Here is a 1129857-nt window from a genome sequence, read left to right on the forward strand (position 1 = left end):
GCTGTGGAGTTTATTAGTTTCCTGCAGAGTAATAACAGTGCACTTGTAGATGCGAGATGTTTACTGCGGGGCTAATTAGTCTACTCTGCAGTAAACATCTTGTGTAGACATGCTCGGAGATAAGGAATGTTGAATTAGAGCAGAGTTGACTGGGCATAGAAGGAATTGCAGGTCTGACTGACTTGGAGTCTGGCAGACTTTCTAGGCCCATATTCCCTTAACTAAGTTGGTTGTCCATTCTTCAGCTACATTGCTTCAACAGGTAGGAATACATTATTTATTTACATTTTCAATACATGTCCCATCATTTAACTGGAGTTCTGGACCTTCCCCTTGATTTAGTCTTTATTAATTAATAGATTTAGTTTTCTTTTTTCCACAGTCGGGGGAAAGCACTTCTCTGCAGAATAATTTCTTTTCCAGGTTAACTTGCTGTTTCATATTTTGCAAGGTCTGTTGCTGGATCCTGATGTTGCACACACAAATGCACATTGTGCAACTTTATGCAAGGCAGTCCAGTTGATTTCTGTGACCTTGCATTGCTATTTTATAAATTCTCACAAGAGGGCGCTTGACAATATGCTGTTGCAGTCAGGGATTGAACATGATGAAGGGTGGTACAATTACTTGCATTATGTCACCATACTGATTCCCAGTTTTTATTAATTTAAATCAAGGTCTGTTCAGTTTTCTTCTTCACAGTGTACAGCACATTACCTTGACATCTTGAACATTTTAACTTATATTTATGTAACCTTTTCTATGATGAATTTAGAGATCTAAAATACATGTATATAACAAAAATATCAACATTAATGGGAACAGACAGCCTTGATACACTGAAGGAAAGTAAATGTTACAAAATTCAGTTTTCCACATAGGGTTGGCAAGCCGGTCAATTAACTGGTCAACTGACTACATAATTTTTGATGGGTCAAAGATTATAGCAATTTTACAAAAACAAAACCAAAAAAACCCCAACCCCTACTTTTTTGTAGTTTTCTTCACAGAAATATGATTTTTATTGTTTTTGACACATTTCTTAATGGAAAATTTGTGGTTTTCTTCGTATTATTTGGACCTATTGGCAATTTTTTACAATTTTTGACTGATATTTGATTGGTCGATTGACCAGTCTTTATTTGACTGGTCCAAATACCCAAACCTATTTCTATCATACAGCTGCAGCAGGACAGTGGCAGCTATTATAAGTGTTTGGCCTGATTTTCAGAAGTATTGACTGGAGAAAAGGGTCAGCTTTCAGGAGGAACCCAATTTGGTGTGAAAACATGACTCAGGAGTAAGAGGTAAAGGCAGGCTTCTACCCAGTTCTGAAGCTTAACTGTGTAACATAAGACAACAGAGCTGAAATAGTATATGGCAATAGATAAGGACTCAAATGTGTCATTTTGCAATTTCCCAAGCCCCACTACTCATATTGGCTTTCCTTGTCAACTTTCCTTTCTCACTTCCCAACTTCCAAAACCAATTCTTAATTGTATGCATAGGATAAATGCACTCAGTGAAGAAGCCAGGCTATACCTTGAATGGGCCTGCTTGTGTGTATGGCCCCTGCTTCATGTACTGGGGAAGCTGGAAGGTGCTGAGGAAGACAAGAGGACAATTGTGTGGTTAGAAAAGCTGAGTGCCATCCTGGAGATTTAGATACTATCCATGCCCCTTAACTAAAGTTGCTACGTATAACTAGGAAGTCATTTGGGCCAATGATTTTCACAGGCAGTTATTCTTAGAGAGTTCTTCATTTTCTAAGTGCCTGACCTGAGACACTTGGGGACTGATTCACTGAAGGTCTGAACACTCACAGCTGCAAGTGAAGTCAATAGGAGCAGTGCTTTGAACATAACAAGTGATGTACAAGTGCCAAGTACTCTCAAGTGAGGCACACAAAATTAGACCATTCTTCAGCACCCTTTACGTCAGTTCTTTCACTGCATTAATGTTTGTAAAGCCCTCAGATTTTAAGTGCTCAGAGAAAAATTAAGTCTTTTATTTTGGATGAGGGCTGTGCACTGACTGAATGAGAAGACAGGGTCCTTGTGGGAGGGGGAAAAGGTGTGGGGAGGGGGAGGACAGGATCTAAATATCTACACTATCGATACTGTCTTCTAATATTGAGGCAGCCCAAGTACAGTCAATGGGATGTACGCAGCAAAGCATGACAGTTATTCCACACCCTCAGGGTGCAAGCAAGCAACCCCTCTATTTCTGCTCCAACACTGTCTCCTACCTTCTCTGCCATCCAGCTGCTACAGGCAAAAATCCTCCTACTTCAGGTAGGAAGTAACATCAAGGGTCCCTGAACTACCTCATTGCTTCCTTTCAAAGATTTGTTCCCTTAAACACTGTCAGCTGTGGCCTTCAAGGCTTCTAATTCATACATTCCCTTTGAGGTAGGGTAGGTCTTTTTCCTTCTTTACAAAGGACAAGAATATGCATCAATTACAGGAGCTGATCCAAGGCCACTGAAACTAACAGGAGTATGCAAAGCTCTAGATCATGTCTATGAGAGACTTTTCAGGCCCAGCTTTCAAATCACAAGTGGGGAAACTGAGGCATGTAACAGTGGCATGACTTGGTCCAAGGGCACCTAACAGCCTAATCACCAGGGATCCTGGTTTTCTCAGATTAAAAAAAAAATCCCCAATTTTTATATTTAAAAAGTAAACAAAAATCCATATTTTCAACAATTAAAATGAATCACCACTATATATAAACCTATATATATATAGTGGTGTTTCATTTTAATAATGGAAAAATGTGGATTTCATGTTACTTTTTTCTATCCAGAAATTTGGGATTTTTATTCATCAGAGAAAACCAGGATCCCTGCTAATCACAGAACAAGGAATATGAACCCAAGTTCCCAACTTCCAATCCAGAGTCCTAACCAGTGGAATACACTATCTTCTCCTCTTTCTGTGGATGGATACATAAATCCCATTACAGAATGTGATAGTATTTCTCCAGAATCTTGGGTTGAAAATAGAATCAATCATTGACTGGAAGGTGTGGTGGTTCTTTTTTACCTGTGTGTTGACAATATAAAAAGGTGTTGTAGGCTATGGGTAACAAATAATCAGGCAACCACTTTTTCATTGTAAAGATAATAAATATTAAGTTTATAAGGGAATAAATAATGTCTTTACAAACATCCTCATCATAATCCTACTCTTACAAAATTATATTAATACAATATTTTTTGCCAAAACTGTATAAATGCTTGAAAACAAGCCATATAATCAATGTCACGGTGTTTGCTTTACAGTTTTGCAAACCTATCAGATACATTAAACTACATGATCACTTTGAAATTCAACAGATATACATTGTGACATACTGTAGGAGGAGATTTATTAGAATTTCAAATACTTAAATTAACATGAATCCACTTCAGGTGACGCTCTTAACATTCTAGCATGAAAAGGCAGAGCGACTTTAAATATCAAAGTATAAACATTATACAAAAATGTTTCTTGATGCTACTGGGCACCCTCCCCAAATTGCATAAAAATATTTCAAGTTACCCAGACATGTATTAACAGCTTTAAATACTGGAAAGATGTACTGCATGCTGTCATTACTCTCCATCTTCCTCCCTTCAACACTTACAGAGTAGCAGTTACTTAAAACCAGTAGGGAGACCAGCAAAAAGGCTTCGTTCTCTAGAGTTGACACCAGCATACCACTATAGATTCCAATGAAGTGACTTATAATTTACAACTTTTGTAAGTATGAGGAAAATCAAGCCCAGCATTCAGCAATGGTAGACTTTAGACCCCTCATCACTTATGCCTTAAACCTGAAAACACTTAATCGCCTTAAAATAAGGAAGCACTTTTTCCTCCTGCACGTTTTTTTGCTACATCTCTTCCAGGCAGCATGGTATTGTAACTGTACAACTGCACTACTACACATCCACAAGGAGAACCTGATCTAACAACCACTGATGCTACTGAATTGTTTTTTTCCACTGGCTTCAAGTCCATGAAGAATTTAATACTGGAACTAAATATTGTTCTTTTTTAACAATCCTCTTTTCCATTTCTTCTTCCTTACTACATTCGCTGAGGTTCATTTATGTGTCACCTTCAAGAATAAAAGGCAAATATAGCAAATTTATTTTAAATTTCAATGTAATTGTTTCCTTTACACACACATGACAATTTTGCCACAATAAGAATAATGGTTTCGAGTTATATACACTGGGTGTGTCTACACAAGACTCTAAAAGTACAATAGACTAATTCAGCTGCTCATTAGCACGTCACAGCAAAATCCATGCTAATGCGCTAATGTGCAGTAGAATTAATCTACTACGCATTAGCATCACTTAGAAGATGTGTGCCAGTGATACTGCACAGTAGCACTGATTACTGCACATTAAGTTAGTACAGGTACTAACTTAATGCACTGTAATTATGGCACATTAATTCACGTGTAGATGTGCCCACTGAGTTGGACTGAGACACTTTTTAATTCCAATAGGCAATTACTAGAGGCCTACAACTAGCAAGAAGCAAACAGCCAGTAATCATTTATTAGCTGAGTAATTTTTTAAAAGACTGATGACTTATAGCAGCATGCTTAGTTCCACGGATCACTTATACTACTGTAAATCCCTAAACAGTCCCCTGCTAAAGCCATAATGATGCTATTCTAATTTCATACTACGAGTGACTTTATTGGGGTCTTATGAAAAATAAAGTAAGGCTGTAAATTAGATATAGGATTTCATTAAGGATACATTAAAATCACCAGTAATACTCTCTCCAACCAAATATTAGACATACCCAGGGTTGTAATATTCGAGCAACAGACAGCAACTTGCTTATAAAAAAGATTGAAGTATGGAAATAATGACAAAACATTGAAGTATCATGGTATCACTGGGCACTTGTACACATGCCAGGGGTTTAGTCCTCAAGGTTTTATTATATTCTATGCCCCCTAAATTGAAATGGTGGGGCATAGTATAAAACCCTGAGGACTAAAGTGTTTTAATTTTCCTGTCACATTACAGCGAGGGGCCTGATCTTTTTTTTCTTTTGGAGCCAGAGCCTGCCCGTGGCCAAAGGGTGAGCTGCTGGTCGGCTGATAAGCCCCTGAGCTGCAGGGGCCCCCAGTTCTTCCCTCTGTGGCGGCGGTGCCCTCTGAGGCCACCTGGGCAGGCTGCTAGCAGGCCAGGTGCTGCCCCAGCTTGGAGGCAGCACCCAGCTCAATCCAACTCTTCCCCAACCCCGAGCTGAGGCAGCACCCGGCCCACTAGCAGCCTGCTCAGATGGCCCCAGGGGGTGATGCCACTGTGGAGGGAAGGACCAGGGCAGCTCAGGGGATGCTCAGCCCACTGGCAGCTCACTGCCCCCTCCCCCTCAGCTATGAGAGAGGTGGGCAGGCTCCTTCAAAAAAGCAACAAAAAAAAAAAAAGGATTGGGCCCTGGCTGCTTCTGCCTTCAGCAGGCTCATGTGCCCAGCAGGATGCCTGGGGCTGCCCAAGAACAGATTTGCTTGCCCCTGGGGCAGTGCAGGGAGGTGGCAGAAGGGTGTCTGGGTTTGCTGGCATCAAAAGACAAAAGAAGGCAGAGGGGATGATGCACAGGGTGCAGGGCCGCCCAGGCGGGCTGCTAACTTGCTGAGTGCTGCCCCAGCTCAGAGGCACCCGATCCAGCACTTCTCTGAGTCCGCTTGGGCTTCCAGTGCCCCGTGCACCATCCCCGCACATCCAGCTTGCCCCTGGGGCAGCATGAAAAGGTGACAGGAGGACGGCCGGGTGTGCTGGTGGCTGGAGAAGGCAGCAGGGATGGTGCATGGGGCACTGGGAGCCTGGGCAGGCTCAGGGACGTGTTGGATCAGATGCCTCTGAGCTGGGGCAGCACCCAGCAAGCTAGCAGCCTGCTCAGGCTTCCAGTACCCCGTGCACTGTCTCTGCCACTTTCTCCAGCTGCCAGCAAACCCAGCTGCCCTTCTGCCACCTTCGTGCGCTGCCCCAGGGGCAAGCCAGTCTGTTCCTGGGTGGCCCCTGTCGGCCACAGGAGCCTGCTGAAGGCAGGAGCAGTGAAGGGCCCAATCTCTTTTTTTTTTCCAGTGAAGCCTGCCTTCCTCTCCCGTGGCTGGGGAGCACACTGACAGCTGCATTGTTAAAATGTGCAATATTGTAAACTAAACTATCTTGGGAAATAGTTTAGTTTGCAACGATGCAAACTCATTAAACACTTAAAACCCCCAAAATTATTGCACGTGTACAGTGTGATGCCTTTAAGCAACACAAAGTGATATTTACATCACGTGTACATGATAATGGTGTCATGTGTACAAGCACCCACAAAGGCCAAGAGTCTAGAGCTTGATCTTTCCAGATCTGAACACTCTAGCTCCTATACAACACAACCCTTAAGCACAGGTTTATCACTCATGGTGTAAGGTGTCCCATTTGAGTGAATGGGAGTACTCACTTGCATCCTTAAAGTGCCAGCTACCTGCTGACTGGTTATAAGGTGAAATTCTCCTTATGGGCATAACTGTCCATAATGAGGTTTCACATACTTTCTCTGGTATTATTACCACTATAGCAAATAAATCACAAGTGTCTGGCCTAAAATTTCAATCTGATGTGCAAAAAAACCCCCAAAACTAAAAACACAACCCCTATGCTAATATTAATGAAACGCTAAATTATGCAGGCATCAAGTGAGGATACTTCACTTGTTCTTAGCCCACAAGAGGCCAAGATATAAATCCAGTAAGTATTCTTTACTTACTCAGCCTCTCTTCCTGCCATAATCCAAAGTCCTCAACACTGATTGGCATAGTTTAAGGAGCAGTTTAAAAATTGCACAAACAATTATGCAGGTTTATAAATCTATATTTAAAATCTCTTTTACAATTGTTAAAATGCGTAACAGCTTTTCATACAATATAATGGTTTCAAAGTCAGACCTATTATGTGGAAAAAAACACTTGTGAGTGTTTAGTTGAGGAAAGAAAAATTCTAATTCTCTCAAATCCAGCTACTAGTTATAAATACATATTTACAACATTTATAATCACTGTGGTATATCTGGCAGTTGGTTTATGTTCATTGAAATATTCAAAAGGTTTGTAGCACCAGAGAGCACTTTTCAAATTCTATAGGTATGTCTCATCTTAGTCCAGACAATATAGGTCATTTCCTTAATTTCAGATGTCTTAACCTATGTCTGGTCAGAACCCTTAAATCAACATCAGAACATCCGTTCAGAGAGAAGAGAAGTTACCTAAGAATCAGGATATACCCCAAGTTCTCTGATCTGAATTACTGGCTTCTCTTTTCTCATTTTTCTCCCCCTCACTTCAGTTTCCTCTACTGATTCTCTAGATTCCTTTTCTTATTGCATCATCATCTTCTGTACACAGAACCAAAGCCTTATGAGACTATGGTTTGGAGTCCATTACAGAGTCTACTATGGACAATTCAATGCCATCATTATGTACTATAGCTGGAGACTCTAGTGATGAGCATGCTAAGAATACATAATACGAACAACCGATTCCACTGATGAGGAAAGAAGGAAGAAAACAAAAAATATTTCCAGCACCTGTACAGGCATATGGCTTTTTCAAGAAAACAAACAGTTTAGGAGCAGAAACATATCTCTCTCTCGCAGATGGGAGAGACTTCCTAAAAGGATGGAATCAGAGAACACAGAAGAAACATCCAACTTTTTGTTCCCCTGTAATGAAATTCACTCCAAACTGTTGGTCAAGTAACATTCCTTTGCTTCAAGTCATCTCAGGCTAATAAACCTGCAAGGAGTTCCCAATTCTGAAACATCTTACTGCTACAATGCCACGTTATGTTAATTAAATCTGCCACTTCTATTCTTCTGGTTATATATGTTTCTGGAAAATTGCTTTCCATGTCATCTGTTATGGTACATATTTTGCAATACAATGGACCCCAAAAGACCCCGAATAAGGGAACATACTTCTTTCCTGGCACCTGAAGCCCATTTTTAGCAGATGAAAGACCATATTAGTTCTCTCCTAAACCATGGAAATTAAGTTATTTCTTTTAAGGCCTCCACTGGGAATTTTTCCTCTTATACAAAGAAATGGCTACATTTGAGTAGTACATTAAGAACACTTTCATTTTCCATTCTGTCAATTTCAGCACAGTCCTAATTTTTTGGAAGGCCTTCCAGGAAATGTTGAAATATCTACAAAGGATTGCCATACAATCAAATTACTCCCTTTGAATACTTTTTCTTTTCTGTGGTTCACAATATCTGCAGATTAAATGTGACATAGCAAAAGACAACCATACACATGTTCTCAAATGTTCCAGAAATTGAGCGATCTTTTTTAATAATGCCAGTGGCAAAAATGTGGACTGTTTAACAGAGGGAAGATGTTTTTACAGTGGTAAGCTGCCATTTTGTATTCTACTGATTATATACAACTGTTCTACCAATTTTGTTTAGCTACAGATTTTACGATTGTAAATATCAATTTCTTCCTTTTCTGATGTAAAAATGCAGAAATTGAATGACTCGCCAGCAGCTACACAGTACAGCACTGGCAAAGCTACTAATACAATGCAAGTCTTTTGACTCCCACCTCTGTTTTCCACGTTTTGATCTAAACTAAAAGTCTGCAGACATCTTTTTTAGTCCTGCAAACCCTTAATACCAAATACTACTGGATAAATGTAGTACTCCAAGACTACTAAAAGCTGTCTGGAGACTTTTATTTTAGATTATGTTTGGTCGAAATGTACACTGCCTAGAAAAATACTGCATTCTAGAGATTAAGGCAAAGTCACACTGATTGATGAGCATAAGCATAAACATCACAAGCATGGGCATCAACATAAACTCTGATGGGCATAAGCTTGGACTTCAAAATTTAATATGAACATCTAGTTTTAATTTTAGGATTTGATTAACAAAGCATAAATACTTAAAAATCCAAAGTACACTATAAAACATCTTAATATAGCTAGGTTCTTTTTGCATATTTAAAAACAATTCCTTTCCAAAGCCATATACAGGAAAGTTCCAGCTTTAGCGTACTAGGAATAATACATACTAATACAAGAAAAGATGAATGCTGTGCCTCTGAGTAGCTCAGCTAAGAAATACTGATTTTAATGGAGCCCAAATTTCAGCCCTGAAGTATTTTGGGAGGGAAGGAAAAATGCTTCTTCAGCCCAGCTAAAACTGATGCTAAATAGTTCAGCAGGGTTTATGGTACTGCAGATATACTAGTGTAATTTCTGCAGAATGAAATTGTAAGGGCGATAGCCCTTTCCCCTCTACAGCACATGTGACCAAGACTATTCAGCCCTACCATTTTTGTAAGAGCCCAAAAGGGCAGCTGTCAGCACTCTTTCCAGAGGGATGTGGTCAGACTGCTTAGAGGTATAAATCTATTCCAAGGCTCTTCTATCTTATTAGAATACAGGGTTTTCCTCTAAGTTTGGAGGATATGTCCAAGATAAACAGAGCTCTGGTAATCAGAGATGACACCTAGGTCAAGCTCCAGAATTAAATGGTCAAGGATGAAAAAAAGTTTGTCGTATCATAGATTCTTTGGGTCACATCCTGGGCTGGTGTAAATTAGCAAACCTATATTGACTTCAGTGGAGCCATATTGTTTCATACCAGCTGAGGATGTGCCCATTTAGCTTTATTTACTGTGATAACTCTGACCAGGGGACCTGGTAAAAGATCAAGAGAGACATGTACTATTCATCATATAAAGCGGGTATCTGTTCAGTTGATTTTTGCATGTATTTTTATTTATATTTTTAGTAAGTTGTACTGATGTATACATAAAAAAAAATCAAAAACAAAAAAACCCCAAAGCAATACCAAATCTGGGCAAACTATATAGTAAATGATTTAGCCCTTTTTCCTTGCCGTGAAATGTCTCAAGAAGACTGCAATTTCTTCAGGTCTAGTTGATATTCAAAATTAATTAGCAAATATCACTTCATGTATTTACTGTAGAGGGCCCTCACACATATTCTAAGGCTATGGACAAATGTACCTTTTAACCTCTTTAAAAGGGGACAGAGCTGCCACTCAGGAGTAGTACACATCAGATATTATGATCTTGATCCTCTAGTGACAAAAGCTGGCTAAATGCTAAATTAATGCCGAAAGAAACAGCGTTAAAGCAGCACTGAACCTAGACTCCTGGCGGCCCCAGGCAAACTTTTAGTATCAGGCCCCACTTCTCCAGAGATAATGATAATAATAATTTTTAAATTACCATTTTCGGGCCCCCTTTCTTTCCAGGCACTGGGCAGCTGCCCAGTTCACCCATGCCTGTGTCCGGCCCTGCATTAAAGTTGCACCATTTCTGCTATGTAATTGTGTAGCATTACTGCAGAATCATACAGTTATAATGACGTGCATTGCTACATAATCGTACAGTTATAATGATTACATCATAATAGCTTATATTGGCACCCTTTGTAATTATTACCAATGTTACATCTGCCTATGCCTTGAATTTCAGCTGCTTGATTAAATTTTTTGATGTCATATAATATTGCTTTTGTTCCCTGATGTGATGGTCATTTGGATATTTACAGTTCAGTTTCCAAGAACATTTATATGTGTGGCATTCAAATTTGCTTTCTGAAAACATTTTTGTCAGGAAAACTTATGTATTTGAATGTTCTGGGAAAATAAACACAAAAGGGACAAAAGACCATGTCCAGATGAGTGCGGCTGTGAGGTACAGGGCACCGCAGACACATCTGTGATGCCACATAACGCACATTCAGCTGTTCTCCATGATGCAAGGGAACACCATGCAGAGGGGCTGGGGGGGTTTGACCCCTGGATATCCAGAGATCAAAAAATCCGCACAAAGAAAGGTGGAGCAGAGTGGTGCAAGTGGGGACAGTGTGTGCCACTCAAAACTGGAATCTGGCCAGCCAGAGCCACACTTCAGCTGCCAGCCAGGCTCCAAGTGGTAGGATCACTACTGCTGCAGCCTTGTGAGGCCCCTAGGATCCCAGGTAAGGCGCCGGGTGGGGTAGGGCTGGCCCCAGCCTCCCCTACCCCACCCGGGGTAACCTGTCACATGCCAGAAGGCGCGTGGCACAGGCATTCCCCAGGGACAACTAGCGGCAGTGAAAACTGTGCTGCGGCTAGTTGTCCCCGGGGGAAACAAACGTCTACACTCATATGGACATGGCCAAAAAGACCAAATTAGGGTATTTTAATTTTGGACAAGCATTCATGGAAATCTTCGGTAGTTATTATGCCACAGCATTTGGCATCTTACGATGTCATGATATACGTGCTTACACAACAGCTTCTCTTATGACAACATTATGAACAGTTTCTATAACTCAAAACCGTGGAACTTGCTTACTCAGACCTAACTGAAATTAATAAAGCCATTTTTGAAGTGAAGTAGAATAAAAGTTCTGAATTTTTCTAAGACTCTATGACATGCAATTTTAGTTCAACTTGTGAGGCAGTAGCTCTGTGGGGAACAATTATTTCACTATACATCCAAATTCAATGCCCAAAGAATTGAAGTATTGACTTTACTAGACATCCAATCAAGCTCTCTCACAGGTTTCCAAATAGATTAGGCTTGAGAAAGCTATATAGTTTATTTAATAATGGTTGGTCTATCCCATATGACTGCATTACAATGACTTCAAAAACAGGTAAATCCTGCAAGTTCATGAAGACTGATGAAACAGCCAAATATGAAAATAAATGTCTGTTCACCATGTATCATTTTCTACTCTTTTTGTGCAGTTGGGGGTTTTTAAATCTATTTTTGTTTTCTACTTAGAGTTATTTAATGAGTTATTAAGAAGGTAAAAGTTACGTAAAAAAGTACCTAAACATTATTTTAACTATTCATGTGCACCGAAATCACATTATGCATGTGAACTTTCAATTCACAGTATTTGTAAGTATATGCCACTGGGCTTTGATTATCTGAAAACATTTTAAGGGATGTATTAAACAATAACGTTGTAAAACATGTTAAGAGGACTAAAAGTTTCATGTGTAATTTTTAAGGATTTTTATTGTCTTTTTCCCAGGTAATACCACATATAACATCACAGATGGGGGTACTTATTAAACATAAGTGGCCATATATGCAATCAGAGCTGCTGGGCACAGGGCACTTTTGAAAATCTGTCCACTGATTCTTTAGTTATGTTCCAAAAAAAAAAAAATCTCTTTACTGGCATTTGGCCATTGAGTTTAGAAATATTTTTTTACAGTGATTCAATAAAGTATCCTTAGCTTTCTCTGCCATCATTAAGCACTGTCACCAATCACTAAGCAGCTCTGAGGTACACACAAAATATTCGTAGATAAATCCTCCATCTCCAGAGGAATGTCTTTCCTGTACAACTATAAATCCAAGGTCTCTGTTGAAACTAATCCAGTCTGGCAATGCTATGGCCCTAGAAAAGTTTCCTTGGAAACTACAAGCTTATGCAATGGCAAACTCATTCAATAGATTTTCATGCCATTATATTATATTAAAAACACCTGGTTTATTTATACAATGACTCAAACGGCTTATAGATTAGAGTCCTAGAAATAATAATACATAAATTTTATAGCAAAAAATATACATATAATAATTCATCCTTCTATGGTATATATAAATTGTGTATATTTGTGTGTAAGTACACACATATATATAAATACATGTCTTGTATTTATATATATTGTGTACTTGTGTATAGATATGTACATCTATGTACACACAGTATATTCTTATTTATCTTTATACATGCTCATGTGTGTATATAGACACATATAAATACACAGACACACACACACACACACATTTTGTGAAGGTGTGTGTACTTTGCAGAATCTGCATACAAACATTGCAGTCCTTCATTGGCTGTGAGTTTCAAAGGTATCAAAGACACCATTATTACAGTCCTTGAAGATAAAACTAACGTCACCGTTGTGGACAGAGGACTGGCTTGATGCATCTTCCTTTGTGAAGCACTAGATTTGCTGGGCAGTGGCAACCTGCAACACACGGCTTGTTGCATGGACCAATCTCATTCCAGTTGTCACATGTTTTGACACATCCAGGGCCACAGGTGTCATAAACTGCGCCATGCTTGCACTGGGTTGCTGAAAGACAAATTAAAGAAACACACAATGTTACTAATACAAAGTCCATGTCTGGATTTAACCATGACATGTCTATTCACATATTTTCAACTGCAGATATTTAATGGCAAGCTATAGTATTAAAAACAATTACATAAATAGTGCTTTATGAAGAGATTCCACTATATTAAAAGCAACACTGCTTTATACTAGAGATATACACGAATAAAAATCCAATACTGAAACAATCCTGAATCCTGAATTTGAGCATTCCAGGTCAGAGCCTAATAGCACAACCATGTCTCTTTCTCTGTATTAAGTGCTGAAACAAAAATCTTGCATCCAAAGTACCTCCAAATACTGGGAAAGTGCTCAGTGCCATAGCAATGAAGTTTGGTGTCCAGGGCAAACCCCTCAGCAGCAGCCCATCCTCGCCCTACGCACAGATGCAGGGGACACACTCACCTCCATGCTTGCCCAGGAGTGCACACAGCTGCGGGAGATGCCGTCCCCTGTTACCCTTCCAGATGAGTCGCTCACGGCTGTGTCCCACACCCCACCCTGGCTGGGCAGTGCTTGTTGGTACCCCTTCACTTTGGCACCCGGGGTGGTCGCCCTGCTCACCCCCTCCCCTTTGCTATGGCAATGAAAGCACTAATCTAGAATCAGATTCAGATTTTGTACTGTAAACTCTGCTTTGATCATATATTTGATATGATACCTTTTCATCTAAGATTCCTGAAGCATTTTACAGAGGCATGTCAATATTATCATCTCTACTTTTCAGATGGAATAAAAAGGGGGAAAAAAGGGAAATGACTTGCTAAAGTTCATATAAAAATTCAATGACAAAAATAAAAACAGCACATCTTCTGACTCTCAGATACCTCAAAACTGCACTAGCAGTGCTGTATATTATACACAAACAAGGCAATAGTGTTGGTTTATCAGCAACATTGTATGCTGTAAAAAAACCTCCAAGGATTTTGAGGTTATATACTATTCTATCAAAGAATCACAGAGCGTGTGGATTTGTAATTATTCCAGCATGTGTTCTTTTTAGTTGATTTGTGTAGTTGACAGTTTATGGATCTTGAGCATAAATGGCCATTGACAGTTTATGTTAGAGCCTTATAACAGTGCCAGATCAATACTTAAACTCTTAATGTGTTATATACCACTATTTCAGCATGAAGAATAATGCATAGCTCAATAGTGAATTAAAGACTCAGATCTCACCAACACCTAGAATCAGCTCTTGCTATTTAGAGTTAAGTGGTTGAACTTAAAAGAGGTCTTCCATTTTGTAAGAGATTAAAGGTCCACCCAGACTTCCTGCAAAGAGCTTCTGTTACAAATAAAGCAGTGCCATTTGCTGTACATACGAGGCTGAGAATTATTACACAGCTACTCTTATTCAGAAATTCAGTAGGCAGAAATGCTCTTATTAAAATGCAGAAGTTCTTATAACTGTACCATTAAGGTTGAAGCTTAAACACAGAAATCAAAAACCTAAGGTGTTGATTGATCTTGAACTGGCATAAAAAGATCACCATAGCAATGTCAATTCAGTCAAGTTTCACATGCTATATATTTTACAGTTCCCACCTGCCATCTGACAAAGCAATGTAAAAATGAAAAGAAAGAAGTGAAATGACAAAGGCATTCTTAGTCACTGCAGGGATTTCAGAGGTGGTATGCTTACACTATCAAGGAACTGACCTTACATTACAACTAGAACAAATTAATGTAACCACAAGGACATTTTCCATTACCTGATTTTTGAGCATATGAAATTTTTAACATTGATGTACTGTGGATGCAGAAACCTATACACTTGAGAGACTTACACAGCTGAGAGGATTTAGATACCCAGTGAGTTTATCTTGGGTAATTTTTCTTTGTTGCCACTAAAGCAACTCTGCAGGGAGATGGTAAGGAGCAAAGGGAAACTTTCTGACACTAGGAAAATTCCTGTTGGACTCTTGTGCTAGTTTGCTGCTTTTGGTTTGTTTGAAATCTAGGTCTGACTGCAGACTGAGCTAGAATGCCCTTCAGAATAGTTTGCTAGTGTGTGAACTCAAACAGGGTTTCTGAAGTCACAGCAGTAGAGTGCCATATTTTTGCATATAGCATGCCCCTGTATACAGTACACATCCTATTTTTGGAAGGCCTCAAGAAGGGGGGAAAAAACAAAAGGAATTACCTTGGTGTACAGGTAAGTGATTATGGTCTGGGGTCTCTGAGACTGGGGGCGACATGGCGGGGCTATGCACTGGTCCTAAGCCTGCACACCTCTGGTCCAAAGGCACTGAGGCCACACAGTGGGGCCATGGATCAAGGGTCCTGGCATGCCAAGTCCAGGACTATGTACTGGCTCTGGGGCTGTGAGCTGAGTCAGACTTGGCATGTGTCTTCAGATTTAGTGTGGGGTCTCAGACTCACTGTGCAGTCCCAGCACCAGCATTGCGGATCACAACCTGCCATGTTGTGCAGGATTGGGCCCTGCCACATGACTTTGGTGCAGTATGCCAATGCTGGGTTCACATGGTGAGTCCAGGACCCCATGCTGGCTCTGAAGCCAAGTGCAGTTTCTGAACTTGGACAGCTTGGACTCATGTGTCCCAAACAGCAGTCCTGAACTAGTACCAGGCCCACCCCAACACATGACTCTAAAATCAGTACCCAGGGTAGGACCCAGCACTCTGGTATCTGGCATGCAATTTTGGGGCTGGGCTCCCCAGAGGAAATTTGGTGGTGGGGGGTAAGTGAGAAAGAAGGGAAGAAAGCAGTGGCAGCGTTAATTGCCATGGTTCCTGGAGCTGCAGCAATTAACATTACCACTACTCTAACTCTCCTCTCCCTACCAAATTTTTGGACCTTTGGGGAGCCCATTTCCTCACATACAATACATGCTTCATTTTTCCCCAGCTGGTTTTGTAGGAAAAGGTAAGGGTTATATGTGAGAAAATATGGTACAGTATTTCCATTAGACCACTTATTAATAAACAAAGTGAAGTGGAAAGGTTTGAGTCACTTAGGCTATGTGCAAGTCCTTCATAAACATATAGGCCTTCATAAGTATATAGGTTGCTATTGGCTGAAGCGATAAAAGCAGTTGAGGAATGAAGAAGATAGCTAGCTGACTTCACTAGCAAAGACAGGCAGACAGGTGGGTTTTCTGTGCTGTTACGGGTATTGTACAAGGAAGACCCCACAGTGTTTGAAAAATAATGCCTTGCCAGTGCTGCTGCCAACTCTTCAGGTAGCACCTGCCTGCACCTGTGGGGCATTTGCTCAAACAAGGAACTTGACCTCCACCCAGGTCCAGATTAGGCTTGATGAACTGCCTTGCTGCAAGGGAAGGTACTAAATAATCGGATTCCACCAGTTTCTGGATTCATGAAGGAAGCATGTAAGTGAGCAAGGGGCTGCTAAAATAGGTATTTCATAGATTTCAGACATTAGGGCTGGGAGGGACCTCGGAAGATCATCGAGTCCAGCCCCCTGCCCAAAGGGCAGGAAGTCAGCTGGGGTCATAGGATCCCAGAAAGATAAGCATCCAGTTTGCTCTTGAAGGTGTTCAATGAAGGCGCTTGAACCACCTCCGGTGGCAGGCTGTTCCAGACCTTGGGGGCTCGGACAGTAAAGAAATTCTTCCTTATGTCCAGCCTGAAACGGTCTTGAAGTAGTTTATGACCATTCGACCTAGTCATCATCCGTAGGGGCGCTCTGGTGAACAAACGTTCCCCCAGATACTGGTGGTCACCCCTGAGAAACTTATAGGTGGCCATCAGATCACCCCAGAGCCTGTGCTTTTCCAGGCTAAAGAGCCCCAGGGCTCTCAGCCTGTCATCGTAGGGTCTGCTTCCCTGACCTCTGATCATGCGCTTGGCTCTTCTCTGGACTCTCTCAAGCTTCTCCACATCCTTTTTGAATTGTGGAGCCCAAAACTGGACGCAGTACTCCAGCTGCGGCCTCACTAAGGCTGAGTACAAGGCGAGAATGACGTCTTGGGATTTGCTTGAGAAGCATCTATGGATGCAAGCCAGCGTTTTGGTTGCTTTACTAGCCGCAGCATCACATTGCAGGCTCATGTTCATCTTGTGGTCAATGATGACCCCCAAGTCTCTTTCTTGCATAGTGCTAGCCAACATAGCACTGCCGAGCCTATAAGGATGCTGTGGGTTTTTCTTCCCAAGGTGGAGAACCTTGCATTTATCGGCGTTGAACACCATCAGATTCTCGTCCGCCCACTTGCTAAGCCTGTCCAGGTCAGCCTGGATCACCTGCCTGTCTTCTGGTGTGGATGCTTTGCCCCAAAGTTTGGTGTCATCGGCGAACTTGGCCAGTCCGCTTCTGACTCCACAGTATATTGACTTCACAGTATATTGACTGTGAAGTGTAGAGGAACATAAGAACTTCATCAAATCAACGAAGCAGAAAGAAATGTCCAAAGTGGAGGAAGGTAGCTAATACAAGAGGCCTACAATGGCCAGGGGGAAGAACCAGTTACACCATATGGAAAAGACTGACTGCTGCCCACCTCACAATGTAGACAGTATTTCACCCTGTTCCTAGATCTCCTATCCAGCACGCTCAAGAACCACTTTGCAGACCTGGGCCAAGAGCAGAAGAACAGATTACAATGGCCAGAGAAGAGGACCCATGTTCCCCACCAGGTGTGAGAGGCCTGCCCACCATTCTAAAGGAAGGAGACAATGAATGATGGCAGCTGGAGACTTCCTTTTGTGGTGCGCAGACACATCTGTCTGTCAACGTGTGCACCACCTATTTGGAGCCAAAGTCTATGACATCCTGAAAAGGCTGCCAAGACTTATCTGGGTCTCTGGTCACTAACACATGGGTCAGAATCCTATTTCATTTTATACTCCCATATGGCAGTTACCCAGCCATGTAACTCCCAGTTTTGGTACTTAAGCAGTTTGCAATCCTATTCCATGTGCCGTAAGCTATGCTCTGGCTGGGCAGGTTCATGGCTCTGTACACATGTACCTAAGTATAAGTCCCAAAATTGTGGCCTGGCAAAGAAGAAGAGGGCCCTCTCATATTTCAACTTAATAGTCTAGTGGTTAGGTCACTCCCCTAGGAAGTAGAAGACTTAGATTCTAGCTGTCCTTTGGGTATGAACCTACATCTTTTACTTCCCAGTATAGTGGTCTAACTACTGCATCTTCTACTTAATATAAATTGGATAAATTGGAAGGAGAGACATATAGAGAACTCCGTTTACTGCACATTTACTTAGTACTTGTTAATACAAGTACTAAATAAATGCACAGTAGCATCTTGTGTAGACACACCCACTGAGTTGTGCACCTTTGTACTTTGCTCTCTTCCTCCTGGCTCTAGATAACTCCCTCTTTCAGCTGCCCAGGGGTCAGCTTAAAAAGGAACACTGAAAAAGTGACTAGGTAATGTCTAACCTGTGGCACGGTAGTTAAAGCACCGTGCTAGAAAGTCGGAGAGAATGGCAAAAGTGACCAGTGATTCTGGATGCTCAGTCTGAGTCACCTTAGAATGGCTTTGTTTTCTAGAAGTGCCTACCCTCTGATAAACAGGTTCCCATTAAGGTGCCTTAGGCCCTGGCATATGTTAAAACAATGGAACCATTGGGATTTCTGGAATTTTCTGCCCCATCCCAAACATTGTGCATCCTCCAGGATGCACATTATTTGAGATGAAGCATAAAATTCCTCAGAACCCAATCATGAAACAGGGTTGTCCCCAGACCATTCCCTAGGGATCAGGCAGGGGGAGCCCCAATATTGGGGCTCTCTGAGCTCAGATCTAACAAATAGCTAATTGTCAGTCTCAGCCCTGAACACCACTGGGCTGGTTTGAGACCCAGAGCTGAGAAGCAGCTTGATTGTCAGCCTCAGCCCCAAACAGTGACAGGCTAGTTCAAGACTTGGGGCTGCCTGGAGCTAGGATCCAATAATAGGCACTTTGAAGTGACTGGTCACGATGAACCTCCCAGTGCTTGCTGCAACCTGGCTGGTTTGATGCCTTGCCTAGCAGCAAACTTGCTGAGCCTGCATCCTGATTCTGATAAACACTGATTGTCAATAGCAGAACCAGAGCAGCCTGCTTGTCGGCAATGGTACCTGGGCAAGTTCATATTCCATTTTATGCAGAGCATCTTTGTGGCTGGTCTGCCATTTTATGGCACCATAAATTCAATAAACATTTGGCATGTTGCTAATAATAGTGTGGTTAACACATTAATTGCAACATAAATGTAATGTGTGCTTGAGGCCTTAAATTGGGCACCTCTAAAAATTGAGACCTTATATTGTTACTCTAAAATGTAGCTCTAAAGGTATGAATGTTTGATACAGAAAACTGTATAAGTTTAAGTTTTAAAATTCTAATACTAAGTACAAACAGTCAAAAATCCTGAGGCTAAATCGATTCAATCTTCACAGGTTAGTCTAAGCTGCATAGATTGAACCAATAAGCAAGTGAACAGACATTCACTTTTGGTTCCAAAAATGCAGCCACATGCCTGCAGTGACCCAAGCTAGAAACTAAGGAGTACTAGACCATGCCGCCCTGCTGCACTGGAGCAAACAGCTTGAGCTAAGGCTAGCCCACCTACCCTATGAGGGGAGGGTTTACTGGGGAGGTGCAAACCATCCTGGGATGCTGGGGGTGAGTTAACTTGAATCTGGAGGGGATCTGGGACAAAAGTTCAATAAACCGATTTAACCTAAATCAGTTAAGTCTAGTACTATATTCATCCAGGCTTATCTTAAACTGGTTTTGGCCATCTTGAAAGCAGCTTATGTAAACTTAACATCTACTGTGTTACAGATTTGAACCAGTTTTCAATTACTTATACCGGTTCATGTGTAATTTCTGTCCATAGCCTAAGTAATTTGTTTTACAAAGTTTTATTGCAGTAATGTCCACATCTTCAGGTCCAACTGAAGACTCCATTTGGTGCCGCACCCTATGTGTTAGGAAAAAAAAAGTGGCCCCAGGCTACCATTCCACTCCCCAACCAGGGGCCATTTTTTCCGTAGAGTAACTGAGAGCAGACTAAACTCTAGGCAATGCTGGCACTGCTAATTTGCTGGAACTGTTCTACCTGGCAGGAATTGATGGTTTTCTGCTTGTTAGAAAATGTCGCTTTCATCGAGTCAAAACATATATATTTCCTTCAAATAACAGAAGATAGTAGATATCACTGTCATATTTTCTGTTGCTGTCCATGGTGGAATAAAAGGTTATTACTCTGCAAGTGGAAAACTGAAAAGAAAATAGCTGATATTTGCTTCGACATTCTAAATATTGAAATTGTGTGTATCGGGGGAAAAGGTTATTTGATTTTTTTTCTTTACCAACCATTAAAAAAACCCACTCAAAGTATAAAATGGAGGTAGACTTCCTATGGATTGTAGCAGTGACTCATTACCACATACACAAAGAAAACATCTTTTGAATTCATTTTGGGGTCCAAATTCTGTTTAAGAAATTGCATGCTGGTGAGGGTAATTTAATTAATTTATGAATAAATTATTAATAAATATGGATAATATTTATTGATAAAACAGCTTTCACAACAGTCTAATAGAACTGTTTCCACTCTTCTAGAACACGTATATTATTTTTGAATCCTAATCATGAACCACAATTCCATTACAGTAGGCATATTTTGTTTTCAGCTGTTACATGGCAATTTTTACTAAAATATAACAAAATTTGATGTCTAATATAGAGTTTGAGGGATCTCAAATAGCTGTCTGTCTTAAATTGGCCTCAAGTAGCTCTTCTGCATTCTCAAATCTCCAGTCCTTTCTGAAGCAGGAGTTCTATAAGATTGCAGTGTGCTACTTTTTCTATCCCTGCTGCACAGGTTCTGGTATTTCTAGTGTTTCCAGGATTTATAATCTGGGCATCATTTCTCATCTCTCCCCCCTCCCCCCCCCCACCCCCAGCTTGGGGGAGAGCAAGCAAACCTCAGCAAACCTCTAAGTTCTCTTTACTACCTTCTGCTTAAAATATTGGACATAATTTCATGATAACCCTGTCAATGGAAAGGAGGGGATCAAAATAGCCCTTTAACAATATTGAGGGGGTGGGAAGGTTGGTGTTTTTAATAACTCTACTTTCACACAGATTTTCATTTAAAAGCTAGAAATGCCTTCCTCAGTATCTCACAGACAACAAATAAACAGTTTCAAGAAAAAAAATATAGCAGAAATGTCAACAAAAAACTCCATCATTTGAAAACAATCTGTATTTTGGACATAAATTCTCCAGAAGAAGAGAGAAAACCAGGACGACAAAATCAGACACCTGAAAAGTGAATGTCAATGTGAATGATGACACCTGGAATCACCGCTAATAATAACACTGAATGTTGACACAAGCAAGTGAGAAGGAGCCAATACCTGGACTAAATGGACTTCTAAATGCTACTACATGCAGCCCCTCTTAATAGCTGACTACACCATGCCTTGCCTTCCTTTTAGCAAAGTCACAGCTCCCGTTCCATATGTAATTACCTCCTTTCCCTAATTCTGAATCTGAAATGTATGTCTTCAAGCCTCCAAAGACTCCAAATTAATTTACTGTTTCCTGTTTCCCAAACCTTTAGCTTCCCAACCCTGAGCTGCTTCCTTTTCTTCCTCAGCTTTCTAAAAGTATCTTTTTCTTTATCACCCCTTGTTTCCACCACCTTCCCATTTTCTCATTTCTTCTCTCAAGTTTAGTCACTCCCTCAGCAAACCTCTAACTTCTCTTATTGAGTCCCTTTTATTTATTTCTTCCTTCATACCCCAACCATCCTGATTTTCTTTCTCTTACCCCATATGTCATCTAATTGCCATAAATACCCTCATAGCTTCTCATTCTCTTCTCAACTCCCCTGTTTCTCATATAATCCCTCACTTCTTTCTGAATACTCTTGGCTTCTATACTGGTTTCACCAGCCAGTTCCTACCATCAATCAGCACTTTTCTTCTGTAACAAATCTTCCACTCCCTAATACCTTCTATGAACCTTCCTCTTGATTGACAGTGTATATCATATGTGCACTATAAACTTAAAGAGGAGCAAGCATGTGCTACAATATTTGGAAAATGAGTAACAGGAGTAAATGAGTAACACTTTCTGGTTAGGATAAAAAAAAGTCTAGAGAAGAGGACGTATATGTAGCCTTCTGAGCATCCCATTCGGCTGGCAGTCCGGACAACACAAATATTCTAAAGATTATTAGAATGAGCTAAGCATACAACAGCCTGGGTATAGGAGCTGGCAAGCACACAAAATATATGTTTTATAACACACAAAAGAATAATTAAAACCTGACTTCACTAATAAGTGTGTTCCATTCCCATCAGAACACAACCCTTCCAAATATCCCACTGGCTATGAAATGTCAAACAGGAAATGAAAGTCACAGAATACAAAACTTTTATGACAGATATACTGTTTCATACTGAGAAACTTTTATCCTTAATTAGGACAAAATATTTGCAACAGTAGGGCTGAAAAAAAGGCATTCAGAGATTTAAATCTTGATCCTGGCTATTGTTACCATAAGAAGCATAATAATGGAGGCATTTTATTTTTATGAGTCTCTTGCTCAGACCATACCATTTGCTATATAAAATGGGCCACTCTAATACCAGTCAATTATTGATATCGTATAATGAACTAAAGATCACTTAGGAGTACATGCTCAAACACAGAATACCCATATGCTCAAAGATTTTTGCAAATGGGAAAGGATACAGAATCTCTAGAGATCAGCTAAGTTTTTAAAAAGCATTTAAAAGTGTCTTCTCTAAATGTTAATGGAAGATACATGTCTAATTCCCTCAAAATGTTCTTGCAGGGACTATTTTAACAAAACAGTAGAAAAATGGTGAAAAAAATATTTGTGTGGACAGCTCCTATTAAAGGAGCTCCTTTCATTGAAGCTTGCATGGAATCATAGCATGGAATCATGGGGCACTGGCAACCCCACTTCTCAGATTTGCTTGCTGGTGGCGATTCTGGAGGCCCAGGGGAGGGAGCTCCAGGAGGAGGTGAACAGGCTGTGTATTATCAGGGAGCACATGATGGAGATCAACGCGTACTGCCAGGCCCTGCACCCAGAAAAGGACACCATGGAAAACCAGGCAGAAGAACAGGCTTGAGCAGGATGACCCAACAAATGGCAAGTGGAAGTTGGTCACTTCAGGCCCGAAGCCAAGTGGCACATCAGTTGCTCCACCAATAGCCCTGCACAATAGCTATGCAGCCATCACAACATTGATGTATGGGGCATCTGTGTCCTCTGCACTGCAAGCAAGACAGGAACAGCCGCCCCCACCAAGGAAACAACAAAGGGTGATTGTCATGGGAGACTCCCTCCTGCGGGGCACAGAAGGAGCCATTTGCCATACAGACCTTCTTGCTCAAGAGGTCTGCTGCCTTTTAGGAGCCAGGATCCAAGATGTTACGGAAAGGATCCCTAAGCTGGTCCACCCTACGGACCACTACCCCATGCTCCTTGTCCATGTGGGCAGCAACGATATGGCAAGAAACAGCCCTGGGTGACTACAAGACAATGGAGGCAAAGCTCAAGGAACTAGGAGCACAAGTGGTCTTTCTCCTCAATCCTCCCAGTCAGGGCCTGAGCCCAACAAAAGGAGGAGTGCATTGTAGATGTCAACCAAAGACTTCGCAGATGGTATCACCACACAGGCTTCGGATTCCTTGACCTTGGCATGCAGTCCAATGGCAGTGGTCTACACACAAGAGATGGTATTCACCTCACAGATAGAGGGAGCAAGCTCTTTTCTACAAGAATCACTGGCTTGCTGAAGAGGGCTTTAAACTAGGCAGGTCTGGGGAGAGGGAGGAGGTTCCACTGTTTTACATGAATCCTCTTCCCATAATGACTCAGGAGAGGGCATTGAAGCACCAACATCCTAAGATACTCACATAGTGACAGAAAAACTGAGGTGACCAGAGGGGAACTCAGGTGCCTTTATGAAAATGACAGAAGCATGGGCAACAAGAGGAGAATGATAAGGCATTCTCCAGGGAATTGACTGAGGCAGCCAGAACTAAAGACCTGATTGTCATGGGTGACTTCAACTACACTGACATCTGCTGGGAGGACCATTTGGCCGGCTCCAGCCAGTCAGCCAATTTCTTGGCAGCTATCGATGACCTGTTCCCGTTACAGGTTGTCAAAGGACCAACTAGGAGTAAAGTCGCTCTGGACTTAGTGCTTACTAAAGAGGAGGACATGGTAGGGGAGCTGAAGATTGGATGTAGATCACGACCTGATTAGGTTCACCGTCCACTGGAAGGATAGGATCCCAATTAGTAGAACAGAAGTCCTAAATTTCAGAAGGGCAGACTTCGACAAACGCAGGAGGCCAGTTAGAAAGGCCCTCTGGAACCAGCAACTAGATGATTTGGGAGTTCAGGAGCAATGGTGCCTCTTCAAGAGGGCAATTCTCACTGCCCAAAAAGAGGTCATTCCCACACGATCAAAGAGTGGGAAAGTAGCCAAGAGACCGACTTGGCTCAACAGGGACATCAGAGAACTTTTGAAAAAGAAAAAAGACACATATAATCAATGGGAAAAAGGTTCAGCAACCAGAGAAGAGTTCACTTATATAACCAGGGTCTGCAGGTATGAGATATGGAAAGCCGAGGCAGGCATGGAGATCAAGCTGGCATCCAATATAAAGGACAACAAAAAGTCCTTCTACAGGTACATAGGGAGCAAGAAGGAAAAAAAAACCAAGCTCCACGATGGGACCTCTACTGAATATGAAGGGAGAGACCACAGTTGACCCCCATGAAAAGGCTGAGCTCCTAAATGAATACTTTACATCTGTATTCCAGAAGGCTAATAGGAGCTAAGCACCCATCCAGAGGCCCAGAGAACATGGGGAAGTCTATAGACAACATGAAATCAGTCCTGAACAGGTAAGGGTCCTCTTAGAACAATTGGATGTCTTCAAGTCCTCTGGGCCAGATGATCTACATCCAAGAGTCCTGAAAGAACTGGCTGAACTCATAACAGGGCCCTTGGCAAAAATATTTGAAAAGTTGTGGAACTCGGGAGTGGTCCCAGACAACTGGAAGAGGGCCAACATGGTGCCCATCTTTAAGAAAGGGAGGAGGGATTACCCTGCAAACTACAGACGGGTCAGTTTGGCTTTGGTCCTTGGAAAAACTTTTGAAAAAATTGTTAAAGAGGCCATCAACCGCATGCTTGCAACTGATAGGGTATTAAGAAAAAACCAGCACGGCTTTGTAGATCATACCTGACAAACCTGGTGTCCTTTTACGACCAGGTAATTAACCAGCTGGACAAGGTAGACAGCTTTTACTTAGATTTCAGTAAGGCCTTTGATTCTGTCTCCCATGAAATTTTCTCAATCAAACTGGAGGGTGCTGACCTGGACCAGCCTACAGTGAGGTTTGTGGATAACCAGCTTAGAGGCTGGCCCCGGACAGTTTTAATCAATGGGATGGCCTCATCCTGGAGGACTGTCTCCAATGGTGTCCCACAGGGTTCAGTTCTTTGACCCATGCCTTTTAACATATTTATTAACAACTTGGATAAGGGGATGGAATGATCTATGATTAAGTTTTCAGATGATACCAAGCTGTGGGGAAATGTGGTCATAACAAAAGACAGGGTAAAAAGCCAGGATGACCTTGACAGACTGGTTCTATGGACTGATCGGAATCAGATGAGGTTCAACAGGGAAACGTGTCAGGTACTTCACTTGGGCAGGAAGAACCTTCACCACAACTATAGGACAGGTGGTAGCCCACAGGCTGGCACAGCATCTGACCGGGACCTGGGGGTCACAATCGACCAGAAGATGAATATGAGCCAACAGTGCGAGGAAGTCACCAGCAGGGCAAATAGAACGCTGATTTGCATCAGCCGATGTGTTGCCAACAGATCCAAGGAGGTGCTTCTCCCTCCCTACTCAGCATTGGTGAGGCCTCAACTGGAGTACTGTGCCCAGTTTTGGGAGCTGCACTTTAAGAAGGATGTGGCTAAACTCAAGAGGGTGCAGAGAAGGGCCACCTGCATGATTAGGGACCTAGAGGATAGACCCTATGAGGAGAGACTCCAGGAGCTGGGCTTGTTCAGTCTGGGTAAGAGGAGGCTGTGAGTTGACTTGATAGCCACTTACAAATGTTAGGGGGGAACACCAGGATCTGGGGGAGCAACTTCAGGAAGGCACCCCTTGGGAGGACAAGGACCAATGGTCACAAACTAATAGAGGGAAGATTTAAGCTGGACATAAGGAAGAACTTCTCCATAAGGGTAACTAGAACTTGGAACACACTCCCAGGAGAGGTGGTCCGGTTGCCATCCTTGGAGGTGGTCAAGAGGAGGCTGGAATAGCACCTTGTTGAGCTAGTCTGAGCTCTTTAACTGCTGGGATATGACAGGGGACTGGACCCGATGATCTTATGGATCCCTTCTGGTCCATTGACTCTAAAAGTAGGGTTGGAAGAGACTGCAAGAGGTCATCTAGTCCACCCCCATGCTGAAGGCAGGATCATCCCTATCCAAACTAGCCTATACAAATCCTTGTGTAACATATTTGTGAAGGATTGAGAGAGAGCAAACAAAAGCCCCGAGGTACCTTACATGCTGGGCAGGGGAGGTCAGGAGAAGAAAAGCAGCCAGCAGCAACAGACAGGGAAAGTGAAAACAAACAACACTCAGAGCATGGAGGGCCGGTAGGGTTAAAGCTGGAGACCAGAAGGGAAGAGAAACATTCACCACACTTCTGGAGCAGCATCTCATTCAGGATTGGAGGGAGGCTGCTCAGAGGTATTTCTGGCCTCAAAGAAGGGATAGAGGGGCGTAAGTTCCCTGCAAACTGCAGAGACAGGAGAGGCTGAGCGTCCCTGCAGGCATGGGTTGCAAAACTTGCCAGAGGAACACTGTGGGTATGACCCTGAGAAGGAGGCAGACGGAGGCCTGCACACACATGGCTTTTGATAATCGCTGGAGCAGAGTGTCAGCTGAGGATCCAGAGAAGAGGACAGAGGAAATGCTGTTCAAGGTTAGAGTCTTGCTGCTTATGGTACGGATCCTATTGGGACTGTGAATATTCACGAATAAGCTAGGCAGGCCTATGCAGAACAGCGACTGGACTAATTGATTTGTTTTCTGTTGTGATTGGGATATAAGAGCCTGACCCCAGGTGAAGGGGACATGGACTGAGCCTGGCAAGGACACTGAGAGCAGTTGGGGGCGTTTGGGGGGGGGGGGGGCCCTTTTTTCAGATATCTGAGCACAGGCCACGGCCAGCCCATAATAGACTAACAGGGAGCACTACGACCTGGCTACAGAGAACTTCGAGTACCATCTGGAGAGGCTAGGTTGGGCTAAGCAGAGGTTTGGAGCCCCACAGAAGAAAGCAGGGATTGAGACCGGGTAGAATCACCTTGGCCAGTGCCTCCTAGGAATATAATTTCATGAAAGTCGTGGCAAGCGAGAAACACAAGATCAACTTAGTGGCAAACCAGGTGATCCGAAGCTGAGATCCACCCTGTCACCGCCTGTAGGAAAATGAACTCAGGGCAGTGGTAACAAGCCCTACAACAGCTACAGCTGTCACAATATTCTTAAAACTTCACAAACAACCCCACTACACAACTGCCAGGCATATTGCTCCAAAACAGCAAGAATGCCTTAACCTACTGTAGGCAAAGCAAGAGGACAAGGACACTGTTAATGTCCTGCCACTGCAAGGACAGGAAGTGGTTGTTGAAAGCTTGTATTAGTTTCCTATTTGTAGCAAATGAAGGACAACAGCTTAAGGCACTCCTGTTGCAAATGATAGGTTAGGTTACTACTTGCTATTGTGATGAGACTGGTCTCTAGCAGCCTGAACAACATTGTCTCCTCCTTTCTCCTTGTCCCTCACCTATCTGTGTCCATCTGTCAGCCCTTTATCTTATAGCTAAAATGGCAGTGAGGGTGCTAAGTTCATCGAATGAGATTTAGTTAAAGCACCCCCACTGCCATTTTGAAATGCAGAACGCTGAATACACAAGATGCTGTGGCACTTTAATTAGAGCAGCTCCTGTGAGCCTGTGTAATTAAAATATCCCCCCTGGCCCCACCTTGGAGCACATATATAGGCACTATGGCTGTGCGAAGCTTCAGTCCCTGATTCGATTCAGCAGAGATTTTGCCTGATTCAGTGGCCGAATCTCTCAATCCAAATTGAATCAGAGGATCCTTTAATCTCTCTGAATCAAATAGGAACTCTCTGAATCAATTCGGAGAGATTCAGAAAGATTCAGACATAGAGACAGATTTAAATGTTTTTTCTACATACCTCTAGGTAGCAGGGGCTTATGAGTGCTGTGATGCTGGGGCGCATAGAGTGTCCCACAGAAGTGCGGGGGCTCCCAGCATGCTTGGCAGCAGACCTGGAAGTGTACCAGAATCTCTTCCAGTCCACTTCTGGGTCAATTGGGGAGTGCGCAGGGGGGCACCCCCCCAGCTCGGCGACTCGTGCCTCCTGGGTCCGGGGGGGGGGGCCTATGCACTCCCTGGCAGACCCAGAAGTGGACCAAAAGTACTTCCAGTCCACTTCCGGGTTCACCGCCAAGCACATGGAGGGCCCCCCCACACGTGTGTGGAATGCTCCATCTGCCCCAGCATTGCAGTGATCACAAGCTGCGCTGGTACGTCAACATACGTAGCAAAAACTTTTAAAGCTGTGTCTATGTCCGAATAGCAAATCTTCAGATTCGGATTCAGCCGAATTGAATCAGGGACAGTGATCCAAATCAACGAATCGAATAACTATCCCTGATTCAGGCCGAATCCAAATCCAAATTGAATAGGGCCCACTTTGCACACCCCTAATAGGCACTCAAAGTTTTCAGGAGCAATTAATTAAATATATTCCATCCCATTAATCAGCCCTCTTGTGTCTGTTTGCTTTTATTAAAAGGAAGTTAAAGACAAAAGGAGAGACAATGAGTCAGTCATTCAATAACCAGAGGGAACCACAGAATAACAACTCTTCAACCAGCACAGAGTGCCCTTCCCTCATCTTTTCAAGCTATCATAAATTGTTTTACATATATCTGAATAAATTTCAGGATAATCTAATGCCTTTATGTAATGACCTAAAGCAACAGGTCCATCATCAACGGAACCAGTCATCTGTAATGTCCATGACCACACGACACTACTTTCTGTGGAAAAAATTACTTAGAACTATTTGCAATTCATGCAAAACTAAATACATAGGAACTTTGCCTCAGTGACCAAAATTAATGCAGATTAGCACAGTATATTCTTACCACAGGTGCTTTTGCTTGCAATCTAGCTATAATAATAATAATAGGTAGACAGAGAAATATCTGTACTTTCACAGGAGGACAAAAGAGTAGAAACATTATCTGTAATTGTCTGCAATCTCTGAACTAGAGCAGTAAGCATTTTCCTCGTGGCTAAAACAGAGGTGACTGGAAGAGAGTTTTGTAATAGTGTTTTTAGTGGAACATTTCTAGGATTCACTTGCTGAAAAACGTTTCCTGGTAAGTGCTTTCTTCCTTACTAAGAATACAGCCTCACTGTTCAGCAAAATCCATTCTATTAGCCATTTATTGATTTCTATTTTTTTTTCCCCAGCAAAATAACTGTGAGCTACAAGTTTCTTTCTTCCAAACTATGCACTAAATTGCAATGAAGCCATCAGAGGGTGCTTACCTGCACAGTTCTGCTCAGGTTTCCATTGGACTTTGATACCTTCCCTCTGACAGGTGCGGGCATAGGCAAGGAAAGACTCGCAGTAGCAGTTTTTGTGAACTGGACACTCACACATGTCTGTCACACAGGAACTGCAAAATACAGCCGACAAATGAACAATAAACGGTTTAATAAGTAGTTATCATTTTTTGAAACCATCTCTTTTTACGATCACATAATAAAGTTTAAAGATGCAAAAACCTAGGCTTACACTAAAACAGCAAACAAGTTAAAAACTTTTCAGCTCCCAAATCCATATGGTTGATCTCATCTCTGGTGTTCTGCTAAATTCTAAATTCTATATGCTGAAAACTCCTGACTATACCAATGGGAGATTTGGGAAAAAGTAGAGAGCACAAAATGAGAGTCAAGACTTGTTATGTCATGGGGATCAAGGGCTGCAAGCAGCAATTATGGGGCAAGGCAAAAACAATTTGTATCAAATACCATTTTTTTTTTTTGTCTCAGTAAAGGATACAGGCTCCATTTTCATTCCCCAGAAGAATATTTATTGCAACAATTTCTGGAGGAATTCTGAACTTTAAGAGAATTATAAAAGAGCAATCGTGACATGAAGTAACTGAGCAGTTAATATGCTCTGAAAATACCCAGGTCACTTGTAATACAACCATCCTATTCCATTGAATAAAACAGATTAACCACAAACACCACAGTAAGTAAAACTGCTAATGCATATGCCATCACTCACAATTAGCTCATCAAGAATATACGCCTATCTGGCACAGGCTGGAACTATAAAAACTGGCAAAAGGCAATGGGTTTGTAAACTGCAATTTTTGTCTTCTCTAAATTATTAAAATGTGCTGGAAACATTAAAAGGCTAACTTTCAGAAGTGCTGAAATATTCACATGAAGTCAATGGCAGTTGAGAGTTTGTGGGGATGACCGTGGCCATCTCTGAAAATCAGGTCATAAATATCTCCACTGTTTTATTAGGACCAAATCATACAAGTGTTGGTCTGCAGGCGTGGAGGTCCAAGTACCGGTCACTATTTCCCATTAACCTTAAGAAGAAAAATTAATACCTTATAAAGGATGCGAGAGTCACAAACCTTCCAGGAGTTCCCTCACAGGGGAGGAGAAAGATTTAAGTCATAACTGAGGCCTTTACATGCATTTCCCTTGTTCTGAAGGAAATCATATTCATATTTAGGCACCTGAGCTTGAACCTGATTCTTGGAGAGGACTTACAAATCAACAGTAGCTGCTTGCACCCAGGTACTTCTTAAAAATGCAGAGCAAATATATCATACCTTGTTTCATTAATCGATTGATATGGGCCACATCTGCAAAATTTAGTTCCAGATCCACTTAAGGAGTTGATCTCTACATATAGTGACCAAAAGGACCTAAACACCACCTACAATCGACAACTCAAGAGCACTGTTTAGCTTTAACACCTGGCAAAATGCTTAGAGGTCCTTGGAAAGCTTACCTAAAAATGTCAAGATTATTCCTTACAACTATGGACAAGGTGTGAGTACCACTAGAAGTACTTTTTTAACTTGTCAGCGGGTTTTAACTTGTCTGAGGCACCCAACATTTCAGTAACTTTCTATTATTTTTGCACTTGACATTTCTGTTGGATGGTTCCTATGACATTTTCATGACCTTTAAATAACCTCTTGCTATCACCAAAGCATGAAATTACCCAAAAACTCACTATAACAAAAATACAGCTAGAGCAATAATGTCAAAAATACTTGTGGAACTGTTAGATAAAAGTTCCTTCGTATAGTGTTTGTGTGTGTGGTGTGGGTACACACATATATACATATACACACGTACATTTATATATATGTACACACACACGTATGTATGTGTAAATATATGTGTGTGTGTATATATGAAGAGACAGTGAGAGAGAAATATATGGACATTGCATTGCATTTATCCATATATATAATATAATATCCATATATTCTCTCTCTTTCCCCCATATTTATATATATATATATATATATATATATATATATAAAAATAAAATGCATATGTCCATATATGTGCAAAACTAGCTAGCTAGCTAGCTAGGAGATAATATAAACACATATGTGGATAAATGCAATTGGTTTACATTAAATATAATAGGCATATAATGGGCAAGACTAATGATCTCATTTGAATGCTTTCTTTTATTGAATGTATTTATTATTTGGCTTCCTGTTTGGTTTCATTATAGGTTCATTCATGTCTTTCAGAATGGCATTTGTTGCTCTATCTGTTCCATAATGTCTGGTCTGAACGCAGCTGAAAAGCTTACAGGAGGGAACAGGTTCATCTCCAATTTGGTTCTCATATGATTTATGAAATGAGTTTCCCCTGATGCATATCATCCTGCCACACTATGCCTACAATTCTTCGCTTATATCTCATAGCAACATGATGCTTGCATCAAGAAGTACTATCAAAGCTAAATGGTTTTATATTCCCCGTATCATGTGTAAGGCATACATCCCAGTTTACAATGCTGCACATACCTACTGAGCTACTGTAGGAAATTCTTGTTGCAGAGAGAATCAGTTATATTCCCCGCAGATCCAGTATCATATTAAGAAAGAGTTTTATTCTCTCTTAGTCACCCTGTTAGCCTCTTGGACCAACCAGATCTATCATTAACTTTGGCTATTCTCTATTGCAATTTTATTATTATTGATACCCAGGGCACTGAAGCAAGGTAGGAAGGATCATAGTTTCCAGTGGCAGGCTGGTCATGTGTTTGCTCAGTTTCTGCCTCAGGACTAATAATATGCAAAAATTCAAGTGACTTTGTCTAGCTTTGAGAGCATAAAAATTAAGGAGCTTCCTACTCCAACAGTTTCTGGCTACTGAGAAAAGAATATCAGTTCTATAACTTTAAAATGAAATCTCCAGGCATAAATGGTCTAAACAAGCCAGGCCCAAAAATCAAATTTCAAACACCCACAGACACTGGAGAGGTTTGGTTCACAATCTACATTTCTAGTTCTGCCCAAATAAGACCCACTTTTAAAAGAATCAAACTTCTTAGAAGTAGCATTAAATGTTCCTGATGTAAAGCAGTCTACTGGTGTACATTTTCTGATTTATTTCACATGTATTGGCTTCATGTTTTTACGTCACTTTCCTTAGGTGTTTAATCCTGGGAATAGCTCTTGGATCTGATGCAATCATCAAAACACTGAAGGTGTAGGGCCTAGTGTGTTTGTTAATTTTTATTGCCAATGATTATTTTATTTTAAGTAAGTAAAGAAATTGAAAGTAAAGGAAACTGCAACAGCAAAGATCAATTAACAATCCAACATTAAAATGAAAACAATTTTTCCAATTTAATTTATTAGTAGAACTCATGAATTAATGCTAAAATACATTTTTTTTTTTTTTTAAATAACTTCAGAAGCCACAAGGGAAAAATTGTTTGGTCTGTTACATAGCAGATACTCAGTCACTGCTTCCCTCTAGTGATCCCAGGTGAGAACACCAGCCAGGCACATTGCTTGATTCAGAGCACAGTAATATGAGAGAACTTCCTAGAAGCAAAATGGTGATTATTCTCTAGAGGTAAGCTCCTGACAGAAATATAGCCATTGCAAAATGTTTAAAAGTTTTAGAAAAATCTATTTCCTTCTTATATTTCATTAACATTCTTACTTTCTACCTGGCTAAATTCCCATAGAGGAGATGGCAGAGGACATTTAAATACAGTAAAAGCCGTGTTATCTGGCATCCATGGGAAATGGGGAGTGCCGGTTAATCTAATATGCTGGTTACTTGAGAAGTGTCTTTGACTGTTCAGGCTGCTGCCCCTCCCGCTGTATCTGGTGTGCCAGGGCTTTCAGTCCCCAGCATCAGTGTGCCAGGGGACAGAGAAGGGGGCCCCACACAGCTGCTTTGCCTCAGGCGGTGGTCCAAAGTTGGCGAAGTGGGACTCAGCAAAACCAGAAGTGCCACGGTGGGACTTCTGGTTTCGCTTTTGCTGCATCAGTTGGCGTGCTGGTTAATAGAGCATGCCAGTTAATAAAGTGCCAGATAATACAGCTTTTACTGTAATTAACTAAACAGTGGATTTTGTGCACACAAAAGTCCTGAACCTACCCAGTCTTAAAAATCTTTGGGAAGTTGATATTTTTTAATTTTCCTTTTTAAATTTTACTGTGACCTGCTTTCTTTTTTCTTCACTCAAATGAATGACTGCTTGCAAAATTCTGATCTTTACCATCACTCCCTGCTTCTTTATTCCTCCTGTGAATCCAGAAAATAAATTATGACATGCTGAGAGGCCCTTCATGTGCACATATCTTAAGGCTTGAAGAGAGCAGTTTCACCCAAATTCTACATATCCTTGGAATTACACTGTGTCATGGGTGGGGGTCCTCCAGGAAGGCCGTGATTTCCTTAAGGCCCCTTCCCCCATGCCAAGCCAGTCCAAGGGCACCCTCTGATTCTCGCCCGCCACGTCTTTGATGTTTATATAAGTTTGGGAGGCTGCCTTACTCCCTTTTGGACACGGTTCGTTGGGACCTCTGTCCCCGTGGTTTCCCGGACTCTCCGTGGGTCTCACTGGATGATGGGTGCTCCCTGGACACCCTAGCCTTATGGGCTATATGTGGCTCCAACCACCCCTTATACCACGCCCCAAGCCTCGCAGTTGGACTAGACATTGTTCGGTCTCTCGGTCTACTCTTGTGCCCCTCTCTCCGGGGCCTTTTCTGTACTGCCGCCCTCTCTCCAGGGCCTTTTCTGTACTGCCGCCCTCTCTCCGGGGCCTTTTCTGTACTGCCGCCCCCTCCTGGGGCTCTCCATGGCCACTCTGGCCTTCTCAAGAATACCACCCCTCTCTTGGGGCTCTCTCTCTAATGCCGCCCCTTTCCTGGGGCTCTCTGTGCTGACACTGAGCCTTCTCTATAATGTCGCCCCTCTTCTGGGGCTCTCGGTGCCCACTCTGGGCCTTCTCGGTAAAGCCGCCCCTCTCCTGGGGCCTTCTGTGCCCACTCTGGGACTTCTCGGTCAAGCCGCCTGTCTCTTGGGCCCACCGCCCTGCTACCCCCTTTCCCCGGGTCTCACCGCACTACTACCCCCTCTCTCTAGGGTTTACCGCAATGCTACGCCCGTCTCTGAGGTTTACCGCAGGGCTATGCCCTTCCTCAGGGGCTCACCACGCCCACACTGGGGCTTCTCAATAGTGCCCCCTCTCTGGGGCTCACCATGCCCGCACTGGGGCTTCTCAGTAGTGCCCCCTCTCTGGGGCTGGGGTCTATGCACCCCGTACACCGTGCCCTTACTGGTGCTAGGGCCCCCACACCACTGTGGGTCCCTATGAGGCCTTCTCCAACCCCTAATAGCCTCGCCCAAGCCACCGGTGTAACAATAACAACAACAACGCAAAACACAAGCCCCTAGGCTATAACGTAACTTAAAGCTGCCTGGCTAAAACCATGTTGCTCAGACATCTTAGAGCCGCCATCCTTTACTCTGCTTCAGGAGTACCTGCGGTTCTCGCATCTTAGCTCCAGGAGCTCCTCTCTGTCCAGCTGCTGGCAAGGAACTGCTAGGCTGGCCTCAGCCCCTGGGCTTTATGAGGGCCAGGCCCTACCCCTTACGGTCAGCTGACCTCCTGGTTGCCCCGGGCAACCCACAGCTGTGCTCCTTATTCCCTGCCAGGGCTCTTTCCCTGGCAGTTTCCCTTCTCTAGGAGCAGGGTAGGTCAGTGCTCTGCGATACACCTCCCCCCTTAAGATCCCGACTCACCGAGGCGGATCTTCACTCTCTTCGGGTGTTGCTGGACTCAGTGGCTCTTCTCAGCCTTTCTTCAGGCACCCAGTGACTCAAATGCAGGAGGCAGAGGTTTCAGGCGCCTCCTCCTCGCCTTTTACCCAGGGCGCACCATGTGGGATTTCTCGGGAGTTACACTGCCACAGGTAGTCCCCCCACATTAGCCATCCCTGGTAGGGTACAATTCAGGCCTACCTTCTTTTCTTCCACAGCCCCCTCAATTTAACAAGACAGCCTCCTCTCTCTTCCTCAGAGAGCTACTCTCTGCTACTTGGGATGTCTCGTCCCTTTTCTTCCTCCTCATGTGTCCCAGATCTCCTCTTCTTTGTGTCCCTTGTAATAAATCCCTCCTTTCCTTGGTCTCTTGCCAGTCCCTGAGCTTTCCCCAAAGCTCCCACTGCATCCTCAGTGCACGCTGGGCATTTTGCTCCCTCCAAAATTCTATCTTTCCTTGGCCTGTAGATCTCCCACCGGGTCCTGTATATACCTTCACAAAGGCTACTCCCCCGACTCTGGCTTCCACCACTTTTCTCAGGGTCCACCATTTGACTTGCCCTGGGAGGTTACTAACAAACATAGGTCCTCCTTCCTCCTCTTTGTTCTTTCTCCGACCAGATTACCTTTGGTGTTGAGGGTCCTTCTGCCTCCTTAGCTTGGCCTGCCGTCTGTACTCTGTTCGGTCTCGGCTGTTGTGCAGGGCTAGATCTTTCGTTCTGAGGGTGGAGCTTGAGACGTCCTTCTCCTCCCCCCTTAAGTTCCCTGGGACTTTGGCCCCTTCTTTCCATCTCAGGCCCTTGCACCCTTCCTTTACTCAGGGCTTCTGCCACTCTCTCCCCTTTGGAAGCTGTGTCTGTTCTATTACATACCAGAGCCTGTGTCATCTTTGGGCTCTGGCCTTTTTGTCTTAGCAGTCCTCCCTTTTTAGTGTGACCAGCGTAGCTTAGGTCACCGTTCTTATTTCTCCCACTGACCTGCTCACTGCCTTGCACAGCTATTGTATCCCCCTTATCTACCTTCATCTGTTGTATCTATTTTGGAACTGTTAGTACCCCAGCATCATACCTGCTGGCGAGTTTTTCTAATTTTTCTCTCAAGCCCTTCAATTCCTCTGCATACTGGCTTGCCCAGTGACTCCACTTTTGCTCAAGATACTTGACAGCTGTGGGGATACTCCCTTCCCCCATTGTTGCCGCTTCTGTCTCAAGAGGTCCCTCTGTCATTGTACTCTTTTCTTGTTTCTCTACTCCCCTCTCCTTCCTGGAGCTTCCTAGACTAGTGTCCTTGTGGGTTTCTTGGTCTTCCTGGGCCTTTAGGTGTATGATCCATGCTGTCTTTACCCATCTCTCGGTCTCTATCAAAAATTCTTTCAAGGCTTCCCGCTCTCGCAACTGCTCCTGGTACTCCGTGTTAGCCCTGGATGCATGTTTGTCCAATTGCAGGCCTATTGTGGTCAGGCTCTCTCTCTCGATTTGGGCAGCCTGTACCGTCTGCTGCTCCATCTCTACTCGCAATGTCATCTCCCTGGCTGTGCTCTCTTCTAAAAGGGTCCTCAGGGACTGCATCTCTTTCCCCAGGTGGTCCTTTTCTTTTTCCACTTTTTGCCACTGAGCCCGCAACTCTACGCACTCCTTTGTTCTTTCTCTTAGCTCTGTTTCGAGGGACTGCTTCTGCTCTTCTAATGCCTCATGACTGGCCATATATTCTCTCACTTTCTCCCTTTCTTTTGTTATAGCTCTCCCCATCTTTTCTGCCTGGGCATAGCTCTCTATTAGCTTTTCTCGCAGTTCTTCAACCTGGTATTCCACCTGTAAGCATCGTTCTTGCCAGTCCTCCAGGTCCTCCTGCACAGCTTCCACAAACTCCTCAGCTTGAGCCTTTGGTCCTCCTTCCGTTTGGGTTGCTGTACTTGTTACCTCTGGACCCTCCAACTCTCCAGAGTCTTGGCCCTTTGTAGCCGTCTGACTACTTGCTGCCCGTAATGTTTTATTTTCTACCTCTAAGGCCCGAATCTGCTGCCTTAAGGTTAGCCTTTGCAGCTTTGACTGCTTTCTTTCTGCATTGGCCGCTGCCTCTCTAGCTGAGCTGGACTCTAGGTGGGTTTCAAGGGACCGTACCTGTTCCTCAAGGTGTCCTTTTTCCATCTCCACTCTTTTCAATTGGGACTGTATCTCCTCGTATCTTGCCCTCCATTCTGCCATTTCCCTCTGCATCTCTTGCAGTTTCTCTTCCCTCCATCTGCTCTTTTTAGCCTCCTCTGCCATGAGCCGTTCTAGCGCTCGAGTCTTTTCCGTCTCTGCTGCAATCAGGCGCTTTATCTCCTTAGACCCGCCTTCCTTCTTCCCGGGTTAGCCCGCAGCTCTAAAGCAGCCACTTTTGCCTCAGCTTGCTCCTTTTGCGATCTTACCACTTCCAACTCTATCTCTAGACGGGCAGCTCTTTCCTCTGCCTCATCCACCCGCAACTGCCAGGTGAAGGCTTCTTGCCACCTGCCTTCTTGAGTTGCTATTTCTGTCATAGTTCTATTTTTTTTTTCTTGTAGACCTGACCCAACGTCTTCTCTTCTATAATTCTGACTGGCAGTCTTGTCTCTGATCTGGTCTTATCCTCTCAAGCCCCAATCTCACTGCCTCGCCCTTCTTTATATTTGTCTAGCCCTAAGGGTCATTCCCCTTCTCAGGGGACACGGGTTCCTTCCCTGTGCATGGCCTTACTTTCCCGGCCAATGCACCAGTTGTCACAGGCGGGGGTCCTCCAGGAGGGCTGTGATCTCCTTAAGGCCCCTTCCCCCATGCCAAGCCAGTCCAAGGGCACCCTCCGATTCTCGCCCGCCACGTCTTTGATGTTTATATAAGTTTGGGAGGCTGCCTTACGCCCTCTTGGACATGGTTTGTTGGGACCTCCGTCCCCATGGTTTCCTGAACTCTCCGTGGGTCTCACTGGATTATGGGTGCTTCCCGGGCACCCTCGCCTTATGGGCTATGCATGGCTCCAACCACCCCTTATACCACGCCCCAAGCCTCGCAGTTGGACTAGATATTGTTCGGTCTCTCAGTCTACTCTCATGCCCCTCTCTCCGGGGCCTTCTCTGTACTGCCGCCCTCTCTCCGGGGCTCAAGGTTTACCGCAGGGCTATGCCCTTCCTCAGGAGCTCACCACACCCACACTGGGGCTTCTCGGTAGTATTCCCTCTCTGGGGCTTGCCACACCCTCACTGGGGCTTCTCAATAGTGCCCCCTCTCTGGGGCTGGGGTCTATGCACCCCGTATGCTGCGCCCTTACTGGCGCTAGGGCCCTCACACCACTGTGGGTCCCTATGAGGCCTCCTTCAACCCCTAATAGCCTCACCCAAGCCACCGGTGTAACAATAACAACAACAACGCAAAACACAAGCCCCTAGGCTACGACGTAACTTAAAGCCGCCTGGCTAAAACCATGTTGCTCAGACATCTTAGAGCCGCCATCCTTTACTCTGCTTGAAGAGTACCTGCGGTTCTCGCATCTTAGCTCCTCTCTGTCTGGCTGCTGGCAGGGAACTGCTAGGCTGGCCTCAGCCCCTGGGCTTTATGAGGGCCAGGCCCTACCCCTTACGGTCAGCTGACCTCCTGGTTGCCCCAGGCAACCCACAGCTGTGCTCCTTATTCCCTGCCAGGGCTCTTTCCCCGGCAGTTTCCCTTCTCTAGGAGCAGGGCACCTCAGTGCTCTGCGACACACTGACAGTACGAAGTATTATCATGATCATATACTAATAGTAGAGCAACTGCTGTTCAGTCATGTGTTTGAATTCTATTCCAACATTAAAAACTTTCTTAAGATGGACAAAAAATTAAGATGCCATTTCAATAATATAAAGGGTAAGATATTACCAGAATACTGTAATAATTATATAACCAAACCAGGATATTCAGAGTTAAGATTCCACATACATGATATCCAAAGTTCCTAAGATAAGGAAATATTATTAAGGCACCTAAACAGTCTTAACTATCCTCTATGCTGACACCAAATAATAATAATGGCATTTTTTAAAAGGCATGTTCATGTTTGTGCTCCCACGGTAGATAACATTCATTTTAAAGGCACATTTGTTTTTCTAAAAATGTTTTCCATTTCATGATGATAGCCCCACCTCTCCCCATACACCCATGCACACCCAGTTTCTCCACCTTTAGCAACTGTGAAAATTCTACAAGGGTCAAATATGGTAGTACAAGGAGTTAGGAAACATTTCCCTGATGACACCTAAGATGCCTAAAATGAAGAAATCTGTACTGATGAAAAAGGAAAGCATTTTCTTGTAATACATGCATACACACATATATACGTACATACATATAAAATAGTATATAATATACTAATATATAGTATATAACTAATAGTATATTATAGTAATAATAGTATTATTATATAATCATATATAATATATTAATATATAAAACATTAGGGTGCCCTACATGTGCAGGGAGGCTGCTCCAACACCCTGTAATTACACTGCATCGGAGCAGACTCAATTAATCAATAACCAAATTAATCAAGTCTGCTGGAGACTCGATTAATCTATAACCAAATTAATCTATAACCAATTTAATTGAGTCTGCTGGAACTCGATTAACTCAGTCTGCTGGAACAAGCTAATTAGTGTGCCTCAGCCAACCTCTGCATCTTGTATATCTATCAGCTTCCCACCACTTCAAAATGTCAGTGGAGGCCCTTTAACTGAAGTTCATTTGACAAGCTTTAGTTAAAGCGCCCCACTGCCATTTTGAAGCATGGGAACACTGATAAACGAGATGTGGTGGGTTCTTTAATTAGAGCAGCTCTTGGAGCCACTGTAATTAAATTACCCCCCTCCTCCCTCCAAGCCCCAGAATATATGTAAAAATACCCTGTGTGTCCATTGTCAAACCACAGAGCACCTCTACAATAGTGAAAGAAATATTGTTTCCAAAACTGAATTAATATAAAGTCTGTAAGCATCAGAACAATTCTGAAATCAAATAAGACAATATTTCTCATAAAGGTCTGTTCTTATAATGAGGAACAATAAATTAGTTTGTGCTTACATACACACATACACACACACACACACACACACACTGCAGACTGTGTGCAACAGATGATGTTAGACCTATATAATCTCTCTCCCTTCTACAGTAGCTGAGTTAAGACAATGGAGTTAATATTTAGATCTATCAGGTAGGCAAGTTGTGTTATAAAGGAAGAAATTAAGACTAAACAGGAAGCAGAGTGACTATTAAGACTTCATGCCTGCTTGCATTTTTATCGAGAAGTAGCTTTCTTCTCTTTTTTTGCCCTCTCTTGCTTGAAAATATGTCAGAGCAGAGTGGCCTAGGATAGCCACTGTTTTCAGTCCTTTTCTGGTGATGAGTCTCAAACTCCATTCTTTTTGATGCTGCCTCTGCAGCCTGCAGGATGTGTGTTAGAGCTGGTGCTAATTGGGCGTGCTGAATCACAAACTGTTGCAAGAGGAAATCCACAAAAGTGAAGGCATCCGGCAGCTGTGATACACACCCCTGAATTAGCCAGCCCACATTGCTCCCACATCTTCAAAGCAAACCAGATGAGTGCACTCCAACAACAGGCCTTTTTTACATTAAACCATGGAAAGTGGCCAAGTCCTGCAAGAAGGCAAAGAAACAAGTCCTCTGCTACACATACTATTAAAAAACAGGAATGAAAGGACAGAGCAGTAGCTCCTGCAGCCTTATATTATGCTGCACAGCATTGAAATTGCAGATGTTAGGTATCTTTCTCTGAACATCTGCAGTTCCTTTTACTTTTCAGTAAACAACAATTCAAAATCAATCATTTTATGAAAGAATGTCCTTTACTCCTTTCAGTTCATACCGGTAATATGATGCAGCACATTAAAATGCATTCAGATAGAAGCACACTGTTTAGGATACCGTACACAGGAAAATTATTATGATTACTATTAATACTAATAACAATAATTTTCCACCTGTAGATCTTAATGCACTTTAAAAAGGCTGTTAGGTCATTATTTCTATTTTACAGGTGGGAAACCTAGACATGGGGCAGTGAAATGACTTGCCTGAGATAGCCAGAAAGCTAGTAGCAAAGCTAGGAGCAGAACCAAGGACTCCTGAATCCCAGCCCCAAGTTTTATGCAGTAGGAAAAACTATCTTCCCCAAAACAACAAAGAAGGCAAGTCAGGTTAAAAGATAATAACAATATAAACTTGCAACTGATACTTAGAAGGTCTAAAATTGAAAACACTACAGCATATTTATAATGGACAAGTTCCCATAATTCAGTCCACCCATCAGATAGCTTGATAGAAAATATAATTAGCTGCACATTTACAAATTTGGATGTTTGTTTTTTGGAGTCACCAGTTCAAAGTGAAGGATCATTTGCCAGTCCCTGAATCCTTTGTGAAAGGTGTCTTGGGACATCTTCTTACTGGACTACACAACCTCAGATTTAGTGCTTGACTCACCTAATTTAACACCAGTACCCAAACCTCAAGTGGCAGCCAAGCAAGACACAGTCATAATCACATTTCAGTGCTCACAGTCTAGCAACAAGATTCAGGATTTTTTTCCTGATGGAAAGTAAGACCTAAATTTCCTTTTTGCACAGGGAAAGACCTCTAAAGAGTTTTCATTATTTATGGTTCTGAAGTATAGCGGTCATCCCAGAAAGGAAGACGATTAAGTGAAATGCCATTCCCTGAAATTTAATAAAAACAGCCATGGCTTTTTCCTTGCTTGTGTGCGCGTGTGCGCATGTGAGAGAGAGAGAAAGAGAGCAAGAGATTTTTCAAGTTTGAAGTTTGACCTTTAAAGTTGAAGAAGTTTCAGTGTTTGGGTCACTCTCATTCTTTCTGGAAGATACTAAATAATTCATGAGAAGGAGACTGAGCAAAACACAGAAACCCTTACATCACTAAGAATGCATTCCAAATGCCTGCCTCAGGAATGGGCTACCTAATAAAGACTGGTCATCTATAAGGATCATTTCACTCACTTTGGACTGGACAGGTTCACTGTGCCTCAAACCTATACCAATGGGGTACGACAACAAATGCTTCTGTGGGCAAGTTCAAACCGTGTCCCACACTGTTGACTCATGTCCATTTACTGTGCTACCTGGTGGCCTTCAACCTCTTCACTCTAATGACATCACCTTAAGATAGCTGAAACTGCATACACTAAATAACTAAATAAATATCACTCAGGACTAGATTGTTAGACCTCCAACCCATGTCTGCTTGTCCAACAGAGCATAAGAATGTAAACCTGCCTTATATCGGGTAAGCAGGGATTAGTCTGACATGGAGGAATCCCAAGGTGGCACAGAACCAGCAGGGCTAAATCATCACTTCCCCTTTTCTAGCCCCCCAGTAAAGGAGGTGTAACACCTGCGTAGTAGGGCTGTGCGAAGCTTCGGATGGTGATTCGATTTGGAGGAGATTCGGTCCAGTTCAGTGGCTGAATCTCTGAATCCAAATCAAATCAGAGGACCAATTTAAAATTCTGAATCACTTCAAAGCTCTCTGAATCTTCGGAAAAGATTCGGAGAGTTTTGATGATTCAGGCAGTCCCCGGTGGCTTTAGCAGGGAGCTGCAGCTGACTCAGAGCTGGTAAAAACTAGGGGAGGGAAGGGGGGAGAGGACCATGGGGGGACCCCTGCCAGCCCCCCCAACCCCCACCCGCTCCCCCAGCCCCCCCATGGCTGCCCGCCTGTCCCAACTCGGTACTTTAAAGAAAAGCCCTGATGCTCACTGGGTGCTGCTGGGTGGGGGGCGGTGGTCCCTGCTGCCCCCCCCCACTGCTCCACGCTTCATGGGGGGCTCTGCACAAGCCCCACAACAACCTGCTGCTCCTCCGGCCTCCCCACGGGTGCCCCGCCCTTTAAGAAAAAAAAATCAAGAAAATCCAAAGGACTCTCTGCTCCTGCAGCAACCTCAGGGATTTGGGGGCTCATGCAGAGCCCCCCACATGGCGCAGGGCAGTGGGGGGCAGCAGGGATTGCTCCCACTGGCAGGAGCAGTGAGTCCCGGGGTTTTGGGGGGGGTGTTATTTTCTTAAAGAGCTGGAGCTGGCCTGCACGGGGCACTCATGGTGGGGCTGCGGGAGTGAGGGGGCAGTTGGGTGGCACATGCAGAGCCCCCCACACAGTGCAGGGCAGCAAGGATCACCCCCCACTAGGCAGCACCTGGTGAACTGGGGCTTTTTTTTCTTTACAAGTACCAGGAACTGGGGCAGCCATTGTCAGGCTGGAAGAGGGGCAGGGGATGGGCCTGGCCTGGATGACACAGAGATTCGGCTGAATCAAATCACTGTCTCCCGAATCGGCCAAATCCGAATCTGAAGTGAATACTAGCTGCTTCGCACAGGCCTACTGGATAGGTGGTCATGTGGCCACATCACATTATGTTTTGGTGATTTCTAGATGACATGATGGCTACCAGCAATCCCTGTACACAGGGCTGCTCAGCCCCAGAGGGGAACTCTTGTTCAATGTCATTAAAAACCTACAGTGTGTACTGCTAAAAATATTAACCAAAGACTTTTTGGAAAGTGCTAGGAAAGCTACTCTATATGTATTTTTAACCTTTATACAAGAAACATTTTGAGCCAGATTTGCATTTTATTGCCGTAACTAAAATCACCCCATAATAATTTTAAAAAATGGAGAATAAAATGTCCTGGAACATTTTCTACAACCATACCAAACTAAGTTTTCAGGACTGTACAACCCAACACCACCTCATAATCTTCCTTGAATAGACAGCCATAATGATGAAGGTGATTAAAAAGAAAAAGAAAAAAAATGGTGTGTTCTATAGCTACTGTGACTTAAAAATCCAGGATCTTGAAAAGGAAAGCCTGTGTAAAATCTGTTCACTCAAACTGGGTGAAGAATATGAAGTCTTAAATTCATCCTCAGAACAAATTGTGTGCAACTCAGTCGGAAAGCTTCCTGGAGCCACAGTCAAATGCATTAAAGTAGATCTGCCATCTTTTGTGATGACAGCATGCACTTCCTTACATGTTGGGCAGCTCCAACTGTGCAGTAAGAGTTGAAATGTAGCCCCAACTTCACTCCAAGTTTTTTCAAAAGGCATTTAGTTTTGGGGGTTTTTTCCCCTACCTCAGCATCCATGTTAAGCGGATCACAATCTAACTCTTAAAGCAATGACTTCTGTGCATGTGAAAGGAGCATTGACTGCTGGGACTACATTGTCTTGAAGACCTGGGACAGCAAGTAGGGGTAGCAGAATTTCAGGAACCTTTTGGAGACACCAAGCTGGCTCTGACCTTCAAGTGATAGGGAACCGGCACAAAGGCACTTCTCATCATCAACAAGTGAATTGCTGTTGCCTTCTGGAAGCTTGCAAGACCTGACAGCCTCCAGTCCATTGCCAACCAATCTAGCACAGGCAAGTCCACAGTGAGAGAGGTAGTATGAGAGGTGTGCCATTCAAGAATGTTAGGTTAACTAGAGGCTCTATGACTGGCCAACCCCACTACTTGCAAAAAGCAGGTGCTGGCAGTGTTGCATTGCCCTCGCCAACCAGCAGGAGGCTGAGAATGGGCACTGCTGACCATGTAGAAGTTTCACAGATGAAGCACACCAGGCCTAGGCACATCCACAATCCTTCCTTTAGTTTGAATGGCTTGAATAGTTGAATGGCTAAACGCTTGCTTTTCAGGGTATCACAGGGGCATACACAGCACTACAAATGTAACACCAGTCCATGGCTTTAGGAGTTTCAAGCATATTTGAAAATGTTCCCAGGCTAACCTTAAATAATTGGTTAAATTCACTGACGATAGTTAATCCCTCAGGCTGAAAACAAACTTTGCCTTTGTGCCACCATAACATTTTTATGGCGGCACAAAGCCCAAGCAAACAGATGTCCATGCCCCTTGTCATGCCACAAATGTCCAAAATTGTGGCTCCAACAGTAGGTGGAATAAATTTGTGCTGCTTTTTTGCAGCGGATATCCGCTGTACCAGATATCTGCAGCCCAGAGCCATAAAGTACACAGGTGCTTCAGTTCCCAGTGTTTGCCCAATCCTTTCTGCCAAGAGAATTCCCCTTCCAGGGATTACCCAAGCACGGGTATGATGGTGCCAGGTATTATGGCATGCCCTAGTAATTTCCCCGAATTTTACCACATTTCCCCTATTTGCAGTTCTCCCACAGGATTGGGACCCAGAAGCAGCAGAAGCCTGACCCTGCAGGACAATGGGTGATGTCTATGTCACCTAGTGAAGTAGATCAGCTGTGCTAACATACCTCCTGGCACAGCTGATCCCAATCCAAGGATATCTGTTTATAGCCTTCGTTCAATTAATATTTAATTGTAAACTTGAAATATCTTTAATATGAGAAACTTATGTAGCCAAAACATAACACTATCGTGTTTACTATAAATAAATGTTATATGTAGTTTTATGCATTTAATTATGTACCATTTGCCTCCCTAATGCAAATGTTTCAAATAAATCATGGGCAAAATATTAATTATCCAGTAAATAAGCAATCAGCCATCCTTTCTAACATGCTAAAAATAAATAAGAATCTGTTAAGCTACATAACTGCTTAAACGTGTGTATGTATATGTTACAGTGTACCCTCCCAGGTAGCAAAAAATGCACCAAATCTGGTGGCAAGGCTCTCTTTAGTTATAAATCTACTTGTTTTAATTCTTATGGCAACCAGTAAGAATGCATCTTTCCTTAGAAAATAAATGAAGTACAAATGAAAAAAATGACTGAGGTTTTATACTTAGTAATTTAAATTGCTGATTTAAATCAAGATAAACAGGTTTGAAAACATATACTCCAAAAGGTGGGGAAAATGCTGTGGAACTATATTTGAAAATGCAGATAGTGATGGAAAAATACTTGAAGGAGACATTGTAAGTGTTTACCTGGCCATTCCGTGATTTAAAAAAATAGGAATTCAACTGTTAATGATCCTCCATCATTCATCAGACCAGGCATATCTTACAGCCTAGAGGTCCTTCTTCCTCATTGCTTCTTCACCCATGGATATGACTAGGACTGTAATAATTTTTTAATGGTCTGGCCAAATGTATTTGTGTCCTGCCACACAGAAAAAAATAAACATACACATGCACACAACACATAAAATAAAAGACTCAGATAAAACCCCAGATCCAAGTCCTTTTTGCAATGTTAGAACATTATTTATTCTTCTGTTTCATATTACTGTATTATATGTATAACTTGACAGTGAACTTGCTAGAAGTAATTTGCCTTGCAAATATAAAGCCACTGAACTGCACTGTAATGGAGTTTTTAGTATCCTCTGCAATGGCCACCATGGAAAATCAATAATATTAGGCAGCTTTTGCAGTACATAAATTACATCACTTTATGTCCTTCACTGTGTCCACACTTAATTTTTCAATACTCAATCCAGCCCGCAGTTTTACAGGAAGAGCTGGAAATTGTGTTTTTAATATTATGCTATCTAACCAGAGACAGAGAGAGAAATAGAGAAAATAGGCATTTGTATAGCTAGGAAAAGATATTAAAAATTTAAAATTTGTACACTCAAGATGCTACATTCTTTCAATGAATAAACTCTTAATTTTCCCAACTCTGCAAATAAATGTAACATATCAGAAATGACTGCAGTATTATCACTGTACCAGTTACTACTTTAAAAGCCCATAGTGTACTATATACTGTATGTGGCAAACTTCACTTGAAAAAGGATGACAAAAGCCAGACATTTTTCAGGATTCACATAATCATATTTTTAAAGCCTCAGAAACTGCTAAAATATCTTAAAGCCATGACCCTGAGTGAAATTTAAATGATATAGATAAATTAACTGATTGTGATAATTGTTGTTTTGATAGAGAACAATGCAAGGTTTAGATACTCTTTTTTAAAAAATCCAAATACATTATCTCCTTCTTCCCATTAAAAAAATTCAAAGCCCTGGTGCAATATCTGGAACTGCCCAACAAAAATACTTCACATCCAATGAAAAGCAAAATAAGAACGTGAAGCAGGAACTGTTTCCAAAGTGTAAACATAACTGAGGTTATCTTCAGCTTCTGATGATGGCTCACTGTGTATATTTCCTAGGAGGTCTTGTAATATAAAATAAACAGTCTTGTTCATTCAATTTCTCACATTCTGAAACTGCATGGCCCACTCTCTGGCTTAATCCATATAAAAATAATGATACTCAAGCTTATTCTTCCTCTAGATGGCTGCAGAGCATTTAAAAAGTAGCTAGCTCCAGAGACAAAATTTAAAGAGAAATTGAGAGAATTCTATTTAGAGAATAATTAGGTCCTCATCAGGTTGGTCCTGGTTCACAAAAACAAAAAACAAAACAAAACTAGTCTAAACTCTCATTGGTATCAATAAGTGCAGGGCTATCATGAATGTGTAAAGATGCATTCATTAGTATGCCTATTTGCTTGAAAACAGGGTCATAATATTCAATTTGCCTCAAGTCTAATCCTTAAAAGGCATATATGCTCTGCTCCTAGCTCAATGACTTTCTATGTCCATGGTGGCCAAACTGTGGCTCACAAGCCGCATGCAGCTTGCTAGCATGGGACTTGCAGCTCTCTGGAAATTGGCCAAAGTCTTGCCCACTTCTCCCCTTGGCAGCTCTGGGGGACAATGTTGTCTGGCACCTCCTGTGGCTCCAGCTTTCCCTGCAGGGAGCATGCTCCAAGACCACCCTCCTCCCTCCTTCTCTACCTCCAGGACTGCCGGCTCAGGCACTGGGCTGCCGAGGCAGGGGCTGCAGCCACTCCGCTTACCCTGGGGTGCACTGCCTGTGGGGAAAGTCAGAGTGGTGGGGGGTGAGGGGGTGGTCACCTCCACTCTGGGTCATTCAGCATCCCCCCCCCCCCCCCCCCCCACTCTCTGGCTCTTGAACTTCAGTGGAAGATCGGATGTGGCTCCCGGGGGGAGTAACTTTGGACACTCCTGTTCTATGTGTTCTTGGGCAAGCCATTTAAGGGTAAATCCAAAAAAGGACTTGGACACCTAAGCTGGGGCATGGCAGAAAATTGTTCTCAAGACCAAAACTCAAGTGATGTTGAAAGCCCTCACTCAGCAGCCATCTAACTCTCGAGGTGCTTAAATCCCATAGATACTTTCTGTGGTGACTCAGAGTTCCCCAGACACTTATAGTTCTGCCTCTGTATGTTTCCAGTCTTTTGATGAGGCTGAGCAGTTCAATGCCTAGCTCACAATAGGCCCCTGAGAGCAAACATTCAATTTTCAGACCATGTCTAATACACACGATAGGATCAGACTCCACGCATAATGAAGATGAGGATGGTTGTGCTACACTTCTATTACATACAAGAGGGCTTGGCACCAGCACCCAAAATAACCAGGTTCTGTGAGTTCTGAGGGGACAGACCCAGCACACTTTAGGCTATTGTGGTAAGCAGCTAGAAGGCTGATCAGTTTATAAAATAGCTACCCAGCTGGACAGTTAGAGCCAAGTATCCATGTTTCCTTTTGGATTTAGAAAAATTTCCCTGGCCTTTCAATGAAAGTTATAGCAATGCACCATGAAGACATTGAGGGGCTAGACCTGATGATCTCATGAGGTCCCTTCCAGCCCCTAATGTCTATGAAATAAAGACCTTGGAGCCCTTACCATTTGTAATGATTCTCTACTTTAGGGGAATGTCAGACTCAGCAATTAGTCTGCAGCCACTTTAAGCCTTGTTAGCTATTACCTGAAATTCAAAAATGTCAGCGTTAACTGTCCCCTGTGGCTTTGAGTCCCCCTTGGCAAAAAGGAAAGGCACAATTGGCAGGAGCAGCCAATATAAGAAGATCTCCTAAGGAAGTCCAGAGGACAAAGGAGATGTAGCCCCAGAGGGCATATGGAAAATAAATTTATAGCTGGAGCTTGGGTGGGATTCATGGTTCATGCTGTGTCCTTCCTATGGATGGTCAGGAACCACAAACCTTAATGAGGTCCCAAATCCCTCCCTATTGTGGTAAGCATGCGGTACTGACTCAGCAGTAGCTGTTCTGTTCCTAGCGATCTTCTCACAGGTGGGAAGTCTCGTGGCCCATCTGAATAAAAAACTATTTGCAGATGAACTCTCTCAAAACAAAGATCCTGTTTTCATGCCAGTAAGGAAAAAGGTAGGAACAGGAAAAGCATAAAATACAATAAACTGTAAATATATTCTCCTAAAGTTGAGAATCATTATATATGTACAATATATGTACAATACACACATACAATACAATACAGAAGACAATATATGATATATAAAAGGAAAAATGTTTTTTAACAGAATCTTTTCTAAGTTTTCCATTAAGTTGGTTGCTTGCAGTGGAAGTTGTGGAATGCAATTCCCTCATCCCCTCCAGATAGTCTGCATTTTATTATGTTAACAGGGAAGCCCAGTTTGTTCTTACCAGAGCTACTGCATGAAATATTTATATCTAAAGCCAAAATGGCAGGAGTAAAACTAACTCCCCATTTCTGCCATTGCCATTTCTGAGGGCAGTAATTCAATTAAATTTTACCATGTGCAAAAGAAAATATTTATAGCTGAGCAGCAAGTAAATCAAAAAGTGATCACATTGCAACAGCCATGATGCTGAAGAATAAAGCTGAAGTAAGTTACCCAGGTCATGGCAATATTTCAGGTAGGTTGTTTAAGCAGGGTGGACAAAGAAAAACATCCAAAGAAAGGAGGAAGTAAAAGTTATGGATCAGGAAGAGTTAGAGTAGGGAGAGCTTGACAAAGTGCCTTTTCTCCTCCACCGCACAGATTTCATAGTCATATTCTAGACAGCTAAGGTGGAAGGACACACCAACAATACTAACAGACCAGAAAAGTTTAGACAAGATAAGAATAATGCCACCCTTTCCTATTTTAAACGATAGCTTCTTTTACCAATAAGGTTTAGGTCAGTGGTTCTTAACCATTTAAACTCAATGCACTATTTTTTTCTGAATTTAGTGTCACCCCAGCTGAGAATCACTGGTCTGAAGAATTAAGGGTAGCTGGTGTAAACTGCTGAGCTCCACTGATATGAGCTATGCCAACCTATGCCCACCAATACCCTGCTCTTTTAAAAAAAAAATAGATGTTGTTTAAAAAGTGGCAATATTTTTTATTTTTGGGTAGATGGGAAGAGGAATGAGCAAGCAGGGTTGGTGAGGCAGAAGGAGGAGGGAAATGGGACCTATTCTATAACATAAGAATGGGTAAAGCAAATTAAGGAGGGAAGGAAAAAAACACAAGGGCCTCTCCAAGTAACCCATTCAAAACAAAAATAGTTTGCAATTGGTTTGCACAAAGTCAACTGCTAGCAGAAGATGCTGATATAGTCAAGTTTCAAGCACCTTTTCTGATTGTAAACTACTTATCTATCGTATTTATAAAGCATCCATAAGGTTAGTATCTAGATGACATGACAGTTCAGAAATGAATAGTACCATTCACCTAGAAAGGTAATATGAATTCATGCAGAGAACCTGCATTCATTCAGAGAAGAAAAAGGTGGCAACTGGGAATGGTTGGTAGAATTGGAAAATAAATATGATCATGCATGGAGACAACCTGGCAGGATTTGTGGGAAAGAAAAAAATCCAGAATGTTATATCCATCTTAGGCAACTTATGCATGATGAAGTACACTCCATAATCAAAATGGGCATATAGCAGAGAGCTTGCAGTCCTACATCAAGGGGCAGTAGAAGTCACTTTCTGGTTATGCTTGTCATGGATGGGATAAGTGAAAATATAAAAATCACCTAGGCATATAGGCACCCTGATGATGAAGTGAATGATTTTAATGTCCTGTGAATCAGTTTTGAACTTTGACAATGTTTTCTTGAGCCCACTGAACTTACAGGCAAAGTCTGTAAGACAGAGATAATGATAACTGAGAGATCACAGGAAGGAGACTTAGAAGAGTGGATCAATGGTTGCTGACAATGGCTCCCCGCAGTGATACCCAGCACTGAACCAAAGCTGTTGGATGCAATTTCAGAATCTGAAACCTGTTCTCCATGATAAAAAGATACCAATGAAACTGAAAAGTAAAGTGCATGAATCTGAAATTTGCCACATCTTAATGTATGGAAAAGAGACTTAATTGGACACAAGAAAAGAGGTCAGCATGCTCTTCACTATAGAAATGAAGATGCTGAGGTGGTTAAAAAATTAGATATTGTGATAGCAAATCAAATGAGGTGCCTAATGAAGCTGCTCTAGTTGAAGAACAGTTGAGGAAGGCTAAGCAACACTGCCATATGCATGTCCTATCAAGGGCTGAGGGCTACATGTAATTTCTTGCAATGACAGTGGATGAAAAGTAACCACAACAGGGACCAATAATGTAGTACATGGACAGAATCTCAGGGGACCCAAAGAAATCAAACTACACAATGGCATTGCAAACTCAAAATAGGGAATGGCAGAAGAAAGAATAACAAACATATCCTAAGAATGTTTTACTTTTGTATCCTTGGGTTTAACTGCCCAAGTGTGGTACTCAGTCTCCAAATGTACTGGGCTTATGCTCATATTCGGAGGGTAAATGCCCTTGACTCATGGTATAGTCAGGCTCTTGGCCACTTTCTGAAGGTGCATTTCAGCATCAGCTCTGTTTCAGCCAGGTAAAGATTGAGCCATATATCTTAATTTAAGGTGCTGATTTCCTACAGGAAATGACTAATCTTCTGAGGCCATATACCTAGATATAGTCAGCTCTGAGTCAGTTTAGTGCTACCCCATCCACTCCCCTCAGGTCTCCCATATGGGTCTTGTAAACTGGATCAGCTATGAAATCTATGAACTATCTTCACATTGAAATATTTTCCTATAAATTTCCATCTCTTTTCAGGGCATGATTTTACTAGCAATGGTTCAATAATACATGTGTGAGATGTTGGCAGTGGATTGTACATTTCAAGTTAGAAATAAACCTGAGTTTAGTTGGTCGTCTCATACTACATTTGATAATTTGCTATTTGCCATAATATGAGTACCACATCAGATTTATAAACTTGAATATTACGGATTCTTATCTAAGCAGCGTGGGGCAGCGGGGATCCCTCCTGTCTAGCAGCAGCCAATGAATGGGGCTTCTTTTTTTTTTTTTAAACAGCTGGGGCCAGGTGGGGGATGGGGGCTCATGACAGAGCCCCCCACGCAGTGCAGGGCAGCAGGGAATTTGCCCCCCACACGCACACCTAGCAGCAGCCAGTGAGTGTGGGGTTTTCTTTTCAAAGAGCCAGGAGCTAGGCCTGAGCGAGGCAGCCATTGATGGGGCTGGGAGAGTGGGTGGGTGATGGGGCCGATTCAGAGATTTGGCCAATGCGGCTGCAGCAAAATCTCTGAATCATATTTGGCCGAATCAATTTGGGACAGTGATTCAACTCACTGAATCAAATCACTGTCTCCGGAATCGGCTGAATTCGAATCCAAAGCAAATACTAGCCACTTCACACAGGCCTACTAAGCAGTCTGATAAAATCATATAATAGATGGCAAACCTGTCAAATTCAGCTCATTTCACATAGATTCTGCCAAGAGGTTGTTAAAATTCCGCAAGTGATTCATTTTAAAGGAAAGAACAGTATTGTTTATGTATAAAGACAAACACATTGTAGATTATTATATTATAATTTATAATCACATTATATAGACAAACACTGCCTGAACACATTATTACAACTAGTGGTATTTCATTGTTGGGCCACATCAGATCTAACATACTGGACAATGAAACTCTTGATCCCATCTGAGCTAAGAGTTCAAAGGGAAGAGGGTGCTACTGATATGGTACTAACTAAAGAAACCAGGTCCCAGGAGCCTCATACTATGGGAATAGAAGCTGCAGAAGGAAGTAGAGGCTATAGGAAAAGGCCCACAATAAATATCTGCAGATGCAATTTGCTGTCAGGGCTGAATGAATAAGGAGAGAAGCTTCATAGACCTAGCAGCCTAAGGAAGGAAAACAACATCATGGGTGGAAGAATAATCAAGATCGTAAGTCCAACAGCAATAAAACAGGCCTTTAGTGTAAAATATGGAGATGGAAGGAAGATGCACACACTCACCCATGGGAACATCTGCTGTAAGAAGTCACTTAAGTAACCATGCAACAGTAGGGGAGAAACATCTGAAGCGTGTAGACCACCAGCTGTGCAATAATAATACTTTGACTCTCTACAGTGCCTTTCATCTGAATACTGCAAAGCATTTTCCAAACAAATTAAGCCTCATAACATCACTGTGAGGTCGGTATTTAATGGAAGGATTATTTCATCCCCTCCTGAAATGCAGTTGTCTCAAGAGTGAAACATAACACCTGTTTATCAACATGCAGCCACACCATACAATGATTTTCAGTAAAGAAAGTAAAAAAATGTTTAGTTAAAATCTAAATAACAGCAGGCATTCCAAAAGGAAAGAATGTAATTTCTAGAACTAAATTTCAGGTAGGCTATCAGGGATACTAATCCCCTTTCACTCTTATGCATCAACAACTAATTTTATATTGTGTTTACCTAGATATAGGTAAACAGTTACCAAGTAAGGGTGTGAGAAGATGGCACTCATCAAGATATACCATTGTTTCTGGAAGGATTTTTAGAATCAATGAACGTTATTGCTGAGTATCACTAATAGTATCCTTTGACATTCTTTTAAAATCACCTTTTATAAGGCAGTTCCCATGGCTCTGAGCCACCCAGCAAGATATACTGGTGCATTGATTTAACACAGACTTGCAGAGAAGAGTGTCACCAATAAGCAACCAACCTACATTTTGTGATATGCTTAGAGTTCTCTTATGCATGTAATATCCTGGCTTAATCATCTTGTGGGACCTTACTGTATATCCCTGCAAGAAATGCAAATTGAAACCTCCTCACAGAGCCTGGAGGAAATAACAAGACAGTATGTGGGAATAATAAAGATAAGCACCCCATTGAGGGATATGATTTCCCCTGTCTGATTTTTAGGACAATCACATTTCAGGCCAAGGGAATGTTAACAGAGGGATCAGTCTGATAGGGATGTTACAAAAGTTGTGGGAGGTGGAGGTTGGATATACTTTATAATTGTTAGGAAATATAAAGGAAATAAACTGGGTCTATTGACATCAAACGCATATCTCACCGTCTCAATTGGGAAACAACGGATGATTATTTTAAACTGGCATAGTGCAAGGGTATTGCATGGTCTCAGGAGAATGAATGGTTAGCAACAACTCAGCTCCTCTCAGCTTGTGAAAGGAAATTACATAAGTTGGCTTCTGGGGAAATTAAAGCTGTTTTATAGTTAGTATTTTCCAAAACACTTTGTATTGGTTTTACTCTGTTGCCACTGAAGTCAGAGGTAAAACTTCTGTTGACTTCAGTGAAGGATAGCAAAACCGAGTGCTGAGTTCTTTGGAAAACCTCAACTACTATGGCTAGCACCAAGAAATGCTGCTATCCCCACAGTCATATATACATTGTTCCATCTCACTAGAAGAAGCAATCAGGAAGAACTTCCTCAAAAAGGGAGCTTCATTTGATGGCTCAGGAAGCCCTTGCTAGTCTTCCATTGCTATTAATGGCTGTTTTTATTTGTCATTTTTCTCCTGTATTCTATTTTCCACTGGTGTTATGTATGACTTTTAATGATGTGTTGAACTTATCAATAAAATGATCATTTAAAAAAATAAAATACATTTAACAGCTCCTTCGCTTTTGGCAACATTTGCCAAGAAGTTCATGACATCACAAATAAACCTGTGTGAACTTTGGCACTTTTTGTCTAGTTGGGAATTTGCATAACCCTTTTTTTTCAGTTTTGTTTTTCTGTGATTTGTGGTCTTTTGAACCGCGCTTTGAGTTTTAGATTCAAACAAGTCCCAGAACATGAAGGGTAAAAGCTGAAATCGTCACTGGGATTGAAACTACAAGGTTCAGAGTGAAAGCATGGTGTTGTATGGTTTCCACTAGACAAGGAGCTGAACTAAAAATTCAGATCCCAGATCTATATCTAGGGATAAACATTGTATCTGTTGCTCAGTAACAGACCAAATCAGCCCATCATCCCCACCACACACACACACACACACACACACACACACACACACACACACACACACACAACTGAACACTCAGTTTTGAGGAAGTTTGACTCTGGATCCATGTCTTAAGTCTAGGGCCAGTTCTAGCTTCTAGCCAGAGCCATAAAACATCAGCCCTGTTTTACTAAAAGCAGCTGAGGTTCACTGAAGGCTCCCAAAAATTCCTAATGTTTGATTTGTAATGAATCATTACATTTCTGTTCCCTAGGGGAGCATTTCAGGAATAGAAGGGTTTAACAGCATACACAGATCCTCATATGACACCAGTCCATGACATGATTCTCATGTCCCAGTGCTCCCGCACAAAGTCTTTCAGTGAGCTTTCACCTCTGCTCAAAATCACCTTGAGACTGTGTCCCTACCTTGTTCTCATACCCATACACGAATTTCCTTTAAAGAAAGAAGAGGAAGATGGAAGAAGAAAAAGACCTGCTGCTGCTGGAGAAGATGCCAAGATTACATCTTCATTTTGGATCCATGAACATATCCACCCTTCAGCTTAGCTCACTGTCTTCCTGCCTGTGCAGTAGAAAGACCCCTACTGACAAAAGGCAGCAGTCAATCAGCCTAGGAGAGACTGGAAAGAAGAGCTGATTGCTGCTCCACTCAAAGTTCAGGCTGTTCCTTTCCATTCTCTTCCATTCAGGTGGGATTTGAAAGCTGAGGTGAGAAAGGAACAGTGTGAGGATGTCCCCCCAAAACAGTGGTGACGCATAGGGGGTGCACAGGGGTGCATGTGCACCCACTGATAGTGCTGGCACACCCCCTGACAGCAGCATTCCCCACTTAGCTGACGAGCAGGGGGGCAGGCAAGAGCGCTGGTGCCCCCCCGAGAGTGCTGGCCAGGGAATGAGGGTGCCAGGAGAGGTGATCCCTGCAGCCAATTGTGCCAACCTGGAAGTGCCACACTGCTGGCATTTCCAAGTTGATGCAACACTTCCAGGTTGGTGCAATCGGACGTGGTCGGTACGATCAGCCGTGGGGTGATCCCCCGGTCAGTGCGATCAGCCACAGGGGGACCCCTCCCCTCCCCTGGTCACTGACTGGCCACCAGGGGAGCAAGTGCCCCCCCCACACACACACACTCAGGAAGCACCAGTTCCCCATGTCCCAAAAAGTGAAAGTTGGGAGAGGGGATGCCTTCCTCTAATATTACTTCTACAGTTGTCACTGGGCACTTCTACACATGCGCATTTACTGCACAGTAACCGAAATTACACATTCATGCCCATATTGTGCAGTAAATATGGTGACTTATGCCAACTTGAGCATAAATTTTTATCCCTGCATCATGCAGGTATCAAATTTACGCCAATTAGTTACTGCGCAGTAACGCCTGTGTAGACGTCTTACTATGCAGTAACACCATGTGTGTGTGGACTGACTTGGGACTAGCTTTAGTCCTAATTCAGTCTACACAGGGTTAATGCGCCTTAACACCTACACATGTAGGCACTGGTCTGTTCCTACTTACTGTGCAGTAACTAACTGTGCAGTAAATTTAAGCCAGCATAAATGCATGTGTAGACAGTGCCACTGAAAACATTTAGCAGGAGAGAAAGAGTAGCCAATTCCCCTATGTGGTATTTTTTAAATACAATTAACAGGTGAAAGAGAAACAAGTAACCTGAACTCAGCATTTAGTAGGAAAGAAAAGGTGAAATCAACATGCAAGCATTTCATTTTCCCATGTGCCTGTTTCCATATTTAATTTCATACACAAGTGTCCTGGAATCTGGGATCTTGCAAATCCAAGTTTATACAGATTTCTAGGAATTAATTATATATATTTTAAATGTTTACAACCCCAAACCAGTAAGAGAACTTGTGTGCAACAAGAAATAATAAAAAAGAAGACAAACTAGTTTGAAATGTCAGTTTTCTTGCAGGTCCTGCCAAGTCTGTAGATTTTTGTCTTTTAACTTACAAAAAACTTATTCAGTGTTTATGAATGATGAGAGAATGACAAGCACTAATGACTGAAATCCTCTCTTTAGACACAGAACAGTCGAAGCAAAGGCCATGATCACTCTGCATTGACAGTGCACCTCTATCCTGGCCTGAAGAGAAACCCACTACAGGTCTGAGAAGACTTTAGTTTTATTTGAGAAAGCTGGTAAAGGTGCTAATTAGTTGTATTAGTGATGGAATTTTAATTATATTTTAATGAATATCTGTCCATTGGTAAATGGACAGAGACCACCATCTTTACTTAAAGTAAGCCACTAAATCCATCCATTTAGTAGTAATAATTTTCAGTCCTGGGCTGGCTTCAAATCAGAGACAATAGTGAGATTATTTACATTTGCAATCATACTTTACATCTGCAGAGAAAAAAAAGGAATGCCTTCTAATTTTCATGCACTTTACAAGATTAAAATACCATTCATATTTTAACTAAGCTGTCCTTACTCTACACTTCTAAAGTACATAGAGGACACATTATCTGTTTTACAGATGCACAGTTGAAAACTAAGAAGTGTTACTTGTCCAAGTTCACGTGACAAGTCACTCTGTGAGCTGGGGAAGAATTGAAAACTTCTTGATTCCTATCTCTGTGCTCATCTGAGCAGATGATTTGGCTTCACAAAGCATTTAAGATAACATTAGCAGATAGGACTTTATCCTTTAACCTTTTAATCTTCCCCAGAATGGTCCTATACAGTAGGCCAACCTATTTTTGACTCATAGAGCACTCACAGGGACAAGCAAAATTTCTAACTCATGTGTTGTGGCAATGAAAACTTTGCAAAGTATGTTTCAGAGATATGTGTACTTTCTAAAACCTAGATTTCTGCTGAGGGCAAAGTGATGGACATTTCGTAAAGCAGTCACAAGTTACAGGACTCCAGAAATGCATTACAATGGTAACTGATATCTAATCTTTCCCCATTCCACCCCCTTTCAAAAGTAGTCAACTCATCACTTCCCACCCAGGGACAACAGATTATAACAGATTTGTTTTGAATCTGAAACTTTTGTATTTCTAAAACAGTTAGGAATATTTTCAAAAGTGAGAACGCCTAATATTATTATAGCCACACACCCTTGTTCCTCTCCCACCTCCCCATCTCTCTCTCTCTTAAATTCCTCATCTAATATTTACTAGAAAAATTCTACCTCAGTCAAATTTCTTAAGTATGTCATTTTAGGTGGATCAGTCAGACAACGGGGTGTACAAGTCAGAAGGTGAGTGTGTGGTCTAATTCTGAGCTCAAATTGCAAGGCTTGCCTTAATAATGCAAGAGACTAATGCATAATTGGAATTTAAAAGGCTGCCTTTTTCCAATAACCTCATAAAAATCTGTAATGCTGGCTAAGCGCCACTATTCATGATGACAATCCCAGCACCTATTTTCCTTTTCCTGTTTTCTATGCAGATCAAGAAACCACATCTAATCATAAGAATGTTTTTCTACTCAAGAATCAAACAGGGGAATGTAAAGTGAAAGACTGAAAAAGGAAGAAGTTGGCTAGCTGAAGTTCTTCTCCCATATAATAACAACATCTTATATTGACTTGTACAGCTTAATTCACAGGGGCCTTTATTCAAGTGGCGCCTTTAAAAACATTAAAACAAAACTTTAATTTGGACTGGCAATTTGTGAAGGTTCCACCAAGACAATTATAATGGAAGAATCATTATTGGAGGGACCCCAAAAGGCAGACAATGAGGATAGACAATCTGGGTACAAAATGTTAAGTATGCACACACAAATAACGTGTTTACAGGAGAAAGCATGAAATATGAAAATATGAAAGAGGACATAGGACAAAAACTCCCATGACATGCTGTGCACAGTATCCTAAAAAAAATGAAACCTCAAAATGCTAGGTAGTTCAAACAGATTTATTCTTTCTTGTACTAACCAATGCCCAGTATCCCACTCTACTAGATGTCTTCATATTCACGAATTGTTGGCCATAAATTTACTCCACCACTCCCATCTTAACAGGTTCCCAATAACATTATTGGCTACTATTTAATCACCCTTACTGATAGATGTCTTACCTGGCTATCATGCTATTTGCATTTTTATTATGGTTATTCCCAGTCTTTTACATACTAGTTTTCCAGCCCATAAGTTTCCAAATTCCTGTTCTATGCAGTTTTCAGCCTCCTTCTTAACTTACAACACTTATGTTACATTTCATAACTAAAGTTTATTGCATTTCAGAATTAACTGATTTAGTGTTCATGCCAAATAAAACCAAACAACTTGTCACTAGCCTTTGGCCTCATTATGTCAAAGAGTTTAACTGTGGGCTTCAAGAGGTCCTGTAGGACCCCTGCTTTGAAAAACTGGCTTGTTTTTTTTCGCACTATGAAGCCATAAGCTACACAAAAAGCATCCCTATTCAGGGCAGCACTTAAGCACATGCTTAGATTTAGGTATGCTGTTCAGTGTTATCTCAATAGGCATAGATTTAAAGCACTGGCATGAGTGATTTCTCATATAGGAGCTGGGCCAAAAATCTCACCCTGATCAGTAAAAATGAAAACGATGCCACTAAAGGTACCAAGCAGGGTCTCCCAGCAGTCTATCCTGGGTATAATATCTTTATTAGTGATTAGTATGATTGGATTCAGTATACACTTTGCAAATTTGTGGACAACACCAAGTTGGGTAGAGTTGCAGATACTCTGGAAGGTAGGGCCGGGATCCAGAATGACCTGGAGAGGCTGGAGAACTGGTCCACAATCAAATAGATGAGATTTCACAAGGACAAGTGCAAGGTCCTGCACTTGGGATGAAATAATAACATGCACATATACAGACTGGGGCTCAGTACAGACAGTCAAAAATCCCAAGGCTGAATTGATTCAGTCTTAGCAGGTTAGTCTAAGCTACACAGATTAAATTGAAAAAGAAGTGAACAGACACTTAACTTTGATTCAGGAAATATAGCCACATGGCTGCAGTGGCTCAGGCCAGAAGCCAGGGGGCGATAGAGCACAGCTGTCTGCCATGTAGCCAGCATGGGCTGTAGGCTGTGAGTTCGCTTCATCTTCCTGCCGCTGCCAAGGTCTCTGGGATCTGAAGTCCACAATCACAGCAACAGGACTCTCCAGGGTTGCTCATCACTTCCTCTTCCTACTTCCAGGTGCCTCTTGGATTTGTAGTCCACAGTCATGGCCAGCAATAAGTTTGAGTGGTGGAAGGGGTGTTTAACCCCCTTCCCTGGCCCCAGACCCCAACTGGGGTTTGGGGGAGCAGTCCCCCCCCACATACACACACACAGTCTAGGTTGCATCCCCAGCTAGGCTTGTACTGCCGCCCCCTTGTCAGCCAGCCCTCACTGCTCCAGCTAGGAAGCAGACAGCACTGCCCAACCCAGGGCTGGAAAGCATTCTGGGATGCTGGGGGACTCTGATTTAACTTAAACCAGGAAGGAGTCTGAGACAGAAGTTTCATAAACTGGTTTGACCCAAATCAGTTAAGTTCAACCAGGTTTATCTTAAATCAGTTTCAGCCATTTTGAAACTGGTTTATGTGCACCCAGCTTCTGCTCTGTTACAGGTTTAAATCAGTTTCTGATCACTTAAAACCAGTTTGTGTAATTTCTGTCCCTACCTGGTAGGTTGAAGTACTGCAGAAAGAGACTTAGGGGTTACCATAAGCTGAATATGAGCCAACAGTGTGCTCTTATTATGAAAAGAGTCAACAACAAATTGGGTTGTATTAACTTGCAAATCAAGGAAATTGATTCTTCTGCTCTATTTGGCACTGATGAGGCCTCACTTGGAGTACTGTGTCCAGTTTTGGGTCCCAGACTTCAAGAAAGATGTGCACAGATTGGAAAGCATCCAGCGGAGAAGGAAAAAAATTATTAAAGGCCTGGGAAGCATGACTTACAAGGAAGCCTGAAATGGAATTTTATAACAGTTTTCAGATACCTGAATGGTGATTACAGACAGGATGGAGATAGGTTTTTCTCTGTAGCTTTAGGGGACAGTACTAGGAGAAATGGCCTCAAATTGTAGCTTGGAAATTTAGCTTGGATCTTAGGAGGGACTTTCTGACTTTGAGGATGGTGAATACTGATGTAGCAGGCTTACCTTTTCAGAGTTTGGCTTGAGTCCCAGGATCAAGGGTCTGCTGTTTGATTGGTGGAGCCTGCCCACCAATCCAGAGGCAGCACAAGGGAAGCAATGCCCTGCCTCTTTCCAAAGAGAGGGGGCAAGGAGCAGCTGGACCTGAATTGGAACTGCACCGGCCAGAGAACTTCAGGGGTGGAGCCCCTGAAGAGTATAAAATGGGAGTGTGCTCAACAGGCTGGAGAGACAATGAGGGACAGCAAGGAGAGAGGAGCTCCAGAGATGGCTGTCCTTAGGACCCTGCTTGAGCTTCAGCGGTGCCCAAATCAGTGCATGGGGATCAGGCTCTGGGAGCTGCTCAAGGCAGCTTGAGCCTGTGCACCCAGCAAGTGGCTGGGTGGTTGGTGTGCAGATTGGCACACAGAGAGCTGGCCCTGGGAGCAGCTCACAGCTGTTCAGGCCCCTCACAGTGTGCAGATCAGCACATGGAGAGCTGACCCTGGGAGCAGCTTGTGGCTGCTTGGGCCTCCCCCAGTGCGCAGGTCGGCACACGGACAACCACCTTGGAAGCAGCTCACAGCTGCTCATGTTAGCCCTGGCCCTAGGCCGAGTGACCAGAGCCCTGTAGTGTGGCTCCACTTTTAACTAAAAGAGCCCCGATGCCCAGAGCAGAGCCTGGGAAAGGGGAGAACCCCTGGTGTGAGACCGGGGAGTCGGAGGCTGCAAGGGCTTAGCTCCTGTGAGAGAGAGTCCTGGGTGCCCAGTGTAGGGTGTCGGGCCATCGAAGAGAGCCGAAGGCGCCACTGGGGAGAGGCTCTGGTGGGATCAGCCACCAGGGGACGAGCCTTGAATTCTCCAGAGAGGAAGCATGAGTTACTGGGGAAGCAGGCCCTGCAGAGGAGGCTGACACTGGTAAGGAGGGTCTGCCGCCTTTACCCTCCATTGTGGGAGGGGCGTGTCCGCATCCCAGGGCCCTAAAGGGGAGAGGCTCCAGGGAAACCCCTTGGGGAGGTGCTGGGTGCTGAGTGCACTCCCTATTATGAGGTTGTCATGTTAAGGGCTATATGGCTAGGGGCATTCTGGGGGTTATATGGTTTATGTGTTTTAAGGTTTCAATGTGTATTGATATTGTTATTTGTGAAGGCTTAAAGAAATATTATGGTTAAGTTACTATCCCTATGCGTTAATTGTGTTGTATAGGTTGTAAGTTATCTGGTTCATATTTGATATTATATGTGAACTGTGGAATATTATATATAGTATTATATGTTAAGCCTTGTAAATATTCTATGTTTTATATTAAGCGTCTGTATTTATTCTTGTAATAAATTGTACATAGTTAAGTATTTGGTTTTGGCCTAGCTCTAGAGAGAGGAGGAAGCCACTCTAGTAGCTGACCTCTTTCTCAGCACCCTGCCTGACCACCACCACTGTCACTGGAGGACAGGGCATATATCCTGGGTGTACCCAGCATACACTAAAACAGTCTACCAGGAGATGGTGTGGCATCTCCATCCCTGGAAGTTTTCTAGAGCAGGTTAGACAGGCATGTGGCTGAGATGGTTTAAGTCAGGGATGATTCTGCCTCGAGCCAGTGGTTAGATTAGGGGACATCCAGACATACTTTCCCATGATCCTAAAGCATTACTCTGTATTGAGGCAGTGAGAAGCCATTCCAAACCAGAGGGAGATATAAGGATGAATGTATATCATGATGCTGCATTAGAAATACAAGGGGAAAGCAGCCTTTCTAGCCAACAATGGCAAGCCATTATGGGATTACTGCGTGGTGATGCTGAGGGTTGTTGCCTCCCTCCCGCATACCACATGAATGCAGGGACACTTACACTGAAGCAGATTGGTTCATAGGGAGTCTTGCCTAGTGGTTAGGCCTCCAGAGGAGGTCCAGAGACAGGGGCAGAGTCCAAAACACAGGCCCAATCTGGGGTCAGGAAATGAATACTAAGTTATGAGATCCAGAGCCAAGGTCTGAATCACAAGCTGAGTCAAAATTCAGGAGTCAGAGGCCAAATTACTAAATCCAAGGGAAAATCCAGAAGGCAAAATCCAGGAACAGATTAAGCAGGTCAGGAAGCCAGGAGAATCAGATCACAGAGGCTTCCCAGAGTAGACCTTTAGCAGGAGCTAAATAGGGAAACTGCTCTCCCAGCAGCCAATCAGGAGGCCCAGACAGGGGCCAGCTGGAGTAATTAGCTGGGTTAGGACTGTCAGTCAAAGCCCTAGGTGTGGTGCAGTAGGCAATTAGCCCAAGCTGGGCTCCCTGTTCGGCCCTTGAGTTATATAAACTGAAGTTTCTTTTATACAGTCATGATTAATATTTATCACTCCACTTACTTGCTTCATTTTCTCTGTTTGTAGTCATATTCTAGGGTTCAGCTCTAGGGAACTTCCCACTGCTTTGCATTCATACTGCACTGTAAATTCTTAGGACTCAAGGCAAACATCTTCATTTCCAGTACAACCCTCCCTCTCAAAAACTGTTTAGAAAATCTATTACATGCCTAATGGTCACAAAAAAAAATCAAAGATTCCTTTCTAAATCCATTTTATGATTTTTTTCCAAACACGAAGCATACCAGTCAGAAAACACATCTACAAGATATCAGAAAAGTGACAAACATGACATTTGCAATTTCCAAATCAAGCACCTGGCTATTCCTGCCTCCTCTCCTCTCCCCATTCATAACCCTCAGAAGTCTTTCAGGATAATGCTAACCTCAATGCTTACCAGGATGCAAAAAATCTAATTTTTGTGCTTTTAAACACCACTCCCATCCAATTTTCTTTCCTAAAAACACTCTTGGGGAAACTAACAAAAAATGCTTATGCTAGTAAAACAATTGTGTTTAGCATTGATCTGAACTCTGAAGCATAAGCCCTCCCCTAAGCATACATGTTCATGTCTGCTCTTTGCCCGCTAGAAGGACCATGAAGGTTAAGTGTTAAGCCAATGGATAAGCCACCAGGAAATTTCAAACTGCTCCTTAGCAGAACAGCCAACAGAAACCATGATGTAAAGTTGAGAATGAGGTCACCACTTCGAGATCTCATTCTAAGAGGGTTTTGTTATGGATTTTCTTTTGTGTACATGTATAAACGGAGGCTAGAGTATCAGAGAGCTACAGAGGGGAAGGGTAGATGTATATATTAAGATCCAAAATAAATGTTGAAGTGCTTTCACCTTGACAAGGGAGGCCTACATTTTCAGCCACTGGTACACAACATATGAGCCTGCAAAGCTCAGTATAAAGGAGCATTTGCAATAAAATAGGTATTTAAGTGGTGCTCTCTCTGCAGGCCCAACTGCCCAACCTGCATGCCCCTAGGAGTTGCAGGGGCTCAGCAAATTCTGAAAATAACACCCAACTTTCCTTGAAATGCTTATCTATGAATTTTGTTGCCTTACTCTTCCACAATCTTCTACAAGCTTGAAGATTTTGGCAGCTCCATCTTGGCAGAGCAAGGCCTAGGTTTCAGATCACTTGTGCCGCAGTCGCTAACCATGTATCCTCCCCATTGCTTGAAATATGTGACACTTACTGAAGAGCTTTCAGTAACAGGCTGTGACTTTTATTTGCCTGTTCAGGGAAATGACTTCCATTACTAGATTCAAAATTCAAGTGTTTAGATCTTACTGAAGATGCCAGCTGCATAGAGAGGTCTGTCTTTCTTCAACCTAATTGAGTACAGCACAGCAGAGTCACACCTTTGCTTGCAGTGTTCTCTATTTAGTATCATAATAAATGAAGAGCAGGTATTATTACAATTAAAATTGGTAACTTTCTTCTCCTTTTCTACATAACCCAGCACTGGATCTCCCCTGTATTTATTTATTTTTTTTAATCTGCATTTTTTGCCAAAAGCTTTGTGCTTTGCTTTGACTAAGATCTTCTAGGAGTTCAGCCCAAGCTAAGACAACAGACTTAAACTATTTTGTCTTATGCAATTTGGATATGGAATTAGGCTTTTCGGAAGAAAATAGAAATATGATACCAACTTGGCCCCAGGTGTTTTTCCCTCTTTCTCTTCATGCTGAGTTTATTCAATGGCAGTCTTCCATACTTGAAAGCTAATATCCTGTATGGAAACCCACCTCTTATACATCTGACATTTACATGATCAATCAGAGCATACCTCCTTGTAAAACAGCCCTATGTGGAATATCTGAGCTACAATACAGATTCAGATCAAAACCATCGCTCAAACTGGCTAAATTATTGAGAGTCATCACATCTGAAGCTCTAGTCTGAGATCAGCTCTAATAAATATGGGTATAGCCATAGTATTTAATAGTTCACAACCATCTGCTCTTGCTGGGTTTCCAATTTAGTTTGGAACAGTATCTGTTCTTGGTACTGTTAGCAGCTTCATTTTTATTTATGTTACCAGTTAAAATTTCCCTAAAACATGAGGCTAAAAAAATGACAAAAGAGAATCAAGGGTCAATAGAATGCAACAGACCAAAATATAAAGACTGGTAGAAGCAAGAGAAACATCCCCTTTCTTTTTTCTGCATTGTCTCCCCCAAGCCCTCTCTCTTCCGTGTACAACCACACTTCCAGTGGGGATGTCTAATCAGAGATGAATGGAAAGAACTTTGTCAGGAACTGACAAGGGAAAATAAAGGTTAGACTGAAGTTCCTTAGAAGTCAGGCTCTAAAGTTTCTAAATATATTAAAAATTAATCTCTAACATTATTGGCCACAACTTCACTGCTATACACAAGCCTCATTCCCAATGGCTGTACAGTATGACTCCATCTCAGCTTTCTCTCCAGCCCGCTATTGTAGCATAGCATGGACCAAACACAAGACCTTCAGAATCTGAACTGTACTGCCTAAGCTAAGAGATTCAAATCTGTTATTTGAGTGCCAGTTCCAGACTCAAACATATCTATGTTCTCCAACCACTAGGCAGAGACAGAGAGATGCATTCTGTGAGTGAGGGTTACAATACAAATGATCCCTCAGTAGTAGAGCAGCCAATAGGTTTTCTGCTCTTCTCAAACCATTTTTAAACTGCGGAAAGCGTTATTATCTTCAGTAGGGTCAGTCTTTAACATAAATCTTAATTTAAAAGACAGTAAATGGAGAATCAGATCCACAGATTAATCATCTGAACAAATGACAAAACCCTTTGACAAGACATGGATGAACACTCACAAAAGTACTTTCTGTGGAGCCAGCTGATCTACTCACATAAGAAAACAACTACTCATATGAGTAGAGATTCCAGGATCTGCTCCATTTTCTCTCAGGCGCAGTCAGGAGAGGAGACAAGGGATTCATTTCAGCTACTTCTAGTTCTGGGCAATTATCCTCCTGGATTCCAAGAGTTTTCTCAAGCAGTTCATGTCCTAGCCCCTTTGATGGCTGTCTAAATTCTGGCAGTAAGTGGAAGAACACATCCTTGGTACTGGAGGCTCTTAGGATGTGTCAAGTTCACAGCATCAAAAAGGTTATTCCTGAATGCTAGGAGTCCCAGTGGAAATTGGTATAGCAGGCCCATGGCAGTTTTACATCAGGACCAGCATCTCTCAGATGAGGCTGTTAGACAAACAGTTCATATTTTACACAGAGGGAACAAATCATACACACTGCAGCTCTCTAGCACTTTTTAATCGTAACACAGCTGCAAGCCTTTTTCAGTAGGGAAGCCTTCTGGGTGAGTCTGACCTTTGGATATATCCTAGCATGTAGTATTTATTTTTAGTCGGATGAATGATTCAATTTAGGAATGGCCCTGGGACCTCTTTTTCCCAGCAGCCTCACAGGCCTGTGAATACACTCCTCCACCCTTTATCGCACCTGTTATGACAGGGTAGAACTAAAAGGAAAAAAGAAAACTGCTGTAGAAAACTCTTCATCCTTTCATGTGGCTACATGAAATGGAGCACAAAAAACAGTGTTAGTGCTTACAAGATATCAAGGGGTTTTGGTTGTAGCCGTGTTGCTCTAAGGACATAGACTCCCTATGCAGAGACTCCCTAAGCCTGATGAAGGGTGACTGCACCCGAAAGCTTGCTAAGAACTTTTTTCCAACGACTCACTTGGTCTAATAAAAGATATCACGTCTACCCAAAGAACCTTGCCCGCAAGATATACTAAAACGTTTTAAAATTGCAGCAGGTGGTCTTGTATAGACCCTGGAAGGACAGTTATAGGTTTCTGGAGCCACTACAGGGATATTCCTGAAAAGAACGGCATTTTGAAGGCCCTTTTTCCTGGCCTTCTCCACTGCAGAATGGCCACCGGACATTAAAAAAAATCCCAGGTGGAGGGACCAAGAGAAAAAGAAAAATCCCAGACATTTTTTAGTATCATCCTTAATTTTGCTCCACAAACCAATATCATTACAATGTTTTCAGCTCGCTCCTGGCCTTAATTGCAGTAAACCTCCCCTCAATCATTCCACACTCAAAGAACAGTTCAGACCCTTTGTCAAACCACCAATGAGCCTAAATTATCTCTGACACATAGTTGGCTTTAAAATTTGGCAGGTCCCAAGCTGCCTGAGAAAGGAGGTATCATACACCTACTGAATGACTTACCTCTTCTCATTCAGCTACTGAATCAGGCAGATTTGGCTATCCCTTAAAATACACTTCTGAGCTCAAGCAATCCACTTGCTTGGAATTATCCTTTCTCTTACTGCTCAACAAAGGATGAATCAAAGAGCTGGTTCACATCAAACTGGAGAATTGGTTCACATATGAATGGAAAGCAGACTTGAGAATTTTATTAGTATCTAAGCCTAAAAATAAAGAATGCTGCCAGTATCACGCCAACATCTGTGACAGATTACTTTAATAGAGATTCTGAGAGATTATTGTGCTCAGATCTTAGCAATGTACATAATTCAGGCATCAGTCAAAAACAGATAAAAATATACCCACCACATATGTAGGAGGGATAGTCAAGTAATATACTAGTTTATGAGATCAGGATCTAAATTTCCTGCTCAGTCACCAGGTGCCTGATGTTCTCAAAATATTTTTCTAATACAGAAACAAAATCAATAGTGATCTAGTAATAGCTGTTCATTGTTCTATGGGAAATAAATTTAGCTGTAATGTCTTGCTTCCCAGCAAGGAGGCATCCAGGCCACAAAAGCCACCAAAACTGATGCTAATTGGCCCACTTAATGGTAATCTCTGAAGATGTCAAGGACTGCACTACTCTGACCTAAGCAAGAATCCTTTTTACAGGTGAAGACTGAAGCACAATGGCAGGGTAGTGTGAGGAAGCTTTCATTATAGGAATTCATACTATGCATTTTCAATGATATCCGGAGCACTTAACCTTGCAAGGGCTTCCAAGCTAGCAGCTTCCATTAGTTTTAAAATTAGCATATTAGCAATCATAACTTAAAGAATCTTAAAGATTCTAATTTGAAGGCAAAATAGTCTTTGCCCAATTAAGAAATGTGAAATATTCTTTAGAGCAAGATTTTATTTTGCAAAAGAAAAAAATATTTGCATACCAAGGGCAAAAGTTACCATTCACTTTTGTTCTCAGAACCAGGAGAAGAAAAAAACTTAAACTTTCCAACTTATTTCAGTGAAAAAATAAAAACTGATGGCCCCACAAGAGCACTGCCATTTCAAAGACTATTAATTACAGCACTAAGACTTTTCTGTTATATGCTAAGAGAATCAACATAACAAACTCTCTTATAGTTTTGAAATCTAGAGGAACTCTTAACCATACTGTAAAATGTTACAACAGCATGCAAACCTGTCTTTTTACTCAAAACTCAGAATTATTATGACTTTACAGAAAATAGTCAGCTTGGTTTGTTCTCAGTCAATATTGATTCTCAAGTCAATATATCTTGATATTAACCACAAATAAAAAACAGTAATGGCTTAATATCTTTGTTCTAGTTTAAATAACAAAATCTAAAAAAAAATTGCAAACTCCTAGTTTCCATTTCATGGAAAAGTTTTTAACCATTCTGCATAATGTATTGACCTTTGGGCCCATCTTGGTTAAGGAACAAAAACATATTCTACCAACAATTATTTTAGCATGTTTGAAGGATCTTTACTCTGGGATAAGACTTTGTAAGCAATATCTGTATCTACTCTGAGGACAGTGAAGACAATAAATATAATAAATAGCAGCTCTTTTATGTTAAAAAAGAATTATTAATTCAGTCTCTTAGCCAAACTCCCCTTTCCTATATAAAACTGTAATTGTAACAAAACATTACAAAAAAATTGACAAAAAAATCCCCATGGTGTTCAGTAACCAGAAAGGGGTCCTGTAAAAACACTTTATCATTTACAGAGGAAAACATGTAGACACTGTTAAGAGACAAGAGATACAGGGATGGATCAGGAAACTAAAGGATACTAAAGAATAAAGAAAGTTCAAGATTTATATTTTACCTAGTAGGAAAACAACATAGTATACATTCCCATTCCAGAAATCATATGGTAATCCACTATCCTGGCCAGAGATATAGTCTGCTGAGCCTGGAACATAGATTATGGTTTATACGAAGGACCGTAGTTGGAAGATGTATGCAGACAAGTAAAAGACGACAAACTAATGGACTGCATTTACCACTGCATAATTCCAGTTTACAACACTGAACTTCAATGAAGTCAATGGAGGCTCATTGGCAAAACAAATAGCTGAAACTTCTTGAACTCCTAGGAATCCAGAATACAAATGACAAAAACAATGCTTGCAAATTTTAAACCTATGACAAAAATACCACCAGTACGTCACTGGTGTCTAGAAGCTTGTGGAGCCTTTATGGCTTGGGACAGGCATTCAAAAAGCCTGAGCCTGAATAGGTTCAATCTTTGCAGGTTAGTCTAACGTGCAGAGATTGAATTGATTTGCAAGTGGATAGACATTCACTTTTGATTCAGAAAATACAGGCACATGCCTGCAATGGCTCAGGCTAGAAGTTGAGGGGCACTAGAGCAGCCCTCCCTTCCCTTCGACAGTGCTGAGCAGGGCGGGGCATGGCCAGGCCCTAGTAGGATGCTATGTTTAGGGAGGGGTTTAAACCCCCACCTGGGCCTGCACAGTCCCCAGCTGGGATGTGTCTGGGGTGGAAGGAGGAAGCAGCCTTGCCAGGTTTCTTTCCCCTCCCTTTCCCCCCACCCTGCATGTTCACTGCTCAAGGGGCAGGTGTGTTACTAACCCCCAGCTAGCACTCTGAGGCAAAGGGTGGCAGGGAGGGTGGACTGCTTGTGTGGAGTACATATATCTGTTGATGATACTGAACTTTTCAATCTCCCTCTCCCTTCTTCTTCATGCTGTCTGCAGCAAACTCAATGCACTCACATGCATTGCAAACCAGGTCATTTCTCACGCCTCTCTCTGTCCCCTCTTGAACACTGTCAGACTGAGGCCTTTGAAGCAAGCCAGCAGGGAGCTTATCAGAACACAAATCTTATCAGCCCATCAAAAAAACAAAAAAATTCAAGCTCTTCTTAACAGGTTTTACCAATGTATCTTTAAGGAAAAGCAGAGGGACATTACCAGCTGACAGGTGCTGCTGGGCCTGCAGTCTCCATCTCCTTCTCGCCAGACAGAGCTCTGGCTAGGGAGGAAAGGGATGCAGCCAGCCCTGCTCTCTGGAGCAGACAGCCCAGCCCAGCCCAGGGCTGATATGCATGCTGGGATGCTGGGGGCTCTGATTTATCTTAAACCAGCAAGGGGGCTGGGACAGACATTGCATAAATCAATTTGACCCAAATCCGTTAAGTCTGATACTACATTCAACCAGGTTTATCTTAAACCAGTTTGGGCCATTTTGAGACTGGTTTATATGCACTGAACTTATGTTCTGTTACAGGTTTAAACCAGTTTCTGATCACTTAAACTTTTGTGTAACTTCTGTCCCTAGCCTGTAAGTCCATTGCAAGAGGTAATGACTTAATTGCAGGCCAGTTATTATCTATTGTCTTCTTTGTGTATATCTCTCAAATTAAAAGTTTACATCACATCTTCTTACGTATCACCTGAAAATGCTCCTTTGCTTTCCAGACCAGAAGACTTTTTCTTTTAGAAGCAAGTCTCATGAGATATGTTTCTTACACCATATTGCGTAGGGGTCTGATTTTTAAAGTGCTAACCACCCATAACTCCAGCTAAAGTAATTTAAAGTTGTAGGTGCCTCTGCAAACCAGGGCCTACATGTGTTTTACTTCACCATGGTATCAACAAACTGGTGAAAAAACTCAGCAGAAGAAAAGAAAAATTCTTAAAATCAACAGGGACTGCATCAAGGGACAGCTTCATAAATCAAGCAGAGAATAGCAGTTAAAAAAAGATCACATAGGTAAATAAAATGTTCCCCAGACTGAGCTCACTAACCTTCTCTCTATTTACACTTTCCCCACTAGGCCTAAGTCCTTAGGTCCAGAGCTCAAACATTTTGCCAAGATAGTCCCTCTTCCTGTTCCTTAAGCAACTGGTCTTAATGGCTCAAGCCTGAAGCACCTGAGTAAGTTTATCTCCTAAGTTGCCATACAGGTTCCTGATTCTGAACACTATTACAATGACATTATTAGCAAGTTCTGCCCAAGAGAAAACGATGACACATTATGACGAGGTCTGTACTTTCTTACATTCCTCTGAAGTTTGGCCTGTTTTTATGAAGCTTCCTAATCCATGAAAAATGCACAGTAATTGGGACACAAACAAATCAGTTCCTTGCTATTGCCAAGACCAACATTCTGGGCCACAGGATTAAAAAGATTCAACTTCCTTAAAAAATTATAAAATCGATCATCCTGTGGATAGGATTGGTACTTTCCTATTCCTCCAAGGAAGGGCACTTTGGAGGAAGGAAGTAGAGAGAGGTGTTGCTGCTTGGGGCCCTATGATATTTTCAATAAAGGACTGTCATACATGACATATGTACGTCTGTGACTTTTCATGTGGCTATGAGCTTCCTCTCTTTCTCTTATTTTCCCAACTTTAAAATAGGAAAGTTACCTTAAAAGCTCAATCCTGCACTCATTCTCATTTGGTCTACTAAACTGCTAGAGAAAGTGATTTGGAGCCATTGACGCTCTTGTGTTTCTGTGTATTCCTTCAACTAATATTCCATTTACCTATTTTTTTCTGAGACATGAAAGCTAAAACAAATCCAGCACAAATCCAGTGGTAACAATTAATTAGGTAATATTTGCATAGTGCTTTCAAAATTTAAAGTGCTATATATAAGTATGTAGCAAATGAATTTTGTAAACTTCTCCATTGCCATGATACCCACCTTCTTCAACAGTCTTTGATTTGATCCACACATACAGCACATAATTTTAAGCACTTATTCTCTCTGTAAACTGCATACCTCACTTGAGAGTTGATGTACAAAAGTCAGCTGCCTGAATACCTTACCATTTGCAACAGATTTCTCTGGAAAAGCCATAAGAAAAATAATTTGATATTAATTTTCATGTGCTGGATTTCTTTCAGTTTTCATGTCTCAGAAATATTAGGTAGATGGAATATTAGTTGAAGGAATACACAGAAATGCAAGTGTCAATTGCTCTAACTCCATTTTTAGCATTTTCATCTTCTCTAGAAATTTTACCTTTATGCATAATTTCTGTCCCTAGCCCTAAACTGGTATAAGTGATCAGAAACTGGTTCAAATCTGTAATACAACAGAAGTTCAGTGCACATAAACCGCTTTCAAAATGGCTGAAACAGGTTTAAGATAAACCTGGATGGATGTAGTATCAGACTTAACTGATTTCAGTTAAATCAGTTTATTAAACTTCTATCCCAGATTCCCTCCACATTCAAGTTAACTCACAGTCCCCCAGCATCAATGATGCTTTGCACCTCCTTCCCACCCTTCTCCCCCTTGCAGGGTGGACAGGCTTGCCTTAGCCCAAGCTTTCTGCTCTGGCCAAGCAGGGAGGCAGGCTCTAGTGCCCCCCTGGCTTCAGCCGGAACCATCACAGGTATGTGGCTGCATTTCTGAAATCAAAAGTGAATGTCTGTTCACTTGCTTATCAGTTCACTCTACACAATTTAGACTAATCCACAAAGATTAAATAGATTCAGCTTTGGGCTCCTGACTATCTGTACTGAGCCTAGTAGACCAAATGGGAATGAGTGCAGGATTGAGCTTTTAAGGTTACTTTCCTATACTATGCCTAAGAACAAACTACATGTTCTATTGTCAAAGCTGAACTACCAGATTGATAAAACGTATCTTCTTACATAAGCCTAATAAACATACCACTTTTTGATCTTCTCAACTGCATACTTTCTCTCAATTTACTTGCTTTTACTCTCTTGCCTTATAGCCCTCCTAAACATTTGAGGCGTTATTCTGTAGCTGTTCTGTAAATTCAGCTTCCATTCACATCAACATTCTGCATGTGGGATGGTAGTAAAATCGGTTCCTGAAATTTCCTGTGGGATGCTGATTTCTAATGCTGTATATAACTAATAAAATAATAGTGGGAGGGCAATTTTTGCATTTATTATAAATGTGGAAAGAAACCAGGCTTATTATAGAAATCTAGTTCACATTTTATACTTGAAAAATAGCAAGGAGATAATGTGGAATAAAATCAAGCAAGCACTTAAGAAGGCAGAGCATATGAACACAGCCTCCTATTTCAGTACTCCTGGGAACAATCTTTTTACTGCAGATTGCTACTAAACTACATACATAATGCAAGGGTCACCATGTGTCTCTGACAACTGGAATATCCCAGTTTTTACAGCTGATCCTATGGGATTTACAAAAAAAGGCCCACATTTTCATCAGTTTTGTAAACCACTGAAGGCCACAAGAAGCCTTTGAGTGATGCCAACTCTAAAGTCTCCAAGGCAGCCCGCCCGCCCGCCCACCCACACACACACACACACACACACACACACACACACACACACACTCAAGTCTTCAGGACAACAGGGGAGGAGGCAGACCCAGACAAAGGCATGGACAAACCGGGCGGCCACCCAGGGCCCAGACAGAAAGGGGGCACAAAAATGAAAAAAAATTACAATTGCACAAAAAAGTTTTAATATTGACATATATATGCATGTATGGGACTGGCAATGTTATCAATTGAGAACAAGCTATTTAAAAACATTGATACCTACAGATGTGATAAAGACTTTTGCAACAAAAAAATCATTATCTCTGGCAAAGGGGGGCCCCATACTAAAAGTTTGCCTGCGGCTGCCAGGAGTCTAGGTATGGCACTGGAAGGAGAGTATGACAGGTTGCTTCTCTGAAAAATAAGAGAAAAGGAGACATTTTTTTCCTGGCTCTTCTGCAACTGTGAAAATACTCCTAAGCAAACCTTTTTCACCCCCTCACAAACTGTCCTCTTGGTTTGCCACAACAGACCACCTGCAATGACTATGAAAATCTGGTTGCCTTACCGGAAGCATACATGTACTAATAAGAATAACAGGAGTACTAGGTCAAACTTATTTTTCAAATAATGCCCATAAACACAACTTGTTTGTCTGCTCACATTTCCTTAGGTCATCTTTGCCATGTGTCTAATTTAAGGAGAATATGCTGCAGGTGGCTTTAAATAGGGGCTGAAATATAGTAGCTTTGTAGTTATGTGTATTAAGGGAAATGTAATTAAAATGTCATGCATCAAGATGTAAACTGAGCATCTCAAGGGCTCGAAAGGGATTTTCTTTCCTATGTATGACACAGCACAGTTGGTCAGCTACATCATGGCATTATGCACAGGTTTCATCTTCCTAGCAACAGACTCTGTTCTCTGCCAGAGGCAGAATTTGACCTTGATCAGCTGGTGTTTGGGATAGCAAATCATATGGTTATTATATAGAGATTTATAGATGGTTCCCATCCCTTCAGCATCTCTGGACCTTACTTACAAATCCATGTTACTTTAGACCTAAAACATAAAAATTAAACTAATATATATATGTATATACATACATATACACACACACACATATATATATATCCCCTACTACAGAAGTGTCCCAGAAGTATATCTAAATGAGACCAGAAGTGTGGGGATTATAGCAGCAACAGTTAAAATTCTACAGTGTTTAAAGGAGACTTGGGATGATTTTCCTGTCTCTGATGATGTGGACACTATTTTCCAAATCGTCCCTGTCAGAAATGACACTAATCCTTGCAGCTGTTTAGGAACAGCAAATTACTTTGGACTTGGGAAAAGATCAAATTGTACTATATAGCGCTGGGGGTGGGGGGGTGGGGTGGGGTGGGGAGAGGGGCGGTTAACATTTTCAAAAGGGAGGCCATCTCCAAGTCCTCCTACAAGGTGCTCCCAACACCTGTTGTCCTTTTGGTTATAGAAATCAGACTCTGTGGTATCCTAGTAAAACATCAAGAAGATTTTTTCACAGTCATTAAAATGTTCACATCGATATTTCTAGTAAGTCAACCTTATATGAAGTTTGTTTGGCTTTTCTTTTTCCCATTTTTTCAGCAATTATTGGGACCACTTATGCTTAACATGAACTACATGCTAAGGATACTGTTACATCAAGGCCTAATAAAGAAAATTTGAGTAAGGGAATTCCTTGCTAAAGCAGCAATGCTCAGATTCAATATAAATGTCCCTCACCTGAGCCTTGGAGTATTCCAGAGGAAGGATGGTCCAAAAGTGCAAGTCTTCCATTATAAAACCCTCATCCTCCTGAACCAAACATTTTGCCTCAAATCATGAGAACAAACAAGACACAGACTGTAGCATACTTTATGGGATACATGATAAACAGGGAGGCTATGTGTCAGTGTTTTTTCTAGATTTTGCTTCAGTAAATTGTAGAAAGCTAGACGTGGACTTGCAAAGGTACGAGTTAGTGTTAGTGAAGCCTAGACAGGCCAGGAATTATCCTAAGACAAAGTTCTGGCCCCGGCTAAAGTGAATTGCCAAATTTCCATTGACTTCAGTGCACCAGGATTTTACCTACACACTCCAAATTGATTATAGATGAAAAAAAGTATCTGAGCTGCTGTCCACCGCTATCAAAAAGCAATCCAAGAACATCAGTTAACACTATGATGACTCCAAAACTGCAGATCATATTGGCAAACAGATTGGTCCCAATTTATTCCATTAGATGTTCCCTCCTGCTTATCAGGATCAATTTCATCATATTCAATTGACCTCACATATCCAGCCTCACATCTGCCAGACACTGGAAGAGTAGAGAGACAGCATTTTGTTATGAAACACCTGACTCAAATTTCACAGTCAGGTAATAAACCAAAAGCAAGTGAAGTTTTATTGGATATGATTTTTTTTGTAATAAATACATATATAGGTATATGTGTACGGGTTACAAATAACCATTGAAAAGACAGAAAGCCTCAGAATACTGTTGCTACGTATTAGAAAACAACTCACTTAATGCAGGTGCAGCTATCATTCTCAAAATGTAATTAGGGTAAGCAAAGGCAAAAGCATTCCAGACGTGCCATCCTTTGAAACAAGGGGAACATATCAAGGTTTAAATCACAGAACAGTGTGTTGATTCATCTGGTTTTCCTATAAAATCTTTTCCTTAAAAAAATCATTAACTTTCCATATAGGGAAGCACAAAGTGGGTCATCGGGGAAGCATGCATTTCTCAGACTGGAAGAAATCTATGGACAGTCCCAGGTGAATGGTGTCTGTCCAACACCACAGTCTTGTCAGATTTTGAAGCTGTCCTTCTTAGCCCCCTCCCCGCTTCCCAACTCCCAATACCTCAGCAGGAAAGAAGACATCTGTGAATCTTCTGGCATCACTTCAATGCTTTACAGCTGTAATAACCACTGATACAAAGCAAAGAATGTTTTGTAGCCTGAGATTCCTGAGGTACTTTTCTAAACAGACACAAGTGTGGGGCTTAGTACAGTGAATAATACCCCATAGGGGAAGGGTATGGGGGAAAAGATGAAGGGGAAACTGTGATCTGTGGATAACTGAGCTCAACTCAGATTCAGATTTATCTTTCCCTGGCCGCTCAACCTATTTGTCCACGTCTAAACTTCTAATCCTTAAATCTAAACAGTATTTCTGGCAGGTTGTACTCCTTCTTGGCTATGTCAAATCAGATGAAAAATACTTCAAGGAGGAGGCTTAGAATAGAGATGATCTATGGGTTTTATATACATGTACTCTGGTGCTCTGCAGTACTCTTCACCAGCAGTACCTAGATGAGCACATTTGATACTTGCTCTTGAAATTCACTGAATGTATCTGATACCACAAAGTTTGTTTTTTTCTCTCGCTCATGGTTAGGATGGTCTAAGCACTGTGTGTCACAATGCCTTTTGCCCATAGGCAAATAACTCAACTGGTGTTGTGCAAGATGCTCTGTCATGTCAGTAGTTGGCATTTAGAAGGGGTTTTGAGAATGATCCCAATTCATATTCAATTACAAATGAGAGAAGATGGCCAGCCAGGCTGGATGATCCTCCAGAAGAAATTTATTCTGAAGCACCACGTCGAAGAGTTATAAACACCAGCTCTTCAAATGCCTACACATTCTGGTTTATACTCTGGCACTTTTCACCAAGATGGATCCACAAAGAATCACCCCAAATAAGTAGAGCAAATCAAAACAGATTTTTTTCTGTAAAGAAAGCCTTAATTATGAAGCACTTAATGCAAGCAGGTAATTTCAAGGGGAGGTAAAGGTCAGAAACCCTAAATAGAGTTGGCTGAAAAACAGTTTCCATTTTTCAAAAAATGTTGTTTTTCTCATATTTGGTTTCAGTTCCATTTGCACTGAAATGTCCTCTGTGCCAGAAGCTCCCCAGGCTCTGCAGCTGCTAGGCAAAAATGACATTTTTGTTATTCTTCTCAGTTTCATCAAGCTGCTGCAGGGTGGGTCCCAGAGTCTGGGACTGACGGACTGTTCTCACTCTGGAACGCCACACTTCCAGGTTCTCTGCCATGAGGTAGACTCACCTGGCTTCTTTCAAAGCCCTGCTTTGGATTTAGCAAAATTTTGTTGATTCTAAGGTGTTTTCTTCAGTACATTTTCCAACCAGCTTTAATCCTGAGACAAGGATAAGCATTGATTGTGCATAAAGAAGAAGAGTAGACTCGTGATCTTGGAAGCATTCCCTGCCACATGATAGTATCAGATAATCTCACACTTTGCTCATCTACCTTAGATAGCTACTGTTCAGAGACAGAATTTAAGAATATTATGGAAAATATTGGGCAGGCTGTTAAGTACAAATACTACTCATTCAGCAATCAGTTTCCAGCATGATACAGATATTCCAGCTCCACTTCTGAAAATATCTTTTCAATCTGCCTTTTTTAGTAACCATTCTTCCACCTAGATTTCCCTTTGTACAATCTCACTAGATTAGCATAGTGATCAGTGGCAACATGTAGGGGGTGCATGTGCACTCCCTGAGAGTGCCAGTGCACCCCCTGACATGACGCAATTCCTGCTCGGGCGACATGCGGGAGGGGGGCAGGCGGGAGCGCCGGTGCCCCTCCTGTAAGCACTGGCCGGGCAGTGGGAGCGCTGTGGCCACTTCCAGGAGCAATCTGCAGGGGGGCACTCCCCCCCAGTCGGGGAGATCGGCTGTGGGGGGACACCCTCCCAGTCGCTGACTGGTCACTGGGGGGCCAATGCCCCCCCTGATTAAGGCAGCACCATGATAGTGATAACCATATAGGTTTCACATTTAGCAGCTACTGAACTTCATAGTCAGCATTGGGTATAGAACTCAGGACCTTCATCACCAAAATTACAGTTCTCTACAATTCTGTATTGTCTTCTCAAGAAAATACTTCATTTAGTAATGCTAGTGAGAAGGCTTATGTGTTCTTTGGGAACTAGAAACTGGAAAACCCAGCTAACCTTATAAAATGAAAATTGTGCCTGTGCAATAGCAGAATTTTTATGTCATAATTCTAAACAACAGCATTTTCTCTATAGTTTTATGGGAATTATTAAAATAACAGAAAGTCTGTAATGTTAAATACATGGTATCATTTAACTGAAATACTAGCTAATTTGCAGAGTTAATACTGAATATTGTCAGCAAAGCCAGGATGAATATTTCATCCATTGGCTGGGGCTAAGATATTTGCAGCTCCTGAATATAATTGCTTAAGCAATTAAATCAGACAAGGTCAATTACTGGGTTATCAATCAATTTTTTTCTATTTTATCCTAAACTAGATACGATTAAAATAGCGATTCAAGGTAAAATAACTATAGGTCATGTGACAATTACACAAGAGAAAATAATAGGCAATTAATTTGAATGTTGTGGCCTAATTCAAAATATAAAGTTAGGGTTTTTTTAGCATAACTGGACAGCTAGTTGTACAGCTTGCACAACCTGAAGCTAGGGGTTTTACTGCACAGTAGGATTCATAACACCTTCCTGCATTTGTGTTACATGTTAGCATAGACACTGATTACTGCATACTGTTTAACTAGTTACTTGTGAATATAACCACTGTGTACGTCTACAGTAATTACAAACACCAGAAGACTGAATGCTTTTCTGCAAACACAATCTACATAAACATTTCTAAAAATCTGGGCCTATGTCACATAATTCTCTTTTGGCTCTGCACATAAGGTGTTACCCAGGATACTAGCAAATATACTCTTAAATATCCAGCAGTAATTTAAAATGTTTTTCGTAACTCAGACTTTACCATTACCTTCTGAAAAATTGATGTTGTTTGCTCACTTAAATAAATCTTTCTCCTACATGTTCAGAAGGCTTAAACTCAGGATTATTTTACAGTCTTACTCATGAGTACTGAAAAACTACCATGGCCTCAAAAGAATAAAACGTAAAGCAAGCAAACAAAAAAAATTCCCCTTCACAATTAAGAGCCCATAAATCATTTGTCTTTTTACAGAACAAAATTTTACAAGAATTTTAGAAAACAAGATAGACAAAAAATTAGATTGTAGTCTGAACCTTTCTAAAGTTCTAATATTTATTTCTGATATAGCACTTTTTATTTTTTAGAATCCATTTTCCAAAAAACCCCCCCAAACAACATTATTTATCTGTAAGCTGGATACATAACTGATTGGATCATCAAATTAAACATGTAGTCATCAATGGCTCAGTGTCTAGTTGGGAAGAGGTATTAAGTGGGGTTCTCCAAGGGTCTTTCCTGGGTCCAGTATAGTCTAGTATCTTTATTAATGTTTTGGACAATGGGATCAAGTGCACAATTAGCAAATTTGTGGACAACACCAAGCTGGGTGGAGTTATAGATACTCTGGAGGGCAGGGCAAGGATCCAGAATGACCAGGACAGACTGGAGAAATGATCTGCAATAAATCAGATGAGATTCCACAAAGACAAATGCAAAGTGCTACACTTGGGATGGAATAATTGCATGCATATCTACAGACTGGGGATGAGTGGCCAGGTTACAGTACTGCAGAGAAGGACCTGGGGGTTACAGTAGACCAGAAGCTAAATATAAGCCAATACTGTACTCTTGTTGCAAAAAATGCCAAACAGCATACTGAGTTGTATTAACAGGTGTGTCACTTACAAATCAAGCTATGTTTCTGTGGGTGCGTCTACATGTGTGCTGGACCACACAGTTGTTACTGCACAGTCATTTAGTACTTGCTTACTAGCGTGGACTGGCACAGTAACACCAGTTACTGCTAAGCAATGACTAAATAACTGTGTAGTAACTGGCGTTACTGTGCCAGTCCACGCAAGTCTGCATGGTTTTTTTCACATGCTACTGCACAGTAGCATCAGCATTACGGTTTGTGCCTGCTAGCACTACATCACAGTAGCAATAAGCTATGGCAATGTAGCTCATCACTACTGTGATGTAGCATCTTGTGTAGATGCATCCTGTGTCCAGTCTTGAGTCCCACACTTCAAGAAGGATGTGGACAGTTTGGAATGAATCCAACACAAAGCAACAAAAGTGATTAGAAGCCTAGGAGGCAAGACTTATGAGGAAAAGCTGGAACAACTAGGGTTATTTAGTGTATAGAGAAGAGAAGACTGAGAGGAAATTTGATAACAGTCTTCAAATACTTGAGGGGAAGTTACAGAGAAGAAAGAGATGGGCTTATTTTCATAAATGTAGGAGACAGAAATAGGAGCAACTGCTTCAGGCTTCAGCAGGGAAAATTCAGGTTAGATTTTAGGAGGAGCTTTCTGATTATGATGGTGGTCAAGCATTGGAAAAGACTACCTAGAAAAGTGTGGAAGCTCCATCCCTGGCGATTTTCAAGACCAGGTTAGATAGACACTTGGTTGGGATGGTTTTTAGTCAGAGATGATCATGCTTTGAGCAGTGGGCTGGACTAGATGACCTTGTAAGCTCCCTTTCAGCCCTACTTTCCTCTGATCCTGTTATCTCAGCCTCCTAATAAGGTAGGAACTGAGACAAAGGTGCTTGGTGATTTCCCATATATCACCAAATACATATCAAGATAAGCAGGAGAACTAAGGAGTTACTAGTTCTCCATCCCACACTCTTACAACTAGATCTTGGCTTTCAATAAAGTATTAACTGTGCCTATTTAATCCAATAACTAAGACAATCTTGCTCTACATTTTTGGACAGTTAACAAAAGGATAAATTACAGCTTTAAAAAGAGAGAATTGTAAACTGAACTTAAAACACCTTCATAGAAATCTCTCATCAGCAGCACAATGTCAGACAAGCATTTGTGACACTATGTTCACTGCCTTTTATAGTATATGGAGAAAAACGCCCTAATTTGTAATGTTCCTGCTGAGTTTATTTTTAAGAATTCTTATTAAGAGTAGGCCACTTGAAGATCAATGTACTGAAAATGAGATAGTGTTGATAATGCAGGAGAGAAAGACTAAGGCAGGTTAGCATTCATGATTTCACTAATGTAAATAGAAAAATGGTGGAACCATATAGAGGAAAGAAGGTAGTGGATGCAAGTTCATGCTTTCAAGCAATTCAATTAAAATGTAGATGGACAGATGGGAATGAATGTGAAAATACTTGATACTTTATTTTTTTTTTTTTTACTTCAGAGACTATAATATTCCAATATGTGGCTTAGTTTATCCTTTTAAACGATGCAATTGGAAAAAACCTGAATAAAACCTAAAGTAAAATTTTACAAGTAGATGTTAGGGATAGAATCATGTGGGTGCTGCTGTTAAACAGTTTCTCTGAATATTTGTGCAAATTGTAAATCAAAACTGTTTTTACAAACTTTATAACTTGGTTCTGAATGTGCTGTGCCAACAATATTTTGAATACATATTGTTCACAAAAATGGAAGTCTCATAAAATACTCATTTTTAATGTATATTTGGGTGAAGTTTTGTGTTGAAAAGGCTTATGTGGCCATCCAGAAATGCAAGACAGGTAATCATTACTTGGTTGCAAAAAATTTGCTAATATGGAAAATAATAGGTTTACCAAATATAATATTCTCTGCAAATTTTGAACTTGGTTCTGAAAATGAAGAGTCTCTACTCAATTTCTCTTCTTAAGATTCACTTAAATTTTGGGATTGATTCCCATAACTCTAGTTGAGCATCCTAAAGCCTGTGAACATGGTAATTTTGGGTGGCTCCTGGAGCTCTTAACTCCTGGATTGTCCGCACATTAGCACCTTGAAGTGGTTTTATGCGCTCAGGATACAGCTCAAAGTTATGCCACTCCAGGGCAGGATTATTTCTGATCCGTACTACCCAGTTTTTGTTCCATTGAGGTGTGGCAACTCCATACACTTGTACCACCCAAGCTGAAGTCCTCCAAATTGGCTTAAGTTATCAGAAACTGGTTTAAACCTGTAACAGAACATAAGTTCAGTGCACATAAACCAGTTTCAAATGGCTGAAACTGGCTTAAGATAAACCTGGCTGACTGTAGCATCAGATTTAATTGATTTGGGTCAAACTGGTTTATGGAACTTGCGTCCCAGACCCCTTTCTGGTTTAAATTAAATCACAGTCCCCCAGAATTCCAGCATGCTTTTCAGCCCTGGGCTGGGCTGTGCTGTCTGCTCCAGAGAGCAGGGCTGGCCCTGCCCCTCTCCTCCCTAGCTGGAGATCTGGCTAGCTGGGGAGGAGGAGGAGACTGCAGGCACAATAGCATCTGTATGGCTTCTCCCTGCCCCCCTCCCTTCCTCCTTGTTGCTCTCCCACAGCTTGGACCCCAACAGCACAGACCCCAAATGGCATCTTGTCATAGTCACGCCACCCCAAAGCTAGCTGATGCTGAGAGTGTCTATGTGTGTGCATCTCCAATTTCACTAGAACAAAGGCAGACAGAACAGTGTCCACTTGGGGCTTTTGGAGCTAATCATCAGGTCAACTGGTAATGTCCCTCTGTTCTTCCTTACAAATACCTTGGAAAAAGCTGTTTCAGAAGAAGTTGAACTAATGAGAGAGATGTGTTCTAATAAGCTCCCTTCTGGCTTCTGACTTGCTTCAAAGGCCACAATCTGACAGTGTTCAAGAGGTGACAGAGAGAGGTGTGAGAAATAGATTTTATAGATTTCATAGACATTAGGGCTGGAAGGGACCTCGGAAGATCGAGTCTAGCCCCCTGCCCAGGGGCAGGAAGTCAGCTGGGGTCATAGGATCCCAGCAAGAAAAGCATCCAGACTTCTCTTGAAGGCATTCAAAGTAGGTGTTTGAACCACCTCCAATAGCAGGCTATTCCAGACCTTGGGGGCTTGGACAGTAAAGAAGTTCTTCCTTATATCCAGCCTGAAACGGTCTTGCAGGAGTTTATAACCGTTCAACCTTGTTATCCCTGGGGACGCTCTGGTGAACAAACATTCCCCCAGATCCTGGTGAACACTCTTTATAAACTTATAGGTGGCCATCAGATCACCCCTGAGCCTGCGCTTTTCCAGGCTGAAGAGTCCCATAGCTCTCAGCCTGTCATCGTAAGGTCTGTTTTCCTGACCTCTGATCGTGCGCATGGCTCTTTGCTGAATTCTCTCAAGCTTCTCCACATCCTTTTTGAATTGTGGAGCCCAAAATTGGATGCAGTACTCCAGCTGCGGCCTCACCAAGGCCGAGTACAAATGACCTGGTTTGCAATGCATGGGACCTTTGAGTGCCACCAGTTTGCTGCAGACAGTATGAAGGAACAGGGAGAGGGAGATTGAAAAGTTCAGTATCATCAACAAATGCATGCACTCCACACAAGCAGTCCTCCCTCCCCCACACCCCTCTTTGCCTCAGAGTGCTAGGTGGGAGCTGGGGTCTGGCAACACTCCCACTCCTTGCAAGGGCTCCCACTCTAGGCATACCCCAGCTGGGGAATGTACAGACCAGGGCTGGGGTTTAAACCCCTCCCTAATCAGAGTGTCCTGCCGGGGCCTGGCCACACCCCACCCCCTACAGCTCAACACTGTTGAACAGAAGGGAAAGCTCACTGTAGCACCCCTCCCTCTCCCCAGATTCTATCTTGAGCCACTGCAGGCATGTGCCTTCATTTCCTGAACCAAAAGTGAATGTCGGTCCACTTGCAAACCTGTTCAATCTCTGCAGGTTAGATAAGCCTGCAACGATTAAATCAATTCAGGCTCTGGCTTTTTGAATGTCTGTCTCTAGCCCTGGTGGCAAGTCACAGCTCCAGCTCCTAGTCCTGCCTCTACTCACCAGCCATTTAGTAGCAAGTCACAGCTGTGAAAGTGGGAAATAGTCAGAGAAGGTTTCTAGACTAAGGGTGTGACTGCTCCAAACTCCAAGCTAGCACTAAAACTGATCAACACTTGTGTGACTCACAACATAATGTGTAACAAGGCCCTGACAGGGAAATTAATCCATTAGAATTTGATGTTTATTCCAAGTTTGAGTGTCTTCAAGTGTCTCTTTTCCTAAAACATGAGTCAAATACTTGCTTTATTACTTTGTGTTTCCAGACCTGATGCAATACAATATTGAAGAAAGACTCCCCCCCGACCCACGGTAATTTTGTATGTATGGATGGATGCAGAGGGCTTTTCTGCCTGCCCTTGCCAACCTATAAATTACTTACTTTGATGATGTAAGGGAGTACCTTGAACTAAATTAAATATAAGTCCCTTTTTAAAAAAAGGGGAGCAAAAATTGCAAAATGAAAGAGGAAAATATAGCATTTGATTTATTATAGCTTATCTCTCTCTGTGCCTTTTTCAATTTTTCCTTTTTCCACTTACCTGCACGTGGTAGAAATGAGGTTGGAATACTGTTGAGATGCATTCAGCAAGTCCACGTGTGCATTTGCATCTCTAATGCCCTCTGTTGAACACCACATCACTGGAAAATGAAATCTTAAAAGCTGTATGCAGAGTGTCCTTCACTCTTTGCAGGTTCCTACTGTAGGTAGATACTGTAATAGAACGAGCACTCTGACAGCTGTAGCTTAAAGATCAAGGTGTGCTACCTTTCTAGCATGTCTTGGTGCACAATCATATTCTGCTAGAGTGGGTAAAAGTCTTCCCTTCTCATGACAGAAGAAAAGGAAAGGCAATTCAAAAGGGAAATGCAGTCATTTTTAAAAAGTCATTACACGTGATCCCCATATTTCAGCAGATGTGCTCAAGTGCAAAGAGCAGCGAGCATAGATTTAGTTCCATTCACCATCACACAATTATGACCAAGTTTGCTTTTATCTTTTATGTCAGGCAATCAAAAGAAAATAGGATTATACTTACTGGGAGAGGGGCAAATAAAATCATGATAATTAAAGAGCAGAAAATCTAACTGTGGTTTAGTCTGGAGGCATATTAATGAAAAAAAGGCTTAAATAAATTACTCAAACAAGATCTCTGGGTTCTCTTCCTTCTCTTTGTGCCTTGGATGGAAGAGGAAGGCACCACTGATTGTGTTAACTGTATCCTTTTAAGCTCCAAAATGCAGAGTTCATAACCTAGGAAACTGCCATACAACTGCATAAACAAAATCAATTAAAAAAAAACTGGGGGAAAAAAGAGACACTGTGGATAAAATCTTGTGTCACAGTCAATGTGAGCTTCACAACTGAGTCTTGTATACAGTGACATGTTCTGTGGCCTTTTTTAGCTTCCTCCTTTGGAATTCAAAGATAATTTTTTCATCTGACAATTATGATGTTACTTTTTTTCCCTAATAATAGCTATTCTATTTCTCACAGCTTTCCCATTTCCAGTTAAACATCCTGACTCAGGCAAGTTCTTTAGCAGATGCCTAACTCTCAATATACATGTTAAGTTCTACTGAAGTCAATCAAACTCAACTCAAAGTGTGTTCTTAGTACTGGCTCTCTGTCTTTCCTAAACTGAAAATGAGTACAGGATTGCATCCTTATATTTCCACTCAGCAGCTCTCTATTATCTCCCTCCTGGTTCATTAGTGGACTGCACTTACCGGTAGAAGTTAGTACAATCCACTGTTGAGTGACAATTCTGAAACTCCCAGGCTTTGAGTTTCTGGCATTCCCGGTGGGCTCTGAGTTTTACCCTCACACTTCCTTGGCACAGTTCAGGTGCAGGTTTCCTCTGTGGGCGACTGCAAAACTCATTTGACTCGATGCGCCAGGACTCAGCAAAATCATCCACCTCAAACTTAAAATTGCCATCACCTCCAATCAGGTCATCTCTCTTGTGTCCATTGTAGTTGCCACATAAACCACAGAGTTTGCCCTTCAAATGAGGTGCTGCCATGACTTCAACAAAACTGTCCCCATCCCAGGAGATTTCTAAACCTGATACAGAAAGGAAGAAGACAAAAAAAAACTTTGTCATAATTAAGCACAGTTTATGTTTACAAAACAGTGTGCCTGAGGAACTAAATGAAACCTTTGCTTTCATCCCCTAGTATTGCTGGATTTAGGTCTTTTGCATAGAACTGTTCAGAAAGTGCAATATTTCTCAGATCTAGGGTGACCATATGTTCCAGTCTGGCCAGGATAAATTTCAAGACTGATTTTGTAGGCTGGGACAGATTTCATAGGCTGTCCCAGTGTCCTGGCTAGTTGGTGAAAATGGAGATAAAAGTCCCAGATAGTGCCACCCCACCCACATTGCCCAGCCTGGCTCCACCTAAGCAGTGGCTGGAGGCAGGGGTCAGGCTGGGCTGGGCACCGCTCCTGCTGGGAGTGAGGATCAGCCAGAGAGGATGAGGGATAGTGTCTTGGATTTCCTTAAAAATAATATGGTCACCCTATTCAAATCAGAGTAAATTACAATATATTGTAAGAATCTGGGGGCTACAGACAGGAGGGTTTCTTTTAATCCAAAGTTGGAGATAAGACAGAAGCATTCTGGGTGAAATCCTGGCCTTACTGCAGTCAATAGCAAAATCGCCTGGAACTTCAATGCAGTCAGAATTTTACAGAGTACAGGCAGCAACAGTATACAATTTTGCCTACACCACAGCACACCAACAATGAGTTATGGAGCTACCACTTGTTCTGAAAGCTCATTTATTCCTTGTTCTTTATGCTGATATGGACAGTCAATAAGTCTTTTAGTTGTGGATACCTAGAGATCAGGTTCTACTCCAGCTGTTGGACATCTAAATGGACTTTAGTGCTGGAGTGCAATTCTATTCCACCCTGTTCAAGTCCATAAATATCCATTACTGGTTCTACTTTTGTAACACACCACCACCTTGTTCTTCAGACTGAGTCACAGAAAAGTAGAAGAACTCACCCACCTTTTGTATTAACTGTTTTTCAAGGACATAAGCAAGGTGGAATAGGATTGTATTTATGTCCTTAGTCTGAGACTAGTAAACTTACTTTACATAAATCAATAAAGACAGATTCAAATGGGTAGTCATGTTCAGAGAAAATAGTCATGTTCAGAGCACACCACCTGGAAGAGGATTCAAAATGGTTAATTTAAAGGAGGTTCAGATCCCTGTAGTTCATTACAACTTTCACCCATTAAATTCCCATAAATTAGCAAAACATTTGAAAGCAAGAGGAGGCTGGGTTTGAGATGCAGAAGCTTGGATTGAGATATTGATGAAGTCCCTTCCAGCCCTACTTGCCTATGATCCTATGCATTGTTCCATTCTGTTTGACAACTCTCTCTTAAAACTAAGATTTTGTACCTTCAGAATGTAAAGTTTTAAATTGTTTTCTATGGGAAGTAAAAATATAGATGATAAAAGAACAACCTTTTGATATTGTTTTGGAATAAAAGAACATTGGCAATTACTGAGGTTCAAGTCCTATCAGAAATTGTTATTCTTTACCTTCATTCCTATTGTCAGTGCCATCTGAAAATAATACTTTAGCTTAGGAAGTGCTTTCCATTGGAATATCACAAAACATGTGACCAACAGTTATATATCCTCCCGACTTCCCTGTATCATTACCTGCATTCTACTAGAAACAAGACCCATAAAATTTGTGCCTTGGTCAGATTCACACAGGACGCCTGTGGCACAGCCAGGAACAGAACAGGATTTCTTTACACCCTCTCCTTTCAGGCTTCATGGGCATTTATACACATACCTTTTCATGCTGCGATGCACCGGAGATCCAAATTGCATTTCTGCTCCAAATGCAAGCTGACGTGCCCGGAGCTGCATCACTTGTATTTGTATAAACAGTGCATCAGCGCTGGGTAAATGGCAGTGGGTGTGCTTTTGAACTAAAACACCTTCAATATGTTTTTGTTCAAAAGCATACCATTTTCTCAGCGCTGACACACATTTTGCCATTTATACAAATGCATGCAACGCAGCGCTAGGCACTTTCAAAAGCTCCCGGCGCTGCATCACACACATCTAAAAATGTCCCATATGATCAATATCCCTTGCATATTCATATATGTAACTTAACATACCAATCACTCCATTCAAATCTGAAATGGTTCCTTTAGCAATAAGCCTCACTGACTCATATTACATTTTCAATTTCCATAGCTACTCAAACAGAATGTGCCTCAGAAGTAACTGTAATCAGAACAATGGCTGCAAAAGGGTTTTTTTGTCACTGGTACAGATTGTCTTTTCCACGCTATGTTTGAGACATAGTTTGAGACATGTTATCATGTGTTTTGGGAAAACAGTTGTCAAGTAGATAAGAATATAACAAGTGCCATACTGAATCAGACCGATAGTTCTAGCCCAGCATTCAATAGTGGCAGGAGTAGATACTTTAGAAGCAGAGTATTGAACAGGGCATAACTAGAGTGATCTATCCCTCATTCATTACTGTGTCATCCCACCAAGCATCCACTATCAGTGGTTTTGAGATGCCAGAGGACACATCTCTGACAGGTACCCATTCAGTGTGCTCCCTCACAGCTTCATGGTTTCTTATGAAGGCAGTGCAGGTGCACAGTGCAACGTCTAAACATATCCTTATTTAACCCATGTCTGAAAATAATTTGACATATTGTTATAACACTTGAATGGTCAAAGCCACTGCATCTTCTTCCAGGGGCATTACAGTTATTATTTAGTTTACTGAAGATGCAACAAGCCATCTTTGCTTCTGACAACACTGCACAAAACAAAACACAGCTTGATTTTCAGACACCGGGTTGATTTTGCCATGCCAGCATTTAGAAGAGCTGCCATTATTTTGTAAATTGAGTACACTTCATATGGAAAACTCAGATAAGTTCTCTCAAACCTTGGAGTGTCAAAATCCAAATTTTAAGTCCATCTCTGTTTATGATATGAATCTAATTTAGAAGTGAATGCTCAACTCATTCTCCAAATGAGCTCCATCATGCTGCTTAAATGAAGTCACAAAGGCAAGAAAGGAGGTTGGTCCAGATTAATAGCTCCATATTCATTTTCCAACAGTAGCTCGATTGCTGAAGAAGCATTAATTGACTTGACTGAAACAACTCATGCTGTCCAGTATTAGTAACAATCGTGCAATCTAAATGTAAAGCCATTCAGAGATAATGCAACCTACTGATGAATGTGTGTTATATGTCACCCTATGGGCCCTGACTACAGAAGATATAATTCCCAAGGCACCAGCTGACTTCAGCTGAAGCTATAGAAATTCACACTTCTAAATCAGGAGGTTTCTGCTTCAATTGTCAGCACTGGCCAAGATGGACACTGTCATACTAATAAAACAGGATATACTTTTCACTAATTGCGTATAGTATAATTACATTATATCCTGCTTTAATATTTCAGGTTCAAATGAACACTTGGTAACTGTCTCATACTGCTTATTTTTAAGGATTTATTCCCCTTTATTTTATTTATTTTAATGAGGAACATATAAACTTCTCCCCATAACAGATCTTTTTTGATTTCCAATAACAAGAAAAGGTTATTGGTGCTATGAATTTTGTAGCTAGCACCATGATACACCCACTATTCTTGCTGCTGCCTGTTCACACTGCATAGCATGTATCTTTCTGTTTGTGCATACGTGGAAAATTTAGTTTATTTAAATAGATTAACAAGAGCTGTAACAAAGGGGATTAGTCTATGGAACAATGTTTGAAAATTGTCCGTTTGGCAGACAGAAATTGTTTGGAAGTGTTGTTTGGTGCCTATTTCTTTTTTCTTTCCCAAACGGATGAGTTTCCCGTTCTCTTGGATAAGAATCAGGATTTAAGTGATTGGCAGGATTTGACGCCAAAGGACACAGCATCTGTCCCATCAGGGGACGTGCAGAATAGGAACATTTTTTGAGTTGCTTCATAGGGGTTTCCAATTTTCCCCTTGCACTGGGGGAATGCTTAACAAACGTGTTGCTTGCCTTCTTAACTTGGCACAGCATGTGCTATCCTGCATTAGAAATCCTTTCTGGATTTATGCACATCACACACTGCAATTCACATGCTGGGGGCTCTTTCCAATTGTTCTGTAGAATTTCTCACGGTAGAGGCATCCTCAAGATCTGGCAGACATGACTCTTCTCTATGGATTTAGGGGCAAATCCCAGTACACGAAGCCTGAGCAAATGAGGTTCATGCAGAGGCTCTGCACAGCCGTTGAGCAAACAGATTCATCCCGCAACCTTCCAGTGGAGGAAAAAACTCCAGCACAGCATCTGCTGAGCTCCCTTCTATTTCCAACATGGAAATTTAAAAAAAAAAACCTGCATCATTACAAGCCTAGTGAAAGGCAATTGTAAAACTATCTGCACTGTCATGGAAATGGGGCACCACAGTTGCTGCTTCTGGATACTCAGGATTAGAGCCAGTCAGGAATTTTTCAGCAAAACAGGGTCCCATTGTAAAAGGCCGGTTCCTCTAACCTGGAATATTTCGGAGGAACATACTGGTTTCAGCAAATTTCCAACTAAACACAGGCAAGGTTCCAACTAGGCTCCTGCCAATATGCCTGGTGGAGCACATAGGAACCTAGGCTCCATGGTCTGTACCTCTAAGGATAGCCTTTCCATGCAGGCTGCCTGGGTGCTAGGGATAGGAGAGATCCAGGCTCCCTGCCATGGAGTTGGGAACTTGGGTGCTGCTGGGTGAGCTCATGCTGAGCCAAAAACACTGAAATTTGTACTCACAGGGTGAGTTGAGTTTTACATTTTTTAAATGAAACAATGGATTATTTCTACATGATTTTTCTCAGATCCCAGCACCTGGAAGAAGCTTCAAAAATTCTCTGTTTTCTCTGAAGATGAAGGGACTTTTTTTTCCAAAAATTTAGAATTTCCTACAGAACAGAAATTCTGACTTCCAGCCAGTCCTACTGGGCACATTCCATCTCCCTGAACAGACTGACTGTCAGTAGCTTGTCCTCCCCCCACCAAAGTGGAACCATGCAGTTCATTTGCTTTTCAAGCTTTGTGTGCTAAGGCAAAGAGAAATTGGCTCTTAGTGAAGCTTTCAGTAAAAGGAATCTGATCCGTGACTGTTAAGGGGAAGAATTATTTAAACTATAATTGGTGGTGATTACACACTCCTTGGTATTTTGTCATGTGCCATGTTTGTGCTGCATCTGCCAACACGGGGTGGAAGGGTTACATGCAGTCGTTCTTTGGGCTTATCCCAGCAATTAACAGAGTAGCAGCAGCATTAGCTGCCAGTCAAATTTGATTGAGAATGTCGCTCTGGCCTGTGGTTGGCTAATGAATTCCACATCACTACAACTTGCAGGATTCAGCTGGCTGCAAAGAGAAACCCTCAAGATGCTTTTAATTAGAACATGTGAATAATGGTCATCTTGTGTACATTTTACAAACAGCCACAAAAATTTGCCTTGCCATTTTGAAGAGCAAGCTCAAAGCTGGGATCCACATTATGCAGGGTTACGTTTCCAGTGGATACATGAAGAGGTGTATAAATTCTCAACTCAGCGGTGGGTAGTAGGGTATCCCTAAAAAACGACTCCAGATAATGAATGTGACTTTACCTTATGTCTGTAATCTTACCACTTTTTAAAGAGAGATTGGTTTCACTCTTTTTACATGGCATTTAATTGAATTAACAGTAAATATTATTCTCACTGAAACAGTACTTCACTGTACAAGTGAAATCTCCCTGGACTGCAGAAGTACCTGACACATGCTAATACATAATTTCTTTACTTCCACTCAGTATTTATCTTCAACAGAACATTACAGTCTCAGAACAGTTTATCAAAACACATGTAAGCCCTATGGTCTAGTATTTTGACAATTAACATTTTTGCCAGGACCTTACAGACCTGAGAGTCTGCTCTCTCTCCCTTCCTTTTTCCTTCACGAAAGGTACCAGATGTTCTGAATTTTCCCATTTGCTCCCACTTCTGGTTCTATAACAGAAGACCAAATCACAATTCTGCATTGACAAGCTCTCATTTGGACAGAGAGAGAATCCTGCAAGCTAATATTACACAGCATCCTGGGACCAGTTTTCAAACTGAAGCATGTATTTTGGTGGGCATCCCAAGTGAATTGTTTCTGTGATTTTTGCACCTGCAGATCATTCAGGCTTTTCCTGGCCATTCACTGCAGGTGCAGAATTGTGATTTTATACACATCACACACAGAAAAAGGGTATGATTTATTGCTGTGACTGAAAAAATTAAGGTCATGTTTGAGAATCAATTTCCTGTTGTTCAGTGTTATCGGTTACCATTAAATGATGACCATTTAGAAATTACTAGAAGTTAAATTCGCATATGTACTCATGCACTGTAGCACTTGTTCGCCATTTGCAGAAATAAATACATTTTTAAAAGCTGCTCTACCCGAGTCTGTAAATTTGCATATCAATATCTCTGTACACATGAATCAGGAGTGTGAGGTTGATAGAGCACTTTGAGATCATCAGACATCAAGCTCTAAGGAAGTATAAATATAATTATTACCAATCTATTTTTATTTCTTCATGCTCTCAATTCCAGAATAGTGACATTTGGTGAGTTCACTAGAGGCACCACATCTTTGATGTTTATGCCAACATTTCAGACTTAGAACAAGCACATTCCTTTTAGCCCCACCTGCTTTGGTTGTTACTTTCAGCAAATAACCATCCAAGTTGATCTGAAACTGTGGTGTCTTGCAAGGGAGTGATATCCGGGTCCCATTCCACTTCACAGTAAGGTGTTGCTGGAGGCTGATTGTATTTCTGCCCAACACAAGGTCCACAGATTTTGTCCAAGAAAAAGATCGGGTCCGACGAGCATCGTTTTTCACCAGCACCTGGAAGGACGAGGCAGAGGAGGAGCAGTCTTTTGTCAAAACGTACTGACATGTTCCCTGAAAGTTAAATGTCCGTCCATCAAAAGTGTTGTAGTGGGGGTCTCCAAATACAGTGCAAACTCCAGGCTCTGCAGGTGAGTGAGAAACAAAAGCACCATCAAGACCAGTTGAAGTTTAAACAGTAGTAATTGGTAAACATTGTTTGGGGATGGAGAGCACCTGATAAAAAAAATTGTGAAAAAAAAAAAGTAGAATGGGAAAGCCTGCATTTTTTTTTATTTTTTCTTCTAATGTAAAGATCCTTGAATGGTTAGGAAGCTCAATACCAACATTATACTGGTAAATGAAGGTTAGAGCAAAAATCGAACAAAAAGAAAATAAAACTCCAGTGAGGCTACCTTAAAACTCCAATGAGGCTACCTTCATCACTCAAACTAAGAGTCTTAAAGGATCTAAACAAGATGTAGAGATTATGTTATTACAATTTAAATTAGATTATTAATTTTTTTTAAGTACTAGCCATTGTGAGTCTTTGTCTGCTACTCAGATTAGTGCAGGCAAGTCTTTGAGTCCATGCAGGGTCCAGTGAAAGTTAACAAAACTCTATAGGCACAAGAGTCTGAACACACTGAATTTATTGTAGGGTCATGGCCTGAGGCATTAACACTAACAGAGATACAAAAATGTTAAAAAATACACACACATGTGTGCACATGCACACAAGTGGGCTATTTAAAGTTAATGTTTTTGATGTCCCTAAATATGAGTTACATTTCAGTCCTACTGAAGTCAATGGGCATTGTGCCATTGAGTTCAGTAAGACCTGGATCTGACCACATAGGCTTATGTATTTATATTTATTACATATGTATACATTATATAGTTAGAGATGTTTGCCCAGATTCTCTGGCTTGTTTTGGCTAGTTTACTCTGCTCCATCAACAGCTACCATAAATCTTGCCTAACAGTAAGCCATGAAATTGAATGTGTTTACACGGTTGCTCTATGATATTATATACCTTTTATAACCCATTGCTTCTATTTGTGATTTATTCACCATTGTTTTATATAGGTTCATTGCAGTGATACTGGGTAAAAGGCTTCTCTGGATAGAAAATAAAGACATGTGATGAATTGATAAATACCTAATATTATGGTATACCTGCATATTAATTCTTACAAATTTGGAGCAAATTTCTGGCTGTGCATGATAGGGAAGTAAAAAAAATCAAAGGGGAGAAAGGCCAATTTTTTTCTAACCTGATAACGACGATGACTTCACTTGTGGAAACACGTGGGGAAACCAGTCACAGACTAGGACAAGTTGTTTTCTATGATTCTATGATACTCAGTACTGCATGAACTTACAACAAAAAGACCATCCCTCCTCTAAGAAGCCAACAGTCTCAGGGTATGGATACACAAGCAAGTGACTGCCAAATAAATGAGGGTGGGGATGAGAGTACCCAGGTGTGTGCACTTACTCAATTAAAGAAGACAGTTAATTAAGAGCCCCATAGAGGGTTCTAAGTAAAATTCCAATTCCTCTTTTGTAGGCTATGCCTAACAAGAGATATGGAGAAGACTTTGGTGTATTGAGATCCAGGGAAATGCTCAACATGTTTGATTTTCACTCAAGAATGTCAGGGTTGCTGATACAGCAGTGAGTTCTAACAGCACAAATACTATCTGACTACTGCTGCTCCTGTCAGGAATTACCTCAAAGGCACGCACATTGACAGACTGTCAGTCACCCAAGTACAAGTATACAATACTTTTGAAGGATCAATACAGCCTTCATTTAGGGAGGGAAATTGGTATAGAAGAAAATATGACCCATAGGAAAGAGACAGTTAACACAAGAACTACTCATTAAAATTTTTAAATGGTATTTATCTGTCAAAAAGCAGAAAAAACATCTATCCAAAAATGGTGCAACTAGTAAATCCATGTCTACTGGCTCAAAAAAAGGACAAATGCAAATCTAGAAAACTGAATGGCCTTCTGGATGAGACCATGTCTACATGGTATGATGGCCTATCAAGTACATATACCTGACCTAACTCTGAACACACTGGCTAGGGACAGAAGTTACATATACTTTGGTTTAAGTGATCAGAAACTGGTTTAAACCTGTAACAGAACAGAAACTCAGTGCACATAACCAGTGTCAAAATGGCTGAAACTGGCTTAAGATAAACCTGGTTGAATGTAGTGTCAGACTTAACTGATTTGGGTCAAACCAGTTTATGAAACTTCTGTCCCAGGCCCCTTCCTGGTTCAAGTTAAATCACAGTTCCCCAGCATCCCGGCATGCTTTGCAACCCTGGGCTGGCGTGGGCAGAGAGCAGGCCTAGCCCTGCAGACCTCTGCTCCTTAGCTGGAGCAGTGAGGGCTGGTTGACCGGGGTGAACGAGGTAAGCTCAGCTGGGCACGCAGCCCAGTCTGCAGGGTGGGGACTGCCCCCTCCAGGCAAAACCCAACTGAGGTCTGGGGCCAGGGAGTAAAGATAAACACCCCTTCCCAATTCAAACTTACTGCTGGCTGTGATTGTGGACTACAAATCCCAGAGGCACATGGAAGCAGGAAAAGGAAGTGATGAGCAACCCTGCAGAATCCTGCTACTCTGATTTTGGACTGCAAATCCCAGAGACCTGGGGGGCAGGAGGAAAATGAAGTGAACACACAGCCAGAGAGCTGTACTGTAGTGCCCCCTGGCTGGTGGCCTGAGCCATTGCAGGCATTTCGCTGCATTTCCTTAATCAAAGGTAAATGTCTATTCACTTCTGTTTCAATTTAATCTGTGCAGTTTAGACTAACCTGCAAAGACTGAATCGATTCTACCACAGGCTTTTTAACTGTCTGTACTTAGTCACTAGCTCAGGTAACCTAAGTAGTGTAGATGTTAGTGTTGTACTTGACTTGGGCTAATATACCCTGCTTCCATCTGAGCTTACGTACCCTGCAGCATCCAGGTAGTACACCCACAGAATCAGGTGCTGGGGCCTGATTCTACTCTTGGCTTTGCCATACATCCTCCCTTTCCATTAAGACCCTGAGTACATTTTTTTAGGTCAAATGTTACAATGTTTGGTTTCCCAATAGGAGACTCTGAACTTCTTTTCCACAGAAAAGTAAGACTTGCATCTTCAGCTGAAATCATTGTTGCAGCTGCTCAGCATGTCTGGAAACCATGCCCATGGAATTGCAATCAAATACTGAGGGATCAAAATTAGGGGTATATTTTTCTTCTGTACCAAAATTAGGGGTAACTATTGAAGCATACACTTTTGAAAATGCATGCACCTAGCACTCTGCCTCAGTTCTCCCATCTGGAAACTTGGGATGTTACCTCACAGGGTGTTAGCATGGATTAATTAATATCTCTAAATAAATCTGAATAAAAGTAAATGTTATGCATGTCAGGAATTATAGCATTAGGTTACTAGTAAATATTAAATTATTGTCTCAATTTCCCAATATACCAGTCTAATTTTTGCATAAAAGAATTCAATATGTATTTAATTATTTGTTCCATTCATATTACATTTTAGCAATGTTTTATTTTTTATTTTAAAGCATGCAGGTAACACATTAGAAAGTGAGGAAATCATCAGCAAAAATATCCAAACAAAGATGAAAAAAATCAGTGAAAAGAACTGCTTTTTGTCTGAGTTTCTGGGAGCCAAGAATATAGGGATATTGTATGTGTTATTACCTAATACATCTCAGAGTTGTCTTTCTTTCTTCATCTAAGCAAGTGGTTAAGTGTCAAAACATGTGGAACAAACATCATTTAGAGATGTGCCAGTTTAAAATGATAGCACCAATGAGATCCAAAAGAAATATTTATTTTTTATTTCTAATGTGTTATGTAGACTAATGCTGTTTAATGTTATGTTATGTGGTGTCACATTATATGTCAACTTGATGCAGTGCAGTTAAAATAAAAATAATGTGTTTTGGATTGAACAGTTCAATATCTGATCCAAATTCTTCTTTCACTTTCATAGCTGGAAGAGAAAAAGGCAGTTACCTAGAAAGAGTCTGAACTAACTGATACTTCAGCACCTTTGTGTAGCACATTTTCAAAAGAGTTATAAGAAAAATGTTTAAAATACACATGCAAGAGGAAAAAATTAACAGTACACATGCATGTGTGCAGTAGCTCTGACAACTGCCAGCAGTGAGTACTGTATTGTTGTCCTGAAAGGAAACCTTAAGTACAGGGTGTAGCAGGACTGCAAAGAGCAGATGACATAAAAAGAGTTTGTGATATTTTTAGGTTTCTTCTTTCTTTCCTAAAAGGGTTTCAAAGACATGTTGTTTTATGTTCCTTCTTTTTAAAGATGTCCCTCCTGCTTGGCTGTCCCTTAAATCCAATGCAAGCAATGAAAACATAGAAAACATAGTATATGAGGAACCCTCTACAGCTGGGATGTTAAACATATAGCGCAGGGGCCAGATACAGTCCATGGAGCCATGTGATATGGCCCACAAGTCAGTGAACTGACTCTATGTGCCAGCCTAGCCCCATGCATTGCATGAGGTGCATGGGCTGGGCCCTGTGCCATGCACACTGCAGGCAAGATAGGCAAGCAGTCTGAGATGCCACATGTAGCCCATGCCGTGGACCCCCTGTGCTTTGTGCATCACCAAGACCAGCCCGTGTATGGAGGGCAGTTGGGGTGTGCGAAGCAAGAAATATTTGATTCCGATTTGGTTTTGGCCCAATTTGGGGGACAGTGATTTAATTTGCTGATTTGGATCACTATCCCAATTCAATTTGGCCAAACCTGAATCTGAAGATTCAATTCTGATTTGGAAAATCAGCAATTCAGCCATAGACACAGCTTTATATGTTTTTTCTACATACCTCAAGGTACCAGGTGCGGCTCATGAATGCTGAGATGGTGGGGCAGATGGAGCATCCCACAGGAGTGGGGGGGGTCCCCCTCATGCTTGGCAGCCCCCCTGGCTCAGTGATCGGCCATGGGGGGATGCCAGGTGCCCCCCCCCTGCAGACCCAGGAGGCATCAGTCACCAAGCTGTACTTCTGTTCCACTTCCGGGTCTGCCGCCAAGCACATGGGGGACCTCCCCGCACTGCCATGGGATGCTCCATCCACCCCACCATCTCAGCATTCATGAGCCGTGCCCAGTACCTCGAGGTACGAAGAAAAAACATATAAAGCTATATCTATGGCCAAATCATCAAATCTCTCCGAATCTCTCTGAATTGATTTGGAGGCTGATTTAATTCGGATTTGGAGATTCAGCCACTGAATCTCCTCCAAATCAAATCAGCGACCGAAGCTTCGCACAGCCCTAGTGGGCAGTGCTTGCCCAATGCCAGCCCTTGGGACTACATGCCCACCAAGCCCTGGGGCCAGCACATGCTTCATGTGGTACTGCATACAGAACAGGTGGCTGGCAGGGGGTGTGCACTCCACATGGCACTCCACTTGACCCAGAGCCAGCATGCAGGGCCAATCAGTAGGGCACCACAGGGAGCATGTGCCCCTTCCAGCCATGTGCTGTGTGCAGCTTTTATAGCCAGTCCAACCCTTCCCACCATAAGCAGACCATACTGGCCTGGAGCTCACTGTGCACAGGGGATGCAGGTAGCACCTTGGACTGACTCCCTGCAGCATTGGGTCCAACCTGCACACCACAGGTAGTCTGTGCCCTGTGCCAGCCCCATGTATGCTATATATGGTGTAAGGGCTGGACTCAGCATCACAGCCACTCTACAGGGTGTTGGTCCCAGTCTAACCCACAAAAAAGCTTAGGGCCATTCATCTGGTCCAAGAGGCCAAACGAGTTTGACATCCCTGCTCTACAGACATACTGATCTCACACAGTTGATGTACCAGTGCCTAAATCTGTGAAATGTAGGAATGCTCTTCTAAGTTCACCCACATATTCACATGAATGTACAGACATCCACATTCACTAAAAAACTGACCAAGATTTTCAACAAGAGGAAAATTAAATTAGGTTCCTAAGTCTTTAAAGGAACATAAGGCAGATAGGTGATCAAATTCCATTGAACCTCCAGGTGTGTATCTAAGACTTAAGTTTCTTTGAAAAAAAAATGACCTTATTTTCAAGATTGCTGGCTTCTGTGACATCTGCTCAATATATTTTAATTCACTTTTTTGGGAGACTAAATACAGTCAAAAAGCTTGGCCTTTGTGAGTGACTCTCATAATCAGCTCAGCCTCCACTCACCTAAAGATTGAAAATGTACCCTTTAATAGCAACAATAATCAAATAGAACACTGGCCCAAATCTAACATCTGCAAGACAAGAGGTCATAGTGTAGGTTGTTACTATTTGTAGAGAAATTATTTATTTACTCACTGAAGAGAGTACTGTAAACCTCTTAGTTTGCTAGCCTTCTACTTTATGATTCATATATCATATACGAATTAAAAATTGATCATGTTGGGAAAGTAGCTACAGGCATTCTAAAGATGAAAAGCTCAAGATTTCCAAATCAATCTATCTACACAAAATGAGGGTGAGACCAACAGTAGAGAAGAATGGGAAATTTAGCACTCCATGATTTTTTGGACTCCAGAGCAGTCAACTAAAGTCCAAGATGTCCAGATGTCTAGTCACACTCTTCTGGGCTTGTAGCTAGTTAAGAGAGGCCAAGGAAAACATACACTAAATTATAATTAAAATTGGTTTGGACATTTTCTAAGTAAAACGAAGGAGGAAAAAATAGAAGTTTACTACTTAAGTGTGATTTGTTTGCACATCTATAACTCAAAAAGGACTCAGCTTTTTAAACTCAAACTGAAACTTTGGATGTAATGATCCCAAATTCTGAATTAAGCCTTAAATCAAACTGGGCAGATTCATTAAATTTAAAAAACTAGCTACAGAAAGTTTGTATTAGAATTTCATTACCCTTTCTTTAAATACACTACTTTCATCTTAATTGCTCCACAGTGCAGCTTGATATAATATACATTACAGGGTGTTGTGTCAAAAACTCTGCCACAGCAGAAGTGCTCATAGTACGGCAATGTCGAATTCCAACAAATCTATAAATTCTATAAATTCTGCTAAATATCCTGTCACAAGGACTAGGCACACACATTCAAAAAGCCCAGAATCAATCTAAGTTACATGATTTTCTGTAAGTGGTGTACTTTAGATCAGCAAACAGAACACACATTTGGCCTTTAAACCAGTAGCTAATTTCTGTACCAAATTTCTGTTCTCTTATGGGTATAGACTGGTTTTGTGTGCTGAACTTTTGTTCTGTTACAGGTATAGACTGATTTTTGATCACTTATACTGGTAAAAGTGTAATGTCTGTACCTGGCCAACGACACAAAAAAGGAAAGGACTCCTGCATACATTGATTACTGTAAAAAGAAGAAAAAGAAGCAATGTGCTGAAGTATATTAAGATCCTAGCTTTTACATCCAGAGATCTGGGCCCCAATATGACATGTCACGAGTGCCATGAATTTGGTGACTTCACCAAAACACAGGGTGATTGGGCATGATTATGCCCAGAAAAGACTTATGATGAAATAATGATAAATTGTCTTTAGAGACCTATAGGCTAAGGACAGACATTAAAAAAGCCTGAGCCTGAATTGATTCAACCTTTGCAGGTTAGTGTAACCTGCCTAGGCTGAACCGGTTTCCAATCATACAGACAGTCCCTCTGGACTGAGGAAACTCAGGCACTTGCCTGCAGTGGCTCAGGCTGGAAGCCAGGGAGTGCTAGAGCAGCCCTCCCTGCTCTTCCACAGAACTAAACTGAGGGGGTTATGGCCAGGCCCCAGCAACGCTCTGATTAGGAAAGGGTGTGAACCTGCACCCTCCCTGCAGTCCCAGGTTTTTCCCCGCTGGCTGCTCAAGGGGCGGGAGTGTTACCAGCCTACAACCCTGGGCTAGTATTCTGAGGGGAGGGGCGGGGGGGGGCATGCAGTGCATGCATCTGTTGATATGGAGCTTTTTACTCTCCCTCCCTGCTTCTGTATACTGTACTGTCTGCACCAAACTGACAGGCAAACAAGTCGCGGGGAGGGGGGAGCTGCTAACAGTGTTTATATCACCCTTATCTCTGTGTTTATTAAGATAAACCAGAGTCACAAAAGCATGTTGGGATGCTGGGGGACTCTGGTTTATCTTAAACCACCAAAGGGTCTGGGACAGACATTGCATAAACTGGTTTGAGCCAAATCAGTTAATTCTGATACTATATTCAACCAGTTTTATGTCAAACAGTTTTCAGACATTTTCAGACTGGTTTATGTGGACTGAACATCTGTTCTGTTACAGGTTTAAACCAATTTCTGATCACTTAAACTGGTTTATGTGTAATGTCTGTCCCTAGCCATATAGTACTTTGCATTAGAAGATCACAGAGGACTTTTAAAAATCTTTATTTCATAAAGGTGCACACATGAAATCATGGTACACAGTCTGAGGAAAGAGAGGCACAGAGAGATATGGCACTAATTTACAATGGTGAGAGTGATTATATCATGATTAAAGTGCATCTACAAAATCATCAGAAGAAGCTTTCACAGTGCCTCTCTACACCATAACTCTAGCAAGTGTCACCAGTCCTTCTGTGTCAAGAACAGAGATTTAGCCTTAATTCCAAATTTCCTTGCTTTTGGTCTGGAGCTGAGGTCAGACTGTCAATATTATTTGAATTTGGTTTGGTGACTTTTTTTAACTTAAAATGACTTTGGTGTAACATAGGATTACGAATTTATTGAATTGACGTCAGTGGTGATTTTTATAAATCAGGCTCAAAAGAGCACATTTCATTACATTTTTACAGCAGGATAAGCTTAACTGTAGAATTTTCCATGGGTATGACCACTGTGTTTAATTAGTGATAACTGTACACCAGCCATGCAGTTTAAGTAACAGCATGCCAAGACTAACCAGAGTTAATTTTGGGAGCATTAAACCAAAAGGACTCAACCAAACCTTTAGCAGACTAGATTCTTTTTCTCTCTGTAACCAACTTCTTTGAAAAATAATTCCTTAATTATCCTATTTTTTATTTTAAAATGTATCCTTTAACAATATGACTGTTTTGACAAACATTGTATAACTTGGCTATGCACATCTGTATGCAGCTTCCATGTGGACAGGATGTTCTTGTACTTCCTGTGTTGCTTTTCCTTTGGAAAACTATGTCTGCTAAGTTACCAAAAGTTCTGGTGTGTTAATCTGTGTACTGTGTATGCATATGTACTATCACATCAAAACTAGGTTGGATTTGGAAAGCCTCAGGTAATCAGGCAATTTGATAAAGAGGCCACCATTAAAATACAGCTTTGCCTGTACACAATTGTGTTATCAGGGAATATTAAGTCTCCTATAACAACATTAATTACTTACAGATGGCTGCTGTTAACATTTTAATGGCCACAACTGCACTATGATGGTGGGTACATAAGAAATTTTGAGGGGAGAAATGAAAAAAGGTATGTGGTAGGAATTGAGAGTGGCTATTTAACTGTAAAATTCAGAACTTATTTGTTAACTGTTACAAATAAAATATTTTTTTCTGTTAAGGCCAATTTATGCCTGATGTTCATTATTCAGCACTGGGGGCAGTGCTGCCAAAGTTTTCCAAAAGGAAGTCAAAGTAGAAAGTCCCTTCAGCTTGGGCCAGAAGAACATGCTAAGTGCACTGACCTCTGGTATATCAAAACATGCCCCTCTTTCTGCATTCAGCCAACCCCAATATCAAGAGAAAAGAGGAAAAAGCCCCTGCACAGAAGAAAAAAAAATCTATTCCAGAGACCACGAAAGTGCATGGAAAGATGCCTAGTAATGTTAATGGATGTGTAACAGGCTCACCTTTCAGAGCTTGGTTTGAGTCCCAAGTTTGAGATCCTGCTGTTTGATTGGTGGAGCCCATCCACCAGTCAGGAGGCAGCAGGAGAAATAAAGCCACACCTCTTTTCTGAGGGGCAGGGGAGAAGAGCTCCCCCAGATCTGATTGAAGACTGTAAACTGTCAGGTCTGGAAGACTTCAGGGGCAGAGCCCTGGAGCATATAAAAGGAGCTGCGTGCCCAGCATAAGGGACAGATGCAGCAAGGGATTCAAGAAGATTGAAGCCAAGAAAAGCTGGGGAGCTCTTCCTCAGTGGGCAATAGGCCCAAGGCTTCTGAAGCTGCCACTGGAGAAGCAGCCTTGAGAGCGGTGCGAAACTTCTCAGGCTGTTGATGGCTCACAGGGATGGTGCATGAAGGCCCAGCCCTGGAAGCAGTGTGAGATTGCTCAGACCCATCAGTGCACAGTTTTGTGCACAGAGCCCAGGCTTTGGGAGCTGCAAGCAGCAGCTTGAGCCTGCAACCCCAGCAGGGGCTTGGGGCCCACAGTGAGGCGGCTCAGGCCTCATCTCCCAGCAAGCAGCCAGGTCCCATGGTGCGCAGGGTTGTGCATGGGCCCAAGCCTTGGGAGCCAGGTTGCAGCAGAGGTTGTGCGGGTTAGCCACCTGGCATGAGGATGGCTGGCCGGAGCCTGAAGGGCCCAGTCTCTGCTAAGACAGCCCTCAGTGCTGAGCCAGGGCACGGGGAAATAGTGTTGCAGCATGAGGCTCAGCACCCAGGAGCCAGCAGCAATAGTGCAGCAGCTGAGAGGAACTGAGCCCTTGGTGCCCAAAGCGGGGCTTAGGGTGGAGAGGAGCTCAGCAGTGCAGCAGAGGCCTGGAGAGGCACTCCAGCAGAGGAAACCCCATTGAGCTGTGCCCTGACCACCACCACCTGAGGGAGCGTGAGTCATTGGGCCCTTGGGTCCCATAGGGGAAAGACATTTGGGGTGGGCAAACCCAGAGAAGGGGCTGGGTGAGCAGCGGGCCTAGTCAGGGCCCTAAGGGGAGGGGCCCCTGGTGCTTCCTGGACACCCCCCCCCTCCCAAGGGATCCCATTGGAAGGAGGACTCTCTCTTGCCATGGGTCAGGAACTATATTAAGGAAATAGATGTTATTAAGATTGTTCATGTTTGCACCTTATATTTTGTGATTGAAATGTTGTATTGTGATGTTATAAATAGTGTTATTTAGGGTTTGAGCTTGGTTATTGGTTAATGTTCACTGTAAATATATGCATATGATATTTAGTTTTATGTTTACATATATTATAACTCAATAAATTGTATGTAGTTAAGAACTTTGGGCTTGGGCTAACTCTATAAAGGAAAGAGGGAACTACTCGAAATTCTGGCATCCCTCTCACAGCACCCCCCTCCTGCCTACTCATCCCATCCTACTGAGAATAGGGCACACCCTTGGGTGTACCCTGGTTACATGTACCTGGATTACAGATGTTGGATCAGACCCCAAACACAGAGGGGTCATGATTTCTCTAGGAACTCTTCTATGTATTTGCACAAGTTTAGGCACAATCTTCCTTGAGATAAGCTGGTGTTTTAACTATGGCTGATACAACACTAGCAAAAACTATGCATGTTCTACATGTTCTGGCTGGTAATTGCACTTTGCCTTTAATTTCATACTTATCCTAATTATCCCTTGTACAAATCACTAGGAAATCTTACATAACTTAAGACATTTGAGTCTTAATTTGTTTTTGTTGTAAACATAAATATAAACATTTTAAAATTCAGAATAAAATGTATTGTAAATGAAAAAAAGTAGTCCTGAAAGAGTTGTATCACTTTCTGATCACTTCATTTTTTATCTACTCCTTGGAGAAAAGCCTACTTTGCATTTACAAACACTTTGCCTTCAACTCAGGGAAGCTCTCAAGTATACTGAATGGTGTGTTGCCTCATCCATCTCAGTCTTCAATTCACCTTCCTCTCATATAAAACTAACATTCTCCCACTATGAATTATGGCCTAAGAAATGTCACAGAAGAGAGTCAATCATCTCAATTCACCCTGAGATTTGAAATAGATGAATGATTACTAGTGGTGAAATTTAAGTTACTGAGCTCATCACACCAGTGATGTGTCACATTTGACACAACTCTGAAAATTTCTTTGCTTTTAAGTATGCAAAAATTACATTTAAAGCAAAATCACTTTTATTTTGAGATTCTTACACTTAGGATTGGGGCATCCTGGGTTCCAGTCCCTTCTACCATGCTTTTTTTTGGTTTTTAAGGACCCTGGCAGACTTTACATTTGTTGCCTATTATACGTGAGTATTGTGTGACAAATCATAACAGGCCAACTGGACATATGTTAAAACAATTGCAGAATATTTCCATGACTCAGAGAAGTTGCTGTTTCAATGAGCCACTTCTTTGTGGTTGAACTACCATTTTTATCTATAGATACACCATTTTAACATTTGAATTCAATGATGTTAATGTAGTTCAGCATTTTTCGAACAGGTCTAACCCACAAGGTACCTTTGGGGATATAGGTGTCTTTCCAGGACCAATCTGGATTGCAATAGTTTTAGTGGGAGTTAGGCAGCTGGGTGAGCAAACAGGATTATATCTGAATAGCTGTAGGTCCTTAAGAAACTTTGTAATCCTAAATGGATATACTACCACAATTTAGGCACTCAGGGTATGTGCTGATGTTAGCCACACCCAGTCTGCAATGACATGGCTTATATTAAGCTGTGTGATCACAGATTGGGGGTGGTGTATGCAGGGAGCTGCACTGGGAATCCACTGTAAGGAATTTCAGGCAGCAGGGGTTAATGGGTCCACAAGGAAGTTCAGTGTGTCTGTTGTGGAGGGGAAAGGGTTAGTGGGTCTCTGGGAGAGGTTTGGGGGCTAGCCCAGTTGGGGTGGGGGTGTTAGGAAAAGTGCAGCCCACAGGCTGGGTTGAGTAGCTGGGCTTTCCCAGCCTTTGGGCTGCACTCCAAACACATGTAAACACATTCAATAGATTGGGCTAACCCACTCCCAACCTAAATTTACTTCCTTAGGTGAACTCATTTAGATTGGCCCCACCCTTTTTTGCCCAATTTAACTTCCCCAAACCTCTATACAGATCAGCATTTAGATCAACCTAACACGAGTTAGGTCAATCTAAATATCACATTTACACATACCCTCATAGAGTGTAGTGGTTTGTGTGTCAGGGACAACTGGATCGCTCTAACTTCTTCCTACATCCTATTTAGGCAACTGCAAGACAAAACTGGATTAGACCTATTGACTCCAATCAGGTGAAGTCACCACGTTGACTTTAGAGGGATTTAAACTCAAATTTAAAAATCAAGCACACGTTTAAGTGCTTTGCTGAGTAGGGATGAGCTCAAGACAATGCTTAAATGTGTTGCTGAACTGGGACTAGGGGTGGGAAAGGATGATGATGGGATAAAACCACAGGATAGAGTCAAGAGGTTCATGTTCAGCTGTCCATCCCATCTCTGCCACCACCCTCCTCTCTGACCTTTCTAAACCCTTTTCTGATGCCCACAAATCATCAGTTAAGGTCCTGGATTATAAAGTTTGATTACACTTACCTTAGCTTGCATAGCTGCAAATGTGATTTATGAGCACAAAAACTATCCAGTCATAAAAGGTGCCTCAATCTGTCCACACTGTTTGTTTTGATTAAGTCTGGCTACAAATTTTACAGGCTAACCATATATTCTATAGAGAGTAATATTTCCTCTAATTTGACAAAAATAGTGGCATTTTGAGAATTAAAAATTCCTTTTAATAGGCATTTTATTTCTTAATTTGTGTACGTATGGGAGACATTAACTCTATCCCTTCCATAGCCCCATACCCCTCACCTTAATCCAAAAATAGAGATATCAGATGCAAACATTTCTTAATTATTTCTCTGAAATAATCACAACTAATTTAATAACACAAAGAACTTACTCACTTTCAGTGCAAATAGGACAACATCCTTTTCTGTTCAGGATTTTACCCTAATTGAGAGAGAGAAACTGATTTAATGAAAGAGTCTTCAGAGCAATAATTGTTTCATGTTGTAAGCCTGGATAAGCCTTTGAAAATAGTTCAAGTTGTGTTTGAACTCAGTGCCCTGGCTACAGCTTCAAATATCAGGTGTTAAAAACAGACAGAACTATTCAAAAAGTTTCCTGGCTATTCTATAAGAAATGAAATACTAAAAGGGTTCTCTGTTGTTACCTTCCTCTTAGAGTAAAAGAGAATGTGGATTCATTCATTTGTGGGTATCTAAAGCAAAGCAGTTGTTCTGTATTATCAAGATTTCTAAATGCCTGCAGAAATACAGGAAATTTCGTATGAACACTTATGCCCCTTGAGCATCTTGTGGGAAATCCTACTAAAGAGAATCACTCATTCTGCTACAACTACAAATGGAAGTGCTCACTAGTATAAATCAAGTTGTTCAAATACCTTCTTTGGATAATCATTTTGATACCATTTACAAAAAAATTAAGCTAAAAATAGTGGACCAAATTCTCTGCTGGAGTAAAGGGGTGAAACTTCATGTATCTGCTGTTTATTCAGGTAAAGTGTTTTGTCTCATAATAGTAATATTGAGCAAAGGTTCAGGTCTTCATTTAGCATTGTGCCCAGGCCTTTTTGTTTGTTCGTTTTATGTCCAAAATTAGTGCTTTGTGATTACATGTAAAAAGTGTGTATTCTTCTAGAACTTCTTTGAACTATAAAGTGGAACAATTAGCTTTGTTCCAATTCACTGAAACTCATCTTCAAACTCAGAATAAGCTTGGAAAATGTCGGTTTGGATGGTGCAGCTTTTTGAGTGATAACTGGGGTGAATTGTATTGAAACCTTGACCCTATAGTATAACTCACCCTGCTCACCCATACAGGCAAGCATGGTGTGTCCTTACTTCCCTGTGTTGGCTTTCAATGTTAACACATGGGTGGCAAAAGTAACCTTTCATGACCATTACACCTTTTTTCCCTGCAAGTAGATGTGGGCTTTCTCCCCACACAGTGCACCAGATAGTACAGAAGAGCTCATGCAGAGGAGAGAAGGAATCAGAAGTGAGGACATAGTTTGTGCAGATTACTGGTCTTCCATATGCAAATCCCAATGCTAGGATTTGTACCAGTAAATCCTATTAAGCACCTGCTACAATAAAACACTGTCAAACATCTTTAATTAATGAGCTGAATACCCACAGATTATTCTGGATATCCTCAATAAAAGAACTGAAATCATCAGCCAGGCTGGAAGTGGCAGGAATTCAAGTGAAATTGGAATCTGCAAGGCAGCCTTGCTAAGGCTGGTTACTTGAGCCACCATGTTGGCATGGGATCCTGTTTTTGTCTTGCAGAATAAGGAAGCCCATTATTGCTAACATGTGCTCCATGAGTTCGTTAGCATTGAGTGTTCCCTTAGGAATGGGATAAATGATGCGATACCATTTTTCCCCATGAATATTTATAAGCAGACCATATTTGAGTCTGTTTATTTTCTAGGATTTTTCTTCTTCTTTATGAGGTTTTCAGTTTTATGTCTGAGGTTTTTATTATTCTAAGCAAGACTAATGGGGGGGGGCTGTTTGGTTGTGCAATAGCAACAGCTGTTGTTTTTTTGTGCCTCATTTGGCACTGGAGTAAAAACAGCAACTTTTTGTTTGTAATAATAACAGATGTGTATTACACTAAATGCTGTCTGTGTTAGGGATGGCAGAACGTATTCTGAATAAATTTTAAACTCACTAGAAGTTCATAGGCTCAAAATTTACCCACAAAATCAAAATGAGCAGCTTCACATGCCATGAACTTAGCTCTATTAACTTTTGCATTGGAATGGCCCTCAAAGACAAGTTCATGCTTTCAAGTCTCTATGAGCTCTCATAATAGCAGTGAAAGAATATGTCCATAACCATATGGTACAAGCACAGGCTACCATTGCTATGATGTGAAACAGGGTACAAAACAACAGCAAGGTGTCCAAAAGGGGGATGTGAAGGGAAAAATTGGGCTTGGATGAGTAAAGAGGAGAACTGGTAAGTACTGTATTTACTTTCCCCCTAAAACCAGGCCTCCAAACTTAGGGGGTGTGTTTTAAGCTGTTTTAAGGGAAGCTGATTTTCCTTTGCTGAAATAGAAGCAGGGTAGAATAGATCAAGCAAACACTGTGACTTATGGTTGCCGCTTCTCCCAGGGGCTGCAAACACCAAGGAAAGAAAAGCTAGGTCTGGGGCCTAGCTTTGTTGCTGTCCTGCCACACTAGGTGGTTCTTGCTGCCTCACCCAGACTTGGATGCCACACTGCTTGGACACTCAGTGTTTCCAGAAAGACTTAATGTCACACAGTCAGCCATGATTCTGGAAAAATCGTGTTTTCTACATTCTGCCTTCTGTAAACAAGGGGTGTGTTTCATTTGGGGGGATGTGGTATGTGAGACTGTATGGCATATAGAGAATTAGAAGAGCAGGTGGTTAACGAATCTATAAAGGGACTGAATCCCTCCAGATGCTGTACTTACCTCACTTCAGGACAGCACTTAAGCATGGGTTTAAGTATTTAAATAGGTCTGCTAACTTCAGCAAGACTTAACACATACAGAACCAAAAGACTCAGTATTCTGCAGAATGAAGCATAAGACAAGACAACAAGAGGGGAAATGCACCATGAATCAGTGATCACAAAGTGGAAATAAAAACCTTGAAACATAAGGCTCACTGTAACCTGAAGGAAGACTGATTTTGCTATCAGTGTTACAGAAGGGAATTGAGACAGAGAGATATATATTGCATTCATGTGCAGATGCAAAGAAACTCAAGCAGTATGCTTCCTGAAATTATCAGGAATAATAAAGGTTAGATCCTAAATGCAAGGGAGAAGGAAAAGAAGTATATAACCTTGGGAAAAATGAAAGAAATGGCAGAAACAGGTCTCACAAAATATGGCAACCTGCCACAAGTTCAGGCAGTAAGACAAACAACTATATGGTATCAGAAAGTTCTGCAGCACTGCCAGCACAACGCCTGTTCTTCTTCATACAGAAAGATTTCACTGGCCTAGAGCTAGGTTGATGAATGATTCAATATTCTCTCACAAAAACCTTCATGAAGAGAATGTTAAGACTGAGTGATTAAGCACCTAAAAGTGAAGGGATGAAAATACAAGATTGCCTGTAAATCCTTAATTCTTTCACCCTTGCCTGCGTGCATTATAATACTCATTTTACTGAGATTATCCCTGGCAAGACTGTGAAACCCTTACAGGCATAAAGCAGTGCTTGACGCCACAAAGAATCCCAGTTACCTGAGCCAATGGCAACTAAAGCACAGTACTATTCGGAGTGAGAAAGGAAATCACACTCTTGCTTATATCGTCTGTAGGTTCATACTCTATAATCCTGTGCATTATTCCCTTCAGCCTAGCACATAATCTGCTCACAAACATTCAGCATCCACATCGGTAATAAAGCTATGCCTTGCATTATGTGAAGTGTTTTGGGCATATTGCTTTGTGACAGAATACCCTACCCTACTACGGCTAGATCAGTAGCAAAACAGCTACGGTGAGTAGGGTATATACAGACGTGGATTGCTTTCTCCTCTCTTCCTTCTAATTGTTCTTCTCTAAAAGGAATAGATAGTATGAATAAATTAGGCATTTTTACCTTGGGATAACGTGTTGCTGAACGACTGGTATACATGAGGGGAAAGGGAAAGGGGAGTTGGAGCAGAGAAAAGTTATTGCTGAGTGAAAGATTCCATTTTGAGTCAAGAAGGGAGGCTGATGGGTCAGAAACTATTAGAAACAAAGCTATGGGCTGGCAAAACTGGTCAGCATCTTAGCTGTGGAGAGATGACTCTTGCTTGGGAACTTATCTTGGGGGTTGGTTTCAAATAGCTCAGGAACTTGCTTTAGTCTAAGTCACTGGTTTTCAAACTTCTTGAGCTGAGCCCCACTTTGAGTTACAATTTGGTTTGTGCTCCCCCCCACCCCAACATGCATCCTAGAGGAGCAGTGCAACCAGGCACAGGTTGCTCCTCATCCTAGCGGCTGCCACAGCTCGCCTTGGCTTGGCTCAGCTCAGCTCGATGGGTTCCACCCACCGTGGTTCAAGCTCCTCCTGCCTTGGCCGCACTGCAGCTCTAGGCTGTGTGTCCAATGCACCAAGCTCCTGGAGGTGCAACAGCCTGCTGGCAGATCCTGCCCAGGGCTCCCTACCCCCGCAAACACTCACAAGGCTGCAGCAGCACTGGCTCCTGGCAAACTTTTTGCCTGCACCCCCCTGCACTGCACCTCTCCCAAAATTCCCTCATGCCCCCCCCAGGAGGGCACACCCCATGATTTGAAAACCGCTGGTCTAGGTGCACATCATAACCCAGAAACTCACACCATCTCGGATGCTTGCTGCTGCATAAGACCTTAGTTTAGCTTCTAGCCGTGGGACCTTACTCCATTCCCAAGAACCCCCCCAACTTAATCTAAACTGGAAGATCAGCCTCAGCTAGAACCTGAAGCTGCTACAATTCAGCTAAGAATTGAAGTTAAAAGCCTTTTTGCCCTAAAGGAGATGAATAAAAAGGATGTTTATTTTTTATGAGGCTGTTAATGGTATTTGTAAATTAAACTGACATCCTTCCTAAGGGATCCTAACAGTGGAAATCTCTTATTGACTTTATTTTTAAGGGATGTTTAACTCCTTTTGCTCCCTTGTATTTTACTTTCTTATAACTCTGAAACCAAGCTAGAACAATGTTGAAAGAGTTTATTAGTAAGCCATGTGAGTCAGAGTTAAGGCTATTACTGAAACTTGAATTTTCATGTGTCATTCTTTCCACTAAAACACTCATGTGCAATAGTACCATATTTATTCAAATCTAAAATAAGGTAGTTTTTTTCCCACCACTCATTCAACATGTGGGGCGGGGAACCTCGTCTTAGATTTGAGTAGTAGAGAAGGAGCTGCTCCCACTGATCCCACTGCCTGGCTAGGGCCAGGGTGGCTCAAGATATGTCATGTGGCAGGGAGACATAGGGGACACCATGCAGTGCATGGCCCTAGGGACATGCAGGACTGCATGGGAGTTGTGGGGGGAAGAGACACCATGGTGGTGGAGATCGTGTGGTGGTGGGGTAGGCACACAGGGGAGATTGCATGGTGTGGGGGTGGGGAGAGAGGCACAGAGGAGGCTGCACAGAAACAGGGGAGCTAGAGCTAGAGCTGCTGCTGCCACTGCTGCCCAGCCAGGGCTGGGGCTGAAGGTACCATGTGCTCTGGGCTCTGGGCAAGCAGCAGCAGAACGGAAGGCAATACAGGAGACAGGCAGTGCAGGGGCAGGTACTAGAGGGGACAGGAGGCAAAGGGGTAGGCACCAGGAGGCAGACCTCCTGCCTCCCCACTATTGCTTTCCCCAGAACAGTGGTGGTAGGGAAAATAATTTAAAGACAATCCTCCAATAGTGAGATTCTATACATAGAAAATTATAATTATTGGCGGGGGTCATCTTAAATTAGAAGTCACCTTGGGTTTTGGTAAATGCGGTACCTTCCTGGATAATAATACTTCTATGTGAATTACCTCAACTGACCATTTCCAGGAGCCTTAATGCTTAAGTTTATCAAGTCTAATGATGTCATAATGTATTTTGCATAAGGTGTCTTAAATTACATTTGCAGCTTGGACTCTATGAGGTCCTATAAGTTTAAATTGGATAAATGCAAGAAACTAGGGTTGGACATGCAATGCTTTCTATAGTGCCTAGGATTTTCAAAGTTCTCATAGACAAAAAGTAGGCAGATGGACCTACATAGATTTTCACGAACCTTAGTACTGGAAGGGACCTCTTAGGTCATCAAATCTACTCCCTAGCCTCTCATCTCTGTTTATTTCATGCAGAATGTTATGACTGGCACCCCATTACCATGGACCTCCTAATATTCCTACATGAAGAATTCCATTGGGCACATCTTCTAGGATGTGTGCAGCAGCAGAGTTCCACGCTTGTGAAACGTAACATGTCTGGAACAGAAGGACTCGCCTTCTGTGAAACATCAGAGGAGTGAAGGAGAGACAGGAGAAAAATGACCCCTTCCACACCGTTGCCCCAGCACAGAATTTAAGATGACTTCTACAGAGTTCCAAAGTGCCAATGGCACAGTGGCCTGCTTTTTGTAGAGTTTGTAACTCCAAAATCCAGGCTTCAGATTCTATTATCCTTCCAAAAGGTCACAAATATAACATTTTACACACTGGAGTTTGTCATTTAAAATTTTATGCATAGGTATCTGTGACTAATATTTTCTCCTTTTGGTTTCTACAACAGGGAAGGAAACACTGAGAAGGTGCAACAGTAATAACGTGGCTGTCTTTTTGGTAGTTTTGTTTTAAGATGTGTCTCAGTGTAAGTTGTTATTTAGAGCTCCCTCTCCTGAAAGATTGAGCTATTAAAAGTAAGCTAATTTGCAAATGACAGGAGTCCAAGAAAAATCAGTCCAAAATTTTATATAATGCTTATTTTTAAAGTTATTAAGAAACAGAAGACTACACTATTTTTCAGATTGACTTCAGACTTTCACAAAAAGCAACCCTGTCTGCATCACTGGAGAAAATAGTACAGTTTTGATTGAGTTGTTTGTTTTGTTTTGTTGTTTCGGTGTTTGTGATTCAATCTGATTTGCATTGAAAAAGTCAACACAACTTTTGCTGTACATCTCCATAATGCATACATGCTTGACCTTGAATTTCAGCAGCAATTGTCACACCAATAAGACTGATGAATAAATGAGAGGCTCTGCTATAGAAATTTAGAAACACACATACACTAGATATATGTATATAGATATAACATATATATACCTATATATATGTTATATCTATATACATATATCTAGCTACATCTATCTCGATAGATAGATAGATAGATAGATAGATAGATAGATAGATAGATAGATAGATAGATAGATAGATAGATAGATAGATAGATAGATAGATAGAGAAAGAACTGAAGATAGAGACAGGAAAGGACAGGTGATGTTGAATTTGGAGAATTCTAATCTACCATTGATACTAGCGTTATTAAGCATTTTCTTCCAAAGTCTACCTGCCCAATTGCTACACTGGTTCTCCAGAGAGATATTGATAAAGATAAAACAGAGGGTAAAAAACCATGCTCTGGTTAAAACTCACGTGAGGACAGCTGTTGACTGGAATGCACTGCTTCTTGCGACACTCTGTCTTGCCTTTCATACAAGCACAGATGGTACAGTTAATGGAGGACCACATCTCTCCATCCTGCCACAGGAAGAACATGATATAGCCATCAGCTGGGGTGGCAGAAAAGAAGCCATTCCAACAATGTTTCATTTCACTGCACAGGAAAGCACTGCTTTCCCTGTTAGAGTTATGTCATTGTTTAGTCTAAATTATTACAAGGTGTCTGTCCGCACCCAGTTGGATTAAAAGACGAAGATCAGATTCAGCAGGGATTTCTTCACTTTGACCTTTCACTTTAGGAATTCATTCTTTTAAACCTGAGCAAAACATTTTTGCATTTTCTGTCAATGTGCTAATTAGTTGCATTGTTTTCTTCTCCGGTACATGTGAGATGTGATCGCACTTATCATGAATTTTAATTTCAGCTGACATAATTAGAAAAATCTGATTCATTGGGATGATTGGCATGTTTAAATTGTTGCATGTGAAAGCATTTAATTAAGATGTCAGAATACAGTAAATTTATTCCCAGATGTGGCATCATTTTGGCTTAAGCTAGGAATGGATAAATAATGAATCCTAATTCAGATTACTTACAGTGCTTTAGCAGACACTTGATCTGCTAAACATCTGAAAATGTTTAAATGAGATATAGTGTTAAACTACCCAAATGCTTAGCAGGTAGGTTATTCTTCCAGAAGACAGTCTGTCTCTGAAAGTATTAAATGGACAGCAGAGTCCACTTCAGAGCCTTGTTTCTAACTTAGGAAAGTTGGTTGGTGAACTGCCCTGGCTCAGTTCTACATGGCTTTGCATTTGGCAAATGTGGTTCTTAAAAGCATTCCACCTCACCCACATACAGTCCTGTGCTAGGCCATTTAGAGGCTTGACATGCAAGCTTTCTGTTTACGGGACCACTGTGGAGGAAGGATGAGGCCAGAGCAGGCAGGAACATAGTAGAGGCAGTCCAAGAGGACCGAGTGCGATTATAGCTCCAGCTAAATTGGGAATGGTTCCTCAGCATGGTAATCAGAATGGAAGCAGATTCGAATCAAAAGAGCAAAACAGCTGGACTTATTCAGCCTGGCATGGTTTTTAAGGCTATACTGACTTTTCTATTGTTCCTGGTTATACAGCATTGGCTAGTTTTTCTGTTGCAACACAGTTCTATTTCTTGTAGCGTCTGCTGACTGGTCCCCACACATTAGAATCACAGAATAATAGAAAATTAGGGTTAGGAGGGACTTCAGGAGGTCATTTAGTCCAACATCCTGATCAAAGAAGGCCCATTCCCAACCATATCATCCAGCCAAAGCTTTGTCTATCCAGGTCTTAAATACTTCCAAGGATGGAGATTCCACCACCTCTCTGGGTAACCTGTGCCAGTGCTTTACTACACTCCTAGTGAGAGAATTTTTTTCCTAATATCTAACCTAAACTTCTCTTGCTGCAACTTGAGATCATTGCTTCTTGTTCTGTCATCTGCCACCACTGGGAACAGTCTAGCTCTACCCTTCAGGTAGTTGATGGCTGCTATTAAATCTGCCCTCAGTCTTCTCTTCTCCAGACTAAATAAGCCCAGCTCCCTCAGCCTTTTCTCAGAAGTCTTGTGCCCAGCCTTCTAACCATTTTCATTGCCCTCTGCTGGACTCTCTCCAATTTGTCTACATCCTTTCTGTAGGAGGGGGAAGGGGGCGCAAAACTGGACACAGTACTCCAGATGTAGCCTCACCAGTGCAGAATAGGGAGGAGATAATAATTTTCTATGATTTATGATTCTATGAGTATCTCTTCTGACACAGTGTAAAACTGCTTTAAAAAAAACAAACAGGAACCTGGTAGTAGAGTTTTGTAGGAAATCCCTAGTGATCAGAAAATCTTGGGTTGGAGCAGAAGAGATCACTGTTATATGGCTTCCCAGTCCTGGGTGTTACAAGTGACTGTCCATAACATAGCTGCAAGATGTAACACAGCTGGAAGAGTAGCTTCCAGCTGAAAGCAGCTCAGCGCAACTCCTACTGGCTCAGCCTGGGGGAGGCTCCCTTTTGGCTTAGCTGATAACTCTGCTGCCTACAGGCCACTGAAAATACCTTTTCCATGACTCTCAGAATTTGTTTGGGAAAGGGAAGCATATCTCTCTGATTAAAAATGTATTACTTGGCATGAAGCAGCAACCTGATTCTCTGTGTGGGGAGAGGGACACAGCATGCCAAGCATAGGAGGAACTCATCATAATTCTTTTTGTATCAGCGTAACCCATACACACTTAAAAAACCAAGAGCAGATGCTAAATTTTGCAAAGCTTTGCCTCCAAGCTGTTCTGTCAGCAATCAGCATCGTGTGGATTCTGTTAAAAAGCCAACCACAATACTAATTTATAGTAAGCCAGTGCTATTTCAGCTGATACAATGGTACCTTTCATTGAGCCACACTTGAAACATTACCTGGAATATCTTACTGCCGAACTTGCACACTTTCACTTCCTCAGGAGAGACATATGAGATGCACTCCTTGCAGCAGTGTTCCTTGTTCTTATTGCATTCTCCAGAAAGTGAGCACCTCCTTTTACACACCACTGTAGAATCCTAAATACAAGAACAGAAAGACAGTAAAGAAAATGCAGATTTATTTGTTTGCTCTTTTTCCCATTACCCCTAGTGACATTTCTGTGAACATAGTAATCTTTTCACCTAAGGTACCTCACGAGTACTTTTGGCAAATCAGGTCAGGGAAAAAAAAAATTATTGAATTAAGAGAATCCTTCACAATGTGTCAATTTAACTATGTAAGAGTTAGCTTGCATTTGTTTAGCCAGGCAAAATCCTACCTTGTTGTTTTGTTAGCCATTGTAGTTATGGGCAAACAAACAAATTACAGGGAATTAACAGGGGGCAGGTTTTTAATCACAGATCCGTTGATGTATGCCAACTGTCCATCTGCCCATTCTGACCCTGTGGTAAGTGAAATTTAATCCATAGGCTAGGGACAGAAATTACAAATAAACTGGTATCAGTGATCAGAAACCAGTTCAAATTTGTAACACAACAGAAGTTCAGTACATATAAACCACTTTCAAAATGGCTGAAAATGATTTAAGATAAATCTGGATAGTATGAGATTTAACTAATTTAGGTTAAATCAGTTTATTGAACTTCTGTCCTAGATCTCCTGTAGATTCAAGTTAACTCAGTCCCCCAGTTTCTCATGATGCTTTGCACCTCCCCTGCAAATCCCCCCTCATGGGGTGGGTGGGCTAGCTTTGGCCCAAGCTGTCTGGTCCAGCCAGATGGCAGGTGTGCTCAAGTGCCCCCCGGCTTCCGGCCTAGGCCAGTGCAAGCATGTGGCTGCATTTCCAGAATCAAAAGTGAATGTCTGTTCACTTGATTATCAGTTCAGTCTACACAACATAGACTAACCTGTGAAGATTTAATCTGCTCAGCCTTGGGCTCTTTGACTGTTTGTACTTAGTTCTGTTTTATTCAGGCATAAAGTTTCGCTGGCTTAACTTTCACTTATCGCAATGTAAGACTGTACTGACAGACAGTTACAGCAGAGCAACTGACAGATGGTAAGTCCCTGAACCTCTTAACTCACTACAATTAGATTTTTTGAACACACTCTTGTTGTCCCTTTGCCTGGGTATAAATGATCTAGGTAGTACAGAGTCAGACCCTAGATTTTTCCAGTATTGCAAATACTAATTTAAAGCTATAAAAGCAGTGTCACACATTGTTGTCTTACCTTGCAGGTACACGTTGTGCAGTTGTCATAAATGAATGAGGAGCCATTGTCATAAACATCACTGCGAAAGAGGCAGCTTCCAAACAAGAGGTCAAATACTTTCCTCTGGCCTGAATATAAATAACCATAAAGAAACAGAAAGAGAAAGAGACAGAGAGAGAGAGAGAATGTAGTTGAAAGGGTATTATGCATTGTCAAAAATAGCAGGATTTATTGTCACCAGACCAATTAATATGCAATGTGCCATTTCATGTGTGTTCCTATTTTGGTGTATAAAAATATGTTCTTTGACAGATCCCTATTCTTTTTGTGGAGTTTACTAAGATGAATATCTACTTTCCTTGTAAAGGAGGAAATTTTAATATGGCTTATGGCCTGCTAAATTAGAAAACTTTCCCCTTCACCACCATACAGAACATGGTATACCTAAATCAATTTTGAATTACCTAGTACATACCTCTAATAGGAAAACACTTAAAGTATTTAAACTACATTTGTGCTGGAAAATTGGCAAATAGCTCTATTAAGTTAAACTGGTTCAAGTGCAGTTTAAATTGGTTTAAGCTTATGCCAGCCAAATGAAATCAATCTAGTCTGTCTGATGCAAAAAAATTCTGTGCTGACCAGCCTCTGTGAAGATACGTCATATATTCCTTTACTGTAGAAGATATGTCATATATTCCCTTTGGCGTTGCCCTCAAACAGAGTTGCATAAGTTATAACCCTTTACCACATATGTCAAGTTACCCATATTAATCAGAAGGGAGCTATCTCAAAATAAACAAAGGAAAGGAAACCAAGAGAGAAACTATATACTTTATGATCCATAAAAAATGTTTGATTCTCATGTTAGTAAAGGATAGGTTAGGGCAAAAAATATTGTAGGCAGGATGCCCAAAGTTCTACAAGACCTTGCAAAATTCAGCAAGCAATGCTAAACCTCAGTTGTTAACTGCAACACATTATGTTATTCCATTAGGCAAAGAACAGAATACCAACAGAATGAACTGCACCCTTTTGAGGTTTATAAACTGAGCATCATGAATTCTGGTTGCATGTAGGTCTTTCAGGTAATACTATAAAAACCATACAGCGTCCTTGTCCTGCCTCCCTTCCCTGGCGCCACATTTGGTTGTATCTAGCTACCCCAGAAATGACTATATTTCATGGGCATTTTGTATATACCTGCAAGTATATGTTAATTTGATATATAATGCTCTTTGTAAAAGGAAATTAGTGTTACTGTTGTTTTCATTTATTGAAGAGTATTTTATTAAATAAAATCTATACTAAAAAAAAAAAATCAGGAAGAGATGGATATTTGATTAGGAATAGCAGCATGGAAAGATATGGGGAGTTGGGAGGATGAAAGAGGTATGTTCTGAGCCAAAATAGAAGCTCAGTGTATGAACTGTTCTCAATTCCATTCCTTTACCATACTATGCTCTGAGGGTGCTGTGGTTTCATGACCCAGGCAGGTATTTATTTATAAGTTTTCCCGACTCTGAAAAAGTTACAGGCAGTCAAAAAAAAGTTAAATGTTGTTAGAGAATGAAGTCTTCTATAGCTGGATGTCCCCAAACCCATGGCTCTCTCTGCTTCTGCACTAATCCAGCCCTAGAGAGAGAGACAAGATGCTAGTAAGGGATTATGTTGGACACAACAGAATTGGGCCTCTCACTCAGGAAATTCAGCATCAGCTCTGTTCTGCCTTCAGCACCTGTCAGACTCCCTTCATGGTGGGCTCTCATTATTCTATGTTTCTGACACAGTGAAGTTACATGTTACATTTAGGCTGTACTAAATGTGTGGAACGTTAAGTGGTGTTAAAGTTAGAACATGCTGTGGGCAGTCACATGTTAAGGGTTAATACTGCTTCTTTCCTGCACAACTTTGACTTGCCAATAGAGAGCTAGTAATCAGGGGCATAGCTAGGACACCTGAGCTCTATCCCTACTTGGACAGAGGTGGGGAGGCAATTGGATAGGGGGAGATGGAAGCAGTGTATCCTGGGATGTTGGAGGACTGCAAATAACTCTTCTTACTTCCATGGAGCAGACTGAAGTTACCCTAACACAAAATAAGTAACAGCCCTGACTTAACCCTCACCTGAAGTAGCATAACTTTGAGATGCTCAGAGGGCACTTAGCATGAGATAAAGAAGTTTAACATGCGGACGCTCATATTTAAGTGCCCTTACTGTGGTCCAAGCGTAATGTGTAACTTGACTCACACACATTCAGGATAGTTTAATTAAAGAATAGTAGAAGTGGTATGAGCAAAATAAGAAGAAGACAAAGTTGTTTTCTTCAGTGTTTGGAATGATTAGGAAAAGCTGGCCTTCCCAAAAGGTCTTACTCCCTCAGCCTCACATAGGTTTGTTAGGACACATTGGGCACATCTACACATTGCCATATGGCAATCTTGCTATGGTGCCATGGTTTAGTACTTCCCTTTGGAAGTACTAAAGCATGGTACAGTACAGGTGGTTATTGCGCTGTGCATGCAGCACACAGTTAGATTTCGCCACTACGCCGCTGTAGTGGCATGCTAAACCAGGGGAGCACGCCGCTACAGTGACTTGGCTGCTGATCATGTGTAAACCCACATGATTCCTACATTACCATAGCATGCCATACAGCAACATGCAGATATTCCCACTGAAAGCCTCTCTTCTAGAACCTGCTGCTCTTCCTTTCAAATTTGACCTGAGTTGTTACCCAGAGTACATGACCTGCAAAGCCCCAGGGCATACATCCTCTGGAAATGAACAAACTTCTGGTATCAGATGTTGCGCCATCATCAATCCTGAAAGTTTTATTGACACTGAAAGGAAGACAACTTTTATCACATCGTGAACCTGAAGATTATAGTGCAACTACTAGACCAAAAGTAGGGGTTAGCCAAACTCCACTTTTAACTATAGGGGGTGTCTGATATTAACAGCAGATACTCCATACAATAATATATGAAGGGTAATCATTACTAGTTCAGTTCCACTAATTTGTAATTTGACCCGTATTCCTCACATGTAGATAACTGACTAAATTTATTCTTCCTGGTACAAACTGGGTCCCTAAGAAATTCATCTGAAGGCAGGTAAACCTTACTATTTATATCAGATGATATTTTGGAGAAGGCACCATTTAGATACATGTTTGGAGGGTTTTTGAATTAGATGATATCTGAAACCTACTGATGAGTTATCCATCTTAGATTACAATGCCACTCTAGGCCATCAACAATCACACAAATTCATGCATCTTTCTCCTTTCTGATAACAACTGTTAAAAGTGATGTTTCAGCTGAGGGTTCTCCTTCTACCTGTATTTCTTCAAAGTCAAGAATGGGAAAACCTGCTTGAATAAAATATCCAAAGGTAAAAATCCTTCATGGATTCATGAATGTCAACAAGCAACCTTCTCCAAACTCAGCCTGCTTTGCAAAGCATCTGTAATAAGGGTGGAAAATATATTTTTGTCAGTCTATGACAACCAAGGTCTTTGAACTCCATCATTCTTCCTGAATTTTGTCCTTTGTACCATGCTTCCTTCAAAACACTACCATGTCTATAGTTGCCACCTCCTGATACAGCAGATTGTAGTTTTCATCCAACTTCCCTAGTATTTGATTTAATGAGTTACAATTAGCTAGGAATTTGTACAACAGGTGTTGTGCAAAAACAAATTGTGTTACATATAATATTCCTATGAAAATAAGCACTCACCTACACATTTGGGGCAACATTGTCCAGAAGGAATATGACTGAGGTGCTGGGGACATGACAGAATAGGACAGACTTCTTGTATGCACTGTGTCCTGCCTCCCTAAGGGAAGATAGGCTTAATTAAATTAGGGGGAAAAAAAACCATGCGCGCACGCACACACACACACCACAGAGGAATGCATATATTGGTGACGAGTCTTAAAGAAGACTTAGCTGAAGCAATATTTACACACATATACTTGTATCGATATCTGGCATACAGGGACTAATGCCAGGTACATTCAGCACTTTTTATATCCTTTGCATAATCTTGGAATATATTAAAATTTTTCATTCTAAAAAGAAATAAATGTTGTAACTGTTCAGTGAGACTTCCTCTTCTAACTGGTACCTGAATATGAACACAGAAAAACAGATTGAATGCATTATCTATGAAGTTTTTTTTGAACTTCAAGAAAAAGTGAACGATTCTTTTCCCATTATTTTCCACTTCTGATGCTCTTGTGACTCAGGTTTTGTTTGGAACAGAGAGTATTGTTCTAAAGAAAGATGGAAATGGGTTTTCTCCCCTTATTTTTATTATTTCAGAAGCCCAAAGTAGGCAGAAATCAGTAAGACAGCCAATCCTTGAGAAAACCTAAATCCAACCCTACAAATGAAGAACTCTTTTGAAAAACAAAAGAAATCTGCCTTGTTCAAAAGACAAAGAACCAATAGCGACTAGGAGAGAGAAAGAGAAGAAAGAACAGAAGCAAGCTGATAAGGGTGCATTCAGAAGGGTTCAGACAAGAGAAAATGAAGGAAAAGTCAAAATAAAAGACAAAAGGTTGGAGAAACCAATAGCAGATTAACAAAAGTTAAAAGTGAAGTAAATTTTGGATAAGGGGAGATTGAAAACAAAAGAAAAGGAGCTGAACCTGCAGACACCAGGCAACGAGACCAGGATGGGCAAAGAAAAGCAAAAGGTAAACTTATGAGGTAAGTACTGTTTTGTCTACCCCTGTCCTTTACAAAAACATTATTTCTTACTAGTATTATGGTAGTGCCATGGGATCAGGGCCCACTGTATTATGCCTGGCCATGGGATCAGGGCCCACTGTATTATGCCTGGCCAGGGATCAGGGCCCATTGTTCTTGGTATTGTGCACACATACTATAAAAAAAGACCATATATGGCACAAAAATATTTCAACCTAAGCGATATTCTGTTTTGATTACACAAGAAAGGCAGTTATTGGCAAATGAGGAGGAGGAGGCCTTTAATTTCTCCACTGTGTTGTGCAGACCCTTTTGCATTTATCTCTAAACCCCCATTCAAATGTCTCCATGCAATTGTGACAGGATTTCAGGTTAGCCATAAAATCAGGGCGACTTTCCCTTGTTACTACAAAAAAATTATGAGTAGTCTTCAACTATATGCATTTATGATGCTTCTCTGACCTCCAAAGAGAGAGAGAGAGAGACATGGAGAAAACTTTTCAGAGTTCAGTTTTAAAAAATTATGATACAATACTCCACTCACTCCCAATGGCACAATACCATGGTAAACCATGAGGAAGGTTTATATGTATGGGGACCAGCTGAATAAATGCTAATACTATTAGGAAGAAATTAAAATATGTTGTCTGTACCACATTCTTTAACAAAATTTCAGACACTGGACTCTCCAGAAAGACCAAGTTTTTTCACCTATCCCGAGGGGGGGCAATGAAGCATCCTGAACACACATGGCTATGGACTGCTCATAATTCTTTCATCACTGTATCCAAAAATACTGAGTTTATTGTGGGCTGAATCTGCAGATCTAAATTAAGAACCAGACAGGAAACCTTGACAAAATGAAATGAATTCCTTCACTGAGGATTCTTCTGATGCTCAGGGAATAGTTCTTTAAGAAGAGGCACAGGTGCAGAATGACAGGATAAATATACATCCAGGGCTCACCAAAATGCTGTTGTCACTCCATCAAGGGAAAGACTGAGAGAAGACAGAACTCATGCATAAATTATAATATAGTGGATGAGAAAATAAGGCATGGAGCCCTCAATGAGACACAGTGAAAGAGACAGAGAAAAACCACTGCTGGGTCAAGAAAGGATTTCACACGCTGGGTACTCAGAATGAGCCATTTCAGTTTGAAACAGCCACTGAGCAACCTCACTTAGAGACTTTGTTTCCTGAATTTCCTCTCCCAAATCATTTTGGAGTCTTACACATTTGATTGACTGAGGCAAAGTGTAACAGGGAGCCCCCTTTGTACAATCCCCTTCTGGGCATTGATACAACTGAAGCCCCTTCTTGCCTGCACCCCACCCCCTGTTTTGTGCATTTCTTTTTCCTTCTAAGTATTGGCAGAGACCTAGCACAAGCTGTGGCAAGGCTTGAAGCAAGCCAGAAAACTGAAGTGGCCTTCTGTAGGAGAAACCTACAACCTACACCTACATATCAATTGAGCTAAGTGTTACTAAAGAAAATAAAAAAAACTAAAATACCCACTTCAAAGCAAAGCCTGTAAGAGACAAGAAAAGCCAAGGTGCATTGAAAGCATGACTGTAAATATATCCTGGTGAACACATTCCCCCTTTGATTAAGACCTATTTCCCAAAGCAAACTTCCTATATCTGTCTAAAGTTTTATGATAAATCAGTCTATGTGATTGCATCTAACCTAACTTTCTTGCTGTCCCCAGTGGCCTTTGATCCTTACTACCTCACATTGCATTTTTATATATTTCTCACAGTGCATTTTTATATTTCATCTGTCTCATTTTTGCCCTGGCATTCTGTATTTTATGTTTTATACCTTTTAATTTTTAACAAATGTATTCTCTAGAGTAAGTCATACTTTTTATTAATAAAATTATTATTATAAGAATGCATTGGAATTGTATTGCTGTATTGGGCTGGTCCCCTGAGTGAATGCATGAGTTAGTAGGTAATTGAATGACAAAGCAAGAGCCTCTGGCTGTTAATTGACAATAGCCTAGCTAAAGGAACTTACCACTACAGAACTCTACAAGTCATTTTAAGCTAATCAAGCCACCTGGAACCTGCAAGGACACAGCCATTGTGTCAATCAAGTCAAGGTTGGGCTCCCAAAACTGCACCATTGGGCAGAACCCCAGGGATTGTGACTAACAGCTGCAATGCACTGCTCAAGACTCACATGGGACAGTGACCTCCAGACTGGGCAGCCAAGACAATGCTGGGGGATCACAGAAGTATGCCAGAAAGGGATAAAAGGCAGTGAAGCATGACCCTCACTGGTGCCCTCTCATCCAGCACCCGACCTACTGAGACAGAAGGACAAGCAGGCGACCCACTTCTGGAGAAGACATCACCTTGAGGAAGCTGATCATCAACAACAAACTCCAGCTCCCCGAAGAGGTATAAACCAACATTGGTGCTACACTATTATTGCAGACATTGTGTGTGTAAGTGTGTGTTAAGGTGGCCAGTACCCCTCATAACTCAAAGTTTGCATTTATGATTTTATTGGTAACTTCACATCCCTTACAATAAATTAGAATTTATTATGATCCTGTGAGTTGGTCCTTTGCAGCCAACAAAAGTGTTGGTTTAATCCTGCGAGCTGCTGGGAAGAGATGGCCTCTACCTCTCTCCCCTGGGGAGGATGCTCTTCTCAGCCACACTGGCTGACCTGCTCCACTGGGCTTTAAAATGGCTGACCTGCTCCACTGGGGAATGGGAGGACTACCGCCACTGCTGGCCCACTGAGCAACCCTTGCAAAGCCAGCAGGCCAAGGCACTTAAGGGAGCCCACCCCTGCCCCAGACCTGGTACAATCTGTGGGCAAGGCAAGAGCCCCCAAGGGGAAACTTGCCTGCCTGTACACAAATGCCAGGAGCTTGGGGAATAAGCAGGAGGAACTCATCCTCCTGCTTAACGCAAATAATTACAATGTCATAGGGATGACGGAGACCTGGTGGGACTCCACCCATGACTGGGCCACGGGTATAAATGGCTACACCTTGTACAGGAGAGATTGAGTACATAAAAGGGGCGGGGGTGTAGCCCTCTATGTTAAGAAAAACTACGCGTCCCTGCAAGCTGAAGTTGCTGACCAGGGTGGATGACTGGAGACCCTCTGGGTTAAAATCCGTGGGAAACACGGCACAGGGGACACAATGGTGGGAGTCTACTACAGACCTCCCACCCAAAGTCAAGAGCTTGACCAGGAGTTTGCCCAGGAACTGACTGAGGCCGCATGCTCCAGGACCATGGTTGTCATGGGTGACTTCAATTACCCAGACATCTCATGGGAGGATTACTCAGCAAAAACTGACTGGTCGCAAAGATTCCTATCGTGCGTGGATGACCTCTACCTGACTCAAGAAGTCTATGGGCCAATGAGAGGTAAAGCACTGCTCGACCTGGTACTGGCTACTGGGGATGACCTAATCAGCAGCCTAGTGATCAATGGGAAGCTGGGTGACAGCAACCATGATCTGACCACCTTCACCATCCGCCATAAAGCTGGCAAGTCAGTCAGCAACACTGAAGTCCTTGACTTAAGGAAAGCCGACTTTGACAAGCTCAGGAGACTTGTCAGTGAGGCCCTAAGGGACAACGACCCCAGGGGGAGGGGAGTTCAGGAAGAGTGGTTGCTCCTCAAGGGAGTGATCCTCAATGCACAAGCTAATTCTATTCCATCTTGGAGGAAAGGCAGCAAGAGGGCACAGCAGCCCCCCTGGCTCTCCAGGGATCTAGCAGAGCTCCTGAGGCTAAAAAGAAAGGCCTACAAAGGATGGAGGATGGGAGTCACCTCCAAGGAGGAATATTTTCTGCACTGGTCCAGTCCTGCAGGGAGCAAACCAGGAAAGCCAAGGCTGCAACTGAACTCCAAGTAGCTTTGAGCATCAAGGACAATAAAAAGTCCTTTTTCAGTTATGTGGGGAGCTGGAGGAAAAGCAAAGGCAACATTGGACCCCTGCTGAACCAGATGGGACAACTGAAGCCCAGGAAAAAGCCAACCTATTAAATGGGTAGTTTGCGTCGGTCTTTCATCAGTCCCATGGGATGCCCATGCCCACTACAGGACAGGGAGGTCTGGGTGGGGGAGATCCCCTGCCCTCCATCAAAGCTGAACTCGTGAAGGAACACCTTGAGAGCTTGTATATCTTCAAGTCAGCCAGCCCTGACAATCTACACCCCAGGGTACTCAAGGTGCTGGCAAGCATCATAGCCCAGCCACTGTCATGGATCTTTGAAAACTCCTGGTGCTTTGGTGTAGTGCCCGAAGACTGGAAGAAGGCCAAAGTGGTGCCTATCTTCAAGAAAGGGAGGAAAGTGGATCTGGCAAACCATAGGCCCATCAGCCTGACTTCTATCCCAGGGCAGATCTTAGAAAAGTTTATTAAAGAGGCCATCCTTAATGGACTGGCCGACGCCAACATCCTGAGGGGTAGCCAGCACAGGTCTGTTGCAGGCAGGTCTTGCTTAATCAATCTAATTTCCTTCTACGAACAGGTGACCTATCACCTGGACAAGGAAGAAGAGATTGATATCATATATCTTGACTTCAAAAAAGCCTTCGATCTGGTATCCCATGATCACCTCTTGGTGAAACTGGCCAATTGTGGCCTTGGGTCCACCATGATCTGCTGGCTGAGAAATTGGCTCTGTGGTCAAACCCAGAGGGTAGTAATTGATGGAAGTCAATCATCATGGTGCCCTGTGACCAGTGGGGTCCCCCAAGGCTCTGTCCTTGGACCCATATTGTTCGACATCTTCATTAATGATGTGGACATTGGAGTCAGAAGTGGACTGGCCAAGTTTGCTGATGACACCAAACTTTGGGGCAAAGCATCCACACCTGAAGACAGGAGGGCGATCCACGCTGACCTGGACAGGCTCAGCAAATGGGCAGATGAGAATCTGATGGTGTTTAAGACTGAAAAATGCAAGGTTCTTCACCTTGGGAGGAAAAACCTGCAGCATCCTTACAGGCTCAGTAGTGCTATACTGGCTAGCACTACAGAAGAAAGAGACTTGGGGGTCGTGATTGACCACAAGATGAACACGAGCCCGCAATGTGATGCTGTGGCTAGTAAAGCGACCAAAATGCTGGCTTGCACCCATAGATGCTTCTCAAGCAAATCCCGGGACGTCATTCTCCCGTTGTACTTGGCCTTGGTGAGGCTACAGCTGGAGTACTGCATCCAGTTTTTGGCTCCACAATTCAAAAAGAATGTGGAGAAGCTTGAGAAAGTCCAGAGAAGAACCACGCGCATGATCAGAGGTCAGAAAAACAGACCTTATGACGACAGGTTGAGATCCATGGGCTCTTTAGCCTGGAAAAGTGCAGGCTCAGGGGTGATCTGATGGCCACCTATATGTTTATCAGGGGTGACCACCAGTATCTGGAGGAAAGTTTGTTCACCAGAGCGCCCCAAGGGATGACGAGGTCGAACGGTTACAAACTACTGCAAGACTGATTCAGGCTGGACATAAGGAAGAATTTCTTTACTGTCCGAGCCCCCAAGGTCTGGAACAGCCTGCCATCGGAGGTGGTTCAAGCACCTACATTGAACACCTTCAAGAGTAAATTGGATGCTTATCTTTTTGGGATCCTATGACCACAGCTGACTTCCTGCCCTTTGGGCAGGGGGCTGGACCCGATGATCTTCCGAGGTCCCTTCCAGCCCTAATGTCTATGAAATTTATGAAATCTATGCATTGGGAAACCCCATTCCCAGCTGCTTTATTCTAATTATGCTTGTTAACCTGGCTCATTTCTATGCCTATTGTTAAGGTGAGGGGTCTGCATTTATAACACACTGTGTGGTTTCTAAGGTTGGGCCATCAAGACTGCCTAATGATTCAGGGCTGCATAACGCATGGAAGCTAAACTAGCTTTGTTCTTCAAATAAAAGGGTTGCATTGTCTCTACACCTGACATGTGACTTCAATGGTAAATCAACTCTGAGGATCCTAAGAGAAAGCAAAACCATTCCCTTTCCCTCCAAAATGTCTTAGTCCAGACTCAAGCTTGTTCAGAAACTGGCTTCTAGAATAGTAAGCCCATCTTCTCACATATAGTGCCCACTGCAAAGCCATGATTGGCAGACTCCTTCAGTTTAAAAGATGTTAAGTGGTACAGAAAAAGTATTTATGGCTAGGGACAGACATTCAAAAAGCCTGAGCCTGAATTGATTTAATCTTTGCAGGTTAGGTTAACCTGACTAGGCTACAGCAGTTTTGTAACTGGATAGACATGCCTGAAATGCAGGCACATGCCTGCAGAGCCTGAGGCTAGAAGGCGGGGGAGGGGGGGCACTAGAGCAGCCCTCCCTTCCTTCCACAGAGCTGATATGAGGGGGGTGTGCCCAGGCCTGGGCAAGATGCTCTGATTAGGAAGGATCCCCCTGCCCTCCTGAACAGCCCAGCAGGGAATGTTTATCGCCCCTAACTCAATGTTTATTACTCAATTAAGAAAACAACAGAGGGACATTTCCAGCTACTTGTTGATTCTGCCTGTTGATTCAGCATGGACAGTAGTCAGCATGTGGTCTGCTACCTAATACAGAGACACCTCCTCAGCAAAGCAGAGGGGAGGGGGAAATTACTGTTTAGCAGGAAGTGGTAAGGGGGAGGGGGGGATTAGCCCACAGACTTGTTGGAGTTCTGGCCAGGGAGCAGAGGGGAGGGGCCAGCCCTGCCGTAGAGCAGAAAGCCCCACCCAGCCCAGACAGCATGCTGGGATGCTGGGGGTTTCTGGTTTATCTTAAACCAGCAAGGGGTCTGGGACAGGCATTGCATAAACTAGTTTGAGCCAAATCGGTTAAGTCTATGTGTAGTCTGTCCCTAGCCTTAAATTTACAGTTAAGCCTTCATTTAAAGGGAAGAGGGAGCACATTATCCCCCCCTCTTTGCACCAACTATAAGTTGATTTTTCAAAAGTGACTTGTGATTTTGGGTGCATACCTTTGGAGATTGTACTGCATCCTTCTCCCCCTGAAAGTCAGAGGCCTTTAAATGTCACTCAGATTGGACACCCAAAATTAAAGCATCCCAGATCACTAACCCACATTTGTAAACTCTGAGGCTAGGGACAGAAGTTACACACAAACCGGTTTAAGTGATCCAAAACTGATTTAAACCTGTAACAGAACTGAAGTTCAGTGCACATAAACACATTTCAAAATCACTGAAACTGGTTTAATATAAACCTGGTTGAATGTAGTATCAGTTAACTGATTTGGGTTAAACCAGTTTATGAAACTTCTATCCCAGACCCCTTCCTGGTTCAAATTAAATCATAGTCCCCCAGCATCCCAGCATGCTTTGCAGCCCTGGGCTGGGCTGTATTGAGCTGTCTGCTCCAGAGAGCAGGGCTGGCCCCATCCCTCTAATCCCTAGCTGGAGCAGTAAGGGCTGGCTGACAAGGGGGGGGGGAGGAGAAACAAGTCCAGCTGGGGATGCAGCCCAGCCTGCGGGGGAGCTGCTCCACCCTCCACAAGCAAAACACAGCTGGGGTCTGGGGCCAGGGAGGGTGGTTAAACACCTCTTCGCTCATTCAAACTTACTGCTGACTGCAACTGTGGACTACAAATCCCAGAGGTATGTGGAAGCAGGAAGAGGAAGTGATGAGCAACCCTGCAGAGTCCTGCTGCTGTAATTCTGGACTGCAAATCCCAGAGACCTTGGGGGACAGCAGGAAGAGGAAGTGAACGCACAGCTAGAGACCCATGTTCTAGCACCCCCTAGCTTCTGACCTGAGCCACTTCAGGCATGTGGCTGCATTTCCTGAATCAAAAGTATATGTCTGTTCACTTCTGTTTCAATGTAATCTCTGCATCCTAAACTAACCTGAAAAGACTAAATTGATTCAGCCTTGGACTTTTTGACTGTCTGCACCTAGCCTGATTATCACTAACCCTAATTAATGCTTAGGATTCATAGATTCATAGATTCATAGATGTTAGGGTCGGAAGGGACCTCAATAGATCATCGAGTCCTACCCCCTGCATAAGCAGGAAAGAGTGCTGGGTCTAGATGATCCCAGCTAGATACTCATCTAACCTCCTCTTGAAGACCCCCAGGGTAGGGGAGAGCACCACCTCCCTTGGGAGCCCGTACCAGACCTTGGCCACTCGAACTGTGAAGAAGTTCTTCCTAATGTCCAATCTAAATCTGCTCTCTGCTAGCTTGTGGCCATTGTTTCTTGTGACCCCCAGGGGCACCTTGGTGAATAAATACTCACCAATTCCCTTCTGTGCCCCCGTGATGAACTTAAAGGCAGCCACAAGGTCACCTCTCAACCTTCTCTTGCGGAGGCTGAAAAGATCCAGTTTCTCTAGTCTCTCCTCGTAGGGCTTGGTCTGCAGGCCCTTGACCATACGAGTTGCCCTTCTCTGGACCCTCTCCAGGTTATCCGCATCCTTCTTGAAGTGCGGCGCCCAGAATTGCACGCAGTACTCCAACTGCAGTCTGACCAGCGCCCGATAGAGAGGAAGTATCACCTCCCTGGACCTATTCGTCATGCATCTGCTGATGCACGATAAAGTGCCATTGGCTTTTCTGATGGTTTCGTCACACTGCCGACTCATGTTCATCTTGGAGTCCACTAGGACTCCAAGATCCCTTTCCACCTCTGTGCCACCCAGCAGGTCATTCCCTAGGCTGTAGGTGTGCTGGACATTTTTCCTCCCTAGGTGCAGCACTTTGCATTTCTCCTTGTTGAACTGCATCCTGTTGTTTTCTGCCCACTTGTCCAACCTATCCAGGTTTGCCTGCAGCTGTTCCCTGCCCTCCGGCGTGTCCACTTCTCCCCATAGCTTTGTGTCATCTGCAAACTTGGACAGAGTACATTTGACTCCCTCGTCCAAGTCACTGATGAAGACATTAAAGAGTATCGGTCCAAGGACCGAGCCCTGCAGGACCCCACTGCCCACACCCTTCCAGGTCGAGACCGACCCATCCACCACGACTCTTTGGGTGCGACCCTCTAGCCAATTCACCACCCACCGGACTGTGTAGTCATCCACATCACAGCCTCTTAACTTGTTCACCAGTATGGGGTGGGATACCGTATCGAAGGCCTTCCTGAAGTCTAAGTATACGACATCCACCCCTCCTCCTGTGTCCAGGCGTTTCATAACCTGGTCATAGAAGGAGACTAGATTGGTCAGGCACGATCTGCCTGCCACAAACCCGTGCTGGTTTCCCCTCAGCATAATTTGCCCTGCCGGGCTCTCACAAATGTGAGCCTTGATAATTTTTTCAAAGACTTTACCAAGGATGGAGGTGAGACTGACTGGCCTATAGTTGCCGGGGTCCTCCTTCCTCCCCTTCTTGAAAATGGGGACCACGTTAGCCCTTTTCCAATCCTCTGGGACTTGGCCCGTGCGCCACGAGCATTCGAATATTCCTGCCAGTGGCTCTGTAATGATGTCGGCCAGTGCCTTCAGCACCCTCGGATGGAGCTCATCCGGGCCTGCTGACTTAAAGGCATCCAGTTCTTCCAAGTGACTCTGCACCACCTCAGGATCTACGTATGGAAGTCTGGCGCCTTGCTGCTGCCTCTCTACAACCCCAGTGAGAGACTTGTCATGCCCCTCACTTAGGAACACTGAGGCAAAGAACTCGTTGAGGAGTTCAGCCTTGTCCCCCCTGTCTGTCACCAATTGTTTCTGCCCACTTAGCAGAGGTCCTATTCCTCCCTGGGCCTTCCTTTTACTCCCAATATATCTAAAAAACAATTTCTTGTTGTCTTTTACTTGGGTTGCCATCCTCAGCTCCATGGTAGCTTTGGCCCGCCTAACTGCCTCCCTACAAGCACGAGCAGAGGAGGTATATTCATCTTTAGTGATCTCACCCTGTTTCCACTTTTTATGTGCTCCCCTTTTGGCCCTTAGGCTGCCCTGGATTTCTCTGGTCAGCCATGGAAGCCTCCTGGCCCCTTTCCCTTTTTTGCCTCGCTCGGGGATCGTCTTGCTTTGTGCCCGAAGGATCGTTTCCTTAAGGCACAGCCACCCTTCTTGGGCTCGTGCGTCCTTGACTAATCGCCTGAGTGCATTGAGGATATTACATAGAGGATATTTTATCATCATGTTGATCAGGATGGGCCCTGAAAATCCAGAAAACAGAAACTAGCTTTTAGTCAATAAGAAACATGAAATGCTAGTTTGGTTCTACCTATTAGTTTTAATGCCTCTGTGAATTACACCCTTTCCTATTCCCTTCACTGCCCTTTTCCTGTGCTCAGGGTTTTAGTATCAAATTGAATAGCATCTGTCTTTCATCCCATTGTTGTTTCTGATTCCAGCTGTAATGCTGTTTAAAGTGCTAATAGTGAAGCAACATTCCAGCTCTCTACTCTCCCAGACAGATATTCCAGACTTAAATATTATCATATGGTGCATGTTCAAAAAGAGTCTGAAACAGATCAACCTGTTTCATTTAAAATAACAGTAACTCCACCTGGCCTTCAGCTCTTTGAGAGAGCTAAAGAGCTTTGAGCTTTATGAAAACATCAAAACCTCCTCTATACTACCATCTGGACTTTTAGTCTCCTAAAAATATGTAACTTTAGTAATCTTGAAAACAAAATCCCCAAAAGTTCTTCAAGTAAAATTAGTGAAACTTCTACAAATAGTATAAAATGAAGCTATGTACAAATACATTCAATAACATGCTACAGAAGGTGGAAAAAGCAAATGGAAAATCGTTTCCTGTTCATGCTTCCTAATGCTAATTTTGGCCATCTGAGAACTAATGCAGCAATTTGCATATTGTTTTACTGTGACAGACTTTATGAACAGTGCTAACTGCATAAATTGTGGCAGCAACTGGCTAACTAATAGGCCTGTGAAAAGTGGCTAGTATTCACTTTGGATTCAGTCAATTTGGGGGGCAGTGATTCGATTCGGTGATTTGAATCACTGTCCCAAACTGATTCTGCTGCCAAATCAGCCGAATCTCCGAATCACGCAGGCCCCATCCCCCGCCTACTCTCCCAGCCCCGCCCAGCCCCAGCTCTTTAGGGAAAAAAAGCTGCCACTCATCAGCTGCTGCCAGGCAGGGAAGCAATCCCCGCTGCCCCGTGCTATGTGGGGGGGGCTCTGCCATGAGCCCCCAGAAGCCCTGACGGATGTTGCAGCAGCCAGTGAGTCCAGGGTTTTTTGTTGTTTTTTGTAAAAGGCTAGGAGCTGGGGCAGGCAACCATGGGGGTGCTGAGAGAGTGGACAGGGGTTGGGAGACTCATGGCAGAGCCCCCCATGCAGGGTGGGCAGTGGGGATTGCCCCCTCACCTGCCAGCAGCCAGTGAGTGGGTTTTTTTTTAAACAACTGGCACATGGGGTAGGCAGAGCAGCCATGGTGGGGCTGGGAGAGCAGGCAGGGTCAGGGGCTGCTCAGAGAGGCTGGGGGAGCAGGCAGGGGATGGGGCCTGGTGGGGATCCCCCCATGGTCCCCTCCCATCTCCTCCAGTCTCCCCTCCCCCACCCCCTACTTACCAGCATGGAGTTTGGGTTCAGCTTCCTGCTGCAGCGAGTGGGGACTGCCCGAATCACTGAAGTTCTCTGAGTCTTTTCCAAATTGATTCAGAGAGCTTCAAATCAATTCAGACCTTTTAATTGGTCCCCTGGTTCAATTTGGATTTGGAGATTCGACCACTAAATCGGGCCGAATCTCCTCCAAATCGAATCAGAATGTGAAGCTTCACGCAGCCCTATTAACTAACTCTTTAATTTGCAACAAACCTAACTTTTTTATTACAGACAATATCAAAACTGAAGAGTGGGCAGAATCTTTTTGAGTCATGTGGAAAATTATGTTGAGATAAAAAAAAAATATATATATATATATATTATAATTAAGACAAGAAGTAATAGCTAGAATCTAACCAGGGTCTGATTCTCCCTTCATGTATGCTGGTGTAATTCAAGGAGACCAATAAAGCAGTGAAATTGCTGCAAGATAAAATTGGTGAAAGTAAAGAGAAAAGCTGCCACTTCGTGCATATACATGGGACATACATGAAACAAGGTCAACTTTAATTTTGTGCCCTATTATATTGTATGCAAAGGCAAGAACTCAGAGACATGGAAATAGGTTCAAGTCTATAGAAACACTGTAAGCATTTGTACTATTTTACTATTTGTACTAATTTAAAAAACATTAATTAATGAATTAATGCTATATGAGTTGGTTATGGATTTTAACTCCCAAACCTAAAAAAGAATCTTGAACCATCATGACTATTCACTCAAACAGTCTTTATAAATATAGAAGACTATCAGAGTACCCTGAAGGTCAAAGCTGGCACTTTGCAAAGTTGCTAGAGGGGAATTACACACCAAGTATTGTGACACCTCACTTTTCATTTAAATCTGGGATCATTTAACTCTAGTGCTTCAGGAACTCTCTTCCCATCTCAGGCAGCCATATCCCAAATCTGAAAGGGTATTTGAAACCAAAAAAACCCCCACCTCCAATTGCAATCAAACACCAATGGGAAGCCAACGTAGACTAGTGAAATCCAAGTGCCTTCTGCTTCCTCTAGGAATACCACAAACAGATGAATTCTAAACTACCTCAGGGCTATTTGGTTGCAGTTTTGATCATGGGTGGGCCCAGGATTTGGAAATCCTGCCACTGGCGCTTCCCTACAGACCATAGGGGATAGGCATAGCTGGAGCCTCCTCCCTAAACTGACAGCAGCAATCAAAGTGGGGTGCAATGGCCCCATCACACCCCCTGGATCCTGATTAAAGCACACTTCTGTTGTCCAGCCTGACTATAAGCCGGCTGTAGCTGCAGTCCTTGAACCCAAGAAGACAAGGCACTGCTTTTAGAAGTGCCCCAAAAGAGCTCAGTCCTGCACCACTTTACAGATATTTGAGAGCAAGATGCAACAACCTAAGAGACTCTGGGCATGGGACGGATGGGGAAGGAATGTGCCTATATGAGGAACAATCCCTCCTCTGGGGAAGTGCATCCCACTGCAGGGATGCTCCTCAATGGCAAGACCTAGCCTCTTGCTCTTTGATCATCACCAGATCAAAATTATTGACCAAGAAGAAAAGGGCTCACTCTCTCTATCACAGATGGATTTTCAAACAGTATTGAAAAGGAAATCAGGAATAAATTAGATGAAGTGTGTCACTGGCAGCACAGCTGGCTGCAAATCAGCCTTTCATTGATAACACACATGTCTAAAGGCATCTTTGAATGTGATCAAGAGCTGTGCCTTTGCCATCATCCTTCTTCCACTTGTTTTATTTCTGTTTAATGAAACCGTAATACTCTTGAAACTGTTTCTTCCCTCATCTTGCTCTATGCTACCCTGTTACTGTAGAGTCAAGTACAATTCCCATGGACATCAATGAGAATCCTATCTAAGCAATGATGTCTAGGATCCAGCCCACAGTGAATTGTAACACGCTTATTCTTAACTTTCATTCTGGGAAATGTTTGAAAGGTTTTATTTGTTGCCAGTTAGATATTCCCTTGAGGAAAAATAAACAGCTTATTAAAAAGAAAACCAAACAACAACATCCCTGCCCCGCCCCTGAGGCAGAGCAAGATCAGATACAAGCTATATTCACAGCAGGGGTTGATATACACACCAAGACAGATGTTCACGCTCATCTCAGGCTTTGAATAAGGATTTTGCTCTGCCAAAAAGCCAAACCACCTTTAATTGGTGAAGGCTCAGCAGGGGCATTGCTAAATATGCCTGCCTTAAGAAAGCAAAGAAAAGAAGTCCAATGAGGCTGGACAGACACCCAATTAGGAGTAGTTTAAAGCACACAGCCACTTAAGTCCTTGCAGGTGATTGAACACATAATAAATATATCTTAATGCACTACCAATTGATGACATCAGTAGTACAAAGGCAGTGAGTGGAACCATGCTGATAAGGGCATTAGGAAGAAAGATAAATCTTCAACTGAGGTTCAGATAATGGTGACTATACTTATTGGGAAAAAATAAGAGATTTACCACAAGAGTATGTTTAACTCCTACTTCACTCTGCGTACTTCACTAGCTGATGCATATGAGAGTTCCTCACTGAGGGTGAGCGGTATTAGCCATATTTATGATATCTGATGTCATCAATTGTTGGGTTATCTGGAAGTGCTTCCACAAAAGTAGAAATGTGAGATACAAAGCATGACAAAGACATAAATTGCAGGACCAACACAATTATTAATGCAGGACACACAAAATGCTATCAGAACTACATATTTAGTATAAATAATTCTGTCTGTAATATGAGTTATCTGATTCTTAATTTCTAATGGGAATAGTTTTCAGCCACAAAAGTGAGAAGATGCTAAATGTAGGTAAGGTTGGAACTAAAATAAGTGACTTCCCTCTAAATTGAGTGGATTGTGTCTACAATGTACAGGAGTGTACATTCTTGCAGACCCTTGTGGACAAATATTTGATATTACATAGTTGCCTGCAATTGTAGGGAACCAGCCTCCGTGATTTGGGAGGACCTTTCCAGTTCTATGTCCTCCAGTTTCTGTAAGAACATATATATAACAGATGACATCCAGCCCCTGAAAATAATGTCACCATATAGCGTACAGCAGGGGTCAGCAGCCTATAGTCCACAGGCTGGATCCTTTGGATCTGACCTGCAGACATGGGACTTTGGCAGCCTTCTGTGGCAGGAGGCACATTCTGCTGGCACTCTCCCCATGAGACAAGTAACACCAGAATCCTAATGACTGCTCTTCCAGCTCTGACCCATAGTGGCTTATTTGGGCCTGCAGCTGGAAAAGGTTGTCCACTGCTGCCGCACTTGGTACTTTGTGTAGTTAGTCAGGTTGCAGGCACATTGAACTCCTTGGGGAAATATATTGATAAAGTTGTACATAATAAACAAAAAGAAAAATCTACCAGTCTACCCAGCAGACAGACACATGGGCAGCTCAGTACTTCCCACATCCCTGATGCCTGAGGCTTTATTTAAACTGATATCTGAAAATATGCTGCGAGTACATGTTAGCTAAACTCTAGCATAGGGGATCCTTAGCTCTAATTTAGCATGTATAAGGCCCTAACATTTTGCCTACGCTACACTTGTAAATTATATTAGCTGACATGTGGACTTCTTCAGGCAGGCTTTTGGTACCTGTGGAGCTTCTTAGCTAGTCCACATCAATAAAAAAGACTTTAAAACAAATAAAGCAAGAAAATAAAATCTTGCTGTCCTGTCCAAGATACTGGGAGAGGTCCCTTGGGACTCTGGCCTTTGCATACTAGTCTGGCCTCTCCATGCAACCAGCAGCTTAGCCTACTGCCTGCCTCTGGTTCACAACTGTTCCCTAAGAGTTCACTGCTCTTCTCTCTGGGGTTTTTAAATTCCTAGTGAGGCACTGCCTTAACAGCAGCCTCCCAACAGCTGCAACTACTCAGCAGGGCTGGCTGTCCCCTCTTAAGGGGACAGCCCAACCTGTTACAGTGACCCTAGATATATAATCTAAAACCACATGCACAGCTAAGAATTATAAAATGCTCTTCTTTTTTTAATCCTCTAGGCAGGCAGACATATTTGTCCAGAAGGTTCTGTAAACAGATAAAAAACATTCTTAACCATTAGCCAAAAGCCATACAAAAGGGAAGCAGCAAGCTGAGCATTTCAGCAAGAACATATTTCCAACACAGAAATCCTGTGCTGAAGTTTTAGGATATATGGGACTTGAGACCTGGCCCCAAAGTTGACCTTTCCCTTAGGACCTCTGAAAGTGATAAGTGAGATAGTTTCAGGAACATCTTTTAGTGTTCTCTGAAACAGCTAGTGTGCAGTAGGGATCAGTACCATATCTCAGAAACAGGAACGAGCTGGTGAAGCCAAAAAAGGCAGCTTACTTTACTTCAGTCACAGGTGTTTTAAATGGTTCTCACAGTCACATTACTTCATCCTTTTCTCCCAGCAATGGAGAAAAAGACATTTCATGACTTGGTCCAGGGGTTTATGTTAGGGGTTAGCATACAGTGGGTGCATCTACCCATGCTATTAATTCACATTAGGTATTTTACTGCACAGTATACCTTCCCCAGGAACACATCTTACACATGCCCGCTGTTGGAAGCAGATTTGCTCCCAACTGGAACAGCCTGGTACAGGGCTATTCTTCCCCTGCTCTGCCCCCCTGCAGCAGCCAGGGGGAGCTCCAGGATCCCCCAAGTACCAGCCCAGAGGCTGACAAGGAACATGTGACTGGTCCAATGTGTAGGAGGCCAAAACAGCCCTGCCAGCTACAGCAGGAGCTCTATGGAGACTTATTTTGCTTTGTTGCCAGGAAGGATCAAAGGAGTCCATTTTCCCTGGAGAAGCAGAAGCCTCACCTCCACCATCTAGTGGCTGATCATAGTTATAGCTGTGCTACCATTTATTGTATGTGAGGTGGATTGTGATCTGAGGGGAATCAATTGGGTTATGGCAAGGAAACTGTGTTAAGAGTTATAACGAGGTGAATGTAATTATTGAGGCTGTTTAACACAAGTGGGACCACCCAGTGTGTTGGAATTATCCACCTAATGTTGCAGTTGTAAATTTTATCCAAATTGTTGATTTTATTATTAACTATTATTTTTTCTTTTGTTTATTTCTTTTCTGTAATAGATTGGTTGTATATGATAAAGAAACAATGTGTTCATTGCATTCAGAGTGAATTCCTAGGTGATGAGGGATGCACCTCTCCATGGGACACCTCAGTCAGCAGATCTACCTGAGGGGCCTCCCAGGCCTACTGGCATGCTGAGGACCCAAATCCAGTGCATCATCCAGTCTAGCATGGTGGCATGTGTTACATTTATCACTTGATTTTTTTTACCATATACTGCTGAAAATTGAAAAATGTGTTTCAAAATCACAACCCAGCAACAATAAAGCAGTAGTGCAAGCTACTGAATGTATATATATTAGGCATGACAAACTTTGAACCCAAGAACCAAACTGTTATAACTCTTCCTTTCAAGCCTTAAATTCAAATCTAAATGTGGAACAGGATAATGTGCAAACCAAATGCAAGAAGCCATGGAGTTTTAAAACTGACATCACCACTGTCCTTATTACTCAATGCTCAGAAGACCACAGATCATATTTTCCACAGGTGTAAACTGGCTTGGCTGATTGAAGTCTACTGAACAGTATTAGTATAGGCAAGCTGAGGATCTGGCTCTGTGGTTCCATCTTAACATGCTCTATTCTGATGCAGATAGACAGGCACATGAACAACTATGTTATCAATTATCTGTATTAAAAGGAGCATTAAGCCAACTGGCTGTATTTTATGCAGCTTAATTGACACCCTGAGAATCCTAACAAGTTGTAAGTGTGACCTTTAGTAATACAAAGGGAGGACTACTTGACTAGAAGCAACTCAGAACTGGGCCTGTCTATATGAGACACCTTAATATTCAGTGGACTGTGCTACTGCACATTAGCATGTCACAGCAAAAAAACATGTTCTAATGTTCAGTATAATTAGTGTACTGCACATTAAGCATCACCAAAAAAAGTTTGCCTTTGCTACTGTGCATTAGTGCAGCTGCTGCACCTTTATCTAGTACCTCATATTAGAGGTACTAAATTTAACGAGTAGTAGCAGAGGCACATTAATGAACATGTAGGCAGGCCCACTGAAAACCTGCCTCTTTTGGTACATTCTACTTAATTGGCAAGCAGCTGTATCCAGCAGCTAAAGAATAATCTAAATCATGCACTAGCTAGTAATTTAAATCAAGTGGAAGCATCTAAATTAAAATCATCATTGGCGACGCGTAGGTTGTCCTGAGATGGGCGGTGCACCCCCAGAAAGAAGCACTGTCAACGCTGCCAGCAGCACCTATGGGTGGTTGCCGCTCACCACCCCCCCCCCCCTTGCAGCCAACACTGCTGGCTGTGTCTGTGGGCAGTCGCCGATTGCCGCTGGCCACTGGCGAAGCTGCTGGTGGTGTCAGCAGGTGGTTGCCGACTGCTAGTCAGCACTCACCCCTGCTGCCAACACTGCCATGGCTGCCTGTGGGAGCTCCCTGCTCACTGCTGCTATGCCCCCACCGCTGCCACCACCGCCTGTGGGCGGTCACCGTGCCCCCCAGCCTCCAGGGGCATGCATTGTTCATGACAATCACACTTTCCAATAGCCAACTGCAATGTCTATAAAGTGACTAGTGACAAGATCCAAATCAATCCAGCCACTTGTCCTCTATTCCAATTCCCAAGAGTTATACTCCCTGTTATTACGTGCATGGAAAAGCATTTTTTCAAATAGTACTTAAGTGCTCTGTTGTGCTTCCTAGAAAACTGCATTCTCAAAACTTTCAAACTATTTGCTTAGAGAAAAAAATGGAGCTAAGTCATGGTACAGATTTTCACACTTATCAACATTATGGCTTTTAGTAAACAGTTTGCCTGATTATTTCCTCCAGTTTTTTACTGATGTCCAAAACTTTATTCTTGTATATGTGAGAAAAGAGAAGTCCCAATGTATTTATTCCTCTGGGTGAAAGAAAGCATTCTGGAAATTGAAGTATTCAGAGCGTAGAACAGTTCCTTTAACTACACTGTGGCCGCATCTACACGAGACACTGTCTGTGCAGTAGCTCATTACTACTGCACAGTAGTACCAAGCTACTGTGCAGTCAGCATCACCAAAAAGCTGTGCAGTGATGCTACTGCACAGTAATGCCAGTTACTGCACAATCATTCAGTACTTGTGTATGCTGTGGACTTAAGTAGCTGCTGGCTCCTAATCAGTTAATATTCACCACAGGTGAGATCCCCTTTCCAACTGTGTTAATTAAGTAATTAACTTTGCCCTTCTTCCCAGGCACTTGTGTCCCATTTCTTATATTCTTTTTCTCTGGTGAGATAATATAAAAAGTACTTTCAGTTTTAAATCCCATGGTCAATCAACATACATCCTCAATTTTTGCTTTCACAATTTATATGCTTGTCCAAGATTTGTTATCTAGAAGCCTGAGTCTATCCATACTGCCTACCTGCTCAATGTTTCGCTGCTGTTTGCTTGTCCATACATATTATGACTGACCATTCCATCATATCTATCCTCTATGGCTGACTATTGCCACTATGTTTCATGTAGTGCATGCTGTATAATAATAGTGAAGGAACCCATGCTTGCAAGACTAAACTAAATCTTTATTAAGCTAACTATTTACAGAGATGCTGCAACTCTGGATAATGCACTGATTTTTAGTGACTCTTCCAAACTCTTCCTGTGTTCTTCCCTCAAAATCTATTCAGGTTCATAGAGTTTCTACCTTCCCTCTAACCAAAAGTTGTTCTATTTACATCAATAAAGATCTTTTCCTTTATCCAGATAAAGGAAACACACCTTCAATTTGTGAAAGATGTGGTCTTTTGCAATACCTTTGTCTATGTTTTTGTGTTGCAGTAATTCTGAAATGTCGCTTGTTATTAGACAAAAGAAGAAAGCTATGAAGTATTATTAGTATTATTTATTGGTGTTGTTGGCATAGATGTGCATGGCACATTGCTACAAAAAATGAAAGGCAATGAATGCCTTGAGATGTTTGCAATCTAAAGTCAGGCCAAAGGAGATATCAAGTACAACTGGACCTTTGAAAAGAAGGGTATATGAAAACCAATAATAAGTCTAAAGAAGAGTAGCAGTTGCTGTCCCAGCATATATAGATATGCATGATGTGTGACAGGTTATGATTAGTTGCATCATGGATTTTCAAGTGGACTATTTCTTGTATTCCAATGAATAAGCTATATCACATTAAAATAGTGTACAAAGAAGAAGTCTGGTGGAAGAAGTGTATTTTATTAAAAGATTTGAATGAGGGGAAGGCAGGGACTGAGTCAAAGCTTGCCAAAGTCAAATGGCAGACATGATCCTGGAGTTGTGCAGGACTAGGCTAGATAATGGGTAAAGATGATTGTATGAAGAGGAACAGTTAGAGTGGAGAGTAAAATGTCGAGGGAGTAGTACAGCTATATTAGGAGCCACGTTGCAAGAAGCAGCTCAGTTATGCAAACCACTGAAGGCAAGGGATCCACACTTGATGCAGATGGTGATAGGAGAGCAACAAAGATATTTAAGCAGTGTTTTGAGGTAGGTGAAGAAATGACTTGGGACATAAAAAAAAAAAGCTTAGAAAACTTCAAGGGATTTACAGGGAAGATCATGGCTATTTGTGATTAATTTACCTGTTACAATAGAGATCTCCAATGAATATACGAGCTCTACTATGAGCTACAGCAAGATCATTTACTTTTCTTCTGAAGAGATCTATTTCTATAAAATTGAAATAAAATGTGTCATATTAGAAGCTGTCTATGCCAAGAAAAAAACTCCTGTAAGCCACTAACATGCTTTCTCAGCTTACTCCCATGACAAGCCAGATAATAAATCAATCAGAATTAGTCCAACGGACACTCCCCTAGCTTCAGTTTTTAGCTGTACAACAGAGCAGTGGCTTTGAAAACTAGGACCTGGTTTTTCACAGCAGTGTCTTTTTCCCTGAATTAGTTGGAGAATGTTTTGCTTTCATTGGCATCAGGAACACATGAAGCATAGTCCAGTGGGTGTACAGTGGTATATACATTGCCGGTTATTTGCATAATGTTTCAAAGGACTAACTTTATACTTGCAATGTGATATCCACTTGCACAATGTATTTATATAAATAGTACTTGGTTTTCATAAAATGTTGTTTTTCTAAGGATTTTTTCAGTAGCTAATCCACCTCATTGCTGTATAAGTTTTGTGATATGGATTTACAAGACTCTTGATGATATCACAGACAGATTGGGATATTCCTATATAGCTAATACTTATGTAATTATATAAATTACAGTATAACATTGCACTATTATTTTGAGAATAGGACTTCTTTTAACATAGCCAATTAACAGAGAAATGGAGGTATTACATTCCTCCTATGCCCTCAGTAGGTTGATTTGTGCCTCCATACTATCAGTGGTGGCCCTATGAAAGTTAATCATTCTCACTCTCTCACCATCCAATCATCATTTTGTAAAAGTCCCTTGATCACTACAGGAAACTTCAGTCCTATACATTACTTCCCCAATTTTTTGTAACTAATCTCAAATTATTAACTGAGCGAAAATTTTGGTTTAGGATGGATTGAGACTCTAATGTTCAAACCTGAATGCTTCTTTGGGCACAGTCTCCCTTCCTATAACATACAACACTGTAATTATGAAAAAGTACTTAAGTAATTTTGCAAGACACTTGCCTACAATCTACTTCACATTTGCTCTCCACACTTTACTGATGTTACCTCAGAAAACATAGAATGTCATGTATGGTGCTGCTTCCTTAACACATCTATCAAACGTTTGTACTATCCAGGAACTCCTATTTGTTCCACGCATTTGGCAAAGAGAGTTAAACATGCACTGCAAAGTGTTGTGCCTGCTTCAGCAAAACAAAATGCTGCACATTAGTTCTTCCAAAGTGCTTCTTGAAAATAAAATATTTAGGGCATGTGTACAGAACCAGCTTGCTTATAGCCTATAGCAGGAGTGTCAAATATACGGCTTATGGGCCAGATCCAGCCTGCAAAGCCATTCCCATGGCCTACAAATGGACCTGGAATTTGGGGTATGGCCTGCTGCCAAAATCCAGGGCAGATAGGTACACATCACTGGCAGAGGGACAAGTGACAGCTATGTTAACCCCTGCATTACTGCCACTTACCCCAACACCACTGCTCATTCCACGGCTTCCACCCAGTCTAGCTCCTTACAGTCCAGATCCAGTAAGATTTCAGATACACCCTTCTGATTATTTCCTATTAACTAGCTGCCCCTCGCCCCACCCAACCTGTCTCCAGACATGCACACACACAATGCAGTAGTTCGTCTGAATCCCAATCTCAAATTCCTAACTCTCCACATTCCACAGGAATGTAGGCACCTAACTCAGGAGATGGGCTCCTAAAAGTTTGGTGGGGCAATACTGACTATTGCTGCTCCTAAGTCCCTTTGCAGATCTGGCTGCAAGGACTTATCCTCCTCAGCTACTGTTCTATTAATGCTGTAACTCTGCATGTCTAACCACATAGGTTCATAAACCACATAGGGTTATAACATAACATTAATAAAAAATGCAGTTTCCAGTACTGGGATTTTCAAAGCTATCTAAAGGATGAGGTATTTAAAGCCCATTAAAAATGTATAGGAGTTAGCTTCTTTCAGTTAGAGCATCTCAGAAGTGTGCTTGTATATATGTACCTAATATCTTAGGCCATCATGCATATAATTTGGCTGTTTAGAATATGTAACTGTCAGCAGTACCTACTGTCAGGATATCCTTCTTCCTGAGCAAGTGCTATAACTAATGAAGTATTGTTATAAAGGTGGCCAGTGGCACCACTTGTGTTTCAAACTTTGAAGAACTGGGGGGTTTCTATCATATGATGAATGGCAATACGAACTCTGGGGAAGCTACAATACATTCCCATGATTTGACCATGACCACATTACTAAAGAAGTATTTATAGTACTAATATAAATAAAAATGCAGGCAAAGGTTAGGGCCAGACAAAAACTTATACAACATCAAAAGGGGGGAACTTACTGCACATCAATCTAATTCACTGTATCTGTTTAGTACATACTGAGGAACTACCCCCAACAACTGATCTGTTAGTGTGTGTTTTATCCTACAGCTAGTGGAAGCAAAACTGGTAATTTAACCATTGTTTCATTCAGGAGTAAATTGTTTCTGCTTAGCTTCAACTAGAGCATATAGGTAAAAGAGTTATCACTAACAGATGGTAAGTTTCCCCTCCCAATACTTTTTAAATTGATATAGCCATTTCATTAGTCCACACTCAAATTTAGTTTTCAGTTTATGGGATTAGAACTTCTCCAGCCCTCTTCAGTGTTCTTTGTACCAGTATGATACTGAAAACTGATTTTAATATTATTTAAGTGGCTAGGTCATGGTTCACCTAGCATTGTGAATCCTCCAGTGGTGCATCATTGCTAGAGATAAGCCAATCCATAGTATTTTAAATAACAGGTTTGCTAGAACATATTAATTTAAAGGATAAATTTCATTGGTAGAACACCTGCTTCTAAAATATAACTCATTTATATAGCATGTGTGTGTGTGTGTGTGTGTGTGTAGCAACATACTTTACAAAGGTTTTTGTCATCCTTTGCCTTTCAATTTTTTGCACATTCTCCTGAGATAAAATTCCATCTCTCTTTTCCCTCCATCTTTTCAGAACGTGTGCTGTTTTCTTGCTGTGCTGGTGGTTTTCTTTATAATGTGAGAAGGCGTCATTTGAAATTATCTTAAAAGGGAGAGTACCTACACATTCTGCCTCTTACCTGGCACTGGTACATGGCAGTCATATCTCTATCTCCCAAAATTAAATAATTATTATTACTATTTAAAAAGCAGATCCCTTTCTATGAAACTATTGCCATGTTTATTTAGATAAGTGCTCCTCTGCTCTTCTAAGTGGAAGCTGATGACAGATGTGTTTTTAAGGCAAAAATATTAACTTGAGAGATGTCAGCATCTGCTTCTTTTCAGCCTAATCTTACTGATTCACACATCATTTTTCATCCATGAAGAGTTTCTTTTTTCTTACAGAGAATCTAAAAATACTGATGTAAATTACTGATGCAGAGACCTGACAGTTTTATGGGAATGTAACTGGGGCTACATGTGTTCATTTTGGGTAGATATACAAAGTGGCAGGTTTCAGCAGGTTCATTCTTTTGAGAGAGGAACATTTGCACTCCTCTCTGGTGTTTCCCACCTGACTTTCATACCTGTGAATCAGTGTTTGCTGAGTTAGATGATGCTGTATAGGACTTCACCGTGTGGCTCCTGAAATTTTTCACAATAACACAAACAAAATATTATACTTCAGCTTCAGTCTGATATTAAGAACAAATTCTAACCATTTAGTTTAGGTTGTCTCTCTTAACAATTTCATAATTTTATTATAAACCTAAAGATAGAGCAAATGTATGTCGTAGATTACAGAATACACACAGCTAGCTTGTTTCCTTGAGGCACTGGACCACATTGGTGGAGAATATTATGGTTTTTGGTTGGTCACAGAGCTAGGTCAGGTAAGGTAAGAAACAATGTTGGCAGGGATGAACTAACCGTGACCAAAGTTAGGTTAGTAATTAGAAGAAGGGTTCTCACCATCAGAGAGATTCTGAAACAGCCTTTAAAATAAGAAGTAGGGGCAAAAAAACCTAATTAGCTTCAAGATGGAGTTTGATCAATGTTATGCCTAAGCTTATATAACATGATTGCCTGAAATGTGAGGGAACTGGAACTGATAACTCAGGAAGTCCTTTCCTGTCCTGTGTTCCTGATGCTTAAAAGGGAGGGCTGTGTTGCACTATAGGACACACTCTCTGCTGTCCCTAGCTGGTGAGCTTTCCTGACTGTAGCAAAGGGCTAGGGTCATGACTTTACCTATTTTGGGGGTGAGAAATACTCTAAGAAGTGCTAGGAAAAAGCAGTGAAGCTAAATGGCATAACATATCTTTTCTTTCTTTCATCTATGTACAACAAAAGTTACAAACCTTTCAGAATGAATGATGTGATAAGTGGATTTCATAAAAGGTATGAAAAGCATTACAATTTAAATAAACATTTTTGTTTGAATTCTTTCTTTGGATGTTTTTCAATTACAGATGGTTTTGAAGGAAGAAAGGATGATAGAGGACCGAATCAGAAAGAAGATGGCAGATGACTCTGTAGGAAGGTATGTGTAATTCTCTGTTCAAGCAAAATTAGTGTTAAATAGCAATTGTAAGTGACTTTTTTATTTTAATGTCTGCACATGAACCATGTCAATCATAAGTCAATCGTGTTTGGCACCAGTGGGAAAATCATGCTTCCAGCTGGAAAACCAGTCTCCATCCTATTCCAGTGCTTGTTTAAAACTCCTGAAAACTCAATCTCTGATGTTGATCCAACATTTCATTTTTGAAAAATGCCCTGCATTTGAAAGCTTGCCTAAAACTATCCCAGTAGGTATTAAGCATGATCCTGAGAGGTCCTGGACACTTCTACATCCTAGTAAGGGGAACTTACAAAAGCATTACATGTTGAGAAGAAAAAAAATATTACAATGGGTTTTAATAGTTATGTTTTTCCCAGGGGCTTTATCAATGACATGATATACCAGTAGTCCAGACTGTGTCCTTCAAGTGCAAACTGCATTTCCTTGTACCAGGTAGGATTACTGCACTAATACTCAGATCATGGCCCCCAAGCCACAACTGACTTTCCATCATCTACAGCTCTTCACAGAAAATATTATCAAAGCTGGTTTCCTTTTCTTATATCCTGCATTGGATACACCTATCCTGCAATCATGAATAATGTAACACAAGCAGCTACACTAATGTAACGCATGCAGCTACATCGCGGAAGGTCTTTATTTTTTCTCTTCTGAACTGGATTGTGTTTCGTACAGTTTACATAGAGATGTGTATACTATTGTGGTTCCGGAATTAACACTGACTGCTGATGCAGTTCCTGAGCCCAATGGGACGTCCTGTTACTGGCCTACTGGGTGAGTCTACACATGCATTAATGAGCTTTTCCTAATGCACATTAAATTTAGTACCTCTCATGTGAGGTACTAAATATCAACGTGCATTAGGCTGCCTTTATGTGCAGTAGTGCAAACACACACTCTTTAGTGACACAATGCACAGTAGCCTATTTTACTGCATATTAGCATAATAGCATGTTTTTTTACACAACACTTTAATGTGCAGTGAAATAGGCTATTGCACATTAAAGCACGCATGTAGACACATCCACTGTAAGTCATTTTTACTCAATAATCAACTCGGGCATAGTTCTTGTAGAAGAAAGGGCCACCATGGTTTAGTTCTGCAGTGGTATAAATTGACCACTATTTCCTACTTCCAAAAGACCTGTACAGCTGGCATAGGCAGAGTTGTTGAGATGTTGCACTGACTATTTGCTTGCTGCAGAGTCTGCCTTAAACACAGATTAAAAGATAGAAATTAAAACAAGAGGAAGACTAAAAGCGTCATGCTGAAAGCCTCCCCAAAAATGCTATCCAGTCCTTGCAAAGCATAAAATATATGTACACATACCAGAAACAAAAAGGGAGGCAAATCTCTATTAGGAGATCCCATCAATCTCTCTTATGCTTTTTTGTAGCTCTGTTGTAAATGATCTGAAGCCACTGAAGTAAATGTAAAGTAAGAGGGATTATTCTGCAATTCCATCTTGCCCCCCCTCCAAATGTTAACCACTTGCTTAGGAAGAACTCCTCTTCAAAGCCAAAAAAAAGTCTTCTCTATTATCCCTTCCATCCGTGGTCTTCTCAAACATTCTTAATTCATTTTACTGCCAGTTTCAAAGCCAAGTTGGCTCAAATCCCTTTAGATCACATATCAACATTAGCAACAGAAAATATATTGCTGCTATTTTTTTTCTTTCCAAGAAAGGATGAGCAGTCACATTATCACTACCAAGAGTATGAGGCAACTACTGTATCTCAGTTAGACTCTGAATTCTTCATGTATACTTTTGTAAATTTCCCTAGGTTCATGCATCCTATGGTTTTTGTTCATTTTTGGCAAATCCTAAAGAGAACAGTCCACTTCATAATAAACTCATTAAGTCAAGACAGGTTTGATTTATGTTTGCAGTTTTCTTTCCTTCCTCTTTTTCTAAGATTTACCGCTCAGCTCACAAAATACCATTCAAAATTTTCAAAAGTACCTAAAGATAGATACAGTGTAAGCTTATTTAGGCAAGACCAGTGATAGGAAATTTCCTACTTCAGGGAGTTTTTTCATGAAAGGAGGAGCCTGATGTCTTTCAGTGTATTCTGGTATCATTCTAGTGCTAGATTCAATTCCAGCTAAGCAGATGCCGCTCCACTGAAGTGAATTTTTTATCTCAATGAAGGTAAAATCCCTTGTAGCAGGGCTGACTTTGATTAATAGTGCCTGACAGTCATATGGTAAAGAGTTGATTCATGTTGATATACGTAATTTTAATGAATTTTTCAATTAGTTATTCACCACTTGCTATTTTTGGAGAAAACCAATAAGAAAAGGGACTTGGGAGGCAAGCAAAGAATGGTCTGAAAAACTGTGAGAAAGCAGGAAAAATATTTTATGTCTACTATTACAAATTTGATATAAAGCTTTTTGTAGGTTGTAGCACATTATCCATCACATTTGCAAATTCAGAGAAGGAGAGAGAGCGAGAGAGAGAGCTTCTCCCACACTAGTGAATCTTTTTAATTACAAACAGTGCTTCACAATGGGATAGTAATACCATGTGATGAAGTAGCAAATCAATATGTCTAGCTATTTTTAAATCAAATGAACCAAATAAGCCATCTCTCACAATATCCATCAGTAATGAGAAAAACCTCTGAGCATCATTAAATTAACAGTTATCTTGTGAAAGCAAAGTTTTACCATGTGAACTTTTCAGAAAGACAGAAAATAGAATCAGTAGCTCTCTTTCCATGATTCCATCAGTTTTCCCTGAAATACCAAATTTTCTTGCATGCAACACAAACCAGAACAGAACTCATACCTCAGTCTTGAAAGGCATGATGAAGAAAAAAAGATTTTTCCTTGTAGTAAATAAGTGAATAGCAGCAGCTCGGGAGCCATGCCTACATATTGTGTACCCTGTGGATCCATGGAAATTTTACTTTTGGTTTCATTTGGTAAGCAGCAGAATTTTGCCTTATCATATTCTTGCATATAACACTCCAATTTCCAATAGCTGGCTTTTGGGAGAAACGTGCATATTGTATGCTAGAAAATAAGGTAGATGTCAGTAACTTCCACTTCTCCATATTTCCACTTCACCAGGAATTATAAAGTAAAGGTCTTCATATACTAAAAAAGTTATTTAAATGGCAATGAAGTAAATAGAGAGGCAAGAATGGGACCAAAAATAAACTTCTTATTCCTGTTGTCCTAAATAAAGATTTATGAAGTGAGGTACTGTAATATCTTTTGTTGGACCAACTTTATAGTTAGGGGAGATGTTAAATATTTCAGGCACAAAATGCTCTACTTCAGGTTTTCAATTTGTGCCTGAGAACTTGCCTAACATTTCCTACTACTATTAAGTTGATCCAACAAGAGTTATTACCTCACCCCACAATTCTTACTTCTTACATATTCCTGGACCACCCCAGCTACAACAGAGCTACAACAGTACCTGAAGCATGGACCATCTCTTGCATGCTCTTTGGTCTCCAGACACTTACTGAAGGAAAGGAAATAAGAAAAGGGATATGCAATAGCAACCTTCTGTGTGGACACTATAGCGGTGCAAACTAATGAGGATGCAATACCATTATGGTGGTTAGTAAATGGTTGTGTAAGCCATGCAAAGCCCCAGAAAAACATGTACTTTGCAAAAGAATGTCTTATGAACATTTTCATGGAATACTTTATTCACCAGAGAGTATTTGCTATGAAAAACAAGTAAGAAAAGCTTTAAAGTTCAAATTTGTTATATAAAATTATTTCTAACAAAGACTATTATGCAATATCAAACCACTCTCTTTACGTTTCTCTGGGCATTTGCCCTCTCCTTTTTTCTGGTTTTCATATGAGTATTTTTTAACTGTAAGCTAGTTATTATTTCACATAACAGACCACCTCTCGCTTGGATTTTCTATCAGTTGTCCACTATATACTATTAATTTGTTCATTCAGCACTGGCCAGAGTGCATTCCAGTAGCAGCATATTATCCAGCAATATCACTGCAGGATTCTCCCCAGCAGATTCCCACTGAGTTTTCCTCTGCTGTCTTGGCATAAGGATGATTGGGAAATGAGCCATAATCAGCTGCGTAAACCAGCCCACTACCCCTCATCCATCAGCCACTATGCCACACTCGCCCTTTGTTTTCCCCTCACTGAGGAGTTCCACATAAGCTGGATTCTGTGTAATCATTGCACAACATTACAGAGATGGCATAATGCACTAGGCTTATTGGAAAAAAAGTATTGAGCTTACATAGGATATTTCTTCCAGGAATTTCAAAGCATGTTGCAGTTATGAGTCACAACATCTGTGTGAGGCTTGATAGGCAGGCAGGTTTATACCCACTTTGCAGGTAGGTAAATTAAGGCATGGGCAGTTGAAGGTGACACATGAGTGAAACAAAAATAGAATTCAGGTCTTTGATTACCTTTAAACAAGTCAGCAGACTTCTCAAAGAAACAGGGACTCCACAGACAGCACAAAGGTAATGTAAAAGCTCTGTGCCAGACTTGTACCTAGCCCAGGGAGTATGGCATGGATGAAAGCATGACTGGAGAGCTCTTATGCTATAAAGGACTGTAAGAAGAAGAGACTAAATTCAAATAACCCTGAGGTCACATCTTCAAGTACAATTAATGTGACTGAATAAGCTGTGGAGCAATTTTTCTCTGCAATAAACTACTCCTAGGTGCAGTGTCTATACATGCACCTGGGACAGAAGCAAATTGAGCTGGGGAGGACCAGTTTAGACAAGGGCTTCTCCTGCCTTGCTCTGCCCTCCTGCAGCAGCCAGGCAGAGCTCCAGGCTCTGACTGCAGCTGCCTGGGTGCCAGCCCCCCGCTGGCAGAGGGCAATGGGGCAGTCCTGGGCCCCTGCTTGCAGAAGCAGTGTGGTCCAGGCTCCAGGGGCAGCCATAACTGTCACAGGGCATGGGGGATCAGGCCGATGCAATGGCTGGCTGCATTGGGCAGCAGAGGAGCTGGCTTTACCATGAGGCTCCTACAGCTGCCAAGCCATTTGGCTAGGCAGCAGGCAGGAATGTGGTCCATTGCTGGCTGGGCTGACCGGGCACAAGTTAAGCCTAGGACAGCATCTACATGTCCGTTACTGCACAATAAATAACTCTATAGTAGGATAGTATTTGTATTTACAAGTACTACCCTACTGCAGAGTTTTTTAGTTTCCTTCAGTCTAACAGCCCTGCACGTGCAGACGTGAGATGTTTACTGCAGAGCTTAGGTAACTACAGTAGAAGTCTCATGTAGACGTGCCCTGAAATTACTAATTTACACTGAACCAGGCAAACTTCAGCACATCTCCAAAATAAGGGGAGGACAAAGATGGTTTAAAGCTACCTTTATCCTATTCCTGCCATGAGCGCACAAAAAGGAATATCTATGAATTGAGCCAGGAGTCTTGATGTTCAGTCTCGTTCTAAATACTAGGCCAGCCTCTCTCCCTAAAAAACTATCCTGTGGGACATTTCTGCAGGCTATAAACATACCTGCTTAAATCTCTTAAGAACATGGTCAGTCTGACAGGAGGTATAAATACACTGTAGACTTCAGTGCAGTATAGAGGCACTTGCAAGATACCTTAACCCATATGGAGCTCTGTGCTACTATAATTAATCTTCTGCTAATACCTAAGGCTACTCATTTAAAATTATCATGAGTTTCTTTGCACTATTTTGTAGCAGTATAGACCAGTAGGGTCCCACCTTCTGGCCCCACAAGCCAGAGAAGTGGCAAGGGGGTCAGTCCATGGTTTGGATCATGCATGGTGTTTGTCCATGGGTGTGACACTGCATATCTGGATCCAGCTGTGCAAGGTTAGTCCATGGGTGTGCTCACTGGTCCATTTCAACACTGCAAACCCAGACCTGGCTGTGTGCCTGCCCAACCCCACTCAACGTACCTAGATCCAGTCACGTACTGGAGCAATCCAGCATGCAGGGCCGTATTATCCAACCTAGGGGACTTCCCAAAGTTCCAGAAATTTGGCAGCAAGGAACTTCTAATTAACAGTGCCACCACTCCCGCACAACCAAATTTATGGACCCATAGGGAACCCCGCAGGCCAAAAATTACAGCTCCATGGACCTGATCTGTCCTGCAGGCTGGGAATTAAGCCCCCCTTGACTGTGGTGCTAGTATAGATGAGCCACAGTATAAAGAAGAGTGGGCACAGTGCCTGGGAGAGTATTCTTCACAGCCTCAGACCATTACAAGTGCTACATCAACACAGGATACTAATGACGCAATCCCCCAGACTACTTTCTTTCCAAAAAACATGACACAAATTCCCTAAGTTTAAGCCTTTTCCATCTAGTAATTAAGTTGTCAAGCAGGTCAGCCCTATGCAGACAGTCATTGTTTATTAGCCATTCGGGACCCTTTCCAAAGCACTGATAAAGATACCAGGATAATTCCATCAACAGCCATGGTGTGTCCACCCATGTGTTATGCAGTAGGAAATGCTACTACTGCTAAGTGACATTTGTTGAGAGCAAAGTTGGAACCAAATTAGAGCACCAGATATAAACATCCATGTCAAAGGAAGTCCCACTGGGAGCTAGTTAAGTGATAACACTTATTATTTCAAAGCATATCTGCATCAATTTGTTGGGGAAATAAGCTGAACTCATGTCCTCCAAGTTTGTCCTGCAAGTATGAACCACTCTAGCCGGCACAATAGCACTGCAGGACATCTTGTCTTTCATAGTGTTTTATACCACTTTATTCCACTTTGGGTGTGTCTATATGAGATGCTTTACTACACAGTAGACTAATCTAATGTAGACTGTGCAGTAAAGCATCACCAAGTAACCATGCTCATAAGCTACTGCACAATAAATTAGTCCACTGTGAAGTTAGCTAGTACCTGCAACTACAGGTACTAAACAAACTGCACACTAAATACGGCACAGTAGGGCTTGTGTAGATGCTGAAAGGGACCAAATTTGCTCCTGCTCAGCCACACCAGCAGGGGCCACCCACAGCTGAGTGGGGATTCCCCACCCAGCCAGGGGCTCACTGCGAGCTGCCCCACCAGCAGACTGGGGCAGGGGACTGGGAAAGAGTCCCCTCCCCCACAGCTCTTTCCCAGCCATCTGCCCTGATTGGGTGATTGGGGCAAGGGGCTAGGAAAGACCTTTGTGGGAGGGGACTCTTTCCCAACCCCCTGCCCTGATTGCCTGAATAAGGCAGGGGGTTGGGAAAGAGCTCTGGGGGAGAGACAGGTCTCGGCCAGCCCCAGGCTGCATGGAGCACTCTCCTTACAGCCCAGAACTGGCTCAGACCTACCCCAGAAAGGGACAGTTCCTGGCCAGCCCAGAGCTGCATAGGGATGCCCTGCTGGGTACAGGGCTTGTCTCCATGTGTACGGGGTGAGAGTTGTGCAGCAGCAGCTGTCTCCCAGCCCCATCCACACCAGCACCCCTCCCAATGGGTATGGGACCAGGAGACAGCTGCCACTGAAGCTGGCTGAGCTCTCCTGGCCCCATGCCCCCTGCCAGTCCCCAGACTAGCACCTGGGGGGAGCATGGATTTTAGGACTGTGCAAAGCTTTGGTCCCTGATTTGGTTCAGTGGAGATTAGGTCTGATTCGGTGGTTGAATCTCCAAATCCAAATTGAATCAGAGGACCCTTTAATCTCTCCAAATGGAATTGGAACCCTTTTAATTGATTCGGAGAGATTCAGAAAGATTTGGTGATTTGGACATAGACACAGCTTTAAATGTTTTTTCTACATACCTGTAGGTACCAGGGTGCTCGTGAATGCTGCAATGCTGGGGCTTATGGAGTGTCCCACAGGGGCACAGGAAGCTCCCCAGCACACTCGGCAGAAGACCCGAAAGTGGACCAGAAGTACTTCTGGTCCACTTCTGGGTCTGCCAGGGAGCATGCTGCCCCTCCCCCCCCATGCTCCCCAGCTCAGCGACTGATACCTTCTGGGTCTGGGGGGACACCCGGGGTCCCCCTGTGCCTGATCACTGAGCCAGGGGGATGCATAGGGGGGCCCTCAGCACACTCCCCAGCAGACTACTTCCAGTCCATTTCCGGGTTTGCCACTGAGCATGGGGAGGGTCCTGCCACACTCCTGTAGGATGCTCCATCCGCCCCAGCATCACAGTGTTCACAGGCCACTGATACCTTGAAGTATGTAGAAAAAACTTTTAAAGCTGTGTCTATGGCTGAATCACTGATTCTCCGAATCAGCATTGAATCTTCAGATTCAGATTCGGCCGAATTGAATCAGGGACAGTGATCCGAATCAACTAATCGAATCACTGTCCCTGATTCGGGCTGAATCTGAATCAAATAGGGCCTGCTTCACATACCCCTAATGGATTTCCCCCTGGCTGCTTCATAGGGGCAGAGCAGGTTGGGAACAGCCTTGTAGTGGGCTGCTCCCAAGAGGGAGCACATGTAGACATGCTCTCCAGAATGGTTACTGCACAGTATTTTTACTGCACAATGAGCCTACTTCAGATTAAAAGCACATGTGGACATGCCCTGTCAGTTGTAATCAGAATCCTTGGGCAAATTAATTTAAAAAAAAATCCCAAAAGAACAAGTTGAACCCCATATTTTGAAGCTTAGACAAAATGTTGTGCTCGGGACTTACTCAATGGTTTAACAGGTTTTTTATACGTCCTTACCATTCTAACATAAACTGAGAAGCAGTGAGTTAAAACCAAATTAAACTTGTACGGACCAGATAGCCCCACAGACTAACTTCCTCAATAGGCCTAGATAAATGGCCAGTCACCACAGCTAACCAAGAGTCTGCCATTAGAAACACGATGACATAGGATCACTGAAGAATGAAGTTATATTTTCAGTACTGGTGTTTATCTGGGGAGGGGCTGATTTAGATGACATGAGGTGCATCTACACGAGATGTGTTAGTGAGCATTAACCTAATTTAATGTGCATTATGGGCACATGTCTATGCATGTAGGCCCTTAATGTGCATTAAAAATGGCAAAATTAGGCTAATTGTGCAAATGCAGGTATCAAATTTAGGTGTGATTAGATTAGTTAAAGTGCATTAACGTAAATGAAGACATGACCCAGCATAACTTTAGTGCCAAATCTGCTCAGCCACTAGGGCCACATGGCAGGGCTGCAGGGACTTGGCACTAACTTTAATGCCAAGTCTACTAACTTCAGTGCCAAGACCCTGGCCATGTAGAACCTGCCAAAAATCACTTAATACGAATTAACTTTATAAGCATTAAATTTAGTCACACTTAAATGCATATGTAGACATGCCCAGGGTTATTTGTAGCCTAAGGTTGTGTGTAGATTAAATGAGGGGCATGTGTGCACAACACTTTAAAGCGGGTTAAATGTTTTTGCACCTCTTTAATGGTGTTGATGTCTGCACGCATTGGCAGCATATTGTGCATTAATTCCAGCAGCTGTAGCACATTCAATGGCATAATGTACCTTAAATGACTTTGGGGCGCAGCAAACCAAAACACCCCTGAGGAGTTTTAGTTTGCTGCCCTACAGCTGCAGAGTGAAGCACCAGGCTCCATGCAGCTCAGGGGCTGTGCAGGTGGCCCATGCAGGCAGCCTGGCAACAGCCCAGGAAGGCAGGCTCCACCGCAAAAAAAAAAAAAAAGCAGCGAGCCTTTTTTTTTTTTCCCCCTGGAGCCTGCATGAACTGCGTGGGGACCCAGTCCTTGCCTCCATGGCTGTGGTGCCCCCCAGGACTGCCCAAGCCAGGTGCCTACAGGCGGGTGCCACCTGGGGGGGTCCACCACTGCTGTGGATGGAAGCACCAGCCCCCTCCCCCACAGCCCAGGGACTGCTCCGCCCACCAGCAGCTCGCCCAACCCTCCCCACTGCCGGAGAAGCAGGTAAGACATGGGTGCACATGACACGGGGTTTACCTTGCTGTAAATTGAAGTCATGTTTTTACAAACCCAATGCTTCATTTTAGGGCCCTCATTTCACCTACACACACCCTTACTGTATATTTAAAATAAGGTAAACAGAGTGCTGTCTTCAAAGACAAGGTTAAAATGGGAACATTGTAGGGAGGGATATCATTCCTCATGGCAAAGCGTCTCTGAGAAATATGAGTTTGACAGGCAGCAAAACCAAGCTCAAAAAAATACAGGTAATAAGTGAAAGCATTGGATGGGAGGGGAGAGGAAGGGGAATGACCCAGTATTTCAACAAAATTAGGGCATATTTTCCCAAGAGTCCTGTTTACAAAGGAGATCTCTCGCCCTGGAAATTTTAAAAACACCAGAAGGCATCCCCCTGAGTGCAAATGACATTGTATAAATTCAGTTTCCCAAGCGTTTCTTTGCCAATTTACATTTCTCCCATTCAAAGCATGACCAGATGAATGGGAATGTGTGTTTCCCCAGGGACAAGTAGCAGTGGCACAAGGTGTGCCGCTGCTACATGTCCCTAGGTAATGCCTGTGCCACACACGCTCTGGCATGTGGCAGGTTACCTCAGCAGCCTTACTTGGGATCCTGGGGGCCTCCGGTAGTCGTAGTCAGAGCACTCTTCTGCAAGATCATGGCTCCAACTGGCCAGGCTCTGGTTTGGGGCAGTGCACGCTGCCGCCACATGTGCCACCCTGCTTTTTTTGGTGTTGTTTTCTTTTCCTGGGATCTAAACCTGCCCCCCACCCCCCTTTCCCTGTGCTGCAAAGTAGCAGTATGGGAAACACCTGCATGTGTAGTGTGTGGCACCAAAGAGTGTACTTTCCACCAATAGAAGAAGATAAATACATTTCAGCTCTGTTTTATCCATGCTTAGTTGAGTGTACCTGTTTTATTTGCTACTCACTGATCCAAGCATGTGCGATGCTGTGAGCAGCAGAGAAAGATCATTCCACAATTAAATGCAGTGATACAAATGGTTGTTCCTGTAATCTTTCCTGTGTTCAGAGGGTCTGCTTTTTTTCTTTAAATAAGGTAAATAGTGCCATAACTTACAATGCTGTCTCAATTTGGACATTTCAAGGATATTTCACGAATGGATGCTGTTAAATATCAAAACAGGGAAGTGGGGGGCACAATAAAAGGAAAACCATGCTCCATGGGAAAATGTGAAGAGATTAAGTGTTCCAGCATGAAATGTACTTTTCTATCTCCCTGCTGGCTTTTTGCCTGAATTTACAAGATCTTCATGTGGGGAGAAGAATAAGGTGTGAAACAAGGGTCAGACCTTGTCTTATGTCTCTAACAGGACAAGCCACATCTTAAGACAGAGAACTGGAAATAGACCTTGCATGCAGATGCCTTACAAGGAGCGAGTAAGGGACAGTCCCTGAGGAAAGTGAGCTCATACTAAAACTCAGTTGGCTGGGTGCCTATTTTCTTTAGAGAAAGTGTTATGAGTCCAGGGATATAACTAAAACTGAAGTCATATGGACCTTTCCCTATTCATTCCAATTCTTCATTAGGACTATAATTAAAGTAACATGCAAACATTTATCTTGTTTTCAACAGCAGCAGATTACACACTCCACAGTTGAAAGTCAGAATACATTTTCAAATATTCAAGCACCTAATTCAGAATCTTCTGCTTCCATTGCAAGTAGAATGCTTGATCTTTCAAAAATGTCCTTCAATACAAGCTTGTTCTTTGTTATTTATTGTGCAATCATGCCGGGCACATACAGATTACATTTGTCCCATTTTAATTCTCAGGTATATAATGCAGTCTGAGATCTGTATAAGGTTATTTCTTTTAGTCTGTAACCTGCTAATGCTTTCTTAGAACTCTCTCACAAAATATGTTGAGACATTCCTCAAAAATGGCATTTTTAACTGTTAGTGCAACAAATACACAAATGATCACTATGTAAGGAACACTCCAGTGGGTTAAAACAAAAACACTCCAGTAGCTGAAAGAACCTAATGTTTACATGTAGGCTAATGTACTAGACTAATGTACTAATGTAGACTAATCTACTGCACAGTAAAGTGTCACTATGTGACCATGTGCAGAAGCTACTGCACATTAAAATAGGTTAATGCACAGTTTTCTACTCAAATTTCTAAACAGATTTACAGCATGTTAGTTAATGTGTAGTAGGCACGTCTATGTGTTCATTAATGAGCAGTAATAACTGCACATTTAGTTTAGTACTTTCTTAATGAAGTAGAAACTAAATGTGCAGTAACTATGAGGGTTTTTTGTGAGGTTTACCGTGCAGTAGCCTAATGCTTAATGCACAGTAGCCTAATAACACTGTGCAGTAGCGTATTAGCATGGTTTTTGCCCAGCACACTACTGCACAGTGTTATTAGGCTACTGTGCATTAAGCATCACTTGTAGATGTGCTCAGTAACACACGGTTACATAGCTGACCAAGACCAAAGTGCTCCCAGCCAGCCCTTCAGCAGCTGCCTGCTTCCCAGCCCCCACTGTGATGAGGCAATCAGAGCTGGGGCTGGCACATTGTCTCCTGCCCCAGGCAGCTGCCTGCTGCTGGGGCCAGCTCTAGTCTCAGAGAGGGGGCTGGGACAATGTCCCTTGCCCCCGCAGAAGGCATCTGCAGGCCCCAACTCCCAGACTGAAGCTAGGGCTGGGACACTCTTCCCCACCCTGGGCAGCTGCCTGCTGCCAGGGCCAGTTCCAAAATCTCAGAGCCAGGACTGACAGCTGCCTGCTGCAGGGGCAGTGGACATTGTCCCAGACCTGGCTTCAAGATTGGAGCAGGGGTTGGGCAGCAGGCTGCTGCCCAGGGCAGAGTGCAGCGTGAGAGGCAGCTGCCCCAGAGGCAGGACAGCTCCCCCTCACCCTCTGGAGCCCAGGCCTGACCTCAGTGCCCCCTGCCAGCCTATGACTGGCACCCAGGGGAGCCTAGAACTCCCTTGGATGCCTTGTGGGAGAAGAGCAGAGCAGGAGTAGCTCTGCCCCGCACTGCTTTCATTGGGAGCAAATTTGCTCCTGACGGGTGCACATGTAGACTTACTGTCAAGAAAAGTTACTGTGCAGTATTTTACTGTGCAGTACTTACTAGCTTTCTGCTCTAATTGCATGTGTAGATGTGCCCAGTGGGACTTTGTTTCCCAAAGATACGTCTGTGCCACCCAATTACAGCGTCAGACATCACTAGACTGAGCTACTACCTACTATACACATGCCCAATACAAATGAAACAAGCAGGATATGAGCATCCAATGAAGGTACCCATGGTTACTCCTTAACATGTAAAGAGAAAGTAAAGAGGTATGTGCAGTAGATAAAATGTGAGTTTTGAGAAGATAATTAGGAAAAAAAAGTGTCCATGAGATAGCAGTAATATTCTTTGCATTGACACTGGCTTGTGAAAAAGAATCGCAGCCTTCATGGTGATATTCCCTGCTGACACGTTTACATCTGCTTTTCAGCACAAGTTATAAACTGTGGCTGTATGGATAAGATATGTCTGTGTTGTGCAGTCACTTTCACATACAACTGGCACAGACAGTACTGAAAATCAAATCCTGGACATTCAGTAATAAAATGAACCACAGTTTCTGCCCCTAAGCTAAATAAGCATAAAATAATGGTTGATAAAAACTTGTGTGACTATTAGGAGACATAGGCCAGTGCACTGACTTTCAGTGCTGTATATAGATGTTAGATGTTTGCTTCTGTCAAAATGATACTCCCATCCCTGTCATGACTGACATCTTGAGTGTTCATTGTGTACCTGCTTCCAAGAAGCTAGACTTTAAAAACCATGATCAGCCATTTTCAGGGAGGATAAAAAAAAATGAAGCCACATTGGTAGCTGGTCCACAGTCTCATCTGAAACATAATGATTTGTTCATCAGGGTTCTGGTTTCTGAGGTATGACATAGTCACAAGAGTAGAGGATGAAGAGTAATTCACTCACTTTTAAAGATGATTATGTGTCTATAGAATCAGAGTGCTTCTTTTCAAGTTGTCTGTCTGTGGTTCACTTCAGGTACCCAGACAGATTAATTATCTCATGGGTTGGGATCTCCTGCCAGCATATATAAAAGAATATAAAGAATACAAGTGTGCTGCACGACCTTATTCCCAGATAAGTAAACAGGGAATAGAGGGAGGAGTGGTCACAATCTATAAGTATTGGGTTTTTCAGTTTTCAGCATATTCTGGGAAGGTGGGGAAGGTTGATAGTGGGACGTTTCCTCTAATTTTTTCCCTTGTTTCCTTGCTAACCTCTCAGTAGTCCTGCTGAGGAATTTTTTTCCACCTGATTTATAATGAGTGCTGTCCCCAAGTCATATGCACACAAAACCCAAGTGTGGTGGTACTTTCAACTTGACTTGGCTGGCCCATAGGTAAGCATTGCTACAGGCAGTTAGCACAACTCATCAGCTGCTAAAGTAATCATTCAGTGCTGCTCAAGTTTTTATTTTGCAGAGTGGTCACTCTCAGCTAAGCTAGGCTAACCCAGGAAGAGTTAATTTGAATGCAGCTTACTTTACAGGTTCTTTTCCTACAACTGTTCCTAAAGGAGCTGTGGTTTAAGGTCCAATGCTGTTCAATGCAACACCTGCTTGGGGTTTTGGTTATTATGCTTTGCTATGAAAATTCAATACCTCCTATGCATTTTGCACTAATGAAATGACTTTTCTTTATTTAAACCAGTGCTTATGATTGCCTAGGTTTCAAATGGCTACTTAATTTCTGACTTTCCGCTCCAGTGATCTTCATTTGAACTGGTTTTAGACTGTTTTGTGCAGATGAATTTGACAAATCTCCAAATGGATCCCTATTAGGTATTTGCCATCAGAGTTAACACGCATTTTGCCTTGGCTAGCAATTCTAGATTCAGAAGTTTCTGCATTCTGAGTCTCTAGGCAAAGGGATATTTTATGCTAGGATTCAGACATATTGTTGGAGCATGTTGGGGGAAGTTTTCATAGTGCATTTGTTCCAACCTTCGATTAATGGTAAATGACACAATGGCCAGATCCAGATATGCAGGCACATGCAGCTTATGGCAGCACAGGGGCAAAATTTGCTACTGGGAAATCCCAGTAGCAAAAAAAAAAAAAAAAAAAAAAAAAAAAAGCCATGAAAAAGGTAGTGTAGCACACACCACAGAAACATGCACCAGCAGACACGGATGCTTGGTCCTCCCTGGAGACACTAACTGCTGGCCAGAGAGTCTCCCCCCCCTCTAGTTTTGACCCAGCTCCTACAGCATGCTCGGAGCTGGGAAGAGTGGGGAAATGGCAGTTTCCACAAAGCAAGGCATTTTGCCCTGCACTAAAGCACATGTACAGGGGTATGCAGAGCAGTAAAAAGTGCCAGCACAAATCTGTGCCACTACTTTTTTTTGCCACTGCAAGTGCACACCCCTGCATGTGGATAAGGGACCAATAAGATTTCTAAAGTGTGATTTAAATGTAACAATAGTTAAAAATCTATAGTGATACAGAAAAATGGCTCAGTAACATTCCTACAGCTTTTAGACTCCTTTTGGTTTATTTTTATATGGCGCTGACTGAAATCAGAACAAAACCAATAAACTCCTATAGACATAATCTTTTTCATTAAAATAATAATACAAGCATTAAGTATGTGCAACAAACACTGAAACACTCCTTATTTTGGATTTTATTAAATGATTACAAATGAAACAGCATTACATTTCTGGTCATTTAATATAGGTACACAGGGATCCTTTAAAACATATATAGAAAAAAAAAGGCTGGCTATAAAAAAATAAAATAAAAAAATAAATCACATGCAAAGCCCTATCTTCCTCCTTTGGCACTCACTCTAAAATCAACACACAAATGGTACATAGTGAACCTAACAAGCTGCTACCTGGCTTTTTGACTCTTACTAATTTTGTTTTAAGAGCAGCACTAAACAAGCACAATGACATATATACCCAAAATCTTCTAAATTTTTTTATGAGTCCAAAATCTTATTTTTAATTTGCCTTCTCAACTTTGGGTCATGGAGCTAAATATCCCAGAAGAGGGTCACCATTGTTCACCATCTGGATATATACAGAGGAGAAGGTAATGGAGCCAGAAGTGGTTCTTAGCACATTCATAGAGAAACCAGTTCATTAAGCTGCTTCCATATAAAACACTGGGGGTTTCACCTTGTTCCTTCAGTCTGATTTGGTCTGCATTTTTTTCTCTTTTTTTTTTCTTCTTGTTTTTAATGTTTCTTAGCCACCTCCCCCATTCCAAGAAGTCATTCTCATTCCAGCATGGTGAAATAACAAACTTTCCCAGGAGAGCAAGGTAGTTTCATAAGCAGGCCACTAGGTGGTGCTGGAAAACAAGAAGGTTCTGCACATCACTCTGTAGAGAAAGTGTCTCCTAAGGTCTTCATTTGGTATATCGGAAGATAAAGTGTATATGAAATAATTTGTCTCAATGTTTTACAGATACTTTGAATGCTCCAATGACTCAAAACCCTTTTATATTTAAAATATAATGATAGCATACACTAACCCTAAGTAAATACCAAACTTGTTCCCTAATTAGACTACAAGAAATATGTAACCAAAAAATATAGAATGAGCACACTTAGTTTCTCAATTCATAATGTCTATTTTACTATTAAAATCTAGTTTCTATGAATAAAGGTAATGATGAAATGGTGGAAATGTAGTGTTCCAACCTCTTTATAATGGATTTGTTTCACACAGGTAAAAACAAAATAACTGCCATTTCAAATTCCAATGGCTCTCCAATCAAGAAGGACAAAGACAAATTGTTTTATGTGTAGACACACCAACAAGTTAAGTGCTACAATGCCTACATTTTAGGTGCCAGAACTTCAGAATAGAATCCATTACCCAAATATACCCAAATTAAGTGCTTCACAGAAAGTCAGTCCATAAAATCCACACACTGAGTGGAGAGCTACCTAGACCTGACCAGTAGGAAACACTAAATAAAGGAGAGTGCCTGACATCCCACCCTTCTCTAGATCTTAAATTAGGGTTGCAAGGGAGATGCCTCCATCCATTTGGGATCTAGACTTGGGTTCGTTCCTGGAAAGGAGCCACCTACAAGACTACTTTGAAAAACTTGCATTTGAAAAAGCAGAAGAGACTTTGATGGAAGCTGGAACTGAGCCACTATACAGCAAATAATTCATGTTTCATGGGCCAGTAGCAGAGCAGGCATTAAGCTGGGAGGAGGGTCTTCTTCAGTTTATCCAAAGACTGTTTATAGTAAAATATACTGCATTTACTCGAACGTAATGATTCCTCCCCCCCACAATAATTAGATTCTATATATGGAAAATGTATACATTTGTTATAATTTCCCGGTGTAGAATCTAATTGTTGGAGGTTTGCTTTGAATTTGTCCTCCTTTCACTGCTGCAGCAAACAATATAAATCTGGGGCGTTAGGTACCCCCTTGCCCTCTGTCCCCCCAGCTTCTTCTCTCTGCGGTCCCTTCCCCCTCTGCTTACTGTCACACACTGTTCTCCCTGAGTGCACATAACTGAGGGACAAATTTGAAAATACTGGGCATATCTACACAAAACGTTTACTGTGCAGTAGACTAATTAGCTGCACAGTAAACATTGTGCATCTACCTGTGCGCCTCTATTAGACTGGAGTAAACTAATTTAATACAAGTACTACTCTTCTGCACAGCTTTTACTCCACAGCAATGCATATGTAGATGCTGCCCCAGCTGGCTGGAGCACAAAGGTACTTCAGTGTAGGGACTGCCTGCCAGCTAGCCCCACACTGAAGCATCCTTATTCCCCAGCCAGCCCTTCCACAGCACACTGAACTGGGGGTGGGGAGCAGCCCCAGACTGTCAGGCTGACCCCCTAGACTCTCTGCCAGCTGGAGCTACTCCAACTCGGCTCAATATGCTGCGTTCCCAGGCACATGTGAAGATGCAGTGCCTGGGAGCAATAAACTCCAGCACAGTATACACCAGAGTTTATTCATGTGCATTAATTGCATGTGTTCACACACCCACTGACCTTAAAATAAACTTGTCTGTAATAATTTGTCTATAGGCAAATTACTTTAGGTGCCCACAGACTTAGTTCATCCAAAATTGATGCATTTTACCTTTTTTGAAACTGCTGCAAGTTTTGGCACAGGTACTCCATAAACACACTTTAAAGCAGCACTTTTTGAACCTACTTATATATAGCACAAACTATGCATGATATCAGTTCAAAGTCAAAAGGCTCCATACAGTTCACTGGGCTGAGCCCCAGCAGAGTTAACACTGTTTCAAGCCATGGTGACCCCATAGCTCAGAGTGCTCAGTATGTATGTGTACTGCAGATATTCCCCACAAAGAATCCATGTGTTAATTACCACCCCTAACTAATGACTAGAAATGGTTGCTCTTGTCACAAGTCCAGGGATCCTCCAAAAAATTATATGCAGGTGAGAGGCAGGGCAAACCAGCGTAGCTCTACCTCAGGGAGAACATGGCCACACTAATCATATGCAACAGGCTGAGAGAGGGGGCGACAGAGATTCTGTGTGAACTGTTTGTGGCCCCATTTGGTGATATCTGCCAGGGATTTCAGGCTGGTGAATAAACAGGAATAATTGTAAATGGGAAAGAAAGCTCAGCTGTTGGAGTGAAAAAGAAGTTAAAATGTATGCAATGTAGTGGCTCACCATGACTTGAAAAAGAGTCAGCAGTGAGGGGGACTGTGCTTAATGGGCACTACAATATATCTTATCCAGATGGGCTGCAGTAATCTATTCTTGTGGTGTCTTGTCTTTTTGCTAAGTTCAAGCATTTTTGGCATCAAAGGGGTCAGAGCTGGCTCTGTCTTACATAGGACCTAGGTACCTCATTGCCCAAAACAGGGCATATACAAAATTACAGGCACCAAGAGAACTTTAAACAATGTGCAAAAGCTTAGGCATCTCCAAGATATTGGGGCTGGATGAAGGTTTTTTTGTAATTCAATTTCCAAATTAAGAGCCTAAAGTCTGCCTAAGTCCTGTAAAGAGTAAGCTTCAGGAGTAAGTATCCCATCTAAACTGAAATTATTATGAAGTAAAAACTTGCTTTCTTAATTAATTTGCAAAATATATTTAAAAATAAAGAAAAATATGTTTTCTGATATTTCAAAAAACAAATCCTGAAGCAAAACCCAAAGAAGAAAATTGATTTCAAAATTTCAAATCTGATGGCACTTTTTGCAGTTTACACAATTGTTCTGTACAAGTCATCAGAGCAACACCAAAGAATAGAAAAGCAGAATCTTAATTCAGCTGTTATCTTTCACAACCTGAACAAATCTGATTTGGGAAAATAATAAATGAAAGGGGTTCCCAAAGACCTGCAGTTAGAAAGAGATATGTATTCATGCACACCTTAAGGCTAGATACAGACATTCAAAAATCTTGAGGCAGAATCGATCTAAGTTACGTCGTTTTCTGTAAGTGGCATAGTTTAGATCAGTAGCGAAAAGAACATACGTTCACTTTTAGGAGGAGAGGGGTGGCAAATCTTAGACTAGGTTACACCATTTTAACACCAGGCTATGTGTGCCAAACTTCTGTTCTGTTATGGAGATAGACTGGTTTTGTGTGCCGAACATCTGTTTTGTTACAGGTATAGACCAGTTTCTGATTACTTATACCAGTAAAAGTGTAATGTCTGCACGTGGCCTAAATGTATTAGAAATGTCGTAATTAGCCTCTTAGTTGACCTAGTTAAATGAAACGTGGTACAGAAAGAAGCAGTTACCACTGTGAAATATTAAACTGTTCCTGTCTTATAGTTTCCCCAAAACTTACTCATTCTTTGAACTGCAAAACTTACTCGTTCTTTGAGCTGACACTTCCTACTCAAACTAAAAAATATTATATAGGTGTTCAGTATCACCATGTTTATGATACTTGCCCCACCAGCATTCCATAATAGCCACACACTGTCCAAGGAATCAGCTTCCGGAGCTTCAAGTTATGCCCTTCTGACTATTGTTTAAAAGCAGCATGCCAGTCATATCTTCAGCATGTCACTAATCCCATTGCTGGCCACAAGGAATGTATTACCACCAAAGGGAAAGAAAACTTCTTACTGGCTTGGTTTTCACCAAGTGCCAAACGTTCTTATTTAGCTATTTTGCAAATATTTGATGTGTTACAAACAGGCCCATAGTCAAAAACAAAGTTGCTATAGCAGAGACAGATCAAGCTGGTGACACAATATTTTGTAGATATAGGACATCACTGTAAAGGCTGCTAAATAGATCAATGAAACCAATGGACTTAGGTCCCCTCTTCCTTCTGCTTTAATATGCTTTAATAGAAACCTAAGGAAGCTTGTTGGGGGTGGGGGCACAAAAGTATGCACAAGTATCCAAGGGAATCCAAGAAACTGCCCTCTGGAAGGAACATCAGCTGGCTGCTGAAAGGAGAAGTAATGCATCAGCAGTTGCTAAATTAGGAGTACTAGAATTACTTGCTACTTGGATTGATTGAAGAGAAGAGTTTTGCTTTGTTCAGCCCTTCAGCCTGGGAAAAAATGACAAATTATTGAGAGCTACAAATTCTTCATGTTATCTGGACTTGTTTGTTAGCAATTTTCAATAGCATGTCTTTATTTTTAAATTGCAATATAGCACCCTAAATTTGGTGGAAGGCATAGGCTGGTGAAAAGATTTACATGACCAGCAGTAATAGACTGTCAGACTTGAAACTAGATCATTTTTTCTGTGAAGAAAAAATGTATTGGCAAGGGCATGTTGGCCTCCATCTTTTTCACAGCATACTCGCAATTATATTCCAAAGGAAAAGAAAAAGAAACCACAAAAATCTACCCTTGCCTCTTCTGCAGTTGTTTACATCACCTCTGAAACCACTTGAAATTTGAACTCAGCTTTTTCTCTTGTTCGTTCTGGCCACCCAAATAAGACTTGTTCAATTTTTTTATTGAAAGTGTTTTAGCACAGAATACTGGCTATGTGTCTAAACAAGATGATCTTGAAAAGAAAGCATCTGTTGTCTTTGGAAAATACCAGTGCTTAATTGAAAAGTTTCTGGCAGAAAACTAAAAGCTTCTTGGATGTACAATTTAAAAAAAAAATCAAGAATTCCCAACGAAAATTCCTATAAAGAATTTTTTTTAATTGATTTGTTTATTTTGATTTGTTTTCACATGAACTTTTTTTAGCCAATTTGACACCACATTTCTGGATAAAATCAGGAATGATACTTTGAAAAAAGATTGAACTTTTTGACTTTGACATTTCATTGGTCAGCAATTTTTGATGAAAGCTTAGTGTTATGCACTTTATTACTCACTGGGCACACCTACATGTGTGCCCAACTGCACAGTTGTTACTGCACACAGTCATTTAGTACTTGCTTTAGCAATTTAATACAAAATGATTGTGCAGTAACCGCTGCTATGGCACAGCATGGGTCATTTCTGACCATAGTGCACAGTAGCTTGTTGCTACTGCACAGTAGTGACGGTGTCACGGTTTGTGCCCACCAATGCTACTTCACCATTAAAAAGAGCTACGTAGGATCTCATGTAGATGTGCCACAGTGATTAATTTGTACCTATATTTATACCTAATTATCAGTTGGTCTGTGACTTGAAAAAGAAAAAAAAAATAGTATGACCAAAATGGTTGGACTAGAACATTGGAGGAAAATAGCAGGAAGAGGTAAATAAGAAATGGGGAAGAATGCATCAAGGTCTACATTTACATGGGAAACTTAGGCTTACATTTGCAACACAAATTTTAGGCACCTTACTAGCTACTGGAATTCAGAACCCTGAATTAGGCTTCTAGGCTCCCCTAAGCAATGCATGGGGAGAGTTAAGTGAACGGGATCCACAAGTTAGCATGCTGAGCAAAGAATCACCTAAGCTAACCAGTAAGAAATGCTGAAGTGGAGGTTAGGGATAAAAGTTATCTTTTTCATTAAAATAGTTGTTTATTCTTAGTCTGGATTCCCAGCTATAAGCCCTCTCCTGAAATTAGTTGCCTAAAGCAAGTCTGTGTTTTCTATCAAAAAAACAGATAGTGATGGTGACCCATTGCCCCATAGCCAACAGTAAGGGTCATTGGTTCCCATCAGCTGAGATGTGGGAGACCTAGGCTCAGTGGCCTTTCCACCTGGCTCAGAGCAGCCACTACTAGGTATTCTGGGCTGGATGTATTTAATTTGCTCTTGTTGATACATTTCCCCCTTCTTGTGAATAATTAAACATTGACTGGAGCAAGGACCTCTCTCTTCTACATTCCAGATAAGTGCACTGCACATCAACCTATAAAATAGCTCTCTAGTTTTCTCTCTTTGACCCAATGAATAAATAAATTATTTTATATAAAACAGAATAGTTTTCCCAGGAGAGACCACAGACTGTACAGCAGTTAAGGCACTCTCCCAGCAGGCAGGAGCCCAAGAATCAAGCTCATGTTCCAAATCAAGTATAGAAAGGATCTGAACCTATATGTTCTCCCTCCCTAGCAGCTATATATTCCATTCACCAACTAGTGGGTAAAAGTGAGGTATCTCTTCCTCCTTCCATTGTGTCATGTGTGCAGTTTGGCAATCTCAGAGAATTACTGAATAGAGAACCCAGGAAAGACAGGTGGGCAAAAGTCCAATTTATGGATCCCACTGAGGCTTGGGATAGGTGTGAAGCAGGTAGGACTGTCAAAATGTATAGCATTCTGAGCAGGCACCGAGGCAAAACCCTGGACGCCATAGAGATTTTACTGGTTGAAAGTTAGATGCGGAAGGAATGCCTCTGGGAATGGGTGGGATTTTTAAGATTCCAAACTTTGTGCTTAGATACCAACATAGTTGGATGTTTAAATCCATCTTAAGAAAAGATAATGGGCTTCAGGAACAACTCAGGACAGGCTGGTTGCCAGCCAAACTTTACTCAGGTAAAAGAAGAAAAAAATCATACTGTCAGGTCCTAAAGACAACTTCTTCTTTTCTGTTTTCTGTATTTATTTCAGCAGTTATTGGATAATTCTGTGTCCTTTCCTCTCTCAGACTAATTGTTAGGATCGTTTACATGTAAAAGTCACAGAACATCAAAATATTTTAAACTGGTGCAGATCAATTAGATATAGTGTTTTCTTCTTCCACTGAGATAACAAATACTTATTTTCTCCTATCATTAAATGAGGCATGGAAAACACTGTGATGATATGTTCATTAGCATATAAAAAACATAGATCTCAAAGTGCTTTGTTATCAGAAATAAGTTTTATAATAGCACAATGATATAGATAGAAAATATACAGTCTTGGGATTAAAATCAAAGTTACAAATGATAAAAATAAAACTACAATATGGATTTAGGTAAATGAATCCAAAACTGTATGCAAATTACAGCATAAAACCAGCCAATAGGATTTTGGACTCGCCATAAAATGTTCTGCAAACAAAGGCCCTAATAACTGAAAAGCTTCTTTGACTGCTTTCTACCACAATTTGTGGGAATCTTTGAGAACTAAATCCCTTTTTCACACAAGCATCCCCATGTCATAACATACACAGTATAATTACAGCAATTTATAAGTGCTACAGCAGCCTAATATAAGCCCATTGTGCTTTCCAGCCACCTCTAAGGCAATGTGCAGCCTTTTCATCCCTTGCTAACCACAGGGGTTGATTTGTTGATTTTATTTATTATCAGATTCTTTGTTCTCCTCCCTCTTACTCATCTCTTATTTTCTAAGGGGTAAGTTACAGGAGAGGTGTTTGCAGGCTTCAGTGACACCAAAAGCCAATTAAAAGTAATCTCTTCATCAGAGGCAGCCTGTTACAAACTGCCTGCTGGTATTGTTAAACTCTGTGTACTTAACTCGTCTTTGTCAACAAGAACAATCAATCCTGGCTTGTTATTAGAATGCTTTATGAACCAGAGAACAGATCCTCTACTGGTGTCAACTGCTTTGTTGATGTCAGGAATGCTATGACAGAAGGCAGAGTAGATTTGTACCTTATAGATTAAATGAGAGATGTATAGTATGACCTTATAGTATTCCAGCCTGCAGAAGATCTGCCCTTATGATTTGCTGCCCTGTTGTTATCATATGTCTGTGCAAATTGTATATCCTCTTTTACACTCTTGAAGCATAAGAAATTCTTCTACTCTGTGTATTTATTTTGTCAACAAGATTTTTAAAAGCTTAAAAGAAATTAACAGAAGCACCAATCATTTTTTTCTCCATTTGCATTTACCATGTAACCACTTCATAAAAGTCACAATACAGTCTACTTTAAAAGAGTGAGATAGCAGATACCTGTACCCTACAGGCCCAAGAAGCACAATGGAAGAGCAGGCCAGGTGCCTTGCTACGGCTCCAGAGTTGTGAGTTTGAGGTCTACCCTATACTCTTGGAAAAAATTGTGGCCAGCTGATGCTGCTATAAATAGGTTCCTGGTTAATTGAGCTGCAGATCAAAGATAGCTGGATGTGATGCCAATCACACCACTCTCTTGCGTGTTCTTGACTATACAAATTGGTGTGCCTTAACCACACTAGTCCTATGTTCAGCTGAGGAAGACCATTGACTTGACAGGTCCAAGACCTTGGTCTAGTCTTAGGATTCATAAAATATTATTTAACTGACTCCTGAAGTACAATGGAACTGTTTGCTCCACCAGCAAAGACAAAGAACTTCTGTGAGAGCTAGTGCAAGATTACATCATGAGTTCCTGCAGCAGAGTTCTTAAACATAAGGTCCCTGGTAGTTCCTTTTGCTGCACTGGACCACCCCCACACTCAGTGATCAAGATGTGCGCCATGTACAGCAGTGGTTCCCATCATTTTTTTTACCGCAGTCCGGTAGGAGCAGGACGGGGCATGTGGAGTTGACTGCCTCACTCCCGGGGCTCCCCCGCTGCACAGCTTTAACCCCAGAAGCTCAGATGTGACCCCAGAAGTCACTCAGCCAGGCAGACAGACAGGGCTCTGAGTGGGGGGCTTGTGCCACAACCCCGCAGCCAACCCACCGTGGCCCAGTACTGGGCTATGGCCTGGTGGTTGGGAACCTCTGACCTACACCACTCACTCAGGCTGATCTCAGGTTGCACTGCCAGCAATGCTTGCTCAGGCCAGTGTCCCAGACCAGCCTGGGTAAGTACAGCCTGTACTGGATCAGGTATGTAAGTGTGGGGAAGGGAGCGAAGTCAGTGGGCCTGATGTGGCCTGTGGACCAGCTCCGCACCCTGTGGGCCAGATGAGTTTGATGTCCTTGTCTACAGAATATGCAAAGCTGACTATATTCAGCACCAAGTCCAGGGTTTCTGCAAACTAGCTTACAACAGCAAATATATGTACATATATATATTTCAAAAAACATATTTTTCCCCTCAGGGCCAAATGGGAGAAACAATGAACCACACATGACAGATCTAATCACATTACATAACACACTTCTAGAAGGTACTCAGATAATAGCGCTCAATGTGTTTTAAGAACCAGAACAGAATACTTTTTTTTCATATGTAAGAGGAGACACAGCAGCATCCTCCATGTGCTAGAGACTAAAGAGCAAGAATGTGGGAGAGGTAGCTGTAGCAGTCAAGTTAAAAAGAAAACAAAAATGCTTGCAGTATTGTAACAGAGGAATAAGCTGAAGTACTGGCCAACAAGAGTATAAGATAGGAAGTTTTGCAGATTTAGGAAATGTAGGACAAGTTTTAATTTCCATAGCTGAGGGCTCTTGATAGAGAGAAAGAAATTCCATATTTTGGCCTGATTATAACTTTCCCTTTTACACTGACAGAGAACTGTAATTGGGCTTTAATGCAAATAACAATCATGTCCATACAGCCAAAAAGATTTGTTTGGTTAGGAGCTGAACCAAACTTGTGTATATGAGGTCCATAAGGACAGTATGTTTTACAGTGTCAATGGCTGCACTGCAGTAACAGAAAACAGGAGGGGAAAAAAAGCCTTCATTGGAATCAAGTCAGATATTGAGTCCAAGGAAAAGAGTTGTTTATGTGTAGCTGGAGTGTAATCCAGTTTGTAAATGGTCTTGAGTAAAGCTGTATGAGAGATACTACATGAAATGTAAGTAAATCTATGTTCATGAACAACTTCCTGACACAACAAAGATGGTAGATGACTCAGTGACAGATGAAACAGAAATTGTATTTGGAAGAAATATTGACAAAGACCATACAAAGAAATGGAAATTGCTGAACACCTTTTAATTAATCACAATGGTGCATATTGACATACTTGACTTGTAGCATATTACTTACAATTACATATTCCCTTTTTTGGATACTAATAGTATTCAGTTTTAAAGAAAATTTCTGGCATTGTATCCATTTATGGATTTCTATTACTTTATATGCAAGAATAATATATGGTAAAGACATACATAATTATTACAGTGTTAAATTGTGTTTCAGATAAACTGTGACTCATTAGGCTTATAACTTTATTCTAAGGTCTTACTTTTCATTGTTTTTTTAATATTGCCCCAAAGTTATATTTTGGACTAAGTGCTCTTAGACCTATTCTCAGTCCAACACTGACTATTTGAAAGACATTTGAAGGAGGATTCAAAATGGTACATAGACACTACAGCAAGAAAAATGTTCTTATTTTCCAGGCACATTAAAGAAAGAAAGAAAAAAAACTGTTCAAAACCCTTTTTGTAATTTGATAGATCCAAAGTGTAAGCACATTTAAAAATTCAAGCTTGGTAAATGCAACATAAAGTCTTTTCTATATGTACTTTTCTAAGTCTGAAGAAAACCAACTAAATAACAAGCAGGGTATCAATAATAGGAAATACTTTATCATATAGTCTGAAATAACAAAGAAAAATTACACTAAGGCCCTGATTCATAACACCATCTCTACAGTTAGATCCCTTTGTTCATATACAGGATTGGAGCCTAATTGGTTTTGCACAAAAACAAACTTACAAGAGTGCATACAGAATATATAGATAGCTATGCAGGTCTGAAACAGTCCTTGAGGCTTTTAGACTATCTCTATCTATAACCTTTATGCCCCTAATATAGATGCTAATTTCCCCACTTTTTTTCCCTACTTAAACTTTGACTTTTGGAAAATGAGCATTATATATACTCTTACCAAAAAGCCAACTGGTTTACTTTCTTATTTCTCCACAAAGTACTCTGTCCCCATACACTGCTGCAGACTCAGTGCCCTAACTTAGGAAGACCTATGCAGCCTCCACCTGCAACATCTGAGTTTACTCAAGAATATAAAATGAGGTTTTCTCAGGGTGACTTCCATTTCTTTGTGCACAACTTTCATACAGTTTTTGAACCTTAAAACTCTTGAACATAAATGATAGACCTTCAAACTGCACAAATTTGCCTCTACATAGGCAAATCAGGAGCAAATTAATTTTGTGCACATTATTTCTATCAATGGTATGATTGAATAATAACATGGAAAATGTGCATATGGACACATGTGGTTGGGTTGAAGTTGCTTTTAAATTATCTCCCTTAAGGGTTCCAGTTCCATGTGTCCTCCTTTCAACAACTTAATATGTTCAAACTTTGTTTGCTTTTAATCATTTCAGAAGACTGGCTTAAGAGGCTGGTACAGCTTTTGTATAACATAGCTGCAGGGAAACAAGCAGCATGTGACTGTTCTTCAGAAGATTGACTTCAGTAAGTGCCTCCCTGTGAACTCCATAGAAAAGACAGAAGACACAACTGTTCCCAATCCCGCCCAGTTCATATGTAGTATAACACTCAGCCATCCCAACCATGCAGTAATCCAGTCTCTAACTGTTTTCTTAATGGGGTATTCTACTGCTTTGCTCCCCTTCTCTCAGCTGGAAGCTTCAAGTAAAACTTGTCTTCATCTGAAGCTACTCAATAGCTCTGCCCACTCTCTCAGCATGGTGGTACCTCATATCTCCACATACCTCACATGCCAGAGCTCACAAAGCCTATAGTCTGGGTAACACTGGTGAGTGCTTCTTCAATCAAAAGGAGCTAGTTATGAGTTTAGAATACTATGATTAAAGATAAACTTTTCCATGGTTACCACTATCACACCAGGTCACTTTCTTGTTCAGCCTTCCCCTTTCATTTTTTAAATATGCTATATCAAAACTGTAAACAAAACAAAAACATAAGATAATTAATATAGGCTATGAGAGAGGCAATGTGTAAGACAACTGTTCCTACTGTGCAAGCAGAAACTTATTCTCTCACTCTGGGTCTCATAAGAATAGTATCTTAAAAATAATACTTGATTAAAGCCACCAGTCCTTCACTTAAGTAGGTGCTTATGGAGGAGAAATATCTAAGGTTTCTCTAGAGCACTTGACCAGCCTGTCAAGAATTTAAGGAAAATAATAGTCTTACAAAATACAGGAGAACAGCTGGATCTCAGCTCAAGTGAGAGGACGCCCCCTTTTCCCACCCATCTTTTGTGCACAAATACATCTCTGAAGGAAATCAAGTCATTTAAAACCAGTTAATTCACTCTTAACAGGGAATATGCCCATGATACATTTTCATCTTCAACCAGTAATCTTAGTCACCTTAAGGAGCAGATTGTTCAGGGGAGCAGTAATGAAATACAAGGCCTTTCATCTCCATGCCACCTCTATAAAGAAACCTCACTAGCTGCACCAAAGTGTTTAGCTATTGCTTGTTTAGTGATTAGTGAAAAGAGTGAGGTGGTTTATCCCACTTTCCAGTACAGAACAGCTAACATAACAAATATAAGAAAACAATAAACATCTTAATTATCCTATTCTTATTCTAGTACCCAATAAGCACAGTTCTGAGCTGAGCACAGTTACACAGCTGTCCCACAGCTGAAGTATTCCATAGGCTATGCATAAATGAGGTGAAAATCTGACATTTCCTAATTTTTAAGTACTTGACAATTTTAAAAATTATTTTATTATAGTGTGTGTGTGTGTGTGTGTGTGTGTACACACACACCAGAACATATATTCACTATTAGTATAGCTTGTTTGCGTAAATTTACTGACTATGAGAGATTTAGGGATGGTCTAGATAAGACAGTAGTCTTTCTTGCTCTCCCAGCTTTAAATGTTAATGTTATTACCTCTCTTTTATCCTAAGTAACATGGGGTGTGGCTACACATGCTATTAATGCACAGTAAGGTTAATGCACATTAAATAAGGAACAGTAAATTGCCACCAGGGAAAGGGTCTGCATGTGCCCCAACTTGGGAGCAAATTTGCTCCCGGCCAGAGTTTTTGCCCCCTGCTCTGCCCTGCCCTGCCCTGCCCAATTGCAGCAGCCAGGGGGAGCTGCAGGCTCCCCTGGGTGTCAGCCCTAAACTGGCAAACAGCAGGGTGCTGGTCCCAATCCCTATGCGGGGAGAGACAGCTGTCGCAGCAGCCGGGACTGCTGCATCCCAGCCACAAGAGGACTGGACCCAAACCCCATGTGGCTGGGAGAAGTGTCCCTGCGGGGATTCTGCCTGGCAGCCATGTTGGGATAGGGAGGGGCTCCAATCCCCACATAGTAGGAAGAGGTGTCCCTGCTTGGCGGGGGACAGCCACATGGGGATTGGGATCCTCTCAATCCCCAAGTGGCCGGGAGAATTGTCCCTGCCTGGCAGGGATTCTGCCTGACAGCCACATGAGGATCAGCAGTGGGGACTGGCATGTGGGGATCAGGAGTGGAGATTCAGGACCCTCCCAATCCCCACAGGGCTGCCAGGGAATATTCCCACCAGGCAGGGATCCTCCTAATCCCCATGTGGCTGTCCTGCCAGGTGGGGATGCCTCTCCCTGCCATGTGGGGATCAGGTTCTGATTCCCACCTGACTGGGATGCAGCAGTCCCGCCTGCTGGGACAGCTCTCCTGGCCATGTGGGGATCAGGGAGACAGCTGCCCCTGCAGCCAGCACAACTCAGGCCATGTTTAGCCAGGCAGCAGTGGGCCCCCTGCTGCATGGGTTGACTGGGAGCAAATTGCTCCTGGCCAGCATCTACATATGCTTTACTGAACAGTAGCTAGTGCAGTTAATCTACTACCTGTATTTTCAGGTAGTAAGTAGTAAATAACTGGTCATTAGTCTATTTTACTGTGCAGTAGCCTAGCGCATGGTTAAATACTGACACTTTACTGTGCAGTAGATTAGTCTACTGCGTAATAAAGTGTCTTGTGTAGACATACCCATGACAACTCTGAAAATAAATAATCAGAAACACATTAGTTCTTAGAGAAAACTGGAAACTAATGATGAACAGTAATGGATCTGATGTTTATATCTAAAAGCTTTTTATTAGCACTCAAAAATATGCTTGCAAAAACTTTTTTCACTTTGACTTCTCTTCCCTTCTATTCTCCTACAAAAGGCATGTCAGACAGTTACAATCTCAATTCACAGTAGAAATCTAATTAGGTGAGGACATACCTTATTTCTTGTAAGGTCCTTGCATGTTACAGCCTACCACTCCAAGCCCTTTCTCCTACTATTGCATGAGTAGATAAGTATTTTTAAATAAGACATCCATTGAGGACTCAGATAAGATATAAATTGCAAAGACATTCTGTAAAGAAGAGGACACAGAGTAGGCAGTAAACTATCAGAGTCGTTAAAATGACTCCATTGTTTGCCTCCAATTTAAATTGCACAGGTGGTAATAAGGTCCCAGATTGTGAAAGCAAACAGGCCAGAGACAGTAAGGAGAGGGAAGGAAAGGGAGAAAAATGAGCAAAATTGACACAAGGAATTTTGTCTTGCTGCTGTCTATAAGATTGAAGATGGGACTGCACATTTTGGGAATAGCATCAATATCCAGTATTATCATAATGAATTATAATCACCTCTGCCTTGGAAGAGATCATTTAACCTAAGTTTAAGGCTTTAAGCCCATTTCTAACTATTAGAAACATGTTATCTATTGAAGGGTTGGCTAGAGAGCAGATCGCCCTGATTCTGGCTACCAAGGTTGTTATTGCAGGGTCCTCTGATACATGTGGTGCTGGCCACATACCAGTAACAGAGTAATACAGTAAGAGAGACAGGTTACTGGACTAGGTGGATATCAGGGCTGAACTAGAGTAATACAGAAACAGACAGGTTACTGGACTAGATGGGCATCAGGGCTGAACTAGTGTAGCAATGCTTATATTCTGAGGTTTGTTACTATTTTTCTTTCCCTGCATTCTCCATATCAAACACCCCCATCTTACTACGCTATCCTAGGATTTGTTTGTTTTATTTTATGGGGATAGAGGAAGCTTGAACAGGGAAATACTTCTGCCCTGATACCTCATTCATGTTGAGCAATAAGCAGTTCTTATTTAAGAATGTGGCTGCATATTTTCATTTTTAAAAGGAATAAAGCTTAAAATATGGGCATGGATAAATAAAGTAGCAACAGTGATTTAAAGAATTCTGAGTTCCTAATCGGTGACTTTTTATTCTCAAAAGGTTTTGCTTCTGTTCAGTAACTAGACAAGTAAATGTTAAAAACCGGTCTAGGTTCTTTTTTCCCCTTTACTTTTTAAAATTATAGGATGTTTATATTTGATGCATAAAATACTAGAGGTCTTTATTGAGACTTTTTAACCCCATACCCTGTTTTTTGCTCATAGGTGGTCTATCCATTGCAATGTTGCAGAGCACTGAACTTTCCATTTTATTGGTCTCAGACAGCAGCCACCAGTCAGTCATCTGCCCTGAACTGTATAAAGTAAGCTCTGACTTTAATGTAAGAAAAAGAGGGGCATAATCACAGTATTGGAAAGGTGCAATTACAATTTATATATATATACACAGTTAAAAGCAAAGCACAGAATTCCGAGTATGCCCTTTCATCAAGTATCAAACAAAACCCAGCTGGGATAGCCCATAGACTGCCATCCACCTTTCATTGAGCAACATGAGGCAAATAAAAGGTTTATGGTCCTTGCTGTATGTTGCTCAGATAAAACTCTATGCAACATCAACTGATACTGACCAACAGATGGCACCTGAATATTCCTTCCCCCCCTATCATGCTGCTGTGTAACCTCATCTGAGAAATAGTCAAGACAGGACTACTTGAACCATCAAATTCCTAGTCCCCAGAATATGTTGCTTTACCTTCTCAACTGGATTCAATCAGCAGAAGTGTACGAAACCTAGAATACCATAGTCCTATAAAAAATACTTGGGTAGTGAAATCTTCAAAAAAAAGTGAATGCCAACACTCAACACTCAGAGTACTGAGTCTCCTATATTTTTTCCAGTCATGAAAACAATATACCTTTTGAAGAACATACTGGTAGAAACAATGTCAAAGACAAATACTTACAATACAAGAGCACTTAATGCATTTGTTCCCTTCTGGCTGAAATTCTTCCCCTTCCTTGTAATGTCTACCTTCAAATATACAACCTGAAAAGGAGTGTTTGGGTAAATTTGACTTGGGTCAATACATTTTTTGTTGTAATATGATCCTACCATAGAACTATGTAGAAAATAAATAATTTCTTCTTTTCAGTAATATGCATCATCTCTATATTATAGAAAGTGGGGAAAACAGTTTTGTGACAGAAAGAAAGAACAAGAAGAGAATATTTTCACAGGGAATATTTTTCAGAAGTTTTTTTATATCACTATAGTCAAGATTGGGTCAGGAATTCCATTAAAACTCCTATTTAAAGAAAAAAAACCCCACTTGTTTTAACAGTCCTCATGTCCTTATCCACATAAGATGTAGTGAATTGTCAGAATAAACTAAATGCACTGTGCCAGTTGTACCTCAAAAAGAATAATGTTTTGTTATTTATGACAGTGGAAAAAATAGGTTAGGGGCACAGTGGCAGAGACATTAAGGTGTCTAGCTACAATTTGGAAAGCAGGTGTTCAAGCTCATGCCAAAACCCACACTCCCCACTTGGCTCAGCCAGAAGGCTGCCTGTCCATTTGGGTGGGGGAGTCAAAGGTAGCTAGATGTGAAGCTAGCCACACCACTCCCTTGGGTACTGTTGGCTATTAAAACTGGTATGCCTTACCCACACTAGCCCAATGAGCTGTTAAGGCTCAAGTAGAAGTTTGACCTTGAGGGAAACAGGTTTATTTGAGATATTCTCTCATAAAAATAAGCCTCCAAGCCACCCCCTTCCTGTTATCTCCCAATTGTAAGTTAGACCATATTCTCGTGGTTTTAATGAACCCCTGCACATTAAGTGTCATACCCCCAAAATCCTCTTCCTAGTTATCCTGTGACACATACCTTGCAGGGTCAATGCCTTCATCCATAAAGTATGAAACCTAAGTGGACTTGGCTCAGCTGTCCATAAATGTCCTGAGTATTGCACTGCTTGAAAGCTACATGTGTCACTTTCCAAGTTACTTAAATACTTTCCAGTGCAACCTCTCTCCCCTATTTTGTGGCTTTAAGAAAATCACCTCAATTCAGGTGCTCAAAAATCCCTTCACACCATTTTTCTGCCCCGTCAAAGCATTCTGTTCATCTGGCCTCCAGCTGAGTAGCTTTCCTCTTATTTCTCTGTTATAGTTAGTACCTACTGTGAAACAGTAACTAGAAATATTATGGACAGAATCATAGACAAGAGAGAATTAGGGTTGGAAGAAACCTCAGGAGGTCATCTAGCCTAGACCCTGCTCAAAGATGAACCAGCCCCAACTATATCATCCCAGTCAAGGCTTTGTCTAGCCAGATCTTAAAAACCTCCAAGGATGGAGAGTTAAAGCCAAAAGGCTGTTGAATTCAATCTAATATAAGTGCTTCGCAGCCCAGGGAATACTCAGCTCCACAGCAGAGAGAATGAAGCCTATTCATTAGGTTCCTCTCTCCTGATCTGGAGGCATGAGAGCTGACAGTGGGGCCTGTGCTTTCACACATAATGTTCAACCCCCATCCAGGCCTTGAAAGGCAGCTCCATGCATCAGCTTTGCTCACCTGACTGATTAGTAGGATGAGGCCAAACGCTTAGTGAGATGCCTCAAGGCAACTGAGCAGAACCTTACATAGGGCTGGTGGAAGAATATACATCTCCCTCAGCCCTGAATGCAAACTTCCAAGTCTGGATGTTTTTCTTTGTTGGTTTTTTTCCCATACTTCTGGGCTGTGACTGAAACTGGAAGCACCAAGATACCTGAACAGAACCTCTGAGGATCCCTGATAGGCTGCCGAGGAGGGTTTTCTGATTACTTGTAAATGGTGTTTTCAGAACAGGCTTCCTATGAGACAGCCCAGTGCCTATAATCTTACCAGGCCAACACTTAGCCAGCTGCTTCTCTCTCCCTAATGGGGTGCTCTCTCCTATGCATTCAAATCCATCGCATCCCAAAAGTTAACTGTGTCCACGTCCATACACTTTGCCATGCATGTTTAGTAAGTGGAGGGAAGCTGATGGAAGGGGAAGACAGAAAGCACAATAGGGCAACCTTATCTCTGTCAGCATGGTTTGAGCTGCTCCCCATGTCATTCCCCTGAAATAACACAGCAAGATTCACATTTGAGACATGGGGTGAAAATTAGCCAAAACAACAGTGCTGGGTAGGAGATGGGAATAGATGGGACAGCAAATTGGGCAGGGACTGGCACCGTGACTGAGCAGCAAAAATGCTTGTGGGAGAAGGAATATCAGAATTTTTATTAAATCTTACCTGGACATGTGGGACAACATATCCCCATCTGTTTAGAAGGGTTTTTGCAATAAACCACACACTGGATCTCGGATTCTGTTATCACTCCTTCCTGAAAAATACCGAACCAACCATATTATGATCATGATCATAATCATAAGAACCAAAAGCCACAGTAACCAGGAATTACAACTATGACATGCTATATACTGGGTGCTTCTACATGTGATGCTATGTTGCCATAGCAACACACTACAGCAACATGTGGGCAAAACCTGTGACGCCGCAGCTACATTGCTGTAGTGACATGCTCCCTCAGTATAGCACGTTACTACAGCAACATAGCAGCTAAAAATAACCGTGTGCTAGGCACACAGCACAGTGTGGGGCTGTTGCTGCACCATCATTTAGTACTTCCAAAAGGAAAACTAAATGATGTCCAGGAACAACTGTGCTGTAGGGGCATGTGTAGATGCACCCACAGTGTAGCAGAAGGTTTCAAAGCCCCTTTTCTTTCTGTATCTGCGACACAGTATCAAGATTCAGATTATCCCCCAGTCAAAAGAGCACTTGAGCCTTCCTGACTCCAGATTTACCCTATAATGCATCAGGTAAGAAACAAAGCACCTTCTTAGGAAAAGGAATCCTGCTTTATCAGGAATCCCCAGCCCATGGAAACTTGGAAGTAATCTGCTATAAAGCTTTGATAGCAGGAGACCAGACACAAAGCGTTCCCTTCCCTCTCCCCTTGAAGGAAAAAAGCTTAGAAAGGAGATAAAGGCCTCTCATTCTCTAGATGGAGTCTCTTATCTTTGATGTTTCTCCTGATACGTACTAGTAAATTATCCTTTCCTGTATTTCTTCTTCAAGAAGTCCTGATGAATCTGAGGGTAAGAATCTGTATGCAAAAGTGGTTGTTTTTTTTGCTGTATACACCTTTGATTTTGTAAATACAGGAAGCCTAGTTTTCCAGTCCTAGCACTCAGGGGAAATAGGCTACCTAGTTCTGCATTTGGAAACTTAGAATGACAGATAAGGAAATGTTCATTTCACCTCTGAGTGCAAATGCAAGCTTTGAGTATCATGTCAAAGAAATATCATGGACTTAGGAGACTATTGCTCAACATTAACTGTAGTACATAACATGCTGAAGGTACCCATATTTTAAAGTGGATAGGAATACACCTTTATAAAGTTGTTTTGTGAACACGGCTAATTTTAGTTGCCCACAATATTAATGTAGCAGGGCGAGTTTAGAAATAAGTGTCTGAATACCCGATGTTAAATGATGCATATGATGGGATGGTCCTTTTGAAGATTTATAGAGAGTGTTTTAAATGGTCATTTATTCCTGTTTCTAATAGTTGGAGTGACATCAGCATTAGATCAAAAGAAAGAACTGTTCTTAAAACAGTCAGCTTTTCAGGAGGCAATTATATTTTACCCAAACAAATTATGAGCAAATCAATTTGGAAGGATGAATAAAAAGACTGCACACACGAATGTCTGACTGCAGGCACAGTTCCATGGCTCATGTACACAGATGCAGTTTCTGGGCCTGAACTAGATACATGGAACTGCATAATTATTAGGGCTGCAAGCCTACCAATAATGCAATCTACTGCATTAACGAAACAGGAGCATGGGAGGACATGCTCCTGTGTTTTTGGTTGGGGGGGGCGGGGGGAGGGGTGCTTGCTTGTTTGGTTTCTGTTAGCCTCTTTTTAACCAAAACGCCAAATAAGAAATAGCCAGGCATCTGAAAGAGAAATATTAACATCAAAATTCATATTTTGCTAAAAATCTAGCTGATACTGAGAAAATGAAGATAACCCTGTAATCAGGCTAGCACACTACCCATTGCTCATCCAGGTGATGAAGTTCATGACTTTCAGTCCTTACCTGACATTGGTACGTGACACATGGCCTGGCTGGAACTTGCCATTTCATAGAGCTGTTGTAGGCATTTCCTTCAAAAGTGCACCCTAGAGAAAAAAAGATTCTTTTACTTTAATTACCATACAAAAGAATCCTGAGGTTAGTAATAGCACGGAAGTAGAAAAATCCTACGTTCTCATCTCAGGGGAGGTATAGCAGAGGTGAGTACCAGGGAACAGATATCAAGTTATGCAAAATGATACAGTAAAGTTAATGGAGCTTTGCCAATTCATACCAGCTAAAAACCTGAACAAATTCCTAGGCACAGTAGTCAAAATCAAGGCAAAAAGCCTTTGCATTTCTCTCTTTCTGATGCACAGACAGTACTGGTTTCATAAAATGATAACAACAGCCATTTAAACTAAAAATCTGTATTTGATTTCTCTTGTATCCATAGGCAATGCATAAGTGCTGACAATGGGGGGGAGGGGGCACAACTCCATGCCACTGCCACAGTGGGGGCGCACAACTCCATATCACGGCTGCCACTGCTGCTGCACATCGGGTCTGGCCAGGCTACAGCTACATGTCCTGCTGTTGGCATAGAAATTGTGCTGCCACCACCATCCCCACTGCTGTTGGGCCCTGCACCCCATTGTCAGCACAGAAATCTCGGGGGAGCATGTACTCCCCCCATACTGCCTCAAAACATCACCTATGCATGTATCAGTCTCTTTAATTAGGATGGATTACCCTTTGCATAGTTTTCCAGATTCAGAAAGTGCTTAGCTTTACTTATTTATTGAAGTTTATTCCTCAAAAAAAATTAAAAGACATGCTAAAATGGAGTGCATAGTTAATCTTTGGGAGAGGATGGGTGATGCAGAGTATTAAAACTAGCCCTGGTCAAAAGTGATTCACCACATATTTTTCCTCCAGAAAATAAACTCTTATTGGTGGGAAAACACCATTTTCAATTAAGTTCTTAGATATTTATATAGAATTATTTCCCCTTGATACCTCATTGTTTTCTGACATTTTTCATTGGGAAAAAAGAGAGAAAGGAGATCAGAATAATAGAACAGGTAATTACAGCAAGGAATAAAATATCCAAAACCCCAAAATACAAAATTGGAAACTGAGATTTCAAGCTGAAATACAATGGAAATATTTGTTTAGAAACACTATTTCAAAATTCAACATCTTTGTTTTGATATTTTCAAAACATTTTGTGAAAAAAAATCAAATATCTTGACCAAAACCTCTAAAAAGTCTTTCCTCATCTATTTTACCCAACACCCACTGAAGTCAAGGGTAAACTTCCGAGTTTCTTTGGTTGGTATTGGACAGCCTCAGCCTCAGTATATAGCCCTTATCCACCTTGAAAATAAATAGTAAAAGCTTCAATGTGTCAATCCCACTTTATTTAAAACTTCACCTGTTACAGATGAAATCTGTGACTCCAACAGCCCTGTTCACTGTTTTCCCCCTTTAAGTCTGGTCTATAGGGCTATATATACAATTCACCCAAACATGCTTGAGAAAATCTTTTTTGTCAGCACTGCCACGCATATTCAAGACACTTTTGAAGTAATGACAGAAAATTAGCAAAAGTCCTACATCACTAGAATTTAAAGTTCAAGATAAAAGAATCCAAAGGACACTGGAATACACAGGATCAAACTAATACAGAGTTCTAATATCACATAACAAATCTGTATGCAATACAAAATGTAATTAGAAGCTGATGTACATTAATCAGCTTAAGAATTTGCTAATTTCAATGATATCTTAGGTAACCAAATGCCTATACAACATTCCATTTGTTAGCTCCTAAAACAAGTCTTCTAATTAGAAGTTTCACTGCACAGACCATCAATTCTGCACTGGTCAAAGACGCAGTGAAGTAGAGTTTACAGATACTGCCAAAAAGATTAAAAGAGTACAAGTTAAATATTAATGTCACCTCTAAATGACATAACTATGCCTATAAAAGATAATGATCAGGTTTATGATGCCATATACAGAGGTAATGTGGACTACTGACAAAATAAAAGGTCATATTCTCACTTGAGGTAAGTCAGTATACCTCCATTAACTTCAAAGGAGCTATGACAATTTATATCAGCTGAAAATCTGGCCAAGAGAGTCACTGCAAATTCACTGGCCCAAAAGAGACATGATCCCACGGCAAAGCAGCTCATGCACCAGGCTCAAGAATCCAGCAGTGAAGAATGATAAATAGGGTAGACTTATTCTTCCTGGCTGTGTAAAGACTTACAGGTGCATGAAGCCCAAAATACCTTAGGGTCAAAAGCATTAAACAAATTAAAAATTAGGAAAAATCTAAACAGAATGTTTTCCTTCAAAAAGTGAAAACCATGACATTTGTTTCCAGAATCCAAGATATGCCACTGTAGTAAGTAGCATAATATGGGCTAAAGCAGAGGCGGGCAAAGTCTGGCCCACAGGCCGGATCTGGCCAGTGGTGGACTCCATTTCCCAGCAGCCCCTGCCCGCATGACTGGAGCCTGTCTCCAGCCTTGTGTTGTGATAGCACAAGGCTGGGGTTGCCATGGAAACCAGCCCCAGCTGCACTGGCAGGGTGCATGACAGGATGGGTGTTGGGACCCAGAGGCTTCTGGGCCCAGCTCAATTGTACTGGCACTTGGCAAGAGACTGACATATCTGGTTGCTGCACTCTTATTCTTAGCTGCAACGATACTGCCCCCGGAACCCATTATATCTGTTAGGGTTCAATAAACTTGCTTTTAGTTTAGGACAACCGTGTCTTAGTCTCCTTGCCTGGTATAAGACCCATTATAGCGTCAGAGGGATGCAACAAGTGGAGAAGGAACCTGCAACATAACTATAAGCTGGGGAACACCCTTCTCAACAACACAGTGGCTGAAAGAGATCTTGGAGTCATTATTGACTCCAGGATGGAAATGGGAGAAAGCGGTCAGTAAGGCTAACCACACCTTGTCATGCATCTACAGATCCATCACAAGCAGGTCCAAGGAAGTGATCCTTCCCCTCTATGCAGCGCTGGTCAGGCCACAGTTGGAGTACTGCGTCCAGTTCTGGGCGCCGCACTTCAAGAGGGATGTGGCTAACCTGGAGAGGGTCCAGGGGAGGGCCACTCACATGGTCAGGGGGCAGCAGGCCAGGCCCTACAAAGATAGACTAAGGGGCCTGAATCAATTCAGCCTCCACAAGAGAAGACTGAGAGGGGATCTGGTGGCTGTCTATAAACTCACCAGGGGGGACCAGCGGAAAATAGGTGAGGCTCTGTTCCCTGAGGCACCACCTGGGATAACAAAATAACACAAATTGATTGAGTAGGTTCAGGCTTGATATCAGGAGGTGTTACTTTATGGTTAGGGCTGCCAGGCTCTGGAATGGACTACCAAGGGAGGTGGTGCTCTCTTCTACCTTGGGGGTCTTCAAGAGGAGGTTGGATAGATATCAGGCTGGGATATTATGATACCAGCACTCGTTCCTGCCCAGGGCAGGGGATCGGACTTAATGATCTGTTCAGGTCCCTTCCAACCCTAGAAACTATGAAACACAAGGTAGAGGGCTGCTTTGGAGCCCTGGGATCTTGCGGCAGGGAAAGCTTGGTCCGGGGCCAGGGCAGAGCTGCGATCTGTAGCCTGCATACTCAGGACAGGGGTGCATAGGCAGCAGAACATGGCTCTGCCCCAGCTCAGGACCAGACTATCACAGCTGCAAGGAGTCAGGGCAGAGCTGTGATCTGTAGCCTGCATGCTCCAGGCAGGGGCACACAGGCAGATGATTGTGGCTGTGCCCCTGCCATAGACCAGGCTGTCACCACTGCAAGGAGCCAGGAAAAAGCCATGATCCGCTCCCTGCATGCCCCTGCCTGGAGCATGCAGGCTGCATATTGCGGCTCTGCCCTGGCCCTGGACCAAGCTGCCCCCACCACAAGATCCCAGCAGCTCCGGAGCAGTCCACTGCTTGCCCTGCCACGTGCCCTGCCAGCGCAGCTGGGGCCGGTCTCCATGGCAACCCCAGCCTTGTACTATCAAGGCACAGCTGTGGCTGGTGTCTCCATGGAGACCAGCCCAAGCCATGCGGGCAGAGGCTGCTGGGAGTCTGGCTACCAGCTGGATCTGCCATTTTGCCCACCCCTGGGCTAGAAATGATGATTGTAACATTATTTCTGAGGCAGCTGTGGGTATGGGTAAGGGAAATGGGAGGATAGAGGCCCTGATGTCACTCATAAAAACTGAATAAGTTTGGTAGGGTAACCAGCCTTTTCCTGCTTCTCAAACATCACATGCTTTTAATAGATTCCTTTTGAAGCGTATATCCATCCTGCCTTCTGCATTTTCCCTGAAACAGTGCCAAAGTAGAACAAGCTGGAAAATCTGGTAATTCATAATTGGTTGTTCTTTATGAAAATAAGGGCAAGTTTCTTAATTAATTCTTATTGCTCAGCTACCTCAAAGGTGAACCTACATGAAGGATGCATCTACACAAGATGTGTTAACGTGCCTTAGCTCAATTTACTATGCATTAAGGGTGCATGTCTACACATGCATGCCCTTACTGCACAGTAAAAATGGATAATTGCAACAAAATTTCATACCTCCAAATGCAGGTATAAAATTTAGTTGTGATTAGTTAATGCACAGTAATGCACGTGTAGATGTAACCCAGCACTAAATTTAGTGCCAGGTCTGCCCTGACAGTAGGGGCCTGGCCTGGGCCTACCCCCCGGGCTCCTGGCTTGAACCCTCTCCTGGGCCAGACCTGGGCTGCTTCCTGACAGCCCCTAGCTTCAGGCTATAAAAGTCTGCAACCATTTTGTGCCTTGGGGCACACAGCACAGAAGCCTGGTGGCTCCTGTGCAATATGCAGGAACACTGCAAGCCTCATGCACCCCCTTGGCCTGAGTACAGGCTGCCTCTGCCTGTCCCGTCCCCCCTCCAGAGCTGCTGCTCAGCCACAGGTGAGTCTTGCAAAAGGCTGCAGCTAGTTGCACCCTTGGCCCAGCCCTGCCCCTGCCTTGTCCCCAGTCCTGGCCTCTACTGCTGGGCCCTGCCCCCACTCCCTGCCTAACCCACCTGCACTCCCCTGGCCCCAGGATGCCCCCCCTACAGATCCCAGAGAGGCAGGACACAGTTCAGAATTTTATTCAGCAACCCAGGTTCCCACAGTTGAGGGGGCATGGGCCTCTCACACCCCGAGAAAGGTGTCAATGCTGAAGGTGATGTCCTTCTCAGCGGTGGGGGACAGAAACATGTAGCACCATCACAGGTAGCCCTCCAGGCAGCGGTGGAGGTTGTGAGGCAGCCCGGGGTTGCCCCCCACCCTGTCATAACTCAGGATCCCAAGCCAGGAGCACAGGAGGTGCCTGGGGCACTAGGAGGATCAGCAACAACAGGAAGTAGTGACTCAGGCACCCCTCAGCCTGCACAAACAGCTCATCACTCACCTCCTGGGGCACATGCAGCAGGGGCACACCCAGGGCACAGTGGCAATGTGGCAGGGGACTGGCCCCAGTGCACCTCCCCAGAGAGGCCCCCAGGGGGGAGGGCAGGGGCTCAGCCAGCCCCTTTCCCTGGTTGTCTGGGAGCTCCACACACCCCAAGCCTGGGTGCTGTGGGTTGGGCAGCAGCATAGCAGAATGGCTGGCCTGCATGGGGCCTGGGGGAGAGTGGGGTCTGGAGATATGGTAGCAGGTGCTGCCAGAAGCCTGGCCTGTCCCACCCTGAGAAAGGGACAGGGGAGGCAGGCTGCCTGAAGCCAGCACCCAGCAGGTTGAAAGCCCCAGTGCAGCAAGTGGGAATGTGGGGCTCAGCCAGTGGCCACCTGGGCCTGGACCTGCCTGGCCAACTTAGCATGGTCCCTGGGCACCCATGCATGCTCAACCCCCAATCTGAGGCTGGGCAGCGCATGGCCTCCGGTGCAGAGCATCTTACCTATGAACTGTTGTAAACTCTCACAAAAGGCTTCTGTCTTCTGTCTCAGATCCAGCAGGAATGCAGGCTCTAGGTTGCCTCCATCCAATGCTGGAGCCATATGGATGCATCAGCTGCACCAGCAGTGCACCCTGGATAGGACCATCCTGCTCTAGCAGCTGGTGGCATTGGCAGAGGAGCAGGAGGCATGGGAGCAGGCCTGGCAGGCAGAGGACACTGCCTGGAACACTACCCGGGAGGAGGCACAGGACAAAGCACAGTGGAAGCACTGTAGGTGGATGGAAGGCCTGGAGTGGGAATGCACTGAGCTGCTCCAGCAGCAGGTGGTCATCCAGGCAGTGGAAGCCAAAGATGCTGACCACTGAGCCTAAACACTATCCTGGCCCTGGTGGTCATGTCCATGCCCCCTGCTGCCTGGCCCCTACCCATGGTGCCGCAGGGCCCCTGGGTCCCATCCACCAACTTGCAACAGGCCAACCCCCTGGCCCAGCCCCAGCCCCAGCCCCAGCCCCAGCCCCAGACCTGCTACCACCCGCCTGGGCCCAGCCCCACTGCTCTGCCCTGCACCGTGCACCTAAGGACCTAAACTATCTCACAGGGACACTGAGACTGCATGAGGGCAGAGGGGGAGCTGCCCACCCTCAGGGAGCACCTTCCCAGGTGGCCACAGCATGAGGCCACCACCCGCTACGGTTACTGCAGCCCCCAAACCCAAAGGGGAATGGTCTGAGGCTGGGGTGCTGGGCACCTGACCCTAAGCTCTGTGCCCTAGGTCCCCCCCAACCCCACTGTCCCCAACTTTGGGACAAAAACAGAGACCTTGTAAATTGTTTTGATGTTGAAAGCGGGTTTTTTATTGCTGGTGGGTGGGAAGGGAGGGGGAGGGGGCTCCGTTTGTTGGAGAGGGAGGGGAAAGGGGTGTGTTTGTTGGGGAGGGGACTCTGTTGAGTGGGGAGGGGAGAGGGATGGGGGTGGGTGTTGTGAGGGAAATAAAGTTTTTTTGTTTCAAACATGTGCTTGTCCTGAAAGTTGTGCTGGGGATGGACAGGGGGTAAGAGGTGTGTGGACAGTGGGGCAGGTGGGCTGAAGCAGAGACTGCAGGAGGAGGAGGTTGTCCAGGGCCTCACTCAGTGCCCTGGCCCCCACTGGCAGGTATGTGGCTCTTCTGGGGCCTAAACAAAGTACCGCAGCTGATGGACTCCTAACTGTAGCAGGGCATAGTGCCCCAGGAGCTGGCAATGTGGCTGGAAGCTCCATCAGATGCTAGACATACAATTTAAAGCTAGATAGAAACCAGATATAAAGTTATTACACATTTTCCATCTTTAATTTTATAGCTAGATGGACCTTTAAATGGTGTGATAGTTAATACTTTGCATGTGTATTGGTCTAAATTAATTGCACAATTAACCAGGATACATAGTATATTTTATCTGCACTCATCGCCAATGTGTACTTGCAAAAAAAGCGTATTTTTTAGTTTGAGAAATGCACTCTTTTTTGTTTTTAACCTTTTCATAGAAAACCTGTTTTGTTTTCTAATAAACATATTTAATGATAGTTTCTTGATAAAAAAGCATCCTTTTCGAAAAGGCAAGGCAAGGCCTTACACTTAGAGCTCTAGTTAGGTGGATCTAAGTACAAACTGTACAAACATTCAGGAAGTTTAGATCAGCCTAAAAATGGCCAACCTGATCTAAATTAACCCTACCTTGGATGTAGTCTAACTTAGATTGGGTCCAGCAAGACCAATATAAATGAACTTCTGTACAGCTCCCAGCACAACCCCAGAGCTGGAAAAACCCAGCTGCTAGCCCCAGTCCTAGGGGTGTGCTTTTCTTACCTGGCACCCAGCTATTTTTATGCCCCCCTCTAGCCCCTCCCCCACCTCCAGATGGACCAGCCAGCCTCCCTGAGCCTGCCAAAGCCCCCCATCCCACAAGCCACTCTCAGTGCCAGGAGCTGATCAAATTAAGTCAGGGTGCAGGGAAGGGCAGGCAGGATGGGGAGAATTGTTCATTTGGGGGTGGGAGGTTTGGGAGACTAAACAGCCCCTGCTCTGGGCGGGGGGGGGGGGGTGATAAGCCACACCATTCCCTGAAGCTCCACCCTCTGCAGACTGTGAGTCCCCCTGATCCCACCAAACCTTTCTGGACCCCAACAACACCGATGGACCCTGTATTCCCCCCAGGTCCCCTAAGCCTCCTAGCAAACCACACTAGCTCCCTGATCCCTGCCAATCCCCGCCATGGACTCCACCAGCCCCCCCGATCCCACCAATCCTCCCACAGATGCTACTAGCTCTGCCACTGGGCACCTGGAGTACCAGTGGCTTCCAGCTGCCGATACACCACTAGTACAATCATCCAACTGCTCCAGAAGCTTTTTTTTTCTGCCTGCTCCCAGCCCCCCCCCAAGTTGATGACTGGTGTGCTTACCCCAATCACCTTGCCCTAGGTACACCCCCACATTGCAGCAGTGCAGGCAAGAATGTCATTGCTCCTTGACCAGCAGTGTGTTCTCTCCCATAACTGTATGCCTTCTATACTTCCCAAACCTGAACCCACAAAGCATTTTTTCAAACTGAAAAAAAAGCCTACATACTGGCTAGTCTCTCAGAACTACTTTCAATATTCCTGTCTCAGCAAACACAGGGAAGGCAAGATTTTCTGAACCCACTTAATCACACTATGAAAGTTTCTGAGACACTGAGATTCCAAAATCAGCTGAATAAAAGCTTTCTGCTTCAATAAGCTTATTTAACCAGGTAGAATTCTAGCAACTACATAACTGAACATGAACGACATTTAATTACCTCACATAAAATGATATCAATGAAAGCGTCACACTTCATTCTGCACAACTGACTACAATGGAATGCTTTTTTAAGATCCTAAAAATCTTTTTAATTTCTAGCAAATAACATCATTATGTTAATTGTTACATCCTCTATCCAGCACTGGGATGGGGGGAAAAACTCTTGGCCGTCCTTGATTTTATTCAAACAGAGCCTGAATACTTACTTGTGTACATAAACACTAAATTCCTCCTTACATGCAGTTTAAGTACTTCCTTAAAGCACAACGGAAAGAATGAGCTAGTTTCACAGGTGACTGGTAGGGGAGATATGGAGAGGCATGCGCCCCCCCTGAGATTGGCCCCTGACTGAGCACCACTCAGGATGGGGCAGTTTTTTTTGCCACACGGGCCAGTGGAATGTTGTGGGGGCAATAAGCCACAGCACAGAAGTACAGGAGTGGATATAGGGCTTTTGGCCCACCCCTGGGCCCTGGGCCTGCCCACAAATTGTGCCCCCTCACACTCAGGATGCACCAGTCACCCCTGGGTAGTTTTTATTTCAGAAAGAAGTAGTTAGCCATATGAGTCTGATGTCAGGCAGAAGGCAGAGTAGATGTGTACCTTACAGACTGACAAAATCAGACATGCATAAGCTTTCATAAGCAACAGGTCAGAAGTAAGCTACTGTTTATCAAAGCTTATGCATCTCTGATTTAGTTAAGTCTATGAAATGCAAATCTACCCTGCGTTTGGCTGGGTTTATTTTAACAGACCAATGATGATATACACCCATTGAGAACCTGACCCTAATTTCCAGTCTCTTCTATGACTTTCCTGTTTTATTAATGTAAAATATTAACTTTCAGTTAGTTGTGAGTTTGCTTCTATATCTATCTGGAACCAAACTGTTCAGATAAGTCCCAAATAAGTATGCAAGGTTTAGGTTGCTTATCTGCTGCAAACCAAACCACTAAATCTTTTGAAGCCAGTCTATTGTTGTATATAAAATGAAAATGCTTGTTACCTACTAGCAACCTGATAAAGACCCACTCATTCTCCATTCTCTAAATCTAGATGTAGGTCTTTATCTAAGCTGTAAATGCAAACAAAATAAATAAATCAGTTGCAATTTGCACCTTTAGCTATTTCAAGTCAATTCAGCAAATGCCATACATATTTAAGATTAAAATACCTAAGTTTAAAATAATATAATATAATGTATGATGTGTTTGTTTGTAATAGAGCACTCTTATTCTATTCAAAGACTAGATCTGGAAAAAAAACTTAATGTGTGAATTGTAATCCATTTAGTTATGCTGGTTCTATTTACCACACAGACAAGCCAATAGTCAATAAGCTACTTGGTATCTCACTCTGTGTATGGCTTTTTAATGAATGCTTTTCCCTCACTTTCCCCAGCAACACATGACAATATAATCAAAAAGGCAAAATTGGCTGGAAAAGACAGGCTCAAAGTACTAATACTTAGGCAGTATCTTCAGAAGTTCATTAAAAACAAGCCTTTATTATCCAACTTGACATTGCCTAACAACATTCCAGCAGGATTTTTTGCTTCTTTTAGGCTAATGGGAATTTTATAGACAAGTCATTTCCTACAGTCCCAAGAGAAAGCAAGAGAGTGACATACTACAGATTGGCTCTTTGTCCCCGTTTTCTACATCATCTTTCTTCTCCTATTTTTCTTTCTTTCCCTCCTCCTACGAGGTAAAAAGTAACCTTTCTATTGGCATGAAAAATAAACATCAGCAAAAAGAAAGCACAGTCACAAGACACGTTCTATTTAATTTTTGATAAATTATTCCTCAGGGAAAAGCTCAGGCAAACTAATGCAGAAATACCAGATCAGGCCAAAAAGCTCTTGCAAATTCAGCCATATTTCACTAACAATAAACTTGTTGGCCGAGTTTAAACAAACTTCAAATTCCATACATAGATATATTTAAATATATCTTCATATGTGAAAAATGTCACAGTCAGTAGCAAACTAAAATTCTAAGTAGAGACAAATCTGCAGACACTGAGAATCTAGTATTCCACTTCTGGTTTCTATTTATCAGTTCATCTGAATAAAACATTCTTAGAGGCTTATTGGCCTCTTTTGTTTACATCTTAGTTGAGTGAAATGCACACAGCGCTAATAAGCTATACAAAGTGCTCTGAATTGTTTCAGCCCTGCACTAATAGTGCAAATCCAGCTGCTTCTGCCATAGCCACCAGGGGTGCATCCAAACACGCGCACACATGGTTTCTCCAGGGACAAATAAAAGCAGCACATAGTTGTGCCACTGCTATTTGTCCTTAGGGAATGCCCATGCATGCGTGCTCTGGCACGTGGCAAGTTACCCCAGGTGAGGTAGAGGAACCTGGGGTTAGCACCTAGGCTGGCCCCACCATCCTTACCTGGGGTCTTGGAGGCTTCGCAGGGCTCTAGCGGCAGAAACCCAGTGCACAGAGCACAGTGTAGAAAAACTGTATCCATATAGGAAGTTATCATGGAACTAACATATACAGCTAGTATACTGTATATTCACATTCTAGATTCCTATCCATTAACTTCCCTGCATAAACACACCCTTGTAGCTATAATTAGAACCTGGCTTAAATCCCAAAATGTATGTTTTAATGTCACTTCAAAAACTCATAATGAATTATAGTAACTGAAAATTTCATATTCAGGAAGAGCAGAATTCTTGCCTGTCCTATTCCATAGCACAATATTTCATTTTTAAATGTATCTGTGAAGCATATTTAATAAACACTAAATTCATTAATAAAACAATTTTAAAATTAGCATCCAGTATTTAACAAAAACAAAAAAAGATCAAATTGCATATGGAAAAAGAAAAAGAGAGCATGGGACAACTTAGAACAAGATAAAACATGCCCAGAGCAACAAATGCCTTTATATCTTATATCTGGCCAGTGATTATATCTTTGCATATCCATAGAAGTTGCATATTACTAGGAACATGGAAGCATTAGTAGGATTATGGCTCACAGTGATAATAAGCATGATTTAACCACCTCTGATCCAGTAACAAAACTTATTCAGAAAATAAATAATTTGTCATTAGAGATGGAGAGTGCCCCAAATTAAAATTACATATCTCGGTCCATCTAAATACAAAAAAGCTGCCAAATCTATTTTTATAAACATCAGTTACAAAAAGGACATACTGAACAAAGGTTTATTATTTCAGAGTATAAAGTTTTTAGAATACCTTTGCCAGACCATATCTATAAGAAGTATGACATCCCATCCCTCCCCCAAGTTTAGCAATATACTTGTGTCTGTGTCAAATTACAAACCCATCTTCAGTTTCACTGAAATCAATGGGGTTCCCCATGTTTATTTGTATTTGCATTTTTTAACTGTAATGCTTAAGCTCCCCAGCCCTTGACCAGGCCTCCATTACACAGGCCAGTTACAGACATTACACTTTTACTAGTATAAATGATCAGAAACCAGTCTATATTTGTAACAAAACATAAATTTGGGGCACCAAATGTGTGTTCTGTTTGCTGCCGGTCTAAACTACACCACTTGCAGCAACAGCATAACTTAGATTGGTTCTGCCTTGGCTTTTTTAATGTCTGTACCTAGCCTAAGTGCTATACAAACACAGAACAAAAAAGATGGCTGCCCCGTAGAGTTTCCAACCAAAGTACTCAAATGCTTAAAGTACAGCACAAGTTTAATATATTAATTATGAATCTAGACCATTGAATTATTACTTGGATAAAACTTGGTTGAAGTTTTACAGATAACATATTGGTTTTTAATCTCAGGAGCTTTTACCTGCTACTCATTTTCTTTCCAATCACAAAGGCTGTTTTTCTATTCCATTTGTTTTAGAGGTGCATCGATACATTGGTCCAATATCAGATCAGCAGTGATATAAAGAAAATTGGCTGTATCAGAAATCAGCCTGATGTGGCCAATAATGTGGCCAATAAATGGCCCATGCATGCATGCCACAGTGCAGCACATAGGTGATGAGAAGCACAGCCCAGCAGCTTGGAGAGCTGTATGCAGCTGGTAAGTCTGTTGTGGTTGATGGGGAGAGGGGCGTAGTGGGGGCAGATCAAGGCCCCCAAGGTAAGGGAGGGAGTAGGGCTGAGGCAGGAGCTAGGGCAGGTGTTGCACAGCTAGGGCGGGGCACAGGATAGAGCCACAGCTTGTCTGGGGGATACAGGGGGAGGGTTGTTCCCACCACTGTGCACACGCCGGGAGGGCACGGGGGGAACAGGTGCCCCCAGATCTGCACCGGGAGGTGGGCAGCTGCGGCTGCAAGCTGGGGCCGGGGCTGGGCCAGGATGCACTAGGGATGGGCAGCAGTGGCAGCACTGGGAGGGGAGTTGGGGGGACTATGGCGAATTTTGGGGTGGCTGCAGCCCACCCATGGCTCCCCTCCCAGAGCCGCTGCCCATCCTGAATGCAACCCAGCTCAGCCCCCACCAGGAAGAGCCCGGCGCTGCCCTGGCCCCAGTCTGCAGCAGCAGCTGCCCTGCCCCACACAGAGATTCGAGGGGCATATGCCCCCCACCCGTGCCCTCCCAGGGTGCATGCAGCAGTGGGAGCCACTCCCCTGAGCCCCTCTGGACAAGCTGCAGCTCCATCCTGCACCCCGCCCTAGCTGGGCAGTGTCTGCCCTAGCCCCAAAAATCAGCTATTGATATCGGCCCCAAAAATCTCTATCAGTGCACCCCTAATTTGTTTGCTTGTTTTATTTTTAAGTAGAAAGGGAAAAAATGTTTTTTAAATAGCTATTATACAAATAGAAGGCAGGGACTAGATCACAGCATGCAACCATTAGCAGGAAAAAGGCTTACAGCACTTTTAGAGCTATGTCCTCATTGCCACCAAAGAAATAGCCAAGAAATGTTTAGGAGCTGCATCAGCGGCTATAGTGTCAGAGCCCTTCATTTTATAATGTTAACCTTCCTTCAGGTTGGCACATTCATTTTATTTATAAGCAAAATGCCAGTTCTGGGCCTGATACAAAGACAGAGAGGCAATCTCCAAACATGTCAAGCCAGACATTAAGAACTTAACTAAACTAAAGCTGAACATAATTTATTTCTTTTGTCAGTGAAACTCCTAACTATATGTTCCCACATTTTTCAGCAATATTTTAAATTTCAGTGTCATTTTCAGATGGGCCTGTCCCTATAATTTTTTATTTAAGTGATAGAGATTTAGACAATTCTGTGAATTCAAGTTTTCTGGACAAACTCAAAAATTGAAATCTGTGCCGTAAAAGCAAAGCATGTATAGATCCACTGTCAAATGCCTTTAACCATCCAGAAAAAATACACATCCATCACATGTCTTCTGTCTGAATTTAAAGTATAATGTGTTTTCCTGCCCTTATATTTCTTCCAGGAGGGTGGTAAAATGTTTGCATTGGGTTTTGGATTCAGAAATTTCCAGCAATTTATCCCTTTCTATTCCCTGCCCAAAGGACCCTCTAATACCACCACGGAACAGAAAAAAAGCAAAACCTGGCTGAATCAGAAATTCTTCACTTCATCAGCTGGGTACTTTTCAGCAATCTTTCAACATGCTTATAATGTGTTCTGGCATATTCTCTCACTAGGTCACTATAAAAAAGACACATTTTCTATTTAATTTAATTACATTTCTAATTCGGATAAGTGTTGTAATTCTGTAATGAGCATGCTACCACAATTTATGTATGAGCCAAAAAAACTAGTTATTTAAGAATTAGTTCATTCTATCTCTGAAGCACTGTCAGGATGGAAAGTGCTGGTGAACAAGTTAAGAGGCTGTGACTTGGATGACTACACAGTCTGGTGGGTGGTGAATTGGCTGGAGGGTTGCACCCAGAGAGTCGTGGTGGATGGGTCGGCTTTGACCTGGAAGGGCGTGGGCAGTGGGGTCCCGCAGGGCTCAGTCCTTGGACCGATACTCTTTAATGTCTTCATCAGCGACTTGGACGAGGGAGTGAAATGTACTCTGTCCAAGTTTGCAGATGAGACAAAGCTATGGGGAGAAATGGACACGCTGGAGAGCAGTGAACAGCTGCAAGCAGACCTGGACAGGTTAGACAAGTGGGCAGAAAACAACAGAATGCAGTTCAACAAGGAGAAATGCAAAGTGCTGCACCTAGGGAGTAAAAATGTCCAGCACACCTACAGCCTAGGGAATGACCTGCTGGGTGGCACGGAAGTGGAAAGGGATCTTGGAGTCCTAGTGGACTCTAAGATGAACATGAGTCGGCAGTGTGACGAAGCCATCAGAAAAGCCAATGGCACTTTATCGTGCATCAGCAGATGCATGACGAATAGGTCCAAGGAGGTGATACTTCCCCTCTATCGGGCGCTGGTCAGACCGCAGTTGGAGTACTGCATGCAATTCTGGGCACCACAATTCAAGAGGGATGCGGATAACCTGGAGAGGGTCCAGAGAAGGGCCACTCATATGATTAAGGGCCTGCAGACCAAGCCCTACGAGGAGAGACTAGAGAAACTGGATCTTTTCAGCCTCCGCAAGAGAAGGTTGAGAGGCGACCTTGTGGCTGCCTATAAGTTCATCACGGGGGCACAGAAGGGAATTGGTGAGGATTTATTCACCAAGGCGTCCCCGGGGGTTACAAGAAATAATGGCCACAAGCTAGCAGAGAGTAGATTTAGATTGGACATTAGGAAGAACTTCTTCACAGTTCGAGTGGCCAGGGTCTGGAACGGGCTCCCAGGGGAGGTGGTGCTCTCCCCTACCCTGGGGTCTTCAAGAGGAGGTTAGATAACCATCTAGCTGGGGTCATCTAGACCCAGCACTCTTTCCTGCCTATACAGGGGGTCGGACTCGATGATCTATTGAGGTCCCTTCCAACCCTAACATCTATGAATCTATGAATCTATGCTAGCTAAGAAATAATTGCATTGTTTGCAGTGCTGTACAGATCTCTTTTTTTGGAAAATGTATGTTAAACTATTATCAGATTCAGGTAGCATCCAGCAAATCAGTACATTACTTTTGTTTAAGTGCATATGGAAAAAGGATTATAGTGATTTTCTGTGTTGCTGTTCATGTCTTATCCCTATTCACCACGTGGGATGGAGGTGGTTTCCTTGCTGTTTTGAGCAGAAATTGAGCAGTAGCTGTAGCTTCTGTGCTATTTGCTTAACTGCCCTTTAGGTTATCTTCATTAAACAGATAAGGCTTACTTGTCTGAAAGCAATTTGAAAAAGCATCCGTATATGTATTCACTATGAAAAGGAGACAAAAAATTTCCATTCAGCCAGAAACTTCCAATATCAGAGGTGTGAAATATGAAATCTCTGTCAAACTGGGCAAAAAGCATAGGGGATCATTTGAGTGCTTGGACCTGTTATCAGCTTGCTTTTCACTGAGCAGCTTCTTATGGAGGCAGTGTGAGTTAAACAACAAAACATATGCAGAAATCAACTTCTGCAACAGAGAATGGAGCATTCATTCAAATGAAGCAAGGAATTATTTGGGAGACAGACTGGGAATGCAGCAAGCCTGGATAATAAGGTATCTATCTCCCTTTAGCAGTAAGCACTATTCATCCTCTGATGGAAAATTTATCAGTTCTGCCAAACATTTGGAATCTGTTTCACTAAGTCTACTAAGCTTTTATTTCCATCTGGTTCAGAGTTCTTAGGTTCACACTTGCAACCTTCCTTCTTGGAATAATATTATAATTTCAAAAGAATAGAGTAATACTGCAATAATGAAATAGACAAATGGAATAGAAAACTTCTGTGATAACTTGGAAACTAACACATTCAGATGTTCTACTATATCTCTTTATAACCTATATGGTCTCTTCAAATGAATAATTTTTAACTGATATCAGGCCTGGATTATATATTGTAATCCACCACTGCAAAGCTTTTGATTTCACTCTTTTGATTTCACCTGATTTCACACCCAGCAAAATACGTTTAAAAAGATGAGAAAATGAGAGAGAGAGAGAGAATAGATTAAGAGAACTGCACCTTTGCATCGCTCGCAGCAGGCTCCTCTCTGCTTAATGACCAGCGCACACTCCTTGGAAAGTGTTGGGCACTTCTCTCGTTTGCATGTCACTTCTTTATTCTAGACAAAAAAGGCAAAAGATATTAAAGGCAAAAGTAAACATTGATCTCTGTTTCTTGCCACTCAAAAGGCAAAATACAGAGTTATCAAGTCACAACTCCCTTGCTTGTGATTCAAAATAATTTTCTCTCCTTGTAGAAACAGACATTCTTCTTTATGGTAAACATAAAGCAGACGAGAGGAGGGGAGGGAATCATGACTTTCAAAGGACATCTAACCTAGATAAAGTGATGCCAAAGGAAATGTATTACTTTTTTGTGCAGTGCAAAAAAGATAATATTTGTATAAACTGTATTTCAGGCTATGAGAATCCCTGGTCCAAGCCTTCCTTGTGGAAATAAAAATATTTGTGCACGATTGTACTACAGTCCTAAAGAGAACAGTAAATTAAAATGCAACAGTCTAACGCTCCAACCCAAATAACAGCAAAGTTGGTCTTGAATGGATTTAGTTTAAAAAAAAATGAAATCTAAATGCCATGTGAGGAGATATTAATGAAAAGTTCATGGCATAAGGATAACTGTCTGATAATAGGCCCATTTCAACATGAAAGGCAGGAATGGATGGGCTTTCCTTATTATTCTGCTGTGGTTCTTTTGAATGTCTTTTACTGTAAGCCACCCGGAGCCTTCTTGGGAAGGATGGTATAAAAATCTAATGAATATATACATCAATAAAAACATTAAGAGCATTGCCATTTGCTGTCATTTTTTAAATGGCAGGAGTTTAAACATACAAAATACTGCACTCGCATCATAATAAATTTAACAACATGCTCAATTGCTTTGATGAACAGATATGGGATCAGATACATGATTAAGCGATTTCCTGTATCTCTGTTTCGACACAGGTGCATTTACTTGTGATTGCAGCTTTATCTGAAGATCTCCCAGGAAAGATGGTTTTTTGTCTGTTGAGAATGAATCATACTGAAGGTTGCCTAACTGGGAGAGTTTTAGCAACAATAAAAATCCATCAGATGGGGATGCATTTCAATAGGGCTATGAGGTTAATCACTATTCACGTGGTTGTCATATAAGTGTTATATTTTAAGCTCTAGTATTTTAATACAGAATTTGCAAAGCAGGAATTAGAAGCAATGAATAATTCTTACTGAATAAGAAACAGATCCAAAAAAGCACTCCAGTGCCAAAAGTGAAACTTTCACAGAATTGAGATATCCATGCAGTCCACAAAATCACTGCAAACAATTTAAGCTCCTAAAAGACCAGATGTGCCAATGCCCTGGCCAGTGAAACTGCTTAGGTCATGAACAGGTGTTTATTTCTAGTAGTAGCAATTTCTGAAAAATTTCCACGGCTAGAAATCTTTCCAGCAGCAGTACAGATGTTCAGCCTGCAGCCACCCCACCTTGCTGGGTCTCGGCATCTTCCCCAGACCAGGGAGATTCCTCCCTGAGCCTTCCCCAGAACAAGGACCTCTGATCTGGGGAACAGGTGAGGGGCACTGTCTTCTGGCCTGCTCCTGGTCTTTGGAGCAGGGACAGACATTCAAAAACCCTGAGTCTGAATTGATTCAATCTTTGCATGTTAGTCTAACCTGGCTAGGCTGAACCAGTTTGTAACCACGCAGATATCCCCTCTGGACAGCAGAAATGCAGGCACATGCCTGCAGTGGCTCAGGCTGGAAGCGGGGGGGCACTAGAGCAGCCCCCCATAGATTCATAGATTGTAGAGTCGGAAGGGACCACAATGGATCATCGTGTCCGACCCCCTGCCCCTGGCAAGAAAGAGGACCGAGATCAGATGACCCCAGCCAGGTGACTATCTAGCCTCCTCTTGAAGACCTCCAAGCTAGGTGATAGTACCACCTCTCTTGGAAGCCCATTCCAGATCCTGGCCACCTTTACAGTGAAAAATTTCTTCCTAATATCTAACCTAAATCCACTCTCAACTAGTTTACACCCGTTATTCCTACTCACTCCCTGGGGCGCCTTAGTAAACAGCGCTTCCCCTATTCCCTGTTGACAGCCCCTAATAAATTTATAGGCGGTCACAAGATCTCCCCTCAGCCATCTCTTGTGAAGGCTGAAGAGATTCAGTTCTCTCAACCTCCCCCTGTAGGGTCTATCACGAAGGCCACTAATCATGCGAGTGGCCCTCCTCTGGACCCTCTCCAGATTCCCCATGTCCCTCTTGAAGTGCGACGCCCAAAACTGGACACAGTACTCGAACTGCGGCCTGACCAGTGCCGCATAGAGGGGGAGCATCACCTCCTTTGTTCTATTAGTCATGCACCTGCTAATGCACGACAAGGTGCATTTGGCCTTGTTGATGGCCTCATTACGCTGCTGGCTCATGTTCATCGTGGAGTCAATTATGACTCCAAGATCCCTCTCTGCCTCCGAGCTGCTGAGAAGGACACTCCCCAACCTATACATGTGCTGAGGGTTCCTCCTTCCCAGGTGGAGTACCTTACATTTATCTTTATTAAATTGTATCCTATTTCTCTCTGCCCATTGATCCAACCTGTCCAGGCCCACCTGAATCTACTCCCTGCCCTCCAGTGTACTAACTTTGCCCCATAACTTGGTATCATCAGTGAACTTGGCGAGGGTGCTCTCCGTGCCCTCGTCCAAATTGCTAATGAAGGTATTGAATAATATCGGTCCGAGGACCAAACCCTGCGGGACCCCACTACCCACCTCTCTCCAGGCCAAGAAGGAAGCATCCACCAGCACTCTCTGGGTGCGGTCCCTAAACCAGTTGGCCACCCACCTGACCATGTAGGCATCCACTCCACAGTCTGCTAGATTCCCAATGAGGCTAGGGTGTGAAACTGTGTTGAAGGCCTTCCTAAAGTCCAGGAAGATGACACCAGCCTCAGCTCCCTCGTCCAGGCAGTGTGTGACCTGGTCATAGAAGGCTACAAGGTTTGTCAGGCAGGATCTACATGTGACAAACCCATGCTGGTTTCCCCTCAGCATCGTTTCCCCTGCTGGGCCAGCACAAATGTGTTCTTTGATTATTTTCTCTAGCATTTTCCCAGGAATAGAGGTAAGGCTGACTGGTCTAAAGTTACCCAGCTCATCCCTTCTCCCTTTCTTGAATATGGGCACCACATTGGCCCTTCTCCAGTCCTCAGGGACCTGGCTGGAGCACCACGAGTGCCAATTCTTTCAGCAGTCATGGATGGATCCCTTCCCTTCCATAATGCTGAGCTGAGGGGGGGGCATGGCCAGGCCCTGGGAAAATGTTCCTCCCCCTCCCCCCCCACCCCCACTGCTCCTGACCAGCAGGGAGTTGCACAGCATTTAGTTACACAGCAGGGAATTGCACAGGGAGTAGTAACACAGCATTTAGCACCCCATCAAGAAAACAAAAGCCTCTCTCATTAGTTCAAACTCTCCTTAAACAACTTTTTCCATGGAAGGAATGGAGGGACATTACCAGCTGACCTGTTGATTAGCTCCAAAAAGCCTGTCCTGTCTGCTTTACACAGACACCTCTCAGCATTAGCTAGTGTACCACATACTGGCTACAGTCTCTGCCATGGAAAAGGGGAGGGGGGATCCCTGCTTGAGCAAGAAGTGTTGAGGTGGCTGGGGCAAGCAGAAGCAGACAGACACTGCTGTGCCTGCAGTCTCTGCCAGAGCTCCAGCTAGGGAGCAGAGGGCCAGCCCTGCTCTGAAGCAAACCTCCACCCCACATCCCCCCAGGGCTGCAAAGAACCTGGGATGCTAGACTCTGGTTGAATTTAAACGAGGAAGGGGTCTGGGACAAACATTGCATAAACCAATTTGACCCAAATCAGTTAAGTCTGATACTACATTCAGCCAGGTTTATCTCAAACCAGTTTCAGCCATTTTAAAACTGGTTTATGTGCACTGGACATCTGTTCTGTTACAGATTTAAAACAGTTTCTGATCACTTGAACCAGTTTATGTGTAACGTCTGTCCCTAGCCCAGGAGTGGAGTGGAGGGAGCAGCAATGCAAAGCCCCCAGCCCATTCCCCAAACTAGGCAGTTTCTGATACTTCAGTCCCCTCCCATACCTGGAAGGAAGCAGCATACAGGTGTCCATTCTTGTGAGAGAAAATTTCTTGCAGGGGAAATATTCCAGGTATCATTCTCCCAGATGGGACATGTTTCCTCAAGGTGAAATTGAATGAACACTTGTACATTCCTAGTTTCTACTGGCAGAACAGCAATTGTCACAATAGAAACATAATGCCTGTACATGGACTTAGATACCTGAGGTATTTCGCCTGCTGTTGCCCAAAACACTCACCATCTCAACCAAGCAGTTTAGTGTCACTTTGACACTGACAGCTGTTTGGGCATCACAAACCAGGAATCCCATCAAACTCCAAGGGGCTCAATCTGGTGAACATGCCTAAAACCCACATACAGCACTGAGTTTAGCACACAGGGCAGCACAGACTGCCATTTCCCTCTAAAACACGGCCAGAAGAGGACACAATGGCGATGTTACAAGGCTTTTTTCAAATAGCCTAGTGATTAAGGTGCTTGCCCAGGAAATGAGAGACCTAGATTCAATACTATCTTCAGCCTGTGAAAGGTTCAAACCCATATCTGTCATCTTCCATAAGAATGCCCTAAACACTACATTACAGGTTAGGGTGCTTAGGGTAGGCAAGGGCACTCTTCACCCTCCTGCTGATGCTGTGCCACTGTGCATAAAGAAATATAGGACTCATGGGCTAGGGACAGACATTACACATAAACCAGTTTAAGTGATCAGAAACTGGTTGAAACCTGTAACAGAACAAATGTTCAGTGCACATAAACCAGTTTGAAAATGGCTGAAACCAGGTTGCAATAAACCTGGTTGAATGTGGTATCAGACTTAATTGATTTGGCTCAAACTGGTTTATGCAATATCTGTCCCAGACCCCTTGCTGGTTTAAGATAAACCAAACACCCTCAGCATCCCGGCATGCTCTCTGGGCTGGGCAGGGGTCTCTGCTGCACAGCAGGGCTGGACTCTCCCCTCTGCTCCCTGGGCAGCACTCCTCCAGCACAGACTTGCAGACACAGCAGGGTCTGCTGGATTCCCTGTGCCCACCTTCGCCTCCCCTTTCACCACTTCCTGCTTAAGCAGGGAGCCCTTCCTCCCCTCTCCCACAGCATGGATCATAGCCAGCATGTGGTACGCTAGCTAGTGCTGTATAAGGCTGTGGCAGAGATTGCAGATGCAGCAGGGTCTGCTGGCTTCTCCCTGCCCTACCCAGTGGAGTACTGATGGGGGGGGTGGTAGGGTGCCATGGCCCCCGGGTACTGGCCTGGGGACAGAAGGGGGCACCAGCCAGAGAGGCTGGGACACCTCCCACATTTTGTGTGTAACCCACCCACCCACCCAGCAAGTTGTGATCTTCTTTTGCCATTCTGGCTGGAAATTCTGACCACCACCCCTCTCCCTGCACCCAGTGTGCCGCACTGCTAATTCTCCCACAGAAATGCCATGGGGCAGGAGGCGGGGCCCTGCAGAGGCTGATTTGCCTAGGGATCCACAACTTACTTGGATCATCTGGGCGAGGGGGCACAAATGACGGCATTGGTCCCCAGGCATCAGAGACTCATGGTATGCCACTGGCCCAACCCCCGCATTGCTGCTCAAGCAGGAAATCCCTCCCCCTCCTTCCCTCCCGTCTCCTACAGCATGGACCATGAACATGGTCCAGCATGGACCCCAGCCCGACAGACCCTAGGCATGTGGTATGCTAGTTAATGCTGAGAGGTGTCTGTGGGTGTGTCTCTCCAACTTCATTGGGACAGATAGGCAGACAGAAAGGGGCTTTTGGAGCTAATCAACAGGTAACCCTGGTAAGCTGTTTAAGTTGAGTTGAAGTAATGGGAGAGAGGCTATTGTTTTGCTAATCAGGTGATAAAGACTCTTATCCGCTCCAGGCTACCTTGCTCGCTGGTCAGTTTGCTGCAGACAGTCTGACAAGCAGGGAGATTGAAAAGCTCCGTATCATCAACAGATGCATGCACTCCCCACCCCCCACCCCACCGCCTTTGCCTCAGAGTGCTAGCAAGGGTCTGGGGGTGGACAACTCTCCCACCCCTTGAGCAGCCAGCGGGTAAAAGCCTGGGATGGTGCAGGCAAACCTCCCTAATGACAAAGTCCTGCCGGGGCCTGGCCATGCTCCCCTCAGCTCAACTCTATGCAAGAGAAGGGAGGGCTTCCTCAATCCATAGAGAATGTCTGCCCATTTTCCAACTTGTTCAGCCTAGCCAGGTTAGACTAACCTGCCAAGGCTGAATCAATTTGGGCTCCGGCTTTTTGAATGTCTGCTTGTAGCCATGGGGGAAGAGACAGTAAGAAAGAGGGAACCTGACTCAGTAGCCAAATGATGTGGCTACTAGCCTTAGAGAATTGAACTCTGAGTTCAGATCCCTGCATGTGGCCTTATTTCAGATACACACACACACACACACACACACACACACACACACAGAGGCAGTCCTCAACTTAAGACTTTCAAGTTACAATGAAAGGCACTTACAATGTTTATAAATTGACACCCTGTTTTGACTTTCTGATGTCAGTTTCAACTTCATAACACTTGATCCAACATGATGCCATACCAGCGAACAAGTTCACTGTGTCACCCATCTCCCTGGAGAACATCTGTCCAAACTTCCTTGGACACTTTCTTTAAGAAAACAGACAAGACTCCAGGCAAGAAACCCTCGAAAAGGCCAGCAAAGTCACCTCAAAGAAGTCCTTCCAAACCAATATGATTGCCATTTACAATATAAATACATTAATGTACCGATACTACTCATCTATAATTGATTGAGCACAAAATTCTAGGTTATTTTCAGTGAAAATAGGGTATCGGGCCTTGGTTCAGGAACCAATCTCCCATTTATAACATTGTTCCCATGGGAAAATCGGTTCCAAGTTACGACGCTTCTGTTTTCAGGAACCAATTGTGTCATAAGTCTAAAGACTGCCTCTGTGTGTGTGTGTGTGTGTGTGTGTGTGTGTGTAATTTTAATGTAAAATGCACAAACAACCCTGGAAACAGAGACCAGAACCCCAAATGACTATAGGCTTTACAGCTTAAATTGCACCTGAGTAGCAACTTGAGCAGATCATAACGTATGTGCGTAATGTGGTCCATCTGAGAAATCTCATTAAAAAAGTGGGCAGCCACTTTCTGCATTGACTAAAATTTCCTGAGGGTCTTAAAATGTGTTCCTATGAACTGCACATTTCAGTACTCTTACTGCAAAGTGGCAGAGGGATGGATAGCTGTGGAGAAGTCTGTACTCCCAAGGAAACATAACCTTCCAGATGCAAATGTTGAAAAGCATTTCTAGCAAATATTGTTACCTACCTACCCATCCACCCTTAGGAGGAGGCTGTTGTACTTTACCTCTTGCTCCGAAAACACTCCAAAATTATTAAACTGCCCAACAGGATAAAATGATTCCATAATTATTCTGGCACCTTCTTAAAAGTGACCAAAGTGGAGGATGGCACAGAATATATTAACAAGAATATATTGAACTAATGAAGGAATGCATAGAACCCTTAACCAAATTAATAGCACCTTCTAACCCATCAGCTTTCACCTGTGATGTCAACCACTCTGATTAACCTCAGATCTTGCTCAGGTTAGAAAACACACACACTTCTTTTCAAAGTAAACTTTTGCTACTGGAAATTCCTGTCTTAAAATTCCTCAGAAGTGAGCTCTACCTATAATTACAAGTGCAGTTCATTAAGTGACACAGATAGCCATTTACCAGATGTTAGCATCCACCTCGGTAGATCTTGTGACTTAATTAGAGACCAAAAAATTAAAGGGGTAGAAAAAATGTAAATCATAAAACTAAGAGGCTCTGCACTTCATCCCTTTACATTTGCTTCCTGTGGCCATACTCAAACTGCTTGTGAAAAACTAATCTATCTTTATGACTCTTAGACTAAAGCCTTTTAAATTTTAAAAATCACACACCTTTATTCTTCTCACAGTTCCACCCGGTATGATGGAGAATATAAAGATTTTGACTCTTACCAGTCTAAATTAGAAACTACCTTTCTGAAGTCAATGTGAAACCAATCAACAGCAATCAGGCCCTAAAGTTGTCAGCAGACATGCGGTTTTAGTCACAAAATAACAATATAAAACTGACAGGCCAGATTCACTGCGAGTCTCTCACTGTTTTGCAGCCATGCAAGTGTGGCAAAGCTGCTATAAATCTGGTTTTACTTCCCAGTTAAATGAGCGTATGTTATTTTGGCCAAATTGGTACAAAGTAGCCAGAATGCATTAGTGAAACTGGTTCTTGATCAGTATATAGGATAACAGATGTAACACCACTGACCCAGAAACCCTTGGCAACAGTGTCTGCTGCCTGGGAACCATGAGACAAATCTGGGGTCCCTATTTTAAATGATTTAGGCAACATTTTGTTTTTCTTAATGGGAATTTGCCAAAAAAAAAAACCCCTCATCATTCTCATTCCCATATGAAAATGCAATGCCAGAGTTTGAAGTGAAGAAAATCTCTGCAATGCTGCAATGTATCCCTGGAGAATTTCGTTTTTAATTGCTCCATTAGTGGAAGTGAGGGGGAGAGGATTTGTTCTCAGATATGTTAGTCTAACCTGCCTAGATTGAATCAGTTTGCAACTGCATAGACATTTCCTGTGGACTGAGGAAGTGCAGGCACATGCCTGTGGTGGCTCAGGCTAGAACCTGGGGGGTGCTAGAGCAGCCCTCCCTTCCCTTCCACAGTTCTGAGTTGAGGGGGGGCATGGCCAGACCCCAGCAGGACCTTTGACTAGGGAGGGGTTTAAACCCACACCCTGCCTGAAGTCCCAGGCTGTTCCCCACTTGCTCCTTAAGGGGAGGGAGTGTTGCCAGACTGCAGCCCCTGGCTAGCACTCTGAGGCAAAGGGGGTGGGGTGCAGTGCATGCATCTATTGATGATACTGAGCTTTCCAATCTCCCCCTCCCTGCTTCTTCATATTGTCTTCAAACCTCACAGGTGAGGGAGACAGCAAGGGTCTGATAACACTGTGTTTATCAGCCTATCAACAGAACAAAAACCTTTCTCATTAGTTCAAGCACTTCTTAAACATCTTTTTCCAAGGAAGGAATGGAGGGACATTACCAGCTGACCTGTTGATTAGCTCCAAAAAGCCCTAAGCAGACACTGTCCTGTCTGCCTATCCCAGTGAATTGGAGACACACACACATTGACACCTCTCAGTGTTAGCTAGCATTCCACATGCCTAGGGTCCATGGGGCTGAGGTCCATGCTGTGGGAGAGGGGAGGGAGGGAAGGGGGGGAACCCTGCTTAAGCAGTGAGCAGAAAGCAGTGAGGGACAGATGGGGAAAAGGGAAGCCAGGTAGACCCTGCTATGCCTACAGTCTCTGCTGGAGCTCTGGCTAGGGAGCAGAGGGGTGGGGCCAGCCCTGTTCTCTGGAGCAGATAGCACAGCCTAGCCCAGTCCAGCATCTGGGATTCCGGGAGACTCTGGTCTAACTTAAACCAAGTGGGGGTCTGGGACAGACATTGCATAAACCAGTTTGATGCAAATCAGTTAAGTCTGACAGTACATTCAGCCGGGTTTATCTTAAACCAGTTTCAGCCATTTTGAAACTGGTTTACGTGCACTGAACTTATGTTCTGTTACAGGTTTAAACCAGTTTCTGATCACTTAAACTGGTTTATGTGTAATGTTTGTCCCTAGGCAAGGGGGGGGGGCAAAAGGGTAACCCCAACATAGAATTCTACATGGTCATTTTTCTAAATTTCCTTTTAGGAGTAGTATGAATAACATAGCACATGCTATTTCAGCTTTTATGTCAAGATTTTTCAGTTCACAGAGAAGAGCAAAGCAATATAGACATCAAAATACTATGAGACAAACCCATGTCAAATTTATCTTAGGCATTATTATTCTTAATAACGACAATAATATTGCATACTGTTGGCCACATGAAGCAAAATGAAAACCTATTCCTCACAGGTTAAAAACAGACAAAGTCAACAAAGGGAGGGAGATAGGATGGTCCATTTATTACATCCACCTTACAAACCAATAAACAGAGACACAAAATGATTCAGGGTCTGAGCCAAAAAAGGAAGTAGGTGGCAAAATGGGAACTTAGGCAGAATTTAGGAACCCAAGTCCACATGGAAATGCTGAAAGCTTCTATATAGCAACACCTAGCCTTGGAAGCAGCTAAAATCCCCACTTGCCCTGGTTTTTTATCTCAAAATTACCCAGGTGCATAACATTTTGTTTCTAGACATGAACAGAAGTGGTGTGGTTTTTAGAGCTGAGCACTAAGCCGAAACAGGATCCAGACATTTAGCATTTCCCTGCGATACCTTCTCAAGTATCTAAACCTTCATTTATGAAAAAGGCAAAATTTTAAAATCAAATTGTAACTCTTGGTATTGTATAACAAACATCCCTATGAAAGCTTTGAAAGTAATACAACACTGTATCTCTATTCTTAAGTTTGATAGAATACTTATTGTAACATGTTAGTATTGTATATTCTTTTTAAAACTATTTAATACAGTGCTGCATCATTACTCTTCATTCTGATACAGTAACTTGTAACTGTTTCACTTATCTAGGGAATTCAGCTCTCCCAACTGCTTCTGCAGGTACTTTCCAAAGGGATTCACAAATAGACACAAGTGCTTCCCTGCAGTCTTAAGACATCTGAGCTCTGAAGAAAAACAAGGTGTGAGACCTGCCCCTCTCCTCTGCATTGCTCTAAGCAGCTCCCACAAGATGGAGGTTGTGAATGTTATTGCTAAGTGCCTAATCTCTCATGGCACTGTGCAGGTAACTTTGGTGCTAGGGTTCTAGATTTCACTACTAGGACCAGAGGCCTCCAAGTAGGATAGAGTTAGGATTCAGAATGGCCTTGATAAACTGGAGAAATGGTCTGAAATCAATTTAATTAAATTTAAATCAGGACAAATGCAAAGTCCTGTGCTTAGAACAGGAAAATTGCATGAACAAATATAAATTGAGGAACAAGTGGCTAGGCTGGCATACTGCAGAAAAGGATATGGGGTTTACAGTGGGCCATAACCTAAATATGAGCCGACAGTGTGCTTTTGTTGCCAAACGGACAAACAACATACTGAGTTATATTAACAGGAATGTCACTTGCAAAACAAAAGAAGTGATTCTTCCCTTCTATTTAGCAGTGGTAAGACCTCTCCTGTAGTACTGTGTCCAGTTTTGGGCCCTTCACTTCAAAAGATGTGGACAAATTAAAAAGAGTCCAGCAGAGAGAGACAAAAAGGATTAGAGGCCTGAGAAACATGAGGAAAGGCTGAGAGGACCAGGGTTATTCAGTCTGGAGAAGAGACAACTGTGGGGAATTTGATAACAATCTTCAAGTACCTGAAGACTGGTTATATAGAGAATGGAAACAGACTGTTTTCTATAGCTAAGTACAGGCAGTCAAAAAGCCTGAAGCTGAATAGATTCAACCTTCACAGGTTAGTCTAAGCTGCCTAAATTGAACTGATAAGCAAATGAACAGTCATTCGCTTTTGATTCCAGAAATGCAGCCACATGCCTAGAGTGGCCCAGGCCAGAAGTTGAGGACCACTAGAACATGTCTTCCTGCTCTGCTAGAGCAGATAGTTTGGACCAAGGCTAGCTCGCCCACCCTCTGAGGAGGGTTTGTGGACAGAGGTGCTAAGCACACTGGGAGACTTTGAGTTAACTTGAATTTGGCAGAGATCTGGGACAGAAGTTCAATAAGCCAATTAAACTTAAATCAGTTCAGTCTGATACTACATCCATCCAGGTTTATCTTAAACTGGTTTTGGCCATTTTGAAAGCAGCTTATGTGTGCTGAACTTCTGTTGTGTTACAGATTTGAACCAGTTTCCTATCACTTATACCAGTTTATATGTAATTTCTGTCCCTAGCCTATGGCCACAAAATATATAACAAGGAGCAACAGTTTTGAATTGCAGCAAGGAATATTTATGTTGGATAAACCTCTCTCATTCGGGTGGTGTTTAAGCATTGGAACAGGCTACTCAAAGAGGTTGTGGAATCTCCATCTTCTGAAGTTTTTACAAGCAGGTTAGACAGGCAATTGACTGATGGTTTAGTCAGGGATGATCCTGCCTTAACAAAGGGGTTGCATTAGATGACCTCCTGGGTTCCTTCCTACCCAAATATTCTATGATTACTTAGAAGGCATTGCAATGCTTAGAGTTGCATCACCTAAGTCTCATTCTCAGTCAAACCTCAAGAGGTTTGCTCAAGGTTAGACAGGAGATGTATTGCAGATCTCCTGAAAACAATATGTTAACAACAAAGTCACCCTTGCTTTCTGTATTAACAGGCATAATTCCACTCAAGTTCATAGAGATGCATTTGATTCTTTGAAGACTGATTTTTCCTTTAAAGTACCTATGAATATACTGCTGGTTCCTTCTAGAAAGTACATCTTGGGAAATTTCAGGGCCAGAAAAACTCAATACAGTGGAAAAAGTTAGTATTTTGCAGTTCATATACAGTGCAGTAGATAAAGCTGGTAAATCATTGTTTAATCTGTTGTAGTCTAGTGTTACAATACAGATATTCTAGGTCTATGGTTTGCAGGAGTAAGAAGATAAAACATTACCAAACAAGGAGCAATTGTTGGGTTTTTTACATCTTCTTCCAAACCATTGCTTTTAACATGGACCACCATTCTGCTTTTTTAAAATTTCCTTTCTTCCTCTTCACTCAATTTTCAGAGATGGAGTGCTGCATAGGAGCAATTGAGTCAAATACACTTTAATAAATAGCACGCGCTTTGCTTCCAAATAAAGTCCCACTTAGTTATCATAACATTTCATTACTTGTCCCAACCACACATTTAAGGAGCTGTTAACCAGCAGCATGAAAGAGAGCTGTATTACCAAATCTCCATCTGTGTTGTCAATGTTTCAGAAGATGCTGAAAGTTTTCAGATTCTTTGATATCGCTGTTCTTAAGAGAGAACCTCTTATACAGCAATATTCAGAAGCCAGTACTTATAGGAAGGTGGGAGATTTTTTTTTCCTTTTTTCTTTTTGTTAAAAGGACATGCACTCTATCACCAAGAAGTACAAAAGAGACACATGGCTCTTAAATACATAAACCATTTGCTAAATCGGAAACCTGGGAGTCAGTCAAAATGCATTAATGGGATCCCAAGATTCACAATAAATAACTTATAATTATAGTGCTGCTCAATTGTTATTTTAAACAGATGGTTTATAGATTCACATCTGGGATTTTTTTTTATTTAGTACTCACACACAAAAAAGGATAGAATATAGTTAGACCCCAGCTAAGCTTTTTTATTAGTGCTGGAAAAAATACAGAACAACACTGTCCCATCTAATGTAACTATCTTGTGGCAATTCAGCAAAGACACTAAGTTTCAAGCTTGGGTTCCCAGACTCGTATAGAAATTAGAACATAGGGACATGTTAGAGTCACATTCATGTTTTATCCTATTTCAGTTGAAGAATTATATCTTTAAATATGTTGATCTGAATGTAGTGTTTGGAGCCCACTTTTTTCACCTCTCCCAGATTTGCCAATCAAGTTCTCATTTTTAAAGACAGTGCGGAGATGATGTCAATTAATATATTAAAAAGGTTGATGAAAGGCAATTTTGGCATTAGAATGTCACACAGCCCTTTCCAGAGCCTCTTCTTAGCACAGCTTGTTCAATATATTAATTTACAGTTTTACCTTCCGTTAGAAAACTCTGTGTATAATACCCCATTCAAGTGATAATATACATCTAGGGCAACAGTCTGAAGCTCATGTGGTACAATAAAATAAAATACCAACATGAAAAGAAACAAGAAAAAATTGAATGTTTGGATGAGACTTTGCACAGGACTCATGCCAAACCACACTTCAAAACAGCAGCCAAATTTCTACAGGATTCTCTGTTGGGTCTCTGTTGTTTCACACATCATCCACTAGGACGTTCTGTCCTTAACCTGGATTTGGCTAAGAAATTTAAAAGATCAGGAAACCTTACTTTTTGGGGTTTCAATCTGAGTGACCCAGATTACAAATTACTATATTCTGAGCCCCTTGTTTTACTTTTAGCTGCAGAGATAGACTTGGCTGTAAAGTTCATGCAGATGATGATCCTCAAAGGGAAGTTTCCACTGTGAAATTATACTTGGAAAATTTTTAATTTTTTTTTTGGAAGTTACACTATAGTATCCTAATATTCTGTGAAGCTTAACTATTCACAACATGCCTCTTCATTGAGCACAGTCAATATTACCTAAATTTTAATCAAAATAAAATGTATGTACATAGAAAGAAGGAAAGAAACATAAATGGCAAGAGAAAGTTGATGAGATGAGGTAGCACTGTGCACTGAAATCAAGGGCCCCATTTTGCACACACTTCCTGTCAGGCACCATTTAGGGTAGTCCCACTATTGCATTTGTTAGATATGCTCTTTACCTTCAGGCAGTAATTTCAATGAGATTATAACAGAGTATAAAGTTAAGGATATGTTTAAGGTTTTACAATAGTAGGCGTGCCCAAGTGCATACAGCCATCCTCCCCAACAATGCCACATGTACTACTGACAGCCTTCAGACAGGAAAAAAAAACATTTGTGAAAAACTTTGTATGGAATTTCCACAAAGGTCTGTGTGACCCAGTTGCTTCTGAAAATCCCACCTTGATCACCTTGCACTAGGAACTGGCACTTAGTATTCACTGTTTAGTCTTGTAACCACAATTAGCAACGCTCACACAAACAAGAAGTCCCCACTGAGTTCAGTTGGACTAGCTAGAGTTCAGTTGGACTAGTTTCTTGGCATGAGTTAGGATTGGAGAGAAGGTTCTGAAGGTGTTGGGGTAGGATAAAGTACTGACAGAAGAAATGTCAAGAGAAAATTCTCACTGCTGACCAAGTAAAGCATCTTTTACTGTTTCCCCTCAAATATCCCTCTAGTTCTATTTAGCAAATAAGAACTCAAAATAAAAATGTTTTGTTTTAACATATAAAAAGGCTGGTTTGGTGCACGTTGGAAAACACTCCCCTGTGAAACAATGACATTTTTTTTGCAAAAAATTGCAACATTCTACTGCAACATTAAGAAATATGCTTACCTTTATGCATACAGGTGTCCAATTAACTTATGGTATGTCCTTAACTTTGATGCCACTGCTCACATAAGTAACACATATGCCTAAATGTTTGCAGGAGACAGATGATAATATTTCTTCCTGAATCATATATGTTGATTCAATTCTTGCACAAAAAGTGGTCTCTCTCTCATCTGAGGCTAGACCCACATTGACTGCACACATGATACAATAGTTTATCCCTATCTGCTTTGTTTTCATTATTGAGATTCATACGCCCCCAGTGCCCAAATCAAATAGCCCCTCCTGACACTGAGCAGAGCTAGTGATACAATTCTCTGTAATGGCATCCTGCCAATAACAGCTCCCTTCAGAATTTCAGTTCTCCTCCCAAGGAAGCACAATTAAAAACAACAGGCCAAGTTTGCTGAAAGATGAAACCAAATTTCACTTGCAAATGTGTCCTCCCCACCACAACCAGAAACACATTAGTACCTACAAGCAGCTTAGTGCTCAACATGTGCAACTCCCCTAGACGAGTCATTTTTTTTTTCCCCGCAGTGTGCCTGATGATGTTACCCAGCTTGAGGAAACTGACCCCTGTGGTCAGTAGCAGTCCTGATTTTCCTTGACAGCTTCCCAGTGTCTTGCTACTGCAGGATAAGGAGAAGCTTTTCTGTTGTTGTTGCTGTTACTATAGCTGCTGGAGAGCAAGTTCCCATCTGCTAAGTACCAAGGAGCAGCTCCCAAGGAGTCTGCCATCAATGATACACAGAAAAGACAGAGGTAAAATGATTTGCCTTGAGTCACACAAAAAGTCAGTGACAGAAACAGAAATAGAACCCAGATCTCTGGGCTAGGGATAGACATTCAAAAAGCCTGAGCCTGAATTGATTCAATCTTTGCAGGTTAGTCTAATCTGACTAGGCTAAATCACTTTGTAGCTGTACAGACATCCCAAACATGCAGGCACATGCCTGCAGTGACTCAAGTTAAAAGCCAAGGGCCACTAGAGCAGCCCTCCTTTCCATTCCACAGAGCTGAGCTAAGCAGGGTGTGGCCAGGCCCCAGCAGGATTAGGGAGGGGTTCTCCCCCTCCTTGATAACAGAGCATTTATCAGCTCTGTTATCAGCATTTATCACCCTGTCACAGAGCACTGAGATGCCCTACTCCTAGAGAGGTGAAACTGCCGGGGAAAGAGCCCTAGCAGGAAATAAGAAGCCCAGCTGTGGGTTGCCAGGGCAACCAGGAGGTCAGCTGACTGGAAGGGGCAGGGCCTGGCCCTTATAAAGCCCAGGGGCTGCGGCCAAGCTAGCAGTTACCTGCCAGCAGCCAGACAGAGAGGAGCTAAGATACGAGAACTGCAGGTACTACTCAAGCCAAGTAAAGGATGGCAGCTCTGGGACGTTGGAGCAATGTTGTTATAGCCAGGTGGCTTATGGTTAAGTTGTAGCCAAGAGGCTTGTGTTTTGCTTTGTTGTTATTTATTACACCGGTGGTTTGGGTGAGGCTATTAGGGGTTGGAGGAGGCCTCATAGGGGACCCACAGCAGCGTGGGGACCCCAGCTCCAGTAAGGGTGCTGCATATGAGGTGCATAGACCCCAGCCCCAGAGAGGGGCAGTTGAGAAGCCCCAGAGAAAGGGGTGTTGTGGCAAACCGTGGTGAGCCCCTGAGAGGGGGCGGCACTATAGGAGAGCCCCCGAGAGAGGGCGGCTTTACCGAAAAGGCCCAGTGTAGGCACGGAGAGCCCCAGGAGAGGGGCGGCATTCCTGAGAAGGCCCCAGAGCAGGGGGCAGCACTTAAGAAGGACCGAGGAGAGGGCAGCGGTACAGAGAAGGCCCCAGAGGAGGGGGCAGCAGCTGAGAGGGCAGCGGTACAGAGAAGGCCCCAGAGGAGGGGGCAGTACTATCAAAAGGGGCAGCATTGTGGAGAAGGCCCTGGAGAGAAGGGTGGCAGTATTGTGAAGGCCCCTGAGAGAGGGTGGCGTTGCAGAGGATCCCGGAGAGAGGGCAGCTGTATAGAGAGGGCCCCTAGAGAGGGCGAGTGTATTTGACAGACCAACGTCTAGTCCAGCTGCGAGGCTTGGGGCATGGTATAAGGGGTGGTTGGAGCCACGCATAGCCCATAAGGCTAGGGTGACCCAAAGCACCCGTTTGCAGGACAAGACCCACGAGGGGTCCAGGAGTCTACAGGACCAGAGGTTACAATGGACCATGTCCAAAAAGATGTGAGGCAGCCTCCCTAATATGTATTAGAACATCAAAGACGTGGCGGGCGAGAATCAGAGGGTGCCCTTGAGCTGACTTGGCAAGGAGGAAGGGGCCTTAAAGGAGATCACGGCCCTCCTAGAGGACCCTGCCCGTGACACACCCCATCAGAAAACAAACAACCTCTCTCATTAGTTCACGCTCTTCTTAAACAATGAAGGAACAGAGGGACATTACCAAATGAACTACTGATTAGCTCCAAAAAGCCCTAAGCCAACACTCCTGTCTGCCACAGCATGGACCATAGCCAGCATGTGGTCTGTTAGCAAATGCTGAGGTGTCTGTGTAAGGCAGAGGGGACAGGGGATCCCTGCTTAGCAGGGAGTAGTGAGAAGAGGAATAAGCCAGGCAGATGCTGCTGTACCTGCAAGCCTCTGCCACAGCTGCAGCCAGGGAGCAGAGGGGAGGGGCCATCCCTGCTGTGGAGCAGAGAGCCCCACCCAGCCCAGATAGCATACTGGGATGCTGTAGGAGCCTGGTTTAACTTAAACCAGCAAGGGGTCTGGGACAGACATTGCATAAACTGGTTTGAGCCAAATCAGTTAAGTCTGATACTACATTCAACCAGGTTTATATAAAACTGGCTTCAGCCATTTTCAGACTGGCTTATGTGCACTGAGCATCTGTTCTGCTACAGGTTTAAACCAGTTTCTGAGCACTTAAACCAGTTTGTGTGTAATGTCTGTCCCTAGCCCTGATGGCCTGGCTAGCAACAAATGAGACTCTAATACTTCTCCCTTAAGCTTCTAGAAGTATTTGAGCATTTTTACACATGCTCCAGGGGGGTACAGGAAGGCGCTTTAATTAGTGAGCCATGCTAATTAAGAGCACCTGAGTGTCATGTGTATCAGAGTTCACCATGCTGAAAAATGTTGGCAGAGTGCTTTGAACTAAAGCTCATTGAGCAAGTGTTAGTTCAAAGTGTCCCACCTTCATTTTTCAGAACAGGGATGATGATACACGTGATGCTAGAGTGCATTTATTTCTGTGCTCTGCTCTGACACGCTGGATTTCCAGCATGTCGGAGCTGGCTCCCTGAAAGTCTATAGGAGCCCTTTGAGATCAGGATTTGGCCCAATACAGTCCAAGACAAGCTCTTTACCATTCATAAGAAAAATGATTCCTGTCAATAAAAGATATGATCTCAGGCTTCTAATACAAACGTAACAGCATATTTAGTAACACAAAAGATTACACATAAACCGAGGCAGCAGACAGGACTCTAGGGATGAAGTCACGGTCCTTGTGGGAAGCAGATCCTTAAATGTTTTTATTTGTTTGCATTTATAAAATTCTCAGCTACAAGTTTCCTTGAATATAATTTTTGTGTATGTATAAATGTTTCAAAGCTCTATTTAAGCCTGTGGCTTCTAAAGAACTTTATAAAATATGAAATAGCTGTTGACCAATGCTCAATCCTATGCAACTGAGCAGTCAGTGAGACAAATAGAACCTATGTCAAACAGAATATTTCTCATGTTAAATTTAAGTCGGCAAATACAGAATATTGTACTTTCCCATCATACTTTCTTCTGGACTATAGTGCTTGACTATCCAGATTTCTCTAAAACTACCACTGTTTCAGGTAGAAAGTGTATATCTATAGCACAAAACATGGCTGGCTGAACTAAAATTGCTTTGAAATTAATTTACAAAAAATTATGGCAACCCTTACTGTAGGCATGCTTAACCCTTCCTTAATATAATCTTTGATATTTGCATCAATAAATTACCAAACTAAACAAAATTTATTAAGCAAAGATTAAACTATGATTGCTTTGAAAAGATTGAATAAAGCAAGCAAGGTAATGTAAGTGTTCAAATTCACATCAAGCCAAAGTCTCATTTCCAGTCTCTCTCTCAATTTTTCTATTAATTCAGAAGCATCAGCAGAGACTTTTAACAACTCTCTTCTGTGTTCTCTTCCTCTGCTTCGTCTTGATCCCATTGCCAATGTTCTGTACATATCTTTGGGCTGTCAGTTGAAATACAATCCTGAAAATATGAAGACTTTGAGATGTATATCAACATCTGAGTCCTTAAATTAAAGGTTCCCATTTTATGATGAGGATAAACACTTCCAGGTATAGATATTACATTTCTATGGGTATAAGTGATTGGAAACTGGTCTATACCTGTAACAGAAGAGAAGTTTGGCATGCATAGACTGGTTTAAAAATGGTGGAACCCAGTCTAAGATTCTCCACCCCCCCACCTCCACGACCACCAAAAGGCTAATGTGTATTCCGTTCACTACCAGTCTAAACTATGCCACTTATACAAAACCATGTAACTTAAAATCGAACCTGCCTTGGGCTTTTTGAATGTACCTAGCCTCAATTCCAGTTTGATGTTCATATATCAAGTGGGTAGCCCTTCATTTGTCTTTTGCTCTTGTAATTTGTGTGGCTAAACTGGACATTTATTTAAAATAGTTATGTTAAAACTTTCATAAGTACTGTTTGATCTTATTTTAATGGACCAAATATATTGTCCAAACAATGACTTACCAGTTGTTGTATCCAAGGGCACTCTGTATTGCTTTTAAATCCTGAGGTCTGCTTAGTCAGTCTTTACACTGGAGATTTAGATAGCAGCAAGTATTCCCTTTTTGGGCTTTCAGAAGGACTGAGCCTGTAGTAAAGACCCTGAACAAAGCAGCCCTTGAAGCCATATAGTTTTTAAATGGTTTACAAAGCCCATTGGGCCTCCTAGCTTATTTTGCAACAAGTCATATCCCATGAAGAAATTCACTTCTGTACAACACAAAAACAGAGTTAGATTAAAGAAAAAGAAAGAAAAAAGCAAGACCCCCTGCTGATCTGTCTGGCCAGAATCATGTCTTTTACTGCCCATATCCTCCCAAGAAACGATGTTCTGATGATATATGACCCTAATATATCATGAAATGACAGTGTTCTCATGATAGTGTATCCTTAAAAACATGATGCATGCCAGAAGAAGCAACAGGGGATCTGTGATGGGGTTTCTCCTTTTTTTGGTCTACAACTTAAAATTTACACCAAAAAAAATCTCAAAAGTGCGTGTCTTTTTTGTTTCAGGAGAGCTCTGTCCTCTCCCCCCTCCCCACCAAAATCAAGAGGAGTTCTAAATGTTTCTCAACTGGTAGATTATGGTACTGATTTAAAACAGAATGGCATCAAAGAAGTTCTTCATTTAGTTTAAACAGGTTTTGAAATGGAACCAAAATGCTTGAGGAACAACAACCAAATAAAAATAGTAGCCCTAAAGAAAGTAGCAACAGTCTGTTTTCCATTAAAAAGTTATCTGAGCAAGAGGCCTCCATACACTGCTGTTTTAATGTATTTGCAACTGAGCTAATGATGACCCAACTTTTGTTTTCTTGTTTAATTTTGCCTGTGTTACACAGGAGTAAGTAATACCAAATGCAAAAAAAAAAAAAAAAAAGACAACTATTCACTGAGGCCTGTGGTAGCAGTACTCTGGCAATTTTCAGGGAGGAGTATGTTAAAGAAATGCAGGGTGCATTTTGACCTGGATTTTTGTAGGAAGCAAGACTTTCCAGTCTCTTCTCTCCATCTGTCATCCCACAGTACTTCTTTACTTCCAGTTTCATAAGAAGCCAGACATGTTTGGGATTTGTTCTGCAGTTATAGTTGAAATGATTAATGTCCCATATAATTGCAATTAATGGGTACTTTATTTCAGTGGATCTGATTCCAATTTAGTTGATGCCAATGGAAGAAGGGTCAGATGGCAAAAGTGGGCTGGGAGCAGAAAAGGGACTATGAAAGAATGACATTATTTGATACACCTTCTAAATGTTTCTGCTTTGTGCCTACTCATCTTCCTGAGATGTCCAAATCTACTCTAAGGATGTGTACAAACATTCACCACCCCAGTCTACAATCAGGCAGCTTTCTTTAAGCCATGTTATTGTAGATCAGCAGCAGATGTAAAGGTGTTCAGTAGTGCTGAGAGCCATGCAGGGGCAACCGACAAGTCTGTGGGGGGCTTGTTGGGGGTGGGTGTTGTCCATTTTAGAGTGGAGGATTAAGTGGTTAAAAATAGCCAGGTCAGAGTTGGGGAAAGAGGGGGCTAGGAAGAATGTAGCCCCAGAGCTGGGGTGAGTGGCTGGACTTTCCCAGTCCTGAGGCTGCACTCCAAATGTGTGCAGACATTTGTTGGATTGGGTTAAACCATTCCAGATCTAAGAGAGTTCACCTCAGTAGGTGAACTAACTTAAATCAGGTACACAATTTTTAACTCAATTTAAGCCCCCCAAATGTCCACACAGATGGGCATTTAGATCAACCTAAGTCTAGGTAGATCAATCTAAATGTAACATCTATACATACCCTAAGATGCAGGGCACAATCTATTCTGTTTTGCATATGATTGATCAAGGCCATGGTTCTCTGTTAACTTGCTGTACAGGAGACCAGTATCTTAAATGTACTGCAATTCTCCAGGCATGCTGCCTCCTAATACCGCAAGCAGCACAGAAAGTCCATACAGCACCATGGGAGTATATTAAGTATGGCAGTCAGCTAATCATAGAATCATAGAAAATTAGGAAGGGACCTCAGGAGGTCATCTAGTCCTCACTTCCTGCTAAAAGAAGGACCATTCCCAACTATATCATCTCACATAGGTCTGGCTGAACTTCTGGTTTAGCAAAAGGCCCAGGTGAAGCAGTGAGCACACTTGAAAACACTATTCAGAAGCACAGTAAGTTTACCATATAGATGTGTCCCCAGTTGTCAACTCAAGTTTAGATGGCAGAGAACACAGTTTATTTGACTTTCAAAACCTCAACTGACTTAGTGGCTACTTTGGGGCATGGAGGAGTGGGGAATCTTTTGACTTGTAAACCAGACAAATACAATATGGAAGTCAATGGGAGAAAATAAAATTCAAAACAGTCAAAGTAATTTTTACCAGTCATTTAACTGACTATAAGCACATTTTGTGGCCTGGCCACTTCTACTTTTGGATGAGAATCTGAAGGTCTCACTCATTTAGTCAGATGAGAAACATCATTGCAGTCAGCAAAACGACCCATGTGAGTTAAAGGTTTAAATCTGACTCTGTTCAACAGAAATGCTCAGAATGGCTTGTATGTGAGATAGACACAGGTAATTACATATTTATTTTTAAATGTTTCTCTGGCAAGAAAGCTACTGTCCCAAAGAAGAAATTAATATTGCACAACCATGTTCTCCCTGAAAAACCCAGTGGTTAAACATGTTTTTGCATAATCTCAACCCTGCAGGGCCAGTCTTACTTTGAAAAGCAAATTCCCCATCTTTTCTGCTTCACACATGTGCAAACAAACAGATTCTGGAATGTCCACAGCCTATGAATCTCAAAAATAATATGTTGAACAGAGGCAATACAAGTATATTTTTCATAGGCTGCGTTCCTTTTTCTCCCTCTTCACCCCCAGGCCCACTTGCACTGCTGGAAGTAACAAAAATACCTGATTTTGACAAGTAAATGGAGCTGACATCAGAATGAAACAATAAGGTGAATGAGCTGTGCACAGCCCATTTGTCATCTTGACGAAGTGACTTTTGGTCACCAGAGGGACATGTTAAAGATATCTGTATGGTTGGCCTTGACCACCAGCAATTCTTACAGTCTGCAAGAGCCTTCTGGGACTGCAAATACAACCTGTTTGAGAACTAGCTCCCACAGTTATGCCTCTTGATGGTTGTAAAGGCTACATGATATATCAGGTGCCATTAAGATATTTGCTAACAGGTTATATTTACATAGGCACTGACTGCAGATAACATTTTGTTAAACCAAATTAATAAGCCTCAAATGCCAGGGAAAGGGACTATGTAGGCCTGGAAATCAAAACAACTAGAAAGCCAGCCACAAACGATTTCACTATGTGGAATGACAGAGAGTAATCTGAACAAGCAGAATGAGAGAGGAATAGATAACAATCAGTCTGAAATGCAGATTTCATAAAGTAGTAAAAGGAAGACCTGAAGATTACTTTAAAAGAGAGGTTAAAGTGATGCATAAAAATGAAGAGGTAAGCTAAAGCTGAAAAAAAAAATTACAAAAAGGAAACCAAACCCTGCTTAACTGCTGCTTTAAGTACCTAAGTAAAAAAACTGCAATGCTCAATTCATTACCACCCCTCATCTGTTGCCAGGGGTGGATCCTTAGGGAGTGAACAGAACACACATTCTAGGGTGTGCAGTGGCATGGTCACGCCCCCATTTTGGGCCAAACCATAGAAGCAGCAGCCAGAGACTTTTTTTTTTTTAGTCTCCAAAGCAAGTAAGAATTCCTACTGTCCCTTACCCTTTGTGCTCAGTAGCACCTCACTTCCCCTCCCCACACATTGTTACTGTGGTCCCCACTGTCCCTTGCTAATCTGGGGGTGCGGGGAGCACTAGAGCTGCTCCTGCTTCACCCCAGAACCATGGAGTCCCAGTGGATGGGAAGCCAGGCTTAGCCCAGCTCCTTGCACAGCCTGGCTATAGAGCAGGGCAGAAGCAGCTCTTAAGTTCTCCTTGCCCCCAGGGCTAGGGAGAGATATTACACGTAAACACAAATGTGTGTTCTGTTCAGTCCCAATCTAAATTATGCCATTTACAGAAACCTGCATAATTAGATCGATTCCACATCAGGCTTTTTGAATGTCTGTACCTAGCCATGTTGAACATGCCCTCTTTTAAAATGAAAGAGGACCATACAGAAGAGTCCACATTGGCACCTTCACAACCTAGAATTCTTAGGATTTTTTCATACTTCTGCTACGTGTTCAGCCCCTCCCCCCACACCCAATATTACACTGGAGGTAAAGTTACATCTGGTGCATGCTGTGATCATCTCTATGATGCTTTATGGCTGTGAGACATGGATGCATAGTAAGAAGTTAGAGAACAGAATTGAAGCATTTGAAAGGAGGGGCTTCAGGAGACTACCATGTGTCTCATAGACTGAGCAGTGGACCAATGAGTCTGTCAATCAGCACCCCTACAGATGACACGGTCCAACGGCCATAAACTCCTGCAAAACCGTTTCATGCTGGACATAAGGAAAAACTTCTTCACTGTCCAAACCCCCCAGGGCCTGGAACAGAGTCCCTCCAGAGGTGGTGCAAGCACCTACTTTGAACACTTTAAGAAACATTTTGGATATTTATCTTGCTGGGATCCTTTGACCCTAGCTGACTTCCTGCCCCTTGGGCAGGGGGCTGGACCTAATGATCTTACAAGGTCCCTTCCAGCCCTACTGTCTATAAAATTTATTAAATCAGTTGAGATACTGGAATTTACAAACCATTGTTGGAGGTTGTGCGAAAAATGAAGCTGCAATGGTTTGGACATATCACAAGAACGACAGATATCCTTGCCAACACCATAATGCAGAGTGCAGTGGAGGGAAAGAGAAAAAGATATACCAGTATTAAGAACTGGACGGGGCTTCAACTGACAGTGCAGAAAGCTAGCCAAACACAGGGCAGAGTGGAGAAGGGTTGTTACAGCCTCTGAAGTGACCCAACAGTTGCAGCAGCCTCAGGACTGACCTGACCTGCTACAGATGATTTCAGGGTAAGAATGATTTCCTTTGAAGATTAGTGATCTTGCTATATATTGGTCAAAAACACAACTGCATACAAGGTGCCCTATTCCTGGCTTCTCTAAATTCATATGTTAAACAAACAGTAACTCTACATGAGTTCACTAGCTACTTGTTAAATGTAAGCATCATCATGTTTTGCCTGCTCCACAGACATATAAGGAGGCTAAATTGGTGAGGTAGTACTAGGCCCCAGGAACAGGCCATCAGGCTTCCTATTAAAAAAACTAAAACAAATAAACAAACAAACAAAAAAGCTTACGTTGCTATACTTTTAATATTTTAAAAAGAGAAAACATAATTGTTCAAGTATTATTTTAAAAACATCCAACCAAACTATAGTATCCAAATTAAAATGGCACATGCATATGTAAAAACCAAAGTATTTTTTTTTTTTTAGAACAAAAGCTTTTGCCAGATCAAATCATCAATTTCATCTAGTCCTGTATCCTGCCTCCAGCAGCAGCTGACAACAAGATATTTTGAAGAAGAAATGATAAATACAAAACTTTTCAGTAGCACATGGCCAAATGCAGGAGAAAATATTTTCGACCAAAGAGGTAATCATTGATGCATGCTAAAGTATGAGCCATAATGACCTTTCCCTGCAGATGCCCATTTCTGTAATGGCTTTTTAAAAAACACCTCCAAAATTTGACTTCATGATCCTCTCCTGTAACAATAAATTCCGAAAGGTAGAGCCTGCAGGTGCTTCATTAACTGGCATCATGAAATCATCATCATCATGCTGTCTTCAAACAATTATTTATCAATTAATTCTTCTCCCGCCCTCCCAACCTTCTCAATTACATGTAATCACTAGCCATGACTCAGACAGATGAGAGGAGGAGGAAACAAGATCAAGGCAATTGAGATGTTTAATTCTTCTTTCTGTAGTTCTTCAAATCACTACTAAGTATTCTTAAAATAAAAATAGTAAAAACACAAATGTTTGGCTGTTTTTGACCAAAGAACAGCACCAGAAGCACGTACAATGTTTCAAGCCTTTGAGCCTGCTCCAATTCCAATTAAAGACAATTAATATAATGGAATATAATAGCGAGGGTAGTAAACTAAAAACACCACTTTTAGCCTCTGGATCTATTTAGTAATATCTTTTACTACATCAACTATATAGTCAGAAAACATGTTAGATAAACTCCAGGCACAAAGTGCCCTTCTTCAGGTAGTTGAATTTCTCTCCCAACTATTCACTTGGTTTAATTCAAAATATTACCAAATACACCTTATTTCTTGCATACTCCCTGGACCATCACAGCTACAACACTCTTACCCTACTGTGGCCTCTGGATTGTCAGGAATCCAAACTATCTAGCCAATTCTCCCACATTCAAATATTAAGAGCTTGATCCTGCAAAGACCTATATCTGTGCTTCACCTCAAGAATGCAAGAAGTTCCACTGAAATCAGTTAAATGAGTCATAACACAAAAAACTAAGCGACTGTATAAAACTCTGCAGGTTTGAACCTGACAGCCAAACCCAAAAAAGAAATTAGGAACCTAACAGTTAGGTGCTACAATATTTAACTTTTTAAGCACCTGTGGCCAGAGCAGCATTTAAAAAAACAGAGTTAGGCACATCACAATGGGATCCAAAACAGTCTCTAAGCTGAGCAAAGAACTTCCTGGAATTAGCCAACAGTAAACATGGAGGACAGAAGCAAATCCGAAATCAGCAGCCCTCAGGGAATTTGCTCAGGACTTCAGGATGGGACCTCTTTGAACTCTGAAATACACTAACACAATCCTTCTACTCAGGATAAGTATGCTAAAGGCTGGGTCCCTGGATTTTGTAAGAAGCCTAGTACTGTCAGTGCATGTTTGGTATTCTCTATAAATGACTGTAGAGGCCATAGCAAAGTGGCAAAGACAAACATGTGGAAAGAAACTGATTTGGCTACGCACAAAACTCTTCAGTTAGTTGAAACTGAAAAAGGAATTTTACAAAAAATTGAAATATTACTAGGTATGAGAAGAAGATAGCACAGACATACACAAAGACAATCAGAAGGACCAAAGCACAATGGAAATACAGCTAGCAAAAGACATGAAAGACAACAAAAAAGCTCTCTACAACTATGTTAGAAGTAAAGGGAAGACCAATGAAAGTGTAAGACCCTTTGTGAGTCCGGAGAGCAATCTAATAATGTTGCAGAGAATGTTGCAGATGTCATGTCTGCTTTCCTTCAGTCTTCATGAATAGGGTCAACTATTAAGAGATGATCACAATCGGCAGCAATGACAGGGCAGGAAGTAATCAGCCTGGAGTATGTGAGGAACAAATTACGGGTTACTTAGAAAACTTGGATATTGTCATGTTAACAGAGGTATACAAGATTCATCCTAGAGTACTCAAGGAATTGGCTGTCATTGCCATTATCGATTGGCTAAGGCATAGCCATTATCTCAAAGCTATTATCTTTGAGAAGTCATGGAATTTGGGTGAGCTGCTGGATAACTTTAAAAAGGTAAATATAGTGCACATCTATAAAAAAGGGAAGGAAGAGGATCTGTAGAATTACAGACCAGTCAGTCTGACCTCAGTACCTAAAAATATTATGAGACACATCATCAGGGCATCAACTTCTAAGTATCTGGAGGACAGCAAGGTGATCAGGAACTGGCATAGATTTGTCAAGAGCAATTCAGGCTTGGTCAATCCAACTTCCTTCTACAACAAGATGATGGACTCTATGGATGTGGGGAGAGCAGCAGATAGAGCATATCTTGATTTTTAGCAAGGTTTTTCACACAGTTTTCCATGACACCATCATTTAGTAAGCTAGGGAAACATGGTCTAGATGAAAGTATGGAAAAGTGAATACATAACTGGTCCGGAGGTGTCAAGTGGGTTTTCCTGGGGCATAAGCCCAGCAACATTCAATATCTTCAGTAATAACTTCATTAACATTCATATCTTTTGAGGATAGGGCTGAGCTAGCAGATTTGCAGAAAACACCAAGCTGAGTAAAATTGCAGACACTCTGGAAGGTAGGATTAGGATTCTAAATTTAATTACACGGAAGGCAGAAAGATAGAGGTAATCACTAGCCATGGACATCCAACTTGAAACCATCCTCTAACAGAGTATGACCATTGCTCCTTGTCCTCCCGTAGGGCACCCCAGAGGAGGACAAGGAGCAACGGCCATAAACAGTTATAGCATGGTTTCAGGTTGCATATAAGGAAGAACTTTTTTACGGAAAGGGTGACCAGAATCTGGAATAGACTTCCCAAGTGCAGTCCCCAACCTAAAAAGTCTTCAAGAGGAAACTAGACAGACACCTTGCTGGAATTCATAGATTTCATAGATTTCATAGACATTAGGGCTGGAAGGGACCTCGGAAGATCATCGAGTCCAGCCCCCTGCCCAAATGGCAGGAAGTCAGCTGGGGTCATAGGATCCCAGAAAGATAAGCATCCAGTTTGCTCTTGAAGGTGTTCAATGTAGGCGCTTGAACCACCTCCGGTGGCAGGCTGTTCCAGACCTTGCGGGCTCGGACAGTAAAGAAATTCTTCCTTATGTCCAGCCTGAAACGGTCTTGTAGTAGTTTTTGACCGTTCAACCTAGTCATCATCCCTTGGGGCGCTCTGGTGAACAAACGTTCCCCCAGATACTGGTGGTCACCCCTGAGAAACGTATAGGTGGCCATCAGATCACCCCTGAGCCTGCGCTTTTCCAGGCTAAAGAGCCCCAGGGCTCTCAGCCTGTCATCGTAGGGTCTGCTTCCCTGACCTCTGATCATGCGCGTGGCTCTTCTCTGGACTCTCTCAAGCTTCTCCACATCCTTTTTGAATTGTGGAGCCCAAAACTGGACGCAGTACTCCAGCTGTGGCCTCACTAAGGCCGAGTACAAGGGGAGAATGACGTCCCAGGATTTGCTTAAGAAGCATCTATGGATGCAAGCCAGTGTTTTGGTCGCTTTACTAGCTACAGCATCGCACTGCAGGCTCATGTTCATCTTGTGGTCAATGATGACCCCCAAGTCTCTTTCTTGCATAGTGCTAGCCAACATAGCACTGCCGAGCCTATAAGGATGCTGCGGGTTTTTCTTCCCAAGGTGGAGAACCTTGCATTTATCGGCGTTGAACACCATCAGATTCTCATCCGCCCACTTGCTGAGCCTGTCCGGGTCAGCCTGGATCACCCTCCTGTCTTCTGGTGTGGATGCTTTGCCCCAAAGTTTGGTGTCATCGGCGAACTTGGCCAGTCCACTTCTGACTCCAGTGTCCACATCATTAATGAAGATGTTGAACAGTATGGGTCCAAGGACAGAGCCTTGGGGGACCCCACTGATTACGGGACACCACGATGAGTGACTTCCATCAATTACTACCCTCTGGGTCTGACCCCGGAGCCAATTTTCCAGCCAGTGGATCGTGGAGGACCCAAGGCGACAATTGGCCAGTTTCTCCAAGAGGCGATCGTGGGAAACCAGATCTAAGGCTTTTTTGAAGTCAAGATATATGACATCAATCTCTTCTCCCTTGTCCATGTGATAGGTTACCTGGTCGTAGAAGGAAATGAGATTGGTCAAGCAAGACCTAACCGCAACAAACCTGTGCTGGCTATCCCTTAAGATGTTGGCGTCGGCCAGTCCGTTAACGATGGCCTCTTTAATAAACTTTTCTAAGATCTTCCCCGGGATAGAAGTCAGGCTAATGGGCCTATAGTTAGCCGGATCCACTTTCCTCCCTTTCTTGAAGATAGGCACCACATTGGCCTTCTTTCAGTCTTCGGGCACTACACCAGAGCGCCAAGAGTTTTCAAAGATCCGTGCTAGAGGCTGGGCTATGATGCTTGCCAGCTCCTTGAGTACGCTGGGGTGAAGATTGTCAGGGCCGGCTGACTTGAAGGTATCTAGCTTCTCAAGATGTTCCTTCACGAAGTCAGCATCAATGGAGGGCAGGGGATCACCCTCACCCGGACTTCCCTGTCCCATAGTGGGCATGGGCATCCCATGGGACTGATGAAAGACCGATGCAAAGTACCTATTTAATAGGTTGGCTTTTTCCTGGGCGTCAGTTGTCAGTTGCCCCATCTGATTCAGCAGGGGTCCAAAGTTGCCCCTGCTTTTCCTCCGGCTCCCCACATATCTGAAAAGGACTTTTTATTGTCCTTGATGCTCAAAGCTAGTTGGAGTTCAATTGCAGCCTTGGCTTTTCTGGTCTGCTCCCTATAGGACCGGACCAGTGCAGAATAGTTCTCCTTGGAGGTGACTCCCATCCTCCATCCTTTGTAGGCCTTTCTTTTTAGCCTCAGGAGGTCTGCTAGGTCCCTGGAGAGCCAGGGGGGCTGCTGTGCCCTCTTGCTGCCTTTCCTCCGAGATGGAATAGACTTAGTTTATGCTTCGAGGATCGCTCCCTTAAGGAACAACCACTCTTCTTGAACTCCCCTCTCCCCGTGGTCATGGTCCCTTAGGGCCTCACTGACAAGCCTCCTGAGCTTGTCAAAGTCGGCTTTCCTGAAGTCAAGGACTTCCGTGTTGCTGACCGACTTGCCAGCTTTTCGGTGGATGGTGAAGGTGATCGGCTCGTGGTCGCTGTCACCCAGCTTCCCATCGATCACTAGGTCGCCGACTAGGTCATCCCCAGTAGCCAGTACCAGGTCGAGCAGTGCTTTACCTCTCATTGGCCCATAGACTTCTTGAGTCAGGTAGAGGTCATCCACGCATGAGTGGAAGCTTTGCGACCGCTCAGATTTTGCTGAGTGATCCTCCCACGAGATGTCCGGGTAATTGAAGTCACCCATGACAACCATGGTCCTGGAATCATTTGATCTCAGCAGTATTCTTGCCCAGAGCAGGAAGGTTGGACTTGACGATCTTTCAAAGTCCCTCCCAGCCCTTAATTTTTATGATTCTATGACATTGGTAAATGAATGGTAAAAGACGGACAATAGAATTTTAGCTGTAGCCAGATAGATAGCAGGAGGATGTCAGGAAGTCAAAACAGAAGTTGCCACAGGATGAGATGATCAAATACCAGTATGCTAGTATTAGTAATACCTAATAATAATTGCATTGATGTATTATATTATTCATGATAATATTTGTGGTGTATTATGTTATGACATATTAATAATAATCAATACTATTTAATAATAATATAGGAAATAACTTTTATTCAATATAATTTTATTTTTTACTGTGGCTCTATAAGTTTATGATCAGATCATTTTTAATGCAAATCTTTCTTTCCCCTTCTCCTCCCCACCAAAAATATTATTTTGGGGTTTCTTTTATTCTTTGTTTAAATTAACTTCTGTGTCTGTCCAAAAATTTCTATTAAAATATCATGGGAATCCTAAATCTGTTTTGTGGAAAAAAAGTTTATTTTCATATGGCAACACAAAGCAGAACTGCAGATATACTGATACTCTGAGCCATTAAGTTACAGGGTCATAATTTTTAAAAAGCCAATTAACAACCCAGTGGAAGAAACTTGAAAGCTTATAAAAATCTACGTACAGGTAACTGTGTGCCTTTAACACTGCAGTTTGATGTTAGACCAGGTCTTTAATAATATTGTTCTTATTGGCAATAAAAATGTGCCTTAACATAGATCTATTATGCACTTATTCTAGACACATTCCAAAGACCTTTGCCACTTATTACATTTTTCCATTTAATTTATGGCATTTTTGTTCCCTTCATGTTTTTCTATGTATTTTTATTAATTTTAACTATGCTCTTTTGTGTTCAAGTTTTCAGAGACTTTAATTATACTAAAGTGAAGCTCTTTCCTGTACTTGTTACATTGGATCTTCAACTTCAGTGGAGTAATCCTACTCTCAGCTGTTTTCCAGCAGAGCTTTGCAAGATCCAAATCAAACCCAGCACTGCCTGCATATGCATATTTGCTCAGCACAGCAAATTCACTGTTGAAGATATGCAAGTAGTGAATTATTCACTATCACAAAAGGTCTAAGGGTAACATCAAATAGTTTATTCAAGCCTCACCTATCTCCACTGCTGTATATTTATGGGACACTATAGCCACGTCACTTATGACTCACGGCATCCTGTGACAACATGTCACAAAACTGTATGTCATGATGAAACATAACTTGAAGTGCAAAAGCAAACACTTCTGTGTGGAGACCCAGGCTTCAGTATACAATAGTGAGCAGGCTGAAATAGATCTGGCTGATGAAACCAGCAGAAATAGAAAAATCCACATTGTTCACTTAGCACCCAAATTCTGTAGAAAGGCTTCCAAATTTGGTGTTTGGAATCAACTACCTAATTTTTAAAGATAATTAATGAATTAATTGAATACACTGTTGAGACATAAGGAATCGAAGTCAAGCCCAAACTCCATTACACAGAATATAGTTAATAATAATTAACAAGTTATAGTTATACAGTTTCTTTATTTGGAAGGATTCCAAAGCACTTTACATACTTAAACTGATTACAAATGAGATAATATGAAGTTTTCATGGCTTGATTATGGGACTGTGTTGCGTCAAAAAGCTTCTCAACTCTGATCATGGAAACCTTAAAGACAAAGAAGTGCAAAACTCCATATTCTATCATGTGCAGGTAGAGTGCTGTTTCCTGGCATATGAACCAAGAAAGCCATGATTTGGTTTTATGTGCACTTATTGTATGTCATAGAATAAATATAGAAGCCTGTTGGCCAGTTCATCCCTTCAGAGACTTGCCCAAATCAGGTTACTTCCAGAGTAGGTAAACAACTAACCTATGTTTTTAATGCCATTAACTCATCAGCCTTTCAAACAAGAACAGTAACTAAGTTCCTTTTTGCAGTTGTATGGGAGTAAAACTACCATTAAACTACTGTTCCTTACTCTTTTGTTTCTTTATTTTAAAATGTAAAGATGAAAACTATTTATATTGTACAGTAATAAAGGCAGAGAACCATTTAAAGTGAAAGAAGATGCAATTTTGGCAGGTTCTTTAGATGAAGTATGTAAACTACTGAAATTATTATTAAATAAGTATGAAATATATGTTTTATGATTTTTTTTCAATATACACTATTCTGCTAAAATTCATCTGGGCCATGTTATACCTTGACACAACAAAAATTGAATCCTGATGTATTAAACATTGCCATCTTCCATGAACATGTGTCAGACACTTGCTCGCAGGCAGGCTATCCATTCTCAAATCAGGATTTATACAGTAAAATCTAATGGGTACAGAATTGCAGAAGATGGGTAAGCTAGCTTTCCTGTTTTTTGGAATGGGGATGGTGGTGAAGAGTTTGTTTGTTTTTTTGTTATCATTAGTTTGATTTAAAATGTGGACACCAACAAGCTAGGTATCACCATTCAGTTGACTCAAACTAGACAGAACACTAGGCTTTACAACACTAAATTTAACATAATTTTTATGAGCAAAGGTCAGACTCTACATTGCACATTTGGATTCAAAAGTGGAAATTTAAACTACAGAATGACGTTTCATGCTGAATAAAACTCACGCCAAGGAAAGCTCTGATTTCTAGTTTCCTGAGCTCCTGTCTCCAAACTTTTCTCAGGTTTCCTACACTGGGTTACACTTTCTGGCTCACATAGGTTTCCTTCTGTTCTGGATTTAGGTGATAAAAGGTTGAGAGGTACAATTACTATTCTTCAGGTATAACTAGCACGTTTAAGGCACAGGGGAGCAAAATGGAATGGGGTTAGATGTGGTTTGTCACTGCTGGCTTTTATCAGCTGTTCTTTCACAAAATATACATATTTTACTTAAGGACTGTGAAAAAAATACTCTCTTCTCCCCACATAAAAAGGCACAGAATAAACAAACCTGTATTATTCTTGACAGAATGCAAATAATTTTTGCTGCCAATCTAATAAATGAAAGATAGGTTTTTGCAACCAGCAGGCCATCATTACCAGTCTAGAGTTGAGTCACCCACTTCGTTGTAATTAAGGACAACACACTCACTTCTCACCTATACCTTTGAACTGGCATGCTGATTTTTTTTGGCCCATTCATTTTAAGGCTACATCCATCACCAGCCAATGAATAGGTTATTCTTGGATCCTTGCTTACTTTTGGCAAAGTGTTCAGAGTTTATCCAGATGATGATAAATGAGGATGAAATTACATGGCTCTCTTCACCACCACCACCATCACCACCACCCATCATCATCATCACTGCCATGAGATCATTCCCTCTTTTAAAAACTCAGAATCAAAAGTTTAATTCAGGCTAAGGTGGTTTTTGTGGGATTTTTAAATTTTTGCACTGTAATTATACGCAGGCTCTCATTTCACCTATTTCCGATGGACTGTAGCATTTTATGTCTTTTCCAAACTTAAATTGAAGTACAAGTTTTTTAAAAAGCAAATCCTATGATATCAGATGTAAGCCTATTTTCAGGTTTCGAGACCTTCCTGCCTAAAGGCTGTACCAACAAAAACTCAGCTAAATTTGGCAATTCACTGTACACCAAAGTTTAACTTTAAATATTCCATGAACTTTTAATGTACAGAACAAGCAAATAAAGGAATTGTAATTTGAATACCCTCTAACATTCAGCAGGCACATTTAGTTCTACATTTTTCCATTAAAATCTCAAATCTTCAGTTTATAGCTCTGCTTTGAAAAACTCAAAACAGTATCATGCATGGAGGGAAGGGTTAGGGTTAGGGGGGTCTTCAGATTTATATACCTGGTTTTTGGAGCATATTTACTGTGCTTCCAATAGCCTCAATCCAATATCTGGGGAACTAAAGTAAAACTTCAAGTTTGTCAGACATGACATGATCAGGTTCTTTATGCTGTGGTAGGGATTTGTATTGTTTTCTTGTATAGTTTTAAGCTTCATTTCCATAGGCCTGTCAGGACTTTTAGAAAGGAGTTCTTGCAAATTACATAAGGTATTGTTATTAAGATCTACAATTGTCCTAAAGCACTTACTAGCAGGCAAAAACCAACTAGTCCATTGAGCCGAATCGATATTTTGTTGGCATACATGTCATATTTATAAATGTGATCAAACATATCTTTACTTATCATCACCACGCTAATTCATAGGCTAGGAACATAAATTACATATAAACTGGTATAAGTGATTGGAAACTGGTTCAAATCTGTTACACAACAGCAGCTCAGTGCACACAAACCTCTTTCAAAATGGCCAAAACAGGCTCAAGGCAAACCTGGATGAATGTAGTATCAGAGTTAACAGATTTAGGTTAAATCAATTTATAGAAATTCTGTCCTAGATCCTATCCAGATTCAAGTTAACGCACAGTCTCCCAGCATCCCAGGAAGCTTTGCACCTCCCCCATGAACCGCCCGTCATAGGGTGGGTGGGCTAGCCTTGACCCAAGCTGTCTGCTCCAGCCCAGCAAGGAAGCATGCTTTAGCACGACTCTGGCAAGGCCACTGTAGCATATGGGTGCACTTCTGGAATAAAAAATTAATGTCTCTTCACTTACTTATAGGTTCAGTCTAGGCAGTTTAGACTAACCTGCGAAGATCAAATTGATTTAGCATCAGGCTTTTTGACTGCCTGTATTTAGACCAAATGTTCCTAGCATTTGGAAAACCTTAGGGATTTTGGCAGCCAAGCATACATTAAGTTTCAAACCCTAGAAATCACGGAGTTGGTATAAAGCCACCTTTTCCTATCTAGACCTTCAAGTGAGCCCAGCTGAGCAGATCTAAAAGTGGCCAAGCATCTGGTTAGCTTGCCTTCCAGTATGGTGAGAAACTGAAAATTAATCTGTTATGACTGGCACTATCCTAACCACATCATGTCATACAGGCAAGGTACGTAGAGTGAAAGATGATTTGACAGTTGAATCATTCAACCTTAGGAGCATCTATTCACACTTCTGTTACAGACTTTCTGTGAGCAAGTCACAATCTCTCTCTTTTTGTTAGAGTTTTTGTCTGTAAAAATGAGAATATTAATGCACAACTCCTGCCAGACTGAATTAATTAAAGTATGACAAGATGATTGGATGGAAGATAGAGCAATGCAAAATATTGTTGTTGTAAAAAGTCATATTAAAACAATTAGTATATAGTTACTTATGACATCTTTAGCTTCTTTGTAAATTAGATGACTGATGCTGTAAACAATTAGCAAGAATCCCATCCAATATGCAAGAGCAAAAGAGTACTTTATAAGATTTCCATTAGAAAAAAAAGCCTATATTTTTTTCATACCCTCATAGCTAATATGATAACAGAGACGGTCCATTCTGTTTCCTAGCCATAAAAGAGTTTAAGGCAAAAGGAACCATTAGATCATCTTGTCTGATCACCTGTGTATCCCAGGCCATTAAATTTCACTCAGTTACTTCTACATTGATGTCATTGACGTCATTTGAAGACATCAAGGGATGAAGAACCCACTACTTCTCTTGGTAGTTTATCCCAATGGTTAATCATCTTCATTGTTAAGTATTTGTGCCTTATTTTTCACTTGAATTGTTCCAGCTTCAGGTTTCAACTAAGGTTTTTTGTGATGCTAGATTTAAAGAACCTTTTAATACCCAATTATATCCCCCCTGTGAAGATACATATATATTGTTATCAAGTCATTTTTCAGTCATCTTTTTGATAAATTAAATGGCTAGAACTCTCTAAATTGTTACTAATTGTCACTGTTTTTTCATCTATCCTTTCATCTATCCCTTTGCCTCTTGTCAATCAAGCTTCTCATCTGCTCAGAGAATGAAGTCAGGGTTTGTTTGGCATGGCCTGTTTTCCATAAAACCGTCATAACTGGTATTAATTACATTCCCATCCATTAATTCTTTATTTATTGAATCTTTTGTCAGTTTTTCCATGATTTTGCCTGTGAATGATGTCAGACTAACTGGCCTATCACTCAGGTGATCCCACTTGCCATTTTTAAATTTTGGCATGACATTAACGCTCTTCTAGTCTTCTAGAAATTGCACTGTGCTCCAAGATTTATTACAATTTAACATCAGTGATCCAGAAATCTCCACGGCCAACTCTTTCTGGACTGCTGGGTGCAAAGTATCTGGCCCACTGATTTAAATACATTTATCTCTAGAGAGGTTGCTTAACATCCTCCTTAGTTGCTAATGGACTAGAAAGTGCTTTTGTGATGTGAACACAACAACCCACTTTTTTTTCCAAATACAGAACAGAAATATTTATTGAATGCTTTTACCTTTTCTGCAACATCATTAACAATTATACCATCCCCATCTATTAACAGGTCCATACCATTACTGAGATTTCTTTTGCACTGTTTTAAAAACTCATTTTTATTGTATTTATCCCTGACAATTATGGATTTTCTCTGTTTAGTTCCCCTTATCAATTTTCTGCATGACATAATTTCTAACTTATATTGATTGATATCGCTTCCCCCACTCATTTGTTATAGATTGCTTTTTAAATTTCTATTTGCTGCCTTCACTTCACAAGTGAACCAGGTTAGGATATTAGCCAAAGCTTTCTTTTTTGACATTGGAATCATGGTTTTCTGACCACCCAATACATTCTTCATTAAGAAGTACTCATTTTAATTCACATTTTCCTACCTACATTTTTTTCTCTCAGTTAATTTTGTATCAGTTCTTCCTCAGCCTTGGGAATCTGCCACATTTGAAACATCCACTCTATGTATGTATAAATACATATATACATACATGCATACATTACTGGTTGGAAAGTCCTCTGCTTTCCCATACTCTATGTAATCAAGTCATTTTCATTAGTCCTAAGCGAACAGTAACTTGCAGTCCAGTGATTAATTCATCTTTATGGTTCATAACAAGATCCAAAACAGAGTTACCTTATGTTCGGTTTAATCTCTTTTGTATTAGAAAATCACTGACTTTAATTTTAGAAACATTGGGTGTGTCTACACAAGACATTTACTGTGCAGCTGACTAATTAACTGTGCAGTAAATGTCTCAACATCTACATGTGCGCCCCTTCTAGGGCGCACAAAACTAACAAATCAAGAGCAAGGTAGTCTTGTAAAATGCAAGTACTACCCTGCTGAGGAAGGTTTTTTTGTGTGCAGCAGTGCACATGTAGATGCTTCCCTAGCTGGCTGGGGCACAGCATTCTTCAGTGTGGGGCTAGCCAACAGGCAGCCTCTGCACTGATGCACCCCCATGCCCCAGGCAACCCTCCCTCTAACCCACCCACCCTCACTGATGCACATGGCGCCCTTGCCTGAGCAGCTCTGAGCTGGCTGGCTGACCCCCTGGGTCCCCATCCAACCCAGGTTCCTCTAACAAGATTCCATGTGCTGTGCATGAAAAAAGCTCCAAAGCAATAAGCTCTTGAGTTTATTCATGCACATTAATTGCACAAGTGCCCATTACTGACTTCCTAACGCTGCTTAAGCCTCTTAGCACACATCTCGCAAACAGAAGTCGTGTAAAAATGTTTCTTTCTTTGTGTTATACACAGGTGCTTAGAAAATATCTCATCCTGTACCCTAGTTTAATTCAGCAGTTCATTACAGACCTCACCAATACCTCATACCCCATTTGGGGTGTTACTGTTAGATCATTGATTATGTTTATTCAGAACCATTAGCATAACAAAGGAGAAGATGACAGATGCACCAGACCTGGGCACCAACTTTGGAAGGGGCACAAAAGAGACCAGCAGCTGATACCGCCTTGACGCATGGCTGCCACCCAGGGTACCTAAGTGCCCCATTACACCTCTGCTCTAAATGCTGAGATTCTGAGTCATCAATAACTCTAAAAAAAGTAATAGCATCTTTGATATAAAATGGCACTCTCTGCAACCTTTTACCAATGCTATCCTTTTTAAATAGATCATAATCAGTGATTTTAACATTCCAGTAATACAAAGCATCCAATCTACTTTCTGTAATATCAATTTTATCAAAATTCTCCTCATCACTGAGAATTATCTATTCTCCTTGCTTGACTCCTAACACTGATGTATAAGCAATTGGAAAATGTTTTCTCTTTGCATTTCTTGCCACTGTTTTGATGTGTTCATAATATGCTGGGTTTTGACTTTGTACCATATTCACTTTCTTAGCACCACACTGTACTAAGGGGACACCACCTTAGTGTTCCCCTTGCTGCTTCAACCTAGATATGAGATACAAGCTCTTATTTGTACTGTCTCCCTTGTACAGTAGCTCAATATTCCACACAAAAATTATTTGGTTGTACAACTGTTATGCAGCTAATGATTCACCTGCCATTTGTCATTTTTCACTTATGAAATTGAAAAAAATCTTTTGGATGATTCCTTGGAATTTTCCTGTTCTTTCAGGATTCCTGAGGTCCTTTAATTTGTGTCGTTAGTTCCATGTAATATCCCATCATTGGTTCCAATATGCCAGACAACTTCATAATCCCATTTAATCCTGTGGTTTTGCTCCAGTTTTGCAAAGCAGGGATGTCATTCTTGTGTCCTTTGTTGAATTCTCTGTCTACTCTTCTTATTATGGAATTGCCAATGAGAAATTCTTGCCTTCCTGGGATGGTTGAAGAATCTTTCTTTGTAGCTGCATACTACAAGGATGACTATCACACAAGTTAGATCCCCCATGGCTTTTTGTTCCAACAGTATCCTTGATAGCTGATGTATGGAATACCTGATTGCAAATCAGCACATCAAAGGCCTTGTATTTCCTTTCCTCTTTTTGGTCAAAACGCACTAGTCCAATTCTTTCTACTCTACTCAGTTCCTTTATGGCCAAAAATGTCAGAATCTGTTTATCGGGGAAGTCTTTATACTCATGGAAGATACATGATGTTAAAAATATCTCCTAACCACATATGGTCCCTTCTAATAGGTTTCTCCTTCTGCATCTGAATTCTCGGCTTTTCTTTAGCAGAAGGGAAAAATAGAAGCTTCAAGGCAGGTCATAGCAATTTTTCCCTCACCTTCAGTATTTAAAATACAGGGTAGAAAATCAAACTGCCTCCAAAACGCCTGTTTGATGCTTCTGTTTGCTCACAACAGCATATGTAAACTAAATCGACTGAGAGTTATTGCTTCTGGTCTTTCCATATTTTTTCAAGTTTTCATGTTCATGCCATGTTAATTTCACCTTCTCTAGAAGTGTATCGAGTGATTTAAGTATTCAAACTATAAAGAGGATCTTGTGTGTGTGTGTGTGTGTGTGTGTATTTTCCTTCATGCTTTAGTTTTAATCCAACACAGGGCTTCTGCTCTTTCCCATGTAAATTGCTTCCTCACTGCTTGCTTCCTTTTGCAGGAGTTATGCGGCAGATGTTTGGGAAAGATAAGATCCAGAACCCATTATAAAACACACTTTTCCCCCTTTTATTTATTTACTCTATACATCCCATTCTTTTCTTCCCAAATCATACACTATCTGTTCTTTATTATTAATATCTAAAGATTGACATTGGGTGTCATGCAAAATCCACTGAAATCAATGGAACAATACACATTGAACTGAGTGTGTTTTGGATCACAGGCACTGTGCTTCTTGCAACTGCATGGAGCAGCTTCCCAATAGGCAGTCTGAAACATTCTTTTCTATGTATAAAGCTACTATAGTGCTGAGAATTTTAGAAATATTATCACTAATAAGAGTGATAAGACTTGTTATTCAGCCAAGTAAGGGAAATCATTGCATAGCTAGTAATCAGAAGGTACACCTCTTTCCTCACCCTCTGAAACATGAAATAATGTTTCAGAGGATGAGGAATTATGTTTACAAGCATTTCTTCTTTGCATTGTACAGTAAGCTAAGATTTGGTTTCATTTTTAACAACATTATACATGCAAATTTATTTTTCAGCAACTTATGGACCCTCATTTGTCTTAGCTTGAGTGCATTTCCTTAGCTGAAAGCCAGTATAAGAATATGGCATATTTCCTCAGGGAAAAAATATGAACTTGCATCATTGTAAACTACTAGAGCAGCTGAATTCCCAGAACTAATAACAGTGTCATCTTCAGAGAAAAGCTTTCTGATAAAAGCATCATGTGTGCTTGCATTGTCCTTTTATTACAATATAGTTAGGGATGCCTGGAATATATACTGCATTATCCTTGTAAAACTAAAAGTTTTTTATTTTAAGTTATTTTAATATTATGGCTTTATTAACTTGTTGCATCCTTTACTTTGATCCTTTGTGCAGTTTTTCAGCAGTCACTATCTGACATTAGGTAGAGCTAGACTGAAAGCAGTAGCATCCACAAGCCCCCTGCACTTTACACTCCTTGCTGTGTTTGTAGGTAAGATCTCCACAGGACTCTTTCGTACTGAAGCACTTTCGACTTTGAGAAAGCAGTGTTTGCTATGAATTCACATAATGAGTGCAATGAACAGTGAGTCTCACAATGTCATATTAAAGTCACTCATAAGACTGTGTCAATGAGTTTAAAGTCCAAGATATGATTGCAAGATAATGGACAGCAATATTTCCTGGTTAGCTCAGCAGTGAGATAACCTTGTATTACATAAATGCAACAGATACCCAAGGCTTGATTATATAATGTGTTGCCTTTGTACAGTTACTTTTAGAATAGGGCGAAGTGCTCTTAAGATCTGAAATCCAAACTTACCAGGCAAATGCACATGATGCAAGGATTGTCTGTGATAAATGGTATCTGCAGCACTTCCCCTTCATTTTCACATCTTGCAACAGATCCTGAGATGGAAATCAAAATAAAAAATAATTTCAAATTTTAATTCATTGGCTGGCTGGCTGGCTTTAGAATCCAAATTCAAATTTAATCCATTCCACAGTCCCTAGCCCTCAGTTTTAAATTTCTCTCTTTATTTGTCTGTCTTAACCAAGAGCATGAATAATAAATGTAGAGAACGTATTCACTTCCAAAGGGGCATTTTGCTATAACTAGCTTTATTATTATTCTATACAAGACCTAGACTTTGCTGGATGCTCAGTTATAGCAAAGAGATGCTTTTCCTTTTCTTGGCATGTCCACGGCAATGAGGATTTCATGCAAGCAGTGATGCTTTCACATTGATTCCACCTACAGCCCGCCACAGTCTGTGGAAAGATGTCTAGTTGCTCCAATGGCTTTGAAGAGGTCCCATTACTACACTCCTAGGCATCCAACACATTATCTTTTTTTTTTTTTGGTGGAGTCACACTTAAGCTCAAGGCCCCTGTCCCTGGTTAGCCCTGGATTCTCTCCCCTTGGGATCACTTTGTGAAACCTAACGCTCCTAGAAATGGACTTAACATCTTTCTTTATGTAAAATCCACTATGATGGGGGGGGGGGGGGGCAGGGGAAAGGGGCAGGAGCTCAGGTCTTCACCTGCCTCCAAAACCCTAACTACATCTACAATGAAAGAGGAAGGGGAGGAAGAGGAAGAGGAAGGGGAAGGGGAAGAAGAGGAGAAGGAGTAGGAGGAAAAAGTAGCACTGATGAGGCCACCTCTGGAGTACTGTGTCCAGTTTGGGTGCCCCCTGCTACAGAAAGGATGTGGACAAACTGGAGAGAGTCCAGCGGAGGGCAATAAAAATGGTCCAGGGGCTAAGGGACATGACTTGTGAACCGAACCCGAGAGAAACTGGGCTTATTTAGCCTGGAGAAGAGAAGACTTGAGAGGGGGGATTTAATAGCAGCCTTCAAAGAGGATGCTCCGCGGTGGCAGAACAAGGAGCAAGGGGCTCAGGACGCAGCAAGAGAAGCTCGGGTCGGATGTGAGGAAAAACTTTCTCAGGAGGGGGCAGGAACGCGCCCGGAGAGGGGCTGGGATCTCCATCCTCCGGGCGGAGGAGCCGCCGCCGGGCGCGGGCCGGGCCCGGGCCCGGGGCTGGTTCAGGCTCCGCGAGGCTGCGGGGCAGGGAGAGCGGCGCTGTCAAGCCCGCCCGGGTCGCCTGCCCCACGAGGGGGCTCCCCGCACCCGCCCTTACCTGTGAGGAAGGAGGAGGCCAGCGAGAGCTGCACCCCGAGCTGGCTCAGCAGCAGCACCCACGCGGCCCCGGCGCCCCGCCACCCGCCCACCCCGGCCGGCCCCGGCATCGCGGCTGCAGGAGAGCCCGGGCGGCGGCGGCGCGGCGCGCAGGCAGGCAGGCAGGCAGCGAGCGGGGCTCCGTGTGCGGAGCCGGAGCCGGAGCCGGAGCCGGGCTGGGAGGGACGGGCGGGCGGAGGCGGAGGAGAAGGAGGAGGAGGGTCCCCCGCGGGGCTGCCAGGAGTTCCCGGCCGGGCCGGGCCGGGCAGGGAGGGCTCCCGCTGACAGCCGCCCCCTGCCCACCCGCACACACGTGTACACACACACACACGCACGTGTATACACACATACGCACGTGTATACACACACACACGCGCGCGCACGCCCGCTCCCGGCCCCGGGGGGACGCCGCCCCGTTGCCGCTGTCACACGCCCGGACGCGAAGGGCAAAGCCAGAGGGCCCGTCCCTGAGGGGCAGCCGCCGCCCGCCGGCCCTTTCCCCTTCCCTCCCCGGCCCGAGGCTGCGGGCGCGGTCAGGCAGGGCGAGCGGGGGGCCGGCGCCTCTCGCCGGCGGCGGCTCCTCGCGGGACGCAGCATGGGGGCACCGGCTCCCTCGCCGCCGCCTTTGCTGCCCCCTCTCTTATTCCAGTGGCAGCAAAACCTGCGGCCGATCCCGCAGCCCGCTTCCCTCCCAGGCAGGGGGCTTGAGCTGGCACCTTCCCTGGACCCTTTCTCTGAACACCCCCCCCCAAGTGCTTCACCTCAGGTTCCTCAAATCCCCATTATTTCAAACAAAAGCAGAGGGTGTTGTCGAGCGCTTCGAGTCCAGTTCCCTCCTGCTTCCTCTGTCGGGTGACACCAGGCCAAAGTGAATGGAAAACACTTGCCTCTTATGACCGAGTAGTGTCCTTTTGTCAATGACTCTATAAGGTGCAGGGCACTACAGTTTCACCTGTGATAACCCCATCCTTGGTTCCCACAGACCAGACAACTTCAGCATCCCGTTCAACCCTGTGCACTTGCTCCAGTTTTGCAATGCTCACATCCGCTGGTTCCTGTCTGGGCAATGTCTCGATTCTTAAAACTGACGATGCAGTTTGAGAGATCATAAAAGCGATCTCTTGTGATCAGAAGAGTAATCACTCTGTGGCAGCTTCTCCTCTGCTCCAATGGCTTTTTTAGTAGTGTAAGAGCAATGTGGAAGCCATGATGGCCCACAAATTATGCCAGAGGCAAGGATTTCTTAGGGTGGTAGCTTTTATTGCACCAACCATGTAGTTGGGATAAAGCTAGACAAGCTTTCGAATGCATTGTTCGTCAGGTCAGACCTGAGGGAAAACAGTAGTAAAAAACCTAGAAACACCTGGGGGGAAAAACATAATAAAACAAAAAAAGTATATCAACCTTAGGTTAAATGTGAGTATTGGACACCTTGTCTAGCTTTATCCCCACTAAATAGTTGGTCCAATAAAAGACGTCACCCTAAGAAATCCTTGCCTCTTAAATGTTTTTGACATTTTCTGTTTGCAGGTGTATATTTTGCTCTTCTGGATATTAGTATGGATAAAACACATACACACACAGAATATGTAGGTTAACATGTGTACGATGTAGTTTTCTGGCGAAAAGCATCTCGCAAAACTATGTTGAAACTCATGGTTCGTTCCTGGAAAGGAAACTCTTTAAAATAAATTCTTCCTGTGACACTTTGGAAAAGGTTCTTATAGACATTGTTTGATGGAAGAGTGTAGGTTGATACACAGTTTGCTTTCTCTTTCCCCCCCCCCCCCCCCAAGTGTTTCTGAGTTTTACTACAGTTATCCCAAAGATTTCAAAACCTGTGTGTATAGAAAGATTTTCTGTTGCTTAATAAAGCACAAACTTATTAGCGTTTCATGGTTGATTTTTTTAAAGATAAGAACAATTAATATAAAAACACACACTGCTGATATACAATATAAAACAGTCCCAAAATGCAGATAACACAGGATTAATTCCTCACCTCTAGAGTAATATCTTTTCCATCCCTTTCACTTTGGAAAGTAGCTAACACAGATAAGGGATGTGGACTATCCAATATGTTACTGGCAATCTTACAGTGATGAAAACAAGATTTTCATTGAATTGCAAAAGTAAAATCTATTTAAACCTATATTACCTGCCTTCAGTCTAAACAAAATTCAGGAATGCTAGTTGTAATTCCATTAAGGGAATACCCAATGACAGGCTTTTAAAGTTAGAGTCTTTAAGTCAGATTCTTCCCCAAAGACTTAATTGAGATGTATTGTTCATGATAAAATTTAAAGATTTGCTTTATATTGTGTGTGTCATACAGCAAATATTTTCTTTATATACTTATTGTGCATGCAATGTGTATACATTTGTTCTGGGAAAGGGATTCTTAATGGCTTAATTACAGGATCACCCTGTAGATGTAGATCTAGAAACCACTATAGAATATGTTTTGATTCGCGTGAATGTTCCCCCCCCACCATTGGAAAAAAACGTCCATTGCAGGTTTGGGCAAAACAGCTTCTGCTTCATATCTGTAATCAGCAGCATCACACTTTCCATGCAGGGAAATAATTTATATAAAAGGAACAGCTTGATACAAGCTTTAAAATGTAACAAATCAACCATCATGAGTCCTTGAGTGACACTGCTTATATTTTTTTCTGTTGAGTCTTGCCTTCTTCAAAGTTGGAAAGTTACTGAAAATTAATACCCTCTGTGTGAGAAATGAATGAAAAATGTATTGTATGGGAGCACCTCTGCTTTCAGGCTAAAAAGAAATATCAGTGGCATCCAAGGAACAGCAAAGAATTTAACTAAGATAAAGGAAAAGTGACTTTTATCTCATTCTAGCAAATGTTGCTATAGACAGGAGAGGTCAGGAGCTGCATTTACACATTTAACTCACATCATAACTCATTTTGTTAACTAGAGGAAACTATTTTGCTGCCTTAAAGTATACAATGCCATTATAACTAAAGGAGAGCAGTTATGAAGTGAAACATACCAACATGTTTTATAAATGTACTTACTCTCTTTCAGTTTGGCCTAATTGCTCCTCTTCCATCAAACTATGTCTATAAGAAGAATACTACGTGTGGAAGCTCTGTGAAGTTTATCCACTGAAGAGTCTCTTCTTAGACTAATGTGTTCGAGATTGCACAGAGTGGGCCGGACACTGGATTACCATCTTTTCAGAGCCTGAAAATCTAGGGGAAAATGAAGCTTCAGACAACATTTACGTTAATTCCTAAGCCCACTAGCCTCCTGATAACATGACATTCTGAGAAGTCCAGCTGCTGCTGATACACCTGTGTCCTATTTCCTCTCTGAATCATGATGAATGAAAATGAATGCTGCTATAATCAACATCATTTTTCCCAGGTTTCTTGGAGAGATTTCCAATGGTTCCAGATACAGGCAAACTAAGTAGATTGACTGCTATCTAGTTAAAGTTCTACCTGTAGCACAGCCTAGCATGGGAGGAAAAGATGGCATTTTAACTCCACTTCGCCACTTGCCTCCACCTGTCCAATACTACGGAGTCTTTCCACCTCTTTCCCCCTCATTTGGTCAAGCATCTGGCCCTTATTACCTTATTTTGGTTACAGCATGTAAAATTTCAAATGCTACTCTCACTGACACCAGTTTTAGAAAATCACGTGGGTTGCATGAGTGTGATATCGATTTTTAGTTCCGTGTTTTGAAATACATTCAGGCTGTGATACCTTTCTATAGAATCAATTTGACACTGAAAAACATTTTCTGCTATTAGATATCCACACAGAACTTTTAACTCATGGCAATACAAACACTTACCTACTTTGTGTGGCAGTAGCTAGGTCTCATCCCTGCAATTAAAACTCACATTAAACATAAAACAAGTAGCACTATTAATTTGTTTTAAAACATAATGCTTCACATCTACAGGATGTCCATTCAAACTGTTGACAGACAAGTCTGCCTATGTCAGACCAACAAGGCTATAATCAACACCCCCATTCAAACTGATTGCACTTCAGGTTTTGATGCAATATACACGCGCACCTCTCAGATGTTTCTTCTGTGAGTTTTCCTCTCTGTTCAGTAGTAAAGTATTAACTGTGCTGGCATCATGTTGTTCTTGGTGCATTTCTGCTTTGCTGGCAGACTCAAAAATTAAAAAAAAAAAAAAAAATACTGGAAATTTCACTCTTAGATTAAGCATCTGAAATCTTCAGAATTCACTTATTTTGGGGCTCATGGATTGCTATTTTCTTGTGTACTGGGTCAAATAGCATGTTCATCCTTATATTCCAACATGTAGATACCTTCTCCACTGTGAGTGTCCTTGGATTTTATTATTATGTATCATTAACTAATATCATGTACCATGAACTTATGTGTTATGTTATTTAACTTCTTCAGTTTAATTATAGTTATTATGATATTCAAAACAAAGAAAGAAATAACACTCTGGAAAAAATTATTTATGAAGTACAATGGGAACTGACAGAATAGACTTATGGAAAGTTCTCTTCTATCTTTAACTATGCATTTACAAGATATCAAATATGTAACGAATGTGATGTATAGCACAGTTACAAATAATACAGTTATAGGTATTTAAATTACTTCTATTTTACTAAAAAAAACCAACAACATTGGTGTGGAGATTATTTTTATCTTATATAAATATTTCAAGAGTGTGATGGTGTGTGTTAAAATGAGGTTTATTGATTTGACTAATTCCGATGTGATGTGCCATCTAAATACTTATTAAGGAAAATATTGGTAAGGTGTTAAACCACAGAAAGTTGTAGTATCCCATCTTTCTTGGCAATAATATTGTGGTACACATATCAAAATTGAGACATGATGCTTTATTGTTATGATACAAATATACTTTTTCCATGCAGGATACAGTCCGTTGTTAGTATTTTATTATGTACTCTATAACTCCATCAAAAGCAAAATGACTTTCTAGGTTTTCACTGCTGAATACCACTGATTTGAATTATGATCCTGGAAACACTTATTCACTCACTTACGTTAAAGTATGTGTGTCACGGCGGGGTCCTGCAGGAGGGCCGTGATCTCCTTGAGGTCCCTCACTCCGTGTCAAGGCCGGCCCAAGGCACCCTCTTATTCTCGCCCGCCACGTCTTGCTGGTAAATATAAGGTTGGGAGGCTGCCTATGACTCCCTGGGCACGGCTACTCGGGACCTCTGTCCCCGTGTGTTCCTGGACCCCCTGGGGTCTCCCAGTGTAATGGGTGCTCCCCAGGCACCCTAGCCTTATGGGCTACGCGTGGCTCCTGCCACCCCTAATACCACGCCCCAAGCCTCGCTGATGGGAAAGACGTTGTCCGGTCACAATACACCTATGCCCACTCTTGGGCCTTCTCTACAATAGGCTAGTCCCCTCTGGGACGTCCTCTCGATCCACTGGTCTTTTAGGCCCACCACACTACTACCCTCTCTGGTACGGGCTCACCGTGCTGCTATCCCCTTTTGCCGGGGACAACCGCAGCACCTTGCCCTTCTCCTGGGGCGCTGTGCTGCCAATCCCTTTGGTTTGGGTCCACCGCAGCACCCCTGCCCGTCCTGGGTTTTCCTGCAGTTCTAGCCTTCACCCGGGCTTGCTACGTCCGTCTTGGGCCCCTCAATAATACCGCCCCCTCTCCGGGGCTTGCTGTGCCCAGCCTGGGCTCTAAAAGTGCCCCTCCCTGGGGCTGGGGTCTATGCACCCCGCAAGTGACGCCCTTGCTGGCATCTGCTGTGCCCATCCTGGGCTTCCTAATACGGCGCTCCCCCTCCTTGGGGCTTGCCGTGCCCACCTTGGGCTTCTCAATAGTCCAATATGGCGCTCCCCCTCTTTGGGGCTCACCATGCCCACCTTGGGCTTCTTAATGCCGCCCCTCTCCGGGGCTGGGGTCTACGTACCCCACACACAACCTGGGGTCTCTGTTGACTGACCGCAACCCACTGGTTGCACTCCACGCCGCCAGTTACGCCTTCACTGGTGCGCAAGCTGTGCCTTCACTGGCGCTGGGGTCCCCATACCACTGGGACTCCCCCTATGAGATCAATGCACCCTCTTGGCGCTAAACTGCACCCTCACTGGCGCTAGGGCACACCACACTCTCTGGGGTCCCTATGAGGCCTCCTCCAACCCCTACAGCCTCACCCAAGCCTCCGGTTGTAATATCACAAACACAACTTCAAGCCTCCCGGCTATAACTCAAAACACAACCCAAAGCCGCCTGGCTATAACTTAACATCATGGCTTAACTCCGCTCGAGCGGTACTTGCTGTTAGTCCCGTGAGCTCCTGCCTCTCTGGCTGCTGGCAGAGAACTACCAGCCTGGCCTCAGCCCTGGGCTTTATAAGGGCCAGGCCCTGCCTCCTACAGGCAGCTGGCTCCCCTTAGTTGCTCTGGCAACCTGCAGCTGCGCTTGTTACCCTGGCAACCCTCAGCTGGGCTCATTCTGTCTGGCCAGGGCTCACTCTCTCTCTCCCTGGCAGTCTCTCCTCTCTAGGAGCAGGGGCACCGGGGTGCCTTGCGACAATGTGAATAGTCTAATAATTTCAAAGAATTACTCACATACTTAAAACTAAGTGTATAGGTAAGTACAAATAAACAACACTTCTTGTTACATAACCACATTTCCTCCATAAGAGTAAGGTCATAAATTCTGGGGAAGGCCTGAAAATATATGAGATGTTGCAGACATATCTCCAGCCACTTTGAAATAATCAGCAAAGATAACTCATATAAATGAGATCCTATAAATACTCCAAATGTTTCTTGAAAACTACATCAAGGCTTAAAATTATATATGAATTAATCCAACTAAATAAAAAAGAAAACAATACCAGGAAATAAAATGTTCCCAATAGTTTAGCTCTAAGAGGCTCTTTGATGAGGATTCCTGGATAAATATAAATAAATTGTACCAAATTAATTTGTATTCTGGCACTTCTGAACTACCCCTCTAATGCATATTGAAACTAAATTGTGCCCAGCATCTCATTTTCCTTCTTTTTTTTTAACAATGTTTAAAATACTTAATTTTATATTAAAAATCCTTCTCGCTACTTTTAAATCTACATACCTCAAGGTTTCAGGTTGCTTTAATTATATTTTTTATTAAAGTAAAAATAAATTGTCCCAGGGAAGAGGGCAGTGATTACTCTTAAAAGTAACTCTTGAAATCATTGCCAGTTTTAAGTGAACAAATACAAAAATAAATAAATAACTAAATATACCTAAATAGAACAAAGATTCTTGAGCTAGAAAATTTATTTTGAGTTAAGGTAGGAGGAAAAAATATCAGTCCAATATGGAGATAACAGATAGTTGTAGTTTTACATCTCAACTACTGGAACCTAGTGAAATGGGAACTCTAAGGGAAATGCTGACGCGTCGCAGTCTTGACTATGGAAGTGCTAGCGGATGCCATTAAGCAGGCCACGGACAAAACAAACAGAATAAGCTAGAGTGTGTTTGTATTTCTTTTTGTTACTTAGCTGCTGTAAATAGTTTGTCTTCCAGGGATAATAAAAGGTGTTTTGTGTAAGTTACATGTGTTTGTGTTAGTTTTACCCTTGAACATCTGGTAGGGCTGATAAAGCGTAAGAGTTAATAAAATCACACACTAAGTGACATATGTGAGATACTGCTTTGTTTTGAAATTGTGGAACAGACTAAAGCTTGCATTTTCCCTATATTAAATTAGGTGATGGATGGACTAGGTAAAGGCTAAACTAGAAACACTTTACATAATGAAGCATGAAGCTATTTTTAGAATATTATAGAAACCCTGTATAATGAAGAGAGCTTTCTTGCAGATTTGGAAATTGCTAATACATACAGAATAAGGCAAGAAGATTATTTTAATATGATCCAACTTAGCAGCAGCCTTGTCAATGTTCATAACTTTGTTCAAAAGAGGACAAGTATAGGTCAATGTATCCTGGAAGAGTGACTACGGAGGCTTTTACATCCTTCTATCAAGGCTTTCTGACCAATGGCTAAAGCTTTAAAATTTCTGAGAAGAGCTGATCATCAGGTCTGATTCTCTGCTCCTTCACACCACATTTCACATTTGCATCCAAATGAGCGCAAGGGGAATAAGGTCCATTAATTTTAAGTCATATATAATAAAAGTTATGGTTTGTCAATACTGGGAGGCAAAAAGAAAAGATGTTGTGTGTTGAAATTGCTGGCAGATGGCAGTGTTGGGAGCCCTCATCTTAGCTGTGTGCAGCTACATGACAGAGCAGATAGAGAGCTGCTTCCACAGTTAACCTGAAGCACAGATCTGTTTACAGCAATTTAATGCAAATGTGCTAAATACTTTGTTCTGACATAGCTAACAATGTTCTCCTGATTTGTTTTCAAGATTTACTGGCCTTTTTTAAACATATGTGACTCTGGGTGCTCAATACATTCATTGTTAGGGGCCTTGCAATTAATATAGTATATGTGGTCTTACCTAGAAATAAAATAAAAATTGTTTTACCAAGAATTCCTCTTTATCCTATTTCTTAGATTGAAAAGCTTACATGGCTTCAAAAGGATTTTGGCTAGAAAGTTGGTTGTAGAACAGGATATTGCAGTCGGTTCAGGTAAGAAATCCTCCCTATTACTTCTTGTTGGCCTGATTTAAATCAAGTACAGGATTAGGTTAAATATCTCGTATGTCCTTTTGAGTGGCCCTACTATGCATCTGTATGGAGATGAAATGGGTATCCTAATAGGTCTTTAACTGCTGTGGTTCATGCTACTCCTGGTAGAGCTACCATCTAAAAACGGGATTGTAAGTGCATAGTTAATTATAATAAAGGGTAGAAAATGGCAAATCCAACTCCTTTTTCTTCTCTTCACTGATGATCAGATCAACCCATTCTGTATAAAAACCTGTGGAAAGGGAAAAATACTTCAAATAGTCAATGCTTTTCACCAAGCTGCTTTTCTGCCATGGTATTCCTTGGTTAGGTGGGGCTGAAGGCAGCATCAAGCGTGATGGAAGAGGTCTTGCAGTGCCCTTATAGAATAACCTCTGATGGTAGCTTTCACCCAAACCCTACATTCCCCACCAAAAATAAGTATGTAAATATGCATTTTAAAGCCATGGAACCAAAAGTGTTGACATTAGTAAAATATTAGTCACATTTACTGTATGTATTAATAGGTGAAACCCAAGAGAGTCATCTGAGTTACTTGTGAGAGCAGAAAACAATGAATCGACAGGTTTAAAGTTCCATAGGATTTTAAATGTATGTTTACACGTGGTACAGACTGTTTACTTTAGATAGCTTTAAATTTAGACTTTGAAGTCTCAAAGAAAGGGCAAGAGAGCATTTGGAAGTGCTATCTGATTTTTTTTAAAGTTTATTTAATGATAAACTGTTCTTGGAAGTGAATTCATGTATTTTTGAATTAACTACATGTGAGAACAATAACCTCAACACTTTTGTTCCTGTAAGTTTCTTAAAATTCTAACAAGCATTAAGTGTTAATATGCTTGGATCAAATCAAGCACACCCTGCATGGAGCTATTCCAATCCATACAGTTATGGGCATTTTAATAATAAATAATGTGGCCATTAGCAAAATCATTTTGGTATGCCAGAGGTACTTTGAAAGTTGCCCACATACCTTACTGACCAAGTTATTTAGGCCCTGACCCTGCAAACACTTACAGATAATCCAGTGAGTTCAGGGAAACTATTCACATTGTGTGCAAAAAAGTACTTGCATGAGTGGTTGTTGCATCAGGTCTTAGTGTGAAAAAATAATAAAGTTCACACAGGCACAGAGAAGTTATGGCCAATATTCCACTAAGTTTTGGTACCTCAAATTCTGGATGCCTAACTCAAACTTTATAATGGACTGAGCCTCTCCAGGTCTTATTGTGTTCAGCTGAAGTTGTAGGTTGTTAACACATTGGAACATCTGCTCTTAGTAGAAAGCTAATAAACATTTTTGAACATTTAAGCCTCAAGGATTTTGTCAAGGTCAGACAGCAATTCAACAGTGACAAAGAGAGCTCCCAACTCCCAGTTAGTAGTGTAACTAAGTGAGGGCAACCAGGGCAGCAGCTCTGAGTGGTGAATTGTGGTGGCACTCAAGGGAAAATAACAGCTGCTGCCACAGCTTCAGAATTAGATGGCAGCACAAACAGCTAGAAGTTGGTGTCCCCCACCCCCTCCGTATGCATCACCATTGCCCCAGGTGTCCAGCTGCCCTGTTATGTCTCTATATCCAACCCATAGTTCAGCATCCTGTATCTAGTTGGGATATAATATTCATGAACATCAAATTATCCCTTTATAAACAAGTACACAAAACACAATATAGTGGCAGATAAAAAACAAATTATTGAAATCCAAAAGCACAACAGCACAGTGGGCAAACTCTAGAGATGGAGGACAGAAAAAATATTAGAACTGGAATTTTTACCCATGTGTCAGTTATGAGAGATCCTGCACTGAAGTCCTTTACAAGCATATTGGCTAGGGACAGAAACCAGTATAAGTGATTGGCAACCGGTTCAAATCTGCAAAACAACAAAAGTTCAGTGCACATAAACTTCTTTCAAGATGGCCAAAACTGGTTTAAGATAAACCTGGATGGATGGATGTAGTATCAGGCTTAGTATCAGGCATAACTGATTTAGGTTAAATTGATTTATGTAACTTCTGTCCCAGGTTCAAATTAACTCACAGCCTCTCAGCAACTTTCCCTCACAGGGTGGGCAGGCTAGCCTTGGCCCAAGCTGTCTGCTCCAGCTGAGTAGGAAGGCATACCCTAGTGCCCCCTGGCTTCTGGCCTGAGCCACTGCAGGCCTGTGGCTGCATTTCTGGAATCAGAAGTGAATGTCTGTTCACTTGCTTATTGGTTCAATCTATGCAGTTTAGACTAATCTGAGATGATTGAAATGATTCAGCCATGGGCTTTTTGATTGTCTGTACTTAGCCATCAAGGCATCTGGCATTACAAGTCACATGTAGCTCAATCCTTCTGCCTACAGATAACTTCCTACAAGATGCTGCTGAGTGCCTTTAACTTCGGGGGCACTCACTACTTTGCAAGAGACAATAATTAGACTGCAGGATCAAGACCTTGATCTTAGGTCACAGGCTGTAATCAGAGTTGCCCAACACATTGCATTTCATGCTTAATGTTTATATACTGTATTTAGGCTAACTGTTTATATTTATGCTTTAGAATTAAAATTTTAGCCTAAGGGATATATAAACAGACATATATTTGTATATGTGTATGTTTGTGTAACATATGTAAACATATTACATTTATATACAAACACACCCATACACACACACACATATATAACTTTGTATGTATATGTGTGTTTTTGTAAGCAAATACTCATCAAGTTATCAGTCATTGAGTTCAGAAGATAGAAGGATGGTTGTTTCCAGTTTCATTAGCATAATGGAATAAAATAATTGTCATTTTTGAGTATCATCCATATATATCCCACTATTTAACACAATATTATCACCCCAAATGCTGATTAATTCACTTCTGTTACAATCTGCAAAGTGACAACACATGCAATATATTACAAATGCATACAGTTATTATTTACCCCTACAACTACTCTATACCCCACTTCTGGATCAGTTCCAGTAGGATGAATACATGGTACTGTTTTGAAAATGCAGGAATTTAGCTGCTGTGAAGCCTTCAAAGGGCAACAATCAACCCGCTGCTTCATAATGATAGGATTTCAAAAAATGGCCATTTACTTTAAAATAGTCTCTGTGGTTTGTACAGCTATTTTTGTAGGATGCATGGAGAATAAAATACACATTTTTAGGAGTCTTTCTGCTCCTGGCCTAAGTGCCAGAAAGAATTAAGAGAAGACAGTCTTAATTTACATGATGATAAGTAGAAGAATAAGTAAGAAAATATGTCTTTGAAAACATTAGTTCATTCTCTGTAAGTAGACCAAAAATGCACAATACAAATTAAGTGTTTGTTCACACTTGAAAGATATACAATCGGATATGCATGTGCAATAAAAACTTTAGTATGGGAACAGAAAGAGGGCCCCTGACATGAGGCCAATATATATAGGCCCAATTTTTTTTTAAAAGTAGCCCTTAACTTTAGGTGGTCAGTTTTTGGGTGCCCAGCTTGAGTTGTCTCAAACCAGATTTTCAGAGCTACTGATTATGGCAGAGGGAAGCTCTGCCTTGGAACTTACCAAGAAGAAGCCTTATTTCATCTCCCTCTCCTGAAGGACCTCCTGAAGTCATAAAATAAAACCCTGGTATGGCTTCAGGAGAGGCAAGTGTCCACCTTTGAGACCCTGACTCTTCTCTGTCCTTCACTTCCCCAGCAATGTGTGGCATCCCCACCTCGGAGAGCTCTTTCTTTTTTGATCAGTGCCTGGGAATTGGGGTGTTTTCTTCTTCAAAGGCAGGCGGGGATCAGAGTGCTGATATCTCAAATAGCACAGGAGATTCCATTGCTTCAAGACAAACAGCCTTTATTGTCCATGGCAGTTCTGCCTGTCCTCACTTGGATCCCTCCCTGTCCTACCTGGGACTATTTCTTTCTCTCTCTGCTGTCTGCCCTGGGATTACCCTTTCTTCCCTCCACTCTCTCAGAGCCTCACTCTTTCTCTGGCAGACAGCCACATCTAGAATAAAACTGTTACAAAAACTGTAGTAGTCAACACAGGTCATGTCTACATGTGTAACTAATCAGGAACTTTCTGTGCAGAAAATTCAAGCACATTAAAATGCACCCCTGCATGCATCTGAATGTGCACCCATCAGGATCAAATCTGCTCCCAACAGGAGCAGTTCAATCTAGGGCTGCTCCTGCCCTGCTCTTTCCCCCCTGCAGCAGCCAGGGGGAGCTCCAGGTTTCCCCAGATGCCAGCCCTGGCCTGGCAGGGGGCACTGTGGATGGTCCTGATCTCTGCAGGGCAGGGGAGAACTGTCCAAGCTGCTATGCAGCTACCTGCCAGCCGCATGGAGCTCAGGATAGATCCCAATCTCCATGTGGCTGGCAGGTAGCTTCCCCATAGCCAGGACAGTTCTGCCTGCTCTGTGGAGATTGGGATAGGTCCTGATTACATGCAGCTGGGAGGCAGCTACCCAGCAGCCAGGACAGGTCCCGATCTCCACATGGCTAACAGGCAGCATCCCACCAAGCAAGGACTGCTCTCCCCACTCCCTGTGGCCCCCTGTGGCCCCCTGCTGCCTAGGCTGACTGAAGTAATTTGCTCCAAGTCAGCATCTACATGTGTACTTTGGCTCATTAGTTTAATGCACCATTTTCTAGTACCTGTATTTACAGGTACTAGGAAGCAGCACACTAGACCAGGGGTGGGCAAAATACAGCCTGCAGGCCAGATGCAGCCTGCCAGACCATTCTATCTGGCCTTCAGAACCCCCCCAAAAATGTAGAAACTTAATATTTATTTGCTCCTGGCTGCCTATCAAAGATGACAGGAGCCAAGGGCAGTAGGACCCACGGGAGCCACAGCAGGACCCTGAATAGCAAGGCCTGCCCAACCCCACCCCCCAATCCCCCAGCCTGAAGCCCCTGCCTAGCAGAGGCTTCTGGCCTGGGACCCTGGGGCTGTTCATGCATCCGTGCACTGGAGCAGGAAATTCAGGTAAGAGCGGGGGACTCAGAGAAGGACAGCGGGCAATCACCCCAGTCCTCAGGACTCAGCCAGGCCAGCTCCAGCTGAGACCCACAGTCCAGCCATGTGATCAGGAGCCACATGGTGCAGAACAGCTGGTGGGTGGGCAGGAAAGTGGGGAAAGCGGCAGTGGGGGTGGAGGGGAGTGGAAGCAAGCGGGCATACAGGAGCACAGGGCTCATGCCAGTTTCCTGGGGCCAGCATCAACAGGGCTCAGAGCAGGGCAGCAGGGGTCAATGTAGCCAGGCTGGGTTGCACCAGCAGGGAGAGAGGGGAGCTGGTGCAGCTCCCCGGAGGCCCTGCCGGCTGGGACTCCATGCTGCTGCTGCCCCACTGTGGGTTCTGCCAGCACTGATCCTGGGACACTGGTGTGGGCCCAGTGCTCCTGCCAGGCTTTCACTGGGCTCCCACATGCCCACTCACTCCCAGTGCCCCCCACCCCAGCCCCGCGGTACAGGCAGGGACCAGTGCACGCAGACCCAATCCTGCACTTGCCCATCTGAGCTGAGGTGCAATGGTGCGGAACAAACTGCTGCTCAGAGGTGGGGGAAAGTGACCCCTTCCCCTCCCCATGGCTGGTGCTTCCTGGTGCAGCTGCCCAGAGCCTATACAGGACTGTCCTGTGTCACTGCCGCCTCTGGGCTGGCCCACAGGGCAGCAGTGGCAGCAGAGAGCAGGCACAAGCAGCCCCATGGGGGCTCCAAGTGGCTGCACTAGGAAGTGCTGACAGGAGAAGGGGGAAGGGCTGCTTTTCCCCCGCACTGAGAAGCAGTTTGTCCTGCATTGCTGCTGCTGAGCCTGGCCCCACACCGGCTCTGGGCTCCTCACTGGGGCTGAGCAGCAGCAGCAGTGGCGGCAGCAGCAGCAGCAGCTGGGCATAAATTGATGCTCTGTGCGAAGTGCCCCCCCCTCCACCAGGCAGTTTTTGGTGCAGCCACCCAGAGCCTGCACTGCAATAGGCTGCAGTGCGGCTCCTTCACTGAAGCTTGTGAGCTGCCCTGTGGCTGCTCCATACAGTCACTGTTGCTGCGCTGGGCAGCCCAGAGGCAGCTGTGAAGGAACTACACCACAGCCTAGCACGGCATGGGCTCCAAGTGGCCGCACCAAATACTGCTTGGTGCCGGCAAGGGGGGCGCTATCCCCCATGCAGAGCAGCAGTTTCTGCCCATCTGCTGCTGCAGCTGCTGCTGTGGCTCATCCCTGATGGGTGAGCCCAGAACTGGTGTAGGGACCAGGCAGAGCAGCAGCAGAGTGGGACAAACTGCTGCTGAGCATGGGGGAAAAGTGGCCCCTCCCCCTCCTGCTGCCAGTGCTTCCTGGTACAGCAGCTCAGAGCCCACACAGAGCTGCCTGTGCCTGCTCTCCGCTTCCACTGCTGCCCCATGGGGCAACCTAGAGGCAGCGGTGACAAAGGACAGCCCTGTGTGGGCTCCGGGTGGCTGTACCAGGAAACGCGGAGCATGGGGATGGGGAGGGGTCACTTCCCCCACCCCCCTGCTGAGCAGAAGTTTGTTCCATGCTGCTGCTGCTAAGCCTGGATGCTCAGCCTCCATACCCATGCACCCACAGCTCCCCACAAACCCCACACCCCACCACCCATGCCCCCCAACACTCCTGAACACCCCATACAATATACAAGAGTAAGACTGCATTTGAGCTATTATGCAATCACTTCTGTGTATACAGCACAAACACATACAAATCAGGACAAAAATATTTTTAAAATTAAATTAAAATATATTATTATGGGTGTTTGATTTTTAATATATAATTTGTTTTTCCCCCCCCTAAGATAGCAAACTCTCTTCCTCAAAGGAGTACTTCCAGGCACAAAGGGAGGGACTTCTGGTGGCAAAGGTCAGAGGTTAGGGGCAGTACTTTCGGCCCCAAGATGGCGGCCAGGAGGTGGGGCACCTGTTAAGGGGCGGGGCTATCCACACAGCCCTCGACAGTTTGCCAAAACTTGGTAAGCAGCCCTCCACCTGAAATAATTGCCCGTCCCTGCATTAGAATAATTACTGCACAGTAATTGCTGTGCACATGTAGACAGTGATGCTTTACTGTGCATTAGATTAGCCTAATGCACAGTGAAGCATCTCATATAAATCACCCACTGGGATTAGCACTCACCCAATGCAATTAAACATAATATCATGGGGAGCTATTCAGGAAACAGTCTCTGCATCCTGCTGCCAGGCCCAGACTGCCACCTTCCCCTTGGGTGAAAAGGGCATGTATATGTCCTACTTACATAACTATTTACAGCAACTATTTACAACAGAAGTGTCAAACTCACCTAGTGTCCCAGGCCAGATCTGAATTGCGAGGCTACTCGTGGGCAGGATCCAGCCTGGGGTACAAGGAACCAGCAATAGCAGCAGTGACAACAGTAGCTCTAGCTCCAACCCAAAACATGCAACAGTGGCAGGGGCTGAAGCAGCAGCTCTAGCTTCAGCCCAGGCACAGAGCAACATCTCCAGCCATGCATGTGCCCTGTGCTAGAACTTGAGCTGTGCCAGAGCCTGAGTTGCCACTACCCCATGCTCAATGCTGCAGCAGCAGCTCCAGCTTTGACACCAGCATGGGGCACACAGCGAGGGCCAGTAGCTGGTGAGGTAAGACTATGGCAGTGGTGACAGGTAACATGGTCAGAAGGCAACTGGGGCTGTCAACACTTGCTCGCTCTCCTGCTGCTCCCATGTCCACTGGGATCCAATTGCCACAGATTCTGTAGCATGCCATGCCCCCAACTTCAGATGGCCTAGTGGTCTGGTAGCCCAGTGGACGGGATAGAGTGGCTCCATGGGCTGGATATGGACTGTGGGCCATATGTTTGACAATCCTGATTTACATCAACCAGTAGGGGAGTGCAAAACGGGCCCTGTTTGATTCGGATTCGGCCTGAATTGGGGACAGTGATTTGATTAAAGGGTTTTCTGATTCGGTTTGGATTTGGAGACTTGGCCACCGAATCAAGCCAAATCTCCACCAAATCGAATCAGGGACCGAAGCTTCGCACAGACCTATCAACCAGTGCTCAGACTGAGCCCCACAGAACTGCAGGCTAGAAGTCATCCTGCTTAGCCTTCCTCATCACACTGAAGAATTATAGATCCTATTTACCTTATTGGGAGTCACAGATGTTCAACACTAGATCCACAGCATCTCAAGTTAAGTATCCAGGAACAAAGGAAACCAAAATTAATCCGGCTACTCTTGCAGATATTTGCTCAAATTTCATAGATTTCATAGACATTAGGGCTGGAAGGAACCTCGGAAGATCATCGAGTCCAGCCCCCCGCCCAAAGGGCAGGACGTCAGCTGGGGTCATAGGATCCCAGCAAGATAAGCATCCAGTTTCATCTTGAAGGTGTTCAATGAAGGCGCTTGAACAACCTCCGGCGGCAGGCTGTTCCAGACCTTGGGGGCTCAGACAGTAAAGAAATTCTTCCTTATGTCCAGCCTGAAACGATCTTGTAGTAGTTTGTGACCATTCGTCCTCGTCATCCCTTGGGGCGCTCTGGTGAACAAACGTTCCCCTAGATACTGGTGATCACCCCTGATAAACTTGTAGGTGGCCATCAGATCACCCCTGAGCCTGCACTTTTCCAGGCTAAAGAGCCCCAGGGCTCTCAGCCTGTCATCGTAGGGTCTGCTTCCCTGACCCCTGATCATGCGCGTGGCTCTTCTCTGGACTCTCTTAAGCTTCTCCACATCCTTTTTGAATTGTGGAGCCCAAAACTGGACACAGTACTCCAGCTGCGGCCTCACTAAGGCCGAGTACAGGGGGAGAATGACGTCCCGGGATTTGCTTGAGAAGCATCTATGGATGCAAGCCAGCGTTTTGGTTGCTTTACTAGCCGCAGCATCGCATTGCAGGCTCATGTTCATCTTGTGGTCAATGATGACCCCCAAGTCTCTTTCTTCCATAGTGCTAACCAACATAGCACTGCCGAGCCTATAAGGATGCTGCGGGTTTTTTTTCCCAAGGTGGAGAACCTTGCATTTATCGGCGTTGAACACCATCAGATTCTCATCCGCCCACTTGCTGAGCCTGTCCAGGTCAGCCTGGATCACCCGCCTGTCTTCTGGTGTGGATGCTTTGCCCCAAAGTTTGGTGTCATCGGCGAACTTGGCCAGTCCGCTTCTGACTCCAGTGTCCACATCGTTAATGAAGATGTTGAACAGTATGGGTCCAAGGACAGAGCCCTGGGGGACCCCACTGGTCACAGGACACCACGATGAGTGACTTCCATCAATTACTACCCTCTGGGTCCGACCCCGGAGCCAATTTTCCAGCCAGTGGATCGTGGGGGACCCAAGGCGACAATTGGCCAGTTTCTCCAAGAGACGATCATGGGACACCAGATCGAAGGCTTTTTTGTAGTCAAGATATATGACATCAATCTCATCTCCCTTGTCCAGGTGATAGGTCACCTGGTCGTAGAAGGAAATGAGATTGGTCAAGCAAGACCTACCCGCAACAAACCCGTGCTGGCTATCCCTTAAGATGTTGGCGTCGGCCAGTCCATTAAGGATGGCCTCCTTAATAAACTTTTCTAAGATCTTCCCCGGGAGAGAAGTCAGGCTGATGGGCCTATAGTTAGCCGGATCCACTTTCCTCCCTTTCTTGAAGATAGGCACTACATTGGCCTTCTTCCAGTCTTCGGGCACTACACCAGAGCGCCAAGAGTTTTCAAAGATCCGCGCTAGAGGCTGGGCTATGATGCTTGCCAGCTTCTTGAGTACCCTGGGGTGAAGATTGTCAGGGCCGGCTGACTTGAAGGTATCCAGCTTCTCAAGATGTTCCTTCACAAAGTCAGCATTAATGGAGGGCAGGGGATCACCCTCACCCGAACTTCCTGGCCCTGTAGCAGGCACAGGCGTACCATGGGGCTGATGAAAGACCGACGCAAAGTACCTATTTAATAGGTTGGCTTTTTCCTGGGCGTCAGTTGTCAGTTGCCCCATCTGGTTCAGCAGGGGTCCAACGTTGCCCCTGCTTTTCCTCCGGCTCCCCACATATCTGAAAAAGGACTTTTTATTGTCCTTGATGCTCAAAGCTAGCTGGAGTTCAGTTGCAGCCTTGGCTTTCCTGGTCTGCTCCCTACAGGACCAGACCAGTGCAGAATAATCCTCCTTGGAGGTGACTCCCATCCTCCATCCTTTGTAGGCCTTTCTTTTTAGCCTCAGGAGGTCTGCTAGGTCCCTGGAGAGCCAGGGGGGCTGCTGTGCCCTCTTGCTGCCTTTCCTCCGAGATGGAATAGACTTAGTTTGTGCATTGAGGATCGCTCCCTTGAGGAGCAACCACTCTTCTTGAACTCCCCTCTCCCTGCGGTCACAGTCCCTTAGGGCCTCACTGACAAGCCTCCTGAGCTTGTCAAAGTCGGCTTTCCTGAAGTCAAGGACTTGCGTGTTGCTGACCGACTTGCCAGCTTTTCGGCGGATGGTGAAGGTGATCAGCTCGTGGTCGCTGTCACCCAGCTTCCCATCGATCACTAGGTCGCCGACTAGGTCCTCCCCAGTAGCCAGCACCAGGTCGAGCAGCGCTTTGCCTCTCGTTGGCCCATAGACTTCTTGAGTCAGGTAGAGGTCATCCACGCACGAGAGGAAGCTCTGCGACCGCTCAGATTTTGCTGAGCGATCCTCCCACGAGATGTCTGGGTAATTGAAGTCACCCATGACAACCATGGTCCTGGAGCAAGCTGCCTCAGCCAGTTCCTGGGCAAACTCCTGGTCTAGCTCAGGACTTTGGGTGGGAGGTCTGTAATAGACTCCCACCATTGTGTCCCCTGTGCCGTGTTCCCCACGGATTTTAACCCAGAGGGTCTCCAGCCGTCCACCCTGGTCGCCAATATCGGCTTGCAGGGACGCGTAGCTTTCCTTAACATAGAGAGCTACACCCCCGCCCCTTTTCTCTACACGATCCCTCCTGTACAGGGTATAGCCATCTATCCCCGTGGTCCAGTCATGGGTGGAGTCCCACCAGGTCTCCGTGATCCCTATGATATCATAATTGTTTGCATTGAGCAGGAGAATGAGTTCCTCCTGCTTATTCCCCAAGCTCCTGGCATTTGTGTACAGGCAGGCAAGTGTCCCCTGGGGGGCTCCTTCCTTGCCCACAGATTTTACCAGGGCTGGGGCTGGGGCGGGCTCCCTTGAGTGCCATGATCCGCTAGCTTTGCAAGGATTGTTCAGCGGGCCAGCAGTGGCGGTCGTCCCCCCGTCCCCCAGCGGGCTTAGTTTAAAGCCCGGTGGAGCAGGTCAGCCAGTCTGGCTGAGAAGAGCCTCCTCCCTAGGGGAGAGAGGTGGAGACCATCTCTTCCCAGCAGCTCGCTGCCTCTCTCGCCAAAGAGCGGGCTGTGGTCATGAAAGCCAAAGCCTTCCTGACGACACCAGCGCCGCAGTCTTTGGTTGACCACATAGATCCTCCTGTCCCTTCTCAGCCCATAGCCTGAGACTGGGAGGATCGACGAGAACACCACCTGTGCCCCCAGACCCTTAAGCCCCGCTCCCAAATCCCTGTAGCGCCTCATGACCTGGCTGGGAGTGCTCCGAGCCGTGTCATTGGTGCCCACATGAATAAGGAGCATGGGATAGCGGTCTGTGGGTTTGAGGAGCTTGGGGATCCTCTCCGCAATGTCCCGGATGCGGGCCCCTGGGAAGCAGCAGACTTGCCGGGCTAAGGGGTCAGGGTGGCAGATTGGCCCCTCCGTCCCCCTCAGGAGGGAGTCTCCCACAACAAACACCTTACGTTTTGTCTTGGGGAGAGCGGGGGCGGGAGTTGCAGTTGGGCCCATGTTGCCTGTGGGGGCCAGCAACTCAGCAGGCTCTGCTGGGGCAGCAAGAGGTGCATACCTGTTGCTCAGTTCTGGCGGGGGAGGGGCCTTGGTGCGGGTAGACAGAAACAAATACTGACACCAACATAGCCAGTGGCTATACTAAATTACTATGACAAAACAGAAAATGTATGATATGATAATATAGTAATTCCCAGGGTGTCCACTGAAGATGAAGAAATGTGTGAAAGACTTTGAGGAGCCAGAGTTAATCATGACTGTAAGCTATTATTACCATTCATTATGACTGGTATTTGTTAAGCACTGGCAGTACTTTGTGCTAGAGCTAAGTCACTCAGAGGTAGATTATAGCTTTGTATCACTAGCTGCCTTATGTGAGACAAGGAGAGTCACACAGCAGCAGCAGTCCTTGGAAAGCTTCTCCTGAATCAAAGTGGATTCTGACAGTCTGACTGCCAGCTCTTGCCTCTGGGGGAATTACATTTTGGAATGGGAGGTTCATCCTTTTGTAAAAGAATCTCATGGCCACCTGAAGATGGCCAGGCCAAGAGGAGTGTAGGCCTGAGGTCCAACAGACTTTACTTCTACTTAAATTCAGTCCAGGCAGAAGCACAAAGGGAAGTAGAGGCAGAAGTAAGGGAAGACTCTGGGGGCAGATATTCAGAATTTGTTCCAGCTTCTCTGACTACAATAAGGCTAAGACATTTTTTGCCAGCTGAGAGGCTGGTTCCAGCACCTCCACCCTGAATTAATGCCATGGCCAGCAACTAACAACAATCTGACCCTATATAATTAGAGATCTAATAGGTGGGTGGGTGTAAGAAATTAAGGAGGGGCAGGGTGTTGCTTTGTTGTACACCCTCCAGTTGTTTTTTACCTGCTACAATCCCCCTTTGGCTACTTTGGTGAGTAAGTTACACCCATTTTGTCACACCCACTGTATGCTGAATCAGCGCTAGTTATACAACTTTACTACTTACAGTCATTTTGATCAGTTTATATCTGTTGTGCAACCTGCTCCACCTTTTAAGATGAACTGTTGAATTTGACCTTATATGCGGTTCTAAACCGAGCAAAAGTGATGCAGAGTATAAAAGATCTGTCTTTCAAATGTGATAATTATGAGAATTCCTAAATTTGTACATGAATGCATGTAATAAACAGAAAGCAGCAAAGAGGACAGAGCCACAATAAGAAGTCAGTACTGCAGTGGCTGAACAAGGATCCTCTGCCTAAGAAAAGACTCTAAATGCTGACTTACAGAAGTTACAGGTAAATGCATACAGAAACAGATCATAAAGCATACATTTGCTATGGAATCTTTTTATCAACCGCATTATAGTAGCAAGATTAATACACGCACGCACACATATATGTATATGTGCATGTATGTGTCACTTCACCATACAGTATTTTTTGTTAGTCCCACCATGGCTAAGCCTGCAAAGTGAACTCTATTTACTCTGTGTGTGTGTGTATAAGTGTGTGCATGAGTGTGTGTGTATATTTTCCTGGGATATACACACACACACACTCCCTCCCTCTCTCTCTCTCTCTCTTTGTCTCTGTCTCTCATAAAATAGAATTCACTTTGCAGGCTTAGCCATGATGGCACTGACAAAAAATATTGTATGATGAAGTGATACATTCTGGGGGATCCAAATGAGAGATTTAGCCATTCATAGTTAGTATGTGGGGACTTCTGTGAACATGAATCATGTTTTTGAACAAGACCTGGTCAAATACCTCAAATACTTTTCTGAGACTTATTTAATCACCTAAAAAAATGAATGAATGTATGTTGCTTGGTTTTCAGACACAGTCATATTTGTTATATTAGTGACCAAGTTAACTACTAATAAGAAATTCTACAGAACTTAAAATAATCCTCCAATGAATCCTATAAAGATTTATGCACTGGCTTACCTCAATTCAATGGGTGTTTAAAATTAAGTGTATATGAAGTGTAAAATTAAGTATATATGCATTTTAAAAATCAAGTGTATATGCATTTGCAGGTTTAGAGTATTAAAAAGATTTATCAGAGTATGTTTACAAAAAGCATATCATGAAAGTCACTGGAACAAGCATTTACAGAAACTTGATTTTAAATTACTCTAGTTCAGTAGGAAAAAAGAAACAATTACATGTGATATAGGAAGTCAACTGAATATAAGCAGATTTGGATACCAGATTCTTTAAATGAATTGCTTGTGAAAATTGGTGGTATGAAAAATTATTTGCACAAATTATTGGTGGATAATTTCAGTAACCTGAAAAATTATGTGAGGTTAAAAATGACTTCTTATTTTGAATCTTTCCATTCCTGTGGGCCTTGAGTAAGATACTTAAGTCCTGGATATCGAAAATAGTTCAGCTGAAATCAGAATGTGCTCACACTGTTTGGCAATTGGGTCTTTTCCATAAATGTCTCAAACTGGGAACTGAAAATTAGTGTCCTGTTTTTAAAATATCTTCATGAAAAGAATGAGATGCTGAATTCACTAAATCTGTTACTCACTAGGAATTATTTGCTTGATTCTAATTTTAACTCTGGTAAGTCCATTAAAAGGTATCACATCACTGTCTATGTAGCCATCTTACCTAAAAACAATGCAGCTACCAATTTTCCACTACTGAGTGACATACTTGGGCAGTAGCCCTTTTAAAGATAAAAAAGAGCCTTAACTACTTTTGAGCCCTTTTGGTTTTCTATTTATTATTTTTCTGATGCTGAAAGTAACGTTATTCATCACAGTGAAGTATAGCTACATTGTATTTTTAACATTTAACCAAAACACTATCTTCATTTTACTGCAAGTTAGATTAATTTCTGTTTAGGTTTTAAAATACATCTGCAAACTGGCTGATTGGTGAAATCATCATTTCATGTTCAATGGGATGCATTTAAAAAAATAATTACATGATTGCAAAAGCAAATACCATCAACAGAAATGAGGTTGACTCTAATGAAATGCATAAAGAAACTGAAGGAGCTGCTGTCTCTATCAGACTAACAAGTGAACTCTGTGGCCGCATCCGGATGAGTGCAGCCGTGCGGTATGTGGTGCTGCAAACCTGTCTGCAGCACCACACACTGCATGTTCAGGCTTTCTGTGCACTGCTACCCTGGGAGATACTGGGGTCAAAAAAACCCACAAGGAAAAAAAGTGGGTCGGCGCATGTGGCGGCAGTGTGTACCACCCAAAACTCGAGCCTGGGAGAATGGAGCCGTGCTCCAGCTTCCAGCCAGGCTCCCAGCTGCAGCAGCATTGCAGCTACAGATTCCCTGGCCCCCAGGACTTTAGGTAAGGCTGCTGGGGCCTGCAGAGTTGCCAGCCCCAACCTCCCCTACCCCACTTGGGGTAACTTGCTGTGTGCCAGAGGTAGCATGGCATGGGCGTTCCCTGGGGACAAGAAGCAGCAGCATAAGGCTTGCCGCTGTTTCTTGTCCCCAGGGAAACAAATGTCTGTACTCATGGAGATGTGGCCCGTGAGGCTAATAGGATGGGTTGGTAAAAAGAAAAGCACAGATATTCTTTCATTAAAATAAAATGTGCTCACTGTAATGCATAATAACCTACATAATTTCAACACTGTTCCATTCACTTGCACCTTGTGTTTGTCATCTTCTCTTTTATTAATATATTTGTACAATCTACAATTCTGTTTCTCTTTCACACTTTAAGCCAAGCCCAATTCTTTCTTGTTATCTAAGGTTCTGCCTTTTTTTGATAAGAATGGTAGAAGACAAGCCAGAGAGACAGACAGAGCTTGAATAACAGTAAATCATTTCAACTCTTAAAGGGATATTTGATTTGTTTGCCTTCTTGTGTATATATTTGGTGATTTGGACATGCCCACATGTTCTCTTCATACTGCCTGTTGTTCCCCAATTGCAGGTCAGGCTGGTTGATCTCTTCAGATTACCCTCTCTCCCCCACACATACTCTAATTGGAGAGGAATTGCCTTGCACACGTGGGATGCTCAGTCCTCTCCCTTGGCATGGGAACAAGGGAGCCAATGAAGTTTTATGGAACAGCGAGCAAGGGGAAATCCAGACACAGTTCTTAAGGTGGGAAACAGAGAAGGACAGTAGGCAGTAGGCCTGTGCAAAACGGAAAATATTCGCTTCGGATTTGGCAATTCAGAGGGGCAGTGATATGATTCAATTTGAATCACTGTCCCAATTGTGCCCAATCTTATTCAGCCATAGCCTATACAGGCAGGCAGTGCCGGCAGGAGTACCTGGGGGAGAAGCTGGATGAGCCTTGGCTTCAGCCGGCAGCCCTGGGAGAAGCCATGGCTCATCCGGCTGCTCCCCTGGCTGCCCTCCCACCAGGGCAAGGCAGGTAGTGCTGGCAGCCCTGAGAGAAGCAGTGGGGGCTGGGGGAATGATTGGGGAGCTGGAGGATCTAACCAGGAGCTGGAGGGAAGCCCCTGTTCATTGCTGCAGCCCCCAATCATTCCCCCCAGCTCTGGTTCAATTCCCCAGTTCCCAGTCATTCCCCCCAGCTCCCCAATCATTCCCCCCAGCCCCTGTGGCTTCTCCTGGGGCTGCCAGCACTACCTGCCTCTCCCTGCCAGGGGGAAGCCAAGGCAGCAGCTGGATGAGCCATGGCTTGAGCTGGCAGGCCCAGCAGCAGCCTCAGGGGCTAGAGGAAACGATCGGGGAGCTGGGGGAATCAAACCGGGAACTGAGGAATTGAACCAGGAGCTGGGGGGAAGCCCCTGTTCATTCACCCCAGCTCCCGGTTCAGTCCACCAGTTCCCTGATCAGTCCCCCCCAGCTCCCAATCATTCACTCAGCTCCCCAGTCATTCCCTCTAGTCTCTGCAGCTTCTCCCAGGGCTGCCAGCACTGCCTGCCTCGCCCCATTGGGGGGGGGGGGGGCAGCCAGGGGAGCAGCTGGACAAGCCGTGGCTTCTCCTGGGGCTGCCAGCTCAAGCCACAGTTTGTCCGGCTGCTCCCGCAGTTGCTCCCACTGACACTGCCTAGTGCCTGCCTGTACAGTCTATGGCTGAATCTCTCTGAATTGATTCAGAGGTTTCTGATTCGATTTGGAGAGATTAATGGGTCTCCCAATTCTATTCAGATTCAAAGATTCACCTGTCAAATTGGGCCAAATCTCATCTGAATCGAATTGGCTACCAAAGCTTCACACAGCCCTAGTAGGCAGCTCCCTAGATCCCTGTCTTTTCATAACTGAATTCATCCTAAATAGCTAGCCAGGCAAAGCATGCCCTCTTCCCCCAAATCCCATCTTTCCCTGCACATCAGAACACTGATTCTGTCCACAAAGGACTCTTCATGCAATAGACACCATTGTGTGTGCGTGTGGGGATGGGGGGGGATGGAAGTGGGGGAGCAGGGTTCATTTAAAAGTTCCACAAAGCAATAACTTAGGCTCCATTAGAAGCAGATCATGCCCAGTTTCCATCCCTGTAAACAGAATATCTACCTAAATCCTAAACACAGCAGTCAAACACATGAGGGGAGAAAACTCATCCTGTTTTTGTGTACTTCTATTCACTCACACCACATGCAACTTTGTGTTCTCAACAAGGGCTCCTGGTTACAATTAATATCAGAGCAGAGGCAGAGACTTTATTCAGGCAGCTAGAAAAACAAACCCCTGCTGGGTGATACATGTAACAAACTGGCTGTTCTCTGATATTTATAGGTCCCAACTGTCTCTACCTCCCTGTACCATCACAGAAAGAAAATCTACAATAATCCCCTTTATGTCTCTTGCAATTGATTCTGTCCATGATAAAATATATTGTGGGCACTTTGAATAACTATTAATTATTGAATGCATGCCTCTTAATGAATTGGGTTAACATCAGCAATAGGTTCACTTCTCAATACATTTCCCACCTAACATATAAAATATGTTAAGGAGTAGCATTATAATAGTACATGAATGAAATAAAAGTCAACATAATATGCATCATCCATGTCACTTATTCACACATGTCCCTAAACACATTACAAACATTACTAAATCACTGTCTCTATTTTTATCAGATCTAATAAAATAAGCAGATTAGTTTAAGCCAGTTCTTCAATGAAAGACCTGCAAGGAAATGCAGGGTGTTGTAGTCAGTGACATTGAAAATATATTTGATAAATTGCACTCTTCCTTGGAATCTGGAGGGAGATACATAAGCACTGGGCACGTCTACACATGGCCATATGACGCCTTTGTTGTTGCACCATCATTTAGTACTTCCTTTTGGAAGCACTAAAAGATGACACAGTAACAGCCTGTACTGCACTGTGCTGGCCACACAGTTATTTTTGGCCACTATGTCGCCATAGCAATGTGCTATAATGAGGGAATGCATTGCTATGGTGATGTAGCAGTGGCATCACAGTTTCTGCTAACATTCCTACAGCACCATAGTGTCTTGTGTAGATGCACCCACTGTGCTGCAGAACTGTGTTCAAAGGCTTTGTGCTTTTGGAGGTTCAATCTTTCAGTGACATGTGAAACTAAAGAATGGGTGTGGGTTCTCAGGACAGAGAGGTAGTTAGCCATTTTAGGCTGAAGTCAGGCAGAAAGCAGGATAGATTTGCACCTTTAGGGCCTTGTTACACTTTACACTAAGTCACAAAAATGCTGACTGGTGGTAGTGCTAGCTTGAGTTTCGAATCTAATGTCCCAATTCATGGTTTATCAAGCAGTGGTGATCGCTACCTTACTGTATGGAGCAGGGATGTGGACAACCTACAGGAGATCCCTCAAGTACCATCAATGCTGCCTGTGGAAGATTCTTCAAATCCAGTAGGAAGACACACACACCAATGTTAGCATCCTCTCATGAGTGACTACCACAAGCATCAAGGCAATGATTATCCAACTTCAACTTCACTGGGCTGGCCATATTATCTGGATGCCTGACTCCAGACTCCTGAAACAAATGTTATTCTACTAGCTCAGTCAAGGCATATGCTCAAGAGGAAGGCAGAGAAAGCATTTCAAGGACATCATCAAGGCCATCTTGAAAAATTGCAACATCAACATCAACTTGTGGAAGACCATCACCCAGGACCACCCCAAATGGAGGAGTCTGCAAGGATCTCACTACTTTGAAACCTCATGACAAGAAGAGGATATGCAAAAGTGGGCATGGCATGTGCTGTCACCAACTGGGAGGACCACACTGAGCCACCAGCCTTACCAGCCCCAGCTGTGTAGTAAGCCCTCCACTGAGGGGAAGAATCTCCCTGCCCCAGCCCCTGACCCTACCCTCCCTCCCCACCCAGCCTGCCTGCACTCCCCTGGCCCTGGATTCTCCCCACAGCATGCAGGGAAGCAGGTGACCATGCAAAACTTTACTGAGCAGTGTGTCCCCACAGCTAGGCCACCATGGGCCTCTCACACACCAAGTAATGTGTTGATGCTGGCATTGATGTCCTCCTCAGCAGCAGGGGGCAGGGTCATGTAATGCAGCCATAGGTAGCACTCCAGGCAGCACTAGAAGTTATGAGGGAGCCTGGGCTTGGCCCCTGCACTGTCATAGCTCAGGGTCCTGTACCAGGTGCACACGTGCACCTGAGGAACCATAAGGATCAGCAGCAGCAGGGCATAGTGGGTAGGATATCCCTTGTCCTGTGCAAACAGCTAATTGCACGCCACCCAGGACATGCTTGGGGCACAGCAGCAGCACAGCAAGGGGCTGGCCCTGGGGCACTTCCCTGGAGAGGCTCCCAACAGGGAGGGCAGGGGCACAGACAGCTCCTCTTCCCAGTTGTCTGGGAACCCCACAACCCCCAAGTCTGGGTGATGTGGGCTGGGCAGCAGCACTGCAGAGTGGTGGGCCTGCAGAAGGAAAGAAGGGGAGCAGGGTCTGGATCCTTGGCAGCAGGTGCTGCCAGGAGCCTGGCCTATCCCACCCTGGGAACAGCCTGTCAGAGCCAGGGGAGCGCATGGGGACAGGGGGCTTGGCCAATGCCTGCCTGGGCCTGAGCCTGCCCGGCTGACTTACCATGGTCCCTGAGGACCCGTGCAAAGCCAACCCCTGATTTAAGGCTGGGCATTGCACAGCCCCTTGTACAGAGGATCTTATCTATGAAATGTTGCAAACTCTCACAAAAGACTTCTGTCTCGTGGCTCTGCAGGTCTAGCATCTGGACACTGGGGACAGGCCACAGTTGCCAGTGGGGATGCTGGCTCAGAGTCGCTGCTGCCCACTACCAGGGCCCTTCAGGTGCATTAGCTCTGCCAGAGGCACACAATGGACCAGATCTTCCTCCTCCAGTGGTTGGTGGCAGTCAGAGGAGAATGCATGGGCCTGGCGGGTGGAGGACAAGTGGCGGGTGGAGGACGTCACCTGGGAAGAGGTGAGGGACTGGCATGAGGAGGTGCAGGACTGGGCCGACCAGAAGTTCTGGACCAAGCTCCTGGCCCTCTAGCATGAGCAGATCCAGGTCCTACAGGAGAAAAACACCATCCAGGGTTAGGCAGTGCAGGCCATGGATGACAACCATTGGGTACTTGACACTGTCCTGGGCCTGGTGATTTCATTCATGCCCACCACTGCCCAGTTCCCATTCCTAGCCCAGGAGGCCACCTGGCAGCTGCCTACTGCCCTGCAGCAGGCCCCGGCCTGGGCCTGGGAGGAGGTCCTGAAGCATCTCCAGTTGGCAGAAGCCCCTGGCCTGGCCCGGCCCCAAGTCCACTGCCACCCAGTTCCCCTGCCTGGACCCACTCACTACACTTGGGCATGGAGCTGGAGCTGGCCCTGCTGGCCCATGGACAGCACCTGGCAGAGGGAGAGCCACCTGCATTGGAGGACCAGCGGCTGCCATTGCCCTGGGTGAGTCCCCTGACCACTGCACTTACCATGCGTACGCATCCGTAGGGGAATGGGCAGAGGCCTGGGTACTAGCCTCTGTGTACCTTCTATGACCAGGTCACACACTGCCTGGATGTGGGCACCGAGGCTGATGTCATCTTCCTGGACTTTAGGAAGGCCTTTGACACAGTTTTGCACCCTATCCTCATTGGGAAGCTAGCAGACTGTGGAGTGGACGCCTACACATCAGGTGGGTGGCCAACTGGCTTAGGGACCGCACCCAGAGAGTGATGGTGGATGCTTCCTTCTTGGCCTGGAGGGAGGTGGGCAGTGGGATCCCACAGGGTTCGGTCCTCAGACTGATATTATTTAATATCTTCATCAGTGATTTGGACGAGGGCGTGGAAAGCACCCTCTCCAAGTTCGCTGATGATACCAAGTTATGGGGCAAAGTTAGTACACCAGAGGGCAGGGAGCAGATTCAGGCAGACCTGGACAGGTTGGATCAATGGGCAGAGAGAAATAGGATGCAATTTAATAAAGATAAATGTAAGGTACTCCACCTGGGAAGGAGGAATCCCCAGCACACCTATAGGTTGGGGAGTGTCCTTCTCAACAGCTCAGAGGCAGAGAAGGATCTTGGAGTAATAATTGACTCCATGATGAACATGAGCTGGCAGTGTAACGAGGCCATCAACAAGGCCAATCACACCTTGTCGTGCATTAGCAGGTGCATAACTAATAGATCAAAGGAGGTGATGCTTCCCTTCTATGCAGCACTGGTCAGGCCGCAGTTGGAGTACTGTGTCCAGTTTTGGGCACCACACTTCAAGAGGGACGCAGAGAATCTGGATAGGGTCCAGAGGAGGGCCACTTGAATGATTAGTGGTCTTCGTGATAGACCGTACGGGGGGAGGTTAAGAGAGATGAATCTCTTTAGCCTTCACAAGAGATGGCTGAGGGGAGATCTTGTGGCCGCCTATAAATTTATTAGGAATGGTCAATGGGGAATAGGGGAAGTGCTGTTTACTAAAGCGCCCCAGGGAGTAAGTAGGAATAATGGGTGTAAACTAGTTGAGAGCGGATTTAGGTCAGATATTAGGAAGAAATTTTTCACAGTAAGGGTGGCCAGGATCTGGAATGGGCTTCCAAGAGAGGTGGTGCTATCATCTAGCTTGGAGGTCTTCAAGAAGAGGCTAGATAGTCACCTATCCCCAATAGGCACCCCACCCCACGACCTCCCGCTCTGGAACACCCCAAAAATGACTTTGTAAATAGTTTTCACAGGGAAAAAGGTGTTTTATTGGTGGGGTGGGTGGTGGAGGGATTCTGTTGGGGAAGGAATGGGGAGGAGGCTCTGTTTGCTATGGAGGGAGGGGGGAATGGGCTGTGTTTTGGGGAGGGGGTATGTGTCGTGAGGGAAAAATACTTCTTTGGCGATATGTCTGCAATGAGAGTGGTGCTAGGGGTGAACAGGGGTAGGGGTCAGTGGGCAGTGGGGCAAGCGGGCTAAAGCGGGCAGTGCAGGAGGATGTGGTCAGCTAGAGTCTCCTACACCTGGTGCCCTGGCAGCTGTTGGTGGGTGTGTGGCTCTCCGAGTGCTTTGTCTGAGGGGAGGGGGGGCACCTCTGCCACCACAGGTGGTGCTCCCGCTGCCAGGCGTCCTCTGCGCATCACGCCTCCTTCACTCACACCTCACAGAAAGCTACCCCTGGACTTCACAGATGTTATGCAACACGCAGGCTGAGACAATGACCCAAGAGAGGTTCTCCTTGGTGACCTTGAGATGGGTAGTGTGGGAGCACCAGTATCCCTTGGGGTGGCCAAAAGTGCACTTTACCAGAGCATGGATCTGACCCAGTCAGTGGTTAAAGAGGACCTGGTGGGGGTCCCAGTAACTGGTGTAGGGATGCATCAGCCAGGGCAGGAGCGGGTAGGCAGGATTCTTGATAAGCAGGGCTGGATCATGATGGCACCCAGCTACAGGTCCAGCACCCCTGGTGTGAAGTGTTCACTCTCCACCAGTCCCACCATGCCAGAACTGCAAAACATATGGGCATTGTGTGTGCTGCCCACCCAGCCAACACTCATGAGGCTGAATGTGCCATGGTGGTCCACAATGGCCTGCAGGACCATGGAATGAAATTCCCTGCAGCTGTAACAGGGCAGGTCTCTGTGGGATGGGCAGGGGATGTGGGTCTTGTCCAGGGCCCCAATACACTGGAGGAGTCCCAGTGAATGGAACCCTGCCACCACCATCAGGGAGTCATGCATGTGGAGCACGGTATGTCCCAGCATGTCCTGGAGGGCCCCACAAACCTCCAGGACAGCCTCCCCAGTAATGGCCTTACCCATGCTGAACAGGTGTCTGACATACCAGAGGCTGGTGGGCATAGCCAGCTTCAGCAGAACAAGGGCCAGGTGGGTGTCAGCATGGAGGGCCGGGTGCATGCTGGTGTCCTGCCACTACAGGTGGGTCTGGAACTGCTGGAGCAGGTCCCAGAAGATAGCATGGGTCACGTAGAAGCTGTTCAGCCACTTCTTGTCATCCCAGGTGTGCTTCATGACATGCAGTTACCAGTGCTGGCTGGTGCGGGGGTCCAGAGGTGGCGGGGCTGGAGGCCCAAGAGGGTGACAGCAGACCTGGTGGTGGCACTGTGGAGCCCTTCATCGGCATCCCTGGTGGTGGTAGGCATGCTGTGGCTTGGCAGGCAGTAGATGGTTATGGGAGAGCTGGGTGGGGCAAGACAGTCATAGGCCAGGTGGCAGTCAGTGCAATGGGCCAGCAAAGCTATCACGGCAGCCAGCAGGGTTGTGGGGCGCTGGTCATTGTTGCCAGGGCCAGGGGCTGGAGCAGCCATAGTGCGGGGAGGCAGAGTGGCCAAGGAGAAAGCTGTCATGTGCTGTCCCTGTGCTTGGCATGCTGCGCCTGGGCAAGGAAGAGGCTGGCCAGAGAGCATGGCTGGTTTTTAAAGAGGGCTGCCAGGCAGCTGCAGCCAGAGCCTAGAGCTGCTCCAAAAGCCTTTGTGTAGACACCTGCCCAAAAACACTTACTCAGGCTTAGCTTACACCAGAGTAAGTCTGAGCTGGAGTAGATGCATATGTAGATGTGTTGCGGAATGAACCAAGTATGCAGAGGTACTGAACCCACACAGAACATGTGCCTGAGTTGCAAAAGAAACCCAGATCAGGGAAGCCAATCCTCAACTGTGAGGGATTGCTGAGGATGATAAATAAACTCAAGTAGTCACATTTCTCAAGCCAGCAGGGGCCTGGAGGACTGAAAAATAAGAACTCCCCCCTCCCATTCTGGGCTGGACCCCTTCCCCCTACCCTCACAATGTTGGGGTTCTCTCCCACCCTCTACTCCCCACTTGGGGCTGCATGTGCTGCCTATCCCAAGGGAGCAGGCAGAGAAGGATTAACCTGCCTGCCCAGCTGCAACTGCAACCCCTAGGCTGCTGCTATTCTCTGGGCTGAGCCTGCTTAGATAGCAGCAGTGGTGGTGGTGGTTGGTTAACCCTTCCCTGCCTACTCCCCCAGGACAGGGAGCACAAACAGCCATAAATAAGCAGGGCAAGGCAAAGGGGCAGTGAGCAGGGATCTGGGGTGCTGGGGAGGGCAGAGAGGGGCAATGGGTCTGATCCAGGCCAGCAGGGGGGAGGGGATTTACATTAAAGTGTAGCCTAGAGTGGCTACATCTTCGTGTAACATGAGCTGGGTAATACAGATCAGAGGCAATCCTGCCCTGAGTGGTTTGGTTTTGAGCCACCTAACGAGTCCTTAAAACTAGTTTCATGTATTATGAGGACAATCCAGGGGTTAATGACTCTAGGAGCTGCACAAAATTACTGAGTAACAAGGTTTTTATAGATTATCTAAATCAGAGATGTATAGCATAAGCTTTCATAAGCAGAAGGCTAACATGCTCTGAAGGTACTTAAATACCCCCTGTTACTGCTTATACTACACATCTCTGATTTAGTTTGCCTAGAAAGGTGCAAATTTACACTGCCTTCTGCCTTCATTTAGGATATTTTTCAAAGAAGGGATATTAGTGTGCTGTACAGAACAAATCCCAAACTGGGTAATGGTATTCGGCTTACCAAAACTTCCTTCTGAAAATACATTCTTTTGACAGCTTCAGAAAGAGAGGGCATTTTTCTTAACTTGTTTTCTAAGTCTTGCTTTTGCTGTTTCATCCTGGAAATGACTGCATTTCAGAAGTAAGAAGAATAATTCCTATATATTAGAGATGACAAAGTACTTTGGTTTTTTTCAAGCTGAAAGGTCCCGCATAAAATATAACATCCTTTGTGAGACAGCCACTTTGGGGTGGAATGCAGTAATTGTACAATGTATACAATAGTATACTTAAGATGACTATTTTGGCAATCTATGGTAAATGCTGCCCTTTTTGACTAATTCTCACTAATTATGTCAACATTTAGTTAGGAGCAAATGTATTTATTTATAAGTGTGCTGCTACAGCATGTGCTTCTAATGAACTAATAGGTTAAGAAATGATTCTGATCCCACCAAAAATAGTGGTAGAATAGTCACATTCATTGAAGCTGGTCTAGGCCTTTCAGCAGCTTATAATACTGGTTTAGTATCAACATCCAATCTAAGGATCACTGACCAGCCACTAGCTTACATAATTGGAACAAAGGTTGTATTTTATGTTTCTTTGGTTGCATACAATATTAGTTGGTACCCAGCAGGGCAGCTTCTGTGGGGTGGTGTTTTGTGGATAATGGTCTGTACTGATCATTCCTGCTTATGAAACATTCTGAGCTCCTAGCCTGCTCACAAAGTTAAAGTGTTCTTAGCAAACACTATCATTTTCTTCTAGATTCTTAATTGTTTTTCCAAGAACAAAAGCTATGAATTTCCAAAGAAACATTTTAGGATGAAAATATAAACTACAATGGCACTAAACAACCATTTCAAAAATATAGTCTATTAGCACTGTACTAAGTCTAAGGTACTATAGTGAGAAGCATAATAACTTTAAAATGGGTAGTTTTTAACAGACCAGTTGTATCCCATGGAGAAAAATGCTGTTTTGACGGACTGAAAAGGAATGGGCCAACCCATCCCAGTGGCCATTTTGGAAACACTGGGGGGCCAGATTCTATTTGTCTTGTTAGGCATCTAAATAGACATTGGCATATTGAGTCCCTGAAAAATAGTTAATGCCAAAGGTGGAAACATCCTCCCTCTTGTCACAGCTTCCTTCTGACTCGCTCTTAAGCATATGTTGATGTATTACAAATGTAGATTCATTCATGGAGTTTTGGGACTTGAACAGGGTAAAGAAGGCTTTCAGTTGCCTATCTGTACCTAGATGCATAATAGGTTGAATAGAATCTGGCACTACCATTTTCCTAGAAGTCAGACAGCACCAGCTGCTTGAGGGGAAGAAATAAGAAGCCTTGCAATCAGTGGTGGACTGACAGGGGGTGGGGAAAGGCATGGCCCCTGGGCACCAGCTTGGGGTGGGGGGGGGCGCCAGCTGGGCCCTTCAGAGTTCTTATCGCGCAATGTGACTTTAAGTATTTTTAAGTATTGCTATGAGAAAGGCGAGAGGGAAGTGGGGCACAAATGTAAGCATTGGCCCCTGGGTGCCAGAGACTCGTGGTACGTCACTGCCTACAATACACAGTTATAAAATAAGCCACTGGCTGGAAAAGTTTCTTTCTAACACCTATTGATTTATGTCCTAGGTTAGGGATGGAAGTTGCATTTAAACTGGTTTCAGTCATCAGAAACTGATTTAAACCTGTAACAGAACTGAATTTCAGTGTACATAAACCAGGGTCAAAATGGCTGAAACTGGTTTAGGATAAAACTGGTTGAATGTAGTATCAGACTTAACTGATTTGGGTCAAACCAGTTAATGAAACTTCTGTCCCAGACTCCTTCTTGGTTCAAGTTAAATCAGAGTCCCCCAGCACCCCAGCATGATTTTCAGCCCTGGTCTGGGCTGGGATGTGCTGTCTACTTCAGCAAAGGAGTGGGGGTGGGGGTGGGGGCGAGGCAGGGACAGCCCCAACAAACCCAGGCATACCCCAGCTGAGGCCTGGGGCCAGGGAGGGGGATTAAACTTCCGTTCCCCAGAGTACAGAGCTGCCCTGCCCTGCTAAAAACTTACTGCTGGCTACAACTGTGGGCTATAAATCCCAGACGTACCTGGAAGCAGGAAGAGGAAGTGATGGGCAACACTGCAGAGTCCTGCTGCTGTGGTTGTGGACTGCGAATCCCAGACACCTTGGGGGCAGCAGGAAGAAGAAGCAAACACACAGCCCATGCTGGCTTCATGCCAGAGAGCTGTCCTCTGGCTCCACCCCCCCCAGTTTCTTGCCTGAGCCACTGCAGCATGTGGCTGCATTCCCTGAATCAAATGTGAGTGTGTGTCCTGCTGTTTCTCATTTTAATCTCTGCAGCTTAGACTAACCTGCAAAGGCTGAATCGATTCAGTCTTGGGCTTTTTGGCTGTTTGTACTTAGCCCTAAAGTCTCTAGATCTAGTACTCTTAGTTAATTTTTAATACTTGTTATTTTACCCAAATACTTTTGTTCAGTCTTTTTATTTGGAAAAAAAAGATTTTGAGCTCAACTTTTAACAGAGTGCACATGTAATAATGTGGTCACAAGCAGTGAAAGAACCTCACATTATATAAATGACCGAGTCTATAAGCAGAATGCTATGTTGTCTCTTCAGATTCCCACAGCATAGAAATATCTGTGAAACACTGAAGAAGTTATTAATAACAACTAAGAGTTGGGATATATCTTTGCTTCTTGCACTTCTTTTGTACTCCTGGCAACAGCAGATGTAAAGATATGGTAGCCAAGACATCTTACCAGGGGATAATGGGTTGAATCATTTAAGTATATTACGCTTCCATCCCCATACTAATTAAATCACTTATTAATGCCAATAAAACTGCTAGATCTCTGTGCTGTGATCCGTCAGTCACAGTTAAGGAATATGGACATCAGTAAAGGAGATAAACTAAGTTTGCCAAACAATTAATTTTTCTTAGCATTTGTTTGAATCCTATTTTTGATACTTCAGATTCCAACCTTCCTGTCATCTTAAATAGTAGGTTTGGGATAAAATTGGGCGTGGGAATTTCCAATACTGTTCAACATTACACAACACTGCAAGAAATTGAAATATAGAGGATGATCAAGCAGAGCAGGAATTTCTTACTTTAAAACCACCAATGGCTGTCAACATCTAGTTGTCTTTAATGCATGGTCTACTGAAGTCTCCAAATGATATGTTCTGGAAAACTGATGCACCTGAAGGCAAACCAGGATCAAAGTTGCTAAGGACAGGCCTAATCCTGCCAGATGCTGAATGCTTCCTGTGAGGCACTGAGCAGCATGAATCTTTCACTGTTTCCAGCTGGAATTAAGAGCACTCACTTGCCTCAAGAGTCACTGAAGTTGCAGAGGTTCTAACTCAACTACAAAGTGCACATGTAACTACTGGAGGGACCTTAGGTTACACAAGGTTGTCAGAGTAAAGGAAGTTTTGTGTTGAGATTCAAAACTACAAAAAAAGACTAATTTCAAAGCAGTAAACATAGAAATCCAGGCACGCCACTACAATATTGTCATATATATTTAAGTCTCATAGCTGCTTGGGTTTTGGAATAGAGAATTTGTAAACAGGATATATTGATGAGAAGAAAAGATATTTATTCAGCATAATGCATAGACTGTAATGCTTTTTTCTATTGTAAAGGGTTTCACATAGAAATTACAATCTCTGCGCAGCATACCTTAGTTCATGGCAGCAAATTACTTTTTAGATGCACTATGAGAACAAAGATAAGAACATTCAGGCATACATCTAATTCAGTCTGCAGAGTAAAAGCTGAAGAGGAGAAACGCATACAATACTAAAATGAAATCCAGTTCCTGGGAAATACAGATTTGTTGTGATTCCTTGCTTTAGCTGAACATTAATTGGACTGAAGAATCATTTTGGGGATGTACAAACCACAGGGTCTTGAAACCCAAAAAGTTTAGCTGAGCCCAGACTTTCAGAAACAGCTGCATGTTGGTCAATATAGAAATAAACCTTTTAGTGTATTGTTCTAAAATGCAAGGGTGAAAACTCCCAAAACAAACACACAAGAGAGTGAAGGAAAGAAGGGGGCGGGGGAATTGAATGAAAAAACTTGAAGAAAAAAACCTTGGACAAATATCATTTAGTAAACATTTTATAAGCATTCTGTAGTTCAAAGAAAATCAAATGTATATTTCATTTTATAGCACAACTTACTTTAGAAAATGCATTTCAAAGAGCAGTAGATATAAACAATAAAAAAGTTGGTACCACTGAGAGGATGGCTTTTATAATATCACAATGTGCTTCCTATTTCTACCTCTAACTATATCTATAATTGCTTTTGATAAAATGACCAGTTCAAGGTTTTTTTTTGCACTAAACCTTACATAAAAATATAGCATTTTCTTCAAGTAATCTGATGAAGAATAGACACACTGCATATTTAAAGCTTGCTTCACTCCAAGTAAGAATGTTTTTTTTTAAAATGAGTATTTCTTTAGAGCATAAATAACTAGAAAATTGTATTTACAACCCCAACCTTATTTTTAAATAATGTGGTCTCTTATTAATAGTACAGCTGACTGAGTGCTGGTGCAAATCCTGCACATAACAGAATCACCTAGCCAGAAGTACCTTCCTTGACTTCAAGCACTCTGGTGTTTGGAACTTTGGTCCCCTTTTCCTTTTATATTTTGGAGTTGGCTGACTCTCTATTTTTTCTAACTTGTAACTTGGCCTGATTACTTTTTCAGCCAGAAAGATGAGATTTTTCATTCATACTGCATTTGAGAACTTCTGAGAGCTTCTTCATGTTGGTTCCTTTTACACTATTAGGTAAGCAACTAAACTGCAATGACTGATTTCCTCTAAATTCATTGGATTACATGGCCATGGGAAAAACAAATTATTTTTATACCCAGGGTAAATACATCTGTTTTAAAACCTGATGATACTACTGAATGCCACAATATATCATGAGACAAAAAGAGACCATAAATTATCACTATGCACTATTTTCTCTTTCTTTGTTCTCTAGCTATTCCTTTTTTCCCCTTCAGAAGTATTATAGGTTAATTCCCCACAGAGACTTCATCTTGCAAAGCTTAGCATAGAATAGGCCAACAGAAGCAACACCAAAGCTAACACACTTCACTGTTATAAAAGTTATAGAAATAGACACATATAATTGACCTGAACCTCTATTCACTGCTTACTCAAAATTTCCACTAAAGTTGATGACAGTTTTGAGTGTTTGGATCATACCCAATAATGATAATTGCTACACTATAATATATCCCACTAAAGCCATATGTTTTCCTTTCCAGATGCTGTATATAACAGTATAGAATTCTTTGGCTCAGGAATCTACATTGTAATGGCACTTCTATAGTATGGGATTTTAATAGTAATTGCAGTTGACTTCTTTAGATTATCTAGTAGCCACTAATAGTACACAAGAGAAGATCTGAGACCTGTGGTTAAAGTTTAAGCCTAATAGCTACAGTAACTGATTAGCTCCCATGGATTTTCTTTAGTCACTGAGGTGTATATAGAGACTATGGGGAGATTCTTTTATTGTACAATTTTCACAGAGCTGGAGGGCAGGTGTCTCCTTATGATGATTTTGATACTGCCCTCCTGCAGAAAAACATGCGGGAGGGATGCGATAGCAAAAAAAACTCTGCACAAGCAATTGTTCCACTGCAAGCAGAGGGATGGTGATTGCCCCCTCAGGGAAAGAAGTAGGGAGCTTCATCCTTGTGCCTGGAAGGTCTTTGAGGTCTACTAGAGAACAAGACCAACCAGATGGGACCGCTGCATGTTAAACGAGTTCCAGGGCCACATGTGGCTTTCCTCTGCTTCCTTATCACTTGGCTTCATTTAATAGTTCATCTGTTAAAAAAGTTCTGCATAACTACCGTTACATCTACTTTATTGAGATAGAGCAGTACCACAAGGATACCTAGGAGCCTACTGGCAATGCACAACTGTTGCAGGATGGGAACAAATATTTTTGGCATTGGGGAGGTGGGAAGAAGTTAAAAGTAGATTTAGTGGTAATGAAGGCTCCTAGACAGGAAGTCTTGGAGAATCAAGTCCCATCACTATCCACAGGACAGGTACAGCACAGACTACTGTTGGTAAAAAGCAGTACAAATCTACAGCCATCACCCCATCCCAAAGTTCTCCAAACTGAGTTGGAGGGATCTTTTCTCGGAATAGTGAATCTCTATGTTATTAAGCTTTTTGGTGCTTGTGCTGATCCAGCCACCAAGGGTGCCAAGTGTGAAGGAAGATTTTGCAATGTATCTGTTACAAAATGAGACGTACCATTCATTTTACGCATGCTGCTGAACAAGTCAAAACTTCTTATTTTGTATTTCCACCAATAGGCCAAAACAAAAAGACATATTTCCTATGCTCAGAGCTAGGTCTCTGTTATCTTGAGGCCATTATATGCAGCTTTATATTGACATTACATTCATGTTACTCTCAAGAATTCATTTGTGTACCTGACACTTCAGAAAACCAGGCCAAGATTTTCAAAGGTGTTTTTAGGTGCTTCCACTTTGGATGTTCCAACTGAGACACCTTCTTGGACTTGATTTTCAGAGAGTGACTGCTCAGCATGTTCTAAAACTGAGATCCTCTTTAAGCTGTCTCAACTTGGGTTAAGCAATTAAGGCATTCATAATCACTCATCACGTTTGAAAATCTTGACCCTAATCAGAATTACAGATATAAGTATCACATTTAATGCAGGAAAAGATTGGCGTGTCATGGTGCTCACAGAACTTTAAATGTAAATTTTACTTCTCTTTGCAGTGACTTCATGGCAAAAGGGTTGGAGACACTATGGTCTTTATATCAAGTAACTATATTTTACTCTATCTCTTGAGAGTAGAAGTATATATCAGGGATGGGGAATAGAGGAAACTTGGTGGATTATCAGCCTTTCTTTTGGTGGTGAATTCAGCTGTGTAGAAATTGAGATTGGTTAGCAGAGGAGGAAAGAAGATAGTTATCTTTTGTCAAAACTGTGACATTATGAGAAAACGGTAATGTAATCTCGAAGGGAGGAAGAGTACAGAATATCTTAACAATCAGATAAAATATATCCAGAAACAAAGGTTGCTTTTAAGTGTGTGCAAACACTCTTTGATCAATCAACAGAGTCCTTATGGAGAGCTGATATTGCAGATTAACATAAATGTACCTTACAACAGTTTGGTAAGTGGTTAGACTTTGTTCACAGAAAGGATGCTAAATCTAGTGGTTGGCCGGAAGATCCAATCAATTTGATGTGAATGGAACTTTTTTGTGCAGTTTTTAGAGCCTTTTCTTCCTGGAGGCTCCATTTGGTACCGAGTAAAATACACAGATTCGTACTTCTGCATTGTGAATGCATTTGACATCAGATAGATATATTCTCCTGAGGAAAATCTTCAGAATTTCATGGCTTTTCTGCTTCATCCAGTACACTCTGGGATAAATCTAAAAGGAGAGAGAAAAAGAAAGAAAGATGACAATATTTAAAAAATTGGGATATGTTTTGCAACTTCATGTAACAATTGTTGATTCTACCACAGTTTAGAAAGGTTTTGGTTGTAGGTAGAGACACTCGAGCATTACATGCATACAAAGTCACTATGCCTAAAGAGTGATAAAATAACAAAGTCAATCACTCAAAAAGTTAGGAAATTGCTGAACAAGTCCATTCAAATTTATTCTGGCCCATTTTATGGTTTTTAGTTTACATGATCACGTACTATTTTTTTTCCAAGGGGGAAAAAATAACAGAATACATATGCAAGTGGGCATAATTTGTTCCCATTCAGATTTAGTTGCCTTTTAAACATAGCTTGCACTAGTATAATTAGCTGCAATGCAATAAAGAATCAAGCCTTTCATGTTTATTAATAAAGACTGTTGTTGAATATGCAAGGTGACACTTTTGGCCAGACAGAAATAGGAAACTAGTATCAGAGCATTTTTCTTTATTCAGCCATATTAAAAAGCTAACTGTGCAACAGTAAGTCAGTCTTGGAGCTGATAGAAATGCAGATATGAAGGAAGCAAGAAATCTGGAACAAAGTGGTAAACAGTTATTTGAATTAACTTTAATATTGAGAAAGGGAATAGTGAATGGTCAAAATATAGCCTCGTCTAAACACCAGTGTGAACAGTTGAATTAAACTTGGTTCAGTTAAACCAGCACAAGCCCCTTTGTTCATTGTTATTTCAGGTTAAGAGTGACTGATTGTGCTTTTATTCAAAACTATGTCAAGCTGACACGAGGTAAACCAAAATAAGCCTAAATTAAACTAAAATAATAACATAAAGATAAGTGGTAAGCTCTCATATGGAGTTTTTCAGCAGTAGATTTTCAGAGCACTTTACAAAGGAAGTCAGTATCATTATCTTCTTTTTACATGGGAGGAGACTGAGGCACACAATGAGGCACAGCGATTTCACTTAAGGTATCTAGCAGGTAAGCAGAGCAATGAAAAAGTCTTTGGGTTTTCTGAGTCCCTGTTCAATCACTCTGTCTACTAGGCCATGATGCCTCAATAAGCATGTCCTTACAGCCTTTTGTGCTAGTTTAACTAAAACTAAGATCTCTCACCTCCAGTTACAGGGGCATAACTCACCCTGCCCATATGTTTGTAGATTTTCCTAATGGTCAGTGGCTTTGGCTCTTGGGCATTTCAGCATGTGCCTGCATCTGACAGTAGGAAGATGAACAAACTACTTAGAGCCTTAAGACTGGAGTTGTAAAATGTCAGAAAAGCTAATAGCGAGCAGGAGCTCAATGATAAGAGCCTGGTGATACAAAAGACCAAAAGCAGTGGATTCTCAGCAAGATCTTCAATTCCCCAAGGGGCTCTGAGGCTCCCCCTTGTCAAAGTGCCTATTTTTTTTAAAAGGACAATTAAAATTACCATGTTGAGAACCAATTTAGGTTTACAAAGGTCAGCTCTGGCATAGCAGCTCCTTTGTTCAAAACTCTTAACCCACAGCACATGCTGGGGTGCCAGAGGGATCAGCATTTGGTTCCATCTCATTTAATATCTTAATTAATGATCTAGAAGGAGTGAGCAGTACATGCAGATTACAATGAACTGAGATGAACTGCAAGACCTAAAAGGAGCAAGAAATACTGCCAGCAGCCTAGAGAGATTAGTAAAATGGAGAAGAAACAGTTAAGATTCAACTTAAAATACCTCAGGGGAACACCAGTTTGAAACACATGAGATAGAGAGTCAGAAGCCACCATAAGGCTGAGAGAATCTCAGAGGGCACAAGTTTGCACTGTGATATTAGGCCAATGTAATTTAGATTGCCAGAGGTCATTCATAGGACAAGGACACTTTAAAAGTCCTTTTATTTTAAAAAGCATGAAAATCAGTGTCTTTTAACTTGTCTCCTAAACTTGGGACCTCTGAAAATCATTACTTACTTTGCAAAATTTAGGCCTGAAGATTTATCAAGACATGGGGCATATCTACATTGGCAAGCAGATGAACTCAAAAATGTAACTCATCTGTTTCTTTTGTACTTTGAATTAATATATGTTTTATTTCTGGGTTAATTTTTTTTTTAAAAGTCATTTGAGACTAAGTAATGTCTCAGAGCTTTAACCTTTTGAAATCTGTATTTCCATGATATTGATTATTTCCTGTTAACCTCCACATTATTATTCCTAAAAACTGCAGTGACAAAATACACAGTCTTAATGATAAATAACTTAAATTCATAAAACTTAGTAGGTCATTTAAGACTTACTGACTAGTTTTTCATTTTTGCAGAATAAAATTAATTTAGCAGGCATGATTAAACTTGCTCTCCTATAACTTTCTGATACAGCAAGACGCACAAATATAAAATGTTCAGAAAAGGGGCTATACCCTTATAAAGAATGGACATACCCTAGCATGAATAAGTTAGGGTGAGGTGTATTTATGTAGCAGGTGTGAATCATTTGGGTAAAGTTAAAATGGCTGGAGAAGTGGAGATCTGTCCTGCAACAACCAGTCTTCTGAGCTGTGACCTGCATTTTTCCAATGTGCAGCATTCATTAATCATCTGTAGAACAATGCAAATTTCACAATGACCAAATTGGCGGATGGTAAATCATGGTAGGCTAGATAATTAATATCAGGGAGCAGCATGCTCTGGCAAGCTTGTACAGATAGAGAGAAATACATGGTATCAGATTAAAAATTCTGTATCAGAGGTTCCCCAGCTTGACTCATGAGAGTTTCTTCCTAGATCAATTCTTCTTCCACCCTCTCCACTCCCCACTGTAAGCTTCTCAAAATATTTCATTCTACAGAAAACCAAATGATCTTTGTAGATCACTAAGGCTACACTCTGCAAGCTGCAAGAACAGATGACGGTATATTAGCACTTCTTGAGATATAATGAGATATAATGATGTAGCTATGAACTGGGAATGAACCTCCTGGACATGATAATGAAATTCGCCTTTGTACAGTGGGCTGCCACAAATATATGTACCACCTAGATCCTCAAAATAGCGTATAAATGTAGGAAAGTTACAAACAGAGCATAGACATTGCCGGCAGGGGGAGAGTTCATTTGTGTTCTGTGATGATGACTAAAACTGCAGTTATCTGAGTCACCAAGACAATATCATACAAATAAATGGCAACCTCAGTAGTTTAATGACTGTCCTTAAAGCCATATTTTTTGCATTTGTCTTCTAGAAACTGTCATCCCAATGTTCTCAGTATTCTGGAGACACTTCCTTTATCCAAAAATCATAGTATACTGCAGTCCTAATTTGCTATCAAAGGAAACATTTTAAAGTGGTCACTGAATGTAAAGATACAATTTTTAGTCACAGTAAGTCTATATTTAGAATATACTTTTGAGCCTCTTGTTCTACAAAAAGGAGCTTGAACAATGAACGGAAGTTCAAAGAAGGGCAATTAAAATGGCATAAGTGCTAAAAGACATCCGAAAACTACTTGATGGGATTACCATTTGAATAGCTGGTGGAGAAAAAGTCATTTAAAGGGATATGTAATGTTTGAATGGTATTGCAGAAGGAGAGGAAAGGATTATTTTCTAGAGTCATAAATTGGTCAAACAAGGCATAGTGGAATAAAACTAAAAATGGAAAAAAAATCAACTTAAACATGAGAAAACATTTAAATCCTGACAATTAGGAAATGGAATAAACTGACTAGTGAAGTAGCTGAGTCACCTACATTAGAGGTTTTCAAACACAGGTTAGATGAAAATCCAGTGGGATTAGTAAAGAAGAAGATGCAGAGCAATTGGACTGGATGACCTAAGGGGTCTTCTCATATCATTTGCACTGTTATGAATCATTCGAAACAGAACATTTTGAACTCTTATGAATTACTGGCTGAGTTTACTGGATGTTACTGTATATTCGTGTAGTCTTAAATGCACATAAATATTAGTCAAGGCTGGCTTTGAAGTGTTTAATCTACAGTACTTAAAACTCCCCAACCTCTGTTTCGTACAGTGACTCAGAAACTAGACAGTTACAGCAGCAGAACAAAAAGTTATTTTGGTTTTAGATTAAGTTATAGAAGGGAGGCACCACTTTCTCTATCTCTTCCCACCTAAAAGAAAGGGGAGAAAAATGAAACAATGTAATGAACTGACAGTTAATAATGTTATTTCTATAGCAGACATAAAACAGCCTCAGAATAAATTACAGTTAAAAAGTCACTGTTTTCGTAAAATATTGGAGGCAAAAATAAATGTTCCAGATGACCAAATTTAATAGCTATTTTGGCTTCTTTGTTAGCAGGATAAGACAAACAGACTTTTTCCCAGCACCTTTAAACGACATTTTTGATAATCATGAAAATTTCCTTCTAAGAACTCCATCCATCCATTGTTCATAATTTTCATTATCACTATAAAACTGTTTAAGGAAATAAATGTAGCTTCCTTTTCCTCAGCATATAATCTTTCTCCCATGGACACATGCCAAAATGGTGCTTCACAAAGTCCAAGAAAATAACAATAGCTTGTTAATAGCAAATAAACTGTGACTAAGTAGTCTGAAGTGCTTTGTAGCTTGAAGTGCAATATGAATTTGTTACTTCTAGCATTACTATGGAGTTGGATCAGGGTAATTCAGAGCAACAAGCTATTTACAAAATGTTTTGTATACTATGTACATGAGAGAAACCTCTACAAAAACAGGATTCAGTTATCATATCATGTGACAGGATAAATTGAGACTGAATACCTTCATGTTTTAATGGAAACATTAAGTGGGAAGGATGGAAAGACATTTCTGAAAGAACTGTACAACTCAAAGAGCTTATTTTACATTTGACTTGGGACGTGGCATGCATGGGAGAACGGGATTTACGCACCAGATTTCTCTTTTTCGGAGGGAAATTGATCAATCATAATCTGGATAACAGGATTAAGTTATTTTCACCTTTCAGTTACTGGTTCAGATGGAGCTCATATTAGCTGGGGGTGGTAGTCACGACTAGCCTGCATAAAGTTATTTACTATTCTCAGTTCAATTCATGAAGGACTGGAGTTTATACTACTATAAACCCCATTACAGCTGGTTCCAGTTTGGCACTTTCAGAAGAAGTACAAAAAAATGTATGGCAAAGAGAGTATTTGACTGTCATTCTTGTAAAGGTGATATAAGTGTATGCCCCAGTAATGTGGGAAACCCTACATTACCTCTGACTGTACTACACCTAGTTTATGAATAGAGAAGTACAAACACAAGCATTTTAAATTCAGCAGTTTAACATCCTTCTTTTTTCTTCTGCTACCTACCCTATATATGGAGAACATCAAGGGATGTAAAACATTCAACTAATCTCAAGATGTCATAATTGTGCATCATAACAGGGATTCCTTCACATGACAAAAGATTTCTACAGATCTGGCATGGTACTCTCACTGGCTCTTACTATGCACCCAAAGTTATGATCCAGTGTGGAGAATGTGTGATGACAGACACCTAGCCCTAAAATACCATATTTATTCAAGTACAAGATGACGCTGAATATAAGATGAACACCAACAGTTAGATTCTATATACAGAAAATTATAAATTTGGTATAATTTTCCATGTGAAGAATCTAATGATCAGTGTGTTGTCTTGAATTCATTGGCCTTCCACTGCTACTGCAGGGAAAATAGTGGCAAGGGGGTCATCAGGTGGTCGCTTTGCCCTGTGTTCTACAATCCTCTTTCTGTTGCAGCCTTCTTACTTTGTCCTAGTGTCATACTCTCCTCAGGCTCTGTTCCCTCCCCAGGCACAATGTGGAAGTGAGCTGCATATGACAGTAAGAAAGGGAAAGGGACAGAGAAGAGGGCAGAAACTGCAGAGGGGAATAGGAGACCATCGTGGATCTGACTCTGGCCCCAACCCTCACTGCTGCAAATTTCAGCACAGGTACTCCAGAAACACTTTCTGGTATGTAAATATAAATGAGGCACTTCCCCCCACAATGCTGATTGGGGGAAAAAACTCATCTTATATTCAAGTAAATATGTTAGCTTAGCATTATGAATATGTCTATATTTGAATTAATACAACCAAATTCCAAAACGATTATTTACAGCACAAAATTTTGATGGTATAAATAAGATTAGTTTGTAGGAAGAACATGAGCTCTTCCTTTAAGGTCAAATCCCACAGTATAAATATACATTAAATTCCTACTGAAAGTGTATAGAACTGTCAAAAAACTGTCTCTGAGAAACAAACCTCTTTTTGACATCCAATTCCTTTTTCCCTTTCCCTTTTTGACAAATTCAAGTTTTTTGGAGGTTTACAACAAGAAAGGACATGGAGCAGTACTGTGGCTACCTCACAAAATTTTTATCAACCTACTTTTCTTCGTGTAGCTTTAAAAGTCTCAGTTTCATTCTGGGTGAGGTGAGAAAAAAGATTCCGAATATCCACACGGTGATGGATTTCTATCCTCAACTTTATCTCATCAATGTTTCATTCTCCTCACACATGATGATATGCATGGAGTTAACCTTCTTGCTATATACAGTGCAAGTATCCACCAGGTAGTCACTCCAGATCTTCCCCCATTGCACAGCACAATTAAATTGGTCCATACCAGGTGGTTGTCCGCACTGATGGACAAGGGGTAGGATACATCAGATTTAACAAAAATGGCTTAAACTGTCTTCTCCAAAGAAACTTTCCATATCATCCCAAATTCCCCAGCAGTAAGTAATAAATACCCTTATTCCATCCTTCCTGACTAATTTCATTTATAAATCAATTTACCTCCTGCAAATTTATTTTTGTACTGGGTAAGATAACCTGCAAAGGAAACTCATCTTGCAGCAGGAGTTTTCTCTCTCCATCACTAAACTTCAGCCTAGTGAAGATTTCTTAAAAGTTTTCTTGGAGTTCATCCTACCACCTTCTCACATTGGATATATCCATTTTCAAAAACATAAAGCCCTGATTTGAAGCCTCTAGAAGCACAGGAAGATTGTAGCTGAAATGTCAAGTGACCTAGTGACCTCATGTTCCTGTTGTAAACCACACTACTCCTGTAGCTTGCTCCTATTATACCACAAAATGACAAACTAAACTACAAAATGAACAAAGCAATCTTAAAACAATCTTAAAGCAATCTTAAAACACAAGGGCATACATTCTGATTTAAGGCTGAAACTCTAGCTATAAAATCAATTTGTTGTGCCAAGGTTTTTCTAAAATACATAATATATTTAACAAGAAGTGATCTGAAACCATCCTGCAACCACAAGATAAAGAAAGCACAACCTTCATTTATCTAGATGCCTATTACTATTTATAAGAACATTAAGTTGTACTATCATAACACAACAGACACCTCTATTGGTTCAAACTGCATTGTTTAAAATGCAACTAACAATACATTAAGAAGTAAAATGAACAGCAGTTGGATCATAAGTAAATCCCTCAACTCTACCTATGCATCTCCTTGAAGTGATACAGGCTTCTTCAAACAACCTAGATTTCGAAGGGCATGGGTCCTTAGGAAGAACTACCAGATGTGAAGGGACAACGAGTCTAGCATAAGTAGCTCTAAAAATATCAAATAGATAGCAGAGAGAGAGGGAATCTCTCATGGAGCACAGTACTAAGTGAAATAGGACTCTACAGCAAAAATGACAATACTTTAAACTCCACTTAGAAACCCAGAGGTAGTCACTGCCAATCATGAAGCAATGGTGGCACATGCTTATAGCAATACATTTTGCTTAAAAAATGTGGACCTCCACATTTCTCATTAGCTTTATCTTTTTATATACAGCTGCTCTTGAGTGGGCTTACACAAAGTATGCTGTTGCCTACGAAAGCTTATGTCTCTCTGAACCAGCTGGTCTCGAACGTGTCACCTTGGCCTGCCTTCAAGATGATAAAGAAAAGGATTAAATAATAGAGGCAAGCAGTATTTGGTCTCTGCAGCTGATAAACATATCAAAGTGTTTCCCAAAAGAAAATAGATTTTCAAATAAACTGAAATTTTGGCTGAAAACTTTTTACTTTTTGAAAACATCTGAGTTAAAAATTCAACTGTCAAAGGTCAAGACATTTCTAGTTCTCTAGATGTTGCGTCGTCCAAGGAAAAACTTAAAATGATTAAGGAAAAGTTGATCAAAACAAAAAAGAATGGTGTTTTTAACAGTTTTATTCACAAAAGAGTTGTGACCGAATCAATAATTGTATGTTTCATCAGGAACAGATACTTCTTGTCATGTACTAAGCTCTTAAAACAATGAACAGTTTGATATAGCATTGGAATGGCTTGCTCCCTACATTGACATTATGGTACACTGATATTATCTGGAGAACAGTGTGGAGCTAATACTCACTTTGTGTTAGAGCTGTAAATTAATTCAGAGGTTATGTAATGGACATGGTATAAATCTAAATGCCAAATAATTATGACAGTATGAATGTCAATATCATAATTCCTTCTTCATTATATCTGTATTTTTCACATTCCTGACAAGCCTTATCAGAAATGTTAACTAACTAATAAACAGTCATCAGATTCTATAGCAACAAGAACCATACATGCCTATATTAAATAGTAAAGCCTAAAAAGCTATACTATATTACCTCAATAACTGCTGTCTACAGTTGGTTTTTTTCTTGTTGTATGTCTTCACCAAAAATGGAATGACACTGGGGTGTATGACAATTAACAACTCTTTTGTCCTCCAGACAAGTGACTCCTGTGACAGATAGGCAAAACTGCAGGGGTAGGTTACCTTTAGGGCAAGATTTTCCAAAATTTTCATATGAATGGCAGTGAAATTAATTGAGTCAAGACCCTTTAAAGATATATGAATTACAGCAGTTTTCCATTTATGTTGACTGACTGCAGCTCAGAAGTGACAAGACACGCAGGATCTCCTTGTTTAAATGAAGAATTCCTCATAATCCATGTAAATCTCTCTTGGTTAGAGCTGAAAAGCATTTTTCAACTTAGGCAGACAAGGTTCCTTGGGTGAATTTGATATCTTTTATTAGACCAACCCAAATAGTTGGAGAATAGTTATTAAGCAAGCTTTCGGGTTCAAAAACCCTTCGTCAGGCTAAGGAAGCTTCAGCAGTTGGTGTGTGCTCTTCCTGGATGGAATGAAAAGTAAAGAAGCCAGGGGCTGGGCTGGGGAGTCAGTTGCCAGGCAAATTATAATGTGTAAAATTTTTCAACTTAGACATTTTTACTGAAAATGCACATTTGGATTGACTGAAACATTTCTCAAATGTATCACATTGTTAAATAGAAAAAACCAACCCTGCTGCTGTTTCATTTCTCAGCTCATTTCAACTTCATTAGAAAAGTGAAAACCAAAGTCAAAATTTTCATTTTTGGGTTCAACAATGTTCACTTTTACTTATATCACTGGAAAAATAAATAAAAAGCCATAATCTCAAAATGATTTTTTTTCTTGATTTTTTGGTTCTGCCAGTGGCTTGAAAAATCATTTATTCTCACAGCACTGCTCTTAGCAAATGTGTTCTGAGACCCAAATGGTGTTGTTATAATATAGGTATCCTATTTGTATGGATGATACAAATGTCAGAAAGAAACTCTCAGAGTTAATTTAAGCATTTAAGTTACAAAGCGTAATCAACAGTACTTCGTCTAATGCCACCTAGGCAAAATATAGAAAAAGAGTGATTTGGGATTAGAGTAAGTAACCTACACCCTCATCCCCACCTGCCCCCCACAAAAATCCTTATAAATAACGATCACGTGTATGTAGGATCCCAACTTGCCTTCTGTGAATATCTTAAATTGTCATAGCCACAAGTCAATGCATGTCTAGGGTTTATTCACAGAGACATCATCTCCTCATTCATAGATTGTAAGGCTGGAAGGGACCTCGGAAAATCATTGGGTCTAACCCGGTGCACCAAGCAGGAGAGATAACTGGGGTCAGGTGACCCCAGTAAGGTGACTGTCCAGTATCCTCTTGAAGATTTCCAGGGTAGGTGATTGCACCACCTCTGCAGGGAGATTATTCCACAGCCTGGACACCCCGACTGTGAAGAAGTGTTTCCTAATGTTAAGCCTGAATCGATCTTCCAGGAGATTGTGGCCATTACTCTTGGTTTTCCCCTCAGGTGCCCTGGTGAACAGTTGTTCAGCAAGCCCTTGATGTACTCCCCTAGTGTAGTGGTAAGCTGCTACCAGGTCCCCTCTCAGCCTTCTTTTCCTCAGGCTGGAGAGTCCCAGATCCCTCAGCCTTTCCTTGTATGGCTTGTCTTTTAAGACTCTGATCATACGGGTGGCTCTTCTTTGGACTCTCTCAACCTTGTCCACGTCCTTGTTAAAGTGCGGTGCCGAGAACTGGACGCAGTACTCTAGTGGTGGTCTCACCAGTGCTGAGTAGAGTGGAAGAATCACCTCCTCGGCTTTGCTGGAGATGCATGCCAGAGTATTATTTGCCCCACTGGTTACAGCATCGCACTGCCGGCTCATATTCATACTGTGGTCTATTATGACCCCCAGGTCCCTTTCATTCGTGGTGCTAGTCAGTTTGGTGCCGCCAAGCCTGTATGTGTTGGGGGTTGCTCGTCCCGAGGTGGAGCACTTTACATTTCTCAGCATTGAACTACATCAGGTTCTGATCCGCCCAACATACCAGCCTGTCTAGGTCCGCCTACATCTGTAGCCTATCTTCAAGCGTGACCATGCTTCCCTATAACTTGGTGTCATCCGTGAACTTGTCTATAGTCCCCTTCAGTACAGACTTAACACCTCCCCTTCATTCTATTCAGTACAGACTTAACACATATGCTCTATAGCCTTATTGAGATGGCACATAGAAGCTCTAGACAAGTCTGAAGCAGAAAGATGTCACCAAACAGAAGAAAATTCAGAAAGCAGTGACACATAAGCATTTGACTGACTGATTTTTTTTAAGGAAAGATTAAAGATGTGAGCAACAGAAATGAAGTAACTGACAAGAGAAGTGGGGGCCTAAGTATTATTTGATGTTATGCAAAGGCATAAAACTAGGAACAATGAGATGAACTCAAGGAAAGGAATATTTAAGATACCTAACGTGATACCTTCTGCTAAAGGAAGCTGAGGAAGCTACGTGGCTTAGAAAATTAGTATTCCCTCCCTAATGAGACTGTGAAAATAGCTGAGAAACAAGTGCTGCCCATTCATGTTTGTTCAGCAGATGCCAAAGCCCAGTGATTAGGCAGTGTGAATGGCTTAGAATGGTCCTGTGAGTGGTGCTGGGAGGCACTTTTAGGACAATTCTGGGCTATCCATATTACTCAGTTGCCAGACTTTGGTGCATTAGAGCAGGACTGAATGGGCATGTTTGCTTCTCAGCAGCAAGCGCACGCTAGGTGTGGAGGCAGTTTGGACATGGCCTTAAAATTAGACCAGCAGTGCTCAACCTTTTTGAACTGTGGGCTGATCCAGTCCATGGGTTGGATCAGGCCCAAAACACCAGGATCGGGGCCCACATTGCCTTCTCCTTGGTCCTGGATTGGGTCCCATTCCACCTATGCCTGGCCCATGTGTGCCTGGATTGGTTCTGCCCTGCCTCTGCCTGGCCTTGTGCACATGTATCAGGCCCTGCACATTAGGATCAAGCCCCATAAAGCTGATCTAGCATGCAGGGCCATGCTACCTGGCCTGCAGGGCTCCCCACTGGTAGAAATTTGGCAGCAGGGTAACAGCACTGCTCCCGCACTATCAAATTTTTGGACTCACGGACTAGGGACAGAAGTTACACACAAACTGGTTTAAGAGATCAAAAGTTGGTTTAAACCTGTAACAGAACAGAAGCTCAGTACACATAAACCAGTTTCAAAATAGCTGAAACTGGTTTAAGATAAACCTCGTTGAATGTAGTATCAGATTTTACTGATTTGGGTCAAACTGGTTTATGAAACTTCTGTCCCTGACCCCTTCCTGATTTAAGTTAAATCAGTCCCACAGCACCCCAGAATGCTTTCCAGCCCTGTGCTATCAGCTCCAGCAGGGGAGGGTTGGGATGGGTTTTGTGAGGGAAGGCAGAGACTGTCCCCACAGGCAAACTCAGGCTGGGTCTAGGGCCAGGGAGGGGGTGTTAAACTCACATTCCCCCAAGTACAGAACTGGTCTGCTGCTAAACTTACTGAAACTTACTGCTGGCTCTGACTGTGGATTATAAATCCCAGAGGCACCTGGAAACAGGAAAAGGAAGTGATGAGTAACCCTGGAGAGTCCTGCTCCTGTAATTCTGGACTGCAAATCCCAGAGAACTTCCTTGGGGGCAGCAGAAAGAGGAAGCAAACTCACAGTCCATGCTGGCTACAGGCAAGCTCTAGTGCCCCTCTAGCTTCTGGCCAGACCCACTGCAGGTATGTGGCTGTATTTCCTAAATCAAAAGTAAATGTGTGTCCAGTTGTTTCTCAGTTTAATCTCTGCAGTTTAGACTAAATTGCAAAGGCTAAATTGATTCAGCCTCAGGCTTTTTGACTGTCTGTACTTAGCCATGGATATCCTTGTGGGCCAGATGACATGGCTCTGGAGGCCACCCTGAGCACTCCTGAATTAGACAAAGAACCCCAATGCAGAGAAGAGTACTGCAAGTGTTGGGGAGATGACCAAACTAATATAACAGGAAATTTTGACTCCTGGCTTCTATTAACACAACCAATGTGAGGTGTTACACATTCCTAAATGTTTTGTAATCTTCACAGGAACATCAACTTTTGCTTACTAGCAGTTTCAGTGAGTGAACGCTCTTTGACGTGCTGCTCTTTTAACAATGGAACATTATTGTGCAAATGCTAAAATTATATTCAAGATTTCCATGGATTCCTTTGGAAATAACATACAATGAGGTTTTACCATTTGATGTCATTTTTCCTTTGGAGTCTTGGGGGAAATATGGGGTGGGAAAGGAAGGTAGGTTTGAGGAAAAATGAGGTTGAAAAAACAACAAAAGGAAAATAATACTTGTGTGTAATATTTTCCAATCTTGAATTTCACACATTCCTTTTAAGCTACAGTATATGAAAAAAATGCCCTGATACTTTTTTCCACATGCAATCTTTCGATAAGTCTCAGTATTGGCTTAAAAGAAAAAGAACAAAAAAGGGCCCATATTAAAGTAACAGCTGAGAATTCTTCTATACAGACTTTTAAACAGCCTCTATTATTCTCTAAATACTGTATCTGTTGTTTTTCTTCTGATGCCAGCATCTTTGTCTAAAGTTCTGCTTTGCAAATATGAAGGGACACAATTATGCTATTCAGCACAAACATGATGCCCTTTTTTTGCTATCATATTATATATATTATTGTGTCATAAAACTCAGTCTACACTAAGAGCCATGAAAATCGTCCTCCCCCTGCCCCACACACACCACTTTTCCATAGCAATCAGTGAAGTCATTCCCAGCTTACACTGCGTGACTGACGGGATACTAAGACCTTTTGTTTTTAGTTAAACCTTAGAGCCAATATTCATACTGACAATGTTGACAGTCCTGGCACAACTCTGGGTTATTTAGATGTAATGTTCCAGTTAAAGAGTTCTTTACTCCTTAACTGTAGAATGGGCCCAGAATCTGTGAGGTTTTGAGCCCATTCTACATTCTCCTGAGCATCTTCAACTTCCACCATGCCAACTAGACTTGAAGGAGTTCAATACTTCACAAGATTTGGGGCTTTAACACCCATCCGATGATTAACTGACACAAGAACAGCCAATAAGTCTTAAAATGGTGAAAGTAAAGTTTTTCAATGCAGTTTAGTTTTTTTCAGGAGCACAGGAAGAAATAAAACCTTAGCAGAGTTAACATGCAGGAGATAAATATAACTGTTATCATGTTGTGTGATTTTGTGAAAAATAAGCCCAACTACTATAGATTCGCCAAAGGCCTAGTGAGTCAGCAGGCTTAGTACCTATGAATATTTAACAACTTCAGCTACTATGAGATTTCAACAGTTAAAAAAAAAAAAAGCAGCTTATATTCAAAGATATGTTTCCACCAGAGGTATCAATATATTTACTGTCACAAAAAAATTCTGTTGAACTAAGTTGCAACAAAGTTAATTGTGACAGAGATCACTGGCTTTTAATTGAGCAGAAAACCACAAACACCAAACAACTGCAAACGACTTCATTTTTGGTGGTTATATAATGTACAGCAGGGATGTCAAACTTACCTCGGGACAGATCCACACCACAGGGCTTCTTGTGGGCCAGATATATGGGACAAACAGCGAGGCCAGTGCTGGAAGTGGTGGGGCAAGTAGCCACGGGCCAAGCAGAGGCAGTGGGAACAGCAGTGGTGACAGGCCTAGTGGTTGTTTGCAAAGCAACCACAGGGCAAACTGAGTTCTGTTGGCCTCGCTTGCTAGTTTGCCACTGAGGTCCATGTCCAGCAGAGGGGCCCTGGATTCTGTAGCATGCCACACCCCCAAATTCCCTGGCCTGCTAGTAGCTTGATGGGCGTGATCTGGCCCATAAGCCGTATGTTTGACAACCCTAATGTATAGAATCTGATGCATAACAAACAATTTCTGTACCTCGGGCAGTAGTGGCACCAGTCATTCTTGTGCCCCCTTCAAAATCAGAGACTGGGCCTGATGCTTTGATTCCCAACCTGTGGTTCCACAACTGTATGGGATTATTTCCTTATTAAGCAGTAATGTGTATTAAGCACTTTAACAAAGCAGGAGACAGTAGAAAGATTATTTGCCAAATGCTACCAGAATGGACCTAAATGGCAACACAATACGGTACACTGGAAACAATGTCCAAAACTGCATGGAAATACAGTGTAAAAAACTCTTGCAGTGACAGAATATTTCAATCTAACAATAAAGCTGCCTTTATATTCAAATTTTTCTCCTGCAGACTTTTAAAAAGCATAAGCAGTAGGGCTGTTCAAAGCTTCAGTCCCTGATTCGATTTGGCCCGATTCGGGGACTGAAACTCCGAATCTAAATCAAATCAGAGGGCCCTTTAATCTCTTTGAATCGAACTGGAACCCTCTGAATCAATTTGGAGAGATTCGGAAAGACTCGGAGATTCAGACACAGAGACAGCTTTAAATGTTTTTTCTACATATCTCTAGGTAGTAGGGGCTCATGAATGCTGCTGGGGTGCATGTAGCGTCCCACAAAAGCGCGGAAGCTCCTCAGCATGTTCGGAAACAGACCTGGAAATGGACCAGAAGCATGTCTGGTCCACTTCCGGGTCCGCCGAGGAGCACGTGGGGGGTCCCCCCACACCCTCCCCAGTTCAGTAACTGGTGACTCCTGGGTCTGGGGACGGGCACCCAGGGTCCCCCTGAAGCCAATCACTGAGCTAGGGGTGTGTGTGGGGGGCCCAGTGTGCTCCCCAGCTGAAGACTGGAAGTACTTCCGGTCCACTTCTGGGTTCACCGCTGAGCACGTGGAGGGCCCCCCCCCACTTCTGTGGGATGCTCCATGAATCCCAGAATCACAGCATTCACAAGCCACGCTGGTACCTCAAGGTATGTAGAAAAAACTTAAAGCTGTGTCTGTGCCCTAATCGCTGAGGCTCTGAATCAGCACCAAATCTTCAGGTTCAGATTTGGCTGAATTGAATCAGGGACAGTGATCCCAATCAACAAATCAAATCACTGTCCCTGATTCAGGCTGAATCCAAATTGAATAGGGCCCGCTTCGCACACCCCTGATAAGCAGCATAAAATGACTAAATAACATGGAAAGTCACATCGTAGTTAAAATGTCTTGACACATGGTGAAGTAGAGAATATAATAATGATGCCTAATTCAGGTTTGAACACTTCAGACTTACCCACATGGCTTAGTTTAGGCACATGAGTAGTTCCATTGACTTTGAAGAGGCCAATGAGAGTCCTCACATACCTAAAAGTAACCATGTGGTGAAAGTGTTTACAGGACTAGAGCCCTATTTTGACACTACATTTTAAAAGAGCACTTAACTCATTTCCTCCTGTTAGTCTGATATCAAAAATGTCTTTCCTGAAGCATGATAGAAAAGAGCACCCCTTCCTGGCAGTTGCTCCTTGAGGTCATAAACACAAGGCCTCAATACTGCAAGATTCTTCATGAGGAAGGTAGCCGGCCTTCATGAGGAAGGTACATGTGCAGAACCCTGTGATGTCAATGAAGGTCTGCATAAGTTCATGACTCTGCCTTGCAGCTCAGTTTTACTTGTGCGAGCAGGGAATCCCTCTACCATTATTGTTTATAACTGAAGGTCCTAATTCAGGAAAGTATCCCTAAGCAGGGCAGCACCTTAGTGGAGATCCAGCTGAAATCAGTGGGGCTTAAGTACATGGTACATGCTCAACAGACGCCAGCCCCGTTGACTTCAGTTGAGCACATGCTCAAGTATTACTGTTAATGAGCATGTGTTCAAAACTATCGTTAAGGGCTTTGCTGAATCAGGGCCTAGACTTCTGGAACTCTACACACAGTCTTCTGGCCCCAAATTTAGATTTGGTACAATAAAGCTTTTGGAAAATCTTTATGACTTGGCAATGCTTTTGTGCCTTTTCCCTAATTAAATTAAAAAGTTAACCACCAGAATGCTAACCTTTAGTGATGGAAACCTTCACACACTAGCACCACACTAGCACCTGAGAGTCAAAATGTGTGACCACATAGGAACAAAGTATCTAACTAGTTGAAATTTACTGTTCAAGCTGAATGAAATGCAAACAGTATATAACGTGACAAAAAGTAACTTGATTTTTTCTAACTTTAATTTTGACATATCAGTTAACACATAAGGTTCAGAAATGTTTGGGGTTAAAAAAAAATCACCTCTGACAGCAATAATCACATAAGAAATACCCATGACATTAAGTTAAACACAATATAATTTTGTTTAAAAACTGGCTTTCTCTGGGAACCAATGTTTTCATGTCTTTAAATTGTTCTCAGAGGAATCTCTGCTTTTACTCATGCCATTTCAAGTCTCTCACTGCAGGAGATTTTCACATCAAAGTTCACACAGAACTCTAAGAACTCCACTGGAGCCTCTCAAGGTGATAGTTTAAGAAAAATGTAAATAGAGCTATGTTATTGAGACAGTGTGCTACAGCAAAAATGAAACACAAATACTGTAGATGAAAATTTATCAAAATCTAGATAGAAGGTAGCCCTAATAGGCTCAGCCACAATCTATCTCGATCACTGTTTGGAAATGGGCTAGCTGCTATGCTACTCTTTCCTCCCAAAGTGGTTGCAGTTATGAGGTGTTGTTTCTGTACCATGTAATCTATTTGGAGGGAAGGCAATATATATGAAACAGTATAAAGGAGAAGCTGTGAAAGCCAACTGATAGAATATTTTAGCCTTTTTAATCTTAATCTCGAGCAGCTGTTCTAATGGTATGCTAATGGTTCATGAAGTAGGAGAAGAAAATCATAGGTTTGGCAATAAAATTGTAGATATTAAGTTTAATCTTTAAATATACTGTTCAAAGACCCACATATATGCATTTTTATTTAGTACCTTCTGTTCCTTTCTCCTATCCAAAAACAGAGCACTGAGGTCCATTAGAGATAGGTCTAGCTATTGATACCCATTTAATGGAGCACTAAAGAACACTGCACTAAAACAACTGGTGTGGCAGGATGGCTGAGTGGCTCAGAGCCTGTCCATGGGCCGGACTGGACCCCAGGTACCAGGATCAGGCCCCATGCTGCTAGATGGGGCCCCATGCCACCTCCCTTGGGCCCTGTGGTGGTTCCCTGGGGCTCCTTGCTGCCTCCCTAGGGCTCTGAGCACCCTCCCTCAGCTCCATGCCACCTGTGCTGCCTCCCTGGAGCTCCACACCACCCATACTGGCTCCTTCAGCTCTGTGCCCCCTCCCTTGGCTCTGGACTGCTTCCCTGGGGCTCCACACTGCCTCCCTGGGGTCCTGTACCACCTGATCTGGGCCATGTGCTGCATCTGCTTGGCTCTGTGACATAGGATCAGGCCCTTCTGCACCTCCAGCTGGCCCTTGTGTGTCCCTATCGGGCCCCAGGCCATGTCTGTGCACTAATTTGGTACTTGGAGCTCCCCATGGGCCTGAAAATTTAGCACCAGGGGAAGGACAATTGCTGTCACTGCTCTCCCACTGCCAAATGTTCAGACCCCTAGGGAGACCTGTGGGTTGGATGGTATGGCTCCAAGGACCAGGGGCTAAGCACGTCTACTGTACAAGGTAGGTGAGAATTCTCCCACGTATGAGAGAATAGTCTGATAGTCTACAGCCAACACACCCAGAGTTACCTTACCCCTCACCAAAACAGAAATGATGAAACAGGTCATGAGAGTATGGCTAGGATGTGCTATATGTTTTTAAGTCCTTTAAAGCTAAGCAGCCCTTACGGGGTCATTACATGCTAGCAACTCTAAATTATCCTAGGACATACAGCAACTCTGAAGTTGCTTGAGATTGCTCTAAATTATGTTGGAGCTAAACTGTCTCCAAGCAATTCTAAATATCTGGGGAATGCAGAGGTGACTTGAAGCTGCCTTCATCCCTATCCTATTCAGCTGTACTTAGAGCTGGATGAAGTGAAGAACTTCCAGTTCACAAGAAATGCCACTTCTTACAAATTTGGTTTAATTCTGGGAAGCCCAGGGTTCTCAGGCCAGGACAGCTTGCATGTTGGGTCTGCTGTGAAGATGTGGGCCATTGAAACTTGTTCCAGAACCTTCTGGCTCCTAGCAGAGGTGTCATTGTCCTGTACTGCATCCTGGACAATACTGTGCTGCATTCTGCACCTTCCCTGCTCTGGTACTGGCAGCATGGAGAGGAAAGCAGAGGTGGTGGTACATGACCAACAGCCAGAGGTTCACTACAGTGGATGGAGATGTCACCTCTTTTCTTTTGCCACCAACATTTTTTTTTGTCACCTCCATCCTTTTCTAGGAGCAAAAAACATGGAGGTGACAGACATCACCCCCAGCAGAAGCACAAATCTTTGGCTGGGGCTCCTGCGCGAGGCACCACCGCCTCTACCGTGTCTTCCCTGTTGCCAGAGCCAAAGCCAGAGCTGGAGCCACTGCAGGGAAGATGCAGTATGAGGCTGGGAGGGGCAGGGAAGGAAGGGTAAGGTGCCCCTCTAGCTCCATACCAGCACGTGACCCTCATTCAGGCAGTACCCAGTGCTTCAGCTCCACTCATCCATCCATTATTATGCTACTGGCTCCGAGTCCTGGCTTCCTGGTGGGCAGTCTGGAAACAACAAGCCTGTAAGCCAGGGGCCGGCAATTATTTTAGATGGAGGGCCACTTACTGAGTTTTGGCAAGCCATTGAGGGCCGTGTGACAGGCAGCCAGGGGCAGATAAATATTACTTTTCTAAATTTTTTAGGGGCCCCTCAGGCCAGAAAGAATGGCCTGGTGGGCTGCATCTGGCCCATGGGCCACATTTTGCCCACCCCTGCTGTAAGTGCTGGTTACCCTGGAGCTACAGACTCAGCAAGCACTGATGTCCCTGGAGCTGAGGCAGTCCACTCTATGGGACTACCCAATTTTTCTATACAATATTTATTGCTTACTGGCTTATTATTATGAAAACTAGTGAATTGCTCATCAAGAATGCTGGGGGAGGGGGGTGGACAGGGTTGGAGAGCTGTGTGCCACCACCCCGTGCCACTGCCGCATCCCAGGAGTGTTGGGGGCGGGGGGGGGGGAAAGCTTGCACACAGTGGTTGCCACCACCAGCCATCAGCCCACACTGCAGCTGCTCTGCAACCATTTGCGCTCCACCCTCTCCCCCCAACTCCACGTCCAGCCCCGTGACACCCCCTTACCCGCCTCCATGTCTGGCCATCTGTCTGTGTGTCTGTCTGTGCGGAGCACTCTGATTGGTTGTTTCAGTAAACATTATGATTGGCTGCCGAGACAACCAATCAGAGTGCTCCAAGATCGTTATGGACAGACACACAGACAGATGGACTAAGCCCTTTATACACACACACACACACACACACACACACACACACACACACACACATATATAATAGTTAATATTATGATTAGTATGTAAATTATTTTAATTCTAATTTAATGTATTGTTTAGTTTCGACTTCTGTGACCTTTCATTTGTGCCACAGTAAAGGACTTGGTAACCACGATAAATTAATTTAAAAAGCAGAAGCAACCACAAGACAAAGAAAATACTAATTACACTATCAAAACCATATATAGATGAAAACTTGCAAATAAGTTAATATACCATGTACCTATCTAGCAGCTGGGAAGAGATGAGCTGCTCTGATTACCAAGCCTCTGGTTTAAATGACAAGGGAGTGGTGACAGAGTTTCAAGTACTGCTTGATGGGTATAATAGGAAAGAAGTCCATGCTTGTAAAACAGAACTGGCCCTCCATTAAGGTAACTACAGAGGTGCTGTGACTGAAGCTAACATTCTAGCCACTGGTTTTCTGGTGTTTTGTTCAATAATTGTGTTTCTTCCTTAAATTCCATGCATGCTGCTGAACACAGCATTCTCAGTTAAAAGGCCTCTTCCTGCATTGGTTTTGGGAAATCATTTCTCTCCACTGAAAACTGACAAAGTGCTTGGCGACTGTTAGGGCACACCACAAATTTTGACTGTTTTCCTAGGTTTTTAGAGAAAGGGCAAAACAGGAAGGAGGTTGGATGGAAGAACTGATCTTTGGACAGATCCTTCTTGTGCTACTTTGATCCCCTTGGATGTAAATTAGTATACAGCATCTATGCCCTTGGATAGGTATCTTTTGCTAATATCAATGAATAATTTGATTGGGTAATGAAAATAATATGAGTCTCTGTCTTGTCTGCCTTACAGGGGTGTTCTCATCTGTCCACACCTCAGCCACAGAGTGAGTTTTCCAAACTGTTTGCAAGGATAATTTGCATTAGTTAAGGAGTTTTCAAATCACGACATGAACTGCTACTGGCTTCAGGGTAGGAGCAGAAAGTGGCCTACAAAGCTCAATGGAATATGAGTCAACTGAAGTCATGAGTCAACACCAGCCTGTAGCTGACTGACTGTGCCTCACCGGTAGGTGTTACTTCAGCCATTAATACATATTGCTGTATGGATGAAGGGATAGGCATGCCTGCCAAAATACATTAAAAAAATCCAAACCAAACTATGATCTGCCAGATCCTGAAAATATCATATAACACCCTGTTCTGTATCTGCAATGGCATCCAAAGCAATGTTTGAGAGCTGACCACAACCACACCTATCTGTATGTCTGCAACAGAGCTTGGAGCTTTTTTCATTGACGGCCACTCCACTTAATCATGCAAAGCAATGCTTGGCATATTGAATGCTATGATTTAACACAGTAATAACAATAACTCAGACCATGGCTTAAACTGTTCACAGGACATCCATAACTGTTTATTACCCTTGGCTTCTGGTTTACTAGATATTTTCAACACTACTAGTATTGAAGTTCCTGGCAGGTTTGGAAAGGCCAAGACTATATCAAAAGAAAGCCTTACTTCTTGCATGCCTGGGAATTTGATAAATATGCTAAAACCTAAACTGTACTAATTTACCTTTCCCTCAGCCTGAAGTCAATTGAAGTTTAGAGAATTCAGCACCTCTCCAGAGGTACATTATGCATTGTACCCCAGTATGTTTTAACATAAAAACCAAAACCTGAGCTTCATGCAGGACTCACAGGAGAGTTCATGGTGGGTAAAATGAAACAGGTCCACCTCAACCTGTGGGCACGATAATTTTATCCTTATTACAGTCCAGTGTCTGAAACAGCAGTTGCTGCAATGTTGCACAAGTTAGATGTTACATCTATTTGGATCCATGATCCTTAACTTCTTGTCTCCAAAACTGACCTGTGTGCTAATATATTGTAATCAGGGATGTCAAACTCATATGGGCCCCACATATGAGTTGGGGCTGGTCCATGAGCTGGATCAGGCCTATGAAGCACTCACCCCTCTGCATGCAATACCCTCTCTTGGCTGGTCTGGGATCCACACTGCATGCTGGAGTGGACACTGCATGCAGTGCAGTCTTGGATTGATATGGGACAAGGTGCCACATGAAGCACACATCCCAGAGCAGGCACTGTGGGTCCTGGATCTGACATTCAGGGGTGCCGGGGAGGGGTTGCAGAACAGTAGGGTCCATGTGGCACAGATCCCAGGCTGGCCAGTTGTGGGGGAAGGGGGAGGCACACTGGCATGGAACATGGATCTCAGAACAGCCAGGGTGCTCATTGCATGCAATGCACATCCCAGGCTCTATGTCTGAGGCTGGTCTAGTATGCATTGCATGTGGCATATGGGTCAACTCAGTACTAAGGGCCAGATGACAGGGCTCCATAGTCTGTAACTGGCCCATAAGACATCTTTTACACCCTTGCTCTAAATAGTCACAGAGCTCCTTTCAGAGTATAAGGGACCGGGGCATAGGTGGTCTGGCCTAATGGAAAAGTAGGGCTTGGGGCTGTGTCAAAGGGCAGGAGCCATATAACAAAGCTCCTTGGCATGGGAGGCCTTGAGATGGCTTTTAGCATGATGGGTGAATTTTTAATGGCATGAAGATGAATCCAGAGAGATAAAAATGAACGGCTCAATAGTGTATTTAGGGCTGCCTGTACCTTATCATTTACTAAGATTCTACAAAGAAAAGGGAATTTAATTTGATATATGCCATTGTCAGTATGCAGAACAATACCAAGAAAATCTCAGAGAACAATGATATGGAGGGAAAAAGTGAAATATTTCAACATTTGTTTAATCAAAAAGTTTCTCCATTTAATAATTCTCTTCACTAACATTTTGTCTCTGATTTTTTGTAATATTTGATGAAAACTAAGCAATGTTTTCTCTACACCAATCCAGTAGGTTAAAAAGCAACATCATTTAGTGTTTTATCTATACATAATCTGAAGCAATAGCACTTCTGTTTGAGACATCTGTACTGTAAATGCAATACTTATGAAAGCATTGAGATTGAAAGCAGGTGGGGCACAGTACAAGAGCTTCTCATCTGTTCTATCCATACACTTCAGTTCAGTCAAAAATAATAAAGCCTTTATGCTTACTCAGTCCTGTACTTGTCTTAAAGTTAGGCCACCAAATTGTGCCAAATTATGTGTTGTCCAACTTGGACTAAACTGAGAACACTAAGCTCCTTTTCCTACTTAACTGTGCTGTATTTATATGATTTCTACATTACAAACAGGCATTATGTCTTAAGGAGAAACAAACTGATTTTTTTAAAATAAGAGAACTGTTTCCAATTTTTATTTTTATTTTGGTTGAAATGAATATTACACATGAAGATAAAAACTTAAAGAACCCTATTATTTATAAATTCAAATACAAATATATGTTATTATGTAAATAATATATATGTTTACAGTTAATGGTTATTGCCTATTTTTATTGCTACATTTGGAAACTATCAATGTTTTAAAGCTATAAACATAGGCTATCTACTTTATTACTCGTTAAACAACTTTGCCAACCAAATTTTTAATGCATTTATTAGGAATAATTTAGAATCAAGCAAAAGATAAAAGAGGCAATTTAATGAATTGTATCAGATTAAAAAATGGCTAGAGATGACTAAGCTCATTAACAGGCAAATTAACCAGACTTGCATGTACAATTAAACCAAACCTTTTAGTGGGAATGAAAAAATCCAGTTATTGTTTTTCATTTTTTATTTTTTCCCTATTACTTATTTTCACACGTATCTTCGATTCTGGATTTCAGCTGGTATCAGAGGTAAAAATTTGGTGATCTGGTCAGAAAGGGTGTTTTCCTGACATTCTGCCCTACCAGGAAGCAGAACGTTTTAAAAAATTATTTAAAAAACTGTTCTTGTAAAATTTCTTGTCAAATTTTGAAGTTAGAATAATACATTTAAATGTTTAGTGTAAGTAGAAACAGTCACATTTCTTGCTATCCAGAAATGTACTCTGACCGATATAGGAAGTTGTGATTTTCAACTTTGAGCTGTTGTTGTTCAGAAAAAGGGAAAATGCATTCAACCCCTGGAAAACACAGACATTTTGAACTTAAATGTAAAGTCAAAATACTTAAAATTTTAGCAAAATAAAAACTTCAGTTTCAAATTGGAAATGTCAAAACAAAAATTAGACATTTTTATCTGCTATAACACAATATGACATTCTGAAATTACATTTTGTGTTTTGATCCTTCCAGCTGCAAATGTACAAATATTAAGTAAATTGAATTTCCTGTGGAAAATCAACAAAGCTACATTTTCTAATGGGAAAGATTAATAAAACTATGTTTTCTAATGGGAAGATCCTCCATTTGAAAAAATTCAACCAAGTAGTTAGGAGTTTGGATTAAAATTTTTTTAAACATGATATATTCCAATAGTTAATTTTATAAAATGTTACCAGTTAAAAAGAAACACTGTGAGGAAAATGTTTAAAATATTTTTAAATGGAAAATACTTTACCTTTGACTCTCTGGATAGTCTCTCAAAGAATGTAGCTAAAAGCCTCCTTGTTTCAAGAGACAACATAAAATACTAAATCTACACACTAGGGCTAGGGACAGACATTCAAAAAGCACAAGCCTGAATTGATTCAATCTTTGCAGGTTAGTCAAACCTGGCTAGGCTGTACTGGTATGTAACCGGACAGACATTCTCTCTGGACTGAGGAAATTCAGGCACATGCCTGCAGTTGCTCAGGCTAGAAGCCGGGGAGGGTGCTCAAGCCCTCCCTTCTTCTTACACTGTACTGAGCTGGGGGGTGTGGCCAGACCCCAGCAGGACGCTTTGATTAGGCAGGTCTGCTTGCACCATCCCAGGCTTTTTCCTGCTTGTTGCTCAAGGGGCAGAAGTGTTGCCAGACCCCTGCCCTCTGCTAGCAGTCTGAGGTAAGGGGAGGGGTGTGCAGTGCATCCATCTGTTCATGATACAGAGCTTTTGAATCTCCCTCGACTTGCTTCTTTATACTGTCTGCAGCAAACTGACAGGCAAGCAAGCCAGCAGGGAGCAGATAACAGTGTTTATCACCTTATCAGCTAAATGACAGCCTCTCTCCTTTAGTTCAAACTCTTTTAAAACAGTTTACCAGTTGACCTGTTGATTAGCTAGCATACCACATGCCTAGGGTCTGTGGGGCTGGGGTCTGTGCTATGGGAGATGGGAGGGAGGGAGTGGGGGATCCCTGCTTCAGCAGGAGCAGCGGGGGGGGGAGAGGGGGTGATAGGACAGGGGGATGCCAGGCAGACCCTGCTGTGCCTGCAGTCCCTGCCAGAGCTCCAGCCAGGGAGCAGAGGGGAGGGGCCAGCTCTGCTGTCAAGTAGAGAGCTGCACCCAGCCCAGAGAGCATGCCAGGATGCTGCGGGTGTTTGGTTTATCTTAAACCAGCAAGGGGTCTGGGACAGATATTGCATAAACCGGTTTGAGCCAAATCAGTTGAGTCTGATACCACATTCAACCAGGTTTATCTCAAACTAGTTTCAACCATTTTCAAACTGATTTATGTGCACTGAACATCTGTTCTGTGATCACCAACCAGTTGATTTCGATTGACTGGTCTATTGTGGAGCCTCTGACAGTTGATCTCAATCTAGCAGAGGCTCCATGATCAGGAACAGCAGGATGCACATGGCTGGGCTGAGCCGCACCCCCTGTTGCCCGGGCTGGGCTGGATGCGTGGGGTCAGAACCTGGAAGGCTTGTCCAGGAGGTGGGGGGGGGGGGGGGCAGGGGCTGGGTGGAGGGGGGGGCCAGGGAGCAGGGTCGGGGCGGTATATCCTGGGGTGTCCTTTACTTACAAGAGGTGATCCTTACCATAAAAAGGTTGGAGACCACTATGTTACAGGTTTAAACCAGTTTCAGAACACTTAAACTGCTTTATGTGTAATGTCTGCCCCTAGCTCAGTAGTAAGATTTTATACAATGTGTCTAACAATTGGCATAGCAAAAAAACCCTAACACACAAGAGGATCTAAGGTGGCTCTGAGCCAACTTTGAATTCTTGTAATCTTAGAGGACTCTAGGAGCTGGAGAAGACACTTGAGGAGACCTAAACCATAAAAGCCATCCTGCGCTGCCCACGTGCCTACAGCAATGATTTTCAACCAGGGTGCCATGGCACCCTGAGGTGCCTTGAAAACTTTTCAAGGGTGCTGTGGAGTGCCACACAATGTTAGTGCTCTTTGGTGTGCATACATGATTCACAAAATAAACCCAGAGATATCAAACAGGATCCCACAGAGTTAGAAACATTCTGACCTGTTGTGGTCTTTCTAAATGCTTTACAGCAGAAGAACTGCTCTACTATTTTTCTGTAGTCAAACAAATGAATGAAAATGAAGTGCTGGCATTTTCTGACAGGTGCCTTGATTCTAATGAGGGTGAGAACAACTAATCTAAAGTTTTTGAAACACTGTCCACTGTGGCCTGGTCCTCAACACTGCCCTCTTGTCAACAGCCGCAAAACCAGACTTTATGAGGGAATCTTTGGGAGTCCGATTTATAGCTGTCTTTAACTGGAAGAAATTCTCCTTAGCCAAAACCAGGTCTTTTAGGGTCTCTCTTTCTTGCTTCAGCCCTTTTATGTGGTATAAAGGGAGTGGACTGACAAAGATGAACTCACACTAGGAGAACAAAATTTCACTGACAGCACAGAGATGGGCTAGGACCAATTTTCCAGGAGCAAATGTGGCTGGAAGAGGGAATGGAATAAGATGCAGTAAGTCTGACATTTCTAATCTGGGTGCATATATTTACGTGCCTAATTTACAAGGAAGTACAATAAGGTCCTACTGTTTTTAACAGTGGAGAAGCAGGCACTAATGAATAATTGCATAAGACACAGGGGCTTGATTCTCTCATGCACAGGAGTTCTGTTCAGCACAAGAAAGAGGTAGGCTGCTTGATTTGGAGGGCTGGCATTGGGCTCAAAACACCAGGAGCTGCCATCTCACCATTCTAAATTGCACCATCAAAGCAGGATCCTTAATGGACCAATGTGAGAAACCCACACACACATACAAATCTGGCAGTTACATCCAACAAAGTTCCCTATTGCCAAAGAAAGCTTCTCTTGGGAATCTCTGGCCAATGGCAGAGCAGTGGAAAAATGGCTAATCTCATTAGATAATCTTGCTGCATATGTTTTGAAGTAATAAATATAGTAATAGACCCAAACAGATTTCTATTATTTTAAATCAATATTGTGTATTATTGACACCCACTTTTATAACAAAACTTAGTAAACAGCTAAATTATGAAATGGGAAACTTTCATCAGGATAGCATGATAACACGGCACTATTCCCTCTATTTTTACAGATTTTAAAACTGGATGTCTGGATATGGTTATCTCCTGCATAACCCAGAATATAGAATCCCACCCAGTAATACTTGCATCAAATCTATAACTTCTGATTGAGCTAGAAATTACCCATTAAAAAGACTTCCAAAGCAGATTTCTTTCATGTCTGCACGCTATTTATAGATATAATTTTTTCTAGCTTCAGCTGCCAGCCATGTACATATGCTGTGTTTTAGTTCTAATAACTACTGTGTTTTTGCTCATATCAATTTTACATGAATATGAAGCAAATATAAGAGAAAGTCAAAGGGAATTAAAAGATGTTTGAACTAGATATAATACAGAACACTTAATTCAATGTCTACCATCACTTTTTCAAGCTTGTAATTCCAAATCTAACATGCACTGTCTACTGAAACTGCCATTGCCATGAGTGTGTTCAACTTGTCAGTACTAGAAGGATTAAGTCTAGATAAAGTATGTATGTGAGCAAAATTATGTCCAACATGGATCCAGTTTCCTCATTTGCCAGCGAGTGCTGATGGATCCAAGAAGATAAGTGATGACACTTGCTGAGCTTGCTGCATGTTTCTGCAGTGAAATTTTAGTTCCAAAGCACAACAATGACTATACAGGGCCTATTTTTTAAGCATGTCTAAAGGCAAACTGATCTTATCCATGCAGACTCTTGGATGATTTGATTTGTTTCTTGCCAGGCACTTTCTGATAAAAAAAAAACCAATATTCCCCGTACGCAGGGTACTTCTCTCAGTCTTTACATAAGGAAAAGCAGTCAGGGAATTCTGATCAGCCTTGTAATTTGCAGCACGCCTGTGCAAGACTGAGAATTTTGTCTCTTCAAAGAATTGCATCTTGAATCTGAAGGTCTCATATAGAGAGCCTCCCTCCTTCTTTCTCTCCCCCACCCCCAATAAGGATGGGGGTTTTCCTCAGGGGAAGGACATGCAAAGACAGTTCCCGAACAGTGTGTGGTTTAAACTACAGTGGAACAGTAGGAACATGATAAAATATGATTATTTTTGAGACAGAATCTTGGTAGCTTCTTATTCAGAGTGTTGAGGGTTAAAGAATAATGGAGATCAAGGAAGGAAAATTAACCCAAAACAGTTTTAGGTTCTCTGATGAAAGCTTTGAGACTTTTACATTGCTTCCCATATCTGGGTGGCCATTCTAGGGATAAAGGCAGTGTGAGGAGACAAAGCTGCTGTGAGGGAGGCAAGGGAAATTCAATATGCAGAATCTGAGGTACAACCACCTTGTTTAAATTTACAGTATTCATTCAAAGAAAAAAAAAAGGAGGCCTGACTTAAGTTTTCTCACTAGAGGCATCAAGCCAGTTCTGATAGCTATTCTGCTAAAGGCACTATCACTACACGCAAACCAGCAGCGTCAGAATTTAGTCATCCCCTGACAGTGGGACCAGTTCATCTCATCATTCTTTGTTGGCTCAAAATCAGCAGACTACTGTTGACTTGTTCCTAACCACTTCCTGATTGTAGTTGGGCAATTTAGTCTTACAACACCTGTTTTGTATTTGATTTACAAAAATAAAAATAAGCAACCTTCCTCGGAGGGCCAACTATTGCATAGTATGCAGACTTTGTGACCATAAAAAACTAAGAATAGATACAATATATCCTCTGATACTTAAGCCATAGGTCAAAGTGGTTACCAGCTAAGCTGATATTTCTGTTTTAAAGCACTGGCTGACTTCTCTCAAACAATGAGGAGGATTTATTCCATCACTGAAATAGGAAACTGAATTAAAAGACGGCTGTGTAAACAATGTGAAAGTTTGTTCAAAACCAGTGACTCAAATGCCAGTTATTTGTGGAATATCAAGAAAATTGAACTGGAAAGAGGTTTGGGCTATTTTTTTCCCTTAGGTTTGCATATATAATTGTCTGCTCCTGTTCTTCTGTGTAAATATCTGCAAAATACCCAAGGGCCTGAGATGTGAAAATCTGATGGTCAAAGATATGACCCAGATCCAGCCTGTGGAGGGCTCCTGGAGGGGCAGGAAAGTTGAGGCTGGCTGCTGAATCTCCTGGTACAGAGCAACAGCTGCAGGAACCCTTGCATTACCAGTTGCTCACCCACAGTTGCCACCATGTCCAGATACAGTCATGATGTTCCTTGACAGTCAGATCTTTTATGATGTGGCCCACAAGGACCTCTACACTTCAAATCCAGCCCAAGGGGCCACCTGAGTTTGACACACATTCTGTAAACAACCTAGTTATTTTTAGGACACATCCTTGATGAGCCTTAAGTTTTTAATCACAAGGCAGACACCATGTGCCTTTTAAAAATTACTTGGCAGGTACACTTGCTAAATAATATCACATAACAAATGAGGAAACTTGAGAGCTGATATTTTCAGAGAGGCTCAAGAAAATTAAATACCTGAATCCTATTGGAATTTAGGCAGTGCCTCTTCTTCACATGTTCCTTTAAAAATCCAAGCCTCTGTGCTCAATTAACATGGTGATGGGAATTGTGTAAGAACCCGACTGGAACAGAATACATGGCTGCCTACGGTTAGACTACAGAATACATAGATAGGAATCTAAATGTTTGTGGTCCAGTTTTCAAAGGCACATCTATAGCATTCATGGAGTTGAGTCAGATTCAGAGCATGCAGAGCTAGGGCTACTCCTCCCCTGACGCTGCATAACGGGCATGCTCCCCTCATCATACATGAGGAGACTCCAACAGAGACACCAGAGGAGGAGGTAAGTACTCAGGACGTAAGTACTCCCACCCCTAGAAGGGGATGCCAGGTGGTGGTGGTAGGGGACTCTCTCCTGAGGGGCATGGAGGGGCCTATCTGCTGTCCAGACCCCTTGGCCCAAGAGGTCTGCTGCCTTCCTGAGGCTTGCATCTGGGATGTTGTGGAGGGGATCCCCAAGCTTGTCTGTCCCGCTGACTACTATCCCATGCTCCTCATCCATGTGAGCATGAAGGATGCAGCCAGGAGTAATTTGGACCAGGTCATGAGTGACTACAGGGCTCTGGAGGCTGGGCTCAAGGGACTGCGGGTTCACGTAGTTTTTTCTTCTGTGCTCCCTGTTGCAGGCCATGGACACAAGAGGGAAGGCTGTGTGGAAGAAGTAAACAGGCACCTCTGACAGTGGTACTATCATGAGGGCTTTAGTTTCTTTAACACAGCGCACACTTCAGGGAGAGAGGACTCCTGGGACGAGACAGCATCCACCTCAGGTGGAGACGTAAGTCCCTGTTCTAAGCCAGGATGGTTGATCTACTGGACAGGGCTTTAAACTGACTTTGCTGGGGGATGGGGAAACTCCAAGGGAAGCATGCCTGGGGACCAGCACATAGGAAAGCTCCCACGTGGAGGACACTAAGATAACTATTTTTGAAAATGCTCATGAATGGTTCTCGCACAGTGTCTCAGGAAATCGAGGGTGTCAGTTGGGGGCCTCAACTGCCTGTACACCAATGCCAGGAGCATGGGGAACAAGCAGGAGGAGCTAGCCCTCCTGCTCTCTTGTGGGCAATATGATCTGGTAGGGATCACGGAGATGTGGTGAGACTCCTCGTGCGATTGGAGCATAGCCATAGAGGGATACACCCTGCACAGAAGGGACTGAGCAGAGAGAAAAGGCCTAGGGGTAGCTCTCTATGGGAGGGAGCAGTACACCTCTCTGGAGGCTGACATTGGCTCCAAATATAAGCAGCTTGAAATCCACTGGGTCAAGCTTCAGGGGTTGGGGGGCAGGGCAGGGCAAGGTGAGAGAGACCTAAGAGTGGGCATTTACTACAGGCCACTGAACCAAAGGGAGGAGCTTGATCTGGAGATCTCTCAAGAACTGACAGAGGCCGCACGTGCAAGGGACTTGGTTGTCACGGGTGACTTCAATTACCCAGACACAGATTGTGAGGAACACTCAGTTAGTCAGATTGGTCATGCAGCTTCTTAACTGTAATCAAGGAACTCTTTCTGACCCAGGAAGTGCAAGGGCCAACCAGAGATACCACTTTCCTAGACTTGGTCTTGGCCAAAGGAGATGATTTGGTATGTGGCTTGAACACTGAGGGTAGCCTGGGCAACAGCGAATATAAACTCATTAGGTTCACTGTCCACCACAAGGCCGACAAATCAACCAGCAGGATTGAAGTCCTGGACTTCAAAAATGCTGACTTCAACAGGCTCAGGGCATTAGTAGGGGTGGCGATGTGGGACCAGGGATGGAAGGTGAATGGGGTGCATGAAGAGTGGTTGTTCCTTGAGGACACGATCCTTGAAGCACAAGAGAAAACTGTTCCCATGAAGAGGAAAGGTAGCAGAAGGGCTGACAAGCCCTCCTGGCTCAATAGGGCTATCGCAGTCCTCTTGAAAAAGAAAAAGAGGCATACACACAGTGGAAGCTAGGGACAGTCCTCAAGGAGGACTATACAACAGTGGTCTGCACTTGTAGGGAAATGGTTAGGAAAGCTAAGGCAGTGACTGAGTTTAAGTTAGCCAAGGGAGTCAAGGACAATAAGAAGTCCTTCTTTAGGTATGTAGGGAGCAGAAGGAAAACAAATGGAAGTGTGGGACCTCTGCTTACCGCCTTGGGATAGCTGGTAACAGACACTCAGGAAAAAACTGAACTCCTGAATGCCCACTTTACTTCAGTATTTCACTGGATCAAGGGGAAAGACAAGCGAGGTCAGGGTTACAGGGGGCATGGTGGGAATGATAGCCTTCCCATTGTGGATGCTGAACTGGTGCAAAACCAATTAGAAAAGCTAGACATTTATAAGTCAGCAGGACCAGATGGACTTCACCTGAGAGTGCTGATGGAGCTGGCTGAGGTCATTGCGAAACCCCTGGCAAAACTCTTTCAGAAATCATGGCACACAGGGGAGATCCCTGAGGAATGGAAGAGGGCCAACATTGTGCCCATCTTCAAATAAGGGAAGAAGGAGGACCCGGGCAACCATAGGCCAATCAGCCTAACCTCCGCCCCACGGAAAATCCTGAAAAAACACATTAAAGAATCTATGTGCGATACACTTGTTGAGGGTAAGATTCTGAATGACAGTCAGCATGGCTTTGTCGTGGGTAGGTCTTGTCTTACCAATCTCATTTCATTCTACAAACAGGTCTCTTGCCACCTGGGCATGGAAGAGAAGGTCAACATTATATACGTATACTTCCAAAAGGCTTTTGATCTAGTATCCCACCATATCTTTGAGGAAAAATTGGAAGATTGTGGGCTCAACCGCTCAACAGTTCAGTGGGGGGAAAACTGGCTGTGTGGTAAGTAGAGTTCTCATGAAAAGATCTGTGTTGTCCTGGTAAGGAGGGGCCACTGGTATTCCTCAGGGGTCCGTGCTTGGACCGGTGCTTTTCAACATCTTTATCAATGATTTGGACGTGGGGGTGAAAAGCTCGCTGGCCAAGTTTGTGGACGACACCAAGTTATGGGGGAGCATGGCCATGCCAGAAGATAGGTTGCAGATACAGGTGGACCTGGACAGGCTGGAGAGTTGGGTAGACCAGAACCAGATGAAGTTCACCACTCAGAAGTGTAAGGTGCTCCATCTAGGGGCAAACAATCCCCAACATACCTACAGGCTTGGTGGCGACAATTTGACTTGCACCATGGCCAAAAGGGACCTAGGGGTAGTGATCGACCATCGCATGAACATGAACCGGCAGTACGATGCTGTGGCCACCAGGGCAAACAACACACTGGCATGCATTAATTGTTGCATCTCATGCAAAACTAGGGAAGTGATACTCCTACTGTACTCCACACTGGTGAGACCGCAGCTGGAGTACTGCATCCAGTTCTGGGCACCGCACTTCATCAACAAGGACGTGGACAAACTTGAGAGGGTCCAGAGAAGAGCCACCTGTATGATCAGGGACTTGCAAGACAAGCCATACGAGGAGAGGCTGAAGGACTTGGGCCTCTTCAGCCTACAGAAGCACAATTCCATTGTTTTCCACAGGACTATTCATGAATTAAAGCTAAATGAAAAGCATGTCTTTTAAAACAGTCTGTCCCCATTTGGTCAGCTGCAGAAAATTGTAGTTCTCCCTGTCAGTTGTTCTTGTCAAATTCCTTAACCCCAACAGGGTGTTTGTAGTGACAGGAAAGCCCATTGTTTAGCAGGTGTAAGTTACTCAGTGCAGATGTCTCTTGATTGCTTTGTCACACCTTTCCAGAGATAACTTCTCACCATATGCCAAGTTCCTGCTAGTAAATGTATGATCTAATTCACAATGCCTATTACAATGCTTATAAAAACAAATGGTATTAATAACTGAAGACAGACATGTACATAAATGATCATGGACGCCATTTAACTAATTCTCATACTTGGCAGCACTTTGTCTCATTTTCTCCACACTTCCTCTAATAAAAATATGGAGACAACATTTTGGGTAGATTGGTTTAGTTGTAGAGAAACTGTTGAGAAGGAAGACAGTCCAAACTAGGCTTGCAATGGAAAACCAAGTGGTCACCCTGATTATGAAGAGAATACCATTTCCCCTTATATCACCTACAGTATACATTTACATGACAACAGGTTTCCCTGAGTTATTAAAAAAGACAGTAAATTAATTTAAAAAAAATCTCTCTATGGAAAGGTACAATGGAGGAATACTTGTGTTTGTTTACTTGCCCACCAAATTGATGGATTACTAAAATCAAATGTAAAAATACAAGCAAACCTAAATGAAATCTAGAGAAACTGGACTTACACATCACTTTTTTTCCATGTATAAAATAATGAGACTTATTTACAGCACATTTCCCAATAGTTACCGCAAGTTTAAAAAGTGCTGTGTTGCTGACCTATGAATTCACATTCCTGAAGGAAGCAGTGATTGCCACAGGCATAATTCTCTTTTGCCCTCCCCACCTCACTGAAGTTTCTGAATCGCGATGAAGGTAGTGGACTACATGGTGATAGTTAGGATTACTACAAATTATGCCCCTAAAAGGAAAACACTTACCAGAATGTGCTTTTGTATTTTGTAGTACTCAAAAGAATCACAAGCTGCTTTACTGTGGGTTTCAGACTGCCATAAAGGTTAATTCATATACAGGACTGATTAATTCAGCTTTGAACGTGAAAGCTAAATAAGCCACCAGAAACTGCAGTCCATTCTTTCTGGCAATGTGAAGCAATTTGAGAGGGTAATGCTACCTTGTGCTATGATCCCATCAGACCTCACAGGCTCAGAAGGGCTGAGCTGGCCCAGTACTAGTATGGCACAGTTCCAAGATAATACTAAGTCCCGTTGAACACACAACTGATAAGACCATAGGTAACATGATTCTCTTTGAATCAGTATCAAACCCATATTGAGATATGCTGGTAAAAGGGACTGGGTTTACAGGAAGTAATCATTTCATTTAATTAAGCTTCACAGCACTTTTGTAAGCGATTTCTTGTTTGCACAAACATGCAAAACCTAAAAGCAAGTTCCTAATTGCTTGCACTAATCAAAGATTGGATGGTACTCTGTACAATTAAGAGGAATGGTGTTCATTTTGGTATAATGAACAAATCCTAAACAGAGGTAATTCATGCTGCCTAACTAAATTACCCCTCCAGTTTCAGTTCAATACAGTTGTTTCTTCTTTACTTTCTCTCCTGAACTGTTGTGTAGTGTTGCTACGCACTGTTAAATACTTCCCACATTCCACCCCAAGGGTGGCTCCATTTCAGTGCTGGGTGAAATGATCCTTATTTAAACATTACTGAGCTCACAGGAGCACTGTGAAACTTAATTAAATTAATGTCTGTAAAATGCTTTGAGGTTCTCAGATGAAAGGTACTATAGAAAGCTGAAGTACTATTAGCATTTCTAAAGATGGGTGAAGCAATTTGGATAGACTAAAAACTTACATAAATCCTCCCTCAAAGCAAAAGTTTCAGTTAAGATTTCAGTCAGGCTATTTTTTTTGTTTGTTTTGCATTATCAAATACCTCTTTACTTCTTAATTGCATCTTCAACTGGAAGAACCACCAGATGAAAAAACATCTAACTGCCTCATGCCCTTGACCACATCTGTGCCCACATTGGCCTTCACTATTACAGCCTTATGAGTTTCTCTGGCCAGCTACATAGGCACCATGACTAACTCCCTAGGAGCTAGGGTCCTGGGTGTTCTCTGTCCCACAGTGCAGAATTCACAGCAGAATCCATTTTTACTAAAGAGTTGGCCTCCAGAATGTAACTGCTCATTTTAATAATTATGTTTTTAACCTTCATAATTGAAAAACCCTTACAATGAGATCCAAATTTAATCGTGATATTGTTCTGTCTTCTTGTTTTTGCAAACAATACAAAACACTGTAACTGAGATGTGGAACTGCTTCATGGACTATTTTTAACTATGAAACACCTGATGAGACCTCACTTTTTAAAACTTGTTGCTGATTTTAGTGTGTGAATTCTGTGTTCACTAGATTCTTTTTAAGACTCACAGCTCTAGAAGTCACTATCAACAGGATTCCATTACGATGAAATAGAGGGTGGTCTTTTGTGTGCCACCTAGCTGAAGTTAGACATATGTTTATAAGAATCATAAACACAGAACGCCAATTATAAATTCATGTTACAGCATGTTAAAGTCATATCAAACATAAGGTAATTAAATCCCAGAAATATCAGGAAAAAGCTTGTTCTCATGAAACACCCAGCCTAATTTGCAAGCCAAAGCAACATGGATCCTAAACAGCAAAATATTACATAACCTGAACTTGCAATTCTTTTGAGATTTGCTTATCTCTAGTTATTTCTTTCTGAGGCTGGTATTGAGGAAAAAGACCTACAAAAATCTGTAGTTGCTTGATCAATGCAGGTACATCACTTCAGCACCACTCTATTCATTGCAAGCCAAGGGTGTTTACATTGATGCTATATACTTGAGGATAGCACATCAATTTCAAAGTAGCAAAGCACTGATATGGGAAACCACTTTTATTCCTGACAATGATTCTTTGCCTTTATGTTACAGGATAATTTATATACAAGTAGAGAAGGATTTCAGTCAGACAAAAAGAAATCCAAACCCTTGTCTTACATATACCTAGCAGGGTGTGTGAAACGGGCTGTATTCAATTCAGATTGGGCCCGAATCAGGGACAGTGACTCAATTCATTGATTTGGATCACTGTCCCGATTCAATTCGGTCGAATCCAAAATGAAGATTCGATGCCGATTCAGAAAATCAGTGATTAGGCCATAGACACAGCTTTAAATGTTTTTTCTACATATCTTGAGGTACCAGGTGCGCCTTATGAACACTGTGATGCTGGGGTAGATGAAGCATCCCACAGGAGCATGGGGGAGGCGGGACCTGCATGCTTGGCAGTGAACCTGGACGTGGACCAGAAGTACTTCCGGGGTAATACTTCTGGTCCACTTCCAGGTCTGCCATCGAGCATGTTGGGGGGGCCCCCTGCACCCCATTGGCTTAGCGATTGGCTGCAGGGGGATCCTGAGTGCTCCCCCAGACCCAGGAGGCACCGGTCACTGAGCTGGGGGTGGCACTGGGGGGTCCCCCAGCACGCTCCCCAGAGGACCCGGAAGTGGAATGAAAGTGCTTCTGGTCCACTTCTGGGTCGGCTGCCAAACGTGCTGGGGACCCCCACGCACTCCTGTGGGACACTGTATCCGCCCCACCATCTCAGCATTCACAAGCTGCCTGGTACCTTCAGGTATGTAGAAAAAAGTTTCATGCTGAGTCTATGCCTGAATCGTCGAATCGTTCTGAATCTCTTGGAGGGTTCCGATTCGATTTGGAGGGATTAAAGGGCCTCTTGATTTGATTCAGATTCAGAGATTTGGCCACCAAATCGGGCCGAATCTCCACCGAATTGAATCAGCGACCAAAGCTTTGCACAGCCCTAATCCCTAGTGTAACTATAGTTTGCATATACATATTTATGCCTAATATACTGACTGTAGAGAGTATATGACTATATAAACTGAAGACATTTATGACTCCTCTTTCAACAGAGGATAGTATCACAGTAATATCAAGCACAACAATACCATGTATAAAGCAAGGCATTTCAAAGTATCAATTAGCACACAAAACTAAAACATCTCTACCTATTTGTATTACTGATCCAGATACATGACTACTTGGATGCAACTTTAGGGGTGGAACATGGGTGTGATTGCCATAGTGGTTGAGGTATATATTGTTTTGGCGTGAACGCCCTGGTACAATTTGTGTGTCTACCACATCCTGGCCCATCTTTTATTTTGCTGTGCTCTCTGCCACTATGGACTGCAAAACATCTGTACAGAAAATTCCATTCATAGAAAGACAGGACACACTAGAAGGGAAGGAAACTAGGAAAACTTATTTAAGACACTCCCCTCATTTAAGTTAGCATATATCCACTACAAATTTTCTTTCAAATACCCATCCATCTTTTTTCAAAAACTAATTATATCCATTTGTTTCTCTGTTGTTTACATTCTGGAAGCTGTGTAGTATTAATAACCATCTGGGAAAAAAGAAAGTTTTTCATGGGCCCTTATTTTTCTCTTGGATTCTAGCTCAGAAAGCCTTAAAAGGATCTACTCTTTCAATTCCTTTCAGGACTATAAAAATTTCAATGAAATTAATTCTTACCTTTCTTTCCTAAGCAACACAAACAGTTTGAGTAACTAAGAATTACTGCATTAATCTTGTTGTCCTTTGCTTTAACTTCTCACTTTCTATGTTTCTCTTCTTTTAAACTAATATGTGTTCCTTGCACAGAATTACGCTTGTTTTCCAAAGCTATTCCCAATTCCTGAATCTGAACATTTTGAACAATCTAGCAAATGATTTTGTACTTTAATATGAACAATTTTTGTACAATGCCTTTTATCCAAAGATATCAAAGCATATGCCACTTAAACTTTACCACAACCCCACTGAACTTCACCACATCCCCATCCTATGACAAACCCTTTTCCTTCAAGGCAAATAGATTATATCCATTTTATGGATGGAAAGTCTAAGACAGTGGGAGGAAGAAAGACAAAATGATTTGCCTGTCTCGTGCTTTTCTCACTAACCAATGTTACTTCTTTATCTCAAATAGCCATTAGGACTCTTTCTGACTCACTGCTTGGGAACATTTGCCTACTAGCTATATTTCCTTTTTAAGGTTTTAGCTCTTTGATGTCTTTTCACATAGGTAAAACTGTATGTAATACTTTGTTTGACTCTCACATTCTGTCTTACCCAAGCTCTACCATTGTGCTGTTCTCTATTTATTGTTCTCTTTTCACTTCTTCGCTTAAACCTTTTAACTTTTACTTAATACCCTACATTCTTAAAAACAGTACCAATTTATTCGAATACAAGACAAGGTTTTTTTTCCTTCAATCTGTGGGAGAAAAAAGCCCCTTGTCTTACATTCATATACCAGGAAACCTCATTAAATACACTGGCTATCATTAAATTGCTGCCAAAAACAGCTTGTGCTCAGTAATGGAAACCAGCTATGAAGATGCTTAAATTTAACCAGCACCTAGCATGACTATAAAACACATGGTCCATACTGGGCAAACATGCTGATGGGAACCTTTTAAAAATGTATTTATTTATGTATTTATTTTTTTGGTGTGGCCCTTAAAAACAAAACAAGACAAAATGGAGGGGGGGGGGGGGTGTTCCCTCCACAGGGAACTGGCACTGGGTCTGGAAGTACTGCAATACCAAGGTGACACCAGGAGGGTTAATCAGCCCTGACACCCTCCTTTAGTGCCAAAAATGCTACATTTAATCTTAACCAAAAAGGTAGAGATACTGATTTATTTTTGTTTTTGTTTCAAGGGCCAAATCAGTTCTGAATGCTATTGGGCAAAACTCAGTAGTCAAGTTTGAAGTTTCAGCTGAGCAGAGCTCAGTTGTTCAAGTCCATGTGGCTCTACCACCAGGCAAGGATCCTCTTTCCAAGACTCATCTGTCTTGGGCTCCAGATACTCCCCAAATCTGTGGCTGGCATCCTACATGCAAGCTCAGGGCCAAGGGATCCCAGGGTTTGAATGCCCCCAAGTCTTGTTTGATCTAAGTCAAAAGACCAGGGAGCAAATCAGGGAGAAAGAAGAAAGCAGTCCCCAATTACCACAAAATTGTGCAACTGAGTCCCCTGCATTTGGGGAAACTCCTAGCATCAGGATGCTGATGGGAAATTACCAGATATTTTTTTGGAGGGGAAATATATATATATGTGCATCATCAAACTTACCAATCTTTAAGACTCTAAAGACAGTTTCAAAGCCATACACCCATTACAAGACTCGCTCCCAGACACCTGCACACCTGCTACAATAGTCACCCCCATGCCTGGCAGCCCACTGGCCCCAGAAAGCTCCAGCAAGCACTGGGAGCCACCAGCCAGTCCCAGCAGCCTCCCTCTCGCAGAAGGATAGGTTAGGACAGCCCACCTGCATAAGATACATGGTAGAACTCATTAAGTACAGCCTCCCTCTTTTCCAAGTCATGATGAGTCATCATACTGTATACATTTTAACTTCCTCTCACACTCACATCTAAGCTGCACCTTTCTTTCCCATTTCTATTGATTCCTGTTTCTTCATCAGCCTTAAATGTCTGGCAGACACAACCAAATGGGGCCTCAAAAAGTTGATCCAGAATTCCTCTATTGTCCCCTTTCCCAGCCTGGCACATATGAATAATGTGGCCCTGTCCTCCATAAGGTATAGCCATACTAGGTTGCCGTGCACTTCATCTGCATATACATTTATGGAGGATCCCAGGACTCATGACAACAACACCCAGTTATGAGTGGGGGAAGGGAGGCTAATTTGCACATGGCTCCCTTGTGGGGCTATCTGGAGGATTCACACATACTAAGCAGTACTGAGCTGTGGGGTCACCATAGCTTGACATCCTGTTGACTCTGGTGAGGCCCAGCTCTATGTAATATATGGTAAATCACAAGGCTTTTGGCTTTAAACTAATCAAGTGGTAGAGGTGGATACATTGGTCCAATATCAGATTGGTACTGATATAAAGAAGATTCGCTGTATCGGATATCAGCCCAATGAGGCCACTAATTTGGCCAGTAAATGCCCATGCTGCACACGGCTGCAGCGCAGCCCTCAGGCAGTGAGAAGCAGAGCTGACAGCGTGGAGAGCTGCCTTCAGCTGGTAAGTCCAGTGTGGTGGAAGGGGTGGGGGGAGTGAACAGGCGTGGGGGGACAGATCAATGACCCTTGTGGTGAGGGAGGGGGCAGGGGCACAGGCAGGCGCTGCCCAGGTGCGGGGGGCAGAGCTGCGGGTCATGAGGGGGGGAAGAGGTGGTTTCCACCACTGCTTGGACCCTGGGAGGGCATGGGGGGGTGTCCCCCCCCAGATCTGCATGGGGCTCTTCTTGGTGGGGCTGGATTTGGAGTAGGTGCAGGCGGTGATGGGAGGATGCTGCATCCACCCCAAATTTCACCACTGCTCCACTCCCAGTGCTGCTGCAGCCAGCTGCCCGGCACAGCACCTAGCTTTTCCCGGTGCGTGAGTGGAGGTGGGAAGTTAAGTCAGGGCTGCACCGGGTGGCTGGCTGTGGCACTGCTGGGAGTGGAGGGTGGATGCAGCATCTTCCCTGATCCACCGGTGCCCACTCCAAGCCCAGCCCCTGCCGAGAAAAGCCCTGTGCAGCCCTAGCTACAGCCTGCCCCATCCCACACAGATCCAGGGGGCATATACCCCCCCATGCCCTCCCAAGGTGCAAGCAGTGGCAGGAGCTGCCTCCCCCTGCACGAGCCACAGCTCTGACCCCCACCCCACCTGGGTGTTGATCTGCCCCAATATTTCCCCTTCCCTTTCCCCTCTCCTTCCACCACACCGGACTTAACAGCTGGAGGCAGCTGTATTGGAAATCGGATCAGTATTGGCCAATATGCCTCCTTAAATATCAGCTATCAGTATAAGCACCAACAATCTCTATTGGTGCACCCCTAGAGACTGGGGGCATCTGAATCCCAAGGTCTTCAGACCTGAGGCTTGCACATAGGATTTTTCCTAGATCTGGGGATTATTTGAAGCCCTAAATCAATGGGACTGGGAGGGAGGATACTTGCCCAGTGATAGCCACACAGACTTGATGATTGAGGTCTGCTCAGTCAAATCCTGGAACTCAACTATTTGCTTTTGCCCAATCAAATCTAGAATTGATTTGGCTCTTGAAACAAAATATATTTATAAAAATAGTTTGTAGTATATATAAATATGTGCCAAAGTGCTATGTAAAAGTGTGTTTATGGAATAACTGTGCCAAAACTTGCAGCAGTTTAAAAAAAAAGTAACATACATCAATTCTGGTTTAACTAAGTCTATGGGTACCAAATGCAAAATACTATAGTTATGTTTAATTTTGAAGTCATTGTTTTCAAATTTGTTCCTCATTTCCATGTGCTGAGGTAGTGCAGGGTCTGACAACAGGGAGAAAGGGAAGGGGCTGCACAGAGAAGGATCTGGGGTGGGGGGGAGCAGAGGGTAAAGGGGCTACTTGATGCCCCCCTCTCCCAGATTTGCTTTCCCTGCTGTTGCAGTGGGAAGGGGCCAAATTCAAGGCAACCCTGCAATAATTCGATTCTATACCTCAAAAATTATAACAAATTTATAAGTCTCCCATGTATGGAATCTAATTATTGGAAAGCCATCTTAAATTCAGGGTCACCTTATATTCAAGTCAGTATGGTGTGTTTATTTGGAAAAATGCCTTCAGTTTATCTTCTATGGTCTGACTATAAACTTAATTTGAACACATCCCTGCTCTAAACATATCCAAATTACCAATCCCAGTCTGTTAATTCAAACTAAATTGTTTTTTTCCTACAAGAAAGACAATTTAGGACCTATTTTATTCCCTCTCTACTCATCAACATTAAAAGCTATACAACCAGGGAGTTCACAATCTATGTAGTGATGAGACAACAAGCAGATAACAGACAGACCATGAACAGTGATAAGACTGTTGTAATTAATATGATAACGAAAAGGCACAATTCACCAGCTCCCTCCAGTGTGAAGTGTTTTGTAGCCATCATAGAGTAGATGAGTTTTAAAGAAGAACATATCCTTTATTTATTGGCCCTCCCTAACTGTGTGCCCTGGACTACTTGCCCCTACCTGAACTGGAAAAATTGAAAGAACAAAGTAGTCATTAGGGAGGGAGAAACCAGCAGCTATAATAAAAGAGCCTTAACTTGTAGGGCTCTGAGTGTCCATAAGTACCACTGAAATCAAAGTGAATTAGCACCTCTCAGAAGGAACAAGGACCTGATGAGTTATACACTTTAGTATCCTCATGTGAATATGCTAGTCCTGTCTCATCTTTCTGTGAAACCTATGTTTCATATAGGCTCAAACTTTCAGTGAAATTTATCTTTAAATCTGTATAAAAATCTCTTGTCCTCATACAATTATCTGGCCTACAAAAGAAACTATGCAAGACATTCTGAATCACTGACTTCAATAATGCAAGTGCTCACTTTGAGTACATGAGCAGTCCTGCTGAGCTGAGATCCAACCAATTGCCTGCTTAAAGACTGTAAATATGTAAATAAGTTACTGAATGAATCAAAGAAAAAAAAGAAATTTAAACTTTTAAAAAAGAACTGTAATTTGGTTCAAGGTTCAGGTTGATATTGAATGTTCGATGCTTTCTTATATAAATGTCCATGCAAAAAAGGAACTGTCACAGAGAATATAGTTCCTGTCTTTGGGATCTCCATGCCTGTTTACAGCTGGTTAAGATGTCTCTGAGTGCCAGTTTCACTATACTAGAAGGACAAATTGCTTAGTCTGTCAACAAGGAGTACTAGGATGATGACTAGTCTTGTTACTAGATGGACAAAGATGAAATGTGTTGAATATGTAGTCGACGATGGAAATGCGAAGTGAAGATCTTCAGGATCTTGGTTTGGTAGGAGACAGTTCTACAGTTGACAGAGCCTAAACAAAGCCTTTGATGAAATCATAACTACCTTGTCTCAGTTTCACCAAAAGGAAGACTGTGGACAGCTTAATTATCACAGTGCCATTACCAGCAGCAGCAGCTTCACAATCTTGAAATGCTGCCATTCTTGAAACCATTTGTCTGAAATAATAAAAATTCCTTAAAAAACAATGGACTGTCATATTGTTGGAAAAAAGGAAATCTTATATAATCAGACACCACAACTAATCAAGAAAAATAAAAATAAGCAAAAATCCACATGTTTTTAAACAAGGGAACAAAGAAAGCAAATTTTATCCAGAAATATTAAAAGAGTAATAATATCCAAAAATCAAAACAGCTGAACATTATAAGGACTCCCTTAACCCTCCATGTCTTGGACCTACATGTAACACATTTTCTCTTTATGAAATGAGCGCATACATTGTGCATGTGCCTAACAAATGCAATAAAAAATAATAAGTAATAAACCCAAACTCCACGGGGGCCTTTTTTTTCACTTTCCCTTATATTTCAAACAAACTGCTTCATTCATACTTTATCTTATTTGGGTTAATCACACCCTATTTTATTTTTTCTTTGGCACCTATAAAGATCTTAGTGATAGGCTGCCTGTTAAGATAAGTGTTTTAGTGTTCTTTCTTCTTACCACTAGTCACAATTTCCTAATGCTGATACTTTGCCAGGAAGTCAGAGGAAGCAGTTTCAAATGCAAGTGATTACAGTGTATGTACATGCTTTGACACACAGTTTTGGTCACTTACTAATACAAATACAGACTGGCTTAACGGCAACTTTATGTCATTTTCCATCAGTATAAAAGTATGAACCCTTTGTAACAAGTTGCTACTAAGGATTATTCCCTTGATTTCTATTGAGTTAACTATGTGAACATCTGACGCTTGTTATTCATCTTATATGATTGGACATTCCAAAACCTTGGTAATCAGAGCAATATGCATAGTTGTGATAATTCTTTTTTTTAAGCCGATAGTAGACATATGTCAATCATTAAATTATACAGAGATGTTAATATGGCAAAAATATATTCTTTCTTAGGTGTTAGATCAGTATACAGTCAAAATTGTTTCTATGTAATGCTCAAAGCATGCAAGGGATTTTACAGACAAATAGGCCACATCCAGACAAGCACAGCAGTGTGGTATGTAGCACGGCAGAAATGTCTGTGGCACCACACATTCAGCTGTTCTCCACGTTGCAAGGGAGCAGTGTGGAGGGGAGGGTGCTTGACCTCTGGCTATCCAGTGGTCAAAAACCCCCCTGCAAAAACAAGTGGAGCAGTGCATGCGGAAGCAGCATGCACTGCTTAAAACCAGAGCCTGGCCAGTCAGAGACACACTCCAGTGACCAGCCAGGTTCTAAACAAGATCGCTACTGCTGCAGCCATAGGAGGTCCCCAAGACCCCAGGTAAGGCTGCTGGGGCCAGCCCACTGCTGACTCCAGGCTCCCCTACCCATAGGCGGTGGAAGGGCAGTAGTAGGGCCTCAAGTCAGCCCGGCTAAGGCCTTCCAGTGGCCGTAGCAGGGGTGGAGAGGGAGTGGGGTTGGGCTGGGGCTAGGGGAGGGGCAGGTGCTCCACAGCCAGGGTGGGGTGTAGGACTGAGCTGTGAGCAGCTTGCCCGAGGAGTGCAGTTCTTGCTGCTATGCACACCTGGAAGGCATGGGGAGCACGCCCCCAGATCTGCACAGGGCGGAGCAGGCAGCCACTGCAGGCCGGGCCAGGCTGCGCTCAGGGCAGGCGGCAGCAGTGCCGGGAGAGGGCTATGGGGGCGGGGGGGGGCGCTGCAGCCACCCCAAAATTTACCATAGCCCCCCGCTAACCTCCCTCCCAGCGCCACAAGCCCTCAGCACAGCATGGCCCAGCCCCCCCCGCCAGGAAGAGCCCAGAGCTGCCCCAGCCCCAGCCTGCAGCAGCAGCATGCCCTGCCCCGCACGGATCCAGGGGCACACCCCCTGCATGTGCTCCCAGAGTGTGTGCAGCAGCAGGAGCTGCCACCCCCTCCCCACACCCCCCAGATAACCCATGGTTTCATTCTGCACCCTGCCACACCCCAGCTGGGCAGCGCCTGCCCCAGCACCAGCAGTATTAGTGCTATTATATTCATTATTATTATGAAAAACAATGACTCAGGGTGGAGTGGGCACAGGGGTTCCGGGGGGTCTATCCTCTCCAGCCCAGCAGTGTAGCCAATGTTGGCCCTGCTCTGCCCCCAGCTCTAGCCCCCCCAGACATTGTGGGGCTGGGGCGGTGCAGGGAGAGAGCCAGAGCTGGTAGATTCGTTGGCATGGGGGGTGCAAGTGCTGGGAAACTACTGCAGGTGCGGAGGAAGGGGTGACCACACGGGCGCAGCAGACCCCAGCCCAGATCCTGATCCAGGGCCCAGCTCAGCTTGGTTCCCTCCTGATCCCTGCCTGGTCCCAGCCCCAACCCCTGCCCCAGCCCCACTCCCTCCCCTCCCCTTCTCCCCTTCCCCTGCTTCTTCCCCTGCAGATTTTCCTGCCGGGGTGGGGGGGGTGCATCCATGCACATCCATGCATACACTCAGGCTCCCCCCCCCAATTTTTTTCTCTCTCTGCCTATGCCCCTACCCCACCTGAGGTGGCCTGCTGCATGCCAGAGAGTGTGTGGCACAGATGCTCCCCAGGGACAACTACTGGCAGCACAAGGTGCGCCATTGCTAGTTGTTCCTGGGGAACCAAATGTCCACATTCATCTGGACACATCCCTAAGGACTGGACTGATTGCTTCACTGATGTTAATGCAACCTTTGTCCTCTATACAGCTGGGTTTATACTTACAAACTTTTTGTCAAAGACCTTAAAAGATAATCTTAAATAAGGTGCAATAAGTCAGCATCACAAACAATGGAGCTAAAGAGGAAGATGGACAATAAGTTAGAATAAGGGGATCACCGATAAAAGGAGAGAGAGAACTGAAGAGAAAGAGCGACAATAGAACAGGCACACAGAAAGACTGAGACTACAGGGTGAAGGCAGGGGATCTGGCAACACACATGTTTGTCATACAGGGACAAAGGCAGCAAGTAAAATCAATGGTAACAATGAAAGAAGTGATAGCAGAGAACTAAACATTTGTACATGAGTACATTTCATTGGACATGAGAGGACAGGAAGGGCTAGGGTATATATCCTGAGTTCAAAGGTATCATCTGGTGGCAGGAACTGGAACTGAGCTGGTGAGAACCAGCACAGCAGTTTAATAATGTGTCAGATGAAGTGGGTGGATGGACCTTTTTTTCTTACAACTGTAACCCTGGTCCTATGTGGCTGGAAGTTCTATGTGCAATACATCTGGAATAGGCCCCATAGATGGGAAAAACAGATTAAGTGAGCTCATTACTGCACTTTAGATTGAGTGAAGAAACGTAGTAAAGATGATGCAGTTGCTGGAGGCTGTGAATGCTCACCTCCCCATTCCTGCAACAGAGAGTCATGCTCCTCTAATAGCTGACCTATTTCTAGATTGCTACTGAACAGGGAGAGGTGGTTAGCTTTGTTAGGCTATGTACAGATGTTCAGTTTCTACTGGGAGAATGACTGTCTCCAGAAGAAACTAGAAGCATATACACATTCAGGTTTTTTTCTCCAGGAGCAAAAATGGCTACTCTGGAGGAAAAAAACCCCTTGGAACAGCTAGGATTAAGTCACTCCCTGGAGAGTTTCTCCCAGGAAATTGAATGTCAATACACTTTTAGTCTAAAGTCAGCCAGAAGCCAGGGAAGGATACAACTCTACCTTGCCAAGACTGGCACTAAAGAGGCCTGGTCCTGCTACTGATTGGAGTTGGCTGTAGGGCATCATTTCCTGGCTGGAATGAAATGGGAGTAAGGCAAAAGAGTTCCCCCCTCACCTTATCAATATTTATCTTCTTCCATTAATGCTGGAGTCTCCTCCTAGAAAGCCAGTATCTTTCACAGGCCATTCACAAAGGTATGTTGCTGGTCAGTGATGGTAGCCCCTAGGACAGTGATTCTTAACCAAGATGCCACAGCAGAGTGCTGTGAGATCCTTTCAAGGGTGCCACAGGGTGTGACACAATATTAATACAGTTAGGTGTGCAAACACCTGCACATGATTTTAACATATAAACATATAAACCCAGAAATTTCAAACAGGAATCCATAGTGTCAAACCATTCTGACCCGTTGTGGTCTTCCTGAGTTCTTTGCAACAGAAGGATGGTTCTATTATGTTTTGTGTTGTCAAAAAAATGAGTGAAAGCTAAAAGATGGCATTTTCCAAAGGGTGCCTTGAATCTAATGAGGTTGAAAATCACTGCCCTAGGGACAGGATAGCAGCAACAAGCATCACTTAGAGGAACTAACTAGCCTGTAGGAGGGCAAAAGCAGGTGAAGTCTTTTTTTGTCCCTATTCTTTGAGTGACAACTGATACAGTTGAGCTATATAACAATTTTAAAAAGCCTAAAAACCCCAGCACATTGGAAAATTGGAGTGGAGTGCATATCTCTAAAATTATACTATTTTTTGCAACATAAAAGGATTAATTGGAAGCAAAGCATAAGGTAGAGCAACTCTTAGGTTGCTATAATTTATATCTGAAGCTAGGCAGGTGCTTGATGTATGTTCCCAGATACAGGGAACACAGAAGTGACCTAAAGTATATTTTCCACTGCTTGCTTTCCATGCCTACCTCCACTTGCAACAACAGACTCATATCCCTCATGTCACCTTAAGCAACCAACTTAGACAAGAGAAAGAAGAAAGAGTGAGGCACCCTCTCTCAAATAGTCAACAGGGATGTATAGATTCTATCATGGTTCTTGTGCTGTTTTATAAATCTACTGCTAGGCTGACTATACACTCATTACTTCCCTGAGTATGCCTCTTGGGCCTGTTTCTCTGCTGCATTGCATCTTGTAGAGTCATTAACACAATTGCAGAGTGGGTATAAAACTTGGTCATATTCGGATGCAACCACTTTACAAACAATTTATATTTAGTTTGCACAAACATAAGGCCTTAGCAAGACCCATTATTCCAATGGAACTACTCGAGGAAGGAATGAAGTCACATGGGTTAATAACCTCACAGAGGTTTGAACTATTTCAGTCTTCAGTTTTACTGGGTTTTTGCAGTGTCACAAAGCTTTTTTTTCTGTGTATACTGTACAGGGTATAGTGAAAATTTTACTGAAACTGTCCCTAACACAGTAACTACTGCATTTATTATTTCAAAGTCATGTAAAATACAGAGCACCTATCATATCACTACAAGAAACATGAATAAAAGATCTAAAAACATATAAATCAAAATGATATATTGGGGGAAGTTAATGCCTGCTGCCAAGCATCTATAGTTTTCAGATAGATATAAGCAACATTTACAGATAAGATAAGAAGACTTTGTTTGAAAAGGGATTGCATTAACTCATGAAACAAAGGCAAAAGAAATCTTTGTTTCAGCATTTAATATCAAACTGAAAAAAAAGACTGAAAACAACAGTACTGTAAATTGTTGAGAGAAAAGTAAAGTATTTTAACACCTTTTAAAGCCTGTTTAAATAACTGGTTGACTTTATTAAGATTTATGACACTAATACCAACAGCTTCCTTATTTCTAATTAGGCATCTGAATCAATTCCACTGCTGTCTGAATGATTCAGAATAATTATATGTATTTTTAATTAAAAAGTTCTCTTGTGATAGGGAAGGGAAATGATACATATCCACCCACCTCTCATGCCCCAAAAGGCTATTCTATTAAAAATATAAATGTGAATCCATGGTGACAGCTCACGTCCCCCTAAATCCAGGCATGTTTTCTCTAGAAAGCCTAAGAAATTGTAAAGAGTTTGGAATTATATACAAAATAAAAATATGACAAAAAAGGAAGCTTTCATCTCTCATGGAAGCAAGGGCTGTTTTTGTTGATACATATGGAAAAAATTAGGCCCAATTATATGTTGTGCTTTGGCACTGGGGTTCCAACTTCACCACAGGCTTATTTTTTTCACTGATATACCATTACATCCAATTCCACCCTTGAACATTTGAACTCAGACCTTGTAACACAGGCATTTTTGTTGCTAGATTACTTGTGCCCTGGATGAAGTGCTCTGTTACAGTCATACTGTATTTAAAGGTTAAAAAAGGGTTACCTGTAGGGATACTCAAAAGAACACATATTCTTTGAGAGTATAAGAAACATCAAATGCTTATGAATAAAGCATACCCTATTGGAGCAGAGTTGCTAATGTCACCAGATTAATCGTGAATTTCCTTATGATCCTTGATACTATAACTGAAAGAATTCATTCAAACTGTTTATTTAAGCATTCAAAAAGCAAAAGATGCTCAGTGTTTTTTATTACAGTGAAGATATTTCACTTTCAATAATAAAGGTATGTTTGAATAAAGACGGTGGCTTTAGATTACTAAAGAACTGAAAAGGCAGCAACATTATTGAAACAAACAGATACAGCTAATGATACGGGCCAGAAATCCTGGCAGCGGATAAAGGAGGAGGACCTCTTTTCTGAACTCAGGTACTTTAGCAGTGAACAAGGACATAGTTTTCTCTGGGCCTCCTATGGACCTGATATCCTAGGTTTAAATAGGGCTGAAAGATACTGAACTAAAATACCATTATATCAGACACAGAAAGATTGGGTGCTCCTCAAAATAAATTTCTATTCAACCTATTGGGCAGGCTGATACATAATTCACATGAATAACTGATCCTCAGTTCTAAAGGAGTTAGAAAAATGATAATTCTCTCTTTGATTAGTTAAACCTACTGTGTGAAGTTCCTGCCTGACCTGTTGCCTCTGGGACCACCCGGTCCAATGGATACAGCCATGAATTCTAATCCTCACTGCAAAAAACCCGAAAACTTTAACACGTATCCTTCACACCAAATAAAACGATCATATAACGCCAAACAGCTGGACTTGGACCCATGCCAATCCAAGAAATCATGAGAAATATGATGTACAAGGAAGGGGAAAAAACAGGACTGGCATGTTTACGAAAGCCAACATGACAAAAGTAAGCCTCTAAAGCTCTGTGAGGTGGGTGATAGAAACTCCTATGATCATCCTGAGTTCAGTTCCACAAAGTGCAAGCAGGAAGGGACTATTAGAGCATGTAGTATGGCCAACTGCATATTACAGGTCACTATGTTTCATCTAGTAACCCCTGCAGTCGTGTAACATGGGGTGGGCAAGTGGGGCACCGACCCTGGGCGCCAGCTTAGCAGAGAATGGTGGCCCCAGAGGGAGTCCATGTCATGGCAAGAACAGCCTCAAGCCACTGCTGCAACAGCAGGAACAGCTGGGGCAGGCAGACCCACCTCAACAGCAGTGGCCAGGAACTCTGACTGCCCCTGCTTCCTAACCTCACCTAACCCCAGCTCTCCGGCAGGGTTTTCCCCAGGACACAAACTTTGATAGTTACACTTCTGTATTGATAAGATCATTTGACTAATAGATAACTCTCATTTTGATAAAGCACCTTCCAGAACAGAATCCAGTCTTGACATAAAACTACAAGAAATGGAGAATCTACTACTACTTCTGGTAGTCTGCACGAATGCTTAATCAGGCTGACTAAACAACTGTTAAAAAAAAAAAAAAAAAGAAGAAAATCCCAAGTATTTCCGCACCCACAATTTCAAATATCACGAATTACTCCCCTATACCCTCCACCAAAAAATATCACAAGATTGGCTTAAAAACACTTTTAAAAAAATCATGAAGTCTGCTTTATTATTATTTGCCCCCTGCTTTCTGAGGCTTTAACTGGTTGTTCCCAGAAGTTTGGGCTTTACATGAAGCATCAAATACTTCAAAAATCACAAGAAGTCTAAGAGATGGCAACAAAGTCAATAATAGAAACATCATCATGTATAGTACCTTGTTTAAGTCGTGGGCCCAGCTCACTAATGCCATGGCCTGATCATGGCGGGGGCCAACATTTTGCTGCCCAGATCATGGCACCATTCCACATCTTCTGATAGGCTAAGGGCAGGCTTAGGGTCCGGTTTAATTGCAGCAACAGAGGCCTTGCTCCCAAGGCCTCTGATTGCTGCTGCAAAGCTTGAGGGGTTGCAAAAGGAACAGGGGGAGAAGAGAGCTTGGGGATGGGTAGGGGAGAGGCTGTTTGCTCCTCTGGGTAGGCAAACAGGTGCAGGGGGTTGGGGCTCCCTGGGGGCTGCCTTGGCAGATGTCCCTGGCACCGGGTTTGCTCCTCTGTGCGTATGTTCTCTCCCTAACCCCCGGTGCCCTAGTTTTCCTGCTCAGAGGAGTAAACAGCCTCTCCCCTACCTGGTGCCAGGGCCTATGTTCCATTTGGAAAAATGAAATGCCACATCAGGCAAGTCAGTCAATTTTGTCCATGATAGTTTAAGGTGCCTGTCACGTCTTGATATCTAATGTTTACCTAACTAAAATACCACATATGAAGAATTTGCTCTATCTTTGCTGAGAAAAAAACAAACATTGTACAAAAGGAAAACAGAGCAGAGAAAGGTATTAAAACCTGCAAAGGGTGAAGGAGAAATATTCTAATGCAAATACATATTGCATAGGTTATTATTCACCTGAGCCACTACAGCTTTTGGGGAAGTGAGGCCTGCATTTTTATATTTCCAGTACTTAAAAAAAGGGTGCCCGTTTCTTTTTTCTTAGTTGAAACACAAATCACTAATGAGGAAAACACATATATGAATTTTACAAGAACAAATTCTACAGGTTCAGATTAGATCCGTGAACCTTTCAAACTAATAAAATTCTTCAAGAATCTTCCAAACTATTCTCCACATGGCTCCTTTATTTGTTTCTGAACAAGTTTTACAGTCCACTTTCTAAATAAATGAGAGTAAAATTAAAAGTAAATAGGCTTGCTCTTCTCCATGTCAAATCCTATTTGATTCAGAAGATGGAAACACCAGTTTTGATGCATGTACATTTAAGTCACAGGATCAATCCCTTCCATACATCAAGTGTATTTTAGCCATCTAGAAAATACCAAAGATGCTTTTGTGAATACAGTATCTTTTTCTGCCTTTCAAAGGAAAATACTGTTGATATCTGTGATCTCGACAGGATGGATAATGAGGCCCAGATAAGATCACGTTGTCTGGACAGTGCAAAATTACTCTCTACTCTGTAGTCTGTTGAATACTTTTAGTTACATGAACAAAGACAAATTAAGCTGAAAATCATAAAGCAGCACAGTATTCACCTTTTAGAGTAATAATTCTATCAGGCTGATGTCATATTTAATTTGATAGTCTAAAGCTCAGTTGTGAGTAAAGTTGGCTTTGATACAGTGATACAGATCCAGATTCCAGAATCAGGAATTTCAACCTAGGAAAGGTTTAGATCTTTGTGTTAAGAAACTACATAAGTAAGAGGAAAATGCAATTTTTTAAAAAGAAAAAATAAAATTAAAAGGTGCTGGTATCTCTTAGAGTTCCTATGGATGAAGGTGTAACTCCACCTAGTTTCTTTCCCCCTAAATGAACAATAAGAAAAATATCAATGCTGAAAAAGTGTAACAAAATAAATAAAATTACATTTTAGCACGGCAAAAATTAGACAATGGCTGAGTGCACAAACATCTAAACACCAGCATCTGTCAATTTAATTTTGTACTTTTGTTTTCATATATTAATAATTCCATTCCTATATAAAACAGAAGGAAAAATACATTTTCCATTTCCAAAAAACAGGATCGTGCAGTTATATCTTAAAAAAAAATAGCTGTTACTCACATTCACTTTTAAATTTAAAACTCACTTTTATATTGGCAGCATTTTCTTATATTATTGGCTATTGGTTTAGCAGTATTTAAAATAAACACTTTAACCATTTTTAAACTTTATGTTGCTTGGGAATCTTCTTAGGACAGTCTCATGACACTGAATTTACTGAGCCCCCAAGACCTGTGAGTCTCTCTGACTGTACTCTAGTCAGTGCATGTTTAACTTTAGCATGTGTTTAGTCTCTTTGACAAATTGGCTTACTCATGCTTAAATTTAGGCATGTACTCAAGCACTTGCTGAACTAAGGACTAACCCCTAGACACAGAGCTATTTACAAAGCTTTAAAATTCCATTTATCTTGAAAGTGTACTTTCCTCTGCAAAATAAGAAAATTTACAGGGGAGACTGGATTTTAAAGTTTTATAACTGTACAGCATTTTTCCTCCCACTCGAATGAGAAACAATAGTTTAGACTCTATAAAGTCTCTGTAGGGGTCGTGCCAACTACCACTGAAGCAAATGGAAATACAACCTTTGGTTCAGTGGAATCAATCCTTAAGGCTAATTTTGGCTATTGTTGTGAAGTCAACATGTGTAAGTTATTGTATCTTACACCCAGTGGAGATGCTCTCATTTAGGAGTAAAGCAGTATGATCTAAGGGGTTTCACATACAGCTTTTTTGCACTAACTTTGGACCTTCAGTTGATTTGCCTTATCTTTCCTGAAGTGCCCCCATGTAGACAAGCCCTGAAAAAACAGTTCACTGAAATGCCTAGGTTGTTTTTTTTCCCATATTCCTGGTGTCTCCAAGCAGAACTGTATATACCACATTTTCAAAGAATCTATAGTTTATGCCACCGGTGCTCAATGTCCAGTCCATGGGCCAGATTTGGCCTGTGGGGCTCTCCATGGGTCTGGAAATTTACCAGTGGAAAAATGGCGTCACCCTTCCCCTACTGCCAAATCTCTAGATACATGAGGAACCCAGGGCCCTGAGCACTGGATCTGGAAGAGCCTGATCCCAGTGTACAGGGCTGAATGGGGGGGAGGGGCATTAGGGAGGTGGGAGAGGGGCTGCCAGGCTCGCTCAGTCCAAACCCAGTATGTGGGAGGGAACATCACCAGCCCCCCACCCCCTCAGCACCCAATCCTGGTGCACAGGAGAAGAAGTAAGTGGTACTGGCCCCACTTGTGATATGTATGCCTCCCGAGTCGGGGGGGGTACCAGATTGCTGACGGGGGTGGGGAGGGGTCCCTAGTGGCCAATCACTGAGCCAGTAGGAAAACCAGAAGTGCACTTCCGCTGGTACTTCTGGTTTTGTGGCTGGGTTTCCAGGGGGTGCACAGCCAATCTCAGGGGATGCATTTGCCAGATCAACCAGTGAAGCTGCATGCAGCATTATGGGGTGGTGAGCTTTGACTAGATACAAACCTCACATTTCTAACCGCTAATGTTGCTTCAGTTCTAATTAGAGGTGTATCTGTTAAAGTTCAATAAACTTGCTTTTAGTTTAGGACAACTGTCTTAGTCTCCTTGCCTGGTATAAGACCCATTATAGTGTAACAGTGATGCAACAGACTCTAGGTGTCCCAGACAGGGTGGCTAGCTTATACCATCATATCATTATTATTGCTACCCATACAAGGCAGATTAAACTAGCACAGGTCTCCCTATCTACGCTATATGCACACCTTTATTTTGCTTTCTAAACATACCTGCTGACCTGCAAAAAAAAAAAAAAAGCCCACAAAAACCCTCTCCCCAGATATTCTTCATATGCACCCTTGTTTTAGACAATGTCATGTGTCTGTGTTTTGGACCTGTTATTGTTTCAGCTACCTGCTTTCATGAAGGAGATTAATGGTTTATAACAACTATCTTCAGTGTAGGGTCATGGCTATACCAGGGTTGGGCAAAATACGATTTGTAGGCTTCATTCAGCCCACCAGGCACTTTCTTCCAGACCACAGAGTCTCCTAACAAATTGTGCCCCGCCCAGCCTTTCCACCCACGAGGGTGGTGGCAAGTCACCTATACCCTCCCCCAACATATCCTATTATGCCTTGCTCCTACCCTCGTGGGCTGAAGGACCAGCTCCACTAGCACAGGTCAGGGCTGCTGCTGCAGGCTTCCCTGTTGTCTCATTCCCATCAGGCACCAGGTAGGGAAGGTGGGTGTGGACAGGGCTGCAGCTGGGCAGGAGCACAGTGTGGGGGGCTGGCAGCCTTGCAGAGTCCGTGCCCCTGGGAAGCAGCAGTGCGTAGCTTGGGTCCTCTGATGGTGGCCAGGGGGCGGGGCACCTGTCAAAGGGTGGGGCTACCCATGTGGCCCTCAACAGCTCACCAAACCTCATTAAGCAGCCCTCTGCCCAAAATAATTGCCCTCCCCTGGGCTATGACCAACACAAAATAGTAAAGAAAGCAAAATAGAGTGAGAACTTCAGAATTTAGTTATTCTAAACTCATAGCAATAAAAATTGAGAAGTTCATCATAACACCACTTATTTTATATAATTTAGTTAGATAATATGTGCACACATTACCAATAAATAGATCCTTGTGAGAATGACTGGGATCACTACAGACCAATTAATGGCTGATTTATGGAAGATGCCTTCAAATTCCAGAGAAGTTGCATGAAGTTGAGAATGTCCTGAATCTTTTACAATATACATTTGAAAATAGTATGGCTGTTTTTAACTATTAGATTATACTGTGATTTAATCTATAGTCCCTGATACCAGAACATTTCAAGGGAATTGGCTTTGTACTTTGGAGGCCTGAAGGGAATAGACACCTTCTTTTAGAACAAATGTTGTTTGCAACTGGCCTATGTTATTTGTTCCCAGATGCCATAGTTAATAATGGCTTATATATGCCTGTAACTATCCTACGACTGAAATGATGACAATTTAATCTTGTTGGTCAGACCCACACCCAAAAACATTTTTCCAGTAACCACAAATGCTTTTGTTGTGCAACCCAAATGCATTGTTAATTAGTTCAGTATAATAAAGCAGTGAAAATATTATACGGTCATCATTAATAGTCATAACTTAGTATCTACCCACCCTGCACTTCATTCTATATCTTCCTTTAGCAAGATAGAAGTTCTTAAGTTGACCAATATAATTTGAAGAAGCAACATCTTCATTAAGAGCAGGTTTGACTGACTAGGAGCTATTTTGCATTTCTTCTACCCACCAACTTGATTATAAGCATCTGCTCCAAGTCCAAGTGACATTTAAACATGGCTAATTTTAAGACTTTATTATAATATAAGAGAAAGCTGCCAAGCCAAAAATAAAACACAACTTTTACAGAATGTATCATTTTTTCAATAAATTAATATCCATAAGTCTAAATATATTAAACAAAAAGTTTCCTTCTTTTTCTACCAGCAGATGGCTGAGGTAGATGCAACAGTTTTAATTTTAACTATTATATAAATTACCCCAATTTAGGATCTCTATGGGCACATCCAGACAAGCAGGGACATGTGGTATGTGGTGCCACAGACTCATCTGGGGCACCACATGCTGCACGCGCTGCATATGCAGGTGTTCCCCACACTGTTACTTTGTAGCGCAGTGGGTTTTTTTGACCCTGGAAAAAAAACCCACGCCCAAAAACAAGTGGAGTGGCACACACAGCAGCAGCAAGCACCACCCAAAACTGGAGCCTGACCGGCTGGAGCCACACTTGATTGCCAGCCAGGCTCTCTGCTGTACAAGCACCAGGGCTGCAACTCCCAGAGGCTCCCAGGACCCCAAGTAAGGCTGCTGGGAGCAGCACAGTTGCTGCCCCCAGCCTCCCCTACCTCACCCGGGGCAACATGCCACGTCCCAGAGCGTGCATGGCATGGGCATCCCCTGGGGACAAGTAGCAGTAGCACAAGATGTGCTGCTGCTACTTGTCCCCAGGGAAACACATGTCCCTGCTTGTGGGGATGCGCCCTACATGTTTTAAATATCCCACTCTCTTTCCCATTGATGACTTAAATTGTTTTTTTTTTAAAAATAAACTCATATGCAAAAACAAGTTCATATATTCTAAATAATAAAACCAGATATTTCAAAAGTTTTGTAGAAATTTTTCTTTAATAATATTCAGTTAAGTCTGGCCTAAAAGGCTTTTCAGAAGAACTGTAAAATAATTTTTCTCTCTCCAGATTTGCTCCTTAGAGGGCAAGTTCTAATATGCTTTCATTCAGGTTGATTTTAACATATACTGACTATAACTTCTAAGACTTACATTCTTACAGTGATTTTGCTTTTTCTCAGTCTCTCAACCTGTCAAAGAAAGAAACTGTGGGTTCTGGTTCATTTCATTGCAAGTGGATAGAAGCCACATTATACCACTGTCCACCACTCTAGATTCTTTCTTTCTCTCTATTTATAAATGAAAGCAGATGAACTTAATAAAAATAAGTCCACAGAATTATGGCTTCCTTTATTTTAGTGGTAAAGAAGTTTATGCATAATTGGCACATAATTTTATTCAGTGGTTTAAATTTTTTTCTTGAATTTAAAAAGGAACCATTCAGTTTAAGAACCTGATGGTTTAATTTCAGTCCAATCCATCAAATTTTCTGCTATTAACAAATGTAGATTGACTAAACAGTACTGACCAGCCACACTATGTAAAACTCCGAAGAGCTCCATGGAAAGATTCCCTAATAGAGTCTCAATCCTGAAGTCTAGACTAGTGCAATGGACTGAGACAAGCAGTATCTTATCAATAATAAAGGCATAAAAGAGTTGGGGCCAATTTCAGTCAACAAAGTCCAGAAATTGAATCCCATTCAACAGACAGCATAACTTTGTTCTCCTTTCTGCCAGATCATATATTAGTAAAATATACCTGTCTCTGTAATGGAGTTATACTCAAAACTTTATTTGAAATAAATCTTCCAAGTTTAATATTTTGGTCTGTTACTACAACCCGGATGGCAAAAACTGCCCATATTCCTATTTGATTTGGTTTAGTTCAAGTAATATACAATTAACAGACCTCTGATGTAGTCCATGGACAACTCTAATGAATGCCAATTTCAATAGCTGACTGTCACGCAAATGTAACACATCTAGTGCTGTTTCCATTGAGTTTCCAGGAAGGTAAACTTTGTAAAAAAGAAAGACCTTTTTCACTTGGCTCCAAAAAAACATGGGCCTATTCTTAGTCCATGTAACCTGGCAAATGTCTATGAACCTACACTGATTTATGCCCTCTGAGGATATAGCCTATAATGTTCTTGGGACCTCTAGCTCTTTATATCATTATTCCATTATAAAAGGCAACAAGCTAATATGTTTTTAAGATGTCATCCAACAAACATTAGATTATGACCTAGATTATGATCCTTTTGCATCACTGAACAGACAAGAGATGCTATGTAAATCTGCTTTTTCAGAAAGTATCTTAAAAACTATTACATATTTATTTTTCCAAAATTAAGTTGGAGTGAAAAAGGGAAACTTTCAGATTAATCATAGCACAGAGTTTATGTATCAAAGAAACAACAAATAGCTCATTCCTTGCTATTGCGTCATGAAATAAATGACTTTCCCAATTCTCCTGAGTTCTTCAACTTACATGGTACTGAACGAACTGAAAATATGTAGAATTTGCTCCGTCATTATCACTAAACTTGAATGTGATTGGTACTTTTGTGCAAAATAGATACGTTCCATATATTTGTAAAGATTATCATCAGAATGCATAATCCAACTGGGCAGATGGAATTAAGTAATGGACAAAAGGCCAAAATGGATCTGAATGGGTTTGGGTTCAAGCCTAGTGCAAGTAAAGGAACTCTTTCACAATGAAAGATCAAGTTTCAATATTCTGTTTCTCTAAAAACAATGTCAAGTTACTGAAAAAAGACACGTTCTTAAATGGTTTCCAGTTGTACCTGTTTAAGCTAATGTCAGTTTTACCTATTAGTCTGGAAATCTGTCCTCATCTCCTCTCCTAATTTGGCTGAGATGGATGGTGACCAACATCTCATTGCACTCAGGCGATTAGTCAAGGAAGCACTGCAGAGTAGGAGTTTTGATGGGATGGGTGCCCAAGAAGGGTGGCTGTGCCTAAAGGAAACGATCCTTTGGGCACAAAGCAAGACGATCCCCGAGCGAGGCAAAAGAGGGAAAGGGGCCAGGAGGCTTCCATGGCTGACCAGAGAAATCCAGGGCAGCCTAAGGGCCAAAAGGGGAGCACATAAAAAGTGGAAACAGGGTGAGATCACTAAAGATGAATATACCTCCTCTGCTCGTGCTTGTAGGGAGGCAGTTAGGCGGGCCAAAGCTACCATGGAGCTGAGGATGGCAACCCAAGTAAAGGACAACAAGAAATTGTTTTTTAGATACATAGGGAGTAAAAGGAAGGCCCAGGGAGGAATAGGACCCCTGCTAAATGGGCAGAAGCAATTGGTGACAGATAGAGGGGACAAGGCTGAACTCCTCAACGAGTTCTTTGCCTCAGTGTTCCTAAGCGAGGGGCACGACAAGTCTCTCACTGGGGTTGTAGAGAGGCAGCAGCAAGGCGCCAGACTTCCATGCGTAGATCCTGAGGTGGTGCAGAGTCATTTGGAAGAACTGGATGCCTTTAAGTCAGCAGGCCCGGATGGGCTCCATCCGAGGGTGCTGAAGGCACTGGCCGACGTCATTGCAGAGCCACTGGCGGGAATATTCGAATGCTCGTGGCGCACGGGCCAAGTCCCGGAGGACTGGAAAAGGGCTAACGTGGTCCCCATTTTCAAAAAGGGGAGGAAGGAGGACCCGGGCAACTATAGGCCGGTCAGTCTCACCTCCATCCTTGGTAAAGTATTTGAAAAAATTATCAAGGCTCACATTTGTGAGAGCCCGGCAGGACAAATTATGCTGAGGGGAAACCAGCATGGGTTTGTGGCGGGCAGATCGTGCCTGACCAACCTAGTCTCTTTCTATGACCAGGTTACGAAACGCCTGGACACAGGAGGAGGGGTAGATGTCGTATACCTGGACTTCAGGAAGGCCTTCGATACGGTATCCCACCCCATACTGGTGAACAAATTAAGAGGCTGTGATGTGGATGACTGCACAGTCCAGTGGGTGGCGAATTGGCTAGAGGGTCACACCCAAAGAGTCGTGGTAGATGGGTCGGTCTCGACCTGGAAGGGTGTGGGCAGTGGGGTCCCGCAGGGTTCGGTCCTTGGACCGATACTCTTTAATGTCTTCATCAGCGACTTGGACGTGGGAGTGAAATGTACTCTGTCCAAGTTTGCAGATGACACAAAGCTATGGGGAGAAGTGGACACGCCGGAGGGCAGGGAACAGCTGCAGGCAGACCTGGATAGGCTGGACAAGTGGGCAGAAAACAACAGGATGCAGTTCAACAAGGAGAAATGCAAAGTGCTGCACTTAGGGAGGAATAATGTCCAGCACACCTACAGCCTAGGGAATGACCTGCTGGGTGGCACGGAGGTGGAAAGGGATCTTGGAGTCCTAGTGGACTCCAAGTTGAACATGAGCTGGCAGTGTGACGAAGCCATCAGAAAAGCCAATGGCACTTTATCGTGCATCAGCAGATGCATGACAAATAGGTCCAGGGAGGTGATACTTCCCCTCTATAGGGCGTTGGTCAGACCGCAGTGGGAGTACTGCGTGCAATTCTGGGCGCCACACTTCAAGAAGGATGCGGATAACCTGGAGAGGGTACAGCGAAGGGCAACTCGTATGGTCAAGGGCCTGCAGACCAAGCCCTACGAGGAGAGACTAGAGAAACTGGACCTTTTCAGCCTCCGCAAGAGAAGGTTGAGAGGCGACCTTGTGGCTGCCTATAAGTTCATCACGGGGGCACAGAAGGGAATTGGTGAGGATTTATTCACCAAGGCGCCCCCGGGGGTTACAAGAAACAATGGCCACAAGCTAGCAGAGAGCAGATTTAGACTGGACATTAGGAAGAACTTTTTCACAGTTCGAGTGGCCAAGGTCTGGAACGGGCTCCCAAGGGAGGTGGTGCTCTCCCCTACCCTGGGGGTCTTCAAGAGGAGGTTAGACGAGTATCTAGCTGGGGTCATTTAGACCCAGCACTCTTTCCTGCTTATGCAGGGGGTCGGACTTGATGATCTATTGAGGTCCCTTCCGACCCTAACATCTATGAATCTATGAATCCTGACCTACTTGGGAGGTACATGAACCATGCATCACCAGTATGAGCTCTGCTATCCTCCAGTCACAGTCAGAACTTCTTCCATAGCTGAAGCTGTCAGGCCAGAAAGGTCTGGTTTTGCACTTCTTTCTGAGGCAAAATTTCTTTTGAACTTAAAGCTGTAATTCCCCATAAAAATAGGTATGAATCTTACCTGAATAAGGAATGTAGAATTAGCCACCCTAAGATCATACAGTATCTGAAAAGCTGTTGGGCTTCAAATTTTAAACTGAAATATACTCAATATATATAACAAGATTTAAAAATAAAATGAAAACAGATTATATATTACAACTAAGATGCTTTTTCCTATCAGAAATGGATCATAAGGAACCTTTTTACTTTTGACATTGAGATCTTCATTCCTTATGAAGAGAAGCTGAGAGCCATCAGACTCTTCAGGCTGGAAAAGCGCAGGCTCAGGGGGGACCTGGTGGCTGCCTATAAGTATATAAAGGGTGTACATCAGAATCTGGGGGAACGCCTCAGAGGATGACAAAGTCCAATGGTCACAAACTCCTCCAAGACCATTTTAGGCTGGACATATGGAAAAAGTTCTTTATGGTCCAAGCCTCCAAGGTCTGGAATAGACTCCCTCGAGAGGTGGTGCAAGCACCTACTTTGGACTCTTTCAAGAAACGTTTGGACACTTATCTTGCTGCGATCCTTTGACTCTAGCTGACTTCCTGCCCCTTGGGGCTGGGGGCTGGACTCGATGATCTTCCGAGGTCTCTTCTAGCCCTAATGTCTATATAATCTATTAAATCTACCCCAAAATAACCAATAGTGTTTTGGTAAAGGCATGCATATGGGACATAAGAGACCTAGGTCTCCAGTTTCTTCTCTGAATCAGGCAGAGATTGCTAGAAGGTTTAAAAAATTAGTTAAAATACTCCTTTATGTATTTTTTATTTGAATACTTTTTATTTTAAAATTAAACCTACTTAACATTCAATCTGAGAACAGAGCAACATATGATAAAATCTATCCTATTAAAATACTTTACTTAAATTGCAGTATAATATTCAAACAGTATATGCTTGGTTCTGAAGCCTTAAAGTCAAACCAGTAGTGGAAGTCACTGCCTAAGTGCTGGAACTAGAGTATTTGAAGTGCTTAAATATTTTTTATAGCAATACCCTCCTTTTGCAAGTGCAAAGAGAGTATGTTCTTCATTTCAATTTATTCAAGTAGTTCAGTTCAATAACTGGTTCATTCAAAGATAAGAAACCACTGTAGAGATAAACGAAGGCAAGCTTTTTAACACTTTCAGACAATAAATGCAAAGGGCACTAGAGGATGAGATCTGTTAGTCCTAAAACACTGAAAGACAAGATGACCAGAAAAAATAAAGTTAATTCAGGAACTACATACTGTCCTCCTACTTTCCTTTGTTTAATAAATCAGAGAGCTCTAAATCAGGGGTGCTCAATCCCCCAGCCTACAGATCATAAGGAGAAATGGGTTTGCCCAACATTTGGAAAATTATTTCAGGGAAAAATTCACAGCATGATTGGGCAAACTAGAAACACAGACACAAAAAACCAAAGCATTTCAACATACTCATCAATGGTACTGTACAAAGGGTACCACATCTGTCCTTGTGAAAACCACAAGGAATGAGAAGATGATAGGTACTCTAACAGATAGAATGAAATTACCTCATTGTATTTTGCTCAAGAGCAAAAATCTTATTATAGAGGTATTTGTCCACTGACAAAAGAAAGTATGAATGAATGAAGAACTGTGGAAAGGCTGTTCAAAAATGGTGAAGAACAAAGGAACTCTTTTGAGATAATGAGAGAGAATCAGTCTAGATGTATTCTGGGGAGATATTACTAACAGAGTGAAAAGTAAAGGCATAAACACAGATTTGGTCATCATTTCAAGAGACATGGCCTCCCAGCTATACATGCTGGGTTTTGTTGTTACACAAGTCATTTGTATCATCAGTGATATTCAGTTTTTCTAGTTAAGATATGTAATCTCAATTAATGCTACTGACATGATTACTCCAGGTGATATATAAATTACTTTGCACAATCCATAAACTGAACATTCATACCATGATTAATGCCTTGCAGGCATGAAAACTACATCCTTTGTGGCAGAGGTCTGGTTTTTCAGTGATAACTAGTGAACACCCTGTTCGCAACATTTCTCAGAAGTATCCAGGATGATTTTAAGGTCCACAATTTTCATTTAATTTTGAGGAAGCGCACTTGTGAATTTGCCTTGGCTCTTTTTCAGTCACTATGAAATCCCAAAATCATATTCTGCCTGTAAAAGAAGTAGCTGAATAAAACTGCAATTGACCCCTCTACATAAGGTCATATTTTTAGTTGATTTGGTGAAAGGTTGCCAAGTGCTAGTTGTTCTCTGACAAAATAAGAGCTACTGAATGTTTTTATTTGGATCCTTTTACTTTCTTTTAAACATACTGAAGACATAAGACTTCGTTAACATTCTTTGTGATCTTTTGAAGAACATTATTTTTTTCATGGTGACACGGAGAGCCTTGTTACTTCTTGCTTATACCTCATACAATTTTACAAGAATTCAGACTGTGTGAAAACTTTATCCAAGCTCTTAGTCAGAAGCAGTTTGCACCTAAATTCTCTCTTACACTGTCTCTAACTTCAGAATAAAAGAACCATTGAAAACTATCAAATGAAGATGAACAGAAAGAATAATCTTGTTTTCCAAAGTTACATGCAAGGAAAAGCTTAAATTGTGGTTGATGAGCTGTCTTGGAAAAGCTAACAGTATGAGACAACTAGCATTTGGTTTCTATTGCAAGCCTTGGCAGAAACACCTTACCACTTTGAACAGAAGGAGTTTATCTATTGTTGGAAGTAGAGCTTCCTCCTTTTTCATTAGTTATGCTCACTGTGTTTTCATTTTAGCACCTTGAACATATATATTTTACTTCACTCAGCCACTAGGCACTTAGTAAAAATGGTGTATCTAGCAATTCAATATCAAACTGATCTCCTGGCTTTATATAACAACTGCATTTTTGTAGAATGGGACAAAATGGGGTTGGACTAGATGACCTCCTGAGGTCCCTTCCAATGCTCACTTTCTATGATTCTATGAAAATTAAGTAAGAGAAAGCTTATCCTGATGCGTTGATTGCATTGGAAGACAACTGCTTTCCTGCTTTTCTTACATAACCCCTTAGGTTCCTTTCTCACTGAGAGACTTTGAAAAGGAAAAAAATCTACACAAAGATGGCAGATGGGGGCCTGGTAACCTCAGGCATGATGGGAGAGGGTCAGGGGTTACAAAAGGGAAGGCAAATGATCAAAGACTCGCTTTTCCCTTGTGAAAAAACCATCTGGGACTCACTGAGTGCGTCTACATGAGACACTTTACTGCACATTAGACTAATCTTATGCACAGTAAAGCATCACCGTCTACATATGCACAGCAATTACTGCAAAGTATATTAATCTAATGAGCCATTTGCTCTTGGTCAGCCCAGGCAGGAGGGGCCACACTGCTGCCTGGCTAAGCCCAGATCTCCATGGGGAGAGGGAGAGCTGTCCCAGCTTGGTCAGCAGCTCTGTCTCAGCCGGGGCGGAGGGGTGTGGGAGAGGGGTGGAATCAGGCTGATCCTGAGCCCAGGGAGGGGGACAGGAAGAGGAGGGAGGAGCTGTCCTGGCTGGGTGAGCAGCTCCATCTCAGCTTGGGGGAGATCAGGCTGGACCCGAGCCCAGCTGGGAAAGCTCCAGCCTCCGCCCCCCCCCACCCCCCTGGCTTGGGGCCAGCCTGATCCCCTCTGCTGAGACAGAGCTGCTTTCCCAGCTGGGACAGGCCTCCTCATCCTCCAAAACTCAGAGCTAAGCCCCTTGTTTGCTGCAGGGGGGCAGAGCAGGGCAGAAGCAGCCCTGGACTGGGTTGCTACTGTCAGACTCAATTTGTTCTCAGTGTGGTTGCACATGTAGATGTGGGTCTGGGAGCGCTTTAATGAGCCTGAATTTTCTATGCAGAAAATTCAGGGGCATTAAGTGCAAATGTAGATGTGCCCATAGTGTGAAAGAAGGCAGTAGGAACCATCAGAAGGCTTTAAAAGTCTATTCTAGATGAGGCACCTCTCAAGGTCTTCCTTAGGTAGTGTAACCCAGGAGGTACTCCAAGAGGTACCCCTTCTCCAATTGAAGGGATCAAAGCAGGTGCACAAGCACTGTGGGAGGTGTAGAGACTCTCTAGGTACCTGGAGGGGGAGAAGGGGAAAACACAATGACCTCTTTGCACTGCAACAAAGATTTCTCCCTGTTACCTGTCACCCCAGCTGGAACTTGAACTTGGATCTCCCATGTGGTAGGCAGAAACTCTACCACCCAGTCACCAGTGCTGGTATTGCTCCAAGCTACTAGGGGTCTTGACCTTCCTGGAGCCCCAGCCTCACATGGAGCTCCCTGGCCTTATTGGAGGAGCTGGAAGCAGGGATGGGAACCTCTCAGGTCGCTGCTCAGATCCTTGCTGGAGCTGGGGAGCCTCTCCTGCTGGCCACAGCCTCTCGTAGGGGATCCTGGAGCTCAGCAGGGAGCCTCTCCTGCCCCCTGCACGTCGCACTGCTGAGGGTCCAACTGCTGCCTGCAGGTCCCACTCCTTCAGGTGCTTCTGGGGCAACTGCTCCCGCCCTGCTGGCCCAACTCTTGCCAGCTCTTTGAAGCTCCTTCCTTGTGGTCCCTCGCTGGTCTCTCCTGAGTCAGCTGTGCTGCCCCTTTTATCCCCTCCAGGTGACCCAAGGGGCCAATCAGGGGACACGGAGGGTGAGTCTCTGGGGCCTGATTGGTGAGTAAAGGGAATCCCAAGTCCTCCAATCATCTTTTGCCCTTTCAAAACCCCTGGGCCAAATCATTACCAGCTAACCCATCACAGTAGAATCAGAAGTGTTTGTGCATAGAGCAAAGGCACATCAGTCTTTCTTTATAAGAGAAGCAGGAAAATAGCCAGGCTTGGAGTGGGAGATCCAAAGACAGCTGAGTCTCACAAAACACAGGCACATGGAATTCCCTTTCCTGAGAAATGGAGACCCTGTGATTTATTTCCAGCCAAAGAAGACAACAACCACTGCTTGATGCAAAAGAGGCCTTCAATCTGACTCCACCTACCAAGATCCTGCAGAAACTCCAAAGGAAATAGAGGAACTGAAAGCAGCTGATCCCATTATAGGGCTACAACCTTTCTAGTCTGAAAAGAATATTTTCAGTAATCAGGGGATTATCCCTGCTACAGTTTACTAGATAGTGTAGAACACTAGTCAACAGCTATTTTATTTTTTACTCTATAATGGCACTGCAAAAGAAGTTTTCTGTGCTCCTGCTGCATCTCTTTGACCACACTTCCTCAAAGTCAGGAATCTGAAAAAGATTAGAGCCATCACCCGCACAAACTGTGCCACACCTACTGCCCCCCCAACTGATGGAAGCAAGCAAAAAAACTAAATTTACTAATGGAAATGATTAGCTCCTTCCTCAAAGGAAAAAATGTGCCAACTTCCCTGTAAAGAGCACTTGTTTGCTCAGTCATGGAAAAGTCAACAGTTGATCTGTAAGATCTCGTGAACTATTGCCTGATCTCCACCCTTCTCATTCCCAAAGCTGTAGAAAAATGCTCCACACTCCTACATGTTGTGACATCTGTCACAGTCCAGCTAGACTCACAAATCAGGCTACATAACAGGGAAAGCACAGACTATGTTTTAGAAGTTAACCTCCTTTTGCCTACAAGTATAGGCCATATTGTTATATTTATTTTTCTATTTCTCTGCAGTTTTCTGACACTATATGTAACAAGGTAATCGGCCTATATGATTAGACAGTACAGTGCTAACAGCACAAATTCCACTCTAGGAGAATCCAGAGAGTAATAATGAATATATGAGCTATCATTTGCCCATAGAAGACTTTCTAGCAACCAAAAAAAGAAGCTTGTCACTTTGCATGTCACTGTAACATCTTATTCCATCTCATATCTTGGAATAATTGCCACAAAAACAGCTTAATGGGGGATCAAAACAGACCTGGCTTTTATTAGGGCTTAGTAATGCTAATACTTATGTATCTTGACCCATCAATGGGATTGCTGTCAGGAGGAAAGACACTTACTGGTATAACTTTTGCAGGACCAAGAACAAAGTGAGAAACATTATACACTGCTGTCTATCTGACCCTTGCATAACTGTTTCATTCTAGACTTCTCAGTCACACTGCTTTTCCATTTACTTTAAAAGTTCATGTGTTGTTTGGCTTCACAGTACACTAGGTGATGAATATGTCTGGTTTTCCCTTCCATCCTAACTTAATCTGCTAGCCTGATGAGGAAGAAGTCTATTAAAGAGTGAAGAAAACAGAATTAATAGAACAACAATTAGTCTTTTATTTCTCTTTCATCTAGTTGTCAGAGACTTTATGAGAAAGCTGGTACTAAATAATTGTCTGAATTAAGGCACGTAGCTAATTCAGGATAGTACAAACATTTGTTCACACATCACCAGGTGTGCAGAATGCGGTGTAACATATATTATAAAACTGATAGAGAAGCCTAATTCTTATACTTGAACCTAATACAATTCTACTAGCCACCAGCATAACTATTTGACTTGGAAAGGTTTGAAAATGTGTAAATATGGTAAAATACATTATGGTTAAAAGGGTATAAAAACACCTCTATAGACAACGTAAGAGGAAGGGAGTCATGAAGGTTTTACTTTATAAACTGGGCACTCAGGAAACCTCAATTGTATTATTCTGCAGACATAGTATATGAACTTGGATGAATCATTTAATCTCTATACCTGTGCAAAGGCTGCTACATCTAAATATGCAACTACAAGAATTTCCAAAACTGTTGCTTGAAAATCAAGCATCATCCTACAAGACAGGATGACATTTTGGCTAGGGACAGAAATTACACATAAACCAGCATAAGTGATCAGAAACCAGTTCAAATCTTTAACAAAACAGGGCTGGGGACTGCTATTATACATAAACTGGTTTAAGTGATCAGAAACTAGTTTAAACCTGTAACAGAACAGACACTCAGTGCATACAAACCAGTTTGAAAATGGCTGAAACTGGTTTGAGATAAACCTGGTTGAATATAGTATCAGACTTAAATTATTTGGCTCAAACCAGTTTATTCAATGTCTGTTCCAGACCCCTTCCTGGTTTACCTTATACCAGAGTCCCCCCTGCATCCCAGATGCTTTGCAGCCCTGGGTGGGGCTCTCTGCTCCAGAGAACAGGCTGGCCCCACCCCTCGGCTCCCTGGCTGGAGCTCTGGTAGAGACTGCAGGCACATCAGCGTCTGCCTGGATTCCCCTCCCTCCACTTGCTACTCAAGCAGGGATTTCCCTCTCCCATATCACGGACCATAGCCAGCATGTGGTATGCTAGCTAATGCTGAAAGGTATCTGTGTGTATGTATTTCACTGGGACAGGCAGACAGGACAGTGTCTACTTAGGACTTTCTGGAGCTAATCAACAGATCAGCTGGTAATGTCTCTCCATTCTTTCCTTGGAAAAAGTTGTTTAAGAGCTTGAACTAATGAGAAAGGCTTTTGTTTTCTTGATGGGCTGATAAACACTGTTATCAACTCCCTACTGGGCTGGTCAGGAACAGCAGGGGTTGGGGGGGGGGTCCTTCCTACTTGGAGCGTCTTGCCGGGGGCTGGCCGCACCCCCCCCAGCTCAGCACTGTAGAAGGGAAGGGAGGGCTGCCCTACCAGCCCCTGGCTTCTAACCTGAGCCACTGCAAGTATGTGCCTGCATTTCTTCACTCCAGAGGGGATGTCTGTATAGTTACAAACTGGTCCAGCCTAGCCAGGTTAAACTAACCTGTAAAGATTGAATCAATTCAGGCTCAGGCTAGCCTGAGTGTCTGTCCCTAGCCCAGTAGTTCAGTACACATAAACCACTCTCAAAATGGCCAAAACTGGTCTAAGTTAAACCTGAAAGAATGTGGTATCAGACTTAAATGATTTAGGTTAAATCAGTTTATTGAACTTCTGTCCCAGATCCCCTCCAGATTCAAGTTAACTCATAGTCACCCAGAATCCCAGGATGCTCTGTACCTCCCCTGCAAATTCCCCCTTGCAGGGTGGGCAGGCTAGTCTTGGCCCAAGCTGTCTATTCCAGCCAAGCAGGGATGTGTGCTCTAGTGCCCCATGGCTTTTGGCCTGAGCCACTGTAGGCATGTGGCTGCATTTTCTGAATAAAAAATGAATGTCTGTTCACTTGCTTATCAGTTCAAGCTATGCAGCTTAGACTAACCTACAAAGATTGAATAAATTCAGCCTTGGGCTTTTTGACTGTCTGTACTTAGCCTTTAATGGTAGTCAGTGTATTTCTGACCTAGGAATACCTTTTTCAATTGTTTAATTTATGAGCACTTAATTCATTAGTGCCAGGAATATATCCTGAGCTCCTCAAATGCAATTCAGAGGATCATAGGAAAGTAGGGCTGGAAGGGACCTCATAAAATCATCTAGACCAGCCCCCCAACCAAGACAGGATCATCTCGGAATAAACCATCCCAGCCAAGCATCTATCTAACCTGCTCTTGAAAACTTCCATGGATGGAGATTCCACAATTTCTCTAGGTGGCCTGTTCCAAAGCCTGACCACCCTCATAGTTGAGAAAAATCCTAATCTCCAATTTTAATTTCCCCTGCTGCAATTTGAGGCCATTACAACTAATTTTGTCCCTTATAGTCACAGAGAAAAGTCCATTTCCATCTGCTCTGTAATTGCCTTCAAGTATTTGAAGACTGTGATCAAATCCCCCCCACCCCCAGTCTTCTCTAAACTTAGTAACCCCAGTTTTTCAGCTTTTCCTCATAAATCTGGTCTCCCATGCCTCTAACCATTTTTGTTGCTCTGTGCTGGACTATTTCCAAACTGTTCACAGTACTCCAGGTGAGGCCTCACCTGTGCTGAAGAGTGGAAGTATCACTTACCTTGATTTGCAAGTGATACTCCTGTTAATAGAGCCTAGCATGCTGTTTGTTTTTTTTCTCAACAAGAGTATACTGTTGGCTCACATTCAATTTGTGGTTCGCTGTAACCCCCAGGTACTTTTCTGCAGTGCAACAGCCTAACCATCATTTCCCAGTCTGTATTTGCACATACAATTATTCTGTCTCATATCCAGGAGTTGGCACTTGTCCTTGTTGAATTTTACCTGATTGATTTTGGACCATTTCTCCTGTGTACCCAGGTCATTCTGGATCACAGCCCTACCCTCCAAAGTATCTACAACTCTACCTGACTTGGTGCAATGTATGAATTTGCCAAGTGTTCACTTGATCGCATTATGTAAATCATTAATTGAGATGTTAAGCAATACCAGACCTAGAATAGACCCCTGAGGAATACTATTTGATACCTCCTCCCAACTAGACATTGAGCCACTGATGACTACTTGCTGATGATCCAACCCGTTATGTATACACCTTAAAGTACTTTTGTCTAGTCTATATTTCTTTAACTTGTTAATAAGCACATTGGGAGGAACAGCGTAAAAAGGTATACTACTTTGTCATAGAAAAAAATCAGGTTGGTCAGGCATGATTTGCTCTTGGTGAAACCATGCTGGCTCTTCCTGATCATCTTGTTCTCCTGTAGGTGCTTCCACAATAGATTCCTTGAGAACCCACTCATTGAGGACCCACCATGATCTTGCCAGGTATCAAGATGAGGCTGACTGCTCTGTAGTTCCCTGGATCTTCCTTCTTCCCCTTCTTAAAGACGGATGCTATATTTACCCTTTTGTAGTTCCTCCAGGATCTAACCCGACCTCCAGGAGTTCTCAAAGAGCTCAGCCAATGGGTCTGAAGCCAGTTCCTTCCATACCCTATAGTGCAATCCATGGGGCCCTGCCAACTTCAAAGCATCCAGATTATCTAAGTAATTCCTAACCTGTTCGTTTACCACTTTAAGATATTCATCTCTTTTCCTATCTTTGCTGCTAAATTATCTCTGTAACTGGCATCAACATAACCCTCAGTTTCTTCTCTAACAGCGGCTGAGAGCCTTAGATGAGGCTTGGTGAGTTGTACCTTTCAACAGAAGTAAACAAAATATAGAGCCCTCCTCTGATTTTTTTTTTAAACTTATGCTCTAATTTTCAGGCTGTATAATGGCATTTCCTTCTGTTTTGGATGAACAAGATCCTGTGAGATGTTGAGTTCCCTCAGGTCTTCACTGATTTTTCTGGAACTTGAGAGCACTTAGCAACATGGAGACTCGAGTTCTTTCTCCATCTCCTTCACCTTAAACCTGACAGACAACAAATATGTATTCTGATTCTCCAGCTTCCAAACTGGGAAACTTGAGCCACTGCAACACTCAGTCTAACTCAGATGTACCTCCTTGTCATCCACCATAACTTTGTGAGATTCTTCCATAATGCTGGCAGCTTCCCTTTACAAATGCAAATGGTAACTATGTTAAAGGTGAAATAGATCTGCTGGGAAATCTTAAGTGCATTTTAAGAATTCACTGAAAAAGTTACACATCTGCATTGCTCTTCTATACCCACTTGCTAAATCTGCATAAGAAAGAATAAATCTTCTTAACTAATGACATCTAATTTGTATATTACATGAAAAAAAATCTAGAGTCTGCTTTTCCTTTGATTTTTGCCTCAAGGGAATTGTTCCAATTACTAAAGAACATGTGAGAGATCCCTTGATTAACCTGTTGTCATACCTAGCTAAGTTGCCATGCCATTACACTGTTGAGTAGTGTTTTGGGAGTTCCAATAGTAGCATCAAAATAGGATGCTGTTCAAAGCCTATTACACAAAGTATAGACATGTTATGCTCCTCTCTTGTGAAGGGTTTAAGACACTTTTAGGTACATATTTTATTTTCAGTGACCAATTTAGACCACAAAACCTACTACAGCTAGAAAGAATCTCTCTCTCGACTTCATGGATTTTACACCAAGACCTTGTATGGCATGAAAAAAAAGTTCGGGGCTAGACTATGGCCCTGCTTACACACCACAAATGGTAGTTAAAGGGTGAAAGATGAGCTCTTACTAACATGAGCTGGCTATCTATATTGAGGTTGAGGAGAGGAAGCATTCTCCTCAAAGCCACTGCATTCCTATCCCACAATGTGAGTGGGTAAGAAGGGGGTGGTGGATTAATTTTAACCCTCTTGCACCAGACAATATAACTATACTGGATTTTTGGCAGATGGACACTGCACTGACTAATGACCTACTGCAGTTAATCCATGTCCTTGAACAGCAAGGGTGGGGTTATGACTAGTTGAGTCAAAGTCTTCTCCACAAGCTGCTCTGTAGGCAGGGCAATAATGGTCTTCCCCGTTCTTGGGGCAGACTGTCAACTCATGACCTAACCCCTAATCTCCAACTCTGGTAATAGTTTGAACATGCACACGCACACACGCACTTTACAGTCTTTACTTACAGAGTTACAAATATTTGGCAGTGGAGGGTAGGCAGCACTTTCAGGAGCTATTCAAGATCACATGGAATCAAGCTCCAAATACATTTCCATCATGAAGGCTGCAATGTGTAAGTCTGCTTGCAGGCATATGAAGATATACTCTGATTTAAAAAATGAAGCACGTGCATAGGCCTTTACAAACTAGACCCCACTGCCTTTTCCTATTCTATAACATAATTTTTAAACAAGAAGGCAATGTACAAATATTTCACCCTGACAAATGAGACACTAAAATATCTCTAGCCAAGCTTCATGGCACAGCTATTTGGAATGTAGGTTTGCAAAGCCAGTTAAAGACCAAATCCTGTGCTCTGTTGTGTTGGTCCATTTCACACACAAAGTGTTGTGATGTACATTAAAAAAGTTTGTTGCCCTGAAAGTCCAAATTCCTCTCAAAAAAGTAACCCAAACATACTATAGAGAAATTGCTTGCCAATTTTACATTTAGTTTATATTAAGCTGCTTTGGGTTTTATGAACATAAAAGATTTTGTCCCACTTCCAACAGGGAATTAATGTTCACCCCAATATCATATTTACAGCATAGAACTTCACCCTACTGAGTCTAGGCTTTCAGACTAATCTATGCCAGAGCATCTATAATTAAGCAATTATGCAGAAGAGAAAACACACAATAGAGACATTTCACAATGATATAATGTACCTAAAACATTTTAGAGTATTTTTTGGTGTATTATCTACCTTATCAGTTAATCCCTCTGTTTAACTAAATGTAAGAATTCTCCTTTAGTTTGTCCAAGAGCATATAAAAATTATTCCTCCTAATAACAATAATTTGAAGTAAAATTTTGTTTTGTTGTCTGAAAAGATTTCATCTATGAAGCACTTTGGCAACTGAAGAAAAGTAGAAACCAAAATGGGTTTCTAAAGGCTGAGGAGATAGAATGTAAATAAATCCATTTCACTTCAAATAAAAAGTACAGCACAAAATTAAGAGTGAAATTTGGGCAGCAGGTCCAGCTGATGTGCAGAAAAATAAACCCACCTGCAAAACTAAAGCAAACGCTTGAAACATTTGGAATGTCTACTGCTAGGTATGAAATCCATGAACTTTCCTGGCCTTCCTCCAGGCTCTAAAGACAGATTCAGGATCTTTAAAGTTGAGTATCCTTGTTTCACACCTACATTACAATGGTGACATATGTTTATGTTATTATACTATGCACATGTTCTTCTGACACACAGGAGTTAATGTTGTTGATTTCCAATGAAAACGGTGGCTTCCTATTACTAGCTAACCATTATAATGGCTGGGAAATTATACACATCACTAAACTGCTTGCACTATTTTTGTTGTCTGGCACTATGTTGTACTTTTTTCCATAAACTTGTCTAGATTCTTCGCATTATTTTACCCCTAAATCATATCCAAGTACCCTTTGGATATCACAGTTATGTACAATACTTTTGGTAAAAAATTCTATGCAATGGTCAGGTATGCTTGTTAAGATTTTTAAGTGTCTGTTCTATTAAAATAAAGTTAAAAAAAGGAATGGAATCTACTGAGAGAGAACAATCCCACACAAATTAAAAACGTGCAAATGTTCAACAGGTCAACTATGTAAAAACAAGTTATGTATTCTGTTTATAAGTATTATAGTGATAGATAAGTTTGGCATTAGAATTTTATTGATCTCCTGGTGCACATGCATGTTAATCTAACTATGCCATTGTACCATTGTTTGCTGCTAAATCCTTTTTCTACCTATATTTTAATGTAGAAAAATACAATATAGACTGGTGACTACTGCTGCCAATGCATATTTAACATGCACTTGATTTATAAGCTGTTTTGATTGAAGATAGGTTTCATACTGAAATCTAGGTTTGTTTGTAGATGGCTACTGCTTAAAAGACACTGAATCAAAGTCACCAGATCTAAACATCTCTCAACTCTGGAGTTGGATACATAGATCCAAATATGAATTTTGTAGTGTTTATCCATCTTTTATGTTCTATTGCACCTCAAAGACATCATTCCCATCTGACCTAGATACTGTTGTGTCCCTTTGCCTAGTGCCTGAGTGAATTCAAAATTAGGACGGCAAATAGACTGGGGCTAAATCCAGAGAAGAATGAGGTGACACAGGTGTGGAAGGGCACTTTTGGGTGCCTGCCACTTTAAGGCTAAGAGCAGGCAGCCAGCAGGTGCTTGATTAGGGTGGCCATTTTAGGACTCAGCTCACACAGGGTGAGGCAGCAGTTTGCTGCCAGCTGCTGAGGAAGTAACATCACCTGGCAAAGCTACTGCTCCTGGAACATCTTGGAGGTAAGGGCAGGATCTATGGGGATGGCAGGAGGCTCCTGGTCCTGGGTATGACCTGAAACTGCACCCACCTGGGGTAGGGAGGCCTGGTGGGACTGCCTGTGGCAGGGCAATGCCTTCAAATAGCAGGACAGCTCACCTCCCCAGTGAAAAGCGGGTAGAAGCACCTTAATAACCCCAGCCACCACAACATTTTGGGTAAGAGGGCCAGGCACATCCCAGGACACCTGAGCCCCAGGGGTTGTAAGACCCCAGTGGAGGAGTGGGGCCAGGTAGAGCTGTGGCCACCTTATCCACAGAGGTGGAAGACCCGGGAGGCCCCAGGGTGAGGGGGCAGTGGTGTGGGACAGTAGTGTAGCCCTAGGGAGAGGGCATGAGAACCGAGGTGGTCCGCACAGAGTAGGGGGCATCTTTACGACCCAAAGCGCTGTGTGTAATCTTGGTGCTGAGTAGGGCTCAAGAGCAGCACCAGGGGGTCTGCTGAAGGATGACCAGAAGAGCAGCATATGGGCCAACCCTCCACATAAGTAAGAACATCGGTGTTACAGTGAAAGATCCTGGTGAGAGAGCATAAGTTGAAGCCCCAGGTATTGGGTGGACCGGTATAGTGAAGGCATAGTTGAAATGCCCTAGCTGGGGGGTATTAGGTGAAGCCCTAGTTATGGGGTGGACAGGCCAAGGTTAGTCTACAGATGCCTGAGGCTGCAATTGGGCCAGAGGCCCAGTGTGTGGCTCAGCCAATGAGCTAGGGTGAGTCACAACCCCAGTAAGACCTCAGTCATGTCAAGGCTGCATGATTGGGTCAGAGGGAGACCCCAGTAAGTCCTCAGACAGAGACGCTGACTTAGGGTCAAAATGTAAGAACTTGTTTGGATGCCATCTGCAAGGCATGGGCCATGGTGTAGGGGTGGTATGGAGCCCTGGATAGTGCCCCCTGGCATTGGGGCATAAAATGGGCAGCCTCCTGCATTTACCACCAGTTTACTTAACCAGCAAGTCATGGCAGGTGAGACTGGGCAGATTGCCCTACTTAGACAGGTAGGCGGGCCGACATGAGACCTAGTCCTGGGATGGCCCCCTGTCACAACATGGAAAAATCCTGAGAATAATATGAAGGCCAACCATGATCTAGCAAAGCGTTTAATAATGTGTTTAACTTATGCAAAGCCTTGCTTACACAGAGCTTCTGGCATGTTTATACTGATCAATCTGATTGTGTATTACGTATTGAACATGAAGTGCTGTATAAACCAGGAAAGACATTATTTCCAACTTTCTGGAACTAGCAATCTAAAGCTGCACAGTTCAGGTACGTATATGGGCTGAAGAATCAGTCCCAAAGCGGTTGAAATAATATTAAGGGAATGTTATTTAATGATTGTAGAAGAGTATTTGAAAAGAGGGACCTAAGTGAAGAGAAGGAGTTTTAAAGAAGAAACAAACCACTGGACTTCAGTGAGTAAAGGATCATAGAAGGCCAAAATGAGAGCTGAGGTCAGATGGAGATGGTCAGTTATGAAGATAAGTACAGCAAGTGTGAACATGGAGAGAAAGTCAATGGAAGCCAAGGGACTGATAAAAAAATGGAGTCATGTGATCAAAAGCAGTGACAAAGGATGGTGTGTTGAACAGTGGGGGAGAAGACCATAGCAGAGGGCAAGATACTCATTCCACAGATTCTTTTCCTCTGGATAGCCAGTGTTTGAGGCTGAGCTTAGATTTTTTTTTAAATGAAAAGGAGCTTATTGATCTCATTCTTTCCCCTAGCGGACAGATTATCATGCTCTAAACCAACTGCAGATTAGCACTTTTTCATAATGTGCAATTGGGACAGGCCAGCATTTTACAACATTGGGCCCTGAGTAAGAAAATTCAGGCAGGGAAATAAGTAACAGTTCTTTGATTAGCTGAGGAGCTGAAGGAAATTCAGTTCTATAAATGAATTCTAAAAATGTCATAGTGCTGAATGCAAATGATACAGCAGTTTATCACCAAATTTTCCAAGACATACATTTGACAACAACTGACCAGAATTGGTATGTATGAGGGTGTAAACAAAGGAGGGCAGGATGGGTGACATTGAAGGACATTCGGTAGCCTCCTCAGAAGACACAAAAGATAAGGATCTACTGTATTTTGTAGGAATTGGCAGTCCTGTGAAGAGAAGCGGGATCCCTCAGATCAAGACATTTCTGTAAATCTTTGGGTTCACCCAGATGAGGTAGTATTTGGGACTTTTGGGGGAGTCACATATTTATAGCAATAAATGAGTTAATTTTAAAAGTGCCAATTTATTATATATTTGAAAATGACTAAGCCACAGCAGCTGTCTGGATCTCAGCAGCATGCCCTCTCCTAAATGGTCCTTGTTGGCAACAGTATGTTCATATAGAAGTAATACCATAATAGTATTGATAGTAATAAACACTAGGTTTAATTTTAAATGGAGCTTAAAATCCATTTCCTTCCCTTACCATTTGCTATTTATTTTTCAGCTACTCAATATTCCTGGACAGTTAGCAAAAATCTTAAACATTTCATCACTTTGCCATACTGCCGAAGATTTTGCTTTAACAGCACAATATTTCTGAATTAAAGTTTCTTTTCCGGAACTCAAATCGGTAAATACATACCCATGTATGTATATTTTTCTTTTCAAATGTCTATTTTAATTTATGCATTTCAGCTTCAAATAACCAATTCCTATCATCTGTACTGAGGCTGACTGGTAGTGAAAGAGCAAGCTTTTAATACTACCGCTTTTACTTCCTACATCCTGCTCTCTTGAATAGGTCTTTCACAATCTATAGGGCTTATGAGAGTGATTAAAAATAAAATATTTCTCACTTGGATGTTGGTTCATAATGCATGAAGGTTCTAGCCCTGAGATAAAAGAACATTTATTGCTAACAGAGTAAAACAGGCTATTTTTTAAAATATTCTGTTTGCATTCCTCTGAATCAGAAGAATGCAATACCCAGGCTGTACAAAGCTACATATGTTGTGAAAGGTCAATGTAATGACTATGCTTCTCAACAGCCTTTGCTATAGGAGCTCATAGTGTGTCAAGTGTGAACAAAGGGGGGGAAAAGATGCTCGACTGAAGAGGTGCTGAGCTGTGGGTGCTCTTGACTTACAAATCAGCCTTTTGTTATCCAGGGAGGACTCAAATTTAAGCCTCAAGGTAGGCAGGTCCTTCACTGGTCCTTTCTAGAAAATAGAGCCGTGATTTCACTAAAGGGTGAAAAGACCTCGTTGCGTACAAACTAACTTTCTCTTTCCAATTTTCTGGAGCTGGAGTAAGGAAGCTATGGGAGAGAAATCTCACGAACAGGAAACAGTTGTATATGATTGCCTGAATTAAGAGCTGAAGAAAAGGTCAATCAGTTTTCCAGCTGGATATGGCAGCAATACATAGCGATATAGATGCTAGTCCACCCTCCTCTGCACATCATACAAACCACATCAGTGTTTTATTCTGCATCACATTCTTCCTTTCAACATACTGATTGCAGTGATGCATCGCAAATTTTGATTTGCCCTAATTAATAACTCATTACTGCAGAAAACACAACCAGTATGCATTCACTAATACAAAGCTGAGCCAAACATTAATAGGTAGCTTTCAATTTAGTGGACCCAATTAATTGTTGGTGTAACTCTACCAGTTTCAATGGCATTACACAAAGTACCGCTTTGAATCACTCTGTCTAAAGTTATCTATTCTAACATAAGAAGTAATTCTTTTTTAAATTAGCATTACTAAATTTGAGTTAGTCTAAAATGCATTTCATTAAACTACCAAATATGTAACCTCACAGTGTTCAATAGCTTAAAATGCATTAAAAAAAATGTCAGCAATTTCCATCTTACATCATCACCGAGAGAAGCACAACGTCTAAGACAATATGTCTGTGATATAGACATGTACTGCAAAACTTCATGACTTCAGCTGTTGAGATCCTAAAATATTAGTATAATCTAATCTGATTTGTATTCAACAAGGGTGAACATGTCTGTTGTAAAGTACTAATAATTCAGACTAAACTCTTATCTAATTTAAAAGAACCTGACTTGCATCAAAATCTTAAAAGCAGAAGGCATTTAAATTTTCTTTCCTATAAGAGTATTTTTCGATAAGTAATTACAATAATGTGCATAAAATAAATATAAGTACTGAGAATGAAGTGGTACATTATCTAATCATTTTGTTTTCAAGAGAGAGAAACTGTGTAACATTATTTATAAAATCATGCAGTCTCTAAACCATTAAACAGTCTTGACCCTGAATCATAATAGATATCTCAGGGTGGGTTTGGGAATGGATGGGTTTTGGTTGCTTAAGTCATGAGGTGCAGTGTGCTAGAGTTGGTGGCCTTTTTTCTCAGTTCAAGTCTGTTGTAAAGAGAATTCCCAAGGTTCTGTTTCAGACCCCAGTTCACTTACAGCAATAATATCTCATGGTAAAAAGCTGAAACATTAATTTTTATGCTGATGATGTGGATTTGTATAATACTGCATCAGGTGCTGCTTCTATTTTAACTTTACAGCCAAATTTTGGAATTTAGCTGGGGACTTTCACAACAACTTGTGTTAATTAAACCCCCCAAAATGTAAGATACTTTCTAAAAAGAAAATATCATCAACAAGACAAATGTGGGAAAAATATCAACAATAAGACTAATGAATCCATAATTTAAAATATGAACATTGACACTGCCTGTAAGATAGAAGGGGATTTGGCTGCTGACAGATATATCCCACAATTTTGAAACCTCAATCTTATTTGACAATTTTTGATGCAAAAATGCTCTAACTACTGGACACATAGTAAGACAGTAGAGTACAGTATCTAGCATCAACCTTAAACCTGTGCGGAGTCCTAATTTATATATCTTTTAAAAGAAAAACAGTTGAGGCTTGTTTTGTGTTGTGCTCATTTCAGAGTAGTGATTGCCCTATTTAATTTTCAAGTGTAGAATGATATACAGAGCATCGTTTATACTTCTTAATCACAGCAGATTAATCCCTCACAGAATGTCTAGATGTGCATGCAAAATGGTATGCAGAAGACTATTCTTTGTGATACACTGTAACGGAATGGGATAGCCATGTAATTTAACACTATACCGATCAGTGTTGGATATTACCAAGGCAAAAATAGTTTCTATTACAAATAAAAGTACAACTATAACAAACATGTTTTTCAAATATTTTGGGACCAAGAATCATTCATTAAAAGTAAACCTAAGAGCTGCAAGCACAAGAAAAAAAGAATACCCATAACTATGCACGTGCATTCAGGAGTGAATCCAAGGGAGGTGTGGCAGTGCAGTCACACCTCCCTTTTGACTGTGTGATCCATGTACAGTGAACTCTCTGAGCTCACCCGAATATCAGCGTGGCTTCTGCCAGAGCTCTGCTTGTGTGAGCAATTCTCTTCACTGGCTCTGGCTGAGTTCCTGCATTCACACAGCTCTGCAACATTGCTCTTCCCCTGGAACAAACCCTAAGACTAGCACCTGCCACCAAAATGGCACAGCTCAGGAGGGAAAATCTGTGACTGTTTTCACTAGAAGTGTTCAGAAAAACAGTCAAAACAAAACAAAAAAATCCCAAGACATCTACAAATAGGATATTTCAGCATTTAAATGTGGTCATCAGGTTTAAGCCAAGGTTACACCTGTCAAAACACAGATACCGTTGGTGATGCATAGGGGGTGCACGCGGGTACACGTGCACCCCCTGAGATCAGTCGTCCACCCCCTGGATATGCTAGCCATGAAACCAGAGGTGCCGGTGGAAGTGCACTTCCAGTTTTGCTGCTGGTGATTTTGGGCTTGGCCATTGGCAGCTGCGGGAACCCTCCTCACCCCAGTTGGCAATCGGCCACTGGGGGACTGCCCCCCCCCCCCGGTCAGTGATCTGGTGCCCCACCCAGACTCGGGAGGCACCAGTCACCCATGACAGCTACAAAAGAAACTTATAAAAAATTTGCTTTTTAATACAGCAGCATGTGCAAATACATGTACACACATATGCTTATGACAAACTCATATTACATATATTTATCTTATTTCTCATTTCAGGAAAGTATTTAAGCATATGCTTAATTATTTTCTGAAACTGGATAACATGCCTAATCCTGTGGACTTCAGTAAGACTTAAGCATGTTTAAGTGTTCAGTTTATGGGGACGGGATTTCTTACGTGCTTAAAGTGAAGTATGTGCTTAGGGCTCCATAAGACAGAAGTCAGTCCTCAATGATAACACACATGCTTGAAAGTTAGGTGTGTGCTTGCTGATTTAGCTCCCAAGATAGGATTTTTTTTTCAGATATTTTTCACTGATTTTGTAATTTAGAAAAGACTTATCAAACAACAGGCTGAATTAAAATTCTTGTAGCCTAAATGAACATACCAAAATCTTCCTGTCATCCATCTTCAGAAATTAAAGTTAACAAAAGTCTCTGAGCCACTTAGGCTGGCATTTTAAAAAGAGCCTAAGAGAACTAGGTGCCCAAATCCCATGAAAGGTCGAAAGGACTTTAAGTGTTCAACTCCCTTAGATTCCTTAATGTAGCTTACGTACATTCAGGCAAGCCAACATCTAATCCCCACTTCCATAAAAATGCAGGTGCTAAAAAGTTGCTTCAGCATCCTAAATTCAATGATTTACAAGAAAGCACCTTAACCTTATACCTTAATATGATGCTTTCACAATCATTACTTAATAAGTATTTTATTGCTTCCAGTTAAGGGCCTCCCTTCATTGTATCATGCTTTTAAAGAAAAATTACACTTAGGTTCCCACACCTTTGCACATAACGGATCTACCACTGCATCACTAATCAAACAGTTATATTGCTGATCTGATAAGAGTTCAGAAGGCACTCAAGACTAAAAAGGTGCGATTTATGCTCTCAATATAACATTTCCATTGGATACTAGTAAAGGAATGGTACGTGTCCAAATTAACTGTCTGTTGTGATTAATGGCTCCAAAAATTATCTGCCAAACAGCAGAGTTTCTTGGAAGGAAGAGAAGGTTTGAAAATTGGGATCTCATATATTTTTCAGGATGCCTTAAAATACTGACAATCTTGGATAAACCTAACTAAGCAGCTTTTTGCACTTGAAATTCAACAACCCTTTCTACATTTTGGGGGGGTAAGCAGATTCTATTAGCATCCCCAATATGGTAATATGAGCTAACATGTGACACAAAAAAGAAGAATGCAAATATATTTGACAACTACTGTCTCAAATAGCAGTAAGAAAGAAAATAAGAGCAGTGTCTGGTGGTTGACCTCATGTTGTTTTGTAATATAAGCACTTTCCACCCAAAGGGCAGAAGTCAAGGAGGGTTTGATTGTGGAGTCAAAATAGTCCTATCACTTTGTTATTTTAGCCTCCCTTTCTTCCTTCTGATTACTCTACTCAACATAATCTACAGTGTTCAGTGATAAAGCAGCTGGCACACAATTTATAGGGAAACAACACTTGTCTCTCTTTCAGACCACTTATCTTGTTAAGCAAAGAAAAAACTATATATAGTGTCTCCTTGGCGTCTAGCCTACCCTCTCCCCTTCCCCCTCTCCTTTTTTTTCGGTACAAAAGTGAGACACCAAGGTTTTATTCAGGGCAACCACGAACAGTTGTCTTTCCCACTTCAACATAATACATGCTTTTACACAGAGCTGGAGGTAGGGGTAGTAATGCATGGCTGACTATGAGAAGTAACCGTCAAGGGATGATAAGATCATGCTATCATGGAACAGTGCTTTCATTTTGCTCATTTTGAAGGGAACAAAGCTATTAATCAATATTTTGTGCCTCCTGGACCCTGGTTCAAATAAAACAGATGTAATTCCACTGGCTTAAGAAAAGTGATTTAAGGTGAAACTAATAACTTCTCTAATATAATTACACTTGTAAACATGCAGCAATAACTTAACATGAATATGTCTTTTTTTTTTAAGATTGGTAAAAAAGGAACCTTCTTACTTGATGTAGAGCTGAATATGTCTGGTTAAATGACCCTTGGAAAAATTCCTGAAAAATGTAGGTGTACATTTTGTGGGATTTTGCAAGGGTGGGGGAGGAAGAATGAAAGAAATGGGGAGGCAACCTAGTGACAGATGATGTGGAAAAGGCTGAAGTACTCAATAGCTTTTTCATCTCTGCACAGGTTTTGACTGCATTGATTTTTCTCAAATAGTCCAATGGAGAAAATGAAAGTGTTTGAAATTTTATCACCCATTTTAAATTTTCACAACTGAACAAAAGTAATTTTAGAAAAGAAAAAGCTTTTGTTCCAAAGTGCATACCAAACTGACCAAAATGACCAAATTTGCTATGGAAGTCTCCTTCGTACTTTACATGCTGCCAAGAAACATTATTGCATAGTTTGCAAGAATGATACATGGAATTAACATGTAATTAAGAAAAGAAACCTATCTTTTAGCTAGGTTTCAAGTCCTGCTCAACTGAAAAAAAAAAGACTTGGTCAGAATGTATGGTCACCATATGGCAATCGCTAAAGTTGGCCACTATTTAATAAACAAAGTAAAATAGCATGATTCAGAAAGGTGTTTACCCACTGAGCAGATGAAATTGAGCACGTTCAGCTATATTTTCTACAGCACTGACATCCTCTTATCTGCTAGTAATTGTTTTCTGACAAAGATTAAGGACAATGCTATTCTAAGAATAACTGCATAAGGGTAGAGGTTGTAGCCATGTTGGTCTAAGGACATAGGCAGACAAGGCTCTTCGGGTAAATCTGATATTTTTTATTAGAGCAACTCAAATAGTTGGAAAAATTCTTCTTAGCAAGCTTTTGGGTGTAAATATTCATTCCATCCAGGAAGAGCACACACCAACTGCAGATGCTTCCTCAGTCTGATGAAGGGTATTTAAATCTGAAAGCTTGCTATAAATACCCTTCATCAGGCTGAGGAAGCATCTGCAGTTGGTGTGTGCTCTTCCTGGATAGAATATTTACACCCAAAAGCTTGCTAAGGAGAATTTTTCCAACCATTTGAGTTGGTCTAATAAAAGATATCAGACTGCATAGACAATGCACCTGCAAACAGTGGTACTGACATGATTTGGTTATTGAATCAGTGGGAATGGGAATACTTGTATGTTGGCCATATGTAGGCAATATATTCATCATCACTACAAAGAAATATTCAAGGCACTCATTTATACCTATTTTTGCAGAGACAACAATTTATGAAAAATGATAATTTGTGGCATATGTAGCATGAAATCTTTCAAAATTACATAGAGAAAGCAAATAGAACTGTAATACTTTGAGCATGACAAGTGAATATCTTACCACTGCTATAGCTTCAGCTGAATTCCAAAAGAAAAATCAGCAAACATTTTAAATGAAAAAGAAAATGGCTTTCTCCAAGAATCATGAGAAATTTTGATTTAAGTGGAGTATGAAGCTCCAGAATGATACTTAGTTGATTTACAAGCCATTTTATCCATGAGCGCCCCATGTCTTGCAGTAATGCTCTCTGGAATAAAGTATGAGAATTATGCTTCATTCGCACTGAGAGCAAGCTAATCTATCAAAGATGCTAGGTAAATTGGTAGATGAGAGTAAGTTTCTTTATATCCCCAAATAATCCACAAAGTAAATCACTATCACTCATTTCATAACCACTTAAATGCCTCAGAAACTGGGCATTCTCATCCTCTATCTCTCTGTAGTTTTGCCAGTAAAAGGTTGCAACAAGTCTTCGTATTGCTGAGACAAAAAGATTTTACAGAATATATAGCATTGAAGCAGTATATTATAAAGGATGTTTTTGTCGGTAAGATACTGAACTGAAATCCAGGAACTCATGGTTCAATTCTTGTTTGGACACTATGGTTTATGTAATCTGGAGATGATAAAAGTGCTCCACGTCACTGTGTTGTGAACCATAGCATATTATACTGTGTGACCAATGTTGGTAACCTATGTGAAATGCCTCTAGTTTGTGTAAATCTCTCTCTGTAACAGTCACATTTTAGTTCCAGGTTATAGGACAGGTACGACACAAATCTGGTTTTGTGACAAGTGGTAGCTTATGCTGTTTCCATACTGTCCACAGTTAATCCATTCCATATGCATATAGATAAATCCTTTTAGTAGTATATCCAACAGACACCTGTCTGAAACAGACTGCTTCAAGGGGGAGACATATATTTAACTCCCTCGGTGGAATTGCTGTTAACTTGCATATTCTACACCTTGACCAGCTGCCAGATTCTGAACTTTGGTCTTAGTCCAGGAGAGTTGGAACAAAAGTGAGGTATTTTTCCTCAAAGCATTCAAGTGCATGTTCCAGGTGTTCTGCCAACTCACTGAAGAGAGCCACATGTCCATACAGTCCAGGTCTGTGAAGGTCACATTGTCAATCATGATTCCTGAACTACATACTATCTTGTTCTAACCTACATTCTACAGAATGAAAGAATAAGTCTGGGATAAATGTGAGGCTTTGCCAGATGCCAGTTATAACCCCTCTATCCTAGCTCTTGCACCCACATGAAAGTTGAATATTAAATTCATCAGGATATCCAGGAAGCAAATGCCAGGCATAACTTTCCATATGGCATTTGTCTACAGAAGAAAGGGCAGATTTTAAGGGAATGAAAGTACATTTAAGGGGTGAACAAATTCCTGATGTATCTCTTCCAATTGCTGTAAGACAAACCACAATATCCATGGCTGACTATGTTGGGCAGTGTTTACAACTCATCCACAGATGAATTTTGGAAGAAAAAACAGTTAGAAGCTTTTCTGGGAACTGCCAGTACTGTGACTGAATGATAGTTACTGCAGTATGAATGCTGAGCTGTGTTTTGTACACTGATAGATACCCTCAAAGCTTGGCAATCATTTTGAGATCCCATAGATGCAGTACACTGTAAAAAGGTACAGAATGAACCATAAAACATTGTCATTAGACATGTCACAGTCTTAACTTGTTCTAGTCTAAGTGGGAGCATCCATTATGACATCAGATCTGTGACTGTGACAATGAGGCAGGTGAACATAAAATAAATGTCTGAAATAAGACAACAAGTAACCAATGCTTTATTGAGCGGTGGGAAAGAGAACTCTGGCTACTTCACTATTATGTTCTTGACTTTCAGAATGAAGTGATGGCACATAGACCACTATTTCTGAAGCAAGTTTCTGTGATGCCAGCAACAGTTATTCTGTATATTTCCAGCTTGTGAATTAGTGCCTCATTGTTGATAATGAGAACATCAAGTGAAATGGCATGCTTTTTTCATGTCTACCTTGGGTGCCTGACAGTTTCAGAACCTAGCCGTCTCCATAAAGGTTGAGGCTGATTCACGATTGAGGCTAAAGGATACACAGCCAGGTTTAGACATCAGTAAAAGTATGGCTTTTAACCTTGTGCTATGTATTTGAGATGCACTCTTGTGATCAACAGTCCCTGAGAACACTTTGCTCCATTAGCGCAGGGAAGTATGGTGCCTGGGCAGGGAACATCTTGTTCTGTGTTTGTAAAACTAGTACAATGTGACCCTGGGTCCATGACTATGGCTGCTAGGTGTTATGATAATACAAATAAATAGCAATAGGCTTGCAAAAACCAATGAACTTAGTACATTTTGCAATGTATTATCTTTCATTGCTTTTAAGGTATTCCACTTGCACAGTAATCTGGAAAGTTCAGTTGCAATGAATTATCCAATGGTCTTCTAAGCTCCCTTCCAGCCTTACAATCTATGAATCTGCTTTTTAGAACAAATTATTCAGTTTCTGGTTTATTTTTTTAATGGATTAGGGATCAATCATCTGCTAGAATAAACTCACTGTAGCTTCAATTGAGATACAGTAATTTATATCTAGTACCTGTTCCTTAATCTTTAAATACATCAATCTTAGCTCCTGTTTTACCCTGAGGGTCCTGTACAATCACACCACAAATACATACATATGTGTATATAATGTCTATTTCATAGATTTCGCAGATTTCATAGACATTAGGGCTGGAAGGGACCTCGGAAGATCATTGAGTCCAGCCCCTTGCTCGAAGGGCAGGAAGTCAGCTGAGGTGATAGGATCCCAGAAAGATAAGCATCCAATTTACTCTTGAAGGTGTTCAATGTAGGTGCTTGAACCACCTCCGATGGCAGGCTATTCCAGACCTTGGGGGTTTGGACAGTAAAGAAATTCTTCCTTATGTCCAGCCTGAAACGGTCTTGCAGTAGTTTATAACCGTTCAACCTCGTCATCCCTTAGGGCTCTCTGGTGAACAAACGTTCCCCCAGGTACTGGTGCTCACCCCTGATAAACTTATAGGTGGCCATCAGATCACCCCTGAGCCTACGCTTTTCCAGGCTAAAGAGCCCCATGGCTCGCAGCCTGTCATCGTAAGGTCTGTTTTCCTGACCTCTGATCATGCGCGTGGCTCTTCTCTGGACTCTCTCAAGCTTTTCCACATCTTTTTTGAATTGTGGAGCCCAAAACTGGATGCAGTACTCCAGCTGTGGCCTCACCAAGGCCAAGTACAACGGGAAAATGACGTCCTGGGATTTGCTTGAAAGGCATCTATGGATGCAAGCCAGCATTTTGGTCGCTTTAGTAGCTGCAGCATCACATTGCAGGCTCATGTCCATCTTGTGGTCAATGATGACCCCCAAGTCTTTCTTCTGGAGTGCTAGCCAGTAGAGCACTGCCGAGCCTAAAAGGATGCTGCAGGTTGTTCCTCCCAAGGTGGAGAATCTTGCATTTTTCAGTGTTAAACACCATCAGGTTCTCGTCCGCCCATTTGCTGAGCCTGTCCAGGTCAGCCTGGATTGCCCTCCTGTCTTCTGGTGTGGATGCTTTGCCCCAAAGTTTGGTGTCATCAGCGAACTTGGCCAGTCCACTTTTGACTCCAATGTCCACATCATTAATGGAGATGTCGAACAATATGGGTCCAAGGACAGAGCCTTGGGAGACCCCACTGGTCACAGGGAACCATGATGATTGACTTCCGTCAATTACTACCCTCTGGGTCCAACCACGGAGTCAATTTCCCAGCCAGCAGATCGTGGTGGGCCCAAGGCCACAATTGGCCAGTTTCGCCAAGAGGTGATCATGGGATACCAGATCGAAGGCTTTTTTGAAGTCAAGATATATGACATCAATCTCTTCTCCCTTGTCCAGGTGATAGGTCACCTGGTCATAGAAGGTAATGAGATTGGTCAAGCAAGACCTACCCGCAACAAACCCATGCTGGCTATCCCTCAGGATGTTGGCGTCGGCCAGTCCATTAAGGATGGCCTCTTTAATAAACTTTTCTAAGATCTGCCCCGGGATAGAAGTCAGGCTGATGGACCTATGGTTTGCCAGATCCACTTTCCTCCCTTTCTTGAAGATAGGCACCACATTGGCCTTCTTCCAGTCTTCAGGCACAACACCAGAGCACTAGGAGTTTTCAAAGATCCGTGCCACTGGCTGGGCTATGATGCTCGCCAGCTCTACCCTGGGGTGTAGATTGTCAGGGCCGGCTGACTTGAAGGTATCCAGTCTCTCAAGGTGTTCCTTCACGAGGTCAGCATTGATGGAGGGCAGAGGATCTCCCTCACCCGGACCTCCCTGTCCTGTAGCGGGCATGGGCATCCCATGGGACTGATGAAAGACCGATGCAAAGTACCCATTTAATAGGTTGGCTTTTTCCTGGGCGTCAGATGTCTGTTGTCCAATCTGGTTTAGCAGGAGTCCAATGTTGCCTTTGCTTTTCCTCCGGCTCCCCACATATCTGAAAAAGGACTTTTTATTGTCCTTGATGCTCGAAGCTAGTTGGAGAGTTCAGCTGCAGCCTTGGCTTTCCTGGTCTGCTCCCTGTAGGACCGGACTGGTGCAGAATATTCCTCCTTGGAGGTGACTCCCATCCTCCATCCTTTGTAGGCCTTTCTTTTTAGCCTCAGGAGCTCTGCTAGATCCCTGATGAGCCAGGGGGGCTGCTGTGCCCTCTTGCTGCCTTTCCTCTGAGATAGAATAGAATTAGCTTGTGCATTGAGGATCACTCCCTTGAGGAGCAACCACTCTTCCTGAACTCCCTTCCCCCTGGGGTCGTGGTCCCTTAGGGCCTCACTGACAAGCCTCCTGAGTTTGTCAAAGTCAGCTTTCTACAGGAGGAAGGCGTTTGTAAATTCTATGTATGCTGATTACCTCTGAAAGATACTATTTTCTCTGCCTAGGTCAAAAGAGGAAGGATTTAAGAAATTTCCTTATAACCTAATGTGAAATAGACATAAAAGTGAAGACTCCTGATATCCACAGCATTTGGCTATATAGTACAGAAAATAACATACACAGCAGTCCTAAGCCATATGTAGACTTTGTTAATTTGGCTCACCAATATAAAGGTTAAAACTACCTTTTGCAATTTCTTGTTATAAGAATAGATATTTGATTTGTGAGTGGCACCTAACAGTCCTAGGGCATACTGTCATAAATTTTTATGGTTCCAGTGGTAGGTATGTATACAGGGCCCGAGAAGAAACTGCAGATAAAATTGAACTATTTTTAAAGATTCCATCTACCTTGACGATTCCCTTATTACAAGTCCCTGTGATGGCAAATGCTATACTACAGATGGTACAAAAGCAAATATGGGAGCTCAGTTCATCCTATTTATAAATAAAACAATAATTACACCAGCATAAAGTGTCATATGTTGTGCAGAATGATGCACTGGGTTTAGTTCCAAGTACAGATTCCTCTTAACCTCTCTTCTTCCCAAACAGCAGATCAGTCATCACTACAATTTTATCACCTTTGTGCCATTGATACGCTCAGATAATTATGCCCAGTCAGAAAAATGAAGAGGAAGTTTGTATAACATCACTCTAACGACAACGAAGAGCATCTCCATTTACATAATATATAAAGATTCAAAAGCTAAAACAGACCTGAGCAGAATAAAGAAACTTACTGATAAAATAAACATGCTTTCACACTAGCTTTTTCTTCACAAGTGGGTCACAGTATGAAAGGACCTCTTTAAATTTCCTCGTGCAATGGTTCTATTCAGGGAAAAAGGCTAACTTCTCAGTTAGTGAATGCTAATCAAGATCAGTTGTTCTTGTCCCCAGATACGTGCTTTGACTGCTATTTTATTATTGAAAAAATATCAGATGTACCAGTCCACAGAGATTTTCAAGAGAGTTTGTTTTCCTCATGTGAGCCTAGTTTTCCTTAGATTCTGAAAGGCAGAAGTGGGTCTTCAACAGCTGCATGTTGAGTCAACAGAACTTTAGCCATCATCTGATTTAATGTCATAATAAGGGTGTTCGCTAAATGGCGATAGGCCATTATGTACTGGCTGTTCTTCCTATCTTTGATAAATTCAGGATTTGTCAAAATCTTACTTCAGCACTCCAGAGAAGTACTGAATATTCATCTCCCTTGCTCAGTCAGTCTGCAACAGTTGCAAATATTGGGGGAGTCTGCAAATATTTCGGGAGTAGCAGTTACCAAAGTCAAGTTCAAAAGCAGGTCAGAAAGTAACAAGTCTCTGTAGTAAGGGAGAGTTTGCCAGACCCAGCTTCTTGCTATATCATGAAAAACCTAGAGGAATTAAAAACAAGTCTTTTGTCATATCTAAGTCAAAGATGACTCCATATCACCAATCTGCAAGGACCAGATAAAAAGTGAATACATTTAGAAGACCCACCAGTGGGCTGAAAACTGAATTGCTGATGGAGGCTAGAAATAAAAGGAAAAAGATTTATTCATGCAGGGATCCATTCTGATCTTTGACATACTGCTATAAACTAGTATTACACCATTGTAGAACTTCTGTGAGATCAGAATCTGGCTTGCTGTCTTGGCAAGAATACTAGATAAATTGCATCCTGTGTTCTCTCTGCCAAGAGAGCTACAGGTCTCACACCAGTTCTGTTAAGAGTCATTTTATTTGGCAGCCTAAACCGACAGAGGTGGCAGGCAAAAAGTGTGTGCTGATGCATATGCCTCAGGGAGAAATTTAGTCACTGTTAAGTATGCCAGCTGGTTCAAATACAAGTTTAATAAACTGGTACAGTAGAGTGATTATTCCTCGTCACTGCAAGCACATAATGCTTTAATCTCTGAGGACACTAGCCAAACTAGCCACTAAGGTACTTCATCTTAAATATTAGAAATATTAAAAACTAGGCACCTGGCCCCAGCAGGGAGAAACAGGGTTAGGAGCCTGGCTTAATGGGGAGAGTTAGGTGCCTCCAAAGGATGATCCAAGAGTTTGGATACTGTGTGTGGACACATGGAGAGGTAAACATTTGGGAAATACTCTGTCAGGACTGAGTCAGAGCTGTACATTAAGCTCCTTCTGCTTGAGATGCATAGCACTGAGTCCTTTGATGAGGGAAGGTAATTAATAGCTGAGAAGTTCGGACATTCAGCTATAAGTAGAGAAACTTTCTTTGCTCTTCAGACTGTTTCTGTTTTACATTAGCCAGACATTGGATAAAAACAGAAGTAACCCTAAGAGGATGGACAAGAACCCAGGATTTCCCATCCCTAGTTGAGTCCTAGTCAGGCCTGCTCTTGCTGGCACTTCTGATCCATGACTCTTGCACACTTGGTTGTAGAGTGGCTCAACTTCAAAAAGAAGGAGAGGAGGGTGTCCCCTTTCAGCCTATTCTGTAGCCTGGTAATTAGGATGCTGTCTTGGGAAGTATGAATATTAACCCCCTTGGACTGAGGAAGACCTATAACAGAGCTGTACAATCTTTAAGTGGCCAGGGGCTGCATATCTCTCAGGTCACACTTCCATAAGCCATATTGGTGGGATCTGCAGGCCCTGGGGGCTGCATGCTCTCCCCACCCCCACTGCATCATGCCCAAGCATCCCCTTCACTGTACCAGGCACCTCCCAGCTGCACTGTGTGCCCGTTGGCTGCTCTCCATGCCTCCCCACTGCACCATGCACTCCCCTGCTGCTGCTCTCCATGCACTCCAACTACTGCACCACACACAAGCCAACTTCCCACAGCATCATGCACCTGGGCACCTTAATTCACCCTTAGCTTTCTGGCTTGCAAGCACTGAAGGTTCCCAGCACTGAATCTCCTGAGCTCCCAGCACTGACAGCAGCTTTGTGTTGCACCGCCCCACCCCTTGGGCAAAGGGCAGCAACAAAAAGCCAGAGGGAGGAAGAGTCTGGAGTCCCGAGCTGCTACTGTGGGCAGGCAGAAGCCCAAGGGCTCCAGTTTAATTCCTTGCAGGCCACACCTGGGTGCCAGCTGAATGGCCTTGGCCTAGAATACAAGTGTGGCAAGAATGAGTGATCTAAACACTGGGGTGTAATGCAAAATGTGAGCAGCCGCATGACCACCACCCTCCTTCTTTCCTCTTGTATGTTTGAAAGAAACTGACCCTAGTTCTTTTTAATGGACTCAGTCAGTGATGCTAGTGAATGTAGGAGTCAAATATAGATGTCAGTTTTGTTGTTGTTTGAGCAGATATATTCTGGGTCACTGTTTGGCACTTGCATATCAAGTTTTGCCCAAGTCCTGCTTAAGTGTCTAGTGAAATCAGTGTTTGCCTGAAATGCCTGTAGGAAGTTAGTGCTTTCCTACTCTCAAGTAGTAAACAGCCATTTACTATGTGAAAATGCTAATTCCAGGGCAAAACAAAAAATATTCTTCTTGTTACTCTAACTCTCAGGGACAGATTGGAGGGGAGGGGAGGAAGAGGGGCAGTAATGTAGTCGAACTCCACCTTCTGCTTCCCTGGCTGACCTAGGTGCAAGTGGAGCCCCAGAGAACGCCAGGATGGTGACCGAAGCCAAGCAGAGAATAGGCACTGGAAGGAAGAACCTGTACTTGAAGGGGGGAACCTGCCTGCCACTGCCACTGTCCTCAGCTAAGCCTGACTCTCCACACAGCTGCTCCCTGCAGCACACGGCTGCAGCAGGGCAAGAGTGGCTCTGTGCTACCCTCAGGACTGCATTAGCTGAGGACAACAGTAATGGTGGCAGGCGGGTACCCTCTTCAACACCTAATCCCAGCCTAGTTCCCTCATGTCTCCTCACTGGCTCAGAGACTCCAACCATGCTGTGCCCCCATCTTCTCCATGGTCTGGTGTGGGAAATTCCAGATCTACCCATGGTACTACTGTAAACTGGCTTTCCATTCCAGCTGCAAAGCAGAAGAGGAAAGCAATCCATTTAACCTTGTCTTCTGGGTAGAACTTCTGTAATATTCAAGATTAAAAAATGGCATTATTTTTCAAGCAGCTTGACAGTGAAAAGCATATTTGCAAGCTGCCAAGGAAAAACTTGGGGTTAGTAGAATTTAGTAGATTCTCCTTTATCACGTCACTTTTATACATCATTACTTATCCACATACTTTCCCAAAGAATAAAAAGATTTGTTAATCAATTACATTTTACTTAGTTATTTGCATAGGGGATTTTAGCACATATCTTTACTGCACAAGCCTTTTAAAAGTAGGAAAGGAAGCCAAGGACTAGTTAATCAAATAATGCAAAGATCAATCAGTACACAGAAATTTCCATGGAAAAGAGACCATTTATTATAAGGTTTCAAATTATGAAACATTGTTTAAATCTGGAAAATAAATACATATGGCTTTCTTTTCTGTTAAATTATTAAATACATTTCTATCTTTTGAAATACAGTTCAATTGTTTCCTGTCATTAACCACTGCATTGGCCATATGGAACAGTCATTTAGCATTGTGTCCAAGAGAAAGAAAACTGATTTGTTCTATGTAGGATTGTCTTATTCGTTGTGCGTAAATACATCAGGAAGCACAAGGGCATAAAGGGGCAAAAGATGTTACTGGACAGCAATTCCTGTCCCTTTAAATTTATTCTCAATGGAGGCTAAGAGTTGACAGAAAAATGCATGGAGCACCTTGCAGTGCAGTGCCACATTAACGCCACTACCTTTTGGTGACAAATGCCATAGCTACAGCCAGTACAAAATTGAATATGAGAGTTGTTTATTTTATTTTTGTACTGTTTATTTTTCCCATTCCATTCATTAGCACGGTCTGCTTATTTGCGTAATTCTGGGGGGAAAAGGCTATGCAAACAATAATCTGTAGGCAACCTGGAAGCTGGGAAAGAGGAAAAAGCTTTGACATTTAAAATGTAATTCCCTTCCAGGCAATGAGCCTGTTAATGACACTGAAAACGCAAATAAATCCATGGTCTTTTATCTGCTAAATTCTTCCCCTTGGAAAGCTTGCTCAATTTTATACTACACTAAACTTTAGGAAGAGTGTAACTGTATAAAAGAAGAAATATTTGGTACTTATATAATGTTTGCCAAAGGGAGAGCTGAAAAAAATGGAATTGAATTAGAAGTGAGATAAAGAGAAGCTAAGGCCACATTTATCAAGAAGTACCTTTGATTGAATGGCCAACGTAATTTTCAAGTGTACTGAATATCACGTGTTTTCATTGACTTAAATAAGAGTTGTGGGTGGTTAGTACTTCTGAAATTCTAAGATGTTTCAAGAAGTTTGCCATCCAAGGATCAGGTGTCCAATATCAGAGGCCCCTTATGACATTTCTGGCTTCTGACTTGCATAGTACCACATAAAAGTCAATGGTAGAGCAAAACGAGGCAAAAAAGCTAATTTTTAGTTTGAGCCTAAGGTTCCATATTCTTGCCAATCAATGTCCTCAGTATTTGAAAGGACTGAAATGAATAACATCTGGTCCATGAAGAAAAGTGTTACATTTAAATTTAACTGCATTTAAAGCCCCACCCCCTTTTGGACAGTATAAAGAAGGTAACTGTATTTTCATTGAGAACAATGAAATTTGAGATCCAAGTTGTCCTTGAAGGAGTCACTGTTTTTTTTCCCAGCTTGCTGGCATAATCAAGGTGAGAGGCAAGTTATAGTTTCCTCATTCACGCTTTTATGCCATATTATAGATGATTCATAATTAGCCTATTCTCTATTGTCAAAGAAACATGCTGATACATGCAGCAGTCCTGATACAAAAGGGCCTTTTAAAAAGTGGGGATCATAAATTTGATTGCAATTAAAGAGAAGGAACGAATGTGTATTTTTATCCGATTTTCCAATGCATCTAAATGGGGAAACTGACCTACTCTGCTCCTGTTCAGCCTGGATACAAGTCAGCTTTGTGTCTCAACTACTCTGCCTCACCCATGCTTAAATAGTGATTGCCAAGCTTCTTTAAGTCTGTTTCTATGTTTTGGATATTGCCAAAAAAGTAAAACTCCTTGAATATAAACTAAGGAGATAACAGGGAGCTCATGGATTGTAATATATGTTTTCTATTTGGAGTTGAGAATGACTAAAGGCCTTGCTCTTTTGTATTAAAAATATTACATTAGAAATGTAAAACAGTGATATAACTTTACACTGATAATCTAATAAATGTAACAATAAACAGTTAGAAGCATTCACAGCATCATTCCCAGACTAGACAGTCATACAAAACACTGATCTGTCTCACAGGGCTAATGATATAAACCATACAGAAAACAAAGCAGGACTGAGTCAGCATTCTCTAGCAGGAAAAACACTATACAGCTCACCAGCTATTAAGAGAAGGGAGTTAATGCATTCAAACCCAAAATAAAAATGATAAGCTTAAAAAATCTACTGGTTTCTAAGATAAATGGAACAGAAACAGTATTAGGGCAGAATCCAATGATCTAGGTCTTGCACATGACAGAATGAGTTAGCATTGCTATGTACATTGTGCATTTGAGTTCTTTACATGAAGGCACAATGAGCTGGCTTGTGTGCATATCTGAATTAATGCATTCTACTGGGTACAACCATCAACCTTCTTAATGTGCTTATCATTTCTTTCTGCCACATCCTTTTGCATACCGCATCTTTAAAGTCGAAAGTTGTGATTAGGGACCTACCTAAATCATAGTTTCACGGATTTTGCAGAAACTGTGAAAAACAGCTTTGTCCACGATCGCCGGGAAATCCAGCAACGGCCGCAATTTCCCACAAAATCAACCGAAAAAAACCAAAACAATAGTGACATAGACTGAGTGAAGGCATTCTCCACAAATCAATGGCAAAGGGCAGGGCTGCTGGGGTCCCTCTGCCAATCAGCAGTGAGGGGCAGGGATACTATGAAATACCCATGAAACTGGCTCTGCACACTGCAAGCAGGCTGTAAAAAATCCTTTATCTTTACCTTTACCATGACTTAGGTAGGTCCCTAGTTATGATGATATCTTTTGCCCATAATTATGATATTTTTTGTCGTTACTAAAAGACTGTGATTAGGTGATGTATGGTTTGTTGTAATTCAATGTCAGTGAGCCACAAACACTGTGTCTATCTGCTGTTAAGTACACTTATAATATGTGCTTAATCACTTATGACAGTCGTACCAAGATTCAAAGGAACATAAACATTTTTAAACATATTATATTAATATATATGCATGACACACACATCCCCCCTGAACTCTTAACAGGGAGATCTGGACAAGAATCTAAATTCTTGAATAATCTTAATTATTCCTTAATGCTAATTATAAAATAAACATTAATGTAGTTTTTCTCCTAGGCTTAATGGACACAAACGTCATGTCCCCCAGCCCCCGCACCATTTTTGCTGCCCTCCACTGGATTCGCTCCAATTTGTCCATGCCCTTTCTGTAGTTAGGGGGGCAAATTGAATACAGTTCTCCAGATGTGGCCTCACCAGTGTTGAATAGAGGGGAATAATCACTTCCCTTGACCAACTGGCAAAACACCTACCAATGCAGCCATTAGCCTTCTCAGCAACAAGGGCACATTGATGGCTCATCTTCAGCTTCAGCTTCCAGCTTCAGCTGCAGCTACAGCTTCACTGTAACCCCCAGGTCCTTTTCGGCAGAGCTGCTGCCCAGCCAGTCAGTCCCCAGCCTGTACTGGTGCATGGGATTGTGCCATCCAAAGTCCAGGACTTCGCACTTGTCCTTGTTGAACCTCAAGAGACTTCTTTTGACCCAATCCTCTAATTTGTCTAGGTCACTCTAAATCCTAGCCCTACCTTCCAGAGTATCTACTACTTCCCCCAGTTTGGTGTTATCTGCAAACTTGCTGAGGGTGTACTCTATGCCATCTTCCAGGTCGCTGACAAAGACATTTAACAAAACCGGCACCAGGACCAACCTCTGGAGCACTCCATTTGATACCTGCTGCCAACTAGACATTGAGCCATTGATTACTATTCTCTGAGCCTTATGGTCCAGCCAGTTTTCTATCCACCTTACAGTCCATTCATCCAGCCCATACTTTCTTAGCTTGCCTGCAAGAATGCTGTGGGAGACCGTATCCAAAGCCTTAATAAAATCAAACAAGGTACACCACATCCACCGGTCTTCCCGCATCCACAGAGCCACTCATCTCATCATAGAAGGCAATCAGGTTGATCAGGCATGACTTGCCCCTGGTGAATCCATGCTGACTGTTCCTAGTCACCTTTTTCTCCTGCAAGTGCTTAGGAATGGATTCCTTGAGGATCTGCTCCATTATGTTTCTAGGAACTGAGGTGAGGCTGACTGGGCTATAGTTCCCTGGATCCTCCTTCTTCCCTTTCTTTAATATGGGCACTATATTTGTCCTTTTCCAATCATCAGGGACCTCTCCTGATTACTATGAGTTTGCAAAGATGATGGCCAATGGTTTTGCAATCACATCAGCCAACACCCTCAGCACCCTTGGGTGCTTCCCATCTGGCCCTATGGACTTGTACACATCCAGCTTTTCTAAATAGGTCCCTATGGACTTGTGCACATCCAGCTTTTCTAAACAGGTCCCTAACTTGTTCTTTCACCACTGTCAGTTGCTCACCTCCTCCCCAAACTGTGCTGCCTGGTGCAGTTGTCTGGGAGCTGACCTTGCCTGTGAATACTGAGGTGAAGAAGGCATTGAACATTTCATCCTTTTCTGCATCGTCTGTCACAAGGTTGCCTCCCCCATTCAGTAAGGGACCCACACTTTCCCAGATCCTCCTCTTCAGTTACACAGTAATAAGCAAGATCAAATTAAGCCCATTTATGCATACAAATTCCATAAGTGAAATATATCACTCAGAGGTGGAAAGAAAAGCATTTAGTGCATGGACACAATATACAGACAGAATGGCACAACCATTTGGGGCAGGACTTTATGGCAAACCCATTCATCTGTGAATAGTAATTTTTATGATCAATCCAGAATATTTTTAGGATCTCAACTATAAAAGGAATATAAAAATTGGAAGGGTACTCAATTTTATTACCTTAGAGAACAAAAAGCTGAACAAACCCTCCTAATATTTGAATCTGAGACTTCAGAGAATGAGTTAATCCAAAACTGACATTTGGGTCATTGAGTGCCCACTCTTGGTACTAATAAAATCAGCAGTATATTCCAGTAGGGAGTGGGAGCAGCTGACTCACTCTGGAAGCATATAATCAATGTGAAAGTAAATCTCCCATGTAAAGTAAATCCTTTGGAGAAGGGAACATGATGACAAAGAACTGCTAGCCAAGTCAGCCCCGTGGTCAGTGAATAATAAGAATATGAAATATCAGGGCTAATTTAAGTTCCTGTAGTTGAGGGGCAGTAATTCAGTGCTTCTGCAAGTTCTCTCGCCCAGCAACTGTTTGTAGCTGAGCTGATTTTCTGTGCTGAGCAGAGTGTATGATTGCTGGCCATAGTGAGGGATCACTCAAGAACGCAATGACAGAGTGGGCTAAGAGTGGAACAGAAATCAAAGGAAGTCTGCACCTAGGATAGAGTCCCTCTTTAAGGTTATTCAGTTTATTTAATCTCTCTGCATTAATTTTTTACTAGTGATGATAATGGTTACTCAATCTATGGAAGTACTGTGAAGATTAATGTCTATAAGAGATAATGCCAAAGATGAAAATCAACAAAAGACTCTAAAAATCCTGTGGCAGTTAGGTAGCTACTAGATGCCCAGGACCCCAATATATTTGGGCAAGTCCCTTGCAGATCCTATTGTATTTTCTGGAGTATAACATGTACTTATAAAGCACATTAGCAAAAAGGATAAAATTGTGGGGAAAAATCTTTATCATAAATTTGATTGAATTGCGGCCGTTTTTTATTATGATGACTTCAGGTGTTTTTCAATACATTGTTTTGGTATACAAGATGTACCTTAATTTTAGACCTCCTTTTGGGGTAGGAGGGAGGAACAAAGGGTGCAGCGGGATATGGTTCATATACTAAAAGATACAGTACTGCAGTAGGACACGTGAGATTTTCATTTTTGAGATACTCCCTCCCACCCTCCGCGGACATACACAAATACCTACCCCTGCTTTACGGAAAATGAAGCATATGTCATCTTAACTTCTAGACTGCATGATGTTTTCAAGTTTATAAAGCATTGCACAGCATGATATTTTCATGGTATTGTGGCAAGAGCACAAAATAATTCACAGACACCATCTAAATAACAATAGTTTTCACCATAAGAACAGCAGCCTGCTCTAGAAACCTGTACATGCCTGCAGAGAAAGATAATGACTGAACATCTAAACCATGTCATTCAATAAGGAAATGAAAACTTTTTTTTTAAATCTGAGATGCACTGAAAATAACTTTTAATTAATTCACAGGTGAGCAAGTTTATGAAATGGGGAATACTTTTCATCCAAGCTTTCAGAAAAAAACAACCACATGTTGTTTAATCTTTCAAAGGTTAATGAAGGCTACAGGAAGCATGCCACTGCTATTTCAATGGCATCTGCAACTACCACCATATTGAAAGCAATTTTAGGAGGCTTAGCTTTAGACTTTCTTCTGCTACATAATAAGTGACTTTTCCTTTGTTATGTTTCTCAAACATTTTTCCTAGCAGAAGGCTCAAGCTATAGAATCTTAACAGATGAAAGAACTCAAGAAATATCGCAAAAACTGATAAAATGTGAATGTGATGCAGATGCCTCTGTGTAGATTTTAAGACTGGGAAGTTAAACTTTTTCTAAAGGATAGCAAAGAGACTACTCGTTTTAACATAATCTGACTGCCTTAAAAGAGGGATCTTCCCTTTTCCATAAAAAATCTTATTTTAATATGAACTTTTAAAACACCAGTTTGAAGTATTTGCTATTGGTTTAGTGTACTATATTCAGAATTCAGATTTTAAGGACAGTTGAAAGTGAAAAAAAGAGACAACCAAGGTAAATTAGAAATGACATAAATATAGCATAATACTTCTTGTGCTGGTAATCATGCCAATAAGCTAGCCCCATTTTCAGTGACACTGGCCTATTGGTCACATCATTTTGTACTGAATCAAACTGCTCAACAAGCTGTTTCTCATATGCTGAAAATCTGACCCATGAATTTCATTATGAAAGAGAAGTTCATTACAAATTCTAAAACTCTGACTGAACATTCTGGATCAAAAACTTCTCTTTCTGACCTTTCACTTTCCTGTATTTACACGTAAGATGTTGCATGAGATACCTTGTTCAACTATCCAAAACACTAATTCCAAATGCCACAAAGCTGTGTGGACTTCCAACTATGAAATACTAAACCACTAACAAGGGCAGTGCCATCAAATTTGTGTGTGTTGGACATTGATTACATTGGTTACAACTATTAAAATGTAAACACATTATTGTTCTCTCAGTCCAGCACTAAAAAGAAGGGTGACAGACAACTTGTAACATCATTCAGAACCAGAAAAGATGCTCCAGTCTCTTAAATAAAATATACTATTGCATGGGAGTGACCTCCATGATAGTCTCACTTCTTGTAGTGATATGTATGTTATCAACCACTAAAAATATTACCTCATATGCACTGAGCACAACTTTTTGTTTAATATCAAAAGCAATGAGCAGCCACAAACAAGAATGAATAGCTACTTCTTTCTTAACAAAGTGTTTGGAATCGAAAATAAACCAAACTATGGTACAGTGAAATTTGGCTTTGTTTAATGACCTGTATGCTACTTTCTCATTTCTCCCACATTTCATAAAACACACCATTCACTCCTTATATTTGCCAGTGGTTGGAAGCGAAGTGTACTGGTAAACTATGCCTGTAAAGAGGCAGCCTTCAATGAGTTATTTTTTTCTTTCACAAAGGTGAAGAGTTTTGCTGACCCAGTGAGAGACGGGTTGAACAAAATTCAATTCTGCTGCAGTCAACAGGAAAGTAGGAAGGAAAATAGGATTTAACAAACAAAGCATAACAAGTCTGCAGCAGGAAATCATTATTTGGGCAATTGTTCACTTTGTTAAGAAGCTGGACTCTATTAATATCTATCAGGGCACACTGCTGTGTTTGTGGTTTCTCTTTAGTGCCACGTCTAGTCTAATTAGTTACAAAGTGGTCATACAGGCTGGAGAAATCTGCAATTGTATGGGGTTTCCGAGGAATACATGTCATTGAAGCATAGTCTGGCACCAGTTTATTCTGGTTAAAGTTTGAGTAGTTGGCCAAAATTGAATCAATACTAAAGGAAGCTCAGAATGCCAACTGAAGTGGTTTACAGAAATAGTTCACTGACCATTACATCTGCAATGGATTAGGCACGTTAAACAGTTCAGTTCGAGTTAACATTTATAATATAGATACACATAAATAAATGCAACCACATATTTAGATTGCATATTTGCAGTTAAAAGCCATTTAGGAACTCACATGGCATTGTTTCACATGACCACTGGAAAAAAAAACCTATCTTTTTAAAAGTTGCATTTCTACTTCAGGAAGTTTAGACTCTAAAAACTGGATATTTGACATTTTATCCAATAATATAGATGTTTGAAAAGAAAATCCACAACCTGCTGGACTAGTGACATTCTAAACACTACTGTAACAGCTGGAAATTCAATAATCTTATGATGAGGAGGAAGAGAAGGACAGTGACAGTAACAGACAAGCCAAAGTAATGCTACAAAGTTTGTAACAAATCAGTATTTTTAACCTCCATTAGTATTAATGACTCACCACACCAAACCAACTCAGTACTGATATTCATATCTGCTTAATCTTTATCTCCACTTCTTGTTATTTTCTAAGGAAAAGTAGGCATACTGCCATCAACTTTCTTTGAAGTTACTTACAGATTTCAGATGTTAGAATCAGTTCCAGAGAGGTGGACTAAATGGTCAAAGTACAGGTTGTGCTTGATTTCATATGGCCCAACAGTTTATTGTATAGCCTATAGCCTCAGCTGCTACAGATCAGTGTGCAGTCAACAGAGCTATGCCAATAATATATCAGCTTAACATCTAACTCAATGGTGTTTAATAAGGGAGTAAAAAACAAGCATGAAGACAAACTTAAGTCTGACTTCACCTGGTTTAGAACGCAAGTAAGGCTCCATTCAAAATATCTCATGACACTACAAATAAAAGAGAAGTAGGAGAAACCAAACATATAGATGGGACTTCCTACCTGTCCCAAAGGACAAGTCTGACCTAAAATTGGATCTCATTTCTTTGCCTGGTTTATTAGAAATTCTTCCTTCAACCAGTGAATCTGGAGTTGGACGTTTCTTCAACACACACAGGGTACCTGTTGCTAGCCAGTTAGCTGGAGCAGAAAACTGGAGAGAGCCCAATATGTGCAGCTGGCTATTGCAAAATGCACAACATGAATAAAAATAACTATTTCCCTATTGACTCACTAACCCCTTCCTCATATCTCTGATATTTCAGAAATAATGAGGTATTTGTCATATAGGAAAGGCTTCTCAGTAGGACTTGCACTTGCTGATATGAACAGCATGGTAGTCAGCCTTGGCCATTTCTCAAAGTACAAGATCTTGGCCAATATCTGGCACCGTTCTAATATTTCTCTAATTGAACTCTTACGGTGAAATATACTCATGAGGTGGGGAGTCAGTGTATCTCTCTCTACTGCACTCATAACCCACCAACAGCCTGTGCAGGATCAGTTAGCAAAAGAACCATTAAGGATGTCTGTGCAAATTTTACTTTTTTTCAGAAATCTAAGCCAGCCACAAAACATATAGTTTAGAAGGTCACCATTGGAGTTGTCTGGGGATTGTTGTTTAACGTAAAGCAGATCCAGTGGCCCCAGTATCCTGTATAATAAGCAAATATAGGTTGTAGAAGATGTTCTGGCTCAGTCTCAACCAGATGACCCAACCAGTAGTATAGATTACTCACTTGTATCTCCCTTGCATGGTAGAAGGTTCAGGTAACCCACCCATATGGATCAGCAAACCTATGAGTTGCAATAATGTAGGAATTTTGAAACCTGAAGCATACATCACTTTCCATACCTGTGTAAGATGGCAATAATAATACTACCTTGTTTATATCTCCTGCTTGTCTCATCTGTTGAGATCTGTAACTCTTCAGGTTGGAAACCGCTTATTACAAAATTGACAAACTGGTACCTTGATAACACAGGTAGCCTTATTATTATTACTACTACTTTTAAGTGCAATTCCTATTGAAATCTTTGGACCATCACCTGCAGTGACATACACTGGGTGAAAGTTGCATAAAAAGATATCAGTTACACTCTAAGTTACACTACAATGGAAATTAACATGTGCAAATGAGTACAATACATGTGTCAACAGGGTGACAATGAGCATATTAAATAAAGCAACTAACAGGCTCCAGAATGCCCTAAATTGCCTTATGCCCTATTAGTCACTGCACTTTATTGACACTTGCTTCAAGTAATGGCCTGTGAACTATACTTGGCGAGCTTAAGTACAGAACACTAATTCAATGCAAGCAAGACTATTATCGTTTATCATCCTGTGCTTTCTTGCCATTTTTGTATACAATGCCCTGAAAGATTTTGGCCTGATTTATACGTGCGAATCTAACAAAACATGCTATAAGTTAAAAAAAAACCCAGATAGGCAAAGTTTTTGGGGTTTTTTAAAGTTTGGAAATTGATTTTAGAGAAAAATATGAATATACTTAATGACAGAGAGTTTGCACAACTGCAAACTTTCTAATCAGCTATGATCCATTATAGCCTTTCTTTCCAAGTACAGCATTTACAGAAAGCTGGTGCTTTCTAATTTACTATTATTTATCAGTTGTCTTGCCTTTCACTTACTTATTGCTTTTACAACTGTTTATTTTAACTACCAAGAAATATGTATTAATACAGTTCAAAAACCAGCACACATTCAGAAGCAGGGGTGTTGTTATTAATGAACATAAACCTTGTATTTAAAAAAGATTCTGGTTGGGATGTCTGCTGTGAAACAAGAATACTGACATTCTCCTGCAGCAGCTGTATCAACCTTCAGGGCATTGTATTACTTTTATGTCTTCCTCCAGCATGCCATACACACACACTAATGAATGTGCCAAATCCTATACTGCCTGTAGTGTAATCACTCTATTCACGCCCTGGCATGTTATAATCCTTGTCCAAGCATATATAAACTAAGGAGCTTTTTCCTCCCAGATCACATCTAATTTTTCACCTCTTTACCAAATATATGTTGTAATCAATCTCTTTCTGTACTAATGGTACAGGAAACTTTCCTTTCCTTTCCTTTACTGACATGCAAGGATTTCCCTTTGCACTGCATTCAAGTCTTCATACATGTCTCACACACCAATTTCTTTAGTGTCACATATTTTTCAGTGAAGGCCTAATGAATACAAAACCTTACTGAAATTTTTAAAAAGCCCAACAATCTTGCTCTATTTTATCCATTTTGATCCCATCCCATTACCATGCCCTTCAAAACTTTGATTCCACCAAGGCATAGGTGCTAAGTACTAACAGTCAAAAAGCCCAAAGGTGAATCAATTCAATCTTTGCAGGTTCGTCTAAACTGCCTAGACTGAACCAATAAGCAAGTGAACAGACATTCACTTTTGATTCTGGAAATGCAGTCACATATCTGCAGTGGCCCAGGCCAGAAGCTGGGGGACACTAGAGTACGCCTCCCTGCTCAGCTGGAGCACACAGCTTGGGCCAAGGGGAGCCTGCCCACCCTGAGAGGAGGGGGGAGGTTTGCAGGGGAAAATGCAAAGCATCCTGGGATGCTGGAGGACTGTGAGTTAACTTGAATCTGGATGGGATCTGGGACAGAACTGTAATAAACCGATTTAACCTAAATCAATTAAGTCTGATACTACATCCATCCAGGTTTCTTAAACTGGTTTTGGCCATTTTGTAAGAGGTTTATGTGCACTGAACTTCTGTTGTGTTACAAGATTTGAACTGGTTTCCGATCACTTATACTGGTTTATGTGTAATTTCTGACCCTAGGTAAAGGCACGATGAAATCTAATGCACGGTCCACACAATCATGACTCCTGTCATGTCACATGTGCATCGCACAAGGCATGATTGTAAGATCATGCAATAAATTCCATTGTGCTGGTGCATACTGCTGGTGCAAGAGAAGCCCAATCCTGGGCTCCCCCTGCACTGACAAAAAGCAAGCTCCCACGTCTGGGAGCCACCTCAGTCAAGGGACTTCCAGCCACAAGGGCACCCCACACACCCCTAGGGCTGGGAGAATCACAGCCATGGCCTGTGACTGCTGGATCCCTGTGGATCCCAGCACCAGGAAGCACACTGCAGGGACTCAGCCTCCACAGCTGCAGGACTCTGGGTCCTGGCATCTGGGGAGTACCTCTGGGACCCAGAACTGGCATCTGCTGGGGTGGAGAGTCCCCTCAATTGTGGGACTCCCAGCCCCGGCTGGGCATGGTGCACCTTGGGGTTCTCAGTTGCAGGGAAGACCCTGCTACATGTGTAAATTAAAGCTCAGTGGCAACCAGCTATAAAATTAATATACAAAAGATGGTTGGACTCTTTTATGGCATGGAAGTTGATCAAATTGTGAGGTCACAATTGTGGTTTGAAATGTTAGCAGAATTTTCAGGTATTACCAGGTATTACTAGACAGGGGTTGCAATGTTAACGTTTCTACTGTGGCACAGAGCCTCAGATTACGCAACACCTGCTCCAATGCCTACTGCTTGAAGGCATGTGTACAATGAAAGACCTTGCAAAGTACAATAAATGAGCACAAACTTCCATAACAAAATGGTCAAATGTGGTGTAGAGACATGAGAAGGAGAAAAATGGCATGACAGTTACTTTTCATGTGTAGTTTGTCTCAAGGTAATTGTGCTATTAACCAGTTAATTGTGCAATACCTGTAACCCACAGAGGCCAGCTGAAAATAATTATTGCATGACATCGTCTTCCACTTAATGAACAGAAAATGTCAGAATTATTTCAGTTGGGAGTAATGCTCACACCACTCTGGACTTCTAGAATGGCAACATTCATAAAATGCTCTTGTTCAATATTCTAAAATGTCTCATTTTTCTATAAGGTAGATGTCAAATTGAAAAAATATATACTTTCAAAATGTAGGGAGCTGAAGATTTTACATGAAATATACTCTCAAGCCTGCCTCAAAGCTGTCTTTGATCTTTCTGAAGTTTTCAATCATGTGTGACTAAAGAATTCTCCACAAAGAATTATGTATCCCTTTCTACATTAATGAAAATCTAGTACGCAAAATTTAGGAAAGCAAAAAAACCAAACATTTAAAAATATGGTAATAAAAAAGCCATGCGAGACTTAAGCTAAAGAGTCATTGCCATCTATATGTATGTGTTACACAACATTTTTCTGTCAGATTTATTAGGTTTCATTTGAATTCATCTTCCCAATGATGTTTATACAGAAATTATTAGGGGTAAAAATATAAAGAACTAAGCAAACTAATATTACAAAATCCAACCCCTGGGTGAGCCCAGAAATAATGAAAAGGCTGTGGAGACTCCTCTCATTTCAATCCCTATTTCTCAATTACCCAGGTCACAAATACAATAGCTCTCTTTCAGAAAGACTGATTGTAAAGCATGTGTAACCCTTCATTTGCTTTGATGCTGCTACTTCTGTACAACAGTGACCTCCTTTGAAATGCTAGTTTCATAGATGGTGACCACATACAGACATTATTTTTCTCCCAAGGAGGGTCACTGCTCTCCCAGGAGAAACCACAAGTGTACAAATGTTCAGGATTTTTCTCCCAGAGCAAAAATGGATACTCCAGCTGAAAAATAACCCGGGAACAACCTGGGTTATATCACTCCCAGGAGAATTTCTCCTGGCAGACTGTGTACAAATATTTACTCTTTTGAAAGAAGCCACACCACAGTCCTCCAGCATTACAGAGTGGCTTTTCTCCTGTATCACACCTCCCCACCCAGGGAGGTAGCATGTTGCTCACTGAATTCTGCTCCTCCAGCTGAGCAAGACAGACAAAAAATACACGCTTCACAATCCCACACTGTGTTGCAGGGAGACACAGACTAACTCTGAGCAGCCTGGGTCAGCCAATCAGGGCCTCCCTATGCCCACTACCATTCTGGTTCTGGGCAGACTGAGGGAGCCTGCAGAACATACTGAGATGTGTGCACAGGGTCCCCCTGTCTGAACATTGTCAGCACTGCAGGTTCTCCTCTGCTCTTCAAGGACTCAGCACCCAAATGTCTGTTTAGGTATTACCAGGTAAGTTTTTCTGCCATAAGAACATACCTGGGAGAATTCTCTCAGATCATTTGAAAGTATGTATACAGCCATCATACATTCTTCCTCTGCTGGCAGAAGGAAAAATAGTGGAAAATGGACTTCTGTGTGTTTGACCCTGCACCACTGAAGTCAATGACAGCTTTGATTCTCATCCACAAATATTTATTAATCAAGGTGGAGCTCTTGTAGTTTTTGACTAGGAGAGATTTCTATGCTGTAATAAATATCTTATTAAAAAATAATGGTGGCAATACAAAATAAACAATTTCACCCAATTCTTTCTGTGAGTTACACCTACCAAGTATGTGATTTTTTAACATAATCATGTTCTTCATTCTGACTGTAAACTAATTTTACTCTTCTCATTCTATATATAGTAGGTACACATTTAAAATATTTTGCCATTTCATCTCTACCAGTGTTAACACCTTGAAAGCCCCAGTAAAAGCCGCTGTTACCATCACTTTAAGCATCATGTTATCTAAGGACTTATCTTAACTGCAGTTAATTCTGGTTGTTACATGAATGTTGCTTCTAACTTGAGTCCTGCCTACAAACCCAAAACGCTTGAGAGTGCTGCTGCTTTTAAACCCCATGTTCTGGCCTGCCAGGGGATATAGTATACCTTGTTAGTTGATAAAAATAACTGCTTCATTCAGCTCGTGTATTATTTAACAGTGGACTCTCTCATTCAAGTGAGGCTACACAGCCAGGAATTGACTTGAGCATAGATGAGTTAACTCTGTAGTGAAGACAAAGTAACTTATCTCAGAGCCAATCTAACTGAAATAGCACATAACATGGTGATGACAACTGATGGATCAACTACTGAACAGCTGCCTACACTTCAGATGAATTCAGGCCTCCATATTACAGGTATCACACAATTAACCTGTTAAATGTGCAATTACCTTGAGACCAGCTACACATGCAAAGTAGCTATCACATGATAAAAAGCTCCAACCAGCTATAAAGACAGACCTAAAAGATGTGTACTAACTTTATAGCTCCTTGCTATAATTTGCATGTATTCCCTGTGGCTGGGAGCCCCCTTAGCTGACAGGTCTCCCAACTGCAGGGTGCACAGTGACCAGCGTGAAAAACCTGAGCCCCGGAAATTGTGACTTCCATGATCCCCAAGGCTCAGGGGTGTATGAAACCCCTGGGCCCACATGGGTTCCCCGTCCAGGTTGTGCCTCATGCACAGCCTGGACCAAGAGACTCCGCAGCTGAGAGGGCTCCAGGTCCCAGCTGTGCCTCATCGGCTGTGTGTGACCACCATGGCTGGGAGCCCTCTCAGCAAAGAGGACCTCCCAGCTATGGGTGCCTGTTTCTTGCTGATGCACAGCAAGCCCAGGATTGACCAAAGTGCCCTACACTGGCAATTAGGTGCGCTTGGATTTAATTCATGAGGCAAGTCAGATCAGGAGAGGCTGAAGGAGGTAGGCATATTCAGCTTCCAGAGAAGGCGCTTAAGAGGGGACATGATAGCAGTCTTCAAATACTTAAAGGGCTGCCATAGAGAAGAGGGAAAGCACCTTTTATCTCTTGCTGCAGAGAGGAGGATATGAACCAATGGCCTGAAGTTGCAGCAAAGTAAGTTTAGATTGGATATCTCAAAAAACTTCCTCCCTCTTAGAATAATGAGGCAGTGGAATAGACTGCATAGGGAAGATGTGAACTCTCCATCACTGGCAGTGTTCAAGAAGAGGTTAGGTAGCCACTGGTCAGGGATGATTTGGGCATGGCTATGCCTATTTTCTATCATGGGTATTTCTCATACTTCCAGGCTTTGTTGGTTGCTCCTGCCCCCGCCCACTTTTTTCTGTTATATGCATCAGGGTGTTTTTTCAACCTTCCCAATGGGTGCTGGCTATAGCCAAGGCTGGCAACTTCAACTGGAGTGTGCCAGTCTCCTGCTGGGGCCAAAGCCAAGGTTCTGGACTGGAGGGTCTTGCCCCACCGCTCAGGGTCAGACCAATTGCCATATTTGGGGTCAAGAAGGAATTTTGCCTCATGGTCAGATTGGGATGGACTGTGGTGGGTTTTACTTTCCTCTGTAGCAAGGGGCATGGCCCTCTACCCGGGACTTCTTAAGTGCAACATTTTATAGAAATAGGACATTGGCTGCCATGGTTCCCCTGCTGTGTGAATGGCAGGTTAGGGTGTTAGGTCTATGTTGTGTTAGGGTTTGGATAGGAATAATCGTGTCTCAGGCAAGGTGTTGAACTAAATGACCTCTGGAGGTCCTTTCCAGCCCCACCTTCTCTATGTCTCCTTGTACATGTCATACTCTTCAGTAAAAGGAAGGTTGTTAGTTTCTATTATTTTAGAAGCATATAAGAAAAAAAAAAAAGGCCTATTGGTTCACAAAGGAGTTTTTAATAGTATCCATCTATAGTAATCAACAAGGCAGCTTTTCAATGAATCTTAAAGGAATATTTATATATTTAATATCCAGAAGCAAATCGTTGCATCTACCTTTTGTTCCAGCTACTTTACGTTCAGACATTTCCTTGTAGGCAATGGTGAGTTGCCTACAGGTTAGAGGAAAAAAAGCTACTGGCTTCTATGCTACTATGAAGCACTTTCCAATCCCAAATGTAATTCCTTTGGCAAGCAATTCTCTTCTCTGAAAACACATTCATAGAAAAACCTGTTTCTTTTAGAAACATAACAGAGTGACTAGTTTAATTTAAGGAAGGAATACATCGAAAGTGATGTTCTTCCATATTTTGTAAGAAGGGCTTTCAAACATAAATAACTGAAAAAGTAAGAATTGACAGGGGTTTTAAGATGTATATTTTTTATCATAACTGGATATGAAGAGAACTAAAATTATATCTTCATTATATTTTGAAAATAAACAGTCAAGTTGCTTATATGGTAATTTTTCTGTAGATCTTATTCTAGCTATTAAGGAAAATAATACAACTATGTACACTTGATGCTTCAATCTAAAGAACTTAATCTTTTGGTATTAAAAAATAAAGATTCAAATTAAACAAGTTTTTATACTTGTTCAGTAAAAAACACTTTTGTACACTGATAAAAGTGAAAAAGTAGATCATAGTTGAGGACAAATTTATGTGGAAAATAGTAACATGCTTGATTTAATGTTTAGCATTGCCATTCTTTGCATATTACAATAAAGTCTGTTTAAGGGTGTAGCCTCAGGTTATGCACTTACCCAAATTCAATATAAGCAGTGCTTATTAACTACAGGAACCACATGAGAAAGCTTTCTACACCTCATTAACACTCCTTGTCTCATTTCTCAGAGTGCTTCTAATCACAGCCTTGAAACTGGCAGGACCTACTAGTTCAGAGATGCCTCAGAAACTTTGAAATTGATGGCTCATATGAACTTTCACCAATTATGCAGTTAAATAGAATACAATTACACTTAAAAAGTAGACTGTTTAGTTGCAGAGTTCTCAGATACTTAACCAGTTTAGGCACTTAACCTTATAAAGAAAGATAACTGATGTTTGTTATAATGTAAAGCCAGAGGCAAAAGACTGCAACCAGAATCCTATTATGCAATTAAGCAAGTTATGCACGTATCCAACATGCATAAAGACTACACCATAGTCTTTTTCACTGTGACTAGGAAGAAAGTACAACCCATTTCAGATCATTAGTAGTAATGACAAGAAATGGATCCAAATTGTAATGTCTCAGTATGTTTGGGTGAGTTTGGTTACTTAGTAACAAAAGTTAAAAACAAATTTGGTTACAAGAAGCAAACTTAAGAGGCCTAGTTATGTTAAGTGTACTACCTGAGATGTATTATTAGTGCTGACTTACAAACATTTATGCTTGTGGGCAACTTTCTAAGTAGAATTTTCAAATACATTATGTAGGTCTATGCATGGTCTTACTTTTGACTTTTGAAGAAGAAAACAAGCCAACAATAATTATGCTGCATTTTTCTTTGATTTGGAAGCTGTCAGCAGCTGCTTGCCTATATGTAAGACAACTGGCCTATTTCCCCCATTTGAAAAGGACTCATTGCCATGCTCTGACTCTTCTGATGGTCAGTTTTCTCATTCACTAACACAGTGATTCTCAACCAGGATGCCATGACACCCTAGGATGCCTTGACATGCTTTCAAGACTGCCATGGAGTGCCATGCCATGTTAGCACTGTTAGGTGTGCAAATACAATTCAGAAGATAAAACCAGAGTTTTCAAAATGAAATCCATAGTGTTAGAAACATTCTGACTTGTGGTCTTTCTGAGTTATTTGCAACAGAATAATTACTCTGTTTTTTTTCTGTAGTCAAAAACTGAGTGAAAACTAAGAACTGACATTTTTCGAAGGGTGCTTTGAGTCTACAGACAGGTACCTTGAGTCTAAAAAAATGATTGAAAACCACTGCACTATCACAAAGACAAGACTGAACATTTTTCTGCCTACCTAGCCTCATTACCCTTTGAAGACCCTTGTTTCAGAATCTACTGTAGGGGTGTATCCCTTCTGCACGTCTCTCAGCCTTTTACAGGTGTGTATGATAATTGGTCCCAACACTTAGAGAGGCAGAATGCCCTCTTGCAGAAGCTAACTCCTCAAGATAACGGTAGTATCACAGAGTAAAGTTTTACTCAATATAAGGCCCCATCTCGCATTACATTTAAGGCATAATTCAATGGTTCATCATAACTTAAGTAGTCACCTGGCCACGTGTCCAATCAACTGCATGATAAAAAGAGGAATAAGTTACAAAACTTTTCCACAAAATATGCCTAACTTTGTAGTTGTTTCCTATCACATGATTAATTGAATGTGTGGTCAGGGGCCCTTATGGCAGGGAGCTCTGTCTGCTGACTGGAGCTCCCAGATGAGGGGGTCCCACACAGACCACAGGAGACCACAGTTGCTGTGATTTCTCAGCTGTGGGGCACCCCATGCACACCCGTGGCTGGGAGACTGCAGCACCAGCAATAAGGCACAACGGGATCTTATGCATGATCCACACAATTGTGCTTCCTGCCATGTGGATCACGCATTAAAGCCCATTGCGCCTTTACCTTCACGTGTAGAAGGGCACCAAGAGTGACTTAATTGGATACAAAAGTTGGAAGTGTTTAATCTATGAGCAATGCTTGATCAGACTACAAATAAGAAAACAACAGCAAAAAAAAAAAAATACAATGCAACTCAAAATGCTTCAATTTTCAGACTGCTTTGAACAGTAACCATTTCAGTGAAAATGGATAATCTTAGCAAGTTTGATTCCATTGAACTTTCCTAATTTTAGCTTTTTGATAGAAAGATGACAATTTATTCAGTTTTTACAAATCTTAAAGTTTCTTCTTCAAAACAAACAATAAGAAGATGCAGTGCAATGGTATCGTGTTCTGTATTTTGCATTATGAAATGATAAGTTAGAATGTCATATTCATACTAAACTGCCATTTTTCTGATCACTAGAGAGGATGTTACCTACCTACAAAATAGATTTTTGGGCAGATTTGGAAAAAATTTACAACGAACAAAAGGAGAAAAGCTTTTGAAAACGTTTAAGAACATCCTTGTCCTTCCTGAGCATCTCCTATACATCCAAATAGATGAGATTACTAACATCAAATGAAATTGCCTATCTAAAAAACTATCTATAAACATCAATCTCAGGTCTAAAAAAGCAGAAAATTGCCACAGGCTGAACTGTTCACAACCATCACCCTTCTTTTCCTGACAGAAACCACTATAACTTTATGTAATCTTTTCACAATGTTTATTGTTGAAGATTTCATAAGGAATGTACAAGTTTTTATGATGAGCTATTGCCTATAACTGGAATAAGGTTACAGATCTACTAGCACATGTTTTTACGATTTCCATTGTCATCCAGGGGTCAGGTTGGCTAACCTTTTATCATTGAAACCTCTCAACAGGAATATAACAGATTGTCAGTTCTAGATAATTCTCAGTTTATACACCCCCATCCACTTCATTGCTGCTAAAAAGCTAGAACCTGTGTAGCTACAAAGTTAGGGCTCCATAATTTACACATCAAACATCCCCCACTACCTCACCCTCCACATTTTTTTCAGATCCTGCATATTGAAATGATGCTTGAGATACACAGCAGTCAGGGAAACGTATGCAAAAACATGACATTATAAATATTCACTGCTTTTATATATAGAGCAGGACCTGAAATTTAATACAGTGGCAGCAGACTACTTCAGAACTATATTCACACACACTCTGGTGCTTTGTAAACTCTGTAGAATCACTCTCATACATTTTCATCTTCAAAGCAGACACCAAACCAATGAGAAGTTGTCCCCAGTTTCTTAACATCAAAGCTCAATTAATCCCTGGTGGAACTCAATGAATTTGGTCCTTGATGTTATTCCTTGGGAAAAAACACTTTCCAAAATATACATTTAATTCACACCCTCTACAATCTGTGAAATCCTACCAGACATTTAAACTTATCCTTGTGTCATATTCATTGCAAGTAACACAACTTAACATGTAGGTCCTGTCTGAAATTTTACTGATGTAGAAAGTAAATTTAAAAAAAACTTAAATGCATGTCTAAAAAGGGTTCTGCTAACACTAATTTAATGTGGTTCATTTGCTAACAGCATGATCCAAATTGTGACAGGTAAGAAAGAACTAATCATAGAGACAAGACTGTGGTTGGAGAGAGAGGTAGCTGACCATAAATCTGATCTTGTTCTTACTGATATCAATGGCAAATTTCCTATTTGCTGCAATGATGCAAAATGAGGTCTCATATAAAGAAAGTTGGTGGCTGGCCAGGGTCCTGATTAAGGCAAAGACTTAAGCATATATTTCAGAACTTTCCTAAGTAGCCAATGAATTTAGAGATAGAGGAAAGTTGGCCAAAATGCTTTCCTGAACCAGGCCTTGGGATGAAGAAAAACAACAGTTGAGGAAGTGACAAATATTATAGCTAGAATTCGCTTTTTCACAGCACAACTTTATCATGGAGCAAACTGGACAAACTCACTTCTACAGTAATTTTGCAGACTTTGCATCCATTCCATCTTCTTATATTGGAATAGCAGTGATAGAGTAGGCACTATAACAAATTCCAATATCCCAAGCCACAATTGGAAAACATTTGTATACCCTGGATAGTCTGCTATCAGATGAATATCCTAAGGGCATACGAGACACTAACCAGGACTAAGCTGAACTGACACAGTTAAAAAAAAAAATCAGAAACTTGGTATGTTTGTGGAGACAGTGGACTCAAATGGCACTGTGGAAGACAAAAACAATTACTACTTAGAGACAAATATTATAAAACCATATCTAAGCAAATGATACAAGAATTTTCAGCTTTCTGTCTAGTGGTGAACTCAAGGACTTACCTTAGCTTTTTGGGGAAAAAAATAAAACCTGAAAGTTTAACATTAGATAAAACAGAAGGCTCAATCTATACAATACCCTCCCCACTGAAATAGCCATTTTGACACTCATAAAATATCTCACTTACAGAGTCTGACTCTGAAAATACAAAAAGAAAGTTAAAAGGAAGGAGACAAGAGAGAGAAAAGGATCAAGAACATTAAAACACTGTGACCAAATCTAAAAGGGTGAAGTTGGTACCAATTAAAACATGAAACAGGTTTTCTATATGCATAAAAGTGACAGATTTATTAGTAGATTTGGCAACATTCTTAAATTTTAATTTTCAGGAAGATTCCATCTGAAAATAGAAGTTGACTAAGGATTGCTGAAATATTCACACATCACAGCAAGTAATTAGATGAACCTGACCTGTGTTTCAAGCTTTTGAGAGAGAGAGAGAGAGAGAGAGAGAGAGAGAGAGAGAGAGAGAGTGGTATGTGTGTGTTCATTTGTTTGTTCATTCTTGGGTCAGACCTTTTTATGCATTTACTCCGAAAAGAGTCCACAAAATACATTTGGATTTCCAGGGGTAAAATCGCTTGTTTATAGAGCATCTGTAAGGTCAGAAATTATAAACAATAAAATAATCTGCCATCAGCATTTTAAATGACTTTTCATTTGGCACCACTGCCCTGAACATGTAGACTAATGGACCAGATGGATTGGGGTGTGATACGATCCTTTAATAGAAATGCTAGGCAAAATATAGGCATCAATCATACCAAGCATCTTGCAGTCCACCATCATTTTTGACATAGGTTAATATTTTGCAGGGGAAAGACTTTCTCCACACATTATTTTAGTTATTAGCTCTTTGGATTTCTAAACCACAACATGGTTTTTAAGAATCTTTGAATTTAAAAATGAAAACAAAATGTTCAAAAAACAAAATGTTCCTTATGATTTAAACATAATTTTCTCATTTAGATGCTTGCATACAGATGTAGGCAAAGTAAATATAAAGTATGAACACAAATACCATGTGCATGCAAATTAGATCTTTAATGGAAATACATTTTGCACTGAAATATTACTGATTGCTTGCAAAGTCATTATGCAATTTGATTTATCATCTTAGGAAACAGATCTGAGAAATGGGTGGACTTTCATGATTAATATGTAACCAGGTGTGCTTTCCAAAATAACATAGGTGTGAGAGAAAAAAATCAGGCATCCTCCAAGGTATCTGAGGTTGAGCACTCAAAAATCAAAGACCACTTTTCATAGTTTTCATAAGTTTGTTTTATTAGGAAGTTAACTAATGCAACAGAGGTATCATGAACTAAGGCAGGTGTGTCAAAAGTATGGCCCATAGGCTGGATCTGGCCTAGGAAACCCTATCATCTGGCCTGCAGTGCTGCCTGTGGATCTCCCACCAGTCCCTTGCACTGCGTGCAGCATGAGCTGGCCCCAGATCTATATGTTGCAGGTAGCACACAGAGCCTGTTTGGCAAGCACTGCACACAGTGCAGGGTGTGGAACTGTGCATGCTGTGAACACAGCATGTGGGACCAGTCTGGGACGTGGGCTGCACAAGGTGTGTGGGCCCTACATGCTGGATCCGGGGTTGGTTTGGATCAGGCCCATAAACTGCCTGCACATGCTGGATCCAGAGCTCAGGGCCAGTCTGGTTCAGGTTCCACATGTGGTGTGCACCCAAGAGCTGGGGCTGGCACATGCTGCATGCAGTAATGATCTGGTGCAGTCCAAGGCATGTGCTGCCTGCACCAGACCACTTCTGTCCACTGGATCCAGGGTTGGTCTGGATCAGGCCCAAGGGCTATGCTGGATCCAGCATATAGGGCCAGTCTGGACCAGAAAGGCATGCCATGTACAGCATGCACCCCAGATCTGCCCCACACTGTGCATGGGCCAGGGCACAGTACATGTGGTAAACAGGGCTGGAGTCAGCGTGCATGCTGCAAGCTGCATGTAGGGGCAATCCAGGGCATGCGCTGCATGTGGTGTCCATACCAGCCAGGCCCAGCACACTGGATTCGGCACATGGGCCAGCCTGTGGACCCACTCTAGCCTACATACCAGCCCTGCACCCTTTGTCTTGTTCACAGGACTAATTGAGTCTCACATACCTTGAAAATATAAGGCTTGAGCTCTGATCCTGACCCTGCTACAGACTTTGCGTGGCTTTGAATGATCACAGCAGTTCACATCTCAATTCCCTCTTTAAAATTAGCATTACTTAAGTACCTTTGTAAATCTCTGAGTTGTTTGGATAGAAGGCACAATATAAGTGGCTAGCTCTTCTATTTATTAAGGGAGCCATGCACCACAGATTCTGCCTTAATGCTGTTTGCCCCACTCCACCCCTGTTTCCTTTTAAATCTATCAAGAGAATTATTGATTAATGACCACATCACCTTCATTCCTGAAATATAAAAGCAATAGAAATATGTGTATGTCCCACAAATCAGCCATCTTAAGCAATGTGTTACCTAATTTTATCCATTTATCCTAATACACCTCCACTCTAGCAGTTTCCAGCAGTCTAAGTGGATACACTTTACCTTGGCCAATCATAATTCTTGTAGGTGGCAGGGTGGTGTTAGTGCTGAGGTGCTCTTAGATTTTGTTTATGAGCTGTTCAGAAATCATTCCAAAGATCAGGCCTGTCTTCCTCACACTTAAAGACTTGCAAGTTCACTGCAACTCCTGTTTCAGATTTCCAAGCCAGCCAGCAGAACTACAAATGAAACCATAGTCTTAATAAGATATTGGCTACTTACAACAGCCATTCTATGCAGCTTAACTGGGATATGCCTCATCCAAGGGAATATTCATAAAAAGATCAGTCAGACTTACTTCAGCGACTCAATCACAAGAGTGAAATCTGAACACATTACCAAGAGTTTGTTGTTAGGATGACTGTTTTTCTTTGTACAGGGTACGAGTAACTGTGAACACTTATTCCATAGAAATAGCAAAGAGCAAAAAGGCATAATATTAACATTTACTTGTTAGCAAGTTAAAGTAGGCAATTCAGAATACAAAATGTCAAACTGGGAGGAGGTACAATTGGGGCTTCCCAGGGTTCTGCCTAGAATCCAGTACCATTCAATAGCTTAGTTAGTGGTAGGGGAGGATGATAACGAGTATATATTTTGTAAATTTGCAGATGCTAAAGCTGGGTGGGGAAGCAGATAGTTTAGAAGACAGAAACAGGATTCATATGGCCTTGATAAATTGGAAAAACAGTTTGAAATAAATAGGACAAATCAATAAGGACAAGTACAAAGTACCACACTACACTACACTAAAAAGGACTAATCAAATGTCCCAATACAAAATGGAGAACAACTAGCAGGACTGCAATACTAAAGAAAAGGACCCATGGGGCACGTCCACACATGCAAGCATGTATGCTTGCAGCAGCTCAAATAGAAGTGGTGCAAATTTGAGCCAGGGCTTTTTGCCTCAGTGCACATCCTTGGACATGTACTTTGTTGTGAAGCAAATTGTGCCACTTGGGGCAAAATAACCCTGCCTAACTCCTCTTCGATCTGCAGCCAGGGGGAGCTAGAGCCCAGGGCCAGCACCTGTGCTGTCCTAAGCAGTATAGAAAGCCACCCTGGCAAATAGCTCAGGGCTACTTGCTCTCAGGACCTTCTGGGGCCCAGCCAATTGGTACCTGGGGACACTACCCCTTGTGCCAGCTGGACTGCTGAAGCAGCCCTGAGAGTTCCCTGCACCCTCTACCCACTGCAGCAGTCTGGCAGTGGGGGCTGCTGCCTGGCTGTGACCTGGTGTGCACGTGCCAGACCCGGATGGGGACTGCACAGCCAGTAGAGGCATCTGCCCCTTTGGGCCAGTTGCCAGTGGGCTGTGGCTGCAGAGTTGGCCTCTTTGTGGTACTACTGCCATGTGTGCCATCTGCCAGCTGGGTAGCTATCGCGTGGAAGATATACCCAGTGTGCTGGCCTGCTTTGAACTGTCAAAGCATGTCCTCCTGGCCCATCTGGCCAGGAGGCCAGCCACAGCCAACTGGGTCCAAGGTGCCAGCTCTGAGCAGGCAGTGTTCTGCCACTGGCTCCCTAGCAGGAATTCTGGTGTTCCCTATTGGAAAACTGAAAAATCCCTGATAAAAAAAATCCCAAAGTCACTCTGTAAAATACCCCAAAATCCATATTCCTCCACAAGTAAAACAAAAGACCACTATAAAGAGAGACAGAGAGTGAGACAGAGACAGCAATCAGTTGGACAAAGTCTGAAGATGATACAAAGCTGTGGGGAATAGTAGCTACGCTGGAGGGTAGGGCTAGGATTCAGAGCGACCTAGACAAATTGGAGGACTAGGCCAAAAGAAATCTCATGAGGTTCAACAAGGACAAGTGCAAAGTCTTGCACTTAAGATGGAACAGTCCCATGCACCAGTACAGGCTGGAAACCAACTGGCTAAGCAGCAGCTCTGCAGAAAAGACCCTGGGGGTGACAGTGAACAATAAGCTGAATATGAGCCAACAGTGTGCCCTTTTTGCCAAGAAGGCTAATGGCATACTGGGATGCATTGGTAGGTGTGTTGCCAGCAGATTGAGGGAAGTGATTTTCCCCCTCTTATTTGGCACTGGTGAGGCCACGTCTGGAGTACTGTGTTCCCCAATACAGGAAGGATGTGGACAACTTAGCGAGAGTCCAGCGGAGGGCAGTGAAAATGGTTCATGGGTACATGGCTTCTGAGGAGAGGCTGAGGGATCTGGGCTTATTTAGTCTGAAGAAGAGACAACCAAGAGGAGGTTTGATAGCAGCCTTCAAGTACCTGCAGGGGAGCTGCAAAAACAATGGAGCTGGGATGTTCTCAGTGGTGACAGATGACAGAGCAAGGACCAATGGGCTCAAGGGAAGGGAAGTTTAGGTTAGATATAAGGGAAAAGTTTCTCAGGGGGAGGATAGTAAAGCACTGGGACAGGCTACCCAGAGAGGTGTGGTTTTTAAGACCCAGCTAGACAAAGGCTTGGCTGGGATGATTTAGTTGGGGGTGGTCCTGCTTTGAGCAGGGGATTGGACTAGATGACCTCCTGAGGTCCCTCCCAACCCTAATTTTCTAGGCTTAATGAAATCTACAGCATTAAAGCAATGTGGAAGCCTACCAGTGCCTCTTATCATAATAATAAAGTGAACTCTAAATACATGTTTCAAGAATTCATGAATACATGAATATATATTTTGCTGCCCTCCCACAGGAGCTACAGCCCCCACACAAGGGCTATGGACCCCCAACAGGGGCTATGGCCCCCCCCAACAGGGGTTACCACACCCCCTGCAAGGCCCACATGCCCCATCCCAGCCCCCCGATTGCTGCCTCACCTGGCCCATGCCCCGCCAGCTGCTGCAGCCCCCTGATGGCTGCCCCACCACCCCTGCTTCCCCAGACCCCCCCCCAAATGGCTGCCCCACCCAGCTCCATCTGCCACTTGCACCCCCAGGCCCCCATAGCTGCCCCCCCAACCCCAGGCACCATAACTTTAAAAAAGAAAAAAGAAAAAAAATGAAGAAAAAAAAGCCTCTACTTACCGTAGAAGCAGGGGCTGGGAGGGCTCTGGGCTGCATTTTTTCATTCCACATGTGCCTCTTGCCCTGTCTCAAAGGGGTTTGAGGTGGGATAAGAGGCACGTGCGCGCTTGTCTGGACATGCCCATGAAGGTTTTCATGTATCATATATTCAATTTAAGTCAACAATGTAATATTGGAATAAACTAAAAACGTAGTGGGATAGAGAACAGGATGAGTAATGGTCTGAAACTGTCACAAAGGATATTAAGATTGGATACTAGAAAGAACTTTTAACTATAAGGGTGGTATAAGCACTTCAACAGATTAGCTAGAGAAGGGTTGGAATCTTTATCCTTGGAAATTTTAAAGTGCAGATGAGTAACATTTGGCTGTGATGGTTTAGACAGAAGTGTTCCTGCCTTGGGGAGGGAGTTGGACAAGATGACCTACAGAAGTTCTTTCCAACCCTATTTTTCTATGTTTATATCATAATAGGAGTGCTGTATCCAATTCATAGGAAGTGATTCTTCCACTACTTGATACTGGTGAGACATCACATAAAATACTGCATCCATTTTTAAGTACCACACTTCAAGAAAGATTTAGCCAAATTGAAAAGAACCTAGAGAAGGCTGAGGAGGAATCTGATAAGAGTTCTGAAATCCAAAATATGTTGTAGTGAGAAGGGTGGGTGGTCAGTTACACTGTGTGTCCCCAGGGCACAGGATAAGAAATTCGGCTGCTTGCAGCTATTAAAAAAAAAAACGTGCACTTTACTGGAAGAAGCAGCACGTTACTTGGACCCAGCTCCACAGCATCTGTATATATTTTTAGTGCTTTTATTTAAAGCTGAGTCAATCAGCTATTAGATAAAAGCCCCCCAAAAGCCCCACTTAAGTGCCCAGTCTACAAAGATGTTGGGCAAGCCAGATCCAACTAATATGCTGCCTCTTCTGGGCATGCACTGGGCCTGCCACAGGAGCACACTGAGTTTAAAGTAAAGCACCATTTTGGGGTTTTTTTTAACATCTACAAGCAGCTGATGAGCTTAACTTGCAACAGGAGAAATTTAGCTTAGATATTAGGAAGAGCTTTCTAACTAAGAGGTCGATTATACCTTTGAACAGATTACCCAGAGAGGCTGTAGAATCTCCCTCAATGGAAGTCTCTACTGACAGGTTTATGATTTAAAAAAAAAGATATGGATGAACTGGTTTTCTTAGTCTGGTCACCACTTTTTTTTGCCCAAGAAGGCTTCTATACGGAGAGAAGATTTTAAAAAAATTAACAACTTTTCATTGTCAGCCCTTTGTAATCAACCTAGAATTTTAGCTCAAGATTATGGTAAAAAGAGAGCAGAGAAAACAGGTCAGCCTTACAGTCAAAACAACAATTTAATAAAGCTACATGCAGAAGTTCATAATTTCATACTGGCCTTCATATATTTTACATATATTGATCCCCAAAAGGAAGAGTCCTTCGGCAGTAACAGCACAAACAGAGATGAGACTTTTAAACAAAGCCAAGGAACATTTGGAACTTCTGACAAACAAAGTGGCAACACAGCACCTGTGAAAGTATGCAATGAATTCTGAGTGGCTGCCTTTGCGAGTCCCAATACAGCCAATGATTTTAACAGGAGGCTTAACGACTTTTCCTGCTACACGTCTCATTAAATCAGCTCTCTTTTAACCTTCATGTGAAAAGCAGTAATCAAACCAACCCTTCCCAGTTATTTAAAACGGGTGCCAAACTCACCTTGGGCCCTGGTTCTAACTGGGGTGACAGTGGCAACGGCGCAGTGCTTGCTGACCCCCTGCCACTGCAGGCCTTATCTATCAGGGCCCCAGATTCAATAACAGGCCCCACCTATCACTAGCCATGTCCCCAAATTCACTGGCCTATTGGTAGCCTGGTGGACCAGATTGGGCCTGCAGGCCATGTGTTTGACAGCACTGATTTGAATAATGCCTTCTTGGACAGTATCAGTGTTAAACATACTCTATTAGGTTTTCTTTCTATGGACATTACTGAAATCAGTGATAACAGAAATAAACATAGAGAAAAAAATGGTAAATGTTCAACTGGATGAGCTGGAACTTTTACTTGAAACTATCATCAGAAAGAGCAGCAAAAAACTGAATGTTACATGGCAACAGGTAGGCCTATTCAACCCTCAAAGTTGACTTAGATGACAGTAATGCCAACTCTCGTGAAATTACCGCAACAGTCACAATTTCTAAGTAAAATTAAGTCCAACTCATGATCTCGCAACAGAACTCTCAAATCTCAGGATTTTTTCTTCTGATGCATCTCATGTGAGACTTGTACAGCCTTCCGGGGTCGGGCTGAATGGGGGCAAAGTTTGGAGCTGGCCTGAGGCGGAGCCAAACTGGGCTGGAACTGGCCGCCAAGTCTGAGACCATAAACTGTGGCTAATTCCTTCTTAGACTGCGTGAACTGCATTTATCCCTCGACAAGTTCACACTATCACATTTTAGTAATGCTCAGTTTTTGTTCACTCAGAACAGTTATGCTAGGGAAGAAGTGTAAAATACAGATTACTATCAAGAGTCTGATTATAACTATTTTCTATATTGGATCAAAAAAATTAACTGCCTGCTTGATACTGAATGATGCTACTGTACAGGACTATTATCTATTATTGGTGTTGCCACAGCATATAGCTGTCCCAGGCATGAACTGCAATTCCATTGTGCATATACACACAACAAGACAGACAGTTCATGGCTTGGGTCCAGATTCAGGAAAATGTTTAAGCATTTATTTTACTCCATTTGTATTCAGCACAACAGTAAGAACATGCCTAGGGTTCAACATGCCCAAGACTTTGGTATGTTGCTGTATTTAATAGAGATGGATGATAAATTCCATCGCCAAAGAGCTATATCTGTAACGAAGTGTTAAAAAGGAAATAGAAACGGGCTGGAAAAGTCTGGCTTTTCTAATAAGAGTTAGCAAGGAAAAAGCTATTTGTTTCATATTTTTCTCAACAGCTGGAAAACTGGTGGAAAACAAAATCCAAGACATTTCCTACTGCAGAAGGAATTACTTGGTGCATATCACAATTTATCAAAAAACATGTTACTCATCATGTTTATGAGATTGTGAAGAACACAAGACAATTCATTCAGAAACATTTAAAAAATTAAATGCTTTTTGTACAGAATTTGACAAGATGCATAATTTGTAAAATAAATATGACATCAAAATATGTACAACTCAATCTATGGAATACAACAAATTAGCTGTTTGATGCAACTGAAAGAATTCAGTCTCTAATATAAAAACAGGACCACCAAAAAGAATCAAACAACTTTTGAGCTGGAAAAGTGAAAGAAGTCTTGTGTGTTCCTTACACAAAAACAATTTTTTCAGTTTCAAGTTCATGTGTCCTTCAAGTACATTCACCTTCAATGAAGAAAGACCTGCAAAAGTGACTATTATCTATGAGACTGGGTCAAAATATACATGATCTTAGCCAAAAGGCCGAGAAGCGATAAACTATGGTATTCTCCTTTGTATTGGGCAGCTAAGAGGGAGATACTGAGGTCAAGAGGACACGTACCAGCCAGATGGTGTGTGGCTCAGTGAGATGGAAGCTGTGATGGAAGGGAGGGAGTTCTAGGTTCTAGCCAGAGCTTGTTTTCCCAATGGGATAAACACTTATCCACTATTAGTTATTCATTTTATCTAATAAATATTAAATACAATGTGCAAGTACGCTAGCATTAAGAGGAGGACTAGAGACCAGTCTGGACAGCACCTAGCCTGTGGCCTGGTGGTTAAAACACTTTGCTGAGAATCAGGAGGTGAAATTTAAAACCCGTTGGGACAAGGAGGCAAATGTCCTAGTAGACATATGTACAAGATGATCATGTTTTGCCATAGGAGCACATGAAGTGACACAGGATTGAGCCCAATAGTCGACTGTTATCTTTTGGTAAAAGATGGAACCATATAATAGACAGTATAGTGTTCTTTTTTTATATCATTAGTAATGTTGCACAATCATCATGTAATTAATGATGACAGATAGAATGTTAAAAAAAAAAAAATCAAGCTTTTATGACAATGTTTCTTTAAGTAACAGAAAAAGTCACAAGCCTTCCTTCACTAGCGACTATATACAAGTTTCTAACCAGTTCTGTGGGTTTAAAATCAAATACAATACAAAACTTTTCCCACTGACATTTCTGGAGACAGTAATGTTAACAGAGCAAATATTATTTTAAATCATTGGGAATTGTTTAAAACACATAGTATACATTTGTCAGTCTTACCACAGAGACCGTTACCCTTGATAATATAAGCTGCTTACAGATGTGAGGGGAAAACCCCACCCTGCCAAAGCCCAGCACTTTACTTTCAGCTCAGTGCATCCCCACACCAAGCGTCACACATGGCCAGAAGAGGAACTGTGTCAGTTTGACCTGGCTCAACCAGCATCTGTATAGCTCATGTGCTTCAGCGGGGCTTTTTGGTGCTTTTATCTAATAGATGATTGAATCCACTATTAAATAAAAGTGCCAAAAAGCCTTGCCAAAGTGCATGGACTATACAGACAATGGGGAGGCAGGTCAAACTGATACGATTCCTCTTCTGGTAAAACACTGTTCCCACCCCTCATGTCTATCAGCACCCTTAATTTCAAGGATCACCAGGCATGATTAGACAAAAACCCAACTAAACAGATTTTTGAAGAAGTATAATGTTTTGATGTCACAGCATTTTTTCAGTAATTAGGATCAACAGTTCTTTTCCCAATACAGAACTATGCCTATGAAAGCTAAAGTTTAGTAAAAGCATGGATTTATGGAAGAGTCAGAGGGCTGAATCAGTATTTTTCCCCTTTACATAAACTCGATCGGTAGCACTCATTCAGTGAACTGCTATATATGAAAGAAGAGAGACTGTAATGGCAAAATTAGAATCACTGTATTTTCTCATGTACCACATATCTTGAAAAATGCACACCTTTGTTTTTAGAAGGCAGAAAAAAAGATTTTTTCCAGAATCATGGCTGACTGTGTAACAGAGTAAATCCTCCTGGAAACACAGTGGGCACCTATACACAAGCAGCAAGGCTGCTCCGATGCACTGAGCAGAGTACAGCGCATGGGAACAGGCTTGATTGATGAGTCTGCCGGAGCATGGTAATTACATACATCAGCGTGCCCGTGTTTAAAAATGGTGGCGATGGTGCTTTAACTAAAGCTCATCGAACAAATTTTAGCTAAAGTGCCCCCGCCACCATTTTTAAGTGTGGGGTACACTGATACACAAGATGCTCTGGGCACTTTAATTAGAGCAACTCTAATTAAAGCACACACCCCACCCCGAGCACATGTAGCCCAGTGTGTCTTGGAACTGTATGATTGCAGAAGATAACCTGGGTGAAGCAGCAGGGACTTCCTGATGTGGGAGGACAGCAACATGGCTAGGGCCCAGAACCTTGCAAGGGCAGGAAGATTGTTACTTCTTTACTGTAAATAAAGTCCTGCAAATAGTAAAGGGTTGTTTCCAAACTATGAGCCTCATCAAGATACTGCAGATTGCATGTAGCAGCTCACTCACCCTCAGCCAGCTAAACAGCTCTTCAGCCACTACTACACACCAGTGGCTGTGAGAGTTAATACTGGACTCTGCCTTGGGCAGCAGTCCCAGAGAGAAGCAGCAGCCATTGTAAGGCTCCTTCCCCAGTACCCCTGACTGTGTACCCAGCCCTTCAGACTTCAGACTCCACTTTGCCTTTGGCTTGCTTCCTGACCTCTGATTCTGGTAAACCCTCCGGCTTGGAGTTTGAACTCCAGTTTGATTTCAGCTTGCTTCCTCACCACTGACACCCCCCTGGCTCTGTATCTTAGCTTCTGTTTGAACTTTGGCTTGACCTTGGCTTACTTCCTGATCCCCAAGCTTGTAACTCAGATCTGCGTCCTGTTGCTCCAAACTGTGGCTTACCTTTGCAACCCCCAGTCCACTCGCGGCTGCCAACACTGTGGACTGTGACAGGCAGGAGTCATAGTGTCTGCTTGTTCTATTCTACCCAGCAAAGAAAAATCAGCTTCCCTGCTTAAGATAAACACCCCAATTTTGGAGGGTTGATTTGGTGGGGGGGGGGGGGGGGGGGGGAGAGTGAGAAGCTGAGTGTAGTTTGTGAGCAAATATGGTATTTGCTTCTATTGCAGTACAAAACAAAGAACTTTAACTACTCCTAAAGAAATCAAAAGATAACCTTATATAGAGATGAACAGGAATTGGATGATTCCTACACTGCTGATTAATATTGTTTAAGAGGAGCTATGGAGAGGAGACTGCTGATGCTGTGTTTGTACAAAATTATCCAGTTTTTTTCTCATTATTTTCATTGTTCCCCAGTAGGATTAAACTTTTCCACAGCAAGACAGAATAACTAGAATGCCTTGTAGGGCCATATTATGAGGCCTGTTGATCTGCTTTTCAGAGATCAGAGCAAGCAACAAAAAATTCAGTCTGAAATAGAGCCATGGGAGAAAAAAAGCACAATGTTCAAAACAATGTAAATTATGAATCCTACTCATCAATTACATTTTAATAGTTTTATGACAGAGCTCATTTTAAAGTTGTATGTGTGCTAGTTGGCAAAAAGCTGACCGTAACTCATCAAGAAAAACATTCAAATGTAAACAGTCTTGACTGAGTCTCAGCAGCTGCATTTTAAAAATGGAATCAGGACTGCAACTGCTTAAATTCAAATTAAAATGCTGATATTTTTAAAATATGTAGGGCTTGGAAAATCATTATGAAACAAAAAAAGTCAGAGCTCAGCAATGGAAAACAGACTGCAAGGAACCAATGAGGGTCGCATCTTTTTACATATTTTCCTGGACAGCTTTTGCTGTTCTACTCCTCCTAAGTCTCCTTTCTTAATGCTCCATTCATATCTGCGATGCTGTCTTATCTGCATGCCTTTATTAATACTGTACTTTACACTTGGAATTCCCTCTTGTTCCTTGTGGTCCAGTTAACATTCCTCTTTTCATTCTGATCCCTCTCTAAAACTCATTTCTTCCATGAGAGCCAATCCATCATGCATATACTGTATTTACTCAGCTACAAGAGAAGGTTCCCCCCACCCCTCAGTTGGCATGGGGAAAAAAAGCCCCTTGTCCAGGGCCTGATTAACACCTAGGCAAACTAGGCACATGCCTAGGGCCCTGAGCTCGGGTGGGGATGAGGGGGGACTGCTGCTGCTGCCACCCCAGGGACCTGGGTGCCTTCACCAACCTCCGGCTTGCTCCAGGCAGGAAGAGGGTGGGTGCTGGTGGGGGGGTTGCTGCAGCTGGGCAGGAGCATGGTGGAGCCTGCACACAGGGCAGTGGGAGTGTGGAACTCAGGTGGGCAGGGTGTAAGTGTGAGGGAGGTTGGGGGTCTTGGGACCCCCCACACACTCCTCCCCATGGCGCACGCCCCCCGCCACCAGCAATGCCAGCCCTCAGGGCATTCATGGCCCACGCAGGCCTGGGCATGGCTCCGGCCAGCACTACACGGTAGGAGCAAGGAGTGCAGCCCTGCCAGCTGCCTCTTGCACTGGACACCATCTGGCGCACATGCAGCTCCGTGCTAACACAGAAAGCCTGGAGCTGGCTGCCTTCCTTGCCCCCTCACGTGCAGGTTGTGGGAGCAGGGGGTGTGGAAGGCAGTTGGCTCCAGTCCGCACTACTTCCCCCCAGTTGCATGGAGCTGCACATGAGCTGGGTGGAGTCCAGTGCAAGAGAGGCGGCCAGCAGGGCTGCACTCTTTGCCACCACCATACAATGCTGGCCAGAGCCACACATTGTGGGGTGCTGGTGCCTGTGTGGGCCCCAAGGGCAGCCGCTACTGGCAGTGGGGGCTGTGCGCCATCGGGGGAGGCTGTAGGGGATCTCCAGACCCCACCAGCCTCCCTCTCACCCCACACATCCACACCCTGCCCCCACAAGCCCCCTCCCACATATACACCCCAACATACCCTACTGCCCCCCACACTCAGCCACACAACTTCCCCCACACACACCTCCCACCCCCACTGACCTCTCTTTGAAATGTGTTGGGCTTGTGCTGCTTTTTCCTCATGAGACTTGGCCACACTGCTTCAAGCCCCACTCCCCATGGGTAGCAGCACTGGGGTGGGGAGGAGGGTCTTGACTGGCCTGGGCCCACATATTTGTTTGCTTAGGGCCCACTAAAGGGTTAATCCAGCCCTGCCCTTGTCTTACAATTGCTTACAAGGAAATATCACTAAATTTATTGTCTATCATTAAACTGCTGCCAAAAGTAGCATGTGCTCAGCAATGGAAACCAACTATGGAGTTCATTAAATGCAGCCACCAGTGAGAATGACTATAAAACTTATACATGACCCACATTGGGCAAACATGTTGATGGAGATGTACCACAAGAATAGACTAGTGTAGTCCATCTGAATAAGACATGGTAGTGCCCATTAAGCACAGTCCCCCTCACCACTGACTTTTTTTCAAGTCATGGTGAGTCATGACTTTGCACAGTTCCCCATCCTTCTGTAGCCCCACTCTCTCAGTCTGGCACATATGATTAGTGTGGCCCCATCCTCCATGAGGTGAACCTGGACCAGGACTTGTGACAAGAACACCCAGTTGCAGTCATGAGTTGGGGCTAATTAGGACATGGATCCTTTGGGTGGGGGGAGGGTATCTGGAGTACACACACATGCTGAGTCGTGTTCAACTGTGGGGTCACCATGGCTCTGGTGTGGCCCAGTTCAATGAACTCTGTGGTAAGCCATGAGCCTTTGCCTTTGGACTAATAGGCATAGTTTGTACTACATATAGGTAGGTGTCAAAGGAGACAGGCTGATTCTGAGTGGTATGGGCCAGCTAGTCAGAGCTGCCCTGTGCGCTGCTGCCATTATGCCTTTGGCAGACTGAGGGAGCTTGCAGAGCATGCTGAGATGTGTGCACAGGTTCCCCCTGGCTGTGCAGCATCAGCACTGTAAGCTCTTGGCTCTCCAGGGGCTCAACAGAGGTTCAGGTGTCTTCAGGTAAGTTTCTCTACCAGGAAAACAAACCTATGGGTGCCTATAGATGTGCAGGCACATCAGAGCAGTGTAATTACAATGCATCTGATCAGCCTCGATTTATTGAGACTGCTGGAGCATGCTAATTAGTACACCTCCAGCAGCCTCCATGTCTTGTGTATCAGCGTCCTGCACTTCAAAATGGTGGTGTGGGTGCTTTAACTAAAGCTCGCTCAATGAGCTTTGAAGTGCCCCCACTACCATTTTGAAGCATGGGAGCACAGATACAGGAGATGTTGTGGGTCTTTAATTAGAGCAGCTCCAAGAGCCACTCTAATTAAAGTGCCTCCCTTCTGCCCCCCACCCCTTGAAGCATGTGTAAAAATGCCCCAAGAGAATTCTTCTAGATTGTCTGAACACATGTACACAACCCTAGTTTGTGCTGATCCCTACCCCTAAATCATGCTTGGGTATCTTCTGCATCACTCCACTGTGTATAAAAGGATCGTGGGCATTTAACCTGGTCAAACTTAATCACTCTTCAGAGCAAGGAACTTATTGCAATGCTTAAATGTAAGTGCCTAAATACCACATTTGAATCCTGGCTTTAGGTAATTTAGGTAAGGACTACGTATTTATGATATCACAGCATCATGAACACTTATGAGACTCAATAATACAAACAATTATATATAGATGGATTTAAAAAGTGCATTTTAATTTAGTTAAAATTAATTTAAATTACTATTTAATTTAAATTAATTAGAAAGACACCTGTCAAAATTTGCCACATCACAGTACCTAAATTAACACAGCTGTCATGTCTAAGGACTCTAGTATTAAACAGGATCAAGAGGTCATCTTTTCATAAACTAGCATTTCATAAAAATCAATTTGGGTTTCAACAGACAGAGAAATTTTGAATAAAGATATTCAGGACTCAGAAAACTATATGAAAAACACTGTTAAATCTTTTAACATTTAACAACAATCGGAGTAGAGTGATCCCACTGCAACCTCTGTATAACTATGACCAGCTTCTGGCAATGTGGCAACATGAATCATGATCTAGGTATGTAGCTTCAGAAACAAGAAAGGTTGAAAAAGACTATGAGGAAAAATGGTAAAAATATAAACTGGGTATATAGTATTTATAATTAGCAATGCATTGCTCATGAAAGAACTGTTTTTGTGCCTGCTGAAATAATAGCATTACACAACAGTGAAAAGCATTTGGAAGAAAAGAATATGAACTGCTTTATATTCTGGCTTGAAACTTTACTGCTGGGTGATAAAGTGACATGCTAGAGGAAAGACAGCCAACGGAAGCCTGATCCTGGGAGGTGTCAAAGTGCCCTCAGCAAAATATCAAGAGACCTCAAATCCTACTTAAATCATCCAAAGGACCTCAGTGTCTCTCAGGATCAGGTCCCTGGCTATCCATTGCCAGATGTTACACAATACATTCCTGGAACGTGATCAGCATAAATGAGAAATGCTATGTTTAGTGCAGTACATAATGGGGTTATGAATCAGGAGTCTCAAAGACAAGAAGCTATTTTTTCCTTTCAAGATGTACTTCCAGAATGAATTAAATATACTAGTAAAGCAAAATGACTGCAATTTTGCCCTGGAAACCTTACAGACTTTCTTTATTCTACCCTAATACATTACCTATACCACAAAAAACAAAATACGTGAATGGAAATTAAAAAAAAAATGTTATCTCCATTAAACACACACAAAAACTTAATGGCTTTGGACAGAAATTACACATAAACTGGTGCAAGTGATCAGAAACTGGTTCAAATCTGTAATGCAACAGAAATTCAGTGCGCATAAACCACTTACAAAATGGCCAAAAGCAGTTTAAGATAAACCTGGATGGATGTAGTATCAGACTTAACTGATTTAGGTTAACTCAGTTTACTGAACTTCTGTCCCAGATCCCATCCAGATTCAAATTAATTCATAGACTCCCAGCATCCATAGATGCTTTGCACCTCCCCCGCAAAACCCCCCTGCAAGGTGGGTAGGCTAGCCTTGGCCCAAGCCATCTGCTCCAGCCAAGCAGGGAAGCATGCTCTAGTGCCCTCTGGTTTCTGGCCTGGGCCACTGCAGGCATATGGCTGCATTTCCGGAATCAAGAGTGAATGTCTGTTCACTTACTTATTGGTTCAATCCACACAGCTTAGACTAACCTAACATGGAGAAATGTAAAGTGCTCCATCTGGGGAGAAATAACCCACAACACACTTACAGGCTCGGCAGTGCTACACTTGCTAGCACCACATTTGAACAAGACCTGGGTGGTGTGACAGACAATAAAATGAACATGAGCCACCAATGCGATGCCGTAGCTAGCAGAGCTAATCAAACACTGGCATGAATTTACCAAGGCATCTTGGGCAAGGCCCAGGATGTCATCCTCCCTAATTGGCCTAGGTGAGACCACAGCTGGAGTTCTCTGTCTAGTTCTGGGCACTGCACTTCAGGAACGATGTGGAGAAGTTCGAGAGAGTCCAAAGGAGTGCAAGAGAGGCCTAGAGACAAGATCATACGAGGAGAGGCTGAACGACTTGGGACTGTTCAGCTTGAAGAGAAGACTCAGAGGGGATTTGGTGGCAGCCTATAGGTATATCAACGGCGTACGTCAGGGCCTGGGGGAGTATCTGTTCACCAAGGCCCCCCAGGGGAGGAAAAAAAATAATGGGCACAAGCAGATTGAGGATCGCTTCAGGCTAGACATATGTAAAAACTTCTTTACAAGTCGAGTGCTGAGGATTTGGAACAGAGGTAGTAAAGTCATCCACCCTGGTGATCTTCAAAAAGCATCTTGATGCCCACCTTGCTGGGGTCATCTGATCCCAGCAACCATTCCTTCCCATATGCAGGGGGGCTGGACCTGATGATTTGTAATGTCCCTACCAGCCCCTAACAACTATGAAACCTGCAAAGATTGAATCGATTCAGCCTCTGGCTTTTTGACTTGTCTGTACTTAGTCAAAGTGAGACTATCCAGCAAAATAAGGAAGGGAAAGAATATAATATCAGTTAAACTTACTAGTATAATTACATTTCACAAAGGCTAAGGTCAGACGACATAACAATATAAATATGGTAAGCAGCTTTACGTTCAAATTAGTAAGTGGAAAAGGTAGTACTACAATTTTCAAATGGGACTAAATCCAGTTTTGAATAGTTTTATCCCTGCAAGAAAATGTAGGAGTAAACTAAGGGTCATCAAACATCCCAAATGATAGGTGTGATCAGGTTTTAGGTAGCAAAATCCTAAACTATGTCTGTTTAATTAAATAGCAGGCACAAATTTGTCCCAACCAAATCAGAAGTCATATTTCAAACGCAGCCCCTCAGGGGAAAAGAAGAACTGCTTCCATTTTCCTTAAGACTTCCCAAGTAGCAAAACCTTATACCTGGTTGCCACAGGGCTTTTCTGTTACAAGGAAATTTGAAACGTGCAAACAAAATAATACAAAATAATGTAAAAGGGCCTGTAGGAAGCATATTAGTAACACGTATGATTCTTTTCCCCTCTATTTTGCTTTCATCTGCTGTATAGCGATATAATAACACAGATCTGATCCAAAATAATCCATGAACCAGATTAAAGAGAAACTAATCGGGGCTTCTACTCCCCCCTCTTTAGATTAAGCTATTAAATTACTTTTTCCTCCATCAGAAGGGATGTAATATGTAAATATCTCCTTTTAAGCCAGCAATTTCATATACCCATGATTTTTTTAAAGTAGTCTCTTAACAAGTCGTAACACATGTAGACACCCAACATATCCAATGCATTAGAAGAGGAGGAGGAAAAAAATGCTTCTACCCAACCCCCAAATTTCTGTCAAGGTAGAGCTGTGAAGTTGTACGATGAAGTTAATTCATTATGGAGACAATTCACTTATTTTTGGTTCCTGGATCTTTTCCCGATGTATGTCTTTGAACTTCTGCCTAAACTAAACCCATGAATCAGTGTCATTTACAATATGCATTAAGATAATTGAACATAGTAAAGAGGAAATGTATACAAGAAATCTAATATTTCATGTAGAGAAGATAATTGTATCAATGTAACAATGCAAAGCAGACCACCTTACAGTAAGTGCCTTTGGTACACAGAGTTAAAGGACAGTCAAACTGCATAGGTATACTAAAAGGATATTTCTTTCCGGTTTTCTTGCTACCATTCCAATTATTTAACTGAAGAATTAAAGGACTCAAATCCTACATCAAGTACATTTTAAATCCTTAAAATAATGATACATTGTATGAGAAAAACAAATATGAAAACTAAAGAGTACAGAAGAAAAATGTAAATGATTTCTAGGCTCAAAATGGTTAAAATAATCTTTATACTTTAAAATACTCATTCACATAGCAGGACTTGTGGGGAAAGGGAGACATCAGAAATAGAAAAGGCTTAAAATTATCCACCTCCCCAACCCCATAAGATTTATTTAAAAAACAACAACAGAAATATTTGAGGTTCCAGTTCTGCAAACAGCTGTACATCTGAATAACTTTACACACAGAAGTAATCCCATTGATTTCACACTACTACTTGTATGATCAGGGCCACAAATGGCTTCAACTGTATACAAGAAAACCAAGTCTTTCCTTTAAATCTCAAGATTTATCACAAAGAAATTCAAAAAGCCAAAAGTGGAATTGATCTAAATTGCATGGCTTTCTGTAAGCAGTGTAGTTTAAATTGGTAGCAAGCAGAGCATACATTTGCCTGGGGGGGGGGGGGGGAGGAGGGAGGAAGGAGCCGGGTGCGCAAATATTAGACTGGGTTCTGCCACTTTTAAACCTGTCTATGTAGGCTGAACTTCTGTTCTGTTACAGTATAGACCAGTTTCTGATCACTTATAGCAGAAAAGCATAAGGTCTGTACCTGATCTTGTTTTAGCTCTTGTCAAACCTCTTGTCAAACCTTACTGCTTTCATTACATACAGAAAGGAAATGGACTTAATGATATCAGAGAGCAAATGGCCAAAAATATTGTTAATTAGATTCAGTGTACACATTTAGTGCCTGATCTTCAAAGACTACAGAATTCAATGGAAAGACTTCTAGTGCCTTCAAACAGCTTGGATCACGTCTCTATACATCATGGTAATAATATTCACCTTAAAATGTAGCTATGAGAAGATTCCAATGTTTAATCTGTTTTCCCCAAGGGAAATCTTGGTTTTACTGGCATCAATAGTAAAAAATCTACTGATTTCAATGAACCAGAATCTGACCCCTTTGGCCCCCTCAAATCAATAGAATTCATAGTTCTTCTTATCTTTCAGAGGATGTGTGGTACCTTTAAGGATATGGCCTTTTGAAAGAAAGGAAAAAGTGTGGTTCTAATTCTGCTATAGATTAAATCAAAACAGCTGATTTTGGATAAACATTCCAATTAAAAGCAAGTGTCCTAAACAAGTCTCAAACAATCAAGATACAGAATTAAAAACTGTATGCATAAACACAAATATAAAATGATCATAACACAGTGTTACTTCCAGAGAGGATTAAAAATGTAATGCTTTTCATTTAAAGTCTTAATGAAGGAATTGAATTCTTGTCCTTAAGTTTTGTCTGCTCTGGTGCTGAGCTGCTGCAGTACAGCCTGGCCCCTGGTGCTGTCTCAGGATGGGAGGGGGAGAAGGCAGGGGAGGGAGGTCAATTCTGGTGTTTCCCCGCTGTGCTAGAGTGGGGGGTAGGTGGATTGGACCCCACCCAAGGTAGGGGGCTCCAATCCACCTACCCCCACCTCCAGCATGGCTGATGAAACCCCAGAATAGATCTCCCTCCCCTGCCTTCTCCCCCTCCCATCCTGAGTCTGCATGGGAGCTGGGAGAGTGGTTGCAGAGCTAGAGGAAGAGGCTGCAGAGTTACAACCTCTCTCCCTGGATCAGCTTCAAATTGGAGCTCTGTCTCCACACACCCCCCAACCCAATAGTTAATGCCTGTTGGGTAAGGAGAATCGGTCTAACTCAGAGGTGGGCAAAGTCCAACCTGTGGGGCACCTGGACCTCTTCAGCCTCCGCAAGAGAAGGTTGAGGGGTGACCTTGTAGCTGCCTATAAGTTCATCATGGGGGCACAGAAGGGAATTGGTGAGGTTTTATTCACCAAGGCGCCCCCAGGGGTTACAAGAAATAATGGCCACAAGCTAGCAGAGAGCAGATTTAGATTGGACATTAGGAAGAACTTCTGGCAGACAAGCTCCTTTGGGTAAATCTGATACCTTTTATTAGATCAACTTAAAGAGTTGGAAATTTTTTCCCAACTATTTGAGTTGGTTTAATAAAAGAGATCAGATTTCCTCAAGGTTCTGAAACTCTAGGGGAAAGGTTAAGGAGTGGAAGATGGATACAGGAAGACCCTGGTATGGGGAAAGAATGCAAAACCATGAAATACAGAAGGGGGCTTTAAGGTATAAATAGAGCCCCTGTCATGAATGGGAAAGGAGGTAATGAAGAGATAAAGACTGAAAGAATGGTGGGGCAGGCAGAGCTCTTGGCATGGAGGATAGAATATAGTTAAAGGTTTGTGAGGAAGGAAGAAATAAAGCACATATCTTCTGGTGTCTGGGAGAGGAAGACTCGGGACACATGGAGGCCTGACATGGGGGATTACTGGGTTGCACACAGGAAGCTTATGAGGGAGGATGGATGGATGGATGCACAGAACACTTGTTTGTGGAATACGTGTCACCTACAAATCAATGTAGTGTGTAACCAGTAATAAATAACAAGAGTAATATCCAATCACTCTTTGACCATCTTTATTCTAAAGCCCTACAAATGTATATGTGGCCTATCCAGTGAATCAGAATACCCAAAACATTGGAATGGAACAGAAAATTGAGAGATGAATGTGCTGCACTTTTATATAAATCCTTGCAATCTTAGTTAAAATGATGAAAAAGTTCTCCATCAGTGTCCATACTTTGTATGCCTTGTACAGTCTATAATGAAGCTGCAGTCACATAGAAGGTTGTACTTGCTACATCACAATCCTTTGACATAAAATACATTAAAGACAAACCCCCCCACAATATCAGAGCTTCAGTTCAGGATCAAATCTAAAGAGAAAAACTGATTCTAGGAAAAATAGCTCTTACGCACACATATGTCTCTTCCATGACAGCACAGGAAATAAAGATAATTATTGGCAAAGTTGCTTTTGGTGCAAGTATTCTGAGTTTTTTTGGTTTGCCCCTGTGTGAAAGCCCTACTTTGGAAGTCAGGGCTAGTGTACTGGATTTCATCAACTTGAATGCTAATGTTTCAAATATTTGGGCTCCTGAAAAAGCTAATGAAACACTGGACATGGCAGATTAAGTTAACAAATACCTGCTATAGGAATAAGCTGGAAATCAAATACAGTTTAAGGGTTTTTTTCCTAGTTTAGTTTAATGTGCAAAGTTCTTTTAAGAAAAGGATAGAGAAACAAATGAGCAGTAATTTAATTTTAAATCATTCCCAATCAATTTCCAGTTCACACACAGATATCTGGAAATTTGCCAGGAAAAAAATAATATTTTAGAAGCTGTGGATTAAGGCTTCATCTGCATGTTACACTTAAGGCATAATTAACTGGTTAATCATACCTTAAGTAGTCACCTGGCCACATGTTCAATCAATTAATGGCATGATAACAAGAGGAAGAAGCTACAAAGTTATTCCACAACGTACGTGTAATAACTTGGTATCTGCTTCCTATCGCACAATGAACTGAACATGTGGCCCAGAGCCCCTGTGGTTGAGGGTCCCACCATGATTGAAGCTCCCTATTGGGGGGAAACCATGTACACCACCAAGCCTGCTCCTTTCTAACAGGGCTACCAGCTGGGGAAGGGGGCCCAAACACCAGCCACATGAGATTTCTCAGACAGCTCCCGAGGGGCATGTTGTACCCTGGCAGAAGGCAGATCATATCTTCTTCAGTTTCCCAGCTGTGAGGGTGGTGCTACAATCTCCCAACCCCAGGCGTCCATGGTGCACCCCAGCAATGGAGAGATCACATAAACTGTGGTTTCCCAGCTGCAGGGGTGTATGTCTGCCCTGAAGCTGGGAGATTAGAGCAGTTGTTGTCTCTGAGCTGCAGGGGTGTGTGGGGCACCCTGGCAGTTGGGAGCCCCATTAGCTGAGAGAGATTCTAGCTGCAGGAGCTTGCTTCTTGCTAGTGCAGAAAGAGCCCAAAATTGGGCTCCTCCTGCACCAGCAATATGGTGCGATGTAATCTGATTTGCGATCCCATAATCATGTCTGCTGCCATGCACATGTGGCATGGCAGGCAGTGTGATTGAGTAGATCACACATTATATCCCCCTGCATCCTTACCTACATGTATAAAGGAGCCCAAAACAGGTGATTCTCTGAAAGTTTTGCTGTTGGCTATAAACACCCTAAATGTTAGATCTGCTGCTCCAGGACATTTATGCACTGGCTCAGACCCCATCTTCACAATGGAGCCACTACCTTTCCAACCCCTTCGCCTGATATAGTACTGAAGAGAAAGGGAGGAGCAGCCGGCCTAATATGAGATCCATTTAGGCTGACAATTAATGCTGTTCTAGGGGAAAAAAATGAATGAAGTTGTTTCAGGAAACTGAAGAGAGTTTCCATTTTATCTACCCCACTCCCAAGCGAGTCCAATGAGACTTCACGTGCTTAGCTACACGTCTTTAAGTGCTTTTCTGGATTGGGTCCTGTATCCACAATTTTGTACTTACAAGAAAATGCCAAGAAAAATCATAAATGAGGTCTGGCACCATTAAGGCAAATTCAGAAAATGGAGGCCTGAAAAACAGTCCCTAAAAATAAAGTTTTACTTTTGGCACTGATTCATTATATAACAAACTTAGCCCATGACCCAATGAACTCACACTTCCAATTAATAAGGCAGTCTGTACAAGTTTGCAGAGCACAGTAATAGAAATGGCATCTTAGTGCAAGCACTAAACACAGAAACTAAATGTGTGTCTACAATGCTATCACTACAGCTCAAAAGTACCTGCCCGAGTTAGTTTTAAACTAGCTAGCTTGGGTCTTGAAAGCCGTATACCATGGCAGACCTGAGCACATGCTACCTACACCAGTATTTACTCAACTCCTAAGGCAACCTGTGCTGCATTTAAGCTGAAGGGAGTGTGAGCCTGATCCTCCAAGATGCTGAGCACTCTTAACTTAAATAGAGACATTCATATGCTTAAAATTTGGGCTTGTGCTTAACCACTTTGCTGAATGGGAGCCAGGGTCCAGCATCTTGCAATATCATGCTCTGCTGATCTTGTAAAAATGCCTACTTTAATCTTACCATCTAGAGAAGAGAGGTAACATACTTATGTTATAAGGAATGTTCTGTGTATCTGCTATTAAAAGTTCACTTTCCTCTTGCTAATGCTTTCCTCCATCTCCTTTTTATGTTGGTGCCTTTCCTCTCTGTTCCTAAAATAATAAAGGCTGGCAATTTCCAAGTGGCAATTAATTTATACTTGTTAGATATGTAGACAAAGTCAAACACTTTTCTTTGGAGTGTTAAAAAGAAAAAGAAAAAAAAGCTCCCCCTTAATAAACATGTAATTCAAAGGAAAAATATTTTTGCATGTCATTTTGCCTAGTTTTCTTGAGCAAGACAGGAGACCAAATAAAACTAAATTAGTTATAGCATTCTGATAGGCTACTTGCCAGAAAACAACCTTGACTTCACTTTTAAAATAGATATATGTTCTCTGAGGAGTTAAATAAATACTAGAGGAATTGCAAAAATAGTCTATCACCTTAGCCACTGACACACGGAAGCACTAAACTCTGAGAACACATATATATGCCAACTCTACCTATGAACCAAATATATCAGAATTACATAGTTGACTCACATTACTAACATTGATATAAGGAAGACCTATGTTGAGATATTTTTAAAGAGTGCATCTGCTAAGGATTCAGCATTTTATCTTCTATCTCACTCAATACAAGCTATAACCCAACTGATATCAAGAATATTTTGGCCAGACTTGTTCAGAAAAAATAAACTAGGCTACGAAATATATTGTTTCTGTTGCTGCCTATGGTTTTTTCCCCCCTGCAAGTCACTGAGTTGTAATTAACTTATGCACAAGACAAACAAATATATTTTCATTAGGTAGCAGAGCTCATTTTCAGTTTGGGAGTTACACCCTATGGTAAAATTAATACATATATAGCCCATTATTTTGTGAATTATTTTGGAACACCCTTCAATCTTTCTTCTAAGGTAGTGGCCTCCAGATTTTTGAAAACCAAGCTGTGCATATGAAAGCAAAAACAAATTATGCACCCATTCTGTTTCCAACATTTGTTGTTAAAAGCCTATATCTCTGAATGTATACAGGTTTGCCCATCCCTGGCTAACCTTTCAACTCAACTTACTTTTAGAAAAACCCTATCTCCTTTCTTGTAAGTTTGGATGGGCAGTGAAATAATTACTCACACCAATGCTCAACCATCATTAATGGCATATCAGAGACACATACTGAAATGAATAAAGACGTTCACATTCAGAGCTACAGTCTCTTGCTTTCTCAAAAAGACATCTCAGGGTTAGCTGCATGTATTCATGACAGATCTTGTTATTCGTTTTAAAAGCTGACACATCTTAGATGTTTGTTCATACTCACACTACCCCGGCTACTCATTTGGGTCTCCTCCAACGTGTACACTACTTTTTTGAAAAGCAGTATCTGCTGGAGCTGGACCTATATACCATGTGCCTTGGTAATCCCATAGCTGAGAACATAAAGAGAAGATGGAGACTCAAGTGTTATTTAGTTTCCTTGGCAAGAACAATACTATTTGGAGAAGACTCCACATAGGTGTGTGGCTCATGGAATCCATGTGGACAATATATCTTGAAGAACCAGGGTTATGGTAACATAGTCATTCTTTTTGGAACAATTTCCATACAAGTTTCTCTGCTCCCTGTGTTACCTCAAGCCTGGGGACAGGAAAAAGGGTTTTATTTAAAGAATTCTTGCAGTTTAGCACTCTTTAAATCTTGGTTCAAGCTGCTTCTAAAGCCTGAACCAAGGAATAATGGGAGGAAAATGTAGAAATAGGGCTTCAAGTAGTACCAGTAGCTATTTCAGACATCGGGATGTTATCCAAACAACCAGAAGAAGATGCCTAAACCTTAAGAGAATGGGATCTCATCTGACCTGGAGGATCCATCTTCTAAAGGATGGTCATGTTTAGATAGAAATAGGGTGCCCTATAACCATTTCTGCAAAAAAGTCTAGAAGAGTTTCTGTCCAAAGAAAAGGATAATCGCCTTGCCACATGCCTGGAATATGAATGAGGAAGTCTGGGATAAAATGAAGCCTCAAAAAAAAACTAATATCTAGATAGATTGACTGAGGTGGAAATGTAAGACTACCTTAGGAAGAAACTTGGACAAATGCCTTTATCTTTATAAAAGATGTATTCCTCCCATTCTTCCAGTCTAAGAATTAGTCACCCGAAAGCCTGATTTCATTCAAACCTGAAAGCTGACCAAAGGGGATGATAAGATTGATGAGAGCTAAGTCAGGTTTCCAAGAAGAGGAGAGAAGCCCGAAACAGGGAGAGGTATCAAAGAGATGCTAATAGTTTAGTTGCTATGGGTTTTAAAAATACAGTACGACCTTGAACTAGACGCTGATAAAATGTGCCCTGATTGAGCTGAAAGACACATGAACTGGAAGAAGCTTCCCAGGCCATCAAGTCCAATTCCCTACCTTCACAGGCAATGATACCACCAAATTTCCTAAGTATCATTCACTCCAAGCCCTCATACACAATTACAAGGCACAAAACAAGGAGCACCTGACAAAAGGCCACAGATAAAAGCAGAGGAGATGTGTCTATCTAGACTGGACTATGTGCAAACAATTAATAAAATAATACAACATTCAACAAATCTACAGGGAGTAGTTCCAATACCTTAGTCAACTAAGCATAAGCAGAGGATTTTAAGTATTATAGACAGAATTATGTAATGCCTAGAATAAGAATTGTTTCAACCTACCAGGGTGAGGATGCTTTCTTAGAAGGTTTCTTAACAACTGCCACAAGGAGCAGTACTTCAATAGACAGGGGTGAATCAGAGGGGATGGGGGGGGGGGGGGTGCACTGGTGCACTTGGACCCCACTTTGTTTTCTGCTCCACCCCAAGTTTAAAACTAACTGCCTGGCAATGGCAGCAGTATTTCAGAAGTCAAGCAGTACAGAGGGAGTCAATTGATTTCAAGGCTCATTATAACTTACCCCATCTCTTCTAAACTCTTTATTCCACAGATGTTAACATCCCTTTTTTCTTTTTCTACCAATCCAGCTCTGCTTCGTTCTGCAATTCTGCTATCTGTCAGCTGCTCCTGGTAATGCAGCTCCTACTTCACAGTCCCGCAGATTGTTTTAACTCATTCCAATGAAGCTATATTTGTCTGTGCTTCAATCTTAAACTGACTAATACAGGCCTGGGCCCCTAGAATATTAATAATGCTTCTAGTTTATTTTTAACTGGAAAAAATGTGTGTTGTATATGTGATAATGTACCTCACCATCTGTATCCTGCTTTTCAAAATTCTAGATCTGCCCATGTCAGTAGTACAGTAACATATACAATTTTGCCTTGCAACAATTGAAAGAAATAATTATTGAAATGTCATATTTGCACTTTAGAAACATTCCTTCATCATTCACAACAGTATTCAAAAGTATTATGCTCCTGAAGGTATCATTCACATTACCACTGACATCTTTTCCTTAATGACATCATTACAAAGCTGAAACAATGTTCAAAATGTGTTGGTTTTTTTCCACAGTACCAATGATTTTCTACAAAATGACATGGAAAATCTATTCATATTTTCAACAATCTGCTCCAGCAAAGAGCATATGGGAATGTGCTTCCTCATTTCAGGCATGTTAACATTTTTTTTTCTTAAAGAGGCAGTCAATGTTTCTATTCAAATCCCTTGTTTTTCAGGGGGTAGCACCGTCAGCCCTTGGAGAGAGGGAATATATATAAGCAGCTTTAGGTGCTTTTGTGCTATCTTATATCTCAACATGGCTTAAGAAAAACAAAGTTTTTATGCTATTAGCTCATTATGTGGACTGCTGCCTTTGGGAATTGGGGGAAAAATAAAATGACTTCTAAAAGAAGCTATTTTGGAAAGTAAGCTACAGCACCTGCACAGTGTCATTTTTCCAACAACAGTTTTTAAATTCTAGGGTTATTCTCTTTGTGTACATGTCTGGCGGCCAATGTTGACAAGATACAAAGTCAGCCTTGGCATTTTGGTTTGGACCTGCACAACAGTTTTCCAGTCCTGTTCTAAACTTAACTAATCCCTGTCCAATGTGATCACATAACTGCACAGAACCTGCCACATCATTTTGAGGGAGATTAGTGAGGTTCAAAGAATTTAATGCCAAAATGCACCATCAGCAGCAGCTAATCTGACTTCCTATGTAACATAAGCTACAACATTTCAATGAATAATTTTTGCAGCACACCCATAACTTTTGCATTAGTTCTTAAAATTTAAGGTGGAGCAAATTAGTCTAAGTAAGGTGTATGACTCCATTTTGTGTCACTGAGTACCTTCCCTTCAATTATTTTTACATAAAGAAGGATGGGAGAAACCATAGGCTGACATTTAGTTCTCTTTACTTGCCAAGTTAGCATTCAGGTTCATGCAGAGATGTCAGTGTTCAAAAACAGGCCAGTTTATGTAATAAACTGAACTTGACAGCCACAACTTTCACTGCCCAGAAAGTTCAGTGGGTTTCCTGCAACTTTTAGGTGAGTTTCTCAGTCTTTCCCCTCCAATGATGTCTATACAGAGACCAGATTAGCTAGTATTTTTATTAGTATATTTTTAAAAGCTTGTGAAGGTTATTCTGAGCATTAGATAAGGTCTTTTACTTCTGAAAGATAAAAAATTGAATGAGTAACACTAACAGAAATTCTTTTTCATACTCCCATTGCTATAACTGTGAAAATGATAGATCAGTTTACCTGCTTGGCCAACTCCATGATAACCAATGAAGGCTTCGAACAGGAAGTGACATCAAGGACAGAAGAGCTTTTCACAGCACTAACTAAACTTTAACCACATGAAAATCAAAGCTACATGTATATCACTAAAACAAAATTAAAGATTTTTACCTCAAATGTAATATCAGTGCTAATCCCTGGCTGCAAGAGCTGGAGATTACCAAATTGTCAGACAGGAAACTAGGGGTGCCTGGAGACATGCTGGGAGACTGCTCCAATGTACTGTAATTACTGTGCGATTAATTGAGTCTGCTGAAGTGTGCTAATTAGCATGTTCCAGCCAGTCTCCACACCAAACGAGTTTTAGTTATAGTGCCCCTGCTGCCATGTTGAAGCGAGGGGATGCTGATACACGAGACACAGCAGGCACTGTAATTAGAGTGGATCTTAGAGCTGCTCAAATTAAAGCATCCCTCCCCATCCTCGGAGCATGTGTAAAAATTCCCTAGATGTCTATGAGAACAAGACACTCAACAGACTCCATTATCAGAGATCTGAAAAATAACCAAGTCTACATGAAACAGAGGGAAGCTCTGGACATAATATCAGGCATGCACTCTAGGTGCCAACAAACGGACCCCATTAAGCAGAAACTAACTAGTATCCAAAAAAACCCCTAGGATCCATCTTTATGAATGGCAGAGCAATTGATCTCAATGCCACAGAGTAGGAGGCGGCAAAAGAAAATGGTAGAAAGAAGTGGAAGAGACTAAATTTCATTCTGTGCAGATGCACTGACATGGGAGGGTTAAATGAATAAACATTTTCTTCACACATATAGATTAATCCAATATCTGTCAAAAAAGAGCAATGTCCTAGAGCTGTACTTCATTGTTTATGAAACTGCTGTCCCAGACCCTTTCCAGGTTCAAGTTAATCACAGCCCCCCAGCACGCTTTGCAGTCCTGGGCTGGGGTATGTTGTCTGCTCCAGAGAGCTGGGCTAGCCCTACCCCTCTGCTCCCTAGCTGGAGCAGTAAGGACTGGCTGACAAGGGGGTGGATGGGGGCAAGCCTGGCTGGGGATGCAGCTTATTCTGCAAGGGAGGGGAGGGCTCCCCCCCAGGCAAACCCCGGTGGGGGGCTGGGGCCAGGGAGGGGGCTTAAACACCCCTGCCCCTGCTCCAACTTACTGCTGGCTGCAACTGTAGACTACAAAACCCAGAAACACCTGGAAGCAGGAAGAGGAGATGATGAGCAACCTTGCAGAGTGCTGCTGCTGTAATTCTAGACTGCAAATCCCAGAGACCTCAGGGGCAGTAGGAAAAGGAAATGAACACACAGCCAGAGAGTCATGCTTCTGGCCTGAGTGCTCCCCAGCTTCTGGCCTGAGCCACCACTTCAGGCATGTGGTTGCATTTCCCGAATCAAAGGTAAGTGTCTGGTCACTATTGTTTCAATTTAATCTGTGCAGTTTAGACTGACCTGCAAAGACTGAATTGATTCAGCCTTGGGCTTTTTGTACCTAGCTCTATTGTCCAGTCTCCTGCTATATCTTGCAGGACCTGAACCAAAGCTGATAAAAATCAATTGAAGTCTTTCTATAGACTTCAATGGGTTTTGGATCTGGCCTATTCTTGTTTAAAATTCTTTCTTCTCCACAATCCCATTTTCAATCCCCCTTTTTCCCCACTTCCACACCCTCAGTAGTTACAATCCTTTATAGATGATTTCCAAAATTCTCTGAGATACCGGAATAACAATGTACTTTCATTAAGCATTTTTCATTATTAAATGCAGAGGGGAAGTAATTCCACAAAATCTGGACCTAGATTCTAGACAGTCAACTAAGATTTTGATTTAGGCCCATCTACTTCAAAGTTTGAAGAGAAAAGAACAGATGTTGTAAGATGTTACAGGTTGTGGGATACATCACTTTCCCAAGGCAGATAATTTATAAGGTTTCACCTGTACCAAATCATAAAAATAATATGCCCTATTGTTCTTGCTGTTTCAGTAAACAGGCTTAAATTTGCAGGCTTAAATTCTTCTCTATATGAATATTTTTCTTTTTCAAAAAAGTAACTTTCTGTACATTGTTACAGCTTTGGGGATGACTAAAATATATAGGGGGAAGATGGCAAATATAACAAGATCTTTTGTTATGGGAGAGCCATGGATAATAAAGTGGTCAGAAAATGCTTGAATCTGTAAGAAGTGGGACACTGATGGGACTTGTTGCATTTTCCTTGGTCATACTATACTTCTCACGATATACTTCCACAAGCTGATCTTGACTTAATGAAGGAATTTTTGCATTCATCTTGTTAAGCTGTGCTGTTTCATGGAAAAGAGACTTATTGAAAAACCCCTATACAAAACTTCCCCACACACTTCGCAAAAAGGTTTTTTTGTAGCCCAGTGATTCTTTTTTGTACCTTTTCTTGTGGAAACAGTTAACTTAGTATCAAGTGGACTCGGCTTCAATTTGCTAGCTTTTCCTTGACAAAGGAATATCCACACTGAGGGCGAAAAATAGTTCCATATTACTGAAGTGGTTGATTTATTCTAATGCTAATATGAGATACTGGTAGGCAAAGAGATAAACATGCTGTTGTGATTCATTCTTCAAAATGCTTTAGAGTGAGCTGATTCAACCAGCGTTAAATTCATCCCTTCCATGGCTCAAATGAAGTTATGCTAGACATTCTATACCTTAATGATTTTTTTTAAGTCAATGGGAGGCTACACAAGCTCATTAGTTTTGAAAATCAGGACCTTGATTTTTTTTATTATTATTTTAGCATACATTTACTAGCCTAATATTAAACATTAGGTATAAAATTGCGGTTATCATTTTTTTAATTAATATCGATTTATCACAACAATTGTTCTGGACAGGTCCAGCTCATTATGCATATGAGCAACAAGTACATTTTTCCAAAGGGTCCTCCAGGTTAATTTGTAATCACATCTTTCTTTCTACTCAGCCTGACATGTAATACAGTACAGTATTGTGACAAATTTCTGTCCTTCTAAATATATTGTCTAATCTAAATTAAATTTCTATTTGCTCACAGACAGTGAAAAGTATCCTATGTACAACATTGGTGAAAATCTCAGACTTTGACAGATCTTTCTTCTCTCTACCATTTGAAATGTCATTATCTTAGAATTTAACTAAGTTTATTTATTAGTCCCATAGAGAAGAGAGATCTGATTCTAAAGCAAATAGTGAAATTTTATAGATACCTGATCCAGATTACTCTTGTCAAATTATTGTTGGTTAATCACACCAAAAGAAAGGTTGAATATATACCTAGATGTGAATGGGGATTGGGAAGCACAGTTGGGATGGACCAAGAATAATAGGCAAGGAAGTGGGAGTGGGTAGTGTAGGGTGGACTGTTAAAGTTTTAGTGCTTTGATGTGCAGAGCCTCCTGTTATTTCTTATCTTGTGAGCTGCCTGTCTGTTACTGTAAGTCTCTCTAGGCATTTCTAGAAAGGGCAGGATAAATATAAATAATAATGATATAAATCAATAATGGTTATGGAGAGCTGACAAAGAGAAAATAAATTTGTCCCCAAGCTCCCTGCTATCCTTCAGGATATTGCTTTCTAAACTCAAGCGCATGAGATCCTGGTCCAACATTTCATCCTGTATTATACAATCTTTTTTATATCACTTTGCTATGAAACATTCAGGAGATGGCAGTGCTTAATCCATTCATACATTCAGATTAAATACACTTATTAAAAGGAACTACTGACATGCTTTATTTAGGCATGTCCTTACGTACTTTACTACAGGTCCCTAACTCAGCAATGTTCTATTTACAGAGCATTTATGCACAAAATTTATGTGCAATTTTGGAAGCTAATTTAAAATACTGGCCCAGAATATCTTTTTTTTAATGGGGTTCACTCCTCACCCTTACCAATATTTTTGTACAGTCCATATATTTAATCAGAAATAATAAACCAGATGCTTCAAATTAAAGAGAGATTTAAAATCTCTTCCAGCATATAACTATAAATTCTGAGTCTGTTTTCAGTCTTAGAGACTGATTATAAAACTATGAAAGTATATTTATTTTGCTAAATATAAACATATTGGATAATAATTTTGAAATTTAATCTTTAAATCATTGAAATATTTGCATAATGGTACAGCACAGAGTGTTTAACTAAAAACAGTGGTAGCACAGTAGCTAGTGCAAGCTCTAACATTTTGGAAAGAAGTGTAAACTTAGAGTGCCTATACACATACATAGAGGCTGCTCTGATGCACTGTAATTCCAGTGCATCAAGCAGACTCAATTAATTGATTAATCAAATCTTCTGGAGCATGGTAATTACTGTGCTCCAGCAGACTCCAGTGTCACATATATCAGTGTCCCCACACTGAAAAATGGCAGTGGGGGCGCTTTAACTAAAGCTTATTTGACGCAGTTTATTTAAAGTGCCCCTGCCACCATTTTTCAGTGTGAGAACACTGATGCACATGATGCTCCAGGCACTTTAACTAGAGCTACTCTAATTAGAGTGCCCCCATCTCCAGATACCTGCAGTGGGTTAGGCCAGAAGCCGGGCTAAAGCATGGCTCCCTGGTTGTGTGTTCACTTCCTCTTCTTGCTGTCCTCAAGGTTTCTGGGATTTGCAGTCCAGAATTATAGCAGTAGAACTCTGCAGGGTTGCTCTGCTTCCAACTGCCTGTGGGATTTGTAGTCCACGGCTGTAGCCAACAGTAAGTCTGAGTGAGGGAAGGGGTGCTTAAGCCCCCTCCCTGGCCCCAGACCCCAGCTTGGATTTGCCAAGGGGGGGAGCCCCTCCCCCCCCCATAGACTGGGCTGCATCCCCAGCTGGGCTTGCCCCTCCCCACACACTCTTGTCAGCCAGCTTTCACTGCTAGAGCTATGGAACAGAAGGTTGGGGCCAGCCCAGCTCTCTGGAGCAGACAGCATAGCCCAGTCCAGGGCAGAAAAGCATGCTGGGATGGTGGGAGACTGTATTTTAACTTGAACCAGGAAGGGGTCTGGGACAGAAGTTTCATAAACCGGTTTGACCTAAATCAGTTAAATCTGATACTACATTCAATCAGGATTATCATAAACCAGTTTCAGCCATTTTGAAATTGGTTTGTGTGCACTGAACTTCTGTTCTGTTACAGGTTTAAACCAGTTTCTGATCATGTAAACTGCTTTATGTGTAACTTCTGTCCCTAGCCTCTGAGTACAGATTGCAAAATCTGGCCCCAAAAAACTGAGAGTAATATTTACATGTTGCTGTTTAGGTAAAGATATTTTAGAGGAGAGTATCCCTTTGATGAAATTCTCCGTCTGTAAAACTGGGAACCTTACGAAACTGGGAACATTCTCACAGCCACACGACATGAAACTCAACAAAACTGCTACAGAATGTTGGGAAATTCTGAACTGCTGCTGAAAAGGTAAAAACTCGCAGCTGCAGGTTTGACTGTTATTTCCCAAAGAACAGAGAGAAACTTTGGACTAATTATTCTCCTGTTCAAACTGTAGAGCTCAGTATCTGTTTATTACGGTTTTACTGTTCAAGTGACCTGTATAAAAGATAGCTGGCCACAACCATCAAATATATCCTTTCACCAAGTATACATTTAGAAGCATTCCCCTATAATTATCCTCTACTATCCATACTCAGCAGCTTACTCGATAAATATCATAAAGAAATAGTATAGTGCAACTGAAAGGCTGCCTACCTTGAGAATTAAAAATCACATACCTCTGCCCTATTATCTTCCAGATCATGTAAAACCTCTCCTTGAAATGAAATTGGTTTGCACCAACCTTATCATGAATCTAACAACAGTTCCTTAACTCTAAAGATGAAAATAAAAGGTTGTGGAAAGAATGCACCAAGCTTATGGTCTACCCTGCACTCAGAATTGTGACTACAGCACAGCTAGACATACCTGTCTTAGCTTTCCTTTAGAAAGGTCAGTAGAAACAGTAGTGAAGAAGTTACAGCACAGACTGTAGTAGTCAACCTGAGTATACACCCAGAGTATTTGAACAGACTGTGCAAAAGTGGGTGCTGGCTTATCTTCTCTTCACCTGAGGCAGCTGGATCACAAGTGACATGAGCTATATGCTTACCACATTGCAATCACACTTCTGAATGCAGTGCAAACATACCTAAGACAGTGAGAAAAAAGCTGCTGTTTTTCTATTAATCATTGTAGAATATACAGTGGATTAATGTTGAATGGACAAATGGCCCCTGGCAAGTGGCCTCTTCTACAAATGATGTCACTAATCCCCATTTCAGACATGGTGGGTGGGTCTGATTACAATCTTGGCTATAGAATTACAAATCAGTTGGGGGGGTGGGAAAGAAAATCATGAGAGATTAATCACTGGGACAAATTTAAATTCAATAGCTACTCTGCAATAAGCTGTTTTTGTGTTACTGGTCTCTAAAGATTATCTAAAGCTACTACAGAGAAATATAGAGAACTTCTCACCAACACTAATGTAGCCTCAAAAAAGTCTTACTGATGGATCCAGAGAGAATTATTCTTTCCTATTCTTGACACAATGTGTTACTATTAGATATTTTTTCTGTTTTCCACAACTAGGTAAGTGGCTAATTTAGCCAAAGACATCATAATTAGGGTTGACAGCGTTGCCTAGTAAGGTTGGCTTTCTTCCCTCTATAAGATCCTGTTGTAGGTTCTTATAAACCTTTGCTCACTCCTCTTGGTGCAGGGTTCCTATCCCTGTATCTTTTATGATGTTCTTTCAGCAATGCTACTCTCTACACTCCAACGTTCTTGGCCCATTCTCCTGATAACTACAGACTTACAGCCCCAAGCGCTCCATCTGTAAGCTAGCAAGAATTCTCTGTATAGGACAGCTCATCCCTGTTTCTTTCTTTCAAATAACCAAATCCAGGACTTCCTACTTTCCTAATCTGTGGCCTTTTTATCCTGATCCAAATTAACATCTGGCCCTCTATGCTCTATCTTGTCTGCTGCATGTTCCAAATCTCACCTTTCTATAAAGGGCTCATATTGTGAAACAGGAATGGGCTGGCTTCAAGACTCTTGTTCAATAACAAGAATGGACTACATTGCTAAACAAAACTATATCAATTCAGGCTGAAATTTTATGCTGGGCATCTGCCTCTGGCTGAATATGAAAAATAGCTGTCTCTAGCTGAATAACAATTATTATTGTTATTTTTTAAAGAATCAGTCAAAATGGTCCAGCAATTCCCTAAAACAAAGCTAAAGAAAACATATTCTTCTTGACACCTTTTGTTTGAAATTGACCATCAGTCCCAAACACTTGAGAGCAGGGACTGAGAATTAGGCACAAGAAATGACCTTTGTGCCTGGGTGTCAGACGTGTACTTTTCCCATTCCAGTGAAAAACTACTAAATATTGCAAAGTTAAAAACTGTAGAAAGACCTCACAGTTCATACATGCTTAGTACACACCGAAAAAGCTTAAGTATTAAACACTCCTAAAATGCTGTCTTTCGAGTATGCTTTATCCCCTCACACCTCTCCGTTTTTTTGTTTTGTTTTGTGTTTTTAACCAGACTGCACGCGCACCATCCCAAAATACAAATGAACATATGCCAGCTCAGAGCTACAGCAAATCCTAAATCAGGATGGGTTGGACACCAGAATTCAGAGCATTCAAATGTTTCAAGTACACTCAATGATCCCTCTGCACCCAGGCAGGTTGAGGAGGACTAAACACAATTGGAACAGAAGACACACCAGGAGCAGGGGAAGGAGTAAACTACAATAAGTCATCTGTGGCAAAACTATGACTGGTGGAAAGAAAGAGAAACCATGCCTGGGAGATAAAGACAGAAGACTAGAAATGCCTAGGCATTCAGTTGGAAGGCTGAAAAGGTCTAGGTAAGATTCACTGAGCAAGGAAAATGGGGCTGGGAACTAGATGCCTAATTAAAGACTATCATAATGCATTCCATGTCTGAGGGGTGGGAACAAGTCTGCACAAACAAATTTATTGGCATTTCTTAACTTCTGAGTGCTTGCCTTGGCAACATTAATAATGTTCTTTAACCTGGGGTTTTGGTTACTGTGTTTGAGTGAGAGATTAACATTAATATTCAATGGCTCTGGGAATAATAGATACTGCAAGTTAATTCATTATCTTATAGAAAACACCTGTGACTTTCTTCTTCACTGGATATGGTCATTCATTTTCTCTAGTTCACTTCCAAAAATTGGTTTCATCTCTTTATGCTTCAGTTTTGTTTCAATCTAGCAGTTTATACCTGGATATATATGACTTCATTTTTACCTGATGTAGAACTAGGGGTCCCTTTCAGAAACCAGTTGGACTCCAAATACATACAATTAGGAGATCTCAACTGGTACACAATGCTGGTGCTAAGATCCTATGTAGTTTCGGGTGGAGTGAGCATAACAACTCAGTTTCACGGACAGAAGCTGGATTCTGCATGAGATTTAAGGTTCTCAATAGAGCACTTATTTGGTCCTTTCAGCCCCACTTTCACTTCCTAGTTCCAGCTGTTACTGCAAACAGTTGCCTTGGGCTTCCTTGTGTAGAGATGCTGGGCACTATACCACTGTTTGCTTCAATTTAATGCAGAAGATATGCTTGTTTTCAATCCTTTCATTACAAACGTTTGGTCCTGCAGCCTCCATTATTAGACATCTTAAGGATAAGGATCTATGAAAACTGAGTTCATATGTTAATAGAAAATGTTTGTCAAATGCACAGAACAGAAATTTGTGTGAAATCGATACTGTTCTTTACTGTCACTTGTGTTACCCTTACATTTAGTAGGCAAACAAATCTCCAAGAAGAAAATACAACACCTAAAGTTAGCTTAACTATTTATCTTTGGTCCTTTTAAAGAAGCAGAAAAACACACAATTGAAGTCAAGGATTTTCCTCTCCTTCTTTTCTCTTTTTACTTTTGCAGACTAGCAATAGTCATACAAACTAAATATAATATCACAAATAACGAAGATAATACAAATCTTCTTTTATGGCTCAACTCAGTCACCTTGTTCTTGCCACAGTCTGATGGTTGGACTAGAACTCAATGCAAAAATACCATGTGCCGAACAACATTTCTATACTGTGATCTCATTCTTTCATGTTACCTTATGGTTTAAGCAGTTCCCCTGGCTCTTGCACTTAGAGCACTTAGGATTTCCAGACAGCTCAGTGGCAGATAATTTAAGCTTGCTAATGCAGCACTAACTGGCACCTACAAGTCAGGTCTTACTGTGAATGAATAAAGTTCATTGGTATAACATATGGTTATTAACCTACAAAGTAACTGAAAACTTTCAGAATTTTCATTTGATTTTTTTTTATTCACTGCCCACCTTATACAGAATATCACAAAGAATGCACCATGGCCAGCAGAAGGATGTAAGTTTGAATTTTTATCAGGGGTTAGAACTCACAATAGGGCATGTAAAGCACTGAGTTACCATTTGTCGGTATCTATGTGCTCTGCCTATCTGCTCTAATCTTATCATCAATCAAGTTACCTAAACGTACAAGAATGTTATTCATTCAAACACATAGCAAGCACAACCTTTTGCATTCAACAACACATGCTTGATTGCAAAGATGGAACAACAGGCAGAGAGAAGTGATAGCTGAGTACACATCCTAGATTTGTTGTTATAGCCATCTAACAGGGAAGTTGGAATTGTATCAGACCTGAGAGTCTATATTTTGTAGATCTGATGTATTTCTTCCAGATCTCTGAGATCCAGAAGGAAAGTAATGTGTAGCTCACAGAAGTTGTATCATGTGTCTGTCAACCTCCATGGAGTCTCTTTCCCTTCTACGCTGAAATCAATGGTGAAGGCAGGTGTTCTGCCTCTCTGACCCACTAAGACCTCCTACAGACTTTTCTTGGTGCCATTGTGATGTGATATCTGCTATTCATTTTGGAGATCAGAATGCTGTAGAACAGTACCAGCTGAAAGCATTTTGTCAAGACTACTAATAAAAATCAATTATTTTTTTGAGGCAGAGGGATACATTTAAAACATCAACAACAACAAAAACAGTCATTTAAATTTCTTATACCAAATCCAGGCCAAATTGATTCAACCTTTGCTTATTCTATTCAGGAGTTCTGTCTGATCAAATAAGCTGTATATATTTTCCCCATGATCCTCTTCCAATTTGTCCTGGGCTAGTAAAAGGAACATTGCTGCTTATTTCTTGGATCGCTCTCTCTGGAGCTGTGTAATTAAATAATGCTCCCAACACATTATGTATAATTAAATTAAGATAGTTGTTTAAGCTGATTTACGTGCAGGACCCCTGCTCTGCATCATTCACTTTTAACTCAATTCATACTGCTGCATCTTCCCTCTGGACCTATTTGCCAAAGAAACTAAGTCAAGGTGAAAACAGCAGTTATACTAACTATCAGAGAGGAGGTTAACCATGTCAGTCTGAAGTCTGGGCAGGGTGGCACCTTATGGCACCTACACACGTGCTCGATGCCTGCCCCAAAGCGTGCTAATTAGCATACATAGGAGCAGACTTGATAAACTGAGTCTGCTGGAGCATGCTGATTAATACACTCCAGCAGCTTTGGCATCACATGTATTCAGCATCCCCGTGCTTCAAAATCGACCAAGCTTTAAAGTGCCCCCACTGCCATTTTGAAGCACGGGACACTGAATACACAAGACGTTGCAGGCACTTTAATTAGAGCAGCTCCTGAGAGCTCCTATAATTAAAGGCTCCACCTCCCACTCCAGAGCACATGTAAAAGTTGCCCTTAGAGACTAAATGAACCAGGACTGGGTCACCCTACCCTGCCTTCTACTTATCACAAGTGAATATATATATACAAAATACACAGTCATGTAGTTGGGCATGCAAGCAGCTATATGTGTTTCCAAATAAATAAATACCAGTATGCATTTTGCACACAATTCACTTGTTTCTGTAACTGCATAAGGATCTTACAAGTGTCTGTTTTTTAGTACTTTCAGAAAATATGTCATGGCTGTATATACTATATTTTGTATCCAACAGAATACTGTTTTATTAGAAATAAAATCGTATTGTTCTGAAATTTTAGGAAATCTTGAAATTACCATAGGAAATGACCGTATTTTCCACCAATAAATGACCATATTTGAATCAACTTGTACTAGTTGATTAAAAAAATGTTTATTAACAAGAAATATCCAACCTTCATCTCTACCTAATCTTTAGCTGAGGAAGAGATTAGATTAAAGTTTTCAGCTACCTCATCCGTACTTGGCATATCAACAGATTTTTGCAACAGAGGGTAAGTTGTTCACTTCAGCTAGATAACTCTACACTGACAATTTTCTGGAATTCCTCAAGGAAATGCTTTGGGAAAAAATCCTGAATAATTAGAGAATCCTATAAAATTATAAAATGCAATTGAACCAGGAAAAATGAAACAGTAATCTTAGAAAAGTACTCAGTCACTACCCAGGAAAAAAAACCCAGCAAAGTTGGAAATGCCTCTTTCAGTGAACCTCCATGGTGCACACACGAAGCCCTGAATACATTTGCTTTGTATTTGAAGTGTGAAAGAATAATTTTAGTTCTTACCAGGTTTGGATTTCTGCTTTGTGAGGTGCTTGTGGTCAGTAAGTATTGGTGTGGGGTCCTGTACAGCTGTTCTTTCCTCCAAGTCAGACTCTGGGATAGCAGTACAGCCACCTAGTTGAAAGCAGAATACCTTCATGTTGTACATATGCAACTAGAATGTAAACTCAGTGGTATGCAAATAAGAATAAGATATGACAAATAATGTGGCAACGGTCTTTAAGAGTATATAATGTTGGAATGGTCTTTCTTTTTATGAAAATATTGTGAAGATTGTGCACATTGTCACCGTTCTTTTTAGTATACCAGTAAGGACTTAGACATTCCTCTTTACCAATGTTAGTTATGTAAGAAAAGTTAAACCTATAGTGTACATTAAGACTACTTCGTAGAAAGGTTGGAAATAATGAATTATGTTAAGCATCAAATTGCTGGAACCTATTACAGTACAAAAAAGTGATCAGTATGAAAAAAATAATTCTACAATGAGGAAAATCTTTGAAGACTGTGATAGCCTGCCACAAAGGCAAGAGGGTCTTTCATAATGGGCGGCTTATAAAAGCATGTATACAATAATTCTGAATACTTTTTGCCATAGATATAGGAGCTTAGTAGCTCAGTGACATTACTATTGCTCAGTTTCACACTACCTACACTGATGCTTGAAGTAGCATACAACTTCTCTTATGTGGTCTGTTATATTGACTTGTATGACCATGTGGATTTTTCCATCTGTACATCCACAAGCAGATCCAGGATTGTGGCAACGGGGGTGTGGCCACACCCCCTTGAGCTGTGTGGCGCATATGCAGTGAAGACAGCTCACTGCCATCTGCCACACAACCAAAAGCGGTGTCTCCACATCCCCCTCTCAGAGATCCTTGGATACCAGTGAGCTTTTTAAGCTTAGTGGCACATCAGCACAGCTCCTGCTGGGAGCTCTGCATGCAATGTGAGCTCTATGAGCTCACTGGCAGGGTGATACAGGGTCTGCCTGGAGTTCCTACTTTGCACACAGCTCCAGAGTCCAGACATTGAACACTGATGTTCACTCTTTCCCATCCTCCTGCCTCCACTCCACCAGAATTCAGCAGCAGGAGAAAAAGGGATGAGCAGTGGTGATGGGGCTGTGTGCAAACAGGGGATCCAGGCATGCCCTTCATCAACCAGCTGAGAAGCTCAGAGCTCACGGCACATGTGGAGCTCCCGTCAGGAGCTGTGCTGACAGGCCAGCAAGTGGCCCACAGCCAAAGGGTGGCGAGACCATGCTACTGCACCCCCTTTAGATCCATCCCTGTACACCTTACTATATATTTAAATATCATATCAAATGCCTCCAGATGTGGAGAAAGCAAAGGAAGTGAAAAAGAGAAAGTGAAGAAAGGGAATATTTAGTACATTTATCAATCAACACTAAGAAAAAAGCTGCTTCTGCATGCCAGCAGCACTGCTCACCTGGAGGCAGCTTCCACAATTCAAAACAGATTTGGATGTGGCAGGTATGTTTCAAACAGTTGCTCCCAGTACCTCCAGGAAAGTACTGCTGTTTGGTAGCAAAAACATGAATCTGCTGGCTCATAAATGTCTGCTCTTTAGGGTGACTTGACTTTCTTCAAGGAGCAGAGAAAGACAAACAAGTGGAAAAAAAAAAAAGCAGGGGGAGAGATACAGGAATAGGAATGTGGGAGAAATAGATAATTCCATGTTTCACATTCCCTTACAGGATGTGTATGGCTAAACGGAAATAGGCACATTTGCATAATTGCTGATAATTGGATGCATATGCCATACTGAATCAGATGTAAACTTACGTGTGCTTTTACAGCTATGAAGAATAGGTGGAGTAAGTGCACAGTCAACCAGCCGGCACACAGCATAAGTGCAGAATATGCAACATTTGTAATTTTTAAAATGGAAAGGGATGCAAGTAGCTCCCATTGGACCCAGTTAGATTTGAAAGAAAGGAAGTTTAAGTTCTCAATTTTAGCACAGCTGGTAAGGGTATGGGTAGTCTTTCTTCAACTTTTTTCAAATCAGAAGTAATTCATATTTTGTTTTATTTCTTTTAATGCTGAATCTCAAAGTATTCTCATATGTTGCTTAGTAGCTTCAATTGAGTTCCTTATTTAACCCAATGAAGTTCATGAAAGGTCTATGCTTAATTTCAGGCATTTGTTCACTCACTCAAGTGCTTTAGAACAGGGGTTGTCAACTTTTTAAAATGTGTACCCCTGGCAGCCCCCTTTTTAATAAGTGTACCCGGGGAGGTAGGGGGTGGCACGTGCACAGAGCAGGGGAGGGGGTGGCGATTGAGCAGACGTGGCGCAGCAAGGCAGGATGGCAGGGGGGGTTACCCCTGGTTGACAGCCCCTGAATTATGTAATATAAGGCAGGCTAAACCAATTAACATTAAATGCTTTATTAATGTTTGGGCCTGGTATGCTGCTGGATTAGTACACAATAGGAAACAATATTATAACTCTAAATCAATTGTTTGCATAAACTTGTTTCTGTATAACAAAGTTACTATGACTGTCCTTTAATATTTATAACTTAAAACCTTTAACATCAAAATAACATCTTAAAGCTAAAAATCTTAAAAAATAAAAAGTCAATGAAAAATATCCACACATAAACCAAATGTAATTTCAATCTTGCTATTTCAGTGGGACACTTGGGCCTGGTGGGTCTTGCACAGCTGCTCAATCCTTGGAGCAATATCAGAAAGACAAACTCTCATCTCGACTTTGACATCCAATTTTGCTCTGTGTTTTGTTTTAGTAGCACCCAGTGCAGAAAATCCAGACTCGCTTAAATATGTAGTTGCAAACAGCAGCAGGACTTCCACTGCTTTCCTAGTAAGCTCTGGATAGTCAGTTTGAATGTCCAACCAAAAACTTGAGATGTTTCATCTGATGCTTCTGACGTAAAAAGCTGTCTTTGATCAGTTCGATCAGCTTGTCTTTTTTGTAAACATTTGGACTGCAGCATTTCTTTGTTGGTAGCACTTGAAAATGGATCCCTGATCCAGTCCTGGTCAATTTGTAGTGACTTTTGCATTTCACCAAAATACCTGTTAAACTGAGCAACAAGCCCTGTTAGATGGCTACAAATTACCTCTGAAATGTCAGCGACTTCTGATGCTCCATCATTTCAGTCCATTAGACCACGGAACATTGTCATTATTCCCATTTTCACTAGTTCATTCCACCGTTCTGCTTTCACTGTGAACCCTTTCGTTTTGTAACAGAGATCTATTACATTAGTGTCTGGTCCCTGCATGCTTGTGTTCAGCCTGTTTAGTGCATCAAATGAGTCTACCAAGTAAGCTAGCTTAGCATTCCAGTTGAGGTCTTTGAAATAATCAACAAATGAAGAATTCTGCTTCAGCAAAAACTGAGTTAACTCTGCTAGCAGATCAAACACTTTTCTCAGTATAGATCCACGGGACAGCCAGCAACCTTTGGAATGCAGAATGAGGCCGGGGTACTCAGCACCCATTTCATTACACATAGAAGCAAAAACACATGAGTTCAGAGGTGAATCGGGACGTTCATGATTTTTACAACAGAGAGTAAAACATTATTCAGGTCAGGGCTGTTTTTTTGACACTCGTGCTTCTCTGTGTAAGATACAATGAGTTGAAACAACATTTGGTGCTACCTGTTGTATTCTTGCTATCAGACCATTTCTACTGCCAGTCATAGCCCTTGCCCCATCTGCGCAAAGACCGACACAGTTGTTCCATGAAACGCCTTTTGTACTTATGTACTGATTAAGGACTTCAAAAATATCCTCCCCTGTTGTTCGTGTTGGCAGTTCAAGACAACAAAAAGAGTCTTCAACCAACTTCCTTTCCCAAATGTAGTGAACAAATACTAACAGCTGAGTCTGATTTCCTACATCTGTAGATTCGTCAACCTGAAGAGCATATGTAGAGACTGTTTTCAGTCTCTCAAGCAGTTGCGTCTCCGCATCCTCTGCCATTTCATTAATTCTTCAAGAAACACTACTGTCTGAAATAGGTATCTTTTTAACTTTATCCGTGTGCTCATTGCCAAACAGTACTTCACAAATGTCCGCTACAGCAGGTATAATCAAAGATTCTCCAACTGTATGTGCCTCCTTGTATTTTGCAATTCTGAGCGATATCAGATATGAGGCCTTCAGAGTACTTCCGCTGACTTTAATGCAATGGGTAAACACCTCCTTCTGACGTTTCAAACTTTCAAGCCACCGTTCAAAGTATTCAATCCGTTTTCCAACCAAGCTGGCATGCTTTGTTTCCAAGTGTCTTTTTAATAAAGACAGCTTCATACACTCATTCCTTCAAACAAATGACACACTTCGGTTTGGATTTATCTTCGGGACCCATGTATGTAAAACTGAACTCCAAATACGTATTGCTGTACTTACGAACTTTCTGTCGCTTTGCATTTTCTGTAGTATAGCCTTTTGTGTTTTTTTCCTCCATTTTTCTTTTGCACTTGAGGAATTTATCCATGTTCACTTGAGTTGCGTCAGTTCTTTGGCACTCCACAGATGCTGAACTGCCCCTTGGGGCTACAGTGGAAAATCAGGGAGAAAATTTTAGTCGGGGGGGCTGAGTGGGAGCACGTTTGCATGCATGTGCACCCCCTCTCCCAGTAGGTAAGTCTGTCATGGGGAAGGGGCATGTGGGGACAGATCAATGCCCCCACAGTGAAGGAGGGAGTGGGGCAGAGGCAGGAGCTGGAGTGAATGGGCCCCGGGGCTGGGGGAGGTCATGGGACGCTTGGAGCCCAGGTGGCTCATCTAGGGGCGAGGGGGTGCTCCTGCCACTGCACACACCCCAGCAGAGGCCTGGGGGTCACATGCCCCCCAGATCTGTGTGCAGGACGGGGGTAGCTCCTGCTGCAGGCTGGACTCTACACCCCACTGCCACTGCCTCAAGAGCCATGCAATGCCATGTGACTGCTGCCATTGGGTGGGCAGGGGACAGACACACACATGCAGATGCAGACACATGCAGATGCAGACACACAGACCCCCTCCCCCCCACCTCACCCCAACAAGTAAATGTGTGGGGGGAGGGGCGGGACAGGGGAGAGGCAAGGGGCTGGGGGGGGCAGCTGGGGACCCCCACAGTGCAGGAGGGAGTGGGGCAGGGGTGAATGGGGCCTGGGCTGAGCCAGGTCCTGGGACAATGGGAGCCCAGCAGCTCCCATTGTGTGGCTGACAAGGAGGGGCTGGGGGCAGGGTGGCTGCCAGAGCCCTGCTGCAGGAGAGCAATTGCACTGACAGAGGTGCCCTGCTGGGCTAGCAGGCCCAGAGGCAGATTAATCAGGTAGTGACTCAATTTACAACCACTTTCAGGCACCTGCAGAACAACCCCATCACCCTTGCCATCACCATCCCCACAGCCGGTCACATGTGTGGCTCTGCCAGCTGCTGATGCATGTTGTGCCCAGCCAATCACATGCCGCTGGGGCAGCTACAAAACACACTCCCCTTCCTGCCATTCAGACCCTTGCAGCTCTGCTGCAAGGGAGTAAGGGCCATTCTGGAGACCATGCAGGGATGGGGGGGTAGGGAGGCGCCATAGTGTGCTGTTTGTAGCCTGGCACATCGCTCCCCCTTGCTGCCTGTTTTCACCTATGCTAAACTTTTGTTCCTTATAGCTGTTTGTGAGGATATAAAGTACCAGGTTCAGGGAGTTCTTGGGTAAACAGTTACCTGTAAGTGCAGGGAACTGGATTCAATGGCCTGGAAGGCCCCATCCAGTCCTATGTTCCTAACCCATCATGTCTTAATCAACAATAGCAAAGACTACAATTTTTCTAATTGGAAAAGAACTGCCATAGCATATACCCCATTGGAACACCCAATTTACAGCAACATAATCTCTCTCTCGCATGGCAAAATAAGAGAATAAACATTTGCAAAAACTAAAATAGGCCGACTTAGTAGCATTGTACAGAGCACTACACTGCACCGAAGGACAAACAGCTTTTCCAGCAGCTTTAGAAACCCTAATCTTCCATCTAGTGAAGATAACAATTTAGTGAGGTAGAAACTCTGATAATTAGTTGGGGTAAAATTGGGTTGCTCCATTGACTACAACAGAGGTGTGTTGACTTACACCATCTGAAGATTTGGCATGACATTTTTGATTTCAAGGAATCAGTGAAAGCATGAGCCCTTCTTATTCCAGATATACACTATCAGCCAATATAATGTCACAGACTCCATTTGCTTCCTGAGAGAAAACTGCATTTTCTATTTTCTCAGCAAGGGGTTGTATTAAGGAAGGTCATAAACAGAGAGAGAAAATTTAGCATAAACTTAGATACAAAAAGCATCCAGCACAGGAGTATAAAATTCACCCCACACACTGGGCTGGATCTAGACCATGGAGCTCCTTTGCAGACTGGATCCAGTCTGAGGCATGGGGCATCAGCAGAGGGGGCAGTAGTGGTTATGACAGGACCAGCAGTAGGGCAAATGGTGGCTGGATCAACAGCCACAGGATGACAGACACTGTGTTACCAAAGCCCCTGGCTCATCCTCCTGCCACTGGTGACCAAATCCAATGAGACTGAGAGGTCTGAATTCTGTCATAGGCCATGCTCCCTCCACTTCTGGTAGCCCGCCAGTAGCTTGATGGGCTGAATGAATCAGCTCTGTGAGCCACATCTGACACCCCTGATTTAGCATAAAAACCAAAGAAAGAAAGATAACCAGACATGCAAACACTGTGACATTAAATAGTGCAATAGACTGCTATCCAATGGTACAGTGGTAATTATAAACATACATATTAGCTGAAAGAATATACTCAATAACTCAAAACTGTAAACACATAATACATCTCTAAGCATCCATATAAATAAGAAGTGCTGAAAGTATTATCATATATTAATTACACAGGGTTTTACAACACTGGGATTATGAGGAAAATGTCACATAATCCATTAGCACCTACTGAGTTTCTGCAAAAGGGTCATTCTAAATGGTTCATTCTAAAATCTAGAATGCCACAGGTTACGTAGTCCTGAGAATTAATGTTTTTTGATGCCAAGCTCCTTCATTAGTCATTAGCACTATTCTCCCTTTGATGGTAACTGAATCAGAGTCAGAAAATATCTATTTGCCCTTAGGCAGCCCATACTATTGGCTGAAGGAAGTTGGATTTCCTGTTCTTGGTTTTGATGTTAGAAGTCTGTTAAAATTTACTTGTCAACTGATACTGTCAAAACTTACCAGAACTAAGAGCAAAATTCACTTTTTCCATTACCTTGCTTCCCTGATAAAGAACAGTGAGCAGTGGAATTTCACCATTTCATTTGGGGGCCTGACCATGTTACATGCAAAGAAAACATAGACTTGGAAAGAACCATAAACCATAGTATCAGCCACATTTTCAACACCATAAATAGCACTTATTGCCTACTTTAACAGAATTTTCAAAGATACTATACTGTACTAGTACTGTATGTGGTTCTACTTTAAAGTAAAAACAAAACACATTTCTGTAAGAGTATACAGTGTGTTCAGAGCTGTGCAAGATGACTAGAATACTGGAATGAATTATTAGTCCAACTGAAGTCAGTGGAAATTTTGGCATTGACACTAATGAAGCTCCTGTCCCTACTCCAAGAAGCATGTAAACTAGAGATGTGACAAGAAAAACGGAAGAGAGAATGCCAATGACATCACCAATATAAAGTCATGGTCATATTAAGGCATAGAGAAAAAAAATGGCAGAAAGAGATATTTGTTTGACTTCACAGAAGTGATTTATGAGTGAGCTTGATGAAGACAATAGAAAAGTTGTGAACTAGAAAAAGGAAAACATGACAGCCATGTGAGATGGGTCAGAAAGAGAGAAAAGACAATGTCAAGTTTGGCATCATCTCCAGAATGAAGAAGCATTGAAGTGATGAGAAACAAACTTAAATGAAGGAGTTTTCTGATAGTAAGACATTATTTGATAAAAGCTTCTTTTACAGACCACCACTGTGGTCAATATTTCTTAAAACTTTAAGCTATCTTGCCACAACAATCATGGCACTCTCTTATCTGTGATTGAGAGACAGAGATCAATCCTAGAAAAAAATATCTGTTGTTTTTTCACATTTTTTAAAATGCTGTAAAACTCTCATTAATTAACATGTTCTAAAAAATAAAGCTAAGATTTTCCCAAGTAAGTTAAACACTCAACTCCCACTGATGTTCAATGGACATTGTACATTCAATTCCCTATGAAAATCCTAGCTTAAGTATATACATACTATAATAGATCTCTGCTTTGCTTCTTTACTGTTACCCTCTCTCCCTAATGTTATGAGAGTATTTCTACTGATTTTAGCACTATTATGTTGCTAAAGGTTGGCATATTAGACACCAGTACATTACTGTATAACAGGGGTGTCAAACTCATCTGGTCCTGCAGGCCAGATGAGCAGTGCAGGGCTGGTCCATAGGCTGGATGAACAGTGTGGGGCCAGGATTAGGCCCACAGACCAGTCCCCCCCCCTCCCTCCATTCAATACTGGGTCCAGCACCTGCTCCTGTTGCTTTGAGATGTGATCTGTACACGGCAGCAGCTGGTCCAGGGTGAGCCCTTTGTGCAGCATGGGTCCTAGACTGGCTAGAACTGGTGCCACATGCCACGCATTCCCAAAGCAGCCCAGGCAGGTGTTAGATCTGGCATGCAGGGAACCCATGGACTCCCCCTTCCCTCCTGTATGCCAGATTCACTGCCTACTCTGTCTGCTTCAGGACTCATGTTGCACACAGCAATCATCCTGGACCAGCTTCAGTGGGCACTGTATGTGGCACATCTTGGACTGGCTGGAACAGGCGCCATGTGCAGCTCAAGTCCCAGACTGGCCACGGGGGGGTGCCATGTGTGACACAGTCCCAAATTGGGCACCGCGGGTGCTAGATCCAGTGCACGGGGGAGGGGTGTTCCAGACTGCTCCTATGCAGGTACCACTTGCAGTACAGGTCCCGTAGCAGATGTGGTGTCTCAGGGCTTGAACTGAAGGGGCTGGCACAGCACCTGCTGTGTATGGCATGTGGGTCGATTAGAGAACCCGAGCCAGCACTGAGGGCTAGAGGATACGGCTCTTCAGGCTGAATGTGGCTCACAGGCCATATCTTGGCAGCCCTGCTGTATAAGACTTAGTATGACCCTTATCTTGCACACACTGGGCACGCCTATATCAGTCACTTACAGCATAGTAGCCTAATAACCCTGTGTAGTAGCATGCCAGTCAAAAACTGTGCTAATAAGCTACTGTGCCGTGTTATTAGGCTACCGCGCAGTAACAGTCACACAAAAAAACCTTGCACCGGTGCTACTGTGAGGTAAACGTAGTTACTGAACTTTCAATTAGTACTTCATTAAAGAAATACTAAATTAAATGTGCAGTAAGCTATGGCTAATTAATGAACATACAGATGTGCCCACTGAAGGCCAGACACATTTTGCGGCTGGTTTCAGTGGTATAAATAGCAGCTCCTATATATGTATTTTAAAAGCCTGTGCAGGTTAATATGTACATTTGTTTGCTGGGTTTAAAAAGCAAAACAAAAACAGACTCTGGCTTCCAGACCACCTTTCAGCAAACCCAAATGGGAGCTTGGTTCAGGTCTATGTGCACAGTGATGAATGTAACATTTAAAGATATGACTGATTTCGGTTTTCAATGTGAAAATGTTTCAAAACTCAGCAGGGTAGGTATTATTTAGACTGAAAAGTTTCTATTAACAACTCTGTCCATTATATTTACATACTACAGAGACTTATGTCACTCTAATAGTTCTTTATATCTATATTCAGAGAGATCTCTCTAAATTCCTTTGTGAGCTTGTATGCATTTCCAAGGACATCTACTGATGACCAGTTTTAGCAACATACTATTTAGAATCTTTGTCTATCCAAACAACTGCAGGAAAAAATCACAATAGCTAATCACTCACATACATTGATATGTATATAAGCAAATGATAGCAAGCAAAAAAGTTAATTTTTCTCTTCCTTTATTTTTTAAAGCAAGAACTGCACATAAATTCTACAGACTGGAAATAATCCAGATTAAGAAATTCTCCAGATGTCAAATCTGTAAACAGTGCTTCATAAAATGAATTTCTCCATTAATTGTTGGCAGGAACATCATCTAAAATATGTTATTGCCTTTTGACCCCCTCTTCCCCTTTTACTGTGTAGCTGAATTCCTATCTGACACGACAGACATTTAAAAAAATATATTATGATAAATCTAGCAATTGGGGTAGGCAAACTATGGTCAGCACAACTGTTTGATAAGGTATGTTGTTCATAAAATTACAGCCAAGCAATTGTGAACTTTGTTCACTGAAGGAAATTAGAGTTTGCTTATTTCCACTATATGTTTAGTAACACATTTAGTTCTTAGTTGGAAAGAAGCACACACTCAGAAGAAACATAAATATATGATACATTTTTTTTATTAAAGTACTGACAGTTTTTTTACAGCTTCTCATTGCAATGTTTTTACACATCTGAAAATAGTTCTTTAAAGCAAGAAACAAAACTAGTGTAACAGCTATAGAAGGTTTTGAAGGCAAGACTATTTTTGTTTCCTTTCTTTGCCAATTGATCAATAATCTAAACTATTCCTCATTCTTCTGAGATTAAATCTTGCAAAAATTCTTCTACAAGTTAGAAAAAAAAAGTTACATATACCATCTTGTAGGTAAAAAAAAGCAAGAAAATGAGCAGAAAACTCTGTAAAAAAGCAGCTATTAACTTCAGATATACACCAATATATGACAGAGACAGTCTGAACAACAAAACCATCACAAAATCCCAAGGTTTTGAGCAATTTCATATTCAACTGTAGGTTTTACCTGCAGCACAGGCTGAAGGAGTGATCTTAAGCAATGTGTAGAATGAAAACATTGTGTTCAATAGATCTTATTGCCTAGAAGGCACTGAAACATTAAAGGGCTCATAACTGTAACTCCAGCTGCATACTGCTTGGAGTACAGCCTATTTACTCCAGTGATTTCACTCTTTTAGCATATTCTCTTGGTACTTTTAAAGAATCAGAATTAGCACTTTGGGAAGCTTTCCAAAAGATTTCTGTTGCAGCTGCCATGATCCTGCAACCCTACGTGTTTCACGCATCCACATGGTAGTCATGCACCTTGGCTCCTGGCACCCAGCTGGGTCCTGGCACCCAGCATCCACAGCTACAGGACTCTGGGTCTCTATGCTGCCGGGACCCAAAGTCAGCAACTGCTGGGGCTGAAAGTCCCCTAAATTGAAGGACTCCCAGCCCTGGCTGGGCACAGTACTCCTCTGCAGTTGGGAGCCCTGTCAGCTGAGGTTGTGCTGACACCGCTGCTTCACCGCTGTATTCATTAATTAAAGTGGTTTGTTCTAGTAATTTATACTTTTGTAAAACCTTTTCTGTACCTTTTCATTCAGACTGTGTGAAAATAATTGGCATCCCTTGCTCCTGGTCCTAACAGGTTTGTGAGGCTCTGGAAAATAAGTTGGATCAAGTGCCTTTACATGAATTCAGAAGCTCTCTCAACTTGTGGAGATGCAGGGGACCTTGGCAGAAAACACTTTGTCTAAGAGAAGTTATGCTGTGCAAGTCATCAGATCCTCTTGGCCATTTTTCCAGGATGAGATTCAGTGCATGTGGTATGCAAGTCATAGGAATGGCATTGGGAAACCCTGCTAAGAACAGATCCTAACAGCTGTTTCCATTAAAGCAGCATTGTTGGATATCATGCCAAAAACATCAAAATCAACATTCGGTAGTACACTTAGTAAAGCATTGCTGAGTGGAATAATGTTAATCTATTTAGCCCTTAAACTTTTACTAAAAGAAGTTTCTGACTAGCTGAAAGCAAAGGATGAATGATGGTGGTGCACACGTCACCCATGAGTTTGCTTCATCCAACAATGCATTCACCTGACAATCATGTAAAATTAGTTCCTTCTGTTCATGTCTTCATTAGGAAAGGAAAATATTTTTGAGATGTGTGGAGTTTGGAGGAATTCCACCTTCTTTTGTCTAATGGCATGAAAATTCAGTATATAATGAAGCCTTTTCAAGGGGGAAAAAAATCAGCTGAGAAAAACTTCTGACCTATACCAGGAGAAGTTTACCATTTTATCTTCCATAGTGTGTGGTCTGACTGAAACAGCCAGTATCTGTTGTTGTCCTTCTACCTATTCAGCATCTTTACTCTCAAAGTAATTTTTTTAATATATCATCATTGCATAGGATTTGTGTATTCAGTGCTAAATACTATGGCAGCAGAAGTTACAGATTTTTACTGTCAAATTTTCAGAGCCCAACTTTTATGGTTGAATGACTGGCTGCTGCTTTTTTTTCCAAGTTGGTGTATTATTTTAATAGTACATATATGATTACTAAATGCTGATGGGATTTTACTTATTGCATTACTAATTAAGTTGACACACTTAAATCTTGGATGTGCATCTCTTTCTGGTTTTAAATGTAGAAATTACTTGAAATATTACTTTCCAGGATTTATTCTCTGAAAATAATTGTATATATAAATAGGCGCATGCATACAGTTTACTACTGAGTCCTCGTCTCCTGTCCTGCATACAGACCCAAAGAAAACTCCCGACGGTCAATATTCTGAGCTGTTGAGTCCAATAAGAAGTTTCTTCAGAGCATACCTGCTCTTAGTAAAATTAATCACATCCTGTTTAATTAAACAATCACATTCTGTACACCATATCTTTTATTACTACACCATTATTCTATATTTTTATTTAAAATGTACATTATGTAAGTTATACAACAACAAAAAACCCAAACCTCTTAGCATTAGGTGCCTTTAAGACATTTTTAACACCAAGTTCCTTCTCTTATTCTTATCTGAAAAATCTTTGTGTAGCCTGAGGTACATTAAGACATATATTCAGAGGAAGCAGTCCCTAGTTTGAAGATTCATTCGTTCACATGCACACTTAATCAAGAAGGTAATTAGGGATCTATCTCTGCTGAGGAAAGAGAAAATTCCAGGACTGATTTGCTTTCATGATATAGTTTATAAGTCTGTTTAGTGACATGTGTGCTGTGACAGGGCCAGGTTCCTTACATGTACACTGGAGGCTTTTTACCTATAATCACTTCTGATGACAGCTAAGTCAGAGGAAGCTAAGAAATGGAGGACTGCATAGAGTTTGCTTTTACCTTGAGGCCAGAGACTAGGAAGAGAAGATGAACAATAGAGGTGACTTGACAAAAATGACTGTAAACATAAGCAGGGAGATATATGTGGTTCTTGAATGGGTACCTGGCAGATGCTGCTTCTGTATAAAATGGTTCCTAATGGACCTCATGGAAGAGAAACACAGTGGGAGAAAAGTACTCCCATTTGTTTAAAACACAAATCATTGAGATGGAATTTGATACATTTATAAACAGGATTGTGTGACACCATTGTTTGTGACAGCAGAGGATGGGACCTGATTATGTAGGAGGAGGCTCTTTCTTGTCCTCTGTCCTATATTGCTATGGAACATTTCTGTCCTATAGATAGAAAATAAAGGAACAAAAGGATCAAATAAAGAAAAAATGTCTTTATCACTCTTAAGGGAGATAGCCTAGTTTTATTAATTATAGGAAGTAATCAAGTAGTACATGATGAAAAACAAATGTAAACAATTTGGCATTGAACAAAATTATGCTGATTTCTGCTGTTGAAACTTTTCACTGGAATAGCAATACTGCCAATAGGGACATAAAAATACCAATCTGGGAACTTCTAGTTCTCTGTGGTATTTGGGCAAGACAGATTTGTGAACTGACATTTGAATGGATACCTACAGAACTATAGAAATGCAACATCATTTATTGGCAGAAATTCAGTAAAAATAATCAGGGGCTGAATTCGTAGGGAATAAAGAATTAGCTTCTCTGTTCTACTGTATTTCCAGATATTACTCTGAAATAATCAAACCTGGTAGTGAAATAAACAAGAGTACAAGCCTCCTCTATTAATAAAGTCAAAACCCAATATATAGCCAATGATTTTCAAAGTTAAGCAACTAGTAGAATCGTTGGGTATGAATGAGCAAATCAAAACAACTAAAGAATTTGCAAAGGTGAAAGTAGAGATTCTTTTTAATATGAAAAAGAATCTTCCATTGCTTGAAACAAACTACTCAAATAAAGCAGTTCTATTTTCTGTTTAGTATACTATTGAAGACTGCAATATTGAAGTTTGTTGAAGCACAAGTTTCCAAGTTTATTTTTGACGGCACCCCGAAGACCACCAGAGCTTTATTTGGAAATATTTGGTCGGAAAATTTACAAGATCTTTGAGCAACATTGCTTTTTATTTAGTAGAAGAGATTTTCTGAATGATTAACTTAATGACTTCCTTGGGTTCTATTGGGGGTGGAGAGTTAAACTAATATTAGTATCAAACATATAGTGTCCTTTGTTTTGCTTTTGCCGTAACATTTTAGTGACTTAAGTCCCAGCAGCTTCCTTGTTTACTTTTGGAATTAAACCTTTTTTTTTTTTGCAACCAAAACCTCCTCAACTTGTGTTGGATCATCCTTCCTGTGGCAAAGACACTGGCGTTTTGACGAGGATATCTTCATCAGGATTTGTCTCAGCATACTAATGGTTGCATTAGAATGCTGACAGATCCCCAAGAATCCACATAGATGACAAAGAACAACGTGGCTGTAGGATCCATAGGCATTTTAATCTTAGCACTGAACTGGGCTCCACTGGGTTAACAGTGTAGTTTCATTTATTTAGCCTATTTGATTTTGAGAATATGGAGATAGCATCCTAAAAATTTAAATGTTAATTTTGTTCTGAAGAACTGAGAGGTATTTATTAATTTCAAAGAGCTTGGTGCTAACCAGTAGACTTCTCTTAGCAAAACACTTGAAATGCTGAGCCCGGGGACCTGACTTTGACCTCTCTTATCCCTATGTAAATCAGATGCAACTCTACTGAAACAGTGGTATTAAACTGTTGTAAAAACAGCACACATGAAAAAAAAATATAGGTTGTACTGCTGGAGTGGTTCAGATTTTTTTCCCCTTGTTTAATTAAGATTGGAGGACTTATTTTATTAGGACCAGCAAGCATCCTAAATAATACCTTGAACCCAAGATTTTCTAAAATGACTAGTCACTTTGTGTGCCTTGTTTGACAGATGTTAAAGAGGCATGATTTTTAGAAAGTACTAAACATCCTCCTTCTGAAAACCAAGCATTTCAACATGTCTTAAGCAAAGTTCCTGATCTATACATTTGAGAAAGCCTTGAGCCTGACAGCAGGTGGTTTAACTTGGCAAACGTCACCAAATAAATTATGTCCACTAGTCGTTAGAAGATAAAGGACATTTTACGAGAGTTATGTTCAAGTTAACCCAATCTTTTCGGTAAAGCAATCTCTGTTTTTATAATAAAATGCTAAGACCGAGACAAAGCAGCTTTTTATATAGGGAAGACATAGAATTAACTGCATTGCTTCAACTTTTGCAAAACTGACAGTGCTATTAATGTACAAAACTGACAGAGCAAGTGGAGTAGAAAGACACAATCAGTTATTGTCCTGTTTTATACTTATTTAACTCATCTAATTCAACTACATAGTTTTCAACGGTTTGCTTCTAACAACTTTTATGAAATTATGATGTGGAAATTAGAACTTTATCAAAGGTATCAGAAATTACTCTTCCATTTTTTTTAAGATTGCAAAATTCTTGGTACATTGTCATCTCTTTATTTCTCTCTGTGCATGCTCACATTATTGAGACCTTAAAGTGCTATTATAACACAAAGGTTAGACAATAATTAAGTGCATTAATGTTTATCATTTTTTAGGAAAATCTGTTTGTTGAAGTCCATGTTCTGTTCTGTTATTTTTTTCCCCTTACCATAAACGCATACCCTTCATAACACAGCAGGTGATGCAAAAGTAAGAAACTCTTGGGTCATGTGATCACAGTCTCTATCCTACACAAAAGACTATCAGGCAAAGTCATGTTTGAGATGGCACATGCAATATATATGTTGCTACAAAATAAAAAAGGGCTACCAAAATTGCAGTCACATTTGAATTTAGTGTTTATACTCTGATGGTTTTTCATGTCGTTAAGAGAACCTGTGATAATCAATTTGTTTCAAATACCTGTCATTTTCCCTGCAACTCCCTTATCAGTCAATATTCCTTAGATATGAAGCTAGAAATATGTTCTAAATTTCCAAGATGCTTTAACTTGCCCTTGTCAGTGACATCAATCTTGGGCATTTTTGTGGAACATTGAACTATACCTCCCACAGTACAGCAACAGATCAATATTCTAGAGAAAAGCCCCTATCAGGTTAGTAGTGTCCCCAAGGTAGAGGCAACACTTAAATTTCTATTCAAACTAATATTTTAGAACCATGGAATTCACTGTATTTAAAACTGGGTGGTATGGTTTACTTCCCCATAATATGATTTTAGGTTGGGCTATCCCTTTGTTACAGAACTATATTCAAGTGCTATGTATGGACGTGTATAGCTGAACATTATGTAACATAATATGATAATATTTTTGAAAGAGTATCATAGACCTGTGTGATTAAGCAGGGTCTGAAACTGGTTTCACCCTGGCTGCAGAATGCATAATCTTCCCCCTATACCTGGTAATGTTACTGCTACTTGCCAGCTGTTTCTACAATTCCACTCCCCATACCAAACAACTCTGAAAAACCAGGTGTGCTCTTTCTCTTCTCTACTGCTTCATCACTTCAAAGAAACTAATCTAAGCTCAAACACTGGGGTGGCCAACCTAATAAAACTGCAGTTTTCTATTAAAAAGAATGTACTGTTTTGTAATAAGATCAACATTTTACCAAACTTGATAGTTATAAATGTATTTATAGCTTTTCAAAATGCACAAAAAAAATCACATCCTTTAAAACAAGTCAAAGCATTTTAAAGTCTGTTGTGGCTGTTAACCCTAGGAACTCCTTCTCTTTCATATCATTCAGTTATACCAATCTTTCATTTACACATCTTTAACCATGATATTTTAGGATTGGCTCTCTGAGGGCAAGTTTTCACTTTTGTCAGAGAGGAAAATTCTACTGGTTGCCGTGTCCATTTATCAAAAAGGAATAATTAAATACTATACCTGGAAAATTATAACAAATTTATACATTATCCATATATAGAAACTAATTATTGGGGAGGTTGTTCATATATTCAGAGTTGTCTTGTATTTGAGTAAATATAGTCTATGAAATGTTTCTGTATTTTGTGTAGACGTACAAGACAATTATCTCAAACTATTTTTAGTGTTTTTGACTTAAATCAACTGACTCACCAGATATGCAGAATGAGCCAGTGACAAAGGATATATTTTTTTGTAGTATAAAGTAGGAGGAATATTTTGTGTTGATTCAGTCTGAAATGAACGGTTGTGCTGGTCCTCAGCTAATGATAATGCATTTCAAAGGATGAAGCAGTTGGTCAGTGCTCTACAAGCCCCCACAGGACAAAGTGCATTCCAAGCAAAACACCAAAAATCATCTCCTCAAATATTATGATTTATATTTACACCATTTAAAAGAATCCACATATTTACTAAGATTTTCAATCCTTTCAGCCTAAACTAATGTAGAAGATTGAATTTTAGGCTTAAAAGTTTTCTATGCTTTAAGGCAGAGTAATTATGCAGGGAGTAGTAACACAGCATTTATCAGCCCATCAACAAAACAAAAGCCTCTCTCATTAGTTCAAGCTCTTCTTAAACAACCTTTTCCAAGGAAGGAATGGAGGGACATTACCAGCTGACCTGTTGATTAGCTCCAAAAAGTCCTAAGCGGACACTGTTCTGCCTGCCTTTCCCAGTGAGACACACAGAGAGACACCTCTCTGCATTAGCTAGCATACCACATGCCTAGGGTCCGTGGGGCTGGAGACCATGCTGTGGGAGATGGGAGGGAGGGAGGGAGGAACCCTGCTTGAGCAGCGAGTGGTAAGGTGGGGGTGGGGCAAGGGGATGCCAGGCAGACCCTGCTGTGCCTGCCGTCTCTGATGGAGCTCCAGGCAGGGAGCAGAGGGGAGGAGCCATCCCTGTTCTCTGGAGCAGAGAGCCCCACCCAGCTCAGGGCTGCACAGCATCTGGGATGCTGGGGGGACTCTGGTTTAACTTAAACAAGGAAGGGGTCTGGGACAGACATTGCATAAACTGGTTTGACCCAAATCAGTTAAGTCTGATTCTACATTCAACCAGGCTTGTCTTAAACCAGTTTCAGCCATTTTGAAACTGGCTTATGTGCACTAAACTTATGTCCTGCTACAGGTTTAAACCACTCACTGATCACTTAAACCAGTTTATGTGTAATGTCTGTCCCTAGCCTGGATGTTATAACTGAAGCCAGCTAATTGCATTCCTCTTAGGTGTAGAAAGCTTTTTTTTTTTTATACACTCCAAACAAGGAACTCAGTCAGTTGAGTACATATTTTTCCTTCCTAACTGATTGTGGCCTAAAGGTGTGTTAGACAACTTTTAGACAAGATCAGTGGTATCAAACTTTTTGACAGGCATGACACAAATTAGCCCCAAACTCTCTGCAAGTGCCACTCTGACCCCTATTCCTTTGCCCAATCTGCTGCCCAGCTTTCTGCTCCCTGATCAAGCTTGCTTTGCTTTCTGCTCCCTGTCCTGTGCTCTCTGCCTGATCTGATGATCCACTTTCTACTCCTTCCCATGTTTGACACTGCTGCCTGTCCCACCCCCAAACCTCCATATGCCCCACACAGAGGCTGCCTGGGCCACTCGCAACACCTGTGTCACAGGTTTGCCACCCCTAGAATAGATGATTTAGCTATACAGATTCACAGAAATCCATATTTATTTTCAATTGTACAATCAAATATACCCTAGGTACATTGTTTTCAGCTGGTACCATGCTTAATATTTTTTATTGATCTATTCATTGCTTAATTCCACACACAAGAATATTGATTGTTAAACAATTCCCATGATCTATAATTGATTATGGAAATAAAATATATTATACATTATTTCCAAACATAAGACACTATTTAAAGCAGACTGATTTGATTTATCTGGAAGAAGCATGTTTTATACCCAAAAACTTGTCAAACATCTCTCTTAACCATATAGTTGGCCCAATAAAAGCTTTCACAAAAAGCCCTCGTCTTCAGCATCACCTGGACCATTTAACATTCTAACTCCACTACTTGATTTATCCTGTGATTTTTCCATTGTCCATGCTAGTTTCAGTGAATCAGTTAAAGCAGTTAAGAACCAATGATTGTGAAAAATGCTTTAGTACCTGTTAAGAGTCTGGAAATGTGACACATACCATATTAACCATGTTTTAAACTCTCCAGTCCTGAATTATCATTTGCTTTTTAAAAATAATACATTTTGTAACCTTTTTTTGAGTAAGTTGCAACATGTATGCTTATTTTCCTTACTGTACCATTTAGGTTCCCTCTACACGTTACATTTATGGGAAGGGTGCTACATACGCACCCAATTTAAGGTGCCATAAAATGGCAAGTGAGACATGAAAACATGGAACATTGTTATGGCTGGTTTGTATGGCAACTTAAATTTAACATATAGCCTGGGCTGAAACTGATTTCATTCCTCCACAGGTTTAAAGTCCGCAGTGGGGAGACCCTTTCGCTTCCATCCCAGAAAACCCTGATCCCCTGTGCCTGATAGCCCAGCCAAAGCTACCAGGGACAGGGTTTTGACAATCAATCAGCTGATTGTCAGCCCTGATACAGACAGCCCAAGGTCCAAGACCTTTGACTGTCTGGGCTTGGAGCTAACAATTGGATGGTCATCAGTCCCAGCTGAGACATCTCCACATCAGGAACCAGACCCAGGTTTGTCTGGGCAAGGGCCAACAATCAGTCCTGTGTGCAGGACTGTGAAACCCGCCTTTTAGTCTGCCAGGGTAAGGGGACCCCAGGATCAAAATGCCCCCTGCACTGGCAAGTAATAACAGTGCAATTTGGACCTGATCCCAAAATTGTGTCTCCTGCCATGCACATGTTGTATGGCAGGAGGCATGACTGTTGGGGTCAGATCCTATTGTGTCATTAAATGCATGTGTGCCAGGGGTCTTAGTACCATAACAAAATATAATTTTTCATTTTGCTCTTACTTTCCTGATATTTCAATATTTTCAGAGTCATAGTTCAGAATATACAGTTCTGTCATCACTTCTGACAAGAAAGCTTTTTTTGAGATTGGAATCAGCCCATACAACTTAGTTTAAATCTAATCCTTTTTTGAAGTGTAAAACCAATGAAGTGTAAAACAAAAACAAAACTGATAACCACGTATGGCTTCCTATAAATAAGTTTTATTTCCCGCTTGGCTGCCATGGGAACTGTGCATTTCACTGCATGTTCTCAAGGCGGAGCTATGATTTGAATTGCTTCAATTGCAGAGGATCTAACAAAAAGAAAATATACTATTCATACTAGTCCTTGCTGTTAAACATTTAAAAACTGTCTCTAGATGTTAGTTTTGTCAAACCTAAACATGATATGGAGAGTGCAGCATTTCAAATAGTAATATATGGTATCCATTAAAAGCCAGGGCTGTACAGGGGTTCCATGCTGTCGCATATATTATATGTGAAACGTATCTTACAAGTTAGTGAGTGTTCTCACCAAATGTTATTGAATCAATGAGATTTTCTTATTTTCTTTATACCTGTATCTATGTACTGATCCTCATAACATAACATGCTGACTATGGCCTCATTATGCTAAAGTGATATGATTTCAAATAAAAATAAACAAAGTTTCTAAAGTCTCTTCATTCCGTATCAACTCTTCCCCTGCTCCTCTCCAAAATATAATCCAATATAATAGTAGTCCTTTCCCTTTTTACTGACCCCATAATTTATAGTGGTTAATGGTTCAAAATTGGCATTTGCATTTTCCTCCCTCTCCCCCCATCCAAATATTGAGGGCTTGTCTACAATGAAACAGCATTCTGCAGCATTCTGGCAGCAGAACCTGCTGAGCTCATACAGACCCCTGTGGCTTCCAGTAGCAGGACAAATACTGCTATCAAACCCACCCAGGGTAGAACAAACCTGAGAACATCCCACCTTATGTAGCTAATTCAGGCTGCATATACACATTCAAATAACCTGGAAGAATTCTCTCAGGTTTCCTCTCTGGGTACAGAAACCTACCCAGAGCTGTATGTACAGACATTCATATGCTGAGGCCCTGAACTGCAGTGCTGACACTGTGCAGACATCAAAGGGGGGAGATCGGGGGGCAATGCATACATGTCAGTGTGCTCTGCAGGCTTCCCTAATCCACCTGGTGACAGATTGCAAAAGTGCACAGGGCAGCCCTGATTAGCTGACCAAGATTGCCCATGGTCAGTCTGCATTTCCTTGCAGCACAATTTGGGGATTGCAAAGGTCAACTGTTCTGAAGCAGCAGAGTGCAGCAAATGACAAAATGTCTACCTGGGGTGGGAGGGGGAGAAGCTAGAGAACCTAATGATCAAAGGGAAGCTGGGTGACAGTGACCATGAGCTGATCACCTTCACCATCTGCCATAAAGCTGGCAAGTCAGTCAGTAATGCAGAAGTCCTCAACTTCAGGAAAGCTGAGTCTGACAAGCTAAGAAAGCTTGTCAGTGAGGCCCTAAAGGGCCATAACCCAAAGGGAAGGGGAGTTCAGGATGAGTGGTTGCTCCTCAAGGGAGCAATCCTGGATGCTCAAGCAAAGTCCATCCCATCTCAGAGGAAAGGCAACAAAAGGGCACAGCAGCCCCCTTGGCTCTCCAGGGAACTGGTGAACCTCCTGCATCTTAAAAGGAAGACCTACAAAGGATGGAGGACTGGAACCACCACCAAGAAGGAAATGTAAAACTGGTCTGCTCTGGTCTGGACCTGCAGAGAGCAAACCAGGAAAGCCAAGGCTGCGATGGAACTCCAGCGAGCTACAAATATTAAGGACAATAAAAAGTCCTTTTTTAGATATTTGGGGAGCCAGAGGAAAAGCAAGGGCAACATTAGACCCCTGCTAAACCAGATGGGACAAATGACAACCGATGCCTATGAAAAAGAAAAACTTGCTAAATGGGTACTTTGCGTCAGTTTTTTACCAGTCCCATGGGACGCCCCTGCCCACTGTGGGTCAGGGAGCCCTGGGTGAGGGAGATTCCTTGCCCTTCATTGAAGCTGACCTCATGAAGGGCTGGATACCTTGACAGGCTGGATACCTTCAAGTCAGCCGGCCCTGATGGTTTACACCCAAGTGTACTCAAGGAGCTGGCAAGCATCATAGCTCAGCGCCTGGCACAGATCTTTGAGAACTCCTGGTGCTCTGGTGAAGTGCCTGAAGATTGGAAGAAGGCCAATGTGGTGCCTCTCTTCAAGAAAGGGAGGAAAGTAGATCCGGCTAACTACAGGCCCATCAGCCTGACCTCTATCCTGGGGAAGGTCTTGGCAAAGATCATCCTTAACAGATTAGATGACAGCAATATCCTGAGGGATACCCAGCACAGGTTTGTTGCAGGTAGGTCTTGCTTGACCAATCTCATTTCCTTTTATGATCAAGGTGACCTATCACCTGGACAAGGAAGAAAAGATTGATGCTGTATATCTTGACTTCAAAAAAGCCTTTGATCTGGTATCCCATGATCACCTCTTGGCAAAACTGGCTAACTGTGGCCTGGACCTCACCACAATCCACTGGCTGGGGAATTGGCTCTGTGGCAGGACCCAGAGGGTGGTGGTTGATGGAAGCCAATTGTCTTGGTGTGCAGTCACCAGTGGGGTCCCTCAAGGCTCTGTCCTAGGGCTTACACTGTTTAACATCTTCATCAATGATGTGGACACTGGTGTCAGAAGCGGACTGGCCAAGTTTGCCGACAACACCAAACTGTGGGATAAAGCATCCACACTTGAGGACAGGAGGGTGATCCAGGCAGATCTTGACAGGCTCATGAAATGGGCAGATGAGAACCTGATGCTATTCATCACAGAAAAATGCAAGGTTCTCCACCTTGGGAGGAAAAACCTGCAGCATCCTTATAGGCTCGGCAGTGCTATAGTAGTTAGCACTACAGATGAAAGAGACTTGGGCGTCATGATTGACCACAAGATGAACATGAGCCTGCAATGTGATGCTGCGACTAGTAAAGCAAGCAAAATGCTGGCTTGCATCCATAGATGCTTCTCAAGCAAATCCCGGGACGTCATTCTCCCATTGTTTTCAGCCTTGGTGAGGCCGCAGCTGGAGTACTGCATCCAGTTTCCGGCTTCACAATTCAAAAAGGATGTGGAGAAGCTTGAGAGAATGCAAAGGAGAGCCACGCACATGATCAGAGGTCAGGAAAACAGACATTATGATGAGAGGCTGAGAGACATGGGACTCTTCAGCCTGGAAAAGTGCAGGCTCAGGGGTGATCTGGTGACCACCTACAAATTTATCAAGGGTGCTCATCAGGATCTCGGGGAACGTCTGTTCACCAAAGCGCTGCAAGGGATGACAAGATCGAATGGTCACAAACTCCGCCGCGACCGATTCAGGCTGGACATAAGGAAGAACTCTACTGTCCAAGCCCCCAAGGTTTGGAACAGACTGCTGCCAGAGGCGGTTCAAGCACTCACTTTGAATGCCTTCAAGCCACATTTGGATGCATATCTCGCTGGGATCCTATGATTCCTGCTGACTTCCTGCCCCTGGGGCAGGGGGCTGTACTCAACGTGTCTATGAAATCTAAGAAACTGTGTTCTCTTCTGAGAACATGTACAGACATTGGCTGTCCCCAGAGAAACTCTCCTGGGAGTTATTTAACCCTGGTTGTTCTTAAGTTATTTTTCTCCTGAGCTGCCTGTTTTTACCCTGGGAGAAAAAGCGTGAACATCTGTACACTTGTGGTTTCTCCTGGGATAGCAGTGACTCTCCCAGGAGAATCTGAATATCTGTATGAGGCCTCAGTCTCTGGAGCATGTTTCTAAAACAACTTTCATGCTAACTCTTTTACAAAAGTTGTTCCTGCAATAGTAAGGTTGCCATTTGATATTGAACATAAGGAAAATTCTAAGTGCACAACTTTCGATTTCATGGGAGAAAACCCAGCTAATTAAGTCAATGGCAAAAGTCCCACTGACTGCAGTGGGGCCAGGATTTTACCCATATCTTTTTGATCAAAACAGTAATTTCACTATTAAGAGGAATCCAGACTTTTTAGGTCAGCCAAAAATTTCTTCATGCAACCTGTCAGGCAGTGTCTTTTAAACTGTATATACCTCTGTAAAGATTCCCTTTCTATTCTACCAAGGTAAACCATTGGTTTGCCAAAAAATTACAACATAAGAGAACAGCGTAAGCAACAAAGACCTTTCTTTCATTTTGGCACAGAGCAGGTTGGATCAGGAGAGCTAGAGGAAAATATACTCTCCAGAGCATAACTTATTGCTCGTCCAAAAAGCAATAATTAACACCCGTTATCACCTAGCACCTGACAAAAACTACAGCATACACTCAGAGAAGCTGGTCATGTCTGCAGGGATGGGAGAAAGGACTTCCCAGTCTCTACCAACTCTACATAACATACAAAAGGTTTTGTCCAATGGTACAATGATTTTCTTCAGAAAATGACAGACTACAGTATTTAAAATTTCACTGCCACTTTGGAAGTTCTCTATCTTTCCCTGAGTCACACAGTAAAATGTTTAAATGAGAAGCTCTTGTTCTACATCATTAATTTATTTTAGTACTAAGATATTAGTACTATCCATTAGCCATGGATATTATAACTGCACTTCTCCTCATACACTCCTTCACATAGCCACTGTTTACAATATATTTCACCAATGTGATCTAATTTGCCTGAAACTCAATAGGTATAGAGGACAGACTTATCCACATACAAATCAATTTTACACTAGATGAGAATAAAATACTGCTTTTTCTGTTCTAGAAAAGGACGAAATATCAAAGCTATTTTTAGACATAAAATGCCTGGTCTGTTTTGAAATGTTGGGAATATTTTGGACAGTTGACACAAAAATACGTTCTTCAGCACAGATTAAAAATGAAGTGAAAAACATTCCAAATTCACAACAGATGTTGCTTTCCTATAGTCCTCCATTAAAGCACTCAGAATGCTTTACTAAAGAATTAAGTAAATACTAGTAATGTTTGTAGGAAAATAATGCAGCCATTGATATTCAATAATTTCTTACATCAACTACTTAAGAAGCTGCTTGTAGAAGGAATTTTAGTTTAGAGCCCATTGACATCTATAATTTCCAATATGGTTCTAAATCTGAGCAAAAAGAAATGTAAGAGCAGCCTCATTGATTAAAGTAATTATATTTCTTTAATGTACACTGGAAAATAATCAGGATCATTACCTCAAATAATATAGAATATTTCTCTGACACTGATTTTATCTCTGCTGACTCTTAACTATTAAGATATTATTTGGATTATTAATCTCCCAATTCAAATGACAATGCCAAAGCATACTATGAGGCAGACAAGGTTTTTTGGGTAAATCTGATATTAGACCAACTAAATATTTGGAAAAAAAATTGCATATGAGAATTTGCACATATACAAGAATTCCATATGTATTCTTGAAAATAATCCTTCTAGTATGGATTGCAATTGTTTGAGGATTTTCCATATAGGTTCGAGGGAGGAGTGATATGTCATAACCATTGGTATGCAATTGATAGAGGTTTTCCTTCTGTACTGCATCAATTCTTCACGTAGTATTCGGGTAGCTCTTTCAAATGTGCACTCTCTCTCTCTGGAGGAGTGTCCTTTTTGAGTGAAAACCTTTTTAATATTAGTGAGGTGTCAATCCCGGGTGTCCTCCTCAGTGCAAACTCGGTGGTATCTGAGGACTTGGCTACATATCACAACTTTCTTGGTGTGTTTAGGGGACAAGCTGAACTCCTCAATGAGTTTTTTGCCTCAGTGTTCCTAAGCGAGGGGCACGACAAGTCTCTCACTGGGGTTGTAGAGAGGCAGCAGCAAGGCGCCAGACTGCCATGTGTAGACCCGGAGATGGCGCAGAGTCACTTGGAAGAACTGGATGCCTTTAAGTCGGCAGGCCCGGATGAGCTCCATCCGAGGGTGCTGAAGGCACTGGCCGACATCATTGCAGAGCCACTGGCGGGAATATTTGAACGCTCGTGGTGCACGGGCCAAGTCCCGGAGGACTGGAAAAGGGCCAATGTGGTCCCCATTTTCAAGAAGGGGAGGAAGGAGGACCCGGGCAACTGTAGGCCAGTCAGTCTCACATCCATCCTTGGCAAAGTCTTTGAAAAAATTATCAAGGCTCACATTTGAGAGAGCCCAGCAGGACAAATTATGCTGAGGGGAAACCAGCACAGGTTCGTGGCAGGCAGATCATGCCTGACCAATCTAGTATATTTTTATGACCAGGTTACGAAACGCATGGACACAGGAGGAGGGGTGGATGTCGTATACTTGGGCTTCAGGAAAGTCTTCGATACAGTATCCCACCCCATACTGGTGAACAAGAGGCTGTGACTTGGATGACTACACAGTCCGGTGGGTGGTGAATTGGCTGGAGGGTTGCACCCAGAGAGTCGTGGTAGATGGGTCGGTTTCGACCTGGAAGGGTGTGGGCAGTGGGGTCCCGCAGGGCTCGGTCCTTGGACCGATACTCTTTAATGTCTTGATCAGTGACTTGGACGAGGGAGTCAAATGTACTCTGTCCAAGTTTGCAGATGACACAAAGCTATGGGGAGAAGTGGACACGCCGGAGGGCAGGGAACAGCTGCAAGCAGACCTGGACAGGTTGGACAAATGGACAGAAAACAATGGGATGCAGTTCAACAAGGAGAAATGCAAAGTGCTGCACCTAGGGAGGAAAAATGTCCAGCACACCTACAGCCTAGGAAATGACCTGCTGGGTGGCACGGAAGTGGAAAGAGATCTTGGAGTCCTAGTGGACTCCAAGATGAACATGAGTCGGCAGTGTGACGAAGCCATCAGAAAAGCCAATGGCACTTTATCGTGCATCAGCACATGCATGACAAATAGGTCCAAGGAGGTGATACTTCCCCTCTATCGGGCACTGGTCAGACCGTAGTTGGAGTACTGCGTGCAATTCTGGGCACCACACTTCAAGAAGGATGCGGATAACCTGGAGAGGGTCCAGAGAAGGGCAACTCGTATGGTGAAGGGCCTGAAGACCAAGCCCTACGAGGAGAGACTAGAGAAACTGGACCTTTTCAGCTTCCGCAAGAGAAGGTTGAGAGGTGACCTTGTGGCTGCCTATAAGTTCATCACGGGGGCACAGAAGGGAATAGGTGAGTATTTATTCACCAAGGCGCCCCCGGGGGTTACAAGAAATAATGGCCACAAGCTAGAAGAGAGCAGATTTAGATTGGACATTAGGAAGAACTTCTTCACAGTTCGAGTGGCCAAGGTCTGGAACGGGCTCCCAAGGGAGGTGGTGCTCTCCCCTACCCTGGGGGTCTTCAAGAGGAGGTTAGATGGGTATCTAGCTGGGGTCATCTAGACCCAGCACTCTTTCCTGCTTATGCAGGGGGTCGGACTCGATGGTCTATTGAGGTCCCTTCCGACCCTAGCATCTATGAATCTATTGCTGGTTCTGTGCAGATATGTATGTTAGTCTGTGGGTTCTTGTATAACATGGTCTGTATTTTACCATTCTGGATACTGATCATCCTATCTAAAATGGAGATGTTGGTGCTGCAGTATTCAAGAGATAGTCGGATCGAGGGGTGATGATTGTTGAATTTCTGATGGAAATCATTCAGAAATTTCAGGTTTTCAGTCCAAATGATGAAGATGTTGTCAATATATCTTAAGTATAACAAGAGTTTGATGGTGCAGTCCTTGAGGAATTCCTCTTCCAGGTGGCTCATAAAAAGGTTGGCATACTGTGGGGCCATTCTGGTGCCCATAGCTGTGCCCATGGTCTGGAAGATGTGTTGGTTATTAGAAGTAAAACTGTTGCGTGAGAGGATGAAGTGTATAATATCAGTAATATCTTTGGGTCTGTACTCTGAGTTGTTATCTTGCTCTTGAAGGTATGTATAGCAGGCTTGGATGCCATTCTGGTGTGGGGTGTTGGTATAGTGCTATAAATTTGAGCAACAGCACCTATAATGGCTATTTTAGTTGTATAAAGTTCCCCTGCTTTATGTGGTGGCCGGCCGAGTTGCCGGGCTATGGCCGGTAGCCCGGAGCACCAGGTGGGTACTTCAGCAAATGGAGCGGAATTAGGCACAGATGTGTATTGGTAAAAATAGATTGTTTACTTATGCCACTGATGCACGCAGTGCAGGCAGAAAGCTGACTTTGGTTGCAGTTACAAACGTAGCGAGTGCTCTCTGTAACACGAGAGGGTATCGAGGCGAGACGAGACGTTCGTAATCGGCTTATCGCAGTACCAGGGAAGGGGTACGTCAGGAAAGTCGGTGACGGGGAGTTGTTGGTGGGTGATCAGTCCGCCAAGTTTACTCCGAGATGCGTGCGGAGTTCTCCAATGAGGGCGGAAACTGCTTTTACTTTTATATATCTAGTAAGCCAATTACTAGTTGCCAAGTGGGATTAATTTGTAACCGGCCAATGGGTGGTGCGCATGGTCAGCCAATCACGAGGACTTGTTGAAACTTAAACGATTGCAGCCATTGGACTCGGCAGGGTTTTTGCTGTGCTGGGACTTTCCACTGTGCCAGAGGCATTTAGTCAACGGGTTCTGACACTTTAGAGGAATGGTAAAAATAGTAGCAACTAATCATTTCATTTAACAGATTTGTAAGTGTTAAATGAGAAAGAATCTGCCATTGATCTCATCCTGTATATCACAAGATGAAATTGCCCCCTGTGATTCCCGCCTTCTGTTGAAGCATCTTTTTGAAGAATTATTTCCAAGAATACATATGGAATTCTTGTATATGTGCTAATTCTTATACATTTCTCCCAGTGATTCCTCCTGCAGGAGGAATTCAAAACTTAAGATGAAATTGATGGGACTTTTGGGGATTTAACATTGTGTATAATATAGAATCGATGCAAATGCTAGAAAAAGAAAAATGAACCCATGCCCACCCCCTGATAAAACTTCAAAATAAATAAAAAAGTATTGTCTGTGCAGCAGTAAAATGTAATAAACCACCACCAGAATACCAAATAACTTAACCATGATTTTTATACTATTTATCACCCTCTAGCTATACTATTCCAGTCCAATCATCCATTTGAAATGGAGGCATCCTTCATCATCTCTATGTCAGATGCTATCCTTGATCTCCAATGGTAAATTTAAGGGCTGAGTAGATGTTCTTTGAAATGCATAGCATGGCACAGCAGCATATTGTTACATGGAAGACAGTATGCCATTAAAATAGAAATTCAATATAGTAGAGCATCTCCCTAATCATAACATGTCTTTGAAGTTACACCACTTTCAATGATAACTCTAATTTATAGTCAAATAGCTTTCTGTAAGTGCAATAATATTGAGGCTTTGGTTAAGGTCAAGATTAATAAAGCATGTATTTTCAAGAAAACACAGAGTACTACTGGCAAATACACCTTGCTGTGGTATTTGAAATTATAATATACTGCACATATCCAAGAATGGGCCTTCTACCATGTTAACGACATGAAATTCATCAAGCTATGGTTTTCACCATTTGGCAGAAGTTTTTTTATAGCTCTACAAGAAACTATTTTAAAAATTAATAATGTTCATTTAACCCCACATTATTTTTTTTAGTACGTAGTGTTTTAGGTATTTGGGAAAGGTGAACTAAATCTTTGTCTCAGACTGAAAGTGAACCAAATCAAAACCTTTGTGATTCAAGGGTTTGTTTGGTTTTTTTAGCTTTTCACTCTTATCTGCCCATTTTCTACCTCTCAACTTTGTGGTTTTGACCTTTGATGCAACAACAGAAATACAATAAAAAAAAGTATATTTTTGAGGTAGTTCTAAATGAAGGAGCACCTCATGCCTAATTCTTGTTATATTTTCCAAAGCAAATCTCAGATGAAAGTCAGATCTGAGCCAACTCAGGGATAAATTAAGCATGCATCCTGGTCTAGCATTCCAGCCCTGCCTAAATGTATCCACACCAACTTTATAAACAGGCCCCTGTAGTTGGTTGTTAACAAAATTCACTGGTGCCCTCCTATCTCTGAGTGTCCTTAAAGAGGAATATTTCAAAGGACAAGAAAAAATACCGATTCAATCCTTTCTGCATAAAAATTAATGAAACTGACACTACTTTCATAGCTCTTAGCCACATATCTCGAGAAAAATCAAAACAGTGGTCCTTCACTTTCCTTTCAGGGATGGAAAGGAAGTAATATGCCTGCCATTACCTTCCCTGCCTACTGGGAATTAAAAATGTATAGCCTTACCTCTTCTGTTTTGTTTGATTAGGAAAAAAACGAACAGTCGTTCTCAGTCAACTTCCTTTTCCTCTCTGTACATAATTGAAAGCTCACTCCAGAAAGTACAACGGGCTCCTACCAATGTTCAATTGTCCTCCATGGTGCTGTTACTACATTTTAGAGAGGCAGATTAGGGGGGGAAAAGGAGAAATTATGCAGATTGTGGGAAGGAGGATTAAAAAAAAAGAACTGTACGCGGTGAAGAGAGGATTATGATGATATTGTTGAGGAAAAGGAAAAGAAGAAATGTTGATGAGGAAAGAAAACATGACAGAAATAGTTAGAAAAGGAAAATAAGGAGCTGGGGAGAGAAGCATAATTCAAGCAGAGAAAGGAGTAATCTTAAAGGAAAAAAAAGCACAAGCACTTAACATGACTGAAAAAGATGAAACACAAAGATCCTGGTATGCAGTAGGAGAAGAGAAAGAAGGCAGAAGGAAGTAGTAAGCAAGACCAAAATCAGAAGATGCTTGGTGATTTTTTATTTATTTTAAACCATCACAGATAGCCAACATGTTAACTGCCAGAGTGCTCACTATGCCCGAGATCAACATCTCCCGAACTGTGAAACATGACCTCCTCTATGAGGGCACACAAAAGGTTCCTATGGGAGCATGTGGGAACCATAGCAGCAATTGCCAGTGCCACTCACCACTTCCCCACACCAGCCATTCTCACAGTACCCTACCTAAGGAAGTACCCTACCTGAAGAACTTCAGCTGCCACCACTCATGACGGGTAGTGGTAACAACAGCAGCTGAAGTAGGGAGGTTACAAGAGTGCCCAACTTTCCCATCGTGGGGCGTAAACCCATGAGGCTTGGGAAACACTGAGCTAGATGATTTCCAAGAACTCAAGAACTTTGAGAAAATCATATCCTAAGACTATAATTTCAGACTACCCTTTGTATGTTTATAGATTTCTAAGAAATCCCTCTCTGGTTGGAATCTTACTTACTTGGTCTCAGTCCCAGGATAAATTCTTTTTAAACATTAAAGAGAAAGTCTTCCACCTAATAGAATTGTGAGATACAGTATAGAAAAAAAATACTTTTTCTGTTGTAAAACAAAACAAAAAAAAGCATCAGGAACCTTTCTGTGTGCTATTCAAAAACAGCTGCCCTTTACAAGTTAAAACTTTCCAAGTGCCTCTAGGCCTCTTTACACATTTTTGGCAAACTAATTTGCAAAACCTGAAGACTAAGGGCCTAAGCCAAAGTTTGCTGAAGTCAATGGAAAGATTCCCATTAATGTCATCAGGTTTTGGACTAAGGCCCTAAAACAATATGAAATAATTGAAATAAGCATATATTGTATGTGCATAACTGATTTCTCAGTTAATCTAGAGTTATGATATTATTTTATGGCAATATGGCATGACAAATATATTTATATTTACTATGGTGGTGTGGTTTTATGCTGCTGTTTCACTGTATACTTCCATAGTAACATACGCTTTTCATTATTCAACAGCATAAGTACAGAGTGAAATCAGCAGTTATTAAAAATACTTTATTTTTTCCTGCTTAGAAGGGCAGGAATATAAAGAAAGATGCAATTAATGTTACAATTTTAAACTTCGAAACTTGGAGCAGGAGTCGATCAAAACTCACAGCCAAATGCAGTGCTGCTATATGATGTAAATGACAAATTTTGGCTTATTCTGGGCTCATGTGCACTCAGTTGTATAATTCACTGATTTCCCTGATTTCACCAACATTAAAGGATCTGGCCCAGCAAGCTAAGTTTGTCAGAAAACTAATGACTGTTCTTAAGTCTCAAAGCCATGTAATTACAGTGATTAGGTATTTCTTTCATGTGCTAAATCATGTAATTTACATGGCAAACAGGGAGGGAAAAGCATGTTGCATAAGGAAAAGGTAATTAGCAAAATTCTCCTTTGACTTTACTCATGTTGCATCATCCCTATATTTCCAGATCTAAATCTGTCAGTCTAAACAGATCTTACCGGCTTCACTAAGAGGTATAGCTAGGCAATTAGTTCCATTTTCACATCATATCAAATCAGTGTTAGAACTTAACTGATGCAACATTTTGCTAATTATATTTGATAACTTACTACTCTATTTAGATCGCTACCGATTTTGCTCATTTGACGACTGCGTGAAAGCTCTGCCCTACTGAATTTGATGGAAAATGTCTCACTGACTAAAATTTTGCCCAGTACATCCAAAGGCTAAAGTTCTTAAAGAAACTTTAATTCCCCACATAACATAGATGTGCATATCTTAACATAGCATGAGCTATTGTATCACACTACAGAAAACAGAAAAGTCTCACTGACTTGATCCTATGCAAAACAAATCAATTACAGTTAATACAAGACACAATTCTCCTGACTCAAAGCCACTCTTCCCATTACACTGATAATATGAACTATAATTTTTGGTATATCCTGGCACCTGCTCTTTCCCCTGACCTACACAAGTTCCTGCCACTACTAGTGCTAGAATACATCTTAGATATCCATACCTGCTTGAATATACCTGGTACTTCTAGCTTGACTTGCTAGAAATAGATAAGCTCTATAATTGTGGGAAGATGTTATGTGTGATAGGTGAGGGGAGGAGGGGACACACATCACCTGGGGGATGTGCTAATTCCATTCTCAAAATAGCTGTTGCTTGCATATAGGTTGCTGTTGCAACCTTGGGTAGGCCTATTAACCAATTTCTCTGCCACTCAGGCTGCCCCACAACTCAGCAGAATAAGAGACATTTGCAGTCAAGCCCAGGTGTCCTGCTGCCTCGGGAATGCCTTGGATTATCAAAATTGACAACAGATTTGCTAAATAAACTTGTCACATCTACCTCCCTATTACCATCCAACTTAACTTGATAACATTATTTCACAGCCAGTCCTTTCACCCATCCACTCCTTCATATATGGAGCATGGGGCCCCAGTGCTCTTTGGAGGGATTCAAATGTGTGGTTTGGTCTGTCATTTTTTTAACACAATGTGCCTATAAAATTAACTATATTTTAAATATAACATCAAGGTTACAGTATTGAACACAAAGCCAGGATATGCCAAAAGATTTAGCTATTGCAATACACTGAGCAAACTTTGACTTTGAAAGATCCCACTGTTGGTTACAACCTTTTAAATAACTGCCTGTGTTCTACATCTTTTGTTACCACTAGTAAGACTTCTAAAAGAAAATGTCAGAAGTTACACACCCTCTTCATCATCTTGATTTTCTCTGGTTTTGAACAATTAGCTTGTTATTTAGACTGAAGGAAGATACATGTGATTCTGGTCTCCCAAGAACACAAAAAAGAGTTAAAAAAATGAAGTGTACTGACAAGCATGATCAGTAGGGAAAATTCTTTCACTGACAGTTATTTTCAGCAGAAGCTTACATCAATGTTATGAATCATTTGTGACCACTTACACTTAAGCTGAGCATATTAAAATTTAATGGGTTTCAACACAAAGAGCCAGTGATAGGATTCCACACATGAAGGCACTAATGTGTTGAGCCCAACTGTACTGAGATGAGGTGGGGGTTGGAACTGCAGTGCTGCCAGCACCAAATACATACAAGTGAATGAATCCCAAATCTCAGACGGGATTTCTTTTTTATTCATTATGCATGACTTTTTTCCTCTTTAAATTATTCATTCTTTTAAATGCTATTGCTTGAGCCTTTTTAACCTTTATACTTTCTCTCTTTTGCCAGCTGCAATATCAGCTGAGCAGGGGAGTGTTTTTTCAACAACATAATAAAAAGACTTTCATTGTAGTGCATACCAAAGTGTCTCGCTATCGTCCCCTGTTTTTCTACTTCTTTTCACAATTGTGAATATTGGGAGGATGAATATTCTTGGAAGCTGCTGGGGAAAGATGCAATGGCCATGTTCAGAATCTGTCTCTGCATTTCCATTAAAAAACAAGGGTTTATGTGACCCATGCAGTTCAATCACTTGAAGCAATCACTGTCAGCAGAGTCTGCCAGACTGATAATAAGCCAGCTGAACAAATTTTCTCAAGAACTTTCTTCAGCCCAAGCCTGGCTCACATTAGCACCCTACTCCCTGACTTTCCAGATTTTTCCTCATATATGACCTTGAACTATATTTTCCACTCACCTGTAGTCAATCCAAAAGGTGCAGAGGAGAGGAAATGAGGTTACGTGGGTTCTATTTCCAATGTCGTATGAGCCTGGGCAAGCCATTTACATTTGAAGGAAGGAGAAATTCATACAATGAAAATATCTGAATAACGGCAAATGAAAATGGAAATCAAGTCGCAGATATAAAAGTTTTATTTCTGAGAGCCAAATGATCAAAGAAGATTCTACTTCCATCATAATGTACAGAAAAATGTCTTGAGAAAGCACAAATTGTATTGCTATATTTTCTCCTATATCCATCCTATTGATTTTTCAGTTCACTGCCCTCTTTACTAAATCTCATTTTGGGATTATGGACTGTATCACTGTATTTACAAAACAGAATTTAAACTGAGAGTTAAAATGTATAACTTAGCAACAGCCTATTTCTAGATATTTAAATTGATTAACTGCCAGTGAAAATTTTCAGAATTGTTCTGACACACCTGATGAATTGCTGCAAAAACACTTAAAATATGGAAAAATATAAATTCACAGTGGATATTTCAAAGTTCCACCACCATATCATGTTGCATTGTACACAATATAATGTCACATTATTAGCTGACATGGTACAATGTAGTGGCTGTGAGATTCAATGGATTTTTGTGTTTCCATAATGCAATTTTCGTGTGAGATTATCAACTACAGTTAGACAGGGAGAAGATGGTTACATTTAAACCAGGGGTGTCCAACCTTTTTGAATGTGGGGCTGGATCACAAACTTTTTATCAGCCATGGGCCGGCGAGCCATATTCAAAGACCTCACAGGAAGTGACATCACATCAGGAAGTGATGTCACGTGACCTTTGACACCAATGAAGTTGCAGGAAGTGACAATGAAATGGGTCTGGAAATGTGCACATGTGTGTTGCAGCAAACAGAGCCAAAGCAGCTATTGGAATGTCGTGGGAAGCATATGCACATGCACATGCACGCATGCGCGCACGCACACACACACACACACACACACACACAGCCCCAACCCGGCCCCGAGGCGCCCCCAGCTCCACATGGGAACTTACCCTGTGCCTCCATTCCCCCCGGCCCAGTCCTGAGGTGCCCCCAGCTCCGCATGGTAACTTACCTCACGCCTCCGTCCACCACACATGCAGGCAGGGCGCGGGCCATGCTGCAGCTCCCCCGGCCACATGCCAGGGGCAAGGGGCAGAGCCCATCCCCAGCTTGTCCAATCAGGCGCGGCTGGGGCAGCCCCGCTCCGCGCAGCCCTTGGGGCATCTGCGGCAGGACCCGGCTCCCCTCCCATCGCTGCTACCTGGGGCCCATGGGCCGGCTCTGCCCGCCTCACCACTGCCCCGCCACCACAGCTCCACGCTCCGCTGCCGCGGCAGAGCATGGAGCAGCGGCAGCAGGGCTGGTGGAGCCATGGCAGTGGAGCATGGGGCCGCATCGGCAGGAGCGCCGCGGAGCACAGAGCCACAGCTCCACTGGCGCTGCTGCCACCACGGCTCCGCACTCCACAGCGGCCCTGCTGCCACCACCGCCACGGCTCCATGCTCCACCACCACGGCTTCGCCAGCACTGCTGCCGCCACCGCAGCTCCGTGCTCTGCCGCCACAGCTCCACACCGCCGCCGCAGCCACGGGCCAGATAAAATGGCTTCGCAGGCCGCATGGCAGCCCACAGGCTGTATGTTGGACAAGTCTGATTTAAACTATATCAATAGTTCATTCTATGCAGAGCTGCCCAAATCAAAGAGGAATACAACTATCATAATATTAATGGATTCAGTCCCCATTGCTCCTTCCCACAGCCCTGATGGAAACACACATCTAGCAGTTCAAGGAAACAAGTTTTCCTTAGTCCTCAGCCACCCAAGGTGACAGTGGAACAACCACCACAGCCAACCAGGATAATATTCTCTCATCCTTTATTGTTCCCTATAACCGTAACAAACATTTCCCCATTAACTGCTTGGTGAGTCTCTCTCCCTCCCCCTCCCCTTCTGAGTAGGTCAGAGGAAAAGGACTGTGTAGTAGCATGGAAGAGATGTGGTTTTAAAGCAGCACATATGGGAAAAGAAAAATTAGTGAAGACCATGGCAGGGGAAGAGAAACACAGGAATAAATTAGGAATAAAAAACAAGTAAGTGAGCTGGCAAACTTAAGAGGGAGAGGCTTGAGGAATACAGAGCAAAATTAGAAAAAGAAGAGTTTTAGAGGGCACAAGCTATGGAACAGGGAGGAAAGTCTACTATTTTTGCCCACAGCGGCTGTATCCACACGAGCGTGAATGTTTGGTTCCCTGGGAACAATTAGCAGCAGGACACCTTGTGCCTCTGCTAGTTGTCCCTGGAGAACGCCTGTCCCACACACCCTCTAGTGCACAGCAGGTTACCCTGGATGGGGTAGGGAAGGCTGAGGCCAGCACTGGGCTGGCCCCAGCAGCCTTACCTGGGGTCCCTGGGGCCTCCTGGGGCTGCAGCGGCGGTGATTATGCTGCTCAGAGCCTGGTCAGCAGCCAGAGTATGGCTCCAGCTGGCCAGGCTCCAGTTTTGAGCAGTGCACACTGCCCCCATGTACACCACTCTGCTTTTTTTTTGCATGGATTTTTTTGCCCTCTGGATATCCAGTGGTCAACCCCCCCGAGCGCTCCTGTCTTGCAGCACAGAGAACAGCTGAACGTGTGGTATGTAGCACCACAGACATGTCTGTGGCACCACATACCACACGGCTGCACTCGTCTGGACAAGGCCAGAGATGCTTACACCACAGAACAGAAGCCCTCAAACTTATTTGCCTAACTTAGGTTTGCAACAAACGTACCTCGAACACCTGGAAACCTGGTAGATTGTCTACACATAACAAATCAAAGCAGAAAAAAACCTTATCAACTCAAGGCCCAAATCTACTGAAGAGCAGTTCTTGCTGCAATTCACACACAAAGATGACTTCTAACAAGAATGAGCATACTGTTCTTCCACTTCAAAGACATGACTCTTTCTGGAAACTATAGGCAGGAGATTGTGATCTGAGACTATTTTAATACAACTAGTGAAAAGATCTACGTATACAGAGTTAACTAATTCTAGTACATTCTCCCAGTAGAAAGGTGGAGATTGAGGGGATCTGAAAACAAAACCAAGTGCCACCACATTGCAAGGGTACACTGTCACAATGCTCTGTGCCAGGCCTAACTACACCAAGTTTTAGAGGCAAAAAAGGATCCTGAAGACTATCTTAAGCTACTATTATAAAAAAAACATTTTCTAACTTTATTACCAAAATGATTTAATAAATTTATAGCAGATGTTCTCCATAGCCCATATTATTTTCATTTCTTATCCACTGCATCCTAGCTTTGTTAACAGTGTAAATTAAATATGACACATGCAATCCTTTTTGATTGTACCATGTTTCAAGGAGCATTTTACTTGACTCTCCTTGTGAAAGGTCATTACAGGGAAAGACAAAGCAGAGAAGGTTGCAAGGACAGCTCCCTTCGCTTCTGCCTTAGGACAAGCCAATGGGCTGTTAAGTGGGAAAAGCTAAGATCATTGCTGGAGCCAAGCACAATGCAGAGAAGCAATATGCAGCTTCTTTTTACTTCTATACAATGGGCTTTTATTCTAATACTAGAACTCGTGTTTCTGTAGGTGAATGGGTAACAACTATACAAAATGGATAAAAAGTAAATAATTTTTCTCCAGATCAGGTACCAATCTGTAATGAATTCTGAGCCAATCCTATGGGATGAATAAATGACAGCAGTTAAGTACAGCCTAATCTGAAACAAAAAATTATAATCAGTAAATGATAAAACAAAATGTATGTCCGGTGCTAAGGACCAAGATTTATCAAAGGCAAAAAGAAATTGGACAAGGTGTGGAACAAGAATGACAAAAGATTTGGAAAACACAATATTATGAAATGCTGAAAATATAGGAGTGTCAAGTACAAAAAAGACAAAAATAATAGTGTAGAAGGAAGGATAGCAGACATTCAATATGTAAAGAAAATGGTAATTAATTGCTATTCTGCTTCCAACAGACACCTCCCTGATTTACAACAGACTTGACTCAAGTAAGATGTTAGAGAAAACTTTCCAAGCTAAATGGATATTTAAGCATTTTAACAGAAGAGAAGTTGTAAAACCGCTCTCGACAGAAATTTTCAAGAATAGATTAGATCTGCGGTGCTCAACCTCCAGCCTACGAGCAAAGTGCAGCACACAGAGCCTTGGAATCCAGCCTGCAGAGCTCTCCAAAGATCAGGAAATTTGGGGGTGGAGGAGAACTGACAGTTAAAAACTGCCACTCCCCCTCGCTGTCAAAATCCCAAGCCCTATGCAACGGGCTTAAGCCAGGCCATGACTTTCCCCCGACATGGCTATGTCAGGTCCAGGCCAAGCCCCTTTCCCTCTGCATGGCCGGCTGGGGCTGAGCTACACCCCGCCCCGCTTAAAGGGCCTGACCATTCCCCAACTCCCTACATGGCAGGTTTGAGGCTCGGCTTTCTCCCCTGCCACAGGGCTGGGCCACTCCCCCTTCCTCCTGCAGGGCTGGATCAGGGCTGGGTAATGCCCTCTCCCTGCCATGGGTGTTGGTTGGGCCCAGACCAAGCCCCCTTCTTCTGCACAGCTAGATCAGGGCTGGGCTGCCCCTTGCCCCTTTCAACACAGCCTGATAGGGCCCCAATGCACCGGCCCCAGGCTCTGGATTGGGATCACTGGCCGGATCCAACCCATGAAGGGACCAGCCACTGGCCATCTGGCCAACCAGTGAAATAGGTTGAGCATCACTGGATTAGATTAACAACTAGGAGGGATGGTCAAAATGAATGTATCCTCCCTCAGCGCAGAAAGATGGACTAGTTGACCTGGTGATGCCTCTTCCAGCAGTACGTTTCTATGATTCTAAAATTCTATTGATATATAGTTTTTTAAAAAATTATAAAATTCTACTTTCTAAAATTTAAAACTTCCTGCATGGTCAATTGCTGTTTATGGCAACACTCTCCTACCATATATATGGAAAAAAGCTTACAGATGCTGTGTCTATGATATGGACTGTTACATTTTCAGTTGATCAAAAGTGGAGGAACAGGCCATCTTTAATTAGGCAAGCATTGTACAATTCCACTCACTCTAATAAAGTTTCAGTATAACTGACTTCCAAGTCCAACAAATAAAACTGTATCTACTGTCCAAAACATGACCAACTAAGTAATATAAAAATGTTAGAATAGAATACAAAAGCATTTTATCAACATTGAAATGGACAAAAATAATCAACAAAGACCAATAAAAAAGAGGAAGTAGGGAAAAAGTTGGGGCAGAAAATGACTACTGTCCTAATTTGAAATACCTTAAAAAAAGCCTAAATATATTAAATGTGGGGAGTTGAGGTAAGATAAATGTCATTTGGAAGAGGGACCTACACCAAGGACCAAAACAGCAAAGCAAGATTGCATTCCAACCCAAGACTGGGATATCTTAAATGTGGGTAAGGCAAGACTGCAAATACGGATCCTTTTAGAATGAGGCCAAAAGGTTCAATACAGCAACAGCCAATACTGCTTAAGGCTTTAAAAACAAAAGTAATTAACATGCTGGTATGGGAAAGAGTTTGAAAAACTACAGATTACCATTGTAGGTGACCTGGATTTATAATGTAATTTTTCCTACCCATTAAACTTAGTGTATTGCAAATCTGGGTGGTCTACACTACCTTTCAAGGGAACTTTTCTGGCCTTGACCAGAACTAAGGATTGGCACAATTTCCTAAACCTTTAGCTGCTTCTTAGTTCAACTGTTTAGGTACTGCCAAAGCTAACATGGTGCAACATGTAGTCTGATATAGCTGAAGTTTTTTATGATCACATTCAACAAATGCCTTTAGACCATTGTTTGCCTCAAATGCCTGAGAAACTTAGTCTATTCCATTAATTATTCTATTAACCTCCATAAGAAATCACTTCAGAACCACTATTCCCCTTTATCTCAGATTTAGCAAAGGTGGTGAATTTAGCCTGCTTGCATATGTTAAAAAAAAACCCTAAAAAGGGCTTTACCGAAAGAAGCAGCACATTACTTCGACCCAGCTCTGCAGTGTCTCTATAGATTGGGCGCTTCAGTGGGGCTTTTTGGAACTTTTATCTAATAGCTAATTCAATCAGCTATTAGATAAAAGTTCCAAAAAACCCCACTAATGCACCTGATCTATACAGACATCAGGCAAGCCGGGTGCCACTAATGCACTGCCTCTTCTGGGTATGTGCCAGGCGCGGTGCAGGAGTGCACAGAGTTTAAAGTAAAGCACTAGTTTTGTGGGGGGTTTAACATCTGCAAGCAGCCTTAATGTCCTCGTGTAGATAAGTCTTTAACCTAATTCAAGAATTTTTCATTCTAATTGTGGCCTTCAAAACACCTGAAACCCCTTGCAGTTATGTGTTATACCCAAATTTTAAAAGCATATTAACTAGATCATCATTGAAGTCATTAACAAAAATACTAAATAAAACAGGACCCAGAACAGAGTTCAATAGGGCTCTAGTTAATATGTCCTTTCAGCATGATGACATACTCTGAATGTGGCTTCTCGACTAGCTTTGTACCCACTTAATAAGACTCTATTTTCCAAGTTTGCTTATGACAATGTCATGTGGGATCATGCCAAAAAACATTACTCAAGTCAAGGTATATCACATTACCATATGTCAAAGAAGAAACTTAGATCAACTTGGCAAATCTAATCATGACAAACCTATATTCTCTGTTCTCATCACTTTATTATCCTCCTAGTATTTAGAGATTGATTGTTTAACAATTTGTTCCAATATCTTTCAAAGTATCAGACAGGTCCATTTTCCAAAGGTCTTTCTTTTTCTCCTGATTTTTATACACAGTTTCTAAGTTTTCCCTTCCTTGGTCCCCTGTGACCACACCTGCTCTCCACGAGTTCTTAAAGATAATCACTAATTATTCACAGATTGCTTCATACAGCTCCTTAAAGTACTCAAGAGAAAATTTCATCAGGCCCATCCTTATTTAACTACATCTAACATTGAAATATTACTTAATGTAGATAGGTTTTCTTCCTTTATATGGCAGACATTCTTTGAACAGTTTTCAACACATTTTGGGTATTAACACAATATAACAAAAAAGACAAGGAATAAAAAAGAAAGAAAAAACTTTTAATCTGAAAATACAATCATGTTTCTGGAACCCAGTATGAATGATACATGTTGGCTTCTTTTTTAAAACTCTTAACCAAACTGCATTTTCTGTATACCCAGAACTGTTTATGTTGCATGGGGCATTGCTATACCTGCATTCAACCATCTGCTTATTTAAAGTTCTTCCCTATTCAACGAATTAAGCATTTTAACTGTGATCCACATTTATTCCTGTCACAACCCAAAGTTGTGAGTTTTTGTTTGTGTGTGCTTCGGCAATGCTAAATTATGTTCCCGCTAAAATTACAGCTTCCTTGCACGGCGGAGTTCTCTGCTGCAGGAGAGAACTCCGGTGCAATGGGGAATTTCCCGCCAAATTTGCAGCTTCTTTGCATGGTGCATTTCTTTTGCATCTCGGAGATGCACGGTGCAAAGGAGTTCCTGCCATTTGTATGGGAGTTCGCGCCACATTATTGGCCAACTCTGAATAAAGGCACACGTGGCGGCTAGCTATTGGCTTGCTAGCCGTACAAAAGGCTTGGGTGGTTTCCGCCCAAGTCGGAGAGAGAGGAAAACTGGAGAGAGAGAGAACTCACCAGGAGGAGGAGACTTCGCGCTGTGTGAAGATCTCTAAGCGATGTGGACCCTTACGGACCCAATGCGCCTCTCTTAAGCAGGCAACAGAGGTCTAAATAGCCTTTGGCCTCTCCCCATCACCGAGCGCAATCCTAGACGTATCCCTATCCTATAAACCCAAGCCGGATCCTCGGAGCCTTAACAGCTCCGTGGTAGAGGGAACCGAACCAAGCCCACAGAGCTTTAATAACTCCGGGGAAGATTAGTGCCGTACGAACCCACGGAGATTCAGCCACTCCGGAGGGAACCGAACCCACGGAGTCTCAACAACTCCGGGGGAACTGAATCCACAGAGCCTCGACAACTCCGGGGAAAAGAGCTGACTTGTCGTAATCCTCCAATGGGGATTCAAGTGGAGCTGTGCCTGGAAAGCTATCCAGCCTACACCACTACCATCTTTTGGTGTAAGTAAACAATCTTTTAATCAACCACTACGCGTCCATAATCAATTCTAGCTCGCCGCGGTCTTCTCCGGCCCTGCGTGCCCGGGCTGCTGGCCACAGCCCATGTGCGCAAAGATGGGCCCCGGCTCGCCCCCGGTCGGCCCGCACATGGCGACGAGGATGGGATCAGGAGAAAACACGCTAGAGCTAGAGCTGGTTCAGAACTGCCCTTGGTGCGATAACCAATGCCAAGTGAAAAGCTTTGAGGAACTGGAGGTGCATGTCGCTTACCACCAGGCAGGTGGAACGGGTGAAAAATTTGTGAGCGGACGCCTGTCACTAAAGGGAGAAGAGGGAGTCTCCGAAGACGGAGCCCCGAGAGACAGGGAAGTGTATTTGCTCCCCGCGGTGTTCGGGTGTATATTGAGAAATGAGTGGGTCCTGTTCAGGCCCCTCGATACTGTGTCCCTCGCCGGACCCAACCCGGCAGGCGAAACGAACCCAACTTTCACCCGGGAGTGTGCCCGATGCCTACGATATGGTCGGGAGAGTGAAGAACCGGAGTTGATCGGCCGGTTCCCTCCCCTCATGGCGGCTAGATTAAGGGGTCACGAACTACCATCCAAGCTCCGCGAAGATCTGGAAGAGGAGGAACGAGCCGCAGATGAGAGGGTGGCCCCGTGGTACAACAAGGGGGGAGAATGTAGTGCAACTTTTCGTACTGTGATGAATCTACTGCAAGAGAACTTAAGTTTGAAAACCCAGCTGCAGATGGCCGTTCAAGTGGTCAAAGAAGCGGCTGAGAAAAAGGAGCCTGAAACGCCAGTCTAAGATGGCGCTGAGCAAGAGGGAGACCGCGTGAAAGAACCGGAAAAGAAGGGTGGAGCTTCTGAAGAACCCGCAAGAGTTCGATCAGCGACTCCGCCCACTGACGCAGCGTCGTCGCCGGCAACCCCGCCTAGCGACGCAGCGACACCTCTACCGACCACGCCTTCCTGCCGACGAAGGAGAGAGTCAAACGGAGGAGAGCATCCGCCCCTCCTGCCTGAAGCAGTAACAGCAACAGTGACTCCCGCAGCAGCAGTTCAGCCTATAACAGTATCAACTCCCGAAGGAGCAGCTTATTCTACAACAACAACTAACTGAGTTGCTACCACCTATTATGCTCGCACCAGAGCTGAGTTACAGGATTTGTGTAGAGCATCAAGAATCCAACCTGAAGAGACTCTAGCTGTATGGTTAAGACGTTTAGTCATGGAACTTGGATCCGACCTGCTGAATCAAGAAGAAGCAAGCTTCCTAGTCAGACAAGCTTCATGGAGTAGAGGACATGTCACCGATATCGACATGATAACATGTAATACTCACTGGCCTATTCCACTGCCCGCGCTTGTTGCAGGACTGATTAGTCAGAAAGCCCACATATGGCATGCAGGACGGCCAGAATATACCGGCGCAGAGCATCTTATGCTGGCAATCATCGGCGTCTCGTACTGTGCTTGGAACCCCAGAGCACGTGCGCTGGGACTGACATCACTCCAGCGAATAAGACCATGGCCTCACCGTCACCTGAGAGATCCTGGAACCGTTCCACTAACCACTCACGGTTTAGATAGTTGCCTCGAGGTTTATGGGCGGAAAAACATCGTCGTCCTTCGGATTCTGCTCAGTCCAATGGTGAACCAACCTGTGAGTAATCTTTGTCAGTTACCACGACTGCGTATCCTGATGGAGCCAAGATTGTCTCTTGATCAGGACTGTCGACACCCAACCGGACCTCAAGGCGCCAGACGTCGTGAATCCGATCTTCCACCACTGCCACCGAGAACCCTAGAGGAGCGATACATGTTTGGATTTCTCCTACAGCGTTCCAGACTTAATAAGCGGCAGCTTCGGATTTTAGGAGACGCAGGCCAATGGCAGTTGGCTTATGAGTTAGGTTTTCATTATTTAGAGGAACCAGACGATGAATCCTCAACGATTTCATCCAATTGAGAATATAAGAGAGAATGGTTCCATAAAAATTGTGTAAATCTGTTGAATAAGATCATTAATCTATTTTTTGAGAGTTTTTGTCTACAGATCCGAGATTCAGAGTGTGTGGCAAAGAGGAGCCCTGAGAAGGACGACATCCCCAGAAGAGATGAGGGCCTGACGTACGACTTTGCCATGACGCCTACTGAAGCCTTGATCGTGCATTTTGTTATGAATCAGATTATGTGTTTGTGTTAATTATTGTTTCTTGATTGTTATGTAACTCAAACCCAGGACAGCAAATTTTATGTTTGTTTATTTGTTTGTTTGTTTGCCTGTCTGCTCGTTTGACGATTTACAACAAGGTTCTAGATCGCTAGAAGAGTATGGCATAATTTAGCTATGCTCTCAGCAAGGGGGGATGTCACAACCCAAAGTTGTGAGTTTTTGTTTGTGTGCGTTTCGGCAACGCTAAATTATGTTCCCGCTAAAATTACAGCTTCCTTGCATGACGGAGTTCTCTGCTGCGGGAGAGAACTCCGGTGCAACGGGGAATTTCCCGCCAAATTTGCAGCTTCTTTGCATGGTGCATTTCTTTTGCATCTCGGAGATGCACGGTGCAAAGGAGTTCCTGCCATTTGTGTGGGAGTTCGCGCCACATTATTGGCCAACTCTGAATAAAGGCACACGTGGTGGCTAGCTATTGGCTTGCTAGCCGTACAAAAGGCTTGGGTGGTTTCCGCCCAAGTCGGAGAGAGAGGAAAACTGGAGAGAGAGAGAACTCACCAGGAGGAGGAGACTTCGCGCTGTGTGAAGATCTCTAAGCGATGTGGACCCTTACGGACCCAACGCGCCTCTCTTAAGCAGGCAACAGAAGTCTAAATAGCCTTTGGCCTCTCCCCGTCGCCAAGCGCAATCCTAGACGTATCCCTATCCTATAAACCCAAGCCGGATCCTCGGAGCCTTAACAGCTCCGTGGTAGAGGGAACCGAACCAAGCCCACAGAGCTTTAATAACTCCGGGGAAGATTAGTGCCATACGAACCCACGGAGATTCAGCCACCCCAGAGGGAACTGAACCCACGGAGTCTCAACAACTCCGGGGGAACTGAATCCACAGAGCCTCGACAACTCCGGGGAAAAGAGCTGACTTGTCGTAATCCTCCAACGGGGATTCAAGCGGAGCTGTGCCTGGAAAGGTGTCCAGCCTACACAACTACCATCTTTTGGTGTAAGTAAACGATCTTTTAATCAACTACTACGTATCCGTAATCAATTCTAGCTCGCCGCGGTCTTCTCTGGCCCCGCGTGCCCGGGCTGCTGGCCACAGCCCACGTACGCAAAGACGGGCCCCGGCTCGCCCCCGGTCGGCCCGCACAATTCCATACATGGTTAACAGCCAAAGTCAAATATTTTGTGCTTTGCTTGGAATGGACCTCTTCCTTGTACTATTTTTATGAGGCATGCTGTTTAATTGTCTACCTGTATCATAATGGGACATAACACTACAGCAGTGCTTTTCAATCTGTGGTCCATGGACCTTGGAGGTCCGAAGACTATATCCTAAGGGTCTGCAAAAGATGACTATGATCAATCAAAAGTATGCGAGTTCCACACTTACAATTCAAAGAGTCCACAACTCCATTCAAGATTTCCACACGGTTCTGCACCTCCATTTGAAATTTTTTAGGGGTCCACAAATGAAAAAAGGTTGAAAACCACTCCACTAGAGTATATGGGTCATTGGTCTTTTGGCATCTAATGTAAAGGCATTAATATTTTCTTTTTTTTCTTCTTTTTTTTTGGTTGGTTTTATTTAATATATGCAGTGCAGAAATTACTACCTCTGACTTCTTTTGAGGTACCATATTACATGAAAGATGCATGTTGTTTCGATAGTATATATTTTGCATACCCCTCAATCTCCTAGTAACATGACATGGCTATGCTAAAATGAATGGTCTCAGTGACTGCAAAGCAAGTATTCAGTTAAGTAATAGTTACTACTGTAAAGCTTTTGTCAGCTTGGGCACTTCAAATTAAAAAAAAAAAACAATCTAAGTTATACAGACTGAAAATAAAGTATGTTACAACTTGGATGGGATAGTGAAAGAGTGGTTAAGACATCTTATTGCAGCTCCAGAAATGTGAGTTTCAGTCTTGCTTCAGACTCATGCTGGAGGTAGTCTCAATAACCCATCTATAAATGTATATCCTAGGCATTCAGATTGGGTATTCAGAAATAGCTAACATGAATGCTAACCACATTATTACTCCTTTGTGGACCATTAACAATGGAAGTCGCCATGCCTAAAACTACATTAGCTCACTGGGCTTTTATAGTCAGATGGACTATGACGGACTGACTGATTACAAGTAAAATAAATAAATAATTACATGTATTTGTACTATGACACCGCCATTTAATGATAAAAGTGTACATATATGAAAAATTCCCATTAGCTTTAGAGAGAACATCTTCCTTGCTGGTAAAACAGAGATCAGTGAAGTTTGTGGTATTTCATTTTATGAGCTCAGTCTGAGAAAGGAAAGGAAGTTATATAGCACCTATTTCACCCTTTCACAAATAATCAGAATAATTTCTTCATACATGTTAAAAACAAAGCTTTACAAAATACACAACAAAAATACACAAACTTGATTTGATCTTTATTCTGAGGTCACATTATCTGAACATCCATCCACTTACGTATAGGTATTGACAAAAATAATTTCTCTAAGAGAAAGGAATTAAAAATAGAAAACCTTTTCTCTCCCTAATCAACTTGAGATAATTAAATTTAAACAGCTCCACAGCAGCATATCAAGCAAAGGGTTGCTTGCTACTAGGTTCAAAGACTTGTTACTGTAAGTATAGCACTTGCATAGGCCATTCAGAAGACTTTTACACCATAGGTCAGACTTTCCACATCAAAGATGGGAAAAGAAGCATAGAAAAAGAGAAATTATGAATATCTAGAGTTTTAAGATGAGTTCCCACATGCATATTCATCTGCCAGAAATTATCAAGCTTAGACTTTTTAAAAATACAGTGGGTATGTGTTCAGTCTCTCTGTACTCTTCACTGAATGCATAAAAGATGGTGCATGCTCCCACTATTAAGTTTTCTCTGAACCACTGAATTCCAGAATACCAGAACTCTAAGGAAGATGGAAATGATTGTAGGATGAAGGATATTTAAATCTAGATTAATCATGTTCCTTTTTTTCTGGGACAGCAGATCTGTAAGTAACAACAGAATCCTGGGACACGCTGGGCAGCCTGGGAGGCCTGTGCTAGGCAGCAGAGCCGAATCCTTTCCTGTATGGAAGTCTCCTGTCCTCGCTACCTGGTACAAGCCTCCCAGGCTGCCTGGAAGCAGTGGCGATGAGTAGGGCGTGCATGGGGGTTCACATGCACCCCCTGAGAGCGCTGGTGCACCCCCTGACAATCAGTGTTCCCGGGCAGGAGGGGCAGGTGAGAGCACTGGTGCCCCCCTGATAGCACAGGCCAGGGAGTTGGGGTGCCAGGAGAAGCAATCCCTGCGGTCCCCCCACGGCTGATTGCACCCACCCGGAAGTGCAAGTGGCACGATCGGCCATGGGAGGACCCACCCCCGGTTGCTGACTGGCTGACTCAGGAGGCACCAGTCACCCATGCCTGGAAGAGACCCGAAACATTTCTCAAACTTCTGTATTGTCAGAGCAGACATAATTAGCATTTACCTGCCATCTCCTCATTGATAATCACAGTGGATAACTTTGCTGGAAGCAGACTGTTGTAAAATATCCATACCTGCCTCCATTAAAGAACATTCCAGTTCTGAGGACACAAGCCCTCCTCCCCACTCCCCCAACCCCTTCACCCTTGCCACCCTACTTAGGGTGTAAGTATAAATAGATTTTGGGATGCCGAGACAGAAAAGCAACCCTGGGTGGTAGGTCCTAACTCTGCAAGCATGCCTTGAATATAAAACCCATGGTCATGTTGATAGGAAGGGGTACTAATAGGAATTAGAGAAGGAGCCACCAAAGGTATTCCACTGTGTGTGTGGGCATGCACCTCAAACACTCAAGCCCTTTATGGCTTCAGGGTAGAACATGAGAAGAGCAAGCATACGCACCTTGTGTAAGGCCTCCAAGCATGTTTGAGGTGCTTGCCCACATACACTGGAATGTGCATACAGACTTCAAAAAAGAACCAAGATAGTACAGCTAACACTACTTCCAAGCACCATGAAAGATGTTACTGTACTTACTTGAATCTAATATGAGGTTTTTTCCCCCCCAGTCAGCATGGTGAAAAAAGCTCTTTGTCTTAGATTCATGTGCAAAGCAGAGGGTGGGGGGGCATCTGGATCCTACAGCTCTAACTCTGGCCCTGAGCCCAGGTTCGGGCCAGAATCAGACCCACAGCAGACAACTCTCCAATAATTAGATTTGGTACCTGGAAAATTATAACAAATTTATATATTTTCCCTACACAGAATCTAATTATTGAGGGACCATCTTAGATTCAAGTAAATATGGTAAATCCCAATTACAAGACTATCTGGAAGTCTGGAATCTGCATAACTCATATACCTTCTTGATGAAGCACAACATTTATGACAAAATAATGGACTTTCCATCTTTTCAGAGGTATTTTTTTCTTACATGAAGATGTGTATTTTTTGTTGGTGTTGCATATAAAGTGAGGGACTGAAACTGGACCCAGTCAGTAAGATTGTGTGCCCAAACAGGATTGAGGTACACATTTCAAACCCATTGGGTTACAAAGATCCTGGCCAAAGGCTTCTGGAAAAAGTGCAGTTTTATTTCTACTGCTGTTAAAGGGAATGTGTATATTTTATAAGTATGTGAATTACTTTAAGATAATAATAGCCTGATTCCATGCTACTGAGCAAGGCTGAGGTGGTGTGGGTGCTAAGGTGCATAGTTCACAGCCCAGAGGTCACAGGTTTGAGACTACAGCAAAAGCACTCATGGCACAGACCTATCAGATTCCAATGAGTCTGCAAATTGTGCTAAATACTTCGTCATATTTGACAGAAGGAAGGATGCTTCTGTTTTCCCACCTGAATGAGAAAACCCTACAAAACTCCAAATTTCAGATACCATTTAACCAAACAATGTTGCACAGTTTTAAAACTGTTAATATTTAGTTTCCTATATTGTATTCCATAAATGAAGTACCCTCTTTCCTCAGTACCACCATCATTCATTTTTTGAGCTAGATTGTTCTACTTAAAATATTTTACATGGCTATGAATTTTCTTATGAGGGATATACCATGAACTAGGTATCAATGATTATTTTCCATACCACAAGGACTTTTTTAATTCATTTCTGTTTTACAGTATATATTACATAAAAGACGCATACATTTTTGCACCTTACAAATAAATTTATCAATAAGCTTTGAGAGTACCAGAAAAATGATCATCTGGGATAAATAGACCAATAAATGAATAAGTATGTTCTTTAAATATAGTAGCTAGCAGTCAAAGTTAAATAAAGTGTCGCTTCAAAATATTATATTCCCTAATCCAGCCTTTTCGCCCTGGATGGGGGATGCCAGTTGACCAGATCTGCCACAATGGGTAGATGTGGTGGGGGCCTGATCTGGCCATGCAGCTGGGGAGGCAAGGGGCAGCTTGGCTCTCGCACAGGGCTAGGGAATTTGGCAGTAGGGCAGAGGTGGCAATATTAACTGCCACTGCTCCCCAAGTGACAAATTTCCTGATCCATGTGGAGTCCTACAGACTGGATGCCATGGCTGCATGGGCTGAATTTGGCCCACAGGCCAGGAGATGAGCTTCTCTGCTCTAAACCATTTTTACTCGTTAGAAAAATAAACTGAGAGTATTATTATTCTATATTGCGAGGAATACAAACTTTTATAAAAGATGTAGCACCAAAATTCTAACAAGCATGTTGATTCAGTGATATCCTCAAATTTGAGGGAGAAAGGAAAAGCATCTCTCTTGGCCATCTTCATTTACTGTGAAACAAACTCTAAACTTAACCAAATGTCCATTACTTAATTTGAATATACGTAAACTTTTTGAATTAAGAAAGTATCTTACCTGGCATGATGATAGCCTGCTGAGTATTTGTGTCTGCATTCAAACAGAGGCGCCCACCTTTGGCCAACCTATCACAGAGCAAAGTTATGTGTTTCTTCAGCCTACTAGTATCTTTGGGTATGCTCAGCTGACTGGTGAGAGTCAAGGCCTGTTCTTTAGAGCTCTTGGAAAGACAAGTTCTCAATAAGTAAGAAATTGCAGCATCCACAGTTTCTTCCCAGCCCTAGATGAAAGGAAAAGAAAAGAAATGAAATGAAATATAATACCCTCCTTGAACTTGAACAAATTGAAGAATATACAAGTCAAATTTCTAAGCAATGAGTTACTAACAAGTTTCAGTCTATATTGCTGTGTAAAATAGACTTTCTAATTTAATGAACTATCCTGAAATGAGATTTCTTAAAGTTTGCATAGAATAATAACAACTAATAAATTGATACACAGAAAATCCCCCCTAATTATTAAAATCAGAGAAACAATAATACAAATCCAAGAACAGTATCTGCAAAAGAAAATTATAAGCTAAATCACAGCTAAGCCCAATACCTTTATTTAATGTTATAAATAAGAATTTTCACCAGTAGTATTATAAGAATTTATCATTTATTTATATAAATAAGAATTTTCACCATTTAGGAAAAGCTCCAGAAAAGATTCTATGTAAACATAAATGTTTGCTACGATATGTTTGTTTGCAAACAAACTAGGGAGAGAGAAGAATAGAGTTCATCCAATTGTATAACTTTTGGAAATCACCATAAAAAAAACTTTTAATTTAAGGGTTAAATGTTACAAAGTATTTTTTTCCTGTTAAATACCTGTGACGATTTTAAGATTAAAATATAATTCCTAGCATTTTATGGTATACATTTACATAGGTAAAGACCGTTAAAAATTACAGCTGCATACTAGATAATTTAAGTAGATATGGCACTCATTACAATGAGCATAACAGAACTCCCTTTCATACAGCCAGTTGTAGGTCTAGTCATGTGCCAGATCACATTTAGGCATTTCTTACATTTCTTTATATTAGGAGGCATTACGCCAATGCCACAGAAAGAATGCCACTGGAACCAAAAGTTATTACATTTAGTATCCAATCATAATACTCGTAGTGTGCATTATGGCTCCAATACAGCAAAGCACCAGCACATGAGTGTTTGAGTTCTTTGATAAACAGAGACCTATCTGATTTAGAAGAGAGTAAACTGGCAAAAGCTTTGAGTTTCATGGATAGGTCATGGGGTAACTTAAAACAAGTGGCTACATAGAGACAATGGGAAATGGTGAAAATTTGAGCCGGGGATTTTTGTCTCAGCGCACGTGCCTGGACATGCACTTTGGTGTGGGGCAAATTCTGCCACTTGGGGCAAAATAACCCTGCCTGGCTCCTCCTCGATCTGCAGCCAGGGGGAGCTAGAGCCCGGGGCCAGCACCTGTGCTTTCCCCAGCAGTATAAAAAGCTGCCCTGTCCTGGACCCATCAGTATAACAATCTGCCTTGTCAAGTAGTTCGGGCTACTCACTCTCAGGAGCTTCTGGGGCCAAGCCAATTGGTACCTGAGGATACTACCCCTTGTGCCAGCTGGACTGCTGAAGCAGCCCAGAGTTCCCTACACCCTTTACCCACTGCAGCAGTCTGGCAGTGGGGGCTGCTGCCTGGCTGTGACCTGCTGCACACCTGCCAGACCTGGATGGGGACTGCACAGCCAGTAGAGGCATCTGCCCCTCTGGGCCAGCTGCCAGTGGGCTGCGGCTGCAGTGTTGGCCTTTGTGCAGGACTACAGCCATGTGTGCCACTTGCCTGGCCATCTGGGCAGCTATTGCTAGGAAGATGTTCCCAGTGTGGTGGCCTGCTTTGAACTGTCAAAGCATGTCCTCCTGGCCCCAACTGGCCAGGAAGCTGGCCACCTCCAGCTGGGTCCAAAGTGACAGCTCTGAGCAGGCTCCTCTGCCTGGGTCCTGCCACTTGCCTCCCTAGCAGGAATTCTGGTGTTCTCCATTTGAAAATTGAAAAATCTCTACAAAAAAAAATTCCAAAGTCACTCTGTAAAATACCCAGAAATCCATGTTCCTCTACAATTAAAACACAAGACTACTATATAGAGAGCAAGACAGTGAGAGACAGAGAGACAGCGATCAGTTGGGCAATGTGTTATTCATATATCTATAGTATTAAAGCAAATTGGAAGCCTACCTGTGTCTCTATCATCATAATAAAATGAATTCTAAATACCTATATGTTTTGCTGTTTGCCTTTGGTTTTCTTACCACAGAGCAGTTTGAGCTCCCTGTGACCCCTTCACTAACCAGGATGTGTGGACAGCTGCATCTGCAGCCACAGCTCCTGCCACCAGGTGTCATCCTGTCTGGCAGCTGGGCACACAGGGTGTGTGCTGGGGGGATGTTGGGTTTGCAGGAGGAGGGTGGGAAGGGGGTGGGGGGATGTGGGTGGCTGTGGAGGGATGTGGGGGGCCATGGGTTGTGTGGGTAGGTGTTGGTGGATTATGGGGGAACTGTGCAGGGGGGCTGCTCAGGAAGGGTAGGTTCCTTGCCCCCCGTGGTCCCCCAGCAAAGCTCACAGATTGCCTCCCACAGGGGCCACAGCCCCCCCCCCCCCCCGACAAGGGCCACATGGCTTCTGCAGGGGCTACCACCCCCACTGCAGGGCCCACATGCCCCACCCCCCTGGATTGCTGCCCTGCCTAACCCCATCTCCTGCTAGCTCCTGCAGCCCTCCTGATGGCCGCACTGAATGGGGACAGTGATTCGAATCACCAAATCAACAAAAAGTGGCATAAAGTGATGCTAGAGTAAATTCTGGCCCAAATTAAGCATACAATGAATGTAAAGAATTTTATAAATGTAACTAATGAATTTGTTTCTAATTAGACATAGGGGTGGGTATGCCGATTTGCTTTATTTTGATCAGCAACAGTAGTAGTAATTTTTTTTGCGGCACACATCAGAAGAGGAGAATGTGCTAGCACTTAGACATTTCAGTTTCGCACAAAAAATCAAATAAATATTAGGGTTTTCATTCTAATAATGAAAATCTATTTTATGAAAACTCTTCCATCTTTGACTTTCATATTGAGCACTGAATTCTAATCATACTTAGGATATCAAAAATATGAATCTCAGACCCTTATGAAATAATACAAAGCATAATAAGTTCTATTCATGATAAAATTCTGTTGTCAATGCTGAGGGTCACTAAAAGGTGAAAATGCCCATGGTTATTTGGGGTCTGCTTACTGCAGCTGAGCATCTTACTAGGTTTATCCCTCCAAATAAATTATAAAATCCAAGAGAAAGAAACATTTCAATTAGGACTGCAACACAAACTAATAAAATTCAGGAAAGGACAAATGGCTTGTGTATTCTGTTATTGGTGCATTGAGATATATTTAACTTTTTCCAAACCTAGTTTTTGTATTTTATTTCCATGTAGCCTGCTTGTTCAATATACCATAAAACCATCTTCCCTAGTTCAAGAATTGTTGACTTCATAGACCTTCATGACTGGCAAAAAATATGTGGAAATTACTACTAAATAAAAAAGCTTTCACAGAAATATTGTTGTACAACTAAGAAATAATTGCCTCAAGAGATACCATATTTGCTAGCAAATATGATTACTAAAAGGAAGGGGAAAACCAAAAGGAGCAGATAATCTTTCCTATCATACAGGTTAAAAAAGTAAATGAAAGCTGAAAGGGCAAGTGTGTTATGCTACTCTAGGATTCTTTGGGAAAATGAGATATACTTTATTAGACGAACTAAAAAGTTGGAAAAATTGTTCTTTGCAAGCTTTCAGGCATAAACACTCTTCTTCCGGTATTGGAGAGTCTGCTGTTGGTTTGCATGCTCTCTTGGGTAGAGTATAACCCAATATGCAAAAATGCAGGTCTATGAAAATGCAAATGCATGGTAGACAATAGATGCGTGTGAGGTGGGGAGGGGGATGTTGACCTATATGCTACTCTATACACATATATCCCACAGCAGAGGTCTGATTCTACCCATAGGCTCATAACATAGACCTCTGATGGTTTGCCTAATAATGTACATATTTGAGAGCCAATAGCAAACCAACTGTAGACAGGTATGATAATGGCAGTTTTGTTCCAAAAAAAGTATCCTTAATATATGTATATGTCTTCCTCAATTCCTAGTGCTTCCCCAGTCACTCACAAAAAGGTGCACTGTTGAAAGAATTAGGCACAATATAAAGTATTTTATTATCCACAACAAGTATATTGAAAAGACCCAAAATTATTAAATATCTTTTGTTCCAGACTTGCTAGAACAATGATGTCAAGCTTCCACTGATTCCTTTCCCAACAGCAGAGAGAGAGAAAGAGAGAGAGAAAGAGAAAGCAAGAGCACAGCACTGCTGATGATAACTTCTTTCTGTTTAATTTTTTAAACAGAAAGATATGTAAGAACAGGAACAAGTTGTCATCATCATTGCTGACACTAGAGGCCCCAGTTCAGCAAAACATTGGAACAGTTTAAGTTTAAGATTTAGTATGCGTTTAAGCACATGTTACACCCTTGCTGAACATGGGTAGATTTATTAAATCACATACTTAGGCCTCAGGCTTTTATCATATGAATAATATGCTTTGATTGGTGTATTGCAAATGATCAAGTCATTATGAACACATGGTTTGAACAGCACATGAGAAGAAGGCATACATGGAAGGAGGCTAGATAGACACCTAGCCAGGGTAGTTTGACCCCAGCATTCTTTTCTGCCCATGGCAGGGGGTCGGACTTGATGATCTGCTCAGGTCCCTTCCGACCTTACCAACTATGAAACTATGGAAAAGTCCTGGAGATAACGTTAGAAAACAAATTGATTACATCACCATCAACAGAAGATTTAGGAATGCAGTTCAACAATTGAAAGCTTACCCGGGGCGGACTATGGAAGTGATCATGTACCTGTAGTATACACCATCAAGATAAGGTTGAGGAAACTTAAGAAACCAAAAGCAACAAAGAAGCTTGATTATTCAGTTCTACTGGAAAAAGATCTGATTAAAAAAAGTACACAGTTGCAGTCAAAAAAGGTTTCAAGAACTTGAAGATGAAGGAAATAGGTCAAACTGGGAAATTTTCAAAGAAGCACTAGTTGAAACAGCCAAGGAGGTTATCCCATCAAAAGTAGGGCATGGAAACAGAAATGGATGACTGAAGAAATCCTTGAACTTACAGAAGAAAGATGAAAACTGTAGTATGGAAGAGTATAAGAAACTGGACAAAAGAATTCAATCTATGTGCGATGAAGAAAAGGAAAAATAGGTTAATGAAAAAGTGTACAAAGATAGAAAAACAAAAAGATAAAGATGTTAGATCGATGTATACGAATATCAAAGGCAGTACAGGCAAAGGAGGGTACCACTAGGGGGTGTATAAAAGCCAAGAATGGCGATGTAATTATGGAATGAGAACAAGTACTGAGAAGATGGACAGAGTATATCAAAGAGTTATTTCCCGACAGTCGAGAAGAAAAGTCATCTATTAAGAAGAACATGAACAGTTTGAAAATTCTTAAGTCAGAAGTATGAATAGTTATCAATTAAATAAAAACCAATAAAGATATAGGAAAAGATCAAATTGCAGTAGAACAAATAAAATATTTGGAAGGGTTTATTATAGAAAAGTTAACAACTATTATCAATGAAAGTGGAGAAATACCAGAGGACCTCAGTAAATCAACCTGTATTGCGCTCCACAAAATACCTGGAGCCATTGAATGTGTTCTCCATCGAACCATCAGTTTAATAAGCTAAGTGACAAAGCTCCTCTTAAAGGTGCTGATGTTGAGAGCTAGAATTAGAATAAGACTGGAGATTGCAAAAGTTCAATGTGGTTTTGTTGAAGACAGAGGTACAAGAAATGCTATCTTCCTGGTATGAATGCTTTTGGAGAGGGCAATAGAAATGAGGAAAGACTTCTTACATTTTATTAATTATACCAAAGCTTTCGATAGAGTCAAGCATGCAGAGTTAACAGAAATAAGAACTGGTAAAGATTTGAGAACTTTAAGAAACCTCTATTGGGATGAAGCTGCAGCAGTGAAGATAGACAATGAACTAAGTGATTTCATCCAAATTAAGAGAGGTGTAGGCAAGGCTGTGTTTTTTTCACCTGACTTGTTCAACTTGTACAGTGAGAAAATACTGATGGAGATTGAGGATTTACCAGGGCTGAGCACTGGAGGACAGAATTTGAACAACTTTCATTATACTGATGACCCTGTCTTAATAGCTGATTCAGAAGAGAAGCTGCAAGGAAAATTATTAGTGAAAGCAAGAAGGTGGTTTTTACTATCAACTGTAGAAAAACAGAATGCATGGTAATTATAAAGAAAAAGATCATTCCTGTATGCAACATCAAAGTGGAAAAGGAACAGATAAGGCATGTCAATAAATGTAACTACTTGGGAAGCTGGATAACATCAGATGGCAAATGTGATCATGAAATAAAATGGAGAACGGGGATGGCAAAAAATGCATTTCTGAAAATGAAAAAGCCACTGGCAAATAATAAAATTTCTATGGGGATGAAGTTAAGAATTTTGGATTGCCATGTTATACCAGTCCTCAGGTATGCATCAGAATGCTGGACAATATTGTCAATTCTGGAAAACAGAATTCAAGCAAGTGAGATGTAGTTCTTAAGGCATATCTTGAAGGTATGTTGGGCAAGCAACACTTCAAATGAAGATATTTTGTTAAGAGCGGGGGGCTGCAGGAGGAAGCTGCTAATTAGCATCAGAAAAAGACTTTCTTGGACACATTATGAAGAAAGAGGAAATTGAAAGTTTGGTCATAACTGGAAAGATTGAAGGAAGGAGGGATCCTGGAAGACAAAGGTTGACTTATGTCAAAAGTCTATCTAAATGGATGAATGTATCGACACTAAAAATACTGTATGTCTCAAAGAGAAGAGATCTGTGGAAGGACATGGTCACCAACATCCTGTTTGGATATGGTACCTGGAGAGAGAGAGAGAGAGAATAAGCTTTCCTTATGTATAGCTTACTGGTGTGCCCAGAGGCTTTCCATTTGTAGCCTCTGACCCATGGAAAGAATTCCAAAAATCTTGGCCCCTAGCTTAATCTCAGTGGCAGTAAAGGAGATTTATATGGAGTCCAAAATTATAATGATGGAAATTGTATATTTATTTCTTGTGCTATGAAACTGGAAACTTTGGCTAACTTTTTTTTAACTATATATAAAAATGAAGCATCACCACTGACGATGGTTAAGGAATAATACTTTGCATTCATGTTTGGAGTTGGGTCAAATATAAATTCCAAAATTTATTTATGAAATATTTTAAAATACTGTTAGTTGGTTACTTTTGCTATATTGTAACTTAGTCACCACCATGGGGGTGATCTCAATTTGCCTGTTTTCTACTATTTTCCCCTCTCAGAAATGAACAGGTTAGGAAAGTTTTCCATTAGATGAATGAAAACTGATTTGCTCTCCATTGCAGTTTGCGGTGTTTAACACAACAGGAAAACTACTTGACAGGCCAGTAGACTTGAATACTGCCATATTCAATGCCAAACTGACCAAAAGCATCTTTTAATGTTTCTTTCCTAACTTGGTGAAACTGGAATATAGGGCAATAGAAAGTAAATATGTAAACATCAACCCAAGAAAAGTCATTATTTAGCTTGGAGATTATAGCCATAAGGTTTTACAAGCCAAAAATTATAAATGAAGACAAATGAGCTAACGGTTTACTCTGTAAAAAACAAAGCAAAACAAAAAAAAAACCAGCCACATTGAAATGACCTGGATACATGAAAGGGGAACAATACAAACAGAAGGTTGTTTTGTTTGTGTTTGAGAGGTAAATGCTGTCTCCTGAAAGTCTGCTGAAACAAAATGAGCAGACAAGACTGGAAGTTCTTGGAATCTGTCATGTCTTTGGCATTGGTCAAAGCTCTTCAAGTAGAAATGTCTGCCCACAGATTATCAGCATCAAAAGCTTATTCACAATCACATCAGTCAAGACCAACAAATATTTACTTCACTGTATAACATGAGCTTATAATGTTAGACTATTTACATAAGTGTTGAGTGAAAGGAAAAGGAGAGAGTGTTTACATCACCAGTTGCTTCTAAATATAAAAGAAAATATTAAATATGTAATACATGACATCACACATTTTTGTTTACATAAAACAGCCTCCAGGTCAACTAACTTTCAGGATACATTGCTTTCTGGGGGAAACACTTCTCATTGCAGTACTCTAGGTAGAGCTGGACAGAATTTGGCTGAGAAACAGAGGCATTTTAAAAAACAACTTAATCTTATTCAAATACAGTAAGTCTTCTCTAGACTGTGCCTTTAAAATATTTTGGCTAATATTTTGTCAATGAGATAAAAGTTCTAATGAAAGAATACTAACCTGATAGGCGTAAAAAGGTACAAGGCACAAAATGAATATTGTGAACACTTTAAGAATACTTTAAGAACCATATTGTAAGTGTCAGTACTAATCAGTTCATAGAGGGATTCAGATAACTTTCTGGAGTGTACAAAAGCACAGACATTTTTAAAAATCTAGAAATATCAGGAAAATGAAATAATGCAAGTCACATAATGTCTCTGTGGAGTTGAGATTTACTGCTTGAACTTCTGAATATCTGGTGTGCAGTCCTTGTATGTGCAAATTGTTTTTAGTGATGGTGGAGTTTCCCTGTCTAGTACTGTGGTTTGCACACCAATAATAAAAAGGTAACCAAATCAAGTAGTATGCCAGCTTTTGTGGAGCAGAAAAGGACTGCTAATAACATTTCTATAGTAGGTCTAATTCTTTCGTTCTCTCCTTTTCAGTAACTTGTTCATAAAGAAGGAGTCTGGATGATAAATTGGAATCTGATGCATCAAATCAGTCTAGAGGATAATTTTCTTGGTCCTTGCACTGAAAGAGGAATAACATCTTGGAAAGTACAACTTCAAAGACTACAGGTATCTACTGTGTGGGATTAAAGTACATTTCTTTTATGCTTTTGGTAGCAATTGTCTGTTATAGAATAAATAATCCTCATCTGGAATCATGACAGTCTATCCTTCTTACATGCGTCTCGCCCACTGACATTTGTTGAACAGAAACTATATAAACCTAGAATGGGAGAAATGGTCATATTTGGTTTGACTTTTCCTCTTAATCTCATCTACAAGTTGCTTCTTTAGTACTATTGGTCCCTCTTTAGTAACCAATGAATGGAGTTTTTGTATGATTTGTGCAAGTTGAATTGCTTGGTAAACTGGCTTGCAAGATGTTTTGTTTGGCTTTTTAGCAATCAGTTAACATTTCATCTTTCTTTTCTTCAAAAAAATCTTTTTACAGTAACTTTGGTGAAACTGAAATTCTGTTTGGCTTTTGTAGTCACTGTCAAAGCTTTCTGCATGAAAATGCATCAATGTCTAGGGATTTTGTTGTAGAACTCAATATATCCAGCAATGTGCCTGCTGCAAACAAGGCCACAAATTCAACAATGCTTAGCAAGATTACGTTCTTGACCTTTAGAACATCTCTTGGAAGGAAAAAACATGGAGGAAATAGATGCTTGAAAAGATACTCCTGAGACTTCTCACTGCATCCCATGAGACATTTTTATTTTCATAATCACTGGTATCCTTAGAAAATAACTTCCCTTCTTTTATTATGATAATTTCCTTTACTGGGCTGCTACTACATCTGGCTGTTACTACTGGGCTACTACTACTAAGGGAGGTATCTCATGTGATTTTCATTGTTTCAGGAACCTGTAAAACATGGCATCCTGCTGGGTCAGACATTTGGATTTACTGGATTGCTCCTATTTCCATTTTATGACATTTTCCACTGTCACAGGGAATCCCTGTTTCTTCCTTTGAGCTAGAAAGAAGCATAATCTGATACTAAATTTACTGTCTTCCGTTAGTGTATTTGGATTCCCAAAGCTTACGCTCCCAGAATATCACTTTTAGCAATAATTTCAAACTGTCTCTGAATTTTACACTCCTGCTTCAGACTGTGTCACAGCTCATCATTCTAGGCTAAGAATTTGCAAAAGCAGAGATTGGAAAGTGAACTTACCTTTGTGCATTTGGCAATGTTCAAATTTCTTTTTCTTTATTTCTGGCTACCTGGAAATAGGGGAGTGGCCACAGGTTCTTTTTCATTGTTCCGCTTTCTTACATTTGTCTCCTACATAGCAGGGCTAAATTCTGGCTACATTAATATTCTATTTAGTTGAAAGATTTAGGATGGCAGAAATACGTCATATTATTGCCTTTCCAGTCTCTGTTAATTTGTTCTGAGCTGGGCACATACTACAAATGGACAGAACACACAGTTCCTTGGCTACATCATGTGGAGAACTAAAGAGGAATTATTTTACAAAGTCGAGAAATCCTGGCAGAAAGTCAGGCTCGGCTTCAATTGTCCTGGTTTTACGTGCCAAGTTAAGTCCAACTAAGTTTTACCCCTACTGCAGCTCTTGAGGCTATCTTCATGAACAATAACCTCCTTGCCATTCATATAGACATTATTACACTCAGACCATACTAAAAGCATTTAAATCATGAGTGTCCACACATTAAAGCTTCTTAATTCGTGCTAAGTTTCCTCCGAGGCCTCTGACAGATGTAAGACGTGATTAACCAGTTAATCAAGCCTTTAGTAACCCAGCCATATGTTCATGCATTAATGGTGCAATAAAACAGAAAAAAAGCCACAAAGTTATTATATAAAATATGTGTAATAACTTCATGGGTGGTTCCTATAGCACTTTAAATGGAACATGTGGCCAGGCCGATCAGATGATCTGTGCTCCCAGCCTTCACAGTGCATTGGAGCCCTTGACTCTGATGTGTTGTCAAGGTTGGGAGGTCCAGTCAGCAGATCAACACTCCCACCCTTGGGACTGCACTGGAGCCCCAGCTGACTGGCGCCTCAGGGATACACCAGAGTCAAGGGCTCTGATGTCCTCCTGAGGCTGAAAGCACTAATCAATTAACTGGAGCTCCCAGTAAGACACATTAGGCATTATGATCCTGGGTTCCCCCTGCACTGACAATGGGGCCTGATGGGCATCTAATCCCCAGTGCCAAAATTGCACCCCTTGCCATGCACATGTAGAATGGCAGGAGGCGCGATTCTTGGGATCACAGATCAGATCCCATTGTACCTTTAACTGAATGTCTGCCAGGGGGCCAAGTGTCTTAAAACCCACTTCAGGTAAGGGTTAACTCTGGGCTATGCTACCGAACTCTCATTAGGGTAGTTCAGTCTACTCCATGAAGATATTTCAAACAATCTGCTGTCCTCCAGCATGCCAGGATACATCACTTCCACCTCCCAGACAGAGCAGGTTAGAGCCCAGGGGCATCTATACACATATTCCAGGGTAGAGTGGGGTCACTTTAATTAGAGCGGCTCTAATTACAGTGCCTGCAGCATCACATGTATTCAGTGTCCCGCACTTCGAAATGACAGCAGGGGCACTTGAACTAAAGCTCATTCAATGAGTTTCAGTTAAAACGATCCATCACCATTCTGAAGCACAGGAACACCGAATAGTTGTGGCCCGGAGGCTGCTGGAGCACATTAACATGCTCCAGCAGACTCAGTTGAGTCTGCTCTGATGCATGCTAACTAGCATGTATCACAGCAGACGTCTTTCATATGCATATGTGCCCCAGGTGTCCTAGATCCTAGCTATGCTCCTGATGAATAGCCTTCTAGTGGTAAGTCGGAGGTGTGCAGGTAAGAAACGGTGTTAACTTTCAATGCCCGACTGCTCACAGCATGTTCTGACTTTAACACAGCTTAACATTTTACAGATTTAGTATGGCCGAAGTATAATGCGCAACTTCACTTTCACCTTAAGACAGGTGAGCTAACGCTTTGGCCTTCTCCTTCAGACTATACTGCCCTGTCCTTGTGAGTTGGATGCCTGGAATATGTGTTACCATGAAGAATTTGTCGAAGAATCAAAAATCTGTCCCCAGTATGATGTGGCTGTCATCTGTTCCATTTGAGGAGATTTAACTACAACTTTATTCAAGCAAATCACACTGTACCCATACCTTTGAGAAAGATTACCTATTCAACCATGCAGTATTAACAATGATACTTTTGTCAAAGACTCACAAAATTATTGGGAACATTTCCACCCCTTTTTCCTCAGAGAAAGCCAAAGATTTTTTTATTGTTATGTATATGTTAATATACCATTGCAGCATTTGCAATTGGAGCACTGAACCACTAAGTTAGAACAAGTCAACTAGAAAGTAAAAATTACTGTGAACAGAAATAAAACTGACTGTCACTTCAGTAATGTAAACTAAAAACCTGAAAGGAAAGGGTAACCTTTAACATTTAAAGTATTATTAATCATATAAATAGGGAAATTTCTATTTTAAAAATGTTAATCTGGGCCTGATTGTTCATTTAGAATAGCAACATACTATGCTAAACTAGAACACACTTCTGACATGTAGGTCTAGTAGTCGTTATTCTGGCTACTTTAAAATAAACACAATAACTGTAAAATATGTACCATTCATAATTAATCATGTGTTAAGTTCATTTGCTTTGGACTGGAAGAACACAGCTGTAATTATTGTCATGCGGCACTGACATCACTAGGCAGTCTGGCTGAAAATCATTAGGAAATGCTACTATACATTGTATATGCAACAGTTAATTATTAAACTAAAACATCTTGGGTACAATGAGAGATGCAAGCAGCTTAATCTACTTAAGCTTTGGTAGCAAACAGAAGATTCAGAGGTGAAATGTTCTAAATACCTACTTTGAGAGAAGATTCCCATAGTTTAATCTAGTAAACAAAGACTTCAGATCCAACAACTAGAAGCTGAATCTAGGTGAAAGACTAGAAAGAAGAGAAATGTTTTACAGTGGGGTACAGTTTAATTGCTGAAACATCTAACAGATGTAGGACACTCTCAATCAGTTGAAGTTTTTACATTAAGAGTACATGTATGTCTAAAACATATCCTTCAGTTCAACCAGAAGTTTAATGTATGCACCAGTTGTTTTAATACATGTACCAATTGTAGGGCCTACATTATTAAACTGGGCCTAAGACTAAAATCATGCTGATCTGTTCTGGTTTCAAAATATTTTAATCTCCAAAGTTTTAAAATACATAGCAAAGAGATTTGGTGCCTATGTATTACTTATTTATAGTCTCTAATTTTTTATATCAAGCAAGACAAAATAAATCATGGGGGGGCTGGGGTTTTTTTGTTTTTTAAACAAAGTTTATCTTTTTCTACGAAATGACAGAAGGAATTGCAGATCAATGACAAATAGATTTGGAAATAGCAGGGACAGCCGAAATGAGCGAAGCTTTTTTGCAACTCTTTCAGGGCAGGAAGCTACAGGTGGGAATGTACTGTATTGTAGATTTTATTAAGTCCCCACAGAATTTCACTAATCCCTCCATCCCAGCCCTATAAAGAACATGTACTTTGCCACTGTATCCATGAAGTTCATAATAGAAGACAGCATAAATTCAGCCACATATAAAATTTACAATACAACATGGTAGAAGCAGGCTCTCCTGTTTGCTGTATCTCCCCCCATTAATCTGTTATATATCATGAGAACAATATACAAACATTTTGGTAGCAATGAATAGTGCTCAGAGTAAGTGATGAGACTGTGACTAGCAATTTGACTTCCCTCCTTCTCCAAAATTGTATATCAACATGTAGCACCTCTCCCCGCTCCCTCATTTTTTTTTTCCCCTCTCGAAATCATATAGACTGATTAACCAGTTTGGAAACCTGTTTTTACGGGATCAAGCTAAAACAAGATAAACCCTTCTTAAACTAAAATAAATCTACCCACACAAAATGATTCAATTAAACTGGCTAAAAATATACCTGTAGTTCACTTAGTGAAATCTGTGTAGTCGGGATCAAATTCTGCCTACCACTTTATCCCCTGCTAAACTACCTACCACTGTCCCTTGTTTGGCTTGAAAACAACTTGGCAGAACATCTTGAGTTTCTTCCTGCTCTGAAGAATATGTTAAAAGCAATAAAAGTGCCAACTCCAGCTGCTCTTCTTCCTACAACCAGGTTACATGTATCCTTTGCTCCTCCATACATACGTACTAGATTTGAGGACCCGCTCCTACATACGCAATGCTACCTTCCCAAACAGGTCAAAGGCCCTTAACTTCTCTCTCTTCATGAATTGACAAGGAGTAAAATCTCTTTGCACCCTTTGTCCTACCTTTCCCACATTTGGGCACCTCATGCTGTCCATGCCTGTACTCAGACTGATTTCTTTAGCAGCAAAAATAGAGAATTGAATACTTGTGAGCTTATACTTTCAGAGAGGAGATTTCTTAGATGTTAGAAACCATCAGCTCTTTTTTGATTAAACTTTAGAGAGTGCCAGTCCTTCCCTCTGTACTAGGGTCAGAAAAATGGTCTTTAACCTCATGAACAAATTCAAATCCAAAACAAACCAACAAAAAAACTTTTTCCTAATCTGGCAAAGTTCTATACTCTGTACTAAAGAGGTTAGATGTCACCAACTCAATCTTTTCTAAACTCACCCATGCCCAACTGTACTTCCCACTGAGCTGCTGGAGAGATGCTGTTAAAAACTAAACAAAATAACAACAATAACAAGTAATAAATATCTATCATAAAGTATTAGTTGCTTAAAAAAATAAAGAATGGGCAATATAACTGGTAGGGAATGATCCCAGTAGTTCTACACTATCTGTTGCTACTATCTAGAAATAATTTTCAGTGGAAAAGTGGAAAAATCCTTGCAAAATAAAATCACAGAAAGGAATTATAGTATTCCTGATAGGTATATGAACAAAAGCAATATGATTTATAATATTAATAAGTCTTTTACATACACTGCCTCTAAGATTGAAATGAAGTTGATAGAAATTACATAAAAAGTAGAGAGCAAAGGTCACTACACTAAGCTAAATATGGCAGCATTGTACCAATATCTAGAATCTAGCTACAGGAGAATATGAGAACATATGAACCATCCCAGGGACCTATGCCAGATTTATCACAGTGGAAGTAAATCGAATCTTGAGCAGACACTATATGCTAATTATTAAAAACAGCAAAACTAAAGCTTTTGATAGTTTCTAAAAATTACAGCTTCTGAAAACAATGCTGCTTGCAAAGTTTAACTATCTATGTTTATTAAAAAACCCCACAAAGTTTGCTGATAAATTTAATAGATGTTGGACATTGTTAAGTCCTGAGAGAATTACACTTACTGGAATTAATTCACTTAAAATTTATACTTAACCTTGATTGCTGGGTTTTTGGTTGTAACCATGCTGGAAAGGTGATTGTGCCTAAAAGCTTGCAAATAACTTTGTTCCAACTACTCAGTTGGTCTAATAAAAGATATCACATCTACCCAAAGAACCTTGCCTACTTAACCTTGAAATCTTTCTGTCAGTAAGTGATCCTGTTTGCAACCTGAAGTGTTCTGTGTTGTACAGACGTTTCTGTTATGTAAAAATGCCAGCTTGCCACTTTGCAAAATTCCTTCTCATTTACACTGAAATTTTGCTTCAACTGAAATCATCAGCTGTTGTGAGACTAACTTCAAAGATACTATTACTGTTTTTTTATCACATACAACAAGCATCTTTTTTCAGAAATCACCTGCTGGAAATTGGAATATGCATTATATGTAAGGAAATAGGGTAACAGCAGTTTCTGCGGCTCATGGAGCAAGAGCAAAAGTAAAAGTCTGCATGCAATCCATGCAGAACAGAACAGTGAGCAGGCTTGATTCCCTAGCTGTTGCTATTCAGTTGCTTAATTTTCATTCTACCTTTCAAAATCAAGGTGCGTACCTGTCATCTTCTAGGGCGTGCTGTATGAAAGAACGCAGTATTTGGAATTTAAAGGTTTCCTTTGCTGCCATATTTTGAACAAGGTTATCCTAACTTTCACATCCAACTGTGTTACTCTCACTGCATCCACACCAAGTCTTTAATTCCAAAGACATGCATCTTGTATAGTCAACTTTTTTTTTTTTAAACAACAGATTTTCACTTCTTGGCATTTGGCTTTCTCCAAATTCCACTTATTGTATAAAATTAAGTCAAGATTGATTATGGCAATTTATTTAGTAGCTCTAATATGTTGGAGAGTGAGATGGCAAAAAGGAAATAGAAAGGTCCTTCATATGACTAAACTGGTGGTCATTATTTAATACAACATCATACCATTTGATTAAAAAAGAGAAGGGATATTTTATGCAATAGAAACCCTATTTTTACATTATTTGGTAACATCACGGGAACTGTGAAAATATTTATTCTTTGATTAGGTTCCCAGAGACAGCAATATTTACAAGGGTTATCTAGCAGTCATAAAATTAGGGTGTTAATAGTGACAGGCATTTTTTTCCTTTGTGATATTTTAAACAAAGTGAGCATTAATAACTATAACAATCAGACATCTGAGTCATCACTCAAGCCAGACGCCACTCAACCATTATATCAAAACTATCCTGTGCTGTACAAACCCTTTGAACCTTTTAAATTAGCCTGGATAAATTCCCTCCTTTCCCAAAAGGATTTCCTATTGTAAACATATGTGCTATCACAAACACGGCATTTTGAAAAACCATCCTTCCCTTCTACAGATAGATGAGTTTTGTACAGAACATAATCAGCAGAAGAATAACCTCAAAGGTGTTTTGCTCTTTTTCATGTTAAGGAAATCAAAATTCTTCTACTCCCCGCTTTTATAAGTTAATAGTAAAAGACACAGCCTTACAAAATACTTATAAGTCTTTGCTTTCAGACACATTATTTTGAATATATGAACTATGGTTCTGACACATCTTTGTAGGTGGCAAAACCACATTTTATAGCATGTTTTACATGCTCTTAACAGACAAAAGTCTCCACCAACAGGAGCTGCTTTCTAGTCTGAAAAGCTATTGAGCAACAGTGACTTTTTCTTTGCTAATTGCCTAACAGAACTAATTGCCAGGCCTAGAAAACAAGATGCAATCTGTTCTAAATGGAATGGCATGTATGAGAATAATGTTGATGTTATGGTTAGAGGAACATTTTTTTCTACAGGAACTCTACATTCTAAACATTTTCCCCTTTATTAAAAAAGCACTTTCTTAGTTTAATGTTTATGAGGCATAAAATGTTCTAGAGAGGCACAGTGTATCCAAACTATCTTCTAACACATTCCATCCAAATAAAAATACAACAAACCATTGTGCAGGACCGTTTGAAGAATAAATAAAAATTCTTCCGGGTACTTTCTTTCACCACAGTTCCACTCAACTGCTTGTGGGGAAATCTGAACACTAGCTGGGAGCTTCTGTCTATAAGTACCGTTGGTATGTCAAAAGCTTTTCCTTCCCTAACTAAACTTCTCTTTAAATTACATTCAGATTTCTGTGGTACCATAATAATTTCAATATGGGATGTATTTCAATATTTTGCTAAAGGTTTCTTTTCTATTTCCACTCCTAGTTATTTCAGGTTTAGGGTTTTTTTCATCCCAGCCTCCATGAAGGACATACTACCCCCCCAATATTTACATGTGAGGTCTTGCAACTTAATAGGGATTATTCTGAACTCCTGTATCTGCAACATCAAGACATGTATTAAAATGATATCTTTTAAGATATGTAGCAGATTTTTTTATGGTGCATCAGAAAATGTGTCAAATCAAGGTAGTAATTTGAGACTTAATGGACCAATAAGAGGGCATCACATAAAACAGAATGGTTTTAGTTTCCAAGGGACTTGGGAACTTCAAATACATGTACATCCCTGCACTTCAAGTTTCAGAGCCAAATAAAAAAACAAAAAAACCTCTTAACGTCTCTTTACTCTTTAACATCTTCATCAATGATCTGGATTCAGGAGTTAGATATGAACTGGCCAAGTTCACGAATGATACCAAATTATGGGGGAGGGCAGTCACAGGACAGGCTGGGGATACAGAGCTATGGCAAGGCACTGTTGGTGCCTGCCACTTTAAGGGCCAAGCCAAGCAGTAAGCAGGTGTTTGATTGCAGTGGCCATTTTAGATCCCAGGCTGATTATATAAACAGGGCAGTTTGCCGCTGGCAGTGCAGGCACTAACATTGCCTGGCTGCAAGGCTGCATGTGACATCCTGGACGTAAGGGCACGAGCTGTAGGGGATGGTCTGGAGGCTCCTGGTCCTGGGCATGACCCAAAACTGCACCCTGCCGGGAGTGGGTGGCCTGGTGGGGCTCTCAGTGGCACAGGAGCCCCCAGGAAATGCCAGGCCAGTTACCACCCTGGTGAAAGGTGAGTAGGGGTGCCTTAACCCCAGCCCTCACCTTTGGGTGGGCCAAAGATCAACAGAGCAGGGTAGGCCAGGTAAGCTTCTGGAGGCACCTGAGCCTCCTGGGGGGAGCAACCCTGCAGGGCCAGGCATGCTTCCAGGAGCACCTGAGCCAGGAATGGGGGGACCCCAATCCCTAAGTGCAGGCAGGAGGCGAAAACCCAACTGAGGCACTCTACTGGTCAATGCTGGGGCCAGGACCAAAAGGGTCAAAAGGGCCAGGGGCCCACCACGAGGGATGCCCATGATGACCAAAGAAGTTCGGGGTCCCGACTGGCCTGAGATGGGGCCAGGGCTTATGGAAGCTGAAGGTCCCATGATTGGGGGCCACAGCTCATGGGCGACGGGGACAGTTGAGCCAACTGCCTGAGATGCCATCTGCAAGGCTTGGGCCAAAATGTAGGGGTGGAACGGAGCCACGGATAGCCCCCCCCAATATCAGGGTGTACAATGGGCAGCCTCCCACCTTAATTAACAACCTAATTAATTAACAACAAGGCGTTGTGGACAATACAGGTAGGCGGTATGGCCAGAGGCAGGTGGGAAAACTAGCTCTGTGGCTAGTCAGGGGCCCCACTTTGCCACAAGGACAACTTGGACACACTCTTAAGGTGGGCCAACCAAAACCTGATAGCCTTCAATCCAGAGAAGTGCAAGATGCTGCACCTCAGTAGGAAGAACCCTCAGCATACTTACAGGCTCGGCAGTGCTACATTCAGCACCATGACTGAAAGGGACTTGGGGGTCTTGATTGACCACAAGATGAGTAGGAGCCACCAATATGATGCTGTGGCTGGCAAAGCTAACCAAACTCTGGTGCATCCACTGATGCATCTCAAGCAAAACCAGGGAAGTCACCCTCCTGCTTTACTCAACCCTGGTGAGACTGCAGCTGGAGTACTGCATCCAATATTGGGACCCCCCTTTCAGGAAGGATGTGGAGAAGCTTGAGAGTCCAGAGGACAGCCTCTCGTATGATCCAAGACCTGGAGGGAAGGCCATACGAGGAGAGGCTGAGGGATTTGGGACTCATCAGTCTGGAGAAGAGAAGGCTCAGGGGGTACTTGGTGGCAGCCTACAATTACATAAGAGGGATACATCAGAACTTGGGAGAACACTTGTTCACCAGAGGTCCACAAGGGATAACAAGGTGTAATGGCCATAAACTCCAGGAAGGCCAATTTAGACTGGATATAAGAAAAAAGTTCTTTACAGTGCATGTGTCCAGGGTCTGGAACAAACTCTCCACAGAGGTGGTACAAGCACCTACTCTGGACTCCTTCAAAAAACAGATGGATATATTTCTTGCTGGGGTCACTTGATCCCAGCTGACTTCCCACCTATGGCGGGGGAGCTGGACCAGATGATCTCCTGACATCCCTTCCAGCCCCTAATGTCTATGAAATCTAAGAAAAACCCCCCAAAACAAATCTTGGACAAAATGTTTTGTCTTACCTGGCGTTGGTCAAAGCCATGGAAAAGCAGTTTCTCTAGTTTTCTAACTGAAATCATGGACTTCTCTAGGTTCTCCTGGAATCTAGCATAAGCTTGCTAATGTATTTATGGACCAGCCCTGAGTATGAGATTCATGATGCAACCCAAAACATGGATTCAGTATATACTGCAATAGTTTGACACAGATTTAATATAAGACTTTATGAACATGTATGTCCTGCAATATATTTTAAAGGTCAGATAGCTTAGATTCTTTTTAAAAGAAATGCGGGCCAAGCGATGATCTTCAGCGATCATTTGAGAGATAGGAATATTCCTCCTCTCATTGTAAACACTTGTTTCTAAGCACTTTCCTTTAGAGCCTGAGGAAATCTAGGCCAGAAACCAATCTGAAGGTCATTGCTATTTGCTTCATTAAAATACTGGTATAACTCCAGTGATGAATTATCATATGCTTCTGGTCCACTTCTGGGTCTGCTGCCAAGCACATTGGGGAGCCCCCGTGTTCCTGTGGGACGCTCCATCTGCCCCAGCATCACAGCATTCATGAGTCGCCTGGGACCTTGAGGTATGTAGAAAAAACATTTAAAGCTGTGTCTATGTCTGAATCATTAAATCTCTCCAAACTGATTTGGAGGGTTCTGATTCGATTTGGAGAGATTAAAGGGTCTCCTGATTTAATTCGGATATTTGGCCACTGAATCATGCTGAATCTCCACTAAATTGAATCATGGACTAAAGATTCGCACAGCCCTAGTACTTGTCTGCCTGAAACACCTACAAGAACACGGATCAGACCCAGATTAACAACATCAACACACTGCACAAAATCATCTATTTCATCCTCACCCACAACAACCTTACTGTCAACAGCTGTCACTTCATCCAAACAATGAGCATGACTGTGGCACAAAGATGGCCTCCCAATGTGCCAACCTCTTCTGACCCAGCTTGAAGAAAAATTTGTAGTAAACTGCCATCAAACATGCATTATACCTGAGCTACGTAGATGATATTTTCATCATCTGGATCAAACACCTAGGAATATTCTTACACTAACATCAACTTTCTAGATATAACGATCCATATTTGGGGTGGTACCCTACAAACCACTATATACAGATAACCCATGAGCCACCAGTTACATCCACAAAACCAGCAACTATTCCAGACACACCAAATAGACGTAATCTAGTCAGGCCCACAGATACAACAGTACTGGCTCTGAGGATAATACTTGCGACACCTACTTCACCAGCCTGAAAACTGCTTTTACCCAGCAAGGACATTTCAGCCAAGAAACAAGTTTGCATCTTTCAACAAGCCATACAATAACTTACTAATACCAAAAGAAGAACCCCATGGCTAGATCTAGCCCAGAGAGCCACTTCATTTGAGCCACCAGGCTACTAGAAGTAAGGTAGCATGGCGTGCTGCAGAATCCAGAGCCCCTGAGCTCTAGTGGACATGGTCAGAAGGTAAAGCAAGGGTACCACTGCTTTGTTTGTCCTGCAGCTGCTAGTCTCAATGCCGTCTCCACTGGCACTGCGTGTAATATAACCCCTTAAAAATGGCCTTTTTACAGAATACACGGGGAAAACCATGTTAGTTTAAAGAGTTAATACTCTTCCAAATGTCCAAGGTAAGTAAATTTTACAGATCCTTACCAGCTCTTGAGTATCCTGCATTAATGGCAAAAATGTAGCTTCCAAAATAGCAACTTGGTCAGGGCTGAGTTTCTGCCACAGACTAATCAACATAATCACCAGATGGGTGGCACTCTTCAACTTTACGAATGCCTGGAACATATTGGCTTGGTTTTCCTCTGCAGCATCTGCTAAAGCTATTACCTGCAAGAATTACAAACTTCTGTTAGGTATAATTTTACCATACTTGTGCACACAACACTAAAATTGCATTTGGCACACTTTTGTTTTTCTTTAGAAAATCCTGATGAACTCTGTCTTCCATAAACACAAACCACAGAGAGTATTAAATGAGTTATCATTTGTCTGAATTTTTCTTTTGTGCATTCAAGGTAATTTAAAATCCGTATGGTAGTAGGATTAATCTATTACAATCAGTGTAAAGAGGTTTCTATTTAATGCATATTCTATGATAAGGCATTCCCCAGGTTGAGCCCCATCATATAATGTAACACAATATTCCCTCACAAACTGTAAACATTCAGGTTTATACCACACATGATGCTAATCCCTGTATGACCAGCAGCCCTGAAGGACTCATCAAAAGTACTAGACATATTTTATCTCTTTTAAAACAGTTATTTTTAGTTATTTCAGTTAAAGCTGTTATTTTCAGTTATTTCTACATGAAAATAATTACTGCCTCATTATTTTGGTAGGGGTGTGTGTGTGTCTGCATAGTTTGTACCAGTTACTTCAACACTGCACCAATAATGTAGATGTTCTGGCATGTGACCGGTTGATACCATTTTAACATAAATGGCAGACATGGGACCACACAGATCTTGAAAAGAAAATTCATTTTGTGCTTGCTTGAAATGGTAGCTTAATTTCCTGTAAGCTGGTACGATATTTTATCCTTGTCAGTACTTAAGTAAAGAAAAAAACAAAACCGGAAGCACTGGAAAGAGAACCTGAAAGTACTAAATGTTATTTTATTTATTTTAGATGTGTTACATTAATATAGATACTATTACCTACCTCCTATACATAAAAACATAGCATTACCTTTCAGAATTGCAAGAAAAAACATTATTTGACTTAAGGGGAAGTTATTAAGGGATGTACCCAAATTGTCAGTTTTTTATTTAAAATACTGAAACATCTACTAGTCATTATGAACTAGCAATATAGCTTCCCATTTTATTTTCTATATACCAGGAACAGATTCTTCCATGCTGTCCACACTAAATGAGTTTTATCTTAAAAATCAGTAGTACCTGGTGGCTTAAAATTGGGCACTTAACCAGAACTTCCCCTGGTCGCCTCTCTGCCAGTAACTCTATGTACTGCCTATTCAAAGCTTGGTTTGCAGAAGTTCTGATCATCTGTAGCTACCATTTATATCAACAAAAAGCACCGCCCTTAACTTCTTTTACCTTTATTTACTCATGTGTAAAATGGGAACATCACCACTATTAAGGAGGACAGGGGTTGGCAAACTTTTAGGAGTAATGGGCTGAATTAACAGAGTTCAGTCAAAAGATGGGGTTTGCAGGCTGTATTACATTGCCTGGCAGGCCAGATTTGACCCAGGGGCCATAGGTTGCCAACCCCTGAAGTACATACTATTAAGTCTTGATTTTATAGACTACTGTATGACACTTATGTGAAAGTCGTATATAATTAGTATAAAAAATAATTTACTATGTAAAGCAAAGGTATGTCAGCTTATTACAGCTCAGCAATCTCTTTAAAAAGGCAAAAATACTATGTGTCTTCACCCTAGAAACAAAGCCAACCAGCTGTTAGCATTTGTTTAAGGAAGCCTATTTTTAAAGTGCAACACTGGCACTAGAGAGGTGTGTTCCCTCCAGATTCCCATGTGCCCAGAAACAAAGACAGAGACTTCGAGGAAACAATACATATGAAGTATTTCAAACAAAATGTGTTGATAGCTTTTTTGTTTTACATTTTAGGATTTAAGGTTTTCAAGTAAAAAGGGAACTTAAAGGGTCTCTCTTGAGTCCAAACACTGTATCAACTAAAACCAAATAGTCAAGCAGAGGCCCACTTAGCTGCACTAAGGAAAAAAGTCCAAGTCATAAAAGGTAGTGTGAAATTAATCCTAAAAAGTGAGAGCTGCCAAAATACACTCTAAAATTAGTTACAGAAAAGCAGCAGCATTGTAGATATGAATTATATGATGTCAGCATGGTCACATAGTTCCTTTACCTTAATAAAGTGGCACTGTTCATGTTGCATATTACATACAGTACAGCCATGACATAGTTGCTAGCCTACAGCAAAAAAATGGGGCAAAAACCATAACAGCACTAGGTCCAGCTCAAATAATTACATGTTCCCTTTGGAAAAAGTCCACTAAGCAAAAGTTAAAAACTGGACAACGGCAAAAGGAATCTGAGAAGCTCCGATAGCTCAGCAGGCCACTTTTAAGAACAGGACATTAATTTTAATGCCTTACCCCTCATCACCAAAGTTTTAGGGTTGCCACCATGCCAGAACTTTCATAACAGTTCTAGCTGCAGCCTCTAAGACAAAAAATCTATACATAAACCTCTCTACAGATGACTAGTTTTCCAGCCCAGATTCTACCAGGAAGTAGCTGAAAATGAGAAGAGTCTGCTTATTCCATCTTAGATCTTAATAAGACAATAGACATACTGGGGAAAAAATAGTGTTTTGTTCAGAAAAAAGATTTAAGATACAGGCTCTCTCATTTCCATATACAACACAAAACCAATGCCAAGACCTACATCCTCTTTCATTGTTACATTACATACACATACATAGAAACATGGAGGTGATTTATGTGATAAATACAACACTATAATAAACAGGATCTGTTATGCACTGAGGACCATATCACCCCAATCTCGTGTGAATAGGTGACTGTCCAATCTGAGAGGACATAGAGGACAACTTGTAGAAAACTGTCCTTCCTCCCCAAGGAGTCTTTCATAGGGACATCACAACTGTCAAATAAGTCATCTTTCCTGTGCAATGTGTTTTGGGGAATCTTGGGAGGATACATTTATTTATGTATTTGTTTATTTATTCACTCAATTTATATGCCACCCTTCCAAACAATGGCTCAGGGCAATTTAGAACAAAACAGAAAACATTAAAAACAAGAAGTGACAAGAGGGCTACAGCAATTTAAAAGGGAACGATGTAGCAGGGAGCCAGAGGGGATGCCACAGAAGGCTAAGCTTGCTGTGTGGGGATGGCAGCTGGGCAAAGGCTAGGTGCTAGGAAGCAAGCAGGCCAGTGACAACAGGGGTAGATGCTACCAGGCACTGACTATCCTGGAGCTAACTGTGCTGCAGTAAGCAACCCAGGGGAGACCTCTATGTAGCGCAGAAGTAAAGGATGCAAGCAACTGGGTGAAACTTCAGCAAAGGAAGGCAAGCTGGCCACCAATTCAAAGCGGAAACCCCAGTATGTCGCTGCAGAGCCACTTGACAGGAAGGGGTGGGGTTCTGGGGCACATAAGACCAATGCCTGAGACCAAGCAGGCAGTCTGGCCCTGCAGTCTGCAAGGAGAGGACCTCCTGGAGGAGATGGCTGCAGGAGATGGATTGGCAGGCACCTGAGCTATCCCATAGCTGGAAGGAGAGAACTAAGGGGGCTTATGGCAAAGATCCAGAGTGAGACAGATTTTAGTTTTTAGGTTTAGGACAGCAGTTTCCTGGTATTTATACTAGGATTAAATTTGAAACTGCAGGACTTGGTGGTGGCTGTAGGGGAGGACAACAGCCACAGAGGGGTGGGACACTGGGACAGGCTGCTTCCACTGTACCAGCCCTCAGCCATCTGAGTCCAGGGAAAAGCTAAGTCCCGTGGAAGCAGCCTGGCCTGGATCCAGAGGGCTGATCCAGAGGAAGCAGCCAGGCCTGCAATCAAGGATGCAGAGGGCCTGCAGTCAGGGATTCAGACCGGCAGGGCCAGAGGAAGAACTTAAAGTAACATCTGCGAAGCATGGGCACGACATGGCTACAGGGAAGAATGGAAGCCTCAGGGTGTTGAGGGAGCTAGCAGGGGTTATTGCTGGGCCCTTGGCACGGCTTTATGAGCGCTCGTGGTGCTCAGGCCAGGTGCCAGATGATTGGAAGATAGCCAATGTGGTCCCCATCTTTAAAAAAGGGAGGAGGGAGGACCTGGGCAACTATAGGCCCTTCAGTCTTACCTCAATCCTGGGGAAACTCTTTGAGAAGATCATCAAGGAGCACATCTGTGATGGGCCGGCATCAGGGATGATGCTCAAGGGCAACCAGCATGGTTTCATTAGGGGCAGGTCATGTCAGACCAACCTGATTGCCTTTTACGATCAGGTCACAAAAGCATTGGATGCAGGTGTCGCCGTGGATGTAGTCTTTCTGGACTTCAGCAAGGCCTTTTACACTGTCTCCCACCCCATCCTCATTAAAAAACTAGGGGACTGTGGAATCGATGCCTACACGGTCAGATGGATTGCTAATTGGCTGAAGGGTCGTACTCAGAGGGTGGTGGTGGACGGGTCATATTCGACCTGGGGGGAAGTGGGCAGCGGAGTCCCCCAGGGCTCGGTCCTTGGGCCCGCGCTGTTCAATTTCTTTATCAGCGATTTGGATGACGGGGTGAAAAGCAACTTGTTCAGATTTGGTGATGATACCAAAATTTGGGATGAGGTGGGCACACTAGTAGGAAGGGAAAGACTGCAGAAAGACCTGGATAGGTTGCAAGGGTGGGCTAACAAAAACAGGATGCGTTTCAATACGGAGAAGTGCAGGGTGCTGCACTTGGGCAGTAGTAACCGGCAGCACACTTATAAGATGGGAAACTCCCTTCTTGAGAGCACGGAGGCAGAAAGGGATCTTGGAGTCATCATTGACTCCAAGATGAACATGGGCCGACAACGCGAGGTCACGGTCCGCAGGGCCAAACGGACCCTATTTTGCATCCACAGGTGCATCTCAAGTAGGGCCAACGTGGTGATCCTCCCCCTCTAGGCAACACTGGTCAGGCCACAGCTGGAGTACTGTGTCCAGTTCTGGCACTCCACTTCAAGAGGGATGTGGACAACATTGAGAGGGTCCAGAGGAGGGCCACCCACATAATCTGGGGACAGCAGGGCAGACCCTACAATGAGAGGCTACGGGACCTGAACCTGTTCAGCCTTCACAAGAGAAGGCTGAGGGGGAACCTTGTGGCCATCTATAAACTCACTAGGGGGGACCAGAAGGGTTTGGGGAGACCTTGTTTCCCCTAGCCCCCCCCAGAATAACAAGGAATAATGGCCATAAGTTGTTGGAAAGTAGGTTTAGATTAGACATCTGTAAGGACTACTTCACAGTTAGGGCAGCTAGGATCTGGAACCAACTTCCAAGGGAAGTGGTGCTGGCTCCTACCCTGGGGGTCTTTAAGAAGCGGTTCGATGCCTACCTGGCTGGGGTCATTTGAGCCCAGTTTTCCTCCTGCCCAGGCAGGGGGTCAGACTTGAAGATCTACAAGGTCCCTTCCCACCCTACTTCTATGATTCTATGAACACAGCTGATAAGGTGACTGGTGCCCTGAGGCACTATTAGGGCCAGAAGGACTACAACTTAGTGCTCAAGGGGCAAGGCTGAGGTGGACTGGGCTTAGTCTGGGACCCTGTGGACAGCCTCCTGAAACCTTGTAAGTTGCATCAAGGTGTGGCAGGAAATGTAAAAAGAAAGTATACCCCAAGAAGCAAGAGTGGAAACAGCAGTCACATGACCACCAAGGAGCACCACAGCCACCCCTGGAACCCACATCCTGCTACAAACTAGAATATCAAATTAGAAACCTCCTAAGCAGCAACTCATTCTTGTTTTGTTTGGTGAATGCCTGTCCAAATACGACGGTCTTAAAGAGCTTTCAAAAGATGTCCAGGCTGGGGCTCTGGGAAGCCTGAAGAGGGAAGGAGTGCCAGAGCTGAGGAGCAACTGTGGAGAATGACCTCCCATATTTTTACCAAGCAGACTTGGTGTGCTGACAGTACTTGTAGGAGGTGACTCTTAGCTGACTGTAGGGATCGTGATGGGGCATAAGTGAAAAGGCAGTCTGTTACACTTGTAGGGCCCAGACCATTTAAGGGTCAGACTCTGGAGCACTGGAGTTATATGCTTCTGGTGACATCTCTGTCAGAAGGTAGACCATCATGTTCTGCACTAACTGCAGCTTCTGGATGATTTTTAAGGGCAGCCCTAAATAGGATGCATTGCATTAATTTAGCCTTAAGGTTACAAAGGCATGGATACTGGTGGCCATATCAGAGTCACAAGGTAAAAGGGTCACAGCCTTTCTATAAGAGCTGGAAAAAGATGCTCCTGGCTACAGCTGCTACCTGAAGATCCAAGTGCAGCAGAGGATCCAGGAACACCACAAGGCTGAGTGATAAGGAGAGGCTGAACCCCAGTGATAGGTGTCCCACTTCCCCCCAAGTCACGTGATCTGTCTTCCACCATCATTTGTCTTGTCTGGATTCAAGTTCCATGAATTCACCAGCAGCCCTAACTGCAGCCAAGCACTGGGAATGGACTTAGACTGCAAGGCCGGAGTCAGAAGAAAAGGAGAGGTAGACCTGGGTGTCACCAGAAGACTCCAAATCTCTGCACCATCTTGCCCAGCAGCCTTATATACACATTCAACAGGAGTGAGAAAATAGATCTCTCTGGGACCCCACAGGAAAGGTCCTGAAAGGATAAAGGGCACTTGCCCATCATCACCCTCTGGTACCTCCCTGCTGTGAAAGAGTGGAACCAATTTAGAGCTGTCCTGTGAATGCCTGGTCATGTAAATGCTTCATCAGCAACTCATGGTCAACCACATCAAAGGTTGCTGAAAGCTTGAGTAAGATCATCAGGGCACAATTTCCCCTATCTAGTTCAAGGAGAAGATCATCCACTAAGGCTAAAAAGCAGTCTCTGTGCTATATCCAGGATGAAAGCCAAACTGACAAGGGCCTAAGATGTTATCCAGATATGCCTGAAGTATACCAGGAAACTACCATTCAACAACCTCCCCCAAAAAGGGGAGGTTGGAGACAGGATGATAACAGGATAGTGAGTCAGCATCAAGTGATGCTTGAGCAGGGGCCAGACAATTACCGACTTAAGAGCATCGAGTACCCTCCCCTCCCAAAGGGAGATGTTGACACACCCTACCAGCAGTGTCCTTCAGGTGGCTTCTACAAGCAAAAACAAGCATTGACCCAGCTGGTTGCCCTCATCCCTCCAAGTACATCCTCCACATCAGTGGATAAGAGCAATTTAAAACAATCCATATAAACAGGACAAGACCAGACTTCCTCAACCCCAAACTCTGACTCTGCAGCATAAGTAAGCATTCCCAAACTATGCCAGATGTGCGTGATTTTGTCTGCAAAGTAGGTGCCCAAGTCATTACAGCAGACTGAAGCAGAATCAGATTCCAGGCAGAAACAAGCTGGATTAATCAGGTCATTTACCACTCAGAACAGTTCTGCCAGATGACACCTGGTAGATGAAATATCAATGCAGAAAAAAAAGTTTCTTTGCTGCCATCACTGTCACATCATTGTCCTTTAAGGAAGATCGATGCTGCAATCAGTCAGCTTTTACACAGCTCAAGTGACACCTGCACTCTCGAAGAAAATGAGAAAAGGTAAGTTAGGTGCATTCAATATGCTGATAATCAGCAAAGTCTCTATCATGTCTTAAATGACTGGTACAGTGGAATGATTAAGTCAGTAAATCATCAGTGCCCAGAGGCAGGCAAGGTTCTTTGGGTAGATGTGGTTATTGTGGGAATGGTGGAGATGTGTTGGCACATTTTGCATTTCTTGTCTTGGCATGGTCTGGATCCAGGGAAAAAAATCGGTGTAGGAAAGCCAAAAGTAAGCATGGGAGACTTAAAGTAAATAGCTGGAAATTAGGAAACAGCTGGATCCAGACCATGCCAGGACAAGAAAGGTAAAACGTGCCAACACATCTCCACCACTCCCAAAATAACCACACCCCACAACAGAACCATCAGCATTCCTGGATCTTACACCTGCACCTCCAGAAATGTAATATACCTCATCCAGTGCACCAAATGCCCTGATGGAAAGTACTTAGGAGAAACCAAACGACAACTGCGTACCACACTGAATGAACTCATACCGAAAATCCATCAAAGACAAAAAATATCCAATTACCTGTGGGTATACACTTCTCACAAGACAATCACTCTCTCTCTGACCTTTCAGTTCTAATCCTCAAAGGGAACTTACAAAACACCTTTTGTAGATTTCATAGATTTCATAGGCATTAGGGCTGGAAGGGACCTCGGAAGATCGAGTCCAGCCGCCCACCCCAGGGGCAGGAAGTCAGCTGGGGTCAAAGGATCCCAGCAAGATAAACGTCCAAATGTCTCTCAAAGGAGTCCAAAGTAGGTCCTTGCACCACCTCTGGAGGCAGTCTGTTCCAGGCCTTGGAGGCTCAGACAGTAAAGAAGTTCTTCCTTATGTCCAGCCTGAAATGGTCTTGGAGGAGTTTGTGACTGTTTGACCTTGTCATCCCTTGGGGCACTATGGTGAACAGGCATTCCCCCAGATCCTGATGTACACCCCTTATATACTTACAGGCAGGCACCAGGTCCTCCCTGAGCCAGCGATTTTTCAGGCTGAAGAGTCTCATGGCTCTCAGCCTCTCATCATAAGGCCTGTTCTCTTGCCCTCTGATCATACACATGGCTCTCCTCTGGACTCTCTGAAGCTTCTCCACATCCTTTTTCAATTGTGGAGCCCAGAATTGGATGCAGTACTTCACCAAGGCCGAGTACAGTGGGAGGATGACATCCTGGGATTTGCTTGAGAAGCATCTATGGATGCAAGTCAGAGTTTTGCTCGCTTTAACAGCTGCGACATCACATTGGTAGCTCATATTCATGTTGTGGTCAATCATGACACCCAAGTCCCTTTTGGCCGTGGTGCTAGCAAGCGTAGCACTGCTGAGCCTGTAAGTGTACTGCAGGGGTTTTTTTCCCCAATGTGGAGTACCTTGCATTTTTCAGTGTTGAATGCCATCAGGTTTTTGTCCATCCATTTTCTGACCCTATCTAGGTCAGCCTGGATCACCATCTTGTCCTCAGGTGTGAACGGTTTACCCCAAAGTTTGGTGTCATCAGCAAACTTGGCCAGTCTGCTTCTGATACCAATGTCCACATCGTTAATAAAGACGTTACAGAGTATAGGCCCAAGGACGGAGCCTTCGGGGACCCCACTGGTCATGGTGCACCACAATGATTTACTTCTGTCAACTACCATTCTCTGGGTCCGACCTCAGAGCCAATTCCCCAGCCATCAGACTGTGATGTAGTCAAGGCCACAGCTGGCCAATTTTTCCATGAGATGATCATGGGACACCAGATCAAAGGCTTTTTTAAAATCAAGATATATGACGTCAATCTCTTCTCCCTTGTCCAGGTGATACGTCACCTGGTCATAGAAGGAGAGGAGATTGGTATGGGAAGACCTACCCACAACAAACCCGTGCTGGCTATCCCTCAGGATGTTGCCATCAGCCAGTTAGTCAAGAATGGTCTCTTTGATAATTTTTTCCAGATCTTCCCAGGAATAGAGGTCAGGCTGATAGGCCTGTAGTTCCCCGGATCTACTTTCCTCCCTTTCTTGAAGATAGGCACCACATTGACCTTCTTCCAATCTTCGGGCACATCACCTGAGTGCCACAAGTTCTTGAAGATCCATACCAGTGGTTGAGCTATGATGGCTGCTAGCTTTTTAAGTACCCTGGGGTGTAAACTGTCTGGGCCAGATGCCTTGGTGTCCAGCGTCTCAAGGTGTTCCTTCACATGGTCTACACCGATGAAGGGTAATAATTCTCCCTCACCCTGGCCGTCCCATACTGTATTGAGCAGGGCCATCCCTTGGGACTGGTGAAAAACTGATGCAAAATACCCATTAAGCAGGGTATTTTGAGGCTATGAACTTCACTTCATAAATCTACTGGATACAAAAAATCATGGACTCAATATAGACATTGGATTTATGACACATTAGAACCTGCCTGACATCTGATCTACCAGGTACCAGCCTGAACTTACCATTTACATTTTTCCCCTCTCCTCCCTCTCTACCCTTTGTTTTCCTAATTTCTACCCATTTACTTTGAGACACCCTTTGGCTTACCTTTGGGCTTTCCTTCACCCATTTTTTCCCTCATTCCCCCTCCGCCCACTTCTCTACTCATTGGTTTCCTAATTTCCACCTATTTACATTCTCACTGACCTCCTGTCACACTTTTAGCTTCTTTCATTCCCTGGAGATCTCAGAACAACAGAAAAGTCTCCCTATGCCTGAAGAAGGGTACTTGTACCTGAAAGCTTGCAAGTAACTTTCTTCCAACTACTCAGTTGGTCTAATAAAAGATATCTACCCAAAGAACCTTGCCTGCCTATGTCTTTACACCAACACATCTACAACCAGAAATCAGTGCCCAGAGAGCTTGTGGCTTAGTTACGGGCTAATATGTAACAGTGGTAGGAAGCAGATGAAACAGTTGGTAAATATTTGCATCCATAAATAGGAGTGATAACCATTTATATCAGTAAACAAAATATGGGGACATAGTTATATCTTAGATGCCTATAGATGTCCACTTTGTCTCTTCTCTTGTGCTATATTTCTGCACAAATGAGCACCTGATGTACTTGTGTTTACACTAACGAGAAGGAGCTGTTGGCATGGCTTTCTATGTAAGGAATTCTCCAGTTCAGAGTCTGTTTTGTCCTTGTGTTTCAAAGTATCCTAAACCTGTTAAACATATGTCAAGGATAACCGATTTCCCAGGGTATTTGGAGTAGAGAATAATGGGAGTTGGAATAGCTTGATTACCATTGCCTACTGTGGGGAAATACTCTTGGTGAATATTGGAGCGAGAGGCTTGTCAGTAAAGCAACCACTGAACATGAATCCTATTATTATTATGTCCATAGGAAGAATTACATTCCTTTATCTAACTCTTAAATACTTAAATAGTTCACAAGAATGCTTACTTTGCTACTAAAATTACACTCCTCTGAGAGGTGCAATGAAGAATTGAGCACCAGCAATAGGCTTAAATTTGAGGGGCCACACAATGTAGCATGAACAAAATCTGTATGACATCTCCACATACTATACACACCTGCAATTCCCCATTCAGTCTCAGAGAAACCAGGCTTAATGTCTAAAATCATTTCCTTACAGCTTCATCTTCAGTTTGGGAACATCTGCAATTATAACATCTTTACTGCTATAAGATTATGTATGTCTACATGTATATGTTAGTTTGAAAACCCAATCTCTATCATTAGACAGGGGAAAGGTTACAAGGGGGACATTCTTGAGATCCGTTCTGAATTAGAAGCAATATAGAAAGCAGCTGGAAGACTCTCTAGACTCATTGATAATTCTATACTCATTCATATCTACACATGGTTCCACTCTCAATTTATAGGGTAAAAAATAAACCTTTTCTCACACAGAAAAATTGCTTCCAACAATTCCCAAGACATCAGGTAAATATTTTTAAAAGCGTTCTGAGGATCTGCACTCAGACATTTCAGAATTCCTGTACCCATTTTTAAAATGTTTTCCAAAGTCTTAAAGCATTTTCTGTATTTTCCTATTTCCTCTCTACCTGAATAGTCTCTCTAATAGCCATTTTTACAAAGGGGGGAGGGGATGACATCTTTGTCTTCAGGAGCTGAGATGCCAGAGCTTCTTCAGATACAGCAATGGTTTATCCATAATTTCTAAACCATGTTCCAGATTCTCATATTAATTATGCAAATCCTTCTTAGTTCAGATAAAGTTTGCTTTACTTTCTGAATAAATATATATATAAGAAACCAAGAAACCAAGGAAATTTCTTCTTCGCTTATATCAGAAGCACCTCTATCGTCCCCCAATTCTTTCCAACTGCACAATAACTGGATAAAATAGCAAACTCCCAGCTTCAATATTCCACATAGCCAAAAATATTCTTGAGGTATTCAGACTTTTCTGACCAGATAGGTTAAAGGAAAGAGTCTCTCTAGCCAATACATGGCTCATTACTATCTACTAAACTTTTTTCATTTCCCTTCTTTTTAGGCAATCGTCTCAAAACAAAACATAACTAATTTTTTGCAAACCTGTGATTCTCGAAGCAACAGAAGGAGGAAAGGTAGTGCTACATTCAATATAGTTATTTTTAAGATGATCAAAACTTACTTTGCATTTAGGATTTCTTTTGGCTGACCAAAATCTCGCCCTCTGTTAATGGAAGGGGTGTGTGTGTGTGTGTGTGTGTGTGTGTAAGAATAATTTTTCTGTACTTTAAGGTTATGAGCTTAACAGATTTCTATTGTATTTTATATTCACAGATGGCAAGGGCAAAGCTCAACTCGAGAAGTGTTTTTATAATCTCCTAAGAATTTCATGGACTTCACCCACCAAGAGTAATACCAACAAAACTTGATCCAAAACATTTCTAAGTACAGAAAAAGTACTTGCTTTTTATGATTTCTGCATAGCATATTCATGTAAGGAAGAAATTTCCAAGTTAAACTGCTTGGTCTGTCTTATGAACTAACAGTATTCCTTTAAATTCTATGAAATTACTGGTCAAGGCTACCAAAAATAACTAACATTTTAAGGGGCTTCAATTTTTGGAGTGAGTGCCCAGCACCCAAATTTACTCTTTACTTTTGAAAAGCCCACACACGCATTCAGACTCTCCTGTGCATCCATGTAAGTTCTTATCTCAGAGCTCTGGTGCAAACTTCTATCCTAGGTAAACTCAAGTAACTGCTTAATTAACTCCTCCTTACTATATTTACAGATAAGGGTAATCAGAGAAGCTTCTCATAGATTAGAATGTTAATGATATTTGGGCCAATACAAAGCACAAGGTAAAGAACATATGATTCTACATGTTCTATTCCTTCTTATTAAAGTAGAACACCTATCAATCACTATACAGTTTAGAGAAGGAAAATAATTTCTAACAAAACAATAATAATGCTTTATTAGAACTAGAACCTTTTCCCCCACTGTTGAAAAAATAGTAATAGCAGATCTTGGGCAGCATACAAAATTGGCATTTTGAGCTTAATACACAATCCTTTTCTGCCCGCATTACTGTTTGACTTGGATGTGTGTGACCAACTGCTATAATGACTGGTACATTAGAAATGCAAACTATTAGAACTTCTATGATGTTATAGTAGTTTCAGTTATTCAGTTTTTAGAAAATCTCTAAAAAGGCTTTATTTTGTACCATCTTTATAAAGTATCACAAAAGCAGTTTACAAAGCAATGAGATGGATACTGGTAAGACAATCTATGTACACATACATCCTCAATATCTATCATGCATACAACTTTGACATCTGAACCAGCTTTATGGAATGGTGGGCAAGGCTTCCAATGCCAAGATATGATCCTTGCCAGACACCCAGCCTACATACAGAAACCATCAATTTATAGTTTACTTTCTTCCAAAGGAGAGTATTTTCAACACAGCAGCAGTCTCAGTACTCCACTGTATAGGTATGAGCCTAGGTTCAAATTTGCTTCAGACCCCATTATGAGAGTCCCAATCAGTTCTAACTGTGAAGGTGCTTGTTGCAGTATTAGCATATATCCGGCATAAACATGACAGACCATTAATTCACTTTTCCTAAGAAAGTGAACAGCCATCAAATCACAATGGTATAACCAGGGCATGGCGACAGGATCAACCACCCCAGGCACCAAAGATGATGGGGAGCAAAAAACCTAGCTATTGCCACAGCCAAGGGATTGTGATCATGGCTGCAACAACTAGAAGTCACCCCTCTGTGCAGCAACTGCCCTGGGTGCCTGGCCACGTTGTTATGCTGCTGTCAAATCATGGCAATTTTCAAATAATTCTTAACCTAAGCAGCATCTGAATGGGTGACTGAGAGGTAAAGGGCCTAGTATCCTAATTGTCCAGACTCACACTGACCCCAATTCCCTCCTCAAATTTATATTATTTTGCAAAATCATTTCCAATTCATTTAAGATAAAATAGCAGGACAAAACTGTTTCCTCCAATATTTGGATTTTAGATAAAACACAGGTGTATTTAAAATTCATAATACATTTATATCTTCAAAGTGTTTCAGAACTATAAAATAATTAATCCTCCCGTGGGCAAATAGTGTTATATCATGTTCTCATTCCACACCAGAGAAAACTATAAGTTAACCGAGTCAAAAAGGGAAGGTGAGTTCTTTGTTCTTATTCCAAAACTTCAACCACCAAACCATGCTTACACTTCTTATATAAGGGATTCCCACTGAAGAGCCATTATCAATTTTTCCACTGCTCATCACAAAGCTCCTCGTAAACAATGTTATCGATACAAGACATACATTATAAGTGATAGATTATCAAGCAGCCAAAATGACAAACAAACAGGTGTCACTGTTTAAAACTGACTCCTCTCTATCTTATTCTACACATAGAAGAAATTTGATTCTGTCTCCAGAAGACAAAGAGGGAATAGACTGCCATCATCTCAGTAAATGAGACACACTGCACCCTTTTGTTTTTATTTAAAGTTCTGGTAGCAGCAATGGTGATAAGGAAATGAGTTGGATAAAAAAGGTTATTATGTCAATAAAAGAAGAGTTTTATAATAAAATAAAAAGATGTGATAGAATCTGGGTAATTTAACAATACTGATTAAAGTCTCTCTTTTTTTTTTTTTACTCTTTAGAACAATTATTGTTATAGTGTTATTTCCCAACTTTGATTAATGTGATCTTGTTCCTTTTCTTTTCCACTAGGAATAGCTGGAAGGACTCAGATTATAGCCTACTCTGTACCTGGTAAAACACAGAAATGCAGACTAAATCACTAGCAGACTGATGTCTAGCTAACTTACTAGGAAATATCTATTATAGTTACGCCCCAGGGATTTAAACAAGTCAGGCAAACAAAAGTCAAGCTTGAAACTGATCTGATGTGCTCTTCATTATTACTATATGGGTATCAATTGTACTACCAACATCTGTATTTCTATATTACATCCACCCATTCTGTTTTTTCCTACCAATAAAATAGTATTGAGAAATTTTCTATTAACAGGCACATTTGCAACATTTTCCCTGTGGTTTTTTTTTTTTTTTTTTAATTAACATGCATCTGCTTGTTTTAAACTTAGGGTATTGTCCAGAGCAATATCATGCATGTAAAAATCAAGGGCAATAACCAAGCTGATTTGCTAGAGCTTATGGCATTTCCTCTGTCTGTGGATGAAAAATCTTTTGACAATTTCAGTGTTATCAACTAATTTTTACATTATTTTGACAGCTTCTTTTGGGGTTTTAATAGTATATAGGGTTTCCCTCTGGTTCATTTTTTGTTCATTTATTTTTTGTTCTTTTTTGGCAAGGGATGGGCTGTTTTATTTTGCTTCTGATTTATTATTCTGGTTGGCATAGGGGTGGGTTTAATACAAGGGGTGACTTAAATACCTATATGATATATCACTTTGCTAGCCTATCCAGAAATAGCTCTCAGCCAGATTTGCAGACAAGCAGTTGCCTGTTACTTGGTACAGAGGGAGAAAGAGGGAGGAAGACAGGAAAATGAGAAAGAGAAAAGAATTAAGCTATAAAATAAAGCAGTTGATCCAGTTTATTACAAAATACTTGTAATTCTTCCCAGTATATTCAAAACTGGGTTCCAGCGTACATCTAAGCTAAAAGGTGGAGTTATGAAATTAGTAGCTTATCTGAGGGGAGTAACATCTGGTACAAATTATGCAGAACCCGAGAAGCCAGTGAGTTACAATGAATCCTTTACTTATGCTTTCAAAACAAAAATGTTAAGTATAGGGATGTGCCAAATTATGCATACACATCCATGGAAATGAACACTGAGGACAGAGGGACTTTCACTACAGAGCTGCCATCTGAATTAGCAGCATTCTTATCCAAAAATATTTACAAACTTATACACCCAGATACCAACTGAACGGGTAGCAGAGGCGAAGGTTGTTAAATAAGGCAAACATTTTGCTTATATTTTCAAGTGCTTGGTTTTAATTATAAGCCAGTCAATTGAGGCAACAAATCTCTATTTTTGGCATGCTCAAGCAAGCTGGTAACTTAAGAAACCAGTTATTTTTCACTGTATATTAAGAGCCAGAGTCTGCAAATTGCTGAGTTCATTCAACTCCCACAGAGAGTTAAGGCTGCTCAGCATCCAATGAGATGCACACAAGCCCCAATCCTGAAAACGCTAATGCATATACTAAAATTCAAAGTCCTGTGGATGAAACCTGGAGCTTCGCTGAACTCAGTGGGATGTTCTGTGATGCCAGGGTTTCAACCTGTAATGCCATTCATTTCAATAGAGACTACTAACATATATAAAAAGTGAAGCATAGTAAATGCCTGCAGAACCAGGATATTAGATATCATAATGCAATATAAAAATCTAGATTAAATAAATTATTTGTGCCTCGAAAGGTGGTGCTTAGCACCTACTAACACCATTGCCTAAAGCAGTCTCTTCTCACACACTAGTATATAACAGTGGTTATCGGCTTATTTAGGTTCGAGGCACCCCTCAGAAAATGCCAGCTCTTAGCTTTCACTGCTTTCCTGACTATGGAACAGTAACAAAGTGATTCTGTTGCAAAGGACTCAGAAAGACCACAACAGATGTTGTTTTTGATGGTATGGATTCCAATTTGAAATCTCTACATTTATCTTGGCTGAATATAAACATTGACATGATCTGGGAGAATTCTCCCAGGTTTGTTCTAATAGAAAAACTAACCTGGAGTTTCCTGAACAGACTTCCAAATGCTGAGCCCCTGAAGAGTAGAGAGCTTGCAGTGCTGATACTGCACAGCCAGGGGCTCCTGTGCACACATCTCAGCATGCTCTACAAGTTCCCTTCACCTGCCAAGAGACAGAAAATGGGAGCAGTGCACAGGACAACCCAACTCGCTGGTCCAGACTGCTCAGTCAGTTTCTCTCTCAATGCATCATAATATGGCAATGGTGAAGGGGGCATGCTTTGTTCCCTGCTGAGATGGCGCAGTAGAGTCCAGCCTGAGTGACACACTGTCTCCCTGGAGAGGGTGGAGGGGGAGGAAGGGCAGGAGCAAAATACCCTAGGATGCTGGAGGACCAGGCTATGGCTTCCCTCAGAAGGAAATGCATATAGACATTTGCTCTCCCACAAGAAATTCTCCCAAGAGCAATTTCACCCTGGTTGTTCCTGAGTTATTTTTCACCTAGAGTGGTGATTTTTGCTCTGAGAGAAAAATCATGAATGTCTGTACACTTGTGGTTTCTACTGGGATAGCAACAACTCTCCCAGGAGAAACTGAATGTCTGTATGCGGCCCTTTTGAATCATGTTTAGAAGTTTGCATGCCTAATATTATGTGGCACCCTGTGGCAGTATTAAAAGGTCTTGTGGCATCCCAGGATATCACTGCACCCTGTTGGAGAATCACTGTTATATTATCTAAAAATCTGAGAATATATGTATACTTTAGACCATCAAATCTTTTTAAAAGTGCCATACATACAATCATTACCAGCACATAAATATTGCCGCATTTACATACATGAACCAAAAACCTGTTTACATGCCAACATACTTGAAAGATAAAAACATCAATACAAAGACACCACCAAATCAAACAGATACAATGTAGTGAAACCAATGGCTAATTTCCAACATATTTGAAACGTTATTTTTGCCAATACAACTTGAGCATTTTCCCAAACTTCCAGTGCAGGCTGGATACCATATAATTTCAAGCAAACTGAAAATATTGCAAGTCTTAATATAGAAGCTACACAACTGTAGGACTGGCATACTGTTAAATTAAAAGACTATACTGGAAAAAAAAATCTAAAATGAACAATTAAAGAGAAAAAATCATCAGGCTAACTAGAAGCTCAAACCTTCCTACTAAGTACAACAATATCTTCAGAGCAGTTCATAATGAGACAAATGTATTTGCTATTTTGAGATATTTTTCAAGCATCTGAGCTTAGTAAAGCCTTAAAAAATGTTCCACATCTGGAAATAAAGTATTTTCTTATGTCAAGACAGAAGGACTCAAGGACATAATAGCTGCTTGCTTGAACACCTGTCTCTGAATGAAAAATGTTCCCAAAACAAGTTCTATTTTTTTCTGTAGCAAGCATAACTACTGCAATACAAAGAATGTTATGATGAAATGGAGAGTTTAAATAATAATTTGAGACCTAAAGCAGCATCTGTATGAAATTGAAAGAACCTGGCAGGGAGATTAGATTCTAATTTATTATAAAATTAAGAAAAACAGTTACAAAATATTCCTTTAAGTAAAACTTATGAATTCACTGTTCATAAAAGGTGGCTTAATGACTAGTCCCAGACAGCCTGAAACCCTCTATTTTATCCACAGACCAGATTTACCACAAAATTTAGCAGCGTAGGCTCCATAAATGAACACCCAACCAGTGTCCTTCCTCTTCATGTGGAAAACCCACATATTGTGTATGCCATATAAAACATTGCCTTTCTGTCAAAAAAAAAACACTGCCAATTGCTGATGTGGCCACTAGTTTCCTGGGAACTAAACTCACACCAAAAACTCAGAATCCTAAAATGTTATCAGATGGTAGTTTGTTTCAGTCAGCCTACTGGGATGGATTCAAACTATACATCACCGAATCATTTTCCAAAATCATTCAAGCCTTTCTACAAAAGAATCCCCCAGAAAATGAGGAAAAATAACTTCTTAGGTGACACAGGGAACAGACCTTTACTTAGTAATCAAAAGATCAGGACACTGGGTCTCCTGCACTCCTGGTATAGTCAAGCACATTATGTGCATTCATGTGAACCTGGAATTGTGTCTTATTTCTGATCAGCAGTTCTATTCTGAAGCTGTAAGGCTAAGAAAATTCCCTGATGATTCGCAAGAATAAAGTCAGCAAAAACAGAATCAGGTGCAGTTTATCCTGCAGGCATATCTGCCATGCTTGCACAACAACTCCAATGTGAAGGTTGCTTACTCATTTAAACCAGTGGTTTTGAACTGAGATATGCATACCCCAGGGGTATGCAGAGTTTTGCCAAGGGCTACTTGCCTAAACTTTAATAATGGTGGTGCAGCTTCTGACTGGTCAATATGCAGTGAGTAAAAGCATGGCCATCAGTCATGCTACAAGGTGGTCTATACTCTTCCTGACAAATGAGCATGAAGAGATGGGTGTAGAGGGTATGAGCTGAAATATTTTGCAGGTAAAGGGGATAAAGGGGTATGCAGACAAAAAAAAAAATGTTTGAAAACTACTGATATAAACCTACCAGTTTGGATTTCAAAGTCAAAATACTATGTTTAGTTGCATGCTGAAGTGAGATATACTATAAGGCCAACATTTATGACATCATAAGTAATTCTGAAAGAACTAAATACTTCATCTCATCATAAGATACATACTATTGTGCAATAAGCAACAGACTAAGCATCCGCAAAACATTTCTAGGATTGGTGCCCTATTTTGCACACCATACTTCCACACATTATTTCTATTGTTCTACTCTGAACATGTTTGAAACTTTAAATATCTTTAAAATTAATACTGAATGATAGCAGAAGTGTTTATTACATTTAAAGTCCTGGCTCCTTCTTGCACCACACATATGGACCCTTAGCCTAATCCAAAAAAAATTCCCTTGTCTTCCAATTCCAGTTCATGGGGGAACCAGATCCCCCTAGAACAAAACATTACCAGCACCAGCCACATGCATTTTCATTATAACACTGATCAGCTTTCTTGAAGATTTATCTTAAATTAGAAATATTCCCATTACAAGTTTTATTTTTTCTGTGGCAAGCATAACAGATTCTGACACATCATGCACAGCCATGGGCTGCTGACAGTGGGCCTAAAATGCCTACACACTGCCCAAGCCACCTAGCAATCTTAAAAAAAGCAATTGTGATGCCCAGAGCAAGAGTTAAATCCCAGCCTTAATCTAAACAAGCAGGGAACAGAGGGAACCGCTGATCTTAGGCACAGAGGAAATTTCCTTCTACTGAGGAAAGGACTTAATAGACTTAAACTTTACCATTAGCAATACAAGAGTCAGTGGCCTATTATTGCTCCATCTAGCCTACCAGCCTCTCTCATCCCATCCCCAAGACTAAGAGAAACTTCAGCTCCCATAAGGAAGAAAGAGGCAACAATATTTTTCCACCCCTATTAGCGAAGAAAAAATCCTCTCTGAGCCAGAGAGAGGTGGTAATGTCCTGGTTCTCAAAGTGAAGGTTTATGAGTGCTTTTATTGAAGAATGTATGGTTTTAACAAACAGTACCCTAAATTATGTAGAATAGGACAAAAAGTGTGTCTCATTTTTCAGGGCCAATATATACAAACACACCCCGCTAAATTGGTAACAAATGCTCTTAATTATTTTGGCTGAGCTAAGTTTTCTGATAAGACATATTTTTATCCTAGAAAAAATTAACTACAATTTAAACACTTTCATCTTGTTTCTCTTGATGTAATACATTTTAAGTTCATGCTCTAGTTCAGTCAAATCTAATAGTTTAATTTAGTTTCTTCCATTACTGGTCATAACAGGATGTATTCAAAAAATGTATTTATGTTCGCTTAATTGTTCTGCATCAAAGTTAGCAAAATATATCTGGATAGTGAGCATAATAGCTACATACAGTACACTGTAGATCAGATTCCAGACAAACTTATTAGCCAGCAGGGTAACAGAATCATTTGGCCTCATTCAGGAGAAAATACAGTATTTTTGTCTTCCAAGTTGGAGGAGATCAGGAACATGACCCACATAATGTGCTTCTATCATGGTTGTTTCTTTCTTTAGCATCTTTGCATGAATAAACAAGAAGCAGCATCAAGGAGTTAACAGCACTCATTTGGAAACAAGTAATAAGGAAAAATATTATTTTTATTGGTCTTTTTTGTCTAGATGAGTAAATTAAAAAACAGTAGCAAAAATTAGTATTATCCTTTAGAAAATCTAAAAATGCTGATAGTACATTCATATAGGATTACAACCTTTTTGGCAGCTGAATTTAAGCAAGGAAGAATCATCCTGGAGGGTCAGCCCAGAATACAATGATTCTAGCCTTGGTTCATAACTGTATAAAGGCCATGACAGCAAAAACAAGTGGATGGAGTCCACAAAATGCTGGAAAGTGAAAGAAGGTTAAGAGTCAATCACACAGTTGAGACAAGGGACATAAGAACTGGGTCAGTATATGCTATCCTCAGTGAAGATCAGGGATGAAAAAGCACTCAGCAAAACAGGTGTCCAGAATGTTAACCATCGATTGGAACAGGGGTGGCCAACAGCTGTCTCCTGGCTGGGCTGGGACACTGCCCTCTGCCCCTGGGGGGTTGCCTAATGCTGGGACAGGGACAATGTCCCCTGGGCCCAGCTCCCTGATCAGGGGCAGGAGACTTGGAAAGAGCTGCAGGGGAGGGGCAGGTCTCAGACCCCTGCCCCAATCTGCCGGTGGGGCAGCTAACAACTAGCTCACTGATAGCTGCCCCACAGTAAGATTGGGGCAGGGACCTACCCCACCCCTGCATCTCTTCCAAGCCCCATGCCTCAATCACTCAATCAGGGCATGAAGCTGGGACCTGCCCCTGACTGGAACAGTTCCCAGCCCCTGCTCCACGATCATGAGGCAAGGGCTGGAAAGCCTGCTCCCCACCCAGCTCCATGATTGTAGAGATGGGTGGGGAACAGGCCGGGGACCTGTTGCCTGCTCAGTTTTGTGACATGGAGCTGAACAGCGAACAGGCTCCCCAGCTTGCTCCCCACCCAACTCACGGAACAGGAAGCTCACCCAGGCTCCCCAGCCTGCTCCCCACCTAGCTCCGCAATCACAGAGCTGGGCAGGGAACAAGCTCTCCAGCCCCCACCAGCAAGGAGCTCCTAGCACCAACTCTGTGGTCTCAGAGCAGGTGGCTTGGAGCTCCCTGTTGCCACAGCAGAAGGACATAGTACCTGCCTGGGCTCCACTGGCAGAGCCCACCCCAGCAGCAGGCAGCTCCCAGGAGCAGGAAGCAATCTCCCGCCCCCCAGTGACCAGCTGACCGGGAGTAGATTTGCTCCCAGTTAGGCATCTACATGAGCACTGCTATGCAGTAACTAATTGCAAGTAAATTTGCAAGTAGCAAATTTACTCATGAATAGCAAGGTTTACTGCACAGTGTGTGCACATGTAGACGCACATGCTTTCTGCACAGTAAACTACACTACTATGCAGTAAAGCATCTTGTGTAGATGCACTTACTAAGGCCAAAACATGGGCTCACTGCTTTGATCCTGAAATTAAATGGCAAGTACACAGCAAAAGGATAAGCAGGGTCCAACTTCCAAGAAATTGAAGAAGGTGCTATCATTCGATAAGCCACAGTTTTTTAGAAAATGAAGCATCCCACACACCTTTCTACAGGCAAGATCTATGGGGAATACCATTAGTGCTGTACTTGTGAGAAGCTATTGTGAACAAATACCATTAAAAATTATATCAAGGAATGCTGCTTCTCTAGGATAATGCACCACCCAAGACACCCCAAATTGCCGTGACCAAATATGACTTTGAATTAATTTGCCAACCAGCCTATTCACCAGACTCAGCTCCCCCAGACTTCTATCCATTTCCCATTTGATGGAATACCTTGGTAAGAGGAGATTGAAGCAGCCAAGGTGTTTATTGGCATAAAGGAAAAGGACTTTTAGAATGAAGCCAATTTGTAGGTGCACTGAACCACATGCACTGATGTTAAAGAGAACTATAATGAAGCATAAAGTGGCACACATATCGTGTTTCCTCTTCTGTCAGATTTTCTGAACATCCCTTATATTTTAACCATGGTACTAGAAGCAAAGAAACAAAGTTGCCCATACTTGAATCTAGTGCTGTACTAAAATATAAACTGCTCTGTTATAAATATTTTCAGACACCAACCTATCTTCTTCAGGTAAGAAATAATGGCATTAAATCAGAATTACAAAACAAAATCCAGGTATTTTTCAGGTTCATGTGTTACTGTCCTCAATAGTACAGATTATTAACAATAGAGCATACCTCCAAATAAAATGCTTTCAAAGAACTATGAAATTTCACTAGTTGAAGACCTTGTCAAGAAGGAAATTCCTCCATCACGTTAGTGAAGGATACAGCTAAATAAGATGCTGACAGGTGCCATGAACATGTCTCTCAAGTGTTCTATTACAGACTAGAATAAATCCAGATTCCTACTCTTTCCCCTTCCTGTTCCAACTCTCTCATCTTAGAGAGCATCTTTAAAGCAGCCACTTTTGACTATGCAAAGTTTGTTGTATTTAACATACCCAGCGTTTGTTTGCTTAAGTTTCACTTCACATCCATTAATGAAGTATAGCACTTTACTGTGCTTGATGAAAAAAATAGGATGAATAATACACAGGTTTATTTAGTAATACTTTAGTATCTCTGGTATGTTATGCAGAATGGTTCAGGAAAAAAGTAAAATCTATTAAACAAAACTATAAATCATATTTAGCTAGCAAACTTCATGTAATTAGGTCAAGCTTCTACTAAAATACTAACATTCCAAACAGCATTTTAAAAATAGTAACTCAATACCAAATTATATGCTGCTAAGGTTTTTTGTTTTGGTTTGTTTAAAATGTACCAAAAGCACATGCTGAACAAATCAGCAAGGCAAAGTAATTATTTTGAGGACATGCATATTGGTAAACATTTTTAGTCTACTCACAGTATGTTGTCAGTCTAATTACCATTTTGAGGTATTTCCATTACTTCCTATGTAGAAACCCTATAGTTAAAAGCTCAATTTCTTTCCCATGCCACACTCAGACAACTTACACAGATACTCTGATGACCTTTTCCCTTACTAACAACTATTTCATAATCTAAAGGTTGTGAAAACAATACAAAGCAGTAAGCCTGCCTTTTTTTCATTATTTGTCTGAATAAAAAAGACTGTACTACATAAATGTGAAGAGTAGCTATGGGGATAAAATTTGCACAAATACATAAAAGATTTAGGGACCGAACCCAAACTGATCTAATAGGTGCTTCCACTTTAGCATCACAATACCCTAAAAAGTTTCCCAGAAGAGTAACCTGAATAGGCTATATGTATAGGCTTCCTACACAGTAAAACAGAAAACATAAGTGGCTTTCATAGGCAACCCAGACTGCCTAGTTGCACAGGAGGTAGGAGACTACATTTAGCCAAGAAAAAAATGCTAGACACAGGGATGTATCTCAATTTCTACCTTTTCCTGGAGTGCAGGTATCAGACTCAAGGCTAAAAGGGAGGTGCTTCCATCATGTTAGGATCCAAACTCTTGAGAGAGAGAGTGCCAACCTAAGCCAGGAAGTCTAACTGATGGCACTGGCACACCTTGCCCAGGTAAAAAGACAAATAGGGTTTAGGCCTTCCTCACCTGGATAGAACTCAACCTATGTCCCAAAAAAAGGCCCTCAACATTAGGCTATAGGCTAAAATGTGAACTTTTTCTCCAGCCCTCTGGCATTCAGGTCCCTGATGCCTGTGTTATTTCTGACTTTTAACCAATGAATTCTGAAGAAAGGATATTCCCTAAAATATCCTATGCTATCAAGGATGGTGTACCTTTACTTTGTGGGTTTGACTTTATTTTCAAAGAATAATCAAAGATCCTCTTGGGGTTTTTTTTAACTCACTACTAAGTCTCATGTTCTTTAATGCAGCAATTGGACATATATTGATAGTACACTACAGTGCACTGCCACAATGTTGGCTAAATGGTTTGTCATGGATTATCTTGATAATCACTTAGTATTTGTTAAGTTCCCACTCTTGTAATTTTCTATTACTTATTCATATGGATTTATTTCAAGAGCCTGACTATTGCTCTTCACTAATTTACAAAAAATCACACAAAGGATAAATATTAGAAGTACAACAGCATCAAGAGACCATGACTAGGATACTCAAAGGTCCCCTAGAATGAAATTCAGGCTTCAATTAAGTGAATGGCAAAACACTCACTGATTTACTCCAGTGATGCAGTGACTGAATATAGGTACCAAACCATTTAATCCTCTTTCCTTTAAAAAAAAAAAAGCTTACCCTAACATACTGCTACACTTTGTTCTAGTGTCTTGATTCTTCTACATACCTTTAACTACTATTGGGAACATATCCCACATGAACACAGCTTACTACCATCTTCTCTCATATATGGAATCTTATTAAGAGAGCAGACAAGAAAACTGTAAAGCTTATTCTCCATTCCTCTTGACAAGAAGAACTAGCTGTGGAAATAAGAAACACCCCCAAAAAGGGTACATGTGGCAGGGCACTGGTAGTGCTGCCGCTAAGGACTAAGGACATCAGGCAGGTGCCTGATGAGGGCAGCCATTTGAAGGCCCAGCTCCCTGAGCTGAGGGCAGTTCATGATCGGCCAGCAGAGGAGAAACATCTCTCTGCTGAGCTCTGCCAGGAACACTGTGGAGGACAGCGTAAGGCTATGGGGATGAAGGAGGCCTCATTTGTCCTACGACATGAAACTGCATCCTGCTGGGGAAGGTGGGGTGTCTGGTGGGGCTCCCTGTGGCATGGGAGCCCCAAAGAAATGCCAGGCCAATTGCCTTCCTAATGAAAGGCAAGTGTGGGGAGCCTTATAACCCCAGCCCCTATATCCCTCATGGGTTCAACTGGTACCGGGGAAGCCCAGGCTCATGGGAGTCCTGAGGCAGGGCACAAGTCAGCAGAGGGCCCTGGAGTAGCGCCCCGGCTCTTCATGAGTCCTGTGGCTGCAGAGACCCTGAGAGGGGGCCAGGCACGACTATGGCTACCTGAGCCTCACAGGGTATAATACCCCAGGGCAGAGGGCCAGGCAGGGCTATGGCCACCTGAGCCAGACGGCCAGTGTGTGGAGCCCCAGTGAGGGGGCCAAGGGCATGGAGCCCAGTATGTGTTTGTCTGTTTGCGTGTATGTTTTATGAAAGACCCAGTGCAAACCACTGGTGGATGCCATCTTCGAGGCCTGGGCCACAGTGTAGGGATGCAACGGAGCTGCAAATATCCCCCTAAACATTGGCATTCAAAATGGGCAGCCTCTTGCCTGATTAATATCCTAATACTATTACATCAAAGCGTGGCAGGAGAACAAGGTGGGTGGCTAACCCATAGACAGGAGGCGGACTGGTGCTTGCACCGGGCATGAAAGCTTGCCCATCACAGTACATTTATCTACTTTTCTTCTCTCTGTGAGCATACTTGCTAGTGTCAAATGAAGACATACTGTGAATGAAGACACACTTGCTAGTGCCAAAAAAGACATATTGTGCTTTTCTATTATGGAGGTGTTAAGGTGAGAATCATCATGGCCAGGTGTTCATCTGACAGAAAAAGGAGCAAATGAAAAATTTTAGGAATGTTAAAATAAGAAAACAACTGATTTTCATTAAAAAGTCAGTCATCAACAGTCAGAGCACTATACCCCATACCATTACTCCAGTTTAAACTAGTAATGTCTATTTGGTAACAGCTGAATATTTTCTTTTTAAATGGCTTCTATTATGATAAAGTTCAGATTAACTGTTTTAAAATTTAACAAAATGTCACCATTTTTGTGCTGAAGATTTAAGTTCCTGTGCTTTTTTACTGTGAATAACAGACAAATTTTAAAAAGCAGCCAAGAAAGTGGTCCAAAGTAACTACATGTTTATTTTTTAAATTCCCAGAAGAAGCAATTTTAAGCATATTTGGTTTTGGATTCACAATCTATAGATCTCAAGTTAAATAACTGTGGCTAGAATTATATTAAAAATTTCCCCCATCAGTTGTCAAATAGGAATATTTACTTTCCCATCAAATCCAGACTAACTTAACTCTACAAACCACATATTTTTGTAACAAAATCAAATGTCCCCAAACTAAACAAGTAGCCTGGATTTTCCTGGGCATGAATCATTCTTCTCAAGAAAAAAATCAACATTATGAAGACCATTAGTTAGATGCTTATAGATCATTTGTGGAACACAAAATTCTTCAACTTCTAAACTGATTATTATCAAGGATTATATATAAACAACCACATCATAGAATTATTTTTAATTTACTTTTTTTTTTCCATACCACAGAAGCCACATGCATTCCTAATACAGAAATCACCACCTCAGGAAACAATAGATTTTGATAAAGGTACATGAATTTTAGGATGCTGTGAAAGAGATTATCATCAGTGAGATTTCATTACATGCAATCAAACTGCATTAAAATAGCAAGCAAATTGTAGAATGAAAATAATGGACACAATAGGTCCAGATACCATAACAGTCGCATTAAGGCAAACAAATATTCTACCTGACTCTAAAATCAAACAGAAATCAATATCTAGCCCCTTCTTACACTTGCCTGAAATGAGTCAACTGTTCACATTTTTGACTAAGGGGAAAAACAATTTCTTATAAGCAACCCCCGCTTAATGCTGTTTCACTTAGCGCTATTTCACTATAGCGCTCATTTTACATTGATACCCGATTCCACTCAATGCTCAGCAAGTTTCATTATAATGCTCATGGGCATTGTACAGCTGGCACTGAAACTGACGCTAATCCTGGCACCCCTGATTCTGGTTATTTTGGTGGCTTTAGAAAGTGAAAGTTGGTTTTGCATAACACTCAGTTTTTCAGGAACCAATTAAGAGTGCTAAGCAGGGGTTGCCTGTATGTTTACAGCAGCAGCAGGCAATTATTTCAGCTGGAGGGCCACTTAACAAGTTTTAGTGAGGCATTGAGGGCCGCAAGGGTACCCCCACCCCTTGACAGGTGCCCCGCTCTCCTGGTTGCCATCTTGTGACCGGAAGTCCAGCTAAACCCTAACCGTTGCCACTGGAAGTCTCTCCCCTTGCCATACCTTTTGGGGGTGGGGTTTGCTTGCATATTGTGTGTGGAGGGGTGTGGAGGTATGGTGGTGGGAGTATATGGTTGGGGGTGTGGGTCTGGTGCAGTGGGGGGGTGTAGGAGGGGTGGGTGGGTGTCTGTATGGGTGTGGGATGTGTGTGGGCTGTCTGTGGATGTGGCTGAAGTGTGCGGTGTGTGGGACTACTGGGTGTGCGTGTAGGTATGGTGGGGGTAGGGGGGTGGGCATGGAGCAGGTGGGGTGTATGTGTGGGGGGGTGTGGAGGTGCGTGTGTGGGGCATATATGTAGATGTGTGTGGGGGCATGGAATGTGTGGGTTGTGTGGGACTTGGATGTGTGTGTGTGGGTATGATGAGGGAGTGGGGTGTGTGGGGGGTGTGGGTGCATATGTGGGGAGCTGTAGTTATGTGTGTGTGGGGTGTGGGTGTATGTGTGGATGTGTGTAGGGAGCATGGTGTGTGTGTGGTTGAGGTATGGGGTGTGTTTGTAGGTATGGTTAGGGTGGAGGTGTATGGGGGGTATGGCAGGGAGTAGGGGCTGTATGTGTGGATGTGTGTGTTTGGGGTGTGGGTTGTGTGGGGCAGTGTTGGATGTTTGGGGGTATGTGTGGATTCAGTGTGTGCATGTGGGGGGCTTCCAACCTGCCTGCTCTTCAGAATGTGGCTGAGCAAAGCCCCTCTGCAGGCAGGGGGAGAGGAGTGGGATCGGCACTGCCTGCCTGGCTCACAGCGCGCTGCAAAGGTCAGGAAACCAATTGCCACCGGCGGGCAGCAACAGAACCCCCTGAGAGAGAGGAGAGGAGTACAGGGAGCCAAGCCTGTCACCAGTGTCTCACTTGGTCTCTGTCCCACACATGTCCAGTAGGGCTGCAGCAGTGCCAGCACTGGCTCCTGCTGCTGTTGCTGCTGCTTCTATCTCATAAGCCTGCCTGGAAGGGCTGCACCAAGTGCACACTGGCTTCTGTTGCTGCTCCCCAGCTTATGCCTGTCCTGTGGCTGCCCCATGAGGCTTTGTGAGCAGTCAAGCTCCTTCACACCCTCTCCTCCATCCACATGCTCCCCTGCCTGGCACAAGCAGAACCACAGGGAGCTACAGCCAGAGCCCACCCCGCTCCTCTCAACAATGTAGTTTCCCCTAAGTACCTGCTGCCTGGAGTGCTGCCGCAGGGACAGAAGGAGTTGTTGCTGGAGGCTGGGGGAGCCCAGCAGTTCCCTGGACAGTGGCAGTAGCAACCCTGCTCTGAAGCTGTGCCTGCTGGTGGGGCTGGCACCATCTGGCAGGGGTGGCTGGGAGCACAGCGCGCTCTGCACCAGGCAGGACTCGGTCCCATGCAGAGCACAACAGGGGCAGCCAGTGGGACCAGATGCAATTAATTGGTGGGCGACTGCTTGTGGGCTGGATCCAATCAGCTGGTGGGCTGAATGTGGCCCATGGGCCGTAATATGTCCACCTTTGACTTACAGTCACTGATAAGGTTGATGATCATAGTATGATGGTGTTTATCATACTATCAGTTTTACAAACAATAACATTTTAGATGTTCCCTAGAAAGGAAAATAGTAATGGTTTAGAGCAGGGGTTGTTAACTGGAGGTACCTGGGAAGGCTCCAAGGGGTACATGGTGGCGGTGTGGAAAAGTGGGGCTACTTGGGAAGCATGCCACCACTGCCTGAAGGCAACATCTCCCCCACTCATCAACTGGCTGCCACCCCCCCCATCAACTGGTTGCCGGGGGACCCCCCAGAAGGCGTACACTCCTTTAAAAAGGTTGAAAACTCCTGGTTTACAGCAGTGGGGGCCAACCTTTCTGGAAGTTGTGCCACAAATTAGACCTGTACTCCCCTCAGTGCCACTGCAATCTCCTTCCTGTGCCCCATTTGCTTCCTGCCCTAATTGCTACCATGCTGCCTGACCCATTCCAGTTTGCCAAGGGCCATCCACAGAAGCTGCCTATGACACAGGTCGGACACCCCTGTTTTAGAGGATGTGCTAATGCTACTGATCATTAGGACAAAATGAACCCTAAGGTAGAAAGTGAGATTTGTACTCTACAATCATTTCTCTTCTAAAGCACCTCCTAAAGGAAAACTGTCAGCTTTACTGTTGTTGGCTTTTGTTCCCTGCCAAAAGTCATTTTCTAATAGCATATTCTTTTAATAGCATGTCCTAATTTTTTAAGGTACTTAAAAAAAAAAGCAATAGACATTTTGCTATTCTCCAATTGATGTTTAAACAAATCTTGCAAGAAGAGAGAGATTGTCTGACTGTATAGATTAAATATTAAAACTAACTGAGAATCCCAGGATTGACTGAAGCCAATGGAAGTTTTGCCATAGACTAGGGAAAGTCAACTGCAAAATATTAATAGACAGACAAAATAAATACAATTATTCCCCACTGACTTTCTGGTTATATTAATCTTACATGAAAATTATATTTTTCTTGTTTTATATACAACCTGTATATAAAATCCAAAAAAAATCAGATATTCTACCATTGAACATAAGAAATGATCAACTAGGATAAAAGGAACTTTCAACACCCCAGAACTTTGGAAAAAGTTTTCTTGAAATGAACATAAATAAGCATAATGTTGTATGAAAATAGCTCTAATATTCACTGTAAAAGCTCCTCCTATCCTAAAGTTAATGTTACATTAAAATGTTTCCAACATTCGAAAAGAATCAGCATCAACAGGAAGTACCAATGAATTGATGGACAAAACCCTTTTCAAAATGGTAATATGTGCTTCTGTCAATAGCCCTGCTAATTAAAGTATGAATGGTTTTTTATTTACTCTGTTTCTTCATTGGATATTTTCTCATAACCAGCATACCATCCAATCTCTCCATTTTATATGCTGTTTCATATAGTATCCTTCCCCATCTTTATTTGTTGTTTTTTCTTAAAACCTGTTCAGATTTCCAACATGTTTACAAGACAGGAAATTCATTCAAGAAAACAGATCTTTGCATAGGCAAATAGACTGTAGTTTCTTTGCATTCATCAAAAAAGGTTATGTATATATGGCTGAAATCATAATATTTAGGACTCTTCATTTATTGTCCAGGAATAAAAAAAGGGACAAAAATAACCTATACTTGATTGTTCTTAGGATTTGATTAAAGAATTTTAGAATATTCAGCGTTAGTTCTAGCCAGTGTAGGATCTCCTCCTAATAGGTGATCATCCAGTGTAGAAGTGAAACAAAAAACCTTAATTATTTGAAACATTCCATATAAGAATATAAGAATATTAGAACTTCCACACCGAATCGAACCAAAGATCCATCTAGTGTAGTATCATGTCTCCAATAGTAGCAAATAGCTGTATAAATATGTCTAATCCCTCTTTGAACAAGATGGTAAATTCTTTAAAACAACAATATCAACAAGCTTTGATAATTTAAAAGGATTGAACATATTTTTTCCTCTTGAACACTCTTTGTTAACCAAAAATGAAATAATTTTAGCAAAGTGTGACTGTTCAGAAGCTATCCTACATAAGATAGGATATTGGTATTTTATTATTTTCATTCTTGTTGCTGGATATAGGAATTTTATAATTGACAAATCAACACGTATCACAGAAGATTCTTTATTTTCAGGTTATTCCCAAAAAGCCAATACAGGGTGCGATGTACACATGTAATTAATGCGACTTAACATACTCCAGCTTAATTTAAGATAGAGTAAACTAATCCTGATGTCACTATCTACATGTACATTTAAGCACAGTAATTTACTGCACTGCCAGATAGTCCTGTCAGATACAAGTGGTATCTGGCAGCTCAATAAATTAATCTACTGTACCTTATACCTCACGTGTAGGCGGTGATGCTTCACTGTGCACCAAATTAGTCTGCTGTGCAATAAAGCGTCACATACAGACGCACCCACTTAGACTGAAAATTTTCAACCATGAGGATAAATAACTATTGGAATAAGTTGACAGAGGAAGAACACATGCAGCAATATATGTTTTTGTCTTCCTGTACTCATATGTTCCTGCAATTAAACAAAAGATTTCTCAAGATAACAGTCAAGAATAAATTCACATGTAAAGGACGTAGACTATGTTGCATTAACTACTAATGTTGTCATTACTAAAATGTATTTTGAAAAGAAGGGTCCATTTTACAGTTGAAAATTCTACAGGTCACCTCACAATGTTCACAAAAGACTAGATATTATCATCTAAAGATGTTAGCCATTTACCATAGCACTGTTTAAAACATCCAACAGACAAAACACAGATTAAACAACAAAGTAAAAAAAAAATTAAAAGCAATTTGCTTGTTTTGACCTTGTCTTAACATGTGTCCTGTGAGAACACATCTACATGAGAGTCTTACTGCACAGTAATGTTGCAGGATACAAACCATGACATGACACCACTGTACAGCAGCAACGAGCAACTGCGTGGTCAGCGTCACCACGAAGCCATGTGGTAACACTACTGCACAGTAACATCAGTTACTGCACGGTCATTTAGACCTTGGGTATGCAAGTACTAAATGACTGTGCAGTCAGCACCTCGTGTAGACACAGCCACAGACTTGCAGATTTTAACATGAATGGTGAGTACCCCTGGCAGCTGAGGGGACACGGTGGCAGTGGGAGTATGGCGGCAGCAACCGGGGGAGCTCCCATAGATGCTGCTGGCGGTGTTGAGGCGAGCGGCAACTGCCCATAGGCGCTGCTGACAGTGTCGTTGGTGCCTTTTTGCAGGGGGTGCACCGCCACGCTTAGGGGGTGCACGTGCACCCTCTACGCATTGCCCCTGGATTTTAAGGTTATATCACCATGGTTACCTATACTGACCTCCCTTGTAACAAACTTCTCTGAATTTATTTCTGCTGAAAGTCCAAAAGCTGAGGCTGAAACTCAGTCTTGACTTAAATATTTCCATCAGTAGAAAGAGAACAAGTTCCTCAAATAGTTCTCACTGTAAATAAATAAATGCCCTATTTCTATTATGAATCTCCAGCTATTATATCTTGTTACAATGTTGCCTGTTAGACTAAAGAGCCCTCGAGCCCTCTATTACCAAATTTCTGTTCTCCAGATAGGTACTGATAGACTGTGATCAAACTACCTTCTCTTCAGTTAATCAGATTGTGCTGCTAAAGTTTCCCGTTACAAACATGTTGTTCTTTTCTGTATTTTATCCATTTTTTTAACATCCTTCTTGAAGTGCGGCCATCATAACTGGACACAGTATGTCAGCAGAACTCATATCAGTAGAGAATTATTATAACTTCCCTACCATATTTCCAGTTCCAAAAAAGAGGACAACTGTTGGGAAGGGGGGGTGGGCAGTTTCTAACTCTTACAGTAAATAATGAGTGTTATTGCCTCAGAAATTAAATGTTAAGCAAAAATAAAGCCACAGCACCCCACTCCAGCCCTGCTGGTGCCCCTCACTCCAAACCCACAGCCTCCTGTCTCTGCCGGTACCCCTCACTCCCAACACAGTCCTCTATCCCCTTCCCCCAGCCATGCTGGTGCCTCTCACTCCCAACTGGCAGCCCCCGGCACTGGCAGTGCCCTGCACTCTTGACCCACAGTCCCCCACCCTCCTGTTGCCCCAGCCACAGCACCCCCAGCTCTGCCGGTGCCCATCACTGTCAAGCCACAGCTGCCTGCTCCCTCCCTCCAGCCCTGCTGGAGCAGGCCCCCAGCTGCCCCCATCCTGACCAAGCTGAAATGCAAAGGCTGTGGCGGCTCCGACTCATGCAAGTGGTGGTGAAGCAAGTCCAGCCCTGACACGGGGCTCCCATGCCAGGCAGCCTGGCCATGGCCCCCACCCCAGAAAGTGTCTCTTGGCTGCCCTGCCCTTGTGAGCACAGGCACCAGCACCAGTGCCACCAGCCCAGCCATGCAGCTCCCTATTAGTCCCAAAGGGCCACCCCCTTCCCCCCACTGGAGGGGTAGGTGCTTCCTCTTCTCCCTCCCTGCCCTACCTCAGCCCCAGTGCCAGTGCCTCCCAGAGCCGACAGGCACTCACCCCCCTCACACACCCATCTCCTACACATACACACACCCACCCACCCACCCACCCTTGGAGAGTTATCTGAATCCAGCTGCAGGGGCTGCTCCCACCACCTTGCCTGGCTGTATACCAGCTACACGCATGCGTGCGCACAGATGCATATGGCACCCTCTGCCTCCAATCACCCCAAACAGCTCTTTACAGGCTGGAAGGTTCGCAGCCTGCAAGGAGAAACCTTTACTTTCCTACTTTAAAGAGGAAAGTCCATGTTTTTCTGCAGCAAACCCCCCCCCCCCCCCCCCAGATTCCTGGTAACATACACACCACTGGGGCAACCCAGGAAATGCAGTCCTACCACAACCGTGTTGAAAAAGGACTAGCAGAACAAAATCTTGGACATCTGTTCACATTTCAAAAAACTGCCTGGATGGAGATCAAAGGAACCAAAAAGAGGACATGTCTGGGAAAACCCAGATGTATGGTAACCCTACCATACAGTTACTCAATAGTTCCTCTTTATATATTTTAGGATTGTATTGCATTCACTCTTGCAGCTAGTATCATACCAAGAGACCATATCTTGCTGACTATCCACTGTGGAAATAAGTTTAACCAGGCCTCTTACTTGACTAAGAGGGGAGACAAAGAGAGAGAAAGAGAAGAGAAAAAGATGCTGATGCTATGTATTTCAAAATGTTCTAAGATAAGAAACAACCTTCATGCCTTGTTTTGTCTTGATATATTAAGCTCTGTGTGCAGATGTTAACCTCCTCCTTTCCCCCGAACCGAAGCTGATAACTGTTCCCAAAACACAGTGGGGTTTTTTTCTGAATGAGTAAACTGCTTACGTGTGACAAACAAATGATCAACTTCTTCCTGTTTCTTTCAAGGTTGCTTTGTCTGAACCCTGCATCTTTTCTCACTGTCTAAAGTATAAATACGCTTGTAAACTTGTAGAGGTCAGAGTTCCTTTGAGAACCCTCCTTGTGATCACTTGTATAGCTTTAAATAAACCAAGATGGCTCTGTCAATTCTGATACAACCACAACGCGGTTTGATTTCTTCCACACCACCCTAGCCCTACATTTTCCAAAAAAAGGTCACTGCTTCTAAGATTAAATCCCAAATCCTGTTAGTATGGCATACATTCCTAGATCTTAGATATACATCCAGAGTGAAGTGCATGTGGTTTGTTTGTATTCACTTTACCAAACACTTTAAATCACTATCAGTGACCAGTCCACTTCATTATTTACCATTCTCTCAATTGGTGGGTCAATCTGCAAACTTTATGAGCCATGATTCTGTTTTCTGCCAGGTTACTGATTGATATATCAAAATGCACAAAGACAAGAATCAACCCCTGAGAAACACTTGTTCAGTAATGAATTTCCATTTACAATTATACTTTGAAACTTATCAATTTGCTAATATTAATTAATTAGGTATGTGCCAGGTTAATTAACTACAATAACCTGCAGTAGCCATGACAAATATTTCACAGAAGCCAAGACAAATGTTTCATAGAAGAATTTCCATCAACACCATCCTTTATCAACCAATCTTCCTATTTCACCAAAAATGATATCAAGTCACCGACAAGATCTACTTTCCATAAACTCATTTTGACAGGCATTTTTTATACTAACCTTGTTTAAGTCTTAATTAAATAGAGTCCCATAGGAGATGCTCCTTTATTTTGTCCAGGATCAATGTTAGACTTATGAGCAAATTAAACTCCATTAAATATTGGCAGATGTTTTCTTCCACATCTCTGCAACTTCTACTGCTTTACAAATCTTACTAATAAATCAGAACTAGTAGTCTAGATAGCTTTTTAGCCAGATTCCTTAAAATTGTTTGATGCAAGTTATTCAACTCACTGATTTAAAAGAGCTTAACTTACTAGTTGCTGTTTAACAACTCCTTTGTTTCTGTTGGAAAATAATTAATCATCACTTAATAGAAATACATCAAATGGCTTTTACTGAAATAACTGAACACCTCTCTCTCTTCTACATCACTGCACTATATCTTTAAAACTGCAATGAAAAAACAGCAGAAGAGAAACATTTCTTCTGGAAAGAGAACTCCAGAGGCAATATGCGATGCAAGGATTTTTGTGGGTGATATGTTTTATTGGACCACTTGCATAAGGACAAAGATCTATCCCAACCTTTCAGCTGGTCCAATATTCTTTCCCTCTCATATTTCCTGGACCATCACAGCTACTCCCTTCCAGCCCTACTTTCCTGTAATCCTAGTGTTATCGAGTAATGTGCCATCCCAGGCACAACTTCTCTAGGTCGTGTATTCCAATGCCAGACCACCCTCATAGTCAGAAAATCCTTCCTAATCTCCGATCTGTAGTTTAAGCCCATTGCTCCTAGTGTTGTTCCCTATAGCCACAGAGAAAAGCCCATCTTTATCCTCTCCATAATCACCTTTCAGGTATTTGAAGACTGTTATCATCTATTACCCCATACTCCCAGTCTTCTCTTCTCCAGACTAAATAATGCTAGTTCTTTCAGTTTTTCCTCCTAGGTCTTATCTGCCAGGTCCCCGATTAGTATTTTTTACCCTGTGCTGGACTCTTTCCAAACTGTCCACTTCCTTCTTGAAGTGTGGGGCCCAAAACTGGACACAGTACTCCAGGTGAGGCCTCATCAGTGCTGAACAGAGAGGAAGAATCACTTCCTTTGATTTGCAAATGACACCTCTGTTAATACAACTCATGACACTGTTGGCTTTTCTTCCTTTTTTTTGTTTTGCGGCAAAAGCACACTGTTGACTCGTATTCAGACTTTCAGACTACTGTAAAATTAAAGATATATTTTAAAATCACTGTACCTGCTGAATATTTAGATGCAAAATAACACTCCAACTTCTTTATTCCAAAGGCATAACTTCCCATAAAGACAATGATTTATTAACAGGGCACAAGTAACCCGCAGGGAAACTAATGTACTAACTAACTAACTTAAATGGGCAAAGGATCAGTAGACTTCTTCCCTATTGTGGAGTATCCTTTTGCTTATCTCCATCCTCTGTTTTTATCTGATACTACTTGTGGTCATTGTAATATACTAAAAGCTAAAGGAAAGAAAACCAATACATGGCACCTAAATTTAGTCTTTAAAGCTTTTCCTTTAATCTCCTTTAGCACCAAAATCTAACTATAACAAAGGTTAATCCTCTGCTAATATATTTTTACCCCTTTACTTTGTCATGACCTGATAATGCAAATTTGAACAATTGCATAGTGGCATGTTTCCTTTAATTTTTAGTTAATACAAAGAACAATGCCACTTTCAATTACAATTTAGTGATCTTTGGTTATAAATACATGAATTTCCATTCACAATGTATATGTACCTAGCAATGCATTCTGGAACTTTATGTGGGGTGAAGATTACAAATGTAGGCATACTTTGATAAGAACTGTTGTTAATGACTAATGTGGATGGGCCACCAACTTGCTAAACAGTAAGATTTACTTCATCACAACAGGCCATTTACATTGCCATTGTTTTTGTGGCTGTGAGTTCAAAGACAGAAGTTCAGCTGCCAGAGTGATGACAGTTACTGTGCTTTTCCACTTAGCAGAGAAGACTGAGAGCCAGTTGTCATAATCTTCCCCAATGTACATAGCTTTTTTCAGGGCCAAGTTAAACATTACATTGGACCCTCATCACAAGGGGCTTGTCATAGATAGTTACTACCCTTCTTCAGATTTAAAAACTTTAGCTAAACCCCAAAATGTAGTTTCTCACCATGGGGGGGGGGGGGGAGGCAAGCAATTATAATAACAAACCACTTTTTCATAATGTTACTGGATACCTATTTGCTTCTAGATGTAGTTCAGAGTGCTGGTTATTAGGTGCAAACAGAAGTCACAATTTTCACCCAGTCTGGCCCCTGAAAGCACTCTACAGCCGTGGCCAAAGTAAGTGCACAGCTGCAAAGTGCTTTAAGAGGGCCTGATCTCACAACAGTCTGAACCCTTATTGCATAAGGGTTCAGATGAAGACACACCAAAACGGAGCGCCTTCATTAACTTCTGTCTGCATGCGCTTGGAACAGGGCTTGGCTGATGAAGCTCAGCCCTTTTCCTGGCACTGTCTTCAGAATGGGAGGGGGGAAGGGAATGGAGGGAGTTCAGTCTGAGGTTTTTTCAGCCAGCACTGGAGGTTGGAGGATGGAGGTGGATTGGAGCATTCCCCCCAGTCTTGTTGTGGGGCTGCATTCTCCAAAGATGGTAATAGGAGATCTTATCTGGTACCACCACACCTTTGAAAATATTGTCTCTCCAGGTCCAACAAAGTTCAATTTGGGCAACTTTAAGGAAAAAAGTTAAATATCATAAAAAATGTCTTCCCGCTTTTAATCCAATATTATTCTGACTGCTATGGGGCTCACTAAATTTTAAAAAATGGTAAAAGCATCTATTAAAAAAAAGTGAATTCTTAAATTTTTCCATAATAGCATGCTAATAATTTATATTGCTTTTGGCACAAAACCAAGAGTAAAATTTTATCATTTTAATTCATGTCAATTCATATCCTTGCCAGAAACAATGTTGACCGAGTCACAAGCTTGATTATGATTTGTTCTCATCCTAATGTGATCTTTAGCATATGATTTAGATTATGGCCCATTCAACTAACTGCTGCTTGTTTTAACTGTTGGTTTATTGGGATTTTGTAAATATAGGGAAAATTTCCTTGATTAATAAAAGTCATACTTGGGAACATATGCTTCTTGTGTAGCAATCTACAATGATTCAGGGAGAAGAAAGGGTTAAACTCACTGTAGTAGCATACATTTTACTGCCAAGATTTAATGGCAATTACATGACTTCATTTCCTTAAGTGGCATCAGTTCCTTATCAAAATTTTTGCATATGACCTCAATTAAAACATGATTACAAACAAAGTACTGGTTGGTTTTAAATGCAATTGTAAACCATGACCAAGATATGAAGTGTGCCATATAATATTGCTATAAATTTTAGTAAAGCACAGCTGCAGTTTACTTTTTTAAATTTTAATACATTAGTAATAGGGATAATATTTCTCAGAAGTTATCCATAATTTGTAAAGCACCTCAGCCAAGTTATTCTCTTGTCAAAGTCCTATGACCCAGTTTTGCCTCTAAAATGGAGATCACTAACACACAGTCAATGGTAAAGGGGTTTAGGTTGTAGCCGTGTTGGTCTAAGGATATAGGCAGACAAGGTTCCTTGGGTGAATTTGATATCTTTTATTAGACCAACCCAAATGGTTGCAGAATAGTTCTTAAGCAAGCTTTCGGGTTCAAAAACCCTTCGTCAGGCTAAGGAAGCTTCAGCAGTTGGTGTGTGCTCTTCCTGGATGGAATGAAAAGTAAAGAAGCCAGGGGCTGGGCTGGGCTGGGGAGTCAGTTGCCAGGCAGATTGTAATGTATCAAAAATCCAATGTCTATGTTTAGTCCCTGATCTCTAGTATCCAGCAGGTTGATGAAATGGAGCTCATAGGCTCGTCTCTGGGAAGTGTTGTGTAAGTTTCCCTTGAGGATCAGGACTGAGAGATTGGAGAGAGTGGCCCTCCTGTGAGAAACGTGCCCCCACCGGTAATTGGGTGTTTCTGTCTTTGATGGATTTCTGGTGTGCGTTCATTCTGGTGCGCAGTTGTTGTCTGGTCTCTCCTACATATCTTTCATCAGGGCATTTGGTACATTGGATGAGGTATACTACATTCTTGGAGGTGCAGCTGTAAGATCCTGGGATGCTGATGGCTCTGTTGTGGGGTGTAGTAATAGTGGAGGTGGTGGAGATGTGGGGGCAGGTTTTGCATTTCTTGTCATGGCACGGTCTGGATCCTTTTGGTGTGTTCTGGGGTTGAGGAAGTTTGCTTCTGGTGATGAGGTTGGCGAGGTTTGGTGCTTGTCTGAAGGCTAGGATGGGTGGCTCTGGGAAGATCTTTTTAAGAATAGGGTCTTTTTCTAATATGGGTTGCAATTTTTTGAGGATTTTCCGTACAGGTTCAAGGGAGGGGTGATACATCATAACCAGCGGTGTGCGATTTGTGGGTGTTTTTCTTCTGTACTGCAGCAGTTCTTCACATGGTATCCAGGTGGCTCTTTCAAACGTGCGATCTACCTCTCTGGAGGAGTGACCTTGTTGAGTGAAAGCCTTTTTAAGATTGGTGAGGTGGCAATCCCGGGTGTTTTCTTCAGTACAGGTGCGGTGGTATCTGAGGGCTTGGCTGTATATCACAGCTTTTTTGGTGTGTTTCGGGTGATTGCTGGTTCTGTGCAGATATGTATGTTGGTCTGTGGATTTCTTGTCTACTATGGTCTGTATTTTATCCTTCTGGATACTGATCCTTGTGTCTAAAAAGGGGATGTTGGTGTTGGAGTATTCTAAAGAAAGTCGGATGGAGGGATGGTGACTGTTGAATTTCTGGTGGAACTCAATCAGAGATTCCAGGTTCTCAGTCCAAATGATGAAGATGTCATTGATATATCGTAAGTACAGCAAGGTTTGATGGTGCAGTTCTTGAGGAAGTCTTCTTCCAGGTGGCTCATAAAAAAACCCATATTAGAAAAAGATCCTATTCTTAAAAAGATCTTCCCAGAGCCACCCATCCTAGCCTTCAGACAAGCACCAAACCTCGCCAACCTCATCACCAGAAGCAAACTTTCTCAACCCCAGAACACACCAAAAGGATCCAGACCGTGCCATGACAAGAAATGCAAAACCTGCCCCCACATCTCCACCACCTCCACTATTACTACACCCCACAACAGAACCATCAGCATCCCAGGATCTTACAGCTGCACCTCCAAGAATGTAGTATACCTCATCCAATGCAGCAAATGCCCTGATGAAAGATATGTAGGAGAGACCAGACAACAACTGCGCACCAGAATGAACGCACACCGGAAATCCATCAAAGACAGAAACACCCAATTACCGGTGGGGGCACGTTTCTCACAGAAGGGCCACTCTCTCTCCAATCTCTCAGTCCTGATCCTCAAGGGAAACTTACACAACACTTCCCAGAGACGAGCCTATGAGCTCCATTTCATCAACCTGCTGGATACTAGAGATCAGGGACTAAACATAGACATTGGATTTTTGATACATTACAATCTGCCTGGCAACTGACTCCCCAGCCCAGCCCAGCCCAGCCCAGCCCCTGGCTTGTTTACTTTTCATTCCATCCAGGAAGAGCACACACCAACTGCTGAAGCTTCCTTAGCCTTATGAAGGGTTTTTGAACCCGAAAGCTTGCTTAAGAACTATTCTCCAACCATTTGGGTTGGTCTAATAAAAGATATCAAATTCACCAAAGGAACCTTGTCTGCCTAGTCAATGGTAAATACATTCCTGCAATCAGAATTTAACCACAATTGTTCATAGGCTGGTTCCAGTATTTTAATTTCACCAGTAGAGGGTTACCAGGATGATCTCCGGCAATTTGTATTTAGAAACAAATCCACTTGTTCCTCAAATAAGTGGAAATTGGGTTTCATGTCACATTGTGAGCAGGTTTTTTTATGCACATGTGTGCTTCTCTTTGGATGAAGTCAGACCACTTCATTTTGGGTCAAGTTGTAGATAGCTCATGCTCCTGTCTTCAACAAACGTGCCAAAGTAGGGGAAGCAAATTTGTTTTGATTAGGGGTACACAGATGTCATTGGGAACTTAGTATAGTTATTTAAAATAGCACATAAAGCACTTTGACTTCATCCAAAGAGAAACATATATAAACATTAAATAAATAAATAAATGAAACAATGTAGCATGAAGCCCAGTTTCCAGTGGTTTGAGGAATAACTGGATTGATTTCTAAATACAAATCGCAGCAGATCAAACTGCTAACTCTACTGGTGAAATTTAAATGATTTGTTTCAAATCCCCTTTACTTTTTTAAAGTACTTACAGACAATTGGCCTCCATTCACTGAAGTAGTTTATAAAACAAACTTGTTCCCCAACAAAGATGATGTGCTTCTATAATGTTGACTACATTCTTTTCTCTTCAAAGAAAAGAAAATGCAATTTGCCTCCTTAATACCAAAGAAAAAGAAACATAGTAACTTTTAATTGAGCTGTTTGTTCTTTGTTCTTAGCTGTCTCTATGGTTTCAGGACAAACTCTGTTGCCTCCTTTATAATCCTTATCCAGACTAAAGAATTTGATTTAATAGAAATGTTATGAGCTCTTAACTTTTCAGGGTAGAGGAGAAGGTAATATCATTACGCATATTTTCCTTTTTGTCCTAGTGGCTGGTATTAAGACAGTTTTAATGAGTATTTTAACTAGCATATTTCTGATTCCACATCTTTATTTCAACTGCTGTCAACAAGCACCATTATCCATGGAAACAAATGATAAAAAGCTAACTTGACATCTTTAACAAAGGCCCTGTCCTTCAAAGACATTAAGGTTAAGGAGCAATTTAATTAACACAGGAAAAGAAGCTGCCAATCAAATTTAGAAATGCTATTCATTAGATGGGTTAATAGATAAAAAGGTTGTCACAGTTTCTGGAATCCAATATCTTCCAGTGCTGCAAGCAATACCTCGTTGAACAGAAAGTGCTAAAAGGATTGACATAATATATTCGGGGCATGAAAGTTAGAAATGTTCACATATTCCAGTGAATCCCTCTCCCATACTGCTGGCAAAGTAATTCAAGTGCATTCCCCTTGGGCAAACCCCTGTTTACAAATGGGGATATGTCATTAAAAGTGACTTCAATTTCTTTTATTCTTTGTGCCCAATTCACTGCAACTCATTTGGGTTATGCCAGGACCAGCATTCCAATTCCCCATTCTGGACAATTAATTACAACCTTTAGTTTCTGACTACTTATCTAAGATGTTTAAAACAGTGCCTGAAAACGGAGGAAGGACAGAGACAACACTCACATTTCCCAAACTGAAAAATGGTGCTACAAGCTTAATCAATACAAGCACACCCACAAAACTTACATATGAATGAGGCAAGTTATTAACTCACAGGGCATACAGCAAGTCTCATTTATACACTAATGATGTCATACATGTTTATAGAGTAACTAAAACTTTTCTTAAATATCAAAAGAACAACTAAATATGTCAGCACGCTGTGCAGAAAACATTTTATTCTGAGAATTAAGTATCAATGAACAAAAAGCAGCTTGCATCATCAACAGGGTGAGAGATCTTATCTTTGTATATTCTTGGTTTAAAAAAATAATTCATATAAGAATTCAGATGGGTTCTCTATTTACCCCAAACTATCAGTGTGATGGGGAAATGAATGAATGTTTTATAAATGGCACTGCATAAAAAATGAAATTCCTTCAGTAACTTCAATGAACAATTTTGTAAGATTAATTTTAGTTTGAATGGTTCTTATTACATGTGATCAAATCCTTTTCTCCACTGTAAGTGTAACACCCACACACACACTGGGTTGAGTATTGGGGGATGTGTGTCTGTGTGTGCGCGTGTGTGTGTGCATGCAAGATGACTCCTGTTGTTCTGGCCATGTGCTCAGCACATGGCAAAACGGGGGCTGTATCTGGGCAAAATACATAAAACCCTCAGGTTTCATTAGCCATGAGAACCAACTTCCAAGGGAAGTGGTGCTGGCTCCTACCCTGGGGGTCTTTAAGAAGCAGCTTGATGCCTACCTGGCTGGGGTCATTTGAGCCCAGTTTTCCTCCTGCCCAGGCAGGGGGTCAGACTTGAAGAGCTACAAGGTCCCTTCCCACCCTACTTCTACAAATCTATGATGAGAAGCAGAAAATCCTCCAAACAGATGAGTAAGAGAGAGGCTAGACTGTGGCACTCCCTAACAGGACAAGGCTTGGGTGATGTCACACCAGGTATATAAGAACAACTCAACTAAGTTTTTCAAGGTTTTTCTCCTGGGGCTGCTGAGAGCTGCACAGCTGGGCTGGGAACAAGAAAACCTGCTTCCCCTAGAGGGTTCTGCCCCTCAGTTCACTAGAGAGGCAAAAAAAAGCTATATGACAGGAAGGCCTCAGGTACAGGGAGAGAAAGTCTGTCCTGGAGTTTGAGACTCCTATTTCCTCCCTCTTTCCCTTTTTTTTGTCTTGAGTGGAAGTGTTGATTCCTGGAGCAGACTGACCAGGAATGGGGTCCTGGCAGTTACTGGCTCCTTGTGTTTGGAAACTGTAGTGTCTCAGCATGGTGGTATGGCTGAGACTGGATGTCCAGGCTACAGCCACAGGCCTGGACCCTTTTTGCTGTTTCATAGCTGTTGCATTTCTGCCTTGCTCTGCAGCTGAACCTCAGCCATGTGTTTGGCTGGACAATTTGGGCCAGGGTAAAGCCTGGCATGGTTTGAGCCAGGGTGAGACCTGGCACTTCTTGTTGTTCATCAGGGGCTCAGTGTGATAGAGGTCTGGCTGGCTCTTGCTGTCCAGTTCAGGCCCTGTGAGATAGGCCCGAGCCTCCTTTTGTCCTTTTTGTAGTTTATGTCCCAACCAAGCGGTGTGCTTGGCCACTAGATGTCATTCAGGCCCAAGCCAAGATAGGCCTGGGAGTGGGACTAGGAATTTTGGGATATAGTATGCTGACAAAAGCTGCAGTTAACCCCTCAAAGCCACCATGCAGAAGTGGAGGTCAGTGCTGTACCATGTCTCCAGGAGCAATGGAACCCCTTGCAATGCAGAAGGACCTGTGCTCTCAAGTAGTTCCCCATGATGCAGCAAACCCAAGGAGCAACACAGGACTCTCCGGTGCGGGCCCCCTATCCATCCCATTGCTTAAGGGCAAGTATAGGGTCTCAGGCCCCAGAACTACCTGTTGAGGAGCCCCAAAGTCCTAGACTACCTGGGTATGGGTGAGGCTTCCTCAAAAGGGTGCCATCTACAGACTTTGTTCTATAGTTAATAGTGTTTTAAATTGCATTTGATGCTTTGCTCTGTTTTCTGTAATAAATCTGTCTTTTGTGCTTACACTGCTGAAAGAGGGGGTTTCATTTATGTAGGACACCCTAGTAATTCATTTAGTGTTCCCAGATTTCTGGGTGGAGGCTTGAGCCAAATAAAATATAATTAGTACCCCAAAATTGAACCTAGCCCTTGCTGCTGCCAACCGGTGCCCGGAAGAAGAGTTACATAAAGAAGTTAAGTACATTTGAGTGTATCTTGTACTTCAGAAGAGCTTACTGACTATTCCACTGTAGTTCCAATATCATCATAGAATTTTAAAAAGTAAAGAAATTCTAATATGAAAGCCTTAGTCTGTCTGTCTGTCTGTCTGTAATGCTCTGGGCCAACTGTGCATACACCACCAAGAGGGTACACGATGATTGGCTGTGAGGGCCCAAAACATTACAGACAGAGGGAGCCGCTGTGCCACCCCTCCCCTGTCCCCTGCAACAACAGCCAGCAGGGAGGGGGAGGCAGCAGGGAAAGGAGGGAAAGGGAAGAGGGAGTTTCCAGTGGCAGCACCTCACCACCGCCACCTGGCCCCAACAACAGCCAGCAGAGAGGGAGAAAGGAGAGGGGGAGGGCAGGCAGGGAGGGGGGGTGTTGCCTGCTGCCGGGTGCAAGCTCCCCTCCCCACTGTTCCTGGGAGCCAGCAGTGGTGTGGGGTGGAGTGGCAGGGGTTGGGGGAGGCACATGGGGCTGAATACAAGGAGTGGGGGGGGAGGGGGCACACGGGGCCGGATGCAAAGGGTGAGGGGCACAGGGGGTGGGGGGGCTCACGGGGCCAGAGGCGGAGTGGCAGTACCACGGGGCACTGGCTGGCCGCACTCCAACCCCACCCGCCCCACCCCCGTCATTCATGACAGGCAATTTGTTAGTATATAAATAAAATACACTGACTAAAGTGTTTCACTAATCAGGTTGTTTTGTTTCCCCCTGTTACTAAGATAGTTACATGATTTTGGGAAATGGCCTGTAACTAATTTATCAAACAGAGCTGAAAAATCATCTAGGCCTGAAAGTCAAATGGGCAGAGGGATGACTAGACAATCAAACTATTCAAACACTCTGATACTTTGTTATACAGTAGTAATTATTGCTCGCTGGACCTGGGCCTGATTAATTTTAGCAAGTTAAACATAACTCCAGTTATAGACAGACAAACTTCAGTGGGTCTTGAATCTGCCTGGTTCAGATGAGCATTCAGATCTTCAAATCACTTACTTGAAGATTATGTGGATCTTCAGTATATTGCCCTCAGTCCTCTTGAGCCTCCAAAACTGGACTAGAACTATTGAAAAAACATGTCTTATTATGATATTTTAACACCTCTGTTTCTGGTTCCAACTGGAAAGAACATGAAATCAGCCATCCTCATTGCATTTCAGTGCTCTTCAATCCTTCTCCCAGCCATAAAGCAGAAATAATACATGTACATTTATATGTAGAGAGAGATAACATTTCACAACCTTGGGGGGTGGGAGGAGGGGTGATTTGAGTTCAATTAAGTAAACAGAAAAAAGGTTGTCATTTTACCTGAAACAGTGTAATGATTTCAACAAATTGTCACATACAGCATTCTCTAATCTTATTAGATACAGATATCTGTCAATACTTTCTTTTTTCAGACTGATTAGTACATCGAAAATCTAGACATTTCTTTGAAGGATCTGTTTAATCATTTACAGCATGTGAATTCAAAACTGCCATCAAGCGGTTGAATTATATGTTTTTCTTTTTTGTATCTTAGATCTGATACTAATTGAGAGCCTATTTCATCCTGGAATATGCCAGTAACCTACTGACAAAGAAAGAAAAACTTTTACATCTATACTCTTCTTTGTTAACTGACAAAAGACAAGGAAACATTTCACTTATTAAATTATAATATACACTGCCCCACTTTTTTGACGCACTTTTTTTAGATACTGGGATTTTATGGCATCTAATATTGGCTCCTCACTGAAAATACACAGCATGGAGAACCTTTTGATGTACACTGGGTGCATTTTGCAGTGCCTCAAAAGCCTTTGAGGCACTGCAAAGTGCATGTTCCTGCTCATCTGGACACGCTAATAGTGCAGAATCTTATTTATTCCCGTGGGGCCAAATCTCTTGCTTTAGGGTCCATGTCAGCCCATTCTAAAGTTACCACCTATTTTTCCCTTCATTAACTAAAGACATATTTTCATGACAACACATTTGAACAACAAAAATGTTTACAAAAAGCAAAGCCTTAAGTGTTAAAACATTTCAATTTTACCTGAAAGCAGAAGTTGCTCTGAAGGGGAACAAATATTTAAATTAGAGAAACCAACCATCACTAACTCAAATAACTGTCACGCCACTAAATGAATATTATTTCTTTTCAGCTTGTTTCTGATATCCAAATGTAATTTGTAGCATCTATGATTAAATGAGAACTTTTTACAACAGGAAAACTGGTATTACAAAAATACTTGTCATGAATTGGCAATTTTTTACTTTCATTAAATATTTTGCTTCTGCAATTTGACTGCCAGTTAACTCAAGGTCTGATCATTTGGTAATCCCTACACAGGAACAGTGCTAAATATTTTTGGAGAAAGTAGTTACTAAAAGAGTTTTAAACACAGGTTTATTAGCTCACTAATCAGTAAGTTAGGACAAATATGCGAATAGTCTTTCACACTACAACAAAAAAACCCAGCAAATTAAACAAGAAATCAACAATAATTAGTATTTCTGCCAAAACAAAGGAATCTACGCAAAATCAATTCCATACTTTAGAAATCTATGGGTGCCTGTAGATGTGCTGCGAGGCTGCTCTGATGCGCTGTAATTACAGTGATTAATTGAGTCTGCTGGAGTGTGGCAATTACCACTCTCCAGTCAGCCCCTGCATCCCACGTATCAGCATCCCCATGTTTCAAAATAGCAGCAGAGGTGCTTTAACTAAAACTCGTCGAATGAGCTTTAGTTCAGGCACCTCCATCACCGTTTAGAAGCGCAGGGATGCTGATACACGAGGCACTGTGGTGCTTTAATTAGAGCAACTCTCAGAGCCACTCTAATTAAAATGTGCCCCCCTCACCCCTCACTGGAGCACATGCAAAAGTATCCTATAGTGCCAAATGTAAAATACCCAAAGCAGTATTTTATTACATTATCTACCTGTGAGATAACAAAAGCCCTTTGGAAATAAATTAAAGAAATGAAGGGTCATATCCTCCAACTTGGCCAAAGTGTACAAGTATAGGAACAAGAGATACATTAAGCTCCCTCTCAGATCCACAAATCCTAGTCAGTCCCATGCTCAGAAATGAGCACAGGTAATGTTACTCAACTAGTTACAGTCCCTAGGGCAGGGGCAGGCAATTATTTTGGGCAGAGGGCTGCTTACCCAGTTTTGGTAAGTTGTCAAGGGCCACATGGGTAGCCCCGCCCCTTGACAGGTGCCCCGCCCCCAGTCACCATCTTGGGACCAATGTCCCAATGTCTTGGGACCAATGTCCCAGGGCCAGCACCAGTGGGGACCAGAGCAGGGCACAGGTTGGCAGGGGTCTGTGGAGCCGGGCTGGGCTGCACCAGCAGGGAAAGCGGGGAGCTGGCCCGGCTCCATAGAGCCCCTGCCAGCTGGGACCCTATACTCCTGCTGCTCTGCTCTGGGCCCTGCTTGCGCTGGCCCTGGGACAGCGGTGTGGGCCTCATGCACCCACTCACTCCCAGGGCCCCCCAGACCCATCGTACAGGCTGGGGGCAGTGTACAGCTCCAACACCCTGCTCCGTGGCAGGAAATGAGCTGGTGCTGAGTGCGGGGAAAAGCATCCCCTCACCTGCCCCGTGCCCAGTGCCCCACGCTGCAGCCACTCACAGCCCACGTGGAACTACCTGTGCCTGCTCAGGACAGCCCTGCACGGGCTGCAAGTGGCTGCAGCAGGGAGCGTGGGCTATGGGGTGGGGGAGGGACTGCTTTTCCCTGGGCTCTTTTCCTGTCCCCCCCACCCCCCCCCACTTACCTGAGTTTCCAGTGCCGGTGCAGTCACGTGGTCCCAGGCCAGAAGCCCCTGCTGAGGCTTCCGGCTGGGGAGGAGAGCCGGATGGGCCCTGCTGTTGCGGGAGCCCACCAGGCTTCCCCTGGGTCCTACTGCCCCGGGTCCCTGTCATTTTTTACAGGAACCAAAGACAGATAAATATTAATTTTTTTAATTGTTTGGGGACCCCATGGGCCAGATATAATGGCCTTGTGGGCCAAATCCAGCTTGCGGGCTGTATTTTGTCCACCCCTGCCCTAGGGGTTCTTCAGACAGCCTGAATCTGAAGCAGAAGTTACCCCAAGGGGAACAAATATTAAAATAAACCACCACAAGCACAAATTTCCATATTTCCCTCTACATTTTTCTGGTATCTAAAATGAATTTGTAGTATCTATGGGTGTGGACAGATGTATATTTGCAGCTCTTTCAATAGAGGAATGTTTTAAAAGGGCAACAACCATTATATTCTAATTGTTGTGTATAAACGACACAGGAACGATTCAAATGTAGCAAAACTGTTTCAACTTTAATACTGGGTAAAGCACAGTGAAAAAGTTGGAGTGGTTTTGCAACATTTGAATTATTCTCAGCCCTTTTGAAAGCACTCCTGATCTGTATGTACTTCCACCCAGATGATTAAATGCATATTCTTTATACAGACATAAGAATAAAATAGATATAAGGATACTCTGGGATCAGGAACAAGAGAGATGGTGATTACACCAGCCTACAACATACCTTACAAGGTACAACTCAGAGGCCATACACCGAATTATCTCCATACCACTGAAGGAGTGCAAAATAAGCATTACAGGGCCAAGCACTTGACCCGATATATACAGTAGTGAATAAGACATATATTTAAAAACCTTAATGTTGAATCAAACTTAATTGGTATTGTTACTGAGGTCTGCCTGGTATGGGACCAAGTTTGGAAGTCAAGATCTCTTCAATTCTATTCAGACTCAGCCACTGACTGGCAGTGTAACTAATAATTTATCTCTCTGCCTCATTCCCCCATGGAAAGACAATAGTTACAGTTCTTAGCTCAATGTCAAATAAGAGAAAATTACTACCTAAATGATTTAAAAAAATCTCCCTCACTGTTTTGTCCAATCACGAAGTCATTAGTCTTCCAGCAAAAGAGAGTAATAACTAATGCTGTAAATAAGCTATTGCAAATGCGTCTATTCCTTTTGCTTATGCATTAGCAGCACTTAATTCATACATTTGAAGAGCACCTGAAAATATCCTGAATACTCAACTAAGCTGTATGTCATTAGAGTGATCCTCTGAAGTCATCTTTTGTTTTAATTTTTAATTAAATATATTGTGTGAATATATATTGTGTGAATATGAATGCACACAATCATACTGTATAATCCTCTCCAAAATATATTCTTAGCCAAATGAAAGTGAAAAATCTACATACTGATTTGCTATCTGCTTTCACATGGTTATTTTCCTAAACATTTTTGATGATTTGGTATAGTTCATAAAAATTAAGAAAATTTGTTGTGAAGAATTAGTCACTGTTCAGAACAAAGTGAAATACAGCCTGCACTAAAGACAAGTAGCTCTTTTAAGTGACTACCCAAGAAGTATTACAGTAATGCAGACTTTTTCCTCCCTAATTGTTGCAAAATGTAGCCAATTTATGTACAGTGCACACACTCTCAGGGATGGAATCCTGCAGCCAGAACAAGGGAGGCCCACTAGCATTCAGCTTGACCTCCCATCCTGAGAAGTACTGGGACTCCTCCTTGAACTACCAAGTCTCAGCTTTGGCTGAAGTCCAGCACTGCACTCGCTTCATAAATGTGCTTTCAGAGCCAAGACATCTGTGTATTTTAGTGACATGCAAGTTATAAAAGGGGTGTTTATATTCAACTTCAATATAATGTGAAAATTTAGCAGCCACAAGACAGCTTTATACAGTAACCAATCCTTACTTAAAGGAGTCATTGTATTTCCAATGACAGTCAGCAAAGTCGCTATGAATTTATAAATTAATTAGACTTTTTCCTAATAATCATTAAACTCTTTGGGGTTCTTGTAATATAAGATAGGCCAAATGTCACAAAAAACCATAAAAGACCCAAAGACTATCATTTAATTTTATCATTTACCAACCAATATTTCTCCTGCAATGCACAATAATAAATTAAACAAGCAGACTCCAAATGGTACCAAAATAGTAATGACATTGTTAGCAAAGACATCTGGGAGCACATCCTTCTAGACCTCTGCTCTATGTACTGGTTCCCTATGGAATGCAAAGTCTATCTGAAGGTGTCTACATTAACAGCCCTCCATGGGATTAAATTTAGCCCGGAAGCATTTCTCCCACCAGGACTTCCCAAAATGCTATTTTCCACTGAAACTGAGAAACTATTGAAAAAACATTCAAGAGCTGGACCTAAAAAATGGACCACATTGTCGCACGAGATGAAAAAGATTACAGAAATCAACATTTTAAGAACTAAATACAAAATTTAACTTCAGAGTTTGGTTTTCTGGTTTTCTCATAAGAAAGTAGGTAGTTGTTAACACACAATACAACCATCAAAAGTGCCTTTATGTTCATCATACTATTTCTCCTATTGGTTGGGAAGGAAAAGAAAGATTAATCAAAATATGTATTTATTTTTAAATAAGTGTTTTATTATAGAGGTCTGATTTTAGTTTTAAAGTTTTCAGAGGTTTAGTCACTGTGGTGATATGATAAAAAAGTGGGCTTCCTTCCAAATAAAATGGGAGGCAGAAAAATCAAAATTTATACTAATGCAGCATTTTTATTGCTATGCATTGTGATTGTTCATTTTAGTTGTAAAAATTAAATTTGAATATGCAGGGGTGGTTTAATAGATTACCTTGCATTTTTATTCACTAACAGCAATAATTGAATGTACAATCTAAGATCTTTAGAGTGATGATACCAAAGTGGTGAACAGGCAGGAGCCATGAAGGAAAGTGGATACATGAATAGGGTTGCAAGTATTTGCAATAGGGCCCTAGCACCATTAAGTTATACAAGATAAGGACCTTGTGGTTCTTACATTCTAGTTGTTGTGTATGAATGACAGAAGAAAAATTCAAATGTAGCAAAACTGCTCCAACTTTAATACTGGATAAACCTGCCACTCTTTCCCAAGAAACTTCTTACCTTTTACTACTACAATTTCATAGTTTTGGTGCTTTAAATACACATTTGCTTACTAAAACAGTACACTCTGGAACAAGAATACAGCAAGCAACAAGAGTAGCCCATTGTTTGTGTGCTTGGCACTTTAATGCCAATTACAGGTTGCCATATAATAAGGTCATATAACCACCTTATTACTATTAATCAAGGAATTTCAATGCCAGTTTACCCTAACACATGACCACAACATTTTAAGACATTAAGACATGATTAATTTGTCTCCTTCACTGTGTGACTAAAGGCAGAATAGAACATAATTTTGGCACTTTAACTGCTCAACTCTATGACTTAGCATGCTTTGATTGCTTTTATTTTTTATTTTAACTCTGAATTGTAAACTGAGATTATAGTGCTTAGTTTGCCAAAGGACATCAACAGAACAATTAAGGCTTCTTGCCTTCCTGATATCAGTTCAAGTCTGATTCTGGACTTTCCCATTTAACCCAGCGTGCTGATTCAAGTTGAGGAATCAAAAAGAAATTGGATGTGATGCTGCTAGCTATACCATCACTTAAGCTATGGATATTAGGGTTACCTTAACTGTGCTCACTGATGGGGCATTAGGTTTCGGTAAACTAGCCTTAACTTGCTGCTGCTTAGTTTGGGGATAATTACAACATTGTGAGCTTCAGTCTATTGAATAGTTATTGATAAAAGTACTCCCAATATTTACTAGGGCTTAAGGTAGTATTTTCATCAAAAGTTTCATAAATGAAAATGCAAAACGAAACTGAAAGTGACTTGTAGAGCACATGCACTTTGAGACTGAATGTGAGGGTCAAAAGTGGTAATTATGTGGATTCCTGGAGTTAATGATTGTCTCTGAATACAGGGAACTGGACTCAGTGCAATCCCCTTCCAGTCATATTTAAAGACATATAATATCAATCTTTTTTTCCATTTCACTTTTATCACCAGATTTACTATTCCACTAAGCAACCAGAACATAATAGGCAGTTGGACTGGGTTTACAGCTGCTTTGAATGATCAAAACAGCTGGAATGGACATCCCAATTCCATCAAGAGGCATCCCCAAGTTTCTTGCCCTTTTCTACATCTTCCGGCATATAAATCAAATACCTCCCCACCACAGTGTTGTGCATTTCTCATCATTTATCCTTCCATCTCACCCAAATATGCATGCACTCTCTCCACATACATGTACACCTTCCATTCCCCCCTTAATTTGTCACTGTTAGGTCATTTCATACTTCCCTGCAGGCATGCATTAACTAATTTCCTCCTCTCTTTTACTGAGTAAATCTAATATTGTTGGTATCTTTTGAAAAGCAGTTTTAAGACTTAGTTGCCATTTTTTGGCCATTAGTCTTCTTAACTTGTCAGTCAGCAGAGACTGTTGCACAACACCATCTTACTGAGAGAAACTATCTACCACCTCCCATTACTCCTACAGTGATTACAGGGAAGTTGGTGACTTTTTCACTCAAAATGACATGAATCCCTCTTAAGTGAAAACCTCAACTGTAACCATGGTGCTAAAACTGGAAAAAGCCTTATCTACTTTTTAGATATGACATATAATAATGCAAATACACAAGCACAGAACTGTTACAAAATGCCTTAATTCGGTTTTCAAAGCTTCTTCTGTAGATCTGTGCAACAAGCTGTCTTAGATATCATTGCTGCCTCCTCTTTTTAGGGAAAAAGAAAAAAATAAAACCTCGCTCATGCATGTAATAAGCTCCCTCCTTCTCACTTCTAAGTGTAACATGTAACCCTATGATTCTATGAAAATTTCGGCATGAAAATTCATTCTGACCCAAAACCCAGAACTTTTCCATTTCCAAAATGCCAAAATAGGTTGTTTAAACAATTACATTTTTTCATTAAGCATGTTTTACAATAAGAAATTAATTGAAACTTGCCCAAAACTTTGATTCCAATGAATCAGCATTTTACAGTGAAACATTATTTTAGTAAAAAAATCCTCAACAAGTTCTAACAGGGTTGTAGCACCAGGGCCTTTAAGACGTTGAAAAACGCTGTGCATAATTGAAAAAAGAAGGGTGAAGAGAATAAAAGATAGTAACGGAAAAGGAAGTTAAAGAAAATAAATGAGACCAAGAACCAGAAAGCAATCCTGTCTGCAATAGGAGGCCAGAGACAGACATTCAAAAAGTTCAAGCCTGCACTGATTCAATCTTTGCAGGTTAGCCTAACCAGCAAAGACTGAACCAGTTTGCAGGTGACTAGACAGTCCCTTATCACTCCAGAAATGCAGGCATATGCCTGCAGTGGCTCTGGCCAGAAGCCCGGGAGCACTAGTGTAGCCCTCCCCTCGCTTTCTCAGGGAAGCTTAGCTGAGGGGTGGGAGGACGTGGCTAGGCAGCCCTTACCAAGACAGAGGAGGGGTTTAAACCTTGGCCTGCAGGGTTCAGGGGGTGGGGGAAGAGGGAATGTGGCCAGACTCCTGTGGCAGGGGACGAAGGGAGAGCTCTGCCCACCACAGCGGCTCCCTGACAGCCAGGGGTGACGTGTAAGGGGTGCGCACGGGTGCAGGTGCACCCCCTGAGCGTGGCGGTGCATCCCCTGTGGACAGTCGTTGCACGCCACCCTGCCGCTGACAGCATCTGCAGGTGGTCTGCGATAGCTGTTGGCGGCTGCCGCCACCAGCAGCGCCTGCAGGTGGTTGCTGACCCCTGGTCGGTGTTCACCACCCTCCCCACCATCACCGACATTGCCAGTGGCGTCTGTGGGAGCTCCACGCTTACCGCCACTGCTGCCACTCTGCTGCCACTCTGCCCTCCCAGCCGCTGAGGGCAAGCGCCGTTCATACTAACAGCTGGGAGCAACCCGGGCACACAGCGCTGTCTGGACCCAGAGGAGGACTCTTCCCCCTCTGTCTCCCCTGCTGCCACGGAGTGGGAGGGGGCTATGTGTGATGCTGGAGGGGGACTTTTCCCCCTCCTCTCCATCCCCTCCCCTCTGTCCCCCACTGCCACAGGGTGGGGAGGGGGGGGGCTCTGTGTGGGGCTGCCTGGACCCAGAGGGGAACTCTCCCCCCTGCTCGTCCACCCCCATGGGGCAGGAAGGAGGGCTCTTCAATGCTGGAGGGGGGCTCTTTCTCCTCCTCCTCCCCCCTGCCGGCACGGGGCAGGGACAGGAGGCTCTGTGCAGCACTAACTGGCCCAGCCCACCCTGCATGCAGCTGTCACTGAGCCACAGCTACTGGGGCTGGCCCTGCCCCCGTGGCCCAGCCTGGCCCTGCTCAGTCCCAGCAGCCACATAGCAGGGCCGGTTCCTCCCCAGTGGCTTCAGCTCAGTGATGGGCAGCTTAGCCTGGCACGCACAGGTGGCAGCTGGCCAGGCAGTGGGATACCTGGGCTGGCTCAGAGGTGCTGTGGGGGCTCATGGGTCCACAGAATTAACTTATATTTCTGATCACTTAAACCGGTTTATGTGCAACTCTTATCCCTAGCCGAAGAGTGTAACAAGGTGCTACATCCCCCTAAGAAGTGGTACCACTCCTATCAAGGAAGTGTAGCTGTGAAAGATCCACATATCCAGTGTCCAAGAAGAGAAAGCAAAGAGAGAAGAAAGTGTGATGGAACAGCTTGTTGAAAGAAGAAGCCAGGCTGCTCTTTTGGGAAAGAAGCATGAGTATAAGTTATTTCTTCTTTTATTAATGCCTGAAGGTTGGTAGAAAATGAACTGCCTCAAGAACTAACAACAGAGCTAATGGGCCTGCAAAAGGCAGCAAGATAAAGGACCCACTTACAGAGATGCTTAGAATGGCAGGAAGAAAAAGGTTCATACATTCTGACATGAAGGTGGAAAACAGCAAAAACCCAAAGTAAGACAGATGAAGTAGCGGAGAAAAAAGAAAATTAAATTGAAGCAGAAAAGTGGTTCCTTAACCAATTTCAAAATATATTAAGATCCCTGACATTAACAATCCTTTCTAGGAAGCCACCTGTACTATGCAACCACCAAAAAGTATCTTTAAGTAGTTTTTCAGTCCAAATTATACTTTTGTATACTTCTTCCTAATACAAACAGCAGTGGCCTTAAATTAGTCAGTGTGGCAGCATAGCTTCTACTGCTATCACATCCATAAGGTTCCGTGAAGGCTTCCACATATGTGCAGTTCTGTCAGTTCTGTAATAAATTACTCCAAGTACAAAGTGAAACAAACCCTCAACAAGAATTCTAGTACCCACAAAGCTTTTCACAGGCCAATTTAGCCCCACCTCTCCCACACACAGTATCCTCTCATCATTTATTAAAAGACCACTTCTTAAGACCTTGCTTCCCATCTGTAAGTGGAATATTGATTGCCACATTGGAAAAGTGATGATTGTGTTTAAACATGAATTTCTCCCCCTCTGTCCATCTCTTCCTTGTACTTAAGCCCCTTTGTGAGACTATAATACTAAATTTGTGATGATATAGTAATCATCATTGCATTATGGACATGGGCATATACTCTCACTGGATCAAATCACCCAGATTAGATGGATGACCAAAAAAGGGTTTGCACAATGATCTATAACCACAGTAATCAGTTACTGGAAAACACCGTCATTTGGATGAGATGACAGGGACAATCCAATACATTTCCCAGATTCAAAGAATAAATTTAACAAGTTACTCTACTGATCTCCTGGAAATACTTACGTTATCCAGAACTCAAAATCTCTACCTTAGACAGCTATAGGCTGCAATACAATGTGAAAACACAATCAAGACTAAGCAACTCAACTTCATGAAAAAAGATCCTAGGAGATGGGAAACAGACTACAAAGCAAATATTGAATAGTGTGCCAAACAATATCCAGTCCTTTTCATATACTCCTGTGTTTTTACTGGGGCTAAAGGAGGTAGGCTCAGCCCGTGGGTTGATGGGGCTAGCCAGAGGCTTTCAGATTCGTAAATAATATATTGATAAAGAACTTTGAGATGGAGGCAGAAACCTCATAAGTTAATCAGTGCCAGGAAAACAGAACAACACATCAGTTACAGAGCATTTTTCCAGTGCCAAAACACTTTACAAAGATTAATTAATGAAGCTGGATTTATAAAATAGAGAAGGTACAAAAGATTAAAACTGAAGAAAAATAAATGAAAGGAGAGCATGCATTTATGGGAAAGTAAAAGGAAGGAGAATGAAAAAGTGTAGAACAGGGCAGATGGGGAGAAGATGACTTTCTGAAACTCTTTAAAAATGTCAGGTTCAATTCAGTTCATGGAAGAGGTGAAGGCTAGGGAGGTCCTGTTAAGATAACCAGCTCTCCTATTTGTTACACTCTTATTTATAAATACTTTGCTTCTTTCACTTATAGTTCTCAGTGTTGTTTTCAGATGAGGAAACTTGGGCACAGAAAAGGCAGGAGTTACTTATCCAAGACCACACAGTGAGTCAGTGGCAAAACTGAAAACAACATAGGGCTTGCAACACCTGGTACTGTGGTCTAACCACTGCATCATATTGCCTCCGAAGAATTATGCACTGAACCTCCTCCTCTGCATACTTTGGATAATTTATCCCTAAGAGAACTCAGTAGCAAAAGAGACTAACTATATACAACATACTTATTTGATAAACTGAATTGTCACTGTACATTATACAAATTACTCTTGTCTGAATTCAATGCCATTGTACATATTCTCTTATTCCACTGCTTGGTCTCAGCTCTGAACATGTACACTGCAGTCACTGAGAATATTCTCATTTGAGTAATACAGTGAATGCACAAAAGTTACTATATTGCACAGAAGTCTCAGCAGTATGAAACAGGATTTTTTTATATAGCTTTTGGATACTGATGAGGGAAACAACGTCAAGAAAAAAAATCTTGATTTCATTCTTTGAGATTACAAGATGGTTGACAAAAGTGACTACACAGCTGTAATAAGCTTAGATGTCTGTAAGACATTTGACTTAACATACTATGAAATATGATTAGAAAATTAACACTCTACAATATCAGTAAAGCACATGTTAATCACATTAAGTATTCACTGGCAGATCTCAAAAAATATTTGTGATCAGCAGTTATCATCAAATTGAGTATTTCTAGTAGAGTTTCAAAGGGAACAGTAAACCAAGCCCAATGCTATACAACATCTTCATCCAAGATTTGAAATTAAGTCTAAAATCATTGCTAAAAACATTTCCAGGTGGCAAATATTGCTAACTAATGATGAAGATGGGGTACTCATAACAAAGATCTTGGTAAGCTCCACCAGTTGAAACAAATTGTGCTTTATTGCAGCAAAAAATCAAAGACATCTAGGAGTAAGAAATGGAGGCAACTACAGCAGGTGTGGGCAGCATTTTCTAGCAGCAGGATGGAAAGACCCAATTCAAGTCCTAGATGGGTGGGTACTAGAACTAGGCTCCCACCACTATTGCTGCTTCTCTCCACCACTGAGCCACAGTGATTGGAAGCAATGGGTAGGGCTAAACAGTCACTTTTCAGGATGGAGAGAGGTCAATAGTGGAGTCTCACAGGGATCAGTAATGGGCCCAATTTTGTTCAACATTTTCAGCAATGACCTCAAAATGGGGTAAAATCTCCAAATCTGCAGATCATATCAAATTATTTCATGTAGTCAAGTCCCAAACTGACAAAGAGAAGCTGTAGAAAGACCTCACCAAGCTAAGTGAGTGAGCAAAAAATGGCAGATGAACTTCAATGTTGACAAGTATAGGATAATGCAACTGGGGAAAAATACCTTCAACTATATGTACACAATGCTGGTTATGAACTAGCTGCTACATCTGAGGAAAGACATCTTGGAGTCACTGCAGATGGTTCTTAAAAAAGGTCTGCTCAATGTGCAGCAGCAACCAAAAAAGCCAATAAAATGCTGGGCATCATCAGGAACGGAACTGAAAACCAAACAGAGAATATCGTAATGCCATTATACAAATCCATGGGGCTCCGACATCTTGAAAACAGGTTTCTTCGCCAACCACTGTTTTGCCAATCATGGTTTTGAGTATCCACAGTTAATATTCTATATACCATTTTGGCTACCATGGTATACAGTTTTAAGTAACCGCAGTTTTCAGCCCCCTACCTGCCATTTTTCCCATAAGCTTTTTATCTTGCCAACCATGGTTTTGCCAACCACAGGAACTTTTAGGAACCTAACCCCAGTGGTTAGCAAGGAAAACCTGTGCTGTGTGCAGGTCTGGTCTCTGCAACAGATAAAGGATGCAGTAGAATTAGAAAAGGTAGAGAGAAGGGCAACCAAAATGATCATGGGTATGCAGCAGTTACCATACCAAGAGAGACTAAAAAAAGGGTTCAGTTTGGAAAGGAGAAGGCTGAGGGGGAATATGACACACAAAATCTATAAAATCATGAAAGGTGTGGACCTAGTGGACAAGGACTATTGTTCACCAAGTCCCAGAATACTAGAATGAGGAGGCACCCACTGAAATTAGTAGGTGACAAGTTTAAAACTAACAAGAGAAAGTACTCTTTTACACAGTGTGTGGTTAACCTGTGGAATTCATTGCTAGTGGAGATGGTAGAGGCAGACAGCATACCCAGGTTTAGAAAGGGACATGGATGATAGATCGATTAGTAGCTGCTGAATGGAACGGTTGGAGATGTTTCCTCAGGCACTCTAAACCTGCCATGGAGATTAATGAATTTGGAATAGATCACTTTAGATCTATCCAGCTCTCCTTCTAGTATCCATCTCCAACAGGTTTAGAAGTGGGATACTGGGCTCGGTGGGTCATTGGTCTGACCCAGTATGGCAGTTATGTTCTTAGTGCTGTTGAAAACCTTGCAGTGCCAAACACCATTGAAGCCCCTGCTCTGTAGGCCAGATCCAATGGCTCAGCAGGCCACAGACTCCTGACCCCATTCTAGAAAGTGGGTAACTATACATTGCAAAGCAGTAATTTAAACATCATAGTAGACAAGGAACTTAGCGTTATTAGTAATTATTTATGTTACCAAAATGCAGTCCATGCCCAAAAAAGCTGATAATAGCTCCCAGTGTTATACTGCAGCAAAAGAGGATAGTGCATAAACAGGTTGATTCCTAGCTAGCATGAGTTTCTACTATTTTTACCCCTGGGTCCTCTTTGGTAATTATATACAACTATTCTATTTCTCTTTGCTGACTGATTCTCAGTACGTATGGCTACTATTATCATTGCTGTAAGCGGCTACAAGATCAGTCAACTGGAAGCAGGCATTTCTACATGAGTGGGTGGAGGATTTAGTAGCAACCCATTTAGATCTTTAGCTATATCCTATCCTAAAAAGTCTTTATTCTGTACTTTGTTCCCTCTTCCCCCTACTATAGCCCCTCTTCCTCTCTCCCCCTCCTCCCACCCCACTTTTATAAAGGGCACATACCACATGCAACATTATAAAATTATGCTTTCTACTCTTCTACTGGATCTCATTAGGCGAAGCAGTAAACCAAATAAGAACACAACTAAACTGGTGGTTTAATGATTTCTTAAGCATTTCTGAATCATCTTTCCCCTTCTGAGCAAGTTATTTTCTAAAGTTGCTTCATTTTGTTTTGTTTTAAATAGGATTTTGATAAATTGTTGTTTGAATATACAATGTTATAATTACTTGCATGGAATTACATAGATTTATGATGCAACCCATCAGGCTTAAGTATCTCAAACTTCTGTAGCACTCAAGTAATTTTAAATCAAAAGTATAAAGTAAACAAATCATTAATGTTGGAAAGGTAGATACAAGAAAAAGAAAAACGAAAATGTAAAGATCTGATACCAGTGGTAATTTACTTGCATATTTAACATTAAAGTGCATAAACAACATAATGAGTAAGCAAGTATTTTATATCTTCAATACAGACAAGTTAGTCTTGCTTTAGAGCTTAGATTTATGCATTCTCTTTTCTACTTAACTTTACAAACTCAGTGATGTCTTTAAAATTGATACATACAAGTTTCCTTGGTTTTTGTTTTGGGGGGGTTGTTTTTTATTGGGGGGCGGTAGGGTTAAATATTATTATTCTAATAAAATAAAGACAGAAAGGAGAATATGATGAAGTGATCCAGGGACCATATATATTCACCCCAAGCATCTACGAAATCTGATAAAAGGCATTTTTTCAGCACATCTCAAAATGGCATCACAGTAAAATGTCTCTCCACTCATAACCCTGCAGGAAGCCAGGGAGAGTATACAAGTGTCTCATCCCCAAATCCTGTACACCTTGTCTCTCTCCAAAATCTTCATTCTCTGCCTTCCCCTAGGATTCTTCCAGTCTCTGCATTCTTTTTACAATGAAGTCTCTCCAATACTGTCTCAGTTAAACCTATGGCTCTGGGAACCATATTTCCCTCTTATTCTCATACACGAAATAAGCTCCAAATGAGCAAAATCTTTTGGGCCCTAGGCTCCCCATTCTTCTCAGTGTCCCAAGCAATTCTCCAGATCTTAAATCGCTTGTTCCTGCTTCCTTCTGCCTTCAGAGAGAGATACAAGGAAGTTTGGTTACACAGCTGCCAACTATTTGTCCTTTCACAAACTATGCAAACTTGGTAGATTTTCTTTTTGGTAGATATTTTTTTTTTTGGTGAAAGTGCCAGGAAGACATTGCTTCATAGTTTACACAGCTGTTTCAAAAATGGAAATAAATTTTGCAAAAAGTTTTTCATAACTTTGATCAAATTTCTTAATCTATTATCCACTTCCAATTTCAGTTTTTCAGACTAACCTTCATTACTTACAAATATCACTGATTCCTGGGCTGAATTTTCAGAGGTGTGGGTGGTTATCACCCCTGGATATCACCTTAGTTAACCAGAACCAAAGCACTTGAGTTAACAGAACCAAATTTTGTTAGGCTCTAAAGCAGCTTATATTACTACATTTGTATCTTGTGGATATGAACTGAAAGAGAAGTCATTCACTGCAATCAAGTTTAAGTTATTCAAACTGAAAAAAAGTTTTATATTTTACTATGTCCATATTAAGTAGACCTACAACATTGTTGCAGCCATTCTGTGTTTTTGGCTTTACTGCATATTTAAATTATAGATTCAGTTTCAATCACCTACATAATTTACATGATCAAAAATTACACCCTAAGGACATAAGGGTAGAAAAAAGTCGTATTGCTTTTATCAGAATGCTGTTTTCAATTCTGCTTCTATTATTTTAGTAATGTGATGCTTTTAGTTACTCATCTGTTCTAATGACACCAGCTATTGGGAAGACAAAGATATAGAACAAGGAGTAAAAATAAACCAGGCCTGATGCAGTCTGCATTTCACTCTCGTTAATAATTCTACAGTACATTTATGATCTTCTCTGCATTTGAGGGGAGGAAAAAAAGTCTGAGTAGTATCAATAAGGTGCTGCTGCTCGCTCTTATCTCATCACTAAACAAGAAATGGGGCTGAACCACAGTACAAAGGCTTTTCACACAAGATTACCACTGCAGAAATCAGCATAATGTTGGCATTGCTAATGGGATGAAGCCAGAAGAGTATAAATAATACATTACATGCACCAATCAATGTTACAATGTAATGGATTGATGGTAAATAAATGTTCTTCATGAAAACAGAGGAAGAGATTTCAAACAAATATTTTATGATTATTCACATCATCTTTACTGAATAAAAACAAGGAACTGTTGCTTCACTCTTAACAGCTGAATGTAAAAGCAATATAGATGTTGGTTTATCCATATCCAGTCATTTATTATCAATGAGGCTTGAGCGAGCTTTATTTCAATTTGATTCCTCTTATTCCTTTTAGTTTTGCAGAACCTAAGTTTTCATTACTGTTTTGAACTGATTCTAGTCCTTTTACTTATGAAATTACTGGTGGGTCTAATGCTGTCCCTCTTCTCCTAACTCTCCCTGAAGGTTAAACAAATTATTAGTGAAAAACTGGAAGCCTGTGTCACAAGAATATATGTTCCTAAAAGAAATAAGGGCAGTTTCCTGGGAAAGAAGAGAAAAGGGTAATCCTTTCACTATTTCTGAATGAATGCATACGGCACACTTACTGTAAAGGATTACCTTTGAAGTGTTTTGTTTTGTTTTTAAATGTATGAGCCATTCTATGTTCTCTCCTAGTTTCAACTTCTCTCCTCATATTTTAAGCCTTACAGCTTAGGCCTCTTCTCTACATTTACAGCTGCATTCAACCCTGCAAACTCACTATACTTTTCTGGCCTTTGAACCTCCTTCTTATTCAATGTCCATTAGCTGGAGTACCTGAAGAAACAAGAGCAAAAGCTACAAGGGCCTGCATTCAATTAACCCTACAGAAGTTTGTATTCCTTTGGTCTGTTCCTTCACCCTATTATACCTGCAGCCTACAAGCTAGTGACTGTTGTTCATTGGTTTGTAATGTACCAGTAAAACTAGGCCAAAATTAGTTGTTCCTCCTAGATCCTCCCACAAAAAGGAATGGATGCAATGGTGGAAAGCATGGGAAGAACCTTTACAAAAGATGCGGCTACCTTTGCTGCCTATAAAAATAGAAGAAAGAGCTTCAGATATATGAAGCTTGAGTGTATAAATACAAAATATTATTACTAAGGAATAATTTATTCTGGATTTTAATCCATAGCAAAATTTAGAGTAGAGGACTGAGGGATACTGGGGGTAGCCTAATATTGAGAAAGGTATACAGCCGCTTTACCTGGAGCAAGTAAAGACATCTACCTGGTGGGTAGTCCTCATTGTTTCAAGGACGAGCCAGGTCTCTTCCACAAAAAAAACCCCTGAACGGCTCTATGCTCTCTTTTTATGCTGGAAAAAAGGCATGTCTCCCAACACAAATGTAATGCCTGTCTAAAGCCTAATGCATTATACATAAAAATAACAAACATTTTCTCATTAATGAATTAAAGATTCTTAAATGGTTTCCATTTTATCCTGCTCTAAAACCATTGGGTCTTAGCCAGATTTAAGCATAAAAAAAAAAAAAAAAATCTTAACACCCTAGTTTTAGCTGGGAAAGATCAGTAACTAATTCCCTGCAGCCATAAAAGTAGGACAGATCCAAAAAATAAAATGAGAAACCAAGTTAAAGTCCAGTCATTGAAACTGATATCATGTTGTGCAATTACTACCCTATATATCTCCATAATTTTATTATTGGTACCATCATCCATTTTCCTCCTCACCCCAGTATTTGTGTACTGTGTTAAAACTGAATAGTAAACTCTTCAGAAACAGTTCTGTGCTTTCTCCTATATTTATACAGAACCTAGCACGACAAAGCCATCATCAAAATTGAAGACTCTATAGGCTATGGTAATAAGTACTATTATCAAATATTAGCCTAGGTTCAAGTCACATAAATCCTACTAGCAAATAGTTTATTAAATACTCGGGTTGGAGGTAAATATTCTTTTGAGATTTCTTGCCTACTGCATATATATTTTTATTTTTCATTTTGGATTTTAAAAAATATAGGTAATTTTCCTCAGCCATTTCACTCCTACACTTAATAAGATGTGCTTTAAGAATCATTTTTGAAAATAAAAGTTATTAAAACCAGTTTCATGAGGAAGCAGAAAACTTTGAGGCAAATCTTCATGCAGGTATAGAATTCCTCACATCAAGTGTTGCTGACAATGCCTTAATACAAGGATAGAAATCTTCCAGTAGACAGGGAAGTTACTGGTGATTCCACAGATGACTGAGGATGCTGACCTGAGAAGGAGTAGATCCTAGTGATGTCTGGTCACAGCTCATTCCCCTATTCTCTTTTGTCTATCCACCTGCACAGTGAGGTGAGTTTTCTTGAAATGATTAATGCCTTGTAAAACATCATGATGCCTTTTGTGATGATTCAGAGCTCAAGTGTCCCAGGCACTGACATAAATATTGTCATCTATGTTTATTTTTTGGGAAAGGTAGCTACCAGGTAGAGGAAACGCTCAACATTTTCCAAGGATTTAATGTGTTGAAGCAGCTAGTTGGTTTAGGTGGGTTGGTAAAGTATCTTGATTTTCATGAAGTTGACAGAGTCCAAGCATTTCATATGCTCCACAGAAGCCATCAAGAATGATCTGAAGCTCTTTAATTGAGTGAGCATGTGCAACACAATCACCATTGTACCGAAATCAGTAATGGAGGCGTCGGTTATCTTGGATTTGGAACAAAACCAGTTCATATTAGAGAGATTCTGGTCCGTGTGATATTGGAGGCTGACTCCAGGTGAAAGTCTATCATTAATGAGATTTGGAATAGTTGCAATATAGATGTAAAAGAGTGTTGCTGCAATCATACACCCTTCCTTGGCTCCATTTTTAACAGTAAAAGGATCTGTTACCTTTGGAGAAGTGCTGCAAGCAAAGCAGACAACTTTACATGGCCTACATTGACCTAAGGCCTTTGATTCAATCAACAGACAGATCTTATGGAAGATCCTGATGAGATTTGGATGCCTGCCAGCATTTGTTACCATTATCAGACTGCTTCATGACGGCATGACAGCTAATGTCCTAAGCAGGGGTTTGGAAACAGACCCCATTACTTGCTAGAGTCAGGCAAGGATGTATGATTGTACTAACATAGTTATGCATATATATATATCAAAGGGAAAGTGGTGCAGTAACTCCGGCTCAAAGATGACAACCTGTCCTTTATACCACTTATGTTAAAGGAATATTTACCAAGTTAGAACTAAAAATAAACCCAAGTTACACCTTTTTGCCTGCAACCTGTTATTCTCAGACTGGAGCGTAAGACAAAAGGCTGGCAATGACTACACAACAGCATTCACTAAAGTGAGGCTTGAGGAGGATGCAGCAGAGGGTGAATCACTGGCTTGATAGGCCCTTGGCTAACAGTCTCAGCCCTACATGTCATGAAGCCATTTCACCCTGAAATGAATGGCTGGTAGCAGAAAAAGTCAGTCAGTTTCTCTTCCCCTTAACATTAAAAGTTCAAATATTGAAATTTTCCACTTTCAAACCTTACTAATATTTGCGTCAACCTTCATTCTTCTGCCTGTCTGGATCGAAGAATTTTCAGAACCGAGTACAATGGAGGAGTTATTTGCATATTATTCTATAACAAAGCTCAATAAGCCATGAATGTTAAACAGTAGCAATGGGCTAAGTTAAATGGAAATAAAAGCATAGTCCACAGTTATAAAAGATGATGTCCAATATATTGTCCGGTATATGGGAAAAGAACACAAAAGAATTCCTGAATTCTAACCACAACTCTGCTATAAATTTGCTGTTTACTCTACGACAAATTACCTTACGGGCAACATAATACAGGAATAATAATGTTAGTTACCTACAATGCTTGGGTGGTATAATTAATTATCAGTAATGTTTGTACATCTAATGGGCTACTTATAGATCAGTAACTCTTTAATGGGTTTTTTGTTTATTTTTGTTTCTCCTGAAAAGTTCTGAGCATCCTCCACATGCATTTAAGCAAGAAACAAAAAACAACAACAAAAAGATCATCATCAACTATGAAGTAGGAGAAAAATCTATTTATTTACATTCTTCCATCTTGTTTTGTTATCTTACAACTAAAAAAAAATCCTTCTATATAAAATTTCATCCCTTGACTACATTCCAAGCAGTTGAAAGGAAGGCAAGATGTATTTGCAATAATTGTTGTTTGCTGCACTCTGCTGGAACAATCCACTTTCCAAATGAAAGTACTGGTATTTTAATAAACAGTATCACAAGGAGTAAGTGGAAAGACAATAATTCATTCTTTCATTCCACAGGAAAAGTTAGATAAAGCTGAAAGCTAATCATGCTAACCATGGTGCAGGAATCCTTACTTAATTATCTAATAATGGCCCAAGTTTTAGAAGTACTTAACACCTGCAGCTGTCCTACTGAATAGGATTTGAGAGAACTCTAAATTAATTAAAATAAAGCCACTTAAGTTAGTGTCTAAAAACAAAATTAGGTGCTTAACTTTAAGTATGCACTACCATGGCCTTGCATGTTAAATTGTGAATATTCATCTGAAAAAAACATGTCACGTTAAAGGAACACACAAACATGCATACACACACAAACCAACTCTTCCTCATTCTATCCCAATATATCCTAATAAATGCTTGAGAAATAATGCAACTACACTTAATATTTAAGCAAGCTGAGACAACACCTTTATCTTCTTTTAAAAAATGAAGACATTTTACTGGATAAATTTTAAGTTATAATGTGTAGTTCTATATGTTACATTATAATATAAAAACTTAGGTGGTCTGCCTGACACAGACAGAAGGGAAAGCTCCTCAGTCTCACTCCATTAACTTCAATAGTGCTCCAGGACAATTTGCTTTGATATGATCCAATCATGCCATGTCTCAAATTAAAAGAGGGACTTGTTATACCTTACACCATGAGCTGCTCAAATGTTGACCGGCGTTAGTGCTAGTTTGAGTTTGGAGCAATCACACATTCAGGCCGTCAGGGACCTGGAGGACTGAAAGGTAAGAAACCCCCCGCCTCCCATTCCAGGCTTCCCCCATGCCCTGCAGGGCTCCCCCACACCCTCAGGGCTTCCTCCGCCTCAGCCCCACCTCCACTTGCTTCTGGCTGCCCATGCTGGCTGTCCCAGAGGAGGAGGCAGAGAAGGGTTAACCTGCCTGCCCAGTCCCCACCAAGCCGCTACCAGGCTGCTGCTCTTCTCCAGGCTGAGCCCAGCCTAGACAGCAGCAACAGTGATGGTTGGGCAGGCAGATTAACTCTTTCCCTGCCTGCTTCCCCAGGACAGCCAACATAGCCAGTCATAAACAAGCAGGGGGAGGGTGGATGGCAAGGGGGGATAGCGGGCAGGGATCTGGTATGCTAGGGAAGGTTGGTGGGTGGGGGAGGCATTGGACCCAATGGGGTGTTTACACTAAGGCTACACTTTTTGTGTAGCATGAGCTGGGTAACACAGATCAGAGATAATCCTGCCCTGGAGCAGTGTAACTTTGAGCTGCCTAATGCATGCTTAAAACTAGTTTCAGGTGTTAATGTGTGGACAATTCAGGCGTTAGAAGTTCCAGCAGCTGCCACAAATTACTGTATGACAAGGCCCTAAGACTTCTCTCTGGTTTCCCCATCCAGAATTATGAACCTATGGTCAAAACAAAGAGCAGATAGATATTTGTATTTGGAAAAGATCAATCTATTTGTCTTGGCCTAGGACTTCCAGAGAATATAGTTTAAGGGAGAAATAAGTAACACAGATTGCAATGGAACAGAAACACATCAAACTTCTTCCAGCAGTCTTCCGAGGGCAATGAGAAAACTTTTTCACCCTGAGATCTGTCACGGGAATTACAAATACAGATGTTGGCACCTGTCCCAGCACATACAGCATACTTCTCAATTTTTACTAATACCTACTAAAATTATGTCTTGACCCCTTTGCTTGGAAAGTAAAGTATGTAATGACCTCTTCATTATAGTCCATAATCCACATAAATCTCAGAGTCTTCACAGGGAGAGCTTTCCATGGAAGATTCTCTTGCAAAGAACAAAAGGGGCCTCATAGGCAGTTTTTATTACTTCACAAATTTCCTTAATGAACTAAAAACCTAGGATATAGTAAAAAATTAATAAACACAAAAACAGCTTTGCACTCTCCCCTCCAAAAAAAAAAAATGCCAAACACACATATTGAAAAATGGTTTCAGTGACTGCAGCTACCCTATCTGAAAATTGTCGCAGGAAACAAACACAACAAAATTATCAGAGAAGATATCAGTTTCAAAGGTTGAACTACAGGCCTGAAATTGGGCAGGGCAAGAAGTTTTTATATAAGTGCTGGGAGCTTGATCATATTCCTTTTGCCAAAAACAACTGAACAGGGTGCATGTGAACTGATCCACAAAGTGAATACCTTCTCAGAAAAACAAATGCAAACACTAAGTTTAAAATATTTTTCTGGTCTATGAGTGGATCATAGCTAGAGCAGGGAAAATAACTACTATGGAGTTTTCTGAACAACGTTCATTTCCCTACTTGTAATTGCTACTTGCATTTAAAGTATCAGTAGAAACCTTGAATATAGGGAGAGCCTAATCCAATAAGGGAAAGGAGGAGGAGAGCACCAGGAGGCACTGAGCCTCCTAAGTGGACGAAACAAGTAGAAGAACTGAGCTGACAAACTGGATTGGATATAGAGCATGATACTGCACAAGAAACTGCAGGAAGTTGCAAATGGATACTGGCAGGTAACTGGGGTCATACTAGTACTACTGCTGATGAAGCAGAGGGACTTTACCACTCAATGTCTGAAGGGAACCTCAAAAAGGGGTTCTCTACCCACTCCTTTATGATCCTGGCATTCATGCATGGAACACATACAAATGGAGAGTGGGTTTGGGCACAATCTTGACCTTAATGTACTATGGCATGGCTTACAATTGAGACAACACAGGTCTCTGATAGATATTCATTTACAGGAGTGATGGGAGCTGATCCCCAATCCCAATAACAAGACCTCCTGCCATGCCACACATGTCTTGCAGCATGCACGATTTTAGGATCAGGAATCAGATCCCAATTGTGCCCTACTTGTCGGGGCAGAGGGAACCTAGCACTGGCAAGTTAAACCCAGATGGCTCAACCATCAACTGATTGTCAGCCTGCTTTGGGGACAGTCCTGGATCCAGGTGACAATCAGCTGATCATCAGCTGTCAGGGACCTCACTAGGGTTGTTCAGGCCCTGATGCAGTCCTAGATCCAGCCAAAATCAGCTGGTGAGGACCATATGAGGACTGGCTGGAGACCCCTTTGTAGTCCCAGCCGTGCCACATTTTATTTAAGGCAAGATAGAAACCAACTATAAGAATACTACGCATTTTTCTGTAATATTCTTGGGTTGGTTTCCCTTCTTGTTGCACCATTAATTCCCTTAACGTGTGGCTGGGTTACTATTTAAGATGTGATTAACAGACTAATTGCGTCTTAAATATAATGTCTTCGGGGTCAAAGATCTGCATCGGACACAAGATTCGACCACAGTGTGTATATAGTAGTACCTCAGAGGAGTGGTGACACAGGAGAGGAGGTAGAATGGGACAGGTACTTCTATATTGGGGCATTCACGAAATTATTACTAATAAACCACATTCAGCTAACATTCTTGGAATGCATAGTAAAAGACAAAATAAGATAAAGCAAAAGGGTGTATGAGAATAACAAACTCAGAACAACAAAGTATATGCTGCAAAAAAGAGTTAAGATTCAAATAAAACCATATACTGTTTGAGACATGGCATACCAATAAAACTACAAGGAAACCAGAAAATAAGCGTGAAAGAATGGGCACTGCATTTTAAAATAAAACTAGAATACAGATACACAGATACATTCACATTTTAATATAGTGTACCCATAAATAAATACTGGCAAAAAACTCAACTATTTTCCAAGAATAGTATAAAGCCAAAGGATAGCATAGATAGCCAACCAGTAATATAATTCATATCTGTTTCTATAATATGATCATAAAATTCAATTGCTTCACATACTCTTAGAAACCAAAAAGAATGAAATAGCCAGAAGATCTAATGCATATTAAAACTAAACAGCCATTCAAAAGAATTTCTTAAGGCAGTTTTTCATGGTTGTAATCAAAAAAGAATTTAAACATTTTCTACAACAATGCATTCTTTAAAAGAAAAAAATAATAGTCAATTAAAACAGAAAACTATCTGTTAGAAAATAAGTTCTCCTCCTAGCAAAACATGGATTTTTCTCCAATTTGGAAACCCAATTCAACTCAAAACTGAGGCAACTGCATTCTTTAAAATGAAATCCAATTTAGCCAGCAAATATTTAAACAATGGCTAAAGCCCTACTGTTTGAAGACTTAATAATGAGAAGTAATTAGGATAACAAAGAAAAGGTTACTTATTCGAGGCATTTCTATAGTGAAGTGTTTAAATTATAGGTTTTATACAAAATGCAAGGGCTAATGAAAAAAAGCAATTTTAAAGGAATGCAGAACAAATTAACATTTTAACATTAAAATACTACTCACTTGTATAATGGGATTTAGCTAAGTGTCACAGAACAGAAAATAAAAGTAACACTCGAAGGTATGCTTGTTAACCTCTTTAAGCTAAACATAATATAAGTCTATGGAGGGTTGTAAATAGATACACTGTAACATGAAAGACTCTAAATTCAAAGGTCTTAATATGTTCTTTTAAAATGCGGTGTGTATGAACTAAAAATATCAAGCTACTTTCAAATCTTTTATGAAGGACAATTCCTGAAAATGTGTCCAATTCCTGTAATTTGCATGCGCTCTTCCAACTTCCCCTAAATCTGAACATAAGCTACAGCCACTGAGACCAAAGAGGACTCTACTTGGAAAGCCCGTATGCACTGCTTTCTAGATTAGCCAAAGGCTAATCTTGAAAAATGCATACTCTGGTCCCTCTGTACTAAAGGGTCTTTCCTCAGCACTTCCATGGATGGTGGACAAACTCCTGGTGACATGGGGCTTGATGCTGGAGTTCAGCATTCTGGCCCTGATCCAGCAAAGCATTTCTTATTTGTTTAACTTTTAAGTACTCTGAATAATCAAACTGACTCCACAATGAATTACCAAGAAAAAAAGCAGTAATGAATAGCAGACATAGAACTGTGACAGTGAAGATGCCAGGGTAACCTGGGAATTTATTGTACATTGTAAGAAAAGAATATAGAGAGAACACCTGAAGATAGATATGATCATTTTATTGAGGGATTGATAACTTGTTAGTAAAGCTCCTTTAAATAACTCAAAGTGATTAGGTAACGGTTTTAAGAATTATTTAAAACTAAGCCACACCACAGATATATTACTCAGTTCTGCATGACTGCATCTTGCATACATTGTAAAATTTATCATTCCTGTAGTGAACAAGAAATGACATTCTTCTACTCCGCTGCAAGCTTAAGGGTATCCAATTCCAATGATGCTTCTCTTCAAACATTTATATTTTTGAGTAAAACTATAAACAAGAATAGAAATGTAAAAACCTTATTTCATAAAAAAATAAACACAGTGATTACAAGAATGACAATAGGGCATATGATTACTTCTTTCTTGCTCCTAAATCCTCACCAACAGTGCACCGCACAGACTTAAAGAAAAATACTGTTTAATATTATCCACAGAAGGATAATTAAAAACTTCCCAGTGTAGAAGCACTAACAGTATTGTAGGTACTAGTTACATACAACTAAAACATGAGTTAGGTCTGTGCGACTATGCCAACTGGCAAAAAGAAATGAAGAATAAGCCCTGTTCCCCCTTTTTTTCTTTGTCAGTTTACAGTTTTAACCCACAGTTTAGGTCCAAAATAAACTTTACTTTTTATTAAAAAGGACTAAATTGGGAAAATGACCACACAAGTTATGTTTTTCCTCAGAGAGGTAGGAGCTAAAACAGGAGTTTGAGCTGAGGTTGTGCTGACTTCAAGAAATGCAGACCCAGAGGAAAAGAAAAAGTTTTAACAAAATCTAGAGGCAATCCGCTGTGCTGTTTAAAGCCACACTTCTGGATTATTTTATTTCTGATGAATGGCATAAAGATATGCCTGTTAAATTTGTTTGGGGGGGGGGGGGGATGTAATGAATCCAGTTTTGAAGAGAATAGGAGACAGGGAAACATGGATCCTATTCCCAACTCTGCCACTGGCCAGGCTGGGCGATTTTGAACAAGTCACTTTGTCTCACTTTCTCTTTCTATAAATGGTAGTGATCCTGCCCTCATTTATAAAGCACGTACATGCAAACCCTAGCTCTTGACAGAGGTGTCACTAAGCCAGGTAAAGCACTCTAGGCAGCAGCAGCATGCTGTGCAAGAGCAGGGCCAGAGGTTCACTGCTGCTGGGAGAGATGTCACCTCCTTTTTTGCCACGAACACACATGTTGAACAGGAAAAAAAAAAAAAAAAAGCACTGGTTTTCAGCAGCAAAAGAGGAGGTGACTTCTTTCCCAGCCACAGCAAATCTCTGGCTTCCACAAGCTGTACACCATGCCATAAACAAAAGCTGGTTCTTAGTGTGCTCCTTTTACTGCATGCAGTCATGCACAATTAAAGTGACAACTTAAAGCAGCATTCTTTGGATTAAAAATGACACAAGTCCACATATAAAACATATACTCAAAGGATTAAACTTCCTACATGAAACTTACCCACCTTTGGAAAGATGTCAGTGAATTTAGCATGTGTTCATGCAGCCATTACTTCATTTTCCACAAATTATGAGCACTATGGAACCCAGCTACATAAAAGATCATCTCTGACCTTCAACCTTTTCACAGCAGTTAATACTGGTTTGGGTACTCTTAGATAGATTATCTTTCAAATAAGTGCTTCTGCCTTTGGAATAGCCTTCATAATGGTTTCCATCAAAACTAGCAAATTTCTGTTAATAACTGAATAATAGTAAATGAATGTTCAACACCTGCTTGAATGTTTTAATGATATTTGGCTTTAATGTTTGTTTTTAGTGTTACTTCGTGTTACATTGCTTGCTTACTATCTTCTGATTGTAATTTTATATTACGGGTAGGGATAGCACTTGAGTAAAATTTGGTCTTTTATATACAGGTTACCTCCAGAGGTGGTGCAATCACCTACCCTAGAAATCATTAAGAGGAGACTGGATGGTCACCTTTCTGGGGTCACCTGACCCCCAGTTATCTTTCCTGCAAGGGGACTGGACCCAATGATCTTGCGAGGTCCTTCCAGCCCTTAAAATCTATGAATCTATGAATATTAAACACTGCTGTAATTAATTTCTCAGGTATAAAACCATTTAATTTCTGTATGATATTAAATATGCCTCATTTACATGCATACCACATGCACCTTTTCCCCAAGAATGCATCTTAGGTGAGGAAGCTGATTTGCTGCCCAGAACAGAAACATCCCACTTTGATTCCTACTCCCAGCAGCACTGGCATTTCTATTAAGGCAGCTGAGGGAGTTAGCTGAGTTAATGAATCATTGTTCTTCACTTCATAGGTGCTAATGATCGCCTCTCCTTTTTAATCATCTTGATGATCCAATAATCAAGTTAACCTTTGTTCTGGCAATTTTGTTTTCTCTGAGCTACTCCAGGTCTCTCTCCTCTTTTGCAGCCTTTCAACAATGTTGAGACCTGTTTTCAGCAGCAACTAAGGTTTCAGCTCTTGATTAACCAGGAAAGGGGAGAGTAAAAACTGAAAATAAGGTTATGTACCTGCTCTATGCAACCATAAATCTGGAAAAAAATAAATTCTTGATTCTGCCTATGCAAAACAAGAAAACTGAACAATGAGAGTATTTAAAAGTCAATTTTCACCTCATTATTATAATTCAACTCAAACCTAAACAAATTCTGATTATTAAGAAGGTTAAATAATTACCATGTTTACTAGATACTATGAAGTGGTTCCCTCCCATCTAACAAGAGGAAAAAGCCTTTCATCTTAGAATTAAGAGGGCAGTGGGGAGATGCCTACTGTAGTTCAGGCTCCAGCCCCTACCCAGGATCAGGGCCATAGCCGCAAGCATGAGTGACTGGTGCCTCCTGAATCTGGGGGAGCACCCACAGAAGCCACCAACAGTGGTGGCCCTGTCGGGGGGACACCAGCCCTACTGACAGCCTCAGTGTCAGCCATCACGGGGGGCATTGGCCCTGTCAGGGGAGGTGCATGCACCCCCTACCAGTTGCCTATGGCTGCAAGCTGCCTGCCTCCCTGGCCCTGCCACTCTTCCATCTCCCCCTGAAGCCTCTTCCCTCAAAATGCAGCCTCTGCTCCCCTTCCTACCCCTCACCCTCCTCAATTTTACCCTTGCTCCATATCAGCAAGCTCTGCCCACACTGCAGCCTACAATGCAGAGCACAGCCCCAGCCTGGCCCCACTGCAGCAGCATGCAACCCACATGGTTGCTATGGGGGCTGGGCTGGGGTATGCTCCATGTCCCAGGGGATAGAGCCTGCCAGTGTGGAGCAGGGGCATGTGGGGTGGGGGTAAAGCAGGGAGTAGAAGCTGGAGGGAGAACAGACAGCAGAGGCTGGGGGGGGGAAGGGAAGAAAAGACGAGAGCCTGAGGGAGGAAAGGAACAGGAGGGAGAGCACAAGCAGAAGGGAAATGGGGGGATGAGGCCGTGGGGGCAGGCAAGGGGCAGGCACAAGCAGTCAAGGTGCTTGACCTCCCCACATTGCAGGCCCCCCATTGCCTGCCCCCTTGCAGCAACAGGGGTGATGAATTCAAGACGATCCTCCAATAATTAAATTCTACATATAGAAAATGATAAATTTATAATTTTTCCATGTATAAAATCTACTTATTGAGGGTCATCTTAAATTCTGTTAAATACGGCATTACATCTTTGTTCCAGGTTAATAACTGTATTACAGAGAAGAGGGTACAATGAAGATGCAATGGGGACATAACAGGAAGTCCCTGAACTACAGATTAAACATAGCTCCATCTGAAGACCAGTCATAAACATACTTCTGACTAGAAGTCAGACTGTCATTATACATTTGTATACTAAAAATTTTCATCCAGGTACCCCTTACAATATGGAGAACAAACTGCAATACTGACAAAATAATGTTTTGACCTAGAATAACTTTTATATTGCACACCAAAGTTCACTCTAAATAAATAAACTAAGAAAGATTAAGCAGTCTAGTAATGGCAGTGTCCAAGCCAATTTATTCAGCTTTTAGCCTAGTTAGGACTACTTCTCATATCAAAACTATTTAAAACCAGACACCTTAATACTCTAACCACAGTGTGCAATGTAGAACTACCTCTAGATTTAGTAATAACATCTTTAAAACACAGAGGCCAAGAATTTCTTGAGACAGCTCTTCCAAATGCTTGTAATATAATTCTTGAAGCTATCACCATAGATTTGTCCCTAACTGAATAAACCATAACTTACTCTTGAAGGATAAGTCATGGTCACAACTAAGCAAAACAGTATAGAAAATCATTGAACAAGACTGGTTGATATTAAAATACGGAAACTGGAAGGATTTGCTAAAACTTGAGAGACATTTACAGACCTTCCATGATGTAAAGGATTTCCCAGAAGGACAAGGAACAAAACATATTAGTTGACAAAATGAGTGATACCTTTTACTGGACCAGCTGTATGGTTGTGACAAACTTTGGATACAGGCTGTTTTTTCCCTCAGACCTGAAGATTATATTTCAATCAAACACCTGTCTAGATTTATCCCAACAATGCAGTTGGTTTAATAAAGTATATCAACCTCAAGAATCCTTGCCTCCTGCATATTCCCTGGACCACCATGGCAACAGCATGTCTCCCACACTACCAAACGCTCCCACCCTCCTAAAAAACGGAACAAAAAAACACCAAAACAAACAAACAGAAGATGTTAACCCAATTCTAACACAGACAACAGTATAGCTTATGGTGAGATCATTTTATCATTTATTTATGAAGTGATATTTGACATTTTACTACCAAGTAAAGGACTGTGAAGGCTGCATAGCAATGTCATTTCTCTACACTAGTCCGAGAAGCTGGAAGCCACACAGCCTCAGCACAGCTCCATACCAAAAGAAAATATGTCCATGCTGCAACCGTTGGGTGGAGGGGGAAGGGCAGTGGGGAAGGGCAGGGAGCAGCAGCAGCAGCACAGGTGTAGGTGGAAGTTGCCTGGACCTGGTGTATCTCCTTGCTACTCAGCCCAAGCGTGGCCATGAGCATGTGCACAGGAACCGGCAAATCACTCTGGCTCATTCACCTGGATCCAACCCACAGGCCATATGTTGCCAACCCCTAATCTGATCTTTTGTCCCATCAATACATGCAGCTATTTTGCACTTAATAGCTTTCTCTTACCATGATTTTCGTAAGTTTTCAGTGATTAGACATGTCTTTGCTTTCTAAAGCAAACTAACCATCAACTGAAGATAGTGCATTGTAACCAGAATTATGAATGACATTTGTCATAACAAATGATTTCTATACATGTGTAATATATGGTGCTGTACTAACAACCCTAACATATGCCCTCAATTGGTACCAACAGATTTTGGGTCCTTTCAGAATATTTCTTTTAAAAAATAGGGGAATTTGCTGACATGCCAGCTATATTATACTTAAAGCTAACGAGAGCCTATGCAAAAATAAATAACACTATTCTAAACACTAATAACACAAGCAATATTTTGAATCTGTTTGTATTAATCACTCAGCTGTTTTTAGTAGATTTGGAAGAATAAATTGCTATAGCTAACAGGAACAGCAATAAAAAATGAGAAGCTAAATTAACTCCTTAAAAGAACTGCATATTTATTTAAGCCAAAGAAGGCTAATTTATGTTATTGGTGTAGGTCTCACTGACATTATCAGGGGAAAATGACTATTACACCAATGGGTGTGATATATAGCTCTGAAGTCATGCATGATAAACTCTAATGGTTGTGCTTTGAGGTAAAAATCTTTACTAAATCAAGCTGCAATGAATCACTCCCCCAATGTCATGTTTCTGAGGCGATGTGTGTCAGAACTGTGAATTTAAAGAGGATACTCAATCATTAATGACTGGTTTTAAGATCTTTATCAGTCAATTAATAGACAGGTAAAGGAGTTAAGGGCCTTGGACAAAGAATTAATGGATCCTCACTGACATCCTATATTTAATTGTAGCAAACAAAGTATAGTGAGTTTTCCACTAATCATCTAACACCGTCATGTGTTCACAGAACTCTACACAATGCAGATCTATAATGTAGAGTTTAGAATTTGGAACAATATCATTAAAAAAAACCCATGATGGATTAATCATTTATACTTAAAATACTGGAAGACACAAATGTTTATTGCATGTCAAGATCCTTGTAAAAGACCAAGATTCAGAAATAGACATACAAGGATCCTCTTTCTCTGAAACCAGTGGGGTAGTGAATGAATGATGAGAGTGGACAAATCATTAAGAAAATTCTTCAATGTCCTAATGTGTCTGTTGAGTCCAGGGTTCAGTTAACATTAACTTTCAAGTAAGTAAAATTTGCGTTTATATCCAGATGCGGAAGATTAAGAAAGGGATATCTGAAAACAAGAGGTGGAAACAAACGGGTTAGAAACGGTGACCACAACAAAGATGTGATCAATTAGTTTATATCAGTAAGTCTCTATATCAAATTCCAAATTCCACTGCATCTTTTGAGCATGATTTTGATAGTAAGTTTGTACTGTACTCACATTTTTGCCTTTTACTCTCTAGTGAAGAGTCAGGAGAAATTTTTTCTCTTAACAGAAAATGAACAACAAAGAGTAAAGCAAGGGTTTCTAATCTGGAGTGTTTCCCTTTAAAATGAAAATACCCTAAAACAATAGACCAGTTACTTACTCAGGACACAGTTCACCTAGGTATGCCTGTCATCAAGCAACTGATAATAAGATGAGAGACTTGAAGTCAGTGAAAAGAGTAAACTGATGGCAGGGACTGGGGGTGTGGAAATACCATATTTACTCAAATCTAAGACTAGGGTTTTCCCACAGTCAGAAAGGAAGGCAAAAAAGGTCTCATCTTGAATTCAAGTACAAGGCTGAGGCATGCAACTGCTCAGCTCCAGCCTTGGCTCCAGGTTCAGTGCTGAAGCCAGAGATGAGCAATTGCCTGCTCTGGGCTGGGATGGCTTGTTTAGCAGGGAGAGGGGGTGCATGACTAGGGGAGTGGAAGAAAGCCACAGTGGAAAGAGGAGGGAGGAAACAGGAGAAACCCATGTGCATGGCTCAGGGGTAGCATAGGGAGACCATGCAGCCTGCCCTCCCCTACCTCCTTGCCACTTACCTTCTGCTCTGGTTCCAGTCCTGCCAGCCCTGATCGAGAGCTGCTGCTACTACTTCCTGGCTAAGCTGGGCTGGGGCCAAAGCCATTGCTTCTACTGACTGCTCTGGAGAAGCAGAGCTGCAACAGAAGGTAAGCAGTGAGGATGGAGTGGAGGTAGAGAATGGCGGTGGGGGAAAAATGGCATGACCTGAGGGCAGTGGGTTGAGGAGCAGATGGGAGAAGATGTGGGACAGGCTTCAGGGGGGAGCAAGGGGTGGGGGACAGGGGGCAGAATGAAGCATGGAGGGGCAGGCAGCAGAAGGGCACATGGCAGTGGCCAGGCACCGGAAACAGACAGGTGCAGGGAGCAAGCAACAAGGGGAAGCAGGCAAGGAGGGGAAGGGGCAGCAGTCTGGTTCCTCTCTCCCTGCCACTGCTTTCTCCACCACAGTAATAGGGGGATAAATTTAAAACAACCTTCTACTCATTAAATTCTATACATGGAAAATTATAACATATTTATAATTTTTCATCTATAGCATATAATTATTGGAGGATGATCTTAAATTCAAAGTTGTCTTCATTTGGGTGAATACAATATAAAAATGGAGTGTCTCTCACTGACTGTTTGAGACGAGGGTGCAGACTAGGACAAAAAACAAAAGACTGAGAAAAAGAAAGAACCATGCATCCCAAAGACACTGAATCAAATCCTAAAGCACTCTCACAGTTGGTCACAAGGAAGCTGAGAAATGGATTTCCATGGAGGTTTCACCTGTTTGCCCCTTGTGCTAAGAGTAAAATGTGTGAGTATACATGTGCACCTTCATAAGTACTGTTTTTTAAAGTCTGTATTATTTGCTCTCACTCTCATATTCCCTGAAGGCTGGAACAGTAAACTGGAGAGTCCATGGCTTTGGAGAAACTCTGGGAAAATGGCAACAGCTACTGGGGAGAATTGGAGGCGTAACTTTCTGGACCCAGATAATTTAGCTGCAGGTCCCTGCTGCTGAAAGGATCAGACATAGATAGCATCTGTAGCTCAAGTGTTTGAATAATGCCCCGAGTCAGGGACAGAATGTCTACTTTCTTCCAGGTCCAGCAAGCTAAGAGAATTAGGGAGTCAAAGTTTGAGTCCTGTACAGCAGCCCTGTGAGTCTTTACCAGGATTGTAACAATAAGGGAACAGGAAAAATCCATGAATATCTATGATTATTGAATCTTCCTCTTAGTTATTTGCAAAAAGCAAGGATTTTTGTTGCTGTTGTTGGGGGTGTTTTTTTTGGTAACATCTTTTATTGGACCAACTACATGGTTGGAAGTTAGGGGGGGTTCAGGCACCAAGGAGGGGCAGATGGTGGGGGGACAGGCCCAAGTAGGGGGAAGGGGGACAGGTAGCAAGAGGCAGGGATCAGGCCACATGACTCACCAGCTGCTTGCCCTCAAATCACCCGCCCTGTCCTGCTGCTGTGTTAAGGGGGACCATTTTAAGATGATCCTAAAAAATATGCAGGGAGTACAGGACTGGGAGCAGAAAGCAGAACAGCAGATTGGGTAGGGGAAGGGAATCGGAGCAGGTATGGGGATAGTTTGTGGTATGCCTGCCAAAATGGTTGGCCTCCACGGATTTAATAACAAGCCTGTGGAAAACAAAGTAACAAGTCCAGGGAATAAATTAATTTGCAAGCCAGGCATCAAGCTCATTTTTCTATTCCTCTAACCTGGGTGCCTCTGTCAATTTATCTATATCACGGCTTCCCATCATTATAATTGACAAGAAATTTTCCCATAATATTAACAGCAAAAGCAAAGCTCTAGAGGTTTTCACGGCCTTCCCTCTGGCATTGCTAGCTTTTCAGGGAAAACTCTGCCTGATGTCATGGTTTTGATTTGATGTATTTAATTTTCTTTAAGTTGATTTTTTTTTAATTTTTGAACTGGTTATAGACTTTATTAGGAAAAGGATATCAATGCCATGACTGGACTTTTGATGAAAGAAAGGTGTACTTGAAAAAGAAAGTTTTATAGCACCTTCTAAAGGTAGCCAGACTGTGTGCTTGCCTAGTTTCCTTTAAAAGTGCCCCTTGCTTCTGTGAGAAATACTTTATACCCACCCCCCCACAATCTAGCACTTTTTGCCCTAAGCTCTGTAAGCAGTATTAACTTCTTGAGGACTGAATGAACTTGAGGGTCTGGTAAGCATATGTTTCTGAAGGAGACCTTGACTATTTCAGTTACCGGTAGTTAATTGTAGTTCTTCTGGTTCTCACCTACCACAAGAAGTGTGGATACATTTCATTTTCAGTATTCAAAAAAACTTTTTAAAAAGTCGCCTGAGGCCTAAACAGATCTTGGGATTAGGCTAAAAACCCTATGAAGCACAAAAAGAACACCACTTACAAGCCTTTATGGTGGCTCTACATCAATGGAAAATCTTTCTACTGATGGGGTGATCCTCCTTGAGCCCATTTACAACAGGCAAAACGTGATCAACCCACCTCACAGAGTTTACCCTAGTATGCCAGTCTGATATGCAAGTTTCCAACTCCAAAAATTATGTGGTAGATTGTGTCTTACTTTCCCCACGCAAAAAAAAGTATAGGCTTTTTAATGCAACACGATGTAAAGCAAGTATAATCTGACTATCACCTCTAATGCAGTTCATTATAAATTACATGGCCCTGAACTGTATTTACCTCATATTAAAATATAAAATAACCCAACATTAAGAAAATCTTCCAGGAAAGAATGACTATAATATAGTGTACTTATAGAAGGGAAAAACAACACAATACTTCTAAATCCATGCAACACATAGGTTAATTTTGGAGGCCTCAGGAAGTATACTAAGTATATATTATGTTTCCTGAGATTTCAGCAGAATCTGAAATTAATCTGAATTGCTGGACAAAATACAAAGCAAGAATCCCTTTGAATCCATCTTATTTATTAAGAACAATTTCAGGGAGCTTTTACTATGGCCGTCCTAATCATGCATATTACAGCTTTTTTTCATTAAGGTTTGCAAACAAGCAAGAGTGTTGAAACCCTGCAAAGCAGTATTTTAAGTATTAAAATACTATGTGCCAATTCTCATTTATTTCATAACAAACCATGATATAAATCAGGCAAATTAGTTCCTAACAAGATTTCAGATAACACAGTAAGTCTGAACTTGACATTATTTCATCTCTGAAGTTCTGCCACATTTAACTGCAAAATCAATATTGTAGTTGAGATTTGACAAATACCCAAGTTCATTCACATCTTGTCCAGGCATTTTTTGGCTAAATCATTTGATCATTTTCTAAGACAGATTCTCAGCTGTTCAAACCAGCATTATTCCAAGGAAGCCAATAAAACGATTGATGTATAACAGGCGAGAATCTAAGCCTCCTTTTTCCTAAATAAGTTGTAATATATGTTTTCCAGAGATCAGTGGAACTATTCATGGAATAACATAATATGAGTATACCACCCTCGATATACTATCCCCGAAGATGTATGAATTCATGCATTCTTGCCAAAATGCACATAATGCATTGCAGCTTTTGTTTATTTGTAGTTTAATATCACATCATACTGAGCATGACCTTAAGATGTGTAGATAAAATTATCCCTCCAAAATATAGCTGCTATAATGAAGACTTGAAACCCAGTTTCCTTTAAAATTCAATCATACATTATCTATTTTAAAACATTTAGAACATTTGTGTAGTTCTGAAAATTGGATTTTTTTAAAGGCAATCATAGTGAAATTGCAGGCTTAATCATTCAGTCCTAGTTACAGTAATATCCATAGATTCATAGATATTAGGGGCTGTAAGGGGCCTCTCAAAATCATCAGGTCCAGCCCCCGTGTGCTTAGGCACAAAAGACTGCTGGGATCAGATGACCCCAGCAAGGTAAGCGTCCAGGTGTTTTTTGAAGATATCCAGAGTGACTGTACCACTTCTGGGGAGAGACTATTCCAGACCCTGGACACTCAAGTTGTAAAGAAGTTTTTCCTTATGTCTAATCTAAAGTGATCTTCTAGCAATTTATGACTGTTAGTCCTAGTCTTCTCCTTGGGAGCCCTGGTGAACAGACGTTATCCCAGTGCCCAATATGCACCCTTTATATATTGACAGGCCACCACCAACTCCCCTCTGAGTCTTCTCTTTTCCAGGCTGAACAGACCCATGTCTCTCAGCCTCTCATCATATGGCCTGCTCTTCATACCTCTATACCATACGTATAGCCCTCCTCTGGACTTTTTCAAGCTTCTCCACATCCTTCCTGAAGTACAGCGCCCAAAACTGGATGCAGAACTCCAGCTGTCGCCTCACCAACGCTGAGTAAAGTGGGAGGATGACATGCTTAGTCCTGTTTGAGATGCATTGGTAGATGCATGCCAGTGTTTTGTTTCCTTTGCCAGCTATGGCATTGCATTGGTGGCGCATGCTCATTGTATGGTCTATCAAGACCCGCAGGTCTCTTTCAGTTGTGGTGTTGGTAAGTGTAGCACTGCCAAGCCTGCAAGTATGTTGCGGGCTGTTTCTCCCCAGATGGAGCACCTTACACTTCTCAGTGTTGAACATCATCAGGTTTTGATTTGCCCACCTTGTGAGCCTGTCCAGGTCAGCCTGTATCCCCAGCTTATTGTCCAGCATGACCGCAGTCCCCCATAATTTGGTGTCATCTGTGAACTTTGCCAGTCCACTTTTAACACCCGAGTCAAAATCATTAATGAACATGCACTGGTCTGAGTACTGAACCCTGAGTTTCCTTTGGTCCGAGTACTGAATCAATTGAGTTCCCTTTGAACTCATCTGATAACCCCATTGTGGGAAGACTTTATTTACAAATTCCTTGCTTTGTTTGTTAAGTCTTGTTTTCTACAGAAATAAATTGCCTCGTGCAAATGTGTTAAAATACGTCATGTTCTTACGTGAGCAAACATACAACACATAGTACATAGCATTCAATAGGTAATATGCACCTTACTATTCCTCCCCAATAATCATACATGTACTCTGTTACACCATTGGTTCTCAAATATGTGAACAACTTAGCTTGTAAGCCATGGAATTTAACTTCTGTAAGGAACACACGTAAAAAACTATTTTTATTCCAACATATATATGACTTAAAACAACTAAAGTTCAAGGTCAAGATCAAGATCATGCCTTGGAATAATTCCCACCTCACTGTATGAGATTCTCATTATGCAGGGATAGGAAAGATGGGAAATGGTCAGGTATATCTAGCAGACATGGACATGCATTTTGATCTCTGAAACAATACTCCCTTTCCTCTCTTTCTTCCTATTTTAAGACCATCAGAAGAAACAATAGACATGTAGCTGACAGAACTGATATGTTAATTAGACCAAATCAGTAGATAAAAATGGGTGTGTTCAATTGATCACAAATAATTTTTCAGGAAGGAGGATACTATCAAAAACTAAACCTGAGGTGCAAGGTGTTGTCAGACAAAATAGGCACCACAAAATTCCAAAAGGATATGAACCTTCTACTTGACTTTTAGATTAACTATGTGGCTGTCACCATAGATAAAATGACTGTGGAAATATGAAGGGGTTAGAATCAATGGCAAAGGAAAGTCATCACTGATACTGGTAATGCCCTGCACTCTGTATAGAATCCCTTATTCCCTCAACACTGGCCATTAAATGAGTAAATATTCAATCAGTTTCCAAAAATGACAAAACCTAATGAAGTGAAATATTCTTGAGTCCCAATATTTTGGCTTGCCGTATAAAGGTACAAAGCAGTCTACTACTAAAACATAGAACTACAATGGTTATTGTGTGAGGGAAGTCTCTTTTTTCAGAATAAGGGAGGAACTATTGTGTTTCTCACTCAAAAAAAGTAAAATGTTTGCTGACTTAGCAAATCTTCTATTATGTGCTATACCAACTTGTCTGCGTAAGCCAACTCAAATTGTAGGCATGCAAGGTGGAGATACTGAAAGATGTGGGATATTTTCCCATTAGCTGCTGCAGCCAATGTAACTGGAAATAGTAATCTATGATCACCTTTTCAATTCCAAAGAACTATTTGGACACACTTTCCTGTCAGTAAAAGTAAAAGGGTAAGAAACTTAGGTACACAAGAATCTGTTCAAGCTGTGATCCTTAAACGGATCCCTCAAGAAACAAAATCAACTATTCAAGATAAGCACAGACAATAAACTAAAGAAATTAGAGTGAATATCATTACACAAATTCTAGCTCCTTGTAGAGAAAACGCCACAAAATTGGATCACAAGCTGTTCTACAACTATTTGGCATTTAAATATAGCTGAGGAATGAGCTTTTCAACTGTGTTGTCAACAACAAGAAAAAAACAGGAGAAAAGAAACTGAGTTTGCATTACCAGTTAATAATCCATAGCTTCAGCTAGTGACAAATGGGACTTTTATATTTAGAAAGAACTGCAAGCCAAAGTACGTCACCAATCCAAAAGCAAAGAACCATTACTGTAGTTTTGTGTTTTTGGGTTGTTTTTTTTTAAACTGGGTCATTGGCATCACTTAAGACTGAAGAAAACTGACAGTTTAACAGCCAATTCTTCTGTTTTATTGTATGTTTTATGGTTATAAAACAAAATATGCACAAAGAGTGGTTAGACTGCCATGTCACTAAGATCTTCACAGTCTTTGTGAGTTATAAGACAAGTCCCTAAAACACTCAAAACAAATACAGAAAACCTGAAGAAAGATCAAATATTTAAACACTTTTGTAACACAAAATGGACAGCAGAGATATCACCTAGGACTCTACTACACCTCTTACAGATTAACTCCATCATAAGTATCCAAAGTCTTCTCTCCCTTTTCCCAAAAGTGGACATTCTAGACCACCGAATCCCAACAATGGTACTGCAAGATCCTTAAGGGTCAACAATATTAACACACAATATTAACACTGTTGGGTGTGATAACACCTATGCCTGATACACAAGGTAAACCCAGAGATATCAAATAGGAATCCAGGGTTTCAAAAACATTCCAATCTGTTGTGGTCTTCTGGGTGTTTTGGAATCACTCTATTATTTCTTCTGTAACCAAATGACTGAAAATTAAGAGTTGACGTTTTCCAAGGGGTATGCCTTAAATCCAAAAATGTTGAGAACCATCATCCCAGCTTTTGACGACAACGATTCAGTGTATGGGAATTAAGACTCCAGAGCAGCACCTTCATCCATTCTCAAGCTATGAAAGCTTTGAGCTCGGACAGCAGAAAACCACCACAGTGGATACCAAATCATCCAATGGAACTCAGCAAAGCATCTGATTTACAAAAAGTTCTCTTACATTATACTACAACCTTTTTTTCACATTCAGAGCCCGTCTATTAATGAACCAACATTTTGCACACTGTTTCCTACTGTTCAGTTCCATATAAAACCTGTCCAACTAATTTTTTTCCTTAAAATTCAAGCTAGTAGTGCATTCTGTTTCATGTGATACAGTCCAGTCACCATCCAGGACTCTAAAACTCACACATTCCAAATCACTCACTAGAACTGAACAAGCCATTATTCTCAAGCAAAAAGTTCTCTTACAAGGTTATATTATTGTTTAAGACTATTGTGTAACCCTCCAATGCAACAGTTCTGCCATCAAAATAAGGGTGTCTCATATAGCTGTTAAAATTGGTGGCATTTCAATCAAATTTATTACAACCCACTTTACAGAACACAAATACAAAAAGAATAATTACATTAGACAAGATTAAACCAAAATGAAACCTTTCACAACTGCAGACAATTGAAAACTCCTTAGACATTTCTCTCAGCATAGAGACAAGGCAATATTGCCATTTCCTTATAACAGACCCATTAATCATTTTATTGTAGCACTGGATACATCCTGCCTCAATGTATCTCTCCGAGGACTAATAAAAAAGATTTGATTGTGAACAGAAATGTATTTTTGCAAGGAAATCAAGGGCAGCCTGATTGTCTTTGGCTCAGCAAAGAGGACTTTTACTCATGTAATTTAACGTACTTATGAATCTGCAGAACTGCCTGTTTGTATTTAAATCAGGGATGACATCTGGTCCCTGGTGCTTGTCCCTGGGTCTGATCAGACCCACATGGGGCACAGCACATAACCAGGGCACAGGGCCAGTCTGTGTCCTGGATCTGGCCATTGACCCTTTCCTCCCTCAGCAAACCTGATCTAGTGGTCACTCCAGTCAATCAGAGACTTGGGCTGTGTTCAGTGCAGACCCTGGAACAGCTAGAATGGGTGCTGCATAAAGTGCAGTCCAGCTGGAGTAGCAGATGCACATCATCTGGTGGCCAATCCAGCTGACCTCTACTACATGTGGTGCCCGCTGCAACCAGTCCAGGACCTGCAGTGCCCATGACGCCATGTGCAGCATGGTTCATGGACCATGTGAAGCTTGGCCCAGCAGGGCCTGTCACCACACATTGCATGGCTGCTTCTCCAGCCAGACAACACCACACAGTGTGCCCATTCTAGCCACTCTGGGGCCCACACTGTAGACAGCTTGAGTCCTAGACCAGCTGGCACAACTGCTGGAGGGGACATAGGGAGCAGGAGGGTATCCATGGGCCTGATCCAGCCCATAGACTGGCCCTGAGCCACTCATCTAGCCTGCAGGGCCAAAGGAGTTTAACACCCCAATTTAAATTCTACTTTTATTACAGAAATCAGATTGATTCAGTAACTTCATTCTAACAATTTGCAGCTTGGCATAAAAGATACGCCAATAAAAAAATTTACAAATCCTTTACAGATATAGATATCAAAATGTATAGGAAATAATCTATACCAGGCAGGTATTAAGGACCATTAGGCCTATATTTAAAAGACTTTTCTACACAGTGTAAACTGTTCTATTTTGCACTATACTGATATAAGTACATACTAGTATAGCTATTATCACATAGCAAGAAGAATAAGGTATATCAGCATAAAACATCTTTATACCAGTACATCTTTGTTCACACTAAAGGAATTATACCAGTACAACTATTTCATTAAAATCCTCCTTCTGAACTGAAATTATTATTGGCATCCTTTTGTTTGTGAGAGATGGTAGATATTGCAGCCTATGATGTAGATGGTTTTCATTGTTTCATGTGACTGAATAGTGCAATCCGAGATTTTCATGATCTGTGGCAGTAGTTGCAAAAGTATGCGTCATGGTTGGCTGGTTCGGGAGCTGCTTGCTTCTGACGGACTCTTTGCTCTTCAAGCTGCTGGAGCCAAATCCTGTTGTGGACTTTAATGCCCTGGTGGAGATGATGACACCACCTGTTCCAATCGCTTGCCAAGATTTCCCATTAACCAGGATCAATTCCAAACGCCTTCATATCTCGCTTGCATGTGTCTTTATAGCGAAGCCTGAGGTGCTATTGAAACCCTCCTTCTAAACTGAAATAGTTATACTATTACAACAACCTGTCAGATCCCATGACACCTTTAAATGAATGTGTGCCAGGGGAGGGGGGGAGGCGAGAAGAGATCATTCCCATTCCCCTCCCCCCCAGCCTACCCCAGTAAGAAAAAGTCTGAAAACATTGGTGGGGGGATGTTGGTTGTAGCCATGTTGTCTAAGGACATAGACAGACAATGTTCTTTGGGTAAATATGATACCTTTTAGTAGACCAACCAAATATTTGGGGAAATTGTTCTTTGCAAGCTTTTGGGTACAAACACCCTTCTTCAGGCAGAGGGAGAGTTTACAGTTGTTTTGTGCTCTCCTGGATGGGATAGAAGCTGGTAACTATCAGCTTCTATCGCATCCAGGACAGCACAAAACAACTCCAAACTCTTCCTCTGCCTGAACAAGGTGTTTGTACCCGAAAGCTTGCAAAGAACAATTATTCCAACTATTTAGTTGGTCTAAAAAAAGTATCACATTTACCCAAAGAACCTTGAAACCACATTTTGTCATTTAAAAACAAGAACACACATAAACCTGATTCTCTATACTATTTCTCATGTTCTTAAGTCAGTTTCCCAATAAAATAAATGTCTCCCCTACTATGTGAAAGACTTAAACAAAGAAAATGATCAACTCTCTAGTAAAACTAAGTATTACATTCTGTCAAAATAAACAGACTTTAGATAATTCTATTTTCTCTGTTTCTTTCAGTTATTGTAATCCTAAAATGTGACACTCAACAGTAGTTAAAAGAACGAAAAGTCAGATGGAACATTATTTTTACTTGATTGCATCTGTAAGTAAACCTCCGGAATAGAAAATCAAACATAATTCATTGAGACTTTTTATCAAATTTTAATAAAAGACCTTAGATCTTCATCCTGAAATTCACAATGACCAGACAGATTTTTACATCCAAAAAACCTGGTAACTTTTAATGGGGATCTTTTCATGTGTAACAGTTCTCTTGTGTGTTGTCACTGTAGGATCAGACCTTAATTCTTTCATAATCTGGTTCAGTAAGCCTGCCTGGAAGTGTGGAGGAATCACGCACCTATCAAAATGTCTCATATTTTTATGATTAAGTAACATGTATTTGCTTTAAAAAAATCTTACCTTTATTAAGGATTCATACAATAGAAAGAATTGAATTTATGGCAAATGTAACCTTTATTCTTACATAATTACCTCTAGGCAATTTTTTCATGTTACAAGAATCTTTCCTCAACTTAATCATCATATAGCATATCATCTGACTGTTTTAAGAATGATTGAAGCTTTTTAGAAAAAGAATGCACACACGCACACAAATATATTCTTTTTCTAGAAAGCTTCAATATATGAGACATTCTAGAAAGCATCAGTCATTCTTAAAACAATTAGATGATATGCTATATGATGGGATGCCAGAGCCCAGAAGCTACCTGTGTCTCTATGAATCTATTTCCCCAACTCTTTAGGCACAGGTGCACAGAAGAGAATATCATGGCAGGTTGAAGATTGAAGACTAACCTGGTTTCCTAGCAAGATGGTACAAGACACCAACAATGTGACTTCTTAGGATCCCAAGCAATATGGGGCTGTGGAAGTAGTAGTCAGGAGTGAGGTATGTTTTGGTGTTTTCCACCAGCCTAAGACCAGTCCAGGGGAAATGGGGTGGAGTGGGGGGCAGAGGAGCTAGGTCCTTAACTATAACTATGGAATTACAAACTGTTAAGGAAATAAAGAGTCTTGAAGGAGGACACGGTCAGGCTCCAACTAATTTTGTTGTGAATGTTACACCAGCCAAACCATTCCACCAGTTTACAGTGTACCATAAAATATTTATACTAGCAATGAACTATAAAATATTTTCACATGAACTATAAAATATTTACACTATCAACATCAGCTTGGAAAGAATGATGTCCTGTCAAGTTTCTGTGATCCTAGAGTAGAAATTCTGTGGTTGCAAATTAAATAAAACCATTGCAAATCATCTGGAAACTTGCAGAGAATATAAGGTTAAACAAATTACTGCTTCCTGGTCTCCTGAATGGTAAATGTGATCAGGAAAGTATAGCTTATGTGCTTTAACATGTGAATTTTAACAACAACATAAAGAAAAGTTAGGTTCATAACCAAACTGTACTGACCTGTCTGTAAGTTCCTTCTAGCAAGGTGTCCAGATGTTGGAGGGGAGCAGGGGTTTTGTCTTTGAATCGTGCTAGCAATCGTCGTTCAATAGCTCTAAACTGTATTGCCCGTTCAGATAATAGTTCTTGGAATTTTTCAGCGTTCAAGCGCAGCTGCAATTTTTTAAGGATTAAAAAAAAATCCAGATTAAGAGTTTGAGTCAATAGATAAAAGTCTTCCTTCAAAATCTATGTGCATAATGAAGTTTTAGATCAGAAACAGTCTGGAAATACTTATAGTATTTATTAATTTAAAGAGTAGCTTGCTGTGGTCACATGGACTGTCTTGGATTTATATTGGTTTGGGATAAATTTCACACACATCATGAGATCTACCAGCAAGTTGCAATAATTGCTCCTATTATTGAAATTGAAAATAATTGTTGACAGCCACAGTAATCTATGATAATACACAATAGCCTCTTCATGAGGTCTTGTAACAGGAATGAAATTAACTCGTCAGCACCATGATATGAGGGTTTTTCTTTATTTCAATGTGCTATGTCTGTGGCACATATGTAAAACGTATTAAATGTAACACAGCAGCAGAAAGTGAAGGGTTATAATTCCCTTTGAACATGATTGAAGTATTAAGTTTTCCTTTGGTTGAAACTATACTATCTCTTTTTGGGAAATCTTTTTTCACCTCAATATCCAGAGGGCCAGTATTGCAGCCAATTTTCTTAAAGTGCCCACAAAACCATGATAAAATTATATATCAAAATGTTCAGGCAATAATAATTCATACTTCTGTCTGCAATGAGCTCTATTTTACTTTCCAGTATAAGACCCTTAAGCACAAAAATGACTTGAGACATTCTAAAAACTGGGTCCTTGACAAATAAATGGAGTTCTCCAAGTAGGTAATATCCTCCATATGAGAGTCACAGAGCAATTATCAGAAGTCATCAAAATGTACATTCCAAGATATGCTGTTCCCAGGACATGGGTAACATGACATTTATCTTCCCTAATGCTTCCCAAAGTTAATAGGAAATGATTCAAGGCCTCTAATTATCAAAAAGCACCCTGGCATAAAACAAGCCACAAACCATTATATATGGATAGTCAACATAAAACCCTTGGAGGACAACTCAGGCAAGTGAGAAGGAGCACAACGCTAAAGCAAAAGAAGTAGTATCTTTAGAAATGGGAGGGGAAAAAGGACACGAGAATCTCCAATCATCTCTCAAGCATACCAGGATCTGTCAAAATTGAAACTGAGAGGGAAGCAGAAAGATTTCCGTAATAACCTGAAACAGAATTGTGCTCCATTCAAGAAATAAGAGGCTCTCTAACCCAGTATTAATATATGTTTCAAGTCATCATAATAGACAAAAGCTGCACAGTATGTTAGAAACTAACATGTCGCCTCACAATCACACTACTATTTCAAACTTCTGGAATTATTTAGGCTTAGATGCCAGACTGGTAATAATTAACCAGCTAACAGCATCTTATTTTATTCCTCTGAGTCTGATTATGAAGTTGATGCAAATTTTGCTAGCTTCACTGGAAGCAGAAATGTTATTCTTTGGCAGCTCTATGCCAATGATGGTGGATGCCAGGAAGGGTAATGAATAGGGTACAGATTGCTCTAGATAGAGACAGGTAACTCGGCAAAATGGATCATTTTGTCTGACCTAGTGTGGAAATTCTGATGTTGCTATCAAGATAAAAATGTGCAAATACCACTAGTGGAAGACATAAAATAAAAGAACATGTCACAAGAAACAACCAAAAAGAATCTATGGTAGGAAACAGCTGGGACTGCAAGGAGTTGGGGGGAAAAAAGAAAATAAGGAAGGGATGAGCACTGGAAGTTAAAATGTAGCCAGAGAAAGTACACGCCTCTGGTGCAGGGACTTCCTCCAACATGAGGTCTCTTCCAGCCCTAAACTTCTGTGAATATGTAAAAGTAAAAATGCGGCACACCGCTGCCAACAGAAGTGAAAGCTCTAGTGTTGTTATACACCATTTTAATAACAGATACACTGCTTTTAAAAAATACATACATACACACATATAGATATATACATATAATACAGATGACTTAAGCCTATGACTAAAAAGCAAAAATAAGCTTTTAGAGACTAACTGGTTCAGAGAGGCATGACCTTCTGTAGGTGTTATCTGACAAATCTTACCCCTCTCTGAACCAATTAGTCACTGCAACCCAACCCTGACTTTGCCTTACTTCAGGCTAACCTAAGTACCTCTCCTGCTCAGTACTTGGTTTGCCTTTGAATACAAACAATGTTCAGAGCTATGCCCTCTTACATAACTTAAATCTATTTGCATGGAGGTCATTTTATTTGGTTTAGTTCATTTTATTCATTATTGTTAAAGTACTAGAGATGTTTTCATTACCATAATCTCAGCCAGAGGAACAGGTTGAGGGGACTGAGTAAGTCTTGTGTAGGGGTTGGAAAAGACATTTAATTTTTTCTTTCTGCCTTCACAAGGTATAACAAAATAATTTTAAGTATCGAAGTATAACAAAATAATTTTAAGTATAAAGGGACGTGTATATAAATCATAAAATATTTATGGATTCATTTTTACTGCATTATAATAGGAAGATGGCAAATATGAAAGGGCACATCAGCAGGAATATGTTCAATGACCAATCTTCCTATTCAATGATGCTAGTAAATAAGGGATCTAAGGCCAGATTATGTGCAGGTTCTATATCGGGGTGGGCAAAATGTGGCCCATGGGCTGGATGTGGCCCACCAGGCCATCCTATCCGGCCTGTGGGGCCCGTAAAAATTTAGAAAATTAATATTTATCTGTCCCTGGCTGCCTGTCATGTGGCCCTCGATGGCTTGCCAAAACTCAGTAAGCTGCCCTCCACCCAAAATAACTACCCGCCCCTGTTCTATACAGATACATACGGTGATGAGCTACAATATTATCCTCTACTTGTAGCATTTGCATGGGAGCAGGCCACAGGTGAAGCTACCCCTGGGTTCTCTGAACTCAAAATAATTAGTCAAGACCAGCACAAATTCCATTTTCTATAGTCTAAATGTGGAATGAGGCTTTTGAGAATATTTTTAAACCACTTTAACTTTTGGACACTGGCAGCTAACAGTGTGCCAATAAGAACTACAAACTATTAGCCTGTATGGAATTTTGCCATCACTTCAGTAATTTTGTATTAAGAAATTAACTTCTGTACCAAATGAGTGTTAGTCACTAATGCAGTCCTTTTCACCTACAAATACTTTATAAAAATGAAGTAACACTCCAGAAGTCAAGTCACTTGTCGAAGACCACAAAGAAAGTCAGGATGAGCACAGATATAATAAACACCTGTCAAGCCCCCAACAGCCACCAACAAATCAAGCCTTGCCCACTCATTTCTGCTCCATGCACACCCAAGCCTAGCTATTAGGGAGAGTAGATAGCTAATGCCACTCAGGCTCCAACTTAGAGAGCCTCTGAAAGCAGTAGCGGGCACTTACTCAGGAGCCTCAAGCGGATGTGCCAAGGAGCCTCAAGTCTAACTGCCAAATCTGGTAGCTTTCCTTAAAAAAGCATTTCTTGAGAGCAATGCTGAGGTATGAGCTCTCGATCTCTAAGATGTTTATCCTGCCTTATTCCAAGCCAGGGCTGATGCACAAAATAGGAACAGGTGGATAGGGAGGCTTCAGATATGCATACAGAAATAGAAAGTCCAATCCATAGTTCATTTCATAATACAGAATAAATTCCAATCCAAAGGAGTTGAACACAGTGGGTCTCTAGAGTTCAGTAGTTTATCATTAGGAAACTTCTGAGGAAAGCAAAAGACCAGAAAAGCTATGCTAAGGTAAAAGACCATACATGAAGCAAAACTTGCTAACAAAAACTAATGATACTTCTATCAGCATATAAAATATTTTAAGACATACCTCAAAGTGGTGATCAATACATTCAAAATATTCTTGCAAAGGAATTGAACCAGAGAAGATACACAGGAAGTCTTTGCAATTTTGCTTCTTGAAATGTTCTTCAAGACGAAGAGTAAGCTCATTTGCTATTAGCCAAATATCTTCTAATTGATCACTCTGGATTCTATACCGCTCTTTAAAAAAAAACAAAAAAACACACATGAAAAGGAGTAAAGAAAAATATAAAGCTACATAAGACTGACAGTGTCATCAAGTAGAAGAATTAATCAATTCTGTGATGTTTCTAAAATTTTTAATAAAGACATTCCAAAAGTAATTTTCTTTAGTGTTCCACAAGAATATATTTTATCTAGCTATGATAGTCCTAAATGACCTATCCTTGAAGTTTTTTCCTTGCATAGTAGTCAAATTTTGCAGCAGAACTTAGAAGATTTTAATACCTGAACCAAGCTGGCTTGCTTCACATCCTAAACATTTGTAAGTCCTGTTGTAAAATTTGCAGAAATTTTGCAGTTCTGCAGAAACTTGTGTTCTCAAAATGTGTTTTCACTAAAATAAGCACATACTTATAATCACAGAGACATAAGGCTGGAAGGGACCTCAAGAGGTCATCTAGTCCAAAACCCTGCCTAAGGCCAAGCCTTACACAAAAACCAAAACATAATACCCTTACCTGCCACAGGTAAAGCAAGGGGACCATGGCAGCCAATGACCTGATGCTACCAAGGTGTTAGTATAAGCTCAAAGAGATGCCAGGAAGAGGCCCATGCCCCCTGCTACAAAGGAAGGCAAAAACCCCTATAAGTCCATACCAATCTGAACATGAGGTAAAATCCCTTCCAAAATATTGTGATTGGTCTGACCCTGAACAGAGAGGCAAGACTCCCTAGCCAGGAACCTTCAGATTTAGGTTAGAGCAGAAGTACTGGCATATCCCTGTCAAAATCCCCAGCTTTGGCTGCAGCCAACACCCAATGCCTCCAAGGAAGGCATTAGAAAAAAAACCCAAAAACCCTGACACACATTAGCAGCAGCAGTGGGGTAGGAAGGGTTTCCTCCTGGCCTCATGCAGCAATGAACAAAACCCAGAAGACTCGGAAATACCCATGGAAGAACAAAGACATAACTACACCTAAATCATCCCTGACCAGTGGCTGTCCAGCATCTTCTTGAATGCCTCCAGTGATGGTAAGCCCACAATTTCCCTAGGCAGTCTATTCCACTGCCTCACTGTTCTAATAGTAAAGAAGCTTTTCCTGACATCCAATTACACCTACTTTGCTGCATTTTCAAGCACTGGTCTGTGTCTGAGTCTATGCAGCAAGAGAGAAAAGGTACTTGTTCTCTTCTTTATGGCAGCCCTTCAAGTATTTGCAGCCTGCTACTATGTCCCCTCTTAAGCACCATTTTCACAAGCTGAACATACCTAGTTCCTTCAGCCTCTCCCCATATGACTTGCTTTCTAAGCCCTTTATCATCCTTGTCATCTGCCTCTGGACCCTCTCTAACTTCTCTACATCCTTTTTAAAATGTGGAGCTCAAAAGTAAACACAATACTCTAGATGAGGCCTAACCAGTGCCAAGGAGAGGGAATATCACCTCCTGTGTCTTGCACCTAATGCCAGATGCATCCCAGAATTGCATTTGCCTTTTATGTGGCTGCATCAAACTACAGACTCATATTGAATCTTGAGCCCTACCAAGACTCCCAGATCCTTCTCCATAGTGCTGTCATAGTCACATGTAACCCATTTTGTATTTGTATTTTTGATTATTCATCTCAAGGTGCAGCACCTTGTACTTTTCAGTATTGCACATCCTCCTATTAGCTCCAACTTAGCTTTCCAATGGGTCAAGATTAGGGCTGTCAATTAATTGTTGTTAACGTGTACAATTAATGCAAGAACTAATTAACATGTTAATTATTTAACGCGTTAATCATACATGTGGTTTTGAAGCCTGCACCCGGGCTGCCCTGCCCTTCCCTGCTGCCATTACCACCACCTCCAGGCCACCCAGTGAGGCAGTGGTGGCAGTGCAGAAGAGCCATAGAGCATCCAGGGCACAGGAAACGGGCTTCTGTAGCAACAGGGGGGAAGAGGTGGTGCACCTACACACCCACCCATACACCTACCCAAAATCCCCATCCAGGGCCCAAAGCAGCCAGACAGGCAGCACTGGGAGTTTGGGGAAGGCGGTGCTGAGCTGCAGCGGGATTGCCTGGCAGCCTCAAGCCCCACAGCTTGGAGCAGGTCGGGACTGCCTGGGAGCTATGATATGAGTCACCTCTGGGCCCGGGTCCTCATGTATCCCTGGTCCAGGCCACTGGGGAGCAATGGTGACAGTGGCCCAGTGACCTGCGACCCCGTGGAGGAAGCCCCTACTGGTGGGCAGGGGCAGGATTCTCACAGAGCCACCTCCTGCAGCCTCTGGCTCACACTGCGTTGCACACCCAGTGCTGACGGAGCTGCAGCCATGCCCAACACCACCATCGACGAGCCGGGCAGAGCTGCTGCTCTTCCCTGTGTCTCCTGGGCTCCCACCAGGACCCAGTGGGTCTGGCGACTTCGTGCAGGTCCTGGGGGAGCCCAGCTGGCATAGGGAGGAGAGCGGTGGATCTGCCTGGTGCTGCAGTGGCAATCCATGCCGCACCAGGCATGGGTCAGGCTCCATCGACGCTGGGCTGGGGCCGGGCACACGGCACGGCACAGATCAGGGCCTGCAGGAGGTGGCTCCACAGGAATCTCGACCCTGCCCATCAGAAGCAGCTGCCTCTGTAGGCACGCAGGACCACCACCGCTGCCATTCCCCAGGGTCCCAGACTGGGGATGCATGGAGACCCATAGGCCCAGAGGCAGCTCGTGTTGGAGCTCCCAGGCAGTCCTGATCCTCCCTAAGCCTGAGTTGTGGGGCCTAAAGGTGCCAGGCAGCCCCACCACAGTGGTTCCATGGGAGTCCCAGTGGGATGCAGACTTCAGGCAGCTGTAGCAGGAAGGCAGGGTGGGGGCCACACTCACCCACAACCCCTATTTGGGGCCCTGAGCAGCCGGGCTGGCAGCATCAGGCATTCGGGGAAGGTGGTGCTGGGCTGCAGCAAGACTGCCTTGCACCATCGGGCCCAGGGCGTGTTAAGACCACCTGGAACCTGCTGAGCAATTACACAGGGAAGATCAAGCCCAGGGTGGATCCATTTATAATTACCCTTAAATTGAAGCTATTGAGCCAGTTGTATATCCATCTTATAGTAGTTCTGTCCAGGCCACATTTCTCCAATTTGTTTACGAGAAGGTCATATGGGACCTTATCAAAAGCCTTGCTGAAGTCCAGATACATTATATCCACAGCATTCCCTTTGTCCACCACCCAAGTAGTTACTTGGTCAAAGAAGGAGATCAAGTTTGTTTGACACGATTTGTTCTTAGTAAATCCATACTGGCTGCTTGCAGACAGCCTTTCCTCCTCCAGATGCTTGCAAAAGGACTCCATTAAGATATGATCCAGTAATTTCCCAGGTATTGAGGTAGTGCTAAGCTGGTTGGTAGTTCCCTGGGTCCTCATTTTTGCCTTGTAAACCATGAGGACTACTACATTAGGCTTTTTCCAGTTCTCTGGTACCTCACCCATCTCCCAAAGCTTCAGGAATATCATCACCAAGGGCTCCAAGATCTCTACCAATTCCTTCAGTACTTGGGGATGAAACTCATCTGGCCCTGCTGACTTGAACTGATTCAGACACATGAAAAGCACTCTGACTATCCATCTCTCAGCTTGTTCCCTTCCTTATCCAAATAATTCTTATTAGGCACCTGACTTCAGCTTAATTTTTGTTTCTAAAGACTGAGACAAAGTAGCACTTGAGTAGCTCCGCTTTCCTTGCATCTTCTGTTTAAGAGTTCCCCCTGGCTGTTTATCAGTGATCCCACAGATGCCTTTGTCCTTTTTTTCTGGCCAAAATCTTATAAAACCTCTTGTTGTTGTCTTTAACCTCCGTTGCTAGGTACATCTCATTTCTTCTCTTTGTCTTCCTGATTTCATCTCTGTAGTTTCTTGCCATTTTCGTGGCAAACTCCCCTCCTCCTGCCACTGATTGGCCAAGAGGGCTGCCTTTCACGCAGCCCTGTCCCTTGCTGCTGATTGGAAGACAGCTTCCTTCATGTGGCAGGGACAGGTGGGGCTGCAGGAAAGGCAGCCCTTTCAGCCAATCAATGGTGGAGGGAGCAGCTGCCATCTTGACTGCTGCCCTTCATGCCAGTGGCTACCCCCTGCAGTGGGTTGTGAGGCTGAGCCACAGCAGCCACTCGCTTCACACTGGGGAGCCAGTATTTTATTTCTAGTGAGGTTTCTTTCCTGGGGATTCCATGCTAAATCATGGAAACCGCCATTTTTCATAATTTTTACAAAAATCGTGAAACCGTGATTTGAGTACATCCCTACCTATAATAAATCCCCACCATTATATTGATGCTGCATCTTACATGTTTTCTCTTCACCCAAATGCATTCTGATATGCTATGTTCTTCCTCCTGAACTAAGGAACAAGTGTATATGTTTCAGACTTACAAAATGATACCATTACCTCTTCTCTAACCCTGTCCTTCCAAAACAAAGTGTAACCCTCCTGGCCCTCTTCTACCCACTCTGCCACCCACAGGTGGCTGCTCATCACACTGGGAGGGTGGAGTAGATGGAAGGTGGCCAGGGCTGGAGTTCTGTGTGCAGAGGCAGAAGTCACCCAGCTGGGCATATGGTGCCCAGCACACGTCCCCATGGCCACCGCTCTTCCACATGCTACCTGCTGCCCGGAGCAGTGCAGCATAGACAGAAGAAGCCACTGAAGGCAGGGGAGCTAAGCAGTGCCCGGGGCCGGAGAAGCCAAGCAGTGCCTGGGTGGCTGCAGCCACACCAGGAGCAGCCCCACTGCACTGGAGCCTCAGCAGCACCACAACTTGTTTCAACAATGGTAGCCAAGCTCCCAGGCAAGAGCTGCTGTGCTGGATTCCCAGCAGTACCTCAGGAGGAAACCTGGCTTTGCAGGCACTTGGCTAGCACCAGGGGAACAAACTGCAGTGTTCTTCCCATGGTGCTGCTGGGGCTTCAGCATCATAGCTGCTGCCCAGGTACTTCATTGCCACCATGGGAAAAGCTGCAGTATTGCTGGGGCTCCAGCACTGCAGGTCTCATCCAGGAGCTTGTTGTCACACCAGGAAAGTCCCCCATCACAGCAGGGCTCAAGGCAAAAGTCTGCAGGCCAGATGATCTGGCTCTGGGGGCCAGATCCAGCTCACAGGCCACATGTGACATCCCTGCTATAAACTAAGGTACAAATCATGACAGGACAAAGGCAATGAAAACCTACCCTAACCAGGGATTTCCCTAAAGTGAGTGGAACCACCACATAAATGAAGGTGAATGAAGTTAGAACAACAAGATCTTTCCTGGGTAGATTTGCAAAAAAAGCCAGAGTATAAGGTGCTTTGGTGAGAAAAGGCCAGACAGCAGTCCCTATGGGACCAGTCTAGTTGATGTAATCTTCAGTAGCCCTTAAATCTATGTCTATATTGCACAATAAAATGAAGTGCAGACACATCTGAATGAGTTCTAAGTGCACTAAATGGGCATTCTCAGGTAACAGAAACAGTCTAGCCATAGTACTATGAAACTTCACACAAACTAATTGATCCTTCTCAGGTATCACTGTATACACCCCAGTGTGGTTAAGTGTGTTTTACTTTACATCTGCATTTAAAAAAAAAAGTTTCAAGTGGTAAATTATTTTTCACTTCAACTCTTAGACCAGGTGTTGGCAATCTTTTGTCAGCACAAGCCACCTTTTGCAACCTGATTTCCCCCCTCCTCCAAAAATGGGCAGCAAATCTCCATTCCCCCCCCCCCGCCCCCACAAAGCAGCCAGCTGCATGTTTAACCCTTGCCACAGATCCCCAAACTTCCTGCAGCGGGGTAAGGGCAAACGCAGCAGAGCAGCAGGTGCCACAGCAGAGGGGACTGGCAGCATGGCACATGTCCATGCCACTGATTCTCCATGCCAGATCAAACCTCTGCAGGCCAAATTGAATCTTATTGCAAGTCATAGGTTGCTGGCCCATTCCACACACCATTCCACATTTTTTCATTTGTGCAGAACGGTTCCCTCATGCCACACCCCCCCCCAAGGTAGTTAGCATTATAAAAATGTTCTGGGATCCTGACTATGAGAAAGGTGCTAATATAAAAAAAATGTATTAAACCAAAATTAATTAATTATTTTTCTTAGCCCGAGTTGTCCATCTCCACAAACTACCAAAGTAAATCACATTTAACGAATTGCTAACTAGAGCTGACAGCTTATTTCAGATTCTATTCTACATTTCAAAGCAAGTCTTCCCTCCCTGGTTTCTTGAACAGTAAATCAATGACAGCTAAATATTAACAAAGGAAAATGATGCTGAAAAGCATAACAAATTTTTGAAATAATGGTTTTCCAGACAGACATTTTCAAACACTGCTGCCATATTTCTTATCATTATTCATCCATCAACGTCCTGTCTGAAAGGAAATACAAAAGTACAGCTGTGATGAAAAAGGTCATTAAGATTTGTATACAGAGAATATATATATTTTACTTGTTAGCAAAGTTCACAGTAAAAATCAAATGAACCAGAGGTCTTGCAATGTTGCTGTACTTATTAAACATTTTTCTCAAGATTAGCAATCCACAATTGTTTGACATTACTACTGGCATCATTCCCAGAATATGCATTTCATTGAAGGGAAAATGACAAATCCTGTTTACAGAGTAACAGGAAAGAAGCATGTTTTATTTAAAAACATGTCCATTAAAGAAAAGAACACCATCTGCTGAAGATAACATTCAACCTAACTTCCCCTTTTTTAGAACTCACAGCATAATTGCTGGACTTAGTGGAATCAGCATCAGATTTTACCTATTCAGCTTTTAAATCAAAATTAGTTTGGAAGGTTTCAGATCAAATCAACAGACATTCCATTTATAACTGACAAAACTAATACATTAATGGTCTAACATGGACAAAGAAACTAATTTCCTCTATTAGTTTCCATACATTTTTTGTTGGTCGATACAAACACAATCTAATTTTACTGAGGCAGGCATTGTATTAATTTACTCTACATGTTTTACTAAGCTATTAAACTGAAGAAGAATGTTAATTAGATTTGGGAAATGTAGGAAGCTGAAAGTCTTTAGCTGTACTGTAAAAATGTTCCTAAAATGGAATTTTGATGGCAGCAGTATCAATTATCTATGTCATTGCCTTCCATTTGCATTTATAATTAGACAGCAGGTTTGCAATTAAATAAAAATTACATAAAAAGCTTTTCCCCTGCAAATTACAGAAGAGCATTTCTTTCAAAAATATCTCATACAAGAAAAGAGATTGCTCATAGGACTGCTAATGGATTACAATTTTTTTCAACATCAGATTCTCTAGACAAGGTTATATGGTGTACTCTTTACAGTACTCTAGTTAACATTTTAAAAATGTAAAATCAGAATTCAAAATGTTCACCTTAGCTTAAATATGTCCCTGACTTCTGAGTGCATGCCCCAAGACAATTCAGAGCAACTCAGGTACCTAGAAGCCCTATAAAGTCTATGGAGAGACTTTTAGAGAGATTCAGATTTAGGTACCAAGAGATTCGGATTTAGGTACCTTTCTACTCTACAGAAAGAATGTGGAGTGGTAGGTATCTCCACTGCTTGTTAGAGATGCCTACCAATGAGCTATTGAGAAAGCCCAGCAGCACCTCCAGTTAGTCAAAAAAAAAATGTAGTGTATTTGAATCCATCTTCTGGAGTTTAGATTGCCACCTCGAGCTATCAATTAGCTATCTCTATTCACTTGTGATTCACAAAACCTTATCCCACTTCTGAGCTGCTTAATAGATTTCTGAGAATAGGCATGTGGCGAGTGATAACTGTGTCACTGGGTGCATCTACATTTACGCATTTACTGCGCAGTAACCAAAACTACTGTGCAGTACAGGCATGCATCTACATGTGCTTGCCCATACTGCTCAGTAAACAGGATGATTTATACTGACTTGAGCAAAAATTTGATACCTGCATCATGCAGGTATCAAATTTATGCCCAATTAGTTACTGCACAGTAATGCACATGTAGACACCTTACTGCACAGAAACACTGTGCGTGTATATTGACTTGGGACTAACTTTAGTCCACACACAGCATTAATGCACTTTAATGCTCGCACATGTAGATGCCGGCCTATTCCCGCTTACTGTGCAGTAATTTACTGCGTGATAAATTTAAGCCAACGGAAATGTGTGTGTAGACAGATCCACTGTCCACTTCTGGCCAATAAATATAGTGGTTAGATCATTCACCAAGGAAGTGGGATATTTGGTTCTAGGCCCACCTTATCCTGAAAAAAATCAGAACCCAACCCACATTTCTACTTCCTAAATTGTAACCATGATGCTACAGAATAGCCTAGGTGAGGTAACTCAATCAGGATGTTGCAGCTCTCTGGGATCCCCTGGGTACTGCCCAATAAATCCAGATATTTCAAATTGGAATTCACACTGTCAAAAGCAGTTGTGGTCTGCATTCTTTGAAACAAAATAATTACTCTATTATTCTTCTGTAGTCAAGACATGAGTGAAGGCTAAGATGCTGGCATTTTCCAAGGGCTAAATGAGTCTAAAAAAGTTGAGAAACACAACTCTACCTCTTCTGCTGATGCTGACCCACTGGGCACCAAGTGTACAAAAAAGGAAAAGAGAAAATAAGAGGGGGTTTGGAGACTATGGATTAGAAAGCCATTATTCTAATAGCCAGGGGAACGCCATAGGCAGTAGGCTACACTGGCAGACCATCTCCTCCATTTCCCCAGAACTGTAAAAGTTAAAAATCAGAAATAAATCTAAAAGCAGAGACTGGAACCCAAAACATTCCCCTCTCAAGATAGTGTAGCATAACTAGGCTACATAGCCCCTTCTTATGGTTCAACTTGATGAGCAAACACATGATGAAATGAATGCCAGAGGCAGTTGTCAGGTCTACAGTACAGGAACCTATATTAAATCAAGTCTGCTGGAGCATGGTAATTACCGTCCTCCAGCACACTCCAGCATAATGTGTATCAGCGTCCCCGCACTGAAAAATGGTGGCAGAGGAACTTTAACTAAAGCTTGTCAAACGCTGATACATGTGGTGGCTCTTGGAGCTACTCTAATTAAAGTATCCTCACCCCCCCTACACTCCCAGAGCACATATATAAACACCCTACAGTTAGATAAAATGGGTCGCACCTAACATATTGTAAAAACAGGCATTTTAAGGACATCACCTTTCAGCTTCAGGGAAGAAAACAAAGATTAAATGAATATGAAAACTTTTTCACCTATACCTGTTCCTTCCAGATCAAGATTAACACATCTGCAAAGGAACATAAGGAAAGCTTGCACTTACATTGTGCATGATTTATTTATACCTTGGATGAAGGACTCCAGTACTTTGGTCTCTAGGACATTGTTACTTTTTTGAGGATCATTAGTTCATACAGTATTCATCGTTATCTATACTTTTAAAAAATAAATTCTATATGGCCTCAGTGCAAAGGAGATTGTAGGATATAAGAAGAGCTAACATTTGCTTTATGTTATTGGATGATAGAAACTTCATTGTGCATACACATTCAGTCTGCATTCACTTCATGCCAACCATAAACACAACTATTTTAATAGCATGAAACCAAATACAAGTTTTTGTGTATTTGATAAATCTATATTCATAGAAGCCCTGGGAATGGAATAACAACCTTCAGTATTCGGTATATGAACTTACCCTGTGTCATTTTTTTCACATTTCTAAAAAATTACAGGTTTTTAAAGATACAACTTTATTAAAATGAGCTAAGTTATTTTATGCCCTTGAGATGCAGATATAAAGCATGGAACAAGTAGCTTAACTGCAATGTGGAATCAAACACCACTCTTTTTTTAAGGGAAAGGTTCCTAGGCACAACAAGAGAAATAATAAGCATTCACATTAGAGGGAAGACCAAATGTTTTAAATATTCTATGTAGAGCGAACTTTATAAGTCAAGACTGGGAAACGAGTAAGACTGTGTGGGAATGTTTATATTAAGACCACAAGTGTCATTCCTAGCCTATGAACAAACAAAACCAAAATGCAGAGGAAGAAATTGGGGTTTGAGTAGGAAGACTGAAGATTATGAATTCGTTAGACTGAAAATTATGAATTCATTAAATATTAAAATATATTTAAAAACAAACGAATCCTTAATTGGCGTAAACTGACATGGATCTGACCACACATGTGAACCTTTTCATCCAACAATACCAGAAAATAGGAATCCATTTATTCTTATGTTAACTTATCAGGAAAAGTCCTCATAAATAATTTAAATTATTTAGTTTCTAGAAAATTCAAACTGTTTAAATTCCATTGTCAACTTAAATATTAAAAGTCAACTAACAATAAAATATAGTATACAAATAGCACATACATAACCTTATATAGATATGAAGCTGATACATGTAAAATGATTGTTGATATTATGAAAAGTCCTTTACTAAGTATCATCCAGATGTCTCTGATCAAAGCACTTGTTGTTAAAAAATTATTAAATATTACCTAACAGTTTACAACTCTTAACCTGGTATCACTGATATGTATAAAATATATATATATAACTTTAAAAATACATTTTATTTAAATGATTTGGATTCTTTTACTTGAAAAAAAATTATTTCAGCTCAGCAAGCTGGCTTTCCTATCTGTCGCTTAATCAAGAGTGTTTATATGGAACACTACAATTCTGTCACAGCAATCAGGGTGGTCATGGAAACCATGAATTGAAATAAACACCTTGAAATCCTGCAAATGAGATGTTTTACATCCACTTGGTGGCTTCTTTATTTCACAGAAAAATGTACATCATATCATGCACAGGCATGAAATCAAATCAATGGAACTCTTGCTCAGCAACAGGCAGCAAGTACGCACATGACAATATAACGCAGCCAATGATATCTGTAGTTGAGCAAGGAAGTTGGTAAGCTGCGCTGAGGCAAAAATGAGGTAAAAACAGATGAGGCAAGCATAACAAATGTGGCATATATAAATATTATGCACGTATGTATGAAGCATCAAAAGCTACTACTACTACACAGAAGTGGTGGTGGCAAGTCTTCTACAATATGTAATGTTCATGTGCACTGCAATGAAAAGGCAAGCTATAAGAAACATCTTGAGGGTAAGTTTTATGAACTTTTTGAAAGTCATATAAATGACCTAAAAGACCTGTTGAAGGATTGTCTTAGCCTTAAGTCTTGTTGCTGACAAAAGACACTGAGGACTACTATGTACTACACCATGTAGGTCATGACATGACACTTGACAACAAACAGGAGAGAAGATTTTGGGTCAGAGGCAGGTTGGTGTCAAAACCCAATTAAGTAGTGCCCATGTCACAAACAATAAAACCATTCAAAACAGTTTTTTTCTGCACTAGGTTAACTAAGGGTTAACAATAATGATAGTAACCGCTTTTTTGCTGCGCATGTCAAAAAGAAATGTGTAACTGCGACACTAACATGAAATAGAACTTAGCCTTCTGTGCTGTACATAAATCATTGTAATTGGTTGGAATGACAGGGGAGTGTCCGGGAGTGTCCCTATAATAACACCCTAGCAAAGACCGCTAGATAATTGGCGATTCTAATTAAATTTATGACGTGGCGAAAAGCAATTGGCTAGTACACAAATAAAACCAGTCTTCACTTCCGTGAAGTGGGAGACCTCCGCACACACACCTGAAAAACCTCTCAACGTATGCGTGAGAATAACTGACAAATCGATCACTTGTCAGTCTCCCCCGTCTTGACCTAATCAGACGTAAATCAACGACCTGCCGGCCCGATTTTTTTCTCCATTTATCTGCCCGACCGACGAACTCTTATGCAGACCGACCTATGACCTACGAACCTTAAGCTGTAACTAACCAAGTATCTCTGACCTCCGCTATTCACCACCTTGACGGCGTGAGTAAATAATCTTGCTTTGCAACCGATAAGCGTCCGCCTAATTAATTCCACTCCAAGAGTCACAAGTACCCGCCTAACGGCCTTCTAAGGCCCCGGACCCTTAACTGCCCGGGTGGGAGTCAGGGAGAGCTGCTGGGTCCCGACAGTTGGAAATATGGCGTTCCTTTTGAAATAAAATTACTGCTTTTGTTATTGACAATGGTGCATGAAAGGCAAAACGGTAAGAATGAGGGCCTCAGGCAGACTTTATGCTTAACACATGACTAACCATTTAATCATGTCTTAAATACTAGTCCAGCTACTCATTCATGTAATTAACAGTGTGAGAAAATGGAAAATGGGCCACAAAATTACTATATTTACTCAAATCCACAATGACTTCAAATTTAACCTAACACTCCCCAAAATTAGATTCTACAGATGGAAAATATATAAACATGTTATAATTTTCCATGTACAGAATCTAATTTTTGGAGGTTTGTCTTTCATTCATCCCTCTCCCCCACCCCTGCCCACATGCCAACTGCTGCAGTGAGGAAAACAATGGCAGGGGGGAGGCGGGGGGGGGGCAGTCAAGCAGCTTGACCCCTGCCCCTTGTCCTCCCACACCTTGCCACCTCTCTCTCTGATATTTCAGCAACAGAGGGATTTGTTCCCAAAATAAAATCAACTCTTATCACTTGGTAAAAAAATCAATAATCAGAGCATCACCTGACAAATGACTTTGTATAGTGGGCAAAATCTAAGGGTCAAACCATTGAAAACATGTTAGCCAATAACATCCTCAGTGAAACCATCAAGAAAATCAAAATCTGCAATATTTTTTGTCAAGCCTACTGCCTGTTTTTTGATAGCATGACAAATGGTTGATTCCACTCAAGCCAAAAATCCTGTTCTTGCATCAATAAATATTTTTTAATCATATTTCCACATCTGAAGACAACATATTAGCAAAAGACAAATTCAATGACTTAATCAGTATAGTTTCTAATATGAAATGTAAACCTTGATGAATTTTAAATTAATCCTGATATTACTTACGTGATGTTTTTGAAGCAAGAAGAGTGGTTCTAGAACCAGCTAAGAACTGGAATCCTAAACTATTTACCTGATCTTCAACAGACTGATCAGAAAAATCTGAGAGAGAAGAAATATAACGTTAAATTGAACTGTTACACAATGTTTGCAGCAAATTTTCAATCCACATTAAGGGTTAGATTGCCCTTGCCTAAATGCCACTCGAGCTGAATCTGCACAAAACCTTTACAGAAAGGCACAGAACCACAGCAGACCCTATGAGCAGACATCACTTGGTCTATGCCCCTTCCTGAAAAATTTATTCAGAAAGTGGTACAGAGGAAGCAGAGCCATGGCCATTCTCCCACTACAATGTACTAAGTGAACAAGACTAATGCATTTTGGGCTTCAAGCTGCATCATCCATGAAAACAGTACAACATACATATTATACAGTCCCAAAAGAAACTGCTCTGCCCAATTCCTCCCACAGAAGGATGAGACTCTGCAGTGCCATCTATTTATGGACTCTATTCAAATTGCCTGAAAACTATTATAAAGCATTCAAACTTCAAGACTTTAAGAGTTCTGTCTTATCCTGCAGTGTATGGCTAGTGAGAAATGCCTAACCTTAGTTACAAGATAAGCCCAGGTATATTAAATTTTATACTGTGCACAGTATACTGTAATAGCCACTAGATGATTCTAAGGGTAGCACATGTATACTTAATTCCACCATCAACACCCCAAAGAAAACAGAAGGAGAAAGGAGATAATGTTTAGCAAAGTAAATATTGTTGAATAGTCAACATTTAACAAAACAGCCCACCAAACATCATTCCTTGTTCTCCTTGTTCTATTGATAAAAAAGGAGGAATTACTTTTGTAGTAGTACCACATAAAACAGATGTGCACATTCCCTGTAGAGGGCCTTTACTGTAGCACTAGGTTTTGTTTTCTCAGTCCCACAGAGTATCCCGAAGTGCTTTGCTCCAAAGGGGGAAGGAGAGAGAGAAGAGTGGATAATCCAGTGCCCCTTTCCTGCCATGAGGTAGTACAAGCAGGCTGCAGGGACCCACACTACTTGCTGATCACTGACAGGCTGCCCAGTCACCCACATGTAAGCTGTCAGTGTCTTGGTACACTGACAAGCTGCCCTCACTCAGGCTAGGGACAGACATTACACATAAACTGGTTTAAGTGATCTGAAATTGGTTTAAACCTGTAACAAAACATAAGTTCAATGCACATAAACCAGCGTGTGTGTGTGTGTTTGTGTGTCCATGTCCAATTTCACTGGGACAGGACAAAGGCACACAGAACAGTGTCTGTTTAGGGCTTTTTGGAGCTAATCAGCAGGTCAGCTGGTAATGTCCCTCCTTGGAAAAAGCTGTTTAAGAAGAGCTTGAACTAATGAGAAAAGCTTTTGTTTTGCTGATGGGCTGATAAACACTGTAGTTTTATCAGCTCTCCTGCTGGTTTGCAATCCTGTCAGGTTTGCAGACAGAGAGATGGAGATTGAAAAGCTCAGTATCATCAACAGATGCGTGCACTACATATCCCCACTTTGCCTGAGAATGCTAGACTGGGGCTAGGGTCTAACCACACTCCTGTCCCTTGAGCAGCCTGAGACAGTGCAGGCCAGGGTGGGGGTTTAACGCACCACCCCCCTCCCCCTGCTAATCAGAGCGTCCTGTCAGGGCCTGCACACACACCCGCCCCCCCCCTCAGCTCAGCACTATGGAAGGGAAGGGAGGGCTGCTCTAGCACCCCCTGGCTTGTGGCCTGAGCCCCTGCAGGCATCTGCCTGCATTTCTGGAATTAAAAGAGAATGTCTATCTACATCCAAATCAGTTCAAGCTTTGCAGGTTAGACAAACCTGCAAAGATTGAATCAATTCAGGCTCAGGCTTTTTGATTGTCTGGCCCTAGCCCCAGTCTCAGGGAGGCAGGAGAAAGCAGAACCACAGGACTGAGTGACCCCTTATTGTGCTCTTGGCTGGGGAGCATGCCACCAAATGCTTTCGCAGAAACTTTGTAGCAGTTCAGCTGGGGGGCTCTGTGCATCTGAGCCTCATAGTGCTATATTTTGAGGCACTATAAAAGTGCTGCAGTCTACAAATGCATGTCTGTCTGTGGCCTCTAAATGCACCTCCATGGGCACTGTTATCTGAATGCTTTAACACAACATTTTAATTGTATATTTTATTCTGGAACAGCCAAAAACATTTTAAGGACCTTGAACAAATTGTAAATTGTGTTGTATGAATATTTCACCTTTTGAACAGTGTTTTATAATAGTCTTATTTCATTAACCAAAATGACAAACTAAATGAATCTCAAAATCAAAAAATGAAATCAATTATGTTTAGAATACCTCTAGATCGAAGTTCATAACACGGTCAAGTAAAAAATGTTTTAGACAAAACTTAAACCTACAAACACACATAGTAAATCCTAAATACATGAGAGAATACCACAGAAAGGCAGGTATGTATAAGATTATGTACCCAAATCATAAACAATATTTGAAAAAGAAAACACAGGATATTATCTGGCATGCAAGTAAGTAAAAGGGAAAATTCATATATTTGCCCTTGAAGTGACAGTCCTACAACCACAATGAAAGATTTGCTTGGAAGAAATTTCTCAGGTCAGCTCCAATCACCTGCTGTCCCAGATAATCATATTGTATAATCTCTTTCACAAAGTGGTCAAGCTCTCCCCATCAGAACTAGCTTGACTTTTTTGCCCCAGTACTCTTATTGAAAAACTGTTCCAGAACTTGACTTCTCTGATGTTTAGAAGCTGGTAATTTCCATCTTATGTTCCTAGCTAATTTGTGTTTGGGGCAAGATTCTTCTTTAGGGCTGTGTTCTTGTTTTCAAATCCTGTAGGAGAATTCTCTCAAGTTTATTTTTCTGGTAAAAAAAATAATTACCTTGCAGACGCCTGAAGAAACATTTGAATGCTGAGCCCCTGAAGAGCAGAACACTTGTAGTGTTGATACTGCATAGCCAGGCTCCCCTATACACGTATTTCCACATGCTTTACAGGCTCCATCAGTCTGCCTGGAGACAGATAGCAGCAGTGCACAGGGCAGCCTTGATTGGATGACCCAGGCTACTCAGGGTCAACCTATGTCTCCCTGCAGCACAATGTTTGGATTGTGAAAGGGGTATATACTGCTCCCTGCTTGGCTGGAGCCCTAGAGTTCAGAAAGTGATGCACTGTATCACTGGGAGTGGGAGCAAAGCAACCTGGAATGCTAGAGAATTGTGCTGTGGCTTCTTTCAGAAGAGAATGCGAACAGGCATTTTGCTCTCCCAGAAGAAAGTGTCCTGAGACTGATTTAGCTCTGGTTGTTCTTGGATTTTTTTTTTTTTCCTGGAATGGCTATTTTTGCTCTGAAACAAAAATCCTGAACATCTGTACATTCATGGTTCCTTCTGGGAGAACAGCAACTGTCATAGGAAAAAAATTGTGTGTGCATGGTCTTAGTTAACCAGATCTTCCCTGGTGTTTACTTCAACGATGTACTTTCTTGGTTCAATGGTGACTCCTTACACATTTAACGTTACTAAATTAAATAATCCAAGTCCATTCTTGTATGATAGTCTCTTCTCCAGTCCCCCAATGACACTCATGTAGCCCTCCCCTGCAACTGTTCCAGTTTGAATTAATCTTTCTTCAACAGGCCAAACAGAACTGTGAACAATATTCTGAAGGGACCTAGCATCATGGCATTAATACTTCTCTATATCTACAGGAAATATCTCAACTCATACTTAGGATGTGCTCAGTTTTTCATCACACTGGTTAGCTATTCTGTGATTAATGAATGCACCCAAGTCTTTACACTCCTCTATTTTTCCAATTGATAAGCTGCAAGTTACAATATAAATTGCAGGACTTACCCTTTGTATGATTAAATATCATCCCATTTCTATTACTACATTCTTCTAGACCAGCTGTTCCTCCTGTATGAGATACTTCCAACTCCTCTTTGTATTACTGATGCCTCCAAAATTTGATTCATTAGCAAATTTAATTATCTCTCTCCTTTTTTTTTATGCCCCAAGGTCAATAATGAAAATATTAAAGATCAGTCCCAACTCTGATCCTTAAGAAATTCTCCCTTCTAGCCAGCAGATGCTCCTGCACTACAACTGGTTGTCATTTCCCTTTCAATCAGTTCCTCGCCATTATAATGTTTGTATTAATACCCATATTTTTCTTGACTAACAGATTTCCCATGTGGGGCTGTATCAAATGTTTAGTGGAACCTAAAAACAACCTATAAACTGCATTTTCCTCAACTTAAAACACAAAGAAACAAAACCTTATCAAACCAAAATATCAGATTAGTTTGGCACAATCTACTTTTGGTAAAGCAATATTAGATTTTATTCCATTTATTTCTGTGTTTTCATTTATTCAGAATAGATTTTGAAAGAAAAGAATAATAGATTGTTTTGAAACATTTAATATTCTTTAAAGCAAAGCAAGCTTTATAATACTTTTACAAAACTCAAAAGCCCTAGGTTGTTACTCAGATAATATAAATTACATCTTTGAACACTGAAACTAACCAAAATATTCAGCTGGTGTTTCTAATTTGGCAATTACCTTTTAATTACCCTATCATTACTCAAGGATGAAAGATTCCAATCTAAATTCCTATCATATCTTGGGTTACAGGGACATCGTTTAAAGTCCTACCTGGAAAAAGGCTGACAAGACTGACAGGAGGTTTGTTGGTATCAATAGTTAGCTTGTGGTTTGCTGTTTTTGAAGGTTGAGCTGGAAAGCAAATTAACCGCAGGGGGAGTCTAAACTTGCACTGTGCAACTCTTGGTACCCCTAAAATAAAAAGACATACATCATCAGTATTAGTGTAAACTCTGTATTCCAACGGCAGGATTACAATTGCTCAAAGAGGACACTTTTAGTGTAGATCAGGAACTCATTAAAAACAAACCATATACACTTTTGGATTACTGTTCACTTTCAACCTAAACATGCTTTTACGCTGAATCATATCCAGTTACTGACAAATTAAAACTAAGTATTTTGGTTTCAGACACTATAAAAATAGTTAACCAAATCTATTAAATTTGTACACCCGCATTCACAATGATTAAGTAACCATAACAGACTATTACCAGCTTAGTCAGACCTTCAGCCAAATCATGCCATGCTAATATGACTGAGGGTTACATGGTTTATGCCTCATGTTCTGAATGCATTCTACAGGCACACCAACAATGTGTCTACATATTCCTCACAGTTATGAAATTTCACACTTCTTCAAATCAGTCTTTTACTTGTTATACTCTTAAAAATATATCCACTACCAAATGGCAGAAATTGTTGGTTTAATATAAAAGGTCTATCAGATGTTAACACTTCTTTAACCTCACCAGTAAAATTCAAAAGTATTTCTACATGTTACCTTTTCTCTGACACATTGTAGCAAAAAGAACACATATTTGTAGTTTTAAAATTAAATAACAGCACAAAACATCCTACAGTAACTACAGTGAGGTATAGAACATATCACAGACACAGGAAATTATCACTGCATACAGAGAAGACCTGAGCAAGGTGCAGGGCCCGGGGCAAATCAGCCTGTGCGGGGCCCTACTCCTGGATGCGAGGAACCCGGTGGCGGATTCAGCAGCGGGGCGGGTTGGAGGATTGCTGAGCAGCCCGCCATCCGTGAAGCCGGCAGCAGCACAGACTTGCTGTGGCCACTCTGCCCGGCTCCGCAGACCCTCCAAAGCGCCCCCCTCCAGGGATGGCCCTGACTGTATAACATACAATTCTATTCTCAGATTTAAAAAAACATAGTTTCATAGTAGCTAGGGTCAGGAGGGACCTGAACAGTTCATCTAGCCGGACCCCCTGCCACAGGCAGGAATGAATGCTGGGTTCACAAGACCCCAGACAGGTGATCATCCAACCTCCTCTTGAATTTGCCCAAGGTAGGGGCGAGGACCACTTCCCTGGGAAGTTGGTTCCAGATTTTGGCCACCCTAACTGTAAAATAGTGCCTTCTGATCTCTAACCTAAACCTATTCTCCATCAGCTTATTACCATTTTTCCTTGTCACCCCAGGTGGTGCTGGGGAGAAAAGGGCTCTGCCTATTTGCTGTTGATCTCCCGTGATGAGCTTGTAGGCAGCCACCAGGTCCCCCCTCATCCTCCTCTTGCTGAGGCTGAACAGGTTCAGGTCCTTCATTCTCTCGTCGTAGGGCCTGTCCTGCTGCCCTCTCACATATTTATTTCCAATTCAAGTGTATCTTAGAATTTTGTATTCCTGTATCTGTCAGTCATGTGATCCATGTGAAAAAATAATTAAAATTAAAAACTGTTTAAATAATATGATTATGTATATAATATAATAATATAGGATAGTAATAGAACAATCATCTCTACAATTGTAATAACTGTCATAATTTTAATAAAAATATATTTTCCCCCAAAAACTAATCACAAATTGTCAAGAACATGTACAAATATACATACAGACCCAATGCTTAAGATCATAAGTGTCATACTTGGTCAGACCAATGATCCATCTATCCCAGTATCCTGTCTCTGACAGTAGCAAAAGTGGATGCTATACAGGGTTAGTATTGAACCAGATATCTCTAGAGCAGCAGTGCCTAACCTTTTTACCCCACGGGTCTGATGGGTGGTGCCAAGTCCCTTCACAGGCTGGATCCAGCCAATGGGCCTGATCCAGCTGAGAGAGATTTACACATCCCAACCCTAATCTGTCCACTTGGGGTGCAAGCGGGACAGAGTGGCCCCAACTTGGATGTGTGTGTGTGTGTGGGGAGGGGAGGGGAGGGGAGGGAAGAGGGCAAAGCAGCCCTGATCCAGACATGGTAGAGTGGGGTGAGGCAGGGCAGGGTGGGGCAGAAAAGCCCCAATCTAGGCAGGCAGGGGGGAACAGCCTGGTCCTGATCCAAATGAGTGGGGCAGGAGCAGGCCAGGGCAAAGCAGCCCCCAATCTGGATGTGCATGGGGGCACAGTAGCCCTGATCTGGACATGTGAGGAGGCTGAAGGAGTAGCCCAGCCCCCATCTGGATGCACAGGGTGGGAGAGAGGGGGCAGCCCTGAACCTGCTGCACAGGCAATGGCCCAGGCAAGGCTGGATCCTGTCATGTAGAGCTTCCACTGCTCCTTGCTGCCAAGTGTTCTGAACTGTGGGGATCCCTATGGGCTGGATGTCATGTCTCTGGTCCAGATTTGGCCTACAAGCTGGAGGTTGAGCACCTCTGCTCTAGAATGACATACACTTTATACAATATCTTTCCTGATATCTAACATTTATTGGGTTAGAGATTCCAGAGGCAACCTCTCCAATCATTCTGTTCAAGAGCCATTAATAGATCTACCATCCTTGAATGTATTCACTCCTTTTTTGAACCTGGCTATGCTATCTGCCCCCACCTCCTGCAAAAATGAATACCACAAGTTAACTACATACTGCATAAAACATACTTTCTCTTGTTAGTTTCAAACCTGTTACCTACTAATTTTAGCAGGTAACCTCTAGTTCTAGTGTTCTTGGTAAATAATAGTTCCATGTTCACTTGCTCCACACCCTTTATGATTTTATAGACCTCTAACATATCCATCCCTCAGTCTTCTCCTTTCCAAGACCTCTATCATACCCTCCCTCAGCTGAGATAAGTTGGCAAATCTGAAAGTTTATTGCATTTTATAAAACAGAACTCCCAAGAGCTATAAAATGAAAAACACAGGTCGGCCAAGGAGTCAGTTCCTACTTCCTTTTGCTGAAACAGCCATCAGGAAAACCTGCTTTGTTTTTGTTGTGAAACCTGCTTATGCACCAAGGTGTAATGCTCTGCTTGTACTAGCTGCACCAAAGTTAGCTCCATTCTATGCCCCAGAAAAGTGGAAGCACCCAAAGATCAACCATATCCTCCACAATCATTGCAAATGATTAGCTGGTCAGTTCTCAGTTTAGCCTAGAGCAGTTAAGGTGATCAGAACAAACAAAGAAGGACACCTGCCATTAACAGTGCCTACAAAGATGAAGGCATGAAAGTAACAGTTATGGTAAACATCAGGGAGCACCCCTGGAAAGGAATACATAAAAAGGAGCTAAATCTCTTTTGCCAAACAACCCTCTTCCTCCTCCTCTTCCTCCTCCTTTTTTTTCCCTTGCTGCTCTTAAATTTGGCTCTATTCGCAAGAAAGTCTTCTAAGGCTTGTTCAGAGTTAAGATCACTGGAGGGCCTGGAAAGAATGAAGGGTCAGTAAGGCCCAGACATATCTGATCAATACTGAACATCCATACTGTTGTTTATTTCTCTAGCTCCATTGGTTGGTAGTGCCTCCAGGTGGTCAGTCTGCAGCAGTTTGCTAAAAATCAGTATTAAACTGATAAGGAACCTTGAGACATGCACTCATACCTGGAACATTTCTAGGTTTTGAAGATTGTTGCTGAAAACTTGCTGCTCAAAAAAATCAATCTAAGAACTTTCAGAATGCCTTATTGAACAAGTTCTGCATATGTTTTATATAAATTGCTTCATAATCTAATAACAAAATGAGTAAAAATATTTTTTCTTTGTCAATAATGCACAATACAAGTCTTCTTATTAAAACATTGAGGGCACCTATACATGTGCAGTGAGGCTGTTCCGACACACTGTAATTACGTTAATCAAGTCTGCTGGAGCATGGTAATTACTATGCTCCAGCAGACTCCAGCATCATGTGTATCAGCATCCCCATGCTGAAAAATTGTGGTAGGGGTGCTTTAACTAAAGCTTGTTCGATGAGCTTTTGTTAAAGTGCTGCATTAGCATTTTTCAACGTGGTGACACTGATACACATGACACTCTGGGTGCTGTTCTAATTAAAGTGCCTCCCCCTCCACTCCCTGAACACATGTATAAATGCCCTGAAGTGCTATACAAAGCACTGGCCACAAGAAGTTACTAAAAAATTGTCATAAAGATTTCTAAATATTTTCCTATTTAAAGCAAGTTTATTTTTTCTAGTATCATGCCAACTGCTGTTGGATCACAAGTCTGCCTCATCATAAACCATAATTTTTCAACACATATAGAGAAAATGCAAATCAAAACTGAACTTAGCAGAAATTTAATTCCAGGGGGGAAAAATCTTATAGAGTCCAAAACTGCATAAAAAAGGGAAAACATATCTGAATACCCTGAAAAATATGACTAAAGTAGAAAATTTATATTGGAGAACTGTTTCAAAACGTTTCCTCAGGCCTGCTAGAGTAATTTTACATTGTAGCAAGGAAGCCCAAAGCAGTAGCAAACTCTGGTAGCCAGAACTTCCTTGATCCCTTCCTGTTATGTCTGGTAATAGACCCTGCTTCATCCAGAGTTGTTATACATTGCACATGTCATGTAACTTTAATATAGTAATAATGGAGAGCAAACCATATGGGTTGCCCTAAAACTTTTTTCACATTCTTTCTCATGTATAAGACCAGAACTACTTATCTGAAATGCAACCTAAGAAGATCATCATATAAAAAGTATCAGTGTTTGAAATAAGATCAGCTGTGCGCTTCTAAGCTATAACAATATATTTGCATGCATTGTAGGTAAGAATTAACATATAAAATCACTGCTGCTTTAATCTTGACCTTAGTTCTGTGTAAACGCCTGGTAGGTAGAGAAAAATAGCCAGGTCTGGATCTGCAGTTTACGACATGGATTTTTCAGAGAATTCATGACTTATCAGTTGTAGATTGAGCTCAATTTGTAGCAAACCAAACAAAAATATGACAAGGCACAATTATGATAAATTCCACAATATTCTCCTTAACATAAAGGAATATTGGCTTGAGCAAGACTCATTCATGTAAATAAAAGTGGCATTATCCGAACCTTCTTTTTCAAGAGGTAAGACCCTACCACATATCATGCAAAGTAACACATCTACTGTGTAAGACAGAACTAGACCTGGCAGAAATATTTCATTTTAGATGGTTCCGATTCTACTCTTTGTTCTTGACCCCTGGGACTTGGTTTCAATGTCCAGGCAGCTGGAACAGAACACCATTTTACTGCAGCAACTCCTCCTGGATTGTAGGGAATGGTGCTATGAACTATGACCACAGAACACTTCTTCCTGTCCCTTAGACTGGAACTGCACTATTTCTTGGGGTGACTTCATAGCTTCTACAAACCAATGAACCAAAAGTGAAAACTGAGGTGACCACTAGCAGCTTCCTTCATGTACTTACTGGCTGCAGCAGCTTCAAGACCACTTCTCCCAGAATGTCTCTACAAGTATGTTAATAAAAAAGGGGCTGGGAAAGATGAGAAAATCAAGGGCACAGACAGAAGTGACAATTTTCTCCCGATCTGGCCACAGAAAGAGGTCTGTAGCCATGACCAAACACAAGTGCATGGCTACAGACCACTTAAATGGCCAATTGGGAAAAAAAAATCTGAACCCTCATTGCATGAGGAGGGGTTGTTGCTAGGGGGAGACCAACTGCAGGCTTGCAGCCAGCAGCTAGATTGCCTTCATCTCTGGAACCAACAGTGAACTTCTGTTTGGTCCAAGGGATTGTTGTAACTCAGAACACTTCCTGCAAAATGTTCTGAGTTATAGCAGGGAGTTGCATTTCTGCCTGTGCCCCAAATGCCAAGCTATGAGACAAATCTGCCTTCAACAAGAAAATGAAAAGACTGAGACTTCCTTCTAGTTGACCCCCAATTCTACATCAGGCTTCCCTTATTTTTACGTATGGTAAAAAGCACAGCAATACATTTCTTATGAAGCAGAATCAACAAAATGCATTTCTTTCTCACAAGGATTTAATAGACTCTTTAAACCTATCTAGACAAAATCCCAAATCTCAAAATTGATCTGCTTTTCAGGCTATCTAAATAAAACAAATAAACATACAAAAAAATAACCCTTTTCACTTTTCCCCCCACTCATTCAACTTTGACAGTTGCAGCAGGTGTTGTCATGGTATCCGGTGTCGTCATGAATGGCATATGTGTTAGTATTTACAATCAATTAAAAACAAAGTCTTGCAGCCTTAAATAAGAAATTCTTAAGCAGAATTGAGATGAAAGCAGGTAAAGAACATCGTGTTCAGGCCCTTTTTACACACTGTGCACAAACAGGATATCATCAGATCAAATCCTGAAGATGTTTTTAAAGCAACTCCTCCTACACCAATGTCAAGCCAACACTTGTTAAAGGAGTAACCTCCTAAGAAATGCAGTTCACTTCATTCAGAACCTGTTCTCAATTATGAGACACTGATCAAATTATCTATCTTATCTCAAATTATCTATCTTATTATTCACTCACCTTTAGGGTTGAAATCTGCTGTATAATCAGCAACAGCAATAAGAAGGGGAAGCAAAAATAAAAAAGATAACATTTAAAAGAATGAACAAAGAGATCTAATAATTAGAAGTGTAGAAAATAAATTAAAATTAATAAACCTTTGGAAGGAGTCTAAATATAAAAGCATAATTTTATTCAAAAAAGGGAAGAAAAACAGGCCAAAGACCAGTTTCAACCTTGGTATTCCATTCAAACCAGGAAAAACATATTAAATTCAACTGTATGAATTCCACAGAGTTATACCAAGCATTAACTTGGCCCACAATTTTGGATCACTTATATAAATAAAAATGCAGTCCAGCAAAAGGTTAGATAAGATGAGGCCATGAAAAGACAATTTTTCAAGACCCAAAATATATATTAAGACTTGATTTTGCAAACACAACTTGGGATAATATTTGTGTAAAACTACCAAATAATGTAAGTGAATATCTGAACATCCATTATGTTATTTAAATAGCCTTATATTTTTATGCTCCTTTTGCTGAGGCATTAGTGCTAACGTGATTATTAAAGACAAACTGTTAAAGTGATTCTCTAAGAAATGGCGACAGGCTTCCCCAATGACTGCATTTCATTAAATTGACATTAAATATGGTCAGGTAACAAGTATTATTTCTAAACTGCAAGGCCTACAAATTCAACATAATTTATTTAAGTCAGCCTGAAGTATTTATTTTAATTAATAATTATTCTTTTCAGTTCATAGGAAGAAATAACTCGCTAAAAAACAAGTGCACATCATTCATTCAAAATACAAAATATCAATTTGTATGATTTACATGCAGCCCTGTACTAGAAACAGCCCCAAGCCACACTGTTCGTAGGAACAGCATTTCTAGTCATTAGGTACAAGCACTGTCGGACATCCTCAAAGTGAAACAACTACAGCTGTGTCCATTGCTTGGGGAGAGGACTCAAAGCAACCTTTCCCCTCTCACTCTGAACACCCATGTACTCTAGCCTGAAGAAGACAGATCAGTTACAAAATGAGGTGCTGTTTTTACAGTCATATTTAGGAGCAGATCTGCACTTTAAACTGCTATTCATGAACAGCACACATCTGGACTGTTTCCTCCAACTGTCCCAACTGATCATAGGCTGGTTTGTTTCCAGTAACAATCAATGGTCAAACATATGCTTAACCAAAAACTTATGCCAGGTGACACACCCTGAAAGTATGCACGTTCGGGCTGCAAGCAGGCCAGAGAAAGTAAATCCCACAATCAACAGTCTACTATTCCTCTCAGTTTTCAAGAATTTAAAATCCTGCCCCTTTCAGAAAAAGTACATCAGATGAAATCAGGCTCAGTTTTAGCAGTAAAGATTTTGCCATCAGCAGACCAACACTTAGCTATTCTGTAGCACATACTTATTAGAGGCTCTAAAAATGGTCGGCACTACTCTTAGTCTTCCCAAGATCAAGAACACCCAATTCACAGGAGTGCTCCTCATATGTTACCTAGGGAAATATAGCAGATTGGCCATAAGGGAAAGAAATAACCTTGAAATCTGTTCCAACTACCAATGAGGAGTGAGAGAAAGAGAAAGCAGGTTTGTGGCCAAACCCTAAACTGAAAGTAAATGAAAATACTCCTTTACAACAATTATACCAGTGATATATTACCCATTTTTCCTACATATACATTGCAACAGAAAGTCAAACAAATACACTTAGTGCCATTTAAGCATGACATAACAACATAACAATATGTGTAATACAACATGGTTTCTTGCACTTACAGGATAGCCAATTTAGTTTCAATATGCTCAAAAAATAGACATGAGGGCAAACTGGCCCTGGATAGGTTGGGTCATTATTATATGGAATGACTTGGGTATTTGTCTTACAATTACTTCCTCACTCTAATTTCCCTTTTAGTCAGTGCAAGAACCCCTTTTAAACAAATAAACTAATTTCAGTGCCTATTAAAACCTTTTCCTAGGTGATCAGATAGCAATTCCATTTGTAGCTAGCAGCTTTAGCAGTGAGGTAAAGAACTAAACAGTCATAAAGAAGTAACTTGATTTCTCAGCATTATAGGGGCCGTTCCTTCCACCTCGGCACTGAAGTAATTACAATATTTTCTTACATACCACATGCCCTTAAATAAGACACACACCATGTTGTTAGGAAGGCAGAATGAAGGAATAAAATGAAAAGATTTTTCTTGAGTTATGGCTGCATGGAGCAGGGGTGGTAATCTTCAGCTTATTAACCCTTCCTTTCCTGTTTCAGGGAAAACTGAACCCTAGCTGCTCCTGAAGACTAGTGCCAAGAGATGGATCTATGATTTTGAAAAGGGCTGAAGAGTCTCCAAGGCAATGAAATTGGAGAAGAGAGACCAGAAGCAGCTAGCAGACAGCAAAACTGCCTGAATGCAAGTTAGCTTAATTAGGGCCGACTAAGGAAACAGTGCATGTGGTATGAAGGTAAATACGGTAACGGAGCTTCCACAGCTACTTTTCATGCTGTAAGTATTTGTATTTCTATAAATACTTTTACTTCTGTAAATGCTTTGGGTTTACATAACAGTGCTAAATAAAATATTAGGAAAAATCATAGGAGACTGAGCTGACCTGGAAACAACTATTTTAAAGGAAAAATTAACAGTACATAACAGATACGAACCAAAGATTTGGGGCAAAAGGGGAGGGGAGAATTTATTGGAAATCTCTACTTCCTCACCTGTTGGTGTGTTATATGAAAATATTGCATTTCCTTCCAATTCTGCTGGTGGGCAATTCCCCTTTAGAAAGGCAGACAGGACTACAGTTTTAGATACTGCTGGTCCTAAAATAACAAAAGTTTATGTGAAATACGTTCAACTGAAAGAAAACAAATTTTCCAAAACTGGAGGATATGTTTTTATCAAACTAGTATCACCAAATTACTACACAGAATTGTGTCATCAATATTTAACGCCCTCCCCCCAAAGATAGACAGTTTGAAACTTTTAAAATGCATCTAGTGAGAGATCTCTGTGCACCACGTTAGAAAAACTTGGTGTAAATACATTTTTTACATTTCAGTGATAGTACTTTCCTCAGTCATCAGCCCTTTGTCCCTGAGGTAACATGCCACTGGAGCATAGGAACTGCCATGCCAAATGAAACCAGTGGTCCATCGAGTCCATTAAGTCCACCTTGAACAGTGGGCAATACTAGATTCTTAAGGCAAAATATTAGACATAGGGTCAGCACACCAAATCCATGCCACAGGACTTTGGTTTGTAGCTCCCTTTATAATCTTTACAACAATCTTCTCTGCAGTTATGTCAAAGAGGCTGGAACAGAGCTGATGTCAAGAGAACAGGAAAAAATGAGGGAGGAATTTATTCTTGAACACAGGTAACTGAGCCTTGCCTCCTTTCCTGATGCTCAACAGCAGTTCCCCGCATGGGCACCAGAACGCCTCAGCTGAGCACTCCTAGAAGCAGCTTTCCTTTTTCCCCTAACACCTACTTCCAGACTACCTTCTTTAATTTCAACCACTGCAAACCACTTATCAGGCTAAAGGAGGCTCCTTACCTATTTTTACTAGCTCTCTCATCTTCCTGACTACATCCAAAGACCAGCATCCAGTAGAGAAATCCCCAAGCAACAAGAAAAGGAAAAACATAGGGGTAATAATCCCCAAAGATTAAAAGGATAAGGGCAGAGGTGGGAAGAGAAAAGAATCCTTCAGAAGGAGGTAAGGAAGAGAAGAAGAAGAAGAAATTAAGAATCCATAAGATAAGGAAAAAGAGCAGGAGAATATATAAGGGGTAATAATGAGGGGAAAGAAGGGTGAGAATTTATTAAGTGGTGATGGTGGTTGAGAAGAATGCCCCAATCAGGACACCTGGGGAAAAGGAAAAACTGACAAAATTGATGGTCTGGGGATATGTTACATAGAAGTTAAGATAATGGACAGAGGAAAAGAAGTTTCAAAAAACTAATTTTCATTTTTTCAAGTTGTTAACTGTCCATACTTGTTTAAAGACCTAATTTTATTGAGAAAGAGGTTCATTCTGGAGTTGGAAAACACTGAGAAATTTGCTTCTTGACAGTGGTGTAAGTTGTAACCGCGTTGGTCTAAGGACATAGGCAGACAAGTTTCCTTGGGTGAATCTGATATCTTTTTTTAGACCAACTGAAATAGTTGGAAAAAAAAAATTTTAGCAAGCTTTTGGGTTCAAAAACCATTCTTCAGGCTGAGGAAGCCCCTGCAGTTGGTGTGTGCTCATTCCATCCAGGAAGAGCACACACCAACTGCAGGGGCTTCCTCAGCCTGAAGAAGGGTTTTTGAACCCAAAAGCTTGCTAAACATTTTTTTCCAACTATTTCAGTTGGTCTAATAAAAGATATCAGATTCACACAAAGAACCTTGTCTTCTTAACAGTGAATTTCTTACTCGCAAGTCTGTTACGTCTAATGGAAATGCAAATTTGACTCTACCCACTGAATGCATTTGACATTTGTCTGCTTTGAAGGAAGCTACAAGGTAGTGCGTAATTATGGAATAGCTTAGGATAGATGAAGTTCTTACTAAACTAAACGCGCTGCTAATTTATGCCCATAAATTGAGGATTTATGTCTATTTTTAAGTTTCTAATGTAAATATCAAAGTTCTCATAGTAAGTTATTTTTAAGTCCACTAAAGTTTGGGTCTTGGTGGGATTGAAAAGCATCAAATTTAAATGTCCCCATTATCCATTTTAAATTTGTAACTTTGTACTTTTATATTGATTTCTCCCTTTTTCCTATATTGCATTTAAACTATGATACATCTTAGCAATGTTAGTCATTAATTTCCATACCTGTCTTCTTTCCCTTATTTTTCCCTGTCTCAAAACATAGCAACCTTTCAATTTCTCTTCATGCTGAAGTCTTTCCATGCCCTAGAATTTTTTATTTGCTTAATACCATATCTTTTTGAGGCCAGGTGACCAGAACTGAATGCGAGGGTGTGAACACAATATATTCAGCAACATTTTCTATCCCATTTATTACATTATTTTTCCCCAAATGTCACTGTTGTTTCTTGTTTTAAACGGGAATCTATAATAGCCATGTAAAAAGTGAAGTTACTAGACCTCTGAGAATATAGAAATTTAAGTAATTCTTTGAGGATAAGACTCCAGCAATCCCACAGTTTAATAAATGTGTTAAGTACACTGTAATGATAAAAGAAGAATTTACCTATATCATTAAAGATGAACTGGTCACAGGTCAATGCTAAAGGAGGTTGTACACATACTGATAACTTTGGTTTCTGCACAGCCAGTCTGCTTTGTACTGTGATCTAAAGCAATTTGAAAATAAAAATATATATATATATATATATTTAAAACAAATTATTCAGATTAATCGCCTTTTAACTGAGAAAATGGCATAACTACCAAAGATCTGTGTTGTTAAAAAAAACCCAAAAAAACAAACAAAAAAAAAACTACACAGAACCATTCAGTAATAACATTTGGAAATTTTGAATTCAAAAGTTATTTCCCCTTGTATAGTTCAACTAATTAGCACCCAACAAATTTAACTATATGTATGCTAGGACCATGAGTTCATGGGGGAAAAATGGAGATATTTATCAAGTTACCTTGACTGGCAACATTAATTACAAGACTAAATTATCTTACCTAAGGTAATGCAAAATTTTCTTGATCTTGTTGCAAAACGAGCCAATAACATGCTCGGCTGTATTAACAGAACTATCACTTGCAAATCAAGGGAAGTGATTCCTCCACAGTTCAGCATTGGTATAGCCTTACTGGGAGTTCTATGTCCAGCTTGGTGCACTATACTTCAACATATATCCAAACAAATTAAAGAGTTAAGGGAAGAGCAACAAAAATGATCAGAGGTCCAGAAACATGGCTTATGAGGAAAGGTTGAAAGAACTGGAATTATTTAGTCTACAAAAGACTGAGAGTAGATTTGGTAAGTCTTCAAACACATGCTACAGTTAAAAAAAAAAAAAGAGGATGACAATAAACTGTGGTTGCACTGTGGTTGCAGAGGACTGGACAAGCAGTAATGGTCTAAAATTGCTGTAAAGGGAGCTTAGGCTGAATATTAATAAGAACTTTCACTATGAGGGTAGCAAAGCACTGGAACAAGCTGCCTTTAGAGAATCTCCATTCTTCTTGGAAGTCTTTAAGAAGAGGTTGTTAGCACATGAACGACTCGTGCCTCCTGTGCCTGGGGAGAGCACAGCGACTGCCTGCAGACAGCAGCAGCAGTGTCGGTGGCCTGGTGGTGGCAAGTGGGGACCACCCACACGTGGCCGCAGTGACACTGGCAGCAAGGGCAGGCCAAGCAGAGACCGCCCGCAGGCGGCCATGGTGACTTGGGCAGCAAGGGCAGGCCAACAGGGGACCGCCTGCAAGCAGCCGCAGTGACACTGGTGACGAGGATGGGCCAAGCAGGGACCACCCGCAGGCAGCCACAGTGGTGTCGGCAGCGAAGGTGGGAGTGGCAAGCGGTGACTGCCTGCAAATGCCGGCAGCAGAACTGGAGGCAGTCAATCTCAGTGGGGGCAAGTGTCCTCCCATTCCCCTCCTTGCATTGCCTATGGGTTAGCAGAATGCATGACTAGATGATCTCGTAAGGCCCTATCCAGTCCTTTTTTATTATGGTTCTGAGGTAGATAACATAGATGTATCTGAGTTAGCTTTAAACTGGCTAGCTTGTTTGACTACTTCTATTAATCTAGCCAGGGTGGAATACAGCTGATTTCATGTCAATTACTCATACCAAGCGTCTCAAGTTGGTTTTGCAGTCCATGCTATGTCATATTCCACTGAATTTATACTGATAACGGTACCCAAGTTAACTGGTTTAAATCTCACTCAAGTATGTCTAAATGAGCTGCAATCAGAGTTCAATGCACTGCGATTAGGAACATGAGGCCTCATAATTACCAGATTCCTAAGGCTTTCCACACAGGCCACTCCAGTGCCTGGAATCACTCAAATGTTGTATTCTATGGCCCTTCCTGCCACGTCTTCGTACCCAAAGCCTCGCCCTCTCCATCAGAACTTGCAAGGTAGGCCATGGAAAGCAGCCATCTGTCGCAGAGCAAGCACCAAGGGACTTCCTCAGCTTCTCAAGTTATGAGGACCTCTTCATGCTGCTCTAAACTTTTTCCCACATTAATGAACATTAAGAGAGGGCAGAGATCTCACTTCAATAGCATTTTTTAAATCATCTGGTTTTATAACACTTTTTTTCCCTGCTTTTTGTAAAATTAAACTCCAAATATAAAAAAATGCTTACCAAAACTTTAGAAAAAAAATAATTGAGCACACTGTCTAAGTGGATTTCAGGCATGATAACCACAATTAAACAAACCATACCACAGCTTCACTCATGTGGCAAGATTTAAATATTATCTTCCTTATTGTCTTTTTTTGCATTGCAGAAAATTTTAAAAGTTAAACATCTTGGAAGAAGTTCTAATATAATTTAAGGGATTTTCATTTTAAAACTTCACACGCAAAATCAAGAAATCATAATGTTTGAATTAATCAGTTTACAATGTGCAACTGTAATTATTAACATTTCTTAAAATCTCTTAGAGTTATGAACCAAAGTCTATTTTAGATTTACAGCTATAAAAGTCCATTAATTAAATGATGTTTTTTCCAATAACAGGTTATTTTGAATGTATAGATGATATAGAAAGAAAAATAGGATGCAGCACGTGTTTATTTGACTGGTAACATTTAACAGTCCAACATGAAAATTTCATGGTAATGAATGGGAATTAATGCAAGTATACTATCAAATTGGGGGGCTATTTTATGTTACAAAAAATCAAGCTAAGTTGTACAAGAAAGAAGACACTGAAAAAACAAAGTTGTTTGAAATGTATAAATCTCTCTACTAAAAAGGAGCAAACAGGAACATAACTAAATCTGCACTGATTTCCAACAATGTTCAATTTCTACCCTTGGTTTTATTTGCATTATATGCACAGATTCTGATTACAGTATTTACCTGAATCCAAGATGACCCTGAATTTAATACAACCAACCAATAATTAGATCCTATACATGGAAAATTCATTAATTTATTTGTGTTGGTATGTGTTGGGGTGGAGCGGAGTTCTCACGGCTCGGAGTGCTCCCAGTCAGGTCATGAGGCGCTACAGGGATTTGGGAGCGGGGTTAAAGGGTCTGGGGGCACAGGTGGTGTTCTCGTCGATCCTCCCGGTCTCAGGCTATGGGCTGAGGAGGGAGAGGAGGATCCACGTGGTCAACCAAAGACTGCAGCGCTGGTGTTGTTGGGAAGGCTTTGGCTTTCATGACCACAACCCGCTCTTTGGCGAGAGAGGCAGCAAGCTGCTGGGAAGAGATGGCCTCCACCTCTCTCCCCTAGAGAGGAGGCTCTTCTCAGCCAGACTGGCTGACCTGCTCCACCGGGCTTTAAATTAAGCCCGATGGGGGACAGGGGGACTACCGCCACTGCTGGCCCACTGAGCAATCCTTGCAAAGCCAGCAGTTCAAGGCACTTATGGGAACCCACCCCTGCCCCAGCCCTGGTAAAATCTGTGGGCAAGGAAGGAGCCCCCCAGGGGACACTTGCCTGCCTGTACACAAATGCCAGGAGATTGGGGAATAAGCAGGAGGAGCTCATCCTCCTGCTCAATGCAAATAATTATGATGTCATAGGGATAACAGAGACCTGGTGGGACTCCACCCATGACTGGACCACGGGTATAGATGGCTATACCCTGTACAGGAGGGATCGTGTAGATAAAAGGGGCGGAGGTGTAGCTCTCTATGTTAAGGAAAGCTACACGTCCCTGCAAGCCAATATTGGCGACCAGGGTGGACGACTGGAGACCCTCTGGGTTAAAATCCGTGGGGAACATGGCACAGGGGACACAATGGTGGGAGTGTACTAAAGACTTCCCTTCCAAAGCCCTGAGCTTGACCAGGAGTTTGCCCGGGAACTGGCTGAGGCAGCATGCTCCAGGACCATGATTGTCATGGGTGACTTCAATTACCCGGACATCTCGTGGGAGGATCGCTCAGCAAAATCTGATCGGTCGCAAAGCTTCCTCTCACGCGTGGACGACCTCTCCCTGACTCAAGAAGTCTATGGGCCAATGAGAGGCAAAGCGCTGCTCGACCTGGTACTGGCTACTGGGAATGACCTAGTCGGCGACCTAGTGATCAATGGGAAGCTGGGTGACAGCGACCACGAGCTGATCACCTTCACCATCCGCCGAAAAGCTGGCAAGTCAGTCAGCAACACGTAAGTCCTTGACTTCAGGAAAGCCGACTTTGACAAGCTCAGGAGGCTTGTCAGTGAGGCCCTAAGGGACCATGACCACGGGGAGAGGGGAGTTCAAGAAGAGTGGTTGCTCCTCAAGGGAGCGATCCTCAATGCACAAACTAAGTCTATTCCATCTCGGAGGAAAGGCAGCAAGAGGGCACAGCAGCCCCCCTGGCTCTCCAGGGACCTAGCAGACCTCCTGAGGCTAAAAAGAAAGGCCTACAAAGGATGGAGGATGGGAGTCACCTCCAAGAAGGATTATTCTGCACTGGTCTGGTCCTGTAGGGAGCAGACCAGGAAAGCCAAGGCTGCAACAGAACTCCAACTAGCTTTGAGCATCAAGGACAATAAAAAGTCCTTTTTCAGATATGTGGGGAGCCGGAGGAAAAGCAGGGGCAACATTGGACCCCTGCTGAACCAGATGGGGCAACTGACAACTGACGCCCAGGAAAAAGCCAACCTATTAAATAGGTACTTTGCGTCTGTCTTTCATCAGTCCCATGGGACGCCCATGCCCACTATGGGACAAGGAAGTCCAGGTGAGGGTGATCCCTTGCCCTCCATTAATGCTGACTTCGTAAAGGAACATCTGGAAAAGCTGGACACCTTCAAGTCAGCTGGCCCTGACAATCTTCACCCCAGCGTACTCAAGGAGCTGGCAAGCATCATAGCCCAGCCTCTAGCACGGATCTTTGAAAACTCTTGGCGCTCTGGTTTAGTGCCCGAAGACTGGAAGAAAGCCAATGTGGTGCCTATCTTCAAGAAAGGGAGGAAAGTGGATCCGGCTAACTATAGGCCCATTAGCCTGACTTCTATCCCGGGGAAGATCTTAGAAAAGTTATTAAAGAGGCCATCCTTAATGGACTGGCCGACGCCAACATCTTAAGGGATAGCCAGCACGGGTTTGTTGCGGGTAGGTCTTGCTTGACCAATCTCATTTCCTTCTACGACCAGGTGACCTATCACCTGGACAAGGGAGAAGAGATTGATGTCATACACCTTGACTTCAAAAAAGCCTTCGATCTGGTTTCCCATGATCACCTCTTGGAGAAACTGGCCAATTGTCACCTTGGGTCCTCCACGATCCACTGGCTAGAAAATTGGCTCCGGGAGTCGGACCCAGAGGGTAGTAATTGATGGAAGTCACTCATCGTGGTGTCCTGTGACCAGTGGGGTCCCCCAAGGCTCTGTCCTTGGACCCATACTGTTCAACATCTTCATTAATGATGTGGACACTGGAGTCAGAAGCGGACTGGCCAAGTTCGCCGATGACACCAAACTTTGGGGCAAAGCATCCACACCAGAAGACAGGAGGGTGATTCAGGCTGACCTGGACAGGCTCAGCAAGTGGGCGGACGAGAATCTGATGGTGTTCAACGCTGATAAATGCAAGGTTCTCCACCTTGGGAAGAAAAACCCGCAGCATCCTTATAGGCTTGGCAGTGCTATGTTGGCTAGCACTAAGGAAGAAAGAGACCTGGGGGTCATCATTGACCACAAGATGAACATGAGTCTGCAGTGCGATGCTGCGTCTAGTAAAGCGACCAAAACACTGGCTTGCATCCATAGATGCTTCTTAAGCAAATCCCGGGACGTCATTCTCCCCTTGTACTCGGCCTTAGTGAGGCTGCAGCTGGAGTACTGCGTCCAGTTTTGGGCTCCACAATTCAAAAAGGATGTGGAGAAGCTTGAGAGAGTCCAGAGAAGAGCCACGCGCATGATCAGAGGTCAGGGAAGCAGACCCTACGATGACAGGCTGACAGCCCTGGGGCTCTTTAGCCTGGAAAAGCGCAGGCGCAGGGGTGATCTGATGGCCACCTACAAGTTTATCAGGGGTGACCACCAGTATCTGGGGGAACGTTTGTTCACCAGAGCGCCCCAAGGGATGACGACTAGGTCAAATGGTCATAAACTACTACAAGACCGTTTCAGGCTGGACATAAGGAAGAATTTCTTTACTGTCCGAGCCCCCAAGGTCTGGAACAGCCTGCTACCAGAGGTGGTTCAAGCGCCTACATTGAACACCTTCAAGAGCAAACTGGATGCTTATCTTGCTGGGATCCTATGACCCAGCTGACTTCCTGCCCTTTGGGCAGGGGGCTGGACTCGATGATCTTCCAAGGTCCCTTCCAGCCCTAATGTCTATGAAATCTATGAAATGTATACTTAAACAGAGTGCAGAAAGTACCTGGAGGAAAAAACATGCTTAAAAAGGTATTTCAACCTTAATTTCCAATATTCTCTTCCCATAGCTCTGGAAATGGAAAAAGGCCACTTATTTAGATGTAGGACTGCAAATTAAACTTCATTTTACAGAATTACCTTTCTTAATGCTTTATATGCTTTGTACCATGGATTGAAGTTGTGTATTATTACAGCAAAACTACCAACGCTGTAAAATGAACAGAAAGCACTTCTTTCCACTTCATCATTTTCTCTCTTCATTGAATTAGGACAGTTTTTGAAAGATTCTACTATCTGAATTTGGATAAGCTGGTTAGACTCTCTGTTACTCATCTTAAATAGTTTTATTTCACAAATAGTCTTATTAAAGTTATCTCCTCATGAAGTCATAAGATGGTTGTAAACAGGGGTAGGTTATCCAAATCTGGCTCATAACTTATTCACGGAAGTTTTTACACAGCTCATTCTGGCTAGAGCAATAATGGGCAAGGATACCAGTAGTTTAGGTCTTGGTTTTGCTTGGTTATAGTTTCATAGTTTCTAGGGTCAGAAGGGACCTGAATAGGTCATCAAGTCTGACCCCCTGCCCTGGGCAGAAACGAGTGCTGAGATCATAATACCCCAGCCAGATATTTATCCAACCTTTTCTTGAAGACCCCTTGGGAGCCCATTCCAGAGCCTGGCAGCCCTAACCATAAAGTAATGCCTCCTGATATCTAGCTTGAACCTGCTCTCAATCAATTTGTGGCCATTATTCCTTGTTATCCTAGGTGGTGCTGGGGGGAACAGAGCCTCACCTATTTTCCGCTGGTCCCCCCTGGTGAGCTTATAGATGGCCCCTCTCAGTCTTCTCTTGTGGAGGCTAAATAAATTCAGGCCCTTTAGTCTATCCTCATAGGGCCTGACCTGACCACCAAGTAAACATGGGCAGCAATCAGGCAGCTTGCAGCTGGCTGTTATCCCAATCAGGCAATGCTGCCAGATTGGCGAACAGGGACCAGCTGTTATATATAAGGACTAGGCCCTGAACAAAAAGGCAGCAGCCTGCTGCCAGCCAGCCAGAGAACACCACCCAGCTGAAGCTGCTGCTGAACATCTTGGAGGTAAGGGCTGGGCCTATGGGGAAGAAGGAGACCCCTTGGCCCTGAGCATGACTGAATCTGCATCCTGCCGGGGACAAGTGGCCTGGCGGGACTGTTTGTGGTAGGACAGTCCCCCAGAAGTGCCAAACCAGTTACCGCCCCAGTGAAAGGCAAGTATGGGGCGCCTTCTTACCCCAGCCCTCACATCCCTGGTGGGTAAGATCTGGACAGGGGGAGCCCAGGCTCACTGTGAGCACTGATACAGGGCCCAGGCCAGGTGGAGTGACCTGTGGCAGTGCCCAGGCTCACAGCGCAGCCTGAAGTCACAAGGGAGTCAGGTGTAAGGCTCCAGGGGAGTGGGGCCCTGAGCCTGGGGGAGCAATCAGGGAAGCTCCCAGGTGAGGGGATACTGGTTAACTTAGTGAGTGTAGTGGGACAGGGCTTGGAGCCCTAGTCCCGACGTAAGGGGCTCAGAGCCCAACGTGAGGGGCTTGGAGCCCGACGTGAGGAGCCAATGAGAGAGGCTTGGAGCCCAGGGACAGGGCTTGGAGCCCGAGCATGGGGCTCAGAGCCTGAGGATGGGGTATAGAGCCCCGTGTGGGGCCTGGACCCAATGTGTGGGGGCCTGGGGCCCTGAGTATGTATTAGGATGTGATAAGGCCGGGTGTTAGGCCACGGGACATTTGCAAGGCATGGGACATGATAAGGGGAGGTCGAAGTCGTGTACTTGGGCCCTTGTCACTAGGGCAGATAAATGGGCAGCCTCCTGCCTGATTAGCATCTAGTAATCATTGCATCAAGGCATGGCAGGAAAGATAGGTGGGCGGTTCGCCCGTAGACAAGTGAGCAGGCCTATGTTTGAGACCAGCCCCAGGATGCACACGTTGCAAACACCTACAATCAAATTCTCCAAAAATTACTTCTTTCCACTCTAATAGTTTTTACTTATCTTTTGGCTGTTCCATAAAACCCATCACACATGAAGTCACTTCATAAGTTTGGCACAAAATTAAGGTGTGGGGAGGAGAAAAAGATCATCTCACATTAACAGAAGGAGACAAAATTGTAAAAATATATTGCATCTCAAGTTCTATTACTAATGTCCATGGCTATAGTCAAATAGACAGCAAGTGTGACAGGTTTGCTGAAACTGCTACTGTTTTGAGTATTATTACACTGTGAGAAAGGTACAATACCTTTACTGTAACTGAAGGAACCACCTCTGCTCTCACCTCACTGTCAATGGCTTGCTGTGAAGAAAGATGAAAACAGAACAAGTTCAATATTACACATGAATGATTGAACACAATGAATGCAATATTACTCTCCTACCATCAGCTAGGCAAATAGGGAATTAACTGTAAAGGACTTATCACTTCAATGACACATTAAAATACACAAAATAGGTTTCTGGGCCCCCTCTTAAAAACAAAAATCTCCCTCTGAAACTGCCTGCAAAAGGATAGCAAAGGTCATGAATGTTGTGTGTTTATAAAGCTAATATACTTTGAAGTATATTTTAATATTTGAAACTGTTTTGCTTGGCACAGTTCTTTTTACTCTACGTTTCTTCGCATTTTGGAAACTCCTTGGGCTATTCAGTAAGGAAAGGTAACTTCCAAGATACTTATATACACAAATATTATATATATACACACGCACGTTAGTTTGTAATGTATAATCACTACATTCTATCATATAATCAAAATAAAATAGTGTAATGTAGGTCTTGAATTTCAAAAGTAAAAAATATAGCTACCTTTTTTTAAACAGAAATAAGCAACAGTAGCAAGAGATAACCATGTCCAAAGATAAAGTCATTTTGACCATTCAGTCTTTTTAAAATAAGTATATTCATACCAAACATAGTTCTACATGGAATTCTCATTTTTGGTTCTAATGGTCACACACACACCTTTATGCTTAAACATTTCTTTTCAAGATCTACATAGCAACCCTTACAATACAACTTCACATGGTAAAATATGTAAAGTAATCTAAAGCCTCTGGCAGACATTAATATAATCACTGGATTGGTATCTGAGGAATTTTGTGCCCAAACCCAAAAACTTCATGACTGCCTGGAAGCAGGAAGCCCAACTTCAGGAGCTTAGGGCTTCCCTGTGCCTTATGCTAATGATCAGTTTATTGCCAGGATTGGGGAGGAGGTAATCCCAGGGTCTGGGATACAGTAGCCCTGTGGTTCTGGCCCAATCCCCCTACACACATATATAACCCAGTATGCCAGCTCTTTTAAAAGGCTTGTCCTCCACCTCTTGTAGTTTATCGTGTTTTTACTAAGTGACTGTAGTACACACCCCCAAGGAACTTTTCTATATAAGACATGGAAAAATACAGTTGCCACAAAGGCTACTCTCAGTATCATACCACTGATTCAAGACAATAGCTAATTTGGCAGACACATTTGCTCACGAATAAGGCAGCTCAGTTTACATCTGCAAACTTGAGTACCTCAGTGAAAGAACAAGAGATTGTTAGTGACCTAAGGTATTTTAGAGCTGCATCTAGGCAACACCAGGCAACCAGGGGTGCTGACAGACGTGCAGGCCCCCACTCTAACTCATGGTGCTTTACATAAAGTGCCGTGAGTTAGAATTTTTCCCCTCCCCCCAAAAGATGTTTGCCTGTTGGGTCAGGGGGGTGGGGATCAAGCCTGCAGTCAGGTGAGCAGCCAGCCAAGGAGCGGTCCCTCTCCTGAGCCCTCTCCTCCTCCCCCCCCCCCCCCCCAGCTCCCATTCAGCACAGTGAGGGACCAACAAACTTACACAAACCCCAGGCGCATCTCTGGGAGCACCCTGATACTCCAGGGTTTTGTCACAAACAGTTATGACGAAGAATATCAATATTTGTATTTCTAAACTTAAGAATTAAAAATGCAATTCCATTCATGTTTTGAACATCCAAAATAACCTGGTAAGCAGAGTTTTGCAGACATGGGTAGCCAGAAATTACTAAACAGACATCTATCAAGGTACAATACTGTCCAAGCTCTGAGATGCAAATAGCCTAATTTTTAGAGGAATGCAATAACAATAGATACAAGAAATGTCAGTAGACTTGAAATGCAAGATCGATGCTTTACTTCAGCTTATTTGGAACTGTGTTACAGCACCAAAGAACCATTGATTATGAGAATGGCATAGTCCCACCAGGCCATCTTGCTAAACTTCTTGCCAAAGCAAGATCACTCCTCATGGAGGATCTCTGAATTGTTTGGGCAGCCTAGTTTTAAATGATCCATGTAATGAAGCTTCCACCATTTCTCTTCAGACTAACACAGTGCAATCATTTTTAGTAATAAAAACTTATTCCAGATAGGTTAAATTTTTCCTTTGCTTAGTTTCATTTCAAAGGACGACAGTCATCAAGATGAAACTTTACTTCTTAAAGTAACCCTATTTTACTAAAAATTATTAATCAAACATTCTGCAAATTATCGACATAACTGCACCATCTACCATAAGATCTGTGTTACACATTGCTAATATATAGCAATATGTCATGAATTTGAGGTTATTCTAAATTTTGAAGCATCCTATTCTGCATATAGAAAACAAGCCATATAAACAAATAGTGATGCCAACAAACAAAAAATGGTTCTTTTTATTCTCCTCTCCTGTTTTTAATTATAGAAAAAGGTGAATTTATGTTTGACTATAGTCTTCAATTGTTTTCCTTATATATGTGAAAAAGCAGCTAAAGAGTAGATCATGCCATTTTATTCAATATGAATCCATAAGCATGAGAGCAGACCCCATATAATTAGTTCTGTTACCAATATATCCTAGTCACAATAAATACAATCAATTTTTTTCACAGAAATTATACTCCTCAAAGACTACCAATATGCATCTTACCTGTAAGTCTGCATAGAAATATATTCCTTCAAGCAATAAAGTATCCCAGAGCTACCAGTGTATGGTTTTGACTTCTATATTACACACTAGGGGTGTGCGTAGCGGGCCATATTTGATTCAGATTGGGCCCAAATCAAGGGACAGTGATTCATTTTGCTGATTCAGATCGCTGTCCCAATTTGATTTAGTCAAATCCGAATCTGAAGGTTTGATTCTGATTCGGAGAATCAGCAATTTAGCCACAGACACAGTTTTAAATGTTTTTTCTTATATACCTCAGAGTACCAGGCGCAGCTCGAGAATGCTGAGATGAGGGGGCAGATGAAGCATCCCACAGGAGCACGGGAGGGCCTCCCGCGTGCTCAGTGCCAGACCCAGAAGTGGACCAGTAGTACTTCCGGTCTACTTCCAGGTCCACTGCTGAGCATGCAGGGGACCCCCACACACCCCCAGGATTGGCAATCGGCCATGGGGGACACCAGGTGCTCTCCCAGACCCAGGAGGCACCGGTTGCTGAGCTGGGGGGGGGGGGGGTGTCTCTGCACACTCCACGGTGGACTTGGATGTGGACTGGAAGTGCTTCTGGTCCACTTCTGGGTCCGCCATAGAGCGCAATGGGGACACCCTTGCACTCCCGTAGGGTGCTCCATACACCCCACCATCTCAGTGTTCACGAGCCAACTGGTACTTAAGGTATATAGAAAAAACATATAAAGCTGTGTCTACGCCCGAATCGTCCAATCGCTCTGAACTGAATTGGAGGCTTCTGATTCAATTTGGAGAGATTAATGGGTCTCCTGATTCAATTCAGAGATCCGGCCTCTGAATCAGGCCGAATTTCCTCTGAATCGAATCAGTGACTGAAGGTTCACACAGCCCTATCACACACACACACACACACACACACACACACACACACACACACACACACACACACACACACACACACACACTCTACACCCCCCATCCCAGGAGCTAAACTTAAAGGTATACAAACTATTCCCCAAGTAAACTTCTCTTCTCAAACCATGCTGCAGTAATTAAGTACACTAAAATAAAATGATGTTACAGAGTAGAATATGAATAAGAACAAAAACTTCAGAAAAAGTACCATTTTCTACATTAAAACTCTCCTTTAAAATAATCTACCTACAGATATTGCATCCAGGTGAAATGAAACTTCTGCTGTGACTTTCAAATCATCATCCTCAGATTTTGGCAAAATATCTGCAAAGGAAAAAAAAAAAGCAATCAACCCTACTTTAAATGATTGAGTACATCTACAGTCCTAAAAAGATTTTCTATAGAGAATGGCGCACAGCTTGACCAAGATGCATTTCTGAGTTTAAAATGAGTGTCTCCAAACTGGTACCTGAAGAAAAAAAATCCATCAGCAAAAATGTAGACATCAACTCTGCCATAGATGAGCAATTCTACCAATCAATCCTATGCCAGTCCCAAGCCCAGATAAAGGAAGAGCATCCAGCTTTAAAAACCTCTCCCAAATCATCATAATGCAGATCCAACGAACAAATGTAGCTAGGGCATACCCCATAGGTGACATGCAGGATCAATGCCTGGATCTTCATCAATGACCTGGAAGACAGCATAAAGTGCACCCTCAGCAAGTTTGCTGATGACACCAAGCTGAGGGGAGTAGTAGATATGCTGGAGGGCAGGGCTAGGATTCAGAGTGACCTGCACAAATTGGTGGATTGGGCCAAAAGAAATCTCATGAGGTTCAACAAGGACAAGTGCAAAGTCCTGCACTTAGGACAGAACAATCCCACACACAACTACAGGCAGGAGCCTGACTGGCTGGGCAGCAGCTCTGCAGAAAAGGACCTGAGGGCTGAAGATGAGTCAACAGTGTGCCCTTGATGCAAAGAAGGCTAACGACATACTCGGCTGCATTGGTAGGTGTGCAGCCAGCAGGTCAAGGGAAGTGATTATTCCCCTCTGATGAGGCCGCATCTGGAGTACTGTGGTTTAGTTTTGGGGCCCCCACTATGGAAAGGATGTGAACTAATTGGAGAGAGCCCAGCGGAAGGCAACAAAAGTGGCGAGGGGGCTGGGACACATGACTTCTGAAGAGAAGCTGAGGAGACTGGGCTTATTTAGTTTGGAGAAGAGAAGACTGAGATGGGATTTAATAGCAACCTTCAACTACCTGAAGTGAGGCTCGAAAGAGGATGGAGTTAGACCTTTCTCAGTGGTGGCAGAGGAGAAACGATCTCAAGTTGCAGCAAGGTAAGTTTAGGTTAGATATTAGGAAGAATATTCTCCTAAGAAAATAGTAAAACACTGGCACAGGTTACCCAGAGAGGTGACAGAATCTCCATTCTTGGAGGCTTTTAAGACCCAGCTAGACAATGCTTTGTCTGGGATTATCTAGCTGGGCCTGGTCCTACTTTGAGCAGGAGGTTAGACCAGATGACCTTCCAAGGTCCCTTCCAACCTTAATTTTCTAAGATTCTATGATTCTAAGAGGAAAACCAAAGATGAGATAGAAAGATACAGTGAAGAGGGACATGAAAGAGAAGGAGTTGGAAGAAGATAGGTAAAACCAAAGCTGGTAGATAGCCAGGATCCACAACAGCAACCCCGTTTAGATGGGACGAGCAAAGGAAGAAGCAGCAGTAAAAATGTAGACATCAGTAGTGACATCCCCAGCATAATGTTACCCATCTCCTATCAAGCAGAGCTCTGTGTACTATATAAACATAAAGATTACAAGAAATACAGGTTTGAAATGGAGATTAGAGTATCATTGTCTAAAGTGGATATAAAATTATTTGGATCATGTTCAATGAATAGTCCAATGATAGTCATTAGTACTCAAATTCTAGTTGGGAGGAGGTATCAAGTGGGGTTCCCCAGGGTATGGTATTTTTCAACATCTGCAATGATTTGAGCAGGGTTGGCAAGCCAGTCAATTGACCAGTCAAATATTGTCAATTGGCCAGTCAGCTGACTGCATATTTTTTGACCAAAGATTGTAGCAATTTTACAAAAAACCCTACTTTTTTTTTTACGTTTCCTTGACAGAAATATTATTTTTATTGTTTTTTGACACATTTCTCAATGAAAAAATTGTGCTCTTCCTGTGTATTATTTGGACCTGTTGGCAATTTTTAAAAATAATTTTTTACTGATATTTGACTGGTAAATTGACCAAGCTTTATTTGATCCATTTAAATAACCAAACCTAGATCTGAACAATGAGATTGTGTGCATGCTTAGCAAATTCCTGGATGCCAGCCATTCAGGTATAGCTACAAACATTCTGGAGGATAGGACTTGTATCCTGAATGACCTGGATAGACTGGAAAAATAGTCAGTGATCAACCAAATGAAAATCAACAAGGACCAGTGCAAAGCCCTGTACTTGGGACAGGTTATGGTACTGCTAGGCTACGGTACTGCAAAGAAGGACCTAGAGATTACTACTGTGGACAAACTGAATATGAACCAACAGTATGCTCTTGAAATAAAAACCCAACCACATACCAGGTTATATTAACAGAAGTCTTGCTTGTAAAGCAAAGGAAGTGTTTTTTCCACTACACTGAACACTGGTGATGGCTCACCAGGAGTACTGTGTCCAATTCTGGGCCCCACACTTCAAGAAGGATGTAGAGAGATTGGGAAGAGTTCAGAAGAGGATGACAAAAATTATTAGAAGTCTGGGAAGCATGACTTATGAGGAAAAACCAAAAGAGATTGGGTTATTTAGTCTGGGGAAGAGAAGGCTGAAGGAGGATTTAATAACAGTCTTCAAATACCTGAAGGGTGATTATGAAGAAGATGGAGATGGCCCTTCTCTATGGCTGCAAGGGACAGGGCTAGGAAGCTGCAGCAGAGGAAATTTAGGTTGGAGATTAGGAAGGACTTTATGACTATGACAGTTGTCAAGCATTGGAGCAGGCTCCCTAGAGAAACTGTGGAATCTCCATTCCTGGCAACTTTAAAGACAAGGTTAGACAGACATTTGGCTGAGATGGTTTAGCCTGGAATGATCCTGCTTTAAGCAGGGGGCCCTAACTACATGACCTCCTGAGGTCCCTTTCAGCCCTACTTTCCTATGATACCATGAAGCCCAACAGTATTTCTCTGTGGGCATGCTGGAGTTTATGAACTACAAATTCTTAATTTAAAAAACAATATGCCAATATATTAAGAGGAGCGTGAAAATAAATTTATAAAAATTAACACACCACTAAGTTATTGAGTAGACATTAAATAAATGTTGTTATTATTTATCACATTTTGAAACAAAGACAAAAGTGTACCAGAAACTGCAACGGCAATGCTAGAAATCAAAATCACAGCCATTTACTTAAGCCTGGATCCCTTTACTAGGATCTTCTTCCCCCATCTTATAGACAGAAATATTTCAGCCAGTGGCCCCAATGAAGGCTCATTGACAACAACTCTGAAAACGTAACACCTTGGGCATTTATACACCTTTTCTTTTCCAGCAACGCATCGGAGATCCGCCACTTTGGAGCAGACTTGACTAATCAAGTCAACTCCACACACAAGCTGAAGCAAACTGCACTGCGCTGTGTGCAGTTGTACACGTGGCAAAATGTGTGTCAGCACACAAAAAGTGGCAGTAGCAAACTTTTGAACCAAAGCACCTCCAAGTTTAGTTCAAAAGCGTGTCACCACCATTTTATCAGCGCTGACATGCATTTCCCCACTTATTTCTTTTCTTTTTCATTTTTGGATGAGTATGGAAGAGGTCATATGGGAGCCGTTTCCATTTACAAAATAAAAAATACAACATTTGGAAATTTCCCTAATCTTTTCCTACCTTTCCTACCAAAATTATTTAAGCTTGGTTGTGCAAGTGGTCACAAGACAAGAAAACTGTTCGTTCATTCCTTTAGCTGACTGACATGCTTCCTGGTGCCAATTATCCATGACAAAACTTGTTACCTTTGCATTAGAGACTGGACTTAGGGAGGGTCACATGATGTCAATGGAGCAGATGGCTGCCTGAAGCTAGACCTCCATGGGAGAAACAGCATAATCCACAAAAAACATTATTCCTGACCAACCTCTCCCCTCAACTCTGAAAAGGCATTTCTCCTATGTAAAAGGATTAATTTGAAAAGCTACTTCCCCAGAACATGCTCACTGGAGGATCCTCATTTGGAACAACACACAACGTCTGCTGAATCAAAGATGACTGCCACAGGGGAAAGCAAAACAGGCAAAGCATAGGACAAAGGAAAAAAAGCCCCTTTGACCAGAGAGGACTTAGGTGAGTTAATTTCAGAAAGGCATTTTAAAATCCTCTAGAGGCACAGTTTAATAAAATGAAGCAGAGAAACAAAACCGGGAGCAGGTTCACAGACCGGAAGATAAAGTAGAGGGAAACCTGCAATCAGCAGTTAAACTTAAAATAAAATTAAGATAATTGGGGGGAAAAAAAGATAAGCAGCTTGCAGAGAAAACTGAGATCACAGAATATAGTGAGAAAAGAAATAAGAATAAAAGAACTCCCAGAAGGTGTGGAAAAGAGATACAGCAGAATAGTTAAAGCAGGCATTTCATTCCTTCTTGCAGCTTAAAAAGAGGCTGTAACAGTCCTTGTAGACCAAGCGCACACAGCTCGCTACATTCCCCCCCTCTCCCAACCGCCCCCAGCAATTCAAATAAAACAAGTGACATACTACTACCCTGTTTTGAACAGAAGCAGCAGATTCTGAAGAACCTTAGAGATACTCCTGATCCTGCTCTGGGAGGATATAAAATACAAGGGCATTTTTACGTGTGGTGGAATGCAGCACCAGGCACTTTTAATTAACAAGCCATACTAATTAAAAGCTCCTGCGCATCACATGCAAAAGTGTCACCGTGCATCCCCACACTGAAAAAATGGTGGTGGGGCACCTTGAACTGAAGCTCATCAAATGCGTTTTATTTCAAAGCACACTGCTGCCATTCTGTCAGAGGCAAGACACGCGGCAAAGCTGATTCATGTGACACACGAGGCTGCTTGAGCGTGTCAATTTCTGTGCTCCAGCAGACTCGATTAATTGAGTCTGTTCCGACATGCTGGATTTCCAGCACATCACAGCACACTCCGTGCACATGTGTAGGAGGTGGTATTTCAAGATTCATCACAGGCAACGTTAAGGAGAAGGAAGGAACTTCATGAAATTACAGCATCTCTCAGAGAAGTAAGTTAAAGATACATATGGGGTTTTTCTTTTAAACTTACCTTTGCGCATCAAAAAGAGCAGTACATTATAAAAGAGAGAAAACAACTTTCAAATCCATGAGAAACTAAACTTAATGGAAAACACCCTGAAGTCTTAGCCTGAGACGAACACAGACAGCAAGAAACTAACATAATACTAAAAGGCCAACTTGTTAAGCCCAGGAGACAAAGAGATACCAAAGTACAAGGACAAAGAGACTGGAAGAAGTCACAAAACTAGGAATATTCCAAAGGATTTGAGTAGAATTCAATAAAAGCATGAGGGAGAAGAAAAGAAAAAAATGGAAAGCAGAATATCACAGGGCAGGAAATAAAATAAAACAGCAATGTTGGGAACGGAAATAAAGTAGGAAAATGGGGAAATAAAGATATATTCCAAGACTAAAAGCAGAAGGCAAAGGGGTGGGGAGGAGTATATAGTGTAACCTGGGAAGAGACTGGGGGAATCCTGAAATATGGCTCTGCAAAACTCCCTTCAGAAAGTAGAAACAAACTATACTATATTTTGTCTCACATAACCTGCATCTTTCCCCCAAAACCAGCTGGGCATAATTGGGGTGTGGTTTATACATGAGGAAAAGGACTTCTTATGCATCCAGAGGCTTGGGGGCAGGGGAGACAGGACAATGGCAGCACTAATTATCACAGCTCTGGGAGCCACACAATTAAAGCTCTTTCTCTTCCCAAGTCCCCACTGCCACTGCCAAATACCTAGACCTGCACCCCAATACCTGGACCTGCACCTAGCCCCAACATGGTAGACTGGGCCCTGGTGTACAGCCTCCAGTCTCTGGCTCCCAGCCCTGGAGATCCAAGACCTCTGATACTTCATTATACTCCATGATAAGATTATTTTTTATTTTTGGGATCTTCCCAAAATAGGATTGTGTTTGTATATTGAGAAAATATAGTAATATAGTGGTGTAACTCCCCTAGGGTTGAAGTCAGGAAGTTCTCATGAAGGAGCTCACTAGTCAGGTGTGGAGGGATTGAATGCGTCTTTCCATCTAAGGGTGAATTCTCCACATTTTAGGACAGGGATAAGGGTACAAAAATAATGATCACTTGGTGATCCAAATAGGAGGGAAGTTGAACTAAATAAATAATGGAGGGGAAGGGGGGAAGCTTTAGTAAATAAAGTTAATTTTAGAGCAATAATGCATTAAAGAAGCATAGAAACAAAAACAGCATTGTAGGTATATAAAGTAGATTAAATATAACCTAGATATGCTTTATTTTCTTATTTTCTTATAATGTAAAGAGTGAAGTCAGTTACCACTTTTATTTTATAATATATTATAACCCCCTCCCCCCCAACCATGTTTACTGGATTTTTAGATAAGGCTTTCCCCATATTTAACATGGGAGAATGGCCACTTGTCTTAGAATTGAGTACAAGGGCAGGCATGGGGGAGGAAGAATGCAGGTACCTGCTGTGGTTTGGGCTTCAGTCACTACCCAGGATCCGGGCCATAACTGCAGCTTCTGTCCCGTCCGTCCGTCGTCCCCCCCCCCCCCCAGCTGTCTCTGAACCCCACCATCTCCCCCCTACCACCACACAGTCTCTGCTCCCCTGCCTGCCCCACTCCTTTCCCCCCTCCCCTTACCCTTGCTCCATGCCAGCAGGCTCCACCCACATTACAGTCGAGCATGGACCTAGCCTGGTGCTGTAGCAGCAGTGCAGCCTACACGGCTGCTATGGGGGCTGGGCTAGGGCTGTGCTCAGTGCCCCAGACTAGAATGAAGACAGAGCCTGCTGGCACAGATCAGGGCGGGGGTGGGGGGGAACAGATGCTGGTAGGGAAGGGAAGAAGGGGGAGCAAAGGTAGAGGGGGAAGGTGGGGCTCAAGACTAGAGAGGCGCATACACAAGCAGGGAGCAAGCTGTTTGGCCTCCCCATATTACCTGCCCCCCACTGCTTGCACCCCTACAGTGGTGGGGAAGATGATTGAAAGACAATGCCCCCAGTAATTATATTCTACTCGTGAAAAATTATAACAAATGTATAAATTTTCAATTTATAGAATCTAATTATTACGGGGTCATCTTAGACTTGAGTAAATATGTGGGGGTATATATTTGCCAGCCAGCAAGCCAGTGTCTTGAGCCAGATTGTTTGAATATTATAATATATAAACGTTACATTGATGATGATATAAGTTATTGTTGTATATTATTTCTTTTGTAAATATGCAATAAACCCAACCTCATGCAATTCCTGTGTGTTACTTCAGCATTGGAGCTTTGTTTCTATACTTGCCTGAATGAAAAATAAAGTATAAAAAACAAACAAACACAAAAACCTGGACTGAAACCACAAATCCAGAACATAATGGGCAGATGGAATCAACTTTCTATCATCACAGTGGGAGTGCTAATTTGAACTGGTTCCCTAGATGCAAAAGGCTCTCTCTATCACCTGAACCTTCCAAATGATTACCATGTAACAATTAAGGAAATAACATGATAGTGAAAACATTTTTCATCAGCTTAAAATGTAAAGCCTTTGAGTCAAAAATAAATAAAACACTTAAATTTCAACAATTTAATGTTTGCAGCTGGACAAAAGGACAACACTTTCATGGAAAAAGCTGATCTACATTTTTAAATGATCTAATCCTACATACCTTCCATATGTAGATGCTGAACTTAAACATGAAAAATCCTCTTTTTAAGGACACATGTCATTATAGATGTTAAGACCCTTAAGTCAGAAAACCACAGACAGAAGTTTAATGGTTCAGTTTGGCTTAAAGATTGTATAACTAGCCAGGGGTAGGATCCAGAGGGGTTGCACTGCTGTGGATGCACCCCACTTTGATTCCTTCTTTACTCTCTCAGCAACTGCACTGAGGCAGCCTGACCTGCTGGAGGCTGGAGAAGCAAAACAGCAAAGAGAAGCCCCACAGAAGCCAGATGGGGAGATTAAAAGGGGCTGGGGTACAGGTAAACTGTGCAGAGCCATAAGCCAGACTCCTCAAAGACAAGGCACTGCTGCTCCTGCTCCTCCCGTCCATGTGGCCCTGCCAACCCAGCAAACTACCTGCACTGAAGCCAGCAGAGAACGGGGGGTAGCTGGGCTCCTGTGCACATATTGCTCCAGGAAAAGTCCCATTCCCTCTTCCCCCTTCTCTTCCACCTGACCAGCACAGCTGCTATGATAAAGAAATGCATTTCTGGCACCAGTCAACAGGGAATGGATAAATGGTATGGAGCCCTAATTTGGGCTCCCAGGAGTTAGGGCAGGTAAGGAAAGTCCCATCTCCTCTTCCCCATCCCCTCTACATGGCCAAGAAGGCTGCTGCCAGCCAGCAGGGAATGGCAAAAGCAGGGTGAGTCCTAAGACAGGCTCCTGGGTGCCAGGGCACTGCACTGCACCAGTGGACAGTCCCATTCTCTTTCCTGTGGCCAGCAAGTCTAGCTGCTGCCACAGGCAGCAAACTACTTGCACCAAATCCTGGGCTCCTGAGATCCAGGGCACATGCTGCTCTAGGGGAAAGTCCCATCCCCTCCTCCTTCTACCTGGCCAGTAAAGATGCTTCAGTGAAGTAGCAAATTGCTGGCACCAGAGCCATCAGGGAATGGGTTAAATGGCATGGAGCTAGGGTAGGTGGAGAAAATCCCATTCATCCTTCCTGCCCTTCCCCCTTCTTTCCCCTCTTTTCCACTGCAATAAGGGAGCACAATACCCAGCCGGGAATGAGTTAAGCATTATCTTGTCCTGAGCTACGCTGTGTAGAATTCAGTTCTTCTCCATGCAGGGCCAGCTCAGTGCCACAACCCCCCTGCAGCAGCACAGAGAACTACAGCAGTAAAAGCCTTGGCCTGTCTTAAAGGATCCTTTTAAGGCCTCCCGGAGCCATGCATCTCTGCTGCTTTCTGCACTACACTCCTGCCATACTTGTTGTAGTCCCGCACCTTAAATATCTTAATCGGTCATGTTGCTACTTACGGTTCCTAAGGCAAGGATTTTGTGATGTGTTTATTGGACCAGCTGTATAGTTGTACTTAACATATAACAAAACAATGCATGGTCCAATAAAGTTATATTAGTTTTTGCTTCAATCTCAGACTGAATGCACCATCCGCACCCCCCGTTTTCAAAATCCCAGATCCACACATCTAGATAGTAACTCAATGCTGACCTGTGTTCTAGAGTTTTGGTAATCAACTAGCCCCAGTTGCAAGTTATTTTAAGGATTTGAGGAAAAACAAAACATAAACCTATAAAATCCAAAACTGAAATGCATTTATGAAGCACCAAGTAAAGGTTCCTGTTTTAAAAGGGATTTTCTGAAAAGCTTCAACTAACACAAAAACTTACTAAGATTTCAAACTAATTCAAACTAACTCAAAATCTTAACGTTTTTTTTTTCCAGAAAGAAGTCAGCTTGTAGAAGACGACCGTGAATTTGCAGAACAAATTAAAGAACTCATTCATTTAAAAATTCATGTTAAAAAAATCACAGGCAACTTATCAATTCCAAAAGATCCATGCATGTAAAATCTTATATACATTTATAAAAGAAAAAGACTAAAGAATAGCAGAGTAGCGGTTTTGCACCTTCTTATATTTCATCCATGTTCTTGGCATAATGTGCACTGAAAAAACAAATGACAGATATCTGTCCATTGACCTTGCATTTGCAGTAAGAAATACAAGTTGCTTTACTGGAATTTTGGAAGCACATACAGCTTTAATAACTGGTTACTGGCTTTATAGTTTTCAAAAGAAGCAGAAAACACTGCAGGTAGTAAGAGTCAAAAAATTAAATACAATTTTCAAACTTCAGTTTAATCAAACCACATGTATTCAGCCCTGTGCAAATACCAAGGAGTAAGACTGATTTTATTTCTTATTTTCTTTGGCTTCCACTTGCATCCTGCTCTTATTTTCCTATTTGCTTTATCATGTATTTTCACATAAAAAGCAGGAACTGTTTCTTTAATGTATTTTTAACAATATATTTAACTGCTCCTAGGACAGGGTTTTAAATTAATGCCTTTCACCTAAAAGAATTGTCTTTTTCACAATTCCCCAGTAAAACTTCATTCTTGTGAGATTCGCCATACAAGACCATCATATTATTTAAAAACTGAACTAATAATATAATCAGGAAAGAACTGTTTGCAAACGTTCAAATTGCGTGCATGTATATTCCAGTTTGAAACAGTTGTTTATTTAGTAGGCTGAAGTACATCTGACAACTCATTTACCATGTTCAAGTATTACTCCTTTTTTAAAAAGTAACAAAAAAGCTACTTTACACAGTCATTTTTGTTAATTACATGAAAGTAAAGACCCCATCTGAAATAAAAAAAATAAAACAAATGTTGCCAAGTTCTCTTTCTGAAGCCTGGAAAGTACATTAAACTATTTTTTGTGAAATTACTAACATTTTCTCAACTTTTTAAATAAACAACTACACTATCAATTTTTTTCTCTGAATGCTCTGTGATCTGGAATAGTGGAATGCTTGCAAGTTCCAACAGGCATGATGAAAAGAATAATACCCTATGCATCCAAGAGCCACAGAGTATACGGCTTTGTTTCCTCACCTATAATTAAGAAGCAACAAAAACTTCTAACTGGAATTTATTAAATAATATATTCCCTATGGACTGTAAATATGTTAAAAGTATAGTAACTTTTTGAAGTATTGAAGAGCTAACTAAATAAGAGCAAAGTGGTGGCAACTTTGTACAGCTCTGTAAAGAGAGGGTGTACCTTGTGTTTTTGTGGCCTCCTTGATGATCTTCTGAAGTTCTTTCATTTCTCTGTCTAGCTCTTCATAGTTCATTTCTCTAGATTCAACTTTAGGTGCCTGGAACACAGAAGGATCGGTTCCGAGGTAGGAACATTGAAGGTGCCCACTGTCACTGAGAGTAACTATTAGACCTTTCATATCTCTACATAAAAAGAGACAAAAAGCTCATTAAGACATTAGGAAATTAAACCCTTTACATCAATTACACAGTTCAATATGGATGCTCTTCATTCTGTCCATAACAAAATGTCTGCCATTTTAACTGTATTTTTTCCTAAAGTTTCCGTCTGATTATTTGACCAAAGAAAGAAAAATTCTTTTATATTCACATTGTTATCCCCATTTTATTCTTTTTAATTATGTTTATTAAAACAGTGGCTATACGCCAGGCCCTGGAAAAAACAGACTATACAATCCACAATCCAATCCAAAAGAACTATTAAATATAAATAAGCCAGACACAAGTACTGGAAAGAAGTATGATAAGGAAAGAAAACAAATCGTGGCCGACAACACATTAATTCCACAGATTCCCTTGTTATTTATATCCTTTCAAGTGAGATTAATTGACATGGGGGGGAGGGTTGGACAGATGAAAGAAAGGAGCAAAGAGCACCACCTGTCAGAATAAGGAGCCAATCAGTGGAAAGATGTCAACAGTGAAAATTGCAGTAAGCAGTCTCCTAGGTCTTAACTTTGGCTCTTCATGCAACTGCTGTGCCAGCTCTAGACTCCCAACTAACTCCTCCTCCTTCCATTTGATTCTGAAAGACCACACGTGCAGGGAAGAAAGGACGCATCCTGGTTCCTATCGCTCCCCCACGGACAGCTTCCTTTCTTTCCGAGTCCAAAAGGTATTGATGGAATTGCCCTAGCTACTCCCCATTTTAAATAACTAACAAGTAAATGAAAGCTGCCATCCATTTTGCTTAATCTGAAAGTTGTCATAAGTAGACAGAAGACTTCTCATATTGTATCAAATAAAGAATAGTATTTTCTGCTAGTATAAGATAACACTAAACTAGTTTCTATCCTGCTTTTAAAATGGTTGAGCGTATAAACTTTGGGGGTAGGGGTTAGTGTTTTTCTGTTTTTGTTTTTAATATCGTGGTAAGAAAGCACAGCCCTGACCTGCAGAAGTATGTTCCAATGCCAGTCTTGGATCTCTCTTCAATAGGACCTGTCATAAATGATTTTTTGTAGAGATCAAAAATTTTCAGTTTGTTCCCTAGGTACAAAGATCTGCTTAGATAACCAAGGTGAATGCACCATTCCATTAGAATAGCAAAGCCTTCCTAGAAAATTTCATTGCATCAAAGCTCATGCCTCCTCATTTTTTTTTTTCAGAAATTGCTAAAAAAAATTGTAAATTGAAAACTAATTTTGAGCACCTACTCTAATAAGCCTACTCCTATGAAGTTATGCATATCCTCTTATGCCATAAATATTAATATTACCAAAGGAATGAATACAATTTTCTAGTGGCGTTCTGTACAAATACAAACATGATCTGAAGCCACTGGAGTAGCCATGGTGAACTACACTCCTCTTCCAGTGCCTCATTATTAACTATATGTCTCCCCCAGTCAAGGACACCCTGGTTCAAGAGGCTTGGTCTTCTCCACAGACCAGTTCATTACAGATTTATCTACTGTCCAGCAGTCTAAAGTGGTGGGAGCAGTGGCAGCATATGAAGTAGATTCCAGTTCTCCCCATCTCTGACTCCTGGTTACTCACTCACTGGCTTTGGAAGAGACAAACACTGACATTATTCCGCTAAATACCTTGTCACAAGGATGCAACAAAGGAAAGGAAAGGATCCCAATTGTAACAAAAGCTCTTAACAAGGATGGTGTTTCCTCTGAGCACAATAATTGTTTACCTGTGCAAATTCTTGTATTTACTTATTGGTTACAGTCACAGGCAGGACACTGAACTAAGTACGTTGCCACTTTTTTGCCAGGAATCTGGTTTGGTTCACACACCTTTAATGGAGCCGCCACAATCAACTGAAGTGACTTGTAAGTTTTTAAATATGCTCCCCACTGGCTACTGTACTGAATGTAAAAAAAATGGGTTGGCTATCAGAATGCTCTTTGTACTTACTTGCCCATGAAAGGGTATTTATATGCAATCTGAGGACACCTAATTTTGCAATATAACAGGCATCTCTCTTCAGAAGCAATTCTGGTAAGTATGTTATCACACATATTTGGGACAAAGATTCTATACAGCACTGGAAACCTTCATCACTGGTGGTAACTGGCTACAGATTACTACTACCTAGAAAGACCTATGAAAAGATCAAAAAGTTCAGGTGCAAAGCTCTAACATGATGGTAAAATTATAGCCAGAGCCACATTTGTTTTGACCCGTGGGGGAGCACTTCTATGCTCTGGATTCTGAAGTTCTTTACGATTTTTGAATTCCTGGATGTGACATTTTGCCTAGCAGGTGCCCAGCTACAAACATGCTTATTTCTCCGGACAGTGCACTGAAATGTGTGCCTTACTTTTACTACTACTAGCCAGTTCTTAATAAGCTGGATGCTGAGACTGAGTTACAAGAAAGAATCTCCTATGGGAACTGTTGGTACTCCCAACCCTCCTTTTGTTTTTGTCATGTGAAGGATTTTGTTAGTTTAGAAGAAAAATTAACTAGGTTTCCTTAGAGCTTCTGTTCCAGATTACCCCTTCACTGGGTTTCTAGGTTCGCAAAGTTATTTTTTCTTGAATAATCTTGGTGTTGGTGAGTGCAATGCATTATGGTTCTAGTCTTGGTAGCAATGGTTGAGTCCTCTCTATTACCTCAGCAAGGAATTTCTCTATGGGAAGGGTGCTCAACCCCTGGCCTGTAGGCCAGCTGTAACAATGGAGACATCTCATCTGCCCTGCAGCACTCCCTAGAGGTCAAGAAATTTGGTGGCAGGGAAGTAGTGGCAATTAGCACTACCAGTGCTCTTCCGCTGCCAAATTTCCAGGCCCCAAGTAGCAGGATTAGATTAATAGATTCTAGGATCAGAAGGGACCTCAGTGAGCCATCTAGTCCGACCCCCTGCCAGGTAACAAAAGGGTCACCAAACCTGGGGTTATGTGATCTCATCCAGGTGCCTGTCCAGTCTCCTCCTGAAGACCCCCAAGGATGGGGCACACACCACCTCCCTTGGAAGCCCATTCCAGCTCCTGGCCACCCTGACTGTGAAGAACCTTTTTCTAATGTCCAGTCTAAACCTTCTCTCCAGTAGCTTATGGTCATTGTTCCTTGCTGTTCCAGGGGGTGCCCTAGTAAACAGATCATCGCCTACTTCATGTTGCTCTCCCCTTATGAATTTGTACGCTGCCATAAGGTCCCCTCTCAGCCTTCTCTTGGAGAGGCTGAAGAGGTTAATGTCCCTTAGCCTTTCCTCATAGGGCCTTCCCTGCAGGCCTCTAATCAGAAGACTGGCTCTTCTTTGGACCCTCTCCAGGTTGTCCGCATCCCACTTGAACTGCGGTGTCCAGAACTGGACACAGTACTCCAGCACTCTAGGCCTCAGCAACACTAGCATCATGCACCAGATTATGCCCAAGGATAGGATCCAGGCTGTGGATCAATCTGGCACCACTCATACAGCCCACAGGGCCAAAAGGTTGAGAACCATTATTGTAAGGCAGGGGGGTACGCATATTCCTGGGGTACTTGGATCGGTCCTAGGAGGTACGTGCAGGCAGGCAGGGATGGAGCACCGCTGCTTCCCAGGAGCAGGGCTAGAGAAAGGCAAGGGCAGGGGCACCCTTCTACAGGGCAGGGAAGCTCGCACATGGCAGCCACTGCTGCCACACATCAGCCTGATGAGCTTCCTTGCCCCACAGAGGGGCGCTGCTGCCCTCACTCCAGCCAGGTGAGCTTTCCCACCCTGCCCCAGCCTGGCTCCTGGGAGGCAGCGGCACTCCATCCCCACCCGCCCACACGTCATCCCTGCCTCCACGCTCAGCATCTGGCCATACGCCACCACCCCACCCTCCCCCCATGCTCAGCCACGTTCTATCCGCCACCCCCCTCCCCCCCAGTGTCCAGTCACCAGGGGTACTTAGACTAAAAAAGGTTGAAACCCGGTTCTAAGGTTTCCTTAACTGCTCCTCACGTATGAGGATGCATAATATAACCCTTTAGGATGACTGATTGCTATTCATAAGTTTAACAACTTCCTTACAGTCACCAGAGGTTATACCAGGACAGAATCCTAGATAGCTCCCTTCAAGGAAGAAGGATACTTCCAAATTATAAGCCACTTGTCATCCTGTAGACTCTCCTTAATAAGATGGCTGCCTATCCTGGAAAAGTCCTGCATGGCTTTTTGGGTCACATATGTGCAATACTCACCCACTGCAGGGGGAGGTAGCACATTACATATCCTAATCAGAGATACTCAGCTGAGTAAGGGCATGATCTGACTACTTGAGAAAATAGTTTGCATCTAGTATGTACAAGCCAGACAGGCCACCTGCCTGACACTCCCTAGCATTCAGGTAAGAATTATAAACAGCCTTTACCAAACATGGCTTTAGTCAGTGAATCACAAGTCATTTTGAACTTGGATAGGGATTTCTAACTCACCCCTCTTGCAATCCCATGATGGTGGGGTTTCATGAAAAGTGGAATCCTCACATACCTCTGATCTGGATATGGACTGTCATAAGTGTCCTTATACTCAAATGTAGAGCTAAGTCTATTGAGTTAAGAAGCTAATAATGCTCCTACCCTTAACAGACCCAGGGTAGTTGATAAGAAGGTACAATTCCCATTTCACTGTTCCTATGTCAGCCCCATTTCCTGAAGGAGAGGGGGGAGGGGTCACTGGGCAGAAGGGAACAGGAATGACACTGAAACTGGAGAGAACACTTTACAACAAAGGGCTTCTCAGTACATCCCGACATGCTGAAGGGTTGAGGATAGACAATGAAGCTGATAGGAGTACCATGAAAGTTCCCCAGCAAATGCTTCCTCAATGGGAGGGGAAACACAGGAGATGGGCAAGATAGTGTCCTCCTCATTCTGAAAATTTCTCCAAGTGCATTTGTTAGAAATACAGTCACTTAAGGTATGGGGGGGGGGCGCTCAATATGCTGATCTGACTCTGGCCTATGTGCCATGGCAGTGCAGAGGGGTCAACTGCTATGAATAATGAGGGCAGAACCAACTTCCTGCAGAGCTCACAAATGCCACCTCACATATGGAATATTGCTTAACTTGGCCAAACATTTGAAGAAAGATCTGCCATGCCCGCGTAGGTGCACAGAATTCCCAGAAAGGAATCACTGAAAGAGCAGATGCAGGAGCTGAAGCCACCATGCTGCCAAACACTTGACCCAAAAGGAAGAAAAAAGAATTACTTCTACACTAAAACAAATACAAATTCAAAGGTATAGAAAAAATGGATGAGAGGAACTGAATTGCTAGCTTATTCTACCAAAAACAGCAAACTGCTGACAGAGCATAACAGTTAAAGAGTTTCTAGCTACAAATTTGAACCAACTCCAAAATCCATAAGTGAAGGTATTAATCCATTGGGGAAGAAAAAAAAAAGACAAGGAGGAAGAAGACTGAAAAGAATTATCTAGGAAAAGGATTCATGATCAAGTACTAATGCATTAAACAACCTTCAACTTGTCAGAGTCATCACAGCTTTATCATCATTAATGAAGCTGTATCATAATGTCAGGTATATTATATTCAAAATCAACTTGTGCAAGTCTCTCTATGAATATTTGTGTGACAATCAGACACTTGGATCTGTAGCTAATTTGCTTAAACAAAACAGACTTCTTAGTAAACACACACACACACACATGTTTGTATGTATGTATCCTATCATAAATTTTCCTTCATGACTACATTTTGGCACTCTAAAAGAGAGGACATAGAAAACTGACACCAATTTTAAAACTCTTCTGAAAATATGAACCAAGGAATCTGCCTTGAGATAAAATCTATGGCCATTCTAGCTGCTCTTCCAGTCAGTAAGTTTTTTAAAGCTGATGTGGCTCAGGAGACAAATAGGTTGTTTCAGGAAATCAGCATAACAAGTAATATTCTTCATTTGTTTCTGTTGGCTTTTTCTAACGGCTTCATGCTCCTGCTAGTTCTTAAAGTCTATGGTGGTTTCTTAGTTATTTAAAATAAAATATACACACATGCATGAAAGCTGCCTTAAGGATTTCTCTCATTTCTTTCATGCATTGGTGGGTGCACTGATATGAAAAGGATGTAATGATCAAGTTGTACCAAATGAATTATGATGTATTAATTTCTCTGTTGGAATGTTAGTCGTCCAGTTAGATTGTTTTATTTTCTCAGGCCTTTAAAAGCTGTTTAAATCTGGGGTTTGTATTTAATAGTTTTTATAGCAGTTTCCCCACAGCTACTGCTCTCAAACATTATCCCTGCAAATGCCATTACTTCATTTGGCACATTTTGCACACAATCTGCAATTTCAATTACTTGTTAAAATTTCTTTTATTGTAGACTGTTTTACTATACATCATGCTACAGTCAAAGTAATGCTAGACTTAAAGGGACACTTTAATAGTGAGGAACTCAAAATATGAAACAAATTATTCTGGTATCTAAAATAACTTTATAGTACAAAGCAACTCCTACACACATATGGTAATAATTTGAAAATCTTTTATTGGATTCTGGGTAAAAATATTGGCATATGCTTTTTGTATGTCTTCTCTTACAAAACAAATTGTTCACAACTTAACTTTTTAACAAATTCAAATGCTTTGAATATTTCTAATTGTACAGTTCCAAATCTACCATTCAAATAGCTGACTTAATAGAATTACTGATTCCAGTGCTCAGATTTCTGGTTCAAAACAAACCCTAGTCCAACATGGTCAATTATCATAGTCAATTATAAGAATTTTAAAGAAATTTAGTTCATATTACTTTTATTTTCAAATCAGTCTTTTCATGAATTATAGAAAATCCTTCTTAAATTTGAGTGGCAGCATTTGTAACCCACATAATTAGAAAGCACTACAAAAATGCTTCTTACTATTATTTTATTTCCTGCTATTCATCAATTATAAAGAAAATCATTAAGAAATTAACTATGCTAAACACTTTAAGTCTGATTCTCTTCTTCAATCTACCAAAGTATTCCTCGCTTACACCAGAGCCAGTGAAATGTCTTCTTTCTGGCACAAACATTTTTCAAGCCACAAAGCGCCTAGAAAGCACCCAATGCCTCACTACTATTCTTCCACCACTTTAACTGCAGCTATGTAAGGCACTCAATAAAATGAGATCAGAACAGTAAAATAAAAGGGCTACCTAACATGAAGAAATGGGAGCAAACTTAAAACCACCTCTGAAAAGAAGCTGTTTGACACCCATTGCTAGGTTTTTCCAAGATCGACCTAAAAAGAACTCAGTGCCAACTACTCTTAATATTTAATTAGACCTAGGTACCTAATGAACTTTCTTAGGCTCCTATGAAAATCCCATTCCTCATGAAAAGTCTTTGATTAAAGTTATAGCAAAGGAAGGAAGGTAATGCTTTTACGGGAAAGACCTCTGTCCAGCTCCTAACATATGGAGACAGTCTAAAAAGAAAAGTCCACTTGTTCACATACAGAGATTATTTTAAGGTCTTTTATATAATATATTTAGTATATAACTAGAGTGCCAGCACAAAGCATAAACAATATTGGTGTGATGCTATGTAGTGAATAGTAGGGGTGCATGAAATGGGCCATATTCAATTCGGATTTGGCCTAAATTGGGGATAGTGATTCAATTCATTGATTAGGATCACTGTCCCCAATTTGATTCAGTCGAATCCGAATCTGAAGATTCAATGCTGACTTAGAGAATCAGCGATTCAGCCACAGACACAGCTTTAAATGTTTTTACTACATACTTTGAGGTACCAGGTGTGGCTTGTGAATGCTGAGATGCTGGGGTGGATGGAGTGCCCCACAGGAGCGTGGGGGGGTGGCCCCCGCATGCTTGGTGGTGAACCCAGAAGTGGTCCACCAGCGAGCGTGCTGGGGAGCCCCCCGCACCCTCCCGGCTTGGTGATCAGTCGCGGAAGGACCACAAGTGCCCCCCCAGCCCCAGGAGGCAACAGTTGCTGAGCTTGGGGAGTTGCAGGGGGGCTCCCCTGCATGCTCCCTGGCAGACCCAGAAGTGGACCAGAAGTGCTTCTGGTTCACTTCCAAGTCTGCTGCCGAGCATGCTCAGAACTCCTGTGGGATGCTCCATATGCTCCACCATGTCAGCATTTACAAGCTGCCTGGTACCTTGAGGTATGTAGAAAAAACATTTAAAGCTGTGTCTATGTCCGAATTGCTGAATCCTTCCGAATCAATTCAGCGGGTTCCAGTTCGATTTGGAGAGGTTAAATTGAATCAGGGACCAAAGCTTCGCACAGCCCTAGTGAATAGGTTGTGCACTACTACTGTTCAGCCCTAGTGAATAGGTTGTGCACTACTACTATTCAGCCCTAGTAAATATGTTGTGCACAGCCCTAGTGAATAGGTTGTGCACAGCCAAAGCTTCGCACAGCCCTAGCAAATAGGTTGTGCACCTATCTTTGTAGAAAGGTGAATTTCACCACTTGTGGGGAAGAGGGAAGGCAGAAAAGACTAGTCAGCAGATTAAAGTGTCAACTTTCAGTCATGGATTTTAAGGGACTGCTACTTAAGGAGGTACATGAACTATATAGTTAAAGAAAACTTTTAAAAAGTGAGATGGAGTCTGATAGTATCACATTAGGATGCAAAGCATAAAGGCCAAATAAATGAAAAATTAACAACTAACTCCATGAATCTGCACTTCCTATTCTGCACAAAACATGGAAAAAATGTTCAAAAGAAGTTGGACAAAAGCAGATGCACGAAGCAAAAGCAGAATATGGCTAAAATGATTATCTAGAATGCTTGCTGACTCTCCAGCTCATACCTCCAACAAATCAAATCTAGAGCTCAGGTGGATGATTGGAAACAAATGTGCAACTGTAACCTTTTTCAGTAATGTGATTTTTGCATCTTTTGTTGATTACAACAATACTATTCATTATTCAGACAACAATGCAACGCTGATTTAAAATAAGCTGCCTACAAACAAGCCATACTAACATGCCAAATCAGATAAAGGATTTTGTTGTAGGGCATCTCCAGACACCTTCAGTCTTCATAGTTCACTTACTTAGGTTATATATTCTTTGTCCAGAAGGTCAAAGGCTGTCCAATGAACAATGAAAAAGCATGAATCTCTCCAAAGGTCAGGGGGAAAAAAGTGATGCAGGTTAGAGTTTCATTTTCCCTTTTTCCTGCCAAGTTAAAAAAAAATATCCTGCCAAGTTTGGGTCAAGGATTACTACTGCCACCTGCTGGTAATCACAATATGTTTTCAGGATAGCACTTGAAACAAAAGACAGCCAAATAACATTAACTTGTAAATATGAAATGTCTCCTGTTTCACATTAAACAAGAGGTATTTTTAAAGGCCAATTAGTGTAACAGCTTGACAATCTATACACAATGAAATTCTAGAAATTCAGTACTGTGCATCTGTTTAATATTTTCAATTGATTCTTAAGTTATGGAACAACAGATAACACTAGCAGAACAGGCAAGATATCTTAAGCCTATATTACAAGTTGAACAGATGCAATTAAGATTTTTCTGAGCCATCCAAATTAAAGAGAGTGTTTTTATTTTTAAATTTAATCAGATGAAGAGAGTGTCTTCCTTAAGAGGTACTAAAAATCTCTTAGAATAAAATGTTATCTTTAAATAATATGTATTTTAATACCACAACATTTTTGGCACAAACTGCCACAGTAGGATAAATGCAGGAAATCCAAAGTTAGGGGCAATGCAGTACTAAGTTTTCAATTACCATTTCTTTTTTTTCCTCATCCACACAAGATAGGTGGGTAAGAAAGGCTTGATCTTGCAAAAATAAAACTAAAATGAAGGATGAGTCTTAAGCCTAAATTCTAAAATACAATTAATTCAGCAGACAGTCTACAACCTCCTCTTCACTTATAGTTGGAACCCAATAGCTAAGAGGAACAGCTGTACTAACTAAGTAGAAGTGGGTATGCAGTCAGATAAGCAAGCTTGATGGCTCTAAACAAGAGCAAAGCCTTCAGCTTAGCCCTTCAAGAAAAAAGGGAAAAAGAATAATTATTGTTCATTTTCCAGGGGTGGATCCAGGATTTCCTAGTGATGTGTGCAAGAGGCAGATACCCCGCTGCTCCCAACATCATCCCCCAACCAGTGCAGGTGCTATGGCAGTCTCAGGACATTAGGACCCTAAAGCAAGTAAAAAGCCCCCCTTCCCTTGCCCTTTGTGCTCAAAGGCACATCCCAGCCCCTCCCCTCCCTTTCCTGCCTTCCCTCACTTGCTGCTGCTGCTTTCCCTGCTGTCCTGGGGGGAAGGAGGAAACTCCACAGGTTTCTGCCTGCCCCAGCTGGGCTGTATTGGGGGTGGGCTCTGCTGGGGACAGGAACCAGACAGTGGCAGCAGGGATGGGAAGCAGAGCTCCCCCTTCCCACACCTGCTCCTAGAGGTTCAGGCTGGGGAGAGTAAACTACTCTCCTAGCGTGCTGTTGCCACAGTCCCCATTGCCCGTTGAACCCAGTCTTTGTGCAGCCTGGCTGGGGTGAGCACAAGTAGCTCTTGTGCTTCCCCACCCCTGGGACAGCAGGAAAAACAGCAGAAGGGGACAAGGGCTAGAAACTAGAACAGATATTCTGTGATATGCAATAAAAATGAGCATATTTTGGCAACACTGACAGATGCTTAACTCCACACACTGTCCCTTTTAAGTCTTCTGGCTCTCTAGAAAGTTTTTAGTCATGAATGGGTACTAGCAATATGTACTGCTAGGCACATATAATGTTTGCCGGATCAGGGCCCTAGTTAGGTGAAGAGAGACACCATATATTTTGTAGCACTGTAAACTGGTTAAATTAAAAAGTTTCTTCAAAGTATCCTTTAAAATGGCAATATTTTATACTGCCATCTCCTGCCAACATAGTAGTAACAATGATGAAAAATATAAATTTAATTATGTTCTTTTCTTTTTTTTTTTTACTTTAATAAACATTTCCTTAAAGGAGGCTTGGTTTAAAATGGAAAGAGGTTTCTAGAATCACTGTGTTTAGCTTCTCTGTAAGAATGTGCTGCCTGATCTGAAAACTTAAATAAAAAGATATAGCTGTGCGTCATAACTGGCATCACTTCTGTTAGAGCCTCTCTATACAAAAAAAAAAGGAAAAATCTTTCAGCAAACTATAAACTTTGATTCCTGCAGTTTTCTTTCCATAAAACCATGTAATAAGTGTTAAGTTTTGCTGTTTTTATATGCAAGTTTTGCAATTTTTATATGGTGATTCTTTAACAGTTGTGGTAGTTGTGGTGATGTCAGTTATAATAAGGGATAACAGATGGGTTGGAATGAAGAACAAAGTATTTTCTAGCATCTGGATAGCTCCAGAAAGTGAATGAGCAGGGCTTTTATCCTTAACTCCACCCACTACTGCCTTCTACGCGACTGCATTTTTACATCTTTCAAAAATTCAGTTATAATCTTTCTTCATATTATTCTAGTTAAATTTCCTCTTGTGCCTTTTTGCTGCTTAGATGGACACAGCTGCCCAGAACACATTTACCCATCTACACAGTATGCTACATTTTTGAAGAAGAAAACATGCCTTAACTTCACCTTTGATGCACAATCAGAATAATATTTTCTCAATCGCTGATTAATCACAGATACTAATTTTCTTTTAAAAATAGTGAAAGCTGAAACTTCAAAAAGCCAACATAAATTTAGAACTGCTTCAGGGTCCTTAACTACAGTATTTTGATTTCATACAAAAGCACTAGTCAAACTGTTGGTCAGCCTGGGGAGTGTGCTGCACATGTCATGCGGGGCCCATCTGAGGCATGTGCTGCACAGACTCCTATTCCTTCCCTTCCACCCATGCCTGTGCTTGCTCCCCTTCCATCTGTCCCCCCTGCCACTTGTCCCACTGTACCCTTCCCCACCCCTCTCCTCCATCCATGCCTATGCCTGCACACCACCACTTACCTTCTGGGCAACTCTGGCAGCAGCTCCAGGGAAGGCAGCAGCAATGGAGGCCCTGCCTAGTCCTGGCCCCAGCCTGGCCAGGCAGAAGCAGGGGCGGCAATTCCAGACCCAGTCAGATCAGGGCCAGAGGAGCCCTGCACTTCCTGAAAGCCACAAACCATGGGTCACCACTGTGCACCTGCCCCCACCACGAGGTCTTCCCCTAGCACCTCCCAACACCAGTTTCTGCCATCTGCCCTGGGCTGGTACTCAAATCTAAGAAAGACTTTCTCTCCCTACTTCTCCATGTTGATTCAGGGGGAAAAAACCTCATCTTGCATTCAAGTAAATATGGTAGTACTCATATGCATAAGACAGGGACACACACACACACACACACACACTTATGTAACTTCTTCTGGGAATCAGTTGGCTGCAACAAAGGCTGGGTTCAATTTTGGGGTACTAATTATATTTTTCCTTGGCTCAAGCCTTCAAATAGATAGCTAGCTAACTAGCTAGGGCACAGTGTAAGATTGTATGCAAGTTCTTTCCACTTTCTCTCTTCAGTGTGGCTATTGAAGAAAATACACACTTTACTCACCTGAATCAAAAAAATTAAATAAGAATAACGAATTATTTAAAAATATTGTTATTAGGCAGCACTCAAAAATAATTGAATAATTACTAGATTAATTAAACAATCTTACCGGAAAGTAGTGGGGGGGGGGGTTGTTGTTTGTTTTTTGAAGCATTGTTACATACTAAAATAACTTGACAGTCAGCTTTACTCAAGAGCAACACACTATTCTTCTTCTTTTTTTTAATTTTAATTTCTCAACCTTGGGGAGAAAGAACCAGTTTGTTGGGAGGAAGGGGGGGCAGGGGAGGAGCAGGAAGGGAAGAAGAACTGACAGAAGCATTAGGTTAGAGAAAGCTGCATAATCCTAAATTCATCCCTCCCCTTTGCAAACATGTTTTTGAACCTGCAGGTAAATTGGTAGGCAACTCCTTAAAGGAAGCCAGGCATCTGCACTACTTTCATAGTTGTCATGCAGGCAATTCCACAACCAAATCACATTCCAAGAGGAAAAAGCAGGCTGCCTGCTCAAGCTTCCGTCTCTAGGCAATCACCTTACGTCTGGTAATCGCTCACCAGTGCGTGCTCTTTACCTGGGGCTGAAAAACCAGAAACATCTACCAAATTGTTCATTCACCACACATCACAAAGCACCTGGCTAATTCCACAGCGTGCACTTGGAAGGAAAGATTTCTTCAAAACCTATGGACATCAAATGGGATTTTATAGCATGCAATGACAAAGCTTGTTATAAAATGATGTGGTCCTTTTGTAATTTCTATTACAGGACAAATGGAAAACAACTGTGTGTAGACAACATTTAAGCTACTAATAAGGCAAAAGGAGATAATATAGTCAGAGACAACCGTCCTGCATCTCTTGTGACCAAAAAACTAGAAATAAGAAAAAGTTTGTTTCTCACTGTAATAGTAAAACAAAAACTTCAGATGTAATAATTTTGTTTTCCGTCATCTAACAAAAAGTTGAAAAATAACATGCAATACAGACGGATTCATTCTTTCAGCCAACCTTTTTAAAGTTATACAGCAGTCATGGTATTTTTATATTTGGACCTATAAACATAAGTCTCCATCCATACAAAGGTTTTACTATATTACTTGTATCCTCAATTAACTCTCTCCTTGGGAGAATCCTTAAGGAAAACAAATGTCAGCATGATCCAAAATATGAACAAAGCTATTCTATGATTGTGCATGGGGCACACATGGCATAGGGAGAAGATGTGCACATGAAGTACAGTAGAGTAGCACAGAGGTCATGGTTCACACCACTAATGTAGAAAACGTACAGGGGTACAAATGTCTTGAAGATTAACAGAATTAAGTGAGAATACAAACATTAAAGGCCAACTGAGATGCATTCAGTGTCATCTACTTCGGGAAGTGATGATAAAAAAAGACTGAACACATGACTTTCAGGCACCGGAGTCAATTTGTAGATCTGGTAAGTAACGGAGAAATAAAATGTTTACAAACTGATGAAATAACAGTTAATACAGAAACATGGAATGTAACAATATCATTTTACAGGATAATTATTGAGAATGGAAGAATAATTACACTTGAAATCTAATACAGCATTAAAGTGTGATTAAGCCTTTTAACTGGCACTTTTTCAAGTATGTTTACAAATTAAAATTGTCTTTTTCAACTGAAATAAGCATACAAAGATATACATATTCTATCTTAACACAATTTTAAAATGCTGTATGTAGGAATATATTTTAAAATTCTGATTTTTTTTCCCCTCTTGAAGGTAATACATTACTTAGTCTTCATAAAATACACTATTCTGTTACCAAGTAAAAATGATATTTACTTGTTAGGTAAGTGAAAGCAGAAGCATGTACTTTAGAAACTTTCACCAACTTGTCCATGCCTGTCATCCCCTAATAGTAAGGAGCACTGAACATTTTAAGAAGGTATGTACTTAATTCTGTGGGTTTTCTTTTACATTTGCTTCAGCAGAATCTCTCTGCCATGAAGGGCAAGTCCAGTGCTTTCACTCATGAATGAAAACTACCTATAAACGCCTCATAAAAAAGGAACTCTGTGACCAAACTGTAACTCTCAGATGACCCAAGTGTGAGACAAACAGAATACCCCAAGAAAATCTTTGCATTTTTTTGTCCTTTAAACAAGCCACTCTACTGGTAAACATATACAACCAAATCCTGAGCTGTGCTTTTCCAGTTCGGACCTTCCAGTCAATTCTTAGTACAATAGTACTTTAACAACTTCATTTTGAAATAAGCAATGCATTAAAAAAAAAAACTGACTGAAAAAATGAGCGTCTCAAAAGTAGAAAAGTAAAATGAAATGGAAAAATTTACACCGCCAAAACAAAAATTTCCTTTAAACCTTGAAAGGAAGTAAGATTCTTGTCAGAAGGCTTCTTAAGGGAACACAAAAACAGACCAGCAATTTTTCCTTCTCCAAGGATATGTCATCTTTTCGCAAATCCAAGACAAGGTCCGTACCCCCATGTCCTGCCCATCAGCATGTGGGAGAAATACCTTGCTTTGGATCCGAGTACCAAACCGGGGCAGGTGGCAGCTCAGCTCCAGGTTTGGCCCTGAGCTCTGGGCTAAAGCCAGAACTGAGCCACTGCCTGCCCCAGACAGGGTTGGCTCATTTTACATTGGAGGGGTCTCACAAACCAGGACAGCATGGGCAAAAGTGGGAGAGGATGGGGGAAACCCACATGTGCAGCACAGGGGAAGCTCACTGGAAACTGAGCAGCCTGCTCCTGTCCTGCCTTACCTTCTGCTTTGGTTCCAGGCCCTCCAGCTCTGAGCTGCTGCCGCTTATCCCTAGCCAGCCAGGGCCACTGCTGCTGCTGCTGCTGATTGCCCCAGAACTGGAGCAAAACTGCAGCAGAAGGTAAGCAGCAAGGAAGGGGGCAACCACATGGGAACAGGCAGCAGGGGTCAGGCACTGGTGGGGGGGCAAGAGCCAAGGGACCAGATGGCAGGCACAGACATGGGAAAACAAGTGGGGGGGGGAACAACAGGGTGTAGGGGGACTTGAGGAGGAAGTTTTGAAGGGGTAGGAGGCAGGGGGTATATGGCAAAAGAGAAGGCAGCAGGGGAACATACATGGGGGAATGGGGAGAGCAGGGCAAGGAGCAGGGATCTAGTCCCTTGTCCCTTGCTGTTGCTTTCTCCACCACAGCAGTGGAGGGGTACAAATTTAAGACAACCCCCAATAATTAGATTCTAATAATTTTCCATGTATAGAATCCAATTATTGGAGGGTCATCTTAAATGTTATAGTCATCTTGGATTCAGATAAAAATGGTACTCAAGCTTTTCTTGTGTAAAATTGAGTAGCTAGAAAGATATCCCAGCACCTTAAGGGTGAAAATTAGTGGCAACAGACATTAACAAAACGGATGCAAATTTGCAAAAGAAAGCAAATGGAGAAAAATGTAGGGGTTGTTTGGAATGGGAGGGCAGGAAAAATAATGCAAAGTGAAGGCATTTTGTATACCCAAGTATAGTGCAATAAGCTTGACAGACATTCAAAAATAACCAAAAAAGTAAATTAAGAACTGGTCAGCTTAAAGGGATATTCAAGAAACAAGCTCCATGAGTGTGGGTGCATATGTTCTATTGGAAAAACAGGTTTTGTAGTGTAGAGAAATCAAAGTGGAATTCCCTCCTTGAGATTAAGCTATTACACTTTATGAGTGAAGACCACATAGCTACTTTTACAGATGTCTGTGATGGAAATAACTCTGTGGCAAGCAATCTCAGCTGCTTTGCCTTGGATTAGGAAGGTATGTCAAGGTATACTCAGGGTTCAGGCAGGCCAGGCCAGGCCATGGCAATACAATCAGAGAGACATTTAAAACATGGTCCACTTATAACAGTATTGCCAAGTGAATTCATGTCAAATAAAACCAAAAAAGGGTGGGTCTAAGGGTTTTTAGTCTACTTAAAGATAAATGTCAAGGACCTTTTTAAGCCAAGTACATGAAGACAAGATAAGTATTCAGATTATAAGAGTGGGGAAAAAATGCCAGGTAATTTGTTTTTAAAAGATGGCATTCTGCCACCACATTGACAAATAATTTGACATGACTGTGAAACATAGCAATATCCTTAATATGAGGAACAGCAGCCACTAGAGCCTAAAGTTAACCTCAATATATAAACTGAAGTCACTGCCAACAAGGAAATGACCTTCCACAGAGAAATTTGTGCCCATGGAAACTTCAGCCACCTTTGTCAATCCCACACTGATATAGACCTTGACCCTACACAATCAGCTGGAGTTGTATAGATAAAAAGGTGAAGAGGAATCTGCTCTTTAATGCCTCAGAAAGCACCAAGAGTAGCTGAGCTAAACTGCTGAACACAACAGATTACAGGTGATGAAGACAGACCTTTGTATGATGAAGAAGTACAGGGGCCTAAATGAAAAAATGGCTCCAACAGGACAGAGCACTACACATTCCTAATGCACAAAGAACCTGAAACTGCTACCAAAAAACACTGTTGAGCAATTTTGACAGAAACTAAGCATAATAAGACATTCATATTTTTACCCTGCACTAAGTATATATAGAATGGGAGTCCTGAAAGCCTCTATGCACTGTCTTACTTCGCATCTCATTGCTTAATTGTATAATTCAGGGCTGTCTGCAACATCTCAGCAACCAGGGGCTTGCATCCATTGTCTGTGGCTTCCTCAGTGACACAAAGCACACTGTACACACACACCCCTCACTGCAACCCCTTCCCACTGCTGCAGTGCCTCATGCCATAAGGGCTTCTCTGCACCAGGGTTGCCAACTGTCTAAATTCTTGGACAGGCCATAAAAAATTAGGCTAAAAATGCCTGTCCATAAAAATCCATAAACAATGGAGCTATCCATAAAAAATTAAGCAACCAGAGCTTGATTGAAACTCTATCCTGAGAAAAAATCTGGAAACAGTGCTGAAGGACAGACAGAGCACAGCAGTACCTCTTGATGTCTCAGCAGGAGTGCAGCACCTTGAAGGGAGCTCTTACCAGGGCTTTTCTGCCTCACTACAATCTTTGTACCTCTACTCTTCCACTCCCACCAGCCACATGCTGCTGCCGCCGCTATGTCCCATCTGCCTGTAACACTGCTTGCCTCAAGGTTAGGCAGATACTATAGTTCTTCACTGGGAAGTGGTGGGGGTGGCAGATGGGCAGCGGGGTAAGGCTGAGTGTGGGCTTTGGGGTGAAGAAGGAGCAGCATGGTGCAGGGTACAGTTGGGGATTATGTATGCCCCAGGGCCTTCATACAGACTCTAGAGGAACTCTAGTCACAAGTGTGGAAAAGTGCTGCCACACTGGAAGGCACAGAATATACAGCATAAACAAAGTAAACCTATAGATGCACTGGCATTTGCAGATTCACCAGAAAATAATTTTGGATTCGCACATGCAGATACAACATATTCACATCTCACATCTTGTTCCCACCTTTTGAAATGATAAAGGTATAATGCACATCCTGAAGTTCGCTCATGTGGTTTGCACTTCCTTTCTGGGTAACATCGATCACCTTCTTGGCTGTTTTCATAAAAATGTGCTGTACCAAGCACTATGTCAGATTCATGTTCACATTTCCTTCCTGTATAGTGGCCACCATTCTCATGAACATAGTCCTGGGGAAGTGGCCCTTCATCCACACTGGATTCATCCTCAATGGATGTAGGTAGCTCAATATTATTAGGTCCTGGCCAGTTAACATTGCTACTGTATGCGTAGCATTACTGGTTATTGCTGTAGGTTACAAAGCTAATGGATCAACAAATGGGACTCCAGCTGTTGCTGCTGTGCTCTGTCTGGTAGTTATGCCTGTATCTGATAATTGGTGATGGCACCGAATAATATTAGGCACCACTTGTACTGCATAGGCAAAGGACCAATTTGTGTGCTCACAACTGTACACTGCCATTTATTAAGCTCTTTGTAATCATAGGCCAATACTTCTTGGCCTACAGGTCATTGCCGAGGGGTGCCTATTCTCTTTACCATGGCCTGACTTATTTGGCAATTTCTAATATGTTGCTGCTGAGATTCCGGACCATCAACAGCATTGCTGGCATCTCATTCATTGTAGCATACATTGCATTCCAGCATACTAGAAGGTAGCAGGCCATCTTCTGCTGTCTTGACCCTACCTCTTCCTTCATAAATAACATGGCATTTTTGCAAGACTGAGGAAATCATTCAGCTAGCCCATTTGTGGCTGAGTGGTATGGTCCAGAGCTTATATATGCCAGGTGCCATTTTTCTTCATGAACTTTTGAAACACATGTGAACTGAATTTGTGGGCCACTGTCAGTTAAAACTTGTTCTGGCAATCCTGTCCTTACAAACAGACTTGATAATTTTTCTACTGTCTGTGCTGTTGCAATGGTTTTCATACAGAAAACTTCTGACCATTTGGAGTGAGTAACTACTACCACTAGGCACATCATCCCTAAAAGCAGTCCTGAAAAGTCAATATGGAGACACTGGCGGGGTGGTTGGGGGTGGTAATGGCACTGGTTTGGGAATCTTCTGTACCTCTTGGCATCCCATATGTTCCTCAACAAGTTGTTCTATTTGTTGGTCAATACCTGGCCACCATACAAAGCTGCTGGCTAGCGCCTTCACTTTTACAACTTATAGGTAGCTATACATACAGCTTTTCTAAAATTCATGTGTGCAGTTTGCTGGGAAAAACAATACAAATCCCCTACATGACATTCTTGATGGACAGTAAGTACATCTTTGCTTACACAAAAGAGTACTAAATTAGGATTGTCTTTTCAGGGTGGCTTCATACACCTGCACCAGTATGGGATCTTTCTTGGTTTCTTTGCCTAATCATAGGTCATTGTGGCACACTCCAGCTGAAATAAGTTAATAATTTCAGTAGATTCTACTTCTATTGCAGAAGGCTCCTTCCCAGGTAAACAAGAGAGTCCATCAGTATTTCCACGTGTCTCTGTTCTTTTGTACTTGATATCGTAAGTGTAAACGGCTAAAGAGAACCCACTGGTGCATTCATGCCACGCTTGTCCTTTCTTAGGTTGGAGAACAAAAACTAAGGGTTAGTGATCTGTGACAAATGTAAATTTTCTTCATACTGGTTAAAGTTCTTCACTCCCCACACCAAAATTAAATCTTCTTTGTTCACCTGTGCATAATGCCATTCTGCTCCTATGAGTGATTCAGATGCAAAAAGTATGGGCCATTCAGTACCATCATATGCCAAGGTATATGATATATCAGCCATTTATTAATATCCCTTCTAATTGTTGTTTAACTGTTTCTGCAGGGACCTTTGAAAGTGCCTGCATCTTTAAACAATTCCAGTCCATGGGGAATCTCTTTTAACCATTTATGACCCCACAGAGTGGATCGCCCTTTTTCAATGGTGTAAGTCAAGAGATGCCACTTATTATTATATTCTACTGTCCTGACATTACCCCCTTTGGCACAATCTTCTCTTTGCATGTGTTTTTTTAACACTGGTGTCTTCCTTAATTTTATATTTTAAAAGGTTTTTCATATTCTGAATGCGAGATAACAGACACTGCAGAGCCTATATCCAGCCCTATATAAAGGCCTTCCAAATCACCTGGGTTGTTAGCCAGATGGGTAAATTATCACCCTCATCCACATAATATAGGCCCAGACTAGCTATGTCATTCTCACCATATATGTCACTACTGTTCCTACTACATACACCTTTTTATTCACTTTTCTAGACCTTACCTTACTCTCATCTTTTAATTCCTCCATACAAATCTATTGCATCTGTTGCTGCAGTTTTCATAGCTATTCTAATAGCAAAAGCAAGTTAAAGGTGAGCTCTTCCACTGTTAAGAGCTTCCTTTGTATGGCTTCACTAAGTAGCCCACACACAAATCTGTCGCTGAGGGCTACATTAAAATTGCAATGTTCCAACAATTTCCATAACTCTGTTGTAAAAGTGGAAATAGATTCAAGTTCAAATTGATTTCACTTATGAAACCCAAACTTTTCTGCATAATCAACTTGGGGGCAAAGTGCTCTTTGACAATTTTCATTAATTCTTTAAAGGCTCTGTTTGCTGGGTTTTTTGGAGTGAGCAGGCTATGCAGTAATCTTTACGTTTTACCTCCCATCAAACTCAGTAATGAAGGTACATGTTTCCATGGAAGAAATTCATTTACTTAAAAAAATGCTTCAGCCACCATATATACATAGGCCAGTCTTGCAGGATGCTATCATAAGCCTCAATTGTTTCAATTTGAGTAAACATTTTGGGTTCCAACAGATTTCAAGTACTCAATTGAAGCAAATTTCTCAGGTTGATTTTGTGTATTCCATACTCATGAAATCTCATCCTTGTTCCCAGTTGTTATGTTTGTCTCAGAGCATTCATAACTAAGTGACTCCAGCCACAAGTGTGAGACAGAGCATTGTCAGACTAGTAAGTACAATGGTGTCAGACTAGCAGAATATGGTGTAAACAAAGTAAAACTATACATACATTGCCATTAGCACATTCAACAGAAAGTATCTTTAAGTTCAACTGTGCAAATATAACATGCTCACATCTCTCACGTCAAGGTAGGGTGCGGGGGTGAGTGGGGGATCCCTGGGTGGAACAGTATAGTATTAAAACCATTGCCACAGTCAAACATAGATGCCAAGCCAAAAACTTTTTTTTTTGATATTCTGATAAAAAATTTTACCGACAGCCAATATTTTTACTATACTTGGCGTCAAACCACTAAATTAGAACCTAGACTTTGTCCATGGCCTGGCAGAAGGGCTACATTTGCATTATGTAAAACATATCAGTAAAAATACATACAAGTAAAACAATGTGGCTGTCAGTAAAAAGTTTTCAGATGGTCAGAAAAGAAAACACATCTTGCCCAGCATTCTCCTATCACATGGTCTCCCAAGCACTCCCACACGAGGCATCTGGAAGTACTGCTACCATGCATGCTTCCCTACCTTGCAGGGCTACCTAGATCCCACAGCCCCACAGTCCCTGGACATGCTGTCCCATGCCAAGAGGCAAGAAGGTGGGGGAAACCTGGAGGCTCCAACAGCAGCAACAGCTGGACTAATGGGGGGGAGGTACATCCAGGAAGGTGTTAGGGTGGGGAACACAATTTAACCCCTCACCCCTGTTACAGGCATTTAGATAGGTGCTTGCTCTCTCTCACAGCTCCTGAGCGTTTGCTTCATGAACTCAGGCCAAGCTCGAGAACTGTCTTCTTCAAGTGCCTAGGCTTCACCGAAAATGCTTTTCCTTACAGTTCATTTTTGGAGCAGCAGCAAACAGCACTTCAGTGGCTAAGCTGTCCAAGTAAGCACAGCAGTGGAAAAATGCATTTACACTGATATGCACTCTGAAGTACAATAGTTTTGATTAATCCAGACTTTTGCTTTGGGTTTAACCCTCCAAAAAAATCTAGGCAATCCTCTGCCAGGCACACGGGGATTCCACTTTGGTGAAAGGGCTATCATGGAAACTACTATTTCTTACAGTGTAGCAGAGCAAAAATAAAACCAAAAAAAAAACCAAACAAACCTATAAGTAATCAAAGGTCAAATTTCCGTAGCATTTATCAGAATTAAACTGTAATTAAATGTCTACTGCTACTACAAGCTTGAGTCAAAGTATAGGAAAAAAAGTAACATAAACACTCAAATCTCAACCCACAAATTGTTTGTAGCTCATGATTCCAATCAGACATGTTATTGAATTCACTAACAAGGATCGCACAAATTTTACAATGGAAATAATGTCATAAGGGGACATCCATTTCAAATATGTAATTTAGACAACAGAAATCAATAAGCCGAACCAACATCTTACTAGTAAGTACTTAACTGTATTTTGTTTCTGGTTGCTTCCTAAAATTGACAGAGAAATCCAATAGTTTTCTTTGGAATTTAACTCCAGATGTTACTGTGGCAATTATACATTATTTGTATATACCTACCATGATAGGGAAATACTGTCTTTTACATTATTATGAAAAAAAAAAATGAGATCATAATGATTAAAAGGAGGAAAGAGAAAAAAAGTCAGCAAAACAAGTTATTTAAGTAACTGGAATTCTCTGAAAACCCCAAAGGCTTCATCTTGGACACAGACTATCAAGATTAAAAGTGAAGTTTAGAACTTCCTTGATGAAGCAGTCATTATTGTTACTGCCTCAATTGTCACTGTTCCTGCTTTTTCTCTTTCCATTGCTTCCATTTCCTGCACTGCATTAAATGCAAACTATTTGTCTTCATTTCCAAGGCCTTTCATGGCTTAATCCAACTCTAATTTATTACTGAAATATTAACTTCTGCTTCCAATGAGACTATCATTGTTCACTGGTTAAATTTTCAAAGATGCACTCGTGCTTTTTCCCATACTTCTTTTCAAGCAAGGGAATAAACAGCCACATCAACCTCTTTCAGGTCCTTAAAACTCCTCTTTGCCATGATGCCTACAAAGACAAGTTCACAATGATTAGGTCCTTTTTTGCTGATATCATGCTAACTAATATTCTTTCACTATTTCCCCATTCACCCTTTGGTAGATATGTTATCTCTTGTTATCACAAGTTCTCTGTGAGGAAAAAAAATTAAAACTGTCATTTAAAACCCAACACAATGTAAATGTTGACAGCTCCAGATGCTGCAGCAACAATATATCAGTTGATGCTTTTTTCTATTATTTAAACAGATAATCTTACTTTGTCATTCTCGCTATATTAAAACCTCATGGATATCTGAGTGTGGTCAAGTCTACTGATAGCAACATACATCAATGATTGCTGTCCACACTAATCCCAAATCCTAATTTGTAGAAAGGATAAAAAGATCTGCATTTTTTTCCAAATGCAGTTCTGGTGTAAGGAAAAGCAAGACAAAGGCAAAAAACAAAAGGCTTCTAGATATCAGACAGAAAAAAATAGAAATAATCTTTTAATAGTTTTTAAGCAAAACTCAGATAAAAGAGATGTTCCCACAGAGGCTAACTTCAGAAGTCAATTTTGGATTAGTCAAGGGAGTTAAATTTTTCAAGTGCATCACATTTAACAGAAATCACTAGCCTCATTTTCTCAGATTCCACCAACTGTGACAAAGGTCCAGTGACAAGGTCCAGCACTAACCAGAGTGTCAGTTTCTATCCTGATTTTTTTTAGTCTCTTTCCTTAACCACCACTATCCCATTAATATTTTACTTGCAGATTTTCTTCCCCTGCTGAACATGAAAGTTGGAAGAATTCAAACTAACTTCAGTACCAACTTTAGAAAATAATAATGCAGAGTAGACAGTAAAACAAGTTCTGGAATGTATCTGCAATTAGACTAATAAGCGAGAATAAATTCTCATAGAAACTCTCAAACTTGTCTAGAAAGGTCTTCCTAGAGACTGAAGTGGCCACTTTTCATTCTTTTACAGAATAAACTATTTTGTCAGATACCAAGCCGAGTTCTATCTTCATGTACAATAATATAAATCCAAACTAAGACCAATTATTTTTACAGAATTACTTCAGATTTAACAGCGTTAACTAGCTCAATAAATATATTGTACACTATATAACAATTTAACTCTTTCCTTCTACAAACAACCTTCTTTGTTAAATACTACAGAACTGTTTGCTATTCCCTGTATATGATTATTTTGAGGGAAGGCGAGGGGGAGATAAACCTAAAATGTTTAGCTTTTCTGATGTTACTTACTGTAAACAGCACACTTTCACTGCCACAGGAGTGTGAGGAAGCTGAGTGGCCCATTTCAGTGTCACATCTTGATAAACAAGCAGCATGTTATTATGGTTCCCAATCAGAGTGTTTATTGTTCCCTCAGTCACTATGAAAGGTATAAAAAAAATTTTAAAGATGATGGATTTGTTCAAGAATCTCCTTTCAGAGGTTTACAACACACACACACATATTTGCTATAGTTGTGTATAAATCTAAATGTTTTCCTTTTTCATTTAAATTTTAAAAGGTCAGAGCAAAGAAAATTATACTGACAATAACCAAAGTCATGTAATTAATCATGAACACTAATTCCCATTATGTATTATGCATCTCTAACATATGACAACATTCCAAAGTTCTAGCCAGTCCTACTAAGTAATTTGAAACATGAGTCTCCATCACCAGATGAGCATACTAGGGTAGACCGGGCACAAAGCAGACACTGGTTAATTAAATTAATCAACTGAAAATTCAATGAATTCATAAGAAAGACATTGGGAATTATTTATTATATTTTTATTACCCTATTTACTGAATTAGAAGATGAGGTTTTTCCCATTTAACATGGGGGGGCGGAAAGCCCCCATAAAAATTGAGCCTTAAAATCAAGCACAAGACAGTGGGGAGGCAGGCAGCTGCTACAGCTCTGGCTTCAGCCTGGGTTTGGAGCTGGAACTGAAGGTGGAGTTTGCAGCCACCTGCACCCCGCCACCCCACTGCCTCTGCACGTCCTGACGCTCTTCCCACACAGTCCCAGTCTTCCCCAATGTCACTTCTCCCTCTCTCTCCATCTCTGCCCCACTCCTCCTTACTGTTGTCTCCATACTGGTAGGCTCAGTCCCTGCTGCAGCCAAGGGCATGGAGTGTGGCTCCAGCCCAGCCCCCATAGCAGTGGCACAGAGCCGGCACTGCTGTTCTAGGCCAGCCCCATAGCAGCAGGCCTGGCTCCCCACCACAGCAGCAGGGCCAGCCTGGAACAGCAGTGCCAACTTCAGACCACTGCTAGGGTGCAGGCTGGAGTCACACTCCATGTCTCAAGCTGCAGCAGAGATGAAGCCTGCTGGCACGGAGCAAAGGCAAGCAGGGAGGACGGGTGGAGGAGCAGTGAAAGGAGGAAGGAGAGTGGGGACCTAAGGTCATGGGTAGCAGAAGTAGCACGGAGATTGGAGGGGGGAATTGAGGCAGCAAGTCGGGGAGTGGGGGGGAGAGAGAGCAGGCACAATGGGGGAGGCTAAGTGGGATGGAAACAGGCAGCATGGGCCAAGCTGCCCTCTCATCTGCCCTACTGCCTCCACCACTCTGTCTCCCACTGCCTACCCCATTAATGCCCCCCCTCATCACCTCTCCCCCCACCACCTGCAGTAGTGGGGAGGGGGGTGACAAACAAATTTAAAATCCTCCAATAATTAGAATCCAAACATGGAAAATTATAATAAATTCATAAATTTTCTGTGTGGAATCTAATTACTGGGGGGGGTCATCTTACATTCAGGGTCATCTTGTATTCTAGTAAATATGGTAATAAAAATGTAATTTTAAGCCAGAAATTTAAAAAGTAAATAAAAATTACTATGATACTATTTACAAAATTCAAATAAATGAACTTAATATACAATGTTAAAAGTTATCCAGAACTTAAAAATAAACTTGTTGCAATTTAATTTATACCACGCAACAGTGACCTTCTTCTGGAATATTCTGGGGAGGTAATTTTGGCACCAATATATAACTATAGATTGTTAATAATGATCCAAGTCAATCTGACAAATAAACTTTATACTAATAAGCAACCAAATCAAATCAGTTCACAAAATGTTTGTCAATGTATGCTGCCAGTTCTTGTATGCTTGGTTCAAAAGAGCCCTGAATAATTTATTGCTCTTGGCTGTCTTGAACCTTGGCTGTCTTGAACCTTACCTAATCTTGGTAAAGAAAAAAAAAAGGGGGGGGGGTGGGGAGGGGAACAATATTTCCACTGTATATTCGCTAAAAAAAGAAGTATGATTCAGTTAAAAAATGGAAGGTACTATTCTGAATTTTATGTAAACTTTTCTATTAATCCAGAATATATTTATAAAGGTACTTTTCCCAGTGAAAAAAAAATCTTAGCTTTAAGCATAACGAAGCCAAAGCTTCTGAGTTAAATGTTTCTTTTACAAACCTGAACAATAAGGAAGGAAGCAACTTGGACTGTAATCAAGTTTTTTCATGAATCGAATTTGCCCATTATCCTTAAGGCAAAAGAAGTTTCTCTCACCAAGCACAAAAAGAGTGGAAACCATCTGATTAAAAGAGACAACACGTATATCCAGTGCTTGCTCTCCAATATTTAAAACCCAATCCACCTTGAAAAGGAATAAAAAGACATAAATTAAGGATCATATCACAGTAATACCAGTATCAAAAGACATATGACGACAGTTCAGTCTACTTAAAATGAATTTGCAGAAATGCTGGTGAAGATAAAATGGGAGAAATGTTTTGGATGGGAGTAGTAAAATATTTGCAACAATTATTTCCACATTTGGTGCAGTATTTTCTAGTTTATAAGATGCACCTGTGAAGAGACACCCCACAAAAAGAGAATGACATTGTGGGAGAAGGTTTTAAAATTAAATTTGATTAAATTTGTCAACCTTTATCAAAAAGATTTCAATTTTTTCTTGTAGAGTTTTGTTGCACGAAATGCACCTTACTCTGATAACTTCATTTTTGAGAAAATAAGGTCTTGTACATTGGATAAATACAGAGTTTGTTTTCAGGTTGACTGGAATGATCATGGAATTTTTACCATTCCTTAACCATACAACACAACTGGGGAAACCAGGAAAAATAAACCCCAAATCCTTTAATGAAAATATTAAAGGAAATATTTGCTAAGCAACATATCATGTAAGTTTTTTTATTCAAATTTTAAAATATGCACATTGTCCAAAATGAAAAATTTGAATTCTGAAAATTAAGTACAAGAGCACAGCCACAATAACCACTTAAATGTGCCATACCTTGGTATATCTTTAGGTGCTGACATACTGTCACAACTTGTTTTTCAGCTCCTATGCCAAATGTTAACCAAACAAATCCAAATATGAAAAAACTACCTACAGGAAGATGCAGTTTCTAAAATTAATAAAGGTTCTCAACTGTCCCATCTTCCTTCATTTTACTTCACTATTTTCCACCAATTTAAATTAACAAAGTTAGGGTCTGGACTCAAAGGACCATACTACATAATAAAAGTGGAGCAGACATAATATCCATAGCCCAACTTTGTCATAGTTAATCATTTGAATCCAGGGCAAAGTTACCCCTTCAAAAATATGTGGTAACTTCACATGAAAACTTAGCTGGCACATAGCACTTTGCTTATATCATAATCATTTTTATCCTGGGACAGCTCTTACTCAGTGCAAGATGATTTCCTGGCACCTTGTGGCAAGGTACTATAACAGTGCATACTTATAGGACTGTAGTTGGAATTGCTAGTCACATATTCACTCCTTACCATGAAATAAATTTAACATAGAGTAAAATTCAGGGACAATTACTGCATACTTATTTTTACACAAGTGTAACAATGAGTAATGTATTTCATTAGGCCACATGTCCAAGCCCTTAAACATATTCTGTCACAGGCATACTGGTAGATTTAGGATAAATCTACGATTCTATGCAATTTGCTTCAATGATTTTTTCCTATTTTAGATTCAAAGTCTATCCATTTAATTTATGCTATATTGGAGGGAACATATAAACTTGTATACAAGAGTTACACTGGCTTCTAAATGCATTTGAAAGTACTGACAAATGTATATATTGATAAGACATTCAAGTTATGACAGTTTCAAAGACCAAAGGTAACATTTTATGGATTATTGTAGTTGGCCAAACAGTTCTCAATGCAGGACCACAGAGACTGAAATTCATTCCCAAACCATTTAAAATAACCTGGTTCTGTTAGCCTCTGAAAATTATTCAAGATACATTGATTTCCCCAGGCCTCTGAGTAATTCATTCAGCAGTCTGAGTACCAGCTATATGGGAAATATCTTAATAAACACTATCAGCAGAAGAAAAAAAGAAGCTGTACAGAAACACTAACTGTAATTTGGCGATTTTTAGAAGCATAACAAAAGCAGTTAAAAATGGATTTGAAATTAAAAACACACCCTTAAAATGTTGCTCAAATAGTTTACCACATTCCAACTTAACCTTTGAAATGGACAAACATTAATAAGAAATTAGTCCCTTTCACTGTTAATTTCTCCTTTCGTAAATGTAGGAATAATGGCCTCAAGCTGCAGGAGAGGAGGTTTAAATTGCAGATTAGGAGGAACTTTCTGAAAGTGCAAGTGGTCAAGCAATGGAACAAGCTACTTAGAGAAATTGTAGAATCTCCATCTCTGGAAATTTTCAAGATCAGATTAGTCTAACATTTGACTGGGATAGTTTAATCAGGGATAATCCTGCCTTGAGCAGGAAGCTGGACTAGATGACCTCCTGAGGTCCCTTTTTTCCTATGATCCTATAAAACAGAGAACATGATAAATATTTAGGACTTAATCCAAATCCAAATAAAATGTATTGGAGTCTTTTCATTATCTTTCTTAGAAATTAATTTAGGTTATTAGTGACCAGACACTGTCTCAGTTTTTCAGTTAGTCTTCTCTCTAAAAGTGTAACAAATCTGACCAGTAGTGGTGGCTAGACTGCCAGCATCAGCAGCCATCAAACCTTTTCTCTAAGTCAGTGCCCAGGGCTGGTGTCCCACTTGCCCACTCCTAGTGAAACTACATCTTTCCTCTTTTTACGTATATATAGTATAGCTTTATGTATGTTTTACATAAAAAGTAAATAGTATGTTTTAATAGTATATTTTCTGTAAAACCAACAGGTCTCACCACAAGTCTTTTTCCAGAACTATGTTTTTGCTGCTCTGTCTCGTGTCTTTCATCAGCATCTGTTGCAAATGCAAGTACTTGATATCTGTAAAAGAACAAAAATAGTATCTTTGTAGTTTCAGTTTTATATAAAACATGCAAAAATATATTATTGTATAACAAATACACGATGACCACCCCCCCCCCCCAAAACACTGTCAAAAAATTTACTGCAGGATTTACCTATTAATAGCAACAGTCTTAAAATGCATATTGCTATCATACAATTTCTAGACGCATGTTCAAGCAGGATTTAATGCATGCTTTAATGTTCCAATGTTATCTGTTAATAGTGGAAATTATTTTAAAACTTTGTAATGGATTTTTTTTATGTCAAAACTGCAATTTAAAAAAAAAAGAAATTACAAATTTTAGAAGTGTTGGTTGTAAGTGAAAAACACAAAAATATATATTTTATCAGCAAGGATCCAGGTTTGTCTTTTGCAGTGGAAAAACGTGGATTTTCTCATTTAAAGAAAGGAGAAACCCGCAAGAAACCACAGGTTTCTCCTTGCAGGACGGCAGAGTTCCAGCCTGCAAGGGGCTGCTTGGGGCTAACAAGAGCAGGACGCAAGGGGCGCCACATGCATGTGTGCGCACCTACACATGCACGTGGCTAGCAATACAGCCAAACAGCAGTGAAAAGTAGCTCCCCCAGCTACTTCCAGATAAGTTTATGGTGGGGAAGGAAGGGGCTCTAGGCGGTGTGTGGGGGTAGGGGGCATAGGTGACAGATAGCTGTTGGCCACAGTGAGGGAGGGAGTGGGGAAGGGTTGGCGGCTGGGGCCCCACCCAGCTAAGGCAGTGCATGGATCCTAGGGCAGGAATGTGCAGCCGAGGGGCCCAGCTGGGGAGTAGGACAGAGCCATGGGAGGCTTGTTCGGGGATGGGGGGGGAGTTGGTGGGGCACAGTTGGCTCCCTGCCACTGCACGCACTCCCAGGGGGGGGTCAAGCACCAGAGACAATGCATCAGGGAGCATGGGGGGGGCGGGGCACATGCCCCCCCCAGATTTATGCATGGGGAAGGGGAAGATGCAGGCTGCCTGCTGTGGGGCTCAGGGCTCCCTGCCCTGCTGCCCTCCCCATGGCCCACCAGGCAAGATCAATCGTGGGACAACGGAGCAGGGCAGGGAGCCCCAGTGGTGCTGCCACCAGAAGTCCCATGCCAGCCGTCCCACCAAGGTGAGCCACCCCCTTCCTACCCCACTATCTCCTGCAAATGGCAGCCAGTGACATGGCACTGCTGCCCGGCTCTGGCTGGTATCCATGGGGCAGGGAGCGGGCAAGATGCAACCCTGGGTCCCATAGCTCTGGCAGCTGGGGTCCCCTCCAGCAGGGCTGGGGAGGCAGGGGGCTATGAGAGGGTGTAGGTTGAGAGTGAGGGACACTGGTAGGGCCAGGAGGCTGCTTGTGAGGAGTGAGAGGCACTGGCAGGGCTGGGGGGCAGTGGCTTGGAAGTGATGGGCAATGGCATGGGCAAGGCTGCTCAGTGCCACAAAGCAGCAGGGAGAGACACCTACAGCTGGACCACAATGTGGTGAGCAAAGGAGGCAGGGGGAGCCCTAATTTTTCACGATAAAAAAAATTGTGTCCTACTAATACCTATATAGTGGTGTTTGAGTTTAATCATGGGAAAATGTTTTTTTAATCAGAGAATTTATGTTTATCAGAGAATTTACGATTTTTAAACAGAAAACCAGGATCCCGGCTAATCATGGTACCTTATAGACATACTACTTAAATCAGGACCAAATTCTATCACAGGAAGCTTATGTCTGTACGTTGACATGAACCACATGAAACCTTCAGGGGCTGACAAGTGACTAATAGATTAATTAGCCTAAGGTTGCTGTGACTGGGCAACACTGCATAACATAAAAAAGGTGATCAGAAGTGGCTGATAAATATTCACATGATGGACACTAAGCTCCTTGCATCTGGGACCATCTTTTTACTCCCTTTGTAAAGCATCTTGCATAGAGTCTTGGTCCATGACTTAGGGACCAGGTACCATGATAAATCAGGATGTGCAAAGAAAGAATGTTTGTCTCCCTCCAGAATGTCAGGGAGGACTTGGTCAAAGTTGGCATAGAATTCCTCCTTGGTTTCATAGACAGTGTCAAGAGTCAGAGCATATGTGTTGATGGAAGTAGCATATTGGCTCCCTGCCAGTTTGAGATGGAAAATCATAAGTTGCTCACTGACACCGATAAGGGACTTGTTGAGTTGGTTTAAATTCATTCTTGATGGCAAAACCAACTCTGTGAAACTAGCATTCTCCTTCCTGTTTACCCTTCCAGAAGGAGGTATAACTGACTTAATCTTCTCAGCAATTTCAACATCAGTCAGAAGGAATCTGAGCCTCTAGAACAGAACCATAGGCACAGGAGTAGGAAAGGTCAACTCCAGTGACATCCTCCTCTTGACCAAATGTACGGAACATAGGTCAAGAGGAGGATGTCACTGGAGTTGACCTTTCCTACTCCTGTGCCTATGGTTCTGTTCCAGAGGCTCAGATTCCTTTTGACTGATGTTGAAATTGCTGAGAAGAATAAGTCAGTTATTGTAGTGTATGACAATTTCCTTCCTGAGTTGGTCTCTTTTGGAGTAGAGTAGGTGAAGTAGATGATTTCTAATTTTCTCTGAAGTTCTTCTGCATAGCTGGGAAGCATATCTGGAGTTGTGTGTAGTAGTCAGGGGATTGTAGATGTTTAGTCCTCGGGGAATGAAGTTGTGTTTCTTGCAAAGGCTTAGAAAATATATGTCGCTGTTAAGTCTGGCTTCCTTCTTTTTCATGTTGTACAGTTTCCATTTCAAACAGCTGAATTCGATATCTTCCATGTTGTCGGGGTTTAGGTTGTAGCCGTGTTGGTCTAAGGACATAGGCAGACAAGGTTCCTTGGGTGAATTTTATATCTTTTATTAGACCAACCCAAATGGTTGGAGAATAGTTGTTAAGCAAGCTTTCGGGTTCAAAAACCCTTCGTCAGGCTAAGGAAGCTTCAGCAGTTGGTGTGTGCTCTTCCTGGATGGAATGAAAAGTAAACAAGCCAGGGGCTGGGCTGGGGAGTCAGTTGCCAGACAAATTGTAATGTATCAAAAATCCAATGTCTATGTTTAGTCCATGATCTCTAGTATCCAGCAGGTTGATGAAATGGAGCTCATAGGCTCGTCTCTGGGAAGTGTTGTGTAAGTTTCCCTTGAGGATCAGGACTGAGAGATTGGAGAGAGAGTGGCCCTCCTAAAGGAAGCCAAGAGACAGCTCTCTGACACCACCTACTACAAAGAACTACAAGAAGATCCTACTCCCCTTTTCACCAAAAAACTCAACAATACCATCAAATCATTTCCATCAAGATTACAAGAAAAACTACAGACCTTGATCCCCCTGCTACCTAGCCCGGGGACTTTTTACATGCTCCCTAAAATCCACAAACAAAACCCTGGCAGACCTATCATATCCAACCATGGGACCCTAACTGAGGAAATATCTGGTTTTGTTGAATCCATCCTAAAACCGCCTGTCATCCACAGAGCAAGTTTTGTCCAAGACACTACAGACTTGCTACGGAAACTTAAAAACATAGACCACCTTCCCAGCAACACACTCCTAGCCACCATGGACGTTACCAGCCTATATACCAACATCCCACACCAGGATGGCATCCAAGCCTGCCTTACATATCTACAGGAACAAGATTACAACCCAGAATACAGACCCAAAGATATCACTGAGCTAATACACTTCATCCTCACACACAACAATTTCACTTTTAATAATCAACACTTCTTCCAGATGATGGGAACAGCTATGGGCACTAAAATAGCGCCACAGTATGCCAACCTTTTTATGAGCCACCTGGAAGAAGACTTCCTCAAGAACTGCACCATCAAACCCTTGCTGTACTTACGATATATCGATGACATCTTCATCATTTGGAGTGAGAACTGGGAATCTCTGATTGAGTTCCATCAGAAATTCAACAGTCACCATCCCTCCATCCGACTTTCTTTAGAATATTCCAGCACCAACATCTCCTTTTTAGACACAAAGATCAGTATCCAGAAGGGTAAAATACAGACCACAGTATACAAGAAACCCACAGACCAACATACATATCTGCACAGAACCAGCAATCACCCGAAACACACCAAAAAAGCTGTGATATACAGCCAAGCCCTCAGATACCACCGCATTTGTACTGAAGAGAACACCCGGGATCGCCACCTCACCAATCTTAAAAAGGCTTTCACCCAGCAAGGACGCTCCTCCAGAGAGGTAGATCTCACGTTTGAAAGAGCCACCTGGATACCACGTAAAGAACTGCTGCAGTACAGAAGAAAAACACCCACAAATCGCACACCGCTGGTTATGATGTATCACCCCTCCCTTGAACCTGTACGGAAAATCATCAAAAAATTGCAACCCATATTACAAAGAGACCCTAATTCTTAAAAAGATATTCCCAGAGCCACCCATCCTAGCCTTCAGACAAGCACTGAACCTCGCCAACCTCATCACCAGAAGCAAACTTCCTCAAGCCCAGAACACACCAAAAGGATCCAGACCGTGCCAGGACAAGAAATGCAAAACCTGCCAACACATCTCCGCCACCCCCACAATTACTACACCCCACAACAGAGCCATCAGCATCCCAGGATCTTACAGCTGCACCTCCAGAAATGTAATATACCTCATCCAATGCACCAAATGCCCTGATGGAAGATATGTAGGAAAGACCAAACAACAACTGCGCACCAGAATGAATGCACACCGGAAATCCATCAAAGACAGAAACACTCAATTACCGGTAGGGGCACATTTCTCACAGGAGGACCACTCTCTCTCCAATCTCTCAGTCCTGATCCTCAAGGGAAACTTACACAACACTTCCCAGAGACGAGCCTATGAGCTCCATTTCATCAACCTGCTGGATACTAGAGATCAGGGACTAAACATAGACATTGGATTTTTGATACATTACAATCTGCCTGGCAACTGACTTCCCAGCCCAGCCCCTGGCTTGTTTACTTTTCATTCCATCCAGGAAGAGCACACACCAACTGCTGAAGCTTGCTTAGCCTGACGAAGGGTTTTTGAACCCGAAAGCTTGCTTAAGAACTATTCTCCAACCATTTGGGTTGGTCTAGTAAAAGATATCAAATTCACCCAAGGAACCCTGTCTGCAAATAGACAGGCACTATCAGGAAACATCACAGCTGGTTTGATGAGAATGATCGAAAAATCCAATAGCTGATCAACTGCAAGCACAAGACCTTTTGTGCTTGGCAAAATAACATCAACACCAAGCAAAGGAAATTGAATCTCCAACAAGCCAAGACAGAGGTCCAAAGGAGGACCCTGTGATATGAAGAACAGATGGTGGGAAGACAAGCCAAAAAAGATTCAACATCTTGCTGACATCCACAATACATGTGGTCTTTTCAATGTCACCTAGGCCATCTATGGTCTGAGGACTTGGGGATCAACCCCCTTGAGACCTCAGGATAGAAAAGACCTGATGATCAAGGAAAGGGAATCCCTCAATGCCTGTTGGAAGGAAGATTTTGAAGACATTCTTAATTGAGACTCTGTTGTTGATGAGATTGCTCTCAACTCGATCCTGCAACACACAGTCAGAGATGATCACAGAATCCCTCCAACCCTTGATAAGGTAAGGAAAGCCACCAAGCAAATGAAGAACAACAAGGCATCTGGAGATGATGGAATCACCACTGAAATCTTCAAGCAGGGGGACAGGAGCTCACATCACAGTTCCATGACCACATATTAAGTATTTGAAATGATGAGGAAATCCCAGATGACCTCAGGGACACCATGATTGTGACAATCATCCAGAAAGAAGACAAGTCCAACTGTGAAAATTACAGAGGGATCACCTTGGTTAAGCAGGAGTTAACCAAGACTGTGTCATTGCTGCAACACTTCTCAATATTCCTTACTGCAGTGCTACATCTGACCACCAACAAGGTTCCAGTTGGAGTGGAGCTAAACTAGCAAATAGATAGTAAGCTGTTTCATCTCAGTCAACCCCAGCCAAAACCAAGACCACCCTGACCTCAACCATTGAGCTACAGCACGCTAATGATGCTGTAGTCTGTGCTCACTTGGAAGCAGACCTTCAGGCAATCATCGTATTTGCCGAGGCATACAAGAAAATGAGACTAACGCTTAACCTTCAGAAGACTAATATCCTCCATTAACAAGCTCTTAATGAGCAGTCCCCAGCTCTGGTAATTCAGATTCATGGTGAGACTCTGGAGAACGTTGAGTATTTCCCATACCTACGAAGCCACCTCTAGCAGAAGGCTGGCATAAATGAAGAAATCTAACACCACCTCAAATCTGCAAGCACAGCCTTCGGACACCTAAGGAAATGGGTGTTTGAAGATTGTGACAGCAGATCTGAAACTAAACCCAGGATTTATCAACCGGCTGTGATCCCCACCTTGCCGTATAGAGCTGAGATGTGGATAATGTACAAGAAACACCAAGTCAGAAGTACTATCAACGCTGCCTGTGGAAGAACCTTCAAATCCAATGGAAAGATAGATGTACCAACATTAGTGTCCTCTTGTAAGCAAACATCACAAGCATTGAGGTAATGATCATCCAACATCAACTTCGCTGGGCTGGCCACGTCATTCAGAGGTCCAACTTCAGAAGCAAGTTTTATTCTCCCAGCTCAGGCAAGGCATACACTCAAGAAGAGGGCAAAGAAAACATTTCAAGGACATCCTCAAGGCCAACTTGGAAAAAAATGCAACATCAACTTCAACTCATGGGAGACTAGCACCCTACTAGTGCCCCTCACTCCCAACCTCAAGACTTGGAGGATACACATGGAGGAAGACAGTCTGCTACAAGAATCTCAGCACTTTGAAACCTTACAACGATAACAGGAGATGGAAAAGCAGGAGTGCCAGAAACAGCATGTTGCAGACTAAACCAAGAATCTGGAGCCACCCACCTTACATGGAAGCACATGCCCAAGTTGTAGCAGAGTCTGTCAACCCCGGATTAGTCTCGTCAGCCATCTTTGGACCCACAGATAAGACAATCATGGAAGACAATCATCCTCAACTGTGAGGGACTGCTGAAGAAGAAGCAGGGAGACCATGAATAGGCCAAAACCAAAGTAGAGAATGGGAAGAAAAGATGCTTCAAAAGCAGCAGTAAAACTAGACTGCTTAAACAGGAAAATTTCTTCCTTTATTCCAGGTAACAGTGGTTTTTCTTATGCCTTATAGCTCAATGATGATTAGGTGGGATCCAGAACATTTTAATACAGGTGTGTCAAACTCCCTTGGCTTCCCAGGCTAGATCCAGACCTATCTCTGGCAGCAGGGCATTAACTGTGGTGGCATTAACTACCTCTGGTTCCTGAGTTATAGATGGACTAATGCACCCATGCTCATCCAAGCCCCTGAAATCTCAAGTTGCCCTACAGATTCAACTCATCTGCAGGTAAGCTCAGGTCCAATAGACAGGTGAGAAGAGTCTTCTGGATATTTGAAAGAGACAAGATTTTACTCATCTCCAAAGAAACATGCCCCATGGCAGTATTGAGGTGCCATAAATGCTTCATGTGTGTTTATCAAAACAGAACATGCAAAACCACTTACAAAAGGAAAAATCAATTTTGAGAAAAATGAGCAGGGCAGCCAGAGGAACAAGAAGCTGTGATCAGCAAAGCTCTCGTGACTAGGGACCTACCTAAGTTGTGAAAAGATAAAGGGTTTTTCATGGCCTGCTTGCAGGGTGGAGAGCCCACGCTGCAAGCATTTACTTGCAGGCTCAGCCCTCAGCACTGATTGGCAGAGAGGCCAGGGAAGGAGGAGGGATAAGGGGGCAGCTGCCATCTTGATAAGTGGCTGCCCTGCCCCTCGGCACTGATTGGCAGAGAGGCCCCAATGGGGGGAAGAGGGACAAGAGGGCAGCTGCCAGCCTGCTTGCTGCCCTTCATATCGGCCTACCAGCTGGTGTCTTCCCTTCCCAGCAGCTCTGACTCTCCACTGGGGAGCCAGCCTTTTATTTTTATTAAGTTTTTTCTGTTGTCAATTTTGCATATTGCATGGACAATCCGAGATTCCACAGTTTCTTCAAAATCCTTGAGACTATGAATGAAGTAGGTCCCTACTCATGATGCAATATCCTTGCCTCAGCAAAGTGCCATAACTAGCAAACAGATTACTGCTCTTCACAGCAAAGTTCACTGGACCTGCACTTGTCTACTTGCATACTTCTCAGTTTCCTTCCCAAAACTTGGAGGATACTTACTTATTAAAAGGGTGGGAATAGCTATTGTTTACAGTTCCCTTCACATTAGCTGGTTTTTGATGTTACAGAGAGAATATTCTTAAGTAGGCATTTATCATTTCTTTAGATAATTTATCACTTAGTCATGAATGGCCAGATAAGTGGTTTGTGATTCTAGCTTAGCTTTTCCAAAACTGATCCATAGGGGAGCAGGTATAATTGCACGTGGAAAAAGTGTCTCCTACCAAAGCTCTGGCTTGTCTCCTTATGCCTGCTTTGTTGCCCAGCTGACCCTCAAGCTACTGTTCATGATAGAGGATGCTGACTTCCAAACATTTAATGATAAAAGACCCCATTAAAATGGTAATTTATTTATTTACATTTGTATGGAATACAGCAACCAAATGACAGAACTTCCTATAAACAAGCTATAAACAATGGCACTGAGGAATAAGACTAGACTTACAGTTTTAGATTTGATATCTATTGTAAGGCATTGTTAGTAGCCTGGTGCAGCTTTTCAATGCAGCCATTAAAATGATCAATTGGACATTCCTCCATTATATGTACTATAGATTGGATTTTGCCACACTCACATTTGGTGTCTCTAATAAAATTCCATTTAGATAGTAGATAGTTACATCTATCTTGTCAGTATGAACCCTAATCATAGATTTCATATATCTATGAAATCTACTCAACGTTGTCCAGCTCCGCCTTTGTAGAGCAAAGCCAGGAGGTTTAGATGTGGAATCCATGATAAGAAATTTGTTAAGGATGTCAATTGTATTCCATTACTGGATCCATTTTTCCTTGATGTCAAAGTTTTGTCATTCACCAATTTTCCCATACTCCAAACTGGCCTTCTCAACTTAAGCCTTGGCCTACAGGTATCATTAAGTTCCTCAAAAATTGGTAGTGAATTGAAAAATAGCAGTGTTATTCCATTATAACTAAGGCACTATTAAGGCTGTGCAAAGCTTTGGTCACTGATTCGATTCAGAGGAGATCCGGGCTGATTCGGCATCCAAATCTTCGAATTTGAATCAAAGCGAAGCCTCCGATTCAATTTGGAGAGATTGGACGATTCAGACATAAACACAGCTTTATGTGTTTTTTCTATATACCTCAAGATACCAGGCGGCTTGTGAACGATGAAATGATGGGGCAGATGGAGGATCCCTCAGGAGCGCAGGGGGGTCCCCAGCACATTTGATGGCAGACCCGGAAGTGGACCAGAAGCATTTCCAGTCCACTTGTGGGTCCACCGTGAAGTGCGCAGGTCCCCCCCACCACGACTGGTGCCTCCTGGGTCTGGGGGAGCACCCAGGGTCCCCCCACAGCCAATCATCAAGCCGGAGGGGGGCAGGGGGATCTGCCACTGAGCACATGAGGGGGCCCCCCCGCGCTCCTGTGGGATGCTCCATCCACCCCACTATCTCAGCATTCACATGCCATGCCTGGTACCTCGAGGTGTGTAGAAAAAACATTTAAAGCTGTGTGTATGGCCGGATCACTGATTCTCTGAGTCATAATCAAATCTTCAGATTCAGCTGAATCAAATCGGAACAGTGATCTGAATCAAATCACTGTCCCCAAAATTGGGCCGAATCTGAATCAAATATGACCTGCTTCACACACCCCTGCTACCTACTGTGGGGCTGAATCCTGAAAATACAGAACTGCTGAATACAGAATTGGTGCAGTCAACTGCCTCAAGTTCACATGATTACTTAAGCTTCAGGAAGAAGGCACTCAGAAAGTTACCAGTCATGAAGTAGGGCATTGAGATACATGGTATTAATTGTCTTGATCAGTCCATTTTAAATGTTTAGTTTTGATTTTTTGAATTTCCGTGAGGGTAACCATCTGCATCCAGTATCCCAGATCTAACCCTAGATGGAAAGTGGGGCCTAGGAGTATGCTTGCAAAATCTTTTATATTAGGCACAAATTAAAGGAACTTCCACTAACATGCAAACAGCACCACAACATAAGCTAATAAAACTATGCCAATCATGACAACACTCATTTACTTGTAGGTTGCATGCCCGTATGCCAACCTTATATTTTTACAATGTGTGCTCCCCAGGGCAGGGACTCTCATTTTACTGTATTAATTTTAGACATGGAAAATTATAATGTGCTATACTTTATATAAATACAATACTGATAGCACAGATTGGATTTCGCCACACTCACGTTGGGGGTATCATTATATATGACAATTTTCCAAGTCTAGAATCTAATTATTGGATAGTCATCTTAAATTCATCCCATTCTCTACCCCCCGCTGCAGTAGGGAAAAGCAGTAGCAGGGAGATAGGTGGTAAGAGGGCTGGTTGTGGGGGGATGGGGGAAGTCAAGCAGCCTGACCCCCACCCCTTGCCTCTGCCACATGACACAGGGGATCCAGGCGCAGGCTGCACTGAAGCACCCCAGAGCAACCCTGTGTTCTGTAAGCAGCACTGGTTCCAGCCTGCATGCTATAGGCATGGCGTGCCCCATAGTGGCCCCACATGCTGCGTGCAGTGACTCCTGGGCTTGGCACATGCGTGTGAAGTGTGCAGGCCAGACGCAACAGGGGTAAATACCAACCCAGCCTGTAGACCAGCCAGGTGACCCTCATCCAGCCCATCAGGCTGGATGAGTTTGGCACCCCTGCCCTAGAGGATTACGGCACTGATGTAAACAAATTGGACTCTACAAGGGTGGAATGGATTTAATTTCCTCAAACTTTTCAAAACATATATAGTAAAATGTTTTACCAGTAACAGGGTGCTAGTCCCTTGTTTCCATTAAAAAGATAGTTATTGTGAATTTGCACAAGTAATGTGGCTCTATGATGAACTGACTTATGCCAAGCTCTGATCATTTTAAGTATTGAAGTTTTTACATAACAGACGCTATAATAGATGCCTAAAATAGCGATTCACAAAAGATGGGCTGTCACTTATGAGGGAAAATAAAGCTGTACTAAATTGCTCATGATCAAAACTAAGTACTGAGAGCTGAAATACAAGTACCCTTGGGATTCATACAATAGCTGCTTGTTGCATTTCTAATGATATTCATAGATGTCTATTTCATTCTTAACCAGAACCATAAGGCCAACACATACAGAGGAAAACTTTCCTTTAATCCAGGGACAAGTTGCTTGGAAACTTGAATTAAAAAATACTGATACCAAATAAAACTCATGAAATTATGTCTGTTGTCATGCTCCCATTTATTGTACACAAACTCTCACCCCACATTTCTTCCTTATTTCCAGTACTTCACTAACCTTCCTCTTAATTTTTACCTTCATGATCTTGTCCAACTCTTCTCTCACAATAGCCCCTGTACTTGCATTACTCCTCCTACCCCCACTTAATATAGCCTTTAAAAAAAAAAACAATTATCCACTGTATGCTATTTTTTTAAATCCTAACATAATGCATACATGTCCAACATTCTTCTGGATATCTAATGTATTGTAGCTTTGAATCATGCTATTTAACTTAGATGGAGAATAGTTTTTGAGCTTTTGAGTTTTTTCATTTTTTTCTTAAACCGATACCATGGACATTGATTATACTTAAAGTGGGATGTCAAACTCATCCAGACCTGGGCATTGCCTGTGGGCCATGTCAGACCCACTGACTGGCCTCACATCCCAGAACCAATGTGCAGGGCCAATCTGGTGAGGGCAGCTCATGCAGCATGCCCCAAACCAGCCTGCGTGCAGCACATAACAGCACCAGGCTGGGGCCCATGCATGGAGTGCATGCTGCACAAGATGCCTGGAAACTGGCCCTGCACACTGTCTCTAGTGTGTGGGACCAAATCAGCCCTAGAGCCAGTGTGCAGAGCCAGTCCAGTGGGGCAGCACATGCAGCATGCACCCTGGAACAGCCCAGAGCTACATGCAGCACACACGCTGGATCCAGATCCACACACTGCATACAGCATGTCAGACCTAGTCCATGGCTTGAGCTGCACGTGGCACACAGAGCCAGTTTAGGGCATGTGGTGCCCATGAGAGACCAGCCCTGCATGCTGGTTCTAGTGCAGAGTGATGGTCTGTGGGCCAGATCTGGCCCCAGAGCCAGTGCACAAGCCTAGTCTGATACAGACATCACATGCAGCACCCAACAGACTGGCTTTGTGTGCCACATCTCTGACACCCCGATTGAGAAGAAAAAGAGACTGTTGATGTTTTACCTTCTTATACCAACCTGTAATAGGGATGCATTGACACAGATGTTTTTGGGCCGATACCAATGGCCAATCTTTAACAAGCCATATCAGTCGATACCAATACAATTGCCAATATACAGCCTGGCAGCTTGGAGAGTGGCATCCAGCTGGTAAGTCTATTGGGGGGAAGCGGGTGGGGGCAGATCAAGGCCCCTGCATTGAGGGAAAAAGCAGGGCTGGCACTGGAGCAGAGGCAGGGGAAGGCACTGCCCAGCCAGGGCAGGGCAGCGGCAGTGTTGGGAGGGAGGCTACAGTGAATTTTTTGGTGGCTGTAGCACCCCCACCCCCAGAGCCACTACCTGTCCCAGCCCAGCCCCCCGCCAGAAATAGCCCAGCACCACCCCTGGCTCCTGCCCACAGTGGCAGCCTGCCCTCACCCAATGCAAAGATCCAAGGCTCACACTAAACGATTACAGCCAAGTGTCTGGTCTAACCTGCTCTTGAAAATTTCCCAGGATGGAGATCCCACAACTTCTCTATGTAGCCTGTTCCAATGTTTGACCACTCATTTGAGAACCCAGAGAGTACTTCCAAATGTCTACATAAAATTTCCTCTGATATAGTTTAAGGCCACTTTGGTGGGACCATTTAGTCAGGGATGATCCTGCCTTGAGCAGGCTAGCTACTCATTTCCAGTCTTTATTTGTGTATGTGGTTATTCCAACCCAGTGCAAGACTTCGTACTTGTCCATGCTGAATGTCATCTGGTGAACTGTGGACCACTTTTCTAATCTATCCGTGTCATTTTGGATCCTAACCCTACCCTCCAGAGTATCTGCAACTACACCCAACTTAGTGTCATCTACAAATCTGCTAAGCATGCATTCAATCCCATCATCCAAATCATTAATAAGGATGTTAAACAACACCAAATCTAGGACAGACTGTTGGGGAGCCTCACTTGATACCTCCTCCCAACTAGACACTGAGCCATTGATGACTACTTGTTGATCCAACCAGTCATGTATCCACCTGACAGTACTTTTGTCTAGTCCAGCAATTCTTAAAGAGGGCTGCAGCAGACTGGTGTACCCAGAGAATAACAAGAGTGTGCTATGAGACACCCCCACCCCCCTCCCAACTGCACAAGGAGGTAAGCCTGTCCCAGCTACTCCAGTGATACCTACGGCTGCTGCTGCCTTCCCTGCTCCCAGACAGCCCTTGTGCCAGCTCCTCCCACCCGTTCCCAGCAGAGTACTTTGATAAAACCAGGAAGGTAGATGAATGGATGCACAGACAGAACTGTGTTTTGCAGCCTGTCTCATCCCCTCTGCTCCTCCCGTGTTTCTGGGGCCAGCAAGAGGGGCTGTGAGAGTGATTGCTGAGGCTGTTCCTGAAAGGTCTCAGGTACCAGCAGAGAGGGCTGCCTTTGCTCCTGAGATACAGAACAGGGACCAGCAGAGGGCACAGCAAAGGGCACAGCAGGTAAGGTCCTGTCCCTGCCCACCCTTAAGCGGCTCCAGCTAGATTAATGATTCTCAATGTTTTTTTAGCCTCAAGGGCCCTTCTCCATATCTCTTCTGAATTTAGATCTCAGTGATTTTAAATCAGGATGCAACAAAATTCAGAAAATTTGTGGCGTTTGTTTGTTTTTTTAATTTTATGTATTAATGAATCCAACTTATAAAATAACCAATCCAACATTTAAAAATACAATCAATCCTCCAAATATACAAAGACAAGATATACCAATCTCCCACCGATAGCACTACCACAGCCCATAATATCCACGAAGTCTTCTGCTCCTTTCCCTTTCCACTCAGTCTCTGACAGCTCCCTAACATCTCCATCAATGTTAGCTTCCAAATTTCCTTTTCTTTACACAATAAATTCACTCCTCCACCTGTCCAGCACTGCATACAAAATGAATCCCACCATCATCACTCACCTCTACCCCCAAACCTCAAAATTAATTGCCAGGCTCACAGAACTTGCACTTCAATATATGAAACAGGTTTCTCACATTTTCTAGTTTTGGCTAGAGAAAAAAAAGCAACAACCTCCACCAGATTCACTTAAGCATCTTTTGCCTTCTTCCCTGTCGAGCAATGACTTGATAGGTCAACTTTTCCATTATTAAAATTTCACACACATTTTGGAATCAGTCAGTGATTTTAGACTTTGCTCCCAAGCTTTTGCAATTGTAATTCTTGCAGCCAGTAGAAGAGGAGTGATCAATTCCCCATGAACCTAAGGAGTTATCTGATAGTTGGTATCCTGTTATTTCCTACAATATGACTCTAGCCTCCTTCCAGAAAAATTAGTTCTGGGACATGTCCACCATAGGTGGAAGAATCCTTCCAAATAACCACATTCCCTCCAACATTTTCCCATTCCTATAACATAAATGCCTTTAATTTTAAGTGCGTTGAGATACTGATGATATAGGATTTTAAAATAATTTTATTTTGTTATTGTGCAGATGGATGTGAGGATCACTGTTCCAGATGTCTTCCCATTTTTCAGCACAGGTATGATTTCCTCTAGCAGGGTAATAGAATATGTTTTGTGCTTTGAAAAATAAGTATCTATATATACCTCATTGGGGGCAAGACTGGAGTGTACCACCAATTTTAATCTACGGAAAAAAAAAGACAACTGCTGGACAGATCATTGTCTTGTCAGATCCACAATGAACAATTGACTTGCTCCAAAACACCAAAAACAGCCAAAAGCAATGCAAGGGTTTTTCAACATCAAATCTCTTCAAGACACAAAAGTCTGCAAGGATCTCACACAGTGTCTTCACTAAGGCTAGGGATAAAAGTCACACACAAACCAGTTTAAGTGATTAGAAACTGATTTAAACCTGCAACAGAACAGAAATTCAGTGCACATAAACTGCTTTTAAAATGGCCCAAACTGATTTTAAAACAAATCTCATAGATTCATAGATGTTAGGGTTGGAAGGAACCTCAATAGATCATCGAGTCCGACCCCCTGCATAGGCAGGAAAGAGTGCTGGGTCTAGATGACCCCAGCTAGATGCCTATCTAACCTCCTCTTGGACCTCCAGGGTAGGGGAGAGCACCACCTCCCATGGGAGCCCATTCCAGACCTTGGCCACTCGAACTCTGAAGAAGTTCTTCCTAATGTCTAGTCTAAATCTGCTCTCTGCTAGCTTATGGCCATTATTTCTTGTAACCCCCAGGGGCGCCTTGGTGAGTAAAGCCTCACCAATTCCCTTCTGTGCCCCCATGATGAACTTATAGGCAGCCACAAGGTCGCCTCTCAACCTTCTCTTGCGGAGGCTGAAGAGGTCTAGGTGCCCTAGTCTCATAGGGCTGGGCCTGCAAGACCTTAACCATACGAGTGGCCCTTCTCTGGACCCTCTCCAGGTTATCCACATCCCTCTTGAAGTGCGGCGCCCAGAATTGCACGCAGTATTCCAACTGCAGTCTGACCAGCACCCGATAGAGCGGAATTATCACCTCTTTGGTTCTGTTCGTCATGCATCTGCTGATGCACAATGAAGTGCCATTAGCTTTTCTGATGACTTCATCACACTGACGACTCATGTTCATCTTGGAGTCCACTAGGACTCCAAGATTACTTTCAGCTTCTGTGCCACCAAGCAGGTCATTTCCTAGGCAATAGATATGCCGGACATTTTTCCTCCCTAGGTGCAGCACTTTGCATTTCTCCTTGTTGAATTGCATTCTGTTGTTTTGCACCCATGTGTCCAACCATCCAGGTCTGCTTGTAGTTGTTCCCTGCCCTCTGGTGTGTCTACTTCCCCCCACAGCTTTGTGTCATCCGCAAACTTGGACAGAGTACACTTCACTCCCTCATCCAAGTTGCTGATGAAGACATTGAAGAGTATCAGTCCAAGGACGGAGCCCTGTGGGACCCCACTGCCCACACCCTTCCAGGTTAATACCAACCCATCCACTACGACTCTCTGGGTACGGCCCTCTAGCCAATTCGCCACCCACCAGACTGTGTAGTCATCCAAGTCACAGCCTCTTAACTTGTTCACCAGTATGGTGTGGGATACCGTATCGAAGGCCTTCCTGAAGTCTAAGTAAACGACGTCAACCCCTACTCCTACGTCCAGGTGTTTTGTAACCTGGTCATAAAAAGAGACTAGATTAGTCAGGCACGATCTACCTGCTATGAACCCGTGCTGGTTTCTCCTCAGCATAATTTTTCCTGCCCGGCTCTTACAAATGTGAGCCTTGATAATTTTTTCAAAGACTTTGTCAAGGATGGAGGTGAGACTGACTGGTCTATAGTTGCCCGGGTCCTCCTTCCTCCCCTTCTTGAAAATGGGGACCACACTGGCCCTATTCCAGTCCTCTGGGACCTGGCCCATGTGCCACAAGTGTTCAAACACTCCCGCCAGTGGCTGCACAATGACGTCAGCCAGTGCCTTCAGTACCCTTGGATGGAGCTCATCTGCTCCTGCCGACTTAAACACATCCAGCTCCTCCAAGTGCCTCTGCACCATCTCAGGGTCTATGCTAGGTAGTCTGGCGCCCTGCTGCTGCCTCTCTACACTCCCAGTGAGAGACTTGTCTTGCCCCTCGCTTAGGAACACTGAGGCAAACAACTCATTGAGGAGTTCAGCCTTGTCCCCCCTGTCTGTCACCAATTGCTTCATGCCCATTTAGTAGAGGTCCTATTCCACCCTGGGCCTTCCTTTTACAACCTATATATCTAAAAAACAATTTTTTGTTATCCTTAACTTGGGATGCCATCCTCAGCTCCATGGTAGCTTTGGCCCGTCTAACTGCCTTCCTACAAGCACGAACCAAATCTGGTTGACTGTAGTAATCAGACATAACTGATTTAGGTCAAACCAGTTTAACAGAACTTCTGTCCCAAACTCCTTCCTGGTTTAAATTAACTCACAGTCCTCCAGCATCCCAGGATGCTTTGCAGCCCTGGGCTGGGCTGTCTACTCCAGAGGGCCGGCTGGCTGAGAAGGGGCTGGGGGTGGTAAACCATGCTCCACAGTATCCTCCTCGCTGTTTGAGTAGCAGGAGCAAGGGGTGTGACCAGACAACAGCAGCTTGAGGGGAAGGGGGATTTAATCCCCCCTCCCCTCCATCTCCCACTGGCATGGGACCCCGTCTGGGGTCTGCCTGGCTTTCCTCTCCACTCACTGCTTTAGCATGGCCAGACCCCAGCCCCAGGCCTGAAGCGAAGGGGAAAAAGGAGGGGGAAATCACAGAGAAGAGGAGCTGGCAGGGACCTCCAGAGGTCCTCTAGTGTCTAATCCAGCCCCTGCCTGAGCCCTGGCCAGACCCTCCTGTACAAGCACGATCTAAAGTTTAGAAGATTTGCTTACAGCGCCCACAACTGAGAACACCCACTGGGGGGCTCTGTACTGCTGGGGAAAAAGGCCACCAAGGGCTTCCTATGGATGGTTTTCTCCCCGCTCCACAGCAGGGCCCAACACTGTGCCCCTCTAGCCCTGAACCCCAAGGCAGCATTGCACAGAGGCTCCCCTCCCCGCCAAAAGCCCTGTGGTGGGGAAGGAGGAAATGGAGGAGGGAAAGAGCCCTCCACAACCCACAGCAGTTCCATAACAGTCCAGCCTGGCCTAGGTGCGGGTGTAACAGAGCACAGGGTGTACTCTGTTACTCACAGGGGCATGAGCAGACAGCCAAGCAGCTTGCAGGTGGCTGCACTCTCAATCAGGCACAATTACTTGATTGGGAACAGGGCCCAGCTGTTCTTTATAAGAGAAAAGCCCTGAGCACTGTGGCCAGCAGTCTGCTGCTAGCAACTGGGAGAAGAACACCCGGCTGGAGCTGCTGCACAAACCATCCTGGAGGTTCAGGGTAGGAGCTATGGGGAAGGTGGAGGCTCCTGGTCCTGGGACATGACCTAAAACTGCACCCTGCTTGGGCTGGATGGTTTGGTGGAACTGCCAGTGGCAGGGCAGTCTCCAGGAAATGCCACACCTGGGCCTCCTCAGTGAAGGGCAAGTATGGGGTGCCAGAAAGCCTCAGCCCCCGCTGCCTTGTGGGTGACCCAGTGGAATGGAAAAGGTAGGGGAGACACACCCTAAAGAACAAAGCAAGAGTCCAGGCTCACAGTGAGTCCTGAGGCAGGGCCCAGTTCATGAAGGGATCCGAAGAAGTTTCCAGGCTCGCTGAGAGTCCTGAGTTGCAGTGTGAGGCTCCAGGGAGGTGGGGCCCTAAACCTACTGGGGAGCTGTGTGTGAAGCTCCTGGAGCAAAGGGATAAGGGAATTAAAGCCCAGTGTCAGGCAGGGGATGAGCTTGGGGATATTGAGAAGCCCAGAGTGAGGCATATGGGGCTTGAGGCCCAGTGTGGGGCATGAGGGAACCAAGAGGGTGCCAAGCCAGGCACAGAGCCTAGGGAAAAGGTCACAGCTGGGAGCCCTGAGCACATGGTTTTAAGTCCCAGTGTGAGGGCACAAGGATCACAAGTCCCAACGTGAGGTCATGGGGATTGCGAGTTCCAGTGTGAGGGCACAAGAGTGAGAGTCCTGGCATGTGGCACTGGAGTGAGGGTCCCAGTGTGAGGCACTGGGGAGATATGGATGCCACCTACGAGGCATGGGACACAGTATAGGGAAGGTCAGAGTCATGTACATAGGCCCTTGGCAAGTAAATGGGCAGCCTCCCACCCGGTTAACATCTAATTAATATCATCGAAGGTGTGGCAAACGTGGGAGGCAGGCAGTTAGCCCAGAGACAAGTGGGCAGGCCAATGATTTGACCGGCCCCAGGATGCCCACTTGTTACAGCGGAGAGCCAGGCGCAATCCAGGTACACAGCTCCCATAGCCCTAACTGGCTGGGAAGGGCCCTGCCCCCATGGCCCAGCCCAGCTCAGCCCCTCCGTTCCCACCCTCAGCAGCATCTGAAGGCTGGCCCAGCTCAGCCCCGCAGCCCCAGACAAGACAGGTAGATAGCGGGGCCGGGCTTCAGGGACAAGGCCCTTCTCAGCTGGCTGCAGCTCCCACAGCCACAACCCAAGCCAGAGGGGGAGAGGCGTGCCCACCATAGTGGCTCCATGATAGCCCGGCCCAGTCTGGGTGTGGGGAGCCAGGAGTAATCTGGGTGCACAGCTCCCGCAGCCCCAAGCTGCAGCCAGCTGGGAAGGACCCTGATCCTGCGGCCTGGCCCCATCATCCACCAACTGTGCTGGACAGAACATCATGTGCAGATGCCCAATTCTTGACTCCCAAAACAAGTGCTGTACTCCCAGCTTCACGGTGGCTTAACATTTTATGGCAGCTAGAGGAAATGCTACGAGGACATGTTGAAGGCATACCTCAAGAACATGGATGCTGACATCAAGAGCTGGGAGGAGCTGGCTGCTAACCAACTCCAATGGTGCCACAACCTCAGCCAAGTGGCAGCCTACTTTGAGGTAAAGTATCTTGCCCTCAAAGCAGAGAGGAGAGAACAGAGGAAGAGAGAAGACAGAAACCACAGCATATAGCCTACTCTGCCTTGAAGAAAGAACTGCAACTTCTGCAGATGGATCTCTGGCTCAAAGATGGGACTCTGAAGTCCCCTCAAGACCCATCAATGAGCTTTCCTCCATCTTTAAATCAAGGGCTTGTCAATGAGTAGGACCTCCAGTTGTTCTTGTTCATTCGCAATGCTTCTTACATTAGTATATAAACTCAAATACCCTATATGTATGTATACACACACACACACATTCTCAGGGAGAAGACTGGACAATGTTCCGAGAGAAAGTGTACACACACACACACACACACACACACACACACACACACACGTTCTCAGGGAGAAGACTGGACAATGTTCCGAGAGAAAGTGTACACACACACACACACACACACACACACACACACACACACACACACCTGGCTGCCCAATCTTCTCCCTGAGAACATTACTAAGGCTTCTGATATTGCTGCTCCATACTATGTTTTTAGCCAGGTCCCCTGACTCTACTTATCTCTAGACTTTTGTCTCAATCTCCTGGTAATTACTATAAGGCAAATTTATACCTCTTCAGATTAATACACAAGCGCCCAAAGCTGCAATAAAATCACTCAGCTGGCAACTTAAATCTTGTTATGGGTTTTTTTTCCTCTTGCATGGAGAAATGTGGTACAACAGTAATAAAAGCAAATAAAATGTAAGTGTGATATTTATACTTCCACAGAACATACCCATTTCCATTTGGTCAATTTATACATTCTATGTTAGCAGCCACAAAAAAGCCCCACACAATAATTAACATGTATACATACTTGTAGCTCTCAACCTGTCGAGAGGAAGATACTGTAATGAAAGAATCCGTTCGAGAGCTGTAAGTTAATGGACCAGGCAGAAGAAAGCCAGGAAGAAATCGTCCAAAAGCATAACTTTCTTGTTCAAACAACATAAGCATTCCATCCATGGACTGTATGCATATCAAATCTCGACCTATATGAAATCGAAACAAAGCAATGTTAATCGGCCATTTATTTTTTAAGTAAACACATGGGCCTGAATTTTTATATACTTTAAGTGTAAAGGAACACTCATTTACCATTGGCAGTATAAAGGGGCTTTAAAATGGGCACAAGTGTAATTTACTTTCAATATAATGACCTTTTGCACTGTCAAAGCTATCTAAGGAAACCTTATTGCAACTAAGGCTTAGGTTTCAAGTTACATTTAGCTAATAGACCACTTATGACTCAAAACAGAATAGAATGAAGTCTTAAAACCCAAACAAATCTATGGAAAAACATCCATTAACTTAATGAGCCCATGACTTCACCCAGCATGTTCAAAGTTAAAGCTAATGCTCTACTACCAATATTTATATTGGCCCAATTAGGACTCTGCACAATGGAATGACTGGGAATAAAAAGAGGAGGGAAAAGAAATTGGCTAATTATAGAGCAAAGAACATCCATAGTGCAAATGAAACAAAGCCAGATTCAATGACTCCACTGCCCCAATGTCCTGCCTTTTCTAGCGTTCTAACCCCACCAGACCTTTTGAATCATAATCCTCTGAAATATGTTATCTGTGCAGTTCATAAAAGACCAAGGAGTTAAGCTTATAGAACAACAAAGCTTGTTTATTCAGAAAGCAGAGCCCAGCCTACTGTTGTGCTGTTCCCTTTGGTTGCCTCCTCAAATCCCAAGGCAAATGTAACAACTTATACATAACACTCTTAAAGGTATCCACACATCTTCTCCCTTTACGTGCAACATATCCCTTGTAATACTAATACTGGAAGTTAGTTCAACCCACAGTTAAAGCACATTTTAACAGGCCTCTACTAGTCTTTGTGTTGGCTTTTCAGCTCTAAGTGATCTTCTCAACTTCTCTGCATTCTCAATCCCTACTGGTTCAGTTCTTGTTTGGTTTCCTTGTTCAGATGTCTCTACTTCTGTGTCATTTTCAATCTCCTCTGTTATTTCTTGTTGCTTTGTTGTTAGCTGTTTCCTTTGGTGAGTCTTGTGATGTTGCTTCTTTTTTTCCCTTTTACAAGCTGAAAGTGTCATCTGCTGCTTCTTAACACCTGTCCTTCCAGTATGACAACTTTATAGGATCTGGAAACTACTTGATGGGAAAGTAGTGCTTTTTGTTTCCATGTTCATTCATCTGAAATAAGCACCATATCTTTGTTGTGCAGTTATAGTAACTCCCTGGAACCCCTGTCACAGTACCATTTTTGTTTGAGTTTGTTGATTTTTTAAATTTTTTCATGTCTTGCTTTTCATTCTGATGAGCATCATCCACAAGGTTTGGCAGCCTGGTTTTGAGTTTCCTGTGCTGAGGACAATCCATGTTTCATGGGTGTTGCCCTGTAATTTAAGAGTAACGGGTAAACATCCATGTGTGAATCTACGGCTTTTTTTTCCAATTTCTTCATTATTTGTAGTCGAGTACTATTTGTACTCCATCTTCCACCAGGCCATTGGATTATGGGTATGTAGGACTTGAAGTGATATGATGGAATCCATATTTGTTTGCAAACTCTTTAAACTCAAGATAGTTGAACTGAGGTCTGTTGTCTGTTCTCACAGTTTGTGGAATCCCATGTCTAACAAAAATCAATTTGATATGAGTTATGACACAGTTTGCTGCTTTACTTTTGAGCCATGAAATTTCAGAACAGTGAGAATAATAATCAAGCACCAATACATAATTTTTTCCTGCTGTGCGGGCCGGGCGTGATCCGGGCCCTTTTAGCGCTGCACGCGGGCTGTGGCCAGCAGCCCGGGCACGCCGGGTCGGAGAGGGCGGGCAACGAGCTAGAATTAGGCACAGATGCGTAATGGTAGATTTGAAGATTGTTTACTTACACCGGAGATGGTCGCGGTGCAGGCTGGAAAACTTGCTTGAGTTGCGGTTACAGACAAAACGACACGAACAATCAGATGGAGTTTGCTAGGCTCCTCGTAAACAGAGCTCCGGATGCCCTGGACAAGCGCGCCACCGAAATGGAAACTCGTAGATACGTCTTATGAAATTTTATAGTTCGAAGATGGGAAGAGGTGGGCAGTGGATCAGGCTGCCAGATTCCTCTGAGTCTCACACAAGGTTTCTATTGCCCTGCCGTGTACCCAGAGTCCCCATGAGATCGATGTGGAGTCCTCCTCGACCTGGGCGGAAACCACTCAAGCCTCTTATACGGCTAGCAGGCCAATTGCTAGCCGCCACATGGGAATAATTTAGAACTAGCCAATAGCGGGGGACAAATTTGCATACGGGTGGCGGGAACTCCTTTGCACCGTGCATTTCTGTTGCAACTTGAGAAATGCACCCCGCAAATAGAGCTGCAAATCGGTGGGAACTTTTCCCTTGCACGCGGGTTCTCTATACAGCAAAACTCCACTGTGCAATGAAGCTTTAATTCAACGGGGATAATTCTAGTGCCGAAGCACACACAAAATCATACCTTTGGGTTATGACACCTGCATGCATAAGTTGATGCCCACTTGATACCACAGAGCTCCATGACCATCATGGGCTCTTTTCTTTGCACTGATCTAGGCACGTTGTACAAGCCTTTTACAGTATCTTCGCTGTCATTATTTATGCTGGGCCAATGTAGAGCACCCCTTGCTCTTCTTTTGCATTCTGAAATGCCTAGATGCCCCTCATGTATTCTGTTTAACGTCTTTCTTTAGCACTGCTGGAACAGTAAGTCGTGAGTCTTTGAACAAAATGCCACCTGGTATTGACACCTCTTCCTTAAACTGAGAGTAGTGGTTACGTATATGTTTTCCAAGCCAACCAGCACAAATAGCTGTTATCACTTTTTGCAATGTGGTGTCCTGAGCAGTAGCTTCTGCAAGTAGTGCCCACATTTTATCTGTGACAGGAATCACTCTTTTAATTAGAGTAACACATACTATGTTTGAGTCAGGAATCCTGCTGCTGAAATGCCTCAGAAACCACTGTGGGCTGCATAAAATGGCTCCATGGGCCAGATTCAGCTGGAAATGCATAAAGTTGCTGACCTGAACTAAGCTACTAGAAAGCTGGAATGAAATGAGTGTAGCTGTATTTTTATTTTATTTATGTGAAACTTTTTAAAACTTACCGGTAATTTAACTTTTAACTAAATCTGATTTAACTGCCAATCTCTAAATGTAGATTTCCAAGTAAAATGGTTTATTTAAACAAACCTCTACAAAAACTATAAAATTAGTCAGTATGGTATAACACAGAACATTTTCTTTATCTCCCAAAGTGTAAAAGATTTTGGTAGATGATTTTACTGACCCACTGATGTAAAACACATTCATCTTATCCAAGCGCTTTAATAAGGCAGAAATAGCACTTTGGTTTAACAAAATCATAAATCAATGCATAGAAAAGAATTTCCTTCAACCTTAGAAAAATGCCATTCCTCTTATTAAACATGAAACAGAATGAAACAGTCCATTAATCAAGAGTCTACAGTGACTTCTAAAGGAAACTTAGCTAAGCTAACAATGAAAACTAATCTTTTAAAGTTAAATCATGTAAGGATCTATACAGATCACCTACATTTTGCAGAAAGTATTTGCAACATGGAAACCATTAAAGCACTGTTTAAAAGCCGACTAACATTTTGCCAGCTAGTGAAATCAGCCAAACTAGTGCCTTTTACTACACACTCTACAACTGAAAGTGATAAAGATCATATATATCATATCAGCAGCTTTTATGTCACTGGCTACTAGATTCACTGACAACTTCAATTTGATTATTAAATTCCATCAAGTTTTATTTTAAAACTTGTTTCAGGTTTCTAAACAGCTGATCTATAAATGTAGATTTTTAAGTAAAACATTTTATTTAAGCAAACCTCTTCAAAAACTATAGTCAGTCTTATATAGGACAGAACATGAGCTTTATCTCCCAAAGTGTAAAAAAATTTGGTGGATGATTTTAGACCACTGATGTAAAACGCATCCATCTTATCCAAGTGCTTTAGCAAGGCAGAAATAACGCTTTGTTAATCTTTCCTGTTACTTTGGTAGGTAGGAGTCATACATCTTCTTAGGAAATGCAAATTCTTTAACTCTGTTAACAGTTAAAAAATAAATAAATAAAAGCTTCCTGTTACCAAATTCAATCCTTTTAATAGAATTATGGATTTAACATGTACAAATCTTGAAGTGTTTTCTAAACGAGACGCTTGTTTTAGAGTTACAGTTTTCCTTAGGTTTTCTTACACTAAAACACATGTTTTTTAAATTATAAATCAGAGTTTTTTAATTATAAGCCAGGCTTCTGTTCAACCTAGGTGTTATTGTTTATAAAATCAGAAACATATTTTATATTATATACACATACACCTACTACATGTGGAAAGCCAAGCTTCGTTTGAAAATGTGTACAAAAAAATTTTATTAAAGAACCTTACTGGTCATTTGACTACTTATGCACTATTCACATGGCTCAAGAGATCAAATGTCACACTGTATGGCATTCAGGAGATTAAATCTACCACTGAACACAGTGAAAATAAACTTTCATTTGTTGCTTAAAGGCCAAGAATTTCTGAAGCACTAGCCAAGATCACACAAATGATTTAAACAACATATGATTCTGAAATTAGTCAAGGGAAATGATGTACAAGTAATTTTATGCAATGTTTAAACAAAAATAAAGCAAGGTGCATGAATCAGATTTTTTTAAGGGTTAATACTAAGGGTCTAACTTAATTTTGAATTTCTTGGTCTGGTAATTTAAAGAGCTGATGGCATCCTTAATTGATATCTCAACAAAAAATTAAACAGCATTTATTACAATTCTAAAAAGCAGTGGGGTAAGTCTGAACCAAAATATGAGAACTGGATTCAGTCCTCTCCTGGTTAGTGAAAACTTAGTAAATTCCCTGTAAACTTCTTAGTCACTTCTGCCTGAGATAAAGGTTTGAACCAGATCAAGTACGGATCAAGGTTTGAACCAGTGTTGAGAGAGACAGAGAGACAGAGAGACTTAATTTAATGCTAATGGCTGTACCATGAACTGCATAGCATCTCTAGTTTGTAAATGGCGTCTACTGAAAAAGTGAACATCTTCTCTCCAACCTCTTCTTACTACTTCTGACCTTGATATGATTTAGAAACTGATAAGCAATCGCCTCAGCAAGTCATGCAAGCACTCCAAGCAACTCCATGCTTGCAACTATCCATGCAAGCACTCTTTGATATATTCCCTAACCTTTGCTGTTGCTGATCAGAAAATACAATCCTACTAGAAAGACTTCTCTCCTCATCCTGCCCATCAGCCAGGGCCATCCCTGGGATGGGGCGGGGGGGCCGAAATCGGGGCGACTGCCCCGGGCCCCGCTCTTTGGGGGGCCCTACAGAGCCAGGCAGAGCAGCCGCATCCAGCTACTGGCTACCCCCACCCCTGCCACTGCCTGCAGGAGCTTTTTCAGATTCAGGGTGTGTGGGATAAAAAACAAAACAAAATTACAATCTACTTATAGTCTATTAAAGACCAAGAATGTCTTTCACATTTGGCTGGTTGAAACCTAGTTCCTTATACACCAGTGGTGCTCAACCTTCTGGTCCTACAAGCTGGAAGTTCTGCTCAGGCCTGCACTGCCCCATCCCATATGCCCAGATCAGGGCTCATGCTGCCTCTGCTCTGCCTGATCTAGTATGCAGGGCCACAGCCTGTGGGGTTCCCCATCAGTCCAGAAATTTGTCAATTGGGGAGCAGCAATTAACACTGTCACAGCTCCCCTTCACCAAATTTTTGGACCAGTAAGGAGTCCTGCAGGCCAAACCTGAGCACCCCAAGTAGACAGTGAGGCCAAGTACAGACAGTGAAAAAGCCCAAGGCCGAAGCAATTCAATCTTCTCAAGTTAGTCTAAATTGCATAACTTGAACTAAGAAGGAAGTTAACAGACATTCACTTTTGATTCCAGAAATGCAGCTACACACCTGTAGTGGTTCAGGCCAGGTGCTGGGGCATGCCTCCCTGCTCAGCAGGAACAGACAGCTTGGGCCAAGGCTAGCCTGCCCACCTGGCAAGGGGTGGAGGGTTATGGGGAAGATGCAAAGCATCCTTGGATACTGGGGGACTGTGAGTTAACTTGAATCTGGAGGAGATCTAGAACAGAAGTTCAATAAACCAATTTAATCTAAATCATTTAAGGCTGATACTTCATCCATCCAGGTTTATTTTGAACTGGTTTCAGCCATTTTGCAAGCAGTTTATGTGCACTGAACTTCTGTTGTGTTACAGATTTAAACTGGTCTCTGATCACTTATACCAGTTTGTGTGTAATTTCTGTCCCCAGCCTTAAGGATCAAGAGAGTCTCTTTCATATTTGGCTGGTTAGAACCTACTTCCTTATCTTTTAAATGTTGACATGAGTTATTCATGGTTTTGTCATCTCAGAACTGAATTACTGCACTCTATATATTATGTATAATATCTCTCTCTTTCCCACCTAATAATAAACAAACAACACCACACCTCATCAAGCTGCAGAACAAATTCACAACTCTCTCCTCTGAGCTTTAAGAAGCTAGCTAGTAGTGTCACAGATGAGACTCTCTCAGTGCACTCATGCACTGGCCCCTCAGAGTGCAAAATTCAATCCCCTAATTTTCTTCTCCTCAGCCCTACTGCAAGTTTATTACAAGTGTATTTTCCAGGAAACAAAATTGAACAAGCTTGCCATTTCCACTCTGGTCTCTATGGCTCCATTTTGGGTTATTTCAAGAAAGAAAAGCAAAACCTCAGGAAGTTTCACTCTTGTCTTCCTCGTTGCTCAATCCAGGGCAAGAGGAATCAAATATATATTTAAATTTGTCCTGAAATATTTCTTTAGCCATAGTAATATATTCCGTTTGACTTTTGGACAGTATGTTTCTTCTATCTTTATCCAATACTTATTGTAAATTAGTGTTATCCAATACACCAGATTGCTAAATTGGCCTGTCATTATAGTAATATTTAATGCATGGAACCATTAGTTCCCGCTTTTGCTGAGGTCTTTGGAAAGAACTTTTTAAACTAGGTTTCTTATTTCCCTAAACAAATTTATCATAGTGTGCCACTAATCTAAGAGATCTGTTGGCACTATAAGCAGTAGAGTTTAGAATAAATAATAATAATAATTTGAACTAGAATATTCCAACTACTGTAATTTTACCTAACCATTAAGTTTCATAAATTTTGATCAATTTTCTAAATTATTTTGGTTCTTTCAATCAAAAACATATAACTGGAACAGTACAAGTCCTCCAAATTTAGACAAACTGGAGACAGTACAACAAGATAACGAAAATGATTAGGGGGCTATGGAACATGACTTAGGAGAAGAGGCTGAGGGAACTGGGCTAGGTCTGCAGAAGAGAAGACTGAGGGGGGATTTAATAGCATCCTCCTGAAGGGAGGTTCCAAAGAGGATCAAGCTAGACTGTTCTCAGTGGTGGCAGATGACAGAACAAAGAGTAATGGGCTCCAGTTGCAGCAAGAAAATTTTAGGTTATGTATTAGGAAAAACTCTCTCACTAGAAGGGTAGGTAAAGCACTGGAACTGGCTACCCAGAGAGGCTGTGGAATCTAACCTTGGAGGTTTATAAAACCCAGCTAGATAAAGCTTTGGCTGGGATGAGATTGTTGGGATGGTCCTGCTTTGAGCAGGGTGTTGGACTAAATGACTTCCTGAGGTCCCTTCCAACCCTAATTTTTCTATGATTTCTATTTTAAAGAATTACTCATTTATATAGCTATTTTTTTTGCAAAACAAAATTTTGTCCACTTTTCAAGATATATTTCTCTAGAGATGAAGCGTTGCGATACTGCCTCAGGCTTTAACATTACATTAACAGTAAAATATATATCCCAGTGGGCTTATGGTAACTACAAGAGTGAAACTGGCAACATAATCAAATTCAGTGAGATTTGTTTACCTTTTCAATAGCTTTGTTACTTCCTTATACTTGTTAAAAATATATTTTTTTAAATAAATCTCTACTAAAATATAGAAAAGCCAAGCAAAATGGCAGCATGTTAGAAGCAAAATGTTTTTTTTAACTTTATTTTAAACAAAGCGTTGCTAAATTGCAATACAAATTATATCAATCTCTGTGTATATTGCAACTCTATTGTTTGAAACGTTGTAAATGTGACCAATAATTCCTTCACTGTCACTAAACTGAGAAACCAGAAAACATATTGCAGCATAAAATATATTTCCCTACTAGGGAAAGAGTATTTTAAATATATTCCTAAAATAAATCAGTAAAACACCAAGGCTTCATTTTAATTAATGCATTATTTATGTGTCTGTCACACCATGCTCACACTAGCATACAGTAGGCAGCAACAACATTGATAAGGCTGCTTTAGTTTCAGTGACAGATTAAAACACAAGTCTTTACTGTTCAAGAAGATGTTAGGCTAAGTAGCAATAAGATTTGATCTCATAAGTGATGAAATATAAAATTTACTTGTCAATTTATTGCATCATGACTCTGAAAAATCACTAAGTTAAAATAAGATTTATTAAACACTCTTGCATATATGCATGTATCTAATTGCGAACAGGAGGACAGTATATTTATCCTTATTGTTCACAAATATACCCCTACATACAAAAATTATCATTGCTGAAGCAGTTCATGTTATTACAGTAATAAATATTTATTAAAATGATCATTGGAGATATACCATATTAACTTGACTCCATCTATGAATTTAATATGATACTTCCCAATAACTCAATTTGATCCCTCCATTTTACATATGGAAAATTATAAATGTGTTGGAATTCTCCATGTATAGAATCTAATTAGTGGAAGATCATCTTAAATTTGTCCTCCCTGCCACTGCTGTAGCAGGGGGCAAGGGGTTAGACCCCTGCCCCTCCCCCGCTACCTGGCCTCCCTCCCCCCATGGCTGTACATGTATGTGTTCCCCCCTGCCATTCGCCCCCCCCCACCATGTGATCCCCCTTTGCCTGTGACTGCCCCCTGCAACCTGCCCCAAGGTGCATATACCTACATGCCCCACCCCGCACCATGCCTGTAAGCAGAGCTCAGGCACCACCTGCCCCAGATCAGTACTCAAATCCAAGACAAGTCTTCCCCACTCCAAGAATAAAGACATTTCATCTTGTATTTTGAATAAATATTGCAAGTACTTCAGAAGCGCAATCAGAACAGATATTAAACTATATTTAATTCAGTAGTAGTAAAACGGATTTTTTGGTATATTTAGGGCTTGATCCAGCAGTATTTGAGTCAGTGGCAACTGACTTCAACAGTACAACACCAGGTAGTAAATGACAATTAAACCTTTGGTTTGTCATTCTTGCATTGTCTCTGTTATTCACATGACATCTATTTTAAAATTTGTGTTTGTAACCATCTTGTTTTAATGATTTAAATTTCAATTGTTAAAATTACTATACGTAAAGCAAAATTAAGCAGTTCATATAAAATTAAAGTTTTCTTCATTTTCCAACTTTTTATAGTTCATCTTATTTCCTCTGGCCATTTGTTTTTAACGTGCAACCAGTGAATAGGGTTTTTATGTTTCACTTTAAAATGTAGTCTTCCAAAACTTAAGCCAGAAATGTCCATTTCAAAAAAGCTCACTGCAGCTAGTTGGCTTTGCCAGTGACATATTTATAAAGTGAAAATGTAACCCATAGTGTTTTCTGTGGATCAGATGGAATCACTTAGTGTACACTCTGCATATGCTTTCCAGAGTTTCAGCAGCCTGTGCCTCAAGAGGAATGTCCCTCAGCCAGCAAGTGTTACTTTTAAGCATTAGTTCAGCTACTGTTGTTTTGCAGATCTCGTTATTATAATGGGATATAAATACACTTACATCACACATATATATATACATACATATATACATAATTTTTTTTTTGTTTGTTTTTTTTAAAGAAATAACAATTTTTTTTTTAGAGTTAACACAAAGCCAAAATAAGAAGTTGGGTGGTGGCTCTGAAATAAGATTTTAATTAACATTATTTTGGATCTCAAGTTTTTGCATGTTGATGATTTCCTGTGCTCTCAGCATTCTCTCTGGCACCAAAGCATTTTCATAAAAAAAATTAATGCAATATGTAATCACAAGGCCTGAGCACCATGTGAAATTCATTAATGCAACCTGCAGCAGCAAAAGCGATACATTATAAAAATCAGAATAAACTTATCTTTTTTATTTTTTTTTTAAGACCAGCAAATAACTCCACAACCATGAAAATGTTAATCAAAACATCCAGTCAAAGTATGTCTATGAAAAGAATAGCAGTGAAAATAAGAATAATTGCCATAAGAGTTGCATTCTGCACCCCTACCCCCCACAGATAACACTGAATCTAAGAGCACAAGAACATTTTCATTTAGTTTTATATGCCTTAAATTACATAGGCAACAGTCAACCTACACTGAGAAAACAGAGCAATACAGTATACAGGTAACTATAGCCACACTTTCCAACAGGCTGGAAGACTGTAGTGACCTGCCCTGGCATGAGAAAACAGGATTATTTTTATCGTTGAGTTCCTCTCCTCCCCAATTTCTCTCTGAATGGAGTGCACTAAGTTGCTTCCTGTTCAAGAGCTCAACTCACAGCTGGGTGCATCTCCTGAAGCAAAATAAGTGTGGGACAATCAGGAACTGCTCCTGACTAATGGAAAAACCATTTGAAAGTACGTTAAGGCACTGCTTAAAGCAACCTCAATCTAGTAAAAACCAAGTCTTAGGTTACTTCCCTAGCTGAAAACAGGAAACGTGTGTCAGTGTGCATTCTAAAAGAATACCAGGTAGACTAACTTGGTGGTCTAGTAACAGCACAATGCACCATCACAAAGGAGATCCGCATCCAGGACTTCAGCTAGGTCCTTTCATTCCTGACCAGCAGGGTCTAACACCACTGCCGAGGCAGAGCTCTAAGCACACAGGAGGAAGGAAGGGGGAAAATGCTTTATATCACTGACCAAGAATAGCCCAACATTATTCTTAAGTATAACCAACAATCTCTTAAATAGTGCAAGAAACAATATACACAGGCTCTGGCAGGAGTTAGACTGGAGCACACCTCTGCTAGTAATATAGATTACTAAAGTGTGGGCCATTGAGCAGGCAGAGAATGGGACAAAAAGGAAAGGAATGTAAAGAAAATCTCTATACAGAAAGAGAAATCTAACATTTTCTTGTCTACTCTGCATCTCCTGCTCCCTGGGCAAGTGCCATAACCACTAGATTGTTAGGCTAAAAAGGAAGGCTCTCCTACTTCCACAACAGGGGGAAATAGAATCCAAAATTTTGTATATAATTGCCGCTATGTAGAAATAAATGGCATATAACCAAAGAGCTCATTAAAAGCCTTTTATAATGTATTGTCTTAAGGTAGAAATAAAAATAAGAAATACAGGATTTTAATATTCTAACAAAGATGCCTATGATTAGAAACACATCATACAGCGTGGCTAGACAGAAACAAAATGGAAAAAATAGATAAATCACTACAACATTGCCTGCTATTACTATCTAGGCCTGATATAAGGAACTGATAGATGTTTGGTAGCCAAAATTAAAGGCTTTGGTGGATTACAACTGAAACAAAAAATGTACCATCACTATGGGTCTCCTTGCCGCCAGTCTGAGCAGAGAAGCCATGGATTTAACATGTAATTTGTTATTTCATGTGGTCAGACTGGGCAGGAAGCATATTACCTGAAATTACACATGCTCATTAATGTAACCCAGCCTTGTAAAGTACCTCTGCCCATGCACCCACAATCAGTAATTATTTTTGATGGGCGAGGGAGATTTCATGCGTTTTATCATCATCAATCACCAAGTTAAAAGGCATGTAAGTACATTTAATTTTGAGATAGCTAAATATTCACAGCAGTTTTGCAAGACTGCTGTAACCCTTATCATTCCTTAGTCCACCATCTTTTATTTATTTATTTGTGTTACTTTCATATCACCGAATCATGCTTAGTATAAGATTATGAGCTCTTCTGGGCATGAACCATGTCATATTTGTTTACTCTGCAAAATTCCTGGTATACTTTAGACAATGAAAACATTAATTACTATTGTTAGTATTGTTGTTCTGTTGCTACAGTCATACTATTTCAGCAGAGTCCTCCTCTGCCTCACCTTTCCAAAGCACTGCATACACAATTCAGGTTAAAGTCATTAGTGACATGTCAGCAAGAAGACAAAGTCCTAAACATTTCTTCAAGAAATTAAAATTAAATTCCTTGAATCAGTTAACATTCTTAAGAAATTAACATTCTTAGGATACTTAACAATATTCTAAGACTCCAGTAGTCAAAAACAACTTAGTATTCAAGATTTGCAATACTCTATCTATATCACTTCCACCAGTTTCAATGGATAGAACATGGGTTCATTAGAGGCAGGTCCTGTCAGACCAACCTAGCGGCCTTCTATGACCAGGTCACCAAATCCCTGGATGCAGGTGTCGCAGTGGATACAGTCTTTCTGGACTTTAGAAAGGCCTTCGACACGGTCTCTCACCCCATTCTCATTAAAAAACTAGGCAACTGTGGTGTCGATGCCTACACAGTAAGATGGGTGACTAACTAGCTGGAGGGCCACACCCAGAGAGTGGTGGTGGACGGGTCTTATTCGAGTTGGAGGGATGTGGGCAGTGGGGTTCCGCAGGGCTCAGTCCTCAGGCCTGCGCTGTTCAACATCTTCATCAGTGACTTGAACAAAGTGGTAAAATACACCCTGTTCAAATTTGCAGATGATACTAAGATGTGGGGAGAAGTGGGCACGCTAGAAGGGAGGAATAGGCTGCAATTGGACCTAGACAGGTTACAGGGGTGGGCGGATGAGAACAGGATGGGTTTCAACACTGACAAGAGCAGGGTACTGCACCTGGAGATGAAGAACCAGCAGCAGACCTATATGCTGGGGAATTCCCTTCTCGTCAGTGCAGAGACAGAGAAGGATCTTGGAGTCATTATTGAGGCCAATATGAACATGGGCCAACAGCGTGGGGATGTGGTCAGGAAGGCCAACCATACCTTGTCATGCATTCACAGATGCATCTCAAGCAGGTTCAAGGAGGTGATCCTCCCCCTCTATGCAACACTGGTTAGGCCGCAGTTGGAGTACAGCGTCCAGTTCTGGGTGCCACACTTCAGGAGGGAGGTGGACAGCACAGAGAGGATCCAGAGGAGGGCCACCTGCATGATCAGGGGGCAGCAGGGCAGGCCCTACAAGAGGCTACGGGACCTGAACCTGTTCAGCCTCCACAAGAGAAGGCTGAGCGGGGATCTAGTGTCCATTTACAAACTAGTCGGGGGGACCAGCAGGCATTGGGAGTCCCTGTTCCCCCCGAGCACTACCAGGCGTGACAAGAAATAACGATCACAAGCTGGCAGAGGGTAGATTCAAGCTAGACATCAGGAGGCACTACTTCACTGTCAGGGGGGCTAGGATCTGGAACCAACTTCCAAAAGAAGTGGTGCTGGCTCCTACCCTGGGGGTCTTTAAAAGGAGGCTGGATGAACACCTGGCTGGGGTCATTTGACCACAGTACTCGTTCCTGCCACAGCATGGGGTTGGACTCGATGATCTGCTCAGGTCCATTCCGACCCTACCAACTGTGTAACTATGAAACTGAAAGTACAACTCTTACAACTTGAAACTTTTTGAAAATTTACTGAGACTATCTTGTGTTTTAAAATAAGTAAAAAGGGCAACATCTCAAACTCTGCTGTACTGATAATCCTGCAACATGTTTCAGATCTTTTGAAGTTTTATATTGAATTGTAATCCTACCACTATCATTCAGGAAAATGATGTGTACCAGATTTTCACTTAAAAACAAATTTATATATAGTATCCATTTTGGGTTTGCTTTGCATGATCACCCCATTACTGAAGTAAGTAAACAGTTTGAAGCAAAATATTCTTCTGAATCATTCTGTGTAAAGCAGCACTGTACTTCAGCAACCCCCCCCCCCAAAAAAAAGCAATATTTAATTAGCTCTGTAAATTGACAGTAACTTAAAAGGTATTTTATTTAAAAAGGGAAATTTTCTCAAGACTTGTTTTTTTTTACTCCTTTTTGAGACTTGGCTGCTCATTTCCATACGCTCAGCTTCTCACATAGTAAACCTACCTAACACTAGAGTTTAAACAATGTTTCTCTCAGTTAAAAGCACTGTAAAATTATCTACTTTGAGAACAAACTTGATAGCACATTTTAGTAGTCAGAGGTTTAACTTCATGTTCAGGTTTTACTTCCAAAAAAGTTAAAAACAAAAAACTTCAGGTACATTTTTAAATAATATTTTACTAGTGGAACTAAATACTGCTGTGTCATCAGCAAAGTAAAATATTTCTCTTTCAATCCTACATATCTTTCAATAATCGGGTATTGTTTTGTGAAGAATGGACAGATATCCATGGTGCAACATCCCAAAGGTACAAGACATTCTTTATAAACAAAAAAAATGTCACAAGAGGCAAGAAAATGATCTTGTTTGGGTCTGCTGAATTTTATTTATAAAACCCCTAAACTTTTCATAAAAGCTTTCCCTTGGAAAAAATTGTATCAAAGCCAGAAAAGTTTTCCATCACTATCAGCCACTAGGTCTTTCACTAACAGAAGAACTGTATAAGGCCCAAAGACGAGGAAAAATAAGTAAACCTCAAACCAATTTCTTGTACCAACTGTTTCAAGTTGGAGGCGGTGGGAGAGAGAGGAAGGAATGTTGTCATGGCTTTTCCTCTTCTTTTTCTTCCATATACTCCTTTCCTACACTCTTCCATACAAAAATGCAGCATTCACTATTCCCATTTTCTGCGTGTAATACTGTTCATTGACCCCAATTTTTCATTAAAACAAAATGAAAACTAATAGATTTGAATTCTCTATTCAATTCTTTAGAAGGAAACAGGCTAAAAGCATGCATCTACTCAGTGACCAAAAGTAATCTTTCTATTAAGTCATCCAAAACACAGGTTCCTTTATACAGTAAGTTAATCAAAATGCCTCCCGAACTGCCCAAACAACCTGACTGGAGTAGAACTTGCAAAAGAAAAAAAAAAAGGAAAGCAAAAAAGATGCTACAGTATTGCAAGAAAAGCAGTTCTACCGACTTGAATCAATGGTCACTGAAAAATTAAGAGAAGATGTAATGGTGCCTTTGTAAGACTTCTTTGTGGGCCCACTGAAGAATGGTAAGATTTCAAAGATTTAGAAGAGAGAAAAAGTATGTATTTCTAAGGGGAAAGGAAAAAACTGAGGGAACTGCAGAGAAGCAAATAAATCTAATAGCTGTAAGTTGCTGGACCACTTGATAAGAAAATCTGTATGTAAATAATAATGTGGTACTGAGAAGGTTGAAGTAATTGAAAATCTTTTTTTTTTCTGTGATAGGATAACAGAATAATAAATAAATTAAATAACTGGTAGCATTTCCAAACTTTAGAAAAACACTGATATAATTTATACAACTGTCTCACAGGAAATTAATGAGGAAGATTGACTGATTAGGCTGTAGTACGATAGAAAGGAATCTAGGGATCCAAGTGGGATGATGATTTAAATACTAGTCAAAGACAAATGCTACACTGGATCATCATTAAAACCTATGATATCAAAAATAAACGAGGTAATCATTGCTCTATATGGCACTGGTAAATCCTTTACTGGAATACTACAAAATGTAAAAATATATATTATTAATGTATAATGATCATATACATTTGGATACCACATTTTAAAGACTAATTAGAGAGAGCAGTATACCAGCTACCTGCAGAATCTATAAAAGATTTGGAAAATAAAAATTGATTATGAAAGTTTAAAAGAATTTGTCTTTCATTCTCAAAGGGCTAAATAAGCCCAAAATAATTTAAGAAATTGAAAAAGTTCTATAGTAATGGAGGCAGGTATTAATCACTTTCAGTTATTGAGGACTGAGAGCCCTGACAAAAATTAGGAAAAAAAAAAAAACTTTTCTCTTCAAAAAAGATTTAGCGCTGAATTCCTCAGGATCTGGAAGTTATACACTACCTGCCAGGCTCTTTAATAAACTGCCTCTCTCAGATAATCCCTAGTTTTCTTCATTGTGTCTCCAGCCCAACCTTTCTGTATGGTCCGCTCCCAAAATTCTGCACAGAGCACTGCTTCTGCTGTTGGTGTTGCCTAATATTCTGGGGTGCACTGTGGTGATACAGGGCATCTCAGGAGATGATCCATGGTTTGCTTCCCCTGACAAACACGTTGGTTGGTTGCATAGAGGCTGCATGATTTCATAAGAAAGTTGCATTTGCCAAGAGTCACTCTCAATCTGTTCAGGCTCTGCTATGCATGCCATTTGTGATTGAAGCCGGATGCTAACTCCTCACTGGGGCTAATTCTTTGCCAGCTCCATTCAGCAGCTTTGTCGCCTAGTTTCTCCAATTTCTTGTCTTTTTTGCCAGAGCGTAGTTCTGGCTGGTTCCAGTGGTGTGGGCAATGGTATGGTAGAGGACAAAAAGCTATTTCTTGATGAAAGACGACAGTGTGCTGGTTGATGCCCATAAAGCAGGTGGCAGTTGTCTTACCCTTGTTCCTGGCAGTCAATGTCAACTGCTACTTTCCTCTTGATGTAAGGGGGCACTATGCCAAATAGTGCATATAGGCAAGGAACTGGGGTGGGTTTTAGGCAGCCTGTTATAATTCTGCACGCATCATTTAGGGCAGTGCCAATATGTTTACAGGAACTTGAGCATCTCCAGGTAGTGCAGGTATATTCAGCCACAGAGTAACAAAGTGCTAAGGCAGTAGTGTGTAGAGTGGATGGATGTGCTCCCTATTTTGAATTTGCAAGCTTATGCAAAATGTTGTTTCATGTGTTGACCTTGGCTCTGGTATTTAATATGTGATTTTTGTAACTAAGTGTACAGCCCAGTGTTACCCCCAAATAGACTGGGTGTTTCTGATGTTCAAGACTCTGGGCACCCCAGGTGACATTCAGGTCTTGTTCTGCATTCTGGTTTCTCAGATGGAAAGCATGGATTTGGGTTTTGCTCAGGTTGGGTATGAGATAATTATTTAGGTAATAATCTGACATCTAATTCAGTGCCCTCTCCAGAATCTTCTCTATATCCTCAAAATTCTTCTACTGTGTGGTAATGCAGAGATTGTTAGCATAGCTGAAATGCAGACATTTGGCTGGAAGTGGCTGATCGTTAATGCAGATGCTGAATAAAATGAGGCGTGCACACTGCCTTGTGGTTAGTCATTCTTTTGGAAGCTCCATCTACTTTTCCAGCCATTTAATTCCACATAGAAGCACCTGTTCTCCAAGAGGCTATGGATGGTCAGGCTTAGATCTAACTTGTTAGTCATAAAGTACAGCTTGTGAATCATGATGCGGTGATGGAGAGTATCATATGCAACAGATAGGTCAACAAACGCTGTCCCCGGGATCAACTTCTGTTGGAAACTACCTTCAATATGCTGTGTGAGGTTTACTAGTTGGCCTGCACAGGATCAACCTGATCTAAAGTCCACTGGGTCTCATGTAAGTTTGGAATCTACCAAGGGTGAAATTCGTTGCAGGATAAGACATTCATAGAGTCCGTAGGAGATACTGTGAAGGGATATTGGTCTATAACTTTTTGGCGATAAAAGGTCTTTCCCTGGTTTAGGGAAAACTATGATTCTTGCCTTCCTCCATACAGGTGGCATTTGTTTACTCACCATTCAACTGAATAAATCAGGACCCATTGCCTTGCAAGAGGTCCTAGGTACTGCATCATCTCAGCAAGTACATTATTTACTCCTGCTGACTTCCCATGTTTCAGTGAATCTATGCCAACTGTCAGTTCCTCCACAGTAAATGGATGGGTTAGGCCTTTAGGTGGTTGCTTGTTAGATGATATAGTGCAGTGATGGTGTCTCTGGTGTTCACATTATTGAGCACTTGTGCAACCTGGTTATCAGACTTGAAAAAGTAAAATCTGTATCTTTGTTTATTTATTTCAAAAGCCCATCATTGTTTAATACAATACTCCTCAAGTTCATGGATCCTTAGACAGTTTTCCATCTTGTTTTGTTCATTTTATTTATCAAAGGTACTATATTTTTCAGTTTTAATTACCATTTTGCATATCTAGCATAAATGATGAACCTAACAACAGAGAGTCAAAGTGGCATCACTGGCTTAAGAAAGGGTAAGGCCAATGAGAGGGACTGTATTTACAAGGTTTTTCTCCCCAGACAACATGGGACAGAGTGGGGAGAGAAGCTATGTCTTAGATTTGAGATACTGGCCCAGGGCAGGCACTAGCTCAGCTCCAGCTTCGACCCTGGGTTAGGAAGCAAAACTAGAGCTGAGCCACCAACTGCTGGGCCAAAACGACTCAATGCAGTGGAGGGAGGCAATGCACAGCCAAAGGGAATACCACAACTGCTTCCCACCTCCAGCTTGCCCCTCCCCCTTACTGCTTACTATCTGCTCCGGCTCAGAGCTGTGTCAATGCTGCTTCTGTCTGGCCATGCAGGACAGAGCTGGGCCTACAGCCAAAGGCTGGCCCAAAGCTGAAGGAGGAACGTGGGTGGGAGCAGTAAGGAGAGAAAGGGGCAGGTGTCGGGCTACTGCTTTCCCCACTGTAGCAGTGGGGAATTTTAAAGATGACCTTCCACAAACTATATTCTATACATGGAAACAACATATTTACAATTTTCCATGTACAGAATTTAAATACTGGGCAGAGGGGGGTCATCTTCACTTCAAAGTAATCTTAGATTCTGATAAATACAGTACTCCGATGGCCTCCTTTATTTGTTCGCCATTGCCCTCACATTTTCAACTTACAGAAGATGTTCTAATGCCACTAGTCATAGGAGGCACTACTAATAAGCTGCTGAAATTATGCTCTGTTGGGAGGCATTAAGAAGAGATTTCTGAATTTATCCCTTGAACAAACCCACAAGAGAATGAGCTTTTGGAATAATCTCTCTTTAGCCAGAAGCAATTTAATACTAGTTAAACACCCAACTCCTTAAGCAACCTAACCAATAAATCAAAGTCAAATTTATATCGCTTCTGTATTTAAACATAGTCAATAAGAATCATTTAACCTCACAGCATAAAAACACAGCTGATAATTTTTTTCTGACTAGCACCTAATAAAATTCATTCTAGCAAAATTGAGGAAAAGTTAAGCACAGTCTGCCCTTCTTATAAAGTTTCCTGTTACAAGGTTGCATGGTTTACACATATGCTGCGTTTTATTATTTTAAAAAGTCTTCATTATAGCACCCTCTTTGTTGTAACAATTGAACATACTTAGCCTCAGGGTCAGGACTAATAAAAGTAAAATGAATTCAATGAAGTTGCTGAAAAAAATCTAAGTTTGGGTTCAGCTTTGGTTTTTTTGGGGGAGGGTTGCTTTGTTTTTGCCTATAATCTTTCCATGCTAGACCTGTTTAAGACTTTTGCCTTTTTTTAAAAAAAATACTTTTGCTTGTAGTGCCCATGGAGGAACTTCATATAAAATCTATGCAACTCTGGAAGCCAAAGAGATTCTAAATCTTTAAAAAAAAAAAGCATAAAAAGAACCCACTATGCATGTTTGATCACTACAGTAACTAAACTCTATAAAATACATCTACTCACATCAAGAAGCTACAAGAAAGAATGTGAATTCATTATAAATTCAATAAAAACAATTTTGTAAATAAGCATTCATTTTGCAAAATTTAAATTATTTGTAAAAATTATTGAAAGAGTGACGTTTAATATAAGACATTTCATGTTTATTACTCTAAAGCTTAAAGAAAGGAAATTCAAATAAATTTTATGCATGTGAACCTGAAGAAAATAAGCATAGCCAGTATCTTCTATATTGGGTCCTACAGTGGGATGTGAGATATCAATACCACCCTTACATGAAAAGCAACATTAATCTTTTACTAGCTTTATTTTAAAATAATAATAAAAGAGCACACAACAAAATTTCAGTACTGCCTACACCCAGTTTAATAAATCATTCTTCTTCCCAAAAGAAAGTATCATAAAATCCAGTTCTCACTTAGGAAAAGCTGTCTTCTTATTATGACAAAGGATCACTGATGTATTTCATAGGCACGTTAGCTAGAAGTCTAAAGGTCAGGCAATTAGAAACCAGTTTGGGAGGTGCATGATTTCAGTATCCAATTCTTGTACACAATTAAGTTTGTTCATATACTGGCTCTTCTCTTGCTTGCTCTTTGCTCTGACTCAGTGACTGGATGGAATCTGTGTGTTTAAATGTTGTTATGTGAAAATAACTAAGCCTATCTACACCTATAGAACCTTATGGGTACTTATAATTTAAAAATGCTTTCTCCATTCTTTGAGCTATCTTCAGTAGAATTCTGTTAATCTTCCTCAGAAGACACCCATATTTCAAATTCAATATCTGTTATAACAAGATGCCATTATTTTATTTAGAGCTTTATTGACAATTCTGAGCCTGAGGAATTTATGGCCTAAGATCCAGATTGTAGCCTGTCCATGTCTGGGAATAATTAAGTATTTGCATCAAGGGCAGTAAAGGATAACAAGGTACCTCCTTATTGTACTGCATACAGACTGTACCAGCCTAGGTGCCACAGAACTTGTAAATGCTTCCCTGGTACAAACTGATGAGAAGAACTAGACGTAAGCAGCTTGGATTCTGCCTCACTGAAATGTCAAATAAGCCATGCTAAAATGTCAAAGAATATCTGTTTCTTGGTTGCATTTCACTCCCCTTTCCAGACTCCCAATAGCTCTAGGACACTGGTTTTTAGCTTCAAGGCACTAGTGGATAGACTTGAGGCACTCCTGGATAGACTCAAGGCATCCCTTGGAAAATATCAGCTCTTACTTTTCCTTTTTTTTGTTTACAGAAAAAAAAATAGAGCAATTTTTCTGTTGCAAAGTACTCGGTAAGACCAAAACTATGGATTTATTTATCTTTGACATCTCTAGGTTTATCATATCTGCTAACCTAACAGTTCTAACACTGTATGGCATTCTATGGCAGCCTTAGAGGGGTGCCATGGCACCCAAGTTGAAACTCACTATTAAGGAAGACAGGCTGAGAGGAGATAAAGTTAGAGCAAAGAAGCATATTGGGGCAAGACTAGGTAAACCCTTCTTGGAGTACAAGTATGTGGGATTCCAAAGTTATACAGAACGAGGGAGTGAGTTCTGAATAGATTTCAAGATATATCTTGCTTCTGCATGTCAAAGAACTTTCTTGAAGTCCATTTCACCATCTGTCAAAGCATCATTTTGATGAAGCTATGTAGGGAAAGCATTATAAGGCAATTATGGAGCTTTCTCCTCCACTATTCCATGAATGAAACTCACTGAAGCAATTTAGAAACGTATGACCCTGACAGCATATTCAATTTTCTAATTTTCAAACCATCTGAGCTTTTCAAAATCCTGATTTTTTTAAAGGCCATAATAGAAAAGGACCTACCAATTTCTGAAACATCCCTTTGCACTCTACCCCAAAAGGAGAGATAACAGGAATGATAAATTCAAAAGTAAAGTCAAGGTATAGTAAAGCTGAAAGGCCTAATGAGATGTGTAGAACTGTTATATTCTTGTATTCCAGAGCCAATAGCTCTTTGCTATAACATAATTAGCCAGTTTTAAAACAGTACAAGACCAGAAACTTCCCATGTGCCTTCTCTAAAACTAGAAGACTGTCACCAAGATTTATTCAGCTTGAGATGCTCACTAATAAGTGAGGGAAGTAGAAGGTTAAATCCTTAGAGAGCTGATGTTTCCAATTATGTACAATGCCTTGATGCAAATGACAAAATTTAGAAGAACTGAGATGGGGAGAGGAAAGGCATAAACAAACAGTTGCTGTACTTCAAACAAAGATTTCCATTTTCAGCTTCAGTGGTTTAGAGATTTTCCTGGACAAGCCAGAAAACTCCAGTGCCATCTCTCCTCAGACTCTCAATCATACAGATACTTGAAACACAAGACCTTTTCACCATAATGCTGAATTTTGAGTAGGAAAAAAGTTTTCTTTTTTAACTTATGTTAAACTAACTTAAGTTAATAACATATTGGTTATGCCACAGAGACAAAACAGTTATATTTTCAGCTTACAATAGCTAGTTAAGGTAAATCCTTTCTTCCTAATGAAGAAAACAGCATGGGAGGAGACCACTTCTTTGTTTATTGTTTTAAGTAAACTCTAAAGCTATTTTACATAAAGTTTTATGAAATTATATATATACTGTAAATGGATAAACAGATTTAAAAAACATAGAACTACATTGCTATATCACCGAAAGGCACTGCAATCTGTAAGTACTGCAGGATTTTTCAAAGTTACATTGCTTTTCTTTGAATCCTTTGAAAAAGGTTGCAGGGAGAAGGTGGGCTTGAGGGTAAAAACATGGATAGCAGCATACTTACTATTTTCATGCTGTATCCTTTTTTAGCATTTAATTTTGAACAAATTTTCCTACAGTAAAGTAAATTGTCTTAGAAAAAGAGGGGAAAAAATGTTCATACATTGACAAAGTAATGCAGGACCAAATTTTGGCCCAGATGTGTCAGAGAACTGCCTGCATCACCCTCAGGGCAGGCCAGGGTAATAGAAAGAACTAGATGAAGGGTGGATTTCTTAGATATGTGCTGTATCAAAATACTATGTAGCACAGACAAGGAATTACTGTCCATATGGATGCCACTAACTTTGAAAACTAAAAATAGAAAATATATTTCCTCAAAGAATTATAGAAATAAAAATATACCTAAAGGGGTACTTTAAAAAATAAGCAGCCAGTATGGAATGTGTGTTGGTCTAAAGATACATATGAAGTGATTCAAGATCTTCAGATCTTTCAGTACAAATCCTTTGTTGGCAAGAATAGTAGGATTACACAACAATTTGAATAATTTAAAATAAAATTAAACTCTTGATTAAAGGGTGCTGTATACTATGTCTGCTTTTCCTCAGTGTAATTAAAACAAAATATACAAATTTCACCACATAAAAGGGACTCCATTAATGACTTATATCCAACTCCTCATATGCTCAATGATGAAATGCAGCTGGTTTGCTACTCACAACTGAGGATCTAACAAAACCACCTACCACTAGTTAAACTGGAACTCAGCCTGAAGTAGGATTTTCTGATTAGGTCTCCTGAAAGAGAAGGGGAGCTCATAGTGTCTTAGATCTGTAGGGAATCATAGCATCAGAACAATACTGGAAATGCATAAATGAAGTCAAGCAGCAGTTTTGAGGAGGAGGAAGAAGAGAACAGGACTGTAATCTCCTGTGCCTTTCACCTGGGCATTGAGTATGGGAGTGGCCCTCTGACCTAGTTGTTGCTTTTGGGAAGAAACGGTTCTATTAGTAGGATGGCTTTGGGTCGGTCCCCCAGGGGGTCTCGCCTGCCATGTCTTTAATGAAAAAAAATAATTTAGGAGGAAGATGTTCGGTTCTGTCCCTCCTGGTGCCTCCCTTTAGTCATCCCAGCTGTTCTTCCTGTTTGGGACTCCACCTCCCCTATATGCCACCTAATGCCAACGCCAACCAAAAATGTCGTCACTTATATCGTCGGAGTTGGTATACCGTATGGTTTGGTGCTCCGGCTCTCTGAATTTATGGCCGTAGGATTGGGACAATGTTTTTAACCCGAGTGCTCCCTACTGTCCCTTTTGCCTCGTCTATGCATCACCCTGATCCGGTGCCGTTCTGTCCCCCGGCGTGTTGCCCCCCTCTTCGGGCTTGGTACTTGTCATGAGTCAACTGTGTATGGATTCCTGCCCTACTTGGTCCTGCCAGGCTGCAGTCCATGTTGTGGTAATCCATTGTCCACAGAGAGTCCATCAGTAAGTCCTCAGGCTCTCTCTGGCCCTGACCTCACAGAAACCCCTTCCTGGGGCAGCCACCAGGTCCCTGCACTGGGACTAGGTTCCTTCTCTGACCCCTCTGGGCCGGTTGGAGACCTCACTTCTGGTCTCTCCTGCTGCTCTTCTATCTTTTATCCCAGCTCCAGGGACCTAGCCGACCAACAGGTCCTGACATACCACCACAAAGTGCCCACGTCGACAGGGGAGCCAGTCCCGCCTCCTTCTGGACTGGCTGGTTCTGGTTTTTTTTCTTTTCTTTTCCCCACAGCGGCTCCGCCCACTGCAGTTTCACTTACACCGTGCTCTGCTTCCGGCATGGCATCTCGCCATCTCCACCCCTCGCCCAGCAAAGGTAAGTTTTTTTCACAAGGACTCAAATGGGATGAGTAAGGGCCAGTGAGATAATCCTAAAACAAACAAACTATGGAAGTTATTGACAGATCATAGAATCAGAGAAAACTAGGGCTAGAAAGGACCTCTAGAGATCATCTACTCCAGCCCCCTGCTCAAGGTAGGATCATCCTTACCTAAGCCATGCCATAAAAGGATCCTTGTCTAACCCGTTTCTAAACCTGCACAATCCCATCTTGTCACACAACTGCAAGGCATATTGCCCAAAGACAACAAAAGCTCCCTTTTATCCCTGGAGCCGGGATAAAAGATCCAGCGGAAGACCGGCAGAAGAGACCGGAAGTGAGGTCTCCAACTGGCCCAGAGGGGCCAGAGCAGGAACCTAGTTCCAGTGCGGGGACCTGGTGGCTGCCCCAGGAAGGGGTTTCAATGAGAGGTCAGGTCCAGAGAAAGCCTGATGACCTAGTACATATAAAGCAGAGCGAGACTAGAGCCAAGGGCAGATTAAGAATTTTTGGGGCCCTGGGCCCAAGTATGGGGCCCAAAGAAAGATTTTGCTGACAATCATTCATAATATAAAATTGCCAATATCAAGCACCCTATATATGCGCCCCTTGTAAGAGTACACTGACATTATACCTTTCTCTATAGCAAAGATAACAAAGGCCCTCCAGTAGTCAACAGTGTGCTGTGGGCATTGCCTGCCCTGACTCAGCTGTGCCTGCAGAAAAGCAGCAGAAGTGGTAACTGCCAAGTTGCTGGGGCCTTCTGCAGCATGGATCCAGCTGGGCAGAGGGCCACATTACCCACTGCCCCGGGCCAGAGCGCAGGTAGAGCCCCTGCCACGGGGGTCTATGCCGTGCCCTGCCCTGCCCTGCCCACCCTTGGCAAAACCCGAGAGAGCTGGCATGGCTGTGTCCCCATGTCCTTGGGGGCCCAGGCATGGCACTCACGGCCGAGCAGAGGGGCAGTGATAGCTGAGAGTGTCCGCGGCTCCTGCCAAGTGCTTTCTGCGGGCTCCCCAGGGCCACCACCCAATCAAGTCTCCAGCCCCAGCCAGTTCTTTCTGCAGCACCCTCACAGGTGCTGTCCCAGCCCGTCCATGCACAACGTCTGAGCTGGAGCCGGAGATTTTTTCCAAGGGGACCATGATTGGCAGGGGCCCCTGTGCCCAGGCATGTGTTTATCCACCTCAGACTAAAGCTATCAGATTCCTGCCACTTTAATGGTTGTTAAATGACCTAGAGATCAAAGGGAGAGGGTCATGCCCTCCCCCGCCAATCCATACCAATCCAACCATGGGTTAAAATTACCTTCTTATCCTAAATGTGGTGATCAGAGAGGCAAGACCCTCTAACCAGGAACTTCCAGGTTAGAGTCCCACCAGGGGTATTATACTCCAGTCAAAATCCCTAACCTTGGGTGCAGTCAACACCCAACACTTCTGAGGAAGGTAAACTGTACCCCACCCCCAAACCTGTAGCAACAAGAGGTGGGGAAAACTCCTTCCCAGACCCAAGTGGTAATCAGCAAAGCCCAAAAGCATGGGAAAAACCAAACACTCTCCCTTCAGCTCCACAACCTAGGGACTACAAGCATAACTCCACACATCATACCTTAACCAGCTAGCCAAAACTCCCCTTATCCCCTGCATAAACTGAATCCCAACTGTTTTATTCTTTTTCCATAGCTGAACTGGTTTTAGAGGTCCTGGATCACAATGGAGTTCTGCTCCTGACAGCTATCCTTTCCTACATTCTCTCTGCCTAAAGGGAGCAGGGGGTCAAAAATTTATAAGCATCTATAGCACACTGCAATTGGATTGAGTACTAGTATGGACACAAAACTTCACCCTATCTCAACTTGAAACATTATATTACAGCTAGGTATTATTCCTTCTCCTACACACACATTTAGAACTTGAGCTTGAATAGTCATCTTTCTACTCACAGAAAATATAACAGAGAAAACACAGCTCAACAGGCCATCTGACATGTGCCCCAGATAAGCATTCATGTTCCAATATGTTGCTGTTTAGTGTGTTTATTAATGATTTGGACACTGGCATAGAAAGCTTTGTAAGCAAGTTTGCAGGCAACACAAAACTGAGAAGGATTGTGAACATGGAAGATGTGAGTGCAATTCAAAAGAATCTCAACAGATTGGAAAACTGGGTTAGAGCTAACAGGATAGAGTTCAATGAGGAAAAATGCAAGGTGCTACATCTTAAGAGGAATAATCAAAAATCACAGATATGAAATGCCGGACACCTGGCTGGATGGTAGCTCTATGGAAAAGGATCTGGGAGTCTCGGTAGATCAGACTCAATATAAGTCTGCAGTGTGATGCAGCCAAACAAAAAGCCAATGCAGTTTTGAGCTGCATTAACAGAAGACATGGGAAATGACAATGCCTCTCTACTTGGCACTGGTTAGGCCTCATCTGGAGTACCATGCGCAGTTCTGGGCTCCATATTTTAAAGAGGACGTGGAGAAGTTAGAGAGGGTCTAGGTGCAACAAAGATAATAAAGGGCTTGGAAAACAAGTCATGTGAAGAGAGGCTGAAGGAGCAAGCCATGTTCAGCTTGTGTAAAAAGGTGCTTAAGAGGGAACATGATAGTAATCTTCCAATACCTGAACGGCTGCCATAAAGAAGAGGGAAAGCATCTTTTCTCCCTTGCTACAGAGAGGAAGATGCAAACCAATGGCCTGAAATTGCAGCAAAGTAAGATTAGATAGTTTAGATTAGATAGCCGGAAAAAACTTCTTCACTGTTAAAATAGTAAGGCAGTGGAACAGACTACTTAGAGACGTTGTGGACTCTCCATCATTGGAAGTGTTCAAGAAAGGGTTGGAGAGCCGCTGGTCAGGGATGATCGAGGTGTGGCTATGCCTATTTTCTACCATGGGTTTTTCTCAAGCTTTTGGGCTTTGCCAGTTGCCCCTACCTGTTTTTCTGCTATGTGTGTCAGGGTGTTTTTAAGCCTTCCCAGAGACACTGGGTGTTGGCTACAGCCAAGGCTGGGGACTTCAACTGGGGTATGCCAATGCTCCTGCTGGGACCAAAGCCAGAGGTTCCTGGATAGAGGCTCTTGTCCCTTGGCTCAGGGTCAGGCCAACTACCATATTTGGGGTCAGGAAGGAATTTTACCCCATGGTCAGATTGGTATGGACTGCAGAATTCCTCTGTAACAGAGGGCATGGCCCTCTACCTGGGACCTCTTGAGCATATACTGACAACATTTTATAGAAGCAGGACACTGGCTGCTGTGGTTCTCCTGCTTTACCTACAGCAGATTAGGGTGTTAGGTCTATGTTGTGTCAGGGCTGAGAATAGTCTTATGTAGAGCTTAGATGTTGCACAGGCTGGTTTAGATAGGGATGATCCTGCCTCAGGGAAGGGGTTGGACTGGATGACCTCTGGGGGTCCCTTCCAGCCCTACTTCTCTATGACTAAATATCAAATGGTCTGCCTAGCTTTGCTTCTACAACCATAGATATGAATTTTCACCCCTTCCCACAGATTATTCATAGCCCTTACAAACATAGTATAACTTATAACTAATTTCAGATATGGCTGCAGAGAATTATTTCTATTCCAATGTTCTGATTTTTCCAAGAGTAACTAGGAAGGCAATTCCCTAAATACAGGGAAAAAATGGGATCTATTTATAATTTGGCACCTACATTAGTTTTGATTTATAACTAAAATTAGTTATAAGTTAATATAACATATATTACATTTGAAGGCACTGTATATGCCTTTTGTCTTGAGTCAAGGAAAATCTAAGAGCCTGTAACTCAACTATTGTAGACAACCATCTAAAATTAATCTCATATTGTAGATAGAGTTTTAGCCCACTTCTAAATAAACAGCTTATGATGGTCTCTCTGCTTACCTAAGTGCCCACAGAACAATACTAGAGGGACTATGCAGCTTCTTTAAAAAATTCTACCTCTGGAAACACTAGAAAACAAATGCTTCTACCCCAAAGTAATCCAGGCACCTTGTACTTGTTACTCAAGATCCACAAACTAGGCACCATCACAGAGGGAGTTTCTTGTCAAGCTGATTATCCTATAAGCCATCAGAGCTGCCAGCTACTTGAAGGACATCACCCATTTCCTAAAGAAACAAGGTTACATCGACCAACTTTCAGCAAACACCATATTGTTTACAGATATCCTATTTCTGGACGCCAATATCTCTCATGAGAATGGATTACAAGCCATAAGGAACATTATCCTTGATCATGGCCCTGCTTCTTGTTTCCATTAAGCCCTTCTGGTTTGCCCTCAGAAACAATTATTTCAGATTTGGAGACTTCCTACACCTATCAACGAATGGCACTGACCTGAGCACATGCATACACAGTCCCTGTCATTTATGACTAAATGACAAATCTCAAACTCCACTTCCTCCACAACTACCCACTCACACCTTGATATACCCGAGGTACATTAATATCATGTTGACTCATAGGAAGGACTCACTAGCGAACTTCTGCCCTTCCATCAAACTTGAATACTACACTCAGTAAATTAATTTCTTGTATACCCCCATGAAATCTGCCTTTCATCTTAAACACACCAGTAGATCCAACATCTATGCCAATCTCTGTGCTACAGCCATTTCTGCTCTAATCTCATCAAAAAGGATGCACACCCCAGGTATCTACAAATAGAGTTTCTTATACTTGCAATTCAATCCCAAAACTTCAGCCACTTGCATCAGAGCCAGACTCAGACCCTCTCTGAACTACTACAATACCAATCCCATTATGAAGGCAACAGAAGGCCTCTGGTAGTCAAAGCCCCTAACTTGACCACTTTGGACGCATCACTAACAACCTCAAAGACCTCCTGAAAAATGGCAACCATTTTAAACTAGCCTTGCAGAGATAAGCCTGTCCTGGCTCACAGGTAGCCCCACAACATCAAGCAACATTTCGCTGAACCACCCAAGTCACAGGCGACAAATGGCGGGGCACGTGCCCCTCTTAAAATTGGCCCTCGCCAGCTGTGGAGTGGGGAGCACCAGCCAGTGCCCCCCCCGAAAAGCGCCGGCGCCTCCCCCCCGGTCGGCAATTGGCAGCTGGTACCCACCCAGAGCCATGAGGCACCAGTCACCCATGACCCAACTCAATTGTCACCAAGTCACCAAGCCCTGCTATAGTTCTAAATGCCACTTGTATGAACTCATCCAAACAGACCACATAAATCACCGAAGCAAGCAACATGAACATCTGGGATTCAAGAACCTGAGGCAAACATTTAAACCTCCCTGAATGTTCCATCACTGACCTCAGAGTGACTATCCTTATACAAAAAAAAAATGTCAGCCTGGACACAAAAATGCAGAACAGGAAATCACCCACAAACTTGATGGCATTAACTATGGTCTCAGCATGGATGGGATCATGGTTTCTTAACCCATTACATGGACTAGCCATTGACTCCAGTGTCCCTCCAAGTATTAATGAAAATGTTCATCTCAGCTGAATATCCAACCTAAACTTCCCTTGCTTTAATTTGAGACCATTGTTCCTTGTTCTGTCGTCTGCCCCCACTGAGAACAATCAAGCTCCATCCTCTTCCGAGCCCTCTTCAGAAAATTGAAGGCTATCAAATCCCCACAATCTTTTCTCCAAATTAAATAAGCCTAGTTACCTCAGCCTCTCCTCAAAAGTCATGTCCCCCAACCTTCTAATCTTTTTTGTTGCCCTCTGCTGGACTCTCTCCAACTTGTCCACATCTTCTGTGTAGTGGGGACCCAAAACAAGACACAAACTGGGGCCTCACCAGTGCAGTATAGAGGGAAATAATGACGTCCCTCAATCTGCTGGTAACACTTCTACTAATGCAGCCCAGTATACCATTAGCCTCCTTGGCAACAAGAGCACACTGTTGACTCATACTCAGTTTACTGTTCACTGTAACCCTTTTCTGCAGAGCTGGTCCCCAGCCTGAACCAATTCATGGGATTGTTCCATCCTAAGTGCAGAACTTTGCACTTGTCCCTATTGAACCTCATGAGATATCTTTTGGTCCTATCCTCTAATCTGTCTAGGTCACTCTGAATCCTAGCTCTATCCTCCAGTGCATCTACTGTTCCCCCTAGCTTGGTGTCAACTGCAACCTTGCTGAGGGTGCACTCCATCCCATCTTTCAGGTCATTGATGAAGACAATGAACAAAATCAGCCCCAGGACCGACCCCGACGGCACTCCACTTGATACCAGCTGCCAACGAGACATCAAACCATTGATTACTACACTCCGAGCCAATGATCCAGTCAGTTTTCTATCCACTTTACAGTCCATTCATCCAAACCATACTTCGTTAGCTTGCCTGCAAGAATGTTATGGGAGTCTGTATCAAAAGCCTTGCCAAAGTCAAGGTATGTCATGTCCACTGCTCCACGCACAGCCATAGAGCCAGTCATCTCATCACAGAAGGCAATCAGGTTGGTCAGGCATGATTTGCCCTTGGTGAATCCATACTGACTGTTCCCAATCACCTTCTTCTCCCAGTGGTTAGAAATTAATTCCTTGAGGACCTGCTATATGATTTTTCCAGGGACTGAAGTGAGGCTGACCAGCCTGTAGTTCCCCAGATCCTTCTCCTTCCCTTTCTTAAAGAATGGCACTGTATTTGCCCTTTTCCAGTTATACAGGACCTCTTCCAAATGCCATGAGTTTTCAAAGATAATAGCCATCAGCTCTGCAATCATTCAGCCAACTCCCTCAACACCCCTGGGTGCATTGTACCCAGCCCCTTGGACTTGTGTACATCCAGCTTTTCTAAATAGTCCCTAACTTGTTCTTTTGCCACTGTTGGCTGTTCACTTCCTTCCCAAACTGCCAGGTGCAGTAGTCTGGGAGCTGAACTTGCTTGTGAAGCCTGAGGTAAAAAGCATTAAGTACTTCAGCCTTTTCTGCATCATCTGTCACTAGGTTGCCTCCCCCATTTAGTAATGGACCCACATTTGCCCTGATCCTCCTCTTGTTGCTGACATACTTGTAATAAACCTTCGCGTTACCCTTCACATCCCTTGCTAGCTGCAACTCCAATTGTGCCTTGGCCTTCCTGATTTCATCCCTGCATGCCTGACCAATACTTTTATACTTCTCCCTAGTCATTTGTCGAAGTTTCCATTTCTTGTAAGCTTCCCTTTCTGTGTTTTAGCTCACTGAAATACTCCCTGATAAGCCAAGCTGGTCTTCTATCATACTTGCTAGTCTTCCTGCACATCAGGATGGTTCATTCCTGTGCCTTCAGTGAGGTTTCTTTAAAATAGAATCAGCTCTCCTGGACTCCCTTCCCCCTTAGATTGGCCTGCCAGAGGATCCTGCCCATCCTCCTCTTCTCCCCCACCTGTCCTTCCTGAACAGTTTGTACCCATCCATGAAAGTCATGCAAGCTATCCCACTAAGTTTCTATTATTCCAATCACATCATAGTTCCTTAACCGTGCAAGGACTTCCAACTCTTCCTGCTGGTTTCCCAGGCTCTGTGCGTTCATGTACAGACACCTGAGGTAACTAGCTGATTGCCCTACTATGTCAGGAAGAATGAAAAGACCTCCCCTGTTGCCTCTTCCTGGTTGTACTTCCTCCAGATCACCCATTTCCCCACTTACCTCAGGGTTTTCATCTCCATCCACCAGCAAACCTAATTTAAAGCCCTACTTGCTAGGTTAGCAAGCCTATCTATGAAGATGCTCTTCCCTCCTGTAGTCAGGCAGATCCAGTCTCTTCCTTGCAATCCTTCTTTTTGAACAACATCCCATGGTAGAAGAAGCCAAAGCCCTGCTGGTGACACCATCTACACAGCTAGGCAATGATCTGCAGGGTGTCTGCTCCTGCCTGAACCCTTCCCCTTGACCGGAAGGATCAAGAAGAATACCACCAAAGGCCCCATCCCCCTCACCTTTGCACTCAGAGCACTGTTGTCACTTTTGATCTGCTCAGGGTCACCCCTGGCGGTATCACTGGTGCCCACATTGATAAGCAACATGGGGTAGTAGTCAAACAGCCAGATGAGTCTCTGTAAACCCTCAAGGACTTCTTGGACCCAGGCTCTAGGCAAGCTGCAGACCTCCCAAGACAACACGTCAGGCCAGCAGATCAATGCCTTTGTTCCCACAGACGGGAGTCTCCAACTACCACCACCCACTGCTTCCTCTTGATGGCAGTGGTCTCAATCCTACCAACCTTGGGGAGGCCTAGCCTGGCCTCTTCCATCAATAAAACATGCTCCTTCTCTGTTGCTAGGGCTCCATACATATTCTTCAGGCAAACCACTGCAGGTGGAAATGAAGACTTCTGCTTGCTGCCAGAAGCAAGGTTCAAGCTTCCACCTTCCTGGGAGTCCACATCTTCTCCCTTCTCCAGCTCTGCCTCTGGCAGTCCTTCCTTCACAGTCCTAGAGATTTCCTTCAGCGTTAAAACAATGAAGTCCTCATGGCAGAGGATGCTTTGGAGCCTTGCCACCTCCTGAAGTGCTCTTGCCTGTCCCTGAGGGACACCACCAGGAGACACCACTCATATCGCAGGCACTCCCTCACCATGACTTGCCACCTCTGTACATACAAACAAGATATTTTAACATCTCTGCAAGGATAATTTATTATTACTATATCCTGCACTGAAAGTTAATTTTGATCAATTAGTACAAAGCCAACGAACTTGCAACCCAGAGGCTACAAAGAGTTAAATCATGGCCTGCAGGCTCCCAGCTGGGCGCCATTCCCCCACTGCTCTGCCTGCTGCTGCCGCCAGGGTCTCTGGGATCTCCCATGCTTCAGGTTTCTACCAATGCCCCTGGAAGCACTGTAACCCGGTCTATAGGGCCCACGGATCCCAAAGCTTAGGAGGGCTCTAGGGCACCTATGGCATGTGTCCCAGGGAAAACCAAGACACTCGGAACTTGGAGAGCCCTGACTTAATATACTACCCAAGTTTAAGAGTTTATTTATGTATATCTATAATTCAATCATCTGCCTTCATTTCATCCAAGTTTAGTAAAAAGCTGCTAAGTTTGACATGGGTATCATAACCTTGTGGTAAGCTGACTGTATAATTATTTCCAGGATTTAAATGGTGCCTATTTTTTGTGCAACTAATTATAACATGCAAAGGCTTTCAATTAGGAAAAGCAAGCATTAGTAATAAAGTAATCTACAGTTCTATGTGGCCTTAGACTCAAAATCAGATAGAATTACCAATTAATATTTAAAGATTTCTGGTAGTGCTGATGTGATATTGTAGCCATGATGATCCAGAAAATATGCAAGAGACAAGACTGAGTCTGTAATATACTGTATTGGACCATCTGCATGGTTGGAAAGGATTTAGACAAGCTTTTGAGCATCACAGTACCTTTCTTTGGGTCTCTAGGACAAAAGCAGACACAGCAGAGTTTAGTAAATGGAACAAAAGCTTGTATAAAACTTCATATGTAAATAAAAACAGGATATAACATAAAACATAGTTTCTCTATCTTCTCTGTTGGCTACTTGATCATTTGCTTTTCTACTTCTTTTCCAGAGACACAAGGAAAAGAACTGCGACTCAAAAGTTTGTCTAAGTCTATTCCAACCATGCTGTTGGTCCAATAAAAAAAAAAATAAAAAATAAAAAAAAAATCACTCACTACAAAATTTGCCTCTATGAATATTTAGATTAGTTTTTGCTTAGTTTTCAGTGTATTCTAGGGGTGCGTCCACATATGTAAGCACATGCGCTTGCAGCAGCTCAAAGAGAAGCAGTGCAAATCTGAGCGGGGGGGTTTTGCCTGTGAGCCCGAACATGCACTTTGGTGTGGGGCAAATTGTGCCACTTGGTGCAAAATAACCCTGCCTGTTAAGTGAGGAGTACCTGTACTACAATTCAGGAATTTAAGGCTAGTTTAGGTATGCTGATCTTACAGATACCAACTACATTATAGGCAACCCCTTTGTAACATTGTAAAAGTGGTTAGCTCTAACTATAAGCATCCAGGGAGCTGTAGGCAAGACCTTATATTTTTGTGAAGAAGAGCAAGCAGAAACATTTTAGCATGTTGGAAAAATAACATTATTAACTTTTAAAAGCATCTGCATATAGTTCAGAATGACTATCCCAAGGAACATATGGGGCATTTTTACATGTGCTCAAGGAGGCGTGAGGGGGCACTTTAAATTAGCAAGCCACGCTAATTAGAAGTGCCTGAGCATCACGTGCATCAGCATCTCCACACTGAAAAACAACAGCAGGGCACTTTGAACCAAAGCTCATTGACTGAGCTTTAGTTCAAAGCACCCCACCACCATTTTTCAGCATGGGAATGCTGATACACATGACGCTAGAGTCTGCTGGAATGCACAGATTTCCAGCACAATGGAGTAGACTCCATGCACCTGTAGAGGAGCCCTCAATGCAGAGGCATTGTTTTGAGCTGTCAGCAGGCCTTCCTTTACAATTTTACATACCAAATGGCACATTTGTAACCAGAAGGGCTAATGGCTTTTCCTAAATGAAAGCTTAGCCTCTGGACCACAAGTCTACAGGAAATTTAAGGAAATGGGGTCTGAACTACATTGAAGAAAATTTCCAGGTAAAGAATAGTTTGTGGAAAAATAAAGGAATTGTGCTAAGCACTGAACGAACACAGAGTACTGGTGCTCCTAGGCACCACTGTAATAGCCAGAAAGATTTATTATTTCTACTACTTCATCTGCTAACTGAAAATTTAAGACAAATGGGAATAACCCTGTACATGTTAAAATTGCAAACAAATGAAGACCACACACAATCTGACCACTACTCAAGGAGTATGATGTTGTGACTGAGCTGATAGTTCTCAAACAAGTGAACTAATGTTCAGTATTGCTAACTCGGGCAATTTAATCCTGAATTATGTACTATTTTTAAAAGCACCCCAACTCCTAGAATCAGGACATTATGGAAGCATTTCAGTTGCTAGCCTGCACAATTGTGAGAAAGTCTGAAAATGTGAAACCACTATAGCTCAAAAAGAAAACAAAAGGGAAATCAAACATATAGTTTATAAATGGTAAGTTAAAAAAAGGAATATCATTGTTTGGAAAGCAGGGGTGAGGAAGATTGGTCTTTATTTTTAAAGGTTTTAGGTTGACAAAAGTAGATTTTTCTTCTCCTCGGTTGAAAGGATCAGGATGTTAAATCCTTTCCTTCCTATACCACAAGTTTCACGTATTTTTATCTAAACTTACTGACAGATATTTGTTTAAAGGCACAATAGGATCCGATCCTTGTTTTGGACAATCGTGCCTCTTGCCATGCCACATGTGTAAAGCAAAATGCATGTTTTTGGGATCAGAGATAAGACCCCAATCATGCCCTACTTGCTAGTGCAGGAAGAGCCTAGAATCATGATTCTGGGCTCCCCTGTACTGGCTAGCTGCCCAACAATCAGCCGATTGTCAGCTCACTCCAGGGACTGTATCAGAGCTCAAAGCAGCCACCATAGAGTCCCTGCCAGCCAGCAATCAGCTGATCACTGGCAGCATCAGGACCACACCAGGAAGCCCAGGTTGCTGAGTAATCAAATGGCAAGGACTGCAATGGGGTTTGAGCTAATGCTGCTGACAATTCCAATGCTGCTGACAATTGGCTGATGGCAGTGGCGTACCGATGCGGGGGGGGGGCCATGACCATGGCCCCCAACTGCCAGCCCAGCTGGGCCCTCCAGGGGGTCTCGGCAGTGGCACAGAGAAGCACTGGTGGCACTTCCGGTTTTCACCACCGGCATTTCCGGGCTTAGCGATCGGCCACCGGGGGATCCCCTGCCCCCATTGATCAGCCGTGGATGGGGGGGAGGAGGGGAGCGAAAATTAAAGCATTGGCCTCCAGGTGCCAGAGACCCATGGTACGCCACTGGCTGATGGTCAGCCAAAGAAAGGCACCAGGGCCAGTTGGGAGACCCTAGTGCAATCCTGCCAGGTACACACTCATTTTAAGGTGCAGTGGAAACTAGCCATTACTTTTGTATAATAATTTTGTAGCTGGTTTTGCATTTTGTCACACCATTAATTGCCTGAACATAAGGTCAGGTTACACTTTAAGAAGCAATTGACCAGCTAATCACATCTTAAGTGGAATATCTGCTAGCAGCTCAGTGCTCAGTCAAAAAAAAAAAAAAAAAATCAAACATGCCAAAAAAATTGTAAATCAAAGCATCAGACAACTGATAAATTGCAAACTGAACTCTATTCGCCAAGATTTTGAAGTACCAAAAATATTGCTTGCTTTCAGCATTCTGTATGTTGTCTTTTGCTTACATGCATGCAAAATACCAATTACACTTATTACACTTTTACTCTTTCAATTTCACTGTTTGTTAAGTGGTCTAGATAAACCTACAAAGGTTTTTTTTCTCTCCCAGCCCCATGTCGTAATGGTTTTGTAGCAAGAAAAAGTCAAATTCACTTCTCTTTTTACAAAACTCCGCACTATGGAATATATCCAGTTTTAGTAAATAAGATACATTTTGCTGAGCAAATTGTCAGCAAGTATTTTCATGTTTTTCCACATCTCATTAAATCTTGCATTAAATTGCACTTAAAAAACCATTCTAAGGGTGGAAAAAAGTCTTATAAATGTACCAAAGAAACAAATAACTGTCACCAGAGGACCATCTAGTGGTGGCTTGCTCAAATCTCATGCATCATTTTGTACTGTTGCCATATAAGGCAAATAAAGGTATGTATTGCTTTTCTATATAATTAAGTCATAAGAAAAGATAATAAAGGGTAATCCTGGCAGTTTCCTGAATCCTCTGCATTTTTTCAGCTTGGTTTATAAACCTAGGTTTGACAAACTATAGCAACTGCATCTCTCATCTTTCTAGCAGTTATGGACAAAAGACAAAAGATTGCCCTGCTAGTTTTTAGACTTACCAGCAGCTTTTCTTAAAACCAGTAATTTAAGTTTTGTTCACTTTTGTAGATGCTAGCAGGATTGATTGAAGCAGCTCAAATAACTTCAAATGACCCTTTTACTCAAAGAGTAGTTGGGCAATATTTGCCCTGCTCCCACAGCAGAGTCTTTTCCTTTTATTCAACATGTGTGAGGCTGGCATTACTAGTAAACAGATGAGATGCCTTATACTCAGTATGCTGTTCATCTGCATCACATCTCACTCAGCCAGTTGATTAGAAAGAATAATTCAGTGTCATAATAAAGTTGAGGCTCATTCAAAAGCTACTTGACTGCAACTTTAGTTCATAAAAGACAATGGTAAGTTAGGTTGACCCAAACTCCCAGAAGTTAATAATATCTTGCATTGGTGCTCAAAACTGAAAAGACAGTCCCTTCCATTTGTAATATTATACAATCATTACCAATTTCTGTTGGACATGAGCTAGTGACTTTGACCAGAAGCACTTTCCCTCCTTCCTACCCCACTTCATCTATACTTGGTAGACCTGCATGAGGTAGCCCCTGCGTAGGTATCCATATTGTTGCCAATTTGCTGTGATGTATTTTTATGGGACTACATCTTGAGACTATAAATTACAATTTGCACAAAACATGGCACTCTATAATAAAAAAAGTTTCACTGTGGCCGTAGACTCTGCAACACTTCAAGATCTGCATTATCTACCACCAGAAATACAAGATATTTTTGGGTGCAGAATTGACTTGTTCCAAGATGTCACCAACTTGGAACCAATTCCAGTAGGGCAAAGTCCTATGGCTCAGACACCAGGGGGTTGCAGTGAGCAGACAGCCCAACTTGTCTTGTAGTAGGTGTGCCTGGGGACATTTTCACTTTTCTATGTGGTCTTCTCTCACAAGAATGACTTCAGTAAACTTCAATAGCCTGCAACTGACTGAAGTTTGCCTGACTACAGCTAAGGAGTACACAGACCCATGATTTTTGGTTCCCAGAGATGGGGGGGGGGGGGGTGTTGGGAAGGAAGGGTCATGGAGAGAAGCTCTGATCAAGTAGGGAGTGAGGACACAGCTAGTTGTTAGAAATATAGCTTTTACTGACCAAGCAGTACATGGGAGTTTATTGATAAAACTTCCAACAAAGAGGAAAATAAAAGGGGCAGTGCAGTTTTGGCTGTGCACCAGAGCAGCAAGTTGCAGCTGTGCTGCCACATAACAAAGAACGAATCAAAATAATACTTTATTTTCCATGTATAATTCTGAACAATTCCAAGCAGCTTTAAGCAAGTTTAAAAAACAAGTTTTTATGTCTGTCAACTTCAAGTTAAATCACATTTAAACTGTTCTATGTATGACATGTGTCCATGCCCTAATCTGTTACATTCTACTTGTGTGTGAACAAGGTGAGAATAATACAAATGTAGCAAAAAATGTTCCAACCTTAAGCCTAGATGAAGCAAGGTTAAAGCTGGAGAGATTTTGACATGTTTGTATTCTTCTCAACTCCTTCAAAACACAACAGCTGCTACCCCTTTTGTAACTGCTCCAAAAATAGCTGTGTCCTCTAATAAGAGCCTCATGGGAATAGGCATCTACAGTCTTGCCACAGAAAATATTAAGTATTTACCTACCATTTCAGAAGACAGTTTCAATACACTAGTGGGGCAAAGGTATTTTATTTTTAAATGACAAAGAGCATTTCCATGTGGCATTTATAATCCAAGCCCTGCAACACCATCGCCTCCCCCCTCCCCCCCAGAAAAATCCACAGCATTCTGCTGGGCTTAGAGGATGAAAATAACTGCTCTCAGTGTTTAAGGTGAGGAAGTTAAAGAAGCATTTTTAAAGCTTTTTAAGCACCGAAAATATTATAAGGAAACAAAACATGCACTTCATTTGACTTTAAGAGATCCTTATAACCCAGCACTTCATTGACAATACTTACCTGTCCTTCCATCTCCAGATCCTCTGTATTTTTATATTGGTCTTGCATCAAATTACACTTCCCAATGTATTCTCATTCCAAATAATAGCATTAAAATGGTCACATCACAGAAACTTTCAAAACTGAAAAGTAGCACTTTCAGCAGAAGCACAGGTTTGAATGTGCATCAAGAACTACATTCATAATCTTAGAAAATGGGTTATGTTGCATTATAATCAAAGTTACCCTTTACACCACCAAATGGTCCATAAGTCATGTTGCAGGCTGTTCGCTGAAGATTGTGTTCATATATAAGTTTGATATGATACTGGTTCCCATGTTCCACACTCCCCAAAGTTCCTGTGGAAAACAAAGAAAAAACATGCTATATTATTTTTGTGTCAGCCCTATAAATAGGAGAGCAGAAGTATATTTTACCAGTTAGTTAACCAGCATTATAGTAGGTTATCATACATTAGTTGCTTGAAAATGCAAGTCAAGGTCAATACTTCTACTTTCTCAAAAATCTAAGAACTCTTATTATTTATACTGCAGCAACACCTAAAGGCCAGGACTGGGAAAATTGTTCTGTTATGCTATGTAAAAATACTGTAAGAGACTGTGATATTCCAATCATGAAAATGGTTTTCTTCAGAGTAGGCACAACTCTGTACAGTATATGGATCAAACATTTCAGCACAAAAAAACCCCCAAACCCTCAGTTTACTTGCACAAGCCAGACAAAACAGAACATCCTGCACTGTATGTCTGTAGTTGTCATTTACTTAAACTAATTTTCAGATGCACCGTGTTATCTCCTTAAAAGATCCTCTCAGTTGAGCTATATCAACCCATTACTCAGAATTCACAATAACGAGCCAGCAAGTAACAAACAAGTAACACCAACCTGATATCCCATGTACGCCAGTCATGAACAACACAGGGGCAGGTCATAGACTATTTCTCTCTAAAGTAATTCGAGTTACCGCAAAAGCATTCACTATACTTTAGGGTTGCTGCATTTTTTAAAGAATTATTTTTAATTTTTGAAGGATACTTTCAAAATAAACATTTTAAATTCAGTATAATCTTTTGTGAAACAGAAAATATAGAAACCAGGCTGAAAGAAACAAGATCAGCCAGAAATTGCTCATGTAGCTTCATCTAGAATTACATTTTTAAATTATGTTCACTAGTATTAAGTGGAGACTTAAGTGAATGAACTCTAAGCTGACCCTTGTAACAGCACTCCAGACAATACCAAGAATACAAAGACTGTCATTTCAACAGCTTCCTAAGACATGCTAACAAACTATGCTACTTTCAAATGCAATGAAAGCTTTTGAGTCTGGATTAACCTATTATAAAATGCTACAACTAAAAACCAACCTAACACTTAAATTTATACTTCAAAAAAGGCCTGCAGCACAGCTGAAAGATGGGGAAAATATGGGCAAGTTAAGCAACTAAAGAGACAGCTAATAGGTAGCAAAAGAAGAAAAAACAAAAAACCTTATAACTTGTAGTTCATAAATTCTATTAACTAATAACAAGAGATACATTGCTTTTCTCCTTTGGATAAACATAGTCTAGTCTAGAACTGTTCTTTTATCACCTAAATCACAATAATATCCAGGCACCGCCCCAGTCAACTTGTCTAATGAGTTACTAACTCATGTGTGGTTCCCTCTACTCTCATCCTCTGCCCAGGGGAAATAAGCACGTGCAGTGTAGCAGCAGGACCATCACTGTTTTGTTTTATTTTAAATATACATACAGCTCTGTGCTTGTTAGAAAAGGCAAGGTCAGAGAAGGGTGCCTTTCCCTTGTAGTGGAAGGTGCTGACAATCCTTTGTTCCTATGAGAGTGTTTTAGATTATTTACTTGTTCGGATACAAGCCCAGCTTTATCTTAGAAAGAAACCTGATGTACAGTTAGCTTTTAAGCTTGGATTGACAGGTATAGATAGGAAACAAACGCTCCTGACTAGGGATACCTATAGTGGAAAAATTAGAGCACAAAAATCAAGACTTCTACTGATCAATTGGAGAAATATGCCTGCCTAATGGAACTGATCATGAAAATCCCAAAAAAGCAACTTTTGAGAGCAGAGTCTCTCATACTGTCATCTAGAGGTTTTATTGCACAGAACATTTAGTATGTGTCAAATCTGTGCAATATTAAAAGTAAGACTGTGTCACGTGGTAGAGTTTACTATCATCTCAGACATTCACAGCTTGCTGACTGTCAGTCTCAACACTGCCCCAGAGTTTTGAACTGATTCTGGTATGGTCTGAGGGCTGGGACTAACAATCAGCTGATTGTCAGTCCTTACCCTGGCATTGGACTGGAGCTTTAAATCAGTTTACCTGATCCCACTTTGAAGACTGGTACAGGAGAAGTGTCCCTGGCTGATGTCATGGCTGTGTGAGGATCGCAAATTACTTATATTATCCCCAACAGCTAAACACACGTTATTTAATATGATCTGGAGATACTCCTCCCATGAAGAGTCATAAGTTTGCTACAATGCAATCTAACTTAGCATGCATTTAGTGCTTGAACACGAGGATGCCTACAGTTTGAAGCGTAGCTAACATATCCTAAGTTTAAGGTGTGACATGGCTGTAGTATTCATAGATTTAACCTAGCAAGCAAGAATGGGAGGTGATCGCAACACAATTTGTGAGAGGCTAGAAATATATTATATGATAATTATATGACAATTATAGAAGCACAGCTGAAAAGTTCTGATGTCAAATTTAATGACAAATTTTATTTTTGATGTTTAAGTATTCCAAGTTGCAGTAATCCATTTGCATATTTTGCCTTCATTATATATGATGGGGCTCTTTTTAATGACACGTACTGCATTGAAAAAAAAGTATCACTGGAATACAGGAAGACCCAGAAGCACTGATCTAGCTGAGACTCAACGTAAGTTCAAAACATCATAAATCTAACTCAAATCTGACAACGTTCCAGTCCAGGAATTTTAGAATTGGTATCTTCATTTTTGTTCTATAAATACCTACAAACTGGACTCAATGGCTGGAGGGGGAGGGAGGAAGAGAGGAAGAGGGTCTTCCAGTCATCTGAAATTAACAAGTAGTTTTGTTAACTGAAACAAAAACCCTGACAAAAAATTAGCCTGCATGGCTTAACTGTCTTTTGGCATTACAAATTATAAGTGTCACTATAGAAAAGACCAAGCATGAGGCATCGTATTACATCTGAAAGCTTCATCTCTATACAAGCACCAATTCTATGGGCTTCTGCTAAGAGCAGACCCAAAAGTCAGCTGGGACACAGAGTAAGCAGCATCTGTGCAGAATTAACCCACACTCAAGACTCTTCAGTGGTAAGCAATCTGCGCTACTCCATCATCATTGTGTGAGAAGCCACAGCAACTGCTGTTCTTGATACCATTAGAAAGGTGGTTGAAAAAATGGCTTGTATAGCCATGCTGTCATACATCTGAACCCCTGCTACCCCATTTTCAAAACTCCTTTGCAATAACATAGAGGAGCCCCTAAATTGTGCTATGTAACATACAAGAGTGCCCTTTCCTCATGTATAAAAAAAAAAAGAGAGCATATTACAATTTACCAGCCCACATATAAATACAGAGGTATCAGTTCTGCAGTGCTCAAAAACTGTCCACACACTTTTTTGTTTGTTTGTTTTTTTACAGTAAGGAAAGAAGACTTACCCTTCACTTTGCAATTTTGGCCTTCATCCTTGCAGTAGTCTATTTTGTCCAGGGGCTGCTTCAGCCATTCCAAATCTCAAACTACATTTTATTTTTTAAAGATGAAGATCCTAACACCAGTTGAATAGGAATAATTTTCTCATTTTAGGTTACCCTTAAACCACCAACACAGCCCATTCATTGGGTTTCTGAGCAGTAATATACACAAAAAACTATTGACAAGGAACACCTACTTCTGTATTTTCATTTGTTTGTAAATTTTAATATAAAAACTTCCACATGCTTTATGTAAATGTAACTCTTTGAGCAGCAATGTGTGCAATAGATCCTATAACAAGCTGTAACAAATGGGTCAGCTGTACAGTTACTGATTCCACCAGGAGACCTGCAGTATCATTCTTTGAACTTTGAATATTACAAAGGCAACATTAATGCATCTCCTGGAAAAGTACAGCCTAGAAATCATCAGTGCAGTTCCACAAATACTGATCAAAGTAGCTACTCTGCATTAGCTGCAGGGTTAATTTTCTACACAATTATTACTGTATGAGAAGAAGGGCTGGGACTGTGTAAGAGGGGAAAAAAAAAAAATCAGTCAAACTACCACCAAAATGTTCCAGCAAATGCCTAGAGAGGACAAACAGCTAAACATAAAACTGGCACTCCCTCCCCCTGCAGAGAGAGAGATATTGTCAGCTATTTTTTTTTAATTATTATTACCTGAGACAGCATATACACAGAGTTTCCTGCAGTGTAGCACAGCTAGATGAAGTAGTTCGGTACCACTGGCAGAGAAAAAAAATTTGCACGTTAATTTTTAGTGAACTACAGGAATAAGGGGCTAATCCAAATAACACTGCAAAGACTCCCAATGACACGGGCCTTGGGTCAGGCTCCAAAATTCTCAAACACCAAATACCAGCAGAACACAATACTGTTAAACTAATGTGTTTGAAGTTAAATTTGGCAGCTGTGGGCTGCCAAGTTCCGAGTCCTGAGGGACATTTTGGCAGCTTTGAGCATATGAAATGAACAAGCTTTTTCTGATTCACCATACAGGCCCTTACCCAATAACAACTAATGTTAATGTTACTGGTTTCCAAAGGGAAAGAGATAGTAGTATTCAAAATATTTTGTATTCTGTGCCCATTCTCCTCAGTACCTAGATTTGTGGTTTTCAGTCTTTCGGGCTCAAGGCACTCCTCAAAAAATGCAAGCTGTTAATTTTTTACTTGTTTTTTTGATTGTGGAAAAATAAAGCAGTTTGGTGCAAAGAACTCCAAAAAAACAGAACAGGTCAAAATATTTTTAACACTATGGATTCCTATTTGAAATCTCTGGGTGCACCTTGTGAAGCATGCTTGCATACCTAGTAGTTCTAACCTTGTGCAGCATCCTGCACATCCTTGAAAGCATCTCAAAACACCCCAGGATGTCACAGCAACCTAGCTAAAAAAAAAAAAAAAAAATCATGGGCCTAGATGCCCTAAATTCCATGCACAGCAAAGAGCTCTTACCCTTTATTACAACAGGCGCCTTAAAATGGCTCCCATACAATAAGACACACTGTTATATCTGGGTGGTACTATTAGGAGAACACAGTTTAAAAAAAGTATGGAAAACTGATATGGCTTACTCTTTTATAGTTTACAGTACATAAAAGAGGTTGCAGAGCTACCTATCTGTTTGAAAACTTTGCTTCATTTCTTTGAAAAAGTATCTTTACACAATGTTAATATGCAACTGCAGAACAAATACATTTGTAAGTTTTTAATATGCTCACAAAACTAAATTAATAAATAGAATAAATAGAAAAAGTGTTACTAAAAAGATTTAGGCAGACAAGGTTCTTTGGATGAATCTGATATCTTTATTAGACCAACCTAAAAAGTTGGAAAACAATTATTAAGCAAGCTTTCAAAAGGTTCAAAAACCATTCATCAGGGTTAAAAAGATTTAATAATTCAAAGTCATGCATAATTCAAAACTCGAGAAATTTTATTTTTATTTTTCAGTTGACAGAGCAGAACACTGCTGGGCCAAGGAGTAGCAGTTGATTCAAATAAGGTAGATGATATCTAAGCCCTAGACACTTACCAAAAGTAGTATGCCTGATCTTTAGGGAGGTGACTGTGGTTCAAGTGATAAAAATTACATAAAGCCTGCTAATTAGTGCAGTCATTACCAGCAGCAGGGTCTGTTTACTTACGAAACAAATTTTCCTACTTCCACCTGCAGTATTGGCTCTCGCAATTGCACTTCCAGGAGCAAATCTTCAGCTTGCGTTCCATCTCCAGATTTTACAGGATGAGGATTAAAGATTCGAAGAAATCCCATATAACTGCCCACGATTATTTTATCTGTGGAAAGATTGCCAAAGAGTAAAGAGGAAGGCTACAAGACAGACAAGGAAACTAATTAATATTATTAAGTTTACTGAAGGTGTTCTTAGAAGTATACTCATTCAGCAATAGGGTGTTAACACATAATCCTACTGTAATTCTACAGCCTAGATAATTGTTTTCTTTAATTTTTCAGTAATGAAGCAAAGACAAGGTGGATCAGGGTGACACCACAGTGCAGCCATGATTCTAGAAATTCAAATACCTCAAATCTCTTTTCTGGCTGTAGTCAGTTCCTCCAAATGTTTAGATGTTGTTGTTTTTTTTAAATCAAACAAGCAACAGAATATTGACTTATAAAACTTTTTATACACTTCCCAAATGAAAAGTTTAAATCTGATGGTTTCAACACTTAAGTTTGAAATTAGACCATTCTATGCTTTATTGCCTTGAAACAATCATTGACTTCCAAGGAATCTGTGCCTAATTATATCAGGACTAGATCTGGTTCACCATTTTTAAAGTTATGATTATTACAACGTATTTTATCACTATGTTGCCAGATGCTTGTTTAACTGTATTTGATTAAAGTAACACAAATAATGAAAAAACTTCAACTCCCCAGAGAAGACATCAACAATTATTTCCTCCAGAAGTGAATCTACTACCTATGATAGTGGCCAAACTTGCCTACAAGCCAAGTAGGTGTAGCTGGAGGACAACTGTTTCAGAATGGAGACAGTCAAGATTTTATCAGCTTTTTCCCCACTTGGACCAATTGTACAGGGTACCAGTTCACATTTGTGAAGAGAAGGCTGTCTATTTCCCCACCTCTTCTGTGGCAAAGAGCTTCCATGCTGCAATTCACTACTCAGAATTTTCTCTGCCTCATCTGTTTCTGTGGCAAGTTCTCAGTAATAGTCATCTCAGCTTGACTTTAGCCTATCAAGAAAATAGCTTTAATATTACCATTAACCCTTAAAAATCCAAAGCTATCCAATTTGCATGCACACTACAGAAATTTCTCAAAAAGAGAAAACATTTTTCTCTTCCAGATGTACAATTGCAGGTAATTAGATTCTTGTTTATTTCATTTGTTTTTTATTTACTTTTTGTCTTGAACTCCATATCAAAAGCTACTCATCTTTAACATGCTTTTATAGAAAAGGAAGTAAAATATTGCCTGAAACACTGCCTTTTCCACCAAAGCAAATCATTTAAACATTTAGTAACATGACCAGTAGAAACCACTTTCCCCAACAAGCTGTACCTCCTCACTAGACAAATTCCAAATTTAATTGCCTCAATCAATATCTATTTAGATAGCATGCCCAGAAGTCAACAAGTTGAGATGAATTTCAAACAAAACAAAACAAAACAAATCATCAGCCTTGTCTAATAGTGTTGCAACCCGACCCAAACTCAAGAGCCTCTGCTGATTAGAAATACGGGAGTATGTCATGGGAAGGTAACTTCAAGCAACTAGATCCCAAAACATTTAGTGCTTCAAAAGTCAGGTCTCACAGTTGGAAACCAATGAGAAATCTCTGGAAAGATCTGATGACAAAAATTAACATGCTTACCACTGAGAGGCACCCAATAGACTGCAATTCTACAACCAGTGGAACTGGATGACCTCAAAAGCACTCAAAAATAAACAAAAGAAATAGATTTTCTCTTCTTTAATTAATGAGCATTCAGTATATACTGATAGCATAAATGAAAATTGCAGTTGTAAATCACCAGTAAGACTGGAATGCCAGCTGAGAATATGTTTACCTTGTCCAATGCCACTGTTGTCAACATCAGCTACACATAGACATCCTTGATCAAATTCTTCTTTTTCTCCGAGTGTTGTGGACCACCAATCTCGAGCTTTAAATAAAGACATTCTTCTTCACTCTAAAAGGAAGAATCAACTCTGTGATAAAATCCATATTTTATATATCAAATTATACAAGCAATATTGCCTTTTGTGGCAAACGTTAAACTAAAATATTTTTGCTTTTAAATGTTTATATTTGTTTAGTGAAAAATTTTTAAAAATGAGCATAAATCACATTCTAAATAATTGAGGTTACGCATATATTTCCAAAACAACATAAGCTAAACCTGTTAAAGAGAAAAATGCAGATTTTCTCTTTTAAAAGGAGAAAAGTGTGGGAAACAGCAGGCTTTTCCAGGCTGGAACTACCAGCCTACAAGGGAGGACAGCAATCAGGCAGGGGGCACCATGTGCATATCTGTGCACACACATGCATGTGGCAGCCAGGCATCATGGAGAGCAGCTCCTGCAGTTCCCACCAGGTAAGGGGGGGGAGGGAGGGGTGGAGTTGGGCAGGGCTGGGGCTGGGGTGATTCATGGGGCCTGAATTGGGAATGTACAACCGCAGGGCCTAGCTGAGGAGTGGGATAGGGGCGCAGGAGGCTCATGGGGGGGGGGGGTCTGTCACCCTGCCACTGCACACACTCCTGGGGGTATAGGGGGGTAGAACATGGGAATTTGGATTTTTTATCAGAGAATTTGCGATTTTAAACAAAGAAAACCAGGATCCCTGGTTATAAGACTACATGATGGGATGATGTCCAGATGCAATCTGAAGAGCATGATTTAGGAATAAAAGTTCTGTTACTTCCATTCCAAGGACTTCTACGGCTTGATCCTTTTCAGAGTATTATTACATGATGTCACAGAGGACTTTACAGTCTTTGTGGAATTTTTATAAAAAGCAATACCACATTATATAGCACAACATAAAACACCTCTTTCAGGACCTGAACATCACTAGCAAAAAAACATCTCCCCATTTTTCCCCATTAAATTGGTATTTTCCAAGGACTCTTGAAAATTAATTGGACTCCTTGTATAGCCCTAGTATCGTTTACTCAGAAAGTAGTTAAACTTGGAAGCTGTTAGAATTTAGACACAGATTGGGCAAGGCTGCTGTTACCTTAAGAAGGTGATAATCTAACACACAGGTGTCAAACATGTGGTCCCTAGGTGTGAAGAGACACCCACAGGCAGGGCCTGGGACATGTACTATGACAGCTGCTCTGGCTGGTTCGGGATCTGCGCTACATACCCCAGCTGGACTGCACCCACCCCAGCAGCTCTGGGACTCCACTGCACATGTCACTTGCCCCAGCCTGTCTGGAACAAGCACTGCACATGGCACCCATGAGTCTCACATGCAGCACAGGTCCCAGACCAGCTGGAGCAGGCACCATGCATGAAGCAGTCTGACAGGGGCAGGCACAGCCTGCTGCTGCTCTAGGATCCCTGCTACATGTCCCCAGCCAGACTGTGCCACACAGACCCCTTTTCTGGCAGCTCTGGGATCCGTGCCACATGCGGGTCCCAGACTGGTCGGCGCAGGCACTGGAACTGATATATTGGAGGAAGGCATAGTCCAGATGGGGGTATGTAGATCACAGACCAGCCAGAGCAGACGTCATGGTGCATGTCCCAGGCCCTGCCTGTGGGTCTCCTTCCACCCAGGGGCCATGTGTTTGACAGCCCTGTGTTAAACAGTCACCTTATGGGGTCAGCAGCCTTGCAAATCAAGGGAAGGGGGTGTGCACAAGCCTGACCTGCCCCGCAGGCCAGCCCTGCAACACTCACCCAGCCCAGGAGGCTGGATGAATTGGGACAGCCCTGCTCCACCATCATTACCTTTGGGAAAAAGGTCCCTTCGCTGCGAGGTCCTCACCCCACAACCATCAACGCGGTCTCAGTTTCCAAACAGCAGCACCTTTCTACAAACGAGACGTAAAGGGATTAGCATCAAGCTCCAGCAAATAATCGCATCGAAGGGGCTGGCGGGGTGACGCCGGGCGGGGTAGGGCACAAATCGGCTTTCCCACGACCAACAGCTGTCGTGCAGGACTCATGGCGCGGGCTGAAAACAAGGCTGCGATCCGGAGCGGGCAGGGGCCGACGAGGTGCGCGGGCTCGGGCAGTGCTGCGAGGAGAGCCTTAGGCTCCGGTCCCCGAGCAGCGACAAGTCCCTGCTGCTGTCACCCGGGTCCCGGGACCCAGCCCCCGACCCCAGCAAGGACCCACCCTCTGGCCCAGGCGAGCATGTCCCGGGCAGCCCGTGAGGCAGCGGCGAGCCCCGCCCCGGCTGGATGGTTGCGGTTGCTGCTGCCGCCGCCGCGGCTCACGGGGAGGCTACAGGCACCCGCGACCCCGCACTGCCATCTTGACGCCCGTTGTCATAGCACTTCAACAGCCAACCCGTCCCCGCGCTTCAGAGAGTAGAAGCGGAAGCAGAAACGGGGCGCGCGGGGCACCACGGGAGATGTAGTTTGGCAACGTCGCGGCACCGCCGCGGGGGGCGAGAGGGGTTGGGTTGTACCATATCATGGGGGGAAGAGGGAGGGACTGCCCTATTGCAACCTGAGCTGTTTATCCAGCAGCTTGCCGTGTAAGGGCATCACGAACAAGTCCAGGCAGAAATACACTGGAAAAAATATTCCGCCTTCCAAATGTTCCTTCCCAAAGATTATCTCCCCCCACCTCCCTCTTCTTTATGGTGGCACCGGAAGGGCTCAGTCGGCCCTTCTCACAGCCCCGCCCCCGCTCAGAGCTCCTATGCGTGCGGGGAGACCCGGGACCGATGTCTGCGCATGCGCAGAGCTCGCGGCAGGGGCGAGGTGCCGAGGTCCGGAACAGGCAAGGGAGGGGGGGAACGGATGCTACCACCTCCGCCCTCAGCATGGACAGGACCGCCGTGGCCAAGATGGGAGCGGTGGCTAGCGTCAGCGTATGCGCCCTGCTGGGCGGGGTGGTGCTGGCGCAGTACATCTTCACAGTCAAGAAGCGGACGGGCAGGAAGACGAAGATCATCGAGATGGTACGTTCCGAGGGGGGAGGGGCGGGTTGGCCCCGCCCTCCAGCGCCCCCGCCTCCATGACACTCCTGGCAGGGGCCTGGTGGTAGGTGTGCTGAGGATTCTGCGTTGTGGCTAGCACTTAGTCCAGCATCACTCCCATGGGACAACTGGACTTGGACTTGAACTTGCCCCAGGGCCTGGAGCAGGGATCCTGAGCTGGGATGCTTGGAAGGTCATGGCCACGTGATGAGGGCACGGCAAGGTGGGCGAGCCTGGTTCACCAGAGTGCCTCAGAGATTTTGTGTGGGTGCCCAGGGGGTCAAACCCCTGCAGACCTGCTCTGCTCCCAGTCCTTGGCCGCTTTGCGTTCGGATTATTCTGTGTCCAGGAAGAAGCGGATGCTTAGACCTGGCACATTCCCACCGTGCCTCAAGTCTCCCAAGGTTGAGGACCCCTAGCCTTGGCTTTCGCAAGGGCAGTTTGTGGTCAGGGTGACCAGCTCGGCCCAGGTGGAAGGCAGGGTAGCTTTGTACCATATACACTAACTAGATTGGTGGTTCCCAATCTGTGGCATGCAGACAACCAGTCAGTGGTACGCATTAACAGATTTCTTATAATTAATTTATCTGACAAAAATTTACTGGTGGTAATTAAGTTTGAACTAAAAAATTTGCTGGTGGTACTTAAGCTTGTATTGTTTTAAATTGGTGGTGCGTAATCTGACGGAGTTTGGGAACTGCTGAACTAGATGGATACGCATGTACACAGGCACCAATGTGTATATTTTGACCAAGGTCAAACAAGGCAGGAAGCATCTGAACCCCAAGGCCTCTGGGCCTGGCGCTTGCATGTAGGAGGCTTGCCTGTATCTGGGAAGTCCATTTCTGGATTGGGAGAGTATTCGAAGCCCAAAACCAGCAGGTCTGGGAGGGGAGGATACTTGCCCTGTGGCAGAGCCACACAGACTTGACGGTGGACTTCTGCTCAGTCAAATTTTGGAACTTGACTATTGGGCTTTGAATTTGGAACTGATCTGGCCTTGAAAAAGAGATTTAAAAAAAAGGTTTTTTACACCTGTACATACACCTTGTACAAACTTTTGTACGTGGCAATTGCAAGGGGTGCAGCAGGACTGTGCAGTTACTCCACTTGCATATGCAAATAACACACACCTGCTTGCTCAGTAATGCGGGTCCGAGGAGAAAAATCCATCCTATGTTGTTGGTAATCTGAGACATCAATGGAAAATGTTTAAATGGCACCTATGACATACAGAGTTACTTTTTTTTTTTTTCCCCCTCTTCCTCCAGCAGCTGCTTAGATGCATGGAGAGACTGAGTTGTAGGTGCGGATAGCAAGTAGAGCAGAAATAGCCTTAATGCAACTATAAAGTAACTTTTTTCAGCAAAGTAAATTATGCGTTTTCTGGTGGCACTGCTGAAGTTTACAGAACTATCAATGACGCTTTGAAAGTTAAGGCCTTAATTTTGCAAACCTCTCAATGGGTTCTTAACCTTACTTGTCCAGATAGTTGTATCAAGTTTAGTTAATTGATTTGTGCCTTAAATTAAACATGTCCCAAGTGTCTGTCACGTTAGTGATTAATATTGTATTTATATTGCTGATTCCATAAGTTCTGTCATGAATGGAGACTACACATTGCCTTGCCTTCACTAACGTTGTACTTTTAGTTAGCAACTTGAGTTAAGAACATACCACTGCTTCTTGCTGAGGACAAGATTTGCATGGCATAATATATGTCAATCATATAATATAATATATATATATTATGTCAAATCAAAAAAAAAAAAGACTTGCATGAAAAAGTTATTAACAGTTTTTTATATGCGTTTGGCCAAGCTTTTCAAATATTGGAGCCTAAATTGTGGGCTCCAAAGCTTACATGAGATTAGAAAGCATCCAACTGATTTAAGAGCACAAATTTAATTGTTTTCAAACAGCAAAAATGTGATGAAAAGATTGGCCTTCTTGAAGTATTTTGGCTTTCTTGAAACGTAGACGTTCAGTGTGTTAAAAGATTGCTTTGGTTGTTTTGTTTAAATTTGTTGTAGTCTCAAAGTAGTGATGTTCATGATGCCATAAGCCTGTCTTTTCCTGCATAGATGAACATTTTAATTGTCGAACTTGTTAATATGAGAACATTGGAATCCAAATTTCAAAGTTCTCACAACTAAGAAACAAGTAAAAAACATCCAGTCTTGTAGTATAAGAATATAATTGGACAGAAGTGAAAGCCTAGCAACATGTGCTTTGTTTTTGTAATTAAAACAAATTATGTGAACTCTTAAATCGTATTTCTTATTTACTCTTTAACAAATTATTTAAAATGCCATTATGGAAATACACATGGATTCTCAGTTTCAAGCCAAGGAGGTACCCCTTTTCTTTTTACTATTCCCACTGTGAGGCCACCTTCAGCTACACATGAATACAAGAGTATCTGTTGATTTTGTGAAGTAATTAGCTGTGCACCTTATTCTACTATTTTAAAGGTGTAAGTACAGGTGGGGGAGGGAGACTTCACTCATTACAAGTCTACCTTCCTTTTCTCTCCAAAGGAACTATAAAAAAAATGCATCTCACTTTTATACATGGGATTGACCTCTAATCAGACATATGACTATCTTTACTTTTGTACTTGCAGAATTTGTGTGTGCAGCAAAAATATCAAGATTAAATTGCTAGGCATTTATTTTAGGGGGGGGTTTAACTAAATTTCGGGTCCCTTTCTTGGATTTTTTGGTCCTCCTATGGGATTTTATAAGGACTACAAGTGTTAAAGCTTTTTATCTGTACGTATCAACTTGGGTAGAGGGGAAAATAAGCTATTTTCTTTAGTTACACCCACATTTTCAGGTCCAGTTTTATACAGTGTAAACATATCAGCTGGGATCCAGGTTTTCTGTTTGCCGTGGAAAAGCATGGATTTTCTCCTTTAAAAGGGAAAAGCGCAGGAAATGCAGGTTTCCCCTTGCAGGCTAGCAGAGTTCCAGTGTGTGAGAGCCTGCTTGGGACTAGGCAAAGCAGGAGGAGGCCAATCGGACGCAGGGGGTGCCACATGTAGGTGTGCATGTGCACACATGCACGTGGCCAGCAATACAGCCTCCGGCAGTGTGGTAAAGAGCAGCTCCCCCAGCTCCCTGAAGGTAAGCCATCGGAGGGGTGGGGGGGAGGCATAGAAGCAGTAGCTCACACCGAACCCCCAATGAGGGAGGGATTGGAGCAGGGTTGGCGGTTGGGGCTGGGGGGGCCCTGCCCAGGTGTCGTGATGTGCAGGGGCTGGGATGGGAATACACTGCTGCGGGACCCAGCCAGGGAGCAGGACAGAGCCATGGCCAGCTGGTCGGGGGGGGGGATTGGTGGAGGGGCCAGCTCCCTGCCTTTGCACACACTCCCAAAGAGGTGTCGAGCACCATAGGTGATACGTCAGATGGGTACGGGAGGGTCTTTTCCCCCCACCTCCCTCTCAAATCTGTGCACCCACAATGGGGCACGGGGCCACAGCCTGGCCACACCGGCACCGTGTTGCCTCCCTGGCCAAGGGAGCAGGATTCCACACAGGAGGGCGGAGCGGGGCAGTGAGACTCACTGCTGCTGCTGCCACCATGAGGACCCTCGCACCAGCTGTGCCTCCGTGGAATAACACCGCGCTGCCAGCAGTATGAGGAGTATCAGATAGAGGAGCTGCGCTGCCCTTGTCTTCTCCCACAACCAGCCACTTGCATGCCAGGCTGCAGCTCTACTCTGGAGGGGAAGTGATGGGGGCAGCATGGGCAGCCTGAGGGGAGTTGCCAGGCCATGGCAGCAGGGTAGAGCCACAGCCCGGTGTGTGAGCAGCTTGCAATGGGAGGAGGTGAGGGCAGCATGCCCCCTCCCCCCCCCATCTACCCCAAATTAATACTCCTCATGCTGCTGGCAGTGCAGCGTTACTCTGTAGTGGCATGTCTGGGGCGGGAGTCACAGCAGTGGCAGGAGCAGCAATGAGTCTCACCCTCTGGGCCGCAGAAGCAGCCCTGTGCCAGTCTGGCCAAGATGCAGCCCTGTGCCCAGCTGCGGGTGCACAAATCTGGAGGGCCACATACTATCCCCTCCCCCCGCTTCACCCTTGACACATTGCATATAGTTAGGCACCCCCTGCCCCAAACACTGGGAGCTGAGGCCTAAGTTCAGGGGGCACCAGCTTATTATTATGCCCCTTCATAAATCCAAGCGGTGTCTACACCTTGAATTCTATGCTGGGTCTTGATCCCCATACCTCAGAAAGGATATAGAAGTATTAGGGAAGGTGTAGAGCAGGACAACAAGGTAATGAAAAGCATGGAGGGGTTTCCAAATGAGGAGCAACTAAGGAGGCTAGGCCTAGTCAATTTAGAAAAGAGATGCTTCAGGGGAGACCTGATAAGAGTTTACATAATACTGAATAGTAAAGAGATGAAACTAGGGATTTATTATTTACTATTTCTCACAACACAAGAACTAGGCGGTCATGAAATGAAACTAGCAGATGGTAAGTTTAAAACTGAAAAAGGAAGGGTTTTTTTTCACACAGCATGTAATTAAGGTGTGGAACTCATTGTCACAAGATGTGGAAGCTGACAGTTTAACCAGATTCAAAAAGGGATGAGACACATTCTTGGAGGAAGTGTGCATCAGTAGCTATTGAGCACAGAAGTGAGGGGTGCAGCCTCTGAATCAGAACTTCCTAGATCTTAAATGCTGGAGGCTGCAAGTAAAAGGAATGGTAGAAAAAGCCTGGTCATTACCCTGTCCAGTCTTCCTTTCTGCATCCACTCTCTGGCACTGTGACACAAGATGTTGGGCAAGAGGAACCTGTGGTCTGACCCAGTAAATGAAAATTATTATGTTCTTATGTTTCTAGTACTGTCGGTGCGAGAACTGTTGCTTTGACTGGTGTTATTGCTGATAATTATTATTATTGTTATTGCTGGTTAATTCAACCAACAAAATTCTTAGTTCATTAGCTGGAAGGCCCATCTTTGCTACCATAATTGGCATCTTCAGTAAAAGTTCAACATAGCTCAGGGGTACACACCATGCTTACTATGAAAGAAAATGCTGTGGCTTGTGTTTTAGTTGTACTGAGATCTAATAACTTTTCTCTACGGACTAAAATAGTGAGATCATATTATTTCAAGCCAAAATATTTCCTCTATCTAAATAAGCTTACATGGCTAGAAATGGCTTCTTTAAACACATTCAGTTTGTTCAAATACATTCTATCGTACTGTATTAAATATCTTTCCCATCCAATTTAGGTTGGATAAAGCCATCAGCACTGATAGCACCACGTGTGTTTCTGTGGTTTTAGACCAGGAGCAGGGAAAATACAGTCTTCGGGCCACGTTCAGCCCATCAGGCAATTTCATCTGACCCATGGGCACCCACCAACTAATTGTAATCCTGCTCGGCTTCCCTGTGTCTTGCTCACTCTGGGCACCAGAAAGAGAAGTGGCAGGGGGGGAGGAGGGAGCTTCAGCTGGGCAGGAGCGTAGAGCATGGGGGTGGCAGCAGCACGGAGCCTGCACCCAGGGGGGTGGCAGGAGTGCAGAGCTCAGGTGGCAGGGTGTGGGTGTGAGGGAGGGTGGGGGGCTGTGGGGATCCTCTACACATTCCCCCCCATGGTGCACAGCCCCTGCTACCAGCAGCAGGTGCTTGGGACACTCATGGCCTGCGCAAGCACTTGTCGCCCAGCGGCATGTGGCACGGAGGCAGCCAGGCTGGCCTGCCTCTCACCTGGGACTCCACGCGGCATAAGTGCTGGCACTCGTGTGCCACCAGGGGAAGCCAGCTCCATCGCACAGGGCTTCCCCCAGTGGTGTACAAGTGCTGGGAGCTATACATGCACTGCATGGAGCCCCGCATGATGGAGGCAGGCTGGCCTGCCTGTAGTCCCTGCCACCATGTGCAGCACTGGCTGGAGCCACGCGCCACCAGGTGGCAGTGCCTGCGTGAGCCACAAGTGCCCCAAGTGCTGCTGTCTGCTGCGGCTGCCACCGGTGGTGGGGGCTGTGCACCATGGGGGGGGTCTGTGGGGAGTCCCCACCCTTCTTCACACCCCACAAATGCTGCACACCCACACCCTGCCCACACAACCCCCCACATATACAAACACCCTCCTATTGCCCCCCCACACACAGCCATACCCCTCACAAATGCCCCCACCCCCCCACAATATACAAGACGAAGCCTTTATTTTTGAGTCATTATGCAATCACCGCTATATACAGTACGCAAACACAAATCATGACAAAAATATTTTTTGTAATAAAATGAAAACATGTTTTAGTAGGTGTTTGACTTAGTAGGAGGGGGGGAGGAGGTGTTCTGGTTCCAAGCTGGCAACTCTCCCCTCCCACAAGGAGTACTGCAAGGGAAGGGACTTCCGGTGGCCAAGGTCAGGGGTTAAGGGTGAGACTTCCAGTCCCAAGATGGCAACCAAGGCAGGGGGCATGTGTCAAGGGGTGAGACTACCCTTGCGGTTCTCAACAGGTCACAAAAATGCATTGAGTGGCCCTCCAGCTGAAATAATTGCCCACCTCTGTTTTAGACAGATGTGAGAATTGAATTGCTGTTGTTGAATACAGTAGTGTAAAGGTGATGGTTGTAGTCATAATGGTCCAGGAGTTGTGCAAGAGGCAGGGATTTCTTAGGATGATATCTTTTCTTGGACCATTACATAGAGAATGTCTTCTGTTCAAAAGCTCATCTTTATCCCAGCTGCATAGTTGGTCTGATGAAAGGTATCACCCTAAGAAGTCCTTGCCTTGTGTATCCTTGAATAGTAATACAAGCTGTTACATCTTCATGATTTTGAAGCAAAATCTAACTCTGCTTCATTCAGTCAGGGTCAAAGATAAGGCTCACTTTTCTGGCAGGATCATTTAACTATTACAGCATAGGAGTTGCTGGAAGCTCCAAAGCTCCCTCTTAAAGCCGCTACAAATGTATATTTGTCCATACGCTTTCTTTTCATCAAAAGTCATAGCTGCTTCTGAGTTCTTGGGTTAGCCTGGTGTTTCTTTGTTAGCTTCATTTGATGTCAGTAAATAGTGCACCTCAGTGCCATAGAATCACGCTAAGCTGTTCTGCTTTGTAGCCTGGCTCCCCTTGTACAGCACTCTTCAAAGTAGCCCTGGCTTCAGGATAGGTATGGAAATATTTCTTCTGCAGTAGTAGGAAAAGAAAGAAATGTGACTTGATCTGTATTTTTAAGACTTACTTGGAAGCCTTTTAAAAGGGAGAGAGGTTTGGCCAATTTGAAATAGTACTTGTCACTAAAACATAAATATTAGGAAAAAAAGGAGCTTCAATTTGATTTAAAAATTTCACAAGTGAAATGAAACGCATAATAGATATGTTCAGTTAGAAGTTATGAACTGTGGAAGGAAAGAAGAGTAGACATTTGGGATTTTTTGTTATGTTAGGCATTTAGTTGTCTTGTGTTTTTAGCAAGAGGTTATTACCTTTACTGTATTTTGTAATTTTTAATACTATTTGCTTTAAATTTGGATAATTATTAAAACAGTACATGTATTCTGTTGCCAAAACAAATCTGTATGTAGCATTTGCCTAAACACAGATTCTCAGTGGCATTGGATGCTCAAGTCTTTTTGAAATCACCAGGAATTAGGCATTGAAATAGGAGTCCCATGCCTAAATAACTTTGAGGATTTGGGTCTGAGTTCTTCAATTTCTGTTTGTCAGGATTTGAGCCTGTCTTTCTGGTAATACCAGAGTATGGCAAGAAGTTGCATCAAGCATAACTATAAATTGGAACATGATGAGTATAGAAGAAAATTAAGATGAAAAATAACTTAAAATCCAATGACAAGTTACAGGATCTGAGCTATGATACTGTTTTAACTGTACTAATGAGACTCTCCTTCAAATATCAAACTGACCATCTGTAATACAAACTGAAATTCAGAATTACGTTGGCAAGAATTCCTGAAGTATAATGCAAAGTGCAGTGGAAACTATGTATTTTTTAGAATATGAAAATGTTTCACTATAAATATGAAGGTTAAATATATTTGTAGTGAATGAATTGTGAAGAACAAAGCATTTAGCCTGGTACATTTAGTCCAGTGTTTGGTTTTTTTCATAATGTATTGCCTTGTTTAAAGCTGTGATCTTGGAGTCAGAAGGCATTAATGTATCATTCACCATGCAGGGATTACAGGTTTTAGTTGGTTTTATGTTTATATAATATATTCTTGTTTATGTATATTTATATTGGGGTTTTATATTGTGGACAAAGTATCACTCTTTTCTAAGAGGGAGAGAAGAGGATTTGATATAAAAATATTTATCCAGTACATTAAATATTTATTTATTTATCATGACATGCTTCCTCCCAATTGGTTTTGTAGTGAGTTTTCCACAGATCAAGCTGCAAATTTTACATGACAAACATTCACCCATGCAGGGTAACTTAAAAGGTAGCAGTAAAGTCTCTGTTCTAAATTTTAAAGGGAAGCTAATAATTAACTGGATTCTTGAAGTAGCTCCTCTGATAATGATAACTTTGTAGGTTTTCATGGAAGTGCTGAGCTCTAAGTACATTAGCTAAATTACTAGATCAGGATGATGGTAAGAATTGTTACAATATAGGTGTTTCCCAATTGTATTACAAGACTTGCTTTTGCCTTTGCAGGCCAGATCATGTCATAATCATGTTCCAAAGCATGAAAGCTCTCTTTTATAACTGTAACAAAGATAGCATGTGTTGGTGTTAGATAGGGATCATGCTGCTTAGAGCGGGGAGTTAGACTAAATGCTTCCTGAGATTCCTTCAAGCCCTGTTTTTTTTCTATATTATATCATTTGCATTTAATTCATCACTTTTTTAAAGCTAGTGTAGGCTTAATTGTTTTGTTTTTTACCGTTGTAAAAATACTACTGGTCAGGAACTAAGCAAGTGTGTGTTAAAGGTTTATTTTGTTCATTTCCTTGCTTGAAATGATGAGAAACACACTACATCTGGTTAAATTATTTTTCCTCGTTTCATTTGTAATTCTTCTGGTTTAAAAATGTCATCAGTTCTTTTTTTTACAGAAATTTGGGAGGATGGTGTTGTTTTTCTTTGCACTGGCAAAGGAGAAGGGGAAGAAAAGCACTGCTTATCTGAAAAAAGGCTAGTATCTTATTTCCCTGTTTTATCAGTGACTGGAACAAAAAAAAACTTAGACGGTTAAAAGACAATTGAAAACATTCAGTTTGAAAGCCAAATGCATTCAATTTGTTTGTTTTTTTGTTTACAAAATTTGTCCACATTCAGGAAATAGGTTTATTGGTCCGTGCGTGTCTTGGTTTTAAGTATCTGAAGGAGAAGAGTGAATTGTTGCAATGTTAGACATAGTGCTAGGGGAGAGCACTTAACAAATAGAGAACAAGTGAGGTAATAAAATGAAAAAAAAATACAGGTTATTCCATGACCTCAGGAACAAATAATTTTATCATATAGGTACACACTGTGTATGTGCATTAAAAAATATTATATGATGTTATTTGTCAAGAAAGGATGCAGTTTTGCCAAGCAAAAAGCAATAATGTTACACCACTTTACTATGTTTTCTTTATGCTATTAGTTGAATCTTTTCTTAGTGTAGTGTAGTATTTAAACTAAGCTTTTATGTACTTCATTTACATTATTTACTATAGAAACAGTGATGTCACATTGGTATGAATAGAACTTGATGACCTCAACAAGTTCTGAAGGAAGTAAAGGCATTTGTAATTTGCAGGTATATGACACCTATCTTTCAAGAATATCAACATTTTTTTAATGCAGAGTAATACGTGAAACTGCATAACGCTTCTTGAGGTAAATAAGTATTGTTCCATTTTATAAACAGATAAAATTAAAGCAGCGGGGGAGTGATTTGCCCAAAGTCGTAGAGGGGGACAGTGGCTCTTGGGCAGGAATAATGTTGGAAAACAGCATTTTAGATTTACTCACTCTGACTGTCACAGCCAAGATGCCAGGGGTGTTGTAACCTCGAGAGATGCCCAAAATGATGGTGAATTTAAGAGGGGTAGCATTGTAAATGGAGAAATGCTACCACAGCAGGATGCTGTTTGGAGTGATCGGGAGAAAACTTATCCTAAGAATTAATGTTGAGCCTGCCGATCAAGGTATGGGTCTTAGACCTTTCATGTCACTGAGGAAAAGGGTATTAGCAGAATGGTTTTAAAATGTAAGTATAGCTTATCTGGAGATGAGACAAGCACTTTAGGAACCATGTTTAAAACTACATTCTCAGCTAGCGCATTCGCTTTACTCTTTTCAGTACACATTCCCAAATACAGGCATTCCTGAAACAAGGTGGCATTGCCTATAGTCTTCCAAGGTTATTATTTATCTATTGTATATAATATAGTATGTTTTCTAAACTGGTTTAAACCAATCGGGGGAGGAGAGGCAGACTATTTAAACTGTGTTTAACTCTAAAGACCAAGGTGCAGGGCAGTCGACCAGAGATCAGGGGTACCGTAATAATTGGACTGCGTCCAGAAAGCTAGGAGTTCAGAGCTGGAGCTGCAAGTCAAAAGTTCAACAGCAGAGTCAGGGTCAAGACAGTATCGAGGGATCAAAACTGGGAGGTCCAGCACAGAATCAGGAATACAAAAATCAGGTAAGGAGATCCACAGCTGAGGTACTAAGAATACTGTTGCAAGGATAAGGCTCTACTGGGAGTGGAAGGGTTTTACAGCCTTTGCATCGGAGCCCTGTGGCTCCCATTGGCCCTCCCAGGTCATCTTATTAGGGACCTTTAAGAAGGGCCCAGCGTGGGATGGAGCAGGTGTGTATCTAGCTGCCTGGTGGAGCTGCAGCCTGGTCATAAGAACACAAGTGCCATACTGGGACAGACCAATAGTCAATTCTGACAGTGGCAAAAGTGGATGTTATAGAGAGAGAACACTGAACTGGATATCTCTAAAGCAATCTATCCTGTTTAATACTCTTTCTGCTATCTACCATGATGGGTTTAGAGATGCCAGAGAAAACATCTCCAACCATTCTATTCAATAGTCATTAATAGATCTATCATCCATCAATTTATCCAGTCCCTTTTTTTTTTTTTAACCTCCCCTTACTGTCTTGCCTGGTCCTTTGCCTGAAGGCACCGTGAGTCGGGTTTTGAATCCTTGGGGTCAGGACAGCACATGCTTTTGCTACAACTGTACCTAGGAGCCAGAGCAAGAATTTAAAATATCAGATTTTCTGCTTCCAGGATCTAGAGCCCAGTAAGGCTGCTGTCAGGGGTTTGTAACAAGTTCAAATGGAAAAGAAAAAGGTGGCCTCAAAAGAAAATGTTAAAGTTGTGTTCTTTCTCTAAAACAGGTACAAAACTACAGTTTTTCATGTATAGTAAGAACAGAAGTTTATCAACTACAATTAACTGATGCTTCACTTTCTGAACTTGGCCAAGCTTTCTCCTCCTTCCCCTTTCAGTTCTTTCCCTTTTGTTTTAAAGTACAGCCTTTGAAAAAGGCTGAGAACGTCAGTGGTATGGGAGGGTTAATGCAGTCCCTGGCACTGAGTGAGTTTTTTTGAAAACTGATTTATCCTAGTCTTACTAGTTATCAATAACATGTGCTGATGAACAGCAGCTGCAATTTGAGCTCCAAGTAGTAAAGGTCAGGATTCAGTGCATCCTAGTGGACATAGTCTTGAAAGAGCATTAAGCAGCTGCAGCTTGTTTACTAGTGATTTTGATGAAGAGGCTAGGGGAGAGTTTCTACTCAGGAATAAAGCTGTTTTCCAATGGTTGATTCTATTCTGCAGCTTTTTCTTTTTCCTTTTTTTTTTTTTTTAAATGCCCTAAAAGTCCTGCACCTGACATGCCATTCTGTTCTTAAAGTAATCTTCTTCATAGTAGAAACTGATCATCACCCGAGAGGTGTAATGTAAACAGCTGGATTAGTTCTAGCTGCAGGTAAAAGCAGATAGTAAATTTTTCCAATATCTGCTATGTTACTGTTAAATATTCAAACAGTAATGTGTTAATGGAAACAATTCTAGGCATAAACTATTACATTTCAGATGTTTCTTGTTGCAGTTGCAATGTAAAATCCTGTATTTCAGGGGCATGAAACTCAACAGGGGCCCCAGGCTAGAGATTGGATAGTCAGGCTCCTCACAGTCAGATCCAGCCTGGGACACAAAGGTGGCTTCTTTCGCCACCGTGGTAGAGAAGGATCTGGCAGTGGTTGGTTATGAGGTTATGAAATACTAAATATACATGTAAGGAAAACAGCAGAGTTGAAGGAAGCAACATAACTTAGGTGTTTCAATAAATGCCCATTTTAAAAAAGTTTCTTGCTTCCTCATTTGTTGAATAATTTTAATTGACTACAAGCTGTTGTCTACATCCGTATTTTATGGTTAGGATTTATGAATAAACTTGATGTTATTTTGGTTTTGCTTTTTTAAAATGTGTAAAAATAGAGCATAGATATCAGTAATCAAATATGTAGATATGAAAAAACATAAGATACATTCTCTATTGCAGGGGTCAGCAACCCCCGGCACACGTGCCGAGCATGGCACGCAAGGTTATTTTGCTCGACACACTACCACCAGCCCGGGCTCTAAGCAGCTGCTGCCAGCCATGGAGCCCAAGCTGCTCCCAGCAGGTGGCGGGGAGGCTGCAAGCCCTGCTGCAAGCAGACTGGGCTCCATGGGCCAGCTGCAGCCAAGAGGCTGCAAACAGCTGCTCCGGGATCTGGCATGTTGGTACTCCAGCACCTTCCAAGGTAGACATTATGGCTTTTTTGGCACTCCTGCCAAAAAACGTTGCTTACCCCTGGTTTATAGGAATGTCCAAGTAGTAGGCTACAGTGACCCTTCTCTGTGGTAACTTTTTTTCTCTGATTTTCATTTCCCACCATCTCTGCCATCAGTCTATTTGCCCTAATTCTGATGATGGTTGGATTGGTAGTATATAGCAGCTGCTAGTGTTTTATCATCATGTCGCCTAACCCTAAACAGGTTCAGATGACAGTAATGCAATGTCATAAGCAGGGAACCTGGTTGTCTCTGTTTAAAAATCCCAATTTCTCTGATTAATATTTGAGGTACACTGATATATCGGTCGCATATCAAATCGGCACCAATAACAGGAAAATTAACATTATCGGTAATCAGCTTTTTTTGGCCGATAATGTCACTGATAAATGCCATGTACATGCACATAGCCGCATCATGCACACAGCCAGGAACGCAGTCCAGCAGCTTGGAGAGCAACATCCTGCTGGTAGGTCTGTGGGGGGGAAGGGACATGGGGCGGCAGATCGAGGCCCGCATGGTGAGGGAGTGAGTGCGGCAGGGAACAGGGGTAGGCGCTGCCGAGCCAGGGTGAGGAACAAGACTGAGCTGTGGACGGCTCATCTCGGGGGTGCAGGAGGAGGTGGGAAGGGGAGGGCTGCCAACTGCAGGCTCTGAGCCATTGGCTGTCCCAGCTTCTCCCCAGTTGGCGTGGGGGTGCAAGGGTTGTGTTCATGCTGGGTAGGGGCAGGGCAGGCTCAAATGTGTGGGGCAGGCAGTGGCAGTGGCAGCACCAGCGCTGGGAGGGGGAGCTGTGGGGAATTTTAGGGTGGCTATAGCTCCCCAAGCCCCCCTCCCCAGCACTACCCTGGTTTGGGGCACTGTGCTCTGCTGCACCTGAGCCCATCCCACTCCTGCTCACCTTGAGCACAGTCCCAGCCCAGCCCCCCCACTGGGAAGAGGCTGGCTCAGCCTCTGGCCCCAAGTCCACAGCCTGCCCTCCCCCCCTGCACAAATTGGGAGACCACATGTCCTCCATGCCTCTCCCGGGGTGCGCGCAGCAGCAGAGAGCCTGTCCCCCCACCCTCGCACCTTCCGAACAAGCCGCCCATGGCTCTGTCCCGTGCCCCAGGGTTGCATTCGCTGCCCTGCTCCCTCCCTCACCATGGGAGCCTTGATCTGCCCCCAATTCCCCTTCCCTCCCCCATGCCCCTTCCCCCCCACAGACTTACTGGCAGGATGCTGCTCTCCACAATGTCCAGCTACATTCATATAAATCGGCTATCAGATCAGTATTGGTCAATATGGCTGGTTAATAATCTGCCATTGGTATCAGCCAAGAAAATCTTCATCAGTGCCTTGCTAATAAAAATCCAAAGAGTTCTGTTGGAAAAAATGTGGATTTATTTATTTTTTAATCAGAACTCTTAGGATTTTTATTAGGAGGGCACTGATAAAGATTTTCTTGTTCATAAATCCTATTTATTCATAACCAGGTTATTCATAAATCCTAACCATATATAGAGGTAGGTATCAGTTGAACACAGTGTTTTATTGATATATTTACAATTTTAAAGAAATTTGGAAGCCTACCAGTGCTTCAATCATTACAGTGAAATACATTCAAAATATCTATAAATTTTGGTATTTGGAAAATCAGTAAATCCCCCGGCCCTTTACTCACCAAGACACAGGTCCAGCTGCTGCTGTTCCCTCTGCTGCTTTATGGCACTGAACAGCCCTGACATGCCAGTTCCCTGCCCCTCATTCCCAAGCCTCAGCCCTGCTGGTGCCCCTCACTCATGACCCACTGCCCCCAGGCCCCATCCCCCCAATAAGTCAGGAAGGGGGTGGGTGTGTGGGGAACAGGGTCAGTGTGTGCACAGGCAACACATGAGGGGGTATGTGCCTCCCCAGATTTCTGTGCCCACAGCATGACGCAGCCAGGCCAGATCAGCTCCAGACAGGAGCCACCTCTGTGGTCCCATGGGCAGGACCCAGCACAGAAGGGAGCATCATGTCACCATGCCTGCCAAAGTTAAGCACAGCAGGAACAGTGGCACAGAGTTGTGCCCCCATTACTGCCAGGCATCGGGGGGGGGGGGGGGGGGCTGCCTCACCTTGGCAGTCATGGCAGCTCAGTGCTCCCTCCCATGCCTGATCTCTGGGCTACAGAGGCAGTTCCTGCCCATAGCTGGTCTGGCCCACCTGCAGCCCTGTGCCCTGCACCCCACTGTGAGTGGAGAAATTTGAGGGGGTATATGCCCCCACCTCGCTGCATCACCTGTGCCCCCCTGCTGCATTGCCTATGCCCCCCACAACACATCATTTGTGCCGTGCCTTACCTCCCCACCACCCACCCCTATAGACTTAACTGGAGGGAGTTGCAAGAGCTGCTCTTCACTGCTGGCTGGCTGCCACATGTATGTGTGCAAGCACCCATGTGCATGCCCCCTGTGTCCCGCTCCCCCCAGCCCCAAGTAGCACCTTGTAAGCTGGAACTCTGCCACCCTGCAAGGGGAAACCCATGGTTTCCTGCGTTTTTCCTCCTTTAAAGGAGAAAATCTGCATTTTTCCGCAGCAAACAGAAAGCCCAGATCCCTGGTCATAAGTCAATTTTCGCTAGGCCTACCACCAGTAGAAGTGGATTAACCATGTTAGTTAGTTCTCAGCCTATTTCTAGGCTTCTGACCTATAAAGTTCATGAAGTGTGTGCCCATTCCCTTTATTTGAATTGTATGACTGAAGCAAAATGCAATTATCTTCCTCCCTACAGTGGTAGGTGGTGCTTATACTACTTGTCTTGTGCAGCATTTCATATGATCCAGGTTGGAGTAGTATCTTTTCACACTTTTTCCGCTTACTGCAGCCCAAGAGAAATAACTGGGCACTTCAACGAAATGTCAACAAACCTGATGGGGAATAGGGATACTACAAGATTTTTACTAGATATTAATTAAAAAGAAATACTACTTTCCTGTTTCACCTGGCCATAATGCAATGCAGTGCAGTACACATCAAAAAGCAGCAGATGGGACTAGAGTGAATTTTAAAACCTTATGTGATATGTTGTTCAACTGACAGCTTATACAGTACATACTTCAAGGAAAGATGTACATCTCTGAAAGTAAAATACCATTAAAGAAATGTATAGTTTTTCTTGACACACACCACTGTAATTCTTCATACTCTGATACTAGGAAATGTGCAAAAAGTACCAAGACAGCTATCTATCTTCCGTGTGTCTGATGGCTTACACCTTAGATCAGGGGTGGGCAATTATTTAGGCTGGAGGGCCACTTAAGGAGTTTTGGTGAGTTGCTGTGGGCTGGGGATGGAGGGCGGTGACGTGGCAAGGGGTGGGAAGGGCAGTTGATCCTATCTGGCTGTAGCCTTTCACTCTCTGCCAGGGGCACTGGACAGAGTGGGCAGGCAGGATCTCTGTAGAGGCCAGCCAGGACCCCCGCCAGCAGGGCACCTCAGACAGGTGGGGTATGGTGTCTGCAAGTGGGACAGGCAGGCGAGGCAGTGACAATGCAGTGTCAGGGCTGGGGCCTGGGCCCAGGGCAGAGCTACAATCTACTCCCTATACACCCCTACGACATGTCCTGTTTCTGCAGGGAGGGACATGCACATAGCAGATCATGCCTGTGTCCTGGGCCCTGTGGTCCTGGCCTCAGCATCACCTGCCAGTCCCCCTCCTGGACACCACTCCCTTCCCTCCTGTGGCCCCATCCCATCTGCCCAGCCAAGTGTGCCCTGCCTGCGGAGGTCCTGGGCTGGTCTTCGTGGAGCTTGATCTGCCCTGCACCCCCTGTGGTGGGTGCAGGACAGATGGACCAGGGTGCCTGGGCAGTAGGGCCAAGCTGGTGGTGGTGGCAACACTGGCAGCAGCAGCAGCCAGAAGGAGCTGCTTCTGCAGGGACTACCAGGAAGCTGAGTCCAACCCCTGTGCCACCCCTGCCCTGCCTCTGCGCGTGGGGGCGGCAGGACCAGCAAAATGCTCTATGGCCAGAGCTGCCCCCTGTGCCTGGGCTGGGCAGGACCAAAGGGACCTGCTGTGGGCCAGATAGACTCCCTTGTTAAACCGTATTTTGTCCATCCCTGTCTTAGATGTGTAAATCCTTAGATACAAGCTTAATCTGGGTGTTTTACTGGATAAAAGCTAGGTTTTACATGATGATTTGTCATTTAACACATTGTTTGCAAATAATTTAGGAAAAAATAAATGTTTTGTTTTACAAATAATTGTAATATTATAAAAGCTTTAATCTGTCTGTGTGTCTGTCTGTCTGTCCATAACACTTTATTCACGCTCTGATTGGCTGCGCTGGCCTCGCCTCCCTGCCCTGGTCCTTGGAGACGACAACAATGGAGCAGACAGAACAGGTGGGGCGAGGCCAGCAGTGCCAACACTGCTGGCCTCAACCCCCTTGCACCCTCCCCCTGCTCTGCTCACTGTAGGTGGCGACAATGGAGCAAAGGGGGCAGGGGCAGAGGCAAGGACACGGGAGCTGGCCTCACTCCCCACCTTGCTCCTTGGAGATGGTAGCGTGGGAGGGGGAACGGGGTCAAGATGCCGCATGGGGGTGAGACCACTGGCGCTGGCTTTGACAAGCCCTTCCCTCTCCCATTGTCGCTTCCTGCATGGCCAACCCAGAGGCAGTGGGGGGAGGAGCGGGCCTGATGCAGAGTGGAGGGGAAGAAGCAGACGCACCACAGCGGTGGGGAAAGGGGGGAGTGGGCCTGACACAGCAGGGCGAGGGAGCAGCCGACCCTGCCTGATGCAGCCTGACACAGCAGTGGCTGGGGGAGGGGAGGAGCAGGCTTCCTCCCCAACCTCCGTCCCCTGCGTCAGCCCTAAACCCATTCCTCCCATCCCCCTACTACCACCAAGTCGGCCCAGGCCCGCTGCTCCACTCCCTGCCGCAGCAGCCCAGCTTCTTCCCACATTCAGGCCAGGTCCTCCCCCGCTTCGGGCCTGGGTCCACTCCTCCCCGCCCCACACTGCTGCGGCGGGGATGGGGGGAACAGGCCTGGCAGCAGGAAGGAAGGGGGGAGCAAGCCCGGATGTGAGAGGGACGGGGCCACAGGGCTCCATCCCCGCCCTCTCTCCCCATCATTCTTGTGGTCAATTGGCTAGTAATAAATAATGGCATACTGTTTTGTGAAATCTGTATAATATATCACTGAATTCTATCCATGAAATAGAATTGGACTGCATGGCATTCTTTTATTAATGGATAGATTTTTAAAGCCATTATAATCTAATATTATCTGCAAAACACAGGTTATAAACTAGTAACTTCTGTATTAACTCATACAAAAGTTATGGGCTTGTCTTCTTTTAGAAATAACATTTTTTTTTTTCATTTAAAGATTTGTAATCATTCTAGGTACATTATTCCAATAGCTGAATAGCCTCACTTAACCTTGCACATTACTACATGTTCCTGCAGATCTCTCCCTGTTTTATCCATTATTTTTATTAATTCCTTTTAGGATGGATTTATTTTTTTCAACTTCTTTCATAAAATAATAATGCTTAAACTTAAAATACTTGAGTTTGGGATGGCCAGGTAGATAAGCCAAATTAAAAGGAATAATTATCTTGCTAGTTTTTGTATGTAGGGAAGCAAGAGTATTGCTCAGTCTTCAAAAGATTCTTAGGTTTCACAGAATGAACTGTGTTCCAAAAGCACATGTAAATTGAGGCTACATGGTGCTGAAGGTTGTTGTCTCAAAAAACCCTGCATCTGTTCTAAAAGTTGGAAAGCTTATAGTGAATTAAGACTTCAGGAAGATAACTTACCGTCTTACTGGTAAGGAAGTAGAAAGCTGCTGGAGAACTGAGGTCTGATTCCTAATAGGCAAGCTCCAGGGCTGCTAGTAAAAGTCTTGAAATTTAGGAGCACTGGCTAGTTTGGGGGCTACTAACACCACAGCAGTGACAGCACGGCATGGTTAAGGAGCATTGTTTGCATTGCTGGGAAAAATGAATGATGCTCTGGATAAGTGCATAGCCTTTTTTCAGTCCTGAGGCTACACACTTCAACAGAATACACATAATTGTATTCTGCATTGCATAATATTTCTGTACCACCCTATGTTTAAAGCACCGTTCCAATAGATGGCAGGTGTAACTGGGGGTGATAAGTACTTCATGAAGCCTTGACGATGATGGGATATAGAGGCTGTGGAACTGATTAGTCCCTGTTGTTTTCAAGGCTTCTTGTAGCTGCCCTTTGAGAGCTGCTTCCCCTTTGCTTTTTCTGGCTCAATTAAACAGAATACAATTAGTTACAAAGCAGACTAATACTATTACATTTACTGGAGTAAAATGAATTTCAGAGTAGACAATTGGGTTGAAAGATGTCACACACTTAAGTGATTTATGCATTTAACTAATACATAGAAAATGAATGTTTGTTACAGGATAAGTAATGGATAACAAATTAGAACTGGAATTGTGTTACGCGGTCAAGCAAATTATGCACTCATCCTGTATGCATATAAATGGACTACATTGCGCTCTTGTCCAGGGAAAGGAATTGGGCAAACAAACCCTGTGATGTGGTGGAGAGCTTGTTTAGTTCTGACTAGCTAGTTGCAATGGGAGTGTTCACAGGCAGAACAAGGGAGGATTTAGTAGCCAAGAATGTCATAAAGCAGTGCAAAATGTAGGCATATATTGCAATACTAGCCCAACCCCATAAACAACCTGTTCTCTTGAAAAAAGGCCTGAGAAGGGTGAATTTCAGTTTTTAAAGGAGTCATACCAAAAGAGATCCTAAAGGATAAGAAATGTAACTAATTTGAAAACCTCCGTATGAACTTTTAATATGTGATATGTTGCTGGCATTAGATCGCATCGGAATTCACCATATAATTTAGTGTCTAGTAATGCACTGTGGATTGAACTTTGGCCTACGGACTTAACTTCCAAATTGGGTCCTGTTAGTATAGTATGCAAGGGTCAGAGTTTATTTGATTTAGATACAGCACTCTTAGACTAAGTGATTCTAAGCAGATGTTTTTTTTCTTACTGATAGATAAGAGAAAGGGGGAATCAGCAGCAGTTGTTTCAGGGCAGGCCCACATTCACCTTCATTGTAGTTCCATATACTCTGCATAAAATATACTAACATATTCATTCAACATTGATCAAAACGTGTATATCTTGGACTAGAAAAAGTTCTTCATGCAACCAGGAAGGTATAAGTTGATGAAAATCATCAGTCTTGTGGATCCAAGTTGCATTTTTGTAATGTGCAAGTGTTTAAGTAGATACAAGAAGTGTGTAACAACTTACAGTAGCAGAATATTGATATTGCCAATTGTCACTGCAATATCCTGATAATCATAATATTTGAGCGTCTATTTTGTATTTATCGAGGCACTTACCTCTCATAAGAATTGTGTTGTAGGAGGAGAGACTGGGCTGAAAATCTGTTTTTATGGCTTGTTTTGTTTTTCTCCTTAAAGGAGCTGGTGCTGTGTAACAGCCAGTCTAGATCAGCTTCTTCTAAGACTCCTTTTCCATTACAATGGAAGTATTAAGAGAAGCAGATTGGTGCTAATCAGACAAGGAGACATGAACAGCATTTAAACAGATTCTGTATAATTGGACTTCAGAAGAGGTATTTTTCCCCCACTTATAGGTTCACCCTATTAAGATTCACATCTGCTGTTAGGGCTGAGTGGGAGCCTATACAGAAAGTACTCTTAAGGCTAATTCCACACCACCTTGTGAAGAATTAGGTTCAGATGTAGGACCAGAATCCTGGCTCAGTTTCTTCTTGTCTCCATTAACTGAGGGTCAGAACCTTGACTTCTTATCTTCATTGGTTGGTCTTAGCCTATTTATAACACATTTCAAAATCCGTCAGTTTCTGTGGTCAGTCTTACCTCTGCCCCATCTGGAGTTGTCTTGTAGACCACAATTCTGTCTTTATTCAGGATTTTTTTTGTTGCCATCCAGTATCTTTTTTCCCTTCCTAAAAATTAATGTGCCATTTGGCTTTCTAAGATGTCACTTAGCAGTCAGCATTCTTAAGATCTATGGTTACTGAGTGAAAATCACTCTTCCCCCTCATTACTACTTTGGTGGCATCTTGTAACAGAAGTTGTAGTTCTGTAAATTGTTAACATGGATTCCCACAGGGAACCTGAGACTGGCATCCTTTTTATGCCCTTATAGCCAAACATTTAGCTTAAAACATCGCTGCTTCCTGGAAGGTTAAAGTGACATTTGGGGAAAAACAAACCAGACTTAAGAATTTTACCAATATACTTTACCAATAGTAGCAGGCAAACATTTTGTTCTGTAGGCTTTTTGCCAAACCAAGAAGCTGCCTTGAGAAATTATTTAAGTGCCAAATAGTTCCTTTTATTTTCCATAACCTCAGCTAATTTTGGCTGTCATTCAAAAAGGTAGTTTTAGCACATGAAGAAGCCTTTTGAAATTGGTGAAATTTTTTCATACTTAAAATATGCTTGCTTACTTTGTTGAATTAGGGTTCAACTCCACATAACCTCACTTTTCTAAATAATTTATTTATTGAGATACTATTGTCCACAGAATAGCATTGCAGGAACATAATACATTTCTGGAGGTGCAGGTGTAAGATCCAGGAATGCTGATGGTGCTGTTGTGGGGTCTAGTTATTGTGGGAGTGGTGGAGATGTGTTGGCAGGTTTTACATTTCTTGTCATGGCATAGTCTGGATCCATTTAGTGTGTTTTGGCCATAGGAAGTTTGCTTCTGGTGATGAGATTGGCAAGGTTCGGTGCTTGTTTAAAGGTTAGGATGGGTGGTTCTGGGAAAATCTCTTTTAAAATTATGTCTCTTTCTAGTATGGGTTCCGATTGTTTGAGGAGTTTCCGTATAGGTTTCAGGGAGTGATGGTATGTCATAACTAATGGTGTGCAGTTTATGGGGATTTTCTTTTTGTGCTGCAACAATTCTTTATGTGGTATCCATATGGCTCTTTCAAAAGTGTGATCTATCTCTCTGGAAGAGTGTCCTTGCTGAGTGAAAGCCCTTTTGAGATTTGTGAGGTGACTATCACAGGTGTTCTTGGTGCAAATTTGGTGGTATCAGAGGACTTTGCTGTATATTACAGTTTCTTGGTGTGTTGGGGGTGATTGCTGGTTCTGTGCAGATATGTATGTTGGTCCAAGGGTTTCTTGTATATGGTAGTTTGTATTTTACCATTCTGGATATTGATCATACTGTTTAAAAAGGAAATGGTGCTGGAGTATTTAAGAGTCTGATAGAGGGGTGACAGTTATGGATTTCCATCACCAATTCAATCAGAGATTCAGGTTTTTGGTCCAAATGATGAAGTTGACATCTATATATCTTAAGTATAGCATGGGTTTGATGATGCAGTTCTTGAGGAATTCTTCCAGGTGGCCCATAAAATAGTTGGCATGTTGTAGGGCCATTTTGGTGCCCATACCTGTGCCCATGGTCTGGAGGAAGTCCTGGTTATTGAAAGTGAAGTCGTTGTGTGTGAAAATAAAGCATATAAGTTTAGTAATATCTTTAGGTCTATACTCTGAGTTGTAATCTTTCTCTTGTAGATGTGTGTGGCAGGCTTGGATGCCATGCTGATGCGGGATGTTGGTATATAAGCTGGTAACATCCATGGTGGCTAGGAGTATGTTGCTGGGAAAGTGGTCTATGATTTTAAGTTTTCGTAGAAAATGTATGTCTTGGATAAAACTCAATCTTTGGGTCACAAGAAGTTTTAGGATGGATTCGATGAAACTTGATATTTCGTCAATTAGAGTTCCATGGTTGGATATTCTAGGTCTACCAGGTTTCTCTTGTTTGTGGATTTTAGGTAGCATGTAAAAAGTCTCTAGGCTGAGTAATGGGGGGGGATCAAGTTCTGTAGTTTTTCTTGTAGTTCAAATGGGAATTATTTGATGGTAGTTTTGAGTTTTAAGGTGAAAAGCGGAGTTGGATCTTTGGTTTTTCATAGTAGGTGGTGTCAGAGTTGTCTGTTGATTTCTTTTATGTAGTTCTCATGGTTAAGGATAACTAAAGCTCCTCCTTTATCCGCTGGTTTCATTACTATTTGGTTGTTGGATCTTAGAGATTCTATGGCCCTTCTCTCTCAGAGAGGTTGTTATGGTGGTGTTTATTGATTATTCCATTGTTCGTTCTTTCCCTGAAGAAATCAATATAGCAGTCAAGGTTTGAATTTCATCCACTGTGAGGTGTCCAATCTGATTTTTGGGGGTTTGGGGAGGGTTGATTGTTTCCTCAATGTTGTCAAAGGATGAAGTGTTGTTGGAAGTGGATTCATTTTGGTGGTGGAAATATTCCTTGAGATGGAGATGCCAGAAAAATTGTTCTAGTTCTCCACATCATAGTATATTATTAGGGTATTTTTTCTGGATGGAAATTAAGGCCTTTAGAGAGGACAGACTTTTCACCTTTTGGTAAGTGTGTGCATGGAGAGAGTGATAATATTTGAGGGTTGATTGGTTTTTTCAGTTTTATCAAGTATGAGGTTGGAATGCTGTAATATTGGTGTTGTTTCTCTTCTGGTTTTTTGTGACTGGGAAAGTTGTTCCGGTAATAATTGGTTCCATTTCTTCTTTTTGTTGGATGAATGTATTAAAAAAAAAACCTTTGGCAGTTTCTTTGTCTACGTTGTATAATGTTTGGGAAAATATCTAGATTCATCTCTCTTAAGTTGTTTCAGCATGTGTTGATTTCCTTCTTGGGTTGATCTCTTTTGGAGTAGGTCATGTGAATGAGATGATTTCTAAGTTTTTCTGAAGTTCTCCTGCATAGTTGTGAAGCACTTTTGGAGTTGTGTGTAGTAATCGGGGAATTATAGATGTTCAGTCCTCTGGGAATGATCTTGTGTTTCTTGCATAGGCTTACAAAATATATGTCACTTGAATTTGGCTTCTTTCTTCTTCGTGTTGTGAAGTTTCCATTTCAAATGACAAAATTCGGTATCTTACATGTTTTGAGGGTATTGGTTGTAGCCTTGTTTGTCTAAGGATACAGGCAGACAAGGTCCTTTGGGTAAATGTGATGTTTTCTGTTAGACCAACTAAATAGTTGGAAAAATTGTTCTTTGCAAGTTTTTGGGCACAAGCACCCTTCGTCAGGCTAGGGAGAGTGCTGGTGTCGTGTTCTCCCGGATGGAATAGAAGCCAATACGCAAAATGCAGCTCTGTGAAAATGCAAATGTATGGCAGTGAGGATCAGAGGCCATGGGAGGCAATTTGTTAATTTGATACACTCCTATAAGTAGTTAGGTTGGAAAAGGCAACAAACAGATCACATGCATTTGATTTTTTTTCTTCATTATAGGCAGTTTGATCTTTTTTTTCCTAATAAAAAATGCATTTAATGTCACCTCTGAAAGTGATTCCTCACCTTTTGTAGCAATGTATTTGGTAGATATGTAAGGTCTGGTAGCTTAAAAGATGTTCCAGGTATTTAAGTTAAGCTTGCACATTCAGCTTGCTCATACTGTGATTTTACTGACTCATTCTTTCTTGTTTTTGCACCATTCTTTTTTCTACAGTCTTTTTCCAGAATTAATGCACTTGGTCTACTTAATTCTTGCCTTGCCTCTAAATGAGACATGACAAGTATTAAGTAAAGCAGAACTGCTTTACATGCAATCTCCTTTTACTTAGTCAATATCTTCTTGCATATCTCATTACATTTTATAAGCTACTTTTTGTTTTTAAATTTAAACAAGTGTTCCAATTCGTCCTATTTCTTTCCTGGTTGTGATTCCAGAGAATCCTTTTGTTAGTGTTTTCCAGCTTCCTCTCCTCCACTGATGTGACTGATAATCTCTCTTCCACATTCCAAATTTCTATTGGAAAAGTAGGTAGCATTGAATCCCAAATTCCTGCAAGCTTGCCCATTAGAGCAGTTTTATAGTAACTCCAGCTAACCCTCACATCTCATTTTCCTGTAATACTGTTACCTGAAAGAGTTTCAAATATAGTGCTGGAATCAAGATGCAGGTGTATTATCCATAAAGTTACGGGGGTGGAGGGGAAGATTTAGATTGGCTTCTCGGGTAGATGTTTTGTAGCTCTTTTTTGCTTCATTTTTATACTTGAACATTAAGGCGGAGGTAGCACTCAACCTACCTGAAATGCAACTTTCAGAGAAGGAATTCTTCACGGGAGGGTGTTTACTGATCGGAATTCATCCATTTGCTGCTGCCTGTTGGTTTTGAAGCTCTGGAAGGCTATGCATGCACATTTTAGTCCACTGTTATATAAGATCAGAAAATATCCAATGTCTTAAAATGTGCAAACTATATCTACAACAGATAATAAGCCTTAACTAAAATTTTTCTTCAATCATTTGACCTTAGTTACCCAATGTTTGAAGTAAAATAATGTGTACAGCCTCCTTACATTTACTGTAAAAATATCATATATTATGTAATATTTGTGAGAAGACAATGACCCAATGAAACCTGAGCTTTGACGCATACGTGCAGCGCAGTAGAAGACCGATTTTTCTTTGCTTTAGATTGAAATAACACATTCAGTATCTCAGTCTGTCATGAGATTCCTCATGGCAGGGATCTTCAATTTCTCTACCTATTCACTGAAGGACAAGGACATAAAGCAACACCAGAAAATGCAACCTAACATATTTTCATTTAACATTCAAACAACAAAGAATCCAGTATAACTTATTGTTCTGTTGATTTGTCTCAGAATATTTTACAGCTAAAATGTTCCCACAAAAATCTTTGCTCTTCTCCCTAGCCAGAGTTAAAGTTAAAATAGAACCTATCTGCTGAAATAATTATCCCTCCCTAGTCTCTGTGGTACTTAAAATATTTTAAAATGGCCTTCAATACTCTGAAAATAAAGATCATCCAGAGGTCACGCTGGACTTTGTTTATCGGGATTGTAGTTTTCTCTCTCAAAAATTTGACGGCCATTTAAGCCAAATCCTGATCCCACTATGGTCAACAGGACCAAGATTTGATCAATAATAAATAGCCAGATAGCCATGTTATAACCAGAGGGCAGAGTGCTTTGTGTCAATAATAAATGAGAGAGAATCCTTTAAAAAAATTCTCATGAAAAATATATTTGCAGTTTACCTCTTTCATTTTTAGCCGTGATATTTTTACAGTATTAAGGGATCCAATATTGTTAACCTTTCTACAAACTAGGATTGAATACTCCTACAAATTAGGAAATGTTTTGGTAATGTTGTTTACTAGCTTGTTTTCATTCTCTGTGTGTCAATACATTAATAAGATATAATTGCTGTTAGTTTTACTCTGTAAACGTGCTCGGTTTAGATTCATAAATAAGGAAGAATGACAGGCTGAACTGTGAGTACAATTTTATGAAACAAGCTAACTTTCTTTCCAAATTGTTGGTATTCTGAGTATTATTTTCCTCTGTCTAAGCAATGCCCAAGCAGCACACACTGTGCTGATAGCCCATCATTCTTTCCATTGTTTACAAACCTGACTCCACATTACAATATCAGTTTCAGTCCATAGCACTGAGTCTTAACAGCCCTACCTATGTTGCAGACTGAATTAATCTCAACTCCATTTTGATGTCACAGATATATAAAGAGTGAAAATATTGTGTTAATAGACATTCAGTTACTAGAAAGCTTTCTACAGATTCACAGACGCATTAAAATAGAAATCCTACTCTCTACTGTGAGCTGCTAAATTTAATCCTAAAATTATTTAGCCTTGGTCAGAATATTAACATATATCAAGCTTCAGCTGAAAAACAATTATGAGCATATCATGGGTATCCATATAAAAAGAAAAATATAGCTATCATGGTAACAGAAACAGGGGTTATATAACCCACCATCCATCTAAACAAAGTTTCTGAATTATTGTGTGTGGTTTTTGCAGTGTTGCATTATATTTGGAATGTATCCTGGAATAACTCTGCCTACAAAGAGTTTAGCAACTTGTATAAGATAGGTTTTGTTCGGTTCCTAGTCGGGAGGCAAGCAACCGATCCCCTACCTTCCTCCACCAAAAAAAAAACATTAAAACAGTGATTAACTACTTCTTGTTAGTAACATTGTCAGGATAGGGAATGATGGGCATGAGAGTGAAGAGTTGGCATTTCCCTAAAGCTGGTTCTCTCAGGCCACGATTGGACACAGTTCACCCTACTCTAGATGCAGCTTTAGCATAGATGAGGCTTTATAATTCAGTTGTGCAGGGTTTTGTTTTTCAGTCTCTCTCTCTTTTATGTGATCTCATCCAGTCTGGCAGAAATAGCACCCAGCGCCATAGTGTCTACTGTCCTGATGACTTTTGGTTCTGAGGGCCTGAGGACTTAAACTGAGATTTTTTTTTTGATTTTTTTTTTTTTTTAAGGCAGCATCATAGGGTATTATGGGAGAACTTCTGCCTAATGCTGCTGAACTAAAACCTGTCATAAGCACTGACCTCACACATTTCATGTTTTTTAAATGTACAAGCTTCTGATTTCTCCAGCCTTCTCCATTTTTTTATTCTTTTACAATAAAAATAACTCCCTTTAAAAGTGTTATTCTTTCCCTTCCCTTCCCTCACACAATTATTGTTTTCTTCAGTTTGGCATTGTGCCTAATAACAAACTGCTGAAAGCACGTTGGGGCCCCCCGTCTCCCAAAAAATCCTGACAAACAAGGCTCCTTGACTTCCTCTTTTGTCATCACATGCATAATAAAAGCCAAGGGAATGACTCTCTAAGTAGTTCGTTGTAATTTGTTTCCTGTACATACACATTTGTGTACCCCTTGCCTTAATGAGTTGTAAGCAAGGATGTTTCGGTAAGGAAAGTGTTGAAATATACCAAGGAAATAGTCCTTTGCCTTGTGGAACAAGCACCTTCCTCAGTTACAGCAATCCAGATTTGTCTGCTGCATCCATGAAAGCTGTTCATTCAGTGAAGGTCAAAGGTTCTGTTGTTGGTACACCAGCTGATCATCTCTAAGCTGGTCAGGCTGTATCACTGAGCATAATAAAGTGCCATGCATTGCTGATATGCGTCACAGGACCCTGGGGTTTTTGCACAGGGATTAGTCAGGCTGTATTTGGAAACGCCCTCAACTGCACCTTGTGCTGCTATATTAATGTTTCCCAAGCAAGAAGAATTTTCTTTCGCTCCGGCAGCTGCTCCAGAAAAGCCCTCTGGTAAGTGTGTGCTGTTCATGTCAGTAAGACTGGTGCTGTTTTCTGCCTGCATTACTAAGCCAGAGTTATCAAGCCCTGTTATTTATGCCTGCTTGTTCTGACAAATGAGTATACTGTCTGTTATATAAATGTCTGAGTGTAGATTTCAAACCAGTACACATTTCTTAAAAAAAGAAAAATAGGTTGATGGAGTTATGGAATAGATTAATTTTTTTTAAGTAGATAAAGATGAAAAATGTGCATCAGTACAGCTTAAAATATGGGTAACTTCAACTGGATCTAAAAAGTTGTTGTCTGGGTACATGCTTTTATTTATGTACAACAAAAATGCTAAAGAGCAGAGAATGTAGCAGACCATTTCTTAAAGAGGTTTGCTTGGTTTTTGTTGGCAGCCTGTATGCAAGCCCTGCGTCTCTGGACTCTGTTTGCCACCTGTGCTGTTGCGGTAGGACAAAATCAAGGACAGAAGAATCAAGAGTGCCCTAAGCTCAACGCACAGGTACTCTCTTCTAAAAAAGCACAAGAGAAAGCGCTGTCAGTCTATGTCCAACAATAATCTCACCAAACTTTGACACATGCTCTTAAGATTTCCAAAAATATAGTTGGAATTCAGCACAGTTGTGAGCATAGTAAATATTTTGACTGAGACCTTGAAATGGGGAAATCATTACATACTTGTACTATTTAATGAAATTCAGATTTTGGCATGATCTATAAATCTTTCCTATTCTTTTAAGAAATGCCAGCTATTATGTTTAGGTCTTAAACTCCTCTCCTACTTTTTATGTCACCACTTTTAAAATTCTGGAATTGCAAAATATGCTAAAAACAAATATGTGCCTAATCAATTCTTTGTTATGAGAATATGAAAATAGCACATATCAGCGTTTTTCCCCTTTGGATCCATGGTCTAAGATGAGGACTTAGTAACACTACCTCACAACTTTTTGCCATGATATGCAAGGTATTTACATTTAAAACTTATGGTTTCCAAGGTAGCTCTCATTTTACAAAGTCAAAGATCTACTCTGAGTACAGTCAGCGCATCACTAGCAAGATTAAGGATGCCATTTTCTGTAGTCAGTGGAACATAAGGAAGTCATGTGGCAAGTATTGTATTACATCACATCTTTGACATCCCAAGCAAGAAGGACTGGGTACCCATTTGATACCAGATTTAACTGGGAAGTGGACAGTCTCAGGCTCTAACTCATAACCTTGGATTCATAGCAAAACACCTGAATTACTCAACTCTGACAAATGCACTTACATATGGGTTGTTACAGCTAATGCCAAAATGGAGATTAATGCTTTGTTTAAAAAAACAAACAAACGGTCTGCATTTCAGGCTTTCAGATACAGCACTTTTTCCCTAGGTTTATTCCTAGAAAATAATATTCCTGCAACCATGTCAAAATGAAAAGAGGGTTTGAAAGAAAGAAAAGTAATGACATAGCCTTTTCATTTCTGTTTTCATGATACATTTGCCCTATGCTATTGGGAAAATGAGCCTTGAGTTTTTGCAAGATATCAGATCACAAACCTAACACTGATACCTTGTCCTGTCTTTGTTACTTTCTTGTAACTGAGAATGTGACAGTTTGAGACTTTGGACCCAGGGCACTTCAAAATTCCCTGGCTGTCTTATAATTGAATAATATTAAAAGCACTCTGGTTAAAAGCCCAAAATAGTCCTTGCTAAGCATTTTAACTGGTTAATGTTGTCATGGCCTTATAACAGTTCACAAAAAAAATAATTCATTACAATTGTTTTATGCATTTTACTTGCAGCTTCTTTGTACAGAAATAGCATTAAGAATTTAGAACAGATTTTTGCATGTTTCTTTTCAATTTGAAGTTGCTGTTAATGGAGCTGAAGCCTAGAAGATTGCTTAGTTTAGTTGAGATTTAAATTTCCCTACCCAAGTCTGAAAACAAGTGGTGATGACCATTAAAAATTATGACATCAGTATTCATATACATTAAAATATCATTCTTACCTGCCATGACTTATTATTGTCCAAGATCTTGTAGGTTTTGGCTGTCCACGTGGCTTCCTTAGGTTGTGTGCTTTGTGTATTTACAAAGTGAGAGCATACTAGATTGCATCCCCCCAATGAATATACATTACCTCATTTTTAACATGACAGACACAGCAGAGACACATAATGAAATTAATTGTCACAAAGAGTCTGTCTTCTGTGTGATCATAGTCATGCAGGGTCATCTTTTCCCTAGCAGCTCTTCTTTATGAGCAGCATACATAACAGATTAGACTTGGCAAAACAAGCAAGACTTTATATATACCAAGCAGTGTCAGTTTACAAGGCTTCCGTTTAAAAATACACCACCTTCCCCCACTTGCCTTGTTCAGGGTCTCACCAAAAATAGAGATGTTTATACTGCTGATTAGGAGTCTTATTATGATATATGATAATGACAGCCTCTTAATTATGATTAGTCTTGTTTTGAATATGTACCCCATGCATAAAGTCACTATTATGTGTCTACATGATTAAGAGAAACTCAGTTCAAATTTTAATCCTTTGCATCCCACTCTAATTTATGGGTAATAGAAGGATTAAAAAGAGATGCTTTCAACCTGAAGTTTTTCATGGTTAGTTATCTGTCAAACAAGATTTGTTAGAATTAACCTCGGGTGAACCTGAGAAGCTGTTTTTGAGTTGCAGGACCTAAACATTATTAAAATCAAGTGGGTACTTTTGACCAGTATGTCTGTTCCACACTGTAAATAAATGAGCATAAGAGAAAAAGATCAGATTTAAGACATTACATAATTATTCAGATAAAATACCCAGGTTTCTTAAAAGAAAATTGCTGTTGTTTTTTGTTCTTTTCAGGGCACAGAATCAGGATATGGCTGACTTGCTGAAATGGTTTTAGAACATTTTAGAGGGCTTACTTAAAATTACCAAAGCAAATATGAATTGGTGCAGGCAAAAAGCAAGGTCATGGTTTGGGCATGACTGATCTGGTATTTAATCATTAGATAGATTCTAAATCTAAGTTACTGCTTAGAAAAAAATACTGCATTTGTGAGCAAAATCCAATAAATCAGAGGAACCTTTTTAAAGAATTGGACCCTAATGATGATTTTACCTTGACAGGCGGTCCTGGGCATGGTCAGCTACCTGGGAATAAAGCTGTTTAACAAATTAAAATCTTAACACTACCTCCCTTGTTACAACAGTGGTCAAAGAAGACCTAGCTAGCCCAACTTCAGGTGTGTGCATTGCCACACCCACATGCACCACTTGTGCCCTTCATAGAATAGCAACCAAAATGGTTAGCAGACAGTGTTTAGAAACCCAAATTTTAACTCACCTGTTGACATTTTTAAGAGGCATTTAATGCAATGAAGCAGCTACCACTACAAAGCAATATTTTGATTTGTAGCTGTTCGAGTAGATTATAGTTTGCATCCTTTTATATTTCTTTTGAAGCCTACTCTTGATCTTAACAGCTATGAGGAGATCGAGATTTTTAATGTAGTGTTTTGTTTTGTTTCAGTTTGCCGGTTTTTTTTAATGATCGGATTGACTGTTCATTCTCTACCTCCCTATTCCATTTCATCAGGGTAACAAAGTTACTAATACAAAAGTGCTGATGAAAAAAACCACACAACAGATGGATACCAGGAGCACTAAGTAAAAATAAATATTGATGAGAAAAGAGTAGGAGTAACCTGTTGCATAAAGGAAATGTTAAAACAAAAACAAAATTGCCTTCTCTTGTTTGTTTGAAATTTAAAGAAATGTTATTTAACTCACATGCACAGATGCAAGTGTCGTTTTTCAAGGTACTTCAAGCAGTCATCCGTATTCTTGGAACTTTCCACCACATGTTCTTTGGAGTTAATGTCCCCGTCTGTGGTTCTTTAGGACTGATGGATTTCTAAATCTGCATGTGTCAGTTAGAGTTCATACATCAAAGCGTAGACTCAGCTATATAAGAACGTAGGATTGGAAAGCCTCCCCCCTTCCCCCCCCTCCCCCCATATCATCAGGTTCAGTCCCCTGCTATTGTAGGCAACTGTTATACTGTTCCAATTACAAGCAGACCCTGCACGTTAGCCTAGTCAACATTTTTAGGTTAATTTTTTTAGGAAAAACAGCTTTTACTGCATCTCAGACAAACCCTACAGATAAAGTCCTTGGAACTGCCATAGAAAATCTTACTAAAGAGTCTAATAACCAAGGAAAGAATCTGAAGTGCTAAATGCTAAAACAAAAAAATGCACTGAAAAAAATCATTTTGTATTTTGCATGTACAAAAATACTGCAAGTGTCAGAGTCAAGATTGGGGGTCTAATTATAGGTAGACCCTGTGGACAGATAGAATTCAGTTTCTATGTTTGTTTTTTTCTGGAGGGGAATAAAGGGTTGACTTATAACCAAAACAGTATATTAATATGGGGCTGTCCAACTTCTGGACAGCAGTGGACCACAAACCTTGAGGGCTGCAAACCCAGGGGCCACACAGGATAGGTTACAGACCCAAGGACCACATGACACATGGGCAGACATTTTCTGTTCCATCCCCTCCCCTCCAGGTCCTCACCACCAAGTGGGAGGCTTAGCTCCCACCCCTCTCCCTCACTGGTCAGGTACAGACATTACACTTTTACCCATATAAGTGATTGGAAACCAGTCTATACCCATAACAGAACAGAAGTTTGGCACACACAGACTGGTTTAAAAGTGGCTGAATCCAGTCTAAGATTTGCATCCCCCACCAAACAGCGAATGTGTGTTTTGTTCACTACCCATTTAAACTATGCCACTTACGGAAACCACGTAACTTGGATCAATTCCACCTTGGGCTTTTTGAATGTCTGTACCTAGCTTGTGTGTGCAGCCCAGCTTTCCCCCTTCCCTCCCTCTCTCCCCATACACACATGTACCCAGCACAGGCAGCCGGTCACTCCTCTGCTGCTGTGCCCACACCCACCATTCACCTGCAGTGCAGGCAGGCATAACTCTTCTTTACCATGCATGCAACTCAGCCACTCTACCCCCTCGTAGCTGCCAAGACGGAAGCAACTGGGGGAGTAGGTGGAGGGCAGACAGGAGGATGGGGCCCAGTGGGTTGCATGCTAACCCTTCGGGGGTAGTATGTGGCCCATGGGCAGACAGTTGAACATCCCTGTGGCAATACAATCCCTTTCACAAACTAATCAAAATCTATTTCCCTCCCCACCTCTGTTCTTATTGGAAGGCTGTTAGGGAACTTTACTCCTCTGAAGGATAGAAACCTTCTAACTTCCAACCTAAGTTAGTGGCCAGTTAATATTCACTTTATATGCTGCTTGTGCAACTGACTTTCAGTGCAGTCATATTTTTTTCAGAACCAGGAGGTATCTCTGGGAGATTCTAGTAATTTCTTCATGCTCGCTATATGCTATCTCAAGACTGTAGTTCTTCATGCGTGCTTTTGTAGTGCAACCAGATAAATAGGGGTACCTAACTGCCAAGACCTATAAAATTACTTCATATGTCTGATATTTCCTTCGAGTTCTCTCTTTTCTGTGTTCTTTAAGTCCAGTCCAGGGATGTCAAACTCATTTGACCTCACAGGCCAAATGAATGGTGCAGGGTTGGCACTGCAGGCCAGATCAGGCCCACAGACCTCGCCTGCCCCTATGCCAGATCCAGCATGTGCAGCACCTGCTCAGGCCGCTCAGGTGGAAAGAGGTGCAACATCTTGAGTTGGCTGTCGCCACAGAAACAAGCTGCAGTGCCAGTTTTTTTTCCTGCGGTGTTGCTGGGGCTTCAGCGGTATGGCTCTTGCCCAGGCACTTAGCTGCCACCATGGGAATGCCTCCCATCTCAGCTAGAGTAAGGGCAAAAGTCTGTGCGTCAGATGATCTGGCTTTGACAGCCCTGAGCTAGTCCTTATGTATTGCAAGATTTTGGCTTCTAATAACTTTGCCGTTCTCCAAGTTTTGTCCGTTTCTTCTGTGTCTCCTTAGAGAAGGGAAAGAGAAACTGAGCCTTGGATTCTAGACCATTTACCTTCAATTTGAAAATTGTCCATAAGTATTCTTCCTGTCCTGATACAGCCTAGGGGTTTTTTTTAACTGGCCTGTGCATCACAGTATATTGAGCTTATGAATGTTGAGTCAACTCTTAGAGCCTTCCTGAACTGTTACAGTTCATTTAGAAAGCTTCATGTTGCTCTGACTCTTCTAGTTGGCATCACACTTCTTTGTTTAGTTTCAGTTGTTGAGCTCCAAATTCTTTCCAACTTAGATCCACTTATGACTTCAGCTATGAAGACAAGTTCAGTGTTTTAAGTAGAGATGCCAATACCACTGACTTGAATTTTCAGTTGGGTAGATGTAACTGCCTGATTTAGGCATCCATTCTGCTGAAAGCCATACTGTATTCAAGATTCAGGCTGTACCCATAATGCCTGCAGAAATATTTATTGGATCAGTATTTCATTATCTAAAAAGAGCTGCCACCCCTTCACAAAGTGGCACTTCCATAAATATGGAGTAGTGAACCTGTCTGCCCTACCTTCATTCTCATGTAACATTGGAAAACCCCAAGTTCTCAGCATCAGTTACCTGAGTGAAAGTGAAGCGAGTCATTTTTCTGCACAGATTAAGCATAATGCTTTTCTTCTGCTCCAAAACGTAGGCATTGGTTTGCTGAAAACATAATGTGCTGAATTGGCTATGCTTTAAAAAAATGGGAACACCACAGCACTTCAAAGTTTTTCCAGAATCCAAAAAGAAAATTATTTTAGTACAAAGTAAAACAGTGCCAGGTGATTCAAACGGCACTCCAACATTTTTCTGAGAATGTTAAAGTTAAAATGCATCTCTCCAATCTCTATCTAAATCTATTGCATTTACATAAAGTCCTTGTCTTAGTGTTTTAATCCAACCAACTACTGTCTGATCTCTTGCACAGGAAAATTTTAGCATTCCTGCCTTTCTAAGCATACATGTCTACTTTATTAAATCAAAGCTAAAGAAAGTAATTTTCAAATTCCCAAAGTGAAAGAACACAAAACAAAGTCAGGTATCCCTCTTTAATATGCTTGAAGAATTCTATTTGTATGTGAAAGTATCTATTCCAGTTTCATTCATCAACAGTCCAAAAAATGCAAAAAACTTTATGAAATGTCTCAGAAAAGACATTTAATATCGTTTTCTGTTGTACCATATGCATAAGAGCTCTTGATGTACTTTCACTAGTTCTTGTGGCTGCATATCTTCAAATGCGTTGCATGTATAGCCCTCTTGTGACTTGCCTATAGTTGTGTGAAAGGACTATTGTTAATCAGCAAATTAACACACGTTTTTGAGGAATTCACTACATCCTTGTCAGATCCTTAATGGTTCTTCATAGTTCAGTTTTTCATAATTTAACTTTGAGGTTATCTAATACTATGAATGTCCTTCCAGTTAAAAGAGAAAAGGCAGGAGCAGACTTTACAGAATGGTGCTGACCAATTCTGAAGGAAGTGTGGTTCTCTTCTGAGCAAGGACTGTTGAAACGCCTTTCTTCTCAACAGAAATTTAACCATTGTGGTCATAGTACAAGTTGACTTGGATTGCTTCTTGGTCAACATTTTCCTTTACAGTCTGAGGTAACATGATACAGAAGTCACACAAGATGTATTTGGTAGAGAAGGTGTTATGTTTATAGGAAATTTCTTTAGTAGAACTTGCTTTGCTCACCAGTAACTATTCAAAACTTAAATAAGACAACTCCAACTGCCTCCAAAATGTTTTTAGCATTTCATCTTTTGAATTTTCCTCATTGGAGTCTGTCTCTAGCATAAAGAATTGGAAATTTATTTTCTTTACTTAGAGTTGACAGGTTCAACTTCTATAAAATCCAAACCAAATTAAAATAGCCTGTTGATAATGTGTACCATCATTCAAAGTCATACATGCGTAGTAGAGAAATGGTGTGTTCAAATGTTTGAAATTTTGATTTACCTCTGAGGAGGTCTTTATTCAAGCATTGTTGAAAAAAAGTTACCTTGTGATGATATTGCAAGTGTCAATTTTAGTTGTGCAGTTTCCCCCAGAGTTTTCCTAGCTGTCTTCATCTGCTAATATTGCCCTTATTCAACATGGCTATTTCCATTACTTTCAGCATGACCAAAGGCTTGCTGACTTTAATTAGGATGACTACATTTCCTACAGCTTTTGCAAGTAGAGTTCTCTCTACAGACAGTACTGGTTATCTCATCGTTTCTGATAAAACAGATGTTAGGTTACCTCTGTTTTGAGGGAGCCCAGGAAATGTGGATCTAGAATAAAGACTTGGTAACAAAATCTGGGGGACATGAGGCAAAGGAAGAACAAAAGGACAATATTGGTGGAAATCAGGACAGAGAGGAGAGCATGGAGAAGAAAGAAAAGACCTTTCCCACCACAGGGATGAGAAGCTCCTAGGAGCCATAAGAGATACCCCCTACCATTTGATTTAGACTCCAGATTTTAGAATGCAAGTGGGGGAATGCATTTTGGCCAAAAGGATCCCCCCCACCCAATGTCTTCTGACCTGTAAAGTTTGAGAATAAAGGATAAGTTTCAATCTAACAGTTAATATTCATACATATCAGTCATATTGTGACAGTATATCACAGGACTAATTATAGGACTGAAATAAGTTGTAATTTTCTTCATGAAGAAAACCGAATTGCACATATGCTTGAAAGGCTCTGAACAACTATTGATAGAGATGCAGTCAGTGATGTATTAGTGTCAAGAGTAGGAAGGAATGACAGTGTGATGTGAGTGTGGTGACTGCTCACTATATAAGAGGGATTTTGGTGGCCCTGTCAGTTTCTTCAGAATCAAAACTCATTTTTTTTTAAAAAAACAATTTTTATAGTGTATTGCTGCAAAGATAATGTAGCAGGCACAAGTTTGAATAATGACTAATCTGTGGCCAGCTGCATCCTATAATCCCTTCACCAACACACTCATGCACAGAAGGGCTTGGATGCAGAGGTTTCACTGCACAATTAAATAGTGCATAGGAATGTTGCCCAGAAGAGGGAATTCAGTTCAGGCAAGTGAACTATGAATTCACAAACTAAAAAGATAAGTAGCAAGCAATGTCACCTCTTCTGCTACTCCCTTAGTTCGGTGCCAATACAACTGAGTAGAGCATTTTTGTTTACCACTACAAAGCTGGAATTATTACGTAATCTGTCTTCCATAAACATAAATTTATTACCAGCAAGCAGAGACAACCTACAAATGTTCAAAATTTATTCCTTTTCATAATATACACCCAGATAGGGGTGGGGGAGGCAGCCTTACATTGTCTATATTTAGAAATGGTTGTAAGCAGGTTCTTTTAGCACTTGCGTTGCAATGTGTCTTATTTTAAAGTATTTCAGCCGTAAGGTACTGTGAAAACTTAATGTGGATAAACTGGGAGGTAGGCAAAAATGTTTTGTTTTTATATCTATATCTACATCCTTATATATTATAATGGAAAAAAATTGTATCATTTGAAGCTGGTTTAGTCTGAATATATGTAGGCAATCCACATACCTGCATCATTGATATAATAGCACATGAAAATATTAGGTGACCTGACTTTGGAGAGTTAAAGTACAATAAAGGTATTGAAGCAAAACTGTCCCTTTCCCCACCCCCAACACTCCTAACTTTTAAATTAAACAGGTTGGAAGTTCAGTTACTCAGATCATCCAGTGTTCCTTTACTTCCAAAAATTATTAGCCTGTGTATATAATGGGAAAGTAGCAATGTCTTGCACACAACTCATACCACGATGAAGATGGTTTCTGAGGTTAGCTTCTCTGATATCAGTGTACTGTAGGTCTAAGGGTCAGCTGTGATCATGGGGTATATGAGCATGTGCATAGCGCATGTTTAGCTCTACATACCATCAAGCATCCTACAGAAACCACAGTAATGGACATGCTGCCTTCAGCTTGCCTCCTCTCCATTGCACTGCTTTCCAGCTGATGCAGAACAGGAGGAAATTATGAAGGGTAGGCTACCTGATTTAAGGTAAATTAAGGGAAAAACCATGTTGGAAGCACTACTGACAAAGACAAAAGCGGATTGTGTATTTCTTTTTCCAGTTCCCCCCAATCTGTACGGTGGGCACTGATAAGAAACACAGTGTCACTTGGCATGCTGCAGTGTTTATATGTAGTACTTCTACTTTAATGTTTAGCAATTATATCCACTATGTCTCTGTATTTTTATTAATTCTTATTTCCTTCTCTGTTCTATTATTTATAGATGCCAGAGTTTCAGAAAAAGACTGTCCATATCAAGGACCCTGGACGAGTAGAGGAAATTATCTGTGGCCTCATCAAAGGTGGAGCTGCCAAACTTCAGGTAAAATGTGAAGTACAAAAATATGTGCAAGTAAGAATAAATACCAATCTTACTTTGATTGTCTGAGGCCTGAAAATGAAAGGGTGCATAATAGGAGCCAAGTCTGACTAATTCTTTGAAGCTGGGAGATCTGTTAATTATTTCAGTAAACTTCCTGAATTCTCAGCCACGTTCCATTAATGTCATTAATTAATAAGCCATATTAATGCAGTTTATTTCAGGAAATATTTTGACCATAGGTACTAAAAGTCAACTTTTTATGTTGGGATACAGAAAAAGGCCATTCTACTTGGATAATACTCTCTAATAACTTTCAGCAAGCTTTTTAAGAAGCATTTTCTAAGCGGATGTACTGTCCTGCAAATTATCACTCAGAATCCATTAATTTCTTTATCGTGCTTCAGTATTTTCAAACCTTGTTTTCTTTTTCCCCTCCTTTTAGATAATTACAGACTTTGATATGACTTTAAGTAGATTTTCCTACAATGGAAAAAGATGCCCAACATGTCATAGTAAGTATTTTTATATAAAGTGGGTAATTGTTAAAAAGTGAAACACATGGGCTTTTCTATTTTCTAATTTCTCTATCACTAGTGTGAGGTAAAATGAGAGTTAGTCATCTGTTTGATCTGCTCAGGCCAAAAGGGGAGCTTAATATGCTTATTAGTTCTGAGTAAATAGCAATATATCAAACCTAAATCATCGATAAGCCACAGTGAAATAGGATTATCTTTGTAACACTTACAGGAGTCAGATAACAGATTTGACATGTCGTTCTCTTAAGACAGAGGAGAAGATATGTGATGTTCTAATGAACAATGGCTGCTAAAGTATCAGGCTAACAAATAATTTCATAAGCTTTTATAATGGAAAGTTTAGGTTAGAAGTCTTTTTAACTGCACTATCACAACCTTTAACTGGATGCATGTTAGTCATTAGTATGAACAGGGGTGAGCAAAAATGTAGTACAGTAATACAGTCTCAGCTATTGCTAATTTAGCATAACAGAAGCCAAAATACATTTCTTCCCTAAAACATTTAACTTTTTAATCATCTTTTCAGATATTATCGACAACTGTAAACTCATCACAGAGGAATGTCGGAAAAAGGTAACAAAGATGCATTAGCTATCGGTAATTTGTACAGACTTGATAGATTTCATGGCTCTCAATTTTGTTGGGATATCATTCAGACTGCATTGTAAGAGACAAGGAATGAAATTTTGCTTTCATCAAAATTAATAGGACTTCAGTGGAGTAAAAATTTCACCCAAATCTTCAGTCACTGCTGTAGAACAATAAAAATACTTATTTCTACTTTTGACAATAGTATAAAACTTGGTTTGACAGAATGTACAGTTCTTTCCTCTAAGATCAAAACATGAAAATCATGCATGGCATAAAACATTAAAGTGCTTTTTATCATTTAGAAGTTAACTTCTGGTTTTCTTTGCAGTTATTGCAACTGAAAGAAACATACTATGCTATTGAAATTGACCCTAATCTTTCCATTGAAGAAAAGTATCCTTATATGGTGGAATGGTAAGGTTGGTTTGCTTTGTTAAGATTTAATTTAGGTTTCTAAAATAAGCCTATGGACTACAGTCAGCCTATTGCTAATGCACTTAACCAAACTTATCTTTTTAAGAATTGTAGCACAAAACAGATTTCTGCTGTTGCTTCTCACTTGAAGCAAGCTGTGTAACATATGAATTGTGTCCAATTTTGGGACCCATACTTCAAGAAGGACATGAACAGTTTGGAGAGAGTTCAGCACAGAGCAACAAATATTACTAGGGGCTTTGGAGGCAAGGCTTAGGAGGAAAGGCCAAAAGACCTAGGGTTAATTAGTCTGGAGAAGAGAAAACTGAGGGGGGATTTGATAAGTCTTCACATATCTGAAGGGCAATTACAGAAAGGATTGAAAGGGGCTTTTCTCTGTGGCCATAGGGAACGTGAGTAGGAGCTGGTCTCATACTTTAGCAGGGGAAATTTAGGTTGGAAGTTAGGAGGAGCTTTTCAGTTATGAGGGTGGTCAAGCACTGGAACAGGACACCTAGAGAAAGTGTAGAATCTCCATCCTTGGAAGTCTTCAAGCGCAGGCTAGACAGACACCTTAGGATAGTTTAGTCATGGATGATCCTACCTGGAGCCAGAGGGCTGGGCTAGATGACCCTATAAGGTCCCTTCCAGCCCTGCTTTCCTATGATCCTATCTTGTCCCCCTCAGTATTCAGTCCATTGATAAGCAAAAGCAAGAATTTGACTGTATTTTATTACACATCCCATGTCCTGAAATAAGACATGTATCTTGTTTTAGGAAAGCAGAATAAAGAAAAAAAATTTAGTCAGGCCTGAATCCTAACCATCACTGCTGAAGCAAAAACTACAGTTTTACAGCTGCTGCCAAATTAGCAGCACCTTTTGACTAAAAGCCAAAATAACTATGATGCTGCAGACTACTACACTCAACCCCTTCTCCCACTGATGGAAAAGGAGACAGCTTCACTAGCCATACAGCCTCCCTTGCTCCAGTTCTAGTGCAGAAATCAGATTCCCTGCTTAAGACAGTACCCCAGTTTTGGAGGGCTATTTTGTGAGTAAAGGTCATGTGTGGTATGCTAGTAAATATTATAATTTGAAAGGCTAAGTATCAGTCTCCATGTTAATCATAATCTTGCAGTAGGAGTATTTTTTTAAGCATTCCCATGTGCTCAGATAATGAACACAATGAAACCAGAAGCATCCCTGTGTTTCATGTGTGGAGAGAATTAAATGTGAATCAAGGGGTGAATCTTGCAATCTTTATGTCAAATTTGACGCATCTCTCTTGAATTCTAGGTACAATAAATCTCATACTTTGCTCATTGAACAAGGTTTACAAAAGGATAAGTTTGCAGCAATCGTGAGGGAATCTGATGTTATGCTGAAGTAAGATTCTTTTATGTTTTTCCATGGATGCTATGCTACTGCTGTTGTGTTACCAGTCATAGTTCAGGAAAACTATTTTTTTTATAAGAACTGAAATGCAAAGTTTGTCAAATGTAATTAATAGTTGCATTGCCTCTGTGGACATTTTGCAACTGAAAATATATCTAAAATAAATAATGCTCATACTTGACACGTCTGAAGCTACACATTTTTACTGTATCAGGACAGGCCATGTATTTTGGAACAGCCATGCATTTAAAAGGTCCCAAATCTTGCTCCAGTTTAGAGCACTTGAGCACGATTCAGACCTGTGCCTCCCCTGTCCTCCCACAAAGTACTTCAGAATGTCTGAAAAAATCTGTAGCAGCAGTGCTCTCGAGGGGCTGAAGAGCTGGAGTCCCTGCTCGCTGGATGGCTGATCTGCTCTCCCTTCCTCCTGCCCCATAAGGGTCACTTAGCTCACTATACCGGAGTGTGCAGATCTTTCAGAAAGCAGTTCGGCTATTTTTTAGGTGCTTCTGGCAGCATGAACATCTACACGTGTATCCATGGCCTCAGTCAGTAAGTGGCATTTTATATAGTTTTCGTTCCTATAAAATTTGCTCGCAGCTTAACTTCTCAGAGTAATTTTTTTTTCAAAGGCACCACAGAAATGGAAGCATTCAGATATATGCTCTTTACAAGTTCCTTATGTATAAAGTCACGAGATTTTATATCTAAATATTTATATACAAACAGAATTGGCACTAAGACAATGTTGATATCTCTTTATATTTTGGAACCACTAAAACATTGCTCTGCCTCTAAAAGGACAAAGCTAGCCTCTTGGCCCCAAATATACTTTAATCTTTCAGATTTTTTTATGGATGTGTTTTTCTAAACAAGTAACCAAAATGACTTCCTGTTACATTTTTAAAGATATAAGTCTCAAAACATTCTGGAATGATTACTACTTAAGGTTCTCAGTATTGTTTTTAAATGTTGCATCAGAAAAGATTTCTAAATGCAAACAAATCTTAGATTAAGACATGACTTTTGAAGATACACATGTACTGCATGCCTGCCTTGTTTCAAACTATAAAGATAGATGTAGATGATAAATTTTGTTTTTTAGCTACATAAACTAGCTACAATCCCACAGAAGACCCTCCAAATGTTAGTTGTAACATGCTGTCTTTGGAAGTACATGCAAAGGATTGTTGATCATTAATTTGAAAGTTCAGCAGTCCAGCATAGCTCAAATAGTTTGACTGGGATTATAGGAAATAGTAAAGCATATGTTACAGCCCAAATCTTAGTGCCATTCTTATGGAACAAGTTCAGTATGTTGCTTAACAACCCCCTTTATAGACCACTTGTGTACAATATATCTTACAGAATTAGTTCATTTGCAGCTATGCAACCAAAATACCAGGCATATAAATCATTCTTACTAGCACTAGTCATTCTCAAAAGGCACTATTTAAAAAAAAAAAAAAAAAAAAAAAGGTAAATTTGTAAAATTTACATGACACCACAAAGGAAAAAATTCCTGTACATGATAAGAACATGTACCCCCTGCCCCCCGTCATTCTTGACAGGCAATTGGCTAGTTTAACATAATGCTACGAAGCCTTATCCTGATAAGCAGGCAAGCAAAAACAAATATCTGAATAGCATATACCACCTGAATTGTATACTAGAAAAAGAGATGCTCTCTCGACATCACATTATTTGAACCATTACTGAATGGTAACCATTAGTTCTGGTTTTGATGTTGACAAATTGAAAACTATTAGAAGAGCTAAAAGAATTATTTAAGATTTGGAAACCCTGGTTTATAGGAAGAGACTAAAAATCATCAATTAGTTTAAAACAGGGGTACCAAGCTCACGTGGGCTCTCAGGCAAGATCTGGACCATATCTAGACTATGGGGCTGCTTACAAGCTGGATCTGAATCCAGACCTGGACCCAGTGGCAGCAAGGCAGGGCTTAACTCAGCTGTCATGTGCCTCCCCTGCCTTTCCATGCTTCCTAAGTGGGGCTTGCAGTGCCCCCACCCCCCAAAAACAAGTGTATTCATTTGAATACCTTAGTCACTGGATAAACTTACCTAAAAAATATGGTAGATTCCTTATAATACGGATATCTGTCTAAAGCAGCGGTCACCAACCAGTGGTTCTCGATTCACTGGTAGATCTCGGAGCCTCTTGTGGTAGATCTCAGAGCCTCTTGGAGTCGACCCAAGGCTGGGGTTGGGGGCTGAGTGCCCGTGTGCATGTACACACGTGCCCCAGCCCAGCAAGTCAGTTGGTGGGGGAGGGGAGGGGAGGAAAGGGGTGGGGGCTAGCTCGAGGCCCCCATGGTGAGGGACAGTGCCACAGAGGCAGGAGTGGGGCCCTGGCCGGGTGGGACTTACCTGCTGGGGAGGCGCACCCCCAAATAATTTTTTCTCCCTCTGCCTTGATCTGCCCTCCACCTCCCTGCCTCCCCACAGACTTACCTGCTGGGCAGGGAGAGGGGGAGGTGGCAGTGGCGACAGCGCACAGTAGATCTTGGGTTGCTTTCAAATGCCAAAGGTGACCTCCTACTTAAAAAGGTTGGGGACCACTGGTCTAAAGGACATGCTGTAGCTCAACAGGAAAATACGAGCTTAAAGCAGGAATTACTTGAAGTGTTCTTTTATGTTGCGTGGTATGTAAGTGATAATGGATCCTGCTGGCCTTAAAAGTACAGTGAAAATACTAAGGGAAAACTGCTGAAACATGACATTTCCTATAGGCTCTCTTTACATATTACTTAGCTGTTTTTTACATTGTGTTTTGCAGGGAAGGATATGAGAACTTTTTTGATAAGCTAAATGAACATAATATTCCTGTATTCATATTTTCTGCTGGGATTGGAGACGTTCTGGAGGAAGTCATCCATCAAGCTGGTGTTTACCATTCTAATGTCAAAGTAGTTTCTAACTTCATGGATTTCGATGAGAACGTGAGTATGAAATATTACTTTGAGTTCAGAGGAATTGGGAGAGGGATGGAGGACCCCACTACACATAAAGGCATCTCTAAATGCAGTGAATGCAGACAGCTACCCTGCTGTTTGGAAAACTACCACCATATAAGGAGTTATTTTCCTGAGCAGTAAGCAAAGAACAGTAGTACATTGTAATTTAGCATGACTAAATTAGTTTCTCTCATGTTGCTACTCCAAGAGCATCCAACAGTAACAAATCTTGCTTAAAGCTTACAAGAATTAAGAGGCTGAATATTTGCACAAGATAAAATTATCTAAAACTATATATATACAAATACCACCCTGAAATTACTTTGCTCACATAGAATCAGAAATAACTTCAGCATTTGTTTATTAGGGTGTATTAAAAGGATTCAAAGGAGAATTGATTCATGTTTACAACAAACATGATGGTGCCTTGAAGAATACAGAGTACTTCAAACAGTTAAAGGACAATAGCAACATCATATTGCTGGGGGATTCCCAAGGAGACTTGAGTATGGCTGACGGAGTAGCAAATGTTGAACACATTCTTAAGATTGGCTATCTAAATGATAAAGTAAGTAATTTTATATATAGGTAAATTTAGATTAGGCTTTCCTTCTAATTGCAAAAACATTTTAATAACACATTATAGATCAAAGACTGCTGTGAGCATTTTCCGAGTTCCAAGTGCATTTCAAAGCTGAAAACACTTTTTTTGTGTTTTGTTTCTCTGTTATTTTTCTCACTCATGACTTCTGAAAGCAAAGTTGAACTTTCCTCACTTTAGCATCACCTGTATTGAAACTCCTGGATGAAATGTCTTGGAATACAAAAGTTACAGGCTGCAGGTGGTTCAGTCTCTCGTAAAATGCTATCTATTTTTTCCCTTTGTCTAGCATCAAATGTTTAAGCAAAATCACAGTCTTGCAGGCAATAAATAGGCTGTTAATCATTCTTTGAAGAAGATTCAACACTGTGATTGCAAATTTAAAACATTTCATTTTAGATGTAGCACCCCAGATGGAAAAGTAAACCACTTACATAGAGAGTAAAATGCTTCCTTTTCATAAACCTGTAAAAATAAAAATCTGTCCTGAATTCCACAGCCTTTGCATTTCAGGGAGCAGAGAGAAGTTTCATTCTGATTTTGTGACTCATTCACAACCTCATAGTGCATGAAGTTTTGAGAGTGGTCTGGCTTAAATATATACTAAACACCTTGCAGAGTGGAATGTATATATGTGCTGTTTTTTTCCTAGTTCAGTTTACATAACCAAAGGAACTTAAAAGACACAACATAGTAAGTAGTGACAGTAGTTACTACACCTTGAATACTGGTGAAAAGCTTTGGTGATGTGGAATTGACTTTATAACTAGCTGATTTTTCTGCATTAACTGCTATTAACAGGGTTTTCCTTTCATTCATTCTAATAATTAGGTTGATGAACTTCTGGAAAAATACATGGACTCTTATGATATTGTTTTGGTGAAAGATGAATCATTGGATGTGGCCAACTCCATCCTACAGAAAATTCTGTAAACTGCGTCAAGTCACTCCGCTCTAAATAGGACAGCTGGATAGAAAAGAGCACCTGTTGTTTTAGACGTGCACACATTATACTGTTTTCTGGAATGCTGTAACTTAAAAGTTTTCATCATCGTTTATAGTTGAACTAATATACAGTGTCCTTTGTCAATGAGAAGCTCCTTTACTACTCCATGCGACCACACACTCTTTAATAGCTAAGGGTTAACCTTTTCTGGACATGATGAACTATACTACGTAGAGGATGTTGCAATTTATTTTCGATGAATTATGCAAATGAGATGTGTTTTCAAAACAGAAATCCTGTGAAAATCTAAGCACCCTGTGAGTACCTAAATAGCAAGCATGGATTCGCATTGCCTTTCACACTTCTGCCCTGTTTCTTGGCATATGAGACAGTTATGCTCCATCACAGTTGCACTAATGTTCACGGTATAGTTTTCATAATAGATATTTTCTCGTGGTAAATATGATAGTCCAGATACAATAAGATACCATAAACTGAGTTTTATCTCATGTTAAAAGTATTCTATACTTTTTTGTTTATCCGCTGTACATTGAATGGGAGAATTATACTTTGATGTAATCAATATTATATTTGCGTCACAGGAAGTTTCTTTATACTTGTAACAATATTTTTACAAGGCAATACACTGGTCACCCTTTCAGCCCACTCAGTCCTTTATTTTCTACAGGTAATCCACAGCATCCCCCAGTATGAACACTTATGAAAGGGTAACTGCTTAACAACACCATAAGCCAATCTTAGTTTGATAGTAGTGCTGTTCAGAGTTCTATACAAATCCTTTTGAGTTTTCTGTGCATCAGGGGGACGAAAAATGTTGTGAGTTTTCAGAAATGATCTGCTTGGGTTTTACTCGTTTGAGAGATATACACCCAACATGAGGTTCTTTTGGCTAGCTGTGGCATTGAACTGTCTTGTGTAGATGGCCCTGTGCACCTCTGGTCAGGGACTTGATGGGCAGAGCACATCTCCCTCAATCCCTTTTTTCATTCTTACTGCAAGGGTTCTGCCTCCCTGCTATGTCAGCATCTCTGCACATTAAGCACTCATGACTTCAGAAATTGGTACCTACACACCCTACAGCTATTTAGTTCATGAACTAGGTGCAAACCCTCTTCCTCTAAAGTTTCTCAGTCTCTAGCTGAGAAGAAATGCTCTGAGTTTGAGAAACAGCTCTGAGTTTAAAACACCTTCTTTTGAAGCATCAGAGGTGCTTATCATTTAAGAACAGGACACAGTACTGAACAGTGTTCTATAAATCAATCATCTTAGCAAGGACAAAGCGTTACATCTCAACTAGGGCTACAAACTGTTTCCTGAAGATAGATAGGCAACTCAGCTATATCTTTTGCTCAAAATGGAAAAGAAGCATTGCTGGTTTTTTTCTTTTACTTAACCAGAGTATCGCTGTCATGGCATTGGGCTGGATTTTGTGACCTTATGTTGTGGGAAGATAGGTGAATATTTATTCTGTTAATTTTAATGACGTTTAGGTATGAGTTAGTCTCAAAGCTACATGGCCTTGGGCACACACAACGGGACATTTAGAAAGCTAGGGAACTTAGCGAGCAAAAACTTGGGCATTTCCAGGCTTGCAGGAACAGCTGAGGAGGGGTGCTTAAGAATTAAATTTTGGATTTAGACACCTGAAATAATTGTTAGTTCCAGTCCTTTGGGCCTTCTACTACCAAATCCCTTCCAAACGAGTACGTCTATTATTATCAAACACTAGGCGCGCTCAGGAGAAATGTTCAGAAAAAGTCTAAACAGCAAGAGCCTCCTGAAACAAACAAAGGTGCAGGGTGGAGCAGGGGTATACTCACACACACACACAAAACTAGACTTATTTGGACACTAAATCTGTTTGTCATCCATCTTCCAGATGTGTGTTTCTACCCACGTTTACACTGGAACAGGTGGTTTCAGTTTCCAGGCAGAATTAAAATCAATAATGTGTGATAGCCTGCATTTCCACTGCATAAAATGTCTTAGAGAACAGCATATACTACAGCCATATCAGCAGCAATTAGATAATCCTGCCTTTAAGCACTGGGGATATCAGATCTACACCGCTATATGAAGGCAACGGAGGATCCAGTTCATCTTATGCAGTATTTCCTTAAGGCTCCAAATTCCCATCCAAAGTTATTTCAGAGTTCCATATGAGCCCATCCATTTGCCTCACGGTGTTCATCCCCAAACCTCACTAAGTCCTGAGGAAGCCAAACATTATACACTTCATGTAGAAAGAAAATTGTTACTTCACTATGGCTAAAACCTGTTCTTGAACACATCTAGACTTTTTGTGACTGTTTTGGTGTAATTAAGGGTCAGACGATGTCCTCATGATATAGATTATGGATATGGGTCTCCAGTTACATCACAACTGATGAGCTACCCAAGTTAAATTCACCTCACTGCATTAAAGTATAGGCAGCTCCTGCTTGAATGACAAAACAGCACGACTACTCCCTAAGTCCTCACAATACAGGTTTTTTGCTTAATTTAGGGTAAAGAATGGAAACTGTTTCCCCCCCAGCCACCCCCGCCAAACTCATAGATTCATAGATGTTAGGGTTGGAAGGGACCTCAATAGATCGAGTCCGACCCCCTGCATAGGCAGGAAAGAGTGCTAGGTCTAGATGACCCCAGCTAGATGCCTATCTAACCTCCTCTTGAAGACCCCCAGGGTAGGGGACAGCACCACTTCCCTTGGGAGCCTATTCCAGACCTTGGCCACTCTAACTGTGAAGAAGTTCTTCCTAATGTCTAGTCTAAATCTGCTCTCTGCTAGCTTGTGGCCATTGTTTCTTGTAACCCCCGGGGGCGCCTTGGTGAATAAATACTCACCAATTCCCTTCTGTGCCCCTGTGATGAACTTAAAGGCAGCCACAAGGTCGCCTCTCAACCTTCTCTTGCAGAGGCTGAAGAGGTCCAGGTGCCCCAGTCTCTCCTCATAGGGCTTGGCCTGCAAGCCCTTAACCATACGAGTGGCCCCTCTCTGGACCCTCTCCAGGTTATCCACATCCCTCTTGAAGTACGGCGCCCAAAATTGCATGCAGTATTCCAACTGCGGTCTGACCAGCGCCCAATAGAGGGGAAGTATCACCTCCTTGGTTCTGTTCATCATGCATCTGCTGATGCACGATAAAGTGCCATTAGCTTTTCTGATGACTTCGTTACACTGAGGACTCATGTTCATCTTTGAGTCCACTAGGACTCCAAGATCCCTTTCTGCTTCCGTGCCACCAAGCAGGTCATTTCCTAGGCAGTAGGTATGCTGGACATTTTTCCTCCCTAGGTGCAGCACTTTGCATTTCTCCTTGTTGAATTGCATTCTGTTGTTTTCCACCCATATGTCCAACCATCCAGGTCTGCTTGTAGTTGTTCCCTGCCCTCTGGTGTGTCCACTTCTCCCCACAGTTTTGTGTCATCCGCAAACTTGGACAGAGTACACTTCACTTCCTCATCCAAGTCGCTGATGAAGATATTGAAGAGCATCAGTCCAAGGACCAAGCCCTGCAGGACCGCATTGCCTACACCCTTCCAGGTCGATACCGACCCATCCACTATGACTCTCTGGGTACGACCCTCTAGCCAATTCTCCACCCACCGGACTGTGTAGTCATCCAAGTCACAGCCTCTTAACTCAAATTCACTTCTTGTCTGTGGTACACATCCAGGTTTATTATTTGAGACCTTTACCTGTTTAAAGCTTCTTCCTCCTCCTAACTGGGTATTTCAGGCTACTTCAGTGTTCCCTCACTCCTAAGGTATAGGAATGCAAAAGAATACACTCCTCAGCAATACAAATACAGGGCGAAAAAATGAACTTACTGAATGAGTAACCTGCCGCAGGAACTAGTCATGAATTCAGCATGTTTGTTTCTTGAATAACATTGGAAAGGAAGCCTGAATTAGCAGATTTCCCTGATAAGTTTTGAAGCTGACAAATATAAATATAAAATTTCATAGCAGCAAAAAAACAAAAAAACTTTACCTTTTTCAGTGTTAAAGATGTTAATGAGCATGCAGCCAAAAATGTCTGTCATACCATGAAAAAGTCATATTAAGCACACTTACATCTTATATATAGTAAATACTAGAATCAAACAAGTATGCATCTTGGCGTATAACTTTATTCTCTATTCCATTAGTGCTTTGGAGAGTAACACTGTTTTAGCCAAAAACATTTTTTAATCCAAATATTAATGGTACCCAATGCCTTAGGCAAAGTATTAGAATCTACAATTGAAAAACACAATAAAAAATTATTTTCCATTCGAAACAACTAATGAATATTTCAATACAGCACAAATTAGTGAGGGGGGTACAAAAAGTCAAGCTTAAGTTATCCAATCTTACAAAAGGGATTCACTTACCTCTCAGTTCACTAACTTCCTAGCTATATGCCTCTGTATACAAAATACCAGAACTAGAAAGAAAGGTGTTCACGAAGTCCCAGTATGCCCTGCTTTCTAGAAGGGTCCTGCAGCTTTGAAGATGCAAAGGCTTGTTTTCCACCATATTCCCGAAGCAATGCACTTGAACTAGAAATACTACTGAACAATTTAGTTCAGAATCCAGGAAGAAGCAATCTCAATGCAACATCCCTGAAGAAAAAAGTCTCCAGAACACTGCTTTGGTGAAAAAATACTGCTTCTGAAGGATAACTTGGATAATGAGGAGGGACCTACCAAATTTAGGTTTTTGCGGTTTCCACAGAAACCGCCAATTTGGTAGATCCCCCATGAAAAATCCCAGTCCCTGCAAAAAAGAACGGGGACTGTGAAAAAGTGGGAAAAGAGCAGTGCACCAGCAGGTGGGGAGGAAGGCAGCTGCAAACAGAAAAGGGTGGGAAGCCCTGGCACCCTGAAGCACAGGGAGATGGAAGCAGGGGGAAGGGAAGGAGATGGACAAGGAAACCTGGAAGTCCTGCCCCTCCCCAGAGATTGACAGGTGGTCAAGGGGCCCCAGGACTCCCACCCCTCCCTGGAAATTAACAGGTGGCCATCAGTGAATCTCTGGGAGAGGTGGGATTTCCGAGGGGCGTTGGCCAATCAGAGGTGAGGGGGGAGAGGAGGAGCGAGAACCAACCACACTCCAACACTGCACCGGGGCTGCGAAATATGGAGGCAGCCTCCGTGAATTGGGTAGGTCCCTAATAATGAGATCCCAACACACCCCCAAGTGCTTCTGTCTGACAGTAAAAACTATCATTAGCCCATAGATAAATTAGCTCTGAAACAGTCAAGATTTCCTTGTTCTGACAATTTACATGTGGTTCAAATGCTATACAGCCAAGCTGGGGTTTAGGTTGTAGCCGTGTTGGTCTAAGGACATAGGCAGACAAGGTTCCTTGGGTGAATTTGATATCTTTTATTAGGCCAACCCAAATGGTTGGAGAATAGTTATTAAGCAAGCTTTCGGGTTCAAAATCCCTTCATCAGGCTAAGGAAGTTTCAGCAGTTGGTTCAGCCAAGCTGGCACCATAAAACTTCACTAACAAGGGATTCCCTAGTCTTGGGAATGAAACAGTATACCTTAGGTAAATAAAAAACAATTCTGTTATATGGCCAAGGAGACAACTATTTAGTCCTCTCTTCTCCAAAAATCGTGTTCTGAACAGCCACAGCTCATGGTGATATGTGATACTGAGTTTAGAGAATTCCTGAATGGCCAAAGTCTCATTTAACTGTTAGCATGGAGTAAAAGACAGAAATATTTTCTTTTACAGTTAATCATGTTCAGGTATTTTTCTTAACCAGTCTCAGTCTAGAGTGATTTTTCTGTTAAGGGCTTTCAGTTCAAATTCTGAAATACACAGATTCAAGTTATCTAATGTATAGGACTGATCAGTTGTACAGAGAGGTGTGTACATAAGACAACCTACGATAATAGAGCTCAATATTATCAAGTAAGTCCTCCACCCATCAGAAGAAAAAAAAACCCACAATCTTACGATCTTGAGTTGATCATTATTTTATATAACAAAAAAAATTAATTATTCAGCACATATCAAACACCAAAAAAAGTTAATGGCATTTTCTTGTACAACTGTTTCAAAAGCCAATACAAAATGTTTTCATTTAAAAATAGCAGTTTTCAAAAAGAGTGTCTCAGGTTATTCAAAACCATTTATGTACACATCAAGGAAAGCAGGAACCTAAAAAGCATTCAACAAACACAACAACAACCCTATTTGTACCTTCCTGACAGTGTTGTACAATATATATTTGTGGTCCTCAAAAGGTATTCTCTGTTGTCTTATGCTCATGCCACTTTCTAGGACGTCTCTCTTACAATTTGGTATATTTTATCGATTGTCTCATATACAGGTCCAAATAGGTGATTGCCTGGGCTTTAGTATTCATCTTAGCCAGTGCTTTAACAGTCTTCCAATGAGAGTCAACCGTACTAATTAAATAAAATATAGGAATGTAGCAAACATATTACACACAATGAGACCCAGCATCACACAAGTGGTCATAAGTTAACCCCGTTTCATTTTATTCACAGCTTGCCAGAAATTTGATTGGCATGTCTAATATTTGATTGTAATCAGCAAATCATAGCTCCTGCTTCAGACTATCAAGAGATGCTTTACTTACTGAAAAATTTACACACTTTCTAAAAGAGAACTACAATTGCTCTCTGATAGCAAGTTTGTTCTTTAGCAGGTACTTGAATGGGGCATGCTCTGTTTTGTTTTGTTTTGCATTTTATATACCTATAGAGATTTTAAATACAAAGTTGAAAAAAAAAAAGCACCCTGTATTTTTTCTATTTTTCATCCATCCAAAAGAAGCATATCATTCAAAATGAACTGTGATCCTTAACCTAAAAATTAACCATATGGTTCACAAAACCATGTTTGGCAGCATACTCTTAAATCAGTTTATAAATCTCACGATGAGGCACTTAATGCTTGTTTTAATAGGACTACAGATTTAAACTAAAAACCTTTTACTTTGTGCAACAATCCACAATGCATGCACACACTCACGCATGCACACTGCCCAAACACCATCCTTTCAAACACAAACACACTTCATGGATCTTCCAACAGTAGGTCAGCTTGCTATTCTTCCTGGTTTAGTGTTACAGTTCATCATGTTCTTCTCTGGACTCTTGGTCTTTCAGTTTGAATTCATCAGCTAAAATCTTGCCATCTCCATTTCGATCCTGATTTGCGAACATATTTTTAACAATCATTTCAAAGTCAAAACCAGGAGCTAGTTTCCCTTTGCCAGAATTGACTTGAGCTTGAATGTATTCTGAGAACTAGAGAGAGGGAGGGGAGAGGAAGGAAAAAGCACAGTGAAATCACCAAATAATTTAATAATAGATATTTTACAAGTCTATTTATTTTAGACAATCAGTCCATTGCTCAACTGGCAGTGTCCTAAACACAGATGGGGGGGGGGAAAAAAAAGACAGAAAAGAGCATATATAAATAGCACTACTACCCTTAAGGAGCTTACAATCTGCATTGGACTAAACAGACCAGACACACAAGGTCAACACTGCTCCACTGAACTCAATAGGCGTTTTGTCATTTGCTTCAATGGTTCCAGGATTACACTCCTCATACCTTACATAGGTTAAAAGTAGGTCACTTTATGGAAAGGCCTTACATAAGCATTTTAAGAATAGATCTGAATGAAAAGGAAGCAGCTTTGTTTTGTTTATAAATATACTGCATTAAGACTGCCACTTCGGTAAAAAAAAACCCTCCAGAATCCGTATGAAACCTGACACCAGTCAGCAGAGAGAATGAAACCATTGTGCCACTGAAAGATGACTCTAAGATCTACCAAGATCCAAATAATCTGAAAATATTAAAAATAGTTTCATCTGTACCTGAATTCCCCTAATGATTTTTAGCTGCCTTATCAAATTTTCTTCAAAAAGAACACCCCCGCCCCCCGTTATCAGAAAAGACCCATGTAAGCGAGGGAGGGAAACTAATTTGCTAAACCTAAAATGCTGTCAAACACACAAAGAAAAAATTACTCAGTCCATATACTCTTATTTCAGTTCTTATATACTCTCTGATGCTATTTGTAACAACAGCAAATATAATATTTCAGACTGAACTTCAGCTTTTGACTGTTTTTTTTTTAAACCAACTTTTTGGCTCAACTCAAATCTCCACAAATCATCCATTACATCTTCTGCAGATCGGAAGGGTTTTGGTACATTTAGTACATAAGCCTTTTCCTCCCCATTCAATTCTGTACCTTGCAAGGCTCACACTGGGGAAGGGTGCAGAAGAGGAGACAAAGAAAACAGGAAAATGAGGAAAGAGGGAGAGATTATAAGAAAGAGGAAATAAGGAATTTATTATCATTTTAACCATCTGCCTTTCCATAATCTGAAAGGCCATTTTGTTCTATTTTTCCCCCTTCAATTAAAATGTGGCTTAATTTAAAATGTCAGCTTTCCATTAAACTTATTAGAGAACATACTGTAAAATGAATAAACACCATAAAGATATGGTGGCTGGCCAGTCTGTGACTCAGGGTGTCAACCATACAACCCATGTGCTGGATCCACCCATGGAGCTGTTTCACCCAGCCTACAGGCCTCCTAGAAGGACTAGGTATTTGGGGTCAGGACAAGTGAGGGTAAGGGCCTGCTGCAGAATTCCCTGCTGCCAAGCCCCAATGGGCATGCATGTCAGTGATGGAGAGTGAGCAACAGCTACAGTAATCCCTGCACCACCAGTCCCTTTGCTGCCACTTGCCCCACCGCTACTGTCACATCTAGATCCAGCCCACATGGAGCCCTGAAGTCCAGATCCAGCTTGAGGATGCAGGTGAGTTTGGCACCTCTGGAACAGGTAAGTTAGGTCAGTAGTTTTCAAACTGGAAGCGTGGGTCCCACAATAAGTCATCACCAGGGTTCTGCAAAGACAGTGGGGATAATGGTGGAGCAAGCCAGGAGGCCATGTGCTGCCATTGCCAGGCCAAGCTGCCTGGCTCCATGTCAGTCTGCAGGATAGGGGGAGAGGTTCTGCAGCAGCAAAAGTGATATGAAAGGGTCCCATGACTTTAGGAAGTCTGAAAACCACTAATCTATTCCATGAGTTTTGTGAGGGTGAAATTAAGGGAAATTATGCAAATATTTTTACAACCTAAAACTTACCTCCTCCAAAAGAACCTCCCCATTATTATCCTGGTCGATTTCTTCAAAGAGATTGGGTGAGACTTCATCATTCCATATAAACATGTAGCCTTCAGGTAAACCAGACACTAGTTCCAGCAGTTCAATGTCAAAAACTAATACAGCACTACCAGGCACTTCTCCTTCTGTGACAACACATAGCAAAGGGAAGCATTAATTTTCAATTATGTGGCTACGGGCAAAAATGTCTATTTTCTCACAATTAAACTTCCTCCATTACTTAGAGTAGTTTTGGGTCCAATCCAAAATCCACTAAAATTAATAGAAGTCTTTCCACTAACTTAAGTGGGTATTGGATCAAGCCATATGGATGAACAGCACACTGGGGGTAAGCAGCCAAAGAACACCCAATAGTCTGGTCATATGAGATGTATGTGTCCCAACCCATTGGCAACAGGTAACAAATGTAACATGACATGTCATAACATAAACACAATAGGTTGTCAACACAATGTTTGTTAAAATCATTGTGGACGCCACTCAAGTTCTTTTAACTTTACAGGTCAGAAACTGTCCCCATATTAGGAACTGAACTTCCCTGCAATGGAAGTAATAATTTTATAATTATTTATTGGCAACTTTCATTCCAACCTGAAGTATCAATCCTGCAAATACACTTTCTCCCACACATACAGTCTCACTTACAAGACCCATGCGTGCAGGAGTAACTACATGGCCAAATACAAAATTAACAACTCATGGTTAGTCTGCAAGATTATGGAGCAAAATACATATGAATATCCTAACCTGGACAGTATACTCATTGTAAGATGGCAGGTGCATCTTCTCAAAGAAATATAGCTTACTAATAGTGAAAAACTGAGCCTCTATAAATGCCTTATATTAATGAGTAAAAATATCTCCATGTTTTCTATTTTACTATTTGCCCATATTAGCTTAAAGGATTTTTGTAGTTCCAATTTTCTCTTTTTTACATTTTCTACATGCAATAGTAAGTTTCCTATTAAGTATAAAATGTTATCCAGATAATAACACGTACTACATAAATGCACCATAATTGACGCTACTGTGCATTAGCGCCAGCTTTTTAAGTGATATTAATGTGCAGTAGACCAATTCTACTGCACGTTAGCAGTTTTTTCATGCCACGCTAATGCGCAGTAGAATTAGTCTACTGTGCCATTAGCGTCTCATGTAGACATGCCCACTGAGTGATGCTTAAAAACTAGGGCTGTGTGAAGCTTCGGGCCCTGATTCGATTCAGCAGAGATTCGGCCCGATTTGGTGGCCAATCTCTGAATCCGAATCTGAATCAAATCAGAACCCTCCCAGTCAATTCATAGAGATTCAGAAAGAGTCAGAGATTCGGACACAGAGATAGATTTAAATGTTTTTAAATTTAAATGTAAGTATAAGGGGCTCGTGAATGCTGTGATGCTGGAGCAGATGAAGCGTCCCACAGGAGTGCGGGAGGCTCCCCAGCACGCTCAGCAGCAGACCTGGAAGTGGACCAAAAGCAGGGGGACCCCCCCCAGTGACTGGTGCCTCCTGTGTCTGGTGGGGGGGGCACGGGCACCTAGGGTTCCCCTGCAGCCGATCACCTAGCCAGGGAGGCACGGGGGGAGGCCCCCCCCAGCACGCTCCCTGGCAGACTCAGCAGTAGACCGGAAGTACTTCCAGTCTACTTCCGGATTCACCGCCAAGCACGTGGAGGGCCCCCCCCCCACACTGCTGTGGGGCACTCCATCCGCCTCAGCATCGCAGCGTTCACAAGCCACTCCTGCTACCTCAAGATATGTATAAAAAACATTTAAAGCTGTGTCTATGGCCAAATCGCTGATTTTCTGAATCAGCATCAGATCTTCGGATTCAGCCGAATCGAATCAGGGACAGTGATCCGAATCAACGAATCGAATCACTGTCCCTGATTTGGGCCAAATCTGAATTGAATAGGGCCCACTTCGCCTACCCCTATTAGAAACCTCTGAAAATCTGCGCCCTAGTGCCTATATCATTCCATTACTGCAAAGCAACATTCCTGACAACTTGCAAGTGCTCGGAAATGTGCTAGAATAATCAGCACAATGGCCAAAGATATCTCATTTTCAAGGCCATTATTATTAAAGGTATAAAGTTTATTCCAATCAGACATATGTTTGTTAAAATATATTCACACAGAATAGCTCCAAAAAGACAGTGCTTTAGAACTATTAAATAATTTTAAGAAATACAAAAAAGTTCTTGAATATTTGCCACTTACTTTTTAAATTCTTTTCTCCCTTCCTGTCCAAAATATGTCAATAATAAAAAACAAGACTCGTATCACTCGCAGTTCAGCCACAGATGGAGTACTAGATTTCATTTACTTACCAACTCCATGTTCTCCATAACCAAGATGAGGTGGAATAACAACTCTTCGTCTTTCTCCAACACACATATCTCGAAGACCCATGTCCATCCCCAATACAACCTGGCCAGATCCAAGAACTATGTTGTATGTTTTGCCAAGATTAAGCCTGAGAAAACATAAACTTTTACTACTTCTGAACTGCTACTCAGTTATACAATTTCCACATAAAAGACTCCTCATAGCCAGAATATGCTTAGCCCAAATGCTATGAGCTTCCAAGCAGTCAAGTATGCTGCTGCTTCATTAACTACAATCTCCATCACATAGACACCTTAGTCATCAATGGGGAATGAGCCCACACCCTACCATTATAACGGTAGATGGGAATCTTAAGGTTCTTCTTATCCAACCCTTTGCACAGATATCTTCAAACACCAGTGATAAACCAGATGAATTATTTCAGTCCTCCCACTCAAATTCCAAAGTATTCTGCCCTTCAAAATAAGGGGCAAAATTTTGTTTTGCAAATGTCTTTTTTCACATATACACACAGTTTTTAAGCTACAGGCCAAGTTCTGTAAAGCCCTGAGTATATGATTAAGCTTACTGATATCAACTGTCATTTTGGCTAGATGAGTCTGGGATTTTTAGAAAAGCTTATAGTATGACACCAAACTGCCATTGGAATTAAATGGGATTTGGGCATCTAACTAGCCTATGTTCCACTGAAAATCCCAACTTGAGTTTTTTAATCTCAGGACAATTTGGAGAGCTTTATCATTCCTAAGAATCTTAGTAACATTTTAGTTATGCTTTGTTGAAGCTGTGTCTTACTATTGGTCTCCTGTTTCTAAAATGTCTTTTGTGAAGTGATAAACTGTCAAATACACATCATAATTCTAAAAAAAAGAAGTGTACAGACCTAGGGTTTTTGCTGGCACTCCTCACTGTAGCACCTTTTTGCTATCAATTTTTCTGTTGTTATTTTTTAGCTTGGTTGTGTGACAGCAAGACAGAACCTCTATAGAGCACAGAAGAACACTGGTAAAAGCCCTTGCCCAGGACTTGGGAGATACAGATTCAAGTCTGCACTCCACCCAATTTCTTTGGGTAAGTCACAGACTTTCTACTTCTTAGTCCCATATCTGGAAAGTGAAAACAACAGGACTTTCCTACCTTGCAAGGGCACATATTGTAAGATACTATAGCCATGGGTACCACAGAAGTACTCAGTCAGATTTTCAACTTTGCATGTTAAAGTATATACTGCTGAAACCACAGACTGTGTTAACACTCTGTTAAGAAACAGCCCTTCCCCACATCACCCTCAAAAATAAATAAATAAAAGATCGTTTTACTACTAATTCTATTCAAAAGATGAGGATAAAAACCAAATACATAACACTGTTTGTATATGCCGGGGTGCTCAACCCCCAGACTCCAGGTCAGCTGTGGCCTGTGGACCCATGGTCATCCAGCCTGCAGAGCTCCTCACAGGTCTGGAAATTTGGCAGCAGGGGAGCGGTGGCAATTAACACTGCCAAATTTATAATCGCAATGCAAGTGGATTGGGCCCTGGCTGGGTTGGCCTCACACACCAGATAAGGCCCACAGACCAGATCCAGCTCACAGACATACATGGTACTGCTCATCCAGCCTGCAAAGTGAAAAGGTTGGACACCCCTGGTATATGCTGTACTTCAGGTCAATTCAAACCATGTTTCACTGAGTAAAAATAACCTATGTTGTGCCACAAAAGGAAGCAAAACTACTCAAGAGGGATCAGGTCTGTCAGGCAGAGATTTAGCTGTTCCTCTGGGGAAGGGAGGCAAGGGTCGCCAGCCTGTCATTCCCCATACCATCCAACTGTTTCTGCATTGAGATGGAAGTGGAGCATGGCCAGAACCCTCCAATCCAGCCCACCCATAATCCAGCCATCCAATAGTTTCTTCCAGGAATGTCTCAGTTCCAATAAAAGCTAATGAAACAAACAATCTATGCTGTAGTTAGGCTTGACAGGATTCCATTTTTAATCAGTAGACGCTGATAAATGCCAATTTCACCTCACACTCACAGACCAATGAAAAAATATTTCCATCATTAATAATCAAAATTTATAGAAAGGGGCCATAAGAAAAATGATGGCTGATGGAGTGTGTAATGACAGGGGAAGCAGTCCTTTAGAACTGTACCGACTGTAGTTTGGACTGCAACTCCCAGAAACCCCAGGGGACTGGGAACAAAGGAAAAGGAAGTGACAAGTGGATGAGGCAGCTACGGACGAGTGGAGCTGGGACTGATGGTAATTCTGCCAATCAGCTGGCAGCAGTTCTACAGTAGTTGTTTGTCATTAATAAATTGTCTGCCCCCACATCCTTAATTTCATGCAATCCTGAAAAATTTAATTGATAAAAATCAAAAGAAATGCTTAAAAATAAATACTGATGTTATCTCTCAAAATTATTAAAAAATAAAAATTGAATTCTGCCAAGCCTAGCTATAGTGCAGCCTCTGCTATAATTGCAGTGTAGCAGATGTACTTGAGCTAGCAACTGGATAAGTATTTGGGTTCAGCTACCCCACACTGAGCTGTGTGTTGGCACAGCTAGACTGCTGTGTGTAGTCTGACTTTGCAATTTTAAAGTTAGCACAAATATAATTACATCGCACTGCAGTTTCAGCAGAGACTGTGGTGTAGCCATCCTATAATTCATATGCATCTGGTCCATTATTAGGCTGACAATTTTTATGTTTTTCTTGATGGTCCCTTTTTTATGTCATTCTCAGCTCCCTTCTCAACCCATGACTGCCTGTCTTACTCATTTATTTTCTTTTTAGGAAAAGGTTACATATGAACAATAGGCAACCAAACAAGAAAAATAAAAATGCCCATCAGATTATTATAAATATTTTAACTTTACTGTTATGCTTTTTCCTCTCCAAAAATTCTTAGTTCTTTGTATAATGTTCACTATGAGTCATGTTTTTGGCAGGATGTGGAATGCTCAATATGCCAACGATGCACTTACGTTGAGTCCAGCAAAGTGCCATCCAGAAGCGAGGCATTATAATGATACTTCAGGTAATCCCCTTTCTTACTCAGAACTGTGCAGTTGGTAGGTTTGTAATGAGTAGTAATGCTGACAGAGTCTGAAGGGTTATGGAAATCAATCACATGGATGTCAAAAACCAGCACTGCTGATCCTGGAATCTTCCCTAAACAGGAAGCAATCATGTTAGGAGAAACAAACTGCACCTAGACAGGAAAATAGTACTAAGCATTGCACAAAGTGTAAGTAAGTAAAATGTTGCAAATACTAAAAAATGGTGTTTCTCACTTTGTTTCAGTTTACAACTCTTAGGTTTAAAGCATTCGATCACCTCTGTATACAGCATTGACGCAAGGTGTATTCAATGCAAGAAGCTTAAAAATATAGAGCAAGTTAAAAATACATAAAAATAAAGGCCTAAGTAAAGAATCATCTCCAGAATTAAGAAAATATTTCCATAATTCAGTATTTTAAAATGGGGTGAGATTAATCTAGAAGCTTACCGTTTTTTTGGCCAACTTAACCACTTAAACTGCTGCCTCATGCAACAAGTCACTATTAAAGCAACAACATATTTTAATAAAACATCACAATGGCATTCTTCAGCATTGTTCTGCCTAGATACTTGTAGCTGGAAAAAACACCATTGGAAGGGTAAAACAGCTTGAAAAAGTCCTGCCATCAAACATTGGCTTTCCCCCCAGCCAGAGTATTGTGTGATTGTGTTACCACCAATGACAGATGCATCCAAGGTTAACAAAGGTTTTCTCTGCCATACTGTCCAAATCCCATTCAGCAAAGTGAAATCTGTGGGCACTTGTGTGCTTCGGGAGGCGTGGAGGTGCTTTAATTAGCCTGGCTCCTAGCCATTCTAATTAAAGCGCCCAGAGCATCACATGTATCAGCGTCCCCACACTAAAAAATGGCAGTGGGGGCACTTTAACTAAAGCTCGTTGAACAAGCTTTAGTTAAAGTGCCACCACCTTCATTTTTCAGTACTGGAGTCTGTAGGAGTGCAGTAATTACCACGCTTCAGCAGACTCAATTAATCAAGTCTATTCCAATGCACTATAACTACAGTGCATTGGAGCAGCGCCCCTGCACGTGTAGAGGAGCCCTGTGTTTTTAAAAACAGAACATTTCTAAAACAAATTCATCACTGATAATAATGGTTGCTGGAAAGGATGTTTTAGAAACTCAAAGGAGACAATTGTGATTAGCTAAAGGGATTGATATATCTACCCTCTACCAGAACTTTTCCAAGAGGCTAGCGAACTTCCACAAAAATATTTTAATTGTATATTATACATACACACACACTTTACTGTTACATGCGTCCACTGTTTACAGAGGTGATTTAGGTGTCCACAAAACCTGTGGTTATGGAAGGAATTGGGAGGAAAGGCTTTATATACTGAATTCCTTTAGCATATAGAGTTTACTCAGATATACATAGGAAAAGGGCTCCAGGTACATCTATTTGTCTGAACCACTGATTACTCAAATGATTTTTATGTCACCAGTTACAGCCAGACAACTGAAGCTACAAGATCTCAAAGGCTGGGTATAATCTTGTCAGTTATATACCCACCAAGCCCTACATTAATTTAAAAAAATATTTTGAAAATGATCAGAAAGAGACATTTTAGAGATTAACTAGATGTATTTGTACTAAACACCCAAGGGAAGCACTTCTACTTACAAAATATTATATGAAAATAAGTGCTCAGCTCACCTCTTCCTTCCTCCCCATATCCAAGGTGAGGAGGAATTATTACTCTTCTCTTTTCACCAATGCATACACCTAGCAAGCCTTCATCCATCCCAGCAATCACATAGCCTTTTCCAACATAGGTGTCATATGTACGATTCCGGGAATAGCTGTAGAAAATATTTTGCTTTAATGAGACTTCAGCAACATTCACATCTGTTAGTTTATTCAGTGCTATGTCAAACTTGAAAGCCTAAAACGGTTTTGTGCCATAATTTTATAACAGTTAAAGCAAGATTCACAGCTGTTTTTTCTACTACTGGAGAAACCCAAAGAAACCATGTTGTACAAGTCATCTGGCCCATAACTTCTCAATATTAAATACTGAGTATTTGTTGTGGTTAAATCACAACTGAAAAGCCGCTAATTTGCAAATGCATCTCGATTGGATATGAATAGAGAATATTTAACATCAATAAATACCTCCAATCCCTCCTCTCAGGTTAGGCATATTTAGCTAAAAAGTTTCCAGCATTAAAAAGAATCCTTAATAATCCTCTACCACTGCTGTAATGAGTATTTTTATAAGTAAGTTTTGACTCCATTTTCAGCAACCTTTCTTCATATTATCTCATTTTGTAGCAAAGGCCAAAGCCTAATTATATCTGGACCTACTGCCATCTGAAATCAATAAATCACTTTTCTTAGAGGAATGGAAAAATGAGTCATCTCCCGCAAGACAGCATCAAGGAAACATGAGTAATAAATATCCATTTCAAGAATCAGACCCAACATCTGTAACTCAGCAGGGCAAACATATCATGTAGGATAGCATTATGCACTGCCCTTATTAGAGACTGTACATGCAAGTACAACCAGAGAAGGGAACGCAAAAATACACTCTTGGTATTCTGGCTCAGATAGAGCCAATGTAGCTCCTGGTATAATTTAAGGAACTCTAGGCGCCGCTCTAAGGTATGAGCTGCCTATGAACAGTTCTGCAACCTTACTATTGCCCTGAATGGCTATATCAAAAAAAAAAAAAAAATCATTCCAGGCCTCCCCTAACACCTACTATTTGCTTCAGTCCTGGTACACCTACCAGCCAGCAGGAAAATTCTCCCCTGGCTGACTGCAAGGCTTTTATATGTTTTACATTATTTTGGGTGACTAATGAATTTCAAAATCTGATTGGTCCAATTCTTCTAGTATGTATTAGCTAATGTCCTTACATGTAACTACTGCAAGAAATTAGAATGTCATTTTATTTATGAATAAATCTTAACATTTGTCATCTCTTACTATGATGTACAGTTATTCAAATACTTGGGATTACAAAGTAGCTATGATTATTTATTCAGAAAGGCCAATATATATACATGCTAAGAAAAAAAATTTAAGTTCTGTTTAGAGAAAGGAAACGTTTTTAGACAGATAATGTCTATGTCTATCCTATGGTATGCAGCATACTAAGACAGCTGCTTTATTTCTGGTTCAAAACATAGCACACACTAGGGGTGTGTGAAACGGGCTATATTCAATTCAGATTCGGCCCAAATCAGGGACAGTGATTCAATTCATTGATTCGGATCACTGTCCCTGATTTGATTCAGCTGAATCCGAATCTGAAGATTCAATGTTTTAAATGTTTTTTCTACATACCTCGAGGTACCAGGAGCAGCTTGTGAATGCTGCGATTCTGGGGTGGATGGAGCATCCCCCCCGCGTGCTCGGAAGCAAACCCGGAAGAGGACCGGAAGCACTTCTGGTCCACTTCCGGGTCTGCTGCCGAGCACACTGAGGAGTTCCCCATTCTCCTGTGGGACGCTCCATCTGCCCCACCATCGCAGCATTCACAAGCCACCTGGTACCTTGAGGTACATAGAAAAAACATTTAAAGCTGTGTCTCTGTCCAAATGTCTAAATCTTTCTGAATTGATTCAGAGGGTTCCGATTTGATTCAAAGAGATTAAAGGGTCTCCTGATTTGATTCAGATTCGGCGATTTGGCCACCAAATCAGGCCAAATCTCCACCAAATCAAATCAGCGACCAAAGCTTCGCACAGCTCTAGCGCGCACAGAAAAGAGCCTGTGCCCCAGCAACTGATGCAGTAAGTCAGAGATGCATCAAATGTGACTTTGAACTTTTCTGTATCACTATTCTTCCAAGATGAACTTCATATAATGTAATACCATTAACCTTTTATGAAGACAGTTAATTTGTGTTTTTAAAGGACTGTGATTCTCAAATTAAAGCAGCTAGAGAACTGTGAAGTTGTATTAGTTCAGTTTATTTTACAATAATTTAACTGAAAGTCTTATTAACTATTTATGCTATTTTCTCCCACTCTGTCAGGTCTCTGCAGAGAAAGGGCAGTTTATTAAAGGAAAAAAAATATTGATGAAAAAAGTTTCTCAATAGGAACCTATTCTCAATAGATATTTTTATCTTATGTTTTTAATATAAATATAAACAGTTCCTGAATACCTATTATTAATATTTAACATGAAATAACCCATATTTATGTCCTTTCCCTTTAATCACATCTTTTAATCTTTATAATTTTTTTAAGGACCTAAAACTGCAAGCTGTAGACAATCCTCAGAAAGACTGTCTTGTGATTGGGGCAGAGGACTAAAAGATTAATATTAATCAAGATTAGTATCTTGCTCTGACAAAGACTTTTATATCATTGTCCCCCAATTTCCCCACTCCTCCATTCTGCAGTTATAAAAGTGAGTTAATATTTATTTTCTCCCACTCTTTTGCCAGTTTTAGACTACACACTAGCAGGACTAAAGAGTCTCTTCCTATGTTCATGCTGTACGGTCACATGCATGAACTGAAGCAATATCTGTAATGTTCAGCAGTCAGGGTACCTGGAATCAAACAGTGTACCATCCATAAGTGTGCCATTATAATGGTATCTGAGAAAATCTCCAGTCTGGCTTTTGCGCTCACAGGATTCAGGCACTTGCTGATTCTCAATAGTGATGCCATCTTTTGGGTTATGAAGATCTAGCAGAGCCACATCAAAGACCAGAGAAGCCTGTCCAGGAATATTTTTACCTACATGTGCGTTGAGGAAAAAAAAGGAATCTCAGTGGAATTCTGGAAAGATTACAGCTTCTTGGTCATTTTTTTCATGCTGCCATTGTGTACATTTCATTTTGTTTTTACCTCCCAGCCATCCATTAGATAAACATGTGTAGGTATTCAAACAAGGAAGAATAACTGCAAAATTACAGCCCTTCCACCCCTAGAACTTTACCAAATCTGCTTCCACTCATATCTATGTAGGACTCTACAGGCAGGTTTCCTCAAAATCCTTTGAATCCTGTTATTTGTATTATATTTGTTCTAGGTATATTTGTAGTATGCCCATAGTCATGATATCTGGTCATCAAAATATTGGTCTCTCAAACTGCTCTTCAGAATGCTTTCCGAAACTAAATAAAATTATAAATGGCAGATCAGGAACGTGTATTGCTGAAGTTCTCTGAACTTCTGAGAGAGTCTAGTCTGTGAAAAATGGCAGATTCAAAGCCTCCTAAAACCTATTCCATGCAATGCATAGTTACACTGTAGAGGTCACTGCAACAGAAAGCCACTGACAGCAAGATCCTAGTCTGATTCAAAAGAGACTGGATATTTATAACAAGGTCAGGGAAGGAATATTGTTTCTCATGCTTGAGGGCTAGCATTGTCCTCCAACTATTGCAGATCAGGACTGAGGACGGGCAAATCATCTCCACAATGATCTATTGTAAGATTCTTCAACTTTCCTTTGAAGTAGATGGTATTAGGCAACTTTCCTTTGAAGTAGATGTAAGGTCCACCTAGACTGTTATTCTTTCTCCCATCTACTAAATATGGCAAAAACAAAAGAACAATTCTGCAACACACCAGAAAATAACTCTTGATTGGAATGGACACACATCCAGAAGGATATTTTCAGATATATCTGTGGATTCCAGGATATAGCCTACTTATGGACTGGCAGCAGAAAAAAAAGAACAAAACTAGGGAACCAGAGAATGACTTTCTATTTATTAATGGTAGAAACAGGAAAGTCAGAAGAGAACAACTGACCTCCACTTTGCTACAGTGTTGGAGTACTTCATCCATACAAAAAACAGTCCAAAAGAAAATCAACTATTAGTATATATAGATTATAATTAACCAATGTTAAACATTTGTTTGCTACTCAACCAATCTACTTTTCATGTAAAGGTAAACAATGTCAATATTTTGTTGGTCAACCAAATCCTACAAAATATAACACTTTTGAAACTTCTCTAATAGTATTTCTCATCTGTGTGTTTTCTGGTGGAAAAAGGCAGGGGGAAACTTTTACCATCTCCTTCTTCTCCATATGCTAGGAAAGGTGGTATGGTGATGATACGCTTTTCCCCTACACACATTCCCAGGAGTCCCTTATCCATTCCAGGAATCAGCCATCCAATTCCCACATAAGTGTCATAAGTTCGCATCCGATTGTGGCTAAAAAGAAAGAGGAATGTCACAGAGCACAATAAAAGAAGAGTTAAAAAATAAAGAATCAACATGCACACACAAATGGGCACCATAATTTGTAGTTAGAGCTCCCTGCATATATGACACAACATTACAACCACCTGTCCCAAAAATACAGCTATATATTACCTGAGTTTAACAAAGACACTCTGGGTAACATTTTCCAAAGTGCTCAAGTAGTTTAGAAACCCAAATCCCCATTTTTTAAAGCAATTTATAAAACCAATCCCATTAATTTTAATGAGATTAAGGAGACTAAATGCCTAATTTATATTTCAGAATGGGATTAAGCATTCATGAGAATTTAGACGCTCACCCTCTGTTAGAGCATTTTTAAACAAGCTCCAGGGGTGGCGGCCGGAGGGGTGGGGGTACTTTAATTAGAATGTCTTGGAGAGCTGCTCTAATTAAAGAGCCCAGAGCATATCATGTATCAGCGTCACCGCACTTGAAAATGGTGGCAGGGCACTTTTTCTAAAGCTCATCAAAAAAGCTTTAGTTAAAGCACCCCTGTCATCATTTTGAAGCATGGGGATGCTGATACATGAGACACAGAGGCTGGCTGGAGCACACTAATTACTACGCTCCAGCAAACTCCATTAACTGAGTCTGCTTCAGCGCACTGTAAATACAGCGTGTCGGAGCAGCCTCCTGGCTCATGTATAGGTAACTCTTATATTTCATCTACAGTACTACCAGCAATCATGAGCTCACAGACATACTTGAGGATGTACAACATTCAGCCAAGTAGAAGCTCTTGGTAAATACATACTTGAACAAGTGCATTAAGAATGATCAATCCTGTAAGATGCCTATATTTTGTATGAGACACCGGCACAACAAAATGTTTCTATCACGTGTATGTGAAAGAGGAGTTATTTATATAGTAACTAGAGCTCTTCAAGATGTGTAAGCCACATGCACAGCCTCACTGTACGTACTCACATGCCTCAAACAAGCAATCAAATACAATTTTTTCACTTTATCAACATTAATAGAGTGTACAGCAGGATATACAACAGTGGGCGCATCTATTTTAATGCGCATTAAGCGTCACTTAAAAACCATGGGATATTTATACATAACTTTGTCTGCTCTGACACGCCAGAAATCCAGCGTGTCGGAGCAGATTTGATTGATCGAGTCTGCTCCACACGTGAGCTGACGTGCACTGCACTGAGTCACATGCGGTTGCATAAGCAGTAAAATGCACATCAGCACACAGAAAATGGCAGTGGTGCACCTTTGAACTAAAACACCTGTAACAGGGAGCCCTCTTTGTACACTCCCCTTCTGGGCACTCATATAACAGAAGTCCCTTCTTGCCTGCACCACCCCCCCATGCATTTCTTTTTTCCTTCTGAGTATTAGCAGGGACCTAGCACGCTCATAGTATGCATGTGGCAAGGCTCGAAGCAAGCCAGAAAGCTGAAGTAGCTTTCTGTAAGAGAAACCTACAAAACTACATCTACATATCATTTGAGCTAAATATCACTAAAGAAAACAAAATAACTAAAATATCCACTTCAAAGCAAAGCCTATGAGACAAGAAAAACCAAGGTGCATTTAAAGCATGACTGTAAATATATCCTGGTGAACACATTCCCCCTTTGATTAAGACCTATTTCCCAAAGCAAACTTCCTGTATCTGTCTAAAGTTTTATGTTAAATCAGTCTACGTGACTGCATCTAACCTAACTCACTTGCTGTCCCCAGTGGCCTTTGATCCTCACTACTTCACACTATATTTTTATATATTTCTCATAGTGCATTTTTATATTTCATCTGTCTCATCTTTGCCCTGGCATTCTGTATTTTATGTTTTATACCTTTTAACAAATGTATTTTTTAGAGTAAGTCATACCTTGTATTATTAAAATTGTTAATATAAGAATGCATTGAAATTGTGATCACTGGAATTGTATTGCTGTATTGGGTTGGTCCCCTGAGTGAATGCGAGTATGTACGAGTCAGTAGGTAATTGAACGACAAAGCAAGAACCTATGCCTGTTAATTGACAAAAGCCTAGCCAGAGGAGCTTACCATTACAAAACTATACTCTACAAGCCATTTTAAGCTAATCAAGCCACTTGGAACCTGCAAGGACACAGCCACTGAGTCAATCAAGTCAAGAGCAGACTCCCAAAACTGCACCATCGGACGGAACCCCCAGTGACTGTGACTAACAGCTGTCATGCACTGCTCAAGACCCACGTGGGACAGTGACTTTTGGATTGGGCAGCCAAGATGATGCTGGGGGATCATAGAAGTCTGCCAGAAAGGGATAAGAGGCAGTGAAGTGTGACCCTGAGTGCTACCCTCTCATCCAGCACCTGACCTACCAAGACAGAAGGACAAGCAGCGGACCCTCTTCTGGAAAAGACATCTCCCTGGAGGAAGCTGACCATCAACAGCAGACTCCAGCTCCCGGATAGGTATAAACCAACATCGGTGCTACACTACTAGTGCTGCAATTGCATGCATGCACACGTGTGTGTGTGCGTGTGTCAGTAGGGCTGTGCAAAACAGCATTGTTCTGCTTTAACTTCTGTTTTGATGGAACAGCGTTTCATTTCGAGTTTCGTTTAGTTTCGAAAGCACTGTTCCGTTTTGTTTAGTAGAAACTCTTTCACTGTTTCAATGTTGTTTTGTCCTTTCACCATAGGCTATTCTGCAGCCAGCACTGGGAAAGTTAGTGCTGCCACTGGCCCCAGCTGGCAGCACCAGCCTCCCATCATCTGGCAAGCAGATCCGGGGCTCACCTGCACCCCCAGGAGGGCTGCGCCAGACTGCTCCCGGGGATGCGGGCCCCCAATCTGCCTCCTGGATCACAGGAGGCTGGTGCTGCCACCTGGGACCAGCAGCAGGCAGGCCTGGGGCAAATTACCTTGTGCAGGAACCCACTCCCTGCACAAGCTGATTTGCCCTGGGCCCTGCACCCGCCTCAGGTCAGGTCTGATGCAGGGCCCAGGGAAAAATCAGCTCCCAGTGGCTCACAGCCCCATGGAATTGAGCCCAGTGGAGGCAATCAGAGCACAGCACCGAGGCTGCGCTCCGTCTCCCTCCACCAGGCTCAGCTTGCAGCCCCATGGAACTCAATTTAATCTTAGGTCAGAAAGAATAAGGTCTGGGAAAGAACAGTAGCAAGTTGACTTTCTGACTAGGGTGGAATTCAGTAAACACCCTGGAAAAAACACTTAGGATAGATGTTTAAGACTACTCTGCCTAGATAAAACAGCATCTAGGGAGACTCCACCAAGAAAGCCTGGATCTCATCCACCTTCGTTACTAAATTAATTTCCACCAACAAAATGGTTTCCATGAAAAAGAGAAGAAGAGAAGATATTGCCACAAATCCAACATATAGTCCCATCTAAAACATGAGGACTGAATTTAAATCCCATTGTAGAACAGGGCCCCTCACTTGAGGGGGGGAAAACCTTCAATGGGCCCTTAAGGAAGCTCACTATCAAGTGACAAAACACATTCCAGTCATCAGCTGGAGAATAGTGGGCTGGAACAGCTGCCAGATGCACTTTAGATACATCAGCATGTTTGAGCTCCAGAGGATGTTTTAATACAGTTGGGAGAGAAGATGAAACAGGAGTAAAATTTCTTGCCTGACACCACTTGAAAATTAAGTCCACTTAGTAAAGTAAAGAAATGTACCTAGTAGAACCCTTTCTACTGTGCGTAAGGATGTCCCTTACTTAGGTAGACCATTTTTGCTCCAATATCAAGAACCATAGATTCATACATTTTAAGGGTGGACCTCAAAACATCATCAGGTCCAGCCCCATACATTTTAAGGGTGGACCTCAAAACACCATCAGGTCCAGCCTCCTGCACCAGGCAGAAGAAATAACCATCCAACACTGAAGCACTCTCTCTAGAGTCCTGATCCAGGCACCTTAAAAAGGTACAAAAGGGTTATAGCACATCCTGATCCTGTATTTAATTAATGTTGTTCAGACTGAGTTCAGGGAAATGCACTGCTTTTTTCAGCCCAGAGCACATGCACTTAAACAGAGTACACTGTACTTGCAGAATAAGAGGTATGGTTAGGAAAACATACAAAAGGATTCCTGACCGCTAGATGGGGAAAAAAAAAAAAAAAAAGCATCAGACAGTAAGTCCTGGAAGAGGCCTCCCTTGGAGCGAAGAACCAGCTGTTGGGGGTTTTTTTGCATCATCCAACAGCAAGATCTATTTTCAAGTAATCCCACTCTACAGAGATGAACTGGAGAATGGAACAGAGGCAGTGCATGAAGTACCTTTCCTACTGTGCTCAGGTCAGGCCAGGACCAGGGTTTTTGACACCCAAGATATGGGGACATAAATCTGGAGAAGCATCTAGGCTATGTTTCCTGGCCTTTTTGACAGTCACCTGAAGATCACCAACAGTGCCAGTGTGAAACAGGGAACCCTACCCCTATTACTAGGAAGTGGGGAGTTTTTCAGAAAACCTGAGGGCAAAGCAGCAGCAAGTGCAAGTTGTTCATATAAACTGAGCCATGGGCTAAAAAAGGACAGGTTACTAATGACTGATTCAACAGCACCTAGGCCTTGGGAGTAGCAGATGGGTCACATGACCAGAAGGGGGCTGGTCTTGGGGCACATAAGCCCAGTTTCTGGTCATGGACCAGAGGCAGGGACAGGGAGCTTCCACTAGAGCTGGTGTCAGTGAAGGATCCTGCAGGGGTGCAACCAAATATGCCTAAGTAGGAAGGCTTGAAGACTAAAGACCCAGAGAAGTTCATGTTTGAGTTAGGACTGGTTCAGTTGCTATTTTGTGTTTCTGAGTTTGACCAGAGGACTGGATTGTGGCTGTAGGGGTGAATTGGGGGCCATATAACTCTGGGTGTCAAGCCCTGCCAAGGGGGCAGGGAGAGCAAGCTTGGCTAGAGCCAAGAGAATCAAAGCCGGGACACAAGCCAAAAGAGACAGGCTAGGGCCAAGCCCTGGGAGCTGAGGTCCTAAATAGTGGACTAGGGATGAGGGCTCAGCCAACAGAAAAGGGGGCCAAAGCTGAGACAGCTGAAACACCAGCAAGTGCTTGAAGGCCTAAGGAGAGGACCTGCCTTAAAAGGGAAAGTACCGTAAGGGAAACACAGAGTCTCCTAGGACCGAGTGTGGAGCACCAAAGAGACTCCTCCCGGCCTCCAGGGACCACCTCCTCAACAAACTAACAAAAACCTCAAAGGTGTAGCAGGCAAAAGACTGGAGATGAGCTAGGGCTGGAGAGGACAGCAGTCAGGTTGGACCCCAGTGGGACACCAGGCACTGACGGACAGACCCAAGAGGCTTGCTACACAGAGCATGACTGTTAGAGCCTCCAGAAGTGCCAATGGCATATTTATGAAGCTGTGAATCTTGGATTTAAATGGGTGAGGCAATGGCAAGACACACTAACATAAGAACTCCTTCAAGTATCAATCTCAGATCTGTGATCCACTGCAAGACTCTCCAGAGTTTAGAAGAAGTAGTATCTCCATAACAGGGTAGTGCTGGGTGGTGCACAATGCCCAGCCCCTTGTCACTGGATCTGAGGCAGATCCCATAGATTGCCCACGTCCCTTCAAACCCAGAATGTACGCAACCTATATATGGAGCATCACATATGCCCATCAGATGTGGACATGACACTATTACATGAATGGCAACCCAATGAATGGGAGTGAATCCACAGCAAGAAAAAAAGAAAGAAAATATCCAAAAGCTAATGAGAAAGGGGGGAAAAACCCACCTAACTAAAAAAAGGAGACAATTCAAGATGGAGCCAAAAGCTAAGGCAGCCCTCAAACGGTGGCACCATATGACATATAAAATAAGGGCACCAATAGGGCATCAACCCCAACCAAAGAAACAATAAATAAGAACCTTGCCTTTACATTTTATCTTTTGTAAAACAGAGAAAGAAAATAATAATAAAAAGCAAAGAAGTAGTGATTTAAACAAAGGCTTCAAACAGGTTTTCAGGCCATAAGCGCAGCTAGAAATTGAGCATTTTGATCAAGCCAAGGTGGTTGAGAGGCATTGCAGAGCAGGAAATGCACATACACCCTTTTCCCCATCAGCACGGAACACGAGGAGGGACAAGGCCACAGCACACTCTACTGGTACTGCTGAAACTAAAATATTTCTCTGATCTACTATTGAGACATACACATATTCACAGAGAGGACGTACATACACCCTCACTCAAAGTAAAACATTCAGGATTGACTCTCAGAAGCATGGCATTAATCAGTGACCAGAGTCTGCCTTGCAGTTACTGCAGCAGCTTTCCACAGAGCTCTGCCAATATTTTAGGCTAAACCCAAATTACAAAACAATACAGATCAGCACATCACTGGAAGCTTTGCCAAAAAGCCAGTAAAGAATTAAAGGAGCCTGGGTCAGCCCAACTCCATCTATTAGCATTCTATAACAACTAACTAAAAAGAAGAGGATAAGAATATTACCAATTTAACATCTTCAGTTTCTACCTGCGCAACTTCTATGACTCTTGTAAGCCACAAAAAAAATCCACACAAAATATGAATTCCATACCTTGAATCAAACAGTGTCCCATCCAAAAATGTTCCATTATAATGGTATCGAACAAAATCAGACACCTGCACTGTCCGAGTACAGTTTTCAGGTTTGAAATAAATTTGAATCTGCACTTCATCTTCAGAATTCCAGAGATCGATCAGAAGCACATCAAAATGGAGCACTGCATTCGGGGGGATTACACCAGCTGTGAACCCAAAAAGTTCAAACAATTACCATTCTGCACTTTTGCATAGGACACTAAACTAACATAGAACCAACTTTATCAGAGTAAAAAGTAAAAAAGTTTATCACCCACAGAGAGGTTTTCCAAAGAAGTTGCCAATACTAACTTTCTATCTATTTATAGTATTATAACTGTATACATGCGTGCATTTACTAAATAGCTGTATTGATATCTTATGGAAAATGCAACATGGAACAAAATTGACCACTCAGTAAAAGCCAAGCCCAGCAAGTTGCTGACTGCCGTCTACTCCCTTTGACTTCCACTTGTGCGTGTGAGAGATGAGGTCACTCAACACCATGTAAAGTCAGGATCTAAGCAACTATTTAGCACTTCCATACCATTTGGGGGGACTGGAAAATTAACTCATGAGCAGCAAGTAAGAAGCTTTACTTGAGGAACATGGGAGCTTAACTTCACATACTTATATAGTATTCAAAAAGGGCATTGTGAACTTGGAATCTGATTGGTTTCAGGCTCAAATCCTGACCAAAGTCCTTTGTCAACTGTTGTGATTTTTCAACATTTCCTTTCAGTATTTAAATGTTTCTCTCTCCCTTGTTTTTGTGTGAAAAAACACGCAAACAGGAAGAGAGGCTGACAAAATATTATCAAATATACATATCAAACAAACTAGCCCCAATTCAGCACCCACCAACTTCAAGAATCCAAGCAATCCAAGTGAAGCCCACGGGAAAGCCCATATACTTAATGACTGGAGGATCAAGGCTCCTCTCTTTGGTGCCTTCCAGTTAGGGTAAATAGATACTACTTTTAACAAAAAATAGGTATAAACAAAATGCAGACAAAGATCCATATTTTTTAAAATAATTATCTAACTTCTGTGGTTGTAAAGATTATTTTCCAATTGAACATGAGCCAGCTGTAAATGTATGCAATGTTGCATCATTAACATGACATTGCCCTTGAACTTCAAAGGTAAATTCCCTGCATCCTAGTTATTTAAGACTGAGTGGCTGGTATCTGGGAAGTGTTTTTAAGCCCGCTCAGTACTGATCTTGTGGACAGCATGGACCTCAGGAAAAGCAAATCAGGTGCAATTTTTACAACTCTTTCTTGTGATCCCAGTGCCTGGAATCACAAGTTTGGCACAACTGCAAAAACTGAATCTCTTGCACAACAAAATTATTTACAAATGCAGTGCTGTACTTACAAACACCTTCACTCCCATAAGCAAGTTTGGGTGGAATTTTCACAAATCGTCTCTCATTCACACACATTCCAAGTAGAGCTTTATCCATCCCTTCAATAAGCTGGCCTTTTCCCACAAAGACGTTGAATGTGGAACCCCTGTCATAGCTAAGAAATGGGAAGGAAGTAGACAAAGTCATTAGATGGGTTATTTACAAATTGTTCTTGGTCTATCTCTTGCTGTGGTTCAGTTTCATCTTATTCCCATCTCAACCTGTTAAAGGATTCAGCTTTGGACCCAGCTACTGTGGAGAACAGAAACAGAAGCATCTCCTAAACTTTAGCTTTCTACTTGTTCCCAATGAACTCATCTAACAGCCCATGCTCCATCACAGATGCCTTCTAATGATACACCAGGTATCATACAACTGCACAACTGCAAAATTGGCACAACTGCAAAAATTTCACACTACAGATGCAACTTGCATTTTCACAATGACTGGAGGATCCATTGCAAAATTACTGAACTAAGAAACAAGTTAAAAAGAACAAAGATTATTAAAAGAGCAAAGATACTATAATGTATATTAGGGGAGGTCAATGGGTAATAGGTGACGTGCTGTTTACTAAGGCGCCTCAGGGGGTGACTAGGAATAATGGGTGCAAACTAGTGGAGAGTAGATTTAGGTTAGATATTAGGAAGAAATTTTTCACAGTGAGGGTGGCCAGGATCTGAAATGGGCTGCCAAGAGAAGTGGTGCTATCACCTAGCTTGGAGGTCTTCAAGAGGAGGCTTGACAATCACCTGGCTGGGGTCGTCTGACCTCGGTCCTCTTTCCTGCCAGGGGCAGGGGGTCGGACACGATGATCCATTGTGGTCCCTTCCGACTCTACAATCTATGAATCTATGTATCTAAAATTCTGTTTTTTTCCGTTTTTGACAATAGTCTGAAATGCTTTGTGACTACTACTTTACTAAGGGTGGAAAATACCATTTTTATGCAGAGTCACAATTTTTTTCTCCTCTGTACTTCAAGTTCCCATTTTAATACTTGGGCAAATATAAAAAGTTTAGACACCTGTTTTGTATAGCAAGCTTGCACGTTCCAAAATGTGATATTGATAATTAGCAAGGGTCCTGGTTTTCTGTTTAAAAATTGCAAATTCTCTGATAAAAATCCCAAATTCTCTGAGTAAACAATCCAAAATCTGTGTTTTTCCACAATTAAAATGATATGCCACTATATATACAGATATCAGTTGAACATAATGTTGTGTTGATATATTTCCCATTTTAAAGCAATTTGGAAGCCTACCAGTGCCTCAGTCACTATAATAAAATAAATTCTAAATATCTATATATTTTGGCATTTGATTTTGGTCTTTCTATCATGGAAAATCAGAGCTCCCCCTGCCCCCTTCGCTCACCCGGACACGGATCCAGCTACAGCCTCTCTCCCGCATTGCTTTATGGCACTGAACAGCCCTGGTAAGTTGGTGCCCTGCTCCTGCCCATACCATCGCCCCTCATTCCCAACCCACAATCCTGCTGGTGCCCCGTATTCCCATCCTGCAGATCCCTGGCTCCCAGCTGCCAGGGCTACAGGACCATCCTGCTTGCTCCCTGCTCCTCAGGTACACAAGTTCCAGCTGCCACCAGCAGCACACAGCCAGCCAGCAGCACACAAGTTCCAGCTGCCACCATAGCTGCAGCTGGAGCAAAGCACAAAACATGGAGTCCAGCCCCCAGTGCATGGCACAGCCAAAGCAGAGCCAAGCAGAGCCCATGAGGGGGCAGGGGAGGATGTAAACTGCCCACTGAGGGGTTCAGAGCTCCCCGCTCTGCTGCCCTCTCCCCAGGGGCTTCGCAGGACAGCGGGCAGGGCAGGGAGGCTGGGTGCTGCCACTGCTGTCAGGAGACCCATGCCAGCCATGCTGCCATGGCAAGGCACCCCCTGCCTGACCAGCAGTAGCAGGGCTGGTGGCAGTGGCAGCGCGGATTTGTATCACATCTCACAACGGTGGCATGGCCAGCATGGAGCTCCTGGCGGCAACAGTGGCACAGAGCCTCCCCATCCCACTCTGCCTTCCTGTGCTCAGTCCCATCTGCTGGCCTAGAGGCCCTGGGGGGAGGGCAGCGAGGTGGGGAGCCCCAAGCCCCACAGCAGGCAGACCACATCCTCCCTTGCCCCATGCACAAATCTGGGGAGGCACATGCCCCCCCCATTCCCCACTGTGATAAAGAAAAGAAAAAAAAAAAAGGTGACCAAACGCCAAGCATGAGAGCAAGTTGTGCTCGTGGCATGGGGGAAGTAGTGGGCGCAGCCTGATAGCCGCGAGATCAGCGGTCCCGGCCCGCGCTGATTGGCAGGGGGCGGGCGGATGCAGCCTGTTTAAAAGGAAAAGCGCACGCGCCAAAAAGCTGGGACCCACGCCATATCGGAGAGGCCTGATCACCCTCACCGGAGGTCCTGCGTCCACGAAATCCCTTCCCCCCGGACGCCCCCATCACGACCGAATTAGAGCTCTCGAGTTAACAGCGAGTTTATTCTTGAAACTGCTGTAAAGGAAACCACCTATACGAAAGTGTGAGTAAAGCATTTATTTGTTATACCGCCTCCTTGGTGTTTTCTGTCGACAGAGGGAGAGACAGGAGAAGGAGGAACAAGGCCCCGTAACCCTTTCGTCCCCAGCCTGTTCGCGTAATACTTTTCTGGGTCCAACCACCCACCGTTAGGTTGGTCATGGTGTCACAAACAGGATCTCAGGGGCAAAGGGAAGACGAGGAGTACCTCGACCAATTAGTCCGGCATTGCCTGTGGCGGAACCACTATAGACCTCCAACCACGAACGCCGATGATTTATGGGCCCACGTGGCGTACCATCAGGCCCAGCAAGATGGGAGGATCAGGGGCCATGTCTCTATCCGCCCGACCGAAAACAACGGAGGTCCACTCAAAGAGTGGGCTGTGGCCGGCCTCACCCCGGCAGCCTTGGGGTGTCTCCTCACTAGTCCTGCGGTCATATACCGACCACCCGATACGGCCACGGAGTTAACAGTAGAGGGGTTATTGAGAAAAACTGCCAACCTAGAAATGCAATTGCAAACAGCGAGCATGGAGTCACTGGAGCAGGCAGCGGGGGGCTCCGAGCCAACGCTCCAAAATGGCGCCGGCCGCATGGCACCGCTGCTAGAAAATGGCGCCGAGAAAAGTAAAGAGGGTGCGAAAATCCCCCCGGGAGGCAGGCCAGCCGCGTCACTGCCCACGGCCCCGCCCCCTGGAGTCACGCCAAAAGACAGCCCGCCCTTCGAAGTGACGGAGAAAGAAAACCTGCCCCCGCATGAGGAAGGAAAGATGTATCCAGTGCTCCCGCCTGACATGTTTAACCCTCTCCCGGCCACGGTTCACCCGATAGCACTGGTCAAGCAAGTTACTGATGCACAGGGCACAACTTGTGCCACCACCACATACCGCACCCAGGAAGAAATGCAGGAGTTGTGCAGAGGATCAAAAGTGAAACCTGGTGAAACCTTAGCTATGTGGCTAGGGCGCCTAGTAGTAGAATTTGGGTCAGACCTGCTAGACTTGGAAGAGGCTAGCTTCCTAACTTGTCAAGCCTCATGGAGTGGGGGGCACGCCACCGACTTAAACGTGGTAACGGGCAACGCCCACTGGCCCATCCCGCTCCCAGCTCTCGTTGCAGGTCAAGTGTGCCACAAATCTCATGCATGGCATAATGGACGACCGCCGAACCCGCCTGCAGAGCAGCTGCTGCTGGCTATCATCGGAGTATCCTACGCGTCCTGGAACCCGAGGGTACACCCGTCGGGACTGACACAGGCGCAGAGCAACACGCTGTGGCCCCATCGTCATCTCGGTCACCCCGGGGATGTTCCAACCACCCTGGACAGTATTGAGGCATGTGTAGAGGTTTATGGGGGAAGAGAGGCCGTGACTTTTGGGCTTCTCCTCGGGCCACTGGCCGGTCAGCTGGCTGAGAACTTGCTAAGCCAGATGCCACGGCCACAGGCCCTGATGGATTCCACGGTAAAAGTCTCCGGTGGGATGGAACCACATCCTACGGCGTACCCAAGTCAACGCTGTTACCAACACAACGCCTCATATAAAGACAAGCCCCCCTGGAATGAACCAGCGCTTCAAAAGCCCCAACCGTGGAAGCCAAAGCTCACCCCTAGACGAATTAGTCCGAGTCACCGTTCCACACCCTTGTCAACTACATCCGCGAGTGCACAAGGAAGTCATCTGCGAACCCGAGCAGTATCCTGGCACCCACTTTGTGCAATCACGGCACCCCTTTTCTTTGTTTGTTTGTCTGTTCGTTTGTTTTGTTTCCTTGCAGGCCTGGCAGAGACAAAGCGGCAATCTACAGCTGCTCTATCACGAGATCCACCGAGCACCAAACTGCAGCACATCCAAGTCAACGCAGCAATGGCTGCCTGCTTGTATGTTGTGAGCGGGGTAGTCACCCTATTCCTGCTGTTCCCGAGTTCTTTGGTGAATGGACCTGACTTCACAACCTCTAACTCGGTTTTGTCCCTTTTATCACTCTGGGCGAACATCACGGGAGATAGTGGAAAGTCAGGACTCATCGCATGTTTACGCCTGCCTCTTTCTGTTGACAACCCAGTGTTAACCCCGTATGTATACCTTCTTAATGTTAGTAAGTGGTTTAAAGCCCGAAGCACCGATCCGAACCACAATATTACGATAGCTCAACATTCTTTTACATATTCCCAGTGCCAATACACCGTCTATTACCGGTATTCCTGGCCACGTAACTTGATGAACCGCTCTGTCTGCAGATCAGAGGCTATGTTTCCACCTGCCCCCATTCGGCTCTTCTATAACACTGCGTGTTCAGAAATACCGTGGGGGATTAACCCAAAAGGAATAAAGTGGTCCAGGGATGATAATTCGTTAACCTGGAACCCCACAGCCATTACACCAATATGGAACTTAGCTTTTCCACCAGGCCCGAACAAAATGAGGGCACGAGATGAGTCTGGCCCAGTTCCATTCGTCCTTCGGCAGACCCGATCTCTGGTTTCTTGGAGCGAGTCGTTGGCCATCAACATATCGGATGCCCAAGACTGGCGCTCATACTTTTACCCCATCTTAATCGTGGCCCGACTTAGTCAATGGTGCCATGGTTATGACACGCCCGCAAACACAGTCGATCTCCCTCGTGAGGTAGCTTTAATCACATGGAAAGACCAAAGCTGTGCACTGATCAACACGCCAGCCCCCATAGGGATGCTATGGGCCTGCTCGGACAGACAGCTTTATACTAACCTCCCAGCTACCCTAACAGGTGTCCAATGTTTCTTGAGTACAGTAATGCTCTGCCCTCCTTTAAGTGTTAATACAGCTCACCCGAATAGCCCGGCCGTACTCCGTCGCCATAAGCGACACGTTCCGGTGTGGAGTAAGCTGACACGGGGCGAGCGATTCAGCCAACATTTGGCGTGGGCACTTGAAGGTTATCTTGCATGGGGAATAGGGATAGGTAAGGCGAGAGTCACTATCTCCGAGTTAGCTGAACAAGTTGAGATTCTAGCCCATACTGCCGAAACATCCCTATGGTTATTGAACCAACAACTACAAGCTCCATCACATATGACCATGCAAAACCGCTTAGCCCTCGACGCAATATTGTTACACCAGGGAAGCGTTTGTCAGTTTCTTAACCTGTCTAAGGAATGCTGTTGTATTAGCATACCCAACGTTGCTATTCCATTGGAGGAGCAACTCGACCGCATGAAGCAGGTTACCGCAGACACCAATAAAATTGCCGGAATCGGGAGAGGATGGTTAGCCGACATTTTAGTTGGATAGGATGAGACACGTCATCCTGGTTGATACACTTGTTAACTCCTATTGTTTACCAATAGTCATTGTTATATGTTTGGGTTGTTGTATTTTATATGTTTCAATTTTGTATATACCCACTTACTCGCTCTGGCATTTGGTCAAGGGGGCATGTGATAAAGAAATGAAGAAAAAAAAAGGTGACCAAACGCCAAGCATGAGAGCAAGTTGTGCTCGTGGCGTGGGGGAAGTAGTGGGCGCGGCCTGATAGCCGTGAGATCGGCGGTCCCGGCCCGCGCTGATTGGCAGGGGGCGGGCGGATGCAGCCTGTTTAAAAGGAAAAGCGCACGCGCCAAAAAGCTGGGACCCACGCCATATCGGAGAGGCCTGATCACCCTCACCGGAGGTCCTGCGTCCACGAAATCCCTTCCCCCTGGACGCCCCCATCACGACCGAATTAGAGCTCTCGAGTTAACAGCGAGTTTATTCTTGAAACTGCTATAAAGGAAACCACCTATACAAAAGTGTGAGTAAAGCATTTATTTGTTATACCGCCTCCTTGGTGTTTTCTGTCGACAGAGGGAGAGACAGGAGAAGGAGGAACAAGGCCCCGTAACCCTTTTGTCCCCAGCCTGTTCGCGTAATACTTTTCTGGGTCCAACCACCCACCGTCAGGTTGGTCACCCACCAACAGGTTACCTCTGGCACCCAGCCCATCCCCAGGAGTGTGCAGAATGGCAGGGAGCCAACCCCACTACCGCCCCTGGATGAGCCACCCGTGGCTCCATCCCACTCCCCCAGCTGGGCCCTGCAGCCCCAGCCCTTGGCACCACCCTCGCTGGGCAGCATCCCCAGCCCCAGCCCCAACCACCAATCCTGCTGCACTCCCTCCCTCCCTCTCCATGAGGGCTTCAATCTGCCCCGCTGAGCCTCCCAAGTTACCCTTTTCCCCCACCCCCAGACTTATCTGCAGGCAGCTGGAGGAGCTGTTCTCTACTGCTGGCCTGGCTATATTGCTGGCCAGGAGCATGTGTGCGCGTGCCCTGTCCCACCCCCACAGCCTCAAGCAACCCTTTCAGGCTAGAACTCTGCCAGCTTGTAAGGGGAAACCTGTGGTTTCCCATGTTTTTCTCCTTTAAAGGAGAAAAACCACATTTTTCCACAGAAAATGGAAAACCCAGATCCCTAATAATTATCTTCCAAGCAATAACATTTGAACTGTTGTATCTGAAATTGTTATAAAGCTTTGCATCACAGGATAGAAGTAGGGGTGCACTGATACATCGGTCCCATATCATATTGGCACCAATAAAAGAAAAGTTGACATTTCCTGCAATAATTTTTTATTGGCTAATGTGGCCGATATGTCATCAATAAACGCTGCGTGCCCGCACACAGCAGCAGCACAACTCGCAGGCAGCCAGAAGCACAGCCTAGCAGTGTGGAGAGCACAGCCAGGCCGGTAAGTGTGTTGTGGGGAAGGGGTGGGGGAGAGGACAGGAGCATGGGGGGGAGGGGGGAGGCCAGGCCAAGGCCTCCACAGTGAGGGAGGGAATGGGACTGGCACTGGGGCAGGTGCTGCAAGGCTGGAGCGCGGTGGGCACGGGAGAGCTGCGAGCAGCTTGTCTCAGGTGTGCTGGGGAGGCGGTTCCCACCACCGCACACACTCCAGGAGGGCATGGAGGGTGTGTACCCCCGGAATCTGTGTGCAAGGCAAGGGCGGGTTGCCGCTGTGGGCTGGGGGCAGTTCCAGGCTCTTCCCAGTGCGGGGTGGGGTTGGGCCAGAGCTGTGCTTGGGGCGGGAGGCAGCGGCACGGGGGGGTGGTGCTACAGCCACCCCAGAATTTGCTGTAGCCCCCCCCCCCCCAAAACTCCCCCTCCCAGCACTGCCGTCACCTACCCCAAGCTCAGCCTGGCCAAGTCCCCCCACCGGGAAGAGCCCAGTGCCACCCCTAGCCCCAGCCTGCAGCGGCAGCCTGCTCTCGCCCTGCACACAGATCTGGGGTGGAGCATAGGCCTCCTATGGCGCTCCTGGGACTGCACATAACACTGCCCCCTCCCCCCCCACAGCTCCATCCTGCGCCCTGCCCCAGCTGTGCAGCGCCTGCCCCTGCCCCAGCACCAGCCCTACTTCCTTCCTCACCACCAGGGCCTCAATCTGTCCCCACGACCCTTCCCTCCCCACCTCACCCCTTCTCCCCACAACAGACTTACCAGCGGGACACTGTTCTCCAAGCTGTTGGGCTGCATATTGGCAATCAGATCAGTATTGGACAATACAGCTTGTTAAAAATCGGCCTTTGGTATCAGCCCAAAAAATCTCTATCAGTGCTCCCCTAGATAGACGATACACAGCCAAAAGCATTAGCCTTTGCAGTGAAACTTTAATAACATTAAATACAAATGTATACCTTTGTTTCCTTACTACAGTGGTTCTCAACCCTTTCAGACTCAAGACATCCCTCAGAAAATGCCAGCACTTAGTTTTCACTTGTTTTTTAACTACTGAAAAATAATAGAGCTAGTCTTCTGTTGCAAAGTACTCAGAAATATCACACAGGTCAGAATGTTTTCATACTCTGGAGTCCTAGTTGAAATCTCTGGGTCTATCTTGTGAATTATGTTTGCACACCAAACAGTTCTGCAGCACCCTGGTTGAGAATCACTGCTATGGTAATTCCTGCGAATTGATAGCAGTGAATTCAGTTTGTTTGAATTTGTTATCGTCAGGTCTTTTTTTGCAGATAAAAAGACCATATATTTTCCTCTACCAGATGCATTAGGAAGCTAGGCAGAAGGTGGGTATTGTTAGGAAAGTGATGTCAAGCTTTCTTTTCAGAGACAGTGTATATGACTTCCACTGTATACTAACCTTTCAAACAGCCCCAGGCATAGAATTCCTGAACTTCTTTTGAAATGCTCAAATGCTTTCTCTGTTCACACCACTTTTTTTTTTTTTGCTAGCCAGTAACTTTAAAATAAACAATGCTTGATACAAACCTTTTGCTTTCTATTGAACAAGCAGTATTTCTAAGCTTTCCTAAAAAAATGTACATTGGAAAATATCATTTAAATCAGCTCCTGGCAAATGTTACATCTACAAGCACCCACTGAAAGTTTTTAAATTAGCAAATGAATGATTTCGAGTAAGCAATAGGTTTACTATTATTTGCCAGCTGCCCACAAAGCACTGCAGGGCATGACTATTTTAAGAACTGATTTTAAAACAGCAAGAAACAGATTTCTATTGAATTTAGAGCAAGGGAACTGACTAAAACAGTAAGAGATCAAAAAATCTTTTCATGACTCATCTTACTGGTGCCTTAAAACAAATACCATGTGTAGAATTCCACAGCATATTTCACTTTACCAAAATTACTAGCAGATCATGGATATACCACATAACTGACCTAAAAAAATCCAAATTATTTTTGTGACCATGGAAATAAGCACATCAATATTTGAAGAAACAAAGTTAAATGAATTCTGATCTAACAGAATATAACAACATGCTTTGCTAAGATATTTACAAGTTGTTTATAAAAAGTGATTAAAAGTCATTTAGGTGACAGTGTTAATTCTCACTTTGAAAAAAAGGTACAGTAAATAGGTTCCAAATTTCAAGAAAAGTTTCAGTACTTGAAGAGAAATCTAAATAAACCCGGTATTGGTTAGCCCACGCAGGAGCTTTCTTCTTTTAGACTACAGAAGTCTTTTTATAAATTAATTTCAATTTAGTACTCTTTTGGAACTCTTTTCATTTATGTAGTTTTCACTGGCACTAATTTAAAGAACTTGCTAGCAGATAGCAGTAGTGTAATATGCATCTCCCAGTAAAAAAAAAAAAATCTAAGGATAATTTTGGTTAATTTTTTAATTCCTTTTAATTTTTAATTCCAGCTAACCTGAGAACTCATGTCATGAAAAAGGCCTTTCATAAAGATTTCCTCAAAAAAAAAATCGAAACAATAAAAAATCTCTTTATTGTCCATAACTGCTACAGTCCTTGGATGCCTAATCATGCCTAAACATTTGAAAATTTCCCTAAAACAGTTCACTCATAAGTAGCAAAAATGTAAATCACCACAGACTGCCATTTAACACAGATGAGAAAACAAATGACAAGGTGAACAAATCTGCTTAGTTGCTACACCCTACTGCAATGCTATTGACTCTATTTTACATTGCATACGTACCTGGATAGGTTATTGCTTTTCATTTAATTACTTATTAGTTATTTTAAAATAACACCTAGAAGCCCCAGTCAGCTTTTGGGCTCTACCATTTGCAAACATGTAATAAGAGATTATAAATTCTCCAGGGCAGGACCAAACCATTATAGAGACTTCAATCCCCAGAAACTCCCTGAGGCCCTGCCCTTGTCCTGCAGTCTGCTCTACAGGGACGGGCCCTTGCTTTAACACTGAATAGCACATTTCAACCCTAGTGCATACTCGCCAAAGTGCACAAGTCTCCACGTGGAACTTGCTATAAGCATGAGACTTTTATACATTTGTGGATGCTGTACATGTCACCAATCTCCCTGATTATGTACATTTTTTTTAAAATGAGCAGCAGGAACCCTGTTTTTGCTTGCCCTAAAATTACACCAAAGTCTTCTTTTATTCTTCCAACAAAACAGCTGTTTTCAATGAGTACATTGTTTTACAGGCTGTTATTTCCCTACCCCAAAATACACATGAAGCAGGATCATTTGAACCTGCATTTATCATATTATATACTTTGTTCAGTGAACTGCTTTTAAAGTAGCCACTAAAGGCACCAGTTACAATCAGGCTGAGGGAGAGCCAAGTTTACTATCAGGAGCAGATATTTCCTGAAAGCTACAGGATTCCTCATGGTTCATGAAGCATAAAGAAGGTTGTCAGGACAACTTGAAAGAGAATTTGGTTTTCTTTCTTCTTTTGAGTTATGTCAGGCCAGGCCTCTGTCTGTTATCTGGTACTACGTAAACCAATACAGCCTCTTCCCTGGTTGGGTTGTTGGTGACTAAACCGGCACTCCCACCTGGGCTAGCCTGGGTAAAGAGGGTGTGAGGACACCCGGCAGAACTAAAAATAAGACCTGTCAAAAGGCAGATGAGCTCCCTGCAAGCCAACAGCCTAAAGAGGAGATGAGTGCTACCAGGTCACTTTACCCTCAAAAAAATCACCAATGATGCAAAGCAACTCAACTACCTTCATATCGGGTGGGTTGAGACCTGGGTCTACAACGACCATGTCCAAACCCAGGGCAGAGTGGAGGAGAGTTGCTACAACATCTAAGGTGCCCCAATGGTCACAGCGGCCTTGTGGTTTGACTTAACTTGACTCTGAGTAATAAAACGTGTCTGTTGCAATGAATGAAGCAGAGGATCTAGGCCAGTGGTTTTCAATGTGTTTAGACTCAAAGGTAACCATCAGAAAATGTCAGCTCTTAGTATTCACTCATTTTCTTGGCTTAGTTTTCACTCATTTTCTTGGCTAAGAAAAAATAATAGAATAATTCTCCTGTTGCAAAGAATTCAGAAAGCCCACAGCAGGTCACAATGTTTTTGGGCACGATGGGTTCATATTGGAAATCTCTGGGTTTATTCTGTGAATCATGCGTACATGTCTACACCCCTGACAGTGCTAATATTGCATGGCACCCCATGGCATCCTTAAAAGGATCTCATGCCATGACACCCTGACTGCAAGTCAGTGATCTAGGGAAACCAACAAAAAAACAACCCTCTTTAAATCTTTTGCTCATGGCCTCAGGTTTTCAGACCCCATAATACCACCAATAGAGGAACACGTCCATGAATTTCCCAGCATGAGATTTATCCCAGATCGACGCGCACTACATTGGATCATTTCTGCATTTCTGGTTTAGCAAGAATTAGGGAATAGTGTTAGGTTGATACAGGATGCCCTGACCCAGGGGCTAAAACAGAGGGGAGATGCACAGAGGAGCCAAATGCTCGCTGAGGAAAGGCCAGGAGGTGACCCAAGAGTGGTCCTCAGGAATTCTGGCTCCTACCTTAACTGTAGTCATGGATTTTGCAGGAGGCTGAAGCTAGTGAAACAGGAATCTAGAAGAGCTGAATATGCAAATCTTCACATGCCTCATTCATTCCACACAGATTTAGAATTGGGAAAACAGAAACTTTGAATGAGGGACCAGGGATGGAGAATATGGAGCTGGGGATGGGAATTAGGGACCAGGACTGAGGAATAAAGGGGCTAGGACATAAGGGACTGGGGAATAAGGGGCGAGGCAGTGGCAATGTGTAGGGGGTGTACAGGGGTGCCCCCGAGAGCACTGGTGAACCCCCTGACAGCAGCATTCCCTGCTTAGGCAATGGGCGGGGAGGCAGGTGGGAGCACTGGTGCCCTCCCTGCAAGCACTGGTTGAGGAGTGGGGGCGCCAGGAGAGGAACCGCTGGCAGTTCCAGGAACACCACTTGCACTTCCCGGTTGGTGCAAGCAGCCGCGAGGCGACCCCCACTAGTCACTGGGGGGGGCATGTGCTCCCCCTGACACAGGATGCACCAGTCACCCATGGGGTGAGGAGTGAGAATGAGGGGCCGGAGCCAGGGAATAAGGAGCTGGAGATGGGAATCACTGGATGGGGATGGGAATCAGGGACTGGAGCCAAGGAATAAGAAGCTAGGAATGGAAATAAGGGTCCGGGGCCAGGGAATAAGTGGCTGGGGATGGGATTTAGGAACCAGAGCCAAGACATAAGGATCTGGGAATGGGAATTAGGGACCAAGGATGGGGAATAATGGGACTAGGACATAAAGGGTTGGGGAATAAGGGGCCAGGGTGGAAATGAGGAGCCGGAGCCGGGGAATAAGGAGCTGGAGATGGGAATGAAGGGCGGGAGAATAAGAGGCCTAGAAGGGGCCGATCTCAGGCTCGGGCCGGTCCCCAGAGCCCGGCGCCGCGAGCCGGAGCCGAAGCCGGAGCCGAGGCGGTGCGGGGCGCTACCTGGAGTCGAAGCGGCGGCCGCCGGGGAAGGAGCCGTGGTAGTGGTAGCGCACGAAGTCTCCCTGGCGCACGGTGCGCGGGCAGCGCGGGGGCACGAAGCTGCGCTCCACCCGCACGTCGGCGCCGTCCCACGCCTCGGCCTCGGGCTGCGGCTCCGAGCCGGGCCCGGGCTGCGGCACGGGCGGCGCCTGGCAGGCCGCCCAGCTCGCCAGCAGCAGCGGCAGCAGCAAGAGCGAGCGGCAGCAGCACAGGCGCAGCAGCCGCCGCCGCCCGCCCGCCAGCCCCGCGCCCGCCATGCCGGCAGTGCGGACGTGGAGCGGCCCGAGGGGGGGCTCGGCCGGGGCCGCCCACGCGCTGCGACGTGGCGCTGCCGCCCCCGGTCCCGCCCGCTGAGGGGAGGCCGCGCGGCCAGACGGGCGCTCATTTCGCCCCTGGGACGACGGATGCTAGGTAATACCAAACGTGCGATGAGCTTGGAGCAGATATGCCATTTTGGGTTAGAAAAGATGTCCTTCGGAAGCATCCGGGCACGCTTCTCTTCAGGCATCTCTCTCTCTTCAGGCTCCTGCTTACAGATATCGGGCACTGCGGACAGGCCCCAGCGCCCGAAACTGGCCCCTTATTCCTTGCCCGTTATCTCTTATTCCCCTCTGGGCCTCTTATTCCTCTGCCCTTTATGCCTCAGCCCCTTCATTCCCTGCTCGCAGCCCCTAATTCCTATCTCCAACTCCGTATTCCCTGGCTCCAGCCTGTTGGCAATGCGTTGCGGGTGCATGTGCAACCCCTGAGCTTGGCAGTGCACCCCTGCAAAAAGTGCCACCAACGCTGCCGGTGGTGCCTGTGGGCATGCATTCGCCACTCACAACCCCCACCCTTCGCCGCCAGCGGTGTCTGCAGCGCCCCCCCCCCGCCAATACCACCATGGCTGCCTGCTTCCTACTCAGCCCACCACCACTGTCGCCGCCACCTGTGGGTGGTCACTGTGCCCACTCAGCCTCCGGGAGCTTGTGTCGTTCACACTCCAGCCCCTAATTCCCATCCCCGGCCCTATATTCCCTAGACCAGCTGTTTCCAACCCCAGGTTTCGACCCAAATGAGGGTTGCGGGGGCAATGCCAGCGGTACCACCCGCAAAAGACAAGCAGCACCCTGTGCCAGGAGTTGCCCCACCGCCACTGCTGCCACCGCTTTCCTCTGCTCCCAGCAGCAGGTCGCGGAAAAAAGTTTGCAAAGAACAGTTTTTCCAACAATTTAGTGAGTCTAATAAAAGACAGCACATCTACCCAAAGAACTTTGTCTGCCTATGTCCTTAGACCAACACAGTTACAGTCAAGAGCCGATCGTTCTTGAGGCAGTTAATTGATGCGGTGTGTAGAAAACCCATTCCCCTCTTAGAGCATTCCCCTTAACCAGGGGTGGGCAATTATTTCATGCGGAGGGCCACTTACTGAATTTTGGCAAACCATCGAGGGCCGCATGACAGATCAATATTAATTTTCTAAATTTTGTAGGGGTCCCGCGGGCCAGATAGAATGGCCTGGCAGGCCGCATCCAGCCCGTGGGCCGCATTTTGCCCACCCCTGCCCTTAACTATCTTTTAGGTTTACTGTCTTTCAAGTTTGCTGTCAGCACTTCCTTGTGATTGCTTGCCCTGAGATAAAGAAATGCTTCAACTTTAACCCAGTTCTCACTCACTCACTGGCTAGTTATCATGAGCAATATAAAGTAAATAAGATTTATTTGCACACTTTTCTTTTTTAGTGTACGATAGTTTTTTAGAAAATATGATAGTCTGACCTTCCGATACGATAATTTAATAGTTAAGACCTGGCAATGCTGTGGCAGCAGCACGGCAGAGCTGAGTCCTTGCTCTGTAGCTCCCAGACACCCAGGGCCTGAGGGTAAAGTGGAAAGGGAGAGGGGTTTTGAGGCTGGAGTGAGGGGAAGAGAGAGCAGTGGACATGTGCAGCCTAGTCAGCCCAAGGCAGAGGAGAGCATGGAGGAGTAGGAGGTCTCACTGGCTCAGGCAGCCAGGACTGTGGCCTGAAGGAATGAGACTGAAGTTGGTTCCTTATTCCCAGTATCTAGCTCTGTATTCAAACCACATCTTTACACAATTAAAGGGTATTAGCAATGAGCTGAATAGGCTAAAGAGAGAGACTTTAATCAGAAATGTATGTTTACTAATACAAATGTCAAATAATATAATGTATCAAGTACAGAGTCCTGAATAAAGAGCAGAGATTAGGCTGGGATTATGGGGCAAAATCCTTTTCAGGTCACACCAAACTACACCGTCTCTGCCACCAGGGGACGCTTATGAAAAAGTCTGAGCAGGGCACTGCCCAGCCTGAAGTAGGTTTTCATGTGCCAGCCTTCCAACTGGCAGCCTCCCAGACCTGTGTGCACATACGTTGCCCCAAATAAGGACCTAAATTTGGGCTGGGATTATGAGACAAAACCCACTTTGAGTCACCACAAACCATATGTCTCCGTGCCCGGGAAACTTTCCTGAAGAAGTAGGGTAGGTCCCAGCCCAACCCAAAGCTCAGTTTTTGGGTGCCAGCCTGCTAACCAATGCCCCCCAGGCCTGTGGGAACAGTGACCCCAAGTAGAGGGGCCAGTGGTCCCCAGTGGAGTAATGCAGGCCCCTGGCAGTGTGGAGGAGTAATGGAGACCCCTAGCAACATGGAAGAGTGATGGAGAGCCTTGGTGGAGCAATGGAGACTCCCCCCCATCCCTGCAGGTGGCACCCACAGCTGCGCTTCCTAGCATTGCACCCTAGCACCACTCTACAGCACCAGAGTGCCAGTAACTCCAGTGCAGACCTCCCTATCTAGCAAGCGTTTGCTACTTTGGCTGGCATGGGTGACAGAGCCCCAAAAGAAGAATGGCAACCCCAGGCAGCAGGGTGCAACAGGGCCTCTGGGGTGGGCCTCTCTAGACAGCACTTACTACGAAGCTGATACATGTGGTAGAGCCCCTGAAGAGCAGTCCTGGGTGAGACTCCATTCCCAAGTGACTGAACTAGGTGGTAGCTTTAAGCTACAGTTAAATGTTTTGCACAGGGTGTACCCTTGCTCTCCTTTTCCCTTGTAATAAACCTGTTTTAATTTAACATTTTCTTGTGAGTTGGCAGGTTTGTTCACATTAGAACACTCTGTTCAAATTTACTTTACCCAATTTCTGGGTGGGGGCTTGAGGTAAATCTGAAAAATTGGTGTAAAATCCCTATATTTGTACACAGCCATTCTTACTGCTGTTCAGGGCCTGGCAGAACAGCAACATACAGTCCTTACAGCAGGGGTGGGCAAAATGGCCAATTCAGCTGGAAGCCAGACTCCATTTCCCAGCAGCCCCTGACCGCATGGCTGGGGCCGATCTCCATGGAGACCCCAGCCCCAGCTGTACTGTGAAAGCTCAAGGCTGGGGTTTCCATGAAGACTAGCCCCAGCCACACTGGCAGGGTGCACAGCAGAGCAGGGAAGGGGGTTGCTCCATAGTTGCTGGAATCTTGCGATGGGGGCAGCTTGCTCCGGACCCAGGGCAGAGCCGCAATCTCTAGCCTGCATGCTCCGGGCAGGGGCGTGCAGGCAGGTGATCGCAGCTCTGCCCTTGCTCCAGACCAGGCTGTCACTGCTGAAAGGAGCCGAGGCAGAGCCGCCATACACAGGAGCAGCTGAAAAATGGAGTCCGCTGCTGACCAGATCTGGCCCATGGGCGAACTTTGCCCATCCCTGCCTTACAGGGTAGGTGTGAGCAGGAAGGCTGGCACTCAAAAACTGAGCTTCAGGTCAAGCAGGGACCTACCCAGCCTTCTTCAGGAGAGTCCCTCGGTGGTGGAGCTGTGTGGGTTTTGGGGTGACCTGAAAAGGATTTTGCCTGAAAATCCCAGCACCAAATCAGATGCTTAATTGTGCCAATGTATTTAGCACATGGGCCTAGGGACCTGTCTGCAGGTAGGTTGGCACCCAAAAACCAAGCTTCAGGTTGGGCAGTTCCCTGCCCAGGCTTCTTCAAGAGAGTCTCCCAAGGGTGGAGACATGTAGTTTGGGGTGACTTAAAAAGAATTTTCACCTATAATCTCAGCCTCAAATCAGCCCCTTATTCAGTGCTATGTATACACACAGGCCTGGGGGGCATTGGTTAGCAAAAACTGAGCTTTGGGTAGGGCTAGGACCTGCCCTGACTTCTTCAGGAGAGTTTCCCAGGCATGGAAACATATAGTTTGTGGTGACCCAAAGTGGGTTTGAACCCATAATTCCAGTCCAAACTCAGCTTCTTATTTGGGGCAACATACATGCACACAGGTCTGGGGGGCAGTCAGTTGGCAGGCTGGCACATGAAAACCAAGCTTTGGGGCCTGGAAGCCATGGAGAAAAGAGTTCCTGAGCAGAAGGGCTGCAGCAAGGCTCCTGACAAACACCTGAGCTGGGGTTGGCAAGACGGCTGGTTTAGGGATTGAGACTGTAGGGACAGCAGAGGTCTCAACTGGCCTGGAGTGGGGTCAGTTCCCCAGGATGTTTACAATAGCAAAAAAATTCCAAAATACAATTATCTAAAAATGCCCGCTGATTAAAAAGAAAGCAAGGCCAGAACGGCCTATTTACAAAATTCATCCATCACTGCTGTGAACCATAGCCCTTCATCTGATCGACTCAAGGTAACTAGGTATGTCAGTCTGTGCATTGTGCCAGGTGGAAGCTTTTAATGAAGCATCTGCCCCAGCCCATCCAACAACTTCTCAGTGAATTTTTAACTTCCTCTTACTGAAGGTATTCTATAATCTTATCTTCATACCCTATTTTATACATGCCGAAAGACTTTTCATTGCAAGTTGTGCCAGCCCTGCAGCCCCAGAAACTGGCCAAGAAGCAAGGGGGAGTTCCCCCTTTTATATAGAAAATTATAGGGGTTAGGGTCACAAGCCAACAGGCCAAAAGGAGGGAACAGGTAAAAAGTAAAGAAACATCAACAGTGGTAGCATACACTCAGCATCTTAATTTTCCCCCCACACCTCCAGACCAAAAAAGCTTTTAGTCCCTAAAGTGCTCAGACAGCAGCCTACAGCTGCCTCCTTCAATCCAGTCCTGGCTGACCGAGCCAGTGAGATCTCCAGCTCTATTGTGCACTCCTTTGCATAGGGCTAACCAGGTTCCACATGTACACTTCTCTTTCTTCCCCTTACTCCAGTCTCAAGCTTCCTCTTCCTTTTTTCCCTTACCCCCAGGGGTTTCTAAAAGTGTAGTCCAAATTAAAAATCAGCTCAGCTCTACAGATTGCCCTCTGGTTACTCCTGCAGCTATACAGATTACATCAGGATGCTGCTTGAGTGGGATAAGGAGTCATTCATGCCTCCTCCTCCCCCCCCCCTCCCCGTATTGTTTTAGTAGTAATCAGTCCCTTCTATTGCAGCTGGCAAGGATCTTGGGGGCGAGGGGGTTGTGACATAGGAGGCAGGCAGTGTTTGAGTGGAGCCACTGCAAGGTTGGGAGAGAGTACATAAGCTTGAGAAAGCTTGTCTGGAGTCCAGGCAGCCTGACCAGTCAAAGGGAGTGCCCAACTACAGTCCTGAGAGCCTTCACCACAGTCCCACTACTCACCAAATTTCTGGACCAGCCGGGCTACGATATCCCTCCTACGCACCCATTGCTACAGCATGCATTTGTGGATGGAGGCTGTGCTGCTCTTGCATTCCCAAAGTCTAGCTCAGGAGTTGTCAAGCTTTTTCAGACTGAAGGCCCCTCTGAGTAGACCGGACACAGGCATGGGTGAACAGGGCAGCCACCCAGGGCCCAGACAAAGAGGGGGCCAGAAAATGAAAAAATATATATTACAATTGCAAAAAAAAAAGTTTTAATATTGTGCATATATGGGACTAGCAATGTAATCAATTGAGAATGAACTATTTAAAGATATTGATACCACAGATGTGATAAAGACTTTTGCAGCAAGAATCCCCCACATTATCTCTGGCAAAGGGGGGCCAGATACTAAAAGTAGGAGGAGTCTAGGTACAGCACTGCCTCTGGGTGGACTAGGGGGCCCTCCTTGGGAAATGCCAGCTCTTGGTTTTCAACTTTTTTTTTGCCTACAGAGCAGTTGATTTATTTTTCTCTGTGTGTGTTGCACAAAACTCAGAAAGACCCCAGCTATGAGTTTCAGTTTGAAACCTCTGGGTTTCTCTGGCACATCACATCTGTAAACCTAACAGTGTTACCACAGTGTGGTACCTGGCAGAAAGGATCAAGGCATCCATATGCAGTACCCTGATTGAGAAACACTGGTCTGACTGCTGCCCAAGTCTCTCAGGCTGTTCTGTATTTGCCATATAACAGTGAAGTCTACAGTTTCATCTGGTTTCATACTTATTTTTTACTTTATTTTGAACAAAGTTCAAAGTCAACAAAAACTGGAAAGTATAAAATTATTCTCAATTAACCTAAATCTCTAAAAATATCATTTCCAATCATATCTTTTTCCTGAATAGTGCATACCAATCTCAATTCTGTCAGAGACGTTAGCTAATTCTCAAAACATCCCTTTCCTTTGAATTAGGTCAACTTCAACACTCCCGATTTTCTGAAGAGATGAGGACACTGAGTTAGAGAAGGTAAGTGACCTGACAAAGACCACCTATGCTGCCAGTGTCCAAGAAAGAAAAGGAAGTAAAAGTTCCTGGAACCAAGTTTTTTTTTTTTTCCATATCACTAACAGTCAGATTATGCAATTACACAGATTTTTACACAGATATTGTTTATATTCCCATTTATTCCCTTTATTGTTAGTAGTCCCACTGAGTTTAGTAGGATTCTTCTAAGTAGGTCAAATCAAGTATGTGCACCCACATTTGTGGGCTTGGGGCTTTTTGCAGAAAATGTCTAGCACTGATGAAGTGAGCTCAGGCTCATGTAGGCATCTCTGATTTAGTTATTCTATAAGGTGCACATCTACCTGGCCTTCTGCCTGGCTTCAAACTAACACAGCTACCTCTATAATCTATTAGTCATTTAAAAAAATGACAAGTTATGCAATAACTTAGATTTGGCCAGGCATTCATTTCTAAGACACAAGCTTTCTGACCAGGATAGGTACAGCATCACCTGGGAATATTGTTTTTTCTGGGATTCACTGATGACAGAATTCACTGTTGAATGTTTAGGCACAGCAAAGGCCTCAGTCCTACATCTTACACTTGAGTAGCTTGCCATCCTTGAACAAAGACACCTATTGAACTCAGTGGGCATGTCTACACATTCATTAATGCACCTTTGCTACCACGCATTAAGTTTAGTACCTCTAATATGAGGTACTAGAAAAAGGTGCAATAGCTGCGCTAACATGGAGAAGCAAAGGCAAACTTTTTTGGGACACTTAATGCACAGTAGACTAAGTCTACTGTGCATTAGCACGGTTTTTGCTGTGATGCACTAATCCGCAATCAAACAGTCCACTGCACATTAAGGCATCTTGTGTAGACACAACCAGAGAGCTTAGGTATGGGAACAGCATTCTGCCTGTGTATTGTACATTCATAGAATCAGAAAAATAGGACTGGAAGGGACCTCAGGAGGTCATCTAGTCCAACCCCCTGCCTGAGGCAAGGAAGGCCCCATATGGGGATGGAACTTGTGAGTTTTGAAGAGTCCCAGGGTACGGGCCCAAGTCTTTGCTCACTCAGCACTCCCAATGATGCCATAGTTTTGGCAACAGAAACAAAGTAGGCAAGTCGCATGTTCAAATGGTACTTTCAACAATCCTGTACTGTTATGCAGGCATTGACACGGTGCTTACTGGAAAGCAACGGCTGCCCTAATGGATGAAGACAAGCAAACAATGGGGTGACAGTTTGAAGAGAACTATATCTGTGGTCACAAATAATATATATCCTTCCTTCAGTAGTAACATCTACTGTGTCCTGTCATCCTCACCACCAATATAACTACATATGGCTATTGAAATTAAACCAGTTTTAAACCATGAGTTAATATTTTTCTACCTGCTGATTTATTTCAATTAGTTGGGGTTTTTTTACATTTGTAACTTCTGTGGATTTTCGTACAGAACATAAATAATATTTTATTGGTTGTTAACCATTAAAGTGTATTGGTATGTATTCACGCTTGCACAAAATATGGCACTTACTCATTGCCAACCAGCAGGTTACCCTATCCAGATATATTTATTTAAGCAACGATGTAAGCAAATATGCATTTGTTTCTTACTGTTATGATGTTAGAAAATGGTGAATAATGCAGTTATTTTTGCTAGATGATTAATCTTTTAGTCACAATTTGTAACAAGCATTGTTTGGAAGGAAATTGAAATTCAGCTAAAAATGAAACCATTTTTTTAAATTGTTTGTAATAGCTAAATAAAACTCTTATATCTGTTGGATATGTGAGGAGAACATGAGTTAATTTTAAACAGTTTTGCATTTTAAAATGGTTTATTAAACACAGAAAGTCTTATATCTATAGCAAGAACTAAAGGGATTATTTCTAATTAATGTGTTCTTCAGGATTTGAGAACCTGTAGATATCATCCTCCCACATCCAGTTTTTTTCCAGATTGAAAGAGAAAAACAAACTCTCCTCCTTTTAAAACTCCTGGTTTCTTAACTTTGAATGAACTAATCATTGAACTGAACTACTGGTAGTTGTCAGCCAAAATGAAGCAAATGTATTCACTGACCTTGCAGATGAGGCTATTGCTATGACAAGCTGATTAGTGCTGGTTTAGCACTTCAACAAACTTTAGTTCTCAGGGCTTAACCTGTGCTCTCCCAGTTCAGTGATTTGACTTGCCTCAAAACTTCAACATGCAAGTACTAGTGAATAGTTTTAAGGCATAGCCACTCTAGGCTACACCTTAGTATAAACACTCCCCTGCCCCCCTCACCTACTGGCCCAGGTCAGGCCCGCTGCCCTTCCAGCACCCCAGATCCCCACTTACTCCCCACTCCCCCACCCTTCTCCACTGCTTAATCCTTCCCTGCCTGCTCCCCTGGGATAGACAGCAAGGGCAGTCACAGAAAAGAATGCTCTCAGGGCGAGAGGGAGGGGGAAGGTACAGGGGAACCCTGCAATGGGAAGGGGGATTCTTAGCTTTCAGTCCTCCAGGCTCCTGCTGGCCTGAAGTGTGACTGCTCCAAACTCAAGCTAACACTAACACCAGTCAACATTTGTGAGGCTCACAATGTAAGGTGTCACAAGTCTCTAAGTGTAACACGAGTTGGGTAGCATGGATCATGATAATCCCACTGTAGAGTGACGTAGGTTTGAGTCGCATAGCAAGTGCTTAAAACCAGTTTCAAGTGTGATGGACAATCCAGGGGTTTAGAGCTCCAGGAGCTGCCAAAACTTAACATGTAACAAGGCTCTTATTTAATTTGAAGTACATTCATAAGTTACAATAAATTTATGTCTTCACACTAGCTTGTCATACTTAAAAAAAAGTATTTAATTTACATTTTAAATAAATATTGTTGTTTTGAACCATACATGTTTGATAAAATAACTAATCAAACTCTACAGCCAAGCATGGAATCAAATCACAAGCCATGAAACCAAGATTACAAGATGTAGGCAAAATTTCCCCTCTGACAGTTGCTAATCCATAGCTTTATTACTCAAGTAATTTTTAAACGCTATGTAACAGAGCAGCATTGGCATTTGAATTCATAAGGAGGTTTTAAAAGCCTTCAGTAGAAAGGATTTAGATCCCTATATTCCACCTTTTTCTTTCAAAATCTTTTTTTCCTCTTTATACAAACTTCAGAAACATTTGAGGAAGCTAAACAAGACTTGTTGATTAATCAGTATAAAGAATCATCTGTGCTAGCATAGGAAAAAAGCTAAAGTCCCAGCATAAGATTAAAGTATTTCTAGGTATTGGATCATGTGTTACTTGAGATCCTGTTCTGTTTCTCTGAGGATATTTGAAATGAAGAACAAGACTACTATACGATGGTAGCCCTAATGCAAACAAAAATGTTTGCAATGCATGACATAGATAAATATAGGAGAGTTTGTGACTGGCAAAATATTCTACTATGGATGCATCCAGGACACAGCCACTATTTGTTCTTAATAGTCCAACTGTAAGATAGGTAGGGGTTCACCACACTTGCCTGCTACTTCCTGGTCCCCCTTCACCTCCAATTTCTTGCCAGCCACAACCTTAAGGTCGTTTGTTGCTGCAAGGGAGGGATCTGTGCAGCTAGGAGCAGCCTTGCAGCTGGCCTGATCTGTTCAAGCAGGCCAGCCCCTACCTAAGTCTTCTGCCTCCCACAGTGCTTTCCTGTTTAAGTGAGTACTCCCATAGGTTTCTGAAGACTCGTTGGGGCTTCAACTATCACAGCTTGGGCCCCCTTTTCCTCTCTGGCCATGCCCTCCACTGGTTAAGACTTTAGCTCCAGAATATGCTATGGTTCTATGAGTCTATGATATCGGCTCTGTCTTGATGGCAGCCCCTCCTAGGGGTTCAATTGCAGTATGCCAGTCTTTGCCCCTCAGCTTGGAGCTGATTTCTGGCCCCTACAGCAGGGGAGCATACCCCGGCACCCCTGTTCCTGGCCTCCTCTGCCCCTGTAACAATAACTTGGTCTTCCGGTAACAAGTTCAAACAGAACAATAACACAAGCCACTATAAAACAAATAGTGTCCCTCCTCAGGGTAAATGTTGCCCACAGTCTCTGCCTTCGTGGGAGTCTTCTCCTCCAGCTTCCCTGGGTGGCTTGGGTACCTGCCAGCAGACCCTGACTCCCAAGAGCTCCTCTCCCTGCTCCAGGTCCCCTTGCATGGTCAAAAGCTGTGCTCACATCCCTCAATCCTTCCAGCCATGTGACTGGGTCCTCAGCACCCAGTGACCAGGTGCAGCTAAATTGCTCCATTCTCCATCTGGCCTTTTCAGTCCCAGGCTCAGTTCATCTAGGCTGCTACTCCTAACTGCCTTTCCTGGGTCCAGGTTTCCTACCCTCTCAGGCCCAGCAAGTAAAAGGACTGGGGTCCCCTCTTATACCATCCTATAAGCAACAGTTACAGGAGTGGAGATTCCCTTAATGCCTGAAGTGTGTGTGTTATATTTACTATGAGGGTAATGTGTAGGCTTGGCAGGATTTGATTTTTATTGGTAAACATCAGTAAATGGCAATTTCACCTCGCTATCTCAGACCAATAGAAAAATATTTACATCGTTAATAATCAAAATGTATAGAAAGGGGATGTAAGCCCAGGTGGGCTCCTGTTGAACACTGGCTGGAGGCAGTGGGGTGGGCTGGGCACTGCATGTCTGTATATGTCTGACCCCATCCTGCCTCCCCAGCTTGCTGCCTGCAGGGTGCCAACCAGCTGGGCCTTCCCATACAAACTCTGGCAGGAGCCAGTGGGCAGAGTAAGCTGCTGGCTGCCAAGAGCAGATGCCGTTGTAGCTGCCAGAGGTTTCTTGCCAGGGAATGAGAGGAGGGGAGGGCACTGACTGCTGCAGGACAAAAGAAAGTGGGTGCTGAGCTCAATGGTGGTATGCATGGGGGCCAGGCAGGAGGCTGACAGCCTAGCAGCACAGCAACTTCCCCTGTGCCTGCTGCGTGTTGGACTGGAGGAGGAAGAAGACGTGTGTGTGTGCAGACATGCATACGCATGTGTGCACATGTCTGTGTGCATGTGTGTGCGTACCCCCACATGACTAATTTCATGCAATCCTGAAAATGTAAATGGATACAAATCTAACTGAATGCTATTAAAATAAACATTGATTTTAGCTGTCAAAAATATTAGAAAATAAAAATTGAATTCTGCCAAGCCTAGTAATGTAGCAGACACAGTAAAACATTGTTTGGGTTCCTAGTGCTTTCAAAACGCCCTGTAATCTAAAGGCTACAGAGCAAAGGCAGAACTTCTTTCTTAGAAAAAGTATGTCATGCTGAGCAAGCTGCAGACATGAATAAACACAGATAAGGTTTACATAAATACCTAGAGCTCTGATAGATATTTCTGAAATTCATAAAAATGTAAACCAGGAGAAACATGACTTATTCTGAACAGCTATAAACATAACTGCTTTGAATTGTCTCCCTCACAATCTTCAACTACCATTCATCTCTGGATTTATTCACTTTACAACTCCTGCTCCTTTTATTTTATTTTCCTTTAGGCACTAGAGAAAAGCTTTTGATGTCAACTGACATAAATACACTGTTTTTTTTAAGTGCTGATCTGAATTTCAAGCACTTTGCTTTCTTTTTAATAGATTAAATTTACCCAATGAAATATTTCCTTCGTTGCCATATCCCTGCAACTCTGGACTTTCTGAATTTTCTTCCTACAAAAGAGGAGAAACTGGAAGCACAGAACTGTGAGTTTAAATTTAATTGTTTTTGATTACCTAAAACAGTGGTTCTCAACTTTTTTAGGCTCAAAGTGCCTCTCAGAAAAAGCCAGCTCTTATTTTTCACTCTTTTTTTGACTAAAGAAAAATAATAGAGCAGTTTTTCAGAACTCAGAAAGGCTACAACAGGTCGGGTTTATCTGGTGAATCATGTTTGCACACCTAATGGTGCTAACATTGCATAGCACCCTGCAGCACCTTTGAAAGAATCTCAAGGCACCCCAGGGTGCCACGAGACTGTACTTGAGCATCACTGACCTAAAAACTAGCTGCTTTAGCTTGACATATTGCAAAGTCATTAACCTAACACTTAAGAGCTATGACTTCTGTGTAGATTTTGAAACAACCCTTCTTAAATATCAACACTGTTTATATATGGAGCTAACTGAAATGAGCAGTGTGCCATCTTTTCTATTTAATGTAGGAGCCAAGAAAACCAAGAAAGTCTGCTTTAAAGCCACTCAGACAATATTTCCCACTCCACTGCTAGGTTCTTCTGCCCTTTCTGTGGCCCATTCAAAGACAATGGTGATTTTTTGAATGCCTCAGCCCATGTTCCACTGGAATGTTGGCACTTCCTTACGGACATACCAGTTAGAAGTTGGCAATGAGGCTGAATTTTCCCTCATTTATCCAATACAGCAGGGATCACTGAAACTGGAGATTCTTTTTTTAGTACCTTTAGGGTGTCTTTTAAGGGGAAATATAGAATTCATTGGATAAATCTACCTTTCCAAGAAGAGGCGGTATCTTAAATTGATCACTGATATAACAATCATGCCAAGACTTGGGAGGAGAAATTTTCTACAATTGTAAAAAAAGTGACTGCCTGAGAATGAAACTTCCTGGTGCCAGCTTCCTGTTCTTTCACCCAGACTATCTCCTGGGATGCCACACTTCTCGGACATTTTGTCTCCATGACTTCCCAGCCATAGTCCCCCATGAGTCTGGAAAAATCTTTTTTTCTATATTCTGGGTGCATTTATACATGCATTTTACCGCAAAGTTGATTAATTAGCTCCACAGTAAAATGTCACTGTCATAGATTTCATAGACGTTAGGGCTGGAAGGGACCTTGAAGATCATCAAGTCCAGCCCCCTGCCCCAGGGGCAGGAAGTCAGCTGGGGTCAAAAGATCCCAGCAAGATAAGCATCCAAATGTTTCTTGAATAAGTCCAGAGTAGGTGCCTGCACCACTTCTGGAGGGAGTCTCTTCCAGGTCTCGGGGGCTCAGACAGGAAAGAAATGTTTCCTTATGTCCAGCCAAAAAACGGTCTTGGTAGAGTTTATGACCGTTGGTCCTTTTTTTTCCTTGGGGCGCTCTGGTGAACAGATGTTCTCCCAGATCCTGATGCACACCACTTATGTACTTATAAGCAGCCACCAGGTCACCCCTGAGCCTGCACTTTTCCAGTCTACACATACACCAGTATTAGGGTACGGTAAATTAACTCCACCGTAAGATAGTGCTGTTGGGGGCAGTACTATCTTATGGCAGAGTAATAAACTGTGATAAAATGCATGTGTAGATAGTGACAGGGACTGGCTGGGGCACAAAGGTGCTAAAATGCGAGGACTGCCTGCACCATGGTGTCACAGAGCACTAAGGTGCCCTGCTCCTAAAGAGGGGAAACTACTAGGGAAAGAACCCTAGCAGTGAGTCAGGAGCCCAGCTGTTGGTCACCAGAGCAACTAGAGTAGTTAGTGACCCACACCTGCCAGCAGTCAGCTGACCAAAGGGGACAGGGCCTGGCACATATATGTCCCATGGCTGAAGCTAGGCAGGGAGTTCCCTGCCAGCAGCCAGGGGGGAAGGAGCTCTCCCTAAGCAAGCTGAGAGGAGAGGCCTGACCACAGGTACAGCCCCGAGCCTGGTAAAGGATGGAGCATCCCTGGGGTGGTTTGAATAACGTTGTTATAGCCGGGCAGCTTCAGTTTATGTTACAGCCGAGGGGCTTGTGTTTTGTTTACTGTTTAAAACTGGTGGTTTGGGTGAGGCTATTAGGGGATGGAGGAGGCCTCATAGGGGACCCACAGCAGTGTGGGGACCCCAGCACCAGTGGGGTGCACAGCATTCAGGGTGCACCGACCCCCAGGCCCAGAGAGGGGGGCAGCAAGAAGCCCCAGAGGGCGCAGTGCAGGACAGGGCCACGGAGAGCCCGAGCGCCAGAGAGGATGCAGACCGAAAGAGGCAGGGCCCAGAGAGGACAAGGGGGCCAAATTATAACAAAGCCCAGACTGAACAACGTCAGTTCCACCTGCGAGGCTTGGAGCGTGGTAAAGGGGTGGTTGGAGCCACGCATAGCCCATAAGGCTAGGGTACCCTGAAACACCCGTTGTACCATCTATCTTGGAGCGGGACCTACCAGGGGTCTGGGAATCCACGGGGTCCAAGTGTTCAGCAAAACATGACCAAGAGGTCGTAAAAGGCAGCCTCCCAAACATATATTTTATCATCAAAGATGTGGCGGGTGAGAGCCAAGGGTGCCCGTTGGGTCAACTTGGCATGGTAAAGGGGGCCTTAGGAAGATCGCAGCCATCCTACAGGACCCCGCGCTGTGACACATGGCTTTGTGCTTTAGTACTCTTGTGCCCCAGCCAGCCCCTCCGCCATCCAGTTCTGCCACCCAGAGCCTGGGGCTGACCCCCTGAGCCTGCTGCCAACCTGGTGCTGCTCTACCACAGCTCAAACTGCTCTTGTCCTGTGTGCACGTTGTAGATGCTGTGCCTGGGAGCACCTGGCTCCGGCTCAAACTGCTCTGGAGTTTATTATGGCATTATTTTCACATGTAGATGCACCTTTTGCCTTCCAAAAAAGAAGGTGTGCATTTTATTTGGGCGCATAAAGTATGTATAATAATAATTGTAAATATTTTATACAAGCTGAATGGTTGTCCAGCTGCCTTTTTGAAAATACTCCCTACCATCAACTGGTATACGATTTGCCATTTCCATTGAAGAACTCCTATTTTACACAGTTTGTGAATCTACTCTGTCTTAACTGAAGCAAAACTCCCTGGCTCAGTAAGCCCATATAATGTCTGGCCTACAATTAATGGGAAGTAAGCCAAATATAGATATAGATACATATTCTTATCAACTACAATGTTCATAAGCTTTGAAGATTGGCAACTCTTCTTTTAAAATGTAAGACTTTCTGCAGACTGACTTATACTAGTAATTACCATTATTTTTATTTAAATAAGAAAAAAATTCTAAAGGGCTAGAAGCATAGTAGAAGTTATTCAGATATTTCATAATCTCAGAAAGATATGTATGAATTATATTTAATCAAAGATAAAGATCCAGAGACAGAGAAACCATTTTCAGCCCGTGGTGGCCCTCAAAGAGTGGTATTTGTTGGCCCTGACAGGGACTAGATCCTTTGGTACTACTACTACAAGACCTAAAGAATAAACAAGGCAATATCTCCACAGAAAGATGGAAGTTAATACAAGTGATCAGCTACCAGAAGCCTGGAAGAAAAAATTTACAAGACAGATTCCAATCTTACCTGCAGTAAGTACTTATTAAATAATCTCTGGTTCAGATCCAAAAAAAGGGAATTGGGTACCTCAAGTGTGACTTGGCAGAATGTAAGTTTCTAAGTCTAAAACTGATACTAAAAGCCATTGTTTAGCTGCTGCCTAATACTGAATGCATGACACACTTTACTTTTTTTTAGTTTTAAGTTCCTCAGGGACCTGAACTCTGGACATGTGCAGAGGTATATCTCAGGCCTGACAAAGTTGATTGGCTCAGCACCTAGTTTATACCTACAGCCCAAGATTTTCTGCTCAGATGTCCTGAGAGTCTTGATCAGAGCGCCCATAAAGTAAAACAACAGAATCTGGGCTACATAAAAATGCACTTGTAGCAACCATTTTCCTTATAAAGATGACTAAAGGAGGGGTACTAGGTTTTTATTATAGCTTGTGGGTAGAACACTCACCCAGGAAATGAAAAATCTAGGTCCAGTGCCTTCCACCCCAGGGAGACTAGGGTCCCAAAAGCAAAAACTTAGTAAAAGCTACTGGTCTTGCTTGTATAAAGTTAATTACTACAATTTAATACAATGCTAATTTCTATATCTTATATATTTCTGCAATGCTAAGTTATACATTTGATACATTTGTACAGATTACTTTGTAACTGAGAATTACCCAAAGAATACCTAATGTACCTAATTACCCCTAAAACAATTATCAGATATGTTGGGTTTAAAAAAAAAATTAGATCCAAACACCTTTGGTCAGACAGCCAGGGAAACGATGATCTCATATAGAATTACAACTTGTTTTATGGTGTACTTAATACTTGCCAGATAAAAATGCTAGGCTTATATCCAATTCTTATTATCTAGCCTACAATATACATAGAGTCAACCCTGATGTAATTTCACTAGTCTTCATTCCTGAATTATATGCACACAATCTTACAGATACCTTTGGGATGAGTAGATAACTGAATTTGGTACACTTCACACACACTATGGACCTAATTTTGGCTTCAGGTTTACTGATACAACTCCCGTTAAAAATACACGAGAGTTGCACACATTCATCAGAGGCCATGACTTGGTCTCAACTCTACTCTCATTTAAGTCAGTGAGAGTTTCATTACTGAATTCACCAGAAGCATGATGAAGCCCTATAATGAAGCTTAGAACTGAAAGATGTTAGTGTAAGAAAAAACTAAAGGTGATTGTAGAAAATCTCCTTTTTTGTCTTGAGCTTTATATCCAAGCTTTGTAACTGACAAATATACCATTTCCCTTGCAGATTCTCCAAGTTATAACTGCAGTTGCAATTTTTGTGACTGGCTGTTTTGGTGAAGTAGGAATTGGGGCACCATGGTGGTCAGCAACTATGGTAAAGCAATCACTATCTACTTCATAAAACTAAATGTCCTTAACTTATGACTTTGTGACATGCCAATGAAAGAAACTCATCTACATGTCCTGTTAAGCATGAGAGGAGCAGACACCCAGCTAGTATAAGTTCTTTGGAAGTAATATATAACTTAGCAGCAGCAACGGAACAGCAATGAAAACAGTCTTTACATATTTTCTGTTATGTTATTTTTTCACAGTTCTTTATATCTGGATATTCTCTACTTATGCTGGTGATAAAAAAGTCAGCTCTCTGGGTAAGTGTGAAATGAATCATAGGACAAAAATAATCCAGGACTTTTTACAGTGAGGGAGAAAAAGAAAAACCTTGAAAAAATAAAAACCAACAAACAGAAAAAAACCTGCTTGTGAAATCCTAAATCAACAGTCCTTAAACATTCTGTCTTTTATATCTAGTTATTTCTGAGTGGCACTACAGTGTGATGAAACAGAAAATAAGAATTCTACGTTTTTAAACATCTAAGAGATACTTATGAACAAAACAAGTAAAAAACCCTTTGAAATCAAACAGAAGAAACAATTAATCAAAAGCACCAGCACCACTGCGAAGACTTCTATGCATAGGCTTTATGTTATATACTGAGAAGTCCCATGGCTCACAGGCTGCAATGTTAAGCAAGTGCCTGAATCTTTGCAGGATCAAAGGCTAAACTTAGAAAGTATCAGAACCAAAGAATGGACCATAAGAAACAAACTATGCTTTTCCATGTTATTTTTGAGTTTAGATAAACCACGTGTATGATGACAGAAGTTAGGTTCCCAGAGAGCACAAAGGTGAGGTGATAAATTGAATATTAAAGCAAAGGAAACAGAGGAGAGGATCCAAAGCTTATGCATCTCTGATTTAATTAGTCTATAACAGTAATACTCAACCAGGGTGCCACACAATTTTATCAATGTTAGGCATGGAAACATGATTCACAAGATAAACCCAGAGATTTCAAATAGGAATCCATATTGTTAAAAACATTCTGACCTATTGTGGCCTTTCTGAGTTCTTTGAAACAGAAAAATTGCTCTATTTGCTTTCTGTAGTCAAAAAACAAGAGAAAACTAAGAGCTGACATTTTCTGAGAGGCACCTTGATTGGTTCCAGATGTGCAGGCATATGCATTTCCCTGGGGATGCTCTTTGTCCCCAGGGAACGCCCATGCTTGTGCACTCTGGTGCAAACCATGTTCCCAGAGTGGGGTAGCCTAACCTGGGGCCGGCCCCAGCAGCGGCAATTTGACAGCAAGAAACCTGGTCAGCAGCTGGAGCATGCGCCACCCCACTTTTTTCTGCTGAAGTGTCAGAGCCTCCCCAGCCACGCTGCAAATTAGCCTGCATGTGCAGTGTGCAATACCACAGACAGGTCTACAGTGCCATATACCACACGTGCTGGCTTGTCTGGACATGTCCCTTGAGCAGGGGTGGGTAATTATTTCGGGCAGAGGGCCACTTACTGAATTTTGGCAAGCCATCGAGGGCCACATGACAGGCAGCCAGGGGCAGATAAATATTAATTTTCTAATTTTTTTAGGGGCCCTGCAGGCTGGAAAAAATGGCCAGGCAGGCCGCATCCGGCCCCCAGGCCGCATTTTGCCCACCCCTGCCCTTGAGTCTAAAAAGGTTGAGAACTACTAGTTTATAAGGTGCAAATTTACATTGCCTTATGCAAGGAAAATTCTGCCAAAACAGAAGAATTTTGCGTTAGACCCTATTTGCAAAAGATGCATTTTATCAGCTTCCTCTAAAAGAGAATATCACAACCAGAGGCTGCTGAACAAATAAAAAAAAATCCTGTTTACTGTCTGGTATATAATCAAGTACTAAATGCAATGTCCAATAGAGTCCATACTTGACTAGAACTTTAAATCAGGACATAAGGGCAGATTTCCCTCAGCAAACTACAGGGAAATTCAATACTTGCAATTTCAGACAGCTCTTAATTGTTTCCCATCAGTTTGGAAAGTGTGTTGAATAGTTTGGAACAATGCTGCTACATCAATGCCAGTTATTAATTATGGTAACAAACTCTTCAGTTCTGACATTAGTAAAATAGATCATTTTACTTATTTTATTAAAGGATCTTGAAAGCCTTAAAAGAAAGATGATACAGGCAACCCCCGCTTAGCGCTCTTAATTGACTGCCGAAAAACCGAGCATTAAGAAGAATAGCATTAAGCAAAACCAAAAGTTTTTGGTGAACCAAGATGACAACTGTGAAAGTTATAACAAAACTCACTGAGCGCTAAGTGGAATTAGGTATTAATGTAAACAAGCGTTATAGCAAAATAGCACTAAGTGAAACAGCGTCACGTGGGGGTTGCCTGTATAAGTGAATTAGATTAGTTTTTTGATGCTTAATACATAACATGCTTGTTTACAGGAAAAGTGTGCCTTCATCACTATAATATTGAGCATAACAGCAGCAGTGGCTGGAACAGTTTATTATACTTTGAAGTTCTCATTGATTGGATCTTCTTGGATTCCCTTTGGTTATGACACCAGTGATGTAAGAGCTTTCCATCTTCCTTTAATATCTTAAGTGTATTTTCTTCTTTTGTGTGTTATTTAATTCTCTGATCAAATACAAACGTTCTTTCTGCTTCCAAGGCACTAAAAATTTAATTAAATAAATTAACTCACTCCAAGTAAAGAACACAATTGCTCTGCTGGATTGGGACAGAGGTACTTAGCCCTTTGCAGGACTGAAACTTGATGTTCGATCTCTCCGAGGGGGGGAGTATTAATCAATGCAATTTTCTAGTCAGATACTGTGAAGCAGACAGTTGTCCACTAGAAACTGCAGTATAATAATCATATCATCTCACACAGGCCACCAGAAAGTGTTAAAATAATTAACAGTATTGCAAGCACTGCCTCTCTGCCCAGCTGGTCACTCTCAGTGGTACCATAATTCTATCTGTCCATGCAAATTTTGATGGTGATCCTTGAATCTAGTTTGGCCTGGCAATGGGTAATGCTCTCAGCATGCATTTGACATTCCCAATGCATCACTATTTTTTAGAAACACTGGAAATTATCACCATCAGTAATTAATTCTGGGGGGTGCTGATGTCATTTAGTTCATGCAGTGAAATAATAGAAGGACAATGTTTTATGCAGCATTTAAAAATTGTTTTCCATTTTGTTTCTTCTAGCCAAAAAGACTTGAACAATCCCTCAGTGTGGACAAAGCAGAACTTGCATTAATCAGCTTTCAAATAGGAGTCTCTGTCTGGATTTTGGTCCTGCTACAGACATCAAGGAAAACGTTAAGGCAGTAGTTCTTGTCAACTTGCCTTATTTTCCAACAGGTAGCTTTCACTGAATGTGTTTTATGGGCATGGTATGATATATTAGTATTATTTACCACGTGCTGCCATAGTTCAAACTTGCACTTAAATATATGTACTTTCCATATAAAGTTATCTCACTGAAGTCAATGCAAAAGCTCCTAACAGCAAGAATGGGATCCTATACCATAATTTTATTTTCTATGTTCACTTGCACCTACTCCATTCCTTTGAAATTATACCCTTGAGAGAGCAGAATCTGACAACACATTTGCTACATAGTAAGTTGACTTGACTACTGGAGCAGATACAAGGTGCCCAACCCTTCTACACAGCCAATAATTGGACTCCACATTGAAGTTGTTTTTACTATGTGGAAAAAGTACTACATTAAATGTATTATGTGTCAAGTTCCTTGGTAAATTTATCCTGAAAACTTGCCCCCTGCCCCCCAGTGGTCAAATTCTGTATTACCACTAATTGCATGCAGCTTGCTTAGGAGAATAAATAATTCTACTAGGAAACAAAGTCTGAAGTAAATTACGTCATACTATTTTTTGTTGTTGTTCCTGTCCAATTTATTCTGGGTTGGATCCTCAATTTTTACAAATTTCATAGGTTAGCTGAAATCAGTGCAGCTATACAAGTTTGCAGGCAGTGGTGGACCTAGCCTACATTTATCATAGCTTCACTACCTGTAGTAGAGCTACGGCAATTTACAAAAGTAGAAGATAAGTATGTTTGCATAGGTATGTTCAGATAGCACTGAAAGAAACATCCTGAGTCATCAAGCCCAGTCATCTGCTATTGCAGGTAACCATATCTTATATTCCCTTTTATAAATGGACCAAGTTTTATCGTGAAACTGAGGGCGCAGACAAAAGTGACAATTTTTGCCCAATCTGGCCCCTGTAAGTGCTCTAAAACATGTGCATGGCTACAGAGCACTTTAAAAGGGCCTGATCCTATGACAATCCAAAGCAGAGTGCCTTCATTAACTTGTGTCTGCATGCGTGGGGAAAAGAGCTGGCTGACACAGCCCAGCCCTGCTCCCAGCTCTGTTTTCAAAATGAGAGAGGAGGAAGGGAGAGGAGGGAGTTGTTCTGGCAGTTTTCCAGCCAGTGCTAGATGGTGGGTGGGTGGATTGGAGCACCCCCAGCTCCTCCCACTCCAGTGAAGGCTGAAGAAAACCCAGAATTGACTTCTCTCTCCTGCCTTCTCCCCCTCCTATCCTGAGACAGCACCAGGTGCTGGGAGAGGGAAAGCAGAGCTAGGAGAAGAGGATGCAGAGATGCAGCCTCTGTCCCTGGACTGGCTCCAAATTGGAACTCAGTCCCTCACCCTCCTGACCCAACAGCTAATGTTTGTTGGATAGGGAGGATCAATCTTACTCATGGCAGTTTCTGTTAAGCACTATGAGTTAGACCAGGGAACTGCACTTCTGTCTGCACCTGAAGGGTATGTACAGACATTCAGGGAGATTAGGAGGAGGTTAGATTGCATTACAAATGGCCATCTAATTTAACTTAGTTTGCCCAGGTACAGACCATACACTTAGATCCCTAGTTAGGTGAATCTAAGTGCAAACTGTACAGAAGTTCAGGACAGTTAGATTGATCTAAAAATAGTTCTCAGTGCAGCCCTGGGGCTGGGAAAGCCCAGCTGTCCCCAGTCCTGGTGCTGATCTTTTCCTATTCACTCTCCTGGTACCAAGTTATTTTGAGCCCTTCCACCCCCAGATGGACAACCCAGTCTGGCAGACCAGCCAGCTCTCCTACCCCTGAGCCCACCAAAACCCCATCCCACAAACTGCTCCCAGTGCCAGGAGCCAATTAAAGTAAGTCAGGATGGGAGAAGGGGGCAGGCTGCGGTGGGGCTGGTCTGCCAGAGGGGTTGTTCATCTGGGGATTGGGGGGACTAAAAATATCCTTTGGTCCCAGGGAGTGGAGGAGAGAGCCCCCTCATCCCCCCCAAGCTTCCTTGCAGAGCATGATAGCTCCCCTGATCCTGCCAAACCCTCTCAGACCCCAGCAACATCCCCACAGACCCCATTTCCTCCCAATCCTCGCCCCCCCACAGACTCTGCTAGCTCCGACAATATCCCCTGTAAACCCTGCTTGCCCCTCAATTCCTACCTGCAGATCCTGCTAGCCCCTCCCCCCAATCCTCCCCCACTGTTAGCCCCACCACTCCAATTTACTTTAGATTGGGTGGTCATTTTAATTGAATCTAGTCTCCCCCCACTCAAATGTTTGTACATAACCTAAATGGCTATTTTCCCTTGGTGGTTTTATTGGTGGATTCTGTTCCAGAATCTTGCTATTCTAAAAGATATGCTTCTGATCAAGTGAGGATGTCCAATGAAAACACAGCAGCAAAACAAAACCAGAACATCTCTCTCTGGGGAGTATCACCCTGTGCACTCACCCTTATTTCAGCTGATTAGCCATGATACCAGGTTACAGGTACAAATAAATATAGTGATGTTGATAATGGCTTTAGTCTAAACTCATCATCAAGACATGGTAGTAGATATGCTTTTAAATGTCTGTCCTGCCTGTCATGATGCCATTTAGTGGATTTTTTTGGTTCAGATTCCAAGAGATACAATATATGATTAAAAGAAAGGGGACAGAACACACTTACTGTATATATTTGCAGAACACCTCTGCCCCTCACCTCAAAATAAGACACACACCTTGTTTTGGGAAGGCAGACTGAAGAAAAACAAGATGTTTCCTTGTAAACCAAACTGTTCAGATTCAGCTTCCTCATTTAAGACATGCACTCCAATTTTCGATCACTATTTTTTGGAAAACAGGTGAGTGTGGTACATGAGTAAATAAGGCATTAGTCACGCTGTCACTTCCTAAGTTTAGAGGCATTAATAAAAACCAGCTTGATAAATATCCAAGGCTTGATAAATATCTTGGAAATAGTTCATGGGGACCTGAAATTGGCAAGACATACTTTTGCAGGATTATGATTTCAGGTATCACTTTTCAGGTCATTCTTTTATCATTGATAAAACTTAAAATTCTGGTCTGTAAGAGAAGCATGGAATGGGAAAATTATACTTCCAGTGACAGAGCAAACATCAAGCAAAATTATTAGTACTTTAAGATTGCCATTAAATCCCTGAAAACCCATGATAGAAATAGCTGAGCAATAAATGAACACCCAGAGCCCACAGCTACAGTAGCAATCACTGAACCTGATGATGACCATGCGGAATAGAATACACATTCCCTGACCCCCAGATTTATGACTTTGCCCATAACAAAATAATGGAGTGAAACATTCAATCAAGCAGTGCCTTTTCAAGAATATTATCATTATTAAACAAAAAACACTGGAGCTGTTACAATGCCTATTGTTACTGATCCTTTATCAAGTATAATGACTAAGAGGCAGTGTCAAGGGTCAGACAGAGTATGCTTTCATATTTTCATACAAGTATTTTATCCTTACATGGCTTTGGCACTGACTGATGATCAGGGATCTGGGTTTTCTGTTTCCCATAGAAAAATGGAGAAAACCATGAATTTCCAGAATTTATCAGAGAAAATGCAGATTTTCTCTTTTAGCAGAGAAACTTGAGGATTTCTCGCTTTTGCAAAGAGCTCCACAGGCTGGCTGAGTTCCAGCCTGCAAGAGCTGTTTGCAAAAAGGGTGGGAAAGCCCTAACCCTACATGGAGGGCAGGGGAGGGGGGAAGCAGAGGTGGGAAGGGCAGAGCCTATGGCTTTTAGTCAATCACAAGGCCTAGGTTAGGCTCATTTTCCTCCTGGAGAACTGGTACATGGGGCTTTCAGGAGGCTGGGGGTGGGGGGGTTGCGGGGCAGGGCTGGGGTGGAAGCTAGTTGGGGGCTGAGGGAGCAGAGAGGTGTTGGGGAAATACATGGAGTAGAAGCCTCCATGTGTGGCTTCCCTTAAGGCAGGGGTGGGCAAAATACAACCCACAGGCCGAGGCCATTCTATCTGGCCTGCGGGGCCCCTAAAAAATTTTGAAAATTAATATTTCTCTGCCATTGGTTCCTGCCGCCTGGCCCCACCCCCCCCAGCTGGAAGCCCCATCGGGGGCTTATGGCCTGGGACCATGTGGCTGCCCAGTGTGGGAAGCTCAGGTAAGGGGGGAGGCAGGGGAGGCCCCGGGGCAGAGAAGGAGCCCGGGAAAGTTGACCCAGGGAAAAGCTGAGCCGGGGAGGGGGGGAAGCGGCCCCACCCCATGGCCAGCACCCTGCGCTACAGCTGCTTGCAGCCCGCCTGGGGCTGCCTGTGTCTGCTCTAGACAGCACCACACGGGCTGCAAGTGGCTACAGCAGGAAGCGCTGGCCATGGGGCGAGGGAGGGGCTGCTTTTCCCCCGTGCTCAACTTTTCCCCGTGCTCCTTCCCTGCTCTTTACTGGTGCGGAGGAAAGCAGTTCTTCCCTGCCCCATGTCCAGCGCTCCCTGCTGCATTCACTCGCAGCCCATGCGGGGCTGTCTGGAGCAGCCCCAGGAGGGCTGCGAGCAGCTGCAGTGTGGGGCGCTAGCCATGGGGCAGGGAGAGGCTGGTTTTCCCCCACCCCGCACTCAGCATCACCTTGTAACCTGGCCCCACTGCCAGCCTGGGCCCCATGCCGGCACCGGGCTCTCCCGTCAGGGCTCCGCATGGCGACAGCAGCTGTGGCCCCTCCCCCCCCTGCTTGCCGCGCCGGGCAGTGTTTGCCACTGCCACCTGTGGGCTGCCCAGCGCACGAGCTCTGGGTGGGCAGCAGCAGCCAACACTGCCCGGCGCAGCAAGTGCGGGGGGGCTGCAGCTGCTGCCGGCATGCGCAGCTCCGATGGGCGAGCCTGGAGCCAGCTTGGAGCCCAGGCTGACAGTGGGGCTGGGTTCAAGCTGGTGCTGAGTGCTGGGAAAAGCAGTCCCACACTCGCCCCGTAGCCGACCCCCTGCACTGCAGCCACTTGCAGCCTGTGTGGGGCTGCCTGTGCCTGCTCTAGGCAGCCCCGCGCAGGCTGAGAGCATCTGCAGCAGGGAGCGCCGGCCATGGGGCGGGCAAAGGGCCACTATTCCCTGTGCTCAGCACCAGCTTCTTCCCTGCTAGCGAGCAGGGGGTCAGGGCTGTGCACTGCTCCCCACCTGTACTGCAGGGCTGGCGGGTACTGGGAGTGAGTGGGTGGGGAGCCAGTGGGAGTACAGGGCCCGCACTAGTGTCCCAGGGCCAGGGCTGGTGGGGCCCAGAGCAGGGTGGCAGAGGTACAGGGTCCCAGCTGGCAGGGGCTCTGTGGAGCCGGGCCAGCGCCCCCCTCTCCCTGCTGGTGCAGCCCAGCCCCGCTCCAAAGACCCCTGTCAGCCTGCGCCCTGCTTTGGGCCCACTGGTGCTGGCCCTGGGACCTTGGTCCCAAGACACTGGGATATTGGTCCCAAGATGGTGACCAGGGGACGGGGCACCTGTCAGGGGCTGGGGCTACCCATGCGGCCTTCGACAGCCTGCCAAAACTGGGTAAGCAGCCCTCTGCCCAAAATAATTGCCCACCCCTGCCTTAAGGGCTGCTAGAGCCGCTTACGTTTCCCGTGCCCCTGGCCGGGCCCTGGCCGCGAGCTCGGAGGTGCTGGGGAAATACACGAGTGCCCGGCCAGCTCCGCGTCTCCCCGCTCGCAGCCGGAGTGCCCGGTCAGGGGCAGGTGAAACTGAAGTGGCTCTAGCAGCCCTTAAGGGAAGCCGCACACGGAGCCAGCCGGGCACTCCGTATTGTTCACTCTCGGGGGCGGGGGGGACCCAGCGCAGGAGAGGGGGCAGGCTGTGGGCTTGAGCTCCCTCCCTGCTTCCCTCACACGGGGCCGCTGTAGCAGATCCCTGCCGCCCTGCTCCCAGCACCACGACCTGGCGCAGCTGGAGACAAGAGGAGCACGCGGGGATCTCCTAGCAGCTGCTCACTCCGCGTTGCCCCAGCGATGCACCTCCTGCATGCGGGGCTGCACTGAGGGAAGTGGCGCGGGGCTCCCCCCTCAGAGCAGCAGCAGGCACAGGAAGCGCGGCGGGGGGGCAAGGAGATCCCGGTGCGGCCCCGCTGTTCCCAGCCGCGCCAGGTCCTGCCTGCGGGGCTACAGCGGGAGCCAGCCCCGTCCCTGCCTGAGTCGGCAGCAGCAGTGGGGGAGCCAGGTCCTGCTGCAGCTGCCTTCTGTTGGGGGCAGGCAAGGAGCTGTGGACCTGGGTCCCTGGTCCCATAGCCTTGGCAGCTGGAGGCCCCCTCTGTCAGGGCAAGGGGCTGTGGGTAGGGAGGGGCAAGGGGCATGAGCAGGGTTGGAGGGCTTTTGTGGGGGCAAAGAGGGGCACCAGCAGGGCTGGGGAGGCTGTGGGGGGAAGTGTGCGCCACCAGCAGGGCCAGGGTTGGTGGGTGGGGGAGCTGTGGGGGGCCTTTCATTTTAATTACGGATTTGGGGGGTTTTATCAAAGAATTTGTAGTTTTTTATCATGGAAAACCAGGATCCTTGCTGATGAGTCACTAACAATTCATAATAAACAGCTTCCTGTACTTTATATATCTATTTTAACACCACCCCCTACTCTTAAAATATTTTTGAAACTCTGATCTCCTTCCTCTATTTATGTTTCTTTTGCTTTTGTGTTTCAATCAGTTCCAGGAAATCCTGAATCTAAAGCACTGATGAATTTTGGGGCAGGAAAAATCTGGTGATCCAAATTGAACCTTCATTGTTGCAGCTTCTATCTAATCCTCACTATGATTCAACAGAAAGGCTACAGCAAGGTTAGGAAGTCAGGAGACCCATGGACAGATTCATCTCTGAACTAATATAGATACTAACACATGGTGAGAAACCAGTGGTACCTTGTAACTCCTGATATCCAGAATCTATGAACGGAGGCAGTTCAAGCACCAGTGCACACCAGGGCAGCGGTTCTCAACCTTTTTAGGTGAGGCGCTAGACCAGAGGCCCCATTTGGAAAATGCCAGTTCTTCATTTTCCAACTGCAGAGAAATAATGGAGAGGTTTCACTGAGGCAAAGAACTCAGAAAGGCTATCCCCATTCAGCAAATGTTTCCTGCCATGGATTCCCAGTGGGTACCTCTAGGTTTTATCTTGTGAATCAGGGTCGCACTTCTAACTGTGCTCACCCTGCCTGGTACCTTCCAGAGGATCGCCTGACTCCTCCTGGGTGCTACAGCCCAACCCTGGTTGAGAATCACTGCCTGGAGGGGCTTTGCAGCACTGATGAAGAGTATCTATAGCCAGCCTGCTTTGGCCAGGGACTACCCTCTCTCCCATTGACACAGCACTTCCTGCTTTGCCCCAGTCTGAGTCAATTTTAACATAATAGTCTTAATACACTTTAAGGTAGTGGTTTTCAACCTTTTTTTCATTTGGGATCCTTACAAAATTTCAAATAAAGGTGCAGACCCCTTTGAATTGTAAGTGTGGACATTCACATACTTTTGGTTGATCATAATCATCTTTCACGGGCCCCTTAGACATAGTCTACAGATCCCCAGGGGGTTTGTACACCACAGGTTGAAAACTACTGCTTTAAGGAACAAATGTGCCCATCTCTTCAACCCATCCTATTTTAATGGCATGTAGAATATGCTTTAGTACTGGGGAGTTATGTAGCAAGGATTGGTTCTGGACTTCAAAGTTCTGTTCTAAATGAGTTTTTAAATACACACCTCTGTAATAATAAAGTGATGAAAAGACTGAGGGCTTGGAAACCTGGTTGCTGAATTATTCATTTGTTAGTGGAAGACCAAATAGTGACCCTGCTTCTATTGTAACTATCTCAGAAGTTTGTGGCCGTTGCTTGTGAATGATTCCCTTGATCATCTAAAGATGTAGCAGCCAGCCAGTAACTTCTGTGTATTTCCTTTCCAAACTGGCAAGTTTCTCCCCATTTGTGTCGGGGGATGTTGGTTGTAGCCATGTTGGTCTAAGGACATAGGCAGACAACATTCTTTGGGTAATTCTGATATCTTTTATTAGACCAACTAAATAGTTGTAAAAATTGTTCTTTGTAAGCTTTCTGGCACATGCACCCTTCTTCAGGCCTGCAAAATGGTAAGACGCATGAAGAAGGGTGTTTGTGCCCAAAAGTTTGCAAAAAACAATTTTCCCAACTATTTAGTTGGTCTAATAAAAGATATTACATCTACCCAAAGAACCTTGCATTTCCTTTCCAAACTGGAAAGTTTCTCCCTATTTGTGTCGGGGGTGTTGGTTGTAGCCATGTTGGTCTAAGGACATAGGCAGACAAGATTCCTTGGGTAAATGTGATCTCTTTTATTAGACCAACTAAATAGCTATTTTTAAGTTGTTCTAATAAAAGATATCACATCTACCCAAAGAACTGTGCATTTCTTTTCCAAACTGGAAAGTTTCTCCCTATTTGTGTCGGGAGTGTTGGTTGTAGCTGTGTTGGTCTAAGGCAGGGGTGGCCAAAATGCAGCCCGCCAGGCCATTCTATCCGGCCCACATGGCCCCTAAAAAATTTCGAAAATTAATATTTATCTTCCCCTGGCTGCCTGTCATGCGGCCCTCGATGGCTTGCCAAAACTCAGTAAGCGGCCCTCCACCCGAAATAATTGCCCGCCCCTGCTTTAAGGACACAGGCAGACAAGGTTCTCCGGGTAAATCTGATATCTTTTATTAGACCAACTAAATAGTTATTTAGACCAACTAAATAGTTGCTTTAATAAAACCCAAAGAACCTTATATTTCCTTTCTAAATGGGAAAGCTTCTCCCGATTTGTGTCAGGAGCGTTGGTTGTAGCCGTGTTGGCCTAAGGACCCAGGCAGACACGGTTCCACAGGCGAGTGGTAGGGGGTGCACCGGGGCACGCATACCCCCCGACGGGGCTGGGGTCCCCCCGACAGCCGACACTGATGCTGTGGGTAGGGCTGGTGCACAGCCTGACAGGGTCGGTGGCTTCTGCGGGTGCCCCCCAGATTGAGGAGGCCCGGTCACTCATGCAAAGTTCTCTGGGTAAACATGATCTCTTTTCTTAGACCAACTAAACAGTTGGGAAAGCTACCGCATCTACCCAAAGACCGAGCGTTTCCTTTCCAAGCTCCAAAGCTTCTCCCCATGTCTGTGTAACCGGTTCCAGTTTCAATACCGCTCTTGATGAGAAACCTGCCTCGCTTCAGAGCCTGCCCCTCAGGATCCCGCTGGGCTGGACTGGGCTGGGCTCTGCCCCCCGGCAGGACACTTCCCGGCGCCGCGGGCGAGCGAGGGTTTCCCCGCAGCCGCGCGCGGGCGGGAGGAGGCAGGCCCGGCGCGGCCCGGGCGCTCGCGTGGCCTTGCAGAGGCGGCGGGAGCAGGGCGGGCGGTAGAGGGCCCCGCCGGCCTGGCGCGGCGCTGCAGCACGGCTCCCTGCGGGGCCCGGGCCCGGGCCCGGGGAGGCGGCGGCGGCGATGGGAAGCGAAAGCGCGAGGCGACGGCGGCGGCGGCCGGGGGAGGTGGCAGTGGCAGTGGCGGCCCCGGGCCGGCCCATGGCGCAGGGGTGGGAGCCGTGTGGGTCGCCGGCGGGCGCCAGCCGGGACGCGGAGCGGCACGAGCGGCGGCGCCGCAGGCGGGAGGCGCAGCAGCTGCAGCAGATCCGGCACTTGGAGTCCTTGTAAGCGGCGCGGGCCCCGCACCCCGGCCCGGAGCCATCCCGAGGCCCCGGCCACCCCCAGCTCTCTAGGACTCTGAGGGCGCAGCTGGAGGTGGCCCGTGGGGCTCGGGCTGGCCCCACACTGCGTGTGCCCCCTGCCCGGCCAGGCCACTTGGGCCCCCAGCCGGACCCTCCACAACGGAGGACATGGAGCGTGGGACTGCCCCGGGGTGTGCGCCTGCAGCAGACCAGTGCTATCCTGTGGGGCCAGTTGGGGGGCCCCAATTCGGCCCCATGACCCCCATCTCCCTTGTGGGTTTGACGCCCCTGATTTAGGTCTGCGTCATACCGGGCCTCCGGCACGTGCCATGACCTGGACCAGATCTCCAGGGCTGGCCCCTAAAGCAGTTTCTCAACCCGTGGGTCATGACCCAAAAATAGGTCGTAGGAAAATATGAAAGGGGCGCAAGGAAACGGGCACCTTGTGTAACGCGTCCCAGGCTGGCTCCGCATGCGAGCCCTGGGCGGTGTGCGCTGGGCACGGAGCATGGGACTGGTCCAGGGCATGCACTGTGTGAGGTGCCTGCACCAGACCAGCTCTAGTGTGTGGAGCTGTTTGATTCAGCCCCACATCCCTCATCTGACCTGTGGGTTTGACACCCCTGAGTTAAGCCTGTACCACACTGGGCCTCCTCCATGTGCTGTGACCTGGACCAGATCTCCAGGGCTGGTCCCTGAAGCAGTGTTTCTCAGCCCATGGGTCACAGCCTGAAAGTGGGTCGCAGGGATATATGAAAGGGTTGCAAAGAAACTTAAAAAATGGATTCAACTTTAAAGGAGAAAAACATGGGAAACAGTGGGTTTTCCCTGCAGGCTGGCAGAGTTCCAGCCTGCAAGGGGCTGCTTTGGGCTACCTGTGCCCCAGACACTCACCCCCTGCCCCACACACACTGGGGCAGGGGGCAGTGGGTCGGGAGCGAGGGGCACTGGGTCAGGACTGGCCATTGACATTTACAAATGGGTCCTGATACCAAAAAGTTTGAGAACCACCTGCTCTAAAGCACCTGCCCCAAAGTGTCTTGTCTGGGGCTGAGAGACTTTGAATCGCAGTGGAAAACATGTAACCCTCTGTGATGCATGTGCTGTGTGCCAGGCTTCAGGCGTACACTTCAGCAGGATGATGTCTTCAAAAAATGGGGTTGGATTTGCATAGTTACAAGTCCACAATCCTCTTTTTGTTGCTAGGGCCGCCTGCTCCTCTTACCGGTTTACAAAAGACAGGCAAATCTGTCTGTTGTCAGTGTCTTCATCCGTGGGAAGACGGGCAAAGTATTTTACCAGTCACCAGTGACTTTACATTTTCAAAACTCTCCTTTCCCCAACTCATCTCCTGACTGTAACTGTCCTGGGTGATTTTTTAAAGTGAACTTTAGAGGAAAGTCTGGGGCAGGTAGCACCTAAGTAAAGCCTGATCAGCTTTCATTTCCTTTTAAAGTGAATGAAAATGGGATAGTGTAAAAGCTTAAGATGTGCTGCCCAGTTCTACTGTTAGTCTGCATCTTGTATCAGGAAGGATGCTTTTTTAAAGGGGGTTGAATGGGGTGGAAAGAGTAAGACTGACTAGGAAATTAATTTTAGTCTCTTCATGGCTGAGTCAGGATTTCCTGGTGCGAATTATATTGGATAGCACTCAGTGTTACTATTGTTAGGAAGATGATCCAGTGACACTAACTTTTGACACCTTTCTCTGTTCATAGTGTTGACAAGCAAAAAGCTACCTCTCTTTCTTCCATCAAGGATGCTGATCCAACATGGCTGCAGAACAGGAAGATACATTTTGTTCTGCTTCATGAGTCGTCAGCAACCTGTCAGTGAAATTTTGGCTTCAGTTTAATCTTTGGTAGCATAGAAAGTAAAAGAACCAGTTTGTCCTATATGGAATTCAGCTTGCAGATCTGGCAGCGTGAAAATTCATGCTTTGACATTGTCAGTGGAACATATTAATGACTCGGTGCTGGAGAAAATAAATATGGAACAGCAAGATGTCATTTTCCTTACTATAGCTATGCTTTCTCAGGATAAAAAAGCTGTGAGTTTCTGGCAGCTAGGGCTCAGCTGGATGTATCAAGCATTGCTGTGAAGCAGCATAACAAAACTGTCATTACCAAGGAGAAACATACATTTAATAGGATATTTGTACATTAGAGTGCATCACATGAACTGCAAGCAAAAACATTTTTAAGGTGTGTAAAAACACCTCACTCTGCTGGCATCCCTGTTACTGGTTTCTTTAGGTCTTAAGGGGCGCATCTACATGCGTGTATTAAAGTGACGCAATAAACTCCAGTGCTCATTGCACTGAAGTGTTTTGCTCCCAGGCATCCTGTTCACATGTGCGCCCAAGACTGCAGCATGTTGAATCAGGTCGGAATATTTTGTCCATTTTTATCTGTTGTTAAATTATTGAAGATAATACTAATAAATTATATTTTAAATGTTTTTCAGCTATGAAAAACCTCCTCCAGGCCTAATTAAGGTTAGTGTGTGTAATATATTTTTTATATTGAAAAAGCTGACTTTGAACCCTGAGCATAATTCCAGGCCCCTTAAAGTCAACAACATGGGAGTTGTACTATTCCCTTCAGTGGGATTATAGGATTTCACTATAGATGATTCCATGCATCCTAAGGTTAATATCACAGTATATTTGCATACAATCCTTCTAGAATTCTTGCTTATTTTTTGTCTGTGTCTAAAGTATTAACACAGGAAATTACTGCATTTTCCTGTTACAATCAAACTGCTACTCTATTCAGATTAAAAAAATGAATAATAATCTAAATCTAGAAGCTAAACAAAAACTGCCACACATTAAAAAGGCCGATGTAATCACTGTATTTAATTTACAAAGATGACAATAAATTCTGAATTGTGTGTATTGTTTTTCCATTTAAATTATTTGCTTTAAAATTACTGTGCTAAATGTGAGAGGAGGGAAGCAATTTAGCTAGAATATTCCTACTTGAAAGGAGGGGTCAAAGGATAGTTAAAAAGCAAATGAGTTAATTTTACCAAAAGGGTCAAGGAAATAAAATATTTTATTCCTGTATTAAAAGAAAGAGGACTTTTAAGAAGAAAGTGGATCCATAAATAAATTATGACTTGCACTTTTAAACTATTTGTTTTAAAGTAAATTTGTATAAATAAGGATTTGTGTTTTGTTAATTTTTTCTATAGGAAAATGAAACCAAACCAGAAGACTGTATACCTGATGTGCCCGGCAATGAAAGCGCTCGAGAGTTTCTGGCTCATGCCCCAACTAAAGGACTTTGGATGCCATTGGGAAAAGAAGTCAAAGTGATGCAGTGTAAATGTGAAAAAATTCCAAGTTTAATCGGACCTTTTATCTTATGAATCTTTTGACTTTGAGGAAAAATCTGGGAGACAAATTAATATTTATTATTAAAAAAAATGAGGTCTAGGTAAATTGGCTTTATGTTGATATGGTAGCACCTAGTACTTGGATGATTTTTATAATTTTGTGGGCTGTGAATGTTGGGTGTTGTTAAAGTAATGTTTTTATCTCTTTGCTACAACTAAGTGAAGATTATGTAATATAGTTTAATATGGGTGTTGGTGGTTTTGGGGGCTTTTTTAATCTTTTGAGCAGGCTCAAGGATAAAATTTGCCTTTTTTTTTTTTTTTTTTAAAGGCTGGAGATGTAAACGTTATGGACACAGAACAGGAGATAAAGAATGCCCATTCTTTATTAAAGGCAATCAGAAATTGGAACAGTTCAGAGTAGTGAGTACAAATATTGTAGTACTTTTTTGTATTTTTACCAGTTTTGGGGGTTTTTTTTGTGATAAAGTAATAAGTATAACAAAATCTCTTAATAACAACTGCTGAAAGTTGAGTTTTCAAGATAACAGAGATTTTGGTTGCAAATTTATAGGAAAGCTATTTTGGAAAAGGAAACAGGAAAATGTTAAAGTGAACAATTCAGATAAAAAAAACACACTTTTTTACAAAACTTCAGTGTGCTCTCTCTCCAACTTAAAACAAAAATTCTTTTTCTCCTAAGTACTTGGAAACACAATATATTTACAAAGGTCTAAAGAGGGAATGGACACATGGCATATAGCTCACACCAGCATAGTTTACTTGACTCGCATGTAAAATTACCCTGCAGAGAAAATCATGGGTAAACCAGTGCAAGGGCTACGTGTCTGGAGCTATAAGTCAACAAGCTATTACCTGCCTCACCACACCTAGTAACAAGGCATTGTAATAGTGTCTTCTGCAAGTAGATGGTTTTCTTTCTCCAGATGATGGTGTATACAAAACCAATACAACATACATCAGTGTAAATGTGTCCTGTGTCCAGGCCCTAAGATAAAAAGTGACACATGGACAGTTTCACGATTCTTCCCACAGAATTAGCACGTAGAACTTGAATACCAAACTGAAAATGTGGAAAAACTATTTTAGTCCTTCGCTAGTTAAAGAATAGTTCCCTTCCTTAATATATGGAATTTGTGTGTGGTGTTAGTAGCAATTCTTGACATTAATGTAATGTTTGCAATATAATTTGCTTACAGAATTAGTGGTAGAGAAAAAATAGAAGATGATTATTAAATATTTTATTAATAATAATTTATTTTTTATTATTGTAGTGCCTAGGGACCCCAGCCATAAACTAGGACCAGGTTGGACTAGGCCTTATACAAGCACAGAATGAAGTGGGTCCCTGTCTCTAAAGAGTGTACAATCTGAGTGAAAGACAATGACAACAAGTATATACAGACACAGAGGCTGCTTACAGATGTAAAAAAAAAGGTGCTTTACTTCAAACTCAGCACACTACAGTGCCGAGCCCAGCTCTACCCAGAAGAGGTATCACATTAGTTGGACCTGGCTTGCTCAATATCTGTATAGATTGGGCGCTTTAGTGGAGCTTTTGGGGGCACTTTTATCTAATAGTAGGGGTGCGCAAAACAGGCTGTATTCGATTCGGATTCAGCCCAAATCAGGGACAGTGATTCGATTTGTTGATTTGGATCACTGTCCTCAATTCGATTCAGCCAAATCTGAATCTGAAGATTTGATGCTGATTCAGAGCATCAGCAATTTGGCCACAGACACAGCTTTAAATGTTTTTTCTACATACCTTGAGGTACCAGGCGTGGCTTATGAACACTACTGTGCTGGGGCGGATGGATCATCCCACAGGAGCGTGGGGGGCCCCCCTACGTGCTCGGTGGCATATCTGGAAGTGGACTGGAAGTACTTCCAGTCCACTTCTGGGTCTGCTGTTGAGTGCACAGGGGTCCCCCCGGCTTGGCAATTGACTGCAAGGGGACCTTGGGTGTCCCCCCAGACCCAGGAGGCACCAGTCGCTGAGCCAGGAGGGTGCGGGGGGGCCCCCCCGCACACTCCCCAGCAGACCCAGAAGTGCTTCTGGTCCACTTCTGAGTCTGCTGCCAAGCGTGCTGTGGAGCCCCCTGTGCTCCTGTGGGACGTTCCATCTGCCCCAGCATTGCAGCATTCACAAGCCTCCTGGTACCTCAGGGTAAGTAGAAAAAACATTTGAAGCTGTGTCAATGCCAAATCGCCAAATCTTTTTAAATCTCTCTGAATGGATTGAGAGGGTTCTGGTTCAATTCAGAGAGATTAAAGGGTCTCCTTATTCAGACACCGAATGGAGCCAAATCTCCGCTGATTCGAATCAGGGACCGAAGCTTCTCACAGCCCTACCAAAAAGCCCCACTGAAGCACCCGATCTATACAGACGCTGCAGAGCCGGGTCCAACTAACACACTGCTGCCTCCGGTAAAGTGCTTTTTTGTTTTTTAACATTTGTCAGCAGCCATAAACAGTACAAGAAAACCAATATGCTGGTAGATATGATACACAATGATTTCAGCACACAGTTGCCAATTATTGTGACATCTACAGAAAAAGGAGAATTTTTAAGGAGCGTTCTGGAGGAGGAGAGGGCTTTCTACCACCTAAGGTGGAGCTCCCTCCAGGTATGAGGGCAACACAGGAAAAACAGGATGATACCTGTTGCAAAGCTTAACTAGACAATGGAGGATGGCATCTGAGGCCAATTGGAAGTAAAAGTGTACATCTCAATAGCACATGAGAAATGAGAATTAGGGTAGGAATATGGCATTAAGGGTCTTGAAAGCAAAGACAGGTAGCTTAAATTTCCTGCAGTAAAGGAAGCGGAGAAAGCATAGGGATGTAATGATAGTGCTGACTTGGGCAGAGCAGTGGGTTAAGGAAAATATTTGCTGCAGCATTTTGAATGGATATAAGGGCAAGGTTGCATTTCTCCAGGCCAGAGAAAAAGATGAAGCAGTAATCAAAACATAGGATGATTTTAGCTGTGTGGATGGATGGGAAAAATTCTATCTTAGAGATATGCAGAAAGAATCTGTGAGATTTAGACCTTGTCTGGATATGAGGGGTCAGGTGAAGATGATGACCTTATTACAAGCCTGATTAATAGGCTGAATGACAGTGATCTGAAAAGGTGTAGAAGGAAGGAAAACTAAGATTTAAGATGTGTTATACGGGCATGTTTAAGATTATTTGGGGACTTTAACGGTAGTTCTGATATTACAGGTATTTCTGTATCACTTAGCATCGTGGTCAAACAACCCTACTAGCCTCGTGTTGTAAGAGATGTTGTAGATGAGGAGAGTCCCTGCAATTGGCTACATCATTTTCTGCTTCAGGTTGCATACATTTTTCCTATTGCCAAAAATTGACTCAGGTTTACAAGAAAATGAGTTATAGTAACAGTGAATTGTTATGAATTGAAAGCTTGATGAATATTAATTGGGATTCTTCCCTTGGTGTAAACGTATGTGGTTTGGAGGTTTGACTTTAAGTGTCATAAATGTAAGAATATGACATTTGGTTTTCCTCTTTCCTTTTTTAAAGGCACATGAAGACCCCATGTATGATATAATAAGGGAAAATAAACGCCATGAAAAGGAAATGAGGTAAGAAACTCTTCATAATGGTCTAATTTTTTTTAATAAAGTCTTTAGTTTGGACAGAATAAAGATAATGGGGAAAACTTCTCTGGACCTACTCTTCTTGCTACCTACACACAAAATTTAATTTTTAATGGTAACTTTTAAACGTAAGAATGCAGTGCAGGACCATTGTGGCAGGTTGTCATTAGTTAGCCCTATTTGGCATAGTCCTCATCATGTATCAAAAACACTAACTGAGTGAGGAGGCTCTCCTTGTCTGTTAGGAATCTATTCTACAGGGAATTTAACTTTTTCTTCAAATTAGCCTTGTATCCAAAGCAGCATGCTTTTTGTTTGATTGGTACCATTGGCCTGGCCTTCTGTCATAGAACCACTATTTCACATAACTATTCGACTCAAACTGCACCTCTGTCATTAGCAGTATACAATTTCTTACTGGTCCAGTTGTCACACTTTCCCAATTGCATGCATCAACTGAACTGCCAACACTAGGCAGTAGCTGAGCTCTATTAACCACTTACCCTACCAGGAAGAGAAACCTTTGAGAGATCCTTGAATACTTGGCAGAAAGAAGCAGCTTGGCATCATGCTATGAAAGCTATCATTTGGACTTTGACTCCCCCATAAAAGTAAAGTGCTTTACCATCGCACTCATCAGCAGTGTCACATTTTACAATTCTCAAAAATGTCTACTGCACTGTTCACGTGGAGGAGGGGATTGGGTTAACTGTTGTCCGCACTGGAAGTAGAAAGGGTGCTCTTTTACATGAAGTGTTTGTGTATTTAGGATACAGCAGCTGAAGCGATTGTTAGAAGACTCTTCCTCAGATAATAGTGGAAGCAGTGACAGCTCCAGTTCCTCAGAATGTAAAGAGAAACACAAGAAAAAAAAGAAGAAGAAAGAAAAGAAAAAAAAGGAAAAGAAGAAGAAAAAGAAAAGAAAGCACAAATCTTCTAAATCAAATGAGAGATTGGAGACTGACTAATAGCAGTCATTTATTGCCTGCTTCTTGTCTCTGTTGTGAGCAAATGCCCAAAGAATGAGAACAACCAACCAAAACTAGGGCAGATTGAACATACAATTGGCTGTATCAGATATACTACTTTCTTGCTCATCTGCAGGAAACAAGGGATGAGCTGCATCATGGTGTTTAAAAGAAACAAAAACATTTTACACGGTTACCTTCATACTGTGAAATTTAGGCTAATGTCGCTTGATAGTTGATAAAACTTTATTGTTGTGTTGCCACCCGTTAAAGCAAGTGGAAGAATAAAGAACATCAAAGACATGTCAACAAATAGAATACAGCAGAACCCACTAATGAAGTGTTTTCCTCACAAAATAATGTAGCTACATGCAGAGCTTCATTGTAATGGGAATTACAGTTTGAACTGTGCAAAGCATTGAAATGTTTTATGACTTCTCCATTTATGGAATAGTACAATGAACATTATATTGAAGCTTATTGTTAACAGGCTATATATACTGTGTCCTCCCTGCATACTGTCCATAGGCTGATGTTGGCTTTGATTATCCTAGGTTTGACAGCTGACAGAGCTTTAACTGCATGACAAAAAAACAATGTTAATGAACTTTTAGGCAAAAACAGACTGTTTACAGGGTTTGTTTTAAGAATCTTGAATTGTGTCATTGCTCAATTGTGTTGCTTTGATATTTTTATGATTTGGGCCACATGCTGAAACACTTGACACTGGGTGGCACTTCACTTAACATAATCCTATTGGACTTCAGTTTTGCTAGCTTAAAAGAACACTACACTTACTGGGAAAAGCTAGCATTTTAGTTGCTTAAAAAGGAGTTTTTATGCTTGAAAACAAGTGACCAATATACTTCCAAATATGGTTCAGTAGCTATTGTTTTGATTTTTTTTTTAAGGTTTGGAGAAGTAAATTAAACCTGTTCTGTACATTTAGTACATTGTTTCACAAAATGCTGCTGCATTAAATAAATGCAGCAGAAATTTATGAATGTTACTCACAATACTCTAAAAAGAATATATGGAAGGAACCTAAATTGTCTTGCAAGCATATTTATGCAAGCTATAGAAAAGCAGTAGCAAGCTGGAAGAAGGGAATTTTTTTGTCAAGAACATAAAGATGGTCTAGTTTTGTAAAACACAAAATTTTTAATAACCTTGCAAATATCACAAAAGTGGGAAGATCTATAAAACTTTAAATTGCAGAGTACCAAATCTGTCTATATCTGAAAGCTGAATAGCTAAATGGAGTATATGGTAGTGGGAACTTGTGGTTTTAGGAAGGCTGTACATTGAAAGGAAACATGCAAGGGGCAGAAGGGGGTTTTGTCCGGGGTTTCCTTTCAGAACGGTTTTGTGATGATTAATGAAAATCTTAAAAATCACTTTGTCTTTACATTAAAAGTGCTAAGAATGTCAAAGCTCAGAATCTCATTTTGCTGGAGGCCTCACACATTGAAGGGATAGTCCATGTTAACAAATAAAGACTGTGTCATAGGTTAACACTGATACTTTAAACAAGTGTTACTTTTAATGGTGCTAGTTGGTCAAGATAGATCTTGACAGACTACCAAAATCCTATAACGGGAAAGGATTCTATCAAGAACTGAAGACAGCATCTACACTAAGGGTGAAATCCTGAAGCCACTGGCTTCAGAGAGGCTGAAACTGTATTTGGCTTAAAAAAACAAAACAAAACATAGAACTATCACACAAGAGCTTGATGTGCTTGTAAAGGAAGAGCTGGGGAAGTGATTTTAAGAAGTTTGGCAAAACATTTCTTCCCCCAGCCCCATATACATTGGGTAAAGAGTTAAGATAGGTGGGAGAAAAAAAAATGTTTTGTCATTGCAATAAAAAAGGGGGCAGTAAATAAGCAGCTGCAGGAAGGTCTCCTCCCCTACCCAGCCATATCAAAAAAATATGATCTACTTTTAGAAGAGGCCTGCACTCTTCTCCCCACAGCAGATTTATATTTACAAGACACCTTTGAAATCTTAAGTAGAAATCATTCAATGAACCCACTGTCTCCGCTGTGTATTTTTTCTTCTAGAGGGCTGTGCAGTAGTTACACTACAAGCACATTTTAGGTTAAATGGCTTCTATTTTGTTTTATTTCTGTAAGTGAATATAGTAAAAGCAACTAGGGATATAAATATAATTTTAAAAATATTTGCATAACCTCTAATTATAATTGACAACATAGTAACTTGAACACAGCTGCTGCTGGGAGCCATTCCTAGGACCCTTTGATTGGGGGGGTGAGGTGCTGTGGGACAAGCCTAGCCAGGCAACACAGCTCAAGTAGGCTTTAAGCAGCCTGACAGCCCACTGCCTGTTGCTGTCACCACCAGTGGTAGGGGCTGTGCACCATGGGAAGTGGGGTATGGGCCCCCCCACATCTGGTCACCACACCCCTCCTCCCCCACACAAGCCCTACACTCTCCCCTGCCCTCTACAAACCGCATACATACAGCCCATACCCTCCACACTGTACAGGGATGTATAAATACACTATTTTGAGCTATTATGCAATTGCCTCTATTTCAAAAAATATTTTTGTCCTGATTTACATGGTTTTGTATAGTGTATATAAAATTAAAATGTTACAGTAGATGCTTGATTTTCAGTATTATTTAGGTTTTTTCTGGTTCTAATATGGCAACCCCACCCCCAAAGGAGTACTTGCAGGGGCAGAGGTTGGGGGCAGGACGTCCAATCCCAAGTTGACAACCAGGGGGCAGGGCATCTGTCCAGGAGCAGGGCTACCTTTGCAGCCCTTGACAGCTCATCAAAACTCATTAAGTGGCCCTCCAGCTGAATGAATTGCCCACCCCTGAGCTTAACTGATGGGTCATTAGGCTGTTCACAGTCTCTCTCTTTGGTTATGGGTCATAGTCCCTCCTCTCCCTCCTGGCCCCTGTGCTACCTTTTGATTCCTGCTGGGAAACCATATAGTTTCCCTTCCCTGCCAGTTTGCACCCACCCAGAGCTAAAAGGACAGTGGCCTTATTTTCTTCTTAATTCCTCACTTAGTCCAAGATTGAAACTATTAGAATAACCATGTACAGACATTGTGTTTCTACCAAGAGATGCAACAAATCTTCCAATAGAAACCAGAAGTATACAAGTGCTTATCAAGTTCCCTTCCATAGGAGAAATATCTTCCTCTTTCAAAAGATCTTTCCAGCTGGAGAGTTGCTCCCACTGGAAAGAATGCCTGTACACCTTCCCCCACTGCTCAACTCTTCCCACAGACCAGGAGGAGTTGAACAGTGGAGAAAGGGGGAGGGGAGAGGGTAGTTCCTGGCTGGGGAAAGGCACAGGGAATAGCTATGGCTGGCCTTCTAGTCCTGGGAGATGAAGCAGCAAGGAAAGGCTCTCATGCCTTCCCCAGGCCAGGGTCACTCCAGGTTAGAGAAGGGGCTGTGGGGTGGGAGCCATTGCCCTACTGCTCCTACCTCTCTAGTAGATGTGGATGAGGGGTGCTCCCCCACAAGGAGTAGAGGAGCTGCTTCTTGCCCCACACCCCCCTGCAAGTTCCTCAGGCCAGGGCCCCCAGTCTGAGAAGCAGACGGGGGTTTGCCCTATTCCTGCCCTAACAGCCATGGCTCTCTATATTCTTCCCCAGACCAGCATCTTTTATTTAATAAAAGTAAGGTCAAAGAGCTCTCACCACAATTCTGGAACACCTAGATAGGAAAAATATTATCAGGATTCAAAACTAACCCATGAAAGCATAAACAGAATTCACTACCTGAAAAATTGAAGTCAGTAAAATCTAAACTGGAAACAGGATGCACTTTTCTAATAGTATATTAGGTTTCTAAGAACTGAGTAACACCAAATGATGGAAAGTGGGTAATTCACAGTAGACCATTTGAGAGACCTGGTGTAATAAAGCCACAAGTTACTGAACAAGAAATAGGAGTTAAAGTGAAAAAAAAATTCTAGTGTATGTCATGTCAGTGGTCAGCAATGTTTTTAGGTTGCAGGCTGGACTGACTCTGCTTGGTTAGAGTTGTGAAGGCACAAGCTGGGACCCAGCCATGGTGGTACAAGGAATTGACTGCCACCTAAGCCCCATATCCGTGCGTCAGATCCAGCCCATGAACTGGAGGCTACTGAACCTTGTGCAATGTGAGCACACTAGGCAATTAAAGTGGCCCTATCTAAAATTTTAAGAAGGCACATGAACTATTTTCTAGCTGCGACTGAACTGTGGGTTATCCAAAGTATTTGTTCTTGGGTAGTTCAATGAACTTTATTCAAAAGCCAGAAGTTGTTTAAGTACTTCCACATCCATATTCCAGTTTGTTATTACCTTGCTTCTATGTCATTAGACAGACAGCAATCCAAATAAAATCAAAGCAAGTATATATAACCCTACTCACTGAGAGGCATGCTGTTGCTAAATTCTCATCCAAGTAGGATTCCCAGACCTGATTCTCTTAAGAAAATGTTTTTCCTTCTGAATTGAATACTAGAGAAGTTTGTTTATTATAAACAAAACAATAAATAGTCCCTAAAAAACTAGAGATGTAGATATTTCTCAAGTGTTCATTGAACATCTGTGCATACAGCCAGCCACTTTCTTCTTTTTTGGAGGAGGTGGCAGACAAGGAGGTGGCAGTGGTGGAGGCAACAGCAAGTGCCTAGTTTAGAGAGTTGCCAATAGCCAGTTGTCACAATGTACCAGCCATAGGAATTTAAGGAAAAGGTAGGTTTTGTGCAGAACTTTTACATTCAAAAGTTAAAATAAAAAGGACCAAGTCTTTTTGAGAGCGAGTTCTTCTTTCTGCTGTCTTAGTTTAATTGAAATACAGCCTCTGATTTATTTTTGCTTATGGATGCAAAAAACACCCAAAGAGCAAATCATTTTTAAGGAAAAAAAAATGAAAAGTTAGACAAGCAGAGAAACTCAAGAAGTCTCAACATTTTAGATGCAAAATAAGCTCTTGACTTGTCAAAACTACCATTAGCATAAGATTTAGAGATTATACCCCATCCATCCAGTGATGAAGATTAAGCTAGTAACAGATTGCTTCCAACTCAGAATTTCTCAGAGCTATCCCCACAGCCTCTAGTACATGTTACTAGTTTGCCAAAAGAGAATTGCTTCTTTAGCCGCCTTGCAAGTGTGAGAGGTCCCTGTACTGAACTCAAGTCCCCAGAAGCAGAAATACTAGTTAGTTATAAGAACCACAACTGGAATACTTACAGGAGTCAGCAAAGACTGCACAAGTTCTTTAATGTACATGCAGGCCTCCCTGACCATATTTGCAGGAACAGAAACAAGAGGACTTATCCTAAAAACAAATAGCTTTATTCATTCTAAAAAGGAACACCTAGTTAATACTGGCTCTGGTCAGATGTGCCCCAATTCCCGCCCCGCCCAATAAAGATAGCTATATTGTTGCAGCCACTAGGTCCAACTGAGTCTACCCACACAAGTGGTTACCAATTCTCCAATTCTTAAAAAGCCATCTGTTCAGCATTTTAAATGCTTTAGTCTCCACATCTATGAGGCTATCCGTTTAGAAAGGATCAAGTCTTAGTCTCAGGAACTCAAGAGGCCAAGTTCTGCACATTTTTGCCATGGGGGTTTCCATCAGCTAGTCTGATGAAGGAGGATGCTCTTGTATCCACAGCTTTACATGTGGTCTCAACTTCTGAAGCTTATCATCATAGCAAAATTTCACCTTCTTACTCTGGTGGTCATAAATGCAGGCAAAGAAGTGGAACTGTTAAGTTGCACAGAGAATTTTATAGATCTTTTCCTAGATTTGGCTATTTGCTTCCACATTCAGAAAAGACTACACAGCGCAATTCTATTAAATTTTATTGCTCTTAAATAGTGTGTGCGCATTAGTTACAAAAAAAAAAAAACAACACCAAAGTGCTTTGACTTGAGTGTCTTCACACAGTGTAATTCCTTATCCTTTAACTGTGCATAGTAGCTTACAAAAACTTATTAGACATGCAAACCTCAAAAAAAATTTGTGTTTCTTTCCCAGCATTTGAAATTATCTTCTTCTATAGACAGCCCTCTTTGTTCCACGTCCTAGACATAAAAAGGAGGAAATGTTTAAGATTAGTTTTATTTTTTAAAATAAATATGCATTTCCCACTATGGAGGTCATGTCGGCCTAAAAGGGTAAGGCAGGAGAAACCTACCAAATAAGCTGCCCCTACTGCTACAAGAAGTAAATTTGGAATTTTGAAAGTGATGCTCAAAAATCATTCAAGTCCCTCTCTCTCTCTGTGTTATCAGAGTGGTTCTACAGTCAAGGATCCCAAATTATAAAGCACTCCAGGAAAACGGTCTGGAATGCTGGAAATGAAATTTTAAATTTGCAATAAAGATTAAGAGCCAGTTAAATATACCAGCAATACCGTCATAAATATTATGGTTTGTTTCATTCCCGAGTTTTAGTTCAGGGTCTCATAAGATTATTTCTAGTTTATAAGACAGCTATTTTGTAGGAATTGAGGCATGCCAAGAAGTGTGGCCATTCCTGAGACAAAAAGGAGACAATTTGGGATCATGCAAGTTACTCAAATGTTTTTACTAAAAACAGGTGAGAAATCGAGAGGTGCAATGTTAACATTCAAAACATTAGTCTACTTCTGGGTCAATACCCATTGATTAAAAGGACAATTTCAGGACTATGCAGGCTCATTCCATTATCTCATACTATCTGGTTGCCTGTTGTGGAAAGGGTTCTCTCTGTACCCAAATTACGTGCCTCGAGTAAACCAAGCCAGTAAGTACACTCTCCCCCTTCAAAAATTCCCCCTAGGAGACTCCAAACCTTTGGCTAACTTCCAATAGTGTGAATTTACAAACAGAGACTATGGCACATTTAATTACTTTTATGATGTTTGACTGAAGCACTTTGAATTAAAGACAAGAAAAACAAAAATAATTGCTTGTAGTTTTGCTGCCTCCCTGCCATCTGTATTTTGCCTCTGAAGATAACCAGAGATCCCAAATCCCACAAAGCTTAAAAATGTAGCATTGCCAACGTGCATATATGATTTACACACGGATAAATAAAAAAATTTGGAAGGCTATGTTGCAAGTAAAACCACACACACAAGCAGGACTCTAGCTGCTGTATGTGCAATATCTAAAAAGGTACTCCAATTGTGAATTCAGCTAATTCTCCAAAGACCTCAGGAAAAAGAGGGGCTATTCACCACAGTTACTGACAGATGTTTATAAGTCAAGTGCTGATGCCTTCCATGAGCATGCTAACCTTTGCGTGCACTGGGTTTAGGCATTTCCCACGCCTCAACATCTTCCACCTCGCGTCTTGTGTCTCTACGTTTATAAGGGGGCTTGCCTACCCTTTTCTTCTTTGGTTTCTCCAGTGGCAGGTTGTCTAAAGTGGCATTATAATAATAATAATAATAAAAAGTAGCAATATTACTTCTCCAAGCAATTTAGCACATTTGAATTTTGCCAGACAGGTTTTTACTTAAATGGTTAACAATGTTGATTATTTCCTTTTATCACTGTAAAAAACACTTCTTCCTTGCACGCTATTCTGCTCTTCTTTCAGAGGTAGATACTAGACATTTTTAGAAGACACGCATGCTGTGACACTAGCAGTCTGGGAAAGTTGAGATAATATTTGCAATCCAGGTACTTTGTAGCCCGCCAGTGGAGCAGTTATTAGCCAGCCTACCCTGAAAGCAGTTGCTGCATTGGCTGACATTCTGGTTACCTGATGTAGCCAGTCATCAAAACAGTAAACTGCTGTGGGCATGCAAATGGGAAAATGCAGAGTATCTACAAAATATTGTATTGCTGCATAGATGTTCTTACATGGTTATATTGAACACTGTACAAATAAAAAGCAATACTTCACCATATTAAAGTTTATGGCAGTAGCTCTTTATAAAAGCGTTGCTTGTGTGTAGTGTGCTTATGCTTAGCTTTAGGGTAGGACTGACAAAAATACTGGTCTGCCAGATGCAGATGATCTAATCCATACCATGGAACAAGTATGAGGGAAAGTAAATAGTACCTTGTTCTTTCATTTTGGCTGGAGGTGAGAGACTACTACGTATCAGGCTGGAAAGCTTGGGTTTAGCACCACTTCTAATCCAGTAGTCTTCAACTGCCAACCCCACGTTTTCCTTCAGTAACCTCCCTAATCAAAACATATTATGGGATTTTAGTAGTGCAAGTCAGTATCTACAGTCAGGATATATTACTACTGACAGTTTATTACAGTAACAGTAGGTTAAGATAACAATTGAGCCCAGTATACATATATGGAGTAGGTATACAATACCAATAGCCAAGCACCAAGTTTCTAACTGTTAGGTACAAAACTAGAGAATCTCAATTTACATTTTAAAAGCCACAACTAAGTGGAATATAACCCACTTGGATTTGAAGAAAGAACTGTTAAAAGCCTTATAATTGATTAAATTGCTTCCTTTTATTACTGAGAAAGACAGAGACAACACAAAGCAGAAGTACTGAAACTGTTTGCCAGGAAGGCTAATTAGTTACCTGGAACCAAAAGCAGTTCATAACACAAGCATTCACTCCCGGGGGGGGGGGGGGGGGGTGGAAAATCAGCTAAAATATTGTTGACAATAAAAAGTTTGAGTAAAGGAACCAAGGTCCTTTGGGTAAAATCTGATATCTTTTATTGTTAAGATGGCATTCTAGTAGTTTGATTCTCATGAGTTATCTTCTAAACCAATTGCAGTAGCTGGCATATCAGGTCAGCATATCCTACCTTGTTATGGAGTTGGAAAGTTTGGGTTTTTTTGGGTTTTTTTTGTTTTTTTTTGTTTTTTTTTTTTTTTTTATGTAAAAGCAAAACAAAAACAAACAAACACCAGTCTCTCTTGCATGTAAGACAAGGCAGTGGCAAGCATGTCATTCAATTACAGTCAGACTCATTAAAATGAACTGATGTACTACCAGAATCTGAAATGAAGTGGGAATTAAGTCAACAAAGACTTCAGATAAAACAAAACACCAACTTTATAGTATTCATCCAACTTTACATTTCAGAAGTTGGAACTGCCAGTTACAGATACTTTGCGTCTCATGTAAAAGGCTTCATGCGTTTGCTTCAGTTCCTTATCTACAAAAGGATCATCTCTGGCTTTTCTTAAAAGTTATAGCACATCATTCTTTTTCTTGTTTTTCCAAGCTTTACAGAATATAGCCAGCAGTTAGCAAACACATGCCATAAGGCATTCCAAGTTATGATCAACACCATCTTGGTCATTAGCTTACCTCCTGAACGCTTCTGTGGAGGTCTCTTGTGATCAGATCCCTCTTTAAGTAGTCCCTCTCGTTTTGCTGCAGGCCTCTTTCTTTCATAGTACCCATAGTCACTGTACACCACCTCATCCTGGTCCTTCTCCTTTGGCTTACAAAATAGACCAATTTCACCAAGGGCACTTTTCAGTTTTACTTTCTCTCTAGCAGGCCAGCTAATCAGCTGAGCTGGGACAGAGTTTTTTGGTGGTTTCCAAAGCATCCTCTGACCAATCTGATGGTAGAAGCTGCCTTTACTAGGGGTCAGCATTTCATATGGGGTGGCTCCATGAAAGAAATATTCAATTTCATCCAGATCATCCTCATCCTCCTCATCTTCCACCACTGAGAATTCTTCAGAGTCATCAACTTCTGACAGAGACAAACTCTTAACAGCTTTTTTCTTTAGGGAGTAGATTTTCTTTTTACTGGAAGATCTAGGGAGGCTGCCCATCTTTTTACCTCTGCTGGAAAGATCTTTTATCTTGAGGTTTGAACAGCTTTTGAAGTTCTGGCTATTGCCATCATTGGTCTGCTCCCCATCTACTTGTTCCTCATCTTCATTTAGGGAGCCACTGCTTTTAATTTTCTCCTTCTCCAAGTCATCTGTATTTTTTTGTAAAGTGTACATGCTTTTCTGAAGCACATAGTCAGGGACAAAGTATGACACTGGTGCATTATCAATTGATGAGCCTTCCTCTTTGGAGGACATTTCATCAGAAGAAACACTGAGCACATTTTGATGTTTTCTTTGTGGGAAACGCATATCATAGTTGCAGTTAGTGTCCATATTATCCAAGCCAGCCAGCCAGCTGTTAGAAGGAACAAACTTCTCAACTGATTCGTCACACCATAAGCTTTTATCCAAGGTCATCTGACTTCCACTCGTAACACTGTGGCTCTGATTTAGCTTTTTCTGCTGCAGGAACATGTCATTTGTTATCTCCATATTGGATGGAAATAATACAGCCTGCTGAGTTAAGCTGGATTCATCTTGAGAAGCTTTTGAGCCAGTAGATCTTTTAGAACTAGAAGATATTTTAGATATAATTAGAGTGTCCTGCCTTGCCACTGACTGATCATTACAAATTGAGCTGGCTAGGTCTGTTATTTGTACTGCCCTAGCTTCACCTTGAGGAGATTTGGCTTTCTGGCTTGCATTTCCCAGTTTTTCCACCTCCAGCTTTGCTTCGTTATTTTGGACCTCTCTTTCCTGCAGAACATCAATGCTCTGTTTTGAAGGGAGAGCTTTGCACTCATCTGAGTAAGTGCTTGGCATCAATGCCTCAGCTTCATGAGGGCCATATATAAGCCCTTCACAAGAGCTAACAGAAAATAAATCACGCTGCACTATATTCTCTGGGACTGGTTTGCCACTTGCTACATCATACAAAGGAATTGTTTCTTTGAAGGACTTCCATAGCTGAATTGCAGGTGAGCCATTTCCATATTCTATTCTTACCTCTTCTTTCTCAAAAGCATAGCTTCCTGAAGGAAGATTTCTATACTGTGCAGTGCTGGAAGGGCTCTTATGAAGCCCTCTCTCTGGTACAATGGAAGATCCAGATGAATCCTGTTTCTCTGAAGTACTGTCAGTTTCTGTACCAATACCAGAAGAAACGCAAGCCATATTTCCTGCATCACAGCCTTTCGTTTCTATACGGGGAGCCTGATGCTTTTTTGCTTTGTTTTCAGGCTGTCTAGGATCAGTTTGTGTTTCTTTGGTTTCTGTTCTTCTCCCAGGACTACTATAGTGCCTAAAGCGTGTTGCATGATAAAACATAGGAGAGGGTGGGGGAGCATTAAAATAAGGCCTTCTGTTAACTCTTGTGTGCATGGGATGCTGTGGAACAAAATATCCAGGGTACTCATGCAGTGCAACAGAATAAAATGGAAAATATGGGTTTCCATTTCTGAATCCTAGAAACATGGGGGGGGGGGGGGGAGGAAGGAAGAGGCAAAAAAAAATAAAAAAAAATTATGAGTTTGTTTATATAAAAATGTTAATCTTCTGAAATAAAAGGAGACTAAAAAACACAAAAGTTTTGATTAGACCACATGGAATAACTGTTACATTAATACCCTACCTTTCGAGTACTACACAAGAGCCCTCTCCACCACAATCCTACTGGGCCATTAAGGACTAGCTTGTCTGTAGGCTACCCTTATTTTAAGTAGGGCTTGGCTTCACAGCTTGAGGCAGATTCAAATTGGTCTTCAAAATGTAATATCTAAACTAGCCTATAACTGTGCTTTTTAAGGGGATAGCTCTACACTAGAGACATTTTCATTACCTCTGATCATATAGATGCCCTGTCCTTGACTAGGAAACAGTTACTTGATTTATTTTTTTAGTTTTCCACACTCCATAAACCATAAATAGAAACTGCTGCAGCATCCTTAGCCTGACGAAGGGTTTTTGAACCCGAAAGCTTGCTTAATAACTATTCTCCAACCATTTGGGTTGGTCTAATAAAAGATATCAAATTCACCCAAGGAACCTTGTCTGCCTATATCCTTAGACCAACACGGCTACAACCTAAACCCCTGCATAAATAGAAACATGCATTTAATCCCCCAAGGGTGTTTATTGAATAGTAAATTTAAGACCCATCTTTAAAATACTTTTCCCCCACATTCTTAAGATCAGCATTTAGTTCTGCCTTGAAACAGAAGTTGCCAAGCACAAACAAACAAAACAAACAGGTTCCTACTGGTGCTAGTTGCTGAAATTAAAGGCTTATCTACCTGGACACTGGGGGGGGGGGGGGGGGGGGGGAAGTTAACTGTTTAAAAGTTGATCAGTAAGTCTACATCAAGTTCTGACCACAGAAGTGTCTACATTATGGTTTAAAAGGAAGCTGTGATTTGATTTGCTAGTTATTGATGGCTTGTGAGGGAATTCAGGTAAACCCCTGTAAACAGGTATTCATAATGTAAAGTAATTGGATTTAATAATACAACTTAATTGATTCACTTTACAGTCTCATGTTGAGAAAACAGAAGCACCCCACCTCATGGAAATAATTAATCCTAATTTCACCAACATCTTTGTAGTAAGACTACTCTTCGTATCCAGTTTGGCGATGCCACAATCATAAAATTACACAGCCAGCAAATTACCAACAGAGAAGGACCGCAGGTTAAGAGAAACCCTTTCAATATATGCACTAAACTCATCTTCAGAAACTATATAAACAGCTCTAAGGGTCTGTAGCATAATATTTGCATTTCGTTTGCTCCACCAGTGGTACAAGCATTTTCTTCAAATGGCTTGTTTTTCCTTACCTGGTGCAGGCATGCAGTAGGGATTATAGACTTGACTGAGGTACCATGGATTTGGGAAAGGCTGTTGTGCTGTTGGCTGTGCATAAAAAAAGGGCCTTGTGTGGTTTGTGGAGTATGGTCCAGCCTCTGAAGCTGGGGCAGTGTTCATTTTCTAAACAGTAAAATGACATTAAAGCTATCAGGTTAAGTCAGACAAGTTTGATCATACTCTTCTAGAAGCATCACAGAAAGCAGATAAGTGCAGTATATTCAGTGGCACTGTTGGGTTTTTTTTTTTTTGTTTGTTTGGTTTTTTTTAAGTGTACATCTCCCCTGTTGTATCCATTCACAGGGAGAAACCATATAACTTGTCCTGCAATGCTAGCCTGTATGTCTACAAGTCAATAAATTCAGCATCCAGCTCAATCAGATGTCTTTCTAGACAAATACTGCATGAGGAAAAAAAAAAAGACGACAATTTTTATATGCAATGGTCAGCATTACTATATTTAAGACAGATCTTAACCAGTCTTCTACAAGTTTGTTTGGAGCATGAGAGAGCAACAAGGCCAACACATACACATTTGTTTGTTTAAAATATACCAGCCACATAACCAATATTCAAAGCAGTGGCCAGTGACCCTTGGATTATGCTGGCCATTGAGATTAGGTAAATAACAGTAACTCCCTCACGTACACACACACCATCAAATACTTTTAGTTTACTGAGCTGCTTGTAAGGAACACAAAACCATGGAATTTCAGTTCAGTGAAGTATTAGTATTTAAAGAGTGCTGTGTTCAAACAACCGCATACATACTGTATTAAATAAAGTTCACGCTCCATAGAAAATGAGTTCTCTACATAAGAGGTACAGGTGAAAGTTATCATGTTTGAACAGCACTGTCTCTCTGCTAATTTACTTAGAGAATATATTCTCTATCATTAGTTACATCAAACAAGTGATTGGTTAAAAAAAAAAAATAAATAATAATCCTAATACACATTTTCTAGGCAGACCAAGGTAAGTAGTACTATAAACTAAACACCACCACCCCTCCTGAACATGCATCAAAAGGCACACACTTGTTGTTTGTCCATTAGTATTTACAAATGGGGAAGAGGACAAAAAGGGAGAGGTGTGGGAAAATAAGATAATTAGATTTAATAGAAAGAGAGGCATTTTGGCAAGTTAGGGGTTTTGAAAGCCACTAAAATAAAACTGAGCTTAAAGCCATTACAAAGGGGTACATAGCTCACCCCTGATAAATTAAAAGCCATGCAGGAACAAGAGCCCTCTTACTCCAGCTTCCATCCAGAGCACAGCCTCAACAAAGCACCAAGAGCCTACATGCTCTCCTCACAACTCAGCTCCACCAGCAACCCAAAGCCTGTTTTAACTTCTGGAGGGGTAAAACCCTACAAAACCAAACTAATCCTTCCCCAGCAAAGCCCTACCAAAACTAAGGGCCATGCTACTGCATCTGCCCACAGCCCAGCAGGAGACAAACCCAGACCTCCACCCACCTTGTTTATGGACCTCAAGAACACCCTTCCACTCCCTCCAGCACCTGGGCTTCATTTAATAGTGATGTGAAACCCCCAATCAGAGGGAGGGGCAGCCAATGGCGGGAGGGGCAAATACTTGTAGGCCTGTAGGGAGGGCTCAGGGACCAGTAGCCTTTTAATACGGTGCATGTGGTTTAGTTAGCCTCGATCAGTGGTTCTTGGCCACCTTAGACTCGAGGCCCCCTCAGAAGATGCTGGTTTTTTGGCTCCCACTTGTTTTGACTGCAGAAAAATAACAAGAGCAGCTGGTGGGTTGCAAAGGCCTTCCGCGTGCTCCCGGCTACCGACTGCTGCCTAAAACCTCTGGGTCCATGGTGTGGGTACACCTCCTGGGCCGCGCAGGGTGTGGCACCCCTGAGGGGGCTCAAGGCAGCCCGGGGTGCTGAGGATCGCGGGTCTCTCCCCTGCCCTCGGGCTACCAGGGAAACGGGCCTCTGCTTGTTACAGCTGCGGGGGTAGTCGTGTCATCGCACTCAACCCACAGAAGGAGGCTTTGAACCCCGCAGGCCTTCCCTCGGAGGCAGGCAGTCCGCGGGCGCCCAGAGCAGACGTTCGCGAAGCTAGAGGCGCCTGGCGCCGTCCCGCCTGCAGGGGGCTCCCTCGCTCCTCGCCTCCCCCCGCCCTTGCGCTGGACAAGGGCGCATGCGCACTCAGCAGTTCCACAGCCCTTCCCTCCCCGCTTCCCCTTCAACTGCCCGCGCCTGCGCAGTCCCGGAGGCGTTGGACCAAGCGGCGACTGGGCTGCCCGGCGCGCCTGCGCGGGAAATGTCCTCTCGCGCATGCGCCGAGGCCAGGCTGGGGGCGGGCGCTTTCGCGCGCCCACGTCTCCGCGCGCCCAGGGTCGTAACGGCTGTCGCGAGGGGAAGGGGCGGGGCGGGCGAGGGAGCGCGCGCGCGCAGCAGCATCAGCAACCGCCGCCTCCGCAGCAGCAACCGCCGCAGCCTGGGTGAGACCCCCCCCCTGCGCGGGCACTGAGGAGGGAGCGGCGGTTGGAGGTGGGTGCGGGGAGATGGCGCTGAGGCAGCTCCCGCCACCCTCCCCCAGCGGCGTCTGCTCGGCCCGCGGCCTGGGGTTCCCCCTTCCCCTACGCGCCGGGCGCTGCGGCAGCGCTGGGGGGGGGGGGGGGTCTGTCAGCACTGCGGCAGCGCCGCGCCCCTACCCCCGGCAGAGCGCGGGCGGGAGGCGTCACAGCGGGGGGGCCAGGCCCTGCCCGGTGCTGCCGGATCCGGAGGTGGCGGGGAGGGGCCTCGTCGGCGGCAGCCAGCGCGGCCCCCTCCCCCGCCCGGCTCTGCAGCGTGGGGCTGCCTGGTCTGGTTTTTGAAGGGAGCCAGGACCTAAGCCGCAGGTTTTGAACCCGTGGAGGGCGGGGGGGGGGGGTGGTCCTGGGTTGTGTGTCTCCTCCCCCCCGTGCAGTTGTTTAAATTTCCAGCCTGCACGGTAGAAACGCTAGGCACTGTTTCTCCCAGGCTCCCTGCATGCAGTGCTGCTGCTTGCCTCACCAGGCAGGCGCTGGACACTGCCTGGCTGCGCCTGGCTTGGAGCTGGCGTTTGGGTTCGATTTTAGCACAACGGAGATGCAGTGTCTGTCTGCAACTCTCCTGGGCCTTCATAGGGTGACCCGCCAAGGAAATGGGGGCAGCTCTTTCTGCTGCTTTATCAAATCACGCCAGCCTGGAAAGCTTGTTTTGAATGTTTAGCTTCATCTCTTCAGAGATCCATACTAAGAAGGTTGGGCAATAATGACAATCTCCTGAGAAGCCTTATTGCTTTCCTGACTTTATTCAGGTTGCAGGATTTAGCATTTGGGGGAATGTGGCAGTTACAGAGCGTCTCCTTGAAAAGCTGAGGCATGTCATATAAAAGCTAATTTTTTTAAAGGAAAATTGTGCAAAACATCCTTTTTTACATTTGTTACATAAAACAGTTAACTTCTGGACCCAGATGGTAAGGGTCTACGTAGGGTCTGTTCTTTTTTGCTTGATGGTAATTAATTGTTTTGACTTCTGGAGGCAGGAGGGCAGTTCTTCAAAGTACCACAACATCTTACAAGATGGGACCAAAATAAGGAGTGGCATTTTGCTATTTGCTAGTCAGTATTTTCTGAAGGAGGCTCTTGAAATTGGGGTATGTCATCAAGAGGCCTAAGTTTTAGCTTTTGTAGTTTTAGATCAAATCATTTATGACTGAATATTACCTCCAACTGTCTAGCTCTTCAGAGTATATCACTTTTAATGTAGAACTGACGGCAGCGTAAGTAGCTAAATCCAATTTGAATACTTCAGAGTGTTTGGGCATTTCTGTTTTGTTCTTATGTCACTACTTGAGATAAGGGGTTGTGATATGGAGGCTGTTAACTCCTAGAGATGTGATTCTCAAGCAGGGTGCTGTCGTATCCGGGGTTGCCTTGAGATCCCTTAAGGGGTGTCACGGGGTAACACTGCAAGGTGTGCAGATATGATTCATGAGATAAACCCAGAGATTTCAAATAGGAATCCACAGTGTTAAAAATGTTCTGACCTGTTGTGGTCTTTCTGAGTTCCCCGAAGCAGAAGAATTGCTGTTTTATTTTACTGCGGTCAGAAAACAAGTGAAAACTATCAGAGGGCATTTACCCAGAGGTGCCTTCAGTCTGAAGAGGTTGAGAACAGCTGTCTTGGAACTATCAAGTTGAAAACTTCAACTGGTAAAAGACTGACTATTTACCTTAATGTTCAAGGAGAGGAAAATTCTCAACAGTGATGATGGGCTGCCAGATCTGATTAAGTATGCCCTTGGTCCGGTTTTCAGCACTTGGTAAAAAAATTAGATTTATAAGACATGCTGAGGCTTCTTATTGGACAAACATGCTAACAAGGGGCTCTGGCAGATGTGGAAAAAACAAACAAACCCCGAAACTGCACTTTACCAGAAGAGGCATCATATTCTATCTGGCTCCACAGTGTCTGTAAAGATCGCACACTTCGTTCGGGCTTTTTGGCCCTTTTATCTAATAACTGATTCAATAGGCTATTAGATAAAAGCGCCAGAAAAGCTCTACTGAAGCACCTGATCTATACAGACTTTGCGTGAGCAAGGTCCTGCTAATGTGATGCTTCTTCTGGACATGTGCCAGGCATGGCGTAGGGACGTGCTTAGTTTAAAGTAAAGCACCTTTTTTGTTTTGGTTGGTTTTGTTTACTTACATGTGTAAGTAGCCAAGATGTTATTGGGGAAGGAAAGTCTACTTGTATATACTCAAAATCTGCGGCCAGTCATTGGGTCATCAGTCATATTCTGCTAGTTTGATTTTTGAACAGAATATAGTCTTATTCTCTACTTCCCTGACACTGAACAGACAGCAAAGGAACTGGCAGTTGATGTGTATAGAGTGAGTAAGCTTGTTTTAAGCTTTGTATAGCACTTCAAGTCTTTGGCCTTAGCTGTCAGAAATCACTCCAGACTAAAAACATAGTGCTTTGAGTTAGAAGCATTGACTTGTTTGAAGAACTTAGTTGAAAGGGAGACTTTTTATACTTTTTCAGTCTTTTTTTTTTTTTAAGCTCTTTGGGACTTTTTTCTTCCAGTAGCTGAATCTGTTTGGTATCTTCAAGGTTTTGGACTCAGTTCAGAGGTGACTATGGCAGCATCAGAGATGACAGATCTTTTTGAAGCAGTGGTTCTCAACCTTATTAGACTTGAGGCACCCTTTGGGAAATGCCAACTCTTAGCTTTCACTTGTTTTTTGGCGACAGAAAGATAATAGAGCAGTTAGTTTGCTGCAAAAAAATCATGAAGACTGTAATGTCAGAATGATTTTGACATTATGGATTTCCATCTAAAATCTCTGGCTTATCTTGTGAATTATGTTTGCATACCTATTGTGTGGCACCCCACCCCACCCTTGAAAGGATTGCCAGGTACCCCAGGGTGCTGTGGCTCCATGGTTGAGAGAAACTGTTTTAAAGAATGGACCTCTTTCACTTATTACCTATTTCCTGTTCTGTGGCACATATCAAAATTTGCAGCTTTTCCTTAAGAATCCAGACCTAGAGAAACTTCTTTCAGGCTGGACTAATTTTAATCTTGTTTATTATTTGTATTAATTTTTTTTACTAAAGTTAATTCTCAGTGGTTGGCATAACTATGAAAGCAAGTTGTTTCTTTTATCTAAACAAACTACCAAATTAAAGTATTGCACGCTCACTAGGAATATGATTATTTCAGCATACTTAAATAATCACATGTGGAATAAGGAAACTTGAATAATTGTTCATCATTCTTACATTTTATTTTAGAATATTGTGAATGATGATTTTCTATACTGTACAGATTTTTGCTTTGTGATGTGTATCAAACTTCATTTGGATAGAGTTTGGAATTCAAATTAAAATGCACATAAAGAGCATTTAAAATGATTTAATATAATAAAATACTGAGTACTTAAGGAAAATGTCTTCAGGCTTTTTTTCATTTAAAAACGGAGAATAAAGTTGTAGTTAGTGGATTGATTTGCTTGTTTACTTTGTTTTTTGTTTCTGCTCACCACAGACCAGCTTTTCAAGAGTGACTGAAGATGCAGATAGATGCCTAGTGGGAAATGCTGTAGGTCAGTGATTGTCAATTGGGGCTCCATGAGGTCCTTTATTGGGGTGTCATGCAATATTAGAAAGTTTGGTATGCAGACACTTACACATTGACTTTTCTAGATGAAGTATTCCAAAGCATATCTTTTTACTGTAGGTAGTGATATTTCCTAGAAGAGAAACTTTTGTCCTCCTGAAGAAGATTTCTAAGGTGCGAGTCAAGCAGGGAATAAGGAAAAGTAACAGATCGCCTTAATCAGAGTATGAACTACCCATCACTGGCAGCCAAAGTCAGTTCAGATGCGGAAGACCTGAATTGACCTCTTTTTTTACTGACCGTTGAAGTGGGTTTGTTTCAGACCACCTCTTCTGAACTGGGGAGTCCAGCTTTGACCCGCAATTTAGTAGGTGGCTAACTCCTTCATATAAGCATTCTGAAACAGACTCCTATAGTGACTTCATCTCTTCAAGGGTTATATTCAGATGTTCCCACTGTGTGCTTCTTCAGGTTCAGCATGTTTGCTCTTGATCAGGTCCAGCTTTGACCTGTCCATCATCAACAGGATGTTTCAGCAGTCTTCTATTACACTGTCACTGGGCAGATCTGGTGCTGTTTACATGAATCAGCTTGGCTTTTCAGTCCTTTAAATTTGCTCTCTTCTCTTCCCTGTTGCTAAAGATGGTGTGTTTATTTGAAATGATATCAAAGTAATGAGTTGTATGCTAAATCAGTGTTCTCACACAGCCCAGTGACATTCATGGAGACAGGCAGATTTTCCATATTTATTTTCCAGAAAATGATACTGGGGTTGCACCTAAATTAAGCTTTTAGTCTTCAAATGTTCCTTTCCAAAAAGTATTCTTAATGGGGGACCACAGTTCTCTGGACCATGGGTGTCAAATGCATGAAGCACATGAGGCTGGACTGGGTGCATGTGTACATGCAGTGCACAACCCAAATCAGTTCTCTGCTACATGTGGTGCCTTGCCTGACTGGCCCTGCATGTTGGCTTTGGGGCTGGTCTGGATCAGGCCCACAGGCCAGCCCCACTCTCCAGAGCCAGTGCACATGGCCAGTCTGATGCAGTATATGCCCAGACTAGCAGTGTGAGTCAGCCCTGGTATGGAGCCCTCATGGGGCACATGCTGCATAAAGTGCCTGTGTAGGGCCTATCCAGCAGGTCTTTCATGTACATTTGTCCCTGATCAGCTTTCTATGCAGCATGAGCCATCTCTTGTCTGGGGCTCGCACAGGTTATGTGCTGCACGCAGTGGTGGACCAGCCCTGCACACAGCGTCTGGTATGCAGGGGCAGTCTGTGGTCCCCAATTTGGATTGGCCCCAGAGCCAGTGTGGAGGTCCAGTCTAGCAGGGTGCTGTATGCGGTCTGTGCCTGGGACCAGCCTCCTGTTGTGTCCAGAACAGAGGTGCTGCTTACTATATGTTAGTAGTGGTGTTAGCTGTTTGTGTAGAACCAAGAGATTTGGGAAGTCAGCAAGGCTCCACCGGTCTAAGCCTGTCAGTGGATTATGGTGTGCGTTAGGATGTTATAGATTGGGGTTCTCAACCTTTTTTTCCCCTAAGGGACCCCTAGCATGCTGTAAAAACTTCAGGGCCCACCTGTGCTACAAAACTGTTTTTCTGCATATCCAGTATGCAAGGCAGGGGAGGGCAGGGGGGGTGAATAGACAAGGTGTGGGGAAAGCAGGAGGGGGCATAGGTGACGCATGGGGGGGGGCACGTGCCCCCCCAGATATGTGCACCCATAGCATGTGCAGAGCTGCAGCCTGGCTGGATTGGCATGGGCAGGAGCTGCCTTCCTAGTCCAGTGGGAGGGCAGAGCGAGGCAGTGAGACGCCGCCGCCACCATCAACCATCAGGTCCCCTGTATTAGCTGCACCACCAGCCGCTTGAGGAATATCAGACTGGTATGGGGGTGGGGCTCTGTGCTGCTCTCACATCCTCCTGCTGTCAGCCACTTGCGCACTGGACCTCAGCTCTACCCTGCTTCTGTGGCCTGACTGCTGCTCCCCTCAGGCTGCGGCTCTACCCCAGAGGGGAGGGGAGGTGGGGGCAGTGTGGACCTGGGGGCTGTGGACCCCTGGTTGAAAATTGCTGTTATAGATGTTAAGGTAGAAATGCCATTACAGAGATTACATCCATTCAATATCAAGCCTAAGTAGCAGAGTTCTAGGTCACTTAAGGCAATGTTTTGATAGCAGTCATTTAAACCAAACTGCACTGTGAACTTAAAGGTCTGTATCAAATTATGATTTGAGGAATTCCTTGGGTAAAGGATTGCCTGCAGATGCAGTGAACTGGATTCGGTGACCCTTGGAACCCTTCTCATCTTATATTCTTAAATCAGCAGTTCATGCTAAATAGGAAATAGTATAGCTGGGGGGTGGGCAGAATACACCTCACGGGACAGATCCAGCCTACCAACTGATTGTGTCTGACCCATGTGCTGGCAGCTGCAAACTCACAATCTGATCCATGGGCAGCTGGTGGCTCCAGCTGCTGCATGATGCTGGGAAGGTGGGACTGTTTCTGCCCAGTGCTGACACAGCGGTGTCAGCTGTGAACCCAGGCAGATGCCCTGATCCCCACTTGGAACCTGCCTGCTGCATCCACAGCTGATGCCAGTGCCCACCTGGGGCTGTTTCCTGCATACCAGGTGGGTGCTGGCCTAAGCTGCAGATATGGGCACATGCCCTGATCCCCACCCAGAACCTGCCTCCCATGTCCACAGCTGATGCCAGTGCCCGTCCAGGGATGCTTCTTGTGTGCCAGGTGGGTGCTGGCGTAAACTGTCTACATGGCCAGCATCTGGGTCAGGGTGCAGATTGGAACTTGCTGCAGTTCCAGGGTGGGGGGTGGGATTGAGGCTTGCTTCTGTTTCGGGAGTGCGGAAGGATTGGGGTTTCCTGCAGCTCCAGACGGGGGTGGGGAGGGGTGGGGTGGGGATTGGGGTTTCCTGCAGCTCTGAGCAGGTGGGCTTGGGGCTTCCTGCAGCTCCAGGCAGAGTGGGGATTGGGGCATGCTGCAGTCCCAGGTGAGGGTGGGAGTGTGGCCCTCCATTTAGGGAGTTTGGGTAAGCTATAGCTGGGGGTGGGGGCTGACCCAGCTCATGACAGCTCACCAAAACTCCTTTTGTGGCTCTCCATCCAAAATAATTGTCCACCCCTGGTATAGCAACTCCTACTTTATCACCTTCCACTCCTAAACAAAAACACTGACAGAGTTTTTCTCTTTCTGAGTAATTAAGTTCTTATGAATAACGGTCTAGTCTACTCTATTTGCAATTCCACAGGTTTTTCAGAAAACATGAAATATGGGATTGCCTGTGAAATCAACTTAAAAATAAAAACTGAATAAAAATAAAATGCTGGCTCCTCAATGGGAGCCAGCGATCCTTGCTGTCACTGCAGCCTGGCCTCGCAGCCTGCCTGCCCTGGAGGGGAAGGCACTCATTGGCAGGGCAGCACGAAGGGCATCAATTGACTCGCTGCAGGCTGTTCCTCTTGGCTCCAGGGATGCACACGGTGGCAGCCCCCTTGTCCTCCCTCCCCCTGTTGGAGCATAGGTGCTTACCTTAATAGAATGTTTTTTATTAAGGTAAGCATAAATTAGTATGTACAACTCTACATATAATTTACTTTATTGTATGTTGTGTATGAGCACATCCATGAAATATCCTCTGAAGTTTCTATTTATACTGCGATCATCCCATGAAAATCGTTTAGTTTCTCTATGATTTAAGTAGACCCCTACTTATGAATTGGGAAAAGAAAAACAGATTTGTGTGAATAGTTTTGGTCATTCTCAAATTGGTATTCACTGGTACTTTCAGTAATTGGTTGAAAGTCATTTTAATCTGTTAGAGACTTGTATCTGGATAACGGATAGAGTGTGATATGAAGAGGAATGATATCACAGTTTTCGTAATCAGTGGCTGACTTCCATACATAATAATGGTGAGAAGTTGCTTATTGTTGCTCTGGACTATTGTCATAGGCCACTTTCTGTACGGGTGTCAAACAGCTGGATCCAGACTGTGGGGTTCCTCCTGGGTATGATTCATGGGGCCAGGGGTGCCAGTGGCCCACTGCTCTGACAATGGGCCAGCAGGCATTGGCAGCACAGCCCGTTTGCCCTCCTGCCACTGGTGGCCTTGTCCAGCAGGACCTAGGAGCCCTGAAAACTGGCAGGTATCACCCATTCCTGGGCATGCCCCCAACTACTGGCACACTTGTGGACTGGATGGAGTAGCTTCATGGGCTGGATCTGCTTACTGGCCATATGTTTGATGCTCCTGAGATAAGGTCAGCAATGTAAGCTGTCTGCTGGGCAAGTAAACTGCTAATCTTACAAGTATCAAGTGATGTTCGAAGATTAAACCACTTTATATACCTGGTGATTGGCAAAGTGATTTTTCTTTGCGTAGAAAAAATATATGCAAAGGTATGATGGCAAAAAAATATTCTGTTAATAATTGTGAGGCTTGTCAGACACTAATGTATGGTGTCACCTGTGAAAGGGGTGATGAGGGAGGAGAACTTGAGGCATAAGCCCTCCCAGGTTTTTCTTGTATGGTAATATACTTTCTCCTCCCATCCGTTAATTTGTATAACTTTTAACTTTGTTAGATTTTGTGTCATAGTTTCACATACGCTTACATATTTTCAGGAGAGAGAATACATACTAGCCCCCCCGATTTTATAGGTGTAGTGCTGCCCTTCAGGAATCAATCGGAACGTGCGTAAGTGTGTTTTGTGAACACCTAGAACAGAATACACATTCAGAACTAAAATGGTCTCTTACAGTTTGCTGCTATCTTGTAAAACACTCTTTCATTATGCCATCATGTGGTACACAGCTCCTGTTAATGTCACATGCATGGGCTGACCAAAGTCTGTTATATTAAGTGGACTTGACAGTATCTGGGGTTGACTGTAATTGGAGAAAGATGATGGAACTAATGGCAGTTAAAAAGCATGCATACTTCAGAATGCTGTATCTACTTGAAATGAATGAAAATTGCAGGGGCAACAGAACCTGCAGGAAGGGCCTTTATAGATGTTGTTCTACAAAAGTAGCAAATCAGTGTGACCTCTAGAAGTTACTTATACAATAATTGGTAATCTTAGAGTAATTGAATGAGATACTGCAACATTCTGACAGTCCTGTTAGCAAATACACATTGCTACATCTGCTTTTTAGCCTGCTTGCTTTTCATTTAGATTTTTTTAGGAAGAAGCTCATAGCAATCTACAGAAAGATGTATATCTTTCCTCTTCCGTTTCCCACCGTTTAATTACTCCTTTCCTAATAGTTTATAAAATATTTGAATAGTGATGGGCAGCATAGGGTGTTAGGTGGTGGCACTCCACCCCAGCTGCCTTCCCCCCCTCCTCCCCCCCCATCATTCTTGATGAGCAATTGGCTAATACTTTAAAATACTTGAATAGTGATGATTCCATGACTTCTCTATTTTAACCTTTAAGTCTTTTACAAATTTCATCAGTTTTTTGTTTTCAAATCTTTCAAATTTTTAACTGGCCCAGCTAGTCTTTTATCTGTTTAAGTGCAAGATTTGATCATGGTAGAGAGAGAGAGATATATATTTCAGTTGGAGTTTATGTTCACATTGCCAGTTAGTAGCTGCCATTTTTTTTTTATATATATATATATATTTTTTTTTTTTTTTCCAACTATTTTCCAACTATTTGAGTTGGTCTAATAAGGGATATTGGATTTACCCAAAGAACCTTGTCTGCTTGTGTCCTTAGACAACACACGGCTACAACCTACACCCCAGGGACATTATATTTTACACTTAAATGGGCGTGCATGCTGAAGATGCATCCAGAAACTCACTCACATAATGCTATAACCCAAATTCAGAAACAAATTGATAAGCAATTAGTTCATGCTGTGTTTACAGTAAGCCCCATCTTCAGTCAATTTTCTAGAAGTTAGGGAAGCTGAAATGCCTCGGCCAGGCTGTTTTCCATTAGGGTTTGCAGTTTTAAATTAATATGTAACTTGTACTCCTAACCTACTTGCTGCTGGTGATGATGTGCCCACTTGGACTCAAAAAACATGCTTTAGGAACTTAAAATTAGGTTCAGATTGGGGGGGAAATGATTTTTTTTTATATACAAAACATTTAATTTATTGAAAATTAATCAGTTTTTTTCAGTTAACACCTGAAGAACTTTTTGAAGTGAAAGTTTTTAATCCAAATGCAACTTTAGCTCCTAATGCTTTGAACACATGTACATGCTTAACTTAGTGTATTTAAATGTTGCTGTTCATGTTATGTACCCCTGTAACATCAGGGCTTCGGCATTCAATATTTTCTTCTTTGCTTATCTATTTAAAAAAAGAAAAGATCAGGTGGAAGGCTGGAAACTGTTATTGTACTGAGAGTGGTTAGATAATCTTCTTCATCAATTTATTTTTTAATGGAGTCTTAACTTGGGGTTTTCCAACTCTTTAACGCTAGAATTTCAAGTGTAGCATTTAGTTTCTTCTAGGGATTCTTCCAGTCTTTACTTTAAGCTTTTCATGGAAACTTTCCTGTATATTCAATTGTGTTAAGATTCCACAAGTTTTGCAAGCTGTGCAGAGAATGTCTGGACCTGTAAATCATGTAGGGATTGACTTCATTGCTTGGTTGATTGTCTATTTATGTCTCCCTCCTTTCCATTTCCATTTTAGACCGTTTGTCTGTTATGTGGCTTTACTTTATGGCGGTTTCTCCTACATCTCCTTATGGTTCCTTGTCACAGCTGCATGTGGACTGAGAGTCCACTTCAGGGCAAAATTTTAATTGGGCTGCTTCAACTTCATAGGCATATGTTGTATGAAAAGGGTTCCCCCCTCCCTTCTGTTTGTGGTACTGTAAGTAGTGTTGGCCACATTAAAACTACTAATAGGGGTGCTTCTTAAATCAACTATAAAATTATGGAAGCCATTTTTGACAGATCTGATCCAAACAAGCACTGGAGTAAAAAAATTGATTCTTTCCATCCCTGCCAAAATCCTGTCTGAAAATTTCACATGTGACTAGTAGAATTTTTCTGAAAGGATTATATGTTACACACAGAACAGGTGGATTGATATGGCTTCCTGAAGGTTGAATGTGGGAAATGAGAATCAACTTTGCTTGCTTAACTATAGAAACAGGTACTGTTGTTAAATTTCATTTGGTCAAAAGCATATAGCGCAAGCAAAAGACCTTTGTTTGTTTTAATATTGGTGTGAAAAAAATAGGATAGCTATTTTTAGTATTGGTTGAAGGAAATAAAGGAACATCTACCTTTATTTAGAAACATTTAAAATACTCTGGAAAGAGAAACAGTGTGCTAAATGCACAATATTGCTAGATGAACCATAACTTTGTCTCTCTATATTGTGAGTTTAAATTAAGTTTCAATCTTAGTGTTGTAGTGACCTATCTTTTTGTTATTTTATGCATTTAGGTTGTACAAACTCTGTTGCTTTCCTTTTAGTTACTTTCGCACATGTTTTGATGTCCTTTTAGAAATGTTTTTGTAACTTTGCTTAAGATTGTATTTCTAGACTTCCTCTAAGGGAGCCAGTTGGACAGGGTAACTGATAGAAGAAACTATGGGTTGTTTGTTTGAAGGTACTAATATGTGCAATAATTTTTTCTTGCTTTCAGTCACTCAAGTGCAGCCGCTGATTACGAGATGTTTCCAAAAAATCTACCTCAGACCTTGCTCTTACGCATTCATGTGCTGCATCATTACAACTCCCAACAGGAGGCCTGCAGATACTCTTGAAAGTCTCAGAACAGACTGACACGAAACTAGAACGTGATGACCTAGTAATTGGTTGAAGCCTGAAACATTCTTGATTTAGGAATCCAAGATAATACTGCCTAGTATTATAATTTTAAAGGCTGCAGACATCTCCTGCTGTTTCTTCTTACTCCAGAAACATTCATTTGACCTCTTTTTGCAGAAATATATCATCTTCTCTAATCTGGTTCTGGAAGTATTAATGGAATACAGTCATGTCTACCCAGGACGAAAGGCAGATAAATACCGAATATGCTGTGGCCTTACTGGAGCAGTTCAAGTTATTCTATGATCAGCGGTTGCTCACTGACATAGTGTTGATTGTAGAGGGCACCGAATTCCCCTGTCATAAGATGGTTCTTGCAACCTGTAGCTCTTATTTCAGGTAAGTGTTAAAATCATGAGAAATTACTTCAGAACAAAACATGGTGGTTTTATATGCAGCACTACTTGTTTATTTAAAATTAATGAACAGCACAACAATTCATAGATCATATTAATGCTGGAAATCTGGAGTAAATAATTCAAATCTAAATATCAGAGGGGTGTATCAAGTGATTAAATCAGGATTTTTGGCATCCTATCTCTTGTTATAGGCAGATGATACTGAAGTTTGGAGAAAGGAAGTAACATTTTTGTGATTATAAGCCCTCTTTCTGGAGTTAGTTCTGTCCAAGTAACCCGGTTTATGCAATGCCTTTAGCACATAGAACATCTTTTTCCAGGTGAGCCAGACCAGTGGTTTCCCTAACTTTTGAATCAATTCATGACTGACTGTTGACCCTTAGTTTCCTGTGGGCCTCCATCCACTTGTTTTAAAAGGTGGGAACTGCAGGCTACTTACTTCAGTTCTGAGGATTACAGCTCAGAATCCATTGGACTAGATTAGACTACTCTATTTTGTCCTGTCTGGCACAGTTCTAAAATGTATTAGCAAATTACCCGTCAAAAATGATGGGGGGAGGCCAATGGGTACAGAGCCCAGCCTCTGGCCCTGTACCCCCATGTCCTCATCTGGACTTCCCCCCCGCCCCCTCCCCCCCGCACCACCGCCTCCAAGGAGCAGGGGAGCTTGCCCCGCCATCCCCTCTGTCTCCCTCAGCCAGCAACCCATGCCGCTGCCTCCAGGGAGCAGAGCCTGGGCGGGGGTGAGACCAGCACTCCGCCACACTGCTGCTGCAACCTGCCTGGAATGCTCTTGCAGCACTCTGATTGGCTGCTGAGACAACCAGTCGGAGTGTGAATAAAGCATTATGGCCAGACGGAGACTAAGACTTTTTTTATAAATAGAATTAGGGTATGGTAGCGAAGGCCAACTTTTTGTCATGCCACAAATTAAACCCCGCACCTTCCTGAGCGCCACTCTGATCTCCTTTCTCTGCTTTCTGCTCCCTGCACTGTGGCCTACCCCCTCTCATTTGCCATGTGTCACGCACAGGGGCTGCCTGGGCTACTTGTGGCACTCATTAAAGGTTGACCACCCTGGGGTATATTATTGAAGACCTCCCCAGTGAGAAGTGACTTACCAGTTTTTTCCTTTTAGCAGCGCTCTGTGACCTTGGGGTCTTCTGCTCCTAGAGGCGGGAATTTCTATGCAAGCTTATAGCTTTCTGTACTAAATTGGTGGTGGTCTTCTCTCTATCCACCATAGAAGCTAGAATTTCTGTGTGGGGTTTTAAGAAATTTGGAACCACTAGATAAGGAATAATCCTCTATGAAGTTCCATGTGTTTCTTCAGATATCATTCATAACTGGTTGTAGAGTTCCAATGGTTCATGCTAATTTGGATCAGTGAATGATAGTTGAGGGTAGTTAGTACTCATAAGGCATTGGTGTGGAAAAGCTGTCAATGAGTTGTTTCAACTCATTTAATGTGCTTGTTTCCATATGGAATAAGATGTTTTGCGCTGTCATGTTCTGTTTTCATCTCTACTTTTAAAGTACTCTTATTTTTTTTCCCACTCTTTCCTTTGCAGTGTGAAAACTTAATTTCCATGGAAATAAACATTGAAGTCTCTTGAGTTTTCAATCCTGACCTTTTTGTGAGACTTCATAAGCAATGTTGTTAATTTTTTTTTTTATGAAAACTTATAATGACAGTACAGTTCTTGCTTCATTAGCTACCTGAACATAATAACAAAGTTTACTATTTGGTGTCTGACACAAATGAGAATTGTATAAGTAATGTGGGTAGTAGTTATTATGAAATGAATAATTATAGAATACTTTTTTTTAGTAATTGTATTACTTTAAAAAAACAAAACAAAATAATGAACTTGAAATTGGACTGCCTAGCAATAGGAATAGAGAGATGTAATAATAAGTGTAATATGTCTCCCCTTTTTTTCTGGTAAAGCTTGAAACTTTGCTGGTTGAGTTTCCTCTTATGGATAAAATATGATGTTCATTTAAATGTTAAACACTTTTCATGTTTGGAGCACAATGGAGCTGTACCTTTTGAGAAACTATCTGTACAGACATTTCATCTTAAATCCTAGATGGTAATCAGAGGTAATCCTTATATTCCTGTAAGTAGAAAAGCACAATAGGAATGTTTACACTTATTTGTGAGCATGTTCTGTGGAGGAGGTGATGCCTAAAGCACTGATAGGGTCAATAATACATGCTGTAATATCATATATTTTTCTTCAGGGCCATGTTCATGAGTGGGTTAAGTGAAAGTAAGCAAACACACGTACATCTGAGGAATATGGATGCAGCCACTTTAAAAATCATTATAACTTACTCCTACACGGGTAACTTGGCAATAAGTGACAGCACAGTAGAACAGCTTTATGAGACTGCTTGCTTCTTACAGGTAGGAGTATCAGATATATTTTGAATGAAATTTGTATGATAACTGCTCTTTAATCTCTATACCAAAATACTGGTTTTAATTTGTCCTAAGATTTTTGTCAGATTCCAATTCTTAGCAATTCTGCCCCAGCCTATTTTATGGTGTTGTATAAAGGGGTAGCAGAAAACACATTTTGGTCTATGGACACTGTTAGCATCTTACAAATTTTAGGATCAAGCAACTTGTATGCCAAGTAAACATGGTGTCCAATTACAAATTATATAGTCTCTTGTATTGAAAGGCAAAAAATAAAATTCCGGGGTCAAAAATCTCTTGTAAGTAATACTATCAGTGCAGTTTTTCTCTGAACTTATATTTATTTTTTATAAATGAAGGACTATATTGTGTTCTGTGCTATTTACTGCACCTTTTTGTCTTGCAGGTAGAAGATGTATTGCAGCAATGTAGAGACTATTTAATTAAGAAAATTAATGCAGAAAATTGTGTGCGGTTATTTAGTTTTGCTGATCTCTTCAGCTGTGAAGAATTAAAACAGAGTGCTAAAAGAATGGTAGAGCACAAGTTTACGGCTGTATATCATCAAGAGGCTTTCATGCAACTGTCACATGATCTACTGATAGATATTTTAAGCAGTGATAATTTAAATGTGGAAAAAGAGGAGACAGTTCGTGAAGCTGCTATGGTATGGCTGGAGTACAACACAGAATCACGATCGCAGTATTTATCTTCTGTTCTTAGCCAAATCAGAATTGATGCACTTTCAGAAGTAACACAGAGAGCCTGGTTTCAAGGTCTACCACCTAATGATAAATCAGTGGTGGTGCAAGGATTGTATAAATCTATGCCCAAGTTCTTCAAACCAAGACTTGGCATGACTAAAGAGGAGATGATGATATTCATTGAAGCTGCTGCTGAAAGCTCTGGTAGTCTCTATTCTTCTGTCTGTTACAGCCCCCAGGCAGAAAAAGTTTACAAGCTTTGCAACCCTCCTGCTGACTTGCATAAGGTTGGAACACTTGTGACTCCTGATAATGATATCTACATAGCAGGTGGACAGATTCCTCTGAAAAACACAAAGACCAATCACAATAAAAGTAGCAAACTTCAGGCTGCCTTCAGAACTGTGAATTGCTTTTACTGGTTTGATGCACAGCAAAACACATGGTTTCCAAAGACCCCAATGTTGTTTGTTCGTATAAAACCTTCTTTGGTCTGCTGCGAAGGATACATCTATGCAATTGGAGGAGACAGTGTAGGTGGTGAACTTAACAGGAGAACTGTGGAAAGATATGATACTGAAAAAGATGAATGGACCATGGTGAGCCCGTTGCCTTGTGCATGGCAATGGAGTACAGCAGTAGCTGTTCATAACTGCATTTATGTAATGGCACACAACTTGATGTACTGTTATTTTCCCAGATCTGATGCTTGGGTAGAAATGGCTATGAGACAAACTAGTAGATGTTTTGCTTCAGCTGCCGCTTTTGGTGATAAAATATTCTATATTGGAGGACTGCATATTGGCAGCAACTCTGGTATAAGACTCCCAACTAGCACTGTAGATGGGTCTTCCGTAACTGTGGAAATCTATGATGTGAATAAGAATGAGTGGAGAATGGCAGCCAATATCCCTGCCAAGCGTTATTCTGATCCTTGTGTTAGAGCTGTTGTGATCTCCAATTCTTTGTGTGTCTTTATACGAGAAACCCACATGAATGAGAGAGCCAAGTATGCCACCTACCAGTATGATCTGGAACGTGATCAGTGGTCTCTGAGACAGTCTATATCAGAGCGTGTACTCTGGGACTTGGGGAAAGACTTCCGGTGCACTGTAGGAAAACTTTATCCATCTTGCCTCGAGGAGTCCCCATGGAAACCTCCAACATATCTCTTTTCAGCGGAAGGACCTGATGAGTTTGAGCTGGATGGGATGGTTACCTTATAGCTCCCAAATTTATAGACTCTATTCCTGATTCTGTGCTCATTTTACCATGGAAGGAACTCTTATGAAAGAACAGGGCTGGAAATAGAAACATTATACCTGTCTTTCATAAATTGTATTTTTATGCCCTACTTAATATTTGCAGCCATTCAGTGAATTTTTATGAGCAGATATGCTTCCATAATATGAAATGCTCCGATAATTGAGAAATTTGTATGTATATCATGAGCTTAAGCATCTGACTATTGTCTGAAGAATTAACTTCTAGTCCTATAAAGTCTTGGTTCAGGAAAATTTTGCTTTACAAAAGCAGCTGTATCTAGGACGGTATGTCACAATTGTTCTGATAGTATCTTCCAGTTATATTTGAACTACTTCTGGATATTCTACTCAAGTGCTAGTTAATTGTCAGTGTAGCATAATGGACTGTGCTGCACTTAACATTAATATCCATGTTGGTATAGCAATGCCATTAAAAGAATAAGAAACAAATCCCATGGATCTACCTGTGGTAGGAAGGGTAGATCTTCCATTGTATGTAACATGCAGGGCAAAATAAATGACTGCCGGTTCAGTCAAGCTGTATTGTTAGGTGTAGTCTATTTTCACTAACTTATACATGTCTATTTAGAATACAGGTCTTCCAAGCAGCTGGTAGTTTACCAGGTGTGGACTTAAGTTGCTGGGCTTGCAATAGGAATTGCCAGCCTCTCATAGTGCGGGTCTGTGTGGAGCTTTAATCACTAAATGTCTCCACGTTCTGTATTACGATAACATTGGCTCATGTATATTACTTCCTGCTGCTGATGTATTTTTTCCAATGTAAAACAAAGTTTTAGTGTGGATTAACCAGGTCTTTATTTTCTGTTTAATTTAATAACAAGCATTACTGTAGTGTGATTGTGTATAGATATCCCTTAGCTATCAGGTTTTTTACTTTTTTTGGGGGGGGGGGGGAGAGCAAATTGTTCAGGAATATCCTGTGCTGTGTGTGCAGGAGAGCAGATGACTAGTGCTGCTCTGGCATTAATCCCAGGAACCACTAGCAGTAGCGGGGCGCCGCCAATCTAATATGAACACAGGTGCTTCATGACAAACCTTACTAGCATGTTCAGCTGCATCATGTTCTAGCACTGTATTTTGAATGACATTAATTTATTAAAAAAGACTGAATCTCTCAAGGCTTTTTGTGTCTTTTTGTGATTGAAAAAGGTATAGCCTAAATTTCTCTCTGCTTTCAGCAGTTGGTTTTGAGACAGCTTATTAAGGGACAGTGAAATTGAGACTTTATTTAAAACTGCCAACTTTGCATATCATCTGTAAGGGTCACTGAAACATGCTGTAGTTAATATATGAATCACAATCCTTCCTAAAATTATCCTTTTAGGAAAGGAAAGGGAAAGTGGATGTGGAATGGTTTCCATAAAATGCTAAATCATAAAAATATTGTGTTGCTTCAAGTAAAATTAAAAGTCAAAACATATGCACCTTGGTGGATCCTAAAGTTTGTCCCTGACCAAAATTTGGGAGGTCAAACTGAAAGGATTTTAATATCTGGGTTGCCTCTGTATTTAAATGCATTAATATGACAAACCATAAATTACTAGTCTTTCACCATTTTTAAAAGATGTATTCTGTTAACCAGGGGACAAGATATGCTACTTGAAATATTTTGAAAGTGTAGGATTTTAGAATTAAACTTTTATGGTCTAACCTCCTTGTTTTGCACTTTTTTGCTTGGGGAAATATTTATTTGCAGATTTGGAAGAAAACAGCTCCATGTATGTAATGTGCAGCTTTTCTTTTACATTATGCCAGCTGTGTTTTCCTTTGTTTGCCCTAATGTCTGGTGCTCTGGTTGAGGCTGAAGAAGATTGTGCTCATTTCATTCTCCAGTTATGTCCTAACCACAGCTAGTCAAGACAGATCTTGCTTGTTATAATTGGGATGGACTGAGCACCAGAAAAGGAGAGAAGACTGCAGAAATATGCTGCTGACCTGGTCAGTCATAGGGATTTGTATCCTTAGAGTAAATGCACCAACATTACAGCTTCAGATAATGGCCATTGTTGGGACTTAAGTAATGGCTTTCAAGGTATGTGGTGGCGCAACAGGACAATTTCTGGGTCATCTGTTTTCCCCACATTCGCAACTGGCTCCCTAAAGCAGGGGTTGGCAACCTGCAGACTGGATCTGGCCTGAGGAGCCATTTATCTGGCCCACAGAGCTGGTGGGCTTCTGGAGCATTTTGGCAGCAGGAGGTCTTGCACATATGGTGGCCCAGTGGTAGAGAAATGGCAGTGGCACTGTGTGGGTGGAGGGAGTGGCAGCTTCTGCTGGGGTTCCAGCTGCAGCAGTTAAGGTTGGGTTGGAAACAGTCCACACTTGGAGCTAAACACTGCTGAAGTGGCTCCCTGCTGCAAAATGTTGCTGATCCCTGCCCTAAAAGGGAAGCGCTAGCTTCAGTCTGAACAATTTAAAGCAGAGGGTAGAAGTTTGCTGACTTCTATTCATTGTATGTAAAGATAGTTTTTTAAAAAGTTCCTTGTCAAACATTTTTCTAAATCTATTCCAAACCATAGATTAGCAATAACAGCTACAGTGTGTCACTTCTCCAAAAATGCGTTACCTGTAATCCCTCCTGCATTACAAGTTTTTGTTTCCAGTCCTTGACTGCAGGACTTTAGACAAGTTTTGATTTTTTTTGTAAAAAAAAAAAAAAAAATGCTTTAACTGTTAATTAACACCCAAGTCATCTTCTGCTTTGTCTTATTTATCATTTACTAGTCCTAAAGTAATAGTTCTCTTCAGAAGAAGTTTTTAATGGGAAATGTGTCAGTAACTGTTTTCTAGTTGGTTATCTTGAAAGTTGAAGACTGCACTTGGGCAGACTGTCAAACAGAATAGTTTCCTAATACGGTTAGTAGTGGAAAGGAGGGTTTCTCTCTCAACACTGAAGACCATGCTGGTAAGTCCAATTCAGGGACTGTTCTGATGATGGGCTTGATTCCCATTAGAGCATGACTGCACTAGCTAACACCCAGAGCAGAGGGGGAAAGGCTAGGATGCTTTTAATACATGATCATAGTGATTTGGGGCCATTAATTTTTGTTTTCAATCTACATTGATTAACATGGGGCAAGGTGCTGATTACAATAATGAGTGTCTTCCTGCAGTAATATCCAACCTTTGTTCTGCTAATGATGCCTTGATTATAGTTGTGTAGATAAGATGGATGCCCAGCTCATGTAACTGAGGGTGCAGATATATGACATATTTGGCTTAATTCCACTCAAGGGTAAAGCTACCCCTCTGAAAATGAGAATTAACTATACCAGTATCCTGAGTGCAAGTCAGTCTCCACCTTAAGTCCTCCGTCTAATAATGCCTATTGCAATCTCTTTAGATAGCCAATTGTGTCTGCTGCAGATACAGATGTAATAAATACTTGGGAATGTAGTCTACATTAAAGTCTAAATTAAGCAAGCCACACTCTATATCTGACCCCTCTGAGACTGTGCAATCAGTTTTCACCATAACTGACTATGGACTTGCGTGACTTTTTTTAGACGCATCAACTACTATATTTACAAGGGAGTCGCGTAATGCGTCTTCCTCTCATGGGAACAGATATTGTCTTACAACTTTCTCCAACACCTGTTATTCTGAGACTTGCCAGGAAGTTCAAGCAGGATTTAGGGCTATCATAATGATGCAGCCCATCTTGAGCAGAACCTTTCTTGTTTTCAGAATTGATTAAACTGTCTGTCAGTACTCCAAACCTGACCATTTCATTTGATGGCAAGTTGATTCCCCCTAAGGTTGTCCATCTGACATGGAAGATATCCTCCTTCACAGTGGGGAAACCCTTGATTAGATGTACTAAGGTGAAGACGAAGAGCTTTTTCTATCAGTGATTCAGAGGCAGCTTGACTGGCTTTCTGCTGATCCAATTATTCTGAACCATTTACACAAAAGCAATCTGGGTTTTCTTGGAGCTCATTCATACTAGTAGACACTTTTGCATATCATCTGTAGGTTCAAGGACACGCTGGTTTTGGATACCCTACATTGGTGAAATTCCTTCTCCCATACTCTGTCCTGTTAGGGAACTCTTCTTGCCTCTCGGGTCTTAACTTGCATCCTTATTAATTTGATGTGGAACCTGTATGAGTTCAGGGTAGTCTAGACAAGCCCTCCAAGAATATCTGTTTACCACCAGTAACTGTGGTTCTTTGAGATCGGGTTGTCACAGATTTCATGACCAGTCTCTGATGATTGGAGCTCTGAATTATGTGATTTTAAGAAATGAGCAGTTGCTGTGCGTCTGCTGTGTTACCCTTGCCTTATATGAGACTGGAGGGTAGATGAGGAAGGTGATGGGCATGGTCAATGTACTGCTATTCAAAAGTGACAGGCTTGCATTCCTGGGGCACATGCACTTCCACAACAGAATCTCTGCAAAACCATGCTTACTGCAATTAAGCAGTAATTGTTTCCAGGCATAAGCCTTTCAGTTCCATTTATGAACTTTTGAAAACTCTTGGCTACCTGAGCTGAAGAGCAGGACACATGTCTGTAGCAAACAGCATGGATCACTCCCAAATTACATAGATGGGAGATTTATCCCTTTTGGGTGAAAGAAGAGAGAGACTCTTAACAAGGAAGACAACTTCATTAGTTTGGCTTCTTTTATAAGTTAGAAGTATATGATTGAGACTTCTCAGAGTTAAGTATGGGCTCTCATAAAAACACCAAATAGCTTGCCTTCCTGTCTAATCAGTCACCATGCTCCTGTGGCGCACAGAGCTGTGTTCTCCTGCTTTGTTTTGCTTCTGTCCATACACTACTACTTGGGTACTTATTTTCCCTTAGCTTTGACATCTAGTCATCTGCTCTACTTCTCCTTAGCTAAGATGCCCAGTTGTGGTAATTTTTTCTTTTAAGACAGTCTTCAGGAGACATCTCTAGGTTTCTTCACTTCCCTCTCTTTCTTTCATCAACTCTAGGCCCAACAGTAGATAGACATCTGAATGGTAATAAAAAGGCATTTATCTTGGGAAGAGGAGCTGGCTGTAAGGCCCCATTAATTAAAGATCAAAACATAGTATTATCAAACAAGTTCACAATGTTATTTTTGCAGTGTATTTGTAAAAAAATAAAACTGGGTCAATTGATAATTAATTAAATGCCTATGGCAGTAAAGTGGAGATACTGTAAATTTAGTTCTAGGCAAGATTTAGTTTTTCAGGGACAGCTATAGACTGCAAACACGGGTACCTTTTTCCTGTGGTAGCTCTATACTTATCTTCCTAAAATACTATGTAGGAAGGATGAAGGATGCAAGTGTTCTTTAAGATTAATCTGATTCCGATTCATTGTCTTCATTCTGGGGTGACTCCAGAAAACAGTTCTACTTTGAGCCATAGATTTAGATGAGAAGAGGATTTAGTAGAGGTCTTGCTACATTGTTAAGGATAATGGCTGTTACTTTAGTAGGAGTAATAAATCTTTGCAAGCATACTGATCTGTATTAAAAGAAGGAACAGAATAATATTTATTTTTGAGCTGTTCTTTTTAGAACATACTGTACAAACACCTCAGTGAAGTATACTTTGGGAATGGCTTTGCTCTTAAAATCATTCGCAGGAGCCCTTGTTTCAAAATGACCAAATACTAAAGTTCTGATGTAATGTTAAGCACTACAGACATTGCTTAAGCTAAATCTGATAATTTGACTTGCAATAAACAGGTAAGAATTCAATCACTGAACAAGAAATATTAACATTTTCCCACAATTTCTCTCTTGTCTACTAAAGAATAAGTCCAAAATTTCAGAACTGGAGTGTGTCGTGCAAGCCAGGTGCAAACATTACAACTTCTAGTTTAAGTGGTTGGAAACCGGTTTTTTCCCTGCAACAGAACGGAAGTTCAGGGTGCACAGGCAGCTTTAACAGTAGCAGATCCCAGTCTATTGAACTTTAGTACCAGATCCCCTCCTGGCTCAAGTTAGGTTGTGATCAGTACCCTGGCTGACCAGGTGCCTTTGTGGCTCTTCCACTAACTCCCCTCCTAGCAGAGCAGCCATGCTAGACTGTTCCAAGCTCTCAGCCACAGGTGAGAGCAGCTGTAGAATTGTCTATACACAACGTCCCTAGGCAGGGAAGGAGCATGTTCTTTAGGAGGAAGAATCGGGCCCCTTGGAGCTCTGGGGAGTGGCAGGCACCTGATGCGATTCCTGCAATCAGGCTGGGCCCTTCACTGGAGTTCCAAGGGCTGGGAGATCATAGCTACTGCAGTCTCCCAATTCAGGGCTCTGTGAAACCCCTGGGCTGGGGGATAACAGCAGATGCATCTCTCAGCCCCAGCAGCTGCCAGCTCCCCCTGGCAGCACCCCGCAGGTGCCAGGACCCAAAGTCCTACAGCTATGGATGCTGGGTCCCAGCAGTGTGTTTCCTGGTGCCAGGACCCAGCTGAGTCCTGGCAGCTGCAGGGCCTGGATGTTATCTCCCAGCCTAGGTCTGGGGAGGGGAAAGGCCAGTGACAGCAGGGGGTTAAGGGAGTGTACCTGACAGCCAGTCAGGAACAGTCCCTGAACAGGAGGCATGTGGGAACTCCTCCTGCTTTCTGGCCTCAGCCAGTGCAGGCATCTGCATTCCCCCCCAAACTGAAGAGGGAACATGAATTCCATTCACTCCTGATCCAATCTGTGCAGCTTAGAGAAACCTGCATAGATTGGGCAGATTCTGCCTTGGGCTTTTTGAATGTCTGTACTTAGTCCAAGTCATTTGGTCCTGATATCCACAAAGGGATTCTTTGAGAACTTAAGTCACTAATAAGCCTGGTATCACAAGGAAGCTTTTCTGGCCTGAAATGGACAAAAGAACATTTTCCATAAAATGAAAACAATATATGAAAAGTGTAACCACCTCTTATTTATGTAACTGACATTTATTTCATAGAGATAGAGGTAAAACATACATAAGCAAATGCTTTTGAAAAAAATCTTAATTGTGCATGATTTATATTAGGATGTTGTCTCTCCCCCCCCCCCAATGGAAACAATGAATTATCCATCAAATAATATGTTTCTGAGAATGGCTTCAGCATTTATCTGGATAAATACCTCTGCAGTGTTTAAAGAAGTGTAAAAATAAGTAAATTTAGAAGACGCGTGGAAAGAACACTGTTGCTGCCAACCCAGTAAGTGCTGTGCGGTCTACAATAAATTTTACAAGATACCTCTAAGGTTGAATACTCCTGTGATCTCTGCATCATGTCACTATAAGACTATCTACTTTAAAATTTGTCATCTCTTCTAGTTAAGCTATTGCATATAGCAAAGCTGCATAGGGATATTTACATTTTTATTTATTTATTTATTTTTATAAGTTGTATCAACTGATTTAATTGCTTTTATAAGTTTGGGGCAATCACCAAGTTGTGTTATATGGCACTAGAAGCCTCAATTTCAAAAGTAAGTCTCCTATGCTAACTGATTCTACTGCTTTCAATTTTCATATCTATGCTAAGTCAATGCTTTACACAATGAGGAGATCGCAATAGTTGCATCTCCCAGCCAAGGGCCCCAGCAGCTGCCAGCCCCCCTCCTAGCAGGACTCCGCAGCTGGGAGATTGTGGCATTGGCACTGGCCTGCTTACATTTTTCAAAAAAAAAATTTTAAGCAGAAATTTTTAAACATATTTGATGCATTTATTTCTAAGCAGCACAAAATCACAACCAGATACATGACAATGTTTAATTATCAAATGTCTGTTTTTGTCTTCAAAATATCTCATTTTATGCCTTCACTTTTACTAGTAATACTGCCCTTTTAGTTTGTTAGTAACATTTTGCTGAAATCAAAAGCTGTTTTCAGCAAAATATTAAATTTGGTTACAAAAATGCTGAAAACAGTGGTACAAGGTAAAATGAAAACAGAGTGGAACACTGATTTTTTTTAAATGGTACTTATTATAAATGGCCTGGTATATAGTCTGATCAGTATCATGTGCAGGAAAGTTAACTGTATGATATCAAGTGGATTGCTGGTTGGGGGCAAAAGATTTAGTACACAGGACTGACTAACTTGGTCAATGGTACTCAGTCTCATGTTTGGGACCTACATGTAGTTCCACTGGTGTCTGGGTTTGATCAGAAGGCGTTGACTAGCACATAGAATACAACTAGATGCTTTATCTGCCAGGAAGTTGTTTAGTGGAATCAAACAGCCACAATTATTACATAGTGACATGCAAACATGCCTTCACAATGTGTCATATGATGCAAATCTCCAGTTATTTTGCGACTCAGACCCTGAACATTGGAGAAATACCTGTTCCACTAACTCAGTTTGATTTGCTAGAGATCAGTATTACAATAAACTGAAGGACTGACTATGTAAGACTATCCAAATGGACAAGGCCTTGCATTTGTTTTGGTAGCTACACGCACCATTGCCCAAAAGTAGTTCAGGTGACTGGCAAAGAGTGTATCTACTAATGATCAGTTCACCTGCATTGGCTGTAGTAAATCTGAGGTAAATACTGTTTCAGACTGCTAGCAAGGAGCTGCTCCTTGAAAAAAACCCAAGATACATATGCACGCATACCCTCGCATTTCTCCTACCTTTCTCTCTGAGCATCACTTGAATTGAAGTACAAGTAAAACTGTCAATTTAATACTTGAAATCGAATGCTGAAGGGCAGGAAAAAGGAAAATACTCTTCCTACAACCACTATCCCACTCCTGAACAAGGAGAGCTGGGAGAATATCACGCAACAGTTAATAGAGCACAAGTTCTGAACAAACTGTGCCAATGTCTACAGAGCCCTGGAGCTCTGAGACCTACTACACAGCAGCAGCAGGCCTGCTGTTATCGAGGACATCCTCCTGAATGAGTAATCTTCCAATCAGGATTCCTCATAGGCTCCTAGAACTGAGGAGAAAGTTAAAGAAGTCAACAATAGCAAAGGGCAAAGTCCTAAAATACAGGAAGAAGGGGGAACCATAAAGGCCCTACTTCTACACCTTGTACCTGTAAATCCCAGCTACTTATCTGACTCTAGAATCCCAGAGGCCACAGACTGCCTTCACTACAACATGAAGTCTGAATACTTGAGACTCAAGTCAACAAATATTATAAGGAACTGCTTCAAAATTTCTCCAAAATAAACATGCTATTTTCTAATGTGCATGATATCTTTATGGCCAATGAGAAGTCAGGGAAAGTTTTTCTAATCTGATCTAGCTTCTTTCAGAGGTATCTACATGTTGAGTGTTCCTGGTCTTTAAGAAGATAGAATAATGGGAAAAGAGCAAAGGGGACAGAGCTGAGCTATATTCAAGTACTGCAGAAAAGATACAGAACACTTATTTAGTTTAAAGCAATACAAGCAGTTAGTGAATAACCATTATTTCTGTAGGAAAAAATACTGGCACGAGAGAAATATTTGTTTTAGAAGTAAAGCCACTTGTACAGCTGTGAAATTTAATTTTAAAATCAAGGGTTTCTACTTGTAATTAGTTTTTAAAAACACTGGCTTTTTAGGAAGCTGAGATGAGGAACAATGAAGATGAAAAAACAAGGGAACAGAAGTGTCAGTGTATGGAAATTGGTTGCAAATGTGGCTTTAAATCTTTTTAAAGAAGCTGAATTAAGAGGCTGTCTAGTGATCTTAATTTTTAAGCGTGAAGTAGATGAAGAGCTACTGCAGCTCCACTCTTTCAAAGTGAAGGAGGAGATGGACATCCTAGATAACTACAGGCAAAATCCTAGCCCCATGAAAATGAATGGCAAAGCTCCCACCAATGTTCATAGGACATGATTTCATCCTACAAGCATTCTTTCTTTATGAAGAGGAATGTTAAGTTAAAGAATAGGGGCTGAAATGCAGATGTTTACAGATGTTTGTCAGAGACGAAAGATTCAAGTCTGATGAACAAGTGCTCCTGTTTCAGGATATACTTAGATACCGACACATGGCGTGCACTAAATACAGGATTGTCACACCAGGTACAAGTGGCTATGCCATTTTTTTTATTTTTTATTTTTTTATGGCTCACCTTCAGATTTCTATAGCAGTTTTGCTTTCAAAATGAAAAGAGTCCTTACCTATGAAAAGGATATTCCCTGAGTAGATAAAGAAAAAAAAATGAAAGCCTGAACCACATCTGGACAATTTTTACTCAAAAGTCTTCATGATCTTCCTGGCAACAAAATGTTAAGTTTAAACTACTGTCCTAATTTAGTAACAGTCTTGTGTTCACTTGCATGTAACTGTGTTTATAATTCTGCTCTATTTGACCTGCTATATTTGTCTAGGGTTCTAAATCATATTTTTGTAGAGTTTATTCTGTTATGTATTTCCCTAAAGAAATCTCTTTAACTGGAATTTCTGCTTAAGTCCTGTGACAAGTTTGGTGGAAACAGTCACCATTTCAACTAGTTAATATTCTGACCTATGGAATACAGATAACAACAAGAAATTGACTTTGCAAGTGTCACAAAGGTTTGTGGGGATAGAAAAGAAAGCTAAATATAGATGAATACACGTGTTTGATGATGGGGTAAAAAAAAAATCAAAAAAAAAAAAAAAATCACATCAAGCAGTCTCAATTAGCAACTGTACTGAATTTCATTTGAAACTGAAAGCAAGAAGGGCTCAGCCTGGCCTGTGTTGCTAATTTTACACGCATGCCCTTAGATCCAAAGGTATGAATCAGTATTGTTACACTTCAATTCTAACAAATATTACAGGAACTATCTGGCTATCTGAATTGTAAAATATAGCTAATTTACATAAACTTCTTCACTATTCAAAAAAAAAATGTACACATCTGACTTCAAACCTATATTCTGGCTTGCAACAAGCCTTGTTTGTTTGCTAGTGTCTTTATGAAGGCTCAGATTTAAAGAAAAGGACTCATTTTAAATAACTGATGTGCTGCAATAGAGCTTTATATGCCACTTGTATCCTCCCAATACTGGGGGAGAAACTCAAACTTATAGTGACACTGAAGAGTAACATTTCAGTTTTTTCTGTATGCAACAAACAACGACAATTTGGTTCTCCACAGCTAAGTCTCCATACCTACACTTTACAGCAATCTTTGTACAGCTGAGAAAGACCAGTACAACTGAAATACTGAGAAGCACAGTATAAAGCCACTATTCATTCATATGCTACATTCAGTCCCCGAGGCCTTGCGTTGACTGAGTAAAAGTGGAAAGCCACGAGGACATGGCTGATTTTGCACTGGTGAAGGCTCCTCCAACTGACTGACCTGCATTTTTAAACAAGAGAAAAGTTTACATAAAATACCCAATTATACATGAAACTGAATGATTGCAAACAAGAGATTTAATTTACAATGCAAATCCATAAATCTGTGCCATTAAGCATGGTGTCTTGGAATAAATGGTCAACCAGCAATAATTGGTCTCTGGGTGGCCTCTTTAGCCCTCAAGAGAGACTGAAGGAACAGGCAGATCACTCCTGTTTTGCACAGCTTGTTCCAAATTTTGGCAAAAGCCAGAAGACTGGGAACTGTGTGGCAGGCTGATGGTCCATCCCACAGATCCCTTAGCAGAGCCAAGATGGAGAGATGCTCCATATTAAAATGCAACAGAAGCCCTCTCAGAAGTGTTAAAGGACCTGATCCAAAGCCCGCTGAAGTCAATGGAGGCATACTATCAGAACAGCACAAACTGGGCAGAGGTAGAGCCGGTGCGAATGCGCCGACAGTCAACTCTGCTTCAGAGTGCTCACTGATAGTCCACCCTCTGGCCCCCTCCTACATGCCAGGGAGGCACAGCAAGAAGCTGTACATCTACCTACCACTGAAATGCTTTAAAGTGCAGCTGCATTTTGAAGCACTTCAAATTTACATCTCGTCTCTACTATTAAAGCTGTGGTACTTGCAGAAATATATTCTGCATTAGATCTTTTACTATTAGATACTTCCTTAGTGCTCCAGGCTGGGGTTTAGTGAACAAATTTCTTACCTACAGCTTTTCCCGTCTGTACAACATTCCGGCTAGTGGTGGCCATTACATTTCCAATCTTTTTGCCACGTTCACTATTCTGGACAGAACTACATAAACAGAGAATTGCATTAGTTTGATTACTTATTGCTAGCTCAAGGGACACCCCCCAGCCAACAAAGAAAAAAAAACGAGCATGACGATCAAGCCCATAAAATTCAAGATCCATCTAATTTCATAATGACCAGTCAAACATTGATAAGCGTGATAGATATTGGAAGAACAACAGAGTATCTGTTCAGTAAGCTCCGAAACAAAAGGCAACAGGTTCACCTTTACAGGACACCCCTTAGTGCAAAAATCTAAAGACAATTTCATTACACTGTAAAATTGTGTCTTGTAATATATGGCAATTACTTAGAAGCAGGTCATCATTTGTGGACAAAGGACTGCCTTTTATTAAAAGGCATTTGGCTAGTTCAGAATAGTCATCATTGCTTTGTCCATTTAGTGTAATAGTTAATTTTACTTTGTATTTTTCTGTTAGAATATTACTATGACTTTAAAAAAAAAGCAGCATAAAAATCAATAATGTCTATTCATTTTCAGAGGCGTTTGTGAAGTCCTGTCATTTGGTTTCAAATAATACTCAAATAAAATTCTATGCCACCATACGCCCTTATGGAGCATCTTTAAAACTATAGTGAAAGTGAGCTGCATTCCCTTTTTACTTCACATACCTCTATAAAAAATTGTCAAAAAGTTCCAAAATCCTGATTATTTATGAATAGGGCCCAATTTAAATCATGGGCCTAATCTCGCTAGTATGGCCCAATTGTGGCAGGAGCTGCAAGGGCAAAATCATTTGGCACTGTCCCTGGCAGACCCCAGCCTGGCCAAACGTGCTTGGCATTGCAGCAGTCATGTCTTGGCAGTGCCCGCAGCCCACAAAAAACAAAGGATTGCCAGGTGGGCGGGAGGGAGGTGCTGGAGCACAGGTGGCATTGCCTGCACACAGGGGGATGCTGTCCCATCTTCACACACCACTATCCCCACCACTATCTCCACGCCTGCCCTTGATTCCGCTTTGCATGTAGAAGTCCTGCTGGGGCAGTGCTGCGCACTTTCCTCCCACTGCCTGCTAGGCCCCACCTGCGGCCACCCCCCAGCAAGCAGCCATATTCTTTGGCATTTTGTTGCAAATAACATTTTTCGTGAAAATGACTTAATTTTGTGTTTTCACAAAAAATGTGAAATCACGATTTAAACCAGGCCTTACTTATGAAGAAAGCAGCTTTTCAGATATACTTGGAATAGAATTGCCAAGGAAGTATGGGTAATTTTGGTAAAATGAGCAGAAAAATGGCTAATGGACCCTCACAGACTGAACCTTTTTAACTCAAGTACTTTTCCCCAAATTAAGCTTATGAAGGTGTTTATAAATTGTTAAAACTGTGCAGTTACTGCAGATGACATCCTAATACCCAGGATGAAGTTTCACCCATGCCGCTGAGACGCTGGCAATCAAAAGCATCTAGAAATATAGTTCTGTGCTTTCTTTTAATTGCAGATTTATGGCAGTTAGATTTCCAGCCCAAAATTAGAACTAAAACATACAAAAAGAAACATCCAAATACAGGAAGCGTTTCAGCTTCCAGGGTTCACAAACATTAATTGTTTACAAAAATATTAGAAATTTGATCTAATAATTAGATTCTAAACATGGCAAATGTGTGTGCGTTATAATTATATTCTATACCTGGAAAGTTATCAGAGGGCTGTCTTAAAAAGTATCCCCCCCAGTCCACCCCAACTGCTACAGCAGGGAAAGCAGCGTCTGGGGAGAGCAGAGGCCAGGAGGCCCTCCCCCCCACCCACTTCTTCCTGCCTCTTTTATTCATTAGACAATGAAAAGAGGACAGCACATGGAAGCATAACTCCTGCTGGACCACACAGGGATGTTGACACTATTGATTGGCAGGGCAGGGGACAGAGTTTCCATGTGCTCCATGCCTGGGAGGGAATCCAACCTGAGCCAGGGCTGAGCTGCACCTGACAGTAACGGTGGAGTGGACGCAGTAGGAGGGGGACAGAAGCCGCAAAGGGCATGCAGAGCAGGAGCAGGTGGCTCTGTGGGTCTGACTCCAGCCCCAATTCTGGCTCAGGGCCAGCCAGAGCCACAGCAGCTGCCTGCCTCCTCCTTAGCTTTGTATGTGAATCGAAGATGACAGGCTTTTTCCCCCCCATGCTGATTTGGGGTGGAACCTCATCTTAGATTTGAGTAAATGCAGTATATTATTGTCGTCGTGGGAGAAAACTCCCTAGTGTCCATTGTCTAGCTGGCTTAGAGACCAGACAACGTGGGTGAAGGGTTAACTGCAGTTTATTTACTCGAGTAAAGACCATAAAACAGCAAAGAGGCAAAATGGCCCTGACTTAAGGGTGGGGCTGTCTTTTATACATTTTCTAACAAAGAAAACTACAAGGTTATTGAATATGCAATACTTATGGTAATCATCTCCTTACATGGTGCATTAGAAATCTCAGTACTTTTCCAGAAGAAAAAAGTTAGTGTTATCTTACACATTTCAATCTGTTTTCCTGTACTCCGCTGTACCATCTTTTTTCCTCTGGGCCCCTCTTATCTTATCTCACTCCTAGCTGCAGCTGGTACTCAGTACACAGACTTAACCATTTTGTTAGAAAAAAAGCAAAAATTAAGGCACTTGACATAAGAAAATGGCTGGCTTAGCTATCATTCTGTCTTGTGGTCAGCAACATTGCTAGGCCACAGGTCATGCCTTGTGTTTAGCTACAAAGCTAATACTATTTAATAATCTAAATTATTGTTAACTTAACAGTATGCTACAGAAAACTATTTTATTTCAGGGTAAAAACAAACTTGCCTATCACATTGTGGTGTCCAAAAACCCCAATTAAAGAGCAAGGCTGTACTGCACTAGGTTTCAAGCACACCACAAAAACAAAGTCTGGTATCAAGAACATTTTTCACTATGTTAGGCAAACTGACCCTCCTTAGATGTCATTCTGTAACTGAATGCTATATTTAGCTTCATAGAGAGGGTCAATTCCCAACTCCGAACCTTGATTTTGTTTCTATATTCTGATTTTAGCAGAGGCAATACAAGTGACTGATACATGTTAAAAACCCCTTATATTTAAGTATTTAATGTTCTAGATACTCACTGTGATAACCTTAACTTTACATCCGAGACAGAATATTGGCCCTGGAATGGATGACTAGAAAAGGAAAAAAAGGTAGTTCAGAAGTTTCAATATTAGTGTTTTCATAATGAACACGTGCCACACTTTACATTACTGGTTGTCCTCCACCACGAGACAAATATCTAGTCTAGTTGTATTCTCCATCTCTTCGTGGATCACATTCCAAGTTGTGATTCAGTCTTAAGCTTCTGACAAATCACCTGCAAGCCAGATCTGCAAGCCAGCTGTATACAGTCTTATTTTCACTGCTCCTGCAAGCTGACAGTTGAGACTCTTCCTGTTGACAAGATGGGGAATAAGAGCCCTTTCTCTGGTAGCCAGAAAGGGCTTTATAGATTTTTTTAAAAACACACTGAAACAGTACTCAGTGCAAGTTTTGGGCCAAGTTATCTAATAATGATCCTGGTCACTACTGCTCCCTAAAAACAATTTAAAAAAATCCAACAGATTGAACCTCTGAGGAAGGAGGGATAAGTGTCCCTCCCTAAAGGGAGGAAGTCAGCTCCTATCAATGTATTCAATAACTTCCTGAACATCATATCTTCACTTTATGCATGTCTCAAACATTTCTCATCTCCCCAAGCAGCCCCATAAAAAGTGTAAGGAGAAGCAAAGAAACAGAATTCTGTACTACCCCAATACAAGAGGTTTGATTTCCCCCTATAGGAAACTTTAACCTCCCCATAAACTTTAACGTTCCTTTCTTACCTAGAATTGACCTCTGCAAGAGCTGGATGCTTGTTGCTATTCCATACTCTGTAATTATGTGTATTTTTCCAAGCTGTTACAAAGGCTGTTCCAAAGTCTGACAGCATCTTTTCATTGTCTAATGAATAAAAGAGGCAGCGAGTGAATCTATGGCAGTTCACTTAGGATGTAACAGGAAAAAAGGGAAAGGAGGGGTTTTTGTTTCTTATATTCTTGCCAAAATGAAGAGTTGGACTCCAGGACCCTAGCCATTAGCAAAGAAACAAGTGTTTTATTTTGGATTTAAAAACATCTATTCACAAATGTGCTTGACCAATCTCATTTCCTTCTACGACCAGGTGACCTATCACCTGGACAAGGGAGATGAGATTGATGTCATATATCTTGACTTCAAAAAAGCCTTCGATCTGGTGTCCCATGATTGTCTCTTGGAGAAACTGGCCAATTGTTGCCTTGGGTCCTCCACGATCCACTGGCTGGAAAATTGGCTCCGGGGTCGGACCCAGAGGGTAGTAATTGATGGAAGTCACTCATTGTGGTGTCCTGTGACCAGTGGGGTCCCCCAGGGCTCTGTCCTTGGACCCATACTGTTCAACATCTTCATTAATGATGCGGACACTGGAGTCAGAAGCGGACTGGCCAAGTTCGCCGATGACACCAAACTTTGGGGCAAAGCATCCACACCAGAAGACAGGCGGATGATCCAGGCTGACCTGGACAGGCTCAGCAAGTGGGCGGATGAGAATCTGATGGTGTTCAACGCCAATAAATGCAAGGTTCTCCACCTTGGGAAAAAAAACCCGCAGCATCCTTATAGGCTCGGCAGTGCTATGTTGGCTAGCACTATGCAAGAAAGAGACTTGGGGGTCATCATTGACCACAAGATGAACATGAGCCTGCAATGCGATGCTGCGGTTAGTAAAGCGACCAAAACGCTGGCTTGCATCCATAGATGCTTCTCAAGCAAATCCCGGGACGTCATTCTCCCCCTGTACTCGGCCTTAGTGAGGCCGCAGCTGGAGTACTGCGTCCAGTTTTGGGCTCCACAATTCAAAAAGGATGTGGAGAAGCTTGAGAGTCCAGAGAAGAGCCACGCGCATGATCAGAGGTCAGGGAAGCAGACCCTACGATGACAGGCTGAGAGCCCTGGGGCTCTTTAGCCTGGATAAGCGCAGGCTCAGGGGTGATCTGATGGCCACCTACAAGTTTATCAGGGGTGACCACCAGTATCTAGGGGAACGTTTGTTCACCAGAGTGCCCCAAGGGATGACGAGGACGAATGGTCACAAACTACTACAAGATCGTTTCAGGCTGGACATAAGGAAGAATTTCTTTACTGTCCGAGCCCCCAAGGTCTGGAACAGCCTGCCACCGGAGGTTGTTCAAGCGCCTTCATTGAACACCTTCAAGATGAAACTGGATGCTTATCTTGCTGGGATCCTATGACCCCAGCTGACGTCCTGCCCTTTGGGCGGGGGGCTGGACTCGATGATCTTCCGAGGTCCCTTCCAGCCCTAATGTCTATGAAATCTATGAAATGTGTACACTTTATCATGAAAGTAGAGTACAGTCCATCAACTGATTATTTTAAATGAACATGGTAATTTAGAAAATTTACTTTTCTCTGAAAGTTTTACAAAGCCAAACATGAGTAAAACTTTTTCATAAGAAAGCCACTGAACATCCTGCAACAACACTGCACAACTATGAGAACCTGAAAACAAAGATAAGTGGCCTCACTCTGTGGCAAGGCACCACCTAATGGCAGGAGATGAGTCAAAGGAGTGAAGATAGCCACCACAAATCCTGAGGCATCACCTGGCTCTCTTCTAACAACAGATTTGCTAAACTGTTGCAACAATTTGTAAATTCTATTTTTGAATTAATTTGAGACTTCTTAGCATGTGAATTAGTAAAGAAATTCTTCTTCACTACTTTCTTTAGTCATTTCAGAACACTCTGAGATAAAAAAAAGAAACAGCACAAGGTTCATGAAAAACACAACATGGTAGCACATCAAAGGGTTAAATCATCTTAAAATTACAAGGCTAGTGGCCAAGGAGAACTGAGTATTTTTATGTTTAAGTAAAGCTTTCAATATGTTTTTCAGAAGTTCAGTAAATAGATACAGAATTGACTAACGAGGGCTATTAACTCAGAATAAATTATGAAGGGAAGGCAGGGAAAAATTAATCCTGGGCAAAAAGAACATTTTCCTAAAGGATTTAAGATCAGCTGTTCAAATTCTGTAAGGACAACTGAAACAAGCACAATCTGCAGAGAAACCCTGGATTAGCAGGATTTCAACATGCATGGATATCAGGTACTTTGCTGGTGAAAAGGGAATTTAACACAAATACCCAACTGAAAACAAAGAGGGAAAGATAGTTTTGTAAAAAAAAATCACTAAATGAGATTGCCAAGGGTGCTTAAAAAAAAAAATGGGGAAAAAAATGTGGCCTGAAACAAAATGAGATTATGGTTACTAGGGATTTTAGAAAAAAATCTTCAATTAAATAAAGGCACAATGCCAGCCAAATTCAAACTTCAATGGAGCAATTGTTTACTGTACATCCTATTTTACTACCCATCCTCCCCAAAACCCTAAGCAAGGGATCAGGGTGTACCTGGTTGCAGCACACTAGCTAGTAGTGCATGAAGATAGGCATTAAACTGAGCCCTGATCCACTCATCTCCTCCTTCCCAGCCAGTGCCATCAAGGAAAACGTCATCCCTGTTCTCAGTTACATGCTTCACCAAGTAGTCTGCAAATCTCAGGTCAGCAGTTGTGGGATTCAGGATCTTCCGAAGTTCTGGATCATGAATTTGGACATGGGCTTCCTCTATCTGTTTAAATAATCCCATGGGCAAGAACAGTCCAAGTAAAACTTCCATTATATAAAATATGCACTATTTTTGTCAAACACCAATTCCTCCCCAAACCACAACCACAGTCACAACTACTGGTAAGGAGAAACAGACAGCCAATTTACACACAAACTCTTCCCAGAATATTTCAGATATTGGTCTAAAATAGCCTGGATTTAGGGACCTTCCTGCCACAATGAAGAACGCTCTTTGACAGGATTGTGTCAATGTACCCAAGTATATTACTAGAGCTTCTTTCCTCCTACTTTAATTTATTGGCTGGATGATTAATTGATCTGACCATAATCATCTGAAGTTGCTACGTGGTCCTTCTACAATCAGGAATGTGTTAGGGCAACTACTGCTTCTCTGTAGGGTCATTTTATGGCAAATTAAATCTAAAATTAAACAAACTGAAGACAGCAGCACTAGAATGCTTCTCTCTACTTTTCTCAGTTATAAAACATCTAATTTTCAAGAACTCAGTAGGTAGCCACTAAAGTTCACTATAAGTAAAATAAATCATGATGGTGAGGTGTCAACTGGAATTTTCAAATGCAAGACACTGGATATAAAATGACACAGTAAAGTTTGTATCATTTTTTGTACAATTTTCTTCCTAAATAAAGCTGATAATGCAAGTATATAATGGCGTGAGACATCTTCCATTATTGCTATATTCTGTAACAACTGGCCTGTACAGAAATAAGGTACCAGTTCTTCTGAAATCACTCCTTGTGGACAGAGCTTACTCTGCAATAATTATCCTGATAAATGTTTCTGTGCAGACAAGCACAGCTGTTCTTCCTCAGTATCTGCACAATAGGTGTTATCAGATAGTGAACTAAACATTAAGAAATCCTGTTCAACAGTCCGCTTTAAATGAAGAACAGCAAACATCAGTAAAAATTAAATGCAACCAAAAAATATTTTTGTATATTGCTTCTGGACAAAACTTCACTTGAAAGAACATGTGTAGGTGTGTTCTAGGGCAGAGGCCACGTTTCTGGAAATGACTGTACAAGTGCTTAGTGTGGTAGGATCCTGGTCCTCGATTGGGACTTCTAGTTGCTACAACATCAAAACAACTCTAGTATGAGTCAAGGCTTTCTTCTTTTGATTTAAGTATATCCTAGAGGATGCAACCAATCTTTTAGCTTATCGAGTTCCAAGGAGAGGATGCATACTTCCACAATTGCATCACTTAGATGCTTCTGCTGACGAAACAAGATGTTGGTTGCTCCCGCAACAAAGCCACGGATTGTTACGTCGGACAGGAGATGATGTTGTTGCAAGGCCATGTACGGCAAACAAAGGTATCCCTAAGATAACAAAGATGTTAAATGATTAATAAAAAGGGAGGAGGGAGGGGAAAAAAAATGAGTCACCTTATGTACTTACTTACATTTACAGTTCTTCCTAATAAAACAATAAAAAGCAAGAGACTGAATCCAAATAGGTAACTGCTTTCCACCGAAATCCCAACCACACATAAGCACTACTGTAGAATGCCACTTTGCTACACTACAGTAGAGCAAGCAAATAAATGTGCACAGAAAGTAAGCATGTTGGGAGTCTTGATACCCCAAACCCCTTGATGCTGGATATGTCACAACTTTCGTCCTCACAGGTAAACTTATCCCAAAAGTAATTCAGTCTGTATCACAATGATTAGCATGCGAAAAGGCAGATCTGTGAAGGAGTTCTGGTGAACTGAGATGCAGACCAGTGACCACATCTAATGGTAATAAGACAACCCCAGGTAAAAAAAAAAAAATAAAAAATGACAACATGACTGTTTCCATGCTCCCTGCTCAATTGCTCAAGACTGTTCTCTCAGATAAATGGGTGGGGATACGGAAATTGGAATCTGAACTGCATAAAACTCCTTAACACAAAGGTATAGTGTCTGGAATTTGCCTTACCTAAGGACACAGAATCTGAGGGGGTCTGAGACTTCATCACCCAGTAGATAGTGAGCATGTATCTATATATTCTCTGCTGTATGTAGCTGCTATTGGTCATTTTGTCTGATTGTTAAGTATTCCAATAAACCGGGGTATAGTTCAAAGGAATTTGCTTCGGCTTGTCTTGTACTTCTCCGGAAAAAATAAAACCTCTAGACAGTCATCCTGGTGTAATAACTATAGTTAGTAAGACGCTACATAGACCTGTATTCTTAGGACTCTGGTTGAATTCCAGCTGAAGGTGGTAGGTGCTGAGGACTACAACCTTTTAACTGTGATAGAATAACTTAAATGACATTAGTTTTATGGTCACAGCATAGTTCTCATGTCCTTAGCAGTTACAGCAAGGACAAGAACTCAGTAGGTGGACAGATTCTTTTATCAACTCTTCCATAGCATGGTCTCTGGACAGACAAGAAAATTACTGCTGTTATCCAAATTTTGTAGAGACTTCCAGGATCCCGGGGCATCAATCTAGACTTCTTGGTGAGCAGCATATTTATGCTTGGTTTAAAAACAGCAGGAGAAAGAAAAAAAAGTTATGCCCCAGGCTTTTTAAGCACTGTACCTTTTCTTCTTTCATAAGACATTTTAGGATTACAACATTCATAGATTAATATCTAAATTTGATAACCATTCAACTGCTTCACAGGTAGTTACATGGATTGATTTTAGATTGTTATTAAATTATCTACTTGGGCAATCGTTCACAATGTGTTGCAATTTTTTTTTCACATGGTGCACCACAATTGCAACTCAGACGCTTTGACTCTCCATTTACTTTATACATTGAATTAAACCACTTTTTTTTTTTTTTTGAAAAGCAAAAAGTATATATTTTTTCCTTAGCTTTTGATGTAGGCGACACACAAGATTCCTGCAACACAGCTGGAACTACCATAATTTTCCTTTTTAAAATGGAATCAATGTCCCTCTTGAAACTCAAGTCTAATTTCAGCTGTTCAATTACATACTCACTAACACAATCCCAGAAGGGCTACAGGCATGTTGGACAAAATAATAAGAGCACATGTACATCATCAGATGTACACAGCAATTTGAAACTTATGAAATAAAGGAGTACAACTCATTCTTTTGCCAGATTAAATGGAGGGATAACTATCCAGATGACAAGTACTATCAACTAAAACAGAGCAGTCTTTGTCAAAGCACAACAGTGCTTTGTTATAGAATCACCAACATGAACTTTATTTGTCTGGAAACCTAAGAGTCTAAGAAGCTGCCAACAGGACATGTAATTGCTATGCAAGTTTAAGAAAGATATAGGCTGAGAGATCTTAGGAATTCTTTGCTATTAAAAGTCCAGAGTGTCCATTTCAAAACTCATACTCTTTTTTCACTTTCCACAGCGTGGCTGACACCAAAAAAACGACATTTAAGTGACCCTAAGATGAAGGATTTAAAATAGACTTGCATTTCAGGTTGAATTACCTGGTTTCCTTGGAATAGACAAACCAGAAGTTATTAAGGGATGGATGTCACTAAAAGCTGGTATTTTAGAAATTTCAAGCCCTGTTTCTCATTACGTAAGATAACCCTGAATGAGAAAGTGCCTTTGTGGAGTAGAAGGTAAATCTTTATACACTGTTAAATACAATTTAAATTATCTTGTCATTTTAAAACAACTTTCAAGTTCTGTCTCCTACTAATGGTTTGGTGTCCTTTTACTAAATGGACAACATTTATGTCCATCTTTAAAATGGTCATTTTAATGGAACTGGAGTAAGCGTAGCTTTGCCCTTCCTTGTCATTTCATAAATTACCTAAATATCTTTAGTAGTAACACAACTGCCTTCTCAAGACAAATCAGACAAGTCACTTGTATGGAAGTGATTCTGGAAGATGTACCAGGTCCTTAACTACATGCATCACTGCTAAACCAGTTTGTTATAACATCATTTTTGGCATTTCTGGTCAAGCATCAGATCAAGTATCACTGCTAGAGACAAATATCTTAAAACTAGTTGTGCTAGTACAGGAAAGGTGATATTTTAAAACTGCTTACAAAAAAAAAATACATCTTTTCACCTCATATCCTAAAGAATATAGTATCCCCAATTACAAGGGTCTAGAAAACAGTGTTTGGGTCTTCTCCTGCAGAAATCACTATTTTGCAATTCAGCACTGCCAGTTTTTAGTTTTATCTTAAAGTTCAATTGCAGAGAGAAAATCTTTGTCTCTTTCACATACAAGTGGTATATAATTATTTCCAGCTATAAGATAAGTAAAATCTTTGCCAGATATAAATGGGTTTGATTTTTAATGTGCTGAGCCATATTTGCTTCAGTTACTCCCTGCTCAAGAAAAGCAAGATATCTTCATGAACATAGAGGACTGCTTTCAAGCCAGATTAGCATCCTCTTACACACAAATAGGGGTTTTTTTTGTTGTTTTTTTTAATTAAAAAGAGAGAGAGAGAGAGAGAGAGAGAGAGAGAGAGAGTATCCTCTAGTAATGCCTCCTTATCAAGGACGTAAAGAGAAGCCAAAAACTCCATTAGTAACCCTATTCTACAGATTAATTTGGCTGGAATTCATCTTAAAATGGATTAACACCACAAGTAGCACATACTACCCACATCTTTTTGTGAAACTCTTGTACTTCCAAAATAAATCCTTTTATTGTTTGTTTGATTATTATGGGGTAAGTTCTAAATCCATGTATTCCAGCCAACAACTCTTTTGACTTAAACAGAGAAACAGTCCTAGAAGAAAGGACTGTAACTCAGAACCCCGCCAAATCCAAGATATGTGGCTAAAAGGTTAGTAAGCCTTCTTATGGTCTCTGACTTGGTGAATCTTGAATTCTTTTTTATACAGCAACAGAAGAGAGTACTTTCCTAGGGAGTGAGAGATGTAGTTTTGCACCCTACCAGGCTAAGGACAGACCTGAAATTAGGTCCCCTGCACCCTGGGAGTTTTGTTGTTGTTTTTGTTATTTTTAACTGCCAAGGCTATTATTAAAAGGGAGCATGGTTGCCACCCCCTTCCATTATGTTTAAAATAAAGTGATTATTTCCACTGCATGTTGTAAGGAACTACACATCTTGTCCATGTGAGGCATGCTTTGAGAATGACTGCCAGACTAGGTACATCAGGTGGCTTAAGCCAAGGACTTCCAACTTTCTGGATCCCATTTTATATGGTGTTAAGATAGGTGCCAAACTCCTCAGATATGTAGAATAAAGTAGTTCTGGGCATCCACTGGGGTAACTACATACCTAGGGAACTGGCAAGGTGCCAACTGCCTCTAGAGTTTAGGGGCCTCCAGGATGAAACAGCAACTGAGCCAAGACTTTCAGGATCTCATCTGGATTCAAGTACTTAAACTCCACTTACACTAAATTTTAGGTACCCACTTTGGATGAAAGTCTAAACTAGGTGGGACTAGGTTAGACAGTTCTTTTGAACATGTTAAGCAACATCTATGGGGGGGACTGGTGTGCTCTAAGACCAGCTGTTGATGTCTGACCCTCCCAACTGATCAAGTAACATCTGAAGGTCGGTCATTACCTGTTAACATGGACTTCTAAAACTAGACCGCATAGTTATAAATCATGTAAAAGAATGTATATGCATAAGGACAGATAAAATGAGAGAACTTCTCTGGATGTATTTGATAAAATGTAGTCGATTGTCAATGTCTGCACGTGCACATTTAGTGATACCTTAAAAATAAAAACACACAACTTCACATTGGGCATACAAAAAAAATAAAAATAAATTATTAGTCCATTTAAGCCTGCTTTAATGTGTTTTACTGGGCTTTTATATTGTATTTTATAATATGATTTATTGTGCTTTTATTTTTTACTGGTTATAATTGTCATAACCCAATGATTTTTAGTGCCTCGGCACATTGGAATTTTCCCGCCACATGGAGCTTTCTTTGCACGGTGGATTTCTCAGCTGCAGAGAGAAAACCCCGGTGCAAAGAGTTCCCACCACACATATGCAAATTAGTACCCCATTATTGGCCGATTCTAAATTATTCCTACGTGGCGGCTAGCAATTGGCTCGCTAGCCGTATAAAAGGTTAGAGCAGTTTCCGCCCAAGTTGGAGGACTCCACAACCATCTCGTGGGGAACTCTGAGCGCGCTGTGGAGCCTAGCAAACTCCGTGTGTGTCTTGGAGGAGGACAGAGAGGCCTGATCAGCTCCTAGCCACTCCCCGTCATAGTGTAAATTTGACGTATCCCCCGTGTGAAGCGCTCGTGGAGTCATATATCGACGACTCGGTTTGGTGCGGTTCGGAAGAGATCTCGTTTGTGTTTGTTTGTGTGCAACTGCAACTCAAGCAAGTTTCCTTCCTGCACTGTGACCATCGGCCGTGTAAGTAAAGCTTTCTTTATAAAACCAATACGCTTCCGTGCCTAACTCTACTCCGTCGTGGAAAAACCCCATCTGATGGTCCGGGCTACTGGCCATAGCCTCAGACCGACCCTCGGTCCCGACAATAATGATCAAGCTATTTACCTTGGTAAAGATGGCCAATGGCATGCCATACTGGTCCTCCTCTAACCCAGATATCAAACCTGGAACAAGAACTGCATGTCCTGTATTAGCTTGGGGCTGCACAGTAATAGGAAGGTTTTCTGAGGTTGCCAATTCCTTTGAAAAGATCTCGGTCTGTTTCGAGTCCATGTTTTCATGTTCTCGTTCTTTCATATTATGGTCTTCCAAAATACTAGGATCTAAGGTTTCCCAATCACTTTCAGAAGACTCTGGAGACATGAGCATAGGAGGTTTCAAAAACTGTCCAGTACCATTTGAGGACTGTGCCCCATTGCATTTCTTTTCAGACTGGGAAAAGGATCCATTTCTTTTCTGATTCTCCAGTATCTGGTTTCCCATCAGCTTACTGCCTTCCCCTGCTGGTCCTGAGTTTGTATTTGAAACATCAGCAGCAGGCACAGAAATACAATCATCTACAGGGGTGGTAAATTCTTGCAAGCAAGGATCCTCTGATATACTCTTTCTTGGTCTGTACTGTGAGCAATCAGTAAGACCATGTTCAATCATACCTAGAAGGAAAAGCAATATGTAAATACTACAAACTCACCAGGGATTTTACCAATCTTTGATTATGGCAATAAAGGAAATTCTCTTTAGCATACTGAAAAAGTATTATGCATTTTACAAAGCCTCTTTGGAATTCTTCTATCCATATGGCCTTGTATTAGCCATCTTCCTTAAGTGTTACTTAACATCTGAATTACATTTTCTTACATTTGGCAGGAACATAAAACCAACCACCTATATCAAGCTTACTAAAGGTTATTCACCCTAAAGTCATAAAACAGACAGCAGTATGAGGAAGCCATGGTAAAAAAAAAAAAAACCAAAACACTCTACATAACTATCAGGTATTGTGAGGCTGTGTGCATGTACACTTCATAAGAGATCATTTCACACATTTACATGAGTTAGAGGTGGCTCTTTCTCCAAGCAAAATACCAACACACCTCCAGAGTCATGTAATTTGAACCCCTCCATGAAATATAGTTTGGTCAACTTCAATTATGAACACAAAACTGCCCAAAAATCAAAACCTGCTATGTTCTTACCAGGAAAGAGTGATAAGACTGTCATTAGTGCCCCCACCAGTCTGTTTACTGGAGAGATATAAAACAATACCTAGGAAAACAAAAATAAGAATGAAGCTTCACACAAGAGAACAAAGAAAAGAGCGTAAGGCCAATTAATGCCAGAAAAAAAGAAGCTGGCTGAGAACAATTTTTATTTAGACAATGTTTGAAGAGAAAACATGGCATTTTCTATACCTGCATAATTTATTCTAACATTTGCCAGTATTTCAACGGTAGCAAGAATGACAAGTTAAAATCTAACTGATTAATTTAAAAGTGACCACCTTTTATCTGATTGTTTTTGGTCCTTTGGGTAAACTGTTGCTCACTTTTGTAGCCTGGGAGAAAGGTTAATACACTCAAGTTGGGGCCCAAATAGATAATCTCCATCCCAGAATTCAGAAAGAACTGGCACACGAAATCACATATCTGCTAGTATTAAGTGGGGGGGAAAACAAAAATAAAGAAACTATCAAGTACCATATGATTGAAGACTATAGTACCTATATTTAAGGGTGGAAGAAAGGGGAAGTGATCCAGCCAACTACAGGCTGAAACTCTGTCCTTAACTGTATGAAATTCTTTGGAACAGATTTTGAAAAAAATGTTTTTAAAAAGGACAGAGATAAAGGATGAAAAGACCTGGAATAAAGACAACATAATTTGCCAAGCAGACTGAGCCAGGTTAAGCAGGTATCTTTCTTTAATAACCTTGCTGATTTTCTAGACCATTGGGAAACCACCTTTCGGGCAGGTGTGCCACAAATTAGCCCCGTACCCTCCACACCTATTTATTCCCCCCGCTCAATCTGCTGCCTTGCTTTCTGCTCCCTGCCCTATCTGCCTCTGTGTTGCCTGTCCTTCGCCCAGTCTGTTGCTTGCCACACACACAGGCTGCCTGTGCCACTTGTGCTGCAGGTTGGCCACCCTTGTTCTAGACAAAGGAAATGTGGTGGGGATCCATGTGGTAGATCCTATCTATTTGATAACAGTCTTCAAATACCAGAAGGAAGATTAAAAAGAGGGTGGATATGAACTTTTTCTCTGTGGCAACAGGGGACAGGACTAGGAACAATAACTCAAGTTGCAGCAGAGGACATTTAGAAGAACTTTTTGACTATGAGAGTGGGTAAGAACTGGAACAGGCAAACTAGAGAAGCTGAGGAATCTCTATCCCTGGAAATTTTCAAGAGCAGGTTAAACAGATGCTTGAGCTGGGATGGTTGTCAGGGATGATCCTGTCTTGAGTAGAGGGCTTGGCTGGCTATATGAACTCATAAAGCCTCTTCCAGACCCACTTTCCCATGATCCTATCTGGGCTTCAGTAAAGCATTTGATATTGTGCTACATGGGAAATTATTAGTTAAACTGGAAAAGACAGGAATTGAGAGAGGAATTGTAAGGTGGATAAAGAAATGCCTACCAGGGGATTGCAATCAATAGTGTACAAACTTAAGATAAGAGTTCCTCAAAAGATACGTCTTTGGCTTGACCTTGTTTTATATTTTCATAAATGACCTTGCCACAAACAGTAAGATTATGTAGATGACTCAGTGCTAGAAGGCATCATCAATTTAAAGGAGATATACTGGTATATCATCTAGATTAAAGCAAGATGACCTTGAGGACAGAGTAATAGAAATAATAATGAAATGTAATAGTACAAAATGCCAAGCCAGGCACTTGGGGACCAAAGTGACTGCTGAAATCTGGAAGCCCATCAGTTGAAACTGATTAGTGAAGAAAAGGATCTAGATGTACTAGTTAAGCATTACCAATGTGATGTGGTTATGAAAGAGGCACATGCAACCGTGCAATGTTTAAGAAGAGGTGCTTCTAGCAGGGATAGGGAAGTCTTAAAGCCATTGTACAAGGCATTGTACTGATGAGATCTCCTGCAAAATACTATATACTGTTCTGGTCACACAGAATCAAGAAAGATTAATGCAAACTGGAACAGGTGCAAAGAAGCGCTATGAGGAGAATAAAAATGGTATCATATGAGAGGAAACAGAGCAACTTTATTTGGTAAATCTAGCAAAACAAAACAAGACTGCTATCTACAAATAAACAGAGAGAAATACTGGGGAAGGAAAGGAAATATAAGGTAAGAGAATATTGGCACAGGAGTTCAAAACCAGCCACAAATTTATTTAGGCTGGAAAGTAAAAGGAAGGCCGTAAGGCTATGGGGGGGGGGGGGGGGGGAAAATCAACGTAGTGAGGGCAAACCCCCCCCCCAAACTTGCTTTTAAAATAAAACTTTAAAGGTTTGTAAAAGAAATTATTTGCAGTAACAGAAGACTGTACTCAAAAGACCCAGGAGATTTGTTTCAGTCCTATGTTGCTTGATGTCAAATTGTTTCTAGCTGACTCCAAGACTGCTTGGCGAGACAGTCAGGTAAGGTTTATAATCTCTAGGCCTTCTTCCTACATAGGCCAAACAAAAATTAGCTTTTCCCTTTCCTTCCCAATTCTCTTCTCCCCCACTCCATAACAGCAATGCAATATTAAAGGTCAGCAAAGAGAGTGGCGCTGGCAGTAGATATTGGAACTATAGTAATAGTCTACAGACGAGATGCCATTAACATCTGGAGATGGCATCTCAATCCAGCATCGGTTGGAAGATGGAAGCATTTCTTTCTGCCTATGAAACAGGCACCAACCCAGCTGTTTGGATTAGTGGAGATAGTCCACAGCATACACACATCTTTTTAATCAAGAACTGATGGAGTTATTGGTGCACACTGGCTTAGTATGCTTAAAGTCTTTGACTGTACACATTTCCCACAACTATTCTGGAACCTTAACATATGTTGGGAAGTGGGCAGTGGAGGAAAACCAAGCATTTTCCCTGTTGCAGCCGCCAAGGTTCATTTCCTATTTGTGGGTTTAGAAGAAACTCAGATTTATTCAAACCAGACTTAGGTCTGAGTCACTTGAGCATGCTTCCTGCGCAGTTGTCTCTCATGGTTTGTACAGCTTTCGAATGGAATTATAGCTCAGTATTAAGTAGGTACTGGAAAGTTAAACGTTCATCACAAAATGCTACCATCAGTTTTTAAACGGGGAAATCATTTTCTAAAACAAAAATGTTATCAATCTAAATAAACAAATAAAAAAAAAATCTATAGTTTAACCTATTCACTGAGACCATTCAAAATGTGTGTGAAACTGTTCAAAAGACCTAAGAGGAGATGAATACACGGAGATCACAGGAACTGAAGTAAACGCACAGCAGTGGCATTCTTTTTGGGTTTACTATCAGAAATTCCTTTTGTGTTTTTTGGAAAGGAATTCAAATACACAATGAAATGCTAAGATAAGATCCTGATTGTGCAGCTGGAGACATGAATGCAGGCACTTCTGCCCTTGCAGATACCAAATGAAGTCACTGGGGCACTACACAGATACAGGATTTCTAGCTTCTTAATTTTATTGCAAAAGTTAGGGTCTGGAGCACCTAAAAATCATACATGTACACAAATTCTCATATGCTATTCATTTTAAAGCTACAATTATGTATATTTACCAGAACAAAACAAACCAAACAAGAATTCACTGTGAGCATGTTAAAATTTCAGGACTAAGAACTAGAGTTGAATATGCTAAACTTAAGCTAAACCGCAGCTCAAATGCATCATTTTTCTACAACCTTAATCAGATACAGCACCTTGTAATAACATCTGTTTAAGCGAGCTCTTGCTCATGAAAGCTTATGTATCTTTTATTAACCTACTCTTTTGTAGCTTCTCATAAGCACATCCAACAACTACATTTCTATTTCAGCCTCCGCCTGGCCACAAACTTTACCTTTTTTTCTAGAAGAATCAGTTTAAAAAGGATTAAGACCTGAAAAATAAGGAGGGGAAAAAAAACCAAAAACTTGGATTAGTGGCCCAGGGTCACTTTTACCAAAAAATATACACATTTACATTTCAATAAAAATGTTTTGACTGACCATTTCAAATCAACCAGGTACATCTGGCCAATGAGAACTTGTGATACTAAAATATTCTGACATTCAATTTATTTCAGATGAATAGCCATTAAAAACAGCATTGGAGAGATGAGAGCATGCATAAAAAGAAGTCAGAACTTCACACATTCTACAGTGAAGCGTATTTATAAATGAAAATGTATTCTATCACCCCATAATAATAGTTTTAATATACAAGTCACATACAACATTTCTTATGTACAGAACAGGTTTTTCATAGAGGTACAGTAGCTAACTTGGTAGAACACCAGGATCCTATTCACCACATAGGATTTGTGTTCACACAAGTCAAAATGTTTAAGGCCAGATTCTATTCTCACATTTATTCATATAATTGGGGAAGAAAGCCTTAACCTCTAGCCTACCGGTTTAAAAGATGGCACAGCCACCTTCTTCCTCAGTTTTACTTCTGGCAGGTACATGCAGAGAGTAATCCACCTCCTCCACAGGTACAAACAGAATCCAACTGTGGGTAAGTACCAAAGACTTACATTACACAGCTACAAAGTGCCACTGAGGCATATGAAAATTCAATAAGATTCAGCCTTTTTTGAGCCAGATTCTCAGTCTTACCTTACTCCTTTAGCACTACACAGCTAACACTAGTAGTGAAGACTAGCTATAATGTCCCTACAAAGAATACTCCTAGTGCCTGCAGAAAGGGAGAACAATGGAGGAAGGCAAGCAAGAAGGAGGTAGTAGAGCAGATTCCCCTGCCTCCCCAAAATCCCAGGCATTGTAGGAGTCTATGGAGACAAGGGGGCGTGTGGCAGGGTGGCATCTCTGTATGTAGTACGTCAGATGGATGTCAGCTTCAAGCTGTGCCAACCTGTAGGTAGGGCCACAGAAAAAAAATTTGGGGGTTGTAACTATCTCTAACACCACCATCACAAGAGAGGCTGGCGCTTAACGTAAGTGAATGTGTGCATGTGCATGGCTATAAGCTGTTCTTGATGCAACCTATGCTTTCCCTCTGTGCAACAAACACAAGCAAAACATCTCAGTGCTATGCTTTACCGAACAGATGAAAAACATACCTTATGTCTAAACTGAAGGACAAGATCTCGAGGAGACAGACCTAAAACATTAAAAGTAAATTTGTTATTGAGTCTTGACCAAAGGAACAAACCCTCTTTTATTTTCTGTCCACATTTCTCTTAGGTGAAGCTGCATAAGATTAAAAAAAAATAAAAACAACTAAACCACTATGATATCCAGGGATCCTTGTTTTATCTGTTTAAAAAAAAATAAAAATCACAGATTTGCTGATAAAGTAAATCACAAATTCTCTAATTAAAAATCCCAAAATATGCAATTAAAATGAAAGGCCACTATATATATAGGTATCAGTTGAACACAATGCTTTATTGATATATTTAAAGGTTTAAAGCAATTTGGAAGCCTACCAGTGCCTCAATCATTATAATAAAAAACATTCTAAATACATATCTATTTTGGCATTGGGTTTTTTCATCATGGAAAATCACCAATGTGACGGGGGTCCAGCTGTGGTTGCCCCTCCCCATTGCTATGTGGTGCTAAGTAGGCGTGATATGCCGTTGCCTCTCACTCCCAAGCATGGCCCCTGTCTACCCCATAACATGCTCCCTCCCAGCAGCAGCTCCACCCCCCCAGCATCAGGATGTGGGTCCAACTGCGGCTGACATGGCGCTGAGCAGTCCTGACATGCCTCTCACTCCCAAGCCACAGCTCCCCAGTCCTGTCAGTGCCCCTTACTCCAAACCCAGAGGCCCTGCCTACCCCTCACTTACTCCCTCCTGGCAGCAGCTCTCCCCCACTTGCACCAGGACACAAGTCTGGCTGCAGCTTCCCCCCTGCTACTTTGTGGCTCTGAGCGGTGCTAACCCCTGCTGTTCTGCTCTCTGCTCCTGTTGGCAGGAATTAAGGGCTGAGTTCAAGCTTTGGAGGGTCTCATAGATTCATGGATGTTAGGGTCGGAAGGGATCTCAATAGATCATCGAGTCCGACCCCCTGCATAAGCAGGAAAGAGTGCTGGGTCTAGATGACCCTAGCTAGTTGCCCATCTAACCTCCTCCTGAAGACCCCCAGGGTAGGAGAGAGCACCACCTCCCTTGGGAGCCCGTTCCAGACCTTGGCCACGCGAACTGTGAAGAAGTTCTTCCCAATGTCCAATCTAAATCTGCTCTCTGCTAGCTTGTGGCCATTGTTTCTTGTAAACCCCGGGGGCGCCTTGGTGAATAAATACTTACCAATCCCCTTCTGTGCCCCCGTGATGAACTTATAGGCAGCCACAAGGTCGCCTCTCAACCTTCTCTTGCGGAGGCTGAATAGGTCCAGTTTCTCTAGTCTCAAATAAGCTTAGCTTTGGCTCAAGCCCCCGCCCAGAAATATGGGACAACTAGATTTAAACTGGGGTGTCCTGAATGAACAAACTTCTCCCTTGCAAGCAATGTACCAGCAAAAGCCAGGTTTATAATAGGACAAAAGGGAAAGAAACACAAAAGTACAGTTTAAAGCACTTTTAAACCCTGAGGCTTAGGTTCTGTAGTCCAGCCCCACTTGGGATAAAGAAAGTTAAAAAGCCTGTGCCTAGGACAGTCTCCCCAAAATAGGGCAAAAACCTGCTAACAACAACAGAAAGAAGGTCCTAAAATCCCTTAAGAGTGCCCTAGCCAAACGAGTGAATGATAAACCTCTGCTCCAGGAATGTGCCTCACAGTGGATGAAGGGGAAGCTCAGAGGAAGAATTGTTTCCATCTGGCTGAGGGGGGCCGTGTCCATGTGTGTCCAGCTCTGTGCTGTGTCTGTGCCTGCAGCACATGGCTGCCATCACATCCCTCCACACAACCCTGGGTGCAGGCCTCCCAGGGCTTGCCTACCTCAGGAAGCTCCATGGCTCTGAGGCTCGGGCACCAGGCACCAAGGGGGCGAGGAGGGGTGTGGGACTTTCTAGCTCTAAAAAAAAAAGTAGTATGGGAAGATGCCTCCTTCCCTTGGTGACTCAAGACAGGAGGCAGTGTGCACTGGGCTCTGGGAGCCAGTGAGGAAGGGGGTGCCATGCCCTCAGGGCAGCCAGCACCACATGGAACACAGCATCCCAGCCCAGCATGAGCTGAGGGCCAGGGACAGGTACAGGCCTCAGACAGGCACTTTGCACTCTCTCTGTCCACTCCCAAAGCCAGAGAACTGCTAGGGGCCAAGAGGTGCCACACACTGCCTGCCATCTTTCTGCTGCTTCCTTCAGCTGCACCACCACTGCTGGGGGTTGGGGGCAGTGGCAGCAGACAGAAGCTGCAGGCGCTGGGCATGAAGTACTCTTTGACTTCTTGCAGGTGATTCAGGAAGGCAGCAGCAGCTCAGCACCTGCCCCAGACACTGGCATGAGACGAGGTGTTCTCCCAGTGCTACAGTGACAGTGCCCCGCACTGTGGCCACCACCACCTCCTCACAGTAGCAAGTGGCAAGGAGCAGGTGGCAGGGCAGGCTGCCCCAGCTCTTCAACACTGCTAGGCAGGCAGGCAAGAGACCCTGCCTGCTGCCCATCCCTACCCGCAGCGGGGTGCAGGGATGCTGTCTGGATTCTCCCATGCTGGCCTGAAAGTGCCCGCAGACACCTCCCAGCTCCTTGAGCCTGCACCCATACACCCCTGGCCTGCCACCCACCCTCCTTGCTGGCTCTTCCCAGAGCCCCTAACCACCGCCCCCCCCCAAGTCCTGGCAGTCACCTGTACACACACCTGACCCAGAACCCACCCCCCCAGCCCTGCCAGTGCTCCTCATTCCAAACCCTCCCGTCAGAGTGGGCCCCCAGCAAACTTTAGGTATCCCAAAGGCTTCAGGAAGAGAAAGTGAGCCAAAGCCAAGCCCTGGCTGACTCAAGAGCATTTCAGGTCCCATCCCCCTCTCCAGACAGGAAACCCTAAGCCCTGCCCTTTTTGCAGAGAGCTCTTTGCAAAAAGTGGAAAATCTGCGTGTTTCTCCATTAAAATGAAAATTCACATTTTTCCTCAGTGAAAAGGGAAAATCTGTTTTTTCCCTGTTTTTCCATGGGAAACAGAAAACCCAGATCCCTGATGATATCCAATGATTCTACACCCTAAAGGAAGACATGCTGGTGAGTTTATTAGAGCTCCTACCTTGTTGTCTTGTTTCTACACGCACACAAAAAAAAATGTTGAACCTATGATAGTGACTGAACAACAGAAGGCAGCCATTTACTTTCATGCTGAATCCCACTAATCACAGATTTTCACTGATACATTTGATTAGACCACTGTTCACATTTACCTGTCTCTATCGCACACTCCCAGGCAAAACATGAAGTCAAGAATACTGGGGGATATTTTCTAAGGTACAAGGAATACCTTTCGAAAAAAATATCAGTAAGAATTGGATCCTTAATTCCATTTTCACTACTGAAAATCTCCCTCACTCCCTCATAATAATAAAAAAGTAGAGTTTTAAGACAGCAGTTCAGCCACTTAGTTACTGAGCAAATATAAAAACTGAGAGGCATCACCAAGACATTAAGTTTCAACCTAAGATGAGCTCCATACAATAGAGGCAAGGTATTTATGTAACAATTACAGGAAGAAAAAATAATACATTACTACACAGGAACACAGGTCTCTTAAGCTTTAATGTACATAAGCAAAATTAGTTATGAAAAGAATCTTTTATTGCTCATAAAAAGGTTACTTACCAAGATAAACTTGTGATCCCTCTAGTGTAGAGCTCAAAGAGCTATTCATATGCTCATATAGTTCCTGCAAAAGTTAAATTTAAAAAAATATTAAATGGCATATGACAGTTGCCCTTAATGGTAATATTAATGGTAAATGCCACCATCTGTTCTAAGAAACTACTCAAGGGACCAGAATTTATTTAACTGATATGGACAGAATATCTTTAGAAGAAGGAGAAAGGGAGTTTTATTAAAGGGATTTTTAAAATGGGAGGCTAACTATTCAAGTAGTTTTTAGTTCACATCTTTCTGTAAATTAGTAAATTACTCGGATTTGCTATTTACCATGGGGGGCCTTGCTCGGATTTATTGTAGGATAAATTATCATTTCATGTGGCTTAGAAGAGCAGAATAGTACGATCACTCTTTGACAATGGAATATGTAGATGAGAAATCACTGACTAGAGAATGTTCACATCATATAACCTGTATGATAAGCAAGGAGCATCATTCTCCGCACACGTGCACTGAAAAGTTACCTTAAGAATTGTGATTTGAGAGAAGTCTTTCTCTTCAAAATAGGCATGTGTAATGAGCTGTAGCTTTGCTTGGAGTAATCCATATAAGGGCTTGCAAGACAGACAAATAAATGCAGATGAAGAAATCACTTTTGGTAACAGTGCCATTGTTTCTCCATTTTTTTCCCTTATCTTCTGTTATAAATAGATAATCCAACACTAGGCAAAGGCAATTTGTGAAGATAAAAGCATTCAAAATTTCTGGCTAACTATGTTCTACTTTCAGTGTGCATTTCAGTTATCTAGTATTTCACACTCAGATGCTGTATCGTCACTTAAGATCCAGTTGGAGCTGGCATGGGGGGGGGGAGGGGAGGGGGGAAATGCCCCTATATCTGTGCAGGCCTCAGGGCACTGAGAGGGGGTTAATCGGGGGAAGGCGAGGGCTGCAGCCACCCCAAAATTCGCCGTAGGCCTCCCATAATTCTTCCTCCCACTGCTGCCGCTGCCTTCCCCAAGTGCAGCCCAGCCTGGCTCAGCTCTGGCCCTGCCCTGCACAGATCCAGGGGCACATGCCCCCCCCGCCTATGCACTACCAGATGAGCAGTGGGAGCAACCCCACAGACGAGCCACACCTCCCTCCCATGCCCACCCTGCCTGGGCAGTACTTGCCCCAGCCCCTGTCCAAGCCCCACTCCCTCCCTCACCACGGGGGGCCTTGATTTGCTCCCCCAAGTCCCTTCCCTTCCCAACCCCATCCACCACAACTGACTTACCAGCTGCACGCAGCTCTCCATGCTGCTGGGCTGTGCTCCTCGCCACCTACATGCTGCACTGCGGCTGCCCACACGCACAGGTGTTTATCAGCCAAATTATCGGCCATATCAGGCCGATTTTGGATACAGACAATTTTCTTTATATCGGTGCCGATCCAATATTGGACCGATGTAATTGCACCTCTACTAATAAGGTCTAATACAACTTATCATATTCTACATAGTATGCTGCATGAGCCACTAGCAAAAATGTTGTTTCAGAGTTGGGCACTGTTAGCTTCCCACTTTCTGAAAATTAATCAGTGTAGCATATAAACTAAACATTAATATAGAAAGCATCACAATATGCAGTTTAGAATAAGTAGGTTTTTTGGGGCAGTTATAAAAATTGCAAACCCATCACATCACAACTCCTAATGACAGATGCACACTTTTCCAGTTTTCTTGCAAGTAGATGACACTTGAAATGTGTTAAAATTTTAAATTCCTTGGTCTTAATGTAGCTGTAATTTCAATGCTCACTTTGTCATCTTTAAGTGGTGCTCATTACAAGGGATTTAAATAATGTCAGGCAAATCATGTATTCCTTGTATTGTTTGCAAGTAAGGTTCAGTTTGTCATACTTACCAACTGACTTAGAACACAGACACTTTTTTGTACTGTTTCGCGCGTGATATCTGCTTGCCGTACTTTCAATGCCTAAGAAGCAAAAGTATTACAATAGTTTTACCCATATGCATTAAAAAAAAACAAACACTTTAAAAGTCATCTACGTAAAACCCCCACTGATCAAAACAAAATCCATGATCCTTGAAGTACTGTTTTCAACAGCAGCTGAGGGTGTAAAGGGATGGGTGGGTGGGTACATAAAAATAAACAGGATCAGACCCTAAGGCAAGATGCTTTGCAAGAGGTCAACAATCTACAGTTTCTTTCGACTCATTGTTCCTAGAGATGGTGCAGCTACTGTGGAGATGATTACACACAGGCCCTAGAATCAAGGCCTATTTAAAAAGGAGAAGGCAACAAGAGAAGAAAAGAAAAATCCTTAGCTCTAGATTTGCCAGAATAAACCAGAATATATCCCCCGTCCTTCTGTGACAGCATACCTACCCATTGAGACCAGGCAGGGAAAGCTTTGGCCTGGAAATAGTTTGTTTACTTCATGCTCAGGCATTTTCTTTTAGCCAACTGTAAAGAGAAAGTGACACCACCCGTGGAGTCAACTGCTTTCTCAGCCAGACCAAACAGTTCTAGTATTTAACAGCAGAGCTAGAAGGAGTATGGGCAAAAACCACACAGCCAAGTGATTCACTTATGCTACACAAAACAGCAAGAGTGTAGATTACAGCCCACACACAAAAAAAGCCAGATGGGTAGAGGGTTGAAGCTGTTACTACATAAAAGACATATTGCTTTATATTCCACTTGTTCCAAACAGTTCAATTTTAAATATATTTATCTGCTTAATTGGTTAGTAAACAGCAGAAACTGGCATCGTGAGTGCAATAAAAACTAGGTGAAAATAAACTTCACAGTTAAGCAGAACAAGACTTTGATTACAGAATACTATAATAAGGGTTTATTGAAAAAATACTGAGAAAACTAAGTCAATACAAAGAAAAAAATTACAATTATATATTTATTGTGTAAAATGAGAGTTACTTGAAAAATAATCAAGATATCACAGGGATTAATCTATAAATAAGAATACAGCATATGTACTTTGGGACTTCAGAATACGAGTCAATGAGAACTCTTCCTAAGCTATTAAACATTCAAAGTTGTGGCATATCACTGGGAAGATGACATACATATTTCAAAATATATCTGCAAAATATACTGCTAAGAATAAATGCACATATTTTATAATCAGGACTGGCTTCAGACTGAGTACATCATGATTTCCTCAATATTTAAGACTAAACATACTGCAAGTCTCTCTCACAGCCTCAACCCAAATGGTCTGGCCAATACAGGCATGGCAGAAAAAAGATTTTTGCTGCTCTCCCTTTTCTTTCTGAGAGAAGCTAACACCAGGCAGCCCCTTAACATGTAGCTAGCTCTGCAGGACATATGGTCGTAGCTGCTGCATTCCTGGAGCCGCAAGAAGCTGGACATGGCCCCTGCGCCACTGTGCCCTAGCCTGTTGCAGCCCAGGCCAACAGTATCCTGCCCAGAGTCTCTGATGCACTGGCAGCAGCATAGCATCCTGCCCCTCATCCTAGCCCCATGGAGCCATGGCAGTCAGTGACCAGGGCATGGGACTGTGTTTCATGCTGATGCAGAATTTCCTGTGTGGCACCTACCTGTGCTACGGCCTGCTCTGCTGCTGTGGAAGCGTTATGCTGAACCTGGGCCTGGCCAAGCACATGCTGCCTGCCCACCCAGAGCATCATTTTTGCCACCCCCTACAATCTGCTGCACTAGGCAGCTGCCTGTACTGCCTCTACAGTTACACCAGCCCTGTATGCACACGTGCATACACTGGAAATCCTAGGCTCAGGAGAATTTTGCAAGGGAAACCAAACCAAAACAAACCCTTTCCTGGATTGAAGGAGGCACACAGGTGCTATGTATATCTGCTCAAGAAGCTCACAAGAAATATGTGAAGATCAAGCAAAGAATCCTATTTTCAGGCGATGAGAACTCTTAGCCAGGCTCATAGACAGTCAGTTTAGTTCTGCTTCTTAGGTCTCCTGCCTGGTTTGTTTCTCTGAAAACATAACATAATGGGATGTGCAGGAATATAGACATGGACCAGGAAGTTCCCAGCTGTAGAAGGGAAAAGATAATTCTTCAGCTCTGAAGCTGCCTGATCTGCAGCTTCACAGATTTTATGGCCAGGAAGGACAATTTTGATCAGCTAGTCTGACGGCCCTAACATTTTTCCCATTAAATTCTGCACCAGTCCCTTTGACTATTTTACATTTGCAACTGTAAGTTACCTTGGCTTCAATTTGCCTATAGCAAGAGACGCCATATACTGTAGTTCGCTCTTCAGATCTTGGTGGCAAGTGGAAAAAGACAGTGTCTAAGAAAGAAAGAGAGAACAGTTTAGCTGCTAACAAAGAAACAGATCAAGGATTTGTATTTTCAGAAACCTCATCCTTTTCAATAACAGCCATTTACAAATTGTTTACTTCTAAAATTGCATTTCCTGCTGGGTTTTATCTTGTGTACCCTATGGTTTTATCATATCACTTACAAAAGAATAGACTTGTCTAAATCTGTGTCCAAATTCTTCGAGTAAGTCAATTCACTTACTGTGTAAGGGCGCCAAGAGACCAACCTTTTCAATTAAAACTAAGGATACACTTCAAATACACTTATGCAAAGATATACAGCTTTCAATAGCTTTGTAAAATAGATCTGTCACAACCACAAAAAGTTAATTGCTAATTTATTAGATGGCAAAGCCAAAACAGGTTAGAAGGTCTGGTTTTACAGTTCAAGATATCACACATTTGTGGGAAACCTGTCTTCAGGGCAATTAAGGCAATTTGCTTATTTTCTAATAAGTAGAACAGAACCATGCTCTATAAATCTTGGGCAGTTTCTTGTAAAAGGTAAGGAGGCAGCAGCTGCACAGCCACCTCGGGGTGCATGGTAGGGAAGGGGACAGGATCGTGTTGCCCCAGGCCCCTTCCTCACCACGTGTCCCAAGGTGCACGTGCAGCCATTGCCAGCCATGAGGCCAGGTGGGGGTTTCCAACCCCAATGCACTGGTTACAGGCTTGCTGTTAGCAGCCCAGGATCCACAGAGGGTGGCAGGGGCCTTCCCAGAGCCTGGGGTGCTTGCAGCAGGCAGTCACAAAGCTGCAAGCGGCTGCACCAGAGTCTGGAGCCCCAGCCTGGTTTGTTGCTGGCAGTGGCTCCATGCACACCTCAGGGGACACAGTGAGGAAGGGGCTAGGGCTGCACTGCCATGACAAGGAACGGGCCCCTCATGGCTTTGCCACTGTCTGTCCCCGGCAAGCCAACATCTTTGAAGTCCTAGTTGCAAGGTTTTTTGGCACTCGACCCAAAAACATTGCCAACTCACGATCTAAATTTTGTTAGTTGCTGGTACAGGCTTTGTTATATTCTACATAGATCCAGGAGGAAATTTGTAGAGTTTTAAGTGCATTTCCTTTAATCCAATAAACAAAACTAAATTTTCCATTTTTCATACCATGTACAACGTCTTTAAATGGAGGTTAATTATAACTTGCACACGGAAACCAAGCCCAATATAATCAGAATAAGCATATAATAATATTATTCTGAAATGCATTTGCTAATTCCAAATGAATTTGTATTGTGTTTCTGGAAATAAATCTCAACGTTTTTACACCTGCTTCATTGCCATGCTAGCTTTGAATAGTCTCCATTACCTAAAAACACTCTCTAACAACAACACGTTGTTATGGTAATGCAAAGCCCAGCAAGACAACTATTTTATTTTCGTGTGTGGGGTTGTGGCATGGAGCCAATGTAGAAGCTACTTTGCTCACCTCCTCACATTTTTCTGGTTTTGACTAGTTAATATCACCAAGATAAATAACAAAAAAGTCAGGACATACCAAATCAAGGATTATTCTTTTCTGATGTAAATAAATTATTTTTGTAAACAAATACCCTACCTTGGGTTGGCACATCAACTCCCAATGAAATCCCTATAGAGTTAGAGTAGGGATGTCCAACAAGATGGCCACAAGAGATTAATTTGCTGCCCCTAAGCTCCCACCACTTCCCCCATTCTCTCATTGCTCCAGATGCAGCAGCATGTGGCAATAAGCAGGCTCCCACACAATATGGTGCTGGAGCCAGGGAGATGGAACATGCTGATGCAGTGTCCACAGCATGCAGCCCCTCCCATTTACAAGTTAGAGCACCCTAAGTTGGAAGTTGGACAGCGCTAGCACATCAGACAAGGTGAAGTGTCATGCAAGTTTTCTTGCGTTTGCTTTACTGATATGGCACGTGTCGTCTCACTGAAAAGACAATACTACCTTGTATTCATTTATCTTGCTTTTATCACTGCATGGATTATGTTATGCTGTCTGTATACATCTTTGTTTTTGGACATGGTTTAATCAAAGGAACTGAGGCATGCTACTTAAGGAAAAGGGAGTAGGTAGAACTGCTAAGTATCTCCTGCCATTGTGTTAGTAGGGCAAGAATAACTACCAGTCCCAGACACCAGTAGACAGGGCTATTGTTGGGACCAACACCCAAGGTATTGCCTGCCTATAATTGCGGGGGGGAGGGGAGGGGGGGCGCGGCAGAAGACTCACCACTCTCATTAGTGAAGACATCTCAGAAAAAATGGGCCACTAGCTAGAGGAATCCCAGATGCTTCAGAAGGAAAGGAATGAGAGGATTCTGAGACTCATGAGCAATTAAGACAAGGCTGATGTGATGGAAGGCTGGCTTGGAGATATTTTAGGGGCTATGAATGAATTGTGGTCTTTGGTTTATCCTAAGATTTGGGAGAGTCCAGGTCCCCAGCAATCGTAACTGGCAGGATCAGAAGGAAGGCTGATCTCTGGAAAGAATGGCAGAATTCCAAGAGGGAGTTCTGTAGCCAGATGAGAGGGTTACAATCTTTGCTTGTCCTTTTGTTTTGTCTTCAAACAATAAGGTCAGTTTTTCTTACATAATTCCTTTCTCCTAAATAATAAATACTTTTGTTGTTTTATTTCCTTACTGATTGCCTGTGGTAAAGAATGATCTTGGTGGAATAAGGAATATTCCAGAGTAACCCATTCCCTGGAAAGGAGAACCTAAAATACTTTCACAACCCAAGAGGAAGCTGCAGGGAGTGGCAGAGATTTCCCTGTTGCAGCTGTGAAATCTAGTATAAGGGTAGTGGAGCAGAGGCTTGTGGGGATAAGGAGTTACCCCAGGGCAAACCTTGGGACAAGCAGTAGGACAGCAGGGAGAAACTTGTGACTGCAAGTACTCTGAGGATAGATTTGTGACACAGGTCTTTCCTGAGAAGGAAACATATGCAAAAATGAAAAAAAATGTTTTAGTACAACATATTCCATTTGTCCTTTATGATTTAGGAATCTGTAACAACAAAAATGTTTACAGATATAATTTGCTACTATACTTTGGCCAATCCCTAAATGGTATAAACATGGCAAAATTATTCTTCTGCTTCATACTGCATGTCACTGCTCTCCTAGTTCCCCTCCTCCTCTTCCCACTGTACAGTTCTTAACCCATGCCATTTTGTAGACGGTCAAACAGGAATCTAGACCACATTTTGAAAAATAAAGACCTAACTGAGTAAAAGTGGGTTGTTTTATCCACATACACACACACATACAGAGAATGAGAAGGAAAAAGAGGTTATTCATATCTCAGAATAGGGAAATATCTCCATAAAGAAGAATTCCCTTTCAAAAGATGAGGGGAGTACAGGCTGTTTATTTTGCTTTAGGAGACTTATAAATGAATCCTGTATTAAATTTACAGACGCAGGAGTGGAAATTTTGTATCTCTAGACTACATCCTAAACACAAGTATTTTGACATATTTCCGTTTACAGATTCCATTTCTCATATAACCTGTTCTGAATAAATTACAAAATAAATATTCCTAGAATTCCAGTAGTCAGAAGCATGGTGAACTGGTAACTAAAGTGTCAGGATCCTTTCCTCCCTGCTTTAGTGTTAAGCACACAATATCCTCCACTATTGCAGCTCCTCACTCACTATGCATTCCTTTCTGGTATTTTACCTTCTTGATAGTTGTGAGCTCCATCTGGCAAAGCAAGGAAAGGCAAGTATTTCCATTCTTCGGGTAAACTGTGGCTATCGTGTCCTTCTCCTGGGATTAGGGGAGGATAGGAGAATTCAACCTGAAGAAAACAAACACTGTTACTGAACATAATGCACCTCTGAAATAAACTGTTAAGTCTAACATTCTGTGTATAGCAGTGGAGAGCACCAAATACTTTTGAGAAAGGTGCAAGAAGTTCTACGGAGAATGACTTGCCTATGATGACTGGCTCATATTCCAAAAAAGCAAATAGGGGTGTATGAAATGGGCTGTATTCGATTTGGATTTGGCCAGAATCAGGGACAGAGATTCAATTTGTTGATTTGGATCACTGACCCAATTCGATTTTGCCGAATCTGAAGATTCAATGGTGATTCGGAGAATCAGCGATTCAGCCATAGACACAGCTTGAAATGTTTTTTTCTACATACCTCGAGGTACCAGGTGTGGCTTGTGAACGCTGCGATGGCAGGGAGGATGGAGCGTCCCACAGGAGTGCACCCCCCATCCCGCGTGCTTGGCGGTGAAACCTGAAGTGGACCGGAAGTGCTTTGGGCCACTTCTGGGATCGGCAATGAGTGCTTTGGGGGGCCTCCCCCGGCTCGACGATCGGCTGGGCCTCCAGACCCAGGCACCAGTTGCTGAGTTGGCAAGGTGCAGAGGCCCCGCCCCACGTGCTCCCTGGCTGACCGGAAGTGCTTCTGGGTCTGCTGCCAAACATGCTGGGCATGCCCTGTGCTCCTGTGGGATGCTCTATCTATCCCAGCATCTCAGCATTCACGAGCCACCTGGTACCTTGAGGTATGCAGAAAAAACATTTAAAGCCGTGTCTACGTCCAAATCATTGAATCTTTCTGAATTTCTCCGAATCAATTTGGAGGGTTCCAATTCAATTTGGAGAGATTAAACGATCTCCCGATTTGATTTGGATTTGGAGATTCGGCCACTGAATCGGGCTGAATCTCCGCCGAATCAAATCAATGACAGAAGCTTCACACAGCCCTAGTAGGCAACCCCTCGCATGGGTGTCGGAGCACAGCATGCAAGCCTCAGGGCTGAGGCCATGCTGCCACAACAAGGCAAGGCTGTCATGGCTTCCCCACCTTCTGCCCCTGGTATGCAAACATCTTACAAGTTGAGGTTGTGGGTGTTTTTTTGGCACTGTACCCAAAAATGTTGCAGACCCTTGTTCTGAAAGCATCATTTCTATCAGGTTTAAAAAAAAGCATTGGCTTTCAGTTAATTTGATTCCTTTTACATTTTTGTAAAAAGAAATAAGTAGTCATGCAAGTTGGATGTCCTATCATCTGTCTTCATATCCATTTTTTTTAACCCCTGTCCAAATCTTCTCTCTCTCATCTTTTTTATCATCTTTCTCCAGGTTAGTGTTTCCAATGCGTATTAGTTAAAAAACACTGACTGGAGCCAAGCAGGAATATTCAAGGTAAGGAAATTGCAATTGGTTAAGTGAGGACTTCACAATATATTCAGTATTTTCTAATCCATCTTGTATACATCCTATCTTTGTGTTGACTACTCTTGTGAGCTGTGATGTTTTTACTGAGCTGTTTACAGTGATAACCAAAGCTGCCTCCTTGAGTGGTTACAGTTAAGTGAGAATAAAGGAATATGCAGGACATCTTCTTTTCTTTAGATTTTTGTACTAAGAATACAGAAACATGGATATAGAGAGGTGCCTTCAAAGACACAAATCAATCTGTTGGAGACTGAAAAAAACACTTTCTTAAAATGAAAGAATGCTGCAAAAAGAGTAGTGACATGAACCAATCAAGTAACCACCAAAAAACCAAGATGGAAGTTCTGCTTTAAGTCAATCTTTGCAAGGGAATCATTTTTAACATTATAATACATCTAAATCTAATGTTTTTAGTTAAAAAACCCAAAACCTGTTCTACCAGAAAACTAAGGAAGTTCTTGAATATATTGGTAAATCAACTTGACAGAAAGACTGAAAACTCTAACCAAATGTTCATATCTTAATAAAGGTGAATACTGAGGGAGAGTATAATTATTTCTTGGAAGCTAAGTTTCAAAGCTAAGCTTGTTCAACTGCTGATCAGTCATCTGTCAAAAAAGCATTTTTTTTTAATTATGATCTTCCACAGAAGGGCATTCAAAAGAGGCCATGTGGAAAATAATTCAATACAATATGGATGAATCAAATTGGAAAAAAAAAAAAACTACCAAAAAACCAGAACAGGAACAAACCCTAAAGAGCAATAAACATACAGGGGAGGGGAAAATAAAGAGTGAAGAAGTAGGAAGCAGTAAGGAAATAAAACTGAAATTCTTTAATCTCACCACACAGTGTCAGCCTTACGCCAGATGTTGTTGTGTTGTGGCACATGAATATGGGGCAAGAAAAAATGATTACAGAAGAAACTAGTCTCACTGCAATTTCAATTTCAAGTTTGCTTATTCCCAACTTATTCCCGACTAAGTCTGTAATTATTAGTCTCAAATTGATTAATTTTGTACAAACCTACATGTATGTTACACAAATAATCTTCAGTTTCCTCACTTATAAGCAAACAATGATTAAACCTGTCTTAGCTGCAAACTCAGTTATAAACAAGGCAAGTGAAGATTATAGCAAGGATTTGTTTTGTTTTGAAAACAATTTGGGTACCAACAGAAACAAAAGGAGGAGATAATGTACCTTCCGAGAAGATTGTACAAATTACTTTTCCATAGGCAAGCTAAACCAGCTCTCGGAAAGAAAATTAGGTTAATATTGAATTCTACCAGGAGTTCCAGAAAAAGAAACCATAGACAACACCAAATAGATTCTTCACCCACTTTTTACTCTACAAAGTCCCACAGATTTAAAAAGATTAAAATTGAATATATGGTCAGTCGTTTTTGCTGGCAACATTATCTGCCACAGCTGACATTTCCATGCTGTGGATACAGAATACTGATGATGGATTTTAGAATGAAAAGAGATGAAGAGTGCGATTTGTTGAGGATATAAACAACCGTGTTCTTCACTGCACACACTGCGCTGCTTTTTGAGGTCCCAATATCAAATGTATGAACAGCTACAAACAACCGACTTAAACTACACAGAAGCAGCACTTTTGTTTCCTAAAATCCTGCTAAATTCACTATCCTCCTAATGGATCTTTCTGTACATCTAATGCTTACTGAATTCAGTGGAAGTTCTGACGGCACGAGAGTGTTGGAGCGTACCCCAACAGCACAGTCAGCGTGCATCTCATTGTGAAGAAGTATTGTTTGGTGTCTCAAAGACAGTGGTTCTCAATCTTTTTAGATTCGAGGCACCCCTTCTGAATTGTCTGGAATTTAGCAGCACCCTATTTAAAGACTCATTTATTTCTTGCCTCCTTGCATTGTGCAACACCCTAAAACAGATTTCATGGGATGGCAGGGGAACCCTGAGAGCAAGGCAGGGGGATGGTACACAGTCCGCACAGCTGGAAAGTGGAGCTTGAAGATGGGTCATTAGACTCCTGAAGGAGGCACCTGTCCCTGCAGAAGGCAAGAGGGGTGAGTGGCTGCTAGTACCAGGGGAAGATGGTAGGGGCAGAACCCTGATGCGCCCTGCTCCTTCTGCTGTTGGCAGCCTTCCTGCCTCCAGCTCTAACTGAAAAGAGGAGTGCAGCCCCTGCTGCTGCAGCTGTTCCTCTGGGGACTTGCGTGCCAGTGACACCATTCTCCCTGGTCCCTCCTACCAAATCCAGGAGCATGGGAGGAGCAAAGGAAAGAGCCAGGTTGAATAAGCACAAGCAGATCATGTTTCTAGGACTACTGGGGCTGTCATCACACAGGCTGTGCTTTTTCAGCATAGTTAGTTTCCCTGCTTCTCCTGTGCTCCTGGAGCCGATGGGAGGAGTTGTAGCGAGTGCTGCTGAGATGCTGGCAGGTGCAGGGCACCTAGAAATTTGGGGAGCCAATGTGCACCTCCTCTCATAGAGGTCAGGAGCCAAGGCATTCTTCTAAGCTTGTGGAACCCTGCTTGAGAGTCACTGCTCAAAGACAGCTGATAGTTTTTCCGATATTAGCACAAGAGCATTTAGGAAATCTGGTCCTGGAATCATTCTGGATATAATTTCTTCTTAAACCACAGGTTTGCAGAAGTAATCCTGTTTCACTCAAAATAACAAAAATAGACCCCACCCCCAACAAAGAAACCTAAAATGTTTCTACCTTCCTCTTCCCCCAGTGAAATGAATGAGATGGCTATGAGTCTATGAAACACTTTGAGTCTTATCCTGGAACACCTGAGGTGTTTAAGTTTTCATATGTGATTTTATTCCACACTGCTCAAGTCCCTGAAGGGTGGTATTGGTGAATAGAAACAGTTAATGCAAAGATACTGTTCTGTAACTTGCAAAAATGTATATTAAATAGTAACTGTCTGTTAGCTGAAACACCCAGACATTCACATTTGCCTTGGACACAGAAACCACTACTGGTTATTTTCCTCTTTCATTTAAAAATATAAATATAATCAATGAGGCATAGGAGAAAAAAACTGTAATTCTACTACACTTATAACCTGGCCAACACAATCAGAATAAAAAACAAAAACAAAAACCAGAGGCTGTAGAAAATAGAGATGTGCACTGCATATTTTCAACTAGAATACCAGATACCAATAGCAGGTGATCTTCATTTCACTGTCAGGGAGACTGATGCTCCTAAAGAATTTAGGCCTTGTCTGAAGCTAAATACAAGCATCAATGCTGGACAGAGGGTGAGCAGCGCCGCATAGCAAGGGTAAAGCTGAGAGGTGGCCTTGTGGGAGGGGTGTCAGAGTGTGGGGTGAGTAGGGGACCACTGGGGTGGAGGCAGAAGGGTATAAAAACATTGCTGCAGTCGCACAGGGTTGCCAACCAAAGAATGAATATTTATAGCTATATCTATCTATATTTCTTTTGCTTGCTGAAACTTTTTTTTTACCAACAACAAAACTCTTATATTGAGACCTTTTTAGCACACGCGCGTGTGTGTGTGTGTGTGTGTGAGTGCGTGCGTGTGAGATAACACACTTGAAAAGCAAAAGAAACTTATTTCTTGAATAAAATCAAGCTAAGTTACCACTGTTTAACACACACCTATTGCAGGACAGGAGTAGACATAAGAAACAGTTACTCCAGACCAGCTGACAAGAGTTAAGTCCCCTCTCCCCTTTTAACTTGGTAAATTTTGTTCATCTCCCATACCCATACAGACTGACATGTTCAAGATGACAAAGGAAGCCTGCAATCAAGTCATAAGCAAAATCTCCATCTTCTCTGTTTCAACCTGTATTTGGTTTTCCTATTTAACAAAGGCTCGCATTTAATCAATGCGTAAAGTATTCATTACATAACTAACATCTGCTAGAAAACAAAAAAAAATTAGAAGTGAGAGAAAAGTCATTCAGTTCAGCTATCTTGCTCTACAACATCAAAATAAATTTAGCACAAGCAAAACATTATCAGGCAACTACAGACAAAAAAAAAAAAAGGAATCAATTTCTCTCTGATGCAGACTGGAAGAAAGGACAACAGATATACAACAAGACCACAACAAACTAAAATTTCTCACCAAAACACGTAAATGAGTAATAAAATAAAAATCAATCCCGCAGGCAACGAAAGATGATTTTTTTCACTCATCTTCTCTGGGTAACTGACAGTAATTGATAGACTAGGGAGGAGGGCAGGGTGGTAAAAGCTTCAATACAGGCTTTCTTCACTTTATTCGGGTTCTGTATGTACGAATTCGCTCTTATCTGATGATCCTTTTTATACCAAAAATTTGTTATATGCGAGGTAAATTGACTTCTATGCGATCGGGTGGTGGAAGCCTGCAGTCAGCTGCTTTGTGTAGTGAATGGTGGGAGTGACACGCACCAAAATATAGTCTTGAAGCCTCACTCAACTACCCCCAGCCCCACCATACTGGTGTTAGAGGGTGATGAGGGCCTGTTGATTCTTCTATAGCTGTTACCCTGCCTGTACCTCCTACTAGTGATGCAGAGTCCGATACTGAAGATCTTTCATTATCCTCTCTTCACATCAACCAAACATTCACCACCACCCTGTGCTTCTGTGTACTGTCTGCTGTTGGCGAGTACCAAAACTGTCTTGTAGAAGTGGTAGAAATGGGTCTGAGGTCAGTATGGTTGAGGTCTTGGAAGGTATCCCTATTTGTTACATTGTAAAGGTTCCCTTTACGCGAATTCGAGTTGTGTGTCACTTCCCAGGAACACATGTACAGCATAAAACAAGGGAAACCTGTATTTGGAGCAAGAGATAAGAAGAATAGCTCATAACCTTATTTGCTTCTTAGTCAACGCCTATTTTTACAAGCAGGTTACTGAATAACTTATTGAAAGCAAGGAGCCAGCATCAGGAAGTTTTTCCACAGGCTCTCTTTAGGCAAGAAGAAAAGCAGGCCATATGTATTGTCTGTTCAAACCAATTCTGCATTATGGATGTTCTACACATAGAAGCTAATGTTTACTTCCTAAATAAAATAAACAATGCTTTTTTCCCCATATTGATGAACATACTTTTCAAATATTAAATGATAGAACACATAATTTAGGAACACTGGAAAAGTTTTAAAAGAGCATTGGTTTCCCTAAAACATAAAACCGCACATTCAGTTATCACTTATCATCTTTTTGAAGATGGTCAGTTCTTGTTCCTTCCTGGACCCCACTGTAACATAGATACACATGTAATGAATAGGCAACCAAGACTGACTCAGCCTTGGGAAAGGAAAGTACACTATACCAACACTGACACACAAGCCAACCTGCTTTTCAGACAATGGTCTCATTTGAAAACAGACATTCTATTTACCTGCAGACATATTAGTATTTTTTTACACTATTTTGGAAGATCCCTCAATATACCTTCTTTTGTCTCCAGGAATATGCATTCTTGCATTTAGGTTTTCCACTATTGAGTTTGCTACATTTATTCCATAAGTCTCATTCTGTATTATTATATAGGAAAGCATGACAACAGAAGCTACTGCTGTTTTACAAATTACAGACCTGAAACAAATGACAGCGACTGGATGTGTGTCAGTTGAAGATACAAAGATACCCATCACTTATTTTGCATCGCAATTTGATATGGCTATGTTTAAATGAAATATTTTTTGGCTTTGGAGTGCATTCTAGGCAGCGTTTACCCATCATACTAGGATGTGGGCAACCTGGGGAATGGTGCAGATGGGACTTTGGACGCCAAGTGTAGCAGAGCTAAGCTTCATGCCAACTCTCATAAACAAGTGAAAAGACATTTAGGATTGGTTAGTGACATGGTTGCTGTAACCGAGTTTACACAGCTGTAACGTTCACCCAACTGAATTTATAGCATAAATAAGTCATGCTCCCTACTTTAGAGCAGGCACTAAAGCAGTAATGAACTAATTATTGCTTAATCCGCCCTGCAGTGAATTCTATCCCCACAATATTCTCCTACCCGAAAGCATTCCTCCCTAACAATTCTATACAGGCCAAAACGGAGGGAGCGTTTTTCCTTAAGAGAACTCCACTTTATTTTAATTTTTTAATACAGGCTTCCACCTGAGCATTTCAAAACATTTTTCTTTGGCTCCATCACTGGCTCCATTTTGTAAACAACAGAAATACAGCACAGAGAGATCAAATAACTTGCACAAGGCCAAAGAGCTGGGAAGATAACTAAAGTCTCTTGATTCTCAATCTTGTACCTTAACTGCAAGATGATCTTTTCTCAAAGTCTGCATTTTCATCATATGACTTGTCATATTGATAGATGGACAAACTCTGGATGCAATAGAAGCATCTAACAAAACCTCAGAGAGAAATACCGGGGGTTTTTCATATTCTGTAGTGGTTAAAAACATTAACAAGGTTATTCAAACGCAAATCAAATTCGTGATCCAAGAGCTTTAACAAAAAGGGAGAAAATATCATTCTCAGAATACCTTTGTAACTAGCAAAGAAAGCCAAAACTAGGAAAGATGCGTCTTCACTCCTGTCAGTTATTATACAAGAGAGACTGTGAAATTCTGTACCACTTGCTACAGGAATTGATCTACTTGTTAAAAGATGAAAAGCATTAATGGCGCTAGAAATCCAAGACTTCAAAACTATCTAAAAAATATCTATACACTGGAACACGAACAAACCCATCTGAAATTTGCTAGCCAACTGCTAAATAGCTGGAAGAGCAAGCTACCTGCCCAATACTCCAAACAGCAGGGGTAGGCAACTTTTTCCAGTTGCAGTCTGGAAGAGCCTCCCCCCCTCCCCACACCTCACCCAGCTGCCTGTCCCCATGGCTAAATTTCACTGAAATCCCATGTGTATGGGCCACATCCAACAGTTCTACAGGCTGGATCCAACCCACAGGCCATAGGCTGCCAACCCCTCCCATACAGTACTTCATTTCTGAAGTATCAACAATAGGATTTAGTTTGAAAACAGTTTAGTTGAAGACAGATCTGTCTTTATCATTTGGGCTGGGAAGTCAGACATGGCCAAGTATGAATCTAGCTCCTATATTCCACTGAGTGCTGTTGGCTGTGGAAGCTGGCATGCCTTAAACCAGTGCTTCTCAAACTTTTTTGTACCATTGGTAAACATCAACGGCCAATCCCAACCCAGTGCCTCACTGCTGATCCTCTGCCCCCAGCCCCACAGTGTATGGGGGGCAGAGTGGGTGTGTGGGGCCTAGGGTGCCCCCAAAGCAGCCCCTTGCAGGCTCAAAATCTGCAAGCCTGCAAAGGAACGGTCAGTTTCCCACATTTTTCTCCTTCAAAGTAAAATCCATTTTTAAAGTTCGTTGATCCATTTTTTAAGTTTGTTTACAACCCTTTCAGATATTCTTGCAACCCACTTTTGGGTCAGAACCCATAGGTCAAGAAATGGACAGCCATGGTTTAAGGCAGCAATTGGCAGCCCATGAGAGGTTAGTTTGTGGTCCCTGGGTTCCCACCTGATTGCCACTCTCTCCATGGTTCCAGCCTCTGGGCTCCCTTTTCCTTTGGCTCCCGCTTCCTGTCCTGCTCCAAGGACTAGGTTAGAATGGTATGGCACAGCCCACAGTGCCAGGGATACCCACAAGCACAGTGCAGAGTAATTGTCCATGGCCAGGGAGCTGAAGGTGGGGCTGGGACACCTGTGCATGCATGCCTGATATACTGGGAGTCTGTCCACAGGGCATGTGGCCCATGGAGCTTTTGGCTTCCTGCTGCTAAAAATTTGGACAGCCCTGCCTTAAGCCATCCTGGGCCCTCTAGGCTCAGGAAGATTATGACTGGCTGACACAGCTCTAAATATCCAATATCCATTTATTTAAATGATAAAATAAGTGAAAGGTACAGATACATTCTGACTTTAACAAAGACCAAAGCAATACACTGATATTAGCAAGTGGCTTCCAAAATTAGGGCTGACTATTTGGTGAACGCGATTTTACACATAATTCTGAAGATCAATTTGAACACTTCCCAATTACACTTCTGACTAACCAAATAAGGAGCTCTTGGCAGTAACACAAAGAGAAGTTGAACGCTGAAAAGTGGTCTACCTTAGAATGACAGGAAGTAAAAGAAGTATCTTTCACATTTATCTAGAACTAAATACACATTAAAAAGTAAGAAAATCTAGGATTTCCTGGCTTACCTGTCATATATACCATGATTTCTGGGTTTGGGTAGGTTTTTTTTAAATACTCATGACTTTAACCATTAAGAGATTTTTGAACATGGGTAAGGGGTGGTGTTGAGCTACTGTTCCAATCTCACTAAGAACTGCCAAATTAAAAATGGTAATATTAAGGATTCCAGAAAGAGAATGAACAATCCTAACTACGACTATCACTTTGTTGTACAATCACAGTCATAATTTCCAGATTTCTCTTTTTTAGACAAAAGGTTACAGGGCCCAATTCACTGCTACTTCATACTTTGGCGTAAATGGCTACATAACACAAATGGTTATGTTTTATATCCACTTAAGAATAAGAGGACTGCCACAATACTAGGTTAGATGGGCCTACAGTCTGATCCAATAAATCTCACACATGCTGGTAGAATGTGGATGTTTAGAGAGAGGATGAACAGAGCATGTCCACAATTTTCCACCTTCTACTGGTACAGGCAACCACATAAGGTTGAAGGACATGGGTGGGATCAAGCTTGCATGTGTGCAGTGCTATTTCTACTGCTGACCATGCAGCAGGACAGCAGAGCTGAAGAGGTAGTGTCAGCAGTGCATTGTCCCCATGCTAATGCTCTGCTGCTGACCGGGCAAGTGCTGAAAAATGTTAAAAAATATTTCAAACAACAACTAAGAGAGTCGTTTTATTACAGAATAAAAGCTATTTTAATTAAATGAATGCATCAGGGACTTTTGCCACACTTTATTCTAAGTTAATGGTATTTGCTATATGACTCCTTAGGCAAGTAGTGACAAACGGAGTCTTAAGTGGGTGCAGCACAGAAATCCAGCATGGCCTACAGTTCTAATACACTAGCACTCTCCTTAACTTACTGGTTCAAATATCAGAGAAATAGGGTGTCTAGTAGTTTCTCCTCTCCTTCTAAGAGGTGACTATCAGGACCACACCTTAGTTGTGGTAAAGAGATATACCACCTAGTGCTAAGGAAATATTTATTTAACATCACTGCATAAATCAGTCAACACTAGGCATTACAGAATCAGGTTGTCAGCCACCTGACACTGTACAGAAACAGACACACAGGTCCTTATCGGACTTAACCTGTACCAGCTTAAAGTATTATACATATTTTTTAAATGTAAGTTCTTGATTTGAAAATAATTATGCTGCTTCCACTGACTGCAAGGTTATCTTAATGATCAACGGCAATTCTGACTTAAAACAGCTATTTGGGATGTTACACTCTCAGTTTTCTCTAGTTTTTCAATCAGCACTCAGCATTTCATGTGTTGCAAAATGTCAGGTCTGTTTCTTATATTAGTTTGCTTTATTCAAAAACCACTACAAGTTGAATCAGTACAACTTAAAAAAAACAGGACAGCAACAATTATAAGCCAACATCAAACTCATGCTCTAAAAATGACCTCAAATAGGCTGAAATTCTGAGGCCGGTACTAAATGTGTCATCATAAAAATTAGGACAAAGTATTATGAAACAAAATTTGAGGGGAAAAAAATTGAGAGGAAAACACCCTGAAACCTACCTAGGAAAATATCTTTACAGGAATATCTGTAGCTGCAACTATAATTTCTTTACTTTGTGTATCTTTATCCTCCTAACTGTGACCAAGGGCAAAAGCAGCAGATAGGCACTTCAGGTAACCAATAGTATCTATCTAGAACTGTGCCAGACTATTTAAAATATCTTTCCTCAAAGTGCAAAAAGGTCCCATGAGTTTTTCTACTATCAATAATCATAAACAAAGAATCCATACTACACACACCCAATCTACAGAAACACCGTGACATTGCATATATTTAATTTGTACCACACAGAGATGGTGTTAGTCTGAGAGATTTAACTATAGAACAGCCCACAAATTTTACTATGAAAATATACAGAGATTCAGTTATATATGCATTTTCTGATAAAATAGCTAAAGCCAAAACAAAACAAAAATAGGAACAGAAGACAAGGAAGGCTTTCCTGGGTTCCTTGACAAGTCCCCTGCTATGGCAGGTGACTATGGTATATATTACAGCCCTTTTCATCAACTAAGAAAGATCTACCTGGATTTTTGCTACTAGCACTTCAGCTAGAAGGGTGTTCTAGAACCTCAGTACTTTAATGGTTAGAAATCAACTTATATCTTTAATCCTAAACTTATTCATGGACAGTTTATATCCATTTGTTCTCATACTAGCATTGTTCCTTAGCTTGAACAGCTTCCCTCCCTCACAGATATTTAGTTTCCCAAAGTATTTAGAGACTAGCCCATATCAACCTCCATTCTGCTATGAATAATTAGTTCCTTACTGCTTTAGTGCCTGCTCTAAAGTAGGGAGCATGACTTATTTATGCTATAAATTCAGCTGGGTGAACGTTACAGCTGTGACGTTCATAATACTGCTAGACTAAACATGCCAGCCCCTTCCATTTCCTCCCATAAAAACAGTCACCATTCCCCATCATCTTATTCACAAGTCTCTGTATCTGTGCAGTTTCAAACTCACCGAATTTAAATTCTTTAACATGGATAACAAACTGTACACAGTATACCAGATGAAGTCTCACCAGTGCCTTGTATAATGGCACTGTCTCAACTGAAATAAAAGGCAAATGCAGTCATGTCCAGTTTTCAAGGCCTCTGGCTGCCTAGATCACTTTCCCGCACACCTTTGACATTTTGCATGTAGGTACTGGGTACTCCACTTACAAGCATATTGCATAACAGCATAATTCACTTATCTACATAACATGATGCTACTCCCAATCTTTTGTGTATTGCTTACATTAATTATAACAAACATCAGTTACCTACATAGTTGTTAATTTCCAACAATGCTTTTTTGGCCCACTGTTTACTTTATGGTATAACTATGGCCTGTTTAACTGTATAACTGATGAAAATGACTAGGAAACATCAATTTCAAGCCTTCTAAAGCAGCCTTGAACCAAGTCCTATTCAATTCAAAGCTGCTCTTATAGGCATTCTCAAAGGGAACTTACAAAACACCTTATCTAGATGAGGCCACGAACTTCACTTCATAAATCTACTGGATACCAAAAATCATTGATGCAACACAGACATTGGATTTATGACACATTACAACCTGCCTGACATCCGATTCACCAGGTACCTGCCAGACTGGAACTCTTACACTTTTCTTTCCATTCCCCCCCCTTACTTTTCTGCCCTTTGTCTTCCTAATTTCCAGCTATTTTCTCTCTCTCACAGACAGCCTCTTTTCTACCTTGAATTACTACCACTGTAAAGTGTCCCTTACTTACCTTTGACTATTTCCCCCCCCTGCTTTCCCCACTCCCTTCCCTGCTTTACTTTTTGTTTTCCTAATCTCTAACTACTTACATTCTCACTGACATCCTGTCACACTTTTAGCTTCTCTCATTCCTTGGGAGTGTCAGAACAGCAGAGACTCTCTATGCCTGAAGAAGGGTGACTGTGCCCAAAAATTTTCTAACTTTTTTCTACCAACTACTCATTTGGTCTAATAAAAGATATCACATCTACTCAAAGAACCTTGCCTGCTTATAGGCATAAGGCATTCTGAGAAATAAAATCTTACTAAGATACAAAGAGCTTAGCCCAAGTTGTTCTTGTAGTCAATGAGCATAGTTTGCATTGAGTTTTGATGAATGTACACTCTGCATAAGTGCACAGTCTTTTTATCAGTTTCATGGCTACATACTTAAAGTACACTGTACTACACCTGTTATTCTTCAGCAGTATGCCGCCTTACCCAATTTGACACATTTAGTTAAAAACAACAACAACCATCTGCTCTTAGATACATGGGATATCACATGTCAGTTCCTTCAGGATTCTAGGAGGGCGATCATCTGGTCCCTGTAACATGAGCACACACAACTGAGTTTTGCTTCTACGTTGGATGCAGTCATTTCTTTACTCTCAGTTCAGCTACCCTTTGCCTCAGCATTCAACATCATCATTCTTACTGAAAACTGAAACAAATTGTTCACTTACTCTTTTGGGCCATGCCTAGATGATCTTTCACCTGTCTTCTGCCCTCACCCTACTACAGACCCACTGTTTCTTTCCTTGTAACTTTGATTTATATAGCGGAAGAACTTTTTACTGCTTGTTTCCTTTGCAACACTGCTCAGCTCAGCTTCTGACAACATTTATTTTTCTCCTACAGTTTCTAGCCTCTAAAGCTTAGCTTTCCTTGCTGATGATCTGCTTTCCTGTAATTCCTTGCGGCTTTTCTACATTACCTCAAAAAGGATTTTAAAGAGTATTACTCACCAGCTAGTCCTGGAGTCCTTCCCTCCCAGTTTTTAACAAGACCTAAAACGGCTTTTATAGCAAATGGTGTCCCGACAACCGAATGAAACTTATAGCTTTGGTAATTGTGCCATTGTTGCTCTGCTACTAAGAAAATGCATGACACTATAGGAAAATGGAACAGAAAGGAAAGAGACTTCCAACTCCATTCATTCCTAGCAACTGAGGGCAAAATGAGGGCAAAAATGTGCTATTCTTCCCACTGACACCCAGTGTAGGCTATCTTTCATAACAGCCATTGACTTGCAGGTGCCTGATAAATATTGCGAACCTAAAATGGTGATCAAATTACTGTTTTGAAAACTGATCCTGTAAACACCTGCACACTTCTAACTTTACTTGTGTGAGCAGCCCTATTAAACCTATAATAACTCAAAACATTCCAAATACTTGGTTGGTTTGAAATCTATTTAAGTTGTCATGTATTATTTAGTAATAGATATGATTGAGGGTTGCTTTTAAATTGCAGCATATTGTTAGTAAGCTCAGGGTAGCAATGAATATACTGATTTTTCTTTTGTTTTACTAGCTAGCTATTTCTACTGGATGGTTTAAAAAAATATGAAAAAAAATCCATATAAAATAGATCTCTGGTGCCTTCTGTGCAACAAGTTAGCACTTTTCAGACCAATTCTCAGAAGATAGCCACCATCTTAACTGGTATCCTTACTGACATTCTCAGTAGAGACTAACAACTGCAAGGGCACAAACATGCCTTCTCATTTTGGCTTGCTTTTAGGACAGTGCTGGTGTACACCGACCATTGCCCATGTTTAATCACTTCTGTAGATAAATGGGTCTGTAAATTCCCCCCAGAATTAAATAGGCTGAATAGATATTCAGAAACACAAAAAATCCCTCTAAAATGGTATAAGAAATAAATGGCATGTTAAGAAATAATATAAATAGCTTTTGTAAATCTGATTGGCAGGTTCATGACATAGCAACCATCTTTTTGTTGTTAAACTACATGGACTAAGCTTTTGTAAACAATGTATGCAATAGAAATATATCTAGCCTCACAAAGTCAAAGAAAGATGACATCTCATGCTAGAAACCAGAAACATGGATAAAGCTGGCAACTTTGGTGAACCACTGGATAATAAAAGGAAAATATGATGTTAAAGACTTGGGTGGGGGGGTGGAGATGGGATAAGATTAAGATTTAAGAGTTTAAATGACATCTAATGCTAGATTTTTTCTGCTTTTAATATGAGCAATCTAATTTTAGTTTAAAAATAATGAACAAATGTGCATCCAAGGCAACAGTTGTTCATCATTTGTTCACTTCAAATTGGTATGCAAATTTTTGGACATAGCACTCGCTGGCTTACCAGAGAATGGGGGGGGAAAATCAAGTCTAGACAGGCCATTCATGTTGATTCTCTTTTCTCATATCCAAAGGCATTCCCTCGAGTCAGTACACAATCTCCTGGCACGGCACACTCCAGGAGTTTAAAATAGCTCTTCTGCATCAGGATCTTTAACAATGGAACAATGAAGGTACAAAAAATGAACAAAGAGCTACTGCTTTTTAAAATAGGAGTTTTATAAATTGATGCAAGGACTAGCCAGGTTTCAAACCAATTCCTAAACTGCTTTGCAAAATGCCTGCGGAGAAGTAGGCAGACAAGTTCTTTGGGTAAACCTGATATCTTTTATTAGACCAACTTAAATAGCTGGTCTAATAAAAAATATCAGATTCATCCAAAGAACCTTGTCTGCCTGTCTCCTAAAACCAACATGGCTACAACCTACACCCCTGTAACTGTGGAGAAGTAGTGGAGCCTAGAACTTGAAAAGTATGTTCCTCTTCCATCTTATGTTTCACAAGGGGCTGGGGGGGACGGAGGAGTTTAAAAAAAATACTTAACACTGTGAAGAAGAAATATATATTAATCAACCATCTAATAAAAGTCAATTTTGATTAATATCTGGAAGAAAGCTGACTACATATCTATATGCAAAGGTTATGTCTAGGAAACTGCAAAGGCAGAAGCTTGCGTGAGTTAAAATTTACCTTCCCAACTTTGTTGTTTTTCCAAGTGTCCTGCATTTATAAGTGAGCATGGTGCACTCATCCACCTTCATTTTTAATCCCTTTCTTTATCTTTGGGGACTTCCCCACTCCTATTGCTTCTTTTCCAATTGGGATCTACTGTTGCATTACTGTTAGCTTCTTCCATCAATTTCATACAGGCCTCTGCTACATGTTACATATATCACACAACTCACTGGACAATCATGCAATAAATTTAGACTCGCCATACATGCAAAGACAGAGGGGCTATGAGTGTAATTATCACACAATTACCTGGTGAATTGAACAATACATTTAGACCAGCCATAACTGCAAAGACAGATGGGCTACAAGTGTAATTATTGTGCAATAAATTTAGACCAGTCATACATGCAAAGCCATTATCACACCCAGCCATAGAAAGAGCCAACCAGCTACAAAGTTAGTGCTTCGAAATGTTTAACAACATCACAACTAGTTTCTATCCATCTTTAATCTGAACGTGTGGCAGGGCCCTTAATATGATTACTCATACTATGATCACTTATCCTTTCCAGGCTTTTTCAGTCTGGAATTTGAGAGAAGTTACTTATAAACATTAACCTTGGTATAAGCAACACTTGGCGTACACCATATTAAGTCATCCCATCTCAAAGAGCGAATGCCTCTTATAGGCCACCCTGAGCAAACTGCAGCCTCACCCTGCTGGCCTTGCAGGGCTTTCCACTAGAACCTCTCCCTCTGCTCAAGCCCACAGCCTGACTCAAACACAGCCAGTGGCTCATGGAGGAGGAGAAAGAGGAGGAAGCAGCAGCCTAGAAGCCCTGTGACCTAGAACTATGATGACTCCTGAAGTTGAAGGGGGGAGAAGGATAGGAAGGGGAGAAAGAAGAGAGGAAAGAATCCGGCAGGATGTGGGAAGCTGAAAACAACACATAAACACCCTAACAGAACTGGCAAATGACACTGGGCGGGCATATGTGTGCACACCCCTGCTAATACACCCCCAGCACATGCCCATGCACATGCGCACACACACTGTACAGTCCCCCCAACATGCACCCCCATACACCCCCCACCACGCACCCCAATGCACACCCCACAATGTTCACACGCCATGTATCCCTGATGCACGCACACTGCACACCCTCCAACGCACACCCCCCAGCAGCACACGCACCATACACCCCCAACAGCACACCCCTCACATACCCTCAACGCACACCCCACAACGTGCACGCACACCATACACCCCCACAATGCACTCAGCCCATCGCACACACCCCATATACCTCCCATGTGCACACACACCAGACACCCCCCCCCAAATGCGCATGCCCCCCCATGTACCCCCGCCCCCAACAAAGCCAAGGCCGGGCTGGGCGCGGGGTGGGGCAGGGCTCTGCCCCAGGCCGGCCCTCACCTGGCAGCCCTTCTTGTGGTGGAAGCCGACCACGGCGATGTGCAGCACCGGCCCCCGCGGGCCGCCTCCCGGCGGCGAGCAGCGCCCCGGCTTCTCCATGGGCCGGCGGCGGCGGTGACCGCTTCCGCCCCGGGCTCCGCCGCTGCCCGGGGCCGACGGGGAGGGAGCCCGGAGCCGGGCCCGGCACCCAGCCCGCCGCTGCCTCCCTCCCTGCCCGCCGCTTCCGCAGCGCCCAGGGGCGGGGACACGGAGGCACCACCCCTTCAAGGGCGGCCGCGCCCGGCGGGGCCTCACCGCCCCTCCGCCACCTGCCAGGGGGAGGGAGGCCGCGAGGCTTGTGGCTCTTGCTGGCTCTGGCTAGCCCCGAGGCCTGGCGTGGTATCATCCCCAACAGCGGCCGGGGTAGCACCCCCACCTGCTCGCGGGGAAGGGAGCAGGGGAAGCTTCCCCTTTGTGCCAGGCTCGTTGAGGGGCATTAAGTCAGGGGCTCTCAAGCTTCTTCTTAATCTCCCAGTGCCTCTGGATGGACTCGAGGTGCCCCTGGGAAAATGCCAGCCCTGCCTTTAGGGGTGTTGATCTAAGGACCGAGGTAGATCAAGGTCTTTGGGTAAATGGAACCTCTTTTATCAGACCAACTAACACTGGTGACACATAGCGGGTGCACCTGCACCCCCTGAGATTGGCAGCGCACCCCTGTGAAAACCACTGCCAGTGGCATCTGTGGGCAGTCCCTGATCACCACTGCTGATGCTACTGGTGGTGTCTGCGGGTGGTCACTGACCACCAGTCAGTGCTCGCCACCCTGCCTCCAACACCATTGTGGCTGCCTGCAGGAGCTCCCTGCTCGCTGCCAGCACGCCACTGCCATTGTGCCCCGCCCCCCCCACCTTCCAGGGGCACGTGGCGTTCATGCCAACTATGTTAGAAAAATTGTTCTTTACAAGCTTTCAGGCACAAACACCCTTCTTCCAGCAAAGGGAGAGTCTGTTGGTGTTTTGTGCTCTCCTGGATGGAGTAGAAGCCACTATGCAAAATTCAGGTCTGTAAAAATGCAAATGCATGGCAATGAGGATCAGAGGCCATGGGAGACAGAGCGCTGCCTTTTTTCTCCTTTTGACCTGCATGCTAGAGCCGTTCTTCTGTTGCAGAGAACTCAGACCACAGCAGGGCAGATGGGCTTTAACTCTAGAGGTTCCCATCTGAAAGCTTTGGGTTTATCTCCTGAATTATGTCTGTGTTCCTCGTTGTGTGTGGCAGCCTTGAAAGAACCTCTAGACACCCCAGGGTGCTGTGGCCCTGGTTAAGACTTGTTGCATTAAGTCTTCAAAGAGAGGCAAAGATTTCTGAAGGAGTGTGGGGAATAATCTCTTTTCCTAGGCCAACTGCATGGTTGGAATAAAGCTAGACAAGCTTTTGAATGCAGGCCTTCTTCATCAGGTTGCAAACGTGAAGTCTTCTGAATAAGTTGTAATTAGATTCTGCTGGCTGAGAGACGACAACAACAATTTTTGAATCTGGTTTTACGCTCCACTGGCCAGGCCCTGAAAGCAAAGCTTCCTGAAGGCTAATCAGATTAGTGGCAAACTTCATTATTAAAACGTGTATTGACTTTTTCCTTTTTCAAAGTGTTGCTGTACAAGCAATGTCTAATTCGGGCTTCATCCTAGAATCTCCTGAGTTGTATAGAGTCTTTATGTGAGTTACAGCAGATGCAGTGAGTCTGCTCGCTTGAGATGCATCTATCAAGTAAGAAGTTAGCAAGATCAAGTCTATAATTCTTGCGCTAGACCACTGAATCTGAGGGTGCTGCAGCACATTGGGGTACCTTGAGATCTTTTCAGGGGGCCATGCAATGTTAGCATGTTTAGGTGTGAAAATGTGATTTGCAAGATAAATCTAGAGACTTCAAACAGGCATCCAGTGTCAAAAGTATTCTGACCTGACCTGTGGTCTTTCTGAATTTTTTTGCAACAAGTGAACTGTTTTCATGAACAACGTGTGCACCTGGTGGCTAGGGGGGCATGGCAGTGGCGGTAAGTGGGGAGCTCCTGCAAATGCCACCGGTGCTGGTGGGGTGGGGGGGAAGGGGAGTGACGACCACCTGCAGATGCCACTGGCAGTGTTGGCAGCGGCCAGCGGTGGCGGTGGTGGCGGTGGGGGGTGGCAAGCTATGACCACCTGCTGGTGCCACTGACACTGTCGGTGGCACCTTTTCGTAGGGTGTGAATCTCCTATGCATCGTCAATGATTGTTTTGTTACTTTTCTGTAGTTAAAAAATGAGTGAAAATGAAGAGCTGGTATCTTTCAAGGGGTGTACTGAGTCTGCAAAGGTTGAGAATCACTGTGCTCTACCTCTAAGATTAATAAGTATATAATATGATCCCTGTATTTCAGATAGCCATTTAACCACTCTGCCTCATATCCTCTAACTGAAGGCCACAGAGAGTGTGTGTGTCAGAGAAAGAATTAAAACGTAGGCGATCTAGGCTCCTCTTGCTATGCTCAGACAAATTGATCTCTCTCCAGGTTAAATCCTGTTCCTACTGAAGTCAACAGCAAAACTCTTCAAAAATACAGCTGTGCAAGACCAGGCCCTTAGTTATTGAGGGATTCTGTTGACATTGGATGAAAGGATTCTTTCTAAAAGCAAAGAAAAGGATAAATGCTCCAGGAAAATCTCATCATTAATGCAATCCATGTAGACTCCAACTATAACAACAGATTAAAGTCTGCAATTACATAATATTCATCAGCTTCAACAAAAGTTCCATTACATAAGAAATATATTTTAGGGAACAAAAGACATGCTGTAAGGAACTATTCCACACTGGTAGGTGAATGATTACTTATTAGGTCTTTTCAATCACACAGTTCTCTATAATGCTTAGAATAAAGCCAGGAAAGAAAAACATTTATGAAATACTGCCATTATCTTCTCCAGTAATGTGCTATAACCAAAAAGAAGGGCTAGAAACTACCTTTCATATTCAGTTCAGCAAAGAAGAGGTATAGTCTGAGACTGTTTTCACTAGTTTGCAGGTTGTCATAAGGAATCATCTAAGTGAGGTTCCTGGATAAATCTGATTATTGTTTATGAGAGAGGGTTTTTTTCATTGTTTGAAATTCTCCTTCCTGCTAGCTGAGGCAATAAAAAGAACAAGGCATTGTAGAACAAGATGTCAGCTTGTGTAATAAAACAGGAAGCCTGCTGCTGTATTTTAAAGCAAATTGTTGCCATACTCTGTGACTTTTCCATGGTTCACCCTATGTAGCTATGGGCACTTGTGGAAGAGGAATAGAGGTCTGGAAGCTGTCATACACTCAGGTGGAATAATGTCAGGCACAAACTGCTCTGACTTTGTGAAATTTTTCACTCCCTCTGCGCGTAGCTAAGTAACAAAGCACAAATTAGTAACATAGTTCTCCTACCTGCATTGTAATATATTACAGGATAACTGTCAGCAAGTGCAGCATTGGGAAAGTAATAATGACAATCAGGATCAGCTGACTTGATTTTACTTGCAGTGAGACTTGAAACAGATATGCTTTACATTAATAATATGATTAGGAACACATTTCCATGAGCAGTGTGACATTCTTTTCATTGAAGTCTCAAGCATCCATTTTTGAGATAAAGGCTTAATGCACCAGTGACTTTCTGCAGCTTTTCTGTTGGAAAACATTTGACTATGCTTTTGCATTTATCCTGCTTATCTCATGGCAGTGTTACCAATTTACTGTGTAGATATTTATATTTGGGTCTTCCTTAGACAAATTGTGTGGATGTTACAGGAGAGGTGTGACAAGGTGACTTGTCAGGTTTAGCCCCAAGTGAAGGAAAATAAAAGCACAAATGTCACATGATAACCATGTGACTAAAATCCAGGTTCGCTGGGATTTGTGAGCAGCTTGTGATGAGACAGAAGAACTGGTAGAAGACTTGGGGAGTGTGAACTCAAGAATTAGTGCTAGGTGAAGAATGAAAGCTGTTCAGTAAGGTTATGTCTATACCACTTCTCTCTTGACTGGGAAGTAAAGCTTAGTCAGTCACTGCTGCTGGGGGATACCCAAAGCCTGCAATTAGACAATGCAAATGCTAATGAGCGATGCTGAGCTTTTTTGAGGGCATGAGTGCAGACTTGCTTCAGCCCTATTTTGCAGTTTTATATTGCCTAATTGCAGGTATTAGATGTGACCCACTGGGAACAAGTGGGCACAACTAACTTCCCCAGGAGCAGATGTGGGTTCAGGAGAGAAATGGTATAGTTATGGCTTTAAAAGCCATGGAGACTATAGTCTGTGTTAGTCAGGGGAGTTGCTTTGTTTTGATACTATTTATGAGGCTTGTGCTGGAACAATAAATTGTGCCCCAAGGTAAATAAAGCCTTGAAGTTTTTTACTAGTTCCTTTTAGGGTTGGTAAGAAAGCCACCGGCCCAGGAACCTAAATGGGAGATGAGAAGAGTTAGCAAGTTTTACATGATGCACGTCTAAATGTTTTGCAGAATTTTGGAAAATCACAACTTGTTTTCTCAAACATAAGATCTCCATTTGGATATTGGAAGGTTTAAATCTTTATCATTTTCCTTCGTAGTTGAAGGAGCCCTCATTTCATCTCATGAGTGAGATAATGGGTTTTCCTGTTCAAGAATAGGAATGTAATGTCAGGAATATTGCCTTTGTATGTCTCCTTTGTCTATAAAATTATAAATCCCCTATTCTAAAGACATTAATGAAGTGATTCTCAGCCATGGTACCATGAAGTCCTTTCAAGGGTGCTGTGGAGTGCAACACAATGTTAGCACTGGTAGGTGTGCAAACACATATTCATGCTTTACAAGATAAACCCCAGATAGGAATCCATCGTGTCAAAGATATTCTGACCTGTTGTGGTCTTTGAGTTCTTTGCCACAGAAGAACTTCTCTTTAATTTTTCTGTAGTCAAAAAAAGAAGTGAAAGCTAAGAGCTGACATTTTTCAAGTAGTGCCTTGAGTCTAAAAAGGTTGAAAACCACTGCGTTAATGTATATTTCCAAAGGCTGCAGTAGCTCTAAGTGATTGCCAACATCATCATTTGAGTGAACTTCACATGAGAGTGCATCACCTGGATTGGAGGGGTGTAGGTTGTACACCACCTAGATTGTGCATCACCTAGATTGGTTAATTCAGTTTATAGCATGTCCTATGTAGGAACAAGCTGGTACACAATCTTTTTTAAGGCTAATAATCCAAAATGTGAGCACACAACTGAAAAGTGATCCGTAATGACTTGTATATCTTTCTAGGAATGAATAACCAAGACAGTCAGTCACTAACAAACAGAAGTTCCTGGGTGAGTCCTCAATCACACTTGTTTTTGCTTGCATCCAGTTGGGATTAAACTATCTTTCTGTCAGTCCGCATTCTAAACTGAATACCTATATTAAATTCAGGCAACAGCTAGTAGCTTGGCAGTTAAGACATTAAAATTGTGGGTGTGAGGATGCAGCCTTATTTTACACCATTTGTTACTGAAAATGGATTGGAGGCATCATGCTTGTCATTGTCCCATCATAATATTGTCTATTACAGCAAACTTGTTGGGGCATCCAAGAGAAGCGTCCGTAAGCCTTCTCTGCTGCCAGTGTTAACTGTGTTTTTAAGATCAACAGAGATACAGTAGAGGTCAATATCCTGTTTTCTGCATTTCTCTTTATATTTGCTGTGTAAAGATCCTACCTGTTGTGCCTCTCCCTTCTCTGAAATTGCTTTGGTTATACGACAAATGTTTCTCAGCTTTATGGCAACTAAAGTCCATCCAGTAGTAAAACAAACTCCAGGTTCTGTTATCTTCTTTGGACTGATCACTCCAAAAGAAATGTAGGCCATCCCAGACTCCGTAGGTTGACCTTCTCCTGTAAGGCAATTTTCACTTAGCACTAGTGTGTGGTTTCTATAGATGCTTGATTTTTCTGCTAATCATTGCAGTTCATTCTGGCTTAAGTGTCACTGTAAGTGTGTGTATGTTCTGGATCACTTTGTTCAGAGAGGTAAATTTGGCTTTATTTTCACTGGGATACTTATCGGCTGTACAGGCTGACCAGAATACATTCAAAGCAGGCAGCAATTAGGTCATTTTTCTAGCCCCTTTGTCGGACCATAGACGTGAGTAGTGCAGTTCTAAAAAGCTAGCTAGGAAGGTTATTTACAGCCTTTCCTAAAACAACAGTATTAAAAAGGGCTGGTCAGTGTTCTATGGGGGGCTGCTAACTCCACTGCTCCCTGATCCAGCCAAAAAAACCCAACCCCCACAACTGTCCATAGGTTTGCATCTGAAACTCCCAACTGCATTTTTACCTGCACCTTGCCTAACCCTGAAGACTTTCACAGGATGCAGAAAGTTTGCACAAGGTGAGAAGAACTGCAACTATCTATGATTTGTGCTCAGCCGACCTAACGCTTCCAGTGTTGCTCATCAAGGCCCAGCGACAGGAGAGAACACAGTCAAATGCCTATAAACTTAATTATGCAAAAGGCAAGAATTTCTTAGGGTGATAGCTTTTCCTGGAGCAATTATGTAGTTGGCATAAAGTTAGACGAGCTTTCAAACGCAAGATATTCTTCCTCAAGTCTTGAAAGCTGGTCTAACTTTATTTTAACCCAACTGGCTGATCCAATAAGAGCGATTGTTCTAAGAAATCCTTGCTTCTAGCAGACCCTCCGGGCTACGACATCACTCTTGCACTTTTAGCCACACTTTTAGCTTCTCTCATTTCTTGGAGTCTCAGTCCAGCATAGATAGACTCCCTGTGCTGGAAGAAGGGTGAATGCAACCGAAAGCTTGCCAAAAACTTTTTTCTAACTACTTGGTCTAATAAAAGATGCCGCATCTACCCAAAGAAACTTGCCTGCCTTTTGCACTACCATAAACTTAATTCAAAGTGAGAAAGTATTGCCTCCTGCTGCCACGGGTCCCTCCAGACTGTGCAAAGTGGCTGACTTAGGGGATCTGAAAAGCAGAGCATGCACAAGTAAGGACGCAGCGTCCTCTATGCAAGTCTCCCTTGGTCAGTGCCCTGCGTGGCCCTGGGGCCAGAGCATGCGAAAGGGGCTTGGCAAAAGGTCTACTTAATTGCTCCAACATCGATTGATTGAGTCTGGCGGGGGAGGGGGCGCTCCAAGCCATTCAGCTCGCTCCTTCGCATCTCGCTCGGCTTATTTCCCCTTGGAGGCTGTGCGATTGAGCAGGTCTGCTTCCAAAATGGCGGCCAACGCGACGACTAACCCGTCGCAGCTCCTGCCGCTCGGTGAGTGGGTTTCCGCTAGGGTCTAGCGGAGCGGGGAGGAAGCAAAGGCTCTGGTTTCCGCGGGCTCTGGGTGCGTGGGAAGCGCTAGTACTGGCTACAGGGATGGATGGATTGGAGGAGGGGACGAAGCGCGAGAACTGTTAGACCGTTTGCGGGACGCGGCTGGGGGAGGGGAGTCACGTGAGACTGCGCTGCGATCGCGGCTCCCTCCCGGCGTGGGTGGAACGATGATGACGTACGTCGTACGTGGAGTGCGCAGGCTGGGGGGGGGGGGAGGGTGTTACGTGACGCGTGGGAGGGGCGATGCTGCAGCAGGGTGGGGTGGGGACTCTGGCTGTCACTGGACCGGCCGCAGGGTTGTTGTGTGTGTGGAAGTGCTACTTCAGCGGCCCGTTGGCTGTCTGCAGCTGCTTGGTCACTTTTTTATGCTGTGCTCATTACTCTGCACTAGTGGCCAGGCCACTTATTGCACATTTCACCCATGAGTTGTGCAGTATAGGTAACGCGTAGATGGGGCCACGTAAGGATGCAGCTCCCCTCTGGAAGATGTCTGTCCAAAGGCATTTTGGCCTGTAAAAGGTTTCCTCCCATATGCTTCTCTTACAGAGGCAGGAGGGAAAAACGGAGCTCCCAAACGATCCCGTTCTTCCCTAGCTAAAATTCTGCTGTCCCAAAGATTTTTTTAAATGTGGATTATACCTTCTAAGAATGTATTATTTAATTTATCTATCTTTGTTAATGGCAGCACTGCTCAACCTTTGGGACCCTCAACCTCATCCCAGGCCGGATGCTGCGTGGGGTGGTTGTTTTGGACTGGCTGCATGCCAGCCTGACCCCTGTCTACCCACTCTGGCCATGGGCTGGCCTGACCCCACGTGCCTAATCTAGCCGTGTGCAGGCTCAGCCCTGCACGCAGAGCCACAGCATCCAGCTTGCCAGGCTTTTCCCAGGTCTGGAACCTTAGCAGTAGGAAAGGGGCTGCTAACACTGCTACTGCTCCAAATTTTGGGGCCTGTGCAAAGACCTATGTGCCAGATGACATTACCTCATGGGCTGGTGGTTGAGCATCACTGGTTAATAGGATGTAGAAAAAAATGTAAAGATTAAATGTAAACATAAACCCTATGTGAATTGTTATTTAGATTTCTATGCAGCTGGATCTGGAAAGTGCTTAGCATGTTGGGTACTGTTGAAATTGATTATCATTAATAGTAATATTACTAAAACTTCATTCCAAAGTGGGCTCGCTAGGGTTATATAGTACTCGGTATGCCCTTGTGTTGTGTATATAACAGTGGATATCCAAACAAAAGCTATTTTTATATGTATTGGTCTGTCAATGTTTCTGGCATTCTGTTTGAATGTGCACTTGTTTATCCTCACATTCTGTAAAAGGTGAACATTAAAAATAGATGTCCATTTATTCTATATGATGACAAATGCTTTTAAATTTGCAGAGCTTGTGGACAAATGTATAGGCTCACGTATTCACATTGTGATGAAGAGTGATAAAGAAATTGTTGGCACGCTCCTAGGGTTTGATGACTTTGTCAGTATCCTTTACATGAAACATTTTCAGGGTATCAATTTTTGTGTTTGCCTCTTCAATGCCTTTACATGTGTTTTAAGTTCTTTCCAACCTCCAAACATTTTTGCACTGACAAATATGCTACTTGAAGTTGGAAATAAAAAAGGCATGGCTTTTGTTATGAAATGAAAATAAACTTCAGTTTAATAACTTTATGTTTTCTGTAGTTTTATTCCTTGATCCTAGACTTCAGACATGGTTTTAGAGGATGTTACAGAATTGTAAGTATTATATCTTTCTTGGCTATTTTAACTTCGTTGTTTTCACATGCCGAAAAATTCTAACAAAAGAATATATACTGATTTCTGGAAAGCAGAATTCCTATTTGGAGGAGGATGGTGGGGCATGAGGCTTCTTGAGTCTGGTGTGTGTGGTGGAGGGAGGCGGGGGAAGATCCTCAAGAAAGTGCTCACTGTCACAATGCCCTGTAGAGCACTGTGGGAAGGTGGAGAACCCAGACATCTCCTGTCATGCTCTGCAGAGCATGCCACTGTAGTAAAAAGTGCTTATGGAAATAATCTTGTTGGAAACAAGTACTATTGAGGGTTCCACCATTTTTATTTTTGTTTTAGTACATTAAAAGAAGTACATGCCTGTTTGGCTTGCTCTTCAAAGATAATTGAAGCATCTCAACATTACCTCTGTCCGCACCCCTAAGCCTCAGTTTGAAAGTGTATATATTACTGTCCAGTAATTTTTCAGTCACCTCTTAAATGACTATATTAGGAGCGTACAGCTTAGGATCCACAGGCAATGCTTATCAATTTATCCTAAAAACTACTCCTGAAGAAAGAGAAAAAATTAAATATAAACCTTTCTCCCCCCAGTTGTTTGTTTTTTCCATATTTGACTGAGTCATTTGACAGTTAGTTATTATTCAAGCTAGGGCATTGTCTGAAGATCATTAACTCTGGGGCATGCCATTTTGAAAGTTTTATGTCCTTCTGCTCTTGAACATGTTAGGATTTTGGTATGTGACTAGAAGGGTGAGGAAGATTGGCCAGCCTTGAACTGTGCATTTCTGGTGGAAAAGTCAGTGATTGAGCATGGATACCTCACCAGTATCAATGCTATGTACGTTCTTCTGTGGTTGAGAGGAGGCTTTTGTTTTGGCATTTTTTTCCTAGATGGTAGCTGTATGTACCCTGCCAGCTACTGTGTAGTGTAGAGATCCCTAACTTAGTGTTAAACAAGTTACCTTGGGTACCTGAACCAGTTTACTCATGGCACCAGTGAGCTCTTCTTACCCTGCTGAAAGCACTGTTGATATTCCTTAGTGTTTGCTACAGAAAAGAGTTTCTGTAACTGATGTGCTTAAATGGAGTAAAAAGTCCTAGTGTCCTGAAGAAAGTCACATTGTGCCCACAGGCTTCTTTTCCAATTTTATGATTGATCCAGTAAAAGGTATCCCACAAAATTCTGTTGAGTCTCACATAGTGCAAATAAAGCAGTTTGCAGGCCTTTTTTATATGCATTAGCATGTTTAGATTATAGAGGGCATTTTGGCCTGCTTTGTTGCCAATTACATGGTTGCTAAATCTTGTGAAACTAAGTTACCTTGAATTGGACACTTAATGCTTTTTTCTAAATTGAGGATAGAACCTTGTGGAATAGCTGTCACATGCCTTGGCACATGAACTTTTTAAAGTGTTTTCCTACTTAACAGCTTTCACTTCCCCCTGATCTCCACATTAGATAACCCACTAAGCTTAGTATTTTTAATTCTGTCTGCATGTCAAAAAACAATGATCAGAATCTAGGATAAGGAATGTTTTGTTGTGTGTCCTTGCAAGCTTATATAGCATGCCATTGAGTGTTGAGAGTGGTTAGCTTATAAAACTTTATCTGTTGAATTCTTTTTTTTCTGAATTGAACAGAAAAACAAAGAACATCGTAATGTTAGGTCCTTAGAACACACAGCGGACCTGTACCAAAATGTATAGTGTTGCTTGACTAAAATATTTGTTAAATAGCCGAGCTCAGTACAGAGCTGTAAACTTCACTACAATTCTTATCGCATATTCTTGGTTCTCTTAAACTCTTATTTACTCAGTCTTTTTGTTCCTAATGTTCATTTAGTGAAATTACACCTGAAGGAAGAAGAATTACAAAACTAGATCAGATTTTGTTAAATGGAAACAACATAACAATGGTAAGTTCTGGAAAAAAAAAATTTACCTTAGCATATGGACAAGTCAGTTGAAAAATTCCCTTGAGTAAAATAGAACTACTTTTTTCATTTTTGCTAACTTTTTAAAACTGGTGCTCTAGACAGATTAGATACAGTTCATACTGTAGTTCAAGTAGTTACAGACTTAAAAAGTGATTGCTGAACAAGTGTAATGGTACCATTTCAAAACCAGAGGGGAAAAAACCAGAAGTGTGAAATCAGTTGTAATGAACTAAAATCATAAAGCTGCTGATGCATGTTTCAGTTTGGACCTGCAATAATGTGGTATTATACAGATTTGGTTACAAAGAAGAATGCTAGGGCTTACAAAGGTAGATGGAAACAAACTTCTACTTGGAGTTACTGCTATTTATTAAAAAAAAGAAAAGGGGAAAAAAAGGCATGCTTATTGCATACCTGCTCTTAAGAATCTGAATATTCATATCAACAAAATGACAAAGATGGCAAAACTTCTAGCAATTTCTTTTATAGGTACCCCTTTTTATTTTGTGTTGAAGTTATATTTGTTGGCTTCTCTTTCTTGAGGCATATTGAAGCATATGCTTATCTGTTGACAATAGTACCAACTTGGATTCCTTCTAGAGCAGTAGTGCCCAACTCATCTGGCCCCATGGGTCCAGATCCAGTCCACAGGTCAGATCTGGAGTGCAAAGCTGTGTAATCTGGCCCCTGGGGCTGGAATTTGGTGGTATCGCTAATTAATGTGATTCTCAGAGTTATAGCAGCAGTTCTTCTTCCCACCTCCAAATTCCCAGCCCCATGGAGATCTCCAGAGGCCAGATGACAAGGCTCCATATCCTGAATCCTGCCTGTGGGGCTCCCCACACGTCCAGAAATTTGATGGTAGGACTAGTGGCAGCAGCATTAATTGCCATGGTGCCCTGAGACCCTTGTGGAGCTCCATTTGCTGGATCTTGGTCACCCGTGCTCTCAAGCAAGGGGAAAATATAGCATGTTTAGTCAGGAGTGACTGGTTAATTAAAATATATCAAATGAGAAGACTGGAACCATTTAAAAAACCATTCACTCTTAAGAAAATATTTACTATTTCCAGTTACTGTGTGGTTTGCTCAAGAACAAGTCAGTCATGGTAAGAATGCCAAGTACAGTGTGGAAAATAAAAGGAGTAAGAGTTTGAAAACACAGGAACATTTCATTATCTGAAAACAAAAGCTACATCATTCTTCATTTGATCTGATCCTGTGACTGCTTTTTTTGGGAGTAGAGTTGATAGCAATTTGATTCAGTTACCTAGGAGCACACATGTGAAATTGTGTTCTAGCATGACTTCAAACTTGCTCTTTCCTAAGTGTGTTGTGGTTAACTGTGTCACATTCTGACAATTCTTGCACAAGGCTTAAAATTAAATATGAACATTTTTCATACTGTCTCTTCATACACAATTGTCTTTTTGTTTTATAGCTGGTTCCGGGAGGAGAAGGACCTGAAGTATAAACTGCTGTGTTTCTCTCTGAAGACTCTTGTTATGTGTTGTTCAGTGAGGCATTTTGGGTTTTTTTTACATTTAATGTTGATATTTGATAAAAAGTAAATATTTCCTTTTCAGGGAAGATGCATAGTTAATGCTGACTTTGTAAGTTAAATAATGATTCTTTTTGTACAGACATATTGATATGCTGCTCTGAATAAAAGATATTTTCTTTTTGTTAAATATGGTGGTTGGTTGTCTAATATTACTGTATTAGAAAAAATGCCTGCAGTTAAAAAAGAAATCGGGGAATCAAATTTGATGGACACAATTTGTTGTAACTGCTCCATGCATAAGAAAATAATAGCTTTTTTGCTCGAACCAGTCAGTCAGCCGTTATTTTAAATTTTCTGTTTCACATCTTGCATGCTATTCTGTAATGTGGGCGTAACATAGAACCTGTGCTAAAATCTCATTCCTTTGAAGTAAGAGTTGGAGACTAGACAGTTATTTTTATCTAAATAATACTTTCATCAAGTACATGCATTCATTCTTATCATCCACACAGGAGTTGTATCACCCAGCATATGTAATGACATTCCAACAGGAACTCGGCTGGGTTTTTTTAGAAATTGAACCAAAATTTGTGTCCGTGGGTCAAAGACCAGTTTTATTGGCTTATGGCTCTACTATCCTTTGGCTTTTAGTATCTTTTGTCGTCTTTTTTGGAAATACATTTCTTTTTCTTGTTAAGAAAAAAAAATTGTAATCTTGCGGTCAAAAGAAAGCAAGGGGATATCAACACTATATATTGTTCAGGAAGAAAAAAAATAGTAGTTTTGGAGCTTCCCACTCACATGGGTGGGAGACTGCACTTCTGCCACTAAGTGGTGCTATTTGTACTTGAATAAATTGGGATTCTGCTATGCCTCGCTTACATGGTTCAAAATACCCCTCCTTCCAGAAGAAATATAACTTCCTATCTTTTGATTTTTTTTTTTTTTTTTTCCTCCATGATCCAGAGGGTGACCCAGATCACAGGAGGGGGTTTTTTTGCTTTAGAAAAGTTCTAAATTAGGAAGTGGTACATTCTTAATATAAAATGGAAAATGGAGTCTGGTTCTGAAGCGGATCCATTGCAGCTTGTTTTTCTTCTTTGGTAGTCTCAATATTAACTGTTTTCTTTGAAGAAGAATCACAGATCTCTTGTTGCCTACAGAGATGCATTGGGACAATTTTGTGGGTTAAACAAATGCATCACCAAAAATGTGAAGGAGAATAGGGAAAGGGACTCGGGAGAGACCTAGGGTGGAGAGAAATTGTTCTCTGAAATAGGCCAAAGCAAACTGTATTGTCCAACTTTATCTGATTGAGGAAGCTATACTCTATACCAGAACTTCAACTGAAGTAAAATGAAGATTTTTTTTTTATTTTTTTTTTAATTTTCTCTCTCTCTAAAGAAGAGCGCTTTCTTTTAAGACCAGGAGCTTAAGGGATATGCTCTGTGTGTCAACCCTGCTTGAATTGGCCTGTTACAGGTAATCTGAATGAATTCACCAAATGGCTTCCCATGCCCATCCTTAGCCTTTCCTGTAATTAGGGATACATTCTTTTAACAGTCTTAGGTATGATAGAAATATGATGCTCTAATTAACTGAAGTCAGTTTTGTTCATTAGAAATTGATTAGGGTCACTAAAACAGTGTTGGCTTCCAGCTAGTAAAACTGAGGTTTTTTGTTACCATCATTTCATCTTGCCCTCCATCCTTTTGAAAGATAACTTACTGCAAAAAGTACCTCTCCACTAGACCTCGCTTGGAAATGTGACTACACTTTTGTCCCAAAGTACCTATTTTTCACAAAAACTTTAAGCTATTAACTTCTATTAAATTGTTTCATGAAATTAAATTCCAAAAGTATTATTATATAGTATAGCATGTTAACAGCATGAAATGTAGAGTTCCTTAGTTTGGATCCATCTCTCTTAGACTCAACCTCTGAAACTAGAACAGTGGGACAGAGGCATGTTGTGAAGTATTGATCCAAAATATAATATTAATAGCTGGCTTCACACTTACCTTTATTTTACTTGCTGTTTGGATATGTGAACCATTTATTCAGTATGTGAACGTAGTTTGCAAGAACAAGTTGCCAAAATTGGATTCATGAAGGGAAGGGCAAGCAATATTTAGTTCTTTTGTCAGAAGAGGAGTGAAATGTATGTCCTTTTATTCTCTGCAGGGTTTACCTGTTATTCCTAGAATAAAATCTGGTATTGTCTCTTACTTTTGCTGTGATAACTACTACTTATCTTCAAAGAAGAAGTGCTAATACTTCTCATGGGAAGAAATTGGGTGCATAACTCCTTGAAGGCTGTATATATTGCTTTTTAATAGCATCTGGCTGGAAAACATTTCACAAAAGGCGAGAAAATGTTAGTTTGTGCTAAAGAAATTTAAAGTAGTTCATGCATTGGTTTTACTTTTTCAGCTATCTTACTCACTACTTATACCACTTGCTAATTAAGAAACAAACTGCTGTGTTGGGTTCTGTAGAAAGCTAATGTTTATTCACATTGCTGCTGTTCTGGCCTTCAAGATTTGTCACAGAGTTGCTTTGTAGAATACTGTTAGGTTTTTACCATACCATAGAGAGAGAGAGATGAACTAAAATAAAATGAGCCATAGCAGGTGCGTGATGTTGACAGCGGTTTCAAAATGCTAGTGAGAACTGGTCCAAAATATATTTCTGTGGTAAGAGTTGTCTGAGTTGCTGTGACTACAGTTCTATGGTAACAGGCAACTTCCCTTATCAGCATGTGCTGCGGGAATCCCCTAACAATGAAATGTTTGCTTTATAAAATAAGATATAGAGGCAAGTCCTGGTCCCATTGTGGTCAATTGCAACATTTGTATTGACTTCACTGGCTACTAGTATTTTTGATATTTGGGATTTGGAAACTAGAAGTATGGTGAACAAGTTCTTAAAGAAATGATTTTGTCTGCTAGTCCAATCATGCTATGATTATTTTACTTCGAGAGCTATTTACAATTATTTTGAGAGTCAAAGAAAAGCCTTGTCCTAAAACAAGCTGAAGTTGAGCAAAACTGTTCCCTATCAGTAGTAGAGAAAAAAATACAATCATCTCTTCTCAGCTTCATGGAATTCTAACTAGAATGCAAGACTATTATTTTGTCTCTCAGTATTTTTGCTTTGACATGTTAACTGGTGAAATTTTTACACATACAAGAGTATCCAATGCTATAAATCTCTTCTTACACATCAGGGTATATTTTCACTGATTTGTCTATATCTTGTCAAGAAGTTATGGTGTATGAATTGTTATTTGTTGCCATTGATGACACAGGTTATAGTTCAACATTTGTTCCTGAGAATAGTCTAGTCTTGTAATTCAATGCATCTCCTTCTGATAACTTTAAAGCTTCAGCAGATGTTAGCATTTGCTGTTCTTTTATGAATTTTTAGAGTGAATGACCGAACATTTATGATATTCATAGAGAATGGCTTTAATTTCTTGTAAAGAAAACAGTGCGAGATTTAGAAGTGTTCTTGTAATTGAGTAAAATACAACAGTGGAAACTTAATGGCCTTGTCTGAGTTTGAGACCTGTTTAACCCTTTATACACAGTTAATTCCAAACGTTGAAAAATGTGCCTATGCATATCATTTGTGAATTTTTAAGTACAGAGGTTTTGGTTTATTAGTGATTTTAAAATGGGCTTTCTTGCTTCTTATCATTAATACTTTCCATAGGTATTGTACTACTTTAGTTAAGTTGCTATACTCTTACTACTCTTCACTGTTCATTACCTATAGGTAAACATGCAGTAAGAGTTTGTGCTTAAACCAATTATTTAGGGGCAGTTTTTTAAAAGTTCCACCATGTGTGAGCATTGAAAATTGTGCCTATAAGTTTTTGGTGTGCTGATCAGCTTTGCCTTTAATGGAACTATGCTGATTTTAAAATGCCTGAATTTTATTTGTACAGTTGAGCCTGTTTGGTTCTTATGCTGTACCCAATACTGTATTATCTGAAATGTGGCAATTGCCTTCCGTAAATGAAAAATATCTTCATGACAAAAATAAAATGACCCAATTTAGTTTCTGTTATTTGTAATGATGCTCAAGATAGAAAGATCTTGTCCTGACTTTCAACCTATGGTGAGTTCATAGAACGGAGTTAGGAAAATCATCTTCCAGATGCAATTTGTTTTGCCTGCAAGTAAGATATGACTAGTAACAGCATTTTGGGAGTCAGTGTTCCCTATTTCAGTGCTTTCCAGAGCAAACGTTCAATTTACAGTTAAAATCATTTTACCAACTGTTAGCCCCACAGATTAACTACCAACTTTGAGAGTTAACGGGTTATTTTTACCTTGAGTACTATTACTAGTGATAAACGTGCTGCAAGACAAATTACAATCTGAGTGTGATAAAGCAGAAACTGCAACCTTTTCACCTTAGAAACTTACTAAATTTAGGTGGTTTTCTATGAATATCAATAATATAAAGAAAAAAGTATTGCTGCTGTTGTAACCTGAAAAAAAACCCTAAGAGCCACACGCACAATGGCGTTTATGATGCAAAAGTTCTGCCCAACTGAGGTTGTGGTTATATATACCATCTTTTGATTTGCAAATCTTTTCCTAGAAGTCGGTATGAAACAAAACAGATACAGTTCATGATACAGAAACTTGGTTCATTTGTTGTATATTAACCTTAACATTTTAACCATGAGAGTTATAAAACTCTGTTTATAGATGACAACTAGTGCAGCTGAGATACTTGGATACTTTAGTATTGGGAACAATACAAGAATTAATTGTTGGGATAAGTCTGTAATTTACATCAGCTGAAGTTCTGTCTCGGATTGAAACACAGAATGCATCGAAATACATTGGCTATAAACATTTATTTCCAGAGTATTTTATGAAGAGTTAAAAAGTGCCAGCATTTGACCTTTAGTTTCTACGCTGCCTTTTCTATGCTTTAGGCTCAGGTTCAAACATTTTTATTGGGAAAACAAAGCACTCTAATTAAAATCTTCATTCAGTGATCTGCCCAACACTTACTGAGATCACATTGAAGTTAGGCCCCTGACTTCCTGGATTACCTCTACAGATTATTTTTTCTGCTAAACCTGGCAAGTCAACTGTGTGTGTATGTATACGCAATAACACATGACAAGTAACCAGGCAACTGCATGCTCCAGATGCGGTGGGAGACACAAAACAGCTAGCTGATTACTTTTCCACAGACTGAAAGCACCAGACCCTTCTGTAGCCTTGTTTCTTCTAATTTATAAGATGGTATTTCTACAGTGCTCCTCCTTAAGTGCTCTTAGTGTGTGTGTGTGTGTGTGTGTGTGTGTGTGTGTGTGATTTTTATTTTGGAATTATTTTTGTAGTTTCTTTTTCCATTTAAAATTCTTTATCTTAATTCTCATTTGTGCTACATTTTGTAGATAGTATCATAGTTGGTAGGGTTGGAAGGGAGCTGAACAGATCATCAAGTCTGATCCCCTGCCACAGGCAGGAAAGAATGCTGGGGTCAAATGACCCTGGCTAGGTGATGATTTAGCCTCCTTTTGAAGACCCCCAGGGTAGGAGCAAGCACCACTTCCCTTGGAAGTTGGTTCCAGATCCTAGCCGCCCTGAGAAGCAGTGCTTCCTGATGTCTGCTTGAACCTACTCTCAGTCAACATTATGGCTTGTTATTCCTCGTTACTCCTGGTTGTGCTTGAGGGAACAGGGTCTCTCCCATTCCCCGCTGGTCCCCCTTGGTAAGTTTATAGACAGCCGCCAGATCCCCTCTTAGCCTTCTCTTGTGGAGGCTGAACAGGTTCAGGTCCCGTAGCCTCCCCTCAGGGCCTGCTCTGCTGTCCCCTGATCGTGCGAGTCGCCCTCCTTTGGACCCTCTCAATGCTGGCCACATCCTTCCTGAAGTGCGGTGCCCAGACCCGGACACAGTATTCCGACTGTGGCCTGACCAATGTTGCACAGAGAGGGAGGATCACCTTGGACCTGCTTGTGATGCATCTGTGGATGCATGACGAGGTGTGGTTGGCCCTACTCTACTGCGTCTTCACGTTGGCAGCCCGTGTTCATCTTGGAATCAATAATGACTCCAAGATCCTTTTCTGCCTCTGTGCTGATGAGAATGGAGTTCCCCAGCCTGTAGGTATGCTGCTGGTTCTTCCTTCCCAGGTGCGGTACCTTGCACTTGTCAGTATTGAAACCCATCCTATTCTCATCCGCCCACCCTTGTAACCTGTCCAGGTAGCCTGTCCCTCCTTTCTAATGTGCCTACTTCTCCCCACATCTTAGTGTTATCCACGAACTTGAACAAGATGCTTTTCACCCCCTTGTCCAAGTTGCTGATGAAGATGAACAGTGCAGGCCCGAGGACTGAGCCTTGGGGAACCCCACCACCCACATCCCTCCAGATCGAAAACAACCCATCCACCACCACTATCTGGGTGCAGCCCTCCAGCCAATTTGCGACCCATCTGACTGTATAGGCATCGATGCCACAGTCGCCTAAATTTTTGATGAGAATGGGGTGAGGGACCATGTCGAAGGCCTTCCTGAAGTCCAGAAAGACTACGTCCAGCGCAACATCTGCATCCAAGGATTTTGTGACCTGGTCTTAAATAAAACCAAAATACAGTTGATTTTTTTTTTGTCTTTGTTTGTTTGTTTTTTGTTGTTGTGTGTGTGTGTGTGTGTGTGTGTGTGTGTGTGTGTGTGTTTGTTTGTTTTAATGAAATGTCTAGTCTTGATCACATGTGCATTCTTTAGTCTTCAACCAGAGACCTTTTGCTTTAGCAGTACCTGTAGAGGACACCAGCTCTGCCTCTTGTATCCCTGCTTCATCAACAAGGGTATGAAAATAGTGGTGTATACTCCCCATTCTCAGTTCTTCTCAGCTGCTGAGAGGAAATAGTCTATCAGTCAGTTAAACAAAAGATCTTATAGCTATTTCTATCAATCCAGCATTTTATTCAACATTTGTCAGCACCTGATTGTTCATGTAAAATATGTCCTGTTTCCTTCCTGTCTTTTCTGTCTAAAAGAACCACAACAGTTTCATAATGAATTATACTGAGGAATGTTTATTTAAAGGAGGTTGTTTTGCAAAAGTGTTCTTTAAACGTGAAAGTCAAAATGCTGAAATTAAGAATCTGTAGAACCAGAATTTCAAGAGAGATCAGTACCTGAAATCTTGGCTTCCTTTTCAAAATTGCTCCACCCCACAAACTGGATGCAGACCATGGGATCCTCACAAGCTGGATTCAGGTGTGGGGGCAGGACCAGTGACAGAAGTGGCAGAACTGTGGCAGCACAGTCCTTGTTCGTCTCCCCTGCCATCAACAGTCATACTCCTTGTGGCCCTGTGGCAGACTGTGGCAGGTTCCAGGCCCTGGTAGCTCTGCCTTTGAATTTCCTGGTTCACCAAGAATTCTGCAGGCCATGTTTTTGATACCCTTGTGTTTAAATTAATATGTACTTCAATAGATAATGGAAGTGTTTAAACTCATTAGAGCGAACAAATGCAGACAGAGCAATGGGTATGCCACAAATTAAGCCCCATATTCATCCTGAGTGGCACTTTGATTCCTTTCTTTTATCTGATCTTCTGTTCTGCTTTCTGCTCCCTTCTCTGTGCTTCCTATTCTCTGCCACATTTTCTCCAGATCTGTTGCATGCCACTTGTGGGATGTGCTGCAGATTTGCCGCTTATTAGACTGAGAAACCTCTTCAGAGATAGGAGAAAGACCAACCCGAATCTTTAAACCCTTCTGAGTTTAGGAAACTGACTCTTTCACTTTTAGATGGCCAATGACTTATTTAACCTGGAACTGACAACTATCGGATCAAATAAGCCAGTGCTTATAGGAAGTTCTTAATTTAGCTTGCAGATTCTGAAAGCTCAAAAAATTGGGATGAGCATCTGTAATCTTGTAGGCTTTATTAGCTGTCTAAAAATATTGAGGTTCACACCCTAATAGTTATAATGAAGACACCTGGAACTCTCATGTAAAACAATTAATGAAACTGTCATATTCTATAAATGGCCTTTATAAATTTAATTTACCCACCAAACTTCTTAATTCTATATTTATTCTTAATCAGTCATTACCAAAAAATAAATGTGATGTTTTTTCATAGTCTTACCAGTTGCCCCTTTACAATTCTCACCTGAAGCCCTAGTAAACAGCTGTCAGCATTGTACTTTTCCCTTTGGAGTTTATTTTTAACATACTTGAAATATATGGAAGTACAAGAGTCACCCAACAAAATAAATGTTAAATGTGAAGTTGTATTGCTTGCTTATTCATTCAGTCCATTTCTACCATTCCAGCATAATGCTGCTTTTGCTGTTAGAGACATTGCAAAATATAAGTAATCTGGAACCCACAGCCCACATGCTTCCTCCCTGGGCCCCACACAAAGAGTCCAAGTGACTTGCTCAGATACAGAGGTCATCAGTGGCAGGGCAGAGAATTGAGCCATAGCCTCCTATTTTCCAAATTAGCACCTTTACTGCTGGGCCATCTTTTCCCCACAACTCTTCCAGGAACATGTCAGAAAATGTACCAGTATTTACATTTCAAGTGTTTACATATATTGCATCATGCATAAGGAGGTATCCTATACAAAATCCTTATTAAAGAAACATTAAGAATATTTCTATAACCTTAGCTTTCCCTTCTGTGGGTGTGCATAGTTTTGCCTATGATTAGAGGGTCACATTTTACTATTTTGCATTATCCCTGCCTTATTCAGTAGTTCCTGCCTTATATCAGACAGTGATAGATGAAAGTGCATCTTTCAGCGTGAGGAGCTGGTTGCAGTGAAAGTCATAGCCTACCTGGCAGGGGAAGGTGCTGGCTATCAGGGCAGCAGCCAAGATGGTGACTGCTCCCTTGTGCCTTTCCACCAATCAGTGTTGAGGGGTGGGGCTGCCTCCCCACATCATTGCCCAGGGGTGGGACTGCTCCAGAATTACTGTGAAATTGGTTCTTTGGGCTGTGACCAAGTCACAAAAATTGCTTTCTCTCTCTATGAGTTAGGTACCAGGTGGGTCCCTACTTAGAACTTATTTCTCTTTTTTGTATAGTTTTCATTATTGAGGCATGCAGTCTAGTGACCCTAACTCTTATAAAATGATTTTTTTTGTCAGAATAATGATGGGCATCATTAAAACCTCACATTCAGTTCAAGAAATACTCCATGCAAAATTTCATTATTTAAAATGCTTGAGTGAAAAATGATAAATACTCTTTAACTGCATTATACAGTTGTCATTTAGTGGGACTTTTGAGCTTAATTAACTTAATTGACTTAATTAATGCAATTCAGCCAGTGTGTCATATCAGCAGAGACATCAGTCTAAACCATTTGGTTTTTTTCCTCCCTGTTTTTGTTGTTGACAGAATTTTAGCTTCCTTGTTGAAAATAGACATGGTGTCTGCTGTGTTTCTAGAGCAGGGGTGGGCAAAACGTGGCCCGGGGTCCGGATGCAGCTCTCTAGGCCATTCTATCCGGCCTGTGCAGCCCCTTAAAAATTTAGAAAATTAATATATATCTGCCCCTGGCTGCCTATCATGCGGCCCTCGATGGCTTGCCAAAACTCAGTAAGCAGCCCTCCGCACAAAATAATTGCCCGCCCCTGTTCTAGAGGGATTAGATGCCTGATATTATTCAATTTTAAATCAGTGGGGAGGAAAGTATAACCCATGCAGATTGACTCACTGTTCTTACAGGTCTTTCTATTTTTACTGTACTTGTATTTTACTTTTACTTTTCTTCTGTTGTACTTGTACCCCTCCTACAGGCCCTTTGAGACTGGTTAGCTGATGTCAGGAGACAAGCTATAAGTGCAGCATTTGCAAACAGTTTCTAACTAGCCATTGCCATTGCAGCACAAAAATGTATTTATTTCCTTACATGATATCTAGGTATTGACATGGTCACATGGGTTAATTTTTAAATTTGAGCTAAATTAGGTGTGAAGTTTCTCTTTAGAAGGAGAAATAGCATTTGTTCCCTCAGGTCAGAAGTGTGTTGAATCATAGTGCTTAGGGCTTTGTAATAGTAATCAGAACATAGTGACTCTCTCCTTTTAGGATTTGATTGTTAGGCTGGGCTAAGATATTTGTCCATTTCAAGCCTGGTCAACCTCTCCCATGCAACTGAGCTGTTTGAGAAACAAGAGAATAGCCATTTAAATAATGAAATTATTAATAACATTTGAAGGTATAACTTTTTAAATTAAATGCAACACTCCTAACACTGGAATGGCTTGATTAATTTAGTTTACAGTCTACAGAGTGTGCATAGCTTTTAAATCTGAGGAAGCTGCCTTACATTTGTTTAGTACTAATTAGTATATTAACAGAGTAGGATCTGTGCTTATTCCATAGCGCTTTATGGATGAAGCAGTTGGCTGCAATCCTTGTTTGCTTGCTTGAAGAAATGTGCTACTGATCATAGTGCAAATGTATCAAGCATTTTCATTATTTACATAAACAACTTAGCATTTTTCCTGCATTATTACTAATTAGAAAAAATACGAAAACACCAGATGAAAAAAAATATGTTGCTCTTTTAATTGCAGTCTAGGCTGTGATTATTTTCAGAAAACAGTGTAAAATGGTAAATCTTTTGGGAACGTAAGTAACTTGGCAGGAAAAAGCTCATTTTCTTTGTGCTTTGAAATGAAGTTAAAATGTTGGTCTACAGACTTTTTTTTTATGTGGGGTTTACAGGCAGAAGACATTTCTCTTCATGATTTTTTTAGTTGCCTTGTATGCTGGTAATCTGATGCATAACTTTATGGCAGTGGGGTTTTTTATATACTAGAATATTGGTCTACTTCACATGGTGAGTTTTTTTTTTTTTTTTTCTGAACTGAATGAAAACATCAAAAGAAATATGATCTTATGTTTTACAGTATCATTGGTTATTAAAGAGGATATCCTACACTACCAATGGGTTTATTGACACCAAATGTTTCCTTAGGATACAAACTCCGTTGTATTGACTTCTAACTTCAGTCAAGGATGCATTTGCCCTGTTTGTGGTTTTTCCTTTTCAAGCATACTGCTAATATATTTTTTTTCAACATAAAAAATATTAACCGATTCCAAACAGAATTGCAAGTGGATCTTGTTAAATCAACCTCATTAGAAAAAATATTTTTATATAACTAGTGGCTGTATTTTCTTGTGTACTAAAGGTACCTGTATATCTCCAAAGGGATACAATTATACCCTCATGGCAAATGGGAGAAGATGGGGAGATTAGCAGGAAGGCAGAGGTGACAAGGAAGGGCTTGGTTGGTCTGAGAGCCCCATTTCCACTGAGGTGGCCTTCCTAGGTCCACGTGAGAGGAAACAGCAAACAGTGCAGCATAGTGAGAGGTGGACCATTGCGGATGGTGACACCCTCAGTGGCTGGTCTGGGGAACATACAGGGAAGGATTGTAGTGGGTGACTGCCACTCCTTCCCTCACCCTGTTCCCTCTGGTGAAAATGTACTGATGCAGCAGGCTCCAGAATGCATCTACTTAACTCATCCAGACCCTTAAGCCTTTCCAACAGTAATTATTATAGGGCAAAAGCTATAAAAGACCCTGACAACTTAACAGTTCATTTCAACCTTTTGACAAAGGCCACTATACTGACATGATGCAACTTTTTCCACCAAATCAATATGAACTCAAATGTTTTTCTCTGACATTTATTTAGCCCAAGGCTTTATTTTCACATTGGTACCTCTTGTCACTCCAGTCTCAATTGGTTTTGTCCCTATTTAGTGGGATAGTGAAGTAAATCATTAGAAGCTTACTCTTGTAAGGTATTAAGCATTCTGACCCATTTCTGACAAAACACTTGAGCATGTGCTTAGTTTTAAGCTCATGAATAGTCCTCTTGGAGTCAAGGCCAGGTAGGGACCACAGTACTCGGCACCTTTCATAATTAGGGCTATTTATAACCAGCTGTTTTTATCATATACTTTCTAGCGTTGAGGTTCATCAGTAAGCTGTATGTAAAATTTAAAATAGAGTGCAAATGAACAGTTTTAAAGACAATCTTACACCACCATTGTGATGATACACTGGGTCAGTCTTATTTCACCTAGTAGGCATTTATGTACGATCCTATTCCACCCTGCCAGAGTTCCTGAAAAACTTTTAATCCAAAAGGTTGTGCTCTTCCTTACTACTTTTTGTGACAGACCACATAACCATTGAGATTCTCCTGGGACAGTCGCTGCTCTCCTAGGAGAGACACAAGTGTACAGATGTCCAGGATTTTTCTCCCAGAGCAAAAATGGTTGCTTCAGGAGAAAAATAACTTGGAACAACCAAGGTGAAATTGCTTCCTGGACAGTTTCTCCTGTGAGAATGTGTGTACATTCTCTTCTGAGAGAAGATACACTGCAGTCCTCCAACATCCCAGGGTGCTTTGCTCTGTCCTTCCACCCCCTCCCACCTCTTGGGAGACAATGTGTCATTCAGGTTGCACTAAGATAAGGAGCAGAACATGTCCCCATCACAAGGCCAAGTTTGTGCTGCAGGGAGACAGTCTGCAAGGCAGTGTCTGGGTCAGGCAGTCAGGGCTGCCCTATGTACTGGTGCCACATCTCACCATTCAGACCAAAGGAGGCTACAGAGCACACTGAGATGTGATCACAAGGGATCCACAGTATCAGCACTACAAGCTCTCTGCTGTTCAAGGGCTCGGCATTTGAATGTCTGTTCGGGTACCTCTGTGTATTTTTTTTCTATCAAGAGAACAACCCTGGGAGAATTCTCTCAGATCATTTGGTAAATCTGCTATTTTTATTATACCAACTTGGATAGTTGGAAAAAATTCTTGCAAAGATGAATTTTTTCCAACTGTTTGAGTTGGTCTAATAAAAGATATCAGATTTACCCAAAGAACCTTGTCTACCAATGTCCTTAGACCAACACAGATACACCCTATTAGGGCTGTGTGAAGCTTTGGTCCCTGATTCAATTCAGTGGAGATTTGGCTCAATTCGGTGGCCGAATCTCCGACTCCGAATCAAATCAGAGGATCATTTAATCTCTCCGAATCGATTCGGAAAGATTCAGTGATTTGGACATAGACACAGCTTTAAATGCTTTTTCTATATACCTCAAGGTACCAGGTGGCTCGTGAATGCTGCAATGCTGGGCGCATAGAGTGTCCCACAGAAGTGTGGGGGCCTCCCCAGCGCACACAACAGACCTGGAAGTGAACCAGAAGCTCTGGTGCAGAACACTTGGTGGTGGAGCCTGGGCTCAGGGGCCGAGGAGCTGGAACTGGACTCATTGTACTGGCAATGGATGAAACAGCTGTAGGGTGACTGGCACTGTCAGCCCATGCTTGCCTTCCTGACACTGATCACAATGTCCACCAGGGCCCAAGGGCCCCAGATTCTACAGCAGGCCACTTGCCCTTGGGCACCCTCTCCCAATTTCTAGCTGGCTAGTTAGTAGCTTGGTAGGCTAGATGTACTTGCTTCAGGGGCTGCATGTTTGACACCCAGAGATTACATGATCCTTGAGGTCCCTTTCAACAGTTCTAATATAAATACATGAATTTTCAAGGAGATTTAAATACACTGAACATGCTGCATAGGGGTATGCTACTATCTGAACTAGAAGGAGACGAAGACATTTTAAACCAGAGTCAAAGTTTCTCTTTAGGATCATTTTTCTGAGACTTTTTTTTTTTTTTTCTTAAAAGTAGGGCTGTGTGAAGCTTCAGTCCCTGATTCGTTCGGCAGAGATTTGGACATAGACACAGCTTTAAATGTTTTTTCTACGTGCCTCAAGGTAGCAGGTGGCTCATCAATGCTGCGACACTGGGGTGGGTGGAGCATCTCACAGGATTGCGGGGGAGGGGGGCCCTCACGCACTAGGCAGCAGAATCGAAAGCGAACCAGGAGCGCTTTTGGTCCACTTCCAGGTCTGCTGGGGAGCAAGCAAGGCCCCCCTCTCCATACCCTCCCAGCTCAGTGACTGGTTCCTCCTGGGTTTGGGAGGGGGGGATGGGACAGGGTCTACCTGCAGCTGATTGTTGAGCCAGAGGGGCATGGGGGGGAGGGCCAGCACACTCCCCAGCGGACCCGGAAGTGGACTGGAAGTACTTCTGGTCCACTTCCAGGTTTGTCACTGAGCATGCAGGGCCCCCCCCCCCCCCAACTCCTGTGGAATTCTCCATCCGCCCCAGCATCTCAGCATTCACACGCTGCACCTGGTACCTTGAGGTATGTAGAAAAAACATTTAAAGTTGTGTCTATGTCCAAATTGGTGATTCTCCGAATCAGCATTGAATCTTCAGATTTGGATTTGGCTGTATCGAACCAAGGACAGTGATCCAAATCAACAAATCGAATCACTGTCCTCGATTTCAGGCCAAATCCAAATCTGAATCGAATACAGCCCACTTTGCACACCCCTACTTTAAAGGAATGATGAACTTTCCTGAAACTCTGAGAAATGTTTTCCTGCCTTCCAAAGTAACATGACAATGTTTGAAAACAATCATATTTAAAGCAGAGCTGATTGATGTTACAACTATTTTCTGCGAATGTTGCAAACTAATCCTGTGCATTCTTTTAAAAAAGAGACTTGCACATAATTATTATTTTTTTTTTTTTAGAATAACAGTTATATTCAGAACAGAAAAGGCAGCTAGATAAGGAAACTTGATGGTTGAGAGATCTAAAGTTAGAAAGTCACTTTAATGGTGGTAGATTCTTGAGCTACCAGAACTTTATGCCATTCTTAAACATAAATTACTACCCTATTGTCTCTTTAATTGTACTTTGAAAGAAAGGACCCTTCTTACACTGCTAAAAGAATATTCTTCTATTTATTGTTAATGAGAAAGATTTCTATATAGAAATCTGTTGCAGTCAATTAATATCAGCTTTAAGATACTTTCTAACTTGTTTTACTAATACTTTAGATATACAGCTTCTGTATATTCAGTGAAGGATACAAAGAAGTTTATTTCTCAACATAAACAGGAAATGGATATGAAACGCTTCCCTTAGCTGAAACAATGACCTGTGTGCAGGCTGATTCCTATACTCATCTCAGGTTCAACTTAAAATAGACATAGAGTAAATTACGGGAACTCTCTGAGATGTTATGACCAAGTTCGTGATACAAAGTTTAATTCAATGTAAGGGTCATACTTTAGTATTAGATTCCCAGAAAGCAACTTGGGAATCCCATCCTTGTTCCTTTTACACAAACCACTGGTAGCTTTTCTTGCTCCTGACTTGCTATATGTCTTTACTTTGCTTCATTTACTTTTTGTTTTTTTCCCCAGTATGCTATGGTCTCCCAAGGCCTGATGGCATGGTGAGCAGTCAGGCACAACATATCCAGTTTTATTCAAATATTTTATGCCTTTCTCAGCTTAATAGCTTTAAAGAACATCTTGTTATAGCAATGATTCCAAGTGGCAAAGCAGACAGGTCTGTTTTGTTTAATTACTCCTCCTTTTTAATGATCCCCTTCCAAAAAAGCGGGTAAATCGCATGTAACCAGACCAATATGAAATAAAAATGAAAGATTTGTGGGTTTGAAGGCCAAAATGGATCGTTACTTAATCTGACCTTTTGCAGTGATACAGGCCCAAGATTTTCACCATGATTTCTGAATCAAGCACAATTAAGTGAATTATGATGTTTATTCTGGTAATGCTTAGGGACCAAGAAAAATAAGGCCCCATTGTGACAGGTATAGTATATACACAGAATAGTAGCTGGCTGTGTCCCAAAGAGCTTACAAAATACCTGGATTCATTTTCTCTTTAATTAGTGACTTTCATGCAGGTGTATATTTGGTTCACAGGTATATCCAACTTTCACGGTTCCTTCATCGTTAGCTAATTACCATAGCTGTATGTTTTTAATGCAAAATTTAAAGTGAAAAATAACTTAATGCATTCCTTGCAATTCTGTAAAAATTTTGAAGAAAGGATCTTTGCTTATATAATGAACTTGACCTTGAAAAAATTTTAAATGGGAATGACTAAAGAGTAGCCACTGTCTTTCAAATGCTGTTGTTGTGAATTAAGCACCAAACAGATGTCTTCTACTTCTGGATCCTACCATCAAATCATAATGCTACTTTTGTGACAAGTTTCTTTTGTTTATGACACAGTTAGGATAACATTACTGCAGGATTAGGATTAGCAAAAGTTTGGTTTTTATTTTGAGGGTGTGTATTAACATGTAAATATCTACGAAAGAAAAAGAACAGTAACTGATGGGAAAAAAAATCTTTGCATTTTTGACCAGTTAATTTGTTACTTCTTTTCATCTCATTGATTATTTCCTCCAGGATCCTTCACTTGTTATTTCTTTAGCAATTTTTGTTTAGGGTATAGGTCCTTGATGTATATATTATATTGTGTACCATATCTTTAAAATTATATAAGGAAACCATTGAAAAATGCCTACAGGTAGAAGACTCAGGAGTGTACACTGGAAAAACTCAGGAGTTTTAATCTTCTGACTGACACAGATACATAGACAGAAGCCCACAGCTATTGACTATTAGAGGATAGCAACAGGTCATTCTTGTCATTTCAGATAATGGCTTCTCTTAAATATGATAAGTAGAACACAGTAATCACATACACGGAGACAAAATATTGCATTATATAAATATGTAAATTGCATGAGTATACAGTAGCTTCCTTTTCAGAAGCAATGGGGCATATTTGGCTACCTAAAAATTCAGATGGGTGACTAGTCATCTTTTTTTAAAGCAGCTAAACCATACTCCCATTAACTTTCATTTTTAGATACCAAAGTACAGTTAAAGATCCATAATTGTACTTAATTGTAGATCAAAATCTGTTCTGAGGTTATTTGCTTGAAATCCCTCCTCGTATTAGCAGGCATTAATCTGTTGGGAAAGTGTTAGTGTTTCACTGACCGGGTGAAGTGATTCAGTCATCTAATCACATGTGAGGGGGAGTGTCTTTTTAGAGAAACTGACAGATTTTTAATGTGGGCTGTAAGATCCTCAGCTAGGCACCTTTGGAACAGCTAAACCGGGCTAGAAGGCTTAAGCAGAACTGCTTTTCTATGCTACCCATGCTGCATGTCTACACACTCGTTAATGTGCCTTAGATACTGTACATTTAGTTAGTACTTCCTTAATAAAACACTAACTAAATGTGCAGTACCTAAAGATACTGCACAATAGCTCTGGTGTACAGTTATTTAGTGACACTTCCTATGCATTAGCCTAATAACATTTTGTAGTAAGCTATTAGGATGGTTTTTGCTATGACACACTACTGTGCAGTGTTGTTAGGCTAGTAAGCATCTCATGCCTAGGATGTATCTATACATGCAATTAATTAGAAGCAATAAACTCCAGACCAGTTTGAGCCAGAGTAAAGTACTTTGGGGCACAGCATCTACATGTGTACCAGGAACAGCAGCAGTTTGTGTCAGGGCAGAGCAGGCCAGGAGCATTCCTCCCCTGCCCTGGGCTGGGCTCTGGGTGGCAGCATTGGGCAGCAGAAGGGCTGGCTGGGTCACAAGGGGGCTGAAAGTATGGAGCTGTGTGGCTAGGTGGCAGGCAGGAGTCTGGCCTCCCACTGATTGGGCTGACCTAGTGCAATTTACACCTGTGGTCAGTGTCTACATGTGCACTTAATCACAGTTAATTACTCTGCTGTAAAATAGTACTGTTGGGGACAGTTAATTACTCTGCTGTAAGACAATATTATCTTATGGTGGTGTTAATTAACTTACTGCCTACCTAACAGCATTACATGTGTAGATGGTGATGCTTTACTCCCTCAATCAGTGGGAGGGGCAGCCAATGGTGGGAGGGGCAAATACTCGTAGGCCTGTAGGGAGCATTCAGGGACCTTTTAATGCGGCGCATGTGGTTTAGTTAGCCTAGATCAGTGGTTCTTGGCCACCTTAGACTCGAGGCCTCCTCAGAAGATGCTGGTTTTTTGGCTCCCACTTATGTTTTGACATCAGATTTTACACAATGGAGTGCTTTATGCAGAAGCCCAGTAAGTACAAACCCCCACAGATTCCAGGTTGTTGCCATTACTTCTACAGGCTCAGAAACACATTTCCTCAAGTCTGATTATCAAGAAGGAGATTGATCCAAGTTAAGGACAAGATTCAGAAATTATTCAGGGCTATGGAATCCTGCAAGCTGCAAACTGAAGCCCACACTGGAACCAAACTTCCTTTTTTCTCCCCTTCTTCTCCAGATAAGGTTCATACCACATCCAGAATGTCACCTTCTGCTTTCTTTAAGTGGTGTCCTATAATACCAGTAACAGATAATAGTACTGTTCAAACATGATAGCTTTCACCTGTACCTCTTATGTAAGAAAACTAGTTTTCTATGGAGTATGAACTTTATTTAATACACCTTGAGCATAATTGCTGAAAATACTGTATTTATACATCCCTGTATAGTGTGGAGGGTACGGGCTGCATGCATGTATGAAGTTTGTAGAGGGGGTGTTCGGCCTGATTTCGTGGCTGAATCTCTGAATCTAATCAGGAGACCCTTTAATATCTGCACTTAAATTCCCTTTTGACTTCCTTTCTGCTTCTCTGAAGGGACTAAAGAATGAACTGAGAGCAGCAGATGAAGTAAGAGTTTGAGGCCTAACTCTGTGCCCAGAAGCTCCTCCCTGTACCGCTTATTCATTTTCACAGGTCAGTCCTACTAACAGTTGACTAATTATGGGACCATTCCTGGAGAAATACTCAAGTCCTAGCTCCATTATTTTTTTTCTTCTGTGATTGCTTTTCCTCTGTGGCAGTCCTATTCTCTCCTGTTTCCATACAGTATGAACAAAATTTCATAAGTGACATGTCTGCCTGCTCCTTGGTTAAAAATTCTTATGCTTAATGAGAACTGTTCTCTCCACATACTGTTTATTCTTGTCTCATATCTTTGATGCCTTGTGTTAATATTTTTTGGCATTTCACAACCTTAAAACTGATCAAGGTGCCTTACCCTTTAATTCAGTGAAAGATATTTTAAGTGGTTTAAAATATAAAAGACTGGCTGCAGAAGATCACTTCATGCAGAATGCTCTATAATAATTTGCTTCATTTGTTTCTTTGTCATTCTGCCTGTCACACTCATAAACCATATTTGTGCTCACTTTTCTGGACTTTTAGTGATTGATTTCCATTAGTTATGGTGTACACTCAGTATCCAAGCAAAAATTGTCTCTTAACACCCATGCTTTAACTTTAACCCATAACACCCTTACCAAGGTGAAGCAGAGAATAAACGCCAATTGAACGCAGAAAACAAAACAAATGAGCAAAGAGGATGTCGTAGAAGAGATGCAATGGAAAGGCAAGGGGTTCACAGAGATGTTGGGTGAAGCAGATGTCACAACCCAGTTAATCAGTGCCCATGCCACTACCAAGAGATACCATTCAAGTAGTCAACTAAGGGTTAAAAAGAAATCCTTGCCAAAAACTCCTGAAACAAAATCCTGGCTGAGAGCTGTATATAATTTATGCCCACGTCACAAACAAGAAACAAAACTTAAGACTGGTCAGGGTGAAAGGGGATAGCCCTGCCATAAATCCCTGCAATTGGTCAAGAAACAAGCATAAGCCCCTCATCATAACCTCATACGTAGCAGGCAGAAAACCTAACCCACTACCTTGTAACCTGATAACAACCTGAGAGCAGAAAGAACTGCTGCTTGCCAGAAAATTAAAGATTCCACATAACGGTTCATCATTGGGTATCTCCGTCAGACACCTCTGTCTATAAATAGTTTAGCAACTTCCACCCAGTCAGAGAACCCCGGAAAAATCTCTGAGGAGAGACCTGAGTCCATCACCAGAGTAGATTGACTGTCTGATCAGCTGTCAATCTCTCCCCGTCATAGTTAATTTTGACGTAGTAAAGCCCTGCAGGCTCGATACCATTCTCGGCGCGCTTTGTTCGTCATTGCTTGATATCGTAACCCGACCTTATACGCTCAACTGTAATTGATGCAACTGTAATGAAACAAAGGCTCAGCCTGTGTCACACGTCACTATCTGGGCGATGTAAGTAAACAATCTTCTGTAACCAACACACGCCTGTCAGGTGAAAGTTTTACTGCTCTGGTGGGGGGATTCAGAAAGCAGCAGCCGGCGCTGCTCTGATCTCCGACAGCAGAAAATATACAACAATTGAATGCAGAAAGCATGGCAAGAGTAAGACGAAATGAAATGGATGAGCAAAGAGGATGTCGTAGAAGAGATGCAATGGAAAGGCAAAGGGTTTGCAGAGGCAATAGAAGACAGGCTGAAAGAGTAGACAGCAATAGATTCACTGAAGATGAGATTGAGGAATATAGTTGTGGATTGATGAACATGGTGTGCCAATTTTGTACTCTAAACTTCCAAGCTGAAAGATGGTCATATGGTGAATTCCAGAGTTGTTGTCATAAGGGTAAAGTGATTCTGCCTCCAAGAAGACTGTTTATGGAGTATTTGCAGCATTTGATGATGAATTGGAAAAATGAGCATTACCAGAACTTAAAAAAAAGCCATTTGATTGTACAACAGTGCACTGCCTGTTGAGCAAAGATCATTGTGATGAGATGTGCGATTATTCATGGACTGTGTGGAGGATTGAATCCAAATGCACCACGCATGGAAAATCATCAATGTCTGAAGAAATGTCCAAAGGAGTTTAAAGAACAGACACTTGGAAATGTTGATGGATACCCGTTGTATAGAAGAAGACTAGACAGAAAAGCTCAAACTGGTAATGACACAATGGGTAACAGAAATGTGGTACCCTATAACAAGTATTTTTGCCTGTAATTTTTGACAAGCTTTTATGCTAGTTTGAAATAAACCCCAGTCTTATACTGTGATAGATTCAGGTTTCATCCACTTTGCCACGCTGCCTTTCAGAATGGAGATGCCAAATGTATGGACTTGGATATGCTGACAGAAATGCCAGCTCTAGGTACTAAACTGTGCTAGAACTAGTAATGGAACCCAGTAAGCATGAGACCTAACATTAAACAGCTGCATTCAAAATTAGTTGTAAAAAACATTTGCCATGCATCCTGGTCCACAGAGAGGATAGCAGCTATATGTTGTTCCTCTAGCTGTGCTATCATGTCTCTGTGGTGAAAAAGTGAAGGTGACATAAAAGTACTGAATTCAGACCCAGTGCCCACCTAAGCAAGAAAAAAATATAGTATGAGATCATGGAATTAAAAAGTGAATTATATTATACTTATGTGAGCAGTTTTAAAGTTAATTTTGGCAAGTTTAATTCTGACAAGGTTGCAAAACTGAGCTTTCAAAAACTAAGTGCAAGTGTTCTGGAGTTATTAATCTGATACAGTTCTTTACAATGAATGGCCTATTTATTCTCTTCTTTCCCCCCTCACTCATATTTATACAGGTTTTGTCCTAAGTGAATATGTTGAGATAAATGTACCTTAAAATCAACTTCCTTTCACTCCAATCTAAAACAAAGGGAGTGTGATTTCTACTTAAGAAGGAATACTTAGTTTTATTTCACTCTTTATATGCTTATAGAAAATATAGTCACTCCTGATGAAGAAATATCCTCAGGGAGAGAGATATTTTCTTCACCTCTGTTGCTGGGTTGAGGCTTTCCTCCCTGCAGGGAGACCCAAGGACATCTCAAGACAGAGAGGAAAAAAAATCGCCTAAATAATTCAAAGAGCAAAGAAATGAAAGGGTGCATCTGCTTCAGCTTTCTTCTGCATTTGTCACTTTTTAACCCATTGAAAACACTCTTTTCAGTCAGATAATGGGGACTAGCTAGCGAAGGAAATTCCCACTGACAGCTACCTACGTCAGTGATGAGTTGGCTTGGGAACCTTATGCTCAACCATAACAGCATAACAACAGAGGAGAGAAATGAGCCAATTGCTCTTAGGCTTGGGGGAGAGAAGAGGTGAAGATGTTTTGGGATGGATTCTTTCTCGGAGAGACAAGGGGAAAGATTCTGGATGGGGCTGATGAGCTGCAGTGAATATCATGTTTGTTGTGTAATTGCATGATTTGCTTGTCTGATTAACTATATCAAAGCAAGGCTACCTAAAGGATACGGTTTGATCAGGTGTAATAAAACAAGGTCTATACCGAGTGTCTGGATTACTATGGTCATTTTAGACACAAATCAAAGGAGCCTTTATAACCCTTCCTTACCATAATAACCTAGCACCTGCAACTTTGCAAGACCCCTGCCAAATAGGAAAGTAGAATTCTCCACTTTTTCTAGCTGGGGAACTTGGAGCCTAAGTGACTGGCCGTGGGTCACAGGTGAAGTCTAGAGCAGAGCAGATCATTGACCCCAGCTCTCTCAAGACCCAGGCTGGTGCATTAACCCCTAAGGAATTGTTTCTCTGCCTGGAATAGGGAAGATCTTTTTTTTTAAGACACAGTTTGCTCTGTCTCTTATTCTTCCTGACGTGGGAAGACAAAGACCCCTAGCACGTACCAGTAACAACTGTGTTGCTATTATTATTATCATAATCAATATTCTTATTGTTGTTATTCTTTGCTGCCTTTTAAAGGTGGCGGCCACGTGCTTTGTGAACCGTGCAACAGCCGATATGGGTGTTATGCTTGGGAGGAGGAGGAGAAGAGGAGTCTGTTACCTCTCTTCTTTGGGATTGAGACCCACCTCGTTGCCATTAAAGGGGCAAAGGAGGTTTCCAAGTACCGTCGGTGTTGAATCCCCCTCTCAGAGGGGTGCTGAAGGCCTCAGAGGTCCAGGATGAGTGGTCTGTAGCCTGCCAGGGACTAACCCCCCTCCCTGCAGTAAAGCCCAGCGCCTCCCTGCTCCTAGGAGGGGAGCGGGGCTCTGGGGCTGGGGGCTGCGCAGCCACCGCCTGGCTGACTCCACCCTCCGTGGGGCAGGAGAGGAGCCAGCCCCTGCAGGAGGAGCACGCGGCTGAGCGACGTGCGAGCGCCGCGCGGGCTGAGACGACTCGCAGACAAGTTTGCCCGGGCGCAGCTCCCCGCGGGCGCCGGGCCGAGGCGGCTGGAGAACGAGGAGGAGGAGCCAGCAGGGGCGCGGCAACTCACCTGGGCCGAGTGGGTGCTCGGAGCCGCGGCCATGGGCTCGGTCACGTCGGCGCTCAGCCGCTCCAGGAACACCGTGGTGCAGGTCGGCTCCGAGCCCCGCGCGGCGGGCCCGGCAAAGCCCGGCAAAGCCCGTGGCAGCAAGGGTAGGAGCAAAGCGGGCAAAGCAGCAGCAGCAGCAGCAGCCGCGCCGCCGCCCCCAGCCGCGGCCCCCGGGCGCTCCCCGGCAGCCCCCGGAGCCTGGGAGCCGCGGCGAGAGCTGTCCGCGGTGCTGACGGGACGAGAGCAGCAGCTGACCGCGGTGCTGAAGGGTCGAGGAGAGGAGCCGCGCGCGGGCAGCCTGGCCCTCCTGCCCGTGCCCCGCCGCAGCCTCAGCGCCTGTGAGTGTCGTGCCCCTTCCCCTCCTGCCCCCTGGCTCCACCCAGTCCCCCCTCTTCCTCCCTCCGGTCCCAGCCTCTTCCTCTGGGGCCTGACCCATCTCCCACCCAACTTTGACCAGCCGGTCGTTGGAGCTGGCTCGGGCGCGTTGTTCACAACGTGGTCGATTCCGTCGCTGCTCTCCGCAGCACGCAGCGCTGGAGGGGGAGGGAGGGAGGCTCCGGGAGAGCCGTGTCTCTGCAGCTGTGCACGCCGAGCTATACTCCCTGACAAGCCCGAGTGATCTTCAGACTTACTTCCGCTTTACCTGAGGGAGTCTCACCCCCTCAGTGACAGGGCCGTTTACTACACAACAGCCCTCCACAACTAGACTGACGTGGGCATAAGGGCTAAGTGCAGGGGAGCAAGTTCTAAGCAACTTTGTAATGCATTCCCCATTCCTGCAGCGAATCCTCCAAGTGTGGCTTTAGCAAAAAAACCCCCAAACAAACCCAAAGAAAACGAAGGTCTTGGATACCCTCCCCCCACCCCAAATCTATACCAATATTCATAGATGGCTGGTTCCCTCCCACACCGGTGGGAATATTCCTCAGAGCTTGTTTGGAAATATTCCTACAAACTCAAGAGTCACTGGCTGGTGGCTTGGAAAGGCTTTCAGGATGCTAGCACTTGCTCTGCATACACTCTCCCTGTTGTAAGCCTCCTGTGTGAGCATTTGTGTGTGTGTGTGTGTGTGTATGTGTGTGTGCATGTGTGCATGCACACACACACAAGTGGATGGTTCCCCCCCCCCCTTATTCACCCCAGTTTCTGAAAAGAATCACACCTTTAAGATTTAAACATGTCTAAACACTATGTGTTTTGAGTCATGAGCTATGAAAAGATAGAGTGGGATCCTGTACCAGTCTCAGGTAAGGAAGGAGGAAGCAGACAAACATACATGCTCAGATTGACTATTCCTGCTGCTTACCGCCAAGTAAATATGTCCAGGTGTATGAAGCTATGCAGGGTAGCCAGGTAGCAGAATGTCCACTGCATACCACCCTTGGGGCTACATTCTGTTATACTAAATTTTAACTGTGATCAAGAGATTAACTAACCAGTGAGACCAGTCCAGTCACAACTTGAAAGCTTTATTAGGATGTGCAATAGCAAAGAATTATTTGTATCAATAAAGATAATTCTTACATAGCCTTGGATCCAGGGAAGAAACAGGTCCACTGGCCAAGCCTCTCTGTTCCTTTGGGGACCTGAGTTGGTTTGCTAGGCTCCTGATAAGTCCAAGTTTTGAAGTCCAAAATGCAGAAATCTAAACTTCCCTCCAGCCTATGCCCAATATTTATAGATGGCTGGTTTTAATATTCTAATGAATGATCTCTGATCAGTTTTATTTTTTTCTTTGTCTCACTGAAACTTTTAGAACCAGATTATACTATATTTCTCATGGATCTGGAAGGTGTTAGTTAGTTGGGATTTATATTCTTGAGAAACAAAAGGAAGAAAAGGGAGGCTTTCTTATCTTCTTTCCCTTCCTACTGTGGAATATTGCTTCACACTGGTCTGTTACTTTTTCACCTTAGTTTATGGTCCAACAAGGCTGCTTTGTTTTTACAACTTATCTAAGCATTCTAACAAAAATACATCTGTTATAGCAAACTAACATTCAATTGGTTACATCAATTACTACTTCTAATTATTTTAAGTTGAAATACAATATAGAGTATTTGGATTATTGGATGTATGGATCTTTCTTATGGTGTTCTTTTTTAAGTCTTGTGCTATGTTTGATTGTGTCTAATTAGATATATGAATGGGTTTCCTTTGCTTTGCTGACCAAGATAGTTGCTGCATCTGTAAAGGGTCATACTATGGTTACTCAGACATGGGCTTTTGAGGCCGCCTGCTTTAGCTACAATTCAGCAACTTTGGATTAGGTCTCTGGCCAAGTCTGGCAACAACATGCACATGGCTTATACTGCACAGGCCTATGCACAGTCCACAATTCTGCTCTCAGTTATACTGATGTACGTCTGCCACTGTACAAACATCTACTGTGCAGTTCCATAGGAAGTTAATTCTCCTGTCATTTATTCCACTGATAATCAGGAGTAGCCCAGTGAAGTTAGTGGATTTAACTAAGGTTAAGTGCACTAGTTCAGCTAAATGCAAAATTTGGTATTTCATTGTAAAGTGTACATCCTTGCTCAGTGATTCTCAACCAGGGTGCCACAACACCCTGAAATGCCTTGAAATTCTTTCAAGGATGTCACTAGCTGCCATACAACGCTAGCATATGGTTAGATGAGCAAACATGATTTGTTAGATAAAACCAGAGATTTCAAATAGGAATCCATAGTGTTAAGAACATTCTCATCTGTTGTGGTCTTTTTGAGTTTTTTTGCAACAGAGGAATTGCTCTATTGTTTTTCTGTTAAAATGTGAAAAAATAAGAGCTGGTAGTTTCTGAGGGGTGTTTTGAGTCTAAAGGGATTGAGAACCATTGGTCTAGAACAAGAAAGCAAGTCCACCTATTTTCTATTTATATTGCATCTCCTTTCCCTTTATTTTTTGATGTCACAAATTTGGGATGAATGGAGGTGGGTCAAGACTTTGTGTGTCCTGTGGAATTTCTTGTCTTTCCTGATTTAACAGTCCCACAACAATCTCTTATCATGCCTGGTATAGTACACCAAAATGTGCAATTTCCCCATCCATGCCATGCAGATTGATTTATGATCAGTCCCATAAACTATGCCAACTCCACAACACAAATTCAATAAAAACCTCAAGCCAAATCTATAGCTACTATAGTTCATTGAAATAAATGTAACCAATGCAGATCCTAGCTGACATCTTCCGGCTAGTATGTATTGCTCTCTGAACCTTCCCTAACTCTCCCTCCTTGCCTGAGGAGACAATATACAAATACATATATACCTACAAATATGTATATCACTGGGTTTGCACAGTAATTAGAACTCTCTTACTTAACCTGCAGCAGTGTAGATGAGATCCAACTTCATTGGAGTTGAAATTAAAGGCATTGTGCTGGCATAAAATTGTTCTGAAAGTAGAATCACCCTATTTATTCAGTGTGATCTCATTAAAATAAATCCATTATAACAAATTATTTTTCCATTAAGTGATTCATAGGTTGTGGACTTGAAATATATTTTAAAATATTCCTAGCAGTGTTTGGCTTATGACCAAGGGTAAAATCAGTTCAGCTTTCAGTTTGTTTGCAAGTGCCTTGTTAGGCTTGGAGGAACTGATTACTGGTGAGACTTGCTGAATAATAATTTCATAAATAGCTCTTACATAATATATTGATCAGCCATTCTAGATTTAAATATTTCTCTGACTTTATTCTCAGCTCTTGTCTTGCTTCATTTTTTGTTACAATAATGTATTTGTAAAATATCTGTCACACTTGTTTTAAGGGCATGTACAAAAGTCAACTGATCAGTGTCATATTAAATATAAAATAGACTCAAACTCTGCAGTTAAGTAGTAAACAAATATAATTAAACCCATCAATTAAGCCTTGGGTTAATTGCTTAATGAAACAAATGAGCTTTACTTCCTCCTCTGAGGATGATTTTGTTCCATTGAAATTAGTGGAAAGATGCTCCTTGACTTCTGTTGGAATTAGACTTGATCTTGTTTGAATTAATCTTAAGGGCCTAGTTGCAGCATAAGCCCATATGACAGGCAATAGTAGTATTCCAGAGATGTATTGTCCTACAAGTCACATGGCATGTCTACACGTGCCTCTGACTGTGTGGTACCCACTGGTACTGAGCAGTTCCAGTGGTGCATGGGTTGTTTTCGACCCTACTGCTACTGCACAGTAGTGGTGGTATCATGGTTAGTGCTTGCCAATGCTATGTCACCATAGCGATGAGCTATGTCAACGTAGCTCATTGCTATGGTGACGTAGTATCTTGTGCAGATGCACCTGCTGTGTCTAAAATGGACCAGATAGTGCCTATGGCTCTGGAGAATGGGGTGACAGAAGGGCATGGAGAAAGTGCTTTTTGCTGTCTTTCATTCTGTGTGCTAAAGGGCCTGGCATTATATGACCCTAAGCAACACTTGTGTTGGAGATATTAGAATTAAAAAATATTGTTTTTTCCTATTCTATTAGTGAAAACTTTGCTGTTGTTTGGAAGGAAGTTTCCAATAGTTCCTATTAACCTAGGAGCCTGGTACTTGCTAAGACACTAGTTAAATAAGTTCTGCTGAATCAGGCTCTATGACTATAGGCAATGTGTGTATTTAGAATCATGATGAGTTGAAATATGTAAATACATGAATGTTTCACTATTTTAATGAATTATCTATGGCAATATTAAAACACAGAAAAAATATTTATGCTGATAGAGGGCACCAGTTCCTACAACCACCTCATGTACAGGTCACTTCTTAAATATGGATCTTTAAATAAGATAAGCTTAGATACAGTATTATGCAGTTTAATGTGGATAGACAACATGGACTTCTTTCTTGACTTGACTGATATTATGCTAATGTAACACTGTGGGATTATTCTAGCATAAAACTGATGGAGAATCAGGTCCTATATATTTTTAACACTATTTTTATATTTTCTGAGTAAAAGAAAAGCCTGATGGAGGACTGAATGAAGACAAGGAAAAAAATTATTATGTCTAGCAAGACAGAGTAAAATTGAGATTTTAGAGTAACATTAGTTTGTGTGCACTGTATACCTCATACAAAGATGGTGGTCTCTCTCTGCTTAGGAAGGGTTTAGCAGGAGAGCTCTGTCATGAACTCATGCTGTTTAATATTTTTTCAATATATTGCATAGGAGATTTACCCGAACATTACACAGCATCTCAAAATGCAAGTATCAACGTGCATATTGGGATACAGCATCTGCATATTTTAGGGTGCCTCCCCACATGTAGGGGTTTTGCACTTACAGCAGCACAAATTTGTGTCACTACTTTTTGCCACAGCACATGCTTCTATATGTGTGCTTTGATATGGGGCACATTGGCCTGCTTATGGAAAATTGCCCTTTCCCCACAGCCAGAGTGTTTCCCTGGAGGACCAAGCCTCTGTGTCTGCTGGTGCATGCACCTGTCGTGTGTGCTGCACTGCTTTTTTTTCCCGTCACCATTTTTATTTGCTAATGGGATTTCCTGCAAATTTGCAGCATGGGACACATTTTAACGTTCCAGGTGTGCAGTTTGTGGCACCACAAAGAGGTTTGCAGGACCACAAACTGCATGTGTCTGAACATCTGGATCCTAGGGTCCAGTTGTGTTTGGTATCAATGGATGAGTGTTATTACCTCAAGGCCCCTGGCAGATGTTATTTCAATTGTAGTACGACTTTTTCATGCGATGAAAACATCACACCATGTGCATGATTACATGTGCATCAGGCAGGCTTTCAGGAAGATGAAAAAGTGGCATGACAGCATGTGCTTCTGCTGCTGACCAGCTAGGGGAAACTCTCTCTGGTCAACAGCACCACTGAAGGAGTTAAATGAGCTTACTATGGAGTAATTCTCCAGAACCCCAGCCAGATAAGGGAGGAGGTGATGGGGGATATCTCTGTCCTCTGATGAGTCTGGCATACAGATAATTTCCCCATCCTCCCCCACCAAGGAAGAGGGAGACCAAATAAATCCTCCCTGGCACTCAAAGTCATGGCACGTATGTAGGGGATAGGAAGATGGAAATTGCCCCCAAACAAGGAGCCAAATAAGTGGGGAAAAATCTTGCTGGGCTAGAGCTCAGCCCTGAGTTCTCTCCCCATCCCTGCAGAGAGCAAAGCCAAGGGCAAGGGGTATTTTCTCTCTGGCATGGTCCACCAGGCTGTCCAGCCTAGTTAGTACAGAGCCAGGCATGGAGCTGGGGATTGTAGGGATAAGGGTCAGAAACCACAAGTCTGGAGTTAACGCCAAGCCAGGGTCAGGAGCCAGGAATCAAAAACCTAGCTACCAAGTCCAAAGGATAATCCACAGAGCGAAGTCCAAGAATAAGCTAGGTGAGTCAGGAAATAGGTCTGCAGGAAGAATCCAAAAGCCAGAATCTAGGACCAAGCCAAAAACAGGGTCAGGAACCAGGGAAGCCAGAGATGTTGCTAGGACAGAAGCTGCTCAGAGGCTGAAGACCAGTGTGCTGTGCAGTAAGGTCCAGGTGTTTCAGGAGGAGTTCCTTAAATGAAGCTCCAGAACCAATTAGAGGGAAGGGGCTGAGGGTCAGCTGACCTTGATTGGTAGTAACTGGGTCAGTGCACTTAAGGAGGGTGGCAGAGAAGGAGTCTGAGTCTTATAGAGTTGGCCCAGCCAGAAGCATTACACCTTCCCCCTGTGCTTGGTGTTGTGGGGGAGGGAGAGCAAACCCTGGGCTGAGCTCTGCTGGAGTGGGAAGTTCCCTGCAACTGGCTCCCTGTTTTGTGAGTTATTTCCCACCCCTTGCCTAGTGTGGTAGAGGGAATGCTTAGCTGCTGGGAAGGGCTATCTCCTGTTTTGTCCAAGTGGGTGGTGAGTGGGCAGAGAATCCCTCCCGAACTGGAGACATATATATTTACACCAGTCAAAGTTTTTGTTCAAAGTTGGGGTGCTTTTACAGCTAAGTTTATACTAACTGGAGGAAACAGTGCACCCTGGGAAGCTGGAGGACCCAGAAGATACCTGTAACCCAATATGTTCCCTCCCACATGTTCAAATTAAAGCTGGATAGAAACCAGCTGTAAAACTGTTATACATGTTCCAAGAACTAATTTTTTAACTGGTTGGCTCTTTTTATACCCAGATGGTCATTTTTATGGACCGATAATTACTTGGCACATGTAGCAGGTCTATATTTATTCCATAATTAATCAGTTAATTGCATAATAGATGTAACATGTATGTCAGGGACTTGTATTTCCTATACTGTGAACTAGGATACCTGCTGTCACAACTCAGCTTCTCATGTGGAAATTTTGTATCAGGTCACCCCTCAGTTTGCTTGCTTATTCCAGGAACTCTGTCCCAAGTGCAAGGTGGCTGTGATACAAAGACTTCTGCAGGATCCAGCCCTGGGTCTAGACTTGGATAATGAACTCTCAGCCTAATGTTGAGATAAACAAACTAATTTATTGTTCATCTAGGGGTGCCCCCTTTGTTACCTGTCTGTTGTCCCAGGTTGCTATAGTCCATGATGAACCCGAGTGACTAAAGCAAGGTTCCAAAAAATCCAATCCTGCAGCTTCAACTGTCTACCACTCATACTTACCCAAATGCTGACATTTGAACCAGCATTCCCTGGTGACTTCCAGCATGCAAAGGGTTCATAACAGTGTTCCTCAGGTGTTAAGTTATTATCTCATGCCCAACCACAGGTTTTACTTTCCACACTTCCATACATAAGTCACAAGATAATTCAGCACACTGCCAAACATTCATCACATACCTCTCATTTACAAAGGAAATTGAGATTGTGGGTTCACAGGGTATATGGAGAATTTTGGGAACATCTGGCTCTTTTAGGCACATGCTACACTGATTGTCCTTCTTTGGCAAATAAACAGTTTCCATGTAAGAGCTAAAAATGAGCTTGTTTTTCTATTTTAGGTACTGCATAGTAGCCCCAGCTTTACAGACTGTCTCTCTTAGGCAGTTTACTTCAGTCATCTTCACTTTATATTTTCTTGACTTATAAGCCAGTATTCAAAATATTAGGTAATACTGCTCCCACACGCTGCATATTCTTCCTAGGTTATATTGTAAATGGCAATATCATCAGTATAAACCAAGGCAAAACTCCCTCTTCCCTCGAACATGCGATTTACTATATAGTGCAAGTTGGTTGGTGGATTCTTCATCATGAAAGGAAACGCTAAAAACTTACACAAACCCTCTGCATATCATTCATGTATCTTTATCAAAGGGTATTTATTATCCTTGTTGAGGTCTATAGTTGACAGATTTGTGATAATTTTACAGGCCTAAATGTGGGGTAAGATTCTGACATTGTGCACATTGTCAGCTTTGGATAATCTATGCAACATCTAATTGTTTTGTTCAGTTTTAGAATCAATATAAGGGTCATATTATTCTCAACTCCAGAGTATCTTGAGTTTTTTTATTCATATCCTTTGCTACTTTTTCTGGAGCTCTGTACAAGGAACAGCTTGGAGGAACAGATTTTCTAGTATCTACCTTTGCAACAGCCATGTTTATCAAAGAAAAATACCATCTGTGTGTGCATTGCACCTCATAGGTGCATCCCCATGAGCACACATGTGCAAGGGCATGCATTTCCCATTGGACAAATAGCAGCGACACATCTTTGTGCTTCTGCTATTTGTCCCTGAGTATGCCCATGCATGTATGCTCCAGCTCATAGCAAAGGGACCCAGGTGGGGTAGGGGAGGCTGGGGTCAGCACTTGTGCTGGCCCCATCAGCCTTACTTGGGGTCCTGGGGACCTCCCAGGACAGCAGCAGCACTGATCTGACTGCTCAGAGCCTGGTTGACAGGCAAAGCATGGCTCTGGTTGGCTAGGCTTTGGTTTCTGGCAGTGCACACTGCTGACATGTGTGCCATACTACACTTTTAGTGACATTTTGTTTTAACAGCAGGATCTCCTGATGTCAAAAAACCCCACCGTGCTGCAAATTAGCAGTGTGACGCATGGGTGCACATGCACCACATGTGGTTTGTGGTGCTTCAAATGGCTTTGAGGTGCCACAAGCCTCATGTGCATGCTCGTGGGGATGCGCCCCATGAGTCTTATTCCTGAGGTAGCCTGTTGGATATGTCTCTAGCTTCATTTCTGAGCAGACATTAATCCTACTACCCAGTCCAAGAAAGTATTCCCTCACTTTTTTTCCAACTGTCTGCTTTCAGAAGAAAGTAATTATTGATCTCATAGTAGGACTTTAACATGTTTACATGGCAAGCATGAGCTCATTGGTCCAAATTAAATCATCCTATCACATATACCAGTTGCTTAAGAATCTTGATCAGAATCTCCTGTACATACTTCAGTATTTGTACCAAGGGAGAGAAATATCGTAATTTCTTCTTGAGCTGTACCTCATCTAGCTTAGTTACACCATGTTGTTTCCTTCCTCAGTGCCTTTGCCAATTTGTTTCTAGCCAGGTCTATAGATTCTTTGGAGCCTTTCTTGAATACATAATATGGGCTTGACTACTGACTTGCCCTCCAAGGCCATCTCTCCCTCCTGCTCTGCCATTGCCAAGTCAAAAAGTTCTCTGACCTTCCTCCTATGCACAAGTTTAAAAAGGGAGACTCCTGTGAATCTTGGGATACCTCTTGATAAGTGAACATCAGTCAGGGTAAATGTCATCCCATTCATATGGATGTGTGTTGACACAATATAAGTTAGCTTGGTTTTTAAGGTACCACTGAATCTCTTTCACCAAGCTGTTTATATCTGATAATAGGGAAAGGCTATAATAAAACAATCCCACATTTTGCCCCCCAGCTCAACTTGCAATCAGATTTGAAGTTTGCTTTTATCTGGTAGAATTTTGTGGGGAGGAATTCAGTCTATTAAAAAACCCTAACAGAGCATCTGCTACTTTATGTGCTTTGATTGATGACAACACAACTGCTTCTGAATAGTGGATGGCAAAGTCAACAACAGGATGGATTTGTTTTTTTCCCTGCTCTGGTAGTTCTACTTAGAGTTGTGTGAAATGTGAACAGCTACCCTCTAAAGAGCTCTGTCTATTGTTTCTTGGCTAAGAAAAATCACTGTAGCAATCTTTGCTTAGCTTAGGTAACCCCCATATGCCCTCTGGATAGAGTATCATGAGCCAGTAATTGAACTCAATATATTTGGTAACCACTAACTTATTCTGTACTCCATAAATTTGCCTTTCCTCAAGGGAAACACATTCTTAGTATAGGAGTTCCTCTTTCACGTAAACCTTCCATTGTGGCCCTCTGATGCTGGGGCTCACAACTTTGGAAGCCACATCCCTCACCTTCTCCAGAGCTGGTTTTTCTGCAAGCATTGTTTGCCAGCCACTAATGCTGACACCTGGTGGGAGGGGGAGTTTAGTGCCTCTGCAGTGGATGTGTCTCTCCTTTCTTTTGCCTGTTCCATTACTCCAAACAATGGTATTTCAGGGCTTCTGCTTTACAAGCAGGCAGCTATTCTGGATCACTGTTATTCCCCATTCTCCCAGCCTGCCTTCCAGGGTCACCACTCTGCTTTCCCATAGATGCTTTTCTTTGTAGGTTACTGCAGTGATTCTTGACCAGGATGTCACAGCACTCTGGGGTGTTGTAATATCCTTTTAAGGATGCTTCAGGCTACTACTAAATATTAGCACTGTTCGGCATGCAAACACATGCACATTATTCAAATGATAAACCCAAAGATCTCAAATAGAAATTCATAGTGTTAAAAACATTGTGACCTGGTATGGTCTTTCTGAGTTCTTTGCAACACAAGAGTAGATCTATTATTTTCTCATAGTCAAAAAATGAGTAAAAGCTAACAGCTGGCATTTTCTGAGGGGTACCTAACAAGAGGTGGTTTGAGTCTAAAAAGGCTCCTGACTCTGCGCGTGACTCGTCTGATGCTGGTCTGGCAGCTCCCATTGCTGCTCCTGCCATTTGTCCAGGAGGGCATGCAGGGGGGGCGGGGGCGTGTGCCTCCGGATCTGCCCGGCCAGGAAGAGCCTAGCCCCAGCCTGCCCTGCCCTGCCCCACGCACACCTGGGGGCACACGCCTCCCCCCAGCCCCATGCCCTCCTGAACAAGCAGCAAAAGCAGTGGTGGGAGCTGCCAGATGAGCACCAGACAAGCCAAGTGCAGCGGCGGGAGCTATCCCTCCCCTCCCATGCCCCCCACCAATAAGCTGTGCCTCTGTCTTGTGCCAGCCCCTGCCCCAGCACCAGCACCACACCCTCCCTCAGCATGGGGAGCCTTGATCTTGCCCTTTCAATGTAGGAAATTCTTGCTGCTAATTCCTGTTCTGACTTTTTTCTCACTGTCCTCTGGTATCATGAGTGTCCTCTCTTGGCATTTTCAACAAGGTCCCAAAAGTAATACCTGTAGCCAGCAAGAAACAAATTTCTCTTCTACTGGTCCTAACTCAAACTTTGGCATGTGAACAAATATTTGCCCTCTAGAAACTAAATATGCCTTTACACAGTCCTCAGATATTAAAACACTGTCACAGGTTTCACTTCCTACAGTCCCCACATATTAATTCATCACATTACCTAACATTCTCCCCTATCGGTAAGTAGGGTGAGACAGCTCTGTGAATGTGTTTGTGTCCCTGCACAGCTGCCATATGCCATCCCAGTATTTAAAATCACTAGTTAACGAGGTTCTGTTGTAGTTATCCTTTGTTTCGCTCATTGTGGGAGTATAACAATGACAAGCTTTTACTAGCTCAATGAAGTAAGGCTCTATGGAAATTATACAGTTCTTGAGAATATGTTATCTGTAGTACATCTGTGCTCAAGAAATTATGTATTTGCACTGAATACATTTTAAAAAGGTCGAATTAAGTATAACAAAATAAATGGTTTCTAATGTACATAATACTTTTTAAAGTAGAGACAAATCAGCATTAAAGTGATCCAAAACAATTGAAAATGTCTGCAAATGCTTATGTGTGTGACTACTTTAAACTCTAAGGATGCGTTCAGAGGAGCGCAGATCCGTATGCGGCCCTGCATGTGCTGCACATCCAGGGATTCCTTGTGCTGCTAAGTTGCAGAGCAGGGGTTTTTTTTGACACTGGGAAACCCTGGTGTCCAAACACCCATGCCTAAAAAAAGCAGAGCGGTGCACATGGCAGTAGCATGCACCGCCCATGGGCTGGTTGCCAACCAGGCTCCCTGCTGCAGGATTGCCACAGGTGCAGCCATCAGAGGCCCCCAGGAGCAGCTACTAGGGCCAGCCTAGGTACTGGCCCCAGCCTCCCCTACCCCACCCAGGGCAATGTTCTGTGTGCCAGAGTGCACATGCATGGGTGTTCCCTAGGGACAAGTAGCAGCGGCACACATTGTACTGCTGCTGTTTGTCCCAAGGGGAATGCACGTTCCTGCTTGTGGGTATGCGCCCTAAGGGTATGTTATGGTGGAAGTGTGTCCTGTCCAGGAGCTTCTGAGCACACCCTGTTCACCTGCTCCTCCTCACATGGTCCCAACCTGGAAATAAGTTGATGAAGCCACTCTGGGGTATACCTATGTGTCTGCTTTCAAGACCTTGTGCTTAAGAATGCTTGTGAGTGGCTTCTGGGAAAGATCCCAGAGAAGCCTTACCATCTAGGCAACTGTGGCATTGATGCCTACACAGTCAGATGGGTTGCAAATTGGCTGAGGGGCCGCATCCAGAGAGGGGTGGTGGATGGGTCATATTTGACCTGGAGGGATGTGGGCAGTGGGGTCCTCCAGGGCTCGGTCCTCGGGCCCGCACTGTTCAAGCTCTTTATTAGTGACTTGGATGAGGGGGTGAAAAGTACCCTGTTCAAATTCATTGATGACACCAAGATTTGGGGTGAGGCAGGCACGCTAGAAGGGAGGGACAGCATACAGCTGGACCTGGACAGGTTACAGGGGTGGGTGAATGAGAATAGGATGGGATTCAATACTGACAAGTGCAGGGTGCTGCACTTGGGCAGTAAGAACCAGCAGCATACCTATAGGTTGAGGAACTCCCTTCTTGAAAGCACAGTGGCAGAAAGAGATCTTGGAGTCATTATTGATTCCAAAATGAACATGGGCCGCCAATGTGAGAATGCGGTCAGGAAGGCCAACTGCACCTTGTCATGCATCCACAAATGCATCACGAGCAGGCCAAGGAGGTGATCCTCCCCCTCTATGCAACACTGGTCAGGCCATAGTTGGAGTACTGCATCCAGTTCTGGGCGCTGCACTTTAGGAGAGATGTGGCCAGCATCGAGAGGGTCCAGAGGAGGGCCACTCGCATGATCCGGGGACAGCAGGGCAGACCCTATAAGGAGAGGCTATGGGACCTGAACCTGTTCAGCCTTCACAAGAGAAGGCTGAGAGGGGATCTGGTGGCCTTCTATAAACTTAACAGGGGGGACCAGTGGGGAATGTGAGAGACCCTGTTCACCCGAGCACCTCCCAGAGTAACAAGGAATAACGGCCATAAGTTGTTTGAGAGTAGGTTCAGGCTGGACATTAGAAGACACTATTTCACAGTCAGGGCGGTTAGGATCTGGAACCAACTTCCAAGGGAAGTGGTGCTGATTCCTACCTTGGGGGTCTTTAAGAGGAGGCTTGACTATGGCCTGACCTAGTTGGGGTCATATAAGTCCAGTATTTTCTCCTGCCGAGGGCAGGGGGTCGGACTTGAAGATCTACTTAGGTCCCTTCTGACCCCACATCTATGAATCTATTGCAAGTCTTGATATAGAGCTAGCAAGAAGGGAGTGGTGGGGTCTTCTCAGGAACATCCTTGCTGGGAAACTGCTGCCCCACTATGGATGTATTTTAAATTACTTATGCTACATCTGTGTGGTAAATTTTCCATGCCCAGCCCTCAAATATGCTGCACTGCTTTGGGTGGGAGGTCTCTTAAATCAGAAGCAGTATAGCTACATGGGTGTACTAAGCAGATTGGTCACAGACTAATTGGCCCGGTCATTCAGTAGTGCTAATTAGCTTATGTCAAGGACCGTGTGGAGGTAGCTACACTGCTTCTGGTTTATGAAACGATATGTGCTTGAGGGCACTGCTGCTGGGATGAGAAATTTCCCATATCCTGTAGGCCGCCTCACATATATGAGTGCTTGCACAGCTGAGCCTAAACCAACTGGACTTCAGGACAACAGGAAAACAACTAGCAGAAGGGTGTAAGAGAAAGATGCCTTAACCTCCTGCTTTTGTTATATTATTTTCAATTTTCCTGGGGCTAAATTTTGCTCTACTTTAAGCAGACCCAACTCCATATGACTTTTGCATTAGTTGCATGTTGGAAATGTAAGGAAGTGGATGAAAAGAGAAAAAAGAATGAATGGATGAACTCTGACAATGCAAATCATCTTTCACTAATGCTTCATATTGCATATTGGTCCATAGAGGAGCAAAAGAGGAAGAAAATAAGTGAGAGAAGGCCAAGAAAGACCAGAAACTGGAAGGAGGAAGCGACTTCTGATGTCACAATTTCATCCCCAGAGCTTTGCATTCCCTACCTGCCAGTGAAGTCATTATCCCCACCAGCCAGCAATGTGTTACTCAAGGAGAGATGTACTTGCAATGTAACTGAGAGGGAAGGAAAGGGATGGAGAGAGGATAAGGATAACAGGAGGAAGAAAAGCGAGCAGAAATGGGGAAGGGAAGGAATCTGAAGGGGTGTGAATTCCCACATTTTCATATACCAACTATAAGTGTGTATATAGAACATGTTTTCCATACATCAGCTAAAATGATTAAAAACAGTCAAGGATTCATTTTATACTGGCTTATATTAGAGAAATTTTAATCTTTGCTACCTGAACTTTAAGTCTTATCTTTGTTAGCAAACATTATTTAGCTAGACAAATGCCAACCCTTATATTTCATATAATTTTTCCAGGGGACTATTATCTATCTCATATTATGATAATTCCTGAGTCATTTGGCAGTGTATCATACAGTTAATACAAGTCTGCAGAAAATGGATGACTTATGGCAATACCACAAGTATAAAAATAATCTAAAATACATGGATATTAATTACGTATGTCTGATGCTTTAGTGCTCTGCAGGGCAGGCTGTTTATGGAAAAAGGAATAATTTAGGATGCTAAGTTTATATTAAGTAAGCAAGATGCACATCTCTAAATTGGGCTCCTAGGGATCATTTAAGGGTAACAGCATGCAGCACTGGTGAAATTCACTCATTACTGGCAAACACTGTGAATATTGCTGCCAAGTATGAAATGTCAGAATAGAATTTTCTTCAACCTCATGCTAATATCTAAAAGTGAACATATACTCAACTAGTTTGGTGATTTTAATAGACATATGTCAAAGATGTCATGTTGGGAGGAGCAGTTCAATGCCTGACATTATTTCAATGTGGTGACGTCTGGCTTTTCTTAGAATAGGTAGGGTCATGTTGCTAAAATGTTAACAAAAGGTTTTCAGAAATTTTCTACTTAGGGATTCACATGTCCAGAACCGGTTACTGCACAGCATAGACCGCTAACACTTCAGTTAAAGAAATAATTGAAAGCATAGCAGAAGAAGGTTGTGATGTTCTAAAAGAGAGACTGCCAGTGAGTAACACAAGTTATAAGTAAGACAGTGCAATGTTAGATATCAAGAAACCTGAGTGAGGGAGAGTGGTTAGAATAACAACTGTAGAAGACACTTGTCAGGTACATAGATTAGGCACCGTTATTCCAATTGACAGGATAACTGGATGGATGAGGCTTTTAGTGATTTTCAACCCTTTTTGTGGACCCCTAAAAATTTTTGAATGGAGGTGTGGACCACTTTGAATTGTAAGTGTGAATATTCACATATTTTAACTGATCATAGTCATCTTAGACATAGTTTGTGGACCCCCAGGGGTCTGCAGACCACAGGTTGAAAACCACTGCCTGTATTGCTTGTTAAAGATCTAGATTTTATTCCTGGCTCTTCCTCATGTGTCCTTGTGTAGGCACTCTGTTGCATTGTTTCTAAAACGGATAACAGATATTTGTAGTGATTGGCAATCAGTCTAAACCTGTAACTGGATAGAAGAACCATGCAAACAAACCGGTCTAAAAACTGCAGAACCCAGTTTAAGATAAACCTGAATCTATGTAGTATCAAACTCATTTGATTTAGGTCAAACTAGTGCATGGAACTTCTGTGCACTTTCCCTGCACAGCTTCAGGGAAAACCCAGCCACTGGCCCTAGCCCTGGGTCTGCTCTTTTCACCACTCTCACACTGAGCTATTTTTTGCCCCAGCTCCTTGTCCCCTTCTTCTGCCCCTGCCACCCCCCAGCCATCCCTCTCAAGCCCCATCCCACAAGCCACTCTGGGTACACCCACTTTATCAGCGTTTGCCACTGTCAGAGCTGAGCAAGTATGTCCTGGTGGTGGGGAGGGGTGGAAGGAATAGGGGTGTAGGTTCACTGGGGGTTTGGGGAGCTAAAAGTAGCCCCTAATCCCCCCAAGCTATCCCTGATCCTACCAGATACTCCTGGGCCACAGCAAAAACCTATGGGTTGAACCTGTCCCCTTCCCACCTGCATGTCATGCCTGCTGCCACACCCCACTCGCAGGTTGCACCTGGCCCCCCACTCCTCATGGTTCACACCTGCGCCCCACCTCTTGCAGGTCATGCCTAGTCCCCTACCCCTTTTGGTTCATGCTTGCCCCCCCCACTTCTTCTGGGTCAAGTTTGTCCCCCCACCCCACCCGTGGGTTATGCCTATGCCCCCACTCCACCCATATGTGTGCCTGCCTCCCACCCCTCATGGGTTGCATCTCCTTGTCATCTCCTGGTGGACCCCACATCCCTTCCAGTTTGCTGGACCTCCAACCCTCCTGCTAGCCTCCCTCATCCTGACTTACCTGATATCAGGCAGCCATTTTGAACTGATTTAACCTCCCCTAATGCCCTTGAACGTTTGTACTTAGCCCTGTTACTCAAAAGTGCTTGTTTTCTGAAATATCATGTGTCTCCTGATTTGTATCTCTCTTTCTCTCTCTCTGATTTCACAGGACTTTAGGGTCACTAACCACCTTAATTATCTGATATGTTTAATTTAAACTCAATTTATCCTCTTATCTGAAACCCAGTTTCTGTGTGTAGGGAACCTTCCAGTGGGAAAGCTGTCTTTAAGGCTACTTTTATGGTTGGCAGAACATGTCAAAAGAGTCCTAATTTACCAGAGAATTAGGTCCTACATATCTGTCTGCCATTATTGGCTGATTCATGTATTGTTTTTAAAAAATAAATGCATATGAGGAACTGGGAGTTGAACACTTCTTAACACATTTGGTTAAAGTTAAAATCTTCAAGCAGATGAAATGAGACCTAATGGAGTTTTCAGTGCCCTCTTAATTGATCAATGCAGAGTTTAGGAAGAAAATTCAATTTAGAGACATGTAAACAGATTATAAATTCTTTCAAACATCGTGATGTCAATATATCAATCAATTGCCTGTCTCTGCTCTCAAACCAGTTGTTACTAATTTAGAGCACCTATACACATGCTGTACGTCTGCTCTGATGTATGCTAATCGGCACGCATCGGAGCACGCTTGATTAATTGAATTTGCAAGAGTGTGCTAATTAGCATGCTCCAGCAGCCTTTGCATCATATGTATTCAGTGTCCCACGCTTCAAAATGGTGGCAGGGGTGCTTTAACTAAAACTCGTTCAATGTGCTTTAGTTAAAGCTCCCCTGCCGCCATTTTGAAGCCCGGGATACTGAATACACATGATGCTGTGGGTGCTTTAATTACAGTGGCTCTTGGAGCCACTGTAATTAAAGCACCCACCCCATCTTCCACCCTGGAGCACATTTGTGCATCATCTTGCCAGGCATGGAAAGTAGGTGGGAGTGAATTTTTTGTGGGCAGGGCATGACTTTTGGACAGCAGGAGTGTGTACTGGGGTTTGGGACAGAGTGAAAGGGAAAGAGTTAAGGTTGCTCAGTGGTGTATCATGCCTCTGCAGACAAAAACAAGGAAATAGAAAGATAAGGTGCACACCACATCCAGAATGTCACCTTACTTCTGCTTTCTTTAAGTGGTGTCCTAAAATGCCAGTAACACATAACAGTACTTTACTAACGTATTTGCTACTGAACACTTTGGGAACAGAGTGCCGGTGAACTATGGAACAAAATCTAATGGCTTCCCTTTGCTAAAGAAAAACTTGTTGTAATGCCTGGGTGGGTGGCTGGCAGAAAGATTTGAACATAGGATTTCTGGATCTTAATGCATGAGTCTTTATGGCTATAGTGGGCTTATTACACTCTATGTGATCTAGCCATAACTAATGATAGATAACTAATGGGAAGTTGTACTACAACAATTTATTCTGGGTTACACTGGATGTAGGACAGACCTAGCATGAGTTTAGGAGTATAGGATGAGTTTCAGATGGGCACAGTTGTAGATAATGGCCCTGATACCTTACTTATTGAACCTTTAAACCAGAAAGGCAAGTTGTAGGGAATGCTTAATCACAGATCAACAGTTGGAAGGATGGATCTTTCCAAGCTGAACCATGACATCTTCCTCACCTGGAGAACCTGGGTGTATATTCTGTGAAGAAGCTGAACAGGAAGACTGTGGTCATTGCTCAACCCCATCCCCCTGTTTTTTGATGTTATTTCTGACCTACACTCAATACTGAGCCTACTTCAAACCACTCCAGACTGCTTAAATGTCACCATCCTTCACCCTTATTCAGGGGTTTCTTTCTGTGGTATTGTTTTGTTTCACATGACCTCTGCCACACCAGACTAATGACATTCCATTGTTATTTTCTCATAGTTTAAACTGTGTTTCACTCTTATCAAACAATTCCTAACTCTGGGGGCATGGTTAAGACTGTTATGGGAGAAAAAAAATGTAGCTTATCTTTGTATTTCCTAGTTTTAGGAGATTAAATTTCATGGCTAGTGGGATTCAAACCCAGACTATGTTGACAAATAGAAGCCTAACCTGCAACACCACCAGGGAACTGCCTGAATGTATCTTGCTCAGTGTGGGCCTTCTCATAGTTTCCAATGGGTGACAAGGTGACTTGGATTGACAAATAGGAACCACAAGCCCCTGACTGGAGGACTATAAAACCCCTCCCACTTCTTCCAGGACCAGCATTGCTGCCTCTTCCTGATTGTTTTTGTTCCTGTTTTGGGTCTCCTGGCTTTTATTAACTGCTTGCCTTGACCATGACCTCATTTTGATTGTGATATTATGGGACTTGGGCCACTACCTTTTGACCTTGGCTTCTACTTAAGTAAATTGAAGTTCAAACCACTAAGACTGACTACCTAATCCCTGGTCAACCCTTACATTATGTTTTCTCTTAACTCCTTCCTTTCATAGTTTTCAGTGTTTTAGGTTTAGCCATTCTCTTGAAGGGCATGAGACACCTTTGAGCATATCTAACTCTCTTCTACCAAAGTTTTGAGAAATGTAGCTAAAATTAAATCTCTGTATTCATTTTCAGAAGCTAGGGGCTGAGGATAAAAACTACCATGGCCCTGTCAGCATAAGTGAGAATCTTTTGTATGAATGCATTTTCCCCTTCCATTTGTGAAGAGCTCATGCAAAATTTGAAGAGGTTCCCCTTCAGAACTAAAATCAATGTTATGCTCAAATTCCCTGTGGCTAAGTTTCAGTCCTGGCCTATCAGTCTTCAGTTATTTTCATGATCTTTTGGTTTTATGAAACATAATTGGTTAGATACACAACATGTAATCACCCCAACTTTAATAGCTCCATGTGAATGTCATTGGAGCATATGCAATCCAAGTTGTGGTTAGGAGGAAATAAGGATTGTTTATAAGCTTAATTTTGAAATGTACGTACTTGTTGGATGTTTATGTATAGCTACTGTGCACATAAAAGCCACATTTGTGCATCCAAACAGTATTTATCAGCATAAGGTTTTGCAATCTTGAAGGTAGTAGTATATATTTTCAATCATTTCATTTTTTAAAATTTAATGTTTAAGGATTTTGTAATGTTTTGGCAAGCAAGGATAGCATGATGTCCACTGTGAAACTTAAAGAGAGGCAGAGTATGCTTCCCTGTAACTAGGTGGTAGAGTCATTATTCTTTCCAGTCTCCCTAGCCAGCTGATGATACAAGACAGCAAGACTATGATAGTCATCAACTCTTTAAACTCTTCTAATCACCTGTGTATCAGTGCAGAAATCACTATCTGTCTGACCCAGAGACAGGTTTTGGTGTGAGCAGCAGCGTGACTTTACTTCGTCCATGCCGGCTTTACATGTTGCTTCTCCCTTTAATTATTCAAATGAAACTGTTAAAACATAAGCAGAAAATTACTGACACGGTTCTCTTTTGTTTTTCCATTAACTTATCTTTCTTATCTATGTCACTGCTCACTTTGGGCTGCCTGCCCTTGTCACGATGGAGAAGAACCTGCTTAAATTGTTAGTAGTTGCTCTTAATGCTTGCAAATCACATTTGCCTATCAAGGGTATAATTACATGAAAGCCCGACACTGTGATTTTTAGAATGTAAGAGATGACTAGAGGTTATTGTACTGAACTATAATTATGTGTTCATTTTATTGCAGTGGATCTTGAAGGCAACTTGATCGTTATTATTAACTGTAAGTGCGAATACACAGACACATTAAACCCAACTGCAGCTGTTCTATAATTGTCAATATAACATAATACTAAGTCCTCCCACAGTTCATTCCTCTTTATTTTCTGAAATATTTGCATATTTGGCATATATTTGGTCATGCTCTGTAAATATAATAGTTCAAATCATGGCCCTTGGTTCTGTCAATTTAGGGTGCTTCAGTGGCAAATGGGAACAAAAAGCTGTTTTAACAAGGACTCTCATTTGACACAAGCAGGACCCAGGAATCCAGTTTACTGGCTTTTATTACTGTGCAACTCATGGTGTGGCAGCAGCAATGGTGTGGTGAAATGTGTATCTGGTATAGTATTTTCAGTATAGCATTCTACCAACTCTATACTTTCCTGTGCAAAAGGTCCTGGGATACTTTTAAAAGTTTGACATAGAATCTGCAGTTTGTACCTTGAACCTGTAAAGGAGGAGGAGGAGGCCATGACCATATCATAATAATAACATCAGTAATTCTTTGTAATTCTACTTTGAAATCATAATGGTGTAGATTAAATTAATCTGATCCATGATCTCTCTCGATCAGGGAAAAATTTACCCTTTTGCAGAGGGCCAGTCCAAGGTGTATGCACTGCTTATTTTGTGCTGGCAGTAGAGTGTTAAATTTCAGTCTTAAATCAGGACAAATCCAAATAATCCAACGAATAAAAGGTATAATCTCTGAACCAGGAGTTTTACAGTGTTGCACTCTTAAATGAGCATGCTTGAACTAAATCACCTACAAGAGTCAAACAGGTATTTTAGCAGGGAGTGGGTAGAGGAGTGGGGGAGCAGGGGGAAGCCAGGCAGATGCCTGCAGTCTTTGCCAGAGCTGCAACCAGGGAGCAGAGGGGAGGGGCCAGCCCTGCTGTGGAGCAGAGAGCCCTGCCCAGCTCAGAGAGCATGCAAGGATGCTGGGAGAGTCTGGTTTAACTTAAACCAGCAAAGGATCTGGGACAGACATTGTATAAAGCGGCTTGACCCGAATCAGTTAAATCTGATACTGCATTCAACCCCTGAGCCCCCAGCTCCCCACTCATCTGCAGGGAAGCTCCTATCCTGTTCCAGGGTCTAGTAAAAGCAGAATCTCCACTGCTGTGTGTTTGTAGAGCTCAGAACTTTTGATATTCAGACTACTTCTTTAGGTACTTTAGTATTTAGGAACCTAACTTTAAGCTGTTTCTGAAAATATTGATCCACTCTAAAGCATAGGCCATAGCTTATGGCTGTGTGAAGTGTATTTACTCAGTGAGAGCTCACCAAGGCAGGCATAATGTTCCTGAAAGGGACTGGGGTCATCAGAGGAAACATGACACGTGCATTCAAAATATCTTATTTTATCAGGTTTTGCCTTTTCCTTCATATAGAGCTCAAGTGTTCCATATCTAGATCCAGGCAATATGCTATGGGCCAATGGGCTTTGGGCTGTACTTCGTAACATCTAAGTGCTTTGGCAAGTTTCTATCTAGATCCTAACCTAAAAATACTATTCTCTGAAAGTCCTCAGGCAAGGTGTATATGAATCTGACCTTTCAAACTGTTTATATTTCCTTTTATTTTCTGCTTTAAAATAGTGTGGAATATACTTGTTTTATGTGGTCCAAAAGATGCAAAAAATTCTGCACCAGACAGATAGAGGAATACTCTTTTTGCTAATCAGCAGCAGCAAGGAAAACATTTGAAAAATAACTGTGCAACCATGAATTAACTTGATAATATGGCTTTTTGAACATCATTTTCACAGCAACTAGAGTCCTGTTATAGATCAGCAATTAAACAGTGTACCATTATTTCATCGTGTTACCACAGCGACAACAGCAGCAAATGAACTAGAGGCCTCAAGACCTTGAAGGCTTGATGTAGCAAGATGGGAAAATAATAGCAACAGCAAGCACTTATCACTCTACCAGACAGGCAAACCACCAGGAGCTATGCTCATACTTTGTTCACTGGACTAGATGAAACAGGCAATGTAGATTCTGTCTTCTGCAAGTGCCTGGGGTTTCTGGCATTACACAACTGTCAACCTAGTATAATGGAGAGATCTAAACAACTTCGGTGCCAGAGAAGACAGAGCAAATAAATGAATACTGAATACATCACTAGTTGAAAACTTGGGACTAATTTCCAGTGATCTTCAGTTACATTTTCATAGATTCATAGATGTTAGGGTTGGAAGGGACCTCAATAGATCATTGAGTCTGACCCCCTGCATAGGCAGGAAAGAGTGCTGGGTCTAGATGACACCAGCTAGATGCTTATCTAACCTTCTCCTGAAGACCCCCAGGGTAGGGGAGAGCACCACCTCCCTTGGGAGCCTGTTCCAGACCCTGGCCACTCAAACTGAGAAGAAGTTCTTCCTAATGTCCAGTCTAAATCTGCTCTCTGCTAGCTTGTGGTCGTTATTTCTTGTAACCCCTGGGGGCACCTTGGTGAATAAATCCTCACCAATTCCCTTCTGTGCCCCCATGATGAACTTATAGGCAGCCACAAGGTCGCCTCTCAACCTTCTCTTGCGGAAGCTGAAAAGGTCCAGTTTCTCTAGTCTCTCCTTATAGGGCTTGGTCTGCAGGCCCTTAACCATATGAGTGGCCCTTCTCTGGACCCTCTCCAGGTTATCCGCATCTCTCTTGAATTGCGGCGCCCAGAATTGCACGCAGTACTCCAACTGCAGTCTGACCAGTGCCCGATAGAGGGGAAGTATCACCTCCTTGTATCTATTCGTCATGCATCTGCTGATGCACGATAAAGTGCCATTGGCTTTTCTGATGGCTTCGTCACACTGCCGACTCATGTTCATCTTAGAGTCCACTAGGACTCCAAGATCCCTTTCCATTTCCATGCCACCCAGCAGGTCATTCCCTAGGCTGTAGGTGTGCTGGACATTTTTCCTCCCTAGGTGCAGCACTTTGCATTTCTCCTTGTTGAACTGCATTCTGTTGTTTTGAGCCCACTTGTCTAACCTGTCCAGGTCTGCTTGCAGCTGTTCCCTGCCCTCCGGCGTGTCCACTTCTCCCCACAGTTTTGTGTCATCTGCAAACTTGGACAGAGTACATTTCACTCCCTTGTCCAAGTCGCTGATGAAGACATTATTTTCAAATAAAACTAATTTGTGCATGTAACACAGAGAACTGCAAACACTGATGACACCAAAAATAACTTAGTTTACCTTGTCAAACATGGGTTTTGCAAGCACAAAATCTGTGTGCACCACAGAAGGATGCAATATTTTAAGGTTTGCAGTACTTACTCTAAATATTGTAGGACAATGGAATAAGCTGCCTATGGAAGCTCTGGAGCCTTTTTCATTAGAGGTATTCAACGAAAAGCCTGGAAAGACATTTGTCTGGTAGAGGTTAGGAATAAACTATTTGTGCAGGGGGTTGAATTAGCTGAACATCCAGCTCCCTTCTAATGCTGCGATTCTATGATTGCAAGTTCTTTGACTTATCTTCAGATATGGTTTCAGATTTCTTTTAATCTTTCAGTAAGAGGTGCTTATTTTTTTAGGCATCTAAATCAGTAGAAAGTATGAAAAGTGGATTTGATTTTAATAACCAGAAACTTCCTGTTTCACTTTGCTCTGTTCAAAAGTAAACAAAATGCACAAAACATTTTGTGTCAAATGGTGAACCAAGGAAATGGTATTGTGTTCAATAAGGCAGTGTAATTTAATTACATAACAGGCCCAGAGGCAACCTCAAAGTTAGCAACATGGCTATGTGAGGAGATTGTCAGGGAATAAAATGTTACTGCGGCTGGAAAAATATTATACATACTATAATGAGAACTTCTGCAACTGATATATGGAGAGAGATAGGAGATGGGCAAAAAGAGAATGTATAATGTTCTGCTCTGGAAAATAACCTATTTTCTTCATACCATGACAACTTTTTTATTTATTGAAAAACATACTTATCTATTCTAATACTGCTATACTGCCTCCGTTCTAGAATTTGGTTTGCATGGAATAGGAATGAGTGGGCAGGGCATCCTTCTTAGTGCCAAAAGGCAACACAGACAAGCCCTTTAAATGGGGTCCACCAAAAAAAAAAAAAAAAAGAAAGAAAGAAAGAGAAGAAACACTGCTGACTTTTGACTTTTAAGAGGCGTTTATTCCAGGGAGGGTGACAAATCAGGGCCAGTAGAGAGTAAGGAAACAGAGGACAGGAGTGTGCTGTAAATTCTTTTGCTCTCCTAGGCTTAGGAATCTTATTCAGAGCAGCTGAGAGGTACCTCCTTCCATTTGGGATTCATGGCCTGAAGCCTCTTCCTGAAGGTAGGCCCTCTAAGTAGGTTATTCACCCAGTTTTCTCATCCAGGCCAGTCAGCTCCAAATACAGGTTTCCAGTCAGTTTATTTTTACATATGCAACCTTGTTCCCACAGCAAACAAGCAAATGTGCAAACAAAACCAAAATCTGCGGTCTTTCTTTAGGCCTACAGAGGGGCAATCCAGGCACTGTGCTTCTCTCTCAGCCCACCAACCTCCTCTCCTTCTCTCCCCTTTGGTCTCTGCCCCTAGAACTTTTAACTCTCTGTAGCTCCATCCGCATTTACTGATCATCGATTACAGCTGGCCCCCAGCCAGGCAGACTCTTCATTGCTGACTTCCCTTCAACTAGGCAGCAGTCTTCTGCAGGCTGAGCACATTCTTGTAGCACCTTAGACCTTTCTTTCAGAAATTGAGAAGGGATCAAGTCTTTTCTTTTAAGACAGCAAGGGAGCTTGCAAGAGGGACCAAGGCTCTGGAGCACAGTTCTGGGTAAAAGGGGTTTTCCACCACTGCTTCCAATTTTGACTTTCTGCATACGAGACTGAATCCCTCAGGAGACATAGGCAGAGAAATATCTAATTTCTGGATTCTGATGGGGATTAAACATGAGCTAGGTGCTGAGCTCTTTCAAGACTGAGGTGCTTCTGGGCTTGCAGAGAAGTTGAAAATTAGATACCTGGGGAAATTTTATCATTTAAAACTGAAGCATCTACAGAGTTTAAGTAGGTCTAAAGGTTAGGCAGTAGCTTTGTGAGCCTTTTTAGGATCACAGTTTTGGATACAAGTTCATGAATTCTAAAGTCTTACTTTAGGTGCTTAAATGGTTTTCCTAGATCTCTCTCTCTAAGCCTGTACCTAGGACTCCAGTTACAGCTTTCTTTAAAAGAAAAAGTTTTAGTTGACCTGATTGCAAAGAAAATTTGACTTGAGTATATGTGACACTGTGTCTGAGAGTGCAAACCACCTAAAACAATAGTTCTGAGGGCTGTGAACTGCCATATGAATCTAAACAGTGTCAACTTAAAGACTTACTGCTCTTGGGGGATTACAACCAACAACCCAACAGACATCTCTGTATGTGGCCAAGGTTGAACTTGTCCAGTCTACCCCTTTAAGGAGACACACTTTAGCTGCTTGGACAACTACTGAGAGATGTCTCCCTCTTTTGACACTCCCTGCCTTCCTGGAGGGTGTTGGTTACCTCTGCTGCTGTTTCTGGGGGCAAAGGGCTCCATGATGACATGATCCCTAGAAGGGGACTGCAGTTCCTGCTACAATCTCTCCAAGTGGAGAGTGGGGCCACACTATGAAATCTATGAAATCTAAGGGGCACAAAAGTGGGGTCATGGAGGGGCCTTGCCACTGTTGGAAACAGGATACTGGGCTTGGTGGACTTTTGGTTTATCCCATATGGTAAGTCTTACGTTTATGCCCTGAGGTATCTAGGGTCTTCAGTTGTTTAAATCAAGTTCTCGCTTCTCTCTGTCGGCAAGCCCTATCAGTAATGCCCTGTCGCCAGCAGGTCAAATGCTTCATTATATTCATTTAATTGCAATAAGGAAGAAGCTTTTCTTGGCAATCTTCCAAACAGAAGAACTAAGTTTAAAAATAAATATCCAATTATGTGCATAGCTAAATATTATGTACAATACATACAATAACAGTTGGACCTACATTATAGCATTTGCTTGTTCTTTTGTCTAAGGGCAACTTGTCTGCCTTGCAGAGAAAAGAAACTTAGAAAAATTAGACCGACAGATCCTGTGCATTTCTTCTGGCCCTTTGTATGACTCTGATAGCATTAAATACTTGACTATACACTGAAATATTCATTTTTTCCTCATACTGGCACTGTACTTCTACATTTACAATTTTTGTAAAGTTGGAAAACAAAATTTATCAAAAAGATTAGGTAAAAACTTGGAAGTACAGTGTAGTATAGTGGATAAAAAATGAAGTAGGATTATGGAGACCTGGTTACATTTCTGGCTTTTCCACTGGCTAACTCTGTGACCTTTGACAAGACACTTCAATTTTCTCTCTTTCTCTTTGTCTCTCACCCTTCACACTTTATGTCTACCTTGCCCATTTAGGCTGCAGTCTATTTGGGACATATACTGTCCCTAACACTGTTTGTAGAGTGACTAGCACAATAGGTGCCCTGATCTCAGTCAGGGTACTCTAACAACTCAAAATAAAACTAATAACATTTTAGCAAGTGCAATATGTATCCTCATTCCTCTCCTTGCAATCTGGTGACAAAATTCAGGTTCTCTGAAGCTTTGATGATACATCACTGTTAAATACCATATAAGTCCAGACATCTTATCTAAATTCACTTGATATTGGTTGGTCTGCAGCTACTGCTCTTATTAATTATGCATGTGTTCTGCACCTTTTGGCCATATCTTACTTGAATGAAAGTGTATCTGGCGTCTCTTTTTGTTTTTTCCCCCATGGAGCTTTGACTGTACTATTTTGATCATCAAGAATTATGCTGAGTGATAAAATGCTCCCTTCCTTTGATGTCAGGTCTGATAACATTAATTTTCAAACCAGTTTGAACTCTTTTGTGGAGGAAGATGGAAAAATGATAGGGCAATCAGTGTTTTTTTCAAATGTGGTATAAAGTGTATAATACTGCCTTTGATAACTGTAACCACAGCAACAAATAGTGATGGATATATTGCACTGGGGCCTCTCATCTCACTAATCATATTCCACTTCTGCATGCCTTCTGGATCACAAAGTAAATTAACATTTAACAGAAATACATCAAGATGTTGCATAGAAGTATTCATCTTCCTTTTAGGAGAATGACCCATGAGGCCAGAGGCTATGAGCGCTATATGACCTTTCCAGAGGAAGTCTACCAGCATTCCTAACTTGACAGTTATGGAACAGGCTGCTTAGTAAAGGTTAACGTAGATGTCGATCTAGATTATTTGGAGGGATCAGATGTGTAACTACATCATGTGTAATCAGATGGGTAGAAAAAAGAAAACAGATGAAAGGGACACTGCCATTTCCAGCAAGAATTCAAATTTAGGATCTTGAAACAGAGCGCATCTTCTTTTGTGGTGTTCATTTGCATCATTTTTTTCCTTCCTTGAGGTCATGGCAGTTTAAATTTGTTTTTCAGGCTTGTCTTTACTAGTGTTTGCAGCACAGACTCTAGCAAAAGAGAAGTACAGGAGCACAGAAGTGCCTCCTGTGCTTCCCTGTAGTACACGTGAGTGTAGATTAGAGAGCTCCTTAACTAGGAAGAGACTGTCAGCCTGTTGTTAGGGTGGACATAATTAAAACTGTATGGCTGATGGGTTGGGTGACCATATGGGACTATGGGAAATCTGGGACAGCTCTCCCTTCCCCCCTGCCCCACCTCCCACAGCAAAGGCAGCTGTTCCCTGGTCCCAACTCTACTGGGTTATGAGTGGAGTCACTTGAGCAGTAGAGTCAGTTAGGAGCTGGGCATACGTAGGCAGGTTCCCACCAATCTGGGACTTTTGTTTCAATTTTCTCCAATGGCCAGGATCCCAAGACAGCCTATGAAATCCAGGACTGTCCCGGCCAGTCCAGGATGTATAGTTACCCTACTTCTGTCTGACCCTGAAGTTTTACTCTTCACCTTGTTGTAGAGAACATGAAAAAGTGGCATACTTCTGATATGCATTGTCTTTTAAATCAAAACAAAGATATATCCTGATTAGCATAAGATGAAGCAGAGCCATATTTTATATTTATATAATATTTACATAGACTTGCTGTTTAAAGGGTTGTTCGGGTGTATTGGGATTCTCCAAACTGAAGTAGATAAACATATTTGGTTAAAGTAACCTATCTTCACACCACACACATCACTCTAAACATTGAGAGAAAGATTACCAGAAATGTTCAAATGATTTAGTAGAACAAGTCCCATTAAAAATCCCAGGAATGTGCTACTAAATGACTCAGGAATTTATGAAAAGCCTCTATAAAGTTATTGCATAAAAAGGTTACATACATTAATTTAGATGAGAACTGGAAGAAATAGAAGAAAACTATATAGGATGTGATTTCATTTAGCCATTTTCACAGAGTCATTCGCAGTTTCATCCACTGTTTCCTTCCCAACTAAATTATTGTTTTTTCTAAGTCAGTGTTGAATATTTCCACTTCTTGGGTATGAAAATGAGTCCAAAAATAAACCACATTCATAGTTACATTTAAAAAATAGTTTTCAATATGAAAAGCTAATAAGATAGAGTGGATATCTAAAAGGAAGTCTAGGTAATTACACAACTGAACAGGCAGTCGGAATACGCAATGAATTAAATTAATACAGTATCAGCTACTTCATACAATCAGGAGTTTAGTTACTGACCTGATAAAAGATGCCCTGTAGTTTTGGATGTTAGCTCTGGTACTGTCAGAAGACTGCTGAAAAAATTTTGAAACTTATTTGTATCTGCAGTTCTAAAAGGTATTCCATTCTCAACTAAAATTAACTCAAAATACTTGACTTCAAAATCATATTTTAAGTTTTTTTTCAGAATAAAATTTCACTTCAATGCATTTATATTAATATTTATACATAATGACATTAAAAGTGTTTGAACTATGGTTTTTATCATCTAGAAAAAGAGTAATGTGTGCTGCTGCTTTGTCAGGCTGGTCTGTTTTAAATTTATATGCTTTTGCAATGGCATATTGCAAGGCTAGGGGCTTGCTTTTGCTTCTGTCTGAATTGTCTTACAACCACAATCCTGCACTGGATAGACTTTGTGGATGATTTAGGAAGGAAAGAATAGGAGCGGTATTGCTTTTGGGTCTGTCTAAATACAAATGCTGTATTACTCTAATTATATTGGTACAGTTGAAACAGTGCATCCCTCACTTTGAACGAGTTTATTTTCCATTCTTGAAGGTGTTTCTATACAAATATGAAGTATCTCTGTACTCCCATAGGTACATCTACTGTAAAGGTTATGCAGATGTAACTATGTCGGTATAAAAATTGCACTCCTGAAACAAACTATAAAAGCAGTAGTAAAATGGTTTGTAAAGAAGATACCTTATTTGCTTCTCTTTCTATTCAGCTCTCTTTGAATCACAACAGTTTTAATTTTCTTGTCCACTTCTATTGAAGACCTACTCCTCCCCATTGCTGCAGCAAACTTAATTTCATTTTTCTGATGTATTCATCCATTCATCCAGTTTCTCCAAATCACTTACGCACAATGCTCCCTATTTGACCTAGGCAGGCTTCAGGTCAAATACTATCTGATAAAATTAGTGGAGCTCCACAGCTGATAATGAGATGGTTTACAGTAGCTGATGATCCAGCCCCTTAACTTGAATCTGTTGTTTTGTTGGAAGTAAACATGCAGTCAGAAATAAAGTGTGCATGAGTGGAACTGGATATGTGCACTGTGAATAGTTTTATGTTGGAAATCACAGGTAATTTCCATGGAGATGATTGTGCACTGAGGTTGGCCTGAATGTTTATGTGTCAGTATTTGATGACTGCTGCCAGCTCTAGGGACGGAGTTATTAAGAAATTATCTTGAACAACCTAAGTGTCTTGCTAACATTTTTTGTGTTTGTATGTTTTTAAGGAACAGTAGCTGCCTTGTATTTTGTTTGTGGGTTAGAGAGACAGAGTTAGCTTTAAGTGTTATCGGAAAAGTGATACCTAGAAACAGAAAGACATACACATATTTTTCAAAGGTTTACATTTATTAGCATGTAGTTCATTTTATGGTTAGTATAGTGGAAATGACACCCTTTAACCATTATTCTGACACCATTAACAGAGAGGAAAACAAAGGAGGAATTATTTATTTTCCCCATATAGTTAATTTGATGCCCAGTAATTAAATTCTATACGTAGGAAATAAATGTCTTATAATTTTCCATGTATAGGATCTAATTAATGGATGGCCATCAGCAGGTGGGTGGTAAGCAGTGGCAGGGGACAGACAGTTGGGGAAAGGGAGCAAGTGGTGGAGGAGTCAAACAATCTGACTCGTGCCCCTTGTCCCTCTGCCATTTGTCCCCACCCACCATTTACTCCCCCTGTGTTGGCGCTCTTATCACCTGCCCCACTGTAGTGCCTGTAACCCCTGGTGCCTGCCTTTCCATCACCTACTCCACCCGATGCCTTTGCCCTCTCTGCTGCCTTCACCCCACCTGGCACCTGTCTGGTACCTGCTTTTTGCTCCCCCAGCCTGCACACCCCTGCCACTTGACTCCCCTTCCTTGACCCTCCTTGCTGCCTGCCCCTCCACTGCTACTCACCCTCTGTTGTGGGGCATGGGGTACATGCTGGTTTTAGCCCATTTGGCCAGGCAGCAATGTTTGTGGTAGCAGCAGCTCCAGCCCCAGGCTCAGATTGGGGCCACAGCAGCCATCTGCTTGCCCTCCTAAACTCTGCCTTGTATTCAGATCCAAGATGAGGGGCTCCCCCTCCCACCAGGTTGAATGGGGAAAAGAGCCTTGTCTTGGATTGGAGTAAATATGGCATTTATGCACACATGTAAACAATCAGAGACTGTAGTCTGCAATACCTTTACATCTAACACTAAACTGCAGCTATTGTTTTTGGTTTATATGGTGCTTCATGAACAAGGTGCCACTCCGGCATCCTCACTCTAATTTATTTTATCTGCTTGGGCTTTCGTCCAGTAAAGCACTGCCTGTGTCCTGCATGTCACAGACTTGGACCTATTCTGAGATGGAAGAAATTGTTGCAGCTAGATTAGATTTGTTGCAAACCAATTTAAAAAAGAAACTTTATATGGTTCACGCTGCTTAAAATTAAAGCAGCCGGTGAGCAGATTAAAACTATTAGCTCCCACACTTGGACCTTGCCTTTTGGATCCTTGTGTAAACAATTATAATCCTTACCAGGTACTGTACTTTTCAATTGCAACATTTCTAAAGCTCAGGAAGCTTTAGTGTAAAATGTTTATCATATTCTTCTTGAGCTTTAATTTAGATAATGCATGGAATGAAGTAAAGAAATAAATACAAAAATAAATAAATCAATGTCCAGCTGCAAGAGTATTGTAAAGTAGCCTCTAACTGTGATAACATGTATTAGAAAAATATACATACCATATTTGGTATAACAAATCTTGATATTCTTTTAGTAAGAGTTAAGTGGTCGCCTTCTCTGTGTAATTTAAATTCCATACAAATTTCCAGTCCTTCAGGCATTTTGCCCTTATTTCTATTTAGTAATAAGAAAGGATAGAGGCACTTGTAGTTAAGGCATGAGACCTGGAGAATAAGCAGTATTATATTTGCGTGACATGGTTATGATTGGGACATAATTACTTGGGGGCTTTTCCCAGCCCAGGTTTATCAGCATTGATTGAACTAGTCCTGTTGCCATGTCCTAAAATAAATAAATGTTTCTTCTTCCCCTGCCCGCCCTTCCCTTCCCTCCCCTCTTCCGCCCCCAAACTGCTAGGCAACAACTCTAGTTGGAGTCGCTGGTTAAAAATCACTGTGGATAAAAATCTATAAAACCTGTACTTTAGTTAATAAGTAGCTGGATGCTTTTTTTTTTTTTTTTTTTTTTTTCAAATGAGACCAGTTGTAGGTACGATGTTGATTCAGTAACAGGATATACTTCTATAGTCAGTATCTTGTCTCCCCCTGGTGGTCCAGTAACAAATTTGAATTTTTCTACAGTACACACAGGATAACACATGATCTGGTATTTCTGTTATTCTATACAGCAGATCATTCCTTATGATTTAATAAAATGTCAGGTTCTAAAACTGATTTCCCTCCTCTTATGTTACTGGCTGCATTTTTATGTTAAACTTTTGTCAGTGGTAGGAATGGAACTTGAGAGGATCGCAGTTAAACTAGAAACTAAAATCATGCTTGATTTAGAGCTTCTTTTTAAAAAAAGAATTTCATTATCAATTATTTACTCAATGTCCCTAATACATAGCCAGGAATAAGTTTGCTGCATAAAAGGTTGATTCTAAAAAAAGAATCAATCCTGAGTTACAAGAACAAACAGAAGAAGGACTAATTAATACTTCTAAAAGTCATAGCCTACATTTTCCAAAAGCAAGGTGGAGTTCTTCAGCATTTGGGTGACTAACCAGAGATAAATTGTTTAGAATGCAATATAAGCTACACTTGAAAAGAGATGCTATTATTTTGGAATAAGAATATCCATGCTGAAGTTATGCTCTTATAACTAGTATTAAACTGGTATAATTATGCAGGTATAAACAAGCTCTCAGTACAATGGAACATTTCAGTAAGGATATGGTATTGTAGTTTCCATCTCAGTAGTTTAACAGTAAACACAACTGATCTGTTATTCCTTTATTTGAATATAGATATAAAGGACAGGTTCCTACAATTGATACTCAGTGAAGAAAGCTCATACACAGCTTGCATACGCTTACGTTTTTGTAAAATTGTTATAATGTATAGCTGGATCGTTTAAAGTGAAAGCATTCATGGGTTGCATGTCTGTTTCAACATATTTCAGAAGCTTTGCATATAAATATTTGTGGCAAAGAAACTACCCTGGCCTACAATAAAAAAAAAATCATACCAGAATACATTTATCATTATCCAGGCTAATAAAATGGGCAAAGTTCTTGGTATTGCTAAGGTATTCTCTGATTTATTCTCACTCTACTGTGTGTCCTACTACAGCAGTTCCTTGCAGTATCATAAACAGATCCATGTAACAGCTCTATAGTCTACTTAATTGTGTTTTTCCGTCCAATAATGAAAGTCTTGCTGCCTAAATATAACTTTTGTGACCTTTGACATTTTATGCACTCTTACGGTATACAGCTGGTAATATATGTGAGGACTAGAACTAATGCATTCAATGTTATACTTTCAATTACAGTTTTCATATGTTCATTTTGACATATATTCAGATGACACACATATATTCAGATATAGCATTTAGTTGTTCTAATATTGCTAATATATTTGTCCACATGCATATCTCTGTCCCCAGTAGAAATCTGGTTACCAAAATATTTCAAGCCTAAGGACTTATCCATGCTGGAGCAGATTCTACCAGTCTTTGGGTGCATCTACATGTGAAATTAGCATGACTGAATAAACTCTGGTACAGTATGTGCTGGAGTTTACTGCTTCTGGGTGCAGTGTTTATACATGCCCCCTGAACCACAGCATGTTGAGCTGTGGTAGTGCAGCCCCAGCTGGCAGAGGGCTTCAGGGCGAGGGGTGGGGTGGGGTCAGCCTACCAGCCTGGAGCTGTTCCACCCTGGCTCAGCATGCTGCGGAAGGCTGGCTGGGGCATGAGGGTGCTACAGTGAGGGATTATGTAGCAGGCAGGCAGCCAGCCCCTGCAGGTAGGCAGCCACCATACTGTAGCACCCTTGCGCCCCAGCCAGCCCGTCACTGTCTGCATGTGCTTTGCAGCAGAGTAAATAACTCCATTATAGGACAATACGTGAGTCAGGCAGTACTATCCTATGGCAGAGTTAATTAGTTTACTCTGGCCTAATAGCACAGTGATGCTTTACTGTGGAGCTAATTAGTCAAATTTGCAGTATGGTGCATGTGTAGATGCCCCCTTTGGGTATATCTGTACAATCCAGTCAGAGGTGTGATTACATACCCATAATGGTTCTAGTCTACTTAGCACAGATAACAATAACTGTGAAGATACAGCAACACACGTTTCAGCAAAGGCTACAGCAACCCAAGTACCTATCTGCAGTTCCTTGCAGCCTGCCATGTTATCACTAAAATCCACTTGCCTTCCCATACTACAGTTACATTTCCACTTGTAGTATAGACCAGAGGTGCTCCACCTGTAGCCTACAGGCCAAATGTGGCCCAGAGAACCATCACATCTGGCTTGTGGGACTTCCCACAGGACAGGAAGTTTGACGGTGGGGAGCAGTGGCTAATAATACCGTCACTTTCCCCACACAAAATTCCTTAATGCCAAGCCCTGCACTGCCAGTTGCAGCTGGGCCATGTCCCCCTCCCCCACATCTGGGACAGGACTGCACCATGCCTCTTCCCCCCCCTGCAGTGCCAAGCCACATCTGCTTTTCTTCCTCAGGCTTGGATTGGGACTGGGCCATGCCTCCTTTCCCCTGTGGGGCTAGATTGTGGCTGGGCTGCCCTATAGCCCCCACTGTGTGGCCAGATGGTGCCCACCACACCAGCTCAGGTGTAGGATCAGGACCAACGGTGGGATCCAGCCTGCAGATGGATGGGGCACTGCCCATCTGGCCCACCGAGAAAAATGTTGAACAACCCTGGCATAGACCAATCCTTGTTCACTCTAGATAGTGTTTTACTGATGAGCATTATGTAATGTAGCTTTAAATCAAGTATGTAAGAAGCTTTAAATCAAGCATGAATTTAGGTTCTTTTAGTTTAATTAAGAAATTCTTCAAACACATTTTTTAAGTTAGAAAATGGCCTGTTTTAATGAATGCATTTATTTTTGCAAAAAAAAATTGACTTTTAAATATTATCTTCATGAAATTATCAAGGCATCATGAAAATGGCTATAGGATTCTTTTTTGTTTACTGAAAATTTGATATTCTGTAAGCAGGACAAAGTGGAGAATCTAAAGCTAGTAGATTTATAGTAGACTTTATTATGTAAGTTGCTTACTAGCCAGTCACACCCAAGCTATTGCACTTGCTTTGAGACTGTCCAGATGATACTTGGATAGTTAGTATGGCAATCTAGTTACACTCACAAAACCTAGTGACCTCAGGGGGTCGTCTAGTCCTACTGCCTGCTAAAGCAAGATCATTCCTATATTAATGACGCTGCACAAGTATTTGTCTAATCTGTTCTTAAAATTGTACAAACAATCCTGTCACACAAGTACCAAGTAATAGCCTCAAAACACCAAGAGCATGTTAAGCTGCTACAGGTAAATCAGGGGCACAAATGTACTGTCCATGCCATGCAAGAAAGGAAGTGATTGTTAAAATACACTTGAGAGCTCCAAGAAAGAGGAACCTACCCTTGGCTACAGAGGAAGGCAGCCCCACTTCCATCCTGCCGCACAGTCTGTGTCAGTTTGACCACAGGGTAAAATTATTTCCTGATCCCAAATATAGTTATTGGTCTGACCCTGAGGGAGGGCAAGGACCTCTAACCAGCACTGCTGGGTTTTTTAGTCTTAGCAGGAGTATTGGCACACCTCAGTCAATTTCCAGCCTTGGATGCAGCCAACACTCGGTGCTTCTGAAGAAGGTGGCCCTCTTTCCCCTGAAACCAGTAACAACACAAGGAGAAAAAAATGTTTCCTGGCTCTATGGGGCAATCAGCAAAGCTCAGAAGCATGGGGAAAGCCAAACAACTTCCACTTATCACTGTAACCTGAGGACTGCAAACAACTCCACATATCACACACCCTAAATGGAGAGGCAGAACTCCCCTTTCTATCATCTCATCCCCTCCTTAAATTTATCCCATCTGCTTTATTTTCTGTTCATAACTGCCAGTTGTGGGAATCTGCTTCATTCTCCTGCTGTTGAGCATGGCCTTCTACAATATCCACCTGCTCTGGGGTAGAGAGCTCTTCTCATGATCTCCCAGCAATCTGTGCATGTGTGTGGGATGGGGATGGGGAGGGGGTGGGGGAAAGGAAGGAGTTCCTGGGCCTCCAACTGTTGCTCTTCATGGCACACTCCAGGCATTTCAACTCCTAGATCATAACTGACAAATGATTATATAACCCCCAGAAGCATAGCAGGGCAGATCTGCACCTTGGGCAGTGTAGTGGCATGGCCAGTCCGCAGGTGTGGTGATGGCTTTTTTCCCCCTGCCCTTCCCCTCTACCTCAAGAGAGTGCCTGGTGCTGCTGTCCTTGTCATCTCCCTCAGTTAAGTTATTGATCCAACCTCTTCTGCCTATTCTGCTATCTCACTTCTAGACTTTCAATTTTAAATAGGATAGTGTATTATTTACTTACTTGCATATTGCCATTGCTCAATACACACACACCTGAAACACCACTTATTTGGAGGTAAATGAATAAACTCTGTCTCTTTTACAGAAGTAATTTTGTAAATGACAGGTTTTGGCGTGTAGCACCTTTCCTGTAGCAACAATGGAATGGTTCCTATGCAGTCTTCTTTAAAAAAAGATATACAAACAACAAAAAGTATAATTTTCTTTTGTCTCCCTTCTGTGGAAGATGATAATTTTTAAATCTTGACTTCAGAATCACATATGTTTTAATAGAGAGCTTTACTTTAAGAAATATATTGGAGAACATAAAGGCTGTACTTTGGAACAAAGGGTGTCTTCTTCAATAAGCATCTATTTATAGAATAATTAATATATGCACTTGTTATATAACAAAAACACTGTGAAGAATGCTAAAGAACTATATTTATGGAAACCGGAAAGTTCTCTCAAGTAGTCAAATTGAAAAGGTGTAATTGATTTAAAGTACAGTGGACCTTAGCTCCTAGGAAATATAATGATGAAATAATATTGTTGAGAGAGGCACTATCAGGTTAAAAACATATTTAAAAAGCATAAATGGGCTTACTTATGTCCCAAAGCAAGTGGAAAAATGAGTTGGTTCTTTATCAAGGTGCCTGTACAAGTGAAATGCTGTTTTAGGCATGGTGAAAACTATGGTAAAAATATGGATGGGAATAGGAAAATTTCAGGGGCTGAATACTGTTTTCATATTATCCTTTGCCCATCAAATCAGAAAGGATTTTTGCCACCGGGTCTAGTTATGCAAATTCTTATATGGGGCTTAGTTGCTATCATTGACCACAGTTTCATTGAAGTTAATGGATGGTAACACCCAGTTGTGTTTGCAGGATCTGATCCTACTGTAATAGTGGTGGAATCAAAATAGAGATTTGCCAGCCCCTCCTGTGAATACCATACATTAGAACAAGCTTGTCCCACCAAGCCGTTTTCTGTGGCCCGCGGTGCTGCGATGGGAAACGAAAGTAAACACGGTTTACTTTCATTCCCACCCCTTGTCCCTCCCCCAGCCCCTCAGCAGCTTCCTACTGGCTGCTGAAGGGCTGGGGAAGGGACAAGATTCCCACATGCACCGCATCAGCTTGACGTTGCTGATGCAGTGCGTGTGGGAAGAGGAGTAGCCATGTGCTGCTCGGGACAGGATGAGCCCAGCCAGAGCAGCAGGGGCTCAGCTGCACTTTCCCCCTATCTGCGGCGGTCAGTCCCGAGCGGCACATGGCTCCCCCACTGCCTCTGCTGGCTGGTGCTGACCCAGGCAGGTCTGTCCCATCTGGAGCAGCATGCGGCTGAAGCTGGATTCGCACGTGCTGCTGGGGACGGGAGGAGCCCAGCCGGCTTGGCACTGGCCAGCAGAAGTGGTGGCGGAGCTGTGTGCTGCTTGGGACTGACCGGTGCAGGCAGGGGGAAAATGCAGCTGAGCCCCTGCTGCTCTGGCCAGGCTCGTCCCGTCCCGAGTGGCACATGGCTTCGCTGCTGCTTCTGCTGGCCGGTGCAGACCCAGCTGGGCTCCTCCCGTTCCCAGCAGCTTGTGGGAATCCAGCTTCAGCTGCGTGCTGCTCCAGGTGGGATGGACCCAGCTGGGTCAGCACCAGCCAGGAAAAGCGGCATGCAGCTAAAGCTGGCTTCCCACATGACACTGGGAAAGGGAGGAGCCTGGCTGGGTCAGCACCGGCTAGCAGAAGCAGTGGCAGAGCCGTGTGCCACTCGGGATGGGACGAGCCCGGCTGGAGCAGCAGGGATTCAGCTGCATTTTCCCCTTGCCTGCGCCCATCAGTCCTGAGCAGCACACAGCTCTGCTGCCACTTCTTCTGGCCAGTGCCAACCCGGTCAGGCTCCTCCCATCCCCAGTAGCACGTGGGATGCCAGCTTCAGCTGCATTCTGCTCTGGATGGGACAGACCCGCCTGGGTCAGCACCAGACAGCGGAAGTGGCTGTAGAGCTGTGGGTCGCTTGGGACTGACCAGCGCAGGTAGGGGGAAAGTGCAGCTGAGCCCCTGCTCCTCTGGCTGGGCTCATCCTGAGGTTCATTTCATGTTTGTAAAATGCTTGGAGAGCGCCACATAGATGCACTGCATAGAAATGCAAAATATATTTTGACTTATTTAGTTGGCACCTTGGGCTGAGATTTTCACAGCTGAGTCAAAAGGCCAACTTCCATTAAACTGAATGGGATTTAGAGGGCTCCAAATCTTTTATAACAATTTTGTAACATGCCTATCTACTCCTTTTTGCAAATCTCAGCCATAGTTTGGAAGCTCAGCCAAAGAACATAAGAGCTTCTGAGCATAAGAGCATAAAAAGTGCCATGCTTTGTCAGCCCCATGGTCCATCTAGCTCAGTATCCTGTCCCGAACAGTGGCGGAGGTGGATGCTATAGAGGGAGAGTTTTGAACTGGTTATTTAGACCCATTTCATTGTCACTTCCTGCAGCTTCATTGGTGTCAAAGGTCACGTGACATCACTTCCTGATGTGATACCACTTCCTGTGAGGTCTTTGAATATGGCTCGCCGGCCCACTGGGTGATAAAAAGTTTGTGATCTGGCCCCACATTCAAAAAGGTTGGACACCCCTGCATTAGAACATGGGCAACTGCTGTCTCCTGAGTCAGGGGGCACTTGTCCCCCCCCCATGGCCAGTCAGCGACCAGGGCGGCGGTGTCCGCCTGTGGCTGTTTGTATTCGCTGACCCCTCAAAGCTGGCTCTAAGATGGAATGCTGCCCGGAATTGCCAGTGGTGTGCCTGGAAGGGCCAGGGATACCCTGGTGCCCCCATTTCCTGGCTGGCGCTCTCAGGGGGGGCACCAGCACTCCTGTCTGCCCCCCCTTCCCACTGCCTAAGAGGGGAATGCTGCTGTGAGGGGGTGCACCAGCACTCTCAGGGGGTGCACATGCAACCCCGTGCACCCTGTATGTGTCGCCACTGAATTAGAAGAGTCTAAGGTAGTGTAAATATTAACACGGTCCTATGGGAATGTGATTGGAGTGCCCTGTACTCTGCCTATTCTTGAATGCTTCAATGGGCTATTGAGTATTATTGCATTCATTTACATAATGGACTTCTCCATCACAAAACTATCTGTGACTACTTCCCACCCACCTGAGCTGCACTGAGCAATGTGGCTGGACGCAAAAATCAGGGCCATGATGCACAAGTTAGAAGCAGGTTGAGAGGACTGTGGAAGCTTTCATGTAGTTGAAGTAAGAGGATTGGAATGGGAGTTTGCTGAAGAAGCTGGGGGCATCTGTAGGTACAGTACTAATTACGAGAGGAGCTGCCAGCCCAGTACCAGAAAGAACTCTGTTCCCCAGGTGAACAGGGATACTAGCATAGGAGACTATTGCAAATCTCTGGAAATTCAAAATTAGCACCAGGAGCTAAATTGTATTCATAAGCCTGATCCAAAGATGTGACTCCAAAGTCAATGGGAAGTTTTGTATTGACTTCAAAAGCTTTAAACTAGACTCCTAGGCTGCCAATACAGGTGCTTGCTGGCATTCTAATTAGAATACATTGGAGCAGACTTGATTAATTGAATCTGCTTTGTGTTCTAATTGGAATGCTGTAGTGTCGCTGCAGCATCAAGTGTATTAAGCCTCTGCATGTTTAAAAATGTCCATGGACTGCTTTAGCTAGATGTTGTTCCCAAGCTTTTGCTTATTGCATATCTCTTCCAGATTTACCAGTGCCCACATACCCCTAGCAGCATACATTTTATGTTTTAACCCCTTAAATGCCAATTATTATAATGAAAATTAAATCCACCATTACACAATTTCTCCCGTTTACCCCCAGAGATGTCTTGCATATCCCCGAGGGTATGTATACCACAATTTTGGAACCCCTAGTTTAGATAAAGCATCTCATGGCCATTTAAAAAAATGCGGGGGCTTAATACATGTGATGCTGCAGCGTTTTAATTAGAGTAGTTGCCCGGGAACCACTCTAATAAAACTTCAGCCCCTCCACCTCTGAGCATGTGTATAGACAGCCTTAGTTTCATTTTGGCTATCTAGTTAATTCTGGGAGTCACTGATTTAAAGGCCTGGATAGCTCTATGCGCTTCAACAGTAGGCTATTTAGAGCTCTGATTAGATATGAATAACTTAATTTTGATTAATCATTTTGTTGTATAATATTTGCTGCTTGCTCCTGAGTGACCAGCTGTTATTTTCGGAAAGTACTAACTGTACAATTTATAGATAAGCAGCCACCATTTTAGACAAGTACTAAATGTTCTAACTTATAGATAAGCGGCCGCAACCTTGCGCTTCATAAATTGGCAACCACAGCTATTTTATAACCAACTACATTTTTGCCGTAACTGTTAAGCAACCACGCATTTGTTATAGTTAATAAGCGTAGCTAATAAACACTATCTCAAATCCCCGGAAGAGACCACCATATAAGGAAATAAACAAAATAATAAAAGCTAATTGGTTCACGGGGACACTAACAATTGTGTCGGTCGTATAAAACAACCAAAGAATCCGGAAGAAATCACTCCGGAGTCCTAAACTAAACGAGCAGGGTGGAATCTGGCCAATTCTATCCCAGTCTCGTGAACGCCCACTGATATCCAAAACCCAGGGCGATCCCTCCGTGTCCCGGACGAGTGATCTCTCCCAGGGGAGTGAATAACTGCAGTAACTATAACAGCTTTAAGAGAACTGAGCCTCACTGCCAACGTGAGTACAAAATAAAACTTTTTACATTTCGCTTTAAGTGCCAAGGGACTCTGCCTCTGTGTTATTACCTCCTTGTTCTCAACCCAGGGCATTTTACTCACACCGCCCGCCACATGGCGACGAGGATGGGATCCCTGAGACGAGAAGGGAAAGCACATGCAGACCCCTTAGTAAAGTATTGCCCGTGGGCGAACCATCAGTGGCCCCCGCCCACCGATGTGGACGGCCTTTGGGCCCACATTGCCTACCACCAGGTCGCACAGAATGGAAAGTTAGGGGGCTATTTGTCCATCCAGCTGACTGACACCCTCACACACCAGCCCGGGGCAGCTAAGGAATGGGTGGTGTCCGGGCTCAGTCCCGCTGCGCTTGGGTGCCTCCTATCATGCCCCTCTGTCCTGTACTGGCCCCCCGACGTAGTGGGGGAGGTCGAACTTAGTCGGATTAAACCAATGAGTGGAGGTATCGACCGCTCCCCCGAAAAAGAATTTGCCCGGTGCATATACAACACCTCAAGACAGAAGGAGGCTGTGATACCCCCCTGACAAGTTTCGTTGTCCGGCTATCATTCAGGGACGGGCCAAAAATGAAATATTGACTACCTTGAGGGAGAACCTAGAAGAGGAGGGCAAAAATTCCTCTAAGTGGGGCGAACAAAAGTGGAACAAAAAAAAAATGCTTAATATCTTGTTTCACTTGTTTTCCACGCTAATAAGACACGCCACAAATCAAGCGAATTTGATACAAACGCTCACGAAGATGGCCGCCGACCATGCCGCGACCGCACCTAAAGATGGCGCCGAGGCGGCAGCGCAGGGACGGGGAGAAGAAGAGTTGGAGACCGTGAGTAATAAAGATCTGTCCCCCACACCACAGGAGGCATTCCCTGTGGCATGAGCCCCTCCCCTCGAGGCGGAAACCCCGCCCCCCTATCCAGCTACCTTCCCCCTGAATGAATGCCCATTCAATAAAAACGTAGGCATCGATATGGCTGCTCCCCCCATGCACGCCAACCCAGTCGCCATCACCAAGACCTTAGTAAATCAAACGGGGAACACCCAGATTACTACTACGTTTCGTACCCGCACAAGGGGGGAACTACAAGACCTAACAAAGGATACCAAAATTCAGCCAGGTGAAACCATCTCCATCTGGACGGGACGTTTAGTGTTGGAACACGGGTCCGAGATAGTTAACCCTGCGGAGTGTACAGCGCTTATGTGGCAGCCGGCTTGGAGTGGGGGGGCGTGTGCGGACACGGATAAGTTAGTCCGTAACCGGGTCTGGCCCATACCCCTACCGGCGGCCACCATCCCAGTGCTCGTGGTCCGCGCCCATGCCTGGCATGCGGACCCTCCCCCTGCACCCACACCTACTCAACTCCTCTATGCTATAGCGGAAATCAGTTATTTAATTTGGGACGCCACCCGCAACCCTACAAACCTCACGCAGGCAAAAGCACAGAGTGAGCGGCCTCACCGCTTTTACAAAGATCCGGCAAAAATCCCGGTACCTACCCCGGCCATAAAGTCGTGCGTGGAGTTATACAGAGGTCTCCATGCCCCATGTTCCGGCTTTTACTGAGCCCATTACTTGGAGATCCCATCAAAAATATTTTAAGCTCCCTAGGAAAACCGACGAGCGTCCAGCAAGGACAACCCGCACAAAAGGTCGCTGCTGCCATGACGCAATGGTTGAATATGCCGGATAAACACCGCAAACCTCGGGACCCAGGACCGCCGGAGCGATCTCCAAAAGAACGGGCCATGTTCAGGTTCCTCCTCAACAAAAGCGGCCTAACCAAGGACTCCCTGGACCCTGAACTCCCTGCTACGTGGCCGCAGACCAAGTCTGGGTCTCTGTTCCTACAGCAAACGATCGCCAGCCTGTTCCCGTCGCAGGGACAGTCGTACAACCCGGCGATTTCCCTAACACTTACTTAATTTCTCTCCAAACAGCTTCTCCTCCACGCAACGTCTTAGCCCACCACAATTGGCTAAGCCGTCGAACAAAATTGTCTCCTGTAACTCCCTAACCCCTGTCTGTAGTTGTTATATCTTTCAAACCCGTCGTCATGACGCCACCTACATCCTTGCGTGTGCTTTATATCCTGCTGTTCTTGATCGATTGGACCCCGACCGATCCACAGCGAACACCGTTACAACCACACAACGCCGTTTTAGACCTCCTATCCACCTGGGCTGCTTACGTTGCTGATCCGGATAGCACCGATGGCCGCACGGCCTGCCTGCACTTACCCGCCTCTGTCGAAGATGCCGTCCTTACTCCCCTTCTTTTACCCTTGAACTTGTCTCGCTGGTTCTTAGCGCGCTCTAATAACTCCGTGTGTGGTTTTAATGTTTCCACGTTTTTATGGCGCCCCCAAAGTGGAGTCCGCTCTATCACTCACTATACCTGGCCCTCCTGGTTTAACTTTTCTTCTCTCGCCACTAACGAGTGTACAAAACAAATTTTTTTTAATTCACGCCCCGGTGCTCGTGCCATGTCCATTCCCTGTTCTACTATCCCCTGGGGTTCAAACCCCCGCATAGATGGCCAAGCCAGACGAGATGGTTCCCTAATCTGGGATCCCCTCTCCGCCCTGGTTGCTCCAACTCCCGCCATCTCCTGCCCCCTTCCTTAAAAAGCCATTCAAAACTTTGATGCTCTCTCCATTACTTACCATACCCCGTTTAGCCACATGGGACTCCTCTCGAGCAATCAATGTTACTTCCCCTCGCTCTTAAACTTCATTTTATTATCCAATCCTCCATACAGCAACGGCCAGTTGGGCCTGTCACAATATATCAAGTCCCCTTATTAAAGCCCCTAGACCTTGGCGCGCCACCGTTGCCATTTCCGGTTCATGTCTAACCCTTACCACTCCTGCGCCCCTTGGCACACTTTGGGCCTGTTTGAGTGGCGTTTTATATCCCACGTTACTTGCTATTTTAACTAATGTTAAATGCTTCTTAACCGATGTCGTGTTTTGTCCCCCTTTATATGCCAACATGGCTTCACCGCCGACCCCAAATATCTGCCGCTGCCTGCGTACTCCCGTGTGGAGCCGGCTCACCCACTGTGAATGTGTTACCAAAAGCCTCGCGTGGGCCTCAGAGGGATACTTCACGTGGGGCATTGGTGTAATAAAAGCACGCGTAGCAATAGCCAGGCTCACTGAACAAGTCAAAGACATCGACAACACCACCCAAGCTTCCCTCCGTCTCCTTAATAAACAGCTCCAAGATGTCTCCCGCATAACCCTACAAAATAAATTAACACTCGACACCTTGCTGCTGTATCAGGGCGGTGTGTGCCAATTCTTAAACTTGTCCCAAAACCATTGTTGTCTACATATCCAAAATGTCTCAGCTCCCCTCAAAGAACAACTGGCCCACATAAAAAAGGCCGCGGAATGGACCAACGCAGCAGCCGGTCTGGGCCGCAAATAGTTAACAGACGTGTTCAGCTGGTTTAGATGGAACCCCGCCGCATAGCTCATAAATTTGTTGTCACCCCTCATATTAATGTGCGCCCCCCTTCTCATTTTTTTGTGTTGCTGTTGTGCTGTTTTATCCTTTATCAAATCCCGTTTTAATGCGCTGTCTGCTTTTATATATACCCGCTTGCTGTCAGACCCCAGTCTTACCGATCCCAAACCTATTGCCCTTAAACCCCTCTCCTATACATCCACGGAAATAACTCGCTGATCAAGGGGGGATGTTGTATAATATTTGCTGCTTGCTCCCGAGTGACCAGCTGTCATTCTGGGAAAGTACTAACTGTACAACTTATAGATAAGCAGCCGCCATTTTAGACAAGTACTAAATGTTCTAACTCACAGATAAGCGGCCGCAACCTTGCGCTTCACAAATTGGCAATCACAGCTATTTTATAACCAACTACGTTTTTGCCGTAACTGTTAAGCGACCACGCATTTGTCATAGTTAATAAGCGTAGCTAATAAACACTACCTCAAACCCCCGGAAGAGACCACCATATAAGGTAATAAACAAAATAATAAAAGCTAATTGGTTCACGGGGACACTAACAATTGTGTCCGTCGACTATAACAGCTTTAAGAGAACTGAGCCGCACTGCCAACGTGAGTACAAAATAAAACTTTTTACATTTCGCTTTAAGTGCCAAGGGACTCTGCCTCTGTGTTATTACCTCCTCGTTCTCAACCCAGGGCATTTTACTCACACCGCCCGCCACACATTTATTTGCCAAAAATGCAGTTTTGAACCAGCTAAAATTATCTGTGAATTTGAGCTGAATTCAGTGAGTAGTTTTTGCTAAAAATATTGGGGGAAACCCCTCAAAGAAGTTGAAATGGTTCATTGTAGAATTTCCAAAGATTTAGATTTTTCAGGCTAGATTCACAAAGGGATTAAGTCCTATGGGGGCGGGGGGGGGAGGGTAGGGAGGTGAAAGGCGGGTGGAAGAGGTAGAGGAAGTGTTAATGTCCCTCTTGTGCGCTCTAACCTCACAATATGGGAAACTGGGTTCTCAGCTAGGTTCAGGGCAGTGACTGTTTTTCCATACTAGCCAATGTGCCTATTTTGGAGTGAGTCTCTTGTTTCTCCCACTGAAGTTGCTGCACTATAAATATTCATTGGAGTGAAGACTTGAACCCAGATGTTCATCCTTCTCCTCTGGGGTGTTAACCCTCAGGCTATAAAATCATTCTTACTTTTTCTCTTCCTCCCTAAAGGCCATGGTCAAGTTTCTACTGACCCAGGTAGGGAAAGGATTTGAACTCAGGTTTTCTACCCCCCCCCCCCCCCCCCGGGGCATGCTTGAAACATCAGGCTGTAAGTTAAGCATTATCATCACCTCAATTTTGAAAAGCATACAAATCCCCTTGCAAATTAGTTGGCATTTCCAATATTTTTTGCTTTTATTTTAAAAACAGATTTTTAACTAAATGAAAAGTAATACATTTCACTGTACTATTTTTCTTTTGTATTTTTTCCCCCCAAGTAATTGAAAAAATACCTCTTCCTTTCTAAAAACCTTCAGTTCTGGTTAATCTGATTTTTTTTTCTTTTTGACTTGACTGCCAAACAAAAAACATCAATTATTCACATAGCCTGGGTTCTGATACCATTATGATATGTACAAAGAAAATACCTAAAAGAAAAGTATTTGGGCCATTCACTATACTCTTGGATAAAAACAATGATATTCTTTTGTGTGGGTATTAAGCTATGCAGGTCTCATACAGCTTTTCAGACATCATTTTATAAAGAATTAAATTAAATAATTGGTTTTTATGAAAAGGTCATGTTAGCTAATCTTTTCTTTTGGGCAATTGTAATGGTTTGCAGGGGTGTGTGTGTGTGTGTGTGTGTTTCCCCTTTTGGCATATGTTAAAATTAATTGCTTAAGGGAGTTAAATTTTGCTGAATAATAGTTATAAAAACTCATTAATTTGAATGAGCTATCTGGCCTTTTATTTTTCTACAACTCATTACATTTTTTCTTTCATTTAACCTCTTTTTGGCATGTGGTTAGAATACTGCCCGAATAGTTTCTGCAATTTTAGTTTCATCCTGTAGCCCATCTGTATGTCTTTTTCTCCTGGTTGAAAAGTGTGACAATTAGATAGCAAGGGTGCTGAGTGTGTTGATCATGCTTGGAAAGGCTAATATGCAGAATTTTAGATGCACATTTTTCCCTTTTGATGTTAATTTGTAAATTCTGCCCATTCCATCACCAACAACAAGACAGTTTCAAATACTCTTTTAATTAGCAGAATTTGGGAAACTGTTTAGCTAATTAAAAAGGTGGTGGTGAGTGGAAAGAGTCTTCAGAAAATGACCTTGTCTCATTGAGCAGACCCCATTTTTCAAAGGGCAATGTCTTAAAGACAGCAATTTGAAAAAATACATTTTTGCAGTTCATATGATGAATGTTCATTTATCTTTTACATAATGCTATAGATGACATTGTGTTGGGAATAACAGGAATAAATCCTGTCCAGGTTTCTGCACTGGGGTTGGATTAGTTAGTTAATGTTGTACAGTGCTTGTAGTATGTAAAATGTTCTAGACATGGCAAGTATTACTGTTATGAAAAATATTTATTTTACCACAGTGCAAAATTATTATGTGGAATTAACTGCCACTAGGGGTCATTTAGGTGACACTGAAACCTATATAATTAGGCTTCTCATGGATGGTGTGTTATAGTATTTATTTTTCAATCCTATCTGGAAATAAAATTATTTATAAATAAATATCTGGAAGGAACATAAACACAAGTCCAGGGTCATAAGATACACTTCTACCAAGGAAGTTAGGAAGAAACTGTCCTTTGAGCTGGCTATCCACTTCAGAATTTTGCATAGCTTTTTTTAAGCTATTCTTTTGAGCTGTCCAGTGTTAAAGCCAGGGCAGTGGGCTAGATAGACCTAGATTTGAACTCATTTGGCAGTATCGATGATATTATTAAAGGTGCATAACCAGCTACACTTTTGGCAGTATAAGAGATTCTAGTGGCTTACTGTGGATCACTGCACTGTGTTATATATGCTGTTGACTCCTCTTCTCAGCAAGCTGTATACCATCAGTGCTCTTGTGTACACTGACTTCCTCACAAACCATTGATGTCTGTGGTGTGTGCCTTAGCTTGCTCTAGGGGTGAAGTGTAATCTTCAGACCTGGTACTTGATGCTTCAGTGAAAGGTGCAATAAACCCTGCAATGAAACCTTGTTGCTACATGTAGTTTCTTTTTAACCCATAGAGCTGAAGTCTGAGGCTGTGTCCACATGAGTGTGGATGTTTGGTTCCCCGGGGACAACTAGCAGTGGCACACACTAGGTTTGATCAGAACTCAGAAGTGGTTACGCAAGTATTTTTGTCAGTATCTGTATTGAAAATGTTTCTTCTTGCCATTGACAAAATGACACATCTATTAACTCTGTTTCTTTAAGTCAATTTCTGCTGCTTCTGTAGCCAAACAGGTTGATTTTTGCATTATTGTTCCTAATATCTGATTTTTCTCTATGGTTTAAATATCAAGGATAGGTGATGAACTAAGCAAACGTGAAATTTACATTCCTGGATTTTGAGAGGAGGCCGACATCTGCTCATTCAAAACTGCTAGGCTATGTTTAAATTATTAGAAATAAAGAACCTGCTAAACAGCTTTTCTAAATATAAGATTAGTTTGCAATATAGTGCAAAATAGAATAATAGTTACGTTACTGATTGCTCTGTAAGCATGTATTAACAAGAACAGCTTAAATTGGCTCCTTTCAATTATTTTGTTTACAAAATATGAGATTTTGCTGAGACTTGAGGGCATCATGTTAATGCATAATTTAGGAATTTGCTTTGTATTTAAATTAGCTATGAGAAAAGCTTGGATAAATTAGCTTGGATAGTTTTATGAAGGTAGACATTTTTTTCTTCTGGAGAAAACTTACACTTAGTGTTAGCTTCCATTACTATGTAGGAGAACAAAATGTGACTAACCTTTTCACAAGAAAATATTACCAGAAAAATCTAAGTAAATCTGGACTTCACAAGTTTTGTAGCAACAGGGTAAAACTATGAGATGACAGGCACACCCCACACACTAACACCTCACTCGCCTACAATTTGCAGTCAAAATGTTTGAGATGGCCAAAGATTCAAGATGGTTCAATGTAACAAGACAACAGGGGGTACAGATGGAATGGGGTTTGCTATCCCACATAGACTACCTATTAAAAAAATATAAACATCTCCTCCTCACCACCTTGTTCTTTTAATAAACTCCCATAACTAGTCATCTGCACATGTGAGGTTGCTGTGTGTACCAAGATAACTGCAACTGAAATTTTTTTAACACACAGAAAATAACTATTTTGGAGTGGAAGATGACAAAACCATGAAAACATTGACCTAACCACAAAATGAATTGTTACATTTTATAAAATACTAGGATTCTTTCCTACACTGTTCAACTAGCCTATTGAGGGTATAATCTGACTTTCTCTCTGCCTGGGGTAGCTTCCAGAGGATATCAAGCAAGTGCAGCTGGCTCCTTCACTACACATAGCGCTGTGGGTGTGTTAGGGGTGGAAGGAAGTACTGGGGTCTGGGTCTTGTCATCAGGTGCTCTAACCTGTGCTGGCTGTGGACAAAGGGCCAGGGAACCAGCTCCCTGATGAACCATGTTCTGTGCTACATTTAGTGGAGCTGGTGAAGCTGAGGATCTAGCGCAGCATATTTCTCACCTTATTAACTTCTCTATTACCATGTTAGTGTTCTTACTGTATAGTAGAACAACGTAATTGAGGAAGTCTCTGTACTGCATGTATAAATTTTGACCTGGATGAGGAGGGTTTCTGGATATCGGTCATGCCAAACTAACATTGTATAGACGTTTTGGCTGCCTAAAACTTACTGTTGCAAAACATTCAGCTGTCTTGTAAATACAAAAGTCATACCAAACTTCCATATCATATTATAGCAGCTTAGCTGAAGAATTCTCTTGAGTTTGTGTTGTCGCAGTGTTTAGAATGCCTCAGTCATTAAGTGGATTCTGCATTTCCAATGTTTTAAGCTGCTTTTGCTTTTTTTTCTGTAGCTAATTTCTCTTGCACATGCATGGCTACCCTCATTTCAATGATTCATAGCTTCAAAACTACTGCGTCCTCACTTTAAACTTGGCTTCTTCCTCTAGCACTTGATAAAAACCTCAGAACAAGCCATGTTCAATGTTTCTATGATTAGCGACCATTGAGTAATCTGTACAGTCACGGAGAAGTTACTTCTCTATAGCAGTGGTAGACCTGTTGGCAGCATAGATTTCATAGACATTAGGGCTGGAAGGGACCTCAGGAGATCATCTAGGCCAGGCTGATGAAGTGCAGTTCATAGGCCCAGCTCTGAAAAGTGGCTGGTACATTCAAACAAGCACCTAACCTTGTCATCAAAACTGAAACCAACTTCCTACAGTTCAAAACACAAAACCTGCCAACTATCTCCAGTACCCCCACAAACCGCACACCAGAATCTATCAAAGACAACAATACCCAACTACCTGTGGGGGCACATCCCTCACCAAAAAAACACTCTGTCTTTAGTCTCTCAGACCTGATCTTGAGAGGGAACAAATTACAAACTACTTTTCACAGCTAGGCCTATGAACTTCACTTTATCAGCCTCCTAGTTACAGACACTCATGGACTCAATATATACAGCGGCATTCTGACACACTGCAACCTGCCAGACATCTGACTCCCCAGGTACCTCTGCACTTTTACCTGAGCTGCAACATTCCCCCTTCCCCCCACCCCCCACCCCAGCCTGTCCCTCACCCCCTGATGTCTCCATTTCTATTATCACTGACTGGTTTTCTTACCTGCATTGTGTGCCAGGCCAGCCTCTGGCTTCTTTACTACTAGTTCCATCCAGGACCAGGAGACGCACCAACTGCAGGTACTTCTTCAGCCTGACAAAGTGTTTTTCAGTGCAAAAGCTGGCATCCTGGGCAGCTAAGCTGAGATCACTGGGAACCTCACAACTGCACTGCAACCGGCAAGCGTCAGGCCTATCAAAGACGTGATTGTCTGGGGCTTTCCCCAGCCAGGACTGTGTGCGTGTGTGCATTAGCTGGAGGTTATGGCACCTCCTACCTTCCTTTCACCAGGGGATCGTTGGTCCTGGCATTTACGGGGCTGCCGCACTGCCAGCAGTCCCACCAGGCCTCCCTACCCTGGCAGGGTGCAGTTTTAGTAGTCATGCCCAGGACATGGGGCCTCCTCCTCCCCCATAGCCCCATCCCATACCTCCAAGTTCATCCTGGCAGGGGAACGAGCTCAGCAGGGACATGTTCTTCCCCTGCTGGCTGGTGATGAAGTGAGTGCCCCCTCCAGCTGAGAGCGGGGCATTACCTGGTTTTTTAAAAAAATGAAAAAAGGAAATTGGTGCAGACAGAGTGAGGAGGGTGGCACTCAGTCATGTCTGCAGGTGGAGCTTGGGGAACCCCAGCAGCCAGAGTTTCACCTTCAAGAACACCAGCTGCTCCACCAAAGCAGGATCCAAGCAGGTGCGGTTGGGTGTCACAACATCCCTAGCAATGCTGAACACCCTCTCGCTTGGAACACTAGTTGGTGGACAGGACAAGTGTTGCCAGGCAACTATGGACAGATCTTGCCACATCTGGCTGCGGCTTGCCCAGTAGGCCAAGGGGCCACAGTCCAGTGGCTCCACATCCTCAGTGAGATAGGTAGCCACTGAAGCCTTGGCGCTACCTGCCTGAGGCTGGAGTCTGGTGCGTTTAGACCCCAGCATTGAAGCCATGCCCGTGGCCCACATTGGCAGTGGCTGGTGTGGAGGAGACGTGCTGGTGCTAGTGCTGGTGGTGGTGCTGGTATTGGGAGTGCTGGCACGGGAAAGTGGATATCCCTCTTCCACATCCCCTTGCCTCTGCCCTTCAGCCTTCCTGACTTTGTTGACCAGCACCTGCAACCAGTAATCAAGGGTTTTGGTGCTGCCAGTGCACATGCTCCCCTTCACCCTCAGGTCGCACATGCCCACCAGCATGTGGACCATACTAGACGGCAAGGGATCCAGCCATCTCCTGATGCCCTCCTTCAGCCGCCTCATCAGTGCCTGCACGTCTGGTGACCACGGCCTGCTCCAGCCAGGAACGCTGATCCCCAGAACTTCTCCATTTGGTTCTCAAGTTTCCTCACTATGGGGATCACCTGGCTGAGGAGGAGATCACCAGTGCTAAGGGTCTCGGTGGCCTCGAGGAAGGGCTTGAGGACCACCAAGATCTGGGAGATAGTACCCCACTCAGCTCTGTTCAGGGGGCCACTGATCCCTATCTCCCCAAGCAAGGCCAGCTCATGGATGGCCTTCTGTTGCCCCACCAGCCTTTTGAGCATCAGGTATGTGGAGTTCCACCAAGTCTCCACATCCTGCATGATTTTGTGCTGTGGGATGCTGAGCTCTGCCTGTTTCTCCCATAGCATCCTGCCCCCCTTGATGCTGTGGTGGAAGTAGCCTGCCACCTTCCTGCATTTTGAAATCATCTGGCTTGTAGCAGTAGTGGTGGTGGTGCCATCACCAGCAGCCCTGTCCCCCTCCAAAGCATCCCTGACTATGAGGCGCAGCCTGTGAGCCACACAGCGGATGCCAACAATGTTGGCATCATGGACAGCCTTGACCATACTGGCCCCATTGTTGGTGACCATGAACCCATGGGTGAGCTTGGCCTGCTCAATGAGCTACCCCTGCACCATGCGGTTCATGGCCACCATGATTTCCCTCACCGTGTGGGACTCATCCAGCACCTCGACTTGGAGAAGAGCCCACCGACAGCCTGACTGATCGCACCAGTGCCCTGTGAGGGAGAGGTAGGTGTGATTGCCCCCCTGGCTGCTCCAGATGTCCGAGGTGAAGTGTAAGGCTACCTGCGGACCTGCCTTGTGCAGCTTCTCCCTCAAGTACTCCGTGAATGCCTCAAACAGGGAGGGCACCACCATCCTGCTAAAGGTGGCATGTGCAGGTATTTGGTAAGATGGGGCCACAAGCGCCATGAGCCTCCTGAACCCTAGGTGCTCAACCAGAGAGAAGGGCTGGCTGTCCAGAGCAAGCATCTCCCCAATGCTTTGCTCACCTTTGCAACTTGCCTCCCTTTCTGCCCACCTTTTCTCCACTGTTTCAGGGTGGCCTGCCTCTGCTTTAGGGGGATGGAGGCTTTGGAGCGAGTGGAGGACTTCCCTTTGGGCATGCTCACACTGGTGCCAGGCTGAGCAGGAAGAAGGGCAAGGGGGTGCTGCCTCCTGAGATGCAGCAGCATCACCGTGGTGGCAAAGTGTTTCACATCCTTGATCCAGCTGATCTGCCTTTAGCAGTGCTGGCAGATAGCAAACCTGGGATCATCTGCCAGCTCAAAATGCTCCCATACGACACTACTTGCCTACTTCTGGGTTGAGGGTGGGGATGCTGCCTTATTCCCCTCCTCAGCAGGAACTGCCTCAGCTGAGTCACTTGCCTGAGCTTCCACAATCTCAACCTCCTCCGAGGTGCTGCTTTCGAGAGAAGGAGACCTGGGTCTAGGGGAACTTTGAGGGGTGTAGAGCACAAACTCTGATTCCCCCTCGGTGCTCAGAATTGCTTGAGCCAGGGCACTCAGGACCCCTGGTTCCAGCTCCAGCTCCTCCTCTGGCAGTGGGAGGCTCACGCTGGGAGATGACATGGGTGTGGAGGAGACTCATTCTGCTGCTGGTGCCTATTTCTGGAGTTAGGAGAAGTGGTGCAGGTGCAGGGACTTCAGGTACAGGTATTGCTCCCAGCTCCTTGCTTCCACTGGCAGCAGAAGCGTCATGGCTGCTTGGGAGGAGTATGCATCTTGGTTGGGGGAGGGGGAACTCCCAGCTCTAGTCTTTCCCTAACCCTTCTCCCATCCCTGCCAGAAGACTTGGCACCTGCCTTTCCTGCACGCTTCATATAAATCTTTCCTGTGCTGCAAAAGGTGTGTGACTGTGTGTGTTCAACTTCTTCTGGGTTCTTCTTTTCTGGGGTGTGCAACTATTAGATTGCTTGTGTTGTGTGTTAATAAAGTTGTTTTCTGGGTTGTGTGATTTATTAGATTATTTTGTGTTGTGTGTAGTGGACTGTGGTGGGCTAATAAATCTGATTATTGATTATGAATGATAACTATGGTGTGTATTGCTCTTCTGTGATGTGATGTCTGTAATAACTAACTATATATAATCTCTTCTATGAATATATGACTTCTTCTATGATCTATGTGACTGTGTGTAATGTGTGCTTCCCTGCACAGTGATGGATCACACTGCCAGGGAAAACACTGAGCTTTCTTTTTTAAAAGTATTGCAAAAAAAAGAGCAAATATAAATTGAAAGAAATGAATTGGATAGTATTAAGTAAATAGAGATGCTAAACTAAGCTAAGCTAAGCTAAATCCTATCTAATCCTTTCTAAGAAAAAAAAGGAGCAGGCAACTGACTATGAAGCAAGCTAGGCAGCACAGCACTTTTCTGACACTGTTGCTCACTCAGAACCAGTTCACAAAAGGCACAGCAAGCCTGCAGGCAGAGACTTTTATGTTGTTTTTATGTCCCTCCCCCGGACACTGTAATTGGAAAGGCAGTCAGAGAGAAATCATGCTCACTGGCCAGCTAGACATGTCAGTCCTTCCAAATCTCCAAATCTTTTCCGAATCTATTCAGAGGCTCTGAATTGATTCGGAAACTTTTAAGCTTCAAGTGATTCAATCTGGATTCGGAGATTCAGCCTCTGAATTGGTCTGAATCACCTCTGAATCGAATTGCAATCTGAAGCTTCACACAGCCCTAGTAAGTACTCCTCAGCTCTGCTATAAGAGGACTAGTGTACTTCATGTAGTTCAGCAGTTTGATAAATTCTATAGCTATTATCATCCAGATACCACCCTTGAATGTGAGATGAAGATGATGCAGTAGATAGCATCAAAAATATATTTACTGGGAGTCCACAACAACAGATGCAATGTGTCAAGTGGACTTCTATCTCCAAGGATCATTTGAATGAATAAGCCCTTGTGCTTCTCTCCTCTCCACTGTAGCTGACTTATCTGTGTTGTATCTCTTGTTGAAAAGATAGCAGGATGGCTGTGTGACTGTTTCTTTGGGAGACAGGAGCACATTTACACATTTTTCTATTGCTATTCCTCCCACTACAGCAACCCCCACTATTTTCTGCATCTTGGTCATTAATAAAACAACCTGGAGACTGAAGTAATGAGGAAGTCCTGAACTTATAGGTTATTAAAGTCACTATTTTTTGATAACCAAAGAACAGAAGGGCAAATATATTATTGAGTGCTTTGACTGTCTGGCACAATAGAAAATAGTCCGCTCTGTGTGCACAAAGTTGTTACTTGCATATCCTAAGCATATTCTTTTCTTCTTTAAATGCTAATACTTTATTGATGTTTCGTGATATAAGGAATCAATGATGTGAGTAGACAGGCAACTATTTGGATTTGCTGAAAACCTGTGCCATGAAATTGTGTTTTTTCTAGTGCATTTACACGGATGCAACTACCAATCTTTTTGAACATTGCATACCTAAGACATGAAAGCTCTGATTCTCCTTTAACTTACAGCAGTTTAACCCTGATATCACTCTACTGACTTCAGTAGAGTTGCTCTAGACTACACTGTGCAAGGTAGAAGAGAATCGGGCCCATTCTAATATTATAAAAGCCTAAGTCTGTCTATCTGTCTGTCCGTAATGCTTTATTCACACTCTGATTGGCTGATGGAAACAGCCAATAAGAGTGCTCCAAGTGTGGGGGAGTGCTGCCATGATTCTGAAACCGCGCTGAGGAGCGGACAGAGGCAGAACACTACAGCAGCAGCATAGGGCATTAGGTGGTGGCACTCCATCCCAGCCTCCTCCCCTTCCCGTCATTCTTGATGGGCAATTGTCTAGTAATATATATTTGCAGTCCAATCAAAGAGGGAGATCACTAGCTCCACCCAGGGAAAGGCACTAGTTTGAATGTTCTGCAGACCAGCTAAACTTTCTGTACCCTATCTACCTATTGGTTTCACAAGGAGTTAAGGAACTTCAGCTTTATATGAAGCATCTAAAACCAGAGTGGTATTGGCTAATGAGATTCAAAACAGGATATAGACAAAATTTGGGTGCCAAAATTACAGAAGAGAAATCCATAGTGAACTTATAGATTCATAGATGTTAGGGTCGGAAGGGACCTCAATAGATCATCGAGTCCGACCCCCTGCATAGGCAGGAAAGAGTGCTGGGTCTAGATGACCCAGCTAGATGCATATCCAACCTCCTCTTGAAGACCCCCAAGGTAGGGGAGAGCACCACCTCCCTTGGGAGCCCGTTCCAGACCTTGGCCACTCTAACTGTGAAGAAGTTCTTCCTAATGTCCAGTCTAAATCTGCTCTCTGCTAGCTTGTGGCCATTCTTTCTTGTAACCCCTGGGGGCGCCTTGGTGAATAAATCCTCACCAATTCCCTTCTGTGCCCCCGTGATGAACTTATAGGCAGCCACAAGGTCGCCTCTCAACCTTCTCTTGCGGAGGCTGAAAGGGTCCAGGTTCTCTAGTCTCTCCTCGTAGGGCTTGGTCTGCAAGCCCTTAACCATATGAGTGGCCCTTCTCTGGACCCTCTCCAAGTTATCCGCATCCCTCTTAAAGTGCGGCGCCCAGAATTGCACGCAGTACTCCAACTGCAGTCTGACCAGTGCCTGATAGAGGGGAAGTATTACCTCTTTGGATCTATTCGTCATGCATCTGCTGATGCACGATAAAGTGCCATTAGCTTTTCTGATGGCTTTGTCACACTGCCAACTCATGTTCATCTTGGAGTCCACTAGGACTCCAAGATCCCTTTCCATTTCCGTGCCACCCAGCAGGTCATTACCTAGGCAGTAGGTGTGCTGGACATTTTTCCTCCCTAGGTGCAGCACTTTGCATTTCTCCTTGTTGAACTGCATTCTGTTGTTTTCTGCCCACTTGTCCAACCTATCCAGGTCTGCTTGCAGCTGTTCCCTGCCCTTCGGTGTGTCCACTTCTCCCCATAGCTTTGTGTCATCCACAAACTTGGACAGAGTACACTTCACTCCCTCGTCCAAGTCGCTGATGAAGACATTAAAGAGTATCGGTCCAAGGACGGAGCCCTGCGGGACCCCACTGCCCACACCCTTCCAGATCGACACCGACCCGTCCACCATGACTCTCTGGGTGCGACCCTCTAGCCAATTCGCCACCAACTGGACTGTGTAGTCATCCAAGTCACAGCCTCTTAACTTGCTCACCAGTATGGGGTGGGATACTGTATTGAAGGCCTTCCTGAAGTCTAAGTATACGACATCCACCCCTCCTCCTGTGTCCAGGCGTTTCGTAACCTGGTCATAAAAAGAGACTAGATTAGTCAGGCATGATCTGCCTGCTACAAACACGTGCTGGTTTCCCCTCAGCATAATTTGTCCTGCCGGGCTCTCGCAAATGTGACCCTTGATAATTTTTTCAAAGACTTCTTTCAAAACTTGCTTCAGGCCTGCAAAATACCTTAGATGACTAACAAATGAGCTTTAAAGTGCCACCACCACCATTTTGAAGCACAGGGATGCTGATACATGAGATGCAGAGGCTGGCTGAAGCATGCTAAGTAGCACTCTCCAGGGCTAAGTACAGACAATCAAAAAGCCTGAGGCTGAATTGATTCAATCTTTGCAGATTAGTCTAGGCTGCAAAGTTTGAACCAATAAGCAAATGAAAAGACATTCACTTTTGATTAAGGTAATGCAGCCACATTCCTGCAGTGGCTCAAGTTAGAAGCTGAGGGGCACTAGAACACAGCTCTCTGGCATGTAGCCAGCATGGGCTGTGTGTTCACTACTTTCTGCTTCCCCTGAGGTCTCTGGGATTTGCAGTCCACAAGCACAGTAGCAGGACTCTGCAGGGTTGCTCATCACTTTTTCCTGCTTCCAAGTGCCTCTGAGATTTGTAGTTCACAGTCACAGCTAGCACTAAGTAAGCCATCAGGGCAGGGCAGCTCTGTACTTGGGGGAAGGTGAGTTTAATCCCCCTCCCTGGCCCCAGACCTCTGCTGGGGTTTGTCTGGATGACTAGTGAGTCAGTCGGTGAGCTCTCACTGGTCCAGCTAGGGAGCAGAGGGGTGGGGCCAGCCCTGCTTTCTGCCCAGCACAGCCCAACTTAGCCGAGCACTGCAAAGCATGTTGGGATGCTGGGGGGCTGTCATTTAACTCAAACCAGGAAGGGGTCTGGGACAGAAGTTCCATAACTGATTTGGGTCAAACCAGTTTAAGTCTGATACTCCATTCAACAAGGTTTATCTTAAACCAGTTTCAGCCATTTTGAAACTGGTTTATGTGCACTGAACTTCCGTTCTGTTACAGGATTTAACCAGTTTCTGATCACTTAAACCAGTTTATGTGTAATGTCTCTCCCTAGCCCAGTGGACTCAATTAAATTGCATCTGCTCTGATGTGCTGTAATTACAGTGCATTGGAGCAGCTTCCCAGCCCACATATAGGCACCCTTAGCTTCTGAGCATGCTCATAAAATGACTTAATTTTTTGAAGAGGCTAGATTTCTGAGTCATCCACAGTGCATGCCAAGTGTACACTGGCAGTATTGAATTCAGCAGAAAGTGCTGCATCCATGGGGTTGGGGCTGTGATGCAGAACATTTTGCTTAGTAATCGAGTGGGTCAGAGCACTCACCTGGGAAGGGATGCCAGGGTTTTAGACTTTCCTCAGCCTGTGTGGCTTGAAACCCACACTTTCTGCCTCCTGACAGGAGAGTTTCTTTCTGCCCCCTTGGATGAGTGCCCTTGTCACTGGGCCACAAATTCAGGCTCCCTCTTGCTTGTTCTTCTTGCCCCATGATTTCACTCTTTCATCATCATCAGCAATTATGCTCTTATGTAAAAGCAGCTCTGGGTGTTGTGCCCTGTGCTGAACTCAGTCCTGTCAGCATGTACTAGGTGCCTACCCAATGAGCGCTTTGAATCCCAAGCAGAAGTACCCAAGCTTCAAGGAGGGCAGGGGTTCAGACATGTCACTGTGTGTAGTGTTTCCTATTGGTGACCTCTTGGCACTCTGAATTGGCCTTTGGAGGCACCTAGCTCTCCCTTGATTGTATAGGAATCCTAGGTGCCCTAATCCTTTTGATTTGCATTACCCTCCTGGAACAGGAATCCTGCATTTTAGACATGCATGAAGCCAAAAATGGAGGCATCTATGAGAATAATTTGGATCTACTCTTCAAACCATAAGATGACTTAGAAATATCACTGTGCTACACAAGTGTGGGTATATTTGACTAGCAGAGGTGTAGGAAGGTAGCACTGTGCCCTGGGCAGCAGTGGCTCATAGAGCTTCTTTGTGCCAGGCTCTGTGTTGCCAGTGGCAGTGGCATATCCAGTCACCAGCTGTAGCAACAGCTATTTTTGCATGCCCGCACAAAGGAATGGCTGATGTTGCTGCCCCAGTAGATTCCCCCCAGTTACGCTACTCTTGGCTAGAGCTGGAGGATCAAGATCCCTGACTCTCCTAGATGTACCATGCCTCAGTTATTTTTAAAGACTTTTTTTTGTTTGTTTTAAAACCAAATTAGTTGGGAACAATTTTGCTATACCAGTGCTAGTGTTTATCTGTGCAACATATAAGAATGACCTGGGACAGACTGAGACTGAAATATTTCTTAAACATCTGTTTTGTTTTACTCCTCCTAATTTTTTCTTAGGCTCTCTCCCACCAAATTATAACAATCTGTGTCTTTTCTAACATGACATTGGCTTATGATGTGCCCAGGTCCTTCAGGTCCATTTGTCTGAAATTGTTAAAAAAACCCAAACAAACCTAGAACTAAATCAATTACTGTAAAACACCCCAACCACCATCACAACATGTTTCTTTGTCTGGAAGCAGCAAGCTAGTTGCATAACAGCTGGTGCAGACTTTTATCAGCTTGTCATTCTTGTTTCAAATGCAATGAATTGCTAGTGATGCTGTCAAATGCATGATTTAATCCATAGTTTTCCTGTTTTTCTTTTTTTCCCCTTTCTGTTGATTCACCCTAGTGACCCCTTCTTTTTAAAAGTGGTAGTAATTAAATTAATAAACAGGGATAATTAAATTATAGTTCACCATCCTAATACCAGCTGTTCTACTGGTTTTTTCACATTGTGGTTTAAAGATAGATGAAACAAATAAAATTCAATGGTTAGACAGAGTTCATCAGTGCTAAAAAAAAGTGACAATCCAACATCATAGCGATTTTTTTGAGAATAGAATGGGATAAAGAAGAAGCACAAAATTCTAGCCACTTGTAGTTGGTTTGGCACTGTGGCAGCAAAGTCACCCCCTGGCAGCTGCCGGGACCCTGCTTTACTTGCCCCCTTTGGCTTCCTAGGGTCCCACCCTGTTATTTTGCCCTTGTGGACTCTGAGCCTCTTGGCCCCTGGTCTTGCCCTCATAGGCTCTGGACCCCTCAGCCCAGTCTTTTCTGTCTGACTCCACAGTCTTTCTGCTAACAGCAGCACTAGACCCTTTGAAGGGTCTAGGACCTGGAATGCTGTTGGCACCCTTCTTAGTGGCCTTCTCCATCCCACAGCCAAAACCCAGTCCTCTGGTATTTAAACACAAATGAAAATGTAACCCTTCTGCTGAGCTCCTGTCAGCAGCAACAAGGGCTGGGTTCAATTTTGGGGGTACTAAATATATTTAACCTTGGCTCAAGCCCCCATCCAGTTTACCTAGGAAACACTAAAAGGATTACTAGGGTGTCCAATAAAACCCACAACCTTTTCCCCACAAAGCAGTGTAAACACAAAACCCATATTTATTACAAAGCATAAAGAAAAAACAAAAGTAATCACTAATTATCATTTTAAAACACTACAAACTACAAAAACAAAGTCTATAGGTGGCACCCTCTATGGAAGGTGGTATTTACCCATGCCCAGGCAGTCTGGGACTTGGGACTCCCCAAAAGGTAGTTCCTGGGGGCCTGCACCCGTATACCTGCCCTTCAGCAATGGGCTGGAAAAGGGGGGCCCATGCTGGGGAGTCCAATGAACTGCTCCATGGGTACACTGCACCACAGGGAGCACTAGACAGTGTAGGTCCTTCTGTGTTGCAAATGGCCCCTCGTTGGTCCCTGTGAAACTGCAGTGCTGATCCTCACTTGTGTATGGTGGATTTGAGGGGTAAACAGCAGTTTTCACCAGCATATCGCACCCCAAAGTTTTTAGTCTTGATCCAAGCTCTGCTGGGGCAGGAAACTGCAAGAGGACTCGGAGAAAAGCCAGCCAGACAGCAAAAGGGCCTGACCAGCAACCTGCACTAACCATGCTGCATTGATCAGGACATAGAGTTACAAAAGCAACATGTGCCAGACCCAAAATGTGCCGGGCCCCGACATACAACAAACAAACATACAGCAGGGCTTAGCAATACAGCTATGCTGAGACAACTGCTGTAAAACAATAAAAAGGGGACTCACGCCTGCCCTGCACCCAGGCCTGAACATGCAACAAAAGAGCACTGGTAATCTAGCTGTGCCCTGGACAAGTAATCTAGCTACACTGCTTGCTGAGATCTAACAGCTATGAAACAACAAAAGCGGAACCAGGCCTACTTCGGTTAGGGCCTGAATTTGAATTAGCACCCAACCACAGCACTTGGTTAACTGTAAAAGGGACAAAAGAAGGCCTAGGCCTATTTCACTGGACTGGGCAGCAAAAAGCCAACCAGGCCTATACACCACTGAGGCCAGAATAAGCAACAAAAAGTGCCAGGGCTTCACCCTGGCCTAAGTCTGCCAGCCAACATATGGCTGGGGTTCAGCCCCACACTAGTGAGCTGAAATGCAGCAGCTGTAAAACAGCAAAAAGGGCCTAGGCTTATGGCTGCAGCCTGGACATGTAGTCTCAACTATACCACCATGCTGACACTATAGTCCCCAACACAGTGACTGCCAGGACCCTGCCTCCTGGTCAGTCTCCATTAGGGAATGATACTCTCATGGCATCCTCCCACCCAAGGCCTGCATGGTCAAAATAGCCAACAAGACATGTAGCTGGGGTTCAGTGACACAGCCATGCTGAACCCAAAAGAAGCTGCAACAGCAACTAAAACATGCCAGGCTCTCAGCCCTGGCCCAGAGCGCACTAGCAAAAGTGCCAGGCTTCAACTTTGGTCAGTTTGCCACAGGCATTGATGCCCCCCACACAGCATCATCCCACTCAAAAACCCAGAAAACAAAAGGGGAAAGGAGTGGGAAAGAAGAGGGCTCTCAAGCCCTGAGACAGACTTTCTCTTCCTGTATCTGAGACTTTCCCTTCACATAGCTTCAGTCTGCTTCCTCAGTGAAGAGCGGGGGTTTACCCCTCCATAGGAAGCAGGCACCCCTGGCTCCCAAATCAGTATTCCAGCTTCAGCAGTCCCAGGAGGAAGAAGAGAGGGGGCCAAACCAGGAGCCTCAACCTTAAATAACTTTTCTGACCTCATCCAGGGCCCCAGCCAAAAAGCAGCCTCATTGGATCACCGCAAACGCAGAGCAATCAAATCAAAAGTGGGGCAGCACTCCAGCATTAGGCCAGAGTCTCTCAACTGGTTTTACAGGTCCTGTTGAGGAATCTTAAGACAAAGAGTCTAGATACAATAAGGGGGTGGGGGGGTGGGAAGTGGGTTTCTCCAGTCCTAGAGGAAGCACAAACAAGATACACAGCAAAATAAGACCAGAACACACTTGACCACACACAGCCCCAAGTGTGTGTGGGTGTTACAAAAAGATCTGAGCATCTGCTCTCAAATAAAAGGTCCCCATTCTGGGTTAACATTACACCATGGCAAAACTACCATGCAAGCCCTCAAAATAATTATCTTTCACTGCCTGGTGTGGCAGGGGCTTGCAGCTTTTCTGCAGCCTGGAGTCTTTCTTCGTTATAGGGTCAGGTCCTGCTCCTCCCTGGAGCTTTGCTTACTGCAGCTTGCAGGGCCAGACTACCTCTCTTGGCTCAAGGTCCTGGCCTTATATGTCTCTTTCTGGGTTACCTGACCCACTGCTTCCACCCCAGGCCTGTTAATCACTGGCTGCACTGTGCTGGCTGCACCTGGGGTGGGTAGCAATTTTATTCAAGGCCTCTCTGCCACTGTCAGTTTGTCCAAGAGGCTGGAGCCAGTCAGCTAATTCCTGGCTCCCTCTCTCCTTCAGTGATGGCGTAGGAGCCCCATCACACTAATTCATCAAATACTCTACCTGGAGTGTCCTCTCTCTAAATCCAGATTACCATATTTACCTGAATCTAAGGCAACTTGCATTCATCTTTTCATAGATTCATAGATGTTAGGGGCTAGAAGAAACCTCAGGAAATCATCAGGTTCAGCCCTCCTGCACTTAGGCAGGAAGATTGCTGGGTCAGATGACCCCAGCAAGGTGTGTGTCCAGTCGTTTTTTGAAGATCTCTAAGGTAGGTGATTGTTCCACCTCTGGGGGGAGTCCATTCCAGAACCTGGACACTCAAACCATAAAGAAGTATTTCCTTATGTCCAATCTGAAGCAATCTTCTAGCAGTCCATTGTTCCTTATCTTCCCCTTGGGTGCCTTGGGAAACATGCTCCTCTGGGCCCTGGTGTACACCCCCTATATACTTATAGGCTGCCACCAAGTCCCCTCTTAAGTCTTCTCTTCTCCAGGCTGAACAGTTCCATGTCTTTCAGCCTGTCATATGGCCTGCTCTCCAGACCTCTAATCATGCATGTGGTCCTCTTTTGGACTCTCTCAAGCTTCTCTACATCCTTCTTGAAGTATGGCACCCAGAACTGGATACAGTACTTCAGCTGCAGCTTCACCAAAGCTGAGTAGAGTGGGAGGATGACATCCTTATTCTTGCTTGAGATGCATCAGTAGATGCACGCCAGTATTTTATTCTCTGTGCCAGCTACAGCATTGCTTTGGTGGCGCATGTTCATTCTGTGGTCTATCAAGACCCCCAGGTCTCTTACAGTTGTGGTGTTGGTGAGTGTAGCACCACTGAGCCTCTAAGCATGTTGAGGATTATTTATCTCCAGATGGAGCACTTTACATTTCTCCATGTTAAACATCATCAGGTTTTGATCCACCTACCTTGTAAGCCTGTCCAGGTCCACCTTTATCCCCAGCCTGTCCTCCAGTGTGACTGCACTTCCTCATACTTTGGTGTTGTTCACAAGCTTTGCCAGTATGCTTTTAACACCCAAATCCAAATAATTGATGAATATGTTGAAAAGCACCCATCTGAGGACTGAACCCTGAGGGATGCTACTGGTCACCTTATGCCATGTCGACTCAGTTCCATCTATTATTACTCTTTGGGTCCTACCTCGGAGTCAGTTTCCTAGCCACCAGACCATAAAGTTGTCAAGGTTGCAATTTCCCAATTTTACCATGATGACATTGTGGGAGACTAAATCAAAGGTCTTTTTGAAATCAAAGTATATGAGATCAACCTCATCTCCCCTATCCAGGTGGTGAGTTACCTGATCATAGAAGAAAATGAGGTTGATCAGGCATGACCTGCCCACAACAAAGCCATGTTGGCTGTCTTTTAGAATACTGCCTTAAGTTAGCCTATCACTAATGGATTCTTTGATAATTTTTTCAGGATTTTTCCAGGGATTGAGGTCAAACTGATTGGCCTATAATTCCCTGAGTCCTTTGCTAACACTTTTTTTTTCCTTTGCTAACATTACCAACATGGGTTCTAATTAGTGCTAATTGTTCTGTTGATTTTTTTAAAATATGGACAGCCTTCTGTAAGACTGAGAGCATGTCCTCTGTTTAGCCTGGCTACAGACTGGTAAGTAAAAACTAATCCCTCACAGTTATCAGTGGGCTGAGTTTAACACAAAAAAACTGTTCCATGAGAAAATGTTTCTGTGGCTTCCAGCTAAGCTATTTCTATGCCTCTATTCAGTAAAATATCTGGGTTAGGATCATGGTAGCTACAATTGGTGGTAATCTGAGAACTACACTTGAGCAACATTTTAATGTTGTTTAATTTTTAAAAAATTAGGAAAATTTTATGGTTGACCAGTTCTAGATAGCACAGTCCCTAATCCCAATTCCTGGATATTTCTTTCCCCTTCTTGGGTAATATCTTTCTGGGAAACATGCACAGGAAGGCTCGGAATGGACTCCTTACTGTACTGGTGGGAAGCTATGAATACAGATAGAAGACAGTTGGGTGGGCTGGTCTATAGAGAGAAGTTGAGATTGTCACGGATAGTTGGGAAAATCAGAAGGGATTTTTGTGAGGGGAGGAAACCCCAAGAATAGGGGAAGAAAGGAAGGTGGATCTCTGACAATCCAGCCCCTTAGCTGTGAACTTTTTCATTTGATTCTCATATTGTTGTGACTTTTTCCATGGTGATCAGGGTCAGAGTTAAAAAACTACAGTTTGTGTGTAAGCTTGACCTTTGCCACTTTTACCTTGGGAAGACTGGCTAGCTTGGATTCTGTATGTTCCACTTTTGGGCTTGGGACAGAAATTATACATAAACTGGCATAAGTGATCAGAAACTGATTCAAATCAGTAACATAACAAAAGTTCAGTGTGCCCAAACTGGTTTCAAAATGGCCAAAACCAGTTTAAGATAAATGTGGATAGATGTAGGATCAGACTTAACTGATTTAGGTTAAATTGGTTTATTGAACTTCTGCCCCAGATCCCCTCCAGATTCAAATTAACTCACAGTCCCCCAGCATCCCAGGATGCTTTGCACCTTCCCCACAAGCCCCCCTCACAGGGAGAACAGGTTAACTTTGCCAAAGCTGTCTGCTCTAGCCAAGCAGAGAGGTGTGCTCTAGAGCTCCCCGGCTTCTTCCCTGGGCCACTGCAGGCATATGGCTGCATTTCCAGAATCAAAAGTGAATGTCAGTTCGCTTGCTTATCCATTCAGTCTATGCAACTTAGACTAACCTGCAAAGATTGAATCAATTCAGCCTTGAGCTTTTTGATCATCTGTACTTAGCCCTAATGTAAGTAATGCACGAGACTGAAGACAACTCAATAAGAGAAGGGTGTGACTTAATACTCAAATATGTAGGCAGTTTTTGAGCTTGATCTTTCATATACTTATGTATAATTTGGCTAGAAAAATTCTATAACCATTGATAGTGCATGAAACTGAAGACTTAAAGGTCCTGCTCTCTGTTTCCTAACAGCTCTTGTTCGTGACAGTGATTTCTACTTTAGTTGTCTTTCTTTATCTTTCTTGTTTTTAAAAACATAAGGTAATCAACTGTGCTCTTGACTCTTGACGCTCTGGTGAAGAGCATACAAACATATCAAGCATACAAACATATTGAGCCATCAGAAACTGTATAAATTGCCTGACATTTGAGTCTTGTACATTATATGAGTAATCTTGTGCAAAGAACTCTTTCTTAAAGAATTAGAGTTTGCAGTGAGTTAAGAAGCATAAATTTCATGCACTCTTAACATTTTTGCTAAAACACAGCAATTAAAGGTGCCACACTTCTGTTAATTACTAATGTTCATCCTTCTTAGAGGTTTGATCCTGAAAGGTGTGGAGAACTCTTTGACTCAAATCCAGCAGAACAGAACTGTGAGTTTAATTTTAAGCATGAATGGAGTCTCACTGTTCAAGTACTCAAAGAAGGTTAGGTAGATAAGTCCTTTGCTGGATCAGTGCCAGAGTGCTCAGTACCTTCCAGGATCAAACCATTAATTATTACACTAATTTGGAATAGTTCTTCTTGTTTCCTAGGTAACAATGACAGCATTAAACTCCTTTACATACCTAAGGTGGAATTTAGCCAGCTAAATTCTGATCAGATAAATACATATAGTTTTTATTGTAGTCTTTGAGAGCTGTGTGCACTTATCAAAAGACAGAATTTGGCTTAGTAACCTCAAGATGATACATAGTAAAAGAAGTAAATTAGCCACAGGCATGTATAAGTTATTTTGGGTTTTTCTAGCCAGTTCAAAAACAGCTGTATGAAAGACCAAGCTCAAAAACTGAAAGCATATTTGAAAATGTAAGATTCATAGCCTCCCTTCCCCCTCAGCCATTAGACAAGCCTTAAATAGTTATGTGGGAGGTAGGCTATTAGTTTTTCAAGCTAACAAGATACTGCCAGCTCTTGTGATATTATCTCCCAATATTTGGTATGTTTCTTATAGCCCTCACTCCTGGAGTCAGCTGATTACAGGAGAATCTAAGCTTTCATTTTTAAAAAAATTTGCTAGTTCTCACTGTCAGAATAAAGCTGGAAAGTATGACCAAGAGTAAACCAAATATAAACTAGAAGGAAAATAAAAAGAACCTTGAATTTATTTTAGAAGAAACTTTTCTGAGTTTGTGTGTGTGTGCGCACACGTGTCTGTGTGTGTGTGTATATGTGTGTGCACGTGTACGTGATTAATAATTTTTGAACAGTTGGAATTAACAAAATAGCTGACATTTTGATTTAGACTAATGATTTTTAAGTTTTAGCAGTATTTTCAACCCAAGACACTAACTTGGTAAACAAAGACTGGAGAGTAATTTTAGTATGGCTAAGAAATTGTTAATATATATTGACATTGTTGGAAAAGTGGATGAGAGACCTTGTCTGTCCTTACCAAGAGAAGAAAATGAATCACGTTAGTCAATGGAATAATAGATATGATCTCTCAATTTGTCTGAGCATTACCACCTAACCCTCACAGAGGCCAGGAGGAGTTGGCTGCTTTTACTTGATCCTCAAAGCTTTTTGTAGTGTTAATTAATTGTGTGCACTGAGGACGTTGTTTAAAATGATATTCCATATTTTTTGCATTTGTTTGAGCCCACCTTTGATATTACCTCCATATATTGTGTTTTAACATATCCTTCAGAAAGAATGGAATTTTTTTTGGACTGGTAATGAATAAAGCAATCTATTTACAGTAAAATTGCTTTTCTGTAAGTGTGACTTTCTTTATCACTGTTAAAGAAAAGTGAACTTTTAAGAATACACAGTATAAAATGCTGCAGCGAATATCCTAAGCAAATTGGACCATGATTTTCTAAACTGCATAATCTCTTAAGTAACTGTGAAAAAAATCCCAAGTAGTAAGTGTACAGTAAACTCCTCCCTACCTAATTAAGGAAAATGGATTATATAGAAAGCTACATTTTCAATTTTTTGTTATATTTTTCTATTTATTCCATCCATTTTTTGAGACAAACATGTTGAATGAACAGCGAGGGTCATGATTTTCCAACACTTTGCAATAGGTACTGTGATTTATGTCTGGGCATAGAGAATGCAAAATGCTTGATCTGAATATTAGCATCAGACATCCCTGTTGTATTCACTTTATCCTGAAGTCAAGGACAACAAAAAGTGCAAGGGAGTAGGAAATTAATCCAGTTACCTCTTCTGTTCAGTTTGTACTTTGGTTCTGACTTCCTGTCTCTTTGCTATAAATTCCTGGAAGAATTGCCTAACATTTTGGTATACATTTGCAAAGTTTATCACAATCAATTAGCAGAGAGAGAGAGGTTCATTTAATTTCAGTTCCTAAATGGACAGAGGACCAAGACATGGAGGCTGATATAGATGCAGATGAAATATTTGGAACAGGGGTGGGCAAAATGTGGCCCAGGGGCTGAATGCGGCCTGCCAGGCTATTCTATCTGGCCCGTGGGGCCCCTAAAAATTTTAGAAAATTAATATTTATCTGCCCTGGGCTGCCTGTTATGCAGCCCTTGATGGCTTGCCAAAACTCAGTAAGTGGCCCTCTGCCCAGAATAATTGCCTGCCCCTGATTTAGAAGCTGATGAGACCTCCTTGTACTTCCATAGCAGGTTCTTTGTTGCAGCTACTTTTTACAAGGTTGCTGGGATGACTAGGTTGGTTAGAAATGGGAAAATATCACACCTGTAACTGGTACGGACATGCTGTCAAATCTTAGTATACATAGAATTATAGAGACAAAGAGTGTTCTTTTTCTGGTGTAACTTACTTCTTGGGGAAATGGTTTAAGCTAGACCAGCAATTCTTTTGATGATGTAAGATATGTCTACAGCCATGGTAGGAATATTTATACTTGTATACCTTTTCCTAAAAAATCTTTTAAATATAGATTGGCCCTTCTCATCATTATCTCCAGAGAACCCTGGAGGCTGTCAGAGCACAGTCTGAGAGCCATTGGAATACAGAAATGTCCAAGAATAAAAGGTACTTTAAAATGGTTTAAAACCATAGACAATTGAATAGTAAAATATTTAAATAAGGGTGTTATGCTATTATTCATGGTCTGGAATGTCTTCTCACATTAATTCATAGTTTCATAGTTGGTAGGGTCAAAAGAGACCTAAGCAGAACATCAAGTCTGACCCTCTGCCATGGCAGGAAAGAATGCTGGGGTCAAACGACCCCGGCTAAGTGATTATCCAGCCTCCTTTTGAAGACCCCCAGGGTAGGGGCGAGCACCACTTCCCTTGGAAGTTGGTTCCAGATCCTAGCTGCCCTGACAGTGAAGTAGTGCCTCCTGATATCTAGCCTGAATCTGCTCTCAGTCAACTTATGGCCATTGTTCCTTGTTACTCCCGGTAGTGCTCGGGGGAACAGGGACTCTCCCATAGCCTGCTGGTCCCCCTTGGCCAGTTTGTAGGCAGCCACCAGATCCCCTCTCAACCTTCTCTTGTGGAGGCTGAATAGGTTCAGGTCCCTTAGCCTCCTCTCGTAGGGCCTGCCTTGCTGCCCCCTGATCATGCGAGTGGCCCTCCTCTGGACCCTCTTGATGCTGGCCACATCCCTCCTGAAGTGCGGCGCCCAGAACTGGACACAGTACTCCAACTGCGGCCTGACCAGTGTTGCATAGAGGGGGAGGATCAATACAATACAATACAATACAATACAATACAATACAATACAATACAATACAATACACGTCCTTAAAGAACATGAAAGACCTTTTATCTGGGCATGAAAGAATCAAATGCAACAAGGTGCTGATGGCCCTGGACTCCTATTCATGTAAACAGGAGTCAAGGGCATTCAGGCTATTAAGATACTGATTTTCACCAGGCATAATTAACTTCACATACTGACAATCTCAGCTACTTTTAGGCACATCCTGATATCTTCCTCTGTTTATTTCACACTAACAAACAAAGGAAAGGTGTGTAAAGGGACATGATCACTTTATCTGGGTATTTCAAATTATTCTAAAATTGTTACAAATCCTAAATATCAGATATCTAAAGATTAAAACATGAAATCAATAAGATATTATTCAGGATGTGCTCCACCTCATGATGATCTCTACTTGTTGCTTCGTAACAAGCAGTTTAATAGCCAGTCTGTGACTTTTTCCCCAAAGGTCCCTAAGTCATTAGACTGACTTTAGAGTAATCAGTTTTTTTATTAAGAACAGTATTTTGAAAATTCTTTTGATTTACCTTCTGTGTTTCAACATTGTGGGACTTGTGTTTTCTCCAACCGTAAGGGACAGAGAGCCCTACCTGTTGCCTGCAGTTGGGCTGAAGGGCCCCAGAGGCTGAGGCTGTGGTAGTTGAAGCCCTCCCCTGTGGGAAGGGATCTTGGGTATTGGAGGTGCCTGATGGATTGTTTACTCCTGAGGGACTGGCTCAAGAGTGCGTCACTGTCATTGTGGTAAACCCCTCAATGCAAGAAGTGGTGGTTCGCCCTGGCCAAAAGTTAGCCACTGTTAGGGAAGCAGAGGTAGTAGCTTCAACTAACCAGCTTGGCTCCACCCCAGTAGATCCCAAGCGGTTTTATTTCGGGAATTCCCCTGCACCCGAGGCTTGGAAGAAGCAGCCGCGGGAGAAGCTGCAACGCCGAACTGGGGTTTTCTTTCTGCATTTATGGGATGTGGAGAAGGCTGAGGGGGTGGAACACCAAATTCGCCTCAGTGATCCCCGACCATTTCGGGAATGGTCTTGCCGCATCCCACTGGCTGAAATGGGAGAGGTCTGGCACCATCTGCAAGAACTGCTCGACCATGGGATAATTACTGAGTTGAAAAGCCCCTATGCTTCAACCATTGTCATTGTAAGGAAGAAGAATGGAAAAATCTGCACGTGCATTGACTATAGGGTGTTAAATGCATGGACAATTGTCGATTAGTATATGGTCCCTAGGGCACAAGAGGCACTAGACTGCTTTGGGGTAATAAATGGTTTTCTGCGTTGGACCTGTGGAGCAGATATTACCAGATTCCCCTCAGAGTGGCAGACAAATCAAAAACTGCATTCATTTGCCCGTTGGGTTTCTTTCAGTTTGAAAGGATGCCCCAAGGCATTTCGGGTGCTCCGGCCACTTTTCAAAGATTGATGGAAAAGGTGGTTGGGGATATGCATCTCATATACCTGGATGATCTTATCGTGTTTGGGAGGATCCTAAAGGAACATATTAAAAGGCTTTTCCGAGTGCTGGACCAGTTGGAAGCTGCAAGCCTTAAGCTGGCTATCGACAAGTGTCAGTTCTGCTGGCCTTAAGAAAATATGTGGGGCACAGTGTATCCCAACAGGGGATCAGTACCGACCTGGACAAGGTACGTGCTGTGACCACTTGGCCCAGACCCATGAACTATCAAGAGCTAAAATGATTTTTGGGATTTGCAGGGTTTTACAAAAGGTTTGTGCAAAACTATGCCACCATTGCCTGGCTGCTAAATCACCTTACCCAGGGATATCAGATAGGGAAAGCTTCCTGCAACCAAAGGATGCCGGAGCACTCCAAAAGAAGCGGGGAGGCGAAGAGTCCTACTCAGCCTTTCAGACCCAAATGGAACAAGCAGTGCGAGGAAGCTTTCCAAGAGCTTGTTAGGTGTCTCACTAATGCCCCTGTGTTGGCCTATCCAAATCCTAATAGGCTCTTTGTCATTCACACTGATGCCAGCTTATCTGGACTGGGGGGAGTGCTTTACCAAATCCATGAGGGGCAAAAATGCCCTGTGGCATTTGCCAGCCGCAGCCTCGTGCCCAGCGAAACTTGACATCCAGCTCATAAATCAGAGTTTTTGGCCCTTAAATGGGCCATTACTGAAAAGTTCTGTAACTATTTGTACGAAACAACATTTCAAGTGTGGACTGATAATAACCCATTAACATACATTTTGACCAGTGCCAAGCTGGATGCCACTGGGCGTCGATGGGTTGCTGCTTTTGTAGACTTTTCATTCAGCCTCCACTATCAGGCTGGATGTAAAAATATTGATGCTGATGCCTTGTCCCAAATGACTTCTGCTCAGGCCCCAGAAGTGCTGCAGCCAGAGGCCGTTTGAGCTCTCTGTGATCTCCCCATGAGAAACCCATCAGGAAAAGGACATGATGAAGCTTGCTCGGCTAAAGTGCTGGGGGTACTTCCCGAAGGAATTCCCCAGGCCTGAAGCCATTACACCCTGTTGACTCCGGTGCTACCCCAAATTACAGCGGCTGAGTGGCGAGCCAGCCAGAAGCGGGATCCTGATAGCCAAGATGTGCTGCGGGCTTAGAAGGGAGGGACTGTTATGCCCCCTCCTGAACAAGTAAGCACTTTAACTGGCCAGCTTCTGCTAAGGGAGTGGGGAAAGCTGCAATTAATAGATGGCGTGCTGCATCAGGTAGTACAAGACCCTGAAGGACAAGAGATGCTGCAGCTGGTCCTCCCTAAAGAACAGCTGGCCCTAGAGCTGCAGGCCCTTCACGATAACTTTGGCTATATAGGAATAGAGTGGACTCTGGTTTTAGCGCGAGAAAAATTTTTCTGGCCTCGCATAGCCAAGGACATTAAAACCAAATGCCAATCCCGTGAAGGCTGTGTGAAGTGAAAAACCGTTTCATCACATACTGCTTACCTACATAATATTCAGAGCTCACAGCTACTTGAACTTGTTTGCATAAACTTTCTTACTATAGAGGGAGATGAAAACCAAAAGAACAATGTCCTTGTAATAACAGATCATTTTATACGATATGCCCAGGCTTTTGTGACCCGTAACCAGACTGCCCAAACGGTGGCTAAAGTGTTATGGGAGAAGTATTTTTCTGTTTTTGGACTGCCCACCTGCTTGCATTCTGATCAGGGCAGGAATTTTAAGAGCAAATTACTCAAAAATGTACTAACCATAGTGGGGATATGGAAATCCCATATAACTCCCTATCACCCACAAAGGAATCCCCAACTTGAGCTTTTCAACAGAATGCTATTGAACATGTTGGGGACCCTAAGACAGGAGCAAAAGGCATCATGGGGCCAACATCTGTCTTTTCTTGTACATGCCTATAATTCAACAAGGAATGATGCCACTGGGGTAAGCCCGTACTTCCTCATGTTTGGCGGCTTCCTAGAAATCTCTGTTTCAGAGTGAAAAAGGCATATGGGCAGCACTTGTCACATGGCCAGTATGCCCAGCAACTGAAAGACAGACTGAGGCAGGCTTACCACCTGGCTGGAAATCTAGCAAACTGCAACCAGCTGAGGCACAAGCAAAATTGTAATGCCTGAGTAAGGAAGCAGGAATTGAGACCTGGGGACTAGGTGTTACTAAGGAATTTAGGCCTAACTGGAAGACATAAGATTGCAGATCGCTGTAAAGCCAAGCCTTATGTGGTTGTCAGAAGAATGGAAAACTTACCCGTGTGTGAAGTGGCCCCTAAAACCGGGCCTGGGTGGCCCCGAGTACTGCACCTCAACCTACTTCTGCCTATCGGTAAATTAGTTGGCACAGGGTCCCCACCAGCCGAGCTCCACCACAGACCCCCCAGGTGTGAGAGGTGGTCTAGGCCCAGGACAGAACAAGTTCTTCCTCTTGCTCCAGTGAATGAAAAAGACTCTTAACTTGGACAGCGATGGATGGTACCCCTCAAAGTTCCATTCCAGCCTAGTGCCGACCGTCTCTGGAGGGGATGCTCAGGCTGAAAGAGCGGAAGAAGCTCCAAAACCCCACAATGGCCCAACAGAAGAACCACGAACTTTGCAGTCTCCCAGGACTACAAGCCCTGCTGCCAGACCATCCACCCCTAGGGTTGAAAGCCCTGATAGCAGGGAAGAAGAAAATGCCCCTAAGTCCCCATGGGGCTTAGAACCTAAACCTGCTCCTCAAGCCCAGCGTGAAAGGAGGCCAGTTAAATGCCTCACCCATAATGGCCCTGGCTTGCAAAGTGAGGTGTACCCATCTCTGCCCCCCAGACTGAATAACTGCAGGGGGCCAGCCCTTCACTGAAATGTGAAGGGTTCTGCAGGGGAGAGTGTAGCAGGTTCACCTTTCAGAGCTTGGGTTGAGTCCCAGGCTTGAGATCCTGCTGTTTTGATTGGTGGAGCCCATCCACCAGTCAGGAGGCAGCAGGAGAAATAAAGTTACACCTCTTTCCTGAGGGGTCGGGGAGAAGAGCTCTCTTGGACCTGATTAAAGACTGTAAACTGTCAGGTCCGGAAGATTTCAGGGGCAGAGCCCTGGAGCGTATAAAAGCAGCTGCGTGCCCAGCAGGAGGGGGCAGATGCAGCGAGGGACTGAAGAAGAGCGGAGCCAAGAAAAGTTGGGGAGCTCTTCCTCAGCGGGCAATAAGCCCAAGGCTCCTGAAGCTGCCACTGGAGGAGCAGCCTCAGGAGCGGTGCGAGACTGCTTGGGCTGTTGACAGCGCACAGGGATGGTGCGCAAAGACCCAGCACTGGGAGCAGTGTGAGACTGCTTGGGCCCATCGTGGTGCACAGTTCGGTGCATGGAGCCCAGGCTTTGGGAGCCACAAGTGGCAGCTTGAGCCTGCAACCCCATCAGGGCATTGGGGGCCACAGTGAGGCTGCTCAGGCCTCATCTCCCGGCAAACCACCAGGTCCCATGGTGTGCAGGGTGGCACACGGACCCAAGACTCAAGAGCCAGGGAGCAGTGGAGGCTGCTTGGGTTAGCCACCCAGCATAAGGATGACTGGCTGGAGCCTGAAGGGCCCAGCCTGTGCTAAGAGAGCCCTCAGTGCCAAGCCAGGGCATGGGAAAATGGTAGTGCTGCGGCGTAAGGCCCAGGAGCCAGCAGCTGAGAGGAGCTGAGCCCTCGGTGCCCAAAGTGGGGCACAGGGTGGGGAGGAACCCAGTGGCACAGGAGAGGCCTCAGAAGGTGAGGGGCAGTTCCCCCCAAACCCCTGCACCTAACAGCAGAGGAGACCCCATTGAGCTGTGCCCTGACTATCACCACCTGAGGAAATGTGAGTCATTGGGCCCTTGGGTCCCACTAGCAGAAGACATTTGAGGCGGGCTAACCCAGAAAGGGGGCTGGGTAAGCAGCCCCCCGTCTAGTCAAGGCCCTAAGGGGAAGGGCCCCTGGTGCTTCCTGGACACCCCCCAAGGGACCCCATTGAAAAGAGAACCATCTCTTGCTGTGGGTCAGGAACTATATTAAGGAATAAATGTTATTAAAATTGTTCATGTTTGCTAGGGCTGTGTGAGGCTTCGGACAGAGCTTCAGATCCAGAGAAGCTTCGGATGCTTCGGGGTCTGAAGCAGCACATCCGGGGCAAAGCGCTGGCCTCGTTCAGCTTCCGGAAGTGGTTCGGAGCTCCCAAAGAGCTTCGGAGCCGCCTCGGAGATCCAGGAATAGGGTATAATGAGGAAACAATAAAATATCTACAACTTTGTTATTTTCTGTCCAATTTGGATGAAATTTTCAGAATTGGTAGACTCTGCAGAGAGAATAAAGCCTACCAAGTTTCAAGAAGATCGATGCAGGTGTTTGGGAGGAAATGCACCCCAAATTCTTGAAAGCAAAACTCATGTCACATCTAAGTGTTACAACATAGCGGGGTGAAAAAGGCCAGGGTAGTAGCTCTTACTGAGGCCACAAAGCCTGCCAAGTTTCAAGAAGATAGGTGTAGGGGTTTGGGGGGAACTGCCTCTCAAGCTGTGGACAAGCAAAACTCGTGCAATGGGTGCTGTGGGACTTACTGTGTCTGTCTTGGGGCAGGGAGGGGAGAAACTGCTGCAGGCCTGGCTACTAAGCTACTGTGTTACCAGTTACCAATCAATCAATCATGTTTCACTCAGGGACCAGGGGATCAGGGACCAGCTCAATACACAGTACCTAGCTACTACATAACGACTTAACAAGCATCAATTAGCACCTACGAAACCAGGCTAAGGAGAGGAAAGACTCAATACATACAATCAACTGCCCCAAGATGCAGAGTTTTGGCACAGTTTTGCCTGTCAGCACCCAGAGGTGCAGGGCCCCAGAATCCCCTGCACTCATCTCTTCCACAGCTGGCAGGCATCGTGGCCTCAGCAGGGGCCACCATCCCTGCAGTTGTCACCCCGCTGCGCCTTAACACATGCAGGGTCACCCATGGCACGAGTTTTGCTTGTCCACACCTTGAGGTGCAGTTCCCCCCAAACCCCTGCACCAAGCTCCTTGAAACTTGGCAGGCTTTGTGGCCTCAGTAAGAGCTATCACCTCTGTAGTTTTGACCGGCTGTGGTGTAACACACAGCCGTGATATGAGTTTGGCTTTTAAGAATTTGGGGTACAGTTCCCCTGAAACCCCTGCATTGATCTTCTTGAAACTTGGCAGGTTTTATGCTCTTAGCAGAGGCTAACATCCTTGCAAGTTTCAACTAAATCAGACAAAAAACAACACAGTTATAGATATTTAATTGATTCCCCATTATACCCTATGGCCAGATCTCCCAGGCGGCTCCGAAGCTTCAGAGCTGCCTCGGCCAGATTGAGGTGGAAACCCGGTCCAGAGCTCCAGATTGGATCATGGCCATCCGAAGTGGCCTGATGCAAAGCTAGACTGGATCGCTGCTGACTCGCACAGGCCTAATGTTTGCGCCTTATATTTTGTAATTGAAATATTGTGTTGTAATGTTGTAAATAGTGTTATTTAGGGTTTAACCTTGATTACTGGTTAGCGTTCACTGTGTAAATATATATAAAATATTTTGTTCTATTTTTATGTATATTATAGCTTAATAAATTGTATATAGTTAAAAACTTTTGGCTTGGGCTAACTCTAAAAAAAAAAAAAAAAAGAATCTGCTTAAAATTCTGGCATCCCTCTCACAGCACCCCTTCCTGCCTACCCATCCCATTCAATTAAAAATAGGGCACACCCTTGGGTGTACCCAGCTTATAGGTTACTTGACAGATTTGCCTAAGAGTTAAGGTGGCTTTTGCCAGTGTAGACAGTGGCCCAGGAGAAGCCTTTAAAGTGGGAGGAAATTTGTAGTGTCAAGAAGCAAAGATCCAAAAATGGCAGCGGACTAGAAAGGAGATGGTCAAAAAGCATCTGCAGACCATGCCTAGCTACCAGCAGGAGTTAAAGCTATTTCCCCAGTGCAAAACTGAAGGTAGTGGTCTACACTATTTAGGATTTTATACTGCTATTCATCACTACATAAGAGCTAGGTGTAATATCTACCTGGTCTTCATTATAGTGAATTTTATCTCAAATCCACAAGATATAAGGGCCTTTCTCATCACACATTTTGTGTTCTGGTTCTCAGTGTTTAAAAACATAAAATTACTAGGAGTAGAAATGTATTTAAGAAGCTTCAGGGCCTATTGCCAATGGGGGAAGGTAAAGCTCAAAACACTCTGTAAGCTCCAATTAATATTCTAATTAACTTAGATGATTCTGACTAGCATGGCTTAATATGATAAACAGGGAAGCTTTGGTTTTATAGAAATCTTAAGGGAAATCAATATCAGGGAGACAGCAACGATATTACTTTGATTGAAAATAACAAAGTGTATAGAAGTTGTTGACTATAATAGGCCTTGGGGGTCAACAAAATCCTGAAAATCAAAGGACAACACAGAAAACAGAATTAAGTTAATAAATGTTGATTCCTTTTTGTTTTCTTTGAGTGACAGATGATATGTGTTTAATAAAAGTAGTAATATTTAGAAAGTTCCCTATCTTGGCATTTAAAAAAATGAATTGACCCAATGACCCAGAAACAAAACTCCCTGCAAGAAAGTTATGTCTTCACCTAATTATTATTAGACAATAGGCACACTTACTTTCTCTTGTATATTGTTTTTTGTAATCTGAAAATTCCTCCCCACCATTGTATAATTGTTTTCCTGGCTGTTGCTGCTAAGTATATGTTATAAAGAGCTGCTCAGCTCTGAACATTAAAGACTGGTTACAAATAGATGCTAGTCATTGAACTGCTACAAAACTGCAAATTATGTTGAAAGGTGATGGAATGACTCATGGGGGAGAAGGAAATGTTCTAGGCATCAATGGGCAGAACTACTGATTTGGGTAAAACTGAAAACTAGAAAGTGCACGTAGGGACATGTGTCCAGATGAGCACGCACGTGCCTCTTGCCCTGTCTCAGACCCCTTTGAGGTGGGGCAAGAGGCATGTGTGGGAACGAAAAAAGTTTCCCTGTGCTGCAAACTTGCAGCATGGGGAGAAAATTAGACTCCTGGATATCCAGGGGTCTAAAAACACTGCTTTGCAGAAGAGTGGAGCAAGGCATGATCCCAGACCATGCCAGGGAGTCAGTCCTCTAAAAGAGATGCTCTGGTGTCAGCCAGAGCGTCTCTTTCATTCTCCTGCTGGCTTGGCCCCTGGCGCTGTTCAAGGTAAGTGGGGAAGGCAGGGTTTGATGGGTGTGGGTGGGTGATGGGTGGCAGGGTGATGTGGGGGGGCTGGGGAGTGGCTGGGGGGATGTCCCTGGGGCTGTGAGGTGTATGGACCCAGCCCAGCCCTGTGCGGCTTGTTAGTCCAGCTTTGCACTGGAGCACCTCCCAGAGCACTGTGACACACTCTGGTGCAAAGCTGGACTAGTGAGTCGCATGGGGCTGGCCCAGGTCCTGCCATGGGCCACCCCCACCCCTGAAAGCACAGCAAGGCACAGGCAGGACCTGGCACGGTACGTGGGGATCACGCACTATGCCCAGACGGGTCCTGCCAGCCCTGGGGCTGCTCCTGCCACCCTGCCAGGCCAGGTGGCAGGAGCAGCCCCAGGGCCAGCAGGACTCATCTGGGCATGGCACGTGGTCCCTGCGTGCTATGCCAGGTCCTGCCACCATGGGAATGGCCCGGCCAGGTGGCAGAGAGGGTCCCAAGGGCAGCAGGACCCGGCTGGGCCTGGCACACAGTCCCCATGTGCCGCACTGGATCCTGCCACTAGGGGTTCAGCCTGGCTGGCTGGCAGAGGGACCCCAGGGGCAGCTGGGCCTGGCACGTGGTCCTCACATGCTGCACCGGGTCCTGCCACCATGGCTCAGCCTAGCCGGGTGGCAGAGAAGCCCCAGGATCTGGCTGGGCCCAGCACATGGTCCCCATGTCCTGCTCTGGGTCCTGTCACCATGGCCTGGCCGTGCCTGGGTCTGGCGTGTGGTCCCTGCATGCTGCGCTGGGTCCTGCTGCCATGGCTCAGAGCACCCCACTCCCACTGCTGCTACTAAAGGTAAGTTATGGGCCCTGGGTGGGGGGGCTGTGACCCTCCAGGGTGCCTGGGACACTGGGCAGGGGGTGTGTGGCCCTCCAGGGGGAGCTGGGACCCTGGGTGGGGGGCCTGTGGCCCTCCAGGGTGCCTGGGACCCTGGGCAGGGGGGTTGGGGCCCTGTAGGGGATAGGGGCTGTGGCCCTCCAGGGGGGAGATGGGACCCTTTGGGGGGGGCATTCCATGTGCTGTCTGGGGGGGGGGGACCTATCCCTCTTGAGCAGCCCCCCCACAAGGTCCCCCACACCCCCTGCCCAGAATCCCCCAGCAATTGCCCCACACCTACCCACACACCAACCCACATCCCACACCTACCCGCCTTCCCCCACACCCCTTCCCACCCCCATCCTGCAAACACCCCATCCCCGCCCCCATCACACACCCATCACATGTGAAGAAAACCAGAAGTACACATCAACACATACAGGTATTTAGAATGTATTTTATCATGATGATGGAGACACTGGTAGGCTTCCACATTGCTTTAACTTTGTAAATATATCAATAAAGCATTGCCCAACTGATTGCTCTCTCTCTCTCTCTCTCTCTCTCTCTCTCTCTAGATATATATGTGTGTGTGTGCCTTTTGTTTGAATTGTGGCAAAACATGGATTTTGGGGTATTTTTAAAAATGGATTTGGGATGTTGCTGCAGGAGTCCAGCTGGCACAAGATGTAGTGTCCCCAGGTACCAAGTAGCTGGGCCCCAGAAACTCCTGAGAGCGAGTAGCCCTGAGCTACTTGCCAGGGCAGCTTTTTGTAAGGATGGGGCCAGGACAGGGCAGCTCTTTATACTGCTGGGGACAGCACAGGTGCATCCACACATGCAAGCACATGAGCTTGCAGCAGCTCAAATAGAAGCGGTGCAAATCTGAGCTGGGGCTTTTTGCCTTGGTGCATGTGCTTGGACATGCACTTGGTTGTGGAGCAAATTGTGGCACTTGGGGCAAAATAACCCTGTTTGGCTCCTCCTGGATCTGCAGCCAGGGGGAGCTAGAGCCCGGGACCAGTACCTGTGCTGTCTCCTACAGTATAAAAAGCAGCCCTGTCCTGGCCCCATCCATACAAAAAGCTGCCCTGGCAAGCAGCTCAGGGCTACTTGCTCTCAGGAGCTTCTAGGGCCCCGCCAATTGGTACCTGAGGACACTACTCCTTGTGTCAGCTGGAGTACTGCAGCAGCATCCCAAATCTATTTTTAAAAATACCCCCAAATCCATGTTTTTCTATAATTAAAACAAAAGACCCATCTATACACACACATGCATATATATATATAGAGAGAGAGAGAGAGAGACATCAATCAGTTGGGCAATGCTTTATTGGTATATTTACAATGTTAAGGCAATGTGGAAGCCTACCAGTGTCTCTATCATCATGCTAAAATACATTCTAAAAACCTATATGTGTTGATGTGTACTTTTGGTTTTCTTTATACATGATGGGTGTGTGATGGGGGGATGTGGTGTTTGCAGGAAGGGGGTGGGAAGGGGTGTAGGGGAAGGTAGGTGAGTGTGTGTGGAGGGATGTGGGTTGGTGTGTAGGTAGGTGTGGGGTGATTGCTGGGGAGACTGTGGGTGTGGGGGACCTTGGGGGGGCTGTTCAGGAAGGGTGGGTCCCCTGGCCTCCACAGGGTGCAGCCCCCCAACACACCGCATGGAATGCCATCCTCACAGGGCCTCATCTCCCCCCTGGAGGGCCACAGCTCCTATCCCCCACAGGGCCCCAGCCCCCCTGCCCATGGTCCCAGGCATCCTGGAGGGCCACAGCCCCCCTACCCAGGGTCCCAGCTCCCCCTCAAGGGCCACAGCCCAACCGCCTAGGGTCCCAGGCACCCTGGAGGGCCCCAGCCCCCCTGCCCAGGGTTCCAGGCACCCTGGAGGGCCACAGCCCCCCATCCAGGGTCCCAGCTCCCCCTGGAGGGTCCCAGGCACCCTGGAAGGCCACAGACCCCCTGCCCAGGGTCCCAGCTCCCCCCTGAAGGGCCACAGCCCCTCCCTGCCCAGGGTCCCAGGCAACCTGGAGGGCCACAGCCTGTCCGCCTGCCCAGGGCCCATAACTTACTTTTAGCAGCAGCAGCAGGACCAGGGTGCTCTGAGCCATGGTGGCAGGACCCAGTGCGGCATGTGGGGACCACGAGCATGGCCCAGATAGGTTCCGCCACCCTCAGGGCCCCTCTGCTGCCCGGCCGGCCTGGCCAGGCAGCAGGAGCAGCTCCAGGGCTGGCAGGACCTGGCTGGGTGTGGTGCATGGTCCCTGTGCAATGCGCCAGGTCCTGCCACCATGGCCCGGCCCGGCAGCAGAAGGGCCCCAAGGGCAGAAGGATCCGGCATGGCCCAGCACGTGGTCCCTGTGTGCCGTGTCGGGCCCTACCACCAGGGGCCCCGGCCGGCTGGGAAGCAGAGGAGTGCCAGGGCTGGCAGGACCTGGCTGGGTGTGGTGTGCCATCCCTGCGCACTGCACCAGGTCCTGCCTCTGCCCTGCTGTGCCTGCAGCAGGGTGGCATGCAGCAGGGCCTGGGCCAGCCCCGTGTGGCTTGCTAGTCTGGCTTTGCATTGGAGTGGGTCACACAGCTCTGGGAGGCATGGGTCCTATCCATGCCTCCTGGAGCCCTGCGACCCGCTCCAGTGCAAAGCTGGACTAGCAAGCCACATAGGGCTGGACCGGCTCCATACTCCCCGCAGCCCCAGGGACATCCCCCCTGCCACTCTCCAAACCACCCCCCACATCCCCCTGCCACCCCCCCACTTACCTTGGACAGCGCCAGGGCCGGAGACAGCAGGAGAACAAAAGAGACGCTCTGGCTGACACCAGAGCATCTCTTTTGGAGGACTGACTCCCTGGCAGAGTCTGGGACCATGCCTTGCTCTGCTCTTTTGCAGAGTGGTGTTTTTAGACCCCTGGATATCCAGGGGTCTAATTTTCTCCCTACACTGCAAGTTTGCAGCACATTGAACCTTTTTTCATTCCTGCATGTACCTCTTGCCCCACCTGAAAGGGGTTTGAGATGGGGCAAGAGGCATGTGCGCGCTCATCTGGGTGCACCCATGGAGTGCATTATGACATGACCCAGTCAACTCTGTCCACCTTCCCAAGACAATTCAACACAGTGGACTCACAGAGTAATTTATCCAAGGGAGAAAAGAATTGGTACTGTGCAGAATGATGAATGAGAAAAGCCTGGGTAGGAAAGGGGGATCACTCAGAGCCCCTGGGAGGGAGGGAGTTGGGGGCATAGGTACTCACTACAGGGCATAAGGGAGCAGCACAGAGCCTGTGTTCTGGAGGAGGAATAGGAGGCCCTGGACTGGGAAAGGATCAGCCCCTGGTTAGGGAAGAGGAAAATGTGAGACCCTTGGAATGAGGGCTTATGATGTAGGATTGTGAGGTATCCCTAAAACAGAGGGGGATGAAAGTGGTGCACACAGGGGCTTGCAGTACAGACTAGAGGAATACAAGGTCAATCATATGGACAGTGAACCTTGTGTTACTGCTGTTGCCAGTACTAACCATATAATGCCATAGATCATCCTATCCACCTTCAATCGTGTTCTGAACAAGAGTAGTATGGCATAAGGCAAGGTGGAAGTGTACCTAATCGTTATAAGCTAACTGAAGAACTACTCTTTAATTAACTAACCTCTACTTTGCCTTCTGCTTCAAATTCAGTTAGTCTATAAGGTGCACCTCTATCTTGTCTTCTGCCTGACTGAAGACTAACATACCTAACTACCTCTCTCTGCTCAAGAATACTATGGAAGGTTTTAGGGAATATTCTTGTCTCTAAGCAGCCAGGGTCAAATTCTGTGTTAACTTGTGCCTTGTGCAACCCTATTGATTTTAGCGGGGGGTGGGGTTCAGATATAGCTTTCAGTCCAAGAACTAATAAAGCACTGGAACAGGTTATCCAGAGAAGCTGTGAAAACTTCATTCTTGGAGGTTTTTAAGACCCAGCTGGACAAAGCCGTTGCTGGGATGGTACAGTTGAGGACAGTCCTGCTTTGAAAAGGGGCTGGAAGGGGTGACTTTGAGTCCCCTCCACCCATAATTTTCTATGATTCTATGATTCTAACTAGAGTGTGAAACAGGAGGGGATATAGGAGTGCAGCTTCCTCTCTGGATATTGCTAAATCATTTCTTCTAGGATGACTTGAAGATCAACCCTACTTGAAGATTAACCCTACTTGAAGATACTTCTAAGCATTTTTTGTGCCTTTGGAATGCATCAGCTTGTTTCAATACAATACAAACAAACAGTGTTCTGGGGGAAGATTTTCCAGACATCCTAGTAAGCTTTTTTTCCTCCCACTCTGCAAATTACTCACTCTCTAGACACCATAGACATCAATAACAGTGTATGGAAGATTGTAAGTCCTGAAATAGGCAATAATAGATCTTTGTGCAAAGTGGAAACTAAATTGCATGTCACTTTGGGGAGGGAGTGGTTCTTACAAATTACTTTTATTACGCTGGCATTGTGTTAGAAAATCATGTTGCTAAATGTATGAGAGAGAAATTATTGTAATAGAAAGTGTCTTAACATAGCTTAAATATCTGACAAGAGCATTTCAGAATTAAATCATTCATGCTACCACGTGCTGCCAACTGTAACATGCTGCCTTTTTCATGATAATATAATGTGTCTGACTTGCTAATAAGTACTAGCCAGTAAAGGAATGAAAAAAAAGAAGGAAAAATCCACTTGTAATTGTGAAAATTATGGGTCTTTTTTCCACATCATAATTTTATGAATAATTGTAGCCAGGTGACATCCAGAAGTTTTAACTGAATTTTGTAATGAAATGAAGAATTTGGTCACAAAAATGTTAATCAGAACTAGGGGGTGGATCCAGAGGGGATGCAGTAGCACAGCTGCACTCCCCTTTGGACTGGACCATACTATGGGAGCCTTTTTTTAAATCCCCAGTGCACATAAGAATCCCCCTTTCCTTTCTCTCCATGCTCAAAGATGAATTTCCCCCTTTCCCCATTCCCCTCTCTCCCACTAGCTGCTACTGCTTTCCTTGCTGTTGCAGTGGTGGGGGAAGCTTCAAAACTGCTCCTGCCTGCTCCAGCCAGGCTGCGTGGGAACAGCCACAGAGACAGCAGCAGTGATGGGTGGGGTGGTGGGTTCTCCCACCTTCCCCAACCCCTAGGAGAAGTGCGGGGAGAAAGAACCTCCCTGCCCACTGCTGCTACCGCTGTCTCTCTTCCCACCCAGCCCCCATGCAGCATGGCATTGAGAATTTTAAAAAAGCCCCCAGAGGCACTGAACTAGTGGGTGGTGGGAGAAGAGGCTAGAAACAAGGGGTGCATCTAGCCCTGCAGCATGGGTGGCTGTTCCCACACCCCTGCTTTGCCAAATCCTGGATCTGCCCCTGATCAGGAGTAATTCTCGTAAAGTCAATGGAGCTACATCACTGACAAAATGACATAAACTTGGATCAAAGCCAAGTCAAGACATTATTCACTACACCAAGAATGATGGGGAAAGTAAGAACAATGGATTCAAATCTACAGTTTAAAAAAAATAAAATGATGACATTCATGGGAGCCCCTCCCTGCCAGGTAAACACTCAGATTTACGCAGCTCTAGTGCTTTTAACAGATAAAAACTATATTGCCTATTAAAACTTTCTACAGGAAAGTCATAGATTCATAGGTTTGGAAGGGACCTCAAGGGTCACATGGTCCCAAATCTGAATTAATTCAGGTCTGATGCCACATGTGTAACTTCTGCTGGGCCCCTGTCAGCAGCAACAAGGGCTGGGTTAAATTTTGGGGTACTAAATATATTTTACCTTGGCTCGAACCCCCACCCAGATACCTGGAAAGGACTAAATTAATCACTAGGGTATCTAACAAAACTAACAACCCTTCCCTTGCAAGCAGTGCAAACACAAAACCCAAATTTATTATAAAGAATAAAAAAACAAAACAAAAGAAAACACTAACTATAATTTTAAAACACTATAAACTACAAAACAAAGTCTATAGGTGGCATCTTCTTCGGGAGGCTTTACCCATATCCAGGCCATCTGGGACTTGGGGCTCCCCAAGGGGTAGTTCTGGGGGCCTGCACCCCTATACCTGCCCTTTAGCTATGGGCTGGAGAGTGGGGCCCACACTGGTGAGTCATATAAGCAGCTTCATGTGTTCACTGCACTGCAGGGGGCTGCTAGACAGCATAGGTCCTTCTGCATTGCAAGGGCCCGCTCATTGCTCCTTGTAAAGCTGTAGTGCTAATCTCTACTTCTACGTGGTGGCTTTGAGGGGTTAGCTGCAGCTTTCATCAGCATATTGCACCCCAAAGTTTCTAGTCCCAATCCCAGCTCCGCTGGAGTAGGAAACTGCAAGAGAACTCAAAGAAAAGCCAGCCAAACAGCAAAAGAGCCTGAACTGCAACTGGCGCCAACCGTGCTGCTTGGTCAGGACAAAGCTACAAAAGCAACAACATGTGCCAGGCCCAAAGCCAGGCCCAAGCATGAAGCAAACATACATCAGGGCTCAGCGACACAGCTATGCTGAGACACAATAGCTGTAAAACAATAAAAGGGGGACTCAGGCCTGCCCTGCATCAGGGCCTGAACATACAACAAAAGAGTGCCAGATCTATTTGGCTGCGGCCTGGACATTTAGCCTCAGCTACACTGTTATGCTGAGACCTAACAGCTATGAAACAATAAAAAGGGGCCAGGCCTACCTTGGCAAGGGCCTGACTTATAATTGGTTTTACAGGTTCTTTTAAGGAATCTTAAGGCAATGGTCTGGACACTGGGGGTGGGGGTGGTTCTTTTTCAGTACCCAAACCGTCCCCATGATATACAACCAAAAGCAAACACTTTACCATACACAACCCCAACTGTATGTGGGTGTTACATATGCTTCTTGTGTGAATGGTCAAACCTGTATAAAAGTAATGTTTAAATCAATCTTGGAGGTCTTTTTAGGATGTAATTCACAGGAGGCTTAAAACCTATATAAACAAGATAAAAATATAGTTTTGTATTATGCAGGGCTATTTCTCTTTCACCATCTTTTTCCTTTCCTTCTCTCCCCTTGCTCTTACCTCTTACATTTTTTTAAGTAAACTGATGAAATACTTGGGAATACTATCCAGTCCACAATAGGCATAGAATTAATCTCAGGTTTCTTGTGTTCCCTTTGCAGGTCCTTTTTTGAAAAGTGAGAGTTCTACATGGGAACATAGAGTTGTGTTAACCATATGAAGGACCTTTTTATTTCCTGATTATATTTACTTTCTTTAAAAACTAACTGTAAGGGAAGACATTGTTGACTCTGCATTTTTTCCTGGTGATTCATTCAAGACGGAAGTCTTATATCAGTCTATGTACAAAAGTAGATAAAAGAGAGATCCTCTACTTTGAGCTGAAGAAATTTTCTGCAGTGCCCATTGCTAATATGAAGGGAGACATGATGGTGGAAGTCTACCTTCAGCGAGAGGAAATCAATAGCACAAACTCAATATGGTTGTTACCTTGTGGTTGCACCTATGTTTGAAGTGATTTTGTTTTCATTTAGTATGTTTATTATGGTATTGTAGTACTTGATGATAGAAAAAAATGGAACATTTTCTCTGGAGGAGCTGTGGTATTGGGAGGGTAGGAATGATAGTGGTCTGTAGGAAAATTTCTGTGCGAGAAGTGGTCCAAACTATGATAAGCTTGAGTATCCTAATACATAGATTGATACTTACTATAAGAGCAACAAAAGAAGGCTACCAGCAAACAGACAATCCCAGTCTCTGGTTAGAACACTATTTCTGCTATATGAAAACAGGTCTTCATTTAGTGTCTTAAACTTGCATAGTATTAAATGATCCACTCCAGAGCTGAAAGCTCACATTGGGTCAGTGAATGTCATGACTCTGTTATCAGGCTCCTTAGTTAATGGTTATAATGTGTTTTTGAGATCCTACCATGATAAAAAGTATTTGCCAATAGGCAAATGGAGGTTATGCTAGGCAGGTGGGGATTGGCAATAATAGTATTGCAAGTTGATTCTATTGCCAGGATGTGGCTTCTAAATCTGAATGGCATTTTTCTGTAACAAGCATTGTACAGTGTAATGATAACAGCTGAGATTTAAAAATCCATAGGGTACAAGCATATCCACTTCTAATGTTTCCATAATGGCTAAGGAAGCACATTCTATAATGGTATCTGTTCTCCCCATACTATGCATATACACCTGCCATTGACGCTAATGGGAGCAATCAGTGTGAACTGAGGGCAAAATAGTCCCCATTGTCCTCATCAACTTCATATTTGCATATACAAAGGTCATGTAGCCATCATGGCTGTAGTTGTTTGTCAGTGTCTGGGAAGAGTTCATCCCTGGTGTATCCCTACTAAATTTGGCCCAGTATATTTTCCTACTTCTATCTCAGACCTCTTTGTGCAATAGACAAGTTTGCCTAGGATCCCTATGAAGTTTGTGCCTGATAGTGTTTACAACTTGACAGACATGTGGAAAAGTAGGGTTATAATAAAGCAGTGCCTTCTTTGTCATCAACATAAAAAAATAAAAATGAAAAAATCTATTAGTAAAGTAATAAAAGTATGTTCTGAATTTTGCATTTTTAGAAGCATAGAGCTGAATAACTTTTAGGCATTATTTTCCCTCATAGGTACATATTTAAGCATCAATTAAAGACAATCCTGACTGTCATTTTTATGGGTTGTGTGACCTGAAGAGTGTTGGATCCCTTTTTAGTGAGGTGGGTCATTTCTGTGTGCTTGTAAAGACCTTACACCTGGCATATTATGATCTCTCCAGTTTCAGAAGTCTTTGCAATTCTATTGTTGGGGCTGTTGCTAGAAGGTTTGCTTTTCTCATTAGGAATTTATAACCCTAGATATGGAAGTAAACTATAGAAAACTAGGTACTAAACTTCAGCTTGTATTGCATACAGTAAACAGCTGAATTTGAGTACACAATGTCTCAGTTCTGCAAAGAGAATGGCAACAACCTTCTGCAGGGTGAGGGCTCTAAGTGAACTGTATCATTAGGAATAATTTAATTTGTTATCAAAATTAATTTAGCTGGAAGATTTTCATTTGCTTCATACTTTTGGAGTGCAGAGTATTGAGATTGTTCCTCTAAAATTACCCTTCATTTTGTGATTTTGCCTTATAGGTAAATCAACTAGGCCCATAAATTAGAAGTAAAATATGTTCTGATTTAATCCATCATTAATGGTTTTACAGAACATCCTGGCCAGGGACAGAAATTACACATAAATTGGTTTCCAATTACTTATACCAGTTCAAATCTGTAACACAACAGAAGTTCAGTGCACATAAACTGCTTTCAAAATGGCCAACATCAGTTTAAGGTAAACCTGGAAGGATGTAGTATCAGACTTAACTGATTTAGGTTACATTGGTTTATTGAAGTTCTGTTCCAGATCCCCTCCAGTTTCAAGTTAACTCACAGTTCCTCAGCATCCCAGAATGCTTTTTACCTCCCCCACAAATCTCCTTCGCAGGGTGGGTGGGCTAGCCTTGGCCCAAACTGTCTGTTTCAGCTGAGCAGGGAGGTGTGCTCTAGTGCCCCCTGGCTTCTGGCCTGGGCTGCTGCAGGCATGTGGCTAAATTTCCAGAATCAGAAGTGAATGTCTGTTCACTTATTAGTTCAATCTATGAAGTTAAACTAACCTGTAAAGATTGAATCAATTCAACTTCAGGCTTTTTTGACTGTCTGTACTTAGTCCCCAGGTCACAAAAGATGTATCAGCAGTACTAATTACATAAACTTCCTAAAGCCCACAGTAAAAGAATATAAGAATTTATGCCGGACTCTTTAGAACCTTTTACAACAGCTGATGAAGAAAGCCCACTGCTTATGAAAGGTTATGCTCTGCCTCTCTGATTTAGTTAATCTAAAAGGTGAAATTTTACCCTGCCTTCTCTTTATGACTTGACAGACATATAGAAGATTCAAATACCTGGAATGCCAAAATTATGGTTACATATACAACCTGAATTTGACTCCTTTGTCTATTTGCGTTAGATAGTTATTGCTTATGTGCTCACAGTACCCTTTCCTCAGTTAATGCATAGGAAAGACTGTGCTTTGGGAATGGTTTGAGACTGTGTTGTGAAGGAAACTCTCCATTCAAGTCAATGGAATTGGAGTGGCATGAAACCTGTGCCAATATGAGGATAGTGAAAACTCTGGTATGTCAGAAACCATGATATAGTGGCCTGCTGGACATACATCATTGTCTTAATTTCTTCTTTTATTTACACCTATTGTAAGCTGTCATTTACAATAAAAGGGATACAATAGAATATAATAAAAGAGGGCAATTTGAAGAGACTGATCTAATTTATGACAGGGTCTTGCTTGGTTTGAGGACTGATGAGTATACATTTGGCACTTCATTTTTTCTTAGTTGTGTTGGGTAGAGCTGCTTGGGAATTTTCCAGTGAACAAGTTTTCTCAAAAATTGTTGAATTTTTAAAAGAGAACTATTTTGCAGAAATGTATTGGTTGTGACCTCAGAGCTTTGAGGCCCAGGGCTCAGGGGCACCCCAGCAGGTAGACTTTCTTACAGTTGGAAACTGTGGGAGGGCTTCTAGGCTTTCTGAGTAGCATGGAGAGCAGTGCTCTGCAGGTAAGTCTGTGGGGGAGATAAGGGTTATAGGGGAAGGAATGGGCATGGGGGACAGATTAAGAACCCTACACTGAGGGAAGGAGTGGGGCAGGGGCAGGTGCTGGCCAGCCAGGGTGGTGAATGGGACCCTGGGGCTGGGAATGGGATGGAGCTTCAGGTGGCTCATCCAGGGGGCACAGGAGTGTTGCGGGGGTGGTTCCCCACTGTTGTGTGCAACACCAGGAGAGGTATGGGGAGGCATATGCCCCCCCCCCGATTTGTGTGTGGGGCAAAGTTGGGCTGTCTGCTGTGGGCTTGGGGCCAGGGGTAGTGTCAGCCTCTTCCCAGTGTGGGGGCTGGGCTGGGGCTGGGCTCAGAGCAGGCAGGAACAGGGAGGGTTCAGCTGCATGGGGCGGGTGGCAGCAGTGGTGGTGGTGCTTGCAGGGGTGGCTACGGGGGGGATAAGACAAATTTTGGGGTGGCTATAGCTCACTCAAGACCCCTCTTACTGCTGCCCCTGCTTGGGGTACTCTGTTCTGTTGCCTTTCCCTTGGGAGCCCCGTGCTGCAGGGCAGGCAGGGGATGTGTGACCAGTGCGGGGCTCCCAAGGGAAAGGTAGCAGAATGGGAGTGGTGCTAGGAAGGAGCTTGGGGAGGGGCTATAGCCACCCCAAAATTCACCTTGGCTCCCCCGTAGCCATCCTTCCTAGTGCCAACAATGCCCTCCCCATGCAGCTGAGCCCACTGCTCCACTCTGAGCCCAGCCCCAGCCCAGCCCCACTACCAGGAAGAGGCTGGCACCAACCGTGGCCCTGACCCCACAGTGGGCAGCCCGCATCCTCCCTGTGCACAAATCCAGGGGGGTACATGCACCCCCTGCATGCCTCCCCATGCCTCCCCTGGTAGTGTGCACACAGATGGGAAGCTGCCCCCTCTCCCCACCCTCCTGCACCCCCCCGGATAAGTTGTCCATAGCTCTGTCCCACTTCTGGCTGTGGGGTCCCATTTACTGCCCTGGCTGGGCAGTGTCTGCCCCTGTCCCAGTCCCACTGCCTCTCTCACCATAGGGAGCTCAATCTGCCCCCACCTCCAGGCCCCTTCCATCCCCCACATCCCTTCTCCTCCACAGACTTACCTGCAGGGTGCTGCTTTCCATGCTGCCCAGCTAAATTCCTGTAAATTGGCTATCAGATTGGTATTGGCCAAAATGGCTCGTTAATAATTGGCTGTCATTATTGGCCAAGAAAATCTTTCTCAGAGCACCCCTGGTCAGAACCTTCTGATTGTATCTTAGTAGAGCATTAAAACTGAATTTATTTTTCATATATGGACATTTATTCAAGTCATACTTATTAATTTGGCAGGAAATAAAGCCAAACATTTCTTCATACCTGGTCTACAATGGCTTAGAGGAACTTAGAAATATGAGTACTATACATTTAGTTGACTCTGAGTATTTAGAAGGATCCTTTTTTTTTTTCCTGAGGAGAAAGCATGTGGGAAGGAAATTTTGCCTTCATCCCATACCTACTTTATTTCATAGCCATCAAGTTTCTGGGTCATGGCTACAGTTTTCCCAATTTAGGAGCCCATTATTTCTGCTTCTTAGTCACCTGATGGGATTAGTGCTAGTGAATACTATTTCTAATCTTAAACGCTGATAACCTCTGAGCAAGAGCTAAATAGATTTAAATTCAGATCTCCTAGGACAAAAAACCACAAGACTTCCAAGGGCTCCCTTTGGGCAGCATATCCAAAAATGTCTATGGCTATGTCTTCACTGTAAAAAAGAAAAAGGAAGAAAAGAAAAAAAGATGTTGTTTTAAATTGAGATACTACATGAGATGCTTTACTAAACTTTAGACTCATCTAATGCATAGTAAAGCACATGCAGAGACATTAATTCACAGTAGATTAGTCTAATGTGCCATTTTCTAGTACCTGTCATAGGCGTCAGAAGTGGGAGGCTAACCAGGCTCAACCCCCCCAAACACAGCGGGTAGCAGGTATGGCCAGAGGGCAGCCTGTCCATAGGCTGCTGCAGCAGCGGGAAGGGGCATGCACACTCAGATACCCTGTGCAGCCAGGGTTGCAGCTGGCCCAGCAGGTAGGTAAGTTTATTTCTTTACCTGGGCCGGGGGGGGGGTGGGAGGGGGCAAGTGAGACCCCCACAGTGCAGGAGGCAGTGGGGTAGGGGTGAATCATTCGCCCCTGCCCTTGCGCTGCTCCCTGCTGCACTGCAGGGATTGTCGCATGACCCAGCCCAGCCGGGGCCCAATTCACCATGAATGGGGCTCCAGCCCGGCCGGGTCAGCCAACAATCTGAGCCTGGTGGCTCCTCCAGAGGCATGGCATGGTGCCAGGGAGCCAAGGGAGGGGGGGCATGTGGCCCTTACGATCTTTGCATGGTGCAAGGGTAGGCTGCAGCTGTGAGCTGGGCTCTGCCTGCTCCGAGACTCTGCAGCTCAGTGCTGCCTCTGAAAGCGGCATGGTGTGGCACCATGTGCCTCGCTGCAGTGGCAGGACATATGATGTCATGCTGTGCTGCTTTCAAAGGCAGCAGTGAGGCATGGAGGCTGCGAGTAGACAGAGCCCAGCTTGTAGCTGCAGCCTGCCCATGCCCTGTGCAAAGATAAGGGGTCTACGTGCCCCCCACTTGGCTTCCCAGCACCATGCCATGTTTCTGGAGGAGCCGCTGGGCTCCGATTGTCCCATAACTTGGCCCAGCAGCTCATCCAGGGGCATGGTGCAGGGGAGCCAATGGGGGGAACATGCCTCCCCCTCCCCCGGCTCTCCTGCAGTGCATGCAGCAGTGGGAGCCACCCACCCACACCTCTGGAGGAGCTGCCAGTGTCCAATTGCCCCATGACCTGGCCTGGCCTGAGTGCAGGCCGGCACAGCCCCACTTCCCTACCCATGGCCCTTCCCCCTCCCTCTGCTCCTTCCCCTGCAGACTTTCCTGAGGGGGAAGGGGTGCGCATATGCATGTGCACTCAGCACCCCCCCGCAATTTTTTTTCTTCCTCTGCCTATGGTATCTGTAGATACTAGAAATCAGTGCATTAAACGAATGTACCGAAACACGTGTGTAGATGCTGACTGGGAGCAAATAGCTCCTGGTTAGCCTAGGCAATAGGGGACCTAAGCAACAGGGGGTGGGGAGATCTGTCCTGGCTGTTGGGCAGCTTCCTCCCAACCACGTGGAGAATGGGATGGGTCCTGAGCTCCATCTGGCTGGGAGGCAGCTGGGTCAGTTCTTTCGTGCCTCATGGAGATTGGAACCATGTGGGGATTGTGTCCTCTGCCAGATGAGGGCTGGCTCTCAGGAGAGCCTGGAGCTCTCCTGGGCTGCTGCAGGGGAGCAGAGCAGGACAGGAGCAGTCCTAAACTGAACTGCTCCCTTTAGTAGCAAATTTGCTCCTGATTCACAGATGATGGTGGCTGCTACTGCATAACAGCAAACTGAACAGCAAATTTGGAAAAGGAGATTCCCCCAAAACAATCCATATTTCTATGTGATATATTTTGACATTATTGTTTCAATTAGTAGACCTTTCTTCACAAAGACATATCTTCAGTCCTTTCTGTTTCAAGCACTTTTTGTTGCCCCTTACAGAAGTTGTGTTGTTATATCTGGGCATGTCTACATGTGCATTAATGCACCTTTTCTAATGCACATTAAATTTAGTACCTCCAATGTAACTAAATTAATGCACATCATTAGTCTGCAGTAGTGCATCTGCATTTTTTTGCGAAGTTTAATGCACAATAGACTATTTTACTATGTATTAAGTGTAATATCACAGTTTTTTACCTGATACTTTAATGCATAGGATAATAGTCTACTTTGCACTAAAGCACACATGTAGATGTACCCTCTGGGTATAATCAAAAGTGGACATAAACCTATGGATAAAATACTGTTGGAGGAATTCAAGTTTATTGTTCAGCTTTCAAATGAATGACACATGCAGTCAGAGACTTGGATTCAGGATCTGGCAGACAATTTTACACTTTCCTTCAAGATTATATCTATATCTATATCTTTAAGGCAAAACAAACTTTCTAGGAAAAGCATATGGCTCTGTTTCAGATTCAGGTATTGTCCTTTGCGAGTGAAAGAAAAGCAGATTTTCTCCTATACCAAAAAACCCCCTTTCAACTTCCTGATTTGGAATTCTTATCTGTTTATTCACTGTAGGTTCTCAAGGTCATTATGTAGTAACAATTTCTGCATTGTGCAAGTGCTTGTAAATCCTGTTGTTATACTACACATTCCTAGGGTAGCTCATATTGCAGAGGTGTTTCCTATCCTTTGAAGTATTCTGCTGATGGGGCTTGAGTATGCTGGAAGGATGGAGTCATGAAAAGTGTTTGAATTGTAAAAGTAAGTGGATGGTATGTGTGATAATAAATGTTTAGAAAATCATAACATCCACAGGATTTCATGAGTCAATTTAACTTCAGGTTTTAACTTTGAAATAAGACGAATAAATAGGACAATTTTTGTCAAAATAAACAACTGGTCCATTGAAATGAGAGTGACTTATAGAGATACAGGAGATGATAATACAGACTACGATTTTACAAACTCTGCTACACACACTTAAAATGTGGGAATTCTCATGTGAGCAAAGATTGGAAAAGGGCAAATAACTTCCCTTTTTTAAGAAAGGAAAGGAGGGTGATCTGGAAATTCACAGACCAGTGAGTATGACCTCAATCCCTGGTAAGATCAAGGGGCAGGTACTCAAGAAATGTATTGTGAGGCACCTAGAGGAGACCAAGGTAATTAACCACAGCCATCATAGATTCACCAAGAGCAAGTCATGCCTGACCAACCTGATTTCCTTCTATGATGAAGTGACAGGCTCTGTGGACAGTGAAGAGCAGTGAATGTGATATACCTTGATTTTAGCAAGGTTTTTGACACCGTCTCCCACAACATTCTCTTTAAGAAGCGACGAAAACAAAGACTAGATGAAAGTACTGTAACTGGTTTGACCATTGTATCCAATGAGTAGTTATTAATGGCTCAAAGTCTAGTGGGGGGAGGAGGTATCAAGTGGGCTTATCCAGGGGTCTGGTATTGTTTAATATCATTGAATCATAGAGCGGTAGGGCTGGAAGAGACTAGGTCATCTAGTCCAACCCTCTGCCTGAGGCAGGATCATCCTTATCTGAACCATCCTATCCAAATCCATAATCTAATCATTTAGTAAAACTACCATCAACCCTAACACAACCTGCCACAGGTGAAGCAGGGGGACTGTGGCAGCCAATATCTATAAAGGTTATTAATAGATACTCAGGAGATCCCAGGTACAGGGCCAAGCTCCCTGCTACAGAAGAAGGCAAAACCTCACAAAGTCCATACCACTTGACTATGGAGTAAAATTCCTTCCTGACCCTAAATATGGTGATCAGTCTGATCCTGAGTGAAGTGGAAAGACCCTCTAGCCAGGGAACTCTAGCTTTAAGTGCCAGCAGAAGCACTGGCAGACCCCAATCAAAATCCCTAGCTTTGTCTGCAGCCAATACCTAGTGCCTCTGAGGAATGCTTAACCAAACCAAACCAAACCAAACCAAACCAAACCAAACCAAACCCTGACATATGTAGCAGAAGGTGGTGGTGGTGGTGGTGGTGGTGTGGGGGGGTGGGTTGGAATAATTTCTTCCCATCCCCATGTGGCAACCAGTAATATAGGCATAACTACAACTATATTGTCCCTGAACAGTGGCTGTCCAGCCTCTTCTTGAACACCTCCAGTGATGGAGAGTCCACAACCTCCCTAGGCAGTCTATTTTTCATTAATGATTTGGACAATGAGATTGAGTGCACACTTAGGAAATTTGTGGAGGACACTGAGTTGGGTGGAGTTGTAGGCACTCTGAAGGGTAGGGTTAGGATCCAAAATGACCTGGATATCAGCAGTGCAGGGATGTGCCTGGGCACCCAGGGCAAAGAAGAAACAGTGACTGCTGATTTGCAAACATGAACACATAATTGCTGGCAGCCGACACTTTTCTTCACCCCCTCACAAGTTGGCACCCAGGGCGGTTATTTTATTGCACCAACCTAGTTATGACACTGCTGGATAGACTGGGAAAATGGTTCACAGTCAACGACATAAAATTTAACAAGGCTATGTTCAAAGTCCTGTACTTGGGATAGAATAATTTTATACACAAATACAGACTGGAAAATGACTGGCTAGGCTGCACTATTGCAGAAAAGGATATGGAGCTTACAGTAGATCATAAGTTGTATATGAGCCAACAGTGTGCCCTTGTTGCAAAAAAGAACCAACAGCATACTAGGTTGTCTTAACAGGAGCATCACTTTCAAATCAGTGCTGCTGAGGGGTCACTTGGAGTACTGTGTCCAGTTTTGGGCCCCACACTTCAAGAAGGACATGAACAGTTTGAAAAGAATCCAGCACAGAGCAACAAAAGTGATTAGGGGCCTGGGAGGCAATACTTATGAGGAAAGGCTGAAAAAAACTACGGTTATTTAGTCTGGCAAAGAGAAGACTGAAGGGGATTTGATAGCAGTCACCTGAAAGGTGATTTTGGAGAGATTGGAGATGGGCTTTGCTGCGGCCATAGAAATCAGGCCTAGGAGCAATGGTCTCAAGTGACAGCAGAGGAAATTTAGGCAGAAGATTAGGAGGCTACCTAGAGAAATTGTGGAATCTCCATCCATGGAAGTTTTCAAGAACAGGTTAGACAGACACTTGGCTGGGATGGCTTAGTCAGGGATAATTCAGCCTTGAACAAGGATCTGGACTAGATGATCTCATGAGGTCCTTTCCAGACCTACTTTCCTATGATTCGATTGTAAGGTTGTTATTTTAAAAGAGCTAAAAGACTCTTTGAAAGTTGTGCATTAATAGTCTATCCTTATTTTAGTATTGGTCACTTGAAGCAAATCACAGGATTCTAGACATTTCAGATTCTGATTTTGAATAATTAGGATCCATTTTTTTCCCTCATTCATGAAAAGTAAAAGCTTTTTTAAAAATAATGGAAATTGATATGCAATTGCAACACTTTGAGAGGAGGGCTGTAAGAAAAAAACAAACGCTAAAGATTGCAAGTCTCACAGTAAAATCATGAAAATTGTCAACACTGCTATTTAGCAGATTCTAACACATTTTAGCAAGTGAAATGAAGGAGCAAAAGTCAGAGTTCAATTTCTTTAAAAAAATGACAACAAGCAACAGTAATTTTTCCACTGGCTTTTCTGCAAGCTTTAGACTTGTGTTAAAAGGGTTACTTTCAGATAAAAAAAAAAAATCAAAAGGGTTGTGATACAGAAAACACCCTACATTATTAAAACAAAACTAATTTAAGATTTCCTCTTTTTGTAAAATAAAACAAGCATGCAAATGCATATGTATACACACAGAGGCACCATCTTTACTGATTCTTATCTGTTTCTCTCCATTTAAACTTGCCTCCTTAGAGGAGATTTTCCTCAGTACGCATTTTACTTTTAGGGGTTGGCCCTTTACACTTTGGCAGATTTATGTACTGAAGCCCTAGAATTGCCATGGCCAGGTACAGACATTCAAGTAGGTTAGGGGGAAGTTCAATCCAGTTAAAAATAGCCACTTGATCTAACGTAAGTTGGGATGGGGGGGGTAGTGGGCAGAAGTTTGGGGGCTGAGGGGGCAAGCAGGGTCCATGGAGGGTTTGGTAGGGTTTGGGAGGGTTAAGCAGGATCAGGGGGGCTTGCAGGATCCATGGGGGAGCTTAAGGGCTCTCTCCCCCACCATTGTGACAACTGGCTATTTTTAGTCCCCTGACCCCCCACCCCCAGACAAACAACCCCCCTTCAACTAGCCCCTAATTACCCCCTGTCTCTTCTGCCTCTTTGCCAACCCCAACTTACTTGTTCGGCTCCCAGCATGGTGGACCCTGATAAAACTGGCCCTGAGAGTGTCTTGTGGGCTGGGTGGTTTGGTGGGCTGGGGAGGGCTGCTTCCTGGTCTGTGGGGTGGGGGCTTTTCCATCTGGGGGTGGGCCAAAGATGGGGATATAAAAAATATCCCAGTGCCAGGGGCATGGGTAAGGAAAAGCACAGCCCCAGGACTAGGGCCAGTGGCTGGCTTCCCCAGCCCCAGGGCTGTGCTGGTATCTGTACAGAAGTTTGGGATGGTTAGATCAGTGTAAAATGGCCAACTTGATCTAAGTTAGACTACCTCCAAGGTAGGGTTAACTTAGTTTGGGTTGACCATTTTTAGACTGCCCTAACTTTCCTGAACTTCTGTAGAGTTTTCACTTAGATCAACCTAACTAGGGATCTAAGTGCAAGGTCAGCACTTGGCAGAACTAAGTTACATCAGGTGGCCATTTTTTAACATGATCTAACCTCCCCTTAACGTCTCCAGTGTCTGTATGCAGCTCATGTTTGAGCTAGGTACCTTTCCCTCTTTTTCAGCTGGTATGTGTTTCTAGTTCCTGTAATGTTCTTCCTTTTTATCATTGCAAAGTTAATGGCATATTTTTTCTCCTTTTCCATCTATAAGCCACCCCATATGGAAAATGCAATCAGGCTAGGCAGTGTTGCCCTTTTTGAACTGTTTCATTTTCCACTTTTTGTAAACTAACAATATTGCCACTGTAGCAATATTGGGGAACTGTTGATTACATAATAAATTATTTGAAAGTTGCAATAGTTGACAGTAAAGGGAAAATACCCAGAGAGGCTTGGAAAGAGACGTCTTTCTGGAAAGACCATTTATTCCAGGTACAGCCAAGTGCAGCAGTCATGCTAGCTTGTTTCTACAAGACTTCTGACAACATTCTTCCAATTTTGATTCGAAGTTTGGTAGCAGGATTTTGTAGTCAGTCAATTGCATGTAAATTTTTTGAGAGGTTGCCCTACATATTCTATATGTTCTTGTTGAAATCTATCTGATGTCATTTTTGAGGACATATATTGGGTGCCTATAGACATGCTCATTTACATTCTATTTAGAATGAGTGGGAGCCGACTCCAGCTTTCCAGGTTCTGCTTCCTCTGTGCAAAAATGAAGTTTATTTCCTACATATGGGGACTTTTTACCATCTTTAACTTTCCCTGAGCCTGATCAGGGATTCCCTGGACATTAGGAAGAACTTCTCTGGACATTAGGAAGAACTTCTCTGGACATTAGGAAGAACTTCTTCACAGTTCGAGTCTGGACATTAGGAAGAACTTCTTCACAGTTCGAGTGGCCAAGGTCTGGAACGGGCTCCCAAGGGAGGTGGTGCTCTCCCCTACCCTGGGGGTCTTCAAGTGGAGGTTAGACGAGTATCTAGCTGGGGTCATCTAGACCCAGCACTCTTTCCTGCTTATGCAGGGGGTCAGACTTGATGATCTATTGAGGTCCCTTCCGACCCTAACATCTATGAAAGGCTATGAAAGGCTATGATGAAGGGCGTATGAGCCCAAAAGATTGAAGAATTTTCTTTTTTTTTTACAATTTCTTCATTGGTCTAATAGAACATAGCTCTGAACGAAGAGGTCTAGATTTTTGTATTTCTTTATTGAGTTTGCTCTGCGTTCTAATTAGAACACTTTAGTATCACTTCATCATCACATGTATTAAGCCCCTGTGCATTTCAAAATGGCTGCAGGGGTGCTTTATCTAATCTTCATTGAATGAGCTTTAGATAAAGCATCCTGCAGCCATTATGAAACATTCATTAATACATGTGATGGTGAGCCATTTTAATTAGAGCGGCTATCTCAGAACTGCTTTAATTAAAACTGCCTCCCCACCCCTGAGCACATGTATAGGCAGTCATACTGTCCCAGCTGATGGTAATTTCTTTCTGTTTGACACTTCTGGGTTCTGTTACATAATTTTATCTTTTAGTACGGGTTTTTAGATCTGCAAGCTATTCCAGGGTTAACACTTATGAACTCTTAGGGAAAGCCTGAAAGAGCCTATAATACTTATTTTAATGTTTGGAGTATTGTTTGAAAGTGTATTGACTGCTGACTGACATATGCTTACACAATGATTCAGGATATACATCATGAAACTCAGTTGGGAATGGGCCCAGTATAAAAACTGTCCTCTGGATACCAATGACCTGGTATAATTAATAGAGGTTTAAGAGAACCACTCCAACCATCTCTATAATGTTTATATGTTTTTTTATATTTATTAGAATTATATACCATGCCCAAAAAAGCTAAGGTTGATTTACATTAAACAATAACTAGCATAAAAACAGATAAAATATTAAATAACATATATTTATAACAAAAACTCCCCAAACAATACTCCAATTTAACTTTGGTTGATAAACACCTGCCCCCAAAAAGGCCTTGCAGTGTTTCCAGGTGGCCAGGCTCAGGTGCTGGCAGGCCACAAGGGGAAGAGTGTTCCAGATCAGAGGAGCCACTACTGAAAATAACCTCCTACTTAGCACATATGATACTCACAGAAGGTTGCTCTTGGCCGACCTTAGAGGTCAAGGTGGAACATGAGGGAAAAGGTCATCCCTTAGATATGTAGGGTCCAGACTGTTAAGAGCTTTAGTATAGGTCAAAACCAGAATTTTGAATTGTGCCCAGAAAGCTGTCAGGAACTAGTGCAGACTCTGGAGTGCTGGAGTAATGCATTCCCTATGTCTCACATTCAGTGTGTGGGCAGTGCACCTCTTATTAGGTAATACTGTTGGTTCACAGGACCTCTAATAGAAAGATTTCAAGGGAGAAATCAAGACCTTCTGGGTTCTGCAATGTGGGACATTTTCATCAAGAGAAAACATCAAAGGTATATATTAGTTTCTTAGAACTTTGATTTACCAACCCTCTTCTTCCTTAAATTTCATGTAAAGTCAATGACTAAACATCCTTAAATGGAACTGTCAGAATCTATTTTCCAGGCACACTTATCACTTTCAATGTATCTATGAGATAAGATTTTTAGCTTTATTTTTGATAGCAACAACAGTTACTCAACATTCCCCATTTTTAGAACATGGAGAGCTGAACAAGTTGACTTGGCAACGGAAGAATGCTTCAGGAGGCTGGGGAACTGAAAGCACTGGTTGGTCGCTGGTGCATTAATAATGTTCATATTACAACAAATTATAACAAACTAGAGCTGCATGTTTGTCACTTGAGCTGGGGAGATCATGGAAAAGCACTGATTAAATTCATTTAAGTTCATGAATGTTCACACATGATTTGCAGATTTTTGTAAGGTGGGTGAGCAAGGAATTTTGTAAGGTGGGTGATATAATGACATTTATCAAAATAAATGATTAGATCAGCTTTAGTTATAATTCTGCTGTGCTCCATTGCCTAAAGGAGCCTCTGGGAGACAGGGTAGAGCATGGATTTTTCCAGTCCCAAAGGCATGTTTCAAGGTCTGTTGAAGTAAAAGGAAAGACTCAAATAATTTAAAAGCAAAAGGCCCACTTGGCCTAAAGAATAATTTCTTATATTTGTTGGCTGTATAGATTTTAGGGCAAACAGTTGAGCAGTTCTAGAAGCTCCATGCATCAGAGGCTATATTCAATAGCTAGTTTATTACAATATGTTGCTTTGAGGTGACCTCTGACCATTGTTTGTCAGAGTCCACCATTTCCCATGATCAGAAAGCCTCTGATGAAGTTGCAGTTACGAAAGCTGGTTTACTGCTTGATAAGCAGTAAGATACATTATATCCCATAAGGAAAGAGACATTATTACCCAGTATAGGGTTGGGTATTGTTTTGTTAGGCAGTCTGATTGACTGAATAGATCTAAAGGCATTCCAATATGCTTAGTAGCATTCCCAGTTTCAATTAAAAAAAACAAAATTATCACTATTTGTTTATCTTAGATGGGATTTTGGATGGCTACCCACTTAATGGCACAGGATTTTTTTTGAACCATAAATTAGGGAAGACTACTTAAATTGTTACCATATTTTTGTTATAAATGTTGATCAATAGAGAAAAGACCTTCTTGACTCAGATGGTGTGGTTTCTTTTTGCACTCAATCTACCAGTTTATAGCTGGGGATCTATTTAATTCCTGCTGAGACAAGGGGAAAATCATGGGCTGCTTGTGGTATGCAGTGTCATTTTCATGGTCTTTTTGTGGTGATCAGCTGATTGGTTGAGGGGTCCTGGCAGCTCCACCCCTCACCACTGATTGGCCAAGAAAGCTGCCCATCATGTGGCCCCACCTCTTGCTGCTTATTGGCACAATGGGCAGAACTCTTGGCCAGTCAGCAGCAAGCGTTGGGGTGTGGCTGCCATTTTAGCTGCTCCCCTTCATGCCTGTGGTTCCCACCCCTCGCACCCCATGGGCTATGAGGCACGGCTGCAGAGGCCCTGCGGACTACTGGCTCTCACTGGGAAGTCAGCATTTTATTTTTAGGGTTTTTTTCCCCATGGCAATTCTGTGCCAAAATCTTGGGGATTGCCATTTTTCATGGGGTTCAGGGAAACTGCTTTTTGTTGTGGTTTCCATGAAAAACATAAAATCACAGATAGGGTGGATCCCTATTTACAGCCTATTAAGACTGTCAAAATGTATAGATCAACACATTAGTATGTAAAATACTTTTTCATCAGGGCTTGGCAAAATTTGGTCTTCTCTGGACTCATTTAACTGTATCACCCAAATCTCTTTTCTGTCTCATTCCATCAGGGCACTGTGATAGGTAACTCTTCCTTCAGTTTTGTTTGAAAACAGCAATACCAAACAGCTCTATTCCTTAGATTTCATGCTGGTTTCCTGTGAGAGGCAGTTCTTTTCTGGAGCAAGAGGACAGAGGTGACCTTTGGTGTGGAAGAGGCTCTTGATTTCTTTTTATGTCTCTGCTCTCATTTTATTTCTTGTGAGTTTCCTGCAAAAGGAAAAGAAAAGAATATAGAACACTTTTTAGCTGGGAAAGCAGGACATGTAGTCCCTGCAGGTTTCTGTATTATACCTTTCTTCTAAATTACATATCTGCTGCTGGTTTATAATGGCTTCCAGATTAATTGGTTTAGCCTTTTGCCTTTTATGTTGGCTCCCTGGCAAATCTGACCTCATTCTCTGACTAAACTTGGAGGGGGAAAGAATTTTAGAGAAGATAGCACCTTTGGACAACAAACCACTATTTAAGGTAACAGGGACTGTGAGGAAGAGACCAATTGTTTAATTTGTAATGGCCTTCAGACATAAAAGATTTAGGCTGCTATAAGGTTCTAAGGGAGTATCTACTCATGTGTTTTAATGCAGAGTTGACTCATTAGCTCCGCAGTAAATCATCACCATCTACACGTGTGTCACTATTAGGCCAGACTAAACTAATTAACTCTGCCATAGCCTAACACAAGTAGCCTAACACAAGTACTATCCTACGGCTGAGTTATTTGCTACATTGCAACACACGTATAGAATGTGACCAGGCCTGGCTGGGGCATGAGGGTGCCACAGTGTGGGGGGCCCCCAGCTAGCCCCACATTGTAGCACCCTTGCGCCCCAGCCAGGCCCTCTGCAGCACGTTGAGCTGGGGTGGAGCAGCTGGTGGACTGACCCCTCAAACTCCCTGCCAGCTGGGGTTGTGCTGCCCTGGCTTGATGTGATGTGGTCCTGGGTGCATGTGTAAACACTGTGCCCAGGAGCAATAAACTCCAGTACAAACTGCACCAGAATTTATTAAGACATTATAATTGCATCTGTAGATGTGCCCTAAATATGTACTTTTATCCACAGGGAGGAATGTGCCAAACACAAAGATCATGTGGATAATCCAATGAATTATGTCTCTGGAATAATTAAATGCTAGCTGAAGTCTAGCTCCAGTCATTGATTTGTGTCTTGTGCCTTTCTCAGACAATTATTAAATCAATTTTAGAAATTGCTGCAGTTCATTCCTTGGGAGTTTTATATGGGAAGAAACTAAAAGCAAGTTATGTAAATATCATACAGTAGCAGGTTTAAGAAGTGTAAAACCAGAGTAGTAGGTAATTCTATTGCTTTTCCATCCGAGTCAGCAGTGTTCTGTGATTTCACCTAGGAATGGACAAGGACTTTAGTGATATACCAAGATGAACCCAGTAGTCTCTTGAAGGATCTCTTGTTAAATTTTTTTGACTTAGAAAGACATATCCAAATAGGTTAAACCATGTTTTCTCTTGGTATTGGTGGCATCTTTAAAAAAATGTCAGAGGCCTTCCTGAGCCAACACTAGTGTCAACCACTACCAGTAATCTGTCACTCATCATTTTTCCATTTCCTCTTGAAGTAGTTATGGCCATCACTAATAAAACAAACATGGTAAAACTTTGCAACTTTGTAACCTTTTGAAAGAGGTGCAGCAAATTCCCTTTCTCTACAGCTAACTAATAATAAAACTGTATTTTAAAAGTCACTGACCCTGTTTTTGTGCAACTCTCATAATATTGAACTGTGATTTCTTTTCCCCCCATTTCCTATCTTCAGTTTCTATTTGATCTTTAGTATTATTTTATTTTGTAATTGGATTAAAACAAATGAAACAATCTGAATACTTCATTTTTTAGGAACCTCTAAGCAACAAGGACAAATGGTCCTACCTAATGGCTAGAAAATGGTATTTAGAGGTTTGCTTTTGGAAATTGGCTTGTAGATAAAGTAGATATGCATTAGAACAATGGTCCAGGGCAATGGCAAGGATTAATTAATTTCTAAAAGCCTGTTTCTGACAGTTTCTTCAATGCCCAATGTATCTAACACAGGCAAGCAGGAAGAAGACATACAGACTGGGAAATTGAAGCCATGTACCACGTGGGGTTTTGGGAAACAGACCAAATTAGGAAAAGACCAGTAAGAACCAAATTAGGATGTGTGCATGTGATGGACTTGTGAAACAAAGGAATAAGCAGACAGGACAGAATGTGGACAGTATGACAACCACAGGTATCAAATCAGTGATGCCCAGAAATGAAGAGTCATGAGAAGAGAGAGAATACAAAAGGAGGGATTTCAGAGCAGCAAAGGGTCTATGAGAGGGGAACCCAAGGCCACCATGGACAGAAGGCATACCAGCCTGTCTCACCCATCCCACTGGAGTGGGGCTGGTTCTCAGCCTCCAAGCTGCTGACATCTGACATTCAGAGAGAACCTCAGAGTGAAGTTCCTGTACTAGACAGCTGTACCCTGACTCTATGAACTATGGGACTGGTAGATATATAGAATGTTTTGCATTATTCTTATCTGCCATCACTGCGTATCAGTAACATTTGGCTATTATCAAATGGAGAGTTTGTGGTCGGTCTGAGGGTTTTGGGTCTGCCCAGAACAAGGCATCTGGGTTATAAATCCAGTGCCAACAATAACAACATAGCAAACATACATGTTTTAGCTCCATCTAGCTGAGTCCTGAGGTAATTCACTTTAACTATCCCTTCTATGAAATGTATTCATCTTAACATGAGTAGAATATTCCATTGTAGTCATAAATGTAGGTTCAAATGAACAAAATAAGTGTTTTTAATATTTAAGTGTCATGCTGCATGAACACATCTAGTTACATGATCTGTCCACTTTGTGCACTGAATGAAGCATATTTCCTATGGAAAAAAACTGTATACAGTCATGCTATTTAAGAGTATATCATAATGCGTATGGACATGAGGATCATCTTGAAGTTGGGTGGGTAGAATAAATGCTGGCATGTTCTAACTTAGAAATACTTAAATTTGCAGCAACATCATCTTAATAGGTTTCATTTTGTGTGTGTGTATGTATTTGTAATGACAGCAGAGAAATGCGTTATGAATTTGAATATTCAACAGTGGTGTGGATGTACCAGCAACAAGGATAATTTTCACTGTCACATTATTACAGCAACACAAGAAAAAATACATTCCATGGCTAACTAGCTACCTCCCAGGGTAATGCCTTTCAACATCCTTTTGTGAATAGCACTGTAATTGAAACCCCAGAGATGACAACCCTGTTTACCAGCAAATCATACAGCACGGCATGGGCAAGAGACACTGTTTTTTCACCCATATTAGCCTGACATGAAGGAAAAAAATGCCTGGATGTGAAGATGCCTTCCCATCAATACCCATTCAGGGCTTGGCTTTACTGTATAGGCTGCCGAAAACATACTTGCAGGAGACGGATGTGGACACCTATCTGCTTAACTTAAGAGGCCACCGAACTCACAACACACACATCTCTAAAAACTAGTGACTGAGAGATGAATAACTTGGGATCTTCTCTCTCTCTGCCATATATATATATATTCACACATACAGGGATCTGCTTATGTTTTCATGGTATTCACACTGCTTGTTGAAATCTGCTTTTCTACCATATCATCTAATATTTACTCTATTTTGCCTCCTTTCCTTCTTGAGTGCTAGTACCCATGCAAGATGCATATTTGTTACTTCTGGCTTCTTGATGACCAGTTATACTGGAAGAGTGTAACTCTTATCAAAGTTTTTCATGGATGAATCTAGCTTTGACACATCCATGAGAAATTAACCTGCTTTTTACAAGATGCATTTAGTTGGATTTAGACCCATTCTTATCAACTGATTGTTTCTAGCTAATCCTAACTCAGTATGTTTCTGAAAGTAACAAGTTACCTTTTAGTTATGGAGTTGTATGAAATGTTTCAGATCAAATCTAGACCATGATTAATCAGTTTTCCTTTCTTGTGCCCAGAATTCATCATATGCATTATTATGCATTGTCTTATACAAGGTAAGTCCCCTAATGGGTTCTTAGATGGGCATCGGAGGGACACCTGCTCACCAACTGTCAATGCTGACTCACTTGGATGGACTGGATGTGTTCAAGTCAGCAGGCCCAGATTAGCTTCATCCAAGAGTACTGAAGGAATTGGCCGGTGTCATAGCAGAACCACTGACACGGTTGTTTGAGTGCTCATGGTGCTCGGGTCAGGTCCCGGAGGACTGGAAAAGGGCTAATGTGGTCCCTATTTTCAAGAAGGGGAGGAAGGAGGATCTGAGTAATTATAGGCCAGTCAGTCTCACCTCCATCCTTGGAAAGGTCTTTGAAAAGATTATGAAGGATCATATTTGTGGGAGTCCAGCGAGAAAAATAATGCAGCAGGGCAACCAGCATAGATTTGTAGCAGGTAGATCATGCATGACCAATCTGGTTTTGTTTTATGACAGGGTCACAAAATGCTTAGATGCAGGAGTAGAGGTTAGATGTTGTTTTCTTGGATTTTAGCAAGGCCTTTGATACAGTATCTTATCCTAGTCTCATAAATAAATTAAGAGGCTGTGATATAGATGTTTACACAGTCTGGCAGGTGGCAAATTGGCTTAGCAGTCACAGCCAGAGAGTGGTAGTAGACAGGTCAGTATCAACCTGGAAGGATGTGGGTAGTGTGGTCCCGCAGGGTTCAATCCTTGGACCTGTACTCTTCAATATCTTCATCAGTGACTTGGATGTGGGGGTGAAGTGTACTCTGTCCAACTTTGCAGATGATACTAAATTGTGGGGTGAAGTGGACACTCTGGAGGGTAGGGAATGACTGCAGGCAGACCTGGTCAGGTTAGAAAAGTGGACAGTACACAATAGGATGCAGTACAACAAGAAGAAGTGCAGAGTGCTGCACCTACAGTGCAAAAATATCCAGCACACCTACTGGCTAGGAAATGACCCTCTCAGCAGCACAGAAGTGGAAAGGGATCTCGGAGTCATAGTGGACTCTAAGATGAACATGAGTTGTCAGTGTGATGAAATCATCAGCAAAGCTAACCTCACTTTATCGTGCATCAGCAGATACATGAAAAATTGAACCAAGGAGGTGATACTTCTCTATGCGGCATTGGTCAGATCACAGTCAGAGTACTGCATTCAGTTTTGGGTGTTGTACTTCAAGAAGGATGTTGATAGGCTCGAGAGGGCCCAGAGGAGGGCCACTCATATGGCTAGGGGCTTGTAGGACAAGCCCTATGAGGAAAGACTGAGGGACCTGGACCTCTTCAGCCTCCACAAGAGGAGGCTGAGAGGTGATCTTGTGGTCACCTACAAATTCATTAGGGGGACACAGTAAGGGATTGGAGATGCTCTGTTCACCAGGACACCTCTTGGGGTAAAAAGGAACAATGGTCACAAACTGATAGACAGCAGATTTAGGCTAGATATCAGGAAGAACTTCACGGTAAGGGTGGCCAAAATTTGGAATGGGCTTCCAAGGGAGGTGGTGCTCTCCCCTATCTTGGGGGTCTTTAAGAGAAGGCTGGATAGGCATCTGGCTGGGGTCATCTGACCCCAGCACTCTTTCCTGCTTAGGCAGGGGGTCGGACCTGATGATCTGTTGAGGTCCCTTCTGACCCTAGCATCTATGAATCTATAAATATGTGTATTATTTTTTTCCTGTGGTATTATGTCATTTTGGATTATATGAAGTGATTCTGCAGAGTGGAAAAATTAAATACCATAAGCAAAGAGAATATTTCTGTGCTTTGGGAAACAGTGGTATAACAAGCAGAGTTGGTGCCTGGGGCAAACCTTGTAAGAGAGCAAGGGAGTGTGCAATTCTGAAAGTAGGGCTGGGGGCGGGGGGTGTAGCAGTCTTACCCATGCCAAGAACTCTTGAACAGTACCTAGCTGCATTGTTGCTACCTCTGCAACCCGGTCTGCTTACTCCAGCTGGTGCTCCTAGGCTAAGTACAGAGGTTCAAAAAACCTGAGTCAGAATTGGTTCAATCTTTGCTGGTTTTTATAAGCTGTGTAGCTTGAACCAAAAATAAACAGAACTGATGTTCAGTGTTTGGGTGGGCCAAGTCCAGGTCAGGAGCTTGGGGGTGCCCACGAGCACCACCCATCATGGCCAGCTGCCTAAAGCTGATGATAAACCCACTCCAGTGGCAACCCAAGCCTGAATGGCTGCTGGTCACACCCCACCCCACTCTCTCTTCTCCCCCCGACCTGCTGTTAGCCACAGGGAGGGCAGAGTCAGCAGAAAATCCCTCCCCAGTCCCAGCCTCTGCCTGTTTTTCAGCCCCCACAGCCTGGCTAGCAGGGCTCCAATTAGCTCATCCCTACCCCCTCCTCATCCCCATGCCTGTGAGAGGGGGTGGAGGGAACACACACACCCAACCTGGCACTGGCTCCCCCCAGCCGGGACCTGCCTGGTGTGGGGGAAAGACTCCACTGGGGAAGGGGGGGTTGGTCCCCTACATCCTAGCTTTCCAGGCTGGGATCAGCTCAGTCCTGCCCCCTCTCTGGCCCCCACCAGAGGCAGTGGGTAGCAGGGGGCAAACACATAAGCTCAGTTGGGCACTGGTCCAGGGGAGGTGGGTCGAGGGCTGAGTTTGCTGGGCTGTAGGGTTATCCAGAGTCTCTAATGGGGGTTTTCAATGCCCTGTGATGGGAAGACCCTGCCTGGGTGGGCTGGTGCCAGGCCAGGCTGAGCTGGTGTGTTCCCCTTCCTACCCCTCTGCTTCTCACAGGTGCGGGAGCTGGGGAGTGGCTGGGGCTGAGCTCATGCTAGCCAGGTAAGCCAGGCTAAAGGGAGTGAAAAGTCCCCAGTGGGGGCTCTCCTCTGCAGCAAGCAGACCTCGGCTGCAGGGAGGGGGAACAGTGCCCAGCTGGGCTGTTGTGTTTTCCTCCCCCACCCTCCACCTCTCACAGGCAGGGGATGGAGAGGGGATAGGGCTGAGCTGATAGCCATGCTGTGGAGGAGTGAAAACCCCCAAGTGGTGGCTTCCCCCCAACACCAGGAAGACTGTGGCTTGGGGGTCCAAAGTTGGGATGGGTTGGTGTGTTTCCTCCCTACCCCACCTCCCCTCTTGGAGGTGGGGGGCTGGGGAGAGGCAGGGCTGAGCTGATGCCAACCCTGCTCTCCTGGCTGCTGCAGGGGTGAAGAGCACCCACTGCTGAGGCTTTCCTTTCCCTTATCCTGTACAGACAGGAGCTGGGGGGGAGGGGTCTGTTCCCTTGCCCCTCCATCCTGCTGGGCTAATAGGTGCTGGCAGGGAGCAGAGGCTTTAATGCTTGAGCTCTGTGATAGCTGGATGAGGGGTCAGCCCAGCTCAGAGCTGCAAAGCATTCTGGGATGCTGGGGGACTGTGAGTTAACTTTTTTTGGGAAGGAATCTGGGACAGTTCAGTTTGATACTACATCCAAGCAGGCTTATCTTAAACTGATTTTGGCTGTTTTGAAAGTGGTTTATGTGTGCTGAACTTCTGCTCTGTTACAGATTTAAACTAGTTTCAGATCACTTAAACCAGTTTATGTGTAACTTCTGCCTCTAGCTTTAAAGTAACAGGAGCAGCCAAGGGCTGTTTTGGAGTTCCCGGCATGGAACTTCATTTGCCTGGATGCAGACTCTGCAGAGCTAGAGAGAAATTCTAGTGCCTCTCTTAACTTGGTGCCCTGGGTGGGTGCTTCTCTCACTCATTCCTAGTTATGTTACTGTTGGAGAATATTCCTTTTGTTAGCATTTGCTGAGGGAGAAAATGGGAAGATTTGTGGCAAATGAAAAGGACCCAAACAACTGAACATTAAGAAGCCATATCGCCTTCTGGCTGTCCTGACTAAAAATAGCTGCAATCAAATGGATATTCCTGATAGTGACAATGCTATGATAAAATCATCATAACATACAGATGGAGTACTTCTAGGAAAAATAAAATAAGAAACTTACAGGCAAAAATACCACCATTTCCACAAGCAATTCAAAATGTGAAACCACATTTTTGCCTTTGAAAATTAATATGCGAAACTCTAACAAACTCTGAATTTCTTCAAAATGAGTTTGCAAGGAAGCACTTGCTGTTTGTTTAGGAGGCAGGACTCAGTCCAGCAGTGGACTGTGCATTCTTCTGAAGTGCTGAGAGCTCTCAATTGCATTTTGCACCGTGTAAGATGTGGGCTCTCAATAGAGTTAGCATGAATCTTTGGTGAATCAAAACTTCATCAGAAAATGCCAGTTTTTTTAACCTGACATATTTAATCTGAAACACCTTAGATTCCAGGAACTTCTGCTGAATCAAAGATAGGGTTCCTGTAGAACCCTGGGCTATGGTAGGCAGTGGCGAATTTGTCTACTACAACAGTCCGTGGATCTGGAAGTTGGGTCAGTGCTTCTACCACTCGCTGCCCTGAAACTGGGATTCTGAAACCCCTGGGAGCCTTGCCTTTTACCAGGGCTCACATCCCAGCTCTGCAGGATTTTTAGATTTCCTAGTGGGGAGGTGAGACTTGAAGCCTAGAAATCCTACAATAAATTTGTTGGGTCCATAGCTCCCAGGCACACCCACCAGCATAGGGACCCCAGGCCTTCTAGTTTCGTGGATGACCTGGAATGTAAATGACAAGACTAAATTCTGTTCAGCAGTTGTGAGGCCCAGGAAAACATATTTCCTTTTGAAAATGCTGTGTTTGGTGCTTTAGAAACATTTTTAACTGGAATTTCCAGCTTGCGAAATCTTTTAAAAAATTTAGTTTGCTTTAGTTTGAACTAAAATCACATATAAAGCAATTATAATTTGTTGTCACAGGTTGGAAATTCTCCCATTTTCACCCAATCAAGTCATCAGCATCCAGTCCCTTCAGCTCAATTGACTAATACAGGAATGTATTTTCTTGGTTGTTAAGGACTGACTGAATTTAGGCAGTCCTTAAGTTTGAGATCAGATAAGTAGAAATACGTTTGCAAAACTATCCATTCATTTGGGTGTCTCAGTTTTTGGGTGCTAGCTCAAATGCCAAAAGACCCAATTTTTAGACGTGCTGAGTAGCCCAATAATTATGGGTGCTGGAGTTGTGGATTCTAAACAGTATTGACAATCTAGTTCTAAGTCTTTTAGTCACCCAGGCTTAATAGATATTTCTGAAAATGAAGGAATCAACTCACTGTTCTTGATCGTAATTTTCATTGTAATTCTGCTCTGTCCTATAAAGTTAATAGAGAGTTACCCTGATGTATAATAAAAAAAAAAAATAAATCAAGAGCATTACTGTTTCTTTTAAGAGATGAATATACAGGCTCTTCCCACGTGTTAAACTTACCATTTTGGAGCCCTCAAACATCCTGTGCTACTCCACACAGAATGCATTATGAACCTGAAGTTAAAGTGGAACCACATATGTGTGGGTAGGCTAATTAGTTTGGGGGGTGAGCTAATTGCCACTGTTACTCAGCAGTGTTAATTAGCCTACCCCAACTGCTGTGTGGAGGTAGCTAAGCTGTTTTATATTTAGGAGACAGTTTGTTTGGAGTAATGCAGAATGGTGGGGGTTGCCACCTTGGGGGATTTTAAGTTTATCTAGACATGGCTGTTAAAACTGAAGACAGCATAAGTATTTAAGAGCGTAAGACGTACAGAGATGAAAAAAGCATTAGGCTGAAAACCTAGGCCCATTGAAGTTAGTGGGGTCTTGATGTAAATGGGTGAGGAGCATGCCCTGAGTAGTTGTGCAATGAACAATGACAGTAATCAATAGCATATCTTGTCAGGGGAGAGGGGAAGGGGCCAGTAGCCAGAATGGCAGTGCCAGTGAGCCTGTACCACTGCTGCAGTCTGTGCTGGGGGTTTGCGCTGCAGGACCTTTTACAAGGAGGTACGTGCCCCCCACCTTCCTCTTTCCTTCCCCTTCCCACTACCCTATGCATCTAATTTAAAGTTACAGTCTATTATCTGAAAATAATAGACAACAAATCTGAACTTAAAAGGCAACATCTTTATTTACAGCATGCTCTGAACTTTTGGAGCTCATTCTTATAGGATGCTGGTAGTATCAGGAAAGAGAGATGTGTTAGATTAGACCTTTTGTATGAGTAAGAACTAAACACCTGTTAATATAGCTAAGGTAAATTTATAAGAGATGTACAGCCCCATACTGTAGGATATAAGCTACCTGCCTGGGGATAGGAACAATGTATAGCTTAATTGCCCATTATTGTTAATTTTGTTTTCTTTTCTTTTACAACGTCCCCTGACACATCTGGTTCTGGCTAATATAGAAGGATAGTAGACTGGATGGATCATTGGTTTAATCTGATATGATCTTTTAATTAAAATATACCTCTTGAAAACATACTAACCATTTCCACTACTCAAAAATAAAGGAGTATTGTAATTGTATTTTTATGTGTTGACAAATTAAATGTTGCCATGGATACAGTATGCTGTTTACAGTGGTAGTAATATCTTTAGTTCTCACGGTGCTTTTACTTGCAAAGGATCTCAAAGTAATTCAAAAGCTGTACGTAGGGATCACTTCATTTGACACTGAATTACAGCCATAATGACTGTTTAACAGTGTCTATTGACACTACCCAATAACGACAAGCAGAAAACGTACTGTGCTTCAAGTGAAGCTGCAGTGATTATTTTAGAAGGCAGAAGGTAATTGCCAGAACTGAAATCTAGCCAGGAGCTGAATAGCCTGATTCTTCAAAATGCAAAAAATCAAATGGGATCAGGCATGAATTAACCAGTGCAATATGGTAACTAATAGGACAATTAGATTTCACTTTTACTAGTGCTGGGCAGCAAATGGTTTTCCCATCTTGCAAAACTGTACAAGATTTCAAAAGACTTCCCATGTCACATTGTGATAAAGCCAACATGTTTTGAATGAGACCCACTTGAGGATAGTGAATAGCCTGACAGCCAGGGCACTTAACTAAAATGTGGATAATCCAGTTCCAGTCCTTGCTGCTTTGCTGTTCTGTCAGAGGTAGCCTTAACCACTTTGCCATTAGCTGTTTTCAAGTAGTGTCTCTTAATTTTAGAACTGTTCTACTTCATATACATAATTAAAAATTCATCGGAACAGGGACTTTAACCTGGGATTCCCACATTCCAAGTGAGTGTCATAACCACTGGGTTATTGTATCGATCCTCTTTAGCTCACTGAGTATCTATACAAAATGGTTCAGCTCCACAGGAGAGACTCAACCCTAGTCAGGGATTTCAACTGGGATACAGAAGAACAGTAGATCAAAAGCCTGAACCCCAGTCTCTCATACCTCTCAGGTCTTTTTCTCTCTCTTTTATTTTTTGTTATGCCGCCCCAAAAACAAAACATCCAGCAACGCCATTTTGGTCCTTAGAAGTATACCCAATGAAATTGTTATCAAAATTGCTACCTTCTTGCAAAAACTTTAGCCACTTTTGGTTTAAAAAAAAAAGAAGAAATAATTCATTAAAAAACCCAAACCCCTAACTAGTTCTGTTTTTTTTCCCCTTTTTTTGTTACATACATTTACTTTCTTTCTGTGTGTGTGTGCGTGTGTGTGTGTTCTGATTCATATTGTGAGTATTCTGTATGCCTTTGCTTTCTTAGGTAGCACATTAGTGCTTATGTAGGTGTGTGACCTATATAACCAATGACAGAAAATGATTCTAGAGAGAGAGAGTTTTAAATTCATTCTGTTGTTACATTGCTCAAGAGGCAATAATGAAATGTACTACTTGTGCCTGAAAAGAATTTATTGTAGTGGTCACATTTACAAGGCTAGATTTTTTAAATAGCTGGGTTTATCCTTGTAACACTGAGACTGCAAATAATAGCAGGTGCAGTTGATGTAAGTTTTATGTCTAAGTACTTATTAGGTATAAAAGGCAGGGTGACAAGATTCCCAGTAAGAATCAGATTCTTCTTCCTGTAAAAAGACATAATAGGCAGTCTTACCCTTGCTGAACTTACAGCCTAGGAAGACATATAGCATTTAAAATATGCTGGCAGCTCAGACATCTGCTTTACCATAATGGTGACAAACTGTGGCAACAATTATTAGCACCTGTAAAATACCTCACCTATGAATGAAGCTTCATTAATATTGGGTTGAAAATATGCCCTACAGTATTAGTTAAACATCCATATTAGTTTTATATGTTGTTTACAAAGACTTTGACTTTCTGATATCACTAGGCTGGAATTAACAGCAACATAGATATTTAACTCAGCTGTCTTCAGCAGGATTGTGCTCATATCTGTCAGAAGTGACTTTAACTAGCTTCTAAAAGGTGACGAAGTAAGGAGTAATATTGTATAAAACTTTTACAGGCTTCCAGGTTTTGCTGCTAGGAAACAGTGAACAAAAACACAAGAAAGTAAAATAAAAATAAAGAATAAAATATAGAATAAAGAAGAATGAATAAAAATAAAGAGGAAAAACAATACAGTACAAAACTAGAGAATAAAATAACATGCAGAAAATAAAGAAATATAGGCTAGAGAAAAGTACTGTAACATAGGGGGTTGACAGATGTGAAAAACCGTAACAAAACAATACTTTACCAGAAGAAGCAGGATGTTTTTTCGATGTGGCTCTACACCTGTATAGATTCAATCAGCTATCAGAGAAAAGTGTCAAAAAGTCCCACTGAAGTGCCTGACCTATACAGACACTGGGCAAGCTGGGGCCAGCTAACATGATGCCTCTTTTAGGCATGCACTGTGCTTGGTGCAGGGGCATACCAAGCTTAAAGCACTGTTTTTTTTTCCATGTCTGTAAGCAGCCATGGATACATAACTGGTTGGATCATCATGCTCAATGAGTAGTTATTAATGGCCCTGATGTCTAGCTGGGAAGAAGTATTAAGTGGAGTTCCCCGATGGTCTGTCCTGGGTCTGGTACTGTTCAACATCTTCAGTAATGAGTTGGATGATGTGAGTGGATGCCCACTTAGCAGACTTGCAGATGACACCAAGGTGGGTGGAGTTGCAAACACTCAAGAGCGCACAGCTAGGATCCAGAACCACCTGAGTAGACTGGTAAAATGGTCTGTAATCAATCAAATGAAATTCAGCAAGGACAAGTATGAAATCATGCACT

The 1129857-nt window shown here is 42.2% G+C and overlaps 9 protein-coding genes across 28 annotated transcripts; 4 read left to right on the top strand and 5 right to left on the bottom strand.

Moving 5' to 3' along the window:
• Window positions 1–3109: 3109 nt before the first annotated feature.
• Window positions 3110–245171, bottom strand: BMPER (BMP binding endothelial regulator). 3 transcript variants are annotated; one of them, XM_019483425.2, is made up of 15 exons: window positions 244826–245171; window positions 243503–243588; window positions 201899–201998; window positions 185163–185245; window positions 183282–183372; window positions 180958–181040; window positions 122952–123051; window positions 119225–119334; window positions 117928–118068; window positions 115457–115561; window positions 108225–108270; window positions 94200–94529; window positions 87192–87528; window positions 29875–30005; window positions 3110–13145 (listed from the first exon to the last, which is right to left on the bottom strand). In XM_019483425.2, exons 1-15 carry the CDS (start codon window positions 244932–244934, stop codon window positions 12964–12966), a joined length of 2034 nt encoding a protein of 677 aa, XP_019338970.1. In that variant the 5' UTR covers window positions 244935–245171; the 3' UTR covers window positions 3110–12963. The 3 variants fall into 3 exon arrangements, with proteins under 3 accessions (XP_019338970.1, XP_014458097.1, XP_059584672.1); XM_014602611.3 differs by lacking the exon at window positions 244826–245171 and adding an exon at window positions 214627–214751 and having other exon boundaries at window positions 243503–243570; XM_059728689.1 differs by lacking the exon at window positions 108225–108270 and having other exon boundaries at window positions 94200–94401.
• A 36679-nt stretch (window positions 245172–281850) lies between these two features.
• On the bottom strand, window positions 281851–760275 carry BBS9 (Bardet-Biedl syndrome 9). Of its 6 annotated transcripts, XM_019483427.2 has the most exons (25): window positions 760060–760275; window positions 759670–759752; window positions 757776–757898; window positions 755864–756014; window positions 754375–754439; window positions 750189–750302; window positions 710660–710834; window positions 689888–689972; window positions 687148–687331; window positions 684963–685092; window positions 660523–660704; window positions 649713–649786; window positions 645878–645931; window positions 637324–637426; window positions 634829–634933; window positions 632101–632118; window positions 625464–625604; window positions 620768–620863; window positions 607657–607829; window positions 603719–603871; window positions 513282–513464; window positions 491752–491974; window positions 445330–445476; window positions 440917–441027; window positions 281851–285744 (listed from the first exon to the last, which is right to left on the bottom strand). In XM_019483427.2, exons 3-25 carry the CDS (start codon window positions 757885–757887, stop codon window positions 285704–285706), a joined length of 2820 nt encoding a protein of 939 aa, XP_019338972.1. In that variant the 5' UTR covers window positions 757888–757898; window positions 759670–759752; window positions 760060–760275; the 3' UTR covers window positions 281851–285703. The 6 variants fall into 6 exon arrangements, with proteins under 6 accessions (XP_019338972.1, XP_019338973.1, XP_014458066.1 ...); XM_019483428.2 differs by lacking the exon at window positions 632101–632118 and having other exon boundaries at window positions 760060–760274; XM_014602580.3 differs by lacking the exon at window positions 445330–445476 and having other exon boundaries at window positions 760060–760273.
• Window positions 760276–760634: 359 nt separating this feature from the next.
• Window positions 760635–807252, top strand: NT5C3A (5'-nucleotidase, cytosolic IIIA). Of its 6 annotated transcripts, none has more exons than XM_014602606.3 (10): window positions 760637–760852; window positions 789223–789329; window positions 799104–799202; window positions 799645–799714; window positions 800265–800311; window positions 800658–800743; window positions 802042–802131; window positions 804940–805102; window positions 805485–805685; window positions 806550–807252. In XM_014602606.3, exons 1-10 carry the CDS (start codon window positions 760765–760767, stop codon window positions 806649–806651), a joined length of 1053 nt encoding a protein of 350 aa, XP_014458092.1. In that variant the 5' UTR covers window positions 760637–760764; the 3' UTR covers window positions 806652–807252. The 6 variants fall into 6 exon arrangements, with proteins under 6 accessions (XP_006258264.1, XP_014458092.1, XP_014458093.1 ...); XM_014602607.3 differs by lacking the exon at window positions 760637–760852 and adding an exon at window positions 760932–761093; XM_014602608.3 differs by lacking the exon at window positions 760637–760852 and adding an exon at window positions 788725–788830.
• A 5396-nt stretch (window positions 807253–812648) lies between these two features.
• Window positions 812649–848532, bottom strand: FKBP9 (FKBP prolyl isomerase 9). The gene is made up of 10 exons (XM_014602585.2): window positions 848222–848532; window positions 835436–835581; window positions 834033–834222; window positions 827302–827447; window positions 825824–826013; window positions 822968–823113; window positions 821212–821398; window positions 818203–818348; window positions 815833–815996; window positions 812649–813966 (listed from the first exon to the last, which is right to left on the bottom strand). Exons 1-10 carry the CDS (start codon window positions 848515–848517, stop codon window positions 813784–813786), a joined length of 1794 nt encoding a protein of 597 aa, XP_014458071.2. The 5' UTR covers window positions 848518–848532; the 3' UTR covers window positions 812649–813783.
• Window positions 848533–877914: 29382 nt separating this feature from the next.
• On the top strand, window positions 877915–889030 carry RP9 (RP9 pre-mRNA splicing factor). The gene is made up of 6 exons (XM_006258205.4): window positions 877915–878417; window positions 880902–880932; window positions 881634–881763; window positions 882109–882200; window positions 885351–885412; window positions 886197–889030. The coding sequence occupies exons 1-6, from the start codon at window positions 878215–878217 to the stop codon at window positions 886393–886395; spliced, it is 717 nt and encodes a 238-aa protein (XP_006258267.4). The 5' UTR covers window positions 877915–878214; the 3' UTR covers window positions 886396–889030.
• Window positions 889031–892232: 3202 nt separating this feature from the next.
• LOC102566107 (uncharacterized) lies at window positions 892233–901112 on the bottom strand. 5 transcript variants are annotated; one of them, XM_019483435.2, is made up of 6 exons: window positions 901021–901112; window positions 898991–899141; window positions 895679–897622; window positions 894444–894569; window positions 893670–893795; window positions 892233–892471 (listed from the first exon to the last, which is right to left on the bottom strand). In XM_019483435.2, the coding sequence occupies exons 2-6, from the start codon at window positions 899136–899138 to the stop codon at window positions 892434–892436; spliced, it is 2382 nt and encodes a 793-aa protein (XP_019338980.1). In that variant the 5' UTR covers window positions 899139–899141; window positions 901021–901112; the 3' UTR covers window positions 892233–892433. The 5 variants fall into 5 exon arrangements, with proteins under 5 accessions (XP_019338980.1, XP_014458088.1, XP_019338979.1 ...); XM_014602602.3 differs by lacking the exon at window positions 901021–901112 and adding an exon at window positions 900497–900774; XM_019483434.2 differs by lacking the exon at window positions 901021–901112 and adding an exon at window positions 900273–900486.
• A 247-nt stretch (window positions 901113–901359) lies between these two features.
• On the top strand, window positions 901360–918873 carry KBTBD2 (kelch repeat and BTB domain containing 2). Of its 3 annotated transcripts, XM_059728690.1 has the most exons (5): window positions 901360–901484; window positions 905066–905123; window positions 912794–913317; window positions 915585–915750; window positions 916172–918873. In XM_059728690.1, exons 3-5 carry the CDS (start codon window positions 913148–913150, stop codon window positions 917693–917695), a joined length of 1860 nt encoding a protein of 619 aa, XP_059584673.1. In that variant the 5' UTR covers window positions 901360–901484; window positions 905066–905123; window positions 912794–913147; the 3' UTR covers window positions 917696–918873. The 3 variants fall into 3 exon arrangements, with proteins under 3 accessions (XP_059584673.1, XP_019338982.1, XP_014458052.1); XM_019483437.2 differs by lacking the exon at window positions 905066–905123 and having other exon boundaries at window positions 901360–901533; XM_014602566.3 differs by lacking the exon at window positions 905066–905123.
• Window positions 918874–924624: 5751 nt separating this feature from the next.
• AVL9 (AVL9 cell migration associated) lies at window positions 924625–978446 on the bottom strand. Of its 2 annotated transcripts, none has more exons than XM_014602564.3 (16): window positions 978240–978446; window positions 960768–960888; window positions 956984–957069; window positions 954663–954734; window positions 953281–953370; window positions 952760–952823; window positions 949113–949153; window positions 947889–947927; window positions 944056–944125; window positions 942965–943512; window positions 937689–937823; window positions 936261–936480; window positions 933634–933751; window positions 932887–932940; window positions 929701–929789; window positions 924625–928979 (listed from the first exon to the last, which is right to left on the bottom strand). In XM_014602564.3, the coding sequence occupies exons 1-16, from the start codon at window positions 978336–978338 to the stop codon at window positions 928885–928887; spliced, it is 1941 nt and encodes a 646-aa protein (XP_014458050.1). In that variant the 5' UTR covers window positions 978339–978446; the 3' UTR covers window positions 924625–928884. The 2 variants fall into 2 exon arrangements, with proteins under 2 accessions (XP_014458050.1, XP_059584674.1); XM_059728691.1 differs by lacking the exon at window positions 978240–978446 and adding an exon at window positions 976131–976194.
• Window positions 978447–985424: 6978 nt separating this feature from the next.
• Window positions 985425–990976, top strand: LSM5 (LSM5 homolog, U6 small nuclear RNA and mRNA degradation associated). Its single transcript, XM_006258198.3, has 5 exons — window positions 985425–985525; window positions 986983–987078; window positions 987307–987334; window positions 989193–989265; window positions 990727–990976. The coding sequence occupies exons 1-5, from the start codon at window positions 985480–985482 to the stop codon at window positions 990757–990759; spliced, it is 276 nt and encodes a 91-aa protein (XP_006258260.1). The 5' UTR covers window positions 985425–985479; the 3' UTR covers window positions 990760–990976.
• Window positions 990977–1129857: the final 138881 nt, after the last annotated feature.

This window comes from Alligator mississippiensis, chromosome 5, assembly GCF_030867095.1.
Source record: "Alligator mississippiensis isolate rAllMis1 chromosome 5, rAllMis1, whole genome shotgun sequence".
NCBI classification, from domain to species: domain Eukaryota; kingdom Metazoa; phylum Chordata; order Crocodylia; family Alligatoridae; genus Alligator; species Alligator mississippiensis.

What these genes read in the sequence shown, in the direction of transcription:
- BBS9 (XM_019483427.2), bottom strand. Translation starts at nt 757,887, where the DNA reads ATGTCTTTATTTAAAGCTCGAGATTGGTGGTCCACAACACTCGGAGAA. An exon ending in CTGTGTATATGCTGTCTCAG is followed by an intron (nt 750,303 to 754,374) that starts GTAATAATAATT and finishes TGTTTTCCACAG; the next exon opens with GAACTTTGGGGAGTGTGGAA. An exon ending in CTTCCTTCCTTATTGTTCAG is followed by an intron (nt 685,093 to 687,147) that starts GTTTGTAAAAGA and finishes TACCTTTCATAG; the next exon opens with TGACTGAGGGAACAATAAAC.
- AVL9 (XM_014602564.3), bottom strand. Translation starts at nt 978,338, where the DNA reads ATGGAGAAGCCGGGGCGCTGCTCGCCGCCGGGAGGCGGCCCGCGGGGG. An exon ending in AGCTCACAACTATCAAGAAG is followed by an intron (nt 957,070 to 960,767) that starts GTAAAATACCAG and finishes TTTCTTTCTTAG; the next exon opens with ACACTGTCTTTTTCCACTTG. An exon ending in TCCTTCAGTTTAGACATAAG is followed by an intron (nt 947,928 to 949,112) that starts GTATGTTTTTCA and finishes CTTATTTTTCAG; the next exon opens with GTCTTAATCCTTTTTAAACT.
- RP9 (XM_006258205.4), top strand. Translation starts at nt 878,215, where the DNA reads ATGGGAAGCGAAAGCGCGAGGCGACGGCGGCGGCGGCCGGGGGAGGTG. An exon ending in AGAAGTCAAAGTGATGCAGT is followed by an intron (nt 881,764 to 882,108) that starts GTAAATGTGAAA and finishes TTTTTTTTAAAG; the next exon opens with GCTGGAGATGTAAACGTTAT. An exon ending in AATTGGAACAGTTCAGAGTA is followed by an intron (nt 882,201 to 885,350) that starts GTGAGTACAAAT and finishes CCTTTTTTAAAG; the next exon opens with GCACATGAAGACCCCATGTA.
- KBTBD2 (XM_019483437.2), top strand. Translation starts at nt 913,148, where the DNA reads ATGTCTACCCAGGACGAAAGGCAGATAAATACCGAATATGCTGTGGCC. An exon ending in ACCTGTAGCTCTTATTTCAG is followed by an intron (nt 913,318 to 915,584) that starts GTAAGTGTTAAA and finishes ATTTTTCTTCAG; the next exon opens with GGCCATGTTCATGAGTGGGT. An exon ending in AGACTGCTTGCTTCTTACAG is followed by an intron (nt 915,751 to 916,171) that starts GTAGGAGTATCA and finishes TTTGTCTTGCAG; the next exon opens with GTAGAAGATGTATTGCAGCA.
- NT5C3A (XM_014602606.3), top strand. Translation starts at nt 760,765, where the DNA reads ATGCGCCCTGCTGGGCGGGGTGGTGCTGGCGCAGTACATCTTCACAGT. An exon ending in AGACGAAGATCATCGAGATG is followed by an intron (nt 760,853 to 789,222) that starts GTACGTTCCGAG and finishes TTTTGTTGGCAG; the next exon opens with CCTGTATGCAAGCCCTGCGT. An exon ending in GCCCTAAGCTCAACGCACAG is followed by an intron (nt 789,330 to 799,103) that starts GTACTCTCTTCT and finishes TATTATTTATAG; the next exon opens with ATGCCAGAGTTTCAGAAAAA.
- FKBP9 (XM_014602585.2), bottom strand. Translation starts at nt 848,517, where the DNA reads ATGGCGGGCGCGGGGCTGGCGGGCGGGCGGCGGCGGCTGCTGCGCCTG. An exon ending in GGGACACTGTTTGATTCAAG is followed by an intron (nt 827,448 to 834,032) that starts GTATGGAATTCA and finishes CTTTCTTTTTAG; the next exon opens with CCACAATCGGATGCGAACTT. An exon ending in ATATGGGGAGGAAGGAAGAG is followed by an intron (nt 821,399 to 822,967) that starts GTGAGCTGAGCA and finishes CTTCCTGTTTAG; the next exon opens with GGAAGATTCCAGGATCAGCA.
- LSM5 (XM_006258198.3), top strand. Translation starts at nt 985,480, where the DNA reads ATGGCGGCCAACGCGACGACTAACCCGTCGCAGCTCCTGCCGCTCG. An exon ending in AGGGTTTGATGACTTTGTCA is followed by an intron (nt 987,079 to 987,306) that starts GTATCCTTTACA and finishes CCTAGACTTCAG; the next exon opens with ACATGGTTTTAGAGGATGTT. An exon ending in TTAGAGGATGTTACAGAATT is followed by an intron (nt 987,335 to 989,192) that starts GTAAGTATTATA and finishes ATGTTCATTTAG; the next exon opens with TGAAATTACACCTGAAGGAA.
- BMPER (XM_019483425.2), bottom strand. Translation starts at nt 244,934, where the DNA reads ATGCCGGGGCCGGCCGGGGTGGGCGGGTGGCGGGGCGCCGGGGCCGCG. An exon ending in ATGTTGTCCCACATGTCCAG is followed by an intron (nt 181,041 to 183,281) that starts GTAAGATTTAAT and finishes ACTCCTTTTCAG; the next exon opens with GTTGTATATTTGAAGGTAGA. An exon ending in TTGTCCTATTTGCACTGAAA is followed by an intron (nt 94,530 to 108,224) that starts GTGAGTAAGTTC and finishes ACTCACCTGCAG; the next exon opens with AGCCTGGAGTTTGCACTGTA.
- LOC102566107 (XM_014602601.3), bottom strand. Translation starts at nt 900,250, where the DNA reads ATGGCTTTTAATTTATCAGGG. An exon ending in TCCACAGAAGCGTTCAGGAG is followed by an intron (nt 894,570 to 895,678) that starts GTAAGCTAATGA and finishes TGTTTTGATTAG; the next exon opens with GGAGGTTACTGAAGGAAAAC. An exon ending in AGCCAAAATGAAAGAACAAG is followed by an intron (nt 893,796 to 894,443) that starts GTACTATTTACT and finishes ATGCCACTTTAG; the next exon opens with ACAACCTGCCACTGGAGAAA.